We start from the raw sequence: 1,136,416 nt of genomic DNA, 5'->3' as shown, positions 1-1,136,416 counted from the left end.
GACTGTATCCCTGCATGGTCCGAATAATTATTAAACTTGATTTAATTGTACTCACTGGAACTTTGAAGAATGAGGGTGATCTCATTGAAACCTATCGAATGGTGAAAGGCCTTGATAGAGTGGATGTGGAGAGGATGTTTCCTATGGTGGGGGAGTCTAGTTCCAGAGGACACAACCTCAGAATGGAGGGGCATCCTTTTAGAACGGAGGTAAGGAGGAATTTTTTTAGTCAGAGAGTAATGAATCCGAGGAATTTGTTGCATAGGTGGCTATTGAGGTCAATTCTTTATGTATATTTAAGGCAGAGATTGATAGATTCTTGATTAATCAGGGTATGAAGGGATACAGGGAGCAGCAGGAGATTGGGGCTGAGAGGGAAAATGGATCAACAACGATGAAACAGCAGAGCAGACTCGATGGGCCAAATGGCCTAATTCTTTTCCTATATCTGACGGTCTTATGTTCTTAATTGATCAAGGTATCCAGATAAGAACCACATAACTTGATGTGATTGTTGCACCCAACACCATTGTTGACTAACCCCAGAAATGCAATTATTACTAATGACAGCAGACCTCGAACTGAGGCAAGGAATGCTCTCATAGCGGAATCAACGATAACATTTTCACTCCCATTCCACTACAACCTCACACAGAAATGTTCTGTCTTAAGTAGGTTAAAGGTTGACACCACGTCATGGGCCGAAGGGACTTCCTAATTATGAAAGTTCCTAATTTTTGCTTGAATGAAGCAGTAATATATCTGAGAGATCCCTGTTCTATACACCGAGCACAAGCTAACCGAGATAATGGCCCCAATATCTATGACGGTTGTGTGAGGTCGTGTCCGGTGCACGGTGTTCCAATATACAAGGGATGTGAAGAACCTACACAAGTGGTAGAAATGTAGGAAATAAATTTAAAACAAGCTCTGACATTTCACCTTACGTTGAGTCACCATGGTAACCTCAGAAGATCCTTAATCCCACATCTACGGATGTAGAATAAAAGAATGCATTTATATATTCTGGATATGCCTGTCAGTTCAAACTTACTTCTTCTATAATGGGGACTTTAAAACACAGAACGTTATCTATAGTACTGTTGATCCCTCTGTCAAGTTTAAAGCCTGAAAGTAAAGTTCAAAGTTCAAAATAGATTTATTAACAAAGTACATATATGTCACCATATACAACCCTGATTAATTTTTGAAAATTTATTTATTTAGTAGAGGGACAGCACAGAACAGGCCCTTCCAGCCTAACATGCCACACCACCCAGCAACCAACCTATTGAGCTCTAGCCTAATCACAGGGCAATTTACAAAGACCAGTTAACCTACTAAATGGTGTAGCTTTGGACAGTGGGAGGAAAACTCAGCAGCCAGAAGAATCTCAAACACTCAAGGGATAAACGTGCAAACTTTCTTATGGAGGGGGCTGGAATTGAACTCTGAACTCTGGCGTCCTGAGCTGTAACCGTGCCACCATAACCACTACACCGCCGTGGTGCCCTTGCCATTTTTCTTGCAGGCATTCACAGTGAATACAGTAGAATCAATGAAAAACTACACATAACAAAAATGGACAAACAACCAATGTGCAAACCATGCAAATACAAAAAAAAAGAAATAATAATAATAAATAATCAACAGACATTGGGAACTTGAGCTGTAGAGACCTTGAAGGTGAGTTCATACGTTGAGGAATCAGTTCAGTGTTGGGGCAAGTGGAGTTAGAAACAAAGAAACATAGAAAACCTACAACACTGTTCAGGCACTTCCGCCCACAAAGCTATGCCGAACATCTCCTTACCTTAGAACTACCTAGGCTTACCCATAGCCCTCTATTTTACTAAGCTCCACATACCTATCCAGGAGTTTCTTAAAAGACCCTATCGTATCTGCCTCCACCATCGCCGCCGGCAGCCCATTCCACGCACTCACCACGCTCTGCATAAAGGCAGAGTCTTCCCTGACTTCCCTGACTTCTCCTCTATACCTACTTCTAAGCCCTTAAAACTGTGCCTCTCATTCTAGTCACTTCAGCCCTGGGGAAAAAGCTTCCGCCAATCCACACGATCAATGCCTCTCATCATCTTGTACACCTCTATCAGGTCACCTCTCATCCTCCGTCGCTCCAAGGAGAAAAAGCCAAGTTCACTCAACCTATTCTCATAAGACATGCTCCCCAATCCAGGCAACATCCTTGTAAATCTCCTCTGCACCCTTTCTATGGTACGTCCTTCCTGTAGTGAGGTGACCAGAACTGAGCACAGTACTCCAAGTGGGGTCTGACAAGGGTCCTATATAGCTGCAACATTACCTCTTGGCTCCTAAACTCAATCCCACGATTGATGAAGGCCAATGCACCGTATGCCTTCTTAACCACACAGTCAACCTGCGTAGCAACTTTAGGTGTCCGATGGACTCAGACCCCAAGATCCCTCTGATCCTCCACACTGCCAAGAGTCTTACCATTAATACTATATTCTGCCATTGCATTTAACCTACCAAAATGAACCACCTCACACTTATCTGGGTTGAGCTCCATCTGCCACCTCAGCCCAGTTTTGCATCCTATCAAAGCCCGCTGTAACCTCTGACAGACCTCCACACTATCCACAACACCTCCAACCTTTGTGTCATTAGGAAACTTACTAATCCATCCCTCCACTTCCTCATCCAGGTCATTTATAAAACTCACGAAGAGTAAGGGTCCCAGAACAGATCTCTGAGGCACACCACTGGTCACCAACCTCCATGCAGAATATGTCCCATCTACAACCACTCTTTGCCTTCTGTGGGCAAGCCAGTTCTGGATCCACAAAGCAATGTCCCCTTGGATCCCATGCCTCCTTACTTTCTCAATAAGCCTTGCATGGGGTACCTTGTCAAATGCCTGCTGAAATCCATATACACTACACCTACTGCTCTTCCTTCATCAATGTGTTTGGTCACATCCTCAAAAAATTCAGTCAGGCTGGTAAGGCACGACCTGCCCTTGACAAAGCCATGCTGACTATTCCTAATCATATTATGCCTCTCCAAATGTTCATAAATCCTGCCTCTCATGATCTTCTCCATGGTCAATTTACCAACCACTGAAGTAAGACTCACTGGCCTATAATTTCCTGAGCTATTTCTGCTCCCTTTCTTGAATAAAGGAACAACATCCACAACCCTCCGATCCTCCGGAACCTCTCCTGTGCTCATTGATGATGCAAAGATCATCACCAGAGGTTCAGCAATCTCCTCCATCACTTCCCACAGTAGCCTGGGATACATCTCATCCAGTCCCTGTAACTTATCCAACTTGACGCTTTCTAAAAGCTCCAGCACATCCTCTTCCTTAACATCTACATGCTCAAGCTTTTCAGTCCACTGCAATTCATCCCTACAATCGCCAAGATCCTTTTCCGTAGTGAATACTGAAGCAAAGTATCCACTTTCGTTCAAGAGCTTTGCTTTTATTCAGAATAATGAGATCATAAGACATAGGAACAGAATTAGGCCATTCGGCCCTTCAAGTCTGCTCTGTCATTTCATCATGGCTGATCTATTTCCCTCTCAGCCCCAGTCTCTTGCCTTTCCATAACATTTCACGCCCTGACTAATCAAGAATCTATCAACCTCTGCTTTAAATACTATCAATGACTTGGCTTCCACAGCTTCCTGTAGAAACAAATGCCACAGATTCACCACCATCTGGCTAAAGAAATTCCTCCTCATCTCTGTTCTAAATGGATGTCCCTCTATTTTGAGGCTGTGTTTTCTGGCCCTGGACTCTTCTACCATAGGAAAATATCCTCACCACATCCATTGTCCTTTCAAGATTCTTCTAAATTTCAGTGAGTAAAGGCCTAGATCTATCAATCACTCCTCATACATTAACTGGAATCATCCTCATGAACCTCCTCTGGTTCCCTCTCCTATGTCAGCACATTGTGTGCAGCTTTGGTCTCCCCAATTTGAGGAAGGACACTCTTGCTATTGAGGGAGTGCAGCGTAGGTTCACGAGGTTGATTCCCGGGACGGCAGGACTGTCATATGTTGAAAGTTTGGAGTGACTGGGCTTGTATACACTGGAATTTAGAAGAATGAGAGGGGACCTGATTGAAACACATAAGATTTATAAGGGATTGGACATGCTAGAGGCAGGAAACATGTTCCCGATGTTGGGGGAGTCCAGAACCAAAGGCCACAGTTTAAGAATAAGGGGTAGGCCATTTAGAACGGAGTTGAGGAAAATCTTTTCCACCCAGAGAGTTGTGGATCTATGGAATGCTCTGCCTCAGAAGGCAGTGGAGGCCAACTCTCCGGATGTTTTCAAAAAAGAGTTAGATAGAGCTCTTAAAGATAGTGGAGTCAAGGGATATGGGGAAAAGGCAGGAGCGGGGTATGATTGTGGATGATCAGCCATGATCACATTGAATGGCAGTGTTGGCTCGAATGGCCGAATGGCCTACTCCTGCACCTATTGTCTATTATTCTTTCTAAGATAAGGGGCCCAAAGTTGCTCAAGATACTCCAAGTGAGGATTCACCAGTGCCTTAGAAAGCCTCAGCATTACATCCTTGCTTTTATATTCTAGTCCTCTTGAAATGTATTTGTCTTCTAGCAATTATCTAACAATTTTACCAGTCTTTGGCATTAAGCCACCTATTAAATCAGCCAGGGCCACTCCACTGCTAGTGTGTGGCAAGCAGGTTTGAAGTGATGATAAGCAGATTAAGGCACACAGATTGGGAAAGTCGTACTGTGTAATTATTGTTCCAGCTTCGCTTTGTCACACTAATTTGGGTGCTATCAAATTGTCAGAATCCTCGTCTGCTCTTAGCTGATTTGAATGAAATTCTTCCAATTTCTTTATATATCAAACATATGGTTCTTTGTTTTTCATGACAGTAGCTCAGAATAAACTGGCTGGTTAATAAAATAGATGTCAGTGTTCTTTGAATAAAACCAAGGAACTGAAATTCTTAGACATAAAATCACAAAAAAGATTTCCTTAATAAAGTAAACTACTTTTCTGGGAAGCAGGGAAAGGAGATTCAAAGTTCAAATTCAAAGTAAATTTAGTTTTGAAGTATGTATATGTCACCATGCTGTATGACCTAGAGATTCTTCTCTGAGGTTCGTCACCTTGTCGAGGTGGAGAGGTTCGTGAGCTCCTGGTACAGTCACCCATGGTGGTAAGGTCAAGGGGGAGGATCCAGACAGAAAGTGATCCAAACAGGATCTCAATGGTGGAGCTGGTGGAAGATGGTGACGCATCACAACAGTGATGAAGGCAGAGGGAGGCGGCCACTGTGAAGGGTCCCCAGTCAGCTTGATATCCATACAACTGGCCCTGCTGCTCATCTGTCAAGGACCGTAAGGTGGAAGCCTCCCCTTGCTAAACAAAGTCACTCACTGGCATTCCCCATTAAGGAAACCACACACACACACACACACACACACACACACACACACACACACACACACACACACACACACATGCACACACGCACGCATGCACGCACACGCACACACACACAATCACACACACGCACACACACACGCATGCACACACAAAGTCACACACACACGCACGCGCACACACACACGCACGCACACACGCACACACACGCACACACACACGCACACCAACACGCACACACACATGCGCACGCACACACGCACACACACATGCGCACGCACACACACACAGTGTCACACACACACGCATGCACGCACACACACACGCACACACACGCACGCACACCAACACACACACACACACATTTAACTCTCGCTTTAGCGGCTCAATATAGGGGATGATAGCCCCCCGCCCGGCCAAACTAAAGAAATCTCATTTGGGTGGGTGCTGCATGATGTGTCCCATTACAAATCATACCACGAAATAACAAACAGTACTCAATATGTGATTAAATGATTGAGCTTTATAATTCTTAATTTGACCATATGATTAGCAAAGAAAGCAAAAAAAAAGAAAAGAGGGCGCATTCACATGAAACGGTCTATTGCGTAATGTTGGAGCTCACTGATAAGGCTGTTCATCCACCATCAACCTCCTCCGATTGTCACTGACCTTCAGACCCTCGCTCCAAGTCCACCCCATCCAGCAGTCTACCAACTCTCTCCATTCACGTCTTCTCTCCTCATCTCTCTCCGGCAAAAGACAGTGAATTCACGGCTCCCAGACACACGAGAGAAGCAACATCCCGCTCATTGGCTAACATGCCCCGTTATCTCTAGTCATAACCCAAACACTGCTGCCACAGAGAAACCATTACATTAGCAGTGAAACCTTACAGCATGTTAGACACACATAAACAAACACATACACAGACACAAACACACACAAGCACACACACACATAGAAGCACACATACATACACACGCACACACACACACAAACAAGCACACACACAAATGCGCACACATAAACACAGACACACATACACAAACACACACAGATACACACATACACAGAGACACCCTAACACACATGCACACACACATACAAACACACACACACACAAACACACATAAACAGACACACACAATACACACACATACACATACACAAGCACTTGCATATACACACACAAACACACAGATGCACACACACAAGCATGCAAACACACACATAAACACCGACACACCTACACAAACACAAAGACGCACATAAATGCACACATACGTGCACACACAAGCACACAAACACATGCATGCACACACAATGCACACATACAAACACTAGCACACACACACAAACATAAATAAAGACACACATGCACAAACACACACACAAACACACACGGGTACACACACGTACACAGACACACACACAAACCCACACATATACAAATGCACAAATGCATACACACACTTACACACAAACACACTAAAGCACACACATACACACACTCCCAAACAAAATCACAATCACACCCATAAACACACTCATGAACACACAAAGCAAAACACACATACACACACATAAGCACACTCACAAACATGAACATACATACATAAACACACACACATGCACACACAAACACACACATATACACATACACATAAACACTCTTCTTTTTCTTCAGTTGTCTATCGGAATCCGATGATGACGTCCACTCCTTTAACGGTGAGATCTTTGATGACTATACAGTCCTATCCTGGACCCACAAGCTCTATTGCAGGTGGGACATGTATATGTGGTAGTGATGGCAACCATGGCTGCATTTCTCCTGGTTCTCTTCTGCTGTCTTCTGGTTGTTCTTTCCATCTCCAGAATACAAACCCCATCCCTGTCGCCAAGTGTTACGGTTGGCAGCAACATCCTCCAGATCCTCAGGTCTGATCTTGCACTTCCTTAAAGCTTTCTTCATCTGATCCTTATAGCGCTTCTTCCTCCCTCCAGCTGAGCGTCAACCATGATGTAGCTGGCCGTATAACACTCTGCGGGGTAGCCAACATGGGGGCATCCTTATCACGTGCCCCTCCCACTGCATCTGATGCTGGGTGATCATGGCCTCAATACTTCTGCAGTTGGTCTTTACAAGTATTTCAGTGTGAGGCACCCGCTCACGCCAGGTAATTCCCAGGATGCATTGAAGGCAGCTTATGTGGAAGCACTCCAAGGACTTGATGTGATGGCTGTAGGCTACCCAAGCTTCACAGCTATAAAGGAGGGTGGTGACACAGACTGCTTGGTATACAACAACCTTTGTGGAGGGACGAAGGCTCCTGTTCTGAAAGACTCTACGCCGAAGTCTCCCAAAGGCATCTGATGCCTGTTTAATGCGGCTCTGGATGTCGTTGTCAATGCCGCCATCCTCAGAGAGAATGCTCCCCTGATATTTGAAAGATGGCACTACTGACAGCTTTTCATCATCAACAGTGAAGGCAGGTATGTGTGCAGACACATACACACACACACACACACACACACACACACACACACACACACACACACACACTCACACACACACACACACACACACACACACACACACACACACACACACACACACACACACACACACACACACCTTTCCCCTGTGTCAGCGTGGATTTCCTCTAGCTGTTCCAGTTTCTCCCATATTCTAAGGACGTACTGTATGGGTTAAGGTTAGCACGTTGTGGGCATGCTAAGTTAGTGCTGGAAGCATTGTGACATTTACAGGCTGCTCCATCACATCCTCGGAATGTGTTGGTTATTCTAGCAAACAATGCATTTCACTGTGTGTTTCAATGTTTTGATGTACATATGAAAAATAATGGTAATTTTATATTTAAATCTTTGACTTTGTTACATTGAAGTTAGTAAAAGTGAATAGCAGGTGGTGTGGCTCAAACAGTTGGTGGGCAGCAGTGGAGATTTAGAACCTCTGATTTACACTCACAAATTGCTGGAGGAACTCAGCAGGTCAGGCAGCATCTACGGAGAGGAATCAAGAGTCAGCGTTTCAGGCTGTAATCCTTCATCAGGACCTGATAAAGGGTCTCAGCCCAAATGGAGATTGTTTATTCCACTCCATTGATGCTGCCTGCCCTGTTGAGTTCCTCCAGCATTTTTGTGTGTGTTGCATTGGATTTCCAGCAGCTGCAGATCTCTTGTGCCTCTGGTTTATAGTCGCTCTAATGAAAGGCTGGGCTGAGGGAAGAGCCATCTGTGGTGTATATCACAAATCATCTGCAGGTACATGATAATCCCCCACGTACTCCTGGCCATGCATCGCAGGGATCAATGTTTGGGATTTCATTAAAAAGGAGCAGGTGAAGGGAGAGTTTCCAAGCTCCAGTCTGCCTTCCACGGGCACTTTATTATCTCTTTCCCACTTGCTGTTTTTCTTTTAAGCTTAATTTAAGTCATGGAGAGAAAATGCTTTTCTTGATTTTCTCATTGTTTTCCCAACCTCGCACGGGAGTGGCGAGGTGGTTAAACCACACAGAGCCCACATTTCTGTGAGGCATCCAGAACCTCTGGATGTCCAGATGGAACACTTTTTGATTGGAGATCTAGATCAACACAGTACAGAAATAGGCCCTTTGGCCCATCTAGTCCATGCTAAACCATTTAAACTGGCTACAGCCCTGGTAACCAACAGCTAGTCCTAATTTCCTGTGTTCGGCCCATATCCCTCCAAGTTCCACGCCTCCATGTACCCATGCAAGTGCTTCTTAAATTATTTTGTTGTACCTGCCTCAACCACTTCCTCTGGCAGCTCGTTCCATACACTCACCACTCTCTGTGTGAAAAGTTTGCCCCTCAGGTTCCTGTTCAATCTTTCCTCTCTCTTCCTAAACCTTCCTAAACTGTACATCCTTCCCGTGGAATGCCTGGGATTTTTCCAGGTGCTCTGGTTTCCTCCCACAGACAAACCAGTTAGTTGGTTAATTTGTCATTGTAATAATAATACTTTACGGATCTCAAGTGGGAAATAGGTTAGGGTTTTATTTCCTGGAGTGTAGGAGAATGAGAGAAGATTTAATAGAGGTATACTATACAGAATTATGATGGGTATAGATAGGGTTAATGCAAGCAGGCCTTTTCTCCTCGTGTTTGGTGAGACTAGAACTAGACGCCATTGGTTAAAGGTAAAAGATGAAATATTTGAGGTGAACCTGAGGAGGATCTTCTTTACTCAGAGGGTGTGGAACGAGCTGCCAGCAGAAGTGGCGGATGTGAATTCAAATGGAACATTTCAGAGAAATTTACATAAGTACATGGGTGGGAGTGATTCCTTAAGGTTGTTATAGCTGGGGTGGTAATGGACTCAAGCTCCTACCACCTATTGCTCCCAATGGCATGTGCCTCAAATATCTCTGACGACCAAGTCCAGCTCCTGGTCTTCACATGTGGCTTAACTACTAAGCCCAGTGAAACCGTTTCTACTGACAGGAGAAGGGGCAAGGGTGGGTTACTGGTGCCTTAAACCAGTCACTTTGGGCAGATGGGACTCGCCAGCCGAGGTTGGCAGCTCATCTAGGAGAATGAAAACTCTGATCTCAATCCTCCGCTGCCTTGTGGTTGTACCCACTCATGGCGAAGCTTTCAGGAGTAAATCCCAGGGGACAATCTGGAGCTGTAGTCCTTAAGGCAATCCTACATTGAGCTCAGTACTGACTGCGACGCTGCTGGTACCAAACTTTATCGGTCTCTGCAGTTCCTTTGGGTTCATCAGACGCATGGAGAGGGGGAGCTTGCAACGTGGACAACAGCTTGGCCTCCATTCCATACTGCCCTGTCTTACATACCTAGACAGCTAGGGTGCAATATCCATGGCCAACTCTGAGAGAAGGAGGCCTCAGACAGACCCAGTGAGTGGTTTGGAGGGCTGTCATCCAGGTGCTGCTTGATGAGGCTAGAATAACAGTTCAGCATGGTCTGCACGGGCGATTGGACTCGCTTCTGACCTGTAGTGTTCTCTGAGTTGTAACATTGGAATAAGAGCTATCCTTGATCCTAGTAGTACATGTATCTCTGCCCAGTAGAAGCCAGGAGTAGAGAGTACGCCCAGGGTGAAAAGGGTCCTCAGTTCTGTTGGCTGCTTTCCTGAGGCAGTGGGAAGTGTGCTCATTCAGCGGACAGGAGGCTGGTTCTCATGATAGTCCAGGTGTTTGCCACATTTCTCTGCAGTTTCCCGTGGTCTGGAACACAGCTGTTGCCACACTAGATAGAACGCTTTCAATGAATGGTACGTCTATAATGACACAAACAACCAAAAAAAATAAGGGATCATCAGGAATAATCTTCAAAGTTGAAAGTAAATTTATTATCACAGGACATCTACTTCACCGGATACTACCCTGAGATTCATTTTCTCATGGCAAATCCAAGAAACATAATGGAATTAATAAAAGTCCACTCCCAACAGGATGAACAAGCAAACAAATGTGCAAAAGACAATAAACTGCAAATAGAAAAAATAAAAATACAACATAATGATAGTAAATAAATAAATAATAAATATTGGAAACATAAGATGATGAATCCTTGAAAGTGAGTCCGTAGGTTGTGGGAACAGTTTGGTGTTGGTAGAAGTGAAACTGAATGAAATTATTCCCTCTGGTACAAGAGCCTGATGTTCGATGTTTGAACTGTTCCTCAAGCTGGTGCCGTGGGTCCTGAGGCTCCTGAACCTTCAGCAGTGAGAGGGAAGTATGACCTGGGTGGTGGGAGCCCCTGATGATGATGCTGCTTGCCTGTGAGAGCGCTCCATCTCGATGGGCCCAATGGTGGGAAGGGCTTTAACTGTGATGGACTCCATATATCAAACAACAGTCACCTTATATTAAAATTATTTCAGAAATTGTGGGATTTATATGAGAAGGGCTGTGCATAAATGTCTCTCGCTGCTATCTACTTTACAATAGTGAGGAAAAGCACAACGTCAAGACTGGTTAATACCTTTCCACTGCTTCCGTCATTAAGTCTGTGATCACCACCGTGTCGATAATTACAACTAACCCCCTTCAGTTCTGCCACTATAAAATCCTTACTGGGCACAGAACTTCTCATTGTTATCATACAGATATCAGGTCAGTACTAATGGCAAGAGTACAGGAAGCAGACCAGAACAATCTGCAGGTAGTGGGTGATCACTGTGTGAGAGCTCCTATGCTTTAAAGGGTAGGTAACACCCAGCTAAGAGATCTAGCACGTTACATCTCCTTCACTGACTCCCCTGTCTGTTAGCGTTCAACACTGTTACTGTTACAACACTCAGTTCAAGCTTAAAGTTCAAAGTAAATTTAATATCAAAGTATGTATACTGAAGAAGCCACTGAGGGTACCCTGTGGTCTTCTGTTGTTGTAGACTAGTGGTCGCCAACCAGTCGATGACGATCGACCCGACGACCTTTGAGGCTTTCCCAGTAGATCCCAAAAGAAAAGAAAAAATAAATACACAGATGCTGTTGTAATGTGAGCATCATAAAAATAAGGATCATGGTAATATAGCAATACTCCCGCTACGGAAAACTGTTTGTAAAGAGAGGTTGTTTCAGGGGTTGTGGGGTTTTCCTTCCATTCTTTCTGCCCAGTGTGCCTGAGATAAAGACTTTTCCATCGACAAGAAACGAGGAGCACGAGGAACTGTCAGATGATGCATGGCTACTGGATTTAGGGTTTCTGACGGAGCTAATGGCTAAATCAAACGCACTTAAAACCAAGCTCATGGGAAAAGACCAACACCTGCCCCACACAATAAGAGCAGTGTTTGGATTTCAGATTTAAAGCCAAGCTCGGAGTTTGGATTTCAAATTTAAAGAACAGGAGGCTGACACACTTTCCCAATTTGGAGAAAATGTTACAGGCCATCAAGGAAAAAAAAATGCTTTTCACCCTGAGCAGTACTGTGCTTACCTAGACAAACTGGCAATAGAGTTCGATCAGCGTTTTGGGGAGTTAAACGTCATGAAAGATATTGCTGCATTTATTTCATTTCTGCCGATCGATATAGAACAGAGAGCAGCCAAATTCCAGCAAGTATTTGGTGTGCCAAGTGATACTGAAATGGAAGTAATTGCTTTGCAAAGTGACATCGAGCTTAAAGCAAGATCACGGGACGGTGACTGTAACGTTCTCCTTCGCGTGTAACGAACGCCGAATTTAACGTCGAGATAAACCACAGTTAATAAGAACCAGATCGCAGTAAGATTAACCATTTACTGTTCACTCTTCACATTAACATGTGGTGAAAACTGTTGATAAAACAATAAAAGATTGATACAGTATTTGTTCCTTCCTTAATATCACATTTCAAGTGTAAATACTTGCAAAGGTGACTATAACTACATTACACTAAGGTGCAGTATACAGGGAGAGTTTACCTGCTCCATTGACTACTTTAAATACACTTCCATGCAAACTATCCGCGACTCTTTAACTAACGAAAGCATAAACATTATCTACCGTCGTTACTTCTAACAGGATCGGCATTAACATCTTAGTTCAATATATCGATTATCTATTAACTTACAGCGTTGCTCTCACTGTGATTTCTCATGCCTGCAAAACAACTTCTGCTCGGGTCTGCCTCGTGGTGAGCCCCCACCCTCGCGTTAATTTCAAACCGGTATTTTCCCACAAGATGCGGCGAAACCAGATGTGACGTCATCGCATGCCGATATATTTTACATGCAATGAATATACTTTAAACACTTCTAATTCTAACTAGAAAATACTATCGAATGAATTACTAAGCAAAAATACTATAAACTAAATAACTGTCGTAAAGACAGCACAGTGACTTCTGGGGGCTTGTCAGCAGGGAGAAGTTTCCTCGCCTCACTATATGTGCACTGGAAGTCAGTACCTACTTCGGGTTAATTTATCTGTGTGAAAGTACATTTTCACAGATGAAAATTATTAAATCTAAGTACAGGAGCTGTCTTACTGACAGACACCTCACAGACTGTCTCAGACTGGCTGTCTGTAGTTATGAGCCAAATTTCAGGGAACTAGCAGAAAGTATTCAGCCCCAGTCATCACACTGAGTGCAACAGTCAATTTTTACTTGTTTATTTTTTGTGTTGAAATAAAATTAAATAATGAAACCTAGAATTAAAGGTATGAAGTATTGTAATATTCATAAAGAAAGACAGCTATGGCCTGTTTGATATGCTAGTTACAGTGTTTTCTTGGTCAAATTAATTTGAAAGTTTGACAAAAGCATTTTATGTAATTCAAATACAATTAGCCCGAATAAAAGGCCTCAAGTTGGAAGTACAATCTGAGCTGCTTTTTCTCTGAACGATTTAGTAGGTCGATCTTGCCTTTCACTAAGGCCGAGGTAGGGGATCTTGGGCTTAAAAAGGTTGGTGGCCTCTACAGTAGACCATCCGCTTCAAGGTAGATGTATGGTACATTCAGAGACGTTCTGCACACCACTGTGGTAACACATGGCTGTTTGAGTTACTCTTGTGTTCCTGACAGCTTGAACCAGTCTGGCCATTCTCTTCTGACTTCCCTCATTAACAAAGTGTTTTCACCCACAGAACTGCCACTCACTGGACGTTTTTTTGTTTCTCTCAACGTTCTCTGTAAACTCTAGAGACTGTTGGCATTGAAAATCCTCGGAGATCAGCAGTCTCTGAGATACTCAAACCATCCTAACTGGCACAAACAATTATTCAATGGCCAGAGGCATTTATATCACATTCTGATGATTAGTCTGAACAACTGAACCAATTGACTATGTCTGCATACTTTTATGCATTGGGTTTTTGCCACGTGATTGGCTGATGTGATATTTGCGTTAACGAGCAGGTGTACAGGTGTACCTAATAAAGTGGCCATTGAGTATATATGCATTTAATTGTTCAGTGAATTTTCCTGTAATTGTGCGACTGATCTTTCTGTATTTTTCCAGGAACCTCTTAGTTTTTTCTGCAGCTGGTGTCATACAACTTGAATATGTCCATTTTATAGATTAATTGTTATAATTGGAATGTTGTTACCTTTGTGTGAGCTCGTTTTTTTTAAAGAGGACAACCGTGCTTCTTTCTCTCTGTTCTTTGTTCCTTGTTTTTGCAACACTTAATAAAACGTACATAAGCAATAAGGTTTATGCCTTGTTCTTAATTTCCAAGGAGCCTCCAGATCACAAAAACACCAGGATCCAAAAATAATAACACACACAGAATGCTGGGGGAGCTCAGCAGGTCAGATAGCATCTATGGAGAGGAAAAAAGAGTCGACGTTTCTGGCCGAAACGCTTCATCAAACCTCTGGATTTCCAGCATCTGCAAAATCTTTTGTATTTAGTTTCCAACAATACCCATTTTGAGTGAACTCAACTAATACCAGACACTGATGCAACCAGACAGAATTTTGCCCACTGTACAGGGACAGGACCATTTGTAAGAGTCTTTGGTGACACTTTGACTCTCCTCAAGCTTGTAATAAATTTGACAGCCTTCATCAGGACTGTCAAAAACATCAACAGTTTATTGCTGTCCATAATTGCTATCTGACCTGCTTATGTGTGTTGCCCTGGAATTTCAGCATCTGCAGAATCTCTTGTGTTCATGACATTGATTGACATCAAGTTGGGCACCAGGAGTCATAGAATAGTCCAGCACAGAGACAGGCCCTTTGGCCCTTCTAGCCCAGGCCAGAGAGAGAGAGAGGAAAAAGTGGAACAAAAGAAAGTTGGAACTGTGGTGAACATTCTGACTCAATGCATCACAATCTGGTATGGAGACTCCAATAAACAGGATTGCAAGAGGCTGCAGAGAACTGTGGACTCAGCCTGCCCCATCTCAGGCTCTAGCCTCCTCACCCTCAAGAAGATGGCATTCTGCCATTAAGGATCCACACCATCTCTGGGACATACCCTTTTCTCACCTGGGAGGAGATGTAAGAGCCTGATGATCCACACTCAATAATTCAAGAACAGCTTCACACTCCATCATCAGATTTCTGAACAGCCCATAAACTCATGAACAATAACTCATAATTTTTTGTACTAGTTATTTATTTTGCAATTTATTCCTAATCAGAATCAGAGTGAAAAATCAGATTTATTATCGTTAATATTTGACAAGGGAGGCTGGTCAAAAATGCTTGACATTCGGGATGAGGTATTAAATTGAATTAGGCATTGGTTTTGTGGGAAAATCCAGAGGGGTAGTAGAGGGTTGCCTCTCTGACTGGAGGCCTGTGACTAGTGGAGCGCTGCAGAGATCACTGCTGAGTCCTTTGTTGTTTGTCATCTATATCAATGATCTGGATGATAAAGTGGTCAACTGGATCAGGTGAGAGAGGGAAATGAGGGGGGATTTGATCGAGGTATTTAAAATTTTGAGAGGGATAGATAGAGTTGACGTGAATAGGCTGTTTCCATTGAGAGTAGGGGAGATTCAAATGAGAGGACATGATTTGAGAGTTAGGGGGCAGAAGTTTAAGGGAAACACGAGGGCGTATTTCTTTACTCAGAGAGTGATAGCTGCGTGGAATGAGCTTCCTGTAGAAGTAGTAGAGGCCAGTTCAGTTGTGTCATTTAAGGTAAAATTGAATAGGTATATGGACAGGAGGGTTATGGGCTGAGTGCGGGTAAGTGGGACTAGGTGAGGTTAAGAGTTCGGCATGGACTAGGAAGGCCGAGATGGCCTGTTTCTGTGCTGTGATTGTTATATGTTATATGGTTATAAATGGGAATGGGGAATGGTGAAGGAGATGGGAGGGGAGGATAATTACTGGAAGTTCAAGAAATTGATGTTCATGCCATCAGATTGGAGGCTACCCAGATGGAATATAAGATGTTGTTACTCCAACCTGAGTGTGGCTTCATCGCGGTAGTAGAGGAAGCCATGAACTGACATGTTGGAATGGGAATGGGAAGTAGAATTAAAATGGGCAGCCATTAGAAGATCCCACTTTTCCTGGCGGACGAAGCTCAGTAATGCGCTCTCATGATCGATGTCGGGTTTCAAGGATATACAGGAGGTCACACCAAGAGCACCAGACACACTAGGTGCCCCCAACAGACTCACAGGTGAAGTGTTGCCTCACCTGGAAGGATTGTTTAGGGCAGTCAGAGAGGAGGGGCAGGGGCAGGTGTGGCACTTGCTCCATTTGCAAGGATAAGTACCAAGAGGGAGCTCAGTGGGGAGAGGCAAATGGGCAAGGGAATCGTGTAGAGAGCAATCCCTGCAGAAAGGGAAAGTGGGGGAGAGAGAAAGAAGTGCTTGGTGGTGGAATCCCATTGGGGATAGCAGAAGTTACAGAGAATTACATGCTGGCCACAAAGGCTGGTGGGGTGGCAGCTGAAGACAAGAGAAACCTTATCCCTGCCGTATTGATGGTGGAGGAAGGAAAGCTCCTTTCTTTGAAAAAGGAAGATATCGCATTAGTTCTGGAATGAAAAGCCTCATCCTTAACTATGCCCTTTATAATTGTATATACTTCTATCAATTCTCCCCTCAGCCTCCTACATTCCAAGGAATAAAGTACTAACCTATTCAATCTTTCCTTGTAACTCAGTTCCTCCAGTCCCAGCAAGATCCTTGTAAATTTTCTCTGTACTCTTTCAACCTTATTTACACCTCTCCTGTAAGTTGGTGACCAAAACTGTATGCAATACTACAAATTAGGCCTCACCAACATCTTATACAAATTCAACATAATATCCTATCTCCTGTACTTAGTCCTTTGATTTATGATGGCTAGTGTGCCAAAAGCTGTCTTTATGACCCTATCTACCTGTGATACAACTTTCAATGAATTATGGACTTGCAATCCCAGATCCTTTTGTCCTACAGCACTCCTCAGTACCATACCATTCATTCACTGTGAAAACTTTGACAAACTTCTTTAGGTGTGTGGTGAAGAGTATACAGAATGGTTGCATTACAGGCCGGTATGGAAGCACCAGTGCCCTTGAATGGAAAATCCTACAAAAAAGTAGTGATATGGCCTAGTCCATCACAGGTAAAGCTCTCTCCCTGCCAGTGAGCACATCTACACAGAGCATTATCGCAGGAAAGCAGCATCCAGTGTCATGGACCCCACCATCCCGGCCATGCTCTCTTCTTGCTGCTGCCATCTGGGAGGAGGTATTGGAGCCTCAGTACCCACACCACCAGGCTCAGGAACAGTTATTACCCCTCAATCATCAGGCCCTTAAACCAGAGGGGATAACTTCACTTGCCCCGTCACTGAAATGTTCCTACTGCCTATATACTCACTTTCAAGGACTCTTCATCTCATGTTCTTAATATTTATTGCTTATTTATTTGTTATTATTATTTCCTTTTTTTCTTTCCTTTTATATTTGTAGTTTCTTGCCTTTTGCACGTTGGTTGTTGTCTATCCTGTCAAGTGTGATCTTTCATTGATACTATTGTGTTTCTTATATTTACTGTGAATGTTCACATGGAAATGAATCCCAGGATTTCATATGGTGACATATATGTGTGGTCTTTGATAATAAATTTACTTTGAACTTTTATTATTATTTTTATTCTGGTTTCATCTCCCCTTCCTTTCCAGTCCTGATGAAGAAATTTGGCCCAAAACTTTGGATGCCTGTTCTAATGTCTATTCTTCTCCATAGATACTGTCTGACCTGCTGAGTTACTTCAGGATTTTGTGTGCATCGCTTTGGATTTCCAGCGTTTGCAGATTCTCTTGTGTTTAGGTAACGCTGCTGTTTCCCAATCACGCACTCACCCACCTTCCCACACCTGACCTCACCTGTCACCTGCCAGCTTGTACTCCTTCTCCTCCACTCCCCTTCTTATTCTGGCTTCTGCCCCCTTCCTTTTCAGTCCTGAAGAAGGGTCTTGGCCCAAAATGTTGACTATTTATTCCTCTTCATAAATACTGCCTGATCTGCCATATTCCGCCAGCATTTTTACACATTGCTCAATTGTTCCAACATCTGCAAAAGATCTTGTGTTTATAGTAAAAACTAGACATGTTTATGTTGGAAATTATAGAGGCCTATGTGACAATAATAAACTAATTACCAATTACCAAGACAAAACAAACTTTATCCAACAGCATTTCATTAACAAGGTGGCCTGGCCAACATTTAGCAAAAACTGGGAGCATGGTATCACGTTCAATAGTTTCTGGAATCTCGTGGCAAGAATTCAGGGCAGGAATCTAGTCAATGGAAGCCAAATATAGCTCCCTGCACCTTGTGACCAAATTGTACACCACAGTCTCCTTCTCAATAAATGGCAATGCCTTCAAATGAGTAAGTAATGCAAAAAAAAACAATGACTGCAGGAACATCTAATGAATCCCCTCCAGAATAATTCCCTTCATTCACAGTCAAGATGCACAAATTAGAACAGTAGACGCAAATTGTTGGCTGTAGGGAGAGGAAATTTTCCAACTGTATCTTGGTTCGGGGAATTGGGATTTTAATCATGATATGAATAATTGGATGTTGCTAAGCCAATAGACCTATTCCCCCATGAACAACAGCTGCGGGCATCACTAACTCAGTCTCTGAAGCTTTCCTAATAAACCATTTGTTTCTTTAGTGAAAGGAAAGGATTTTTAATGTAACGTTCACATCTTTCCTGCTATAGGTGTTTGCTAACCCAATGTGCTTCCTCTTTCTGCAGAGAGGGTGACCTAATGCTTTCTGCATGAGGCTACATTTGGCCTCCTAATAGATCCCATGATAACCATCCTGAAGAGGGGCAGAGGTCTGTCCATCCTGGGGGGCTTCAAACTAATGCTTATCCTTCAGCCAGCTTGCTGTAAGTGCAGTGATTAACAGCCAGACAACCCAAGTTCTAGGGAAAGGTTGAATAGATTAAGACTTTATTCCCTGAAGCGTAGAAGATTGAAGGGAGATTTGATAGAGTTAAACAAATTACCAGGGGTATACATAGGGTATATGGAAGTAGACATTTCTGAGGTTACCAGAACTAGAGGGTGAAAGGTGATTTATTTAAGGTGAACCGGAGGGGGAACTTCTTCACTCAGAGAGTGTTGAGAGTGTAGAATGAGCTGCCAGAGGAAGTGGTGGATGTGGGTTCAATTGCAACATTTAAAAGAAGGTTGAGTAAGTAAATGGATGGGAGGGGTATTGAGGGGTATGGTCCAGGTGGAATTAGGCAGAATATCAGTTCAGCAGAGGCTCAATGGACCAAAGGGCCTCTCTATAACTCTATGATTTTATTCCCCTCTATAAAGTCTCTTTCAGCCTCCCTATACCCCAAGGAATAAAAAAAATAATAGCTTATCCAGGATCTTCCATAGGCTAAAATGCCTTGGACCAACACGTCAGAATGGAAGTGAGAACTCAAACTAAAATAAATAGCCACTAGGAAATCTTGCCTTTTGCGGCAGATGGAGCAAAAGTGCTCCACAGTGGTCCCCCAATCTAAGTTAGGGTCTCACCAATGTAGAAGAGGTTGCACTGGGAGTGCTGGACACAATTGCTCAACAAAGTGGTCCTTTAATCTTGTTCGAGTCTCACCGATGTAGAGGGGGCCGCACCTTGACTAACCTCTATAGATGTGTGGTGGAAAGTGTGCTGACAGGCTGCATTATGGCCTGGTATGGGAACACCAATGCTGTTGAACAGGAAATCCTATAAAAGGTAGTGGATTTGACACAGTACGTCATGGGTAGAGCCCTCCCAACCATTGAGCATATCTACTTGAAACACTGTCAGAGAAAAGCAGCATCCATCATCAAAGGTCCTCACCACCCAGGCCATGCTCTTTTCTCACTGCTGCCAGCAGGCGAAAGGTACAAATGTCTCAGGACTCAGACCATCAGGTTTAAGAACAGTTACTGCCAGTCAACCATCAGGCTCTTGAACAAGAGAGGTTAACCACACTCATCTGCTAAGATGTTGCCACACCAATGATCTCATTTTAAAGACTTTTTATCTTGTCATTTCATGCTCTCATTATTTATTGCTATTTATTTATAGTTGCATTTTAACAGTTTGTTGTCTCCTATGCTCTTACTCTTCCAATGATCCTGTTTCAGTTACTATTCTATAGATTTGCTGCGTATGCCCACAAGAAGAAGAATCTCAGAGATGTATGTGGTAAAATGCATGTAATTTGATAATAAATTTTACTTTGAACTAGGAGCAACAGATACAATTGCTCGACAGAGTTGTCCTTCAATCTAAGTCAGGGACTCGCAGATGCAGAGGCGGCTGCCCTCAGCCCATCTGGATACAATTGCTTGATAAAGCAGTCCTATAATCTACACCAAGCTAGAGGAGGTCTCGCCAGGAGCTCAGTGAAGCGGTACTGCATTACACTTTGAGTCATCATGAATGGCGTGATAGAAATATAAACCCGTGTTTTTATTAATAACCTCAAGCAGTATTTTGGAAATTTTTATTAGAATGGTTGCCAGGGCAAATGATGTAGCTCCTTAGTGTGGCAGCAAATGTGTGAGGTACTGCATTAATCCTTGTGTTACCTGTGGCAAGGAGCCACGGGAAGGAAACATTAACGCTAATTGAATGGGCACAGTAGGAAACTGGGAAGAATACTCCCCACAATGCCACTGGCTGTAACTCCTGATTGCCAAAATAAACACCACACAATTACCCAGCAATTTATTGTTTGCCACCATCAGTGAACGATTTTCCCAGTCACTGACCTTCACCGGCATGTGCAGTTACTGTGGTGAGGCATTCATTAGAGTACCTGCGCACTGTTCATGCTATCTTGCCACACAAGCACACACACATACTCTCACACACACTCACAATCAGATTTATTGTCACTGACTCTCCGTACGTTGTGAAGTGGCAGCATTATGGTGCAAAGTCATAAAAATGACTTTTGCAAAGTTATAAGTTATACATGTTCTCTGACACTCTGAGATACACACACACACTAAGGCAGACAAATACATCCTTGCACACACTTACACACAAATGCAGGCTCTCTGAGACATATATATCTAAATAGACAGGAACACACACACACACACACACAATCACGCGTGCGTACACGCACACACTCACACGCATACACACAGACACTCACGCGTGCGTACACACACACACTCACGCACACTTTCGGACACATGCACACATATATGAACACATATGCAAAAACATGTACGTCCTTTCCAAGGAACTATGACAGCAAGTCTACTCAGAGTGCTGAGATTGTTTCATTTTCTTACACCGTTAGGCAGTAGGGTGTACAATGTTCTCTCCAATTATTTTTACTGCTGCACGGACCAACTATTGCTTTGAGCAGGAAATTTTTACACAGCCCGAAAACAGTGAGCACTTTAAGTGATTTTTTTTTTGTAATAGGCACATCAAGCAAACACAAACCACAACTCACAATGCAGGTAAACAATGTCAGCAGGCAAAATGACTGACAGGCACAATGGAAAAAATAAAATGTTTTGATTAGATGGCTTTGGTATTCAGTAGGCTAGCAGTTTATTAACAATGAGCTTCCATTCTGTTTTCAATGTTACAATTTGTAACAGTGCTGTAACTTGAAACACTGACAATGTAAATACATTGAAGGTCTAAAATATTTCAAAGTAAAGATTGCAGTATGTTTATTATTTAGAAAATTTATGGATTATATTCATTAACACAATTAATTACAGGGTATTTCACAATTATATTAACATATATTTCAAAGTTATATGAGCATAATTTCAAAATTATATTAACAGCATATAAAAGGAAGTTCCAGCTATGCAGCAAGAAAGGCTATGTGCACGTTACTTCAGTTATTGTGCAGCCATGCACCTATGGGTGTGAGGCACCCATATCTGTGGGACCTGGACTGGTTTACTTCCAAATTGCAAGCAAACGTTTGCACCACTGCTATCTATCCCCACAGCTCTGCATGCATACCCAGATGCATTCTGACACGCGTGGCTCAATCCGTTTCCACTTCATTGCAAATGGAAAGAAGTCACTGGGGCATTTGAGGCTGCTTAGCAATTTTGCATTGATTGCAAACAGAAGTTTTCTCAATAATAATCACCCCACGGGTACTTATCATTAACTTGCAGTGTACATTTTGGGAAATAGTTGAGTATGAGATAGAAGGATCAGGTTCTGAACAAAGGTAAATTGGTTTATTACATTTTATGTACCGAAATACAGGGAAAATCTTTGTTTTACATGTCATCCCTACAGATCACTTCAGCACATTATTGCACTGAGGTAGTACAAGGGAAAACATTTACAGAATGCAGAATAAAGTGTTACAGTTACAGAGAAAATGCAGTGCAGCAGGCAATTAGGTGCAAATCTATAATAAGGTATATTGTTTGTTTATTTGTTTAGAGGTACAACAGGCCCATCCAGGCCCAACAAGCCATGCTGCCCAATCACACCCATGTGTATAATGAACCTACTAAACTGTGCATCTTTGGGATGTGGGAGAAAACCAGAGCACCCGGGGAAATCCCATAGGGAGAGTGAACAGACAGCGGGAGAATCAAAAGTGAGTACCGGTAGCTGGCGCAGTAATACTGATATGCTAACCACTATTGAACTATTGGATTCTTTCAGATTTCTTGCTTTGTGGCTGCCTGGAAGCAAAAAAACTCAAGGCTGTATAACATACATTCTTTAATAATAAATGTACTTGATATCTTATTGTCTACCTGCACTGAATCTTCTCTGCTTTTGTAGTACTTCATTCTGCATTTTGTTATTGTTTTCCCTTGTACTACTTCAATACTTTACTGACTTACTTAAGCCCAAGACCCCTACATGGGATAGGCCACCCATAACAGCTCACCAGAGTCCTCTCTCCTGGGCCAGTCTTTCAAGCTCTCGCCAGGTATAGCCTATCTTTGAGGATTATTTCTCGCCCAGGTTTGAGGTCTTGGGAGCATCTGTTGGTGCTTCCATAGCTCTGGGATTTTACAGAATGAGGTTGCTAGCCCCATGTACAATTCCCCCACCTCCCTCATTTTACGGCTGTCAATGGAGGAGTTACTTTAGTGCACTGCAGTGATGAAATTATTTATCTGAATGGTGTAGAAGACAACCTTGCCACTGTACTTTGGTAATAGGCAATAACAAACCATCTTTCTGCAGCCATCAGAAAGAAGGTGTAGGAGCCTCAGGACTCACACCACCAGGTTCAGGAATAGTTATTACCCCTCAACCATCAGGCTCTTGAACCTGAGGGGATAGCTTCACTCAACTTTACTCATCTCAACACTGAATTGTTCCCACAACCTATGGACTCACTTTCAAGGACTTCATCTCATGTTCTCGATAATTATTGCTAATATATTTATTATTATTATTATTTCTTTTTTCATTTATATTTGCACAGTTTGCTGTCTTATGCATATTAGTTGTTTACCCTGTTGGATGTGGTCCCTCACGGATCCTGAAGTTCAAAATTCAAAGTAAGTTTATTATCAAAGAACATATACAGTATGTCACCATATACAGCCCTGAAATTCCCAATAAATCCAATAACCAGAATAGAATCAATGAAAAATCGCACCAACTGGGCATACATCTATTGGACAAAAGGTAACAAACTGTGAAGATAACAAAAGAAAGAAATAATGATAATAAATTAATAAGCAATAAATATCGAGAACATAAGGAGATCTCTTGAGATTGAGTCCATGGATTCTGGGACAAGTGAATTTGAGTGAAGTTATCCCCTTTGATTCAAGGGCCTAATGGATGAAGGGTAATAACTGTTCCTGAATCTGGTAGTGTGAGTCCTGAGGGCAGCATTGAGAAGAAAGCATGACCTGGAGTGGTGGTGTCACTGATGATGGATGCTGCTTTTAGACCATAAAATATGGGAGCAGAATTAGACCATAAGACCCATTGAGTCTGTTCCACCATTTAGACAATAGACAATAGACAGTAGGTGCAGGTGTAGGCCATTCAGCCCTTCTAGCCAGCACCACCATTCACTGTGATCATAGCTGGTCATACACAGTCAGTACCCCGTTCCTGCCCTCTCCCCATATCCCTTGATCCCGCTATCTATAAGAGCTCTATCTAACTCTCTCTTGAATGCATCCAGAGACTTGGCCTCCACTGCCTTCTGGGGCAGAGCATTCCACATATCCACCACTCTCTGGGTGAAAAAGTTTTTCCGCATCTCTGTTCTAAATGTACTCTGTACCCCTTATTCTTAGACTGTGGCCTCTGGTTCTGGACTCACCCATCAGTGGGAACATGCTTCCTGCCTCCAGTGTGTCCAATCCCTTAATAATCTTATATGTTTCAATCAGATCCCCTCTCATCCTTCTAAATTCCAGTGTATACAGGCCCAGTCGCTCCAATCTTTCAATATATGACAGTCCCGCTATTCCGGGAATTAACCTTGTGAACCTACGCTGCACTCCCTCAATAGCAAGAATGTCCTTCCTCAAATTTGGAGACTAAAACTGCACACAATACTCCAGGGTGGGGTCTCACCAGGGCCCTGTGCAGCTGCAGAAGGACCTCTTTACCCCTATACTCAATTCCTCTTGTTATAAAGGCCAGCATGCCATTAGCTTTCTTCACTGCCTGCTGTACCTGCATGCTTGCTTTCATTGACTGATGTACAAGAACACCTAGATCTCGTTGTACTTCCCCTTTTCCTAACTTGACTCCATTTAGATAGTAATCTGCCTTCCTGTTCTTGCCACCAAAGTGGATAACCTCACATTTATCCACATTAACCTGCATCTGCCATACATTTTCCCACACACCCAACCTGTCCAAGTCACCCTGCATTCTCATAACATCCTCCTGACATTTCACACTGCCACCCAGCTTTGTGTCATCAGCAAATTTGCTAATGTTACTTTTAATCCCTTCATCTAAATCATTCATGTATATTGTAAACAGCTGCGTTCCCAGCACCGAACCTTGCGGTACCCCACTGGTCACAGCCTACCATTCCAAAAGGGACCCGTTAATCACTACTCTTTGTTTCCTGTCAGCCAGCCAATTTTCAATCTATATGTCAATACTCTGCCCCTAATACCATGTGCCCTAATGTTGCCCACTAATCTCCTATGTGGGACTCTATCAAAAGCTTTCTGGAAGTCCAGGTACACTACATACACTACATTTCATCATGGCTGATCCAATTTTCCTCTCAGCCCAAATCTCATGCATTCTCCCTTCATGCCCTAAACTTCTGATCTTAGACTCCCCCATCACAGGAAACATATGCTCCACATTCACACTATCAAGGCTTTTTACCTTTCAATAGGTTTCAATGAGGTCACCCCTCATTCTTCTGAATTCTAGTGAATCAAACACTCTTTATATGACAAGCCATTCAATCCTGGAATCATTTTTGTGAACCTCCTTTGAATCCTCTTTAGTTTCAGCACATCCTTTCTAAGAAAAGGAATGCAAAGCTGCTCACAATACTCCAAGTGAGGCCTCACCAGTGCTTTATAAAGCCTCAACATTACATCCTTGCTTTTGTATTCTAGACCTCTTGAAATGAATGTTAATATCGCATTTGCTTTCCTCACCGCAGTCTCAACCTGCAAATTATCCTTTAGTGAATCTTGCACAAGGACTCCCAAGTCCCTTTGCACCTCTATTTTGTATTTTCTCTCCATTTAGAAAATAGTCAACCCTTTCATTTCTTCTACCAAAATAAATGACCATACACTTCCTGACACTGTATTCCATCTGCCATCTCTTTGCCCATTCTCCTAATCCATCTAGATCCTTCTGCAGCCCCTCTACTTCCTCAAAACTACCTGCCCCTCCACATATCTCCATATTGCCTACAAACTTTGCAATAAAGCCATCAATTCCATCATCCAAATCATTGACATATAAAGTAAAAAGAATCGGTCCCAGCACAAACCCCTGTGGAACACCACTAGTCACTGGCAGCCAACCACAAAAAGATCCTTTTATTCCCACTCTTTACCTCCTACCGATCAGCCGCTGCTTCATCTTTGCTAGAATCACTCCTGTAATACCATGGACTCATAACTTGTTAAGCAGCCTCATGTGTGGCACCTTGTCAAATGCCTTCTGAAAATGCAAGTACACATCAACCGATTCTCCATTGTCTCTCCTGCTTGTCATTTCTTCAAATTCCAACAGATTTGTCAGGCAAGAATTTTCCTTGAGGAAACTATGTGACTATGGCCTATTTTATCATGTGCCTCCAAATACCCTGAGACCTCATCCTTAGTAGTCGACTTCGACATCTTCCCATCCACTGAGGTCAGACTCAACTGGCCTATAGTTTCCTTTCTTCTGCCTCTCTTCCTTCCAGAAGAGTGGAGTGATATTTGGAATTTTATAGTCTTTGGGAACCATTCTATAACCTAGTGAGTCTTGGAAAATCACTACTAATGCCTCCAGAATCTTTTCAGCCACCTCTTTCAGAACCCTGAGGTGCACACCATCTGGTCCAGGTGACTTGTCTACCTTCAGACCTTCAGTTTTCCATGAACCATCTCTCTAGTAACGGTAACTTCACAAACTTCATGACCCCTGACACCTGGAACTTCCACCATAATCCCTGTACTCCCAACGCAGAACCTCATCATTCGTCCTACCCACGTCATTGGTACCTGCAAGGACCATGACTTCTAGCTGTTCACCCTCCTATTTAAGAATGCTGAAGACTTGATCCAAGATACCCTGTACCCTGGCACCCAGGTGGCAATACTCCGTGTAGATGTGCTCCATGGTGGGGTGGGCTTTACCCATAATGGACTTGGCTGTATGCACTGCTTTTTGTAAGATTTTCCCTTCAAGGGTATTTGTGTTTACACTCCAGTCAATGTCCACTAGTCAATGTCCTCTTCTCCACACACCTCTACGAGTTTCTCAAAGATTCATGCCAAATCTTCGAAAAAGCCTAAGGAAGTGGAGGCACTGCTGTGCTTTCTTGGTAATTGCACTTACATGCAGAGCCCAGGACAGGTCGCCTGACACGATAACACCATGGAATTTAAAACTGCTGACCCTCTCCACCTCGGATGTGGACTTCCAGTTTCCTTCTCCTGCAATCAACAATCAGCTCCTAGTTCTTGCTGACATTGAGTAAAAGATTTTTGTAGAGGCGTGACTCAGCCAGATTTTCAAATCTTCCTCATTTAGGTTAATTTGTCACTGCTTTTGATTCAGCCAACAACAGTGGTGTCATTAGTCAACTTGAATCCAGCATTGGAGTTGTATTCAGCTACAGGGCGCTAAGCACAAAGCCTTCTGGTGCATCCGTCCTGATGGAGATTGTGGGGGAGATGTTGTTGCCAATCCAAACTCTATCCAAACTGGAGGAAATCGAGGATCCAATTGCACAAGAAGGTATTGAGGCCAAGGTCTTGAAGCTTATTAATTAGTTTTGAGGGGATGCCGAGCTGTAGTTGATAAAGAGCATCAGGATGTATACATCTTTGCTGTCCAGGTGTTCCCAGGGTTATGGTTCTTGGATTTACTGACTATGCTTGTAAGAAAATGAATCTCAGGTTTGTGTAGAGTGACATATATGTACTTTGATAATAAATTTGCTTTGAACTAATATTTACTGATAATCTAATAGTTGTTAATTTTGGTGAATGTCAAATGCATTAATTTCTCTGTATCAGTAGTTGGGGCTTTTCTCATCATTTTCCTGTCCTTATGAAGTTAAGCCTATCACCCATACTGGGGCATAGACTGCCAATAGGAGTTCACCAAAGTCTTTTGCTTGGGACAGTCTTTCAAGCTGTATGTTCCAGGGATGAGGCCTTTGGAATTTCTGTTGGTGTTTCTGTACCTCTGGGTGTTTTTTGCAGGATGGAATTGCCAACCTTATGGTCAGCCCTCCTCCTTTCACAGCCAGGCTGGGGACTGTCCATGGTGGAGTTTGTGCTTATGAAGCTAAATTAATTTATTGAGATGTAATTGATGCAATCAGAGACCACTTTAGAAAGTCTGCAATCAGAACTGGCAAAAGGAGAAAGCTGAAGTGCAGAATATATTAACCAGGCTTAGCACAGAAGATAAAAGCTTCAAGTGAGTGGAAATTGCTGTTTGCTTCAAAGAAACACTTCTTCTCAGACCTCCAGTAATGGAAGTAATTGCTGTTTTATGAATGCGAAATCTTTATTACTTTTGTGTGCTGCCTCTGATGTTTCAAGCATTATCTCACAACTTAAATGCAAGATCGCAGAGCACTTAAACATGATTCATGTTTTAAAGAGATGTGAGTTTTTTAACAATAGTTACTGAAACCTGGACCCAGCATGTAAGTGCGATTGCAAAGAAAACACAGCAGCGCCTCTACTTCCCGTGTCTGCAGAGATTCAGCATGACATCTAAAAATTTGTCGAAGTTCTATATATATAGTGGAGAGGATATTGACTGGCTGCATCACAGCCTGGTAAGGAAACACTAATGCCTTTGAATGGAAAATACTACAAAAGGTAGTGGATTCGGCCCAATACATCACCGGTAAAGCCCTCCCAACCACTGAGCACATCTACATGAATTTTTGTTTCATTTATTCCCATTTATGGGATGTGGGCATTGCCAGCTAAGCCAGCATTTATTGCCCATCCCTAGTCACCCTTGAGAAGGGGGTGATGAGCTGCCTTCTTGAACCACTGCATTCCTCGAGGTGTAGGTACATCCACAGTGCTGTTAGGGAGGGAGTTCCATGATTTTGACCCAGTGACAATGAAGGAACAGTGATATGTTTCCAAGTCAGGATGGTGAGTTAATTGGAGGAGGACTTCCAAGTGGTGGTATTCAAAAGGTACCTGCTGTTCTCGTCTTCTAGGTGGTAGTGGTCGTGGGTCTGGAAGGTGCTGCCTTAGGAACTTTGGTGAGCTGTTGGAGTGCATCTTGTAGACAGTACACACTGCTGCAACTAGTCATTGATGGTGGAGGGATTGGATGCTTGTGGAAGGGGTACCAAACAAGTGGGCTGCCTTGTACTGGATGGTGTTAAGCTTCTTGAGTGTCGATGGAGCTGCACTCATCCAAGCAAGTGGTGAGTATTCCATTACACTCCTGACCTGAACCTTGTAGAGGGTGAACAGGCTTTGGGGAGTTAGGAGGTGAGTCACATGCCACAGGGTTCCTAGCCTGGTAGCCACGGTGTTTATATGGCTAGACCAGTTCAGTTTCCTGTCAATGGTAACCCCTCAGAGTGCTGATAGTAGGAGATTCAGTGATGGTGACGCCACTGAATGTCAGGGGATGATGGTCCGAGCCTATCTTGCTGGAGCTGGTCATTGCCTGGCACTTGCAAGGCTCAAATATTACTTGCCACTCGTCAGCCCAAGCCTGGATATTGTCCAGGTCCTGCTGCATTTGGATATGAACTGCTTCACTACCTGAGGAGTCACGAATGGTGCAGAACATTGTTCAATCATCTGCAAACATCCCCACTTCAAACCATTGATGAAGCAGCTGAAGGTGGTTGGCCCTAGGACACTTCCCTGAAAAACTCCTGCAATGATGTCCTGCGGATGAAATGATTGATCTCCAACCATCTTCCTTTGTGTCAGATAGGATTTTAATCAGTGGAGGGTTTTCCCCCTAATTCCCATTGTCTCTATTTTAGATAGGGTACCTTGATGCCATACTTGGTCAAACGCTGCCTGGATGTTGAGGGCTGTCGCTCTCAACTCACCTCTGTGTATTTAGCTTTTTGGTCCATGTTTGAACCAAGGACATGATAAGGTCAGGAGCTGAGTGGCCTCGATGGAACCCAAACTGGGCATCTGTAAGCAGGTTATTGCCGAGTAGGTGCTGCATGATAGCACTGTTGATGGTGCCTTCCATTACTGTGCTGATGATTGAGAGTAGGCTGATAGGGCAGTAATTGGCTGGGTTGGACTCGTCCTGTTTCTGTGTACAGTCCATACCTGGGCAATTTTCCACATTATCAGGTAGATGCCGGTGTTGTGCTGTACCAGAACAGCTTGGCTAATGGCATGGCAAGTTTTGGAGCACAAGTCTTCAGGACTTTTGCCAGGATTTTGTCTGGGCCCATACCCTTTGCAGTATCCAGTACATTCAGCTATTTCTTGATATCACATGGAGTGAAGCGGATTGGCTGCATACTGATATCTGGGATGCTGGGGACTTCTGGAGGAGGCTGAGCTGGATCATCTACTCTGCACTTCTGACTAAAAATTGTTGCAAATGCCTCAGCCTTATCTTTTGCACAGGTGTGCTGGGCTTCTCGATCATTGAGGATGGGAATATTTATCGAGCCTCCTCCCTCAGTGAATTGTTTGATTGTCCACCACCATTCACAGCTGGATGTGGCAGGACTACAGAGCTTAGATCTGACCGGTAGGTTGTGGGACCACTTGTCTCTGTCTATCACTGGCTGCTTATGTTGTTTGGAATGCAAGTAGTCCTGTATTGTGGCTTCACCAAGGTGCTGCCTCATATTGAGGTGCGCCTGGTGTTTTTTTCGGCATGTCCTCCTGTACTCTTCATTGAACCAGGGTTGGCCCCTTGGCCTGGTGGTAATGTTAGAGTAGGAGGGGATATGCCTGGCTATGAGGTTACAGGTTGCAGTTGAGTATAATTCTGCTACTGCTGGTGGCCCACAGCGTCTCACAGATGCCCTGTCATGGGCTGCTAGATCTGTTCGGTCTATCCCATTTAGCACGATGGTAGTGCCACACAATGCGGTGGAGGGTTTCTTCAATGGGATTTAGTCTCCACAAATACTGTGCAGTGGTCACTTCTACCAATGCCATCATGGACAGATGCTTCTGTGGCAGGCAGGCTGGTGAGAATGAGGTCAAGTATGTTTTTCCCTCTTGTTGGATCCCTGACTGCCTGCTGTAGTCCCAGTCTAGTAGCTCTGTCCAGTAGGACCTGACCAGCTCGGTCTGTGGTGGTACTACTGAGCCAGTCTTGGTGATGGACATTGAAGACCCCACCCAGAGTACATTCTGTGCCCTTGTCACCCTCAGTGCCTCCTCCAGGCGCTGCTCAACATGGAGAAGTACTGATTCACCAGCTGAGGGAGGATGGGACGTGGTAATCAGCAGGAGGTTTCCTTGCCCATGTTTAACCTGGTGCCATGAGACTCCATGGGGTCCAGAGTCGATGTTGAGAGTTGCCAGGGCAACTCCCTCTCTACTGTACACCACTGTGCCACCACCTCTGCTAGGCCTGTCCTGCCAGTGAGACAGTACGTACCCAGGAATGGTGATGGTGGAGTCCAGGATGTTCACTGTAAGGTGTGATTCTGTCAGTACAACTATGTCAGGCTGTTGTTTGACGAGTCTGTGAGACAACTCTCCCAACTTTGGCTCAAGTCCCCAGGCGTTGGTAAGGAGAACTTTGCAGGGTCGACAGCGCTGGCTTTGCTGTTGTTGTTTCCAGTGCCTATGTTGATACTGGGTTGTCTATCCAGACTCATTCTTTATTATTTTCTTTTTAGCGGTTGGGCACAACTGAGTGGCTTGCTAGGCCATGTCAGAGGGCAGTTAAGAGTCAACCACATCGCTGTGGGTCTGGAGTCACGTATAGGCCAGACCAGGTAAGGACAGCAGGGTTCCTCCCCTAAATGACATTAGCGAACAAAATGCTGTTGTAGGAAAGCAGCATCCATCATCAGAGATCCTCACCACCCAGGCCGTGCTCTCTTCTTGCTGCTGCCATCAAGTAGAAGGTACAGGAACCTCAGGACTCACCACCACCAGGTTCAAAAACAGTTACTACACACCAACCATCAGGCTCTTGAATAGAAGGGGATAATTGCATTCACTTGCCACATCATTGAAATGTTCCTACAACCAACGATCTGACATATTCCAATTAATTGGGACACATCGGGACCAATACATCAATACACTTAGGTCTAATTGGACAGCTGGCCTAATTAGCTGAAGTTTCATGGAAATAGTTAAAGTATTAAAAAGTCAAACTACCACTTAACTAAGTAAAAATTATGTATTTAAATGAAATACAGAACCCATTAGAACACTATCAATACTACTACAGTACTATAAAACTGTGTATATATAATTAATTAATTTAATTAATTATAAAAAATAACTAAATGAGGCCCTCCATTGGTTGGGTTCAGCCGTTAATGTTACATCCCAGATGCCTATCTGATATGCAAGCCAGATCAGTATGATATGGTGAGGAAGTTGTTGCCCAAGCAGCAGACTCCCCTTCTCCACACATCTGACTAAAACAGAGGAACACAGAGACCATATGGTTTGGAACCAGTGGTGTCACAGGAGTTGCCATTCAGCATTAAATTCAACAAATGACTGCCCTAGGGACTCCAGCTCAAGATTTTTCCTCAGTGTTTACTCCAGAAACCTTCCCCATGAGTGGGTAAGGTAGCGGAGGTTTGAAATCAGAGTATTCCTTCTCCTAGATGAGCTGCCAACCACGGTTGACAGTCCCATCTGCCCAAAGCGACTGGTTTTAAGGCACCAGTAACCCACCTTTGTCCCTTCACCTGTCAGTAGAAACGGTTCGTTGGGCGAAGTTGCCAAGCCACACGTGAAGGCCAGGAGCTGGACTTGGTTGTCAGAGGCTATTCGAGATGCACACCACTGGGAGCATTTACTAGATAGTGAGACTTTAACCCCACTATCTACCCCTCCCACTGGCTATGAGAACCTTAAGGAACCAAATTTAATAAAATACAAATGTGTAAATACTGCAAAACGAGAGCAAAAATAGTGAGGCACTGTCCCATGATTTCACTGTCCATTTAGAAATCTGATGGCAGAAGGGAAGAAGCTGTTCCTAAAACATTGAGTGTGTGTCTTCAGGCTCCTGTACCTCCTCCTTGATGGTAGCAATGAGAAGAGGGCATGTCCTGGGTGATGGTGGTCCTTAACAATGGATGTTACCTTTTTGAGGCATTGCCTTTCCAGAATTTTCCTCGATGCTGGGGTGGCTAGTGCCCATTCTCCATAACATTATTTATAACATGTTTGTTGAAACATAGAGTAAAACGTGTCATTTGTGTTAACAACCTGTACGACCTAATCATGTGCTGGGGCCTACTAGTGCCACCGCATAGCATACCCACAGAGCACTACAGAACACAAAGCAAGCCCCTTTCTTCCCCTCCACCCACTCACACAGGAGTAAAGGAGACCAATAGAACTGTTACTTCAACAGATTTAACATCACCAGCACACATTATGAAATCCGATGCAAGACAAATAAAAACTCAATATCCTCAAGAACACAATTGTAATAAGACACAATAAATATAAATACATCAGATAACTTACATAGATAGATTGATTGTATGTCCATAAAATGATGCTAGACACAGGAGTATCTGTATGTAAGGTGACTCTGACAGGAAATTATAAGGTAGTGGTGGTTGGGTGTGATGAGGGGTGGGTTAGTGGGTGGAGGTGTTGGTCAGCCTTACTGCTTGAAGAAAGTAACTGTTATTGAGTCTGGTGCTCCTGGTGTGGATACTACAAGGGGTGATTCATAAGCTTGTGGCCTAAGGTAGAAGGAGCCAATATTAGAAAACCTAGCACATTTATTTTTCAACATAGTCCCCTCCTACATTTACACACTTAGTCCAGTGGTCATGGAGCATATAGATCTTGGACCTCCTGAAAGTGTCCACAGAAGGGTGATTGATAAGTTTGTGGCTTAAGGTAGAAGGAGATGAGTTCTCATTACTTGCACATGCATTTCAACTCTGAGTGATTATGCAAAAAGTTTGGTTAATAACTCATCTCCTTCTACCTTAGGCCACGAACTTATCAATCACCCTTCGTATGTAGCCTCCTCTCTGATGGGAGTGGGACAAACAGTCTATGAGCAGGGAGGGTGGCATCCTTCACGATGTTACTGGCCCTTTTCCAGCACCTTTCTGTATTTATGTCCGTCAGAGAGAGAAGGCTGCTGGCAGTGGTACTGGTAGTATACTCAACTAGACTGTATCTGAGCCATTGAATATGGGCCAGTCTACAGCTCAAAGCAGTCAGGTAGAAGCTCATCTGTTTGCTGAGACCAGCACTGCATGACTTTCTGTACTCGTGGTTCAGCTGCTGTGTGTAGGCAGGGAGAAGGAGCACAGACTGGTGCTCAGAGCACAGAGAGATATTGTCAATAGGCAGTCAATAAGGTTGACCAATTGGTTCAATTGGTGGCAACACCAATACCCAGAAGCAGGAAGTGGTGGACACAGCCCAGCCCATCACAACCAACGCCCTCCACACCATTGTGCTCATTTAAAAGGAGCTCTGCTGTCAGAAAGCAGTATCCCTTATCTAGGACCACCCACGCCATGCTCTCTTTTCATTACTACCATTGGGCAGGATGTACAGAAGCCTTAGGTCCAACACCACCAATTCAGGAACAGATATTCAACCATTTGTCTCCTGATCCAGGGTGGATAGTTTCACTTATCACGACTCGAAGTTTTCAAAGTTACATTTAATGTCAGAGAAATGTATACAATATACATCCTGAAATGCTTTTTCTTCACAACCATCCATGAAAACAGAGGAGTGCCCCAAAGAATGAATGACAGTTAAACATTAGAACCCCAAATTCCCTTCCCAGCTCCCCTTCTGCTCTTAAGCAGCTGACCAATTCTGGAGGTGATGGGAACAAGAATATCTGCAGACACTGCAAGTTCATCACAAATAGCAAGTCATGCTCTAACAATGAAGACGATAATGTCGTGTTTCTGAAAGGCAGCAGAGTAGCCCAAAATGACTGGTCAATGGCATTAATAACACACACCTTTTCAACCGAAGATGGTGGAGTTTGCAAAGTAGAGTTCAAAGTGATAAAGCAAGGGACAAGCAAGAAATCTGGCCTGTGTCTGAGATTGTTCTTTCTGAAAAAGCAGGACTGAAGGCTATGGAGAACCCTAGATAATTTCTAAGGTAAGGACATGTTCGGCACAGCTTTGTGGGCCGAAGGGCCTGGATTGTGCTGTAGGTTTTCTATGTTTCTATGTTTCAAGCAACAATCCCCCTCTCCCCACCGGACAAAAAAGGCATCGAAGTGATTCCACAACCTACAGACTCACTTTCAAAGATTCTATTTCTCACATTCTCAGTAGTTATTTATTTATTTGTTTATTTAAATTTGCACAATTTGTCTTCTTCTGCACATTTGTTTATTTATTGTTTCTCATAAATTCTATTACATTTCTTTAATCTCATGTAAATATCTCCAAGAAAATGAATCTCAAAGTTGTATATGGTGACATATAGATACTTCGATAATAAATTTACTTTGACTTTAAGGAGTTCAATACAAACATGTGAACCGAAGGTTCATTCCTGTGCTGTATTGTTTTATTTTCTATGTCCTGATAAAGGGTCTCAGCCTGAAACACTGATTGTTAGTTCTCCTTTATAGATGCTGCCAGACCTGCTCAGTTCCTCCAGCAAGAGAGTGGCAAATGAAATACAACATTGGAAAATGCATGGTCATGCACTTTGGTAATAGAAATAAATGTGCAGACTAATTTCAAAATGGGGAGAAAATCCAAAGATCTGCAAAGGGACTTGGGTTGAGTCTGTGGTGAGGAAGGCAAATGCAATGTTAGCATTCACTTCAAGAAGTCTCGAATACAAGAGCAGGGATGTGATGCTGAGGCTTTATAAGGCACTGGTGAGACCTCACCTTGAGGACTGTGAACAGTTCTTGGCTCCTTATTGAAAGATGTACTGGCACTGGAGAGAGTCCAGAAAAGATTCACAAGGGTGTTTCTGGGAATGAAAGGGTTATTGTATGAGGAGCGTTTGATGGCTCTAGGCCAGTACTCGCTGGAATTTAGAAGGATGAAGGGGGATTTCGTCGAAAGGCCTGGACAAGTGGATATGGAAAGGATGTTGTCCTCCATGATGGGGAGTCTAGGACAAGAGGGCGCAGCCTCAGGATAGAAGGATGTCCATTTAAAACAGAGATGCGGAGAAATTTCTTTAGCCAGAGGGTGGTGAATTTGTGAAGTTTATTACCACAGGCAGCTGTGGAGGCCAGGTCGTTGAGTGTATTTAAAACAGAGCTTGATGGGCTCTTGATCAAAGATTACAGAGAGAGGGCTGAGGAGAAAAAAAAGGATCAACCATGATCGAATGGCATAATTCTGCTCCTATGTCTTCTGGTCTTTTGAAGCCAGGGATCTGAGACAGGCAGACTTTGAGCAAGCAGTCGTCTCACAGCGGGTGGGAACCAAGAGCCCATTCATTATTGCTGACTAAACTTACAAAGCTCAGGCACAATAGGAGACACTTTTCCATTCAAATGTACAATTAGTATGCTAATTGAGTTGAATGACGATATTCTGTTCAACATGCAGGCTTGGTTTGGGATTTCTCTTGGTGGGAAGGAATAGTAACTGTCTTCAGAGTAAACAGCGGACTGGTCAGATCTGTTGGTATGAAGACAAAACGGCAATAACACGTGGTCAATTCCCAATCTCCTTTGATCCCAACGCTACTGTAGGCTGTCCTCGCATAACAAATGATTCCATGTTTACACATGCCTCTAAATTGATGCTGTCCATAAGTCTGTGACGAGACCTCTAGGCGAGGACCCAAGTGCTAGAGTATCTGAGACTAGAACTGAGGCACAATACAAGACTGAAACAAAGACGGGGTTGTAAACTAGACACTAGACAAGAATCCAAAACTGAGCTGATGTTTGAGCTCTGAACCTCATTTGCGGTGCTCTTTAATATTAAATCCTGGCACCAGAACAGTCTGGCCTGAATCTTTAAGTGGGCTGTACTAGCAAAACATATTCCAGAGAGTCAGAAGGTTTAAACCTCAGAAGGTGGTGCAGTTGGGTGTGTGCCATAACAGGACCCCCGCACGTATAGCTGACTCCTGACAGCATTGTTGCTCGAAGAGATGATGATGGTAGGCATGGATGAGAGCTGGATCCAAGATGTCCTTTTCAGGAACCCAGCACAGTTCCTCGGTTCCAAATCCTTCCAAGTACAGAATGAACTACTGAACACCCTGAACAGTCCTTGAATCCAAAATTCTCCTCATGGTGAAGTCCTCCTGTTCCCCGTCGACAGACCTGGGCAGTGGCAGGACTGATTGGTGGTGGGGCTAAAGGGCTGGTGATCACAGATTTTAATTTGGAAATGTGGAAAGTGGGATTGATCTTGAGGGTCTTAGGGAGCTACAAGGTGTAAGCTATTGGGTACACTTCCCTGAGAATCTTGAATGGTTCAATGAATTTGGGTACCAATTTCCTAGATTCCACCGGGAGAGGCAATTCCTGAGTCAACTGCCAGACCTGTTGCCCAGACTGCAAAACTTGTCCCAGTCTTCTCTTGCAATTAGCCTTTATTTCAGCCTTCTGCATAGAAGCCAACAAGATCTCCCTTGCCCAAATCCATTTTTGTTTAACAGCAGTGGATGATATCTTCCTCTGCAGGAACCCCAGCCTCGCCCTCCTGCTCAGGGAGGAGTGGCAGAGAATATTCAAATTGTCATGCAAAAGGGTACATTCCATGCGCTGAATGTCATAAAGTATTGTAGATTACATTCTCCCACATCAAATGGTCACACAACTTGTCCGGCCTTTCAGCCAAGCATCTTAGAGCTTGTTCCAAATCTGCTGTTGGACTGAGAGTGAAACATGGGATTGTTGCCCCAATCAGCTTACAGAACATCCTCCAAAAACATGACACAAGTTGTGGACCATGATCCAGCACGACATCCAATTGAAAACCTTAGATCCTAAAGATCTGGTGCAGGACAATTTCAGCCATCCCAGCCACAGATGGTAGTTTGTCCAGGATGATGAATTTGCAGCTTTCGAAAAACGATTCACAACTACCATGATAATGGTCTTCCCCTTGGAAGGAGGATGACCCGTAACAAAATCCATGGAGATGTGCATCCAGCACAGGAGGCCTCGAGTCTGGGTGTGAGGTTCTGGGCACACACCTCGCAAGTCTGCACATATCAACAGACCTCCCTTGCCATTCCAGGCCACCAAAATCTTCTCTTAATGAACTCGTTGGTCCTGGGCGAACAGTGATTCTTGATGCATGTCCCCAATGAAGAACCTGAGAACAGACATAACTTGGGACAAAGAGACAACCCAGAGGGCCGTTCTGAGGAATTTTGCCTTGTGCCGGGGCCTTGCGAACAAGTGTGTCAATTCTCAACAAATTGGCCCCAACACCTTGGCTTGGGGAAAAATGGTGGCAGGCTGCTCCCCTTGTTTGGGTTCGTCAAACTGATGAGACAAGGCATCTGGCTTCTGGTTTTTTGACCCCGGTTGATAGGTCAGTATGAAATTAAAGCAGTCAAAGGAATGAGACCACATAGCCTGCCTGGAATTCAGTCTCTTGGTCTCCTGAGTATAAGCCAGGTTCATGTGGCCTGTCCACGTGATAAAAGGGTTCTTGGCCCCCTCAAGCCGGTGACGCAATTCCTCAGAGCTGACTTTACCGCGAGCAGCTCTCTATTTCCAGTGTCATATTTCACCTCTGCCAAGGAAAGCCACCTGAAGAAGAGTGCACGTGAGTGCAGTGTATTGTCAAAAAGTGTCAGCTGAGACAACACTGCACCCACTCCGATGTCTGAGGCATCCACCTCCACAATGAAGGGAAGGTGGGGGTTAGGTGCAGCCATAATGGGAGCTGTCATGACCCACTGTTTGAGCTCTGTGAAAGCAGCCTCCACCTTAGCAGACCAAACAAAAGGGCTCGTGAATCTCTTAGTTAGCACTGTCAGTGAAGCCACCATTGAGCTGAAGTTTCTGATGAACTTTCTGTAAAAGTTGGCAAATTTCTGCAATCATTGGACTTGTTTCACGCTGGATAGTTGTAGTCAATCTCCAACGTCCTTTGTCTTACTAAGGTCCATCTGTGTTTTGGAGTCTTCCTCTTAGTTGGGATCTGACAACTGGAGACTTTGGCTAAGCTGCTACAGTTCCAGACTGCTCGGGCATCTCCTGAACTGGAGATCATCTCTATCCAGATCCAGCACACCCCTGATTGGCTGCAGTCGACTTGTCTGCCCTTGAAGACAGGACTGGGTACCCTGAATAGAAGCCTGCCCCCTTGTTGGCCGCAGCCTTCAGAAAGGTCTGGGTATCGGAACACCAAGCCGAAACCATACATTCTTACAGCACTGAACCATGCCATGATGCTCTCTTCCTTCCAGTTCATGGAAGAGTAATGCTGGGACAAGGGTATGTGAGCAGACTCAGTGATATAGAAACTGTTGTCTTCCACATGATCCTCTATCCTCATCCACAAGACCAATGCCTGCTGCCAGATCTGCCCAGCTGTCCACTTGGACAGCCAGTTGGGCTGGCTCAACTCCTGCAGCAGTATGTTGAGCAGAAGGCTGTTCCCCAAGTCCAGGAAATTTCCGCTGCCCCAGACCCAAAAAAGCATTAACTTCTTATCGCTTTTTACCCCGGGAGGTTTCTGTCCCAGCGTGACACCAAAATCCATGAAGTTGCGAGTAATGGCTGCTGCTGTTACAGTCCTCCTGACACCAGACGGTCTTAGCAGTTCTCCTAGTGGCTGAAGCTTTGGACGTCCAGCCTGCAGGTTTCCTGATTCCCCGTGGTTATAGCAGCAACCTCGATTCCAATGCTGGAACCTCTCATCGGCAGAGATTCTTCAGCCATTTTGCATAGGCTCAATAGGATCGTGAGCAGGAGACGGGCTCCTCACTGTCTGAGTTGGAGACGTGGAACTGCGATGCATTGAGGCTAGGCTCAGGCTAGCCCTCTTCAATCCCTTGAGCTAATCCAACTCTCACTCCACCAGGCGATTATCGAGGCAGATGGATTGATAAGTCTGAGCCGCTGCAGGCTCCCCAAGGCAAGGGCATCCTTTCGTTCACCTTGGAGTCTGTGGCAGTACAGAGTGACCACGGCCTCCCTGTTCTCTTGGGCTGAAGTCCGAAACTCAATGGCATGGTCAGCTGCTGACTGACTGCCCTGACGCACCTCCATCGGACGGTCCAAGGTTTGGTTAGCTCTGGCGGGATTATGGAACACCTTCCTCACAGAGGCCATGAATTTCTCCAAATCCTAGCAAACTTCCGACCTTCACTCCCAATATGTGGGGGCCCAGGCCAAGGTTTCAGGAGAAAGATCATGAAGGCCAGCTTTCCGCACTCCCTAGGGGACCAGGTCAGCTGGAAATTGAACCCCGATGAACATTGTGTAAGGAAGCCACCGCTAGAGCCCGGATCACTGCCTGGGGTCAGAAGGTAGATTGGCTCCGCAGGGACCCGACAGCCTCACCCGAGTGACTTTGGCTTCCTCCCTGCGCTAGCTGGCACACAGCAACCTGGAGGGCACTGATCCCCAGGCTCTGTCTTGAAGTTTTCACGCTGTTACTGGGAACAACTGACTAAAAGTTCCAGTACCACTCTGGGACCATGTTGGCTCAGTCGTACTGTGACGTGAGAATGAGGCAAGGATGATCTGGACCCAAGAGCTGGCGTATCGGAGACTAGAATCAAGGCACGAAACAAGACTGAAACAAAGACAAGGTTCTAAACTGGACACCGGATGAGAAACCAAAACAGAGCTGATGAATGAGCCTGAGTTCAGGTGCTCTTTAAATATTATAAATCCTGGAGCCAATCAGAGGGGTGGCCGAAATCTTTAGAGGGACCGTACCAGTTACCCATACTTCAAAGTTTAAACCCCAGAAACTGGTGTGGTTGGATGAATATCATAGCAAAGTCAGGAAGTACACAATATGATAACTATACCTGAATCAGAGTTTGAAATCAGAGTCTGATTTCACACCTCCGCTGCCTTACGGCCATATACGCTCACGGGAAAGGCTTCGGGAGTAAACCCTGAGGACAAATCCGGAGCTGGAGTCCCTAAGGCAGTCCGACGTTGTCTTCAACCTCGTTCTGGCAACTCCCACAACGACACTGGTGCCAAGCTGTATCGGCCCTTGCCCTTCCCTTGGACAACATCAGTGGCGTAGAAAGGGGAGACCTGCTGGGCAACTGCCGGTCTCCCATACAACCTTGCCCAGGCCTGCGCCCTGGAGAGGATGCAGATCCATGATCTTGCGAGACTAACGGATGCCACACTTGATTCAGAATAAACATCACCAATAGCCTATCCTGGTATAATCACAGAGATGCCATAGCCAATGAAACTCACCAGCTCTACTTCCGCAGGAGGCTAAAGAAATACAGCATGTCCCCTTTGACCCTCACCAATTTTTATTAATGCACCTTTGAAATCATCCTATCTGCATGCAACACAGCTTGGTATGGCAACTGCTCAGCCCATGACCACAGGAAAACTGAAGAGTTGTGGGCACAGCTCAGCACGTCTCAGACACCAGCCTCCCCTCTACGGACTGTATGTACTTCTCACTATTTTGGTAATGAAACCTGCATAATCAAAGATCCCTCCCACCCTAGAGATTCTCTCTTCTGACCCCTCTCAGTGGGCAGGAGATACAAAATTCTCATACCACCAGGTTCAAAGACAGCTTCTATCCCACTGTAATGTTTCTCAGTACCAAAGAATCGACTCTTAACTTCACTTGTTATGATTTAATGTCTACCTACACTGCTTTGTAACCGTGACACTTTATTCTGCACTGTTATTCCCTCAATGTACTCACGTAATGAATTGATCTGTATGAACAGTTTACCGTGGATGGCACAATGGCATGGTGTTTAGCACAACACTACTACAGCTTGGGACAGAAGAATTCGGAATTCAATTCCAAAGTCCTCTGTAAGGAGTTTCTACATCCTCCATGTGGAATGCATGGGTTTCCTTCGGGTGCTCCAGTTTCCTCCCACAGTCTGAAGACATACTGGTTTGTAGGTTAATTGGTCATTGTAAATTGTCTGGCGATCAGGCGAGGGTTAAATCAGGAGTTACTGGATGGTGTGGCTCAGAGGGCCAGTAGGATTAAATCAGGAGTTGCTGGACAGATTGAGTCGAAGCACTGAAAGGTTCTGTTCTGGGCTGTATCTCCAAATAAAAATAATTAATTAATTAAGTCGGGTTTTTCACTCTACTTCAATACATGTGACAAAAATAAATCAATTTACTAGTTTAACCATATATCCGCAGTATTATAATTAATGGTATCAAAGGCACATAAGACTTGTATTCAATTCTGGTTGCCCCATTATAGGAAGGATACTCAAGATTCAAGATTGTTTATTGTCATTCATCAATACACAAATGCAAAAGGCAATGAAATAATTCTTACTCCAGGTCCAATGAATTATAAAATAAACACAATAAGCATAAAGAACACAATTTAAAAAACATAAATATAAATGCATAAGATTAGCTGATGCATTATACGAATGGATTGTGCTACCAACCAGTGCACATTATTTATGAACGTGCCAGAAGCATTAATACTGTTGTATATTTAACCATGATGTTGTATAGGCACTTTATATCAACTTGTTCATCCATAAAATACTTATTTTATCTGTTAATATTATTGTGTTAACATTATTTTGTGTGCTGTATGTGGTATATGCACTGTGGTCCCAGCTAAGCATTGTTTCATTTAGCTGTACACACCTGTATATTTAAATGACGATGAAGTTGAACCAGCATTGTATGTGCATACATTGATTATATGGAACATTTGGAGGTCTTGTAGAAGAGGTCTATCAGGATTCTGCCTGAATTAGGAAGTATGAGCAAGAAGAAAATATTGGATAAATTTGTTTGTCTTCTCTCTGGAGAGGCAGAGGCTGAGGAAAAACCTAATAAAAGTCTATGAGATTATATGAGATATAGATACAGCAGACGACTGGTATCTATTTACTTGTGTAGAAGTCAGAATCAGATTTATTAACACTGAAGGTGGTTGCTTTATAGCAGCAGTACAGCATAAAGACATAACATTGCAATAGATTAACAAGTAAACAAATAGAGAAGAAAAGGAATAATAAGACATAGTTCATTCCTCATGGTCCACTCAGAGATCTGACGGCAAATGGGAAGAAGCTGTTCCTAAAACGTTGAATGGTCCTCAGGGTCCTGTACCTCCTATCTGATGGTAGCAATGAAAAGAGGGCATGTCCTGCCAGCTGGGGTTCCATAACGATGGATGCTGCCTTTTTGAGCATCACCTTTTGAAGATGTCCTCGATGCTGGGGAGGGCGGTGCGCATGATGGAGCTGGCTGAGTTTACAACCTCTGCAGCTTTTTCTGATCCTGGGCACTGGGCCTTCCATAAGAGACAGCAATGCACCCAGTTAGTATACTGTTTACTGTAGAAAGCTGTGAGTGTCTTTGGTGACATACCAAATATCCACAAGCTCCTAATGAAGTATATCTGCTGATGTGGATGGTGGCTGCTAATGACCGGTGGTGTTCTGCGGGGTCTGTGTAGGGACCGCTTCTGTTTACGTTGTGTATCAATGATTTGGATAATGGGATGGATGGCTTTATGGCCAGGTTTGTGGACAATATGAAGATAGGTGAAGGCAGAAGGACTTAGACAGATTAGGAGAATGGGCAAAGCGATATCAGATGGAATTCAGTGTTGAGAAGTGTATGGTCGTGCACTTTGGTAGAAGGAATAAAAGCATAGAGTATTTCTCTATGGGGAGAAGATCCAAAAATCTGAGGTGCAATCAGACTTTTAAGTCCTAGAGTACGATTCTCTGAAGGTCAACTTACGGATTGAGTCGGTGTTGAGGAAGGCAGTTACAAGGTTAGCATTCATTTTGAGAGGACTAGAATATAAAACCAAGAATGTAATCTTGAGGCTTCATAAGGCACTGGCGAGGCCTCACTTGGAGTATTGTCAGCAGTTTTATGCCCACTATCTGAGGAAGGATGCGCTGACATTAGTGAGAATCCAGAGAAGGTTCGCGAGAATGATTCCCGGAATGAATGAAAGGTTATCATACGAGGAACATTTGACAGCTCTGTGATTGTACTACTGAAATTTAGAAGAATGAGGGGGAAATCTCTCAAAACATACCAAGTATTGAAAGGCCTAAATAGAATGGATGTTTCTTATAGTGAGGGAGTCCAGGACCAGAGGGCACAGCATCAGAATAGAGGGACTCATTTATGATGAGATGAGGGGGAATTTCTTGAGCCAGAGGAAGGTGAATCTATGGAATTTGTTGCCACAGATGGCTGTGGAGGCAGGTCATTGAGTGCATTTAAGGTGGAGGATGATAGATTATTGATAAGTCAGGGCATGAAAGGTTATGGGGAGAAGGAAGGAGAATGGGGTTGAGCGGGAAATGGATCAGCCATAAACAAACAGCAGAGCAGACTTGATGGCCGAATTCTACTCTCATCTTTTAGGTGCCTTCATCGTATTTGCATCATCATGTTGAATGCAGGATAGAACTTCATAGATGCTGACCCCCAGGAATTTGAAACTGTTTACCCTTTCCACTGTGAACCCTCAAAGAGCTCTGCTGAATATTCCACCAATTTCTCCTTCCTGAAGTTCTACAATCAGTTCCTCGGACTTTCTGATTTTGAGTGCAAGATTGTTGTTGCGACACCATGCAACCAGCCGAACAGTCCTGCTCCTGTCAACTTCTCTTTCCCCCACCACGCTCCCCCCACCCCCCTGATGTTGCTGAGTTTCTCCAGCAGATTGTTGCTATTCCACTGACTTGCAACATACTCTTTGCTTTGGTATTTAATATGGTTAGCAAATGTCTTTTTAAACATTACATGAGTCGTTGCCTGCAACCCTTCAGTCAAAATTTTATTTTCATCCAACTTCCTACTGGCGCAGAGAAAGTTAATTCTCTAGTGAGGGGCTTGGATTCACAACTGTCCAAATGAAGACTGAAGCTGCTCCCCAAGAGACAAAGTGGACAGGTAAAACAGCCTAGGATCGCAGTTCAGCAGACTGGTACAGTTCTACACTGCCATCATAAGGAGCATCCTCACCATCAGCCATTATTGTCTGGTTTGGTGCAACGTCCTCTCACAATGCACAAAAATTACATTGGACTGTCAGGTCAGCAGGAAAGGTCATTGGCTGAAGTCTACCATCACTGAAGGATTGTATGAGTCCAGGGCAAAGTATCAGAATCAGGTTTAATATCATAAGCCTATGTCCTGGAATGGAAACACCCGTGCCTTTGAATGGAAAATCCTACAAAAAGTAGTGATTCGGCCCAGTCCATCATGAGTAAAGCCCTCCCAATCATTGATCACGTCTACATGAAACACTGTCACAGGAAAACAGCATTCAGGACAGCATGGAGCGATACTCTCCGCTGTACATTGACGGCTCCTCCATTGAGATCGTTAAGAGCTTGGATTCACCAAATTCACCAAATTTCTTGGTGTTCACCTGGCAGAGAATCTCACCCGGTCCCTCAACACCAGCTCCTTAGCCAAGAAAGCCCAGCACGTCTCTACTTTCTCTGAAGACTGAGAAAAGTCCATCTCTCACTCCACCCCCCATCCTCAACACATTCTACAGAGGATGTATTGAGTGCATCCTGAGCAGCTGCATCACTGCCTGTTTCAGAAATTGCACCATCTCGGATCACAAGACCCTGCAGCGGATAGTGAGGTCAGCTGAGAAGATCATTGGGGTCTCTCTTCCCACTATTACAGACATTTACACCACACACTGCAACAGCACAGCTAACAGTATTTTGAAGGACCCCATGCACCCCCTCACACAAACCCTTCTCCCTCCTGCCATCTGGCAGAAGGTACCGAAGCGTTCTGGTTTTCACAACCAGACTGAGCAACAGTTTCTTCCCCCAAGCCATCAGACTCCTCAATACTCAGAGTCTAGACCAGGGGTCAGCAACCTTTACCACTGAAAGAGCCACTTGGACCCGTTTCCCACAGAAAAGAAAACACTGGGAGCCGCAAAACCCGTTTGACATTTAAAATGAAATAACACTGCATACAACGTTTTTTTTTGCCTTTATGCTATGTATAAACAAACTATAATGTGTTGCATTTATGAAATTGATGAACTCCTGCTGTCACGTTCTCCTTCGGGTGTAACGAAACGCCGAATTTAACGTCCGGATAAACCACAGTTAATAAGAACCAGATCGCAGTAAGATTAACCATTTACTGTTCACTCTTCACATTAACATATGGTGAAAACTGTTGATAAAACAATACAAGATTGATACAGTATTTGTTCCTTCCTTAATATCACATTTCAAGTGTAAATACTTGCAAAGGTGACTATAACTACATTACACTAAGGTGCAGTATACAGGGAGAGTTTACCTGCTCCATTGACTACTTTAAATACACTTCCATGCAAACTATCCGCGACTCTTTAACTAACGAAAGCATAAACATTATCTACCGTCGTTACCTCTAACAGGATCAGCATTAACATCTTAGTTCAATATATCGATTATCTATTAACTTACAGCGTTGCTCTCACTGTGATTTCTCATGCCTGCAAAACTGCTTGTGCTCAGGTGAGCCTCGTGGAAAGCCCCCACCCTCGCGCTAATTTCAAACCGGTGTTTTCCCACAAGACGCGGCGAAACCGGATGTGACGTCATCGCATGCCGATATATTTTACATGCAATGAATATACTTTAAACACTCCTAATTCTAACTAGAAAATACTATTGAATGAATTACTAAGCGAAAATATTATAAATTAAATAACTGTCGTAAAGACAGCACACTCCCCGCTTGACCTTCGTAAGGTCACAATGAGCAGAGTACAAAACTTAGTCTCTTAATCAGTCATTGGGTAGAAGTAGAATAACTTCTGTAACTGGCCTTTGGTAAATTTTCACATCGCCTTGGTCGGTAGTCTTCAATTCGATCTTCCTGACATGTCCATCCTCGCTAGGGAATGTAGCAGTGATTCTGGCCGTTGGCCAGCTGTTGCGGGTGGCTTGCTTGTCCCTGAGCAGGACTAAGTCTTCAACTTGAAGATTCCTTCGGGGTTCTGTCCACTTTTGTCTCTGTTGCAACGAGGGTAGATATTTTTGTCTCCAGCGAGGCCAGAACTGATTTGCCAGAGCCTGGACTTGTCTCCATTGCTTTGTGTACAAATCCTTGTCTGAAAAGTCTCCTGGTGGAGGAGGTGCCCCTGCCTTCTGCGTAAGGAGCGTTGATGGCGAAAGTATAAAGGGGTTTTCTGGGTCAGAAGACACAGGTAGGAATGATTGTGCGTTTATAATGGCTGTGACCTCTGCCATTAGGGTGCACAGTACCTCGTGGGCCAATCGAGTGCGTTGCTGCATCTCAGGTTTCCTTTTCTGGGTTTTCCGTAAGGACGTGAACCGTTTGACTGCCTGCTCTTTGTTATCTGGTGAGCGCTGGCGTGGTTCTCTGATTGGCAATGGGGCAACCCCATTATTTGCTTCATCTCTGAAGACCTTGGTGTCTTTGGGTTTTAAAGAAATGGTATCTTGAGCTGATTGTGCAAGTTTGTTTCCGTGCTCGGTTTGAACGAAAACTGACTGACCTAGCGTCTCGTCGCTTGCCTCGTGCTTGTTAACGCCTTGTTGTGCTTCCTTGATGCACGGGACACTCGGGCAGGGTCGAAAGATTGAATGGCGGCCACTCTCTAGCACATTGGTCTTGAGTGTGTTAACCATCGGTTTGTGTACGTCACCGAGACACACCTCTCCTATCACCACCCAGCCCAGATCCAGACGTTGCGCGAAGGGGGCGTTGAGTGGTCCATTGATCTGCTGCCTAACCTTGTGTACCTGGATAACATCTCTTCCTAATAGCAGGAGTATTTCCGCTTTCGGATCCAGTTCTGGGATGTGTTTGGCGATGTGGTGGAGATGCGGCTGGTGTAGCACCGCACTTGGTGTCGGGATCCCAGCGCGGTTATTCATGATTTCATTGCACTCTAAGAGCGGAGGGAGACAGATGACGACTTTACCATCCAGGGACTCGATCTGGATGCCTTCTGCCTTCCTTCCTTGGGTTTCCATGTTGCCTGAGCAAGTTTTGAGGTAGTATGGGAACCGCTCACTCTCAATGTTGAACAATTTAAAGAACTCTGGACTGACTAGTGAACGATTGCTCTGATCGTCCAGAATCACATAGGCTTTGATGGCCTTGTCTTTGGCTCCTTTAGGGTACACCTTAGTGAGGCAGATCTTGGAACAAGAACGACTCGACTGAGCTTGACCGCAAACTTCTGTACAGTTCGTGCTGACAGCTATTGACCTAGAGTGAGCCTCTCCCTCCCCGCCGTCCCGTCGCGGGGGTGAAGGAGTACTCTCGGTTTGCGGTGACAGGTCGGGATGCATGGCCTCGACGTGATCTGGGCTGCCACATTCCGGACACTTCACGGCGATCGTACACTCTCTGGCGAGGTGAGAGGTTGAGGAACAGCATCTAAAACATATTCTTTTCTCCTTGAGAAGAGCCGTCCTCTCTTCAAGGGGTTTTTCCCTAAACATTCTGCATGCTTTCAGGGGGTGAGGTTTGTTATGCAATGGACAATACTTGCCAGGGTCATTGTTAGTCGTAAGGGCTTCGGTCTTGAGCACTGACACGGGTTTATCAATGTTGAAAACATTCGAAACGGATCTGCCTGGCTTGGTGTAAATCGAACTGCTTCCTGGACCTACAAGGCTAGGGTCGTTTCGCCTCTTCGCCTCCTTGCACACAAACCTAGTGAGGAGCTCAAAGGGAGGAAATCGACCATCGTGGTCTTCCTTGTACTCTGAGGCAACAGTCAGCCACTTGTCCTGCAGCCCAAATGGAAGTTTGTCCACAATTGGTCTAATCCCGGATGGAGTATCTAGGAATACTAAACCAGCTGAATAGCCATCTTCTTTGGCGCCTCGGATCTCCATGAGTAAATCTCCGAATTCTCTTAACTTAAAGTGATCTTTGGCTGACACCTTAGGAAAGTTTTCCAGACGTCGATATAGCGCCGCTTCAATAATGTCGGAGGCCCCATATCTCTCCCAAAGTCTCTCCCACGCTTCGCTTAAGGCTAGCTCAGGTTTGTTGATGTACACTGAACGCATGCGTCTCACCTGGTCGCGTGATTCTTTCCCCAGCCATTTCGCCATAAGGTCCAACCTTTGGGTTGCACTGAGCTGGACCCCGTCAATCACGTTGGTGAATGTGGAGAGCCAAGCACGGTAATTTTCGGGTTTATCGTCAAACTGGTACAGTCCCGAAGTGACGAGATCCCGTCGTGCTAAATACTGCAGCGTGGGATCGGCTGCAAGCGGCATGCGGGCTGGAGAAGTACGTTGGCGCCCATATGACTGAGAACGCACGTTTCTCATGGAATTTGCCATCCTGGATTCAACCTCCGCGTCTCTTCGCATCGAACTTTGTAACTTTGGTGTCAAAGTATATCGGTTGTCAGCTCTTTCATTCTTGACTTCATCGCGGGGCCGCGAGGGTAAATTCTCTTCCTCGTAGCTGGGGAAGTTATCGAATAGGTATGGAGAGGGGAGACGAGCCTGCCTGTCTGCTTGATATTGTACATAGTCGCTCGTGCGTTCCAGTCTGGTCCTTTCCAAAGCAGAGCTTGTTTCGGTCAGATCACGCGACCCTTCAGCTTCTTCTATGTACTCTGCTTCCACCCTGGCAGCTTCTCCTTCTCCTTCTAGCTGCAGCACATGCAACTCTGTCGATATTTTTGTCATTTCCAACTGGGTTTCGGCTTCTCTGGCGGCCCTTTCTTTCTGGATTTCGGCTTCTCTGGCAGCCCTTTCTTTCTGGATTTCGGCTTCTCTGGCAGCCTCTTCTCTTTGGATTTCGGCTTCTCTGGTGGCCCTTTCTTTCTGGATTTCGGCTTCTCTGGCAGCCTCTTCTCTTTGTCTGGCGGCCCTTTCTTTCTGGATTTCGGCTTCTCTGGCAGCCTCTTCTTTCTGGATTTCGGCTTCTCTGGTGGCCAGTTTCATTTTCAAAACTGCTTCTTGTCTGGCGTAATGCAGTCGCACCTTGGCGGCTTCTGCCTTGGCTCTTGCCTGTGCGGACTTACTTGATGTCGTTCTACTGCCCTTGTCGCTGGGCGCCATCGACTTGATCCCGGATCGAGCTGACATTGCAGCACTTGGAACACCTGATAACGCCCGGGTGGGCTTACTTGATGTCGGTTTACTGCCCTTGTCGCTGGGCGGCGTCGACTTGATGCTGGATTGAGCTGACATTGCAGCACTTGAAACACCTGATAATGCCGCTTTTTCACTGTCACGTTCTCCTTCGGGTGTAACGAAACGCCGAATTTAACGTCCGGATAAACCACAGTTAATAAGAACCAGATCGCAGTAAGATTAACCATTTACTGTTCACTCTTCACATTAACATATGGTGAAAACTGTTGATAAAACAATACAAGATTGATACAGTATTTGTTCCTTCCTTAATATCACATTTCAAGTGTAAATACTTGCAAAGGTGACTATAACTACATTACACTAAGCTGCAGTATACAGGGAGAGTTTACCTGCTCCATTGACTACTTTAAATACACTTCCATGCAAACTATCCGCGACTCTTTAACTAACGAAAGCATAAACATTATCTACCGTCGTTACCTCTAACAGGATCAGCATTAACATCTTAGTTCAATATATCGATTATCTATTAACTTACAGCGTTGCTCTCACTGTGATTTCTCATGCCTGCAAACTGCTTGTGCTCAGGTGAGCCTCGTGGAAAGCCCCCACCCTCGCGCTAATTTCAAACCGGTGTTTTCCCACAAGACGCGGCGAAAACCGGATGTGACGTCATCGCATGCCGATATATTTTACATGCAATGAATATACTTTAAACACTCCTAATTCTAACTAGAAAATACTATTGAATGAATTACTAAGCGAAAATATTATAAACTAAATAACTGTCGTAAAGACAGCACACCTGCAGAGAAAACGAAATTACATTTCTGCATGCAACAAAAACATTTTGAACTCCGAAAAAAAGACGTTGGGTTGAAAGTTACTTTTAAGTAAAATATTCAATGTCTATTTGAGTCCTTCTTGTATTTATGAAAAACGCCGAACTTAAATTTTCCGCCAGCAGCAAACCAAAAATAACGTCAGCCAGCTGTCATCCTGAAAAATGAAAGGACTATTTCACTGAACTATGAAAAAATATGAATATAAGTAAAATAATAGGCAATTAAAATATTTATCATACTTGGTTAATGGGATTTCTGCTCCTGGACCTCAGCGCACAGCGTCTGCACATCAGGGCTGTATGATGTCACCTTCATCTTTACACAGGATCGCAAGCTGTCATCTGTGAGGTTTTCAATATCACTCCATTTGTGTTTCTGAGCAAGAACGGCCTTCTGACGGGCAACATCTTCAAGGTCTGCTGTCAAGCGTCTAAACTTGGACACCCATATGTCTTTGTCGGCTATGTCGGCCAGTTCCATCTCAAGATCAGGTTGACTCACACCTGCCAATGCAGTCGTATTCAGTAGGGAAGGATCGATGCTTAAGGGAGTGACCGGGAAGGATAATGTGTTTTTTTCCTCTCTGAACTCACAGAAGCGTTTCCCAAACGATGTTTGCATTGCGATGATTGCAGAATGTAAATACTCCGAAATTATCATGTCGTGACCTTGTTTGAACTCTCTCAAATTGGGGAAGTGAGACAAAGTGCCTTTCTGTAAATCTCTGGCAAGCACTGTCAACTTGCGCTCGAATGCCAAAACATCCTCCAACATGTGCAGGGCTGTACGTCCTTTCCCCTGAAGAGCTGTGTTCAGCGTGTTCAGGTGCGCTGTCATGTCTACCATGAAATGTAGCTTTTCCAGCCACTCTGGCTGTTCCAGCTCAGGAAAGGTGAGCCCTTTGCTGCCCAGGAAAGTTTTCACTTCTTCCAGACACGCGACAAAGCGTTTCAGCACCTTCCGTCTGGACAGCCAGCGATAAAAACACGTTGTAGCGGTGTCAGTAAACTGCAGTCAAAGATAGCTTTATTCGAACTAAACAGCCTTGCTTTTAAGCCTCCCTCAACCCAGCCCCCATGGACGCAGATGCTGCAAAAGACGCGTACTCACAAACCCCCGTAGGCTATCTCCCTTAGCCGGAATGCCGGCTAATTGTGAGCCGTTTCGGATGTGGCAGGAAATGTACAAGATCACCATAATTACATTTCAAAAGCTAACAAACTAACATAAAATACATTTTAATTAAATACTGACCAATTATTTCCCAAAGCCACAGGGAGCCGCAGCACAGAGGTGAAAGAGCCACAAATGGCTCGGGAGCCGCAGGTTGCCGACCCCCGGTCTAGACTGACATCTACATCATTTATTATTTTACTGTAATTTGTCCTCTACTGTGCCTAATGTCACGTTTATTAATTATTGTACTGCCCTGCACTGTTTTGTGCACTTTATGTAGTCCTGTGCAGGTCTGTAGCCTAGTGCAGTTTTTATGTTGTTTTACATAGTCTAGTGTAGTTTTGTGCTTCATGTAGCACCAGGGTCCTGGAGGAACGCTGTTTCATTTTTACTGTGCACTGTTCCAGCAGCTTATGGTCGAAATGACGATAAACTTGACTTGACTTGACTTGATCCATCATCAGAGGCCTCCCATCTCCCAGCTCATGCTCCCTTCTCACTGTTGTCATCAGGAAGAAGGTACAGGAGCCTCAGGTTCAGGAACAGCTATGCCCCTCAACCATCAGGTTCTTGAACCAATGGTTTCAATGTCCATTCAGAAATCAGATAATGGAGGTGAAGAAGTTGTTTCTAAAACATTGAATGTGTGTCTTCAGGCTCCTGTACCTCTTCCCTGATGGTAGCAATGAGGACGTGTTCTGGGTGATGGGGGTCCTTAATGATTGATGTCACCTTTTTGAGGTGTCCTGGATGCTGGGGAGGCGAGTGCCCGTGATGGAGCTGGCTGAGTTTCTGCAGCTTTTCCAGTCCTGTGCAGTGGCCCCTCCACACCAGATGGTGATGTAACCAGACAGAACGCTCTCCATGATACATTTATAGAAATTTGCAAGTGTCTTTGGTGACGTACAAATTCCACTCAAACTCTTATTGAAATATAGCCACTGTTGTGCCTTCTTTGTAATTGCTTCAATGTGTTGGTCCCAGGATAGATCCTCAGAGATGTTGACACCAAGGAACCTGAAACTGCTCACTCTTTCTACTTCGGATCCTTCAATGAGGACTGGCATGTGGTTCCTTGACTTGCCTTTCCTGAAGTTCACAATCAGTTCTTTGATCTTACTGACATTGAGTGCAAGGTTGTTGCTGTGACACCAAGCAAACAGCTGATCTACCTCAATCCTTTACTCCTCATCATCATCTGCCAACAATAGTTGTGCCAATGGCAAAGTTATAGATGGTGCTTGAACTGCGTCTGGCCACAGAGTCATGGACATACAGAGAGTAGAGCTGTGGGCTAAGCACTCATCCTGGAGGTTTGCCTGTGCTGATTGACAGCAAGGAGAAGCAGGCAGGAAAAAGCATTGTGGACACTACCCACTCTGAAAGCTGCCTTTTACATTGCAATTCATCCTGTTGACTGCAATTTTGCCCTATCAACAGCCTCTCCTCACTTCACATTGCCTCTGTTTGTAAACCAGTTTCCTCATCTTCAGCACTGTCATCTGCCTTTCCTACGATACTTATTGAATTGCTCAGGACACTAGTTGCACCATGCTCAACTTTTTTGATTCCTGAAGTCTTACCAACATCTGTCTACATAACTTCTTCACTAACTGGTCTGGCACTCTGGTTCCCATCCCCCTGCAACTCTAGTTTAAACCCAACCATACAGCATTAACTAACTTTCCCACTAGGATATTAGTCCCCCTCCAGTTCAGGTGCGAATTGTGCCTCTGTACAGATTCCACCTTCCCTGGAAGAGAGCACAATGATCAAAAAATCTTATGCCCTCCCTTATACACCAACTCCCTAGCCACATTTTAAACAGTATAATTTTCCTAGTTCTGGCCTCACTAGCACGTGGTACACATAGCAATCCTGTGATCATAAGCCTGGAGGATCTGCCCTTTAAGTTGGCACCTAACTCACAGAACTCCCTATGCAGAACCTTGTCACTGATCCTACCCATGTGATTGGTTCCTACATGGACCACGACTTCTGGCTGTTCACCCTCCCACTTAAGAATGCTGAGGACTCAATCCAAGATATCCCAGACCCTGGTATCCAGGAGGCAACTACTATCCAGGAATCTTGTTCTCGCCCACAGAACCTCCAGTTCTCAAGATCACCACTCTGACACTGTCCACTCAGATGATGGCTACTGCACTGCCTCTGCCTTGCTTTAATTTGCTCATGCTAATTTGCTAATCAATCCCAAACACTGATTTGTCATTGGTCAAAGCTCTTTTTTGCTATAGCAACCCGCTTCTGCCTTTCTACTCAGGCTGTGGACCTGATTGAAATCTCCTCCACTCAAAGCTTCCTATGTCTGGATTGGGCACTGCTGAAAGCACTTTTATTATTATTTATTTATTTTTGTATTTGCACAGTTTGTTGTCTTTTGCACACTGGTTAAATGCCCAAGTTGGAGCAATCTTTCATTGATTCTGTTATGGTTATTATTCTATTGTGGATTTCCTGAGTATGCTCACAAGAAAATGAATCTCAGGGTTGTATATGATGACATATATGTACTTTGATAATAAATTTACTTCAAACTTTGAACTTTTATACTAATACTTTTCCACCTTGGTGGTACCAGCTGCATCCTCCCTATGTCTTACAGCCTTCAGCCCAGACAAATGTGTTTTTCACCACTTTCCACTATTATGGCTGCAAACTTGTAATTCCTTGATGCTTTTTAAACATTGCTGTGGACTGATTCGTTGTATTGTCTCAAAATCAGCTCACTCCAAGCTAACACCATTTGATCTTACACACTTTCTCTTTCTTTTAGCATATGCCAACATTTAACTCTTTGCTTACAAATTCTAGCTCCATTTTTATATAATTTTTTATTCTGTATAGTTGCTGAATGTTGCTGTTTTTGCTGCATGTCATGCCAACACACCACTGAAAATTCCTGTACGTATATGTCAAAAAAGTTTGATCCTTGTTAAAATTGATCCATTTCAGAATATATGAAAGTGTCACTCCTATGTAAATAATGGTGATTACAATCGTCCTGTTAGCCTGTAATCATCTACAATGGTGATCTATTACATATCCTCCCTGTCATATCGAAACCAAGTTTGTGTTCACATTGATGGGCGCTTAACAAATAACACTGAAAAGTATCAGCATTTACAAGTCAGAATTGACAGATGACTTTGAATATGCCAGGAAGTAGCACACGTTCTCATACAGGTACAGAACATTTAATTTAGGAATGTGATATGTCACATAGTCTAACTAGTTAATATGTATTTATGGTCTTTGTCAGAGCAAATTGAAAGGCCACATGGAGTTGGTGTTTGAAATAACAGATGATTTAGTAAAAAAAACTAGTACATAGCAGGAGGTGGGTCAGAGCTGATCTGCCTGAGCATGAACTTGGTAAAACTTTTACATTCTCAGTGGATGAGATTACCAGTAAAACTACGGTTTGGGAACAGAATGGTGGCTACCGGGGAACTTATTTAAGTAAAGGACAAAAATAACTAGCCACAGGTTGAACAGTAAACCTCATTTTCAATTACAATGGGTACACACTCTAACATAATTAATGAAGTCCGATGCTTCAGTTTAATATCAGAGCATGTACAGAGCATACAATCTGAAATTCTCGCCCTTCACAGTCATCCACAAAAGAGAGAGAAGAGAAAAATCTGGAAGAATGAATCACAGAAAAACATTAGTATCCCAAAGCCACCCCGCCCCCCATTCCCCCCGACACTCACAAGCAGCAGCAGAAGTTCTTGTGTTTTCATTGCTGCATTCCATATCTCTGACTCCAGGCTTTGTCTGCAGTTCCCTGTTACCACATCAGCACAATCCACATCACCATTTACTCATCATTAGCCATCACTTCTTTCCCCCACACCAATCTTCATCAGCATCCATCCCACCTTCATCACAATATTCCTCCAGTACCGATCCCACTTCTCATTAATGCCTCTCCTGTTATTCTAAAGATTAAACATTAGCTTTATTTGTCACATGTATATTGAGACATACAGTAAAATGCATCATTTGTGTCAACGACCAACACAGTCATTAAGGGTCTTCACCATCCAGTCAAGCCCTCTTCTCATTATATCATCAGAGAGGAAGTCCTGTAGGCCTCTGCGGCTTGGTGTAGAGCATTAGGCTTCCGAGTTTCTCGAGCACCTTGAACTTCCCTCCCCTTATCTTAAAGCCATGTCCTCTTGTACTGAGCAGTGGTGCCCTGGGGAAGAGGTTCTGGCTGTCCACTCTATCTATTCCTCTTAATATCTTGTACACCTCTATCATGTCTCCTCTCATCTTCCTTCTCTCCAAAGAGTAAAGCCCTAGCTCCCTTAATCTCTGATCATAATCCATACTCTCTAAACCAGGCAGCATCCTGGTAAATCTCCTCTGTACCCTTTCCAATGCTTCCACATCCTTCCTATAGTGAGGCAATCAGAATTGGACACAGTACTCCAAGTGTGGCCTAACCAGAGTTTTATAGAGCTGCATCTTTGTAAGTTATAGTGATTTTTATGAATTTCACAACATATGGCAATGATACTAAACATAATAATAATAATAATAATAATAATAATAATAAATACTTTATTGATCCCAAGTGGGAAATTATTTAAAACATGATTCTAATTCTGATTCTGGGCGGCCATTTTCAGGGAGCTATGGACTTGGACCCCAAGATCCCTGTATACATCAATGATTTTAAAGGACCTGCAGTTTTGTTTCTTATTCAGAGTCAAGGAGTGTGCAGAAATGGTACAGAAGAGGAGCTGATGTCAGCCATGACCTTAGTGAATGACGAGGCAGGCTTGTGAGACCTGGTAACCTACTCCCCCCATTTTACTGAGTTCCTGTGACCTGCTCAGCACTGGAATGGCTCTTTGTTACAAGGGAGGACTGAGTCAGGCAGTTCCTCCTCACCTGTGTCCTGGACCCAGTATAAATGCCCCAAGGCGATTGGTGTGTTGATCTTCGTCAGTCACAGCAGTCAGCTCAAGTATCTTACACAGAGAGTGATAGCGAACTGAGCAGTGTGGTGGAACAAGGGGATCTGGGATCTGGGAATGCACATCCATAATTTGTTGAAAGTGAGATCACAGGTAGATTGAGTTGTAAACAAAGTTTTTCTCACGTTTGCCTTCATACATCAGTGTTGAGTACAGGAGATGGGATGTTACATTGAGGTTGAGTAAAACGTTGGTGAGGCCTAATTTGTAGTATTGTATGAAGTTTTGGTCACCTACCTACAGGAAAGGCTGAAAGAGTACAGAGAAAATTTAGAAAGATTTTGCCAGAATTGGAGGAACTGAGTTACCATAGAACCATAGAACATTACTGCATAGAAACAGGCCTTTTGGCTCTTCTTGGCTGTGCCAAACCATTTGTTTGTCTAGTCCCACTGACCTGCACACAGCCCATATCCCTCCATACACCTCTCATCCATGTACCTGTCCAAGTTTTTCTTAAATGTTGTAAGTGAGCCCACATTTACCACTTCATCTGGCAGCTTATTCCACACTCCCACCACTGTCTGTGTGAAGAAGCCCCCACTAATGTTCCCTTTAAACTTTTCCCCCTTCACCCTTAACCCATGTCCTCTGGTTTTTTTCTCCCCTAGCCTCAGTGGAAAAAGCCTGCTTGCATTCACTCTATCTATACCCATCATAATTTTATATACCTCTATCAAATCTCCCCTCATTCTTCTATGCTCCAGGAAATACAAGGAAAGATTGGATAGATTAAAACTTTATTCCCTAGAACGTACAATTGAGGGGAGATTTGTTAGAAGTATATGAAATTATGAGGGGTATAAATAGGGTAAATGCAAGCAGGCTTTTTCCACTGAGGTTGGGTGAAACTACCATTGGAGGTCATGGGTTAAGGTGGAAAGGTAAATTGTTTAAGGGAAACGTGAAGGGAAGCTTTTTCACTCAGAGGATGGTGAGAGTGTGGAATGAGCTGCCAGCACAAGTGGTGAACGTAATTTTGATTTCAACATTTGAGAAAAGTTTGGATAGGTACATGAATGGGAGGGATATGGAGGGCTATGGTCCCTGTGCAGGTCGATAGGACTAAGCATTTCAAATTGTTCAGCACAGACTTGATGGGCTGAAGGGCCTGTTTCTGTGCTGTAGTTTTCTATGACTCTAAGAGCCATGAGGTAATGTGGCAGATGTATAAAACCCTATAAAACTTGCAGTATTGTATTCAGTTCTGGCCACCTCATTATAGGAAGGATGTAGAAGCTTTAGAGGAGATTTACCAGGATGCTGCCTGGACTAGAGATAGATAGATAGATAGATAGATAGATAGATAGATAGATAGATAGATAGATATGTAGATACTTTATTCATCCCCAAGGGGAAATTCAATATTTTTCCAGTGTCCCATACACTTACTGTAGCAAAACTAATTACATACAGTCAAACTACCTGCGTCTCAATATCACCAAGACCAAGGAGATGGTGGCGGACTTTAGGAGATCTAGGCCTCATATGGAGCCAGTGATCATTAATGGAGAATGTGTGGAGCAGGTTCAGACCTACAAGTATCTGGGAGTGCAGTTAGACGAGAAGCTAGACTGGACTGCCAACACAGATGCCCTGTGCAGGAAAGCACAGAGTCGACTGTACTTCCTCAGAAGGCTGGCGTCATTCAATGTTTGTAGTGAGATGCTGAAGATGTTCTATCGGTCAGTTGTGGAGAGCGCCCTCTTCTTTGTGGTGGTGTGTTGGGGAAGCAGCATTAAGAAGAGGGACGCCTCACATCTTAATAAGCTGGTAAGGAAGGCGGGCTCTGTCGTGGGCACAGAACTGGAGAGTATGACATTGGTGGCAGAGAGGAGGGTGCTGAGTAGACTACGGTCAATCATGGAAAACCCTGAACATCCTCTGCACAGCACCATCCAGAGACAGAGAAGCAGCTTCAGCGGCAGGTTGCTGTCAATGCAATGCTCCTCAGACAGGATGAAGAGATCATTACTCCCCAATGCCATTCGGCTCTACAATTCAACCACCAGGGGCAAGACATGTTAAAGTGCCGGGGTTAGGACTGAGCTTAAGTTACCACTCAATGCACTTTAGTAAACTATTTAAGAACTTTTTAAAAGCTATTTATTAATGCTTTTTGGGAGGGTGATTTTAGATGCATTTCATATTTATACTGAGTTAAATACTGTATGTAATTAGTTTTGCTACAATAAGTGTATGGGACACTGGAAAAATGTTGAATTTCCCCTTGGGGATGAATAAAGTATCTATCTATCTATCTATCTAGAGAGTATGTTTGATGAGGATAAGTTGAGCGAGCTAGGGCTTTTCTCTTTGGAGCCAAGGAAGTTGATATTTAACAGAGGTGTACAACATGATAAGAGGTATTGATTGAGTAGGCAGCTACTGACATTTTCACAAGCTGGAAATGGCTAATACAAGTAGGAATAATTTTAAGGTGATTGGAGGAAATTATAGGATGTTAAGATTCAGATATCATGTACATTCAGTGAAATGCATAATTTGCAGTAACAACCAACACACCAGAGGATATGCTATGCTAAGGGAAGCCCTAGAGAGTCGCCACGCATTCTGACGTCAATGTAGCACGCCCACAATGCTCTGTAGAACAACACAACAAGAAAACAACCCCCATTCCTCCTTCCCGCCCACATAACCACTCGAACACCCACACACATCCACAGTCCTCCAACCCCAAATCAGAAGTAGGCTTATTACACAGAGAGTGGTGGGTGTGTGTAGTACCTTTCCTAGAGTGGGCGTAGAGGCATTAACAATATCTAAGAGTCTCTTAGATAGGCACGTGGATGGCTACGTGCGAGGGAAGGGTTAGATCAGGAGTTCCTAACCTGGGGTCCACAAACTCCTGTCAGTGGTAAGGCTCCATGGCATAAAACAGGTTAGGAACCCCTGGGTTAGGTAGATCTTGCAGAAGATTAAAACGTTAGCACATCATGTGCTGAAGGGCCTATTCTGTGCTGTAATGTTCTATGCTCTATGTTCCATGTTCTTATCAACATTATTAACATGGACATTAGCCTTTGTGAGAACTTTAGATCAACACAAACAACTCTGGTTGTTGCTTTGTTTGCATTGTACAGTGACCACAAATCAAGAAGCAAATTGAGCATTGATTTCTCTAACTTCCACTATTTTTCTTCCTCCTCCATCCCACTTCTTCCATTCCCCTTCCTGGCCCCCTCTTACCTCATTTCTTCTCTTCATCAGCCCCTACCTCCCCCTGAATCCCCTCCTCCTTCCCTTTCTCCCATGATCTACTCTCTTCTCCTATCAGATTCCACCTTCCTTTCTGGTCCTCATGAAGGGTCTCAGCCTAAACTGTCGACTGTTTTTTCCTCCCCACAGATGCTGCCTGGCCTGCTGAGTTCCTGCAGCATTTTGTTTGTGTTACTCAATGTAGGAACCATGTATCTTTTTATTGTCTTATGGTTTTGTATTTGTATTGCACACCCTCACTCTGTTGTGTGGGTTTGGGTGGTGGTTAGCAGTCAGCTTTGGAACCTGGATGCTGATTAAAATAAACAAATATTTTGTTTATTTGTTTACCCGTTTGGCAGCATAGAGGGGGGTGAATAGGGAGCATATATTTTTCATGGACTGCTTGTCTTTGTTTCAATTTGATCCAGTTATTTTTATATGAGTTACAGGAGAGTTGAATGATTTTATTGCTGGTTTGTAATAAAGGGTCAAACGATCCTTTTTGACTTTGAATTCAGTTTGTTGGAAGTGCATCATACAGTGTGATATTCCCTCACAACCTCTCAGTGATTTTTAGACCCTAAGACCATAAGATGTAGGGGCAGAATTAGACCAACTGGCCCATCGAGTCTGCTCCACCATTTCATCATGGCTGATTCATTTACCCTCTCAGCCCCATTCTCCTGCTTTCTCCCCGTGACCTTTCATGCCCTGACTAATCGAGAACCTATCAATCCCCACCTTAAATGCACCCAGTGACCTGGCCTGCACAGCTGTTTGTGGCAATGAGTTCCACAGATACACCGCTCTCTTTCTAAAGAAATTCCTTCTCATCTCCATCTAAATGGCTGTCCCTCTATTTTGAGGCCGTGTCCTCTGGTTTTAGACTCTCCCAACTGAGGAGATATTCTCTCCACATCCATTGTATTGAGGACTTTCAATATTCAATAGGTTTCAATGAGATCCCCCTTCAGTCTTTTGAATTCCCATGAGTACAGGCCCAGAGCCATAAAACGGTCCTCATATGTTAACCCTTTTAATCCCAGGATCATCTTCCTGAACCTCCTCTGAGCCCTCTCCTGTTTCAGCACACCCTTTCCTGGTTAAGGGTCCCATAATTGCTCAAGTGAGGACACACTCGTGCTTTACAAAGCCTCAGCATTACATTCTTCAGTTTGTTTTCAAGTAGTCACTGAAGCCAAAAAGTAATTTGTTGGCTATGAAGCACTTTGAGATGAACTGATGTGAAAGGTGTCATAGAATTGCAGGAGTCTGAGAGTAGTTTACCATATACAGCATTACTCCCTGTGTCGGAGCAAGGGCCTCTGCCACAAGGTGGATCAACACACACAAATTGCTGGAGGAACTCAGTAGGTCAGGCAGCATCTATGGAAATGAATAAACAGTCAACATTTTGAGCCGAGTCCCTTCCTCAGGACCAACAAGGGGGAATATGCCAGAATAAAAGGATGGGGAGGGAGGAAAGGAGGACTAGCTGGAAAGTGATAGGTGAAGCCAGGTGGGTAAGAAAGGAGAGGGGCTGGAGAAGAAGGAATATGATAGGAGAGGAGAGTGGATCACAGGAGAAAGGGAGGAAGGAAGGGACCAAAGGGGGTGGTGATAGGCAGGTGAGGAGAAGAGGTAAGGGACTCTAGTGGGGAATAGAAGGTAAGGGAAGTGTGAGGGAAAAGTTACAGGAAGCAGAAATTGATGTTCATGCCTTAAGTTTGGAGGCTATCTAGACAGAATATTAATTGTTGCTCTTCTATCCTGAGAATATCTTCTATCCTCTTTATGGCACAAGAGGAGACTATGAACCGACATGTTGGAGCAGGAATGGGGAAATGAATTGAAATAATTGACCACCAGGAAATTCTGCTTTCAGCGGATGGAGTGGAGGTACTCGACAAAGTGGCACCGGGAAATTCTGCTTTTGAAGAACCAGCCATTTCACTTTTGGTTTTTGGCTTTGAACTGGAGGATGAGGAGGAATTGGTCATTCCCCACTGATGGGCACTCCCACTGAATGTTTCTGCCCCAGGGGTTGTGTGTTACCCTGTCCTTTATCAGACAGTGACCAGCCACGACTTCCTCATCAGCCAGTTCTGTGGGGTTACTGGCCAGGTCAGAACAGAGTAGAATGGAAGTTTTACCAGCTTCCACACATTCTGGCATGTTAATTATCAGCTTGTTTTATATTCACATACGCAACCTGATCAGGAGGCTCCCTAACAATCTCCTATGATCGCTCTGCAGTCTAACTCACTGAAAGAACTCCCAGGGACAACCTGTAAGTCTGGGCCAATTATCCTCCCTCTGCAATTCAAGTTTAAATTTAATTCAATAACTGCTTCAGGTCTTCATGTAATGAACTGAAGACACTGCCTCTGTTTTGCAATGACTTTCACACAGAGCTCAATGAACCAATCCTTGAATCCTTATTTTATTTATTGTGTTTTTGTGTGTGTATGAGAGAGAGTCTGTTGCATGAGTGTCTGTGTGTGTGTGTGTGTGTGTGTTTTGTGCCTCTCACACACTGATTGGTTTAGTCAATTACACTGTTTAAGTCACAGCCCATGGGAATTTGTGCTGTGGGAATCAACCAATTAACCCTGTCCCTTCTCCATCAGAAATAACCTCAAATTCACATCACAGGGAGAAAGTGAGCACTCGGAAGGAGAGAGAAAAGATATTGGCATTACTTAATTATTGTCACAATGAAAATCTTTTCTTGCACACTGTTCATACAGATCAGATCATTACACAGTGCATTGAGGTGGAACAAGGTAAAATAATAACAGTGCAGAATAAAGTATAACAGCTACAGAGAAAGTGCAGTGCAGGTAAACAATAAGGTGCAAGATCCTAATGAGGTACATTGTGAGGCCATCTCGATTGAACACGAGATCCATTCAAGAGTCTAATCTGATAGAAGTGGGATAAAAGCTGTCCTTGAGGCTGGTGGTACATACGTTCAGGTGAGTCTTCTGCCCGGTGAGGGAGGAGAGCTTCTCTGGGGTGGGTGAGGTCTTTGATGATGTTGCGTGCTTTAACGTGGAACCGAGGAGTATAGACAGAGTCAGTGGAGGGGAAGCTGTGCTATGCCAAAGCTTCATTTATTTATTTGTTTGTTTGCTTGTTTGTTTACTTATTTATTATTGAGATACAGCGTGGAGTAGGCCCTTCTGGCCCTTTGAGCTGTGTGGGTCTTCAACCTTAGATAACTCGGATTTAATGCTGACCTAATCACAGGACAATCTACAATAGCCAATTAACCTACCCAGTATGTCTTTGGACTGTGGGGGGAAACCAGAGAACCTGGAGAAAACCCACACATTCCATGGGGAGGACGTACTGAGACTACTTGTAGAGGATTGAACTCTGAACCTGGACACTATGAGCAGTAATAGTGTCACACTAAACAATATGCTACCATGACACCCAACTCTCTGTAGTTTCCAGCAGATGCTTTCTATAATAGGTCTATAAACTTTGTTGAGAGTCATTTATATTAACAACCAGTACAATCTAAGGATATCTCACCACACGTTCTGGCATCAGCATAGTATACCCATAATGCTTGGCAGCACAACACAGAACACGACAAAACAAAACCCAACAAACAACAAAACAACAACAGCAAAACTCTCCCCTCCCTCCCTCCCACCCACACAAGTGGACAGTCGTCCAGGCCAAGTCCTCTGGGCCTATGGAATGAGCTATTAGAGGAAGTGGTTGAATCAGATACAACAACTCTGATATAAGTTTAGAGGGATAGGGACCAAATGCTTGGATATGGGCACCTTGGTTGGCATGGACCAGTTTGGCCATAGTGTCTGCTACCATACTGTATGGTAGGTAGAGTCTACTATGACTGAACTCGATACAAGAGGTCAGCTCAAGCAGGGATTGGACACTGGTCAGATTAGCCAGCCCATATCTGGATGGAGTGACAAGACATCAATGCACATCCATGCATGATAAGACGTCTGTGACAGGGAACTGGAATCTGATTCTGGTCCCACAAACGTGAGACCCAGGTAAAATGAAGAGAAACTGGATCAGCTTAGCATCTATTACCAGCACTGGAGCATTAATTACATTCCATTGGACAGAATATAGTTCAAAGTTCAAAGTAAGTTTATTATCCAAATACATATATATCACCATATACAACCCTGATATTTATTTTCATGTGGGCATACTCAATAAATACACAATAGAATAATAACTATAACAGAATCATTGAAAGACCTCACCAACTTGGGCGTTCAAGCAGTGTGGAAAAGACAACAAACTGCAAATACAGAAAGAAAGAAAAAGATAATAATAATAAATAATTAAGCAATAAATATCGAGAACATGAGGTGAAGAGTCCTTGAAAGTGAGTCCATAGGTTGTGGAAACAGTTCAATAATGAGACATCTCAACGACAGGTAACTAAGGAAATACAATAGAATTTATGAAAAGCTATAAATTATAAAAACAGGCCAACAACTCATGTGCAAAAGAAGAAAAGTTGTGCAAATAGTAACAATGTAAATAGATTGTAAAGTCACTGAAAGTGGAATCAGTTTTCGAACCCCACGGGCACTCGCCTCCCCAGCATCCAGGATATATTCAAGGAGCGATGCCTCAAAAAGGCGGTATCCATCACTAAGACTAATAAAATCGGATGGTGTTACAGGAAAGATACTGGCATGGATAGAGGAATGGCTGACAGGCAGGAGGCAGTGAGTGGAAACAAAAGGGGCCCTGGTTGGCTGCCAGTGACTAGTGGTGTTCCTCAGTGGTTAGTACTGGGACCGCTACTTTTCATATTGTTTGTCAGTGATTTGGATAACGGAATTGATGACTTTGTGGCAAAGTTTGTGGATGATGCGAAGACAGGTGCAGGGGTAGGTAGTGCTGAGGAAGCAATGCAATTGCAGAAGAACTTAGGCAAATTGGAAGAATGGGCAAAAAGGTGGCAGATGGAATGCAGTGCTGGGAAATGTATGATGATGCGTTTAGGTAAAAGGAACAATAGTGTGGACTATTATCTAAATGGGGAGAAGGTTCAAGCATCAGAGGTGACGATGGTCTTAAGAGTCCTCATACAAGACTCACAGAAGGTTAATTTACAGGTTGAGTCAGTGGTAAAGAAGGCAAATGCAATGTTGGCATTTATCTAAAGGGGAACAGAATATAAAAGCAAGGAGCTAAAGCTGAGCCTTCATAAGACACTAGTCAGGCCACACTTCGAGTATTGTCAACAGTTTTGGATCCCATATCTCAGAAACGATGTGTTGTCATTGGAGAGAGTCCAGAGGAGATTCATAATGATGATTCTGGGAATGAAGGGGTTAACAGATAAGGCGCATTTGGCTGCTTTGGGCCATTACTCACTGGAATTTAGAAAAATGTGGAGGGATCGCAGTGAAACCTACCGAATGTTGAAAGGGCTAGACAGGGTGGATATAGAGAAGATGTTTTCTATGGTGTGGATATCCAGAACTAGAGGGCACAGCCTCAAAATCGAAGGGCGACCATTAAGGAGGAAATTTTTTAGCCAGAGAGTAGTAAATCAGTGGAATACTTTGCCACAGTCTGCGGTGGAGGCCATGTCTATGGATATATTTTAGGGGAAAGTTGACAGTTTCCTGATCGGTCAAGGCATCAAAGGGTATGGTGAGAAGGCAAGTGTATGGGGTTGAGTGGGATGTGGGATCAGCCATGATGGAACAACAGAGCAGACTCATTGGGCTGAATGGCCTAACCTTGCTCCTCTGTCTTATGGACTTTTGGTCTAAGACTAGCACCCAGGACATACCCCTTTCTCACCGCTACCATCAGGGAAGAGGCACAAGAGTCTGAAGACACACACTCAGTGATTCAGGAACAGCTTCTTCCCCTCTGCCATCCGATTTCTGAACGGACATTGAATCAGTGAACACTACCTCACTACTTTATTTTTCTCTTTTTGTTCCCTTATTTAATTTAACTATATATATATAATTTTTAACCATAATTTAGTTTTTAGTGTTATATATTTCAATTGCAATGTACTGCTGCTGTAGAACAACAAATTTCATGACAAGTGCCAGTGATACTACACCTGATTCTGATTCTGAGTTGAGGTGAACCGAGATGTCCACATTGGTTCTGGAGTCTGACGATAACTGTTCCTGAACCTGACAGCGTGGGACATTAATTTCACCATTTTCCCCACTGCAAATGGACTCCTAAGTCTGTGCTCAGGCTGGAAAACAAATCGGGGGTCGAGAAGTGGTAAATCGGATGCGTGCTGGTGTCACCTGAAGTGGGAAATATTTTGCTGGCACACTTACCGTCAGTACCGAGATAGTAGATGTTACTAATCTCCCAATTCTATATACACTTATTATGCAAATTGCTAATCTTCGTGGTTAAATGTTGACAGTGGAGTTCCTAGGATTTTTACTCGGTGCCTGTCAATGAAGAATCCTGAGCCATGTCCTTTGTGACAGTACTGTACTACTTTGTACGTTTTTAGTTAAGCCAGTCGCTTCTAAAATCAGTCGCAGCTAAAAAGGCAGCTGCAATTAGAGATATCGTTCTTCATTCAAATTCCTGCTTCTTTTTCTTGACTTTTTCCTCTTTTACTGGGGATAGATTATTTTTTTATTTTTGTGCAGTCTGGCATCTTTTGGTTGCTTGTCCATCTTGTTGCGTGCATTTTTTCATTGCAGATTCAAATTATATTGTCTTTCTTCATACTGTGAATGCCCACAAAAAATGCAACTCAAGTCTGTATATGGTGATAGATACACCATGTACTTTGATAATAAATTGATTTTGAACTTAGAAACTTTGAAGTTAGTTCTTGCAAAGCAAATTTCGTCCTGCCTTTCCAGAGATTTATAGCCCTGAGCAGCGCAGTAGTGTAGTGTGTGGCACGCTGGTTTGCAGTTAATTCATCGCTTTGGGCTTTGTTTGCTGCCACTGCCTGTAGGGAGTTTGTATATTTTCTCCACATCTGTGTGGGTTTCCTCCCACATTCCAAGAAGATGCATGAGTTAAGGTTAGCGAGTTGCAGGCATACTATGTTGGCACAAAAATGTCACAGCACCTGTGGGCTGCCCTGCACAATCCTTGCTGATTTCATTTTAATGCAAATGACAGATTTAACTGCATGTTTTGATGCACATAAGGAAAAGTGAAGTTAATCTTTTCTTTGGCAGCACAAGTGAATCCGCAGATGCCGGAAATAAATATGGAGTAATACCTTATCTCCCGCCTAGGTAGCCTCCTTCCTGCCGGCATGAACCCTTACTCCCTGTGGTGAACTACATATACCTGTCTGGACACCCCCCTCCCCCGCTGACTGCTCCTGTGATTCCCCCACAGACCCCGGTATAAAGGCGACTGGGGACACCACCCCGGCCTCAGTCTCCAGGATGCAGTGTGGTGGTCAATTGCTGCTTGTTCTTTCTTCCAGCCAATAAATGCGTATATCTCACCTGACATCTCAGAGAGTTGTTGATGGTGCATCACCCCCATCCCCATCTATTATTTTAGTCTGGCTCTCTTTCCCCCCCCCCCCCCCACTATAATCTCTCCCCCCAGCCCTACCTTTCTTTCTCTTATTCTCCACCTTCCCCCTACCCCATTTCCCTCCAGCCTATCACTTCCCAGCTCTCTACTTTATCCCTCCCCCCCCCACTTCTTATCCTCCCTTGACCATCCCTTGTTACTTCACTCCTGATGAAGGGTTTCAGCCCGAAACATCATTATTACCTCCTCCCATAGATACTGTCTGGCCTGCCGAGTTCTGCCACGAGAAAACATTCCGTGTTTTTTTTAGTCACTGAAGGTAGGCCACTCAGCCCATTGAGACATAGCAGGGAAGCAGGCCAATTGGCCCATCGAGCAGAAGGCTCAGTGGGATTGGTTGGTTTATTTCTGTCACATATACAGAATTACAATGAAAATCTTTGTTTTGCGTGCCACTCAGAAAGATCACCATCAAATGATTCCATTTTCTCTTGCATCACCTTTTGATCTTTGATAGGCAACTCCTTCCTCTGTCCTGAGTTCAAAGTAAATTTATTACTAAAATACATATGTCGCCATGTACAACCAAGATTCCTTATCTTGTGGGCATTCATAGTAAATAGAAAGAAACAGTATCAATGAAAAACTGCACACAACTGAGATGGGCAAACAACCATTTCTGCAAAAGATTACAAACTGCACAAGTACAAAAATTATATTAAGAATAAATAAGCAGCAAATACTGAGAACACAAATATTAGAATTCTTTAAAGTGAACCCATAGTTTGCAGAATCAGTTCAGCATTGGGGTGAGTGGGCAAAGGAAGGGCAGATGTAATTTAACTCAATTCAGTGCGAAATATTGAATTATGTTCATTTAAACCAGGGCAGGGTTTACACAGTAAATGTAAGGGCCCTGGAGAGTGAGTTTGCTCCACCATTCCATCATGGCTGATCATTATCCCTCTCAACCCCATTTCCTGCCTCCTTCTGGTAATATTTGATGCCCTGGCCAATCAAGAAGCTATCAATCTCCAATTTAAATATATCCAATGACTTTGCCTGCACAGCTGTCTGGCAATGAATTCCAGATTCACCATCCTCTTCCTAAAGAGATTCACCCTCATCTCCATCTATCTGAACAACCCTCTATTCTGAGGCTATGCCCTCTGATTGTAGATTCCCCAACTACTGGGAACATCCTCTCTACATCCATTCCACCTAGGCCTTTCAGTATTTGGTAGGTTTCAATGAGATTCCACCCCCCCCACCCCAATTCTTCTCTGGGCCCTCCCCATCAGAACACTCTGGCTGGTCACATCTCTGCCTGTTATGGAGTCTCCAATGCTGTCAAGAGCAGACATGGAATGGATCCAAATAAGCACAGAGGCCTGGGCAAGACACAGAACACCTGGGCAGGTGTGGGCACAACCTGTAGGGAGCACAGGGTGAGAAGGGTCAGAGTCCTTAGGGCAGGCCACATGGATCCCAGGCAGGGCCACCTCCCAGGCCAAAACACAGAGGCCTGGGCAAGGCACAGACACCTGGGCAGGTGCAGGGCACAACCCATCAGAGGTGAGGGGTAGGAAGGGACAGAACCACCTATACAGTAACAACAACAGCCTGGCTTACCCAACAGAGGCAAGGGAACAGAAGGGAGCTGGGTCCAGGGTGAGCAGGACTACCTTGGTACACCAGTAAATTAGGAAAGGCAACCAACAGCATGACAGCACAGGCAAGGTGAATAAGGCAGAACAGCAGGACCAGCACACACAAGAGAAGCAGGAGAACAAGACCAACTGGACAGGACAGGACAGGACAGGACAGGACAGGACAGGACAGGGCAGGGCAGGGCAGGGCAGGGCAGGGCAGGGCAGGGCAGGGCAGGGCAGGGCAGGGCAGGGCAGGGCAGGGCAGGGCAGGGCAGGGCAGGGCAGGGCAGGGCAGGGCAGGGCAGGGCAGGGCAGGTGCAGCACAAGTTAAATCAGCTTCAAAACAGGACAACCCCCAACTAGGCTCACTCACCGAGCCCCTTATAAACACCTGCACCCTAATAGGCAACAGGTGTACCTCCTTAAGCCAAGATGATCCAATGGCTCCGGGTGGCAAGAGGGCTGGCAGCAAGGCCCGGAGTCCGGAGTCCGCAGACCAGAGCAAGACCTGGAAGGTGAGCTCCGGACCGGAACCCAACAAATGCACAGGATTGCCAGAGACTGCAGAGGGCCGTAGCTTCATTCTGCTCCATCACAGGCATAACTCTTGCTTGTAGGGTTGTTTGCCGAACCTGGAGGTAAGGTCACAAACATTGTGTCACCTGTCGAGGTGACATTATCAGTGAGCAATGAAGTTTTGTTTCTGCCAAGTGCTCGTATTTGTATTCATTGAACTTGTTGTTCTGATTGGCTGGCTGTCACGCTGGCCGCTCGAAACCTTTGGGTCCCGGCCAACCGATTAGCTGAGTGATCTCCACTGGCACGTATCCCTGGTTTATCGGTTGTTATGAACATTGATTCCTCCAGTGTCCACAGCTCTCCCCTCGGCCCAATCCCATAGTTTCATAAATTGCATCCAATTCAATCTGCTTGTTAATTGTGTCTTCCATTGAGAACAGGACTTGTAAGAGTTTTCTTCATTTCTCATTTTGTGCTTCTGCCAGCATGTTCTTCTAGGCATCACCCTCCTCACTATCGAGGACACTTTCAAGAGGTGGTGCCACTACCATGGCCCTCACGATTCAGGACATGCCATCTTCTAGTTACGACCATCAGGGAGGAGCCGGATGACCCCCACTCAGTGCTTTACAAACAGCTTCTTCCCCTCTGCCATCAGATTTCTAGATGGATAATGAACCCATGACCCTGACCTCGTCCTTCCTCGCCTGCACAATTTTTTATATTTTTCTAACTTATGGTAATTCCTTTATAGAAATGTGCTGCTGCCACAGAAGAACAAAATTTGCAACAGATTTACATCGATGAAGATGCGCATGATGCTGAGGCCACAGTGAAAGTCCTCCATCTCTGGATTCGTTGGCCATCCTCTGTAATGTGCTCCAGGTGTGGTTCAGAGGGCCCTCAGCCGCACCGGCACACAGAAGAACTCTTCCTTGCTCTTTCCGTAGCAACTTTTTTTGACCAGTCATGGTTGTTAGCCCTGAGCTGAATGCCCAAACCTGGAGGACCAGTGAACCACTCTTAGGCTGGTCTCTACCCTTTGACTATTTCGCACAGGTGACCCTACCAAGAGCTAAAGCACAACTAACCCTCTTGACCATGTCCGCATGCTTTTATGCATTGGGTTGCTGCCACGTGTGGCTGATTAGTTATTTGCATTAATGAACAGATGTACAATAATGTGCCCACAGAGTATAGCCACACACAGTCCATATAATCCAGCACATACAGTCACAAAATTATATTAGCATTAGTCCTTGAGTGACATGGCCTGAGGATGGACAGGTTTACATAAAGTGTGAGGTGGATAACACTCACACTCTTGGTGTAAAACACACTTGGTGTAAAACAGTATAATGTTACTGACACCATTATAATAAAACAAGCCGTGTGACACAGTAGCAATAAAAGATGAGAAGTGAGCAGTGCAGAAAGAAAGGTTTTGGTGTGTTCTGTTTCTGTCTGAACTCCTTTCCATTGACTCCCTCCTCCCCACTCAAGATTTATGCAGACTGAGTCAGATGTGCTCTGCATTTTCTGCAACTCAGCGGGGAAATACAGATGGCAGAGGTGTCCTGTAGAATAGCAACGTTTGATAATCAGTGTTTCACTGTTAAACCTCTGCTTCCTTGGCAACTCTTCCAGGTCTCTCGGGAAGTGAACTGAGGGGCGACTTTCTCACACGGGGGGTGGTGAGTATATGGAGCGAGCTGCCAGAGGAAGTGGTTGAGGCAGGTACAATTTAAGAAGCAACTGGACAGGGTACATGGAGGAAGAGGGCTTGGAGGAATATGGGCATTACACAGGAAATTGGGACTAGCTGGGTAGACAGCATGGTTGACATAGACTGGATTGCCCAAAGGGCCTGTCATCCACGCTGTATGACCCTAAGACCCTCCTCCATAACTTATGATGAGAGGGTGTTAGGACTTGTTTGGGGTTCAGATGGAAATCAGTTCTTCTGGTAAGTGTTGACATTAAGAAATGAATATCAGTCCTTTGAACTATCAGGTTCCTGGGAACCACCATCTCTTAGGATCTGAAGTGGGAGCAAAACATCAGCTCCATCCTGAAGAAGGCCCAGCAGCGGATGTACTTCCTGCGGCTCTTGAGGAAATATGGTCTGCCTCAGGAATTGCTGCTGCAGTTCTACACTGCAGTCATTGAGTCTGTCCTGTGCACCTCCATCACTGTGTGGTTTGGAGCCGCCATCAAGCAGGATAGAACCAGACTACAGCGCACAGTGAGGACTGCCGAGCGCATCATTGGAGCCTCCCTGCCCTCTATTGTGGACCTGTACTCTTCCAGGTTGAAGAAGAGGGCGGGGAACATCATAAAGGACTCCTCCCATCCTACGCACGGACTGTTTGAACTGCTTCTGTCTGGTAGGCGCTTCAGATCCCTCCAGACTAAGACTAATAGGCACTGGAGAAGTTTTTTCTCTACTGTGGTCACTTTGCTGAACAGTTAACTGCCAGTTAACTGTCGGCTAACTATTATTTGGATTGACCTACCTGTATGTATAATCTATATTTTCATTTATATTTATCATTATTATTGTTATGAGCAGAGTGACAACATCTGCCGGAAGTAAATTCCTTGTATGTGCACAGGTACTTGGCGATTAAAGTCTGATTTTGATTCTGATTCTGATGGGACACTCTGATCTGGCAAATTACTCAGTTTGTTTTGCCTCAATCCATTTTCAGAAACTGACCATAATCACTAACATGTTATCAATAACATATCTGTCTCACAAAATGTCTGACTGGCCTCCCCTTCATAGACTCTGTCTACACTTCTTGCTAACTCAGTAAAGCAGCCCGCATAATTAAAGACCCCAATCACCCTCCTCTCCCTCCAGTTGGGCAGAAGATGCAAAATCCTGAAAGCACATACCACCAGGCTTAAGGACAGCATTTTCCCTGCTGTTATAAGCCTAATAAATGGTCCCCCAGGGCAATAAGATGGATTTCTGATCTCACAATCTACTTCATTATGATCTGGCACATTATTGTCTATCTACACTGAAGTTCCTTTGTAACTGTGACGCTATTCTGTAGGGTTAGAAAAGCAAACACATGCAGATGAATTTATAAGTTGTACCTATTTGAACTCTACCGTTATCATGGGCAGCAGCCCATTATGTATGCCAGTGATATTAAACCTGATTCTGATTCTAAAAGTGGTTCAAAGGAAAAGAACAGCAAGACAGTGTACATGGGATCATTGTCCAATCAGATCTGATGACAGAGGGGACGAAGCTGTTTGTTCCTAACACTGTGTGCACACCTCAAGCTCCTGCACCTTCTCTTTGATAGTAGGAGTGAGAAGATGGCATGTCCTGGATGGTGAGGTTCCTTCACAATGATTGATTACCACCCATTTTTGGTGATTTGCGTCTCATCCTTGCCTTTCTAAAGAAACATGCCATGCGGATAAACAACATTGATTATGTGCCGTGTCGTATGATGTAGGTGATCATGATCTTTCCATGAGCATGATTGGTCTTGGCAAATTATTTGACAGAAGTGGCTTGACTTTGCCCTCACAAACATGAGAAAATCTGTAGATGTTGGAAATTTCAGAGCAACACACACAAAAAGCTGGAGGAACTCAGCAGGTTGGGCAGCATCTATGGAAATGAATAAATAGTTAACACTTCGGGCTAAATCCCTTCATGAGGACTAGAAGAGGAAGGGAAGAAGCCAGAATAAAAAGTATGGGGGAGAGGAAGGAATACAAGCTAGAAGTTGACAGGTGAAGCCAGGTGGGTGGGTGGGGGCGGAGTAGTGGGGGGGGGGGGTCTAGCATGAGAAAGTACAGCCTCAGAGTAGTGGGAAGGAGTGGGGGAAGGGGAGGAAGAAGTAAAAGGTAGCAGGTGATAGGTGAAACCAGAAGAGAGGGAGGGGTGAAGTGAAGAGTTGGGAAGTTGATTAAAGAGACACGGGGTTGGGGGGGGGAACAGAAGATCATGGAAGGAAAGGAAGGAGGAGGTCCCTCTAGACCGGGGTGGCCAACCTTTTACATTCCATGTGTCAATTTTTTCACGCAAGGGTTCAGATGCGCCATATAACCCTTGTACCCCCATTCAATTCTTGTAGAAATAAAATGTTAATATAGACATACAGCATTTTTACATGATATATCGATTTAATATAAAAACAAGGTAACTACTTACCTTAATGAGACTTTTAACAAATATATTTTGTCCTCTTTTGATTTCTTCCTTTCCCTTAATCACATATTCTTTCCATAACTCAGACCCAAGCACTAGCTTTAGTTTTCCTTCTATTTCAGTCTGATGTTGTGTTTTATAGTGTCTATTAAGATCATGTCTTCTATTTTGTGAGAAAGTGTTTTCACAAACAATGCACAATGGTTTTCCTGATGGACCTGCTATAAATAAGAACTCATTTTCCCACTGTTCATTGAATTCACGCTTACTATCACTTTCTGCTTTTCTTTTGCTCATTTTCTTTTGCACTGTGATGGGCAACTGAATGTAGAAACAAGGCTTAATTTTCGAAGAAGTACAAAACTGCAAATGTTCGCAAAGGACGAACAAAGAGCAACTCCATAGCGCACGGGAGTCAATTTTAAACTGACTGGCAAAAACCTGCGATGCACCGCTGGTGCAGACGCCTGGTGCCTCAGGATCAAACAAGTGTAGGGCTCTCAGTACCATTAACTGTGGTGTTAACTGTTCAGGCTAACAAAATGGCTTCTCTGTATTGTTATAATGAAATGGCTTCTCTGTAATGTTACTTAATGCTGTAATGGGTTTCTGTATCTGGAATGTTTGGGTTATGACTGCAGATAAGGGGGGAAATAACCAACGGAGAATTGTTATGTTATCTTGTAGGTGTGAGCTGAGCGGGAGTTTGCGGTCTTTTTCGGGAGGCGAGCGAGGAGGACGGACGTGTGAGGAGCGGACAGCGGTTCCAGGGCGGCGGATACTGGAAGTTGACGGTTTGGACGGTGGCCGAAAGCTCGGAAGGTCATTGTGGATGGAACTGGAGGCGTGAGCTCCAACATATTAAAATAATATGTGCACTAACTGATAAACCTACTGATTTGGTGCCTTTAGGTTATCTGTTTCTACCAACCCATCATTAAGAAATAACTATAAAGTTGTAATTATTTACTCTCCTTTGGTGTATTGTCTGATATTTGTGTTGCAAGCGTATACGGTGGGTGGGGGGTCATTACACCGTATTTACATCCAAGTATTGCACTGTTGGCAGGGTGACGGCGGTTCACCGTAGGTGAACAGGGGTAAATTAGGGGCATGGATGCTACACAAGTATCAAATGTTTATTGAACAGTTATGGAACGACTGCAGAACAAGAGTCCTTCTTTCCTAATTTGACTCATTGAACATATTTTTTTATTGAAAACAGATTAACGTGAAAGAAGATAACATTCGCCAAAAGATTCGCCAAAATAATAAAGTCGCTAAAAATAATTGCTAAATTTAGATTTATTCTCAGTAAAACCCATTTCTGGATCTAAGCTACTTGAATTCCTGTTATAGATATTTTTCCTACAAATCGGTTTTTGGTTAATACTTTTTGCATGAGTAGGCTTACTTTTTTATTATTATCATTGGGGTGCAATGCACCACTTTTGGCGCATGCTCCAAAGGTTGGCCATCCCTGTTCTAGACAATGCCTTTACAAGATGGGTGACCCCAGCCATTATCAATACTCTTCAGAGATTGTCTGCCTGGCATCAGTGGTTGCATAACCTGGAGTTGTGATATACACCAGCTGTTCATACAATCGTCCACCATCTGCTCCCATAGCTTCACATGACCCTGACTGGGGTCAAAGCATGTGCTACACCTTGCCCAAGGGTGGCCTTCAAGCCAGCAGAGAGAAGGAACACCTTACACTCCCTTTGGTAGAGACATATCTCTGTTCTGACACCCAGCAGGGCAATTAAAAAGAATGAATCACTCACCTCCACGGAGAAGTTCAAGTTCAAGTTAAGTTAATTGTCATTCAACTGTTTACATGTATATCACCAAACAAAACAGTGTTTCTCTGAACCAAAGTGCACTTTGCACACAACACATAGAATAATATTACCACAAATAAATTAACAAATAATAAAATATATTCCAGAAGACTAATATTTAGCATAAGGGACATTTAAGACACGTCAAAAGTAAACAATATAACACTACTGGCAGTTCATACGCGATGAGACCTGGGGTGGTGGCTGGGAGTTTGGTGGTCTCATAACCTGGGGGAAGAAGTCCTTGTCCTAATGCTATGGTACCTCCTGCCTGATGGGAAGCCACGGTAATGGAGCAGTTAGCCTGTTGCTATTCCAGCTCAGGGTGTCAGAGTTCAGAGTTCAATTCCAGTGTCTTCTGTAAACAAATTTGCATATTCTTCCCGTGTGCACGTGGGTTTCCTCCAGGTGCTTCAGTTTTCTCCCACAGTCAGAAGACATACTGCTTGGCAGGATAACAGGTCATTGTAAATTGTCCTGTGATTAGGCCAGAGTTAAATCAGTGGATCGCTGGGGTGGGGTGCGGCTCACTGGTCCTTCAGGGCCTGGTCTGTGCTCTTTCCCTAAGTACATGAAAGAAAGCAATTGTGGGAAGGACACAAGGGATCTTTGATAATGCTCAGGGCCCTGGGAAAGCAGCAATCCTGATCAAATAAACAACATCAAACCGGTTTTCCTAACGGTATAATCAGTGGGCTGGATTACTGAAGAAGACAGTTAACAGTCCTTTGCCAGGTAGGGTTCATTACATTACATGACATTTCAATGATAAATTAGCTCCAGGTGTTTGCAAACGGCCGCTGTTTGAGCAGCAGAATTAATCTGTAGCATATAGATCATAGCATCATGCAGTACACCACTTCATTAATATTTAATAATTTATGTTGTGTTAAACTTCAAAACCCAGTAACATCAAAACACTCATTTCAAGTCCCAGCTGACAAGGGTTCGAATCATGCCTTCTTTAATGAGACTGACATGGACGACAAACATTTAAAGTGGAGCATTATAATGTTCATTTATAATGATGAAAACGCAGCAGCTTTTGAGGCTCGGAAATAAAAGGGAAGTGAAAGATACCACTAATAGCTCGAGTAGATATGGTCTGTTTGGGTGTTTCTGATTAGAGCACTGCAGTAGTGTACGGTGCCTATGGATGCCATGGTAGCATACAGTGTTAATGGGGCACCATGGTAGCCTAGCAGTTCATGTGACACTATTACATCTGGGGACATTCGCGAGTTCGGAGTTCAGATCCAGCACTCAGTGCGTTAGGAACAAACTCAGTGCTTCGTTCCCTCTGTCATCAGATCTGATTGGACAATGATCCCATGTACACTGTCTTGCTGTTCCTTTCCTTTGAACCTCTTTTAAAATCAGAATCAGGTTTAATATCACTGGCATATATCACGGGCTGGTGCACCTTTTCCCCGTACTGCGAGGGTTTCCTCCCACAATGCAAAGACATATCAGTTACGAGGTTAATTGGTCATTGTAAATTGGCCTGTGATTAGGCTAGGGTTGAATCAGTGGTTTATTGGGAGGTATAGCTCATTAGGCCAGCAGTGCCTGTTCTTGAAATTAATAAATTGATGGATAGATAAATAAATACAGACTGTAAACACAATGATGTTTGCAGATGCTAGAAATCCAAAGTAACACACACAAAATGCTGGAGGAATTCAATAGGTCAGGCAGCATCTATGGAAATGAATAAACAGTCAACGCTTTGGGCTAAGAGGCTTCATCAGGACTGGAAAGGAAGGGAAAGAAGACAGAATAAAAAGGTGGGGGAAGGAAAGGGGTACAAGCTAGAAGATGATAAGTGAAGCCAGATGAGTGTGGGTAAGTCTGGCACCAGAGAGAACAGCCTCAGAGTGCCAGGATATCCCTTTAGAACAGAGATGAGACCAGGTACCTGTGCAGAAGAGATGGTTGGCACCTGAACTGGAGGGGGTCAAATATCCTAGTGGGAAGATTTGTTAATGCAGCATGGGGTGGGGTTTAAACTAAAGTTGCATGAGGATGGGAACCCGAGTACCAGAATAGTTAGTGGAGAGGTTGTGGAGGCAGATGCTGTTGAGGCTTCAGATAAAGTCAGGAATCAAAAGGTTGAGCACGGTGCGACTAGTGTCCTGAGTAGATCCAGTTTCTCATGATCTCTCATTCCAATTTTTATGTACTGATGAAGGAAACTTTCCTGAACACATTTGACAAGCTCTGTCTCATCTAGTACTTTTACAACAAGGGATTCTCAGTCAAAAGGTGAAAAGTTAAAATCACCTATTATAACAAGCTGTTCAATGCAAGAAGTAGCGTCGGAATAATGGATGAAGTCAAGGTACGGATCAACAGCTGCATCCATGAGTGACACTTGGTTCAGGAAGGGCAGGACTGACAGCTCGATATTTCAGGGTTCCGTAGTTTTTGACATGACAGAGGGAAGGAATTAGAGGAAGAGGGGTGGCATTACTGTCAGGGTAAATGTCATAGCAGTGCTCCATCAGGACAGACTGGAGAACTCGAATAGTCAGGTGTTATGGGTGGAACTGAGAAATAAGAAAAGCATGACCACCCAACGGTCTCACGGGTTTAGAGGAACAAATTTGTAAAGAGATCTCAGACTGATGCAAGAAACATAAAGTTGTTATGATAGGTGATTTTAACTTTCCTCTTTTTTGAGTGGAAATCCCTCACTGTAAAAGGTCTAGGTGGGACAGAATTTATCAAATGTGTTCAAGAAGGTTTCTTTCATCAGTATATTGAAGTCCCAATGATACTGGATCTACTATTAGGAAATGAGGCAGAGCAGAAGATGTTTCTGTAGGGGAACACTTTGCATCCAGTGACTGCAGTCACATTAGTTTCAAAATAAATATGCAAAGATCTGTGGGTTCAGATTCTAAATTGGAAAAAGGCCAATTTTGATGGTAAATTATCTGGCAAGTGTGGATTGGCCCAGGCTGTACAAAAGTGTACTTGAAAAATGGGGGACCTTCAAAAACAGCATTTTGAGAGTACAACGCTTGTATGTGCATTTCAGAATAAAAGGTAAAGGTAACAAGTGTGAGGAACATTAGATTTCAAGCGATATTGGTTAAGAGAAAAAAGGATGCGCATAGCTGGTTTAGGAAAGTAGGAATAAATGAGATGCTTATGGAGTACAAGAAATGCAAGAGATGAATTAAGAAATAAATCAGGACGGCTAAAAGAAAGCATGAAGTTACTCTTGCAGACAGGTGAAGGAGAATCTAAGGGATTCTATAAGTATGTCGCGCTAAAGGATTGCAAGGGACAAAATTGGTCCTCTAGAAGACCAGAATGGTAATCCATGAGAGGAGCCAAAACAGATGGGGGAAATCCTAAACGCATTGCTACAGCTGTATTTATTCTGGAGACGGACACAGAGTCTATATAAGTGAAGCAAAGCGGCATCAACTTCATAAACCCTGTGCAAATTACAGAGGAGGAGGTGTGTGCTACGCTGAGGCAAATCAAAGTGGATAAGTTCCCAGGGTCAGTTATGGTGTCCCCTCGGACTGTATGGGAGACAAGTGCAGCAACTTCCTGAGCCCTAGCAGAGATATTTAAAACATCTTTAGTGACAGGAGAGGTGCCAGAGGATTGAAGGATAGCCAATGTCATTCCGCTGTTTAAAAAAGATTCTAAACAGAAACCAGGAAATTATAGACCAGTGAGTCTGACATCAGTTGTGGAAAAGTTATTGGAAGGTACTCTAAGGGACTGGATATATAAGAATATGGATGGACATGGACTGATTAAGGATAGTCAGCATGGCTTCATGCATGGTAGGTAATGTTTAACCAATCTTATAAAGCTTTTTGAGGAAATTACCCAGGAAAGTGGATGAAAGCAAGGCAGTGGATGTTGCCTACCTGGACTTTAGGAAGCCATTTGCCAAGGTCCGCAATGGGAGGCTGGTCAAGAAGTCACTTGGCATTCAGAATAAGGTAGTAAATTGGATTAGGCTTCAGCATTGTGGGAGAAACCAGAGAGTGATAGTAGAAGGTTGCCTCTCTAACTGGAGGCCCATAACTAGTGGTGTGCCGCACAGATTGATGCTGGATCCTTTTTGTTTGTCATTGGTATCAATGACCTGGATGATAATCTGGTTAACTAGATCAGCAAATTTGCGGATGACACCAAGATCGTGGGGGGGGGGGGATGGTGGATATTGGACAATGAGGAAGACTATCATTGCTTGCAGAGGGATCTGCATCAGCTGAAAAAATGGGCTGAAAAATGGCAGATGGAATTTAATAGACAAGTGCAAAGTTTTGCATTTCAGTGGGACAAACCAGGGTAGGTCTTAAACAGTGAATGGTGGGGCACTGAGGAGTGTGGTAGAACAAAGGGATCTGGGTAAACACGTTCATAATTTGTTGGAAGTATAGTCACAGGTAGATAGAGTTGCAATGATGGTACATTGGTCTTCATAAATCAATGTACTGAGTACAAAAGATGGGATGGTATGTTGATGTTGTATAGGATGTTGGTGAGGCCTAATTTGGAGTATCGTGTGCAGTTTTGGTCACCTACCTACAGGAAAGATGTAAATAAGGTTGAAAGAGTACAGAGAAAATTTACAAGGAATTTGCTGGGTCTAGAGGACCTGAATTATAAGGCAAGTTTGAATAAGTTAGGACTGTATTCTTTAGAATGTAGAAGACTGAGAGGAGATTTGGCAGAGGAATACAAAATTATGAAGGGTATAGATAGGATAAATGCAAACAGGCTTTTCCCACTGAGTTTGTGTCATGGTCCGGATAGGGTTCCCTTTAAATTTACCTTGTTTGTGTTACAATCTGAACCGTTGACTCCTTGTTCCCCTTTAATTCCTTGTTTTCCCATGTCCCTCGGGCTTGGTGATTAAAGTCAATTTACTCTTGACCAAACCAGCAGTTTATAAGTCTCTGGCTTCTACCATTCGGGGCAAGAGCTTTATGGAGTGTTAACGAAGTCACTGAAGCTAGTGCGAGCCAAATTCACCTAGCCGGAGCCAACTAAGTTTCTTGCCAGAGCAAGCCAAGTCTCCTCCCGAAGCAAGTGCCAGCAAGCTGCCTTCCCTTGCCAGAGTGGGTCCAGGCAAGCTTAACCCACCAAGGTGAGTCAAGAGCTCCCGCTGCTTGGAGCAAACTTCTGCCCAGTTATAGTACCGTCTATCGTTGTGTGGGCTCCAAGGTTTCAGTACCAAGTGAAACCTTGTGGGCTCTGGTTTCAAGTATCAAGTCCTGGCCCTGGTGTTCAAGTATCAAGTCCTGGCCCTGGTGTTCAAGTATCAAGTCCAGGCCCTGGTCTTCAAGTATCAAGTCCTGGCTCTGGTCTTCAAGTATCAAGTCCTGGCTCTGGTGTTCAAGTATCAAGTCCTGGCTCTGGTCTTCAAGTATCAAGTCCTGGCTCTGGTGTTCAAGTATCAAGTCCAGGCCCTGGTCTTCAAGTATCAAGTCCTGGCTCTGGTGTTCAAGTATCAAGTCCTGGCCCTGGTGTTCAAGTATCAAGTCCTGGCTCTGGTGTTCAAGTATCAAGTCCTGGCCCTGGTGTTCAAGTATCAAGTCCTGGCTCTGGTGTTCAAGTATCAAGTCCTGGCTCTGGTGTTCAAGTATCAAGTCCTGGCCCTGGTGTTCAAGTATCAAGTCCTGGCTCTGGTGTTCAAGTATCAAGTCCTGGCTCTGGTGTTCAAGTATCAAGTCCAGGCTCCCGGGTTCAAGTATCAAGTCCTGGCTCTGGTGTTCAAGTATCAAGTCCAGGCTCCCGGATTCAAGTATCAAGTCCTGGCCCTGGTGTTCAAGTATCAAGTCCTGGCCCTGGTGTTCAAGTATCAAGTCCTGGCTCTGGTGTTCAAGTATCAAGTCCTGGCTATGAGGTTCCAGTATCAAGTCCTGGCTCTGGTGTTCAAGTATCGAGTCCTGACTCTGAGGTCCGTGTTCCGAATCCTGGTTCCAATCCTCGAGCTCTGAATCCTGGCACCGATCCCTGAGCTCGAAGTCCTAACCCAGACCCTGGGTCGCGGCCTAGTCCAGGGCCTGAGTCCTTGTCCATTACGACTATTCCTGTTTCCACTTCGCTCGCCTGGATTTCTCACTGTTCTATCCTTGCGTCAAGGCTTTTCTTGTAACTTGTAATAAACTCTCTTTAGTTAACCCCTCAAAACAGTGTTTTGTGTCCTACATTTGAGTCCTCGCCAGCACCCTTGCCCCCACGTTGTGACAGTTTGTGTGAGACTATGACCCATAATTATGGCTTAAGGGTGAAAGGTGAGAAGTTTAAGGGGAACATGGGAAGCAACTTCTTCACTCAGAGGGTTGTGAGAGTACGGAATGAGTTGCCAGGACAAGAAGTCCATGTGAGCTCTATTTCAACGTTTAAGAGAAGCTTGAATAGGTACATGGAGGATATGGATATGGAGTGCTATGGTCCTCATGCAAGTTGCAGGTCACTGCGAGTAGGCAGTTTAAATGGTTTTTGGCATGGACTAGATGGGCCGAAGAGCCTGTTCCTGTGCTGTACTTCTCTGCGAAGAGGGGTTTCTTCAGAGAGTGGCAAATCCGTAGAATTCATTGCCACAAACAGCTCTGGAGGCCAAGTCACTGGGTATATTTAAAATGGAGGTTGATAGGTTCTTGACTTGTAAATCAGGAGGCAGGAGAATGGGGTTGAGAGGGATAATAACACCAATAGTGGAGCAGACTTGGTAAGTCAAATGGTCTGATTCTGATTCTGTCTAAAGGTCTTATAGTCTTTATCTTTGCAGAATTTTTCTTAGTGATCATGTTGCCTAAGAAAGCAGCCAACTTAATCAAGGCCTTCCCCCACCCTGGTCATTCTCTCTTCTTGCTTCTCCTGTTGAACAAGCTATATAACAAAGGCCTGATTGCACATACCACCAGGTTCAAGGAAAGCTTCCATCCCACTGTTATCATAGAACTGAATGGACCTCTCACATGATAAAGATGAATTCTACTTCTCCCAATTTACCTCATCATGACCGTTTATTTGTCTACCTGCACTGGACTTCCACTGTACCTGTAACAATACTCTGCAAAGGTCTTAGGCACATATACAGCTAGGGTGCCTCTGGCTTTTGTTTTGACTCTTGGGGTTCATTGGCCACTTTACTTGGTACCTCCTATGCATAATAAAGTGGCCTCTGAGTGTAGGTTCATAGTCTTCTGCTGCAGTAGCCCATCCGCTTCAAGGTTCAACGTGTTGTGCATTCAGAGATGCTCTTCAGCGCATGACTGTTACAACACATGGGTATTTGATTTACTGTCACCTTCCCGTAAGCTTGAACCGATCTGGGCATTCTCCCCTCACCTCTCATATTAACAAGGTGTTTTCACCCACAGAACTCCCATTGACTTTTTGCTTTTTGCACCATTCCCTGTCAACTCTAGAGACTGTTGTGCATGAAAACCCCAGGAAATCAGCAGTTTCTGAAATACCCAAACCACCCAATCTGGTACCAACAATCATTTCACGGTCAAAGTCACTTTTCTTCCCATTCTGATATTTGGTCTGAACAACAACTGAACCTTGTGACCATATCTGCATGCTTTTATGCATTCAATTGCTGCCACATGATTGGCTGATTAAATATTTGCATTAACGAGCAGGCGTATGTGTTGCCTAATAAAGTGGCCACTGTGTGTAGGTAAGCGATGATTGAGTAGGATCGGTTTATAAGGGTACATACAATTATAAGTTTGTTACATTTAAATGAGTCAATGTCCAACAGGCTCATCATTTCCAACAATAAATTACACCAACATGTTTACGACAAGCACTTCAATATCCCATTAATCTCCTGTCATTAATAAATTACATTTGCTGTGATTACATTCTGCCTACAAGGGAAGGTCCATTCGTTCTCTTGCACCTTCATTTATCTCATGGCCGAGATTTTACCTCAGCCTTAACTTTCCACACTAACCCCGTTTCACACGATGGTCCTGAGGTCTAAAACCTATTAATTCATCTCATTTGGGCTGGGTTGGTGATTTTTTTGGAATTAGAACCAGGTTTATTCTCACTAACATATCTCAAAGTTGAAATTCATTCACTACTAGGCAGATGAGAAGGGCTCTGGGGAAACTCAGACACGGCGGAGCATTGGGACCGGACAGTGTGAACCCCAGGGTCCTAAAGGAGCATGCTGAGCAGCTGTGTGGAATTCTCCAGCACAATTTCATTCTGAGTCTCAGCCTGGAAAGGGTCCCAACTGTGTGGAAAACATCATGTGTGGTCCCAGTCCCCAAGAAGGGCCAACCAAAAGTCTTGTATGACTACTGTCAAGTGACCCTGACCTCATACATCATGAAGACTCTAGAGAGGCTGGTCCTGGCTCACCTCCGACCTCTGGTCAGGTCAGCCCTCGATCCCCGCAGTTTGCCGACATTGAAGTCAACGATGCTGAGCAGAGCCTCCTCCCATTTGGATAAGCACGGCAGCACTGTGAGGATCATGTTTTTTTTGATTTCTCAAATGCCTTCAATACCGTACGGTATTGGGGGGAAGCTCCGTTCAATGCAGGTTGTCACTTCCATTTTTTGTACGGCTTCAGAGCTGTGTGTCAGATATGGCTATAAGCAGCACTGGGGCCCCACAGGGGACTGTACTGACTCCTTTCCTGCATACCCTGCATATTGTGGCCTTTAGATACAACACTGAGTCATGTCAACTGCAGAAATTTTCTGATCACTCAGCAATAGTTGGGTGTATAAAGAGAGGGCGGGGTGGGGGGAGGTGAATACCGGGCCCTGGTGGAGGACTTTGTCAAATGGTGCAAGCTGAATCATCTGCAGCTCAACATCAGTAAGACAAAGGAGATGGTGTTGGGCTTTAGGAAGACTACCTTGCACTGCTCCCTGTTACTATTGATGGTGAGGAGTGGATGTGTTGAGGACCCTCAAGTACCTTGGAGTGCACCTGGATGACAGACTTGAGTGAAGCACCAACACAGAGGCTGTGTACAAGAAGGGCCAGAATCCTCTCTACTTCCTGAGGAGACTGAGGTCCTTTGGAGTGTGCAGGCCTCTCCTTCACATGTTCTACCAGCCTGTTGTTGCCAGCACAGTCTTCTATGAGGTGGTGTGCTGGGGCAATGGCATCAGCATGGGTGATGCCAACAGGTTCAATAAACTGATTAGAAAGGCTGGCTCTCTTATCGGAGTCAAACTGGACACACTGGAAGCAGTGGTAGAAAAAATGACAATGGAAAACCCTGGCACTTCTGGACAATGTTTCTCATCCTCTGCATGCCACCTTGGCTAAACAGAAGAGCACTTTTAGTAATAGACTAAGACAACTGCGCTGCTCCAAAGAGTGCTATATGAGGTCATTCTTACCCTCGGCCATTAGGCTCTATAATGAGTCAACCTATAGCTGGGGAAGTGATGATCCCCTTCTGTTAGACTGTTTTTTTATTCTTTCAAGTCAAGTCAAGTCACTTTTATTGTCATCTTGACTATAACTGCTGGTACAGTGCATAGTAAAAATGAGACAATGTTTTTCAGGACCATGGTGTTACATGACACAGTACAAAAACTAGACTGAACTATGTAAAAAAAAACAACACAGAGAAAGCTACGCTAGACTACAGACCTACACAGAACTAAATAAAGTGCACAAAAACAGTGCAGTCATTACAATAAATAATAAACAGGACAATAGGGCAAGGTGTCGGTCTAGGCTTCAGGTATTGAGGAGTCTGATAGCTTGGGGGAAGAAACTGTTATATAGTCTGGTCATAAGAGCCAAAATGCTTCGAAGCCTTTTCCCAGACGGCAGGAGGGAGAAGAGATTATATGAAGGGTGCATGGGGTCCTTATAATGCTGTTTCCTTTGCGAATGCAGCGTGTAGTGTAAATGTCCGTGAAGGCGGGAAGAGAGACCCCAATGATCTTCTCAGCTGACCTCACTATCCATTGCAGGGTCTTGCAACCCAAGATGGTGCAATTTCCGAACCAGGCAGTGATGCAGTTGCTCAGGATGCTCTCAATACAACCCCTGTAGAATGTGATGAGGATGGGGGTTGGGAGATGGACTTTCCTCAGCCTTCACAGAAAGTAGAGACACTGCTGGGCTTCCTTTGCTATGGAGCTGGTGTTGAGGGACCAGGTGAGATTCTCCATCAGGTGAACACCAAGAAATCTCTACCAAGGAGCCATCGATGTCCAGCGGGGAGTGGTCACTCCGTGCCTTCCTGAAGTCAACAGCCATCTCTTTTGTTTTGTTCACATTAAGAGACAGGTTGTTGGCTCTGCACCAGTCCATTAGCCGCTGCACCTCCTCTCTGTAAGCTGACTTGTTGTTCTTGCTGATGAGACCGACCACGGTGGTGTCATTGGTGAACTTGATGATGTGGTTCGAGCTGTGTGTTGCAGCACAGTCATGGGTCAGCAAAGTGAACAGCAGTGGACTGAGCACACAGCCCTGGGGAGCCCCCATGCTCGGTGTGATGATGTTGGAGATGCTGCTCCCAATCCAGACTGACTGAGGTCTCCCAGTCAGGAAGTCTAGTCTTTCTTATTTCTCTCCTAGAATTTGAATATTTGTATATCTGTGTACTTGTAATGCTACTGTGATACCGTATTTTCCTGTGGGATCAATAAAATATCTATCAACGTATGTAACCTTATACAACCCTGAGATTCATTTTTTAAACAGGCAGCCACAAAACTAAGAAACACAATAGAATTCACTAAAGATGCACACACAAGAAGATCACCAGATAACCAATTTACAAAAGAAGACTAATCATGAAAATAGTCTAAAAGACATGGAACATGAACTGCGGAGTCCCTGGAGGTGAGTCCACAGGTACAGAGCCCATTCAGCACTGAGGCCTGTCCAGGAGCTCAATGGCTGTAGAGCAACAACTGCTGCCAAAGTTGGCAGTGGGACCCAAGGCTCCCGCACCTGTCAGCAGTGAACAGAGGGAGACCAGTCAAATGCAGGCAGACAGCACTGAACAATTGATTTTCCACTCTCATCCTCGACAATGTTAATCATGCTCGACAATTTTAATCTTGCTGTCTGACACAGTGGTGTCAAGAAACCAACATCTCCCTCTATGAGGCAAAAACAAAGGAGATGCTTGTGGATTACAGGATGAATGGAGATGGGCTAACCCCCACTGACATCAATGGATCTGGGGTTGAGAGGTGAACGATTTTAAGTTCCTCGACATCTACATCACTGAGGATCTCACGTGGTGTGTACCCACCAGCTGTGTGGTGAAAAAGGCACAACAGCGCCTCTTTCACTTCAGACGGTTGAGGAAGTTTGGTATGGGCACCCAAGAGCTAAGAACTTTCTACAGGGACACAATTGAGAGCATCTTGAATGGCTGCATCACTGCCTGGTATGGGAACTGTACTTCCCTTAATTGCAGGACTCTGCAGAGAGTAGTACAGACATCCCAGCACATCTGTAGTTGTGAACTTCCCATGATTCAGGACGTTTAAAAAAGACGGGTGTGTAAAAAGGGCCCGAAGGATCATTAGAGACCCAAGACATCCCAACCACACTCTATTCCAGCTGCTACCATCCGGGAAACAGTACCACAGCATAAAAGCCAGGACCAACAGGCTCCAGGACAGCTTCTTCCACCAGGCCATCAGACTGATTAACTCACACTGATTTGAGCGTATTTCCATGTTATATTAACTGTTCTATTTATTATAAAGTACTATGATTGCACATCACACATTTAGATGGATATGTAATGTAAAAATTTTTACTCTGCATGTACGTAAAGGAATTAAGAAATAAAGTCAATTCAATTCAATAATCGATGCGGAGTAATGGAGCTAAGTTTGCCTTCCACTATCAGGCCTTGATGCAGTGCCATAACTGCATCCTTGAGAATCTAGTTTGCAAAATCCCCCAGGGGATCACAAAAGATTGTTTAGTCAGTTCAAAGTACATCCTTAAAAGGGAAATTACAGGTTGCAGACGGCAGCAGTCGCAGTTCAGAAGTATATCTACTGGAGTATCCAGTAGTTTTGTGAACTCCTCGTATAATGTCACCATTGATTGCCCGCACCATCTTGCTGATCTGATATGTTGTGAAATTTGTTTTACAATGCCTACGAAAAACTACTATAAGATACAATAAGAAATATAAAAATTAAATAATTAGTGTAGAAAGAGAGCAAAATGGTGCTTGGTTCCATCATGGTTAGTGTGACACCATCACAGTGCCAGCCATGCAGGTTCAATCCCTGCTGCCGTCTGTAAGAATCATACATTCTCTCCGTTACTGAATTGGTTTCCTCCAGGTACTCCATTTTCCTCCTTCATTCCAACAATGTACAGGTTAGTAGGTTAATTGGTCACATGGGTGTAATTGTGAACAGCACGGGCTCAGGGCTGTATTGAGCAGTTGTGGTAAACTATGTATACCTGTCTGGACACGCCCCTCTGCTGACTGCTCCTGTGGCTCCTCCCACAGACCCCTGTATAAAGGCGATTGGGGCACTGCTCCCGTCAGTTTCCGAGATGCTGTGCTCCGTTTTGCTGCTAATAAAAGCCTATCGTTCACCTCCCGTCTCCGAGAGTTGTTGATGGTGCATCAGCAGTATCTCTAAATTAAATAGTGATTATTAAGACAGCTGATGGCAGAGGGGAAGGAAGTGTTCTTGAATCACTGTGTGTGTGTGTGTGTGTGTGTGTGTGTGTGTGTGTGTGTGTGTGTGTGTGTGTGTGTGTGTGTGTGTGTGTGTTTGTGTGTGTGTATGTGTGTGTGTGTGTGTCTGTCTGTCTGTCTGTCTGTCTGTCTGTCTTCAGGCTCCTCTACCTCCTCCCTGATGGTAGCAACGAGCAGGGGGCATGTCCTGGATGGTGAGGGCCCTTAGTGATGAATGCTACCTCCTTGAAGAATCACCTTTTGAAATAGCCTCAATATAGGGAGGATTCTGCACATGATGGAGCTGGCTGAATTTACAAGTTGCTGCAGCTTTTTCTGATCCTGTGCAGTGTCCCCTCCATACCAGACAGTGATGCATTCCATGGTTCCTCTGTAGAAATTTGAGTCTTGGGTGACATACCAAACCTCCTCACTAGTCTATGGACAAAAGCAGTTTGTTTATCTGACCTTTCAGACCAGCACTATGTGAGTTCCTGTACTGGATGCTCCAGGTTCAGCTTCTGTCTGTACGCAGGGAAGGTGAGCACAGACTGGTATTCTGATTTACCAAAGTGTGGGTGGGGGCTCGCTCCATAGGCAGATAGTTGTCCATCAGTGGTCAAGGTGTCTGGGCTGCTAGTTGGACGGGAGAAACACTGGTGGTATTTTGGTATGTGATCAATACTCACTCTCTAGAGAGTCTCTTTTTTCTTGTTTTTATTCCAAGCTCAGTTTGCTAACACCCAGCAGCTGACACTTCTAAAGTTCAAAGTGTTGTTTTTTCATAATTTAAACTTCCAACTGATATTCTTTGTTCAGCTGCTTGTTGTAGCTTAGAGCCAGTCTTCAGTTCAGTTCTTTCTCTCTCAACCCCACTCTCCTGCCTTCTCCCCATAACCTTTGATGACCTTACTAATCAAGAACCTGTCAATCTCCACTTTAAATATATCTAATTATTTGGACTCCACAGCCATCTGTGGCAATAAATTCCACAGATTCACCACCCTCTGGAAAAAAAAAATTCCTTATCTCTGTTCTAAAGAGACATCTTTCTATTCTGAGGCTGTGCCCTCTGGTCCTGGACTCCGTGTGGTGGTGGTGTCTCCGCGTCCACCCTATACAGGTTTTTCAATAATCAATAGTTTTCAGTGAGATCTCTCTCATTCTTCTAAACTTCAGCGAGAGCACACCCAGAGTCATGAAACGCTCCTCATACATTATACACTTCTCACACGCTCCTCCCTGGATCATTCCTGCTAATCTGAGGCCATGTCATCTGGTGATACTAATATAGGTGAGAGCTCGCCGTTAAGTATTCAGTTCAAGTGAGTAGGAACTTCCAAGGATAAGCACACCCAAGCACCGTGCATTCATCAAGCATGGGATAGAGCTCAAGAGCCATGAAGTAATATTTCAGTTATAATAAGCCTTGGCTAGACCCCACTTCAGTGTGTTCAGTTCTGCTCACCTCACTACAAGAAAGGGCAGAGGAGATTTACAAGGATTTTGTCTGGATTGAAGAGCATGCTTTATGAAAATAGGTTGAGTAAACTTGGCCTTTTCTCCTCGGAGTGATGGAGGATGAGAGGTGACTTGATAGAGGTGTATAAGATGATAAGATGATCATGTGGATAGCCTGAGGCTTTTACCCAGGGCTGACATGGCTAACAGAAGGGGGCATAGTTTTAAGGTGCTTGGAGATGTCAGGAGACAGTTTTGCGCACAGAGAATGGTGGGTGCATGGAATGCACTGCCAGCAACAGGAGTGGAGGCAGATACAATAGCATCTTTTAAGAGACTCTTAAATAGATATATGGAGCTTGGAAAAATAGAGAGCTATGCGGTAAGGAATTTCTAGGCAGTTTCTGGAGTAGGTTATGTGGTCGGCACAACATTGTGGGCCGAAGGGCCTGTAATGTGCTGTAGATGTCTACATTCTATGAAAGTTGACTGGGACGAAAACCCCTCTACCTCTAACCTTGCCTGGTGACGCTGTATTAGTCATCCATTGAAGTGAGAAGCCCTTGAGTTGTAAGACACTGTGAATGAGTTTCCAAAGCCCTCCTGGTTAAGACTCACCCTCCTCCAGATGAAAAAATTTCTTCTCGTTGAATAATTGACCCCTTATTTCAAGGCTACAATCCTCTGTTCTGAGATACGCTAACCAGCAGACATATCATTTATACATATACCCTGCCAACCTCATAAAAACTCTTTCTTCTTCATTTAAGGAAGGAGGGTGCAGAGGAGATTTACCAGGATGCTGCCTGGATTGAACAGAATATCTTATGAAGATAGGTTGAGCAAAATAGGCTTTTCTCTTTGGGATGAAGGAGGGACATGATAGATTCCGATTCAGATTCATTTATCACATGTACATCAAAACATAAGGTGAAATGCATCATTTGTGTTAACACCCAACACACCCAAGGATTTGCTGGGGCAGATCACAAGTGTTGCCACACATTCTGGTGCCAAACTTAGTAGGCGCACCATAGTCAGCAAACAACACGGATCACAAGTACAGAACACAGCTGTAAAGATGAGGTATAAGGTAATAAGAGGTATAGATAGAGTGGGCAGGCGGAGGCTTTTTCCCAGGACAGAAATGGCTAATACGAGCGGGTATAATTTTAAGATGATTGGAGGACAGGATAGGGAGGATGTCAGTGGTAGATTTCTTTTGCCGAGAGTGGTGGCGCAATTAAGAGACTCTTGGACAGGCACATGGGTGAAAGAAAAATGGAGGGCCATGTGGGACGGAAGGATCAGATTGACTGTGTAGTAGATCAAAAATCAGCACAAAATTGTGGGCCGAAGGGCCTGTAATGCACCTTACTGTTCTATGCTCCATGTTTGTTAAATTCTGGAGACCATTAGTCATCTGCTTAATCTCGCTTTATAGCACAAGCCTACGTAAAATCTGATGAACATTTGGTGATCTCTTTCCTTCAAAGATACAGTATGAAACCATAAAGAAAGTTAATGGCATATTGGCCTTCATAAATCAAAGTATTGAGTACAGGATTTGGGATGTTATGTTGAAGTTGTATAAGACGCTTGTGAGGCCTAATTTGGGGTGTTGTGTGTAGCTTTGGTGACCTATCTACAGGAAAGATGTAAAGCTGAAAGAGTACAGATTCGAAGGTTCAAAAATTCAAAGTGCATTTATTATCAAAAGAAGAAGATGTATGGAGGGACATGGGCCAGGTGCAGGTCAGTGGGACTAGGCAGAAAAATGGTTCGGCACAGCCAAGAAGAGCCAAAAGGCCGGTTTCTATGCTGTAATGTTCAACGGTTCTATGGTTCTATGGAAGCATAAGTTATACACCTTGAAATTTGTCCTGCCTACAGACAGCCTCCAAGCAATAAATCCAAATAACCCAATAAAAAAAAGACCAAAAATCACTGCGCACAGAAAGAGAGAGGAAAAGTACACATCATGCAAACAATAGCAGCAAACGAACAACATTCCGAATCAGACTGAGTCCCAGATCAACTCCTGGAGCAGACGGAGTGGGCCCAAGTTTTGGTCCCTAGTTCATCACACCAAGTGGGGCAGAAACACATAGCAGCTGGATCAGTTCACAGCCTCGGCACTGCAGAGAAAGGAATGAACGTTTACAAGACAGCGAGTGAAATCAACCTGAACCTTGCCTCCGTACCCGCCACTCGGGCTTTCCAATCTACCTGCGCCAGCGTTTAGATTGTCCAAGCATCAGGCAGTGCCATGTACTAGGAACCAGATCCTGGCACCCCGATATGCCTGGGTCACACTGCCCATAGCTGATCTCCATCCCACCAAATTGCCTTGGCACTTGGAGCAATCCAAACTCACCCCTTGGATAGGTAAACGGGCATCAAAACCCCTCAGCGTCGACTCCTCTCCAAATTGCTCACTCCATCTCTGACAGCGATATGAACCCCATCTGCAACTCCAGGTCAAAACCGTGGCACCTCACAATGCCGCAGCACAGCTCATCCCCTCAACCACCCTCGCCTCTGCCCACCTCCTCACTATCTGTGGCGTTAGCTCACCACAGTTTGCTTGAAAAAATTTGCAGCAACATCACAACCACACAGCAGCAGATGCAGAGCATTCGTAAGAAAATCAAATTAAGTATAAATTATACATGTTTCTCAAGAAAGAACACAAACAGAAAAAACTGTCTATTTTTAATTAAAGTTATCGAAGTGGATACGGTGTGAAATAATGATTGTTTGTGCCGGTCGGTGCAAGAATCGAATGATTGAAGGGAAGTAACTGTTCTTGAGCCTGGTGGTAGTGTGGGACTTCAGGTTTCTGTACCTCCTGCTCGATGGTAGCTGAGAGGAGATGGCATGGCCTGGATGGTAGGGATCTCTGATAATGGGTGTTTCTTGCCTTTTTGAAGCAGCACCTTCTGTAAATACTACCAAAGCTAGGAAGGGATGTGCCCGTGATGTACTGGGCAGAGTCCCTCTTCTCTGCAGCTTCCTACACTTCTGTGCATTTGATGTGGCTAATACGAAGGGGAATCATTTTAAGGTGATTGCATAATAGTTTGGGGGGAATATCAGAAGTAATGTTTTTACCAGAGAGTGGTGACTGTGTGGAATGCACGGCCAGTGGGGCAAATACATTGGGGGAAGTTTTGGAGATTCTTAGATAGCAGCATGGATGATAGAAAAATGGAAGGTTATGTAGGAGGTAGATTGATCTTAAAGTAGGTTAAAAGATGGGCACAACATCATGGCTGAAGAGCCTGAACTACGTTGTAATGTTCTATGTTCAATGTTGGTCGGGTTGAGTTGTCCTCTGATCTGGGCAATCCTTTTGCATACATTTCATCACCATACAAGGAGACATCATCAGTGCACAGTTCATTTGTCGAAACATTTGCAAATGGATTGCCAAGATAGAGAAAATTTCGAGCCAGTCATCAACCACCCGAGCTACACATTTGCTAAGTTATGATCTATGAACTGATGCACTTTTGGATAAAGGACAACTCTTAAAACTCCTATTGACCTGGGAGTGTCCTTGCTTAAAAATAACAGTTCTTCGGTTCAGAGGAACATGATTAGGGACAATTACTGTGGTCCAGCAAAGGTCAGGCTCCAAGGGGGACTGGACAGGAGAGTTTCAGCCTGTATATCATTAGGTCACTGATGCACCATCAATAACTCTCAGTGACGTGAGGCAAGATATAGGCTTTTATTCGCTGGAAGAGAGCAGTCAGCAGCAAAAGACCACCATACAACATCCTGGAGACTGAGGGAGGAGCAGTGCCTCCAATCGCCTTCATACAGGGATCTGTGGGAGGAGCCACAGGAGCAGTCAGCAGGGGGAGGGACGTGTCAGTTCACCACAGTCACAGCTTGTCTTTAATCAAGTCAACCACTGCCACATTCTCAGCATCTGGAAATTAATAACATCTTGATGCAGTTTGATTTTCATTCTAAATAGTTTGTGTCAGAAAGGAAAGGGTGAGCAGCCTCAAGCCCCTGGGCATCTCTGAAGATCTATCACGGGCCCAGCATATTGATGCAATCACAGAGAAGGCACACCAGCAGCTATACTTCATTTGGAGTTTGAGGAAAATTATTATGTCACCACAGGCTCTTCCAAATTTCTTCAGTTGTGCCGTGGAGAGCACTCTGACTGGTTGTACTAACATTCGGTATGGAGGCTCCAATGCATCGGATCAGAAAATCTTGTTGAGGGTTGTAAACTCAGTCAGCTCCATCATGGGCATTAGACTACCTACCATCACAAACATCCTCAATAGGCGATGCGTCAGAAAGGCGACATCTCTCATTAAAGACCTTCACCACTCAGGATATGCCCTCCTCTCATTACTGCCAACAGGCAGGAGGTGCAGGATCCTGAAGACACATGCTGAACTTTTCAGGAACAGCTTTTTCACCTCCATTAGATTTCGGGATGGACAATGAACCCATGAACAATACTTCACTTTTTGTTCTCTTCTTGCACTACTTATTATTTTATATTTCTTATTTTAACTGAAAGTAATTTTTATGTTTTGCAAGGTACTGCTGCTGCAAAACAACAATTTTCACGCTACAGATCAGTGGGAATGGATCTGATTGTGGTTTAGAGAGTGGTACAGATTCTGAGGCACAGAGCTGAGCCTGATTCGCCAGTACAGAGAGTGCTCTAGTGGCAGAGACGCAGTCTCAGTCATTGGTAATTTTGCTTGTTATTGTCACATGTACTGAGGTATAGTGAATAAGCTTTTGCGCTGTACGCCATGCAGATAGCTGATTCCAACTGGAATCCAGAAAAAAGTGTTACGTTTGCAGGGAGAGTGCAGCATAGCCAGACAATGAGGTACAAGGCCACAGTGGCGTAGATTGTGAGGATAAGGTTCATTGTATCATACCACAAATCTCCTTGAGCACAGAACCTCGCAATATGTAAAAATTACCTTCCGTATCAGTACTTGAACCTCTAACTTTATTTTTTATTTATTTCTTTTTTCTTTATTATTGTTGAATGCTGTTTTTGTTGCACACCACAGAAAATCCCTGATACTATATGGTGAATAAAGTTGATCCTTTGATCCTTTTGGACAGCTGTGTGGGAGCTGTCCTGAGCCCGACAGTTTGCGTTTCCAATCCTTGTATCTTCTGCTCGACTGGAGGTGGGGAGGAGAAAGAGAGAATGTTTGGGGAAGGAGGAGTCTTAGAGCACATTGACACACACACAAAATGCTGGAGGATCTCAGTAGGGTTGGCAGCATCTACGGAAAAGAGTAAACAGTCGACGTTTCAAGGCAAGACCCTTCACCAGTACTGGAAACAAAGATGAGAATTCAGGGTAAGAAGGTGGGGGGAGGAGAGGAAGAAATACTAGCTAGTAGGTGATAGAGGAAACTGAGGAAGGGGAAGGGGTGCAGTGAAGTTTTGGGTCTTCCTTACTGTTTATTCTTTCCCATAGATGCTGCCTGATTTGCTGAGTTTCTCCAGCATTTTGTGTGTGTTATTTTGGGTTTCCAGCATTGCAAATGTTCTCATCTTAGAGCATATCGGACTGTTTTGAGCATTTGACTCTTATGTTAAAGTAAACCAAAGCTCCATCTAATTTTGTTGTGCATAAATTAGCTGCCAGGTGTCTTGTATTAGTAATAATCCTTCCAATGGCTGTAGCTCTCACTGTGGGCTGCAGAAAAGGTGACGAGAAATGTAAAATAAATGCTAGATAAAATACATAAATCCAAAATAAATTGTATCATAGATGGGAAAGAAGTTTGTCTAAGGATACAGCAGGACAAGGATCAGCTGGGATGTTGGATAGAAGCAGGTGGAATTTAATCCAGACAAGTGTGAGGCAATGCATTGTGGGAGGTCAGCTTCTGTTAGACCAGGCATGGGCAAACTACGGCCCGCGGGCCATATGCGGCCCGTTAAGCTTTTTAATCCGGCCCGCAGAACTTGATGAAATTATATAAATAAACCTTGTTAACGTTTTTCCCCGCAATTCTGGCGTTTTCCCAATAGATGACGCACTCTTATATACATTGACCTTTGTTGAGTTGCAGCGTATTACTCCACATTTGCGCTTTACTCTTTGTTCGGCTCGACCTATTTGTGTGAACAGGCGTTCAGCATCATGAACATCAACAAAGCCAGCCACAGATCCAAGTTAACTGACCAACACCTCAGATCCATCCTGAGAATCGCCACAACAAAACTAAATCCAGACTTTGATGCTCTGGCTAAAAAGAGAGACCAACAGCACTGTTCCCACTGAAATTAAAAATAAGTTTCTTCATTGTGTTATGTAAAAAATGCATTTGAAAATATTTTTTCAATAAGCCTTACATGTTACATGTCATTTCTGTTAAGTGATGGACATGAGTAGTGCGCAGGTGCACGTATGTTCTCAAAATAAAAAATGCGCTCCAGATCAAATAACGCACTCCGCATACTGGTGCGCTGTCACTGCTCTGTCCTTGTGCTGGTCGTTGTTGAGTTTTGGCACAGGGGACAATTGAATAAGAAGGAGCAGGACAAGTAGACCTGCATCTCCTACCGTTTTTGAAATAAAGACAGTCAGGAGGAGAGTGATGATGATAATATCTTGAAGGATAACAGAATTTTCAGTGCTTTAAAATAATAACTGTTACTATTAAAAAAATCTCTTGCTATCTTTTCTTTCAGTTAGTTCTGACGAAGGGTCTCGGCCCAAAACGCCGACTGTGCTTCTTCCTATAGAAACATAGAAACATAGAAAATAGGTGCAGGAGTAGGCCATTTGGCCCTTTGAGCCTACACCGCCATTCAGTATGATCATGGCTGATCATCCAACTCAGAAGCCTGTACCTGCTTTCTCTCCATACCCCCGATCCCTTTAGCCACAAGGGCCATATCTAACTTCCTCTTAAATATAGTCAATGAACCAGCCTCAACTGTTTCCTGTGGCAGAGAATTCCACAGATTCACCACTCTCTGTGTGAAGAAGTTTTTCCTCACCTCGGTCCTAAAAGGCTTCCCCTTTATCCTTAAACTGTGACTCCTCATTCTGGACTTCCCCAACATCGGAAACAATCTTCCTGCATCTAGCCTGTCCAACCCGTTTAGAATTTTATATGTTTCAATAAGATCCCCCCTCAATCTTCTAAATTCCAGTGAGTATAAGCCTAGTCAATCCAGTCTTTCTTCATATGAAAGTCCTGCCATCCCAGGAATCAATCTGGTGAACCTCCTCTGTACTCCCTCTATGGCAAGAATCTCCTCAGATTAGGGGACCAAAACTGCACACAATGTTCTAGGTGCGGTCTCACCAAGGCCTTGTACAACTGCAGTAGAACCTCCCTGCTCCTGTACTCAAATCCTTTTGCTATGAATGCCAACATACCATTTACCTTTTTCACCGCCTACTGTACCCGCATGCCCACCTTCAATGACTGGTGTACAATGACACCCAGGTCTCGTTGCACCTCCCCTTTTCCTAATCGGCCACCGTTCAGATAATAATCTGATGTAGATATAGATGCTGCCTGGCCTGCTGCATTCCACCAATCCGCCTGCATGTGTTTTTCTCTCTCCATATCCAGCATGTTCCTATGTCAAAACCTGCTATAAGTCTAATAGAATCCTCACTGATTTAGAAGAGAAACTATTAATGCTGCTAGGAGAGTCTCACCCTCAGAATAGAGGGATATCACTTTAGAACAGAGATGAGGAGGAATTTCTTCAGCCAGAGGATGGGGAATCTCTGGAATTCATTGCCACAGGTGGCTGTAGAGGCCATATCATTGGGTGTATTTAGAGCAGAGGTTGATAGGTTCTTGATTAGTGTGAGTGACAAAGGTTACTGAGAGAAGGCAGGATAATAAGGTTGGGATGGATAATAAATCAGCTATCATGGAATGGTGGAACCGACTCAGTGGGCTGAATGGCTTAATTCTGCTCCTATTTCTTAAGGTCTTATCTAAAATTCTCTTAAATGCCACTAACGTACCAGCATCCTCCACCAGATGAGGTGCATGAGAATGATCCCAGGAATAAAAGGGAGCACTTGATGGCAGTGGGCCTGTACTCACTGGAGCTTAGAAGAATGAGGAGGGATCTTATTGACACCTATCGAATATTGAAAGGCTAAGACAGAGTGGATGTGAAGGGGATGTTTCTAGGACCAAAGGGCACAGTCTCAGAAGAGAGTGATGTTCCTTTAGAACAGAGATGAGAAGGAATTTCTTTAGCTAGAGAGTTGTGAATCTACGGAATTCATTGTCATTGTCAGTAGTGGAAGCCAAGCCATTTGGTATATTTAAAGCAGAGGTTGACAGGTTATTGATTAGTCAGGGCATCAAAGATTATCAGAGCAAGCAGGAGAATAAGATTGAAAGGGGTAATTAATCAGCCATGAATGGTGGAGCAACCTGAATGGAACAAATTCTGTTCCTCTATTATGGTCTAAAATTAAAATATGGAACAGCTAACATCTTTTTCTTTGATTATTGTAGATCACAGCATATCTCTGGAGGCGATCTGCTTGCATATTTGATATATTTCATCTGCCTAACAGATAATTACAATCAAGCTATGTCTTGCATCTACACAACCATTAATGCAGAGTACAGCTAACTAATTGAAAATCTGTGATAAAGGAAAATGAATCAAGGGCAGAAACATGCAGACGGTGCTAAATCTGAAAATAATTGAAAATGTGCAGATGAAGCTAAATCTGACAGAATTAGAAACTATGCAGATGGTGCTAAATATGAAATGAAAGTAGTAAATGTGCAGATAATGCTAGATTTGAAATGAAAGTAGAAAATATACAGACAGTGCTAAATTTGAGATAAAAGTAGAAAATATGCAGATGAAGCTAAGTCAGACAAAAGTAGAAACAATGCAGATGGTGCTAAATCTGAGATAAAAATAGAAAATATGCAGATGGTAAATCTGAAATTAAAAATAGAAAATGTGCAGATGATGCTAAATTTGAGATAACAGTAGAAAATACTGGAAACGTTCAGTTGCCAACAAATGTGGCTTAGTCCCTCATTTCAAGTTATTGAGGCTCTGGCATTGATCCCACTGACACTCACTTCAGTCACCAATCTGAAAGTGACATATTTAAACAAATTCCCTATTTTCTGTTTGCAATCACTGTCCAATCCACTCCAAAGTATTAACAACAGTCATGTTCTCCAGTAAAGGGAACCACAAACAACAGGGCTCACATACCAAGGAGAGCATTCTAACTGGTTGCATCACCACCTGGTATACAGGATTGGAAAAAAAGCTGCAGGAAGTTATAAACTCAGCCAGCTCCATCATGGCACAAGCCTCCCCAGCATCCAGGATACCTTCAAAAGGTGATTCCTCTAAAAGGCATCACCATCATTAAGGACTCTCTTTACCCAGGTCATGTCCTCTTCTCATCGATACATCGGGAATGAGGTACAGGAGCATGAAGATACTCACTCATTGTTTCAGGAACAGTTTCATACACTCTGCCATCAGATTTCTGAATGGACAATGAACCCATGTACACTACCTTACTACTTTTTATTCTTTTTGTTTTGCTCTCTTTTTGCAAAATGTATTTAGGTTCTTTCAGTACTGTGACATATAGCCTCAGCATTACAGTACTGTGCAAAAGTTTTATGCACCCTAGCTATATATATGTACCTAAGCATTTTGTTCAGTACTGTAGTTTTTATTAATTCTTATTTATTTATAGTTTATTATTATTATTTATTGCAATGTTCTACTGCAGCAAAACTACCAATTTCACAACATATGCCAGTGGTGTTAAACCTGGTTTTGATCCTGATTCTAAGATGAGAGAGGAAAAATGCAAAAGAGACCTGAGGGGCAATGTTGTCAGACAGAGGGTGGTGGGTATATGGACTGAGCTGCCAAAGGAAGTGGTTGAGGCAGGCACTTGGACAGGGAAAGAAGAGGTTTAGAGGGTTATGCGCTAAACACAATCAAATTACAGTAGCTTAGATGGGAATCTTGATCAGCATGAACCAGTTGGGCCAAAGGGCCTGTTTTTGTGCTTTAGAAACTCTTAGATAGGCAGGTGGATGATGGAAAAATGGAGGGCTATGAAGGCAAGAAGGGTTATATTGATCATAAACTAGGCCGCCACAAGGTCAGCACGACATCATGGGCCAAAGGGCCTGTATTGTGCTGCACTGTTCTATGTTCTATGTCCCTTTGACTCTAAGTCACTCTTTCTCACTGACTAAGGCACTACTTGATACACTAGGTATTTGTTCGTATTTTGTAGTTCACCACTTATCTTTGCTTTCTCTTTGGATTCAGAAGTTTTAGAATGATGTGGGCGAAATGTGGCCAAAGGGAGCTGTTTTAGTTTTTTATTAGCACATACGTTGGGTGTTCGGTGTCCTGGTGAAGCCAAACTCAGAAGATGATCAAGAGGACACAAAATGGAGGATCAAAAAGATACTGAAGAAGATTTAGGAGATGTGGTGAGATAGTGACCAGGCAAGGTATCTGAAGACAAGAATTATGTTTTTATAATAATGGCAATTCCTAACTGCGACCAGGTCAGTGAGCACTGATTCATTGATTGATAGCATTGGCCCCATTTGTCCATGCTGAACAAGGAACCTTCCCTTTAAATAATTCCCTGTAAAATCTGCCCTCCAGTTTTAGACTCCTCTACCCTGGGAAAAAGACTATGGTTATTCACCTTACCTAAGTTCCTCGTGATTTTATAACATTCCGCTGCCTCCTTGCTTGACAGAAATAAAGATCTAATCTATCCAGCCTCTCAAGCCCTCCCGTCCTAGTCACATTCTTGTGAATTTTCTCAACACCATCTACAGCTGAATTTCTAGCTGGCCATCCAGAAACACACACAATGCTCCAAGTGTAGTTTAAACAGTATCTTACAAATTGAAATCTTGTAAATGGATGAAATGGTAAATTGGTTTATTATTGTCACAAATACCAAGTTACAGTGAAAAGCTTGTCTAGCACTCAGTTGTCACTTTATTCAGTCCAACTCAGATTGGAGAAGCAACACCCCATATTCTGTCTGTGTAGGCTCCAACCTCATGACATGAACATTGATTTAGAACATAAGACCATCAGACAGAGGAGCAGAATTAGTCCATTTGCCCCATCAAGTCTGCTCCACCATTCAATTATGGCTGATCCTTTTCTCCCCTCCTCAAAACCGCTCTACCTTCTGGTAATGGACCTTCCCCTTCCTTCACCATTCCTCATTCCTGTTTCCCTCTCTCACCTTATCTCCTTACCAATCCATCACCTCCACCTGGTGCTCCTCCCCCTTCCCTTTCTTCCATGTTCTGTCCTCTGCTATCAGATTCCCCCTTATATCTCTTTCACCAATGAACATCCCAGCTCTTTACTTCAATCCCTCCCCCCCCAGTTTCACCTATCACCTGCCACCTTGTACTTCTTCCTCCCTTCCACTCACCTTCTTACTCTGACTTGCCCCATTCCTTTCCAGTCCTGAAGAAGGGTCTCAGCCTGCAGCATCAACTGTCTACACCCTTCCATAGATGCCGCCTGACCTGCTGAATTTCTCCAGCATTTTGTGCGTGTAACATCTGTACGCTTGCTTGTTAATGCATGTATCTAATCAGCCAATCATGTGGTAGCAACTCAGTGTATAAAAACATGCAGACATGGTCAAGAGGTTCAGTTGTTGTTCAGACCAAACATCAGAAATGTGATTTAAGTGATTTTGACCATAAAACGATTGTTGGTGCCAGTCGAGTTCATTTGAGTATCACAGAAACTGCTGATCTCCTGGGATTTTCATTTACAACAGTCTCTATAGTTTACAGGGAACGATGCAAAAAAACAGAAAACAGCTATTGGGTGGCAGTTCTGTGGGTGAAAATGCCTTGTTAATGAGAGAGTTCAGAGGAGAATGACCAGACTGGTTCAAGGTGACAGGAAGGTGACAGTAACTCAAATAACCACACGTTGCAATAGTGGTGTGACAGGAGCATCTCAGAATGCTCAACACATCCAAACTTGAGGTGGATGGGCTACAGCAGCAGAAGACTGTGAATATACACTCCACAGACATATGCACCTAATAAAGTGGCCACTTGTGGTGAACTATGTGCCTGTCGGGACACGCCCCTGCTGACTGCTCCTGTGGCTCCTCCCACAGGCCCCTGTATAAAGGAGACCTGCGGCCTGAAGCTCGGCCTCAGTCTCCAAGACCTTGTATGATAGACACTCACTCCTGGTTCCTTCTTCCAGTCAATAAAAGCCGATATCTTGCCTACGTCTCAGTGTGAGTTATTGATGGTGCATCACCACTGAATGGTGATCAATTCATCATGATTGTGTGTTGATGTAATACAAGGTAAAACAGAAACAGAGTGCAGAATAATCAATAGGTGAAATAGGGGCATTTCATGTTAGAGAAACGTATACAATATACATCCTGAAATTCTTTTTCTTTGCAAACGTCCATGGAAACAGAGAAGTGCCCCAAAGAATGAATGACATTTAAAATGTTAGAACCCCAAGACACCCCCCAACTCCCCCTCCCACTTCCATCAGCAAAAATACATCAGCACCCTCCACTAAGCACTCAAGCGTGCAGCAAAGCATCCTTAAAGATATAGACTTGTAATACCCGAAAAACTACTCATTCACCTGATAATTTGACATACCACAGGCTCTCTTTCTCTCTCTCTCTCTCTCTAATAATGGAAAAAGAGGTGTCCCTGTTTCACAGCGAGAGGGGAGACATAACAAACAACTTACTGATTTACAATGTTAAAAAGCTGCTGTATCACTTTTACCGAGCTCTGCAGCCAGGGAGTCAGCACCAAAAGGGTGCAGCTCTCCAGACACACAACCCCCGGCAGCTAACCCACTGCTCCTGATGTTCCGTGTCCTCCCGCAACACTTTAGTGAGGGGCACCAGAGCCATGAAATCCCGGAACACTAAAGGCGCACTCGTCTTCCAAGCCGCATCCTTGGGATATCAAAAAGCAACTGGTCATAAGGCCCTGAGAGCGGGTTCCGTTCCCACAGAGAACTCAAGTCAGAGTGTAACTCCAGGTCAGTGTCTTCAAAAGAACCCTGAAAAGGGAAAAAAAGATATCAAAGATAGAAATAAAGCTGCTTCCGAGGATGCAAGCAAAGGAGTTGCTGTTTAGCGCTGCCTTAACTTCGCCCCACCTTATAATTACAGGGAGAGTGCAGTGCAAACAGACAATAATGTACAAAGCCATAAGGAGGTGGATTGTGAGGACAAGAGTTCATTCTAACATACTAGATAATAATTCAATAGTCTTATAACAGCAGGACAGAAGCTATCTTTGAACCGAGTGGTACGTGCTTTCAGGCTTCTGGAACTTTCTCCCGACCCAGGTATGGTGAAAAACTTGTCTTATTCAGATCAATTCATACAACTGCACTTTAAAGTAAAATAATAACAGAATGCAGAATAAAACATTACAGTTACAGAGAAAATACAGTGCAGACAGGCACAAGAACATAATGAGAAAAGTACTGAGGTCAAGTGTCCATCTTATTATACAAGAGGACTATTTAAAGTCCTATAACACTGGGACCAGCCTTGAGCCTGGTGGTACAAGCTTTTAGGCTTTTGTATCTTCTGCCCAATGGGAAAGGGGGAAAGAGGGAAAATCTGGGGTAGGTGATGCAGTTATCTTTTCTGAGACTGCGAGATGGGTAGATAGAGCCTCGTTTCCATGACATGCTGAGCTGAGTCCACAACTCTCTTGTGGTAACAGGCCGAGCAGTTACGTATCTCAGTGGGCCTCCAGGAATAGTTAATGGGTTCAAGAATTACATAACTGCATGGAGGAGAAAGCGATGGTGATCAGATAACGGAGTTTCTAATGGGGCAAGACCATTTATTTCCATTTTTATTCAAAAAAATTCAAGTCCAACAGAAAATAAAACTTCACCACTTATGCTTGAAGAGGAGCCAAGTGGGTTCTCTTGGGCCGTACTGTCCTTATGGCAGTCATCAAGTTGCATTGCTCATCAGGACAAATGACCGTCAAATCCCACGACAGTTTAAAAAAGAAGCCTTGTCAAATATTTTCTACCTTAGAGTCAAAACATGCTAATATTTAAGCAAAGTTTCTCAGCTACATCTTTTGCAAACTACAACAATGGAAACATGACTCATTATTGTTTGAAAAGTTAATGAATATTATCGGTGTCATTCAGTTGTCTGACTGACACACAAAGCAGAATTGTGGTCCTTCGTTGATAGACTGATTTGACCGGATGCCCAAGGCCCCGGGTTATTGGAGCTAATTTCAGTACTGGATTTAAGTCACGGAGCTCGTGCTCCTGAGGAAGGTCACAGTCGGTACTGAAGAAAATGGACACTCTTCTGCTTCTGGGGGTGGAGAGGGAAAGCCAGTTAAAACTGGAGACACAAGAGACGGCAGATGCCGGATTCAGGAATGACAAACAATCTACTGGAACAACTCAGCAGGTCAGGCAGCGCCTGTGGAGGGAAATGGACAGTTGATGTCTCAGGTTGAGCCCCTTTACCTGAGTTAAAAGATAAGGGGGAGACAGCCAGTATAAGAAGGTAGAGGGAAGGGGCAGATAGGAGAATCCAGTTACTAATTTTTTTTATCATTTAGAGATACAGCAGTGTATTATGCCCTTCTGGCGCAGGAAGGGTAGTTACCATGTGCCCAAATAACTGAAAGGTGGGAGGAAATTGGAACACTCTGAAACCCACACAGTAACAGGGAGACTGTACAAACTCCATACAGCCACTATGGAAATGAACCTCTATCTTCCAGTCACTGGTGCTTTAGTAGCCTTACTCTATGCCTCAGGGCAGCCCTTTTGAGGTCATGCTTGGGTGGTTTTGATTGACAGATAGAGTCAGGGAGGTGATGGGTGGGGCCAAGTGAGGGGAGTGATGGACAGATAGAAGGGAAAGTGGTGAGAATGACAGAGGCTGGGAGCTGATGGGTGGAAATAACAAAGAGCTGCAGATGATGGGATCTGATTGTAGAGGAAGGTGGAGCATGAAGCCAAATGAAGGTGGGAAGGTCAGATGGGAACAGGGGGTGTTGGAGGGTACTGAGTGGGAGAGGTGTGTGGCTGTTAGGCAGACTGAATGGGTGGAGGAAGTGAAAGGAAGGGTGAGGATAGGTTGAGCAAGCTAGGTCTTTTCTCATTGGAGTGAAGGAAGATGAGAGAGACAACCAAGATGATAAGAGGAGTGGATAGAGAGGGCAGCTAGAGATTTTACTGTTTTCAGGGAGAAAAGGACTAATATGAAAGGGCATAATTTTAAAGTGATTGGAGGGAGGGGGAGGAGACAGATGCAGGATTTTACACAAAGTGGTCAGTGTGTGAAATGCACTGCCAGGTTCATGACCGAGCTGGATATATTAGGGAAATTTCAAGGAAGACAAATGTACATATAGATAGAGTGAATAACTAACTTTCAGCAGTGTCAGGAGCACATAGCATTATATAAGTAGCATTCACAAGGAAAACGTAAATTAAACATCAATTACACACAATTTTCACAATTTTTTCAAGACAGAAGCTCCAACATGGACAGTCCCAAGACCAGCTGCAAACAGAGGAGGGTTGGGCTTGAGACTTGCACCCTCATCCCATAAAAACCCTGAGCTACAGAAACGCCAACAGAAGCTCCAAAGACCGCATCGCTGGGAGAGGAAGGGTACACTGAGAAGATGGGCTACAGCTGGAGACAAAGGTCAAAGGACTCTGCTGAATTACTCTTAATTGCCTATGCCCCAGTAGAGGTGATGGGCTTAATTAAATAAGTTACCAGCAGAACACAATTAGAATGAAAATGACAGTCCATTATGGTGCAAAGTGATCAAAGTGGTTAACTTATGTAATATCTGGTTTCAAAGTCAAATTTGAGTTTTCTGTCAATGTGCAAGTCCATGTGCTCACAGGTGCAATGAAAAACGTACTTGCCTCAGCATCATAGACACGTAGCAGAGTGCAGAATAAAATCACAAATGAAATTCAGAGGAGGTTCACAAGGATGATTCCACGAATGAAAGGATTATCATATGAGGGACGTTTGATAGTTCTGGGTCTCTACGTATTCGCTGGAATTTAGAAGGATGAGGGGGAATCTCATTGAAAATTTTTGAATGTTGAAAGGCCTAGACTGAGTAGATGTGGAAAGCATGTTTCCCATGGTGGAGGAGTCTAGGATAAGAGGACATAGCCTCAGGATAGAGGGGCAGCCATTTAAAACAGAGATGCAGAGAAATTTCCTAAGCTAGAGGGTGGTAAATTTGTGGAATTTGTTACCATGGTCATCTGTGGAAGCCAGGAAATTGGGTGTATTTAAGGCAGAAATTGGTAGGTTCTTGATAGGACCTACCAATCAAAGGTTACGGGGAAAAGGCCAGGGGGTGGGGCTGAGGAGAGGAAAAAAGGATCAGCCATGATTGAATGACAGAGCAGACTTGATGGGCTAAATGGCCTAATTCTGCTCCAATGTCTTATGGTCTTATGAAAATGCAACTTTTACAAGAACACCGTTCTCAAAGAAGGCAGCAATCACACATGAGAGTGCCCACATTCCAACCAATTCATGTTTCTTTGTAACTGTATTTAATTCTCTTCCTTTTGTTTTAGTCTTGTCAAGCCAGAGTAGTATGGTATGGAGAGTAAGCTGTTGCCCATGCAGCAAGTTTCCTCTCTCCACGCAGCTGATGAATCCAAAGGAACAGCAGAGGCCCATACGGTTTGGCACCAGCAGCGTTGCAAGAAGTTGCCAATCAATATTGAATGGTGTTGGATTGCCTTAGGGACTCCAGATCCACAATTTTCCTCGGGGTTTATGCCCGAAGCTTTCCGCATGAGTGGGTATAGCCTGAAGGCAGTGAAGTCTTGAGATCAGGGTTTTCCTTCCAGACAAGCTGCTGACCACGGCTGATGAGCCCCATCTGCCCGAAGCGTCTGATTTTGAAGCACCAGTTACCTGCCTTTTCCCCTTCTTCTGGCAGTAGAATCAGTTCTGTCAGGTTTCCTGGCTAACCCACACGTGAAAGCTTGGAGCAGAATTTAGTTGTCAGACGCTGTTACGGGACACTCCCAACCGGGATTTAGACACTCTAACTCCTGGAGTAAGGATAGTTGGCACAGCCCCTTTAAGAGTTCAGGATGATCATGCTAACTGGCAATTATGTTTTGGGCACCAAGAGTTATTGAAAGAGCACCTGAATGGAGGTTTGTTTTTCAATCATAAGCCTACCAATGATATTGTCTAGCGCTTGTTTTACGATCTGTTTTTGATCCAGTTTGATACCATGTCTCAATCCTTGCTTCGGATACTCCAGTATTTGAGTACAAACCATTCTCGTCACATTCTGTCATCACAGTACTCTTGAGCCAACATGGATCCAGCAGGCTATCGAAGTTTCTCGGCCACTGTGACCAACCACAGCAAAAGGATTTCTGGACAGAACCTGGAGATAGACGATCTCCAGGCCATCGTGTACTAGCTATTATGAGGAGGACACCAGAGTTGCTTGGGTGGAGCTGTCAGTCACTCTATGGAGTCAGTACATCTTCCAACCCTAGAGAGGTTCGATGGAGACGGAGACCCAGGGTTCTTGTCACGGCTTCAATTTTTATTGGTGTTTGAACTCCAGCTGTCCCAGTTCTCTTTGGAGCACGGAAAAATGACCTTCATGATCTCTCTCCAGACCAGGAGAGCCATCGCCTGGGAATCTGCACATTGGGAAAGAAGGTGGGACATCTGTGTGGATTTGGAGGAATTTACAGCTGCCATCAGAAAGGTATTTTATCATCCCATCGGCGCAAACAAATACAATTCCACTCATGAATCATGAATACTGAATTTGAGATTCTCCAATGGCAAGAGTATTCACTGAGCTAGACAGATGAAGTGCTTACAATCTGGTCCAGATAAGGGAAGGCAATGAGTGGAAGACTACATTCAATATACCGACAGGACCTGCTATATACGAATACCTGGTAATGCCCTTCGGACTTGTGAATGCTCCGGCAGTTTTTCAATCCTATATAAACAACATGCTCTGGGATACTCTCCATAAGTATGCCTTCGTCTTCATTAATGATATCCTAATCTTCTCATAGTCCATGGAGGACCACGTCAATCACATCTGGAACATTTTAAAGAGGCTTCTAGATGATGGACTTTATGTCAAGATGGAGAAGTCTGAATTTCATGTAACGACTGTTTAATTTTTCAGTGTCATTATCTCCAGCAGCAGCCTCAAGATTTATCGAATGAATACCCAGGAGATTGACCATAACAAGTCCGAAGCTTTCTGTGGCTTGCAAACTTCTACCAGAAGTTCGTCAGGAACTTCAGCTCTGTGGCAGCTCTGCTGACTGCGTTAACTAAGAAATCCACAGGCCCTTTTGTCAGGACTACTGAAGCAGAAGCTGCTTATACAGAGATTAAACGACAGGGTCACATGAGCTCCCATCTTGGTTTCTCCTAAGTCGGACCTTCCCTTCATTGTGGACATCAGTGTGGGTGCAGTGTTGTCTCAGTGGTTAGCCATGCGCCATTCTTTTCCAGGTGGCAATCCCCAGCAGAAAGAAACTATGGCATTGGGAATCGGGAGCTTCTTGCAGTTGTTAGCTTTGGAGGAATGGCATCATTGGCTAGAGGGGACCAAGAACCCTTTTAACGTTTGAACAGACCACAAGAACCTGACTTGATTTCAGGAGGCCAAGAGACTGAATTCCAAGCAGGCCTGGTGGTCTTTGTCCCTTAACTGCTTTAACTTCATCCCGACCCATTGATCAGAGTCAGAGCACCAGAAGCCAGATGCCTTGTCTCTTCAGTTTGACAAATCAGAATGAGAAGAACAGCCTACCACCATTTTTTGACCATATATGTCACCATATTCAACCATGAGATACATTTTCTTGTGTGGGCATTCTCAATCTATAGAAAATTAATCATAACAGAATCAATGAAAGACCACCCAACTTGGATGGTCAACCAGAATGCAGAGGACAATTAAATATGTATATAAAAAAGAAAGAAAAAATAGATAGATAGATAATATGAGATGAAAAGTCCTTGGAAGTGAGTCCATTGGCTATGGGAACACTCCAATGATGGGGCAAGTGAAGCTGAGAGAAGTCATTCCTTTGGTTCAAGAGCCTGATGACTAAGGGGCAGAAACTTTTCCTGAACCTGATGGCGTAAGTCCTGAGGCTCTTGAACTTTCTGCCTGATTACAGCAGTGAGAAGAGAGCATGTCCTGGGTGGTGGGGGTCCCTGATGATGGATGCTGCTTTCCTGCAATGGAGTTTCATGTAGATGGGCTCAATGGCTGGGAGGGCTTTACCCGTAAATGGACTGTGCCGTATCCACTACTTTCTGTAGGATTGTTCATTCAAGGGCATTGGCGTTTCCACAGAAGGTTATATAGGAAAAGAAGGATCAATTTTTTTATTCGACTGGAAGCAGGTAGCAAGAAGTTTGAGCTTCAAGAAAAATTGCAAAATAACAAAACACAATGAGTAGGCATCAGCCAGTTGCTGTGCTGCAGAACAGCAAAAGGCCAGTAGTAGCACATCCAATACAAACTTACAACTGGTAATTAGAAGGAAAGGGGAAAAAATCCGCAGGACCCATAGAGAGAAGGTAGGGAAAGTGAAACTAATTGGATCACTCATTCGGAGAGATTCAGATACAGGAGTCATTAAATATTGAAATAGTCATTACAGAAGCACAATTCACTAAAAGCAGCACCCAGCTAACAAGCGTCTACTAATATAAATAATGCGGGAAGTCTCACTTCCAGAGAAAGGGAACTGGAACGTGGAGAGGTTCTGTAAAACTTGTAGGAAGCCTCAATTAGATCTGACAGCTGGGAGAATGGAGCCAGGTGCACAACTTGTTTTTTACCAGGATAACAAGAATTATTTCTTCAGCATGATGAATGAGAAGGCTCCTAATCTCAGCATTAGTTTAATACAGTCTCGGATGACCAGTGCTTATTTAAAGGTGTAGTTAAAGCAGAGGCTGATCGGTTCTTGAACAGTCAGGGCATCAATGGTTACGGGGGAAAGGCAGGAAAATGGGGCTGAGGGATAATAAATCAGTCATGTAGAAATTACAGAGCAGACTTGACAGGCTGAATGGCCTAATTCTGCTCCTACGTCTTATGGTCTTATGGAATTGGTGTATTAAATTAGTTAATGGTAGCATTGCCATTAATTTTACAGTGTTCCAAATATTTTAGAGTGTCCCTCAGAGACAGCAAAGTAAGAAAAATGACGATTCAAGAGGGGAGGAAGATAAAGAGTGAACAAGTTAGTTTGACATCAATAGCAGAGAGAATATTATTCCTAATTTGTTAAAAATGCACTAGAAAACATTGTGTGATTGGGTAACATTTAAAGCACCCTTCCCCCACTTTCATTCTCTGACTTCTCATCTTTTCTCTCCAGTCCGGAAGGAGAGTCTCAGCCTAAAACGTCGACTGTTTGCTCTTCTCCATAGATGCAACTTGGCCTGCTGAGTTCCTCAAGCATTTTGTGTGTGTTGGTTACCTTTCATTTTCTTTCTTTCTTCCTGTTACATTCTCCTTCTTCCACTCTCTTTATCATTCTCTCTTCGTTTCACTCATTTTTTTCTCTATGTCTATTATTATTTCTCCTTGTTTCTCTCTCTCTCTGTCACTCTCTGTCTGTCTGTCTCTCTCTCTCTCTTTCCTATTCCTGCTTGTTCATTCTCTCTATCCCTACCCCTTGCCTGATTTGTTAAGAAGTGGTATGTGTTCATTCCTTGGAAAGACATGATACACCAGACGTGTAGGGAGGCACTGACTATGTAATTACCTCCCAGTATCTCTCATAAAGCACTGCAAATTCAAGCAACACGAATTAAAAGTGACAGGCACCAAATGAAATACCAGCTTGAAAGGTTGGCTGCTTCTGATGAATAGATTCTTAAGAGTAATGACTTGGTTCTTCAAACAGGTCAGCAGTGTCAGCCAGTGAAAGCTTTGTGTGATCCAGCAGCACCAGACTCCAGGTTAAAAATGAAACTTGTTCCTCATTAAGCCGACTGCTCAGCTCATACAATGAGATATAGTTGGTCTTTAGAACTTCAACATCGAACCCTCGTTTAAACTGAGGAATAAAAATGGAATATTAATTGTAAAACGTGGCATATCAAAGTGACATTAACCCAGAGAAAATAGTAGAACAAAGGGAGACAAATATTCCTGTCACTTTCTGAAGAACTGCAGTTTTAACTTCACTCACCTCAGCACTGAACTGATTCCACAACATATGGACTCGCTTTTAAGGTTTCTACAACTTATGCTCTCAGTATTATTTATTTATTATGATTTGGATTTTTTTTTGTATTTGCACAGTTTGCCTTTTGCACATTGGTTGCTTGTCAGTCCTTGTGTGTAGTTTTTCTTTGATTCTATTGTATTTCTTCTGCTTCTGTGGAAAAATTTGCAATGAACAATCATGGTCGTGGATAGAGAAAAGAATAAGAACAACAGTGTGAAGACAAATGGAAAGCCATGATCACTCACATCATACAGCTTGGCACATAATGACTATGATGATTGTATTTCTGTGCTCAGCTGTGAATGCCAGCAAGAAAATGAATCTCAGGATAGTATATGGTTTGATATACTTTGATATACTATACACATACTTTGATAGCAGGTTCAATTTGCTAAATTGAAGCAAGCCGAACTAAACTTTATGAACATTCTTAAACTGTTTCAATGGTTTCGTGTATTATATTCTGTATTTTTTGTTCAGTTTTTGCATTTTGTACAATATGTTCTTTTTTTTGCATTTTGCGTGTTTGATGTTTTCTTTGAACGGGTTCCATGGGCTTCTTTGATTTGTGGCTGTCTGTGGGAAGACAAATATCAAGGTTGTATATTGCATAGTTTGATGGTACATGCACTTTGAATCTTTTAAATTTACCTTGAACTTTGAACTTTGGTTAGAACGGCCCGATTTCATGCTGTGTCAGTCTCTAACTCTATGACATCAGGTCAGTTGATCTATGCTGTTTTTTTTCTGTGGCACTCTTTCCTCCTCCTTTCACACTATTTACATTCAAACCTCCTCCAACATTTGTCTAACTTTGACTTTGATGAGGGCATGAGATTGCTCTGTGAGCTGGCACAGTCTCGATGGGCTGAATGGCCATTCCTTAAGAAAAATATAAAGTATGAAATAATAAACCTTTGTTTTATTGACCTCAACCATTCACTGAGATAATAAGCTCTTCATTCCTTGTACTGACTGAACAATTCATCAAGTTCATCTTTTGCTAATTAGATGCAGGATACTCAGATAGTGGTATTGGTGTATTATTGTCTCATGTATCAAGATGCAGTGAAAATCTCATTCAAGGTTCAAAGTAAATTTTATTATCAGAGTACATATATGTCACCACATACAACCCTAAGATTCATTTTCCTGTGGGCATACTCAGCAAATCGATAGAATAGTAACTATAACAGGATCAATGAAAGATCAACCAGAGTGCAGAAGACAACAAGCTGTACAAATGCAAATATAAATAAATAGCAATAAATAATGAGAGCATGAAATAACAAGATAAAAAATCCATGAAGTGAGATCATTGGTTGTGGGAACATCTCAGTAGGTGAATGTAGTCATCCCTTTTTTTCAGGGGCCTAATGTTGAGGGGTAGTATCTGTTCTTAAACCTGGTAGTACAAGACCTGAGGCTCTTGTATCTTCTGCCTGATGGCAGCAGTGAAAAAAGAGCATGACCTGGTGGGTGAGGATCTTTGATTTTGGATGCTTCTTTCCTATGACAGCGTTCAATGCATATGTGCTCAATGGTTGAGAGGGCTTTAACTGCTGGACAGAATCCACTACTTTTTCTAGGATTTTCCGTTCAACAGCATTGGTGTTCCCATACCAGGTCATGATGCAGCCAGTCAATACACATCTACAGAAGTCCATCAAAGTTTTAAATGTCATGCTGAAACTCAGCAGACTTCTAAGGAAGTAGAGGTGCTGTCATGCCTACTTTGCAATTATGTTTTTGAGATGGGTCCAGGGCAGGTTCTCTGAGATAGTGACCCCCAGAAATTTGAAGTTACTGACCCTCTCCTCCTCTGATAAGGAATGACTGGTTCATGGACCTCTGGTCTCTCTCTCCTAGAGTCTAAAATCAGTTCCTTGGTCTTGCTGACATTGAGTGAGAGTTTATTGTTATAACACCAATCAGCCAAATTTTTTCTCTCCCTCCTGTGTAGTGTTCATGTAGATCAGATCATTACAAAGTGCATTGAGCTAATACAAGGTAAAACAGTAACAATGCGGAATAGTGCAAGTCTGGTTTGATGTTTCATATTGTGTTTTTCCTTTGCTTTTTTAGACATTCGCGTAATTTGGGTTTTTTTGTGCGTTGGGTGCTTGATGTTTTCTTTGAACGTGTTTAATGGTGTTTGTTTTGCGACAGTCTGTGGGAAGCCAAATCTCAGGGTTGTATACAGCATACGTACTTTGAAAATAAATGTACTTTGAATGAAGTGTAAAAAACTATTGAAAAAGTGCAGCGAGGGTAAACAACGAAATGCAAGATCATGATGAGGAAGATTGTGAGGACAAGAGTCCATCTGATCATACAAGAGGTCCATTCAAGAGTCTGACGACAGTGGTACGGCCTTTCAATCTTTTGTATTTTTTGCCCGATGGAAGAGGGGAGAAGAGAGAATGTCCAGGGTGGGTGGGCTCTTTATTTATGATGGCTGCTTTACTGAGACAGTGAGAAGTGTAGAGTCCATAGTGGGAGATTGGTTTCCCTGATGTATTGAGCTGTTTTCCACAACTCTTTGCAGTTTATTCAGACGTGTGCAGAGCAGATGCAGTCGATCATTAGCCATCCAGACAGAATGTTTTTTCAAGGTGATCTGTAAAAATTGGTAAGAGTTGACAGGGATATTGTGAATTTTTTTAACCTCCTGAGGAAGTAGAGGTGTAGAAGAGTTTTCTTGGCCATGATTTCTATGTGGTTGGACCGGGACAGGTTATTGGTAATGCTCTGGGATTTGATGACCTGAGTTATATAGGAAAGATAGAAGAGGTTAGGACTCCATTTCTTGGTGTGTGGGAGAAGCAGGTCTGATATAAAGGTATACATAATTATAAGAGGTATAAATGCAAGCAGGCCTGTTCCACTGAGGTTGGGTGAAACTAGAACTAGAGGTCATAGGTTAGGCAAAATATGGGGAATCTGAGAGGAGCATCTTGTCTGGTTCTGTATGATTCTGCAATTAATTGATCTCTGTTTTGTGTCTTAAAAGGATATATTGACTGAAGGAGGGGTTTTTCACTTTGGAAGGAAAGAGAATGAGAGGTGACTTGATAGAGGTGTACAAAATGATAAGAGGCATAGCTTGAGTGGATAGACAGAGTCTTTAACCGCGGACGGAAATGGTTGATATGAGAGGACGTAATTTCAAGGTGATGGGAGGAAGCGTTGCAGAACCACCTTCTTGGCTGCTGGATCTCACTGTTGATCTCTTCCGCCCCAGTTCACCGGAGCTGACTTCACATGCTAGGACATCCTGTTTCACTGTGGTATGAGGCACAGGCCTGTCGAAGTCAGGTACTGGGGTGTGGCCACTGCTGCATGCCAACTGCTACTTGAAACTGAGTGTCTGTGGGGACCTAAGCTGCCCCACAATAGACATTAAGTGCCCTTTCACCGGAAGTGCCACCCCTCCCTGGACATCCTATATACTCCAGCACACTAGTTGCAACTTGCTGAAATGAACACAACCCAGTGTTCCCCAGGACTCTGACTTCTGCATGCACAAAGAACTCAGATAGGCTAGGCTACCCTGGGATGTATACCTCTGCTTCTGCACCTTTGTAATTAGTTTCCCATCAATGGGAAAGAATATGATAAATTGGTTTAAAGTAGATGTTCCCAAAGCTGCAGAGTTTTTAAATTTTTCAGTTCATGTGGTAACTACAGGTATAAATACACACAACAATAACACATCTGGAAACTCCAATTACATGAATCCCTAGAGGACACAGAAAGCATCTACTGAATCAAAACATTCCAGGCCTGATAAAACAGAGGGCAAGTTAGTCTGATACCTCACGGCTGCCCCACATTCAAGCTGAACTTCAAGTTAACTCCTCATCACCAGCAACCTTATCCTTCCTACCACACACAAACACCCACACACACATCCACACATGCACTCATACACGTTGTCAATGCTCACACACATTCTCTCTCTCTCTCTCTCTCTCACACACACACACACACACGAAGGTCAAAGTAAATTTATTATCAAAAAAAATGTCACCATATACAACCCTGAGATTCATTTTCTTACAGGCATTCACAGTAAGTACAAGGAACACAATAGAACACAAGGAGCTTTGGCGGACAATGTGCCCAGTGGCGACTCCTTTGCTTGCACCTTTGGAAACAGGTCTATTTCTATCTTTAATATCTGTTTTTTTTTCCTTTTCAGGGTTTTTTTGAAGACCCTGACTTGGAGTTACATGCTGACTTTGGTTCTTTGCGGTAAGGGTCCCACTATTGGGGTCTCATGACTGGCCACTTTTCGGTATGTCAAGGACGTGGCCTGGAGGAATAGCACGTCTCAGGGTGCTGGATTTTCGTGTCTCTGGAGATGGGCGGAGTCAAGATCGGTTCTGCTGCCTGGTGCATTGTGGGAGAAAGAAGATCGAAAGCAGCAAGATGGCTGCTGGCTGTGTGCCCGGAGACCCGAGTTCTTTGAGCATAGATCTCAGAGGAAGTGACACAACAGGACTTCTAACACCATAAGTTAATGAGTTGTTTGTTATGCCTCCCCTCTCACTGTGAAACAGGGACACCTCTTTTTCCCTTCTTAGGAAGAGTCCTTGAAGTGAACCCATAGATTATGGGAACATTTCAATGATGGGGTGAGTGAAGTTGAGTGAAGTTATCCTCCCTGGTTCAAGAGCCTAATGGTTGAGGGGTAATAACTGTCCATAATGACAGATGAGGAAGCTCATTAACTGAACAACCATTTTATTGTGATAGACTCAAAACAGACTGGGCACCGTAACCCGGAGAGTGAACCCAACCAATCTCCTACAGACAGGGGAGGTAACCATCACACACCCTGGTTACAGTCAGGGTGACCCACAAATGCACAAGCAAATAACTGTATAACCCAAGCTAAAATGAAACAAGAAATGAAATGGGGCTTCCTACCATAATCCCACAAAAGCATTTTAACACAAGAACAATAGACAGTATTGGGCATTAGAAATGGAGGGACAGGCTGTCAACCACACCCACCCCCCCCCCCCCCAGAGCATCACATAACTGATCCTGAACCTGGTGGTGTAAGTCCTGAGGCTCCTGTACCTCCTTCCTGACAGCAGCAGCAAAAAGGAAGCATGTTCTAGGTGGTGGGGGTCCCTGATGATGGATGCTGCTTTCCTGCACCAACACTTCATGTAGATGTGCTCAGTGTTTAGGAGGGCTTTATCCATGATAGACTGGACCATATCTACTACTTTTTGAAGGATTTTTCATTCAAAGGCATTGATGTTTCCATACCAGGCCATGATGCATCTAGTCAATAATCTGTCCACCACACTTCTGTAGAAATTTTTCAAATTTTTAAATGTCATGCCAAATCTTCACAAACTTCTAAGGAAGTCGAGGTACTGTTGTGCTTTCTTCATAATTGCACTTACATGCTGGGCCCCAGACAGATTCTCTGAAATGATAACACCGAGGAATTTAGAGTTGCTGACCCTCTCCTCCTTTGAACTCTTAATAAGACTGAGGAGTGGTCTGATAGGGATTTATAAGATTCTGAGAGGCACAGACAGAGCAGGCAAACATTTTGAATAAACTCTTCTTGGGCTTCTAGTCGAGCACAGGTATTGATTATAACCGACATTTCGATGACCCACTTTGCCATCTGCATCTGGCATTTACAGGATTACCTGTGAATGCAGAGTAGTATATATCGGCCAGACGGGAAACCCACATGAAGGAGCACATCAAGTGTATCCATTTGGGTTACCCGGAGAAATCGGCGGTAGCAGAACATTGCACTCGCAATGGCCATAGGACTGACTTCGACAACACAAAATTACGGTGCCACGCCAATGGCTTTTTGGGATCACCTGATAAAAATAAGCCATTGAAATAAAGTAAAGGAAGAGAATTTTAACAAAGACAAAGGTTTTGCTCTAAGTAAGAACTGAACTTCAATTGTAAGCAAGGTGGGATAGTGGAAAGCTGATTGGATGAGGACTAAACAATCAGGAGTGACTGTCTACAGGGGTATAAATACCACCAGATTAGACGTGCCCAGGCATCATCCCTGATGAAGATGGCAGAGTTTGTCATCAAATGATTGGTTATAATCAATATCTGTACCTGGCTAGAAGACTGAGAAGAGTTTATTGGCCATAAACACCGGGAAAGCAGTAAATCCTTTTTCAGACAGTAACATTTTCCCAGGGTTGAAATGTCTGATACTAGAGGGCATGTATTGAAGGTGAGAGGGGGTAGTTTTAAAGGAGATGTGAGGGGCAATTTTTTTACACAGAGTGGTGGGTTCCTGCAATGCACTGCCTGGGGTCGAGGAGAGACACATACTTTAATGACTTCCAAGAGATGTTTGGGTAAGCACATGAAAATGAGGGAAATGGAAGGATATGTACATTGTGCAGGCAAAAGAGCTAAGTTTAGTTGGCCATTTGATTACTAATTTAATTGATCTGTCACGACATTGTGGGCTGAAGGGCCTGTTCCTGAGCTGTACTCTTCTATGTCCTTTCCTTTTGAAGTCTTTAACTGTCTGTAACCACTACCTCAACAGGCAGTGAGTTCTACGTCATTACCAATATGTGTGTGGGAAATATTTCGTTTGTAGAAGACATCCTATCCTGATGTATCTTGGCTTCGTAAGGCAACTGTTCTGACTAACACTACAAGAAATATTCAGGACACCTTCAAGGAGCAATGCCTCAAAAAGGTGGCTTCCATCATTAAGGACCCCCATCATCCAGGACATATCTTCTTCTCATTGCTGCCATCAGGGAGGGGGTACTCAACATTTGTAGAACAGCTTCTTCCCCTCCATCATCAGATTTCTGAATGGACAGTGAATCCATGAACACTTTTACCCTCTGTGTTCATTCGTTATGTGCCATGTTGTATGACATGGGCGGTCATGGTCTTTCCATGACTATGATTGTTCTTGACAATTTTTTCTGCAGAAGTAGTTTACCATCCCCTTCTCCTAGCCAGTGTCTTTACAGGTTGGGTGACACCAGCCATTATCAATACTCTTCAGAGATTGTCTGCCTGGCATCGGTGGTCACATAACCAAGACTTGTGACGTACTACTTATTTAATTTGATTGTTATACATACTCCTACTACTGCAAAACAACAGATTTCACGACATACAGAATTGTGCAAAGTCTTTCGTATATATAGAGATATATATATATATAGCCAGGGTGCTAAGTCTTTTGCACAGTCCGAAAGTAATTTTATGTATTGCACTGTACTGCTGCCACCAATAAAAAAAGACAAATTTCTGTCATATGTGAGTGATGATAAACCTGATTCTGGGTCTCTTTTATGGACTGAGAATGGGAAGGGGGCAAGGAGAAGAGAGTCATGGTTGGGACAAGAGAGGAGAGAGTGAGAAGTACCAGAAAGACATTAGGTAATGATCAATAAATCAATTGTTTGGAGTCAAATGATCTTGCCTGGTGTCTCTGCACCCACACCAACCCCACCCTAGCACTCCTTCTCTCCCACACCCCTCCCGCTGTGCTCCAACCTTGCCATTCCCAGCATCTTTGCTCCCACCACATTTACAAACTCGCTCTCTGTCCCACATTTTACAAATACAGTACTGTGCAAAAGTCTTATGCTCCTTATTGTGCCTAGACTTTATGTGCCTAAGAATTTTACACAGTACTGTATGCCAGAGTGCAGTACTGTGTCCTCATTCTGATTCTGAAGTGTTACAGGGGTGTATGGAGATCCGAACAAGAACCGACTCAATGGAACGAGTGAGCAGTTTCCCAGCTGTTCTTATTGTATTAGTTATCGAGTATATTCTCCAGCTGTCAATCACCAAAAGATTAAAATGGAATTAAACCTCTCTACTAACTGAATAAATGAGCACCATTCAAAGACCATTATTCTTTTGGGAGCACATATTTCAACATTATTAAATACAAGTGGGCCGACTAATCTCATTAACATACCTCTGGTATTTTTCATTTTCATGATAATATCTAATACTGCTGCCCTGAAATATTTATTACACCTGTATGTTAAAATGTACAACAGTTAACTGCATTACTTCAATAAAAAGGGAGAAAAGAAATCAAATTTTAAAAAAAGCCCAGTGGATCTCAGACGTTCTGTAAAAGCGAGACAGAAGTACAGAATTTGTATCTTTTTGTTCAGAAATTAAATACAATCATGGCAGTTTAAGGGTCTGTTCCTAAATAGTATGCATTTCATATGGCACATATTAGCATCCGAGATGTTGAAGTAACTGCAAAGGTTTCTAATCACGCATCCTGGATTGAATTGGACGAACAAAACAGATCATTCCCAATAGGATTCTTTACATTTTAAGCAAGGTGCTTAACATGAACATTACCGTGAGGATATGAATGAGCTGGCTTGAATGAAAAATGAAGCACTGTCACCTTTATTTAAAAAATAGCTATCCTTGCAAATTTATTAGGAGTTCTACTTCAGTGGGAGTTTGAGGAGATTTGGTTTGTTACCAAAAGCTGGTGCAAATTTCTACAGATGGTAGGGGGCAGCACTCTGACAGGCTGCATCGCAGCCTGGTATGAAGATTCCAATGTGCAAGACTGAAAAGAGAGATGTAGACTTTGACAGCTCCATCAGTCCTCATTGAGGGGTCAGCGGTGGAAAAGGTCAGCAGTTTCAGGTTCCTGGGTATCAACGTCTCAGATTATCTTTCCTGGACCCAAAATATTGATGCAATTATGAAAAGGCATGCCAGCACCTATTCTTCATCTGCAAGCTTCCACAGATGTACAGTGAAGAGCATTGTAAATCTGGAAGCCACCAACACCTCTAGCAAATTTCTACAGGTGTGGTGTGGAGAGCCTTCTGATAGGTTGCGTTACCATCTGGTCTGAAGTTGCCAAAGTGCAGGATTCATAGAGGTTTCAGAGGGTTGTAAGCTGATCCAGCTCCACCACAGACACAACCCTCCCCTCCATCGAAGACATCTTCAGGAGGTGATGCCTCAAGAAGATGGCATCCATCATTAAAGATCTTCACCATCCAGAACATGCCCGCTTCTCATTGCCACCATCAGGGAAGAGATACGGGAATCTGAAAATCTACACTCAACATTTTAGGAATAACGTCTTCCGCTTAGCCATAACATTTCTGAATGATCTAATAACCTATGAGCACTATCTTGTTACTCCTCTTTTGCATTATTTATTTATTTTTGTAACCTGTAGTCATTTTATACCCATCAGTGTACTGCTAAAAGCAAAGCAACAAATTTAACAGCTTATGTCAACCTGACTCTGATCCCAATCCTGACTCTGATTCTGTTGCTAATTCTGATTTCTGATTCAAACAGTGGTACTATGTTTTAGTTTCAGAAAAGCATTTGTATCTAAATTGTGAGCAACGCACACAAAATGCTAGATGAACTCAATAGGTCAGACAGTGTCTGTGGAGGGGAGAAAGCAGTCGACATTTTCATCATTTTACCTTTCACAGTTTTGTGTTGGCTATCCGTCCTCTATCTTTCAGTCAAGATGAAGAGTCTTCTAACCTGGATCCACCCATCACCTCCCAACCTCTGTCAATATTCCCATTCTTCCCCCCCCCCCCCACCTGACACTATCTGTCAATCAAATCCACCCCAACACCACCTCAAAAAGGCAGCAGGGCAGCATAGTGGGTTAGAGTAATGCTACTAAAATGCTAGCAATCAGGAGAGAGGGATTCATTCCACCATGGGCTCCAAGGAGTTAGTACGTGCTCCCTGTGATCGCATGGGTTTGCTTTGCATGCGCTGGTTTCCCCCCACATTTCAAAGATGGGTCGGTAGGTTAAGTGATCCTGTGGGTGTAATTGTCATCAGTGGGCTCACTGAGCCAGGGGAGCCTGTTATCAGGCTGTATCCGTAAATAACAAAAACCGTAAATCCTCCTATCTACCCTTTTACTCAACCTTCTTATACTGGTGTCTCCACTCTATCTTTTAGCCCAGATCTTAACCTGAAACATCAACTGCCCAATTCCTCCTATAGATGTCTGGCCTGCTGAGTTATTCCAGCACCTTGGCTGTTGTTCCACATTCTGGCATCTGCGGTCTCTTGTGTTAGCAGCAACAATAATGATCAGCAGCAAAGTGACATAATTTTAAAACACTGGGAGGAAAATACAGTGGGGATGTCAGGTAGGTTTATTATCAAGAGGCTGGTGTGTGTGTGGAGCGCACTGCCGACGGTGGTGTTAGATGTAAATACATTAGAGACATTCAAGAGACTCTTAGACACATAGATGAGAGAAAAAGGGAGGATTATATAGGAGAAAAGTTTAGATTGATCTTTGAGTAGGTTAAAGGGTTGGCACACATTGTGGGCTGAAGGGCCTGTACTGTGATGCACTGTTCTGTGTTCTATGATGATATTGAAGATGCCAGATTATTATAACACCTGTCTTTTTTCATTAATAATATCAGGAAAAGAGATCTAATTGTCCTTACCCAAACCTCCATCAAGATTCAAGTTTGGATATCTTATGCACATTGAAAAATACAGTGAGATGTATTACTTGCAGCAACAACCAACACACCTGAGGGTGTGCTGGGGGCAGCCCGCAAGTGTTGCCACGTGTTCTGGCGCTAACACAGCATGCTGAGAATGCTCGGCTGAAAAACACAGAACTCAACAAACAGTAAAATAACAACAGCCAAACAAGCCCCCTTTTCCCCTTCCCACCTACAATTCTTATATTCTAGAAGAGACTACAATCTCCAACAGACTTGGACTTTATAAACTACTCCAGACCCATCAAGGTGGTTAAACTTTAAGCTACCCAGCTCCCAGCTGCCAATAATAGTTAATAGCCTGAAGATGCACACACAACGTTCCCGGAACAGCTTCTTCCCGTTCACCATCAACTTTCTGAACGGACATTAAGCTGTGTACACCACCTCATTGCCACCTGAGGGGTGTGGTGGAGATACATCGCTACCAAAGGAGATGCAACGCGCTCCTTCCCTCTGCTAGCCTGGAGGCCGCCCTTGGGCAAGGTGTCACCCCTGGTTAGCACCCCGATCAGGGTCACATGAACCCATGGGAGCAGGTGGTGGATGAGCAGCTGATGCATGTCACAAGTCCTGGTTATGCGACCACTGATGCCAGGCAGACAATCTCTGAAGAGTATTGACAATGGCTGGTGCCACCCAACCTGTAAAGACACTGCCCAGGAGAAGGGAATGGTAAACTACTTCTGCAGAAAAATTTGCCAAGAATGATCATGGTGATGGAAAGACCATGATTGCCCACGTCATACGACATGGCACATAATAATGGTGATGATGACACAACCTATTTTGTCTCTCTCTTTTTGCATTACTTATTTATTTAATTTTATATATTGCTATAGATGCCTTATATATAGATATATGTGTATGTGTATATACATATTTCTTATTGTAATTTATTGTTTTATTATTATGTATTGCAATGTATTGCTGCCAAAAAATACCAGACTTCATGACAAATGCCAGTGAATTTGATTCTAATTCTATAAATGCCAATGACTTTCACAGTCTGTGAATGAATTACAATAAAATCCAGCTAATAATTCTGGTTTATGTTTAATTGAATTAAAATGCCTCAGATGGCGTACTGGGATTTGAACTCACATCACTGATTCATTGTCCAAATCATAAGGTTACTATCCCAATACTGTAAGCAGCATTCTACCATTCTCCCTCTAGGAAATGAATTCCCTCTCCTTTGTGTGTGGAGATTAAGAGGTGTGCTAATTGAATTGTTATGAAGATCCTCTGATCTAATAGTGAGAGGGGAAAACTTAAAGGAAATGTATGGAGCAAGCTTTTTACAGTGTGGGTCTGGCTGCCAGGGGTGGTGGTAGGAGCAGGTAAGATTTTAAATAGACACATAAGGACATGAATGCACAAGGAGTGAGGGAGATGGATCATGTGCAGAGAAATTTAGTTTAATTTAACACTGTGTTCAGCATAGACATCAGAGACAGAATGGCCTGTTTCTATGCAGTACTGTTGTAAGTGGTGGAGCTGGCGGAAATGTCATAACAGCAGAGGAAGGCTGCAGCAGTGAGGGGTTCTCAGCCAACTTGTATTCCATGCCACTGGACCCTGGCCCCGATCAGTCAGGTACCATATGTGAGGTGGCTGCCCGTGCATCAGCCGGCCTGTATTAAACAAAGTCATGCACAGGCTTTCTGTACTGAGCAAATCCCCCTAAAGTCCCATGGCGATCAGCAAGTGATGAAGTGGATCAGTTTGTGAGATCTGGAGACTCCTAGACATGAGCTGACACCATAATATGTGGATCCTGGATTGGCCTGCACACTTACCTGAGGACCCACCAACAGACAACCCCAATCATACGCCACTTGAGTGTTCATACTCCTATTGTTCTTCGTCTGGGCTCTCACAGATAGTGAGATCTGAGAGCCAAGAACATGAAGTTAGAAGCTTTCTTTATCAATGGCAACAAGAAGGGTGTCGGGGTGGAGATATGTCTCTATCAAAGGAGCTGTGAGGGATTCTTTCCCTCCACTTGCCTGCAGGTCACCCTTAGGCAAGGTGTAGCACCTGCTTAGTCCCCCCCCCCCACCCTGATCAAGGTCACATGAAGCCATGGGAGCAGGTGGTGGATGGTCACATGAGCATTTGGTGCAGATCACAAGACCTGGTTATGTGACAACTGATGATAGGCAGACAACCTCTGAAGAGTACTAATAATGGCTGGGGATCACCTGTCTTGTAAATACACCGCCTTGTGCCTTGTGTCTTGTAAAGACAGGGGCAAACTACTTCAGTAGAAAAGTTTGCCAAGAATAATCATGGTCAAAGACCACGATCACCCTCTGGCTAAAGAAATGTTTTCTCAGTTCTGTTCTAAATGGTCGTCCCTCAATTCCGAGGGTGCCCTCAGGTCCTAGACTACCCACAATAGGAAAAATCCTCTCCACATCCACTCTATCTAAGCCCTTCAATATCCGATAAGTTTCAATGAGATCCCCCTCATTCTTCTAAGTTCTAGTGAGTTCAGACCCAGAACCATCAAATGTTTCTGATATGCTAACCTTCTCATTTGTGGTATCTTTCTCGTGAACCTCCTCTGGACCCTCTCCAGTGGCAGTACACCTTTTCTTAGATAAGAGGCCCAAAACTGTTCTCGGAACTCCAATGACAGTCTGACCAATGCCTTTTTAAGCTTTAGCATGACATCAGCTTTTGTATTCTAGTCCTCATGAAATAAATGCTAACACTGCATTTGCTTTTCTTACCACCAACTCAACCTGCAAGTTAACCTTTAGGAAATCCTGCACAAGGGCTCCCAAATCCTGGACACCCCTGAAGTCTGAATCTTCTATCCATTTAGGAAATAGCCTATGCCTTTACTCCTTCTAACCAAGTGTATGACCTTACATTATACTTCAACTGCCACTTTTTGTCCATTCTCTCAACTTGACTATGTCCTTCTGTAGACTCCCAATAAATCACTACCTGTATTCATATCATCTATAAACTTGTTCACAAAGCCATTGATTCTGTCATCCAAATCATGGAACAATTTACAAGTATGTTGCTGGGACTTGAGGATCTGAGTTGTAGGGAAAGGTTGAATAGATTATTAAGTTATTTCCTAGTGTGTAAGTGAATGAGATGAGGAATGATAGATGTATACAAAATTATGAGGGGTATAGATAGGGTAAATGTAAGCTCTAATATTTCATTTGCTTTTCTTACCACCATCTCAACCTGCAAGTTAACCTTTAGGAAATCCTGCACAAGGGCTCCCAAGGGCTTTATTTTTAGATTGGTTGAAAGTAGAACGAGTTCATAGGTTTAAGGTGAAAGGTGAAATATTTAAGGGGAATCTTAGAGGAACTTTTTCTACTCAGACACTCATGGCCAGCCATCTTTGGACTGTGTTGGTTGTTTACACAAATGGAGCATTTCCCTGTATGTTTCAATGTGCATGTAACAAATAACACTAATCTTTATAAATCTTTAAAATCTCATTTTCTCTGATAAACAAGTCCAGAGGCCAGGGCCAAAGCTTTGTCCTTTTCAGGAGATTCCTCAGAAGTGAGGAGGGAAGCGTTAAACAGGGAGTCAATAAGTAGGAAGAAGGGTCTGAAATGAATGTGGATGGAGAGAATAGCTGCTGTGACAATGCACCCTGTCCACCATCAATGTGGGACAGACTTCATCGACATAGACTGTCCTTTCCTCAACTTTTCAGTGTTGGTACAAAAATGTGTGTGATTAATTAGTTGGTGGTGCATCAGATCCAGCGTGAAGACACCTGTGTGGGAGAGTTTTCAAGGTGCAAAAGCTGTTACACTAGAACAGTTCCACTCTCTCAACCTCAGAAGTTTGGGTCCAGTGATCCAGTGATCGTCACAACTGGGTTTTTCCTTGGTTGCAGTTTATGACCATGACTTCACCTGTGCCGTGTCATTCCATCCACTCTCCACGGAGCGTTGCAGAACCATATTCCTGGCTGTTGAATCTCACTGGGGATCTCATCCGCCCAGTGTGTAGGAGCTGACGTCACATGTTAGGACAGGCATGTCCCTGTCTCACCGCGGTATGAGGCCCACACCTGGTTTAGCCCACCTGTCAAAGCGGTGTACCGAGGGGTGGCTGCTTTCATAGGCAAATAGCTACTAGAAGCCACAGATCTGAGCTGATTTTCAAGTGGGGATAAAAGGTGACTGAGCTGCCTCAGAATGAAGATGACAAGTCCCTTAAGCAGTGGTGCTGCCCCTTCACTGGGCACACCATACACTCCAGCTATATGAGGCAGCATTGTAGTGTAGTGGTTAGTGTAATGCTACTACAGCACCAGTGACGGGGGTTCAATTCCCACTGCTGTCTGTAAAGAGTTTACATTTTCTCTCCGTGGTTCTGTGGGTTTCCTCCTGGTGCCCTGGTTTCCTCCCACATTCCAAAGACATCCAGGTTAGTAGGTTAATTGGCCGCATGGATGTAATCAGGTGGCAGAGGGTCATTGGGCCTGAAGGACCTTTTACCATTCTGTAAAACTAAATTTGAAAAAAATAAATTATATGTAGACTACCTATAAAAGTTGAGAGTACTGCCCATTAGGAACACAATACATTGTTGTGCCCGGCATTGCAATCTAGCTGAGTGACACCCACTTCAATAAAGATTGTTTGGTTCTAGTTCTTCTTCTGACATGCTTCTACCAGCTTTACAGAAATCTATAGGTGCTGCAGAAATAAGAAAATAAATCTGGTCTTGAAAGAGTTAAGACCCGGACAAAATAGATGGAATATCCTCTGGGAGACTTACTATTCTGCTAATGATCAATTATGCAATAATCACACATTTCCAATAGCACTGAGGCATGTAACTAATCCGCAAAAACATTGCATTAGAAATTTCTCAGACTCACTGTACCAATGCAGTTATTAGCTACAATTAGTAATTGTATGGTGATAGAACTCACTGAGGAATTAAGTAGACTTGCAACTTTGAAAATGCACTTTTCTCTTTTTTTGTGTGCATTACTCCACCACGGACAGCCCCAAGCCTGGCTGTGAAAGCAGGAGGCTTGGGCATTGGAGGAAGGTGAATTTTGTTCCATTATAAAATATCAATTTGTTTTTGGAAACTCTGACACATCCATTCAACGTGATGTGTTCCCTCCCAAAGGCAATCGTCTCTTGGCAAGATGGTCAATGCAAAAGGCTCTTCAGATTCTCAAACGATTGATCAAAAGTGGCTGGAAGCAATTCCAAGTAATCAGGGAAGGGGGAAGAGTGATTACTCTTTCTTATGGAAAGCTGTCAGGATTACATACCACAGTCTCTGACATTTATTGGTGGCACAGCAGTGGAAACTGCGAGCAGCTTCACACTCCTGGGAGGGCATATCACTCACAACCCCTCTTGATCCCAGAACACATACTACACTATCAAGAAAACTCACCAGCACCTCTGCCTTCTGAGGAGGCTGATGAAAGCTGGATTAGGCACATCCTTCTGCAATTGCACAGCACAGAGCCTCCTAACAAGCTGCATCACTGTGTGGTACAGAAACCGCATTGTGGTGGACAGGAAGGCTCTACAATGGTTATTCAAAACTGCCCAACGCATCCAGGGCAACAGACTACCCACCATCAAGGACGGATATACAGAAGGATGCCAGAGAAAGGCCAGCAATATCATGAAGGATCCCACCCACCCTGCTCAAGGACTATTTGTCCCACTCCTATCAGGGAGGAGGCTTCGTAGCATCCATGCCAGGACCATTAGACTCAAAAAGAGTTACTTCCCCCAGCTGTAAGGCTGATCATCACCTTCACCCACTAATCCACTCCACATCACCAACAACCGCTACTTTATCATTTCCTGTCAGTCATCTTATGACAGATACTCCTGTGCCTACAATCTATGTATATAGACTATCTTATGTATTTACATTTATTGTGTTTCTTACTACTGCATTCTTTATCTTAGTGTGCTTTTTATATGCTGCATCAGATGCATAGTAACTATTAGTTTGTTCTCCTTTATATTTGTATACTGGAAATTACATTAAACAATCTTACATCTTTAATCTTTGTATTTGCAGGTCAATGAAACAGGAAAGCTCTCCAGCACCTCTACTTCCTCAGGAGGCTAACGAAACTTGGCACGTCCCCGTCGGCTGTTATCAATTCTTATCGACGAAGCACAGGAAGCATTGTCTGAATGCATAACAGTCTGGTACGGCAACTGCTCTGCCTGTGACTGTCAGAAGCGGCAGGGAGTTGTGGCCACAGATCAGCACATTACGGAAACTGGTTGCCCCTCCATGGACTCTGTGTATGCTTCTCGCTGACTCAGCATAGTCAAAGACCCATCCACCTCAGACACTCCCTCATCTCCCAAAGGGCAGCAGATAGAAAGGCTCTAAAGCATGTACCAACAGGCACAATAACAACTTCACTCTCAATGTTAAAAGATCCAAATGTTTTCCTTGTACGATAAATTTGACAGTTGACCTGACAATCCACTTTGCTATGAGTTAGTTAGTTACTGCCTGTTACTGTCATTTAGGGCAGCAATGAAAGTCCTCCATCTCCGTCTGTCCTTGGCCATATATCGCTGCAGACTGATACTTCATTCTTCATTGCTATTTCTGTAACAGCTTTTTTTTGATCAGTCGGGGCTGTTAGCCCTGAGCTGAACCCCCAAATCTAGAGGACTAGTGGGCATTCAGTCTGGCCTCTACCATTTGGCATGGGTGACCGTACTTTGCTATGATCTTACACTTTAATGTTTCCCTGCACTGCACTTTCTCTATAGCTGTTACACTTGATTCTGCACTCTGTTATACAGTATTACCTTTATTTATAAAACCTCTATTATTGTATAAGCTCAATACGCTGTGATTTGTATGAACAGTATGTAAGACAAACTTTTCACTGTATCTTCAAAGTTCAAAGTAAGTTTTATTATCACAGTACATATACATCACCATATGCTGAGATTCCTTTTCTTGTGGGCATCCTCAAGAACTCTATAGAACAATAGCCATAACACCATGCAAACAATAACAAAGCTCTCCAAAGACCGTGATCTAGAGTCCATCAAAAAGCTACTGTTCATCCCAACACTTTGACATCTCAACAGGCTCTCTCTCTCACAAAGGAGAGAGAAATATCGCTCCTGCCACAGCAAGAGGAAGACCAGCTGTTTCTATGTTGCAATCTGCAGCAACACTTATCTCAACAGCAGCGTTGCTTATTTCAACGGCAGCGTACATGGCTGTCTCGATGTTTCAATCTCCCGCAGTGCTTCAGTTGGCAACACCGAGGAGGAATCGGGTCGTCCACAGGGTCACATCCCTAAGATGCTCATCTTACAGGCCCCGCCTCTTCTGGTTTTCTGCTGCTGTAGCCCATTCACTTCAAAGTTTGATGTGCTGTGCATTCAGAGACACTCCTCTGCATGCCACTGTTGTAACACATGGTTATTTGTGTTACTGTCACCTTCCTATCAACTTGAAACAGCCTGGCCATTCTCTCATTAACCAGATATTGCTTGCCCAATGAACTGTAGCATGTTGGATATTTTTTTGCTTTTCAAAATCTAAGGACCGGTGTGCAAGAGAGTCCCAGGAGATGAGGAATTTCTGAGATATTCAAAACACCTCATCTGGCACCAACAATCCTTTCATGATCAAAGTCACTTTGATCACATTTTTCCCCATTCTGATGTTTGAAGCAATAACCAAAAAAACACCCAGTAAGCGGCAGTTCAGTGAATGGAAACTTCTTGCTAATGAGAGAGGTCAGAGGAGAATGGCCAGACTGGTTCAAGCTGAGAGAAAGGCGACAGTAACTCAAATAACCACATGTTACAACAGCGGTGTGCAGAAGAGCATCCCTGAATGGACATCACATCGAACCTTGGAGTGGTTGACCTACAACAGAAGACGAAAGACATACGCTTAGTGGCCACTTTATTAGCTTCAGGAGTGACCACTGAGTGTATAACACCTCCAAGAGGTCCACAACCTTGTCATGTTTTGGAGGCTTGTGTTGCCTCATTGACCTGGAGGGGTACTGTATGTTAAGTGGAGTCAGGGCTTTTTGCTTTGACTCTTGGTAGGGTCACCCATGCCAAACAGGTCAAAGGGTCGAGGCCAGATGAAGAGTGGTCCACTGTTCCTCCATGTTCAGGGGTTTAGCTCAGGACTGACAACTCTGACTGCTCAAACCAGACTGTTAACTAAGCAGAAGTGAAAAACCCTTCTGCATACGAGTGTGATGGTATTCCTGAGCCCCCACACAAGACTTGCATGACTGACAGTCATGAAAACCAAGAAGAACTTATTGACACAATGAACACCAGCAGAGGTAGATGAACTTCATTGCTTCCCAAACACAATGACGTAATGGGGAGTGAGTATATAACAACGGGGTAAAGCTGTCTTGAACCTGCTGGTACATCTTCTCAGGCTTTTGCATCTTTTACCAACGGAAGAAAGGGAGAACGGAGAATATCCTGGCTGGTTGGGACCTTTGATTATGCTGGCTGCCTTACTGAGGCAGCAAGAGCTGATATTTTGGTAAATTGTTAAATTGGCTTATTATTGTCACATGTACAGTTGTACAGTGGAAACTGTTTTGCATTAAGATAATACAAGGTAAAACAATAATAGAGTTCAGAATCAAGCGTTACTATTGCAGAAAAAATGCAGTGCAGGCAGATAACAAGTCACAAGTCATAATGACATAGATTGTGAGGTCCAGAGTCCTTCGTATACTATTTGGACATCATTCAATAATCTTATAATGCTGGCTAGAAATGATCTTTCAGGCTTTCAAGTACATGATTTCAAGCTTTTTTATCTTCCATCCATTTGGAGAGGGGAGAGGGTAGAATAGAGAATGTCCAGGGTGGATGGGGTCTTTGATTACATTGGCTGCTTTCCTAAGGCAGCAAGAATTATAGACAGAGTCCATGGAGGGCAGTTTGGTTTCTTTGATGAACTGAGTTGTATCCTCAATTCTCCGTGGTTTCTCTGGTCACAATAAGCATATGACATTCAAGTAAGCACATACATTGTATGCTCTAAATGTAACTAAAATTGCAAGTCGTAATTGTATTAACATTGGCTACTCAGTAAATAGATTGGTTGTGAGTCAGTGGATTATTCTCCTGAATACAGCGACCTCATGGGACATTGAATTCATTCCTTTCAAATGACCAACCACAGGTACAGCTTAGTAGGGGTTGCAGACATCATCATTCTGAGAGAATCCTTTCATGACACTATAACAGGATACAGCTTAAAATCCATGCCATTCAATTAAATTTTCTATGCTCTTATTGCCTGAATAAAGAAGACCAAATTATTCAGCTTTATCTAAAGTGGAAGTAGAAATTGTTGACATAATCTTTCTCAAAGCTCTTCTCAGTGAGTCCATCTGTACAGAGCCCCAGGGACAGTTTTTCTAATTTATTTCAGGACTTCTCTTCAGGGTATCTCAGAGCTGAAGGACTCACAATTACAAACCACTGCAGGAATGTTCAAAGTTCAAAGTAAATTCATTATCAAAGTACATATATGTCACCATATACAACCCTGAGAATCAAATACAAATAAATCAATGAAAGGCCAGACAAACAACCAGTGTGCAAAAGACAAAAAACTGCAAATATAGAAAGAAAAGAATAACAATTATTATTATTATTATTATAAATAAGAAATACATATTGTTGCAAGGGGGGCGACTAACGAGAACCCAAGTGCAGGACACAGGCACGTCGACTGAGTTGGAGAGGCTGACGTAGACCTGAACGTAGAACAGGAAACCGGAGGAATCTTGGCAAGGAGACGGTGTCTACAGGGACTATCTAGAAACTAGTGCGGAACTTAGAACTAATGGTTCTAATCAGACTAGGGAACAAAGTATCACACGAGAATTGACCAACAAACTGGCAACCTGTGATCGTGACGCCATCGTATTTATTCCACAGTCTCTGATGAGAACCAGGTGTACGGTAATTGGGTAAACTAGCAGCAAATGACTGAAATTGGGACAAAATCAGAGAGAAAGAAGTGTTAAAGGGGAACAGCCAACCGGAACCATGACACGTATAGAGAATGTGAGATGAAGAGTCTTTGAAAGTGAGTCCATAGTTTGTGGGAACATTTCAGTGATGGGGCGAGTGAAGTTACCCCTCTGTTTCAAGAGCCTTCTGGCTGAGGGTTAATAACTGTTCCTGAAGTTGGTGGTGTGGAACTTAAGACTGTTGTACTTCTTCCTGATGGCAGGAGCAAGAAGAAAGCATGTCCTGAGTGGTGAGAATCCTTGATGATGGATGCTGCTTTCTTGCAACAGCACTCCCTGTAGATGTGCTCAACGGTGGGACCGACACCGGGGACCACCAATTCGGTTCTCTCACTGCTCACTCAGACGAGAGTTATCACCTTGTCGGCAGGGAGCACCTAATCTGCAGGTACAGGCATGGAAGAAAGGTGCAATGGAGAGAGAGATGTAAGAGAGAGGCAGGAGAGGAAGAAAGAGCAGGAAAGCAAGGCAAGGGAGAAAGGAAGAAGGTAAGGAATGAAGGGTGTGAAAGGGAGGGAAGAGAGGGAGGGAGAGAGGCGAAACAGAAGGAAGGCAGGAAGGAAGAGGACAGAAATAGGAGGGAGAGACAGAAGGAAGGAGAAAAGGCAGGGAGAAGGATGGAAGGAAGGACAATGACAAGGGAGATGAGGGCAAGAAAGGAGAGAAGAGAAAAGGATGGGAGCAAAAAAAAATGCAAAATGAAAGAAAGAAAATAAACTTTCCTTTAGGCAACAATGGGAGCATTGCTTGCCTTTGTTCATTTTGTTGTGTCTTTACATCCCAGGCTGATAAATGAAAATCAGAATCAGGTTTAATATCACCGGCATATGTCATAAAATCTGTTGTCTTTGAGGCAGCAGTACAGTGCAATACATATTAATAGAGAATTAAACAATCTTGAATCTTTAGTCTTTGTATTTGCAGGCACTTGGTCAATGAAACAGGAAAGCTCTCCAAAGCCTCTACTTCCTCAGGAGGCTGAAGAAGTTTGGCACGTCCCTGTCGCCCCTTATCAATTTTTATCGATGAAACACAGGAAGCATTCTATCTGATTGCATACCATTCTGGTACAGCAACTGCTCTGCCTGTGTCTGTAAGAAATGGTGGAGTTGCGGACGCAGATCAGCATATTATGTTTGTTTGTTTGCTTATTATTTTTTCATAGGTTCAACATCCATTTAGAAGTCGGATGGCAGAGGGGAAGAAGCTGTTCATGAACAATGGCTGTATCATCAGCAAATTTATAGATGACATTTGAGCTATGCCGAGCTACACTGTCATGGGTACAGAGAGAGTAGAGCAGTAGCTAAACCCACATTCCCGTGGAGCACCGGAGTTAATTGTCAGTGAGATGGAGATGTTATTTCCAATTCGCACAGGTTGTGGTCTTCTGGTTATGAAGTCAAGGATCCAATTGCGGAGGAGAGTACAAAGGCCCAGGTTCTGTAGCTTATCAATCAGGACCGTGGGAATGATGGTGTTAAATGCTGAGCGAGAGTCAAAAAATAGCATTCTGATATAGGTACTTGAATTGTCTAGGTGATCCAAGGCTGTGTGGAGAGCCACTGAGATCTCATCTGCTGTAGATCTATTGTGGCAATAGGCAAATTGCTGTGGGTCCAGGTTCTTGCTGAGACAGGTGCTGAATCTAGCCATGACCAACCTCTCAAAGCATTTCAGCACCGTAGATGTGAGTGCGGCAGAACAGTAGTCATCAAGGCAGCTCACTTTGCTTTTCCTGGACACTGATATAATCGTTACCCTTTTGAAGCAGGTGGGAACTACCGACTGTAGCAGTGAGAGATTGAAAATGTCTTTGAATACTCCCGCCAGCTGGTTGGCACAGGTTTTCAGAGCCTTACCAGGAGCTTCATTGGGCCCTGCTACCTTGTGAGAATTCACCTGCTTGAAAGACAATTTAACATTGGCCACCAAGACAGAGATCACAGTGTCATTAGATGCTGCAGGGATCCTCATAGGTGTGGTTTTCTCCCCCCTTTCAAAGTGAGCATAAAAGGATTTGAACTCTTCATGTTGGGCTTTGTTTTGTTGGAGGTAATGGCCTGCAAAGCCTGCCAGAGTTGATGTGCATTGGATGTTGCCTCTGACCTCTCCAGGAAATGTTTCTTGGCTCTTGGAATAGCCATACCTGGCTTTCTTATACAGACCTGGGTCACTACACTTAAATACCACAGATCTAGCCCTCAACAGACTATGAACATCTTGGTTCATCCACAGCTTTTGGTCTGGGAATGTACAGCAGGTTTTCAGAGGCACACATTCATCCACATAGGTTTTAATGAAGTCAGTGACCACCGTGGCATACTCATGCAGAGTCGAAGATGACCCCCTGAAAACAGACCTGTCCACCAACTCAAAGAAGATCTGTAAGCACTCCTGTGCCTCCCTGGTCCACACCTTCTTAGTCTTCACTACTGGTGCTGTAATCTTCAGTCTCTGTCTATTCTCAAGGAGTAGAAGTACAGCCAGGTGATCAGACTTACCAAAGTGTAGGCATGGAATAGCATAGTAGGCACTCTTGAACTTAGTTTAAGAGTGGTCCAGTGTGTTGTTCCCCCTGGTACTACAGGTAATTTGTTGATTATAATTATTTAGTAACTTTATCAAGTTGGTCTGGTCAAAATCCCTCAAAGTGATGATGAAAGTATCAGGATATGTTTCATGCCTGTTGATTACATCGCTCAGTTTGCCTCGAGCCTGGTAGAGAGCCTGAGCTGAATGTACACCCCCACCAAAAGTTCGCTGAAATCTCCCATGGCAGGTAAAATGGCTGGCAATCAATTGCGGGGTATTCCAGATACTTCACTACTTTTTTATTTCTGCATTTTGCACTACTTATTTTAACTTACCGGTAACTATTTAGTAGATATATATATAGTGTAATTCAGTCTTTTTCTATATTCATTTATCATGTATTTTATTGTATCACTCCTTGTAAAGTTAACAAATTTCACAACGTATGCCGGTAGTATTAAACCTGATTCTGATTTTGAATCTATCTCTCCCTCACTATCTACTTCTTTTCCTCCTCTCTTTCTTATCCTCTCTCTTGTTTTTTTAATTTCTATCTCTTTCTATTTCTCCTGCTCCTTCCTCTCTGTCCCCTCTCTCTCTCTCTCATTCTCTCTGCTTCACTCTGCTCTCTCTTTATCTCTCATTCTCTTTCTCTGTCTCTCTCTCTCATGTTCTCTTCTCTTTTCTTTCCCCTGTCTCTGTCTCTTTTTACTCCTCTCTCGCTCTTACCCCTCTCTCTCACCCTCTTTCCTATCTCCCTTCATCTCCCTCTCTCCTGCTCTTTTCTCTCTCTCTCTTGCCACTCTCTCACTCTCTCTTGTCTCTCACTCTTTCTCTGCTTCCCTCATTCTCACTCTATCTCTCTTTCTCTCTCTCTTTCTTTTTCTCTCACATGCTGTCTCGCTCTCCCATCCTCCCAAATGTAGACCAACAGTGAATACTGACTCACTCCACTTTCACTCATCGTTGCGTCGACAGTGTATAGAGATAAAAATATACAGGTCTCAGGAGCAAAGATTCAATTTTCATTCTCATAGCGTATGGATATGCAGAAAGATTATCCTTTCAGACCAATGCTTAAGGCAAGGATCATTAAGAATAAATGACAGGAATTACACCATGCACAGCTAACCAAAAGCATAGATATTACCCATTGAAATCTGACTTGTGAAGATCGAGCTTAGAGAAAGATTAATATTATCTCTAACTGCTGTTTAAAACTAGGTGTCATAAATAAGATTTACATTTATATAGCACCTTCCTCAAGACAAAATTCACAAAACACCTTCAACTTACTTCAAGGAGAGAGGGAGGGAGATCCTAATGGAACCTCCCAGATACTGAAAGACCTGGACAAGAGGGAGTTTCCATGAGACCGTTAGATATAGGAACAAAATTAGGTCATTCAGCCCATCAAATCTACTCTATCAGTCAATCGTGCAAAATATTTTCAAATCCATTAGTAAGTGAGTCTTGGATCAGAAGGCACAGCTACAGAATACAAGGAACAGAGATGGTGAGGAATTTTTTCAGCCAGAGGGTATTGAATCTGTGGAATTCATTGTCACAGACTGCTGTGAAGGCCAAGTCACTGGGTGTATTTAAAGTGCAGGCTGATGTGTTCTTGTTTAGTCAGGTTGTCAAGGTTACTTGGAGAAGGCAGTAGAATGGGGTTGAGAGGGAAAATAAATCAGCCATGATGGAGTAGCACAATACACTCGATGGGTCTAATGGCCTAATTCTGCTTCTATATCTTATGAATTCCATTACCTTAGGCTCTGATTAAATCTGGTTCATTACACACTTAATCCAGAATTGCCTTTTCCCTAGTTGGCTCAACCACAAGCTGCTCTGTAAAGCTATCTCGTAGGCATTCTACAAGTTCTCTCACTTGAGATCCCGGACTAACCTAATTTTCCCAATCTATCTGCATATTGAAATTCCCTGTGATTATCATAATACTGCCTTTTGGCATGCATTTTCTATCTCCCTTTGTCATTTGTAGCCCACATCCTGGTGATTCTGTGGAACTCATTGCCACAGGCAGCTGTGGAGGCCAGGTTATTGGACAGGAATTGATAGGTTCTTGATTGGTAAGGGAGTTATGGGTTACAAAGAGAAAGCAGGGGAACAGGTTTGACTCAGACTAGATGGGCTGAAGGGCCTGTTTCTGTGCCTTAGTGCTCTATGACTCTATTACTCTAATTGGGTTGAGAAAACATACAAAGAAATCAGCTATGATTGAATGGCATAGCAGACTTTATGGGCCAAGTGACTAATTCTACTCCCAAATCTCAAGATCATAGTGTTGTTGAACTGTTGTGATTAGGGCTTTGCTGGTTGGTTCAAGAGCTTGCAGGGCACACCCACAATCCTTTTCACTGATTTGTCTGCATTATCACATTCTAATTGACATCATGAAGTGTAGTCACTGCACCACTTTGGAAAATACAATGATTTAATTTGTGTAGGGCCGGCTCACTCCTAACAAGAAAAATAAGACTATCTCAGTAGAGTACTATTGGTTAACGGATAAATATCTACTCTGGGATACCAAGGAGAGCTCAAAGAAAACTGCAAATGCTGGAAACTTAAAATGGTGGAAACACTCGCCAGGTTGCCATGGTAATGTGGCAGTTAGCAGATCCTTATTACTGCTTGGGGTCTTGGAGTTCAGAGTTCCATTTCAGCACATTGGCCCCATGACCACGTGGGTTTCCCTCTGGGTGCTACGGTTTCCTCCCACAGTTCAAAGCTGTGCCAGTTAGTAGATTAATTGGCTATTCTAAATTGCCCTGTGATTTGGCTAGGGTTAAGTAGATAGGTTGCTGGTCGGTACGGCTTGGTGGGTTGAAAGGGCCGGTTCTGCACAGAGTCTCCAAATAAATAAAGAAATGAATAGGTCAGTCAGCATCCGTGGAGGGAGAAGAACTTTAAATTGAAGACTTTTCATTGGGATTGAGTAAGAGAAAAAATCATGTTAGGTTGAAGTTGCAGAGGGAGTGTGTGGAGCGATGGCAGGGACAAAGGAAATATCTGTGATAGGGTGAGGCACGGTGGGTCAAGCTTACCCTGGAGAAAAATGTTTGTTGATGGGTTTATGATGTCAATTAGAACGTGTTAATGCAGAAAAATCAGTGTTAAGATTGTGGGTGTGGCCTGCAAGCTCTTGAACCAACCAGCAAAGCCTTAATCACAACAGTTCAACAGCACTATGACAATTTTTATCACTGCATTGAAATGGACTTGGTGTTTTTTTGTTGTGTGTTCTTCCTTGTAAAAATTGTGTGTAATTTATGTTTAATTTGTGTTTTTCTTGTGAATGTTGCTTATCTGATGCTCTGTGCCTGTGATGCTGATGCAGATAAGTTTTACATTGCACCTGTTTATTCTGTAATACAGTTCCAAGCAGTCCCTTCTGGCTCTTTGAGCCAATCCTCCCAGCAACCCCCGACAAACCCAATTAACCCTAACCAAATCACAGGACAATTTACAGTGACCAATTAACTTACACTGTACGTCTTTGGATTGTGGGAGAAAACCGGAGCACCAGAGAAGACCCATGCATTCCACAAGGAGAACATATAGAACGGTGCCAGAATTGAACTCTGAACTCTGGAACCCCCTGAGCTGTATTAGCATCGCCTTAACCATTAGGCTACCATGGCAGCCAAAAAATGACAATGATTTTTTTACTGCCTGTTATGCCTGCCAGCGTTTAGACCAGCAATGAAGGTCCTCCATCTCTGATGGTGTTCAGGCCTTCCTTCATCATGTCAGTAGTTTCCTCTCAGTTTTCACTACTGTCAGTCATGCAAATCCCAAGGTGGAGATTCAGGAACACCGTCACACTCAGATGTAGAAGAATTCTGAGCTGAATCCCCAAGCCTGGAGGACTGGTGAACCGCTCTAAGTCTGGCTTCTACCCATTAACCTGTTTGTTATGGGTGACCTGATAGAGGTGTATAAGATGATGAGAGGCTTTGATCATGCGGAGAACCAGAGGCTTTTCCCCAGGGCTGAAATGCCTAACACAAGGGGGCATAGTTTTAAGGTGCTTGGAAGTAGGTACAGAGGGGATGTCAGGGGTACATTTTTCACACAGGAAGAGGTGAGCATGTGGAATGCCCTGCTGGAGATGGTTGTGGAGGCAGATACAATAGGGGTTTTTAAGAGACTCTTAGATAGGTACATGGAGCTTAGAAAAATAGAGGGCTATGTGGTAGGGTAATTCTAAGCAGTTTCTAGAGTAGGCTGTATAGTCAGTATAACATTGTAGGCTGAAGAGCCTGCAATGTGCTGTAGATTTCTATGTCCTAAGAGCCAAAGTGTGAAGCCCTGAATCCAACCAATGTAGCTCTCCAGTCACTGAGGCACGCAGACTTCCGAATCGCGACAAGGTTGTGGTCCTTTTGAAGGAAAGGACAATAAACTCATCATTAACTTTGACTTTGGATTCAGATTGCACCCATGGATAGAGAAAATCTGAGTCGATAGATAGAGGCAAGTTCAATAACAAGGTCAAAGAAATTTGAACAGGTAAATAGATAGGGAAAGTATAGAGGGATGTGTGCCAAATGCAAACAAATTGGTACGGTATTAGAATTGGTTTATTAGTGTCACATGTACTGCGATACAGTGAAAAGTTTGTCTTGTATACTGTTTGTGCAGATTACGTAGAGCATTGAGGTAGAATAAGGTAAAACAATAACAATGCAGAATGAAGTGTGAAAGCTACTGAAAAAGTGCAGCGCAGGTGAACAATAAAGTGCAAGGTCATAACAAAGTAGATAGTGAGGTTAAGAGTCCATCGTGTCGTACAAGAGGTCTATTCAAGAGTCTGATAACGCAGGATAGAAGCCATCCTTGAGCCTGGCGTTTGAATCTTCTGCCTGGTGGGAGGAGGCAGCAGAGAGCATGCCCGGGGTGGCTCGGATCTTTCAAAAACCCGGTTGCTTTACTGAAGCAGTGAGAGGTGCAGACAGAGTCCGCGGAGAGGAGGCTGGTTTCGGTCACATGCAGAGCAGTTGCCACACCAAACTGTGGTGCATTCAGACAGACTGTAAGCACCATGGTCTGGATGAACCAGTTGAGCCAAAAGATTGTTTCCATCTGTAAGACTCTACTGAAGATATGCCATGACTATGTCACAGATGGATGACTTGCAGCAGGAATGGCCTGTAGTGATGAGAGAAAGATTGCAAGTTATCAGACACTGTGGATTTACTAAGTCCAGAAGGTTGCAATACTCAGGCACAATTACTTTGCTCCTCTTGTCAAGTCAAGTTTATTGTGCTGTGCACATCTATGTGCATCACCCAGCAGCATCACAGGCACATAAGTTCAGCAACACGCAGAAGATAAATTTTACATGAAGGTAGTAAAGAAGAGTAGAGGCAGCCCAGTAGCGTAGCAGGTAGTGTAACGGTAATACAGCACAATCAACCTGGGTTCAGTTCTGCCACTCTGTAAAGAGTCTACGTGTTCCCCCGTGACTGCATGGGTTTCCTCCTGATGGTTTGGTTTCCACCCACGTTCTAAAGATATATGCGTAGTACGTTAATTCGTCACATGGGTGTAATTGGGCAGGAAGTGGTTGTTACAGCGCTACGTAAATAAGTAAATAAATAAAATAATGAAAACAAGACATCAGTGCAAATAATAAATCAGAGCTAAGTGCACAGTTTTACAAAGTTCAAAGAATATTTATTATCAAAGTATAAATGCAGTATACAACCCTGAGATTTGACTTCCCTCAGACAGCCATGAAACAAAGCAATACCATGCTCCCCATTCAAAGAAAACGTTAGACACCCAGCACAAAAAAATAAGAATAAATCACGCAATTGGGGAAAAAAAAGAGGAACAAAAACACAGAATATTAAACATCAAGTCGCTAAATCACTGAAGCAGTCTAGTAATGTCCAGTTTAGTTCAGTTCGTTTCAAGTTAGCGCTGTGTCATTCACTGACTGCAGGCCACCGAGCCAGCCTGCCCCGATCAAGCTCGCAGAACATAACAATAAAAATGGGGTAAGCAGAAACCAGAAGCATATCATAACGTGAACTGCAAAGAGCACTCCACAAGCTGCTTTGATTACAATATGTCATCCATTGTATTCTATAGGCTATGCACAGGATCCATAGTAAGGCAAAGTCAAAGAGGAGTGCATTGTTCTCTGCATATGTGCACAGGTACAATAAAAAACTTGCATGCAGCAACATCACAGGCACAGAGCATCAGTTAAACAACACTGACAAGAAAAACACATAGAATACACAAGTTTTTGCAAGGAAGCATAATTTTAGTAAAAAAAATCTAGATTAGTACAAAATGGTCAAAGTGGACATAGTACTGCTAGAGGTAGTGTTTAGTCATTATTGTTGTTCTGGTCAGTTCAAGTACCAAAAGGTAGCTGTTCTTGAACCTGGCGATATGGGAGTTCAGGGTTCTGTACCTCCTGCCCAGTAGCAGCTGCGAGAAGATGGCATGGCCCGGATAGCAGGGATCTTTTGAACCATAGAGCACTACAGCACAGAAACAGGCCCATCAACCTATCTAGTGCATGCCAAACTATTATTCTGCCTAGTCCTATTGCACCTGGACCATATCCTTCCATACCCATCCCATCTACGTACTTAGCCAAACTTCTCTCAAGTATTGAATTTGACCCTGTATCCGTTACTTTCAAGAGCAGCTCATTCCACATTCTCTGTTATGTCACCAACGACACTTGCAAATTTCTACACATGTACTACTATGAAGAGCATTCTAACTGGCTGCACCATCGTCTGGTATGTGGGGCGGGGGGGGGGGCTTCAGCAGGGGATCAAGATAAGCTACAGAGAGTTGTAAAATTAGCCAACTCCATCATGAGCAGTAGCCTCCGTAGCATCCAGGACATCTTCACGGAGAGATGCCTCAAAAGGCGGCATCCATCACTAAGGACCCCCATCACCCAGGTCATGCCTTGTTCTCATTGCTACTGTCAGGAAGCCTGAAGACACACACTCAGTGATTCAGGAACAGCTTCTTCCCCTCTGCCATCAGATTTCTGAATGGATATTGAACCCATGAACACTATCTCACTACTTTTTTTTAATTTAACTACAGTAGTCTATATATATACATATATATACACACACACACACACTTACCATAAGTCATGTGTTTTTCTCTACTATTATGTATTGCATTGTAGTGCTGCTGCAAAGACAACAAATGTCACAATATCGAACCTGATTCTGATGTACAAAGGTAAGACACAGATTGGTGAAGTGAGTAGTGTCTCAGACTTTGTTGCAGATCCTGAGGTCTCACCCCATCCTCTCCCAGTATATACTTTTCAATACTCACTGTTACCAAAACCTCTGGAACTGATTTGAAATGTTTCTTTCAATTGGAGATGCTTACAAACGAATCTGAAGCATTGACTATGTCTCTCTCCACAGATACTGCCTGACTTGCTGAGTGAACACAGAACACAGATCACTACAGCGCAGTACAGGCTCTTTGGCTGACAATGTTGTGCCTGTCTTTTAACCCATTCTAAGATCAATCAAAAACTTCCCTCCTACATAGCCCTCCATTTTCCTGTCATCCATGTGTCTATCTAAGAGTTTCATAAATGCCCCTAATGGAACTGGGTATACCACCACCCCTAGCAGACCATTCCATACACTCATCACTCTCTGTGTAAAAAACTTACCTCTGATATCTTACCCCCAATCACATTAAAATTATGTCCCCTTGTATTAGCCATTTCCACCCTGGGAATAAGTCTCTTTCTGTCCACACCATCAATGCCTCTTATCATCTTGTACACCTTTATCAAGTCACATCTCATCCTCCTTCACTCCAAATGGAATAGCCCTTGCTCACTCAATCGATCTTCACAATATATGCTCTCTAATCCAGGCAGCATCCAGGTAAACACCTCTGCACCCACTCTAAAACATCTCCATCCTTCCTATAATGAGGCGTACAGAACTGGGCGCAATATTCCAAGCATGGTCTAACCAGGGTTTTATAAAGCTGCAACATTATCCCACATCTTGTGAACCCAGTTCCCCAACTAATGAAGACCAACAGACCGTACACCTTCTTATGGTCTTGAGATTCTCACTGCTGGGATTATATTGAAATGTCTCCCTCAATCCACTGTGATAGCATTGGGTTCCCTGTCTGCAAAGCCCTAAACTCAAAAAGACTTTAAGCCCAACCCAAAATATGCAGATTTCTGCAGATACAGTTTCCACAACAGTGGCTCCCGTCTCTCTACCAAGGAAGATATACTTCCCGCTGAGTAAGTAGTTTGAACGAAGTTTGTTCAATGTTTAATTTTAGGTAACTAGTTCTTAACACACAATTAACACTCACAGAGGATTACTGAGATATAAAAAATTTCAGAATTACAAATTATTTACAAACTACACATTATTTCCAAACACAGGTACAGTCCTTATGAATTAAAATAACATACCAACAAGTTGCAGACGAATGAGTAGTCCATCGCAGAAACTTCAAGTTGACAAATGGATTCTGGTTCTTTCTGTCACCTCGTCTTTTTGTCATTCTGTTTATCATTCCTAACAACCCCCAATGCTTCTGATATTTATACAGTTTCCTATTGGATGGCATCACCTGCATGTGATATTTTCCAGATACCTTGTCTGGGGCAAAGTAACCCAATCAGGTAGTCTTAAAAGCTTCAGGTGACAGAGATCCCAAACATCCGTAATTAATGTTGTGAGAGCTGACTCTGTAATCATCCTGGGACAAAGGTAATGGCTGTTCACTCTATCAATGCCTCTTCATTTTATACACCTCTATCAAGTCACCACTACCACTCATCCTCCTTCGTTCCCTAGCTCCCATAGAGAAATGCCCGAGCTTCCTCAACATATCCTCATAGGACATGCTTTCTAATCCAGGCAGCATCTGATAAATGTCCCTGCACTCTCTCCTATGCTTTCTTAGCGACCCTATCAACTTACATGGCAACTTCGAAGAATCTGACTTGGAGCCCTCAACAATGCTAAGAATCCTGCCTGAGGTTCAACTCTGAGTTCAATTCTCACTGCTGAGATTGTTTTGTAATGTCTCACTCAGTCAGAGACACTTACAAACAAATCTGAAGCATTAACCATGTCTCTCTCCATTATGATGGGATTGGGTTCCCCGTCCAGAAAACAAAATAGCTCTTAGTGCTCACAAAGAATTTCTGATTTATAAAAGGTTTCCAAATTACAAAAGATTTACAAACTATAAAGGATTTCCAAACACAGATACAGTTCTTATGAACTATCCAGTCTGCTCCACCATTCGATGATGGCTGATCCTTTCTTCTCCTCTTCAGCCCTATTTCCTGGCCTTGTCCCCGTAACCTTTGCTGCCATGGCCAATCAAGAACCTATCAAGCTCTGTCTTAAAAACACCCAACGACCCGGCCTCCACAGCAGCCTAGAGTAATAAATTCCACAAATTCACCACTCATTGGCTAAAGAACTTTCTCCACATCTCTGTTTTAAATGGATGCCCCTCTATCCTGAGGCTGGGCCCTTTTGTTTTAGACTCACCACCATGGGGACCATCCTTTCCGCATTTACTCTGTCTAAGCCATTCAACATTTGAAAGGTTTCAATGAGATCCCCCCCCCCCCCATCCTTCTGAATTCTAATAAGTACATACCCAGAACCATCAAACATTCCTCGAATGATAACCCTTTCATTCCTGGAATCATCTGTGTGAACCCAGCACATCTTTTCTCAAATAAGGAGCCCAAAATTCTCAGGGTGAGAGCTTACCATTGCCTTATAAAACCTCAGCATCATATCCCTGGTCTTGTATTCCAGACCTCTTGAAATAAATGCTAACATTGCATTTGCCTTCCTCACCACTGACTCAACCTGCAAGTTAACCTTTAGGGTGTTCTGCACAAGGACTCCTAAGACCCTTTGCATCTTAGATTTTCAGATTTTCTCCCTGTTTAGAAAATAGTCTGCACTTCTATTTCTACTACCAATGTGCATGGCCATGTATTTTCCAACATTTTATTTCATTTGCCAATTTCTTGCCCAGTCTCCTTCCTGTTTCCTGAACACTACCTGGCCCTCCACCAATCTTTGTATCATTTGCAAACCTGACAACATAACCATCTATTCCATCTAAGTCATTGATATACAGCATACAAAGAAACGGTCCCAACACCAACCACTGTGGAACACCACTACTCACTGGCAGCCAACCAGAAAAGGAACCTTTTATTCCAATTCACTGCTTCTTACCAACCAATCAATGCTCTAACCATGTTAGTAACTTTCCTGTAATTCCATGGACTCTTAACTTGAAAAGCAGCATCATGTGTGGCACCTTGTCAAAGACCTTCTTAAAATCCAAATGTACAACATCCACTGCATCCCCTTTATCTATCCTACTTGTAATCTCCTCAAAAGCTTCCAACAGGTTTGTCAGGCAGGTTTTTCCCTTAGGGAAACCATGCAGACTTTTTCTTAACTCGTCCAGTGTCCCCAAGAACTCCATAACTTCATATTTAACAATTGACTCCTACACCTTCCCAACCACTGAGGTCCGGCTAACTGGTCTATAATTTCCCTTTTGCTGCTTTCCTCCTTTCTTAAAGAGTGGAGGGACATTTGCAATTTTCCAATCTTCCAGAGTCCAATGATTCTTGAAAGATCATTACTGATACCTCCACAATCTCTACCACTACCTCTTTCAGAACCCTAAGGTTCAGTTGATCTGGTCCAGATGATTTATGCACCTTCAGGTCTTTCAGCTTTCTGAGCACCCTTTCACTTGTAATAGTAACTGCACTCAGGTCTCTTCCCTCACACCCTTCAACACCTGGCACTCTGCTAGTATCTTCCACAGTAGATTTTTAACAGCTTCCCAATCCCATATCTTCCCACTAATTCTTTGCTTTTACATTAGCTTTGACTTCCCTTGTCAGCCACAGTTGTACTATTTTGCCACTTGAGTATTTCTTTGTTTTTGGATCCAAGATCCAAGATGGCGGCGCGACGCAGCTTGCAGCAGCCACTCCGGAACTGATTATCTGTTATTTGTGAAGTGGGCTGCTGTGCGCAATCATAATCGATTGAAAACAGATGTGGGAGCACGGAGGAACATCGGGAAATCTCCAGGAAGACCTTCTTCGTTGCTGCTGCTGCTGTGAGGTCCGGAACTCTGCTGGGAAGAACAGGCCCCCAGTCCTCGGGGTCGCGTTGCCGATAACCGTTGGCGGGGCTGTCTTAATACGCTCGGCAGAGGATTATGCCCGCAGAAGCTGTGCCGGAGGGGATGGTCGTCAGCTTGGAGGTTTGACGGATTCAGATTGCTTTCGGTGTGTGCTGCATCTGCGAGGCTGAGTCGGGCGGCGCCGTGGAAGTCCATAGCGGGGGTATTCCCTTCTGCCGCCGGCGTGGGATGGCGAGTCTGTCGGGACCCTGGGGACTTGTGGAAACTGTGTGGTGGTTTCTTTTGAACTTACAGTCCTTTAACATCTTGGACTATTGTTACTGTGCCCATAGTCTGTTTTTTATCAATTATGCTATTGTTTGCACTGTTGTAACTATATGTTGTAATTATGCGGTTTTGTGCAGGTCTTGTAGCTTTAGTTTTTGGTCTTGTTTTGTCTGGTGGATTTGGAGCTCCTTTCCAGGGAACGCGCTAAGACGTTAGCGCGATATTAATACACAGCAGCCTCTCCGGACTCTGGATTGGGGATTGCCAAACGTTACGTGGATTTTCTGGTGTAGTCCATTTTGTCATATGCTTTTGTGATATCATTCTGGGGGAACATTGTCTCATTTCTTAACTGCATTGCATTTGTGGTTTCTAAATGACAATAAACTGAATCTGAATCTGAATCTGTGCTGCACCTTCCTCATTTTTCCAGACACTCAGTCCATTGCTGCTCTGCTGTCATCACTGCCAGCATCTCCTTCCAATTTACTTTGACCAACTCCTCTCTCATATCTCTACAACTTCCTTTACTCCACTGAAATACTGTTACATCAGACTTTGCTTTCTCCCTAACAAATTTTAAGTTAACTTCAATCATATTGGGATCACTGACTCCTAAGTGTTCCTTTACTGTAAGCTCCCTAATCATCTCCAGTTCATTACATAATGTCCAATCTAGTTCAGCTGATCCCCTAGTAGGCTCAATGACAAACTGCTCTAAAAAGCCATCTCATAGGCATTCAACAAACTAACTCTCTTCAGATCCATTACCAACCTCTGATAACACTGCCCTTTTGACATGCCTTTTCTATTTCCCATTTTAATCCGTAGTCTACATCCCAGCCACTGTTGGGAGGCCTGTATATAACTGCCATCAGATTCCTCTTACCTTTGCAGTTTCTTAACTCAACCCACAAGGATTCAAAATTTTCCAATCTTATGTCATATCTTTCTAAAGATTTGATGCCATTCTTTACCAGCAAAGCCACTGTGTTCCCTCTGTCTATCTTCCTTTCCCTCCGGTACAATGTGTAACCTTGGACATTCCCAACTATAACCATCCTTCAGCCATGATTCAGTGATGGCCACAACATCATACTTGACAATCTGTAAAAGTGCAACAAGATCATCCACCTTTTGAGTACTGTATTTACTACCCTTTTTGATTCTGCATTCCTAATGCACTAATATTCATCCTGATGAGTGCAATTTTGTTCTATCATCTGCCTGCCCTTCCTCACAGTCTGACTGCACACTATCTTTGTCTTTTTTTACCATCCACCCCCCTGCCAAATTATTTGAAACCCTCCCCAACATCTCCAACAAACCAGCCCACAAGATTATTGGTCCTCCTCGGGTTCAGGTGCAACCCATCCCTTTTATATAGGTCATGCCTGCCCCAGAAGAGCTCCCAGTGATTCAAGAACACAAAGCCCTGCCCCCTGCACTAGTTTCTCAACCACACAATATTCTGCCAAATCATCCTGTTTCTACCCTCACTGGCATGAGGCACATGCAGCAATCCTAGAGGTTCTGCTACACTAGCTCTCCAAGTTCTCTCTTCAGAAGCTCTTTGCTTTTCCTTCCTATGTCATTGGTACCAAGACATCTGACTGCTCTCCCTCCCCCTCCAGAATGCTATGGACACAATCTAAGACATCCCTGATCCTGGCACCCAAGAGGCAACATACCATCCGATCTATTTCTATCTATTCCTCTGACTATTGAGCCCCCTATCACTACCACTCCCTTCTTCTCCCTCTTTCCTTTCTGCACCAAAGACCCATGTTCAATGTCAGTAACCTGGTCACTGTGGCATTCCCTGGCAGTCATCCCCCACAACAGTAGCCAAAATTATTGACGGAAGGTTGAGGAATGAATTCTAGTTCCTCTTTCTGCCACCCCCTCTTTCTATCATTCTCCTTGTCATTCATAACAATCCACAATGCTTCCTATCATTTATACTGGTTGCTATTAGATGACAGTATCTGCATGTGATGTTCCCCAGATACTTTTTCTGGGACAAAGTAATTCATGCAGATGGTCTAAAAGCTTCTGAAGACAAAGATGCAAACAATTTAACAGTAGTTGCCTGTTTTAATGGAGACCAATTAACACGTCCCTTTTGTCTTGTGTTTGGCTAATGTAGACAAGAAGTTTCATGGTCCCTGCATTTTGCAAACTACCTCTCTTAGCAGTCAGCCCAGGTGTCCTTTTAATTTCAAACAAATTACTGCTTGTAATTTACATTAAGAACTAAATACTGATTTTGGTTTGCAACGAGAAGCAGACTGAGGAATATTTGTTATCTGTTTGACTTTGTCACAAGTAATTCTGACCCATTGAAAAGGTCATGCTGCCATATTCGAAAGCTGAGGTTGGCAATAAGCCTCCCACACCCAGGAAAGTGAATATCCATCACACCACAGATGGTGTCTGACCTGTTGAGTCTTTCAAGCATTTTCTGATCTTTATTTATCCATTAGCTTTTGTTGAATGCTCTCAGAGTTCTCCAGCAGAATGCTTTTTATGTATTTATCCCAAATTAACTACAATCATTTTCATAAATGCTCCCTTCTCCAGGACTTCACCGAAGCCCTTGGCACTGACAACACAATCCATTGCAAGCCCTCAGGGGACTGAATCGCTCTTTGCTGTGAGCACTGCATTTAGGATGTTATTATGTATTTAAGGTTATTTTCGACAGAAGCTGGAGGCACATTCTGTATAATTGGCATCTACAGTTCGGAGGCTCAGAGACAAGAACTGCAGAAGAAGAGATTACACAAGGGAAATCTACAGAGTAAATAAACCTTCCATTGATATCATACCCAGAAATCTGAATCTCCAACTGTGCAGCACACCCTCTACACTCCAATGGAGGTGTCAGCACTAACGTCTCAGGAAGAAATTGTCATAGTCCTGATCATTAAATCCCTATCTTGGTCCTAATTTTCTTTGATTATGCCATGGTCCCGATCATTAATTTCCAAAATTGCTTCCAATTCTCTTTAATGATGGCACACCTGGTTTCCATCAAAGACTCACTATAAGAACCTCTATGTCACAACCACTAGTCGCCAGTTTGTTGGTCTTTTTTCCTGTGAGTAAATTACGCTTCCTGACCACTTAGAACCATTTGTTCTAAGTTTAGCTCCAGTTTCAAGGGCTACCTATGAGACTCTGTTTCTCTGAGTCAAAAGTTCCGTGTCAGGGTTCCATATCAAGATCCCTCCTGCTTGCTGTTCAGCGTTTACGCCCGTGTAAAACATCCAAACTCAATCTCCGTGCCCGTGTCCGGCACTTAGGTTCGCTTCAGTCGCTCATTGCAACAGAAATGCGCCAAGTAGCCAATTTATTAGCTACCTCCTGCACCTCACAGAGTGGTCACGATGTGTATGTTCATGATCTTCTGCTGTTGTAGCCCGTCCACTTCAAGGTTCATTGTGCTGTGTGTTCAGAGGTGCTCTTATACACACTACTATTGTGAAGTGTGTTTATCTGAATTAAGGTCAGCTTGAACCAGTCTGGCCATTGCCCTCTGTCCTCTCTCATTAAAAGGACTGCCACTCACTGGATGTTTTTTTTTGTTTTTGCACCATTCTCTGTAAACTCTAGAGCCTGTTGTGCATGAAAGCCCCAGGAGATCAGCAGTTTCTGAGATACTCAGACCACCCCATCTGGCACCAACAATCAATCCATGGTCAGCGTCAGCTAGATCACATTTCTTCCCCATTCTGATGTTTGGCATGAACAACAACTGAACCTCCTGAGCATGTCTGTATGAGTTTCTACGGATTAGATATTTCGATCAACAAGCAGGTGTATAGGTGTACCTAATAATATGGCCACTGAGCGTATAGCGCCTCAAACTTTCATCTGTGAGGCAAAGGTGTGGCTTGCTGAGACATAGAGCATAGCCCATAGAACAAAGACAGACCCTTCAGCCCATGGTATCTACACTGAGACATAGAGCATAGCCCATAGAACAAAGACAGACCCTTCAGCCCATGGTATCTATACTGAGACATAGAGCATAGCCCATAGAACAAAGACAGACCCTTCAGCCCATGGTATCTACACTGAGACATAGAGCATAGCCCATAGAACAAAGACAGACCTTTCAGCCCATGGTATCTATACTGAGACATAGAGCATAGCCCATAGAACAAAGACAGGCCCTTCAGCCCATGGTATCTACACTGAGGGTGACGGCAAAGTAAACAAAACCCTTCTGCCGCCATACAATCCTTATCACTCCATACTCATAAATCAGAATCAGAAAGAGATTTATTATCACTGGAATATGTCAGCAAATCTGTTTTTTGATGCAGCATTACAGCACAATACATAAAATATACTAATAATTTGTGATGGAGAGCACTCAGTAAACACACACACACACACACACACACACACACACACACACACACACACACACACACCACCCCAGAGGGAACTTAAATAGAAAAACAAAACAAAGTATAGGTACACTGATAACTAAAATGTGATACAGATGAAAATAATCTACTTATGATTGGGGCGGATGAACATCAGTGCCTAATTCGCTCGGTTTGGCTCTGTACTGTCTTTCCTGTCTTACACCGTGGAATATTCCATTTTTTTAGCAATGGGGATGTTTAAAGATGTATATGCTTGTTGTATACAGTACTTAAGGTAGATACTTCTGTTCATTTTGGTAGGTCAAATATGATGGCAGAATATGGTATTAATGGGAAGACACTTGGCAGTGTGGAGGATCAGAGGGATCTTGGAGTCCGAGGCCATAGGACGTTCAAAGAGGCAGCGCAGGTTGACTCTGTGGTTAAGAAGGCGTATGGTGTATTCGCCTTCATCAATTGTGGAATTGAATTTAGGAGCTGAGAGGTAATGTTGCAGCTCCTGGTCAGACCCCACTTGGAGTACTGTGCTCAGTTCTGGTCGCCTCACTACAGGAAGGATTTGGAAGCCATAGAAAGGGTGCAGAGGAGATTTACCAGGATGTTGCCTGGATTGGGGAGCATACCTTATGAGAACAGGTTGAGTAAACTCAGCCTTTTCCCCTTGGAGCGAAGGAGATTGAGTGAACCTGGCCTTTTCTCCTTGGAGTGACAGAAATTGAGAGGTGACCTGATAGAGGTGTATAAGTTGATGAGAGGCATTGATCATGCAGTTGATCATGCAGGCATTGATTCCCCACCTCACCTCCCCTCTGTTATCTACCCAATGGAAGCTGGTGCTTTTGCAATCCAGAGGTTCAGAAGTCAAGAATGAGACATAAAACATGTTGCTTACTGCATTTATATTAAGCTTTTCAAGAACAGTTCACTGGTTCATTGGCAAGACAGATGGTGGGAGAACTGTGTTGGCTCAGTTGAGGCAAGGACTAGGCCTAAGCCGGGGCCATAGGGTCTGTGGCAGTCACCCAGGTGAGGATACGCTGAGGCAGTGCTGACTCAAATGTTCACTCAGTGCTGCCCTCCAGTGTTCATTCAGTACTACTCTCTGTTGTTCACTCAGTGCTGCCCTCCAGTGTTCATTCAGTACTACTCTCTGTTGTTCACTCAGTGCTGCCCTCCAGTGTTCATTCAGTACTACTCTCTGTTGTTCACTCAGTGCTGCCCTCCAGTGTTCATTCAGTACTACTCTCTGTTGTTCACTCAGTGCTGCTCTCTAGTATATTCTCAGTGGCAGAACAAGCTGGAGCAGGACAATTTGCCATGTATTCATGCCACACAGAGACCTGGACTATGTAATTTTTATTTCTCTTTGTGACTGTGTTTTTTTCTGAAATCATAACCATATGTGCTATGTGCAGTGTGCTGTCCTATTGGTAATGTGTTTTGCACCTCGGCCCCCGAGGAATGCTGCTTTGCTTGGCTTTATCCATGTGTGGTTGAAAGATAATTAAACAAAATTAAAAAAAGAACAAAGAAATCGAGACTGTCCTCAACAAAAAGTAGCTCTGATTACAAAGATAACAACATTCCAGTGATAACAATTAACCTATAAAATAGTTAGATTCAGGTGTTGTCACACCTACTGCAGGAAAACTAAGAAGATTCTAGAAAAATACTGAAGCAGATATATAATAATTAATGGAAAATTCACTGAACAATTACATGAATTCACCCAGTGGTCATTTTATTAGGTGCTACCTGTAGCTAATGAAGTGGCCCCTTAGTGTATGTGTGTGGTCTTCTGCTGTTGTAGCCCGTCCACTTCAAGTTTGACATGTTGTGCGTTCAGAGATGCTCTTCTCCACATCACTGTTGTAACGTGTGGTTATTTGAGTTACTGTCACCTTCCTGTCAGCTTGAACCAGGATAGCTATTCTCCTCTGACCTCTCTCATTAACGAGGCATTTTTCTCCACTCACTGGATGGTTTTTCACACTATATACTCTGTAAACTCTTGAGTCTGTTGTGCATGGAAATCCCAGGAGATCAGCAGTTTCTGAGAAACCCAAACCACCCCACCTGGCCCATAATCGTTCCATGGTCAAAGTCACTTAGATCACATTCCTTCCGCATTCTGATATTTGGTCTGAACAACAAGTGAACCTCTTGACCATATCTGCATGCTTTTTTGCAATGAGTTGCTGCCACATGATTGGTTAATTAGATATTTGCTTTAATGAGGAAGTGTACAGGTGTACCTAATGAAGTGACCATTGAGTGACTAAGTAATTATGTAAAAATACACACAAGCCTGGTCCATTGTGTCCTGTTCAGGAGATTTGTTAAAGTGGAAAAGCTGTTGCATTGGGGCAGTTCCACTCTCTCAACCTCAAAAGTCCAGGTCCAGTTGTACAAACTGGGGTCTTCCTTGGTTGCCCTGGATGACCATGGCATCCTCTGTGCCTCATCGTGCCCTTCACCCTCCACGAGTGTTGCAGTGCCACCTTCCTGGCTATTGGATTTCACTGTAGCTCTTATCCGCCCAGACTGCTGGAGCTGACTTCACATGCTAGGACAGGCAAGTCCCCATCCCAGCAGGGTATGAGTCTCGTCAGCTATCTTCGTGTGGTTTAACTTGCCTGTTGAAGCGGTGGACCGGGTATGGCTGCTGCTGCATACAGACAGGTGCTTGGAGCCACAGGTGATAGCTGGTGGGTCCAAAGGTGAGTGAGCTGCCCCAGAGTGGGCGAGATAAGCTCCTTCATCAGGAGTTCTATCCCTCCCTGGTCGGCCGATACACCCCATACAAGCAAGTATGGGGAAGATATCCAAGAAAGCTACAAGGAATTTAACAATTCCACACCACAATTCAACACACCCTTGCCCCACACTCCAGCCACTACCCTCAGACCCTTGCCTACCACCCCTTCATTCTCCTCACCCTTTCCTGGTCTTTTCCAACCCGTGTCCATGGATTGTGCATTCTCCGCTAGGGGAAATATTCCTTTTGCTGTGCCATATTATGTCTGCTCTTCACTTCCTGCAGGTTTAATATGAAGCCAATCATTTCAATGAGGAATAAATCTGAAGCTGCAGTCTGTGAGATTGAAGCAATCTATGTCAAGTTTAAGTGCTCTTTCAAAGGTAACATCATCATCAAATGCCAATAGCAGAGTGAAATCCTACAGAAAGCTGATAAACCCTGAGGAACTGACTTTTAACTTCAGTGATTACAGCCCTTAAAACTATTCGTTTGGTAATCCGAGAATCTGCAAGCTTCTGGGAGTTATTTTCACTAATTTAAGTTAAACTGTCACTTCAAATGTCTGTAAATCCCATCCATTCCTGCTCTTTCTTTATTGAGATACAGTGCAGAATGGGCCCTTCTGGCCGCACTGCCCAGCAGCCCGCTTATTTAACCCTTGCCTGATCATGGGCCAATTTACAATGACCAATTAACCTACTAACAGGTGTGCCTTTGCAATGTGGGAGGAAACCAGAGCACCAGGAGGTCATGGGGAGAACATGCAAACTCCTTATAAACATCAGTGAGAATTCTACCCTGGTCACCGGTACTGTAAAGCATTGTGCTAACTACTACACTAATGTGGAACTCCAGAGAATTGGTTATATTCATTTATTATTTGTTTATATAGCGTAGAATAGACCCTTCTAGCCCTTCAAGATGCACCGTCCCTGCAAACCACGACATCCCCGATTTAACCCTAACCTAGTTATGGGACAATTTACAATGACCAATCAATCTACCTGATGCATCTTTGGCCGGGGGAAGGAAATGGAGCACTCGGAGAAAACGCAGGAATTCCACGGGCGGGGGAGGGGGGAATGTGTGGGAACATCACAGAGGATGCCGGAATTGAACTTTGAACTACGACCGCTAGCTGCAATAGACTTAGGCGAGCCGCTACGCTACCAAGGCGCCATCATCGGATATCCTTGGATTCCAATACTGGCTCCTTGCGGCAGCAGCAACTCATCTGCTGGAGGAACTCAGCCGGTCAATCAGCATCTGTTGAGGAAGGAATTATCGATGATCTCATCAGGACTGAGAGTGGAGCAGGGAGATAACCAACATAAAGTCAGAACAAAGTCAAAATCAAAATACATTTATTCTCAAAATACATATACGTCAACGTATTGAAATGCATTTTCTTGTGGGCATTTATGGGAAAATAAAGTCAATACAATAGAACTCATGAAAAAAGTACACAAAAGCAAAGACTGACAAACGAACAATATGCAAGAGAAGACAAAGAGTAATACAAATAAATAAATAATGCCAAGAGCATGAGTTCCAGATTCCCTGAACGTGGGTCTGTAGGTTGTGACTTCAGCTCAGTATTGTGGTGAGTGAAGTTATCCATGCTGGTTCAGGAGTCTGATGGTGAAAGGCAATAACCAACCAGCCCAACCCAAGCAACTCACACAAAATGCTGGAGGAACTCAGCAGGCCAGGCAGCATCTATGAAAAAGAGTGCAGTCGACATTTCGGGCTGAAACTCTTCAGCAGGTTCCTACTCAATCCTAATCACCACAACAGTTTAGTTACACAATGACCATTCTAAACACTTTGCAACGAAATAAGCTTTTGTTTATTTATCTAGTAATAGTGATTTTATGTAAAAATTGTACTTAACAAATGTTAGGTTGATGCTTTTTATGCGAATGCAACTTACATGATGCAGTGTTTGTGTGATTCTACTGTGTGGTGAACTATGTGCCTGTCTGGACACGCCCCCTGCTGACTGCTCCTGTGGCTCCTCCCACAGGCCCCTGTATAAAGGAGATCTGAGGCCTGACGCTCGGCCTCAGTCTCCAGGACATTGTATGATAGACACTCACTCCTGGTTCCTTCTTCCAGTCAATAAAAGCCGATATCTCGCCTTACGTCTCAGTGTGAGTTATTGATGGTGCATCATACTGCAAGTAAGGTTTTCATTGGCCCCGTGCACACACGGGCTGGTGCAATTGGCAATCAACATAACTTTGACTCTGAACATTCTGGAGAGGCAGTGAGGAAGATTCACTAGATGTTCACACCGGAGATGGTAAATGCTGGTATCTGGGTCAACACTTTACCTGCTGGAGGAACGCCGTGGTTCAGGCAGCATCATTTAAAATGGTGGAGGGTGTGCAAGGTGCCCAGGATGTAAGAGGACATAGGATTGAGTCAACAGCAGATTGTATGTCACCAGGATATTATCAGGGATGGAATATTTCAGCTATGAGCGGAGGCTGGATCAGCTGGGTTTATTTATTTCTGAGGGTGGGGGGAGAGGGAGAGAACTTTTAGACGTGTACAAATATTTCACGGGCACAGCTAAGGTAGACGGTGTTCAATCCTGGTGATTTTGTGATCCGGAGGTTCAGACGTCAAGAATGAGGCATAATTCTTACTACTCACAGCTGTCTATCAAGTGTTTCAAGAGCAGCGAATGGACAGAAGAAGGAAGAGAGAGAGAGAGAACAACTCAGGGTCATCCTGTACAAAACTGTGTTGGCACTGGTTAGTGCAACACTATTACAGCACCAGCAACCTGGGTTCAATTCCTGTCGCCGTCTGTAAGGAGTTTGTACGTTTTCCCCATGATTGTGTGGGTTTCCTCCGGGTGCTCTATTTTCCACACATAATCCAAAAGCACATGGGTTGGTAGGCTTATTGGTCATATGGATGTGATCAATCAGTGAATAAACTAGCTGAAACCAACAAGATAACATTCTAGCAATAATAATTAACTAATTAAAATTAATAGATTTAAGTGACATGACATCTGCAGGAGAAAGAAGTAAGGAGTGTCTCTGAAGGGTGGTGTGAGTCCTGAAGCTCCTGTACCTCCTTTGTGATAGCAGCAGTGAGAAGCGAGCATGATCTCCATGGTAAGGGTCCTTGATGATGGATGCTGCTTTCCTGCGACAATGTTTCACATACATATGCTCAATGGTGAGAAGGACTTTATAAGGCATTGGTGAGGCTTTGCTTGGAGTACTGTGAATAGCTTTGGGCCCTATATCTAAGAAAGTATGCGCTGACATTGGACAAAGTTCAAAGGAGGTTCATGAAAATGATTCTGGGATTGAAAGGCTTGTCATGTCAAATGTTGAATGGCCTTGATGGAGTGGGTGTAGAGGGGATGTTTCCAATGGTGGGGGAGTCTTAAGACCAGAAGACGTGTCCTCAGAATAGAGGGACATCCATTTAGAATGGAGATGAGGAAGAATTTCTTTAGTCGGAGAGTGGAGAACCTGGGGAATTTGTTGCCATTGGTGAATATGAAGGCCAAGCCATTGGGTATATTTAAGGCAAAGGTTAATAAATTCTTGACTGATCAGGGCATGAAGGTATATCGGGAGCAGGCAGAAGATTAGGGCTAAGAAGAAAATGGATCAGCCTTGAAGAGGCTCAATGGGCAAAAAGGCTTATTTCTGCTCCTATATCTTATGGTCTTAGGGCTTTACCCGTGAGAGTCTGGGCCTTATCCATTATTTATGTCAGATTTTCTTTTCAAGGTTATTGGTGTTTCCATACAAGGATATGATGCAGCCAGACATTATACTTCCCACTCCACATCTATAGAAGATTGTCAAAGTTTCAGATGCATTGCTAAATCTCCGCAAACTCCAAAGGAAGTAGAGGTGCTGATGTGATTTCTTCATAATGGTACTTGAGTGCTGGGCCCAGAACTGGTCCCCCAATATAATAACACTGAGGAATTTAAAGTTGCTGAATCCTTCCACCTCCAATCCTCTGATCATAACTGGCTCAAGGACCTCTGGTTTGTTGCTCCTGAAGTCAGTAATCATCTCCTCAGTCTTGCTGGCATTGAGTGAAAGGATGCTGTGGCACTACTCAGCCAGATTTTCATTCATTCTCCCTCCTATATGCTGATGTGTCACCACCTTTGATTCAGCCTACAACAGTGGTGTCGTCAGCAAACTTGAATATGGCATTGGAGTGTACTGAGCCATAAGAATGAAGTGATTAGGGCAGGGGGCTAAGCACACAGCCTTGTGATGCACCTGTGCTGATGGAGATCACGAAGGAGATGTTGTTGCCAATCCAAACTGACTGGGGTCTAAAAGTGAGGAAATCAAGGATCCAATTGCACAAGGATATATTGAGGCCAAGGTCTGGGAGCTTATTGATTAGTTTTGAGGGGATGATGGTATAGAATGCCATGTTGAGGTCGGTAAAGAGCATCCTGACATCATCATTGCATCATTGCTGACCAAATGTTCAGGGTTGAGTGAAGAGCCAATGACATAGCATCTGCTATAAAATTGTTCCTCTGGTAGTCAAATTGGAATGGATCTAAGTCACTTCTCAGACAGAAGTTGATATGGTTCATCTCCACCTTCTCAAAACATTTAATCGCTGTAGATATAAGTGCTACTGGACGATAGTCACTGAGGCAGTTTCATTCCACAGTCAGAAGATGTGCCAGGTGGGTTAATTGGTCATTGTAAATTGTCCTGTGAGTAGGTGAGGGTTATTCAGGGTTGTCAATGGTTGCTGGGGTGGCGGGCCTGGAAGGGTCACTGCGCTGTATCACTATATAAAATAAAATATAAAAATACAAGCAAGCACTGGAAAGTTAAGCCACAAGAACATACTGGAAAAATTATAATTCTACATTCTAATCCAACAATAGCAGGAAATCTTTCCCCAAACGAAGGGGCTTAGGTTCAGGGTAAGGGGCAAATGGTTTAGGAGGGACCTGGGAAGAATTTTTTTCACCCAGAGTATGGCTGGAATAGGGAAGATGAAAGAGAGAGCACTGGAAAAGATTCATGATTTTTAATAAGGATCTTGATAAGGAATTGAATTACAAAAGCACAGACTAAGACCAAATGAGATTAGTATAGAAAGTTACGATGGTCGGCTTAAATACAGTGGGCCAATAGCCTCTTCCTATGTTCAAGTTCAAGTTTAATTGCCATCCTACCATGCATATGTATACAGCTAAATAAAACATTGCGTCTCTGGGGTCAGGGTAAAAACGCAGTCCATACAGTCGCACACAGCAAGCAGACTTACGATAGCACATACAGTCATAAAATAATATTCCCACAAGTCCCTATGTGGTATGGCCTAAAGATTGATGGTGCATGGGAAGTTGTCCCGGAGCCACGTTTCTGCAAGAACAAGTATGCAGCAGTTCCTCATCTTACACTGAGTCAGTTTGGAGATGAAGGCAATCCAGCTTGTCCTCCGTAGGGCGAACACTGGAGAGCAGCACTGATAGGACGTCCAGTCTGCAGGGACCAGCCCACAATCCCACACTGGTTTCAGCATGCCTGCCATGCCTCTGTTCTCTGTACCCCTTGGGGATGAATAAAGTATCTATCTATCTATCTATCTATCTATCTATCTTCCACACTGCCTCCAGTCCTGGGTGGCTGTAACAGGCGATGCCATGGTATAAGAGCCTGGTCTGCACAACAACTGAGGTCATGCACCTCCCCTACCATCAGTCTCACTGAGGAACCTGACTTGCAGTATTTAATATTACCAAGATACAACAGGGTCTTGCGATCACAAGAAAAACATTTAAGACACACAGAGTGCTGTATCACTCTGTAACCCCATGAAAAGTATATCTCTACATCAACGTCAACACAAGGAAAGGAGTCCTGAAGTAGTTTTCCCTGTTAGGCTTCCAGTGCTTTTATAGAACAAAGGTGCTTCACAGCTGATGAATCATATTCAGACAGGTATCACTGCAGTGTAGTGTCTGTGCTTCTGCTCCTGCTTCTGAGCCAGTGGGTAGTGAGTTCAAGTCCCAATCCAGAAGCTTGCATACAAATATCTTTGCTGGTGCTTCACTACAGTAAGGAGAGAAGTGATTTCTTCTGAATGAAGTGAAAATGTGGCTCTGCTTTGAAAGAATATCATTGCTCTTGAGAGAGCAGGTTTGGTACTGGAAGGATATTATTGTCATAGAACATTACAACACAGTAGCTGGCCCTTTGGCCCATTTAATCCACACTGATCCACACAGTTCTATGTCACTCAACCATACAGGAATACAGCTAAGTACAGTGTTCTTCCAGGACCAAGGTGCAAAATGCAGTATCAACAACACACAGAACACAGCAAATAGCACATATAGTTACAATAGCAGAAAAACATACTGTCACAAAAATATATATATAGCCCAAGTCCCTTCAGATTGATGGTGCAACAGGATGTTGTCCTGGCTCAGCTTGTCTTCCACTGAGCAAACACTGGAGAGCAGCAGCAATGGGAGGGGGCCAGTCCCCCAATCCAGCATGGATTCCAGCATGCTACAGAGGCCTCTGCTCGCTCCCATGCCGCCTCGGCACCTCCTGCCCTGGGTGGCGGCAACAGACACCGCTGCAGCATGAGGGCCTGCACCTCAGCAACAGTCCTCCATAGTGCCGTCTCCAAAACTATCCCCAGGAGCCTCAGATAACATGCAGCCACAGAGCAGCACTGAGCCTTGGGCCCATGACCTGCTCCAGCTGGAGAAGGTACATAGGGTTCATATTGAGGAGCTTCAGGCCATGCAGCAGGAGGTCACAGAAGTCCTGTGTAAGGAGTGGAAGGAGCACAGCCCTTCATAAAATAGCCCGCTACAAAGAAACAGGAGACAACAGATGCTGGAGTCTGGAGCAACAACCTTCAGGAGGAACTTATTTGGTCAAGCAGCATCTAATGGGAGAGGGGATGGTAGGAAGAGGAATTGTCCTGATTCAGCCATAGAATCATAGAACACCACAGCACAAAAGTAGACCATTCAGCCCATCTAGTTCATACTGAACTGTTATTCTGCCTAGTCCCTTTGACCTGCACTTGGACCATAGTCTTCCCATCTACATACTTCTCCTCAATGTTGCAATTGAACATGCAACCACCACTTCCACTAGCTGCTTGCACCACCCTCTGAATAAAGAAATTCCACTGAAACGCTTCACCTTTCACCCTTAACCCATGAACTCCAGTTTCACTCTCATCCAACCTCATTCTTCTGCCTTCTCCCCATAATTCCACAATGGTCCAGCTAAGGACTAGCCCATGATTTGAAAAACTCCAGGAAATATTTCTTGGAGCTTCTTTCCTTTATTTTTAATCTTTTTTTAGTTTGCTTATTCGTTTTATCTTTTTATCAATCCCCCAGTCTAAAGCAGACTTTATTAGAGACTTCAAATTGGTACAGGCAGGCAGAATTTAAGCCGTCTCCTCAGACATTTCTGATTGCCTTGAAGGAGTGAGGCAAAGGTCCACTACATCAGAATGCTGAGAAACAATCTTTCTCTGGTTTGAGCTGTTCAGTGGACGTACCTTCGCCAGGGACAGATATCGTAGCAGGAACCTGGGTTAACCATTCGCTTCTCAACCAGCAGTCTAACCACATCTAGGGAACAGATTTATTTTTAAAGTAGGTTAAGCAATAACATCGCTTTTCTCCTTCAAGTACCACTCCGTTCAAGATGGATAGGGAAACATTAACATTGACTCATTTTACACTCAGTGTGGGGGGGGGGGGGTTATGAAATAAGAATCTGGGTGTGTTAGATGGAAGAGCTGAAGACTAAAATAGAAGGAATCTGATAGGAGTGGACGGTGGAACATTAAAGAAAGGGAAGAAGAAGGGAACCAGAGGGAGGTGATAGGCCAGTGAGGAGGAAAAGAGAAGGGGTGAGAGGGGATTGAAAATGAGGAATAGAAGGACAGAGAGAGGGGAGCAGTAAGATAATTGTCATAAAATGGGGAAATCGATGTTCATGACTTCGGTTTCTGCCCTTCTTGCATCCTGTAGTTAAGTGATATTCCATTCAAATTTGTAGATAAGAGTTAATCAATCAGACAGCCTCTGTTAAAATATTCCAATTACAGAATCACACAGAATTGTAATTACTAAGGGATAAACTAAGCTAAGGCATGTAACCACTGTGACTGCTAGGAAAGACACTAAACAGTTACATGTATATATGTAGTCATTTAAAATACAAGCAGGCATAAAATTAAAGAACATAACAAACATACGGTCTAATCCAACAGAGTTAAGAGTTCAATTTCAATGCCATCTGTAAGGAGTTTGTATGCTCTCCCCATATACTGTACGGGTTTTCTCCGGGTGCTCTGGTTTCCTCTCACAATTCAAAGATGTATCAGTTAGTTGATTAATTGGTCATTATAAATTGTCCAGTGATCAAGCTAGTGTTAAATAGATGGGTTGCTGGGCAGCGTGGCTCATTTTGTCAGAAGGGTCTGTTCCATTCTGTATCTCTAAATAAATAGATAAACAAACAAACAAATATGTATTTTCAATAATCTTATCACACCTGCCTCAACCACCTTTCCTGGCAGCCTATTCCTTTCACTCCAATATCTTCTGGCTGAATAAGTTGCTTCATAAGCTGCCCCTCAAATACCCCCCACTCTCACCCAAAACCTGTGCTCTCCAGTTTTCCTGGGCTCCTTTTTGCTCTCTTGAGAGTTCCTGACATATGGAGATTGTAATGGAAATAAAATTTCTTTATACTCTTTCTCTAATTGCATTAGTCATCTCATAATACTTTTATGTGACACATAACACAGCAAATCATTGGCATATGAAGATAAATCCTGTTGACAATTTTACACCAAGTTGTTCAGCTGATATATAGATGCATGTTTTCTAACACTCCGTCACTCTTTATCTGAATTCAATAATTCCTGCTGCTCATCTTCAATCGGTAGCAAATCTTAACTCTTGCATTATCTAGTGCTGTTGCAGGCAAACAGCATCCATCTTCAGAGGCCCCCATCACCTAGCCAGGGTTTCTTCTCACTGCTGCCATCAGGAAGGACATATAGGAGCCTCAGGATCCACACCACCAGGATGAGGAACAGTTAGTAACCTTCAACCATCAGGCTCCTGAACCATTGTGGATAACTTCACTTCCCCATCACTGAACTGTTCCCACAACCTATGGATTCACCTTCAAGGACTCTACATCTCATGTTCTCAATACTTACTGCTTATTTATAATAATAATAATTATTATTATTATTATTGTTATTCTTTCCTTTATTTGCTTATTTATTTTTATTATTATCATTTCTTTCTTTTGTTTATACACAACTTGTTCTGTTGGGTGTGGTCTTCCATCGATTCTATTAAGTTTCTTGGATTTACTGAGTATGCCCACAAGAAAATGAATCTCAGGGTTGTACGTGGTGACATATATATATACTTTGATAATAAATTTACTTTGAGTTTTGAACTTTATTAAGCACACCATTGTAATTAAACTTTGTATTATAACACTTGCTTACATAATGTATTACCTGCTGATTGTTTTTAACATGGTAACGTGGTTGTGCACCATACCAAAAGACAAAAAGCTGAATAGTTGGGTCTTTATTCCCTGGAGCCCAGGAGAATGAGGGGAGATCTTATAGAGATGTACAAAATGAAGGGTATTGATAGAGTGAGGTGGCAGGGTGGAGATACGACTCTACCAAAGGAGGTGTAAGGTGCTCCTTCACTCCGCTAGCCTGCAGGTCACCCTTGGGTAAGGTGTAGTATGAGGAGGAATTCTGTTAGCCAGTGGGTGGTGAATCTGTGAAATTCTCTGCCACAAACAGCTGTGGATCCCAAGTCTGTATGTATATTTAAGGCAGAGGTTGATAGATTCTGGATTGGTCAGGGCATGAAGGGATACGGGGGGGGGAAGGTGGGAAATTGGGGCTGAGGGAAAATGGACCAGCCATGATGAAACAGCAGAGCAGACTTGATGGGCCAAATGGCCTAATTCTCCTCCTATGTCTTATGGCCTTATACATGTACTTTTCTAATAAATTTACTTTGAACTTAGAACTTCTCGAACTTTGATAGGTTTAATTTTTTTCCCCAAGATGGGGTGCCGTTTAGTGTAGCGGTTAGTGCAATTCTTTACAGCGTCAGTCGTAAGATCAGGGTCCAATTCACGCTGCTATCTGTAAGGAGTTTGCACCTTCTCCCCATGACTGCGTGGGTCTCCTCGAGGTGCTCCGGTTTCCTCCCACATTCCAAAGATGTATAATTAGGGCTAATGAGTAGCAGACATACAAAGTTGGTGCTGAAAGCACAGCAACACATACAGGCTGCTCAGCAGAATCCTCGCTGATTTGATTTGATGTGAATTTCACTGCATGTTCCATTGTACATGGATAAGGTGACCAGACTGCCATAACAGTGAGGGTAAGCAAAGTCTTCAAAGTCAGCTTCCTCAGTTTTACACTCAGCATGTGGATAGATTGCATTCTTCTCTGGTCGTCCCGTTATAGAAGAAATGTAGAGGCTCTGTTGAGGGTGCAGAGGGGGTTCAGCAGCATGCTGTTTAGTTTAGAGAGTTTGTGCAATGAAGAGAGGTAGGGGAACATTGGGTTGTTTTACTCTGGAGCAGTGGTGCCTGAGGGGAAACCTGATAGATCATCATGAGAGGCAATGATAGGCAACTCACCCCGGATATCTATTACTAGAGGGCATGTATTTGAAGTGAGAGGGAGTAATTTCAAAAGAGATATGAGGGGCAAGTTTTTTACACAGAGAGTGGAAGGTGCCTGGAAGGGGCAGTGTGGGGGTGGAGGTAGCACAAGCCCACCTGTCAGCTTCCCCTCTCCCCTCCTTCCTCATCTGCCTCCTTTCCAGTTCTGGTGTAAGGCCTCAGCCCGAAACGTCAGCTCTTTATCCCCCTCCATTGATGCTGCCTGACCTGCTGAGTTCCTCCAAATGTTTGTGCGCAGCTCTCTGGATTTCCAGCGCCCGCAGAATCTCCTGTGTTTACGATTAGCTAACCTCTTGAGCTGCTGGTGATGTCCTGAGTGTGTGGGAGCGCACAGCAGTCTGTAAATCACCTCTCCCACTGCTCCTAGCCATACGCCTTCATGGGCTTTGCTGATTATTATCATTGCTTTTTTCTCTCTCAGAACAAAATTCCTTGAGTGACATCTCATGAATGCTATCTGAAGAAGCCTGTAGCCATTATTAAGTCTTTTGAAAGGCAGGAAAGAGGTATCAGCGCTCCCAGCTAAGGTGGCATCTCTTGAGAAATGGCTGAGGTGACCTCTGGGAGGAGAAAGGGCAGGGCTGATGTTGTGCGATTGTGTCTTCTCTTGTCACAGGAAGCTGGCCTGATCTCTCAGCAACCTCTCCTCCGCCTGCTGTCTGCACATTAAGTGAACACACAAAAGAGGCAACATCTAATCGAGACCAAAGATCGATGCAATTGTACACCATGGTAACAGACACAACCTGGTTATAGAAACTGCTTTAATACCAAAACCTGTTTCTACACATAGACCAAGCACAGAATTTCTGAACCATAACACCATCGGAATTTTGGTAATTTGCTACCAAAGACTGTGCTTTCAAACTAATTGTCAGGGGAATATATTCATAAGGTATATATACAATGAAAATTAAAATTAAAGTTCAAAGTAAATTTATTTTCATAGTATGTATACGTCGCCATATGCTGCCCTGCGATTCATTTTCTTGCAGGCATTCACAGTAGAACAAAGAAACACAATAGAATCAATGAAAAATTGTACATAACCAAAGATCATATAAATATAATTGCAAAGAAAGCACGGCAGCATCTCTATTTCCTCAGCAGTTTGTGGAGATTCGGCATGTCGTCAAGAACCTTGGCAAACTTCTATAGACGTGTGGTGGAAAGTGTGCTGACCAGTTTTATTACAGCCTGATATGGGAACACCAACGCCTATCAGTGGAAAATCCTGCCCAAAGTAGTGGATTCAGCCCAGTATATCACTGGTAAAACCCTCCCACCCATTGAGCACTTCTATATAAAACATTACTGTAGGAAAGCAGCATCCATCATCAAAATTCTTCGCCACCCAGGCCATGCTCTTTTCTCACTGCTGCCATCAGGTAGAAGGTACAGGAGCCTCAGGACTTGCACCACAGGTTCAAGAACAGTTACTACCCCACAACAATCAAGCTCTTGAACGAAAGGGAATAATTACACTCATTTAAGGACTCTTTTACTTTGTTACTTCAAGTGCATTATTTATTGCTGTTTATTTATATCAGTATTTGCACAGTTTGTTGTCCATTGATCCTGCTTACAGTTACTAAGTATGCCAGCAAAAAAATTCTCAGGGTTGTATGTGGTGACAGGTATGCACTGTGAGAATAAATTTCACTTTGACTTTGACTGATTAACAACTAATGTGCAGAAGAAGACAAACTGCAAATAAAAATAAATAAATGAATTAATGAAATAGGTAAGTAGTGAGAACATGACAACACACACAAAATGCTGGAGGGACTCAGCAAGTCGGGCAGCTTCTGTGGAAATGAATAAACAACTGTTGTTTCAGGCCAAGACCCTTGTTCAGGATTGGAAAGAAAGGGGGAAGATGTCAGAATAAAAAGGTGGGGAGAGGAGAAGGAGGATAGATAGAAAGTGATAAGTGAAGCCAGGTGGGTTGGAAAGGTAGAGGGTTGGAGCAGAAGGAATCTGATAGGAAAGAACAGTGACCCATAGGAGTTCTAGAGTCTTTTAAAGTGAGCCTGTAAGTTGTGAAATCATTTCAGAGTTGATGTGAGTGAAGTTATCCCTTTGGTTCCCGAACCTGGTGCTGTGGGACTTAAGACTCCTGTACCTTATGCCTGATGGTGGTAATGAGAAGAGAGCATTGTCTAGACAGTGAGGGTCCTTGATGAGGGATGCTGCTTATCCATTGCAATTGCAATTTGCCTCTGGCCACAATAAGTCAACGGCAGATGCATTCTCACTGGCTCCTCACATGGCCTTAGACCACCTGGACAACACAAACACCTATGTCAGAATGCTGTTCATCAGCTATAGCTCAGCATTTAGTACCATCATTCCCACAATATTGATGGTAAAATTACAGAGCATGGACCTCTGTACCTCCCTCTGCAATTGGATCCTCGACTTCCTCACCGGAAGACCACAATCTATGCGGATTGGTGATAATATCTCCTTCTTGCTGATGATCAACACTGGTGCATCGCATGGATGTGAGCTTAGCCCACTGCTCTACTCTCTATACCCATGACCGTGTGGCTAGGCATAGCTCAAATACCGTCTGTAATTTGCTGATGATACAACCGTTGTTGTTAGAATCTCAGATTGAGACAAGAGGGTGTACAGGAGCAAGATATGCCAACTAGTTAGTGGTGTTAGAACATAGAACATAGAATAATACAACACAGTACAGGCCCTTCAGCCCACAATGTTGTGCCGACCCTCAAACCCTGCCTCCCATATAACCCCCCACCTTAAATTCCTCCATATACCTGGCTAGTAGTCTCTTAAACTTCACTAGTTGCAGCAACAACCTTGCACTCAACATCAGTAAGATGAAAGAGCTGATTGTGGACTTCAGGAAGGGTAAGACAAAGGAACACATACCACTCCCTATAGAGGGATCAGAAGTGGAGAGAGGGAGCAGTTTCAAGTTCCTGGGTACCAAGATCTCTGAGGATCTAACCTGGTCCCAACATATCAATGCAGTTATAAAGAAGGCAAGACAGTGTCTATACAGTATTTTATTAGCAGTTTGAAGAAATTTGGTATGTCAACAAAAGCACTCAAAAACTTCTATAGATGTACCATGGAGAACATTCTGACAGGCTGCATCACTGTCTGGTGTGGGGACTACTGCACAGGACTGAAAGAAGCTGCAGAGGGCTGTAAATTTAGTCGGATCTGTCTACCTTGGACACTAGCCTACAAAGTACTCAGGGCATCTTCAAGGAACAGGGTCTCAGAAAGGTAACGTCCATTATTTGCAATATTTGATTGAGATGAATTGTATACCATGATAGTGAATTCTGCCTGGTTTTGGAAACTGTTTACTTTAATATCAAACCCTGCTTCTGTACAATGATCAAGCATTTTCAACCATAACACTATTAGAATTTTGGTACTTGGCTACCAAAGACTGCACTTTCAAACTAATTGTCATGGGAATATATTCCTACAGTGTAAATGCCATGAAAATTAAAGTCAAAGTTCAAAATAAATTTATTATCAGAATGTGTATTAACCCGAGAGTCATTTTCTTGCAAGCATTCACAGTAGAACAAAGAAACACAACAGAATCAATTAAAAACTACACACAAAGACTGACAAACAATCTATGCCAAAAAGAAGACAAACTGTGCAGATTTTAAAAAATGATTAAGTAAATAATACTGAGGACATAAGTTGTAGAGTCCTCGAAAGTGAGTCTGCTGTATCCGGTGTTCCCAATGCAGCCTCATCTGTATTAGTAAGACCTGTTGCAATTTGAGGAACCATAGGTTGTGTTGGGTTTATGCTTGTAGGTATTATTTTAGCAACATTTGATTGTTCAGATTAATTATTATGGGAATACATGTTGGTGTTGTCAGGTCCAACAATGACAGGAAGCTGGTGCGGGAGAGATTTTAAAGTGGAAATCCATTGCATTGGGACAGTTCCACACTTCTGTCCTCAGAAGTTGGGGTGCAATGATACAAATGAGCATCACAAACTGGGATCATCCTTGCTTGCAGTGGACGACCATGAACTCTTCTGTGCCTTGTCATGCCCTTCACTGTCCATGGAGCTTTGCATTGCCACTTTGACAGGCAGACTACATAGCCAGGGTATAAATGCCATGAAAATTAGACTTTCACAGCAGCAGCTCAGTACATTACAAATATGAAAGCATAAATTACATAAACTTAAATTAACATAAATTATTCAATTCGCATAATAGAATAAACAAAAATAAACATAACAAAATTAGTACAAGTTGAAGGAGGTATAGTCCAAGATAAAATCATATGCACAAGAGATTCTGCAGATACTGGAAATCCAGAGCAACACACACAAGATGCTGGAGGAACTCTGCAGGTCAGACAGCATCTTTGGAGAGGAATAAACAGTCAATGTTTTGGGCCAAGACCTGCTAAGATCACCAGTAATCTGTGTGTGTTTCTAAGAGAGAATTAGGACTTATTAACCATATAACCATATAACAATCACAGCACGGAAACAGGCCATCTCGGCCCTCCTAGTCCGTGCCGAACTCTTAATCTCACCTAGTCCCACCTACCCGCACTCAGCCCATAACCCTCCACTCCTTTCCTGTCCATATACCTATCCAATTTTACCTTAAATGACACAACTGAACTGGCCTCTACTACTTCTACAGGAAGCTCATTCCACACAGCTATCACTCTTTGAGTAAAGAAATACCCCCTCGTGTTTCCCTTAAACTTCTGCCCCCTAACTCTCAAATCATGTCCTCTCATTTGAATCTCCCCTACTCTCAATGGAAACAGCCTATTCGCGTCAACTCTATCTATCCCTCTCAAAATTTTAAATACCTCGATCAAATCCCCCCTCAGCCTTCTACGCTCCAAGGAATAGAGACCTAACTTGTTCAACCTTTCTCTGTAACTTAAGTGCTGAAACCCAGGTAACATCCTAGTAAATCGTCTCTGCACTCTCTCTAATTTATTGATATCTTTCCTATAATCCGGTGACCAGAACTGCACACAATATTCTAAGTTTGGCCTTACCAATGCCTTGTACAATTTTAACATTACATCCCAACTTCTGTACTCAATGCTTTGATTTATACAAACAAGAGAAAATCTGCAGGTGCTGGAAATCCGAGCAAATCAGTCCTGCCGAAGGGTTTCAGCCCGAAATGTCGACTGTATTCTTTTCCTAAATGCTGCCTAGCCTGCTGAGTTCTTCCAGCATTTTGTGTGTGTTGATTAGGATTTCTTTTAGGTCAGTTCAAGAGCCTGATGCTGTTGGACAAAAATGCAGGTGTCTTGAGTTCCACATTACCAGGATTGATCGGAAAGCTGTGGTCTCTTTTTGGCGGACTTTGAGGTTCGTGTAGCACGTGTCCCTGAATTCTGGCTACTCTCTTTCATTGCTGTTTTTGAGCAGTTTGATCGATGGGGACTGTGCACATTTGTGGCTGCCTCCCACCCACCCCACTGGTGCTGCCCGCCAATCTTTGCTCGGTGCTGCCTTCCAGTGTTCAGTTGGTGAAAGAACAAGGTGGACCATGACAGCATCTTATGCATTATCAATCTATAGCCTATGCCTTTCGGCAACTTGGGCTATATTATATTTTTGTAACTGTATTTTTTTCTGCTATTGTAACTGTATGTGCTATATTTGCTGTGTGCTGTTGTTAATATGTCTTGCACCTTGGCTCCATAGGAGTGCTGTTTCATTTGCCTATATTCAGGTATGGCTAAATGACAGTTAAAGTTGAACTTGAACTCGAATGTGAACCTACATCCTCTGACAGAGTGAATCAATAAACCCATTTTCTCAAACAAGCAACTCTCTAGCCTCCCGTATAAAATCACACTAAATATAAAATATTATGATAAGACAAGTTAATGCTCATTTGGAAAGTGGTCTAGTGATTCTGCGTTGAATAATGTGGAAGGAGAAATTTTAGATGCAAACAGGGATTTGGAACTTGTGGTTTTAAATGATGCTTTATATAGCGAGAGCCTTGCAACCACTATTCTCAGCATGTCATGATTCATACACCATTTATGTTCTGGTTAGTAATTTTATGCTTCTCACATGCTTTTAGAAGATTGTAAATTTGCCTGACTAAATAAATATGCAGATCAAACAGGCTACGTTACCAGAATGAAGATCGGTGATTGATAATAAGGCTTTGGATTTGCAAGTACAAAAGAGAAACAATTAAATAAATAAACAAGCAATAAATATCTAGAACGTGAGGTGAAGAGCCCTTGGAAGTGAGTCCATAGGTCGTGGGGTACATGGTTGAGTGACGTTATCCCCTGTGGTTCAGGAGCCTGATTGTTGAGGGGTAATGACTGTTCCTGATCCTGGCAATGTGCATGCCTAGGCTCCTGAACCTCTTTCATAAAGATCGCTGCTGCCTTCCTGCGACAGCATTTCATGTAGATGTGCTCAGTGATGGAGTAGGCTTTATTTATCACATGCACAGCAAAACAGACGGTGAAATGTACCATTTACATCAATGACTGACAAAGACCTAATAGGATGCTCCTGTGCTGTAAGTCAAACAGTCATCAAGCACTATAGCAGAGAAGCAGGCCCTTCAGCCCATCTAGTTGGCAACAAGCTATTATTCTGCCGAATCCCTTTAACCTGTACCTGAGACCTTAGTCCCCCAAACCCTTCCCATCCCTGTATTTACCCAAATGTAGCGAAGCTGCAGAGCCCAGGTCCAAGAGCGAGGAACAAACGGAGGTTTGAACGATTTAAGTGCCAGGTGAGAGTGAAAAGGTCAGGGTGTCAGACCGCTGCTTCATGAGCTTTACTCGTCTCTGCGCTGAACTGAGCCAGTGGCCTGCAACTAATGGGCTACTGGATCGGCTGCCGTGATGACCGGCTTTTGTGAACTTCTGTCGTTTGCTTGCTTTGGCTGCTTGCCCAGTCTTTTTTCTGCACGCTGGGTGTTTGACAGTCTTTTTATTTTTAATGGGTTCTGTTGTGTCTTTTCTCTGTCTTGTGGCTGCCTGTAACGAGATGAATCTAATGAGAAGAGAATGAATTTCAAGTTGCATATTATACACTTTCTCTAATATTAAATGGAACTATTAAACAATTGAACTATTAGAGCATAAAAGGCCATTTGGCCCATCATGTCTGCTCCACCATTTCACCTTGGCTGATCCAGTTTTGCTCTCAGCCCCAATCTCTCTGTATCCCTTCATACCCTATCAACCTCAGCCTTAAGTTTATATATAGTCTTGGCCTCCACAGCTGTTTGTAACTATGAATTCTACAGATTTACCACTCTCTAGCTCCTCACCTCCATTTTAAAAGGACACCCATCTATTCTGAGGCTATGTCCTCTTGACTAAGACACTCCCCACATAGGAGACATCCCCTCCACATCCACTCTATCATAGACTTTCACCATTTGGTAGGTTTCAATGAGGTCACCCATCATTCTTCTGAATTCCAGTGAATACATGCCCAGACCATCAAATGCTCGTCATATGACAAGGCATTTAATCCTGGAATTATTTTTGTGAAACTTTCTTTAAACCCTTTCCAGTTTCAGAAGATCCTTTCTAAGATAACAGGCCCAAAACTGCTCACAATACACCAAGTGAGGGCTCACCAGTGCTTTATAAATCTCAACATTACTTCCTCACTTTGATACCTTAGTCCTCTTGAAATGAATGCTAACATTGCATTTGCCCTCTTCACCACAGAATCAGCTTGCAAATTAACCAGCCCTGACACCCTGACCTTTTCAATCTAAACTGCATAAGGATTCCAAAATCCCTTCACACCTCAGAATTTTGTATTTTCTCTCGATTTGGAAAATGGTCAACCTTTTCATTTCTTCTACCAAAGTGCATGACCGTACACTTCCCCAACATTGCATTCCATTTGCCATTTCTTTGTCCATTCTCCTAATCCATCAAGGTCCTTCTGTAGCCTCCCTATTTCCTCAAAATTACCTGCCCCTCCATCTATCATGCAAACTTTGCAATAAAGCAATTAATTCCATCAACCAAATCATTGACATATAATGTAAAAATAACCACTCACTACACAGATCCCTGTGGAACACCACTAGTCACTGGAAGCCAACCAGACAAGGCTCCCTTTATTCCCACTCTTTGCCTCCTTCCAATAAGCCACTGCTTTATCCATGTTAGAATCTTTCTTGTAACACCATGGGCTTGTAGCTTATTAAGCAGCCTCATGTGTGGCACCTTGTCTGAAAATTCAAGTACACAACATCAACCAATTCACCTTTGCCTATCTTGCTTTTTATATCGTTAAAGAATTCCAACTGATTTATCAAGCAAGATTTTTCCTTGAGGAAACCATGCAGACTACAGCATATTTTATCAAGTGCCTCCAAGTACCCCGAAACTACATCCAACATCTTCCAACCACTGAGATCAGACTAACTGGCCTATAATTTCCTTTCTTCTGCCTCTTGTGGAGTGGAGTGACATTTGCAATTTTTCAGTCTTCCGGAACCATACCAGAATCTTGATTCTTGAAAGATCATTACTAATGCCTCCACAATCACTTCAGCTGCATCTTTCAGAACCCCGGGGTGCACACCATCTGGTCCAGGTGACTTACCTACCTTTGGGCCTTTCAGTTTCCCACGAACCTTTTCTCTAGTAATGGCAACTTCACACTCTTCTTGGCCCCTGACACCTGGAACTTCCACCATACTGCTATTGTTTTCCACAGTGAGGACTGATGTAAAATACTTATTCAGTTTGTCTACCATTTCTTGTCCCCCGTTATACTTCTCCAGTATTGTTTTCCAGCTGTCCAATATCCACACTTACCTCTCTTTTAAACTTTATGTATCTGAAGAAACTCTTGGTATCCTCTTAAATATTATTGGCTAGCTTACCTTCCTATTTAATCTTACCTTCTTAATGAATTTTTATTGTTATTTAAAAGCTTCCCAATTCCCTAACTTCATACAAATTTTTACTCTATTATGCGCCCTTTCTTTGGCTTTTATGTTGACTTTGACCTCTTGTTAGCCGTGGTTGTGTCATCTTGCCTTTAGAATACTTCTTCCTCTTTGGGATGTATATATCCTGTGCCTTCTGAATTGCTTCCAGAAATTCCATTCTTAGCTGCTCTGCCATCATCCCTGCCAGTGTTCTTTTCCAATCAATTCTGGTCAACTCCTCTCTCATGCCTCTGTAATTTCCTTTCTTCCACTGTAATACTAATATATTAGACTATAGCTTCTGTTTCTCAAACTTCAGGGTGAATTTGATCATCCCTTTCCCCTAGGGGCTCTTTTACCTGAAGCTCTCTAATCAATCCTGCTTCATTGGACAACTCCAATCCAGAATAGCTGATCCCCCCAGTGAGCTCAGCCATGAGCTGCTCTAAAAAGCCATCTCATAGGCATTCTAGAAATTCCCCCTTTTGGAAATCCTGCACCATCCTGATTTTTCCAGTCTACCTGCATATTGAAATGGCCCATGACTCTTGTAATATTACCCTTTTGGCATGCATTTTTTCCCATTGAAATTTGTAGACACGTCCTTACTACTGTCTGGGAGGTCTGTATACAACTCCCAGCAGGGTATTTTTACCCTTGCAGTTCCTTAGCTGTATCCAACACTATCTGACCCGATATCACCTCTTTCTAATGATTTACATTACTTCAATTTTTTTACCAACAGAGCTACGTCACGCCTCTGCCTTCCTGCCTATTTTTTGATACAATGTGTACCCTTGAACATTAAGCTCCCAGCTATAATCTTCTTCCAGCCGTGATTCAGTGATACCTACATCATACCTGCCAATCCGTAACTGTGCCACGAGTTAATCAACCTTATTTAGTGTACTGTACACATTCAAATATAACACCTTTAGACTTGTATTCACCTTTTTCGATTTTGTCTGCCTTTTACATTGCAACATCCTGCTGCCTGCAATTTTGCCCTATCTATAGCTTTCCCTTGCTAGGGGTCGCACTCACGTTGCCCCTGTTTGTAAACCAACTATCTCACTTTCAGCACTATCACTCCAGTTCCCATTCCCCTGCCATATTACCTTAAACCCTCCTAAACAACTCTAGCCAATCTTCCCCCAAGGAGTCTTGCAACCTGTGCCTTTTTGTACAGGTAATACCAGGTAATACCGTCCCAGGCCAGCTGGTGGCCTAGTGGCATCAGCGCTGGTCCCCAGTTCAAATCCAGCCGGCTCCCATTAAGAGCTAGTGATCTCTTTAAAAAAACACTCACCCTGCAGAAGGTGAAGGCAAACCACTGCTGTAACTTGCCTCGTACACGAGACATACTTACTAATACCTTACCCCGAAGAGATCTCAATGATTCATAATTCTGAATCCCTGCCCCCTGCACCAGTTATTCCACATATTCCACAGTTCCACATATTCACCTGTCAAATCATCTTTTCCTTACCCGCACTGGCACGTGGCACAGGCAGCAATCCAGAGATTACTACCCTGGAGGCCCTGTTTCTCAGCTTTCTGCCTGGCTCCCTAAAATCTCTCTTCAGGGCCTCCTCATCTTGTCTACCTCTGTCGCTGGTGCCAGCATGCACCAAGATTTGTGGCTGCTCACCCTCACCCTTGAGAGTGCCATGGACCCAATCTGAGACATCCCTGATCCTGGCCCCAGGGGGACAGCATACCCGACTGAGTGTCTATCATGCACACGGAACCGCATCTCTGTTCCTCAGACCAGAGAATCTCCTAACAATACTGCAGTCCTCTTCACCTCTCTGCTCTTCCGAGTCACAGCACCAGATTCGGTGCCAAAGACCCTGTCACTGTGGCTCCCCTGGTAGGTTGTCCCCTACAATAGTATCTAAGGTTGTATGCTTATTATTGAGGGAAATAGCCACTGCCTATGCATCTTCCCTCCTTCTTGCGACAGTTACCTACTCACCTGTCTCCTGAAAGCTAGGAGTAACTAATGGCTCAAAGCTCTGCTTTTTAAAGCTTGAACAGGGACCTGACAGGAAAGTAGTTCCTTTTACACACTGCCGCTTGCTGATCGGTCGCTCCTCAAATCAGTAAAGCAGCCACAAAATTCTGCCTTAAAAATCTCGATCGCTGCCCTGATTAAAATGTGGCTCTCTATAGACACCCCTGGTGTGGATTGTCCAACTCCAACTACTGGACCTCAAGTGTGATAATAAACGTACTTTGAATATCTCTGAAATGTTCACATTGAACCCACTTCTACAAGAACAAAGAATGCACAGTGAAAAGAAGCAGAGAAAAAGAAATCGAGGTTGTTTTTTACTCAAACGAGAGATACATCCCAGGGATAACAACTAACCTATGAAAAAGTCAGATTCAAGTGACGTGATACCTGGTGTAGAAAACCTGCAAGTGCAAAAGGAGCTGAACTACAATTACTGAAACATTTACTGAACAATGGCACATATAAAGATGACTATATAAAACAAAAGTGGGAATAGCTGGGAGGGAAGCCTGTTTCCATGCTGTATTTCTCTACAACTTCATTTCAGCTATGAACGTACACAGAGTGGTCTAGGCTTGAGGGGCCAATGAGCTTTCTCCTCGTCCAAATTCTCACCTATGCCATAGGATGACCATGGCATGCAGCTCTGGTCAACAGCACCAGAGGAAAGATGTGACTGCGCTGGAGAGTGTGCAGAAGAGATTCACCAGGATATTGGCTGGAATGGAATGGTCCACTTATGAGGAGAGACTGGATAGGCTGTGCTTATTTTCCCTGGAATAAAGGAGGCAGAGGGGAGACCTGATAGAGGAGTACCAAATTAACCATTAAAGGTTAGCTTGGTTTGTCACATATTCCCTGAAATGTTGAAACACACAGTGAAATGTACCATTTGCATAAATGATCAACATCATCTGAAATGTGGTGGGAGCAGCCCAAGGTGCCGCACACTTCTGGCAGAAGATTCTCAAGAGGGAGGGTGAGCAGCCAGAGGTTGTGGTGTACATTGGCATGACTGCCGTAGATAGAAAGGGGGAAGAGGTCCTGTGCAGTGAGTAGAGAGAATTAAGGAAGTGGCTAAAGCACAGAACATCCAAGGTAGTAATCTCTGGATTACTCCAGTACCAAATGCTAATCAGGGTAGGAATTGTTACAATGCAAGGGCATAGTCCTTCATACCACAAATAAAATAAAAAGAATCCAAAATAAACATTAATTCAATTTCTCTTTCCAGTTACTGCCTGGCCTGCTGACTATCTCCAGCATTTCATAAATATACAAAAGCCCTCTTCCGATTAATGTTGCTAACATGCCAGATCTCACTGCCCCTTGGTGAGAGCCTGTTGAGATGTAAACCATTATTCCTGTCAAGCTTGGCGATGAAACCTTGATTATTTTTCAACTTATATAAGTCCATTTTCTGCCTGTGTGCACACAGGGGAGCTAAAAACCAAGATCTGTGGAGTGTGTGTGGTAATTGACTTTCCCCGCTTCACTAAGCACACAGAACTTACAAAATGGGTCCGCAAATGTATTAATTACGTTCAACTTCAGGTTTCTCATTTGCGTGGCCAAGATTCAAAAGCCTCCATTAGGGAAGTGAATACTTGATGTGAATCTGGCCCAATTAAAATAAATGGAAGCTTTATTGTGGAAGACAGGTATCAAATCTGGGCCAGCTCTCAATGAATGTGAAAAAAATTCTGCCATTTGTATACCATTGCTCAAAACATTGTAATATAATGCAATAAGAAATTGAAAGAGAGTTCATTTGGCCCCATGATCTGCTATCCCAGAGGACCAGAGGGCAAAAAGACATAGTACCAGATTTCAACCATTCAGCCTATTGAGAACACTCTGCCATCCATTCATGGTCGCCTTAGTATCTCCCTCAATCCCATTCTCCTGCCTTTTCCTTGTAACCTTCTGCATGCTTATTAGTTAAGAAACTATCAACCTCCGTTTAAACTGTACACAATGACTTTGCCACTGCAGCCATCTGTGACAATGAATACCACAGAACCACAACCCTATGGCAAAAGAAACTCCTTCTCGCCTCTGTTCTATAGGAATGAACTTCTATTGTGAGTCAGTGCCCTCTGGTCCTAGACTATAGGAAACATCCTCTCCTCATTCACTCTGTCTAGACTCTAGGCCTTTCAATATTCAATAGGCTCCAATGAAATCCCCCTCTTTCTTCTAAACTCCAGAGAGTTCAGGGTCAGAGCTTTCAAGTTCTCCATACACATTAACCCTTTCATTTCCAGAAATATTTCAGATCGTCACCATCCAAGCCATGCATTTTTCTTGCTGCTGCCATCAGATAGAAGGTACAGGTGCCTCGAGACTCACACCAGCAGGTTCAAGAACAGCTACTATAGCTACACCTGCTTAAGGACTCTGTCATATTGTTAATTCATGCTTGTTATTTATTGCTATTTATTTATATCTGCATTTGCACAGTTTGTTTACAGTTATGTTTACAGTTTACACTTACTGTGCTATAGATTTACTAAGTATGCCCACAGAAAAGAATTTCAGAGTTGTATGTGGTGACACGTACATGTACCCTGATAATAAATTTTATTTTGAACTTTGAACTTTGAAATATTCTTGTGAACGTCCTCTGGCCCCTCTCCGATGCCAGCACATCCTTTCTTAGATACAGGACCCAAAGTTGATCACAATATTCCAACTGCAGTCTGACCAGTGCCTTTCTCATTCAATAAAATCCTGGAATGGATGAATTGCCTTTTGGGTTGGGGGGGAGGGAATCATTGAATAGGCTAGGCTTGCCTAGTTTGATTTAGTTGGATTGGCTTGTTGGTTCAGGATGCATGGTAACGTACTGGTTAGTGTAATCATTTTACAGCGCCAGTGATCTATCTTTGGAGTTTGATTCCTGCCACTGTCTGTAGGGACTTTGTACATTCTGCTTGTGGCTGTGAGGGTTTCCTCCGGGTGCTCCGGTTTACTCCCACATCCCAAAAAGTGCACGGTTAGGATCGCTGAACTGTGGAGGTGCATTGTTGGTGCCAGAAGCATGGTGACACTTGCTGGCCCTTTCCTTTTGAGTCCTGATGGAGAGCCTCAGCCCAAAACATCAAGTGTTCATTCCCTTCCGCAGGTGCTGCCTGACCTGCCGAGCTCCTCCACTGTTCCTCCTTAGATCAACCTGCTCTGTACAGTTTCGTCATGAGCAGCTTATCTAATCGCCTCCATGATGTAAGATACAATAGCACTGATCAGAGCTTGTGCTACATTAGCATCTCTCATCTGTTAACAGCAACGAAACAGCCTTGAGAAAGAGTAGGGCCGAAGACGGCAAGAAAACCAATCCATTAGAGGTTCCACACAAACTAACACAATGCGTCACGGGATGGAGCGTTTAACATTCATAATATTCCATTTCATAATGGAAGTTTGCATTCATTATTTATAATGCAATAACATCCACTACATGAATTATACTCTCAATGGCCACTTTATTAGGTACACCTGTACATATACTCATTAATGCAAATATCTAATCTAATGTGGCAGCAGCTCAATGCATAAAAGCATGCAGACATGGTCAAGAGGTTCACTTGTTGTTCAGATCAAACATCAGAATGGGGAAGGACTGTGATCTGAGTGACTTCGACTATGGGGTGTTCTGAATACCGCAGAAACTACTGAACTCCAGCAAAGTTCACGCACAACAGTCTCTAGAATCTACAGAGGAAAGAGAACATCCAGTGAGCAGCAGTTCTGGGGGTGAAAATGCCCTATTAATGAGAGAGGTCAGAGGAGAATGGGTGAACTGTTCAAACTTTATTAGGAGGCAGCTAATAAAGAGGCCACTTAGTATAATCTATTACACTGATATGCAGCAACATTGTTCCATGTTAAACAGGTCATAGATCACTACAGCACAGAGATAGGTTATGCTGACTTGACCTTCTGCCTCATCCCATCAACTGCACCTAGATCATACTCCTCCAGCTATGATGTCACAGCCAAGAAAACTCACCGACACTTCTAACTCCTCAGGAGGCTGAAGAAATGTGGCAAGTCCCCACTGACTCTCACCAATTGTTGTCGATGCACCATAGAAAGCATTCTGTCTGGATGTATCATGGTTTGGTATGGCACCTGCTTTGTATGTGTGTGGTAAACTATGTATACCTGTCTGGACACGCCCCTCTGCTGACTGCTCCTGTGGCTCCTCCCACAGACCCTGTATAAAGGCGATTGAGGCACTGCTCCTCCCTCAGTCTAGGAACAGAACTAGGCTCTTTCAAACCTAGGGGTAAATGGGTACAGTGTTACGATATGATGAAGAGAGTTCAGTTCAGTTCGAGGTAGTTAGTTGAGTAACATTGGAGAAAGAGAGAGAGGTGAGAGATGAGAGGTGAGAGATGAGGCGAGAGGTGAGAGGTGATGCCGTCAATCTTCCCGTTGTCTTCTGAAGTCCTGTTGTGGTCACTGACTATGACCATAACACGTATGACAATTCTTCAGTGGTGGAATTATCACCCAGGCAAGGGTGGACACACAAATAATTCCTCACCGGTCTCACCTTTTCACATTGTGAGCCACTGATCGATTCCCCGAATCGATCCTCCGAAAGTCCACCTCTGCTTGGGTGCAACAAAGCTCATTCAGTGTCCGCACTGTGTGTCTCGTGGTGTGTCTGTCTATCAGCGGACCTGGCTTTTATCTCTCCATGTTGGACACCAGCTGTCCATCAACCTGCTCCGCCCTCCTCTTTCTGCAGGAACTCTACAAGCAGGCAAGTGACCTCGGGGAAAAGGTAAACAAGCTGGCAGAGAAACCATAACATCAATCTTCCGAGCAGTTTCTGTCTCTCTCTCTCTCATTGCGCTGGACACCTCCCTCTCTCTCTCTTAATAGCAGCACAGTTCATAGGGTCTATTCTGGACCCTGTTTCAAACTAGGTTTTCCCCTGACAATGAACAGTGTGCAAGACAAGCTTCTCACTGTATCTTGGTATATGTGACAATAATAATGAGGTCCCCCATTGGTCAACATCTTCCATGGAAGTCATGTCCCAGCTGGCTACATGATATGCAAGCCAGGGCAGTATACTATGTAGAGCATGCTGTTGCCCATATAATAGGCTTCCCCTCTCCACACACCTGTTGAATCCAATAGGACTAGCATCAGCAGCTTCACAGGAGTTGCCAGTCAGTGTTGAACTCAACACGTGTCTGCCTTAGGGACTCCAGTTCCTGATTTTCCCTTGGGGTTTATTTCTGAAGCCTTCCCCATGAGAGGGTGCGGTCGGAAGGCAGAGGAGGTTTGAGATCAGAGTTTTCCTTCTCCTAGATGAGCTGCCAGCCATGGCTGATGAGCCCCATCTGCCTGGAGCGACTGGTTTTTAAGATGTAGGTAACCCGCCTTTGCCCCTTCTCCTGTCATAGAAACAGTTCCAGGCCAGGACCTGGGTTCAGTATACTGTCAGAGGTTTCTGAGGCTCACACGTTGGGACTATTGAATAGATATTGGGAGCTTATCTCCACCACCTCCCGAGACTGTGACAACCTTAGGGAGCCAATAATAAAAACCCAATAACAATAGTAATATAAAAGTTGGGAGGTCATATTGCAGCTGATAAAACTTTGGTCAGGGCCCACTCAATGTAACTCAAATTAAACTCTAAGTAAATTTATTATCAAAGTACATTTATGTCACTATATTAATTTTCTCATGGGCATACACAGTGAATGTAGGAAGCACAATAGAATCAATGAAACAGTGCACCCAACAGGACGGATAAACTGTGAGGTGTAAAAGAAACAGATTAATGCTAATAAATATATAGAGAAGTACAGCACAGGGACAGGATCTTTGGCCCATCTCAACAATAAATATCTCAAGCATGACATGAAGAATCCTTGAAAGTGACTCCATAGGTTGCAGGAACATTTCAGTGTTGGGGGCAAGTAAAGTTGAGTGAAATTACCCCTCTGGTTCAAGAACCTGATGGTTGAGGAGTAATAATTGTTCCTGAACCAGAGACTCCTATACCTTCTTCCAGATAGCAGCAGTGAGAAGAGAACATGGTCTGGATGGTGGAGGTCCTTGATGATGGATGCTGTTTTCCTGTGACAGCGCTCCTTGTGGATGTGCTCAATGGTTGGGAGGGCTTTACTCATGTTGGACTAGACCATATACATTGGTACATTACTTTTTGAAGGATTTTCTATTCAATTTTCTATTGAGGCATGCAATTCTGGTCTGTATCTTGGTACCTGTGACAATAATAAACCACTACCAGTATCAATACATGCAAACTTCTCTTAATTATTACATTTGAATCCATGCCTATGAAATCCCCCAGCAGCTTCAAACATGCTGCTTATAATCGTTGAAAGAGAATGTCAGCAAAAGGGGAAATTGCTGAAAAATTCTCAGCGAGGCAGGCAGCATCTGTGGAGACAGAAACAGTTCACTAATTTGATGACAGTGTGCCCTGCACTAATGATGACATGTGCCAGCATTTCTAACAAATGTTCCCATTACCCAGTGTTATCAGGTGGCCATTTTAAACTCGGCCTCGCAACGGGCTCCATTTTAAAGATTACACTTCACTAGATTCCAATTCTTGTCACGATGTTTTGTCTGCCAGCTGCAAGACCTCAAATGTAAAATTAATTTAACTCTCTGGATCGGCTCCCAATGGATGCAAATAAAACACTACTCCTACTGCCATAATTTAACACTAATTGGCACACACTCAGAAACTGCAAGGAAGGCCAAAATATCAAGGAACAGAAAAACAACCTAAGCTGATGCAATACCGGCTACCTTTTAAGGTTGAAGTTATCACAGAACTATTAAATCAGACTACTGAGAGCATTTCTCAGCATCACGGTCACTATCTGACAAACATCACCTGGGCAGCAATAAATATTCATCCAGCTCTCTCTGTTAAATCAATAAAATCTGCAAGTACTGTCCTGATTTCTGAGATTAAACTTTTATTTTAAGAAACTGGTATGTTTCATACCAGGCTCAATGAATGGGATGACCTCTTCCATGTGTAACACTAATCTAAAATTGACCACCCAACACACATCCATTAAGTTGCTTTGGGTAGAAATTCATGCTGGTGAAATGTTCAGTTAGCTCCTGTGCTTTGTGCTCTGTTCTCTAACTTCCTACTTAGGCTGAGATAGAATTTGCAGCTCCGGTATCAGTGTCACCACTCAAGAAACGGAACGAGAATTAAAAAGGCAAATGGAATACTTGCCATTGTATCTAAGGTGACAAATTCAACTTCATTGTTACAGGCAAACATGTCCTGGGTATAAATGCCATGAAAATTAATTTTTTTTTGCAGCAGTGGCAGCTCAGTACATTACAAATATGAAAACATAAATTGCATAAACTCAAACTAATACAAATTATACGCAACTGTGTGGCCAGAACAGAATTTGCTCTAATTCCAGTTTGCAGATGATACCATTGTTAATGCAAGCAACGCATTTTACTGTATGTTTCGATGTACACATCATAAATAAACTTGAATCTGTAGTGGGCCGGATCTCAAATAGCGATGAGTCAGAATATGGGATGGAGATGGTGAGCGTGGTGACCTGGTGTCATGACAACGGTCTTTCCTTTAACGTCAACAAAACAAAATACCTCCCCCCATTCCCCTCTGACCTTTCACTTCTTCTCTCCTACTGTTACTTCTTCCTGGGTCCCCTGCACCCTCCCTTTCTCCTGTGGTTCACTCTTCTCTCCTATCAGATTCTTCCTTCCCTAGCTCTTCACCTTTTCCACCCACCTGTCTTCAACTTCCACCTTCTAGCTAGCCACTCCCCTCTTCCCCACCTTTATGTTCTGGCATCTTCCCCCTGCCTTCTCAGTCCTAAAGAAGGATCCTGAAATGTCTGCTGTTTACTCTTTTCCATAGATGCTGCTTGACCAGCTGAGTTCCTCCAGCATTTTGTGTGTGTTGCATTGGATTTACAGCATCTGCAGAGTCTCTTGTGTTTAAAAAGAGCTGGTCACTGATTTCAGAGCTGAGAGTGGTGGATATGCTCCTGTCTACATCAAAGGTGTTGAGGTTGAGAGGGTTGAGAGTTTGAAGTTTCTAGCTGTGATCATCACCATTAGACTGCCCTGGCCCAACCACGTTGATGTCACCACCAAGGAAGCTCATTAATGCCTTTAATTCCTCAGGAGGCTAAAGAAATTTGACATGTCCCCATCAACTCTTACCATTTTTTATTGATGCACCACAGGAAGCATTCTGTCTGATGCATAACAACTCAGTATGACAACTGCTCTGCATGTGAGCACAAGAACCTGCAGTAAAATGTGGACAAGGCTCAACGTACCACCAGTCTCCTCTCTATGCACTCTGTCTATAGTTCATGTTGCTTCAGAAAAGCAGACAGAATAATGAAGGATCCCACCTACCCTGGACATTCTCTCTTCTCCCCTCTCTCATTGGCAAGAAGATACAAAAGCTTGTGTAATGCCCTGGTTGAGATTTTTACTGCTGTAAAAATCAGCATTCAGCCTGTTTGGGTTTGAGATAAAGGGGTTTTGTTGTTCAGCTTAGGAATGTGGCGACAGCCGATCAGGATGGTGCAATTGGGAGAAAGTTCTAGAGAATGCCGAGCGGGAAGGTTTTCTTGTGGGGGACACTGGTGTGGGTCGAGGTCTTTTTGGTGGGAACTGGGAGAAGGCAGGAGAGAAGATGGCCGAGGAGGCCACCCAGGTTGCACAAGGTGCGTTGTGCAGCTGAATGGCTTCAAGGAGGAGGAACCAATACTCCTGTGAGGCAGCCCGTTTGTTTGAGATGGATTCTTAGTGACATTTGGAAGATGTTGTCTGCTTTCATGTAGAATGAAATGAGCTCCGACTTATGTGCACATTTGGGCCCTTCTTGTTTTTTCTTTCTTTTCTTTAATAACTCTTTGGTTAAGCAAACGTTCATAATTATACTTTCTTTGTAATTGTATGCACTGTATGATCTGTTATTTCTTGCCAGTGGGCGATAGCGGGGAGGCAGTAATTCGCACAGCGTTCACACAAACCGGGCTTTGTCAGGACCCTAGATGTCCGGAGCCTGAGAAAGGTGGGCTCCTCGCCGCGGAGTTCAGAGGCTGTTAGTAAGGGGCTAACGAGCTGCATTTCCAGAGATGCCCAGTAAAAGGGCGGTTCACTTGAAAGCACAGACCACCGGGCTCAAGGACAGCTTCTACCACTATAACTTTTGAATGGACCTTTCGTACAATAAGATGGACTCTGGCTTCACAATGTAGGTCACCTTCCTGAGACGGTTAGGAGAGCTGTACCTGTGATGGAAATGGTTAAGCCCAGCACTCGATGGAAGCTAGTCCAATGAAAGCACAACGGATGTTGCCAGCATAGTGATCAACAGGTCTTCAGAAGAAAATATCAGGCTTAGGAGGGGATTGGTGAAGGATTAATGGATCACTTCAGTGTTAGATCACACATTACAGAAAATAGGGCAAGCTCCTTAGAAATGAAGAAAAGTTAAGAGGATATTTGAATGAGGCTTTGAAGGTATTACCAAAAGATGAAATGATGGATGGAGAGAAATTACTTTTGCTGATTTGGGAGCTTTTAACAGGGGAATAAAGTCTACAATTAGAGGAAGGTATTTCTGGAGACATAATGCAAATGCTGGAATCTGGAGCAACAAATAATACGTAGGAAGAACCCTGCTCCGTGATGTGGACATTTGAGAGGGACATCCATGGTCAGATATCGGGCTGGCAGAGCCATGAGAATGAAGTCTGGTGCCTGAATGTGAACTCATCAGGTCAGAAAGCACTTGCAGAAGGAAAGGACTTATTGACATTTTCGGTCAAAACGCAGAATCAGAATCAGATTTATTATCGTTGTTCAAAGTTCAAAGTAACTTTCTTATCAAAGTACATATACATCACCATATACAGCCATAGGATTCATTTTCTTGCGGGCATGCTAAATAAATCTATAATAGAATAATAACCATAACAGAGTCAGTCAATGGAAGACTGCACCAACCTGAGTGTTCAACAAGTGTGCAAAAGACAACAAACTGTGCAAACACAAAAAAAATTGAATAATAATGATAAATAATAAACAACAAATATTGAGAACATGAGATGAAGAGTCCTTGAAAATGAGTCCTTTGGTTGTGGGAACATTTCAATGATGGGGAAAGTGAGGTTGAGTTAAGTTGTCCTCTCTGGTTCAAGAACCTAATGGTTGATGAGTAATAACTGTTCCTGAACCTGGTGATGTGGGTCCTGAGGCTCCTGTACCTTCTTCCTGATGGCAGCAGTGAGAAAAGAGCATGCCCTGTGTGGTGGGGGTTCCTGATGATGATTGCTGCTTTGCCGCAACAGTGTTTCATGTAGATACGCTCAATGTACGGAGGGCTTTACTCACGATGGACTGGGCTGTATCAACCACTTTTTGTAGGATTTTCAGTTCAAGTGCATTGTTGTTTCCATACGAAGCTGTGATACAACCATTCAATATAATCTTCACTACACTTCTATAGAAGTTGGTCAGTTTTGACGAAGTCAGAGTCTTCACTGAAGTGAAGTCTGCCATCTTGCAGCAGCAGTACAGAGCAAAGACACAGGGAATTATCATGCGGGATTCTCTAAAGGTTAAATTGCAGGTTAAGTTTGTGATGTTGTGGTATGCAAAGGGTCCATAGCATTACTGCTGATCCCTACCACCCATCCCACAGTCGTTTTGAGCTACTACCATCAGGAAGGAGGTACAGGAGCATCAAGACTCAGACTGACAGAATCAGTAACAGCTTCTTCCCTCAGGCTGTGAGACAAATGAATAATCTGCCACCACGGAGGAGAGGGAGCTGCTTACTGCTTACCTGTGCTCTGCACTACACGCAGATGAATGATACTTTATGAACTTATTTAAGGTAAAATTTCATTTTACTTGAGGTTTGTGATAGATGTTTTGTGGGTGTACCACTGTCCAGAGAAGCATTGTGTCATTTGGTTGTACGTATGTAAAGATGACAATAAACTTGAATTTAAACTTGAAATTAGCATTCATTTCAACAGGACTGGAACAGAAAAGCAAGGATATAATGCTAAGGCTGTGTTGGTCACAATCAACACATTTCACTGCATGTTTCGATACAGTTTTAATGTGGAGATACAATGTGGAACAGGCCCTTCTGGCCCATTGAGCAACGCCACCCAGCACCCCACCTATTTAACCCGAGCCTAATCATGGACAATTTACAATGACCAATTAACCTACTAACCTGTATGTCTTTGGACTGTGGGAGGAAACATGAGCACACAGAGGAAACCCAGGTGGATACAGGAAGGACGTACAAATTTTCCAATGGAGGACGCCAGAAATGAACTCCAAACTCCAATGCCCTGAGCTGTAATAGTGTTACGTTAGCGGTAACCACTGCGTTGCTGTGGCACCACCAATAAAGCATGTGACAAATAAATGAAATCTTTAACTTTAATGATTGATGCCAACTTCTTGATGCACAATCTCTTGACGGTGGGGAGGCTTCATGCAAATGGCAGTGGGTACTGACTGCATCCTGTGTTTTGAATATGAGCTTGATAGTTGTTTAAACCGAATACAGCTAGGTTCGGGTGGCAGGATGGAGATACATCTCTACCAAACAAAGTGTAAAGCGCTCCTTCCCTCTGCTAGCCTGCAGGTCACTCTTGGGCAAGGTGTAGCACCTGCTTAGGCCATGGGAAGCCATGGGTGGGTGGTCATATGAGCAGATGGTGCATATCTCAGGTCCTGGTTATGCGACACTGACACCGGGCAGACAATCTCTAAAGAGTACCGATAATGGCAGAAGTCACCCATCTTGTAAAGACACTGCCCAGAAGAAGCCAATGGCAAACCACTTCTGTGGAAAAACTTGCCAGAAACAGTCATGGCCATGGACAGAGAGAAGAATAAAAACAACATTGTGAAGGGGGTCTTCCTCACAGGCATTAAAGACCGATGGAAGACCATGATCACCTGCATCATATAACGATGATGAAAGTTAGGAAATTGAAACAAGAGGTTCTGATGGTTGTCATAGCCAGGGGAGGAACTGGTGATAAGATCCCACTACCTATTTAATGCCCCTAATGGCTTGCATCTCAAATAACCTCTGACAACCAAGTCCAGTTCTAGTCCTTCATGTGACACATAACTTGTAAGCCTGTTGGAACCGCTTCTACTGACAGGAAAAGGGGCAAAGGTGGGTTACTGGTATCTTAAAACCAGTCGCTTCAGACGGATGGGGTTCATTAGCCATGGTTGGCAGCTCATCTAGGAGAACTCTGATCTCAAATCTTAGCTACATCCCCACTCATGGGGAAGGCTTCGGGAGTAAACCCTGAGGAATAATCACGAGCTGGAGTCCCTAAGGCAGTCCTATGTTTACTTCAATGCTGACTGGCTGTTCTCGCAACACTGTTGGTGTTTCCGTCAAGATGGCACCTGCATACGATGCTCTGAATACGTCATGAAACCATCTTTTTCACTTCTTTTATGTCTTTAATGTTTGTTTCTTGACTTGAATGTGATTCTGGAACTGTTGGAGTCAGTGTGCTGCTGTTTGGAGATCGTTCGGGTGCTTTGGCACTCTGCAGTCTCCAAGAGGATTCCGGAGGCAAAGACAGCAAGGGCAAACCTCATGGCAGGCAGGCTGCAGGACAGGGTGCAAGCTGATGCTTGACCCCATTTTGCCAATGATAGCATCCGTTGTTCACCGATTAAAGTGACGAGGGCGATTGAAACATTAAGGCCTGTGCGGTAGTTTGGAGGTCGTCTGGGTGTTCCAGTGCTCTGCGGTCTCCAAGAGGATTCCAGGAGGTAGAGGCAGTGTGCAGGAACCTTGCGGGTGGCTGCAGGATGGGGTGCAAGCCGATGTCTGGCTCCATTTCACTGACTACAGCTTCCGTTGTTTATTGATTAAAGCAACGAGGAAGATTGAAGCATCGAAGCGAGTGCAGATTGCCTGACTTTTGATCGATTGCTCTGCACCGGAAAGGAGTGAGCCTGCCGCTGCCCCCAGAGGATGTTTCCCAGGGCTGTAGACACTTCTTTTCAGTCCTATCACTTTTATAGTCTAAGTTTTTTTTTTCCCGATCCCAGGTTTTTTTTTTGGTGCGGGAGGGGCGATTTGGGGTTGTTGTGCCTGATCCATTTTGCTCATATTTTTTTGTGCAGGAGGAGGGATTGGGGGGAGGGGGGGAAACGGTCCGATGTAACTGATCTGGGTTTTTTGTGTGTCGGGGGTTTGTTGGTATTTGATGGACAATGTGCCTGATCCATTTCGTACAGTTTTTGTGCGGGAGGAGGGATTTGGGGGTTGATGCGCCTGTTCCATTTCTGTTTGTTATTTTTGTGGGGAGGGGGGATTTGGGGGCTGATCATCGTGCTGCCTTTTCGTTTCTTTCTTGGTTTCATGGCTACCCGGAGAATTGAAGAATTTCAGAGTTGTATACTTTGATAATAAGTGAGCCTTTGAAATAGTATCAGTCTCTGCCATTCCTTTGGATTCATCAGCTGTGTGGAGGTAGGAGGCCTTTCTGGGCAGCAGCCTGCTCTCCATATCGTACTGCCCTGGCTTGCATGTGACAGCAAGGATGAATTATCCATGGTCGACCCGGACCAATAGAGGGCCTCACACTGAAACAAGAATCAGTCCAACAAAACAACAGCAGGAGCAGAGAGAGAAATAAATCACTTTCAGCTTCACGGGTCTCATTTTATTTCTATCTCCTACCTCAGCTCCTGTCTCCTGTGTTAACTCCAGACCCCTAATATCTAAAAATTTATCACTTGCTGCCTTTCACATAATCAGCAACTGAGCACCCTGGAGATGTACAAAACTGCGACTGAGCCACATTTGGAAAGTTGCGTACAGCCCTGCCCCACATCATTACGGTTAGGATGCAGAGGCATTGGAAAGTGTGAAGACGCTGAGCAAGGTACCGTCTGGATTAGAGAGAATTGAAGATTATTTCCAGTACACTAGTGTAAAGGAGAATGAAATAATTATTATTCCAGATAAGGTGCAGCACAAAAAGACACAATAAGATAAGGAACACAATCATAATAAAACATAATCAATATAAATACCATACATAAGATAGTTTCTATCTCGCAGAGAAGGATTGGGAAATAATCATTGGAGCTGCTATTAGTTCCTTCATACTTGCTGTTGTTTCTGCTTGTTTGCCAGCCTCATCATGTGTCCCTTCATACTTACCTGTCTCTATCTGTTCCCCACCACCACACCTCCCCCATTCTCCAACCTTGTCTTTGTATGGATTAGTTCCAGAATCAGTGTTATAACTTCATTGACTTTCTTTATGGTGCCTGCCAGCACAGAGCTTACTATAAACTTACTATAAAATTACCAAATAATAGTGCAAAATAAAAAGGAATAACAAGATAGGCTATGGGTTCAGTGTAGATTCAGAAATCTAATGGTGGCAGGGAAGAAGCGGTTCCTGAATCATTGAGTGTGTGTCTTCAGGCTCCTGTGCCTCCTCCCCGATGTTAGTAGCATGAAGAGGGCACAGTCCCAGACCGTGAGGGTCCTTAAAGATGGTGTTGTCTTTCTGAGGATTCACCCCTTGAAGATCTCGTCAATGATGGGGAGGGTTGTAGCTGTGATGGAGCTGACGCTACAGCCCTCTGCAGCTTTCTGCAGTCCCGCGACCCTACCAAGCTATAATTCAACCTGTCGGAATCTCTCTCCCCCTCCCTCTGTAGATCCCCATCCCTTTTTCCTCTTCTCTCTGTCTCCTTTCCTCCACCCTTATCCCTTCTTTAACTTTCTTCTCTCCTCCAATCCCTATCCCTCGTCTCCCTCTGTCTCTTAAGCCTGAATACTTCCATCTCCTCCGTCCCTCATCTGTCTGTCTCTCTCTCTCTCTCTCTCTCTCTCTCTCTCTCTCTCTCTCTCTCTCTCAATCTCTGTTTTTGATTATTTTCATCTCTGGCATTCTTCCTACTGATAATCCATTTGAACATAGTGTTCTCATATCCCTGACACAGTCAGGATTTATATACACCACAAATGAATGTGCCCTCAGCATTGACCCTTTAGCTATGCTTCTTCAAGCCTTTTCCAATTTAAACAACAACTATTTACCCAGACTTTTCTCCTTGCCTGGTCTGAACCGCAGATGGTGGTCCTCCAGAGGCAGAGACATGAGGACCCTTTAGCAAATCTCCGGTGTAACACACATGATTGATTACCTTCCACACATCGCATCAGAATCAGGGCCCTCATACACCCGAAGGCTTTTATTTAAACCCATTATATTTTTAAACATAACATACTTATGGTAAATCTGTGCAGGCAACATTTGTTAACCTTTGTTTTTTGTTTCTGATAGATCAAGTGTTGGAATCATGGATATCAAGAATCATTAGTATAGAAACACCAAAGCCCTTGAATGGAAATCCTACAAAAAGTAGTGGATCACAGTCCGTCACAGGTAAAGCCCTCCCCAGCATTGAGCATATCGACACGAAACACTGTTGCAGGAAAGCAGCGTCCATCATCAATGCCCCACCACCCAGGACATACTCTCTTTTCACTTTTGCCATCAGAAGGAAGGTACAGGAGCCTCAGGACTCACACCACCAGCTCCAGGAGCAGTTGCTAACCCTCAACCATCAGGCTGTTGAACCAGAGGGAGTAACTTCACACAACTTCATCGATGATGCCCCATCATTGAAATGCTCCCACAACCTACAGAACACACACAAAATGCTGGAAGAACGCTGCAGGTCAGGCAGCATCTATGGAAAAGATTGAACAGTTGACGTTTGGGCTGAGACCCTTCATCAGGACTGGAAGAAAAGATAAGAAGTTAGAGCAGGAAGGTGGGGCGAGGAGAGGGAGAAGTACAAAGTGGTAGTGGACAGGTGAAACCGGGGGGGGGGGGGTGAAGTAAAGAGCTGGGTAGCTGATTGGTCAAAGAGAAAAAGAGCTGGAGAAAGGTGGGGGCAATTACCAAAAGTTCAAGAAATCGATCTTCGTGCCATCTGGTAGGAGGCTAACCAGACGGGATATAAGCTGTTACTCCTCAAACCTGAAAGTGGCCTAACGCTGCAGTAGAGGAGGCCATGGATGTTGCAATGAAACATGGCAAATGAGGTGAACCCAAGTGCAGGACACAGGCATGGAGATTGAGTTAGGATGCTTACACAGGCGTAAATGCCGAACAGAAAACAGGAGGGATCTTGACACAGAGCCCTGATATGGAGCCTTGACATGGAGCCTTGACACGGAGCCTTGACTCAGAAACTTGACTCAGAGACTTGACATGGAGCCTTGACATGGAGACTTGACACGGAGCCTTGACACGGAGCCTTGACTCAGAGACTTGACACGGAGCGTTGACACGGAGACTTGACACGGAGCCTTGACTCAGAGACTTGACTCAGAGCCTTGACTCAGAGACTTGACACGGAGACTTGACTCAGAGACTTGACACGGAGACTTGACACGGAGCCTTGACTCAGAGACTTGACTCAGAGACTTGACTCAGAGCCTTGACTCAGAGACTTGACACGGAGACTTGACACGGAGCCTTGACTCAGAGCCTTGACACGGAGCCTTGACATGGAGCCTTGACACAGAGCCTTGACTCAGAGACTTGACATGTAACCTTGACATGGAGCCTTGACACGGAGCGTTGACATGGAGCCTTGACATGTAGCCTTGACATGGAGCCTTGACATGTAGCCTTGACATGGAGCCTTGACACGGAGCGTTGACATGGAGCCTTGACTCAGAGACTTGACTCAGAGACTTGACACGGAGCGTTGACTCAGAGACTTGACTCAGAGACTTGACATGGAACCTTGACACAGAGCCTTGACTCAGAGACTTGACTCAGAGACTTGACACGGAGCCTTGACACGGAGCCTTGACATGGAGCCTTGACTCGGGGACTTGACACGGAACCTTGACTCAGAGACTTGACTCAGGGACTTGACATGGAACCTTGACACAGAGCCTTGACTCAGAGACTTGACACGGAGTGTTGACTCAGAGACTTGACTCAGAGACTTGACACGGAGCCTTGACACGGAGCCTTGACATGGAGCCTTGACTCGGGGACTTGACACGGAACCTTGACTCAGAGACTTGACTCAGGGACTTGACATGAAGACTTGACTCAGAGACTTGACTCAGAGACTTGACTCAGGGACTTGACATGAAGACTTGACTCAGAGATTTGACTCAGGGACTTGACTCAGGGACTTGACATGAAGACTTGACTCAGAGACTTGACTCAGGGACTTGACACGAAGACTTGACTCAGAGATTTGACTCAGGGACTTGACTCAGGGACTTGACATGAAGACTTGACTCAGAGACTTGACTCAGGGACTTGACACGAAGACTTGACTCAGAGACTTGACATGGAGCCTTGACACAGAGACTTGACATGGAGCCTTGACTCAGAGAGACGGTCTCATAGCTAAATCTTGAAACTGGAGCTAAACTTAAAACAATCAGTCGGGAAATGTTAGTTATCACACGGGAAAAAGACCAACGATCTGGCAACTAGGGTTTGTAATGCCAGGGTTCTTATACTGCATGTCCTGATGGAAACCAGGTGTGCTGTCATGAAAGAAAATTAGAAGCAATTGGGAAATTCATGGTCAGAACCATGGCACAATCAAAGGAAATCAGAGGAAACTAGAGAATAAACTATCAGGACTGCGACAATGGACTGACATGTCGGATTGAGAATGGGAAGAACAATTGAAATGGGTGAACATAGAGTATAGAATGTTGAACATAAAACATACTATAGAACACAGAGCATAAGACATCGATCATAGAAGATGAAACATAGAACAAAGAGCATAACATATAGGACATAGAATATACAACATATAACACACATCAAAAGACATAAAATATAGAAGATAGAGTATAGAACAAAGAACACAGAGCACGGGTCATCGATCATGGAATAGCACAGGACAGGAACAGGGCCCTCAGACAATGATGTTTGTGCCAAACACAATGCCACATTAAGTTAATCCTATTTGACTGCAGATGGTCTGTATCACTCAACTCCCTGCTCGCAATTTTTCCGGTCCAAATGCTTCTGAAGTATTGCCGTTGCCTCTGCTGTCACCACCACCCCAGCAATATGTTCCAGATACCTACCACGGCGTAAGAAAAATTTCACCTCTTAAATCTCCTTTAAGCTTTCTCCCTCTCACCTTAAACCTATGCCTTCTGGCATTTGATAGTTTCACCCTGAAAACAAATATTGTCTATTTTATCTATGCCTTTCATAATTTTATATATACTTCTATCAGGTCAACCCTCAGCACAAAAACCGTTACTTTCCCCAGGCAGTTAGGCTGATCAACACCTCCACCCACTAACCCACCCCTCCATACCTCCAAACACCACTACTTTATTATTTCCTGTCAGTCACCTTATGTACAGATACACCTGTGCGCAGTGTCACTTTATGGACATACAATCAATCTATGTATTTAAGTTATCTTACATATTCCTGATTATCGTGCTTTATTATTATTATTATTATTATTATTATTATTATTGTGTTCTTTACCATATTGTGGTTTTTGTGCTGCATTGGATATAAAGTAACCATTATTTCATTCTACTTTACACCTATGTACTGTAAATGTCATTAAACTATCTTGAATCTTTAAAAAATCTTGACTCTTGAAGTCCCACAACATAGGCTGTGACAGATTAACCTGACTGAGATTTTTGAAGAGTTAAAATGGAGAATCAACAAGGGCTGTACATTCAATACCACCAATATGGATTTTATGTATTGCATAAAATGTGGTCTTATAAAACCATAAGACATAGGAGCAGAATTAGACCATTCAGCCCATCAACTCTGTTCTGTATTTAATCATGCCTGATTTGTTATCCCTCTCAATGCCATTCTCCTGCCTTCTCTCTATAAAAAATCTGAGGATGGAGGGGAAGAAGCTGTTTCTAAATCATATTATTTATGTTCCTACTTAACCTTATTCTCCCTGTACCCTTTGATGGCCTTACTAATGAAGAAACTATCAAGCTCTGCTTTAAGTATATCCAAGGACTTCGCCTCCAAAGCTAACTGTGGTAATTCCACAGATTCATCACCCTCTGGCTAACGGAATTCATCCTCACCTACATTTTAAAAGGATGTCCTTCTATTCTGAGGCTGTGCACTCTGGCCCTGGACTCCCCCACTATTGGAGACATCCTCTCCACATCCACTACCTAGGCCTTTCAATATTTGGTGGGTTTCAATGAGATTCCCGCCCCACCCCTTTCTTCTAAACTGCAGCCAATACTGGCTCAGAGCCATCAGACACTTCCCATACATTAAACCTTCCATTTCTCTTGGACCTCCTCAGGATCCTCACCCACGTCAGCACATCACTTCTCAGTTAAGGGGTCGAAAACAACTCACAATACTCCAAGTGAGGTCTCACCAATGACTTATAAAACCTTGGGATTACATCCTTGCTTTAATATTCTAGTTCACTCAAAATGAATGCTCACATTAGATTTTCGTTCCATACCACTGGCTCAACCTTCAAGTTAGCCTTTAGGAAATGCTGCAATAGGACTCCTTAGTCCCCTTCCACCTCAGATTTCTTAATTTGCTCCCCATTTATAAAAGCCAACACCCATATTCTTCCTACCAAAGTACATGACCATATATTTTCTTACAATGTATTCCATCTGCCTCTTCTTTGCCAATTCCCTACCAGGTATAGTACAGCACAGGATTAGGCTTTTTGGCCCATCAAGTTTGTGCCAAACTTGTTCAAAGATTCAAACTTTCTAAGTACATTTATTGTCAAAGTATGTATACAGAACACAACCCTTGAGATTCGTCCTCCCGCAGGCAGCCACTAAACAAAGAAACACCATGGAACCCGTTCAAGAAAACATCAAACACCCAACGTACAAAAAAGAAAAAATTGCGCAGACGACAAAAAGTAAACAAACAACACAAAGAATATCTTGTTAAATTAGTAATCAAATGCCCAACTAAATTCATCCCTTCTGCCCATGCGATGTCCTTCGCCTGCCCTGCACATACATGTGCCCTTGTAAGAGCCTCTTGAACACTTCTATTACATTTACATTCACCGCCACCCTTGGCAGCACATTCTGTGCTCCCCCCATTCTATATGTAAAAACCTTGCTCCCACACATTTCCTCAAACAACCCACGGTCACTTCCAATGCATGTCCTCTGGTAGATATATGTGGATGCGCAGAGGCTTCTTGGGCTCCAAGTCCAGAGCCTCCACACACACATCCAGTGAAGGAAGTGACAGAGTACGTTCGTGCTTGCCTTCATTATGCCCGCGATTAGAAGAATCTCAGCATCCACCCCTTAGCCCTCTACAAACTCTGCATATTTGAGAAAAACCACTCTCTGAATGAGAATACTAATTCGAGAATTATAGCATTTAACCGTTTTTGGTGAATTTTGATAAATGAGTGCTTTTATTATGCATAGTGTCAGAAATTTACCAAAGGAGGTGTAAGGCGCTCCTTCCCTCTGCTAGCCTGCATGTCACCCTTGGGCAAGATGTAGTACGTGTTTAGGCCCCTGATCTGGGTCACATGCAGCCATGGGAGCAGGTGGTGGATGGTCGTATGAGCAGCTGGGACATTTCACAAGTCTTGGCTATGTGACCACTGATTACAGGCAGACAATCTCTGAAGAATATTGATAGTGGCTAGGGTCTTGTAAAGACATTGCTTAGAAGAAGGCAATGGTGAGCCACTTCTGTAGAAAAATTCACCAAGAACAATCATCGTCATGAACAGATTATGATCACCTACGTCATGCAACATGGCACATAATGAACGAATGGTAGAAATTTGGTAACAATAAAATGACCTCTGGAGCTTAGAAAAATAGAGGGCTATGCGGTAGGGAAATTCTAGAAGTTTCTAGAGCAGGTTAGAGTAAGCTCCATGTACCTATGTAAGAAACTCTTAAAAGACCTTTTTGTATCTCTCTCTACCACCGTCATTGGCAGTGCATTCCACACACCCACCACTCTCTGTGTGAAATATTTACTTCTGACATCCCCTTGTGCCTACTTCCAAGCACCTTAAAACTATGCCGCTTTGTTCTAGCCATTTCAGCCCTGCGAAAAAGCATCTGGCTACTCACACGATCAATGCCTCTCATCATCGTATACGCCTCTGTCAGATCACCTCTCATCCTCCATCGCTCCAAAGAGAAAAGGCTGGGTTAACTCAGAAGACGTGCTCTCCAATCCAGGCAACATCCTTATAAATTTCCTCTGCACTCTCTCTATAGTATCCACATCCTTCCTGTAGTGACGTGACCAGAGCTGAGCACAGTGCTCCAAGTGGGGTCCAACTAAGGTCTTAAAAAGTTTTAACATTACCTCACGGCTCTTGAACTCAATCCCATGGTTGATGAAGGCCATCACACCATACGCCTTCTTAAGAACACTGTCAACCTATGCAGCAGCTTTGAGTGTCCTACCCACATGGACCCCAAGATCTCGCTGATCCTCCACACTGCCAAATGTCTTACCATTAATATTATATTCTGTCTTCCAATTTGACCTACCTAAATGAAGCACTTCACACTTCGTAAGATTTGAAATTATTTTAATGTCATTTCCAGTACACAAGTGTAAAGGAGAATTAAATAATTGTTACTCCAGATCCAACGCAACAGAAAAAAAAGATAAAGAGCACTATAATTTAAATAAGCTCAATAAATACAATATAAGTACATTAGGTAGCTTACTTACATAGATTGATTGTACACATGTCCATAAGGCGATGCTAGATACAGGAGTGTCTACATAAGGTGATAAACAGGAAATGATAAAGTAGTGGTGGTAGACGGTGTGGAGGGGGTTATTGGAAGAAAGTCTAGCAGGGGGCTATCAGAGGTAAGTTTTTTTACACAGAGAGTGGAGTACATGGATCACTCTGCCAAAAGACAGATACATTAGCAACATTTAAGAAACCCTTAGATAAGCATATTGATGATAGACAAATAGGAGGTCATATAAGACAGAAGGGTTAAAAGGATGACACAGCAACATGGGCCAGAGGGCTTGTATTGTGCTGTACACTTCTATGTTCTATGTTCATCTGAGGTCCTAAGGACTTAGATCTAATTTCTTTAACCACTTTTGAGATAGGACAACCCTTTCTCTGTAGGTCATAAAGGCATAGAATAATACAACAAGGATACAGTCCATTCAGCCCATTTAATCCAAGCTGACCGCCTGCTTAGCCCCCAATTTCCTGCCTCACCCCTCCATATCTATCCAGGTTCTTCTTAAACGATGTGCCTAACTCAATCACTTGCTCTGACAGCTCAGCAGAGGTCACCCAGGCAGCTCTTAATCCATTGAGCGGCTTTGTGTCTCATCGATTTTACTTCCTTGCCAAGGTCTTTGCAAATTGACAGAGCACATAGAGCAGTGCAGCACTGGAACAGATCCTTCATTGTGTGTGTGTGAAACACAATGCGAAACTAAACTAAATCTTTCTGCCTGCACATGATCCCCTTCGCTGCTTTCCTGCATATTCATGTGTCCATCTAACGACTTCTTAAATATTACCATCGTATCTGTTTCCACCACTTTCCCTGGCAGTGCATTCCAGATACCCACCAATCTCCTTTAAACATTTCCCTCTCACCTTAATCCCAAGCCCTTTTGCATCTGACATTTCCATCCTTGGAAAAAGGCTGTCTACTCTGTCAATGCCTCTCATAATTTGATAAATGTCTGTTAGGGTTTTCCCTCAGTTTCAAGAGTAAACAATCCAAGTTTGCCTATCCACACCTTAGAGTTTGTGCTCTCTAATCCAGGTAACAGTTTCCTGAACCTCTTCTACACTCTTTCCTCTAATGGGACAGCTAATACTGTGAACATTACTCCAAATTCAGCCTAACCAAAGTTTTGTAGAGCAACAACATGAATTCCCAACTTTTCTACTTGATGATCCAACCTATAAGGCAAGCACCTGCTTTGCCATCCTACCTTCTTGTGCTGCCACTTTCCCAGAACAATGGACTTGGTCTCTAAGATCCCTCTGTATGTCAATGCTCCTGACGGTTTTGCCATTTACCATACACTTAGTGCACGCTTGTGATCTTCTGCTGCTGTAACTCATACACTTCAAGGTTTAACATGTTGTGTAGTCAGAGATGCTCTTCAAAACAACACTGTTATAATGTGTTGTTATTTGATTTACTGTCTGGCCATTCTCCTCTGACCTTTCTCATTAAGAAGGTGATTTTGCCCACAGAACTGACACTCACTGTTTTTGTTTTTACTTTTGCACTATTCACTATAAACTCTACTGTTGTGTGTGAAAATACCAGGAGATCAGCAAGTTTCTCAGATACTCATACCTCCCTGTCTGGCACCATCTATCATTTCACAGTCAAAGTCACTTTGATCACATTTCTTTCCCATTCTGATGTTTGGTCAGAACAAAACTGAATATCTTGACCATGTCTACATGCTTTTTATGCATTATGCTATGTGGTTGGCTGATTAGAGATTTGTATTAATGAGTAAATGTACAGGTGTGTCAAATAAACTGACCACTGGGTGTATACCTCACAAACGAATGACATTAAGATGGAAAGAGTGCAAAGAAAAGTTGCACACACTAATTGCTGGAGGAATTCAGTAGGTCGAGCAACATCTATTGAAAGGAATAAACAGTTATTTTTCAGAGCAACACACACAAAATGCAGGAGGAATTCAGCAGGCAAGCAGAATCTAAGGACAGGAATTAACAGCTGATATTTAAACATAGAAACATATAAAACCTACAGCACAATACAGGCCCTTCGGCCCACAAAGTTGTGCCAAAAATGTCCCTACCTTAGAAATTACTAGACTTACCTATAGCTGTCTATTTTATTATGCTCCATGTACCTATCTAAAAGCCTCTTAAAAGACCCTATCATATCCACCTCCACCACCATTGCTGGCAGCCCATTCCACGCACTCACCACTCTCTGATTAAAAAACTTACCCCTGATATCTCCTCTGTACCTCCTCCCCAGCACCTTAATCTTGTGTCCTCTTGTGGCATCCATTTCAGCCCTGGGACAAAGCCTCTGACTATTCACACGATCGATGCCTCTCATCATCTTGTACACCTCTATCAGGTCATCTCTCATCCTCCTTTTGCTCCAAGGAGAAAAGGCCGAGTTCACTCAACCTATTCTCATAAGGCATGCTCCCCAATCCAGGCAACATTCTTTGTAAATCTCCTCTGCACCCTTTCTATGGCTTCCACATCCTTCCTGTAGTGAGGTGACCAGAACTGAGCACAGTACTCCAAGTTTGAGTTTGGTCCTGAAGAAGGGTATTGGTCTAAAACATCAACTACTTTTTTCCATAGATGCTGCCTGGCCTACTGAGTTTCTCCAGCATTTTGTGTGTGTTGCTCAGGATTTCCAGCATCTGCAGAATCTGTTGGTTTATATCATTGTTGTTTCAGGCCTTTATCAGGACTCAAAAGGAAGTGGAAAGAAGCTAGAAACAAAAGTGATGAGTGAAGTGAATAAGTCCTCAGAAAAGAAGATTCATGAAAATGTGGCCAGAACTTGAAGGCCTGAGTTACAGGGAGAGGTTCAGCAGTCTAACACTTTATTTTTAGAGCATCGGATGGCAGAAGAGGAGAAGCTGTACCTGAATCACTGATTGTGTGCCTGGTCACACAGGACCCTGGTCAGACCCCACTTGGGAGTACTGTACTCAGTTCTGGTCACCTCATCACAAGAAGAATGTGGAAGCCATAGAAAGGGTGCAGAGGAGATTTACAAGGATGTTGCCTGGATTGGGGAGCATGCCTTATGAGAATAGGTTGAGTGAACTCAGCCTTTTCTCCTTGGAGCGACGGAGAATGAGAAGTGACCTGATAGAGGTGTATAAGGTGACAAGAGGCATTGATCATGTGGATAGTCAGAGCATTTTCCCAGGGCTGAAATGGCTAACACAAGAGGACACAGGTTTAAGGTGTTTGGGAGTAGGTACAGAGGAGAGGTCAGGGGTAAGTTTTTTACTCAGAGAGTGGTGAGTGTGTGGAATGGGCTGCCGGCAATGGTGGTGGAGGCAGATACAATAGGGTCTTTTAAGAGGCTTTTGGACAGGTACATGGAGCTTAGTAAAATAGAGGGCTACGGGTAAGCCTAGTAATTTCTAACGTAGGGATATGTTCGGCGCAACATTGTGGGCCGAAGGGCCTGTATTGTGCTGTAGGTTTTCTGTGTTTCCTTTACGATTCTTTTATGGTTTTTGGATTTATTGAGTACGCCTGCGATAAAACAAATTTCAGGATTGTCAACTCACAAACAAGAGAAAATCTGCAGATGCTGGAAATCAGAGCAACACACTCAAGATGCTGGAGGAGCTCAGCAGACCAGGCAGCATCTATAGGTAAAAGTACAGTTGACATTTTGGGCTGAAACCCTTCGGCAGGACTCAGGGTTCTATATGGTGATGTATATGTACTTTGATTATAAATTTACTTTGAACTTTGCACTTTGGCACCTCATTGTTTACCTGTACTACACTTTCTCTGTAGTTGTTACACTTCATTCTGCATTCTGTTCGTGTTTTACCGTGTTCAAACTCAGTACTCTGTATAATGACTTAATTTGTATGAACAGTACACAAGACAAGCTTTACACGGTACATGTGACAATAATAACAATTATAATTATATTAATAATAACAAGGGACCATGGTAGTATAGTGGTTAGCGCAGCGCTACTGCAGCTCGGGACAATAGAGTTCAGAGTTCAATTCCAGCATCCTCTGTAAGCAAGTTTGTACATCCTTTCGTATGAATGTATGGATTTCCGTCGGGTGTTCTGGTTTCCTCCCACAGTCCAAAGACATACCGGTTAGTAGGTTAATTGGTCATTGTAAATTGTCCTGTGATTGGGTTAGGGTTAAGTCGATGGGTTGCCGGGCAGTGTGGCTCAGTGGGCTAGAAGGGACCGTTCTGCACTGGATCTCGAAATAAATAAATAAATAATCAGTTCCAATTTCTCCACATTTGCTGTCTCACCTCTGAGTATTTCCAACATTTTCTATATTTAATTTATAGAAGCCTTGGGTTTTCTTTTTTTTCTCATTAACATTTTCTATCTCTTCTCTCAAGGTCTTTTCCCAATTAATGTTAAATCTATGATTATTGATCTACCTGTCACTTTCAATCGATTGCCCGAGTGTTATGTTTTAGAAGCCAGAGCTGATGGAATTATATATAAAAAAAACAATCTTACAACAATTTCTGTGGGACCTATCATGCTTATATAATATTTCAACCCATTATTAACTGCAATTTTAGTGATTAAGTACCACAGAAAACAATAATTTAAACTTGTTTGCTTCTATAGTTAGGCACCATATCTAGAATTATGGTGGATTTGAGATGATTTGATTGAAGCCTTCAAGATGTCAGGGAAAACTGGCAGGGCTGGGAGAGATTGTGAGACATTGAGAGAGAGAGAAATAGAGGAGAAAGAAGGGAAAGGGAGAGATGGAGAGAAGGAGAAAGAGAGAGAGACATACAGAAAGATAAAGAGAGAAAACACTATCACTTTGCCACTGTCTTTTTCTCTCACTCTCATTCCTCCTTTTTTGTTTTCTCTCCATCTTTTTTCAAACTGTTATCATTATCATTGCCTGTCATTGTTTTTCAGTCCCTCTCTTTGGCTTGATCAGTGATCTCTGGAACCGTTATGCGACTCTGTTGATCATTACACTACCGTGGCACCCTTCTGTAGTTGAACAGACTTTGGAATCCTTTCTAGTTCATTCATGGATGGAAGTTCTCCCAATCGAACTGACTCTTAGCGGACATGGGCACTTATCAATTAGATAGTTTCAGCTCAGTGGTCTAGGTTGCTTAAGTGCTTCCAGTGGAAGGGAAAGCAAAGTGAGCCTTCCTTTCAGGTGTGACCAAGTGGCTCACACCTCCAGCGCACACAAAATGCTGGAGGAACTCAACAGGTCAGGCAGCACCTATAGAAATGAACGAACATCGACATTTCAGGCCTTTTTCAGCACATCTGCAGCAGACCAAGCTTCAAAATGCAGCAATCAATAGTCTTCTTCATGTGGGCGTGGACTTCCCATGACCATAATTGTTCTTGGCAAATTTTTCTCCAGAAGTGGTTTGTCATTGCCTTCTTTCGGGCAGTGTCTTTACTAGACTGGTGACCTCAGCCATTATCAATACTCTTCAGAGATTGTCTGCCTGGTGTCAGTGGTCACATAACCAGGACTGATGTGCACCAGATGCTGATATGACCATCCACCACCTGATCCCGTGGATCAGTAGAAGGGTGGGGAGCAGGTGATGGGGGGGGGGGGGGTGGATTGCTAAGCAGGGGCTACACTTTGTCTTTTGGTAGAGACATATCTTGACCCTGCCACCCAAAATAAGAAATACGTTTATTTTAAAAAGCAAGTAGCGCAAAGAGAGACATAATGTTTATTGTTTATGTGTTCATGGTCTAATGCTCGGCAACAGCAGAACAACACTGAACACATTCCAAATGTGTACGTTAACTAGTCATTGTAAATTGCCCTGCGATTTAGTACTTGTCCACCGATGATAGGAAACCTGTGCAGGAGAGTTTTTAGTGGAAAAGCTGTTGCATTGGGACAGTTTCACTCTCTCGATCTCTGAAGTCCAGATCTAGTGGCACAAAAAAAAGTCACAAGCTGTGATCTCAGTTGCTGTGGATGCCCATGACATCTACAATGCCTTGTTATGCCCTCTGATCTCCATGGGGTAATGCAGTAGTACCCTCCTGGACCGTTGGATCTCACAGTAGGTCTCATCTGCCCAGGCTACTGGAGCTGACTTTGCATGCTAGGAGAGGATAGATCGAATAGTTCCTAACTCACAGACTCATGGGGCTGCCGGCTACCCTCAAACTGGTTGAGCCCGCCTGTCAAAGCAGTGTACTGGGATGTGTCTGCTATCACATGCAAACAGCAACTTGGAGCCACAGGTGAGAGCTGAGTGCTCGGTGGGGACCAAAGCTGAGTGAGTTGCCCCAGAATGGACACAACAAGCCCCTTTACTAGAGCGTCTACCCCTCCCTGGGCACCCATACACCCTGTCCTATGATTAGGCTAGGGTTAAATAGACAGGTTGCTGGGTGATGTGGCTCATTGGGCTAGAAGGGCCAGTTGCACATTGTATCTCTAAATAAAAACTAAATAAACAACAAAACAACAGCGTAAAAACAAGCCCTTTTCCTCCCTCCCTCCCTCCCACCCAGCCACCCACACACACAGACTGTCCAACTCCAGAACAGGATATGATGGGTCGATGGGGCTAGGCTGAAGGGCCTATTTCTGTACTGTGTTTCTCTATGACTCCATAACACTGTAGCAGATGAAGAGAAAAAAATCTCTGCCTCCCTCCCAAGAGGAATCATAGATGGGAAATAAAGGCCAACATTGGTCCAGGGCATGAATTCAAATTCCCCACAGGCAAACATCTGCACTCACCTGCTGAATGTATAATGACTGCTTCCAGGTGCTGTGAAACTGAATCTAATTCATTCCATCTCCCAGATGGAAATGCAAATGATGCCTGAAAGTATATTCGAATTGGCAGTCAGATCAGTCACAGTGATTTCGTGGAAATGTGTAAGTGTATTTAATTTCCCGCTATTCACAGCTGATGATATTTTCATCTGACCCCATGTCTCATCCCTCAGCACGGATAGTGAAGAACCAAAGATTTCCTACTGCGCTCCCATTCAATGGGAAGACAGCTTGACTTTGTAAGGATCACGCTGTCAAAGTATCACGGATATTTGTGACTCCTGCCAGAGGAACAAACTGGTATGTCAATAACATTAGAATGAACAGTTCATGTAGCCCCTTGTGTGTGTGTTGATCATCAGTCATCAATGTACATTGTGAAATGTGTGGTTCTGCGGCAGCAATACAGTGCAAGATGTAAGTATTACTATAAATTACAAAAGCTAAAAGACATGTAGCGAGGCAGTGTTCATGGACTGATCACAAATCTAATGGCAATGGGGAAAAAGCTGTTTCTAAATTGTTGAGTGTGAGTCTTCAGTCTTTTGTACCTCTTCCCAATGACAGTTATGAGAAGAAGGCATGTGCTAGGTGGTGAGGATCCTTAATGACAGATGCTGCCTTCTTGGGGCATTGCATTTTGAAGATGCCCTCAGTGGTGGGGAGGGTTGTACCCATGATGTTGCTGGCTGAGTCTACAACTCTCTACGGCCTCCTGTGAGCCTGTACATTGGGATCTCCATACCAGACGGTGATGCAGCTCATCAGAATAGTTTCCACCATACATCCGTAGAAATTCGCTAGAGTCTTTACTGCATACCAAATCCCCTCAAACTCCTAACGAATACAGCCACTCATGTGCCTTCTTCATGATTGCATTAATGTGCTGGACCCAGAGCTCTGAGATGTTGATACCTAAGAACTTGAATCTTCTCACCCTTTCCACAGCTGACCCCTCAATGAGGACTGATGTGTGGTCTGACTCATGTTAAGTGCAAGATAGTTCTTATGACTGATCTGTATTTTATCTTAATATAGTCATTCTTGTTTCTTTTTCTAATGATGAACACACCACAGGAAGGACGTGATTAAGCTAGAGAGCGTCATGAAATTTGTTGCTTTGCAGCAGCAGTACACCGTATTACATAAAAATTTGCATAAATAGAAATAAATAAGTCAGATATAAAGAAATAAATAGAAAGGTTGATATATAGATACATTAATAGATAAATAGATAGATAGATAAATAAATATCCAAAAGGAGAGCAACATAATGAGGAAGTATTCACAAATTTCATGGCTGAGGGGAAGAAGCTGTTTCTGAATCTTTGACTGTAGATCCTCGGGCTCCTGTACCTCTTTAAGTCGTGCTTTAAACTTTAATTAACTCCTTGTTAAAAGCAAAACAATATGAAATAAGGATTACATTCTCCAGCAAAAGCACATTCCAGAAGTGTTATAGTAATTATTCACACTTAATCTTAATGTAGACGTGGAGGCATCACATGGTAAATGAGATGTCAACTGATACCACTGAATTAATCATCAATTTTGATGCTGCTGAGACGTGCAATTAAAAGCTGTGTGATTTGCTCTGGGAAAATGCTAATTAAGGCTTAGAACCAGGACCAGAGTAATACTAATCTCTGTCATTTAGATAAAACCAAACTCACACACCTAATTGAATGCTTTGCACATGTGATGGATCGTGAAGCTGATCTTGGAGCTCATTATCTCATTGCAACTGCCTTCTGGAAGGTCTTGTCATTCAAGGTTGTTGCATGGTCCCCTAGTAAATTAAGATGGACTCTTGACCTCATGGCCTAACTCATTATTACCGAGCAGCACAGTCGCAGAGCAGTTAGCGTAACGTTATTACAATGCCAGAAACCGCTGTCTGTAATGAGTTTGCATTTTCTCCCTTTGGCTACATGGATTTCCTCCAGGTGCTCCTGTTTCCTTCGAGTTCAGAAGTCAAGAGGTTCTGCTGCAACTTTATAAAACTCTGGTTAAGCCATATCTGGAGTTTTGGTCTTCATGTAGTTCACATACAGTTCTGGTCGCCCCACTATAGGAAAGACATTGAGGCTTTGGAGAGGGTGTAGAGGAGGTTTACCAGGATGCTGCCTGGTTTAGAGGGCATGTGCTATCATGAGAGGCTGGGTAAACTTGGGTTGTTTTCTCTGGTGCGGTGGAAGCCGAGGGGAGATTTGATAGAGGTTTATAAGGTTAAGAGAGACATCAATAGCGTAGACAGGGAATATCTGTTTCCCAGGGTTGAACTGTCTAATACCAGAGGGTGTGCATAGAAGGTGAAAAGGTAGGTTCAAGGGGGATCTGAGGGATAAATTTTTACCCAGAGTGCCTGGATGCACTGTCTGGTATGGTGGTAGAAGTAAATACATTAGAGGGTTTTAAGAGATGTTTAAATAGACAACCGAATGTGAGGAAGATGAAGGGATATGGACATTAACATAGAAACATAGAAAACCTACAGAACAATACAGGCCCTTCGGCCCACAAAGTTATGCCAAACATGTCCCTCCCTTAGAAATTACTAGGCTTACCTATAGCCCTCTATTTTACTAAGCTCCATGTACCCATCTAAAAGCATCTTAAAAGACCCTATCGTATCCGCTTTCACCACCATTGCTGGCAGCCCATTCCACACACTCACCACTCTCTGAGTAAAAAACTTACCCCTGACATCTCCTCTGTACCTACTCCTCAGCACCTTAAACCTGTGTCCTCCTGTGGCAACCATTTCAGCCCTGGGAAAAAGCCTCTGACTATCCACACGATCAATGCCTCTCATCATCTTATACACCTCTATCAGGTCACCTCTCATCTCCGTCACTCCAAGGAGAAAAGGCCGAGTTCACTCAACCTATTCTCATAAGGCATGCTCCCCAATCAGGGCAACATCCTTGTTAATCTCCTCTGCACACCTTCTATGGCTTCCGCATCCTTCCTGTAATGACGCGACCAGAACTGAGCACAGTACTCCAAGTGGGCTCTAACCAGGGTCCTATCTAGCTGCAACATTACCTCTCAGCTCCTAAGTTCAATTCCACGATTAATGAAGGCCAATAGACCATAAGCCTTTGTAACCACAGAGTCATCCTGCACAGCTGCTTTGAGTGTCCTGTGGACTTGGACCCCAAGATCTCTGGCACTGAGTCTGGTTCTGCAGTGCAGAAGGGAGGGAGGAAGAAGAGGAGAGCGATAGTGATAGGGGACTCGATAGAGGTACAGACAGGAGATTCTGTGGTCATGACAGAGACTCCTGGATAGTTTGTTGCCTCCCGGGTGCCAGGGTCAGGGATGTCTCTGATCGCATGCACAGCATTCTGAGGTGGGAGGGTGATCAGCCAGATGTCGTGGTACACATTGGTACCAATGACATAGGTAGAAAGAGTCAAGAGGTCCTGAAGAGTGAGTATAGAGAGCTTGGTAGGAAGTTGAAAAACAGGACCTCGAGGGTAGTAATCTCCGGATTGCTGCCTGTGCCACGTGCCAGTGAGGGTAAGTGTAGGATGCTCTGGCAGATGAACATGTGGCTGAGAAACTGGTGTAGGGGGCAGGGTTTCAGATTTCTAGATCATTGGGACCTCTTCTGGGGCAGGTGGGACCTGTACAAGAGAGACGGGTTACACCTGAACTACAAGGGGACCAATATACTTGCAGGGAGGTTTGCTAGTGTTATTGAGGAGGGTTTAAACAAGATTTGCAGGGGGATGGTAACCAGAGTGCCAGAGTAGATAGTGGAACAGGAGTAAAAATAAATGATGTTAGTAGTTCATGCAAAGTCACAAATAGTAAGTTTGTTTGTGGTGGTAATAATCTTCTGAGGAGTGTATATTTCATTGCAAGGAGTATTGTGGGAAAGGCAGACGAGCTGAGGGCCTGGATTGACACATGGAATTATGATATCATAGCCATTACTGAAACTTGGCTACAGGAGGGGCAGGATTGGCAGCTCAATGTTCCAGGGTTTTGATGTTTCAGACGTGATAGAGGCAGAGGGATGAAGGGTGGGGGGGGGGGGGCTTTGCTAGTCAGGGAAAATACTATAGCAGTGCTTCGGCAAGACAGATTAGAGGGCTTGTCTACTGAGGCCATATGGGTGGAGCTGAGAAACAGGAAAGGTATGACCACATTAATAGGGTTGTATTATAGACCACCCAATAGTCAGCGAGAATTGGAGGAGCAAATCTGCAGAGAGATAACAGACAACTGCAGGAGACAGAAAGTTGTGATTGTAGGGGATTTTAATTTTCCTCATATTGATTGGAACTCCCATACTGTTAAAGGTCTAGATAGGTTAGAGTTGGTAAAATGTGTTCAGGAAAGTTTTCAAAATAAATATATAGATGTACCAACTAGGGAGGATGCAATATTAGATCTCCTATTAGGAAACGAGTTAGGACAGGTGACGGAAGTGTGTGTAGGGCAGGGGTCAGCAACCTTTACCGCTGAAAGAGCCACTTGGACCCGTTTCCCACAGAAAAGTAAACACTGGGAGCCACAAAACCCGTTTGACATTTAAAATGAAATAACACTGCATACAACGTTTTGTTTTGCCTTTATGCTATGTATAAACAAACTATAAGGTGTTGCATTTATGAAATTGATGAACTCCTGCAGAGAAAACGAAATTACATTTCTGCATGCAACAAAAACATTTTGAACTCCGAAAAAGAGACGTTGGGTTGAAGGTTACTTTTAAGTAAAATACTCAACGTCTATTTGAGTCCTTCTTGTATTTATGAAAAACGCCAAACTTAAATTTGCCGCCAGCAGCAAACCAAAAATAACGTCAGCCAGCTGTCAACCTGAAAAATAAAAGGACTATTTCACTGAACAATGAAAACATATGAATATACGTAAAATAATAGGCAATTAAAATATTTATCATACTTGTTCAGGTTGACTCACACCTGACAATGCAGTCGTATTCAGTAGGGATGGATCGATGCTTAGGGGAGTGACCGGGAAGGATAATGTGTTTTTTTCCTCTCTGAACTCACAGAAGCGTTTCCCAAACGATGTTTGCATTGCGATGATTGCAGAATGTAAATACTCCGAATTTATCATGTCGTGACCTTGTTTGAACTCTCTCAAATTGGGGAAGTGAGACAAAGTGCCTTTCTGTAAATCTCTGGCAAGCAACGTCAACTTGCGCTCGAATGCCAAAACATCCTCCAACATGTGCAGGGCTGTACGTCCTTACCCCGTTGAAGAGCTGTGTTCAGCGTGTTCAGGTGTGCTGTCATGTCTACCATGAAGTGTAGCTTTTCCAGCCACTCTGGCTGTTCCAGCTCAGGAAAGGTGAGCCCTTTGCTGCCCAGGAAAGTTTTCACTTCTTCCAGACACGCGACAAAGCGTTTCAGCACCTCCCCTCTGGACAGCCAGCGATAAAAACAAGTTGCAGCGGCATGCTACACGCAGTCAGTAAACTGCAGTCAAAGATAGCTTTATTTGAACTAAACAGCCTTGCTTTTAAGCCTCCCTCAACCCGCCCTCCCATGGGCGCGGATGCTCCAAAAGACACGTACTCACAAACCCCCGTAGGCTATCTCCCTTAGCCTGAACGCTGGCTAATTGTGAGCCGGTTCGGATGTGTCAGAAAATGGGTCGCCACAACGTCTTATTTAGATTGTACAAGATCACCATAATCTTCAAATTTAGATTTACATTTCAAAAACTAACAAACTAACATAAAATACATTTTAATTAAATACTGACCATGTAGCGGTGTGCTACACGCAGCGCTAAAATTACGACACGGAGTCGGTAATTGCAGTCGAAGGAAAAAACTTTATTCGAAATCTTCAGCCTCACTTTTAAGCCTCCCTCAACCTGCCCCCCCCACCCCATGGCGCAGAGGCTCCAAAGCTCTGTGCTCGCAAACCCCCGTAGGCTATCTAATTGTGAGTCGGTTCGGATGTGCCAGGAAAAGGGTCACCACAACCAATTATTTCCCAAAGCAACAGGGAGCCGCAGCACAGACGTAAAAGAGCCACATGTGGCTCCGGAGCCGTGGGTTGCCGACCCCCGGTGTAGGGGAACACTTTGGTTCCAGTGATCATAATGCCATTAGTTTCAACTTGATCATGGATAAAGATAGATCTGGCCCTCGGGTTGAGGTTCTGAATGGGAAAAAGACCAAATTTGAAGAAATGAGAAAGGATCTAAAAAATGTAGATTGGGACAGATTGTTCTCTGGCAAGGATGTGATTGGTAAGTGGGAGGCCTTCAAAGGAGAAATTTTGAGAGTGCAGAGTTTGTATGTTCCTGTCAGGATTAAAGGCAAAATGAATAAGAATAAGGAACCTTGGTTCTCGAGGGATATTGGAACTCTGATAAAGAAGAAGAGAGAGATGTATAACATGTATAGGCAACAGGGAGGAAATAAGATGCTTGAGGCGTATAAAAAGAGTAAGAAAATGAAAGAAATCAGGAGGGCTAAAAGAAGACAGGAGGTTGCTTTGGCAGTCAGGGTGAAGGATAATCCTAAGAGCTTCTACAGGTATGTTAAGAGCAAAAGGATAGTAGAAGATAAAATTGGTCCTCTTGAAGATCAGAGTGGCTGGCTATATATGGAACCAAAAGAAATGGGAGAGATATTAAATGGGTTTTTTGCATCTGTATTTACTAAGGAAACTGGAATGGAATCTATGGAAACAAGGCAAACAAGTATGGAACTTATACAGATTAAAGAGGAGGAGGTGCTTGCTGTCTTGAGGCAAGTCAGAGTAGATAAATCCCCAGGACCTGACAGGGTATTCCCTCGGACCTTGAAGGAGACTAGTGTTGAAATTGCAGGGGCCCTGGCAGAAATGTTTAATATGTCGATATCCACGGGTCAGGTACTGGAGGATTGGAGGATAGCTCATGTAGTTCCATTGTTTAAAAAAGACTCAAAAAGTAAGCCGGGAAATTATAGGCCAGCAAGTTTGACATCGGTAGTAGGTAAATTATTGGAAGGAATACTAAGAGATAGGATCTACAAGTATTTAGATAGATAGGTTAAACATGACCTACCACGCACAAAGCCATGCTGACTTTTTCTAATAAGAGTTATTTGAGTTTTATTTATTTAGAGTTTTAATCTATTAGAGTTTTTCAAGGAAGTTACCAGGAAAGTGGATGAAGGGAAGGCAATGGATGTTGTCTACATGGACTTCAGTAAGGCCTTTGACAAGGTCCCACATGGGAGGTTAGTTAGGAAGATTCAGTCACTAGATATACATGGAGAGGTAGTAAATTGGATTAGACATTGGCTCAATGGAAGAAGCCAGAGAGTGGTAGTGGAGGATTTCTACTCTGAGTGGAGGCCTGTGACTAGTGGTGTGCCACAGTTATCAGTGCTGGGTCCAATGTTCTTTGTCATCTGTATCAGTGATCTGGATGATAATGTGGTAAATTGGATCAGCAAATTTGCTGATGATACAAAGGTTGGAGGTGTAATGGACAGTGAGGAAGGTTTTCAAAGCTTGCAGAGGGATTTGGACCAGTTGGAGGAATGGGCTGAAAAATGGCAGATGGAGTTTAAAGCGGACAAGTGTGAGGCATTGTACTTCGGAAGGTCAAACCAAGGTAGAACATACAATGTAAATGGTAGGACACTGAGGAGTGCAGTAGAACAGAAGGATCTGGGAGTACAGATACATAATTCCCTAAAAGTGGCGTCACAAGTAGATAGGGTTGTAGAGAGAGCTTTTGGTACATTCGCCTTTATAAACCAAAGTATTGAGTGTAAGAGTTGGAATGTAATGGTGAGGTTGTACAAGACATTGGTGAGAGCGAATTTGGAGCATTGTGTGCAGTTTTGGTCACCGAATTACAGGAAGGATATTAATAAGGCTGAAAGAGTGCAGAGAAGGTTTAGAAGGATGTTGCCAGGACTTGAGAAACTGAGTTACAGAGAAAGGTTGAATAGGTTAGGACTTTATTCCCTGGAGCGTAGGAGAATGAGGGGTGATTTGATAGAGGTGTATAAAATTATGATGGGTATAGATTGAGTGAATGCAAGCAGGCTTTTCCCACTGAGGTTAGGGGAGAAAAAAAACAGAGGTCATGGGTTAAGGGTGAAGGGGGAAACGTTTAAAGGGAACATTGGGGGGTTGTTCTTCATGCAGAGAGTGATGGGAGTGTGGAATGAGCTGCCAGATGAAGTGGTAAATGCGGGCTCACTTTTGACATTTAAGATAAACTTGGACAGGTACATGGATGAGAGGGGTTTGGAGGGATCTGGCCCAGGTGCAGGTCAGTGGGACTAGGCAGAAAAATGGTTCGGCACAGCCAAGAAGAGCCAAAAGGCCTGTTTCTGTGCTGTAATGTTCTATGGTTCTATGGATCTGTATGGATAACATGCAAAACATAACTTTTCACTGTATCTCAGTCCAATCTACCAGTTTAAGGGAGGCAAGGTGGAGATATGTCTCTACCAAAGAAGGTGTAAGATGTTCTTTCCCTCTGCTACCTGCAGGTGACCCTTGGGCAAGTTGTGGCATCTGCTTACCCCCCACCCCCAGTCAGGGTCACGTGAAGCCATGGGAGCAGGTGATGAATGGTCGCATGAGCAGCTGGTGCATATCGCAAGTCCTGGTTATGTGACCACTGACGCCAGGCAGACAATCTCTGAAGAGTATTGATAGTGGCTGGAATCAGCTGTCTTGTAAAGACACTGCCCAAAAAAAGGCAATGGCAAACCACTTTCTGTAGAAAACTTACAGGGAGCAATTATGATCAAAAACGATGGTCACCTTCGTCATACATCATGGCTCATAATGATAATGATGATAATGAACTTACCAGTTTACAAACTATGCTTCTTGGTGTCTATATAAGTTGATGGAAGAAATTGCAGGAAAAGTTTTAATAGGAATTTAACTTCTATGTTCATTTTTTTTCTCTGCATTTATTTTAATTTAGCTAGTAACCAATTGAACAGAGTTAACACAAGAGGACTTTATTACGTAGTAACTTTAATTATATTCAGTTGTTTCAATATTGGATTAGACTGCATTTGGAGTCAAGCTGGGCTTAAGCTGAATTTGGAATAGTGTGTGCAGTTCTGGTTGCCCCATTACAGAATGGATATCAAAGCTCTGGAAAGGGTGCTGAAGAAGTTCACCAGGATGTTGCCTGGATTAGAGCGCACAAGTTCTGAGAAGATGTGCTGGAGGCCGAGGGGAGACCGGATAGAAGCTTATAAAGTTAAGAGAGGCATGGCCAGTGTTGTGTATTTAACATTTCAATAACATTTGAGTAATCCTGTGCATATATTTTTTGATTAATTATTCTTGTTTGTGTAAATAATTATCATACTCGAGGTTGTGGTAGAGCAGGGGACCCTTAGAAAATCTTGGCAATTCTGGACAATGTTTCTCACCCTCCACATACCACCTTGGCTGAACAGTGGAGCACTTTTAGTAATAGACTAAGACAACTGCGCTGCTCCAAAGAGTGCTACATGAGGTCATTCTTACCCTCAGCCATCAGGCGCTATAATGAGTCAACCTATAGCTGGAGAAGTGATGACCCCTCCTGTCAGACTGCTTGAGGTAACTTATTCTTTTGACTTTTCTTCTGATATTTGTATATCTGTGCACTTATAATGCTACTATGACACTGTAACAACACACACTAACTGCTGGTGGAACACAACGGGCCAAGCAGCATCTATAGAGAGAATCAGTGTCCTGACGAAGGGTCTCGGCCCGAAACGTCGACGGTGCTTCTCCCTATAGATGCTGCCTGGCCTGCTGTGTTCCACCAGCCTTTTGTGTGTGTTTGAATTTCCAGCATCTGCAGATTTCCTCGTGTTTGCTCTTTAAGATGACACTGTAATTTCCTTTGGGATCAATGAAGTATTTATCTATCTAATTACAGGTTATATGTAAAAATATATTAATTGTGTACGTCATCACAGTACCGCATGATACATGTGTGCTTCGCTTAAAGTGAAGACAAAGTTAAACCTGCATTACTAGATTCCTGTGCTTTCCTTTGAATTAGTTTAAAATTTTAAAATTACAAAACTTAACAGATAGGGAAAATAGAGTGCTTTCTCCCCCTGGGGTAGAAGCGTCAGATACTGCAGGGCATAGGTGACAGTGTTTAAAAGAGATGTGCCAGGCACAGTTTTTCACTATTTTCACAAATGCAAAAAAAGTTTTCAGATGCTTGAAATCCAGAGCAACATGCACAAGATGCTGGAGGAACTCCGCAGGTCAGGCAGCATCTATGGAAATGAATAAACAGTCAATTTTTCACTACTTTTACATGGAGAGATATGGTTGTCTCTAATACACTGCCAGGACTGGTGGTGAAAGCAGACATAAATTACTATGTACAGTTGGTAGTTTTTCTTCTCCAAGTCAGTTGGGCTGAATTTTACTTTTAGGAGATATCTTGTGCCATTTTAGTTGCTCTTCGTAAGGACTACAGTTGTAGACATGCGCAGAGAGCAAGTCTGAAGTTAATAAATAAACTTCTTAAAACAGAAAACATCCTTTTTCTCAAATGTTAAAGATATTACATACTGGCATAAAGCCCTGATGAAGGATCTCAGCCTGAGATGTTGATTGTTTGTTCCCCTGCATCGATGTTGTTCGACCTGCTGAGTTCCTGCAGCATTTTGTGTGTGTTCCTTGTGTTGGCAAGCAGGGCTTTTGTCTTGAAACTTCTGCTTGGGGAAAAAAAAGATTATGGAAAAAAGGAAAATCTAACAATTTCTGTTTAAACAAAATAAGGAAAGGAAAATGGCCACAATGGCAGGGTTGACTGCACAGTTAATCGGATAATTTTAATCCTAATTAGTATAGTGAGAGTCCCTACCAATAGCTTAATGAGAAAACTGCAGAGATCAGAAAGACATGCTGATAAAGAATTCAAAGAACTTATGAGTTTGTTGAATCATTTTACCCTAAATGCATATAACAATGTGCAAAGGTTTATGATTTAATTCAGCTGGGAGAAGTTCTGAGAAGTTTCACAGAGTGTGGTGGGCATATGGAATGAGCTGCCTCAGGAAATACTTCAGTGTGACACTATAGCATAGGGGTTAGCACAATGCTTTACAGTACCAATAACCCAGGTTCAATTCCTGCTGCTGCCTGTAAGTGGTTTGTACATTCATCCTGTGACTACGTGGGTTTCCTCCAGGTGCTCTAATTTTCTCTCACAGGCAAATGATGTACCAGTTCGTAGGTTAATTGGTCATTGTAAATTGTCCCATGATTCGGCTAGGGTTAGCTCTGGGTGGTACAGCTCGAAGGATTATTTTATCTCAATAAACATTAAACAATGAATAAATCTTTTTTGCTTATATTTCAAAAATATGCTTTATTCATAATAAAGATGCATACAAAATTACATTCATGGCCTTTACATTCCGCAGAGGTAGCTTATTTTTTTAAGTACAACATCAATAGTGAGATCTCACTGAGACCTATTGAATATTGACAGGCCTAGACAGAGTGGACATGGAGAGAATATTTCCTATAGTGGAGGAGTTGATGCACCATCAATAACTCTCTCTGAGACATAAAGGTGAGATATCAGCTTTTATTGACTGGAAGAAGGAACAAGCAGTGGTTGACCACCATACTGGAAGAAGGAACAAGCAGTGGTTGACCACCATACTACATCCTGGAGACTGAGAGGCCGGGCTCAGGCCTCAATCGCCTTTATACAGGGGTCTGTGGGAGGAGCCACAGGAGCAGTCAGGAGGGGGCATGTCCAGACAGGTATATGTAGTTCACCACAGGAGTATAGTATACATACTCCTATATTATAAAGTTAGAGATTCATTGAAACATACAGCAATGAAACATGCCCTCCAACCCAACTTGTCCATGCTCACCAGTGGCCCATGCAGCACACTCAATAACTCTTAGGAAGCCCTGGCCCACAATCGCTCAAGTACAGAAGGGGGATTCAGAATGGTGCTGAGGATTTCGACTCCATGCCTCAAAAGCATGCACAGAACATGGAACCTACTTCAAGCCAAAGGAATCATTCCAGAACCTAGTGATTTTTGAAAGATCATTACTAATGCCTCCACAATCTCTTCAGCTACCCCTTTCAGAAACATGGGGTATAGTCCATCTGGTCCAGGTGACTTATCTACTTTCAGTTTCCCAAGCACCTTCTCCCTAGTAGTAGCAACTACATTCACATCTGCCCCCTGATACTCTTGAACTTCCACCGTACTGTAAGTTTCTTCTCAGTTAGTGTCTGATGCAACATGCAGATTCAGTTCATCAGCCATTCCTTCTCCCCATTACTAACCCTCCAGCATCATATTCCAGCGGTCCAATATTTACTCTCGCCTCGCTTATAACTGAAAAAAACTTTTGTTAGTCTTTTTGATATTGTTGGCTCGCTTACTTTCATAAGTTCATTTCCCCCCCCCCCCATACATTTTTTTTAAGTTGCCTTCTGTTAGTATTTAAATGTTTCCTAATCCCCTAACTGTGTATTCCTCCCATCAGGGTTTTGTTCACCCTTGCAATTTATTAACTCCACCCACAAGGATTCTACATCTGATCCCATTTCACCCCTTTCTAAGGATTTGATTTCAATTTACCAACAGAGCCATGCCAATCCCTCTGCCTACCTTCCTGCCCTTTCAATACAATATGTATCCATTGTTCGTTATGCTCCCAACTTTCAGCCTCAGATCAATGATGCCCACAACATCATACCTGACAGCGCCCCAAGATTATCTACCTTATTCTGTATACTGTGTATATTCAAATATTATACCTTCAGGCTTGTATCCCTCACCCTTTCCAAAATTTTGTCCCCCTGTTACGCTGCAACTCACCTCACTGACTGCAATTTTGTCCCATCATATGCCTCTTTCCTGACAGTCTCGCTACACACTGCCGTTTCTTGTATACCAGCAGCCCTATCTCAGCCTTATCACTCTGGTTCCAATCCCCCTGCCAAATTATTTCAACACCCCACTCCCTTCCAACAGCTCTAGCAAACCTGCCTGCCAGGATATTGGATCTCCTCAGGTTCAGGTGTAACCCATCCTTTTTTCCAGCTCATACCTTCCCGAGAAGAGATCCCAGTGATCCAGAAATGTGAAACCCTGCCTCTTTCACCAGTTCCTCAGCAACACATGCATCCTATTCTTACCTTCACTGGCACATGGCACAGGCAGCAATCCAAAGACTGCAACCCTGAAAATCCTGCTTTTTCACCTTTCTACCTAGCTCTAAATTCTCTTTTCAGCACCTGCTTACTTTTCCTACCCATGTCATTGGTGCCAATATTTACCAAGACTTACAGATGCTCACTCTCCCCCTTTAGAATGTTGTGGACCCAGTCCAAGATGTCCCTGACCCTAGCACCTGGGAGGCAACTTATCATCTAAGTGTCTCTATTGTGTCCACAGAATCTCCAGTCTGCTCATCTAACTATGGAATCCCCTATCACTACTGCAGTCCTCTTCTCCCCCCTTCCCTTCTGAAACACAGAGCCAGACTCAAAGTCAGAGACCCGGTCGCTGCAGCTTCCCCTATAGGTTGTCCCAAACAATAGCCCAAACAGTATGTATATAACTGATGAGAATGGCCACAGGGGTACTTTGCTCCAGTTCCTGAACATGCTCTCTGAGGAGCCGCAGCTCGGTGCACCTGGTGAAAATGTGGTTTTCCAAGAGGCTTGAGGCCCAGAATTCCCACATCTCACACACAGAACAAAACACTGAAGCCATTCCCACTGCACTAAGTGTGCTCCTAAAGATGAGGAATGAAGAATGAAGAAGGAGAAGAAGCAACTCACCAATTACTTACCTCACCCAAGCCTGTTACGCTTGTTCCCGCCAAAACCTTCCACTCTAATGCTGGTCCCCTCACACAGTGACCGCACAGCATCACTTTGCCTCATTTTTAGTTCCTCTTGCTAATAAATCGTGCTGAGAAAAGCCAAAATCCCATAGAAGCTTCCTTCATAAAATCTCTCACTCCCCAACATGCATAAGGAGTCCTGTGCCAATTTAACTGTAATGCACCACTGGTAAAAGATGACTTTCATCTCGTGTTTTTCATGTTTATTTATTATTATTTGTTTGTTTTTATGTTTTGCATTTGCATGGTTCGTTTGTCCATCTTGTTCTGTACAGCTTTTCATTGGTTCTATAGTGTTTCTTTATACTTACTGTAAATGCCCACAGGAAAATTAATCTCAGAATTGAAAATGCTGGCACATATATACTTTGAAAATAAATTTACTTTGATCTTCCAACTTTGAAAAATAACAAACTTCCACTGACAACAAATAACCAATTAAATAACCAGATTCTGACATCTGCTGCCAAGAAACCACAAAGCCCCTCAGATAAATACCCATAAGGTGCAAAAGAGAGGCGAGAGGGGCTATTGGACCACTGGAAAATGGTGCTAGAGAGCTAGCAATGGGGACAAGGAAATGATGGATGACCTGAATGAGTATTTTGCATCAGTCTTCACTGTGGAAGACATTAGTGTTACGTATCCCGTAACTGGATAACTTACCAGCAAAGATAGAGAGGTCTGTTGAAGTCTGATGTCACTATTTTCAAACATTTTTATTTATAAAGGGGCACAAAAGTAAGGTTAATACAATCATTCAGATAATGCATGTCGTCAATACTCAATCTAAAGCACGGGTATAGTAATAATCATCATTAAGAAATTAGCTCTGCTGTTGTCTAGGGGATAATATATTGTCTGTTGGAAATATAAAAGTCACCCAGAAGTCTGCAGGCTTCAGCCGTTTGGGAATCGCTGGGTTTCACGTGTTGCGACAGAGAGAGAGAGATTGGTGAGAAAAAGGAAAGACTTGCCGGGTCTTTATGAAGCTTCCGTTGAATCAGGGGATTGTTGGTTCCTCGTTGTTAGTTCAAAGTCCCTTTCGGTGTTATCAGCCACCCGCTCCCCAGGCAAAGGAGAGGCAGAACGCACGTGGCTTTGTATGGCTCCCCGCTAGCACGGGAGCACTGAGCGATGGTGTCCTCCTGGTGCGTCGCTGGGGTACCGCCTCCTGCAGTTCCCTTTTATCTTGACTTGCAGAGTTGTAGATGTCCATCAACGTAGGGTGATGCAATCCCCACCCCCACATTGCCCGAGGGTGTCCATATCCGTGGTAGCTGTCACGTAGCAGGGACATGCACGTCACACAGGTGCCTCTAAGAACAATGGCCAAAACCGTTGCATTGTCTCTCATTTCCTGGGTCCGAGACCCGAATTAATAGTGATCTTGTGATTCTCCGGAAGGAGGGGGCTGCTCCTGCCCCTTCGGCCCCTCAGAGTTGTGGTACATTCATAACATTAGCAGTATGCTGGATGTTCGAGAGTGTCAGGGGGCATAAGTGAGTGAAGTTGTCAATGCCTAAAGAAGCTGAAAAGTTTGAAGATAGATAAGTCACATGACCAGATGCACTACTGCCCAGGATTCTGAAGGAGGTGGCTGAAGAGATTGTGGAAACATTATTAATGATCTTTCAAGAATCACCACATTCTGAAATGGTTCTGGAAGACTGGAAAATTGCAAATGTCACTCCACTCTTCAAGATGAAGAGAGGCAGAAGGAAAGAAATTATAGGTCAGTTAGTCTGACCTCAGTGGTTGGGGAGATGTTGGAGTCAATTGTTAAGAATGTGGTTTTGGGGTACTTGGAGACACACGATAAAATAGGCAGTAGTTAGCATGGTTTCCTGAAGGGAAAATCTTGACATTTTAAATCTGTTGGAATTCTTTGAAGATATAACAAGCAGAATAGACAAAGGAGAACCAGTTGATGTGCACTTGGATTTTCGGAAGGCCTTTGACAAGGTGCTACACATGAGGCTGCCTAACAAGCTATGAGCCCAGAGCATTACAAGAAAGATTCTAACATGGATAAAGCAGTGGCTGATTAGCAGGAGGCAAAGAGTCGGAATAAGGGGAGACTTTTCTGGATGACTGTCGGTAACTAGTGGTGTTCTACAGGGGTCTGTGTTGGGACCGCTTTTTACGTTATATGTCAATGATGGAATTGATGGATTTCTTGCAAAATATGCAGACAATATGAAGATAGGTGGAGGAGTAGGTAGTTTTGAGGAAATAGGAGGGCTACAGAAGGATTTAGATTAATAGAATGGGCAAAGAATTGACAGATGGAATACAGTGTCGGGAAGTATATGGTAATGCACTTTGGTAGAAGAAATAAAAAGATAAATTATCTTCTAATTGGAAAGAAAATTCAAAGACATGAGGCACAAAAGGACTTGGGAGTCCTTGTGCAGGACTCTCCAAAGATTAATTTGCAGGTTGAGTCATTGGTGAGGAAGGCAAATACAGACAGACAGACATACTTTATTGATCCCGAGGGAAATTGTGTTTCGTTACAGTCGCACCAACCAAGAATAGTGTAGAAATATAGCAATATAAAACCATAAATAATTAAATAATAATAAGTAAATTATGCCAAGTGGAAATAAGTCCAGGACTTATTCATTCATTTCAAGAGAACTGGAAGTTAAAAACAAGGATGTAATGTTGAGGCTTTATGAAGCACTGGTGAGGCCTCACTTGGAGTATTGTGAGAAGTTTTGGGCCCCTTATCTTAAAAAGCATGTGCTGAAACTGGAGCGGATACAAAGCAGGTTCACAAAAGTGATCCTAGGATTGAATGGCTTGTCATATGAAGAGCATTTGATGGTTCTGGTACTATTTTCACTGGAATTCAGAAGATCCAGGGGTGACCTAATTGAAACCTATTGAATGTTGAAAGGTCTTGATAGAGTAGATGTGGAGAGGATGTTTCCTATGGTGGCAGAGTCTAGGACCAGAGGACACAGCCTCAGAATAGGGGGCGCCCTTTTAGAATGTAAATAAGGTGGAATTTCTTTTGCCAGAGGATGATGAATCATTGCCACAAGCGACTGTGGAGGTTAAGTCTTCACATGTATTGACAGATTCTTGATTGGTCAAGGCATGAAGGGATAAAGGGAAAAGGCAAGAAGTTGGGGCTGAGAGGAAAAGTAGATAGTCTGTGGGCTAAATGGTCTAATTCTGCTCCTATATATTTTGGTCTTATGGTCTTATAACTCAAGAGATTCTGCAGGTGCTGGAAATCCAGAGCAACACACACAAAATGCTGGAGGAGTCCAGCAAGCCAGGCAGCATCTATGGAGAAGAATAAACAGACTACGTTTCAGGCCAAGACACTTCATCAGAACTGGGAAGAAAGGGGGCAAATATGAAGTTGGGCATTAGGAAAATACAATCTGACAGGTGAAACTAAGAATCTTCTAGAAAGATGCAGAATCCCCTATAGTACAATTACTGAAAATCCACTGACAATTATCTGCATATAGGTGATTTTATTTAAAAAAAAACAATCATGCATAGGAAAGGTTAAGCTATGAGAAAAATAATGATTTTACACCGTAACCCAACAGTGGAGATGTAAGTGGTTTCTTCAGCCGTCCTAGCTGCAAGCACTTTATGTAACGGCTGCATCTTAGTTGTTAAAAAGAATTGATTTTAAAAGTGTGAAGAATCACAGGCTTGTTAATAGGTATAAGAGCCTCCTGTAAAGGGACTGCCAAGACCTTTTATGTACATGGCCTATTCATCATCTATGTTTTTTTTTACTGGTCTTGCTGTCTTCCTCTCTGAACTAGTTCCTGTTGCAAGATCTCTGGAGAGTTATTAGTTGTGCCTGATCCAGTGGATTGGTTAACTTGCTTTATAAAGCACTGATGCATGTCTGCTGACATTGTCTTTGAGTTATCTTTCTTAACGACTTCCCTTCCATCTTCACTCAGAACCCCAGCCCTGTACATAATTCAGGGTTCAAGAGTTGTTTATTTATCGAAAATTACAGTGAAATGTGTCATTTGCATTAACTACCAACACATCCAAGGGCCGGAAGTTTTGCCACACATTCCAGTGCCAATATAATATACCCACAATGCTCAGCAGAGCAATACAGAGCACAACATGCAACAAAGCTACAGCAAAAACAAGCACCACTCCTCCCTCTCACCCACACACGTACACAGTTCTTTAACCCCAGGACCGGGGTTTAACCCCAGGACCGGTCTCCAGCCCCAGCCTCCAATAGTCATAGATTCACCGGCAATGGGCCTTTGACTTCCCCAAGCAGACCCGCAAAGATTCACAGACTCGTATTCCGGCCAGTGGGTTTTGAGTTCCAGTCTTCTGACTTGGCGTCGGTCCCAAGACCCGCCAATACTGCCTCTGCCTATGAGGAGCCTCTATGTTCTTCCTGTGACCACATGGCTTTCCTCTGGGAGTTCCGGGTTTACTTGCACAGTTCAGCGTTGTACCGGTTGATAGGTTAATTGGTCGTTTTAAATTGTCTCGTGATTAGGCCAGGATAGAAATCAGAGGATCACTGGGCGGCAGGGCCTATTCCGTGCTGTATCCCAATAAATAAAAATCACTGCACACTAAACTCAGGTCTCTGAACCCGGGGATTTATCAGATCTTGCTCCTCCTGCCCATATGGAACTCTGACTCCAGAAGCCACTGACAATATGCTGACCCTGGGTGGGGGCTAACAGTCCTTATCTGCACTGGTCAGCCGCCCCGCTATCCAGCCAGATACCCCAGCTGGCCTGCAAGTGTCCCACATTAATCACTAGTTGAGGTGTCTCATCCCGCCCACCTTTAAGGGAATAAAACCCACTCGTCGGAGTTAGTGGGTATCGCTATCATCATCCAACACTATCAGCAGTCAAGTCGGGACAGCTGCCCCCATGCGATGGAATCCTTGGATGTATTGATAGCACCTGAACGGAGATACAGTGAAAAGCTTGTCTTGCACACTGATCATACAGCTCAGATCACTGCACACTGCATTGAGCTGGACAGCCTGGGGCCCACAGACCCCTCAGTTAATGGTAATGCTCTGTGACATTAAAAAGGCTGCTAGAATGAGGTATAGCAATAACTATGCAGAATAAAGTGTAAAAACTACCAAAAAAGTGCAGTGCAAGTAATGATAAAGTGCAAGATCAGAATGAGGTAGAATATGAGGTCAAATGTCTGTCTGATATACAGAAAGTCTGTTCAGGAGACTGATAACAGCAGGGTAGAAGCTGCCCTTAAGCCTAGTGGTACGCACTTTCAGACTTTTCTATGTTCTGCTTGATGGGAGGGGAGAGAAGAGAGGATGTATGAGGTGGGTGATTATAGAATCGTAAACCAGCAGGTTGTTGTTATGTCTCCCACTTGCTGTGAAATTGGGGGACTCCTCCTTCTCGCTTGCCAGGGAGAGAGAGAACCTGTGGTTTATCGAATGTCGGATGAAACGCGAAGCCTTTGGGGTAACTTTGGTCTGTGTCTTTGCTATTACTTAGCACACACTTGGGCTCTGTGCTTGGACCGATGCACCCTTTTTTTGCTGGTGGTGGGGGGAGGGGGGGATTGTTGCTTGCTGCCACTTATGTGCGGGAGTAGGGAGCTGGGGGGGGGGGATCTTTGGAGTTTTCACGTTAGGTCTTGAAGCTTATTGATAAGTTTTGAGGAGATAATAGGATTGAATGTGGAGCTGTAGTCAATAAAGAGCATAAATGCCTAGATGTTCCAGAGTAGGGTGGAGAGTCAATGAAATGACATCTGCTGTTGACCTGGTGTGGTGGTAGGCAGATTGGAGTTGATCCAAGTCACTTCTCAGGCAGAAGTTGATATGCTTCATCACCAGCCTCTCAAAACACTTCTTCACAGTGGATGTAAATGCTACTGGACAACAGTCATTGAGGCAAGTTATCACATTCTTCTTGGGCACTGGTTTAATTGAACATGTGGATGCCTCAGACTGCTGAAGTGAGAGGTTAAAGGTATCTGTGAGCACACTATCCAGTTGAAAAGGGCAGGTCTTCGGTACTCAGCAGGGGGCTCTATCTGGGCGGGGGCTTTCCATGGGTTCACCCTCCTGAAGAATGCTTTCAGAAACTGAAGTCACAGGGTCTCTAGGGGTGATGGGAGTTTGTGAAGGCACCTCCATATTGTGAAGGTCAAAGTGAGCATTGAAAGCTTTGAGCTCATCTGGGAGTGAAACCTTGTTGTCACCTATGTTGCTTGGTATCACTGTATAGGAGGTGATAGCATTCAAGCCCTGCCACAGCTACCAAGCATCTTTCAGTGTTTCAAGTTTGCCACTTCACATGTGAGATGGATTTCTAGGGATCATACCTGGACCTTTTATATTTTACTTGGTTGCCAGACCCGAATGCCTCTGATTTGGCCCTCAGAAGATTGTGGACCTCTTGATTCATCCAGAGTTTTGGATTGGAGTGAATGATTTTGTGGGGACACACTCATCTCTGACTGTCTTTATAAAGTCTGTGTCAGCCGTAGCATATTCATTCCAATCCCCTGATGAGCCTTTGATCGTGGCCCAGTCCACCAACTTGAAGAAATCCCATTGCTGCTACTCTGCCTTCCACAATCATCCCTTCATTGTCCTTAGCTCTGGATCCTTGCTCTACATACAGGTAGGAGGAGGACAGCCAGATAATCAAATTTCCTGAAATGTGGTCTGGGAATCGAATGGTAGGCATTCCTAATCACAGCATAACAGTGATCGAGAATGTTGCGACCCCTGGTACTGCAGATGATATATTGATGATAACTGAGCAGCAATTTCTTCAAACAAGCCTGATTGAAGTCCCCAGCAATGTTCTGAAAAGTATTGGGCAAGCTGTTTCTTGTTCGCTAATTATGGCACTCAATACATCGAGTGCTTGCATAACATTGGCCCTTGGCATAGTATGTAAACTGCGGTCAGGGTCATGGAGGAAAACTCTCTCAGTAAGGAGTACGGATGGCAATTCATTATTAAATGTTCAAGGTCGGAGGAATAAGAGTGTGGCAAGACAGCTGCATCCAAGCACAACCAAGAGTTTATCATGAAACATAAACCCCATATCTTGTGCCTTCCCCAAACATTATGTAGATTGATCCATCCAATAGATAAGAACCTCTCAGACTGGACCACCATATCCATCGTGTCTTCTGTGAGCCACATCTCCATGAAACACAGATTGCAGCAATCCCTCATGTCCCTCCGATACAGCAATTTTGCCCTTAGTTTCTCAGTCTTGTTCTCCAGTGATTGTACATTTGCTAACCAGACACAATTTCACTCGTCCCATCACTTAACTGTCCCCACAACTTATGGACTTAATTTCAAGGACTCTTTATCTCATGTTCTTGATATATATTGCTTACTTATTTATGTAACTCTTAGGTTCAGCTAGCATGTGTCTGTCGAGGGTAGGACAGCCTCTGGCCCAGCCGAACTGAGAAATCTCATTTGTGTGGATGCTGCGTGATGTGTTGCCCGGTTACAAATCTGAACCACAAAATATCAGACAGCACACCATATGCAATTAAACAACTGAACTTTATAAATCTTAATCTGACTACAGGGTTTGTAAAGAAAATAAAAAGAAAAAGGGCCCATTTCAATAAAATAGTCTAATGTGCATGTTGGAGCTCACGCATTCATCCATTCGTTCCCCATCGCTGACCTTCAGCCTCTTGCTCCGTGTCCACCCCATCGAGACATCTACCAACTCTCTCCACTCACGTCTTCTCTCATCTCTCGATGAGAAAAGGCCGTGAAACCCCTGCTCCCAGACCCACAAAAAAGAACAACATGCCTCTCATTGGCTAGCATACATTCCAAAGCCCCTGTTATCTCTCTTCATAACCCAAACCCTGCTGCTACTGAGAAACCATTACCTTAGCAGTGAAACCCTACAGCACGTTACATTTATCATTATTATTTTCCTTTCCTTTTTGTATTTGCACAGTTTGTTATCTTTTACACATGGGTTTTTGTCCATCCTGTTTTGTGCATTCTTACACTGATTCTATTGTGTTTCTTTATACTTACTGTAAATGCACACAAGAAAATGAATCTCGGGGTTCTATATGGTGACATATATTGATAATAAATTTACTTGGAACTTTGAATTTGCTGGGCAGAGGAACTTTTACACCCCAATATTTCAGTATGACTTGAGTGCTCTCCTCCTTCTCTTCCAGCAATACCTTCATCTGCTTCAAGGTGCTGCACCTGCATACAAGGAGGAGGGCTGGTGGATGAGGGAATTGGTAGACAGCACTTTGGGACAAACTCCCTCTCTGAGTATGGGAAAGATTTGATACCCTGTGTTCACCGGGATCTCGGTTCCCCACCATGATTCAGATATGTGGATTCTGAATTCACTGTAATCTCAATCTGCTCTGAAGACTGTTGGGGTAAGATTTTATTTCATTATATCTTTTTCCTTACGGATAGAGGGGTGGAGATACATCTGTATCAAAGGAGGTGTAAGGCAGTCCTTCCCTCTGCTAGCCTGTAGGTCATCCTTGGGCAAGGTGTAGCACCTGCTTAGCTCCTCCTCCCCCTACAATTCCCTGATATTGGGCACGTGAGGCCATGGAAGCAGCTGGTAGGTGGTCGCAATGAGCAACAGGTGCACATCACAAGTTCTGGTTATCCGACCATTGGCAGTCTCTAAAGAGTATTGATAATGGTTGGGGTCGTCTGTCTTGTAACGACGCTGCCCAGAAAGAGGCAGTGACATATCACTTCTGTAGAATAAATTGCCAAGAACAATGATGATCATAAAGACCTTGATTGCCCACGTTATACAACACGGCACATACATAATGATGATGATGAAATACATGCAACCCTGAGACACCAGGGTCTCGGCCCGAAACGTCGACAGTGCTTCTCCCTATAGATGCTGCCTGGTCTATTGTATTCCCCCAGCATTTTGCGTGTGTTGCTTGAATTTCCAGCATCTGCAGATTTCCTCGTGTTTGATGATGAAATACATCTTCAGTTCATCATCATTCCCTGATGGAGAAGTCTTGACAAGGAGATAAAGAACAAGGGACAGGCCATTTCAGGCTGAAATAAGGAAAAATACAATTGCAGAAAGCTCAATTTAAAGTTCAGTTTACTGTCATTCAACTGCACATATATACATATACTGCCAAACAAAACAACGTTCCTTCAGATCAAGGTGCATAACATAGTGCATGTAACTCCCACACAACACAAATATTACCACAAGTAAGTTAACAAAAATAAAATATATTCCAGAAGATTGACATTTAGCATTAGGGACATTAACAACACAAGTTAAAAACACAGTATGATGCTCCCGGCACTTCCTACATGATGCGACCTGGGGGTGGTGGCAGGAGGTTTAGTAGTCGCACAGCCTGGGGGAAGAGGTGGCTTCCCATCTTAATAGTCCTTGTCCTCATGGTATAGTACCTCTTGCCTGATGGGAGGGGGTGAAATGGGAGGTCCCCTTTCCACAGCACTGCGAATAAATACCTCTGACGGGTGAGTGAGAGACCCTGATGATCCTCTCAGCAAGGACTTACGGTCAGATGCCTTGCAGTTCCTGTATCAATTTACTTTATTATTTTATTGACGCCAAACAATTGATACCAGAGCGTACAATCATCACAGCGATATTTGATTCTGCACTTCGCACTCCCTGGAGTACAAATCAATAGTAAATATAATAAAAATTTAAAATATAAATCATAAATAAAAAATAGAAAAGGGAAAATAAGGTAGTGCAAAAAAAAAACTGAGAGAGAGGTCTGGATATTTGGAAGGTATGGCCCAGATCCGGGTCAGGATCCGTTCAGCAGTCTTATCACAGTTGGAAAGAAGCTGTTCCCAAATCTGGCCATACGACCCTTCAAGCTCCTGAACCATCTCCTGGAGGGAAGAGGGACAAAAAGTGTGTTGGCTGGGTGGGCCGTGTCCTTGATTGTCCTGGCAGCACTGCTCCGACAGCGTGTGGTGTAAAGTGAGTCCAAGGACAGAAGATTGGTTTGTGGAAGTCATTCCTGCCTGTGGCCATCAAACTTTACAACTCCTCCCTCGGAGTGTCAGTCACCCCAAGCTAATGGGCTGGGCATGAACTTATCTCCACTTGGCAGGATTAACTTATTATTATTTAATTACTTATGGTTTTATATTGCTATATTTCTCACTTTTCTTGGTTGGTGCGGCTGCAATGAAACCCAATTTCCCTCGGGATCAATAAAGTCTGTCTGTCTGTCTGTCTGTTATGTGCTGGGCCGTGTTCACGATCTTCTGCAGCTCCTTCCGGTCTTGGACAGGACAACTTCCATACCAGGTTGTGATGAACCCTAGAAGAATGCTTTCTACGGTGCTCCTATAAAAATTAGTGAGGGTTTTAGGGGACAGGCCAAATTTCTTCGGCTTTCTCAGGAAGTAAAGGTGCTGGTGGGCCTTCTTGGTAGTGGACTCTGCTTGGTTGAACCAAGTCAGGTCATTTGTGATATTGACCCCGAGGAACTTAAAGCTTATGACCTGTTCCACCTGCGTACCACCGATGGGGTTGTGGGGTCCGCTACTCCTTCTGAAGTCAACAACCAATTCCTTCATCTTGCTGATGTTGAGGGATAGGTTTTTGTCTTCGTACCATGACACCACGTTTGTAATTTCCTCTCTGTACTCAAACTCCTCATTACCCGAGATACGGCCTACAGTTGTGGTGTCATCAGCAAACTTACATATTGAGCTTGATGGACACTTGCTACACAATCATGGGTGTACAGTGAGTACAGCAGGGGGCAGAGTACACAGCCTTGTGGGGCACCGGTGCTCAGAGTGATTGTAGAGGAGACCTTGTCCCCTATTTTTACAGCCTGGGTCCTGTCTGTGAGGAAGTTGAAGATCCAGCTGCAGATATGAGTGCTAAGACCCAGGGTTCCAGAGATTAGGAATCAGTTTATTTGGAATGCTGGTATTAAAGGCAGAGTTGTAGTCAATGAAAAGCAGCCTTACATATGCGTCTTTATTCTCCAGGTGTAATGGAATGTAGTGCCAGAGAGATGGCATCTGCCGTTGACCTGTTGCTCCGGTAGGCAAATTGAAAGCGTCGATGTTGACCGGTATGTTATGGTTGATGTGTGCCATAACCAATCGCTCGAAGCACTTCATAGCAATTGATGTGAGAGCCAGTGGTTGATAGTCATTCAGGCATGCCACCTTACTCTTTTTTGGCACCAGGATTATCATTGCCTTCTTAAAACACGAGGGGATCTTAGACTGAAGCAGGGAGCAGTTGAAGATGTCAGCAAACACTCCAGCTAGCTCGCTTGCACAGGCCCAGAGAACCCATCCCAGGACGCCATCTGGGCCTGTTGCCTTCCTTGGATTTATCTTCAGGAAGGCACTTCTAACGTCCTCCTCGGTGACGATGAATCTTCATGCCACCAGGTCGGGTTCATCCGGAGGGGGTGGTACGCTCCTGTTCTGTTTGAATCTGGCGTAGAATACGTTAAGTTCGTCAGGAAGAGAAGCGCTACAGTTATTGATATTCCCAGCCTTTTCTTTGCACCCAGTGATCTCATTTAGACCCTGCCATAGTCTACTGGCATCCCTCTGGTTAGCCTGGGCTTCCAACTTGGCTCGATTGCCTCTTGGCGCTCTTAATGGCTTTCCGGAGTTCACGCCTGGATTCCATGTAGCGACTGGTATCTCCGGACCTAAAAGCACAGCTCTAGCCTTCAAAAGGGACTGGACCTCATAAGTCATCCAAGGTTTCCGGTTAGGAAATACCCGGATCGTCTTGTGAGACACACAGTCCTCTGTGCATTTCCAGATAAAGTCTGTGCCAGCTGAGGCATACTTATCGAGATTAGCTGCCGAGTCCTTGAATACTAACCAGTCCATCGATTCAAAACAGTCACGGGGGACCTCATCCGTTTCCTCTGTGCAACGCGACACCACTTTTGACACCGTGACCTCCCGCTTCAGTTTCTGTTTGTAAGCCGGGAGGAGGAGTACGGCCTGATGGTCCGATTTTCCGAAGTGAGATCATTGGACGGAATGGTAGGCATCCTTGACTGCTGTGTAGCAGTGGTCAAGTATATTCGGGCCTCTAGTGGAGCAGGACACATGTTGGTATAACTTTGGCAGAGCTTTTCTGAGGTTGGCCTGGTTAAAGACCCCGGCTGTAATGAGCAAATCCTCCGGATACCTGGTCTCAAGTTCACTGATGCTGGCATACAGTGTATTCACAGCACACTCCACGTCCGCCTGGGGGGGAATGTAGACCACTGTCAGTATGACTGAGGTGAATTCCCGTGGCAGATAACAGGGACGACATTTCACCGACATATGTTCCAGGTCCGGACTGCAGGAGCTTGTCAGTGCCACTGTGTCCGAGCACCACGCAGTGTTGATCAGTAGGTAGACTCCACCTCCCTTCGTCTTGCCCGAAGATGCCGTGCGGTCCATCCGATGGATCGAAAATCCCTCTGGTCGGATGGCACAGTTGGGGGTGGCAGGGGACAGCCAGGTCTCTGTGAAACAGAACACACAGCAGTTCTGCATCTCCCTGCAGTAGGTGAGTCTCCCTTTAAGATCATCCACCTTGTTCTCTATGGCTTGCACATTAGCTAGTAGGATGGTGGGCAGAGGGATCCTAAAGCCCCTCAGCTTCAATCTGACCAACAGCCCAGCTCTTTTCCCACGCTTCCTCGGTAAATAGCGCATCTTTCTACGTTTCCATCGACGCAGTGTGTTGTTGGCAGCTCTTTGAGGTTGGTGGACACGTGGGTCGTGTCATCGGGCACTCTGGGTCAGGCCGAGTGACGGCGAAGGGCTCGGGCTGTCGATTGGTTCGGGCCCCGAAGCCAACACTTAATCCTGGAGGGCCGGGCTGCCGGCTGAAACAAGTCTGTGAGCTGAGTCACGATTGCAGAGGCCTCCGCTCCAGCCAGGCCTCGGGCTCAATTTCTGAGGTCGGTGGTGGAGGCCTCACTTCTGGCAGCTGTGGAGCGGGGCTCTACGGTGGTCACTCCGGGGAAGTGTCTGGGGTACCTTGAGGCTTCCGATGTCACTTCTGTGTTGTCATCTACTTCAGAGAGGTGCTGGTAGGAATGGGCCGCGTCTCCAAGCACCCCGGCACGGTAGCAGGCCACGGGTCTCCGGGATGGTAGTGGGCCTCGGACCAGGCCTCGCTGATCGGGTCCAGGTACAGTCTAGAGTTGAAGAAGCAATTCTGGCACGTCAGTGATCTCCAGCTGGGTCAGTAGCTTCGCCAGGGTGTTGTTGATCTTGCTAGATATAGCAGATTGGAGGTCTAGAAGGGTTTCTCTGGTATAGGATATTGTGGAGGGCAGTTGATTCGGGACAGCATGCGCAGAGTCGCCAGATACCGGCGCCATCTTGAAAATCTTGTACCAGGCGGTGATGCAGTTGGTCAGGACACTCTCGATGGTGTTCCTGTAATAACTGGTTAGAATGGTGATGGGTGAGGCTCACTCGCCTCGATCTCCCCAGCAAGTGGAGACACTGCTGTGTTTTCTTCTCGTAACAGATGGTGTTGAGGGACCAGGTGGGATCGCCAGTTATGTGTGCACACTCCGAAATTTGATATCAGCACAGTATAACATGACAAACATAACTTAAATTGACATTCATTGTACACAATTTACACAAAAGAACGAGCAAAACAGCACTAGTGCAAGTTGAGAGGAAGAAAAATAAAAAAAAGTCAAGGAGCTAACATAAGATGTTCCAAGCTTGGAAGCTTCACCATTCTTCAAAAGACATAGATCTGAAGACACTTGAAGGCAGACACACGGCAGAAAAGTCATGGAAAGTGGAAAGAACAGGGAGTCCAATGAGAAGGGAGTTCATTGAGCCTGTTGGTTTATGTTCTGCCTGATGGGACAGGGGAGAAGAGAGAGTGTCTGGATTATGGTCTTTGATTATGTTAGCTGCTTTACCAGGGAAGTGCAGATCGAATCTATAGAGGGGAGGCTGGTTTCCAAGATGTGCAGAACTGCATCCACAACTCTCTGTAGTTTCTTGCATTCACAGGCAGAGGAGATACCACACCAAGGTAATTTCAAGTTTATTGACATCTGACTGTACACATATACAAGCAAATGAAACAATGTTCCTCCAGACCATGGTACACCCACAATACGTTTATCACACACAAAGCATAAAACAAAATATTACCACAAATAAATTAATAAAGCATAATTCAAAATTGGGCATCACAGTATTGTAGCGGTTAGCAGGGCGTTAATACAGCTCGGGCGTACTGAAGTTCAGAAGTTCAGAATTCCGACACCATTCTGTACCGACACTCTGTATGTTCTCCCTGTGGAGTGTCTGGGGTTTCTTCAGCTACTCCAGCTTCCTCTCACACTCCAAAGATGTACCGTGTAGGCTAATTGCTCGTTGTAAGCACAAAGTACACTGCAGATGCTGAGGTCGAAGCAACACACACAACACACTGGAGGAACACAGCAGGTCGGGCAACTTCCGTGGAAACGGGCAGTCAACGTTTCGGACCGAGACCCTTCGTCAGGACTGAAGAGGGAGGGGGCGGGGGCCCTATAGAGAAGGTGGGGGGAGAGTGGGAAGGAGAAGGCTGATAGGTGCCAGGTGAAAAACCAGTAAGGGGAAAGATCAAGGGGTGGGGAAGGGGAAGCAGGGAGGGGATAGGCAGGAAAGGTGAAGAAGGAATGTAAGGAGAAAGCACTGTGTGTAGTAGAAGAAGGCAGAATTGTGACAGAGGTGATAGGCACCTGGACGAGGAGGCAGAGTGAAACTGGGATGGGGGGGAAGGGGATGGAATTACCGGAAGTTGGAGAATTCAATGTTCATGCCAAGGGGCTGGAGACTACCCAGACAGTATACGAGGTGTTGTTCCTCCAACATGAGTTTGGCCTCATCATGGCAGTAGAGGAGACCATGTATGGACATATCTGAATGGGAATGTGAAGCAGAGTTGAAGTTGGTGGCAACTAGGAGATCCTATCTGTTGTGGCGGATGGAGTGGAGGTGCCCGAAGAAGCGGTGCCCCAATCTGCATTGGGTCTCACCGATGTAGACAAGGCCGCACTGGGACCTGCTGAGTTCCTCCAGCATGTTGTACGTGTTGCTCATTGTAAATTGTCCCGTGATTAGGTTAGGGTTAATCGGGGCTATGGGGTTGCTAGGGTGCTGTGACTCGTTGGGCTGGAAGGGCCTACTCTGCGTTGTATCGCTAAATAAATAAAATACATCTGGACAGAACGCTGTCTGTGGTGCATTGACTAAAACTAGAATCCTAAAGCAGCAACGTACCAATCTCATTTTTCATTTTATGTCTCAAAATTGGATGTAAACTCTATATGAAGTGACTTTTTGTAGGTCAGAAATGAGGGGAGATCCAAGTTCTAGAAACTAGACTTCACTTAATCCTATGGGCAAGAGGGAGAACAATAGGAAAATGCATTAACAGCAATTTGAGATTTGACGGACTGAAAGCTCTGTCAGAGGAGACAATTCCAAAGCAAAACAGCTTCAGAGAACTAAGCAGAAATGTGAGAGCTCTGCTCAGTGTTTCGAAGCCAGATTCTGTTATTAAACAAATCAAACCAGCAATTCACAGACCTATTAAAATAATGTGCAAAGTCTTCTATTTTCAGCCAATTCATCTCTTAGGTGTTATATTCAATTACTCTCAGGTGTTGATAAAAAATGCTGAACCACAGACAATTCCCAGGCAATGGCACCAATATCAGAGAATATCAGTTTCCGAGATCAGTCATGGTTTAAGGCGATGCTTTTTTATACTGTGCTGATCTGCCAGAAACAACAAATTCTTTCACACACAAGGAAAATCACATTTCTCTCTGGCACATCACTGATATAAACCCCTCCAAGATAACACAAGCAAGGAGCTGGCCTGTCAGCACAATTAATGGCAAAATGTTATTACTTTTTGTCAGGGGCAGCTAAAGTTAAAGATGAGCTTTATTTGTCATATGCACATTGAAATATACAGCGAAAGGCATCGTATGCATCAACGACCAACACAGTCTGAGGATGAGCTGGGGACAGCCCGCAAATATTGCCGCGGTTCCAGTGCCAACACAGCATGCCCACAGTTTACCAACTCTTACTAATGCGCATGTCTTTGGAATGTGGGAGGAAACCAGAGCACCCAGAGGAAGGCCACACGCTCAGAGGGAGAGAGTACAAACTCTTTATCGATAGCACAGGGAATTGAACACCAATCGCTGACACTGTAAAGCATTACACTGCCATACAAATGATGAGAGACATAAACACATGCACGGTACATCAAAACATTGGAACACACGGTGAAATGCGTTGTTTGCGTCAACGGCCAGCACAGTCCGAGGGTGCACTGGGGGCAGCCTGCAAGTGTTGCTTCCGTTGCCACTGCAGCATACCCACAAGTTACTAACTCTTACCAGCGTGTACACCTTCGGAGTATGGAAGGAAACCGAAGCACCCAGAGCAAATTGAAGCAGTCACGTGTAGAACCTGCGTCTCTGCTATTCTAAGCATTATGTTAGTTGCTTCACTACACTGCACTCATTTACTCCTGGTAAGAGTGCCATTAACAAAGTTGAATAAATGCACATTCTCAAATGAGACATTAACCCTAGATCAGAAGTGTTATATTTCATTGCAGAATCCCAGGAGAAACGGCCTGCCAGGTTGGATATGACCTATTTATTCCTGCACTCTGCCATAGTGATAGAGTCATAGAGCACTACAGCACTAAAACAGACCCTTCAGCCCATCTCATCCATGCTGACCTGCTATTCTGCTTCTCCTATTGATCTCCTTGTGGACCATAGACGTCCATACCCCTCCCATCCATGTACCTATCCAAATTTCTCTTTAATATTGAAACCGAAATCCACCGGCCTCCTCTGGTAGTTCATTCCGCACTCTCACCACGCACAGAGTGACTCAGTTCCCCCCAGGGTCACCTTAAATGTTTCACCTTTCACCCTGAGCTTACGATCTGTAGTTTTATTCTCACCCGGCATCAACGGGGAAAGCCTGCTTGTATTTTGAAAGTTTCAAAGGTGCAGTTAATGTCAGAGAAATGTATTCAATATACATCCTGAAATTCTTTTTCTTCGCAAACATCCATGAAAACAGAAGAGAGTCATGAAGAATGAATGGCAGTCAAATGTTAGAACCTCAAAGCCTCCCAGCTCCCACCTCCCGCATGTAAGCACCTACAAGGCAATGACCTCCCCACCAGCAAAAAAAAAGCATCAGCACCCCCACCGAGCACTCAAGCGTGCCGCAAAATATCAATAAAGACACAGACTTGCAGTTACCCCAAACACTACTCGTTCACCCGGTAATTCAACATACCACAGGTTCTCTTGCTCCCTAATAAAGGAAAAAGAGATGTCCCTGTTTACCCTGTCTATACCCCTCATTTTTTTTATATTTCTTAACCAATCAGCAATACACTACATCAATTTTGTGAAAAACCCTCATATTTATCATTTTATAAGTTCCTTTCAAAACTCCGGTTCACTGGTTTCCTGGTTTCCTTTCTGTTTGAAGTAATGTGGACAGTTTTCTTGCAGGCATACCCAATAATAACCATATAATAGAATAATAACCATAATAGAATCAATAAAAAATTGCACCAAACTTAGGTATTCAACCAGTGTGCAAAAGACAACAAACTGTGTAACTACAACAAGAAAGAAATAGTAATAGTAAATGAATAAGCAATAAATATCGAGAACATGAGATGAGGGTTCCTGAAAGTAAGTCCATGGGTTGTGGGAAGATTGGGGCAAGAGAAGCTGAGTGAAATTATCCCATTTGGTTCAAGAACCTGATAGCTGAGAGGAAATAGCTATTTCTGAACCCAGTGATGTGAATCCTGAGGCTCCTGTATCTTCTCCCTGATGACAACAGTGAGGAGAGAGCATGTCCTGGGTAGTAGAGTCCTTGATAATGGATGCTGCTTTCCTGCAACAATGCTTCATGTAGATGTGTTCAATGTTGGCAAAGGCCTTATCCTCGATGGACTGGTCCATATCACTACTTTTTGTAGAATTTCCCATGCAAGGGCAGTGGTGCTTCCGTACCAGGCCTGTGATGTAGCCAGTCAATATACTCCCCACTATGCATGTGCTGTCTTTACGACAGTTATTTAGTTTATAATATTTTTGCTTAGTAATTCATTCGATAGTATTTTCTAGTTAGAATTAGAAGTGTTTAAAGTATATTCATTGCATGTAAAATATATCGGCATGCGATGACGTCACATCCGGTTTCACCGCGTCTTGTGGGAAAATACCGGTTTGAAATTAGCGCGAGGGTGGGGGCTTACCACGAGGCACACCTGAGCAGAAGTTGTTTTGCAGGCATGAGAAATCACAGTGAGAGCAACGCTGTAAGTTAATAGGTAATCGATATATTGAACTAAGATGTTAATGCCGATCCTGTTAGAAGTAACGACGGTAGATAATGTTTATGCTTTCGTTAGTTAAAGAGTCGCGGATAGTTTGCATGGAAGTGTATTTAAAGTAGTCAATGGAGCAGGTAAACTCTCCCTGTATACTGCACCTTAGTGTAATGTAGTTATAGTCACCTTTGCAAGTATTTACACTTGAAATGTGATATTAAGGAAGGAACAAATACTGTATCAATCTTGTATTGTTTTATCAACAGTTTTCACCATATGTTAATGTGAAGAGTGAACAGTAAATGGTTAATCTTACTGCGATCTGGTTCTTATTAACTGGTTTATCTCGACGTTAAATTCGACGTTATCAGTTACACGTGAAGCAGAACGTTACAATGCATCTATTGAAGTTTGTCAGGTTTTGGATGTCATGCCAGATCTGTGCAAACTCCTAAGGTAATAGAGGCATTGTCATGGCTTATTTGCAATTGCACTTACTTGCTTGGCCCAGGATAGGTCCTCCCAAATAATAGCACTGAGGAATTTAAAGTTGCTGACCTTCTCCACTTCTGATCCTCCAATGAGGACTGCCTCATGGAGCTCTGCTTTCCTCCTCCTGACCAAACTCCTTTTTCTTGCCTACATTTTTTTTTACCAGAAGGAGAAATTGATACTCAAGCCGTCAGGCTGCAGTCTACCCAGACAGAATATAAGATGTTACTCCTTCACCTTGAAGGTGGCCTCATTGTAGCAAAGAGGAGGCCATAAGCTAACATGTGGAGTGGGAATGGAAATCGGAACTAAAATGTTTGGCCACTAGGAAGTTGCGCCTTTGGTGGACGGACTGAAGGTGCTTCTGTCCGGCTGAGTTCCTCCAGCATTTTGTGTGTGTTGCTCTGGACTTCCAGCACCTGCAGAATCGCTTGTGTCTGTAAAACACAATGTGCATTTAACTGTTATATAGGTAGCCTGATTATATTTGCATAACGTGATGCTAGGTGACGTGTATACAGTGGTGGTTGGAGCTTGTGGATGGGTTAAAGTTGGAGGTGTTGATCAGCCTGATGATTTGTGAGAAGTGGCCTAACCAAAGTTCCGAAAGGCTTTGGCAGTCTCATGTGACTCCTGGCTTTGATAAGGATCGCAAAGCGCTGTCGGTGATGGTCCCTCTCCCACCCCAGCTAAAAGAAGAGGAGTCTTGAACTCACACTGCCAAGGGGCAGGGAAGGGCAGGGCTAAATGCCTCCATCCACAGTAACACACACACACACACAATGCTGAAGGAACTCATCAGGTCAGGCAGCATCTCTGGAAGGGAATAAACCGAGACCTTTCATCGAACTGGAAAGGAAGGGGGAGAAGCCAGAATGAGTACAGGACTGTAGGTGACAGGTGAAACCAGGTGAGGGTGAAAAAGGGTGGGTGGGAAGAGGGAATTCAGGTGAGAAGCTGGGAGATGATGGGTGAAAAAGGTAAAGGTCTGAAGAAGAAGGAATCTGATGGGAGAGGAGTGGACCATGGGAGAAATGGAAGGTGGACGGGCACCAGGGAGAGCTGAAGGTGGGTGAGTAAAGGTAAGAGGGGGGCCAGAATGGGGAAGGCAAGTAGAGAGGAGGGGAAGAAACTACATAAATTAGAGAAATTAATGTTGAAGCCATCAGGTTGGAGGCTACCCAGATGGAATAGGAGATGGTCTTCTCCATCCGTGCTGTACACAGATGATCAGGATAAATGCAATGCTTTCTTTGCTGAACAAATGCCGACGCAAAACCATGGCGTGAATCCATCAGGCCGGACCTTGTGCACGAAGCAATGAGTCACAACACGGGCACTGAGTGGATTTGTTTACCATTACCGGTAACCTTTTCACTGGATCCATGAGAGACGAACAAGTCCAGATGAAAAATCGCCGCATCATTTCAACAGCCCCATTCCGCAGCTCAAAGAGCATCTGCTCCCTGGAACACATTCACACTCATCAGGTTCTGCCACCTCATTAGTTTGGGGTGGACAAGACACACCTGCAACCAGACAATAGACAACAGCCTGTAGTTGTGGCCATAGACGTTGTTGGAGGAACAAGGTAAGCAAGACTGCTCCTGCTGTGCTGGAGGAGATTTGATTTAGGGGCCGGTAATCCAAATTGCTTGCTTAAGTTTATGACATATCTCTTCCACAGCAAATACAACTCATTCTTTCAGAGTGTTTAATGTCACTTCCAGTACACAAATGTAAAGGAGAATGAAATAATTATTGTTCCGGATCTGATGCAGCTCAAAAAAACACAATAAGATAAAGAACATAATAATAAAAAAACAATAAATATAAACACATAAGATAGCTTCTATACATAACGTAGATTGATTGTGAGTCCATAAAGTGATGCTAGGCACAGCAGTGTCTGTACACAAAGTGACTCTGAGAGGAAGTTATTAAGTATTCAATATTTTAGTAATATTTGAGTAGTCTTGGGTGTGCGTACACACAAAACAATCTTCAGATTCGAACATGGATTGTAGATTGAATTTAAAATGCAACTCTGAACAAAAAGCCTCCCTGGCTTCAGACTGCATACTGGGGTTGAGTGTGTGTGTGTGTGTGTGTGTGTGTGTGTGTGGGTGTGTGTGTGTGTGTGTGTGTGTGTGTGTGTGTGTGGGTGTGTGTGTGAGTGTGTGTGTGTGTGAGTGTGTGTGTGTGTGTGTGTGTGTGTGTGTGTGTGTGTGGGTGTGTGTGTGAGTGTGTGTGTGTGTGTGTGTGTGTGTGTGTGTGTGTGTGTGTGTGTGTGTGTGTGTGTGTGGAGTTGTCGGGGTGCCGTCATGACAAGCTTTTTTCACCGATCTTTTTGGTGATTGCTCATCGTACGGCGTGCCTTGGGCATCTGAAACCTGGCAGAGCCCATCCCTCTGATTACAAACCAGAAAACTTGATGCCATGACTCCAGTGGGGATTAATATTCACTTTGGTGTCTAGAGTGTGGGTGTGAAGACGGATGTGTTTGCAAACTGTACGCAATTCAAAGGAAACATTGCAGATACATTGTAACTACAGAACTGTCCTGCTGTTGCCTTTGATCTTTAGCATATAAAAATATCACGTAATATTGGGTCAAGTGGCCTCTTCTTCCAAGAATGTCTCAATATGACGACTGTTGCATGTTTTTGCTGAAAATCACTTCTATATCTATTAGTTTCAGGGTGTCTCAGGTGACTTTGTTCACGTCACAATGGTTGGTTAATTAAAGCATTCTTGTTTCTTTGAATAATTCATTAAGGGTTAAATGTCTAAATATGTGTATAACATACATTACCATGCTGCCAAGTTTTACGTGCACATCCAACTTATAGTAACTCAAAATTAGTCCTGCATTTCAGAAGACTGTAAGACCATATGACATAGGAGTAGAATTAGGCCATTCAGCCCATCGAGTCTGCACTATTATTCCATCATGGCTGATCCCGGATCCCACTCCAATGCCTTCCTTTGAATTTGTCTAATGTTTTGAAGTAACAAAACACAACAAAAATGATAAGGTATTGGTGGCCAGGGGAGAGGAGGGGTGGGTTAGTGGGTGGAGGTGGTGATCAGCCCTACTGCTTGGGGAAAGTAACTGTTTTTGAGACAGGTGAATCTGGTGTGGATGCTACATAGTCTCCAGGAGCAGGGTGGGTGGGATCCTTCATCATGTTACTAGCTCTTTTCTGGCACCTTTCTATGTCCTTAATAGCAGGTAGGCTGGAGCTGGTGATGCATCGGACGGTTTTGACTACCCATTGTAAAGCCTTCTTCTGTCACTGATAAAAACATTAGCACAAAGACTTGGTTGAGGTAGAATTGGGTTTTGTGGAGTTTATGACCGTTCATTCCAGCGATATAGGCTTCACAGGTTAAACCAGAATTTTGTTAAACCAGAATTACCCTTATTTTCCTGCAGTTGCGTGCTGGGGCAGCAGGCTGAGGGTAGCAGACACCAACAGAATCAACAAACTCATTTGTAAGGCCAGTGATGTTGTGGGGGTGGAACTGGACTCTCTGAAAAGAGGATGCTGTCCAAGTCGCATGCCATCTTGGACAATGTCTCCCATCCACTCCATAATGTACTGGTTAGGCACAGGAGTAGATTCAGCCAGAGACTCATTCCACCGAGATGTAACACTGAGCGTCATAGGAAGTCATTCCTACCTGTGGCCATCAAACTTTACAACTCCTCCCTCGGAGTGTCAGACACCCTGAGCCAATAGGCTGGCCCTGGATTTATTTCCACTGGGCATGATTAACTTAATATTATTTAATTATTTATGGTTTTATATTGTTATATTTCTTCACTATTCTTGGTTTGTGTGGCTGTAACGAAACCCAATTTCCCTTGGGATCAATAAAGCATGTCTGTCTGTCTGTCTGTCTGTCTGTCTTCATTGCAGAGTCATGGTGGTGTAGCCTTCACCACAGACAAGTCCCATGGAGAAAAAACATAGAACAGTACAAACTGGAATGCTGAGAAGCGTAGGAGAAGGTCCAGAGAAGGTTCATGAAGATAGCGCCAACAATTAAATGATTAGCGTATGGTATAAGAGGCATAGCGTATAAGTGGTTAGCGTAGAAAAGGTTAGCATATAATGGTTAGTGTAGAAATGGTTAACATATAAATGGTTAGTGTATAAGGAACACCTAATGGCTCTAGGATTGTATTCACTGGAGTTTAGGAAAATGAGGGGAGACTCACTGAAACATAACAAATAAGGAAATGCCAAGAGAGGGTGTACATAGAGAGGATATTTCAAACAGTGAGAGAGTCTAAGACCAGAGGGCTCAGCTTCGGAGTAGAAGGGCACCTCTTTAGAACAGAACTGAGGGGGAATTTCTTTAGCCAGAGGATGGTGAATCTGTGGAATTCATTGCCACAGGCAGCTGCGGAGGCCAAATCATTGAGTATATTTAAAGTGGAGGTTAATAGATTCTTGATTCGTAAGGGCATCAGGGGTTACAAGGAGAAGGCAGAAAAATGAGGTTGAGAGGGATAATAAATCAGCCATGATAGAATGGTGGAACAGACTCAATGGGCCAAATGGCCCAATTCTGTCCTTCAGTCTTTTGGTGTCATGCACAAACAATTAGGTTTAGGTAGAACTTTATTTCATCGTCTGAGTACTGAAGCATTTTCACCCAACAAGAAACTACTCGTTTAATACTGTTGAAGGGCTGCCAGTTAACAACTCCTCGTAAGGACCTATAGACAGTGATAGCTCCGTAAGCTATAGGAGCAAAATTAGGTCATTTGATCCGTAAGTCTGCTCAACCATTCAATCACAGCTGATTTATTTTCTTCTCAACCCCATTCTCCCTGCCTTCTCTTTGACACCCTGACTGATCAAGAATCTAACAAACACTGTTTTAAATATACTCAATGTCTTGGTGTCTACATCTGCCTGTGGCAATGAATTCCACAGATTCATCACTCTCTGGCTAAAGAAATTCTTCCTCATTTCTGTTCTAAAGGAATGTCCCTCTTTTCTGAGGCTGCGTCCTGTGGTCCTATAAGAAACACCATCTCCACATACACTCTGTCCATGCTTTTCAATGTACGAAATATGAAAGAGGAGTCCAACAGCTTGTTGTTTGGGAGCTGTTTTGTTTAACAGGAGGAATCTCAGCCAAGGCAGTAGGAGAAGCAGGAGCAGTTGGGAATCTTGAAATGCCTCCAGGCCAATACACCTCTCTCCACATACATCACACTTCCCTCAATATGCGTGATAACTATTTACTGTTTGTGAGAGCACGGCTCTGACTGGTAGCCTGTGAATTGTTTTGACACTTACTGAACGGTAACAGAAGCAAGAACAGTTATGCTTTTCACAAGCACATTCCATTCCAGAATATAGTGCAGCCAATTTAAAAATCTGCTATGGAACAGAGGGCCTTAGAGTGCAAATGTGTAGTTTGCTGAGAGCGGTGTTACAGAGAGATAAACTGCTGAAGAAGGCATTTGGCATGCTTGCGTTCATTAGGGCAGTGTGTATAGGATTTGGGAAGTAACAGTGTAATTGTATACAATGCTGGTGAAGGACACTTGAAGTATTGTTTACAGTTTTAGAATGTAGGACAGTACAGTACAGTACAGTACAGGTCCTTCAGCCCATAATGATGTGTTGACCTTTTAACCTACATACTCTAAAATAAACCTAACCACAAGAGATTTTGCAGATGCTGGAAGTCAGGTGCAACATTCACAATATGCTGGAGGAAACCAGCAGGTCAGCCAGCATATGGAGAGGAATAACAGTCAACATTTTGGGCTGAAGCCCTTCATTAGAACAATCTAACCCTTCCCTCCTACATACTGTATTCCTCCATTTCTTTTCATCCAGTGTCCATCAATGAGATGTCCCTAATGTCTCTGCCTCTACAATAACTCTGACCTTTCATTCCACATACCCACCACCCTCCAGGTAAAACCCTGCTCCTCACATCCCCCTATACTTTCCTCTAATCACCTTCAAATTATGCTCCCTGTATTAGACAGTTCTGCCCTGGGAAAATGTATCTGGCTGTCCATTCTATCATTGCCTCTTATCATCTTATACACCTCTATCAACTCACCTCTCATCCTCCTTTGCTCCAAAGAGGAATCCTCAAATCCTCAACTTGCTCAACCTTTCTACATGGCTCATGTTTTCTAATGCAAGCAGCATTGGACCCCTTGTTATAAGGAAGGTGCTATTAAACTAGTAACATTGCAGAAAATATTTAGCAGATGTTGCCTAGAATTGGGGGGAGGGTGGGGGGGGTGAACTAGGTTACAAAAAAGAAGTTGGGTAGGCTACAACTTTATTCCCCGGAACATAAGAGATTGAGGGGTGACCTGATAGAAGTACTGTATAAAATTAGTCAGTTCCATCATAGGCACTAGCCTCCGCAGTATCCAAGACCTCTTCAAGGAGCAGTGCCTCAAAAAGACAGTGTCTATTATTAAGGCTCCCCATCACCCAGGGCATGCCCTCTTCTCATTGTTACCATCAGGAAGGAGCTACAGGAACACTCGGCGATTCAGGAACAGCTTCTTCCCCTCTGCCATCCAATTTCTGAATGGACATAGAACCCACGAATACTACCTCACTACTTTTTTTGATTTCACTTTTTTTGCAGTACTTATTTAACTCAGCAATTTAACATACATATATACTTAAATTAATTCACAGTTTTTACTATATTATCATGTATTGCATTGTAATGCCGCCGCAGTTAACAAATTTCACGACAAGTGCCGGTGATATTAAACCTGATTCTGACTGAGTACGCACAGTGATGTGCTCCACTGTAGTAGGCCCTTTCCCAGCAAGAATTTAGAGTAATGTGTAAAAGTCTCAGGCACATATTTATATATACGGTACCTAAGACTCCTACAGTGTTGTAGTAATTTTATGCACTGTACTTCTGCTGAAAAAAAACAGATTTCATGACATATGCAAGTGATAATGAACCTGATTCTGATAAGAGTCTCTTTTGTGGACTGAGAGCGGGAAGGGGACAGGGAGAGGGGAAATTATGGTTGGAAAAAGGGCAAGAGAGAGGGGAGGGAGTGGGAGGGCACCAGAGAGACAGTCTGTAATGATCAATAAACCAATTTTTGGAATCAAATGACTTCACGATGTCTTGGGGCTGGGTGTGTCTTCATCCACACCACACCCCTGCCCCACCCCTGGCCATCCTTCTCTGCCATCTGCCCCACGGCACTCCACCATTTGCTATTCGCAACATCCTTTGCTCCCACAGACGAACAAACTCGCTTTCCGCTCCACGTTGACAAATACAGTCCTATGCAAAAGTCTTGGGCACCCTAGCTAGATATATCCTACTAAGACATTTCCACAGTACTGTGCACACTCAAACTCCTACCTCTGATGAGGTTTACGAGCATCTAGCCGTGGCGCATTCTCTCATCCTCAGCTGTAACAATCCAATCACACAGTAGGCTGTCACCTCTGGATATTATCAATAACTAGAACCTCATCAACAGCACATGACGGGCCATTAAGCACTCCATAAACAGTGCACACCAACAATTATAACAAAGAGTGTTGAAAGAGCCACAGTACAAGTGGGAATTCTTAGTATCTCGAAATAATTACGAATGTGTGCTGCTCATTATAATACCATTTCCAGGAATGCATATTCAGCAAGATGTACTTGGGTTTTTTGATGCTTAAACAGGGAAGACACTCTGGTAATTGATATTTTTAACAGAAGTTATTCGTGTAATCAGTTCAGTTGCCTGAGTTACAATCTTAGTCCCAGTTCATTTACCATTCAATTAGATCACCGTCCCTTTCAAATTCCAGCTGAATCTGCTCACCTCCTGAAGTCTCTGACCCGTTTACTGAAGTGCGGTAACTCTTCTGCAGAACATTTCACAGCTAGAACTCGTTCGCTTCTCCTTTGGATTAATCATCAAATGAAACAATTGTAAATCTGCCCCCTTCTCAACTCCTAAGTGGCTCAATCTGATTAGATGAGTCTATTGTCATATACATCAGCATGTAATGAAATTCTTTGCTCGCACGAAGCTCTCAGAGTGAACAGTGTACATAAATACAACAATAAACACCATTCCAACTAAATGGTGCTTAAGACATAGAATATAGAACTTAGATTTCTTCAGCACAGTATAGGCCATTTGGCCCACTATGTTGTGCTGATACTTTAACTTATTTCAAGATCAAACTAACCCTTTCTTCCCAGCTGATTGTCACCTCCCCCGGTGCCTCACCTCCTTCCCTTTCTCCAATGGTCCACTCTTCTCTCCTATCAGATTCTTTCTTCTTCAGCCCTTTACCTTTTCCACCAATCAGCTCCCAGCTTCTCACTTCATTCTCTATCTCCCACTCACCAACCTTCATCCTCACCTGGTCTCACCTATCACCTGCCAGCTTGTTCTCCTTCCCCTTTTCCCACCTTCTTATTCTGACATCTTCCCCCCTCCCTTTCTTTCCAGTCCTGATGAAGAATCTTCTAAGCCCTAATATTGACTCTTTATTCCTCTCCATATACGCTGCCTGATCTGCTTAGTATTTTGTGTGTGTTGCTCCTTCCCTCCCACATAATGGTCCATTTTTTTTCCATCCTCACACCTATCTTGGAATTTCTTAAATGTCCCTAATGTATCTGCCTGTAACACTGCCCTTGGCAGGGCATTCCATTCACCCACCTATCACTGTGTATAGAACTTCCCTTTAACCTTCCCCCAGATAATTCCCTCCAAACACCTTAAAGTTTTGTCCCCCTGCATTTGCCATTTCTGCCCTTGCAATGGGTAGTGGTGGAGATATGTTTCTACCAAAGGAGGCACTTCCTCCCTCCGCTAGCCTGCAGGTCACCCTCGGGCAAGGTGTAGCATCTGCTTAACCTGCTTAGCCCCCCAGTCAGGGTCATGTGAAGCCATGGGAGCAGGTGGCAGATGGCCGTATGAGCAGCTGGTGCATATCACAAGTCCTGATTATGCGACGACTGACACCAGGTAGACAACGTCTGAAGAGTATTGATAATGACTGGGGTCACCCGTCTTGTAAAGATACTGGCCAGAAGAAGGCAATGGTAAACCACTTCTGTAGAATAAATTGCCAGGAATAATCATGGAAAGACCGTGATCACTCATGTCATACAACGTGGCACATAACGAACAAACACCCTGAGAAAAAGTCTCTGACTGTCCACTCTGTCTAGGCCACTTATCATCTCTGTTTCAGTGGACGACACTACACGTGGGACTTTGTCTTGGTTAAAGTTGCTAGACCTCTGCTCAGCACAGATTTCCTGGGCACCAAAGAATTGTTAGTAAATCTTAAAACTTGTGCTTGTGGATGCAAAGGACCCCCTGTACCCCCAGTAAGTGGCAAGTAATATTCGAGCCTCGCAAGTGCCAGGCAATGACCATCTCCAACAAGAGAGGCTCTACCCATTGTCCCCTTGACATTCAGTGGCATCACCATCACTGAATCCCCTACTATCAACATCCTGGGGGTTACCATTGACAGGAAACTGAACTGGTCTAGTCATATAAACACCGTGGCTACCAGAGCAGGTCAAAGGCCTGCGATGTGTGACTCACCTCCTGACTCCCCAAAGCCTGTTCACCATCTATAAGGCTCAGGTCAGGAGTGTAATGGAATCTCTCCACTCACCTGGATGAGTGCAGCTCCATCAACACTGAAGAAGCTTAACACCATCCAGTACAAGGCAAACACGAGGAAATCTGCAGATGCTGGAAATTTAAGCAACACACACAAAACACTGGTGGAACGCAGCAGGCCAGGCAGCATCTATAGGGAGAAGCGCTGTCAATCCCCTTTCTTTCCCCTTTTCTTTCTCCCTCGGCCTCCCATCCCATGATCCTTTCCCTTCTCTAGCTCTGTATCACTTTCACCAATCACCTTTCTGGCTCTCAGCTTCACCCCACCCCCTCCGGTCTTCTCCTATCATTTTGCATTTTCCCCTCCCCCTCCTACTTTCAAATCTCTTACTATCTTTCCTTTCGGTTTGTCCTGACAAAGGGTCTCGGCCCGAAACGTCGACAGTGCTTCTCCCTAAGGATGCTGGCTGGCCTGCTGCATTCCATCAGCATTTTGTGTGTCCAGTACAAAGCAGCCCATTTGATTGGTACCTCTTCCACAAGCGTCCAATCCCTCCACCATCGATGAACAGTTGCAGAAGTGTGTGCTGTCTACAAGATGCACTCCAACAGCTCACCAAAGTTCCTAAGGCAGCACCTTCCAGACCCACGACCACTACCATCTGGAAGGACGAGAACAGCAGATTCCTGGGAACACCATCACTTGGAAATCTCCCTCCAAGTCACTCACCATCATGACTTGGAAACATATCGCCATTCCTTTATTGTCACTGAGTCAAAATCATGGAATTCCCTCCCTAACAGCACTGTGGATGTTTCTACACCGCAGGAACTGCAGTGGTTCAAGAAGGCAGCTCATCACCACCATCTCAAGGGCGACTAGGGGTGGGCAATAAATGCTGGCTTAGCTGGTGATGCCCACATCACGTAAATGAATAAACAAAACATAAATAAAGAGTTTGCCTCAACTCCTCCAACTGGTGCATACACCACCACATTCGAATTTACTTGCTGGCTGGAATTCCAAAACTTCGCCAAGCCCACATTTCCACTACAGTCATGAAGCACTGGGATTGACCACAGCACTTCCACAACTCATTCACCAGTGTATGCCCATGTGCATATAGACTGAACTCTGAACTGTGTGAGAGCTGAGCTTGTTAACATGGAAATACTTGCCATTGTATACAGTTCGAATAGCCCCTGGGCTTCACCCCCCCCCCCCCACCGCATTGGTCCCTAAGCTTAATAGCCGTTGCCATTCATCCAGCAATTACTGTAAGACCATAAGATATAGGAGCAGAATTAAGCCATTTGACCCAACAAGTCTGCTCTGCAATTCTATCATGGTTGATCCAATTTTCCTCTTAGCCTCAAGCTCCTCCCTTGTGTCGGTGCGGTCAGCGGAGCGGGAGCAAGGAGTGCTCGTGATCGACAGACGACTGGATGTCGGAGGATCGGAAGATCAGCCGTTGTAGGTAGGCTGAGACCCTCGGACCTACCTGGAGAATACCTGAGGAGGAAGGTAAAGCTGCGCGAGCGCGGGTGATGTCAGCGGCGAGCGCGGGCTTTAAAAAGCGGCCCACTTTCAGGAGCGGGCAGCGTCGGTGCAGGCAGCGGAGTGCGTGGGAGCAGAGTGCTGGGCTTTGGCTCAGCGGGCTTCGACGCAAGAGGACTTCGACAAGAAGCCTGCTTTTCATTTATTCTGACTAATCTGGGATCAGGTAATGGGGGAGACAGTTAGAGCAGTGGTGTGCTCCGTATGCAGTATGTGGGAGGTCAGGGTCAACACAGTTGTCCCTGATGACCACACCTGCAAAAGGTGTGTCCAGCTGCAGCTCCTATCAGACCGAGTTAGGGAGTTGGAGCAGGAGCTGGATGAACTATGGATCATTCGGGAGGAAGAGGCAGAGATAGATAAGAGTTATCGGGAGGTAGTCACACCGAAAAGACAGGAGGTAGGCAAATGGGTGACAGTCAAGAGAGGCGGGGGAGCAGACAGAGAGAGAAGAGCACCCCTGTGGCCGTTCCCATCAAAAATAAGTATACCGTTTTGGATACTGTTGGTGGGTTGACCTACCAGGAACAAGCTGCAGTGGTCCTGTCTCTGGCACTGAGGTTGGACCCTCAACTAGGAAGGGGAGGAGGGAAGAGAAGAGAGCGGTAGTGATAGGGGATTCTATAGTCGGGGGGGGCGGATAGGAGATTTTGTGGGGAAGATCAGGAGTCTCGGATGGTATGTTGTTTCCCTGGTGCCAGGTCCGAGACATCTCAGATCAGGTGCAGGTTATTCTCGAGAGGGAGGGCAAGAATCCAGATGTTGTGGTCCATGTAGGGACCAATGACATGGGTAGGATGAGTGAGGGGGTCCTGCGTAGGGAGTTCAGGGAGTTAGGTGCAAAGCTGAAGAGCAGGACCCCCAGGGTAACAATCTCAGGATTGCTACCTGTGCCACGTGCGAGTGAGGCAAGGAACAGAAAGATTATAAAGATTAATACATGGCTAAGAGGATGGTGCAGGAGGGAGGGCTTCAGGTTTGTAGATAATTGGGCTCTGTTCCAGGGAAGGTGGGATCTGTTCCGAAGGAACGGTTTACACCTGAACTGGAGCAGTACTAACATTCTTGCAGGGAAGTTTGCTAGTGCTTCCTGGGGGGGGTTTAAACTAAATTTGCAGGGGGCGGGGATCCAGAATGTGAGAGAGGATAGCGAGAGGAAGAATAAAGGACAGGTGGGGACTACACAGTTCTGGAATAGTAAGTGTGTAGTAGAGAAAGGTGAGGCGGAACAAGTGATAAGGAGGACGCATGTACAGAGGGATGGTCTGACGGAACATGGAGTTAGATGTGTTGAAAGAATTAGTAAATTTAGGAGGGACAACAAAATTTTAGGGGCATATAGCCCGATGGGAATTTGGGGAGCTGGGTTAAGCACAATAGGCAGCAATTCAAACAGAGAGAGGAGAAATGGTCTAAAAATTCTATATCTGAATGCACGAAGTGTCAGAAATAAGGTGGATGAGCTTGAAGCCCAGGTGCGAATGGGTAACTATGATGTTGTTGGGATAACGGAGACATGGCTGCAGGGAGATCAGACCTGGGAAATGAACGTACAAGGGTATACGTGCTATCGTAGAGACAGAAATGTGGGCAGAGGGGGTGGGGTGGCCCTGTTGGTGAGGAATGAGATTCAGTCCTTTGCAAGGGGGGACATAGGGTCAGGAGAAGTAGAGTCTGTGTGGATAGAATTGAGGAACAGTAAGGGCAAAAGGACCCAAATGGGTGTTGTCTACAGGCCACCAAACAGTAGCATGGATATTGGGTGCAAGTTGAATAGGGAGTTAACATTGGCATTTGGCAAAGGTAATGTTGCAGTAGTTATGGGGGATTTCAACATGCAGGTGAACTGGGAGAATCAGGTTGGTGCTGGACCACAGGATAGGGAGTTTGTAGAGTGCCTATGGGATGCATTCTTGGAACAGCTTGTACGAGAGCCGACCAGGGACAAGACTATTCTGGATTTAGTCTTGTGTAATGGACAGGATTTGATAAGCGATCTTGAAGTAAAGGAGCCATTAGGAGATAGTGACCATAACATGATAAGTTTTTATCTGCAATTTGAGAAGGATAAGGGCAGCTCGGAGGTGTCAGTGTTGCAGTTGAACAAAGGCTATGGAGCCATGAGGGAGGAGCTGGCCAAATTTAACTGGACGGATATCCTAGCAGAAAAGACTGTGGAACAGCAATGGCAGGTATTCTTGGGAATAATGCACAAAGTGCAAAATCAGTTCATCCCCCGGAGAAGGAAGGATTCAAAGGGGGGAAAGGGGCCACAGTGGTTGACAAAGGAAGTCAGAGATTGCATAGCGTTAAAAAAAAGGAAGCATGACAGAGCTAAGATGAGTGGGAGGACAGATGATTGGGAAGTTTTTAAGGAACAACAGAACTTAACTAAAAAGACAATACGGGGAGAAAAAATGAGGTACGAACGCAAGCTAGCCAGGGATATAAAGGAAGATAGCAAAAGCTTTGTTAGGTATGTGAAGAGAAAGAAGATAGTTAAGAACAATGTTGGGCCCTTGAGGAATGAATTGGGTGAAATTGTTATGGGAAACAGAGAATTGGCAGAAGAATTTAATGAGTACTTTAGATCTGTTTTCACTAAGGAAGACACAAGCAATCTCCCAGATGTATGGATGGGCCAAGGACATAGGGTAACAGAGGAAATGAAACAGATTGACATTAGGAAGGAAACAGTGATGAGTAGACTGATGGGACTGAAGGCTGACAAATCCCCAGGTCCAGATGGTCTGCACCCTAGGGTACTAAAGGAGGTGGCCCTGGAAATTGCGGATGCATTGGTAATCATTTTCCAATGTTCCTTAGATTCAGGATCAGTTCCTGAGGATTGGAGAATGGCTAATGTTATCCCACTTTTTAAGAAAGGAGGGAGGGAGAAAACAGAGAACTATCGACCTGTCAGCCTGACATCGGTGTTGGGGAAGATGCTAGAGTCCATTATTAAGGATGAAATACTGGCATATCTAGATAGCAGTGATAGGACTGGGCCGAGCCAGCTTGGATTTACCAAGGGTAAATCATGCTTGACTAATCTGTTGGAGTTTTTCGAGGATGTAACCAGGAAGTTAGATGGGGAAGATCCAGTGGATGTAGTGTACCTCGATTTTCAGAAGACATTTGATAAGGTCCCACATAGGAGATTGGTGGGTAAAATCAAAGCTCAGGGCATCGGGGGGAAGACATTGACATGGATAGAAAACTGGTTGGCAGATAGAAAGCAAAGGGTAGCGGTGAATGGGTGTTTCTCGGAATGGCAGGTGGTGACTAGTGGGGTGCCACAGGGCTCGGTATTGGGACTACAGCTGTTTACAATTTACATTAACGATTTGGATGAAGGCATTGAAAATAACATCAGCAAATTTGCTGATGATACTAAGCTGGGTGGCAGTGTGACATGTGATGAGGATGTTAGAAGAATTCAGGGTGACTTGGATAGGCTGGGTGAGTGGGCAGATACTTGGCAGATGACATTTAATGTGAATAAGTGTGAGGTTATCCACTTTGGGAGTAAGAACAGGAAGGCAGATTATTATCTGAACAGTGTAGAGTTAGGTAAGGGAGAAATACAAAGAGATCTAGGAGTCCTTGTTCATCAGTCACTGTAGGTGAATGAGCAAGTGCAACAGGCAGTGAAGAAGGCTAATGGAATGTTGGCCTTTATTACAAAGGGAATTGAGTACAAGAGCAAGGAAATCCTCTTGCATTTGTACAGAGCCCTGGTGAGACCACACCTGGAGTATTGTGTACAGTTTTGGTCTCCAGGGTTAAGGAAGGACATCCTGGCTGTAGAGGAAGTGCAGCGTAGATTCATAAGGTTAATTCCTGGGATGTCTGGACTGTCTTATGCAGAGAGGTTAGAGAGACTGGGCTTGTACACGCTGAAATTAAGGAGATTGAGAGGGGATCTGATTGAAACATTTAAGATTATTAAGGGATTGGACAAGATAGAGGCAGGAAATATGTTCCAGATGCTGGGAGAGTCCAGTACCAGAGGGCATGGTTTGAGAATAAGGGGTAGGTCATTTAGGACAGAGTTAAGGAAAAACTTCTTCTCCCAGAGAGTTGTGGGGGTCTGGAATGCACTGTCTCGGAAGGTAGTGGAGACCAATTCTCTGGATGCTTTCAAGAAGGAGCTAGATAGGTATCTTATGGATAGGGGAGTCAAGGGATATGGGGACAAGGCAGGAACTGGGTATTGATAGTAGTTGATCAGCCATGATCTCAAAATGGCGGTACAGGCTCGAAGGGTCGAATGGTCTTCTTCTGCACCTATTGTCTATTGTCTATTGTCCCCATATTCCTTCACCCCTGACTAATCAAGAATCCGTCAGCCTCTGCCTTAAATATGTGTAAAGATTTGGCCTCCACAGCTGCCTGTGACAATGAATTCCACGTTTTTGTCAAGTTTTTTTTCTTTTTCTTTGTCAGTCTCATGTTTATCATTTTGTATACACCTTTCTCTCCTCTCACTGCTTTATACATCATTCTCCCCCTCACTTTTGTATTTTATCTCTTTCCCTTTTGTTCTTTCTTTCTTTTCTCTCTATTTTTCTTCTTCAATTGTTCTCATCCCTCCTTTTCCTTATTTTCTATTTATGTCTTCCCATCTTCCCAGCTTTCCCTCTCTGTCCCTCTCTCTTTCTCACTCTCTCTTTCTATATATATATATATCTTGGTCATTCTCTCTGTCTGTTTGTTTCATTATGTCTCTCTTTCTTTGCCTCCCTGTGCCCTTCACACTCTCTCTGTTTTTTCCTGTCCATTTCTGCATCTGTCTCTCTCTTGCTGTCTCTTACTCTCTTGGTCACTCACTCTGTTTATTATCTTTCACTGTCATTACTTCTCTGTCCCTCAGCCTTTGCCCCTGTCTCTCGCTAGCTTTTTGTCTCTGTCCCTCTCTCTATGTCTCTGTCAGTCTGTCTCTCTTTCCGGGGTGTGAGACAGAACGAAGTGTGAAAGAAGTTGTCTGACTGGAACAGAGATTCCCCGATAAGATAACATCAATCTTTAGTCCAGCTGGCATGAAGTAGAAGGGAAAATTTATTATTTAGTTTAATAAAGATTACCGTCCTGGAGTCACATTCAGAGTTTCAGATAACAGAAAGAACAAAATGCTCTTTTCAGTTAAAAGGCTGCTACAGTTCACATAATTATAGTCTGAAGCAAATGCTGGAAGCAGAACCTTCTCCATTATCTAAACACTTCACAGCTTTAGAACAGAGTTAGGAAGATGAGTAAATTCTTCAACCTCCTTATGACCACTCCACCATTCACCAAATTAGGCCATTCAGCCCATCCAGTATGCCCCTGTATGATTTTGTGAATAAGACATGAGAGAGTCAGTTTGTGTGCTTAATAAAAGCAGCAGCCTTTTACTTCCATTACCAACAAACTAAAAGCAATCGTCTTATTCTGACACAGTTACATCAGATACTGTCTCTTAAAATGAACAGAACAGCTCAATGATGGTGTTTGTGACTTGAGTAGAACAGTTTTTATAATGAACAATATGTGTCATGTCACCCATTACATTGCTCTACATAGGAGCCCGCAGAATTCACCAAAATTGGCATTCTGTCTCTAACTGGAGCACAGGTCCTCGGTGCCTTAGTTGGAGTAACAGCAAGTTCCTCTGGCTCGTCCAGGGGTGTGCTGACACACACGTGGTCATGTCATGATGCAGGGGTATTGGATAGGAGCTGTCCAGGTCTTGGTGGGTCGCTTTAAGGTGGCCTGCAGAGATACATTCAGGTTCACCCTTCCTATCTACAATAAAAGTCTTTTCCCCTGTACAAAACATGGAACGGGTCATTGTAAGGAGGTTTAAGGGGTTTTGATGTGCAATATGGCAGACAAAAATGAACAAGGTAGAACATAGGTCAACTGGAACCCAAGAGTTCTGTACGCCATGAAGGAGGGTAGGATAGGTATAAAAGAATTGTTTACTGGGGAGGGCAGACCGTTGCTGAGACACTGACCAGGTGGCCACCCGGCACCCGTGGTGGCTGCCCGTACAGCGGCTCTACTCTGGAGGAATGCATGTCCTCATCTGGAGTCATTCTGACCCTCAGCAGCACTCACAGGAGATGACCATGCCAACACTCTTCCCTCCGAGCAGCCTTTAATGATCGGTGAAACCAATCCTACAGGCCGCTGGGCTGCGGGCGACACACGATAGTGTAATGCTGGGGTTCTGGGCCATTTGCGCTGCTGAACTGAGTGATTGAGGTGTTGATATACACTCGAGCCACATGGACACTGGAGGGACAGACAACCCCTGCCCACCTGCTGGTACGGTCGGCTGAGTAAGGATGCGCAAAACCACAGGGGCTGGGGGAGGGAGCAGCCAGATCCACATTGACATGGTCAAACCATCACTCAGGAGCCTCAAAAGCTGCCCGAATGTGATAGTTAAGTTTCACACAGCACAGGCTGGACTGGTCTGACACATCATGCCGCACAAACAATAAAGCAACCAGTTTCTGTGAAGCCTTCCTGCCCAGATACGAGAGGCCATGAATGGAGTTAAACAGAGTGTACCTCCAATTTCGGGCACTGTGGGGAAAGGGGGACCAGCTGAGACATCACACAGGAGAGAAAGTCCTGCGTCCCCAGACAAGCCTGTGCCTGTGATCCAGTAAGCCTGGGTCACTGAGTCAGTAGCTTGATTGGCTGCCATGCTGGCACAGTCAATCCCGGTGTGTATGGCATCGACAGCGGGCCCTGAGAGGCAATCAGCCACGGCAACATTTTTCCCTTCGATGTGCTGTACGTCAGTCATGAATTCCGAAAGATAGCCCAGATGAATTTGCTGCCATGCAGACCAAGGGTCTGACACTTTGACCATCACGTGCGTGAGGGGCTTGTGGTCAACGAACCCTTTGAAGAGCCGATGCTTCAGTAGAAAAGGAAAATGGTGAATGATCAGATAGCGACTGAGAAGCTCGTGGTCAGACGCACTGTGTTTCCTCTCGGTGGTGGTGGGTACGCAGATCTGCCGGTTGAATAAGGCAAGCGGCTGCCACGCCTCCAACCGTTCGTGCACACCCACACCTAGTCTGAGGTGTCAGTAGTGATGGCTATAGGTACTTTGGAGAGCGGAACCTCCAACAAGTTCATGTTCAAAAGAGCTCGTTTGGTGTAATGAAATCATCTGGAGATGATTGGCACTGGCACACTCTCGGCTGCAGGAGTACGTGCTGAGGGACGCACTCAAACTCGGTGCAGCCACAGCAAGGGCCCGGTGGGGAAGGACCACAGTCTAGGGTCCTTCTCCCGCAGGAGTTGAGGGGTAGGGGGGTTGGGGGTCTACCCCCTGAATGTAAATATGAAAGAACAGAGTGCCACGTGGGTGGCAAAAATTTTGAATTTTGAAAATGTAAAGACAGTAATGGAAACAACTGTAAAGAATTGAAAGTCATTGAATGGTTATTGTATATAATTTTATTTTTGAATAAAGTATATTTTGTTTAATTAAAAAAAAGAAAAATCCTCTGGTCAAGTCTGCTGACCACTCAATCATGTGATTAGGGGCACTGCCTTTAAGGGCATTATACAAAGGGTGTATAAATTCAGCAGGTGGTCAAATGAAATGGCGATAGAAATTCACCAAACCTAAAAACCCTTGCTGTGCTTTGGTAGTGCGGGGCAGTAGGAAGTCCATAATAGCTGTGACTTTTGACAGCAGGAGTGTCACATCTTCTGCAGAGATGCAGCGGCCAAGGAAGTCAATAGTAGACACCTGGAGTTTAGTGTGAGTTGGCTCATAACATATAACAATCACAGCATGGAAACAGGCCATCTCGGCCCTCCTAGTCATGTTGGCTAAGAGCTTGAAAAGTTTGCCCAGATGTGATAAGTGTTCAGTTTTGGATGCGCTGCTGACAAGTATGTTATCCAGGTAAATAAAATGAGAATCTATGTCTTTTAATAGAGTCCACTAGTTGCTAGAAAATCTGTGCTGCATTTTTCAGCCCAAGCATGTGCAGAAACTCAGATAGGCCAATGGGGTTATAACAGTAGTTTGGGAATATCCTCAGCGCTCACAGGCACTTGATGGTAGCCCCCTGACTAGGTCCATTTTAGAGAAAAAATATCTCTCCGGCTAAACGTGCCAAAAAAAGTTTTGAATATGTGGGAGCGGGTAACAATGGGGGTGTTGGCCCTGTAAGGGTGGCGGTAAAGGTTACAGAGATGAGGAGGAATTTCCTTAACCAGAGAAAGGTGAATCTGTAAGAAAACACAGAAGAAAAAAAGCAAAACAGAAAGAGAGAGAGAGAAGGTATAAGAAAAAAGGGAAAAGTGACAATGAATTGAAAGGGATGGAAAGTTCAAAGTAAATTATTATCGGTGCATATATGTCACCATTTTCAATGCCGAGGTTCTTTTTCTTGTGGGTAATCACAGTAAAACAAAGAAATACAACAGAACCGATGGAGGGGAACTACACACAACAACTGACCAACAACCAATGTACAAAACAAGTCAAACTAAGCAAATATAAATAATAATAGTAATGATATTAATAATAAATATATACATAAATAAATAATGAGAATGGGGAAGGGAAAAGAAGAAAGGAAAATCAGTGATTTAGAGGGGTTTAGAGAGTGCAAGTGAGAAGAGAGAGAGAGCACCAGAGTAGCTCTAAGAGATTGAATAAGTGGACTCCATGCTCTGGAGACAATAGATAGAATTGACTTCCATATCTGATTAGATTGATCCTTTAATTTATGGCAAAACATTAAGAGATTAATTTTAATATCAGTTATCCTTTCTCACAAATGTCCCTCAGAGATAGGAACATTCTGTTTGCCCTTATCAAGAGAATCCAGGCCCCATGTTGGATTCAGTTGTACAAGGCCTTGGTGAGACCACACCTAGAGTATTGTGTGCAGCTTTGGTCCCCTAATCTGAGGAAAGACATTCTTGCCATAGAGGGAGTACAGAGAAGGTTCACCAGATTGACTCCTGGGATGGCAGGACTTTCATATGAAGAAAGACTGGATCGACTAGGCTTATACTCACTGGAATTTAAAAGATTGAGGGGGGGGATCTTATTGAAACGTATAAAATTCTAAAGGGATTGGACAGGCTAGATGCAGGAAGATTGTTTCCGATGTTGGGGAAGTCCAGAACGAGGGGTCACAGTTTAAGGATAAAGGGGAAGCCTTTTAGGACCGAGATGAGGAAAAACTACTTCACACAGAGTGGTGAATCTGTGGAATTCTCTGCCACAGGAAACAGTTGAGGCCGGTTCATTGGCTATATTTAAGAGGAAGTTAGATATGGCCCTTGTGGCTAAAGGGATCAGGGGGTATGGAGAGAAAGCAGGTACAGGGTTCAGAGTTGGATGATCAGCCATGATCATACTGAATGGCGGTGCAGGCTCGAAGGGCCAAATGGCCTACACCTGCACCTATTTTCTATGTTTCTAACTGTTTAATTGCTAATTTCTTTGCAGTTTAACAATTAATTATCTGCTTGCATTTTACATTATGACTTATATTCAAGTAACTACTTAATATGCCTTCTTGTGGTCACAGTGTGTATATGTAAATATCCAGTATCTCCCCTGGAGGTCACATTACATACATGCAGTTGTTCAGTGTGTCCCCTAGTGGTCAGAGTGTATATATGCAGTTTCAAGTTCCTGGGTGTCAAGGTCTCTGAGGATCTAACCTGGTCCCAACATATCGATGCAGTTATAAAGAAGGCAAGACAGCAACTGTACTTCATTAGGAGTTTGAAGAGATTTGGTATGTCAACAAACACACTCAAAATGTCAATAGATGTGCCGTGCAGAGCATTCTGACAGGCTGCATCACTGTCTGGTATGGGCGGCTACTGCACAGGACCAAAAGAAGCTGCAGACGGTTGTAAATTTAGCCAGCTCATTCTTGGGTACTAGCCTACAAAGTACTCAGGACATCTTCAAGGAGCGGTGTCTCAGAAAGGCAGCATCCATTATTAAGGACCTCCAGCACCCAGGGCATGCCCTTTTCTCACTGTTACCATCAGGTAGGAGGTACAGAAGCCTGAAGGCACACACTCAGCGATTCAGGAACAGCTTCTCCCCCTCTGAAATCCCATTACTAAATGGACGTTGAAACCTTGGACACTAACTTACTTTTTTAATACCTATTATTATTTCTGTTTTTGCACTATTTTAACATATTCAATATATGTATACTGTAATTAATTTACTTACTTGTTTATTATTATTACTATTTTATTACTTTCTTCTTCTACATTATGTATCGCATTGAACTGCTGCTCTAAGTTAACAAATTTCACGACACATTCTGATTCTGACACAAACCTGATTCTGATTCTGACATGCAATTGCTCAGTGTGTCCCCTACTGGTGATTGTGTGTATATGCAATTGCTCAGTGTGTCCCCTAGTGATGATTGTGTGTATATGCAATTGTTCAGTGTGTCCCCTAGTGGTGATTGTGTGTATATGCAATTGCTCAGTGTGTCCTCTAGTGGTGATTGTGTGTATATGCAATTGCTCAGTGTGTCCCCTACTGGTAATTGTGTGTATATGCAATTGCTCAGTGTGTCCCCTAGTGGTCACAGTGTGTATATGCCATTGTTCAGCATGTCCCCGAGAGATCAGAGTACATACAGTATATGCACTTGTTCAGTTCCCCCCCCCCCCCAGCAGTCAGAGTCTTTACATGCCATTGTTCAGTGTGTCCCCAAGCAGTCTTAGTATGTACATGGAATTTAAAAATGCAAACACAAGGAAATCTGCAAATGCTGGAAATTCAAGCAACACACTCAAAATGCTGGTGGAACACAGCAGGCCAGGCAGCATCTGTAGGGAGAAGCGCTGTCGACCCCCTTTCTTTCCCCCTTTCTTTCTCCCTCAGGCTCCTGTCCCATGATCCTTTCCCTTCTCTAGCTCTGTATCTCTTTTGCCAATCATTGAACTATATACTGTATTTGTCACTATATGCTGGATATCCTGTCTCTGTCAACCTTGGATTTGTTTTCTTGCAGGCATTCACAGTAAATACAAGAAAAAACAATCGAGTCAATGAAAGCAAACACGAGGAAATCTGCAGATGCTGGAAATTCAAACAACAACACACACAAAATGCTGGTGGAACGCAGCAGGCCAGGTAGCATCTACAGGGAGAAGCGCTGTCGACGTTTCGGGCTGAGTCCCTTCGTCAGGACTAACCAAAAGAAAAGATAGTAAGAGATATGAAGGTGGGAGGGGGAGGGGAGACCGGAAATGATAGGAGAAGACAGGAGGGGGACGAGTGAAGCCAAGAGCTGGAAAGGTGATTGGCAAAAGGGATACACGGCTGGAGAAGGGGGAGGATCATGAGTCGGGAGGCCTAGGGAGAAAGAAAGGGGGAGGGGAGCACCAGAGGACGATGGAGAACAGGCGAGGAGTTATTGTAAGAGGCAAAGAGAGAAAAAATATATATTTATTAAAAAAATAAAAAATTAGGGATGGAGTAAGAAGGGGAGGGGGGCATTAACGGAAGCTAAAGAAATCAATGTTCATATCATCAGGTTGGAGGCTACCCAGACAGAATAAAAGATGTTGTTCCTCCAACCTGAGTGTGGCTTCATTTTGACAGTAGAGGAGGCCATGGATAGACATATCAGAATGGGAATGGGACATGGAATTAAAATGTGTGGCCATTGGGAGATCCTGCTTTCTCTGGTGGACCGAGCGTAGGTGTTCAGCCAAACGGTCTCCCAGTCTGCATCGGGTTTCACCAATATATAAAAGGCCACACCGGGAGCACCGGACACAGTATACCACACCAGCCAACTCACAGGTGAAGTGTCGCCTCACCTGGAAGGACTGTCTGGGTCCCTGAATGGTGGTGAGGGAGGAAGTGTAAGGGCAGGTGTAGCACTTGTTCCGTTTACAAGGATAAGTGCCAGGAGGGAGATCGGTGGGAAGGGATGGGGGTTACAAGTGGACACGGGAGTTGCGTAGGAAGCGATCCCTGCAGAAAGCAGAAAGTGGGGGGGGGGGGGAGGAAAAGATGTGCTTGGTGGTGGGATCCCTTTGGAGATGGGATCCCACCACCTCTACTGTCAAGATGAAGCCATACTCAGGTTGGAGAAACAACACCTTATGTTCCGTCTGGGTAGCTTCCAACCTGATGGCATGAACATTGATTTCTCTAACTTCTGTTGATGCCCCTCCTCCCTTTCTTACCCCATCCCTAATTTTTTAATATTTTAATAAATATTTTTTTCTCTCTTTCCCTCTCGCAATGACTCCTTGCCTGTTCTCCATCTTCCACTGGTGCTCCTCTTCCCCTTTCTTTCTGCCAAGGCCTTCCGTCCCATGATACTCCCCCTTCTCCAGCCGTGTATCCCTTTTGCCAATCAACTTCCCAGCTCTTAGCTTCATCCCTCCCTCTCCGGTCTTCTCCTATCATTTCGGATCTCCCTCTCACCCTCCCACTTTCAAATCTCTTACTATCTCTTTTTTCCGTTAGTCCCGATGAAGGTTCTCGGCCCGAAACATCGACAGCGCTTCTCCCTATAGATGCTGCCTGGCCTGCTGTGTTCCAACAGCATTTTGTGTGTGTTGCTTGTATATGCAATTGTTCAGTGTGTCCCTTGTGGCCAGAGTGTGTAAATGCAATTGTTCAGTGTGTCCCTTGTGGCCAGAGTGTGTAAATGCAATTGTTCAGTGTGTCCCTTGTGGCCAGAGTGTGTAAATGCAATTGTTCAGTGTGTCCCTTGTGGCCAGAGTGTGTAAATGCAATTGTTCAGTGTGTCCCTTGTGGCCAGAGTGTGTGATTCTGGAAAGATCTGGAACTTCACTTGGCATTGCATTATTTGAATAGGAGCTTTCTAATTGACTGACTCTTAACTGTGAATTTGAATGGAACTTTTCTTATCTACATAGTATAAGAAGATGTTCCATGTTAGGCATCATCTTTCTTTTATCTTTTTCTTTTAGTCTTTGTTCTGGCTTCTGGTACTAGTCTCTGGTCCTGTTACTGACATTTTCAGACTTTCTTTGTTCTGGTAATGCTAAATGAAGAGATTATGAAGCAACACGTTTTGCGACTTTTCTGACTTCTGAAAGAAAGCTGCATTAAAGCCATCAGAATCCAGCATCTACATTAAGTGGTTGTAACTAAGTGGCCTCTAAGGGAGCAAATAAGACACTCAGCTGCCACAAACCTCCACAACAACACCAGCTTCCCACTGCCTCAGGACCACTAGGGATGGGTTACAATATGAAAACTACAACGGACGGTCAGGACAGCAGAAAAGTTTACTGGCTGCAGTCTATCGTCAGTTCAGGACTTCCAGACATCCGGGGCGACAGAGAGACATGAAAAATATCGTACCCACCTTGCAGACTGCCTTTTCCAAAAGCTCCCTTCTTAAAGGTGCCATAGGACTTTTGAAACAAAACCTTCACACCATCTTAAAGTTTCTTCTCCCAGGCAGTGAATCTGATCAAAATTCTAGTTTAGCTCCACCTCCACCCCTATCTATTACCTTGTCTCTTCACTGCACTGGAAACACTTGAAACCATTGTTTATAATGTCGTTCACACTGTAAATACATGCTGCTATTTGTGTACTTATGCACATTTTATTCCATATCCATACTTTAACTTATTTTTATGTAATTCTTTATCATCCTTGAAGGTTGATTTTGTCGACTGTCGCACCAATGCACCACGGCAAATTCCTAATACATGTAACTGTATATGGCGAATAAAGCCAATCCTTGATCTTTGATACTTGATCCTAACGTTGGTCTTACCAGCGAGGCCCGCAGAAACAATATCAAGAATATCCAGTCATTGAAGATGTGGCAGCAACTCTATTTCATTTGGGTTTTGTAGAGATTCTGTATCTCAGCAAAGACCCTGCAGGTTCCTACTGACGTGTGGCGGAGAGCGTTCCGAGTGGTTACGTCACACTCTGGTATGGAGTCTCCATTGCACAGGATTGCAAGAGGCTGCAAAGGGTTGTAGGCCCAGCCAGCTCCAACACAGGCACAACCCTCCCCATCATCAAGGACATCTTCAAAAGGTGATGCTCAAGAAGGTAGCATCTATTGTGAAGGACTCTCACTACTCAGAACAGGCCCTCTTCTCATTACTACCACTAGGGAGGAGGTACAGGAGCCAAAAGACCCACACACGGTGTTTTAGGAACAACTTCTTCCCCTCCACCATCAGATTTCTGAATGGTCCATGAACCATTTGATTTTGCCATTGTGGGAGAGCAGAGGAAACAGACTCTGAATACGGAGATGAGGAGGAATTTCATTAAATAAATAGATACTTTGTTGATCCCAAAGGAAATTACAGTGTCTCAGTAGCATTATAAGTGCACAGATATACAAATATTGGAAGGGAGATAAGAAAGAATGAAAAATAAGTTACCTCAAGCAGCCTGACAGGAGGGGGCCATCACCTCCCCAGCTATAGGTTGACTCATTATAGCGCCTAATGGCCGAGGGTAAGAATGACCTCACGTAGTGCTCTTTGGAGCAGCGCAGTTGTTCTTTTCAGCTTAGTCTATCACTAAAAGCGCTCCTCTGTTCAGCCAAGGTGGCATGTGGAGGGTGAGAAACATTGTCCAGAATTGCCAAGATTTTCCGAGAGTCCTTTGTTCTACTGCAGTCCCCAGTGTCCTTTGTTCTACCGCAGTCCCCAGTGTCCTTTGTTCTACCGCAATCCCCAGTGTCCTTTGTTCTACCACAGTCCCCAGTGTCCTTTGTTCTACCACAGTCCCCAGTGTCCTTTGTTCTACCACAGTCCCCAGTGTTCTACCACAGTCCCCAGTGTCCTTTGTTCTACCACAGTCCCCAGTGTCCTTTGTTCTACCGCAATCCCCAGTGTCCTTTGTTCTACCACAGTCCCCAGTGTCCTTTGTTCTACCGCAGTCCCCAGTGTCCTTTGTTCTACCACAGTCCCCAGTGTCCTTTGTTCTACCACAGTCCCCAGTGTCCTTTGTTCTACCACAGCCCCCAGTGTCCTTTGTTCTACCACAGTCCCCAGTGTCCTTTGTTCTACCACAGTCCCCAGTGTCCTTTGTTCTACCGCAGTCCCCAGTGTCCTTTGTTCTACCACAGTCCCGTGTCCTTTGTTCTACCACAGTCCCCAGTGTCCTTTGTTCTACCACAGTCCCCAGTGTCCTTTGTTCTACCACAATCCCCAGTGTCCTTTGTTCTACCACAGTCCCCAGTGTCCTTTGTTCTACCACAGTCCCCAGTGTCCTTTGTTCTACCGCAGTCCCCAGTGTCCTTTGTTCTACCACAGTCCCCAGTGTCCTTTGTTCTACCACAGTCCCCAGTGTCCTTTGTTCTACCGCAGTCCCCAGTGTCCTTTGTTCTACCACAATCCCCAGTGTCCTTTGTTCTACCACAGTCCCCAGTGTCCTTTGTTCTACCACAATCCCCAGTGTCCTTTGTTCTACCACAGTCCCCAGTGTCCTTTGTTCTACCACAATCCCCAGTGTCCTTTGTTCTACCACAATCCCCAGTGTCCTTTGTTCTACCACAGTCCCCAGTGTCCTTTGTTCTACCACAGTCCCCAGTGTTCTACCACAGTCCCCAGTGTCCTTTGTTCTACCGCAGTCCCCAGTGTCCTTTGTTCTACCACAGTCCCCAGTGTCCTTTGTTCTACCACAGTCCCCAGTGTCCTTTGTTCTACCACAATCCCAAGTGTCCTTTGTTCTACCACAGCCCCCAGTGTCCTTTGTTCTACCACAGTCCCCAGTATCCTTTGTTCTACCGCAGTCCCCAGTGTTCTACCACAGTCCCCAGTGTTCTACCACAGTCCCCAGTGTCCTTTGTTCTACCACAGTCCCCAGTATCCTTTGTTCTACCGCAGTCCCCAGTATCCTTTGTTCTACCACAGTCCCCAGTGTCCTTTGTTCTACCACAGTCCCCAGTATCCTTTGTTCTACCGCAGTCCCCAGTGTCCTTTGTTCTACCACAGTCCCCAGTGTCCTTTGTTCTACCACAGTCCCCAGTATCCTTTGTTCTACCACAATCCCCAGTGTCCTTTGTTCTACCACAGTCCCCAGTGTCCTTTGTTCTACCACAGTCCCCAGTGTCCTTTGTTCTACCACAGTCCGCAGTATCCTTTGTTCTACCGCAGTCCCCAGTGTTCTACCACAGTCCCCAGTGTTCTACCACAGTCCCCAGTGTCCTTTGTTCTACCACAATCCCCAGTGTCCTTTGTTCTACCGCAGTCCCCAGTGTCCTTTGTTCTACCGCAGTCCCCAGTGTCCTTTGTTCTACCGCAGTCCCCAGTGTTCTACCGCAGTCCCCAGTGTCCTTTGTTCTACCGCAGTCCCCAGTGTTCTACCACAGTCCCCAGTGTCCTTTGTTCTACCGCAGTCCCCAGTGTCCTTTGTTCTACCACAGCCTCCAGTGTCCTTTGTTCTACCACAGTCCCCAGTGTCCTTTGTTCTACCACAATCCCAAGTGTCCTTTGTTCTACCACAGCCCCCAGTGTCCTTTGTTCTACCACAGTCCCCAGTGTCCTTTGTTCTACCACAATCCCCAGTGTCCTTTGATCTACCACAGTCCCCAGTGTCCTTTGTTCTACCGCAGTCCCCAGTGTCCTTTGATCTACCACAGTCCCCAGTGTCCTTTGTTCTACCACAGCCTCCAGTGTCCTTTGTTCTACCACAGCCTCCAGTGTCCTTTGTTCTACCACAGTCCCCAGTGTCCTTTGTTCTACCACAGCCCCCAGTGTCCTTTGTTCTACCACAGTCCCCAGTGTCCTTTGTTCTACCACAGCCCCCAGTGTCCTTTGTTCTACCACAGTCCCCAGTGTCCTTTGTTCTACCACAGCCTCCAGTGTCCTTTGTTCTACCACAGTCCCCAGTGTCCTTTGTTCTACCACAGTCCCCAGTGTCCTTTGTTCTACCACAGTCCCCAGTGTCCTTTGTTCTACCACAGCCTCCAGTGTCCTTTGTTCTACCGCAGTCCCCAGTGTCCTTTGTTCTACCGCAATCCCCAGTGTCCTTTGTTCTACCACAGTCCCCAGTGTCCTTTGTTCTACCACAATCCCCAGTGTCCTTTGTTCTACCACAATCCCCAGTGTCCTTTGTTCTACCACAGTCCCCAGTGTCCTTTGTTCTACCACAGCCTCCAGTGTCCTTTGTTCTACCACAGTCCCCAGTGTCCTTTGTTCTACCACAGCCCCCAGTGTCCTTTGTTCTACCGCAGTCCCCAGTGTCCTTTGTTCTACCACAATCCCAAGTGTCCTTTGTTCTACCGCAGTCCCCAGTGTCCTTTGTTCTACCGCAATCCCAAGTGTCCTTTGTTCTACCACAGCCCCCAGTGTCCTTTGTTCTACCACAGTCCCCAGTGTCCTTTGTTCTACCACAGCCTCCAGTGTCCTTTGTTCTACCACAGTCCCCAGTGTCCTTTGTTCTACCACAGTCCCCAGTGTCCTTTGTTCTACCACAGTCCCCAGTGTCCTTTGTTCTACCACAGCCTCCAGTGTCCTTTGTTCTACCGCAGTCCCCAGTGTCCTTTGTTCTACCGCAATCCCCAGTGTCCTTTGTTCTACCACAGTCCCCAGTGTCCTTTGTTCTACCACAATCCCCAGTGTCCTTTGTTCTACCACAATCCCCAGTGTCCTTTGTTCTACCACAGTCCCCAGTGTCCTTTGTTCTACCACAGCCTCCAGTGTCCTTTGTTCTACCACAGTCCCCAGTGTCCTTTGTTCTACCACAGCCCCCAGTGTCCTTTGTTCTACCGCAGTCCCCAGTGTCCTTTGTTCTACCACAATCCCAAGTGTCCTTTGTTCTACCGCAGTCCCCAGTGTCCTTTGTTCTACCGCAATCCCAAGTGTCCTTTGTTCTACCGCAGTCCCCAGTGTCCTTTGTTCTACCACAGTCCCCAGTGTCCTTTGTTCTACCACAGTCCCCAGTGTCCTTTGTTCTACCACAGTCCCCAGTGTCCTTTGTTCTACCGCAGTCCCCAGTGTCCTTTGTTCTACCACAGCCTCCAGTGTCCTTTGTTCTACCACAGTCCCCAGTGTCCTTTGTTCTACCACAGTCCCCAGTGTCCTTTGTTCTACCACAATCCCCAGTGTCCTTTGTTCTACCACAGTCCCCAGTGTCCTTTGTTCTACCACAGTCCCCAGTGTCCTTTGTTCTACCACAATCCCCAGTGTTCTACCACAGCCTCCAGTGTCCTTTGTTCTACCACAGTCCCCAGTGTCCTTTGTTCTACCACAGCCTCCAGTGTCCTTTGTTCTACCACAGTCCCCAGTGTCCTTTGTTCTACCACAGCCTCCAGTGTCCTTTGTTCTACCACAGTCCCCAGTGTCCTTTGTTCTACCACAGCCTCCAGTGTCCTTTGTTCTACCACAGTCCCCAGTGTCCTTTGTTCTACCAGTCCCCAGTGTCCTTTGTTCTACCACAGCCTCCAGTGTCCTTTGTTCTACCACAATCCCAAGTGTTCTACCACAGTCCCCAGTGTCCTTTGTTCTAACTCAGTCCCCAGTGTCCTTTGTTCTACCACAGCCTCCAGTGTCCTTTGTTCTACCACAATCCCCAGTGTTCTACCACAGTCCCCAGTGTCCTTTGTTCTACCGCAGTCCCAAGTGTCCTTTGTTCTACCACAGTCCCCAGTGTCCTTTGTTCTACCACAGTCCCCAGTGTCCTTTGTTCTACCGCAGACCCCAGTGTCCTTTGTTCTACCACAGTCCCCAGTGTCCTTTGTTCTACGACAGCCTCCAGTGTCCTTTGTTCTACCACAATCCCCAGTGTCCTTTGTTCTACCACAATCCCCAGTGTCCTTTGTTCTACCGCAGTCCCCAGTGTCCTTTGTTCTACCACAGTCCCCAGTGTCCTTTGTTCTACCACAATCCCCAGTGTCCTTTGTTCTACCACAGTCCCCAGTGTCCTTTGTTCTACCACAGTCCCCAGTGTCCTTTGTTCTACCGCAGTCCCCAGTGTCCTTTGTTCTACCACAGTCCCCAGTGTCCTTTGTTCTACCACAGCCCCCAGTGTCCTTTGTTCTACCACAGTCCCCAGTGTCCTTTGTTCTACCACAATCCCCAGTGTCCTTTGATCTACCACAGTCCCCAGTGTCCTTTGTTCTACCGCAGTCCCCAGTGTCCTTTGATCTACCACAGTCCCCAGTGTCCTTTGTTCTACCACAGCCTCCATTGTCCTTTGTTCTACCACAGTCCCCAGTGTCCTTTGTTCTACCACAGCCCCCAGTGTCCTTTGTTCTACCACAGTCCCCAGTGTCCTTTGTTCTACCACAGCCTCCAGTGTCCTTTGTTCTACCACAGTCCCCAGTGTCCTTTGTTCTACCACAGTCCCCAGTGTCCTTTGTTCTACCACAGTCCCCAGTGTCCTTTGTTCTACCACAGCCTCCAGTGTCCTTTGTTCTACCGCAGTCCCCAGTGTCCTTTGTTCTACCGCAATCCCCAGTGTCCTTTGTTCTACCGCAGTCCCCAGTGTCCTTTGTTCTACCACAGTCCCCAGTGTCCTTTGTTCTACCACAATCCCCAGTGTCCTTTGTTCTACCACAATCCCCAGTGTCCTTTGTTCTACCACAGTCCCCAGTGTCCTTTGTTCTACCACAGCCTCCAGTGTCCTTTGTTCTACCACAGTCCCCAGTGTCCTTTGTTCTACCACAGCCCCCAGTGTCCTTTGTTCTACCGCAGTCCCCAGTGTCCTTTGTTCTACCACAATCCCAAGTGTCCTTTGTTCTACCGCAGTCCCCAGTGTCCTTTGTTCTACCACAATCCCAAGTGTCCTTTGTTCTACCGCAGTCCCCAGTGTCCTTTGTTCTACCACAGTCCCCAGTGTCCTTTGTTCTACCACAGTCCCCAGTGTCCTTTGTTCTACCACAGTCCCCAGTGTCCTTTGTTCTACCACAGCCTCCAGTGTCCTTTGTTCTACCACAGTCCCCAGTGTCCTTTGTTCTACCACAGTCCCCGGTGTCCTTTGTTCTACCACAATCCCCAGTGTCCTTTGTTCTACCACAGTCCCCAGTGTCCTTTGTTCTACCACAGTCCCCAGTGTCCTTTGTTCTACCACAATCCCCAGTGTTCTACCACAGCCTCCAGTGTCCTTTGTTCTACCACAGTCCCCAGTGTCCTTTGTTCTACCACAGTCCCCAGTGTCCTTTGTTCTACCACAATCCCCAGTGTTCTACCACAGCCTCCAGTGTCCTTTGTTCTACCACAGCCTCCAGTGTCCTTTGTTCTACCACAGTCCCCAGTGTCCTTTGTTCTACCACAGCCTCCAGTGTCCTTTGTTCTACCACAGTCCCCAGTGTCCTTTGTTCTACCGCAGCCTCCAGTGTCCTTTGTTCTACCACAGTCCCCAGTGTCCTTTGTTCTACCACAGTCCCCAGTGTCCTTTGTTCTACCACAGCCTCCAGTGTCCTTTGTTCTACCACAATCCCAAGTGTTCTACCACAGTCCCCAGTGTCCTTTGTTCTACCACAGTCCCCAGTGTCCTTTGTTCTACCACAGCCTCCAGTGTCCTTTGTTCTACCACAATCCCCAGTGTTCTACCACAGTCCCCAGTGTCCTTTGTTCTACCGCAGTCCCCAGTGTCCTTTGTTCTACCACAGTCCCCAGTGTCCTTTGTTCTACCACAGTCCCCAGTGTCCTTTGTTCTACCGCAGTCCCCAGTGTCCTTTGTTCTACCACAGTCCCCAGTGTCCTTTGTTCTACGACAGCCTCCAGTGTCCTTTGTTCTACCACAATCCCCAGTGTCCTTTGTTCTACCACAATCCCCAGTGTCCTTTGTTCTACCGCAGTCCCCAGTGTCCTTTGTTCTACCACAGTCCCCAGTGTCCTTTGTTCTACCACAATCCCAAGTGTCCTTTGTTCTACCGCAGTCCCCAGTGTCCTTTGTTCTACCACAATCCCAAGTGTCCTTTGTTCTACCGCAGTCCCCAGTGTCCTTTGTTCTACCACAGTCCCCAGTGTCCTTTGTTCTACCACAGTCCCCAGTGTCCTTTGTTCTACCACAGTCCCCAGTGTCCTTTGTTCTACCACAGCCTCCAGTGTCCTTTGTTCTACCACAGTCCCCAGTGTCCTTTGTTCTACCACAGTCCCCAGTGTCCTTTGTTCTACCACAATCCCCAGTGTCCTTTGTTCTACCACAGTCCCCAGTGTCCTTTGTTCTACCACAGTCCCCAGTGTCCTTTGTTCTACCACAATCCCCAGTGTTCTACCACAGCCTCCAGTGTCCTTTGTTCTACCACAGTCCCCAGTGTCCTTTGTTCTACCACAGTCCCCAGTGTCCTTTGTTCTACCACAATCCCCAGTGTTCTACCACAGTCCCCAGTGTCCTTTGTTCTACCACAGTCCCCAGTGTCCTTTGTTCTACCACAGCCTCCAGTGTCCTTTGTTCTACCACAATCCCCAGTGTTCTACCACAGTCCCCAGTGTCCTTTGTTCTACCGCAGTCCCCAGTGTCCTTTGTTCTACCACAGTCCCCAGTGTCCTTTGTTCTACCACAGTCCCCAGTGTCCTTTGTTCTACCGCAGTCCCCAGTGTCCTTTGTTCTACCACAGTCCCCAGTGTCCTTTGTTCTACGACAGCCTCCAGTGTCCTTTGTTCTACCACAATCCCCAGTGTCCTTTGTTCTACCACAATCCCCAGTGTCCTTTGTTCTACCGCAGTCCCCAGTGTCCTTTGTTCTACCACAGTCCCCAGTGTCCTTTGTTCTACCACAATCCCCAGTGTCCTTTGTTCTACCGCAGTCCCCAGTGTCCTTTGTTCTACCACAGTCCCCAGTGTCCTTTGTTCTACCACAATCCCCAGTGTCCTTTGTTCTACCGCAGTCCCAAGTGTCCTTTGTTCTACCGCAGTCCCCAGTGTCCTTTGTTCTACCACAGTCCCCAGTGTCCTTTGTTCTACCACAGTCTCCAGTGTCCTTTGTTCTACCACAATCCCCAGTGTCCTTTGTTCTACCACAGTCCCCAGTGTCCTTTGTTCTACCGCAGTCCCCAGTGTCCTTTGTTCTACCGCAGTCCCCAGTGTCCTTTGTTCTACCGCAGTCCCCAGTGTCCTTTGTTCTACGACAGCCTCCAGTGTCCTTTGTTCTACCACAGTCCCCAGTGTCCTTTGTTCTACCACAGTCCCCAGTGTCCTTTGTTCTACCGCAGTCCCCAGTGTCCTTTGTTCTACCACAGTCCCCAGTGTCCTTTGTTCTACCGCAGTCCCCAGTGTCCTTTGTTCTACCACAGTCCCCAGTGTCCTTTGTTCTACCACAGTCCCCAGTGTCCTTTGTTCTACCGCAGTCCCCAGTGTCCTTTGTTCTACCGCAGTCCCCAGTGTCCTTTGTTCTACCACAGTCCCCAGTGTCCTTTGTTCTACCGCAGTCCCCAGTGTCCTTTGTTCTACCACAGTCCACAGTGTCCTTTGTTCTACCACAGTCCCCAGTGTCCTTTGTTCTACCGCAATCCCCAGTGTCCTTTGTTCTACCGCAGTCCCCAGTGTCCTTTGTTCTACCACAGTCCCCAGTGTCCTTTGTTCTACCGCAGTCCCCAGTGTCCTTTGTTCTACCGCAGTCCCCAGTGTCCTTTGTTCTACCGCAGTCCCCAGTGTCCTTTGTTCTACCACAGTCCCCAGTGTCCTTTGTTCTACCACAGTCCCCAGTGTCCTTTGTTCTACCACAATCCCCAGTGTTCTACCACAGTCCCCAGTGTCCTTTGTTCTACCGCAGTCCCCAGTGTCCTTTGTTCTACCGCAGTCCCCAGTGTCCTTTGTTCTACCACAATCCCCAGTGTCCTTTGTTCTACCACAGTCCCCAGTGTCCTTTGTTCTACCACAGTCCCCAGTGTTCTACCACAGTCCCCAGTGTCCTTTGTTCTACCACAATCCCCAGTGCCCTTTGTTCTACCACAATCCCCAGTGTCCTTTGTTCTACCACAGTCCCCAGTGTCCTTTGTTCTACCACAGTCCCCAGTGTTCTACCACAGTCCCCAGTGTCCTTTGTTCTACCACAATCCCCAGTGCCCTTTGTTCTACCACAATCCCCAGTGTCCTTTGTTCTACCGCAGTCCCCAGTGTCCTTTGTTCTACCACAATCCCCAGTGTCCTTTGTTCTACCACAGTCCCCAGTGTTCTACCACAGTCCCCAGTGTCCTTTGTTCTACCGCAGTCCCCAGTGTCCTTTGTTCTACCACAGTCCCCAGTGTCCTTTGTTCTACCGCAGTCCCCAGTGTCCTTTGTTCTACCACAGTCCACAGTGTCCTTTGTTCTACCACAGTCCCCAGTGTCCTTTGTTCTACCGCAATCCCCAGTGTCCTTTGTTCTACCGCAGTCCCCAGTGTCCTTTGTTCTACCACAGTCCCCAGTGTCCTTTGTTCTACCGCAGTCCCCAGTGTCCTTTGTTCTACCACAGTCCCCAGTGTCCTTTGTTCTACCACAGTCCCCAGTGTCCTTTGTTCTACCACAGTCCCCAGTGTCCTTTGTTCTACCACAATCCCCAGTGTTCTACCACAGTCCCCAGTGTCCTTTGTTCTACCGCAGTCCCCAGTGTCCTTTGTTCTACCGCAGTCCCCAGTGTCCTTTGTTCTACCACAATCCCCAGTGTCCTTTGTTCTACCACAGTCCCCAGTGTCCTTTGTTCTACCACAGTCCCCAGTGTTCTACCACAGTCCCCAGTGTCCTTTGTTCTACCACAATCCCCAGTGCCCTTTGTTCTACCACAATCCCCAGTGTCCTTTGTTCTACCGCAGTCCCCAGTGTCCTTTGTTCTACCACAATCCCCAGTGTCCTTTGTTCTACCACAGTCCCCAGTGTTCTACCACAGTCCCCAGTGTCCTTTGTTCTACCGCAATCCCCAGTGTCCTTTGTTCTACCGCAGTTTCCAGTGTTCTACCACAGTCCCCAGTGTCCTTTGTTCTACCACAGTCCCCAGTGTCCTTTGTTCTACCGCAGTCCCCCGTGTCCTTTGTTCTACCACAGTCCCCAGTGTCCTTTGTTCTACCACAATCCCCAGTGTCCTTTGTTCTACCACAATCCCCAGTGTCCTTTGTTCTACCACAATCCCCAGTGTCCTTTGTTCTACCACAGTCCCCAGTGTTCTACCACAGTCCCCAGTGTCCTTTGTTCTACCACAGTCCCCAGTGTCCTTTGTTCTACCGCAGTCCCCAGTGTCCTTTGTTCTACCACAGTCCCCAGTGTTCTACCACAGTCCCCAGTGTCCTTTGTTCTACCACAATCCCCAGTGTCCTTTGTTCTACCACAGTCCCCAGTGTCCTTTGTTCTACCACAATCCCCAGTGTCCTTTGTTCTACCACAATCCCCAGTGTCCTTTGTTCTACCGCAGCCCCCAGTGTCCTTTGTTCTACCACAGTCCCCAGTGTCCTTTGTTCTACCACAATCCCCAGTGTCCTTTGTTCTACCGCAGTCCCCAGTGTCCTTTGTTCTACCGCAGTCCCCAGTGTCCTTTGTTCTACCACTGTCCCCAGTGTTCTACCACAGTCCCCAGTGTCCTTTGTTCTACCGCAGTCCCCAGTGTCCTTTGTTCTACCACAATCCCCAGTGTCCTTTGTTCTACCACAGTCCCCAGTGTCCTTTGTTCTACCACAGTCCCCAGTGTTCTACCACAGTCCCCAGTGTCCTTTGTTCTACCACAATCCCCAGTGTCCTTTGTTCTACCACAGTCCCCAGTGTCCTTTGTTCTACCACAGTCCCCAGTGTCCTTTGTTCTACCACAATCCCCAGTGTCCTTTGTTCTACCACAGTCCCCAGTGTCCTTTGTTCTACCACAGTCCCCAGTGTCCTTTGTTCTACCACAGTCCCCAGTGTTCTACCACAGTCCCCAGTGTCCTTTGTTCTACCACAATCCCCAGTGTCCTTTGTTCTACCACAGTCCCCAGTGTCCTTTGTTCTACCACAGTCCCCAGTGTCCTTTGTTCTACCACAATCCCCAATGTCCTTTGTTCTACCACAATCCCAAGTGTCCTTTGTTCTACCACAGTCCCCAGTGTCCTTTGTTCTACCACAGTCCCCAGTGTCCTTTGTTCTACCACAGTCCCCAGTGTCCTTTGTTCTACCACAATCCCCAGTGTCCTTTGTTCTACCACAATCCCCAGTGTCCTTTGTTCTACCACAGTCCCCAGTGTCCTTTGTTCTACCACAGTCCCCAGTGTCCTTTGTTCTACCACAGTCCCCAGTGTCCTTTGTTCTACCACAGTCCCCAGTGTCCTTTGTTCTACCACAGCCTCCAGTGTCCTTTGTTCTACCACAGTCCCCAGTGTCCTTTGTTCTACCGCAATCCCCAGTGTCCTTTGTTCTACCACAGTCCCCAGTGTCCTTTGTTCTACCACAGTCCCCATTGTCCTTTGTTCTACCACAATCCCCAGTGTCCTTTGTTCTACCACAGTCCCCAGTGTCCTTTGTTCTACCACAGTCCCCAGTGTCCTTTGTTCTACCACAGTCCCCAGTGTCCTTTGTTCTACCACAGCCTCCAGTGTCCTTTGTTCTACCACAGTCCCCAGTGTCCTTTGTTCTACCGCAATCCCCAGTGTCCTTTGTTCTACCACAATCCCAAGTGTCCTTTGTTCTACCACAGCCCCCAGTGTCCTTTGTTCTACCGCAGTCCCCAGTGTCCTTTGTTCTACCACAGTCCCCAGTGTCCTTTGTTCTACCACAGTCCCCAGTGTCCTTTGTTCTACCGCAATCCCCAGTGTCCTTTGTTCTACCACAATCCCAAGTTTCCTTTGTTCTACCACAGCCCCCAGTGTCCTTTGTTCTACCGCAGTCCCCAGTGTCCTTTGTTCTACCACAGTCCCCAGTGTCCTTTGTTCTACCACAGCCCCCAGTGTCCTTTGTTCTACCACAGCCCCCAGTGTCCTTTGTTCTACCACAGTCCCCAGTGTCCTTTGTTCTACCACAGCCCCCAGTGTCCTTTGTTCTACCACAGCCCCCAGTGTCCTTTGTTCTACCACAGCCCCCAGTGTCCTTTGTTCTACCACAGCCCCCAGTGTCCTTTGTTCTACCACAGTCCCCAGTGTCCTTTGTTCTACCACAGTCCCCAGTGTCCTTTGTTCTACCGCAGTCCCCAGTGTCCTTTGTTCTACCACAGTCCCCAGTGTCCTTTGTTCTACCACAGTCCCAAGTGTCCTTTGTTCTACCACAGTCCCCAGTGTCCTTTGTTCTACCACAGCCTCCAGTGTCCTTTGTTCTACCACAGTCCCCAGTGTTTGACTCTTATAACAGAGCCATCCTTTCTAATCACCTTGTTGAGCCTGCTGGCTTCACCCGTGTTGATGCCATTGCTCCAGCACTCCACCACACAGCAGATTATAATGATGACAACTGACTGATAAAACAGGTGAAGGAGAGGCCTGCACACTCCAAAGGACCTCAGTCTACTCAGGAAGTAGAGAGGATTCTGGCCCTTCCTGTACACAGTCTCTGTGTTGGTTCTCCACTTAAGTCTGTCATCCAGGTGCACCCTCGGGTACTTGTAGGTCCTCAACACATCCACTCCTCACCATCAATAGTAACAGGGAGCAGTGCAGGCTTAGTCTTCCTGAAGTCCATCACCATCTCCTTTGTCTTACTGATGTTGAGCTGCAGATGATTCAGCTTGCACCGTTTGACAGGGTCCTCCACCAGGGCCCTGTATTCATCCTCTTGTCCTCCCGTTATACTCCCAACTATTGCTGAGTCATCAGAGAATTTTTGCAGATGACATGACCCATTGTTGTATCTGAGGTCCGACGTATACAGGGTAAACAGGAAGGGAGCCAACACAGTCCCAAGCGGCTCCAGTGCTGCTTATAGCCGTGTCTGACATGAAGCCACACAGACTGTGGTCTGCCCATCAGGTAGTCCATTATCCAGGACACAATGGAACTGACAACCTTGCTTTGAACGGAGCTTTTCCCCCAGCAATGAGGGCTGTATGGTATTGAAGGCACTTGAGAAATCATAAAGCATGATCCTCACCGTGCTGCCCTGCTCATACAGATGGGAATCGGCTCTGCTCAGCAGGTAGATGACAGCATCATCGACTCCAGTGTGCTCCTGGTCGGCAAACTGCGGGGATCGAGGGCTGACCTGACCAGAGGTCAGAGGTGAGCCAGGACCAGCCTCTCTAGAGTCTTCGTGATGCATGAGGTCAGGGCCTCTGGACGGTAGTCATTCAAGACTTTTGGTTGGCCCTTTTTGGGTACTGGGACCACACATGACGTTTTCCACACAGGCTGAGACTCAGACGGAAAATGTGCCGGAGAATTCCACGCAGCTGCTTAGCTAGAAGATGATGAATCTGTGGAACTCATTCCCATAGACAGCTGTGGAGGTCAAGTCATTGGATATATTTAAAGTGGAGGCTGATAGGTTCTTGATTAGTAAGTGTATCAGAGGTTATGGAGAGAAGGCAGGAGAATGGGGTTGAGAGGGAAAATAAATGGGCAATGGTGGACTGGCAGGACTGAGTGTCCTGATTCTGCTCTTACATCGAATGGTCTTACGAAAAAAGATCAGTTTTCTTTGGCACATGTACATCAAAATGCCTCTCAAAGTCCAACCCTACATCCCCATTGTGAGAGGTGGAAATGAGATTAGATTCAACTTTATTGTCATTGTCTGAGTACAGATACAAAGCCAAATGAAATGCTGTCAGCATCTAACCAGAAATGCAAAGAATAGTGTTATTTACAAAATAACTGTGAGTAAAAAGTAAGTGCTACAGCACACACATATGAAAGTACTGAGACAGTACAATATGGATACAATACTGCTTAGCGTTGTGATGTGAGGGTCAGCAGGGTCACAGCCTCAGTGAAGAAGCTCTTCCTGTGCCTGCTGGTGTGGGAGCGGAGGCTCCTGTAGCGCCTACCGGATGGGAGGAGAGTAAAAAGTCCATGGTTCGGGTGAGATGCATCCTTGAAAATGCTTTTCGCCCTGCTCAGGCAGCATTTATGGGAAAGGTCAGCCAACAATGGTGGAACTGTATGAGCCAAATCTCTGTACAGCGGATACAGTGGATGACAGAAACTCCAACCATACCATCGACCTTGGACAATGGAGATAGAAGGTCATCAGTGGCCTATGCTCCACTGGGAGCTGAGTAAGTACATTAAAACATACCACGAAATGTGTTGTTTACATTGGATCAGTCTGGCAAAGGTTGTGCTGAGAAGCTGCCATGCTTTGGGAGCCAGCTTAGCATGCCTACAACTCACCAACACTGACCATACGCCATTGTGGGACAAAACCAAAGATCCTGAAGGAAACCCATGTGGTGTGTTATGTTCTGTAACTTCAAAACATACAATTAATTCTAAGGAACTTACAGGAGTCCAAGTATATGGGTGTAGTTCAAATTTACCTTAAGTGAGATAGTGACATAGGCAATTAATGTATTTTTGCATATAAGTCATAATTAATTATTTAGACAAACAAAAACTCTGAATAAAACAATATATATTTCAATAATATTTAAACAATATATATTTCAATATATTGAAATACCAAATTCACAACAGCATGGGGAGAGCATATAAACTCCTTATAGACAGCGGTTGAAATTGAACTCTGATCTTAATGCTGTTTCTATAAATACACAACCTTGCCACCTTACTCCATGAAAGCAATCAGGTATGGAAGCCACAACCGCTTCCTCATTTTTCCTTTTTCTACTATGTATTTGTTTTTGCAATTTGTAGTAATTTTTATGTCTCCACTGCTCTAAAACAACAAATTTTATGACATCTAAGTCAGTGACAATAAATCTGATCCTGGGAGTTATTGCAGAGGAACTTCATCATACAGGTTCCCCTCCAAGAAACACATCATTCTGTCTTGGAAATATATCAACAATTTGTCACGCCACTGGGTCTAAACACGAAACTCCCCACCAGGAAGGCAGGAGGACCTTCATCAGCACCACTGCTGTGATTCGAAAATGTGATATTCATTTTCTCCACCACTGGCACATTGTGAATACAAACCCTTTGTAAGAGTTCTCTCATTCCTTATATAGCAACTCAATATCGATAGATGATTGTTGTTTTGATTGTTCAATGTCATTTCCTGGACACAAGTGTAAAGGAGAAAGAAATAATTATTACTCCGGACCAAATCCAGCACAAAAAAAAACCCGTAAGATAAAGAACACAATAATAAAAACTCAATAAATATAAATACATAAGATCGGTTATGTACTGTAAACATAGTGTTGGTGCATGGCCAAGTGGTTAAGGCATTCGTCTAATGATCCGAAGGTCGCTAGTTCGAGCCTTGGCTGAGGATGCATTTGTATCTTTGAGCAAGGCACTGAACCACACATTGCTCTGCGATGACACCGGTGCCAAGCTGTATGGGTCCTAATGCCCTTCCCTTAGACAACATCGGTGGTGTGGAGAGGGGAGACTTGCAGCTTGGGCAACTGCCGGTCTCCCATAAAAAAAACCCCTTGCCCAGGCTTGTGCCCTGGAAACTTTCCAAGGTGCAAATCCACGGTCTATCGAGACTAACGGAGGCCTGCACTGTAAACAGATTGATTGTATGTTGATAAAGTGACTCAAGGTACACCGATGTCTGTACAGAAGGTGACTGACAGGAAATGATAAATAGTGGTGGTTGGGAGTGGGGAGGGGTGGGTTAGTGGGTAGAGGTGATGATCAGAGTTACTGCTTGGGGAAAGTAACTGTTTCTGAGTCTGGTGGACCTGGTGTGGATGCTACGTAGCCCCCTCCCTGAAGGGAGTGGGACAAACAGTCCATGTGCAGAGTGGGGTGGGGGGGAAATCCTTCAATGTTGTTACTGGCCCTTTTCCAGCATCTTTCTGTATATATCTCCTCAATGGTTGCCAGGCTGGTACCCAGGATGTGTTGGGCAGTTTTAAATACCCATTGTACAGCCTTCTTGTCCACCACAGTGCGGTTTCTGTACCACTCAGTGAAACTGCATGCTTGGATGCTCTCTACTGTGCATCTATAGAAAGACGCAAGCACAGATCTCGGTGGGGGAGGGACAGGAGCGTAGCTAGAAGCAAATAAAAGCACCCAAGTGGGTGGGAAAGGTAAAGAATCTGATAGGAGAGGAGAGTAGACTACAGGAGAAAGGGAAGGAGGGGGGCACCTGGGGAGGTGATAGGCAGGTGTGAACGGGTAAGAAGGGAGGGGGAGAACCGGAAGGAGAAACTGATGTTCATGCCAAAAGGTTAGAGGCTACCCAGACAGAATATAAAATGTTGCTCCCCCACTCCCCCCTCTGCTTTTCATGTTCTGTGTGTATTATTTGTTTACTTTTTTAATGATTTCACAGTCTGCCCGCCTTTTGCACCTTGGAAGTTTGTTGGTCTTCATTGGTTTTACTTATTTTAATTTTGTTTAGAGATACCGCATGGTAACAGGTTCCCTCCGACCCTTGAGCTCGGCCACCCAAATACACCCATGTGAGCAGCTAATCTACTAACCCATACACCTTCGGAATGTGGGAAGAATCTGGAGCACCCTGAGGAATTCCACACGGTCACAGGGAGACGTTACAAATTCCTTACAGACTGCAGCAGGATTTGAACCTGTTCACTGGCGCAGTAATACATTACACCAACTTCTATGCTATTCTGCTGAAAGAGTGGATGTGGAGGGAGAGCCTCAGACCAGAGGACACAGCCTCTGAACTCAGGGGTGTCCTTTCAGAACGGAAATGAGGAGGAATTTCTTTAGCCTGTCAGCAGTGAATCTGTGGAATTCGTTGCCACTCCTCCTCCGGAGGCCAAGTCATTGGAGATATTTAAGGCAGAAGCTGACAGATTCTTGGTTAGTCAGAGCATGAAGGGATATGGGGAGAAGGCAGGACATTGGGGTTGAAAGGGAAAATGGATCGGCCTTGATGAAATGGCAGAGCAGACTAGATGGTTGAAGTCACCTAATTCTACTCCTATATCTTATAGTCCTATGGTCAGTCGTGTGTGGTTTTTCATTGATTCTATTGTACTACTTTAGTGTTGGCGTGTGGCCTAGTGGATAAGGCATCGGTCTAGTGATCTGAAGGTCGCTGGTTTGAGCCTCAGCTGAGGCAGCGTGTTGTGTCCTTGAGCAAGGCACTTAACAACACTTTGCTCTGTGACGTCACCGGTGCCAAGCTGCTTGGGTCCTAGTGCCCTTCCCTTGGACAACATCGGTGGCGTGGAGAGGAGAAGGCTTGCAGCTTGGGCAACTGCCGGTCTCCCATACAACCCTGCCCAGGCCTGTGCCCTGGAAACCTTCCAAGGCGCAAATCCATGGTCTCATGAGACTAACGGATGCCTACTATTTCTATTTATTGTACTTCTTTGATTTCCTGTGGGTGCCTGCAAGAAAAGGAATCTTAAGGTTATACATGGTATACATACTTTGATAATTAATTTACTTTGAATTTTGGAAAGCATGTGGTCACAGGAAGAACACAAAAACTTCTTACTGACAGCACCCAAGGCAGGGATTGAACCAGCTGCTGTACCCAGTGTTACCGACTGCGACCTCTACATAACTTCATTGGCTGGCTGGTGGCGTAATGGCATCAGCACGGACTCCGGAGCGAAGGCTCGCGAGTTCGAATCCAAGTCGGGCCCCCCCACCAAGCACGCATTCTATCCGTGCGGGGTTGAGCATCGAGCTAGCCGCTCGGCCTCGTAAAAAACAAGGGTCGAGTCAGGAATGTTCATACCATGACCCAGTTAATCCGAAAGGAGACCAATCCTGACCCCACGCACCAGACAAGAATGTCAGGTGTGACACGCTAAAAAATATAACTCCAGTGATATGAGGGGTTAATTACTGACTGCCTTCTGAAATGATCGAAAAAGTGACTCAATTAATATTCAATTCAAAATGGACAATTAATTCCAGCTTTGGAAGGGATATCACTACCATGGCCACATAATACAATAATGTAATAATGAAGGAATATTAACTGGAACATTAACTTTATTAATTCTTCATACTGGTTAATGCCAATATTTTCTGCTTTTATTTCAGATAACGTCAACTCTTTTGCTTTTTCTTTTCAAGGTGCCCTAAGGATCAAATGACCCCAGAGCTAACAGAACAGCATAGCACAGGTCAGGGCTTTCAGCCCACAATATCGTGCCGACCCTTTAACTTACTCCAAGACTATTCTAACCCTTCCCTCCCATTTATCTTTCATCCGCGTGCCCAAAAGTCTCTTAAATGTCCCTAATGTATCTGCTTCTGCCACCACCCTGGCAGGGTGTTCCACTTGCCCAGCACTCTCCATGTAAGAAACCTATCACTAACATCCCCCCTATCCTTTCCTCCAATCACCTTAAAATTATGCACTCTTGTTTGACATATCTACCCTGAACAAAAGATTCTGACTGCCTTCTCTATCCCAGCCCTCTCCACGGTCTCCACATTACAAACTCTGTAATCCAGACACATCCCTGTAAACCTCACCTACACCCTCTCCACGGTCTCCACATTACAAACTCTGTAATCCAGGAACATCCCGATAAACCTCACCACACCCTCTCCACGGTCTCCACATTACAAACTCTGTAATCCAGACACACCCCTGTAAACCTCACCTACACCCTCTCCACGGACTCCACATTACAAACTCTGTAATCCAGACACATCCCTGTAAACCTCACCTACACCCTCTCCACGGTCTCCACATTACAAACTCTGTAATCCAGCAACATCCCGATAAACCTCACCTACACCCTCTCCACGGTCTCCACATTACAAACTCTGTAATCCAGCAACATCCCGATAAACCTCACCTACACCCTCTCCACGGTCTCCACATTACAAACTCTGTAATCCAGCAACATCCCGATAAACCTCACCTACACCCTCTCCACGGTCTCCACATTACAAACTCTGTAATCCAGCAACATCCCGATAAACCTCACCTACACCCTCTCCACGGTCTCCACATTACAAACTCTGTAATCCAGCAACATCCCGATAAACCTCACCTACACCCTCTCCACGGTCTCCACATTACAAACTCTGTAATCCAGCAACATCCCGATAAACCTCACCTACACCCTCTCCACGGTCTCCACATTACAAACTCTGTAATCCAGCAACATCCCGATAAACCTCACCTACACCCTCTCCACGGTCTCCACATTACAAACTCTGTAATCCAGGAACATCCCTGTAAACCTCACCTACACCCTCTCCACGGTCTCCACATGTATTTTAGTCATCGAGATAGAGCACAGAACAGACCATCCCGGCCCTTCGAGCCACACCACCAGCAGCTTCCAATTTGAACCCGAGCCTAATCACAGGACAATTTACAATGACCAATTACCCACTAAACGGTACGTCTTCGGATTGTGGGAGAAACTGGAGCTCCCGGAGGAAACCCCAAAAGCTCTACGGGGAGGCCATACAAAACTCCCGTTAGAGGATGGCAGGATTGAGGTCTGGACTCCACCACCCTCAGCTGAAATAGCGTCACGCTAACCACTACACTACCCTGGCAATCACTCCTTTAGGGCAATCAGGAATGCACTCAATTCCCGGTGAGTCTGTCTAAAGCTGTGACATGGTTTCCTCACTCTTCAACTCAGCCCCCCACCTATGAAAACAGGCAATCATATGCCTCCTTTACCAACTGTTGGTGAACTGTAGACCTGATTAAGCTCTGAACTCCCTCTGTGAAAGACCCAAAATGCCAGATGGGGAACCCCCAGTGGGGTCCGCAGAGGAAACCATCTCCAAATTCACCTGAAGAACTCCACTGAACAGTCGCTCACTGAAATAATAAACACAAAGTACAATGCAGATGCTGTGGTCAAATCATCATGTACAAAAATGCTGGATGAACTCAGCAGGTCGGGCAGCATCCGTCGAAGCAAGCAGTCAACGTTTCGGGCCAAGACCCTTCATCAGGAAGAAGGAGGGGGCAGGAGCCCTTTAAAGAAGGTGGGGGGAGGGGGAAGGTGCAGGTGAAAAACCAATCAGAGGAAAGATCAAGGTGTGGGGGAGGGGAAGCAGGGGAGATAGGCAGGAAAGGTGAAGAAGGAATGTATGGGGAAAGCACTATGGGTAGTAGAAGGCGGCAGAATCATGACAGAGGTGATAGGCAGCTGGAAGAGGAGGCAGGGTGAAAGTAGAATGGGGGAAAGGGAGAGGGAGGGAATTACTGGAAGTTGGAGAATTCAATGTTCATACCAAGGGGCTGGAGGCTACCCAGATGGTATATGAGGTGTTGCTCCTCCAGTCTGAGTTTGGCTTCATCATGGCAGTAGAGGAGGCCATGTATGGACATATCCGAATGGGAATGTGAAGCAGAGTTGAAGTGAATTCTCTAATTTCCGGTTTTCTACAGATGTACCATGGAGAACATCCTAACTGGCTGCACCACCGTCTGGTATGGGGGGTGTGGGGGGGGGGGGGTCACTGCACAGGATCAAAATAAGCCACAGAGAGATGTAAACTTAGTCAGGTCCATCATGAGCACTAAACTCCGTAGTATCCAGAACATCTTCAAGGAGTGATGTCTCAAAAAAGCACCCACCATTGATCACCCCCCTCACCCAGGTCATGCCTCGTTTTTATTGCTACCATCAGGGAGGAGATACAGAAGCCTGAAGGCACTCACTCAGCAATTCCAAAATGGCTTCTTCCCCCTCCATCAAATTTCTGAATTGACCCATGACCCCTGAATGCTACTTTTTATATTTCTATTTTTGCACTATTTATTTAATTTAACTATTTAATATATACACATTGACTGTAATTCACAGTTTTTTTTCTCTGTTATTATATATTGCATTGTACTGCTGCCACAAAAACTACAAATTTCAGGACTTATGCCAATGATATTAAACCTGATTTTGATTCTGATTCTGATTCCTCAACCCTGGAACAAAGACTGCGTGTGTTCTTAGAAAAATATTCTCTCTCCAGCGCAGAACAGGCCCTTCCAGCCCAAAAAGCAACACTGCCCAGCAGCCCACCTATTTAACACTAGCCTAACCGCAGGACAATTTACAGTGGCCAATTAGCCTACTAACTGGGATGACTTTGGACTGTGGAGTGTGAGAGGAAACTGGCGCACCACGAGGGAATCTACACGCTCAGCGGAATGACGTACAAACATCTACAGACGCCACCGGTGTTGAAATCTGAACAGTGAAAATATTCCATTGGCTTATGAGCTGCAGCATTGGGTACAACCGAGGTTTTGAGAAGACAGAGAGATAATCACCACTTTAGAACGCTGGTCCAACTTAATTTCTTTCCCAGAACTTTAACAGCAGAAAATAAACTAATCAGGTAGTCTCAGATTTGGAGCGGAGAAGAGGGAGAGAGTGCCCTCTAGTGGCAACTCTAGCTCAGGGATAACATTTATACCGTATTCTGATTCAGACGTCTAAATTGTTATTTACACCAGGCTGCAATAGAATTCATTGTTTGTATGAAACTCACAGAGTAAACACTTGGCTTAGCAATAATCAATACAACAATGAATACACAGAGAAGTGCCAAACAGCGGAGTGGGGCAAATCATAAACGCAAGAGATTCTGCAGATACTGTAAATCCAGAGCAACACACACAACGTGCTGGAGGAACTCAGCAGGTCGGGCAGTAACTATGGAGGGGAATAAATAGTCAACGCTTTGGGCTGAGACACTTCATCAGACCTGGAAAGGAAAGGGGGCAGTTCAGAATATTATAATCATGCAAACTGAGTTAGTGCGAAATGAAATGCTGCAGTGACAGTATGGAAGAGGTAGATTTTTGGGGGCTGGAGAACGAGGCAACACCGCTGGGGAGGGGAATGTGAGAGACATGACGGGTTCAAAAGTCTGGCAGCAGCGAGGAAGAAGCTGTTCTTGAGTCTGGTCGTCTGGGTTTTCAAGCTCCTGTCTCTTCTCCCTGAAGATAGAAGAGAGAAAAGGGAATGGTCCTGGTGGGTAGAGGCAAGAGTGTCTGCTTCATGATAAATTCTTCGTAGTACTTGGACGTCACAGTCTTGTCTCACTCTAGTTTTCCCAATCTTGAAGATCTAATGATTAAGTGTTGACCATTCAACTTACCAAGAGAGATTTCCTCCGTAATCACGACTGCTGTTTACCAACCCCCAAAGGCAGATGTCAAGCAAGCACTCAATGAATTAACAACAAGAAACAACCAACCTCCACACCTTTCACATTTTGCCAGGGACTTCAATCAAGCTAGCTTGAAGAAATAGCTGCCCAATTATCAACAACATATCACCTGCATCGCCAGAGGCCCGAACACACTTGTCCACTGCGATACTACCATCAAGAATGCCTACCGTTTCATCGCTAGACCGCATTTCGGGAAATCTGATCATCTGGCTGTCCTTCTACTTACATACAGACAGAGACTAATGAGCAAGTCTGGAGAAAAGGACAAGGAAGTGGGAACGGGAGGCAGAGGAGTGGCTACAAGATTTCTTCATGTTGGTGGACTGGGTCATGTTCAAGGACTGTTATCAGAGGATCTGAACAAATACACTATGGTTCTACCACAGATATTATAGAGGAAGTCATGGACGAGTGTGCCCCAAAAAATCATTCAGCATCTTCCCCAGGTAGAAGCACTGGCTGAAACAAGAGATCTGCAATCGCTGAGGGCTAGGTCAGTGGCATTCAGGACTAACGACACAAAAAAGTCCAGAAGGTCCAAGTATGATCGCCAAACAGCCAACTCACATGCGAAGTGGCAATCCCAGACCATCCTGAATCACTGAAGGATGCTCAGCAGCTATGGGAGGGCTTGAATGCCATCACCTCCTACAAAGAAAAACCAAGCAACATAAACGACAATAACGTTTTGCTTCCAGCACCTTCATGAACTCCCACTGCCCCAGATGACCTTGTGATTTCAGTCTCTGAGGCCGATGTGTTAGCATCCTTCACGAGGCTGAACCCCTGGAAAGCATCCGGGCTAGACAGAGCACCTGGCCGATCACTAAAGACCTGTGATAATCAGTTGGCTGGAATGTTAACTGATATATTTAACCTCTTGCTTTGGCGGTCTGAGGTCCCCACCTGCTTCAAAGCTCTTTAAAGTTCAAAGTAAATTTATTATCGAAGTACATATATGTCACCATATGCAACCATAAGATTCATTTTTTGTGGGCGTACTGGATGGTGGGTGTCCCTGATGGTGGACGCTGCTTTCCTGAGACAGTGTTTCATGTAGATGTGCTCAATGCTGGGAAGGGCTTTACCTGTGATGGACTGGGCCGTATTCACTACTTTTTGTAATTGTTCATCCTTTCCTTCATTTTATGATTGGAAGAGCAAATACTGCAGATCTACAACGCCAGCAAGTTGCTCGATGTCAGTGGAGCTGGCTTCGATGAGCACTGTATTCCTGCCTGTGAAGGAGACTGAGGAGAAAGTGTCGGTGGCGGTGCACAGTCCAACAAGGGATACAAATGGTTGTCTTGGATATTTTTCTTACGATCACAAGACCCTGTTGGACACTGATAATGTAAAATACTGCAAGTCTGGTTCACTGGTTTATTGGTGAAAGCGACAGTGAGGAAGCTGTGTGGACCAGGTGCTCATTTCACAGGGTCGCCCGCCGTGGGTGCCCAGAGGAGGAGGTGTGGTGCTGCCAGCATTTGGCGAGGTTGGCGCTGTTCTCCAGTGTTTGCTCAGCTGAAGACAAACTGGATTGTATTCGTATAGCACATGATGATTGGACAGTTATGTGCTTGTTCTTGCAGAAACATGGCTCCAGGACAACATCCATGTACCATCAATCTAAAGGACATGACACTCAGGCTCTTGGGCTCTGTTATATAATTCTTTCAGTGATTGTGTCTTTTACTGCTGTCGTAATTTTATGTGCTAATCAGTGCCCTGTGCAATGTTTGACTATTAGTTCACAAATATGAGAAAATCTGCTGAAACATCAACTGGTTATTCTTTTCCATAGATGCTGCTTGGCCTGCTGAGTTTCTCCAGCATTTTCTGTACATTGTGTGTGTGACAGTGACAGTGGGAGTGACAGTGGCCGAGCCTCGGGCACAGAGGACGGCCCTGTAGCTCAGAAGGGTAGGGTTAGAAGAAAGAGGTCCATAGTAATAGGGGACTCAATAGTCAGGGGCTCAGACAGGCGTTTCTGTGGAGGTGACCGGGAGTCCCGGATGGTAATTTGTCTTCCTGGTGCCAGGGTTCGGGACGTTTCTGATCGCGTCCAAGATATCCTGAAGTGGGAGGGTGAAGAGCCAGAGGTCGTAGTACATGTAGGTACCAATGACATAGGAAGGAAAGGGGAAGAGGTCCTGAAACGAGAGTATAGGGAGTTAGGAAGGCAGTTAAGAAGAAGGACCGCAAAGGTAGTAATCTCGGGATTACTGCCTGTACCACGCGACAGTGAGAGTAGGAATAGAATTAGGTGGAGGATGAATGCGTGGCAGTGGGATTGGAGCAGGGGGCAGGGATTCAAGTTTCTGGATCATTGGGACCTCTTCTGGGGCAGGAGTGACCTGTTCAAGAAGGACGGGTTACACTTGAATCGTGGGGGGGAGGTTTGCTAGGGCCACAGGGCGGACTTTAAACTAGTAAGACGGGGGGGCGGGAGACTATTTGAGGAGACTATGGGAGAGGAGGTTAGTTCACCAGTGGAGCAAGTAAATAGACAGTGTGTGAGGGAGGAAAGGCAGGTGATGGAGAAGGGATGCGCTCAGCCCGAAGATGTAGGGGAGAAGAAAGAAAAGGATAATAAATTTGAATGCATTGTTAGGGATGGAAAGAGAGGAGGAGATGGAGAGTATCTTAAATGTATCTATTTTAATGCTAGGAGCATTGTAAGAAAGGTGGATGAGCTTAAAGCGTGGATTGATACCTGGAATTATGATGTTGTAGCTATTATTGAAACATGGTTGCAGGAAGGGTGTGATTGGCAACTAAATATTCCTGGATTTAGTTGCTTCAGGTGTGATAGAGTAGGAGGGGCCAGAGGAGGAGGTGTTGCATTGCTTGTCCGAGAAAATCTTATGGCGGTGCTTTGGAAGGATAGATTAGAGAGCTCCTCTAGGGAGGCCATTTGGGTGGAATTGAAGAATGGGAAAGGTGCAGTAACACTGATAGGAGTGTATTATAGGCCACCTAATGGGGCGCGTGAGTTGGAAGAGCAAATGTGTAAGGAGATAGCAGATATTTGTAGTAAACACAAGGTGGTGATTGTGGGAGATTTTAATTTTCCACACGTAGACTGGGAAGCTCATTCTGTAAAAGGGCTGGATGGTTTAGAGTTTTTGAAATGTGTGCAGGATAGTTTTTTGCAACAATACATAGAAGTACCGACTAGAGATGGGGCAGTGTTGGATCTCCTGTTAGGGAATGCAATAGGTCAGCTGACAGATGTATGTGTTGGGGAGCACTTCGGGTCCAGTGATCACAATAGCATTAGCTTCAATATAATTATGGAGAAGGACAGGACTGGACCTAGAGTTGAGATTTTTGATTGGAGAAAGGCTAACTTTGAGGGGATGCGAAGGGATTTAGAGAGAGTGGATTGGGTCAAGTTGTTTTATGGGAAGGATGTAATAGAGAAATGGAGGTCATTTAAGGGTGAAATTATGAGGGTACAGAATCTTTATGTTCCTGTTAGGGTGAAAGGAAAGGTTAAAGGTTTGAGAGCACCATGGTTTTCAAGGGATATTAGAAATTTGGTTCAGAAAAAGAGGGATGTCTACAATAGATATAGGCAGCATGGAGTAAAGGAATTGCTCAAGGAATATAAAGAATGTAAAAGGAATCTTAAGAAAGAGATTAGAAAAGCTAAAAGAAGATACGAGGTTGGTTTGGCAAATAAGGTGAAAGTAAATCCAAAAGGTTTCTACAGTTATATTAAAAGCAAGAGGATAGTGAGGGATAAAATTGGCCCCTTAGAGAATCAGAGTGGTCAGCTATGTGTGGAACCGAAGGAGATGGGAGAGATTTTGAATGATTTCTTCTCTTCAATATTCACTAAGGAGAAGGATATTGAATTGTCTAAGGTGTGGGAAACAAGTAAGGAAGTTATGGAACCTATGACAATTAAAGAGGTGGAGGTACTGGCGCTTTTAAGAAATTTAAAAGTGGATAAATCTCCAGGTCCTGACAGGATATTCCCCAGGACCTTGAGGGAAGTTTGTGTAGAAATAGCAGAAGCTCTGACGGAGATCTTTAATATGTCATTAGAAACGGGGATTGTGCCGGAGGATTGGCGTATTGCTCGTGGTTCCATTGTTTAAAAAGGGTTCTAGAAGGAAGCCTAGCAATTATAGACCTGTCAGTTTGACATCAGTGGTGGGTAAATTAATGGAAAGTATTCTTAGAGATAGTATTTATAATTATCTGGATAGACGGGATCTGATTAGAAGTAGCCAGCATGGATTTGTGCGTGGAAGGTCATGTTTGACAAACCTTATTGAATTTTTTGAAGAAGTTACGAGGAATGTTGATGAGGGTAAGGCAGTGGATGTAGTCTATATGGACTTCAGCAAAGCCTTTGACAAAGTTCCACATGGAAGGTTAGTTAAGAAGGTTCAGTCGTTAGGTATTAATGCTGGAGTAATAAAATGGATTCAACAGTGGCTAGATGGGAGATGCCAGAGAGTAGTGGTGGATAATTGTTTATCGGGATGGAGGCCGGTGACTAGCGGGGTGCCTCAGGGATCTGTTTTGGGCCCAATGTTGTTTGTAATATACATAAATGATCTGGATGATGGGGTGGTAAATTGGATTAGTAAGTATGCCGATGATACTAAGGTAGGAGGTGTTGTGGATAATGAGGTGGATTTTCAAAGCTTGCAGGGAGATTTATGCCGGTTAGAAGAATGGGCTGAATGTTGGCAGATGGAGTTTAATGCTGAGAAGTGTGAGGTTCTACATTTTGGCAGGAATAATCCAAACAGAACATACAGAGTAAATGGTAGGGCATTGAGGAATGCAGAGGAACAGAGAGATCTAGGAATAACTGTGCATAGTTCCCTGAAAGTGGAGTCTCATGTAGATAGGGTGGTGAAGAGGGCTTTTGGAACGCTGGCCTTTATAAATCAAAGCATTGAGTACAGAAGTTGGGATGTAATGCTAAAGTTGTACAAGGCATTGGTAAGGCCAAATTTGGAATATTGTGTGCAGTTCTGGTCACCGAATTATAGGAAAGATATCAATAAATTAGAGAGAGTGCAGAGACGATTTACTAGGATGTTACCTGGGTTTCAGCACTTAAGTTACAGAGAAAGGTTGAACAAGTTAGGTCTCTATTCATTGGAGCGTAGAAGGTTGAGGGGGGATTTGATCGAGGTATTTAAAATTTTGAGAGGGATAGATAGAGTTGACGTGAACAGGCTGTTTCCATTGAGAGTAGGGGAGATTCAAACTAGAGGACATGATTTGAGAGTTAGGGGGCAGAAGTTTAAGGGAAACACGAGGGGGTATTTCTTTACTCAAAGAGTGATAGCTGTGTGGAATGAGCTTCCTGTAGAAGTAGTAGAGGCCAGTTCAGTTGTGTCATTTAAGGTAAAATTGGATAGGTATATGGACAGGAAAGGAGTGGAGGGTTATGGGCTGAGTGCGGGTAGGTGGGACTAGGTGAGATTAAGGGTTCGGCACGGACTAGGAGGGCCAAGATGGCCTGTTTCCGTGCTGTGATTGTTATATGGTTATATGGTTATATGGACTGTTGGTGCTGTTTTGCACCTTAGCCCTGGAGGAACACTGATTCATGTGGCTGTGTTCTTATGTATGGTACAGGAAGGAGGTTTACGAGTCTTAGGACCCACACCATCAGGTTCAGGGACAGTTATTACCCCTCAACCATCAGGCTCCTGAACCTGTGTGGATAACTTCACTCACCACAATGAGCCTCAGGTCCCACACCACCAGGTTCAGGAACAGTTATTACTCCTCAACCATCAGGCTCCTGAACCAGTGTGGTTAACTTCACTCACCACAATGAGCCTCAGGTCCCACACCACCAGGTTCAGGAACAGTTATTACCCCTCAACCATCAGGCTCCTGAACCAGTGTGGATAACTTCACTCACCACAATGAGCCTCAGGTCCCACACCACCAGGTTCAGGGACAGTTATTATCCCTCAACCATCAGGCTCCTGAACAAGAGAGGATAACTTCACCCACCCCAACACTGAATTCTTCCTACAATCTATGGACTCACTTTCAAGGAATTTTCATCTTCATGTTCTGGATATTTTATAGAGTCATAGAAAAGTGCAACATAGAAGCAGGCCTTTCAGCTCATCTAGTCCATGCCGAAGCATTTAAACTGCCTCGTTCGATCAGCCTGCACTGGGACCATAGCCCTCTACACCTCTGCTATCCATGTACCTATCCAAACTTCTCTTAAACATTGAAATCAAGCTTGCATGCACCACTTGTGCTGGCAGCTCATTCCATACTCTCATGACTCTCTGAGTGAAGAAGTTTCCCTCAGGATCCCCTTTTATTGCTTATTTATTTATTATTAATTATTTTTTTCATATTGGCAGTTTTGTATATTGGTTGTTTGTCTGTCCTGTTGAAAATGATCTTTCCTTGATTCTATTATGGTTCCTGTGTTTACCAAGTATTCCCAGGAGAAAATGAATCTCAGGGTTGTATATGGTGATATATATGTACTTTGATAACAGATTTATTTTCAACCTGAATGACAATTAAGCTTGAACTTGGACTAGTCACAGGGAGAATATGTAAACACGTTTGCGACAGTGGTGGAAATTGAAGGCTGTTCGCTGGCAAATCGAACCTGGTAACCCAGGTTTACCTCACTGTCAGAGGGTTGAAGAGGAGATTCAGCAGGATGTTGTCAGGAAGAGAGCAACTCTGTAATGAGGACAGAAATCAAGAAGATAACAGAATTCTTGATCAGATAGGGAAGTGGGCCAAGGAGTGACAAATGGATTTCAATGCAGCTAAGTGTGAAGTGATGCATTTTATAAAGTCAAACTAGTGTAGGACTAACACTATGGCAATAATAAAAAATTACCAATCAATCAAAATATATATTGCAACAATAAGGGAATAATGAGTCATTGGTTATCTGATCATTCATGATGGTAGAGTGGAAGAAGCTTTTCCTAAAATGTTGAGTGTGGGTCTTTAGATTCCTGTGCCTCCTCCGATGTTAGTAAGGAGAAGAAGACATCTTGCGTGTAGGGGCCCATCTTGAGACATCGCCTTTTAAAGATGTCCTCGATGGTGGGAGACTAGTGCTTGCGATGGAGCTGGCTGAGTTTACAACTACGTGCAATTTTTTATGATCCTGCGCATTGGTGTCTCCATACCAGGTGGTGATTCAACCATTCAGAATGCTCTCCATAGTACTTGTGTCAAAAATTGGAAGAGTCTTTGGTAACATACTCCTCCAACTCCTAATTAAGTAGAGCTTCTGTCACGCCTTCATCACCTTGCATCATTTGCCTTCCTCAAGAGCAGGGCCATCCTCCCCAGTGAGCTGTGCAAACAATTTATACGTCAGTGCCACTAAAGAGGGTGGATGCTGTAGTGTGTAAGATTAGTCTCAGTGGATCCAACATTGTCAAAGTGCCCATGCTACATAAAGAGTTTTGATGGGATATTCTAAAGCTAAGCATAGAACACAGAATAGTACAGGACAGGAGCAGACCAAGATGCCCATGCTGACCACAATGCCAATTTAAACTGAAGCTCCCCCTCAGGTTTCCCTTAAATATTTCACCTTTCATCGGCTAAGGCTGAGAGGTGAAATAATTAAGGGGAACTTGAGGGGGAAACTTGTTCACTCAGAGAGTGGTGTGAGTGGAGAGCAACCTGACAGCAGGAGTGGTGGATGAGGGTTTGATTTCACCATCTGAGAGAAGTTTGGATAAGTACATGGATGGGAGGGGTATGGAGGGCATTGTTCTGGGCAGGGGTTGAGGGGGTTGGACAGAATAACAGTTTGGCACAGACTAGATGGACTGAAGGGTCTGTTCCTGTGTTGTAATGATCTATGGACAGGCCCTTCAGCCCACAATCACCGTGCTGACTATGATGCCAATTTAATTTAGACATCTGCCTGCAGATGGCATGTATCACACCATTCCTTGCCTGTTAGTGTGTCTGCCTAAATACTTCTTAAATATCTTTGCCATATCTGAGTCCACCAATAACTCTGGCAGCACTTTTCACATATCTACCATTCTGTGTAAAGAACATTCCTTACACATCTCCTTTAAACCTGCCCCATTTCACTTTAAATGCATGATCTCTAGTATCTGACATTTCTACCCTGGGTGAAAGGCTATGTCTGTCTGTCCTATCTTGTAAAGTTATCAACTTCTAACAGGTCTTCTCTCAGTCGCTGACACTGGAGAGAAAACAAGTTTCTCCAGCCTCTTCTGACAACTAATGCTCTCTATTCCAGCTCCCATCCGGGTAAGTCTTCTGAACCTTCTCCAATCATCCTGACTGTAATGTGCCCACCAAAAAAGTCATGGAAAGTGTTCAAAACAGTATTTCTACATTCTAAAGCCCACACTTTTATTCCCTTCTACCCCTCCCATCCATGTACTTATCCACCACTCCTGCTGGCAGGTTGCTGTACACATGCATTGTCATACATCCCTCTATACTGTAGAAAGAGAAAGTGAGATGGGGGAGACAAGGAGAGGGAGAAAGACGGAAAGAGAGAGGCAGACAGACAGACAGACTGAAAGTAAATGAGGGAGATAGAAATAGAGATAAAGGGATGGAGACATATAAAAAAACATGGTCCAAGGATACTCCCTAGAGGCAAAGGTGGAGAGTGACAATCCGGGTGGAGAGCCGATCAGTCACTGGCCCAATCAAGTTTAAGCTCAAGTTTAATTGTCATTCATCCATACACATGAATATAGTGTATGGGATATCTTTCACTCAACTTCACTTGCCCCATCACCACAACCTATGGACTCACTTTCAAGGACTTTTCATGTAAAGCTATCGAAAGGTATTGCTTATTTATTTATTTGTTATTTATATTATTATTTCTTTGTTTTTTCTTTGCATAATTTGCTGTCTTTTGCACACTCGTTGTCCTGGTGCATGCATCCTTTCATTGATTCTACTGTGTTTCCCAGAGCCTCTGAAGCAGTCCTACGTTGAGTTCAACACTGACTGGCAACGCCTGTGACACTGCGGGTGCCCAGCTGTCTCAATCTCTGGTATTCCTTTGGATTCATCAGCTGCATGGAGAGGGGGAGCCTACTGCATGGGCAACAGCTTGCTCTCCATAACCTACTGGCCTGGCTTGCATATCACGCAGACAGCTAAGGCACAATTTCCATGGTCAACCCCAACCAATGGAGAGCCTCATGTTGTGTTTCTTGCATTTACTGTGAATGCCCATAAGAAAATGAATCTCGGAGTTGTATATGGTGACATCTATGTGCTTTGATAATAAATTTGCTTTGAACTTTGAAACTATTCCTCACCTGTACAGATGCTTGACCTACTGACAGCGCAGCAACATTGTGACTCAACCAATGGGAGGCTAGCAAAAGCCTCCAGCCAATCAGAGCCCAGAAGCTGTAGGAGGAGGGTGTGATTGTTTCTTGGAATGCTGAGTCCGCGATCCATCACTGAGTTCCAGAGTTTCCATGTGCATCTTTTCAATTTAAAGATAACCTCACATGGAATGCAATGATGGAAAGAGATAATGACACCCTTGGAGAGAGCAGCAAAAGGGACATCAGAGATCTAAGCAGATCAGCTCCACACCATCCAGAAAGGATGAGCAAGAAAGCTCCCAAGTACTTCCCCTCACTTTATGACACCAACAGCGTCTTCTCCCCGCTCAGCAATTTCAACATCTGGGAGAACTTGTTCCCAGCCGAGGAGGTCGCGGAGAACAAGGCTGCCAGAACTCCACTATGGCCTCAGGGGCTGGCCGAGAACCCCTATGAGCCCCTCAAGTTCTTCTCACCCCCAGCGGGAGGGGATTCCACCTGGAGTGAGCTAGATGAGATATGTGAGCTAGACATCAGGCTAAAGGAGATGGAGCTCCTTACACTGACAGGAGATGGCTTTGATTTGCGGCGATGTGAGTTCTAGCGTTAACCTTCACTTACTGGTCTTTATCAAACTCAAGAGCTGCAAGCTAATATTGCAGATTTATTTGAGTTCAAGAGCCACAAGGCAATTAATGTCGCAGCTCTAAAAGCCCTGGTTGGGCCACACTTGGAATATCATGTTCAGTTCTGTTTAGCTCATTACAGGAAGGATGTGAAAGCTTTAGAGAGGGTGCAGCGGAGATTTACCAAGATACTTCCCGGATTAGAGAGCATGTCTTATAAGGGCAGGCTTTGCTCTTTGGAGCAAAGGATGGTGAGAGACTTGATAGAGTGTACAAGATTAGAAGAGGCATAGATTGAGCAGATGGCTAGAAACTTTTTTTACCGGAATGAAAATGGCGAATATGAGGAGTTTAATTTTAGGGTGTTTGAAAGAAAGTATTGCAGGATGTCAGATATACGTTTTTCACGGAGTGGTAGGTGCATAGAATGAGCTGCTGAGGTGCTGGTAGAGGCGGATACATTAGGGGCATTTAAGAAACTCCTAGTTAGGCACATGGATGATAGAAAAAATTATGGCCAAGTGAAAAGGGAGGGTTAGGTTGACCTTAGAGTAGGTCAGCACAACATGGTAGTTTAAGATGGCACTACCAAAGAGGTGCAACAGCGTACTAGTAAATAATAAGGCAAGAGGTTCAATTAAAAACAGCTTCTTTTCTGAAGAAAATTGCAGTGAACTATCACCGCAGGCAGAGGCAAGGGTGGTTTGGGGCATGAGTAGGCTGGGGCATTGCAAGGCGCAACGTTTTCGAGCCAGAGTCACAGATGGGCTTCGTATCGCTTTCAAAGGTTTCAAAGGTACATTTAATGTCAGAGAAATGTATAATGTACATCCTGAGATGCTTTTTCTTCGCAACCATCCACAAAAACCCAAAGAATGAACAAGAGTTAAATATTGCGTGTAAGTGACAGCAAGCAACAATCCCCCCCTCCCCCCACCGGCAAAACAATATCGGCACCCGCCACCAAGCACTCAAGCGTGAGCAAAGCAACAGTAGAAACACATACTTGTAGTACTCCATAGAATACTTGTTCACCTGGTATTCAACATAACACACGCTCTCTCTCTCTCTCTCTCCCTAATAAGGGAGAAAGAGGTGTTTCCATTTCACAATGAGAGGGTAGACATAACAAGCTGGTTTATGATTGCGTCACTTTTTCCAAGCTAGAGTCTGGATACACAGCCCTCCTTGGATCTTCCATCTCTCACGGCATACCGGTCTTCTGTTTGAACGCCGACCTGCGATCTCCCCCGCTCCCCCCCCCCCCCCATCTCCAGAGCCGTGAAAACTCAGTCCTCCGAAAGCGAGCGGAGCTCTTAGGCCGAGCCCTTGGCGTGCCGAACAACGGCCGGTTGTGAAGCCCCGAGAGCGGGTCCCATTCCCGCAAAGAACCGTAGTCAGCGTGTAACTCCTGATAAGGGTCTTCACAGGAACCCTGAAAGGGACAAATAGAGAAATGAAAGATGGAGAAGTAGACCTGTTTCTGAAGATGCAAGCAAAGGAGTCGCTGTTAGGCGCTGTTGTTCTCCTAAGCTCCACCTTCTTCATGCATTTTGGAGATGGAGTGGGCGATATGGAGAGGAGTCAATGCGGAAGAGTTTTGGTGCCCGTCCACCTCTCCCGGGTGTGAGGTTGGATCACTCCAAGTGCCAAGCTAATTTGGTGAGATCAACGACTTCAAGCGGTATGGCCCGGGCGTATCGGGGTGCAGGAATCCAGTTCCTAATACAGGGCACTACTTGGGGATTTGACAATTTAAATGTCGGCTCAGATAGCTTGGAAGCCTGAGGCAGGTACAAAGGCTGATTTTGCTCTTTCTTCCACAAATATGTATTCTTTTCTCAGCCGCACCAAGGCTGTGAACTGATCCAGCTTCTGTGAGTTTCTGCCCCACTAGTGTGATGAACTAGGGTCCAAAGATTGGGCTACTCCAGCTGCTTCGGGAGCCGATCAGGGACTCGGTCTGATTTGGAATGCTGTTGGCCTTCTTCTATTGTTTGCTCGATGTGCGCTTTCCACTCCTCCCTCTCTCTGTGCAGTTGTACTTGATCCATTTTTTATTGGCTTCGTCGGGTTCCATGCTTTGAAGCTGCTTGTAAGCAGACAAATTTCAAGGTGTATAATTTCAAAGGTTCAAAAGGTCCATTTTAATGTCAGAGAAATGTATACAATATACATCCTGAAATGCTTTAATTTATACATTCTTTGACAATAAATGTGCTTTGACTCTTGAAGAGCTTGTACTGTGCTGTAATGTTCTATGTTCTGTTACAGTCTTCTATATTTCAAAGCCCAAAGTTCCAATATCAAAGTAAATTTATTATCCAAGTGCATGGATGTCACCATATACTACCCTGAGATTCATTTTCTTCTAGGCATACTCAGCAAATCCAAGAACCATAATAGAATCCATGAAAGACCACACCAACAAGCAGGACAAACAATCAGAGTGCCAGAGACAACAAGCTGTGCAAATATACAACAGAAAACCTGGGTTTCAGCACCTAAGTTACAGAGAAAGGTTGAACAAATTAGGTCTTTATTCTTTGGAGTATCGAAGGTTGAGGGGTGACTTGATAGAGGTATTTAAAATTATGAGGGGGATAGATGGAGTTGAAGTGGATAGGCTTTTCCCATTGAGAGTAGGGGAGATTCAAACAAGAGGACATGAGTTGAGAGTTAAGAGGAAAAAGGTTAGGGGTAACACGAGGGGGAACTTCTTTACTCAGAGAGTGGTAGCTATGTGAAATGAGCTTCCAGTAGAAGTGGTAGAGGCAGGTTCGATTTTGTCATCTAAAAAAAAAATTGGATAGGTATATGGATAGGAAAGGAATGGAGGGTTATGGGCTGGGTGCAGGTAGGTGGGACTAGGTGAGAGTGAGTGTTTGGCATGGACTAGAAGGGCCAAGATGGCTTGTTTCTGTGCTGTAATTGTTATATGGTTAACGTATGAGGAGAGTTTGGTGGCTCTGGGCCTGTACTCGCTGGAGTTTAGAAGTATGAGGGAGATCTTAGTGAAACCTATCAAACGTTGATACGTATAGGTAGAGTAGACATGGAGTGGATGTCTCCTATATTGGGCGAGTCAAGGACCAAAGGGCAACGCTTCAGAATAGACGGATATCCCTCTAGAACAGAGGTGAAGAGGAATTTCTTTAGCCAGAGGATGGTGAATCTGTGGAATTCACTGTTACAGACAGCCGAAGAGGCCAAGTCATTGGGTATACTTAAAGCAGAGGTTGATACATTCTTGATGAATCAGAGTGTCAAAGGTTACAGTGAAAAGGCAGGAGAATGTGGATGAGAGGGATAATAAATCAGCCATGATGGAATGGCAGAGTAGACTTGATGGGCTGAATGGCCTAATTCTGTTTCAATGTCTTACGTTGCTCATCATTGTTCTGACTTCAACTCTTATGACCTGTGACAGATAAGTTCCTAAAGATGCTGAAAGATGAGAAGATGCAAGATATCAAGACAGCCAAGGAAAAGAACCTTCAGATCTTAAAGGACAAGGCAAAAAAATGGTAGCCTTCCCATCGAAGAGATCTCTAGGGGCTAATATATAAAACATTAAATCAGACTTCATTACTGCTAGGATTATTTTTTCCATATTTGTAACTATAAATCATCAATTCACTAAATAAGATATTTCAGTATAATTACTCAACTTGAGCTGAATTGAGTTAGATGTTATTTTACTGTATTCTTTGAATCTCGTATGGGGCCCGTCTCGAACACACAGTGCATATTCCCCAGCGGCTCTCAGACAGAATGTTACAGCAAAGGGTTTTACCACAGATCACGTGTGTTCAGACCAAATTATCGGCTAGCTTGATCCACCAGTATCTGATTTCTTTCACAGACCAAGAATGATCAACTTTTGTGAAGGTTTAGTTCATGACATCTTGCCCCACCTTCATTAATTCCATTTTATTAAATATTTAAAGAAATTGAGTCAAAGAAGAGCGTTAAAGAAAAATCTTCTTTCTTTTCCTCTTAACCATGTTGTTTTCTTAAGGATTACTATTTAATTTCTGAAAATTTGGGAAATTCTATGATAACAGTGTAAGTTAGCAGCCTGAAACCAGGGTGTCTAGATGCAAGATGGTCTGAACACACATGATCTGTGGTAAAACCCTTTGCTGTAACGAGACACTTCAGTGGGATCTATATGGCAGGTGGTAGGAAGGAAGGAGGCCATGGGGATAGTTATCCTGCACAATTAATTAATCTATTACTCAATTCCATTCTGTGGAAGCTCTTCTCTCTTCCATTTTCCATTTCCTGATCTCTGCATGAGACTCTTGCTGGACATCAAGGGAATGGGGAAATACTTGGAGAAATTATAGGTTTAAGTTTCCATTATTTCAATGAGACAAACTTTGTTCTGTGTAATAAAAGTTTAAATCATTTCCTCATATTTTCACCTTATGCAATTGAAAGCCAGTCCTATTTCCTTTGAAAGGATTCTCCCCCAGAGATCATTGCCTTTGGATGCCTGTGAATACTTAACACTGACTGAACCAAGTACATTGGTTTCAACTAATGGCTTTCTGTGATGCTCAGCTGGAGTCTGTGTTGAAAGGTCTACTTATTCATTATGATATCCCCACATCCCTGGCATTCAGGTATGATTTTTGGGCATTTCAGCCATCTTTTCCACTGCCAGAAGTGATACAGATGGGGATGAAAGGTCTTAATCGCATCTGGTCACGGAATGCACTGGGCCATTTTAATTGGAGTGTTCGGAGTGCAATGCAATAAATTTTTGTTCATGGGAGGAGAGGGGTTTTCTGGTGTTAAACATGTGTGAATACTGGAGGCTAGTTGGACTTGGCTCCTTTCATCCTTCCTCAGATTATAGCAAAACAGTTACTTGTGATTACATTAATGGGCTAACATCTGGAAATGTGAATTCCAGTCCCTTTACAGGAGCTAGGCATTTTAACTTCAATTAATTAAATTAATCTATGAATTGAAAAGCCTAAAATCAGAAAACACTGGTGCAGATGTGTTAACCAACCAACCTGGCTTCTTTATGTTGTTTAAGGAAGAACATCTACAGTTCTTTCCTGATTGATCTAACTAACTAACCGACTGATAAGATAGACTATTAACCAGCTCAGGAGCCATTAATGCTGGCATGACTGAAGACAACTGAGTCCTGTGAATTACAAATAAATAAAAAATCATTCTGATAGCCAATTTTCCCACACATATGTGATATCATTCAAGCTGTTTTCCAGTAATAATCAACTTATTTTTAAAGATTGGCTGCCACACAAAGTAATAAAAGTTAATATATCAGATCCTTGTGAATAATTGCTGTGGCCCAAGATTGATACAGGTAAAAATTCTGAGGCTTCAATTAGAATTATGTCTGCATATTTCTCTTGATAACAAGGCAAAAAGCATTTCATCATAGAGTATGTGAGAAAGAAAGACAATTTGATCTGTGTTGCATTTAATGGGTGAGAATTGTTAACATAGAGAAAACACTGAAAAAGAGATCTGTGTAAGCAAATTCATGGAGCTATTGAAACTGTATATCATTGGAATATTCAACATACAAATAGTGTAAAATGTCAATGCTTGGAAATATGAGTGGTTTATTTCTCAATGCCCATGGATAAGTTCATGACAGAATATTAAATAAAAATTCAAGATTCAAGATTGTTTATTGTCATTCTTCAGATCACAAGTGTAAAGGAGATCAAACTGGTTGTTACTCTGGATCCAATGCAGCACAAAAAAAAACGATAAACATGAAGAACACAATAAAAATCACAATAAGTATAAATACATAAGATTAGCTCATATACACAGACTGATCATATGTATATAAAGTGACACTAGGCACAGGAGTGTCTGTACATAAGGTGACTCTGACAGGATATATACACTCAGTGGCCACTTTATTAGGTACACCTGTGCACCTGCTCATTAATGCAAATATCTAACCATCCAATTATGTGACAGTAAAGCAACTGAGTGCATAAAACCATGCAGACACAGACAAGAGGTTCAGTTGTTGTTCAGGCCAAACATCAGAATGGGGAGCAAAAGTGATCTAAGTCACTTTGACCATGGAATGATTGTTGGTGCCAGATGGGGTGATTTGAGTATCTCAGAAATTGCTGATCTCCTGAGGTCAGGAGTTCCCAACCTTTTTTATGCCAAGACCCATACCATTAACCAAGGGGTCCCTGAAACCCATGTTAGGAACCCCTGCCTGGGATGTTCACGTACAACAGTCTCTAGAGTTTACAGAGAATGGTATGAAAAACAAATAACATCCAGTAGGCGGCAATTCTGTGAGTGAAAACGCCTTGTTCATGAGGTTAGGTCAGAGGAGAATGCCAGACTGGTTTAAGCCGACAGGAAAGCAACAGTAACTCAAATAACCACACGTTACAACATGGTATGTAGAAAAATATATCTGAATGCAAAACATAATAACGTGCCAAATGAAGTAGATGATTGCTTCAGAATAGGATATTTCTAGTGTTAATATTTTTTGGAAATGAACTAGTCAGGTCTCTCAGTGGGAGAGCATTTTGGAGATAGTAAACACTATTCTATCTCATTTACTACAGCATTCGAGGGGGATAAGAGCAGACAAGTCAGGAAAACATGTAATTGGAATAAGTGGAAATCTGAAGCTATCAGGCAGGAACTTGGAAGCATAAATTGGGAGTAGATGTTCTCAGGGAAATGTACGGCAGAAATGTGGCAAATGTTCAGGGGTTATTTGCGTGGCGTTCTGCATAGGTATGTTCCAATGGGAGAGGGGCAGAAACCGTGATGTACAACTGTTACAGTACAGCAACAATGAATATGGAATTGAGACAGGTTTTTAAATAAACAAATAAAACCTTTATTAAACACTGCTCAAAAAAACCCAAAAGTAAACAAACAACTAACTTAACTGGAAGTTGGCTGCTATATGGCAGCTTGAACAGTTCTTAAAACAAGAAATGCGAACACAGTTCTTAAAAGAAGTAAATGCAAAAGTCCAAATGATTTACACAGTCAATTAGGAGAGACTTTTCTTGAAGTAATAAATTCTCTTATGACGTGATGTTACTGCTTATCCCAGTCAAAATATGTCTTGCCCAAAGGACTTACGATGAAGGAAATAAAAACGGCTTAAATGGACTGACCTTTTCCGTTTGGTGAATAGCTCACTGCCCCAGTCATTTCTGCTCTTACAGCAGGGACTATCGTGGGTGCAGATTGGTACCTTCTGAATGAAGATTCCATAACGTCTCGATCTTGTATTACCGCTAACACCAAATTGAATCGATCCTTCAGCTTCCCGAACTTTAATAATTCTTTACTCTCTGACTGGACTTTAACTGGCAGTGATTTCCAGAATTGCTGGCACAACAATTCTTGCAGTAGAAATTAAAATTCCACTTTAAAAAAAAATGCAGCAGAATGGAGTCACTGATGAATTAAGCCACAAACTGACCTGCGTCACAGCAATGTGTTCTCCTTTTATACCTGTTGAAACAGGCCATCACATGACCTTTCACTGGCGGGAAAATTACATCACTCCATCATCACAAAGCCATTACATCATGCCCAACCGAGACTCAATTACATCACGGTCATGTGACAGTCACAAGATACCACAGGGTTTGTAACACAACAGTTGTAGAAAATCTAGTTAAGAAGAAAAGAAAAGCTCACAAAAGGTTCAAAAACTAGGTAATGTTAAAAATCTAGAAAATTGTAACACTAGCAGGAAGGAGTTTAAGAATGAAATTAGAAGAGACAGAAGGGGCCATGAGAAGGATTATGGAAAACCCCAAGGCATACTATAAGTATGTAAAGAGCCAGAAGATAAGATGTGAGAGAATAGGACCAATCAAGTGTGACACTGGAAAAATGTGTATGGAACTGGAGGAAATAGCAGAGGTACTTACTAAGTACTTTGCTTCAGTATTCAATACAGAAAAGGACCTTGCAATTTTAGGGATGACTTACAGCAGACTGAAAAGCTTGAGCATAGAGACATTAAGAAAGAGAATCTGCTGATGTTGTTGGAAAGCATCAAGTTAGATAAGTCACCAGGACCGGATGAGATGTACCCCAGGCTACTGTGGGAAGCAAGGAAGGAGATTGCTGAGCCTCTGATGATGATCTTTGAATCATCAATGGGGACGGGAGAGGTTCTGGAGGATTGGAGGATTGCGGATGTTATTCTCTTATTCAAGAAAGGGAATAGAGATATCCCTGGAAATTATAGACCAGAGGGTCGTACTTCAGTGGCTGGTAAGTTGATGGAGAAGATCCTGAGGGGTAGGATTTATGAGCATTTGGGGAGGCATAATATGATTATGATTAGGAATAGTAAGCATGGCTTTGTGAAAGGCAGGTCGTGCCTTACAAGTCTGATTGAATTTTTTGAGGATGTGACTAAACACATTGATGAAGGTAGGGTAGTAGATGTAGTGTATATGGATTTCAGCAAGGCATTTGATAAGTACCCCATGCAAGGCTTAATGAGAAAGTAAGGAGGCATGGGATCCAAGGTGCTTTGTGGATCCAGAACTGGATTGCCCACAGAAGGCAAAGTGTAGTTGTAGACAAGACATATTCTGCATGGAGGCCGGTGACCTGTGGTGTGCCTCAGGGATCTGTTCTGGGACCCTTACTCTTCGTGATTTTTACAGATGACCTGGATGAGGATGGGTTAGTAAATTTGCTTATGACACTAAGGTTGGTGATGTTGTGGATAGTGTGAAGGGTTGTCAGAAGTTACAGAGGGACATTGATGGGATGCAAAACTGGGCTAAGAAGTGGCAGATGGAGGTCAAACCAGATAAGTGTGAAGTCCTTCATTTTGATAAGTCAAATATGAAGGTATAATATAGCATTAATGTAAGACTCTTGGCAGTGTGAAGCATCAGAGAGAGCTTGGGGTCCGAGTTCATAGGACACTCAAAGCTGCTACGCAGTTTGATTCCCTGGTTAAGAAGGCATACAGTGTATTGGCCTTCATCAACCACGGAATTGAGTTTAGAAGCCGAGAGGTAATGTTACAGCTATATAAGACCCTGGTCAGAGCACATTTGGAGTACTGTGCTCAGTTCTGGTCACCTCACTACAAGAAGGATGTGGAAGCCATAGAAAGGGTGCAGAGGAGATTTGCAAGGATGGTACCTGGATTGGGGAGCATGCCTTATGAGAATAGGTTGAGTGAACTCGGCCTTTTCTCCTTTGAGCAACTGTGGATGAGAGGTGACCTGACAAAGGTGTATAAAATGATAAGAGGCTTTGAGGCTTTTCCCCGGGGCTGAAATGGCTAGATCGAGAGGGCATAGTTTTAAGGTGCTTGGAAGTGGGTACAGAGGAGATGTCGGGGTAAGATTTTTACGCAGAGAGTGGTGAGTGCATGGAATGGGCTGCTGGCAATGGTGGTGGAGGCAGGTACGACAGGGTTTTTTAAGAGACTCCGAGATAGGTACATGGACCTCAGAAAAATAGATGGCTATGGGTAACCCTAGGAAATTTCTAAAGTAGGTACATGATTGGCACAGCATTATGGGCTGAAGGGCCTGTATTGTGTTGTAGGTTTTCTATGTTTCTGTGTTATTACTGAAGTCTCATATAGTGTACACAGAGAGCATAGAACACAGGCTCCCCCAGAGGTTTTCAAAGGATTTTACAGCAGAGAGATTTTTTTTGTTTCATTTTATACATTTTTAGAGCCCATGCTCTATTCTACCCTGCAGAAACATTATTTCTTTTTATTGCACTTTTCCTCCATTTTTCCCTCCCAAGTTTCAGTGTTGCCACTGAAGATGGAAGGTGCCTATATAAACATGTCGCACTGCAGTTGCAGCCTCCTACTGTGGCGGCCCCATAACTTTATGTTGCCTCTGCTGTCCCTATTCTCTCTTCTCCTGACCTACCCAGTTCCTCCAAAACCCACCTCAGATACCCCATTGCCCTGTTCCTTTACTCTCCTCCACCCTCACTCTCTGTTGATAGTCCACAAACCCCATCCTACTCTTTCCCCTCCACTGTTCTCATCTATTACACCACTGTCCTTATTGGTTCCACATTCCACCTTCCTCTACCACCGGGTTCCACCATCTGCAGCCCTTTGTCACGTCCACCTATCACCTCCCAGCCTCAGTCCCTATCTCCACTCTCTCTCTATCATTAAGGACCACACCATTCACATCTGAGACCTGACCACTTCCCTTTACTACCCTCAGGGTGGAGGTACAGGAGCCTGAAGACCCACGTTCAATGATATAGGAACAACTTCTTCCCCTCCGACATCAGATTTCTGACTGGTTCATGAACGCATGAACACTACTTTGCTATTCCTCTCTCAGACAATTTCTTTGTTATAATTGTCACTTTTAGTAATTATTTATGTTTTGCACTCAATTGCTGCCAGCTGGCCAGTGGTATAGTGGCATCTGTACCAGACTTGTAGGCGAGTGGGGTTTGAATCCAGCTGGCTCCAAGCATGCTTTCCACTCGGGCTGGGTTGAGTGTCAAGCTAGCAACTCGGCCTCGTAAAAAACAGACAAACGCTAAAGAAACAGCAAGAATGATGCCGAACCAGGTGTGATAAGGAACTCAACTCGACTTCTGCCACAAAACAACTGATTTCACAATATTTATCAGTGATAATAAATCCATTTCTAATTCTGATTCACCTGACGCTTTCAGGATTCAATTCATACCGCTCTCTGCTGGGAGTTTGCATGTTCTCCCCCTGTCCGGTTTCCTCACACATTCCAAAGATGTACGGATTAGGATAAGTAAGTTGTAGTCCTGCTTTGTTGGCTCCAGAAGCGTGGCACCACCTGTGAGCTACCCCCATCATATCTTCAGACAGCGTCAGCTGCTTTTGCAAACAATATATTTCACTGTATGTTTCGACGTACGTCAGAAGTAAAGCTAATCTTTAATCTTTAGTTTCCTCCATCTGCCTATCACAGACCCTACCCTGATTCTACCTATCACTTCACATCTGTTGTCCAACCCTTTCCCTTTACATCTGTGTCCTAGCTTTCCGCTTGTGGGAGCCATGTATCTACTTGTTGCCTGGCTGTATTGAATCCATCCAATTTCCTAATGAACATTGAACACTACCTCACCACTTTTTTAAAATTTCTATTTTCCCCTACTTATTTAACTGCTTAATGTATGTACACACACATATTTACTGCAATTCACTGTTTTTTCCTTGTCATTATGTACTGCAGTGAGCTGCGACTGCAAAGTTACCAAATTTCACAACTCTTCTTCGGGATTGAAAGGAAGGGGGAAGACACCAAAATAAAAAAGGTGTGAATCGTTGGAATTCTCTACCCATAACTCTTCTTGAAGCCAAGTGGATGGAAATGGGAATGGAACAGGTCAGGGACACCGTACCGGGAGTGTCAGCTGCAATCTGTGACTAACCCAGTTACGGGCTCACACAAAGTACATGCACATATATGCACACACATACACCCACACAAGTGTGCATACACATGCGTACTGCACACATACATGGAGACTTACCTATATTTACACAGATGCATGTGTGTACACACACACATGCACATCACATGTACAAGCACATGTACTGTATGGCATGTAAATGCAAACACACATGTACACTATTGGAATCCACTGTTCTTAATAATATGTTTCATAAGATTTTAACAAACTCATGTATTTCTCATAGTACGTGGTGGTTCATCCCCACTCACTGGCAGAAAGCGGTATAGCAGCTAAACTAATAGTTTATCAACTTTCTCATTTTTCATTGGCTACATAATAGCACATTACCCACATGATGTATTTCAGAATCAGAATCAGAATCAGGTTTATTGTCACTGGTATGTGACGTGAAGTTTATTAACCTAGCAGCAGCAGGTCAATGCAATACATAATATAGAAATTAATTCATTAATTAATCAATTACAGAATATGCATATTGATTTAAAAATATGTAAAAAACAGAAATAGTGTATATTTTTAAAAGTGAAGTAGAGTCCAAGGATTCAATGCCCACTTAGGAATCGGACGGCAGAGGGGAAGAAGCTGTTCCTGAATCGCTGAGTGTGTGCCTTCAGGCTTCTGTACCTCCTACCTGATGGTAACAGTGAGAAAAGGGCATGCGCTGGGTGCTGGAGGTCCTTAATAATGGACGCTGCCTTTCAGAGACACCGCTCCTTGAAGGTGTCCTGGGTACTTCGTGGGCTAGTACCCAAGATGGAGCTAACTAGATTTACAATCCTCTGCAGCTTCTTTCGGTCCTGTGCAGTAGCCCCCTCCATGCCAGATAGTGATTGCAGCCTGTCAGAATGCTCTCCACAGTACATCTATAGAGAAGTTTTTGAGTGTATTTGTTGACATACCAAATCTCTTCAAACTCCTATTGAAGTATAGCCACTGTATTTGTTTAATTATGTAGCTTACTGACTAGTTTATTCCTGTCTAAGGAATGTCTTATCTATAAAAGTGAGGGAATTTTCAGAAGTGCCATCTAGGCTTTGTCTTCACATCTACAGTATACGCCTCTTACCATTGTTACTCAGCTCTTTATTTAGTTTGCTTAGTATTTGTATGTTTGTTTGTACTCTAAAATAAACTGAAATCTTGGAATTAAAACTGCTCGTCATCCCTGACTTCCGGAAAACCCTAGAGATCAGAAAGTAAATGGAGAACTAAAAACAGCTACATGCAAGCACATGCGCGCGCACACACAGACACAGATACACACAGACACAGATACACACACACACACACACACACACTTGCAAAGTTCAATCTTTAGACAATATTATTTATTTGGTTCTTGTTTTGAAACAACAGAATTATATTTTCATTATTAACGGTTCACTTGGAGAATGCGAAAAACTGACAAACTACAGCACAGAATGATTGTGGAGTTTAAAACAGGTCCATAGTTGAGTAAAAAGCATCGGTGTTATACAGCTTCTCTCTGGGTGCTAAGTCCTGATTCCCAGAAAGCCTTTAACTTGCAGAGTCATAAACAGATTACAAAATCCCAGGCATTTGTTGATTATGAGCATCTTCCCACTTTGAGACTGACGCCAGTATCCAGGAATCAAATTTAATAATAACAATAATAATAACTTATTTACAGAGCAAGGTTTATAGACACAATGTAGTTCAAAGTGCATTACAATGGGATAAAGTGCAAACATGAAAATAAAAGACAAAATTATGTTAGTTAAAAGCAAGGTTAAATAAATAGGTTTTGAACTGGCATTTAAAAGAGTCAACTGGGGTTTTAAATATACACAGGAGAAATTTTAAAATAAGTTGAGTGATTTCAGCCACAACAAGAAATGGCTCTGGAAAGTGTTCTTAAAGATGCAACTTAGGCTGGGCTGTCCACCTTCAGAAACAGCACATTAATAAATCACAGATATCTGTCTCCACAAGGAGCTGGAAAGTACTGTTTTCAATATGACAGACTCCCGATTGGTTTTGTGAGATAGTCCCTCATTTACAAATCTTAGTGACAGAGCAGACCATTAAAAAAAATAGAATTATTCTTTTTTGCTGGAAATCTCAAATTAAAATATTGGGGATACACAACGGGTCAGGCGGCATCTGCAGAGAGGGAAACAGGGTTAACCTTTCATCTTTCCTCAGACGCAAGAGTACAGCAATGACCTGAATTGTTGGCTCTCCACAGATGCTGGTGGGCCTACTGAACACTTCTGGCATTCTTTAGTCTTTAGAGTCCTAAAGCAATACAGCACAGATTATAGGCGCTTCAGTCGAACCAGTCCATACACACAGTGCCCTCCCAGCTAGTCCCAATTTCCTGCCGTTGGCCCATATCCCTCCATGTACCTATCCAATGATACTACTGTACCTTCCTCAACTACTTCCTCTGGCAGCTCATTGCATATACTCAGCTCACTCTGTGTGAAAAAGTTGCCCCTCCAGTTTCTTCTAAATCTTCCCCTTCTCACCTTAAACCAATGCCCCCATATTTTGGTTGTCCCTACCCTGGGGAAAAGACTGTTACCAACACCTTATCTAAGACTCTCATAACTTTAAACATTTCTCTCAGGTTACCCTTCATTCTCCTACAGTCCAAGAAATAAATTTGATGCTTATAATTCTGTGTTTTTTGCAGTTTGCGCAATTTACTCTTTTTTTCACACATTGGGTGTCTGACGTTTTGCTATTTCGTGGCTGTCTACGGAATGGCAAATCTCGGGGTTGAATACTGCATACACTTTGATAATAAGTGTGTTTCAAATCTGTGAATGAAGACCGAGCCTCACCAAGCTCCACCTACAACTTAGGCCCTCTAGTCCTGGAGACACCCTTGTAAACTTGTTCCAGTTCAACCACCTTTCCTATAACAGGGTGACCTAAACTGTACACAGTACTCCAAGTACCTTTAAAACATAAAGTAAAGCATCTGAATGAATTCATTCAAAGCTAAGTGATTTTCTGATGGAAGTTTTGTTCGGTCCTACCAAACTATAATTTTGTAAGACCATTTGTCCTTCACTTGCTGCTTCCTTCTGAGGTACTTTTCCGTGGTCACAGTCTTTTCCCCAGGGTGGGGAATCTTAAACCAAGGGATGTAGGTTTAACGTGAGAGGGGAAAGATTTACAAGCAATCTACAGGGCAACTTTTTACCCAGAGCAGAATGGTGGAGATGTGGAATGAGATGCCAGAGGAAGTTGTTGAGGTGGGTCCAATTACAATGTTTTAGGAGATATTTGGGCATGTGCGTGGCCAAGAAAGATTTATGGACCAAATGGGACAAGCTCAGATTGACAACTGAGTTGAGGTGGACCTGTTTCCATTCCATATGACTCTCTGTGAAGTTGGAGCTTGAGGTAAAATTCCAGAGGCCAAGAAACTCCATAACTCTTGAATCAGGAGACTGGTCACACGCCCTTGATGGAGTCAGACAGAATAGCAATTCTGCCACCATGAGTGCTGGTAAATCAATACTTTTCCACAATCATTCCCCTCCATCTGAAATACTGAATTACTGAACAGGAAAAGCTCTGTGCTGGACACAAACCATGGGGGTCTTCACTCCCACAACAAATACCTAAGGGAGCCTAATCACCTAGGATCCTCAGCCAGCTGCAGAATGACCTATTTGGAATGTGAGGGGGTAATTGGACCACTGATCAGGCCAGTTCCCTGAACAAATTATCTGAATTAATCATCCTTTGGAATTGATTCTTTTAGAAGTTTTTCAGCAGGAAGTTATGTCAACATGATATACTTCAAGGACATTTTACTGGAACAATGTTCAGCTCACAATGTCCATACTGATTATAAAGCCATTTTCAATTTATCCCATCTGTCTGTACATGGTCCATATTCTCCATTCCCTGTCTGCTCATGTGTCTGACTAAAAACTTCTTAAACATCACAATTGAAATTGCAGCATGTTCCTACTGCTCTCTGCGTAAGAAACTTGCTCTGCAAATCTCCTTTAAACCTTCTCCTCTTACCTTACACCCTGTCTGAGACGTGAATAATCCATTATAAACACAAGGGATTTTGCAGATGCGGGAAATCTTGAGCAATGCACACAAAATGCCGGAGAAACTCAACAAGTCAGGCAGCCTCTACGGAAATGAATAAACAGTCAATGTTTTGGGCTGAGACCCTTCAACCTGGTGGTACGTATTCACAAGCTTTTATATCTTCTGCCTGACTGGCGGGGGGAATGAGGAAACGTCTTAGGCAGAGAAAACCTCTGCCTAAGTCATCAGGAAGGTGAAGAAGGCAGAATGAGGAGGAGAGAGGAGGGGAACGAGTATAAGCTGGGGGAAGGGTGGGAAGGTGGATGGGAGGAGATGAAGTAAGAAGCTATGAGGTGACAAGAAGAAAAGGGAAAGAGCTGAAGAAGCTAGCATCTGATAGGAGAGTTAGAGTGTACCATGGGAGAGAGGGAAGGAGGGGTAGAAACCAGGAGGAGGTGATAGGCAGGCGAAGAGAAGGAGTGAGAGTAACCAGAATGAGGAATGGAAAAAGAGATAAGGGGAGAGGGAAGAGCAGGGAGCAGGGAGTAATACACTGTTCTGTGTAATACCAAAACTTGAAGGACGACTTTCCATTAGGTTTTGTTTCTTGAAATCTTTCTCCAGAATAAAAACAGAAAATGTCAGAAACAGCAGCAATAGATGGTGTTGCTGGTATTTTCAGCCATTTGCAACTTATAGAGCTTCAAGCTCCCTCGGGTGAAGAACCTGGTGGTGGGAGGAGTCTGAGGGATATTCTATCTACCAGAGTGGATCTGCTTCCTGACGCACCTTCAAATGAATCCCCACCCAACCCATTTCGGATGGAGAAAGCAGACAACTTCAAGGGTTGCAGACGGATGGACCAGGAGGTTGATGTGGAGAAAACAGTGGGAAGTTATATGTCCTGTTAGAGTCAAAAGTGGTTGCCCTTGCTCACACTTACAGTCACGTCAAAACCAAACACCCATGGGACAGACCACCGAGTCATAATGAACCAGGACATATGATTTGTCTTGGTTGGTTACACTCTGTTTGTATAGGTTGATACTGTGGTGAAGAAGGCACTTTTATTGGCTGAAAAATTGTGTTCAGCAGTCAGGGAGTTATGTTGCAGTTTTATAAAACTCTAGTCTGCATCTGGATTTTTGCATATGATTCTGGTCACCCCATTATAACAGAATGTTGAGGTTCGGAGGGGGTGCAGAGGGTTATCTGGATTAGAGGGTGCGTGTTATAAGGAGAGGCTGGACAAATTTGGGTTCTTTTCTCTGGGGCAACAAAAACTGAGGGGAGATCTGACAGAAGTTTCTAAGAGGCACAGATGGAGTAGGCAGCCAGTACCTTCATCCCAAGTTCAAAATGTCTACTATCAGAGAGCATGTATTAAAGGTAAGAGGGGTGAAGTTCAAAGGAGATGTGCTGGGCACGTTTTTTATAGAGACAGTGGTGGATTCCTGGAATGTGTTGCCAGGGGTGGTGATGGGGGAAGAGGGGGAATGAAGTAAAAAGGTGGGAGATAATAGATGGAAGAGGTAAAGGTGCATTTTAGAGGCTCTTAGACAGGCACATGAACATGTAGGAATTGGAAGAATATGAACAATGTGTAGACAGAAAAGATTCCACCAATCACCCCCAGAAAAGATTCCACCAATCACCCCCAGAAAAGATTCCACCAATCACCACCAGAAGAGATTCCACCAATCACCACCAGAAGAGATTCCACCAATCACCACCAGAAAAGATTCCACCAATCACCACCAGAAGAGATTCCACCAATCACCACCAGAAGAGATTCCACGAATCACCACCAGAAAAGATTCCACCAATCACCACCCAGCTTTTAGTTCAACTACTCCCCCACCCACCTGGCTTTACCTATTACCTGCTAGCTTGCCCTCCTCTTCCCTCCTCCACCTTCCTGTTCTGGCATCTCCCCCCTTCCTTTCCAGTCTTGATGAAGGGTGTCAGTCTGAAACACCATCTCATTATTCCTCTCCATAGATACTGCTCTCTTTAGGTTCCACTCCTGACCTGCTGAGTTCCTCCAGTACTTTTTGTGTGCATTACTTTAGTTAGATGGACATGTGATTACTAATTAGTCCAGCACAACTCTGCTCTGTGGTCTGCCCAGGACTTGTTGGGTGTTTACTGGGTTCCTGCCATTTATTGCTAGACATGGGATGGGTTGAGCTGAACTACAGCTGTCTCTACACCTGGCTGGTTCACCACCATTCCCAGCCCTGACAGGCAGTGGAAGCAGGTGCTGGCTTTAAACGCAAGACTGGTGAATACACAACCTACCAAGGGAACCTGGAGGGGGAAGAGACAGCTGAACGCCAAACTTCCTGGCTGCAAATTAGTAAACTCTGCCCCATCCACAATTATTAGTTATTGACTTGATGGAGGTGTACAAGATGATAAGAGATGTACAGTACTGTGCAAAAGTCTTGGGCACCCTAGCTACGGTATATATATGTGCCTAAGATTTTTGCACAGTACTGCATATTGGTTAAAATAGGATGGTGGTTGGAAAACAGAAATATGAGCCTTCAGCTTTGAATTATCTCAGTAGTAGTAAGTGCTATGTGATAATAGGAAAGACATACTATACAAAAATTCTTCGGCACCCGAGAGATATACATGTGCCTAAGACTTTTGCTGTAAATGGAGTGGACAAGCCAGAGATATTTTCCCAGGGTGGAAATGGTAATACAAGAAGGCACAATTTTAAGGTGATTGGAGGAAAGTACAGTATAGGGAGGATGTCAGAGGTAAATCTTTTACAAAGGGAGCAGTGGGTGTGTGGAATGCTATGTCAGGGGTGATGGTAGACAGATAGAGAGCAGGGAGATTTCAGAAACTTTTAAATAGACACATAGCTGATAGAAAAATGGAAGGCTATTTAGGACGGAGTTTAGGCTGATCTTAGAAGGTCAGCTCAATATTGTGGGCCAAAGGTGCTGTAATGTACGATGTTCTATGGACTTCACTCTCTCTGTAGCTGTTACACTTTATTCTGCGTTCTGTTATTGTTTTATCTTGTTCTACCTCAGTGTACCGTGTAATGACCTGATCTGTATGGACATAAGCAAGACAAGCTTTTCACTGTATCTCGGTACACATGACAATAATAAACCAACACCAATCCTTCTGGGTAACAGGGGCACAACAGACCAAATGCTCCACATGTACCATAGGTTTCCACGATTCGGTAAATCCTGTGTGGTCCCGTGACCAAACTCCAGTTCCTACTTCTCCATGTCTATCCCCAACATGCATCTCTGAATATTCGTCCAAGCTAAAGATTTCAGACCATGTCTCCATCTACTGGGAAGCACAGACTACCATACATGCCATCTTCTTCATAAATTAACACCATCCTTCACATTGACGCCACTGTGGGTAATTACACTCAGTAGCCATTTTACACCTGTACACCTGCTCGTTAATGCAAATCTCTAATCAGCCAAACATGTGGCAGCAACTCAATGCATAAAAGCATGCAGACATGGCCAAGGGGTTCAGTTGTTGTTCGGACTGAACATCGGAATGGAAAGAAACGTGATCTAAGTGACTTTGACAGTGGAATGATTGTTGGTGCCAGATGGGGAGGTTTGAGTATCTCAGAAACTGCCGATCCCCTGGGATTTTCATGCACAAGAGTTTACAGAGAATAGTGCAAGAAAGAAAAAAAACATGCAGTGAGAGGCAGTTCTGTGGGTGAAAACACCTTGTTAATGAGAGAGGTCAGAGGAGAATGGCCTGACTGGTTCAAGCTGACAGGAAGGTGACAGTAACTCAAATAACCACACGTTACAACAGTGGTGTGCAGGAAGGCATCTCTGACTACACGTCAAACCTTAATGTGGGTCTGCTACAGCAGAAGACCATGGACGTACAGTTGGTGGCCACTTTATTAGATATAGGAGCGATTTAATATTAAGTGGCCACTGAGTGTATCTGCACTCTCTGCTACACCACTTTGTCAGCAGAATATGAAACGGTGGAGATTAACACTGCGATGGGGCCACTCTTCTTTCACCCAAGTGAAATCTCAGTGAAATGATTAATTAAAAGCCGAATTCGCTGCATGATACAATCAGGCTGTACTGGTGAAAACAACTGAACTGCAACCAATCGTACTGACTGCAGGAATACAACTGTAAAACCCAGAACAATTACACTCTTCAGACCATCAGAGAGAACAACCATTGGTCCACACCGGCATCGAAGAACGGTGGCTTAACAAGTCTTACATGACAAGACACCTTCTGTACAAAGTATCTCTGTGATACAGTAGTGTAGAGGTTATCGCAATACTTTACAGTGCCAGTGACCCCGGTTCATTGTATGTTCTGCCACTGACCATGTGGATTTCCTCCAGGTGCTCTGGTTTCCTCCCACATTCCAAAGATGTGCAAGTTAGGGTCAGTAAAATGTGGGCATGTTATGCTGGCACCAGAAGCATGGCGACACTCTCAAGCTGCCCCCAGACCATCCTCAGACTGTGATGGCCGTTGATACAAATGGTGTATCTCACTATATGTTTCACTGTACATGTGACAAACAATCTGATCTTTCAGTGTTAATGTTGCAGCTCTTTCAGCCCAATATATGTCAAGTAACTAATGTTTACCATGTGAGGTAAATCCACCTCGAGTGTCGGGGAACAGCTGAAAGCCATTCACCTCCTCCAGCCTGTCCTTGTCAGTCAAATGCTGATTCATTACATCATCCCCCATTTCCAATATTAATAGTCACTCATTGGTACAAACTTCTCCCCCTCGCCTTTGAGATCCTTCATTACCCTTAATCACTGGCACAGGACACCATCAATGCATCACTTTATGTCTAAGCCAACGTTTGATGAGGAGGGTTTAATCTTCGTATGATGATGAGAGGAGACAGGATTTACAGTGACGAGCGTTGAATCGATCGTTGGAAACAGTTGTCCATTAGCTGCAGGGCCCCCTCCTGCCACATTACAAAGGAACGAGATCCATCATCACACAAGCCACCGTCTCAGGTAGACCCTTAGCGTAGCCCCGTAGTGTAACATTACCGCAGCAAGCGCCAATGACCCAGGTTCAACTCTTGCTGCTGTCTGTAAGTAATTTGTTTGTCCTCCCCACAATCTTGTGGGTTTCCTCTGGGCACTTCAGTTTCCTCTCACATTCCCAAGAAGTACAAGTTAGGGTTAATGAGTTGTGGGACCAGAACTGCCCCCAGCACATCCTCGTTTCACTGTATGCTTCGATTCTTTGATGTATAAAGTTAATCTCTCATCTCCATCTCAAACTTGACTGAGGCCTCAGACAGACGCGTGACTTCCGTTACCAGAGAGGATCGTCTCGCTAGGCCGTAGCCTCAGATGGACGCGTGACTTCCGTTACCAGAGAGGATCGTCTCGCTAGGCCGTGGCCTCAGACAGACGCGTGACTTCCGTTACCAGAGAGGATCGTCTCGCTAGGCCATGGCCTCAGACAGACTCGTGACTTCCATTACCAGAAAGGATCGTCTCGCTAGGCCGTGGCCTCAGACAGACGCGTGACTTCCGTTACCAGAGAGGATCGTCTCGCTAGGCCGTGGCCTCAGACAGACGCGTGACTTCCGTTACCAGAGAGGATCGTCTCGCTAGGCCGTGGCCTCAGACAGACGCGTGACTTCCGTTACCAGAGAGGATCGTCTCGCTAGGCCATGGCATCGGGGCACAGCTTGCTGTCACCCGCAATCAGAGTTTCTGGAAAGTTGGTTTAGCTGGAGAGCAGACTGGCTGGGAACATCAGATAACCAAGACTTGGAGTCTGCAGAAACCTGATCTCCCCGCCCCCTGACGGGCGTGTTCAGAGGTCAGGCGGAGTGATGGCCTTCACCTGGTCAGGCGTCTTGACATTTCAAAGTTTTGCACCTCTTTACAGCAAAGACCACCTCCTGGGCATTCACTGTTAATACGGGTTCTAGTAACACAGTGGGCTCAGGGTAAACTTCATACCAAATGACAGCATCATGGGAGAGTCCAGGAGCAGAGGGCACAGCCTCAGAACGCACGGACGTCCCCTTAAAATAAAACAGATATCAGGAGGAACTTCTTTAGCCTGTGGGTGTTAAATCTGTGGAATTCATTGCCAGGTCATTGGGTATATTTAGAGCGGAGGTTGATTGGTCCTTGATTAGTAAGGTTATCAAAGGTTACTGGGGAGAAGGCAGGAGAATGGGGTTGAGAGGGATAATAAATCAGCCATGATAAAATGGCAGAGCAGACTCGATGGGCCAAATGGCCTGTTTCTGCTCCAGTGTCTTATGGTTTTCCAGATGAAACACAACGTCAGTTGGAGGAGGTTCTCCCGATGAACCAGAGCAACCAATACCCGATCAATTGTCTACTCTCTCCGTTAAAACAATGGCCCAAATCCAGAGCAGAGTTATTTTAGCCAAGGCGAGCCAGTCGGAGGTCTGTGGGCTGCTCCCAGTGGCTGCAGGAGGAAGAGAGTCTAGCGGTTCTCTTGGTGGGACATTACCCCGGAGAGCATCATTACACCTGGAATTCAAACATGCACGTCTGCTTTTTGGCCAGTTTGGCCACCTCCTCTCTAATGGCCTTCACCAAGGCGGTAGTGGAGATGTTGTTGTAGGGAGCCTCGGGTGGGTCCGTGTCAGCCAGGCTCTGCTGCGAGACGGCGGTGGAGGGGCCGTGCCGAGGCAGGTGGGCGGGCTGCGTCTGGCTGTACTGTCGAGGCGGGGAGCAATGTGGATACCGAGCGTGAGGGAAGGCTTCCACGTAACCCGGCAGGGTCACCTGAAGAGTGAATTCAGAATCAGAATCAGGTTTATCAGCGCACAACACACCCGTGGCAGCAGCAGTATAGTGCAAAAATATAAAAATTACCATAACATGCAAAATAAATAAACAGCGTTTCGTGGGTCAACGGACTAATCTAATGGCAGTGTCGTGACCCCTGCAGCTTCTGCAGCAAGCCGTTGAGCGTTGGGCTGCAAAGTTTGTCAAGCACCCGTATTTACTAATTGCTGTCTTAACTCGGGTTGTTAAGCTCTTGTGTTTCCTGTATAATCTTGTCAAGTTAATTGTGACTGGCACGGGTTTTCACCCAATGTGGTTATTTAAAGAGGACTCCCAATTAGCACTTATTGCAGTATGTGTGCCGACACATTTACTTTCAGAATGATTCATCTTACAAGCCACCGAAGTTTAATTGGAGTTCTGATGAATAAACTTGTTGCTGTCTCAACATAGGAGTCTGTTGTTCCTCTACATCTGGGTTCAGTTATCTGTCCGTGCACACCGTGACAGATCAACTCAGAATCAGATTTGTTATCACTGACGTACCTCGTGAAAGTTGTTTTGTGGCTGCAGTACAGAGCAAGATATAAAAACTACCACAGTTTACATATAGCTGGATACGTTCATAGATAGACAGATAGAGAGAAAGATAGACCGATAGATAGGTAGACAGATAATAAATAGGTAGATAGTTAGACAGACAGACAGACAGACAAACAGACGGGCAGACAGACAGAGAGACAGACAGACAGAAAGATAGACAGACAGCCAGCCAGACAGACAGATAGATAGATAGAAAGACAGACAGGCAGATAGACAGACAGAAAGATAAACAGACAGACAGATAGATAATGTGAAAGAGGAATAATGAGTTACTGTTTATGAGTTCATGGACCATTCAGAAATCTGATGGCAGAATCCGAATTAGAAACAGATTTATTATCGATGTATGTCATGAAGTTTATTGTTTTGTGTGCAATTGTATATAAAAATTACTATTAGTTACAAAAATAAATGAGATGTAATGATCTCTTTGGGCCTGTGCAGAGTGCTGGAGAGCATTTCGCACTGAGGTCTTTAGAGTACCTGAAGTGATTAATTGTTGTTCAACGGGAATTGGTAATTGTCTTAGATTTCCTTGTGTTTTTCTCGAGCAACTTACTTTTTCTAATATGGTCTCCTGTTGCTTTCTATTTAAGCTTATTAAGTTTACTTTGATAGGCTTGGGGATTCTGTGTTATTTGTATTGTTTAAGTGGATGCCTGATTAGTGATAATCATGGGGTCCTAGCTTTGAGAATGTTACTTCTCATGGTGCTGCTCGGCCAAGCTATCGATGTTCTGTTGGAATTTTTATGAATAAAGTCTCGTCACCCTCTTCGTTAGAGCCTGTCTTGACTCCTCACTTGGGCTCTAATAGTGCCAGTGCCCCTCGTGACTTAAATAGTGCCAAAGTCAAATTATTCTGCATTCTGCTATTGTCTTATCGTGTTCAATGGTACTTCAATGCACTGTGTAGTGATCTGATCTTTATGAATAGTATGCAAACAAGATTTTCACTGTATCTCAGTACACGTGACACTAATACACCAATTTCAATACCATATTTCAGGCTATCCCAATGAATTGGAACTGACAGAATCAAAGTGTAACTGTCCAGAACTAACAAGGGGAAAAAATAACGACAGGTTTTGAATGCAGAGCTGTGAGAACTCTGGAGACTAAATTATTGGGACAAGGAGAGAAAGGAACGGTGTTGTAAGTGGGAGATGTTGTTTAGATCAGTACCTGGTATGAAAGGAACAACAGCATTCAGGAAATCTTGACCTTTATTTATTTACTGGGACACAGTGCGGATAGACCCTTCCAGCCACTGGAGCTGCGTCACCCAGAAATCCCCTGATTTAATCGTAGCCTAATCATGAGACAATTAATACATCTTTGGACTGTGGAAGGAAACTAAAGCACCCACAAGAAACCAACCATGGGAAGACTGTCCAAACTTCTTATAGGCAGTGGCAGGAATTGAACCCGGGTTGTCTGTGCTATAAAACTTTGAGCTAACCACTATGCTACCATGTCACCCCCCCCCCCCCCGTGATTAATTTGTAGGTATAACTTAGTTGGATGTTTGCATTGATAAAGTTGATAAGATAAGGTTGCAAGTAGTTTGAATTAATGATGCACTTGGACTATTGTGAACAGCTTCGGGCACCTTATCTAAGAAAGGATGTGCTGACATTGAAGGTGGTCCAGAGGTGGTTCACAAGAATGAGCTCGAGAATTAAAGAGTTAATGTAGGAAGATTGTTTGATGGCTCTGGGCCTGCTCTCACTGGAGTTTAGAAGAATGAGGAGGAATTTCATTAAAACCTATCAAATATTGAAAGGCCTCAATAGGGTGGATGTGAAGAGAATGGGAGAGTCCAGGAACAGAATACAAGGAAAAGTCCTTTAGAAGACAAATGAGGAGGAATTTCCTTAGCCAAAGGGTGATGAATCTGTGTGATTCAGTCCCACAAAGGGCTGTCAAGGCTGTCATTAAGCATATTTAAAGCTGAGGTTCTTGATTAGTAAGGGCACAAACATTGTGCGGGGAAACAGGAGAAGGGGGTTGAGAGGGAAAGTAAATCAGCCATGATGGCATGGTGGCGCAGGTTCAATGGGCCAAATGGCCAATATCTTGTAGCCTAGTGTGTAGTCACTTTCTGAACATCAGTCAGTTGACCAAGGTAAGGGTCAAAAACGCCCATTTTCCTGCGATGGCCTACGTCCCTTGAAATCTTTCTGATCCCTATACCCATCAAAATTTCTCTTAAACATTATCATTATTATTATTGCAATCAGTTTATCACTGTCACATGCACTGAGATGCATTTAGAAGCTTTCTTTTGCATGCCATCCACACAGATCATTCCATCACATGTGCCGAGAGGCCCCTCTCCGGATCACAAGAAATAAAAAGTGGGTATTAATCAAAGAGATTCTGCAGTTGCTGGATATTCAGAGCAACACAAACACACACAGAGAATGCTGGAAGAACTCAGAATGTCAGGCAGCATCTATAGAAAAGAATAAACAGTCAACGCTTTGGCCCAAATCCTATCGAACGGTCTGAGCCTGAATCATTGACTGTTTATTCATTTCCACAGATGCTGCCTGACCTGCTGAGTTCCTCCAGTGTTCTGTGTGTGTTGCTCTGGGAATTAACTATCATTTGGTAAAGATCTACTTATACATACATTCTCTGCCCAGGGGCTTGGCCCTTCTCCATCACCGATGTATGGGGCCCAGCCGTGGTTGCGATAAGATGCAGGGGCTGGGATGTAGTAATTCGGGTACCCAGACCTGTTCGCTGGGATGGCGTAAACTGCCGGAACTGAGCTACCTGCAGGGAAAAAAAAACAGAATAGAACCTTCAACACCTCAGGCATTCTGACTGAAAGACTGCAGAGAGAATATACACGCATTATTCATTAGGTCCAAAAATTATGTTCATGGTCTTCTGCTGTTGTAGCCCATCCACTTCAAGGTTTGATGTGTTGTGCATTCAGAGATGCTCCTCTGCACACCACTGTTGTAACGTGTGGTTATTTGAGTTACTGTCACCTTCCTGTCAGCTTGAACAAGTCTGGCCATGCTCCTCTGACCTTTCTCATTGACAAGGAATTTTCACCCACAGAACTGCCTCTCACTGGATTTTGCTTTTGTTTTTCACACCATTTTCTGTAAACTCTAGTGACTGTTGAAAAAGGACCCAGCGTTTTCCTGGTGTATATGAAATGCTTCTCTGGGTTCCAGCAGGACATAGTTATCAACTTTAACCGCCGTGTCAGTGACAAACTCTGCCATCTTCATCAGATCCCTGGGCATGTCCAGTCTAGTGGTAATCAGACCCCCATCATTCATCCCTCCTGATTGGCTAGTCCTCGTCCAATCGGGGTTTGCACTGTCCCACTTTGTTTACAATCAAATTCCAATTCTTATTTGGAGCAAGACCTTCGTCTTTCTTAAAATTCTTTTTTGCTGGTTTTATTTCAATAGCTTCCTTCTCCAGCCCACTGGCACGGCACAGTCATTTTGTAGAAATACAACTAGAGGAAAAGCACTTTAACAAAGATGAAGGTCTCGCTCTAAGTAAGAAATTCGATTGTAAACAAGGTGGGACAGCAGAAACTTGATTGGATGAGGACTAACCAATCAGGAGGAACAGATGACGGGGGTATATATACCACCATACTATAGATGCCTAGGCATCATCCCTGGTGAAGGTGGCAGAGTTTGTCATCGAAACATTGCTTAAAACCGAAACTTGTACCCAACTGGATATCCAAGAGGAGTTCATTCAACTAGAGACTGGCGTGCGTAGAAATCCCAGATCAGCGCTCTGTCTGGTACCTACATTCATTCCATCGTCAAAGTCACTTTGAGTCATTCCGATGTTTGGACTGAACAACAGCTGAACCTCTTGACCACATTTGAATGCTTTTATGCATTGAGTTGCTGCCATATTATAGACCATTAGACACAAGAACAGAATTAGGCCATTCAGCCCATCGAGTCTGTTCTACCATTCCATTATGACTGATTCACTATCCCCCTCAGCCCCATTCTCCTGCTTTCTCCGCGTAACATTAGATACCCCGACTAATCAAGAAGCTATCAACCTGTTTTAAATACACTCAATGACTTGGCCTCCACACCCGTCTGTGGCAATGTTTGTGCCCTCTGATCCCAGACTCCCAAATTATAGGAAACAGTCTCTCCACACCCACTCTATCTAGGCATTTCAATATCCGATAGCTTTCAATGAGATCCTAAACCCCATACTAAACCGCAGTGAGTACAGTCCCATAGCCATTAAATGCTACTCATACCCTTGTGAACCTTCTCTGCACCCTCTCCAACGTCAGTACATCTTTATTTAGATAAGGGGGCCCATACTCCAGGTGTGGACTGACCAGTACCTTATCAAGCCTCAGGAATATATCCTTGTATTCTGGTCCTCTCGAAATTGATGTTAACATTGCATTTGCCTTCCTCACCACCGACTCAACCTGCAAATTAACCTTTAGGGAATACTACACACAGTCTCCCAAGTCCCTTTGCAGCTCTGATTTTGGAATTTTCTCCCCCTCTATGCCTTCATTCCTACTACCAAAGTGCATGACCTTGCACTTGCCTTCAATGCATTCCGTCTGCTACCTCTTCGACCATTTTCTCAGCCCTTCTGCACACCCCCTGCTTCCTCAACACCAGGCACAGGGGTGTCTGTACACAAGGTGACTGACAGGAGATGATAAAGTATGGTGTTTGGGGGAGTGGAGGGTGGGTTAGTGGGTGGAGGTGTTGTTTAGCCTTACTGCTTGGGGAAGTAACCGTTTTTTAAAAAAAATTTAAATTAATTTTTACGCGTTTCTACAAAACAACTACAAACAAAAAACCCAATTACAAAATGAAGATTAGTTCAGTGCAAAATAAGCGTATCAAATATATAATTCTTAACAATAAGGAAACATCACCCAAAATAAAATCATATAAAGTTAGTGTCCTCCCCACCCTCCCACTACAAAACTCCAGGCCAACCATTACAATATGTAAAAAAATATTATTCAGAGCATTCGACCCCACAGAGCTGTAAATATGTATTTAAAAATTATAATGCCTACTAGTAATGTCTAATTGTAACCATTTTTGAGTCTGGTGGTCCTGGTGTAGCCTCCTCCCTGATGGGAGTGAGACAAACAGTCTATGAACAGGGTGGGTGGGATCCTTCATGATGTTACTGGCCCTTTTCCTGCCCCTTTTTTTTTATAGATGACAAGCAACAACGGACCCAGCACCAATCCCTGCTGCACGCCATTCGCCTGAGCTAGGGGAGGACGGGCAGAATCTGGTACACACAGACTGAAGGGGCTGGTGGAGGTGGGGACTCTCACAGGAACTGGACAAGTAACTGCGTCGACAAGGCATAGGAGGCCAAACCCACAGATCTGATGTGGGTAAATGGGACGACTGTAGATGGGAGAAAGGGGTGGCAGGGGCACGATGGGCAGAAGGGCCTGCTGCTACACTGTACGACACTCCGAATCAGGGTTAGTTTGTACCTTCTCGGTTCTGCCGGGGTTGGCAACGAAGTCCTGACAAGCTCAGCAATTAAGTTTTCTCCAACCAGCCCCTGACGTTTATTCCCGGGACGACAAAGGCTAACACCAGAGCACAGCTGTCTAAGGTGTGCAGAGGGGGGTATCAGAGGTAGGGTTTATTTTAACACACTGCGGTGGGTGGTGGGAGAGGCTGACATGTTATGCACCTGTAAAAAAACTCTTAGATAGACACATAAATGCAAGAAAAATGGAGGGCTTTGGGCTGGGTGGAGAGGAACAGTTACATTAATGGTTTGTTCGTTATGTGCTATGTCATATGACGCAGATGATTGTGGTCTCTCCGTAACCCTGACTGGTCTTAGCAAATTCCTCAACAGAAATGTTTTGCCATTGTCTTCTTCTGGGCAGTGTCTTTACCAAATAGGTGAGCCCAGATATCCTCAGAACTCTTCAAAGATTATCTGCCTGGCGTCAGTGGTCACATAACCAGGACTTGCGATTTGCACCAGTTGCTCATATGACCACCCCCCACCTGCCCCCATAGATCAGGGGCTAAGCAGGTGCTACACCTTGCCCAAGGGTGACCCGCAGGCTAGCAGAGGGAAGAAGTGCCTTACACCTCCTTTTGTAGAGACATATCTCCACCTGCCACCCGAAATTATAGTCTATATAGGTTAGCACTACATTGTGGGCCGAAGGGCCTGTACTGCGCTGTACTGTTCTATGTTCTAGGAGCATCAAGTGACATGGTGACAGAACGGGGTAATGGAATCAGTGCAGATCAGTTCTGAATTTGACGGATGTGAGTTTCCAGAACTGGTGGGCGGAGAGCCAGAGATTACTTATTTATTTTATTTAGAGATACAGCCCTTCCAGCCCAAGGAGCCACACCACTCAGCAACCCACCGATTTAACACTGGCCTCATCATAGGACAATTTACAATGAGCAACTGGCCTAATTGGTACATCTTTGAACGGTGGACACACAAGTTCACGGGAAGGATGTACAAACTTCTTACAGGGGACGTTGGAACTGAACTCCAAACTCCAACGCCCCGAGCTGCAGCAGCATCACCTGAACCACTATGCTACTGTGATGCCTTCTCCCCTTTGTCTAGTTCAAAGTAAATTTATTATCAAAGTACGTATTGGTCACCATATATACTGTATGTTTGCTGATGACACCACTGTCATAAGCTGATTCAAAGTCAGTGACAAATCAGCATTAAAGAGGGGGATTGAAAATCTGACTGAATGGTGACACGATAACAATCTCTCACCCAATGTCAGCAAGCTCAAGGAGCTGATTATGGACTACAGGGGGAAGAAACTGGAGGTCCATGGGCCAGTCTTCATTAGACGATCAAAGGTGGAGAGGGTCAGCAATTTTAAACTCCTCGGTGTTATCATATCAGAGAATCATCCTGGGACCAGCTGTCATCACAAAGAACAGCCCACCAGTTAGACAAAACAGCTCTCAAATCACTCACTCAAAATTCCACAACCTTCTGAAACACTTATGTTCTCTAGACCTGAGCTATAACAACCCAGTTAATGTAACGATTAGTGTCTGAATGCCCTACGGGTAAGCGGAGTAGAGAAAACTGTTGCTTTAAGCAGGCTGAAACATCACTGAAGAACAGCCAGCACCTCATACTAAGCACCTGCTACCTCGCAGCTGAATCACAAACACAGGCTGACATCAACCTGGCAGTGCCCAGTGTGTATACCAGATGGCAGCAGTGCGCCGTGTGCATACCGGGGGCAGCAGTGCCCACTGTACACACCAGAGGGCAGCAGTGCCCAGTGTACACACCAGGGGGCAGCAGTGCCCACTGTACACACCAGAAGGCAGCAGTGCCCAGTGTACACACCAGGGGGCAGCAGTGTGCAGTGTACACACCAGAGGGCAGCAGTGTGCAGTGTACAAGAGGGCAGCAGTGCCCACTGTACACACCAGGGGGCAGCAGTGCGCAGTGTACATATCGGGGGCAGCAGTGCCCACTGTACACACCAGAGGGCAGCAGTGCACAGTGTACAAGAGGGCAACAGTGCCCAGTGTGCATACCAGGGGGCAGCAGTGCCCACTGTACACACCAGAGGACAGCAGTGCACAGTGTACAAGAGGGCAGCAGTGCCATCGAACACAGCAAAAGGCAGCAGTGCTCAGTGTGAACATAGTAATAATATATAGGCATCCATTAGTCTTGAGGGACCATGGATTTCCACCTTGGAAAGTTTCCAGGGCGCAGATCCTGGGCAGGGATTGTATGGGAGACCAGCAGTTGACCATGCTGCAAGTCTCCCCTCTCCACACCTCCAATGTTGTCGAAGGGAAGGGCAGCTTGGCACCTGTGTCATCACAGAGCAATGTGTGGTTAAGTGCTTTGCTCAAGGATACAATACGCTGCCTTAGCTGAAGCTCAAACCAGCTTCAGATCACTAGACCGAGGACAGCAGTCTCCAGTGCATATACACCAGAGAGCAGCAGTGCTCACTGTACAAAGCAAAAGGCTTTGCAGTGTGCAGAGTGACCAGCAGAGGGTAGCATTGCCCAGTGTGACCATCAGAGGGGAGCACTACCCCGTTTACACACAAGAGGGCAGCAGTTACCACATTCTGAGCAGAAACCAAGGCTCTCAGATACACACAGCCTCATCCTCCACCTACACACACTCCCAACTGCAAACTCTCTCTCACACACACACACACACTCATACACACTCCCAACTGCAAACTCTCTCTCACACACACACACACACACTCATACACACTCCCAAATGCAAACTCTCTCTCTCACACACACACACACACTCATACACACTCCCAACTGCAAACTCTCTCTCTCACACACACACACTCATACAGACACACACTCATACACACTCCCAAATGCAAACTCTTTCTCACACACACACACACACTCATACACACTCCCAAATGCAAACTCTCTCTCACACACACACACACACACACACACACACACTCATACACACTCCCAACTGCAAACTCTCTCTCTCACACACACACACACTCCTACAGACACACACTCATACACACTCCCAAATGCAAACTCTCTCTCACACACACACACACACTCATACAGACACACACTCATACACACTCCCAAATGCAAACTCTCTCTCTCACACACACACACACACACACACACACACACATACAGACACACACTCATACACACTCCCAACTGCAAACTCTCTCTCACACACACACACTCATACAGACACACACTCATACACACTCCCAAATGCAAACTCTCTCTCTCACACACACACACACACACACTCATACACACTCCCAACTGCAAACTCTCTCTCACACACACACATTCATACAGACACACACTCCCAACTGCAAACTCTCTCACACACACACTCATACAGACACACACACACTCCCAACAACAAACTCTCTCTCACACACACACACTCCCAACTGCAAACTCTCTCTCTCTCTCTCACACACACACACACACTCCCAACTGCAAACTCTCTCTCTCTTTCACACACACACACACACACACACACACACTCATACACACTCCCAACTGCAAACTCTCTCTCTCACACACACACACACACACACACACACTCATACACACTCCCAACTGCAAACTCTCTCTCTCTCACACACACACACTCATACAGACAGACACACACACACACACACACACACATACACACACAGATTAGAGAGGTCACAGCAGACGTTGACATAAACAAAGCAACAGGGCTACTCTAGAAGGGCTGTAGTGTATTTAATATTTCAGTAATATTTGAATATTATCATAAATATACTGTTTGATTAAGCATTTTTTGTTTGTTAGCATAATTCATACAGTAGAAGTACGTGAATGGTGTACGTCGCTATGCGCTACGTCATATGTGAGTGCCTCACTGAAATTAAATGAAGACAAGTTATTCCGGCTCCCATTTTTTTATTCGATTAATTGCTGGAGTTACAAAACATAACACTGGCAACAAGGAAGTCTTAAAACGATCCTGAGATAACTACCTACCTGTTGAAGTGCAGCACATCTTGTTTTTTAAGAAAGAGGAAAAATATTTAAGAAAAACTTGGACGGGTACATGGATGAGAGGTGTATGAAGGGATATGGCCCAGGTGCAGGGCAGTGCGACTAGGCAGAAAAATGGTTCAGCACAGCCAAGAAGGGCCAAACAGCCTGTTCCTGTGCTGTAATGTTCTATGGTTCTATGGAAGGAGAGATGATTGAGTTAAACTGCCATGTTTCTTCGCAAAGTAAGAGAGACAGTAGAGTGAGTAGAAAAAAAACTAGAAACAGAGGAAATTCATGGGTTCATAAACAGTGAATATTATAATACGTTTTTAAAAAAAAAGCAGAAATGGTTGGCTACTTTGGAACAATAGGTGCATAAACAGGTCCTAACTAAAGCACAGCCCAGCTCAGACCTTAAAAAGCAGCTGAAATCTCTTTGTCAACGTAAACCAGAGACAGCACATGGGCAGTGTCAATGGTCTCACAAGTCAAGAAAGATGGTTCTGTCAGGATTTGTGGTGACTTAAAGTCACCATCAACCCGGTACTGAAAGTAGATCAATACCCTCTGCCCAGGATAGAGGATATCTTTGCAAACCTTTTTGGAGGGAGGCACTACAGCAAAGTGGGCTTGGTGAGGCCTACCTGCAGATGGAGGTGGAACAAGAGTCCAAAGTGTTTCTCACTATAAAGACTCACAAAGGGCTTTATTGCTATAATAGGGTTATTGTCGGAGTAGCATCTGCACCTGCACTCAGGCAGAAAGCTACGGACCAGGAGCTGCAAGGCTGGCCTGACCCTCAGGGTTACCTGGGCAACATCATTGTTACTGGTGAGGAGGATAAGGAACGTCTCCCAAATCTCAAGAGAGTGTCAAAGGCATTAGAAGGCCATGGGCTCAGAGCACAACGCAACAAGTGTGAATTCTTTAAACCAAGCAACACTTACTGTGGTCACACCATTGATACACAAGAATTACACAAGTGCAGTGGGAAAATTCGAGAAGTGGTGGATGCCCCAAAGCCAGAGGACACATCACAGTTCCAATCCTCTTCAGGATTTGTCAATTACGATAATAGGTTCATACTAAATCAGGCTACTGTGCTGACCCCTTGAACTGATTTCTACAGATCGGGAAGAAATGGCAACAGACAGCGTGAGGCAGCTTTCCGAAAGGTAAAGGAAATGGTGATGTCAGACACCGTACTCACAGACTGTGATTCACAACATCCCGTGAAGCCTGCCTGTGACACTTTGCCTTCTGGTATAAATGCAGTCACATCACATGTTAGACTTAAGACATAGGAGCAGAATTAGGCCATCTGGCCCATCAAGTCTGTTCTGCCATTCAATCATGGCTGATCCCTTTTTCCCCTCCTCAGCCCCACTCCCCGTAACCTTTGATGCCATGTACGATCAAGAACCCATCAATCCCTGCCTTAAGTACGTCCAATGACCTGGCCTCCTTAGCTGCCTATGGTAATAACTTCCACAAATTCAAAACCCTCTGGTCAAAGAAATTTCTCCACACCTCTGTTTTAAATGGATGTCCCTCTATCCTGAGGCCATGCCCTCTAGACTCCCTTACCATGAGAAACATCTTTTTCGCATCTACTCTATCTAGGTCATTCAACATTTGATGAGATCCCCCCTCATCCTTCTGAATTCCAGCAAGTACAGACCAGAGCCATCAAACGTTCCTCGTATGATAACCCTTTCATTCCCAGAATCATCCTTGTGAACCGCCTCTGAACCCTCTCCAATGCCAGCACATCTTTTCTAAGATGAGGAGCCCAAAACTGTTCACAATACTCAAGGTGAGGCCTCACCAGTGCCTCATACAGCCTCAGCATCACATCCCTGCTCTTGTATTCTAGACCACTGGAAATGAATGCTAACATGGCATTTGTCTTTTTCACCATCGACTCAACCTGCAAGTTAACCTTTAGGATGTTCTGCACGAGGACTCCCAAGTCCCTTTGTATCTCAGAATTTTTGGATTTTCTCCCCATTTAGAAAGTGTTCTGCACATTTATTTCTACTACCAACGTGCATGTTATGAGTGATGGAGACACCTGCATCACATTCCCTTACTGCTACAGAGAAAAATTGCACATAGATCGACAGAGAGACCTTGAGACTGGTTTGGGGGGTAAAGCGTTCCAGCCAGTGCCTGTATGGGAGAGAGTTTACCCTCGTTACTGATCACCAACCACTAGTGTCCATTTTCAATCCACGGAACGATGTTCCACTGACAGCAGGAGCACCAATGCAGAGATGGACTCTGTTTCACGGAGGATGCAGTTACAAGATTGAATTCAAGGGGAGGACTAATCATGGAAATGCTGACGGATTGCCCCATTTACCCTTGGAAAGGGAAATACCCAAAAATCTTACAAAAGGGGATGCTCCTCTTGATGTTTTCTCTCGGATGCAAATTGAAAGTCTTCCTATTACGGCAGAGGTGATGCAAAGGGAAACCAGTAAAGACCCCGCAACGCCTCCAATCTATGTGGCAACCCAAAACGGCTGGAATGTGCAGCAGGAATTCCAGTTCCCCCACTTTTGCCAGCGCCAGGATGCACTTGCCCTTGATGGGGGGGGGGGGGGGGTGTCGTATGTGGGAATTGAGAGTTGTATCCAAGCCAAGACCTAAAGTGTTGGAGGAGCTGCATGACAGTCATCCAGATGTGATCAAAATGAAGGTGTTGAGCGGGAGCTTTGTCACACACACACACGGTGTAAGATGACTAGAGAACAATATGTTACATATTGGAAGTTGCACTGCATTCTATATTGAGTCGGAGTTTGTAGCTAAGCAGGGAGGAGTGATGTGTATTTAATATTTCACTAATATTTGAGCAATATTGTAAATATATTGTTTGATGAAGCACTCTGTTTAATATAACCATATAACAATTACAGCATGGAAACAGGCCATCTCAGCCCTTCTAGTCCGTGCCGAATGCTTACTCTCACCTAGTCCCACCGACCTGCACTCAGCTCATAACCCTCCATTCCTTTCCTGTCCATATGCCTATCCAATTTTTTTTTTAAATGACAATATCGAACCTGCCTCTACCACTTCTACTGGAAGCTTGTTCCACTCTCTGAGTAAAGAAGTTCCCCCTCGTGTTACCCCTAAACTTTTTCCCCCTAACTCCCAACTCGTGTCCTCTTACAGAATCCATTCCGGGTTAAGAAGGAGGGGAACGTCATTCTGCCACCGCATCACGTGTGAACACTTCACTCAAGCTAAAGGAAGTAGAGATGTTATCTGGGCTTCCCGCATTTTTCCTTCAATTAATTTCTGAAGTTACAAAACAGGGGGCCACTTCGGAACATTGGAAAATCACTCCCTCCATCTCCCTCTGTCAATTGACCTACTCACCACATGCAATCCCTCTGCATAATAATCAATCAATCTCCTTCCTTCTATGTTTATCATCCGACTCCTCCAGCAGTTTAATCAATTCAATACCCATCTGTCGATATCTCTGAATATATCAGTCTACTTAAGCACCTCCCTATCTATCAATCTATCGATTGGTGAGTGGTAATTAGTTTGTCCTTGTCCAATGAACCCAGATGCAGTGAAGAACTTTTGTCTGTGTACGTCCAATCGGACCATTCTATACACACACACCCTGGTAGTAAATTGATGGTGTGTGGGTGCTGTTGGCAAGGTAAAGCAGTTCTCAGCAATACACAGATAAAAATACTCACGCATGCATGTAATCCAGCTTGTCTTCCACCGAGCAAGCACTAGATGGCAGCACCGACAGGGGTGGCGTGGGAAGGGGACAAGCCCCAAGACGGCACAGACACCACACCACATGGCCTCCGGCCTCTACCCTCTCGGGCTGCTGCACTGGGAAAACCTGAGGCACGAGGCCACACAGCTCCAACTCGCCAATAATTCAGCGACAGGACTTGCAGTATTTTACATCACCGGTGTTTAACAGGGAATTGTGATCACAAGAAAAACCCCCAAAACAATCACCCAGTGTTAGACTGCACACTGGCTCCAACGCCCCTCTGTAGCAGGCAACAACATTGTCTGGCCCAAGTCCAGACCCCAAAGTTCCTCCACCAGCGAGCTACTCACTCGTTGACCCACTGAACTTGAAGTTCTTGATGTCCAGCATTGCCTTGCAAATGTAAAGGAGGCATTCAAAAAAGACGAAAATACTTTTGCTTGGCCCCAGAGAAACTGCTGCATCCAAACATGAAACCATCTTACTGGAATATCTATCCATCTATCTACCTATCGTTTGTCTGTCAGCCTTTTCACCTTCTTCTATATTTCCATGCATCTATCTACTCCAGTGTTGGTTCATAAGACCGTGAGACATTGGAGCAGAATTAGGCCATTCAGCCCATCGAGTCTGCTCGCTGTTTCATCATAGCTGATCTGTTTCCCACAACCCCATTCTCCTGCCTTCTCCCTGTAACCTTCTGTGCCCTGACTAATCGAGAACCTTTAAACCTCATGCTTAAATGTACCAAATGACGTGGTCTCCACAGCTGCCTGTGGCAACAAATTCCACAGACTCACCTCTCTCTGGCCTGAGAAATTCCTCCTCATCTCCATTCTAAATGAACATCCCTCTATTCTGAGGCTGTGTAATCTGGTCCTGGACTCCCCCACCATAGGAAACATTCTCTCCATATCCACTCTACCAAGGCCTTTCACTATTCGATAGGTTTCAATGAGGTCACCACTCATTCTTCTGAATTCCAGTGAATACAGGCCCAGAGCCGTCAAACGCTCTTCATACATCCCGGAATCAATCTCGTGAGCCCCTGAACCCTCTCCAATATCGGCATGTGTTTCTCAGATAAGGGGCCCAAAACTGCTGACAATAGTCAAAGTGATGCCTCACCAATTCCTTATAAAACCTTAACATCACACCCTTGCTTTTATATTCTAGACCTCTCAAAATTAATGCCAACATTGCATTTGCCTTCCTCACCATCAACTCAACCTGCGAATTAACCTTTAGGGAATCCAGGAAGAGGAATCTCGAGTCCCCTTGCAACTTAGATTTTTGAATTTTCTCCGCATGGAGAAAATAGTCTAAGCTTTTATTCCTTCTGCCTCAAAACTACCTGCCCTTCCCACTATCGTCTGCAAACTCGGCCACAAAGCCATCAATTCCATCATCCAAATCATTGACATATAATTTGAGAAGAAGCAGTCCCAACAGCAACCCCTGCGGAACATCACCAGTCACTGCACCCAACTGGAAGAGGGTCCCTTTATCCCACTCTTTGCCTCCCAGTGCTCTACCCATGCTAGTATCTTTCCTGTCATAGCACGGGCTCTAATCTTATTAAGCAGTCTCATGTGAGGCACCTTGTCAAAGGCCTTCTGAAAATCCAAGTAAACAACATCCACTGATTCTCCTCTGTCTATCCTACTTGTTATTTCCTCAAAGAATTCCAAAAGATTTGTCAGGCAAGATTTTCCTTTGAGGAAACCCTGCTGACTACGGCCTATTTTATCAGTTGCCTCCAAGTCCCCTGAAAATTCATCCGTAACAATCAACTCCAACATGTTCCCAACCATTGACATCAGACTAACTGGCCTTTCGTTTTCTTTCTTCTGCCTCCTAACCCTCCATAAAACATGGAGTAGTATTTGCAATTTTCCAGTCCTTTGAAGCCATTCTAGAATCTACTGTTTCTTGAAAGATCTTTACTAATGCCTCCACAATCTCTTCAGCCACCTCTTTCTGTACCTGAGATGTAGTCTGTCTGGTCCAGGTGAGTTATCTTCCTTCAGTTTCCCAAGCACCTTCTCCCTAGTAATAGCGACTGCACTTACCTCTGTCCCCGACTCAGGAGTCCTTGTGCAGGATTCCCTAAAGGTTAGTTAGCCGGTTGAATCTTTGGCGAAGAAGGCAAAGGTGAAGCTAGCATTCATTTCAAGAGGCCTACAACACCAAAGCGAGGATGGAATGTTAGCACTGGTGAGGCCTCACTTGGAGTATTGTGTGTGGGTTTGAGCCTCTTATATAAGAAAGGATGCGCTGACACTGGAGAGGGTTCAAAGGAGGTTCATGAAGGTGACTCCAGGATTGAACTGCTTCTCATATGAAGACCAGCTGATGGTCCTGGGCCTGTGTACACTAGAATTCAGAAAAATGAGCGGTGGTCTAATTGAAATCTAAGTGAAAGGCTCTGATAGAGTGGATGTGAAGAGGATGTTTCCTATGGTGGGAGAGTGTAAGATCAAAGGACACAGCCTCAGAATATAGAGCCATCCTTTTAGAACTGAGATGAGGAGGAATCTCTTTAGCCACAGAACGGTGAATCTATAGAATTCATTGCCACAGGTGGATATGGAGGCTAAGTCCTTAAGTATATTTAAGGCAGAGGTGATAGATTTTTGATAGATCAGGGCATGAAAGGATATGGAGAGAAGGCAGGAGATTGGGGCTGAGAGGAAAATTGGATCAGCCCTGATGAAATGGTCAAGCAGACTTGATGGGCCAAATGGCCTAATTCTGCTCCTATATCTTATGGTCTTATGGTCTTTTGTACTACAACTCATCCCACTTACAGCAACTTTGCCCTATCATCTGCCTGTCCTTTCTGACAGTCTGACTACACTCTGCCTCTGCTTGTAAACCAACAGCCCTATCCTCAAACCTGTCACTCTGGTTCCCATCCTCCTGACAAATTATTTTAAACCCTCCCTTGCAGCTGTGGCAAACCTGCCCACAAGCACATTGGTCTCCCTGGGATGCAGCTGTGACCCATTCCTTTTGTAAGGTCATACCCTACCCAGAGGAGATGCCAGTGATCTAGAAATACGGAAGTCTTCCTGCTACGCCAGTTCCTCAGCCACACATTCATCTGCCAAAACATCCTGTTCTTAACCTCACTGGTGTGTGGCACAGGCAGCAATCCAGAGATTACTACCCTGGCGGCCCTGCTTTAAAGCTTTCTACCTCGCTCCCTAAATTCATTCTTCGGGACCTCCTCACTTCTCCTCCCTATGTCATTGGTGCCAATATGTACCGAGACTTCTGGCTGCTCACTCTCCCCCTTTGGAATGTCGTGGACCCGATCCAAGATATCCCTGACCCTGGCACCTGGGAGGCAACTTACCATCTGGGTGTCTCTATTGTGTCCACAGAATCTCATGTCTACTCCTCTAACTCCTATCACTACTGCCGTCCTCTTCTCCCCCCTTCCCTTCTGAGCCACAGTGCCAGAGACCCAGTCACTGCGGCTCTACCCCAATAGGTCGTATCCCTGAACAGTATCTAAAATGTTATACTTATTATTGAGGGGAATGTCCACAGGGGTACGCTGTACTGACTGAATGTTGCCTTTCCTTCTCCTGACAGTCACCTATATACCTGCCTCCTGTAGCTTAGGGGTGACTACCTCCCTGTAGCTCCTATCCATCAACTCCTCAGTTCCCCATAATAGCCAAATTCAGCCCAATTCACGTCCATCCTCCGGGAAAGCCACATCTGCTCCAGGTGCACCGAGATGCAACTCCAATCGCTTACCACGGTCTCTGAGGAGCTGCAGCTCGGTGTACCTGGTGCAGATTTGGTTTTCCGGGAGGCTGGAGGTCCCCCAGAATTCCCACATCTCACATGAAGAACACAACACAACCCCTGGAGCCATCCTCACTACTCTAATGATGTACTAACAGATGAAGAATGAAGAACAAAGAAGAATTAAGAAGAAGAAACCTACCAGATATGTAACTCGCCCAAGCCTGATGAGCTAAAGCCCCCCACTCTAACACTGGTCCACTCACACTAAGGCCACTCCATTTTCCCCTGTCTTATTTCTATTTGCTCTTGTTAATAAATGGTGACTGCACCACTGAAAAAAGCTGGAATCCTGCGAAAGCTCCTGTTTTTAAATCTCTCACTCCCCGACCTGTGTGAGGCCAGTTTGACTGTAACAGTGCCCCAGAGAAAAGCTAAGGGACTGACGATGTTATTCCCCCTAAAGAGTGTCTCTCCACCAACATAGGGCTACTGGTGTGACACCCCCACCTAATGCACAGTGACTCACCCTGCTCCTGAATCACGGCTGCTCCAAATGCAACACGGCAGTCACGGGTCAGGCACTGAGGCCTCAGGAGATATGAAATATTCTATGATAGGATGGTCAAAGTCAAAGTAAATTTATTACCAAAGTACATACGTCAACATATACTACTACCCTGATTCACTTTCTTTGAGACATTTACAGGAAAGTAAAGACATTTAATAGAATTAATGAAAAACTATACATAAACAAAGACTGACAAACAATCAATGTGCAAAAAAAGACAGATTGTGCAAACAAAATTTCAAAGATTAAAGTTCAAAGTAAATTTATTATCGATGTACATATATATCACCATATACAACAAGATTCATTTGCTTGTGAGCATGCACAGTCAATCCAAAAACCACAATAGAATCAATGAAACACTCAACAGGACAGACAAAGAACCAACATGCAAGAGACAACAGACTGTGCAAGTACAAAAGAAAAAATAATAATAGGGAAAAAACAAGCAATAAATATCGAGAACATGAGATGCAGAGTCCTTGAATGTGAGTCCATTGGTTGTGGGAACAGTTCAGTGATGGGGCAAAGTGAAGTTGAGTGTAGTTATCCCTTCTGGTTCAAGAGCCTGATGGATGAGGGGTAATGACTGGTCTTGAACCTGGTGGTGAGGGCTCTGAAGCTCCTGTACCTTCTTCCCGACTCCTTACAGAATTGAACTCCAAACTCCGGAACACCCTGAGCATACATACAACCAACCGAAGAAACATTCTTCCGGGCCATGGAGCACACGCAATACAGATATCACACACAGCAGTATTACCACAAACAAGTTAATAAAATATAATTTAAAATGCAGGCTATGTGCAGCGCAGATAAAGAGCGAACATCTCACTGTCCTAGTGAAGGGACCTCGGTATTCATTAGCTTCACAGCCTGAGGGAAGAAGCTGTTACTCAGTCTGGCCATCCTAGTCCTGATGGTAGTGGGTCTAAAACTTTGTGGGGTGGGTGGTAGGGATCCTCGATAACGCTCTGGACCCTTCGTCTGCAACGCTCCCAGTAAATATCACCAAAAGGGCGGAGGGGGATACTGGTGATCCCCTCATATGACCTTCTATCAGCTCTCCCCTCACTCCAGAAAAAAAACACCGAAACCACATTTTATCTGTCGTAATGCAGTTTTCAGAGCCCCAGGGCTGAAGCGGGCACTACATAAATGCAAATCTCTCCATGAGAAAGGCTCCGGGATTAAGGAGGCATGACCTGTGGCTGGTCTGCAAGTCCTCACCTGAGTAATGACTCGTTGCCTGATCTGCGGGGGCAGCAGACTTGGAAATTGGCGCGTAGGGAGCTTCATGTTGTGACCTCTCAGAGCCGTGGCCCTCGGCGACTCGGGTGTTGTTGCTGCTTTCCGAAGTGGAACTGCGCAGGAGACGGGGAGGGGAGAGCAGAGATTGAAAGAAAAACGGTCAGTATCAGAGTATACATCATAACCACGTAGCAGGAAACAGACTTAACAAGTCTTGGTCTGAAATGTCCGATTCTTTATTACTTTCTATAGATGCTGCCTGATCTATTGAGTCCCTCCAGCATTTTGTGTGTGTTAACTATGGATTTCCAGCACCTCTTGTGTTTATGTGGGGAATAGTGAATTGTTGCTTCTGTGGCACAGCAAAGAGGGATGGGGAGATGAGCAGGTAGCAGAGAGATAAGAAGGTCAGCTACAGGATCGATACCAGTCTGTAAAAGTCTATAATGGGATCATAGAACATTGAACAGTACAGCACAGTACAGGCCCTTCAGCCCACAATGTAGGGCCTAACCTTTGACCTACTGTAAGATCAATCTAACCCTTTTCGCTGCCCTTCATTTTTCAATCATCCATGTGCCTACCAAAGAGTCTCTTAAATGTCCCTAATGGACATGTCTCTGACAAGGTATACCACGCATTCACCTTTCTCTGCGAAAAAGACTTACCTCTGACAACCTCCCTATACCTTCCACCAATTACCTTAAAGTTTTGCCTCCTTGTGATCGCCATTTCTCCCTGGGAAAAAGTCTCTGACTGTCAACTCGAGCAATCAATGCCTCTTATCATTTTGTACACCTCTCCCAAGTCACCTCTCATCCTCCTTCCCTCCAGAGAAAAGCCCCAGCTCACTCAACCTATCTCATAAGACATGGTCTCAGGGAAAATCTCCTCTGCACCTTCTCTAAAGTTCCCACATCCTTCCTATAATGAGGCAACGAGACCTGAAGTGTGATCTAACCAGAGTTTTACAGAGTGGCAACCCTACCTCAGCTCTTGAACTCAATCCCCCAACTAATGAAGGCCATGAATCACCCTATCAACTTGTGATGCAACTTTGAGGGATCTGTGGTTGTGGACCCCAAGGTCCCTCTGTTCCTTCGCACTGTAAAAATCCTGCCATTAACCCTGTGAACCTCATAACTCTTCAAGTTTGAACTTTCAAAGTGAGTCACTTCATAACTGACTAGCCCACTCCACAAGCTGTAGGCTAAAGTAAGCGATAGTGAACTCATGCTCTGCTACGAACCTAGCAACAGCTTCATAAAACTCCAAGAGGAAAGCTTGCTGTTGTACACACGAGGTGAAAGCAGAAATGCACACATTAGGGTGTTCTCCCCGTGAATGCCTGTGTTTCCTCCCGCAGTCCAAAATCATACTGCTTAGTAGGTTAATCACCCTGTGAGTAGGGTAGGGTTAAATCAGCGGGGTGCTGGGTGGTGTGGCTCATTGGGCTGGAAGGGCCTGTTCCACGCTGTATCTCTAAATAAATGAATGAATATCTCACTCTACAGTGCCTCGTAAAAGTATTCAGCTCCCAAACCTTTGTTCACGTAAGTGATTTTGATCAATTCAACTGAGGGTTTTTATTTGTGAATCACATGCTCCTTTTTTTACACAGCAGCGCCCCAAGAAAGAGTGAAAATTGTTAAGCATGAAAAAGTAAGAATTCAAAAACTGAAATGTTAGCAGGTTTTTGCCCAGTAATTAGTTGAACCATTTCTCACAGCTCTCTCAAGCAGTAGTCAGGCCAGGCATTCTGGTGGCCCAGCCAGTGGCTCGAGAGAGGCAATGGTTCTGGGTAAGTTTCCTATTTTTCTACTGCGTCAGGGGTACTTAGTGCAGTTTAACTGGCCCTCTCACTGCAACATTTGAAGCCCTGACTAATCAAGAAGCAAGTGACCATTAACTGGGGTGGTAAAGAAGGTGTATGGCACACTTGCCCACATCAGTTGGGGTACTGAGCTCCTGTAGCTGTGACAGTTCATTCTCCATTCCGTTATTGTTTTATCTTGTTCTACATTAGCATACTGTGCAATGATTTGATCTGTATGAACAGTATGCAGTTCAAGCTTATCACTATGTCCTGGCGTATGTGACAACAATAAACCAACACCAATACCAATATAAAAGTTGGCAGGTCATATTGCAGGTGTATAAAACTTTGGCCAGTGCCCACTTGGGAGTATTCTATGCAGTTCTGGTCACCTGATTACAAGGTGGATGTGGAGAGAGTGCTGCCAGGATTAGGGAGTATTAGTTATAAGAAGAAGTTTAACAAACTTGGGTAATCTTTGGAGTGTCAAAGGCTGAGGGAAGACTTAATAGTCAATCATTTTAATTCCTAATCCCGTTCCTGTTCCGACATGTCAGTCCATGGCCTCCTCTTGGGCCATGATGAGCCCACCCTCAGGGTGGAGGAGCAACACATTATATTCCATCTGGGTAGCCTCCAACCTGTTGGCATCAAATTCAATCCCACCTTCTGGTAAAAAAAAATTCCCTCTCCCTTCTATCTTCTATTTCCCACTCTGGGCTCTTACCTTCTCTCATCACCTCCCCTGGTGATTTCCTCCTTCACTTTCTCCCACAGTCCACTCTCCTTTCCTATCAGATTCCTTCTTCTCCAGCCCTTGACCTTTTCCACCCACCTTGTTTAGTTAGGGCTAACTAAGAGCTAACCTCTAGTTAGCCTCCACTCCCTCCCCCCATTTTTTATTTTGGCGTCTTCCCCCTTCCTTTCCAGTCCTGATGAAGGGTCTCGGCCCAGAACATCAACTGTTTATTAATTTCCATTGATGTTGCCTGACCTGCTGAGTTCCTCTAGCATTTTGTCTGTGTTGCTCTGGATTTCCAGCACCTGCAGATTCGCCTGTGTTTAGGACTCAGTAGAAGTTTATAACATTGTGCAAGACATAGATAGAGTAGAGAGTCAGAGATTTTCCCATGGTAGAAGTAGTTGAGGACAAGCATTGAAGATGAGAGAGGAAAGTTTAAAGAAGATATATGGGACGTATCCCCAAGCCTCAAGATTCGGGGGAGTAAATTTAGGACAGGAATGAGGAGGAACTGTTTTTCCTAAAGAGTGGCAAATCTGTGGAATTCTCTGCCCAATGAAAAAGTGGAGGCTGCTTCAGTAAGTATATTTAAGGTTGGATAGATTTTTGCATAGTAGGGGAATTAAGGGTTATGGGGAAAAGTCAGGTAGGTGGAGATGAGTCCACGGCCAAATCAGCCATGATCTTATTGAATGGCAGAGCAGGCTCAATGGGCCAGATGGCCTATTCCTGCTCCTATTTCTTATGTTCTTAGGTAGGTTTTTTACACTATTGGCAGTTGCTTATAATATACAGCCAGAGATAATAGTGTTAGAAGCAGACACAATAACAATTTTTAAGAGGCATTTGGATAGGCATGTGTACAGTCCAGGAATGGAGGGATATAGACCGTGGGAAAGCTGATAGGCCCAGACTGGGCACAGATATTGCGGGCTGATGATCTTGCTCCAGTGATGTACTGCTCTCTATTCTAACTACGGTGCCCCTAATGTAATATTAGTGTTACAGAGTCAGATGCAAAGGAAATAGGCCATTCGGCCCAACTTATCCATGCCAATCTATCTGAGCTAGTCCAATTTGCCCACATTTGGCCCACATCCTCTAAACCAGTGGTTCCCAACCTTTCTTTATGCCATGGACCGATACCACTGAGGACAGGGTCCATGGACCTCAAGAATGGAAACCCTGCTCTAAACCTTTCCTGTCCATATACCTGTCCAGATGTTGTAATTCTACCCGCCTCCACCATTCATTCCATTTCTCCAGCATCCTCTCCATGAAAACCTTGCCCCTCAGATCCCCTTTAAATCTTTCCCTTCTCACCTCAAATGTATGCCCTCTAATTTTAGACTCCCCTATCCTGAGAAGAAGACCATGATCTTCTATCTTATCTCTGCCCCCTGCCTCATGATTTCATAAATCTCTATTAGGTCAGCCCTCGTGTGGAGGCACAAGAGATTCTGCAGATGCTGGAAATTTAGAGCAATACATACAAAATGCTGCAGGAACTCAGCAAGACAGGCAGCATCAATGGAGAGGAATAAATAGACGACATTTCAGACTGAGACAATTCATCCTGTGATATGCCTTCATTACCAACTGATCAATAGACAGGAATCAAATCTATTCACTGTATACATTTCCACGTATTAGGAATTTGCTGTGCTGTATTGGTTGGGGTATGACATGCAACAAAAAAAAACATTGAACATGAATATATCTAAATATGAATAAAGAATTATATTAAAATACAACTAGACTTAAAGTTCAGGTATGGATTAAAAAGTGCATAAATGCATAATTAAATAAAAAAATACCAGCACATATTTACAATGTAAACAGCATAATAAACAGGGACACACACAAAATACTGGAGGAATTAGGCAGATCAGGCAGCATCTGTGGAAAAGAGTAAACGGTTACCATTTCAGGCCAAGGTCCTTCTTCCAGACTGGAAAGGAAGGGAGAAGACAACTTAACAAAAGTTGGGATGACAAGTAGGAGGATAACTAGAAGGTGATAGGTGAAGCCAGGTGGACAGGAAAGGTAAAGAGCTGGAGAGGAAGGAATCTGACGGGAGAGGATTGTAGCCCACAGGAGAAAGAGAAGGAGGAGGGATCTGGTGGAGGTGATAGGCAGGTGAGAAGAAGAGGTAAGAGGCCAGAGTAGTGACTAGAAGAAGAGGGGAGATGGAGAGGGAGGGTGGTTTTTTTTAACCAGAAAAAGAAATTGATGTTCATGCAATCAGGTTGGAATATAAGGTGTTGCTCCTCCATCCTGAGGGTGGCCTCAACTTGGCATCATGGACCATCGTGTCAGGGAATCGGAATTAAAATATTTGGCCACTGGGATGTTCAGCTTTTGGTGGATGGAATGGAGGTACTCAATGAAGCAATTGACAATAGATCTCACCATGTTTTTACTAAATAAAGTGGTTAAAAGTATTGACAGTGCAGTACATTGATGGGGGCAATAGATTGAGGAGAATGGGGAGCCTAACTACAAACTGCATGGGGGAAGAAACTTCACAGGCAGTATGAAATTTTTGTCTTATTAGCCCTACAGCTTTTGGCAAAGACGATTTGCAGGTTGAGTGGTATCTGCAATGATCTTTCCAGCCTGCTCCTTTGTCCTGGACACATTCAATGGCCTCTCTGCAGAGACACGAGTTTAACGTGGAAGCTGCTCCTGTGAGGAGAGGAGAAATGTGACCTCCTGCCACTTCGACAGTACCGCACGTCGTTGCAGTGACGCCTTACCGTCTGAGGGTTGGCGCTGGTATCGGGGCATTCCGAGGAGGGACAGGAGGCGGAGAGCCAACAGACATTTCAGGAAGCTGGGAATATCTGTATGCCTGGATGAATTTGAGAAAAAATCAAAATTAAACCATTCTTATTCCATCTGCAACAACCCCCCCCCCCCTCCCCACCATCCTTCCTACCTCAGCAAATATTTATTCTCATGCAACAAGACCTTAAACACAAGAGACGCTGGAAACCCAGAGATACACACACAAAATGCTGGGGGAACTCAGCAGGTCAGGCAGCATCTATGGAGAGAATTCCAGAGTCAACATTCTAGCCTGAGACCCTTCATCAGTGTTGGTGAAAATGTGGGGGAATGGCATTGCTCTGAGGGCTGGCATAGACCTAATGGGCGGAATGGCACAAGGAAAACTGAAAATAAAATTGGAATTGGTTTATTATTGTCACATGTACTGTGATACAGTGAAAAGTTTGTCTTGTACACAGTTCAGAATAATCAGATCATTACAACATTGTATTGAGGTACAGTACCGTGCAAGATTCTTGGGTACCCGAGCTATATATATGTGCTTAGGGCATTTTCACTATTCTGCACTTGTCAACGTTGCAGGAGCAAAGGATGTTGGCAATAGAAAGTGGGGAGCGCCACGAGAGGGGTGTGAGACAGGTAGCAGAGGAGTCCCGGAGAGGGAGGTGGTGCGATTGCAGGAACACCCAACCCTGAGGCACCAGGCAAGCCCAAATGAGGTTCCAAACAATTGGCTTATTGATCATTAGAGAATGTCACTCTGGTGCTTCCTGGTCCCTCCCCTCTCCCTCCCCCTTTTCCCAACCATGATTCCCCTCTCCCTGCCCCCTTCTCACTCTCAGACCACAATACAGACCCAGATCAGAATCAGGTTTATCATCACTCACACATGGCAGGAAGTGTATTCTTTTTTTGCGACAGGAATACAGTGCAATATATAAAATTACTACAGTACTGTGCAAAAGTCTTCAGCACCCTAGCTATATATGTGTGTCTAAGGCTTTTGCACAGTATCGTAGAACAAGGTCAAACAATAACAATGCAGAATAAGTTTGCATAGGAAGTATAGTGCAGATAAACCATGTGAGTCGCAATGAGATCAGGAGTCCATCTTATCGCATGGGGGGGACAATCAGATATCAGCAGAGTAGGAGATGTCTTTGAGCCTGTGATATGTGCTTTCATCTGCCTGATGGGAGAAGGGGAAAGTGAGAACGTCCAGGGTGGGTGGGGTCTTTAATTTTGTGGGGTCTTTATTCATGGTAACTGCCCCAAAGGTTCATGATGTATAAATTAACCAATAAACTTGGATCTTGAATCTTCTCAATATCCTTGAATAATAGACCTATTCAGGTCACCTTCAACCTTAACAGCTCAATTGTTTTGGGAAGGTTTCAGATTTTTCCACTTTTGTGCAAGGGGGCAGCTGTCCCAAAGCTCCAGAGATCACTGTTCAATCCTGAGAGCTGGCACTGTCTGTGTGGAGTTTGCATGTTTTCCCTGTGATCGTGCAAGCGCCCCGGTTCCCCACCCACCCCACATACCAAAGGCATTCAGATCAGTGGGATGCTGGCCACTGTAAATTGCCTCTAGTGTATGGAAGAGGGAGTGGATAGGAATGTGGGGAAAATTAAATGGGATTGCTGTAAATGGGAGCTCAGAGGTGGGTGTTGTGACATCGGGCTAAAGGCCTGCTTCCTTATGTGTCTCTGTGCTTAGTCGCCCTCTTCTCATTGCTACCAGCAAGGAGGAACAAAGTTCCCTCTAGATTTTTTACAGCCCCATGAACCACCCATTGCTCTTTACAGGAAATTTTTACATAGCCTGAAAAAAGTGTGCAGCATTTTAAATGTGTTTTTTTTGTAATATGCATACCATGAACATTTAGAATGAAATACTGATTTTACTTATTAATTTCAGGGTATGATGAAATACAGTACAAAAGAACATTTTTCGTGGTTCGTAATCGTTTAAACTTCAACGGCACTGGGGTTCATTGGGCCCGCAGTTTATTAGCAATGAGCTGCCCACTTCCGTTCTGTGTTTATTGTTACAATTTGGAACTCAGACCACTATGTTCAAGAATAGTTACTACCCCACAACCATCAGGCTGTTGAACAAAAGGGGATAACTACACCTAATTGCTCATCTATTGAAATGCTCCCACAACTAATGATCTCACTTTAAGGACTCTTTATCTTGTTATTTCAGGCTCTCATTATTTATTATTATTTATTTATATTTGTGTTTGTACAGTTCATTGTCTTCTGCACTCTGAAGGATCTTTTATTGATCCTGCTTATAGTTACTATTCTATAGATTTGCTGAGAATGCCGACAGGAAAATGAATCTCAGAGTTGTATATGGTGACATATATGGACTCTGATAATAAAAATTGACTTTGACTTTGACTTTGACTTTAACAGTGCTGTAACTTGAAACACTGACAATGTAACTACATTGAAGCTTTAAAATGTTTCGAAATAAAATTTGTGGTGCATTTTTATTTAGAAAATTTATGGATCATATTTATTAACATAATTAAGTACAGGGTATTTTACAATAATATTAACATACATTATTATGTTATATATTAACATATATTATTATGCCTCACTATAGGAAGGATGTAGAAACCATAGAAAGGGTACAGAGGACATTTACAAGGATGTTGCCTGGATTGGGGAGCATGTCTTATGAGAATAGGTTGAGTGAACTCGGCCTTTTTTCCTTGGAGTGATGGAGGATGAGAGGTGACCTGATAGAGGCGTAAAAGATGATGAGAGGCATTGATTATGTGGATAGTCAGAGGCTTTTTCCCAGAGCTGAAATGGCTAACACAAGAGGGCACAGTTTTAAGGTGCTTGGAAGTAGGTACAGAGGAGATGTCCGGATAAGTTTTTTACGCAGAGAGTGGTGTGTGCGTGGAATGGGCTGCCGGCGGTGGTGGTAGAGGTGGATACGATAGAGTCTTTTAAGAGACTCCTGGACAGGTACATGGAGCTCAGAAAAGTAGAAGCCTATGGGTAACCCTAGGTAATTTCTAAGCTAAGGACATGTTTGGCACAGCTTTGTGGGCCAAAGGTCCTGAATTGTGCTGTAGATTTTCTATGTTTCTATAAATTTCACAATTATGTCAGCATAATTTCCAAATTAAAGAAAATGAAAGAAAAGACCAGCTGTGCGGGAGCATTTCAATTAATGCATGGCCGTGCACCCACCCAGCTTAGAGGGAACAGTGGGGGAGGAGGCACAGGAGCCTGAAGACACACAATCAGTGCTTTAGCAACAGCCTCTTCCCTCTGCCGTCAGATTTCTGAATGGACAATGAACCCATGTACACTACCTCACTATTTTACTTTTATTTTGCTCTTTCTTTGCATTACTTGTTAATGTAAATATACTGTATATATATATATACACATAATGTGATGTTGTAATCTATAGTTTTTTATTACGTATTGCAATGCACTGCTGCTTCAGAACACCATATTACACAACATATGCCAGTGCTATTAAACCTGAATCTGTTGAACGGCAGGTGGCATGAATTCTAAGATTCTACCTTAATGTGCTTTGCTCCATCACCGAGAAAGGATATTTCTCACTGTACATTTGAAACAGCTCATTAAGAATCCAAGTTCCTGTTAACCCTTACCAATGTTTATCGATGAGCCACTGAGGGCGTCCTGTCCAGACACTTCACGGCCTGGTACGGCGACCGCTCTGTCCACGACCACCAGAAACTGCAGAGAGTTGTGTACACAGCTCAGCACCTCACAGGGACCAGCTTCTCCCCTATGGACTCTGTGTACCCTTCCCACTTCTCAACCACTCACCCCAGACATTCTCCCCTCTTCCATCGTGCAGAAGGTACAAAAATCTGAAAGCACATACCACCAGACTCAAGGACAGGTTCAGTTCCACTGTTAAAAGATGATTGAATAGTTCTTTACTACAATGAGATGGACTCTTGACCTCAAAACCTATTTTGTTATGAGCTTGCACCTTGTGGTTTATCTGCACTGCACCTTCTCTGTAACTTTATTCCACATTGTTATTATTTTACCTTGGAAATATGATAGATTGTGTAACACCCCCAGGCCGGGACCTAGGTGCTGACTACCTCATTAATGAAAATGTGACCAAAGAAACTAACTCGCTTGGACACAGCTTGGCCTATGTGTTCAGTGTGAGTTACCAGCCAGTTGAAAATGAGGACGATACTGTATGAATAATTAGGCAGGAGTGTGCAAACTGTTTCAAGCTCATTCTATTATAATTGTTCTCCTTCTCCGTAGCTGTTGCACTTTATTCTGCATTATTACTGTTTCACCTCGCTTTACCTCCACGCACTGTGGAATGATCTGATCTGTATGGACAGAGTGCAAGACAAACTTTTCACTGTATCTCCATACATATGACAATAATAAACCAATAACAATACCATATTTCCTTCTGCCCATCAGCTCTATGCTAGATTTCAGAGCATTGCTATTCCACCCCACCCCCTTTCATCAGTCCTGATGAAAGGTCTCAGTCTAAAGCAACTGCTGAGTTCCTCCAGTATTGTATGTGTGTTGCTGTTTATCCCTCGGGTTGGGTGAGTCTAGAAATAGGCTTAGAGTGAAAGGTGAAATATTTAGGGGGAATCTCAGGGGCATCTTCTTTCTTTCTTTCTTTCTTTCTTTCTTTATTATTTTTTTATTTAGCATGGTCCCAGGTCCTTCCAGCCCAAAGAGGCTGTAAAGCTCAATTACACCGATGTGACCTACTAACCAGCAAGACTTTGGAACATCGGAGGAAACCAGAGCACCCCGAGGGAACCCACGCAGTCACGGGGAGAAAGTACAAACTTCTCTCAGACAAGGGCAGGAACTAAGCCAGAGTCTCTGGGGCTGTAACAGTGTTACCCTGCTACACTAACTGTCTTCGCCACCCATGTGGCTGGAACAAGCTGCCAGCATAAGTGGTGGCGAAGGGTCTCGGTCCGAAACATTGACAGCGCTTCTCCTTATAGATGCTGCCTGGCCTGCTGCGTTCCGCCAGCATTTTGTGTGTGTTGTTTGAATTTCCAGCATCTGCAGATTTCCTCGTGTTTGCAGCATAAGTGGTGGATGTGGTTTCAATTATAATAGTTAAGAGAAGTTTAGATAGGTGCATGGATTAGAGTATGGCCCTGATGCAGGCTGATGTGATTTGGAAGAAAAATGGATTGACATGGACTAGATGGGCTGAAGGGCCTGTTTCTGCACTACAGTGCTTTCTAATGGTGAGAGTGTGGATGGGATACTCACAGGTCGTGGGAGACTGTACTGACACACCTCCTGGCCTTGCGTGGGCACCCAATGAAGCCCAGCTCTGGATCTGCTCATAGTGCCCGGGGCACTGGTGACCAGCTCGGTATAGGGCAACGGTTGCCCCATGGCACAGTGGACCTGGTGCCGGCCATGAGAGACCCTTCCCGTCGATGCCAGGCTGAACGCTTCCTCTAGCAACTGATGCATGTGCTGCCGGACCTCGTCAATCGATGGCTGGGAGCTGAGGGTCGAGGATTCCGAGTGACCCTTGGCCTGCCTCAGCCTGGCTGCATTCCGAGGCTCTGTCACCCGGTCCACGTTGGTCTCTTCTATCAGCTCAGGCTCCGTCTTTTAACAGAAAAAATGTCAACACTCTCACTGATATTTGTATTTTTTACCTCCAAAACACTCAATAAAATAAAAACAATTCTGCAGAAAGTGTAGACTCAGATAACCCAATGATGGGCACCAGCCTCCCCACCATCGAGAACATCTTCAAAAGGCAATGCCTCAAAAAAAGCATCAATCATCATGAAAGAGTCCCAGTACCTGGGACATGCCCACCACTCATTTATTGCCATCAGGGAGGAGGTACAGGAACCGCTTCATCCCCTCCATTATCATATTACTTAATGGTCCATGAACCCAACAACAATACCTTTCTAGGAATTTCTAGGAAATTCCAAAGCCCTCTTCTTAGACAGGAAGTACAGGAGCTTGAAGATCCACATTTTTAAGGACAGCTTCTTCCCCTCTGCTATCAGATTTCTGAACAATCCATAACCCCTTGAACATTACTGCAGTCTACCATCACTTCAGGAATTGTATGTGGACAGGAGAAAGAAGTGGGCAGGAAAACAATCAATGCAGACAGTACCCACCCTGCAAACTGCCCTTTCCAAATACTCCCTGCTGGATAGCACAATAGGGCTATTAAAACAAATACTTCCCACCATCTTAAATGTATTCTCCCTCAGGCAGTCAATCTGATCAACCATTCTAATAATACCACTGCCCCCTCAATCTTTAACCAAGTCACTGCACTGTAAACACTTCAAACCACTTTTTACAATGTTGATACATTCAGCCAGAATGGAACTGTGAAGCAGACTTGATGGACTGGAGGGTTTATTTCTGCTCCTACACCTTATGGTCTCATGGTCTAAATGCATGCTGGTATTTGAGTAACTATGTTCACTTTATTCCATATCCATACTGTAATATCTAACTTTATTTTATATAACTCTTTATTCTTTATAAATGTTGAATGTTGTTGCTTCTTGCTGCATGTTGCCCTGACTAACACACCACAGCAATTTCCTAATACATGTACATTGAGGGGCCACTTTATTAGGTACACCTGCAAATATCTAATCAGCCAATCATGTGGCAGCAACTCAATGCATAAAGGCATGTTGACATGGTCAAGAAGTTCAGTTGTTGTTCAGACCAAACATCAGAATGAGGAAGAAATGTGATCTAAGTGACTTTTACTGTGGACTGAATATTGATGTCAGACGGTGGTTGGAATGTCCGAGATTTTCATGCACACCAGTCTCCAGAGTTTACAGAGGATGGTGCAGAAAACAAAAAAAAAACATCCAGTGACCATAACAACGTGTTAGAACAGCGGTGTGCAGAAAAGCATCTCTGAATGCACAACATGTTGAAGTGGATGAAGTTCAGCAGCAAAAGGCCATGACCATACACTCAGTGGCCATTTTATGAGAAGCAGTACCTAATAAAGTGACCACCGAGTGCATATACTGAATAAAGTTAATCCTTCATCCCCGTTGATGAGGAGTCGAAGATGGTAATGTGTAGGGCTATAGATCAAGAGTCAGGAAAAACAATGCCACCCTGGTTAGCATGGTCACGATGGGCAGAAAAGCCTCCAACCTGTGCATATTTGGAGCTGATTTGCACCGTTGTAAGTGTGTTGAGCCCACATATTGCACTGAGTAAGTCATCCTTGATAGTTAGATTGAGTTTCTGGGATGCAACTTAAATCATAGAGTTCTACAGCAGGGAAACAGGCCCTTTGGCCCAACTCATCCATGCTGGCCAAAGGGCCCATCTGAGCCTGTGCTTGGCCCATGTTCCTCCAGTGCATAGTGTATTTATTATCAAAGTACGTATGTGTCACTAGATACAAACCTGAGACTCAATCTATTGCAGACGTTCACAGAAAATGCAAAAAAAAAACAAGCAAAATCATAATAATAAATAAATAAGCAGTAAGTATCAAGAACATGAGATGAAGAGAGCTTGAAGGTGTTGTGTGAACAGTTCAGTAATAGGGCAAGTAAAATTGAGTGAAGTTACCCCCCCCCCCCCCCGGTTCAGGATCCTGATGGTTGAGCGGGAATAACTGTTCCTGAATCTGATGACGTGATTCCTGAGGCTCCTAAAACTTCTCTCTGATGGCAGCAGCAAGAAGAGAGTGTGTCCTGGGTGGTGGGGGTCTCTGATGATGGATGCTGCTTTCCTGCAACAATGCTCCATATAGATGTGCTCTGTGGTGGGGGGACTTCACCCATGATGGACCGGGCTGTATCCATTACATTTTGCAGGTTTTTCCATTCAAGGGCATTGGTGTTTCCATGCCAGCCTGTAATGTAACCAGTCAATATACTCTCCACCACACATTTATAAAAGTTCGCCAAAGTTTTAGATGTCACTCCAAATCCTTGCAAGCTTCTAAAGAAGTAGAGTTGCTGCCATGCTTTCTTCATAATTGCACTTTTTTGAACTACTTTTTAACTTAACTACTTAATAACAGTTTTCTATTATTATGTATTGCAAAAAATTGAAAATACACTTGGACTAAGATGTTAACTGTCCTGTGCTATCACCAGTGGATCATCAGTTGATCTGCCACCTGTCCTCAGGAGTTTTGGCCCGCTTATGATCACGACTCCCTCGAGGTGGTGGGCCTGCAGTGCTAAAGCACCACCTCCCACTGATGAGCTTAACAACTTGGTATCTGCCTCTATCAGAGTTGTTGGTCGCCTCCATCCAATAGATAGTCTACTCTTCAGGTGTCTATGCAACTACTGAAGGGTTTACAAAAGGTGGATACACTGTCTGACTATCTGCCCCTCTGGACGTGCTTGGTCCACACCCATGATGATCCTGCCTCAGCTGCCTCAGCGACAGCCCTGCTGGTTGACTTGATCTCTCTTCTAGTGAACCCAAGGTCATGCTGCCACTTCTGGAAAATGAACGCAATAAAGCCACGACAGCCTACTTTGAATGGATAGCATGTGACCTTCCACCCTCTGTCTCTGCACTCTGATCTTAATTCTGCATATTTGGTTAACTTGCGCTAATGGACTTCATCGATGTTGTCTTCCCAGGGGACTGTGAGTTCACCGATAACCACTTCTCTACTGGCATCAGTCCATATTATGTACTGTGGCCACAAAAATAACAAATTTCAAGACATATGCCTGTGATATTAAACCTGATTCTGATTTTGACTTACATGCTAGGCTCAGGAAAAATCCTCTGGAATGATAAACACCAAGGAACTTCGTTGCTGACCCTCTCCACATCTGAACCCCTGATAAGGATTGGCTCATGGACATCTGGTTTCCTCATTCCAAAGTCAACAATAAACTCCTTGGTGTTCTTGACATTGGGTGAGAGGTTGTTGTGGCACCACTCAGCCAGATTTTCAAACTCCCTCACATATGCTGATTCATTACTGCCGTTGATTCAGCCAACAACAGTGGTGTCATCAGTAAACTTAAATATGGCATTGGAATTGTGCTTAGCCTCACAGTCATAAGTACAAAGCAAGTAGAGCAGGGGGTCTACTGTGTTGATTGAGCTTGTGGGGAGGATGTTGTTGTCAATCCAAACTGATTATTGTCTGCAAGTGAGGAAATCAAGGATCCAATTGCACAAGGTGGTATTGAGACCAAGGTTTTGAATTTTATTTATTAGTTTTAAGGGGGAGTCTAGGACCAGATGGTACAGCTTCAGAAAAGAGGGACATTAATTTAGGACAGAGAAGGGATTTCTTTAGCCAGAAAGAGGTGAATCTATGGAATTCATTGCCACAGGCGAGTGTAGAAGCCAAGTCATTAAGTATATTTAATATTAACAGGTTCTTGATTATATCAGGCAACAAAGGTTACAAAAAGGCAGGAGAATGGGGTCAAAAGGGAAAATAAATCAGCCATGATGGAATGGTGGAGTAGACTCAATGGGCCAAATGGCCCAATTCTGCTCGTATGTCCTATGGTCTTAATTCTAGCCCACTAACTAAATGGGGCCAGCTTTATCCCTCTAAACCTTTCCTACCACAAGCACTTGTCTAAGTGTCTTCTCAGTGCTGAGTATGAAGTGATCAGATTGAGAAAAGTTTTTGAGAGAAGGTGTCCAGCAAAACTTTCAGAATTAGAAACAGGTTTATTATCATTGACGAATGTGGTGAAATGTGTTGTTTTGCGGCAGCAGTGCAGTGCAAGAGAGAAAAATAACCATAATTTACAAAAATAAATCAACAGTGCACAAGAGGGATGAGAGGTAGTGGGGTTAGGAGTGTTCTTCCCTATCCAGGAACCTACCATAATATCTTGTAAAGATATAATTGTAGCTGCCTCTACCACTTCCTCTAACAACTCATTCCACACATCCACCAACCTCTTTGTTTAAAACCTCTTCCTTGGGTCACCTTTAAATTTCACCCCTCTCACCTTGAACCTTTGCCCTCAAGTTTTAGACTCTATCACCATGGGTAAAAAAAAAACTTTGACCCTTCATGGCATTATACACCTCATAGATTTCTGCTTGCCTATCTGAGCTGGTCCCACTTGCCTGTGTTTGGCTCATATACTTCTAAACCACTCCTGTTCATGTAAGGTTTATAAGAGTGCCATTCAGCCTCTGTTTTCTTCAGGGAAAACAGTTCTCTGACTCTGAACCAACAGAAACAGACAATTCAACCATACAGATGCCACCAACTACCCTGGTCCAATCCAATATTCAATGTTCAAAGTAAGTTTATTATCGAAGTACATTTATATCATCATATACAACCTTGAGATTCACTTTATTATGGGCAATCACAGAAGAACAAAGAAATACAATGTTTACACTGTGGTTCCGTGGCTCAGAGGGAAGGAAGAGAAAAGGAGTGCACTCGTGTATAAGGGATTCCATATTTAGAGGAACAGACAGGAGATTCTGTGGATGTGAAAAAGACACACAGATGGTATTTTGCCTCCCAGATGCCAGGGTCAAGGATGTCTTGGATTGGGTCCACAGAATTCTAACAGGTGAGGGCAAGCAGCCAGAAGCCATGATACATATCGGTACCAAAAACCTGCAGAGAGAAAGTGGAACTGACAAGAGAATTTAGGCACCGAGGTAGAAAGCTGAATAGCAGGACCTCCAGGGCAGCAATCTCCAGACTATTGGCAGCACCATGAGCCAGTGAGAGTGAAAATAAGGTGATTAGGCAGAATGTATGGCTGAGGAATTGGTGCAAAGAGGCAGGGGTTCAGATTTCTGGACCACTGGGAGGTTGCAGATGGGGCTGTCGGTATACTACTGAATGCAGCGTGTAGTGATATTAGTTGGAAGGGCAGGCAGATGAAAGGGCAATATTGCAGAGAGAGAGAGAGAGAGAGGGGGATAAGTTGAAGTGTAGCATGGGGGCAAAATCAAAAAGCGTGACGAATACAGGATGGAGAGTGTTATATTTAAATGTGCACAGTATACAGGATACAGTAGATGATCATGTAGTGCAGTTAGAGATTGGCAAGTATGACATTGTGGGCATCACAGAGTAATGGCTGAATGAAGATCACAGTTGGGAGCCTACAACCCAAGGCTACACATTGTATTGACAGCACAGGTCAGCAGAGGGGGTGGGCTGGCAATGTTGGTAAAAAATTAAATCAAACCCTTAGAAAGACATACCATAGGATCGGAAGATGTAGAATCCTTGTGGGTAGACTTAAGAAATAGCAAGCATAAAAAGACCCTGATGGAAGTTATATACGGGCCTCTGAACAGTAGTTAGGATGTAGGACATACATTACAACAGGAGATAGAAAAGGCATATCAAAAGGGCAACGTTACAACAGTGGTAGGGGATTTCAATATGCAGGCAGACTGGAAAAACCAGGTTAACGCTGGATCCTAAGAGAGCAAATTTCTAGAATGAGATGGTTTTTTAGAGCAGCTCATGGTTAAGCCCACTAGAGGATCAGCTATTTTGGTCAGGGATTTGTTCAATGAACCAGAATTGATCAGAAAGCTTAGGGTCAAGGAACCCTTAGGAGCTAGAGATCATATTATGTTAGAATTCACCCTGCAGTTTAAGAGGGGGAAGCTGATGTATCAGTATTACTGTGGAGTAAAGGGTATTACAGAGGCATGAGAGAGGAGCTGGCCAGAGTTGATTTGAAGGAAACACTAGCAGGGAAGACAGCAGAACATCAGTGGCTGAAGTTTCTGCAGGCAATTCAGAAGGGGCAGGATAGATACATCCCAAAGATGAAGAAGTATTCCAAAAGGAGGATGAGGCACCATGGCTGATAAGGGAAGCCAAACCAACTTAAAAGCAAACCAAAGAGCACATAAAAGAGCAAAAATTAGTGAAAAATTAAGAGGATTGGGAAACTTTTAAAAAACAACAGAAGGCAACTAAAAAGCCATAAGGAGGGAAAAGATGAAATATGAAGGAAAGCTAGCCAATAATGTCAAAAAGGATGCCAAAAGTTTTCTTCAGATATGTCAACAGTAAATGAGAAGCAAAAGTAGATATTAGACTGCTGGAAAATGACACTGGAGTGGTAGTAACAGGGGACAAAGAAATGGTGGAGGAACTGAAATGTGTTTTGCATCAGTCATCACTGTGGAAGACTAACAGTATGCCAGATATTTGAAAGATGTCAGGGAGAGGAATTGAGTGCCATTGCTAATACCTTGGGAAGGCTGACATGTCTGAAGATAGATAAGTCACCAGGACCAGATGGACTACACCCTAGGGTTATGAAAGAGGTGGCTGAAGAAATTATGGAGGCATTGGTAATGATCTCTCACGAATCACTGGATTCTGGAATAGTTCCAGAGGACTGGAAAATTGCAAATGTCACTCCAGTCTTTAAGAAGGGAGGGACGCAGAAGAAAGGGAAGTATAGGCCAGTATATGCTTGGGAAGATATTGGAATCCATTATTTAGGATGAAGTTTCGGGGTACTTGGAGGCACATGATAAAGCAGACAAAAATCAGCACGGTTTCCTTAAGGGAAAATCTTGTCTGACAAATCTCCCGGAATTCTTTGAGGAAATAACAAGCAGGATACAAAAAGGAGAGTCAGTGGATGTTGTTTACTTGGATTTTCAGAAGGGTGCCACACGAAAGGCTGATAGAATATTGGCTGACTGACAGGAGGCGAAGAGAAGCAAAGAATGCTGCCATAACTTTATAATAATTTTATGCAGAGACGTAGAATGAATATGAATTATGAAAACAGTGGAATAAAATTGGGACAATGAAGTAGTGTAACACACACAAAATGCTGGAATTCAGCAGGTCAAGCAGCATATATGAAAGTGAATAAACAGCCTGATTGGCTGCTGGTGACTATAGTGATCCACATGGGTTGGTGTTGGGACCACTTCTCTTCATGTTATATATCAATGATTTGAAAGACAGAATTGATGGCTTTGTGGCCAAGTTTGAGCACAACACTAAGATAGGTGGAGGGGCAAGTAGCGTTGAGGAAGTAGGGTGTCTGCAGAAGGACTTAGACAGATTGGGAGTATGGGCAAAGAAGTGGCAGGTGGAATATATTATAGGGAGGTGCATGGTCATGCACTTTGGTAGAAGGAATAAAGGTGAAGACTATTTTCTAAATGGGGAGAAAATTCCAAAATCAGAGGTGAGGATTGCCACAGACAGCAGAGCAAGACAATTCCTTGAGTATATTCAAAGCAGAGGTTGATGGGTTCTTGGTTAGTACGGGTGTCAAAGATTACAGGGACAGTGCAGGAGAATGAATTTGGAAGGGATAATAAATCAGCCATGAATGAATGACATGATGGACCAAATGGCTTAATTCTGCTCCTATGTCTCATGTCTTACAATAGAATCAATAAAAAAGTAAACACAAAAACTGACAGGCAACTGATGCGCAAATTTAAAAAAACAAATAAAAGTAGCAATAAATAAATAAAATCTACTGAGAACTTGAGTTGTTGAGTCATTGAAAGTGAAACTAAATTCCCCTCAGGATCAATAAATTATGTCTGTCTGAGTCCACAGGCTGTGGAATCAGTTCAGAGTTGAGGTGAGTGAAGATATCTATGCTGGCTCAGGGCCTTTTGGTTTTAGGGTAATAACTGCTCCTGAACATGGAGGTGAGGGTCCTGAAGCTTCTGTACCTCCTGCCCAATGGAAACCATGAGAAGAGAGCACCGTCTGGATGGTGGAGGTCCTTGATGATGGATGCTGCTCCCTTGTGGCAGCGCTCCTTGTAAATGTGCTCAACGGTGGGGTGGGCTTTTCTTGTGATGGCTGGGCCACTTGGCCCCTTAAATTTGTTCTGCCTTTAAACAAGATCGTTGTGATTTCAATTCTGCAGTCAGAATCAGAAACAGAATCAAAATCAAACTAACTTACATGATATGATTTTGTTTTGTTCTGTAGCAGCAGTAATTTACTGTATTGTAAATGTCTGTCTTTGCAAATAAAATTACTATAAATTACCACTGCCATAAATTTCTAGTAATTTTCTGCAGACATAGAATTAATATGAATTATGAAAATAAATAAATAGTGGAATAAAACTAGAATAATGAAGTAAGATAACACACCCAAAATGCTGGAGAAACTCAGCAGGTCAGGCAGTATCTATGAAAAGAATAAACAGTCAATGATTTGGCTGAGATCCTTCATCAGAACTGTGTATTCACTTCCATAGATGCAGCCTGACCTGCTAAGTTCCTCCAGTGTTTTGTTTGTGTTGCTCTAGATTTCCAGCTTCTACAGAATTTCTTGTCTTAGTGAAGTACTGTTCATTGGTTCATGCACCATTCGGGAATCTAATGGCACAGCCTCAGAATATATTCCTTTTGAATAGAGATGGGGAGGAATTTCTTTTGCTGAAGGGTGGTGAATATGTGGAATTCATTGCCACAGCGTACATGGCCATAGAGGCCAAGTCATATTTCAGTGGAAGTTGATAGGCTCAAGATTATTCAGGGTGTTAAAGGTTATCAGAATCAGGTTTAATATCATTGGCTTATGTTGTAAAATTTGTTGTTTTGCAGCAGCAGTACATTGCAATACATAATAATAAATCAATAAATTACAGTAAACATATATATATTTAAGTTAAATTAAATAGGTAGTGCAAAATGAAAGAACAAAATTTAGTGTGGTCGTGTTCACGGGTTCAATGCCCATTCAGAAATCTGTGGAAGAAGCTATTCCTGGATCATTGAGTGTGTGTCTCCTTCCTGATGGTAGCAATGAGAGGAGGAAATGTCCTGGCTGACAGGTGTTCTTAATGATGGATGCCACCATTTTGAGGCACTGCTCCTTGAAGGTGTCCCGTATGCAGTGTAGACTAGTGCCCCTGATGGAGATGACTGAGTTCACAACTTTTTGCAGCAGCCCTGGGAGAAGGCAAGAGAATGGGTTTGAGGAGGAAAATAAATCAGCTATGATTGAATGGTGGAGCAGACTAGACTCGATAATCCAGATGGCCTAGTTCTGCTTCTATGTTTTATGGAAATGTCAACTGTCCATCTTCCTCCATGAATGCTGCCTGACTTCCTGCAGTCTTTTCCGGTTTACGATTTGTCCCTCCATAGATGCTGCCTCGCCTACAGAGTTCCTCCAGTTTTTTGTGTATTGCTCTATACTGTAAATGTAAATGCACCCTGCAATGAATGCCACATTGGAACTCAAATCATTACTGCTTGCCTCAACAATACAGATTTCCATTACAAAGTGCCACCATCAATATTCGATTAACAAAAGCCTGGAACACTTTGCATTTTGAAAGCCTATTGATATCTGTAATTACCTCTTAACTGATTCCATTCTGTCAATGGCATGATTACAATGAATTCAAAGGGATAATGTCTTATACACAGGTCTGTTGCCTTCAGGGCTCCAGAACATGTTGAAACTGGGGTTTCTAACAGGGTGATTAGCCAGAACACTTTACTTATTTAGAGATACAGCTCAGAATAGGCCCTTCTGGCCCTATGAGCCACACCGCACAGCAATCCATCGATTTAACCTCAGCCAAATTCCAGGACAATTTACCATGATGAATTAACCTTGCAGTCGGTATTTCTTTCACTTGTCAAAGGAAACTAGAGCACCCAGAGAAACCAAGCACACATGGGAAGGAATGTAAAAACTTGCTTACAAAAAGGACACTGGAATTGTACTCCGAATTACGATGCCCCAAACTGCAATAGTGTTGTGCTAACCGCTATGCTACTATGGCACCCCAACAAGACCACGTACTTAACAATCTAAACATCAAACCCTTTTGTGTCTGCTCTGCCATTCCACCATGGCTGATTAATTATCCGTCTCAATCCCATTCTCCTGCCTTCTCCCCATATCCTTTGACGCTGACTAATCCAGAATCTATTAATCCCCACTTTAAATGTACTCAGTGATTTATCATCCACAGCCATATGTGGCAATGAATTCCACAGATTCACCACCCTCTGGCTAAAGAAATTGTGCCTCATCTCTGTTCTACAGGAAATTTCTTGTATTCCTGCCCTCTGGTCTGAGACACCCCACCAGAGTATACATCCTTTCCACATACACTTCATCTAATCCTTTCAATATTCAATCAGTTTTGCTGGAAAAATTCAATAGGTGGGCGGAAAGGAATTAATTTTCCAGAATCTGAATCCAAATTTAGTATCACAGGCGTACTACTGTCAATGGTGAAATTCATTCTTCATGGCAGCAGTACAGAGCAAGACAGAAAAAATACTATGTTACAAAACTAAGTAAACGGTGCAATAGACAAATAGTGAGGTAGTGTCCATGGATTCAAAGACCATTCAGAAATCTGGTGGCGAAGAGGGGACGAAGCTGTTCCTGAAATGTTGAGTGTGTTTCTTCACACTCCTGTACCTCCTTCTTGATGGTAGCAATGAGAAAAGGGCATGTCATGGGTGGTGAGGGTCTATAATGATGGATGGCACCTCCTTTTAAAGGTGTTATCAATGCTGGGGAGGTACGTGCTCATGATGAAGCTGGCTGAATTTGCAACTTTCTGCAGCTTTTTACTTTCCTGGGCGGCAGCCCGTCCTTACCAGGCAGTAATGCAACCAGTTGGAATACTCTACACGGTACATCAGAAGAAATTTGTTAGAGTCTTTGGTGACACCAGATTGTTGCTTGAGTTTCCAGCATCTGCAGCCTTGTGTCTCACCCATTTTGAGGGCTGGCACAGATAGAAGAGCGGCTACGTCACGATTCCAGAGGTATAGGTTCAATACCAACCTTTGTTGCTTTCTGTGTGGAGTTTGTACGTTCTATCTGTGAACGTGTGGGTTTTCTCCAGGTGCTCTGGTTCCTCCCACATCCCAAAAGCATGCAAGTTTATAGATTTATTGGCTGCTGTAAATTACCCCTAGAATTCAGGTGAGCAATAGAATCTAGTGATTGGAAATTAGAGTCACATAGCAGAGAAACAGGCTATTTGGCCCATCATGTACATGCTGACCTTTTGGTCTGTCTACACTCATCTCATTAGCCTGCATTAGGTTCATATCTTTCTATGCCTTGCCTATTTAAGTGTGTGTCTAAAGCCACCTTCTCTGGCAGCACTCCCTGTGCAAAACCATCTCCCCTCTAAAACTCCTTTCTCACACCTCAAACCTATGCCCTCTGGCTTTGCTATCCCTACCATGGGAGGAAGTGTTTGACTTTTTCCCAGAGGAAAGGAGTTCAAAACGAGGACGCACAGGTTTAAAGTGAGGGGAAGAGAGTTAAGGTGTCACAACCACAAATCCAGCAGCGCAGCAGATACAGCAATTGTGCTCGTGAATAAGCACATGTCAGCTAATTATTATTTCATTGTGATAGCTCCATTCTTTTAGTCATAGTGATTGTCTAGACTTGAACCCAGCATAGCAATGCTTCGCTGCCTGTTTGCATTCGGCCTTGCATGAGAAAGAGAAATTGGACTGTCAAGTCAACTGACACTGAAGACTAGCGGTATTCGTTTAATATTTAGTTGTTCCTTTCAGCCACAGTGTAGGCTTCATTTTCCATTTGAGTGTTTTAGCTAACAGCCCTGTTTGGCCTAGCGTTTATTGTTATCTTCTCCCTCAACTCTGTTCAGATTAAAGTCTGTGAACTATCGACCCGCTTCAGTGCCTCTCACTCTGCACTTCGACCATATCCGAACCTGGTAACATTAGGGGGACCTGAGGGGCAACTTCTTCACACAGGGGGTGGTAAGTGTATGACGCAAACTGGAATGAGATATGTCTTTTGATTTTGTGTTTTATATTCGGTGCTTTCACTCATTTTTTTTATGCTGCATTTGCGTGATATTTTTTGGGGAAGGTGGGTTTGATGTTTGATATTTTTCTTTGAACGGGTTGGTTCCATGGTTCTTCTTTGTTTCACGACTGTGCGGAAGATGAATTTCAGGGCTGGATATAGGATACATATTTTGATAATAAATGCACTTTGAATCTTTGAGAGAGTGGTTGAGACAGGTACAATGACAACACATGCAAACTGCTGGAGAAACTCAGCAAAATCTCTGTCGTCCAGTGTTACTGGGACTGTGTTACTCTGGATTTCTAGCATCTATGTTTACAATAACAACAGTTAAAAGAAATTTGGATGAGGACGTGGATAGGAGAGGTTTAGAGGGACATGTGCCAAATCCGGGGAAATAGAGCACACGTTGAATCAGCTGAGCATAAGGACCATTTTCCATGCTGTAAAAGTTTACAACTCTCTAACAGTGTTCCATCATCGGACAGGCCCTATAACAGTTTAACTGAACTATCCATCTTGCCTGCTTATATGCCATTATGTCTGCTGAGTGCAAACGAGCTGTGCTGTCTGGCTGCACACCAAAAACTGACATAATTTGGAATCATCAATCTCTAGCGAATCAGTTTGGAATATCATAAGGTGCTTCATCACTGGAAATTATTTCCCTCTGTCGAACAGGACAGGAATGTTCATTGGATAGTGTTTAGCCTTCCCTTGGCTACCGGTTAGACATTGAATGTCTATCAGCAACTGGCATGATCGATAGTGATGATTCATTCAACAGCAGACTTATAGAGCTAATACTATAAGCCTACAAGACCATAAGACATAGGACAAGAATTAGGCCATTCAGCCCATTAAGTCTTCTCTGCCATTCCATCATGCCTGATTTATTACCCCTCTCAACCCCATTCTTCAGTCTTCTCCCCAAAACATTTGACACTCTGACTAATGAAGAACCGATTAAGGTCCACTTTAAATCTATCCAATGACTTGACCTCCACAGCTGTCTGAAGCAACAAATTCCAGAGATTCACCAGAAATTCCTCCTCATTGTTGTTCAAAATGGATGTCCTTCTATTCCGAGGCTGCATCCTCTGGTCTTGGACTCCCCCACAATAGGAAACGTTCTCTCCATGAACACTCTATCTAGGTCTTTCAATATTTGATAGATTTCAATCAGATACCACCCCCCCCCCAAATTCCTCTATACTCTAGCAAGTACAGGCCCAACAAATGCTTTGAATATCTTCACCCCTTCATTCCTGTGAACCTCCTCTGGACCCTCTCCAGTGCCAGCATATCTTTTCTTATATAAAGGGCTCAAATCTGCTTACAATACTCCAAGTGCAGTCTGACTATTGCCTAATAAACCCCTAGCATCACATCCTTGCTCTTATATTTGAGTCCTCTCAAAGTGAATGCTAACACTGTATTTAGTTTTTCAGGCACAAACCCAGACACAAACTGTACATCTCAAATAAGATGATGGACTTTATGTGCATTGTATTAGCCCGGCACATACATTGTCCCTCAGGGAACATGACAGAAACTTCAATCACCTTCCTGAAGTTCAAGACCCGCTGCTACGGACTTTGATTACACCCAGTACAAGACATTCCTACAACCATCCATCAAAATGTCACCTTGCTACATTGGTTTTATAAGTACATAGAGTCATTGAACACTACAGCACAGAAACAGGCCCATAAGCCCATCTAGTCCATGCCCACCTGGTATTCTGCCTAGTTCTATCGATCTGCACTTGGACCTTAGCTCTACATACTGCATCCTTCCATGTACTTATTCAAATTTCTCATAAATGTTGAAAATGAACCCTCATCCTCTGCTTCCGTTGGCTGCTCATTCGACATTTGCATCACCCTCTGAATGAAGAAGATCCCCCTCTCCCTTAAAAACCTTTCACCTTTAACCTATGACCTCGAGTTCGAGTTTTGCCCAACCTCAGTGGGAAAAGCCTGCTTGCGTTTACCCTATCTATACCCCTCATCATTTTGTATACCTCCATCAAAGCGCTTAAAATTCTCCTATACTCCTGGAAATAAAGTCATCAAGACCATAAGATATATGAGCAGAATTAGGTCATTTTGTCCATCAAATCTGCTCTGCCATTTTATCATAGCTGATCCCTCTCAGCCCCAATCTCCTGCCTTCTCCCTATATCCCCTCATACTCTGACCAATCAAGAATCTCTATCTTAAGTGTACATAAAGGCTTGGCCTCCACAGCTACTTGTGACAAATAATTCCATAGAGTCAGCACTCTCTGGCTAAAGAAATCCCTTTCACCTCCATTTGAAAAGGACGCCCTGTATTCTGAAGTTGTGTCCTCTGGGGTCCTAGACTCTCCCACCAGAGGAAACATCCTATTCACATCCACTCTGTCAATAGGCTTCAATGAGGTCACCCCTCATTCTTCTGAATTCTCGTGAATACAGGCCCAGAGCCGTCAGACATTCTTATATGACAACATATTCAATTCTGGAATCATTTATAAAGTCACAACATGACATCCTTTCTTTTATATTTTAGTCCTCTTGAAATGAATGCTAACATCACATTTGCCTTCGGCACCACAGAATCAACATGAAAATTAACCTTAAGGGAATCCCGCACAAGGACTCAGATTTTCTGTCTCAGGTTTTGTATTTTCTCTCCATTTAGAAAATAGTCAACTCTTTCATTTCTTCTACCAACATCATACCAATGTTACGAATGTGAAGCAACTCTGAGGGGCCGAAGGGTACAAAGTCCTTTTTGAGAATCACAAGATCGCTATTATTTCGGGTCTGAGACCCAGGAAATGAGAGAGAGACATCCAGAATACACAAGGTTTGGAATGTGTCCTGACATCAGCGGAACGGAATCACTGATAACGGCCATTGTCTCTTGGAGACGGAATTGTGTATTCAGTACTGTACTATTCATTGAAACCCCTCAGGGGACAACCAAAGTGGTCTGGTTGAAGGATTGCATCATCCCAACCTGATTGACATCTGAGACCCCGTGAGTGAGGATAAAAGAGGGGTCTGGGGAACAACCCCTTTAGACGCACCAGGAGAAACGCTAGAAATCCTGTGACAGCGTTTTATAGCAAAAGCCGGTGAGGGTTCATGTGCGTCCTCCCTTGCCAGGGTGGCGAGCTCATCACGGAAGAATGGTTTAGCTAGAGGAGAGATCACACTTGAATGGCCACAACAACCTGACGGATCGAAATCATAAAGGAAAGCCGGCAAGTTTTTCTCAATATCTCTCTCTGGCTCCAACAATTGAAACACAGCGGTCCCCAACGGCTGCAGCCTGCATGAACTGAGTGAACTTTATATTTCCGTCGGACAACTCATTATCCCCTAGACAACAATAGAGCTTATTTCTTATTGATTATTATTATACCCGCACTTTTAGGTTTAGTATTGACGCCGTATATTATCTGTGTATTTGCATTGATATTATTTTTGTGTATTTTTACTAATAAATACTGTTAAAAATAGTATCATCAGACTTCAACGGACGTCTCTATCTTTGCTGGTAAGTAACCCAGTTACGGGGTTCGTAACACCAATATCATACCAATTTCTTCTATCACTATCATACACTTCCTGACACTGTATTTCATCTACCATTTCTTTGCCCATTCTCCTAATCTGTCTAAGTCCTTCCGTAGCCTCTCTACTTCCTCAAAAATACCTGCCCTTCAACCTATCTTCATATCGTCTACAAACTTTGGCAAAAAAGCCACCAATCCAAATCATTGACATATAACTGTAAAAAGAATAGGACTAAACACAGACTCTTATGGAATACCACTAGTCACTGGCAGCCATCCAGAAAAGGCTCCAATTTATTGCCCCTCTTTGCCCCCTGCCAATCCATGCTAGAATCTTTCTTATTATATCGGAGCTCATAGCTTGTTACAGTCTCCCGTGTGGCACCTTGTAAAAGGCCTTCTGAATATCCAAGTGCACAACATCAACTGATTCTCCTTTATCTAAACTGCTTGTTGTTACAAGAATCATTACTAATGCCTCCACAAACTCTTCAGCCATCTCTTTCAGAACTTGGGGTGTACACCATCTAGTCCAAGTAACTTATCTACCTTCGGACTTTTCAGTTTCCCAAGAACCTTCTCCCTAGTAATAGTAAGACAACACTCCTCTTGATCACTGACACCTGGAACTCCACCATACTGCTGGTGCCTTCCACAGTGAAGACTGATGCAAAATACTTATTCAGTTTGTCCGCCATTTCCTTGTCTGTCATTACTCCCTCTCCAGCATCATTTTCTTACATACGCACTTGCCTCTCTTTATCATCTGAATAATGTATTTGAATAAACTTTTGGCACTCTCTTTTACATTACTGGCTAGCTTACTTTTATATTTGATCTTTACCTTCTTAAGGACTTTTTTCATTGCCTTCTATTGGTTTTCAAAAGCTTCCCAATCTTTGAACTTCCCATTAATTTTAGCTGTGTTATATGTCCTCTCGTTGGCTTTTATGTTGGCTTTGACTTATCTTGTTAGCCACAGTTGAGTCATCTTTCCTTAATAACATATTTTTTTCTCCTTGGGATATATATATATCCTCTGCCTTCTGAATTGGTTCCAGAAATTCCAGCCATTGCTGTTCTGCTGTCATCCTTGCCAGTGTTCTTTTCCAATCAATCTTGGCCAACTCCTCTCTCATGCCTCTGAAATTCCCTTTACTCCATTTTAATACTGATACATCTGACTTTAGCTTCTCCTTCTCAAATTTCACAGTGAATTTGATTATATTATGATCACTTGCCCCTAAGAGTTCTTTTACCTTAAGGTCGCTAATCAACTCTGGTTCATTACACAACACACAATCCAGAATAGCTGATCCCTAGTGGGTTCAACCATGAGCTGCTCTAAAAAGCCATCTCGTTGGCATTCTAGAAATTCCCCCTCTTGGGATTCAGCACCAACCTTAGTTTTCCAATCTACCTACATATTGAAATCCCCCATGACTATTGTAACATTATCCTTTTGGCATGCATCACATCTGTATCACATCGTAATTTGTAGGCCACATCCTTACTACTGTTTGGGGGTCTGTATACAACTCCCATCAGGGTCTTTTTACCCTTCAAGGTCCTTAGCTCTATCCACAATGATTCACCAACTTCTGATCATATGCCACTTCTTTCTAATGATTTGATTTCATTTTTTACCAACAGAGCAATGCCAACCCCTCTGCTTTTCTGCCTGTCCTTTCAATACAATGTGTATCCTTGGACATTATGCTCTCCACTACAATCTTCTTTCAGCCATGATTGAGTAACACCTACAACAGTGAACCTGCCAATCTGCAACTGTGCTGTACAGTCCTTTTTCGACCTTTTTTCCGTATACTGAGCACATTCACATATAACACCTTCAGTTCTGTATTCACCCTTTTCGATTTTGTCTGCCTTTTAAATTGCAACTCATCCTGTTGACTGCAATTTTGCCCTATCAACAGCCTATCTTCAGTAAACATTATCTCTGCTCGTAAACCAGCTACCTCATCTTCAGCACAATCATCCACCTTTTCTATGATACTTCTCGCATTGAAAGATAGGCAGCTCAGGATACCAGGCGCACCATGCTCAACCTTTTGATTCCTCTCCACTAAATGTTCTGGCACTCTGCTTCTCATCCCCCTGCAACTCCAGTTTAAACACCGCCATGCAGCATTAACAAATCGTCCCTGTAGGATATTATTCCCCCTCCTGTTCAAGTGCAAAACATCCCTTCTGTACAGGTCCCACTTTCCCTGGAAGAGAGCCCAGTGATTCAAAAACTTAAACCCTCCTTCCAATATCAACTCCTTAGGTAGGTATTAACCTGTATAAGCCTCCTAGTTCTGGCCTCACTAGCCCGTGGTTGCTTCCTGCAATGGGGCAGCCAGAACTGCACACAATAATGCTAGTGCATGCTAACTCAAGTTCTGTAAAGGCCTAACATGACTTCCTGAGTCTTATATTCAATACCCCAACTAGGGAGAGCAAGCATGCTAAATGCCTTTTTAAAAACTCAATCTAACCAGTGAGATGCTTCCATTGGGAGGCTGGAGTATGTAGCACATAAGTTGGTGCAAAAAGAATTCATCTAGATTGACTTACATCATATCCGTTGTTGCGAATCCCTCGGCGTGACTTCTCCCTGGTGACTAGCAAGTCCATCTCAGTCCCTCCCGGACTCGGGCTGTTCAGAGACTGCCTACTCCTGTACACTGTGTTCTTCACCTGGGATTGCCTGCACAGGTTCCCCAATCATTCCAAAAAAAAATAAAGAAGAATCAGAGTCACAGTGTCATACAGCAAGGAAACAGGCTCTTCAACCCAACTGGTCTATGCCAAACAAGCCACCCATCCAAGTTGGTCCATTTGGTACATATCCCTCTTCACCTTTCCCATCCACGTACCTGTCCAAATGCCTTTTAACAAAGTTAAAATCAGAGCAGAATAAACACCGGGGGAATGTTGTTATCTGGAATGAAGAATCACCTTGCAACTGGTTTCTGCATGCCTGCAAATATACTTCATAAGGAGTTTGAGGGGATATGGTGTGTCACCAAAGACTCTACCAAGTTTCTATAGAGGTACGGTGAAGAGCCTTCTGACTGGTTGCGTCAGAGCCTGGTGTGGAGGCTCTTGTGCACAGGATGGAAAGAGGCTGCAGAGGGTTGTAGGCTCAGCCAGCTCCATCTGGTCACACCTTGCCCAATATCCAGGACATCTTCAAAAGCTAGTGCCTCAAGACGCCAGCATCCATCATTAAGGTACCTCACCATCTAGGATATGCCTTCTTCTCATCAGAGGGGAGAAACAGAAACTTCACACTTCGTGATTCTTACCCTACACCATCTTATTTCTGAATGGTCTTTGAACCCATGAATACTACTTTACTATCTGTCTACTGCACCATTTACTTAGTTTTGTAACATAATTTATGAACTGTAATGCTGCCATGAAGCAACAAATTTCACAATGTACAGTAGTATGTCAGTGATACTAAACCTGACTCTGATTCCGGGAACTTCAACAAAACATGTTGTGAGTCACGTGCTCTTTGGGGATCTGGACGAGGGCAATGTCTAAACACTGAGATGCTCTTTGCCTTCTCTTTGGCTTGACAAGTGGGAAGTGTAGTACTTCAGGAGGACCAACCAGGTCTTACACAGTGAATGGTAGGGCAGTGAGGAGTGCGGTAGAACAAAGGGATCTGGGAATACAGGTTCATAATTCATCGAAAACAGTATCGCAGGTTGATACAGTCGTACAGAAAGCTTTTGGCTGACTGCCTTTCATAAATCAAAGTACTGAGTACAGGAGGTGGGTTGCTATGTTGAAGTTGTACAAAGCATTGGTGAAGCCTAATTTGGAGTATTGTGTCAGTTTTGGTCACCTACCTACAGGAACGATGTAAATAAGGTTGAAAGGGTACAGAGAAAATTTACAAGGATGTTGTCGGGTCTGGAGGACCTGAGTTACATGGAAAGATTGAGTAGGTTAGGATTTTATCTTTTAGAATGTAGGAGATTGGAAGATTTGATAAAGATATACAAAATGAGGAATACAGATAAGGTAAATACAAGCAGCAGTCTTTTCCACTGAGGATGGGTGGGACTACAACGAGAGGTCAAAGGTGAAAAGTTTAAGGGGAACATGACAAGAAACTTCTTCACTCAGAGGTTGGTGTGAGTGTGGAACAAGCTGCCAGCACATGTTGTGCACACGAGCTCAATTTAAATGTTTAAATGAAATTTGGATAGGTACATAGATGGTAGGGGTATGGAGGGGTATGGTCCTAGTGTAGGTAGATGGAAGAAGGAAGCTTAAATGGCTCAGCATGGACTAGACGGGCAGAAAGGCCTGTTTCAGTGCTGTACTTTTCAATGACTCTATGACCCAAGCACATGGGTCAAAGAGCAATCCAGAGTTCATGAGTTTGGTGGCTCTATTTCTTAATTTAGACCATATTTCTTAAGTTAGGCAGCAGTGTAAAGTAGAAGTTTCCCGTTGCTGTCTGCAAGGAGTTTGTACATTCTCCCCGTGACTGCATGGGCTTCCTCCCACATTCCAAACACATGCAGGTCAGTGGGTTAACAGGTTACATGGGTGTAGCTGATCATTGTGATTTCTTTGGGCCAGAAATGCTTGTTACTGTTCAGTATCTCTTAATACTAGATAAATAAATACATAAATAAATATTCACTCAGCAGGAACTCTTTCACAGTCCTAGCCATCTTTAGTGCCAACACAGTGGATCTCCAGGTCCCTCTCTGTACAATAGCCATGTATCAACAATGAAGATCTTAGTTGAATAATTGGCAAAGCAAGGGGAAACAGAGAGGTTTGGAAGGTTGTTGCTTGGGCTGGAAGAAAGTGCCAAGTACAGCTCCAGAGCTTCAGTACAAGAAACACTACCTAACACACATGGTGCCTAAGACCGTAGCATAGTACTGTATTTGTCAATGTGGAGCGGCGAGCAAGTTTGTAAATTTGGCATGGACAAAGGATGTTGGGATTGGTGATGATGGAGCGCTGCAGGACGGGTGTGGGACAGGTGGCAGAGGAGGAGTGCCAGGTGTGGGATGTGGGTGGCACAGGTGCAGACACATCCAGTCCTGAGACACCAGGCAAGGTCACTTGATTCCAAACAATTGGTTTATTGATCATTATAGAACGTCTCTGGTGCTTCCCACTCCCTCTCCTCTCCCTCTCCTTTTCCCAACCATGATTCCCCTCTCCCTGCCCCCTTCCCATTCTCAGTCCACAATAGAGACCTATATCAGAATCGTGTTTATCATCACTCATATATGTCATGATTTTTTTTGTGGCAGCAGTAAATTACTACAGTACTGTGCAAAAGTCTTAGGCATCCTGGCTATATATATGTGCCCCAGGCTTTTGTACAGTAGTGTCCTTTCCTTCAAACATTCGGTTCTTAATTGAACCTGCACAACTCTAATTGCTAATACAACGCCACGACTGCTTTGCACTACCATGGACTTTGTATTTTTCTGTTCTAATTGTGCTCTTTCTTGTATAATTTATGTTTATATTGCTCTTGTGAATCTTGCCTCTCCAATCCTATGTGCCAGTTAGTTGGCTGCAAGTAACACTAAACTAATAGAACTGGATTCCACCAATCTGCTGAGGTCCTCCAGCATTTGTCTGCTGCTCCAGATTCCACCACCTGCACTCTTTTGTCTCTTTTCTGAACAGCAGTTAAGTTCAAAATAACTCAAGGTGTGTCTTGGCACAGCTCAAACACCTTCTATAAATTTGCCAACGACACAAATACTGTTGGTAGAATTTCAGATGGTGACAAGGAGGTGTATAGGAGTGAGACAGATCAGCTGGTAGAGTGATGTTACAGCAACAGTATTGCACTCAATGTCAGTAAGGTCAAGGAATTCATTTTGAACTTCAGGAAGGGGAAGTCGAGGGAACCCACACCAGTCCTCATTGAGGGATCAGCAGTGGAAACGGTGAGCATTTGCAAGTTCCTGGGGTGTCAACACCTCTGAGGATCTATCCTGGGCCCAACATTTTGATGCAATTACACAACAGCAGCTATATTTCATTAGGAGCTTGAGGAGAATCAGTGTGTCACCATAGACTCTCAATTTCTATGTGCAGAGCACTTTAACTGATTGCATCACCATCTGGTATGGAGGGGCCACTGCAACGGGAACAGAAAATGCTGCAGAAAGTTATAAACTCTGCCAGCTCCATTATGGGCACCAGGATATTTTCAAAAGTCGATTCCTCAAAAAGGCAACATCACTAAGGACCCCATCAATCAGTACATGCCCTCTTCTCATTGCTATCATCAGGAAGCCTCAACATTTCAGGAACAGCCTCTGTCTTTCTGCCATCTGATTTCTGAATGGACGATAAACCCATGAGTATGATATTAGATTTCCCCCCTCTCTTTTTGCACTATTTAGTTTAATTTTAAAATTAATTTATTCGTATATATGAATATATGAAAATTTACATATACTTTTTATAGTAATTTATAGTTTTTATTATTATGTATTACAATATATAACAACAAATTTCACACCATTCAGTATACCAGAGATATTAAACCTGATTCTGATTCTGAGGTCATTAAATTTCCCCACCCGGGTCCCGGATTCCTCATCTTCCACCATCCTCACCTGTTTCTGGCTTCCGAGTACGTGGAGGATGCCCGTATCTCGGTCTCCAAGGCGCGACTAACTTCCATCTGTCCCTTCTCGTAGACTTTCCTCTGCTGCTCCAGGCTGGGCTGACCATTCTCCACCTCGGGGAAGTCGTAATAGCCTTTCCTCTTCGCCTTCAGGCGGAGCTTGTTCCGATAGTGCTCAATGTCCGATTTCTGCTTTAGCGCTTTGTTCACCTAGCGAGGACAGAAAGGAAGAGAGAACTTCAGAACCAGTCAGGTTTATTATTGCTGTGTAAGTCATGAAGTTTGTTGTTTTTTGGCAGCAGACCAGCGCAAGACATAAAAATTAAAGTAAATTTTAATTATTTATAAAAATGAGGGGCTGCACGGTATCATTGTGGTTAGGGGTAGCAAGTTGTGGGCATGCTATGTTGGTGCCAGTTGCGAACTGCCCAAGCATGCTCGGTGATTTGATCTGACAATGGACACAGAATGTTGAATAATAGATAGAAGGTAATAGAGCAAAAAGGGGGAACTAGAAGAAGAGAGCCCCAGGTGGACACACACCGTATCTCATAAAGGGAATAACAGAAATAAAGACTATGAGACAGGATGAAAAAAAAATCAGTGAAAGGAGACGCACTATAAAAAGGAAACACATGCACTGAGGAGGGGCCTACACAGCAGAGATGGGGAAAGTAAAGAAAGCTGCTTAATGAGCTTCTTGTTCATAAGACTTCTTGTCCAATTGAAGTGTTTATGATTTTACCTGTTGCTATTCCACGGTTTTATTTATTTAGTTATTTAGGGATACAGAGTGGAACAAAACTGTGCAGCCCAATGAACAGCACCACCCACAGATTCAACCCCAGCATAATCACAGGACAACTTACAATAACCAATTAACCTACCGATCGGTACGTCTTTGGACTATGGGGGGAAACTGGAGCACCTGAAGGAAACCCACGTACTCATGGAATGACATACAAACTTCCTTACAGGGGATGTCGGGATTGAACTCCGGAACTCCAAACTCCAATGCCCTGAGCTGCAATAGCGTCCTCCTAACCATTACTTTACCATGGTGCTCTTTGAACCAACGTGCTTTTTGAGAAGTCTCTTCAGTAAGTTCCAAATAATCTTTTACAATCAAAATCAATCACCTTCTAGGAGTTGGGTTGGAGGAACTCAGCAGTTGTTGGCCATTTGTGGGATTGTTACTGACAATTATTAAGGTCTAATGACTTTCTATCTAACATCAGTGACTGCATTTCAGGCAGTGGATAAGATGAGCAGTTTCAAATTTTTGGGTGTTAAGATCTCTGAAGATCTATCCTGGGCCCAACTTACTGATGCAATTACAAGAAGGCATAACAGTAACTATATTTCATTAGGAGTTTAAGGAGACTTGGTATGTCACCAAAGACACTTGCAAATTTCTGTAGATGCATCATGGAGAGCGTTCTGACTGGTTACATCACCATCTGGTAAGGAAGGGTGACTGCTCAAAATTGGAAAAAGCTACAGAAAGTTGTAAACTCAGTCAGCTCCATTATGAGCACTAGCGTCCTTAGGATCGAGGGCACCTTCAAATCACGATGCCTCATAAAGACAGCATCCATCATTAAGGACCGCCATCACTCAGTACCCGCTTCTCATTGCTATCATCAGGGAGGAGGTGCAGGAGTCTGAAGACAGTCATTCAATGATTCAAAACAGTTTCTTCCACCCTGCCATCAGATTTCTGAATGGACAATGTACACTACTTCACAATCTAATTAATTAATTTGCTTCTCTTTTCACACTACATAATTTAATATAATTTTAAACTATATTTCTCACTATTCTTTTTAGTTTTTTATTATTATGTATTGCAATGTACTGCTGCCACAGAACAACAAATTTCACGATGTATGCCAAAGATATTAAACCTGATTCTGATTCTGAGCATATAGGTAGGCAGTACAGAAGTAAAATAGATCCTTGCAACATCCCTCAGCAACTGCTTTTTTATTGGCTTGTCCATCTGTTGGCTCATTCATAGCTTTTTAAAATTGGGTTTGATAAATTTGTTAGAGCGTGAATAAAGTGGACCTAGTAGATATGTAGTGTAATTGGATTTCCAGAAGGCACCTGTTAAGGTGCCGCATAAAAGGCTAGTACTTTGAATTCAAGGGTCAGGATTTGTGTTGTAGCTTTATAAAGCACTGATTATGTCACAACTGGATTATTACATTCAGTTCTAGTCACTCCATTACAGAAACCTTGATGAACTCCAACCATACCATAGACTTCAGAGGACAATGGAGACAGAGGTCATCGATGGCCTATGCTTCACTGGAAGCTAAGGGCCCAAGTAATTAGGTAAGAGGGTTAAGATCATGTCCAGGCAAGTATAGCATACATATAATGTGTTGTTGACCCAGCCTTTGAAGAAAAGTCTCTGAAGAGCACAGCTTTCCTTGGCAGAGCAGGGGACCATTCAGAGTACGGAGTCAAGATGAGGATGTAACAGAAAGATGCAAGACACACACACCAACTTTACTATCTTCAAAGTAACATTGATTGTTAGCTTGCAGTTTCTAATGACTTTTAACACTATTGTGAATGACAACTCATCATGCAAGTAAGGAATTTGAACATAGACAGTTTACCAAATGGTCAGTATTTGTAACTGCTGGTCAATTCTGTATAAAAATGGCATTTCTCTGTTCAGTCTTCAGGACAGTGTGGTGACAGGTATGCACAACTGTAAATGATGTGGGATTGAGAAATGAGTATGAGTTTTCAGAATCCAGTTAATTGGCCATGACAGAGGCTTTGGAGAGTGTATGCCCTCCTTACAAGCCAGAAGTTTTGATGACAGACATCTCCCTTGGTGAGACAGTGACTCTTTACCTGAAGTGAAGAGAGATTACTGGACTTACCTCCCCATTGACAGCTGCCATCTCTGGGCTCTTCTCCGAGCCAGACTGGGGGTAACCAGGGTGTGCGGTCAGCGGCTTGATGGACAGAAGCTGTACGGACCCCGAGGGTGTGTCGAATGGGTCGTCCGACGTCTTGGAGACGTGTTCAAATAGCGTGGCATTCTCCTCCTCATCACTGACGGGGACTGAGGGCCAGCAGATGACATATGACAGGTCACAATAAAGGAAAAGACAAATACACAGTCAAAAAGGGTTGAGGCTCTCCAAGGACGATAGAGATCCTCCCTATCCAGTGAAAACAAGCTATTACTCAATGTCCACATTACCTTACAAAGGCACATTCGTTGACTAAAGTCAATAAGGTGTATTGGCAAGTTAACATAAAAGATAGGACAGGACCTTTCACCCACAATATTTATACCAAACACAATCCCAATTTAAACTATACATCTTCCAGTATATAGTCTGTATCCCTCCATTTCCTACCTATTCAAGTGCCTGGCTAAATGCTTTAAACATTAATATTGCATCAGCTTCCACCACTTCCCTTGGCACCCAACACACTTGTAAAACTTGTATCCTGTATCTCCTTTAAATGTTCTCTCATCAGCTAATATCTATGCCCTCTGATATAAAAACAACCCTCCCTCCCCTAGGAAGAAAGACTCTCATAATATTATAACTTCAGGTTGTTTTGAAAATAGATCATGGAACATTACAGCACAGTACAGTGTCATGGTTCCGGACGTCTGTTCCCCTTTAACACTCTTTTCTCCCTGATCATGCCCCAGTTTCAGTTAATTGCTGCTAGTTACCCAATTACTGTACATCTGGCTTTCAATCAGAGAATGGGAAATAAAAACGAGGACGACCCTATCACAGGTTGCCAGTTCGTTAGTCAATCCTTGTGTGATACGTCGTTCCCTATTCTGATTGGAATCGGCAATTCTAAGTGTCGCCCTAGTTCTAGAGAATCCCTGTGAATCCCGTCTCCTTGTCAAGATCCCCCTGGTTTTCTGCTCTACATTCAAGTCTACGACAGCCTCTCCAACTGAGTCGACGTGCCAGTGTCCTGCACATGGGTTCTCCACCGTCGCCCCTTGTAACTTACAGGCCCTTTGACCCATGACATTGTGCCGACCTTTTAACCTACTCTAAGATCAATCTAACCCTTCCCTCCCACACAGCCCTCCAATTTTCTATTATCTATGTGCCTATCTAAGAGTTTCTTAAATGCCCCTAATGGATGTGCCCCTATCACTACCCCTAGCAGCACATTCCATGCACCCACCACCCTCTTGTGTAAAAACGTACCTCTGACATCCCCCACCCCATACTTCCCTCCAATCACCTTAAAATTATGTCCCCTCATATTAGTTATTTTCACTCTGGGAAAGGTTCTCTGGCTCTTCACCCAATCTAAGCAATGTGCAAAAGTCTGAGGCACATAAATATAGCCAGGGTGCCTACCGTTTTGCACAGAACTGTAGAAATTTTATGTATTGCTCTGTACTGCTGCCGCAAAAAAAAACAGATTTAATGACATATGTGAGTGATAATAAAGCTGATTCTGATATGGGTTTCTATTGTGGACTGAGAGTGGGAAGAGGGCAGGGAGAGGGAGAAGGAAGGGAGCATGGTTGGGACAAGGTGAAGGGAGTTGGAAGCACCAGAGGGACATTCTGTAATGATCAATAAACCAATTTTTTGTAATCAAATGACCTTTCCTGGTGTCTCAGGACTGGATGTGTCTACATCTGCACCAATCCTGCTCGTAGCCCTGCTTCTCTGCCACCTGTCCTACACTGCTCCCATGGTGCTCCAGCCTGACAATTTCCAACATCCTTTGTTCCTGCCAGATCTACAAACTCACTCTCCGCTCCAGGTTGACAAGTACAGTACTGTGAAAAGGTCTTACACACCCTGGTTTTATATATATGCCTAAGACATTTGCACACTACCGTATGCTCTTTGTTATCACGTGCACTTCCATCAAGTCAACTCTCATCCTCCTTCTCCCCAAAGAGAAAAGCCCCAGCTCACTCAACCTTTCCTCATAAGACATCCTCTCAAATCCAGAGAGTATCTTGATAAATCTCCTCTGCACACTCTCGACGTTACAGATCCTTCCCATAATGGGCTGGCCAGAAATGAATGGATGGCACACAAATGAAAGCCTTTTTACAGTATAGTGGTACATGTGACAATTATAAACCAATTTTAAAAAACATCCATCCTGTCAATCCTCTTTACAACAAGGGTTCCCATGGTCCCCTCCCATTAACCAAGTGATCCGGGGACCCCAGGTTGGGAATCCCTACATTAGAATCTTCAAGGTTTCAGTGAGATTGTTAGTCTTGCAAACTCCAATCAGTATAGGCCCACCTGCATATTTTCTTTTCATACATCAACTCCCTCATCCCAAGACTCAGCCTAGTGTATCTTCTCCGGACTGCCTCTAAGCCACGGTATAAAGAAAAAGCCACACTGACTGCAAATCCAGCTCTCCATTGTGCTAGGGGTACACCACAGATCACAAATGCCACTGCCAGTCAGGAGGTACAGAGGCCTGAAGTCCAACACTACCAGATTCAAGAACAGCTACTATCCAGCAACCATTCAGTTCTTGAACCAACCTGTACAACCTAACCATACCGCAGCAACAGAACACCAGAAACCACAGCTTGGACTCCCATGGATTTGTCCCTGACTGTGTCCTTTTGCTCAGAAGTCTTATTTTGTACAGCAAAGACACAAAACACTGGAGGGAGTCAGCAAGTCAGGCAGAATCTATGGAGGGTGACAGAGCAACACCTCATATTCCATCTGGGTAGCCTCAAACCCGATGCCATGAACATCGATTAATCTATCTTTTAGTAATTTCTCTCCATCCCCCTTCTATCTTTATCCAGTCCTTATTCTGGTACCCCTCTTACCTCCTTCTCTTCTCCCCACTGGACCAACATTTCCCACTGCTTCCCCTCCTCCCTCCCTTTCTCCTCCCATGCTCCATGTTCCTTTCCACTTAGATTCCTTCATCTTCAGAACCTTTTCCATGTATCACCTCTCAGCTTCTTATTTCATCCCATCTGCTCCACCCACCCACCATCCCCCTCACCTGGCTTCACCGATCTCCTCCCAGCTTCTACTCCTTCCCCTCCCACCATATTCTTATTCTGGCTTCTTCCCCCTCCCCTTCCAGTGCTAATGAAGAGACTCGGCCCAAAACGTTGAGGGAGGGTAGGCTTTAGGGCTCCGATGTTTCTGTCACTCATTTTTTTTTTCTGTTGTTGTGAATGTCTGGGAAGAGTAAGAATATCAAGTTGTATACTGTATACATTCTCTGATATTAAATTGAACCATTAATTTTCCATTGTACCTATACCTCACCAACCTGTTCCTATGACGATGCTAGGAGAGAAGGATTAGATTGATCTTAGAGTAGATTGTATGGTCGGTACAACACTGTGCACCAAAGGGTCTGTAGTGAGCTGGAGTGTTTTATGTTCTACGTTCTAATGAGTCACAGTAGCCCTGTGCCTAGCATGACCCTATTACAGCTGAGGGCATCAGAGTTTGGAGTTCATTTCAGACGTCCGTCAATGCGTTGGGTTCCTCTGGGTGCTCGGGTTTCCTCCCACAGTCCAAAGACGTAGCGGTTAATAGGTGAATTGGTCATTGTCAATGGTCCTGTGACTAGGCTAGGAATAAACAGCAGGCTGGTGGTGTAGTGGCATCTGCAGCAGACTTTGAGGGGAATGGTCCCAGGTTTGAATCCAGGGGCTTCCTGCATGCTTTGCATCCATGCTGGTTTAAGCGTTGAGCTCACAACTCGATCTCATAGAAACCAGACAAATGCTAAAGAAACGGCAAGGTTGCCGCCCGATGTGCCACGAGGTGTGGAAGGGAGCAGCAACAACAACAAGCGGGGTTGCTGTGCGGCATGACTCGTTTGGCCGGAAAGGCCCGTTCCACGTAGTATCCCCAAGGAAGAAATAAAACTCAAATTGCATTTCAGTGAGATTTTTCTTGGATTTTAAAAAAATATACAGCTTTAATAGCAGAAGAATGAACTTAGTGTCACAAACGCTTGAAATTGGCAAAGCGTTAAAATCTAAGGACCAAGTGCCAGTAGAAGGGATAGTACATTTGTAGATACAGCCCAGACCATCACAGGTAAAGCCCCCTCCAACGCTGAGCACATCGACATGAATTGTTATCGGAGGAAAGCAGCATCCATCATCCAGGGCCCTCACCACCTAGGACATGTTCTCTTCTTTCTGCTGCTATTAGGAAGGTATAAGAGCCTCAGGACCCACACCACCAGGTTTAGAAACAGTTATAACCCCTCAACCAATAGGCTCCTGAACCAAATGGAATAACTTCACTCAATTTCACTTGCTCCATCACTGAAATGTTCCCACAACCAATGGACTCACTTTCAAGGTTTCTTCATCTGAGGTTCTTGATATTTATGCTTATTTATTTATTATTATTATTTCTTTGAACACTTCGTATAGATTGTTTGATGGCTGGCATGGACACGCTTGATTATCTGTGAGGTCATTATAAGTTCATGAGTCTCAAGTGGCCTTAGCAATGTTTACATCTATCCTCATTCCTTCTGTGAATCCGAATTAGCTGTAAATACCAATGAAAATCACGGTTTAAGACCATAAGACATAGGAGCAGAATTAGGCCATCTGGCCCACTGAGTCTGCTCTGCTGTTTCATCATATCTGATTTGTTTTCCCTCTCAACCCCATTCTTCTGCCTTTCCCCCACGACCTTTGATGCCCTGACTAATCAAGAACCTATCGACCTCCACTTTAAATATATCCAATGACTTGACCTCCACAGCCACCTGATTCAGCAGCCACTGGCTAAAGAACGTTCTAACTCTGTAGAATTTAGAGAGATTCACTGCATTTAGTGCAAAACTGACACTATAATTTCCCATTTTATCTCAGTAGCGAGCATTTTGACACATTCCTGCTGTCAACTTGTCTCATCAATGGCACTCCAATCCAAAAGGTAATCAATAATGCCAAATCTATATTGATCGCCTGTCACACTGACATTCAAAGTCTTTTCATCAACCTCCTTAACTACAAAATGCTCTCTCTCTTTGAACATCATGCTACCGTTCAAGTTTGAACGAGGATTGAACAAATATTATGGTGCATGTGCAGAAAATGTGGAATCATTGATCAATAGAGTCATAGAGCACTTCAGCACAGAAGCAGGCCGTTTGGCCCATCTAGTCCATGGTGAAATGTAAATTGCCTAGTCACTTCGACCCTCACCAAGACCATCTCCCTCCATACTCCTCTCATCCACGTTCTTATTTATATTTCTCTCAAATGTTGCAATCGAACCCGAATCCACCACTTCTGCTAGCTGCTTGCTGCACACTTTGAGTGAAGGAGGTCCCCCTCAGGTTTCCATTGAACATTTCACCTTGCAACCTTAACCTGTGACCTTTAGTTCTAGTTTCACCCCTAATTTTACATACCTCTATCAAATCTCCCTTCATTCTTCTATGCTGTAAGGAATAAATTTCTAACCTACTCAACCTTCCCCGATAACTCAGGTCAAGTCCTGGCACAATCCTTGTAAATTTTCTCTGCAATCTTTCCAGGTTTATAATATCTTTCCTGTAGGTACCATACTGTGCAAAAGTCTTAGGCACATATATATAGTGGGTATATAGTGACTTTTGCACAGTACTGTGGTAATTTTATGTATTGCACTGTACTGCAGCTGAAAAGAAGAGATTTCGTGACATACAGTATGTGAGTGATGATAAACCTGATTCTGATATGGGTGACTATTGTGGACTGAGAGTGAGAAGGGGGCAGGGAGGGGAATCACGGTTGGGAAAAGAGGGAAGGGAGAGGGGAAGGAGCGGGAAGCACCAGAGAGACATTTTGTAATGATCAATAAACCAATTGTTTGGAATCAGATGACCTTGCCTGGTGTCTCAGGGTTGGGTGTGTTTGCACCCGTGCCACCCCTGCCCCTGGCACTCCTTCTCTGCCCCCTGCCCCACACCCCTCCCGCAGCACCCTACCCTCATCACTCCGAACATCCTTTGCTCCCACTAGACATCCACTCCACATTGATAAATATTATCAAGGTACCTAGCTATATATATATATGCCCAAGAATTTTGCACAGTACTGTAGGTGGCTAGAACTGCTCACAAAACTCCAAATTAGGCATCAGCAACATAACATTTTGTCTTGTGTTGTCTGGGAGCTGATCATCACTGATAAAGGCAGCCTATGTTACCCAATCCCCCATCTGCCTTGAGAAGGTGGGGGTGAGCCACTGCAGTCCATCTAGAGGTGTTGGATTAGCAGTTCCAAGCATGCTGACAAGGAAGGAACAATGATGTATTTCCAAAGCAAGGTGGAGAGAAACTTGCAGGCAGCAGGAAGTCTCCTGCTGCCCTTGTTTTTAGCAGAGGAGGTGCTGGATAGTAACAGGCCCATCATGCCAATTATACCCACGTGACCAATCGACCCGTACGTCTTTGGACTGAGAGAGGAAACTGAGGCTTCCGAGATTCACAGGGTGAGTGTACGAACTCCTTACAGACAGAAATGGAGTAACCTTTTCGCGCTTTCATAATTGAGTGCATTTTTATCCCCGCACTGAACTGCTGCCACAAAAAAACAAATTTCACATCCGATAAGCCAGTGATAATAAACGGGTGCCATGGCAGCGTCGAGGTTTGCACTACGTTATTACAGCTGGGGGTGGTCCAGAATTCAGAATTCTGTTCCTGGGCCATCTGTAAGGAGTTTGCACGTCCTTCCCGTGAAGACTATGACATACAGTAGGAGCACAATTAGGTTAAAGTAATTGCTCCTCATCTCTGCTCTAAATGGTCATCCCTCTATTCAAAGTTGTGCTTCTTGTTTGAGATTCCCCCACTACAGGAAACATCCTCTCCACATCCATGTTTGGTAGGTTTAAATGAGATCCCTCCTCATTCTTCTAAATTTCAGTGAGTACAGGCCCAGAGCCATTAAATACACCTCATACATTAACATTTTCATTCCTGAAATCATTCTCGTGAACCTCCTCAAGACCCTCTCCAATGCCAGCACAACTTTTCTGAGAGACGGGGCCCAAACTGCTTGATGCACCACAATAACTCACACTGAGACGTAAGGCGAGATATCGGCTTTTATTGACTGGAAGAAGGAACCAGGAGTGAGTGTCTATCATACAATGTCGTGGAGACTGAGGCCGAGCGTCAGGCCGCAGATCTCCTTTATACAGGGGCCTGTGGGAGGAGCCACAGGAACAGTCAGCAGGGGCGTGTCCCGACAGGCACATAGTTCACCACACTGCTCACAATACTTCAAGTGTACTCTGACCAATACCTCATAAAGCCTCAGCCTTATTCCTTGGTCTGAGGGAGACCGAGGGGTGATCTTATAAAAGTGTACAATGTCAGAGGGGATATAGATAGGATTAACGCACAGAGTATTTTTTTTCCGAAGGAAGAGGAACTAAAAACTAGGGAGCATAGACCCAGTGTGCAAGAGGAAAATATTTTAAAGAGATCTGACAGGCAGCTTCACACAGAAGGTGTTGTGTCAATAGATTGAGCTGCCAGACGAAGTGGTAGAGGTGGATACAATTATAACATTTATGAGGGATAAGGTGGTAGGGTGGAGATGAGGTCTCTACCAAAAGGAGGTGTAAGGAGTTCCTTCCCTCTGCTAGCCTGTAGGTCACCAATGGGCAAGGTGTAGCACCTGCTTAGTGCCCCTCCCAAATCAGGTCACCTGAAGCTATGGGAGCAGGTAGTGGATGGTCTTATGAGCAGCCGGTGCAGATCACAAGCCCTGGTTATGCGACCACTGACAGAAATCTCTGAAGAGTATTGATAATGGCTGGGGTCACCCGTCTTGTAAAGACACGGCCCAGAAGAAGGTATTGGCAAACCACTTCTGAAGAAAATATCTGCCAGGAACAATTATGGTGAAAGATGGTGATCACCCACGTCTTATTGTGGAGCACAATGGTAATGACAACGCATATAGACCTACACTTATAGGGGAAGGTTTATGGAACAAACGTGGGACTAACTTGCTGAGCACCGTGGTCAACACGGGTGAGTTGGGCCGAAGGGCCTCTCTCTGTGCCCTATTTATTTGCTGCCCTGCAGTCATTGGGCTCCCAGACTGGTTTCACTTTCCTCAGCATTGAACTGTCTCCATAGCCTGTAGACTCACTTTCAGGGACTCTGCAGCTCATGTCCAATGTGTTACTTGTTTATTGGTTTGATTATTCGCACGATTCGTTCTCTTTTGCACACTGGAAGTTTGGTATTCTTTGTTACGTGTGGTTTTTCGTGGATTCTGTTGTATTTCTTTCTTTTCCTGTGTGTGTGTGCAAGGAAGTGAATCTCTAGGTTGTGTATGGTATCTGAGGCTTTAAATGGTTGGGGTGAGCCATGTATGTTGCGTCCTAGCTGTCTATGTAGATGCAAGCCAGGGCAGTATGATATGGAGAGCAAGCTGGTGCCCATGTAGCAGGCTCCCCCTCTCCACGCAGCTGATGAATCCAATGGAACTGCAGTGACTGATACAGTTTGGCATCAGCAGCATTGCAGGAGTTGCCAGTAAGAACTGAACTCAATGTGGCACTGCCTTAGAGAATCCAGCTCTGCATTTTTCCTTGAGGTTTACCCTGAAGCCTTCCCCAGGAGTAGGTATAGCCACAAGGCAGTAAAGGCTTGATTATCAGAGTTCTCCTTCTCCTAGATAAGCTGCCCCCCACAGGTGAAAATCCCTATCTACTCGAAACAACTGGTGCCAGTAACTTACTTTTGCCCCTTCACCTGTCAGTAGAAACAGTTCAGCTGGGCTTAGTAGCTAAACCATATGTAAAGACCAGGCTGGACTTGATTGTTTGAGACTCACGGTATTTATAATGCAGTGCTTCGTAGGACTTTTTGAGCTAATCTACAAAACATTGTGCATCACATCACATCAAAAGAAAAATTCCAAAACCTGTCAATGATTTTCTAAAAATTAAAAACCAGTATTGTAAGACTGAAAAGGTATTCATTCCCTTTGTAATTATTATGCTAACTTTCCTGCAGTGCAATACAGTATATTACCTTACCAAATCACCCAGTTTGTTGATGTAAAGTTGGTTCATACCTTGTTGGTCAATGCATGGAATCTCACAGGAGCATTAACCATAAGACCATAAATCACTGGAGCAGAATTAGGCCATTCGGCCTATTGAGTTCTGTCACCTCATCATGGCTGATTTACTATCCCACTCAACTCCATTTTGTTACCTTCCCCAGTAACATTTGATGCCCTTACTAATCATGAGCTACCAACCTTCACTTTAAACGCACCTAATGACTTGGCCTCTACAGCCATCTGTGGCAATGAATTCCACAGATTCACCATTCTCTGGCTAAAGAAATTCCTCCTAATTTCTGCTCTAAAGGGATGTCCTTGTATCTGAGGCTGTGTCCTTTGGTCCTAGACTCACCCACTGTAAGATCTACTGCTTCCACATCCACACTTTCTAAACCTTTTAATTTAAGACCATATAAACATAAGATATAGGAGCAAAATAAGGTCACTTATTAAGGTCATCAGATCTGCTCCATCATTCTATCATGGCAGATCCATTTCCCTCTCAGCCCCAATCTCCTGCCTTCACTCCATATCCCTTCAATTTGTTTCAGAGACATAGAACATAGAACATAGAATAGGGCAGCACATTACAGGCCCTTCGGCCCACAATGATAACTTTTGCATAGGGCAATATTTATACAGAATTCACAATATCTTTCGATCCCCTAACAGAACATTCTAACTTTTCTATTAGATTGAACCTGAATCATACCAACAATCATCTCCTCTCATTCTTCTAAACTACAGCGTGTACAGGCTCAAGGACATCAAAAGTTCCACATACATTAACCTTTTCATTCCCGGAATCATTCTCATGAACCTGCTCTGGACCCCCTCCAATGCCAGCACATCCTTTCTTATGAGGCCCAGAGGAGCTCGCAATACTCCAAATGCAGACTAACCAATACTCAACATTACACCTTTGCTCTTATACTCTAGTCTTCTCAAAATGAGTAATAACATGCATTTGCCTTCTTTATCACCGACTCAACCTGCAGGTTAACCATTAGGGAATCAGCATACAAGTTTGGTTGAGTGCTTATCCACGTGAGAAAGCATCAAGAAATCATACAAAGGAGAAGTTCTGTAACCCCAGGAGGTACAGTATGAGGTTCTAATTTAGGCAAACAGAACTCCAAGAAAAGAAAGATTACAGTGAAATAGGTCACTGTTGGCATCAAATTGACTTTCAATAGATTATAGCTTCATGCATTCTGTTAACCCTCTATTTACTTTGGTCAGCGTAACGTAGCATTTCAGGCATCTTTAGTGTGTTACAGCAGTGTAGAGGCTAGCATAGCCATACTAGCGTGACAGCGATCACCAAACAGGTTTTGATTCTTGCCATTGTCAATAAGGTGTTTGAATGTTTTCCCCATGACCCGCATAGATCTCCTCCAGATGCTCTGGTTTTCTCCACCACTCCCTGACCTTCATTATAACCCTGGAGCGGGATAGACACAGGCGATATTTCATTGGGGGAGGACAAATTATGATGCCATCAGGCAGGAGCTTGGGATCGTTAATTGGGAACAGATGTACTTGGGGAAATGCACAGCAGAACAGTGGAGGTTGTTTAGGGAGCATTTACATGGTGTCCTGGATAGGTTTGTCCTATTGAGGCAGGGAAAGGAAGGTAGGGTAAAGGAACAAAAATAGACAAGACCCGTGGAACATCAAGTGGAAGAAAGAAGCTTATTTAAGTTTTCGGAAGCAAAGATCAGACAGGGCTCCAGAGAGTTACAAGGTAGCCAAGAAAGAGCTTAAGAACGGACTTAGGAGAGTTAGAAGGGGTCATGAGAAGGCTTTGGTGAGTAGGATTAAGAAAAAAGCAAGGTGTTCCATACACATGAAGAACAAGAGGATGACTAGGGAGAGGGTAGGACCGATGAGGGGTAGAAGGGGAAACATATGCCGGGATTTGGAGGAGGTAGGGAAGATCCTGAATGAATATTTTGCCTCGGTATTCACCAGTAAGAGGGACCATGACGTTTGTGAGGACAGTGAAAAACAAGCTGATATGCTGGAACATTGAGAAAGAGGATGTGCTGGAACTTTGGACAAACATTAGGACAGATGACAGAGAAAACTCGATGGGCTGAATGGCCTAATTCTGCTCCTATGTCTTATGGTTTTAAGTGTAATACCCTGGTTAAGAACATGTTTTATTGAATTACTACAGTTATGCTGTGGGTATTCATTTTCTGCAGTTTTTCTGTAAAATGCAGTGTGTTCTGTTAATCAAATTTTACAGTCGAGCAGTTTAGTTTTTGTTAAGATAAGGAATCATTTGATCGGCTTAGGAATGTTGCATCAGCCATTCGGGTTTCTCTTGATAACATTCTATCTGGTGCGATGTCATGGACATTTGAGAGAGATTGGCAGCATTAAGTTTCCAGGAGAATGTGGGTTGGTTTTGGGTTTCTTTGCAGGAGTTGGGCGAGAAGTGAGGAGTGGATAAGAGCACAATGGAAGGCACTTGCGGAATCCCGTCCAAAAGACAGACACCGTTGTAAGAGGCTCTTTGTGCAGACGAATGGTTCCACGGAGGCACTGCCAATACTTCTGAGCTAGTCAGTTAGTTTGTAAAGGACTTTGCAAAACGTTCAAATTGCGGCTGGCATCTTTCACGCAGAAAATGGGTCCAGCACCTTGAATTAAAGTGAACCACCCGACTGTCCAGTAATGAGTTCCAACGTTTATGTGCACATTATAGACCGGTTTTATGCTGGCGTAATTTCCATTATTTCCTGGAGAATTATAACTTTTGCATAGGGCAATATTTATACAGCATTCGCCATATCTTTCGATCCCCTAACAGAACATTCTAACTTTTCTGTTAGATTGAACCTGAATCATACCAACCCCAGACATGTGTTGCTTATTGGAGATGGCCATCTCACTGTTACCTATGCATTGCTGAGTCAAGTGACTGTTATCTGAGATAGCTAATGAGCCTCATTTGTTATGAGCCACAGTGAGAGGGTTACATAAGCAAATACAGAGATTCTGCAGATGCTGGAAGTCCAGAGTAACAGACGAATTGCCGGAGGAACTCAGCAGGACAGGCATCATCTAAGGAGAGGGATAAACAGTCAATGTTTTGGGCCAAGACCCTTCATCAGGACTCATGAATTATTAGTCCTGATGGAGGATAAAAAAGTCAAGGACTGGACGGAGTGCTCACCTGGTCACTAAGGGAAGTGACAGAAGAGATTGCTGTGCCGTTAATGATGATCTTTGCATCATTGTTTGGTCACAGATGTGGTATTGGATAAATGCATTAGGAGGGAGGAATACTTGTGACAATACTGCAAGATTTAATTACAGAAAGACATGCAATTCTCCTGTAAGACGCAATGAAATAATACTCCAAAATGCAATGCCTTTGTCGCCAAATACAACAGCAACAGAATCCACAGAATTGGACCTGGAACAGGCACATCCTCAGGGCACAAAAAATATGCTACCCCATCTGGAATGGAGGTAGATTCTTGAATCTTTTGCTATACTGCGCTATTGTTCCCGTCACTATTGAGTGCATCTATGTTATATTTCTGTACCTTTTGTTTAAAGAAAACAGCTAAAAAAAAATCACTTCCCATCTGAAGAGAAACAGCTTGCATTTATGTGACATCTCTGATTGTTTGTGTGGGGGAGGGTGTACTCCAAGGGAGTAAGGTGCCAGTAATAAAACACTTGACTCTCTGTGGTTATATTTTCTTTAACCCTTGGATATTTCTAAGCACCTCATGGTCAACAAATTTAAATTCCAGCATGTTTTTATGGAGAGTGAGAGGCTCCAGTCCTTGCTTGAAGGGGCTGCCCCTGAGGTTCTGGTTGTACTTCAGCCCTGTGCTCCTGATATGTGGACACCCTGCACAGAAGGAGGTGGGGAGGGGGGTGAGGGTCAATGGGGGATCTACAGCTGGCTTGCTCCTGGGCCCGGTCATGATGGCCATTCAGGGGTTCAGGTGGCAGGCAGTTGAGGGCACTGCCTCAGCCGACTACCTGCCCCTATTCTGGGGTTATGTCCGTGCCCAGGTGTCCTTGGAGAGGGGGCATGTTGTCTCTATGGGAACAGCAGTGTTTTGCATGAATGGTGCCCACCCCAGACAACTGAATGATTTGTAGATTATAGCAACTGTATTTTAATTTGAAATTGTAAATAGCTGTGTAAATCCCTGATCATTGTGCATATCTTGAGAGTAAATAAACTTTCGTAGCTTTTGTAAAACAAAATCTACTGCCCAATAAGATTATACTGGATTCTTGAGTTCCAATTTAACAGCTCTCCCTCAGTCCTCTTTCTCTCTCCTTTTGATCCCAGTTCTTCCAACACCCACCCCAGCCCCCCCTAACATGCCCATCCAAATCCATTTGCCCATCTCCCTCACACTCCTTCCACTGGAGCCCAGTCTCCTCACTGTTCCATCTTCCCTCCCCACTTCCCTTATTTGGTCCCATAAGCCACCTTCTTCTCAAATCAGATTTCACTGTCTGTAGCCTTTTGCCACCCTGGCTTATCGCCTCCCCGTCTCTGTCACTATTCCCACTCTTCCCTCCTTCATCTGCCTATATGCTCCCAGTCTCAGTCACTGTTCCCACTCTCCACTCCTTAATCTGCCTATCACCATTCCTCACCTAGATCCACCCATCAGCTGCCAGCCTCTATTGCTATTCCCACTCTCCCCTTTTCCATCCACCCATCAGCTGCCAGCCTCTATTGCTATTCCCACTCTCCCCTTTTCCATCCACCCATCAGCTGCCAGCCTCTATTGCTATTCCCACTCTCCCCTTTTCCATCCACCCATCAGCTGCCAGCCTCTATTGCTATTCCCACTCTCCCCTTTTCCATCCACCCATCAGCTGCCAGCTCTTGCTCCATCTCTTCCCCCAACATCTTTCGACGGGCTATCTAACATCTATCTTTCAGCCCAGACAAAGAATCTCGACCCAGAATGTAGACTATTGCATTTCCCTCCACAGATGAATGGAATGTTATACATAGGTACAATGAAACTCTGTTCGGCTTCACCCACTGAGCTCCTCCAGCAGCTCAGGTTTTGTTCAGGTATAGTCGTTGTCATCTTACGGACGTAGCTGTAATTTCTGCACAGCAAGTCCCACAAACAGTAATGAGAAGATAATCTATTTATTTAACTAATGTTGAGTGAAGAGTTGGTCCTGCTCAGTGTACAGCAGATTCCACCCCCCCCAACCCAAGAATAACAAAATATATAATTAAATAAGTAGTGCAAAATGAGAACAAATAAAGAAACAAAAATACTGAGGTAATCTTCATGGGTTCGTTGTCCATTCAGAAATCTGCTAGCAGAGAGAAAGAGCTGTCCCTGAATTGTTGAGTGTGTGCCTCCAGGCTCCTGTACCTCCTCCTTTATGATTGCAATGAGAAGAGGGCATGACCTAGGTGACAGGGATCCTAAATGACAGATGCAACCTCTTTCAAGCATCAACTCTTGAGGATGTAAGGAGGAAGTGGAATAGATTCACTATATTTAAGAGACATTTAGACCAGGGGTTCCAAGCTATTTTTATACCATGGACCAATACCACTAAGCAAGGGGTCTGTGGATCCCAGGCGATAACCCTTGATTTAGATAGACACCATAGACAGAGATGGAAATGGTCCAAATGCAGGAATATGAGAATGATCCTGGGAATGAAAGGGTTAACTTATGAGGAGAGGTTGATGGCTCTGGACTTGTACATACTGATGCTGGAAGAATAAGAGGGACCTCACTGAAATGTACAGAATATGGATAAGCGGAAATAGTGGAAAGGGGTTTTCTTATCGTGCGGAGTCTAGCACAGTTCTCTGAGAGCGTCCCTTTAGAATGGAGACAAGGAGGAATTTCTTTAGCAACAGTAAATGAATCTGTGAAATTAATTTCCACAAACACCTGTGGAGGCCAAGTATTTGGATATATTTAAAGCAGAGGTTGATAGGTTCTTGATTGGTAAGGGTGTCAAAGGTTACGGTGAGAAGGCAGGAGAATGGGGTTGAGAGGGATAACAAATCAGCTATGATGGAATGGCAGAACAGACTCATTGGCCAAATGGCCTAATTCTGTTCCTATATCTTTGTTCTTATTACAGGAAGGATATGGAAGCCTTAGAGAGGGTGTAGAGGAGATTTAACAGGATGCATTCTGTGTTAGAGAACATTTCTTAAGAGGATAAGATGATGGAGCTAAGGCTTTTCTCTATGGAACAATGGAGGATGAGAGGTGACACTGTAGAGGTGTACAGGATGATAAAAGGCATAGATCAAGTGGATAGCCAGAGAAATATTCCCAGAGCAGCAATGGTTAATACGAGGAGACATAATGATAAGGTGATTGGAGGAAAGTATGCGGGGAATGCAAAGTTAGGTTTTTCTGCAGACCGTGGTAGGTGCATGGAATGTGCTGCCAGGGGCGGTGGTAGAGGCAGATACATTACAGACTTTTAAGAGACATTTAGACAGGCCTTAACATCTAAGGATGATAAATAAATGGAGGGTTATGTAGGAGAGAAGAGTTAGATTGATCTTGGAATAGGCTAAAAGGTCAGTACAACATCGTCAGCTGAAAGGCCTGTACTGTGCTATACTGTTCTGTATTCAATACCAAGTGTTTTTGCACAGAGTGATGGGTCCATAGAGTACAATGCCAGGGGAAAAGGTTCCAGAAGATAATAGAGTCACAGTTAAGAGGCTTCAGACGAGCAGATGAACTGGGAGGGATGGAGTGGTACGGACCATATGCAGGACAAGGTGATTTTTAAATTGGGATTCCTATCAGCACCGACACTGTGGGTCAAGGGGCCTGTTCCTGTTCTGTACTGTCAGACTTAACATATGTATATAAACTATCTGAAGCATTTATATTTATTGTGTTTTTTGTGCTGCATTGGATCCAGAGTAACAGTTATTTCATTCTCCTTTATACTCACATACAGGAAATGACATTAAACAATCTTGAATCTATGGTCTGTGTTGTAATGGGCTAAGTTTAACTGGACAGATTGGTCAGTAGGAAATGATGGGCCAGTTTCAAGGCCGTTTGACTCCCTGAAATTGTATTAAAAATTGATACTTCAACGAAGAATCTTGTGAATGGCTTACAAGACCTTGTCCACCCATACATTAATCTGAGCTGGGTGGAACTTGATTTGAGAATTAAATCTCCTCCCGTGAACTCCCGCATGTTTGAGACTTATTGTAAATTGCCTGCCTGCAGAGCAGACAGGCAAAAGGAAAACACACAGGCAAACTCAACTCACCATTCTGCCTCTTCACACCCTCTTTTGTAGCTTTTTGCTGCGCGCCTGGTTTCTCTGCAGTGTTGGTGGTCGAGTCCAGATTTGCCGATTGCTCACTGATGATTGAATCCTGGTCGCTCTGCAACCTGCTGTAAGTCACCATAGCAACAAGACAGGGTCACAATTCCGTCTCCCTCTGCAACCTCAGATCAACTCCTTCGGAAGCAAGTTGTACTCTTTCTCTCAATTTTTACTTTGACAGAGAATGTATTTATCTAAAAACAATCAATACGCACTGTCTAGAATTTACTTTATCAATAGAATGATTAGGGGCAAAGCATTCATTTTATGAATGTACACTTAGTGGGCACTTCATTAGATACACCTGTGCACCTGCTCATTGACGAAAATGTCTAATCAGACAATCATGTGACAGTAACTCAATGCATAAAAAGCATGTGGACATGATCAAGAGGTTCAGGTGTTGTTCAGACTAAACACCAGAGTGGGGAAGAAACGTGATCTAAGTGACTTTGACCGTGGAATGATTGTTGGTGCCAGACAGGGTGGTTTGAGTGTCTCAGAAACTGTTGATCTCCTGGGATTTTCACGCACAACACTCTCTACAGCTTACAGAGGTTGGTGCAAACCCCCGCCCCCCCCCCCCACCGCCAAAAAAAAACTAGTGAGCAGCAGTTTTGTGGGTGAAAAGACCTTGTTAATGAGAGAGGTCAGAGAAGAACGGCCAGACTGGTTCAAGCTGACAGGAAGGCAACAGTAACTCAAATAACCACACGTTACAACAGCGGTGTGCAGAAGATCAACTCTGAATGCTCAGCACATCGAAACTTGAAGTGGATGGGCTACAAGAAGGCCACAGACATACAGAAATATACTCAGTGACCACATTACTAGGTATAGGAGGTACTGAGTGTGGACCTAATTCTTCAAAATGCTATTAAATCCTTTCACTGACTTTCACTCATCCACCATTGCGCTGTCCAGCACAGAGTTTTGTTTAGTAACACCTCTGTAAGGCACGTTAGCCATTTTGCTACTTCAAAGGTGCTACTGAAATACAAATTGCTGTTAGGTTGTGAATTTTTATCCTGGCATATCAGTAAGCATATTTAATTATTTATTTGTTTGTTTATTGAAGTACAGCACGGAGCATGCCTCTCCAGCCCTTTGAGCTGCACCCCGCATCAATCCACCAAATTAACCCTAGCCTAATCACGGGGCAATTTACAATGACCAGTTAATCTGCTAAGTGAGATGCCTTTGCAATTTTGGAGGAAACCAAAATTTTCTGCAGAAAATCCAGACTTTGCATGGGGAGGATGTACAGTCTCTTTAGACAGGGCACCAGATTGAACTCCCAACTCCAGCACCCCGATCTGTAATGGTGTCGTGCTAAACCATACTCTACTATGCCCCTACTTCTTTTCCTTTGGTAAACAACTTCATCTTAATCGACATCAAGACTATAAGACATGGCAACAGAAATAGGCCATTTGGCTTTTGAGCCTGCCCTGTCATTCCACCACATCATCCCTCTCAACCACGTTCTCCTGCCTTCTCCCCATAACCTTTGACACCCTGACTAATCTAGAACCTGTCAATCCCCACTTAAATATACCCAGTGATTTGGCCTCTACAGCCGTCTGTGGCAATGAATTCCACAGATTCACTGCCCTCTAGTTAAAGAAATACCTCTCATCTCTGCATTACAGGGACATCTTTCTTGTCTGAGGCTGAGTCCTCTTGTCCTAGGCTCCCCCACTATAGGAAACATGTTCTGCACGTTTACCCTGTCTAGGCCTTTCATGGTTCAATTTGTTTCAATAAGATTTTCCCTCATTTTTTGAACTCCAGCGGCTACAGGTCCAGATAATCTTTCAAAAAGCAATATTGGTGCCTGTATTCATGGAAAGACGTGCTGGCCTTGGAAAGGGTCCAGAGAAGGTTCACAAAAGTGATCATGGGAGTGAGAGGCTTAATGAATGAGGAGCGTTTAATGGTGCACTAAAAAATGAGGGGAGAATTTCATTGAAACCCACTGGATACTGAAAGGCTGGTTACAGTGGATGTGGAGAGGATGTGTCCATTAATAGGGGCGTCCAGGATTCATAGGCACAGCCTCAGAATAAAGGGGCATCTGTTTAGAACTGAGATGATGAGGAATTTCTTCTGCCAACGGTGGTGAATCTTTGCAATTTGTGGCCATGGAAGGTGATGTGTACATGTGCTTGTACATAGGGTCCATGAGGAGATTTACCAGGATGCTAAACACAAAGTACACTGCAGATGCTGTGGTCAAATCATCACGTACAAACAAGCTGGATGAACTCAGCAGGTCGGGCAGACCCGTTGAAACGAGCAGTCAATGTTTCGGGCCGAGACCCTTCATCAGGACTGAAGAAGGAGGGGGCAGGGGCCATATAAAGAAGGTGGGGGAAGGGAGGAAGGTGCCAGGTGAAAAACCAATCAGAGGAAAGATCAAGGGGTGGAGGGGGGAAGCAGGGAGGGGATAGGCAGGAGAGGTGAAGAACGAATGTAAGGGGAAAGCACTATGGGTAGTAGAAGAAGGCAGAGTCATGAGAGAGGTGATAGGCAGCTGGAGGAGGAGGCAGAGTGAAAGTCGGATGGGGGAAGGGGGAGGGAGGGAATTACCGGAAGTTGGAGAATTCGATGTACCAGGGGGCTGGAGACTACCCAGGTGGTATATAAGGTGTTGCTCCTCCAACCTGAGTTTGGCCTCATCATGGCAGTAGAGGAGACCATGTATGGACATATCTGAATGGGAATGTGAAGCAGAGTTGAAGTGAGTGGCAACCGGGAGATCCCGTCTGTTGTGGCAGATGGAGTAGAGGTGTTCAACGAAGCGGTCCCCCAATCTGTGTCGGGTCTCACTGATGTAGAGGAGGCCACACCGGGAGCACCGGATGCAATAGATGACCCCAACAGACTTACTAGTGAAGTCCTGACGAAGGGTCTCGGCCCGAAACGTCGACAGCGCTTCTCCCTATAGATGCTGCCTGGCCTGCTGTGTTCCACCAGCATTTTGTGCGTGTTGCTTGAATTTCCAGCATCTGCAGATTTCCTCGTGTTTGCCTCACAAGTGAAGTGTTGCCTCACCTGGAAGGACTGTTTGGGGCCCTGAATGGTGGTGAGGGAGGAAGTGTAGGGACACTTACACTTGCAGGATGCTGCCTGGATTAGAGAACATGTCTTATGAGGAAAGGTTGAGCAAACTAGGGCTTCTCTTTTTGGAGTGAAGGAGGATAAACAAGGACTTGATAAGAGATGTAGGAGATTATGAGGCAAAGATCAAGTGGATAGCAGCAACTTTTTCCCAGGGTGGAAACAAGGGGACATAATTTTTAGAGTGATTGGAGGAAAGTATGGGGGAGGGGGTGTCAGAGGCAGGGTTTTTTTTATACAGAGAACAGTGAGTGCGTGTAATACACTGCCAGGGGTAGAGATAGAGGCAGATACATTAGGGACATTTAAGGGACTCTTAAGATAGGCACACGGATGAAATAAAAAAATGGAGGACGATGCAGGAGGGAAGGATTACACTGATCTTACAATAGGTTAAATGCTCAGCACAACATTGTGGCTGAAGGGCCACAACTGTGCTGTAATTTTCTGTGTTCTATGTGAGCGCCCTGTTTGACCAACTCCAGTTTAACAACTATGCAATTCTGCTACTTCAGCAGGGTGTCCATACTTTACACACCAGCTGCTGAAATTTTAATCTGTGGATTGTGAAACACAAATTATACAGTTACTCTATGTAACTGCATGTAAAACTGCCACTGGATCATTAACATGAAATACCGGGACGAAGACGAGGCAGAACTGAATCGATGATTCAGGGGTATGGAATATGACTGATGAGCGGGGGAAGGAGATTTAATCCACGAAGCCGTCTATTCACTGACATGTGAGCTCTACTGGCAGCTTTACTGTAAAAGACAAATCCAAAAAAGGCTTTTAAATGTTACATAGACAATTAAGAACAGCTCAACATTCCCCTCTAAAAAGGTTTGGAATTAACACTGAAAATCTCCATGGTAACTAACCTGGTTTCAGATCCATTTAAGAAAAACTGTGCTGATGTCATCGTTACAGAAATACAGGCAATGTAATCAAAATCTATCTATCTATCTATTGATTTATTTTATCAAGAAATACAGCACAATAACAGGTTCTTCTGGCTCCTTCTGGGGGCGGTGGGGGAGTGGGTGCAGGTGGCACTAAACAGGTACTACACTTTGCCAAGGGTGACCTGCAGACCAGCAGAGGACAGAAAATGCTAGAAGAACATGTTTTTCACCAAAATGCTAGAGGAACTCAGCAGATTATGTCAGGTGAGACCTTCCTTTGGTCATCCAGGCTTCCTGAGGTTCAGTGTACATGGAAACCACTCTTAAATTAGGGTGATTTCATGCTTCATTATAATATTTGAATCCCCACCCAACTCCTGCAAGATGGTTGGTGGTCTATCTCCATGTCTTATCTCTGGTTGATTGTGGTCACATGCAGTAAGGTCAAAATCTTAAAAACAAAGCACACTGCAGATGCTGTGATCAAAGCAACACGTACAACAAGCTGGAGGAACTCAGCAGGTCAGGCAGCATCTGACCTGGTCAAAATCTTGTCCTGCATATTGTTCATACAGGTCTGATCATTTCACAGTGTATTGAGCTAGAACAATAACAATGCAGAATAAAGTGTAACAGTTGTAGAGAAAGCACAGTACAGGTAAACAATAACAGTCCAGAACAGAGCACATCTACAAGGATCACTGTCACAGGAAAGCGGCACCCATCATCAAGGACCCCCACCATCCAGCCCAAGCTCTCTTCTCGCTGCTTCCATCAAGAAGGAGGTACAGGAGCCTCAAGTCCCACATCATCAAGTTCGGGAACATTTATCAGCCCTCAACCACTCGGCTCCAGAACCAGCATGGATAATTTCACTCACCCCAACTCTGAACTGATTCTACAAACTACAGACTCACTTTTAAAGACTCTGCAACTCATGTTCTCAGTATTATTTGTTATTTTCTCAATTACTATTAATATTAGTTTGTTTATCTTTTTGTATTTGCACAATTTGTTGTCTTTTGCACATTGGTTGTTTGTCCTCCTTGTGTGTAGTTTTGCATTGTTTCAGTGAGTATAGGAATAGAATGAGGTGGAGGATAAATGTGTGGCTGAGGGATTGGAGCAGGGGGCAGGGATTCAGATTTCTGGATTATTGGAACCTCTTCTGGGGCAGGTGTGACCTGTACAAAAAGGACGGGTTGCACTTGAATCCGAGGGGAAGTGATATCCTGGCGGGAAGGTTTGCTAAGGCTACTGGTGAGAGTTTAAACTACAGTGGCTGGGGTGTAGGAACTGAACTGAAGTGATGGAGGAAAGGGAGGTTGGCTCACACATAGAGAAAATTTGGACCAGTGCGAAAGGGAGGATAGGCAGGTGATAGAGAAGGGACACGCTCAGTCTGATGGTTTGAGATATGTCAATTTTAATGCAAGGAGTATCATGAATAAAGTGGATGAGCTTAGAGCGTGAATCAGCACTTGGAGCTATAATGTTGTGGCCATTACAGAGACTTGGATGGTGCAAGGTCAGGGATGGCTACTTCATGTCCCAGGCTTTAGATGTTTCAGAAAGGACAGGGAGGGAGACAAAAGAGGTGGGGGTGTGGCACTGTTGATCAAGGCTGCAGAAAAGGAGGAAGTCATGGAGGGGTTGTCTACAGAGTCTCTGTAGGTGAAAGTTAGGAATAGAAAGGGGTCGATATCTCTATTGGGTGTTCATTTATACACCACCCAATAGTAACAGGGACATCAAGGAGCAGATAGGGAGACGGATTCTGGAAAGGAGTAATAATAACAGGGTTGTTGTGGTGGGAGATTTTAATTTCCCAAATATCGATTGGCATCTCCCTAGAGTGAGGGGTTTAGTTGGGGTGGAGTTTGTTAGGTGGGTTCAGGAAGGCTCCTTAACACAATATGTAGATAAGCCTACAAGAGGAGAGGCTGTACTTGATCTGGTATTGGGAAATGAACCTGGTCAGGTGTCAGGGCTCTCAGTAGGAGAGCATTTTGGAGATAGTGATCACAATTCTATCTCTTTTACTATAGCATTGGAGAGGGATTGGAACAGACAAGTTAGGGAAACGATTTATTGGAGTAAGGGAAACTATGAGGCTATCAGGCAGGAACTTGGAAGCATAAATTGGAAACAGATGGTCTCAGAAACGTACCAAAGAAATGTGGCAAATGTTCGGGGGATATTTGTGTGGGGTTCTGAGTTGGTATGTTCCAATGAGACATGGAAAGGATGGTAGGTTACAAGATCCGTGGTGCACAAAGGCTGTTGTAAATCCAGTCAAGAAGAAATGAAGAGCTTACCAAAGGTTCAATAAACTAGGTAGTCATATGAATCTAGAAGATTATAAGGCTGGCAGGAAAGAGCTTAAAAGTTCAATTAGGAGAGCCAGAAGGGGCCATGAGAAGGCCTTGGCGGACAGGATTAAGGAAAACCCCAAGGCATTCTACAAGTTTGTGAAGAGCAAGAGGATAAAACATCAGAGAATAGGACCAATCAAGTGTGACAGTGGGGAAGTGTATATGGAACTGGAGGAAATAGCGGAGGTACTTAATGAATACTTTGCTTCAGTATTCACTAAGGAAAAGGATCTTGGTGATTGTAGGGATGACTTGCAGTGGACTGAAAAGTTTGAGAATGTAGATATTAAGGAGATGGATGTGCTGGAGCTTCTGGAAAGCAACAAGCTGGATAAGTCACTGGGACCAGACGAGATGTACCCCAGGCTACTGTGGGAAGTGAGGGAGGAGATTGCTGAGCCTCTGGCAATTATCTTTGCATCATCAATGAGGATGGGAGAGGTTCTGGAGGATTGGAGGGTTGCGGATGTTGTTCTATTATTCAAGCAAGGGAGTAGAGCTAGCCCAGGAAATTATATATTGGAGAGGCATAATATGATTAGGAATAGTCAGCATGGCTTTGTCAAAGGCAGGTCGTGCCTTACGAGCCTGATTGAATTTTTTGAGGATGTGACTAAGCACATTGATGAAGGAAGAGCAGTAGATGTAGTGTATATGGACTTGAGCAAGGCATTTGATAAGGCACCCCCTGCAAGGCTTATTGAGAAAGTAAGGAGGCATGGGATCCAAGGGAACATTGCTTTGTGGATCCAGAACTGGCTTGCCCACAGAAGGCAAAGAGTGGTTGTAGATGGGTCATATTCTGCATGAAGGCCAGTGACCAGTGGTGTGCCTCAGGGATCTGTTCTGGGACCCCTATTCTTTGTGATTTTTATAAATGACCTGGATGAGGAAGTGGAGGGATGAGTTAGTAAATTTGCTGATGACACAAAGATTGGGGGTGTTGTGGATAGTGTGGAGGGCTGTCAGAGTTTACAGCAGGACATTGATGGGATGTAAAACTAGGCTGAGAAGTGGCAGATGGAGTTCAACCCAGATAATTGTGATGTTGTTCATTTTGGTAGGTCAAATATGATGGCAGAATATAGCATTAATGGTAAGACTGTTGGCAGTGTAGAGGATTAGAGGGATCTTGGGGTCCAAGTCCATAGGACACTCAAAGCTGCTACGCAGGTTGACTCTCTGGTTAAGAAGGCATATGGTGCATTGGCCTTCATCAATCATGGGATTGAGTTTAAGAGCAAAGAGGTAATGTTGCAGCTATACAGGACCCTGGTCAGACCACACTTGGAGTACTGTGCTCAGTTCTGGTTGTCTTACTGCAGGAAGGATGTGGGAACCATAGAAAGGGTGCAGAGGAGATTTACAAGGATGCTGCCTGGATTGGGGAACATGCCTTATGAGAATAGGTTGAGTGAACTCGGCCTTTTCTCCTTGGAGCGACGGAGGATGAGAGGTGACTTGATAGAGGTGTACAAGATAATGAGAGGCATTGATTGTGTGGATAGTCAGAGGTTTTTCCCCAGGGCTGAAATGGCTGGCACAAGAGGGCATAGTTCTAAGGTGCTTGAAAGTGGGTATAGAGGAGACATCAGGGTAAGTTTTTTTTACACAGAGAGTGGTGAGTGCGTGGAATTGTCTGCCGGCAGCGGTGGTGGAGGCGGAAACAATAGGACTTTTAAGAGACTCCTGGATGGCTACATGGAGCTTAGAAAAATAGAGGGCTATGGGTAAGCCGAGGTAGTTGTAAGGTAGGGACATGTTCGGCACAGCTTTGTGGGCCAAAGGGCCTGTATTGTGCTGTAGGTTTTCAGTGTTTCTATGGTGTTTCTTTGTATCTACTGTGAATGCCCACAAGAAAATGGACTGTAGGGTGGTATATGGTGACAAATATTTAATTTCATAATAAGTTTACTTTGAACTTTAAAGATCACAAAGAGGTAGATTGTGAGGTCAAGAGTCAATTTGATCATACTGGGGAACCAGTTTCTTACCCACTTCCTCACACATCATTCCCAACTACAATGCATCCTATCCAGATACATCATGGCTTGGGATGGCAACTGCCCCACCCAGGACTGCATGAAACTGCAAAGTTGTAGACACAGCCCAGCCCATTGCACACACCAGACCTCCCTTCATTGAGTCTTTCTGCACTTCTCACAGCCTCAGTAAAGACAACATTTTCTGCCCTCCTCTAATTGAATAAAATCATCTGTCTGGATGGCATGCAAAACAAAAGCTTTTCACTGAATGTATGACAATAATAAACCAGTATGCTTTACTGAAATAGATGGAGGGGGTGTCACTTTAGAGTAGCGATTAGCACAACCCTATTACAGCTCAAAGCGGAGTTGTGAGTTCAATTCCAGCGCCCTCTTTAAGAAAGTTTGTACATACTTTGTACCATGTGTGCTTGGGTTCCTCCAGGTGCTCGGTTTGCTCCCCCATTCAGAAGACATATGGGTTAGTAGGCTAATTGGTCATTATAAAATGATCTGTGATTAGGCTAAGTTAAATCAGTGGGCTGCTAGGTGTTATGGTCAGTGTGTCTCTGGGTGGCGTGGTCAGTGTGTCGCTGGGTGTTGTGGTCAGTGTGTCGCTGGGTGTTATGGTCAGTGTGTCGCTGGGTGGCGTGGTTAGTGTGTTGCTGGGTGTTGTGGTCAGTGTGTCGCTGGGTGTTGTGGTCAGTGTGTCGCTGGGTGGCGTGGTCAGTGTGTCGCTGGGTGTTGTGGTCAGTGTGTCGCTGGGTGGCGTGGTCAGTGTGTCGCTGGGTGTTGTGGTCAGTGTGTCGCTGGGTGTTGTGGTCAGTGTGTCGCTGGGTGTTGTGGTCAGTGTGTCTCTGGGTGGCGTGGTCAGTGTGTTGCTGGGTGTTGTGGTCAGTGTGTCGCTGGGTGTTGTGGTCAGTGTGTCGCTGGGTGTTGTGGTCAGTGTGTCGCTGGGTGTTGTGGTCAGTGTGTCGCTGGGTGTTGTGGTCAGTGTGTCGCTGGGTGGCGTGGTCAGTGTGTCGCTGGGTGTTGTGGTCAGTGTGTCGCTGGGTGTTGTGGTCAGTGTGTCGCTGGGTGTTGTGGTCAGTGTGTCTCTGGGTGGCGTGGTCAGTGTGTTGCTGGGTGTTGTGGTCAGTGTGTCGCTGGGTGTTGTGGTCAGTGTGTCGCTGGGTGTTGTGGTCAGTGTGTCGCTGGGTGTTGTGGTCAGTGTGTCGCTGGGTGGCGTGGTCATTGTGTCGCTGGGTGTTGTGGTCAGTGTGTCGCTGGGTGGCGTGGTCAGTGTGTTGCTGGGTGTTGTGGTCAGTGTGTCGCTGGGTGTTGTGGTCAGTGTGTCGCTGGGTGTTGTGGTCAGTGTGTCGCTGGGTGGCGTGGTCAGTGTGTCGCTGGGTGTTGTGGTCAGTGTGTCGCTGGGTGTTCTGGTCAGTGTGTCGCTGGGTGACGTGGTCAGTGTGTCGCTGGATGTTGTGGTCAGTGTGTCGCTGGGTGGCGTGGTCAGTGTGTCGCTGGGTGTTGTGGTCAGTGTGTCGCTGGGTGTTGTGGTCAGTGTGTCGCTGGGTGTTGTGGTCAGTGTGTCGCTGGGTGTTGTGGTCAGTGTGTCGCTGGGTGACGTGGTCAGTGTGTCGCTGGGTGTTGTGGTCAGTGTGTCGCTGGGTGTTGTGGTCAGTGTGTCGCTGGGTGTGGTGGTCAGTGTGTTACGGGGTGTTGTGGTCAGTGTGTTGCTGGGTGGCGTGGTCAGTGTGTCGCTGGATGTTGTGGTCAGTGTGTCGCTGGGTGGCGTGGTCAGTGTGTCGCTGGGTGGCGTGGTCAGTGTGTCGCTGGGTGTTGTGGTCAGTGTGTCGCTGGGTGTTGTGGTCAGTGTGTCGCTGGGTGTTGTGGTCAGTGTGTCGCTGGGTGGCGTGGTCAGTGTGTCGCTGGGTGTTGTGGTCAGTGTGTCGCTGGGTGGTGTGGTCAGTGTGTCGCTGGGTGTTGTGGTCAGTGTGTCGCTGGGTGTTGTGGTCAGTGTGTCGCTGGGTGTTGTGGTCAGTGTGTCGCTGGGTGTTGTGGTCAGTGTGTCGCTGGGTGGCGTGGTCAGTGTGTCGCTGGGTGGCGTGGTCAGTGTGTCGCTGGGTGGCGTGGTCAGTGTGTCGCTGGGTGTTGTGGTCAGTGTGTCGCTGGGTGTTGTGGTCAGTGTGTCGCTGGGTGACGTGGTCAGTGTGTCGCTGGGTGTTGTGGTCAGTGTGTCGCTGGGTGTTGTGGTCAGTGTGTCGCTGGGTGGCGTGGTCAGTGTGTCGCTGGGTGTTGTGGTCAGTGTGTCGCTGGGTGTTGTGGTCAGTGTGTCGCTGGGTGTTGTGGTCAGTGTGTCGCTGGGTGGCGTGGTCAGTGTGTCGCTGGGTGGCGTGGTCAGTGTGTCGCTGGGTGGCGTGGTCAGTGTGTCGCTGGGTGTTGTGGTCAGTGTGTCGCTGGGTGTTGTGGTCAGTGTGTCGCTGGGTGGCGTGGTCAGTGTGTCGCTGGGTGTTGTGGTCAGTGTGTCGCTGGGTGTTGTGGTCAGTGTGTCGCTGGGTGTTGTGGTCAGTGTGTCGCTTGGTGTTGTGGTCAGTGTGTCGCTGGGTGTTGTGGTCAGTGTGTCGCTGGGTGTTGTGGTCAGTGTGTCTCTGGGTGGCGTGGTCAGTGTGTTGCTGGGTGGCGTGGTCAGTGTGTCGCTGGGTGGCGTGGTCAGTGTGTCGCTGGGTGACGTGGTCAGTGTGTCGCTGGGTGTTGTGGTCAGTGTGTCGCTGGGTGTTGTGGTCAGTGTGTCGCTGGGTGTTGTGGTCAGTGTGTCGCTGGGTGTTGTGGTCAGTGTGTCGCTGGGTGGTGTGGTCAGTGTGTCGCTGGGTGGCGTGGTCAGTGTGTCGCTGGGTGGCGTGGTCAGTGTGTCGCTGGGTGTTGTGGTCAGTGTGTCGCTGGGTGTTGTGGTCAGTGTGTCGCTGGGTGTTGTGGTCAGTGTGTCGCTGGGTGTTGTGGTCAGTGTGTCGCTGGGTGGCGTGGTCAGTGTGTCGCTGGGTGTTGTGGTCAGTGTGTCGCTGGGTGTTGTGGTCAGTGTGTCGCTGGGTGTTGTGGTCAGTGTGTCGCTGGGTGTTGTGGTCAGTGTGTCTCTGGGTGTTGTGGTCAGTGTGTCGCTGGGTGGCGTGGTCAGTGTGTCGCTGGGTGGCGTGGTCAGTGTGTCGCTGGGTGTTGTGGTCAGTGTGTCGCTGGGTGTTGTGGTCAGTGTGTCGCTGGGTGTTGTGGTCAGTGTGTTGCTGGGTGTTGTGGTCAGTGTGTCGCTGGGTGTTGTGGTCAGTGTGTCGCTGGGTGTTGTGGTCAGTGTGTCGCTGGGTGGCGTGGTCAGTGTGTCGCTGGGTGGCGTGGTCAGTGTGTCGCTGGGTGTTGTGGTCAGTGTGTCGCTGGGTGTTGTGGTCAGTGTGTCGCTGGGTGTTGTGGTCAGTGTGTCGCTGGGTGTTGTGGTCAGTGTGTCGCTGGGTGGCGTGGTCAGTGTGTCGCTGGGTGTTGTGGTCAGTGTGTCGCTGGGTGTTGTGGTCAGTGTGTCGCTGGGTGTTGTGGTCAGTGTGTCGCTGGGTGGCGTGGTCAGTGTGTCGCTGGGTGGCGTGGTCAGTGTGTCGCTGGGTGGCGTGGTCAGTGTGTCGCTGGGTGTTGTGGTCAGTGTGTCGCTGGGTGTTGTGGTCAGTGTGTCGCTGGGTGGCGTGGTCAGTGTGTCGCTGGGTGGCGTGGTCAGTGTGTCGCTGGGTGTTGTGGTCAGTGTGTCGCTGGGTGTTGTGGTCAGTGTGTCGCTGGGTGTTGTGGTCAGTGTGCCGCTGGGTGTTGTGGTCAGTGTGTCGCTGGGTGGCGTGGTCAGTGTGTCGCTGGGTGTTGTGGTCAGTGTGTCGCTGGGTGTTGTGGTCAGTGTGTCGCTGGGTGTTGTGGTCAGTGTGTCGCTGGGTGGCGTGGTCAGTGTGTCGCTGGGTGTTGTGGTCCGTGTGTCGCTGGGTGGCGTGGTCAGTGTGTCGCTGGGTGTTGTGGTCAGTGTGTCGCTGGGTGTTGTGGTCAGTGTGTCGCTGGGTGTTGTGGTCAGTGTGTCGCTGGGTGTTGTGGTCAGTGTGCCGCTGGGTGTTGTGGTCAGTGTGTCGCTGGGTGGCGTGGTCAGTGTGTCGCTGGGTGTTGTGGTCAGTGTGTCGCTGGGTGTTGTGGTCAGTGTGTCGCTGGGTGTTGTGGTCAGTGTGTCGCTGGGTGTTGTGGTCAGTGTGTCGCTGGGTGACGTGGTCAGTGTGTCGCTGGGTGTTGTGGTCAGTGTGTCGCTGGGTGTTGTGGTCAGTGTGTCGCTGGGTGTGGTGGTCAGTGTGTTACGGGGTGTTGTGGTCAGTGTGTTGCTGGGTGGCGTGGTCAGTGTGTCGCTGGATGTTGTGGTCAGTGTGTCGCTGGGTGGCGTGGTCAGTGTGTCGCTGGGTGGCGTGGTCAGTGTGTCGCTGGGTGTTGTGGTCAGTGTGTCGCTGGGTGTTGTGGTCAGTGTGTCGCTGGGTGTTGTGGTCAGTGTGTCGCTGGGTGGCGTGGTCAGTGTGTCGCTGGGTGTTGTGGTCAGTGTGTCGCTGGTTGTTGTGGTCAGTGTGTCGCTGGGTGTTGTGGTCAGTGTGTCGCTGGGTGGCGTGGTCAGTGTGTCGCTGGGTGGCGTGGTCAGTGTGTCGCTGGGTGGCGTGGTCAGTGTGTCGCTGGGTGTTGTGGTCAGTGTGTCGCTGGGTGTTGTGGTCAGTGTGTCGCTGGGTGGCGTGGTCAGTGTGTCGCTGGGTGGCGTGGTCAGTGTGTCGCTGGGTGGCGTGGTCAGTGTGTCGCTGGGTGTTGTGGTCAGTGTGTCGCTGGGTGTTGTGGTCAGTGTGTCGCTGGGTGTTGTGGTCAGTGTGCCGCTGGGTGTTGTGGTCAGTGTGTCGCTGGGTGGCGTGGTCAGTGTGTCGCTGGGTGTTGTGGTCAGTGTGTCGCTGGGTGTTGTGGTCAGTGTGTCGCTGGGTGTTGTGGTCAGTGTGTCGCTGGGTGTTGTGGTCAGTGTGTCGCTGGGTGGCGTGGTCAGTGTGTCGCTGGGTGTTGTGGTCCGTGTGTCGCTGGGTGGCGTGGTCAGTGTGTCGCTGGGTGTTGTGGTCAGTGTGTCGCTGGGTGTTGTGGTCAGTGTGTCGCTGGGTGTTGTGGTCAGTGTGTCGCTGGGTGTTGTGGTCAGTGTGTCTCTGGGTGTTGTGGTCAGTGTGTCGCTGGGTGGCGTGGTCAGTGTGTCGCTGGGTGGCGTGGTCAGTGTGTCGCTGGGTGGCGTGGTCAGTGTGTCGCTGGGTGTTGTGGTCAGTGTGTCGCTGGGTGTTGTGGTCAGTGTGTCGCTGGGTGACGTGGTCAGTGTGTCGCTGGGTGTTGTGGTCAGTGTGTCGCTGGGTGTTGTGGTCAGTGTGTCGCTGGGTGACGTGGTCAGTGTGTCGCTGGGTGACGTGGTCAGTGTGTCGCTGGGTGACGTGGTCAGTGTGTCGCTGGGTGTTGTGGTCAGTGTGTCGCTGGGTGGTGTGGTCAGTGTGTCGCTGGGTGGCGTGGTCAGTGTGTCGCTGGGTGGCGTGGTCAGTGTGTCGCTGGGTGTTGTGGTCAGTGTGTCGCTGGGTGTTGTGGTCAGTGTGTCGCTGGGTGTTGTGGTCAGTGTGTCGCTGGGTGACGTGGTCAGTGTGTCGCTGGGTGTTGTGGTCAGTGTGTCGCTGGGTGGCGTGGTCAGTGTGTCGCTGGGTGGCGTGGTCAGTGTGTCGCTGGGTGTTGTGGTCAGTGTGTCGCTGGGTGACGTGGTCAGTGTGTCGCTGGGTGACGTGGTCAGTGTGTCGCTGGGTGACGTGGTCAGTGTGTCGCTGGGTGTTGTGGTCAGTGTGTCGCTGGGTGGCGTGGTCACTGTGTCGCTGGGTGGCGTGGTCAGTGTGTCGCTGGGTGTTGTGGTCAGTGTGTCGCTGGGTGACGTGGTCAGTGTGTCGCTGGGTGGTGTGGTCAGTGTGTCGCTGGGTGGCGTGGTCAGTGTGTCGCTGGGTGGCGTGGTCAGTGTGTCGCTGGGTGTTGTGGTCAGTGTGTCGCTGGGTGTTGTGGTCAGTGTGTCGCTGGGTGTTGTGGTCAGTGTGTCGCTGGGTGACGTGGTCAGTGTGTCGCTGGGTGTTGTGGTCAGTGTGTCGCTGGGTGGCGTGGTCAGTGTGTCGCTGGGTGGCGTGGTCAGTGTGTCGTTGGGTGTTGTGGTCAGTGTGTCGCTGGGTGTTGTGGTCGGTGTGTCGCTGGGTGTTGTGGTCGGTGTGTCACTGGGTGTTGTGGTCGGTGTGTCGCTGGGTGTTGTGGTCGGTGTGTCGCTGGGTGTTGTGGTCGGTGTGTCTCTGGGTGTTGTGGTCGGTGTGTCGCTGGGTGTTGTGGTCAGTGTGTCGCTGGGTGGCGTGGTCAGTGTGTCGCTGGGTGGCGTGGTCAGTGTGTCGCTGGGTGTTGTGGTCAGTGTGTCGCTGGGTGGCGTGGTCAGTGTGTCGCTGGGTGTTGTGGTCGGTGTGTCGCTGGGTGTTGTGGTCGGTGTGTCGCTGGGTGTTGTGGTCGGTGTGTCGCTGGGTGTTGTGGTCAGTGTGTCGCTGGGTGTTGTGGTCAGTGTGTCGCTGGGTGGCGTGGTCAGTGTGCCGCTGGGTGTTGTGGTCAGTGTGTCGCTGGGTGTTGTGGTCAGTGTGTCGCTGGGTGTTGTGGTCAGTGTGTCGCTGGGTGTTGTGGTCAGTGTGTCGCTGGGTGTTGTGGTCAGTGTGTCGCTGGGTGGCGTGGTCAGTGTGTCGCTGGGTGTTGTGGTCAGTGTGTCGCTGGGTGTTGTGGTCAGTGTGTCGCTGGGTGTTGTGGTCAGTGTGTTGCTGGGTGTTGTGGTCAGTGTGTCGCTGGGTGGCGTGGTCAGTGTGTCGCTGGGTGTTGTGGTCAGTGTGTCGCTGGGTGTTGTGGTCAGTGTGTCGCTGGGTGTTGTGGTCAGTGTGTCGCTGGGTGTCGTGGTCAGTGTGTCCCTGGGTGTCGTGGTCAGTGTGTCGCTGGGTGTTGTGGTCAGTGTGTCGCTGGGTGTTGTGGTCAGTGTGTCGCTGGGTGTTGTGGTCAGTGTGTCGCTGGGTGTTGTGGTCAGTGTGTTGCTGGGTGTGGTGGTCAGTGTGTCGCTGGGTGGCGTGGTCAGTGTGTCGCTGGGTGTTGTGGTCAGTGTGTCGTTGGGTGTTGTGGTCAGTGTGTCGCTGGGTGTTGTGGTCAGTGTGTCGCTGGGTGGCGTGGTCAGTGTGTCGCTGGGTGTTGTGGTCAGTGTGTCTCTGGGTGTTGTGGTCAGTGTGTCGCTGGGTGTTGTGGTCAGTGTGTCGCTGGGTGTTGTGGTCAGTGTGTCGCTGGGTGGCGTGGTCAGTGTGTCGCTGGGTGTTGTGGTCAGTGTGTCGCTGGGTGGCGTGGTCAGTGTGTCGCTGGGTGTTGTGGTCAGTGTGTCGCTGGGTGTTGTGGTCAGTGTGTCGCTGGGTGTTGTGGTCAGTGTGTCGCTGGGTGTTGTGGTCAGTGTGTCGCTGGGTGTTGTGGTCAGTGTGTCGCTGGGTGGCGTGGTCAGTGTGTCGCTGGGTGTTGTGGTCAGTGTGCCGCTGGGTGTTGTGGTCAGTGTGTCGCTGGGTGTTGTGGTCAGTGTGTCGCTGGGTGTTGTGGTCAGTGTGTCGCTGGGTGTTGTGGTCAGTGTGTCGCTGGGTGACGTGGTCAGTGTGTCGCTGGGTGACGTGGTCAGTGTGTCGCTGGGTGACGTGGTCAGTGTGTCGCTGGGTGTTGTGGTCAGTGTGTCGCTGGGTGTTGTGGTCAGTGTGTCGCAGGGTGTTGTGGTCAGTGTGTCGCTGGGTGTTGTGGTCAGTGTGTCGCTGGGTGTTGTGGTCAGTGTGTCGCTGGGTGACGTGGTCAGTGTGTCGCTGGGTGACGTGGTCAGTGTGTCGCTGGGTGGCGTGGTCAGTGTGTCGCTGGGTGTTGTGGTCAGTGTGTCGCTGGGTGTTGTGGTCAGTGTGTCGCTGGGTGTTGTGGTCAGTGTGTCGCTGGGTGTTGTGGTCAGTGTGTCGCTGGGTGTTGTGGTCAGTGTGTCGCTGGGTGGCGTGGTCAGTGTGTCGCTGGGTGGTGTGGTCTGTGTGTCGCTGGGTGTGGTGGTCAGTGTGTTGCTGGGTGGCGTGGTCAGTGTGTCGCTGGGTGGCGTGGTCAGTGTGTCGCTGGGTGTTGTGGTCAGTGTGTCGCTGGGTGTCGTGGTCAGTGTGTCGCTGGGTGTTGTGGTCAGTGTGTCGCTGGGTGTTGTGGTCAGTGTGTCGCTGGGTGTTGTGGTCAGTGTGTCGCTGGGTGTGGTGGTCAGTGTGTCGCTGGGTGTGGTGGTCAGTGTGTCGCTGGGTGTTGTGGTCAGTGTGTCGCTGGGTGTTGTGGTCAGTGTGTCGCTGGGTGTTGTGGTCGGTGTGTCGTTGGGTGTTGTGGTCAGTGTGTCTCTGGGTGGCGTGGTCAGTGTGTCGCTGGGTGGCGTGGTCAGTGTGTCGCTGGGTGTTGTGGTCAGTGTGTCGCTGGGTGTTGTGGTCAGTGTGTCGCTGGGTGTTGTGGTCAGTGTGTCGCTGGGTGTTGTGGTCAGTGTGTCGCTGGGTGGCGTGGTCAGTGTGTCGCTGGGTGTTGTGGTCAGTGTGTCGCTGGGTGTTGTGGTCAGTGTGTTACGGGGTGTTGTGGTCAGTGTCTTGCTGGGTGGCGTGGTCAGTGTGTCGCTGGATGTTGTGGTCAGTGTGTCGCTGGGTGGCGTGGTCAGTGTGTCGCTGGGTGGCGTGGTCAGTGTGTCGCTGGGTGTTGTGGTCAGTGTGTCGCTGGGTGTTGTGGTCAGTGTGTCGCTGGGTGTTGTGGTCAGTGTGTCGCTGGGTGACGTGGTCAGTGTGTCGCTGGGTGACGTGGTCAGTGTGTCGCTGGGTGTTGTGGTCAGTGTGTCGCTGGGTGTTGTGGTCAGTGTGTCGCTGGGTGTTGTGGTCAGTGTGTCGCTGGGTGGCGTGGTCAGTGTGTCGCTGGGTGGCGTGGTCAGTGTGTCGCTGGGTGGCGTGGTCAGTGTGTCGCTGGGTGTTGTGGTCAGTGTGTCGCTGGGTGTTGTGGTCAGTGTGTCGCTGGGTGTTGTGGTCAGTGTGTCGCTGGGTGTTGTGGTCAGTGTGTCGCTGGGTGTTGTGGTCAGTGTGTCGCTGGGTGTTGTGGTCAGTGTGTCGCTGGGTGGCGTGGTCAGTGTGTCGCTGGGTGTTGTGGTCAGTGTGTCGCTGGGTGTTGTGGTCAGTGTGTCGCTGGGTGTTGTGGTCAGTGTGTCGCTGGGTGTTGTGGTCAGTGTGTCGCTGGGTGTTGTGGTCAGTGTGTCGCTGGGTGTTGTGGTCAGTGTGTCGCTGGGTGGTGTGGTCAGTGTGTCGCTGGGTGGCGTGGTCAGTGTGTCGCTGGGTGTTGTGGTCAGTGTGTCGCTGGGTGTTGTGGTCAGTGTGTCGCTGGGTGGCGTGGTCAGTGTGTCGCTGGGTGGCGTGGTCAGTGTGTCGCTGGGTGTTGTGGTCAGTGTGTCGCTGGGTGACATGGTCAGTGTGTCGCTGGGTGGCGTGGTCAGTGTGTTGCTGGGTGTTGTGGTCAGTGTGTCGCTGGGTGACATGGTCAGTGTGTCGCTGGGTGGCGTGGTCAGTGGGCTGGAATGGCCCGGTCTGCTCTGTATCTCTAAATAAATAAACTCCTTGACTTAAAGAATTTGCAACACATTAATGATGAAAGCATCTAAAAAATTTTCCTACAACAACACACACAAAATGCTGGTGGAACACAGCAGGCCAGGCAACATCTAAAAATTTTCCTAACAGATAGCAACAAAGAGAGAAACAATGAGATGTGTCTGAAAACCTAACAGGTGGTGCGAGTTTTAGTATGCAAGAACAAACCCAGCAGAATTACATCTACATTACCCAACGTTGATTAATTGTGCATGCTCTGAAAGCCCAGACATTACCATCTTCTGTCACCAGCATGTTAAATAGTCCCTATAATAAAAGACAAGGCAATCTGCGCAGGAAATAACATGTACTGAGATAAAGTGAAAAGCTTTTGCTTTGCATAGTGGTCTTCTGCTGCTGTGGCTCATCTACTTCAGGGTTTGACATGTTCTGCACAACACTGCTGTAATGCATGGCTATCTGACTTCCTGTCAGCTTGAATCAGTCTGGCATTCTCCTCTGACCTCTCTCATCAGCAAGGTGTTTTCACCCACAGAGCTGCCGCTCACTGGATTTTTTTTTGTTCTTTTTGTACCATTCCCTATAAGCTCTAGGGACTGTTGCGTGTGAAAATCCCAGGAGATCAGCAGTTTCTGTGATGCTCAAACCATCCTGTCTGGCACCAACATGGTCAAAGTCACTAGGTCACATTTTTTCCCCATTCTGATGTTTGGTAAACAAGTGAACTTCTTGACCATGTCTGCATGCTTTTATGCATTGAGTTGTTGCCACGATTGGCTGATCCGATATTTGCATTAACGAGCGGATGTACGAGTGTGTCTAATAAAGTGGCCACTGAGTGTATATTGTTTGAAGTTAATGCCCACAGTAAGGCAACATCACAGAACTAACTTAATGTGTATAAGCTGTGACATGCCATCACATCCAAGTCGGTGTGCTTACCTTCTCCGAATATCAATGCTTTTTGTTGCTTTGCTGTTATCTGCCTCTGGAACTGCTTCCCTTTCTTGAGGAATGAGGGCATCTCGGCCAGGGATCGGTAAGATCACCGTCTCCTGAGTGATTGTCACTTCATCCTCCCCGCCATATTGGCCGATGTGTTGTTTGGCGTAGTCAAAGCCTTGGACTGGCTGGACGGCAAAATCCATTCAAGAAAAAAACAGAAAGATGCTGTTAATGTGAAAACAATCCTTCAGTTAGCATTCATGAGTAGCTTAAGAGGGAACTGGGACATTTTTATTTGCTAATTGAGAGGTTCACAGTTCCCTACAAAGGGTGTCTCAGGACCAGCCATCAGTTTTGCTGCATTGATAAAAAGGGAAAGGGATCAGGGAACAGCCACTGCAGTGTACAATTGCAAGGTCACCTTGTATTTCTCTCTGTCAGCTCTGTAGTCAATGTAAGGCAGGTCCCTAGAGTGGGGCGTAAGACCGTACCTGTGGATCACTCCAGTGCTAACTGATCTGCAGAGCATTACCAGCATGTCCGTTTATTTCAGATTTTTAACAACTGCCTCATTCTGTATCTCACAACTGCAGCACTGTTTTTATTTCTCTCCGTCTCTCTATCTCCGTCTCTCATCTGCTCCCATTCATCTGTCTCTGTCTGCTTTGTTGTGTCTCCCTGTTCTCTTTCTCTCTCTTTCTATGTTTCTCACCCTCACTAATTCTCCCTGTGTCTGTCTCTGTCTCCCCGTCTGTCACTCTGAGACTCCCTGTCTGCCGTTCTCTCTCTCTGTCTATCTCTGTCTCTCAGTCTGTCAGCCTGTGTGTGTCTCTCTCTCATCCTCTCTATCTTTATCCTTCTCTCTGTCTCTCCACATTGCTCTCTTTCTCCCTTTTAGTCTAACTGTTCGTCTCATCTCTTTTGCTACATCTGCTCTATTGAACGATCAAGACACAAGAGGGTTTTTCTTTTTGGAGCAAAGGAGGATGAAAGGTGACCTGTAGAGGTGTACAAGATGACAATGGCAGAGTTCAAGTGAACAGCTGGAGGCTTTTCCCCAGAGTGTAAGTAGCTAATGCAAGGGGGCATAACTTTAGTGATTGGAAGAAGGTATAGAGAGGATATCAGAGTAGGATTTTATACAGCTTATTGGATGTGTGAATAGTAGGTACATTAGGGACATTTAAAACACTCTTAGATAGGCACATAGGTGAAAGGAAAAATGGAGGGTTACGTGGGAGGGAAGCATTAGATTGATCTTAGAGCAGGTTAAAAGGTCAGGACAAGATTGGAGCCAAATGTCCTGTAATGTTCTATGTTCTGTGTTCTAAGAGACTGCAGCAAACAGAAAACAAACTGCCTGAGAAAATCAGCAGTGAGCAACATCTGCAGAGGCAAACAAATTATTAAACTCATTCATTCATCACATTTATCTGGTGAACTTCTCATCTTAAGTGTGTGCCCTTTGGTATTTGAAACATTTCAACCCAGAGGAAAAGATATTGACTGTTCACTTTTTATAATCTTCCAAACTTCTATCAGATTTCCCTTCAGTGTCAGCTGCTCCAGAGGGGGGTAAAAAACAAGCTTGTCCAGCTTCTCCTTAAAGCCCGTGTTCTCTAATCCTGGCAGCATCCAGTACATCTCTTCGGCACCCTCTCCATAACTTCCACATTCATCCTATAATGGGGCGACCAGAAATGAATGCAATACTCCAGTTTTATAAAGCTGCAACATAAATTCCTGTCTCTCGAACTCAGTTCCTCAAATAATAAAGGCAAGACCGTAAGAAATGGGAGTAGAATTCAGCCCAGTGGGTCTGCTCCGCCATTCAATCATGGCTAATTTATCTATCTAGGCCTTTAAATATTCAGTGAGTAATAGTACACCATATGCACTGTTTGGTTAAGCACTTGGACCCCAAGATCCCACCGAATGGCCTCTACCATCAAAATCATTGTTCATCTTGGAATGTTTCCTTCCCAATGTGAAAAAAGGAACTGAAAGCTAAATATTAAAGATTAGCTTTATTTGTCACATGTACATTGAAACATACAACAAATGCATTGTCTACACCAAATCCAATCAGTGAGGACTCTGCTGGGCAGCCCACAACTGCTGCCACATTCTGGCATCAACACAGAACACCCCTGACTCCCTAACCCTAATCGTACATCTTTGGAATGTCGAAGGAAACTGGAGCACCCTGAGGAAACCCATAAGACTCCAAGACCACAAGATATGAGACCAAATCCTGGCAAAAACACAAAACAAGAAATTATGAGAATTCTTACAAACTTGAAAAGGAACTAGTGCTTTGCCGGTGTAGATGACAAAAAACTCTTCTTGGGCTCCCAGCCAGGTACAGATATCAATACCAACCAACGTTTTGATGACAAACTCTACCAACTTCATGGCAATATGGCATAGTTTGTCATCAAAACATTGGTTAAAATCGATATCTGTAGCCGACTGGAAGCCCGAGAAAAGTTCTTCTGTCTTACAAGCTTGGTTCTCAATGGAAGACTCCATTAAGAAGCATTGTGAACTGGATGCAATTTGTGAACCTATGCATCTGGGAGATCAGATAGACATAGATAGAATCTGCGCAATTTGTCATCTTTTGCACATTGCACATTGTTTGTTTGTCAGTCTTTATGTATAGTTTCGTCATAAATTGTATTTCTTTATTTTCCTGTAAATGTCTGCAAGAAGATGAGTCTCAGAGTTGTATATGGTGACATATACATACTTTGCTGATAAATTTACTTTGAATGATTGCTCACTGCTGAGTACAGTACTCATACTTCAAGGCATTCAGCATTTCCCATTAAACTTATCTTGATAAGTCAACCGAACTAGCAATTAATAAACAATGCTAAAGATGGTTTTCTGCCATGTAAGGCTTACTTAATCTCAGTTGTGATTCAAATTAAAGACATTAAATTTCCTAATTTATTTACCCCAAAGGATGAAAGCAGGGATAAGTAGGACACAAACCGGTACTTGACTTATTCTTGAATATTCCTATTCTGTTTCTGGAGTTCAATCCCAGAATCCTCTGTATTTCTGTACATGCTTCCCATGGAATGTGTGGGTTTCCCACGGGTGCTCTAGTTTCCTCCCACAATCCAAAGATATACTGGGTAGGTTAATCGGTCATTGTAAATTACCCCATGATTAGATTAGGGTTAAATCCGATTTGCTGGGCATTGCTGGTAGTGCAGTGCCTATTCCAAGCTGTATCTCTAAATAAACAAACTATTTAGGATCTTTACAGTGCCAGTGACTGATGCTATGTTGCCCTGATCTACACTACCATGCTCACCCCCTCCAGGTTACGCAACCACCTCCCCCCACCTTGCCTGGCTCCACTACTGTGCCCCCCGGGGTCACACTATGGTGCCTCCCCAGGTCACGCTACTGGGCATCTGTAGTTTCTGTTTTCCTTACACTGATTTGTCTGCATTAAAAGCATGTCCTTCTATTTTAGATCTTGACCATGGGTTTTCACAAATAAACTAAATGCACTTTGAAGAATTTTGGAATGGAGAAATGGCTGACTGGATTTCCAGTGAGTTCCATGAACACTGGTTCACCTGATCCTCTTTGCCATAAGAGCAAAATTAGGCTATTCAGTCCATCAAGTCTGCTCCACCATTCCACCACGGCTGATTTATTATCCCTCCCAACCCCGTTCTCTGCCTTCTTCCTGTAACCTTTGAAGCCCAGACTAATCAAGAACCTATCAAATCCACTTTAAATATACCCAATGACTTGTCCTCCACAGCTGTTTGTGGCAATGAATTCTACAGATTCACCACTCTTTGAGCAAAGAACTTTCCCCTCATCTCTGTTCTGAAGGGATGTCCCTCTATTCTGAGGTCGTGCCCTCTGGTCCTAGACTTTCCCACTATAGGAAACCGACCAACGACAATGGTGGCAACAGAGAGTACCTAATTAACCTTGCACATCTTTGGGAGGTGGGGGAAACTGGAATACCCTGGGAAAACTCGCATGGACTTGAGTGTGCGCACTCCATTACCAACAGCACCCAAGGTCAGGATTGAACCTGGGTTTCTGGAGGGGTGAGGCAGCAGCACTACCCACTGCATCGGTGTCCTATTAGAACATAGAACCTAGAACAGTACAGCACAGGAAAGGGCTTTTGGCTTGCAATATGGTCCCATACTAATTAAATTAGTAATCAAATAGCTAGCTAATCTCTTTTACCTACACAATGTCCATATCCCTCCATTTTTCTCACAGTCCTGTGCCTATCAAAATGTCTCTTAAAAGTCTCTGATGTTTCTGTCTCTACCACCACCCCAGGCAGCACATTCCAGAAACCCCACACTCTCTGTGTAAAAAAACTTGCCCCTCACATCTCCTTTGAAATTACCCTTCTCACCATAAATGCATGCCCTCTTGTTTTAGACATTTCAACCCTGAGAAAGAGATACTCCCTGTCTACTCCATCTATACCTCTTACAACCTTCTAACCCTCTATCAGATCTCCCCTCAGCCCCCAACACTCTAGAGAAGACAACCCAAGTTGGTCCAACCTCTGATTATAGCACATCCAGGCAACATCCTGGTAAACCATAAACATGAGAAAGTCTGCAGATGCTGGAAATCCAGAGCAACATACACAAAATGCTGCAGGTACTCAGCAGGCTGCACAGCATCTATGGAGATAAATAAACAGATGTTTCAGGCTGACAGCCTTCTTCAGGATTGAGAAGGAAGGGGGAAGATGCCAGAATAGGAAGGTGAGGGGAGGGGCTGGAGAATAGCTGGAAGGTGATAGGTGAAACCAAGTCGATTGGGAAGATAAGGGCTAGAGAGGAAGGTATCTGATAGGAGAGGAGAGTGGACAGTAGGAGAAAAGGAAGGCAGAAGGGACCCAGGGGGAGGTGATCAAATGAGAAGAGGCCAGTGTGGAGAATAAAAGAAGAGAGGAGGGGAGAATTTTTTTTTCCTCGGTATCCTGGTAAACCACTTCTGCACTCTCTCCAAAGACTCTACAATCTTCCTATAATGAAGTGACCAAAACTGTATGCAATACTCCAGATAAATTAGCATCAAGGAAATCCTCCATTGGGCTACATCCTGACTAAGTAGGAAAATAGTTTATTAAGTAAAGGATTATGTCCTTCATTCGCATAAAAGAATGCATTTAATTTGTCAATTGATTTTCCTCTCTCAAATCACAGTTCCACTGCCAGGAAGGATCAACGATAACAGACCTCAAGAGGTCAGCTTTTATTTGGAAGAATTACAACAAAGAGCTACTTCATGTAAGATTAGAAACTTGATCTACGTATAATTTGCCAGTGACTCAATATTCTGAGCTATGCCATCTCTGATTTGTCTACATGGAGTTCCGAAAAGATAACATCACGTAGAAGTTATATTAGAGAATTGTACTTCCTAGAGATCAGATCACACAACATGTGGATCAATCAAGCGACTGTACCATGCCAACTCTGCAGGCAGGTCCTTCTGCCCTATTCCTCCATCTACAGCAAGGACGACGGCAACCTCTTACACTGTCCACAATGCCACCAATCTTTGTGTCATTTACAAAGATACTAACCCACCCTTCCACTTCCTAATCCAAGTCATTTATAAAAATCTCACAGAGCTGGGGTCTCAGAATCAATCCCCAAGGAACCCCACTGGTCACCAACTTCCAGGCAGAATACACTCCACCTACAACCACCCTCCATCTTCTGTGGGCAAGCCTGGTCTGAATCCATGCAGTCAAGTTACCCAAGATCCTGACTTTCTAGATGAGCCTTCCATGGGAACCTTGTCAAATGCCTTATTATAATCCATATGCAACACATCCACTGCTCTACCTTCATCATAAACACAAAAGATTCTAAAGAAGCTGAAGATCTTGAGAAACATGCTCAAAATGCCATAGGAGCTCAGCAAGTCAGGCAGCATCTATGGAGGGGAAAAATGTCTACATTCATCAATATGTTTTGTCACTTCCTCAAAGAATTCAGTCAGATTTGTGACCTGCCCCTCACAAAGCCATGCTGACTGTCCCTAAGCTCATACATTTTCAGATTCCTTATAATGCAATCACTGAAACCTTCAGCCAATGTACAATAGGAGTTTCTACAAGCAGTGCAAGATGCTGTATTGAACACCTACACTGCTACCAACACTTCTGCTTCCCAAGGCTTTAAAAAATAGAACAAAGAACAGTACAGCACAGGAAAAGGCTACTCACCCCACAACGTTATGCTGAACCAATTAAATTAGTAATCAAATAGCTAACTAAATTAATCTCTTCTGCCTACTCAATTACCATATCCTTCCATTTCCTCATATTCATGTGCCTATCTAAATGTCTCTTAAAAGCCTCTAATGTATCTGCCTCATCCAACATCCCAGACAGCACATTCCAGGCGTCCCCTACTCTGTGTAAAGAACTTGTCCCTCATGTGTCCTTTGAAATTATCCCCTTAAACAAATGCCCTTGGAAAAACATATTATCTTTCTTCTCTATCTATGTCTCTCGTAATCTTATAAACCTCTGTCAGATCTCCCCACAGCCTCCAACGCTCCAGAGAAAACTTGAGTGACAGAGGCTATTTAAGGTGCACAGCAAAGGGAGCATTTAATAGGTAGTGGGAGCTTATCCACACTATCTCACCCAGCTATGACATCCTTAAGGAATCAAAGTTTCTCAGATCTCCTTTTAAATGACCCCATCATATCTTAAACCTAGGCCCTCTGGTATTAGACATTTCAACCCTGGGAGAAAGATATTGCTTGTCTACTCTATCTGTGCCTCTCATAATCTTAAAAATCTCTCCCCTCAGCCTTTGTCATTCCAGAGACAAGAACCCAAGTTTGTCCAGTCTCTCGTGCTAGCACATGCCCTCTAATCCAGGCAGCACCTTCTGTACCCTCTACAAAGCCTCAACATCCTTTCTATAATGAGGGCAACCAGAATTGAATGCAATATTCCAGATGCGGCCCAACTTGAACTTTATCAAGCTGCGACATAAACTTTGTTCGAAAATTTCCAACATCCCGCATACTCCTGGGTATCCTTGGCTCATGTCTGCTTCATATGGAAGGACAGCATCAAAAGAGAACACCAATGCAATGCACACGGGCGGATGTATGCCATGGTGAAGAAAAACACCACTCTCAAGTTATGTTAGTCACTATAAGACTACAAGATATAGGAGCAGAAGTAGACCATTCAGCCTATCAGGTCTGCTCTGCCATTCAATCATGGGCTGATCCAATTCTTCCAGTCATCCCCACTCCCCTGCCTTCTCCCCATACCCTTTGATGCCCTGGCTAATCAAGACCCTAACTATCTCTGCTTTAAATACACACAATGACTTGGTCTCCACAGCCACTCGTGGCAACAAATTCCACAGATTTACCACCCTCAGACTAAAGTAATTTCTCCGCATCCCTTTACTAAATGGACTTCCTTCAATCCTGAAGTTGTGCCCTCTTTTCCTAGACTCCTCTACCATGGAAATAACTTTGCTATATCTAATCTGTTCAGGTCTTTTAACATTCGGAATGTTTCTATGCAATGCCATGTGGGAAGAGCTGGCCAAAGTTAAATGGGCGGATGCCCTGGCAGGAAAGACAGTGGATCAGCAGTGGCAGATATTCTTGGGCATAATAAAAAAGATGCAAAAGCAGTTCATTCCAATGAGAAGGAAGGATTCAAAGAGGGGGAAGGGGCCACAGTGGTTGACAAAGGAAGTCAGAGATTGTATAGCATTAAAGAAAAGAAGTATGACAGGGCTAAGATGAGTGGGAATACAGATGATTGGGAAAGTTTTAAGGAACAGCAGATCTTAACTAAAAAAGCAATACGGAGAGAAAAAATCAGGTATGAGCTCAGTCTAGCCAGGAATATAAAAGGGGATAGCAAAAGCTTTTTTAGCTATGTGAAGAGAAAGAAGATAGTTAAGAACAATGTTGGCCCCTTAAAGAATGAATTGGGAGAAATTGTTATGGGAAACAGGGAAATGGCAGCAGAATTTAATGCGTACTTTAGATCTGTCTTCACCAGGGAGGACACAAGCAATCTCCCAGATGTATGGATGGGCCAGGGTCATAAGATATCAGAGGAATTGAGACAGATTGACATTAGGAAAGAAACTGTGATGAGTAGACTGGTAGGACTGAAGGCTAATAAATCCCCGGGTCCAGATGGTCTGCATCCCAGGGTTCTAAAAGAGGTGGCTCAGGAAATTGCGGATGCATTGGTAATCATTTTCCAATGTTCCTTAGATTCAGGATCAGTTCCTGAAGATTGGAGAGTGGCTAATGTTATCCCACTTTTCAAGAAGGGAGGGAAGGAGAAAATGGAGAACTATCGCCCTGTTAGCCTAACGTCAGTCGTGGGGAAGATGCTTGAGTCCATTATTAAGGACGAAATAGTGGCACATCTTGATGGCAGAAATAGGATTAGGCCGAGCCAGCATGGATTTACCAAGGGCAAATCATGCTTGACTAATCTGTTGGAGTTTTTTTGAGGGTGTAACAAGGATGTTAGACGAGGGTAAGCCAGTGGATGTTGTGTACCTAGATTTTCAGAAGGCATTTGATAAGGTGCCACATAGGAGATTGGTGCGTAAAATCAGAGCTCATGGCATTGGGGGCAGGGTTTCAACATGGATAGGAAACTGGTTGGCAGATAGAAAGCAAAGAGTAGCAGTGAATGGGTGTTTCTCGGACTGGCTGGAGGTGACTAGTGGGGTACCACAGGGCTCTGTATTGGGACCACAGCTCTTTACGATTTATGTCAACGATTTAGATGAGGGCATTGAAAACTATATCAGCAAGTTTGCTGACGATACTAAACTGGGTGCCAGTGTGACATGCGAAGAGCACGTTAGGAGAATACAGGGAGACTTGGATAGGCTGGGTGAGTGGGCAGATACTTGGCAGATGTCATTCAATGTGAATAAATGTGAAGTTATCCACTTTGGAAGCAGGAACAAGAGGGCAGAGTATTGTCTGAACGGTGTAAAGTTAGGTAAGGGAGAAATGCAAAGAGACCTAGGAGTCCTAGTTCATTAGTCAATGAAGGTGAATGAGCAAGTGCAACAGGCAGTGAAGAGGGCAAATGGAATGTTGGCCTTTGTTACAAGGGGAATTGAGTACAAGAGCAAGGATGTCCTTTTGCATTTGTACAGGGCCCTGGTGAGACCACACCTGGAATATTGTGTACAGTTTTGGTCTCCAGGTTTAAGGAAGGACATTCTGGCAATTGAGGAAGTGCAGCGTAGATTCACTAGGTTGATTCTTGGGATGGCAGGGCTGTCTTACGCAGAGAGATTGGAGAAATTGGGCTTGTACATGCTGGAATTGAGGAGATTGAGAGGGGATCTGATTGAAACGTTTAAGATAATTAAAGGATTTGATAGGATTGAGGCAGGAAATATGTTCCAGATGTTGGGAGAGTCCAGTACCAGAGGGCATGGATTGAGAATAAGAGGTCAGTTATTTAAAACAGAGTTGAGGAAGAGCTTCTTCTCCCAGAGAGTTGTGGAGGTGTGGAATGACTCGGAAGACGGTGGAGGCCAATTCTCTGGATGCTTTCAAGAAGGAGCTAGATAGATATCTGATGGATAGGGGAATCAAGGGATATGGGGACAAGGCAGGGACTGGGTATTGATAGTGAATGATCAGCCATGATCTCAGAATGGCGGTGCAGACTCGAGGGGCCGAATGGTCTACTTCTGCACCTATTGTCTATTGTCTATTGCCCCCTCATTCTCCTGAACTCCAGGCAATACTGACCAAGAGCTGCCACACGTTCCTCATATGGTAACCCTTTCATTCCTGGAATCATTCTCGGGAATCTTCTCTCCAATGTCAATATATCCTTTCTAAAATAAGGAGCCCAAAACTGCACACAATACACCAAGTGTGGTCTCACGAGTGCCTAATAGAGCCTCTACATTACATCCCTGCTCTTATATACTATACCTCTAAAACTGAATGCCAACATTGCATTCGCCTTCTTCACCACTGACTCAACGTGGAGGTTAACATTTAGGGTATCCTGCACAAGGACTCCCAAGTCTCTTTGCATCCCTGCATTTTGAATGCTCTCCCCAACTAAATAATAATCTGCCCTTTTATCTCTTAAACGGGCAACAGTCCCAACACCGACCTTTGTGGAACTCCACTGGTAACTGGCAGCCAGCCAGAATAGATCCCTTTATTCCCACTCTCTGTTTTCTGCTGATCAGCCAATGCTCCACCCTTGCTAGTAACTTCCATGTAATTCCATCTTGCTAAGCAGCCTCATATGTGGCACCTTGTTAAAGGCCTTCTGAAAATCTAAGTACACCACATCTACTACATCTCCTTTGTCTACCCTTCTTATAATTTTGTCAAAAAGTTGCAGTAGGTTTGTCAGGCAGGATTTTCCTTTCAGGAAAACATGCTGGCTTTGGCCTATCGTGTCATAAGCCTCCAGGTACTCCGTAATCTCATCCCTAACTATCAATTCCAACAACTTCCCAACACTAATGTCAGGCTAACAGGTCTATAGTTTCCTTTCTGCTGCCTCTTACCCTTCTTAAATAGCAAAGTAACATTTGCAATTTTCCAGTCATCCGGTACAATGCCAGAATCTATCGATTCTTGAAAGATCATTGTTAATGCCTCCGCAATCTCTCCAGCTACTTCCTTCAGAACCCGAGGGTGCATCCCATCAGGTCCAGGAGATTTATCTACCCTCAGACCATTAAGCTTCCTGAGCACCTTCTCAGTCGTAATTTTCACTCCACATACTTCACTTCCCTGACACTCTTAAATGCCCGGTATACTGCAGATGTCTTCCACTGTGAAATATGCATTCAGTTCCTCTGCCATCTCTGCTTCCCTCATTACAATATTTGCAGCATTCATGTTCTACTGGTCCTATATCTAACCTCGACTCTCTTTTAACCTTTATATACTTAAAAAAGCTTTTAGCATCGTCTTTGATATTAGTCACCAGCTTCCTTTCATAATTCATCTTTTCCTTCCTAATGACCTTCTTAGTTTCCTTCTGCGAGCTTTTAAAAGCTTCCCAATCCTCTATCTTCCCACTGGCTTTGGTTTCCTTGTATGCCCTCTCGTTTGCTTCTACTTTCGCTCTGACTTCACTTGTCAGTCATGGTAGTGTCCTTCTTCTATTCGAAAATGTCTTCTTATTTCGAAAATATCTGTCTTGCACTTTCCTCATTTTTCGCAGAAACTCCAGCCTTTGCTGCTCTGCTGTCCTTCCTGCCAGTGTCCATTTCCAGTCAACTTTGGCCAGTTCCCCTTTATTCCATTGGTATTTCCTTTATTCCACTGAAATACTGACACATTGGATTTTAGTTTCTCCTTTTCAAATTTCAAAGTGAACTTGATCGTATTGTGATCACTGCTCCCCCCAGGGTTCCTTAACAAGCTCTCTTATCACCCCCGGCTCATTGCACAACACCCAATGCAGCACAGCCAATCCCCGAGTGGGCTCAACAACATGCTGTTCTAAAAAGCCATCTCTTAGATGTTCTACAAATTCTCTCTTGAGGTCCAGTACGGACCTGGTTTTCCTAATCCACTTTCATGTTACAATCTGCAATGATTATCATGACATTGCCCTTCTGACATGCCTTTTCTATCTCCTGCTGTAATTTGTAATCTACATCCCGGATGCTGTTTGGAGGCCTGTATACGACTGCCATTAGGGTCCTTTTACCCTTGTCATTTCTTAATTCAACCCAGAGAAACTCTACACCTTCCGATCCTATGTCATCCCTCTCTAATTATTTCATATTATTTCTTATACACAGGGCCACACCACCTCCTCTGCCTACTAACCTATCTTTCCAATAATTATTGGCCTCAACTCAGGACCTCAGCAGTCATCTCAGAACCCAACAAACCAAAAGGAAGTCAAGATATCACTGATCATATGAAGACATTACCCCATACAACCACTCCAGCATAGTGGATAGCATCACACTTTACAACACCAGTGAAAGGTTTTAATTCCCACCGCTGCCCCTATGGGGTTTGTAAATTTGTCCCGTGACTACGTGGGTTTCCTCCGGATACTTTTGTTCCCTCCCACATTCCAAAGACGTACTGGTTAGTAAAGGTTAATAAGTTTTTGGCATACTACGTTGGGTCGGAAGCGGGGCAACACTTGTAGGCTGCGTCTAGCACATCCTTGGACCGCAAATGATGAGTTTCACTGTTTGTTTTGATGTACATTTGACAAATAAAAGCTGATCTCTATCTTTATGAGAATGAGGACCAATCATAGAGAATTGTTTAAAATTATAAAATGCTAAGGTGGACGAGTACAGTCTTTTCCCAAGGGTAGGGGAGTCCAAAACTCGGGAGCACAGTTTTAGTGGAAGAAGGGACAGACTTAAAAGGGACTTTAGGGGCAATTTTTTCAGCGGGTATTGGGTAGTTGGAATGAGCTGTCAGAGGAAGTTGTTAAGGCAGGTAAACCAGAGCTATTTAAGAAGATTAAACATTAAAGATTATCACACGTCCATCAAAACATACAGAGAAATGCATCATTTGTGTCAATGACTAATACAGTCTGAGGATGTGTCGGTGGCAGCCTGCAAGTGTCACTAAGCTTCTGGCACCAACATACCATACCTGCAACTTACTACCCTAACCTGCACGTCTTTGGAATGTGGCAGGAAACTGGAGCACTCAGAGGAAACCCACACGGTCATGGGGAGAACATACAAACTCCTCACAGACAGCAATGGAAATTGAACCCAGGTCACTAGCACAGTAAAGCTTTGCGAAAACTGCTATGCTACTGCGCCGCCCATATATAGATTAATAGGCATATGGAGGTGCAAGGCTTGGAGCCTTGCCCCTCCAAACACTGTAAAATTGGGACGAGCTGAGTGTGCACCAGGTCAGCATAGACACGTTGGGCTGAAGGGCATTTGTGCATGCTGTAATGCTCATGACAGTCTTACAAGGTTCTGTCAAAGAAGAGGGAGATCATTCTCAGCCGCCAATAATCAATGACGTATTCAATTGATTCTGTGATGTTAGTGAGGATTAAACCCAGGCTGAGGCTCCAAATCATCAACACAAGAGATTCTGCAGATGCTGGAAACCCAAAGCAACACACACAAAATGTTGAAGGAACTTAGCAGGTCAGGCAGTTTCTATGGAAAGGAATAAACAGTCAGTGTTTCGGGCCGAATCCCTTCATCATTCCATTCCTGATGAAGGTCCTCAGCCCAAAACGTTGACTATATACAGTATTACTCTCCATAGGCGCTGCCTCACCTGTTGAGTTCCTCCAGCATTGTGTGTGTGTGTGTGTGTGTGTGTGTGTGTGTGTGTGTGTGTGTGTGTGTGTGTGTGTGTGTGTGTGTGTGTGTGTGTGTGTGTGTGTGCGTGTGCTCGCGCACGCGCATTACTAAGGCAACAAAGGGATGCTTGCTCTCTGAGCATCATTGTGAGACCTCAACCTCAACACATTCACCTCTGTTCTCTCTCAGCCAAGAGATGACACTACAATATCATTACCCAAGTGGCGTTAGTGATGGTTCGGCTCACACAGATCTGAACCCAATACCTCCTGATTCTCAGGCAGAGGTGTCACTCAATGAGTCACAGTTTACACTGTGATACATAAATGGAAGATGTTGTTGCTGCCACTTCTCTAGGCTACAGGGAAAATGATCTCTTATAAACTCATTTATGAGAGCTTCTTCGCACTTTCTCTCATTAGTATCTCACCTCCTCTCCACCTCTTCCCTTTTGATGATGGAATGGCATCTCCAGCACCTTTTATATCTGCAACCAGGTTCTTTTGGAGATACAGTATCACTGCAACCCAGACAGATACCATTCGGGCCTTCAGACAGATCTCTGTGCAGAGATCCAGTCAATCCCTTTCATAATAGGCGCCATGGTAACATGGTGGTTAGTACACTATTACATATCAGGGAGTCAGATTTCAATTCAGGTGCCATCTGTAAGGAGTTTGTATGTTCTCCCCATGAACATGTGGGTTTCCTCCGGGTGCTCTGGCTTCCTCCCACATACAAGGATGTATCAGTTAGTAGATTAATTGGTCATTGTGAACTGTCCTGTGATTAAGCTAGGGTTAAATCAATGGGTTGCTGGGCAGTGCCGCTCATTGGGCCAGTAGGGCCTGTTCCACACCGTATCTCTAAATAAAATAAATTATACTTTAACAAGTCTCTATCCAACTTTCTTTCAAAGCTCAGATTGATTCTGTTTCCAGCATCCTGATAGGTATACTCCACCTTCTACAAAATCCTCTCCTCCAACCCTCCACAAGTCTATTGCCCCTCACTTTAAGTTTATAGCCTCCAAGAGAGCCACAACCCTGTTGGCTCAATGACACAGGGAGGCATGTTGGCTGGAGTCAGGGATTTATGCTTTGGATCTTGGTAGGGTCAACCATGCCAAACAGGTTATAGGCTGGAGGCCAGACTAGTAGTTCACGAGTCCTCCAGGTTTGAGGGGGTTCAGCTCAGGGCTAACAACCCTGATTGGTAAAACAAAACTGTTACGGAAACAGCAAAGAAGAATCCTTCTGTATCTGAATGCGATGGTATTCCTGAGTCTCCACATGGACCTTGCATGACTGACAGTAGTGAAAACCGAGAGGAAGCTACTGACATGATGAAGGAATCCTGAACACCAGAGATGGAGGACCTTCATAGCTGCCCTATACTCCAGCAGTATAACAGACTGTAAGTAAATAACTTTATAAAACAAGAAACATAGACTATTACATCGCAATACAGGCCCTTCAGCCCACGATGTTATGCTCACCTTATAACATACTCTAAGATCAACCTAACACTTCCCTTTCACATAATCCTGCATTTTCCTGTCACCATGTGCCGATTTAAGAGTTTCTTAAATGTCCCGAATGTATCTGCCTCCACCACCACCCCTGGCAAGACGTTCTAGGCAACCAACACTCCCTGTGTAAAGAACCTATTCTGATGTCCCTCCTCTACTTTCCTGCAATCACTGTAAAATTATGTCCCCTAGTACTAACCATCTCTGCCCTGGGAAAACGTCTCTGGCTGTGACCAGTGATCTATGTTGAGGGCTTCTTCCGGGTGCCTGGGTTTCCTCCTACCTAAAGGCTAATTTGCAGGCTGAATCACAGGCGAGCAGTCATTTCAAGAGGACTAGAATATAAAAGCAAGGATGTAATGGTGAGGCCTTCTAAAGCACTGGTGAAGCCTCACTGAGTATTGTGAACAAGAGAAAATCTACAGATGCTGGAACCTGAGTGTGGCCTCATCACGATAGTAGAGGAGGCCATGGATGGATGTACCAGAATGGGAATGGGAAGTGGAATTAAAATGGGTGTCCACTGGGAGATCCCAGTTCTTCTGGAGAAGCTGTTTCCCAATCTATGTTGAGTTTTACCAATACACAGGAGGCCACACCAGGAGCACCGGATACAGTAGATGACCCCAACAGACTCACAGGTGAAGTGTTGCCTTACCTGGAAGGACTGTTTGGGCTCCTGAATGATAGTCAGGGAGGAGGTGTAGGGGCAGGTGTAGCACTTGTCCCGCTAGCAAGGATAGGTGCCGGGAGGGAGATTGGTAGATCAGTACAGAGGGATGAGTGGACAAGGGAGTCACGTAGGGTGTGATCCTTGTGGAAAGCAGAAAGTGGGGAAGTTGGTGGAGGGAAAGTTGTGCTTGGTGATGGGATCCCATTGGCAGAAGTTCCAGAGAATTATGTGTTGGACATGGAGGCTGATGGGGTGGTTCGTGAGGACAGGAGGAACCCTATCCCTGGTAAGGTGGCAGAGGATGGGATTAGAGCAGGCGTGCGTGAAATGAAAGAGATGTGGTTGAGGGCAGCATTGATGGTGGAGGAAGGGAAGCCCCTTTCTTTAAAATGAAAAGCCTCATCCTGAGAGCAGATGCGGTGGAGGCAGAGGAGTTCAGAGAAGGAAATGGCGTTTTTACAAGTAACAGAGTGGCAAGAGATATACTCATGGTAGCTGTGAGAGTCCGTGGGTTTAAAGTGGACATCAGTAGATAAGCTGTCTCCAGAGACAGAGACAGTAAGATCAACAAAAAGGGGAGGGAGGTGTCAGAAATAGATCAGGTAAATTTGAGGGCAGGGTGGAAGTTGGAGGCAAAGTTGATGAAATCGACAAGCTCAGCATGGGTGCAGGAAGCAGCACCAATGCAGTCATCGAAGTAGCGAAGGAAAAGTGGGGACAGACACTCGTGTAGGCTTGGAACATAGGCTGTTCCACATAGCCAACAAAGAAGCAGGCAGAGCTGGGGCCCGTGTGAGTGCCCATGGCTACACTTTCTCTTGAAGGAAGTGGGAGGAGCCAAAGGAGAAATTACTGAAAGTGAAGACAAGTTCCGCTAGGCGGAGGAGAGTGGTGGTGGAGGGGAGCTGGTTAGGTTTGGTGTCAGAAGGAAATGGAAAACTTTGAGGCCTTCCTGGTGGGGGATGGAGGTGTAAAGGGACTGGATATCCATAGTGAAACTAAGATGATGGGGGCCAAGGAACTTGAAATCTTTGAAACGATCCAGAGCATGTGAAATGTCATGGAGGTAGGTAGGAAGGGACTGAACTGGGGGGATAAAACAGAGTTGAGATATGCAGATAAGAGTTCAGTGGGGCAGGAACAAGCTGAAACAATGGTTCTATCTGGACAAGCGGGTTTGTTGATCTTGGGTAGGCAATAGAAACAGGAGGTGCGGGGTGCAGGAACTATGAGCTTGGTGGCAGTGGATGGGAGATCCCCAGAGCTAACAAGGTTAACGATGGTGTGGGAGACAATCGCCTGGTGTTCGAACGGTAAGTAAGAGGAGGTGTCTGAGAGTTGTTGCTGGTCCTCAGCAAGGTAGAGGTCAGTCTACCAGACTACTATAGCTCCCCCTGTGAGCAGCTTTGGGCCCCTTATTTAAGAAATGATGGCTGACATTGGAGAGGGTTCAGAGGAGTTTCTTGAGAATGACTCTGGGAACGAAAGAGTTATCATATGAGTAGCAATTGAAGGCTTTGGATCTGTACTCACTGGAACTTAGAAGAATGAGAGGAATCTCACTGAAACCTATCGAATGTTGAAAGGCCCAGATAAAGTGGAAGTGGAGAGGGTGTTTCCTTTGGTGGGGGAGTCTAGGACCAGAAGATAAAGCCTCAAAATAGTGGGACATCCATTTAGCACATAGCTTTAGCCAGAGGGTGGTGAATCTGTGGGAATCATTCTGCTCCTGTGTCTTATAGTATTACTCCAAAGGCCTATGGGTTCAGAGAATTGGTGACATGGGTGTAATTGTAGGGATACGGGTGTATTGGGACTGAACGGCTGGTTATTTAAAAAAAAAGACAAAAATACAACACCAGAAGCAGGCCCTTCAGCCCAACTTGTCTGCACTGACCACGGTACCTATCTCAGACTCAAAGATCAGCTTCACTTACCATATATTAGGAATTTGCCGTGGTGTTGGTTGGAGTGCGTTAACCTAGTCCCATTTGTCTGTGCATGGCCCATATCCGTCTCAACTATTCCTATCCAAGTACCCGTACAAATATCGTTTGCATCTGAGTGTGTGTGGCCTCCGTTGGCCGTGATCGACCATGAGGACTGCGCCTCTGGTAGTCACTGGTTTGTTGAGCAGCGTCGACTGTGGCTATTGAGGCCGATCCTGGAACGGCAGGCTCTGCCACAGTTGCTGCATGTGTAGGGAGTCGTGGAGTTGTTGTCCACTGTCTGCTGTGCTCTCCGTTTAGCTCTCCACTTTAAAATGTCGTTGAAAGGTTGTTAATATACCTGCCTCAACCACTTTCTCTGCAGCTTGTTCCATGTACTGAACACCCTCTGCACAAAATCTCTCTCCTCTCTGCTTAAACCCACACCTTTTCATTGGGAAAAAGACTGTGTATTTATGCTGTCTATCCCCCTCCTGATTTAGTACACGGCTACATGGTAACCTCTCACTCTACTGCACAAGGAATTATGTTCATTAGACCCTAAGGCATGGAAGCAGAATCAGGCAATTAGTTCCATTGAGTCTGCTCCGCCATTCCATCACGGCTAATTTATTTTCCCTCTCATCCCCATTCTTCTGCCTTCTCGCAATAACCATCGATGTTCTTAGTAATCAAGAACCTATCAACCTCCACTTTAAGTATACCGATTGACTTGGCCTGTACAGCCATCTGTAGCAATGAATTCCACAGATTTGTCTCGCCAAGCTAGTCCCAGTGGGGCTTAGTCACTGCCGTACACTCACCTTTGCTCTCTGGTGCAGGTTTGACATGGTCTCAGATTTTAACTCGCTCTTGTTCTTCCGACACAGCACGGTGGAGATGATGATGATGATAACAGTTACCACGCCGACGGGAGCCAGAACCGCAGCAATGATCCACAAGTTGTTTGGAGGGTTCTTCACTACAGCTGCAGAAAGAGGAAAGACGTTAAGTCCGTAATTGCTGCTGACAGCGCAAATCTCGACCAAAATTACAAATAATCTAGGAAAGAATATGCTGGCCCTGGAGAGAGACCAGAGGAGGTTCATGAGAATCATCCAAGGAATGAAAGGATAACGTACAAGGCATGCTTGATGGTGCTGGATCTGTACTTGCTAGAGTTTAGAAGAATGAGGGGGAATCTCAGCAAAATATACTGAATATTGAAAGGCCTTGATAGAGTGGATGTGGAGAGAATGTTTCCTGTAGTGGGGGAGTCTAGGACCAGAGGACACAGATAGAGTGGATGTGGAGAGGGTGTTTCCTGTGGTGGGGGGAGTCTAGGACCAGAGGGCACAGATGGAGTGGATGTGGAGAGGATGTTTCCTATGGTGGGAGGAGTCTAGGACCAGAGGACACAGACAGAGTGGATGTGGAGAGGATGTTTCCTATAGTGGGGGAGTCTGGGACCAGAGGGCACAGATAGAGTGGATGTGGAGAGGGTGTTTCCTGTGGTGGGGGGAGTCTAGGACCAGAGGGCACAGATAGAGTGGATGTGGAGAGGATGTTTCCTATACTGGGGGAGTCTAGGACCAGAGGACACAGATAGAGTGGATGTGGAGAGGATGTTTCCTGTGGTGGGAGAGTCTAGGACCAGAGGACACAGATAGAGTGGGTGTGGAGAGGATGTTTCCTATAGTGGGGGAGTCTGGGACCAGAGGACACAGATAGAGTGGATGTGGAGAGGATGTTTCCTATAGTGGGGGAGTCTGGGACCAGAGGACACAGATAGAGTGGATGTGGAGAGGATGTTTCCTGTAGTGGGGGAGTCTAGGACCAGAGGGCACAGATAGAGTGGATGTGGAGAGGATGTTTCCTGTGGTGGGAGAGTCTAGGACCAGAGGGCAAGAATAGAGTGGATGTGGAGAGGATGTTTCCTATACTGGGGGAGTCTAGGACCAGAGGACACAGATAGAGTGGATGTGGAGAGGATGTTTCCTGTGGTGGGAGAGTCTAGGACCAGAGGACACAGATAGAGTGGATGTGGAGAGGATGTTTCCTGTGGTGGGAGAGTCTAGGACCAGAGGACACAGATAGAGTGGGTGTGGAGAGGATGTTTCCTGTGGTGGGAGAGTCTAGGACCAAAGGACACAGATAGAGTGGGTGTGGAGAGGATGTTTGCTGTAGTGGGGGAGTCTGGGACCAGAGGACACAGATAGAGTGGATGTGGAGAGGATGTTTCCTGTAGCGGGGGAGTCTAGGACCAGAGGGCACAGATAGAGTGGATGTGGAGAGGATGTTTCCTGTGGTGGGAGAGTCTAGGACCAGAGGGCAAGAATAGAGTGGATGTGGAGAGGATGTTTCCTGTGGTGGGAGAGTCTAGGACCAGAGGGCAAGAATAGAGTGGATGTGGAGAGGATGTTTCCTGTAGTGGGGGAGTCTAGGACCAGAGGGCACAGAGAGAGTGGATGTGGAGAGGATGTTTCCTGTGGTGGGAGAGTCTAGGACCAGAGGGCACAGAGAGAGTGGATGTGGAGAGGATGTTTCCTATAGTGGGGGAGTCTAGGACCAGAGGACACAGATAGAGTGGATGTGGAGAGGATGTTTCCTATAGTGGGGGAGTCTAGGACCAGAGGGCAAAGCCTCAGAATAGGGGATGTCCATTTAGAACAGAGATGAGGAAGAGTTTCTTTAGTCAAATGATGGTGAACCTGTGGAACTCATTGCCACAGATGGCTGTGAAAGCCAAGTCATTGAGTATATTTAAAGTGGATGTTAATAGGCTCTTGATTAGTAAGGGGATCAAGGTTATGAGTGAAGCCAGGAAAATGGAATTGAGAGGGAAATAAATCAATGTGATCGAACTGCAAAGCAGATTTGATGGACCAAACAGCCTAATTCTGTTCCTATTTCTTATGGTCTAATGACCTGGGGCTCTCTCTCCATGGCTGCTGTTACCAGAGAATACTTACAGCTGGAGACACAAGAGACTCTGCAGGTGGCAGCTCAATCCACACCCTCAGCAACCTCATTTTCCACTTACACAGTTCACTTTTCAACCTTTACCCAGGATCTCTGGTTCTTCTCTCTGTTGCATTTACCCTACCCATATCCTTATAATTTTGTAAACCTCTATCAAATCTCCCCTCATTCTTCTTGTCTCTAGGGAATAAAGTCCTAACCTAGAAACAAAGAAACATAAAAAACCTACAGCACAATACAGGCTCTTTGGCCCACAAAGCTGCGCCAAACATGTCCTTCCCTGATAAATTACCTAGGGTTACCCATAGCCCTCTGTTTTTCTGAGCTCCATATACCTGTCCAGGAGTCTCTTAAAAGACCCTATCGTATCCGCCTCTACCACAATCGCCAGCAGCCCATTCCACGCACTCACCACTCTTTGTGTAAAAAACTTGCCCCTGAAATCTCCTCTGTTCCTACTTCCAAGCACCTTAAAACTGTGCCCTCTTGTGCTAGTCAATTCAGCTCTGGGAAGGAGCCTCTGACTATCTGCACGATCAATGCCTCTCATCATCTTGTACACCTCTATCAGCTCACCTCTCATCCTCCATTGTTCCAAGGAGAAAACGCCGAGTTCATTCCACCTATTCTCATAAGGCATGCTCCCCAATCCAGTTGTGGAGGTGTGGAATGCACTGCCTCGGAAGACGGTGGAGGCCAATTCTCTGGATGCTTTCAAGAAGGAGCTAGATAGATATCTGATGGATAGGGGAATCAAGGGATATGGGGACAAGGTAGGGACTGGGTATTGATAGTGAATGATCAGCCATGATCTCAGAATGGCGGTGCAGACTCGAGGGGCCGAATGGTCTACTTCTGCACCTATTGTCTATTGCCTATTGTCTATTAACATCCTTCTAAATCTCCTCTGCACCTTTTCAATGTTTCCACATCCTTCCTGCAGTGAGGTGACCAGAACTGAGCACAGTACTCCAAGTGGGGACTGACCAGGGTCCTATATAGCTGCAACATTACCTCTTGGCTCTTAAACTCAATCTCATGATTGATGAAGGTCAATGCACCACATTCCTTCTTAACCAAAGAGTCAACCTGCACAGCAGCCTTTGAGTGTCCTATGGACTCGGACCCAAGATCCCTCTGATCCTCCACACTGCCAAGAGTCTTACCATTAATACTACATTCTGTCATCATATTTGACCTACCAACATGAACCACCTCACACTTACTTCTCAGCCCTGTTTTGCTTCCTATCAAAGTCCCGCTGTAACCTTTAACAGCCCTCACACTATCCACACCACCTCCAACCCTTGTGTCGTCAGCAAATTTACTAACCCATCCCTCCACTTCTCATCCAGGTCATTTATAAAAATCATGAAGCTAGGGGTCCCAGAACAGATCCCTGAGGCACACCGCTGGTGACCGACCTCCATGCAGAATATGACCCGTCTACAACCACTCTTTGCCTTCTGTGGGCAAGCCAGTTCAGGATCCACAATTTCCCCTTGGAAATCATGTCTCCTTACTTTCTCAATAAGCCTTACATGGGGTACCTTGTCAAATGCCTTGCTGAAATCCATATACACTACATCAATGTGTTTAGTCACATCCTCAAAAAATTCAATCAGACTCATAAGGCCTTTCACAAAGCCATGCTGACTATTCCTTATCATATTATGCCTTTCCAAATGTTCATAAATCCTGCCTCTCAGGTTCTTCTCATCAACTTAACAAACACTGAAGTAAGACTTACTGGTCTATAATTTCCTGGGTTATCTCTACTCCCTTTCTTGAATAATGGAGCAACATCCACAACCCTTCAATCCTCCGGAACCGCTCCCGTCCCCATTGACGATGCAAAGATCATCACCAGTGGCTCAGCAATCTCCTCCCTCATCTCCCACAGTAGCCTGGGGTACATCTCGTCCGGTCACAGTGACTTATCCAACTTGATGTATTCCAAAAGCTCCAGCACATCCTCTTTCTTAATATCTACATGCTTAAGCTTTTCAGTCCGCTGTAAATCATCCCCATAATCCCCAAGATCCTTTTCCGTAGTGAATGCTGATGTAAAGTACTCAATATGTACCTCTGCTATCTCCTGGGATTCCATACACATGTAAGGGGTTTCTTCTTTTATGTTACTGCTAAGGCTAACAAAATGGCTCCTTTGTTATGTTAAAATAAAAATGGCTTACTTGTTATGTTAACTATGGAGTAGAGCGTTTGTTCAATCACCAAGGGTGGTCCCATTCAGAGGTTGGTAAAGTTCGGAGGACATGGACTGGAGGAAGGGGGACCCGGTTCTGTAAGAGCTCCAACGATGTGTGCACAAACTGATTAATAATAATGGCGCCTTTTTCTTTTTTGTAAACAGTTAAACAGTTCTTATTTTGTTCATTTACTATCTACATAGTCAAAGTAAAAATTATAAAGTTTAATCATTTAATCGCATATGGGGTACTGTCTGTTATTTGGGGTGGTGGGGTACATCATACAGCATCCACACAAACTTGATTACCCAGTTTGGCGGGGCCGAAGGCTGCTCCCCCAGACAAAAGCGAGCTGAGTGGGGCTACACACTTTTCCACTGTCACACTTGATTGGTCCTATTCTCTCACATCTTATCCTCTTGCTCCTAACATACTTGTAGAATGCCTTGAGGTTTTCCTTAATCCTGTCCGCCAAGGCCTTCTCATGACCCCTTCTGGCTCTCCTAATTTCTTTCTTTCTTTTTATTTATTTATTAAACTTTAGAAAATTACAAGAATAAAAGATGATGAAATAGTGAGAAAAATAATATTAACCCTCCCCCCTCCCCTTAACCCTCCCCTCCCTCCTTAACCCTTATCTAAAGAAAGAGAAAAAAGAAGAGAAAGATTGCCTGGATATCGGAGGATCCCCACATGCTCCATGGAGTTCAAAATAATTTTAATATTTATTTTTACTTTCCCCAATTACTTTATAATTTTATCTTCAAAGGACCTAACTAATTTCTTTCTTAAGCTCCTTGCTGCTCGCCTTATAATATTTTAGCTCTTTATCATACCCAGCTTTTTGAACCTTTCATAAGCTCTTCTTTTCTTCTTGACGAGATTTACAACACCCTTTGTACACCACGGTTCCTGTACCCTACCATCCTTTCCGTCTCATTGGAACGTACCTATGCAGAACTCCAAGCAAATATCCCCTGAACATTTGCCACAGTTATTCCGTACATTTCCCTGAGAACATCTGTTTCCAATTTATGCTTCTAAGTTCCTGCCTGATAGCCTCATATTTCCCCTTACTCCAATTAAACGCTTTTCTAACTTGTCCGTTCCTATCCCTCTCCAATGCTATGGTAAAGGAGACAGAGTTGTGATCACTATCTCCAAAATGCTCTCCCACTGAGAGATCTGACACCTGACCAGGTTCATTTCCCAATAACAGGTCAAGTACAGTACAGCCTCTCCTCTTGTAGGCTTACCTACATATTGTGTCAAGAAACCTTCTTGAACACACCTAAAAAACTCCACCCCATCTAAACCCCTCAGTCTAGGGCCATGCCAATCGATACTTGGGAAATTAAAATCTCCAACCACGACAAACCTGTTATTATTATTACACCTTTCCAAAATCTGTCTCACTATCTGCTCCTCGATGTCCCTTTTACTATTGGGGGGGGGGGTCTATAAAAAACACCCAGTAGATTTATTGCACTCTTCCTGTTTCTAACTTCCACCCACAGAAACTCAGTAGACAATCCCTCCATGATTTCCTCCTTTTCTGCAGCCGACACTATCTCTGATCAGCAGTGCCACACCCCCACCTTTTTTGCCTCCCTCCCTGTCCTTTCTGAAACATCTAAAGCACTCAAAGTAACCACTCCTGCCCCTGAGTCATCCAAGTCTCTGTAATAGCCACAGCATCATAGCTCCAAGTACTGATCCAAGCTCTAAGCTCATCTGCTTTGTTCATAACACTTCTTGCATTAAAATAGACACACCTCAAACCACCTTCTCTACCACCTGCCTATCCTCCCCCTCACACTGTCTCCAAGCTTTCTCTATTTGTGAGCCAACCACTTCATCCTGCATCTCTTCGGTTCGGTTGCCACCCCCTCCCCTCGGCAATCCTAGTTTTAACTCTCCCCAGCAGCCTTAACAAACCTCCCAGCCAGGATATCGGTCACCCTGGGATTCAAGTGCAACCTGTCTTTTTTGTAGAGGTCACACCTGCCCCAAAAGAGGTCCCAATGATCCAGAAATCTGAATCCCTGCCCCCTGCTCCAATCCCTCAGCCACACATTTATCCTCCACCTATTCAACCTTTCCCTTTAACTTTGGTCCTCAAGTTCAGGTGACATCCTTGTACATTTTCTCTACACTCTTTCAATCTTATTGACATTTTCCCTGGTGGTGACCTCACCTATGTCTTATACAGCTTCAACATAACATCCCAGCTCCGGTACGCATTACTTTGGTTTATGGAAGGCCAAGTGCCAAAAGCTCTCTTTACAACTGTATCGATCTGTGATGCCACTTTCAAGGAATTAAGGATCTGTACTCCTAGATTCTTTTGACCTACCTCACTCCTTGGTTCCCAACAGCTCACCCTGTAAGTCCTACTCTGATTTATCCTCCCAAAGTGCAACACTTCACACAGGTTGAACAGAAACAACAGCTTTGTGTCGTCCGCAAATTTGCTGACCCAGCTTACCACATTATCATCCAGATCATTGATATAGATGACGAACAACAGAGGACTCAGCACAAAGCCCTACACCACTAGCACAGGCCTCCAGTCAGAGTGGCAACCATCTACAACCACTCCCTGGCTTCTCCCGTGTATCCAATCTACTACATCAACTTGAATGCCAAGCTCCCAAACAGGACCTTGTCGAAGGCCTTGCTAATGTCCATGTAGACAACGTACACTACCTTGTTTTCATCAATTTTCCTGGTAACTTCATTGAAAAAATTTATAAGATTGGTTAGGCATGACCTACCATACACAAAGCATTGATGATAATCCCTAATTAACCAACCATAGAACACTACAGCACAGTACAGGCCCTTCAGCCCTCCATGTTGTACTGACCCATATAATCCTTAAAAAAAAGTACTAAACCCACACTACCCCACAACCTTCCATATTTCTTTCATCCATGTGCCTGTCCAAGAGGCTCTTAAATACCCCTAATGCTTTAGCCTCCACCACCATCCCTGGCAAGTCATTCCAGGCACTCACAACCCTCTGCATAAAAAAACTTATCCCTGATGTCTCCCCTAAACTTCCCTCCCTTAATTTTGTACATATACCCTCTGGTGTTTGCTATTGGTGCCCTGGGAAACAGGTACTGACTATCCATCCTATCTATGCCTCTCATAATCTTGTAGACCTCTATCAAGTCCCCTCTCATTCTTCTACACTCCAAAGAGAAAAGTCCCAGCTCTGCTAACCTTGCTTCATATGACTTGTTCTCCAAACCAGGCAACATCCTGGTAAATCTCCTCTTCACCCTCTCCATAGCTTCCACATCCTTCCTATAATGAGATGACCAGAATTGAACACAATCAGTCCCTATCTATCAAAATACTTATACATCCAACATCCAATATGAATACATACAGCACAGTACAAAAGTCCTAGGCATGTAGCGAGGGTGCCTGAGGCTTTTGCACATTCCTGCATTTGTCAACGTGGAGCAGAGAGCGAGTTTGTAAATCTAACGGGAGCAAAGCATGTTGGAAATGGTGAGGGTGGAACCCTGTGGGAAGGATATGAGACAGGTGGGAGAGAAGGATGGTCAGTGGCAAGGGTGGTGTGGATGCAGACACACCCTGAGTCACCAGACCAGGTCATTTGATTCCAAGCAATTGGTTCATTGATCATTAAAGAATGTCTCTCCGGTGCTTCCCTCTCCCTCCTTTTCCCAACCATGCTTCCCCTCTCCCTGCCTCTCCCCACTCTCAATCCACAATAGAGACCCATAACAGAAACAGGTTTATCAGCATTCACATATGTCATGAAATGTGTTTTTTTTTATATGGCTGCAGTACAGTGTGATACATAAAATTATTACAGTACTGTGCAAAAGTCTTAGGCATCCTAATTATATATATGTACCAAAGACTTTTGTAGAGTGCTGTATATATTCATGTTTAATGTTTATTTGAAGGAATTTATGCTTAATTTCACACATTCCACATTTCTCACAGCCTAAAGCTGCAGAGACTGGCAGTTGTGTCCGAATAATTAATTGTGCAGCACAATGTTCTCGTTAATATGGTTTGTTTAATGGATAGTGGGATTCATTTAAAATACATTCTGGTCTACTTATTAAACAATAGAGACAATCTGAATTTTATTATGGTCCCTTGAAATGACTAAATTACATTATGTTCTGCCTAAATCAATGAAGGGGAAAATGCCAAATGTTTACTCCATTAAAGCACTTGGGTTTCACTTCATTGGCTCCTAATCTGAACAAAAAGGCCAAACTTCCAAAGATAAAGATTAGTTTTATTTGGTATATGTACATCGAAACATTGAAACGTAAGGTGAAATATGTTGAGGGTGTGCTGGGGACAGGCTGCAAACTGTTGCCATACATCTTATGTGAATATAGAAGGCCCACAGCTTACGAACCCTCAGCAGTCCATCCTTGGAATGTGATGGGAAACTGAGTCACCTGAAGGAAACCCACGTAGACACGGGGAGAATGTACAAACTCCTTACAGACAATGGCGAACATTGAACCCCGATCTTACAGCTAACGTTGTAAAGTGGTGAGCTAGTGTGCCGCCCTACCCACCTATTCAATCACTGCCTTTACACTTACGGAGACATTGCATACAGAGAGATACTGTTTGTGAGGAAACTGTTAGTGAAAAACCAGTGACACCAGAACCTGTCACCCAACTGTTATTCAGACCAATTGACACAGGAGCAGATTTGGGCCATTTGGTCCTCCTCGTTTGCTCCGTCATTCCATCATGGCTAATTTATTTTCCCTCTCAACCCTGTTCTCCTGCCTTCGCTTTGTAATCTTTGTCACCCTTACTAATCAAGAACCTATCAACCTCCGCTTTAATGATTTGCCCTCTGCAGCCATCTGTGGCAATGAATTCCACAGATTTGCCAACCTCTAGCTAAAGTAATCTCTCCTCGTCTCTATTCTAAAGTGACATCCTTCTATTTTGAGGCTGTGCCCTCTGGTCCCTAGACTTCTAGTCCACTATTGGAAACATCCTCTCCTCATCCATTCCACCTAGGCCTTTCAATATTCAATATAGATTTCAATGAGATTCCCTTCCCCCCAATTCTAAGCTCCAGCGGGTACAGGCCCAAAGCCACCAAATGCTCCTCATACATTAACCTTTTCATTCCCAGAGATCATTCTTGTGAACCTCTTATGCACCCTGTACATCCCTAACCCCTCAACCCTTTCTACCAGCTATCTTCCCTCTTTTTTTTCAGTGCAGATGAAGGTCTCCAACCAAAACGTCAACTGTCCATTTGCCTCCAGAGGTGATGCCTGACCCGCTGAGTTACTCCAGCATTATGTGTGCTACTCCAATTTAAAAGAGGTGATGCAATTTCATCTCTTCAACACCCTCTCTGATATTTTACAACATTTAGCCCTAATTCAAACCAGCATCGCTCCCTGTCCTTTCTTCAATCCCTGATGCAATGCAGGATGAGAGAAGTCAGTTCACTCAGTGAACTAATTCAAGTTTACTGTCATCTGCACTAGTACCTGAAGATAGAGATGCAATGAAAAATTTGCAGCAAACATCACAAGCACATAACATCGGATACACAACATCACTGTTCCCACTAATCTGCCCAGGTACCTGGCCACACAGTTACTGAAATGCTCCTGTGAACATAGCATTTGTTACCACACAGGTGGAACTTTATTTTATATAATGTTAACATAATTATTAAATTATGCTAATATAATTTTGAAATTTATTATATATAATTGTGAAATACACTGTTATTAATACTCCGTAAATATGAATATAATCCATAAATGTTCTAAATAAATGTACCACAACCTTTATTTTGAAACATTTTAGAGCTTCAACATAGTTGCGTTATCAGTTTCCAGTTACAAATTGTAACAATAAACACAGAATGGAAGTCAGTAGCTCATTCTTAATAAACTGCTGGCCTGCTGATTGCTGATACCATCTAGTCAAACCATTTTACTTTTTCCATTGGACTTGTCAGTTGCTTTGACTGCCTGACATTGTTTACTTGTGTTGTGAACTGTAGTTTGTGTTTGTTTTGATGTGCATATTATGAAAAAAAATATTTAAAGTGCCACACAGTTTTCAGCCAATGTAAAAATTTTGTGCTTAGAGCAATGGTTGGTCCAAGCAGATGTATAAAAAAAAGGGAATGTTGCATTCACTACTAAACCATAAAGTATACTTGATTTTCACAAGAAATACAGAAATACAACAAAAGTAAGTCCACTATAATGCAAAATATTTAGAGTGTTATTGTACTGAGGTAGTGATTAGGGTTGTGTCAGTTCGTTGAAAGACCAAATGGTATGTGATCTTGAACCTGGTAATGTAATATTCTGTACCTCCTGACTGATGGTAGCTGCAAAAGGATGGCATGGCCTATATGGTGGTGTAAATACAACCAATTGTGGGGAGACATGTTCCAGTGATGTATTGGGTTGAGTCCATTGCTCTCTTTATGCATTAGACAATAAGACACAAAGGCAGAATTAGGCCATTCGGCCTATCAAGTCTACTCTGCCATTCCATCCTGGCTGATTTATTATCCCTCTCAACCCTATTCTCCTGCCGTCTCTCCACGGCCTTTCATGCCCTTACTAATCAAGAACCTATCAAGCTCCACTTTAAAATGATCAATGACCTGGCCTCCACAGACATCTGTGGCAATGAATTCCATAGATTCACCACCCTTCGGCTAAAGAAATTCTTCCTTACCCCTGTTCTAAATGGATGATCCTCTATTCTGAGGCTGTACCCTCTGCGCCTAGACTCCCTCACTATAGGAAACATCCTCTCCACACCCACTCTATCTAGGCCTTTCAACATTCAATAGGTTTCAATGAGCTCCCCTGTTTTTCTTCTAAACTCCAGAGAGTAAAGACCCAAGCCATCAGAAGTGTCTCATAGGTTAACACTTTCATTCCTGGAATCATCTCATGAACCTCCTCTGGATCTTCTTCAATGCAAGCACATCTCTTCTTAGATATGGAGCCCAAAACTGTTCACAATACTCTGTGTGCTCTGCTCAATGCCTTATAAAGGGTCAGCATTACATCCTTGCTCTTATATACTAGTCCATACTCCCAACTGTATATTCCATCTGCCACTTCTTTGTCCATTCTTTCAATCTAAGAACTTCAGCAAACTTCTTCCTTCCTTAACACCACCCGCCCCTTGACCTATCTTTGTTTCAGCCGCAGACGTGTCCACAAGGCTTCAATTCCGTCATCCAAATAAATCATTGCCATATTATATGAAAAGAAACCAACCTCTGCGGAACACTACTAGCCACCAGCTGCCAACCAGAAAAGGCCCCCTTTATTCCTATTCATTTTCTCCCACCAGTAAGCCAATCTTCTATCCAGAAATTATTTATTTCCAGTAATACCATGGGCTTTTATCTTGTTAAGCAATTGGCACCTTGTCAAAGAGTTCTGAAAATCTAAGTAAACATGTCCTCATGCCACGGGGTTGCCTGTTGCAGCCGCTCAGGGAAAGAGACTCGGGAAGCAGTATGGAAGACAGCTGAAGTCCGTGATAGACTGGAGCTGTTCTCTAAAGTTTGCTCAGTGGAAGATGAGTTGGATCAGGGTCATCTTCTGCTGCACTATCCTATGATGACAACCATCTTTGACTTCCCTTGTCAGTCAGAGCTGCCTCATCCTCTCTTTAGAATACTTCATCTCTGGGATGAATTTATCCAGCCCCTTCCGAAATACCCCCAGAAACTTCAGCCATTACTGTTCTGCCATCATCCCTGCTAGTGTCCTCTTCCAATTCACTTTGGCCAGCTCCTTTCTCAAGCCTCTGTAATTCTCTGATACCCACAAACTCATACCTGCCAATCTCTAACTATACCTCAAGATCATCTACCTTATTCTGTATACTGCATGCATTAAAATATAACACCTTTAGTCTTCCACTTGTCTCCCTTTTTGATTTTTCCCTCATTATACTTCAACTGACGGCAATTTTGTCCAGGCATCTGCCTCCAGTTGTATACCAACTGTCCCATCCTCAGTCCTATCACTCTGGTTCCTGTTCCCCAGACAAATTAGTTTAAATCCTCCCCAAAAGCTCTAGCAAATCTAGGATATTTGTTCCCCTCAATTTCAGGTGTAACCCATCTCTTCTGTACAAGTAACACACTCAAGATGCTGGAGGAACTCAGCAGGCCAGGCCACATGTATGGAATTGAATATAGTCAAAGTTTCAGACCAGGACTCTTCAATTCGGCCTGAACTGTCAACTGTATACTCTTTTCCATAGTTGTTGCCTAGCCCACTGAGTTCCTCCAACATTTTGTGCGTGTTGCTTTGGAGTTCCAGCATCCGCAGATTTTCTTGTGTTTTCGCTTCTTGTACAGGTCATACCTTCCCCAGAAGAGATCCCAATAATCCAGAAATCTGAAAACACTGCCCCTGCCCCCTGAACCACTTCTTCAGCCACTCATTCATTGTATTCCAGCCCTGACTAGCACACGGTACTGGGAATAATACAGAGATTACTACAATGGAGGTTCTGCTCCTCAGCCTTTTCCCTAACTCCCTACACTCACTGCACAGGACCTCTTCCCCCTTTCTACACCTGTCATCGGTGCCAATGTGCACCACAACTTCTGTCCGCTCAGCCTCCCTCTTGAGAATCTTCTGCAGCTGATCTCAGACATCCTTGACCCTAGCAGCTGGGAGACAACACACCACTCTGGCATCTTTTTTATGGCCACAGAATCTCTTGAGAATTCAGCTAACTACTGAGTTTCCTATGGATGCAATCAGTCAGGACACTTTCAACAGTGCATCTGTAGAAGTTTGTTAGAGTATTTGGAGACAAGTCAAACCTCCTAAACCTTCTAGGAAAGTGAAGACACTGGTGCACTTTTCCTCGTGATTGCCTTTCTGTGCTTTATGTTGCATCTATCATCTCAAAACTTTCAAAGGAACCAGTCAGAGACCGTTGGCAAGGTGATCACCAGAGAACTTCATCCAACACCCAGGAGGTCTCCGTGAAAACTGGCAAAGGGAAGAATTTCCTTCCCTTCAACCATTCAGTTCTTGAACCAACCTTCACAACCCTAATTTCCCCAGTTCAGCAACTCTATGACCACTCTGCACTAAAATGGACTTTGCTTTTGTTTGTTATAGTTGTGGTTTCTTGTAAAATGGTTTACAATTTGTGATAAATTTTGGTTTCCTTGTGAATGCTGCTTACCTGATGGGATGCATCTGCAAATTTGCAGTACTGAGTTTTTCATTGTACCTGTGCATTGAAAATAAACGCTTATGTTTTGTGATTTTCCGCTTTGCCCCATTAACCTTCATACCTGTCCATGGTCACCTCAAACCTATCTATGGTCTTCACAGTTCTGTCACAAAGTTCTGCCTAGAGCGTCATCCGCATGAAGTAAACCCTAATTTTACCCCTGAAGTCTAACTCCTCTCAGATCCAAGGATCACCTCCCTTCTCCCAAGGAGGCAAGGATTCACTTACGCTCCGCCTGCACGTGGACACGGTAGCCAAGCTCCAAAGCCATAGACTGCGGGTCAATGGTGTTCAAGATCTTTGCCGCTGTGGTGCCCAGCAAGGCTCTGCCATCCTCCAGGGCATAGTAGGTCAACTCAGCTGGGTTCCTGGGGCCAGCGAGGCGATTCATCCTGACCAGCTGCAGAGGAATGAAAAGGCACAAACATCAATCGTCACCAATGCCTCTATCATAGCATTACCATAGTACCATCGACCCTGGTTTAACTCCCTCTTCTCTCTGTAAACAGTGATACATTCTCCTTGTGAATGTGTGGGATTCCTCCAGTTTCCTCCCACATTCCAAAAAGGTAATGGGTATAATTGGGTGATGCAGGCTCTCTGGGTCGGAAGGGATTTTTATTGTGCACTATCTCTAAATGGGTGGCAGGATGGAGACACGTCTCTACCAAAGGAGGTGTAAGGCACTCCTTCCTCTGTCAACCTGCAGGTCACCCTTGGGCAAGGTGTGGCACCTGCTTAGCCCCTTAATCAGGGTCATGTGAAGCCATGGGAGCAGATGGTGGGTGGTCGTATGAGCAGCCGGTACAGATCACAAGTCCTGGTTATGCGACCACTGACACCAGGCAGGCAATCTCTGAAGAGTATTGATAATGGCTGGGGTCACCCATCTTGTAAAGACACTGGCCGGAAGAAGGCAATGACAAACCACTTCTGAAGAAAAATTTGCCAGGAACAATCACAGTCATGAGAAGAGCAGGAGCATCTATGTCGTACAACATAAACAAATGATCTCTAAATAAATTGAATAAATACAGTGCTGGGAGTGTTGTGCAGCCCTTAAGGGGGAGGGGCAGGTAAAAGGGCATTTTGGGTAAAATCACACAGGAGAAAGGAACATCTTTACCCCTCATAATTTACTATACCTCATGGATAGGTATATGGATGGTAGGATTATGGAGAGCTAAGGTCCCAGTGCAGGTTGATGGGAGTAGACAGTTGAAATGGTTAGACATGGACGAAATGGGCCAAAGGGCCTGTTTCTGTGCTGTACTTTTCTATGACTCTATAATGTCTCTCTTTATTTTCCTGAGCTCCAGGGAATAAAATCCAAGCCTGTTCACCCTTTCCCTGTAACTCAAGACCCAAATCCCAGCAATGTCCTTGAAAATTTTCTCAGCATTCTTTCAATCTTAGTAATAGCTTTGCTGCAGGTATGTTTTTAAGAAATGCACACAATACCCTAAATTTAGAACATAGAAATCCACAGCACATTACAGGCCCTTCAGCCCACAATGGTGTGCCGACCATGTAACCTACCCTAGAAACTGCCTAGAACTTCCTACCTCGTAGCCCTCTATTTTTCGAAGCTCCAAGTACCTATCTAAGAGTCTATTAAAAGACCCTATTGTATCGGCCTCTACCATGGTCACTGGCAGTGCATTCCACGCTCCCACCACAAATTTAGCCTCACCGATGTCTTATACAACTTCAGCATAACTGCCCAACTTCCCTTCTCAACACTCTGATCTATTTCGGCCATACCATTCACGAGGATCTGTGTGGGATAAGACCATAAGACACAGGAGCAGAATTAGGCCATTCAGCCCATTGAGTTTGCTCCACCATTTTATCATGGTTTACCCATTTCCCTCTCAACTCTATTCTCCTGCCTCCTCCCCATAACCTTTTGCACCCTGACGTAACACAAACTTATCAATGTCTGCTTTAAATACACCCGAAGACCTTGCCTCCACAGCTACCTGTGACAACAGATTCCCCATCCTCTGGCTAAAATTCCTCCTCATCAATGTTCCTTCTGAGGTGTGCACACACACATCTTTTGCAACTAGCACACAAAGAAATATAAACTGTGCACAAAAGCTTGTCACCCTCCACCTCATTGGCATGTTAAGTACTGTATATTTCACCATCGCCCACAATCACATTTCCTTTTCCGGTTTCTGATGCAGAGGGTGTTGACAACATGGAGTTTGCGATGATTTGTCTGCAGATTTTAGAACTGGCTTACTTATACTGCTTTTACTGAAGAAATTATTCAGTGTGCTGGTGTTGTTGTCACTGGGCAAAAAATCGCACAGCACAAGATTTTTGTGTACACTGGTCATTACAAATTAGAGGGAACATTGCTGCTAATCTCCATTCTAAATGCATGTCCCTCTATTCTGGTCCTAGATTCCCCCCGCTATTGGAAACATCTTCTCCACAACCACCCTGCTCAGACCTTTCAACATTCAATAAGTTTCAATGAGATCCCCCTCTCCCCCATTCTTCTAAATTCCAGCAAGTACAGACCCAGAGCGATCAAACGCTGCATATATGAGAAGCCATTCATCCTGAAATCATTTTCGTGAACCTGCTTTGAACCCCCTCCAATGTCAACACATCAATTTGTAGATGAAGATGCAGACAGGGGTAAACCTTCATTACTTATTTATTTAGAGATATAGCACAGAATAGGCCACTTTGGCCCTTCGAGCCACGCTGCCCAGCAACCCCCTCTTTAACCCTAGCCTAACAATGGGACTATTTACAATAGCAAATCAAACGACCATCTAGCACGTTTGGTCTGTAGGAGGAAACCAGTGCACCTGGAGGAAACCCACACACACCCACGGGGAGAACACACAAACTCCTTATGGACAGTGGCGGGAATTGAGTAAGTTTGGTATGGGCCCCCAAATCCTAAGAACTTTCTGCAGGGGCACAATTGAGAGCATCCTGACTGGCTGCATCACTGCCTGGTATGGGGACTGTACCTCCCTTATTTGCAGGGCTCTGCTGAGAGTGGTGCAGACAGCCCAGTGATTCTGAAGTTGTGAACTTCCCACTATACAGGACATTTACAAAGACAGGTGTGTAAAAATGGCCCAAAGGATCACTGGGGACCCAAGACACCCCAACCACGAACTGTTCCAGCTGCTACTGTCTGGGAAACGATACCGCAGCATGAAAGCCAGAACCAACAGGCTCCGGGACAGCTTCTTCCACCAGGCCATCAGACTGATTAATTCATGCTGACACAACTGTATTTCTATGTCATATTGATTGTTATTCATATTTAACCATCTTATTACTGTTCTGTTGTACACACAATTTATTATGAATTGCTATAATTTGCACATCGCCAATTTAGATGGAGGCGTCACGTAAAGATTTTTACTCCGCATGCATGTGAAGAATGTAAGTAATAAAGTCAATTCAATTCAAAACATATGACGGTGATATTGAATCTGGTCCTGGTTCTGATTCCGACGTAACTGAGGCATCTAAAATCATCTCGAATTTTTACACAGGAAGCAAGGGGAAACTGTTTCTCCTTACTGACTTGACATAAACCCCAGCAGAGGTCACAGATACGATGTAATTGACAAAAGAACCAGAAGGGAAATGATGAGAACTTGTCTTGTTCAGTCATTTATGATCTTTGTGGGAGCCATGTGTCTGTTACCTGTCTGTATTGCATTTTGAGGTGCGTTTATGACGGTAATCTGTCACATGGGTTAGGACGTGGTAGTACCGTATTCATGCTTGGGGGTAGTTAGTTGTTAGCCAGAAGGACTGAGTCATGGAGAATGTTATTTTTTGTTGATCACTTAAATACAGTAACTTGGAACATTATTAGACCATGTAAATACACTAGTAACCCTCACTGGAATGTTATTAGACTGCTTTGCTAAATGAAACACTAATTTAGTTCAACTGCTAATTATACTGAGTATCACTTAGTTATATTGCTAATTAGAATGCTTAGTTACACTGATGAATGCTCAGATCACTGTATCACTAATTTAGTTTCATTAGTTTTATGTTGTTACAAGATCATTCGTCTTTCCTGGCTTCGTAATAAAGGATCGAATGTACTTTTATTGACTTGAAAATTTGTTATTTGGAAGCATGTCATACAGTGTCAATTACCCTGGTTTAGTCTCTCAGTGGATCTGGTTTGTTTTTAAGTGACAGCTACATCCCTGAAGGTGCAGGAGGGATTTTTGGTTACATTTCACTATTTCTGGGTATCACTGGGAAATGTTGGCATTTCAATTCTGATTCAGGTTCATTTATTTATCACATGTGCATCAAAACATTTCGTGAAATGCGCCGTTTGTGTTACCAACCTAATGGAGTGCTGGGGTCAGCTTTCAAGTGTCGCCACACATTCCAGCACCAATACAGCCTGTGCACAACTAGGTATCATTGCTCATAAGTTTTGTCGTATTTTCTTCATTTTCCTGCAATTGCCCGCAAGAAAACAAAACTCAGGGTACAGACGTACATCGTGATCTAAGTACTTTTATAATAAATGTACTTTCGTTTAGGGACGACGGTGGTGTAGCAATCAGTTCGGAGTTCAATTTCAGCATCATCTGTAAGGAGCCTGTACGTCATCTCTGTGGAATGCGTGTGTTTCCTCTGGGTGCTCCAGTTTCCTTCCACAGTCCAAAGACGTGCAGATTATTGGCCACTGGCTGGTGCGGCTCGAAAGGCCTATTCCATGTTGTATCTCAATGAAGAAATAAATATATATATACACCGCAAACAGCAACAACAACAAACCAAGATAATAACAGCAAAACAAGCCCCTTCCCCATCCGCTCACTCATGCACACAGGCCTCCAAATCCAGGACAGGCCTTCTCCAGCCTTCTGACCTCTAGTCCATGGCCTCGGATTCTCAGACGCGCAGGCATTGGGCCTCCAACCTTCCCATCCCCTAAGAGTCCCTTAAAATGGGTAACTTGCTGGCCTCTTTCAGAGGGCAGCTGAAAGCCAGCTCAAAACATTGACTGCTTATTCCTTCCATAGATGCTGTCTAGGGTGGTGGGGTGGGGTGGGGCGCTCCTTCCCTCCACCAGCCTGCAGGTCACCCTTGGGCAAAGGTGTCGCACTGGCTTAGCCGCCGATCAGGGTCACGCGAAGCAATGGGAGCAGGCAGTGGATGGTCTTATGAGCAGCTGGTGCAAATTACAAGCCCTGGTTTATGTGACCACTGACAGCAGGCAGACAATCTCTGAAGAGTATTCATAATGGCTGTGGTCATCCATCTTGTAAAGGTACTGCCCAGAAAAAGGCAATGGCAAACCAAAAATGTGCCAACTATCATGGTCAAAGACCATGACTGTCTACGTCATATGACACGGCTCATAATAATGATGAAGGTGAGATGCTGCCCAACGTGCTGAGATCCTCCAGCATTTTGTGTGAGCTGTTCATGAATTTGGCGTCACATTCAGCCAGTCCATGTAAGGATGCCAGACTTTCTCCTCTGCATCCGCAAACTGGGGGATATTTTAAGCACAATCCAGTCATTTCAAGGTTACTGTTACTGAAACCATCAGTCAGAGCTGCTGAAAGCAGATCCCATTGTATTTCTCCAAAAGTGAACAAGTGTACGAGAGCCCTGCAGCACAGAATTAGGCCCTTTGGCCCATCTTATCCATGCTGAAAAATACCCATCTAGCACTTACAGCACTACAGCACAAGGACAGGCCTTTCGCCCACTATGTTGGCCCAAACCAATTAGATTAATAATCAAATGGCCAACGAAACTAACCTCTGGCAATACACACAAAATTCTGGAGGAACTCAGCAGGTCAGACCACATCTATGGAAAAGAGTAAATAGTCAACGTTTCCAGCCGGGATCCTTCTTCAGGACTATAATCCCTTCAGCCTACACAACGTTCATATCCTTCCATTTCCCTCACATTCATGTGTCTATCTAAATGTCTCTTACAAGTCCCTAATGTTTCTGTCTCTATCATCACCCAGGCATTCACTACCCCCCCTGTAAAAAAATTGTCCCTCACAACTCTATTTGACCCCTCACATTAAATGCATTCCCTCTAGTATTAGACATTTCGACTCTGGGAAGAAGATACTGTCTCCTTTATCTGTGTTTCAAAGAATCTTATAAACCTCTGTCCGATCTCCCCTCAGTCTCCACCACCCCAGAGAAAACAACCCAGGTTGTCCGCTCTCTCCTTAAAGTGTATACCCTCTAATCTAGGCAGCAAGCTAGCAAATCTCCTCTGCACCCTCTCCAAAGCCTCGACGTCCTGCCAATAATGGGGGTGACCAGAACTTTATGCAGCACTCCAGATGTGGCCAGACTAGAGTTGTATAAAGCCACAACATCTAAGGTAGCAACACACAGAAAATGCTGGTGGAACGCTGGCGATTTCAGTTAGTCCTGACGAAGGGTCTCGGCCCAATACGTTGAATGTACTTCTCCCTACAGATGCTGCCTGGCCTGCTGTGTTCCACCAGCATTTTGTGTGTGTTGCTTGAATTTCCAGCATCTGCAGATTCCCTCATGTTAACATCTAAGGTAGTCTGATTTTCCTTGGTTGGCCCACCTCCCACTCATGTACCTGATAGAGTCACAGAGTCCTAAAGCATGGAAACAGGCTCTTCAGCCCATCTATTCTGTACCAACTGTGTTGCCCAGCAAGCTAGTCACATCTGCCCACATTTAGCCCACAGCCCTCACAACCCTTCCTCTCCATGTACTTATCAGGGTGCCTTTTAAATGTGGCTAATGTGCTCACCTCAGCCTCTATCTCTGGCAGCTCATTCCTCCCTCTAAACCCTTCCCATTCATGCATCATAGAATAGGGTATGGCTGACTACCCTTATAGATCTCCCTACTCTGATCTGAAGCCTATGACCTCTTACTTTTAGCACCACTTCCACAAAAGACTATGTGCTTTCACCTTGCCTTTGCCCCTTATAATCTTAACTACCTCTATCAGCTTTGTTCCATAACATCGTTATAGCTGGGTGAGATAGTGGGGATAAGCTCCCACTACCTATTAAATACTCCCAATGGCGTGCATCTCCAATAGCCCCTGACAGACAAGTCTAGCTCTTCACGTGCGACTTAGCTACTAAGCCCAGCTGAAACATTTCTGCTGACAGGAGAAGGGGCAAAGGCAGCGTTAAGACCAACCGCCTCAGGCAGGGAGGGTTCAACAGCCATGGTTGGCAGCCCATCTAGAAGGAAAACTGCGATCTCAAAGCTCCACTGCCTTGCAGCTATACACACCCATAAGGTAGGCTTCAGGAGTAAACACTGAGGAAAAATCCGGAGCTGCAATCCCTAAGGCAGCCCTACGTTGAGTTCAATGCCAACTGGCAATACCTGCGATGATGCTGGTGCCAAACTCTGCTGTTCCTTTGAGTTCATCAGATGCGTGGAGGGGGGAGGGAGCTTGCTTCATGGGCAACAGATTGCTCTCCATATTGTACTGCCCAGGTTTGCATATCAAGACAGCTCCATATCCATGGTCAACCCTGACAAATGACAAACCCTACTATCAGCTCACCCCTCCATCTCCTACATTCCTGGGAGTAAAGTCCTAATCAATGCAACCTCCCCCTGTAATTCAAGGTCCCAGTTAAATCATTAAAGGAGGAAATACTTGCAGAACTGTGGAGAAAGAGTAGTTTAACTGGATGATCCTTGCCAAAGGCTAGCATAAAAATTATGGTTCCATTTTTGCATTGCAGTCTGTGATTTTTATTCCACACTAAATAGGCCAAAGGTCAGCATCTTTGACAGAAACAAGAGTATCATACATCTGTCTTTATATGACAATATATATCAGACTACCACATCAGTTAAGTATTCGGTCTATACAGAGCAAGAACGACAATAAAGTAGTACGATTAAATATTTTTACTGAGTCATGGCAGTAACGGTACATGCTGGGCAATTTACACTGAAGGACCGATGAACCGGGCCCACTGAGACAAAAGACATGTACACTGGAAAGCCCATGCCAAGAAAAGAGAGAGACCTCCACAATTGGGTCTAACCCAGGGGTGGGCAAACTTTTTGACTTGTGGGCCACAAAGGGTACTAAAATTTGACAGGGGGGCCGGACTAGGAGCAGATGGACGGAGTGTTTTGGTAATACACCTCATAAGAGAAAATAAAATATCATGGGATATGTAGAAAACATGTGCTTTAATTTCAATTGAAAATGAACAAATGCATTACAACAAAATATCTGTCTTTGAAGTCCCATGGTATTCAGCTATTTATTGAAATGACTTTTAAAACACTGAAAATTAAATGAATAAAACACAGCTCTTTTAATAGTAACAGTTATTATTTTAAAGCACTGAAAATTCTGATATCCTTCAAGATATTATCATCATCACTCTCCTCCTGACTGTCTTTATTTCAAAAACGGTAGGAGATGCAGGTCTAATTGTCCTGCTCCTTCTTATTCAATTGTCCCCTGTGCCAAAACTCAACAACGACCAGCACAAGGACAGAACAGTGACAGCGCGCCAGTATGCAGAGCGCGTTATTTGATCTGGAGCACATTTTTTATTTTGAGAACGTACGTGCATGTGCACACTACTCATGTCCATCACTTAACAGAAATGACATGTAACATGTAAGGCTTATTGAGAAAAATATTTTCAAATGCATTTTTTTCATAACACAACGAAGAAACTTATTTTTAATTTCAGTGGGAATAGTGTTGTTGGTCTCCCTTTTTAGCCAGCGCATCAAAATCTGGATTTAGTTTTGTTGTGGCGATTCTCAGGATGGATCTGAGGTGTTGGTCAGTTAACTTGGATCTGTGGCTGGCTTTGTTGATATTCATGACGCTGAATGCCTGTTCACACAATTAGGTCGAGCCGAACAAAGAGTAAAGCGCAAATGTGGAGTAATACGCTGCACCCCAACAAAGGTCAATGTATATAGAGTGCGTCATCTATTGGGAAAACGCCAGAATTGCGGGGAAAAACGTTAACAAGGTTTATTAATATAATTTCATCAAGTTCTGCGGGCCGGATTAAAAAGCTTAACGGGCCACATATGGCCCCCGGGCCGTAGTTTGCCCATGCCTGGTCTAACCGATCGCTATCAAATGGCCACATGCGCACCAGCCACATTCTCACAGTGAATCCGAAATTCATTGGAGAGTCCAGAACCAGAGACCACAGTTTAAGAATAAGGGGTAGGCCATTTAGAACGGAGTTGAGGAAAAACTTTTTCACCCAGAGAGTTGTGGATCTATGGAATGCTCTGCCTCAGAAGGCAGTGGAGGCCAATTCTCTGGATGTTTTCAAGAAAGAGTTAGATAGAACTCTTAAAGATAGCGGAGTCAAGGGATATGGGGAGAGGGCAGGAACGGGGTACTGATTGTGGATGGTCAGCCATGATCACATTGAATGGCGGTGCTGGCTCGGAGGGCCGAATGGCCGACTCCTGCACCTATTGTCTATTGAAATGGTTCAGCAGAAAAAAAAGGAATTGTTGATGTTCCCAGTAAATATCTTGTATCAGACTGAGGGTGGAGTGGGGAGATGGCCAAGACTGCAAGGTGATTGGTAGACTGAGAAGGGGTTTAAGGGAGAGGAGTAGGAGTGGAGCTGGCAGTCTGTGGCAGGTGAATGTGGTATGAAAGCAATGGAAGAACTCAGCAAGTCAGGCAGCATCTGTGAAGGGAAATGGACAGTCAATGCTTCAGATCAAGACACTTCATCCAGACTGAAAAACAGAGGGGAAATAGATCGATAGCAGTCGAAAAAGGGAGAGAAAAAAACTGAGTGGCACAGTAGTGGAACAAGTGATCGCTGATCCTTGTTGCTATCTGTAAGGAGTTTGCACGTTCTCCCTGTGATTGCGTGGGTTTCCTCCCACATTCCGAAACAAGCATGAGCATGCTGTGTTGGTGCTGGAAGTGTGGCAACATTTGGGGGCTCCCCAGCACAATCCTTGGACTGCATTGCTCTTTGTCACAAACAACACAATTCTCTGTGTGTTTTGATATACATCTGACAAATAAAGCTAATTATTTTTCTTTTTAAAAAAATCAGAGGCAGATGGGGTGAGGTAGGAGGAGGGGAGGGTGAAAGTTAGAAACATAGAAACATAGAAAATAGGTGCAGGAGTAGGCCATTCAGCCCTTCGAGCCTGCACCGCCATTCGGTATGATCATGGCTGATCATCCAACTCAGAACCCTGTACCTGCTTTCTCTCCATACCCCCGATCCCTTTAGCCACAAGGGCCATATTTAACTTCCTCTTAAATATAGCCAATGAACCGGCCTCAACTGTTTCCTGTGGCAGAGGATTCCACAGGTTCACCACTCTCTGTGTGAAGAAGTTTTTCCTCATCTCTGTCCTAAAAGGCTTCCCCTTTATCCTTAAAATGTTACGCGTCGTTCTGGACTTCCCCAACATCGGAAACCATCTTCCTGCATCTAGACTGTCCAATCCCTTTAGAATTTTATACGTTTCAATAAGATCCCCCCTCAATCTTCTAAATTCCAGTGAGTATAAGCCTGAGACAGCTGTTAAAAGAAGATCAGCAGGAACTCAAGGGACTTTCAGTGCAGATCTGTTGTAAGGTGAGAATGGGAACCATTCGAGGAGATGTGTATGGCAAATTGAACCAAAACAGATGGAGGGAGTTGTGGGAAGTCTGTGGGTTGACTTGATGGGCTGAATGAGTTCAGAGGCATGAAAACCATCCAAAAAGATTATCATAAAATATAAGAGCAGACAGGCAATTTGGCCCATCAGTTCTGTTCTGCCATTTCATCAAGGCTGATCAATTTCCCTCTCAGCCCCAATTTCCTGCTTTCTGTCCATAACTCTTCATGCCCTGACCCAGCAAGAATCTATCAACAAACAAGAGAAAATCTGCAAATGCTGGAAATCCAGAGCAACACACACAAAATGCTGGAGGAACTCAGCAGGCCTGGCAGTATCTGTGGAAAAGAGTACACAATTGACGTTGAGGGATGAAACTCTTCATCAGGACCCTTCCTCCAGTATTCTGCATGTGAGCTGCTAAGAATCTATCAAACTCTGCCTTAAATACTCTCAATGACTTAGCTTCCACAGCCACCTGTGGGAGCAAAGTCCACAGATTCATCAGTCTCTGGCTAAGGAAATTCCTCCTCATCTCTGCTCTTAATGGAGTCCCTCTATTCTGAGGATGAAGGATGAGGAGCTGTTCCTCAAGAGGCTTACCAGACACTGCCTGGATTATACAGTACAAGTTATAAAAACAAGCTGGACAAACTTGGGTTGTTTTCTCTGTGGCGGAAGGGAGGTCTGATGTTAGTTTATTTCATTATGAGAGGCATTGATAACATAGATAGCTGGTATCTTTCTCTCAGGGTCAAATTATTAATACTAGAGCACATCATTTAAGATGAGAGGGGATGTTCAAAGGAGATATGTGGGGTAAGTTCACTTTCACAGAGTGGTGGGTACCTGGAATGCACTGCCAAGGATAGTGGTGGAAGAAGATAAGGCAGAGGGATTTAAGAGGTTCATTGATCATCATATAAAGGTAGTGATGATAACTTATTTGTACTTTCATAATAAATTTACTTTGAACTTTGAACATGAATGTACAGAGAATGGAGGGGTATGAACATTGTGTAGGCAGAAAGGATTAGTACAGTTCAGTGTTTATTGGCTAGTTTAATCAGTTTGGCACAACGTTGTGGTCCAAGAGGCCTGTTCCTGTCCTGTAGATGTTCTATGTTCTATGTCCTATGTTTTCGTTGAGGAGTATTGTAAGAAGGCAGGGGGCCACAGGCCGATAGGTCAGGGAGGGTGTGTGATGGAGAGTTAAAGTGACAGGCAAGAGGGAGCCCGGTGCCACTCCCTGCGGACTGAACACTGGGATCCCTTCCAAGTGTAACAACCCAACAAGCGGCGCCTGGAAGTCAGCAGCGAGGACAGGGGTGGGGCAGGTTTCGGGGACCAGGTCTGACCTGCACGGTGTAGGCGCCGGTGGTCGAGGCACGCCTGAACCTTCGTCCCTGCTGCTGGGCGGACACAAACAAGTTGGCCAAACGCTGCTCCATCAGGCTGGCAAAGCGCTGGGACCTCCCGCCCAGTGAAGAGTTGTCCACCCCCAGGATAACTGTAGGCAAAAAGAGGCAGCACACATTAGGACCCGAAGACTTTACCATCAGAATCAGATTTATAATACTGACATGAAATTTATTGCTTTGTGGCAGCAGAACAGGGAATTACCATAGTGGAGTAGCGGTTAGCGTGATGCTAATACAGCTCAGGGAGTTTCAAGGCTCAGTGTTCAATTCCAGCATCGTCTGTAAGGAGCTTATACATTCTCCCCACCTCCACCTGGGTTTCCTCCAGGTGCTCTGTTTTCCTCCCACAATCCAAAGACATGCGGGTTAGTTGGTTAATTAGTCATTGTAAATTGCCCTGTGATTAGGCTAGGGTTAAATAAGTGGGTTGTTGGGCGGTGTGGCTTGGTGAGTTTGAGGGCCTGTTTCATGCTGTATCTCTAAATAAAATTAATATAACATAAAATGTAGGTCAATTGGTCACGTGGGTGTAATTGGGCAGCGCAGGCTCACAGAGCCGAAATATAAATAAGTAACATAGAACAGTTCAGGCTCTCAGCCCATGATGCTATGCTGATCCTTTAACCTATTCTAAAACCAATCTAACACTTCTGCCACCCCCCCCCCACATCGTCCTCCATTCTTCTTTCATTCATGTTCCTATCTAAATTTCTTAAAGACTCCAGATGCCCACACAACCCTGGCAGTGTGTCTTACTTTATGCATGTACGTATGCCATGGTCTGTCTGGATGCACACAAATAAAGTCTGTCACTGTATCTTGGTACATGTGGCAAGAATAAATGAATACTACAACAAAGTCTATCGATCTTAGTCTTCTATGAACTCAATCAATGAGCTTTCCTCAGCCCTTGGGATAGAGAATTCTAAATCTTCACCACTCTTCTAATGAAGAGATTTCTCTTCATCTCGATCCTCAGTCCCTTACTCTGAGCATGTGAGCACTGGTTCCAGGCTCCACAGTCAAACATTCAAAATGAATTGACCAGTCAGGGAAACGCTCTCCCTGCAACCAGCTTGTTAAGCTCTCTAAATTTTTTAAATATAAATTTCAATGAGATCTCTCATCTGAGAGTACAGTTTTAGTCCACTCTTTCCTTCTACCTACAGAAATGCCATCACCCTTGAAGCTGTCTTCTCAATGGAAAATAAGCAATTTTTTTCTTAAAGAGTGGCAACTTCACACAATTCTCACACCACGAACAGTTGTTTGCACAACACATACTCCCATGCGATGGAACTTACAAACCTGTAACAACCCAATACTTCTCAGTCGCCGGAGAGGTGTCCAGGTTATTGTACTCCACAGCTGAAAGGGAAATAGGTCAAACAGGAAGTTTAATCCATTTCAGAGAAAACTGTGCAAAAACATTTTCTTTCAAGAATATTTTAAAACATGAATAGTTTGGGGCAGTAGATGGAATTCTCTTTAACACCCAAAATAGAATTTGGCATTAAAAGAGGTTCACTTGAGTGTGATGCACAGTTACAGGGAACTGTATCTCTTGGGGAACAGGGAGAAGGCAGATAAATTACCGGGATCCAACTGCACAACCCCAGGGGTTTTAAAGGAAGTTACTGCAGAGATGGTGGACACCATTGTTTGAAATTTTACAAATCTCACTAAATTCCGGGACAGTTTCAGAAGATTGGCAAACAGCCAGTGTGTTCAATAAGAGAGAAAGTGGGGGTTAGAAAAGCCCATTTAGGTTAATACAAGAGTTTCTGCAAATGCTGGAAATCCAGAGCAACACACACAGAGAGCTGGAAGAGCTTAGTAGGTCAGGTAGCATCTATGGAAATGAAAGTCGAAGTTTCAGGCTGAAACCCTACTTCAGGACTGGAAGAGAAGGGGGAAGACGCCAGAACAAAGAGGTAGAGGAAGGGGAAGGAGGACTTGCTAGAGGGTGACAGCTGAAACCAGGGGGGTGGGAAAGGTAATGGGCTGGTGGAGAAGGAATCTGATAGGAAAGGAGAGAGGACCGTGAGAGAAAGAGACAAAGGAGGGGCAACAGGTGGATGATAGTCAGGTGAGAAGTAGTAAGAGGCCAGAATGGGGAACAGATGAAGCATGAATGGGAGGGGGAAAATATTACCAGAAGGAGGAATCAATGTCAACGCCATCAGGTTGGAAGCTACCGAGACAGAATATGAGATTTTGCTCTTTCATCCTGAGGTTGTGGCAGAAGAGGGGGCCATGGACCAACGTTGGAATACAGATACGGGTAGGAATTTAACTGGTGGGCTACCAAAAATTCTGCTTTTGGCAGATGAAGCGGAGGTGTTCAGCAAAGTGGTAGCAAGTTGCAAGAGTCAGTGGTCATAAAGAAAGTAACTAATTAGTAAGAAAAGGTGAATATTGACAAACCTAAGCAACCTGATTTTCTGAGGGGTCAATCATGTATGACAGATTTGCCCGAAGTCATCAAAGATGTGACAGATGTTGGCCATGAAGGAATTAAAATATGGAAGAAAACATTGAACTCGAATGGGTCAGGACAGAGGGAGTAGACAAACGGGATGTTTTTGTTCTTGCGATGTGCTTGAAGCAATGTAGGCTGCCATTTTGTGAAGCTGCTCTGTAACCTCCATTTTGTCAGCTGTCTTGGGAACTGGTTTTGCTCAGGAATAGTTCTATCGAAGTGCTTTAAAGTTGACACGTTGATGCTCCTGATAATTTGCTGAACTGGAGATAATTTCCAATAAGAAGTTACTTGTGAGGAGTTGTTTGGTATGATAGAGCAAGCAGGTTTGTGAAAAGGTGAACCAGTGACCTGAGTAACTCAAATCCAGTAGCAGACAAAGAGGCATTAATTACAAGTTGTCACTTTCAGAAGGACAATAAATTGATACTGGCATGACTACATTTATTTATTTATCTATCTATTGAGATACGGTGTGGAATAGACCCTTCCAGCCCTTTGAGCCATGCTTCCCAGCAATCCTCGATTTAAATCCTAGCCAAATCAGGCGGCAATTTACAATGACCAATTAACCTACAAACTGATACGTCTTTGGACTGTGGGAGGAAACCAGAACACCAAGAGGAGATCCATGCCATCACAGGGAGAAGGTGCAAACTCCTAATTGAACCCAGGTCACCCGTGCTGCCCCATATGCTACCATGCTGCCCATAATTTAATGGGAATATGATGCAGATCAGTCAGATGTCCTCGAGCCAAAGATATTGAAATGCAACATTTGGACTGATCAAGAAATTCTATAAATAGGAAGGGATTCAAATACAAAGCAGTGAGACTATCACAAGGAAGAACCCCATACCAGGGGCTAGGAGAGAATAAAAAGGATCAATAGTCTGGCCAAAGGGAGATGCTCTATTTCGGTGTTTTAAATTGAAGAAGTGCTCTGAGTGAGTACTGCTACAGAGGGAACAGCAGAATTCATGTTTTAAGTTGTTGGCCTGGGGTCGTTGCTTGTGCAGAGGTAATAAAGTGCGAGCTTTGATTAATTACGTTGCGTAATGAGTTGCCTAACCTAGATTAGTCAACACAGGCAGAGTAATTAGAGGGAAAACCAGTGTGGCCTCCTGTATATCGGTGAGATCGACGTAGATTGGGAGACTGCTTCGCTGAGCACCTACACTCCGTCTGTCAGAACAAGCGGGATCTCCCAGTGGACACAGATTTTCTTTCCACTTCCCATTCCCATTCTGATATGTCCATCCATGACCTCCTTTACTGTCATGATGAGGCCACACTCAGGTTGGAGGAACACTTTATATTACGTCTGGGTAGCCTCCAACCTGATGATATGAACATCGATTTCACAAACTTCTGTTAATGGCAACCCACCGCCCCACCTTCCCCATTCCCATCCCCTTTTCCCTCTCTCACCTTATTTCCTTGCCTGCCCAACACAGCCCTCTGGTGCCCCACACCCCTTTTCTTTCTTCCATGGCCTCCCATCCTCTCCCATTAGATTCCCCCTTCTCCAGCCCCTTATCTCTTCCACAAATCAACTTCCCAGCTCTATATTCACCCCTCTTCCTCCCAGTTTCACCTATCACCTTGTGTTTTCCCTCCTCTCACCCCACTTTTTAACTCTACTCCTCATCTATTTTTTCTCCAGTCCTGCTGAAGGGTCTCGGCCCAAAACATCGACTGTACTCTCTTCCATAGATGCTGTCTGGCCTGTTGAGTTCCTCCAGCATTTTGCGTGTTTTGAAAGAGATTAAAGAGTCGCTTTATTTGTCACATACATGAAATCCGTTGTTTGCATCAAATCAAATCAGCAAGGATTGTGCTGGAAGTCCTGATGAAAGGTCTCGGCCTGAAACATAACTGTTTAATCTCATCCTTAGGCAGTGCCTGACCAGCATCTTGTGTGAGAACAAGGGATGATTTTATAGAGGTGTTTACAATCATGAGCTGCATAGATACAGCACACAGTCTTCCTCCCCAGTGCTGGGGATTAAAGAAGTCGAGGGCAGAGGTTTGAGGTGAGAGGAGAGCAGTATAATCGGAACCTGAGGACTACCTTTCACCCAGAGGGTGGAATGGGCTGCCAGAGAAAGTGGTTCAGGCAGGTACTTTAACAACATTTAGACAGTATGTGGACAGGTGCATGGAGAGGAAAGGTTCAGAGCGAAATCTGCCTAACACTGGCAAACATGAATAGCTCACATGGGCCATCTTGGTCAGCAGTGCTAATTGGGCTAAATGGCCTGTTTCCCTGCTGCAAGACTTGATGAAGGCTGAGACTAGCAGTTCCTTGTTGTGTTTACTTGTATATATAATATACAATGTAATTTTTTTTGTGAAAAGGAACCTCTGCAAACCTTCCTAAATGTGTTGCAGCCCTTTAAAACACCTCAGACCATAAGATGTAGGACCAGAATTAGGCCATTCTGCCCATCAAGTCTGTTCTACATTCTATCTTGGCCTTTCAATATTCGATAGGTTTCTAGTCCATTCCATAAGACCATTAGACTATAAAACATAGGAACAGAAAAAGACCATTCAGGCCATTGAATCTGCTCCTGCATTCCATCATGGCTGATTTATTATCCCTCTGAAACCCATTCTCCTGCCTCCTCTTCGTAACCTTTGGTGCCCTGAACAATCAAGAACCTATCACCTGCTGCTCTAAATATATCCAGTGACTTGGCCTCCACAGTTGCCTGTGGCAATGAATTCCACAGATTCACTACCCTCTAACTAAATAAATTCCTCCTCATCTCTGTTCTAAATGATGTCCCTCTATTCAGAGGCTGTGCCCTCTGCTTCTAGACTCTCCCTCTATTGGAAACATCCTCTCCATGTTCAAAGTATTCAAATTACATTTATTATCAAAGAAGGTATAAATTATACAACCTTGAAATTTGCCTGCTTACAAGCAGCCACAAAGCAAGAAACCCAAAAGAACCCGATCAAAAAAAATAAAGACCAACACCCGATGCACAGAGAATGAGAAAAAAACACAAATCATGCCAACAATGGAAGTGAGCAACAGCATTGCCAACCAAATTGAGTCTTTGGATCCAAATCCCTGGAGCAGCCCGGCGAGGTAGGCCCAAAGCCTCGGTCTTTGTTCATCATATTAGCACGGCAAATTTCTGCGAAGCTTGCAGATGTGCAGCACAACGGCCTGAACAGTCTCACAGCCTCAGAACTGCAGAGTGCAGATTGAACATCCTTTGAGAACGAGCGAAATTGGCCCAACTCTCACCTCCAGGCCCAACAGCCTGCCTTTCCAGCCTATCTGGGCCTGTCCAAAGAGTGGATTGTGCCTTGCATTAGGACTCGGGCCCCAATACATCAAAAAGCACTGAGCCTGGAACTTGCCGCCCAGCCCATAGCCACTCTCTGATGGAACTGGACTCTCTGACGGTGGTGTCTGAAAAGAGGATGCTGTCCAAATTGCATGCCATCTTGGACAATGTCTCCAATCCACTCCATAATGTACTGGTTAGGCACAGGAGTTCATTCAGCCAGAGACTCATTCCACCGAGATGCAACACTGAGCATCATAGGAAGTCATTCCTGCCTGTGGCCATCAAACTTTACAACTCCTCCCTCGGAGTGTCAGACACCCTGAGCCAATAGGCTGGTCCTGGACTTGTTTCCACTTGGCATAATTTACTCATTATTATTATTTAATTATTTATGGTTTTATATTGCTATATTTCTTCACTATTCTTGGTTGGTGCGACTGTAACGAAACCCAATTTCCCTCGGGATCAATAAAGTATGTCTGTCCGTCTTCATTGTTTGTGGTGATAGTTTACCACAATTTACTTCAGAAAAGATGATGTTAATAATGTTTTTAGTCAAATTCTTTACCTTTCAAAGTACCAGCAAGCTGTTGCTCGCCTTCAGTAGTGCCACCTTAAACCGGAAGACCCACCACAGTGTGACAGCTTTCAGTGAGATCTCCCCTCATTCTTTTCTTTATAACCCGCCCATCCACCAGATCTCTGCGCTTGGAATCCAACCACCCCTTGTAGTAACTGTCAGAATCAATGTCACCTTTCCACGGGCAATTAGCTGCCACAGAATAAACTCTCAAGAAACTCTGTACCTCAAGCATGAATTTTTTAAAAAATTGATCGTATTGTACAATCCATGAGGAAGTAAAATGGAGGGCAATTCATTAGCATTTTAACAACCTGTATTCCAGATCCCTCATTCTCCCTCTGCATACATAAACAGGGATTTAATATTCAGTTAACGTAATTCAATTGCTTATTTTTAAAACCATTTGATAAAGTATAGTCAATGGAACCTGGTAAGTGACGACACTGACGCCTTCTTCTTCCCAAAATATAAAATAATACTTTAATGGGTAATGATATTTATATTGTATAACTCCCTTCACCAGCAGAGTCCAATTACCATTATACATCTCATTACGGTAATGTTTTCACACCTCGTTAGGTGTTCCCAGCCAGGGAAGCAGTAACACACATAAAATGTAGATTTTATTTATTTTAAGGCAACACGAGTGAATCTGCAGATGCTGGAAATAAATAAAAATACAAAATGCTGGCAGAACTCAGCAGGCCAGACAGCATCTATGGGAGGAGGTAGTGATGACGTTTCAGGCTGATGCTGTCTGGCCTGCTGAGTTCTGCCAGCATTTTGTATTTTTATTTTATTTATTTTGTTTTATTTAGAGATACAGAAAAGGACCTTCCAACCCACCCAGCCCCCCCCCCCCATCAACCCTGCCATGCAACCCACTGATTTAACACTAACCTAATCACAGGACAATTTGCAATGACCAATTAACCTACCAATCGGTACATCTTTGGACCGTGGGCGGAAACCAGAGCACCTGGAGGAAATCCACACAGATATGAGAAAGAACGTACAAACTGAATTATAGGGGATGGGAAATTGAATTTCAAACTTCGATGTCACCAGCTGTAAAAACACCGCGCTAACCGCTATGCTACCACGGCATCTTATTTTTCATTGACTCTAATGTGTTCCTTGAATGCCCTCAAGAAAATGAATTTCAGGGTAGTAAACACGAGGAAATCTGCAGATGCTGGAAATTCAAACAACACACACAAAATGCTGGTGAAACACAGCAGGCAAGGCAGCATCTATAGGGAGAAGCGTTGTCGACATTTCGGGCCGAGACCCTTCGTCAGGACTAACTGAACGGAAAGATGGTTAAGAGATTTGAAATTAGTGGGGGGAGGGGAAATGCGAAATGATAGGAGAAGACCGGAGAGGGTGGGATGAAGCTAAGAGTTGGAAAGGTGATTGGCATAAGTGATACAGAGCTGGAGAAGGGAATGGATGATGGGACAGGAGGCCTCAGGAGAAAGAAAGGGAGGGGGAAGCACCAGAGGGAGATGGAGAACAGGCAAACAACTAAATATGTCAGGGATGGGGTAAGAAGAGGAGGAGGGTCATTAACGGAAGTTAGAGGAGTCAATGTTCATGCCATCAGGTTGGAGGCTACCCAGCTGGTATATAAGGTGTTGTTCCTTCAACCTGAGTTTGGATTCATTTTGACAGTAGAGGAGGCCATGGATAGACATAGCAGAATGGGAATGGGACGTGGAATTAAAATGTGTGGCCACTGGGAGATCCTGCTTTCTCTGGCAGACTGAGCGTAGGAGTTTAGCGAAACGGTACTATACATATGCATATGTTGATAATAAATTTACTTTGAACTTTAAAATGCTGGAGGAACTCAGCAAGTCAGGCAGCACCTATGGAGGGAATGAACAGTTAACATTCATTGGGACTGGAAAGGAAGGGAACAGAAGCCAGAATAAGATGGTGAGGGGTGGGTGAGGTGTGCAAGCTGGCAGGTGATAGATGAGACCAACTGAAGGGGACGGTAGCTGAGTGGCCTCATCCTGAAACATCGATTGTTCATTCCTCTCCGTAGATGCTGCCTGACCTGCTGAGTTTCTCCAGCATTTGTGTGTGCTGCTCTGGGCATCTGCAGAATCTCTTGTGCCTCTGGTTGGAATCACTTTCCTGTTTATAGGAGCTTACTTTGCACATGTTCCCTTGCTCACAATGGGGAGCAGCCTGCAGTTTTCAGAATCAAGTTCAGCCTCTTTACTGAATGGAGAAGAATGTCTTTTAATGGCTGTAACTCGCAACGGAAAGTCTATCCTTTTCCAGCTTCACATTTCTTTCCCCCTTCCCTGGCCTCACCTGACAGCTTGTATTTTCCCCACCTTCTTATTCTTGCTTCTTCCTGCTTCCTTTCCAGCCCTGATGAAGGGCTTGGGCCAAAACGTCAACTGTTTTTTCCTCTCTGTAGATGCTGCCTGACCTGCTGAGTTTCTTCAGCATTTTGTGGACGTTACTCAGTGATTGGTTCCCTTGCTCCTGTGTCTGAGGATTAAGGAATAAATTCTGCGAATGCTGGAAACAGTGAATCAGGCAGCATTTGTGAGAAGAATGACTGTTAACATTTCAGGTCTAAAACACTATGTGATGTAGTTGACTCTGCCTAATGCATCTACAGGCTTGAAAGTGTCCTGAATGGTTGTATCATTATCTGGTAATGCAATTCGAATGTACGGGTAACATAAGAAGCTACAGACTCAGCTCAATACATCACAGTACTGTAATATCAACAGAAGGCTCACACAACCCTCTGAGTGAGGAAGATCCCCCTCAGTTTCCTCTTAAGTACTTCACCTTTCACCCTTACCCAATGACCCTGAGTTCTAGTCTCACGGGTTTCAGAGGAAAAAGCCTGCTTGCATTTACCCTATTTATTATCATCTTCAATATGTGCCACGTTGCATGATGCGGGTCATCATGGTCTTGTGCCCATGGTTCTTCTTGGCAAATCTACAGCTGTGGCTTGCCATTACCTTCTTCTTTACAAGATGGGTGACCGCCACCATGATCAATACTCTTCAGGTGTCACTGATTGCATAACCAGGGCTTGTGACCCGAGACCCCTCGTAATGTTGTCTACCTCCATGAAATCTCCCCTCATTCTCCCATGCGCAATACTGCAGATCTGGCCTCACTGATGTCATATACAACTTCAATATAATATCGCAACTCCTTTACTCAATACTTTGATTTATGAAGGGAAATGTGCCAAAAGCTCTCTTTATGATTTACCTGTGATGCCATTTACCTGTGATGCCACTTTCACAGAATCAATGACATGTATTCCTGGATCCCTCTCTTCTACTGCATTTCTCAGTACCCGAACATTCACCGTGTAAGTCTCTACCCTGGTTTACCCTCCCAAAGTGCAACAACTAGAGCGCCACAGTAGCACAGCGGTTAGTGTGACATGATGACATCAAGGGGCGCCGGAGTTCAGAGTTCAATTCCGATGACGTCTGTAAGAAGTTTGTACATCCTCTCCATGAATGCATAGGTTTCCTCCAGGTGCTCTGGTTTCCTTCCACGCTCCAAAGACATATCGTTCAGTAGGTTAATTGGTCATTGTGAATTGCCCTGTGATTGGGCGACGGTAACCAGGTGGCTTGTTGGGCGATGTGGCTCGTCAGGCCAGAAAGGCCTGTCCACGCTGCCTCTCTAACTACTGTAAATAAACAAATAAACCTCACACTCGTCTGTGCTAAATTCTGTCTGACATTTTCCCCAGCTGGTCCAGATCATGGTGCAGCATCTACAGAATCTCATGTGTTCATGGACCTGCCTTTAAAGTAGTGCATTAACTGCAACCTAACTGGGGACATTGTAGAGAGACACTATGGGACTGCAAATTATATCTTTTTCTGTATAAACAAATGTGAAAATCAGGTGTTCTTTTAATGCCTGCACTTCCAAAAGTTTAAGGAATCTTGTGCACATTATTTAATCAGGAACGTGTGTTAAGAAAACTCCTTCAACATTGACAACCCCCCTACTGAGAATCACTGTCTTAATTATCCAGCACCCGCCTCTGCGGCTTCACCCTGGCTGCAAAGGGAAGAGGGTTGGGCACGGTACTAGCAACCCCATCCCATAAAAACCCAGAGCTACGCCAACAAAAGATCCAATGGCCCCATCCCTGGGAGAGGAAGAATCTTAGAAGATGGGCTACACCGGGGAACAACTTGAAAGTCTGGTCAAGGACAGAGGACTCAGGTGAACTGTTGTTGGCAGTCTATGCCCCTGTAGAGGTGAATTGAATTGAATTGACTTTATTTTTTACATTCTTCACATACAGGAGGAGCAAAAATCCTTATGTTACATCTGTCTAAATGTGCAATCATAGTAATTTATAATAAACAGAACAATCAATGTAACAGAATACACTCAAATTAGCATGAGTTAATCAGTCTGATGGCCTGGTACAAGAAGCTGTCTCGGACAGCTGCCTGTGTCCTGGCTTTTATGCTGCGGTCCCGCTTCCCAGATTGTAGCAGCTGGAATTGATTGTGATTGGGGTTACTCGGGTCCCCAATGATCCTTTGGGCCCTTTTTACACACCTGTCTTTTTAAATGTCCTGAATCATGGGAAGTTTACAACTACAGATGTGCTGGGCTGTCTGCACCACTCTCTGCAGAACCCTGTGATTAAGAGAGATACAGTTCCCATACCAGGCTGTGATACAGCCAGTTAGTATGCTCTCAATTGTGCTCCTCTAGAAAGTTCTTAGGATTTGGGGGCCCATACCAAACTTCCTCAACCATCTGAGGTGAAAGAACAGTGCATTGAGGTAACTCCACCATGGACGGTCACAAGCTCGGCTGTGAAAGGAGCAGGGTTGGGCATGGGACTAGTAATGTCATCCCAGAGCTACAGAAACACCAACAGAAGCTCCAAAAACCTCATCCCTGGGAGAAGAAGGACCACACCTAAGGACAACTTGAAAGACTAGCCCACGACAGAGGACTCCATCGAGCTGCGTTTGGTGGCCTATACCTCGGTAGGGGTGATGAGCTTAAGGAAGCAAGTGAATGTATCTGCAAATCCAACATTCTTCATGATTCCAATACCATCCAATTTTCTTACTTTTAATTAGTGCCTAAATTATAGTTAATTGCATTTAAGGAAACATAATAATGCAAATAAAGCTTGGAAAATTTGAATTTACTCCTAGTGTATACGTTGCTGCTGACACAAGTATTTTCTTCACTGCTACGGTGCTAGGAAACAAGGTTAGGCACGTTTATAAGTCAAACAGACCCTGCAGTCACTTCCACCTCAGCAGATCTAAACTTCAGCTCCATTACTTATGTCAGTCCCAGATCCTGTAATATCCTGGCATGGTAATCATCCAAAAGGCTGAAGAAATTTGTCATGTCTCCTGCAGCCCTCACTATTTTCATAGGTGCCCCACAGAAAGCATCCAATTGGATGCATCACAACTTGGTAGCACAGCTTCTCCCTCTGTCATCAGATCTCTGAATGGACAATGAAGCCACGTACACGACTTCACTATTTTTCCTCTTTTTTTGCACTGCTTATTTAATTTTTAATATATTTTTCTTATTGAAATTAATCATTTTTTGATGTATTGCAAAAACAAGAAATTCCACAATATATATCAGTGGTATTAAACCTGATTCTGATTCTATTTCTCAGACTGTAAAGAGTTGCAGACTCAGTGAAACCAGCCTCCCCTCCAGAGGTCCTGTCAACGCCTCTCTCTGGCTCTTCTCCACCCTCCCACCAGAATCAGAATCAGGTTTATCACTACTGACGTACAGCAGGTGGTAAAGAGGACAAGCTCCAACTACCTATTAAATGTTGCCAATGGCGTGTGCCTCAAATAGCATCTGACAACCAAGTCCGATTCCTGGCCTTCACATGTGGCTTGGCTACTAAGCCCGGTAGAACTGATTCTACCAGCAGCAGAAAGGGGCAAAGAAAGGTGGGTTACTTCCACCTTAAAACCAGTCTCTTTCAGTAGATGGGATTTGTCAGCCATGGTTGGCAACTCCTCTAGGAGAAGGAAAACTCTAATCTCAAACCGCTGCTGCCTTGCAGCTATACCCACTCATGGTGAAGGCTTCGAGAGTAATCTCTGAGGAAAAATCAGGAGCTGGAGTCCCTAAGGCAATCCTACATTGAGTTCAATGCTGGCTGACAACTCCTGCAACATCGCTGGTGCCAAATTGTACCAAACTCTGCCATTCCTTTGGATTCATCAGCTGTGTAGAGAGGGGGAGCCCGGTGCATGGGCAACAGCTTGTCTCCATATCATACTGCTTTGGCTTGGGTATCACGTAAACAGCTGGGACGTAAAGACAATAATTGACCCCGACCATCAGAAGGCCTCACAGTATGTCATGAAATCTGTCACTTAGCAGCAGCAGTACAGTGCAATACATAAAAAAATTACTAAAAGTTACAAAAAGAAGTATATAAAAATAACAAAATAATGCAAAAAAAGGGAAAATAGTGAGGTAGTGTTCACGGGTCGGGCTGAAGACACAGAAACCTTAAATCACATACCACCAGAAGTGCTTTGACCCCAAACTGCACGACATTAACACACAATTTTCAGCATTAAGATTCAAACGCCGGACTAAGTAAGGGTGATGGAGGCTACTTACGCTCAGCCAGGGTCAGAGGGGGGTAGGCGAGGTAGTATCCCAGCTCTGCAGGTGTCAGGTGATGCAGAAGGCCGCTGGCAGCGGTGCCATTGAGCAGCGTGCTCTGATTCCTCACCATGTAGACCATGGAGACCGCCGTGGAGCTCTCCAACACCGACGTGTTCAAAATCTGCGGGGAAACAAGTTCAAGCTTATCATCATCCGTCTGACTGTACATATATACAATCAAATGAAACAATGTTCCCCCGAGCCACAGTGCACCTACAAAACATATATCACACAAAACAAAATACTAACAAAAATAAGTTAGTAGAATATAATTCAAAACACACATAATACACAGCATTGGTAAACAGTGTACAGCTTGCGATCCAAGTGATGGGACCTCGGATGTGGCAGGGTATCCATTAGGCCCACAGTCCGAGGGAAGAAGCTATTACCCAGTCTGGTAGTCCTAATCCTAATGTTCCTGTACCTCCTTCCTGACAGTAATGGGTCACAAAGATTGTGGAGGTCTTCAACAATGCTTTGGGCCCTTCGTCTGCAACGCTCCCAGTAAATGTCACAAATAAGAGTGAGGGAGACCCCAACGATCCACAGTAGGGGCTTACAGTCCCCACGTCCTGCAAGTCGAACAGGATCTCACTCTGTCCAGGTTGCCAAGGTCACCTTAACACAATTCACTTTGAGACAATGTCATGCGCACATCTGAAGTGATGCAAGTTCAGCCCAAGAGCAGGCCTTCAGCCCACCATATCTCTGCCGACCCTGATGCTAATCTAACTAATCCCATCTGATCTATACAGAAACTTGAAGGGACTTTTTGTACAATGTGATGGACTCTAGACCTCACAATCCACCTCATTATGATCCTGCACTTTATCATTTACCTACACTACACTTGGTTCTGCATTGTTATTGTTCTACCTTGTTCCTCAATTCACTGCATCATGGGCACCACGGTGGCGTAGTGCTTAGCACAACGTTACTACAGCCTGGAGCGTTTGGAGGTTAAGTCTGTACATCCTTCCCAAGGAATGTATGGGTTTTCTCTAGATCCTTCTGTTTTCTCTCACAGTCCAAAGACATACTGATAGATCTATTGGGCATTGCAAATTGTCCCACGGCTGGGTTAGGTGTAATCGGGGTAACTCAAAGGGCCATGAGGACCTACTCTGCATTGTGTTGATAGATAGACAGCAAGATAGATAGATCGGCATGAAGAGAGTGCAAGAGAAACTTTTCACTGTCCTCAGTACATTATATAAAAGTGAACCAGTTCCACTCCTTGCCAGTTCGTGTATCTGTCTAAATGCCTCTTAAAAACTGCTGCTGTACCTACATCCCCTGGGCAGCATGTTCCAGGACCTAGCAGACCTTTTGTAAAAAGCCTTCTTTGTAAATTTCTTCTAAACTTATGCCCTCTGCTGTTTAACACCCAGGGAATAGGGCTGTCAACCCTGCTTCATTATTCATCTTTTGCACATTTTATTTACGCACATGTACGCTCATGATCTTCTGCCCAACCACTTCAAGGCTCAACGTGTTGTGCATTCAGAGATGCTGTTCTGCACACCACTGTTGTAATGCGTGATTATTTGAGTTACTGTCACCTTCCTGTCAGCTTGAACCAGTTTGGTTATTCTCCTCTGACCTCTCTCATTAACAAGACATTCCTACCCACAGAACTGCCACTCACAGGATTTTTTTGCTTTTCACAGCTTTCTCTGTAAACTCTAGAAACTGTTGTGCATGAAAATCTGAAGAGATCAGATGTTTCTGAAATACTCAAACCACCCTGTCTGGCACCAACAATCATTCTATGGTTAAAGTCACTGGGATCACGTTTCTTCCCCATTCTGATGTTTGATCTAAACAACAACTGAACCTCTTGACCATGTCTGAATGCTTCTGCGCACAAATTCACCTGGTAATGATAGACAATGAGATTTACTGAGAATTAGATCAATTTTAAAGATTCAGCATTCACAATTCAAGATTGTTTAATGTCATTTCCAGTACACAGTGTAAAGGAGAATGAAATAATTGTTACTCTAGATTTGATGCGGCACAAAAAATACAATAAGATAAAGAACACAAATAATAATTTTTAAAAAACAAAATAAATATAGATACATAACGTAGCTTATTTACACAGCTTGACTGGATGCCCATAAAGTCACGTTAGGCACAGGAGTGTCTGCACACAAGGTGACTGACAGGAAATGGTAAAGTAATGGTGGTTGGGAGTATGGCGAGGTGGGTTAGTGGATTAGTGAGTCTGTTCATGATGTGGATGCTACGTAGACTCCTCCCTGATGGGAGTGGGACAAACAGTCCTTGAGAAGGGTGGGTGGGATCCTTCGTGATGTTACTGGCCCATTTCTAACACATTTCTGTATATAAAACCATAAGACCATTAGATACAGGAGCAGATTTGGGCCACTCGGCCTATCAAGTCTGCTCTACCATTCCAACATGGCTGATTTATAATCCCTCTCAACCCCATTCTCCTGCCTTCTCCCAAAACCTTTGAGGCCCTGACCAACCAAGAATCTATCAACATTCACTTTAAATATATTAAATGACTTGGCCTCCACATCCAAACATGGAAATGACTGCCTCAGATTAACCATCCTGTCTAAAGAATTTCCTCCTCACTGATGTACTAAATGGATGCCCCTCTATTCTGAGGCTTTCCCACTATAGGAAACATCCTCTCCACATCTAACCATTCAACATTTGTGAGGTTTCAATGAGATCCTACCCTCATTCTTTGAAGCTCCAGAAAGTACAGGCCCAGCGCCATCAAATGCCTCCCATGCATCAAGCCTTTCATTCCGAGTGTGCTCTGACCAGTGCCTTATAAAGTCTCAGCTTCACATCCTTGCTCTTACATTCCAGTCCTCTCAAAATGAAAGCTAACATTGTATCTCCTTCCTTACCATTGACTCAACCTGCAAATTAACCTTTAAAGAATCCTGTACAAGGACTCCCAAATCTCTTTGCACCTCTGATACATGAATCTTCTCCCCATTTAGAAAATAGTCTATGCTTATCCTTCTACCAAAGTGTATGACCGTACACTTCCTGACACTATATTCCACCTGCCACTTCTTTGCCCATTCTCCTAATCTGCCCAAGTCCTTCTGCAGACTCCCTGCTACCTCAACACTACATGCCCCTCCACCTATCTCTGTATCTGTGTATCATCACTAAGCCACTAAGCCATCGATTCTGTCATCCAAATCTTTGTCAAACAACGTAAACAGAAGCGGTCCCAACACCGACCCCTGTAGAACACCACTTGCCACTGGCAATCAGCCAGAAATGGCCACCTGTATTCCCACTGTTTGCCTCCTGCCAGTCAGCCACTCTTCTATTCATGTTAGTATCTTTCTTCTAATACCATGGGTTCTTATCTTATTCAGCGTCTTGTCAAAGGTTTCTGAAAATCCAAGTAAACAACATCCATTGACTCTGCTTTGTCCATCTGCCTGTTATTTCCTTATATGCCCTTGATGGTGGATATGCTGGTGCTGGTGATGCATTGGGCTGTTTTAACTACTCGTAGTATAGGTTTTAAGCAGCAGTTTTAACATAAAGCATGCTCATTGTGCAAGGTATAATGCGGTTTCTCATTTTTCATGAGATGTGCAGGTCTCTGCTGATTCAGTATTCCTTGCCCAGGCAGTGAGTGTGGATATTAATTGCCCACTTCCCATGAGAGAGCACGGCATAAGCATGTGCCCTCTTTGGCAAAGCAGCACACTTGCTGTTAGCACATTCAGTGGTTAAATCCAGATGTGAGCAGAATATGTGCGAGAGTTTCGGAGAAAATCTTACATTGTTGAGAAGTAGGCATACTAATACACACTCTCACTCACCCACTCACACAATCACACATATTCACACTCCCAATTGCACACACATGTAGACACGCACACATATAGACTCTCCGGCCTGTGGACGCACACACACTCACTCTCCCACATACACACCACTCACACACTTGAACAAATACACACACACTCACATTCTCCCACTTGTGCACACACACATACACTCATGTTCACCCACTTGCACATACACACTAAAAGTGTGTGAAGCTACGAGGGGGGATGAAGTAAGAAGCTGGGAGGTGATAGGTGGAAAAGGTACAGGGCTGAAGAAAAAGAAGAAATGTGGTGAATACGGAGGCTCATGGGGTGGTAGGTAAGGAGAAGGGGAATCCTTTCCCTGTTACAACAGCAGGAGGATTGGGTGTGGACTTTGGTATCATCAGTCCTGTTGAAGGGTCTCAGCCCAAAACTTCGACTGTTTATTCCCTTCCATAAATGCTACTTGACCTGCTGAGTTCCTCCAGCATTTTGAGTCTGTTACTCTGGACTTCCAGCATCGGCAAAATCTTGTGTCTCACGAAAATAGCTAATGACATTTCCAAAAGAAATGTTGACTTTAGAAAACCTATGGATACATTCCTAATTTTCTTAAGGGTAGCAAATCAAGTGTGATTCACATATTTAAATTGGAAAGTATTTAATCAAGTTTGTACAGCCCACGTATGTCACTGTGACGGTGTGTTATCTGTGACAGCATTACACTGCAGGGAAGGGAACTATTCTCGGCACTTTTATTGGGCTGGTTGTTTGAAAGCACGTTTCCACCAGTTCCCTGTCACCTCCACACAGTGCAGCAATTTAACAACCAATTTGAGACTGATTAAAGTCACGTGCACAAGTCCATGTCTGCACAGGTGCGGTGAAAAACTTACTTACAGCAGCGTCACAGGGACATAGAATCAGATACACACACAAGGTGCTGGAGGAACTCAGCAGGTAAGGAAGCATCTATAGAGAGGGATAAAGAGTCCATGTTTCAGGCCAAGGTGCTTCATAGCTGCCTGACCTGCCTGACCTGCCGAGTTCCTCCAGCATTTGTGTGTTCTTCTGGATTTCCAGCATCCTCAGAGTCTCTTGTGCTCAGATACACAAAATTCACAAGAAAAAAACCCACAAACAATACAAAATTATAAAAAAAATCACAGTTAGGCAAATAAAAAGTTCAACGTAAATTTTATTATTGAAGTACATATATGTCACCATGTACAACCCTGAAATTCAGTGTAATTCATTGTAAGTGCATTGAAGTTCAAAGTGGTCATCGTGTTGGCATACTGAGGTAGTGATTATCGTTGCGTAGCTGTGGGGTGGCAAGGTAGTATAGTGGTTCAATTCCCGCTGCTGTCCGTAAAGAGTTTCCATGTTCATCCCATGACAGCATGGGCTTCCTCTGGGTGCTCTGGTTTCCTCCCACAGTCCAAAGAGGTAGTGAGGGTGTGTGAGTGTGGACATGATATGTTGATGCCAGAAGCACGTGACACTTATGGGCTGCCTAATACAATCCTGGCTGAAACGATTTGATACCAACAATGCATTTCACGATATGGTAAGAACATAGACCAGTACAGCACAGGAACAGTCTTTTGGTCCACAACGTTGTGCTACTCTTTTATCCAACATTAAGATCGATCTAACCCTCCCCTCCCACATAGCTCTCCATTTTTCCTACAATCCCTATGTCTATCTAAGGGTTTCTTAAATGTCCCTAATGTACCTGTCTCTAAGGCAGAGTGTTCCATGCACCCACCACTTTCTGTGTAAAAGCTTTACCCCTGACATCCCCCCTTTACTTTCCTCCAATTACCTTAAAATTATACTTCCACATATTAGCCACTTCCACCCTGGGAAAAATCTTAAGCTATCCAGTCAATCTATGCCTCTTATCATCTTGTACACCTCTATCAAGTCACCTCTCATCCTTCTTTGCTCCAAAGAGAAAAGCCCCAACTCTCTCAGCCTATCCTCATAAGACACACTCTCTAATCCAGGAAGCATCAGGGAAATCTCCTCTGTACCGTCTCTGAAGCTTTTACATCTTTCCTGTATAGAGGCGAACAGAACTGAACACAATATTCCAAGTCCAAATGAAAGTTTTACCTGAACTTTTAAGTGACTTTTGAAGGCGGCAGCCCGAGATGCTGCCTCCTCGAAGGCTCTCTGAAGTCTGGCCTCCATGGTCTGGGTAAAGCTGCAGAATCTGATGATGTCGGTGGTACTCACAAACTGGAGCACTGGTGTCAGAGAGGGAGAGAGCAAGTTCAGAGTAGATTTATTATCAAAGTACATACTGTATATCATCATTACCACCCTGAGATTAATTTTCTTGCAGTTATTTACATTAGAACAAAGAAATTCAATAGAAACAATGAAGAACTACAACCAACGTGCAAGACAAACTGTACAAATACAAAATAATTAATAGATAGATAAATAATTAACAAGAATCAACATTTAATATTTGAGAAAAAGGTTCAAGTGGGTATGAAAGTACCATCAAGAAACAAGAAGACATATTCCTTACTTAGTTTTGTGCTTATAGGATTGTTCTTATATTTATAGTTATTGTAACATACACACAAAATACTGGAGGAACTCAACAGGTCAGGCAGCATCTATGAAGGGGAATAAACAATTGACATTTTGGGTCGAGACAATTCATCAGTACTGGAAAGAAAGAGGGAAGATACCAGAATCTGAAGGCGGGGAGAGGGGAAGGGGGACAAGCTAGAAGGCAGTAGGTGAAGCCAGGTGGATGGGGAAAGGAGGGTGAAGTAAGAAGCTGGGAGGTGATAGGTGGAAAAGGCTGGTGAAGTGAGAATGTCATAGGAGAGAAGAGCGTGGGCCATGACCGCAGAACCATGAGAGCCATGAGCGGTGAGCCGTGGGCCATGAGAGCAACACACAGAAAATGCTGGAGGTACTCAGCAGGTCAGGCAGCATCTATGAAGATAAATAAACAGTCAATGTTTTAGGCTGAGATCCCCTAAAAGGCTTTGAGAAATCCCAGAATATCTCAGGGATGATAAGTTATGCCAGAATGTACTGCTCAGTAAGGTTTGAGGGATAACACTCATATTTACCCTCTGCAAGGCATAATTGAAGACACAGCATGATGTGAGGCCATCCAGCTGAAGGAACCTGCACCAGCCAATTATCCCAGCTTACTCACAGGATAATTTACAATGAGTAACTAACCTACGAAACTATGCATCTCTGCAACACGGGGGAAACTGGAGCACCTGCAGAACCCATAGAAATTTGAAACTTCGGGTCAAGACCTTCATCGGGACTCAGCCCAAAACTCTGACTATTTATTCCTTTCCAGAGAGGCTGCCTGACCTGCTGAGTTCCTCCGGCACCATGGTAGCATAGCGGTTAATTGAGCGCTATTACAACACGGGCATCAGACTTCAGGGTTCAATTCCAGCGCTGTATGTAAGGAGTTTGTACGTTATCGCCATGATCGCGTGAAGTATCGGTTAGTAGGTTAATTGGTCATTGTAAATTGTCCTGTGATAAGGCTAAAGATAAATCAGTGGGTTGCTAGATGGTACGTTCATTGGGCTGGAAGGGCCTGTTCTGTGCTGTATCGATAGTTAGATAGATAAATAAATAAATAAACCGCATTTTGTATATGTTACTATAGAGTTTCAGCACCTGCAGAACCTCTTGTGTTTAGATTTATTGTGGGGTTTTATAGTTTTTATTGTGTTCTTCATGCTAATTATATCTTATCATGCTGTATCAGGTCCAGCGTAATAATCATTTTGGTCTCCTTTATTTTCATGTACTGAAGGACAACCATAAACAATCCCGAAACATGAAGCAGAAATTTGAGAAAAGAAACTTGATTGAGTTAACCTAATTTTGATATGGACAGCAGCAACTTTTTTTGGAGCAGCCTTAACATATTTCTAGGTTAACTGTGCTTCTCCCTGCCTGGCCTGGTAAGTATTCCCAGTGCTTCCTGCTTCTATTTCGGTCTGCCAGCATCTGCGGGATTTTGCATTTGTTTTACAATGAAGGTCATCTTGCCTCAGGGGAGATATCCCTGTGTCTGAGGCTGTTCAAGTCACCGATCATCAATCCAGGCTGATATTCAGGGAGGTGTCAAGGGACGTGCACTGCCCTTCCGCTCAAATTGTGGCCCCATTTGCTTTATGCAGTTAGACAGAGAAACAGTTTCAACTATTCCATCTAGCTGAAGATATAAAAGTTTGAGAATCTGTACCACAAGGCTCCAGGACAGCTTCTAACCTGCTGTTATTACACTCCTGTAAGTGATTCAGTACATCCTTTCTAACACAACGGACCAAAACTGCTCAAAATACTCCAAGTGAGGCCTCACCAGTGCTTTACAAAGTCTCAATCTTACATCCTTGGCTTTATATTCTAGTCCACTTGAAATGAATGCTCACATTCCATTTGCATCCTCACCACAGACTCAACCTTTCGGACAAGGCCTCCCACATCCCTTTGAGCCTCAGTTTTTTTCTATTTTCTCTCCATTTAGATAACAGTCCACCCTTTCATTTCATCTACCATAATGCACAAAACACATGTTCCGACACTGTATTCCATCTGCCATTTCTTTGTCCATTCCCCTAATCTAAATCCTTCTATAGCCTCTCTACTTCCTCAAAACTACCTGCTTCTCCACCTACTTCATATTGTCTGCAAATTTTGCAACAAAGCCAACAATTTCATCATCCAAATCATTGACATATAACGTAAAAATAATCAGTCCCAAAACAGACCCCTGCGGAACACCACTAGTCACTGGCAGTCAACCAGAAAAGGCTCCTTTTATTCCAACGCTCTGCCTCCTGCCAATTAGTCACTGCTTTATCCGTGCTAGAATCTTTCCTGTAATACCATGGGTGCATAGCTTATTAAACAGCCTCATGCAGCATTATGCAGCGTTCACAAACTTTCCCACTAGGATACTACTGGATGGCTGCAAAGAACAAGAATTTCAGGTTGTAGATCGTATACATTCTTTGATACTATTGAATTATTCTAGGTGAGGAGGGATAGGTTCAAAGAGGATGTGAGGGGTAATTTTTTTACTCAGAGAGTGGTGGATGTCTGGAATGCGCTGTGAGATATGGTGGTAGAGGGAAATTCATTCGAGGCTTTTGAGAGATAATTAGATTGGCACATGAATGTGAGGAAGCTGGAGGAATGAGGACATTGTGTAGGTAGGAGGGATAACTGTTTGGTAGGCTTTTAGCTGGTTTGGCACGGCATTGTTGGCCGAAGTACCTGTTCCTTCACTGTACTGTTGCATGTTGAGAATGAGTTCATCAGTCTGATGGCCTGGTGGAAGAAGCTGTCCTGCAGCCTGTTGGTCCTGGCTTTTATGCTGTGGTACCACTTCCCTGATGGTAGCAGCTGGAATAAAATGTGGCTGGGATGATTTGGGTCCCCAATGATCCTACAGGCCTTTTTTACACATCTGTCCTTGTAAGTGTCCTGAATAGTGGGAAGTTCACAACTACATTTGCGCCGGGCTGTCCACACCACTCTCTGCAGAGTCCTGCGATTGAGGGAGGTGCAGTTCCCATGCCAGGCAGTGATGCAGCCAGTCGGGATGCTCTCAAGTGTGCCCCTGTAGAATGTTCTTAGGATTTGAGGGCCCATACCAAACTTCCTCAACCTCCTGAGATGCCTTTTTTGCCATACAGCTGGTGTGTACAGACCACGTGTGGTCCTCAGTGATATGGATGCCGAGGAACTTGAAGGTGTTTACCCTCTCAACCCCGGATCCATTGACGTCTCCACTCCTCCTGTAATTTTTGTGACATTGAGGGAGAGGTTGTTTTCATGACACCACTGTGTCAGAGAGATTACCTCTTCACTGTAGGCCACCTCGTTTTTGAGTGTATATTACGTTGACTGTTCTATTTATTATAAATTACTATGATTGCACATTGCATATTTAGATGGAGACGTAACGTAAAGATTTTTACTCCTCGTTTATGTGAAGGGTATAAAAAATAAAGTCAATTCAATCTATTCATTCCTTCAATTCATAGTATACACACTTCAAAGAAAGAACACAATGAGAGTAAAACAAAGCAACTCTCTTTCAATGTAAAGTGTCAAAGTATAAAGTTGCTCTACTGTTGGTTCAAGCCCCGAATACTTGAAGGGAGGTACCTGTTCTTGATTATTCTGGTGGTTTGGATCTGTTTCCATGCTGACTAACTCTATGATTTAATGACTATTGGCTGTAGGTGCTTTCCGGGGGCAGAAAGATGTTGGATTAGACTGTAAAACTGTTATTTGTCTTATAATTTAACTTTTCTATGCTTGCTTGTATTTCTATATAATCACCTATATAAGTGTAATTATTTAGTGAATTTTCCAGTAATGGTAGTAAAGCTTGGGTGGCAGTGTGGAGATACACCTATGCCTCTCTCAAAGGAGGTGCAAGAACATAAGAAACAGGAGCAGGAGTAAGCCATTTGGCCCATCGAACCTGCTCTGCCATTCAGTAAGATCATGGCTGATCTGGCCATGGACTCCTCTCCACCTCCCTGCCTTTTCCCCATAACCCTTAATTCTCCTACTATGCAAAAACCTATCCAACCTTGTCTTCGATATATTAATTGAGGCAGCCTCCACTGCTTCATTGGGCAGGGAATTCCACAGATTCACCACTCTCTGGGAAAAGCAGTTCCTCCTCATCTCTGTTCTAAATCTACTGCCCCGAATTTTGAGGCTACGTCCTCTAGTTCTAGTTTCACCTACCAGTAGAAACAAGTTTCCTGCCTCTATCTTATCTATCCCTTTCATAATTTTATATGTTTCACCTTCTCTCCACTAGCCTGCAGGTCACCCTTGGGCAAGGTGTAGCACCTGCTTCGCCCCCCGATCAGGGTCACGTGAAGCCTTGGGACGGTCATATGAGCAGCTGGTGGATATCACAATTTCTGGTTATGCAGTCACTGAGGTCAGGCAGACAATCTGTGCAGAGTATTGATAATGGCTGGGGTCACCCATCTTGTAAAGACACTGGCCAGAAGAAGGCAATGGCAAACCACTTCTGTAGAAAAATTTACCAAGAACCATCATGGTCATGGAAAAGCCACGGTCACCCACATCACACAACACAGCACGTCACAAGCAAACAATAGTACAGCTGCTTGTGTATTTTTCTAGAAGCTTCTTAGTTTTCCTGCAGCAGATGTCACGTCACTTGAGTCCAGCTATTTAATTGGCTCTTTGTTAACATGGATCTCTTCAAGTGTGAGCTAGTTTTTGCACAAGGTGACCACATAGTGTTAACCCTAAGGAAATAACATTGGCATCATTTTATACACTCAGTGGCCACTGTACACCTGCTCATTCATGCAAATATCAAAGCAGCCAATCATGTGGCATAAAAGCATTGAGACATGGTCAAGAGGTTCAGTTGTTGTTCAGACCAAACATCGGAATAGGGAAGAAATGGGATCTAAGTCACTCTGACTGTGGAATGTGGTTTGATTATCTCAGCAACTGCTGATCTCCTGGGGTTTTCATGTAAATCAGTCTCCAGAGTTTACAGAGAATGGTGCGAAAAGCAAAAAAAAAACATTCAGTGAGCGGCAGCTCTGTAGGTGAAAAGAAGTTATTAATGAGAGGTTAGAGGAGAATGCCCAGACAGGTTCAAGCAGGTAGGAAGGCAAAGTTAACTCCAATAACCATGCATACAACAGCGGTGTGGAGAAGAGCAGCTCTGAATGCACAACACAGCGAAACTTGAAGCGGATGGGCTACAGCAGCAAGAGACCACACCAAGTTCCACTCCTGCAAAGTGGTCACTGAGTGTAGACACCACTATGGATGTTAAGTACTGTCATACTCAGAACGTGGGCCTCTGTACCTTCGTCTGCAATTGGATCCTCGACTTCCTAACCAGAAGACCACAATCTGTGTAGATTGGTGATAATATCTCCTACTCATTGACAATCAACACAGGTGAACTTCAGGGGTGTGTGTTTAGCTCACTGCACTTCTCTCTCTATACCCATGATTGTGGGGCTAGGCAAAGCTCAAATACCATCTATAGATTCACTGATGATACAACCATTGTTGGCAGAATCTCAGATGGTAATGAGAGGGCATACAGGAGTGAGATATACCAGTTAGTTGAGTGGTGTCACAGCAACAATCTTGCACTTAGCATTAGCAGGACCAAAGAGCTAATTGTGGATTTCATAAAGGGTAAGACAAGGGAGCACGAACAAGTCCTCATAGAGGGATCAGAAGTGAAGAGAGTGTGCAATTTCAAGTTCCTACATGTCGATATCTCTGAGGACCTAACATGGACACCACACATTCATGCAGCTACAAAGAAGGCAAGACAATGGCTATATTTCATTAGGAGTTTGAGGAGATTTAGTTTTCTAACTAAAACATTCAAAAACTTCTACAAATGTACTCTGGAGAGCATTCCAACTGACATCACCATCTCACATGGGGGGGCGGGTGGAGTGGTGAGCTACTGCACAAGATTGAAATCAGTCGCAGAAACTTGTAAAATTAGTCAGCTCTGTCATGGGTACTACCCTCGTGGTATCAAAACATGAAGAACAGTGTCTTCGGAAGGCGGCATCCATCAGTAGGGATCCCCACCCCACCCAGGATGTGCCCTCTTCACACCGTTACCATCGGGAAGGAGGTGTAGAAGCCTGACGGCACAAACTCAACAATTCAAGAACAGCTTCTTCCCTTCCTCCTGCCATCTGATTTCTGAATGGACATTGAACCCATGAACACTACCTCACTATTTTTATATTTCTCTTATTTTGCACTACTTATTTTAACCTATCTATTTAATAGACACATATATACTCATGTAATAGCTTTTTCTCCATATCTATTTATCAAGTAACTGCCTTAAGTTAACAAATTTCATTGTATATGCCGAGGACATTAAAACTGATTCTGACTGTGATTCTTCACTTATTATTTATTCTTCGCCACACTCAGTGAAATAGCCATAAGCAATAAGTTTTATGTCTCATTCTTGAATTCGGGAGGACGTCTGGATTGCAAAATCATCAAATCCAAAAAAAATCCAAGTGAACTCTTCTTTGCCCAACACTCACCAGTCCTCAGCTGGAACCAGGGAGCCGGGAGTGGGGCCCATGGAGAGGCAGCGATCAGGACTGACTGGATATCGGGGATGTAGTTCTGTAGGTCGCGGCTGAGGTTCTCCACACCATAGGCTGTAATCACCTCTGTCACCGTGGTTGGAATGTAAACCTCATTCCCATTTACTGCGTAAAACCCAATAAAGACCTTGTTCCTTCTGTCGAGACTCTCGATCTGGAAAACATACAAAATAAAGTTTACTTTGATGACAGATTTGGAGCAGAAGGGAAGGAATTCTCAATTTTTGGATCCTGAAGCAGGGTTTCAACCTAAAGCCAACAATGCAGTTTTGGTCACCTACCTAGAGGAAAGTTGTCAATAAGATTGAAGGGTTGAAGAGGAAATTTACTAGGGAGCTGCAGAGACTTGATGACCTGAGTTATAGGGAAAGGTTGAAAAGGTTAGGACTTTATTCCCTACAGCATAGAGGAATGAGGGGAGATTTGATAGATAAAAATTACTTAACTAATGAGTTAATTAGAGATATAGGGCAGAATAGGTTCTTCAAGCCTTGACAAGCTTGATTTATCCCTAACCGAATCACAGGACAAATTACAATGACCAATTAACCTATCTGGTACATCTTTGGACTGTGGGAGGAAACACACAAACTCTACATGGCAGACATACAGGGACTCATTATGGAGGATGCAAGAATTGAACTCTGAACTCCATCGCCCCAAGATGTAATACCATTGCACAAACTGCTATGCTATGATGGCGCCGATAGGGTAAATGCAAGCAGGCTTTTTCCACTGAGGTTGGGTGAGACTAGAACTGGAAATCTTGGCTTAAGGGTGAAAGGTGAAATGTTTAAGGAGGTATTTCTCCCCTCAGAGGATGGTGAATGTGGAACGAGGTGCCAGCTGAAGTGCTGGACGCAGATTCTATTTCAACATTCAAGAGAAATTTGGATAGGTACATGGGTGGGAGGCAAATGGAGGGCTATGGTCTGGGTGTAAGTCAATGGATCCAGGCAGGTTAATAGTTTGCAATGAGGTTGACGGGCCAAAGTTCCAGTTTCTGTGCTGTTGTTTTCTATGACTCTACAACTTTAAATCTGAATGACGTCTATACAATTATGAGGCATAGGGCATAGATAGCCAGCTGCTATCTTTTTCTCCCAGGGCTGAAATGTTTAATACGAGAGGGCATGTATTGAAGGTGAGGACAGTAGATTTAAAGGAGATGACCAAAGCAAGAATTTTTACAAAGAGTGTGGTGGGTGGCAGGAAAGAACCACAAGGGGTGGTGGTGGAGGTAAGTATGAAAGAGACATTCAAGAGGTTCTCAGGCAGGCACATTAACGTACAGAGAATGGAGGGATATGGACATTGAGTAGGCAGAAGTGATTAGTTTAGTTGGGCATATGACTACTAATTTAATTGTTTTGCCACAATATCATGGACTGAAGGCTGTACTGTTCCATACTCTAGGTTCTACATTCTAAGTTCTACATTCTAGGTTCTACATTCTAAGTTCTACATTCTAGGTTCTACATTCTATGTTCTATGTTCTACGTTCTAGTTCCACGTTCCAGGTTCTACTTTCGCGGTTCTAGGTTCTACGATCTAGGTTCTATGTTCAATACCGCTCGACCCACTGAGTTCTTCTAGTGGACTGAGTGTTGCTGAGGGATGGGATGAATCAATGAACTGACATAGGTGATTGGAGGTTGCTAGAGGTAAGTTATTTACACAGAGAGTGGTGAGTGTGTGGAACACACTGCCCAGGGTGGTGGTAGTGACAATTACATTAGGGACATTTAAGAGACACTCAGACAGGCACATGGATGATGGAAAAATCGAGGGCTATATGGGAGGGATGGGTTAGATTGATCTTGGTTAAAAGGTTGACATAACATTATGGGCCAAAAGGCCTGCACTGTGCTGTACTTTTCTGTGTTCTATGACTCAATGGGGCAATATGACCCTCTCCTATTTCTCAAGGAAGTATCGTATGTGAAAGTGGATAGAGCTTAGAAGGATGAGGGGATGAACAGTCTAGGAGACATAATTTCAGTATTTTCATTCTCTAACTCTGAAAGTTTTAAACACAGAATATAGAAAAAATAAATCTGACATAAACAGATGCAAGAAGGAACTGAGATGTTTAAGATTCAGGTAAGATGGCAGACAGCAGACAGAAAGAAGATTGCAGCAGCCTCTCCAGGTCCAACAAATGGTGCAAGTGCTTTGCTTACACATTTTTCGTATGTTCACAAGACCCTGTTGGACATTAATAATGTATAATACTGTAAGTCTGATTCATTACCGAGACTGACAGCTAAGAGCTGCATCGCCTTGGGTTATTGCACAGACCTGTCCCTCAAACGTGACATCGCCTATTACAGCCACTTGGGGGTAGGCACTGGAAGCGGTGTGACAGAGCACTCTGGAGCCCTGCAAGATTGGAAGGCTAACCCCCTGCAGGGCAACTTTCCCATCGGTACTGCTCTCTCCCCATGGAAAACAAACGGGATTACCTTCATCTGCAGCTGACCCAGCGAAAGATGAGTCAAGTCAAGTCACTTTTATTGTCATTTCGACCATAATTGCTGGTACAGTATACAGTAAAAATGAGACAACGTTTTTCAGGACCATGTTGTTACATGACACAGTACAAAAACCAGACTGAACTACGTAAAAAACAACACAGGAAAAAAAAACTACACTAGACTACAGACCTACCCAGAACTGCGTAAAGTGCACAAAACAGTGCAGGCATTACAATAAATAATAAACAAGACAATAGGGCAGTAAGGTGTCAATCCAGACTCTGGGTATTGAGGAGTCTGATAGCTTGGGGGAAGAAACTGTTACATAGTCTGGTGATGAGAGCCCGAATGTTTCAGTGCCTTTTCCCAAACAGCAGGAGGGAGAAGAGTTTGTATGAGGGGTGCGTGGGGTCCTTCATAATGCTGTTTGGTTTGCGGATGTAGTGTGTAGTGTAAGTGTCCATAATGACGGGAAGAGAGACCCCAACGATCTTCTCCGCTGACCTCACTATCCGCTGTAGGGTCTAGAGATCCCAGATGATGCAATTTCTGATCCCATCACCCAGCAACATTCAATCCACTAGAAGAACTCAGTGGGTCGAGGAACTGCTGCGTGCTTGTTGTTGCTGAAATGTGGCTCCAGAATAACAGCCCAGGCACCAGCATTCTTTGGGACCATGCCACCCCGGGACTCGTGCTACTTGTTACTGTGTTGGGTTTTATCGTAACTACATGTGCTATGTGTGACTATATGTACTGCGTTTTGCACTTGTCCCCAGAGCAACAATGATTTGTTTAGCTGCATACATGTGTATGGTTGAATGACAATAAACTCGAACTTGAAGATGCTTAACCACCAGCTTCTCAAAGGCCATTAAAGAAAGACGATAGTTGCTAGTCTTGCCACTGACAACCACCTCACATCAATAAATAAATGACAAAGTGTCCAATTCCCAAGTATTCGTGTTAATTAAAGAGCAGAGTGTGACAAAGTGACAAGATTTCAGTACAGGGTGGGTGATGATGCTGCAAGATTCAACAATAGTTCCTTCTGAAGAATAGAATATGTATTAATGTCAGATCAGGGAATAATATATCTATATCAGGGAAGTTGTTAATCACGCTGACCAACCCTGCAGAACCTTACAGTTTATACTGAGGCCCCAGTGAAACAAACTTACCTGTCTTTCCATTTCTTCACCCATGACCTCCCAACTTTTTCCCAAATGCAGGAATGACATGCAAATTTCTACCATGTACAGCATTCGAACTGGCTGCAGCACCATCTGTTATGGGAGGGAGCTCTGGACAAGATTGGAATAAACTGCAGAAAGTTGTAAACTTAGCTCCATCACGGGCTCTAGCCTCCCCAGTATCCAGGACATCTTCAAGGAGCGATGTCTCAGAAATTCAGCATCCATCATGACCCAGGATATGGCCCCTTCTCATTGCCACCCTCAGGGAGGAAGTACAGGAACGTTCCACTTGCAAGGTTAAGTGGCAGGAGGGAGATCAGTGGGGAAGGACAAATGGAAAAGGAAGTCACTTAGGGAGAGATCCCTGCAGAAAGCAGAAAGTGGGCTGGGGGAAGTGGGGTAAGGTGTGCTTGTGGTGGGATTCCACTGGAAATGGAAGAATCTCCTTACCTGCCCATCACCTCCTTCTGGTGCTCTTCCCCCTTCCCTTTCTTCTATGTCCTCTCCTTCTCCAGCCCTTTATCTCTTTCACCAATTGACTTCCCAGTTCTTTACTTCACCGCTCTCCCCTCTCCGATTTCGCCTATCGCCTACTACCTTGTGTTTCCTCCTCCCCAACCCCCACCTTCATACTCTGACCTCTCATCTTTTTTCTCCAATTGTGATGAAGTGTCTCGGTCTGAACGTCGAGGGGGTCTCAATGCTAATTGTTTGCGTGGTGAACGCTGTGTGTTGTGGTCAGGAATTTTGCCCACATTGGCTTCTATGTGGAGAAAACTATTCACAAGGATCCATGAACATCGCTCGGCTGTAAGGGGGCATGACCATCTCACCCTACTCTACACCCACGAAGTTCGAGAGGGGCACAAGTTCAACTGGGCATCAGTGAGAGTCATGGTGCAAACAAACACGCGGCATGCGAGAGAATTCATAGAAGCATGGTCTTCCACAAACAATTCCGTCAGCTGACATGTACACCTCGATCCTATTTATCAGGCAATGAGGGCAAAATTCCAGACAGCCTCGCACGAAGTTTGCCACGCAACCAATCAACGACGAGAACCCCTCCCTACGTCACAGTTCCACTTCCAGTTGATTGTTAAGTATATACAGGCCAAGCATTCAGAGGACACCCCACAGGCGAAAAGTGCACTGATGCTGTCCCCTAGTGACAAAGCATTTGCAAATGGATTGCCAAGATCAGAGAACAACTCAACCCAACCAACAGCCACCCGAGCTACATATTTCTGAAGTTGTTTCCACATATCTGTTACCATATACCACCTTGAGATTCATTTTCTTACAGGCATTTACAGGGAAAGTGAGAGTATTTCAATATAATTTATGAGAAACAATCCATAAACGAAGAGTGACAAACAACCAATGTGCAAAATAAGACAAATTGCAGATAAAAATAATACTGAGAACAAGAGTTAAAAATCCTTGAAAGTGAGTCTGTAGGCCACAGAATCAGTTCAGGGTGGTGGTGGAGAGTGAGGTTATCCACACTGGTTCAGGAGCCTGACATTTGCAGAGTAATAGCCTGGTGACATGGGATCTAAGGCTCCTGTACCTCCCTCCTGATGATAGCAGTGAAAGAGGGCTTGGCCTGAATGGTGGGGGCCCTGGATGATGGATGTTTTTTTCATGTGGTAGTGCTCCTTGTGAATGTATTCAATAGTGTGGAGGGTTTTGTCTGTGATGGACTGGGCGCTATCCACCATGTTGTGTGGACATTTCCATTTCTGGGCAATGGTATTTCCATACTAGGCCATGATGCAATCAATAAGGACACTCTCCACTGTGCACCTACAGTAGACTGTCAAAGTCCTAGGTGACATGATGAATCCTGCCTTCTGCTATTGTTTTCTCGACCCGAAACGTTGACTGCTTCTTCCCCTCCCCAGATGCTGCTCCAGCACTTTGTGTCTTTTTCAAGATTTCCAGCATCTGCAGAATCTCTTGTGTCTGTGTAAAGGGATTTCTAAACCTGGGATCAGAACACAGAAGGGAAACACTGACCTCTGCACGGATACCATTGCTGAAGAAAGCTCGGTTCAATGCCTCGTTGAGACCCCGGGTCAAGTTCTGTTTAAACGTTGCATCCACTTGGATTCTTCTCGAAGTCAAAGTCACCACTGAGAAAGGAAGGGAAAAAAAACAGACAAACTCAAACACTAGCGGAAGATGGCACAAGAAAACTGGCGGGGTTGTGGATGGTGAGAATGGTTGCCAGAGGGTAAATAGGAGAGCAGAGACATGAGGTTCTGCAGGAGCTGGAAATCTTGAGCTGCACACACAGAAAATGCTGAGGGAACTCAGCAAATCAGGCAGCATCTACGGTGAGAAATAAACAGCCGATGTTTCGGGCCCAGACCCTTCAAAGAACACCTCCTGCATTTTGTGCATGTTACCCATTAACCCCAGAGTTAGCACTCCCCTCCCCTTCCCTCGAGAGTTCTCATGACCTGACTCCATTCCCTTCAGTCCCTGGAGCTGCCTCATTAATATCTGCTGTGACAGCTTATTACATCGCAGTCACCATATCCATGTTCCTGATTAATGAATCATGCCACGCATTTCATTAATTGAGTCTTCAACATTATTAATTTTCCAATTCATTCTACACAATGAATTGCATTAGTAATGTGAGGATCAGAATCGAATATTACCATTATATCAATTAAGAAAAGAAGTAGGCCATTCTAAGCTACTATAGCGTTCTCCTCCATTCCCTAAGATCATGACCTAACCAGTATCACTTACTAACTTATTTATTATTATATTTATTTGGAGATATGGTGCAGAACAGTCTCTTCCAGCGCAACGACCCACACCGCCCAGCAACCAATCTATTTAACACTAACCTAATCACAGGACAATTTACAATGACCAGTTAACCTACTACATCTTTGGACTGTGGGAGGAAACCCACGCAGTCATAGGAAGAGAGTACAAATTCTTTAATTTGGAATTGAAGTCCAAACTCCTAAATGTCCTGTGCTAACTACACTACGTGATCATGGCATTCTTCATATTATTTACTTATTTATTCTTTTTTTGGGTGTCTGCACAGTTTATCTTTTACACATTGGTTGTTTGTTAATTTTTACTTGTATGTAGTATTTCATTGATTCTGTTGTATTTCATTGTTCTCATATAAATGCCTGCAAGAAAATGAATCTCAGGGTTGTATATGGTGACACATATGTACTTTGAAAATACAAACGTTTGTAAGTTTACTTTGAACTTTGATTGCAATGGAATTTGCATTATTAATATCATGGTGGTGTGTGGAGATACATCTCAACCAAAGAAGATGCAAGGTGCTCCTTCCCTCCGCTAGCCTGCAGGTCACCCTTGAGCAGGCGTAGCACCTGCTTCACCCCTGATCAGGGTCACGTGAAGCCGTGGGAGCAGGTGGTGGACGGTCGTATGAGCAGCCGGTGCAGATCACAAGTCCTGGTTATGTGACCACTGACACCAGGCAGACAATCTCCGAAGAGTATTGATAATGGCTGGGGTCACCCATTTTGAAAAGACACTGCCCAGAAGAAAACATGATCAAACCCCTTCTGAAGAAAAATTTGCCCAGAACACTCATGGTCATGGAAAGACCATGTCATATGAAATGGAGCCTAATGATTAAACGGTGAAAAGCTACAACCTGCATGCCCTCCAGATGGACCATCAGTACATCGAAGTGGGTAAAAAGAAAATAGAATGCAAAATATAGTATTATAGTTCCAGAGAAAGTGCAGTGCAGGTGGCCAGATAATCTGGAGCATTTAACACCATCATTCCCACACTCCTTATTGAGAAGTTATAGAACCTGGGCCTCCATACCTCCCTCTGCAATTGGATCCTCCACTTCCTAACCAGATCTGTGTGGATAGGTAATAATTCCTCCTCCTTGTTGACAATCAACATTGATGCACCTCAGGGGTGTGTGCTTAGCCCACTGCTCTGCTCTCTCTATACCCATGACTATGGGGCCAGGCAAAGCTCAAATACCATCTATAAATTTACTGATGATACAACCATTGTTGGTAGAGTCTCAGTTGGAGACGAGAGGGTGACAGGAGTGAGATATGCCAACTAGTGGAGTGGTGTTGCAGCAACAACCTTATACTCAACGTCAGTAAGACAAAAGAGCTGATTGTGAACTTCAGGATGGGTAAGATGAAGGAACACATACCAATCCTCAAAGAGGGATCAGAAGTGGAGAGAGTGAGCAGTTTCAAGGTCCTAGGTGTCAAAATCTCTGAGGACCTAATCTGGTCCCAATATATCAATGCAGTTATAAAGAAGGTACGACAGCAACTATACTTCATTTGGAGTTTGAAGAGATTTGGTATGTCCACAAATACACTCAAAAACTTCTATAGATGCACCATGGAGAGCATTCTGACAGGCTGCATCACTGTCTGGTTTGGGATGGGGGGGACTACTGCACAGGACCAAAAGAAGCTGCAGAGGGTTGTAAATCTAGTTGGCTCCATCTTGGGTACTGGCCTACAAAGTACCCTGGACATCTTCAAGGAGCGGTGTCTCAGCAAGGCAGCGTCCATTATTAAGGACCTCCAGCACCCAGCGCATGCCCTTTTCTCACTGTTACTGTCAAGTAAGAGGTACAGAAGCCTGAAGGCACACACTCAGTGATTCAGGAACAGCTTCTTCCCCTCTGCCATCTGATTCCTAAATTTACATTGAATCCATAAACGTGACCCCACTTTTTTAACATACATTATTTCTGATCTTTGCACTATTTTTAATCTATTCAATATACATATACTGTAATTGATTTACTTATTTTGCTTATCATTATTATTATTATTTTTCTTCTTCTATATCATGTTTTGCATTGAACTATTGCTGTTAAGTTAGCAAATTTCATGACAAATGCTGGTGATAATTCTGATTCTGATTCTGACCATGGTGAGGTACACTGGGAGATCAAAAGGTTTAGCGTATGAGGGGCTGGTTCAAGATTCTAACAGTAACAATAGTGTGATTGCTTGAGTGGAGTATGGTGTTCTCCTAATGGGTTGTCTATTGGTGGGCCATAGATTCACAGCATCATTAAAAAGTAGAAATAGGGTCTTCAGCCCTTCTAGTCTCTGCTGAAACTGCCTAGTCCCATTCACCTACACCTGGACCACAGCTCTCCATACCCCTACTATCCATGTATTTTTCAACTCGGGTTGGTTAGACTGCATTCCCTTAATAGAGAAAGCCTCTGTGTGATGTTTGTTTAATATGGGGAGGCTGATACACAGAGAGCCACCACAGTGCCACGGAATGCAAGATGACTGGGACCTTTCTCTGCTGCAGCCTTCCTCCGTCTTCACTGTCACTATGATGTGTCAACATCACTCACTAGCCCAATCGTCGAGGCCTTGGTTGGATTACTCTTTGTCTTGAACCTCTCACTTGACCTTACCGCCATGGTGACCCTACCATGAGCTAAGCTGCAGATGACATCACTCTTGGGATCTCAGAAACTCACAGACCTCCCCAACACAACAAAGTGATGATCCTTGGAGAAGAAAGGTTCTGATAACAGTGTCCTTGAGCCTGGTGTGCTCTGAAGCTTTTGTATCTCTGGCCTGATGGTGGGAGAAGACTGTCCAGGGTTGGACAGGCCCTTGCTTGTGTTGGCTGCTTTACTGAGGCAGCAGAAAGTGTAGATGGAGCCAGCAGAGTGGACATTGTTGTGTTATAGACTGGGCTGCATTCACAACTCTGCCATTTCCTGCAACCTTGGTCAGAGCAATTCAACTCCCTGTTCTTGTCCATCTGTGGTAACATTTCACCTCCTTGCTTGACAGCAATGTGTAATGACACCTCAGTAATATGTTATATAACCACTTAGAAACCCAAATGGTCCCTCAAGAAGGTGGCATCCAGCATGAATTGCCCTCACCACCCAGGACATGCCCTCTTCTGATTACTACCATTGGGGAGGAGGTACAATACTGTGCAAAAGCCTTAGGCACTTATATATAGCTGGTGCCTAAGACTTTCGCACAGTACTGTATTTGCGGAGAGCGAGTTTGTAAATTTGGCAGGATGTTGGGAATGGCAAGGGTGATGTACTGCATGAGGTGTACGGGACAGGTGGCAGAGAAAGAGTGCCAGGGATGGGGTGGGGTGGGGATGTGGCATGGGTGCAGGCACACCCAGCCCTGAGACACCGGGGAACGTCATCTGACTCCAAACAAATGGTTTATTGATCATTACAAAACTTCTTTCCGGTGCTTCCTGCTCCCTTCCCCTTTTCTCAACCATGATTCCCCTCTTCCTGCCCCCTTTCCTACCCTCAGTCCACAATAGAGACCCATATCAGAATCAGGTTTATCACCTCTCACATATGTCATGAAATTTTTTTGCAGCAGCAGCAGTACAATGCAATGCATAAAATTACTACAGTACTGTGCAAATGTCTTAGGCACCCTAGCTATGTGTATATATAGATGTGTGTGTGTGTGTGTGTGTGTGTGTGTGTGTGTGTGTGTGTATGTGTGTGTTTGTGTGTGTGTGAGTGTGTGTGTGTGTGTGTGTGTGTGTGTGTGTGTGTGTGAGTGTGTGTGAGTGTGTGTGAGTGTGTGTGTGTGTGTGTGTGAGTGTGTGTGTGTGTGTGAGTGTGTGTGTGTGTGTGTGTGTGAGTGTGTGTGTGTGTGTGTGTGTGTGTGTGTGTGTGTGTGTGTGTGTGTGTGAGTGTGTGTGTGTGTGTGTGTGTGTGTGTGTGTGTGTGTGTGAGTGTGTGTGTGAGTGTGTGTGTGTGTGGGTGTGTGTGGGTGTGTGTGTGAGTGTGTGTGTGTGTGTGTGTGTGTGTGTGTGTGTGTGTGTGTGTGTGTGTGTGTGTGTGTGTGTGTGTGTGTGTGTGGGCACACGCGCGCCTAAGACTTTTTGCCAACATTTTAGCAACAGGTTCTTCCCTTCCAGTACCAGATTTCTGAACAAGCCATAAACTCACATACAGCACTTCACAATTCCTCTTTTGTACTACTTACAGTATCTATTTATTCCTTATTTTAGGAGTAGTAATTTTTTATATCTTAGTCATAGAAAAGTACAGCACAGAAAGAGGCCTTTCAGCCCTTACAGTCCATGCCCAGCCATTTAAACTGCCTGGTCCCATCAAACTGCTCACTGAGCATAATCCTCCATCCATGTACCTATCCAAACTTCTCTTAAATGTTGAAATTGAGCTTGCATGCACCAGTTGTGCCGGTACACTTTTAACCTTTGAGTAAAGAAGCTTCCCCTCAAGCTCCTCTTAAATATTTCACCTTTCACCCTTAACCCATGACCTCTGGTAGCATTCCCACCCAACCTCCATTTGAACTATCTATACCCCTCATAATTTTGCATACCTCTGTCAAATCTCCTCTCAATTATCTACATTCTAAGGAATAAAGTCCTAAACTAATCAATCATTCCTTATAACTCAGGTCCTCCTGACACATCAACATCCTTGTAAATTTTCTATCTACTCTTTCAACCTTATTTGCCTCTTTCCTGTAGGTAGGTGTCCAAAACTACATACAATACTCCAAATTATGCCTCATCAACGTCTTATGCAACTTCAACATAACATCCCATCTCCTGTACTCAATACTTTGATTTATGAAGTCTAAAGTGCCAAAAGCTTGCTTAACAACCCTATCTATCAGTGACACTACTTTCAAAGAATCATGGACCTGTATTCCCAGACCCCTTTGTTCTACCACACTTCTCTGTGCCCTACTATTTACTATGTAAGATCTACCCTGGTTAGTCCTACCAAAGTGCAAAACCTCGTACTTGTCTGCATTAAATTCCATCTGCCATTTTTCAGCCTGTTTTTCCAGCTGATCCAGATCCCACTGCAAGCGTTGAAAGTCTTCCTCACTGTCCGCTACATCCTCAGTCTTGGTGTCATCCACAAATTTGCTGATCCAGTTTACCACATTATCATCCAGATCATTGATATAGATGACAAACAACAAAATACTCAGCACCAGATCCTGCAGTACTCCTCTAGTCACAGGCTACCAGTCAGAGAGGCAACCATCTACTACCAATCTCTGGCTTCTCCTGTGAACCCAATGTCTGATCCAAGTGACTACATCATCTTAAATGCCAAGCAACTGAACCTTCTTAACCAAACTCCCATGTGGAACCTTGTTAAGTACCTTGCCAAAGTCCACGTAGACAATATCCACAGCCTTGCCTTCATCAACTTTTCTGGAAAATTCCTCGAAAAACTCTTTAAGAATGAGTTCTGTGCCCGTCATTCTCTTCTACAATTTAAAGTGGTTCATAGAGCTTACATTTCTAAACAGAAGCTGTCCAGTTTTTATCCGAACGTTTCTCCACTTTGTAATAAATGCAACTCTGCTGATGCCTCTTTAATTCATATGTTTTGGTTTTGCCCTAAAATTGAAAAGTTTTGGCAGGAAGTATTCCATACCTTCTCACAACATTTTAGGGTCCAATTTGACACAAATCCCCTTACTGCCTTGTTTGTTATTGCAAATGAAGATATAACATTAAATACTCCTAACCTACAGGTTTTAGTTTTTACCTCTCTTTTAGCAAGGAGAGCAATCTTGCTTAAATGGAAGGAGTCTACTCCTCCTACACATCTTCAATGGCTACGTGATATTATGTCGTATTTAAATTTAGAACAGATCCGCTGCTCAGTCTTAAATTCAAAATCTTTTTATGATATCTGGGGACCTTTCCTAAATTACTTTACCAATTTATGAAGTTTAACAGTGCACAGATTTTTAATGTATATTTCTATCTTCCTTTCTTAAGCGAATATGTTTTTTTTCTAATTATCCATTATCATCCATCGGCTTTTCTCTTTGGTAGTTGGTAGGGGGTTGACTTTTTTTATATAAAAAATTTCTTTTATGATGTATGACCTATATTTAAATTTTTGATTACAGAGTGGTATACCTTCATGTGATGTGCTATAACATTTTGATCAATTTTATTACAATATATGAATGTACACAATTTATGTTGAGATGTATCTATGTGTTGCACTCTGAAAATCTTGTTTTTTCTTCTGAATAAAAATATTATAAAAAGAAAGAAAGAATGATTAGACATGATCTACCACGCACAAAACCATGCTGACTGTCCTTACTCTGCCCATGTTTATTCAAATACTCATTTATTTGCTCCCTTAGAATATCTTCCAATAACTTTCCACAGTCGATGTCAGGCTCACCGGCCTGTAATTTCCTGGTTTATTTTTAGAACTTTTCTTAAGAAGCAGACCAACAGTGGCTATCCTCTGGCACTTCATCTGCCTCTCGGGATGATTAAGCATCTCTGTTAGGGCCCTGGCAATCTCTGCACTTGCCTCCCGCAGAGTCCAAGAGAACACCTTGGGGATTTATCCATTCTTATTTGCCTCCACACAGCAAACACCTCCTCCTCTGTAACCTGTAGAGTTCATGAACTTTTACCTTACTTCTATAGACTGGCCATCTCCATCTCCTGATTAAATACAGATGCCAAAAATGCATTTTAGATCTCCATCTCGTTTGGCTCTATGCATGGATTACCATTCTGATTTTCTAGAGAACCAATTTTGTCCCTTGCAATCTTTTTGCTCTTAACATATGCAAAATCCCTTTAGATTCTCCTTCACCTTGTCTGCTTAGGCAACTTCATGCCTACTCTTAGCCTCATGGCAGTCCTGCCCCTCCTGCAATCAAGTTTCAGTAATGGCTACAATGTCATAATTCCAGGTGTTGATCCATGCTCTGAGCTCAACTACCTTTCCTATTATACTTCTTGCATTAAAATTTATGCAGGTCAGGTCACTAGTCGCACCACGCTCAGCATATTGATTCCTGACTTTGAGGTGTCAACAACATCTGTCTCCACAACTTCTCCACTGACTGTTTTGACACTCTGGTCCCCATTTGTTGTCTTCAAGACAACAAATTTCATGACATATGTCCGTGATGATAAACATCATTCAGACTCAGATTTATCTGGAGCACCAGCTGACACAGATTCAACTTCTCACACTTCCTATACACTCACTGAAACCCTGGTCCCTTTGCTCCCTTCCGCCACCTGTTACCGACATGAAGTAACAAACTACAAAATAAAATTAACTAAGCAGCACATCCTGAGAGGAAACTGGATTTCCAAAGAGGCAAACAGAAGGAGAATATACAAATTCAAAAGCTCGAAGGTGGATTGGAGGTCCGAATGTCAAGGCACAAAGAACAAACCCTGAGTCTGCTTGGAAGTGAAAGGCCCAATGTCTGCAAATCCATGAGTCCAACAGAGGCTGGAGGCCGAAGATGGCTTGTCCTGGGGTTAGAGAACTGTGTATGTGCTGCGGTGAGAGTGTGGATAGGAGGAACGGGGGCTTGTTTGCCATCATAGGTTTGTTGCTTGATGTGTTCTGGGTTGCTATGCTGAGCATGTGAGCATTCTGGGCAGGTGTTGAGTGCCGTCTGCCTCTCTTCTCACTACCACCGTCAGGCAGGAGGTGCAGGAGTCTTGGGTCTTATGCTGTCAGCAGGTTTTGGAGCCGTTGTTGCCCTACAGCTGTCAGGCTCCTGGACTGGCTTCACTCGCCTCAGTGCTAAACGAACTCCATAGCTGTGGAGTCTTTCGAGGACTCTGCAATTCATGCTTCATGTGCTTTACTTGTTCTGACCACTTGTGTGATTTGTCCTCTTTTGCAAATTGGATAAAGTGGCAGTCTTGTATGTGCATCTTAATGAATTCTATTGCATTGTTTTGTGGCTGCCTGCATAAGGTGAATCTCAAGGTTGTACATGGTATACATTCTTAGATAATAAATTTGAATTTTAAGCTCTGTACTCCAGCTCCTAACCTGGTGTGGAGGTCAACTTCGTTCATCACTACTCAGGCAGGGAGCCTGCCGGTTCATTTAAGGTGAGACCAACAGAGGAACAGGAACAAGTCATTCCAGTTCCTCAAACTTGTCCTGACACTTAGTGAAGTCATATCCAATCTGTATCCAAACATCGCCCTCCATGCTACGTACACAAATCCACGTACTCCAGCCTAACAAAGCTTTGTATTAATGTTACACTAATCTCCAAGTACTAAGTGTTTCTGGAAGGGAATGTTCCAGATATCAATTGACCTTGACATGCAGAATTATATAGTTTCTACCTTGCTGTTAACAGACTCTTGTATAACCTCTCACTCGAGCATTGTGTTCAGTTCTGTTCGCCTCATTATAGGAAGGATGCGGAGGTGTAAGAGAGGGTGCAGGGGAGACTTACCAGGATGCTACTTGGATTAGAAAGCATGTCTCATGAGGATAGATCAAGCAAGCAAAGGTTTTTCTCCTTGGAGTGAAGGAGGATGAGACGTGATTTGATAAAGGTGATAGGAGGCATAGATGGAGGACTTTTTTCCCAGGGTGGAAACAGCTAAATCAAGAGGGTTACATTTTAAGGTGATTGGAGGAAACTATAGGGGGAGATGTCAGAGGTAGATGAGTGGAATGTGCTGCCAGGGGTGATGGTAGAGGCAGATACATTAGAGATGTCTAAGACTGGTAGACACAGGCTTGGAAGAAACTGGAGGGCTATGTGGAAGGGAAGGGTTAGATTGACCTTGGAGTAGGATAATAGTTGGCACGGCATAGTGGGCTTAAGTGATTGTATTTTGCTGTACTGTTTTGTGTTCTGAACGTAATTTGTAATGCTGCCACAAACAACACAGCTTATGCCAGTGATAATAAACCTGATTGTGATTGTGATTCTGAAAATTTCTTTAGATCCATCTCACCTCATTCTTAATATTTTATTAACACACTTTCAGTTTACCCATCCTTTCTACAATGTCCATGTTCATAGGACAATACAGCAGGGAAACAGGCCATTCGGCCCAAGTTAACCATGCTGAGCAAGATGTCTACATGAGTGTATCCCTTTTGTCTGCATTTGGCCCATATCCATCTAAACTATGGGTTCTGAACCTGGAATCCATGGACTACTTGCTTAAAGGCATTGGTCCATGGCATTAAAAAAGTTTGGGAATTCCTAAACCTTTTCAGTTCTTCTACTTAACTAAGTCTCTTTTAAATGTTGTTATTCTATGTGTCAGTACACATAGTTGTTATTTTCTTCAAGTACACAAGAGACCAGTCTCTTACTCTGCATTTGTTTTTAAAGATTTAACATCTCAACAACTCTGAAACCTTCTGCCAAATTTTGATTTTCTCTGGGACACTATGATGGACATTCCCAAGTCTGACTATGAAACGAGGAGGTTGGGCTTAGTGTTAACAACTCCACCCTGTTAAAACCCAGAGCTACAGAAACACCAACAGAAGCTCCAAAGACTTCATCCCTGGGAGAGGAAGGATCTTCAATGGGCTACACCTTGAAAGGCTGAAAGAATGGCCCAGGGCAGAAGACTCTGATGAGCTGCTGTCAGCAGCCTATGCCCCAATAAGGGTAGTGGGCTTAAGAAGAAGACACCGTTACTATAGTGTCCAATGAGTTCCCAACTGAGCAATACAATGAAAGAAACAAAACAGTAAAAACGTTGGCTCATCGAGTAGAAGAGATGTTTTAGAAATTCAATCGAGCTGGTATTCTGCTGAGGAAAACGGGATAAAGCAGCTGAGACCATGACGTTACACTCGCTGCACAAGAAGAGGGCAATTGGTCATCCCTTTGCTTAACAGGACATCAAAACAAGCCATGTTCTTCTACTGACCAGCAGGCTTTGTCCAGAACTAAAGGCTTGTTATGGACTTAATCCAACTCAGCTCTAAAATACAGTGGATTCTGGTTACTTTTATTTTCTTTATGCACTATTTATTTAATTTAACTTATCTACTGCATATATATATTTTTACTGTAATTTACAGTTTTTTATTTTTATGTATTACTCTGTACTGCTGCCACAAAACAACAAATATCATGACATAACTTGGTAATATTAAACCTGATTCCGACTCCGACTGGGACAACTTGAAACCAGTACATTTTGGCCAAATTAAGTGGCTACCCCAATTAGCTGAAGTTTTATGGAAATAGTTAAAAAGGTATAAAAAAGACAAACTACTGTTCAGATACACATTATGTATTTAAATAAAATACAGAACAAATTAGAACACTACCAACGCTACTACAGCACTATAAAATTGTGTATTAGCTCTTAATAGTTATCGATGGAGAAATACATCTAGTGTATGCTGCCATGTTCTTTTGATTGATGGTAAATTAACAAAATCAGTACAGGCACCTAGTGCAGATAATGGACTGCCTTCATTGCCTTCCTGCATGAAGTAGTATCAAAAATCACTGCTTTTTAATTTGGCATCTGTCAGATCAAATGAATAAAATAACAGAAGAACACGCAGCTGATGCTATTTAAAAATGGTTCGCTCTAAGCACACCGAGGTGAGGCTGTACCAGAGCCTTGTTCTGTCTGCGCTCTTGTACAGGTCAGAATGCTGGTGCATGACAGAGAACGGCCTTGCCAAGCTGTTGTCATTCCTCACCACGAGCCTCTGGAAGTTCCTCTGTATGTTCTGGCCACACCCTCCTCATTCAGTGTCATCAGGAGGACATGACCACAATCGTCACCTGGAAACATTGAAGATGGATTTGGCATGTGATGAGAAGAGAGAACAACTCCATCGTCAAGTCAGCACTTCATTGGAGTGCTAGAGGAAGGCTGAAGGAAACATGGGAGACTAAAGACAACTTGACACCATACCACAGAGACAGAAATGAGGACCCTGAACCACATCTGGAGCAAAATACAGATGATAACCAGGGACTGACAGAGTGGGATCTTCATTGCTGCCCTAAATGCCAGCGGCATAATGGGCAATCATCATCATCTAAGCACAGTGTTGTGTCGAATGGCCACACAAGTGCATGCAACTGATGCTAATTAGGAACAATTTGGCCACAGTCTCCTGTCCCAATTAAGGGGCATAATGTCCCAAATAAACCAAGGAAATCTCGGCTATTTTCTTGATTTCATTTTGTCCTTTTAGAGTTGTCCCAAATAATCCGCTGCCCCGATTAAACAATGGCCCAATTAATCCACTGATCCTTTGGAATTCAAATGAAGGAGCAGGCTTTTCACAAAATTTACTCACAAATGGAGGAAAATTGAAGAGTCTACTGGAAAGAGTAGAAATGGATGGCTTTTCCCAAATCCCTGAATGCATAGAAAGGACGCCTTTAAACTGGAAAGTGTGCAGAAAGAATTCATGGAAGTGCACCAGGAGTGTAGCAGCATGGTAGAGTAACAGTTTGCAGTGCCAGCAACAGGGGTTCAATTCCCACCTCTGTCTGTAAGGAGCTTGTATATTGCCCACTCCACACCCACCCCCACCTATGACCACATGTCCTTCCTGCAGGTGCTCCAGTCTCCTCCCATATTAGGATTAGTAAATTGTGGGCAGGCTGTGTTGGTGCCAGAATCCCGGTGGCACTTGTCGTCTGCCCAACACAATGTTCACTGGCTTGATGTGACAGAAACAATAGAATTCACTAAATGTTTCCATGTACATGTACAAATAATGCTAATCTTTAATCTCTAAAGAAGTGCAACATCTATTTCAAGCTCAAACATTGACAAATTCCTTTCCTCCCACAGATCCATTGAGTTCCTCTGGCAGATTGCTCCAGATTCCAGCATCTGCAGCCTCTTGTGTCTCTTTGGTTTTCTAACAAAAATCCGAAGTTACTTTATAGAATCATAGAATCATACTGCATGGGAAAAGGCCATTCGGCCCAGCTTATTCATGCTGACCAAAATGTCTGTTTGAGCCAGTCCTATTTGCCTGTTTGGCCCCTATCCTTCTAAATCAAACCATGATCTTACACCTGTAACTGTAGAGCATTACACTACGCTACCGTGCTGCTGATATAATCATGTTTCATATCATTAATCAGTGTTTCTGGTTCTATTATATTAATGTTTTCAGGCAGTTGAGGCTCATCTGCTGTGGTTGGCAGCTCATCTAGAAGGAAAGCTCTGATCTCAAGTCTCCACTGACTTGCGGCTATAACCACTCGTGGAAAAGGATCCAGGAGTAAACCCTGAGGAAAAGTACAGAGCTGAGTCCCTAAGGCGGTCCTACATTGAGTTCAGTGCTGACTGGCAACTCCTGTGATCCGCTGGTGCCAGGTTTCTGCCGTTCTTTTGGACTCATCAGCTGTGTGGAGAGGGGAGTCTGCTGCATGGGCAGTACCCTGCTCTCCATATTGTCCCGCTCTGACTTGCATATCAACTGTTGCTGCTGTTCCACCAATGTAGACGGCTAGGACACAACATCCATGATCAGCCCGACAAATGGAGGTCCGCATATTAATGTTATACTATATTATGTGAAGTACTTTATACTACATTAACTGCAGAGTTTACAAGAATGCAATAAATTCTTTAAAAAAAGTTGGGACTCATGCGTTCTCTGGATCACGATTACTTTTAGCCCACTTAGACAGGTTCAGGCTAAACTCGTGGTGCCACCGTAGCATAGTGGTTAGCATTACACAATTATAGTTTGGGATGCCAGAGACTGGGGTTCAGCTCTGGTGTCATTTGTAAGGATGACTTACAAATGACCTCCCTGTGTAATGCATGGGTTTCCCTCAGTGCTCCGGTTTCCTCCCACAGTCCGAAGACATACCAGATAGGTTAATTAGTCATTGCAAATTGTCCTGTAATTAGGCTAGGGTTTAATCAGTGTTGCTGGGGGGTTGCAGGACAGTATGGCTCAAGAGGCCATAAGGGCCTATTCTGTGCTGTCTCTTTAAATAAACTCAGGAAACAGGTATGAGGAAGAACCACCCACAGGGCAATGGAAGTACTTAGTGAGGCACAAGAACATGCAGGCGCCTGGAGATTCAAAGCCCTCTGTTGGTTGGGTATTGTGTCCTAGCTGCCTACATGATACACAAGCCAGGACAGTACAAAATGGAGTGCAAGGTATGCCCATGCACCAGGCTCCCACTCTCCACGCAACTGGTGAATCCAAAGAAACGGCAGAGACCTGTTTGGCACCAATGGCACCACAGGAGTTGCCAGTCAGCGTTGAGCTCAATGTAAGACTGGCTTAGAGGCTCCAACTCCAGATTTTTCCTCGTGGTTTACTCTTGAAACCTTTCCCATAAGTAGTCACCCTTGGGCAAGGTGTAGCAGCTACTTAGCCCCCTGATCAGGGTCACTAAGGTCAGGGGAGCAGGTGGTAGATGGTTGTATGAGCAGCTGGTGCAGATCACAAGTCCCGGTTATGCAACAGGCAGACGATCTCTGAAGAGTATTGATAATGACTGGGGTCACCCGTCTTGTAAAGACACTGCCCAGAAGAAGGCAATGTAGAAAAATTTGCCAAGAACAATTATGGTCATGGAACAATCATGATCGCCCATGTCATACGACATGGCACATAGCAATGGTAACAAACAGATGAGATAAGCTTTATTAGGCATCATGCTCAGCACAGACATAATGGGCACGAGATTGGAAAACGTGTCTTATGAAGAAAGGTTGAGTCAGTGCTCTTTGTCATTGGAGTGAAGGAGGAAGAGAGGTGCCTTTATAGAGGTGTATAATAGAATGAGTGTCACAGGCAGAGTGAACAGCCAGTGCCTCTTTTTCAGAATGCTAATAACCTATAGCAGAGGACATCCATTTCAAGATGTGTTGGGGGAAGTTTTGGAGACATGTCATAGATAGTTTTTCTTTTACGAGGAGAATGGTGGGTGCCTAAAACACATTACCCAGGGTGGTAGAGGCAGATGTATTTAGGACATTTAAGAGACTCTTAGATAGGCACATTGACGTAAGAAAAATAGAAGGCTATGGGCTGTATAGGAAGGAAAGGTTGCATTGAGAAGGAAGTAAGTTTATATCATTAAACTCAAACTTTGGACACTGGGCATTAACATTCACCCCTACAACTGGATCCTTGACTTCCTAACCAACCAACCAACCACAATCAGTAAGGATGGGCAATAACCCCTCGACCATGATTATTCTAAACACCAATGTCCACAAGGTTATGTCCTCGGCCCCGTACTCTTCTCCCTGGACACTCACAACTGCATGGCTGGAACTCCACCTGAAGTGGGTCACATCTTAAATGATGATGAATTGGAGTATCGGAAGCAGATAGAGAGCTTAGTGACAATGGTGTTTTCACAACAACCTATCCCACAATGTCAATAAAAGAGCTGGTCATTGACTTCAGAAATGGAGTTGGTGCACATGCCTCCATCAATGGTTGAGAATTTCAAGTTCCTAGATGTGAACATCACCATTTGACTGTCCTGACCCAGTCATGTTGCTGTGACATCAAAGAAAGCTCACCAGTTCATCAATGCATCTTAAAAAGCATTCTATCTGGATGCACCACAGTTGGGTATGGCAACTGCTCTGGTTGTGACTGCTCAGTGAATCACAGGAACCAGGCTCCCCTCCTTGGACTCTCTCTATACTTGTTGCTTCAGTAATGCAGCCAGCATAAGCTAACAACCAGCCCACCCCGATCACCCTCTATTCCCCTCTCTCCCATCGGGCAGAAGTTTCAAAAGCCTGAAAGCGCATACCACCAGGTTCAAGAACAGTTTTGATCCGACTGTTGTCTGACTCTTGATTAGACCTCCTGTTCGATAGGATGGACTCTTGACCTCACAATCTACCTTGTTATGATCTTGTACTTGGTGTACCTGCATTGCACTTTTTCAGTATCTTTTACACTTTATTCTGCATTGTTATTACTTTACCTTATTCTACAGTACCTCGATTCACTGTGTAATGAATTGATCTGTATGAACAGTATGTCAGACAGGTTATTCACTGTATTTTGGTACAGGAATCAATCAGGAATCAAACAGGACTGATGCTAATATCAATACCAATATAGGTCAGCAGAACATTGTGGGCTGAATGGCCTGTACTACGTTCAATGTTCCATGTTTCAAATGATGACTTAAAGGGTTACTTCCATGCAATAAATATCAATGACTCAATGATAACCACACACAAATCGCTTTCTGAAAGGTTTCCATACCTGTCCTGACCCAGAGTTGATCCGACAACCTGCAGTTCAGACTCGGTGAGGACGAGGAGCTGACAGATGTTGCAGCGGTGGCCCTGCTGGCAACTGAGGCTGGTGTGGTTGTCTGCAGGTCCCTGGCGGCCAGCGCTGCCGTGGTGAGTGAGGTCAAGGCTGCCGTCAGTGCCAGTGAAGGCGCCGCTGATGTTCTCCCTTTCTCCAGATGAGATTGCCTGTGGCCTCCAGCTCCCACAGAGGATGCGGTGCCCACCCGGACAGGGCGCGGACTGGCGGTGGATGTCCGCGCTGCAGACGGTGAGGTGGCGCCAGTCTCTTTGCCCGCATTCACCTTCACTAGTGGTGAAATGGAGGTGACTTTGGCGACCACTGTCCCAGCAACAGCCGTGGTCCCGTTCAAAGCAGTGGTCGATGGAGACTGTGGCAGGGGGTGCAAAAGAGGCGGGGCCGCATCATTCTCAATCATAGTCCAAAGAGTAGAACTGAGAGGCGACAGGGCTACTGGAGCATTCTCGGAGGCATCTGAGCTCTTTAGCAGAGGAGCTGAAATCAAAGAATTGGTCAAGCCTTACTTCAGTAACAGATAGAATCAGGTTTATTGTGAATTTTGTTGTTATGTGGCCACAGTACAGGGAAAAGATTTTTTAAAAAGTTACTATAAGCGACAATAAGTTACAGAACAGCAAAGCAAGCCTCTTGCCCATCTCCCATGCACCCACCCACTCACACATACGGTCAGTGCTCACAGGAAGGACTGTTCGACTGGGCAACAGCCTCATTCTCCAGGCTGTGAGCTTTCTGAACACTCTACTGCAAGCCAGTTGACATTATTTATGCCAGAGCCAGCAGCATTATACTGTTGTATATTTAACTATATATCATACGGTACTGTGCAAAAGTCTGCCAGCTTTTGGAGCCACGCTGCCCAGCAAACCCCCAACAACATCGATTTAACCATAACCCATAACCCAATCTCGGGACAATTTACAATTTACATATTTGGACTGTGGGAGGAAACCGTGATGCCCAGAGGAAACCCACACAGTCACAGGGAGAACATACAAATTCCTTACAAGCAGCGTGGGAACTGAATCCAGGTCACTGGTACTGTAAAGTGTTGCACTAACAAAAACACCCTATAAACCTACACAGTATTTCTTTGGAATGCAGGAGGAGACCAGAGGACCCAGGGAAAACCCATGGAAGGTCATGCAAACTCCTTATAGGGGATGGAGGGATTAACCTCTGAACTCCAGCACACCCCGAGCTGTAAGAGCGCTGTTCTACGCTACCGTGATGTCATGAGTTGCAAAGTCTTTGAAGGTGAGTCTGTAAGTTGTGGAGTCAGTTCAGAGTTGAGGTGAGTGAAGTTGTCCACACTGGTTCAGGAGCCTGATGATTGTCAGGTTACACAGAAATGTGCAAAAATCTGAGGCACGTGTAAACCAAGCTGTGTAAAGTGAAGATGCTTTCAAAAATGATGAAATGAAAAGTTTCTAAATATCAAAAAATTTACTAGAATGAACAGCAAACAGAAAAGAAATTAAATGAAATCAATATTTGGTGTGACCACTCTTTGCCTTTAGGCACACAGTTGTGCAATTTTATAAGAAAAACAACTAGTAGGTTGTTCCAAGCATCTTGGAGAACTTCCCACAGGTCTTCTGCAGACTTTGGCTGTTTCACTTGCTTCCCTTTCTCCAGGTAATTCCCAGACAGCCTCAATGATGTAGATCAGGGCTCTGTGGATTTCCATACAATCTGAAACCATATAAAAAACTAAGGCACCTAAGGCTTTTGCACAGTACTGTACTGAAAATGTACTTTATATCAACTTGCAGCTCCACAAAATACTTTTTTATTATCTGTTAATATTATTCTGTTATTATTATTGAAGTGCTGTATGTGATATATGTACTCAGTTTTGCTCCTTGGTCCCTGAAATGTTGTTACATCTAGCTGCTCTGTTCCCTCTAAGCTGCATGGGTGCGCAGCCCCGCAGTTACTGAAATGCTCCTGCACACATAGCTTTTGTTGCTGCACAGCCAGAACTTTTTAAACATTTGAACGTTTAACGTGCTTGTAGTTTTCAGGCCATGTGTCATCTTCCCCTCTGCCATTTTACTTCTGAGTGGACAATGAACCAATGAACACCTCACCACTAATTTTGCCCTTCTTTGGCGCCAATTATTGAAATTTAAATTTTTATATACACAGTAAATTTCTTATGTAATTTATAATATATTTTATGTATTGCCCTTTCCTTCTGCTGCAAAATAAGACCATAAGGCACAGAAGCAGAACTAGGCCTTTGACCCATTGAGTCTGCTCATAAGAACATAAGGAATAGGAGCAGGAGTAGGCCATCTGGCCCGTCGAGCCTACTCAGCCATTCAATAGGATCATGGCTGATCTGGCTACTGACTCATCTCCACTTACCTGCCCAATCATGGGAAAATTTACAATGATCAATTAACCTACCAATCGGAAAATGGGAGGAAAGCAGAGCACATGAAGGAAACCCACTTGGTCACAGGCAGAATATACTAGCTCCTCACAGACAACAGCAAGACTATTATCCCTCTACACTCTATTCTCCTGCCTTCTTCCCATAACCTTTGACACCCTGACTAATCAAGTACCTATCAAACCTCCATTTTAAATATACCCAATGACATAGCCTCCACAGCCATCCGTGGCAATGAATTATGTAGATTCACCACCCTCTAGCTGAAGGAATTCCTCCTCATCTCTGTTCCTAGACTACCCCACTATACAAAGCATCCTCTCCAGGTCCACACTATCTAGGCCTTTCAATATTTGATATGTTTCAATTAGATCCCTCTTCATTTTTCTAAATTCCAATCAGTACAGGCTCAGAAACAACAAATGCTCTCCATACAGTCAGTTTCCCTTTTCATTCCCAGACTCATTCTCATGAACCTCCTCTGGACCCTCTCCAATGCCAGCACATCTTTACTTAAATAAGGGGTCCAAACTGCTCACTGTACTCCAAGTGTGGTCTGACCAATGCCTTATGAAGTGTCACCATCACACCCTTTCTCTATTATTCTAGTCCTCATGAAATGAATGCATCTACCTTCCTTTCCATTGACTCAACCTGCACGGTAACCTTTAGGGAATCTTGCAAAAGGTCTCCCAAGTTCCTTAGCACCTCTGATTTTTGAATTTTCTCCCAGTTCGGAGAATAGTCTATACCTTTATTACTTCTACCAAAGTGCATAACCATATACTTCCCTACACAATATTCAATCTGCAAATTCTTTGCCTATTCTCCCAAAATAAGTCCTTTTTGCAGACACCCTGCTTCCTCAACACAGTCTTTATCACGACATATGTCAGTGAGACTAAATCTGATTCTGACTCTAATTTTCTGGAACTGTGTTTGGCCAATTTCCATAAGAGCAAAAGACTATAAGATATCGGAGGAGAATTAGGCCATTTGGCCAGTCAAGCCTGATTTGCCATTTCATCATGGCTGATCCAATTTTGCTCTCAGCCTCAATCTCCTATTTTCCCAACTTATCCTTTCATGCCATGAATCTATCAACATCTGCCATAAACATACATAAAGCCTTGGCATCCACAGGTGCCTATGGCAATGAATTCCACAGATTCAACACTCCCTGGCTGAAGAAATTCCTCTTCATCTCCATTCTAAAATGACCCCTCTCTATTCTGAGGCTGTGTCCTTTGGTCTTAGACTCTCCCACCATAGAAAACATCCTCTCCACATCCACTCTATCAAGGTCTTTCACCATTTGTTAGATTTCAATGAGGTCATCCCTCAGTCTTCTGAATTCCAGTGAATACAGGCCCAGAACCATCAATTGCTTTTCATATGACAAGCCATTCAATCCTGGAATCATTTTCATGAACTTCCTTTGAACCCTCTCCAGTTTGAGCACATCCTGTCTAAGATAAGGGGCCCAAACCTATCACAATACTCCAAGTGAGGCCCCATCAGTGCTTTATAAAGTTTCAACATTACATCCTTGCTTTTAAATTCTAGTCCTCTTGAAGTGAATGCTAACATCACATTTACCTTCCTCACGACAGACTCAATCTGCAAATTAACCTTTGGGAAATCCTGCACAAGGACTCCCAAGTCCAGTTGCACTTCAGTTTTTGTATTTTCTCTCCACTTATAAAATAAACAACCCTTTCATTTCTTCTACCGAAGTGCATGTCTACACATTTCCCAACACTATCTGCCATTTCTTTACCCATTCTTCTAATCTAAGTTCTTCTGTAGCCTCTCTACTTACTCAAAACCACCTGCACTCTCCACCTATCTTCCTATCATCTACTAACTTTGCAACAAAGCCAGCAATTCCATCATCCAAATCATTGACATGCAGCGTAAAAAGAATCGGTCCCAACACAGACCTCTGTGGAACACCACTAGTTATTGGCAGCCAGCCAGAAAAGGTTCCCTTTATTCCCACTCTTTACCTCCTGCCAATCAGCCACTGCTTCATCCATGCTAGAATCTTTCCTGTAATTACCATATGCTCATCGTTTGTTAGGCAGCCTCATGTGTAGCAATTTGTGAAAGGCCTTCTGAATACCCAGGTACACAACTTCAACCGATTCTCCTTTGCCTATCCTGCTTTTTACCTTTTCAAAGAATTCCAACAGATTTGTCAGGCAAGATTTTCCCTTGAGGAGAACATACTGACCAGGGCCTATTTTATCATGTACCTCCAAGATACCCCGACACGTCATACTTAATAATCGACTCCAACATCTTCCCAACCACTGAGGTCAGACTAACTGGCCTATAATTTCCTTTCTTCTGCCTCTCTCCTTTCTTGAAGAATGAAGTGACACTCACTTTTCTAGTCTTCCAGAACCATTCCAGAATCTAGTGATTCTTGAAGGATCATAACTAATGCCTCAGCAATCTCTTCAGCCACCTCTTTCAGAACTCTGGGGTGTACACCACCTCGTCCAGGTGATTTAGATACCATCACACCTTTCAGTTTCCCAAGAGCCTTCTCCCTTGATATGGTAGCTTCACACACTTCATGACCCCTGACACCTGGAATTTCCATCATACTACTAGTGTCTTCCACAGTGAAGATTCATGCAAAATACTTATTCAGTTTTTCCACTATTTCACTCTCCCCCTTTACTACCTCTCCAGCATCCTTTTCCAGTGGTCTGATATCCACTCTCACTTCTCTTTTACTCTTTATGTATCTCTTTATGTATCTTTTGGTATTCCCTTTCATATTATTGGCGAGCTTACTTTTATATTCCATCTTAACCTTCTTAATTACTTTTTTGGTGCATTCTGTTGGTTTTTAAAAACTTCCCAATCCTCTGACTTCCCACTAATTATTGCTCTCTCTGTGGCTTTTAAGTTAGCGTTGTTAGCCACAGTTTTGTCATCTTTTCTTTAGAATACTTCTTCCTCTTTGGGATGTAAATATCCTGTGCCTTCTTAATTTTTTTTTCCAGAAATTCCAGCCACTGCTGCTCTGCCATCATCCCTGCCAGTGTTCTTTTCCAATCAATTCTGGCCAGCTCCTCTCTCATGCCTCTGTAATTTCCTTTATTCCACTGTAATACTGATACATCTGACTTTAGCTTCTCAGATTTCAGGGTGAATTTGATCATATTATGATCACTTTCCCCCAAGGGTTCCTTTACCTTAAGCTCTTTAATCAATTCTAGTTCATTGCACAATGCCCAATCCGGAATAGCTGATCCTCTGGAGGGTTCAGACTCAAGCTGCTCTAAAAAGCCATCTCATAGCCACTCTGGAACAGTTACACCCTCCTGGAATTCAGCACCAACCTGATTTTCCCAATCTACCTGCCTATCGAAATCCCCCATGACTATTGTAACATCGTCCTTTTGGCATGCAGTTTGTATCTCCTGTTGTAATTTGTAGGTCACATCCTTACTACTGGTTGGAGGTCTGTATACAACTCCCATTAGGGTCTTTTTACCCTTGCAGTACCTTAGCTTTATCGACGATTCAACACCTTCCAACCATATGTCACATCTTTCTAATTATTTGATTCCATTTTTTACCAACAGAGCCACCTCACCACTCTGCCTTCCTGCCTATCCTTTTGATACAATGTATCTCCTTGGACACTCAGCTCCCAGCTTAAATCTTTCAGCCATGATTCAGTGATGCCTACAACATCATACCTGCCAATTTACAACTGTGCTGCAAACTTGCCTTGTACTTTGCAACTCATCCCATTGACTGCAATTTTGCCCCATCAGCGGCCTCTTCTCATTGCATATTAAACTATGACACTTCTTGCTTTGGAATATACGCAGCTTAGGACACTAGTCACACCATGCCTTTGACTGAAGTCTTAACAGTATCCGCACCTACAACCTCTGAACTAACTGTTCTGGCACTTTGGTTCTGATCCCCCTGCAACTTCAGTTTAAACCCCTTTGTGCAGCATTAACAAACCTTCCCTCGAGGATGTTAGTGGCCTCCAGTTCAGATGCAAGCTGTCCCTTCTGTACAGGTCCCACCTTCCCTAGAAGAGAGCCCACTGATCCAAAAATCTTACACCCACCCTCCTACACCAACTCCTTAGCCACATATTAAACTGTATAATCTTCCTGCTTCTGGCCTCACTGGCACGTGGAACGGGTATCAGTCATGAGATCACAACCCTGAAAGGTCCTGTCCTTTAACTCAGCACCTAACTCCCTGAACTCTCCATGCAGAACCTTGTCACTCATCTTACCCATGTCATTGGTACCTACATGGACCACGACTTCTGGCTGTTCGCCCTCCCATTTAAGGATGCTGAGGACTCAGTCCGAGATACCCCAAATCCTGGTACCTGGGAGGCAGCATACCATCCGGGAACCTCATTCTTGCCCACAGAACCTCCTGTCCATCCCCTTAACTAATGAATCCCCTATTACCACAACATGCCTCATCTCCACCCTGTCCTTCTGAGTCACAGACGCAGACTCAGTACCAGAGATCTGTGACTTTCCTCTGTCAGTTTACACCCTCCCCTCCGACAGTATCTAAAGTGATATATTTGTTGTTGAGGGGGATGCCACAGGGGTACTCTGCACTGGCTCCTTAACCCCTTTCCCCTTCCTGACTGTCACCCAGTTTCCTGTGTCCTGCACCTTGGGTGTAACAATATCTCTATATGTCCTGTCTACCATCCTTCAGCCTCCCAAATGATCCGGAGTTCATCCGGTTCCAGCTCCAACTCCTTAACGTGGTTTGTTAGAAGCTGCAGTTAGATGCACTCCTTGCAGTTGTAGTCATCAGGGATACTGGAGGTCACCTGCCTTCCCACATCCCACAAGAGGAGCATTCCGCTCTCCTGTCACCCCTACTGCGCTATCTGAACAGATCTAAAGATGAGAATGAAAAATCTTGAGCTTTTCTTCCTTTGCTCTGTCTGAGTGAACCCTCTCTTCACTGAAGCCTTGAAGAGCAAAAGCCTTAAGATCATCATTCTGACTATGTCCACTCCGACGACGGCCGTTGCAACAATGGCCACTGTACTTGTCCCTGCCTTCCTTTTCTCTTACCAATCAATCCCAAATGCCAACTGGTGACTGGTCAAAGTTCCATTATGCTACCATGACCTGCTCCTGCCTTTTATCCTTGGGCAGTGGGCCTGGATGAAGTCCCCTCCTCTCCAAACTTAAAATGTCTGAATTAGCCACTGGTCAAAGCTCTACTTTCCTCTACACACTTTCTTTTCAAGAACCTTTTAAATATTGTAGTGTACCTACCTCAACCACTTCCTCTGGCAGGTCATTCCATATACAGACTACCCACTGGATACCAAAGCTTCCCCTTATCCTACTATCTCTCTCCCTTCTCACTTTAAACCTATGCCCCTGGTTCTTGATTCCCCAGCTCTGAGAAAAAGACTGTGTGCATTCACCCTGTCTATGCCCCTCATGATTTTACACATCTCCATAATGTCACCCCTCAGACCTCAATCTCCCACATTCCAAGGAATGAAGTCCCAACCTGCTCAATCTCCCTCCAAAACTCAGTCCCTTGACTATTTAGTCCATATCATTCTAAACTTCCCTATCCACAAAACCTATAAACGTTGTTACAAGGCCTGCCTCAACCATTTCCTCTGGCAGTTCATTCCATATACTAACCACGACAAAGTCTGCAGATGCTGTAAATCCAAAGCAACACACACACAAAAAGCATCTGTGGAAATGAATAAACAGTTGGCTTTTCAGGCCAAGACCCTTCTTCAGGGCTGAGAAGGAAGGGGGAAGATGGCTGAAGAAAAAGGTGGGGGGAGGGGAAGGAGGCTCGCTGGAAGGTGCTAGGTGAAGCCAGGTGGGTGGAAAAGGTGGCTGGAGAGGAAGGAATCTGATAGGAGAGGACAGTGGGCCATAGGAGAAAAGGAAGGACGAGGGGACCCAAGGTGGGGTGATAAGCAGGTGAGAAGAGGTAAGAGGCCAGAGTGGGGAATAGAAGAAGAGGGAATGGGGAGGGATTTTTTTTACTGGAGGGAGAAATCGATGGTCATGCCATCAAGTTGGAGGCTTTCAAGTTGTTGTTTCTCCATCCTGAGTATGGCCCCATCTAACCACATAAAGACCACCCTGGCTTCCCATTAATTCTCTCCCCTCTCCCTTCTCCTTAGTTCCCTGTACACGTAGAATCTGGAGTCGAACCTGGGGAAATTTCCTTTGGGTCGCTGAGTACTACCTCCTCTTCCTCAGGAGTGGGCACCGGCCCCTCAGGGACTTCCCGGGCTCCGTACATCTCAGTTTCAGAAGAAAGGTCGGGAGAGCCCATCACACTTGATGAGGTGTCGAGGTCCGTCTCCCCGTCTGGAGTGGGGTCAGCGTGGGGGCTGAGGAGCGAGATCCTGGCCACAGCTTCTTCAAAGGAATCAGTTGATTGCTCCTCGGCCTCTGAGGAGGAGGACAGGGGATAGGACGGCAACGTTGGATGCCGGGCAGGGCGTGTGGCCCAAGACCAAACCTCAGAGAAGTGGGGCGATCTGAATGGCTGCTGTGCCAGCTGGGGGAGAGGAGAGGGCAGGTCCAGGAGCTGGTAAATCATATCCTGTCCTGTAAAAGATGAAGCACAGAGTTAAACTGCAACTGTGAATAGTTCGAAGTTCAAGTTTGTAGTCCTGGGCATACATACCAGGGCATAGATGCCACAGAAATTAGGTGGGATGTGCTTTCAGACTTCCGTCTGATGGGACGGGGGGTGGGGGGGGGGAAGAGGGATTGTCTGGGATGAGATGGATGTGGACATTTGGGATATCACTATCTCCTTCACTCAGTACTGCGTGATCACCAGCGTAGCCTTGCCACAAGATGGTGGCATTGAATTTCACTGGATCCTTTTCATGTGTCGCTGACCTTGTGGGTGGCATCTAAGGCACTTGAGGGTAATAACTACACTCTGTCCAGAAATGCGGTAGTGTCCTGCTCCAGGACTACTGACCTTGTAATCCCACAATGAGCTATCTTCAACTCCTTCAGGAATTGGCAACATAACCTTTGTAATCTAACTGCTGCAACACAGTACATTAAAACCATGTCAATTACAACTTCCATAAAGTGATACACAGGGTGGTATAGGTGTTTGATTGGCTGCAGTTATTTCAAATTAGCTTCTTACAGTAAAAAGTTTAAAGTAAATTTATTATCAGAGCACATATACAGTATATTGTCACCATATACAGTACTGTCAGACTCTGACATTCATTGTTCTGTGGGCATCACAGAGGATTCACAGGAGGTTCTTGAGAACGGTTCCAGGAATGAAAGGGTTAATGAATGAGAAGCATTTGATGACTCTGGACCTGCACTCACTGGAGAATGAGGTGGGCATCTCAGTGAAAACTAGTAAATGTTGAAAGGCCTAGAGAGTGGATGTGGAGAGGATGTTTCCTACGGTGGGCATGTATAGGACCAGAGGGCACAGCCTCCCAATAGAGGGACATGCCTTTAGAACAGAGGTGAGGAGGAATTTCTTTAGCCAGAAGGCAGGAGAATGGATTTGGAAGGAATAATAAATCCTGATAGAATGACAGAGCAGATTCGATGGACCAATTGACCTAATTCTGCTCCTATGGTCTAAATCAGGGCACTGAATAGAGCAGTTAGAAATATTACTAAGATGTTAGTGAGGCCAAATTTAGCTTATCATGTACATTTTTGGTGACTTACCTGCAGAACATTTATCAATAAGATTGAAAGAGAAGAGAGGAAATTTACAAGGACTTGAGGATCTGATTCGAAGGAAAGGTTCAATAGGTGAGGACTTTTTTCCCGAGGGCCTAGGAGAATGAGGGGAGATTTGATAGAGGTGTACTGAATGAGCAGTGCAGAGAGGGTAAATGCAAGCAGGCTTTGTTCCCTCAGTTTGAGGTCATTGGTTTAGGATGAAAGGCAAAATACTTGAAGGGAAGCTGAGGAGGAACTTCTTCACTCAGAGGGTGATTCGAGTATGGGATGAGCAGCCAGCGGAAGTGCTAGATATGGATTCAGTTGTAGCATTTAGGAGAAGTTTGCATTGGTACATGGATGGAAGGGACATGGAGGGATATGGTCAAAGTTCAAAGTGTATTTATTATTAAAATGTGCATATGTTACCATATTATATCCTGAGATTTATTTTCCAGCAGGCATTTACAGGAAAATAAAGAAATAAAGCAGACTTTATGAAAAACTACACATAACAAAGACTGACAAACAACCAATGTGCAAAAGAGGACAATGCAAATAATAAATTTTAAAAATTAAATAAATAATACAGAGAACATGAGAGTCCTTGAGAGTGAATCTGTAGGGTGTGGAATCAGTTCAGTATTGCAGTGAATAAAGTTCACTCAACCTCTCCCTGATAAGGTATTGACATGAAACATTAATTGTTACTCTCTCCACAGTTGCTGACTGACCTGTTGATTATTCCCAATGGTGTCTGTTTTTATGTCAGACCTCCAACAACTCTTCATCAATATTACTGTAAATGCTGTGCAATATGAAGTCGGCAATCATGGTCTATATGATTGTTCTTGGCAAATTTTTCTACAGAAGTGGTTTGCCATTGCCTTCTTCTGGGCAGTGTCTTTACAAGGCAGGTGACCCCAGTCATTATCAGTACACTTCAGAAATTGTCTGCCTGGTGTCAGTGGATGCATAACCAGGACTTGTGATTTACACCGTCTGCTCATACGACCATCCACCACCTGCTCCCATGGATTCACATGACCCTGATCAGGGACTAAGCAGGTGCTACACCTGGCCCACAGGTGACCTGCAGGCTAGCGGAGGGAGGAGTGCCTTACATCTTCTTTTGTAGAGACACATCTCCACCCCACCACCCCATTCCAACATTTACTGATAGTTATTTAGCCTTCAGCTTCTAATTATTGGGTAAAAAGCAAGGGAAGCCTTTGTTTCCGAGCAACAGAAGCAGTTGCAGATGGTGTTGGCAAGCACAGAAGGAGTGGGCACGCTGATTTCGAACCCCCCCCCCACCTGTGCCTCTCTCAGACCTCTGTGTGCTCCTCTGTGTTGGCAGACAGGAAGAGCAGCTGCTCCCCAGCTGTTACTGAACCTCACAGGAAGAGCAAGAAAATCATACATTTTATTTTATTTACAGATACAACATGGTAACAAGCCCTCCCGGCCCAAGGAGCCCGCCCTGCCCAATTACAACCACGTGACCCGTATGACCAATTACATCTTTTGACTATGGGAAGAAACCGAGCACCCGGAGGAGACCCACACGCTAACGGGGAAAACATACAAACTTCTTACAGACACAGCAGCAGGGCTGAACCTCAGTCACTGGCGCTGTAAGAACATTGCACTAACTACTCTGCTACTGTATTGCCCTATTTGCCTACATGCACTGTATTTTCTCTGTAACTGTAATACATTATTCTGCACTCTGCTACTGTCAGAATCAGATTTAATATCACCAGCATACGTCATGAAATTTGTTGTTATGTGGCAGCAGTACATTGCAATACCGAATAATAAAAGCTGTAAATACAAGCATATATACATACATGTACATACATTTATATATAAAATGGTTAAATTAAGTAGTGCAAAAAAAAGGTTGGCATGAACTGCCAGTATTAGTGGTGAGGTGGTGTTCATGTGTTCAATGTCCATTCAGAAATCAGATGGCAGAGGGGAAGAAGCTGTTCCTGAATTGTTGAATATGTGTCTTCAAGCTTCTGTACTTCCTCCCTGATGGTAGCAATGACAAAAGTGATGGAGGTGCTTAATGATGGATGCCACCTATTCAAGGCATTGCTCCTTGAAGATGTCCTGGAAGCTGCAGAGGGTCCTGCCCATAATGGTGCCGACTGAGTTTGCACAAATGATCTGTCTGGATGGCATGCTAACCAAAGTTTCTCACTCTATCTCAGCACATGTGACAATAATAAACCAATTACCAATCTAACTGAAAGCATAATCTGGACCATTCCTACGAACAGGCAGAAGGTCTGACTGCTGACACTGAGAGTTGGAATTTGAATTAGTATTGGAATCAGAATCAGAATTAAGTTTATTTACACAGGCATATATTGTGAAAATTGCTGTTTTCTCCATCAATTTCTCCATCTTCCAGTAATTCCTTCTTCTCCCACTTCCCTTTTCTTCGATTCCCCACTCTGGTCTCTTACTACGTATTTTCCTCCTGCCTATCACTTCCCTGTGGTGCCCCTCCTCCTTCCTTTTCTCCAATGGTCTACTCTGCTCTCCTATCAGATTCCTTCTTCTCCTGCCATTCACCTCTTCCACCTATCACCTTCCTCCCCCACCCACCTGCTTTCACCTATCTCCTTCTGGCTTGTCTTCTTGCCCCTCTCCCACATCTTCTTATCTTCCCCCTTCCTTTGAGACCTGATGAAGGGTTTCATCCAAAAACATTAATTATTTATTCATTTCCTTAGATGCTGCTTGACCTTCTGCTTTCCCCCAGCATTTGTGTGTGTTGTTCTGAATTTTCAGCAAGAGATCCTGCCGATGCTGGAAATCCAGAGCAACACATACAAAATGCTAGAGGAACTCAGCCGGTCAGGCGGCATCCATGAAGGGGAATAAGTAGTTGACATTTCGGGGCGTGACCCTTCATCAGGCTGCTTATTCCTTTCTATTAAACCTTCCTGGCCTGTTAAGTTCCTCCAACATCTTGTGCTCATTGCCTTGATCTATTATTTCTGGCTTGTTATCGTTATATGTGCTGACAGAGAAAAGCTCGTTTTGCATACTGTTCACACAGATCAAGCCATTACACAGTGTATTGAAGTGGAACAAGGTGAAACAAAAACAGAATGCAGAATAAAGTGTAACAGCTACAGGGAAAATGCAGTGCAGGTAAATGATACCGCCAAGAGGACTACAACCTTGTCGTGGTTTGGAGGCTTCAGTGCCTCAATGACCCAGAGAGCTCTGCTGGCTGGAGTCAGGGCTTTATGCTTTGGCTCTTGGTAGGGTCACCCATGCCAAACAGGGCAAAGGTAGAGGCTAAACTAAGGGTCCTCCAGGTTCAGGGGTTCAGCTCAGGGCTAACAACCCTGACTGGTCAAACAAAACTGTTATGGAAACAGCAATGAAGAGTCTTACTACGTCTGAGTGTGACAGTATTCCTGAGTCTCCACCCAGGACTTGTATGACTGACAGTGGTGAAAACAAAGAGGAAGCTACTGGCATCATGAAGGAAGCCCTGAACACCGCCATAGATGGAGGACCTTCATTGTCACTCTAAATGTCAGCAGCATAACAGGCAGTAAGTAAGTACGTAAACTTACTATTGGGTAAGTAATAATACTAGTAGGTAAGTAGCTAGATCATTGTATATCAATGATGCAAAGTTTGCAGATGACACAAAGATTGGTGGAGGGGCAGGTAGTGTGGAGGAAACAGGTAGACTGTGGAAGGACTTAGACAGATTAGGAGAATGGGCAAGAGAGTGGCAAATTTTGGAAAATGCACGGTCATGCGCTTTGGTAGAAGAAATAAATGTGCAGACTATTTTCTAAATGGGGAGAAAAACCAAAAATCTGAGATGCTGAGGGACTTGGGAGTCCTTGCGCAGAACTCCCTAAAGGTTAACTTGCAGGTAGAGTTGGTAGTGAGGAAGGCAAATGCAATATTCGCACTCATTTCGAGAGGTCTAGAATACAAGAGCAGGATGTGATGCTGAGGCTTTATAAGGCACTGGTGAGGCCTCACTTCATATATTGTGAACAGTTCTGTTCTGGGCTCCTCATCTAAAAAAGAGGTGCTGGCATTGTAGAGGGTTCGGAGGAGGTTCACAAGAATGATTCCAGGAATGAAAGGATTATCTTACAAGAAACATTTAATAGCTCCGGGTCTGTACTCACTGGGATTTAGAAGAATGAGGGGGAATCTCATTGAAACCTTTTGAATGTTGAAAGGCCGAGACAGAGTTGATCTGGAAAGGATGTTTCCCATGGTGGGGGATTCTACGACAAGAGGGCACAACCTCAGGATAGAGGGGCATCCATTTAAGACAGAGATGCAGAGAAATTTCTTTCATCAGAAGGTGGTGAAATAGTGGAGTTTTTTACCACAGGTAGCTGTGCAGGCCAGGACGTTGGGTGTATTTAAGGTAGAACTTGGTAGGTTCTTGATTGGACACACCATCAAAGGTTATGGGGAGAAGGCCAAGCAGAGAAGCTAAGGAGAATGGCGGAGCAGACACAATGGGCCAAATGGTGTAATTCTACTCCTATGTTTTATCATCTAAACAATAAAGTGTATTATCATAATTAAGTGAATTGTGTAACATAACAACAGCTTCTCCACTAAGAGCACTGTGAACATGGTATCTTTATCTTGGTAGGCAAGATGCATGTGGCATCATACAAATTAAATGAATACATCTATAATCCCAAAAGACCAGATCTTTCAAGTCTATACAGCATATTCTATGGAGGCACAGAGAAGCAATGCCACAGGCAGCGGGCAGACTCGAACAAAGGACGATGACCTGGAATGAGCCTTCACTGCAGACTGTCCCATTAGCAGCACAGCTCTAACGAAGCAGGAGCAGCTGTCCGAGCCTGTGCCAGCCTTGGGGTGAAAGACGGAGCATGGGACAAAGGCAGCGAGCTGTGCTGCATGTGGCTCTATTCAACAAATCAGCTTTGCTTACTGGGGTGGACGCATACAGAGGCCCAAACTGGCACAGACACTCCTTTGGAGAGTCTGAGAGAGAAATGCACACCCAAACAGTTCAACAAGACTGATCAAATATTAGCTTTGTCTTTAACCTGCATTCATATAGCACCTAGTAAACGCAAGGGAGGGTTATCAGACAAATCTGGCACAGGGGATCATGTGTAGGTGGAATAAGCTGCCAGAGGAAGTGGTACAGACAGGTATAATTACATTTAAAATACACTTGAAAGGCTTAGAGGAGAATCAGAATCAGATTTAATATCAGTGGCATATGTTGTGAAATCTGTTGTTTTGTGGTAGCAGTACATTGCAATACATAAGAAGAAAATATACTACAAATTACAATATTTATTTTATGTTTTTAATTGAGATATCGCACAGAATAGGACTTTCCTGCACCTTGAGCCACACCGCCCAGCAACCCCCGATTTAACCCAAGCCTAATCACAGGACAATTTACAATGGCTAACTAACCTACCAAACAGTAAGTCTTTGGACCGTCGGAGGAAACCCACGCGGTCACAGGGAGAACATACAAATTCCTTACAGACAGCGACGGGAATTGAACCCGGGTCTCACTGGTACCGTAAAGCATTGTGCTAACCACTATGCTACTATGTCACCTAAGTGTATCTATAAGTATAGTAGTGCAAAAAAGAGAGCAAAAAAAAGGAAAAAAATATTGAAGCAACCCACACAAAATACTGGTGGAACGCAGCAGGCCAAGCAACATCTATAAGGAGAAGTACAGTCGACGTTTCGGGCCGAGACCCTTCGTCAGGACATCGACTGTACTTCTGCCTATAGATGCCGCCTGGCCTGCTGCATTCCACCAGCATTTTGTGTGTGTTGTTTGAATTTCCAGCATCTGCAGATTTCCTCATGCCTGCGTAAAAAAATATTAAGGTGTTGCTCATGGGTTCATTGTCCATTCAGAAATCTGATGGTGGAGTGGTGCTAGTGATAATAAATCTGAATCCAATTCTGATTCTGAAAAAGCTGTTGCTAAAATGCTGAATGTGTCTTTAGGCTCCTGTACCTCCTTTTTGATGATATCAGAGAGAAGAGGGCATATCCTGGGTGATGGGGGTTCTGATGCCAGCCTTTTCAAGGTGTTCTGGGTGCTGGGGAGTCGAGTGCCCACGATGCAGCTGGCTGAGTCTACAACCTCCTGCAGCTTTTTTTTCTGATCCTGTGCAGTGACACCACACTCCCCCCTCACCCCTGCCATTCCAGACGGTGATGCAATCAGTTAGAATGCCTGTCACAGTATATCTGGAGAAATTTTCTAGCCTTTGGTGACATAACATATAGGGGGCAAATGCAGACAAATGGGGTCCAGCTAATGGGACTAGCTACAAGGGGTAAATGCATGCAGGCTGTTTCCCCTCAGCTCGGGTGAGATTAGAACTAGAGGTTGTAGGTTTAGGGTGAAAGGTGAAATATTTCAGGAGATTTTGAAGGGGAACTTCATTCATACTGTGGTGCAAGTATGGAATGAGCTGCCAGTGGAAGTGGTAGAGTGGACTCAATTGTAACATTTAAGAAAAGCTCCAGTAGATACCCAGATGAGAGAGGTATGGAGAGCTATGGCTTGGGTGCAGATAGATGGGACTAGGCAGAAGACTAGGTTAGCATGGACTAGATGGGCCAAATGACCTGTTTCTATGCAGGTGTTCTATAACTCAGGTAGGTAACTTGGTCAGCATAGATGAGTTGGGCTGAAGGGATAGTATCCCTGCTGTGCTGTGCAGTGATTCGAAGTTTCAAGCTGGGAGCCTGCTGCTACTGTTAATGTGATATCCACACTGCTACATGAGATGGCCATTCTGTCCCTGAAACCTGTTCTATCAGTCAATGAGGTGACTGCCAATCAGTGACTGGTTGACTCATCAAGGAGCTTCAAGTAGACAAAGGGGAGAGGCATCCCAGGAGGAAGTTCTTGGAAGCATGAACTGCAATGTGGCAGTGACTAAAATCACAAGAAAACAATAGCCCGGGGCTATAGAACCATGGGGAATTTTTTGCCAAGTGCCTGTCCTCCGTATTCCATGGCCATCTGGAACTCTGATTCCTCCCCTCCTTCCCTTTCTTCCATGGTCCTCTACGTTCTCCCATCAGCTCCCGTCTTCTTCAGCCCTTTACCTTTTTCCATTGATCACATCCGGGCTTCTTTCTTCATTCCCCCTTCCCCCTCTCCTGGTCTCACCTATCACCTGCCATTTTGTCATAGAATTACAGAAATCTACAGCACATTACAGGCCCTTCGGCCCACAAGGTTGATCCAACCATGTAACCTACTCTAGAAACTGCCCAGAATTTCCCTACCGTGTAGCCCTCTATTCTTCTAAGCCGCATTTCCCTACTAAGAGTCTCTTAAAAGACCCTATTGTATCCATCTCCACCACCTTTGCTGGCAGTGCATTCCACACACCCACCACTCTCTGTGTAAAAAACTTACCTCTGACCTCCCCCTTGTACCTATTTCCAAGCATCTTAAAACTATGCTCCCTCATCCTAGCCATTTCAGCCCTGGAAAAAAGCCTCTGGCTATCCACATGATCAATACCTCTCAACATCTTATACACCTCTACCAGGTCGCCTCACATCCTCCGTCGCTCCGAGGTTCTCTCAACCTATTCACATAATGAAGGGACTTGGCTTTAAACATTGGCTGCTAATTCCCCTCCTGACAAACTGCAATAGGAGATAGAAAATGCATGCCAAAAGGGCAATGTTACAACAGACATGGGAGGCTGCAACATGCACATAGATTGGGAAAATCAGGTTGATGCTGGCTTCCAGGAGGGGGAATTTCAAGTGTCCCTATGTGATGCTTTTTAGAGCAGCTCATGGCTGACCCCATTGGAGATCGGCTATTCTGGATTGGGTGTTGTGCAATTAGCCAATTGATTAGGGAACTTAAGATAAAAGAACCCTTAGGGGAAAGCGGCCATAATATGATTGAATTCACCCTGAAATTTGAGAAGGAGAAGCCAAAGTCAGATGTTTCAGTATTTCAGCGGAGTAAAGGGAATTACAGAGGCATGAGAGAGGAGCTGATTGGAAAAGAACACAGGCAGGAATGACGACAGAGCAACAATGGCTGGAATTTCTGGAAGTAATTTGGAAAGCACAAAATATATACATCCCAAAGGAGAAGAAGTATTCAAAGGGAAAGATGACACAACCATTGCTAACAAGAGAAGTCAAAGCCAACATAAAAGCCAAAGAGAGGGCATATAATAGGGTAAAGATCAGTTGGAATTTACAGGATTAGGAAGCCTTTAAAAACCAACAGAAAGCAACTGAAAACGTCATTAGGAAAGTAAAGATGGAATACGAAAGTAAGCTAGCCAATAATATTAAAGAGAATACCAAAAGTTTCCTCAGATACACAAAGTGCAAAAGAGAGGCTAAACTGGATAGTGGACTGCTGGAAAACGATGCTGGAGAGGTAGTATGGGGGACAATGAAATAGTGGACAAACTGAATTAGTACTTTGCATCAGTCTTCACTGTGAAGACACTATCAGTATGGTGGAAGTTTCAGGTGTCAGGGGCATGAAGTATGTGGTTACCATAACTAGAGAGAAGGTTCTTGGGGAAATTGAAAGGTCTGAATGTAAATGAATGACCTGGATAAGATGGTGCACACTGAAGTGAGTTCTGAAGGAAATGACTGAAGAGATTGTGGCGACATTATTAATTGATCTTTCAAGAGCCACTAGATTCTGGAACGGTTCCAGAAGACTGGAAAATTGTAAATGTCACTCCACTCTTCAAGAAGGGAGAGAGGCAGAAGAAGGGAAACTATAGGCCAGTTAATCTGACCTCAGTGGTTGGGAAGATGTAGGAGTCGATTATTAAAGATAAGGTCTCATGGTACTTGGAGGCACATGATAAAATAAGCCATAGTCAGACTGGTCTCCTCAAGGGAAAATCTTGCCTGACAAATCTGTTGGAATTCTTTGAAAAGGTAAAAAGCAGGATAGACAAAGGAGAATCGGTTGAAGTTGTACTTGGATATTCAGAAGGCCTTTCACAAAGTGCCACACATGAGGCTGCTTAGCAAGCTATGAGCATATGGTATTACAGGAAAGATTCTAGTATGGATGAAGCAGGGGCTGATTGGCAGGAGACAGAGCAGGAATAAAGAGAGCCTTTTCTAGCAGTGACTAGGGGTCTGTGTTGGGACCCATTCTTTTTACATTATATGTCAATGATTTGAATGATGGAATTGATGGCTTTGCAAACAAAGTTTGCAGGTGATCTAAAGATAAATGGAGAGGTGGATAGTTTTGAGGAAGTAGGGAGGCTACAGAAGGACACAGACAAATTAATAGAATGGGCAAAGAAATGAAAGATGGAATACAGTGTTGGGAAGCATATGGTAATGAACTTTAGTAGAAAAAATGACTATTTTCTAAATACAAAAGAGAAAATACAAAAAACTGAGGCACAAAGGGACTTGGGAGTCCTTCTGCAGGATTCCCTAAAGGTTAATTTGCAGCTTGAGTCTGTGGTGAGGAAAGCAAATATGATGTTAGTATTCATTTCCAGAGGACGAGAATATAAAAGCAAGGATGCAATTTTGAAACTTTATAAAGCACTGGTGAGGCCTCACTTGGAGTATTGTGAGCAGGTTTGGGCCCCTTATCTTCAAAACGATGTGTTGAAACTGGAGCTGGTTCAAAGGAGGCTTATGAAAATGATTTCAGGATTGAATGACTTGTCATATGAAGAGTGTTTGAATGCTCTGGACCTGTAATCACTAGAATTCAGAAGAAGGAGGGGTGACCTCATTGAATTCTATTGAATGGAGAAAAGCCTTGTTAGAGTGGATGTGGAGGGGATGTTTTCTATGACAGGAGATTCTAAAACCAGAGGACACAACCTCAGGTATCCTTTTAGAATGGAGATGAGGAGAAATACCTTTAACCAAAGAATGGCGAATCTGTGAAATTCTTTGCCACAGACAGCTGTGGAGGCCAAATCTTTATGTATATTTAAAGCAGAGGTTGATAAATTCTTTATTGGTCAGGGCATGAAGGGATATGGGGGAAGGCAGGAGATAGAGCTGAAAGAAAAATTAGATAAGCCATGATGAAATGGTGAAGCAGACTCAATGGGCCGAATGGCCTAATTCTGCTCCTATATCTGATAGATTTATGGACCTGCTGAGTTCCTCCAGCATTCTTTGTGTGTTACTACCTCATTACATTTTTCACAATATTTATTCAATTATGTAATTTATAGCCATTTTACATATTTGCACTGTACTTTAGACACTTCACATTGGGTAAAAGATTAAATCAAATCCTCAGAAAGAGGTGACATAGGATCAGAAGATGCAGAATCATTGTGGATAGAGCTATGGATAAAAAAAGACCCCGATGGGAGTTTGACGCCGGCTTCTGAACAGTAGCCAGGATGTGGGCTACAAATTTCAGCAGGCGATAGAAAATGCATGTCAAAAGGGCAATGCTACAACAGACATGGGGGATTTCAATATGCAGGTAGATTGGGAAAATCAGGTTACTGCTGATTCTGGATCCCAAGAGAGAGAATTTGTGGAATGCCTATGAGATGGCTTTTTAGAGCAGCTTGGGGAACAGCTTTTTCTGGACTGAATGTTGCGTAATGAACTGGATTTGATTAGGGAGATTACATTAGAGAAACCCTTAGAAGATATAATATGATAGAAGTCACCCTGTGAGGGAGCAGCATGGTAGCGTAGTGGTTAGTACAATGCTTTACAGTACCAGCAACCCAGTTCAATTCCTGCCCCTGCCTGTAAGGAGTTTGTAAGTTCTCTGTGTGACCACACGGATTTCCTCCAGGTGCTCTGGTTTCCTCCCACAGTCCAAAGACGTACCAGTCAATAGGTTATTTTAGATAGTCCCGTGATTAAGCTGGAATTAAATCCAGGAATGCTGGGCAGTGCAGCTTAAAGGACTGGAAGGACCTACTCCACACTGTATCTCAATAAAGAAAAACAACCAATTTCATTGAAGTCAGTGATGATAAATCTGATTCCTATCTAGTCATATTTGCTTCATTGTGGCCTGTAACCCTCTAAACTTTTCCTAACCACATAGCTGCCCAATTGTTTCATTAAGCAAAGCAATTGCTCCTGTTTCTACCACTTCTTTTGGCAACTTGTTCCACATACCCAACACCCTCAGTGTGGAAAAACCTGCCCCTCCCATTCCCTTCAAATCTTCTCCTCTCACTTTAAACTTATGCCCTCTAGCTTTACTTTCCCACCCTGTGACTTCCTGCCCTTTTTATGCCCCCACACAATTTTATGCCTCTGTAATTGTCACCCCTCAGCCTCCTTTGCCCCAGGAAAACAGTCCCAGCCTGTCCAAACTCTGAGAGACTGGAGAGAAAAACAACTAGAGGTCTGTACACCGCCTGTCCTAGAGTTTGAAGCCTATCTGTGTATGGGTGGGTGGGAGGAAGAGTGGGAAAGGGGCTTGTTTTACCATTGTTACCTTGTTTGGTTTTGATGTTGTTGCTACGACTTGTGTTGTTCTGCTGAACATTGCGGACATGCTATGTTAGCACAGGAATGTGTGGCAGTACTTGCGATGGCTAACGCAAACAATGCATTTCACTGCATGTTTCGATGTACATGCAATAAATAAATCTGAATCATAACTCAAACCCTCCAATCCCAGCAACATCCTTGAGAATCCATTCTGTACCCTCCCTAGCTTAGCAGTTAGCAAAACGTCATTAAGCTCAAGCGACATGGGTTCAATTCCCGCCACTGTCTGTAAGTAACTTGTCCGTTCTCTCCGTAGCTGGGAGGGTTTCCTCCAGGTGAGCCAGTTTCCTCCCACAATGCAAAGATGTACAGGTCAAGAGATTAATTGCTCATGTGGATGTGATGAGGTAGCCTGGGTTCATGGGACAGAAAGGCCCATTACTGTGCTGTTTCTGTAAATAAAACAACTTTCCTCTCATGTAGAGGTGAGGTGCGCACAGCTCTCGTCCAATTTCCCTTTAATTTCAAGAAAGTCGACCCCAATCTATGGGAAGTTAACACCAACATTCTGAAATTGCTGAAATGTGCTGAGTCTTACGATAATGTTAAACACCCTAAACAGCAAGTCAAAATCCACTGAGAGAAAGAAGCCACACATTCAGTGTGCAGAATCAGCTGATGCATTAACAGGTTCACTCAATCACGTAATTAAACTACACTTAACGATGTGAAGCAGACAAGCACTTGTCTATTCCCATCTGCACTCTCTGCCATTGAGCAGTTGCAATCAGTGGCCACTTTGTTAGGTACACGTTTATAACTGAGGTTAATGCAAATATCTAATCAGTCAATCAAGTGGCAGCAACTCAGTGCATAAAAGCATGCAGACATGATCGAGAGGTTCAGCTGTTGTTCAGATCAAACATCAGACTGGGGAAGAAATGTGATCTAAGTGACTTTGATCGTGGAATGATTGTTGATGCCAGACGGGGCGGTTTGAGTATCTCAGATACTGCTGATCTCCTGGGATTTTCACACATAAGAATCTCTAGAGTTTACAGAGAACGCTGCAAAGTCCAAAGAACACACACCAGCCCTCATTGAGGGCTTTCAAATTCAACATCTCTAAAACTCTATCCTGGGCCCAACATATTGATGCAATGACAAAGAAGGCATGCCAACAGCTATATTTCATTAAGAGTTTGATGAGATTTGGTATGTCTCCACAGACTCTTGCAAACTTCTTCAGATGTGCCGATCCAACTGGTTGCATCACATTGCAAAGGTTCCTGAGAATGATATGGCGAATGAAAGGGTTAACACCTGAACAGCATTTGATATCTCTGGGCCTGTACTCACAGAGCTTAAGAGAATAAGGAGTGATCTCATTGATGCTTACTGAATATTGAAAAGCCGAGGTAGAACGGACGTTCAGAATATGCTTCCAATTGTGAGAAAGTCTTGGACTAGAGGACACAGTCTCATAGTTATTTAGAATGGATTAGTAGAGGACACAGCTGAGGAGTGAATTGTTAAGTAAACATCAGGATGGGTGCATGTTTCAGAGTGCCCAGCGCCAGGGATACGTGAAAAAATGACGCAGAAGCATTTGGCTTTCTGCGCACTAAGGCTTAGCTGAGAACCTAAACAGTTGCCATGGCAATGGTTACCCTAGGTAAAATTTGCAGTCTAGCTCAGAAGAGGATTTTTACCTCTGGAACATAATCATAAGTATCAGGAGTGGCATTTTACCTAACATGGGAGGCACCAAGCTGCACAAAGACAGTCAGCGTGGTAACACAAATACTTACCCTCTGTCTGAATGAGAGTCAGAAGCAGCAGTAATGTCACTGGCATTTGTTATGAAAGGGTCCTTAAGGTTGGCTTAGTCTGGGGGTTTGATAATGGGGATAAGCTCCCACTACCTTTTTAAATGCTCCCAACGGTGTGTGTCTCATATAGCCTCTGGCAACCAAGACCAGCTCCTGGCCTTCACGTGTGGCTTAGTTACCAAGCTCAGCTGAACCATTCCTACTGACAGGAGAAGAGGAAAAGTTGGTTTACTGGTGCCTTAAAACCTGTTGCTTCAGGCAGACGGGGCTTGTCAGCTGTGGTTGGCAGCTCATCTAGGAGAAGGAAAACTTTGATCTCAAATCTTCGCTGCCTTGCATGGGGAAGGCTTTGGGAGTAAACCTCGAGGAAAAATCTGGAGCTGGAGTTCCTAAGGCAATCCCACATTGAGTTCAATGCTGACTAACAATTTCTGCAGAGCTGCTGGTGCCAAACTGTACCGATCTCTGTCATTCCTTTGGGCTCATCAGATGTATGGAGAGGGTGAGCTTGCTACATGGGCAACAACACCCTCCATATTGTACTGCCCACATTTGTGTATCCAGATAGCTTGAACACAACACCCATGGTCAACCCTAACTGAAGGAGGCCTCATTTCACATCAGGTCAAGAAATATGCTGCTTTGCAGCAGCAGTACATTACAACGGGATGTATGGGGTGTCCGGGAAGTGGGTAGCACCTCTAGTGAAGGAGTTTGTTGTGTCCATTCTGGGGCAGCTCACTCACCTTTGGTCCCCACTGGACACTCAGCTCTCACCTGTGGCTCTAGGTTGCTGTTTGCATGTGACAGTGACCACACCCCAGTACACATCTTCAACAGGCAGGCTAAACCAAGTGAGGGCAGCTGGTGGCCTCGTACGCCGGTAAGATAGGGACTTGCCTATCCGAGCATGAAAGGTCAGCTCCAGTGGACTGGGTGGATGAGATCTACAGTGAGATCCAATGCCCAGGAAGGCAGTACTGCAGCACTCCCTCCCTGGAGAGAGAAGGGCAGGACAAGGCACAGAAGATGTCATGATCATCCACTGAAACCAAGGAAGATCTCAGTTTGTGATGTTTGTTTGTACCACTGAACCCAAACTTCTGAGGTTGCGAGAGTGGAATTATCCTGGTGCATTGACTTTTCCACTTTAAAACTCTCCCTCACAGGTTTCCTGACATCACCGGGCATGATGGACAACCACCACGTTACAAAACCAAATACTGAAAAAAGCTATAAATCACACAAACAAACAAACAAACAAACAAACAAATAAATAAATAAATAGAACTATATAATTTAATAAGTAGCGCAAAAGGAAAGTTAAAAAAAAGAACAAAATTCTGAGGTTGTGTACATGCATGTGGGGAAGAAGCTGTGCCTAAAACACTTAACATGCATCTTCAGCCTCCTGTATCTCGTCCTTAGTGGTAGCCATGAGAAGAGAAAATGTCCTGGGTGATGAAGGTCCTCAGTGTTGTATGCTTACTTTTTGAGGCATCGTCGCTTGAAGGTGACATTGATGCTGGGGAAACTAGTGCCCGTGATGGACAAGGTTGAGTTTATAACCCTCTGCAGCTTTTTCTGATCCTGTGCAGTGGTCCCTCCACACCACAGTGATGCAACCAGTTACAGTACTCTCCACAATGTGAATGGCCACTACACTCACAGAATAGTGAAGCAAACAGTCAATGTTCACTGATGTTTCCAACTGCAGTAGCTTGGATGGCATCACTGGTTCACTGACATCCAGCTGAGAGGGCAGGGACATGTTACAAGCAGACTGGGCCCTCACTTCAATGAAAAAGACACATTGATCTCAGCAAAGACTGTCCTTCCGTTGGGGGGAATTGAATGCAAATAAGGTTATTTTTTAATGTATTGCACTGTACTGCTGTCACACACCAACAAATTTTACAACATATGCCAGTGATAATAAACCTGATTTCTATTTGGACTGTGTTAAGCTGAGCAAGTTATGAGATTCAGGACCATGGAGAGCGAAGGAGCCTCAAAGCTCATTCAAAATCAGAATTCACAGAAACAGAATCAGGTTTATTATCACTGATATATGTCACAAATTTGTTGGTTTGAGGCAGTAGCTCAGTGCAATACATAAAAACTACACATCACAATCAGAAATATATGAAAAATTAAATGAGTAGTGCAAAAAGAGAGCCAGAAAAAGTGAAGTACTGTTCCTGGAGAAATCAGATGGCAGAGGGGAATGTTCCTAAAATATTGAGTGTGCCAATAGACTCCTGCACCTCCTCCTAGACGATAGCAATGAGAAGAGTCCTGTTTGATGGAGGTTCTCTTTCACACAGAAATAAGTGCCCAGTAAAGTGTGTAACTAGATATTTGGGAATGCTCTGTATTATGTGGGATTTATTTGAACCTGGATTTATGAGGTATGAATTAACTGGGAAATAACAACAAATGTTGTTTTAATACTATGTTACCCCAGAGTGCCTTAGGATAGATACAAGGCCAATGTGGGTTGCCATGGTTACAGCACATTCCAGTTAATAGCGAGAGCAAGCAAGCAACTGTGTAATAAACAGAATATCAAAATTCAGAGTATATTTATTATCAATACATGCAGAAGTCTTGGGTACCATATCTATCTATATCTATCTCTATCATTTTCACAGTACCACATACTATGTACAACCTTGAGATCTGTCTCATTACAGGCAGCCACAAAACAAAGAAGCATAATAGAACCAATTAAAAATATATCAAACGCCAGATGCACACAAAAAAGATCAAATTGTGAACAACAATAAGTATACTGTAAGCAAATAACATTCAGAACTAAAGTTAACAAAAGTGAGTTCGCAGCCACGAAGCCAGTCAACACTGCAACTAGCCTAGGAGCCTGTTAGTTGTAGGCCACAGCCTCAGTTCAGCACAGAGATGAGTAAATCTCACCAAGCAGTGAGTGAGCTGAAGCCTGGCCCATCACTCATCTTTGGCCATGACACCCTGACCTTTTCAATCTGCCCTGGTAGTTTTGGACTCAGTCTGGGCCCCACTGCTGCGATTTGGCAAGTACCCAAATTTTCCAGTCTGACCAACGCTTGAATCGGTCAAACATCAGCTTCTTACTCACTCTCGTGCCTGGCCCCACTGCCTCATCTCTCCTTGGTTCTGCCATTTCAACTCGGCTCCAAGTCCAGCGATGGTCAAACATTCCTCGCTCCCGGGTCTGGGCCCCACTGCCTCAATCCAGCCCGTACATGTCACGCCGCAATCATCCTGCACCTTCAAAAGATTTCAGTTCACACCACAGAAATGCCAGGTCATACTGGCTGTCTAAAAGCTCAATGCCAAAAGTGAAGTTCCAGGCTATAGATTGAAAAGAGCTTTCTCCACAAAAAGTGTAATTAATAGAGTAGTTAGTAATTTTGTCTGCTGCCAGTAAGTCATTGCTGTATTTCACCAGTGCCATCTTTAACCAGAATATGCTGAGCCAGCATGTAAAGGCAGAGTCAGTGGAGAGGCAAAGTGAATTCATGCTTCCAAAAAGGCCAGAAGACATAGGAACAAAATTATAGGAACAAAAGCCCATCAAAGCTGCTCCGTTATTGATCATAGCTGATTTATTACCCCTGTCAACCCCAGTCTCCCGCCTTCTCTCTGCAACATTTGATGCCCTTCCAATCAAGAACTTATCAACCTCTGTTTTGCATGTATCCAACGTCTTGGCCTCACAGTCATCTGTGACAATGAATTCCACAGATTCACCACCTTCTGGCTAAAGTAATTCTTATTCATTTCTGTTCTAAAGGATGACCTGTTCTAAGGCTATGCACTCTGGTCCAAGATAAACACAATTTTGGAAGCATCCTCGCCACATCCACTCTATCTAGGTCCTTCAATATTCTGCAGGTTTTAATGAGATCCTGCATTATTCTTATAAATTGCATTGAGTACAGGCCCACCGCTAGAATCAACCACTGTCCATTAGAAATTAATTGTAGTTGGGATGTAATGTGTTTTATGAAAGGGAACAGGAATCTTTGCATATTTTCTGGAAACTCTAATCTGCTTCACAACCACTAAACCACTTTTAAAGCACTCTAACCTATGCTACTATAGAAAATATGGGAGTTAACTAACGAGACAATAGTGGCCAGATAATCTGGTTTTGATGATGTTCAAAGGATAAACAGTGGGTACAAAAATGGATGGAACTGCGGACAGTGTAAAAGGTTGCAGTTACATTACAACGGAACAATGACATAAGGCAGATTTGGGCTGAGAAATGGCGGATGGAGTTCAATCCCAAAAAATGTGAAGTCATACAATTTGAAAGGTTGAACTTGAAGACAGAGTACAGTACAAGGTTAGTGACAGGATTCTTAGCAGTGTGGAGGGACAAAGCGATCATGAGGTCCGTGTAAAGGAGATTTACCAGGATGCAACCTGGATTAGAGAATATGTTTTAAGAGGAAACATTGAGCAAACAGCAAGCTAAGGCTTTTCTCTTTGGAGCAAAGGAGAATGAGAAGATGACATGATAGAGGTGTATAAGATGATAAGGGACATTGACATGACAGCCAGCACCATTTTCCAAGGGCAGCAATGGCTAAAAATTTCTAAGTGGACATTGAATCTTTGGACACTACCTCACTTTTTTAATATAAACTATTCCTGTTTTTGCACATTTTTAAATCTATTCAATATACGTAATTGATTTACTTGTTTATTTATTATTATTATTTCATTTTATTTATTATTATTATTCTTTTCTCTGCTAGATTACGTATTGCATTGTACTGCCGCTGTTAAGTTAACAAATTTCACGTCACATGCCAGTGATAATAAACCAGATTGTGGTTCTGAAAAAGGGCTAATCTTCCTGAGGCATCGAGACTAATGAATACCATGCCGCCACTGAAGTCTTGTTACTAGGACGGCAAGCTGTTTACTGTTTACCTGTACATATTGAATTGTATCTTATTAACTTACTTACAGTAATATTTGGTTTCATGTGCTGCATGTGATATATATTCTGTGGGTTCCCTGGAGAAGCATTGTTTCCTTTGTTGGTATACATGCGTATGGTCAGATGACAATAAACTTGAAATTGAAAGAATGTACTTATAATGTGATTGGAGGAAAGTACAGGAATAGTATTGGAGATAGTTTTTTTTACACACAATAGAACAATCTGCTGGGGGAGTTGGTAGAGGCTGATACCTTAGGAACATGATCATACTGAATGGCGGTGCAGGCTTGAAGGGCCGAATGGCCTACTCCTGCACCAATTTTCTATGTTTCTATTTAAGAGACTCTTAGACAGGCAAATGGATGTAGGGCTGTGTAGGTGGAAAAGGTTGGATTAATCATTGAGGAAGGTTATATAGGTTGGCTTAATATCAATGGCCAAAGTGCCTTTGGAAATGAAGGTGGATAAGAGGAAACTTGATGGATGTTTACAAGATGATAAGAGACTTAGAGAGAGTAGACAGCCAGGGTCTTTCTTGCAGGGCAGCTAAGGATAATTTGAGGGGCTATTATTTTAGGGTGTTGGTTGATCTCCCTGGGTTGTTCCCGGGTCAATCAGGAAATTAGTTTTAAGTGTTGGAAATTCGCCTGGATTAGAAATTGAACATTAATCACAAAGAAAACTTGACACCTGTGTACATAGAAGCAGAGTTTCACATTTTATTTCAGATAAAAAGGACATAATGCTGAGACTTTAGGAGGCACTGGTCAGACCTTGGAGTATTGTGAGTAGTCTTTCATCCCTTATTTAAGAAAAGATGTACTGGCATTGGAGGGGGTCCAGAGGAGGTACAGAAGAATGATTCCACAAATGAAAGGGTTAATGTATGAGGAATGCTTGATAGTTCTGGGCCCGTACTCTCAGGTGTTTAGAAGAATTGGGGGGGCACGAAATCTCACTGAAACCTATCAAATATTGAAAGGCCTAGATAGAATGGATGTGAATAGGATGTTTCCTATAGTGCCGGAGTCTAGGACCAGAGGGCACAGACTCAGAACAGAGGGACGTCCATTTAGAACAGAGATGAGTAAGTGTTTCTTTAGCCAGAGGGTGGTGAATCTGGGGAATTCATTGCCACAGATGCCGGTAGATGCTAAGTCATTGAGTATATTTGAAGTGGAGGTTAATAAGTTCTTGATTAGTCAGGGCATCAAAGGAAGGAGAGTAGGGTTGAGAGAGATAAATCAGCTATGATTATGGTCTTTATGAGGGGTATAGATAGTGCAAATACAAGCAGATCTCTTCCACTGAAGTTGGATGAGATTAGAACTAGAGTTCATGGCTCTTCATTCAGAGGGTGGTGCGAGTGTGGAGCGAGCTGCCAGCGGGAGCAGGTTTGATTTCAACATTTAAGTGAAATTTGGATAGGTACATGAAAGCGATGGCCATAGGGGGCTATGGTGTTGATGGGATTAGACAAAGATTACTGTTTCGGCACAGACTGGAGCCTGTTTCTGCATTGTAAAGTCATAGTCACACAGAGTACATTGTTTCATAGGCTCACAAAGCAATTCAGGTTCAATTCCTGCCGCTGCCTGTAAGGAGTTTCTATATTTTCCCTGTGACCACATGGGTTTCCTCCGGGTGCTCCAGTTTCCTCCCACAGTCCAAAGATGTACCGGTTGGTAGATTAATTGGTCATTGTAAATTGTCCTGTGATTAAGCTAGGATTAAATTGGGTGATTGCTGGGTAGTGTGGTTTGAAGAGCCTAAGCGGGCTGTGTCTCAAAATAAAAATAAATAATTTGTTTTTAAAATCATGCTGAATCTTGCAACAATATGGGCATTTACATTATCCCAATGTTTGAACGGTGACTGGAGTTTCTAAGGTATCGTAAAAGGAGTATGAGATCTGAAAACCCGAAATATTCATAGTGAAACACAGCTTGGAGTGAAAATTCAGTCAGATGGACAAGAAATGCAACAGTAATTTCCAAACTACTTGTGGAACTTTGCGTCAGAAGGTGCCATCTGGAATTGTTCTATAGAGTTGGCAACAAGTCCAATTATAGCTGCTGGCAATTGCCGAGGGCCGCAGTTCCTGGGCATGCATTACTGCTGCGTCTGTTCTCAGTGCAACAACAATTTACCCAGACCATCTGTGGGATGGTAATCGCCAAAATCTGGTGCTGATTGTCCACATGATCAATGCCTCTTATCATCTTATACTCCTCTATCAAGTCACCTTTCATCCTCCTTTCCTCCCACACGTGGGCCTTGATTTTTCTTTCATCCATGTTCCTATTTCATCCTCTTTCTTAAATGTCCTGAATGACAGTAGCTGCCTCTGCCACTACTCTAGCAGGGTGTTTACCCTCTGTGTAAAAAAAAATTACCTCTGACATCTGCCCCATACTGTTCTCCAATCACCTTAAAATTATGCTCCTTCATATTAGCTATTTCTGCCCTCGGAAAAAATCTCTGCCTGTCCATTCTATCTATTTCACTTGTCATCTTGTTCACCTCTATCAAGTCACCTCTTGTCCTCCTTTGCCCCAAAGAGGAATAACTTTGCTCACTCAACCTATTTTCATTAGACATGCTCTCTAATCCAGACAGCATCCTGATAGATTATCTCTGCACCCTCTCTAAAGCTTCCACATCCTTCCTATAATGAGGGGACCAGACTGAACACAATACTCCAAGTGTAGTCTAACCAGGGTTTTATAGAGCTGCAACATTACCTCACAGCTCTTGTACTGAATCACTTGACTAATGAAGCACATTAGACTTCTTAACCACCCTGTCAACTTGTGCGGCAACTTTGAGGGATGGGGTAGTGCTCGATAGTTTGCATTATGTGACGTGCTATTTCTGAATGTCTGCTTGCTATTTTGAATGTTTTCCACCTTGGACCAAGAGGAATCCTCTCTCATTCAGCTGTAACTATGTATGGTTTGAATGATAATTATTCTTGATTTGGTTTGATTTTTGATTAACACGGAGAGTGGTCAATGCATGGCACATGGATGAAAGAAAATAAGAGGGCTATGTACTAGGGAAGGTTTACATTGAGCTTGGAGTAGGTGAAAATGTTAATATAACATTGTGGGCCGAAGGTCCTGAACGGTGCTGCACTGGTCTCTGTTTTATGCTCTATCTATGTACAAATGCAATGAAAAATTTATCTGCAGCAGCATCGATAATCAAGATCCAAGATTCAAAATTGTTCAATGTCACAAGTGTAACGTAATTGTTACTCTGGATCTGATGTAGCACAAAAAGAAACACACACAATAAGTTAAATAACCCAATAATAAAAAACACAAATATAAATACATAAGAGAACTTCTATTGATAGATTGATTATATGTCCATAAATGGATGCTTGGCACAGGAGTGTCTGTACATAAGGCATATGGGAGGGGGGAGCTTTGGGGTTCTAACATTTAACTGTCTTTCATTCTTTGGGGCACTCCTTTGTTTTCATGGATGATTGCAAAGAAAAAGAATTTCAGGATGTATATTGTATACATTTCTCTGACATTAAATGTACCTATTGAAATCAACTGAAACCTGACAGGAAACGATATATTAGTGGTGGTTGGGCTTGCGTAGCATTATATAAGCAGCATTCAAAAGAAAAATATAAATTAAGTATAAATTATGCACATTTTTACAAGAAAAAACACAATTCGATGAAAATAAATGAATGCCTGTGATACTGCTGCAAGTAAGTTTTTCATTGCACCTGTGCAGATATGGACAGTATAAACCTGACCGGCTCTGAGCCTATTTGAGAAACTCCAAATGTCCAAAATGTGGTCTCCCATCCTTCCAGTCAGAATGTTGAGGTTTAAGTCCCAATGGAGACCCAACCATAACCTCCAGGCTACTGAATTATCTGAAATGTTGTCTTTCAAGTAAGATGTTAAAAAAATTCCCAGTTTATTGATTTAGCTGGTGTTAACATCGCCAGTGTTTGTGAGGCTTTGCTCTCTGCTAATTGCTGCTGTGTTTGCATTACAGACCTGCCTGCATTTGGCTCGTTAGCGTGTGAGAGAGATGAGTCACTCGCACAATATATTTTTAATTACAAACAAATGCACCCAGCATGAAAGATGCTTCATGGTTTTGTTTCTCTTCCATGCTCGGCCCAATCACATTATCCCTCCTTTCCTTTTCCTGCCTACCAATGCTTGCAGTGGAATCTGGACCAGCTGGAAAAATGGACTGAAAATGGCAGATGGAATTTCATGCAGACACGTGTGAGGTGTTACACTTTGGGAGGACAAATTAGGTAGGCCTCACATGGTGAGCAGTAGGGCACCGAGGAGAGAGGCAGAGCAGAGGGATCTGGGAATACAGATCCATAATCCCTTGACAGAGAAAATTTACAAGGATGGTGCTGTGACTTGAGGACCAAGTTATAGGGAAAGGTTGAATAAGTTAGGACTTTATTCCCTAGAGCGTAGAAAATGAGGGGAGATTTGACAAAAGAATAGGAAATTATGAGGGATATAGATAGGGTAAATGCAAGCAGCATTTTTCCCCCCTCCGTCTGGATGAGACCAGAAATAGAGGTCAAATATTAAGAGTGAAAGATGGAGTAATTAAGGGGAGCTTCTTCACTCAGTGGGTGGTGGGAGTGTGGAATGAGCTATCAGCAGAAGTGGTGCATGTGGGCTTTGTTTCAACACTTAAGAGAAATATGGATAGGCACATGGATGGGAGGGGTATGAAGGACAATGATCTATATGTAAGTCGATGGGATAATGCTGAATAATAGTTCAGCATGGACTAGACGGGCCAAAGGGCCTGTTTCTGTGCTGTAGCGCTCTGACTCTACGTTTGTCCATTTTCCACATAAACCCATCTCTCTCAATCACCTCGAACCTTCTCTGAGGGGGTGAAATTCCACATTCTCCCCATTCTCCATGCAAAGAGGCTCCTCCTGAGTTCCTTATTCAAATTCCCATTCCAAATGAGGATTCTCAGAGATCATCACAGGCAAGCACATATCTAAAGTTCGGGGAAGCCCCTGCCAATATTCAGACTGTCCTCTCCTATCAGATTCCTTCTTCTTCAGCTCCTAGCCTCTTCCACCTATCCCTTCCCAGCTTCTTACTTCATCCTCCCTCCTCCACAAACCCACCCACCTTCCCACCTGCCAGTTTGTGCTCTTCCCTGCACCCCACCTTTATTTTCTGACTTCTGCCCTCTTCCTTTCCTGCCCAGATGAAGGGCCTCAGCCCAAAACATTGACTGATTTATCCCCTTCCACAGATGCTGCCTGACCTGCTGAGTTCTACAGCATTTTGTGTGTGTATTGCTCTAGATTTCCAGCATCTGCACAATCAAGCAGCACGAATGATGTGACACTGTAGTGTAGCCGATAGCTCAACGCCATTACAACACCAGTAATTCCGCCTGTAAGGAGTTTGCATATTCACCCAGTGACAACATGGGTAGCTCTTCCAAGTGCTCTGCTTTCTTCCCACAGCTAACAATTTATCAGTTAGCAGGTTAATTAGTCACATGAATGTAATTGGGCAGTGTGGGCTCATTTGGTCAGAATGGCCTGATATCATACTGCACTTTAAATTTTTTAAAATTCCCGGCAAGAACTCTTCCAGTCACAATAATTCATCCTTTTCTTACTTTCTTATAACACAGGAGGTTACTTGGCCCATCAGCTCTATGCCAGCTCTCTGAGCAATCCTTTCAGTCCCATTCCCCAACTTATTCCCTCATACCCTCTCGCATCGCCATCAACCACTCCCCCTGCTCCCACCACTTGGGGGAAAATACAGGAGTGAAGCCACCAATGCAACGTGTTTCATTGGGACGTTGGGGGAGGAGGGACAGGAGCTCCCAGGCAGTCACAGGGTGGATTGCAAACTGCACACACAGACAGCACCAGAGGGCGGGATCAAACTGGGGTCACTGGAGCTATGAAATAGCTACCACTGCACCACTGCGCTCCACCTAGGGTCAGTCCTGAGCACTGGCAGCTCGTCTGTCCCATAGACACAAGCACACTCTGACTTGCATTGCACATCTTGATACTAGGAGGTTGGGCAAACAGGGGTTATTTTCTCTGTAGCTGCAGAATCTGAGGGAAGAGCTGACTGAAGTGAATAAACGCCCCCCCACCATTGAGCACATCTACAAGGATCACTGCTGGGGGGAAGCAGCACCCACCATCGCGGACCCCCCCCCCCCAACATCTAGGCCATGCTCTCTCCTCGCCACTACCACCTGGAAAGAGGTACAGAAGCCCTAGATCCCACATCGACAAGTTATTACCCTTCAAACATCAGGCTGGTGAGGGTAACTCCACTCACCTCAGCACCAAACTGACTCCACAATTCATGGACTCACTTTCAAGAACTGTACACCTCATGATCTCAGTATTATTGAGGAGCATGGGTCAGATGGAAGGGAGAGTTCCAGCGGCATGGGGATGGTGTGGACACAGACACACCCAGCCCAGAGACACCTGGCATGGTCATTTGATTCCAAATGAATTGGTTTATTGATCATTACGGAATGTCTCTCGGCTGCTTCCCTGTCCCCCTCCCACTCTCAGCCTACAATAGAAGACCCATGTCAGAATCAGGTTTAACATCATTCACATGTCATGAAGTTTGATTTTTTTTGTGACTGCAGTACAGGGCAATACATAAAATTATTACAGTACCGTGCAAATGTCTTGGGAATCCTAGCTATACATATATGTGCCCAAGACTTTTCCACAGTACTATATATTTTTTAAATTTCTATATATATATATACTGCAAATTGTCTTCTTTTGCCCATTAGCTGTTTGTCAGTCTTATTTATATATAGTTTTTCGTAAGTTTTTTTTCAGACAGTACTTCATTATTTTCATGTAAATGTCTGCCAGAAAATAAGGTGACATTTATGTACTTTTGATAGTAAATTTACTTTGACTTTGAAAGAAGGTAGACAGACTCATTTTCCCAGAATGAAAGATTAAGGAAGTTTAGTTTTATTTGTCATATGAAAGTATATAGTGAAATGTGTCATTTGTGTCAAGTCACATCAGCAAGGACTGTGCTGAGCAGCACAAGTGTTGCCATGTTTCCCCCGCCATGTTCACATCTCACCAGCCCGAACCCATACGTCTTTGAAATGTAGGGCTGCTTACCTGTCTTGCACTTCACTATGTGTATTTTCAATTATATTTTATTAAATTATTTATCGTATAACATTTTGGTTTATGAGCATTGTGTGATGTATGTTCTTCTGGCGTCCAGAGGAAATATTGTTTAATTTGGTTATATATATCTGTACGGGATTTATGGGGGGTCCAAGGAGGGGCAGCACCTCAGGTGAAGGGGCTTGTTGTGCCCATTGCAGGGCAGCTCCTAACGTGCAAAGTCAGCTCTGGTGGACTGGGCAGATGAGATCTACAGTGAGATCCAATGGCGAGGAAGGCAGTTAGACAACAATCCATGGAGAGTGAAGGGCATGACAAGGCACTGAAGATGTCACCACAACCAAGAAAGACCTCAATTTGTGATACTGGTTCATACCACGGGACCTGGCTTTCTGAGATCAAGAGAGTGGAACTGCCCCAGTGCAACAGCTTTCCCACTTTTAAAAACTCTCCCACAGAAGTTTCTTATCATCATCAGACATGGTGGACAACCACTGTGTATGTACAGTCAGATGAGATTGAACTTGAACTAGGAGGAGTCCAGGGCATCTGGAGGAAACCCACATGGCCAATACAAACTCCTTACAGGCAGAGTTGAAACATCAGACACTAGTGGGTGTAGCTTTACAGTAAGAGGGGAAAATTTTAAAGCAGATGTGCAAACCAGATTTTTTTTTCAGTTCTTTTTCCCCACAGAGAGTGGTGGCTGCCTCTCACGCACCCCTCACAGAGGTGGTGGAGGCAGATATAACAGAGATGTGTAAATGGCTCTCAGAGTAATATGTAGGAAATGGAGAGATATGGACCATGTACTGAGAGAATGAGATATCATTGGCTTTACCAGACCAGCACAACATCATGGGCTGAAGGACCTCTCCCAGAGCTGTACTGTTTCATGTTCTAAGCTTGCTTTAAGGTGAGAGGGGAAAGTTTAAAGAAGATGTGAGGTCATCATCATCATTATGTGCTGTGCTGTATGACGTAGGCGATCATGGCCATTCCATGACAAGGATTGTTCCTGGCAAATTTTTCTACAGAAGGGGTTTGCCTTTGCCTTCTTCTGGGCAGTGTCTTTACAAGATGGGTGACCCCAGCCATTATCAATACTCTTCAAAGATTGTCTGCCTGGTGTCAGTGGTCGCATAACCAGGACTTGTGATGCGCACCAGTTGCATACCTGTGAGGCAAGGTTTTTCTTTTTACAGAGGGTGGTGGGTGTTTGAAGCACACTGGGGGAAATGGAGGAAGCAGAAACAATAACGATGTTTAACACAGAGAGATATGGACCATTTTTTTGAACAGAGATGAGGAGGAATTTCTTTAGCTAGAGGGTGGTGAATGTTTGGAATCTGTTGCTACAAATGGCTGTGGAGGCCAGGGCATTGGGTATATTTAAAATGGAAGTTAATAGGTTCTTGATTAGTCAGTGTCAAAGGTTATGGGGAGAAGGCAGGAGAATAGGGTAGAGAGGCATAATTCTGCTCCTATGATCTCATAACTTCAATGTTTTACAAAATCTATAAGACCTGGATGATGGAATACAAATGTAGTTATTTACTTTGCTGGTTTATGGTCTTTTGTGCAGGAAGATATGATTAGTTTGAACTGACATCATGCTTAGCACAGACATTGTGGGTCAAGGGCCCTCGTCCTGTTCTGTACTGTTTGATGTTCCATATGCTACGAGCATCACTATGAAATTCCCAGAATCTTTGCTGTTCTTCCAAACCTGAATGATGATTTCACGGCTCAACAAATCAACACCTCAGACAAGCATCAATTAGCATTCAGGAAGTCAGACTTAATTCTTATTTCTTCAACTAGAAATAGCTCAGTTGTGTTCGGCAGTGATACAGGAGACAGGAGACTGCACCTGGCAAAGCTGGAAATCTGGGTCACCGCTGTCTGTAAAGCACACCGATGAACACAAAAGCTCTAGGGAACGAGGGTTTGCAGTCAATTAATCATGGTGCGGGGGCTGAAGGGGGAAGGTAGAAGATGGGCAGGAGGTGAGGGATGAGAGAGTTGAGGGGGTTTTCGAGAGAAAGCTCAAGTTTACTTATCGTTCAACCATACACATTAATATAGCCAAACCGAACAGCGTTCCTCGGGGGCCAAGGTGCAGAAGGGGCAAAGGGTGGGGGGAGATTGGAGAAGGGTTCAGGGAAGGGCTGGAAGATCAGGCTGCAGGAGGTGATGGAGGAAGGTGCAAGAGGTAAAGGATGCAGTGAGCGCAGGGTGGCAAGGGGCAGGGGGAAGTCCATGTGCTGAAGGGAGAGGATGGAAGCTTAGTCACAGAGCCCTACAGCCCAGAAAGAGGCCCTTCGGCCTGTCTAGTCCTTCTAGTCTCTGCCTGGTCACATTGGCCCTCACCTGGACCATAGCCCTCCACACCCCTTCCATCCATGTAGTTATCCAAATTTCACTTAAATGCTGAAATTGAACCTGCATCCACCACTTGTTCCACACACACCCTGTCTGAGTGAAGCAGCTCCCCTTAAACATTTAACTTTTCACCCTTAACCCATGTCCTGCAGTCCGTCCCTTGGGGAGAGAGGTCAGGGAAGGATGGGAGGAAAAGTGACAACAGAGGGAGTGGATAAAGAGAACGGGGTTCATAGCTCAAAATAAATTTATTATCGAAGTACACATGTCACCACATAAAACCCTGAGATTCATTTTCTTTTGCATGCTCAAAGTAAATACAAGAAAAACAATGAAAGACCACACCCAAAAAGACACAAACAAGAGAAAATCTGCAGATGCTGGAAATCCGAGCAACACACACAAAATGCTGGAGGGACTCAGCAGGCCAGGCAGCATCTGTGGAGAAAAGTACAGTCAATGTTTCAGGTGGAAACCTTCAGCAGAATTGGAGAAAAAAAGCTGAGTAGTTTTGAAAGGTGGGAGGAGGGGAGAGAGAAACGCCAGGCGATAGGGGAAACTTGTAGAGGGGGAGGATGAAGCAAAGAGCTAGGAAGTTGATTGGTGAAAGAGACAGAAGGCCATGGAAGAAAGAAGAATGGGGGGGAAGGATCAACAGAGGGAGGCGATGGGCGGGCTTCTTCCGTTCTGCCACTAGATTTGTAAATGAATATTGAACACATTAACAGTACCAACAATACCTCACTACATTATTTTATCTTTCCCACATTTTCTCTTTCAAACTTGTTGAATTTCTCATAAGACCATAAGCTATAGGAGCAGAATTAGGCCATTTAGTCCATCGAGTCCACTCTGCTGTGTCAACATGGCTAATCCAACTTTCTTCTCAGCCCCAATCTTCTGCTTTACCCCTGTAACCCTTCATGCCCTGACTAAGCAAGTGTCTATAAATATATCCAATGATTTGGCCTCCACAGCTGCCCGTGGCAATGAATTCCACAGATTCACTACTCTCTGGCTAAAGAAATTCCTCCTCATCTCCAATCTGAAAGCACACCCCTCTATTCTGAGGCTGTGTCCTCTGATCTTAGACTCTCCCACCATAGAAAACATCCTCTCCATTTGCACTTTATCAAGGTCTTTCACCATTTGATAGGTTTCAATGAGGTCATACCTCATTCTTCTGAATTCTTGTGAATACATGCCCAGAGCATCAAACACTCTTCATATGACAAGCTGTTCAATCCCGGAATCATTTTTGTGAACCTCCTTTGAACCGTCTCCAGTTTCAGCACATCCTTTCTCAGATAAGGGGCACAAATTTCTTCACAGTACTCCAGGTGAGGCCTCACCATTGCTTTATGAAGTCTCAACATTACACCATTGCCTTTATATTCCAGTCCTCTTGAAATGAATGCTGACATTGCATTTGCCTTCCTCCCCACAGACTCAACCTGCAAATTAACCTTCCCGGAATCCTGCACAGGGACTCCCAAGTCCCTTTGTGCCTCTGTTTTTTTGTATTTTCTCTCCATTTAGATGATTGTCAACCCTTTCATTTCTTCTGCTAAAATGCATAATCATACACTTCCCGCCATTGTATTCCACCTGCCATTTCTTTGCCATTCTCTTAATCTTTCTAAATCCTTCTGTAGCCACTCTATTTCCTCAAAACTACCTGCCCCTCCACCTGTCTTCAAAGTCAGAAAACTATACAGCATGGAAGCAGGGCATTCAGCCCAACTCACCTGTGCCTACCAAGATGCCGAAATAAGCTAGTTCAATTTCACTGCATTTGAGCCATATACCTCTAAACCTGGGGTTCCCAACCTGAGATCCATGGATTTCTCGGTTCATGGTAGGCATCCATGGCATAAAAGTGATTGGGAACTCCTGCTCTAAATTGTCTGGTGCGGAGGCTCCAATGTACAGGATGGCAGGAGGCTGCAGAGGGTTGTAGAATCAGCCAGCTCCATCATGGGCACAATCCTCCCCACCATCGAGGGCATCTTCAAAAGGTGATGCCTCAATTAGGAGATATCATCGAGGACACTCACCATCCAGGACATGCCCTCTTCTCATTACTACCCTGAGGGAGGAGGCACAAGAGCCAGAGTCAGGAACAGCTTCTCATCTACCATCAGAACTCTGAATAGTCTCTGAACCCAAGAACACTACTCACTATTTTTGCACTATTTATTCATTTTAAAGCTCTTATTGTAACTTGTAATTTTTTTTGCACAAAACAATTTTCACACATATGCCAGTGACAATAAACCTGATTTTGATTCTAATTTTCTTCAGTTTCATGACATTAGTTTCAGATCTGTTAAATTTAATCACCTATGATCACTGATCCCCAGACGATCAGTTACTAAGAGATAATTAATCCAACCTGTCTCTTCACATATGAGAATATCTAACATCATCCACCCCATGGTTGGTTCCTGCAATATTATTCCACAATCCTGAATACAATGACTGATCTGTTCCTTACAGCTACCTTTGTCCATTTGACTCGTCCAACCTATTTGAAGATTAAAGCCATCCACAATTTTGCAGTCCCTTTCCCTCCTGCATCCATTAAGCCTCATTTGGAATCAAGTGACCTTGCCTGGTGTCTCAGGACTGGATGTGTCCTCGGACACTGGCACTGTTTCTCTGCCACCTGTCCCACACCCCTCCCATGACACTCCACCCTTGCCATTCCCATCATCTCCTCCTGTCAGCTGTACAAACTCGCTCTCTGCTCCACATTGACAATTAAGTACTGTGCAAAAGTCTTAGGCACCCTTCGGCCCACAATGCTGTGTTGAACATGTATTTCTTTAGAAATTACCTAGGTTTACCCATACCCCTCTATTTTTTCTAAGCTCCACGTATCTATCCAGGAGTCTCTTAAAAGACCCTATCGTATCCACCTCCGCCACAGTCGCCAGCAGCCCATTCCAGACACTCACCACTCTCTGCATAAAAAACTTACCCCTGACATCCCCTCCTACCTACTTCCAAGCACCTTAAAACTGTGTCCTCTCGTGTTAGCCATTTCAGTCCTGGGAAAAAGCCTCTGACTATCCACACGATCAATGCCTCTCATCATCTTATACACATCTATCACCTCTCATCTTATATCTCCTCTCATCCTCTGTCACTCCAAGGAGAAAAGGCCAAGTTAACTCAACCTATTCTCGGAAGGCCTGCTCCCCAATCGAGGCAACATCCTTGTAAATCTCCCCTGCACTCTTTCTATAGTTTCCACATCCGTCCTGTAGTGAGGTGACCAGAAACGAGCACAGTACTCCAAGTGAGGTCTGACCAGAGTCCTATGACTTTTGCATAGTACTGTAGATTGTGAGGGCAAGAGTCCATTTTATCATACTAGGCAATTGTTCAACAGTCCAATAACAGAAGGAAAGAAGCTGTCCTTGAGCCTGGTGATTTCAGGCTTTTGTATCTTCTGCCTGATTGGAGGGGGAGAAGAAAGAAAGCTCACCAACTGCAAGGCAAAGCAGCAGCTCAAAGATTTCAGGGTTTGGAAGCTGGGGCTCCCCCGGTGCTGCCCTGTGAACCTCAACCTGCATTCTTGTAGCAACCCCGAAGATAAACACCAACAATGCACTAAAAGAAGAATGGAGGGCTATGTGGGAGGGAGGGGTTGGATAGATCTTAGAGATGATTAACACTCAGCTCAACATTGCAAGCTGAAGAGCCTCCACTGTCCTTCCCACGTTCTGCGTTCTTTTCACTTTGTAGCAAAATGAACACGTTCAGCATAACTCTACACTAAATCTCAAGGTGACTATCCTCAGAAAGAGAGATCCTCGATTCTTCAAGGATCATCACCTTGTGGTAGAGGGGCTTGTGAGTTCCTGAAATCCCAAGAGTGATGCTGTCTGGAGGTTAGATCCAGGCGGGGTCACCCACGACAGTGAGGTCAAGGGGAGGTTCTAGACAAAGAACGATTCAACCAAAGATCTCAACAGTGGAGCTGGCAGAGATGGTAACTCATCACAACAGTAGTGCAGATGGAGGAAGGCTACAGCAGTAAAGGGTCCCCAGTTGTTTTCCATTCCATGTCACAGGACTTAGTCCCTGACTGGTGAAGGATGATGTGGTGTCTGCCTTTACATCAGCCTCCCTATGTTAAACAATGTCGCACAAAGGTGTTCACCATTAAGGGCAGAATATGTGAATCCTGGATCAGCCATCGACCTCTACATCCACCTAAGAACCCACAAATTGACGACCCCTTAGGGGAACATCACACTTGACTCAAGTGGTCAAGTTAAAGATCAGGTTCATTGTCTTTGAACTGATATATGTGTACTGCCAAACGAAATAACATTCCTCCGGATCAAGGTGCACAACACAGTACCTATAACTCGCACACAAATAAATTAACAAATAATGTGTTAGAAGGAGGAAGAAGCTGTTTCCCATCCTAACAATTCTCATTCTGTTGGTAAATTACCACCTGCCTGATGGTAGGGAAGTTAGAGAGATTGTTGGGTTGATGGGAGAGATCATTAACAATGCTAAGGGCTCTGCATAAGCAGTGCACCTGATAAATATCTCTGATAGGTGGAAGAGAGACCCCAATTATCCTCTCAGCAGTCCTCGCAATCTTTTGTAGGGTCTCGAGGTTAAATCCCATACCAGGTGATGATGTGGCTGTTCAGGACACTCTCAATGGTGCTCCTGTAAAATTTGATTAAAAATGAGGGGGTAGGGAGCCTCACTCACCTCAATCACCTCAGGAAGTGGAGATGCTGCTGTGCTTTCTTAACTAAAGAGGGACGAGGTGAAATTGTCCATTATATGGACTCCCAGAAACTTGGTGCTCCTTACTCTCTCCATGGAGGAGCCGCGTATATGCAGCGAGTGGTCAGCCTGCATCTTCCTAAAGTCTACAATCACCTCTTTGGTCTAGTCCATCTTGAGACTCAAGTTCTGCTCACACCATCCTACTAGACCAATGCAACGCAAACATCTCAGGCCAGAGCAGCTTTCTGACAGAAGGAGAGCACGCCCACTGCCATTGGGGTGAATGCACCGTGCCCGATCAATTTAGATCCACAGCGGAAGCTTAAAAAAGGCAGCGCTTTGCGGCAGTTTCGGAGTTGGGCTGTGCACAATTAGTGAGCGGGGGCAGAAATTTAATTTAGATCCACGGCTGCAGCTTTTGAAAAAGCAGCACTTCACTACAGTTTTGGTGTTGAATGTGCCCAATCAGTGAACGGATTCAAATAAAAATAAGGCAGTGGGAAGTGGAGCCATCATGTGAGAAAGCCAGAGCTCTTGAGCTTCAGAGAGATCAGAGACAAGAAAATCTGCAGATGCTGGAAATCCAGAGCAACACACACAAAATGCTGGAGGAACTCAGCAGGCCAGGCAGCATCTATGGAGAAGAGTAAACAGTCATTGTTTCAGGCTGAGACCCTTTACTCTTTTCCATTGATGCTGCCTGGCCTGCTGAGTTCCTCCAGCATTGTGTGTGTGTTGTTCGGACAGATCAGGCTTGGGCAAGGTAAGTAACTGGTAAGTTTCTTCTTCCGCTTTATTTTTCATTCCTTCTCTGTTAGGCCACAGATGGTGCAGGAGAGTGGCTCCAGGGACTGTGTTATGTTCTATGTGTAAGATGTGGGTAAACCACATCTGCATCAGCTTCTCAAGAGAACATGTAGAGGAACTGGAGCTGCAGCTCAAAGATCTTTGGCTCATACTGGAGACACTGGAAGTGACAGATAGGAGCTACAGGGAGGTAGTCACGCCTAGGTTGCAGGAGACGGGCAAGTGAGTGACTGTCAGAAAGAAGGGATATGGGCAGTCAGTGCAGAGTACCCCTCAATAATAAGTAGAGGTCCACAATCCCTTATCCAAAATTCTGAAATCCAAAAAGCTCCAAAAACCGAAGTTTTTTTCGCCAACAGCTGACTTCACTCAGGCGTGACGGGGCAGCACTAGCAGAGGCCGCCAGACGCCGGTTATGGCTCAGCGCTCGTACTGGTTATAGGTACATTTGCTGTTCGCTGATATTTTGTGTTCACTGTTGACTTTGTGTTTAATTTCACTGTGAAAATGTCAAGAAGAGCTGCAGATACCCCTATGGGTAACAATGAAAAAAAGAGAAGGAATCATCTATCATTATCAATAATGCAGAAAGTGGAGTTATTGCAGAAGCTTGATCATGCTGTGTCTGTGCGGCATCTTACTGAAGAATATGGTGTCAGAACTACCACTGTATATGATTTAAAGAAACAGAAAGACGAGTCACTGAAATTTTATAATGACAGTGACATTCTACATTTATTCCAATAAGTCATTTACCATGTGTTTGATTCAGTTTGTTTGAAGCTGTATATTTTTATGTTTTATTGAATGTTTTTGTTGGAAATAAAATATTTTTCTTGTCATTACTCCTAAACAATACAGTATAACAACTATTTACATAGCACTTACATTGTATTAGGTATTATAAGTAATCTAGAGATGATTTAAAGTATACGGGAGGATGTGTGTAGGTCTGGAGTTCCACCGGGTCCACCCGCACTGAGACAGGTTAAATAAGGGACTTGAGCATACATGCTTTTGGCATCCACGGAGGGGTCCCGGAACCAATAAGGAGGGATTCTGAAATCCAAAAAATTCTGAATTTTGAAATGTAACTGGCCCCAAGGATTTCGGATAAGGGAGTGTGAACCTGTATACCACCTTGGAGAATGTTGAGGAGGATGATCTTCTGGGGGGAGCCGCAGTGGTTCTGGCACCGGGGCTTGGAGGGGAGGAGGACTGCAGTAGTGCTTGGAGATTCCACAGTTAGAGGAACAGAGATGAGATTCTGTGGACTCCATAGAGACATCTGGCTGGCACGTTGCCTCCCAGGTGCCAGGGTCAGGGATCTCGCAGATCAGGTCCATGGCTTTCTAAAGGGAGCAGCCAGAAGTCTTGGTATATATTTGCACCAATGACATAAGTAGAAAAGGTGAGGAGGTCCGGAAGAGAGATTTTAAGGAGCTAGGTAGAAAGCTGAAAAGCAGGACTTCCTGGGTAGTAATCTCTGGATTGCTGTCCATGCCACGCACTAGTGAGGGTAAGAGTAGAATGATTTGGCTTCACAGTGCGATCTCAGAGGACTGGACCCAAGTGTGGAGGAACGGCAGGCTTTCTCTGTCACGGAGGTTGCTGGCACCAACTTAATATAGGAGCAGCGGACAGCAGGCTCACGACTTGACCCAGGAGCAGAGGAACAGCAGAATCCCCAGGAAGAGACAAGTACACAAGGTTAGACACACGAATACGAACAGAGCCTTGCAGGAGTGACTGAGCAATACCGCAAGACAACCCAATCTCTCCAACACAATGACTCCGCTCAGCTGCACCTTTGAGGCTCTGTTGGTAGTCCTATGAGCATTTCATGGCTCTGGGCCTGTACTCACTGGAATTAAGAACATTGAGGGAGGTCACTGCTCCTTGAAGATAGTGCCCGTGATGGTGCTGACTCATTTTACAACTCTTTGAAGCTTACTTCAATCCTGTGCAGTAGCACCCCACCCCCCATACCAGATGGGGGAGCAGCCAGTTAGAATGCTCTCTGGGGTACATCTGTAGAAATCTGCAAGTGTTTTAGGTGACATACCAAATCTCCACAAACTCCTAATGAAATATAGGCATTGTCCTGCCTTCTTTATAATTGCATCGATATGTTGGGACCAAGTTAGGTCCTCGGAGATATTATTAGATTCTTGATTAATCAGGGCATGCAGGAAATGGGGAGAAGGCAGGAGATTAGGGCTGAGAGGGAAAATGGATCAGTCATGATGAAATGGTGGAGCAGACTTGATGGATCAAATAGCCTAATTCTACAGCTATATCTTGTGGTCTTATACCCAGACCCCTTCCTGTGCAGTCATTAATAAACCTTCAGTCATATCCCTTTTATCTTTGATTTTTAGGTCTATGTTTTGAATTGCAGTCTGCAAGGGGACCACAACCTTGTCATCGGGCTTGGAAGCTTGCGGGCCTCAATGACCTGGAGAGCTATGTTGGCTGGAGTCAGGTCTTTAAACTTTGACTCTTAGTAGGGTAACCCATGCCAAGGAGGTCAAAGGGTAGAGGCCAGACTAAGAGCTGTGTATTGGTCCTCCAGATTTTGGGGTTCAGCTCAGGGCTAATAGTCCTGATTGGTAAAAAAAACTGTTGCAAAAACAGCAATGAAGAAGCCTTCTATATCTGAGTGTGATGCTATTCCTGAGTTTCCACCCAGGATTTGCATGACTGATAGTAGGGGAAACCAAGAAGAATCTACTGTCATGACGAAGGAAGCCCTGAATACTGCCAAGGCCAAGACCAAAATAGTTTTTTGGAATGTACAAACCATGTACAACGCTGGCAAGCTAGCACAAGTAACTGCAGAAATACATTGTTACAACCTACATAGACTGGGCGTCAGAATGCTGGCGCATGACAGAGAACAACCTTGCCAAGCTGTCGTCATTCCTCACCATGAACCTCCGGAGGATCCTACATATTTTCTGGCCCAGAAAAATCTCCAATCATGTCCTACTCCTTCAGAGTCATCAAGAGCACATGACAACAATCATCATGTGAAGTGTTGGAGATGGAATAGACATGTGATGAGAAGAGAGGCCAACTTCATCATCAAGACAGCGCTTCATTGGACTCCTAAAGGGTGGACGAAGCACAGAAGACTAAAGGCAACTTGGCCCCGTACCATTGAGGGAGAAACGAACACCCTGAACCATACCTGGGCGCAAAAGAGAAAATGGCCAAGGACAGACAGAGATGGAGGACCATCATTCCTGCCCTGAACACCAGTATAACAGGCAGTAAATTTAAATTGCGGAATATCTGTCAGGAAGAGGAGTGACCAGTAGCTGGATAAATGGCTGTAGCCCAACAACCATAATTCATCAGGAACATATCGGTTTATTTGAATTCACAACTCTCCGACATCCTTCTCACACCCTCTATTTTGTCCAAATACATTTTTTTTTATCACAAGAGCATTAGCCAGACATCTCCCACGACATAAACAAACTGACGGTAAGTCAATGTCTGCTTTTATTAAGTCATAGAGCACAATAGCACAGAATCATGCCCTTCAGTCCATCTAGTCTGTACTGCCTAGTCCTATTAACCTGCACTTGGAACATAGACTTCAATAGCCCTCCCATCATAGAGTCATAGAATACTACAGCACAGAAATGGGCCCTTCAGTCTCTGGCAAACTATTAATCTGCCTGGTCCCATTAACCTGCACATGGACCATAGCCTTCCATACCCCTCCTATCCATGTACCTATCCAAATTTCTCTTAAATGTTGCAATCAAAGCCACATTTACCACTTCTGTTAACAGCTTATTCCACACTCTCACCACCCTCTGTGAAGAAGTTCTGCCTCACGTTCCCCTTAACCCATGACCTCTAGTTCTAGTCTCACCAATCTCAGTGGAAAAAGCCTCTTTGGACTTGCCCTATCTCTCCCCCTCATAATTTTGCATACCTCTATCAAATCTCTCTCCATTCTCCTTTGCTCCAGGGGATAAAGTCCTAACCTGTTCAAAATTCCCCAATAACTCAGGTCAAGTCCTGGCAACATCCTTGTAAATTTTCTCTGCACTTTTCCAGTCTTATTGATAACTTTCCTGTAGACAGATGATTGAAACCGCACACCAACACTTCAAATTTGGCCTCACGAACGTAACAGTATAGTTTGGGAGATGCTCATCCCGTACCTGCCTTCGTGAAGGTAGTGCTGAGCCACTGCAGTCCATCGGGTGAAGGATCCAGTGGTGAGATTGTGTCGGGAGCCACCACTAGAAGTGGTGGATGCAGACTGAATTGCAATATTTAAGAGAAATTTGGATAAGTACGTATAGTCAGCATAGCTCTGTGTGTGATAGGTCATATCAAACAAATCATATAACGCTTTTTAAATAAGTTACCAGGAAAGCTGATGAAGGCAAGGCAGTGCATGATGTCCACATGGACCTCAGGAAGACCTTTGACAAGTTCCTGCATTGGTCAAGAAGGCTCAGTCGCTTGGCATTCAGGATGAGCTAGTAAATTGGATTAGACATACACTTCGTACCAGAGTGGAGGCCTGTGACTCAAGGTGTGCCGCAAGAATTGGTGCTGGGTCCACTGTTGTTTATCATCTATCAGCAATCTGGATGGTAATGTGGTGAATTGGATCAGCAAATTTGCATTTGGCAGCAGGATTGGGGGTGTAGTGGACAGCAAGGAAGACTATCAGAGCTTGCAGCAGAATCTGGACCAGGTAAAAAAAAAATAGGCTAAAAAACGGCTGATGGAATTTAATGTAGACAAATGTGAGGTGTCGCACTTTGGGAGGATAAACCAGTGTAGGACTTTCATAGTAAGTGGTTGGGCATAGAGAAGAGTGGTAGAACAGAGGATTCTGGGAATACAGATCCATAATTACTTGAAAGTGTAATCACAGGTAGGGGTCATAAAGGGCTTTTGGGAAAGGTTGAATAGATTGGGACTTTATTCCCTGGAACACAGACTTTTTCCACTGAACTTGGGTGAGACTAGGTGATAGGTTAAGGGTAAAAGGTGAAATGTTTAAGGGGAACAGGAGGAACAACTTCTTCACTCAGAGGGCGGTGAGAGTGTGGAACGGGCTAGCAGCAGAAATGGTGGATGCAGGTTCAATTGCAACACTTAAAAGAGTTTGAATAAATACACGGAGGGCAGGGGAATAGTGGGCTTGGGCCAGGTGCGGGACGATAGGACTAGGCAAAATAACAATTTGGCATTGACTAGGTGGGCTAAAGGGCCTGATTCTATGCTGAAGTGCCCTATAACTCTGTAATCTGTAGGGAGAGTTTGGCATGGTGATAATTACCACTGGATCAGTAATCCAGAGACCCAGTTATATGCCAGGGACATGAGTTTGAATCCCACTATGGCAGATGGTGAATCTGAATTCAATATAAAAACATCTGATGACCATGAAATCATGTCCGTTGTCATAAAAACCCGTCTGGTTCACCAATGTCCTTTGGAGAGGAATCCAGCCGTCCTTACCTGGTCTGGCCTATACGTGAACCCAGACCAAAAGAAATGTGGCTAACTCTTAACAGCCCTCTGAAGTGGCCTAGCAAGCCATTCAGTTGTATCCAACTGCTAAAAAGAAAATAATAAAGAATGAATCTGGACAGACAACCCAGTATCAACATAGGCACTGGAAACAACAACAGCAAAATGAGCCCTGCCGACTGTGCAAAATCCTCCTTAACAACACCTGGGGACGTGCCAAAGCTGGGAGAGCTGTCTCACAGACTTGTCAAACAACAGCCTGACATAGTTATACTGACAGATTCACACCTTACAGAGAACATCCTGGACTCCACCATCACCATTCCTGGGTACGTACTGTCTCACTGGCAGGACAGGCCTAGCAGAGGTGGTGACACAGTGGTGTACAGTAGAGAGGGAGTTGCCCTGGCAACTCTCAACATCGACTCTGGACCCCATGGAGTCTCATGGCACCAGGTTAAACATGGGCAAGGAAACCTCCTGCTGATTACCACGTCCCATCCTCCCTCAGCTGGTGAATCAGTACCTCTCCATGTTGAGCAGCACCTGCAGGAGGCACTGAGGGTGACAAGGACACAGAATGTACTCTGGGTGGGGTCTTCAATGTCCATCACCAAGACTGGCTCAGTAGTACCACCACAGACCGAGCTGGTCAGGTCCTACTGGACAGAGCTACTAGACTGAGACTACAGTAGGCAGTCAGGGATCCAACAAGAGGGAAAAACATACTTGACCTCATTCTCACCAGCCTGCCTGCCACAGAAGCATCTGTCCACGACAGTATTGGTAGAAGTGACCACTGCACAGTATTTGTGGAGACTAATTCCCAACTCCACATCGAAGAGACCCTCCACCGCATTGTGTGGCACTACTACCATGCTAAATGGGATAGACTGAACAGATCTAGCAGCCCATGACAGGGCATCTGTGAGGCCCTGTGGGCCACCACCAGCAGCAGAATTGTACTCAACTACAACCTGTAACCTGATGGCCAGGCATGTCCCCACTCTAACATTACCACCAGGCCAAGGGGTCAACCCTGGTTCAATGAAGAGTACAGGAGGACATGCCGAAAAAAACACCAGGTGTACCTCAATATGAGGCAGCACCCTGGTGAAGCCACAATATAGGACTACTTGCATTCCAAACAACATAAGCAGCCAATAATAGACAGAGATAAGTGGTCCCACAACCAACGGATCAGATCTAAGCTCTGTAGTCCTGCCACATCCAGCTGTGAATGGTGGTGGACAATCAAACAATTCACTGGAGGAGGAGGATCCACAAATATTGCCAGTGTGACAGCCATCGGCATCAGGGCACCATTTGACTGAGTATGGCATCAAGGTGCCCTAGCTAAACTGGAGTCATTGGGAATTAGGGGAAAGCCTCCGCTGGTTGGAATCAGATCTGACACAAAGGAAGATGGTTGTGGTGGTTGGAGGTCAATCATCTCATCCTCAGGACATCACTGCAGGAGTTCCTCAGGGAAGTGTCCTAGGACCAACCACTCTCAGCTGCTTCATCAATGACTTTCCTCCCATCATAAGATCAGAAAGGGGATGTTCGCAGATGACTGCACAATGTTCTGCACCATTCGTGACTCCTCAGATCGTGAAACAGTTCATATCCAAATGCAGCAGGACCTGGACAACATTCAAGCCATTTAAGTGCCAGGCAATGACCATCTCCAATAAGAGAGGCTCTAACCGTCGTCCCCTTGACATTCAGTGGCATCACCATCACTGAATCCCCTACTATCAACATCCTGGGGGTTATCATTGACAGGAAACTGAACTGGGCTAGCTAGATAAACATGGTGGCTACCACAGTAGGTCAAAGGCTAGGAATCCTGTGGCGTGTAACTCACCTCCTGACTCCCCAAAGCCTGTCCACCATCTATAAGGCTCAGGTCAGGAGTGTAATGGAATACTCACCACTCGCCTGGATGAGTGCAGCTCCATCAACACACACATAACACCATCCAGTACAAGGCAGCCCACTTGATTGGTACCCCTTCCCCAAGCATTCAATTCCCCCCCCCCCTCCACCATCAACGAACATTTGCAGCAGTGTGTGCTGTCTACAAGATGCACTCCAACAGCTCACCAAAGTTCCTAAGGCAGCACCTTCCAAACCCGCTACAACTACCAACTAGAAGGACGAGAACAGCAGATTCCTGGGAACACCACCACTTGGAAATCCCCCTCCAAGTCACTCACCATCCTGACTCGGAGACATACTGCCATTCCTTCTTTGTCACTGGGTCAAAATCATGGAATTCCCTCCCTAACAGCACCGTGGGAATATCTACACCTCAGGAACTACATCATTTCAAGAAGGCTGCTCATCGCCACCTACTCAAAGGCAACTAGGGATGGGCAATAAATTCTGGCTTAGCTGGTGATGACCATGTCCTGTAAATACATAAATAAACAAAAAGGAAACCTGTGGAGAGACAGACAAAGAGATGTGAAATGGGGTTTAGTCTGAGGTCCATATTTTGACCAGCCTGGACACGATGGATTCAATAGCCTACTTATCTTTAGCAAATTCCTGTCATTAACATTGCTGTTAGTGGCATCTTGCTATGCAGAAATAAGCTGCCAGATTTCTTGTACTACTCTCTGAAAATACTTGAATAACTGCACAGTACTCTGCAATGTGTGTGGGAGGTAAGTACTCTTTGGATATGCCAACCTTTCTTTCTCTGTGTCAAGAGGTTGTCAACACATGGGAACAAAACTGCTTCTGAAAGTATAATCTCCACACTTGATAACGAATGGAAAACTAAATCAACATTGCATGAACCCAGCCTTTATGGAGAGAAACAAACAGCCAACATTTTGGGCTGAGACCTTTCTTCGGGACTGGAAAGGAGGGGAAAGATGCCAGGATAAAAAAGGTGGGGGGGGGGGAGGGAAAGGAGGACAAGCTAGAAAGAGATAGGTGAAGCCAGATGGGTGGGGGTAGGTAAAGGGCTGGATGAAGGAATCTGACAAGAGAGGAGTGTGGACCATAGGAGAAAGGGAAAGAGGAGAGGACCCAGAGGGAAGTGGTAGGCAGGTGGGAAGAGGTAAAAAGGCCAGAACACAAAATGCTAAAGGAACTCAACAGTCCAGGCAGCACCTATGGAAAGGATTAATTAGCCTGACAAGGGATCTCAGCCCAAAACATCAACCATTTATTCCCCTTCACTGATGCTGCCCGACCACCTGTGTTCTCGATTTCCAGCAAGAGATTCCGCAAATGCTGGAAATCCAAAGCAACACACACAAAGTGCTGGAGGAACTCAGCAGGTCAGGCAGCATCTATGGAGGGGAATAAACAGTCGAAGTTTCAGGCTGAGACCCTTCATCAGGTCAAATTCCATCCTATCAACCTCCAATTTAAATATACCCCAATGTGATAAATATTTACATAGAACAGAGAACAGTACAGAGCTGTCCTTCAGCTCACAATCTTGTGTTCTCCCCATACACTTTGATGCCCTGATCACCCAGGAGCCTATCAGCCTCCTAAACACAAGAGATGCCAGAAATTCAGAGCAGCAACAACACACAAAATGCTGGAGGAACTCAGCAGGTCAGGTAGCATCTGTGGAGAGGAATAAACCATTCCAGGCTGGGACTGTTCATCAGGATCAACCTCCAACTTAAATATACCCAATGTGACAAATATTTACATAGAACAGAGAACAGTACAGCACAGGAACAGGCCCTTCAGCCCACAAGGTGTGTTGAATCAATTAAATTAGTAATTAAATGGCCAACTAAACTAATCTCTTCTGCCTACACAATGTCCATATCCTTCCATTTCCCTCCATTTTCTTCATATTCATGTGCTTATCTAAAGGTCTCTTAAAATCCCTAATGTATCTACCTCTACCATCACCCAGCCAGACCATTCCACGCACCCACCACCTTCTGTGTAAAAAAAAACCTTGCCCCTCTCAGCTTAAATGCAATTTTACTAAACCTTTTGATTCCAAATACGTAACTAAATAAGGAATAATATACTCCAAAGCTCAGCTTCAACCAATGGGCTAAATCAGTTGAGAGAAGCCCGTGGCCCTCATACCCTGGTGAGATAGGGACATGCCTGTCCTGGCATGCAACGTCCGCTCCGACAGTCTGGGGAGATGAGATCCAACGGCCAGAAATGTGGTCTGGCAATGCTTCATGGAGAGCAAAGGGCATGACAAGGTACAGGAGAAGACAACAGCACCAAGGAAGACCCCAGTTTGTGATGACTAGTCAAACCACTGGATCCAAACCTTTGAGGCTGAGGAAGTGGAACTGCCCCAGTGCAACAACCTTTCCACTTTAAATACTCTCACACAGCTTTCTTTGTGCAATTCACATCAGCCAAAGAAGAACTGCATACATCCAGAGTAACACACAAAATGCTGGTGGAACTCAACTGGTCAGGCAGCAGCTATGAAAAGGAATAAAGAATCAAAGTTTCAAGCCAAGACTCTTTATCAGGACTGGAAAGGAAGGGGTATTTCAGCTTTCATCCCCTCTCCCCAAGCCACCAGGCTTCACCTATCACCTTCCAGCTTGTCCCCATCCCCTCCATTCACCTCCTTCCACTTTTCTTTCTCGTTCTGAAGAAGGATCTTGACCTCCAAAACATTGACTGTTTCCTCATTTCCATCGATACAGCGTGATCTGCTGAGTCCCTCCAACATCTTGTGTGTGAGACTCCAGCTGTGACGATTACTCCTACCTCTGGATCCGGGTTTCCCAGGTCGAGAGAGTGGAACTGTCCCGGTGCAATGGATCTTGCACTTTAAGACTCTCCCGCGCAGGTTTCTTTATGCACTGCACTTCATCTAGATTCTGGAAGCTGCACAAATCTAACTGTCATCATCAGGTACAACAGACATCCAATCAACACAGCATTTAATGAAGTGGTGACATTTATTGCACAGTAAGTTCTGTTATAGAACAGAACAGTGTGGCACAGGAACAGGCCAGTTGGCCCATGATACTGTGCCAGTCCAAATAACTGAATAATCAAATGGCCAGCCTAACTAATCTCCCCGGCGACACAATGTCCATCTCCTTTCACCTTCCTCACATTCATGTGCCTATATAAATGTCTCTTAAATCTATCACCACTCCAGGCAGCACATTCCAGGCACCCCACTGTCACCCCCTCTCACATTAAATGCATGCTCCCTGTATTAGCTATTTAAACCCTGGGAGAAAGATACTATCTCTCTTTTCTATCTACGTCTCTCATCATCTTATAAACCTCTATCAGATCTCCCCTCAGCCTCCGCCGCTCCAGAGAAAACATCCCATGTTTGTCCAACATTTTGTTATAGAACATGCCCTCTAATCCAAGCAACATTCTGGTAAAGCTCTCTCCAAAGCAACGACATCCTTATGTACAATGAATGATTAGTTGCTAAAACTGCACCGAAAATCTCAAGTAGCGATTATCTCCAAATCATCATTCACCTTTAGCTATTTACCATTATCGCTTCTACTGGAGCCAAGACCACCTAACAGCAGATGAAACTACAAAAAGAAAAACATGCTTTCAGTTTAACTGTGCAAAAGTCACACAACCACTCGTACCACAGATGCACTACGGAGAGCATTCTAACTGGCTGCATCACCGTCTGTTATGGGGGAGAGGGGCTACTGCACGGGATCACAGTAAACAGAGTCAGCTTCATCGTGGACACTAGCCTCCACAGTATCCAGGACATCTTCAAGGAGCGACACCTCAAAAAGGCAGCATCCATCATTAAAGACTCCCATCACCCAGGTCATGCCTAGTTCTCACTGCTACCATCAGGAAGGAGGTATAGAACCCTGAAGTCGCATATTCAGCGATTCAGGAATTGCTTCTTCCCCCCATCATCAGATTTCTGAATAGACATTGAACCCAAGAACACTAGCTCACTACATTTTTATTTTTGCACTACTTACTTAATTTAACTAACATTTATATATACTTACTGTAAATCACTTTTTCTCTATGAGTATATATTGCAAAGACTGCTGCCACAAATACAACAATTTTCACAACATGTGCCAGTGATATCAAACCTGAATCCGATTCTGACCCTGGACCCGGACTTCCGAGGTCGAGAGAGTGGAACTGCCCCACAACAACGTTAAAAACTCTCTGCAGAGGTCTCCTGTTGCCGTACCGACAGACCACCAAGAATCACACAAAATCAAATTACTGAAGATGTGGACTTCAGACGGAGGGATGGTGCACGTGCTCCTGCTTACATCAATAGTTCTGAGGCGGAGAGGACTGAGAGTTCAAGTTTATTGTTATTCAATCATACACTTGTATACAGCTAAACGAAACATCATTCCTGTGGGGCCAAGTTGCAAAACACAGAACATATGGTCAAGTAATACTAGCACAAGTCCCCGAGTGACATGGCCTGAAGATTGACAGGCTACATAAAGTCTGATGAGATGTTCATGTAAGACAGTATAATTTTACTGACACTATTATAATAAAACAAGCAGTCGTGAACGTCACCAATGGCCAATCATGGTCCAACATGAACAACATGGCCAAGAAAGCTCACCAGACAGTTCTTCAGAAGACCTAAAAGAAACTCAACACGTCCACATCTGCCCTCACCAAATTTTACCAATGCATCATAGAAAGTACGTATCACATCTTCAAAGGCCCGAGGCCATAGGAAACCACAGGATGAGGCCTCAGATCAGCACATCACAGAAACCAGCTTCTCCTCTAGCGACTGACTGTGTCTACACTTCTCTCCGCCTCAGCAAGGCAGCCAGCACAATCAAAGACCCCACCCACCCCGACATTCCCTCTCTGATTGAGTAAAAGATACAAAAGCCCAAATGCACGTACCACCGGGCTCAAGGAACAGCTTCTACCCCATTGTTCTAACACTACTGAAAGGGCCTCTTGGACAGTGAGATAACCTCACAATCTGCCGGCACGGCTGTAGTTGTAACACCTTGTTCTGCATTTTGTTATTGTTTTCCTTTGTACTTCCTCAACATGCTGAACAGAAATGAGGAGGAACTTCTTTAGTCAGAGAGTGGTGAATCTGTGCAATTTCATGGCCACATATAGCTGTGGAGGCCGAGTCATTGGATATATTTAAAGCAGAGGTTGATAGATTCTTAATTAGTAAGGGTGTTGGTTCCTTAGGGTTGTTAGAGTGGGGCTGTAATAGGGATAAGCTCCCCGTCTATTAAATGCTTCCAATGGTGTGCATCTCAAGTAGCCTCTGAGAACCAAGTCCAGCTCTCGGCCTTCACGTGTGGCTTAGCTACTATCAAGTGCAAAGGCAAGTTACTGACTCCTTAAAACCAGTTGCTTTGGCAGGTGGGGATCTTCAGCTGTGGTTGGCAGCTCATCTAGAAGGAAAACTCTGATCTCAAACCTCCGCTGACTTGCAGCTATACCCACTTGTGGGGAAGGCTTTAGGAGTAGACCCCCAAGAAAAACATCCGGAGCTGGAGTCTCTAAGGTAGTCTTACGTTGAGTTCAATGCTGACTGGCAACTCCTGTGATGCTTCTGGTGCTAAACTGTATCTGTCTCTGCTGTTCCTTTCGGTTCGTCAGTTGTGTGGAGTGGAGAAGCTTGCTACATGGGCGACAGCTTGCTCTCCGTATTGTACTGCCCTGGATTGTGTATCTGGACAGCTAGGATGCAATATCCATGGTCAACCCTGACCAATGAAGGTCTCAAAGAGTAAGAGGGTCAAAGGTTACATGGAGAAGGCAAGAGAATGGGGTTGGGAAGGATAATGAATCAGCCATGATGGAATGGCATAGCAGATTTGATGGGCCGAATGCCATCCTTCTGCTCCTTAGTCTTGGAGGCTTACGATGAAATGATCTGCATGGATGACATGCAAAACACATTTTTCACTGTACCTCAGTACATATGACAAGAATAGACCAATTTAATAACTTCAGAACAAGAACCAGGTTTATTATCACTGAATTCAAAAGCATTCAATACAATTTTTCTTCAGGTTACCATGGTGACCATGAGTTGGTGCTAAAAATTGAACTGAAAGGCAACCTTGCCGAGCCAAAGTATTGGTTTGTGCTTGAGGAAATATCCAACGATGCAGGTGACACCATTATGGGAAAGATGTTGCTAAAGCAGAAGGAGTGCAGGGAAAAAGATTCACTTTATTTATTTTTTATTTAGAGATGTAACACCGTAGCAGGCCCTTCCTGCCCTATTTATTTATTTATTTATTGGTATACAGCGAGGAATGGGCCCTTCAAGCCGTGCCACCCAGTAGTCCCCTGATTTAATCCTAACCTAATCACAAGACAATTTACATCACCAATTAACCTGTTGCACCCATGTGACCAATTAACGTACTAACCCGTACGTCTTTGGACTACGGGTGGAAACTGTAGCACCCAGAGGAAACCCACAGGGACACAGGGAAAAATTACCAAGTCCTTACAGACAGCAGCGGGAAATGAACCCATGTCACTGATGCTGCTAATATCATTCACCCTTACATACTGTTCATATTCTATACCTTCACAGTATAGTCCGGGTCAATTTTGACCCAGCATAAGAATCCCCTCATAACAAGAGTCTATACCAAATTTTGAACCACAGATCTATTTAGAATGTATAAATAGCCTACCTGACATTAATAAATGGATGATTAATCCTTAATTAATGTTGCAGAGATCTAAAATCCATTTCAATAGATATGGCTCAAATTTGATACAGAACAGCCTCAATGTACAAAAATTTGTAGCACCTGTACAAAATTAAAATTTTTAAAAATATTTTCATTTTTGCCCATTTTGGGTCACTTTAGGTAAAGTCATCAAATTTCGGCTAAAAAAGTGGCACTTAGACAGTAGGTGCAGGAGTAGGCCATTCGGCCCTTCTAACCAGCACCGCCATTTACTGTGATCATGTGATCACGGGGTACAATCAGTACCCCGTTCCTGCCCTCTCCCCATATCCCTTGACCCCGCTATCTATAACAGCTCTATCTAACTCTCTTTTGAATGCATCCAGAGACTTGGCCTCCACTGCCTTCTGGGGCAGAGCATTCCACATATCCACCACTCTCTGGGTGAAAAAGTTTTTCTGTATCTCTGTTCTAAATGGCCTACCCCTTATTCTTAAACTGTGGCCTCTAGTTCTGGACTCACCCATCAGCGGGAACATGCTTCCTGCCTCCAGTGTAACCAATCCCTTAATAACCTTATATGTTTCAATCAGATCCCCTCTCATCCTTCTAAATTCCCGTGTATACAAGACCAGTCGCTCCAATCTTTCAATATATGATAGTCCCGCCATTCTGGGAATTAACCTTGTGAACCTACACTGCACTCCCTCAATAGCAAGAATGTCCTTACTCAAATATGGAGACCAAAACTGCACACAACACTCCAGGTGGGGTCTCACCAGGGCACTGTACAGCTGCAGAAGGACCTCTTTACTCCTATACTCAATTCCTCTTGTTATAAAGGCCAGCATGCCATTAGCTTTCTTCACTGCCTGCTGTACCTGCATGCTTGCTTTCATTGACTGATGTACAAGAACACCTAGATCTCGTTGTACTTCCCCTTTTCCTAACTTGACTCCATTTAGATAGTAATCTGCCTTCCTGTTCTTGCCACCAAAGTGGATAACCTCACATTTATCCACATTAAACTGCATCTGCCATACATTTGCCCACTCACCCAACCTGTCCAAGTCACCCTGCATTCTCATAACATCCTCCTGACATTTCACACTGCCACCTAGCTTAGTGTGGTCTTACTGCTGTCAAATGTCAAAATGGGTCAAATTTGACCCAAACTGTATGGAAGGGTTAAGCCAATTGCTATGCTACAAATCCAGAAAACTGTCTGGACTCAAGAGCTTGGGTTATAAGGAGAGTGAGTCACTGGTGTTGTGAGGTAGTGACTCTTTCAATCATACTGCGATGCAGGTTATAGAACATAGCATAGGAAGAGACAGTTCAGCCCTCACTGAAAGTGGCTAACAGGTTGATAATGTGGTTAAAAAGGCACATGGCATGCTTGCCTTTATTAGGTGAGATACTGAGTTCAAAAGTCAAGAAGTTACGTTGCAACTTTTTGAAACTCCAGTTAGGCCACATCTGGAGTGCTGCACACAGATCTGGTTGCCCCCATTATTGGAAGGATGTCAAGGCTTGGAAAAGGTACAGAAGAGGTTTACCAGGATGTTGCCTAGATTAGAGAGCGTGCGTTATAATGAGAGGCTGCACAAACTTGGATTGCTTTCTCTGGAGCGGTGGGGGCTGAGAGAGGCTTATAAGATTATGAGAGGCACAGAGAGAGTTGACAGACAGCATCTTTTTTCCCCAGAGTTGAAATGTCTAATACCAGTGGGTGTGCATTTAAGGTGAGAGAGGATAACTTAAAGAAAATGTAAAAAAGAATTTTTTTTTACTGAGTGATGGGTGCCCGGATGGCACTGCCTGGGGTGGTGGTAGAGGCAGAAACATTAAAGCCTGTTAATAGACAGACACATGAATGTGAGGAGAATGGAACGCTGTGGACATTGTGTGGGCAGAAGAGATTAGTTTAGTTGGCCATTTGATTAATTTATTTCGTTCAGCATAACACTGTGGGTCGAAGGGACTCTTCCTGGGCTGTACCTTTCAGTGATGTCTGAACATGATGGTAAAGTTAACTAAGTCTTCTCTGCCTGCACATGGTCCACATCCCTCCATTCCCTGCAAATTCATGTGTCGCCCTAACAGGCTCTTAACTAAAATCAAATCGTCTCTGCCTCCACCACCACCCCTGGCAGCCCATTTCAGGCACCCAGGAATCTCTGTGTAAAAGGGAATGAGCCCCTGCACGTTTCCTTTAAACCCTCCCCTTGCATGCAAGCCTTCTCGTAAGGTTATGAATGGTAACCAGGTTGGAGAAACAGCCTCGAGACACACTTCTTGTCAATCAATAAATGAAATTAGCTTCATTTATCACATGTACATCACAACACACCAGTGAAAGGTGTCATTTATGCCAACTCGGTCTGAGGATGTGCTGGGGGCAGCCCATGTTCAGATAGGCACATGAATGTGAGGAAATGGAAGGATATGGACATGGCGTAGGTAATGTTACCCCATTGTCTGGAATAAAAATAGCATGCCCAGAACTCACTGACCCTAAACCGTACATCTTTGCAACGTAGGAGAAAACCCACGGGAAAAATGTACAAACTCTTACATACAGCTGCAGGAGTTGAATCTGGGTCGCTGGTATTGTTATAGTGTTAGACTAACTGCTACACTACTGTGCAAATCTATACAGAATAAGCCTAAGTTCGTTCGTTCTCTCTCTCTCTCTCTCTCTCTCTCTCTCCCTCTCTCTCCCTCCCTCTCCCTCTCCCTCTCCCTCCCACAAGGAAATTAACTCTAAAAATGGATTGTACATTTATGATGTGTGCTTTAGTAACTCCAGGCCCATAGCAATGTTTGTGATACAGTACAACAGACAACCCTTTATCAGATAACAAATTGAAGTCCATTTCTCCCATAGATTTCACTGATTTTGAAAACCTTTTTATTTGCATATTGCAGCCTTTCTCTGCAGAGTAGTTTGATACCATTCATCCCTAAGTGCAGGCTCAGAACTGAAGTATCTTAAACCAATCCCACTTTCCTGTCTTCTCCTCATGCTCCCAATGCTCTGTATCCAGTCTTAACCTGTTCTTCCCACTATGAAGTGATGGACAACACTGTCACTAATAGGTCATCAACCCTATAGAGACCACTTTCCTCATCTACCCAACTCCACAAAGATAGCGACTAAACACAAGAGACTCTGCGGATGCAGCAAATACAAGTAACATACACAAAATGCTGGAGAAACTCAGCCGATCACTCAGACAGCATCTATGAAGAGGAATAAAACACTCGTTGTTTTGGCCCAGGACCCTTCATCAAGATTGGAAAGGAAGGGGGCAGAATTGAGAATAAGAAGGTGGGTGGAAGGGAAGAACTACAAACTGGAAGATGACGGGTGAGACCAGAACACCTCCAATCATCTGCCCGTTTTTATGCCTTCTCCTGACCTGCAGAGTTCCTCCAGCATTTTGTGTCTGTTGCTTTGGATTTCCAGCATTGGCAGAGTCCCTTGTGTATGTGGTTTGCTTTTCCCACAAATGTCGGGCATTCCAAAACCAGGAAGGATTGTTAAACTAAACGTCATGTTGCTGGATGAACTCAGCATCTGCAGAGGGAAATGGACATTGTAAAGGCAAAACTCCACTAAATAACAGATTCAAGAGTCACACAGCACAGAAATAGGCCCTTCAGCTCATATGACCCATACTAACCACCATGTAACCATCACTGTAAATCCCATGTTTAGTTCTTTGTCCATTGCCTTCCACCTCTGAACATTTCAAGTGTTTGTTGCAATACTTCTGAAACATTGTGAGAACCTCGGCCCCCACCACCCCTTCACCCTGTTCAAAATGCAGCAATTACACTTTAAGCTTCAAAGTCTTTGTTTGGTGGATGTCTGCAGGGAAGATGAATCTCAGAGTTGTCTAGTGCATTCATACTTTGATAAAAAATGTACTTTGTTCTCCCATGATTAGGCTAGGATTAAATTGCTGGGCTCCATGCTGTATCTCAATAAATAAATAAACAGTATGCTGGAGAAACTTTTCACTGTATCCTGCTACCTATGACAATAATAAACTAATTTCAATTAAACCCTGAGAAATCCTACAACAGTCTGGGAGCATCTTCACCAAGAGGATTCAGAACGATATTGAGAGGACTATTGAATGTATCCCTTGTACAAGAAAATGGATTCCTGACCCTACAATCCACCTCATTGTGATCCTGCACCTTAATGTCTGTTTCTCTTTCTCTGTATCCGTTATACTTCATTCTGCACTGTTATTGTTTTACCTTGTTCTATCTCAATGTAGTGTGTAATGATCTAATCTGTATGAACAAGCTTTTCACTGTATCTCAGTACGTGTAACAAAAAGAACCCAATTCCAATTTAACATCCCATAAAGGTTTGGCAACATTACTGTGTTCAGGGCTGAACCCATGACCTGATTCAGGCTGAAATATAATTAGCTAGATGCACATTAAAAAAAATTCCACACTACAATTGTAACAAAGATTCTTTGCCTTTGCCCAGTAACAGTGCTCACATCCAACCACACACCAGTTTCATTTCAGCGTGTAATTTCCAATCTCCTTGAGCTGTTCGATGGATCACAATTGTTCATCAGTGATACAAATATGCTCGATAACAAACCCTACACTGCTTGCCTGTGCTCATGCCAGAATGGTTGAGAGAATCTCTGCATTCAAATTGGATCTCCGACCAGCAAGCGGCAATTAAACAGATCCTGGCTGCATCTGGAAGGTTACGCCAGTGTAACGTTTGGCGAGATCAAGAAGGCAGCCACAGCCTGTGATAATTATCTGTCTTCTCACACTTAAAAACAAGCACAGACTGTTTCACAGTGAACACAGTCCCTTGAGCTCTCATTGTCCAAAATTCCCCACCTCCTACCTTCATATTGTCCTGCACAAGTCCAGGTTTGCACAGGTGCAATAAAAATCTTACTTGTAGCAGAATCACAGGCTCAGAGCCTCAGATACAAAGCATTCACAAAAAGAATACTGAACATAAATTATAGGGATTTTTACAATAATGAACACAAAAAAATCTATTTTAGTGTACAGTGGTCATAGTTTCACCAAACTGTAGTGATTAGGGTTGTGCCAGTTGGTTCATGAACTGAATGTTTGAAGGGAAATAGCTGTTCTTAAACTTGCTGGTGTGGGACTTCAGGCTTCTGTTATTAACCTATCTGTAACTGGGGCAGCTGAGCCTTCCCCAGCAGCCAACAGCCACACTGGCTGGCAACCTGGGCTAAAGGGTCAGTATCTAGTAATGAGAATCAGAATCAGATTCGGAATCAGGGTTAATATCACCGGCATGCTGTGGAATGTGGTGTTTTACAACAGAAGTACATTGCACTACATAATAATAAAAACTGTAAACTACAATAAGTATATACAAACATATATATATATATATATATATATATATATATGTGTGTGTGTGTGTGTGTGTGTGTGTGTGTGTATATATATATATATATAAATTAAATAAGTAATACAAAAATCTGTTCATTGTCTATTTCAAAATCTGGCAGCAGAGGAGAAGAGGTTGTTCCTAAAACATTGAGCATGTACCTTTATGCTCCTGTACCTCCAACCTGATGGTAGCAGTGAGAAGACACCATGTCCCGGGGTCCATAATGATGGATGCCACCTTTCTGAGGTATTGCCTTTTGAAGGTGTCCTCAGTGCTGGGGAGATTAGTGCCCATGATGAAGCTGGCTGAGTTTGAGATGTTCTGTAGTTCTTTCCAGTCATGTGCACTGACTCCTCCATTCTATGTAGTGAGGCAACCGGTTCGAATGCTCTCCACAGTATGTAAACTTTTGGATTATTGGTTCATGGGATATGGATATCACTGGCAATGCCAGTATTTATTGCCCATCCCTATTCATTCGTTCATCATGTGCTATGTCGTATGACATTGGTGGTCATGATCTTTCTATGACCGTGATTGTTCTTGGCAAGTTTTTCTCCATAGGTGGTTTGCCATTGCCTCCTTCTGGCCAGTGTCTTTACAAGATGGGTGACCCCAGTCATTATCAATACTCTTCAGAGATTGTTGGCCTGGTGTCAGTGGCCACATAACCAGGACTTGTGATATGCAACAGCTGCTCGTACGACCATATCATCATCTCCCATGACTTCACATGTCCCTGATACGTCCACTCTTTATTCTTCTCCATTGATGCTGCCTGACCTGCCAAGTTCCTCTGGCATTTTGTGTGTGTTGCTTTGGATTTCCAGCATCTGCAGAGTCTCTTGTGTATGTGATTTGCTTTTCCCACAAATGTCGGGACAAACTCAGCACTTCATCTGGACTACAGATCTGATAAGTGTGGAGGTACGGGGAGCTAAGCTCAGAGGGAGGGAGGGACAGGAGCAGGCAGAAAGCGTGGGCCTTCCAGTCTTGTTTGTGAATCATGGGGAGGAGATCTCCACTCCCCCCCACTTATACTGCCTGACCAGCTGAGTTCACAGGTTAAAGGGATGAGTTTTATTTGTCATATGTACATCAAAACTGGATGGTGGGATGGAGGTATGTCTCTACCAATGTTCCCTCTAATTTGTAATGACCAGTTTGTGCAAACATTTTGTGCTGTGCGGTTTTTTGCCCAGTGACAACAACATGTGTGCTTTGAATAATTTCTTCAATTAAAACTGTATAAATAAACCAAATCAGACAAATCATCGCAAACTTCACGTCGACAACACCGTCCACAACAGAAACCAGAAAAGGAAATGTGATAGTGTACAAATCGTGAAATATACTTAATACAGTAGAGTGTGACAAACTTTTGTGTGTAGTTTAAATTCCTTTGTACTCTAGTAGCAAAAGACATGTGCACGCGCACACGCACAGACCTTAGAGAGAACATTGGTCTCTACCAAAGGAGGAGTAGGACACTCCTTCCCTCCGCTAGTCTGCAAGTCACCCTCGTGCGAGGTGTAGTACTTGCTTACCCCTCCTGATCAGGGTCACGTGAAACCATGGGAGCAGGTGGTGGATGGTCGTATGAGCAGCTGGTGCAAATCACAAGTCCTGGTTACGCGACCACTGACACCAGGCAGACAATCTCTGAAGAGTATTGATAATGGCTGGGGCCACCCATCTTGTAAAGACACTGCCCAGAAGAAGGTAATGGCAAAACACTTCTGCAGAAAAATTTGTCAGGAACATTCATGGAAAGGCCATGATCGTCCATGTCATACAACACGGCGGGTAAAGAACAAACATCAAAACATTGAAATGCATTGTTTTGTGTCGATAACCAACACAGTCCAAGGATTGTGCTGGGGGCAGCTTGCAAATTCACTACATATCAGGTGCCAACATAGCATGCCCACAATTCACTCACCCTTACTGACTCGTACGTCTTTGGAACGTGGGTGGAAATCAGAGCACCCAGAGGTCCTGGGGAGAATGCACGAACTCCTTACAGATAGCAGTGGGAATTGACTCCTTCCCGATCAATGGCACTGTAAAGCATTACGCTAACTACTATGCTACTGCGTCACCCAGCTTCTAGTCTTTTTTGCTGGAGGAACTCAGGAGGTGAAGCAGCGTCTGTGGAGGGAAGGGAAATGTGGAGATTTTGGGTTGAAATCCATCAGAGTGGAGACTGGAGATAGCCCAGGGGGGAGGGGGAAGAGGGGTTCGGCAGGTGACTGGTAGACTGAGGAAAGGCAAGGGATGAGGGAGGGTGGGTTGGACTTTTACTTGGTAAGAAGTTATGAAACCAAGTTGAAAATGGGTGGGGGTTAAGTATTATGGTCAAGCCATGACATAACCAGCTGGCAGAATGGATTTGAGGCTCTAATTCTCATCATGTTTACCAAGCGTCTTGCGTTGTGAATGGAAATTGGCTTAGAATCGTCACATGTAGGCAAAAAGCTTGTCTTGTGTACCATTCATCCATATCAATTCATTACAACAGTGCATTAAGGTAGTCATTGTGATTCACAGTGATTTGAGGACGTGGAAAGGACCTTCTGTGACACTGACACACACACACACACACACACACACACACACACACACTACTCCGTCACAAGCCATTGCAACAAATAGGTAAATCTTTAAGCAAAGCGAATAATCGGATTGAGGATTTGCAACGTTTTCTGGGAGAAGGAGCTGTCCCTGTCTGCACCCCGCCACGTTTCCTCTCTCTCTCTCACACACACACACACACACACACACAGAGACACCGGCGATGTTCCAGGAATCAATGAAGAAGTGAAGCAAGGTTGACAAGGGAGGGACGTATCCTTGAGAATGTGTCCAGTGATCGCGCAGAGGCTGAGGTCAAACTGAGACCAAATACCACGCGGATTGCACTATCTGATGCATTTACCGTTAGCCTGGTTTAGTCAGCCGCTCCCCACACTCTAGCACGACCCCCGAGTTTGTCCTCTCCCCTTACCGTTCCAAGAAGAGACGGGCTGGAGCAGCAGAAGCGCGCAGAGCCAGAGGCACCTGGCCGCGGTCACCTGCAGCCCGCTCCCGGCGCTGGGAACACAGTCTCCGGCGCAGCTCGGCGACATCGCGGGCGGCAGCGAGCCCAGAGCGAGGGGAGCCCATGCAAGTGGCGGCATCCAGAGCGCTGTCCGAGCCGCCAGCCTGTCTCATCCCTCCCGGCTACTCCAGGAGAGGGGTGCGTGCGGCTGGGGCTTTGTACTCCGGGAGAGAAAAACCGGGCGTCTTCGGAGATGCTGGAGGCGCCGCTCCGTGGCTGGACATTGTCAAGGAGACGAGAGGAAGGCAGCCCACGTACGTCGCTGCCTCTCTGTCTCTCCCCTCATTCCCCCCTCTGAGAGGGAGTCGGAGGAGAGGGGTGGTGGGAGAAGAGAAAAGCGATCACGTCTCTTGCCAGTCCAGCCTTTGCAGTTGGAGGGGGTGGTTCGCAAATCCGCCGTAGCAAACACGACCTCTGGTGGAGCCAGTCCCAACACCCAGCCCTTGCTAAACCGGTCTTGGGAGATTTACAACCACGAGTAATTCATTCACATTGGCGACAGTTGCATCAATGACCTGCCCATCTTTCCAAACACTATTAGCCACTTTGGCATCATCTTGTTCTGGAATGCTTGATACACTCAGTGGCCCTTCTATTAGGTACACCTGTACACATGCTCGTTAGCGCAAATATCACATCAGCCAATCACGTGGCGGAAACTCTTGTGCATAAAAGCATGCAGACATGGTCAAGAGGTTCGGTAATACCTTGTGCTCGGTACTCAAATCAATAGCTAAGGAATCAATTCCCAGATTGTGATAAAAGGAAAGTTGTTTCCAGTTAAAGAGCCATAAAGGAGTGGTGTTAAAGCCCCTAAAGTTCAAGCTCAAGCATTGAGATTATGCTGAGGTGCTGTTAAATCATCTCCAATTTCAGCACTACTGGTAGGATTGGGTGAGGTACCTTTACAGATATGCAGATTCCAGTTAGCGACGGTTTATTGGGTTAACATAAGAGAACATAAAGTTAGTCATCCAATTTTGGGAACATAGAGTGCTGGGAATTGTATTCATAAGATCTTCAGATCTTATAGTGGATGGGTACTGAATGGGCACAAAACCTGGGGTTGTCTAATGTGAAATATTGGTATTATTTCTATCACGTCTCCCTGATTTTCCCCTTTGCCTGGAGTTGACTTAAGCCTTCAAGAAAAGATCAAGATGAAGGCTGACTGTATTTCAGAGACACAAGAAGTTCAGCAGTATATGCAGGGCAGATATAATGGATTCTTATATACCTACAAAAATAGTTCAATAGATCCAGGGGCAGGTCGTTCAGGAGTTTCTGTTTATGTTCCAAAGTTTCAGCTGACTATGAAGAAAAGATTATCAGACAAAGTATCAGTATTCACATCTGAGATGGTCGCTATCACTTTAGCCTTGGAACGGGTCAGAGAAGTGTAAGTCCATAAGATATAGGAGCAGAATTAGGCCATTTGGCCCATCGAGTCTGTTCTGCCGTTTCATCATTGCTGATTCGATTTTCCTCTCAGCCCGATCTCCTGCATTCTCCTCATATCCCTTCATGCCCTGACCAATCAAGAATCTATCAGCCTCTGCATTAAACATACAGAAAGACTTAGCCTGTGCCAGAGAATTCCACAGATTCATCACTCTCTGGCTGAAGAAATTCCTCCTCATCTCCATTCTGAAAGGACACCCCTCTATTATGGGGCTGCGTCCTTTGGTCTTAGACTCTCCCACCACAGAAAACATCCTCTCCACACCCGCTCTGTCAAGGCCTTCACTCTTTGATAGCTTTCAGTGAGGTCACGCTCATTCATCTGAATTATAGTGAATACACACTAGAGCCATCAAGCACTATTTTATGTCAAGCCATTCAATTTTGGAATCATTTTTGTCCACCTCTTTTGAAACCGCTTTAGTTTCAGCACATCTGTTCTAAGATAAGAGGCCCAAATCTGCTCACAATACTCTAAGTGAGGCTTCAGCAGTGTTTTTTTTTATAAAGTTTCAGCATTACATCCTTGTTTTTATATTCTAGTCCTCTTGTAATGAATGCCAACATTGTATTTGCCTTCCTCACCACAGACTCAACCCGCAAATTAACCTTTATGAAACCCTGCACAAGCACTCTCAAGTCCCTTTGCAATTCAATTTTTTTGATTTTTTTCTCATTTTAGAAAATAGTCCACATGGTAAGCTAATTCAGAAAGTCAGAAGGCATGGGATCCAGAGAAGTTTGGCCAGGTGGATTCAGAATTGGCTTGCCTGCAGGAAGCAGAGGGTTGTGGTGGAGGGAGTACATTTGGATTGGAGGGTTGTGACTAGTGGTGTCCCACAAGGATCGGTTCTGGGACCTCTACTTTTTGTGATTTTTATTAACAACCTGGTTGTGGGGGTAGAAGGGTGGGTTGGCAATTTTGCCAATGGTACAAAGGTTGGTGGTGTTGTGGATAGTGTAGAGGATTGTCGAAGATTGCAGAGAGACATTGATAGGATGCAGAAGTGGGCTGAGCAGTGGCAGATGGAGTTCAACCCGGAGAAATGTGAGGTGGTACACTTTGGAAAGACAAACTCCAAGGCAGAGTATAAAGTAAATGGCAGGATATTTGGGAGTGTGAAGGAGCAGAGGGATCTGGGGGTACATGTCCACAGATCCCTGAAAGTTGCCTCACAGGTAGATAGGGTAGTTAAGAAAGCTTATGGGGTGTTAGCTTTCATAAGTCGAGGGATAGAGTTTAAGAGACGCGATATAATGATGCAGCTCTATAAAACTCTGGTTAGGCCACACTTGGAGTACTGTGTCCAGTTCTGGTGGCCTCACTATAGGAAGGATGTGGAAGCATTGGAAAGGGTACAGAAGAGATTTACCAGGATGCTGCCTGGTTTAGAGAGTATGCGTTATGATCAGAGATTAAGGGAGCTAGGGCTTTACTCTCTGGAGAGAAGGAGGATGAGAGGAGACATGATAGAGGTGTACAAGATATTAAGAGCAATAGATAGAGTGGACAGCCAGCGCCTCTTCCCCAGAGCACCACTGCTCAGTACAAGAGGACATGGCTTTAAGGTAAGGGGTGGGAAGTTCAATGGGGATATTAGAGGAAGGTTTTTTACTCAGAGAGTGGTTGGTGAGTGGAATGCACTGCCTGAGTCAGATACACGTGTGAAATTTAAGAGACTACTAGACAGGTATGTGGAGGAATTTAAGGTGGGGGGTTAAATGGGTGGCAGGGTTTAAGGGTCTGCACAACATTGTGGGCCGAAGGACCTGTAATGTGATGTACTATTCTATGTTCTATGTTCTTTCTTTTCTTCTACCAAAGTGCATGAACATACGTTTCCGACTGTATTCCATCTGCAATTTCTTTCCCCATTCTCCTAGTCTGTCTAAGTCCTTCTGTAGCTTCTCTATTTCCTGAAAATTACCTGCTGTCCACCTATCTTCATATCATCTGAAAATTTTGCAACAAGGCCATCAATTCCATCATCAAAATCATTGACATATAATGTAAAACAAATCAGTCCTAACACAGGCCCCTGTGGAACACCACTAGTCACCAGTAGCCAGCCAGACAGTAAAGGCTTCCTTTATTCCCACTCTTTGCCTCCTGGCAATCAGCCAGTGCATTATCTGTGCTAGAATCTTTCCTGTAATACCATGGGCTCATAGCTTGTTAAGCAGCCTTATGTCTAGTACCTCATCAAAGGCCTTCTGAAAATCAAAGTACACATCAACCGATTCTCCTTTGTCTATCCTGCTTATTATTTCTTTAAAAAATTTCCAACAGATTTGTCAAGCAGGATTTTCACTTGAGGAAACTAAACTGAAGTTGGCCTAATTTATCATGTGCCTCCAAGTATCTTGAGACCTCATCCTTAATAATAGATTCAAATATCTTTCTAACTACTGAGGTCAGAAAAACTGGCCTATAGTATCCTTTCTTCTGCCTCTTTCCTTCTTGAGAGTGAAATGGCATTTGTAATTTTCCAGTCTTCTGAAGCCATTCTAGAATTTAGTGATTCTTGAAAGATCCTTGCTAATGACTCCATGATCTCTTCAGCAACCACTTACAGAACTCTGGGGTGTACACCATCTAATCCAGGTGACTTATCTACCTTGGCGCATTGGCGTGTGGCCTAGGGGGCAAGGCATCAGACTAGTAACCTGGTCACTGGTTCGAGCCTCAGCGTGTTTGTGTCCTTGAGCAAGGCACTTAACAACACATTGCTCTGCGACGTCACCGGTGCCAAGCTGCATGGGTCCTAGTGCCCTTCCCTTGGACAACATCGGTGGCAAGGAGAGGGGAAGGCCTGCAGCTTGGGCATCTGCCGGTCTCCCATACAACCCTGCCCAGGCCTGCGCCCTGGAAACTCCAAGTGCAGATCCATGGTCTCTCAAGACTGACGGATGCCACCACAATATCTACCTTCAGACCATTCAGTTTCCAAAGAACCTTCTCTCTAGTTAAGGTAATTTCACACACTTCATGCCCCCCAACTTCCACCATACTGCTAGTGTTTTCCTCAGTGAAGACTGATGCAAAATACATATTCAGTTCATCTGCCATTTCATTGGCCTCGTTACTACCTCTCTAGCATCGTTTTCCAGTGGTCTAATATCCGCTCTCGCCTATTTTTTTTACACTTTATGTATGCAAAGAAACTTTTGGTATCTTCTTTATTATTGGCTTGTTTACTTTTGTATTCCATCTTTACCTTCTTAATGACTTTTTATTTGCCTTCTGTTGGTTTTTAAAAGCATCCCAATCCTCTAACTTCCCTCTAATTTTTGCTGTATTGTGTGCTGTCTTTTTGACTTTTATGTTGGCTTCGACTTCTCTTGTTAGCCACGGTTGTGTCATCATAGAGCACCACAGGACAGAAACAGGCCCTTCAGCCCATCTAGTCCATGTTGAAGTGTTACTCTGCCAAGCACCTTTGACCAGCACCTGAACTATAACCCTCCATACCCCTCCCATTCAGGTGCTTATCGAAACATCTCTTAAATGTTGAAATCAAATCTGCATCCAACACTTCCGCTGGCTGCTCGCTCCACACTCTCCTCATAATTTCTCTATATCCCTCATAATTTTGTACACTCTCCACTCCACTCATTCTCCTACTCCCCAGGGAATCGAGTTCAAGTTTATTATCATCTGACTGTACACACAGTATATAGAACCAAACAAAAGAATTTTCCTCTGGACCACAGTTCACCCACAAAACCTATATCACACACAGCACATAAACCAATATATTACCATAATAAGTTAATGAAATATAATTCAAAATGAATGTAGTGTGCAGCACGGGTAAAGAGTAACCAGCTTCTTGTCCTAGTGATGAGACCTCAGTGGTGGCAGGGTATTCATTAGTCTCACAGCCTGGGGGAAGAGGCTGTTACCCAGTCTGGCAGTCCAAGTCCTGACAGTAGTGGGTCAAAGAGATTGTGGGATGGGTGGTGGGGTCCTCAACAATGCTTTGAGCTCTTCATCTGCAATGCTCCTGGTAAATGACACAACTAGTGGGGAGGGGAGACCCTGGTGATCCTCTCGGCATCTTTTTACTGTTTTCCCTAGGGTCTTGCTGTCCGATGCCTTGCAGATTCCACACCACACAATGATGCAGCCAGACAGGACACTCTTGATGGTGCTCCTGTAGAAAGCTGTTAAAATGGGGACAGGGAGCCTTGCATGTTTCAGTCTCTTCAGAGAGTGTAGATGATACTCTGCCTTCTTGACTAGTGAGGAGGTGTTGTGGGATCAGGGTAGATCATGCATTATGTGCACATCAAAGAACTTTGTACTCTTCACTCTCTCCATGAGTCATTGATGTGCAATGGAGAGAGGTTGACTGTGACTTCCTGAGTCCACAATCATCTCTTATCCACATTTAGACTCAGGTTATTGTTCTCACACCATCTGCCTCCTCTATTATGACAACTCACTATTGTTGCTGATGAGGCCAACCACTGTTGTATCATCAGTGAAGTTAACGATACAGATTGAGCTGAATCTGGCTGTGCAGTCCAGAGTCAGCAGCGTGAACAGCAGCTGATTGAGCACACAGTCCTAGAGGGGGCAGCAGTGCTCTGCGCGATGGAGCTTGAGATGTTGCTGCTAACTCAGATTGACTGGGGTGTTTCCGTCAGGAAGTCCAAGATACAGTCAGGGAGGGGTGGTGAGTCCCAACGGGGACAATTTACTCACCAGCATCTGAAGGGTGATCATGGTAACCAACTTCCTGGCATATGAGGCATCGTTTGAACGTGCATCTTGAGGCAAGTCCTAACCTATTCCACTTTTTCCTTTAACTCAGATCCTCAACATCCTTGTAAATTTTCTCTGACCTCTTTCAATCTTATTGATATCTTTCTGACAGATATGCTGTAGGTAGGTGACCAGAACTGCACACAATTCTCCAAATTTGGCCTCACCAATGTGTCACACAACTTCAACACAACCTCCCATCTCCTGTACTCTGCCTTATGAAAAACACTGCGCCAAACACTCCCTTCACAACCCTATCTACCTGTGACATCACTTCCGAGGAATTGTGGGGCTGTAATCCCAGATTCCTCTGTTCTACTGGGTTATCCTTGATCATAAATCACTGAATGTTTGCATACTATGAATGAGAATTCAATTGGAATATTGGTCATTATTGCAACTGATCTGGAATGTTGTGTAAGGGCTGGTCTCAATCCAATGAAGAAAGCGTGGCAAAAATTCTCGAGATTGATTTCTGAGACATTGATAAATGGCTTGTTATTGTCATGTATGGCGCACAGTAGTGTAGCAATTAATACAATGCTTTACAGCTCTAGTGACTACTGACTGGAGCTCAATTGCTGCCAGTGTCTCTAAGGAATTTGTTCTTTGAGGCCGCTGGGATTCCTCCCATATTCCAAATGCATATGGGTTAGGGTTAAGGCATACTACATTAGCTCTAGAAGTGTGGCAACATTTGCAGTCTGCCCCAGCACATCCTTGACACAAGTGATATATTTCACTGAATGGTCCGACGTATATGAGTCCACTAGACATAGGAGCAGAATTAGGCCATTCAGCCCATCAAGTCTGCTCTGCCATTGAATTATGGCTTACGCTGCTTGATTTGCTGCTTTCCGCCAGCATTTTGTGTGTGTTGCTCCAGATTTCCCGCATCTGTTTAGGAGCTTGATGGGTTCTTGATTAATGAGGGCATCAAAGTACAATAGTACTTACGTAGTATAATAGTCTTTGTATATTACTATTGCATATTATTGCACATTGGTACACTATTTTTGCATATATTATTATTCTGTATTTATTGTTAGTTAAGCACACTGCTAAATGTGTTTTTAAATGTTGCTCCTGTAACGAAAGAATTTTCCACTCAGGATCAATAAAGTATTATTATATTCCCTCTCAATCCCATTCTTCCATTCTCCCCATAAACTTTGGCACCCTGATCAATCAAGAGCCTATCAGCCCCCTAAAAATGACAGATTCTGCGGATGTTGGAAATCCAGAGCAACCACACGAAATGTTGGCGGCAATCGACAGGTCAGGTAGCATCTATGGAGAGGAATAAACAATTTCAGGCTGGGACTGTTCATCAGGATCAACCTCCAACTTAAATATACCCAATGTGACAGATATTTACATAGAACAGAGAACAGTACAGCACAGGAACAGGCCCTTCAGCCCACAATGTTGTGTTGAATCAATTAAATTAGTAATTAAATGGCCAACTAAACTAATCGCTTCTGCCTACACCATGTCCATATCTTTCCATTTTCCTCACATTCATGTGCCTATATAAACCTTTTTTTAAAGTCTCTAATATTTCTGTCTCTACCACCACCTCAGGCAGTGCATTCCAGTCACCCAGCACGCTGAGAAAATAAACTTGCTCCTCACATCTTCTTTAAAATTCCCCCCCCCCTCACCTTAAATACACACCCTCTGGTATTAGACATTTCAACCCCTAGGTAAAGATATAGTCTGTCGACTCTATCTGTGCCTCTCATAATCTTATTAACTTCTATCAGGATTCTCCTCAGCCTCCGCTGCTCCAGAAAAAACAACCCAAGTTTGTGCATCTTCTCATTTTAACACATCTCCACTTCTGTGACAAATAGTGATAACTTAATCCAAAAGACAAGACTGATTGGAGGAGTGGGTTATCGACTCAATACCTCCTGGACTGCAGAGGATGATTTATACAGTATGTTGCCAAACAGATGCAGAGGACATTGGTCATTGACACAACCCTGAAATACCTAAATGTTGCAGAATATCCCCTCCAGTGTCTGGCTCAGTACTGGAATGAGAATCACAGTCAGAATCAGAAGCAGGTTTAATATCACTGGCATATGTTGTTTTTCATCAGCAGTTCATTGCAATACATAATAATAAAAACTATAAATTACCATAGGGAATATACATATATATAAATAAATAAAATAAATAAGTAGTGCAAAGAGAGAGCAAATAAAAGTGAGGTAAGTGTATATGGGTTTATTGTCCATTCAGAAATACAGCGGTGGGGAAGAAACTGTTCCTAAAATGTTGAGTGTGTATCTTCATGCTCTTGTACCTCATTCCTGATGATAGAAGTGAGAAGAGAGCATGCCCTGAGTGATGGGGTCTTTAATGACGGATGTCACCTTTTTGAGGCATCGCATTTTAAAGATGTCTTTGACGCTGGGGAGGCCAGTGCCCATGGTGGAGCTGACTGAATTTACACCTTTCTTCAGCTTTTTCCAATCCCGTGCAGGGGTTCCTCCATACCAGAACAGAGATGATTAGTAAGGCTGAAGACTTTGGGCCTGTATTTGCTGGAATTTAGCCAAATGGCAATGCATCTGTGTCATGAACAGTGGTGGGCACTTTCTCTCACCATGCTAGTAATGGGCACCCCTTCCTACCAACAGGCTGTCCAGTGAGCAACAAAATAAGTGGTGTGCGTTGTCGCAGGGCAACACTGTGAGCAGTTTTGTGCTATGGAAGGATGTGCTAGCAGTGGAGACGGTCCAGAGGTGGCTCATGAATATGACCCTGGGAATGTAAGGGTTAACGTATGAGAAACATTTAAGACCATAAAGGCCATTCGGCCCATTGAGTCTGCTCCGCCATTCCATCATGCTGATCTCAGATCCCACTCAACCCCGTACACCTGTCTTCTCGCCATATCCTTTGATGCCCTTTGACACGCACGGACTTGGCCTCCACCACAGTCTGTGGCAAAGCATTCCACAGACTCACTACTGCCTGACTATAAAATTCTTCCCACTGTTCTAAAAGGCTGCCATTCAATTTTGAAGCTGTGCCCTCTAGTTCTGGAAGCTCTGGGCCTTCATTCATTGGAATTTAGAAAGATGGAATGGGGGGAGTGTCTCATTGCATCTTATAAATATTTAAAGCCTAGATAGAGTGGATGTGGAGAGGATGTTTCCAATAGCGCAGGAGTCCAGTATGTCCTCACTACTCAGGAACCAATCAGCCTCTGCTTTAAATATACCCAATGACTTGGCCTCCATTGCCATCTGTGGTAATAAATTCCTCAGATTCACCACACTCGGGTGAAAGAAAGTCCCCCTTATCTCCGTTCTAAAGGGACATCCCTCTCTTCTGAGGCTGTGCCTTCTGGTCCTAGACTCCCCTGCTACAGGAAACATCCTCTTCACGTCCACTCTATTTAGGTCTTTAATATTTGGTCAGTGTTCAGTAAGTTGAAAGGGAAAATACAGCAGCTATGTTCAAATAAAGCAGACTTGATGTATGGGGATATTTGTTCCTGTCGTTTGGAATATTTATTTGAGCCTCATATTGAGATTCAGATCCATGGTCTTGAATCATCACTGTTGGGTCATATAAAACAACCTACTGGAGGAATTCAGGAGGTCAAGCAGAACCTGTGGAGTTAATCTATGATTGCCCTTCCAGTTTGAGACCCTGCATCGGGATTGCGAGTATGGAGGGGGAATAACTGTCCAAAGAGAAGGGGTGAGGCAGGTGATAGGTGGAATCAGGCAATGTGGGTTGATGGGAAGACAGTGCCAGGTGGGGAGGGGACTGCAGATTACCTGAAATAGTAAAATTCAATGTTCATGCCATTGTGTTGTAGATGATCCAGGATGAAGGATTTGTTCTATTGGTCACATGTACATTGAAATATAAAGTGAACTATATCATGTTGCATTGACAACCTATACAGCCCAAGGATGTGCTGGGGACAGCCAACACAGCATGTCCACAATTTACTAACTCTAACCCGTAGAACTTTGGAATGTGTGAGGAAACTGGATTATCCAGAGGAAACCCACTCAATCACGGGAAGAAAGAACAAACTCCTTACAGACAGCGGCAGGAATTGAAACTTGATCTTACAGTTGGCGTTGCAATAGTGCAACACCAACAGCTTTGTTACCCCACTTGCCCAGATACAAGATGTTATTGCTCGCGTCTGCATTTGGCAATAGAAAACGGGAGAGGAGATTCACCAGGATGGAGTGTTTCAAACATGAGGAGAGACTGGGTCTGTTCTACTAGGAGCTGAAGAGACTGGGGGGCATCGGATGCAGGAGTTTGGGATAACTTATCTGACCTGCAGAGGAATTTGCAGTGAGAGGGGAAAGATCCAGAAGATCTCCCTTCCCTTCTCACTTGGGTCCCTTCAAATTCAGGTTCAGCTTCAAGTTTATTGTCACCTGACTGCGCATATATACAACCAAACAAAACAATGTTCCTCCAGACCACGGTCAACCCACAAAACATATCACACACAACACATAAAACAAAATATTACCACTAACAAGTTAATAAAATCACTGCTATGGATGGTCCCAAGCTGGGCTACAAAAGGAGGAGGATTGGGCATGGATCTAGTAATCCCAATGTATAAAAGTCTATGCTGCAGAAACACCAACAAAAGCTTGAAAGACCTCATCCCTGGGCGAGGAAGAATACATCGAGAAGATGGGCTACATCTAATAAAAGTTGAATAAATGGCCCAGGACAAGGGACTCTGGCAAGCTGCTGTCGGTGGCCTCTGCCCCAGTAGGGGTGATGGGCTTAAGAAGTTAACAAATTATAATATTATGCAGTACAAAATTCAAAATGCATGTAGTGCACAGCACAGGTAAACAGCTCACCGTCCTAGTGACAAAACCTCAATGTTGGCAGGGTACTTTTATTAGTCTCTCAGCCTGAGGGATTACATCTCTCAGATACCTGACTGATGCATGGACTTTTGACTTTCTTCCAGCAGAATGTCTTCAAGAAGAGGACCTGACCAACTAACCTCTTTGTGTAAAGAAGGAAGAGAATGAAGAGAGAAATGACAGAGATATATAAAAATTATGGGGGGGGGGGGGGTTTAGACAAGATAAATGAAAGGAGGCTTTTTCCACTAGCTGGATGAAACTATTGGTTAAGGGTGAAAGATGAAATATTTGGAGGGAACTTCTTCACTCGGTGATGAGAGTATGGAGTGAGCTGCCAGCAGAAGTGGTGGATGTGGGGTCGACTGCAACATTTAAGAGGTTTGGATAAGTACTTGGATGGGATGCAGTGGAGGACAATGGTCCAGGTACAGGTCAATGGGACTATTAATTCAGGGTTAATGATGGAATTCTTAGCAGTCAAGAGGAACAAAGGGATCTTGGGGTCCTCATCTGTAGATTCCACAAAGTTGCCATGCAAGTTAAGAGGGTGGTTAAGAATGCCCATGGTGTGTTGGCTTTCATTAGTTGGGAGATTGAGTTCAAGAGCTGTGAAGTAGTGTTGCAATTCTATAAAATCCTGATTAGACCACACTTGGAATATTGTGGTCACCTCATTATGGGAAGGATATGGAAGCTTTAGAAGAGGGTGATTTACCAGGATGCTGCCTGGATTAGAGATTTATGTTTTATGAGGATATGCTGAGTGAGCAGTTTTTCTCTTTGGAGTGAAGGAAGATGAGAGGTGACTTGATAGAGGAGTACAAGATGATCAGAGGATAGACAAAAGACTTTTTCTCAGGGTAGGAATGGCTAATAAGAAGGTGATTGAAGGAAGAAATAGGGGAGATATCAGAGGTAAGTTCTTTAGTGGTATGTGTGTGGAAAGCTCTGCCAGAGATGGTGGTAGAGGCAGATATATTAGGGACACGTAAGAGACTCTTAGGCATATGGGTGATAGAAAAATAGAGGGCTATGTGGGAGGGAACAATTAGGTTGATCTTAGAGTAGGTTAAAGGGTTGGCACAACATTGTGGGCTGAAGGGCCCGTAGTGTGCCATATTGTTCTAAGATCTATGTTCAACAGAGCCATTATTGTAGATAAGGCTTGAATTGTGCAGTCTGTCAAGTACAAATCACGGGATAGTGAACTCACCTGGACCAGATGGTCACGAACAGAGATTAAAGTATAATGCAGCACTGAGGTAATAACTGCACTGCAGGAGACGATTCCTTTCGGATGAAACATTTAACCACACTGTTTGACGGATGAATGCATGAGATTCTGTGCTACAAGTTCCAAGTGGAACTAAAGGGTGTGCCTAGGGGACCCTCGATCAACAACACTGAAACAAGTTACTTAATTACTTTTATATTGCCATCTTCTCATTGAGGAGGTGGTACAGGAGCCTGATGACCCATACTGAATGTTTCAGGAACAGCTTCTTCACCTCCACTATCAGACTTCTGAATGGACAATGAACCCATAGAAATGCCCTCAACTTTTTCTTTTAGCTTTCTTTTTGGACTAATTTTGAATTAATTTTTAAAATATATTTCTTATTGTAATGTATAGGTTTTAATTAATATGTATTGCAAAGTACTGCTACTGCAAAACCACAAATTTCATGATATAAGCCAAGGATACTAAACCTGATTCTGATTCAGACTGATTTTTTTTAGTAGTTACAGGCCCTTCTGGCCCAATAAGCCAGCACCCATGTGACCAATTAACCTAGCCATACAGCTTTGGATTGTGGGAGGAAGCCAGAGCACCTGGAGGAAACACACAGTCACAGGGAGAACAATGAAACTTCTTACAGGCAGCAGTGAGAGTTGGTTGCTGGCTCTGTGAGAGTTATGCTAACAGTTACCTGAACTGTTTCTTCCCCGTTTCCCATATTAAAACTATGACTAACTGCAGCAGTAATAAATTTATGTTTGTCATCTAATAGAAAATTATATTTTCACTAATGCAATAGAACAGTACAGAAAGCATTGACTATGAATGTAAAGAACGAAAAGGCATTGGTTTATTCTAGTGAATAGATTTTAATGAATAAAGTTTATTTTGTTTGAAAAATTATTATTTTCACCATATTTTCATCACCTGCTGCCAAGATTCCAACACTCACCTATTTAATGGCAGATTTACTTAGGAGTGGCAGGGCAAAACCAACATGGTCACAAGTGAGAGCATGCACTAGAAAATACCGATGCTGGAGCAACACAAGAGTTGTTGGAGGAACTCTGAGGGTCAGAAAGCCCTGAACCCACTCAGTTTAGGAAAGGCGTGCACATGCTCCTCTCCACCTCAGTGGTGATGAGATTGAAAAGGCTGAGAGCATTGCCGGTCCAATCACAAACAAGAGGAAATCTGTAGATGCTGAAAATCTGCGTTGCCCGTTTTGGTTCAACCACTTTGACGTCACAACCAAGAAAGTCCACCCACACTTCTACTTCCTAAGGAGGACACTGAAATTTGGCATGCTCCTGTCAACTCTTACCTATTTTTATCAATGCACCACAAAAAGCATTAAGTTCATATACATTACGGCTTGGCATGCCCATGATCAGAAGAAACTGTAAAAGGCTGTGGACACAGCTCAGCACCTCTCAGGGATCAGCCTCCCTCCCATGGACCCTCAGTAAAGCAGCCAGCCAATCAAAGACCCCACCCACCCTGGATATTCTCTGTTCATCCCTCTCCCATCAGCAGCTGATACAAAACCTGAAAACATGTATCAGCAGGCTCAAGGACAACTTCTCACTGTTATCAGGCTTTTGAATGTTTTTCTAATATAATTATCCTAATAGCTAAGCAGAGACTGTAGAACACAGAACAGTAGAGCAGAGGAACAGACCCTTTGGCCTATGATGAGGGAGGTGATGAGCGGATTCAGCTTTGGGGGGGGGGGTGATAGGTGGAACCAGGTGTGAGTGGGTGTCAGGTAGATCAAGGTGGGAGGGTGATTAGTGGGTCCGGGTGAGGTGGCGATGGGTGGATTCAGTGAGGAGGTGATAGTTGGATCCAGGTGAGGGGAAGTGATATGTGGATCCAGGTTGGATGATGATGGATGGATGGATGGATCCAGGTAGGATGATGATGGATGGATCCAGGTTGGATGATAATGGGTGGATCTAGGTTGTATGATAATGGGTGGATCCAGGATGGATGGTGATGGGATTGATCCAGGTTGGATGATGATGGGTGGATCCAGGTTGGATGATGATAGGTGGATCCAGGATGGATGATAATGGGTGGGTCCAGGATGGATGGTGATGGGATTGATCCAGGTTGGATGATAATGGGTGGGTCCAGGTTGGATGATGATGGGTGGATCCAGGTTGGATGATAATGGGTGGATCCAGGATGGATGATGATGGGATTGATCCAGGTTGGATGATAATGGGTGGATCCAGGATGGATGATGATGGGTGGATCCAGGTTGGATGATAATGGGTGGATCCAGGATGGATGATGATGGGATTGATCCAGGTTGGATGATAATGGGTGGATCCAGGATGGATGATGATGGGTGGATCCAGGTTGAATGATGATGGGTGGATCCAGGTTGGATGGTGATGGGTGGATCCAGGTTGGATGATAATGGGTGGATCCAGGATGGATGATAATGGGTAGGTCCAGGTTGGATGATGATGGGTGGGTCCAGGTTATATGATAATGGGTGGATCCAGGATGGATGATAATGGGTAGGTCCAGGTTGGATGATGATGGGTGGATCCAGGATGGATGATAATGTGTGGGTCCAAGTTGGATGATGATAGGTGGATCCAGGATGGATGATAATGGGTGGGTCCAGGTTGGATGATGATGGGTGGATCCAGGTTGGATGATGGGTGGATCCAGGATGGATGATAATGGTCCAGGTTGGATGATGATGGGTGGATCCAGGATGGATGATAATGGGTGGGTCCAGGTTGGATGATGATGGGTGGATCCAGGTTGGATGATGATGGGTGGATCCAGGATGGATGATAATGGGTGGGTCCAGGTTGGATGATGATGGGTGGATCCAGGATGGATGATAATGGGTGGGTCCAGGTTGGATGATGATGGTGGATCCAGGTTGGATGATGATGGGTGGATCCAGGTTGGATGATGATGGGTGGATCCAGGATGGATGATAATGGGTGGATCCAGGTTGGATGATGATGGGTGGATCCAGGTTGGATGATGATGGGTGGATCCAGGTTGGATGATAATGGGTGGGTCCAGGTTGGATGATGATGGATGGATTCAGGTTGGATGATGATGGGATAATCCAGGATGGATGATAATGGGTGGGTCCAGTTGGATGATGATGGGTGGATCCATATGAGGGTGTGAAAGTGGATCTGGGTAAGGGAGGGGGGGGAAGAGTGATTGGCAAATCCAGGTGTGGAGATGACAGGCATCCGGGCAAGGGGGAGTGCTGGTAGATCCAGGTGAGGGGGAATTGAGATGTGTCAGTGGTGAACTACAATGGCAGGTCTAAGGTTAATCCAGAGACAGTAATGCCAATGGTACATGATGTGTCTGCGGAAGGTTTTGTATAAACACCTGCCCCTCTTCCTTGGTGGTGTTTGTGGAGAGTTTTCCAGATTTGTGGCTGCCTGCTCCTCTGCTCTGAAACTTACAGCGGTAGCTGAAGCAGATGTAGTTCTGCGAAATGTCCGACCAGTGACCAAAGTTTGGCAGATCGGCAGGCTGTTTCCTGTCATGACACATTCATTAATTACCCACCACTCATTTGCTGCAGCAATATATATTTTAATTCAAAGTGAATTTCGACAATAATACACCATAAACTCGTATTTTTTTGACACTCACCAAAAGAGTCACCTGGAAAACCCGCTTTATGTGACGAAGTTATTGAGGCTCGGTCACATTGAAATCACTGAGAACTAGCAAGAAATACTATCGCAAATTGTAAGAGACATACATCCATAAAAAATTCCCAGTCCTCATATTGTAAATATTGCACAGTGCAATTGCTACGTGGCAAATCAGTGTAGCGTTAAAATCAAAAGCAAACAGCCACAAAAAAATCTACAAATTTCTTTTAACAGTAACACTTCCAACTTATTAATCAAGTGTAAGTTATTTTTGGGGGCGTAAGCTGAACAAGTTTCTATAACTTGCAGTGTTGATTTAACTCTCTTAATCAAATGATGATTGGGTGCTTGTTGGACAGAAAGCAGGTACAGCAGAAAGTGAGGGACAAGTAAAAGATAAAGGAAAAACTAAAGTCTTGGTTACCTCCTCCCTATTGCAACCCCACTCCCCATCCTTCCACTGATAACCCTATCAGCTCAAAGCAATTACAACTAAAACAGCAGAGGCATTCTTTGTCAGAACAAAAAATTCAGAAATACTATAGAGGACATAGCTTTAAGCTGAGAGAGGAACAGTTTAAAGGAGAGGGTGGTGAATCTGTGGAATTCATTGCCACAGAGGGCGGTGGAGGCTAAGTTATAGGGTAAATTTAAAGCAAAGGCTGATGGGTTCTTGATTAGTAATAGCATCAAAGGTTCCAGGGAGAAGGCAGGAGAATGGGGTTGAGAGGGGTAATAAATCAGCCAGGATGGGATGGCAGGATAGACCTAAATCTGCTCCTATGTCTTATGATCTAATGTTCAATCTCATCAAGGCCCTGAACTTGATTAGTAAGCTAGACTAAAAATGATTTAAAATCCAATCAGCCTGTAAAATACATTCTGGATTTAAAATGTGGTTTGCCTGTCCGTCCCACTTCGCTTGATCCCTGCATCTCAGTGTCTTATTTAAGAATCACTTAAGGCATCCACCAGTGAAACTATTTCAATGCAATGCTTTGTTGAAGTCTTTAGGCTTTATGGTTGTATCGTTTGACAGAGCTAAGGCCTTTCCAACCTGTGCTAGCTCATTCCTTTTCATCCTGACAGTATTTAGAGTTCTTTTCTAAGTTTTTTTACAAACGTATGGTGTCTGTTGATAAAAATAGAACTATGCTAGAAAGCACCAAATTTCACAAGAGGTACTATATAAATGTGACTTAACTGTACAACTGCTCTGCGGTTTAAAAGCCTTTTTGCATTTAGGCACATTGTTGTCCATGGCTATGACTAAAGGCTGATATTAAATAAAACACTGCCCTGCTTATTCAAAGGTAAAACCAACTTCAGCCCCACCTGTCCAAGAATAGTCGTTCCCAAAACTAGCTTATTAAACTCAAACTGGTGCTGTTTTTTAATTATACTTAAGGATCTGCATTTTGAAACACATATTAATGTCAATATAGCTTTGCAGAAATCAGGTATGCGATCTCCACTAGATTGCTAAAGGATTCTGTGGATTGCAATAGTGAACTGTTAGTAAAAAAACAATTCATTAAAAAAAAAGTTAAGTCAATTCTGCAAGCTACAGTAATTCCGATTCACTAACACAATGCCGATATGAAAACGTAAAATCAAGTTACATCAATACATCCATTTATATGCAGTAATGAACTCAGATTTACAGAGGTTAAAATACTGATGCCAAAACACACACCCAAAATGAAAAGAGCAATTAAAGTTTCATCATTTACAATACAGTAGTTACAAAGACACTCCAAACATTAACGCCAAATTAATTAAAACCCATTTCTACTTAATGTAATTAGACTTACAGAAATGAGAAGGCTAAGGAAATTAATGTTCATCTAGTTCACAGCTATTTGAAGTGGCAATCATTATAATAGCAGCTTATTTATGATACATTCAAGATAAAAGATACAATTTATAATTTGCCTCAGGAGCTAAAACATAGCCTCAAACTTTTTTTTGAAATCATCTTTTTTAGTAAAAAAAGTTTTTTTTTAAATTTTGTAAATTCTCTCTCCTTCTGCCACGCACTTTTAGTTTTGAGTTTTTTTTCATTTTGAGGTCTATGCAGAGTAGCAAACTTCGCTAAGGAAATGGGGATGAGAGGAGAAAGGTCTTTGGTGCTTGTGCAAAGCAACTTCATCGCTCGGGAGAGGCTCGCGCTCCTCCCGGCGCCACACCTCAACCGCAGAGCGCGCCGTTTTCTTTATCTTCCCTGACGGAATGTATAAAAAATAAGCGAGTGGACACACAAGAACGAGCTTCGGAGATCAAACTCACCACGTCTCCCCAACCCCCAGAGCGAGGAAGGGTGAAGGAAGAGGGTAAATTTGTCACATGCATAAATGATAACATTGCATACTATAAACCTGCACCTCATCAAGCTTCAGTACGAATTATTATATTACTACTTATATCAAATACTGCACGTACAGCCCAAGCTAAAGAGAAACCACCTCATGAGATAGATTTAAATGAATTGCATTCTTCTCAGTTATCTAATTAAAGCCGTGCCATCAGAAATTTAATAATTTCACTATGTTCCATTAACTGCAAACTTCTTTAAAAAAAAAGTCACTCACTCTCTCACACGCACAAAAGCACACTATTTGGATTGTACAGTATTGCAGATTATTTTTTTCTCTGACAGTATAAACACTGCTTATTATACGAGTTTAATCTTAAGTCAAAACCAGTGATCAAATCGCCTCAGCCAATTTCTTATGCTCTTTCTTGCTCTATGCTTGTGAAGTTATTTTTAAACCATCCAGAGAGGAGAAAAAAAGAGGATTGGCCCACGGCAAGTGAGGTACAATATAAAACAATTTCCACTTCTCAAAGAGATTAAGCATACGACACACCAAACCCCAAATTCTAATACGTTAATAACTCTTCCCCAACACTTCCCTCTTTAATTCATTCCAATCACTGGATTAGATAAGATTTTTTAAGTGCTACAGTCCATTACATAGTAGTAACATTAACAACCTCAGAATATTTAAGGCACTACGTGTGTGGAAACCATCATCAATGAATGACGTTGAAGAGCAAAAAAAGTCCCCAACGTTAGGCAATGCTTGCCCATGCGAAATGCATGCAAGGTGCACAGGGTCACCCCACCCCGTTTCAGATTAATGATTCAACACTGAATAAACATCAAAGACACAGTGGGGGGGGGGGGGTTCGAGACAACCACCATGATATTAGCGTGTACACCACACGGCAGACATAATGTGTGCCAGCTGTGTTAGAAGCATGGCTTCACATGTGTGTGTGCGTTTATGTGGGTTTCTCGTGTCTTGCACCAAAGGCAACGCATACGGAAGAGAGCACTTTCTTTTTCTCTCTCCCTCTCCTGCCCCACACTCTGTGGCTGCTTTGCAGATCCTCGGAGCCCGGGTGACGGCGAACAGTTACGTCATCGACTGTGCAAACAGACACATCAGAAGTGGATTTGATTCAGAGCCTGGCCTTTCATGTTTATGAACCACTGTTTCCGCCATGATTAAAAACAACACAAAGAAGTTGACTTTCTTGTGCCATGACTTGGAATTTTTTTTCTCTCTTTTAATTGGTAATGTGTTCCTTCCGTTCCAGAAGCTTTACATGACTGGACCAGAGATCGTTTTTTTTCTTTCTGCTTTGTTCTGTAATCTTCAGATATAAGGGTACTGGCTGAGTTTCGTCGGGCTGAGCGGAAACCCGGCGTAGACAGGGGAGGCGGCAACGTAGGAGTGAGGGTGGAACAGGGGCTTATAGTGGTTCTGGTGGACGGCCGGTGAGGGCAGTCGGCGTGATACCAGGCCCAGGGGTACCTGGTGCAGCAGACCGCCAGGGTGAGAGAGGCTGTATGCCGCTGGCTGCATCACGGCCCTTGAGGCACCGGGCGAGGCCAGGATGTGTGCCATGGGAGCGGCAGTGCCCAGCGGCCCCGATGGAGGATAGGACAGGAGGGCAGGTTGCCCTCCTCCGAGGTGGGCAGCCGCTGACAGGTGCCCGTGGGCAGCGGAGTGGTTGGGGCTCCCGTGGGCCAGGGAGAAGGGGTGTGTGCCAGCGAAGGCCTGCTGCCTGCGGGGTCCATAGCTGCCACTCCATTCCTGAGGCATCGATCTGTGGTGATGAACCTGGGGAGACAGGGATGGCTGTGATCAGTAATTCTGCAGAGGCTGGAAATCCACAATAACACACACAGAATGCTGGGGGAGCTCAGCAGGTCAGGCAGCATCAGTGGAGAGCAATAAAGAGGCGGCGTTTTCACCCTTCCTGATGAAGGGTCTCAGCTCAAGACATCAACTCTTTATTCCTTTTCATAGATGTTGCCTGACCTGCTGAGCTGCTCCAGTGAGCTCAGTGCGTTACAGTGACTGAAAGAGCCACCCACCCAGACACCAGCTCCCATTGGCATCTCCCTGTCCGGTCATAGCACCCATAACTTTGGAAACCCATGCAACAATGCAGCCAGGGCCAGGGCTTGTGCTGCAGTCATTTGAGTGTGTACAGCAATGCAGTGCACTGAGGCTAGGGCTTATGCAGTAATGTACTAGGTCTGTGAAATGCAGTGGTGCACCAAAACTCCAGTGCAGAGTGAGGACAGATGAATGCAAGTATTGATGTACTGCAGCTAGGGTAAAATCTTGTGTGAAATGCATTATTGCACTAGAGCAAGGTAAGGATTTACACAACAATGCATTACTGCACTGCATTGTGGAATGATGGACTACAACGAGGCAGGGGTCTCATTTAGCTATGCATTAGTGGACTGCACCAATAGTAAGGGATTGTGCATTGATGCATTTATGTGTGAGCATTGTGAATGAGCGGATGTGTGTGTGTGTGTGTGCATGCATGAGGCTTTGTTTCTGTGTGAGACAATCTGTGTGTACATCTGAGACTGCGCATTTGTATGTGAGAGAAACTACGTGCATGTGTAAAACATGTGAATGCGTGTGCATGCATGTACGTTTATTAAGTCGGTAAAGCAGAGTCTTGGACCTCCTTATCCTTGCCTGAGTCATGACCTAGCTGGTGTAATTGAAAGAAATCATGCCCTGCCACTTGCCAATTCTCACCGCAGAGAAAGCAACTCACCCTCCACCCCAAGGAACTGATGGGAAAAAGGTAACTGAGGGTCATAAGGGGAAGGGGGTTGAGTTACAGCTGACCAAACGTACCTGACCAAAATTCATGGGTTGCTGTTGGAATGCTGATAAGGACTTCTGCTGGCGAATCCCTGTGGATGAGAGTTGGTTTATTCTTGCAGGAGCTGATGAGCGCTTTGTCCCTGACCGCCTCGTCGTATCTAGGAGGGAAAAGCATTGCAAAGAGGTGAGACCATGCAACCTGTGGAGTGCTCCTATAAAACTACTGGTAGACTTGAGATTAAAGAGGTTCACAGTGAACGATCTGCACCAACGACAGTGTCATAGGGTCAGAGAGCATTACAATACGGAACCAGGCATTTCAGCCCATCTGGGCGATGCTAAAATATTACGCTAGTAAGGAGCTTGTACGTCATCCCATGAACACGTGGGTTTCCCCTGCCACTCAGGTTTTCTCCCACACTCTAAAGCTGTACCGGTTAGTAGGTTAACTGATCATTGTAAATTGTCCTGTGATTAGGCTGGATGGGTTGCTGGGTGGTGCAGCTTGTAGGGCCAGAAATAAATTAGGTATCCTGCAGTACTCCAGCATCTCACCTGTGGCTACCGACATTTTAAATACCTCCACCAGGGCCTCTGCAAATTCTACATTAGCCTCCCACAAAGTCTGAAGGGGCATCCTGTCAGGACCTCAGGAAGTATCCACCCAAATTTCCCCCAAGACAGAAAAAACACCCCCCCTCTGTAATCCGTATACATTCTATGACCTCACTGCTGCTTTGCCTCAGTTCAATAGACTCTGTCCAGCTCCTGAGTAAATACAAATGCAAAAGATCTCCCATCTCTTTTAGCTCCATCCATAGATTACCATTGTGATCATCCAGAGGACCAATTCCCTTGCTATCCTTTCACTTTTAACCTGTCTAAAGCAGCCTTTTGGATTCTCCTTCCCCACATTTACCAGAGCAACCTCATACTTCTTTTAGCGCTCCAGATTTTCTTCTTAAGTGTTTTCCTGCACTTCTCAAACTCCTCTAGTACCTCATTTGTTCCTTCCTGGCTAAACCTGCCATGCACCTCCTTCTTAACTAGGGCCTCAATATCGCTCGAAAGCCAAGGATTGGTAAACCCGTTATCCCTGACAGGGCCTTAAGGTGGTGGGTCTTCGTTTCACTCCACTGTAACACTCTGCTAGAAACCAGGTGGGGTGACAATAATTAACCAATTCTGTGCCCTTCTCAACCTGACACCACTCCTCATGCTGTGTATTTTTATTTATTTAGAGATACAGCACGGTACAGGCCCTTCTGGGTGAATGATCCTGCAATGCCTAACCACACCCTGGTGATCAATTAACCTCCTATCGGTATGTCTTCGGAATATGAAGGGAAACCTCTGGTTACCAGAGGCTCACGGAAAACTTACGATCTCCTTACAGAGAGCGGAAGAATCGAATCTGGATCACTGGTGCTCTAAACACTAACTACTAGGCTACCATGTTGCACCGCTTTGCAACTGCTGCAGCCCCGATTCTCGTGGGCCAAGTGTAAAAGGGAGGCACCTACCTGAGTTTGAAACCCGCTCACTGAGGTCCGTCACAGAGATGGAGTTGTTGTTCTGCGCCACCACACTGCGCCCAGCGGGCTTGGTGCTGTCCGCTGCCTTGGAGCCCAGGCCAGCTGTGTTCCGGTTGGCAGCGTCCTGGAGCAATCGCTCCTCCAGGAAGGGACTCTCGCTCTGGCCAGGTGGGTCAGTGGTCGGCGATCCATCCACAGTGTCGCAGCTGATCTCCCGCTCATCCTCCGACATGCTGGAATGGGAATGGTTACAATGCACTGCTTACTGATTCCGATTCAAACTCAGATTTATCACATCTGCATCAAAACATACAGTGAAATGCATCATTTGCGTTAACAACCTACATACCTAGAGGTGAGCTGGGAGTAACAGCTCACAAGTATTGCCTCACATTCCAGTGCCCACATAGCAAGCCCACAACGATCAGCAGAAGAACACAAGGCACAGCAATATTTTTCATTTCTGTACGTTTTTATATGTACTACATGTGCTACTGTGTTTTGCACTTTGGCCCCAGAGGAGCAATGTTTCCTTTAGCTCTATTCATGTGTATGGTTGAGTGACAATTAAACTTGACCTTGAGCAAAACAGAACACGACCCGAAAGAACAAGAGCAAAACAAGCCCCATTCCTCCCTCCTGCCCCACACACACGGTTCAGTGAAGTAAAGGGAACTGCCACTACACTGTTGCTGTACAGGGAGAAATTGGGCTTACACACAACCTCAAGACTCCCCCACCCCCACCAAAGATTTTCACAGGCAAATAGAGCTCCATCCTTTTGAAGGCTGTCTTGCTGTAAAACACACTCAACAAACTCCCACAAATAGCAAAGTAGGAATAAACAAGATGCAGGAAGGACTTGGTGGATCAGGCTGTATCTGTGGTATGAAGGACCCCAGTCACCCTGCTCATGGACTGTTTGTCCCACTCATATCAGGGAGGAGGCTACATAGCATCCACACCGGGACCACCAGACTCAAAAACAGTTACTTTGCCCAAGCAGTAAGGCTGATCAACACCTCCACCCACTAACCCACCATCCTTGCCCCAACCACCACTACTTCATCATTTCCTGTCAGTCATGTTATGTATAGACACTCCTGTGCCTAGCATGACTTCATGGACATACAATTTATCTATCTATATGCTATCTTACGTGTATATATTTATTATGTCTTTATTGTATTTATTATGCTTATTCATTTTTTATACTGTATCAAATCTGGAGTAGCAGTTATTTCATTCTCCTTTACACTTATAATAAATGTATTAAACAATCTTGAAATGGGCGGATGCCAAGAGCCTCCATCTGAACTGAGTGTCGACCATCCATTTTCTTCCACAGACGCTACCCGACCCACTGCATTCCTCCGGCACTTTGCGTGCTGTTCTAGTTCCCAGCAACTGCACTCTCTGGTGTCTCCAGCAGTGATGAGATAACTTTATTATAAACACAGGAGATTCTACAGGTGTTAGAAATCCGCACAAAATGCTGGAAGAACTCAGCAGGTCGGGCAGCATCTATGGAGAGAAATAAAAAGTCGATCTTTCAGGCTGAGACCCTTCTTCAGGACTGGAGAGGAAGAGTGAAGAAGCCAGAATAAGAAGAGGGGGAGGGGTGGGGAAGGAAGTAGAGGCTGGAAAGCTGGAAGGTGATAGGTAAGATCAGGTGGGGGGGGAGCTGTGTGGATGCAGGAGGGGGGGATTAAGTTTCCTTCTTCTTCACCCCTTTATCTTTTCCATCTATCCCCCCACCCACCTTCCTCCTCACCTGGTCTCACCGATCATTTGCCAGCTTGTACCCCTACCCCACGCCTCAGCTTCTTATTGAGATAACGTTATCAGTCATGTTGGTGTGGAACAAACATTGGTCCAACTGCAGGGTGTGAACTCTAACGCCTGTCTACCTAGCTGTCTGTGTGTCTAGGCAGCTACCTATCTCCATGTCTGTCTGTCTGTCAGGCCCTTCAAGTCACACTGCCCAACAATGCCCCAATTTAACCCTAGCCTAAGCTCGGGACAACTTGCAATGATGAACTCACCTATCAACCAGTACGTCTTTGGACTGTGGGAGGAAACCGGAGCTCTCGGAGGAAACCCACAAGGTCACAGGGAGAACGAAGAAACTCCTAATAGACAGCGGCAGGAACTGAACCTGGGTTGCTGGGACCATAAAGCGTTGTGCTAACCACTATGCTACCGTGCCACCTTTTATTCTACATTGTGATGTTAGATTCTTTTTGTTGAAGAGGGGACTGGTTTAAATGTCTTAGCTGGCAGAACCAAGCCCTGGCAACTCGGTACTGTACTGGATTACATACTCAGATCTCTGGGACAGGGCATGGACCCTTTAACAAAAAGAAACTCCTGGAGGAACTCAGCAGGTTGCACAGTGTCTGTGGAGGGAAATGAATAGCTGATGTTTTGGATCGAGCCCCTTCAACTGGACTGAAAGAGCAGTATAAAGAGGTGAAGGGAATAAGTGCCGGCAGGTGATAGGTGGATCCAGGTGTGCGGCTGAAAGGTGGATAGGGCTAATATGCGGATGCAGATGGGGAGAGTGGGAATAGCATCAGGAGAGGGCTGTGGAGATGATAGGTGGAAGTGATAATAAGCTGCAGATGGTCGAATCAGATGGAAAAAGAAAGTGAAGCATCCCTGCACCATCTATTCCTACTGTCAATGTCCTGTCTATTCCTTTAGTTCGAATGAAGGGTCTCGATTTGAAACTCCGACTGTCCATTTCCCTCCACAGATGTGGCCTGACACCCTGAGATCCCCCAGCAGCTTGCTTTTTTGCAATCCAGATCTCAGCTTCTGCAGTTAATTGCTGTTAGTCTATGCATTTAATTGTACATTGTATTTCATAGGATTACTTTTATATTTATTGTGCTCTTTATGCTGATTGTATTTTTATGGATTATTTTGTTCTCCTTTGTACACTTGTGCACTGTACAATGACAGTAAAACTTCCAAATTGTGTCTCCATGAACCCTTAAAGTTCCATGTCAGAAGGTGGTGTTTCCACAGGCTGAATGGTTGGTTCTTTGTACAGAAACCTCTCAGGCCAGGGGGTGCTTTGGTGCAGAGGAAAACTCCCTAGTGGCAATGCCAATGAATACTCTAGTTAAATAATTTCTCATAGACCACGCACTGCTTCGGGCTAAATGCTTTACTTTTGTAAGAGCTGCCAATGCACAAATCTCTGTTCTAAAGGGATGTCTCTCTATTCTGTGCCCTTTAGTCCGAGACTCTACCACTATAGGAAACATCCTCTCCATATCCACTCTTTTATCACTGACATTTGCCAAGAAATTTGCTGTTTTGTGGCAGCAGTACTGTGCATTACATGAAAAAAATATAAATTACGATAGATAGATCAATAACATAACATGCAAAATGGTGGATGAACTCAGCAGGTCAGGCAGCATCTAGGAACAGGAATAAGCAGTCGACATTTTAAGCTGAAACCCTTCATCAGGATAAAATGTATAAAAGAGCAAGGCAGAGTTCATGGGTTCTTGGACCATTCAGAAATCTGATGCCAGAGGGGAAAAAGCTGTTCCTAAATTGTAGAGTGTGGGTCATCAGGCTCCTGTACCTCCACCCTGATGAAGCAGTGAGGAGAGGCTGGCTTGTAACCCCTTTCTAATGGTCCTCAACTTGTCTTCCTGCATCATAGGCATTCAGGAGACTCCAGCCAAGACCTTGCTTGCGTACCAAGACAACAGTTCGACTCAGTGTTACTGCCCCATGTTGCACTGTACACTTCCCATCAGTGTAGCTGCGAAGGGCTGCAACACACGGCAAGGTATTATTCTGAAAAGCACATGCTGAGACTGAGGGTGGACCTCACTGTGGCTACGGAGAGCTCTGAAAGTTTCAGGTTGAATTAGTTGTTTGCTGGGAAAGACCGTGCGTTGAATTATTCGGTTTCACTACCAGTATTCGAATGCCATGCTTGGTTAGTAACATCAGTGCTTCCCCTTATCAAACCTTTCCACACACACACACACACAAAGCACTGTTCTGTTTCTGAGCACTGAGCAATTCAGAATCAGGTTAAATATCACGAGCATATGTTGTGGAAGTTGTTGCTTTGTGGCCGGAGTATTTTGCAACACATATTGAAAAATATAAGTTACAATAATATAATATACTACATATATACAACAGTATGAGAGCAAACATCAGAATAAAATAGTGAGGCAGTGTAGATGGATTCACTGATCATTCAGAAATTGTATAATTGTACTGTATATATAACCATATGGGCACAGTAGCGTAGTGGCTTGTGAAACGCTTCACAGCGATCACCGATCGGGGTTCAATTCCCGCTGCTGTCTTGTGAGCAGTTTGTACATTCTCCCCATCAATGTGTGGATTTTCTCCGGTTTCCTTCCATATTCCAAAGACGTATGGTTAGGGTTAGTGAACTGTGGGCATGCCATGCTGGTACCGGAAGCATAGCAACACACTTCACTGCAGGTCTCACTGTTTCAAAGTACACGTGAGAACCAAAGCTGATCTTTAATTTTTATGTTGTGCAAAACAACAAATTCCACAGCAGAGGTACATCAGTGACAATAAACCTGACACTGATTCTGAACCCTCTCTCCCGCCCCAACTAGCACCTGTTTGGCCTCTTGCAGGGAGACGGGCTGGAATGCGCGGAATCAGATGAGCTCGTGCTCAAGGTGCTGTCCGGACTACTCAATGAACACACGCGGTCGATGTTCAGCGTGCTCTGGCAGGCTTCGCAGTCTGGGCTGCCTTTACAACTGTGTCGGGGGACGGGGGGACGGGGGGGGGGAAGGAGAGAAAAATCAACAGCATCACATGTCAGATAAAACAAACCTTTTGGGACAAAACACCTTAGAACATAGAACATTACAGCACAGTACAGATCCTTAATAATCAAAAACAACATCTTCCCAATCACTAAGGTCAGACGAATTGGTCTATAGTTTCCTTTCTTCTGCTTTTCTCTCTTCTTGAAGAATGGAGTGACATCTGCAATTTTCCAGACTTCTGAAACCTTTCCAGAATCTAGAGATTCTTGAAAAATCATTACTAGTGTTTCTACCATCTCTTTCGGAACACTGGGATGTACACCATCCGGTCCAGGTGACTTATCTACCTTCAGACCTTCAGTTTTCCAAAAACCTTCTCTCTAGTAATGGTAATTTCACCCTCTTCATGACCCCCTGAAACTTGGAATGTCCACCATACTGCTACTGTCTTCCACAATGAAGACTGATGTAAAATACTTATTCAGTTCATCCACCATTTCCTTGTCCCTCATTACTACCTCTCCAGCATCGTTTTTCAGCAATCTGATATCCACTCTCGCCTCTATTTTACATCATCTTATTGTAGATCTCTAAAAGTTATCTCTGATCCTCCTTCTCTCCATAGAGAAAAGCTTTTTCCAGTCATCTCCCACCAATTCCAACAACCAGAACCCTTATTCTCCCCATTGTCAAGCCTTGTATCCCTTTCTGTTCTTCCAACAAAAGTTTTGGAGACTACATGTAGACTCCTGCAAAATTTGCTCTTGCACCAACACCTCTTTTGTTACAGTCTCTACAGCCCTCTGCACTTCGACCATTACTCTCCTCCCTAACTACCATCCACGCTGAAAAACACTGAACAACTCTGAAGAACGTCGATGCGAGACCCTTTGAACCTGATTTTTCCAAAACCCTCTCCTGAGTCCCATTTATGTGTCTGGCTGCTAAATATTGAAAAGACTCCTGAGAGTCTTTACTGACGTTAATACTCAATAACAAAATTGCCTGCAGCTCCGCATATCACCTAAAGTTTAATATTTAATTTAGTTCATTAATCTTATTTATTCATTCATTCAATTTTTCAATTTCTTTCTTTCCTTCTTTCTATCCACCTATCTATCTAGTTGCCTGGAAGTTTGGCTGATCACCAAGCTTCACAAAATATTTGCAGACGTTTCAGCTCCAATAGAGAAGCCGTCAACAATGCACAGTTGAGGATGTTCAAAACCTGATGCTTGTGTAGCTCAGCTAATAGTTTGGTTAACCAATTTAGTAGTTGACCTATGCTACCGTGGCACCCTATTATAAGTCATAATAATGTAATAGCCTTTCTGAAGAAAAGACTGAAAGACGATCAATGTTCTTTAATATTTTTGTGATAAATTATCAATGGAATTAAATAGCAAAGGGTGCTTTATTACTTGTCAGATCAGAATGCTAGTGAGTTGTTAGATATTAATATGTACAATGACTTACAAAATTTAAAGATTAGAATTTAATTCTAATTTAAAACTGGATGACCCTTTAGTTTCTTTATACATAAGGATTTGACACAAGATGCACTTGGATTGGAGTCATTTTTATGTTTTAAAGACAATTTAATTTACAAGGATTTAAAATCTTGCAAGTTTGAAGTTGAATTTGGTAAAATAAGTGCTTAATTGAAAAACGATGGTCTTTGTTTAAAAAAAAGTACTTGATATTTACAATCAGCAATGAAAAACTAATTGTATATTTTTAAACGTAATTTGGGATAGTGAGATAGGGTAGTTGAACACCCTTGCTCCATCTGCAGAAAGCAGAGTTTCCCATTGGTCAACCATTTTAATTCCTATCCCCATTCCCGTTTTGATGTGTGGGCCCAAGGCTTCCTTCACTGCCATCTCTGCCACAATGAGGCCACTCTCAGGTTGGAGGAGCAATATCTCTTATTTCATCAGGGTAGTCTTCAACCTGATGACATGAACATCAATTATTCTAATTTCTAATAATTCTCCCTCTTCCCCTCCCCTCTTCTTCTATTCCCCACTCTGGCCTCTTCTCACTGCTTGTCATCTTCTCCAGGTCCCCCCCTTCCCTTTCTCCCATGGTCCACACTCCTCTCCTATCAAATTCCTTCTTCTCCAGCCCTTCATCTTTTCCACCTTTAACCCCCTCCCTCACCCACTCCCTGACTTTATCTACCTGTATCTCCCTCCAGCTTGTACTCCTTCCCCTCCCCCCCCCACTTTCTTCTGGCTTCATCCCCCTTTCTTTCCAGTCCTGATGAAAGGTCAACTGTTTATTTTTTTCCATAGATGCTGCTTGACCTGTTGCGTTCCTCCAGCATTTTGTGTGTGTTGCTCTAAATTTCCAGCATCTGCAGAATCTCTCGTTTCTGGGATTAGCCAGTTCTTTGTTTATTTCATATTCAAATAAAAGTTAATTTGTAGCTTTTTAATAAAAAGGCAGCACAGTGTCATTGCAGCTGGTGTGTTGCTGTAAGGTAGGGGTCCAATTCCTGCCACTTGTCTGTATGTTCTCCCTGTGACCAAGTCAGTTTCCTCCAGGTGTTCCAGTTTCCTCCCACATTCTAAAGACGTGCAGGTTAGTGAGGGTTAGTAAGTTGTGGGAATGTTATGCTGACACTTGTAGGCTGCCGCCAGTAAATCCTGTATTTCACTATATGTTCTGATTTTCGATGTACATGTGATAGATCTTTAAATCCTTGCTTCCTCCGCTCTGAAACAATACCATTTACAGCCACAGGGTGGCGCCTAATCTTAACATTATACCAGCCCTATAGCTAGTTGAATGGTGAACAGCTCCAACACAGCTCAGCGCTGGCAGCGTGATGTCATGTGTTTCATCAAACAAAAACTACCTGTCAAAATATGCCACTGAGAAAATTATTGCCTGAACTCCAATAATTTTGCTTGAACAGTCTATAGATGTGAAGCAATGCAGCAGCAAGGTCACAGACCCTAGAGAGATTACAGAGGGAAAGGTGTTTGCAGATTGGGTCTCGGAGCCTGTGGGAGGCTAGTGCAGAAATTGCAGGGGCCCTAGCAGAGACATGGATGGATTGGAGTGTAGCTAATGTTGTCCATTGTTTAAGAAAGGCTCTTAAGGATAAGCCAGGAAATCACAGGCTGGTGAGCCTGACATCAGTAGTGGGAAAATTATTGGAAGATATGGGAGTTCTTCAGGGAAGTTACCAGAAAAGCTGATGAAGGCAAGACAATAGATGTTGTCTACATGGACTTTAAGAAGGCCTTTGATAAAGTCCCGCATGGGATGTTGGTTGAGAAGGTATCAGTCACTTAGTATTCAAGATGAGGTTGTAAATTGGATTAGACATTCACTTTGTGGGAGAAGCCAGAGAGTGGTTGTAGACTTTCATGGGAGTAGTAGGCACTGAGGAGTGTGGTTGAACAGGGGGATCTGAGAATACAAATCCATAGTTCCACAAAAGACACATCACAGGTAGATAGGGTCGCAATACAGCTTTTGGCACACTGGCATTCATAAATGAATGTACTGAGTACAGGAGTTGGGATGTTGTGTTGAAATTGTGTAAGACACTGGTGATGCCTAATTTGGAGTATTCTGTGTAGTTTTGGTCACCTACCTACAGGAACGATGTAAATAAGATCGGAAGAATGCAGAGAAAATTTACGAAGATTACACTAAAAGGTTGAATGGGTTAGAACTTTATTCTCCAGAACGTCAAAGATTGATGTATACAAAAATGAGGGGTATGGACAGCAGGCTTTTTCCACTGAGGTTGGGTCAGACTACAACTAAGGGTCATGGGTTAAAGGTGGAAGGTGAAATGTTTTAAGGGGAGTATGAGGGGGATCTTCTTCGCTCAGGGAGTGTGGAACAACCTGCCGGCACAAGTGGTGGATACAGGGTCAATTTCAACATACAAGAGAGATTTGGATAGGTACATGGATGGGAGGGGTATGGAAAGCTATAGTCCAGGTGCAGGTCAATGGGAGTAGGTAGTTCAATGGTTGGGCATGGACTGGATGGGCCAAAAAGCCTGTTTCTGTGCTATGGTGTTCTATGACTCTCTCTCTCACTCTAGAGACATGTAACAATCTTGGGGTTAAGTACATGTGTGGTGGGGGGGGGGGAGGAAGGAACGGGGTTTGGTTTGCTGCTCTGGTTTTGTTGCTTGATGAGGTCAGTGTTGTTGTGCCAAGCCTTGTGGAGCATGCGACTGGGCTGCCAGAATGTGTGGCAACACTTATGGACATCCCTCGGTTGTGATGGTTGTTAACACAAACGCCGCGTTTGACTGCATCTTCTGATGTAAATGTGGTGAATAGATCCTAATTTCAATCAGGATAAAGGTAACACTGGGATTAGAGGACTGTTCGTGTATGAGGGTGGGTGGGAGGATGAAAGGGTCTGGTTGCTTGTTATGGCACCAGACTGGGTGGCAATACTTGCAGGCTGCCTCCAGCGCATCCTCGCGAGTGTTGGTTGTTAAAGCAAACAACGAATTTCATTTTATGCCTTGAGGTACTGGTGATGAATAAACTTGAATTTTGAACCTCGAATCATACCCGCTTTCCCTTCGCTTACAGAAGGATAGGGTAGGGGGCCCTCTGATGGTCAGGGACGATCTTGAATTCTGCATCTTAAGAACAGCAGAGACCGATGCAGTTTGGCACCAGCAATGTGGCACAGGAGTTGCCAGTCAGTGTTGAGCTCAACACAGGGTGGAATTGAATTTGGGCTGCTGGCGCCGCACTAACCATTGTGCCACTGTGCTGCCCCATGCAGCGTGTTGTGCTGTCACTACAAACAGCTAATTTCCATGACATTTATACGTTGGGTATGACAACGATAAACATGAACCTCTTCCACATGCAAGGCTTAGGTGTTGGGTGCTTGAAAGGGGCTGCTAGTTTGCTTTAATACCATATGATAAGGAGCAGAATTAGGCCACTCAGCCCATCAAGTCTGATCTGCCATTCTATCATGGCTGATTTTATTAACCCCTTTAATCCCATTCCCCGTAGCCTTTGATGCCCTGACTAAACGAGGACCCATCAACTTTCACTTTAAATATACTCAATGACTTGGCCTCCACAGCAGTCTGTGGTAATGAATTTTACAGATTCACCACCCTCTGGCTAAAGAAAATCCCTCTCATCTCTGGCCTTAAGGATGTCCTGGTATTCTGAGACTGTCCTCAGGTCCTGGACTCCTCGATTTTTGGAAACCTCCTCTCCACATCACTCTAGTCAGGCTTTTCAATATTTGATTGTTTCAATGAGATTCCACTACCCCATTCTTCTAAACTCCAGTGAGTATAGGCCCAAAGCCATTGAGTGCTCCTCCTACATTAACCCTTTCATTCCCAGGATCTTTCTTGAAAACCTCCTCAGGACCCTCCAATGCCAGCACATCCTTTCTCAGATATGGGGCCAAAAGTGCTCACAATACACCAAATATAGTCTGACCAATGCTTTATAATGCTTCAACATTACATCCTTGCTATTATGTTCAGGTCCTTTCAAAATTAATACTACAATGAAGTTGGCTTTCTGACCACTGACTCAACCTGAATGTTACCCTTCAGGGAATCCTGCAGGAGGACTCCCAAGTCTCATTGCACCTCATTTCAGATAAGAAGCTTTTAGATAGCTGGCCTTGGGGAAGACCATTAGACCATAAGAAATAGGAGCAGCATCAAGCTACTTACAGGTCTGTTACACCATTTCATTACGGCTGATTATCATCCCTCTCAAACCCATTCTCCTGCCTTCTCCCATAACCTTTGACACACTTAATAATCAAGAACCTATCAATCACTGTTTTAAATATGCCCAATGATTCCAAATATTGAATTCCAGATTCACTACCCTCACACGTCATGAAGACCCTTGGGAGGCTGGTCCTGGCTCACCTCTGACCCCTGGTCAGATCAGCCTTTGATCCTTTGCAGTTTGCCTACCAGGAGCACATTGGAATGGACAATGCTGTCATCTACCTGCCGAGCAGACTCTACTCCCAACTGGATAAGCAGGGGAGCACAGTGAGGATTTCTCAAGTGCCTTCAATACCACTGAGCCCTCATTGCTGGGGGAAAAGCTCCGTTCAATACAGATTTGTACTTCCATTGATTCCTAGACAACGGACTACCTGACTGTCAGACTGCAGTTTGTGCGTCAGCTGTGTGTCAGACATGGGCTATAAGCAGCACCGGGGCCCCACAGGGAACTGTACTGGCTCCCTTCCTGTTTATCCTGCATACTTCAGACTTTAGATGCAGCACTGAGTAATGTCATTTACAGAAATTCTCTGATCACTCAGCAATAGTTGGGAGTATAACGGGAGGACAGGAGGATGAATACAGGGCCCTGGTGGAGGACTTTGTCAAATGGTGCAAGCTGAATCATCTGCAGCTCAACAATAGTAAGACAAAGAAGATGGTGATGGGCTTGCTCCCTGTTGCTATTGATGGTGAGGACGTAGATGTGAAGTCCTACAAGTACATGGGGGTGCATCTGGATGACAGACTTGAGTGCAGAACCAACACAGAGGTTGTGTAAAAAATGGGCCAGAGTCTCCTCTACTTCCTGAGGAAACTGAGGCCCTTTGGAGTATGCAGGCCTCTCATTCGCATGTTCTACCAGCCTGTTGTTGCCAGCATAATCTTTTTTGTGGTGGTGTGCCGGGGCAGTGGCATCAACACCGGTGATGCCAACAGGCTCAATAAACCGATTAGAAAGGCTGACTCTGGTATAAAAGTCAAACTGGACACACAGGAGGCTGTGGTAGGACAAAGGACCCTATTGAAAATCCTGGCAATTCTGGACAATGTTTCTCACACCCTGCTTGACACCTTGACTGAACAGAGGAGCAGTAAAAGACTAAGACAACTGTGCTGCTCCAAAGAGCGCTACATGAGGTCATTCTTACCCTCTGCCATCAGGCGCTATAATGAGTCAACCTATAGCTGAGGAAGTGATCAAACTTCTGACTTACAAATCTTGTACATTTTATTTTTAAGGTAACTTATTTTTCTTTCTCACTTCTCTTCTAATATTTGTATATCCGTGCACATGTAATGCTATGGTGACACTGTAATTTCCTTTGGGATCAAAAAAGTATCTATCTGTCTGTCTCAGGCTTAAGAGATTTCTCCTCATCTCTGTTCTAAAGGGACTGCCTTGCATTCTGAGGCTGTGCCTTCTGGTCCTAGACTAACCCACTATGGGAAACATCTTATCCACGTCCACTTTCCTTCTCTCTGCTGCAAGCCCCTCAATTACTCCTTCAGAAAGAAGGCAATCGAAGTTCAACGTTCAAAGTAAATTTTTAATCTAAGTACATATATGTCACCATATGCTACCTTAAGATTCATTTTCCTGCAGGCATTCACTACAGAACAAAGAAATACAATGAAAAACAACATACACACAAAGAATGACAATGTGCAAAAGAAGGCAAACTAAATACAAATAAAAATTAAATACTGAGAACGCAAGTTGAAATTGAGGGATCTAGAGCAAACAGCAGCGAACGGAGTCAAGAAGCAAAATGACTGACTTAAACTGGCTCTCCTCGTCTCCCTCTCTTCTCAAGCAGAAGGTCATGGGTCCCAAGCCAACAGATTCAGGAGCAGTTGTTACTCTGCAGCTATCAGGCTCCTGGACTCTGCTCTGAACTGCTCTGCTCTGAACTGTCCCCACAGCCTGTAGACTCACCCTGGGGACTCCGCAGCCATCGGTCTCCTGGACCAACTTCACTCGCCTTGGTGCTGAACCGTCTCCACAGCCTGACCCTTGGGGACTCTGCAGCTCATGTTCTATGTTTTATTTGTTCAGTATTTTGCATGACTTGTCCTTTTTTGCACACTGGATGTTTGTCAGTGTGGTTTTTTATGGATTCTATTGAGTTTCATTGTTTTGGGGCTGCCTGCAAGGAGATTACTCTCAAGGTTGTACTTGATATACATACTTGGATAAGAAATGTACTTAAACTTCGAACAGGCAGTCCCAGGGACAGAACAATTCTCACCACATACCAGTACTTCAGCCGCACAGCCCATGCCAGATAGAGAAAAGTGAAGGGACTCACTCTCCAGGGGAATGGGTTTGGGAAGCCTCCTCGTCATCCGTGTCGCTGCTGATGGTGATGACGCTGACAGTGGGGCTCGGCGAGTCGGCGATGACAATGGCCTGGCGTTGCTGGTTGCCGTTCAGATGTGGGCCCACCGTTTCTGGGCAGCAGAAGCCCCTGTCGCCCTTGCTGTTCTGATTGTCCTGTGCCGCGGGGCAGCCCCCAGCACTGGCAGCCTTCGGTCTGCTGGCGGTCTTTGGGGAAGCCGTTGTCGTGCCCTGCAGGCCGTTCTGTGACATTGTATTGCTCCTGTTGGGAAACAAAGAGGGAGAGTGAATGGACACGGATTCCCCATAAGTGATCTCGCACCTCTCTCGGAGCAAGGGGACTTGGCAATCTTCCTCAGTGGGACACACCTCCATCGACATAAGAGGCCATTCGTCCCATCAAGTCCATGGCGACTCAATTCCCACCACTGATATTTCACTGGGAAATATTCCTCTCTTCACCTCCCACCGGGTTCTAAGGGAGGGGGACATTGCAGTGAAAGGTCTCATTCTCCTTCTGGGCATCTGACTCTCTTTCCAAATTGGGCTGCAGTGTATCTGAGTCTATTTCCAGTGCACATGGACAGAACTTAAAACAGTACAGCTCAGAAACAGGCTCTTTGGCCCACAAAGATGTACCAGACCAATTAAATTAGTAATCAACTGGCCAACAAAACTAATCTCTTCTGCCTACACAATGTTTGAATCTTTCAATTTTTCTCACATTCATGTGCTTACGTAAACATCTCTTAAAAATCCCTTAAAAAATCCCTGAGGGATCTACCCCTACCACCATCCCAGGCACCCACCACTCTGTGTAAAAACAATTGTCCTTCACAACTCCATTTTACTCCTCTCACCTTAAATGCATGACCTCTGGTATTAGACATTTCAACCCTGGGAAAAAGATGCTGTATCTATGCCTCTCACAATCGTACAAACCTTTATCTGATTGCCTCTCAGTTCCTCCTGCTCCTGAGAAAACAACCCCAATTTACCCAGCCTCTCACGATAGCACGTGCCCTCTAATCCAGGCAGCATCCTGGTGAACCCCTCCTGTTCCCTCTCCTAAGACTCGATTTTCCTCCTGGAATGGGGGTGACTAAAACTGTATGCATTACTCCAGCACCTGCAGACTTTTTCTCGTTTGTGATTGCATTACTCTGGATGCAGCCAAACTAAAGTTTTATAAAGCTGCAACATAACCTCCTGACTTTTGATCTCAATGTCTCGATTTTCATGCCAGAAAAATGGAAGGCTATGTAGGAGGGAAGGACAAGATTGATTTTAGAGTAGTTAAAATGTCATGGACGAAGTCCATACTGTGCAGTACTGTTCTACATTATATGCTAAGGTCCATCACTAGGGGAGCCAATCCCTCACAGCATCAGAGACCCTGGTTCAATTCCGATCTCCCATGCTGTCTATATGGAGTTTGCATGTTCTCCCCGTGACTGTTGAAGGGTCCAGGCCCAAAGATTTGACTGTTTGTTCCCCTCCATAGATGCTGCCTGACCTGCTGTGTTCCTGCAGCTTATTTTGTGTGTATTGCTCTGTGAGCCTATGTGTTTCAGCTGAGTGCTTCAGTTTCCTCCACCTCCCAACACGCACAGGTTTGTAGGTTAACTGACTGCTGTAAATGGTCAGGGACATGTGAAGCCATGGGAGCAGGTGGTGGATGGTCGTATGAGCTGCTGATGCATATCACAAGTCCTGGTTATGTGACCACTGACATCAGGCAGACAATCTCTGAAGAGTATTGATATTGGCTGGGGTCACCCGTCTTGTAAAGACACTGCCCAGAAGAAGGCAATAGCAAGCCACTTCTGTAGAAAAATTTGCCAAGAACAATCATGATCAAGACCATGATTACCCATGTAGTATGACACGGGACATAATAAATCAATGAAAAAAGATGAAAGAGATTCATGTGGAATTAGTGCTTTCTTGTCAACAAGGATTTTATTTTATCTATTTAGAGATACAGTATGGAACAGGTCCTTCCTGCCCATCAAGGTGAATCACCAAGCAACCCACTGATTGAACCTGAGCCTAATCACAGGACAATTTACAATGACCAATCAACCCACTAACCAGCACATCGTTGGATTGTGGGAGGAAACCAGAGCACCCAAGGAAACACATGCTCATGTGAAGAACGTACAAATTCTTTACAGACGGTGCCAGAATTGAACTCTGAACTTCAAAGCTCCGAGGTGTAATAGCATCGTGTTAACCGCTATGTTGATGGGCTGAATGGCCTGCCTGTGAGATGATGACTCTAAAATGGGGGAGGAGTTCATCTGGGTAATGCTGAGGTTGAAGAAATCCCCACCACATGGGAGTGACAGAGATGAACAGGACAGAATAATCGGACAAGAGGTTGCATAGATATGTGAGGGAGGGAGGGAGGAACAGGATGTTGTGCTGCTACATCTTGATGTGGGAGGGCAAGCATGGACCAGATGAGCCAAATGGTCTGCTTCAGTGTTGTAGGATGGATTTAAAAGAAAACTCTGCTGCATTTTAAAGTGACACTCATTTCTTTGGAATGTGAAAATAGCACGGTACATGCCCTTCAGCCCACAATATTGTGCCAACCCTTTAATCTACTCTAAGGTCAATCTAACTCTGCCCCCCTTGCTCACTTAAACTGTCCTCAAATCGTCTAGGACTTTCACAGATTGGGGAACTGAATGTCTGCAGTTGGCATTAAACCCTCTTCCAACCCACTCCCCCCCCCACCCACCTCCCCTAACACTTTCACTAACACAAGAGATTCTGTAGATGCTGGAAATCCATAGCATTGCACCCAAAATTCTGGAGGAACTCAGCAGGTCAGGCAGCATCTATGGAAATGGAATAAACATTTGATGTTTGAGGCCGTGACCCTTCACCAGGCCTGGATACGAAGAGGTAAGATGCCAGAGTGGTGGAACTGAAGAAGAGGGAAGGGGTTGGGAGGAAGTTGGAGAAATTGACATTCATGCCATCAGGTTGGAGGCTACCTGGACAGAATGTGAGGTGTCGCTCTTCGAACCCGTGAGGGTCCTCATTGTGGCCGAAGGCCAAGGACTGACATGTTAGAAGGGGAATGAGGATAGGAATTAAACAGATGGCCACTGGGGAATTCTACTTTTCGTGGGTGGAGCGGAAGTGCTCAACCTTCACTGACTTCTTTTATCAGTTCCTCATTTCTCACTGCTCCAGCAACCCCCTTCCCACCCACCCACCTCTCCACTGACCTCTTTTGACAGTGCCTGATCCTCTTCTTGTTGCTGGCACAGGGCTGGGTCCAGACCACCTGTGCGATCCCCACGTTAATGGGCTGTGCGCCCGACAGTGCCATCTGATTGGTTATGAGATGCTGTGGCAATGTGGAACTGTAACAGCTGCCCGGCGCACGCACCTTCCTGAGGTGGGGGAGAGAGAAAAAGGCAAGGGGCTGGTCACGAGCATGAAACAAAACACATCAGCCCATAAACTCTGCGAGACGGATGCTCTGTACTGTACTCAAACCTGTCCTAACCAACGTTCGGTCTGGATCAGCACCTGTTTTAAAACATGGTAACATCATCACGGTTTATTAACTGCTGATTTTACCAAAGATTAACAAACAACTTCTATCTCAACAACAGAACAAGGGAGCATATCATTGCACAGCGCTTCACAGGAATATAAAATTATGAGGTGCACGGATAAGGTAATCCAGGAGCTTTTTCCGCTGAGGTTGGCTGAGACAGTACTAGAAGTCATGGGCCAAAGGTGAAAGGTCAAATATTTATGGGAAACTTCTCCACTCAAAGGTTGTGTGAGTGTAGAACAAGCTGGCAGCGAAAGTGGTGGATGTGGCTTTGATTGCAGCATTTATGAGAAGTTTGGATATGTACACGGATGGGAGGGGTATGGAGTGTGGGTCGATGGGACTGGACAGGGCAACAGCTTGCATGGACTAGATGGGCCAAAGGTCTGTTCTGTGCTGTAGTGCTCTATGACTCTGGGAATAACGCCAAACAGAAGATTAACAAAAATCAAATAAGGAACAAAAGGATCGGTGGCTAAAGGGATGGGCTGCAGAGGCAGAGAAATGATGGGCAGGTGAGATGGGAAACAGTAAGAAGGGAGCCAGAACGGGGAAGAGAATAAGAAAGAAGAGGGAGGGGGGAAGAAATTACCGGAAGTTAGAGAAATCAATATTCATGCCGTCAGGTTGCAAGCTAGCCAGATGGAATATGAGGTGTTGCTCCTCCAACCTGAGAGTGACCTCACTGTGGCAGAAGATGGCTGTAGAGAAGGCCATGGTCCAACAGGTTGGAATGGAAGTGAGAAGGCAGATTGAAACGGCTGGTCACTGGGAAATCCTGCCTTTTGTGGCAGACAGAGTGGAGGTGCTTGACAAAGCGGTACCTCTATCTATATCAGGTCTCACCGCAGTAGAGGAGGCCACAGCGGTACCACTGGCTACAGCAGATGACCCCGAAAGATCCTGACAGCACGAGTGCTGGACTCCACGCACACACGCCCCTCATTGGTACGTACCCCCAGTCGCCAAGTCTCTGTGGACCAGCCACAGAATCAGATGGAAGCGATGTCGTGGTGGGCGCCACTGCCGTAACTTGGTGCCAGGTGGGGACGAGTATCTGTTGGCTTCGACTGGACCATGCCTGCATCAACAGAGAGGACAGTTGGACACACTTGAGATGTTTTCTCTGGAGCACCAGAAGCTGTGAGGGGAGATCTGATAGAGGTTCATAAGATTATGAGGCACAGATAGAGCAGACAGTATCTTTTTCCCAGGGTGTCTAGTACCAGAGGACATGCAGTTAAGGTGAGAGGGGGTAATTTCAAAGCAGATGTGGGGGCAAGTTTTTTTTGTAACATAGAGTGATGGGTTCCTGCAATGAACTGCCTGGAGCGATGGTAGAGGCAGATACATTAGGGACTTTTAAGAACATTTAGATAGGCACATGAATATAAGGAAAATGGAATGATATGGACATTGCGTAGGCAGAAGAGATTAGTTATCCACTTGATTACTGATTTAATTGGTTAGCACAACAATGTGAGCCGAAGGGCCAGTTCCAGTGTGGTACTGGTCTATGTTCTATGATAGCTCGAACAAAGCCTACACTCATACCGAGAGGAAGCGTGGATGTGGGGGGAAGCAAGACCACCAGATATCAGACCAGGCCAAAACCCCTGCTAAGGGTGGGGATGAGATCAAGGCGAGTGGGGGAATTCCAGAGGTTAGAAAGTCCTGTGATTGCTTGGTGAGTTCTGAACACATTTTAGTCTCCGGAATTTCTTTAGCCAGAGGGTGGCCAATCTGTGGAATTACTTGCCACTGATGGCTATGGAGGCCAAGTCACAGGTTTTTGATTAGTCAGGGTGTCAAAGGTTATGGGGAGAAGGCAGGAAAATGGTGTTAACAGGGATAATAGATCAGCCATGATGGAATGGTGGAGTAGACTTGATGGGTTGAGTGGCCAAACTCTGCTCGAATTTCTTAGGTCTTATGAGTAGGAGAGAAGGGAAATGCAGGAGGGTGTAGGGCTAGAGAAGGCTACAGAGGCAGAGAAGGGTGCTGTCGTGGAAAATCTTAAAATAAAAATTGAGGCTTAGAAAAAAATCAAGGCTCTTCCACAAGTGTATGTTTTCCGTGTGTGAGAGCTCCAAACCAGGTTTCATAGCTACATAGTATGGAACTAGTCACTTAAAACTGATAAAGAGACACTGCAGATGCTGAAAATCCAGAACAACACACACAAAATGCTTGAGGAACTCAACAGGCCAGGCAGCATCTATGGAGGGGAATAAAGTTGATGTTTCGAGCTGAGACCTGATCTGTCCTGATGAAAGGTCTTGGCTTGAAAAGTCGTTTGTTTGTTCATTTAAAACTGATGTCTGTAGAAAATTTCTTCTCTCATTGTCTGAGATTCCTCCCCAGTCCCCAAGGGGTGGTGGAGACTGGACTGTTAGATGTATTCAAAGGAGACCATAAGGCAGGAGCAGAATTAGGCCATTCAGACCATTGAGTCTGTTCCTCCATTCAATCATGGCTGATTTATTCTACATCCTGATCCCCATTATGTCTTCTCCCTGTAATCTTTGACTAAATTTAAAAAAACTTTTATTCAAATACAATATACATACGAAGTTTGAGGTTACAATGCTGTTAATGAATTCAGATTAAAATAGAGGTACAGCTCAGTTCCGTGGGGCGGCCACCGTTTCATAGGGATCACATGCTCCCACTCCAAGAACACAAGGGTACTTTAAATACATCCAGTTAAATGGGCTTCACAGCCATCTGCAGCAATAAGTTCCAGAGGTACATAAACCTCTAGCTGAAGATGGAGATAAATATGTGAAAAATTCAGGGACTGAGGGTTATGGGGAATGGGCACAGGAGTTGGGGTCTGCAGAGATCAGCCATAATCAGTTTGAGAGGTAGGATGGGCTTGACAGGTCAAGTGGCACACTCCTGCTTCTCTATGTTCTTAAGCCTTCAGTAACATTCATCTATAGATGCAGTTCTAATGTGGCCTTTGCTGGTCATGAAATGGTGATGGTGAACTTCTTCTGATTTTATACAACGGACTGCAATTTTAAGGCAGATACAATGGAGCCTGTCTGGGGCAGAAATGAGATAGTGACAGCGTTAACACAAAGTACACTGCAGATGCTGGGGTCAAAGCAACAACACGCTGGAGGAACTCAGCAGGTCGGGCAGCATCCGTGGAAAAGAGCAGTCAATGTTTCGGGCAGACCTTACATCAGGACTATTATTAATTATTTATTTAGAGAAAAAGCGCAGATCAGGCCTCTCTGGCCCATTGAGTTGCGCCCACCCAGTAACCCACCAATTTAACCCAAGCCTTATCACAGGACAATTTACAATGACCAATTAATCGATTAAACAGTACGTCTTTGGATCATGGGAAGAAACCAGAGCACCCAGAGGAAACACACATGTCCACGGGAAGGAAAACTTTCTTACAGAGGACGCCAGAACTGAACTCCAAACTCTGATGCCCTGAGCTGTAGGAGCATCGCGCTGACTGCCACACTACCATGGACGACTGATATTATAACTGTTGAGTACTTTACTCAATCACAGAATGACAAGGCCGGTGTTTACTGCCTAACCCTAACAGTCCTTACGAAGGTAATGGTGAACTGCCTTGTGGAACCGTTGCCGTAAGTCTTCGTAGAATTCTGACCCAATGACGTAGGCATCACCTCTGCCACGTGGATGTGCCTCAGTGACAGTATCTACTGCCCGGCGCTACAAACGGAATGGAAGCACAAACCTGGGCCAGTACTCCGGGCCGCAGGTGGAGCGGCTGCATGGTTGGAGCCTGTGTTGCGAGAGGCACGGCGTTGTCCATCCGGACCGAAAATCCTGTGCGTTTACCGGGGTTACCTGGGATGCCTGCCGACACAGAGATTCCAGAGTCAAGATTGTTTAACGTTCATTTCCAGCACACAAGTATGAAGGAGAAAAAAATAACAGTTACTCCAGATCCGATGCAGCACCAAAAATAAGATAAAGAACACAATAATAAAAAACGGTGTGGCGGCCCGCACATGCAGGACTCGAACCGCCACTGGGAGCCGCGGACAGACATGTGGTAGCACGTTTGGAACTACCCGCCTGGGGCGGACCTTCCGGGGACAGTCTGACGTCACGTCCACCCCGCGGGTCGCAGGGGCCCATGGGAGGGGAGATTTAAGCGCCCGATTTTGAATCAGTAACAGCATTCTGAGTTCAGCTCTCTCTGCCTCCGTGTGTTTCTTTAGTAGCGCATTGCGTGCGACAACACAATAAATTTAAATACACAAGATAGCTTATATATGTTGATAAAGTGATGCTAGGCAGAGGAGTGTCTGTACATAAGGTGACTGACAGGAAATGATGTGGTGGTTGGGTGGTGTAGAGGGTGTGTCAGTGGGTGGAGATGTTGATCACTCTTACTGCTTGGGGAAGTAGTGGTTTTTGAGTCTGGTGGTCCTGGTGTGGATGCTATGTAGCCTCCTCCCTGATGGGAGTGGGACAAACAGTCCATGAGCAGGGTGGGTAGGATCTTTCATGAGACTGTCCACATAAAGAGACAAAATACTTTAAATTCCCCTTAAAGATGAATCTGTTGCCTCTTGGGCGTCAGATTCTCGGTGGATCTATCTACGTAACAGACACCTCGTGCCTGGGAGAGGAAGGACAACGTGGAAGAGTGGTCCTGCATCGAGGACTCCGGTGGCCAGCCACCAGCACATTCTTGGACTACATGGTCGTAGATGCAAAGCAACACATTTCACTAAATGTTTTGATGTAGCTGTGACAAGTAAAACTGATCTTTAAAACCGTTCACAATACTCCAAATTCTATCACCTGCAGGCTCTGGATCTCCATAACAGAAAAGACGCGGTCTAGTAGTGCTGTTGGGAAACAGTGTGGAGTCAATAGGAACAGTATGGGAGAGAGGGTGGTGGTATATGGTGGGGGAGGGGTGCTGAGTGATAGAGGAGGGAGGATAATTATGCAGGAGGGGAGGAAATGGCGGGGATGGGGGAGGGGACTGGGGAAGCTAGGTATAGTGAGGGGAAGGAGGATGATGGTATGAGGGTTAGGACCATAAGACATAGGAGCAGAATTAGACCATTCAGCCCATTCATTTTGCCCCACCATTCCATCCTGGCTGGTTTATTATCCCTCTGAACCCCATTCTCCTGTGTTCCTCCCATAACCCTTGACTCCCTTACTAATCAGAATCAGTAACAGGTTTAATATCACTGGCATATGTCATGAAATATGTTGTTTTGCAACAGCAGTACATTGCAATATGTAATAATTTTTTTAAAATGCTAGTGCTTTCCTGGTATGTAGACGAATAAACTATGGTGTGGCACAGTGGTTTTGTGCTGTCAAATTCAGTCCTGTGACCATTGCGAATGCAGTGTTCTGCTACCGCTGATTTCTCTGTGTAACCCAAACGGATGCACCTCCTGTGCTCCTTGATGCGGGTTTCCATTGTGTGACCCATCTAGGTGATATACGCTGCTCTGCATTCACAGGGAATCCTATAAACGCCAGCCAACCTGTGTCCCAGGTCATCTGACCAGCATAAACTGTGATTAGAGTTTCCTTAAGGGTCTGTCAATGGTACTAAACCAGTATTTCTTCAGGATTCTGGCGATCCTTCCAGAAACATAGAAAACCTACAGCACAATACAGGGCCTTCGGCCCACAAAGCTGTGCCAAACATGTCCTTACTTTAGAAATTACCTAGGGTTACCCATATCTCTCTATTTTTCTAAGCTCCATGTACCTGTCCAGGAGTTTCTTAAAAGATCCTATTGTATCTGCCTCCACCACCGTCACTGGCAGTTCATTCCACGCACTCACTACTCTCTGCGTAAAAAATTCACGCCTGACATCCCCTCTGTACCTACTTCCAAGCACCTTAAAACTGCCCCCGCGTGTCAGCTATTTCAGCCCTGGGACAAAGCCTCTGACTATCCACATAATCAATGCCTTTCATCATCTTATACACCTCTATCAGGTCACCTCTCATCCTCCGTTACTCTAAGAAGAAAAGGCCAAGTTCAGTCAACCTATTCTCATAGGGCATGGTCCCAAATCCAGGCAACATCCTTGTAAATCTCCTCTGCATCCTTTCTATAGTTTCCTGTAGTGAAGTGACCTGAACTGAGCAAAGTACTCCAAGCGGAGTCTGACTAGGGTCCGATAAAGCAGTAACGTTACCTCTCCATTCTTAAACTCAATCCCACAGTTGATGAAGGCCAATGCACCATATGCCTTCTTAACCACAGAGTCAACCTGTGCAGCAGTTTTGAGTGTCCTATGGACTCGAAGCCCAAGATCCCTCTGATCCTCCACCTTGCCATTAATACTATACTCCGCCATCATACTTGACCTACCAAAACAAACCACCTCACACTTATTTGGGTTGAACTCCATCTGCCACTTCTCAGCCCGGTTTTGCATCCTATCAATGTCCTGCTGTAATCTCTGCCCTCCACACTATCTATAACACCCCCAACCTTTGTGTCATCAGCAAATTTATTAACCCATCCCTCCACTTCCTCATCCACGTCATTAATTTCCTGGGCTATCTCTGCTCCCTTTCTTGAATAACGGAACAACATCCGCAAACCTCCAATCCTCCGGAACCTCTCCCGTCCCCATTGATGATGCAAAGATCACCGCCAGAGGCTCAGCAATCTCCTCCCTCGCCTCCCACAGTAGCCCGGGGTACATCTCATCCGGTCCTGGCGGCTTATCCAACAGTGGAACTATAGGGAAGACAACAGTAGCAACAGCTTCCTCCTCGTTATAATGTTTCCTGGTTTTTCCATTGGCTCTTTTAAAGGCCCAACTGGTTTCCTTTACATTGTAGCCATTTTGTAGAAACGTCAAGCATAAACATCTTACTTCCTCAGGCAGACTATCCAGGTCCAAAATAGAACTGCTCTATGTTGGGAAGCATGCTGGTGGCTGTTATTGTTCAGGTACAAATCCATGTGAGTAGATGCCATGTCTGAGGCTACTGTTCAGTTTCTGTTGTATTAGAGTGTCCAGGAATGTGAGGCAACAATTCTCCAACTCCGTCGTAAATTTCTTCGGATACGTCAATGATACTTTCATAGTGTGGCCTCATGGACTCCAGGCACTCCAACAGTTCCACGACCATTTGAACAGTATACACCCAAACATTCAATTTACAATGGAGATGGAGAAGAATTGTTGTCTCCCATTCCTGGGCATTCTAATACAACAGAGGCCGAATGGTAGGCTCAGACATGGCGTCTATTGGAAGCCTACTCACACTGACTTGTAACTCAACAAAAACAGCCACCAAAGATGACCTGGGACTCGGGTTGGTTGGCCTTAACAGGATTCCCTGTGAATGTGGCGCAGTGAATATAAACCAGACGGGATGCACGGTGGAAACCCACATCAAGGAGCACGTGAGGTGTATCTGTTTGAATTACCCAGAGAAATTGGTGGTAGCAGAACACTGCATTCGCAATGGCCAGAGGATTAGCTTCGATGGCAAAAAACTGCTGTGCCATGCCAACAGTTTTTGGGTCCACCTGGTAAAAGAAGCCACAGAAATAAAACTAGAAGAAAAAACTTCTAACAAAGACCAAGGTCTCGCTCTAAGAAAGAACTGGAATTCAATTATAAGCAAGGTGGGAGAGCGGAAACCGTAATGGATGAGGACTAACCAATCAGGAAGGATAGACTACGGGGGTGTAAATACCACTGAACTAGACATGCCCAGGCATCGTATCTGATGAAGACGGCAGAGTTTGTTATCAAAACAGCGGTTATAACTGATACCTGTACCCGGATGGAAGCCCAAGAAGAGTTAAATCATCAAAAAACTATCAAATACAACAAAAAATAGAAAATAAGCATATCAACCTACACATTTACCCAATGACCTCTGGTCCTAGACCCCCCCACCACCCGCAAGTTAAAGGAAACATAGTGCAAGAGGTAGACTCTCCTCTGGGGGGGGGGGGGGGTAACAGAATGGAAAGGGGAGCAGCACGATGGGTGGGGAGGAACGAATCCAATTATCCCAACATCCCCTCTCCCAAATATCCTGAATATTCCTCCCCTTCATATTGTACTCCCAATCACCTTTCCAGAGTTACCTCTGACACTTTGGAGAGACCCTGTCAGGCACAAGCTGAACAGCTGACAGTTCAAACTACATTTATTATCAAGGTGACTTTGAGATTTGTCTCCTTACAAGCAGCCACAAAATAAAGAAACCAAATAGAATCCATTAAAAAAACCACACATAACAAAACCTGTCACTCAATTTGCAAAGAAAAGAACAAATCGTGCAAACAATTGAAAGTAAACAAATAACACTCAGAACATGAACACAGAGTCTACAAAACTGAATTCATAGCCGTGGTTCAGATTAGATTGAGCACTCCGAGCCAGCACACAGATATACCCATCCTCCGTTTTGCCCCTCTTACCTTGAAGTGTTTGTGGACACAGGATAAGCGTCTGCTGGAAGGATTCATTGCAGCCAAACTGAGCAGCTCCAGACTGCATCGGAATCCCCTGGTGTACTAGGGATGCTCCAGATGGTGGTAGATGCTGAATGAAGAGAGCACAGTTAATCTCCTGCTCCTGCCCCATAGATGCTGCCTGACCTGCGAAGCTCTTCCAGCATTTTGTGTGGATTACTCTGGATTTTCAGTATCTACAGCATCTCTTGTGTTTATGTGATCATTATCAAATTATGGCAGTTTCATTTCGTGTACTGGTGAGATGATGACATTATCAAAATATGTCACAGAACACATTACAGAAATGAAAAACTATCTGGGAGGGAAGGGTTAGATTGGTGTTTAAGGATCGGCACAACACCATGGGCTGAAAGGCTTATACTGTGCTGTACTGTTCTATGTTCTGTGCACACATCACTGACTACACAGTGCTTTGGGGCATTGTGGTCACGAGACATTTTAGAGAACTGGAAATAAGTCTCTTTTTAGTGTGGCTGTTAGTGTGACCTTATTACAGATTGAGGCATTGGAGTTCACAATTTAACCCCAGCATTTTCTGCAAGGACTCTCTGCACGCCCTTCCCTGTGAAACACATGGGTTTTCCTGGATGTTCCAGTTTCCTCCCGGTTTCTAGATGTACCTGGTAGGTTAACTGGTCAGTTAGTGCTAAGTCGGGCTTGTTGAAGGCTGCTGGTGGTGTGGCTCGTAAGGCCGGAAGGATCTATTCCGCACTGTACTGCTAAATAAAATAAGTAATATAAATAAAACAGAAATAAATAGAAACAGAAGCGCTAGAAATACACAGTCATGCCGTCTCCGTCTCCTCACAGCTACCATCAGGCAGGAGGTGCAGAAGCCCGAAGTCCCAGTTCACCAAGTTCAAGAAGAGCTACAACTATTCCCTTCAACCATTCGGTTCCTTGAGTTGACTGGAAAAACCCTAATCACCACAATTTAGCAACGCTATGACCACTTTGTACGAAAGTAGACTTCATTTTTTTGTTCTAGTTATGTTAAAAATGTGTATAATTATGTTTAACACAATTTTTCTTGTGATTGATGCTTATATGATGCCATGTGCCCTAACCCTAATGAAGAATCAACTTTATTTGCCAAATACATTTACAAGTATTTGGAATTTGTTGTGGTGTGTTGATTAGGGTGTGACATGCAACAAAAAACAGCATTGAACAATTATAAAGATTATATAAAAAATAAAATTGGAGCTTTGAACACTTATAAACACAAGTCTTGGCCCAAAACATCGGCCCTTTATTCCTCTCCACAAATGCTGCCTGATCTACTGAGTTCCTCCAGCATGTGTGTGTGTTTGTATATACACGCGCTGCTGCAAGTACGTTTCTCATTGCATCTGTGCATACACATACTTGTGCACATGACAATAAACTGGATTTTGACTTGACTTAGACAAGGCATTTGCACAGGTAGGGCTAAGGAAGAATTCCACCTGTGTGTTCCCTCAGTTAAGACACAGGGTCTGAATGATCCACTACTCAACACAAGGTGGCGCAATCGAGCAATGTATGGAAAGCCTATGTGAGCATTGCCACGTTCGGCGCTCATATCAAAACAGTCACCACATCCTCCACGCTCAACACTAAAACTGCTTCTACAATCAGCTGTAGGGCTCAGCACTCCTGAGATGTGAAGTTTGTGAGGCTAGTGACAAGGCCAAACAACCTAAGGGGCTCCAAACAAAATTTTGAGACTAAATTTGACTCTGAGCCATATAAAGAAATGACTGCATGTCCAAACATCTCTTAAATCATCTCAGCAGCACAAAGCAATTTATAGCCAATTTAAGGCAACTGGTAGCAGCCAATTTGTTACAGAGAGCTGCTATTAACGTGATTATCTGTTTTAGTACACTGACCAAGAGGAAGTCTGATGCTGGGAGAACTTTGTTACTCTTTATTCAGAATCCAGTTTACTATCATTGGCATATGTCATAAAATTTGTAGTTTAGTAGCAGCAGTACAGTGGGAAGTATTATAATTGTGTATACACATATAGGGACAATGTCAGAGCTAAGTTTTTTCCACATAGTGGTACATGTGTGCAACACCCTGCCAGGGGTGGTGGTAGACGCATTTAAGACATTAGGAAAATTTAAGAAACTCCTAGATAAGCACATGGATGATTAAAAAATCTTTAATTCCTCATTTTCCATGATCAACAATTCCTGGGGTCAATCCCCAGAGGTCAGCAAAGATGGTAGGGTATAGCTGAAGGTCGAAGTCCAGGGCTTGGTGAGTCCAGGGGTACAGGCTTGAAGGGCAAAGACTCTGTATCGGGCTTGTCTGGAGGTCAGAGGCCTGATGTCTGCAAGTCTGGGTGTGGCTCAGGAGCTTGAGGCCTGGACGCTGCGTGGGGGTGTGAGAGAGAGGGGGGGGGGGAGGGGGAGAGGGAGAGAGGGGGAGAGAGAGAGGGAGAGGGAGATGGAGGGAGAGAGGGGGGTGGGGGGTGCTTTGCTGCTGTGGCTTGTGATGCTCTGATAAACATTGTGGGAATGCTATGCTGTTGCCGGAATGTGTGCTGACCCCAACAAGTCTTTAGGTTTTGTTGTTGTTAACACAAACAATGAATTTCACTGTATGGTTTGATGTACATGTGATAAACAAATAGATCTGAATTTACTACAATGAATTGCCCAGGCTGCTGGAAGAACCCACAGACAACATGAATAGCATGATAAGGTCCTGAGAATTTCAGTCAAAAGAGGCCACACATCGCCAATTCTTTTGGAGTGCCAGAGTTTCTCAGTACGGCAGGGAGATGGTTTTATCATGCGATTCTTGTTTCCTCAGTCTTTGAATATTTATATACATTCTCCTCCAGAAGCTGTCTCAGCCTGTCCAGTGCAACTCATCCCGTGTTCAATGTTCAAAATAAATTTATTATCAAAGTATGTATACATCACCATATACAACCTTGAGATTCTTTTTCTTGTGGGCATTCACAGGAAAATTTAGAAATACAATAGAATCCTTGAGAACGACCATAAGACTAAAAGACATAAGAACTGAGTTAAACCATTCGGCCCATCAAGACTGGTCTGCCATTCCACATTGGCTGATTTATTATCTCTCTCAACCCCATTCTCGTCTTCTCCCCTTTATCTTTTGGCGCCCTTACTAATCTAGAACTTACCAACCTCTGCTTTAAATATACCTGATGACTTGACCATCATAGCTGCCTGTGTCAATGATTTCCACAGATTCACCACCCTCTGGCTAAAGAAATTCCTCCTCACACCTGTTTTAAAGTGACATCCTTCTATTCTGAGGCTCTGCCCTCTGGTCCTGGATTCATCCACTCCACACCCAAAACTATTCGTAACAAAATCTATCAAACACCTAATGTGCAAAAGAGCACAAATCATGCAAATAATCAAAAAGTAAATCAATAATACTGAGAACATACTGAGTCCTGGAAAGTGACTCCATGGGTTGTGGAATCAGTTTAGTGTTGGGGTGACTGAAGTTGTTGGTGCAGGTTCAGGAGCCGGCTGCTTGGTGGGTAATAACTGTTCCTGAACCTGGTGTGTAGGACCTAAGATTTCTGTACCCACTTCCCGATGGTAGCAATGAGGAGACAGGAGGAAACGTATACAGGTAGTTCTACAAATTCCATCCTCCTCACACTCACTCTGATTTGGAAGGATGCAATCTCTTCCTTTACCTGGCTGGGTACTGAGCCCATTTTATTGAAAGCCACTGTCAGGTTTGCTGTGTTGTTCGAGGCAACAGCTCTCACGAATGGCATCTTATTGCGGTTTATCATGTCGTACAAGCTTGGCCTCCATCTGCAGACATCCATTATGTGGAAACAGGATTTGACGCTGAGGGAGAGAAACACGCAGGTGGTTACTTGCCCGAGTCGTGTACTCATGTCACAGCGCACCCACCTCCCACTCAAACGTATCACTCTTGAATAAGAAGGAAATGGAGTTTTTGCCACAGAAAAATGCCATTCAGCCCACGGAGTCAATCCCTAGCTGACCATTTCCTATTCCACCTCTGTCCTAAGGGTTTATAGTACCACTGCCCAGGGTTCAATTCCCACCACTGTCAGTCAGGAGTTTGCATGTTCTCCCATGACCATGTGGGATCCTACACATGCCCTGGTTGCCACTTACCATCCAAATATGTATGAGTTAGTAGCTTAACTAGTCAATTAGTCACATGGGTGTAATTGGTTTCATTAGGCAAGAACAGCCTGTTGCCATGCTGTATCTCCATAAACAGAAATAAATAAATTCTGCTATTTAATCACACAGCAGAGACACAGGCCCTTCGGCCCAGTGAGTCTGCACTGACCCACTTACAATTATTCCATTTCATTTTCCCACATCCTAAGCACAGTAACTCCCTTGAATTTGTATCAAAAACACCCACAGCGCAGGGGAAAATTCATAGATTTACAGTCATAGAGCAATACAGCACAGAACAAACCATGCTGGTTTGATTTTCTGCCCAGTCCCAGCTACCTGCACCCGAACCACATCCCTTCAAACCTTGAAACTCTTCCCATCCATGTAACCAGTAAAACTTCTCTTAAGTCTTACAAACGGACTGCATGGTAGTATAGCAATTAGCACAATCGCTTCATAGCACCAGCATTGATGAATCAAGGTTTGATCCCCGCCACTGTGTGTAAGAGGCCTCTTCTCTCACTGGCCACTTTATTGTGCACTTCCTGTACCTAACAAAGTGGCCACTGGGTGTACGTTCACTGGCTTCTGCAGCTGTAGCCCATTCACTTCAAGGTTTGACGAGTTGTGTGTTCAAAGATACTCCCCTGCACACCACACTTGTACCATGTGGTTATCTGAGCTACTGTCACTTTCCTGTCAGCTTGAACCAGTCTATCCATTCACCTCTGAGCTGTCTCATTACTGAGGCATTTTCACACACAGAAATGCTGCTCAGTGGATGTTTTTGTTTATCGCACCATTCTCTATAAACTCTAGAGACTGTTGTGCATGAAAATACCAGGAGATCAGCATTTTCTGAGATACTCAAACACACCCTGTCTGGCACCAACAATCACTCCACAGTCAAAGTCACTTTGATCACATTTCTTCCTCATTCTGATGTTTGGTTTGAACAACAACTGAACCTCTTGATCATGTCAGCATGCTTTTATGCATTGAGCTGCTGCCACACGATTGACTGATATTTGCAATAATGAGCAAGTGTACAGGTGTACCTAATAAAGTGTGTGCCTGTTTGTGCTTGTGCGTGTGTGCGTTTTCTCCAAATGCTCCGGTTTCCTCCCACATTCCAAAGACATATGTGGGGTTAGTAAGTTGTAGGTATGGTATGTTGGGGTCGGAAGTGCAGTGATCTTCGCGGGCAAGCCCTCAGCTCTCCTCTGACTTAGTTGATCATTCATGCAAAAAGACACGTTTCAGTGTTCCAATGTACACGAGACAAATAAAAGTAACCTTTAATCTCTAATCATTAAACCGAACCTAGATTTACTGCTTTCAGCAGCAGCTTGTTCTACACTTTCACCACCTACTGAGTGAAGAAGTTCCCTATTATTTATTGTTTATTGCAATACAGTGTCGAACAGGTCCTTCTGGCCCTCCGAGTCACGCTGTCCAGTTTTAACGCTGGCCGACTTACAGGACAATTTACAATGACCAATTGACCTATGAACTGGTATGTATTTGGACTGTGGGAAGAAACTGGAGCACCTGGAGGAAACCCACACAGTCACCAGAAGAACGTACAAACACCTCACAGGCAATGGCGGGAATTGAACCCATGTCACTGGGGCTGTAAAGTGTTCTGCTAACCACTAAAATACTTTGTTGCCCGTTTCCCATTCAATATCTGACCATTCGTGCTTAACCCATGGCACCTAGTTCTAGTCTCACTCAAACTCAGTGGAAAAAAAAATCCTGTTTTCATTTACCAATCTGTCATAATTTTGTACTCCTCTATCAAATATCTCCCCTCATTCTCCTATGATCCTGGAGAAAACTATCCAACCATTCCCTGATCTGCGTAACGGTAGGTTTGTGAAAAGCATTTGAGCTTGATAACATGCTGTAGCAGGTAAGTTGCTCTCCGAGGTAAATAATTAACTCAACTCCAGCATGCAGACTGCAGCAGGTTACATTTGAACGATTCAAAGACTGGCCAACAGCCATGATGTTTCGGCAGGGCACAAGCCCACGTATAGGATGAATGCACTCTGTCTTTTTCCCACGGAAGGGAATCAAAACCAGAAAGCATGGGATTGAGGTGCGTGTTAGTGGGTTAACTGGTCACATGGGAGTTATTGGGCCCATTGGGTCAGAAGGGCTTTTTATTGCGCTGTATCTCAAACTAAAATAAATAAAAAATAAATTAAGGTTGGTGTGGGGGGGTGGAATTTAAGAAAGATCTGATGGGCAACTTTTTCATACAGAGAACACTGATTTCTCCTTCTGGTAATAGTTTTCCCCTTCCTGTTCCCTCTTCTCCAATTTCCCACTCTGCTCTTTACCTCTTCTCCTCATCTGCCTGACAGTAACAACACCCCAGTATACTGCTTCAACAAGCAGGCTAAATCAGGTGAGGGTAGCTGGTGAGCCTCATGCCCTGGTGAAAGAGGGGCATGCAAAGTCAGCTCTGGCGGACTGGGTGGATGAGATCTACAGTAAGGTCCAATGGCTAGGAAGGCAGTTCTACAATGCTCCTGGAGAGAAAAGGACATGACAAGACACAGAAGACATCATGGCCATCCACTGCAACCAAGGAAGACCCCAGTTTGTAACGCTTGTTCCTACCATTGTACCCAGCCTTCTGATGTCGAGAGAGTGGAACTTCCCCAATGCAACGGCTTTTCCACTTTAAAAACTGTCCTGCACAGGTTTCCTGTCTCACTGGCCTTGACGGACAACCACCAACCTGCCTGTCACTTCACCAGTGCCCTTCCTCCTTCCCTTTCTCCCACTCTCCTCTCCTATCAGATTCCTTGTTCTCCAATCCTTTACCCTTCCCACCTATCACCTCCCAGCTTCTTCATCCCGCTCCCCCACCCACTTGGCTTCACTATCACCTTCCAGCTTGTCCTCTTTCCACTCCTCCCATCTTCTTATCCCGACTTTCCAATCCTGCTTTCCCCCACTTTCCAATCCTGAAGAAGGGTGTCGGCCTGAAATGTCGACAGCATATTCATTTCCATAGATGTTGCCCGATCTGCTGAGTTCCTCTAGCATTTAGTAGTATGCGTTGCACATACAGAGGGTGTTGGGTATATGGGATGAGCTGCCAGAGGAAGTGGTTGAGGCAGGGACAATAACCATGCTTAAAAGACACTTTGGATAGGTTCATGGAAAGATTAGCTTTAGTTGTCACATATACATCAAAAGATACAGTGATATGTGTCATCTGCGTTGACCAACACAGTCTGAGGCTGTGCTGGGGACAGCCTGGAAGCATCACCATGTTTCCAGTGCCAACATAGCATGCCCACAACTTACTAACCCTAATCATGTATCTTTGGAATGTGAGAGGAAACCAGAGCATCCTGAGGGAACACACAAAGTCACGGGCAGAAGGTACAGACTCCTTACTGACTGCAGTGGAAATTGAACCCCAATCACGATCATTGGCATTTTAAAGCATTGTGATCATTGCTGTGCTACCATGTAAGTTTAGAGGGATATAGGCCAAACATAGGCAAATGGGATTATGTTAGATGTGGTTGCTTGGATGAATTGGCCGAGGGGCCTGTTAACCATTCCCTTGGGATCGACGAGAGAGGGACCTACTGGTTGCTGTGTGGAAAGTCCAGTAGATGCTGCATGGCCACAAAGGGATGGCTCATCGCCTCCACCGGAGTGATCCTCTTCTCAGCGTCAATCAGCAACATCTTCTTCAACAGACTGACAAACTCCATGCGGTCTGCCTTCTCCGCCTGCAGGTCACTTCCCTCCAAATCCAACACCATGTTCACCTAAGGCCAGAAGGCACATTAAACTAAGAACTAGAATCAGGCTTATTATCACTGACATATGTAACATTTGTGGTTTTGCAACAGTACAGTGCAATACATAGAATATTACTAGTCACAATACAGTAAAAATCAGAATTAGATAAGTAGTGCAAAAAGAAAACTAAATAGCAAGGTGATGTTATGATGGCAAAAGGGAAGAAGCTGTTCCTAAAACGTTGATTGAGCATGTCTTCAAGCTCCTGTAGCTCTTCCCTCATGGCCATAATGAGAAGATGCCATTGACGGTGAGGAGGCTAGTCCCCATTCTGGAGCAGGCTGAGTCTACAGCCCTCTGCAGGGAACTCTGTCCACAAGGATTCTGCATCTTCCAATCCTATGTACCTCTCTCTATAGATCTGATTTCCTTTTTTACCAGCAGAGCCATGTCATCCCTCTGCTTACCTGACTGTCCTTTCGATAGATTGTGTATCTTTGGATGTTAAGCTCTTAACTATGATCTTTAATCAGCCACGACTCAGAGATGCCTACAGTTTTATGCCTGCCAGTCTCTAACTGCACTACAAGATCACCTACCTTATTCCGTATACTGCATGCATTCAAATAAGTTCAAAGTTCACAAAGTACAAGTATGTCACCATAAACAACCCTGAGATTCATTTTTTGGGTGCACATTCAATAAATCTATAGAATAATAACCATAATAAAATCAATGAAAGATTGCCCAACTGTGTCCAACCAGAGTGCAGAAGACTGTATATATATACAAAAAGAAAGAAATAATAATAATAAATAAATAGACAATAAATATCAAGAGCATGAGATGAAGAGTCCTTGAAGAGTCCATAGATTGTGGGAAAAGATCAGTGAGAATAGATGGGATAAACAGTTACTTTTTTCTAAGGTGGCGATTTTAGGACCTCGTGATTAAGGTGAGAGGAAAGGAGTTTAAATATCTGAGGGGTAAATTTTTCCATACAGACGATGGTGAGAATTTGGAACGAACTGCAAGAGGAGGTAGATTACATTCCATTAGGCACCAGTAACCATAGAGTAGAGATGAAGTGGTGGTACAATGAGAAAAGCGATTACAGAATGTAGAATAAAGTGTTAGTTATAGAGAAAATGTAATGCAGGCAGACAAACAAGGTGCAAGGGTCACCATGAAGTAGATTATGAAATCGAGAGCTCATCTTTATTGATCCTTGTGTCTGGTGGTGTGTGTTTTTAAGCTTATCTGTCTTCTGCGTGATGAAAGAGGGGAGAAGAGAGAATAACTTTGACTATGTTTAAATGACATTTGGTCAGGTACCTGGAGAGGAGGGAACCTGTGCCTAACACGGGCAAATGGGATTCAAGTAACAGACATCACCATTTTTGTGGAGGACAGTCAAAAGGACCTATCTCAATGATTCTGTGACTTACGTGCGCTATATCATCCAAACTACTAAAGATATACTTTCTGGCTTCCTTCGACTTCATTCCTGTTTCCGTTTCGTGCTCTTCTGGAGTCTGAGAAAAGAAAAAGAGGAATGTATGACTTGTTTGATAGAGGGAAAATCCACCCACATCAGTTTTCTTTCTCAGTTAATTGACTTTATATAAGATTGCAGATGCTGGAAACTTGAATCAAAATGCAAGATGCTAGAGGAGCTCAGTGGGCTGGCAGCATCTATAACGGGAAAAGGACAGTCGATGTTACAGGTCGATACCCTTCATCAGGACTTAGTCCAAGTGAACCCATAACTCAGGTCCTCAAGTCCCAGCAACATCCTTTTAAATTTTCTCAGCAATCTTCCGATCTTATTGATATCTTTCCTGTAAGTAGGTGATCAGAACTGTACGCAATACTCCAGATTTAGCCTAACCATCATCTTATACACTTCAACATAACATCCCAACTCCTGCACTAAATACTCTGATTTAAGAAGGGCAATGTACCAAAAGCTTTTTTTTCCAAACCACTCTGTCCACACAGTGGCTTTGCTGTCAGAAGATTTTCTGACAGCAAATGGTAAATTGGAAATAGATGAGCTGATGTAGGGACCAGACATCAGGCTTTGATGCCAATTAATTACAATTAAATGGCATGGTCGTATAGCAGTCAGCGTAAAGATTTCCAATGCCATCTGTAATGTTGGGATTCGATGCCAGTAAGGAACTTGTACGTTTTCCCTGTGACCACGTGGGTTTCCTCCAGATGCTCCGCATCCCTCCCACTTTCTAAATCGTTCAGGTCAGTAAATTGTGGGCATGCTACGTTGGCACTGGAAGCGTGACAACACTTGCGGTCTACCCACAGTACAATCCTCAGACTGTGTTGTTCATTGACACAAAACAACATGATGTATGTGACAGAAAAGCTTATGTCTTTTTCTCCCTTTAATCAATTCAAACTCTGGGTCTGAGCTATAATACAAAAAATTACCCATTGATATCTTGTGACACAGAGAAACATATTGGGTGAGAAACAACACATGGCATGAGTTTTAGTCAAAGGAACGCACCAAATAAAACAGGAACTAAAGAAAACAAAATGCACCTCACTGGAAATAAACCTTTAGATGTGATAACAAGTTTAACAAATTCAAAAAGTACCTTCATTTTCCACCCTGTATATGCTCCGTCGGTTTCTCTGGAGAAAAACCGCGTCGTTTTTGTCCCAACATTTAGTAAATGATCTCCTGGTAATCCTTGTGTTTGAGAAATATAACGTATCTGTGGGTTGAAAGAAAATCACTAATCGTTTAATTGGCTACTTACAGAAAATAGAACATTAAAGGCCCTTTGGCCCACGATGATGTGCTAACCTGTTAACCTGCTTCAAGATCAATCTAGAGCTTCCCTCCTACATAGTTCTCAAAGCCCAATGGCCGAAGCCTGGAGGGCTGTCTGTATGAGTGGGAGAGGAAAGGGGCTTGTTTTGTTGATTGTTATGTTCCATTCTGATGTGTTCTGTGTTGTTCTGTTGAATGTTGTGGGCATGCTAAATGGGCACTGGAATGTATGGCAGTTGACACAAACAACACATTTCACTCTCTGTTTCAATGTACATGTGATAAATAAATCTGAACCTAAACTTGAACGTAAGAGTCTCTTAAATGTCGCTAACGTATCTGCCTGGTGCAATGTGTACAAAGTGTCAACAGTGGATAAAGGACTTCATCGGAAAAGGCTTATTTCCTTCACTGGTTCAGTGCTGCTCCCCACATCACTGCGTCCAAATCCCTGAACTTGTTTCCAAACAGCACCATCTGAGAACCTTAGACACGTACAACCAGTAATCCAAAGCATTAAACACACACAGACACAAAAACATTCAGTGCCACTTTATTGGGTACACCTATAGACCTGCAAGTTAATGCAGATATGGTCAAGAGGTTTAATTGTTGTTCATACCAAACATCAGAATGGGAAGAAATGTGATCCAAGTGACTTTGACCATCTACTTTCTATAGACTTCACTTTTCTTGGACATTGGAGTTTCTATACCAGGCCATGATGCAACCAGTCAGGATACTCTTCACTGTGCATCTATATGAGTTTGTCAAGTTAGATGACATGTTGAATCTACACAAACTTCTAGGAAAATAAGAGTTCTAATAAAGTTGTGCCTTCTTTGTGATGGCACGTACCTGCTGGTCCCAATACAGATCCTCTGATATTTGCAAAGGACTGAGAATGTAATTCTGAGAAAGCTTCTTCCACCCAGAAGCCCCACTCTCAGATGTTAAACAAGGCCATGCTTGGTTGGGTTGAGTTGTTCTCCAATCTTGGCAATTTTCTTGCAACCGTTTCATCACCATGTGAGGAAACGTTGTCAGTGCGTGTCTCCAACTCAACCCAACCATCAACCACATGAGCTACACGTCGTCTGAATTATTTTCAAGGCTGTGTTTGCAAGTTTCTGTAACTAAGGACACAAAACAAGATTGCACATTACCTTTCGGAGCAGGGCAGAAATATGGTTTCTTAGCCTGACAAGTTTTGCCCTGAGCCAACCCAAATGCTGCTCGTGGATTCTTGCTGTTCACAAAGTAGCTTCTGTCATTGTGTCGAAGAGCATAGAAACAAAGCCCTTCAGCCTGCACTGACTATCGTACATTGTTACAATAAAATTAATTTTTATTTAATTCTCCTCACCTTTCCATCAACTCCCATTGCTGTCTGTAAGGAGCTTGTACATTCTCTCCATGACAGCGTGGGTTGCCTCATTCCAAAGATGTACAGTTTAGGGTTAGTAAGTTATAGGTGTGCTAAATTTGAGCTAGGAGCGTAGCGATGCTTACCAGCTGCTCCCAGCATACCACAAGTGATACATTTCAACATATGCTTTGATGTACATGTGATAAATAAAGCTAATCTTAATCACTCTGTACATAGTTGGGTAAAGTTATAGTGGCCAATTAAATCACCATGTTCCACTTCTGTGGGAGACAACCGGAACATTTGTAGGGAAATTTCTTTTGCCAAAGGGTGGCATATCTGTGGAATTCACTGTTACAGACAGGTGTGGAGAGAGTCAATGGATATATCTAAAGCAGAGATTGATAGGTTCTTGATTAGTCAGGGCGTCAAAGGTTCCGGGTAGAAGGCAGGAGAATATGGATGTGAGAGATATCAAATCAGCCATGATGGAATGACAGAGCACACCTGGTTGGCCAAATGGCCTTATTCTGGTCCTATGTCTTATGGAGCAAACTTGAGGGGCTGAACAGCCTAATTCTTCTCTTATGTTGCATGGATCCCATAAGGTAACAGAAAGAAGGTGCAAATTCCACACAGGCAGATTCCAAGGTCAGGACTGAACCTGGGAGCTTGGAGCTTCACAGAGCAGCACTACTTGCCATATCTCGTGCTGCCTCCACAGAACAGCAACCTCAGTTCAAAGTGCTTTTGTTAAATGAGCAGTGCACAAGATTAACATTTTAAGGCATAAAATAGTGGTGCCAGAAACAAGGTTGTGCCAAGGATGATCTCATCATTGATTTACGTCACCTAAACTCAATAAATCATGAAATCAAGTCTGCATCTCTCTGTTTCAAGCCCGCATTATCAATTTTCAAATAGCTTTCCTTCCAAGTTCCTTCCTTAATGGCTCAGCCCTCTCCCTGGCCACCATGAAATAAAAAAAATTACAAAGAAAAGCTTCCATTAAAAGGATAAAAAAAGGTTTTCAGGTTATGGAAAACCTGATTCAAGCTGAATTATTCCATTTTTACTTGAAAGCACTTTCAACTAATAAGGCAGTAACTCTGCCTTGCTGAGGTAATTTGGAACAAAATTACTTTGAGAAGGAATGAAGCTATTTTGTTCTGATATAAAAGATGAAGATGGATAACAGATTCAGCACTCGTGTAGCTCACATGGTTTGATTTTTTTTTGATGTTTTTAAATTGGTAAATTGGTTACATAAGGACATAAGAAATAAGAGCAGGAGTTGGCCAAACAGCCCGTGGCACCTACTCCACCATTCAATGGCTGATATGGCTGTGGACTCAGCTCCACCTACCTGCCTTTCCCCTACTAAAAAAATATTATCATGTATGCCAAAGTACAGAGCAAAACCTGTTTTACACACTGTCCATACAGGTTAATTCATTACATCGAAACCAGTGTTCTCCACCGGGTGCAAAAGGTCCAGGCTGGAATTGATGCTGCCCCCCAGTATTTGCTCAGCAGAAGGCGAGATGTATTGTAGTTGACAGCAGATTTCTGCAGCATTCATGGACTCAGGGTCTGGACTGTTCTTTTTTGCATGGCTGTATTTCACTGTTATCTTGCATGTGTTTGCTATCTTGTGTGTGCTACGTATGCTTTGTACTGTGTGTAACTGTTGGTACTGTGTTTTGCACCTTGGACCAAGAGAAGTGCTGTCTTGTCTGGCTGTATTCATGGGTATTCATGTATGATTCAATGATAACTGAACTTGAACTGAATTGACTTGAGGTAGATCAAGGTAAAACAATGAGGAATACAGTATTACAGAGAAACTGCAGAGCAGGGCAGAGAGTAAGGTGCAAGGTCACAACAAGGTAGATTGTGAGGTCAAAAGTCCGTCTTATCATACTAGGGAACTGTTCAATATTCTTACAAGAGCAGGGTAGAAGCTGTTCTTGAGCATGATGGCATGTGCTTTCAAACTTTTTTTATCTTCTGCCCAGTGGGAGGGGGAGAATAGAGAATGGCCGGACTGGGTGGGACTTTAATTACGCAGTTTGCTTTACCAAAGCAGTAAGAAGTGCAGAGTCTGTGGAGGGGAGGCTGGTTTCTGTGATGTTCTGAGCTGGTTTTGTAGTTTCTTGTGGTCAGGGTGTACCAATCCATGATGTATCCAAATAGGATGCTTTCCTTGCTGCCTTGATAATAATTGGTGAGGGTCAAATTCCTCTTGGTTTTTTAAGGTTTTGCCAAAATATCAGTGAACTTCTTGGTCTCCAAATTCTTCCTCAAGCTGTCCAGTGGGTTTTTTTTTACTCTCTCTACCGATGCTGCCTGACCACTGCGTATTTCTATTTTGGTTTTGTTTGAAGATCACAGAAAATTTGATGGAAGATGCTCAAAATTAAGAGATGAAGAAGAAAGATCTAAAACACATTGCTGAGCAGAAGCAGTTTCAATTAAATATAAAGATTAGCTCTATTTATCACAAATACATCAAAACACTCAGTGAAACATGCCAATTGCATCAACGACCAACACAGTCCGAGGATGCGCTGGAGGCAGTCTGCAAGTGTCGCCATGCTTCTGGCACCAACACAGTATGCTTTCAACCCTTACTAACCTGTATATCTTTGGAATGTGGGCTCACACTGGAACACCCAGAAGAAACCCTCATAGTCATGGGGAGAATGTACAAACTCCTTATAGACAGTGGCAGGAATTGAACCCCTGATCGCTGGCACAGTAAAGCACTACATGAGCCGTTACACTACCATGCCGCCCATATAGTACATGGAAAGTGGAAAAGGGGAAAATCTGCTGAGCTATGTAGGGATTCAGGAAAATGAGACTAATTGGATATACTTTCTCCTCTTATTCGTGTGACCCTTGCTGCTGTGTTTCTTCTTCAGTATGCCACTCTATATCTCTATTATTCATCTCAGTTGCTTTGGAAGAGATCTACATTCTTGTATCTAGTGAAAAGTCACCAGGTGGCAAGGATCAAATTCTATACCACTCAAAAAATATTCCATGAAAAAATAAAACACACTGTCATAACACTATCATGCTGTGGCTTTGTAAAACTTCCGTTATGGCGAACAGCTTCAAGTTCTTGCATCTTTAAAAATCTATCCTGGGCCCACACATTGATGCAATCATGAAGAGGGCACCCCGGTGGCTCTACTTCATTAGGAACTTGAGGAGATTCAATCACCATAACATCGTACAAACTTCTCCAGACGGTCGGTGGAGAGTATTCTGAGACTGCATCACAGGCTGTTATGGAGGCTCAAAAGCACATAATTGCACAGGGTTGTAGACTCAGCGCACTCCATCACAGGCACAACCTTGCCTGCAATTAAGATATCTTCAAGAGGTGGCATCCGTCACTAAGGGTCCTCACCATTTGGGACATGCCCTCTTTATGTTATTACCATCAGGAAGAAAGTACAGGAGCCTGAAGATGCACACTCAGTGACTTGTGGGTTTTCAAGCTCCTGTACAAAACAATAGTTTCTTCCCCTCCACCATCAGATTTATGAACTATACATAATTTTATGTCTTTGCACAATACATTACTGTAACCCCTTGGGTCGCCTCAGGCTCGCTCAGCTCGTTCTTGTCTAGGGGGAGCAGCCTTCGGCCCCGCCAAACTGGGTAATCAGCTGGTGTGGATGCTGTGTGATGTCCCCGCCTCGCCCAAAAACAGACAGTACACCATATGCGATTAAATGAGTACAATTTATAAAGGTTACTATAACTAAGTGATTAATAACGATACAGTATATATGAAGAGAAAATTAAAGAAAAGGCGCCAATATCAAAGTCCAAACCACTTCGTGCACAGCCGTTGGAGCTCAATTTCTGAAGTCTTCTGGCCACCATTCGCTCCCCTCCGAACTCCTCGACTCTCCAAACAGCTCAGGACCCTCCGAGTGGTCAACCAAGCACATCTAGCTTCATCCCCCCCCCCCTCCTCGGAGAATCTCCCGGCCTCGGACCCCCCTTTGGGGTCCGATCCTCGCCCAGCTTAGAGCATTGTGTCCTCTCTCTCGACCCCCTCGCGCCGATCTGCCCAAAAGCCCGTCAACAAAAGCTTATAGACTCAGAAGAAAGAACATTAATCCCCATTTGGTTTACAAAGGAATACCATTCTCGTTATCAGTAAATTAGCATTCCTGCTAGTTAACAAAAAAGAAACCCTCTTTACACTCTCCCTCCACCAAATAAAAGTCATGTCCTCATGACTACTAAATAACTCGCCACCTTTCCTGCCAACACACCGTAACCCAAGCACAAACAGTGACATCTCCTCCCCACACAGTAACCCTCACGCCCTGTTCCTCAGGCGCTACTTAGGCCAACTATCTGGGAGTTCCCTAACCCTTCTGAGGCCTCCATACCCCCTCACCTAAACCCTTCAGGCTCGGACACAACTGGGGATACCTTGGGCCCACTACCAACTCCTCTCTCAACCTCTCACTCATGCCCCACACTGCACACAGCTAACCCTCCCCGCTACACCTGACTCAATGGGAGAAGGGCCAAAGGACTCTTCCTCAATCGAGGGAAAGTCAGCAAAAGGCAGCATGTACCACACATCCAGCACATCATCCATCGAATCTGTATTCTTCCTCATTCCTGTGATCGGTAGCTGCTGTTTGATCTTCTCCAAATGGAAACACGTGGCCTGCACTGCTCCCGCAGTCTCTTCAGCCTCCTGTTCAGTATTCACTGCACTTCTCTCCAGCTTTTTCTTCCTCATGACTTCTTCCAGATCAACTTTCAGGTTTTGCACTTCATTTGAACTGTCGATGGTCATCTTCAGGTTCCCTTCAAGCTTCCGCTTCTCTCTTCTGAGATTCGTCTGTAATTTCTTCACCTCCGCAAACTCCCCTCTCCGGGTTCTCAGTTTGCTATTACCCTCAGTCACACAACTTTCTTCATTCTCTCCAACTTGTAAGTCTTCCGACTGGTTCCAGATCGCTTTCTCCAGTCTCTCCGTCTTCATTTCAAACTTGATTCCGTAGAGACAGTCACTCACGAGCTGCGACCTTCGCCAGCCCTGGCACGTGTCCCGAAAACACTTTAACTCGGTAGTTCTCAGCTGCTCCTGCAACGACTTCACTTCATATTCTCCTGAGGCAAATCCAAACACCAAGAGATCATCCACATACACCAAAACTCCAAACGCCTCCACATCCCCTATGGTCTTCCACCTGCCCAGCAGGAAGGTTGCAAGGGCTCCAGATATGCCCTGTGGCATCTTTTCGGACCCGAAGACTCCTAGGGAATTTATAACGGCCGTCTTCTCCTTGTTGGCCCCACTCATCGGGATCTGGCAACATCCACTCCTCAGATCCAGCACCTTAAACCACTTCACACCACTCAGACAGGCCATCGCCTCTCTGGCCCTCAGGGCCATATTCTGGTCACTGACAGTGCGCCTCTTCAACGCAATATAATCCATACACACACTGCCTACGTCTTCCACGGCTTCAGGGGCCAGTCGCCGCAACCTCTCTCTCTCCGAGGTGTCTTCAGCAGTCAACTCCGCTCCCTCGTGGTATTTCGCAGCGTCCACTAAGAGGGTCTCACCCTCAGATACTTCCCCAGGCCGTACCGCCACTGGCTCTTGTTTGAATTCGGTATCAGCCCAATGCTGCTACACACGTCCGCACAAGCAGCTCGAAACCCTGGGTGCATCGACAATGCCTCCAAACAGCGCTCACCCGCCTCCTCCGGGTAGGCTCCCAAGCGCACCAGCAGGATTTTGGTTCTCTCTAGAACAGAAACGCTGCCCGTCTCAACAGGGTCCGGACACATCAGCATTAACGATTCATGAACCTCAGACTCCTCCACATTTGCCTCTAAGAACTCCATTTTCACTGACCAACAACTGTTGGCTGGATAATCACCGGCACTGGTACCCCGAATCTCCAGTGTCCTCAATGTCGTCAAGGGTAAATGCTTCCAATAACGGTTATGAAACAAACTGTACAGCAACTTCACCGGCGCCCCGGTGCCGAGGATGGCTTTAACTTTTCCATCCATCCGTAACAACACCTGTGCGCGTGGCCCCTCTAAGCTTTCAGGAATAGGGTCTGTTCCTTTCGGGAGTTCCTTGGTACATTGCTGGGAACGTGCTCCCCCAGAGACTCCAAGCCGTTCCCCCACTGGGCCTCCTCTAAGTTTCCCGACACCTCTCGAATCAACGGAACAACTGATCCCCTTGACAGATCCCCTTGGCACCACAAGCAATTTATCTGCCCCCCTAGGCAAAAAGGGATACCCTAAAAACTTCCCACCAATCTCCTGCCACGGATATGATAAGCCCCCCAGCTGCGGCATTTGACTTCCAGTCAAACCACACGCATTTTCCCACACTTTCCCAGAACTGGCAGCGGTCACTCCGAGGTAATTGCGCCCGACAGTTCTAACAAAGTCACCAGCCCGTCTACTCAAACTTTCAACCCGTCCCTGTCGCTTTCCCTCAGCCAAGTACTGCCACTCACCCAACAACTGAGGGGTCCGCTCTGCCCCTTTAGGACTGGACATTATTCCAACAACCGGACGGAGCTCACCACTGCTGAAACATCCCAACCTGTCACTCCTCACCCTCCAAACAGTACGGACAACCCATGGTCCCACCACCATTTCATCAGCCAACAGGAACCACCCCACCCAACACACACACAGCGATAACCAGCAATCACACACCCACAAAGGCACACCAGCTCTTCGCCGCAGACACAATTTAAAGAGGGTGATCACACAGCTTCCACAGAAATCAACCCCGGACGAGTACCCCACAATGTAACCCCTTGGGTCGCCTCAGGCTCGCTCAGCTCGTTCTTGTCTAGGGGGAGCAGCCTTCGGCCCCGCCAAACTGGGTAATCAGCTGGTGTGGATGCTGTGTGATGTCCCCGCCTCGCCCAAAAACAGACAGTACACCATATGCGATTAAATGAGTACAATTTATAAAGGTTACTATAACTAAGTGATTAATAACGATACAGTATATATGAAGAGAAAATTAAAGAAAAGGCGCCAATATCAAAGTCCAAACCACTTCGTGCACAGCCGTTGGAGCTCAATTTCTGAAGTCTTCTGGCCACCATTCGCTCCCCTCCGAACTCCTCGACTCTCCAAACAGCTCAGGACCCTCCGAGTGGTCAACCAAGCACATCTAGCTTCATCCCCCCCCCCTCCTCGGAGAATCTCCCGGCCTCGGACCCCCCTTTGGGGTCCGATCCTCGCCCAGCTTAGAGCATTGTGTCCTCTCTCTCGACCCCCTCGCGCCGATCTGCCCAAAAGCCCGTCAACAAAAGCTTACAGACTCAGAAGAAAGAACATTAATCCCCATTTGGTTTACAAAGGAATACCATTCTCGTTATCAGTAAATTAGCATTCCTGCTAGTTAACAAAAAAGAAACCCTCTTTACATTACGACTGCTGCAAAACATCAAATTTCATGTTACGATTGTCAGTGATAATACATCTAATTGTGATTTGCGAGCCTTAGTCACCCCATTATAGGAAGGACATGGAGGCCTTGGAAAGTTGACCAAGATGCTGCCTCAATTAGATGATATGAACTACAAGGAGACATTGGACAGACTAGGGTTGTTTTCTCTGGAGCAGCAGAGGTTGTGGGGAGACCTGATAGAGGTATATAAAATTATCAAAGGTACAGGTAGACAGCCAGTGCATTTCCCCTCGGGTCAAAATGTCTAATACTGGAAGGCAGACATTTAAGGTGAGAGGAGGGAAGTTCAAAGGAGATGTGTGGAATAAGTTCTTTTTACACAGAGAGTTCTGGGTGCCTGGAATGCCTTGCCTGGGTGGTGGTGAAGACAAATATGATGGAGGCATTGAACAGGATCCTAGATAGGCACATGAATATTCAGAGAATGGAGGGACATGGACCACACACAGTGGAAGGGATTAGGTAGAGGTCCGAAGGAGCCATGAGGGCCAGTGACTCCCCAAAACACCAATGTCAAACATCTGTAACTTGAAAGTCAAACCCGTGATCAGCGGGTCATGTGGTCGATACCCAGAGGTCAGCAAATTCCAAAGGCAAAGGTGATGGTTGAAGTCAGCGGGTATGGAGGAGCGAGCCTGAATTTGACAAGTCTGGAAGCTCGAAGCCCGAGTCCATGCCAGGTACCAGAGGATGGAGGCTCAATGTCTGAGAGTCCAGGGCCAAGGTCTAGAGGCCTGAAGGCAGTCTGTCTTGAGGTTGGAGGCCCATCACCTACCACCTTTTTGAAGTGTTGTCTTTTGAAAGTGTCCCCGATGCTGGAGAGACTAGTGCCTATCACAAATGGGTGGGTGAGTTGGCAAGGGGCTTATATTGATGTTGTTTTGTTTTGTTGTGTTGTTATTGCTGCTTATTTTGCTCTGCTGAACACTGTGGAAAAGCTATGTTGGGGTCAGAATGTGAGGCAACACTTGCAGTGTGTGGTTGTTAACACAAAAAACACATTTCACTGTATGCTTCAATGTACGTGATAAAAAAGTGAATCTGAATTTGAAATTGAATCGGGTGTCATTAGCTCAAGTACATTCTGGGCCAAAGAGCCTGCTTCTGTGCTCTTCTACGTTCCATGATAGATTTAGATCCAATCTGAAATGATCTCACTTTTCTGTGCAATTATAATCACAACATCAAAACACAATCAACAAACTGAAAGACATCTCATCAACATCACTGAAGATCCATCATGGGCCCAACATTTTGATGCAATTACAAAGATGGCTAAAAAGTGGCTAACCTTCAGCAGGAGTTTGAGGCAACTTGATACAACGCCAAAGACTCGTGCAAATTATTACAGATGTACCATGAAGAGCATTCAATGTGCCCTCCATGAGAATTTGAATGTCACAGACCTCATTGAGGAATCAGACGTGGAAAGGGTAAGCAGTTTGAAGTTCACTGAAGGCCCTCGGAAATTTCTACAAATATACCATGAAGAGCGGTTGCTTCACCACCTGGTATGGAAGGGTCACTACAGGATCAGAAAAAGCTGCAGTGACCTGCAATCTCAGCCAGTTCCATGATAGGCACCAGTCTCTCCAACATTGGGAACATTTTCAAAAGACAACACTTCAAAAAGGTGACAACAGTCATCACCCAGGACATGCCATCAAGGAGGTGGTACAGGAGCCTAAAGGCACACACTCAATTCTTTACCAGCAGCTTCTTCCTCTTTGTCATTAGATTTCTGAATGGACAGTGAATGTATTTATTTTACACTTGTCTTGTTTATTTAATTTAATATTTTCAATATATATTTCTTATTGTAATTTAAAGTATTTTCATTTATGTATCATACTGTAATGGGCTGCAAAACAACAAATATCATGACAACATACACGAAATGCTGGAGGATCTCAGCTGGTCAGACAGTATTTATGGAAATGAATGAACAGTTGACCAGTCCTGAAGAAGGGTCTCAGCCCAAAATGTTGACTGTTTACTCATTTTTACAGATGCTGCTTGACCTGCTGAGTTCCTCCAGCAAACTGTGTATGTTGCTTTGGATTTACAGCAACTGCAGACTTTCTCGTATTTAAAATTTCATGACATATGCCAGTGATAGTAAACCTGATTCTGATACTGAAACTCTGTGGAAATTTCCTACACAGGCACAGCTTTAACAAACGTAGCTTCTCTTCGCCTGGAGCTGTTTTTTCTCTGTCCAAGTGAAAGTGGAGAGTGTCAGATGAGAACGAGGGCTTGTTTAAAAATACCTTCTGCTGGTGTGAGGTAATGAGAGCCTATTTTGGCACAGGAGGCCTTAAGACTGCTGGATGACAGGAGGGTGCAATTCCAGTCCAGATATCTTGGGTTTTGTGATTTACTGCTTGGCACTTAAGAATGACCAAGGGGATTGGAGAGCTAGTGGAGAGGGTCACCAACCAGACTCCTTCACAGGGCCAATCTTTAGACAGAGCCAGAATCTGGCTTAATATTACTTGTGTATGTCATGAAAGCTGTTATTTTATGGCAGGACAGTGCAATACATAAAAATCTATAAATTACAGTAAGAAATTTATGAGATAAATTAAATAAGTAGAACATAAAGAGAACAAAGAAACTTAGTTGCACCGTGGTAGCACAGCAGTTAGTGTGATGCTATCACAGCTCAAGGCTTTCGGATTTGTGAGTTCCATTTCAGTGCCGCTGTAAGGAATTTGGATGTTCTCTCCTTGACTGCATGAGTTTTGTGTACCAAGATACAGGAACATCACAGTAGTGTGGCAGTTAGTGTAACACTATTGCATCCTGGGAATCGGAGTTTGGAGTGCTCTGCCCGTGAGCGTGTGGGTTTCTTCAGGTGCTCATTTCCTTTCACAGTCCAAGGATGTTCTGGTTTGTTGGTCAATTGGTCATTGTAAACTATCCCCTGATTAGGGTGGCGTTAAATAAGCCAGTTGCTGGATTGTGAGGCTCGTTGGGCCAGAAGGGCCTATTCCACACTAGATTGCTAAATAAATCAATAAATAGTCAGGTGGTGTTCATGGGTTGGTTCATAATCTGTTCAAGAATTTGATGGTGGTGGTGAAGAAGCTGTCCCTAAAAGGTATCTTCAGGTTTCTCCTCTCTGATGGTAGGATTGAGAGGAGAGCAGGTTCCTGGGTGACGGAGGTCCTTACTGATGGATGGCACCGTTTTAAGATGCCCTCCTGATGAAGGGCCTCGATCTGAATTTTCAAATGATCATTTCCCTCCATAGGAGCTGTTGGAGCTGCTGAGTTCCTCCCCTCATTTTGTGTGTGTGTGTGCGTGTATTGCCCAAGCAAAGCACTTGTAGGACGAAAAGGACGTGCATTCCGCTCTGAAACAGAGGGCACTTGCTCGGCTCTTCGGGGAAGGCTTTGAATTCTGGCACTTAGTGTGGTGCGGAACATTTACACAGAGCAGAGAGGATCCTGCAGTAACTGGCCAAGCAGCTTGGCTCAGGTTCATGTATTAGAGGCCTCAGAAGGTCACAGTGAGGAATCACAACAGTGCCCTCATCCATTTATGGCATTTTCTGAGCAGAGTGTAAACAAGAGTACTGGGGGGGGGGGGGGGGGGTGTGTGTGTGTGTGTGTGTGTGTGTGTGTGTGTGTGTGTGTGTGTGTGTGTGTGTGTGTGTGTGTCTGTGTGTGTGTGTGTGTGTGTGTGTGTGTGTGTGTGTGTGTGTGTGAGAGAGAGAGTATTTACATGTGTATATGTATATGGTTGTGTCTATGTGCATCTCTCTCACTCTCTCTCATGCACACTCTTTTTAAAACAACCTATAGCAGGGCTCAAACTTACTTTAAGTTACTTTAATAGCTACCAGGGACCAAACTTTCCATTTTTGATCAGAGGAGGGATTTAACACTTGGATAAGTTGGCCCTTTCCTGCCAGAAATAACATTTTCACTAATTTTCCAGACAAGCAGGACACTGGCCTGGCTGCAAATGAAAAGAATTCCTAGCAGAAGACAGAAATATTTACAGCACCGATACTAACAGCTTAGTCAAACAGGTACTTAGCTTTTGGGTTGTAAGTATTTCCTGAAGTTGCCGTCATTACTGCAGCTGCTAACAGTCTCCTGACTGCATAGCCCATTCGGAAAAGCAGTTAACCAGATTAGGAAAACAAACTTGCATTTTTATCACAGCCTAAAAATTCTCCTGTACAGCATAACAATTTTATCTCAAACCCAGTTTGTGCATGCATAACACACCCCTACAAATCCTATCCCTACCTGTGATGATTCTTCTTGCAGGGAAGACATTATTTATTTATTTGCTTAAAGATCCTGCCTAATTATGCCCATGTGCCCAATTAACCCACTAACCAGTACGTTTTGGGGTTAAGGAGGAAACCGGAGCTCCTGCAGGAAACCCATGCAGTCACAGGGAGAAAGTACAAACTCCTTCCAGACAGCAGTGCAAATTCAACCTGGGTCATGGCGCTGCAAATATCATTACGCTAACCATCATGCCACTATACTGCCACAATTATGATGAGCAAGGTGTGATTTGACATCACCCTTGCAATGAGCTGGAGACCCATGAGCGACATAGACCACTCACACTGAAGTGGGGTTTCAATGAAGAGTTGATGTGTGTCATGAATTATTCAAAGATATAACAAAGGACGCCATGCATGGGACAAAGAATATTACAGCACAGATGTTGTGTCAAGTTTATAACCAACTCTAAGATGATCTATCCCTTCCCTCCTGTAAAGCCCCCCATTTTTCTATCATCCATGTACCTATCTAAGTCTCTTATAAGTCCCCAATGTATTGGCCCTACCACCATTCCAGCACGGTTTTTCACACACTCACCACTCTCTATTTAAAAAACTTAACCTTTGGCAATTACCCCCCTATATTTTCCAACAATCACCTTAATACCCCTTGTATTAGCCATTTCCATCCTGGGGAAAGTCTCTGGCAGTCCACACAACCACTGCCTCTTACCATCTAACCGGCCACATCTCACCTTCCTTCACTCCAAAGAGAAAAGCCCAAGTTCGGTCCAATCATACCTCATAAGACATGCTCTCTAGTCTAGTCAGCATCCAGGTAAATCTCCTCTGCACCATCTCTAAAGCTTCCCCAACCTTCCTATAATGTGACCAGAACTGAACACAATATTCCAAATAATTAGTGTTTTATAGAAGTGCAACCTTACCCTGGGGCTGTGCAGCAGTGGTTCACGCAGTGCTATTACAGCGTGGGGGTTCCAGACTTCGGAGTTCAATTCCCGTGCTGCCTGTAAGGAGTTCTCCCCATGAATGCATGGGTTTCCTGTGGGTGCTCTGGTTTCCTCCCACAGTCCAAAACTGAACTGGTTAGTCGGTCGACTGGTCACTGTACAGCACAGAGTAGGTCTTTGCAGCCCGTCGAGCCACACCACCCCAGCAATCCCAACAAACCCAATTAACCCTAACCTAATCACAGGACAATTTAAAACCAGCACTACTTTTTGTAGGCCTTTCTGTTCAGGGGTGAGATTCAATCCCCTACCACCTTCTGGATGGAACCTTGTTAGCTCACCTCCCCTCTAAAGCTATAAGCTTCTGCCCCTGGTGTTTGACTCCTCTGCCAAGGGAAATAATTCCCTCCCATTTACTCTGACTGGATTCTCCCAATTTTATGCACCTTAATTAACTCTCCTCCAGCCTCCTCTGAAGCAAAGAAAACAACTGTAGCTTTTGCAGTTACTTCAAGTAGCTATAATTTTCCAGTCTCTGTACCCTTTCCTGTAAGGCCATAAGCAAAATTATGGCTTATCTATACCTTTTGTGACACAGTCTCATAGTCCGTAGCTCTTTCTATCAGGCTTCCATAGTGTTCTATATTTTTAAAAACAAATGTTTATATATAAAGTTAATTAACTGTAAAAACCTTTCCTTCAATATCTGCAAAGCAAAAGAGTGGTCACTGACTCAGGAAGGAGGTGGGTGTACATACTTGTTAGATGTGTGGGTTATGACCAAAGAAAAAATGGCTGGAGTTGTTAGCACTTTAGTGCAAGGGTGTTTATTAGACATGTAAAAAAAAATCGCACTTACAAACATTGGTGAAAAGAAAATGCCAATATTTACAAAATGATATCTACAGGTAAACACAATAATAGCTCCATACTTATTCTTGTCCAGTGTGAACCTTCAGCATCCCCTACCACTCACTTTCTCTCTCTCTCCCCCCACTAAATGAAGGCAAAGAAGTCCTTTTTAATTTGCACAAGGACATACCATCTTTAATTACCAACAAAGTTAACTTAGGACAACATATGAACTAGTGATGCACTCCACAATGTAGTTACAATAATATTACAAAATAATCAAGTAGAGTATCTACCTTAAATACAGTATGCAAACAACATATATAGATTTATACATATCCATTAATAAATAAATGGAATATTCTGCTCTGTATGGCGGGAAAGACATCACAAAGCCAACTCAAGGACATCAGCTTGGTTTAGAACCCAGCAGGAAAGCAGCACATTGTCCTGTTATTAGGCTCATTTAAATTGGGGGGTTGCTTGATGGTGGAGCTCGTTGAGCCAGAAACATCTGTTGCGCACTGTATTTCGAAATGAATGAATGAACAAATAGACAATACATACATGCACACAATCCAGGGTGTAGTTTCAACTGGTTTATCTAAATGAGCCGTGAACAACTTCCTTATCTTCAGTCAAGAACAACAGCACCTTCTCACTGGTCATGAACTTAGAGGGAATGGACATTCTTTCTCTGTATTTCTTATCGTGCTCTCCCTTCATCAATGTGTTTAGTCACATCCTCAAAAAATTCAATCAGGCTCGTAAGGCACGACCTGCCTTTGACAAAGCCATGCTGACTATCTCTAATCATATTATGCCTCTCCAAATGTTCATAAATCCTGCCTCTCAGGATCTTTCCCATCAACTTACCAATCACTGAAGTAAGACTCACTGGTCTATAATTTCCTGGGCTATCTCTACTCCCTTTCTTGAATAAGGGAAAAACATCTGCAACCCTCCAATCCTCTGGAACCTCCCCCATCCGCATTGATGATGCAAAGATCATTGCCAGAGGCTCAGCGATCTCCTCCCTTGCCTCCCACAGTAGCCTGGGGTACATCTCGTCCGGTTCTGCAGACTTATCCAACTTGATGCTTTCTAACACATACAGCAAGCTGGACAAACTCAGCAGGTCAGGCAGCATCCGTGGAAACAAGCAGTCAACGTATTGGGCCAAGACCTTTTGTCAGGACTGAAGAGGGAGGGAGCAGGGGCCCTATGCCCCCCTCCCTCTTCAGTCCTGATGAAGGGTCTCGGCCTGAAACGTTCACTGCTCGTTTCCACAGATGCTGCCCAACCTGCTGAGTTCCTCCAGCTCGTTGTACATGTTGCTTTGACCCCAGCATCTGCAGTGTACTTTGTGTTTTTGATGCTTTCCAAAAGCTCCAGCACATCCTCTTTCTTAATGTCTATATGCTCAAGCCACAATCCACTGTAAATCATCCCTCCAATCGCCAAGATCCTTTTCTGTAGTGAATACTGAAGCAAAGTATTCATTAAGTACCTCTGCTATCTGCTCTGGTTCCATACACACTTTTCCACTGTCACATGATTAGTCCTATTCACTCACGCCTTATCCTCTTGCTCTTCACATACTTGTAGAATGCTTTGGGGTTTTCCTTAATCTTGTTTGCCAAGGCCTTCTCATGGCCCCTTCCGGCTCTCCTAATTTCATTCTTAAACTCCTTCCTGCTAGACTTGTAATCTTCTAGATCTCCATCATTACCTAGCATTTTGAACTTTTCATAAGCTTTTCTTTTCTTCCTGACTAGATTTTCAACAGCCTTTGTATGCCACGGTTCCTGTACCCGACCATCCTTCCCGTCTCATTGGAACGTCCTTATGCAGAACGCCACACAAATATCCCCTGAACATTTGCCACATTTCTTCCGTACATTTACCAAAGAAAACTGTTCCCAATTTATACTTCTAAGTTCCTGCCTGATAATTCTTACTTCCCCTTTCTTCAATTAAACATTTTCCTAACTTGTCTGTTCCTATCCCTCTCCAATGCTATGAAAGTAGAATTGTGATCACTATCTCCAAAATGGTCTCCCACTGAGAGACCTGACAGCTGACCCGGTTCATTTCCCAATACTAGATCAAGTACCGCCTCTCCTCTTGCAGGCGTATCTACAAATTGTGTCAGGAAACCTTCCTGGACACACCTAACAAACTCCATCTAAACCCCTTGCTCTAGGAAAATGCCAATCAATATTTGGGAAATTAAAATCTCCCACCACAACAACCCTGTTATTATTACACCTTTCCAGAATCTGTCTCCTTATCTACTCCTCGATGTCCCTGTTACTATGGGGTAGTCTATAAAAAAAAACACCCAGTAAAGTTATTGACCCCTTCCTGTTTCTAACTTCAACCCACAGAGACTCAGTAGACAATCCCTCTGACTTGCTCCTTTTCTGCAGCCAACACTGTCTCTGATCAGCAGTGTCATTCCCCCATTTCTTTTGCCTCCCTCCCTGTCCTTTCTGAAACATCTAAAGCCCAGCACTCTAAGTAACCATTCCTGCCCCTGAACCATCCAAGTCTCTGTAATGGCTACAACATCATAGCTCCAAGTACTGATCCAAGCTCTAAGCTCGTCCGCTTTGTTCATGATGCTTCTTGCATTAAAATAGACACATCTCAAACCATCAGTCTGAGCATATCCCTTCTCTATCACCTACCTCATCCTCCCTCTCGTACTGCCTGCATGCTTTCCTATTTGTGAGCCAACCACCCCTTCCTCCATTTCTTCAGTTTAGTTCCCAAACCCCAGCAATTCTAGTTTAAACTCTCCCCAATAGCCTTAGCAAACTTCCCTGCCAAGATATTGGTCCCCTTCAGATTCAAGTGCAACCCATCCTTTTAGTACAGGTCATGCCCATCCCAAAAGAAGTCCCAATGATCCAGAAATCTGAATCCCTGCCCCTTGGTTCCAATCCCTCAGCCACGCAGTTATCCTCCACCTCACTCTATTCCTATACTCACTGTCGCATGGCACAGGCAGTAATTGCCTGTCTGACGCCCTAACTATAGAGTCCCCTATTACTGCTGCCTTCTTCCTTTCCCTACCCTTCTGAGCCACAGGGCCAAACACTGAGGCAGACACGTGGCCATTGTTGCTTCCCCCAGGTAGGCAGGCCCCCCAAAAAGTACTCAAACAGAAATACTTATTGTTAAGGGGGACATCCATATGGGTACCCTCTAATATCTGACTCTTGCCTTTCCCTCTCCTGACTGTTACCGACTTATCTGCCTTCCAAGGCCCCAGTGTGACTACTTGCCTGTAGCTTCTCTCTATTACTTACTCACTCCCCTGACCAGACAAAGGTCATCAAGCTGCATCTCTAGTTCCCTAAGGAGCTGTAGCTCGATGCACCAGGTACAGATGTGGCCGTCCAGGAGGCTAAGAGTCTCCTGGACATCCCACATCTGACACCCAGTATAGAACATGGTCCTCACTGACATATTTCCTGTAACCTACCTCGCCTCAACCTGTTAACACCTAACGACATAGGTGTTTGCATTTTCTGAGTGATCTAAGGCCGTGTGAGGAGCCAGTGAGATTGCGTCTGCTGTAGACCTAGTGTGGCAATAGGCAAATTACAGTGGGTCCAGGCCCTTGCTGAGACAGTTCATTCTAACCATGCTCAAACTCACAAAGCACTTCATCAACATAGATGTGAGTGTTACTGGGTTATAGTCATGAAGGCTGCCCACACTACTCTTCTAGGTCTCTGGTATAATTGTTGCCTTTTTGAAGCAGATGGGAACTTCTGCCCGTAGAAGTGAGAGGTTGAAAATGTCCTTGGATACTCCCGCCAATCAGTTGGCACAAATTTTCAGAAACTTATCAGTTACTCTGTTGGGGGCTGCCACCTTGCAAGGGTTCAAGACAGCCTAACATTGGCCTCAGAGACAGAGATCACAGGGTCACCGGGTGCAGCAAAGATCTTCCCAGTTGTAGTTCCATTCTCTCTTTCAAAGCAGGCATAGAAAGTGTTGAGCTCATGTGGAAGTCAAGCATCGCTGTTCTGTCTGTGCACAATTACATATCAATTAAATGATAGCACGCATGCGCATCGTGATGGCTTTAGCTGGTGTATTCACATTGCACCAAAAAAGAGAACAATGTGCATGCGTAGACTATAGATCAATATGTAGTGCTGGGGGGGGGGGGCGCATTGCTCTAAAAGAAATAGATCCTACATAGCACTGCCTCCCCTTTAGATTAATGCAACACAAAACGGTATATGTACAAAACATTCAATTTCCCTTTCATAAACCCATATTCCAAAAAAACATGCTTTCACAGTAACAGTCCATAACTAACTTCACTGTTCTAAAGGTTCAGTCCTTTGGGTGGTGCTCTGTTTCTTTCAGGATAACGCCTCTAGACCTGTGAAGCAGCATCAGGTTTGCCAGGTGTCTTGTCTAAGATAACATTCTCAGTTTACCATGTCACGTTGTTGTCCGATGACTGTAATGTGTCTGTCATGTTGGATGCAATTGACTAAGATGTGTTCTTTGGGATGAGCATCCAGTATCTGGTCCGCATTAACGTCTCCATGTATGATCTCCAACACCCACTGTGTACATCAGTGGTCCAGTTCTTGTAGATATCGTACCGGGTGTCCTCTTGTGTTCTCGGTAATCACGCACTAGGACTTCCTGTCCAATCTCCCTGCTGCTTCACTTGGCAACAGGCTGAATTGTTTATACTGTGCTTCCCTGGTTTCAGGAGGTCTATGTGAGATCTCAGATTCCTGTTCATGAACAGCATTGCAGGAGTTTGATTTGTCGTTGCATGAACAGAGTTCGGATACACAAAAGGGAGATTGCCCACCTTGTGCTGTAGAGAAATGTCCTCCTTGTCCATCACTTTAATGGACTTCTTGAAGGTTTGGATAAACCTTTCAGCTAACCCATCCATTGCTGGGTGGTGAGGAACTAACTTGAAATGTCTGATGTCACTTTTCTTCATGAAGTCGGAATTCTTCTGACGTGTATTGTGGTCTGTTGTCACTCACAATTTGTTCTGACAAGCCAGTTCTAGAGAAGATAGTCCTCAGAGTGGAGACTGTCTTTGCTGACTTGGTTGACTACATTACTATAAACTCCAGCCTCTTCAAATGAGCATCCACAGCAATCAGAATCATGGAGTCCACATGAATGGCCAAGCAAAGTCAATATGTACTCTTTGCCATAGTGACGACAGCCATTCCCACAGGAGTAATGGTTCCCATGGGGGTGCGTTTTGAACTTCTTGGCATCCCAAACAGCTTTTGGCCAAGTTTTCAATCTGCTTATCTATTTCCAGCCACCACACATAACTCTAGGCAAGACTCTTCTTCTTGACTATACCCAGGTGTCCTTCATGCAAATGGTTTAACATTCCAATGCGCAGTTTAGAGGGAACTACAACACAAGGTTCTCATATCAGCATTCTTTCATATACCAACAGTTGGTGTTGTCTCACTGAGAACTCTGGAAACATAGGGTTACCATGAGCTGGCTGCCTTTGCATGATTTTCTTTGGCTTTTTGCACCATTCAGGGGCATTTTGCACATTTCACATTCTAACCTCTTTTTCAGTAGTTCTGCTGCATGTTTTGTTGCAGTCTCTAACAATATTGCAATGGTCAATGCCCATTCTAACGTTACCAGTAAGTCTCTTTCAGACAGTAGCCTCTTTTGAGTGCTTTGATTATGAATGCCACATCCAAACCTGTTCCTCAATGCATCCATCCCTAAGGTCACAGTACTGGAAAAATTTGCACTGTTCTGCAATGTATTCAAAAGTGCTTTCATCTTTTGACTGTTTCCCTTTGAAAATTCTAAATCTCTCAGCTGTTACCAGCGGTTTAGAGCTCAAGTGATTTTTGTACAATTATAACAATTTCATCGCACGTCTTGCCCGCTCGCTTTGCAGGGGTTACCAAGTCGTGTACAAGACTGTATGTTCTTGAGCCCATTAAGCTAAGAAGTGTAAGAGCTTTCTTTTGCTCTTTCACGTTGTTTGCAATTCAATACAATCCCACCCTCTCGATATACGCCTCCCAGCATTCATTAGTGCTATCAAATTTGTTAACTTTCCCGACTGAAGCTACTGCCATGTTATTTTCACTTTAAATTCAGCGCGTCTTTCACTGTTACTCATGGATCCTCATGATAGATTGCACCATCTCTCTGCTGGCCTTTATTGTGGCAATGCAAGTAATCATTGGAGCTTCTAAGTGGGTAGTAGAAGGAGAACGACAGAAGTCAGAATTACAACTATCACCAATTCAGGCATTTATGGACTATTTAACCATCCTGACAAATACCATACCATGTACTAAACGGTTGCTTGAGAAGCTCCATTCAAACATCAAATGGCCTGAATGACGATTAAAACGAAGAAGTCCAGGAGTATTCCTATAGTCAAAGGAAAGCTGCTTGACTAAGTTCCACATGCTTGGGAAAGTAATTCCTACTGTGTCAGAAACGCCACTTAAAACCTTGGAAAGTTGGTACGATGTAAACCTCAGTGATACAAATAAAGTGAAACTGCTGAGAGAAGAAATCATTAAAGGACTTAATGCTATCGATAAGACCTTGCTGCCAGGAAACCCCAGGCTCTGGTACCTTCAGTTTGGATTGTTCCCTTGGCTGTTGTGGCCATTGACTCTGTATGAAGTCCCCATCGCTCATGTTGAAAGGACAGTTAGCTCCTTCATTAAGAAGTGGATGGGCCTACCAAGATTGCTAAGTAACATCTACCTGTATGGCAAAGGAGCTCTGGAGTTGCCTGTCGTGGGGCTGACTGAAGAGTTCAAGTGTGCCAAGGTGGGGCTTGAGATGACTCTTCTGGAATCCCATGACAGGTTGTCCAGGTATACTGCACCCAGAAGCTTAACGGGGAGAAAGTGGCGTCCAGCAGGGTCGGTAAAACAGGCAAAAGCAGCACCCAGCTTTGCAGACATGGTGGGCCAGGTGCAATCTGGAAGAGGGGGCCTTTGGAAAGACTCAAATAGGCTTGTTTGGCAAAAGATAACAACACAAAAGCAAAGGCAAGCTATGGTGGTGGAGGAAGTATAGCAACAGGAGAAGCTGATGAGGTATGCAAGGGCAGTGTTTCAGGCAAAACAAGGACAGCAGCCAAGGTGGGAAAACTGAAAAAATAAAATTCAGCTGGTAAGACTTACGGGAAAAGGGAGAAAGAAAGATTACCTTCCTTTTAAGAGCAGTGTATGATGTCCTCTCAACTTCAAAAACCTGAACCATTGGCTTGGTGAAGACCCAGCTTGTTCACTCTGTGGAAGAACAGCAAACCTCAAGCACATCCTCTCATCTTGCAAAGTAAGCCTCACTCAAGGATGATACACATGGAGGCACAACCAGGTCCTCCAATGTTTGGCATCCACTGTGGAGAAGCAAAGACTGAACAACTCTAAGCCCTATAAGACTGGAAGAACCATCATCGCCTTTGTTCAGCAAGGGCAGACAGTGCCACCCTCATTGACACGGTTGGTGTCAGGCATACTGGAGCCTGCTCGTGACTGGAACTTGGCTGTTGACCTTGACAAAATGCTACCATTTCCCCCGAAGATAGCCACTATCACCCTCAGACCAGCAGTCTATAGTAATCTCAGAGCTCACAGTGCCCTGGAAAGATGTAGTCTGCAAGGCATAAGAGCAAAAACATGTAAGATACTCTGAGCTGGCCACAGATGCTAAGCAGCATGGATGGAAGGTGCAGATTTTCCCGGTAGAGGCTGGCTACAGAGGCTTTGTGGCTACTTCCATGGTCAGGTTGCTGAAGGGGTTGGGAGACCGAGGCCAGCACCAGCAGCAAGCCATAAAATAACTCTCGAAGGTAGCCGAGCAAAGCACCCACTGGTTACGGATGAAGAGGAGTGACAGAAGCTGGGCCCTAAAGTGACCCATGGATAGCCAGATGTGGACGGGGGTGCTCCTGGGGTGCACAGTTGCACTGCAGAGGCCTCTGGTGATATAGTGGGCTTAAAATGATGAAACATCTAAGGGGAGGGGTGCCTACCTGATGACCCCGGGAAGCATCTGCCACCCACCAAGCCCCACCTCAAGATCTCTAATCTATGACCCCAGTTACGACCTGCTTATCAAAGGGATTGAAGCATCTAGCCCTATGAGCTCCAACTGTTTAACTCTTGCTGTCTTGTCCTGTAACTGTCAGCGTAGTTCGTGATATTTTCTGAGAGTCAGGTTTGTACTCTTCACCAATTTGTTGTGTCTGTGCACTAAACAACTAAATAAAAGCACATGTGCAGGTGATGGCTTTAATAGGTTGCAGCGAGAGAGAGCAATGCACAAGCACAGACAACAGATCAATATGTAGTGCTGGGGGGGGGGGGGGGGGGGGGAAATCATAGCTCTGAAAGAAATAGGTCCATATATTACAGCTGCCATTCATGCTATTGGGTTTCGCTTTGTAGGAAGTAATGCTGTGCAAATCCTGCCAGAGTTGACATCCATCTGATCTCGCCTCTAACCTCGCTCGGAATTGTCTCTTCCCTCTTGAAATAGCCCTCCACAGGTCATACCTGGCTTTCTGATACAGACCCAGGTCACCATACATAAATGCCACAGACCTAGCCCTCAGAAGACGACATACTTCCTGGTTCATCCATGGCTTTTGGTTTGGGAATGTACAGCAAGTTTTCACCAGCACACATCCACACAGGTTTTAATGAAGTCAGTAGCAACTGCAGCATACTCATCCACATTCAAAGATGAATCCCTGAATACAGTCCAGTCCACCGATTCAAAGCAATGCTGTAGGCACTCCTGTGCTTTCCTTGAACTTACCTTCTTGATCCTCACTACTGGTGCCACAGTCTTCAGTCTCTGCCTATACTCAAGGAGTAGAAGTAGAGCCAGGTGATCAGACTTCCCGAAGTGAGGGTGTGGAATAGCACAGTAGGCATTCTTGATGGTGGTGCAACAATGGTCCAGTATTTTGTTTCATCTGGTACTACAATTGATTTGTTGATGGTATTTAGTGACTTTTTCAGGCTGGCCTGGTTAAAATCCCCCAGAATGATGGTGAAGGCATCAGGGAGAGCTGTTTCGTGCAGGTTGATCCCATTGCTCAGATTATCTGGAGCCTGGTTGACATTGGCCTGAGTTGGAATGTATACTGCTACCAAAATTATCTCAGGAATCCCCCGCAGCAGGTAAAATGGACAGCATTTAATTGCAAGATGTTCCAGGTCTGGTGAGCAGAATTGGGATACCACTGATACATTTGTGCAACAAGAGGAGTTGATCATGAGGCATACACCTCCACATATACTTTTGAGAGACTCGATAGTCCTACCCTGATGGAAAGTCCTAATGAAGGATCTCAGCACAAAACGTCAACTGTACTCTTTTCCATAGATGCTGTCTGACCTGCTGAGTTTCTCCAACATTTTGTGTGTGTTGCTTGGATTTCCAGCATCTGCAGATTTCCTCATGTTTGTGTATAGTAAACCAGTCAATCTGAATTGCTGCATCTGGTGTGGAAGGGGTTAACTAGGATTTTATGAAACAGAGGACACAAGCAGTCCTAATGTCCCTCTGATACAGCACCTTAGCTCTGAGATCTTCAATTTTATTTACTAGAGACTGTGTGCTTGCCAGCAAGATAGTCGGCACTGGTAGTCTAAAGCCCATTTTCTTAGATGCACCTGTATCCCTGACCTGCAGCCACGTTTCCTATGAGGAATCCTGCAAGAAGTCTGGCCACAATCAGCATTATTTCCTTCCGTTTTAAGCAGCAATATTTTTATTCATTACATTAAAACATCTGTATTAACAGTACAGACCTTGGAAACAGTTGTGATTCTCAGCTGTATCAGGCTGAAACAGGAATTTTTAATCATATCCATCGAGCTGTTGTTTATGAGATGGCCATTCCCAAGGAACTCTGGAAGTTAAGTGGGTAGCACAGTGGATTAGCAGTTAGTGTAACATTATCACAGCGCCAGCACCTCAGGTTCAATTCCTGTCACCGTCTGTAAGAAGTTTGTCAGTTCTCTCCGTGACCACCTGGGTTTCCTCTAGGTCAGGGATACCTAACCTTTCTTTATGTCATGGACTCCTACCATTAACCAAGGGACCCATGGACCCCAGGTTGGGAATCCCTGTTCTAGGTGCTCCGGTTTCTTCCCACATTCCAAAGATGTACGGGTTACAAGGTTAATTGGTCACATGGGAGTAAATGGGCAGCGTGGGCTCGTTGGGCCTGAAGGGCCTGTTACTGTTGCTGCATTGTTAATTAAAAAAGAAAATAAAAAGAAAATTTTACAGCTGCAAATTTAAAAAGCACCCATACCCAGTCATCTGATCTGGCTGGCAATGCCGATGATCAGGCAGGTTAGTACTGAGGCATACCTGTAAACTTAGATCCTTGAAAAGTAGGAGAATGAAGGGAGACGTTATGGATATATTTTAAATTCTAGCAGCAGAGTTAAGATGAATGGTAACAGTCTCTTCCACAGGTTGGACAAGTCCAAAACTGGGGGGTGGGGGGAATAGATATAGGGTGAAAGGGGAAAGATTTAAAAAGACAACCTTTTCCATGAGTAAATGGAACGAGCTTCCAGAGGAAGTGGTTGAAGCTGGTGAAAGAACTGGAAGGGTGAGGCTTGCTGGGATATAGGTCGAATGGGGGAAGTTGCGATTAGTTGGGTAGACACCGTGATTGACTGTTTGGGCTGAAGGGTTTGTATCAATGCTGTATTGCTCTGTAACTTTTCCTATTCCAGTCTAAGGACAGATTCCACCTCTTCCATAACTTTATAATTTCAATCTGAATGCTTGAAAAAGGAACACCTTATTATATTAAACTAACTTGACACTGACTTTAAGCTGAAACATGTCATTAGAATAATGTTGACAGACAAGTTGAAGTTGAAGTTTAATTGTCATTCAGCTATACACATGTATACAGCTTGGTAAATGAAACAGCATTCCTCTGAGACCACACAATACATACAGTCACACACAGCTCACAGCACATATATTTACCATAGCACAAAAGTCACAAAAATAATACTAGCCCAAGTTCCTGCGTGGCATGGCCTGATGACTGATGATGCATGGGATGTTGTCTGGAGCCATGTTTCCACAAGAACAAGCATGCAATAGTTCCTCATCTTACGCTCGGTCATCCATAGATGAAGACATTCCAGTTTGTCTTCCACTCAAGCGCTAATGCTGTAACACTTTCATAACCAGTACACTGACAGCGGTTGTAATTATTTTGTTCAATAATAATTTGTCTACATTTGATTTTATATGCTGAATTTTAGCTTCCTGGCACAAAGAGTTGTGGTTTTGGAGAATGAATACAATGGCATGATAGGTGATATAGTGTGGTAGCACGCACAGGTTGGGCCAAAGGGTCTGCTATTTTGCTGTATAACTCCATGACTAGTGTATACAGCTTTAGCATAACATCTCTGCCTATACTCCACATCTTGGCTAAAAATAGGAAATAATTCCATATGCCCTTTTTACTGACGTTTACTTTTTACATGTTTACTGATCTGTCATTACTGACCATCAAGGACCCCCATGCTCTCTTTGTCCTACTACCATTGGGCAGGAGGTACAGGAGCCTCAGGTCCCACACCACTACGTTCAGGATCAGTTATTACCCCTCAACCATCAGGCTCCTAAACCAGTGTGGATAACTTAACCCACCACAACAGTGTGCAGATTCCACAACCTATAGACTCACTTTCAACTCGACAACTCATTTTCTCAGTATTATTTATTTATTATTATTGTTTCTTTTTGTATTTTTACCATTTATCAGTCTGTGTGTAGTTGTTAATTGAATCTATTATACTTCTTTGTTCTACTCAGAATCCCTGCAAGAAAATGGTGACATTTGATTACTCTGATTAATAAATCAGAGTAATTGAGTACTCTGATTAATAAATTTACTTTAAACTTTGAACCACCCTTGAGGACTATGACAGTACATCAAAAGTAGATTTTTCCTCAGAACCATTCAATGTTCCCCTATTTATCATGTGTTGCCTTGCTTTCTGGCATCCTTCCAACGCATCTATTAAACAATCCATTGAATTCCATTCACAACTTTATAGCCCAACTATCTACATATTTTTCTATCCTGAAGCGCTCCTCCTCATTGTTAGCTACAAAGACGGTTCTTACTTCTTAAACATGTTCATTATATACTTGCATTTACACTCAATGGCCACTTTTTCTGATACCTCCTGCACCTAATAAAGTGGCCACTACATGTACAGTATGTTGATGCTCTTCTGCTGCTGTAGCCCATCTGCTTCGAGGTTTAACGTGTTCACAAATTTACAAATGCCCTCTGCACACCACTGTTGCAGAAAAATCTCCCTCCCCTCCCCCCACCTTGTAACTCTGGTCCTCATCTATTTTTCTTCAGTCCTGCTGAAGGGTCTCGGCCCGAAACATCCACTGTACTCTTCTTCAAAGATACTGCCTGGCCTGCAGAGTTCCTCCAGCGTTTTGTATGTCAGACAGACATACTTTATTGATCCTGAGGGAAATTGGGTTTCATTACAGCCGCACCACCAAGAATAGTGAAGAAATATAGCAATATAAAACCACAGATAATTAAATAATAATAAGTTAATTATGCCAAGTGGAAAAAATAAGTCCTGAGCCTATTGGCTCAGGGTGTCTGACACTCTGAGGGAGGAGTTGTAAAGTTTGATGGCCACAGGTAGGAATGACTTCCTATGACGCCCAATGTTTCATCTCGGTGGAATGAGTCTCTGGCTGAATGTACTCCTGTGCCTAACCAGTACATTATGGAGTGGATGGGAGTCATTGTCCAAGATGGCATGCAACTTGGACAGCATCCTCTTTTCAGATACCACCGTCAGAGAGTCCAGTTCCATCCCTACAACATCACTGGCCTTACGAATGAGTTTGTTGATTCTGTTGGTGTCTGCTACCCTCAGCCTGCTGCCCCAGCACACAACAGCAAACATGATAGCACTGGCCACCACAGACTCATAGAACATCCTCAGCATCGTCCGGCAGATGTTAAAAGACCTCAAGAAATAGAGATGGCTCTGACCCTTCTTGTAGACAGCCTCAGTGTTCTTTGACCAGTCCAGTTTATTGTCCATTCGTATCCCCAGGTATCTGTAATCCTCCACCATGTCCACACTGACCCCTTGGGTGGAAACAGGTGTCCACTGGTGCCTTAGCCCTCTCAGGTCCACCACCAGCTCCTTAGTCTTTTTCACATTAAGCTGCAGATGATTCTGCTTGCACCATGTGACAGAGTTTCCCACCATAGCCCTGTACTCAGCCTCATCTCCTTTGCTGATACATCCAACTATGGCAGAGTCATCAGAAAACTTCTGAAGATGGCAAGTGTTGCAACAACTAAACCTGACCACGTCTGCCTGTTTTTATGCATTGATTTGCTGCCATATGATTGGCTGCTTAGGTGTCTGCATTAATGTGCAAGTGTACAGGTATACCTAATAATGTGGCAACTCAGTGTAAATCTAAATTATCAGTATGTCACTGAAACTCACGGTACTCTGAAATACAAGTGACCTTTTTCCTTACAGTCTGGTTTTACCCATCGTTGTACTGCTTATTACAGTCTCTATCCTCTGAGTTTAATTCATGAAAGGGTCCTGATTCTCAGGGACTGCAGATCTCCACCTCTAGATCATTTGACCGTTGGTAAACCCTAAATCAAGATACAACTCTCTTTAACAAAGGAAGTGACATGAGGAAGAACAGAAATAGAACAACATTCTCTTCATTCAAGGGTAAGCTTTTGACACAAAATACTGCTTCCTGCTCTTTTAATTATGAAGACCATCACGACTCAGATTTGTTTATTTATCACATGTACATCAAAACATACAGTGAAAAGTGCCGTTTGCGTAAACAACCAACACAACACAAGGATGCGGTGGGGGCAGCCTCCAGGTGTCACCATACATTCCGGCGCCAAGACAGCAGGCCCACAATGCTAGGCAGAACATAAAAATCAACAAATAACAAAACAACAGCAATACAAGCCCATTTCCTCCTCCTCCAATTCCAAGTCAGGCCTCTGGACCTCTGGGCTTCGCTATTGGCCTTCAACTTCTGAAATACCTATCGACCTTCGAGTTCTGATCTTCAGTTTCCATTTCCAAACTTGCTGATGACGAGACCATAAGCTCAATCTTTGGAAGCATCAACTGACCTGACCTCATATTTCCTCATGTTTCTTGTTCACGTGGACACCTGATCCCAGATCACACTGACTGGGACAACCTGGCATCCATAGATGTCACACATACACAAAATGCTGACTCAGCAGGTCAGGCAGCATCTACGAAACTGGTTAAACAGCTGATGCTTCAGGCTGAGGCCCTTCTTCAGGACTGGAAAGGAAGGGGATGTTGCCAGGATAAAAGTGGGTGGAGAGGAAGGAGATAACTAGAAGCTGAAAGGTGAAGCCAGGTGGGTGGAGACGGAAAAGGACTGGCAAAGAAGAAACCTGATAAAAGAGGAGAGTGGACCATAGGAGAAAAGGAAGGACAAGGGGCAGCAGGAGGATGTGATAGACATCTGAGGAGAAGACATAAGAGGCTAGAGTGGAGAATATCGAATGACACCCACAGTTGTCGTTCATTACTTGTCCACATTGCTAGCCTTTGAGTGTAGAGTGGAGGCCTGGACTGTGGATGTTTTTTGTCACCTATCAACATCACTGGCCTCTGAATGCAGAATGGAGCCCTAACCTCTAACCTTTCCACATTCCCATCCCTAAACCCTAATATGACCTCTAATTTCCCCGCAGCACTGACCCTAACCTCTAACCTGACCTTTAACTCCTTTCTTTGTCCCGAAAACCATCCCCACAAACTTAAATAACAACTAGGTCTGAGCCATGGAGAAAGCAGTTTGATGCCATCTTGAAAAATAATGCAACATTCTGCCAGATTTGGCAAGCTGGCAGTTACCTAGAACAATGGAGTCCCTAGCAATTGATTAGAATAATTGCTTACCTGGTCATATTCCAGTGCTCCTGGATACAAAGGCCATCCAAGAAAGAGCTCAGCAATCACACATCCCAGTGACCACATATCTATGGCTTCACAAAATGGCAAACCCAATATAATTTCTGGCGCTCTGTGGGAAACAAAAAAGTACATAGCCTCATTAGAAGGGACAAGCCAAGACTACAAATAAATATAAGACCAGAGATAAAAGAGCTAAATTACGCCATTTGGCCTATCAAGTCTGCTCTGCCATTCCATCATGGCTGATTTATTATCCCTCTCAACTCCATTTTCCTGCCTTCTTCCCATAACCGTTGACACCCTCACTAATCAAGGAACTATCAACCCCTGCTTTAAATAAACTCAAAAACATCTGCAGTAAGCATACTCAGCTATCTGTGGCAATGAATTCCACAGATTCACCATCCTGTGGCTAAAGAAATTCCTCCTCATCTCTGTTTTAAAGGGAAGCCCTTGTTTTCTGAGTCTGTGTGCTCTGGTCCCAAACTCCCTAACTAATGGAAACATGCTCTCTGTATGTCTTATGATCAATGCCTTATAAAGCCTCCACATTAACTCCTAGCTTTTATATTCTAGTCCTCTTGAAATGAATGCTAACACTGCATTTACCTTGCTTACTAACAACATGAAAACCCTCAAGAAAATGAATCTCATGATTGTGTACAGTATGGTGACAAATATGTACTTTGATAATAAATACTTTGAACTTTGAATATTATCACATAAAGTCACACTTTAGAATTTATGTGTTTAAATAAGTCGTACAGGTATTTATTGAATGGTCCCCACAGGCAGCGATAGATCAGCAAGCAGTTAGCAAGGCTGAACTGCCTTTGACTGGTTGATGTCACGGAGTGCCATTGTTTGACAAAGGGCAGGATGCAGGCTTTGTTCTGCAGATCTCGTTTCCCACCAGACTGAGTCCCATGCCAGTTAGTCAGAAGAGGACAATTTGACTCTAACAGTCCCTTGGTCAGCAGTAATGAGGGGCAAAGCAACAGGCAGGGATATGGTTGAAGGCCTGGGACAGTCAAAGTAGCAAAAGGAGAAAAGAAAATCTACCATCTCACCTCTTTCCATCCCCAACCACATTCTTAGAGACATCCATGTCAATCATTGCACTTTACTTCACCATGAGCCACCATGGCTTCAGACACCTAAACCGGAAATTCCCAACCACTTCCTGTGGACCATATGGTGGTGTAGCAGTTAGCGTAACAACTTACAGTCCAATTTCCACTGCTGTCTGAAAGAAGTTTGTACATTCTCCCCCGACTGCTGCCAATGCAAGTGGCAGGTGCGGGTTTAATTTCAGTATTGAGATAAGTGTGTGGATGGGCAAGGTGAGGGAGCACTATGGTTCAGGTGTAGGTCAATGCAACTTGGCAGAATAATAGTTTGGCACCAACTAGATGGGCTGAAGGGCCTGTAGTGCTATATGACTCAATGCAGAGACAAACACACACACAAGCACACTGATACATGGACACACACACACACTCATGCACGGTATCATTATACCAACCAGTCATTAGAAATTTAAAGTAAGTGTACATGTTTTATCATGGCTCAGTTGGTATGAAGAGTAATAACCATTACAAAAGCAATGTAAGACCACCCTACTCAGATGTTCAACCAGTGTGCAAAAAATAACATACTGTGCAAATACAAAAAGAAAAAAATAATAAATAAGCAAAAATATTGAGAATACAAGACGAAGAGTCCTTGAAAGTGAATCTATTGACGATTCCTTCTCCGTCCCCACAGATGTTGCCGGACCTGTTGAGTTCCTACTTTTCAAACTATCAGACTAACTTTACTGTCACCATCCGATCTTGGCAACAGTGTGCTTTGGCTGACTCGGAAAAATTGCACCACATCATCACCTTAAACAGCAAACACGAGGAAATCTGCAGATGCTGGAAATTCAAACAACATTGTGTGTGTTGTTATCACCTTAAACAGTCTGCTTTCCTCCCACAGTCCAAACACATACTGGTTAGGTTAATTGGTCATTGTAAATTGCACCATAATTAGGCTAGGATTAAATAGGTGACTTGCTGCACAGAGTATCTCCTTAGTCCACAAGGGTCTGTTCCGCACTGTAACCCTAAATAAATAAATAATAAAAACGACGTTCTGGGAGCCAATAAGTGCCAGCTCCATTACAAGCATAGTCTGTTTGGTGAGAGTCTCTGATGATGGATGCTGCTTTCCTGCAACAATGTAGATGTGCTCAGGTGTGGGTGGGCTTTCCTCATGATGGATTGGGCTGTGGACTTTTCTGTTCACGGGCATTGGTGTTTCCATACCAGGCCATGATGCAACCAGTCAGTATACTCTCCACCACCACGCATCCATAGAAGCTTGTCAAAGTTTTAGGTGACAAGCCGAATCTTCACAAACTTCTACGACCGTGAAGATGCTGCCGTGTTTTCTTTGTAATGGTGTGGGACCAGCCTTAGAGCTTGAGGGTTTGGCCTAGATGGTGGGGGTCCTTGATGATGGATTCAGCTTTCTTGTAGCAGCACTCAGATAGTTAGAATCCACCACACAAACTCCATTCACACAACATCCTATTTATGACAAACAGATGAGACGCTCCAAGTGTGATATCACCAAGGTCGGATACATTAGCTTCACTTTACGAGGATTATATTCTGCAATATAAACATTAACCACAACATTGCAAAAACTTTGGCCTTGTTTATCCAGCCACTCCTACTGGCACTGCTCGGATGATCAACCTGCAGGAATGTGCACTCCTGCCTGTTCGTTCTCAGCAACTGAGGGTCAGCCTGACATAGAAAGTATTGTGTGGCAGACTTCCATGGTGTAGATTGTGGATGCAAGGGTTGTGTTCTTACACTGTGCATGGTTTCTTTCTAGTCCAGGATATAATGCAGTAAGGGTTAAGAACACAGAACATTACAGCCAAATACTGGCCCTTTGACCCGCAGTGTTCTGGTCTCTCTTAGAGGATGTGCCTATCTGAGGGTCTCTTAAATGTTCTTCACGCATCTCCTTCCACCACTACTCATGGCAGGGTGTTCCAGGCACCCACCACTCTGTGTTAAAAAAGTCTAGACATCTAACCCCCCCCCCCCCCCATTACCCTCCAATCACCTTATAGTGATAAGCAACACACACAAAATACTGGAGGAACTCAGCAGGTCAGGCAGCATATAGGGACAAGAATTAACAGTTGACATTTTGGGCAGAGACCCTTCTTCAAAACTGGAAAGGAGGACTAGCTAGAAGATGACAGGTGAAGCCAGGTGGGTGGAAGCGGTAAAGGGTAGGAGGAGAAGGAATCTGATTGGGGATGAGAGGGGACAATGGAAGAAAAGGAAGGAGGCCCTAGGGGCACCTGGGGAGATGATACACAGGTGAAGAGAAGAGGTAAGAGAGAGCTGAGAGGCCAGAGTGGGGACTGAAGAACAGGGAAGGTGGAGAATTTTTTTTACCAGAAGGAGAAATCAATGTTCATGCTATCAGGTTGGAGGCTAACCAGACTGAATATGAGGTGTTGCTACCCCACCATGAGAGTGACCTCATCATGGCAAAAGAGGAAGCCATGGACCGACATGTCAGAACAGGAATGGGGACAGGAATTCAAATAGTTGACCACTGTGAAATCCTACTTTTGACAGATGGAGCATAAGTGCTCAACAAAGTGGTCCCTCAGTTACTGGGGTAATTGGTCCTTAAGGTTGTACACATGAAAGCTTCAAGCAACATGCAGTGGGGAACAGATGCATTTCACAGCGTGGGTGTAGGTTATCTTGTCATTGTCGGAATTGGAATTGGTTTTATTATTAATGACAAACGTACCCAAGATCCAGCGAGAAACCTGTCTTGCATACTGTTCATACCGATAAAATCATTCTACCGTGCATTGAGACAAAACAAGATAATAACAGAATGCAGAATAAAGTGTAACAGCTACAAAGAAAGTAAGTGTAGGTAAACGATAGGTGCAAGATTATAGTGACATAGATTGCAAGATCAAAGGCCCAACCTAACGTACTAGGGAACCATTCAATAATCTCATCACAGTGGAGCAGAAGCCGTCATTGGTGATATGTGCTTTCAGGCTTTTCTATCTTTTACCTGATGGGAGAGGGGAGAAGAGAGAAAGTCTGGGGTGAGTAGGTTTGGTCAATTATTATCAAGAACAGTGAAAAGCTGGTCTTGCAAACTGTTCATACAGATCAAATGATTACACAACGCACTAACATAGAGCATAAAACAAAACATAAAACATAAAACAATAACAATGCAGGATAAAATGTAACAGCTACAAAAAAAAACAATTATAATAGAATGAGCTTGCAACAGTTTGCTGCACTCCTGCCTAATTATTCATAGTTTCTTCTTCTTAGTAGCTGTTTTTAACAAACTATAAACGTTTATTTACATAACTAATATACAAGGTAGAGTGAAAACATTTACAAGATGGTGCTTAAAATACGGTTACTACAGTCAATTCCCTGGGGGAGCCCACCGCTCCTGGAAATCCCCTAAAGTACCCATTGTGATCGCATGCTCCCTCTCTGAGGACAGCTAGGCACAAACGTATCCTTGCAGAGGGGCAGGCAGTCGGCCCCGGTACAGTCCTCCACTTTCTGCCGCCTCCACCCATGAAAGGCCATCTTGGCCAGGCCCAGAAGTAAGCCCACCAGAAGATCCTCCTCATGACCCACCTCTTCTGAACTGGGTGCCCATAAATGGGGAGCTAGTAACGCATGCTGACGTAGGGGGTAAAGCAGTGCCCAAGTGAGTTAGCATGAGGTCCTGACAAAGGGTCTCGGCCCAAAACGTCAACAGTGCTTCTTCCTATAGATGCTGCCTGGCCTGCGGTGTTCCACCAGCATGTTGTGTGTGTTGTCCCAAGTGAGTTAACTTCTTTTGTCACACTTTCAGTAATTTCGGTCTGGGTCTTAGGGTGTCCAAGATTCAAAGCACATATATTATCAAAGAATGTATAAATTATGCACCTTGAAATTTCTCTGCTTACACTCAGCCACAAAGCATGAAACTCGAACAACCCAGTTAAAAAGACAAAAAACTATTGTGCAGAGAGAGAGAGAAAAAAACATGAGCCCCAGAACAGTCCATTCCCCGAACCAGCCTCACCTCCACCTGCCTCCTCACTGTCTGCGGCGACAGTTCACCACAATTTGCATCAGAACAGATGTTATAAGTAACGTTTTTAGTCGCATCTCTTGTTTTATGACTTACCAGTAAGCTGTCATACATCTTAGGGGGCGCCATCTTAAACCAAGAAAGTGTTACACAATCTATTGTCTTTCATGCTCTGGGTACTCTTTAAAGGGAGAGAGATAACAATGAACTATTGACCAGTTAGTATGGCTCTGTTAAGAAAAGTTCTGGAATAATTAATAAGGAAGGAGATGGAGAGCTCAGTGACATGGCATCAATGGCAGCAACCAATCCCACAATATCAATAAGAGAGCTGGTCACTGACTTCAGAAATGGGAGGAGTGCACATACTCCTATCTACATCAATGGTCTTGAGTTTGAGAGGGTTGACAGCTCCAAATTCCTATGTGTACACATCACCAATTGACTGTCCTGGTCCAAACACGTTGCTATCATGGCCAAGAAAGCTAACCAATGCCTCTACTTCCTCAGGAGGCTAAAGAAATTTGGCAAGTCCCCATCAACCCTCACTAATTTTTACCAATGCACCATTCTGATGGATGCATAATGGCAACTCCTCCGTAAGTGACTGCAAGAAACCATAGAGTTGGGGACTCAGCTCAGCACCTCACAGAAACCAGCCTCCCCTCTCTGGACTCTGTCTGTATTTCAAGTTGTCTCAGTAAAGCAGCCAACATAATCAAAGACCCCAGCTACTGTGGACACTCTCTCTTCTCCCCTTTCCCTTCAGGCAGATGGTACAAAATGGCTGAAAGCACATACCACCAGACTCAAAGACAGCTTCTATCCCACTGTTTTAAGACTCTTGGAAAGGCCTCGTACAATTTAATGAATTCTTGGTCTCACAATCTACTTCATTATGATGTTTCCCTGCATTGAACTTTCTCTGTAGTTGTTACACTTCATTCTGCATTGTTATTGTTTTATTTTGCTCTACCTCAATGCACTGTTCATCAATAGATGTGTATGTACAGTATGCATGACAAGCTTTTCACTGTATCTTAAAAAACACCAATAAGGAATGACAGGAGATCTCTCAGAAAATATTAATAAAGCTGGGTAGAGTCAACATCAGCTAATGAATTGAAATCAGGTTGGAGTAATTTGTTGTGAGTTTCAGTAGGTTGCATCTGACAGAATAGATATAGGCAAACCAGCTGATATGTTGAACTTAATCTCTTCTGGGCTCTTTAATAAAGATCTTTGACTACCTATGACAAGCTCTTCAAAGCACCAGAGATACCACCAATGTCATTGCAACAGAATCCTCCAAATCAGTAAGTTTTGGAGGATTCAAAAATCTAAATCACCAATTTCCCAGTTCACCATCACCAGCACTGAGATTCCACATATATTCACCTGGGTATACTCATCTTGCAAAGGTGTGAGACTACCAGAAAAGCAGAGAAGATACAAAAGATGTTCTCAAAGCCACCTTGAGAAAATGTATTCTCTGTTTAATTTATAGAGATCACTGACATCTGGAAATAGAGGTGTGCCCAGGAAGGAAGAGGGAGCAAAGAGATTTTCTTCAATAGGAACATGCAGAGGCCAAGAGAAAATCTCAGGAGTGCACCACAACTCAAACAGATGGCAGGATTCTTAGCAGTGTGGAGGAACTGCAGGGCCTTCTGGGGGCATAGCTTCTTCTGTTTGAAATCATTCGATCCTCGAACCTGCTCTCTCACATTCCAGGTCCACATCCATAAATCCCTCGAAGTTGCTGGGCAAGCTGATAGCATAGTTTGAATTCAACATGTGGTAATGTTGCAGCTCCATAAAAATCTGGTTAGCCCACACTTGGAATACGATGCTTTGTTCTGGTCACCTTATTATAGGAAGGATGTTTAAGTTTTAGAGAGGGCACAGAAAAAAAAATTACCAGGATGCTACCTGGATTAGAGGTGATATGAGGGAAGCATTTCTCTTTGGAAAGGAGGAGGATGAGAGACAACTTGATAGAGCTACTGTATATAAGATGATAAGAGGCATAGAGTGGACAGCCAGAAAACTTTTCATTGGTACAGGCTAATATGATGGGGCATAATTTTGAGGTGATTGGAAGAAAACACAGAGGGATGTCAGAGGCAAGTTTTTTTTACACAAGAATGATAGGTGCATGTGATAGATGGTGGTAGAGGTAGATACATTAGGACAATTTAAGAGACCTGCACATGGATGAAAGAAAAATGGAGGGCTACGTGGGAGGGAAGTGTTAGGTTGATTTTGGAGCAACACACACAAAATGCTGGAGGAACTCAGCAGGCCAGGCAGCATCTATGGAAAAGAGTACAGTTGATGTTTCAGGCTGAGATCCTTCAACAGGACTAGAGAGAAAAAAATGAGGAGTTAAAAGTTGGGGGGAGGGAGAGAGAAACACAAGGTGATAGGTAAAACTGGGAAGGGGAGGGGTGAAGTAAAGAGCTGGGAAGTTGATTGGTGAAAGAGATATAGGGCTGGAAAAGGGGGGAGGTTCCAATAGGAGACGATGGGCAGGTAAGGAGATAAGGTGAGGGAGGGAAAAGGGGATGGGGAATGGTGAGAAGGGCCATTACCAGAAGTTCAAGAAATCAATGTTCATGCCATCAGATTGGAGACTACCCAGGCGAAATATTAGGTATCGTTCCTCCAACTTGTGTGAGGCCTCATCACAACAGCGGAGGAGGCCATGGATAGACATATCAGAATGGGAATGGGAAGTGGAATTAAAATGGGTGGGCACTGGGAGAACGCACTTCTTCTGGTAGACGGAGCAGAGGTGCTTGTGAAGCAATCTCCCAATTTATGTCCCAGACACTGTACAAGTCTCCAACAGGCTCACAGGTGATGTATCATATCACCTGGTAGGACTGTTTGAGACCCTGTATGGTATCAAGGGAAGAGATATAGGGACAGGAGTAGCACACGTTCTGCTTGCAAAGATAAGTGCCAGGAACCTCCCACCTGATGGCATGAACATCAATATCTTGAACTTCTGGTAAAGTTCTGCACCATTCCTCTCTCATTTTCCCTCCCCCTCACTTTATCACTTTGCCTGCCCATCACCTGCCTCTGGTGCTCCGCTCCCCTTTTTCTTTCTTTCATGGTTTTCTATCCCCACTTATCAGACTGCACACCCTCCCCCCCATCTCCAGCCTTGTATATCTTTCACCAATCAACTTCCCAGCTCTTTACTTCACCCCTTCACTCCAGGTTTCACCTATCACCTTGTGTTTCTCCCTCCCCTCCCCCCACCTTTTAACTCTACTCTTCATCTTTTTCTCTCCAGTCCTGCTGCAGGGTCTCAGCCCAAAACAAAGATGTTGTCTGGCCTGTTCAGTTCCTCCAGCACTTCGTGTGTGTGGCTTGGATTTCCAGCATCTGGAAATTTTCTCTCGTTTGAGATTGATTTGGGAGTAGGTTAAAAGGTTGGTAAAACATCGTGGGCTGAAGGGTCTGTACTATGCTGCACTGTTCTTTGTTCTATCACTGAACTCCCAGTTCACGATCCCCAGCATCAAAACTTTTTGACTCAGTTACACTCAACTAGCACTGATGGACAAAACATTGTGCTCTGATGTCTATACCAGACTATAGAAACAGGTGCCTTCTCCAGAGCAAAACATTACCAAGGCAATAGAAGAAAGATGCAAAGATGCTTTCACACCCGCCTTGATAGAATGCAGTCTCTGTCCAACTTGTAGGGATCACTAAACTCTTGAAATGGACGTGTGCCCAGGAAGGCACCGAGAACAGCTTCTTCAATGGGATGCGTGCAGAGGCCAAATAAAAATCTCAGGAGTTTATCAACAAACACATAGACTACTATGTCAAATACCAGCCAAGGCAGCGTCTGGTGACCCCACACAACAGGAGTGGAAGAAAGTCATTCTTAACGTCCAAAGACTATTACGATACGAATGTATGTCAGATAATTTATGCAAATTTGCAGCCAAGGATTTGCAGACTTTCGGGAGCAGATGGTATGGTTTATATAATTAATTTAATGCGCGACTGTGAGCCAGCTGTCAATAACTGATGTAGTGCACATGATACCCCTCACTGCCAGCTGCCTGCAGCTCAGGATTGTTCATGCAGTGAGGTTACAGCTGCAGCGTTGTGTAAGTAGATCAACAGCAGGCTGATCCTGTCAAATCGAGGCACTGTCCATCCACGTGCCCCTACTCGATGTGACGCTTATCAAACGGGGCCGGATCGTCACAACTGTCAAAGGAGGGCAATCATGTGTATGTAGATCACCATCAGCAGCTAACAGTAACGGAACAGAAGAAAAAGAGCACTGAGGTACCAAGCTTGGGTCAGAGTGGGAATGTCAAAGTTCAAAATACATTTATTAGTAAAGTATAGATTTATATATATATATATATATATATATATATATGTATGTGTGTGTGTGTGTGTGTGTGTGTGTGTGTGTGTGTGTGTGTGTGTGTGTCACCATATACGAGGAAATCCGCAGATGCTGGAAATTCAGACAACACACACAAAATGCTGGTGGAACACAGCAGGCCAGGCAGCATCTATAAGAAGAAGCGCTGGGTCTCAGCCCGAAACGTCAACAGTGCTTCTCCTTATAGATGCTGCTTGGCCTGCTGTGTTCCGCCAGCATTTTGTATATGTCACCATATACTAGCCTGAGATTAATTTTCTTACAGGCATTCACAGCAGAACAAAGAAATACAATAGAATCAATAAAAACTACACAAGCGACTGACAAACAACCAATGTACAAAAGAAGACAAACTGTGCAAATACAAAAAATATTAAATAAATAAACACAAATAAATAGATAGATATTGCTGAAAATATGAGTTGTAGTACTCTTGAAAGTGAATTCATAGCTTACAGAATCAGTTCAGTGTTGAGGAACTGAAGAGTGAAAGGTGAAAAGTTTAAGTGGAGCATGAGGGAAAACTTTTTCACTCACAAGGTCAAGAGAGCATGGAACAAGTTGCCAGCAGAAGTGGTGCATGCGAGCTCAATTTCAATGTTTAAGCAAAATTTGGATAGGTACATGGATAATAGGGGTATGGAAGGCCATGGTCTGGATGGAGGTCAAGGTGAGTAGAAAGTTTGAACAATTTGACAAAGATTTGATGGGTCAAAGGGTCTGTTTCCACGCTGTACTTTTCTATAACTCTAAGTTATACACACTGGCTCAGGAGCCTGATGGTTGAAAGGTAATAATTATTCCTAACTCGTAGCTTTGATTCAGGAGGCTCAGTGGATAAACATCTCATACTTTGACAGCAGAGTGACTTTTCCTATGCCCAATGTGGACAAATTAATCAAAATGCCTCACTATCCAAGAAAACTATACTTTAAATCCATGTACAATTTATAGAAAGATTAAAGGAACATGTTTGGGTTGGGTATTGGAAACTGAAGAACACTAATCTATTTTGGATACGAAGCCAGAAAGATTGAGTCAGTGAGTCTGGGTCAGGGACTGAAGGTTGGAGTCACAATGTCTGCGAGACCACGGCCAAGGATTAGGGGCCTGGAGGTGATCTGCCCTGGGGCTGGAGGCCTGAACATAGTGGAAATGCTATGTTAGTACCAGAACGTGTGGTGTCTTGAGAGCTGGCCCCAGCACATTCTTGGGTGTGTTGGTTGTTAATACAAATAACATATTTCACTTTATGTTTTGATGCACACGTGATAAATAATTCTGAATCAACATCTACACTCACAGGCCACCTTATTAGATTCTTTCTGTACCTAATAAAGTGGTCACTGGGTATACGTTAGTGGTCTTCTGCTGCTCAGCCCATCCACTTCAAGGTTCGATGTGTTGAGCATTCAGAGATGCTCTTCTGCACACCGCTGTTGTAACATGTGGTTCTTTGAGTTACTGTCGTCTTCCCGTTAGCATAAACCAGTCTGGCCATTCTCCTCTGACTTCTTTCATTAACAAAGTATTTTCGCCCAATGAATATTTTTTGTTTATTTTGGACAATTCTCTATAAACTCTAGAGACTGTTGTGCATGAAAATCCCAGGAAATCAGCAGTTTCTGAGATGTGCAAGACTCCACTTCTGGCACCACTTAATCCACAGTCAAGGTCACTTAGATAACTTCTTCCCTATTCCGATGTCTGGTCTAAACAACTCAACCTCTTGCCCATGTAGAGCAATTAGCACAACCCTATTACAGCTCAGGGTATCAGAGATCACAGTTCACCCCTGACATCCTCTGGAAGGAGTCAGTGTACGTCCTCCCTGTGAATGAATGGGTTTCCTCCGTGTGCTCCTGTTTCCTCCCATATTCCAAAGGTGGACCAGTTAGTAGGTTAAATTGTCCGTGATTAGGTTAGGGTTAAATTGGTGTTATTGGGGATAGATAAAATAAAAATAAAAGGTAGATAAATAGACTGACAGAGATAGATAGATAGACTGACACAGATAGAAAGAAAGATAGACTTACTGACAGATAAATAGACTGACTGACAAGACAGATAGATAGACTGACTGATTGACAGACAGATATATAGATCACGCTATGGTTACATTAGCTCATCCAGCCCCCTCAAACCCGTGACTCACTTAACCAGGAGGATGAGAAGGCCTTGCTAGAGGAGCACACGATGATAAGCTTAGACAGAGTGGAGAACAAGAGGCTTTTTCCCCAGGGCAGAAATGGCTAATATGAGGGGGCATAATTTTAAGGAAATTGGAGGAAATTATGGGAGGAAATCCAAGGTAGATTCTTTACACAGAGAACATTGACCACATGAAACACCCTGCCAGGGGTGGTGATAGAGGCAGATAGATTAGGGACATCCAAGACACTCTGAGATTGGCACATGGATGTTAGAAAAATGATGGCTATAAAAGAAGGAAGAGCTCAATGGATCTTAGATTGGGTTAAAAGGTCGGCACAACATTGTGAGCAGAAAGGCCTGTACTGTCATAAACGCAAAATTCTGCAGATGCTGGAAATCCAGAGCAATGCACACAAAATGCTGGAGGATCTCAGCAGCTCAGGCAGCATCTATGGAGAGGAATAAACAAGTCAACGTTTCAGACCGAAACCCTTCATCAAGGCCTGTACTGTGCTCTATGGTTTTATGCTTGATGCTCCTACTCTCCCTTCTCCTCCCTTGCAGGTCGACCAGTAGGCTGTGAGCTCGCAAAAAATCCACCCCCAGGAGCGGTTAGGTTACAGCGGCCAGTGTGAACCGGATGGAGCCGAACTGTAGCTGCACCGTATAGGTGCCATAGGTCCTTACTGTGCTGCCATTCGCAGCCCTCAGGGTGGGACCCAGTTCTCTGTTGTGGGTGTCGTAACTCGTCAGAGGTAAGACGCTGATCTCGGCTCTGGTATCGACCAAAATGCGGCATCCCAACTGCTTGTCCCAGACGTACAGGAGGCTATCTCGATGGCCAGCCGCCGTAGCCATCAGTGGCGGCTGGCCCTGGCGTTTCCTGGGAACTTGCAGGGCGGGCTACAGCGGCAGGCTTCTGCACCCCACCGCTGGTGGTAGAAGCACCATTGTTCATTGGTCTCCTCACCCCTGCCTCTGGTGTTAGTGGGCTCTGCTGCTGGGCCTGGTCCGGTCTGCTGCTGGGAGCGTGACTTGGTGATCTGTGCGATGAATGCCCCAATCTCCTTCTTGGCATTCCACAGCACGTCCGCCTGGGCCGCCACCTTCCGGGGGTCGCTGAAATCCGCATCGAACAGCAGCAGGCGTAAGTCCTCGGGCAGCTGCTCTAGGAACGCCTGCTCAAACATGAGGCAGGGCTTGTGTCCGTTAGCTAGGGCCAGCATCTCATTCATCAACGCCGACGGCGGCCTGTCTCCCAAACCATCCAGGTGCAGTATGCGGGCAGCTCGCTCGTGCCGTGGGAGTCCAAAAGTCCTTATGAGCAGGGCTTTGAATTCTGTGTATTTGCCATCTTCCAGGGGCGACTGTATGAACTCCTCAACCTGGGCGGCTGTCTCCTGATCGAGGGAGGTCACCACGTAGTAGTAACGTGTGTCCTCTGAGGTTATCTACCGAACGTGGAATTGAGCTTCTGCTTGCTGGACCCATAGGTGAGGTTGCAGCGTTCAGAAGCTTGGCAGTTTTAACGAAACTGCATAAACAGATGCGGCGTCGTTTATCTCTGGTCCAAACATCATTTGGGCCGTCGTGGTCACCAATTATAGCGGTGTGCTACACACAGCGCTGAAATAATGACACGCAGTTTGTGAGTTGCAGTTGCAAAAGGGATTTATTCAGACTTCGTGGCCTTGCTTTAAAGCCTTCCTGTTCCCACCCACCCCGGGCAGGAATGCTGTAGGGGGCGCGTATTCACAGTCCCGTCCCGTGCGTGGGCTTTTCCCCTTGCTGGTGAAGAAAGCCTGGCACCCTTTTTGGGGCTGGCCTCAATGCCACTTTGTGAGCTGGTTCAAGTGTGCTGGGAAGTGGGTCGCCACATTAGCCGACAACCATCAGGCTCCTGAACCAACGTGGATAATTTCACTTGTCGTCGTCATCGTGGCTATCCCTCAAGGTCAAGGCTGATGGTCTTCATTCTGTTGACCTATTTATGGGTTCTCAAGTGGCTTATATCTTGGCTTTGTAAGTTCTTCCGCATTCAGCACAGGTGGTTCCAGATGGCAGATCGGGCTTTGGTTGTTGCTGCCTCTCTTTCCATTTTCTTCTCTTTCCTTCTAATTCTGCACATCTGTTGGCTTCGAAAGTTGCTGTTCCTTCTCGGATGATGGCTTGCCAGAGTCTCCTGTCTTTAGCATTGGTTTCCCAATTGTTGATGTCGATGTTACATTTCTTCATGTTAGCTTTTAAGAATAACTTCACTCACCTCAACTCTGAACTGATTCCACACCCCATGGACTCACTTTCAAAGACTCTACAACTTATGGTGCCACAGTAGCACAGCAGTCAGTGTGACACTGTCCAGCAACTGAGGGAAGTACAGTTCCCATACTAGGCAGGATGCTCTCAATTGTGCCCCTCAATTATGGGATGGGTAGTAAAGCTTCGGCCCTTCATATACAATGCTCCTGGTAAATGTCACAAATAGGAGGGGGAGAGACCCCGGTGATTCTCTCGGCAGTTCTTACTATCCTCTTGTAGGGTGTTATGGTCCAAAGCCTTGCAGCTTCTATACTACACAATGAAGAAACCAGACAGAACACCCTCAACAGTGCTCCTGTAGAAAGCTGTTAGAATGGGGGCAAGGAGCCTTCCAGACCTCAACCATCTCAGAAACTGTAGATGCTGCTGTGCCTTCTTGACTAATGAGGATATGTTGAGAGTCCAGGTTAGATTGTATGTTATGTGCACACAAAGGAACTTTGTGCTCTTCACTCTCTCTGTGGCAGTCATTGATGTGCAATGGAGAGTAGTCACCCGGCACCTTCCTGAATCCACAATCATCTCTTTTGTCTCATGCACATTGAGAGTCAGGTTGTTGTTCAAACAGAATTTGACAAGCCTTTTTACTTCCTCTATGTACGCCGACTTATTGCTACTGATGAGAGCAACCACTGAAGTATCATCAGTGAATTTGATGATGTGGTTTGAGCTGAATCTGGCAGCACAGTCATAGTGTGAAGTGTGAAGAGCAGTGGACTGAGCAAGCAATTCTGAGGGGCACCAGTGCTCATCAGGATGGAGCTTGAGATGTTGCTGCCAATTCAGACTGACTGCATTCTTCCCGTAAAGTTTTCCGTAAATGTTTTTAAATGATTCATTTATAAGCTGCAAAACAACTAATTCATGTAATCTAAGATGGTGATAATACACCTGATTCTAAATGATTTAAATGATCAAGATCAAGTTGCAAGGTGTTACAACAAACCAAAAGACTTTGTAACACCCAGAACACAAAGGTGACATCTTGTAATGCCCATGACACAGTCAAGTTTATTATCATCTGTGCAAGTATGTCTATATATAGGTACAATGAAAAACTTCCTTCAAAGTTCAAAACTTCAAGTTCAAAGTAATTTTTTTCCCCAAAGTGTGTGCGTGTATGTATATATATATATATATATATATGTATGTACAGTCAGACCTCCTTATCCACGGATTCCGTATGCGCGGATTCAACCAACCTGGGAAAACCTGGAAGTTCGCCCTCTAGCACTCGTTGTTTGAGCATGTACAGACTACTTTTTCTTGTCATTATTCCTTAAACAATACAGTATAACAACCATTTACATAGTAATCTAGAAATGACTTAACAGTACAGGCAGTCTCCGGGTTATGAATGAGTTCCGTTCCTGAGTCTGTCTTTAAGTCGGATTTGAAGTCAGAACAGGTACATCCGGTATTATTTAGCGTCAGTTAGTCAAACGTTTTTCTTAGTATATAGTACATATTTTACCTTTCTATGCTTATAAAACACTTAAGAAACATATGTATTTCAATAATTTAAACACTGTATTGCTTAGTAATAATTGTAGCTTTCATCAGAGCAGGGCCTTTCACGTGTTCCATTAAAATTGTTCCGATTGTTGACCAATTGTAGCCTAATGTTTTTCCAATGACCGATGACGTTTCACCTCTTTCCGATCGCTTTATTACTTCCACCTTATTTTCAATCGCGATCGTGATTATTTTCGTGAACAGAAACACTGCGGATTCAGTGCCAATCCTAATGCCCACTGCACGGGGACACGTTAAATAAAGTCCAGGGTTCCGCTGGGTCCGAAAGACCACCGCACTGGTACATGTTAAATAAGGGACTTGAGCACCCGCAAATTTTGGTATCCGCGGGGGGGGGGGGGGGTCCCGGAACCAAAACCCTGTGGATAAGGAGGGCCGACTGTATATGCGTGCGTATATACAGGCAAATAACCAAAGTGCAAAAAAACAACAATGAGCAAATACAAAAGACAAAAATAATAATGATAATAATAAAAATTTACACAAGTCAGATAAAACTTCTAAGGATATACTTTCATCAATGAAAACAGGATTCAGCACTCCATGTGAACATATGCAATTCTGATTGCAATACACACCACTAAACTTAAGTGAAAGCACAACTCAGAAAAATGAAGAAATTATTACTATGGAAGTAAAGATTAACCAATGGAAGAGCATGACCCTCTATGGAAGACATCCCCACGATCTGAGCAGACTCGATGTCGACAAGGAAACATTGAACACCTGACTCAGAGTTGGAGACCTCTTCCCAGAGACACAGAGGTACTTGTGGCAATAGAGAACCAGGTGGTTAGCACAAAAAAATTACCAAGAATACATAATAAACGACCAATACATTCAAGACGATAAATGTAGAATACGCCAAGAGAAACCAGAAACAATCCAACACAATACAGATTCCTGCAGCAGTTTAACTCAATCTGATTACTTACACAGGTAAAATCAAGTGGCAAGTATCATTCACCAAAATGTTGCTTTAAAATACAAACTCATAAAAAAACCATAAAACACAATAATGATAATACAAAATATCAAGAACATGAGATGAAGAGTCCATGAAAGTAAGTGTAGTGATGGGACAAATGAAGTTATCCCCACCGTTGCAAAAGCCCGATTGCTGAGGGGTAATAACTCTTCCTAAGCCTGGTGGTGTGGGTCCTTGTAGGATTCACAAGAAAATCATAAATTAAATATAAATTACAAACTGCAAAGTTAGCCAAGTGATGATTGTGTTTCTATACTGAGGCATTGATTAGGATTGTGCCAGTTAGTTTAAGAACTGAATGGTGGAAGGGAAGTAGCCATTTTTGAACCTGGTGGTGTGGGACTAAGGGTTTCTGTACCTCCTGTCCAATGGCATCAAATGTGCACACTGCTCCTCCTGCAAAGTCATACCACCTTGAAGGTTTTTCAAATAAATGCGTGCTCCTTAGTGTCAATACCCAAACAAAAGAGACGCTTGATCTTGAGAAGTGAACTGCGTCCCAATAATAGGTCACACAAAATATACAAAACACCAGGACGTTGTGGAGGGGGTTAGTGGTGTATGTGGCACAGAAAGTGCAGGAGAAACCAAGACTGAGCGTATGAGAGAAATGAGAACAGTGACCTTCAGGGAGATTTGGAAGAGGTGTTCTTGAACCTGGTGCTGTGGGACTTCAGACTTCTGTACCTCGTGCCTGTTGGTAGCTGCAAGAGATAACAAGGCCCTAATGGTGGGAATCTTTGATGATGGATGTTGCCTTCCTGAGTCAGCACCTCCTATAGATAATACTGATGGTGGGGAGGGATATGCTCATGCTGCAGAGTAAATCCATGTAAAGAATGGGATGCTGGTGAGGGTGCATCATACGTAAGCATTACAGGAAGATGTATTAATCTCACTTTTGCCTTTATTTAAATAAATCTCAGAGAGAGGAGTTGTGGAAGGGAGGGTTTGGGGAGAGGAGTAAAGGGTGAGGGAAAAGGGAAAAGTGCTGTTATGTAACTGCGATGTTACTGTAGGTAAGACTTTCATATCACCTGTGCACATGTATTCATGCATACAACAATAAACTTGACTTTGAAAGTAGCTACACAGGATAGAAGCAAAGCATCTGATCTATCCAGGAAATTCACTCATTCCTACTCACTATCAGCCAGAAAATATAGCTGGCAGAAGATCGTGGGTGCCAAGGTAGCATAGTAACATGACACTATTACAGTTTGGGGTGCTTTGGAGTTTAATGTCAGTGCCATTCTGTAAGGAGTCTTGTACTTCGTCCACGGGGAATACATATCTTTTCTCTGGGTTCTCCACTTTCGTCCCACAATCCAAAGATGTGAGTTAAACCGGTCATTGTAAAACTGTCCTGTAATTAGGTTAGGGTTAGTTGGGTTTGTTAGGGGTTACTGGGGGCAGCACAGCTCAAAGGGCCGGAAGGGCTTACTCCATGCTGTATTGCTAAATATATAACGCAAGACTCAGCCATGACACAATGAATGCACACATCCAGTGTAGCTGTGTCAATGAGTTGGTAAGTTTCAAGATGCCTTTCTATGGAGTTGGCGGCAGAGCCAGTTATCAGTAAAGTTTGGCATGTAGAATCTGAACAGTGTATCTATTCATAGAGTAAGTGCTTGGAAATAGGCCATTCAGTCCATCTAGTTCATGCTGATCAAGATGCCCTTCCAGGCTAATCCATATTTCACCTGTTTGGCCAGTAATCTTCTAAACCTAAACACTGGGCAGAGCTTAGGAGGACAATGGCGCTTAATGGCAACTCCTTTGCTTGCATCTTCAGAAACAGCTCTACTTCTATCTTTCATATCTTTTTTCCCCTTTTCAGGGCTCCCTTGAAGACTCTGACCTGGAGTTACACGCTGATTTTTGTTCTTTGCGGTAAGGGTCCCACTATCAGGGTCTCACAACTGGCCACTTTTCGACATGTCAAGGACGTGGCCGGGAGGACTAGCATGCCTCAGGGTGCTGGATTTTCATGTCTCTGGAGATGGGCGGACCCAAGGTCGGCGCCGCCACCTGGTGCATCGTAGGAGACAAAAGATCAAAAGCAGCAAGATGGCTGCTGGCTGTGTGCCCAGAGACCCAAGTTCTTTGAGGTCAAAAAAAGTGACGCAATAGACTTTTAACATCATAAAATCAATGAGTTTTTTGTTACGTCTCCCCTCTCACTATGAAACAGGGACACCTCTCTTTCCCTTATTAGGGAGAAAGAGAGAGCCTGTGGTCGAATTACCGGGTGAACGAGTAGTCTTTGGGGTACTGCAAGTTGTGTCTTTAATGATGCTTTGCTGCACGCTTGAGTGCTGGGGGACAGGGGTACTGATGCTCTTTTTACTGGTAGGAGATGACCACACCTGCAAAAGGTGCGTCCAGCTGCAGCTCCTATCAGACCGAGTTAGGGAATTGGAGCAGGAGCTGGATGCACTACGGATCATTCGGGAGGTGGAGGCAGAGATAGATAGGAGTTATCAGGAGGTAGTCACACCAAAAAACCAAGAAGTAGGCAGATGGGTGACGGTCCAGAGAGGCAGGGGAAGCAGGCAGAGAGAGCAGAGCACCCCTGCGGCCATTCCCATTAACAATAAGTATACCGTACTGGATACTGTTGATGGGGATGACCTACCAGGAATGAGTTGTAGTGGTCCTGCCTCTGGCACAGAGGTTGAACCCTCAACTAGAAAGGGGAGGAGGGAAGAGAAGAGAGCGATAGTTTTAGGGGACTCTATAGTTAGGGGGGCAGATAGGAGATTTTGTGGGGCAGATCGGGAGTCTCGGATGGTATGTTGCCTCCCTGGTGCCAGGGTCCGGGACATCTCAGATCGGGTGCAGGCTATTCTTGAGAGTGAGGGCATGAACCCAGATGTAGTGGTCCATGTAGGGACCAATGATGTAGGTAAGGTGAGTGAGGGGCTCCTGCTTAGAGAGTTCAGGGAGTTAGAAGCTGAAAGGCAGGACCTCCAGGGTGACAATCTCGGGATTGCTACCTGTGCCACGTGTGAGTGAGGCGAAGAATAGAATGATTATGCACATTAATACGAGGCTGAGAGCATGGTGCAGGAAGGAAGGGTTCAGGTTTTTGGATAATTGGTCTTTGTTCCAGGGACATTGGGATCTGTTTCGAAGGGATGGTCTACATCTGAACCGGAGGGGTACTAACATTCTTGCAGGAGTATTTGCCAGTGCTGCTCGGGGGGGTTTAAACTAGATGTGCAGGGGGCAGGGATCCAGATCCAGAGGGTTGGTCAGAAGGTGCATGGGGTTAAATGTGTACAAGGTTTGGGTGATCTTGAGAAGGTCATCAAAATTCAGGGTGCAATTTGCCCGATGGAAGTTCAAGGAGCTGGGTTAGGTACAGTAGACAGTGTTTTAAGCAAAGAGAGGAGGAATGGGCTAAGAATTCTATACTTGAATGCGCGTAGTGTCAGAAATAAGACAGATGAGCTTGAAGCTCAGATGAAAATGGGGAACTACGATATTGTTGGGATAACGGAGACATGGCTGCAAGGGGATCAGGCCTGGGAATTGAGTGTACCAGGGTATACGTGCTATCGTAGAGACAGAAATATGGGAAGAGGGGGTGGGGTGGCCCTGTTGGTGAGGAATGAGATTCAGTCCTTAGCAAGAGGTGACTTGGGAACAGGGGAAGTAGAGTCTGTGTGGATTGAGTTGAGGAACAGTAAGGGTAAAAAGACCTAATGGGTGTCGTGTACAGGCCCCCAAACAGTAGCGTGGATATTGGGTACAAGCTGATTAGGGAGTTAACATTGGCATGTGCTAAAGGTAATGCAGTCGTTATGGGAGATTTCAACATGCAGGTGGACTGGGAGAATCAGGTAGGTGCTGGACCCCAGGATAGGGAGTTTGTGGAGTGTCTAAGGGATGTATTTTTGGAACAGCTTGTGCTTGAGCCAACCAGGAACGAGGCTATTTTGGACTTGGTGATGTGTAATGAACAGGAATTGATAAGTGATCTTGAAGTAAAGGAGCCATTAGGAAGTAGTGATCATAACATGATAAGTTTTTATCTACAATTTGAGAGGGATAGGGGCAGATCAGAGGTGTCAGTGTTGCAATTAAATAAAGGAGACTACGGAGCCATGAGGGATGAGCTGGCCAAAGTTAAATGGGCGGATGCCCTGGCAGGAAAGACAGTGGATCAGCAGTGGCAGATATTCTTGGGCATAATACAAAAGATGCAAATGCAGTTCATTCCAATGAGAAGGAAGGATTCAAAGAGGGGGAAGGGGCCACAGTGGTTGACAAAGGAAGTCAGAGATTGTATAGCATTAAAGAAAAAGAAGTATGACAGGGCTAAGATGAGTGGGAATACAGATGATTGGGAAAGTTTTAAGGAACAGCAGATCTTAACTAAAAAAGCAATACGGAGAGAAAAAATCAGGTATGAGCTCAGTCTAGCCAGGAATATAAAAGGGGATAGCAAAAGCTTTTTTACTATGTGAAGAGAAAGAAGATAGTTAAGAACAATGTTGGCCCCTTGAAGAATGAATTGGGAGAAATTGTTGTGGGAAACAGGGAAATGGCAACAGAATTTAATGCATACTTTAGATCTGTCTTCACCAGGGAGGACACAAGCAATCTCCCAGATGTATGGATGGGCCAGGGTCATAAGATATCAGAGGAATTGAGACAGATTGACATTAGGAAAGAAACTGTGATGAGTAGACTGGTAGGACTGAAGGCTAATAAATCCCCGGGTCCAGATGGTCTGCATCCAAGGGTTCTAAAAGAGGTGGCTCAGGAAATTGCGGATGCATTGGTAATCATTTTCCAATGTTCCTTAGATTCAGGATCAGTTCCTGAAGATTGGAGAGTGGCTAATGTTGTCCCACTTTTCAAGAAGGGAGGGATGGAGAAAACGGAGAACTATCGCCCTGTTAGCCTAACGTCAGTCGTGGGGAAGATGCTTGAGTCCATTATTAAGGACGAAATAGTGGCACATCTTGATGGCAGAAATAGGATTAGGCCGAGCCAGCATGGATTTACCAAGGGCAAATCATGCTTGACTAATCTGTTGGAGTTTTTTGAGGGTGTAACAAGGATGTTAGACGAGGGTAAGCCTGTGGATATTGTGTACCTAGATTTTCAGAAGGCATTCGATAAGGTGCCACATAGGAGATTGGTGAGTAAAATCAGAGCTCATGGCATTGGGGGCAGGGTTTCAACATGGATAGAAAACTGGTTGGCAGATAGAAAGCAAAGGGTAGCAGTGAATGGATGTTTCTCGGACTGGCTGGAGGTGACTAGTGGGGTACCACAGGGCTCTGTATTGGGACCACAGCTCTTTACGATTTATGTCAACGATTTAGATGAGGGCATTGAAAACTATATCAGCAAGTTTGCTGATGATACTAAACTGGGTGGCAGTGTGACATGCGAAGAGGACGTTAGGAGAATACAGGGAGACTTGGATAGGCTGAGTGAGTGGGCAGATACTTGGCAGATGTCATTCAATGTGAATAAATGTGAAGTTATCCACTTTGGAAGCAGGAACAAGAGGGCAGAGTATTGTCTGAACGGTGTAGAGTTAGGTAAGGGAGAAATGCAAAGAGACCTAGGAGTCCTAGTTCATCAGTCAATGAAGGTGAATGAGCAAGTGCAACAGGCAGTGAAGAGGGCAAATGGAATGTTGGCCTTTGTTACAAGGGGAATTGAGTACAAGAGCAAGGATGTCCTTTTGCATTTGTACAGGGCCCTGGTGAGACCACACCTGGAATATTGTGTACAGTTTTGGTCTCCAGGTTTAAGGAAGGACATTCTGGCAATTGAGGAAGTGCAGCGTAGATTCACTAGGTGGATTCCTGGGATGGCAGGGCTGTCTTACGCAGAGAGATTGGAGAGATTGGGCTTGTACACGCTGGAATTGAGGAGATTGAGAGGGGATCTGATTGAAACGTTTAAGATAATTAAAGGATTTGATAGGATTGAGGCAGGAAATATGTTCCAGATGTTGGGAGAGTCCAGTACCAGAGGCATGGATTGAGAATAAGAGGTCAGTTATTTAAAACAGAGTTGAGGAAGAGCTTCTTCTCCCAGAGAGTTGTGGAGGTGTGGAATGCACTGCCTCGGAAGACGGTGGAGGCCAATTCTCTGGATGCTTTCAAGAAGGAGTTGGATAGATATCTGATGGATAGGGGAATCAAGGGATATGGGGACAAGGCAGGGACTGGGTATTGATAGTGAATGATCAGCCATGATCTCAGAATGGTGGTGCAGACTCGAGGGGCCGAATGGTCTACTTCTGCACCTATTGTCTATTGAGAGGGAAGGGTCATTGCTTTCCTGTTGCTAATGTGTAGGGGGGAGAGCTGGGGAGCTTTGAGGCGGTCTAACATTTAACTGTCATTCATTCTTTGGAGCACTCTGTTACCATGGATGTTTGCAAAGAAAAAGTATTTCAGGATGTATATTGAGTACATTTCTCTGACATTAAATGTACCTATTGAAACCTATTTAAACCTTTCCTATCCGTGTACCTGTCCAACTGTCTTCTAAAAGTTGTTAGTGTACCTGCCTCAAGCTTACTCAAAGTTCAAAGTAAATTGTTCCTCAATCTGGTGGTGTAGGACCTCCTTGCTGATGGCAGCAGTGAGAAAGGAGTAAGGCCTGGAAGGTGGGGTCCCCAATGATGGATGCTGCTTTCTTGTGGCAGTGCTCTCTGTAGATGTGCTCGACAGGGGGAAGGGTTTTTCCTGTTATGGACCGGGCTGTATCCACTACTGTTTGTAGGCTTTTCCTTTCATAAGCATTGGTGTTTCTATAGCAGGATGTGATGCATCCAGTCTACTGTGCATCTATATAAGATTATCAAACTTCTTTGGGTGGCACAGTGGCATATCAGTTAGCATAACACTGTTACAGCACCAGAGATCTGGATTCAATTCCTACCCACCTTTGAGGGGTTTGTACATTCTCCCCTTGGCCACAAGGGCTTCCTCCCACAGTCCAAAGTATTATGGGTTAATGAGTTACTTGGTTTTATGGGTGTAATTGGGCAGCGTGGGCTCATTGGGCTGGAAGGGCCTGTACCTTGTTGCTTCCCTAAATAACATAAATAAAATTTTAGGCAATGTGCCAAAACTGCGCAAACTTCTAAGAATGCAGAGGGCTTCAGTGCCTGCTTTGTAATGGCCATTACATGCTGTTCCCAGGACAGATCCCCTTAAATAATAATGCCAAGGAACTTAAAAGTTACTACTGACCCTCTACACCGCTGACTCCCTGATGAGAATTGGCTTGTGAATCTCTGGTTTCCTCCTCTTGCAGTCAATAATCAGCTCTTTGGTTTTGCTGACATTGACTGAGAGGTTTCCTAATGCTAGTGATTATGATCATTGGGGCAACAATAGCGCAGCGGTTAGAGCAATGCTATTACACTAGGGGCATTGCAGTTTGGAGTTCAATCCCTGCGTCCTCAGTAAAGAGTCTTTTACATTCTCTCCAGGGAATACATGGGTTTCCTCTGTGTGCTCCAGTTTTTTTCCCACACTCCTAAAATATACTGGTCAGTAGGTTACTTGGTCATTGTAAATTGTTCCGTGATTAGGTTAGTGTTAAATCAAAGGTTGCTGGGCAGCACAGCCCAAAGAGCCGGAAAGGTCTAAAATAAATAAATATAGCACAGAAACAGACCCTTTAGCCCAATTCATCCATTCTGACCAAGTTGCCTAGATGTTTCTTACATTGTTGTGAGAATATGCATCCTCTACCTTTAGTTAGTGCACTTCCAACCATAACTAGCCCCTTTATGAATACAATAACCTCCATATCCTCTGTAAACTAATAAGCCACAAATCCCATTGGCGAATAATTTGAATTCAGCTTCAGAAGGTTGTTGCTGTGGTACCACTCAGCCAAATTTTCAATCTCCCTCCTATATGCTGATTCATATCCACCTTTGATTTGGCATACAACAGTGGTGTTATCACCAAACTTAAATATGGCATTGAAGCTGTGCTTAGCTACACAGTCGTAAGTACAAAGCAAGCAGAACAGGGGGCTAAGTACACAGCCTTGTGGTGCAGCTACGTTCATGAAGGTTGTGGAGGAGCTGTTGTTGCCAATCTGAAATGACTGGGGTCTGCAAGTGAGCTAGTCTAATTGCACAAGGAGGTATTGAGGGTAAGATCATGAAGCTTATCGATTTGAGGGGACGATAGTTTTGAATGCCGAACTGTAGATGATGAAGAGCAATCTGATGTATCCATCCTCACTGTCCAGGCATTCCAGGATTGAGTGAAGAGCCAACGAAACAGCATCAGTTGAAGCTGACAGGAAAGTGACAGTAACTCAAATAAACAGTATGCCAATATGCCAATTCATCAGCACAACAGTGGAGGCGAATTAAAATTCTAGATTCTGTGAAGGCCTGCAAATTCCAGTCAGGATCAGAATGAATATAAACATGAGGCATATTCCAACATAAATGAGATGTGGAGATGGTCTCTTTTCCCCAGAAGGTTCAAACTGGAAGTCAGTCAGGTTGGGGGTAAGACCTCCATGGGCTGGCTGCTTCAGGGATGCAGGAGGTAGGAATGGCACTGCAACACTGTCTGTCTGGAACAAGAACTCTGCTTGATTTTCAGGGAATGAAGAAGAGCAGACCACACTATTGTAGGTCTGAAATCACTTATCTAAAAGAGAACTAGAAAGTAATGGAAAGATGTAGCTGACCAGAGTGTATTTGCAGAGAGTGGAAGATAGGATTGACTATTTTAGTAAATTATTTATTGGACTCAATAACCCCTTTCTATAGAGTTGAGGATATGAATCATAGCGCACAGATTTACAGCAGGGTGACAAATTTTAAAAATTTATACATTTAACAGCTGTAATTCTAAAAACTTGGTGTTAAGACTCTGCAAACTGGCCTGTGAACCTGGATTGCACACAGTTTAGCTTAGAACCTTCTCTCAAAAATGTTTCTCAATCAGTCTGATTGTTTCATACTCAGTATTGAAAAAAATACTTGAATGAGTGCTTGTAGAAGAAAAATTTAGAGGGATAAACCTGGCCCCATTTAGTCATTAGGCTAGAATTAAGACAATAAAACATAGGAACAGAATTAGACCATTCAGCCCATTGAACCTACTCTGCTATTTCATCATTGTTATTATCACTCACAACCCCATTCTCCTCCCTTCTCCCTGTCACTTTTGAATCCCTGACTAATCAAGAACCTATCAACTTCTGCTTTAAATATACCCAATAACTTGGCATCCACAGCAGCCTGCGGCAATGAATTCCACAGATTCACTACCCTTTGGCTAAAGAAATTTTTCCTCAGCTTTGTCCTAAATGGATATCCCACAATGGATGCCTGCAAGAAAATAATCTCAGGGTTGTACTTTGATAACGAACTTTTGAACTTTATAGAAGACATCCTCTCCATATCTACCATTCAACACTTGATAGGCTTCAACGTGATCCCACTTGTTCTTCTGAACTCCACCGAGAACAGGCGCAAAGCCCTCATATTAGGTTACCTCTGTGCTGTATTGCTCTGTAACTGTTTTGAGACCAACTTTTTATTCTACATTACACAGTTCACCAAATTTAAATGCCTCAGCTCCCACAGTGTGAAGTGAACTTATATTTCCACTAGTTCAACACAAAAGAATCAGAATCAGAACTAGGTATATTATTGCTGACACGTGTCATGAAATTTGTTGTTTTGCAGCAGCAATACAGTACAACACTTGAAAAATTACTATAAGTTACAAAATATAATAATTTATTCCCTTTCCTACTAAGAAATAAATAAAATAGATAGTGCAAAAAGGGTAATGCTCATGGTTTCAAGGACCACTCAGGAGTTTGATATCAGAGGTGAAGAAGCTGTTCCTAAAATGTTGAATGTGTGCCTTCAACTCGTGTACCTCCTCACTGAAGGTAGTAATGAGAAGAAGGCATGTCCTGGATGGTGGCAGTTGATGCTGCCTACTTTAGGCATCACCTTTTAAAGATGTTCTTGATGGTTGGGAGGCTGGTGATCAGAGATTTTAAAACCCTCTGCAGCATTTTCTGATCCTGTTCCGTTGCCCCCTCCATACTAGGCATGTTGCAACCAGTCAGAAAGCTCTCCATGGTATGTATGCCTGTAGAAATTTGCTAGTCTTTCATGACATATCAAATCTCCTCAGACTCCTAATGAAATGTAGCTACTGTCAAGCCTTCTTTGTGATGGCATCAATACATTGCAACCACAATAAACCCTCTGAGATGTTGACACCAAGGAACTTGAAGCTGCTCACCCTTTCCACTGCTGATCCCTTGATGAGGACTGGTGTCTGTTCTCCTGACCGTTCCTTGCTTCAGTGCATAATCTGTTCCTTGGTCTTACTGATGTTCAGCGCAAGGCTGATGATGTGACACTGCTCAACCAGCTGATGTATCTCTACATTCCAAAACACGCCTGTCATTGGTCCCAACTTCAACAAACTTTATTGAAATTTCATCTGCAGACTGGTTGGTTCCAAGTTCAGTCTTACTAAATTTAGCAAGCACAAAACATCGCTGGGACACAAGTACCAGACATGGAAACCATCTACAATTCACAATGTCTATGGCAGGTTCACAAAATCGTGATGGACTCATCCCACCCGGGTAATCACTGTTCAATCTCCAACCATCCTGTAGGTGATACAGAAACATCTCAGCATGGACATCCAGACTGGAAAACAGCTTCTTCCTCAGGGCTGTCATGCAAATGAACAATGCTCCTTTTTAGGGTTGTTTGTTTTAAACTTAGTTGTAATTTAATTGTGATTTAGATGTCATTCTAAATAACTCGGATGTAGTCACTATGATTTTAGTAACAGAATTGCCAGTATGCTGTTTTGCAATGAATAGAGTAGAACTGTAAGCTGTTGTCCTCACCAATGACAATAAACCTGTAACTAACTAACTTGGCCATTTCTGTGCTGTTACTTGCAGCAGTGAAAAGTACTACCATTGTTCTAACAGCAATAACTGTTCACTCCTGTTCCTTTTCACTCTTGTCCAAGGTTTTCTATTACAGTCAGGCATTTTAGGCTAAAATCAATGCAAGCTCTACAGTGAGATCTACAGTGAGATCCAATGGTCAAGAAGGCTGTGGAGAGTGAAAGGCATGACAAGGCACAGAAGACGTCATGCGCATCCACTGCAACCAAGGAAGACCCCAGTTTCTGACATTTGTTAGTACCACTGGACTTGGACTTCTGAGGTCAAGAGAGCGGAACTGCCCCAGTGCAACAGCTTTTCCACTTTAATAACTCTCCTGCACAGGTTTCCTGCCATCGTCAGACACGATGGATGACCACCAATGCATGTTCAATCATGTGTGATGTTACCGTACTGAATACATTCAGGACAAGCTTATGAGTAAACGACAATTTGTACCAAAGAAAATACAAAAGATTTTAAAGATTAGCTTTAATTGTCACAACATTTCTTTACTTTCCTGCAAATGCCCGCAAGAAAATGAAGCTCAGGGTAGTTATATGATAGTTAAATACCATGTGCTTGTATGTTTGTATATACACATACACACAAACACATAGGTGGCAGAGCAGGAGTGCCAGGATTGGGGGGTGGTGTGGAGGCAAACACACCCAGCCCTTAGTCACCAAGCAAGGTAACAACTGGTTTATTGATCATTAGAGAATGTCTCTCTGGTGCTTCCTGCTCCCTCCTCTCTCCCTTCCCCTTTTCCTAACCATGATTTACCTCTCCTTGCCCCATTCCCACTGTCAGTCTACAATGGAGACCCATATCAGAATCAAGTTTATCATCACTCACATATGTCATGAAATTTGTTCTTTTTGTGGCAGCAGTACAATACAATGCATAAAATTACTACAGTACTGTGCAAGAGTCGTAGGCACCCTAGCTATATATTGTATATGTGACTTTTGCACTGTACTGTATATGCTCTTTAATAATAAATTTACTTTGAACTTTGATGCAGATACATTGAAACATTGACGAAGTGTAACAAATAAAGCTAATCATTAATCTTTTAAAAGATCTGATTCTGAAAAGGTTGGGGGGATGGGGGTGAATAGCAATTCTTTCAATTATCTTTTGAACTCACCCAACCCTTTTCCATTGAGATGCTCAAGAGTTAAGTTTATTGTCAGATGCACAAATAGCATCACAGGCACTTAACATTGGTAAACAAAATTCACAAGATAAACAAAAATGAGGTATAAAATTACATTAATTTTTTTTTATTTTAAAGATGCACCACACTAACAGGCCCTTCCAGCCAAACAAACACACGTCACCCTTTTACATCCATGTGACCAATTAACCTGTATGTCTTCAGAATGTGGGAAGAAACCCATGCATACACATACTCCTTGCTGACAGCAGCAGTAGTTGAACCCAGATCTGTTATATAATTACAGAAACCACTATGCCACCATGCCACCCAAATAGTCTTTTGGCTGGCCCCTTGCCTTACTTGAGGAAAGTAACAACCATGTGTGAATGGCACAACTTGGGCTGTTGCGCAATAGCACAGAACAATCTCAGTTCCACAAGTTGCAAAGGGTATAACTGATTCAGTGAAGAAACACAATTCACAAAGGTCAAACATCTGCTGCTAGGTGATTGTGAGTTTGAGAATAAACACCAACTTGGCATGTGCCATTCAAGTGACATACAAAACAAAGCAATGCACAATCTAAAAAAAAGCAGTCTTTCCATTAAAAAACTTTCCATATATAAGAGTTGTTGCAATCTGGAATGTGACTTAAAGGATGGTGGAAGCAGATTCAATGGAAACTTTCCAAGGGTACCACGATAAGCATTTGGCAGGGAACCATCTGCAAGGGCAGAGGGAGATATTTAAAGAGTAAAGATTAGCTTTATTTGTCACATGTACATTGAAATATACAGTGAAATGTGTTAAATCAAATGAGGTAGGATTGTGTTGGGCCAGCTGGCAAGTGTCGCCACGTTTCTGGCACCATTCGAGCATGCCCACAACTCAGTAACCCTAATTCATATGCCTTTGGAACATGGGAGGAAACTGGAACCCTTGGAAGAAACCTATGCGCTCATGGGGAGAACGTACAAACTCCCTACGGACAGCAACGGGATTCGAATCCTGACTGGTGATTATTAGCGCTGTAAAGCGATTGCACCAACTGCTATGCTAGCAGGCAGCCCTTTGATTACTCTTTTTTGAACAGCCGGTACAGGCACGAGGGGTCTATTTAACTTCCTTCTCTAGAATTGGAATCAGGTTTACTATCACTGACATTTATGATGTGAAATCTTCAGCATCCCTGATGAAGATGGCAGGGTCTGTCATCGAAACATTGGTTATAATCAATACCTGTACGCAGCTGGAAGCCTGACAAGAGTTTATTTGTGAAATTTGTTGTTTTGCAGCAACGGTACAGTGCAAAGACATAATTACAATAAATTACCAAAATAAATAGTGCATAAAAAGGAAGAATGAGGAAGTATTCATGGGTCCATTGACCATTCAGAAAATTGATGGCAGAGGGGAAGAAGCTGCTCCTGAATTGTTGAGTGTGGGTCTTCAGGATGCCAGATCTCCTCCCTGCTAGTAGTCTTGAGAAGAGGGCATGTCCTGGGTGGTGAGAGGTATTGATGGATGCTGCCTTCTTGAGGCATCATGAAGACATCCTTGATGGTAGAGAGGTCTGTGCTCACGGTGGAGTTGTATGAGTCTACAACATTCTGTAACCACTAACAATCTACAATGATAACCATCAACATGCCGGGTACACAGTCTGAATCCACAACCTTCACATCCTATATCATTCACCACACTTGTGCAAGCCATAATCAAGGTGCTTGACTGGTCGGGTGGAGATAACTCTCTACCAAAGGAAGTATAAGGAACTCCTTCCCACCACTAGCCTACAGGTAACTCTTGGGCAAGGTATATCACTTTCTTAGCCCCACTATCAGGGTCATATGAAGCCACAGTACAGCACAGTACAAGCCCTTCTGCACACAATGTTGTGTCAACCTTTTAACCTACTCTAAGATCAATGTATCCCTTCACTCCTACATAGCCCTCCATTTTTCTATCATCCATGTGCCAATCCAAAAGTTTCTTAAATGTTCCTCATGTATGTGCCTCTACCACCACCCCCAGCAGAGCATTTCACACACACATCACTCCCTGTGTAAAAAACTCTACCTTTGACATCCCCCTACACTTTCCTTCAATCGCCTGAAAATTATGCCTTCCCGTATTCAGACATTTTTGCCCTGAGCAAAAGTCTCTGGCTATCCACTTGATATACTGTATGTGTCCTATCATCTTGTACACCTATACTATTTTACCTTGTCCTACCTCAGTGCACTGTTTAATGATCTAATCTGTATAAACAGTACACAAGACAAGCTTTTCAGATTCATTTATCACATGTACATTGAAATTGGAATTCAGAAGAATGAAGGGTGACCTCATTAAAACCTATTGAACGTTGAAAAGCCTTGATAGAGAGGATGCGGAGAGGATATTTTCTATTGTGGGAGAGTCTAAGACCAGAGGACACAGCCTCAGAATAGAGGGGTGTCCTAGAACAGAGATGAAGAGGAATTTCTTTAGCTAGAGAGTGGTGAATCTGTGGAATTCATTGCCACAGGTGGCTGTGGAGGCCAAGCAATTGAAAATATTTAAGGCAAAGGTTGATAGGTTCTTGATTAGAAGGTTTACAGTTTTTTGGGGGGAGGGGGAGGCAGGAGATTGGGGCTGACAGGGAAAATGGATCAGCCAAGATGAAATAGTGGAGCAGACATGATGGGCCAAATGGCCTAATTCTGTTCCTATATCTTAGGCTCTTATGGAAATATGCAGTGAAATGTGTTGTCTGTGTTAGTAACCGACACAGTATGAGGATGTGTTGGGGGAGGCCTGGAAGTGTCACCCCACATTCTGCGGCCAACATAACATTCCCACCATGCTTGGCAGAACAATACAGAACACAACAAAGCACAACATGCCATACAGTGACAATAATAAACCAATTCCAATGGGAGATCTGGGAGAAAAATGCAATGCATAAACTCTGTCCCACGCCCTTTTCCTTGGCGCAGTGTTGTTCAGTTTGCTTGTCCTGCCCTTGAACTCCTGTGCAATTCTAAACTCTGTCCACAACTGTCGCTACCATGGTTGAACAGTGCCAGCACTGTGGACTAGTAAGTTATCAGAAAGCTTGAGGCTGAAATGCTTGATGATGTGAACTAATTGTCATTCTCTAGGCACAGTCTGGGTCATTTAAATTGGAATTGTATGCAACCAAAACTTTGGGCTCATCTGACCCCTGCCAAAATCAAAAGTTAGAGTTCAACGTCAATTTATTTTAAAAATACTACATACATAGGTTACCATGTACAAGATATGGTATACAAAATTATGAGGGGAATGGATAGGCTAAATGGAAACAGGTTTCTATCACCGAGCAAACATGAGGAAATCTGCAGATGCTGGAAATTCAAACAACACACACAAAATGCTTTTAGAACACAGCAGGCCAGGCAGCACCCATAGGGAGAAGCACTGTTGACGTTTCGGGCCGAGACTCTGCGTCCTGAAACCCTTCGGCCCGAAACGTCAACAGCGCTTCTCCCTGTGGATGCTGCCTGGCCTGCTGTGTTCTACCAGCATTTTGTGTGTGTTGTTGTTTCTATCACTGAGGTTGGGTGAGACTAGAACTAGAGGTCATGGGTTAAGGGTGAAAATTGAAATGTTTAAGGGGGACATGAGGGGGAACATCTTCACTCAGAGTGGTGAGAGTATGGAACTAGCTGCCAGCAGAAGAGGCAGTTCGTTACAGGGAGGATATTGAGCCTTTGGGGAGCATATCAAGTCTTTGGGGAGGATATTGAGTCTTTGGAGAGGATGCAAAAGGTTTACAAGGATGCTGCCTGGATTAGAAGGCATTAGAAGACAGACAGCATATTTTTCCAAGGGTTGAAATGTTTAATACCAGAGAGCATGAGTTTATTACATATTTATTTATTTGTTTGTTTGCCTTTTGCACACTGGCTGAACAAAATACAAATGACCTTTCATTGATTTGGTTATGATTATTATTCTATTATGGATTTACTGAGTATACCCACAAGAAACCGAAGGTTTTATTTGGTAACATATATGTATTTTGAAAATGAATTTAGTTTGAACTTTTAAAGTGAGAGGGGATAAGTTCAAAGCAGATGTGAGGGGCAAGCTTTCAGCGGTGGCTGCCTGGGGTGGTGGTAGAGGCAGAAACATAATGGTCTTTCAAGAGACGTTTAGAAAGGCACATGAATGTGAGGAAAATGGAAAGATATAAACATTATTTAAGTAATAAAGATTAGATTAGTTGGCCATTTGATTACTAATTTATTTGGTTCCGCACAATATTGTGGGCTGAAGAGCCTGTTCCTGTGTTGTACTGTTCTATTATCTATGTTTACATTCTAATGCTGATGAGATGCTAAATATTAAATGAAATCTTGTTTGGCAGTTCAATTAAGTCCAAAACTAAAACACTGTGTGCCTACCATTATGCTTCAGTGACACCCTAATTTAGAAAATTATACCTACACAATGAATATTACTACATAGTTTAGACTGAAAACATGGGGCAGCAGTCACCAATTAGAGTGTAATTTAATAACACAGCAGATGAACAAACCTTGAGTGCCTTATGGATAACGGCTAAGCAGGCTTAAATAACAAGTCCTTTACTCACTGTTTTTCAAATGGTTAACACCAAGGGCATGATTACGAGGCTTTTTTTTAAAGATTAAAGATCTTTTTAAGATTAGTTTTATTTGTCACAGGTACATCTAAATACAGTGAAACGAGCCTTTCACATCAAATCAGCGAAGATTGCACTGGGGACAGCCCACAAGTGTTTGCGTGCTGTCAGCAACAAAATAACGTGCCCACAGCTCAGAAATCCTAAATGTACGTCTTTGGAATGTGGAAGGAAACACATTTGGACATGGGGAGAACATACAAACTTCTTAGAAGCAGCAGCAGGAATTAAAACCTGATGGTTGATCATCGATCTCTCGAACTTCCATTAATTCCACCCCCCCACCCCCCACCATTCTGGTTTCCCTCTCTCATCTTATCTCCATAACTGACCATTACCTACCTCCCTTTGGTGCTCCTTCCACTCCCTTTTCTTCAATGGCCTTCCACCCTCCCCATCAGCTTTTCCTTCTCCAGCCTGTTTTCTCTTGCACCAATCAACTTGAGGAGGAACCTCCACTCAGAATGTGGGGGAAGTGTGGATCAACTTCAACATTTAAGAGAAGTTTGAATAAGAAAATGAACAGAGAAGTAAGGACAGCTATGGTCCAGATGTAGGCCAAAGGCATGAGGCAGAATAACAGTTCAGCACAAATTAGATGGGCCAAAAGACTTGTTTCTGTACTGTAGTACCTTATGACTCTATATCCTGGTCCCTATTTCCTCTACAGTTAATATTGGACCACAAACAATGTACCTTCTTAAACACAGATCACCATTCAGGGTCCAGCTCCACATTCCTAATCCCACACTAAAAGTCCTTGACTTTGTTCCTCTTCTCACTGTGGCTCAAAGAGAATGCTCCAGGGATCATGTCCGTTCTCTTTACTTGCATGTAGCAGGTTGGCTCAGCCCCCTTTCTACATTTTCTACATAACTGCAGCTCCCCCTGTACTAACTCACAAAACACTGTAGGAACATGGCGGCATCTGAGGAGGCAATGGACGGTTAACATTTTGGGTTGAGACTTGTCATGAAGACTGGAAAGAAAGAGCAGAGAAGGTCTGGAACTTGACTATTTCTTTCCAGTCCCGATGAAAGGTCTCGACACAAAATGCTGAATGCCATTGCCCCTCACAGATGCTGCCTTATCTGCTGAGCTCCTCCAGCATTTTGTGTGCATTGCTCCAGCATCGGCACTATCTCTAGCAGCTCGCTCTGTATTCACTCTCTCTGCCTCCAATAGGAAGAGAAACCTCAGAATGCCAACTTTTCTTCATCCTTCACAAGACTTCAACAGCTGCCTTGATTCTCCTCTAAGGCCAACTCTGTTTCTCTCTGTCACTTAGTCAATATGAGCAGGTTTCATAAGCACAAGAGATTCTGAAGATATAGGAAATCCAGAGCAACATACACAAAATGCTAGAGGAACTCAGCAGTATCTATGGAAGGGAATAAACTGTCAACATTTTGTACTGAGAACAAGATCAGAACTGGAAAGGAAGGAGGAAGCAACCACATTAAAATGATGGGGGTAGAGGAAGGAGTACAAGCTGGCAAGCGACAGATAGGTGAAACCAGGTAAGGGTAAAGTTGGGTGAACGGGGAGGGAAGGTGAATGGAGAAGCTGGGAGGTGATTGGTAGAAGAGGCAATGGTCTCAAGAAGGAATCTGACTGAAGAGGAGAATGGGCAATGGGAGAAAGGGAAGGAGGGGCACCAGAAGGCGGCGGGCAAGGTGAGAAGAAGGGGTAAGAAAAGAGCTAGAATGGGGGAATAGAAAAAGAGAGAAGGGAGAAGTGAAAGAAATTACTGGAAGTTAGTGGCTTTCCATTCCAAAACAACTGAATGCCCTCTTTCTTCAAAGAACATGATTTGCCTTCCACTACCATTCATGCTGAGTTCCTCCAAGATTTTGTATGCAACAAGACCAGTATCAGCAAACTATTCTAGTAATATAATCACTCTGCAATTGCTGTACCCTTCTCATGTTCTGGAAATGTGAAAAAAACAAATGAACAGAACCTTGATGACAGGAGATTGAATGAGGAAACTGAGCAGACTTTAAAGTTTATTAAATCTTCTTGGTATTATTGTTTTAATTTGCAGTTTGTCTTCTCTGGTTGGTTGGTTGTCATTAATTGTGTGTAGTTTTTCCAATTATATTGTACTTCTTTGTTCTACTGTGGATGCCTGCAAAACAATGATTCTCAAGGTAGTTCAGCAGATTTCAGTTAATTGGGATACACCAGGAACGTAATATTTTGGTCCAATTAAGCAGCTATCTCAATTAGCCAAAGTTTCATGGAATTAGTTTAAAAAGTATTAAAAAAAAGATGAACTATCATTTAACTGAGGCACTTAAACAATATATAGAACAAATTAGAACACTAACAATACCACAACAGTACTACAAAACTGTATTGATTCCCAACAGTTTTTCCAAGAGGAATTCATCCAGTGTATGCTGCCGTGTTCTTTTGATTGACTGTAAATGTACAAAATCAGCGTACCTAGTGCAGATAATGGACTTCCTTCATTGCCTTCCTGCATAAAGTACTGTCGTAATCCAAGATCTAAATGACCAAAAATCACGGCTTTTTGAATCAGCATCCGTCGTCCCAAATGGATAGCATAGCACAAGCACATGCAACTGATGCTATTCAAACACAGCTCACTCTAAGCATGGTGTAGTATCTAACGTCCACACAAACACAGTTCACTCTAAGCATGATGTAGTATCTAATGTCCACACAATTACACACAACTGATGCTATTCAAACATAGCTCACTCTAAGCATGATGTAGTATCTAACACAAGAACACACAAATCATGCTAAATAAGAAAATTTTTGGCAGTCTTCTATCCCAAACAAAGGGAATCCAGCTTTTTTCTCGAATAAGCAGCTGCCCCATTTAACCGATGGCCCAATTAGCCAGAATGCACTATGTATGCTGACAATCACACTATGTACTACAATAATAAATTTTCTTTGAAGCCATGAGAAATGGCATTAAAGAAAGACGTCAGATAACTATAGGAACATACTGGTTTAAATGAAACTGCTTTGATTGTACAGGATAAGAATAATTTCTGACTGAGAAGATAATGAATGAGCTTACTGATTGAGATGTGGAAGTTTTTATGAAGAAACAGTCTCTTCCAGTCCTTGAACTATCCCTTAATGGGAACAGCTCCTCTCCACCAGATTTAAACCTATCATGATTTAAGGTCCGTGCACTAACTTCTTTACTGAAAGGATGGAAACCTCAGCTTCTTTGGGCTCATCTTACATCTAATCTTAATCTTATATTGTGGCGACCCACTTTCTGCGCAGGCGAACCGGCTCACAAATAGCCAACGCGTGGGGAGAGAATTTGGTAATGCACCTCTGATGTCATTTCTGCCCGGAGAGGGCGGGCGCTAGGGATTAAATGCCAGTGCCGCGAAGTTACAATAAACTAGTCTCGAAACGACTTACCGACTGCATGTTGTTGTCTCTAGCTCTATATGTAGTACATCACTACATTGGTGACCCCGACGGTCCAAACGGGATTTGGACCAAAGGTGACCAACTCTTCATCTGTTCACACAGTTTCGCTAAAACTGCCGACTTTCTAGACGCTGCAACCACGCGTGTGGTTTAGCTACGCAGTAGCCCAGTTCCAGATTCGGCAGATATCCTCTGATTCCACACGTTACTACCACATGGTGAGCGCCCTTGACCAGGAGATGGCCGCCCAGGTTGCGGATTTCATACAGTCGCCCCCGGAAGAAGGCAAATATGAAACATCCAAAGTGCTGCTCATTGGGACCTTTGGCCTCACACGGCGTGAGTGGGGTGCCCACCTGCTTCACCTGGACGGTTTGGGAGACAGGCTGCCATCAGCATTGATGAACGAGATGCTGGCTGTGGCTGACGGACACAAGCCCTGACTCATGTTCGAGCAAGCGTTCCTAGAGCAACTGCCCGAGGACATACATCTGCTGCTGGCCGACGCAGATTTCAACGACCCCTGGAAGGTGGTGGCCCGGGCAGACGTGCTGTGGAAAGCCAAGAGGGAGAGCGTGGCATCCGTCGATCAGATTACCAGGCCACGCACCCAAAAGCAGACCAAACCAGGCCCAGCAGGGGGCTGCACACAACACAGAGGCAGGAGAGAGGAGGACAGCGAACAGTGGTGTTTCTACCACTAGCGGTGGGGCACAGAAGCCTGCCGTTGTCGCCCGCCCTGCAAGGGCCAGGGCCAGCAGCTGCTAATGACTATGGCAGTTGGCCACCAGGACAGCCTCTTGTATGTCTGGGATGAACAGTCACTTCTTGGTCGGAAATCAGCGTCTTGCCCCCGACAGGGTACGACACCCTCAACAGGATGCCAGGACCCACCCTGAGGGCCGCAAAAGGCAGCACGATATGGACCTACGGCACCCGCACAGTGCAGCTGCAGTTCAGCGCCAGCTGGTTCACAAGGGACTTCACACTGGCCGCCGTGGCCCAACCACTCCTGGGGGCAGACTTCTTGCGAGCTCACAGCCTGCTGGTCGACTTGCAAGAGAAAAGACTGGTACATGCCAAGACTTTCCAGACGTTCTCCCTGGGTGAAGCCAAGTTGCCGGCCCCACACCTGGACTCTGTCACGCTGTCAGACAACGAATTCACCAGAATCCTGGCAGACTTTCCATCGATTCTGGCAGCGCAGTTCATGGCAGCCATGCCCCGACACGGGGTACAGCACCACATCACGACCAAAGGACCACCCCTCCACGCCGGCGCACGAAGGCTCCCCCCAGAAAAGCTCCACCTGGCGAAGGAGGAGTTCAAGAGGATGGAGGAATTGAGGATCGTATGGGGTTCCGACAGCCCATGGGCCTCCCCCCTGCACATGGTGCCCAAAGCAGCCGGGGGTTGGAGACCATGCGGCGACTATCGCAGACTGAACAAGGCCACCACTCCAGACTGCTACCCCGTGCCGCACATACAGGACTTTGCAGCAAACCTGCACGGGGCAAAAATCGTTTCCAAAGTAGACCTCGTCCGGGGATACCATCAAATCCTGGTGCACCATGAAGACATCCCCAAAACAGCACTCATCACCCCATTCTGCCTGTTCGAGTTCCTCCGAATGCCGTTCGGCCTGAAGAATGCCGCACAGATGTCCCAGCGACTAATGGATGTGGTGGGACGCGACCTGGACTTTGTGTTCATCTATTTGGACGACATCCTTATAGCCAGCAGTAGTCATCAGGAGCATCTGTCCCACCTCCGCCAGCTCTACTCCCGCCTGAGTGATTTCGGCCTCACCATCAACCCGGCCAAATGCCAGTTTGGTCTCAATACCATCGACTTCCTGGGCCACAGGATTACCAAAGATGGGGCAACACCTCTGCCCGCCAAGGTAGACACGATCCGCCACTTTGCCCGGCCCAACACAGTCAAAGGCCTGCAGGAGTTCATTGGTATGATGAACTTCTACCACTATTTCCTCCCCTCAGCAGCCCAAATCATGTGCCCTTTGTACACCCTGATGTCGGGTAAAGGCAAGGATATTACTTGGGACGAGGAGGCAGCGTCCGCTTTCGTTAAAGCCAAGGAAGCCTTGGCAGATGCCGCGACGCTGGTGCACCCCAGAACAGACGTTCCGACCGCACTCACGGTGGATGCATCTGACACAGCAGTCGGTGGGTGCTGGAGCAACTCATCGAGGGGCACTGGCAATCCCTGGTGTTCTTCAGCAAGCACCTACGACCACCCGAACTCAAGTACAGTGCCTTCGACCGGGAGCTGTTGGCACTGTATCTGGCAATCTGGTATTTCAGGTACTTCTTAGAAGGCAGGCCGTTCACTGCATTCACGGACCACAAACCATTGACCTTCACGTTAATGAAGGTGTCCGATCCCTGGTCGGCTTGCCAGTAGCGACATCAGTCCTACATCTCTGAATACACGACGGACATCCAGCATGTCTTGAGAAAGGACAACGTCATGGCATACTCACTCTGCAGGCCCCGTCCCTGGGGGTGGACTATGCAGCACTGGCGGAGGCGCAGCAGGCAGACGACGAGATGCCCAGCTACAGGACCGCAGTCACGAGTTCGCAGCTGCAAGACTTTCTCGTAGGCCCAGGTGAGAGGACCCTCTGTATGACATGGCTACCGGCCAACATCGCCCCATCGTCCCGGCAGCCTGGAGGTGGCGAGTTTTCGACTCCATACACGGTTTGGTGCACCCATCTATCAGGACAACAGTCCGGCTGGTCTCCAGCAAGTTCGCGTGGCATGGACTTTGCAAGCAGGTCAGTGAATGGGTCAGAACGTGTGCGCAGCGCCAAACAGCCAAGGTGCAGCGGCACACTAAAGCCCCGCCGCAGCAGTTCGAACCCACCCACCGGAGGTTCGACCACATTCATGTGGATATCGTGGGCCCCCTACCAGTGTCCCGAGGAGCGCGGCACCTCCTAACTATAGTAGACCGGTTCACGAGGTGGCCAGAGGCGGTCCCGCTCACTGACACATCTGCCGATGCCTGCACCCAAGCATTGATTGCAACCTGGGCAGCACGGCCCACATTACCTCCGACAGAGGCGCCCAGTTCACCTCCAGCTTGAGGTCGGCTGTGGACAGCCTGTTGGGAATGCAGCTACACCACACAACTGCCTACCACCCACAGTCGAACAGACCAGTGGAATGCTTCCACTGTCACTTGAAGTCGGCTCTCATGGCCCGCCTGAGAGGACCTAAGAACCCGCAGCAGTCCTGGACAGACTACGCGAAAGGCTCGGCAACCTGGCCCCCGTACTGACTTCATAGCATGGACCAACCCTGACCCATATACCCAAAGACCTGCAGAACTGTAAGTTTGTGTTTGTACGGAGGGGCAGACACCGGGCACCGCTACAGTGGCCGTATGAGGGGCCGTTCCAGGTGATCAACAACGGGTCCACGTACGTTCTGGACATTGAGGGGAAAGGGGAGGTTTTCACGGTGGACTGACTCAAACCAGCCCATGTGGACTTGGCACAGCCGGTCAAGGTCAGGCACCGCGGCGCAGAGGCAGACCTCCCAAACAGAGGCTGATCCAGACCGTGGACATTGGGGGGTGTATCGTCGGTTCTGGGGGGGGAGGGGTGTTATGTGGTGACCCATTTTCTGCGCAGGCGAACCGGCTCACAAATAGCCTGTGCGCGGGGAGAGACTTTGGTAATGCACCTCTGATGTCATTTCCGCTTGGAGAGGGCGGGCGCTAGGGATTAAATGCCAGCGCCGCGAAGTTTGAATAAACTAGTCTCGAAACGACTTACCAACTGTGTGTTGTTGTCTCTAGCTCTGTATGTAGTACATCGCTACAATATCTGATTATTAAAGGAATTTGGTGTGTCCCCGTTGACCCTTACCAATTTTTATCGATGCACCATAGAAAGCATCCTATCTGAATGCATAACAGCTTGGTATGGCAATCCTCTACACGTGGCTGCTAAAAGTTGCACAGAGTTGTGGGCACAGTTCAGCAGATCACAGAAACCATCTCCCCGCCAACGTAAGGACATAAGAAATAGAAGCAGGAATAGGCCATCTGGCCCAATAAGCCTGCTCTGCCATTCATTTATATCATGGCTGATCTAGCCATGGACTCATCTCCACCTACCTGCCTTTTCCCCATAACCCTTAATTTCGCTACTATGCAAAAATCTATCCAAACTTGTAATAAATTTATTTACTGAGGTAGCCAGCCTTCACTGCTTCATTGGGCAGAGAATTCCACAGATTCACTTCTCTCTGGTAAAATCCAAAAACTGAAACACTTCCTACCCCAAACATTTCAGATAAGGGATGCTCAGCCTGTAGCAATGAAAAGCAAAACCAGTCAGGCTCAAACAATGAAGAGAATGAAGATGCACAAAATTCCAGTTGCCCTGTTACAAGGAGGATGTGGTAGCTTTGGAATGGATGCAGAAGAGGTTTAAGAAGATGCTATCTAGATTACAGGGTATGAGCTTTAAGCTGAGATTGGATATTGCTTTCTCTGAATCAACAGAGGCAGAGGGAAGGCCTGGTAGAAGTTTACAAAGTTACAAGAGGCATAGATAGGGCAGGCATTTAGAATCTTGGGTAGAAATGTCAAATACTGGAGGATATACATTTTAAGAGACAAGGGACAACTTTAAAGGAAATGCACAGGAGAGGTTTTCTCACACACTGAGTGGAGGGAGCCTAGAACAGATTGTCAGAGTTAGTGGAAGAAGTAGATACGATCAATGTGTTTAAAAGGCTGTTAAACAGACACATGAATATGCAGGAAATGATGGATATACATCAAGTACAGGCAGAACAGATTTTAGTTGACATCCTGTTCAGCACAGATATCGTGGGAAAAGGACCTGTTTCTGTGCTTTACTGTTCTCTGTCCTGTAACAGAATTTGAGGAGTGCGAAGTTTCCATTACTTAGTATTGTTGTCACTATATTAAATAGACAGGGAAAGACTGACTAGAGAGGAGGGAATAGAGTGAGAGGGAGGAAATAGAGAAGAGGGTGGGAGCGAGAGGGGAGAGGGGCAGAGAGAGCGAGAAAGAGAGAAAGAATAGAGAGAGCGGGTGGGAATAGAGGGGAGAGAGGAGAGAAAAGAATAGAGTGAGAAGAGACTAAAGAGGCAGAATGAGAAAGATAGAGAGGGGGAAGAGGAGAGGGAGAGGAAGAAAAAAGAGAGAAAGAAGAGGGGGGAGAGGAGAAAGATAAATACATCAAAACATTGAAACATCCAGTGAAATGCATCATTTGCATCAACAGCCGACACAGTCTAAGGATGCGCCGGGTGCAGCCCGTAAGAGTCACCATGCTTCCAGTGCCAACGTAGCATGCCCACGACTAATTATCCTTACCGTATATGTCTTTGGAATGTGGGAGGAGACTCACAAAGACATGGGGAGAGCGTACAAACTCCTTGTCGACACAGAGCGAATTGAACCTGCACTGTAACAAGTGTTATGCTAACTGTTATGCTATCGTACCAATACGCCAGCAGGCATACCTGGGACTCAAGGGTACATTGCAGAGGTGAGCACTGGCTTGATGGTATGCAGACAGGGCTAGGCAGTCAGCAGGGTCACATCTTGTGAAACCATCTGTGGTTATTTGTGGGAATTCCAGTCGTACAATAAAAAGTTCAAAGCACGGACACAAAACTCCCTAACCCTAAATCAGTCATGTTTGTGATGATTTCGAGGAATCAGAATCAGGTTAAATATCACTGGCACATTTTGTGGAATTTGTTGGTACGTAACAGCAAAGCATTACAAAACACAATTTTAAAAAGAAAAAGAAATTACAATAACTATATAAAAATAAAAAATAAGTAGTGCAAAAAGTGAGGGAAAAATGGTGAGGTAATGTTCATGAGTTCAATGTCCATTCTGAAATCTAATGGCTGAGGGGAAGAAGCTGTTCCTGAAACGTTGAGTGTGTGCCTTTAGGCTCCTGTACCTTATCCTTAATGGTAGCAATGAGAAGAGGGCACGAAGAGCGTACTTTACGATGGGTGCCGCCTTCCTGAAGCACTGCTTCTTGAAGGTGTCCTGGATGCTGAGGAGGCAAGAGCCCATGATGGAGCTGGCCGAGTTTGCAACTTTTTGCAGCTTTTTCCAAACCTGTGCAGTGACCCCTCAATACCAGACAGTGAAGCAAGCATTTTTTAAATTAAAAAAAAGCTAAGGCTCATGTCCTTCTCCATCACAGGGATACATTTACCGGTCTGCAGCTGTTGTGAGCTAATGTGTCTCATTGAAGCAAACTGAAAAGCATCTATTTCGAACAGCTGACAAGCCTGACTACAAGGGCTGAGCGCTGGATGCCGGTGGGATTACAGCTCCGAGTTGTGATGGGATGGATTCTGTTATTTGTGAAATTTGGAGATCCATCAGTGTCAGATCTATAGCCACCAGTGGACCCTGTAAAACACAGCCCAACTCTCCACAACTGTCTTGATGCTTGGTCAGGAAGAGGAAACTAGTTACTTCACTAGGATGCTGTATTCCCTGGAACTGGGCAAATGAGGACAGCACCAAACTGCCACACATACCAGTAAATGGACTATGAGCAATCTATGTGCTCCCGTCACTGTTCTGTTCAAAGTTCAGAGTTCAAAGTAAACTGATTATCAAAGTGCATATATGTCACCATGAAAAACCACATACCACAAAGATGGACAAACAACCAATGTGCAAAAGATAACAACAGTGCAAGTATTTAAAAAAAATAAAATAGTAAGAACAATAAAAAATAATAAATACTGAGAACATGAGCTGAAGTGTCCTTGAATGCGAGTATATGAGTTCTGGAGTGAGTGTTGGGCACACATAATGCTCTTCTTATTCCCCAACTGACCAACACACACATACACAGTATATAAAATGCACATATACACTCAGTGGCCATATTATTAGATATAACTTTCCATCTACTCATTAATGCAAATATCTAATCAGCCAATCACATAGCAACAGCTCAGTGCATAAAAGCATGCAAAGATGGTCAAGAGGTTCAGTTGCTGATCGGACCAAACATCAGAATGGGGATGAATTTTGATCTAAGTGACTTTGACCGTGAAATGGCTGTTGGTGCCAGACAGAAACTGCTGATCTCCTGGAATTTCCATGCACAACAATTTAGAGAATAGTGTGAAAAACAGAAAACATCCAGTGAGTGACAATTCTGTAGGTGAAAATGTGTTGTTAATGAGAGGTCAGAGGAGGATGGCCAAACTGGTTTAAATAGGCCTGTGAGTATATATTACCATATACTACCTTGAGATTAATTTTCCTACAAGCATTTACAGCAGGGGTTCCCAATATTTTTGCGTCATTAACAGAGGGGTCATTGGACCCCAAGTTAGGAACCTTGATTTAGAGGAACAACAAAGAAATACAATATAATTTTAAAATAAACTATACATAACCAGAGCAAAAGTAAAGGCTGATTTATAGCTATGCCTACGCCGTAGCCCTGACTTTCACTTCTGCGTCACTCTACGCCGTAGCAAGTTAGTGTGCGCCAAAACGCTAGTTGGTAATGGGGTTTCTATGCCACTGTGTTGAGTTTCTTCGTGAAAGACATGGACGAGGAAACGTATTTCATTTTCGCATGTCGCCAGGTAGATTTGACAATTTGGTTCACCTATTTCGCATCGGTGTACAGTCATGATGGAGAAGAAGCAACCAAAAGTGCGTAGGAGGAAATGAGATGCTACCAAGCGGACCAATCACAGTTGTTGCAGTCTGCGTCACTGTGACGCAGGCTACTTTTTTGAGGAGGTGCGCGTCACCCTAAGGCATAGGGTACGGAGTAGGGTACGCGGTACCTACGGCATAGATGCAACGCACAAGTATAAATCAGTCTTAAAAACCAACCAACGTGCAAAAGATAAAATGTGAAAATAAATACTAAGAACATGAAGTGTTGAGTCCTTGAAAGTGAAAGTGTGCCTTCATTGATGAAATGCCTGGGGGAAGTTACTAAAATATACATTGAACATAAAACAGTTCAGGACAAACAGGCCCTTCAGCCCACAATGCTGTACTGAACACATTAAATTAGTAATCAAATGTCAAGTCAAGTCAAAGTCAACTTTTATTGTCATTTCGACCATAACTGCTGGTACAGTGCATAGTAAAAATGAGACAACGTTTTTCTGGACCGTGGTTTACCTGACACAGTACAAAAAACGAGACTGAACTACGTAAAAAAAACAACACAGAGAAAGCTATACTAGACTACAGACCTACACTAGACTGCATAAAGTGCTCAAAAGCAGTACCGGCATTACAATAAATAATAAACAGGACAGTAGGCCAAGGGGTCAGTCCAGGCTTCGGGTATTGAGGAGTCTGATAGCTTGGGGGAAGAAACTGTTATATAGTCTGCTCGTAAGAGCCCGAATGCTTCGGAGCAGTTTCCCAGACGGCAGGAGGGAGAAGAGATTGTATCAGGGGTGCATGGGGTCCTTCATAATGCTGTTTCCTTTGCGAATGCAGTGTGTAGTATAAATGTCCGTGATGGCGGGAAGAGAGACCCTGATGTTCTCAGCTGACCTCACTATCCGCTGCAGGGTCTTGCGATCCAAGATGGTGCAATTTCCGAACCAGGCAGTGATGCAGCTGCTCAGGATGCTCTCAATACAACCCCTGTAGAATGTGATGAGAATGGGGGGTGGGAGATGGACTTTCCTCAGCCTTCGCAATAAGTAGAGACGCTGCTGGGCTTTCTTTGCTATGGAGCTGGTGTCGAGGGACCAGGTGAGTTCTCTGTCAGGTGAACACCAAGAAATTTGGTGCTCTTTATGATCTCTACCGAGGAGCCGTCGATGTTCAGCAGGGAGTGGTTGCTCCGTGCCCTCCTGAAGTCAACAACCATCTCTTTTGTTTTGTTCACATTAAGAGACAGGTTGTTGGCTCTGCACCAGTCCATTAGCCGCTGCACCTCCTCTCTGTAAGCTGGCTCATCGTTCTTGCTGATGAGACCCACCACGGTGGTGTCATTGGTGAACTTGATGATATGGTTCAAGCTGTGTGTTGCAGCACAGTCGTGGGTCAGCAGAGTGAACAGCAGTGGACTGAGCACACAGCCCTGGGGAGCCCCCATGCTCAGTGTGATGATGTTGGAGATGCTGCTCCCGATCCGGACTGACTGAGGTCTCCCAGTCAGGAAGTCTAGGATCCAGTTGCAGAGGGAGGTGTTCAGGCCCAATAGGCTCAGCTTTCCAATCAGTTTCTGAGGGATGATTGTGTTGAATGCTGAACTAAAGTCTATGAACAGCATCCGAACGTATGTGTCTTTTTCATCCAGGTGGGTTTGGGCCAGGTGGAGGGTGATGGCAATGGCGTCATCTGTTGAGCGGTTGGGACAGTACACAGACTGCAGGGGATCCAGTGGGGTGGGGGGGGGGGCAGCAGGATCTTGATATGCCTCATGATGAGCCTCTCGAAACACTTCATGATGATGGATGTAAGTGCAACGGGACGGTAGTCATTTAGGCAGGACACTAAAGACTTCTTCGGCACGGGGACGATGGTGGCGGCCCTGAAGCACGTTGGAATGGTGGCGCTGCTCAGAGAGATGTTGAAGATGTCAGTGAGAACATCTGCTAGCTGGTCTGCACATCCTCTGAGCACTCTACCAGGGATGTTGTCTGGTCCAGCAGCCTTCCGTGGGTTGACCCTGCACAGGGTTCTTCTCACGTCAGCCACGGAGAGACACAGCACCTGACCATTCGCAGGAGGGGTGGACTTCCTCGCCGCCACTTCATTTTCCGCCTTAAACCAGGCATAGAAGTTATTCAGGGCATTTGGGAGGGAGGCATCACCTGCACAGTCAGGTGATGTTGTCTTGTAATTGGTGATGTCCTAGATGTCCTTCCACATGCGCCGCATGTCACCGCTGTCCTGGAAGTAACTGTGCATTAGCTGGGCATGTGCACGCTTTGCCTCTCTGATGGCTCGGGACAGTTTGGCCCTTGCTGTTGTTAAAGCTGCCTTGTTGCCTGCTCTGAAGGTGGAATCTCGGGGCCTCAGCAGAGCACGCACCTCTGCGGTCATCCATGGCTTCTGGTTGGCACGTATAGTGATGGTCTTGGACAGAGTAACATCATCAATGCACTTGATGATGTAGCTAGCCACTGATAACCAACTAAACTAACATCTTCTTAGCAACACAATGAGCATGTCCTTCCATTTTCCTCACAATCATACACCTATCTAAATTTCTCCTAAATTCCCTAATGTTTCTGTCTCTACCACCACCCCAGGCAGCACATTCCAGGCATCCACCACTCTGTGCAAAAAACTTGCCCTTTACATCTCCTCTCACCTAAAATGCATGGCCTCTGGTATTAGACATTTCAACCCTGGGGGGAAAAAAAAGCTACTGTCTGGCTACTCGATCTACGTCTCTCATAACCTCACAAACCTCTATCAGATCTCCCCTCAGCTTCCAACACTTCAGAGAAAACAACCCAAGTTTGTCCAACCTCTTACTGTAGCACACGCCCTCTAATCCAGACAGCATCCTGGTAAACCTTCTCTGCACCCTCCCCAAAGGCTCATCATCCTTCCCACAATGGGGCAACCAGAACTGTATGTCATACACCACATGCAGGCTAACTAGAGTTTTACGAAGCTAACATAACTTCCCAACATTTGAACTCAATGCCTCAACTAATAAAGCAAATATGCCAGGGACATGGAATGCTATGTAGGAGGGAAGGAGGGCGGTGACTGGTGAGTGTAGAAGTCGAAGCTCCAAGGCTGGCGAGTCCAGATGTCATAACCCGATAGTCAAAGTCCCAACCTTGGCGAGTCCAGAGGTCACAGTCCTGACATCGACAAATCAGAGGTCACAGTCTGGTGATCAGTGGGCCAGAGACAGTCTGCCCTCGTGTTGGTGGCCTGTCTGCATGTGTGCATGGGTGAGGATTGGGAAAGGGGTTTGTTTTGCTGTGGAGCATCACTCCCCACTAACATCTTAACTACATTGTACACAGACATTGTTGAGAGAGTGCTGACCTTTTGCATCACAACCTGGTACTCCAGCTGCAGTGCTGCCGACAAAAAAGCCTTGCAGAGGGTGGTATGGGGAGCAGAGAAGGTTATTGGGGTCTCCCTACCTTCTGTCCAAGACCTCTTTCAGAGTCGATGCCTCCAGAAGACACGGTACATCATTAAAGACCCCTCACACCCTCTCCATAAACTGTTTGTTCTTCTGCCATCAGGTAAATGTTACATGAACATCAAAACTAAAACCACAAGGCTACTAAACAGCTTCCTCCCAAAGGCAGTCAGACTGCTAAATAGCTGCTCTACCTGACTCTGCTTTGGACACTTTTAACTTGCACTGGACACTTATAACTTGTTTTTAACTGACATGTGGCTGTTGTGTTTTACTATTTATTGTTATGTTTATTATTTAGTGTTGCGTTTGTTATGTTATGGTTGCACTGCTCCTGGGAAAAGCTTTCATTCTGCCCTGCGGAGCTGATGTATGGTTAGAATGACAATAAAGTTTTTGAATCTTGGATCTTGTTACTTGTATGATGGCTGTGTGTTACTCTGCTGAACACTGCAAATACTGGAATGTGTGGCAACACTTGCGGCCTCCCCCCAGCAATGAAAACAATGCATTTCACTGTATGTCTTGATGTACATGTGATTAATAAATTAATCTAACTAAATCAATTGAAAAATCTGATTTAAAACAAACAGCAAAACAGACGAATGATATTTCAGAACACTGAAAGTCAGAATCTCCTTCAAAGTGAGTTTGTTTTCTAGTGTTTGTCGCAACTCAAGAACTGAGTCACTAAATCTGGCCACTCATCTGCGCCAGTAATTATGCAGTGTGCTTGGATTGCAGGCTAAAAATACAGAGGTTATAAATACACCCTCAATGCGAAGCGGGAAGCCCACCCACCAATGGGTCTGAGCCTGTCGGGGACAATTACAGCTTGGGTCATCGGAGTTCAAAGTTCAATTCTCGCGTCCTCTATTAAAAAAGCCTGTAAGTTCCTTTCCGTGTGCATGTGGGTTTTCTCCAGGTGCTCCAGTTTCCTCCCACAGTCCAAAGATGTACCTGTTAGTAAGGTAATTGGTCATTATCAATTATTCTGTGATCAGACTAAAGTTAAATCTGTGGGTTATATTGGAGTATAAAAATATTATGGAGTATAAAACTTGTATCATTTGCTGTATAACCAAAACTATGTAGTCAGTTTGCTATGCATGTACTCAATTTAGTAGAATGAAATCTTAGGAATGTAGAAGACACTGGTGTGTTAATGAGAGATAGCTAAAGAGCTAAAGAAATGTAGATTAGAACATTGCTCAGTTCTGAGTTTATTATTTGCTATGCATGTACCCAATTTGGTAGGAGACTGAAGTCTTAAAAATGTAGAAGACAATGGTATGTTAATGACAGGTAGCTAAGAGATGTAGATTAGAACATCATTAAGCCAATTGATAGGAACAATAGGGACATGATGTACGTTAGTATGTGTAATACGCAACTATAGATCGATTACATATGCTAATGCAACTGGACCAGGAGATTGCTATAAAAAATGCCTTGTCCGAGGATCGGTGGGCAATCAGCGACTAGCTCAATGACTGTCTCAGCTTTGATTTGCAAATTAAAGTTTAACCCTTCTTGAAGAATTTTCTGCGTCTCCTGGTCATTTGTGAGGCATGAAAAACCACGACAGTTACTGGTGGTGTGGCCCGAAGGGCCGGAAGGACCTGATGCACTGTATCTCTAAATAAAGTAAAACAGGACAGCAAAGCAAGGGCGGTCATGGGGAAAATGAGCCCTGATAATAACTACTCTGTACATTTTCTACTTGGAGAGAAAGAGAATGAGAAAGGACTTGTGAGGAACACCCCGGCTGGAGTGGTGGTTGAGGCAGATACATTAGGGACATTTAAGAAACTCTTAAATAGGCACATGAATGATAGAAAGATGGAGGGCAATGTAGGAGAGAAAGGCAGATTGATCTTGGAGAAAGATCGGCACATACCGGGCCAAAGGGCCTGCATCTTTTGATATAAAAACTAGAGTATTGCACTGCACAGCACAAATGGGGACTTTTCAACCTGTGCGGACTTTGAAAGGACCCATCCCACAACTCTAAGAATTAATGCACAATTCATTTTTTAAATTTACCGTTAAATTTGCTTTCTCCAAACTTCCAAATAATGAATGCTTCATATCATATTGACTTGCTGCTCTTAAACAAAACCTCTCCATCACTGAATAATCCTCCATTGATTACTTAAAATCTGTGTCCTTGACTCACCAGCCCTCGCACCAGTAGAAACTTGTATTAAGATGCAAGTTGCTAGTCACAGGATTGGCTTAAAATACTTGTTTCATTATGTGTCTCTTAAATGTCTTTACAGGATCCAAGATGCAAGTGAAAGTTTGGATTGATGATAATGAGGCCTCTGTTGGTCGGGGTCAACCATGGGTGTTGCATCATAGCTAAACAAGAGTATGATATGAGAGCAAGCTGATACCCATGTAGCAGACTCTCCCTTTCCATGCAGCCAGTGTATCCAAAGGAGACCGATAGAGTTTGGCATCAGTGGCTTTGCAGGAGTTACTAGTCACCATTGAACTCAATGTACGACTCCCTTACAGACTCGCTTCGGGAGTAAACTCCGAGGAAAAATTTCAGAGCTGGAAATTTGCTCTGAAGTTTTTCCTTTGAGTTTACTCCCAAAGCCTTCTCCGTGAGTGGGAGGTTTGAGATCAGAATTTTCCTTCTCCTAGATGAGCCCTAAATGTGAACACTTTGTTACCCTCCATAGATTGTGCCTGACTTGCTGAGTTCACCCAGCACTTTATATTTGTTGCTCTTAAATGGGTCTCCTGATACAACCACAAAGAGGCCCAACAGCAAATCTTGAACTACAGTATACAAAATGCTGGAGCAACAATCCCGCCACCCTCTTCTTCTGGCTTTTGCCTCCTTCTTTTCCAGTCCTGATGAAGGGCTCTCAGCCTAAAACACTTACTTGTTTATTCCACTCAATAGATGCTGCCTGACCTGCTGAGTTCCTCCAGCAGTTTGTGTGTGTTGCTTTGGATTTCCAGTATCTACAGAATCTCCTGAGTTTGAGTAAGATAGATAGATAGATAGATAGATAGATAGATATAGATAGATAGTACAAAAGAGGAATAATGAGGCAGGACAACGCACACAAAATGCTGGACGAATTCAAGAGCTCAGGTAGCATCTATGGAGAGGAATAAGCAGTTGACTGAGTCACTTCATGCTGTCTGAACTGCTGAGTTCCTCCAGCATTCTGTGTGTCTTGCTCTAGACGTCCATCATCTGTGCACTATGTATTTATTTAGAATTGAAGTATCATGGAAATGAAATTCACCCTGACGACGAGGTTAAACTACCCAAAGGCAATGCACTTAGTAAATAATAGGACCTGAGGAAGAGCAAGAGAGCTAAACATCTGAGTCCAGGACCAAGGACTCTCAGATGTTTAGACAGTGCGGTTTTGCAGTGCAGTGTGCAGTTTTGTGCTCCTTACTTTAGAAAGGATATACTGACATTGGAGACAGTTCAGAGAAGATTCATGAGAATGATTCCAGGATTGAGAGGATTACCGTATGAAGAACGTCTAGCAGCTCTTGGGCTGTACTCCCTGGAGTTCAAGAGAATGAGGGGGGATCTGATAGAAACATTCCAAATGTTAAAACGCCTGAACAGAGTAGATATGGCAAAGTTACTTCCCATGGTAGGGGATACTAGGACAAGAGGGCATGACTTCAGGATTGAAGGATGTCCATTTAGAACAAAGATGTGGAGGAATTACTTTAGTCAGTGGGTAGTAAATCTGTGGAATTGTTTTGCCACGAGAGGCTGTAGAGACAAAGTCATTGGGTGTATTTAAGGCAGAGATAGCTCGGTTCTTGATTAGCCAGAGCATCAAAGGGTATGGGGAGAAGACTAAAAGAACTGGGCGCCCATAATTGAATGGCAGAGCAGACTCAATGGAATGAATGCCCTGCTTCTGCTCCTATATCTTATGGTCATATGGACTGGATGTTAGAGGCCTGATACCTGTGAGTCTGGGGCCAAGAAGTAGAGGTCAGAGGCCCAATGTCTGTCAGTCTGGGTCAGGGATAGGAGGTTGGAGGGCTGATTGCTGTGAATCTGTGAGACCAGGGCCAAGGACTGGAAGGCTGTCTGTATGTACAAGTGAGTGGGTGGGTGGGTGGGAAAGGGGCTCATTTGCTTGTGTCTTTTGTTGTTGCTTGTGTTCTTCTGCAGAACATGGTGGGCATGCTACATTGGCACCAAATGTGTGATGACATTTGCAGGCTGCCCCCCCCCCCAAACACTGAGGTTGCTTTGGTTGTATATGTAAAAGCCGCATTTCACTGCACGTTTCAATGTACATGTGATAATAAATCTGAATCTTCATCTAAATTGTAAACTGTGATAGTACATTGTAAAATAGTTTGTGCTGATCTATACGATGATTCTAATCACCATGCATTTCAATCAACAATAATATTTTCTACTGCCTGACCCACAAAAAAAATACAAAATAATCAGAAGCCATTTTTTTCTCTGTAGTTAATTTGGTTGACTTAAGCTTTATAAACTCTAGAAACATTTAGGATAGTTCACAACAATTGCAACAATGCCAAATATGTTCAATGACTTTGTAAAATGCAACTTGGAGACAGATCCTTGTGTCTAGAATTTTATTTCAGTGTTTCTCCTAGCCTGTATGGATGTAATTATAAGCATGTTCTAACACAAGCAGACCACTAACAGTCAGTTTTGATTTTGAAATTCAGAAGAACAGGGAACTTGTAAGCAACCAAGTATTTCAGAGACAGGGAGCAAAAGCAAATTCAAGTGAAGCAGCATTTCAACATAAATAACTGTGACAGACATTCTAGACAAGCCTTGCGGATAAGTGAGCTGTTTTAAAAAGGGACCAGGCTTTAGCAGAAGTCACTAGTTTAATTGCCTATTATAACCGTGCAAACCCTGATGAAGGGTCTCGGCCCTAAATTTTGACTCATTATTCCCCTCCATAGATGTTGACCGACCTGCTGAGTTCCTCCAGCATTTTGTGTGTGTTACTTTGGATTTCCAGCGTCTGCAGAATCTGTTGTGTCTCTGTAATAGTCTCCTGAAGTTCCCACCCGACACACATTAGCCAATCACTCCTTGAAAACTGCTTTACTCATCCAGTTTTTTTATGCTTATTTGCTTTAACCAGTGTCATACAGTAGAAAACAAGCCATTCAGCCCATCAGTCTGTGCCAACCTTCAAGAACCTGTTCATCTTAGCTTACACTAACCACATTTTATTCTTCCTAGACTTTCATCAATTCTCCTTAGATTGTACCACTTACTTACACACACCAGGGACAATTTACAACAGCCAATTAACCTAAAACCTGTGCGCATTTAATTATCCCCAGTTGAATTTGTTTTGTTTGGTAACACAACTGTGAAGCAGATCACCAGATGGAGAGGATATTTTCTATAGTGAACCAAAGGGCGCAGTCTCAGAATAGAAGGACATCCCCTTAGAACAGAGATGAGGAGGAATTTCGTTAGGCAGAGGGTGGTGAATCTGTGGAATTCATTGCCACAGATGGCTGTGCAGGCCAGGTCATTGGGTATATATAAAGCAGAGATTGATAGGTTCTTAATTAGTAAGTGTGTCAAAGGTTACGGGGAGAATATGGTTAAAAAGGTAAAATATATCAGACATGATGGACAGACTGGCCTAATTTTGATCCTATGTCTTAGTGTCTTTTAATTACAGAAAAAGCACTACACAACTTTTAAGTTGTTAAATAAGAGTCAAGAGCTGTGAACTAGATCCTGACAATAACAATGTAACTTCTTTAACGAAGTGGAGGTAAAGCAATCTGCTTAGCTGGTTTGAGCTGCTCCTTTGAGAGATCAACAATTATAGAGTACATTTAGAAACCAACCAGGGAACGGGTTATTTTAAATCAGGTATTGTGTAATGAGACCAGATTAATTAATTATCTCATTGTAATTCATGCCTTTATATCGAATAGATGAAGTTAATCTGTGAACCTGTGGAATTTGTTGCCACAGGCGGCTGTGGAGGCCAAGTCATTGGGTACGTTTAAGGCAGAGTCTGATGGATACTTGATGAGTCAGGACACAAAGGGATACGAGGAGAAGGCAGAAGATTAGGGCTGAAAGGAAAATAGAATAGCCATGATGAAATGGCAGAGCAGATTCAATGGGTCAATTAGCCTAATTCTGCTCCTATGTCTTATGGTCTTATTACTGCAAAGCACTTTTTGCTGGCCTTTCAAAGCAATAGAATGACAAACTTCAACTCATTCAGAACACTGCTGCTGTACTTTTAACGAAAACCAGGATGAAGGAGCACATCACTCCCATATTAGCTACTTTGCATTGGTTTGCTGTATCGATTAGAATTGATTTTACAGTTCCATTACTTGTTTTTAAAGCTGTCAGTTGTCTGGGATCTGAAGATACCACAGAATCGCTTTTGCTTCATAATCCTGCTTGGCTCTCAGGATTTCTTCCACCAATCTCTTGAACAATCTCCCTCAAAAGACAATTTACAGATCAGCTTTTCCTAAACTATGGAATTCAATACCTAAAACAATAAGGGATGCAGACTCAGGTGATACTTTTAAATGCCTGCACTGTGAACTACATCATCAGTATGAAAAATGACTTATAGTTGAGTTATTATTATTATTAATAATAATGAATGATCATAACTTGGTAGAATTTCAAATTCGGACTGTAGTTGAGAAATTTTGGTGTGATGCTTGTGTCCCAAATTTAAAGTAAGGACAATTGAAGTTCAAGTTTATCATCAGTCTATACATATATACAACCGAATGAAACAATAATCCTTCAGACTATGATGCACCCACAACATATTTCACATACAGCACATAAAACAAAACATTACCATAAATAAGTTACTAAAAATTTAAAATGCATGAAGTGTGCAACACAAGTAAACAAAAAACAGCTCAAGGTCCTAATGAGAGCACCTCGGTGTTGGCAGGATATTTATTAGTCTCTCAAGTTGGAGGAAGACGACGTTATGCAGTCTGGCAGTCCTAGTCCTGATGCTCCTATACCTCCTTCCTGATGGTAGTGGATCAAAGAGATTGTGGGATGAGTAGTGGGAATCCCCAATAACGCTTTGGGTCCTTCATATGCAATGTTCCCAGTAAACATAACAAATAGGGAGGAGAAAGACCCGAGTGATCCTCTTGGCAGATTTTACTATCCTTTTGTGGTCTGATACCTTACAGCTTCTGTACCACATAATGAAGCAGCCAGACAGGACACTCTCGATGGTGCTCCTGTGGAAAGTTGTTAGAATGGGGGGCAGGGAACCGTGCACATCTCAGTTCATCTCAGAAAGTGTGGACACTGCTGTACCATCTTGATTAATGAGCAGGTGTTGTGGGTCCAGGTTAGATCGTCTGTTATGTGCACACCAGGGAATGGAGGTTGATAGCTTCTTGATTAGTAAGGATGTCAAAGGTTACAGGATAAGGCAGGAGAATGAGATTGAGAGGGATAATAAATCAGTCATTATGGAAAGGCACAGCAAACTCTATGGGTCTAATAGTCCAATTCTTCTCCTTTGTCTTATAATGTAAACAAAACCAGAAGAGCGACAACCGATTTTTTTTTTCCTGAACAGTGAGTTGTGCTCTGGAAGAGGAAGGTTCAACAATAATAATAAACTGGAGAGCTATTTAAGATTAAACTACTGCAGCCATAAGGGAAAAGATAACGAGACAGTTTTTCCAAAGACCCAACAAATAAACAAAGGGTCAAATGGCCTCCTTGTGTACAGGACCAGTTTATGATTATACTGGACACTTTTCATCTTAGATCACATAATTATTAAGTGACACAGCAACTCTAATCAACAGAGCTATTGAACAAGTATGAATTCATCAGATAAACCTCTGGAACTTCTAACAATCCCCTCAATTTTCTTTGTAGTGCAAACACCTTGCTCACTCAACTAGACCTGATCCAACATCACAAAACAGGCTCCCAATATAGCCTCTGTTAGAAGCAATCCAACTGAACAACCTTCAAGTTCTCCTTGGACCTTTAACAGGACTGACTGTTGATAGAACTCTAGCAATGTGCTATTGCTGTTTGTGTTAAATATAGAGTACTGGGATTACATCACCAATAAGTCCTTCTTACCAAACTCTGGCAAGCATCCCAACAGTAATTGCTGATAAAACTGATGAAGATAAAGCGTACACAAGGCTCATTGCACCAGTCACTGCCCTACAGCATGCAAGTACTTTTCCATCCTCATTTGCACCAGTGAATAAGCAGCCATGAACGGCAGCATCCCATTATTGAGACACACAGAGTGCAGATGCTGGAGTTTTGAGCAACAGAAAATTGGCGGGTCAGCCAGCATCAGTGGTACTTCAGGAAGGTGGCATCCATGATTAAGGACCCCCACCAGCTATGACATATGCTGGCGATGTTAAACCTGATTCTGATCTGTGAAAGAAATGGACAGTTGACAGTCAACAGGACTTACAAAGAAGGCATGCCTTGAAGAGACTTTGCAGTAAAGCAGCAAAAGAGTCAGATGAGCAGATTATCTCTCCACTGGCTGAGAAAAACCAAAATGCTAAAAGATAAACAAAAAAGATTAGCTTTATTTGCCATGTGTACATTGAAAAACACAGTGAATTGTGTTGTTTGTGTCAACAACCAGCAGAATCTGAGGATGTACTGAGGGCTACCTGCGAGTATCTCCACATATTCCAGTGGCAAAATAGCATGCTCACAATGTTCAGCAGAACACAAGCAACAACCGACCAACAGCAGAACAAGCCCCATTTTCCCTACTAACCCACCTAATCACACACACACCGTCCTCCAACCCCAGAACTGGCCACCTCCGGCGGCGGCGTGTGTGTGTGTGTGTGTGTGTGTGTCTGCGCACGCACGTGCTTTTTCTCACTACTTGCCCTCTGGATAAGAAACATTGTAGAGTTTTTGTTGACTCTGCACTGCAATGCTGTCAGTCAGCTTCTCAAGGGTTAACAAAGGCCCCATTAGATCTATTGAGTGCACGCATTAAACCCCTTTCCCCTTTCTTGGCCATTTTTTAAAATCACCAATAAAGGTTTGTTCGTATATTAACACTCCGCTGTCACTAGTTACATTATAAACAACTGTAAAATGAGTTCTCATATTATTATATAATATAGATATTATATATTATATTATAGATGTAGATATAATATGTATTTGTTTTTACAAATAGTATAAGCAGTTTCACCTGTCGCTCTCTTTCTATGCTTAGTAATCATTCTTTATTAGTCTTATGTGTGTTTTGATGTCAATTCATTTTACTGCTAGAGGGAATATTATGATCATAAGACATTCAGGCAGAATTAGGCCATTTGGCCCATCGAGTCTGCTCCACCATGTCATCATGGCCGATATATTTGGCCTTTCAGCCCCAATCTCCTGCCTTCTCCCCGTATCCCTTCATGCCCTGACCAATCAAGAATCTATCAATCTCTGCCTTAAATACACATAAAGACTTGGCCTCCACAGCCACCAGTGGTTTCAAATTCCACAGATTCACCACTCTCTGGCTAAAGAAGTTCCTCCTCATCTCCATTCTAAAAGGACGTCCCTCTATTCTGAGGCCGTCTCCTCTGGTCCTAGACCCTCCCGCCATAGGAAACATCCTCTCCACATCCACTCTATCACAGCCTTTCATCATTCGAAAGGTTTCAATGAGGTCACCCCTCATTCTTCTGAATACTAGTGAATATACAAGCCCAGAGCCATTAAATGCTTTTCATATGACAAGCTGTTCAATCTTTGAATCATTTTTGTGAATCTCCTTTGAACCTCATCCAATGTCAGCACATTCTTTCTAAGGGGCCCAAAACTGCTCACAACACTCCAAGTGAGGCCCCACCAGTGTTCTATAAAGTCTCAACATGACACCCTTGTTTTAATATTCTAGTCCTCTTGAAATGAATGCCTACATCGCATTTGTCTTCCTCACAACAGACTCAACCTGCAAATTAACCTTTAGGGAATCTTGCAAAAGGACTCCCAAGTCCCTTTGCACCTTAGATTTTTTAATTTTCTCTCCATTTAGAAAATAGTCTACACTTCTATTTCTTCTACCAAAGTGCACGACTGTTGAGTTCTGAGGCACCACAGCAGCATAGTGGCTAGTGCAAAACTATTACAGCTCAGGATATCAATGCTCGGAGTTCAATCCTGGCATCCTCTGTAAGAAAATTTGTAACGTTCTGCCCGTGTGTGTGTGGATTTCCTCCAGGTGCTCTGGTTTCCTCCCACAGTTCAAAGACGTACTGGTTAGTAGATTAATTGATTATTATAAATTGTCCTGTGATTAGGCTCAAGTTAAAGTAGTGGGTTGCTGGGCAACATAGCTGATTGGGCCAGAAGGGCCTATTCTGTGTTGTAACTCTAAATACATAAAAAGTTATGTATTTAACTTGTAAGTGATTTTTGTGTATTTTCTGATATGGACAAAATTGACTTAAGAATGACTGTAAAAGCCTTACTCATTAAGTGACAAGACATCAAAAGTACAAAGCACATCTCCCCAAAGAGAATGGCAAAACAAATGGGATTTGTATTTCTGTCTCAACTCTCCAGAATCAGAACTAGATTTATCATCACTGACATATATGGCATGAAATGTGTTATTTTTGGCAGGTATACAGTGCAAATTCATAAGCTTTACTATAAATTATAAAGTAAATAAATAGTGCAAAAATAAGGATTAATGAAGTAGTATTCATGGGTCCATTCAGAAAGCTGATTGCAGAAGGGAAGAAGCTGTTCCTGAATCACTTAGTGTGGGTCTTCAGGATCTTGTACCTTCTCCGTGATGGTAGTAAAACCACATCAGACTTCTTAACTCAACAGAATGAGAGTTTGATGATTACCAAGAGCTGTGCCTATGTGTGTGCGTGTGTGTACGTACGTACGTACATGTGGGCAGATGAATTGTACTTCATCAAATTAATAATTAGCAAAATCTGGCAATATACACCAGTAAGTCACTGCACTCCCAGGTTCATTACGTGAGCATTTCAAGATGTTCCTAAGCAACTCAAATCACTATTCAAATGCAGCCATCATTATCTTCCGACAGCTGTTTTACAATGAATTAAAGCTGTGTGCGTCATCGACCTTCCAACTTCCCCCATCTCTGTACCCACTGCAAAGGAGTACAGACTGACTGCTTTAACCCAGCTTTAATATTAGACCTGAGTTAAAACAGTTAGTCAGCATACTCCTTTGGAGTGAATAGTGTCAGAAACCAACAAGATCAATCTTAAAATGGATTTTATTCTTTGTGAGAACATTATCTGTTACAAACATTAAAATAGCAAATCACAGACACAAGAGATTCTGCAGATGCAGGAAATCCACAGTAACACACAGAAAATGCTGGAGGAACTCAGCAGGTCTCTCTTTCTATTCCACTTTCTGGGTGGCTAGCAATGTTATGAAGACTGTATTATTCCATTCCCATTCTGACATGTTAGTCCTCGATCTCCTCAACTGCCATGTTGAGGCCATGCTCATGCTGGACACTAATATTCTAAACACAAGAGATTCTGCAGATGCTTGAAATTCAGAGCAACAAACATAAACTGCAGGTTCCACATCCATGGAATGTAAGTTTGTTTCTGTGACTCCGCTCTACCAGCCGATTTATCTCAGATCTATCCTGTACGCCTCTTTATCATCATGTGAGATGCTGCAGGCGACAGTTGTGTCACCAGCAAATTGTGTGCCTAGCCACACGGTCGTGGGTGTAGGAAGAGCAGAGCAGTGGGCTAAGCATGCATCCGTAACGTGCGCCTGTGTGGATTGTCAGGAGGGAGGAGATTCACACTGATTGTGTCTCCTGATAAGGGAATCAAGGATCCAGTTTTGAGGATTGTTGATTCCTAAGTACTGAGGGGATGATGGTGTTGTATGCCAAACTGTAATTGATAAACAGCAGTCCAATGTATGTATTGCTGTTGTCCAGGTGCTCCGAAACCAAGTGGAGAGTTAGTGAGATTGTGGCCAGGCAGAGAACGCAGACTATAATTAAAACCATTGCAACCAAGTGTTCAAAATGGCCAGGCACAGGTTCTGTAAAAATACAGCTCAGCAAAAATGGGCGCAAAAAATCAATCCATTTGTTTGATTTTGGAGCAAGAGATTTTATTCATTTTTAGAACAGGACACAGAATTTTTAAAAGAACCACAACTTTGGAAGGAATTACACAAAGTTCCTCTGTGGAATTACCAGAACAATTTATGATGCACAAGATTGCCATGTCATGGAAACTCGGCTCCTGTCTGTAAACTAATCCAAAGCAGAAAGAAAGATTATTATGCTTCAATCCAATATTTACTGCCTTAGCACTCCATCTAACCTTGGAGACACAGGTATAAAGCACTGAATCACTTGAGCAAAGGATTCAAAAAGGATTTTCACAGCAGAAATGAGAGCCAGAATCAGATTTATTATCAGTGAGTTACATGAACTGGTTTTTGTCTTCTTGTAGCAGCACAGTGCAAACACAAAATAGAACTATAAATTACAAGAATAAATAATTAGTACAAAAAAACAACAGTTCATAAACTGTTCAGAAGAGAAAGAGATGTGTCCGAGTCATTGAATGTGGGTCTTCAGACTCCTCAACCTCCTCCTGGTGGCATTAATGAGAAGAGGGCATATTCAGGACGGAGAGGGCCCCTATCGATGGATGCTGCCTCCTTGAGGCACCACCTTTTGAAGATGTCCTCAGTGGTGGAGAGGGTTGTTCCTGTGATGGAGCTGGCTAAGCTCACAATCCTCTGCAGCCTCTCGCTGGGAGCAACCCACAATTGCCCGTGATACTTCCAGCACCAACATAGCATGCTCACAACTTACTAACCTTAACCTGTACTTCTTTGGTATGTAGAAGGAAACTGGTGCACCCACAGGAAACCCATGCAGCCATACAGAAAACACACAAGCTACATACAGCAGTGGAAATGAAACCCTATCGCTTCAATTCAGCAAAAAAATACACACTCCAGTTATTCACTATCTATTCTGCATCAATTTGAGCTGGTTCATACTGCAGAAAATTCAACCTTTAAAGCTCAAAGTATATTTATTAGCTAAGAACATATATACAATCCCGAGATACATTTTCTTGCAGGCAATCACAGTAAATAAAAAGAACCAACCAAAAAACAAGCAAAATAATAATAAAAGATACATAGGAAGCTAAATAAGAAAGTAAGCAATAAATATCAAGTACATGAGATGAAGAGTCATTCAAAGTGAGTCCATAGGCTGTAGGAGCAGTTCAACAATGGGGCAAGTGAAGTTAAGTTATCCCCACTGGTTGATGGTTGGGGGTGGGGTAGTAACTATTCCTGAACTTGGTGGTGTGAATCCTGAGGCTCCTGTACCTACTTCCTCATGAGCAGTAAGAAGAGAGCGTGGATGGTGGGAGTCTTTGATGATGGATGCTACTTTCCTGCAACAGTGCTCCATATAGATGTACTCAATGGTGTGGAGGGCTTCACCAGTGATGGACTGAGTCATGTCCACTATTTGTGGTAGGCTTTTCCTTTCAAGGGCATTGGTGTTTCCAGACCAGGCCATGATGTAATCAGTCAGCATACTCTACATTGCACATCTACAGAAGTCTATCGAAGTTTTAGATGAAATGCCGACTCTTTAAAAACATCTAAAATGGAGAGGTGCTGCAAAAAAGAGATAGAAAATGCTGAAATCTGGAGCAACAAATAATCTGGAGGAACTCAGCAGCTCGGGCAGCATCTGGGTGGGAGGAAAGAATTCTTATTGTTTTGGGTCAAAACCCTGCATCGCATGTTGTCCACATCTCTCAACACCTTGTACCAGTGAGCTCAGGGGCAGGGGAATCTTTTGCTTTTAAAATTCTCTGTACGCCAATGAATTTGGTCTCTCTTCCTAACCTTCAATAATTCTGTCATTTTATAGCTTGGTCCATGTAACACAAGTACATAATGTTTTGGTGGCAGGAGGCTGATTAGTGATCAGGCCATGCTTTGATTTCCAACAAACAATGGGATATTAATGTACTAATACCAACTGCGTTAATCTCCACTGTTCGTCAGATCAATCATTGCAGCAACCCAACTGCCAACATACTGTGTTTAGAAGCGTGTCGGGCAACACGGTACCATAGCGGTCAGCAAACAGGATTTGAATCCCACCTCTGTCTGTAAGGAGTTTGTACCCTGTGACCCCATGGGTTTCCTCTGTGTGCTCAGGTTTCCTCCCACATTGCAAAGGCGACTGGTTTGGGTTACTGAGTGTGGACATGCTATGTTGGCAACACAGGCAGGCTGTCCAGAACAATCCTCACTGATTTGGTCTGATGCAAATGACACATTTCACTCTATGTTTGGTTGGATAGTTGACAAATAAAGCTGATCTTTATCTTTAATCAGTGCCGGGTCTGAATGAATGATCCAATTTATCTCACTCCTCTTTCTCTATGACACTAACAAACCTTCCCCAACATGCACAATCAAACTGCATCTCCTTCCAATCCCTTTCAGGCAGTACGCATGATACACTTTGTTAAAATAATTCTCATTTCTTTCTGACTTTGAGGAGATTTGGTATATCACCAAAGACCCTCACAAATATCTACAGATATTCTGTGGAGAGCATTGTAACTGGTTGCAACACCAGCCAGTATGGAGGGGCCACGGCATAGGATCAGAAAAAACACTTGCAGGAAGTTGTAAACTCAGCTCAAATGTCCCAGCATCCAGGACATTTTTTAAAGGCGATGCCTCAAAAAGGTGGCACCTGTCATTAAGAACCCCCATCAGCCAGGCCATGCCCTCTTCTCATTGGTACAGGAGCCTGAAGACACACACACAAAGTTTCCAAAAAAGCTTCTTCTCCACCATTCAGATTTTTAAATGAACAATGAACACTACCTCACTATTTTGTTTCTTCTTTCTGCACTATTATATACATACAAAATTATTGTAGTTTATTATATATTGCTGCCACTAAACAACAAATTTTATAACATATGCTAGTGATATTAAACCTGATTCCAATTCTTTTGTTTTGATGACCCTAACTCCATCTTCACAGGCTACTGAACCACGAATTGTTGGAAGTCATCTCGCCTTCCTACTCCAATAAAAATGCTATGCACAGGCTCAAGTCCACTGAGAGAGACCAAAGAAGTGCAGCCATCCAGCAGTTATTATCGAGAGTATCTGTCTCTTGAGTCAGTGAGGTCAAGGCAATGCCCTTTCATTGACACCTTCAGCTTAAACATGGAAAATACAAGTGTGGAAGCTTGATGTTCCAAACTGACAATGATTGGGAGTTAACTTGGGAGCAGTCAACTTCATTATTTTGAAAAATTGCACAATTATAAATACAAGAGATTCTGCAAATATTGAGCAACACACACAGAATGATGGAGGAACTCAGCACTCAGCAAGACAAAGGCATTTCTGGAGGGCTATAACTGGCTGACGATTCAGGCCAAGACCCCTTCATCAGAACTGGAAAAGCAGGGGGCAGAAGCCAGAATAAGGTGGTAGGGGATAGGGGAAGGAGTACAAACTGGCAGGTGTTAGGTGAGACAAGGTGTTGGGGGGGGGGGGGGGCGGGAATGAAGTAAGATGCTGGGAGGTGATAAATGAAAAGAGGTAAAGGGCTGAAGAAGGAATGTGACAGGCGAGGACAGTGGAGCATGGGAAAAAGAGGACAGGAAAGTGACAGGAGGTCAAGAGTAGGGGTGCGTAACAATCAGAATGGGGAAATTTTTTTACTCCTTCCCCTCCCTTATTCCTTCCCAATCTGAAACACTATTTATTCCCCTCCACTGATTTCCACCAGCATTTTGTGCTTATTGCAAAATACTATGGTAAGCATTGTGCAATTTGTACCCAGCCCCTATTAGTTTAATGGTTGTAATATTTTACACAATTGTTGGTTTACAATATAACTCACAACTTCATTGGAGAACAGATTCAAATCATGTACAAGAAGCAGCATTTTTTTTAAACATCTGGATGCATTGACGGGGACAGCAATGGAGACAGGTTCAAAGATAACATTTCAAAATCTGTTTAAGTATGTGGAATAAAAGAATGAGTGATATTAGAAAGACTTGACAGGCTAAAGCGTCTCCATCTATGAGCTAGAGAACTATACATTCCCAAAGGTCCCAGCCACCTTAGCATTTCCGTTCCTGACACCGGAGAGGATCCAGGTTCACGAGAATGATTCGAATGATTCACCGCCAGGTTCACTGGCATAGAAAGGTTTAATATATGGATGCATTTGATGGCTCCAGGCCTGTACTCACTGCAGTTTAGAAGAACTGGGGGGGGGGGGGGGTAGTTTAATTGAAACTGATTGAATATTCAAAGGCCTAGTTAGAGTGTACATGGAGTGGGTGTTTCCTATAGTGGGGGAGAACACAACCAGAGGGCACAGATTCAGAATACAAGAACATCTCTTTAGAACAGAGATGAGAAGGAATTTCTTTAGCCAGAGGGTAGCAAATCTGTGGAATTTAATGACACAGGCAGCTCATTGACTGTTTTAAAGCACAAGTTTTTAGGTTCTCATTTAGTCAGGGTGTTGAAGGTTATGGAGGAAAAGGCAAGAGAATGGGGTTGAGAGGGAAAATAAATAGCCAAGATGAAATGGTAGAAAACACTCAATGGGTCAAATGGCCTAATTCTGCTCCTCTATCTTATGGTCTTATGTAGACTGAGCAGATGAAATGAAATGTTATGTCTTTTTCAAATGTTATTTCTGTTGGGTGGGACTATAACTAGAGATAGTGTGTGAAAGGTGAAACATTTCAGGGGAACACAAGGGGAAACTTCTTCACTCAAAGGGTGGTGAGGGTGTGGAACGAGCTGCCAGTGGAAATGATGGATGTGATATTGATTTCAACTTTTATGAGAAGTTTGGATAGGTACATGGATGGTAGGGGTATGGAGGGCTATGGTCAGGATGCAGTTCAATGGGACTAAGCAGTTTAAATGGCTTGGCACGGGCTAGATGGCCTGAAGGGCCTGTTTCTGTGGTGTAGCTTCTATGACTCTTTCCCTGCAGATGCTGCACCGACTGAGCATTTCCAGCTTTTTTTTAACATAGAGACAAAAGGTATAACGAGTTTATTTGTACATCACTTCAATATGTTTGTGAGATCAGAAGCAGAAGGTCAGAGCACCCCAAGACATTTATGACCATCTCCCGGAAACTCCAACACAGAGGGACAGAGTCCAAATCAAACATAAGGCAGTTACACTCAGTGGCCACTTGATTCATCCACAGCTCCCCGTCAGTAGCCACACATTGGAGTTTCCAGAGATGGTGTGAAAAACAAAGAACATCCAGTGAACAGCAGTTCTGTGGGTGAAAATGCCCCGTAAATGAAAGAGGTCAGAGGAGAATGACCAGATTGGTTCAGGAAGGTAACAGTAACTCACATAACCACGCATTACAGAGTGATGTGGAGGACGGCGTCTCTGAATGCACATGTTGAACTTTGAAGTGGATAAGATGCAGCAGCAGAAGGTTACAAACATGCACCTGGTGACCACGTTTTAGGTATAGGAGGTTCCTTACAGAGTTGTCACTGAATGTATGAACTACTGGATGCAAGACTTGTATCTTGCTCTCTCTCACACACACACACACAGGCTCTTTATAGAACATCCTGGCACTGGGCATGCCAATGAGCCAATGTGGCATTTGCTTCTGGCTTCTTTCAACTTTCCAACCAGCCTCTCACACCATCTATAGAAGTAAATGAGCAAAGGCCACACACTGCTGTCCGTGCCACTCCATCCACACAGCCCTGCCCTATCCCAAGACTATTTTAAGCTGCCTTATTGTCTTCCAGCAATCCAAACTTCAGTTCAAAAACTACTCCTGCATGTAAAAAGATCCAATGACTGAAGCACTCAGCCAGCCAGAAGATGGGAACAGAGCTCTTCTTCCTGTTTACATCCCACATAATCCCGTGTGCTCTGACAGTTGAAAAAAGACACTCCATTTTTCAGCAAGAAAATAATGGAAAGTCACAGCATTGCACATGGGGCCAGAGACAAGTTCTGCTAAAGAATTTGTTCCATAAATTCTTCAAATAGTTTGAAAAGATCTGTACTTATTTGGTAAAATAAGAGAAATAAATGAAGGGAGGTTGTTTATATCCCTGTGGCTGTCTCTGTGGGAAGAGGAGACTACGATGCACTTCAATAAAGTGTACTTTTCCATGTCATTGTGCGCAACCCAAGGCACAGAGAATACAGACTGAACTAACCACAGAACGTAGGTATACATTGATGGCCCAATAGCAAGCCAGAAAAAAATCTATAATTGACTAGGACGTTTTAATAAATGCTGGCAGTAGATTCGGTATATCATCTAAAACTTTGACAAATGTCTACAGACACACGGTGGTGAGTATATTGACTGGATGCACCATGGCCTCATATGGAAACACTTTGCCCTTGAAAAGCCTACAAAAAGTAATGGATTCTGCCTGGTCCATTAAGAGTAAAGCCCTCCCCACCAGTGAACACCTCTACATGGAGTGCTGCTGCAGGAAAGGGCTGCATCATCATCAAGGGCTGCCATCATCCAGGCCATACTTCCTTCTCGCTTGGCCATCAGAAAAAGATGTATAGGATCTTCAGGACCCACACCACCATGTTCAGGAACAGCTATTACTGTTACTGGAAGATCAGAGGTGGAAATCGCCTATAACTTTAAATTTTTGGGTGTCACTATCTCGGAGGACCTGTCCTGGAACCATCATATAAATGTATTTGCAAAGAAAGCGCGACAGCACCTCTACTTCTTTAGGAGTCCAAGGAGATTTGGCATATTATCAAAAACCTTTTGACAAACTTCTATAGATGTGTGTTGGAAAGTGTGCTGACCAGCTGCACTGGTATGGGAACACCAATAACTTTGAGCAGAAAATCCTACAAAAGGTACTGGATTTGGCCCAGTACATCACAGGTAAAGCCATAGAACCGTAGAACACTACAGCACAGAAACAGGCCTTTTGGCCTTTCTTGGCTGTGCCGAACCATTTTTCTGCCTAGTCGCACTGACCTGCACCTGGGCCATATCCTTCCAAACCCCTCTCATCCATGTACCTGTCCAAGTTTTTCTTAAATGTCAAAAGTGAGCCTGCATTCACCACTTCATCTGACAGCTCATTCCACACTCCCACTACTCTCTGCGTGAAGAAGCCCCCCCAATATTCCCTTTAAACGTTTCCCCCTTCACCCTTAACCCATGACCTCTGTTTTTTTTTCTCCCCTGGCCTCAGTGGAAAAAGCCTGCTTGCATTCACTCAATCTATACCCATCATAATTTTATACACCTCTATCAAATCACCCCTCATTCTCCTACGCTTCAGGGAATAAAGTACTAACCTATTCAATCTTTCTCTGTAACTCAGTTTCTCAAGTCTCAGCAACATCCTTGTAAACCTTCTCTGCACTCTTTCAACCTTATTAATATCCTTCCTGTAATTAGGTGACCAAAACTGCACACCATACTCCAAATTCGCTCTTACCAATGTCTTATTCAACCTCACCATTACATTCCAACTCTTATACTCAATACTTTGATTTATAAAGGCCAATGCACCAAAAGCTCTCTCTACAACCCTACTTGTGACGCCACTTTTAGGGAATTATGTATCTGTACTCCCAGATCTCTCTGTTCTACTGCACTCCTCAGTGTCCTACCATTTACTTTGTATGTTCTACCTTGGTTTGATCTTCTGAAGTGCAATACCTCACACTTGTCCGTATTAAACTCCATCTGCCATTTTTCAGCCCATTCCTCCAACTGGTCCAAATCCCTCTGCAAGCTTTGAAAACCTTCCTCACTGTCCATTACACCTCCAATCTTTGTATCATCAGCAAATTTGCTGATCCAGTTTGTCACAATATCATCCAGATCATTGATATAGATGACAAATAACAATGGACCCAGCACTGATCCCTGTGACACACCACTAGTCACAGGCCTCCACTCAGAGTAGCAATCCTCCACTACCACTCTCTGACTTCTTCCATTGAGCCAATGTCTAATCCAATTTACTACCTCTCCATGTATACCTAGCAACTGAATCTTCCTAACCTACCTCCCATGCAGGACCTTGTCAAAGGCCTTACTGAAGTCTATGTATACAACATCCACGGCCTTCCCTTCATCCACTTTCCTGATAACTTCCTCGAAAAACTCTTAATAGATTGATTTAAACATGACCTACCACGCACAAAGCCATGCTGACTTTTTCTAATAAGTCCCTGTCTATCCAAATACTTGTAGATCCTATCTCTTAGTATTTCTTCCAATAATTTACCTCCTACTGATGTCAAACTTACCAGCCTATAACTTCCCGGCTTACTTTTTGAGCCTTTTAAGCCCTCCCAACCATTGAGCACATCTACGTGAAACATTGTTGTAGAAAAGCAGCACCAATCAACAAAGATCCCCACCACTCAGGCCATACTCTTTCTCACTGCTGCTGTGAGTTAGAAGGTACAAGAGCCTAAGGTCTTGCACCACCAGGTTCAGGAACAGTTACTACCCCTCAATCATGAGGCACTTGAACAAAAGGTGATAACTGCACTTATTCTTTTTCTGGTGTTCCTACAACCACTGATTTCACTTTAAGGACTCTTACCTTTTATTTCACATGGTCTCATTATTTATTGCTATTTATTTTTATTTGCATTTGCAGTTTGCTGTCTTCTGTGCTCTTGCTCATTCATTGATCCTCTTTACAGTTACTATTCCATAGATTTGCAGAGTATGCCTGCAGAATAAACAGTATCTCAGGTGTGGTGATATGTATGTATTCTGATAATAAATTTATTTTGAACTTTGATTGTTTATTCCTCCAGAGATGCTACCTGACCTGCTGAGTTCCTCCATCATTTTGTGTGAGCCCTGACTGGTGATTGCTGGTGCTGTTAATAGTGGCATGCTAACAGCCATGCTACCGTGCTTCCCAAAAACCAATGTGTGGTGGTCAGTGAAGGTCGTCTATGGTTACAACAGGAATACAGATCAATTGGGAAAGTAGGCAAAGGACTGGCAAATGGAAGTTAACTCAGATATGTGTCAAGTGATGCATTTTGGAATTTAAACCAAGTCAGGACTTACATAATAAAGCAAACTTTGAAGTACATTTATTACCAAAATATATATACCATAGATAACATTAAGATTCATCAGAATCTGAACCTTGTTTAATATCACCTGCATATTCTGTGAAATTTGTTATTTTGCAGCAACAGTACATTGCAATATATACTAATGAAAGCTAGAAGTTACAAAACGTATATTAAAATATAAATAAGTAGTGTAAAAAGAGGAAAAATTTCTGAGAAAGTGTTCATGGGTTCATTGCCCATTCAGAAATCTGATGGCGGGGGGAAGAAGCTGTTTCTGAAACATTCGAGTGCATGTCTTCAGGCTGCTGTTCCTTGACTTTGATGGTAGTAATGAGAAGACGGTATGTCCTGGGTGACAGGAGTCCTTCATAACGGATGCCGCTTTTTTTGGGGCATCACCTTTTGAAGGTGTCCTCAGTGCTGGGCAGGCTAGTGCCTATGATGGAGTGATTGAGTTTACAACTTTTAACAGCTTTTTCCAAACAGCAAAAAACCACAATAAAATCCACAAAAAGCCCACATAACAAAGACCGTCAAACACACAATGTGCAAAAAAAACAAATCATGAAAAACAATAAACAAAGTAAACAGACACGGAGCCAATTCAGTGCTACAACCAGTTCAGGTGATTGACTGATGGCCACAGGCCACAGCTACACGGTCAGTTCAGTGTAGAGGTGAGAAAAACCTCACAGAGTAGTGGCTGAACACCAGAAGGGCCTTTACCCTTGGTCTCAACATCTTAACCTTAATGAATGATGGGGACTTGAGCAGTGTTGCAGAACAGGGAGACTTAGGGGTCCAAATACATAGTTCCCTGAAAGTGGTGGCACAGATAGATAAAGCGGTGAAGAAAGCTTATGGCATGCTGGTCTTCACAGGGTGGGACAATAAGTCCAAGAGGCAGGACATCACGTTAAAGCTATACAAGACACTGTTGAAATCACACCTAGAACACTGTTGGTCACCATACCATAGGAAAGCTGCCATGAAGCTGGAGAGCAGCAAAGATGATTCACAAGGATGTTACCAGGACAGGAGGGCTTGAGTTATAAGGAGAGACTGGATACTGTTTTCCCTGGAGCAAGGGGAGAGTGAGTGGAGATCTTATGGAGGTTTATAAAATCATGAGAAGCAGAAATAAGATGAGTGGTCACAGTAATTTTCCCCCAAGAAAATTAGAGTCCCACTATTGGAGTCTATCTAGGCCTTTCAATATCTGATAGGTTTGATTGAGATCCCTCTCTTTCTTCTAAACTCCACCAAGTACAGGCCCAGAGTCAAACACTCAATCTATTTACCCTTTCATTCCCGGAATCATTTTGTGAAGTTCCTCTGGAGCCTCTCTATTGCTATCATATCTTAGATAAGGGGCTGATAACTGCTCACAATACTCCAAGGGCAGTCTGACCTATGACTTATAAAGCCTCGGTATTACATACTTGCTCTTATATTCTCGATCTCTTGAAATAAATGCAAACATTGCAACATGCACAAAATGCTGGAGGAACTCAGCAGGCCGGCCAGCATCTACAGAAAAGAGTAAAGAGTCGACATTTTGGGCCAAAATGTTCATCAGGACTACTCACACTGCATTTGCCTGTTACCACCAACTCAACCTGAAAGTTAACCTTCAGGGAATCTGCACAAGGACTCCAAAGTACACTCTGATTTCTGAATTTTCTCCATTTAGAAAATAGTCGATACTTTTTTCCTTCTACCATACACTTCCCTACACTGTACTCCAGCTGACACTTCTTTGCCCATTCGCCCAATCTGTCTAAGACTCAAATTCCATACCCTTCCAGTAGCTCCAGGTTCAAATGAGAGATCCCTCCTTCATCACTGCCTCCCAGCATGGACTGAATGCAAAGGTCTGGCGTGAGATCGCTGTCCGGGACGAGCAGGATAGTCTGGATGACCTGATTAATCTGGCTTTTCGAGTTGATGACCGGGTAAGTCAGACCTTCTTAGACAGATTCAATATTGTGCTTCATTCAATTTGGATCAACAATAATTTCATTCTTACTTACATTCATGTACAGAAGAATGATAATAAACAATCTTGAATGTTGAATCCTGACATAGGAAAGATTTAGAGCAGGGATTCCCAACCTGGGGTCCACAAACCCCTTGGTTAATGATAGGGGTCCATGGCATTAAAAAGTTGGGAACTCTTAAGTTAGATACAGATACAGGAAAATGAAACTAACTGAGGGAGACACCTTGGTTGGCCGCCAAAGGGTCTGTTTCTGTTCTGATGACACTTACTAACCGAATGCCTGGCAGTATATGGCAGCTGCTGCTGTTTATTTCTCCACATAGGGCAGACAAACTAGCTTTAGTGACGATTATCCACATTACACAGAATGGCTAATTGATGGGTGAAGTAAGAGCACTCGATGAGTCACTTCATACTTTTTACTCTGATCTTTAAAAGGAAGGTGAACAAAACATTACGTGTATGCTTCAAAGCATGCCCTGTGCACGACTTACAGCCTATGTATGTATCTTATGGAGATTCAAACGCACATGGCCCTCAGCCTGAGGAGACGGTCTGCCTTTCTCAACGTGACGTTGCACATGTGTGGAGACACAATGATGGAAAGTGTGTAGTAAACCTCAACAAGTTGCCCTACCTTCCTGCCACCCTTTTATACATTCTCTCTTCTCTCCTATCATATAGAAAATACAAAACTTTGAAAATGCATACCACTGTACTCAAAGACAACTTTTTAAACACAACAGTTTCAGCAGTTGCAAGAAATCCAGAGCAATACACATAAAATGCTGGAGGAACTCAGCTGGACAGGCAGCTTCTGTGGAGGGGAATAAACAGTCGATGTTTCAGGCTGACACCTTCTTCGGTACTTAACAGTAAGAGGGAAGAATCTGATGTTGTCAGACTCTTGAAGAGACATCTCATACATTAAAATATGAGCTCTTAGATGTCTCAATCTACCTCATTGGGGTCCAAGCACTTTATTTGTCTACCTGCACTGCACTTCCTCTATAACACCATTATTTGGAGGGTGGGAAAATCTGTGGAATTTATTGTCACTGATGGCTGTGGGGACCAAGTCCTTGGATATATTTAAAGTGGAGGTTGAAAGGTTCTTGATTAATCATGGCGTCAAAGATTACAGGGAGAAGGCTAGAGAATGGAGTTGAGAAGAATAATAAATCAGCCATTATTGAATGGGAAGCAAACTTGATGGGCCAAATAGCCTAACTCTGCTCCTTTATTGTTTTCTTTTATTACATCAATGTTCATATACGGCATGATCTGTCCACATGACATGCAAAATGAAAACTTTTCAGTATAACACGGCACATAAAGTATTTAAAATATATATATTTTTGAGATACAGCACGGAACAAGCCCTCCCAGCTCTTCGAGCCATGCTGCCCAGCAATCCTCTGATTTTAACCCTAGCCTAATCATACGACAATTTATAATGACCAAGCAACCTACCAAATGGTGTGTCTTTGGACTGTGAGAGAAAACTGGAGCAAGCAGAGGAAACCCACAAGGTCACAAGGAAAAGGTAATGGCAGGAACTCTTTGCAGGCAGTGGTTGGAAATGAACCCAGTCGTTGGTTCCACAAAGCTATGTGTTAACCACTACTCTACTGTGCCACCCCAGTATGAAAGCTTGGCAATAATAAACCAACATGTGGGGTAAAATGACAAAATATGATGAACTATTAGATAAATCCATGGTCTTTCCTGATAAACATCAGAAGAAGTACACACAGTTGGATCTGCATATTTGACAGAAGGTATTAAACTAAGGCCGTATCTGTCACATTAGGTGAAAGTGGAAGGTCACTCCGCATCATTTCAAAAGATGAACAGTTTTTCACCCAATACTTAACCCTCAACCAAGACAGAATATCTGGTTAATTTTTCATTGTGAGAGCCTGCAGTCCAATGATTGCTTCCATTCATTATAATGTCACAAAAATACACTCTGGCAATTGTGACAGGCATCAAGGCATGTTCAGATTAGACGGGCACCTCTTCATTATGAAATACTGGGAATGCACAACATCGAAAATACCTGAAATACTGGTGAGGAGGGCAAAGTTCTTATCACTACTACCATTGGGCAGGAATTGCAGAAACCTTAGGAACCACACCATCAGGTTCAGGAACAGTTATTACCCTCCAAACATCAAGTTCCTGAATCGGCAAGGATAACTTTACTCACCTCAACTCTGAACTGATTCCACCACCTACAGATTCATTTTCAAGAACAATTCATGTCCTCAATAATATTATTTTCTTTATTTGTACAATTTGTCTTCTTTTACACTTTGGTTGTCAGTCTTTATGCATAGTTTTTCACAAATTATTTTGTGTTTATTTTTCTGTTACTGCTGCTAGAAAATGAATCTCAAGGTAGTATATGTACTTTGATAATAAATTTTACTTTGACTTTGGGGAAAAGATCACCGGCTTCAAATTTTAGCAACCTCTCTTATTTTTGTTTCCTTTATATTGGAATATCTCTGGATGGAAGTAAAATTGTTGCCATAATGACTCACTGCACAACTCTGAATTGCATGGGCAGGAGTAGAGGGCAGCAGATGCACTGAATACTCAATCTCAACCTTTCTTATTACAATACATCATTTATATCACTTACTTCTCGTTCTAACTCTATTTCTTTAAATCTTTACAATTTATAAACACAACAGGTACTAAATCACTTTGTATTTGTAGACTAACAAGGTAAAGCAAAATTAAACAAGGATTACTGAGCAGCAAATTTCTCCCTGTGCTCTAAGATTACTCATCAGTGAGTACCAACCAAGGCCACACACATTATATCACTCACCAACAAGAACAAGCATTAAAATAGCACAATTAATGTTACAAGACATCAAAGTACTTCACAGGAAGTTTTAAAACAGAGTTCGACATCAAGAAAATAACTAAGGCAAGGGGAGATCTGATAAAGGTTTTTAAGATTATGAGAGGTATAGAAAGAGTAGACAGACAATATCCTTTTCCCAGGGTTGAAATGTCTAATACCAGAGGGCATGCATTTAAGGTGAGTGTAATTTCAAGAGAGATGTGAAGGCTAAGTGTTTTTTTTATTACACAGAGAGTGGTGGCAGTGCCAGAAACATTAGGGATTTTTAAGAGATGTTCAGATACGCACATGAATGTGAGGGAAAAGGAAGGATATGGACATTGTGCAGGCAGGAGGGATTCAATTAGTCAGCCATTTGATTATTAGTTTAATTGGTTCAGCACAACATTATGGGTTACAGGGCCTGGTTCTGTACTGTACTGTTCGTGTTCTATATTGTAAGTGAGAAGAAGCTTTATGGAAGGAAAACCTTTTCAGTGGATCTTAAATGTGGCGATAGAGACACAGGGAAGACAATAATAAAACTTTAGATCAAGGCAACTAGAGGCAGGTCACTTTGCAAAACCAGGATAATCCAGGGATGGAATGGTAGCATAGTGCTAACCGCAATTGCTTTACAGGACCAACGATGACCAAATGGGGCTCAATTCCTCAATCCCTTCCACTGTCTATAAGGAGTTTGTACATTCTCCATGTGACCATCTGGGTTTCGCTCGGGTGCTCCGGTTTCCTCCAACATTTCAAACACATTGTGTTCGGGTTAGGAAGTTGCGTACATGCTATGTTGTTGCTGGAAGCACGGCAACATTTGTGGGCAGCCCCAGCATAATCCTCACTGATTAAATTTGAAACAAATGACGTATATTTTAATAAACATGCTACAAATAAATCCAATCTGATGAAGGGAACAGAACTGGGCAAAATTGAAGACTCAGACGCCTATAGATTTGGTGGAAAAGATAAAACCATGAAGGAATCTGAGAACATGGATGGATACTCTGAATCCTGTAACATTCATCAGTTTGTATTAGTGTTTTGCTAATGTATAGTTTGAGGACATCCAAGATGGTGCTGGCGATACATAGCGATGTTTTGTGGGCTGCTTACAAAACTTCAAAATACACTTCTGAACTACTTTCCCTGGTATCTGCAGCCTGGAATTTCCCTTGAAGTAATGTACTTTTAAACCCATCATAATGAACTATTGATTTTATGATATCCTGAAGGACTCAGTGAACTCTAGATATTTATTTTTAGTATTTTATTTGATCTTTTCATTTTGTATTTGCAGTTTGCTGTCTTTTGCATATTGGTTATTTGGCTGTTTTGTGTGCAGATTTTCATTGATTCTATTGTGTTTCTTTGTATTTGCCGTGAATGCCCACAAGAAATTGAATCTCAGAGTTGTATGTGGTGACATTATCACCATGTCATCTGAAAACCCACTTTGCTGCTGAATTACACAGACAAAATGCTGGAGGAACGCAGTAGGTCTCACATCATTCACGGAGAGGAATAAAGAGTTGACATATCAGGCCCTTCACCAGGACTACTGATGCAAGGTCCTGATGAAGGGTCTTGGCTCAAAATGTTGACTCCTTATTCCTCTCTACAGATGTTACCTGAATTGCTGAGTTCCTCCAGCACTTTGTGTATGCATAACTCAGCAGTAAAGTGGTGTTCAGACCACACAAAGATAATACTGATAGATAAAATATCTGATTCTCTAAATATAGCCCTTCGGCATGAAGAAAGTAGCTGGCAAAAATGATGGTGTTGTGCAACTGTCTTCCAGGAATAGTTTTGAGCTTCTCCATCAGTGCCAAAAACATCAGAGTAATGGAAGCAATCAACAACTCCTGGGAAAATCGCTCTGTGAGGGCCAGCCCCTTCATCCTTCTCAAAACACATTGTGTAATGCTGCCATTCAAAACTATACATCTGCCACTTTACGGGGGTAAAAGACATGGTTGCTGTCTTGTTTTAACCTCAGTGAAGTACATCGTCTGAGCCAAGTCAAATCAGTGAAGATTGTGCTGGGCATCCTGCAAGTGCTGCCATGCTTCCAGCGCCAACATGCTGTTTTAAGATGAGCTAATGCTACACAGACAAAAAATTTCGTAATGGACTTGTTCTGGGACCCCAATACCCACGATCAGTTACTATTCCAGTGGTCTGACCAATGCTTTATAAAGCCTCTGCATTACATCCTTACTTTTATACTCTACTGATTTCAAAATGAATTCTTAAAAACAAACTGCTGATCTTCCAGACTGCACAACACCAACATACAATCACCTTAGATAGAAATACATCCTTGTTTTCTGTATAGGAGAGTCTATGAGCAGAGGGCGCAGCCTCAGAACAGTGATGTCCATTTAGAACAGAGATGAGGTGGGGAATCTGTGGAATTCATTGCCACAGACAGCTGTGGAGCCAAGTCATGGGGTATATTTAAAGCGAAGGTTGATGGGTTCTTGATTAGTGAGAATGTCAAAGGTTATGGGGAAAAGGTAGATGAATTGGGTTGAGAAGGATAATAAATCAATTGTGTTGAAATGACGGTGCAAGCTCGACGGCTGAATCACCTAATTCTGCTCCTATGTCTTATGATCTCATGGTCTTACCACCTCGCAAAAGTCTGCTGTGGATAACAGTAAAAAGAGAACAAAAATTCTCCAGCCAACGTCCTGGAATTCATATTCAACATGTTTAAAAGATACAAGTTTTAAAAAAACAATTGGAAAAACATTTACTGTAGAAGCTTGCAAAAATAAAAAGAGCACAGCTATAATTAAATGAATTATCATCAACAAGTGCTGCACAAAATTCCCCACTAAATTCAGCTTTCTATTGTTTACCATCTTGGAAACGTAACCTGCATCATATCGTAGAACAAAATCGACAAGCTTATGACCTCTTGTTAATGTGTACAGCACATGATGTAAAAATAAACCTCTGCCAAAACCTCATCACCTCGCTCTGTCGGCTGTGGTTCTACAGAACTGGCACTCACCTGTAATACCGTGACTGCAAATACGTCGAACATACGGCTTTGGACACATGGCTGGCTGATCCAAAATCGATTACTTTAACCCGGTAAGGCTGCCGAATGGGATCGACCAGCATGATATTCTCTGGTTTGAGGTCCGCGTGGATTAAACCAAGGCTCTTCAGTTTATTCAGTGCAGTGGCCACTTGCTGCAAGATTGGCCTGATCACTTTTAGGGGCAAAGGACTAAACTTGTTCTGCTTTAAAAAGTCATATAAATTCTGTTCCAACATCTCAAATACCAAACACGTATGATTCCGGTGCTGAAAGCACTCGTAGGCACGCACAAAGTTAAACTCATCCGCATTTTCGTTACTCAACTGTGCCAAGATGCCGACTTCGATTTGCCCTTGCCGTGCATACGAGGGGTGGTTTTTCAAGATCTTTATCGCCACAATCTCATTTGTACCCCTCTTCCAACACTTTACCACCTGGCCGAAGGTCCCGCGCCCCAGAAAGTCGAGGACCTCGTAGGTATTCTTCATCGAACACAGCACTTCGTGCTGCATTAGGTGGTAATCACCATCTCCGCTTGCACTGTTCTGCTTAGGGGCAGTGGTCACAACAGTAACCGGGTTCCCAACACCCGCCTGCAACATCGCCGGCATTATCGGCAGTTCGTCTACAATCTGCATGGCGCTACCTCGGTTGTCGAGCTCCTCACTTTTTCTCTTCAGCCCACATCGCTGGTAGCTCTCTAGCGAGGTCAGACGGCCTCCTGGCCTCTCGCCCTGCGGTACCACTGCCAGAGGCTGCTGCGTTGCTGTGACCCCAGCGGCGCACAGTGGGTCCAATGCAATCGCACCCGCCGCCACCAAGACGCTCTGTCCACGAGCTCTGCCAGCGGAGTCCTTCAACTGGAAGGAAGAGACGGCCAGGTGAGGAGGGTGGACAACCCCAAGGTTCCGTCCGTTTAGGTAAGTCCGTGGATAAGTTCTTTCATGGTACACACAACTGCTTGGCTCAACCTTCAGCTTCTTCACACTACAAAAGGCACTTGTCTGAGTTTGATAGATGTGTGGTGGGCAAACCAAAACTTGTGAGGCCATACCTGCATGGACAGAGAAAATAAAGGATTAATAAATAAATCAGCACAACCTCAGCCTTGCAAATGCTAACTCAGAGAAGGAAGAGAGACTGACGATGCTGGAAATCTGGAGAACGCATGCAAAATTCTGGAAGAGTGCCACAGATTAAGCAGCATCTAGACCATGAGACAATGGAGCAAAATTAGGCCATTCAGCCCATTGAATCTGGCCTGCCATTCCATCATGAGTGATTCATTATCCCTCTATACCCCATACTCCAGCTTTCACCCCATAACCATAACATAAGACATAGGAGTAGAAATGCCTGTGGAAGGAAATGGGTAGTCAGTGAGTAAAGACCCTGATGAAGGGTTTTGGCCCAAAATGTTGAGTGCTCATCTCCCTAATGAAAAACTACACACAAAGACTGAAAAACATCTAATGTGCAAAAAAAAAAGACAAACTGTGGAAGAATAGACAGAGAGAACATAAGTTGCAGAGTCCTTGAAAGTAAGTCTGTCAGTTGTGCAATCAGCTCAGTGTTGAGGTAACCAAAATTATCCATGCTACAGCCTTATGGTTGAAGGGTGGTAAGTGCTCCTGAACCTGTTGGTATGGGAACTAAGGATCCTGTACCTCCGTCCCGCTGACAGTAGTGAGGAGAGAGCATGACCTGGATGGATGGTGGGGGGGTTCTCGATGATGAATGATGCTTTATTGTGGTAGTGCTCCTTGCAGATATGCTCAATAGTTAGAAGGGCTTTGCCTGTGATAGACCGGTCTAAATCCATCACTTTTTTGTAGTGGGCAAACATAGAACAGTTAGTTGGATCACTGGTTAATTGTACATGAATGAGGCACTCAAAATTTTAAAGCACCATAACCTATATAGAAATATATAGATGCTATTCTCTATATACAATGCATTCTATTTTATGTCTTTACACTGAACTGCTGCTGCAAAAACAGTAAATTTCACATCAGCTAAGTTAATGACAATAAAGTTGATTCTGATTCAGTCTTCTGAAGTAATTCTTTCACCCGCTCTTCATCGATGCATCCTGATATCTAAGTCAGCTGCATTTGTTTGAAACCTTACACATCCATTCCAAGAGCATCAGTCAACTTATTTAACAGAAAACATTCAGGCAGTGCATGCTTTCACAAATGTTTTTGCAGTTAATTACAAAATTCATATATTTTTCAAATAGTTATCTTGATTGACAAATAACCTTTGGCAAGACATTCAAAAATATCTGTGCCACTGGATGTTTTGTTTCTGTCTTATTAGGAAATCGGACCTCAGTTGAAAACTGCATTAGAAAACCAACATTCCCGCCATATTGAGCCAATTTATTGTCCTCGGGCTATAGTCTAGGGTTACAATTTGTGGTTTTAGAATGCGATGCAAGAACGTTTTTTCAAGCACTCCCAACCTGTGGTGCTTGGCTCCCAAAAGAACTGGGAACCGGGTGAAATGGGCAATGATTTCCAGGAGCTTGAGGCTTTGATGAACTAATTTAGTTAAAAAGTTCATAAATAAAATTCTTCCCATGCCTGCTGCCCTGGCTAAAGTGATGATCAAAGCCAAGGAATCCCAGCAACAGCTCTGTCACTTGAGAAGAAGCGGCCCATGATGTCACCAGCCCTTTTAACGGGAGAAATGGGCACATTTTACCAGGTCTGAACAATTGAGGTGTTTATTGGGAACCACTACCACAGATTAGTTCTCTAGCCATTTGGCATTGCAGATGGAAAAATGGCCAAGGTCAGAAGAGAATAAAACAAGAGACACTGAATAACAAGCTTTCTTTTCTGGGAAATATTACATAAATATTCAACGTTCTTTAACCAGAAACAAAACAGTTTTGCACTCCAAAAACTTCAAGAGCACATCATTACTAAGAGGTTAAAACTGTCAAACCTCTTAATTTTTACTAATATTCACATGCAATAATGCACTGCAGAAGGACGCATTCGTGCCTTTTAGGTTACTCAACATAGATAGAAAATTCTTGAAACCAAGGCATGTCAGTTAGTAAGTTATACTCAGGAAATAAGTGCAGTATAACTTACCACCTGACCGTAAGACCATAAGATTTTGGAGCAGAATTAGGCCATTTGGCCCATTGAGTCTGCTCCACGGATCATGGCTGATTTACTATCCTTCTTAACCCCCATGACTAATCAATAACCTATCAACCTCTACTTTAAATATACTAATGACATGGCCACCATAGCTGTCTGAGGTAATGAATTCCACAGATTCACTATCTCCTGACTAAAAATGAAAGATGAAATTTAATGTCTGGCTAAAGACCAGTACATACAGTGTGTGCTGCCTTTTACAAATGAAGTTCAGCAAGTGATATCAGAGAAACAGGGCTGGGTGCCGAACGGGAAGTTGTCCATTGCCATTCAATATACCCTGCATCCTACGACATAAAAGGTGACCACAGAGTTAGCAGATACCAAGAGCTCACTGCATCATGGTATGGTGTCACAATGGAAAGCTCTGATCATCACAGGAAGATAAGTTGCTTCTGCTTTCTTTCAATAAATCAGACTCAAGAAGCCATAATTACTAAGGCAAAAATTTAAACAATTTGCAAGTAGTAAGACACTTCTACCAGGATGTGGAGAGGGTGTTTCTTATAGTGGGAGTCTGGGACCAGAGGGCACAACCTCAGAATACAAGGATCCCTTTGGAACAGAGATGAGGAGGAATTACTTTAGTCCGAAGAGGGTGAATTTGTGGAATTCATTGACCCGGATGGCCATTTGGCCATTTAACTGAATCCATGTAGATTTAGCCAAGGGGCAATGTCTGTTCCTGCTGTAAGTGGTTCACTGGATGGGAAAATCAGGTGTGATAAATTACTTCAATACACTGCATCCTAATGACTGCCATGGAGCACAAACTAAAAAACCGACATGGTTCTAGAATAGAACAGAGTACTAGATCACAATGGTTTAAAACAAAACTGTTTGATTTCAATTCCCCAAATTAGAATACTGATTTTGTTTGCCCAGCTCTTATTTTGCAGACAAGTCAAAATATATTATGGATACGTAATAAACATAGGGCCATGAGTGCTCAAACCCAAGACATCACCAAAAGACTGTTCCATGAGACAAACAACTCTACCAGAATATAAAGAACTGGAAAATGCAACCACTTGACCGTGTTCTGCCATTCCATCTCCAGTTTCCAGCCTAATCTCAATGTCTCCGCAGACCCTGTGATCCCTTATATTTATCAATCCCAACTTCAATATACTCAACAACAAAGCATCCACAGCCTTCCTGAGTCAAGAATTCCAAACATAATAACCTTCTCTGTAAGACAATTTCTCCACATCTCACTTTTAAATACATTGCGGATAGAGTAACATTATTACGGCATCAATTGTAAGAAATTTGTACTCTTTCCCCTTGATAGTATGGGTTTTCTCTAGGTGCTCCAGTTTCCCTCCACATAGGTTAGAATGTTAATTGGTCATACAGGTGTAACTGGGCAATGTGGGCTCGCTGGCTCAGAAGAGCCTGTTACTGTACTGTATCCTTAATTAAAAATAAAAATAAATAATAAAAAAGACCAAGCCTGGGTCCTCTATCTAGAACTTCGAACTCCAGGTAATTCAACCAGTACTATTCTGTCAGCACTCTTGAGTAGTTTACATGTTTCAAGAGATGGCCTCTCAAGCCATCAGAACTCCAGCCCATTGAGTTCATTCTCAACTGATCCAAGGTGGATTTTGAACAATTTTACTTGGTAAACAAAGGACTGAGGAATTTTCTGGAAGTTTAAAAATGAGAATAGGTCATTAAATCAAGTGTTTCACAGAACATCAAGTAAGTGTTGTCAGCTTCAATAACAAGCCTTATTAACAGCACTCCTAGCTTAGCAAAAAGATATTCAAAATTGTTGCAATTTCCTGAAAAATACTAACAGGGAACAACTAATGTTATTAAATCACCATAAAGTCATAACCATTCCTTCAAGACCAATAATAGTTCAAAATAATTCTGATTTGTTTTAATGTCACAGGGAAATCCTGACAAACTCTTTAACTAGAAATAAGATGCTTCTTTCTATGAAAATCTAATATTCCCCCATCAGTCTGTTTTAAAGACAGAGGTCTACTGAAAGTTTTCTTTTCTTATGTCAAAGATTTTTATATGAAGAGTCATCAAGAAAGTACATGACTGAAAAGCTCAACAATCACCAGTGACATTCTGGTTTAAACATGATACAGGACTGCGTAGAACAACCATACCCCAATTTTTGTTGGTGTGCCTGCCATTTCCTTTTCAGAGCCATCTTGAACCAAAACATATCCTGCTCTGCTCACACTGGGGGAAGAGAATGAGAAGTCATCCCCTAGGCATTGTTACAACACTTCCTGTCCAACTGGCTTCACTGTGATGCACCTATCAGTAGGACAGCAGAGACCTCCAGAAGGATAATGCTTGTAACTCCAGCAGACTGAAGGTGTAAGTATGCTTGACGAACTTATGCCAGCCCACCTTCCTTTATATAGCTAAACTGTCTCCACCTGGTTACAGAAAAACTGTGCAGAATGTTTGAGATGACAGCTGTCAAAGTTCAAAGTAAATTTATTATCAAAGTACCTATATACTCAGTGGCCACTTAGAGGTATAGGAATGGAACCTGGTATGGTCTTCTGTTGCTGCTGTCCATCCACTTCAAGGCTTGATGTGTTGTGCATTCAGAGATGCTCTTCTGCACACCACTGTCTGTAAAGCAGTTACTGTTACCTTCCTGTCAGCTTGAACCAGTCTGTCCATTCTCCTTTCACCTCTCTCATTAACAAGACATTTTCGCCCACAAAACTGCCACTCAACGGATTGTTTTGTTTGTCACACCATTCTCTGTAAATCTCTAGAGGCTGTTGTGAACGAAAATCCCAGGAGATCAGCAGTTTCTCAGGTACTCAAACCAGCCTGTCTAGCACCAACAATCATTCCACAGTCAAAGTCACTTAGATCACATGTCTTCTGCATTCTGATGTTCGGTCTGAACAATAACTGAACCCTTTGACCATGTCTGCATGCTTTTATACACTGATTTCCTGCTACATGACTGGCTGACCAAGGTATTTGCATAATGAGTAGGTGTATTTGTATAAATAATAAAATGGCCAATAAGTATACTAAGACTATCTTCCACCAGTTGTAGAATTAACTGTGCAGAATGTTTGGGATGTCAAAGTTCAAAGCAAATTTATTATTACTGAGTATATGTTACCATATACTACTGAGATTCATTTTTGTGCAGGCATTCACAGTAGAACAGAAATACAATAAAATCAATTAAAAACTACAAAGGTTGACAAGCAACCATCTGAAAAAGACAACAAAATGTTCAAATACAAAAATAAAGCAAATAATTAACACCAGGAAAATGAGATGAAAGTCATAGAACACTACAGCACAGAAACAAACTCTTTGGCCCATCTAGTCCATGCCAAACCATTAATCTCTCACCACGCTCTAAGTGGAGAAGCTCCTGCTCATGTCTCATATTCCCCTTAAACATTTCACCCTTAACCTACGAACTCTAGAACCCTGCCTGTATCTATACCCCTCATAATTTGTACATCTCTATCAAATCTCCCCTTGAAAGTCCCTGAAAGTGAGTCCACAAGTGGTGTTCAGTGATCAGTTCAGTGTTGAAGTGAGTGAAATTACCCACACTAGTTCAAGGCAGCATTTTAAAATACAGACCATCTTCTTGGCCATCCACTGTTGTAACTAACAGAACACATTGTAAACCTGCCAGCTAGATCCAAAAGCAAATGAAAGTGCCATCTGCTTTTTCCAAAAATGATGGTGCACTAGTGGACCACTGTCTAATGAATGTGACAATTCTTTCTCCAAGCACCATTCGTCGTTTGCAACATGGGAGGAGACTGGCACATCCCAAGGAAGTCTGCACAGTCACAGGAAGAACATACAAACTCCTTACAGACATGGCAGGAATTTGACTTTGAGCTTACAGCCAATGCTGTAAAGAGTTGTGCTCTTAAAGAGATGCTGCTGCGTCACCCATTAAATTTAGCTGAGGGCAGAAAAGTAACGACAACCATAAATACAAGAGATTCTACAGATGCTGGAAACCCAAAGCAATACAGACAAAATGCTGGAGGAACTCAGCAGGTCAGGCAGCATCTGTGGAGAGGAATAAATCCGACAACATTTCGGGCCAACGTTCTTTCATCAGGACAGAGAAAGAAATGAGTAAAAACAGAATGTGGGGGGGGGGGGGGAAGAGTACAATTATGGCTGTGATAACTTCAAAAGTTCAAAGTTAATTTATTTTCAAAATACATACAGTCGGCCCTCTGTTTCCACGGGGGTTTGGTTCTGGGACCCCCCCCCCCCCCCCCCCCGTGGATACCAAATTCCATGGATGCTCAAATCCCATATATAAAAAATGGCATTTTTGCATATAATCTACGCACATCCTCCTGTATACTTCAAATCATCTCTAGATTACTTATAATACCTAATATAATGTAAGTAGTTGTTATACTGCATTGTTTAGGGAATAATGACAAGAAAAAGAATTCTGTACATGCTCAAACAACGAGTGCTAGAGAAAGCACTTCCGTGTTTTTTTCTCGATCCCAATCCGTGGTTGGTTGAATCTGCAGATGCAGAGGGCCAACTGACTGTATAAAACCCTGAGATTTGTTTCCTTGCAGGCATACTCAGTGAATCCAAGAAACAGAACAGAATCAATTAGAGACTGTGCCCAATAGGACAGAAAGACAACCAATGTGCGGAAAGCAACAAACTGTGCAAATACAAAAGAAAAAATAATAATCGATAAATATTGAGAACATGAGATGAAGAGTCCTTGAAAGCCATAGCCATAGGCTGTAGGAACAGTTCAGTGATGGGGCTAATAAAGTTATTCCCCCTGGTTTCAGAGCCTGATGGGTAAGGGGTAATAACTGTTTCTGAACCTGGTGGTGTAGGTCCTGAGGCTCTTGTACCTTCTTCCTGATAGCAGTAAGAAGAGAGCAAGGCCTTGGTGGTGGGGGTCCTTGACGATGAAGAAACCAAGTGAGGGGGGTTGGGGAGAGTAATAACAACTATGCTTTCACATACTTAATTACCTCAAAGTGATGCACGAGTGCAATTTGACAAAAATAATGAACCAAAAGGAAAAAATGTTTGGGCAGACATCCAAAAGCTTACCCAGTCTTTTTTTAACTCAACTTATATCATGCATGGGAGGTCTGCATTGTCCCTGGACAACCGGCCAACTGCGCACAGACAGGGGCGCACCAGCAGGAAGTTCAAAGTATGATTTATTATCAGAGTACATACATATCACCACATACAACACTGAGATTCTTTATTGTGGGCATACTTAGCAAATCTATAGAATATTAACTGTAACCAAGATCTGTAAACTGTAAACAAACTGTGAAAATGCAGATAATAGCAATAAATAACGAGCATGAAATAACAAGACAAATGTGTCCTTAAAAGAGCAACGTCATCACCTTCTGTTCAAGAGCCTGATGGTTGAGGGGTAGTAATTATTCTTGAACCTGGTGGTGCGAGTCCTGAGGCTCTTGTACCTTCTACCTGATGGCAGCAGTGAGAAAAGCACATGGCCTGGGTGATGAGGATCTTTGATGATGGATGCTGCCTTTATATGGCAACGTTTCATGTAGATGTGCTCAATGATTGAGAGGGCTTTACTCAGGTGCTGGGCCAAATCCACAACCTTTTGTAGGATTTTCTACTCAGGCATTGGTATTCCCATGCCAGGCCATAATGCAGCCAGTCAGCACACTTACCACCACACATCCTTACAAGTTTGCCATGGTTTTCGATGAGGTGCCACATCTCCACAGACACCTGAGCAAGTAGACGTGCTGTTGTGCTTTCTTCACAATTATATTTATATGATGGTCCAGGTCAAGTCTTTTGTAATAGTAACATCCAAGAATTTAAAGTTACTGACTGTCTCCACCTCTGATCCTCATGGACCCCTGGTTTGCCTCTAATTAAGTCTACTATCAGCCAAATTTTCAGTCTCCCTCCTGTATGATGATTCACCACCACCTTTAATACAGCCCACAACAGTTGGAAGGTTTCTCTTCTAATTCTAGCCCTCAACTGAGAGTATGTCACTTACAAACTTTAGATCAAGCAAGCCTTGGAAGAATTTAATAACACAATTTCACATAAATCGACACCTTCCTCTGGCTAGAATATCCAGTTATATTCATGTTTTGGTCTGTAATTTGGACTTTTTTCCCGTCTGCTTTAAGAAAATAACCAACAGAGAAATACTAGTTTCTCAGAAGTCTGGACAGCCCACTGATGTTTAAAGAACTAGCGATGGAAAATTGGTCTTCACACATGCAATGTGGCTGGAGTTCACTTAGTTGAGGGATTTTTTTCTGAAATTATGTCATCCAAGGCAAATAATCAACATTGAGGAAAGATGTGGAGAATGATGTGGGCGGGAGACAGGAATGGAAAAGGCAGGAGATATTAAGTTCATTTCTAACCTTGGTAAATAACAAGTTTTAACAAAAATAAAATGCAAGCAGTGGAATGAGTTGGAGTTTCTGGCACCCAGCAACAGTGCAAATAGAAATGAAGTCGCTGGGCACTGTAAGTCAAATGCTGGACAGAACACACCAAAGATTTAGTGTGTTGTGTGTAGCTCTGGTCACCTGTCTACAGGAGAAATAGCAATATGATTGAAACAGCAGAGAGAAAATTTACAAAGGTGTTGCTGGGACTTGAGTTATAGGAAAAGGATGAATAGGATATGACTTTATAGAGTGTAGGAGAATGAGGGGAAATTTGATTGAGATATACAAAATTAGGGTAAGTGCAAGCAGGCTTTTTCCACCAAGGTTGGGTGAAACTAAACTAAAGATCACAGGTTAAGGGTGAAAGGTGAAATATTTAAGGGAAACTGAGGAGGTTCTTCTTCACTTACAGAGTAGTGTAAGTGTGAATAAGCTACCAGCGAAGTGGTGAATATGGGTTTAATTCCAACAGTTAAGAGAAGTTTGGATAAGTACGATATTGGAGGGATATGAAGGGCTAATGTCTGGGTGCAAATCAGTGGGACTAGTCTAAATAACAGTTCAGCATGGACTAGATGGGCCAAGAGGCTATTATTGTGCTGTGATTCCATAACTTCAGTCAAGCACCATTTTGTATGCAGCTCAATGGCTGAAGCTGGGCTGACTATGGCGCTGGAGTGGAGGCAACACAACTGAACCATTTCCCATGACTTCCAGATAGATCCACTTCATCAGGTAATCAGCTGCAGAGGATCGAAAAATCCTTTGGACCCAGCCTTATTGACCAGATTGCACTGAGCTTAGATCTGTGAGCTTTGTCTGCATCAATAGCTTTCGTGATCAGGGCTAATATGCTAGTGACTGTAGAGTTCTTGCTCCAGGTCAGGGAGCCTAAGGTCATGTGCAACATACATCTCTTATGGGGTTGCCAAAATGTCCGATTAGTTCAGCCATGATGCAAAACCCAACCAACGAAGACTATTCATGTTTGCTCTTCTAGAACAGAGTGTACCCAAAGCAGTCTTCTTAGAATTATCATCTCTTGGTCATGAGTCACTTCGGATGGCAATGTCATTGCTACAGAATCTGAGAAACTGCAAAGGTATTATGGCAGGAATCAAGTTTATTAGCACTGTTGGATTAGGGTGCAAAATTGTTAACTTTTCTAGTATTTTTCCTGTAGTTTAACATTTGTATGCTTGCTTGTATTTTTAACACCTCTGCATATATGTGTAATTGTTTAGGGAATTTTCCAGTAGTTGCAGTATAGCTACTTCTGTATTCTCCAGAAGTGTATTACTTTTCTCCTCCTCCCCCCCCCCCCCCCCCCCCCCCGCAGCAGGAGTCACGCCACCTGAATCTAGCTATTTGATAGGTTAATTGTTATCATTGGAATGTTGTTATCTTTTTAATCAGAGCTTGTTTTGGATTAAAACAATCACGACAACTTTGTTTATCCTGTGTTCTTGACTTTGTTCATTTTCTCTGCTCAATAAGGAAGTAGGTACCGGAGCTTCAAGGCCCACCCCAGGAAAAGTTATTACCCCTCAATCATCAGGCTCTTGAGCCAGAGTGGATAACATCACTCAACTCAACACTGAACTGATCCCACAAACTATTAAATCACTTTTAAGGGCTCATCTTATGCTCATTGCTTACTTATTAATATTTTGTTTCGTTATATTCACTGTGAATGCCTGCAAGAAAATTAATCTCTGGGTAGTATAAGGTGACATATATGGACTTTGATAATAAATTTACTTTGAACATCCTTGACTTCTGAACTTCTGGATCCACAGTCACCAGGATCCAACATCACTATTGCCTATGACGTGAAATTTGCTGTTTAACTGCAGCAATTCAGAGCAAAGACAAAAAAATTGCTATAAATTACAAAATAAATAAATAGTGCAAAAAAAGAGAGGACAGTAAGGTAGTGGATCCACTCTATCACCTCCAATCAGGTTCCCAACCCAAGACAACAATGAGAATAATATCAGAGAAAATCAATGTTGAAGGTCTCAAGGATGACATCAGGAATCAACTTTATTCACCACACACATTTATATGTCCTGTATTAGGAATTTGCTGCTGTGTATTCTGCAGGTAGTGATATACAATACAAAAAAAAGAATAAAAAATAAAGATTTATATAAAAGAAACTAATCAATTTAGAGGTTAAAAACAGATATGGAATAAACTATATATAAATAAATACTAGCATGTATCTACAATATAAACAGCATTATAAAAACTAGCTTCAAGTATCTACAGTACAATCCAATGGCTGGGGGAGGGAGGGCAAACGAAAATGGTTGATCAGATGGCGAAAGAAACTTTTAAGACGGCGTGAAGGGTTTTTATTAAATAACCCAATGGTGTTTTCTAGAAGGAAGCATTTGAAAAATGGCAGTTTGCTTGGTGGGTAGTAACACAATTATTTTTCCTGCCTACTTCTTTGTCCTGGGCACATACAAGTCGTGCAGTCATGGTAGACTGCAGCTACTTTCCTTTTCTACTGAACTGACAGTTTTCTGGAGTTTTCATATAGTGTGAGAGGATGCTGCACCAAACTAGACAGTGGCCAGAAGATGGTATTTGGTTCCTCTCAAGCAACCTGACAACTACCTGGGATAGGAGTTGCAGCATCACCAGTGCCTGAGACCCACAATTACTTTCTGTGAAAAGTTTCATGGGAATTTCTATGAGAAAGCCCCAGTAACTAGAACAGAGTATAGAACAGTACAGCACAGGAACAGGCCTTTCAGTCCACAATGTATTGCCAAACCAATTAAATTAGCAATCAAATGGCTAACTAAACTGATCTTTCCGCCAAGTCCATATTCTTCAATTTGCATCACATTCATGTGCCTATCTAGACACCACAAGTCCTTAATGTTTCTGCCTCTACCACCACACCAGGCAGCACATTTCAGGCATGCACCACTCAGTAAAAAAACTTGCCCCTCATACCTCCTTTGAAATTACCTTTTCTCACCTTAAATACAAGCCCTCAGGTATTAGACATTTCAATCCTAGGAAAAAGATGCTGTCTGTCAATGTCTCTCAATCTTATAAACCTCTTATCAGATCTCCGCTCAGACTCTGCCACTCCAGAGAAAGCTCAAGTTTGTCCAATCTTTTAATGTTGCACACGCCCTCCAATCCGGGTAATATCTTGGTAAACCTTGTTTGCGCCCTTTCCTAAGCCCTGACATCCTTCTAATAATGAGGCAATCAGAACTATATGCTTTCGGATATGTCCATACATGGCCTCCTCTACTGCCATGATGAGGCCAAACTCAAGTTGGAAGAGCAACACCTCATATACCATCTGGGTAGTCTCCAGCCCCTTGGCATGAACATTGAATTCTCCAACTTCTGGTAATTCCCGCCCCCCCCCCCCGCCCATCCCAGGTTCACTCTGCCTCCTCCTCCAGCTGCCTATCACCTCCCTCCTGATTCTGCCTTCTTCTGTTACCCATAATGCTTTCCCCTTACATTCCTTCTTCACCTTTCCTGCCTATCCCCTCCCTGCTTCCCCTCCCCCACCCCTTGATATTTCCCCTTACTGGTTTTTCACCTGGCACCTACCAGCCTTCTCCTTCCCACTCTCCCCCCACCTTCTCTATAGGGCCCCTTCCCCCTCCTTCTTCAGTCCTGATGAAGGGTCTCAGCCCGAAACGTTGACCATTCATTTCCATGGCCGTTGCTCGACCTGCTCAGTTCCTCCAGCGTGTTGCGCGTGATGTAATACTCCAAAGTGGCCTAACTAGAGATTAATAAAGCTGTAACCTAACTTCCTGACATTTGAACTCATTGCCTCAACTAATTAGGGCAAGCATGCCATCTGCCTTTGTAGCCACCCTATCAGCCAGTGCAGCCACTTTCAGTAAGCTGTCTGAGAATGACCAACAGCTAAATAAGTCACCAACACAAGCAATTCTTTGACTAAAGGTTTAAGGGAAAGGGAGAGATCACTTTCCCTATTGCCATTAGATTAGTTTCTCTTACAAATAATTGCCAACTACCTGATAGTTGCCAAGACAGTTGGTCACATGTTGGATCTCAGAACCATGAGTCATTCCATTAATTATACCTGCGTTACATGGGAAACTAACCAAACTGCACCACTTCCTTCAACCTCCTCGGCCTGCACTTAATTGAACAAATATTTGTGAAACAATACTCATTCAGTGATTTAATCTGTACCGACCACCCTTTCAAACAGTGCATTCGAAATCAAAGCAATCTGTTGCATTAATGACATAATAGAACATAGGGTAGTACAGCACAGCACAGACCTTCATCCATGATAATGTCTGGCCTTTTAACCTTCTCTAAGAGTGGGTATATTTAAAGTAGAAGTTGATGGGTTGTTGATTAGTAAGGGTGTCAAAGGTTTTGGGGAGAATGGATGTGAGAGGGATAACAAATCAGCCATGATGAAATGGCAGAGTGGACTTGATGGGCCAAATGGCCTAATTCTGCTCATATGTCTTATCACCTTATGGACTTATTTCAGAACCATTAAACAACGAAAACCTGACAGATGATATTTGAAATAAAGCAATGATGCAAATACTCAGTATTTTCATGGGATTTCCCTCGTTCTGTTGAGAAGTCCTTTTTCTAAATGTGTGATCTGCATTTTCTCATTTCCCAGGAGTGAAAGGAATCAATGGAAAGTCCAGAGGTAACATCAATACTATATCAGCAGTTTCTTTAGGAACAAAACTGCAGCAAACTCCAAAGCCCCTTCGAGTTGAATCCAACAGAGAGAAATTCTTTCCACTGGCTAGGGGATACAGATTTAAGGTTGCTGGCAAAAAAATCAAGAGCGATTTCACACAGATCAGAAATGTTAAGTGTTTCTCTTTCTACAACGCAGCCTGAGCTGCTTATTTTTTTAGTATTTCTCATTTGCTGTTTTTACATTAAGTGGTCACTTTATTAGGGAAAGGAATGGCTTATAAAGAAGCCTCCTGCTTTATGTGGTCTTCTGTTGCTGTGACCCATCCACTTCAAGGTCTGATGTGTTGTGTGTTCTGAGATACTCTCCTGCGCACCACTGTTGTACCTCAAGGTTACCTGAGTTATTGTCACCATCCTGTCAAATTGAAGCAGTCTGTCCATTCTCCTCTGGCCTCTCATTAACAAGGTGTTTTCACCCACAGGACGACACTCACTGGATGTTTTCTTGTTTCTCACGCCATTCTCTGTAAACTCTAGACTATTGTGCAATAAAATCCCAGGAGATTAACAGTTTCTAAGATACTAAAACCAACCCATCCGCAACCAGCAATCATTCCACAGTCAAGTCACTTAGATCACATTTCTTCTGCATTCTGATGTTTGGTCTGAACAGCTGAACTTCTTGACCATGTCTGCATGCTTTTTTATGCATTCAGTTGCTGGCACATGATTAGCTGATTAGATAATTGCATTAATAAGTAGGTGTATACAGGTGTACTTAATAAAGTGGACACTGAGTGCATATCACAATGACTGCTTTTCTTCTCCTACTTATAGACATAGGTCCCACCACCTTACCAACGAGACATTACAAAGACCAAATTACTTAATGTTTTAGTGAATCATAAAGACAAGATCTGCAGATGCTGGAAATCCAAAGTAACACACACAAAATCCTGGAAGAACCAGCACATCAGACAGAATCTATGGAGAGAAATAAACAGTCTATGTTTCAGGCCAAGGCCCTTCATCACGACTGGAAAGGAAGTCAGAATAAGATGGTGGGGAAGGGGAAGGAGTACAAGCTGACAGGTGAGGGGAAAGGTGGGGTAAAGTGACAAAATGGGAGATGATGGGTGGAAAGGATAAAGAGCTGAAGAAGGAATCCGATAGGAGAGGAGCATGGACTGTGGGACAAAGGAAAGAAGGGGAAGCAGAGGGAGGTGAGAAGAAAAGGGGTGAGAGGGAAGCTAAAATGGAGAACGGGAAGAACTGAGGCAACTACTACTCACATTTCACTTGCTCCCTTAACCATCCACATTTTTCTCTCACACTGCCCCACCTATCATCTGCTATCTTGTACTCCTCACCCTCTTATTATTCTTCTCCCTTCCTCTGCAGTTCTGATGAAAGGCGTCGGTCCAAAACGTCAACTGTTTACTCTTTTTCATAGAGACTGCCTGGACTGCTGAGTAGCTCCAGGATTTAGTGTGCATCACGTTGATTTCCAGCATCTGCAGATTTTCTTTTGTTTGAGACCGTTTATTTATTTCCATAGATGTTGCCTGACCTGCTGAGTTCCATCAGCATTTTGTGTGCGCTAATGTTTTTGTGCCTCTTGTCATTATGGTCGATTGATGGATCCTTTCACAACCATTCCCTTTGTTCTTCACATCCCCCATCATTTTCTTTCCTACTGAAAATTAACTGGTACTTCTCTCATTCCCAGTTCTGATGAAGGGTCATAGACTTGAAATGTTGGCAGTTTTTCTCTCTACGGATGCTGCCTGACCTGCTGAGTTCTTGTAGCATTCTGTTTAACTCAGATCTCCAGCATCAACTGTCTGGAAGAGCCATGGAAGCAGATTCTTCAGAAGAGTTTAAAAAGATATTCAGATAAATCCCTAAATGTTTACAGAGGATATTCACCAGGATGCTGCCTGGACTAGAGAGCATGTTTTATGAGAGAAGGTTGAGTGAGCTAAGGCCTTTCACTTTGACGTGAAGAAGGATGAGAGGAGACTATACAGAGCTGCACAAGGTGATAAGAAGCATAGATCAGGTAGGTAGCCAGAGACCTTTCTTTTTTAGCCAGGTCAGAAATGGCTAATACGAAGGGGCATTATTTCAAGGTGTTTGGAGGAAAGTATAGTGGAGATGTCTGAGGCAAGTTTTTTTTTGAAAAAACACAGTAGCAGATGTGTGGAATACTCTGCTCGGGGTGGTTATAGAAGCAGATACACGGATAGTTAAGAGGCACATGGATGAAAGAAAAATGGAGTAGGGAAGGGTTAGATCAATGGGTTACAAAGTTAGCACAACACTGTGGACCACAGGGCCTGTACTGTGCTACACTGTTCTGTAGAAAGAATAGACTAGGAGAACTAATCATTCATCCAGGAATACTGCATAGGTACAATATTGCATCAGTGATCATGACTGCACAAAAAAATTGTTTTATCCACTTGGAACCTGCCAGTAACAAATGACTGCAAACTGTCTGTTGTACATCAACATAACTCTACTCAACTGAATCACACATTGTCAGATTTACCCAGTTTAATGCCAAATCTTTGATCATTGACCAGATCTGAATCAGAAAAGAAAAACAAATATCTATAGCCAGGATTCACCATTGAAAGAGAGGACTAACTCTCTTAAAAATAATTGTTTTAAAGCCCCTAGGGTACATTATATTGTATCTTACACTGAGATACAACATCCCATACAAGGGTCAACACACTCACCTGGGCCCTCCATTGCTACTTTCTGCAGAAGAGTGTCGTTCGTCTATCTGAAGTTGATGCGGGAAATGGACTTTAGCAAAGAATACAGAAAGCCACTTTACCAAATGCAGACAACACTGAGGAATTTGATGACGTTGCAACGTCCCTTGATTTTGACTGGAAACTTCCAAAAACCCAACCAGGGACTGATTTCAGAAGTTTCAGGACAATTTTGAACCTGCCAATTTTTAGAGTGGAATTTTTTCTTCTGGAAAATCACATTTTAAACAAGTTAAATTCTAGCATTTAGGGGGTACAGATGCAATGCATCATTTATATAATATTAAGCTTCAATGGACGATTGGCAGGTAACACAGAGAAAAATATTCACTTCATTCCTGTTGGACTGCAAATGTAAAATGGCTGATTTTTCAAGAGTACAAGGTTTGCATTTATAATCAAATAAAAACTCATATGCATTAAATTTTGTGCAGTTGCACAAATATTTCAATAACATATGATAATATATTTAACATTATAATGGTACGAATAGTGTAGAAGACTGGCAAAAAATACAGCGGGATATGGATCAGTTGCCGATATGGGCAGAGAAATGGCAGACGGAATTTAACCCAGCCATATCAGAAGAGTTGCACCATAGTAGGTCAAATGTTAACAGACAGTACATTCTTAAAAAGTGAAAGACCCCCTTAACAGAATTGAGGAGCAGAGGGATCTTGGGTTCCAACTTCATAACTTTCTGAAAGTGGCTACACAGTTTGATAGAGTGGTTAAGAAGGCATATGGCATGCTTATCTTTAGTAGTTGAGACACTGAGTTTAAAGTCAGAAAGTTATGTTGCAGCTTTATAAAACTCTAGTTCAGCTGCATCTGGAGTATTACATACTTAGTTCTTACATAGTTCTGGTTACCTCAGTACAGGAAGGATGTTGGGGCTTTGGAGAGGGTGCAAAAGTGGTTTACCAGGATGCTGCCTGGATTAGAGGGCATGAGTCATAATGAGAAGTTGGACAAATTTGAGGTTGTTTTCTTTGAAGCAACAGAGATTGAGGGGAGATCTGTTAGAGGGTTATGAGCTTATGAGAGGTGTAGATAGAATAGACGTACATCTTTTTTCCTGTGTTGAAATACCCAATACCAAAAGGGGCAGTTAGGGTGAAAGGGGGTAATTTCAAAAGGAGATGCGAGGGGCAATATTTTTTTTAATATATGAACACGAAGAGTGGTAGGTGCCTAGAATGCATTGCCTGGAATGGTGGTAGAGGCAGATACATCAGAGACTTTTAACAGACATTTAGATAGGCACATTAATGTGAGGAAAATAGAAGGATGTGGACATTGTGTAGTGAGAAAAAATTAGTTTAGTTGGTCATTTAATTACTAACTTAATTCGTCTGGCACATCATGGGCTACTGCTGACATGTACTATTCTATGTTATAAAATCCCTACCTAGTGGTACGTGGACACTAAGATTATGTGGGAAATAGATAGAACAGATGGCTGATCCAGTTTTCTTTTCCCCAGAGTTAAATGTCTAATTCTACTGGGTGTGCATTTCAGGTGAGAGGGAGTAAACTCAAACAAAAGGCAAGTTTCATCTTGCAGAGAGTAATGGGTAGCTGGAATGCACTGTCAGTGGGGGGAGTGGAGGCTGTCAACCGAGGTGTTTAAGAGGCTCTTGTATAGGCAGGGAATGGTGGTACAGAGACACGAAAGCAGCTTTGGTGTGATTTTAATTAGTATTTAATGAGTTGAGCACAACACTGTAGGCCAAAGGGCCAGGAGCTGTGCTTTACTGTTTTATGTTCTAGATATTTAAATTAGCATTATTCAAATAACAGAACATACCTGGTTGAAATGTAACATACATTAAGTTATAAGACAAGAAACTCACAGAGACCTGGACAACTGATCCGGACGCATGAATATAAAAATACCATACAAGACAGAATACAAATTCAATTACTTAAATAGTCCAAGATCAGTACCATCAATGTTGTAAATGTTCCATTTTGTTCACTGATCCTCTCTGGGGAGAGAAAAATTTGCTCTCCTTACATGAGATTCCAGACCAAATGCAATGTGTTTGTATCAGCTTTCCTCTGAGATGTCCTGGTCTATCACTCACTTGTATCAACTCATGAACATTACATAGAGGGCAGCACTTAAAGAATACAAGCTTCTGAATGGCTGTTAGGAAATGGCAATAAATGCTTACTAGAATAATACTGCACATATTGCAAAGCTGAACACTTAAAATGTTCATGACATTTATCTTATCCTCCATTGTAATGTAGATGTAGCACCCTAGTGCAAATGAAAAATTCTTCCTGAAAGGCTTTGAAAAATCCCAGAGTCTCAAGGATAATAACCTACACCAGGCAACACACACAAAATGCTGGAAGAACTCAGCAGGCCAGGCAGCATTTATGGGAAAGAGTACAGTCAATGTTCCAGGCCCAGACCCATCAGCAGGACCAGATTGTGTTCTGTGTATTTTGAGGGAGGACAGTTATATTTAACCTCCCCAAATCATCATTGTAAATAAGGGAACCTTCCAGCCCGATGAGCCCACGTTGCCCAATTACATCAATGAGACTAACCCATGTGTTTGGAACATAGCAGAATGCTACAGTACCCAGAGGACGCCAACATGGCCGCAGGAAGAATATACAAATTCCTTACAGACAGCAGTGAAAATTAAATGCAGGTCACTGGTGCTGTAACAGCATTACTAATGCTAATACCACTCTAAATAATAAAAATAAATAAATAAATAAATAAATAAATAAATAGCTTGAAATTGCCCTGTGATTAGGCTAGAGTGAAACTGGGGTTTGCTGGTCTGCAAGGCTTAGTGGACCTGTTCTAAATCTCTGAATAATAAATAAAACTAACTCATCTGAACTGATTATAAAACAGTAAGATTCATGATGTTCACAACTATTAACATTTTGCCGGATCTTGTAGCTTTTCTTTACAATCATTAGAGATAAAACACTTAAGGGAGATGTGAGGCACTGAATAAACAGAGGCACGAGGAGGAAATCAAAGCACATTTTAGCTCGGGATAGGCAGTCACATGTCAGAAGGTCAATAAGACTCCAGCCTCAAGATACCAAACCCATCATTACCAATGATGACAGTTCAAAACAAAATCTAAACCTGCTACAAATGTGTCACAATACAGAAATAAATAGCTCAAACCTAAAAACTCCACCACAAACAGAGCAGTTGTCTACAATTCCATGCCGTACTATTTTAGTGGATTAGCTAATCCTACTATTATGTTTAAAATAGCAAGTGTCAGTCGTTCCATTGGTATGCTACCCACAGGTGGCATTCAGAGGGCAGCATTATGTGTCACTAAGAACAGTAGATTTAACTAACATTACAGAACAGAATCCTAGTCTGTCCATCAGCCTCAAGTAATTAAAGCTTAAAGTTTTGGCTCAAAATATGAAATATGGCTTAAAATAACTGAACCATAATCCTCTGACGCAAATCTAAAGGAAAGCAATAAGTTAAAACATTAAACAGCTGCCTGGTGGCCAGCTGTTTGACAAAACAGGATCGACTGCAAATGTCTCCATCCCAACCACAATGGGAAAATTATGAGAGGGCTCTTTGGGTACAAAACAAAAACAGAGTCAATCTGAACCCGACACAAGATGACAGGCATAACTTCTTCCGTATCTTACCCACAGAATCTTGCAGACCAATCATTCAGGTCACTGATTCCTGAGCTTGAGCTGTCAAACAGGTCTAGAAATATTTTTCCATGATGGTCAAGCCCAAAGCTCAGTTCAAAGTTAATTTATTATCGAAGTATGCATAGGTCTCCCTTTTCTAACTTGGGATTCATGAAAAAAAACATACAATAATATTTTACAAAAAAACTATAAATACGCAAAGGTTCAAAGGATGGTAAGCAGGTATCCAGATTTAATGGCAACATTTAAGAGAAGTTTGGATAACAACATGGATGGGAGGAGTATGGAGGGCTGTGGTCAGGGTGTTGTCGATGGGACTGGGCAGAATAAATTTGCTATGAACTAGATGGGCTAAATGGTCTTCTTCTGTACTTAAAACAGGGCTTCTAGCCTTTTTTATGCCATGGACCAATGCCATTAAGGGGTCCATGGACCCCAGGTTGGGAAACCCCTGCTCTAAAAGAAGAAAAACCATGCAAACAGAAATAATGCTGAGAACATGAGTTGTAAAGAGGCCTTGAAAGCGAGTCTGTAATGTTGTAGAATCAGCTCAGAGTAGTAGTGGTTGAAATTATTCAAGTGGGTTCAGGAGCATGATGGTTGAGGAGCAATGAGTTCCTGAACCTGGCAGTGGTAGTTCTGAGAAGAGAGCATGGCCCACAGACAATGCTCACTGTCCGCTCCTTATTCACCCTCACAAATTGACTAAGGACAGTGAAGGAGCCACCAACACCTAGGCTAACTTGGTATCAGTTTATTGTCACACGTACCAAGATTCAGTGAAAAGCTTGCCTTGAATACTATTTAAACAAATCAAATCATTACACAGTGCAGCGAGGAATAACAAGGTAAAACAATAATAATCCAAAGTGTAAGCACTACTGAAGGAGTGTAATAAAGGCAAACAATAAAGTGCATGATTGTAACGAGGCAAATTGTGAAGACTCTATATTATCCTACAAGATGTCCATTAAGAGTCTGATAATAGCGGGATAGAAGCTGTTCTTGATCTTGATGGTATGTGCTTTCAGGCTTTTGTATGTCCTGTCTGATGGGAGAAGAGAGAATTGTCTGGGTGGGGTCTTTGATTGTGCTGGCTGTTTTACAAAGGCAGTGAAAAGTATATACAGGGTACACAGAGGGGAGGCTGGTTCCTCTGATGTGCTGTGCTGTACCTACAACAAGAAACAGATGCCAAAGATTGCCTATGTATGGCCACCATCCCCTCCTTTGAAGAGAATCAAACTCTGTGACTGACCTCAAATCAAACTTGAAAGTGACACCAGGTTGTTCATCTACAAAAACAAGATGTTGGAGGAACTTAGTGGGTCGGGCAGCATCTGTGGAGAGAATGTTTTGGGTTGAGATCTTTGCACTTGATCTGCCGAGTTCCTTCAGCATCTTGTTTCTTTGCTCCAGATTTCAGCACGTGAGGTCTCTGGTATCTCCAAGTCAGTAATCTCCTCCTTAACCAAGCTTCTACCTCAGCTATGTCTGAGGAGGCCCTCCATTGGTTGGGGTTGACCATACATGTTACATGCTAGCTGTTTACATGATAAATAAGCCAGGGCAGTGCAATATGGAGAGCAAGCTATTGCCCATGCAGCAGGATCCCCTTCTCCACGCAGCTGATGAATCAAAATGAACGGCAGAGACCAATACAGTTTGGCACTAGCAGCAGCGCAGGAGTTGCCAGTTAGCATTGAACTCAAAGATATGCCAGCTCCATATTTTTTCAAGCAACACACACACAAAAAGTTGGTGGAACACAGAAGGCCAAACAGCATCTATAGGAAGAAGCACAGTAAATGGTTCAGGCCAAGACCTGTAGACTGTGGGGTCCTGATAGGGTAAATACAAGCAGAATTTTTCCACAGAGATTGGATGAGACTACAACCAGAGTTCATGGGTTAAGGGTGATGGTGAAATGGTTACGGAGAACATGAGACATGAGGGGGTGCTTCTTCACTCAAATGGTGGTGTGAGTGTGGAAAGAGCTGCCAGTGGGAAACGGATGTGATTTTGATTTCAACACTCAGGAGAAGTTTGCATTGGTACATGGATAGGAGGTGGTATGGAGGGCCCTGGTCCAGGTCCGGATCAATGGGACTAGGCAGTTTAAATGGTTCAGCACATACTGGATGGGCCTAAGGGCCTGTTTCTATGCTGAAGTTTTCTATGACTATAATATGGGAACAAGACTGAAGGCTGTTAGTTACTGTTGGTACATTAATGAAACAATGTTGTGCATAGGTAAGACATGGGAAGAAAGCCACCATCTCAGGAGGCTATAAAGCTGGAAGACATTACAGTGACAGGGAGAAGTGACATAAAATCAGATTTGGAAGCAACAATGATATATTTACATCGTCCATTTTAAAATACATTCCCTATTATTTAGAAGCAAACTAGAAATACCAGACTAAGATCCGTGAAAGTGCGTGATCAAATCAGACATAGCTTTAATTTCTAAGACCTAACTCAACTACAAAGACCTAACGACAAACATGGAACATTTTCAGAGATGCAATGATACTTCAACAGCCACAATCCCTCTGGTAATCTTATCCAAAAATGTGATAGCTGTGGCTCTCAAATAGCACCCTACTAAAATTAGTAAATACTGGTATTTCAGCTCCCCCTTTCATTCAGCAGACCATGGCACATAGAACACATTCTCCCCACAATGTGCCGTACCAATTAAATTAGTAATCACATGGCTAAATAATTTCTTTTGAACACTGAACAGTACAGCACAGGAATATATTTAGTTTCATGTGCTTATTGATAGATATTGCAAGGTCTCAAAGTTCAAAGTAAATTTATTATTATTTAAAGTACATACAGTGCCTATAAAAAGTATCCACCCCCCCACCCCGGTTTTATTGTTTGTGGCGTTGTGAGCCATGATCAACTCCACTGCTTCTCTCCAAGTGAGGCATCGAGCAAGGCTGAAGTTAACAAACACAACAGCAGAGTGCAGGCAGGTGTTCCACACCATCTGCCTGCGTTTGACCTGCCTTCCACTCCTTGCTAGCTGCTATCAGAGGACAGTGCAGGAGCCTTGGGTTCCACATTGCAAGGACTGATCAGCAAGGTTCATGGCTGTGGACTTGTTTTGGGGGACTAGGAAGTTCATATTGCATCCGTCCCTGGCTTCTGGTAATTTTTTTTTGCTGATTTTGAGCTGTTTGATTGGGGTGATCGATGTGGACCAGGGCGCCATGTCGAAAATGGCCTGCCTGCAGTGGGCTAGGGACGTGGCACTGGTCTCCTAGTTCAATATTCTATATGGTGTTAGCTCACTTTTTGTTGTCTGTGCAACTTGTTCTTTTCCACGCGTTGGGTGTTTGATATTTTCTTGAACGGGTTCCATGGTGTTTCTTTGTTTTGTGGCTGCCTGCGGGAGATGTATTCTGTGTACATACTTTAATAATAAATGTACTTTGGATCTTGTTTGTGTTGTCACAGCATAGCATGCCCACAATGCTCAGCAGATCAACACAATCAACAACAACACAAAGCATGACAACAACATCAAAACAAGCCACTTTTCATCCAGCCTCGCACAGACAGACAGACCTTCTATCCCAGGACAGACTACCACCAGGCTTCTGTTCCTTGTTCCTGAACTCTCAAACTCACAGACCAAATAATTTGGAACAAGAGAAAATCTTCAAATACTGCAAATCCAAGCAACCACACATACAAAATGCTGGAGGAAATCAGCAGGCCAGGCAGCATCTATGGAAAAAAGTGCAGTCAATATTTTGGGGCAAGACCCTTCAACATGACTGGAGAGAAAAAAAAAGATGAGAAGTAGATGGGGAGAGGGGAGAGAGAAACACAAAGGTGATAGGTGAAACCTGGAGGGGGAGGGATGAAGTAAAGAGCTGAATGGTGAAAGAGATACAGGACTGGAGAAGGGGGGGGGGGGGGGGAGTCTGATAGGAGAGGACAGAATCCATGGAAGAAAGAAAAGAAGGGAGGAGCACCAGCAGGAAGGCAATGGGCAGGCAAGAAGATAAGGAGAGAGAGGGAAAAAGGGATGGGGAATGGTGAAGAGGGTGGAGGCAAGTACCAAAAGTTCAAGAAATTGATGTCCATGCCATCAGGTACAGGCATCCCAGAAAGAATATAAGGTGTTGTTCCTCCACCCTGAGTGCTACCTCATCACGACAGTAAAGGAGGTCATGGATAGACATATCAGAATGGGAATGGGAAACGGAATTAAAATGGGTAGCCACTGGGAGATCCCGCTTCTTCTGGCGGATGAAGCATAGGTACTTCCAATGTACATCAGGTCTCACCGATATACAGGACACCACACCAGGAGCACTGGTCACAGTATATGACTCTAACAGACTCACAGGTGAAGTGTCACCTCACCTAGAAGGACTGTTTGGGGTCCATTACAGTAATGAGGGAGGAAGTGTAGGGGCAGGTAGCAGAGGTAAGTGCCAGAAGGGAGAGAGTTGTTATGGCTGGTTTCAATTCCTGAGTACAGTATGGATGCAATGCCTTTCATTTGTCAGAACCTGTCTATACATAGCCAACTTTTATTTATTAACTGAGTTACAGCACAGAACAGGCCCTTCCAGCCCTTCAACCCACGCCATTCATCAACCCCCCCAATTAACTCTAGCCAAATCACAGGACAATTTACAATGACCAATTAGCCTACTAATCAGTACATCTTTGGAATGTGGGAGGAATTCGAAGCACCCAAAGGAAACCCACCCATTCCATGGGGAGGACATACAGACTGACACCCTCTCTTTCAAAGTTCAAAGTAAGTTTATTATCAACATAGAGTCGGCCCTCCTTATCTGTGAGGGATTGGTTCCGGGACCCCTCGCAGATACCAAAATTTGCGGATGCTCTCAACCTGTCTCAATGCCTTAGGACCCAGCGGAACCCAAAATCTTATTTAACCTGCCTCAGTGTGGTGGACATTAGGACCCAGCAGCAGAGATCTGAATCCGCAGTGTTTCTGTTCACGAAAATAATCATGATAACAATTGAAAATAAAGTGGAAATAATAAAGCGATCGGAAAGAGGTGAAATGCCATTGATCATTGGAAAAGTGTTAGGCTACATCGGTCAACGATCGGAACAATTTTAAAGGATAAAGTGAGAAAGGCTGTGCCCCGATGAAAGCTACAATTATTACTAAGTAAGGCAGTGGTTTAGTTATTGGGTTTGGGGGTTTTGGGTTTTTGATCCTCCACATCAACCCGGCACGGTGGAAAGCGCCCTTGATAGCGATCTGTCACTAGATCGAACTCGGGAACTTCCCAAGCCCAGCGCTGAAACATACGTTCTTAAGTGTTTTATATGCATAGAAAGGTAAAATATATACTATATACGAATGCAAACATTTGACTAAGTGACACTAAATAATACCAGATGTACCTGTTCCGACTTACCTAGTAAGAGAACTTACGATTTTTTTCGATCCCAATCCACGATAACCCACGCACATCCTTCTGTATACTTTAAATCATCTCTAGATTACTTATAGTACCTAATACAATGTAAATGCTATGTAAAATAGTTGTTATACTGCATTATTTAGGGAATAATGACAAGAAAAAAGTCTGTACATGCTCGAACAACAAGTGCTGGAAGAGCACTTCCGGGTTTTTGCGATTCGCGGTTGGTTGAATTCACGGATGCGGAATTCGCGGATAAGGAGGGCCGACTGTATACAACCCTGAGAATCGGGAGCCTCATAGTTGTAGGGGAATAACTGCTCAATTTCTACTCAAAGAACAGTTGAGAAAAGCACTTTTGAAAGCTAAAATTAGCTGAATGCCATTCACTACAGGGAACAGGAAAGACACTTCATTTCTTTGTCCTCATGAAGGGTTTCAGCTCAATACGTCAATTCTTTTATCCTTTCCATAGATAATGCCAGGCCTGCTGAGTTCCTCCAGCATTTTGTGTGTGTTACTCCAGATTTCCAGCATCTGCAGAATCTCTTGAATGAAAGACTGACAACCAATGTGCAAAAGAAAACAAATTGTACAAATTGAGGAATGCATGGCTAATGTTTCCTACATTATTTCAAATCACAACAATTATCATCTCTGGCTTCAATTGAACGCTAATTTCTGTTTCTGTTTTTCCACTTCATGTTTTTCCAGGCCCATTGCTAAACCTTCAATTTGTTCAATAATTACATTTTAAACCAGTGGAAATTGATGTTACCCCTTCCCTCAGTTAGCCTTAGGTCTGACTCTTAGTGACTACAATGCAATCAGCCAGAGGCATATGCCAAACTGCATCAGTCTGACACGTGAACCAGAAATCCTTCGTGCTAAGATGTTAGACTTGGTGTCAGTCAAGGTTTTCCAAGTAACACCAATGTGTTAGAAGTTTGCAGGTTCAAATCTAATTCCAGACAGTTAAGCACAAATAATTTGGTCACATTACAGCTTTCTGGGTCCCATATTTAATTCCACATTTACTGGTAACTCGGTTTCTCAGTCTCACTGGAGACACAAGAAACTGCAGATGATGAATTCTGGACAACAAACAAAATGTTGGAGGAATTCAGGGAGACAGGCAGTATCCATGCATAGGCCTTCCAGCATTTTCTTTGTGTTTACTATTTAAATAGACTTTTGTCCTCCTTGTTGTAACATGGATGTCGATTTAGAATAGAACTTGTGAACACCTCAACCTTAGGCATATAGCTCAGCGCTACTCCTTTCACAGGCTGACCATAATAGACTGGAGCAGAGTTAGGCCATTAGCCCATCAAGGTTTCTCCACTAGTTATGGTTGATTACCTCTCTGAACGTCATTCTCCTGTCTTTTCCACATAACATTGACATCCTGACTAATCAAGAACCAATCAATCTCTGTTTTAAATATACCCAATGATTTGGCCTCTACCGCCATCTATAGCAATGGATTCCACAGATCACCCCTTGCTAAAGAAAATCCTCCTCATCTCTGTTCTGGAAAGGACAAGCTTGTATTCTAAGGCTGTGTTCTCTGGTCCTAGGCTCACCCGCTATGAGGAAACATTCTCTCCACATCCACTCTATCTAGGCCTTTCAATATTTGATAGGTTTCATTGAGATACCCACACATTCTTCTCAATCCCAGCGAGTACAGGTCCAGAGCTATAAAACTCTCAGGTTAACCCTTTCATTCCCAGAATCATACTCATGAACCTCCTCTGGACCCTCTGCGATGCTAACACATCTTTTCTTAGATAAGGGGCCCAAAACTGCTTATAATACTCTGTGTGGTCTGAGCAATGCCTTATAAAGCCTCAGCATTACATCTTGCTCTTATATTTCAGTCCTCCTGAAATGAATGCTAACACTGCATTTGCCTTTCCTACCACTGCTTTCTCCCCATAACCTTGACACCCAAGCTAATCAAGAACCTTATCAACCTCTGCTTTAAATACACTGAATATGACACAGACCATGATATATTGCTGGAAAGCATGGCCAACTAGACCAAGTCAAGCTTACCTCCAACTGTGTCAACAATCAAAGCAAGTCACAGCAGCTGTCTCTTACTTATCTATCACCACCCCTTCATGTCTCAACTACCTTACTGCATCTAAATATCCACCTAATCTGTTGCAGCTCTTTCTGATTCTAACTTCACCAAACTGTCCTTGTGTCTCAAGAGATGCTGTTTTTAGACCTCATTTTAGAAAGCATTAGATGCTGATTCAGCAAGCCAAACATCAGAAGCAGATTCAGTCAGTTATCACAAGTACATCTGAAACATACAGTGAAATGTGTCATTTGTGCTAACAAAGAATGTGCCAGGGCAGACTGCAAATGTCGCCACACATTCCAGCACCAATATAGTGTGCCCACAATTATCAAATATATTTATTTGGTTACAAGAATATATACTCAGTGGGTACTTTATTACATACCTCCTGTATCTAATTAAGTAGCCACTAAGTGTACGTTTATGGTCTTCTGCTGCTACAGCCCATCCACTTCAAGGTTCGCCATGTTGTGCTTTCGGAAATGCTCTTCTGCAATCAACTGTTGTAACGCATGGTTATTTGAGTTACTGTCATCTCCCTGTCAGCCTGACCCAGTCCAGCTATTTTCCCTCTCTCATTAATAAGGTGTTTTCATCCACAGAACTGCCATTCACAAGATTTTTTGTTTCTTACACCATTCTCTGTAAACTCTAGAGACAGAGGAAAATCCAAGGAGATCAGCAATTTGAGTTACTCAAGCCACTCCTTCTAGCACCAAGAATCATTCCACAGACAAAGTCACTTAGATTACATTCTTTCCCCATTTTTTTTTTGGTTTGAACAAATGAACCTCTTGACTATGTCTGCATGCTTTTATGCATTGAGTTGCTGCCATATGAATGACTGATTAGATATTTGCAATAACGAGGTATACAATGGCCACTGAGTGTAATCATGTGGCCAGTGAGTGTAAATTCTGATATAGTTAATATAATAGCAAATATCAAAGGGCACTAGCTTGATGACTGAAGAGAGCTTGACAACTTACTAGTGGGGGGATCTCACGGGAACCTACCAAATGTTGAAAGGACCAGATAGGGGGGATGTGAAGAGGATGGTGGCAGTATCCAGAACTAGAGGGCACTATTTTTTTAGCCAGAGTACAGGTTTCCCTCGCAATCCGAAGGTACAGCATTCCTATGAAACCGTTTGTAAACTGAAATGTCATAAAGCGAAGAAGCAATTGCCATTAATTTATATGGGAAAAATTTTTGAGCGTTCCCAGACCCAAAAATTAACCTACCAAATCATACCAAATAACACAAAACCTAAAATAACACTAACATATAGTAAAAGTCAGAATGATATGATAAATATACACCCTATATGAAGTAGAAATATTGTATGTACGGTGTAGTTTCACTTATCAAAATCAGCAAGACAGCGAGCCAAAGTTGATTTGGAGAGAAAAAAAAAATTGGCATGTATATACGTACACGCATGAGCAAACAAGGTTTCACGGTCATTGTAGTCTTTCTCGGGGTAAACACGCGTATAAAGCGGGCGTCTTTTTTACATAAAAGCGAAAATCCTCTTTGGTTAGCGAAAACAGGTACTAATCTAGGTCTTTCGTAACAGCAAGTTGTCGTAAAGCGAACGTTCAAAAAATGCGGTACACCTGTATAAGAAATCTGTGGAATGCTCTGCCACAGACTGCAGTGGAGGCCAAGTCCGTGCCTATATTTAAGGCAGAAGTTGATCGTTCCCTGATCAGTCAGGGCATCAAAGGATATGGTGGGAAGGCAAGCGTGTGGAGTTGAGTTTGATCCAGAATCAGCCAGGATGGAATAGCAGAGAAGACTCGATGGGCTGAATGGTTTAAGTCTGCTCCTATGTCTTATGGTCTAAGATTCAAGATTATTAGATGTTATTTCCAGTACACAAGTGTTAAGGAGAACTAAGTAATTGTTACTCTCAATCTGACGCAACACCAAAAAAAAATACAATACACAATCATTAAAAAAAGAAACACTATACATATAAATATTTAAGACAGCTTACATATATTGATTGATTGCATATCTATAAAGTGATGCTTGGCACAGGAGAGTCTGTACCTAAGATGACCAACTGACAGGAAATGATAAAGTAGCGGTGATTGGGGGTGTGGAGGGGTGGGTTAGTGGGTGGAGGTGATCATCAACCTAACTGCTAAGGAAAATAAGTTTTGGATCTGGTGGAACTGGTGAGGATGCTATGCCGTTATACCTACAGGAGAGCACTGCTGTACCCTTTTACTGACTAACTTCCATTCTTTGATTTTCTTTAACTTCCCAACACAGTTCAATGAGATGGAACACACATCTTATACTTAGATGCACATGGTTGAGGGTGAATGGAATGAGGACCAGTGGAATCTTGGTTAAGACAAAAAAGCTCTGGTTCAAGAGACTCAGGAGATGAAAGCCCTCTTAAGAAAACTTTGTTTGTTATGTACGCCAACTTGACTTTGAACAAAACAAACTTCCAACCACAAGAAGGGGGAGGTCTGGCTAATGGGGGAAGTCAGTATTCATGCAACCACTTTATTCCACTTCATTCACGGGACAGCTGGCAATGAAGTAATTATTAATCACAATGACATACAATGGCATGCAAAAGTTTGGGAACCCCTGGTCAAAATTTCTGTTACTGTGAATAGTTAAGTGAGTAGAAGACGAACTGATCTCCAAAAGTCATAAAGTTAGAGATGAATCATTCTTTTCAACATCTTAAGCAAGATTAGTGCATTATTTTTGTTTTGTACAATTTTAGAGTGGAAAAAAAGGAAAGAAGTACCATGCAAAAGCTTGGGCACCCCAAGTGATTTGAGTTCTCAAGATAACTTTTACCAAGCTCTCAGACCTTCACTAGCTTGTTAGGGCTATGGCTTGTTCACAGTCATCATTAGGAAAGGCCAGGTGGTGCAAATTTAAAAGCTTTATAAATACCCTGACTCCTCAAACCTTGTCCCAACAATCAGCAGCCATGGGTTCCTCTAAGCAGCTGCCTAGCACTCTGAAAATTAAAATAAATGATGCCGACAAAGCAGGAGAAGGCTATAAGAAGATAGTAAAGTGTTTTCAGTAAGCCGTTTCCTCAGTTCATAATGTAATTAAGAAATGGCAGTTAACAGGAACGGTGGTAGTCAAGTCTGGAAGACCAAGAAAACTTTCCAAGAGAATGCAGGTAGGATTGCTAGAAAGGCAAATCAAAACCCCCATTTGGCTGCAAAAGATCTTCAGGAAGATTTAGCAGACTCTGGAGCGGTGGTGCACTGTTCTACTGTGCAGTGACACCTGCACAAATATGACCTTCATAGAAGAATCATCAGAAGAAAACCTTTCCTGCATCCTCACCACAAAATTCAGCATCAGAAGTTTGCAAAGGAACATCTGAACAAGCCTGATACATTTTGGAAACAAGTCCTGTGGACTGATGAAATTAAAATAGAACTTTGTGGCCACCAAAGGTATGTTTGGAGAAAAAAGGGTGCAGAATTTCATGAAAAGAACACCTCTCCAACTGTTAAGCACGGGGGTGGATTGATCATGCTATGGGCTTGTGTTGCAGCCAGTGGCACAGGGAACGTTTCACTGGTAAAGGGAAGAATGAATTCAATTAAATACCAGCAAATTCTGGAAGCAAACATCACAATGTCTGTAAAAAGGTTGAAGATGAAAAGAGGATGGCTTCTACAACAGGATAATGATCCTAAACACACTTCAAAATCCACAATGAACTACCTCAAGAGACGCAAGCTGAAGGTTTTGCCATGACCTTCACAGTCCCCCGACCTAAACATCATTGAAAATCTGTGGATAGACCTCAAAAGAGCAGTGCATGCAAGACGGCCCAAGAATCTCACACATCTAGAAGCCTTTTGCAAGAAAGAATGGACGAAAATCCCCCAAACAAGAATTGAAAGACTCTTAGCTGGCTACAGAAAGCATTTCCAAACTGTGATATTTACCAAAGGGGGTGTTACTAAGTACTGACCATGCAGGGTGCCCAAACATTTGCTTTGGGCCCTTTTCCTTTTATGTTATTTTGAAACTGTAAAAGATGGAAATAAAACAAAAAGTAACCTTGCTTAAAATATTAAAGAAATGTATCATCTTTAACTTAATGCCTTTTGGAAATCAGGTCATCTTTTACTCACTTAGCTATTCACAATAACAGAAATTTTTACCGGGGTGCCCAAACTTTTGCATGCCACTTGATGCTTAGCATAAGGTCAGATCTTCAATTCATCCTATTATGTTATAAATGTACAGAAGGATGTCTAGAACAAGAGGGCACAGGCTAATAGTGAGAGGGACACAGATGAACACAGAGGAACAGACAATTAGTGCATAGCAGAAATCAGTACAGTTATGGTTGTGGTATCACTTCACTTTTATACGTACATGAGAATGGGGTTTCATTAGCAACAATTGTATTTTAGTGGTGTCCACACACAAGAGTTTGGTGAAGAAGGAAGTTTAAACAAAGTTGCAAGAATAGTTTCAGCTATTACCACCATCTTGACATAATCAAAGTTCTAAGTAAAATTTATTATCAGCGTACATATACATCACCATATACAACCCTGAGATTCTTTGACACCCAGCCAGCCTGTGAAGAATGGACAGATCTCTCATCATAGATCCATTGTAAGATTATCACCAAAGGGACCAATCTTCCCGCTCTTAATTTATATTTGGTTGATATTTCATCACAATTCCACCAGCGTAAGCAGTAGACAGAGGGCAAGGAAATGCATGCGATCCTTTTCATTATTCACTAATATGGTTCCCTGCAACAGAGACTTTACCAGACGATGTGGAGATTGTTAATTAGTAATGAAGATAAAGCCTTCGATGTCTGGGGGAAGTGATTAATATCACTATCTAACTTAAGCCAGGATAGTGTTGCATTACTAACACTTCACTTGTCCAATGAACTGCCTGTTTTCTCATTTTAAACTAAGTCACAAATAAAGCTGCAGCCATATTGAAAAATGATTTACTCTCCAAACCTTTGAGTGCCTGGCTTTTAACTGGTCGCTAAGCCATGCATACTCATTCTGTGATAAACTCGTACACAGTAATGGATACCTGTGCATAATGGCATGGCAGTAATCCAACCCAAGAGTTCACGTGACAAAGTCCAAATGCTTCCTAACAGTCACTCTAATATTGGCTGCTTCAGCCCAACTGTGCTCAAAAATAAATGCATGCTCAAACTGACACGATAAACAAGCCAAACAACTGTACAACGGGCAGTCTTTTAATGTTGAGAGTCACCCATTTCATCAGTTTATATTAATAAAAATTCTGCTGGAAAATACAGGCTAACCATTCTTAACATATATACCCAGAAATTTTAGGCACAAACAGCAGATTTTTATGTCAAATATTTAAAATTACCCAGGCTAATAATCCATCAGTACTGGTTCCAAAGTATTCTTCCTGACTGCTCCCGCAATTATAGCTCTAATCGATTGCTATCACTCGAGGCGATATGATATTCTCCTAAGGGTTTGTCTATTGGTAGATCCTCAGGTGGCTGTAAATTCCTATCCAGAATCTACATATCCACTATGTTAGGGCGATGGTAATGAAGAATGCCTGTACACCACTTTGTTTACCATGCAGAGGCTGGTGCACTTTATACCTAAACATATTGATGCATTAACAAAGAATGCACAACTGTGGCTATATTTCACTAGGAGTTTGAAGAGACTTGTCATAAAAAATACTCGCAAATTTCTGAAGATGTATCCTGGACAGCATTTTAACTGGCTGCATCACGGTCTGGTATGCAGGAGGCACTGCACAGGATTGGAAAAAGCTGCAGAAAGTTGCAAACTCTAAGTTCAATCATGGACACTAGCTTCTCCAGCATCGAGGATACCATTAAAAGGCAATGCGTCAAAAAGGTGACACCCATCATTAGGGACCCTCATCACCCAGGACATACCCTTTTCTCATTGCTATCATTAAGGAAGAGGTACAGGATCCTGAAGACACACACTCAACATTTCCAGAACAGCTTCTTCCCTCCACCATCAGATTTCTGAATGGACAATGAATCCATGAACACTACCTCATTATTTTCCCAGTCTCTTTTTGCACTACTTATCTAATCTTTAAACAGTCAATGGTTTGGAACAAGACTCTTCATCAAGACTGGAAAAGAAGAACCCAGAAAAAGAACAGGAAATGTCGATTGTTCATTCCCTTCCATAGATGCTGCCTGACTTGCTGAGTTCCTACAGTTTTTTTGTGTGTATGTGACTCCTGGTTTCCAGCATCTGCAGGATCTGTGTAAATGCATTTAGAAAAAAACCCACAGGGTGGCAGAGAGACCATGCAAACGCCAATGCAAATAATACTCAGGATCAACACCGTGGTACTCAAAGATGAGATGCAGCAGCACCAAGTCCGTATCAAAAAAACCCTGCCCCACACATCTCCATTAGATCGCAAGACACAGAAACAGAATTAGACAATTCGGCCCATCAAATCTACTCCACCATTCCATCATGGCTAACTTCTTATCCCTCTCAACCCCATTCTCTAGCCTTTTCCCCATAACCTTTGATACCTTACTTAATCAAAATCCTATCAACCTCCACTTTAAATACACCCAGTGACGGGCCCCTCAGCTATTGTGGCAATTAATTCCACAGAATCATCACCATCCACTTTAAACTTGTCCCCTTTCAGCTTAAAGCTATGTCCTCCAGTATTTGAGATTTCTTCCCAAACCCTCTCATAATTTTACCTTTAGATGGACATACAGTATCTTCAGGTCCTACCCTACTCTACCTTCTCAGTCCCTTTCCCTCTTAAAGGCTTTGTTTCCATCACTTCCCTGAGACAGGCTGCCCTCCATTCATCAGCCACGATTTAACCTTCCCCCTGATGACTTCTTCATCTGGATGACCACAATTCATTTATCTGAAAATCTTCATCTTTGATAGTGCTGCAACACAGTGAATGGAATTTGGTGCAAGTTAGAACAGGGAGCAGTTTTGGAAAGATATAAGGTAACATAAGCAAGCGATTTTGCAGATTCTGAAAATCCAGAGCAACACACATACAAAAAACTGGAGAAACTCAGCAGGTCAGCCAGCATCTATGGAAATGAATAAACAATTGACATTATGGTCCAAGACCCTTCTTCAGAACCAAGAAGAAAGGGGGAAGATGCCAGAATAAGAAAGTGGGGGTAGGGAGGAGGTGGTTAGCTGGAAGATGATAAGTGAAAGCAGGTAGGTGGGAAAGGTCAAAGGTTGGAGAAAGAGAGAGAAGTGTGGGCCATAACAGAAAGGGAAGGGGGGGGGGGGGGAACCAAGGAAAAGTGATAGACAGGTGATACATTTATTCCAAGATAGAGTAGTCATGGAGAGGACATTTCCTATAATGGGGGAGTCTAGGACCAAAGGATACAGCCTCAGAATAGATGGACATCCCTTTCGAACACAGATGAGAGGAATTTCTTTAGCCAGACTGTCATGAATCTGCTTTTTATGTCCCTCAAGAATTGCACTGAAAACAATCAAATCCAACAGTTTTTAAGTTCATTCTCCGCATAAGACACTATGAAAACAACAGACATTCTGTGCATACCTGAGTATCTCCATTTAGAAGCCTGCACAGAGTCAAGACCTTCAAACAACACAAGAAAGCAGTAACATACAAAGAAGTGTAGAGAACAGGGTAAAAGAACAGAAAGAAAACAAAACATGTTTAACACAGGATATTCTGCTGATGTTGGAAATCCACAACACACATAAAATGCTGGAGGAACTCAGCAGGTCAGGAGCACCTATGGAGGGGAATAAGCAGTTGACACTTCGGGTTGAGACCTTTTGTCAGGAGTGGAAAGAAAGGAGTGGAAAGAAGCCAGAATAAGAAGATGGGTGCAGATGGGAAGGAGTACAAGCTGGCAGGAGATAGGTAAAGTCAGCTGGGTGGGTGGAGGTGCTGGATGAGGTAATAAGTAGGGAGGTGATAGGTGGAAGAATATAAAGGGCTTTAGAAGGAATATAATAGGTGAGGACAGTGGAACATCTGTAGGCTGAAGAAGAAAGAATTTGACAGGAGTGGACGGTGGACCATGGGAGAAAGGGTTAGGAGGAGGGAAACTGAAATGGGGAATAGAAAAAAGAGAGGGGCGAGTGTGGAGTAATTATTGGAAAGTGGAGAAATGAATCTTTGGAGGCTACCCTGACGGTGGACCATGGGAGAAAGGGTTAGGAGGAGGGAAACTGAAATGGGGAATAGAAAAAAGAGAGGGGCGAGTGTGGAGTAATTATTGGAAAGTGGAGAAATGAATCTTTGGAGGCTACCCTGACAGAATATGAAATGAATGCATTGTTGGAAACACCACTGCATGCAACTTCTCATGATTTGTAGGCTTGGAACCTGGTTGCCACAGGCTATAATTTTTTGTCAATGATTCCAACAATGGAAACCGGGTGGTGCTTAGTGCGAAAACTCATTTGTTTCTTCACCAGAGGAGGCAACTTGCAGAGCTATGGATGCTCCTGGTGCTAGCAGTGTAAATTAAGAGGTACAAGTCCCACAGACCAAAAGTAGTAGCTGTCTTGATAAGGACTTCCAGAGAGACCCAGATGAAAGATTACTTAATCACATGTAAATCGAAAAATGCAGTGAAATGCAACATTTGTGTTAACAACCAACTCATCCTGAATGTGCTGGGGCAGCCTGCAAGAGTTGCCGCATGTTCCAGCACCAACATATCAGACCCGCAATGCTCGGCCGAACAATACAGAGCATAACAAGTGAATTCCAGAAAAGTAGAAGCAACAAAACAGCAGCAAAACAAGCCCTGTTCCTCCTACCCATCCATGTACATACAGAGTCCTCTAACCCCAAGGCAGTCTATCTTCTTCGGTCTCCAGCCTCCAGCATACTCAGATTCAGACTCGGACACACAGACATTGGGCCTCTGACTACCCAGAGGAGTTGCAGAGATTCACAGACCATGGACTCTGCCCAAAGGGCCTCGATGTCCAGATTTCTGATTCAATCCCCAGCATTAACCATAAAACCCGCAAATCACCAAACACTAGGTCTCAAACTCCAGTCTCACCAATTCACAAATGGGGGGGGGGGGGTGGGGGGTAGTGAAGAATGACATTATACCCTTTCCTCCTACCCACGTGGATCTCCAACTCCAGAACCTGGTTTGTATTCGCTTACCCTCAGGAAACCACCTGCCTCTGTCCTTGTTGGTATGCTGGCCCGACATCCCAGCCCAGTCCGTACATTCAACATTTCAGGACAGCTTCTTCTCCTCTACCATCAGATTTCTGAACAGACAATGAACATGTGTACACTACCTCACTATTTATTTATTTAATTAATTTGCTCCTTTTTGCACTACTTATTTAATTTTTTAAAATATACCATTTAATTTGTAAGTATTTTTATTATTACATATTGCAATGTATCGCGGCTGCAACACAACAAATTTCACAACCAATGCTAGTGATATTAAATCTGATTCTGATTCCAGAGTCATCTTCCGTGTCGAAGTTGGCAATGAAGCCACTTTGCATCGGAAGCATGCTTGCACAAAAAGAGCAGACACATTTCAGCCACAGCAGAACCATAGCTTAGGAGGCAAAATAAGAATAAATAATTTTTTAATCTCAGAAAGCTAAACATATAGAATTCTATATATTCTAGAGAATGCTCCCAAAGGCACAAAATCCTATACTTGGGACAAATTGTCCTCAAATAGACCATGCTTATTACATTGTATGTTTTCTCCCCAGACACTAAATTCCATATGCTTTCAGACCATTAGCAAAGACACACGATTTTATGTTGCACAAAATTAGTTTCAAAGCTCAGAATTCTGTATACTGTAGAAATTGTTCCCTCCAAGAATGTAAAATTATATACAGTACGTTGTTAGAGGCCAGTTACACCAGCTTACTGTCTGGTAGAGGAATGTAATCGAAGGAATCAAAATTGCTTCCAATCAGACAAAAGAGAAACAGCTTTGATTGCAGATCACCACTGAGAAAATATACTTTAACAACTTTTTACTGGAATTTTAAGTTTAATGAACTGGTTTACATAAAAAGCTCTGTTCCTCGGCATCCTACCTGGGCGTTCACAGCATTTCAGCGGACCGAACTGTGGGGTTTGTCTGAAGAGGGCTGCAAAGACGAAATTGGATACACTTGCAGACTCCTCCAGACGCAAGCAATTTTCCAGGAGTGGCTCTGAAGGAACATACAACTTTCAGACCGTCTCAAGAGCAAAGGACAAAAGCACGCTGCAGAGATTTGGAGTCAGAAAGGCTGAACCTTGGCTTATTGCAAAACAATGGACAGCATGGAAGCAGCATTTGTTTCTCCCTCTCTCTCCCACACAACAGCAGAGAGGCTATATCCTCACTTAAACAGGTAGTTACAAGAAAATTACCTCACAATTTTTGTTTTTAAGGATAATGCAGCTCACTGAAATTCATCTTTCTCCTAAGTCAGGAATGCTCAAAGCATCTTGTAAAAATCTTCAAGACTTTTTCTCGCGATTCAGTCTTCTGTGACTGAACACCAAAAACATTCCACAGCAGATTTATTTAACATACTGAACATATATCAAAACATATAGTGAAATGTGTCATATGTGTCAACAACAAACAAATCCAAGAATGGACTGGGGGCAACCAGCAAGTATTGCCACATATTCCTGCATCAACACAATGTTCGGCAGAACGCAGAACATGACAAAAGAGAACATACAAAGCGATAAAATAACAACAGCAAAATAAGCCCCATTCTTCCCTCTTCTATCCTCCCCATACCCACCCACTCTTCTAACCACAGCAGACAGGCTGTTCGGCCTTCAACAGATTTCATGGACTTGCAGACATCTCAAAGCAAATTCAATGACGCACTGAGGAAAATTCAAACAACAAATCGTGCACTGACCTCTGTGCACAATTTTCCAGTCTGCACATGCCTGTCATGTAAAGTTTAGTTCCTGAAGCAAAGCCTTACAAATGAGCCATCTATTACCGTGGGATCAGAAAACCATGATATCATGGTTACAAAATACACTAAAGAGACTTCTGCATCTAATCCAGATGAGCGGTCCCAAAATAATCCTGAGGGAAAGTCAGTGTTAACACAAAGCCTAAACTGATCTAAAAGATCCTAGGGCAAATACTTTAAGAGTTCTTTCCAGACTTAGTCTTAATCAGCTTCACTAGAGCAAGATTATATGGTCATTATCACACTGCCATAGACAAACTGACTGCTATTTTTTCTATATTACTTCATTTCAAAATTACTTTGTTGGCTCCAGATATTCTAATAAGTCTTGAGGTCCTGAAAGATATTTTAGAATAACATGGTGTCATTCAACTATTAAATTTAGCCATCAACATTTGGAAACTAAAGGGGGTTTTCACTGTTGCCATGGGTAATTCACAAGACATGGAGCAGAAATAGGCCATTTATATCTGTTCAGCCATTCCATCATGGCTGATTTATTATCCTTCTCAACCCCATTCTCCTGCCTTCTCTCTGTGAACTTTGACACCCTTCTCTGACTAACCAAGAATCTAATCAACCTCCACTTTAAATATTAACAATGAGTTGATCTCCATAGCCATCTATGGCAATGAATTCCACAGATTCACTACCCTTTAGCTAAAGAAATTCCTTCTCATCCCTATTCTAAAGGGCAGCCTTCTATTCTGAGGCCATGCCCTCTGGTCCTTGACTCACACACTATCAGAAATGTCCTCTCCACAGTCCCTCCATCTAGGCATTTCAATATTCAATAGATTTCAGTGAGAACCCCTTATTTTTTGATACAGTGGATATGGAGAGGATGTTTCCTATGGTGGGAAAGTCTAAGACCAGACCACACAGCCTCGGAATAGAGGGGCGTCCTTTTAGAATGGAGATGAGGAGGAATTTCTTTAGCCAGAATGATGAATCTGTGGAATTCATTGCCACAGGGTGCTGTGGAGACCGTCTTTATGTATATTTATGGGGGGAGGGGAAGAGTGGGGAGAGAGGCAAGAGACAGGAGGATGGGACTGAGAGAGAAAATGGATCAGCCATGATGTACTGGCAGAGCGAACTCGATGGGCCAAATGACCTAATTCTACTCTTATATCTTATGGACTTAACCTTCTGAAGTCCAATGAGTACAGGTCCAGAGCCAAACACATTCTCAATATATATTATACTAAAAAGGTCACAATGGAAATGAAATGAGAATCGCTCAAATGTTCCTCAGTGACACACCCTTGCTCACTCTGAGTTTAAGAGAATGGCCACCATAGTATGGCAAAATAAGGTCATCTCTGCTCATCACAGCAACAGCAGGACAATTTCTACAACTACCCGTGCTTAAAAATTAAAGAGGATTGCACTATTGTTGCCTCTATATCAACCCAGAGATCAGTATAGCATATGCTAAGTGCAAGCTACTGTTGTAATGTTGAAAACTTTGCACTTTTGAACAATTAGTTCAGCCATTACTTAATTATTTTGACTGCCATATCGCCAGAAGAAGGAAAAAAGTGAAGTAAGCCACAGTAGCGTAGCGATTAGCTTGTCGTTTTTAAGCTCAAGGTGTCAGTGTTTGGAGTTCAATTCCAAAACTGTCTGTAAGGAGACTGTTCTTCTGATGTGTGGGTACCTTCTAGGTCAGGGGTCAGCAACCTTTACCACTGAAAGAGCCACTTGGACCCGTTTCCCACAGAAAAGAAAACACTGGGAGCCGCAAAACCCGTTTGACATTTAAAATGAAATAACACTGCATACAACGTTTTTTTTTGCCTTTATGCTATGTATAAACAAACTATAATGTGTTGCATTTATGAAATTGATGAACTCCTGCAGAGAAAACGAAATTACATTTCTGCATGCAACAAAAACATTTTGAACTCCGAAAAAAAGACGTTGGGTTGAAAGTTACTTTTAAGTAAAATATTCAATGTCTATTTGAGTCCTTCTTGTATTTATGAAAAACGCCGAACTTAAATTTTCCGCCAGCAGCAAACCAAAAATAATGTCAGCCAGCTGTCATCCTGAAAAATGAAAGGACTATTTCACTGAACTATGAAAAAATATGAATACAAGTAAAATAATAGGCAATTAAAATATTTATCATACTTGGTTAATGGGATTTCTGCTCCTGGACCTCAGCGCACAGCGTCTGCACATCAGGGCTGTATGATGTCACCTTCATCTTTACACAGGATCGCAAGCTGTCATCTGTGAGGTTTTCAATATCACTCCATTTGTGTTTCTGAGCAAGAACGGCCTTCTGACGGGCAACATCTTCAAGGTCTGCTGTCAAGCGTCTAAACTTGGACACCCATATGTCTTTGTCGGCTATGTCGGCCAGTTCCATCTCAAGATCAGGTTGACTCACACCTGCCAATGCAGTCGTATTCAGTAGGGAAGGATCGATGCTTAAGGGAGTGACCGGGAAGGATAATGTGTTTTTTTCCTCTCTGAACTCACAGAAGCGTTTCCCAAATGATGTTTGCATTGCGATGATTGCAGAATGTAAATACTCCGAAATTATCATGTCGTGACCTTGTTTGAACTCTCTCAAATTGGGGAAGTGAGACAAAGTGCCTTTCTGTAAATCTCTGGCAAGCACTGTCAACTTGCGCTCGAATGCCAAAACATCCTCCAACATGTGCAGGGCTGTACGTCCTTTCCCCTGAAGAGCTGTGTTCAGCGTGTTCAGGTGCGCTGTCATGTCTACCATGAAGTGTAGCTTTTCCAGCCACTCTGGCTGTTCCAGCTCAGGAAAGGTGAGCCCTTTGCTGCCCAGGAAAGTTTTCACTTCTTCCAGACACGCGACAAAGCGTTTCAGCACCTTCCGTCTGGACAGCCAGCGATAAAAACACGTTGTAGCGGTGTCAGTAAACTGCAGTCAAAGATAGCTTTATTCGAACTAAACAGCCTTGCTTTTAAGCCTCCCTCAACCCAGCCCCCATGGACGCAGATGCTGCAAAAGACGCGTACTCACAAACCCCCGTAGGCTATCTCCCTTAGCCGGAATGCCGGCTAATTGTGAGCCGTTTCGGATGTGGCAGGAAATGTACAAGATCACCATAATTACATTTCAAAAGCTAACAAACTAACATAAAATACATTTTAATTAAATACTGACCAATTATTTCCCAAAGCCACAGGGAGCCGCAGCACAGAGGTGAAAGAGCCACAAATGGCTCGGGAGCCGCAGGTTGCCGACCCCCGTTCTAGGTGTTCAGAGATGTACTGGTTAGCAAGTTAATTGGATATTGTAAAGTGCACTGTGATTAGGCCAGAGTTAGATAGGTGGGTTGATGGGCGGTGCAGCTCATTGGGCCGAGAAGGTCTGTTCTGTATTGATCTCTAAATAAAAGACTTTCAAGATAGTCAGCGTTTCACAGACTGTAAAATACATTCTGAAGTGTAGTCACTGTTGTAATGTAAAAGAACATTGCAGTCAACTTGAGCAGAACAACAGGAAAGGTAATGCAACTTAATACTTCATCACTCCCTGAGGGGTCTAGACCTGAAATCATTCTCTGTCCACTTCCCTCCATTAATGCTGTTCCTCCACCAGTTTGTTTTATTGATCCAGATTTCACTCTCTGCAGTCTTTTATGTCCCACTCTCACCTTTTTTGTGTGTTGAGTATTAACTGAGATTTTGTTCTTGAATCTATGGAATTGGAATTGAACCCTGAACCACCTGATTCCGAGGCATAAGTGCAAAACACTGAACCAGCACTAAGGATGTGGATTTAAATAACGTACAACTGTATCGAGCAACACCTTAACTGTTGTGCCTCTTTCTCCGAGAAATACCATCCACTGACATTCAAACTGATTGGCAGTAACACAAAATACTGGAGTAACTCATCAAGTCAGGCAGCCTCTATGGAGGGGAGTAAACAGTCCGTGTTTCAGTCCTGACGAAGCATTCCAGCATTCAAGATGGCTTCCATTATTATGGACTGCAGCATCCAGGACACGTCCTCTTCTCATTACTACCATAAAGGAGGTGGTGCAAGGCACACATTCAAGTGTTTCAGTAACAGCTTCTTCCCTTCTGCTATCAGATTTCTGAACGGACAATGAACACTACCTCATACCTTTGCTCTCTTTTTGCACTATTTATTTAAGCGCCTCTCCTTGCTTAGGAGTTTGCGACTGTTCCACATGACATCTAAAACTCTAACAAACTTCTATAGATGTGTAGTGGAGAGCATATTGACTGGCTGCATCACAATGCCCTTGAATCAGAAAATCCTACAAAAAGTAATGGATATGGCCCAGTTTATCACAGGTAAAGCTCTCCCCAGCAGTGAGTGCATCTGCATGAAACACCATCACGAAAAACAGCATCCATCATCAGGGGCCCCATCACCCAGGAATATCTCTCTTCTCATTGCTGCTGTCAAGAAGATAGTACAAAAGCCTCAGGGTTCTCACCACCAGGTTCAGAAACAATTAATACCCCCCCCCCCCAACCATCAGTCTTGAACCAAAGGGGATAACTTCACTCAACTTCAGATTCAGATTCAGTTTATTGTCATTTAAAACCACAAATGTAATGCAGTTAAAAAATGAGACAATGTTCCCCCAGAATGATATCACAAAAAGCATATGACAAAACAGACTACACCAGAAAATCCACGTAACGTTTGGCAATCCCCAATCCAGAGTCCAGAGAGGCTGCTGCGTATTAATATCGTGCTACCGTCTAGCGCATTCCCCGGAAAGGAGCTCCAAATCCTCTGGACAAAAACAAGACTAAAGCTACAAGACCTGCACAAAACCACATAATTACAACATATAGTTACAACAGTGCGAACAATAGCATAATTGATTAAAAAAAACAGACTGTGGGCACAGTAAAAATAGTCCAAGATGTTAAAGGACTGTAAGTTCAAAAGAAATCACCACAGTTTCCACAAGTCCCCAGGGTCCCGACAGACTCTCCATCCCACACCGGCGGCAGAAGGGAGTACCCCCGTTATAGACTTCCAAGGCGCCGCCCGACTCAGCCTCGCAGACGCAGCACACAATGGAAGCTCCGTCGAAACCAGCCTCGCAGACGCAGCACACACCGAAAGCGACCTGACCGCAGCGGACTCTGAGTCCGTCGAACCTCCATCCCCTCTGGCACAGCTTCTCCGAGCACCATCCTCTGCTGAGCGTATTAAGACGGCCCTGCCAATGGCCATCGGCAACGCAACCCTGAGGACTGGGGGCCTGTTCTTCCCAGCAGAGTCCTGGACCTCACAGCAGCAGCAGCAATGAAGGAAGTCTTCCTGGAATTTCCCAATGTTTCTCCGTGTTTCCACGTCCAATTTCAATCGATTATGATTGCGCATGGCACCCCACTTCACAAATAACAGATAATCAATTTTGGAGTAGCCGCTGCAAGCTGCGTCACGCCGCCATCTTGGATCTAAAATGTCAATTGCCCCATCATCGAAATGTTTCCATGCCCTCTGGACTCACTCTCAAGGACTCTTCATCTCATGTTTTCAATACTTATTGCTCATTTATTTATTATTATTGTTATCTCTTTCCTTTTTTGTATTCAAACAGTTTGTTGTCTTTTGCACACTGGTTGAGCACCCAAGTTTCATTGATTCTATTATGGTTATTATTCCATTATGGATCTATTGAATATGCCCACAAGAAAATGAATCTCAGGGCTGTACATGGTGACATATATGTACTTTCATACTTAGAACTTATTTTTGAAATTTACTTTGAACTAAAACCTCGCAACTTATCGTAATTTTTAAATTTCCTCTCTGGCATCAGATTTCTGAACATTCCATGATTTGCACTGTTTCTGTGCTACTTTATTTTCACATTTCTTAATACAATGACAGCAAATTTTTTGCACAGTGCACTATACTACTGCCACACAAAAATAATTCACAGCATATACCAATTTTGATTCCGACTTCCCTACCTGATTTCCCACTTCCTCCGATCTTGGAGCCCGAAAGTCTGTCACTTGCAGACTTGAAGCGAATCCATTGCTGAGCATTCACTGCCCTCTGAGAAGTGATTCCCAGAGCCACAATACCGAGTGAGAACATTTCTCACCCTAATCCCAAATATTATCCTGATATATACCCTGAAAATACAAATAAAGCAGGTGCCTACAGCAATCCACACCCTCAGAAGCTCCAGAGGGAACAGTGACCCAAATAACAACCGCTATCAGGTTCATTATGCACTGGCTTCAATTCATGGGCACGGACGAATGTGCACAACTGTTTAAATGTTTCAACTTCATCTAAAAATGTTAATGTCGGTTTCACTTACACCATGAATGCAGAGTCAGTGGGTGAATGGACACTTGGTTGCAGAAATCACAGTCAGGAGTTCTTCCATGTGTAGTCTAGCTCACAGGAGACAGCTAAAGCTTTATCTGTACAATACGTGCAAAGTTTTAGCCCTTCACCCACTACAGCAGCACTAAGAGCTCAGCTTTATTTGCATCTTACTTGATGCTGACTGTCCGTCATATCCAAAAATGTCAGGAAACCTGTGTGGAAGAGTTTCATAAGTGGGAAAAGCCATTGCACTGGGGCTGTTTCACTCTCTTGACTTCAAAAGTCCAAGTCCAGTGGCATGAGTAGTCATCAGTACTGGAGTCTTCTGTGGTTACAGTGGGTGACCACGGCTTCTTCTGTGTCTCTTCATGCTCTCACTCTCCATGAAGTGTTGCAGAACCACCTTCCTGGCCGTTAGATCTCACTAGATCTCTTCCGCCCAGTCCGCCTAAGCTGATTTCATATGCTAGGAGAGGCACGTCCCTATCTCACTGGGCAAGTCCAGAGTTCAAGGCCTGGATTGGGACCGATGCTGAGTCTGTGAGAATACGCATCCACTGGAGAAATCAGAGTAACAACATCGGCAAGTCCCTGAGTTCAATGTAGGCTGGAGGCCCAGAGGCGACCTGTCCTGGGGTTGATGGAGAGAGAGAGTAGGTGTGTGTGCATGTGTGAGCACATGCACCCGGATAGGAGAGAAGAGCAAGGCTTGTTTTGCTGTTTTTTTTTTGTTGCTGTTGATCTGCTGGGCATTGTGGGTACACTATATAGGCACCAGCATGTGTGGGCTGCCCCCAGCACATTTGTGGGCTGCCCCCAGCACATCCTTAGGCTGCGTTGGTTGTTAAATGCACTCAACAGATTTCACTCTATTTTTCAATTTATATGTGATTAAAAAATGAATCTTAATCCCAAAAATCATTCTCTTGACATTGAACAAAGAACAGAGAACAGCACAAAACATAAATAGGCCCTTCCACCTGAAATGTCTGCATCAAACACAATGCCAAATTAAATCTCTTCTGCCTGCATGGGGCCCATATTGTTCCATTCCCTGTAAATTCAAGCATCTAACAATCTATTAATTACTACTACCGCTCCCACTACCACCCCTGGCAGCCAGTTCCAAAAACCCACCACTCTGTGCAGAAAAAAACTTGGCCTGCACACCTTTGAATTTCCCCCCTCAACTTAAATGGGTATCCTCAAGCATTTGACATTTCAAAAAATTCTAACTGTTCTATCCACATATTTCATCATTTTATAAATTTCTATCATTTCACCTCAGTCTCAAATATTCAAAGAAAGGCAACCTTAATTTGTCCAACCTCTCCTTATAGGTAATACTCTTGGCATCCAGATGGCATTCTGGTGATCTTTTGCACCCATTCCTGTGAAGTGGTGACCAGAAATGCACATAACTAAAAGCAATACTGTTACTGAAACTCAATGAACAATATCCTGGGAATCTCCACTGACCACAACCAGGTACAAGAGCCTCAGGACTTATACCACCAGGTTCAAGACAGTTACTATGGATAAAAGAAAAATGGAGGGTTATGGGGTAGTGTTGGTTTAGTACTTTTTTTTAAGGATTATAATGGGTCAGCACAACATGGAGGGCTGAAGGGCCTGTATTGTGCTGTAGTGTTCTATGGTACCCCTCAACCATTAGGTTCTTGAACAAAAAGGGAAAACTACACTTGTCCATCCATTGAGGTGTTCCCACAACCAATGATCTCACTTTAAGAGCTCCTTGGCTTCTTAGCCCATATTCTTGTTATTTATTGCTATTTGTTTATATTTGCATTTACACAGTTTGCCTTCTGCACCTGGTTGATCTTTCATTATCTGTTACAGTCACTATTCTACTCCATAATGTACTGGCTAGGCACAGGAGTCCATTCAGCCAGAGACTCATTCCACCGAGATGCAACACTAAGCGTCATAGGAAGTCATTCCTGCCTGTGGCCATCAAACTTTACAACTCCTCCCTCGGAGTGTCAGACACCCTGAGGCAATAGGCTGGTCCTGGACTAATTTCCACTTGGCATTATTTACTTCTTATTATTTAATTATTTATGATTTTATATTGCTATATTTCTACACTATTCTTGGTTAGAGCGACTGTAACGAATCCCAATTTCCCTCGGGATCAATAAAATATGTCTGTCTGTCTGTATTCTATAGATTTGCTGAATATGCCCACAGGAAAATGAATCTGAGTTGTATACAGTTCATGTACATGCTCTGATAATAAAACTTATAAATTTTGAAACTTAACTGAAAGAGGTAAAATAAAGATTGGCTTTATTTGTCACATGTACATCAAAATATACAGTGAAATGTGTCATGTGCATCAACATCCAACAGTCTGAAGATGTGTTGGGGACAGCCCATAAATGCCGAAATGCTTTGGCATCAACATAACATGCCCACAGTTTACTAACTAACCCATATATTTTTGGAATGTGGCAGGATACCAGAGGAAATCTATGTTTCCTCTAAGGAGAACGTACAAATTCCTTACAGGTAGTAGTGGGAATTGAAACCCAATCATAAACGCTGCAAAGCATTATTCAAACTGCTGCACCACCATGCCATTAATGGGACAGCTGTTGCGCAAGTAGCTCTGAAGCCCAGACTAATGATCTAGAGTTTCGAGTTCAAACACAACTTGGCAACCAGAAAATCCAAGTCCAATTAATTAAACAAAGGTGGAATTAAAAGGTTACCGACAAAATTTTATTATATTAAATTGTTTAAATGTTACCAAATAAATTGAGTTCTTCCCTTCATGACCAATCCCTTGGGCGGAAGATATGTCAATCCATAGTTTCCTCGACTGCCGCAATGAAGCCACTCTCAGGTTGGAAGAACAACATCTCATATTCCATCTGGGTAGCACCCAGCTGACAGCATAAACATTGATTCTCTAATTTCTGGTAATTTCTCCCCTCCCTATCTCCTTTACCATTCCCCATTCTGGCTCCTCTCTCACCTGTTCTCCTCTTCACATGCCCATTACCTCCCTCTGGTACCCTTCTTCTTTCCCTTTCTTCCATGGTCCAATCTCCTGTCATATCTGATTCCTTTTCCTTTAGCACTTCACCTTTTTCACCTATCACCTCCCACCTTCTCATTTATCCCCCCCTACCCCCTCACCTGATTTCTTGCCAACTTGTACTCCTTCCCTCATCCCACCTTCATATTCTGGCTTCTGCCCCCTTCCTTTCCAGTCAGAGAACACTACAGGACAGAAACAGGTCCTTTGGCCCATCTAGTCTATGCTGAACTGTTACTCCGTCCAGTGCCACTGACCAGCACACGGACCATAGCCCTCCATACTTTTACAATTTTCTCTTAAAAGTTGAAATCAAACCCATATCCATCACTTACACTGGCAACTTGTACCACATTCTCACCAACCTGACTGACGTTTCCTCCTCATGTTCCCCTTAAACTTCTCTCCTTTGACCCTTACCCATGACCTCTAGTTGTAATCTCGCCCAAACCTCAGTGGAAAAAGCCTCACAATTACCCTACCTGTACCCCTCATAATTCTGTATACCTCGATCAAATCTTCCCTAGGTGCTAAGGAGGGAAGGTGACTAACCTAGTCAACTTTCCCAATAGCTCAGGCCCTCAAGACCCAGCAACATTCTTGTAGATTTTCCCTGTACTCCTTCAATCTTATTGATATCTTTCCTCTAGGTAAATAACCAGAACTGCATTCAATACTCCAAGGCCTCACCAATGTCTTATACAACTTCGACATAGCATCCCAATTCCTTACTTGGTTTTATGAAAGGCAATTTGTCCAAAGCTTTCTTTACAACCCTACCTCCCTTAACATCACTTTCAAGGAATTCTGGATCCCTGTTTTACTGCACTCCTCAGTGCCGGACCAGCCACTGTGCAAGTCCTGCTCTGATTTGTCCTCCCAAAGTGCAATACCTCACACTGATGCATTAAATTCCATCTGCAATTTTCAGTCCATTTTTCCAACTGGTCCAGATCCTGATGCAAGCTTTGACAGCCTTCCTCACTGCCCAAAACATCCATAAATGCAGCCTGACCTGCATTTTGTCTTTGTTACTCTGGATTTCCAACAACTACAGAATCTCTTGGACTCCTAAAAAAATGAACAACAATTAGGTAGTTTTTCCAAGCTTTGCCTGTGCAATACTGCGCAGCACCTTCTTTCAACGATGGCCCAAAGAATCAAAGCCTTCCTTTCAAAATACTGGCATAAATCTGAGAGAGTTAAATATTATAATGGTGAGGAGGAATCAGGCTCCTAATCCACTGATGATAGTCAATTCTTTTTATTGATGCTATTGATCTTATACACCACTATCAGAAAGAAAAGCTTTAGAAAGAGAGAATAACCAACGAACATGCTGAACTGAAGCAGTATGCCTTCCAAATAAATACTTCAGTGGCAGAGTTGGAGACAATAGTTGTGATTTTCCTGCCAGTATTTCCATTCTTTAAGCTCAAGAACATCTGTGCATTCTCGGCTGTCTGCAGTCTATTCTTCTTTACCAAGAAACACAAACTACATCAAACAGATATGAAGGCTGCCCAATCACCACTGTTCCAAGTAACCCCACCTTACGTAGAGCAATCACATGGTGAAAGAAGAATGTAAACAGATATTTCTGAAACTGTCACAGGTCCCACACGAAAAACTTAATTCTCTTCCTCAGTACAATGCTCTAAAACTGTAATTAACCCCTTCTGGCACTGCATCGGGAAGTTATACAGTGGAATTCTCAGCAAACAGGCACCATGTACAAATATACTAGCACAAGTGTGAATATGCAAGCTTCCCTCCAATTTCCAGCCAATCAAATGAAAAGACCGCTTGCAAAAAAATCACTATTTTATGTCCTTCAGTGAATATTCATTGCATTATCTATTCAATCTATATTACTATTTTGTATATATATCTTACTGTAATTCATTTTTTCTATTATTATGTATCGGAATATACTGCTGCTGCAAAGACAACAAATTTCAGAACAGGTGCTGGTGATATTAAACCTGATTCTGATTCTTTATGAATTCAGGACCTTAAGTCATAGGAACAGAATTAGACCATTCGGCCCATTAAGTCTGTCTGCCATTCTATCATGATTGATTATCTCTATCAGCCCCATTTTCATGACTTCTCCCCATAAACTTCATTACCCTGACGAATCAAGAATCTACTAATCTCCTGAAGTCTTGGCTTGAAACATCAACTGTTTACTCTTTTCTATTGATGCTGCCTTGAGTGCAGATTTCCTCCAGCATTCTAAGTGTGTTGCTATTAATCTGCACTTTAAATATACCTTATACCTGGCCTCCACAACCATGTGTGGCAATGAATTCCACAGATTCACCACTCTCTTGCTAGGCTTCAAAGCAGAAAGGAGAGCAAGTGATATCTGCACTGTCGTTTTACTCCAGCATTTATCCAATTTACATCTGAAAACTATAAAGCTGCAGTCAGATCTCCATCAGCTTGTGCACCATGAATAGTGATTAATCATTAAGTAAAAGTATTCTCCTTGTGTCATCTCTGACCCTTTTGGCAAACCAGCAAATTAAATGTGTGCAATCTGATTACTGAGTCCTTCTATCATAGGAAAGACTTTCCCTTTGTCTGTCCACACTTCCCACTGCCTCAGTAAAGCAGCTGGCATAATCAAAGAGTACACTCACCCGGACAGTCTCTCTTCGCCCCTCCCATCGGGCAGAAGAAACAAAAGCTTGAAAGCACAAACCATCAGGCTAAAGAACAGGTTCTACCCTACTGCTATCAGACTCTTGAATGGACCTTTTGCACAACACGAGCAACTCTTGACCCTACAATCTACCTTGTTATGACTTTATTGTTTATTTGCCTGCACTTTCTCTATAGCTGTTATAGTTTATTCTGCATTTTGTTTTCCCGTGTTCTACGTCAATGAACTGATCTGTATGAATAGTATGCAAGACAAGCTTTTCACTGTATCTTGGTACATGTGACAATTTTAAACCAAAACCCTTTATCTAAGGTATCCTTTCATGGCTTTAAACACCATGGCCAATTCACTTCTTCATTTACTCTGCTCTGAGAGGAACAAAACACCATGTGAGTTTTCCTATTAAATAATAATAAAACTCAACCATCAAATAATAAAATAATTTTAAAACCAACAACAAAATGTAAGATTTAAATCAAATTCCCAGTCTCATGCTCCAACAACCATGGTCTAAAGGTGTTTCAAATCTGAAAAAAAATCAGTAAATACTACAAATAATCTATCAGGACATGTCTACAGAGGGATGAAGAGTTAGCATTTCAAACAGATTTTACCAGAATTGAGAAGGTAAGAGGAAAATTGTAAAAGATCTACAACATGGCGTAAAGAAGGAGAGATTAAATGATGAAGGGCTGTTGACACAAAACATTTATTCCTTCTCTGTATAGTTAAGGCATAGGACTATGAGAAATTATGGCCCTCGGTGTTAGCTGTGAGCAGAAGTAGGCTATTCGGCCCATTGAATCTGCTTGATAGATCAGTGTGACTTGTCAAAAATTTGCATTACCAACCTTAACACTTCAGCAAGCGTTTGTTATGCATCTGGAGAAACAGCCTTTTAGTGAGAATATACATTTAAAGCTTCTTGCTCCTTTTGGCCAATAAGAATGCTTTTTGCTGGTTGCTATGCCACTGGAGAATGTGTACGTGGCTGAGTAAATGTAGGCAACCCCCATTTTACGGGTCAGGGAATTGAGATCCTATTAATCAGACTGTAAAGCAACTTTCCAAAATGAGCAACAGCATCAAGAGTTGAAAAAACATACATTGTTTTTACATTCATGTAAATTCTACAACATCAAATTTCCATTACCCGAACTTTGCCATAACTTTGGGATCAAGTTATTTGGGAACTGCAATCCCAAATGTACTGCAGAAAACAACTACCAAAAGGCAAATCAATATTAAGCAGATCTAGAAGGATAATGTTAAACGTTAATAGATTCTATATTATATGGGTCTAATATTGCAGACACTGCCATACCTATCTCAAATGAAATGGACTAAATAAACACATTCATAATCTGAGCAACCCAGACTGCGAGCCTGAAAAAAGCTGATGTTTTCACAGTCAGTCCAACCATTCTGAAGCACTTTGTCCTTTTAAACCAATCAAGCAGAAGCAACAGAATCCACAATCATAATCAGGATCAGGTTTAATGTCACTGGCATATGTCATCAAATTTGATATTTTGAGACAGCGGTACATTGCAATACATAATAAAAACACAATAAGAAATATACAGAAACAAAAAACGTCCAGTGACAGCTCTGTAGGCAAAAATGCCTTGTTAGTGACAGAGGTCAGTGCAAAATGGCCAGATTGGTTGAAGCTGACAAGAAGGCAACAGTAACTCAAGTAATCACACATTTCAACAGTGGTGTGCAGAACAGCTTCTCTGAATGCACAACACATCAAACCTTGAAGCAGATGGGACTACAGCTGCAGAAGACCCTGAATATAGAATACCCTAATAAAGTGGCCACTGAGTATTTAATATATAATTGCAATCACAATAAATATATTTGATACTTGTTGGCATTCTACATTGGTGTCAGAATATGTGGTGATACTTGCAGGCAAGCCCCAGGACACTCTCAAGTGTGTTGGTTGTTGGCACACACGACACATTTCACTGTTTGTTTCTATGTACACATCATATACTGCACTTTCCAAAATCATGAAATTACACAATAACAGTCTAATCAATGTCTGATACAAGAGTTAGCACATACTTGCTTCTTTGAGCCATCTCATCCATCATGGCACTCTTAACCTCAGGATCAGAATCAGGTTTATTATCCGCAGCACGTGACGTAAAATTTATTAACTTAGCAGCAGTTCAATGCAATACATAATATAGAAAAAAAACACAAAATAAAATAATAATAATAATAAATAACTAAATCAATCACAGTGTATGTAAATTGAATAGATTAAAAATTGTGCTAAAACAGAAATTATATATATATATAAAGGATTGAGGTAGTGTCCAAGGGTTCATTGACTATTTAGGAATTGGATGGCAGAGGGAAGCTGTTCCTGAATCGCTGAGTGTGTGCCTTCTGTACCTCGTACCTGATGGTAACAGTGAGAAAAGGGCATGCCCGGGTGCTGGAGGTCCTTAATAATGGACGATGCCTTTCTGAGACGCTGCTCCTTGAAGATGTCCTGGGTACTTTGTAGGCTAGTGTCCAAGATGGAGCTGGCTAAATTTACAACCATCTGCAGCTTCTTTTGGTCCTGTGCAGTAGCCCCTCCATACCAGACAGTGATACAGCCTGTCAGAATGCTCTCCACAGTACATCTACAGAAGCTTGTGAGTGCATTTGTTGATACACCAAATCTCTTCAAACTCCTAATGAAGTATATCTGCTGTCCTGCCTTCTTTATAACCGCATCGATATGCTGGGACCAGGTTAAATCCTCAGAGATCTTGACACCCAGGAACTTGAAGCTGCTCACTCTCTCCACTTCTGATCCCTCTATGAGGATTGGTATGTGTTTCTTCATCTTACCCTTCTCCTGAAATCCACAATCAGCTCTTTTGTCTTACTGACATTGAGTGCCAGGTTGGCACTCCACTAGCTGGCATATCTCATTCCTGTACGCCCTCTCGTCACTACCTGAGATTCTACCAACAATGGCTGTATCGTCAGCAAACTGAGAGATGGTATTTGAGCTATGCCTAGCCACACAGTCATGGGTATAGAGAGAGAGTGAGAGCAGTAGGGTAAGTACACACCCCTGAGGTGAACCAGTGTTGACTGTCAGCAGGGAAGAGATGTTATCACCAATCCACACAGACTCTGGTCTTCTGGTTAGGAAGTCAAGGATCCAATTGCAGACGGAGGTACTGAGACCCAAGCTCTGCAACTTCTCAATCAGGATTGTAGGAATGATGGTATTAAATGCTGAGCTATAGTCAAAGAACAGCATCCTGACATAGGTGATTGTGTTGTCCGGGTGGTCTAAAGCCGTGTGAAGAGCCATTAAGATTGTATCTGCCGTTGACCTATTGTGACGATAGGCAAATTGCAATGGGTCCAGGTCCTTGATGAGGCAGTTCATCCTAGTCATGACCAACCACTCAAAGCATTTCATCACCATAGATGTGAGTGCTACTGGGCAATAGTTATTAAGGCAGCTCACATTATTCTTCTTAGGCACTGGTATAATTGTTACCTTTTTGAAGCAAGTGGGAATTTCTGCCCATAGCAGTGAGAGGTAGAAAATGTCCTTGAATACTCCTGCCAGTTGGTTGGCACAGGTTTTCAGAGCCTTACCAAATACTTCATTGGGACCTTCCGCCTTTTAAGGGTTCACTCTCTTTAAAACATCAGCCTCTGAGCAGAGATCACAGGGTCATCAGGTGCAGCAGGGATCTTCACAGCTGTAGTTGTATTCTCCCTTTTAAAGTAGTGTTGAGTTCATCAGTTGAAGTATCGCTACCATTCAAGCTACTGGGTTTTGCTTTGTAGGAAGAAATGTCTTCTCCAACCTCGTTTGAAATTGTCTCTTTGCCCTTGAAATAACCCTCCGCAAATTATACCTGGCTTTCTGGTACAGGCCTGGATTGCCAGACTTGAACGCCACAGATCTAGTCTTCAGCAGATGACATACCTCCTGGTTCATCCATAGCTTTTGGTTTGGGAATGTACAGTAAGTCTTTGTAGGCACACACTCATCTACACAGGTTTTAACAAAGTCAGTAACAACTGCAGCATACTCATCCAGGTTCAAAGATGAATCCCTGAATACAGTCCAGTCTACTGATTCAAAGCAGTCCTGTAGGTACTCCTGTGCTTCCCTTGTCCATACCTTCTTGGTCCTCACTATTGGTGCTGCAGTCTTCAGTCTCTGCCTATACTCAGGGAGCAGAAGTACAGTCAGGTGATCAGACTTCCCGAAGTGAGGGCATGGAATAGCACAGTAGGCATTCTTGATGGTGGTGTAGCAATGGTCTGGTGTGTTATTTCCTCTGGTATTGCAAGTGATCTGTTGATGGTAATTGCTCAGTGAGTTTTTCAGACTGGCCTGGTTAAAATGTCCCAAAACTATGGTGAAAGCATTAGGATGTGCTGTTTCGTGCATGTTGATCCCATTGCTCAGATCATCTAACGCCTGATTGACATTGGCCTGAGGTGGAATGTATACTGCTACTAAAAATTACCCTGGAGAACTCTCGTGGTAGGTAAAAAGGACAGCTCTTAACTGCTAGATATTCCAGTTCTGGTGAGCAAAGTTGAGACAGCACTGATATATTTGTGCACCAAGTAGAGTTGATCATGAAGCACACTCCTCCACCTCTGCTTTTGAGAGACTCTACAGATCTATCCTGATGGTGTAAACCCATCAACCTGAATCGCTGCATCCAGTACAGAAGGGGTTAACCAGGATATTGTGAAATAAAGGAAACACGTGGCCCTAATGTCCCTCTGATTCAGCACCCTAGCTTTGAGATCATCGATTTTGTTCACCAGCGACTGCATGTTTGCCATCAAGATAGTCGGTATTGGAAGTTTAAAACCCCATTTCCTTAAATGCACTTGTATCCCCGATTCCATGTTTTCTCTGTGGAATCCTATATGGACCCTTCCATCCACAATCAGTGTTGTTTCTGACTGTTTTAAGCAGCGATAGTTTGTTTAAACACATTAAAACATCTTTGCTGACTGTACTGACCTTGGAAGCTGTTGTTCTTTTTAGCTGTACCACACTGTAACAAGAATATTTAATCATATCCATTGCTGCTACTTGAGTCACCCTTAGGCGCCCCAGAAGAGATAACCTACAAGTTTATTTACTTATTTAGAGATTTAGCATGGAAAAGGCCCTTCCAGTCCAATGGGTGCACTACCCAGCAATTTAACCCTAGCCTAATCACAGGCCAATTTACTTTGATCAATTAAGCTATGAACTGGCTCATCTTTTGACTCTAGAAAGAAAACGGATCACCCGGAAGAAGCACAAGGAGAACGTACAAGCTTCTTGCAGATAGCGCCAGAAATTAACTCTAAACTCTGGAACGCCCTGAGTTGCACTAACCACAACACTACCATGACTCCAATTGTACTTAAATTTTAGTCACTATTAAGATGGCCAAATCAGAACCATTTCTGTGTACACTAAGATCAGATCGGAAAAATAAGTACATGAATAGGAGAGGTTTAGAGGGCGATGGACCAAATATGGGCAGATGAGATGAGCTCAATGGGCAACACAAAATGCCAAAGGGCTTGTTTCCATCCTGTGTGACGTAAAGGACTCATCTCACAGAACCCTGTGATAATCTGAATCTGACTCTTATACATGTGATAAATACACTCAGTGGCCACTTTATTAGATACAGGACTTTATTAGTACCTAGTGTGGCCTTCTGCTGCTGTAGCCCATCCACTTCAAGGTTTGATATGTTGTGCATTCAGAGATGCTCTTCTGCACACCACTGTTGTAACCCATGGTTATTTGATTTACTGCTCCCTTTCCTTTCACCTTGAACCAGACTGATCACTCTCCTCTGACTTCTCTCATTAATAAGGTCTTTCCTCCCAAAGAACTGACACACGTTGGATTTTTGGGGATATTTTTCACAAAATTCTCTGTAAACTCCAGATTCTATTTTGCATGAAAATCCCAGGAGATCAGCAGTTTCTGAGAAACTCAAACCAATCCATCTGACATCATCAATCAATCCAGGATCAAAATCATTTAAATCACATTTCTTCCCACTTTGCTGTTTGGTGTGAACAACAACTGAACCTCTTAACCATCTCTGCATGTTTTTATGCATTGAGTTGTTGCCACATGATTAGCTGATTACATATTTGCATTAATGAGCAGGTGCACATGTGTACCTAATAAAGTGGCCACTGAGTGTATATGAATTTGAACCTGACTCTGTGACTCTAAGCCAGATGATCTGTTTTCCAGGGTTGGAGTTTGGGGTAGAGTAGGAAGGGTTCAAAGGCTTGAGAGCCCAGTGGCCAAGGAAGAGATGTTAAACTTGAACAAGAATCCCAGAAGCATGGGGACTCCCTATCTGTGCAAAATTTGACAACAAAAAGTTATGGCAATAGGCCAGGGGTTTCTAACTGTTTTTATGCATAGACCCATAGCATTAACCAAGGGATCCATGGACCCCAGTTGGGAACCCCTGCAATAGGCAAAAATCTGGTGATTGCAACAACAAATGAACCAAAGATCAACAAAAGATGGAAACTGTTGTTCTGCTCCTATATAATGTTGCTTGAACAGTTCACTACATTCCAACCCAGAGGCACACTGCGAAGGTGTCACTGCTCTGCGTAGACAGGAACTGTTGGGTTAGGCTGTCTAATTGTCATTATCTTTGCAACCCAACAATTAACTTCCTGCTTGTATTTCATCAAACTACTTAGAAAAATGTAAACATCTATAATGTTTCATAGTGGCCACAATATGTATCTGCAATTGTTCATTGTGTCATGCAGTGGTTACAGTTCTTCGTGTTATTATGAAAAGCTCTGGAAACTTCTCTAGTACTGCATTAAGGGCCATCTAATTAGGTAACTCTTACCTACAAATTTAAAAGCAATGGTTCTTATCTATGGGGTATAAGTAGTATCGACCACACTGGTCCAGCTTCATTAGTCTTTCTGTTCTCAGCTTCTAAACATTTGCAGCAATACATTTCCCACTCTCACTGTTCTATCAGCACTTACAACGATCATGAAGCAACAAGTTTTGTGCCTCTTTCCTGACTTCTGAAAGAACCTTGGATCAAAAACATCAGAATTCAACAGAACCAAGCAAAGGCACAGCCTGAGAGGGCAGGGAGGTTCTTGAAAAAAATCACAAAACCACAGTTCAGCCAAAGGGTTTATATATCATAAAAGCTCTAAGAATAAAAAGAGAAGTAACAACAACTGAAAGCATTGCACAAAACATGCCACAACTTGACTGGTCAACCGCACTTCAGACAACGTGACAACAAGCATGCAAACAGCAAAATAACTTTCACTCTTTTGACACTTATTGCTCATTCACAATTTGTGGCTTCCCCTACCAAAGTGGTCCATTCGGATAAACATGGTTTATCTAGCGCTCCCAGTGTCTCACTAGAACTCTTTTGGTTACGATTTACAAGTGCTTCCTCAGAGCTCTGAAGAGAAAACAAAAACATATTGAAAAGATTATCTAAAACAGCCTGCAATTATCTGGAACTGTCTGTCATGCACTACTGAACTGGGGTAGCAAGAGTCCATTACAGTTTCACAGTGTTAATTTGTGCCAAATAATTACATTGCTAATCAAACACAGCATCAACCAAAATCAAAAATTATAGGGTAGCATTGGAGATTTTTCAGCTTACAGGCTGTTTGGTAAATTGAAAAGCTTTCTTTTTGATAAATCTTAGTGTATGACTAATTTTGACAGATTAGTCACAATTTGGATTGACTGTGTTACTAAATAGACCCTTCCCAATACTAAGAATACAATAACTAGGCTGACAATAACACAGAGAACACACACATAAAATACTGAAGGAACCCAGCAGGTTGGGCAGCATTTATGGAGGGGAATAAACAGACAACATTTCAAGACTGAGACCCTTCATCACAACTGCAAAAGAGGGCAGAAGGTACTTCAAACCCTCCTTCATATGCAAAATATTCATAGTCCACTATCCTCTTTTATCAGATTCCATCTTCTTCAGCCCTTTACCTTTTTTTTACCTATCACCTCCCAGATTCTTACTTCATCCCCTCCCTCACCTGGTCTCCTTTATCATCTGCCAGTGTGTGCACTTTCCCCTCTCCCACCTTCTTATTCTAGCTTCTTCCCCTTTCCTCTCCAGTCCTGAAGAAAGGTCTTGGCCCAAAACATTGACTACTTGTTTCCCTCCATAGATGCTGCAGACTTGCTGAGTTCCTCTGGCATTTTGTGTGTGTTACTCTGAATTTCTAGTGAACCTCTTCTATTTAACACATAAAGAGAAACAGCTTTTAAAAAATCAGCATCGCTTGGCCAAAACCTGAAAGTAAATCACAGCACAGCCCCAAGATATATCTTATTCATTAAATCAATGGGTTAACCTTTAATGGATTTTTGAAGTTCATACAGAGGGAGACATGGGAGAGTGCACAGTTGTAAAACTTTGAGCCACTGTTACCTGTATGTCACTGGGTTCACTGATACCTACCATGCAGTTCATCTGTGGATGTTCAAATAGAAAGAGAGGAAAATACAAGGTCTGGTAAAGGTACAGAAGGCATACAATTGATAAGAAAGTTCAATCACTTAGCATTCAAAATGAGGTAATGAAATAGATTAGATACTGGCTTCGTGGGAGACACCAGAGAGCGGTAGTAGATGGTTACCTCTCTGACAGGAGGCTTGTGACTAGCAGTGTACCACAGAGATCAGTGCTGAGTCCATTATTCCTTGTCAACTGTATCAAAGATCTGGGTAATAACGTGGTTAACTGGATCAGCAAATTTGCGGATGACACCAAGACTGGGAGACTAGTGCACAGCGAGGAAGACCATCAGACGTTGCACAGGAATCTGCACCAGCTGGAAAAATGGGCTGAAAAATGGCAGGAAGAATTTAACACAGACAAGTGTGAGGTGCTGTACTTTGGAAAGAGCAACCATGGTAGGTCTTACACAATAAGCAATAGAGCACCGAGGAGTGTTGTAGAACAAAAGGATCTGAGATTTCAGGTCCATTGTTCATTGAAAGTGGTGTCTCAGGTAGATAGGGTCATAAAGAAAACTTTTGGCACACTGGCCTTCATAGATCAAATTATTGCATATAGGAGTTGACATGTTATGCTGAAGTTATATAAGACGCTGGCAAGGCCTAATTTGGAGAACTGTGTGCATTTTTTGTCACCTACCTACAAGAAAGATGCAGAGAAAATTTACAACGATGTTGCCAGAACTGAAGGACTTGAGTTACAAGGATAGATTGAATAGGTTAGAACTTTATTTCCTAGAATGTAAAAGATTAAGGCGAGATTTAATGGAGTATACAAAATTATGAGGAGTATAGATAAGGTAAATACAAGCAGGCTTTTTCCACTGAGCAAACACGAGGAAATCTGCAGATGCTGGAAATTCAAACAACACACACAAAATGCTGGTGGAACACAGCAGGCCAGGAGAAGCACTGCCGACGTTTCGGGCTGACCCTTTGTCCACTGAGGTTGGGTGAGACAACAACTAAAGGTCACGTGTCAGGGGAGGACGGTGAAATATTTAAGGGGAACATGAGAAGAAACTTCATCACTCAAAAAGTAGTGAGAGTGTGGAATGAGCTGCCACCATAAGTGGTGAATACGTTTTTGATTTCAACGTTCAAGAAAAGTTTGGAATAGGTACATGGTTGGTAGGGGTATGGAAGGCTATGGTCTGGGTGCAGGTTGATGGGAGTAGGCAGTTTAAATGGTTTGATGTGGACTGGATGGGTCTAAGGGCCTGTTTTTGTGCTGTAGCTTTCTATGACTAATTGGTGTAGAAAAAACCACTTGCACTTTGACAGAGTGAAGTACAGGATAAATGATTGATAAAGACAAAATTAGTTTAACATGAGAATTTTTTTTTACAGATACTGCTAGTTAGGATCTGTAAGACATTGCAAAATTCAGACTCAGATTTATTTATCAAATATACATTGAAACCTACAATGAAATGCATTGTTTGTGTCAACAACAAACACAACCTCAGGAAACACCCACAACGCTGGAGGAACTCAGCAGGCCAAGCAGCATCTATGGAAAAGAGTAGCTGTTTTGGGCTGAGACACACCATCAGGATGAGCTGGGGGCAGCCTGCAAGTATCGCCGCACATTCTGGCACCAACAGAGTATGCCCACAACAATCAGCAAAACACTTGAGAGTAGCAGGAAGCACTGTGAATTGTTCTAATGAAAGATCTCCCCAAAATGACGACTATTTATTCCCCTCCGTAGATGGTGCATGACCTGCTGAGTTCCTCCAACATTTTGTCCATGTTGCTCAAGATTTCTAGCAACTGTGGAATTTTGTGCTTAACACTGTCAATTGCCTTCAGAAGGAAATGATTAGCTGAAAGAAAGAACCTGCAGGGCTACAGGGAAAGGATGAGTTGGACTGCACTTCCATAGAACTGTTACTGATTCAATGGTCCAATTTATCTTCTTATCTTCTTCCACACTGTAACCAGCAATGCTCCACATTAGGAACACGTAATCATCTTGCCCTTTCAGCCAGCCATACCATTCATCAAGATCACTGATGTTCCACCTCAACAGTATTTCTAAAATCTATCATTGATTCCTTTAATATCTACCTCTAATGTCAACGGTTGAGGATAGGTTGAGGAAACTATGGCTTTTTTCTTTGGAGCAAAGAAGAATCAGAGGTGACTAGAGGGTGTATATGATGATTGAAGCACAAGTCGAGTGGACAATAACAGTCTCATATAACATGTTTTTTTCTATCTGCTGTAAGTTATGGGGCAAACACTATAGCATAGTGGTTAGCACAATGCTTTATCAGCGACCTTGGTTAAATTCCTGCTACTACCTGTAAGGAGTTTTCACATTCTCCCTGTGACCACTTAGGTTTCCTCCGGGTGCTCAGATTTCCTCCCACAATCCAAAGATGTACCAGTTGGGAGGTTAATTGGTCATTGTAAATTTTCCCTGGACTAGGTGAGGATTAAAATCAGGGGGTTGCTGGGTGACATGACTTGATGGGCCATAAGGTCCTCTTCCTCACTATATGTCAACAAAAATAAAATACCACAGTAATATTAAATCATTTTCCCTCTCTACTGACCTGCTGGGTAATGCTCCTTTACATTTCAGATCTCAACAACAATTCGGACCTGTAATTCTGCTTCTGCATTACTTTGTAAATGCTGAGCTCCTCCAGCATTTTTTGTGTGTGTCGCTCAAGATTTCTAACATCCGAGAATTGCTTGTGTTTACATAATTTTTTGCTTGTTTTCTCAATCTTGAATGCTGCCTTCATTAATATATCAACCAAATTGCTTCATCAACAGTTTATAACCAGAGCAATGCTGGCCTCTCTCCAATCAGAGACAGTCCCTTTCGGATATCCATGCCTCCATTCCCTTTTGACGACTAATCACTAACTTGTTTTCTCTTTCCCAATTCTCAGAGGGTCCTCGACCTGAAACAACAACTGCTTCTGCTTCCATGGGAATGCTTAACATTGCTCTTCAGAGTCACATTCACGTTTTTTAATTTTTTTTAAATTTTAGAACATAGAATAGTTCAGCAAAGAACGTGTCCTGCGACCCATGACGTTGTACCGACCTTTTAACCCATTCTAAGATCAATCTAATCCTTCCCTCCTACATAGCCCTCCATTTTCTAGCATCCATGTGCCCATCTAAGAGTTTCTGAAATGTCCCTAATATATCTGCCTCTACCATCACTCCTGGAAGGGAGTTAATAAAAAACTTCTGCCACTCCCCCTATACATTCCACCAACCACCTTAATGTTATGCCCCCTTGTATTTTCCATTTCTGCCCTGGGAAAAAACTTCTGGTTATCCATTCTACTTGTGCCTCGTATCATCTTGAACAGGTCTATTAAGTCACTTCTTATTCACCATCTCTCCAAAACGAAAATCCTAGTCACTCAGCCTACCCTCATAAAATATGCTCCCTAATCCAGCAGCATCCTGGTAAACCTCCTCTTCACCCTCTCTAAAGCTTCCACACCCATCCTGTAATGAGATGACCAGAACTTCAGTACAGTACACGAAGTGTGGTCTAGCCCAGGTTTTATAGAGCTGCAACATTACCTCACTGCTCTTGAACTCAATCCTCTGAGTAATGAAAGCCTGCACACCATGGGCACTCTTAACCACCCTCTGGCTTGCACTGCAACAATATTTCGAGATATAGCACAGTAACAGGCCTTATGAGCCTAAGCTGCCCATTAGCAGCCCCATGTGACTGATTAACATAATAATCTGTAAGGTTTTAGAATGTGGAAGGAAACTGGAGCACCCAATGGAAAAGCTCACAGTCACAGTGAGCATGGTCAAACACCTTACAGACTGCAGCAGAATGGAACCCAGATGCTGGTGCTGAAATAGCATTACGCTAACCCACTATACTACCATACCACTGGCACTTTTGGGATTAATAACTACCAGACTTTTGTGTACTGATGAATCTGGAGCCCAAGAAACATTTTTACTATGACAGTACTTCTGTTATTTGACATTGCACTGCAGAAATGATTGCAATGACTACAAAAAAAAAATCAAAGGCAAAATGTTTCAATGCAAGCGCAATACTTAGGCCAACTAGATAGAAGAGCAATCATAAAAAAAACTGTGGTAGAATGTCAACTGTCCATTTCCCTTCCAAGAAGCTGCCTGACTCACTGAGCTCCTCCATCATCTCATTCATTGCTTCGGATTCCAGTAATCTGCAGTGCTTTGCATCTCTGGTGATAATTTCAGTTTGATCGCTCCATCATCACAGCAGTTCTTTCTGCTTTCTGCATTCTAAGCTCCAAAATACCTCCACCATAACCACTGCTATTTCCAATCAATACCATCAGACCTCCCTCTTTGATTCTTATAATCACCTATACCAATATCTCTTTCTTGGGAGTATCAAATTTGTCTTAAGATCATAAGACATAGGATCAGAATTATGCCATTTGACCCATCACATCTGCTCTGCAATTCCATCATGGCTGATCTATTATCATTCTCAACCCCATTCTCCTGGCTTCCAAAAACATCTGATGCTCTTACTAATCAAGAACCTATCAACCTCCACTTTAAATATACCCAATGACTTGGCTTCCACAGTCATCTGTGAATTCCACAGATGCACCATCCTCAGGCTACAAAAATTCCTCATCTCTGTTCTAATGGGACATTCTTTTATTCTGAGGCTGTGACCTCTGGTCCAAGACTCCCCTGCTACAGGAAACGTCCTCTCCAAATCCACTCTATCCAAGTCTTTCAATATTCAATAGGTTTCAATTAAATCCCCACTCATTCTTCTAAACTCCAGAAAATACTTGCCCAGAGCCATCAAGCACCCCTCATACGTTTCTGGGATCATTCTCGTGAATGACTTCTGGACCCTGTCCATTGCCAACAGATCTTTTCTTAAATAAGGGACCCAAAAGTGCTCACAGCACTCCAAATGCAGTCTTAACAATGCCTTATTATAAGTCTCAGCATTACATCATAAATACAAGAGTCTGCAAATGCTGGAGGAACTCAGCAGGTTAGACAGAATCTATGGAGAAGGGTAAAGAGTCAACATTTCAGGCCAAGACTCTTCATCCTCTTGAAATGAATGCTAACATTGCTTTTGCCTTCCTAGATAATTTCTGTAATGTTTTTGAGACATTTCATCAGCTGAAACTGTTGTATGCATGTATTGATGCTGAGAGGAACCTAACAGGAAGTGTAGGAGGAAAACACACAATTCTAAGCACCTTTTCTATTATACACCATAGAACATGACACCACAAGAACAGGTCCTTCGGCCCACAATGTTGCGCCAAACCAATTAAATTAGTAATCAAATGGCCAACTAAATTAATCTCTGCTGCCTACACAATGCCCATATCCTTCCATTTTCCTCACATTCATGTGCCTAACTAAACATCTCTTGAGAGTGCCTAATATATCAGCCTCTACCACCACCCTAGGCAAAACATTTCAGGCACCCACCACTCTCTAGGTAAAAAAAAAACTAAGCCGCTCACACATCTTTTGAAATTGCCCCTTCTCACCCAAAATGGTATTGGTCATTTTAAACCTGGGAAAGACACTATCTGTCTGCTCTAACTATGCCTCTCATAATCTTAATAAACCATCTTCAGGTCTCCCCTCAGCCCCTGCTGCTCCCAAGAAAATAATCCAAGTTTATCCAACCTCTCAGCTGCTAATTTGTGTCTTTTTCCACCAGAGTAATGAACAACTTAGTCTGGTTAAATTGGAGCCCAATCCCATACTAATTAACTGTGCTTATGCAAGAATAGGCTCACAATATTGCCCAGGTAGGTTTGCAGGGGCAGCAATCTGTAAGATTACTGCTTGAATGGAAAAACATCTAACAGGATGTCGTTCTAGTATTTCTCAGTTCAATTGGAACAGACTCAAAAGATTTGCACATCCAACATGGTACCATCACAACAGCGTGGTAATTATCATTTACAACTTTAATTGCTTAATAAGCACAGCTATTAGTGAATGATATATGATTTCCTTGAACAAATGTTTAGCAGTATAAATCTAATAAGTCTGTTCAAAAGTCACAATGGATCCCTGTATTTATTAACTTGCAACTTTATTGTTGCTTCTGTAACAATTTGAACACTCTTGCACAGGTTAGAATGCTGGCACAACTTCACTTAACCTCATCATTGAAATGTTCCCAAACCAAAGGACTCACTTTCAAGGACTCTTGATTACACACTCTCAATATTTATTGCTTATTTGTTTTTAGTATTTCTTTCTTTTTTTATTTGTGCAGTTTGTAGTGAAACCCCTTTTTACTGGGGGTCTTTAGAGATGTGACTCATTAGCCCTTCGCTAACAGCCACAGGAATCAGCGGTGAGAAAACTACCTTTCTCAGGCCCCATACATCCAGGGTAGATATGACTTGGGTCCTGTGAGATTGGGATGTCTCACCCACCCGAACCTAGATTTGTGTGAATACTGTGTAACTTACTGCTCCCATGCAATCGCCCAGCAGTAAGAAGTAACAGACCGTACACTGCATACAATTATAAAGAAAGTATTTATGACTGTTAGCTTAACCAAAGTTATTAAAGGAAAGAAAGAAAAAAAAACAAAATGGCCCATCACAATTAAACAGTCAAATGTGCACAGGATGGAGCTCAAATCTTCTAAAAGCCATTGAGTCCGATGTTCTCAGGGAGCCAACTCCTATTCACCGAACCCTGGTAGAAGTCCCCTCTTGGGCTCCATCGAATCACACATTCCCACCAGATCAAATCCTACGACTGGTTCTCTCCAGCTTCTTCTCTCTCCCTGCAATTCCCGCTGAATAAAGACCTTGACCCACCTCAGTGTCCGTCACAGAACCTCTCTCCCAGCGTTCTCTGAAACCTTCTCCTAGTTCCACCATCCTGTTTGGATGACACAACATTCCTAAGCATCCCTTATCCTTAATAGTAACCCAGCCTACCAGCAGAATACACTGTTTCTACAGAAAACCACTACATGAAATACTCTACGACATTAACAGTAAAATCTTTACCAGGGCTTTACAGTGGTCTTCTATACCAAGGCTGAACGCTGAGGTTGGACAGTCTTGCATTGATTCTGTTATGTTTATTATTCTATAGATTTATTGAGAATGCCCACAAGAAAATGAATCTCAGCGTTGTATATGGTAACATATATGCACTTTGATAATAACTTCGCTTTGAGAGCTACCTCGTCAAGCGCTCATCATCCCATACCATGTGCCTCCGGAAGATTCTCCATATTTTCTGGCCAAGAAAGATCTCCAACCACACCCTACTCCTTCAGTATGATCAACTGAACATGGCCACAATCATAATGAGAAAATGTTGAAGATGGATTGGGCACACTATGAGAAGAGAGGCCAATTCTAGTATCAAGACACTTCATTGGACCCCTGAAGGGCAGAAAAACGTGGGAAACCAAAGATAACCTAATGCCGTACTGTACAGGCAGAAATGATGATACTGAAAGATACCTGAGTCACAGTAGAGAAGATTGCCAAGGACAGACAGAGATGGAAGACCTTCATCGCTGCCCCAATCGCCAGCTGCATAATAGACAGTAAATAAGTTCTATTTGCAACTATAAGGCATTTTTAAATTGATGCTTGGATCTCAGTTTCATATTGTGAGCTGACCACTTTTTGCCAAATTCTGCCTGAAATGAACTCAAAAGTAAAACACATCACAACATTTCTCATGCTTCCCATCACACTTCAAAGTTAAAGTGCTTTAACTTAATAATTTGTTGACTGAAGTGCCAGCGTTTCACATCACACTGAAAATGCTTGCATTTCAGTCAACAAATTATTAAGTTAAGCACATCAGCTTTGAAGCTCACTCCTTCTGTGACCCAACACTCATGGACCACATTCCGAAAAAAAACATACCGCAGGGAAATCTTTCTCCTATAACTCAGGAATAACCATCTGCCCTCAAAGTTAGACCTTATCCACAGAAGTACCACAGAAAACCCCTACATCCCGAACACACTACTGAGGGTTAGCCCAGTTCCAAATATGCAGCCAAACTTGAATGCACAAGCTTCTGCAGATGCTGGAAATTTAGAGTAACACTTAACTTCCAGTCATTTCTCCTCCTCCCTTTCTTTCTTTTCCATTTCCCATTCTGGTTCCTCTCTTACCCATTCTTTTCTCATCTGCCCATCACCTCCCTCTGATGCCCCTCCTCATTCTCTTTCTCCCATGATCCACTCTCCTCTCCTATCAGATTAATCCTTCTACAGCCTTTTCCCCCAGCACCTCCTAGCTACTCACTACATTTCCTCTTCCTCTAAGCACGAAGCACCTTCCCTTCACCGACTTCACCTATCACCTGCCAGCTTGTACTCCTTCCTCTCTCCCACCTTCTTATTCTGGCTTCTGCCCTCTTTCTTCCCCATCTTAATGAAGGGTCTCAGCCAGAAATGTTAATTGTTTATTTCTCCCTATTGATGCCATCTGAACTGAATGTCTCCAGTATTTTGTTATCGAATGTTAATACAAGTCCCCTATATTGAAAGATGGATCAAGTTCAAAGTATATTTATTATCAAAGTACATGTCACCATATGGAACCCTGAGATTAGTTTTCTTGTGGGCATTCACAACAAATACAAAACAGCACAATAGTTTCAATGAAAGATCACACATAACAAGACAAACAACTAATGTGCAGAAGACAACTCTGCAATTTCAAAAATAAAAATAAATAAATATTGAGAACCTGAGGTGAAATGTGCGCAGTTGCACACATCACTCATTCACACAAACATACATCTGCTCACTTCTACACACCACTATACAGATGTTCTAATACAAGTACTTCCACATATGCGTGCACCACTCCCCAACACAAACACAACGTAACATTAACAAAGCAACAGCTAGGACAGAATGAAACAACAGGGATCTGAAATCAACTTACAAATACCGGAGTGGGTTGACAGGACCTTGACAAGTAAGTCCATTCAACACCTGTAGTGCGCATCTGGTATATTGTGAACAGTTCCAGTCGCTCATTATTTGAAGCGTGTCGAAGCTTTGGAGAGGAAGCAGTAGTGGTTTACCAGGAGGTTGCCTGGATTAGAGGACGTGCTACAACGAGAGCTCAGGATACACTTCGGTGCTTTCTCTGGATTGGCAGAAGCTGAAGGGAAATCTCATAGATGTAAGCTGAAGGGAAATTTCATATGATAGGTGTAAGATTATGAGAGGCATAGACAGAGTAGACCAGGCATGGGCAAACTACAGCCCGCGGGCCATATGCGGCCCGTTAAGCTTTTTAATCCGGCCCGCAGAACTTGATGAAATTATATTAATAAACCTTGTTAACGTTTTTTCCCCGCAATTCTGGCGTTTTCCCAATAGATGACGCACTGTATATACATTTGTGGCGACCCATTTCCTGGCACATCCGAACCGGCTCACAATTAGCCAGCGTTCCGGCTAAGGGAGATAGCCTGCGGGGATTTGCGAGCACAGAGCTTTGGAGCCTCTGCGCAGGGGGGGCAGGTTGAGGGAGGCTTAAAAGTGAGGCTGGGGATTTCGAATAGAGTTTTTTTCTTCGACTGCAGTTACCGAGTCCATGTCGTAATTTTAGCGCTGCATGTAGCACACCGCTACACATTGACCTTTGTTGAGGTGCAGCGTATTACTCCACATTTGCGCTTTACTCTTTGTTCGGCTCGACCTATTTGTGTGAACAGGCGTTCAGCGTCATGAACATTGACAAAGCCAGCCACAGATCCAAGTTAACTGACCAACACCTCAGATCCATCCTGAGAATCGCCACAACAAAACTAAATCCAGACTTTGATGCGCTGGCTAAAAAGGGAGACCAACAACACTGTTCCCACTGAAATTAAAAATAAGTTTCTTCGTTGTGTTATGTAAAAAATGCATTTGAAAATATTTTTTTCAATAAGCCTTACATGTTACATGTCATTTCTGTTAAGTGATGGACATGAGTAGTGCGCAGGTGCACGTACGTTTTCAAAATAAAAAAATGCGCTCCAGATCAAATAACGCACTCCGCATACTGGCTGGTCGTTGTTGAGTTTTGGCACAGGGGACAATTGAATAAGAAGGAGCCGGACAAGTAGACCTGCATCTCCTACCGTCTTTGAAATAAAGACAGTCAGGAGGAGAGGGATGATGACAATATCTTGAAGGATAACAGAATTTTCAGTGCTTTAAAATAATAACTGTTACTATTAAAAAAAGCTGTATTTTATTCATTTAATTTTCAGTGTTTTAAAAGTCATTTCAATAAATAGCTAAATACCATGGGACTTCAAAGACAGATATTTTGTTCATTTTCAATTGAAATTAAAGCACATGTTTTCTACCTATCCCATGATATTTTATTTTCTCTTATGAGGTGTATTACCAAAACACTCCGTCCATCTGCTCCTGGTCCGGCCCCCCTGTCAAATTTTAGAACCCTTTGTGGCCCACAAGTCAAAAAGTTTGCCCACCCCTGGAGTAGACAGACAATATCTTTGTCCAGGGGTTGAAATATCTAATACCAGATGACATGCATTTAAGGCGAGAAGAGAGTCATTTCAAAGGAGATGGGAGGGGCAAGTGCTTTTTTTACACACAGAGAGTGCTGGGTGCCTGCAATGCACTGACTGGGGAGGCAGTAGAGGCAGAAACATTAGGGACTTTTAAGAGATGTTTAGATAGGCACATGAATGTGAGGAAAATGGAAAGATATGAACATTGTGTAGGCAGGAGAGACTAGTTCAGTTAGCCACTTGATTACTAATTGAATTGGTTTGATACAACACTGTGGTCCTGAGGGTATGTTCCTATGTCTTATGCTCGGGCTCACACTGAAGCGCATGCAGGATCATCATGCTTTCCACCTTTTGGAGATGGAGCTATGTAAACATAACCTGATTTGATTTTTGCTTGCTGATGCTGTTTAACTACTTATTTTCCCCCTTTCAGAAGTATCTGTTAACACCCTCTTCCACGTTGGGGACTGAAGAGCCGCCTTCTGACGCACCACAGAGTTCAGCAGCAACCGATCAGCAAACCCGTCCAAAGCAAAAGCGTTGCTGTGCAACTGCATTGGGTAAACAAGGGCACTGGTCATAGCTACTGCACTTAGAACTGATAACAAAAGAAAAACAGCAGTAGGATTATCTTTGCACCGGTGCACAATGTGCAGTCTGACACGTTAGTCAATTACAGAGCACACAGGAACACAGAACGTCACAGCACAGTACAGGCACTTCAGCCCACAACGCTGTGCTAACCCTTTAATCAACTTTAAGATCAATCTAACCCTTCCTTCCCATATAGCCCTCCATTTTTCTTTCATCCATGTGCTTCTTAAATAGCCCTAATGTATCTGCCTCATCTACCAACCCTGGCAGGGTGTTCCACTCATCCTCTACTCTCTGAGTAAAACCAAAGACATCCTTCCCCCATCACCTTAGCATTATGCCTCTTCATATTAGCCACTTCCACTCTGGCAAGAAGTCCCTCTTATCATCTGGTACACCTCTATCAAATCACCTCTCATTCTCCTTTGCTCCAAAGAGAAAAGCCCTAGCTTGCTCAACCTTTCCTCATAAGACACACTCACTAATCCAGGCATCATCCTGGTAAAACTCCTCTGCACCTCCCTAAAGCTTCCACGTCCTTCCAATAATGAGACAACCAAAACTGAACACACTATTCCAAGTGTGATCTAACCAGGGCTTTTAAGAGCTCCAATATTACCTCACTGCTCTGGAACACAATCCCTCAGCTAATAAAGGCCAATAGACCATAAGCATTCTGAACTACCGTATTAACTTCGCAGCCATTTTGAGGGATCTATGGATGAGGACCCCAAGATCTCTCTGTACCTCCACTCTGCTAAAAATCCTGCCATTAACTCTATATTCTGCTTTCAGTTTTGATCTTCCAAATTGAACCACTTCATTCTTTTCCTGAACTCGATCTCCTAGTTACCAGCCTGGCTCTACATCTATCAATATCCCATTGTAACTTACAGCCATCATCTATACAATTCTACCAACCACATCATCTGTAAATTCACTAATTTCCTCCCTTCCAGTTCCCCATCCAAGTCATTTATATAAATCACCAAGAGCCAGAGTTCCAGAACAGATCCCTGTGGAACACCACCGGTCACCCAAGTTATCCACAACTCACACACACGCAGTACTGTGCAAAGGTCTTAGGCACATATATACAGATAGTACTGGAGCACTGTGAGACAGGTGGCAGAGCAGTGCCAAGGTGGGGGGTGGCATGGGTGCAGACATACCCAGTCCTGAGACACCAGGCAAGGTTACTTGATTCCAAACAATTGGCTTATTGATTACAGTATGTCACTCTGGAGCTTCACACTCCCTCCCATCTCCTTTCCCCTTTTCCCAACCATGACTCCCCATTCCCTACCCCCTTCCCACTCTCAGTCCACAATAGAGACTCATATCAGAATCAGCTTTATCATCACTCAAATATAACATGAATTTTTTTTTGTGGCAGTACAGTACAATACACTAAATTACTACAGTACTGTGCACAATTAAACAATAACACACCCTCAATCTGTGAAAGCTCTGGGTTAATCAGTCACATTAATTTAACAGTAAAGAAATGACTGATAAATGGACAGAATCAGATGTCTGAGAAGGGAAGCCACACATTTATTCTACTTTGAACTGGTTAGCAATTAAAAAGGAATAGATATTAGATGTCTTATGAGAAATTCAGTGCAGAACAGACCCTTCCAGCCCAGAAAGACACACTGCCCAGCAAACCAACTCTGTAACCCTAGCCTAATCTCAGGACAATTTACAATGAACAATGAATTGACTAACCAGTACATCTTTGGACTGTTGGAGGAAACCTGAGCACACAGAGGAAACTCACATGGTTCACGAGGAGAATGTACAAACTATTTACAAATGGCAACAGAATTGAATTCAGAGTTCAAAACTTCAGAACACACTGAGCTGTAATATTGTTGCATTAATCACTATGCTACTGTGGTATCCCACTGAACTAAGGTGGATAACTCAGCACACCGATGAAATATACTGTACCCCAGGATTTTATAGGAAACAAAAGAGCACTGACAGAGATTTTTAAGTCTTTACTACCCACAGGTGGCTGGAGGGCAGCAAATACTGCACCTTTATTTAAGGAGGGAAGTGGAAGAAGCTAAATAAATACTGTGCAAACCTCTGAGTCTATCATCATTAGTAGGGAGAGCACTGGATAATATTATGAAGGACAGGATTAACACTTGGGAAGGCAGAGTATTGGAGACACCACACTCAAGGTTCAGGAACATTTATTACCTCTCAACCATCAGGCTCCTGAACCAGAGGGAATAACTTCACTCATCCCAACACTGAACTGACTCCACGACCTATGCACTCACTTTTAAGGACTTTACTACTCATGTTCTTGATATTTAATGCTTATTTATTTATTATTACTTTTTTGCACTTACCCAGTCTGTTGTCCTTTGCACATTATCTACTTTGAACTTTGATTACACTTGAGAGAGTGCAAAAGGACATTACAGACAGACAGACATACTCTATTGATCCCGAGGGAAATTGGGTTTCCTTACAGTTGGGATCGACTGTGTCAGCTTCAAGAAGAAACTGGATAGACTACAGATTCAGATTTATTTGTCACATGTAAATCAAAACATGCAGGGAAATAGACCATGGGATGTGCTGGGGGTAGCCCACAAGTGGCACCAACATACCATACCCACAGTGCTCAACAGAACAACACAGAACACAACAAAACAGAAAATAGCACAGGTCTTGTTGCTTTTCTTTGGTGGAATCAAACTGAGATGTACAAAATTAATTATGGGCACAGTAAGGGTTGAGAGTCCCATCCATATGCCAAAGGTCTCTTAAACCAGAGGGCACTGGCTTACAATAAGGGGGCAAGAGGTTAAAGAAAACTTGATAAAGTATTTTCACAAAGAGGATGGCTGGAATCTGGAATATACTGCCCAAAGGGAGGTGGGGAGGCAGAGTCCCTATCAAAATGAAAGAATACGCAGGAAGAGAATTAGGCCTTTTGGTCCATCAAGTTTGCTGCACCAATCACGGCTGATTGACTAATGTATACCCTTACTAATCAAAACAAATCAATCTCCATTTTAAATATACCCAGTGACTTGGCCTCCACAGCCATCCGTGGAAATGAATTCCAGACTCCCCACCTCTAGCTAAAGAAATTCCTCCCCAGCTGATCTAAAGGGACATGCTTTTATTCTGAGGTTGTGCACTCTGGTCCTGGACTCCCCCACTATAAGGTAACATCCTCTCCACGACCACTCCATCTCAACCTTTCAATATTCAGTACGTCTCATTGAGATACTGTGCTCATTCCTCTGAATGCCAGTGGGTGCAGGCTCAAGAGCATTCAAATACTCCTCATACATTAACCCTTTCGTTCCTAGGATCATTCTCGTGAATCTCCTCTCCAATCCCAGCACTTTCTTAGATAAAGGGCCCAAAATTGCTCAAAATTCTCAAAGAATGGTCTGCCATTAGAAAGCCTGAGCATTATATCCTTTAGTATTTAGATATTTTCATGGTTAGGTGCAGAATGCAATGGACCAAGAGCTGCAAAAATAGAATTACCAAAGGTGGGTACTTAATAGTTGTTACATGCATTATGGATCAAAAGGTCGGCTTGTTCACTGTATGATTTATCAGCCCAGTTCCGGGAAGCAGATATAATCACATTCACTCACTGTATTTGCATATCTAATCAAGCTTGTCATTCAACCATACATGAAACAGCATTACTCTGGGGCCAAGAAGCAAAACACAGTACCAACAGTCATACACAGAAGACACACACAACACATATAATTATGAAAGCAGTAAACATAGTCACACAAATAAACAGTAATATAGCCCAAGTCCCTGAATATCACACCTTATAGATTGATGGCACATGGGCCGTTGTCAGCAAGAACAAGTCCAATTATTACACTCTGGTGCAGCTGCAGACGAACGCAATCCAGGTTGTCTTCCACTGAGCGAACACTTGAGAGCAGCACCAACGGAAGGGGAGATCCCCCGACCCAGCATGGAGGCCACGCCACACTGCTTCAGGTGTCTCCCCTCCTGGGCAGCTGCAACAGGTGACCCACGGCATGAGGGCCTGGTCCATGCTACAACCATATAGAATATTTTAGAGTTCCTGTGTGAAGCAGGACAGCTTCACCATACTGTCGGAGCTCTGTAGCCTCACCTGTCTAACCTTACACCAATTGTCCACTCATTATTATAAAAAGAAAATAAATTTCAGCTTATGATGAACTCAAAACTATTTCATTCAAAGAAAAGTATGATGTGGTACCTTCCATTACCACCACCGAACATCTTTTGGAACAAGGCATCTCAGGCCATGCAAAGGCAATGCATATCGTACATGAAGACATTCCTATCAGGATCTGTGCAACCTATCCACTTGCATGAGAAACAACAGTGATCTGAAGTAAATTGAGAGACCACTTTGTTGAGCACCATTGCTCCATCCAGAAAAAGCCAGATTTCCCCAGTGGCCAACCATTTTAATTCCAACCCTATTCCCATTCCAACATGTTGCCTTTTCTGTCAATATAAGACCACTCTTAGAGTGGAGGTGCAGCATCTTACATTCCATCTGCGTAGCCTCCAATCTGATGGCATGAACATCAATTTCTCCTTCCAGTAATTCTTTTCCCTCCCGTTCTTCTATTCCCCACTCTGGCCTCTTACCTCTTCTCCTCATCAGTCTCATCTCTTCTCTAATAATCCACTCTTCTCTCCTATCAGATTCTTTCTTCTCCAGCCCTTTATCTTTCCCACCAATCTATCACCTTCTAGCTTGTCCTCCTTCCCCTCCCCCAACTTTTTATTCTAGCATCTTTCCCCCTTCCTTTCCAGTAATGATGAAGGATCTTGGCCAAAAATGTCCACTTCTTTTCCTTTCCATAGATGCTGTCTGACCTGCTGAGTGCCTCCAGCGTTTTGTGTATGTTGACCACATCCCAAGTTTCTGAAACAGGCTGGGTGAAACTTCCTCATGCTCAGCCACCTCTTCAAAGGCAAAATAAGTGGCATCACGTACAAAGGGTCATAAAGAGAGCTTTTGGCACATTGGCCTTCATAAATCAGAGTTCTGGAGTTGGGATGCTATTGAAGTTGTGCAAGATGTAGGTGAGGCCAAACTTGGGAGTACTGTGTGCAGTACTGATCACCTACCTGCAGGAAAGATATCAATAAGACGGAAGAAGTGCAGAGAAAATTCTTGAGTATATTTCCAGGACTTGAAGTCCTGCGTTACAGGGAAAGGTTGAATAGGTTAGGACTTTATTTCCTGGAGCATAGGGAAATGAAGGGAAATTTGATCAAGGTATTCAAAATAATGAGGGGTAGAGAAAGGATAAATGCAAACAGGCAAGACTACAACTGTAAGTCATAGATTAAGGGTGAAAAGTGAAATATTTAAGGGGAAACCTGTGGTGGAACATCTTCACTCAGAGGGTGGTAAGAGCGTGGAATGAGCTCATGATTAGCAGATTAACAGATTAGCTCATGAATACTATATCCCTAATTCCACTTTTGCACAATGTATTTCTTTTGTAACTGATAGTATTTTTGTCTTGGACTGTACTGCTGCTATAAAACAACAAATTTCATGACATGTGTCAATGAAATGCCATGATCACTCTTCCTGATACAGCAATGGAATAAGCCTTGTCCTTCCAGCCCTTCAAGGCACTCCATCCAGCAATCCCAATTTAACACTAACCGAATCACAGGACAATCTACAATGACCAATTAACCTACCCAGGATGTCTTTGGACTGTGGGAGGAAACCAGAGGACCGAGGGAAAATTCACACATCCCACAGGAAGGACGTACATTTAAGACTCTGAACTGTAATAATGTCACGTCTACCATGGCGCCCAAATGTACCTATGTACAGACACTCCTGTACCTAGCATCACTTTATGGACATGTATAAAAGCTATCTTATATATTATATTTGTTGTGTTTTCTTTATTATTGTGTTATATCATTTTTTTTGCGCTACATCAGATCTAGAGCAATAATTATTTCGTTCTCCTTTACACTTGTGTATTGGAATTGACATTAAACAATCTTGAATCAACTCATCTGTCATCTAATTCCACAGGATACATAACAGAAGATCAGCCATATAGTGCAAGGTTATCTTCGTTAGCACAACAAACAATCATTTTTACCCTTTGGTACAAAAGGGCACCATGAACATTCCTAGTGATATAAAACAGTGACATTCAATCCCTTGCAACTCTCAGCTTTGCTCAACACCACCAAAAGGCTCTCAAGAAACTGCATCTATACAATCACCCCAAACCAAAGGGACTTTAGAGAACAGGAAGTAAAGATTAGCTTTATTTATCACATGTACTTTGAAACATCAAAACATTCAATGAAATGTGTTTTTTGCATCAATGACCAACGCAGTCTAAGAATGTGCTGGGGGCAGCCCACATGTTTCACTTGCTTCTGGCACCAGCATAGCATGCCCACGACTCACTAACCCTAACCCAAACACCTTTGGAATGTGGCAGTATATCTGAGCATTCAGAAAACCCACACAGTCACAGGAGAGAACATATAAACTCTTTACAGAACATGTCAGAAATCGAACCACAATCAGTGACTGCTGGTGCTGTAAATCGACTATGCCAATTATTACACTGCCGTGTTATCCTATTCCAACTCAATAATCTGTGACACAGTTAATGTTACACATAATAGCATCACAGCAGTGACTGTTTATTGCTCTCCATAGATGCTGACTGACTTACTGAGTTCCCCAGCAACTTAGATTCCAAATTCTGTTTTTCATCTCTATCTTTTGAAACTTGTCCTTCCATTCCAATCCTCCTTTTAACATCTTGAAGATTAAAGATTAGCTTTATTTGTCACCTGTACATCAAAACATATAATGTCACCCTTGGTGCCAAATCAAATAAGGATGATGCCGGGACAGCCCTGAAATGTCGCCACACTTCCAGTGCCAGTGACACATAACTACAAGTTATCAACCCTAACTCATACGCCTTGCAACCCACAGCTTCACTCAACTCCGTCAAAAAGCTTTCAAGAAATTGCATCTATACAATCACCTCAAACCAAAGGAACTTTAGAGAAGAGCAAGTAGAGATTAGCTTTATTTATCACATATACATCAAACATACAGTGAAATGTGTCGTTTGCATCGACGACCAACAGTCCGAGGATGTGATGGGGGCAGCCCTAAGCGCCAATATTGCACGTATGCAATTTACAAACCCCAATCCATAGATCTTTAGAATGTGGAAGGAAACCCACACAAGCATGGGGAGAATGTACAAACTCCTTACAGAGAGCAGCGGGCATCAAACCCAACCTTACAGCTGGTGCACTAAAACAATTCGCAACCATGCCACCTACTTAAATTTGTACACCTTTCCTGACCTCAATATTTTGCGCAGACATATTACAACCCAATTCAGTAATTCTATCACAGTTACAGTATAGGAAACATGGGAAACAAGCTCACACCAAAACTGCAACAATTATTAAGTAACCGGCTTCCTGTGATGACTTAGATCATGTTTATCAAGCTGGAATGGGATCACTGCCCTGTCTAAGCTGAAAAGAGTTAAGATTTCAGCGTGTCATACAGTAGTCCTGTGAAACATGTGACATTGATTGCCGAGCAGCCAGTAAGCTGAAATACCATGATGGTGTAATAGGCCAGGCATTCTGACTAAGGTTGGTTGTAGCCCGGTGTCCTGTGGCGAGAGCTTCAAACACCAGTGACTGGAAAATGCTCCTTTGTGTTCTCCTTTTCACTGAGCAGCAGTGAATTGCGTGGCGATTTCGACAAAGCAACATTCTGCGCAGTTTGAAATAGAGCCACACGCCGTGGCCAAAACTTTCTTTATTTTCTACTACCTAGAAGATAGGAACAGGTAGAGGAAGCTTCAGCTGACACAGAAGTAAGCCAACTTCCTATATTTCTGCAACAGCATATACATGTGGTAAGATACACAAACTATGGTTTAAGGAAACTTTTAGTGTTTACACCTGACAGGGCACACAAAACAGTGGCTGCTTCCTGCCAATACTCTAAGAGTTTTCCAACCTCCACAAGGTCTCCCAATGTTTAAAACAATTTATCAACAGAACCTCTCTTGTACTATCCGCTGCTCACACACCACTGTAACAAAGAATGCTCACCTACTTACAATTTCATGTATGGCTCCTTTTACAACTAGATAAAGGGGTGGGGGAGAAATACGTTGGGGAGAGATCCTTGTCGCTCCCTTCCCCACCCTGGAGTCCACGACTGGAATGAAAAGGGCCAAATACGCTCTGGAAATGGTTGTCCGAACAGACCTGTAACAGTGCCACTTTTCAGTACGAGCAGCTGTCAGGTCAACATGATCACCCCACCCCCTTCAGCAACACCCTCCCCTCCCCCAGCAGGCCAGCTGGCTAAAAACTCACAGAAATAACACACGGACTTCCTTCCTCCTGATGTCTGTACATCATGGATCGAAAAAGAAATCAAAACTTCAGGCACAACAGAAAGCAGGAGCCCTCTGCTCTTTCTCAGTTGCTCTCCATTCCTGCTTGATCCAGACTGTCAAAGAAAGCTTTCCTGGAATGAGTTCTTGTCTGTGTGTGACCCAGTTCTCAACGGCAAAGGAAGCCCAAGAGCTGAGATGCAGAAGAAAAACAATAAAATTCAGCCCTTTAAAACACTCAGCAACATTCACCTCTATGCAGCAGCACGGGAAAGCCTTCTCCTCACTTGCTGATATCCAGGCATTGGAAAAATCCACAAATTACCAACGACTGGCACAAAACCAGATTGTAAATCTACCTGTTGGCTGATCTAATTCTGACTTGTGTTTCTTTCTGGAATGTTCTAAGTGGGTTTTAAATTTAAAATAAGACCCATTTTCAGTAAACGAAGCTGAACAGCTGGGGTGCTGGAGTTTGTCTCCTGTCTCCATAATCTCCAAACTCCCACTGAGCCCCCCTCCCCTCTGAAGCTGCAGACATTATCGTTCGCACTCGAGAACCCTGCCCTGACAAGCAGCCAGTTTTACCACGCGACTCGAAACCTCATCCATTGCACTAGAGGCTTGTGGGAATCAGTGTTTTGTAGCTAACATGAGATCATTTTTAAAGTAAGCTTCCAGAAACACACAAATATGGCTTCTAATCCTGTTTAAAACATCACATATTTAGCATGCTTCAGAGTTCAGATAACATGCTCAGTAGTAACATAATTAACAAACAGGGTGCAAGATATTGGTGGAGGTCATCGCTTTTCTGTGTATCTTTCTACCACTGTTGGTTTACTAACATGCCAGCTCTGATGCTGCACATGAGCCAATGTTTTCCGCAGCAAGATCATTGTGTCCCACTAGGATGGCACCTTATTAGGGCAGGAAGCTGGGGGGGGGGGGGGGAGAGGAGGAAGGTCGAAATGGGATCTGAGAAATGTAGTGGCCCTTAGGAGTCCTTGAAGAAGACTGGCTTTAGTCCTCTGTGGCTAACATTCATGGAAGGTTTAGGGGAAAATGTTTTGCTTTTTATTAGACTGTGCTTTCTAAGAAGTGTGTGAATTAATTTACACAGCGGACAGAGCGACTGGTGTTTTGGATCTCGGGGGCGTACAGCTTGGGAGGATAAAAATAAAGTGTGAGGGGAGTTGAAGCCCAAAGCAGGTAAGCCTGGTGCTGGAGGAACTTTAGGTATTGCAGAGAGAAGTAGAGATCAGGAGGCAGGGAATGGTAGAAATGAAACTTGACAGTAGGGACACTTTAGGAAGTTTTAAGAGGGCAATTACAATTCAAAGGCTGAGGGCAGAGGAAATTGGACAGCTCAAGGCTACAGAGCAGGACAGCTTGGAAAGCAGTGGGATTTGAGGGTGAAGGAGAATGGGACAGAAGCTGGGTGGCACAAGTTGGGGTGGGGGGGGTGGGAGGGCAGCCTGGTCACGGGAGCAGGACAATTCAGCAAAGGTAAGGATAACGGAGGGGCAGGGGCAGCGATGTGAGTTCGTTGTCGGATTTGCAGGAGATGATATCGGTAATGGTATGAGGTTGGGTTGCAGTCAGTTCAGGTGGGTCAGAAAGTCATGGGTAGCTTGGGGGCGGCAGAGGGGGATGGGAGAATTGAGGAGGCAGATCAGAGACAAGGAAAGAGAGGGAAGCAGAGAGAGGGGTTAGAGATCTCAAAGCAACGAGTGGATAGAAATCGGGGAGGCAAGGAAGGACGGAGGAGTTAAGAGATCAAAAGGAGGAAAGGAGGAAACGAGGTCAGAGGACCGGAGTGGTCAGATCGTTGTGAAGCCTCACGTTGCCGAATGATCGAGCCAGGTTTACCCGTCAAGGACAAGCAGGTGGACGGAAGGGGGCGGGCGAGTGTACAGTAGTGGCAGGTAGACCCGGGATAGGGACCCCCCCCCCGCCCCGCTAGCCCCGACCTTACCTTGGCGGGAGGCAGGAGCGCCGAGCGGTGCCGCGGGCCCGGTCCCGGCGCCGATCTGGATCCGGCCGCCGCCGCACCGTGGAGCCGCAGCCGCAGCCGGAGCCGGAGCCGAGCCCGCGCCATGCTCCCTCAGCCCGCTGCCGCCATCGCACGGCCACGGCCGGGTTCCGGCTGACGGAAGGGAGAGCGGGAGCAGCAGTGGCGCCACCCAGCCTGGACCGGCCCCCGGGCCTCAGCCGCACCGCCCGCTCGGCCGCCCCATAGCCGAGGGCGGCGGCAGTGGCTGCGTGGAGATCCGCGGGCGCTCAGGGGTTGTCGGCGCAGCTCCAGCACCACAACAACATCAACATGTCCGGCCGCAGCCCGAGCCCGTCTGAGAATGCGCACTGCGCCTGCGCTCCAGGCCAGGGGCGGGGCCCGCATGGGTAGTGGGCGGGGCCACAGGGAGGTCGAAGGCGGGGCCTACAGGTGAGAAGGGTGTGGCCATCTTGAGAAAGAGGCGTGGTCAACTGGAAAGCATGAGGGAGACGGAGCCGGATCTGGAGGTATAACGGGGTCAGCGCAGGGTTGGTCGGGAGGGTCTGTGGGCACGGCCGGCGGATCGAGGACGTGAACAATGAGAAATAGGGGCCACGGCCAGCGGGGAATTGGCTGAGGGTAGGGGCGTGGCCAGAGTGATACCGGGCCGTGGGAGGGGCTAAATTGGGGGCGTGGTATGAGCAGTATCCGGGGCGTGGTCAGCGTGAGATTGGGGATCTGGCCAGCGGGAGACAGGCTGTCTGTGTCCGGGAGTGTCCAGCGGGAGACAGGCTGTCTGTGTCCGGGAGTGTCCAGCGGGAGGCAGGCTGTCTGTGTCCGGGAGTGTCCAGCGGGAGACAGGCTGTCTGTGTCGGGGAATGTCCAGCGCGAGACAGGCTGTCTGTGTCCGGGAGTGTCCAGCGGGAGGCAGGCTGTCTGTGTCCGAGAGTGGCCAGCGGGAGGCAGGCTGTCTGTGTCCGAGAGTGGCCAGCGGGAGGCAGGCTCTCTGTGTCCGAGAGTGGCCAGCGGGAGACAGGCTGTCTGTGTCCGGGAGTGTCCAGCGGGAGACAGGCTGTCTGTGTCCGGGAGTGTCCAGCGGGAGGCAGGCTGTCTGTGTCCGGGAGTGTCCAGCGGGAGGCAGGCTGTCTGTGTCCGAGAGTGGCCAGCGGGAGACAGGCTGTCTGTGTCCGGGAGTGGCCAGCGGGAGACAGGCTGTCTGTGTCCGGGAGTGTCCAGCGGGAGACAGGCTGTCTGTGTCCGGGAGTGTCCAGCGGGAGGCAGGCTGTCTGTGTCCGGGAGTGTCCAGCGGGAGACAGGCTGTCTGTGTCGGGGAATGTCCAGCGCGAGACAGGCTGTCTGTGTCCGGGAGTGTCCAGCGGGAGGCAGGCTGTCTGTGTCCGAGAGTGGCCAGCGGGAGGCAGGCTGTCTGTGTCCGGGAGTGTCCAGCGGGAGGCAGGCTGTCTGTGTCCAGCGGGAGGCAGGCTGTCTGTGTCCAGCGGGAGGCAGGCTGTCTGTGTCCGGGAGTGTCCAGCGGGAGGCAGGCTGTCTGTGTCCGGGAGTGTCCAGCGGGAGGCAGGCTGTCTGTGTCCGGGAGTGTCCAGCGGGAGGCAGGCTGTCTGTGTCGGGAAATGTCCAGCGGGAGGCAGGCTGTCTGTGTCCGGGAGTGTCCAGCGGGAGGCAGGCTGTCTGTGTCCAGAAGTGTCCAGCGGGAGGCAGGCTGTCTGTGTCCGGGAGTGTCCAGCGGGAGGCAGGCTGTCTGTGTCCGGGAGTGTCCAGCGGGAGGCAGGCTGTCTGTGTCGGGAAATGTCCAGCGGGAGGCAGGCTGTCTGTGTCCGGGAGTGTCCAGCGGGAGGCAGGCTGTCTGTGTCCAGAAGTGTCCAGCGGGAGGCAGGCTGTCTGTGTCCGAGAGTGGCCAGCGGGAGACAGGCTGTCTGTGTCCGGGAGTGTCCAGCGGGAGACAGGCTGTCTGTGTCCGGGAGTGTCCAGCGGGAGGCAGGCTGGCAGTGTCCGGGAGTGTCCAGCGGGAGATCGCGGTGGGGCCAGCGGGAGGCAGGCTGGCAGTGTCCGGGAGTGTCCAGCGGGAGATCGCGGTGGGGCCAGCGGGAGGCAGGCTGGCAGTGTCCGGGAGTGTCCAGCGGGAGATCGCGGTGGGGCCAGCGGGAGGCAGGCTGGCAGTGTCCGGGAGTGTCCAGCGGGAGATCGCGGTGGGGCCAGCGGGATATTGGCAGACAGGATTTGTGGGCATGGACATAAGGGAGGTTGAGGCCGCGGCCAGTCGGGTAACTGAGTAACTCATACAAAATGCTGGAGGAACTCAGCATCGGGACATACTGAAGGGTCTTAGCCCGAAACGTCGACTACCATCGACGTTGCCTGGCCTGCGGAGTTCCTCCAGCACTTTGTGTGTGTTGCTCGGATTGCCAGATTTCTCTGCTTTGTGATTGGATGACTCGGCGGGCGGTGCATGCAGAAGGGGCGTGGCCATCAAGGGGCTGGCCCCATGATGGGGGCGTGGCCGGAGGGGGGGACTGCAGCGTGGAACGGAAAGCAGCAGATCGGTGGGCGCGGCCAGCGGGGAGAGCCAATGACCAGACGGGAATATATTCAGTGGGCGGGGACTGCTATCTCATTCGACGATAGTCGCCTGGAGGCGGGGTTATGAGGGATCGATGTCGATGAGCGGGCGGACTGGGGACGGTAGACAGTTACAGAGATGCATTGTGAATGGGGAGACTGTCTCTTCTTCAGCTCTTTGTCTCTTTCACCAAACAACTTTCCAGCTCTGTACTTCACCTCTCCCAGTTTCACCTATCGCCTTGTGTTTCTCCCTCCCCCACCTTCTAACTCTGACTCCTCAGCTTTTATTTCAACAGTCCTGCTGAAGGCTCTCGGCCTGAATCGTCGACTGCACTCTTTTCCATAGATGCCGAGTTCCTCCAGCATGTTGTGTGTGTTGCTCCTGAGAGAGGTCATTGTAAAGGAGGCGAGACTTCCGATGAAGGGCGGAGCAATAGGGAATAATTGGAGGTGCGGCCAAGTAGGAGCTGTACAGAAAAGAAGCGTGTGAAAGACTGGGGTTGGGGTAAGTGGGAGAGTGCAAAGAGAAGAGGACAATTTAGGACGCAAGAACACGAGAATTTAGAGAAAAGTGACTGCAGTTGTTGGAATCTGGAGCCACAAATAATCCGCCGGAGGAACTCAGCCGATCGAGCAGCATTTGCGGAGGGGGGAAAAAGACGAAACCCTACATCAGGAGGGGAAAATGTTCACTGGGAATTTTGAAAAGATGGATAGAATTGAGGAAGACTGTGACCCTTTTTTCCCCAAATTGTTTTTGCTTGGGCAACTATCTTGCCCCTCCTCTCTGTTCCCATCCGTGTGTTTGCTTAAACCCCACTTTATGACAGTACTCAAGTTGAAATGTTAGTGCTGTGCATCTTTCCACCACCAACCCTGACATGCTCTGTATTCTGTGTTCACAAGGTTTAAAGTTCAGGCACATGCCCTGTCCTGAACTCTCCATCCCTCACTGTTACTCTACTCAGGTTGCTACCCAATTTCAATAAATTAAAATCATAGGCAAAGGCTGAGTGGGTTTGAAACTTACAAATCAAACTCTTCAGCTGTCAGTCATAAATATCTCTGAAATTACCCTGCTATCAGGAAGAAGGTACAGGTACCTCGGTACCCATGCCACCAGGTTCAGGAGCCATTATTACCCCTCAGCAATCAGGTCCTTGAATCCAAGGGGATAACTTCACTCATCTTCAATCGTTTCACTACTGAAATGTTCCCACAACCTCTGGACTCACTTCAAATGACTCTTCATCTCATGTTCTCAATATTTATTGCCTTTTTTTCTTTCAATTTGATTTTGCACACTGGTCAGTCCTGCTGGATGCAGTCTTTCATTGATTCTATTGTTTCATGTAAATAAAAGATAAATTGTGCAAATTAAAAATAAATAATCCTAAGAACTTGAGTTGTCAAGTCCTTGAAAGTGAGTCTATAGGTTGTGGAGTCAGTTCAGAGTTGAGGTCCATGCTAGTTCAGGAGCCTATTGGTTCAAAGTTAAAAGTAAATTTATTATCAAAGTACATATTTGCCATCATGTACAACCCTGAGATTCATTTTCTTGCTGCCATTCAAAATATGAATGGGAGCAGGTGGTGGATGGTCATATGAGCAGCTGGTGCACATCTCAAGTCCTGGTTATGGGACCACTGACACCAGGCAGACAATCTCTGAAGAGTATTGATAATGGCTGGGGTTACCCATCTTGTAAAGACACTGCCCAGAAGAAGGCAATGGAAAACCACTTCTGAAGAAAAATTTGCCAGGAACAATCTCGGTCATGAGACCATTATCGCCCATGTCACACGACACATCACATAGCAAATGAACAACTCATAGTAAAACAATAAAATAGAATAGAATCAATGAAAAACTACGCACAAAGACTAACAATCAACCAATGTGGAAAAGAAGACATTGTGCAAATTTAAAAATAAATAATAAATGGATAGATAAAAAATACTGAGAATATGTGTGGTAGGGTAATAACTGTTGCTGACATGTTCCGTGAAGTTTCGAGCAAAGCGTGTGGCCTTAAGGCCAAAAAGCTTGGAGACGGGGCACGAACCCATGAGTGACTCCATTTCTCTCTGATCTCGGTGATAAAAGCACCGTGGAAGGTTGAGATCATCAAGGCGAGTACAGAGGTTGAGCACTGTCCACCAGCATCTCACTCGCTACCACTGGAGGAGGGTGTCGGCGTGTAACGATTTCTCTCTCCCTCCCAAAGGAAAGCCCCTGCATTTGAATGGTCACTGTCTCTCCCTTGGTGCTGTCGGAGGATGGTGCCGGAGTTCTGGGCAAGGTTGAATTGACACGGGTTGTGGATAGGACTCTGTACTTCACATCATGATATTTTTCTGGCTGCTCCTTTTTCTGTTGCTATTTTGGGCAATTTTGAATAGGGGCAGCCTGCAGATAATGAACACTGAGCTAAATATGCCGGCACCCTTTCAGTTTAGGGTTTTATACTCTGTGTTTTTCACTCATTTAATTTTGTTTCTATTTGTGCGATGCATTTTTATTTTGTGCATGGTGGAGGGTTGATGTTTTTTCTTTGAATAGGTTCCACGGTTTTCATTGTTCCATTGCTGTCTGTGGGGAAGAAGAATCTCAAGGTTGAATACTGCATACATACTTCGATAATAAATGTACTTCAAATCTTTGAACTTGGTTGTGTGGGACCAATGTCTCCTGTACCTCCTGCCTGATAGCAGCAGAGAGAAGAGAGCATGTCCTGGATTAAGTCTGGGTTCTTGGCTCTGTGATACAAAAGTCTGCACCTGCGTTATGTCAGGGGTTGTTGAGACTACATCTGCAGGGCTGTTTGCAGCACTGGTCTCCTTGGGTCAGCATGCATGTAAATGGAACGAAAGCATTCAGGCACTAATGCCAAGAACATGGGGGTTGTTTTACTTGTGTACTTAGGGATACAGTGGGGAATAGGCCCTTCTGGCCCAATGAGCCACACTGCCCAGCAACCCACCTATTTAACACTAGCTGTATTACAGCACCGGGTACATGACTGTCCCAGCATACAAAGTCAGCCCTGGGGGACTGGATGAGGTCTACAGTGAAATCCAACAGCCAGGGAGATGGTACTGCAACACTCTGTGGAGAGCAAAGGGCATGACAAGGCACAAAAGATGTCATGGTCATCCACTGCAACCGAGGAAGACCCCAGCTTGTAATGATTATTTGTACCATGGGGTTCAGACTTCTGAAGTCAAGAGAGTGGAACTGCCCCAGTGCAACAGATTTCCACTTTAAAAACTCTCCTGCTCAGCTTTCCCGTTGCCGTTGGACATAATGGGAAACCACCACCTATCACAGTGCACTTAACAATGACCTACTAAACAGTACATCTTTTTACTGTGGGAAGAAACTGGAGCACCCGGAGGAAACCCATTCGGTCACGAGGAGAATGTGCAAACTCCTTACACATGGTGCTGGAATTGAACTCCTAATTCTGGAATGCCCTAAGCTGTAATAGTGTCACAGTAACTCCTACACTACCATGACACCTTGGTTTGATGAAGAACGATTGTTCAATCCAGGGTTGTTTCATGCAGATACTAGAAATGGTGAGTAACACACACAAAATGCAGAAGAAACATTTCAATCTTTCAGAAGATTTGACAGCTGGAAAAATGGGAGAAGCACACTCAAAATTCAGGAGCTACCCAACAGGTCAGGCAGCATCAATGGAGAGGAATAAACAGTCAATTCTTCATTAGAACTGGAAAGGGAGAAGGCAAAAACCAGAATAAGAAGGTGGGTAGAGGGGAAAGAAATCATGCCGATAGGTGACAAGTTGCTCTCAGTCAAAGAGTCAGAGGGCAGCGGAGATCACAGTCTGGGAGCAGGAGAGAGGGTCTTACTGAACTCCTGTTGAAGAGAGAAGTTAAACTACCTCAAGGAGACTTTGCAGTGGACCAGCAAAGCACAGACACAAGAGATTCTGTACATGCAGGTCTGGTGGAGCTTAGACAATGAGAGAAAAGTTGGTTGTAACACATCAGATAATGAAGGGTCATGAAAGGGTGAAAGCAAAGTGGATGTCCCCTCTTTTTGGGGAATATTGAACTAGGAGTTACAGTTAAAGTAACATGTCACCCATTAAAGATAAAGCTTGTTTTTCTCTATAAATTTTGTATCTTGTCAGGACTTGGTTTATGAAAAAGCTTCGATCTTTGCCACACTTTTGTAAAAAAAAATCCTCTATCTGTCCAACCCCTTGCTGTTCCTCTGCTGGGAATTTGTCTCTGATTATTTTGATTAGTACACTAACGTATACAGTATCCATGGCAGTTAATGTGATACCAAAGGCCAATGCCAATTGGCTGTGGTGACAATTGAGTGTAACCTGAAACCATCGGCTCTGAAGCCTTGTTTTACATCTCAGTTTACTCCCTTTCACTATTCAACACAATGCACCAGCTTCCACTTTAACACAGCATGTCAGAACCGGGTGATTCTGTAGCAACACACACACAACGCCGGAGCAACTCAGCAGGCCAGGCAGCATCTATGGAGAGGAGCAAACAATTGACGCTTCGGGCCAAGACCCTCCATCAGGACTGGAAAGGGAGGGGAAAGATGACTGAATGAGAAGATGTGGGGGGGAAGGAGTACAAGCTACAAGGTGATAGGAGGGTGGGGAAAGAGGAATGAAGTAATGAGCTGGGAGGTAATTGGTGAAAAAGGCAAAGGACCATAGGAGAAAGGGAAGGGGAAGGAGCACCACAGGCAATAGGCAGGTGCTGAAAAGGCATAAGAGGCCAGAGAGGGGAATTAAAGAAGAGGGAAGGGAGAAGGAAAAGAACTGTGTAAAAAAATACTGTGCAAATCTGGCTGTTTTAGAGCCTCTGTATAGTGGTTTCCATGATTGTTGACAAGACAGCAACACCTGACAAGGACATGGTTCCCTCCTCTTAATTTGCAAAGCAGCTGTGCTAATCCACTGGGATTCGTGCTGGTATGGTGTACATAGAACACAGCACAGGCCCTTCGGCCCCACTCGTCCATGCCAATCACAGGCTGCTTTGCCCCAGACTCCAAGAAACAAAAGAGGGTCGTAAACAGAGCACAGCACATAACAGAAACCAGCTTCCATTGACCCAATGTCGAAAGGCCTACACAGACTGAAAGTGGGGAAGCCTAGGACCAGACTGAGGACCCAGAGCTTGAGTGACAGAGAAGTTCAAGATGAGTTCCAGCTTGTGCACATTTGTATGTTTTATTAGGATGGGCCCCCTTTCTTTTTGGTATTCTTTATTAACCTTTCAGTTAAGATTCAGAAATATAATTCCTTTGTGTTCAGTGTACTGTCTGTTATTTCGTGGCATTAATTTGTAAAAGGGTAGCGAATGACACAGCATCCACGCAAACCGAGGTTTGGGGTGGGATCCAGTCAGCCTCAGTCTCTAAAGTTTGGTGGGGTCGGAGGTCGTCTTCCCTAGACTTACGCAGCCAACGAAACCGGGGTGTTCATTTAGATGATATGACAAACGTTTGCAAACTCCAAAGTACATTTATCATCCAAGTATATGTAAAATATACAATCTTGAGATTCATCTCCTTACAGGTAGCCACAAACCAAATAAACTCAATAGAACCTATTATAAAAAGAGAACCGTAAAACTTCTAATGTGCAAAAAAAAGTAAACAAATAAAATTTAAAGTTAAAGTTCACAAAAGCAAATCCTTCGCCACGAAGTCGGTTCATCACTGTATCCAGTCCAGGAGCCTGTTAGTTGCAGGCTACAAGCTCAGTTCCACCCAGAAATGAGTATAACTCACCAAGCAGTGAACTGAACACCAGCCCAACCCTCGCCTCTGGTCCCAACATTCTGATCTTGTCAATCTAGCCTGGTGTTTAAATTGATCAAGCCTCACTCTCAGGCCTGGGCCCCACCTCCTCGATTGCCTCGCTTCAGATCTGCCGCTTCAAATCAGCTCCAAGCCCTCGCCATTGTCTTTTTCCGCGCTCTCAGGCATGGGCGCCACCCCCTCGATTCACCCCATACACACCACATGTGGCCCTGATCAGGGGCTAAGCAAGTGCTACACCTTGCCCATGGGTGACCTGCAGGCTAGCAAAGGAAGAGAGCATCTTGCATCTCCTTTGGTAGCGACCTCTCTCCACATCCTAAAGAGAATTCAGAATCTTTGCGGCAGCAGTACAATGCAATACAATATAATAGAGAAAAAGAATGAATTACAGTAAGTATATATTTATATATTAAATAGTTAAATAAGTAGTGAAAAAATGGAAATAAGAAACTAGTGAGGTAGTGTTTATGGGTTCAACATCCATTTAGAAATCAGATAGTAGAGGGGAAGAAGCTGTTCTTGAAATGTTGAGTGTGTACCTCCTTCCTGGTGGTAGCAATGAGAACAAGGCATGACCTGAGTGATGGGGTCCTTAATAATGGATGCCACCTTTTTGAAGCGTTGCTCCTTGAAGATGCCCTGCATGCTATGGAGGCTACTACTCATGATGGAGCTGATTAAGTTTACAACTCACTGAATTTTCATAAAGTTAAATAAAGTTGGAAGAGCATGTGAGATGAAACTTCAAAACCACAAAATTGTAAAAGCTGAAGAGAATAATAAGGATCGAAACCCAAAAGGTAAAATGAGTTTGAAATGCGAGTGTAGTTCATCAGTCGGAAATGCTGAACCAATTGAAGGGAACGGGTTGTGGGAGAATTTAACATTGAACACGGAACATAGAACATTGGGAATAGAGAACATCATGTTAAAGGCCCTTCAGCCCATCATATTGTTTTGATCTATATAAACTTACACCACCAATCCAACCCCTCCCTCCTACACAGCACATAACTTTCCAATTTTCTTTCATCCATTTTTCTATCGAAGTGTCTGTCAGATGTTCCTATTGTATCAGCCACTGCCACCACCCCCAGCAGTGCTTTCCAGACACTGCCCACTCTTTATGTAAAACAAAAACTGCCTCCAACATCTCTCTGAACTTTCCTACACTCACCTTCAAAGAATGTCCTCTGGTATTGCCATTGCCGTCTCAGGCTGTCCACTCTCTCTATGCCTCCCATCATCTTATGCACCTCTAACTCATCACTGCTTAGTCTCCAGACACCAGTTCCATAGAACCCACAGGTAACGAAATGTGTTCCAAGGTGCTTCCAGTTGCTGGCATCCACTGCAGCGATGAAATGAACATAAAAAGGTTCAAAGAACAAATTTCAAAATTGAAAGTAAATGTTATTATCAGAGTGAATATATGTCACCATATACAACCCTGAGATTCATTTTCTAGAACAGTAGTCCCCAACCACGATATGATATGGCGGTATGAAGCGATATGAGTCAGCTGCAGTTCTCATATCGCTTCATACCGCCAAATCATATAGTTTCCTCACGGCCCGGTAGCACATGCTTTGCGGCCTGGTACTGGTTCGTGGCCCGGTGGTTGGGGACCACTGTTCTAGAGAATAGTAAACATAACAGGATCTTTGTACGGCTGCCAGACTAGGGCTTATAAACCAGAGTGTGGAAGATAACAAACCGTGCAAATGTGAAAAGAAGAAACAATAATATAAATAAGTAAGCAATAAATATCTAGAACATAAGATGAAGGGACCTTGAAAATGAGTCCATAGGTTGTGGAAACAATTCTATGATGAGACAAGTGAAGTTACATGAAGTTATCCCATTCTATTCAAGAGCTTGATGGGTGAGGATAATAACTGTTCCTGAACCTGGCGGTGTGAGTCCTGAGGCTCCTTCACCTAGAATACAGATATATAGAACATAGATTGTACCTAGAACATGGATGTATGGAACATAGATTGTACCTAGAACATGGATGTATAGAACACAGAACATTGCACACAGTACAGGCCCTTCAGCCCACAACGTTGTGCCAACCATTTAACCTTCCCTCCTATATAACCCTCCATTTTTTCAATCATCTATGTGCCCATCTAAGAGTTACTAAAATGTCCCAACTGTATCTGCCCCTCCCACCACCCCTGGCAAGGCATTCCACACACCCCACCACTCTCTGTGTAAAGAAATTACCACTGACATTCCCCCTATACTTTTCTTCAATCACCCTTAAAATTACACCCCCTCATTTTTGCCCTGGGAAAAAGTCTCTGGCTGTCCACTCAATTCTTGCCTCTTCTCATCTTGAAGTTATTAATAATGTGGCTGGAATTAACCAGCACTCTCTGAGGTAATGGAGATGGTTTTCCATTATTGCTTGGTTATTTCTGAATAAAATGAGAGCATTTGGTGTTTGAAAACTAACAGGAGCTTGAAATTGAGAGGATTCAGTGCTTGTTTGAGCCTAATCCCTTGATTTTAGATTAGAGAAGGATCAATTCTGGCTGAAACTTAACCTCTCTTCACTCCCATGGGAGAGACAAGCCCTGGCTGAACTGAGCCAAGCCACATTCAAAAAACCATCCCGTAGGCTAGCTACTTGGTGCTGAGCCCAGGTAGTATCACCTAAAATCTGTTTCAGTGTCGATGAGTATCACTCTAATCCAAGTGGTTATTAACTTTTACAGGCAGATTGAAATACATTGCTTGAACCTTACTGGTGCCAGATTGAATCCTGATCCTCTCTTCCACTCCTCCATTTTAAGGATAAGGCTTACAGATGTTATTGAAGCTCACGGGATTAAAGGCACAATGTTAGTATAGCTACAAAATGGCCAAGATGCAGAAAGCAGAACATGGTTTAACAATGGTTTCACAGGCTAATTTAAAAAAACTCCATTTAAACAGCACCCTTCATGGCCTCAGGTTATTAAGGCAAAGGTTAGCACAACGCTTTACAGTACAGCCGACCCAGGTTCAATTGCTGCTGCCTGTATGGAGTTGGAGTTTATACATTCTCCCAGTGGAATGCGTGGGGTTCCTCTGGGTGCTCTGGTTTCCCCCCACAGACCAAAGGTGTACCTTAAACACCAAGTGCACTTCGGATGCTGTGGTCAAAGCAACACATACGACAAGCTGGAGGAACTCAACAGGTCGGACAACATCTGTGGAGACGAGCAGTCAACATTCAGTCCTGGCAAAGCGTCTCAGTCCGAAACGTTGACTGCACGTTTCCACGGATGCTGTCCGACCTGCTGAAAGATGTACCTGTTGGTCATTGTAAATTGTCCCGTGATTAGGCTACGATTTAATTGGGGGGGGGGGGGGTTGCTGGGCAGTGCAGTACAAAGGGCCAGAAGGGCCTATCCTCACTGTATCTCAATCAATAAAAAAGTAAATAAACTCAGTGGGTCAGGCAGCATCCAAGGAGGAAAATGTAAGTTGATATTTCAGGTTAAGACCCTTCATCTGGACTATTTTTAAAAACAAACTCCCATAGCCTCAAGCTGTTAAAGGCAAAGGAGTACTTTGAGATAAAGGTCAAAGTAGATTTATTTTCAAAGCAACACACACAAAATGCCAGAGGAACTCAGCAAGTCAGGCAGAGAATAAACAGTCTATGTTTTGAGGCAAGACCATTCATTTGGAAAGGAAAGGAAGGGGGAAGATGCCGGAATATGAAGGTAGGGGCATGGGAAGGACGATAGCTAGAAGGTTGGGGTGAAGCCAGGTGGGTGGGAAACGTAAAGGGCTGAAGAGGAAGGAATCTTGACAGAAGAGGAGAGAGGACCATCGGAGAAAGGGAAGGAGGAGCGGATCCAAGGGGAGGTGAGAAGAAGTGGAAGGTCAGAGTGGGGGATAGAAGAAGGGGGGATGTGAGGGAATATTTTATTACTGGAAGGGAAGATCTATTTTCATGCCACCAAGTTGGAGACTACTCAGACAAAGTATAATATGTTGCTCCTCCGCCCTGTGTGTTGCCTGTCTTGGCACAAGGGGAAGCCATGGACCAATGTGCTGGAACAGGAATGGGAATTGGAGTTAAAATGTTTGGCCGCTAGGAAGTTTTGCTTTTTGCAGATGGAGCGGAGGTGCTCGACGAAGCAGCCCCCCACCTGACGACAGGTCTCACCAATGTAAAGGATGCAGCATCGAGAGCTCTGGACACAATTGATGATCCCAGGAGATTCGCAGGTGAAATGTTGGCTCACCTGGAAGGACTGTTTGGAGGTGGGGGAGGAGGTGAATGGGCAGAACAAGGTACATATATGTCACACTATTTTCTTACAGACATTTACAGGAAAATAAAAAAAAATGCAATAGAATCAATGAAAAACTGACAATGAATGTGCAAAAAAAACTAACTGTGCAAATACAAACAAAACACGTAAGTAAATAATACTGAAAACACGCGTCATAGAGGACATGAAAGCGAATAGAATCCGTTCAGATTTGCGTTGAATGAAATTATCCATGGTGGTTCCAGAGCCCGATGGTAACTGTTACTGATCCTGTATGGATCCTGTACCTCCTACCCGAAGGCAGCAGTGAGAATTGCCTAGAATTGCCTAGAAAGCTGGGGAGAAGATTGGTCTTACTTGAGATTACTTCTTTGGAATTTTCATCTTTCATTGTTATCGTTGGAGAGTTAATTTAAGAAGACAGTTAAAATTAGCCCAGAGATAAGAATTGTACCTTCATGTTTCAAAGTACAAAGTTCAAAGTATAGTTATTATGAATGTACATATACAACCCTGAGATCTGTTTTCCTGCAGACATACGCAGTAAGTCCAAAAACCATAACAGAATCAATGAAAGACTGTACTCAACAGGGCAGGTGAACAACTAATGTGCAAAATACATCAAAACATGCAAATAAAAAGAAATAATAATAAATAAGCAATAAATATTGAGAATATGAGATAAAGAGTCCTTGAAAGTGAGTCCATAGGTTATAGGAACCGTTCAGTGAAGGGAAGAGTGAAGTTGAGTCAAGTATCCCTTTGGATCAAGAATGTGAGGAGACCAAAAGTTTCCTCGTATACATAAAGTGTAAGAGAGAGGCAAGAGTAGATATTACACTGCTGGAAGATGATGCTGGAGAGGTAGTAATGGGGGACAATAAAATAGCTGACAAACTGAACAAATATTTTGCATCAGTCTCACTATGGAAGACACTAGCAATATGGTGGAAGTTCCAGGGGTCGGGGGCATGAAGTAAGTGAAGTTACCATTACAAAGGAGAAGCTCTTGGGAAACTGAAAGGTCTGAAGTTAGATATGTCACCTGGACCAGATAGTACATACCCCAGGGTTCTGAAAGAGGTGGCTGAAAAGATCGTGGGAGCATTAGTAATGATCTTTCAAGAATCACTAGATTCTGGAATAGTTCCAGAAGACGGGAAAATTGAAAATGTCACTCCACTCTTCAAGTAGGGAGAGGGGTAGAAGAAAGGAAACTATAGTCTAGTAGTTAGTCTGACCTCAGTGGTCAGGAAGACGTTGGAGTCGATTATTAAGGATGAGGTCTCGGGGTACTTGAAGGTATATGATAAAAGAGGCCAGAGTTAGCATATTTTCCTCAAGGGAAAATCTTGTTTGACAAATTTGTTGGAGATCTTTGAAGAAATAACAAACAGAATAGACAAAGGAGAATCAGTTAATGCTGTGTACTTGTGAAGGCGTTTGACAAGTTGCCACACTTGAGGCTGTGAGCCCATGGTATTACAAGCTACTTAACAAACTACAAGCCCATGATTCCTGCCTTGTATATTCTATCATAGCAGAAATTCAGGAAAGATACTAGCATGGATAAAGCAGTGGCTGATTGGCAGGAGGCAAAGTGTGGGAATAAAGGGAGCCTTTTCTGGTTGGCTGCAGTGGTGTTCCACGGGGGTCTGTGTTGGGAGCAATTCTTTTTAAGTCATATGTCAATGATTTGGATGATGGAATAGATGGCTTTGTTGTTAATTTTGCAGACAATATGAAGATAGGTGGAGGGACAGGTAGTTTTGAGGAAGTAGAGAGTCTACAGAAGAATTAGGGAAATGGGCAAAGAAATGACAGATGGAATACAGTGTTGTGAAGTGTGTAGTCATACGCTTTGGTAGGAGAAATGAAAAGGGTTGACCATTTTCTAAATGGAGAGAAAATACAAAAAAAAAACAGAGGTGCAAAGGGACTTGAGAGTCTTTGTGCAGGATTCCCTGAGGTTAATTTGCTGGTTGAGTCTGTGGTGAGGAAGGCAAATGCAATGTTCGCATTCATTTCAAGAGGACTGGAATATAAAAGCAAGGATGTAATGTTGAGACTTCATAAAGCACTGGTGAGGCCTCACCTGGAGTACTGTGAACAAATTTGTGCCCCTTATCTTCGAAAGGATGTGCTGAAACTGAAGAGGGTTCAAAGGAAGTTCACGAAAATGATTCCGGGATTGAACAGCTTGTCATATGAAAAATGTTTGATGCCTCTGGGCCTGTGTTCACTAGAATTCAGAAGAATTATGGGTGAAGCCATTGAAACCTATCGAATGGTGAAAGGCCTTGATAGAGTGGATGTGGAGAAGATGTCTCCTATGGTGGGAACATTAGAATAGAGGGGTGTCCTTCTAGAATGGAGATGATGAGGAATTTCCTTAGCCATAGAGAGTTGAATTTATGGAATTCTTTGCCACAGGCAGCTGTGGAGGACAAGTCTATGTACATTTAAGGCAGAGGTTGATAGATTCTTGATTGGTCAGGGCATGAAGGAATACGGGGACAAGGCAGGAGATTGAGCCTGAGAGGAAAAATGGATCAGCCATGATGAAATGGCAGAGCAGACTTGATAGGCCAAATGGCCTAATTCTCTCCTATATTTTATGTCGTCTGATGGTTGAGGGGTCATAACTGTTCCTGAACCTGGTGGTGTAAGTCCATTCCTGATGGCAGTGGTCTCCCAGTAATGTGCTCTATGAGGTTGGGTCATTGGAACCCACAGAAAATGGTAAACACTGCCCAGTCTAATCATCTAACACTCTCAGGGAATAATGAATACCTAGAGCACACTGTCTGAGTGAGAGGAGGAAGGAGAGGCACTTACAGTATTTAGGAAATGTCTAGACAAGCCTCGACTTAGACGTTCCTGGTTACCTGCACTGATGAAGGATCTTTAATCATGTAGACTTAATCTCTCCAGTGCTAAGGTGGTTCCAATAACTTCAGCTTGCAGTGCAGAGATTAGTTTAAAGCTTTACAGTGGCAGTAAAGTCATAGAGCAATGGAGAATGGATATAGACCCTTTGGCGCCAACTATGGTGCCCACCCATCTTGTCCCAATTTTCCATGTTCACCTCATATCACTCCAGACTCCTACCTCTCCAAGTTCTTCTCAAATGATACTATTGTGCTTGTCTCAAACACCTCTTCTGGCAGCCTGTTCCTTACACCCTCAGTGTGGAAAAAAAATTACCCTTCACATCTCATTTAAATCCTTCCCCTTTCACCTTGAATCTATGCCCCCTAGGTTTAGACTCCCCTACCCTAAGCAAGATATGATGATATGCACCTTATCTATGCTGCTGATCATTTTGAACACTTCTATATGTAAGGTTGCTCCTCACTCTCCTACATTCCAAAGAATAAAGACTTAGCCTGGCCAACCTTTCCCTTTAATTCAGACACTCTAGTTCTGCCAACATCCTTGTAAATCTTGTCTGCACTTTTTGCGGTTTAACCACACCTTTCCTATGGCAGGGTGACCAACACCAAACTCTCCACAGCCCGCTGTGCAGCCGGTGATTAGGGCAGCAATGAAAGTCCCCCATCTCTGGCAGTGTTCAGGGCTTCCTTCATCGCGTCAATAGCTTGGATCTCAGTGCTGTCAGCCTTGAAAATTCCAGGTGGAGACTCAGGAATACCGTTGCAATCAGATTCTTCAGAGTTGTTCTGTAAAAATTTTATCTTGCCAGTCAGGGTTGTTAGCACTGAACTGAACCCAGAGGACCAGTGGACCAGTCTTATTCTGGCCTCTACGCTTTGACCTATTTGGCAGGGTGATCCTACCAAGATCCAAAGCACAAAGCCTTGACTTCAGCCAGGTCACTAAGGCGTGAAAGCCTCCAAACCACAAGGTTGTTGTCCACTTGGAGCACCAACACCATACACAGTCCACCAATCGTGGTCTCACCAATGATTTATATGACTCAAACATAATGTCCCAACTCTTATACTTAATGCCTTGACTGGTGGAAGCCAGCTTGCCAAACATCCTCTACATCTCACCATCTACCTATGGCGCTGCTTTCAATGAAACATTCTGGTGCAGCAAGTATGGACAAACAGCAGTGTGGAAATAACCAAATCATTTTAATGTTGTTAGTTAAGTGCAAAGTCAAAGCAAAAGTAAATTTATTATCATAGTACGTATCTATCACTGGCCGGAGGTGTAGTGGCATCCACACTGGGCTTGGAGGCGAGTGGTCCTGCATTCGAATCTGGCCAGCTCCTTGCACGTTTTCCATCCGTGCCAGGTTGAGCATTGAGCAAGCTAATCGGTCTTGTAAAAAACAGACAAAAATGCTAAAGAAGCAGCAAGGCTGCCACCCAGTGCATCTCTAGACACAGAAAGGAACATCAACAGCATATACGTTACCATCTGAGACTCATTTTCTTGTTGGCATTTACAGGAAAAAAATACAATACAATTTATGAAAAAAACCACGCATAAACAAAGACTGACAACCAAACAATGTGCAAAAGAAGACAAACTTTGTAAGTAAATAAATAAATTGAGAGATAGATATGTATAGTAAATAAATAATACTGAGAACGTGAGTTGTAGAGTCGCTGAAAGTGAGTCTGTCGGTTGTCGAATCAGTTCAGAGTTGAGGTAAGTGAAGTTAGCTGCACTGGTTTAGGAGTCTGATGGTTAAAAGGCAATAACTGATTCTGGACCTGGTGGTGTGGAACCTAAGGCTCCTGTACCTCGTCCCTGATGGCGGTAATGAGAGGGTAGCTGCCTTTGATTCACAGCAACCTAAGGCCCTGTTGAAATTCAGGTGTCTGGTTTCAGTACGGTTATCCCTCTGCCAGTATTCCTCCTCTGGGTCAGCTTACATTAACAAAACCTTTTGTACCCTGCGATATTCGAGAAAGACTCTTGTGGTTTGACACCTGCTTCTCTTCTCTCTTGGGCCGGGAGATCAGATTTCAATCAATCGGGTGAAGAGGTGTCGGAAAAGCTTTGATCTTAAAGGGACATTGGCTAAAAAATTTTACTCCTTCTTCTCCCCCCACCATCTTGTTCTGGTTTCTTCCCCCTTCCTTTCCAGTCTGAGAAGGGTCACATTTGAAACGTCGACTCTTTGCTACAATAAGTGTATGGGACACTGGAAAAATGTTGAATTTCCACTTGGGGATGAATAAAGTATCTATCTATCTATCTATCTATCTATCTATCTATCTATCTCTCTATAGATGCTGCCTGACCTGCTGAGTTCCTCCACCATTTTGTGTGTGGGTGTGTGTTGTAAGTAATATCCTTGTCTAGATTTAGGTTAGATACATCACTGTTACCGAGAGACAAGACTGGCATACTAGCCCTAACACTACTTATTCCTCCCCTTAGATGCTGCCTGACCTGTTCCTCCACCATTTTGTGTGTGCTGCTCTGGATTTCCAGCATCTGCAGAATCTCGTGCTTCTGATTTGAATCATCTTGCTGTGTGTGAGAGCTTTCTGTGCGCAAGTTCCTTCACTTACACTGGAGTCCAGCCGAAAGTTCTCAGACGGAAGTTCAGCTTCTTTATCGGGCAGTGAAGAACATCTCTCATTTGCTGTAACTTTCAGCATGCTCACAAGGGTAAGTGTGCAGTTATGTTGCAACGGGGCAGGCATTAGAAGGATGTTTGTGGGAGGATGGACAGAAGATAGTTACTCCAGAGCGGAGCAATTGCTCTTACCACAGGAACAGACATTGGGTTTTCCAACTGCAAAATGCAGGAAGTCAGATGGTCAATGTCCCACGTCTCCATAAATGTACTCACTTGACAACAGCCTGGAAGTGGGAAACGCACAGCACAGCTTATCTTTACCTGCCCCTTTTTATTTGCCAATTTTATGTGAGAAAATTTACAGTCATGTATCTCTGCTATGGACACTAACATATTGACAAGCTGGTTAAGAAGACATGTTGTGTGTTGGGCTTCATTCATCAGAGGGTTAAGTTCAAGAACCACAAAGTAATGTTCAAAGTTCAAAGTTGAAAGTAAATTTATTATCAAAGTACATATATGTCACCATAGTCGACCCTGAGGTTCATTTTCTTGCAAGCATTCACAACAGAACAAAGAAATACAACAGAATCAATGAAAAACGATACACAAAGACTGACAAACAGGCGCAGATGCTTCTGCAAAGATAAGTCTATTATACTGATAAAGCCCTTTGTGAACGTTTATGGTGAGAAACATTTTGGACTCTTCCATCTCCCTCAGCTGTCCACTTATTTTGAAGTGTTTCCCTCCGGAAAGGTTTGCAAAAATATCCTCTACTCTGGACAGAGGGTATTGATCTACTTTTAGCGCTGGGTTGATGATAATCTTAAAATCGCAACAGATCCTGACAGACTCATTCTTCTTAGCTACTGGGACTGCCGGCTCCTGAGCTGTCTGAGTTTTCCAATGCTGTGCTTGAAGACTGAACACTGCTGTGGCATTATTCAGTAGTTTCCTTAATTCTGTTGCCTCTTCTGCAGAGGATGTGGCATGCAAATGTTGGATGGATCTCCAATCTGGTTGTAATTGTCGGAGCCACTCATAACTACACGATGCTGACCCTTCTGATTTTACTACAAATGAGCCCAGTGTGGCTTGTTAGTTTTTGCATCTCACTGTTAAAAATGTCATTCTAAGTTCTTAGTTGGAGATCTGCAGGCTTCAGTTCAAAGGCCATTCAAACTCATTTTGTGGAATGACTGAAACTGTTGAGCCAGTGTCCAATTCCATTTTAATTAATTTGCCATTTGCTTCCGGTGTAAGCCATATTGATTGTCTCTTGTTAGTTTACACGTTATAAATCTGAAGTCTACCAAACCCGGTGTCACTCTCATCATTATCAACACTTTCATCAACAGCATGCAGATTGGTGCTCTTTTTGAAACAGCAACTTGGCTTTTTATCCTTTTCTCTTCCCTGTGCAGTTCATTTATTTTGTCTGCCTGACTTGCTCTTTGTATGCGCCCTACTTTGTTGCACTTCCTGCAAGTTTCACCTTTAAATCTGCATTGGTCTGGTGTATGTGAGCCCCTGCCGCAATGGAAGCACAACTTGTTCGACCAGGCCAGTTTCTGTTTAGATGTTGCAATTTTGTTCATGCTCATTTTCATTCCTGATTAAAACTCAATTGCATCTCTGTCTGCTGTTTCCATTGATGTAACGATTTCAACTACTTTAAAAATATGAGTTGTGCTTCAGTTAGGAGCTGTTTTTGAATGCTTTCTGTTAAGATTCCACAAACTAGATGATCTCTCAGTGCATCATTAAGCTCATCACAGAACTGACAATGCTCAGACAATCTCTTCAAATCAGCCATGTATGCTGAAATGGACTCACCATCCTTTTGACTTTGCTTATGAAACCTGATGCATTCTGCAATCCACAATGGTTTAGGTTCTAAATGTTTCTGCATTACGTTCTTGATATCAGCAAATCTCATTTCAGCTGGTTTGCTAGAAGCAATTAAACTTCTAAGCAAACTGTTTGCTTTCCCATCTAATTCAGTCAGCAACATTGACACTCACTTTTCATTTGCTTTAAAACACTGCTCAAGTTGCTCAGTATACAATATCCAGTTATCTCTTGTGAAACCAAACTCATCTATCTTTCTGACGTCGCCAGCCACTTCTGGTTTATTTCATGCATAATTATTTTCAGCTGGTACTCACTGTTTATGAACCCGTGAATTTGTCCATTTTCTGCCTTTTTCTAACTCTACTGCGCTTTGTTTATAACCTGAATGTCTTGCTGCACTTCAACAAGTAGGTAGTCATCTAGGGTTCATTTAAAAGTTACTCATCACCACTATTATGTTTTGTAACTCCAAAATCTAGAACTAATTGAAAGAAAAGGATGGGAACCTGGTCTGTTTCCTTTTTATTTTTAGTGAGACGTACACTTATGACATGGTATAATCATGTATGCCATTCACATACTTTTACACGTAATACAAAATGAATTTTTAAACAAAGAATGCTTATTCAAACAATATAGTTACAATATTACTCTGGTATTATTGAATTATTAAATAGGCAACTGAAAGATTGAGCAAGCTAGGGCTTTTCTCTTTGGATAAGAGATGGCTTGAAAGAGATGTAGAAGATGATAGGAGGCATAGACAGAGTGGACAGCCAGAGTTTTTTTTTCCCAGGGTGGCAATGTCTAATACAAGAGGGCATAATTTTAAGGTAATTGGAGGTAAGTATAGGAGAGATGTCAGAGGTAATTTTTTTACACGTGAGTGCTGAATGTGAGGAAATCCCTGCCCAAGGTAATGGTAGTGATAGATACATTAGGGGCATTGAATAAACTCTTAGATAGGCACATGGATGATAGAAGACTGGAGGGCTGTGTGGGAGGGAAAGGTTAGATTGATGTTAGAGTAGGTTAAAAGGTCAACACAATAAAGGGCCTGTACTGTATTATGCTCTTTGATATATCTGAGCTCAGAGTGACACCTTGCAAGGCTTGTTAGACTGGTGAGCCTGATGTTAGCTACAAAGCAGCATAATACAGAAATAGTTTCTCATTATGGTGTAGTCATGCTATTTACCTTTCCTATTCAGCTGCCCAGCCGAATCCTTCAGGAATCACTAACTAACATTGAAGGAACCTTTACAAACTCATTTCAGAGCGATTAGCTGGAGGAGCAGCGGAAGAAAACATCCAGAGTTCAAATGAAATCCATCAGGGATGGAAATTAGTTTCCAGATTCACCAATGCTTGATTTTAGAATTCAAATTACTCTTCCCAGTTCCCAACACATCAATGCCCCTCTCTTTGTCTGAAGAGTTATATCAAGTTCAAGCCTAACTGTCATTCAGCATCTATACAGCAAAATGAAGCATTGTTCCTCTGGGGCCAAAGTGCAAAACACAGTACCGCCAGTCACACCGCACTTATCGGGATAAAGCAACACACACAAAATGCTGGAGGAACTTAGCAGGTCAGGCAGTATCTATGGAAATGAATAAACTGTCAAAGTTTTGAGCTGAAGCCCTTTGATAGCCCTGAAGACGAGCCCGGAAGGGTCAAACTGATCCATATAGAGTGAGATTCCTATCTAAGCAAGATATTCTGTGCATAATAGAACATTCAGAAAATGCTACAATAACTCATCGAGTCAGGCAGCATCAGTGGTGGGGAATAAACAGTTAATGTTTTGAGCCAAGACTCTTCATCAGTGATGGAAAGGAAGGTGGGTTAGAGGGGCAAAGGGGAAGGTGTACAAGCTGGCAGGTGTTAAGTGAGTCCTGTTGAAGGATCTTGCCCTAAAACATCAAGTGTTTTTTTTTTATAGCTTCAGCTTGACCTGCTGAGTTCCTCCAGCATTTTGTGTCTGTTGCTTTGGATTTCTTGCATCTGCAGAACCTCTGTGTGTAGGTGATAAGTGAGACCAGGTGAGGGGGAAGGTGAGTGGGTGACAGAGTGAGATACGAAGTAAGAAGCTGGGAGGGAAGAGGTAAAAGGCTGAAGAAAAAGGAATCTGAAAGGAGAGTGGACTGTGGGAAAGAGGGAAGGAGAAAGGGAGGCAGGTGGAGATGTTGGGCAATGAGGAGAAGAGAATTTCAGTCACACCACTGTGCCAATCTCATCTAGAACCATTTGCCTGCGTTTTGCCCACATTAGTCATAACCTTTCCCATCCAAGTACCTTTTAAATGTTGCTGGTGTACCTGTCTCACCCACTTCCTCTGACAGCTCATTGTATATATGCACTATCCACTAGGGCAGGGGTCGGCAACCTTTACCACTGAAAGAGCCACTTGGACCCGTTTCCTACAGAAAAGAAAACATTGGGAGCCACAAAACCCGTTTGACATTTAAAATGAAATAACACTGCATACAACATTTTTTTTGCCTTTATGCTATGTATAAACAAACTATAATGTGTTGCATTTATGAAAACGATGAACTCCTGCAGAGAAAACGAAATTACATTTCTGCATGCAACAAAAACATTTTGAACTCCGAAAAAAAGACGTTGGGTTGAAGGTTACTTTTAAGTAAAATACTCAATGTCTATTTGAGTCCTTCTTGTATTTATGAAAAATGCCGAACTTAAATTTTCCGCCAGCAGCAAACCAAAAATAACGTCAGCCAGCTGTCAACCTGAAAAATAAAAGGACTATTTCACTGAACAATGAAAAAATATGAATATACTTAAAATAATAGGCAATTAAGATATTTATCATACTTGGTTAATGGGATTTCTGCTCCTGGATCTCAGTGCACAGTGTCTGCACATCAGGGCTGTATGACGTCACCTTCATCTTTACACAGAATCGCAAGCTGTCATCTGTGAGGCGTGCGCGATGTTTATTTTTAATAAAATTCATGTTGGAGAACACCTGCTCACATACATATGTGGATCCAAAGATCGACAGGACTCCAAGCGCATACTTTTTAATGTTTACATAAATGTCGGGGATAGCATTCCATGTTTCGAACACAAGTTTGTCCGGTTTTAGGAGGTTTTCAATATCACTCCATTTGTGATTCTGAGCAAGAACGGCCTTCTGACGGGCAACATCTTCAAGGTCTGCTGTCAAGCGTCTAAACTTGGACACCCATATGTCTTTGTCGGCTATGTCGGCCAGTTCCATCTCAAGATCAGGTTTACTCACACCTGCCAATGCAGTTGTATTCAGTAGGGATGGATCGATGCTTAGGGGAGTGACCGGGAAGGATAATGTGTTTTTTACCTCTCTGAACTCACAGAAGCGTTTCCCAAACGATGTTTGCATTGCGATGATTGCAGAATGTAAATACTCCGAATTTATCATGTCGTGACCTTGTTTGAACTCTCTCAAATTGGGGAAGTGAGACAAAGTGCCTTTCTGTAAATCTCTGGCAAGCACAGTCAACTTGCGCTCGAATGCCAAAACATCCTCCAACGTGTGTAGGGCTGTACGTCCTTTCCCCTGAAGAGCTGTGTTCAGCGTGTTCAGGTGCGCTGTCATGTCTACCATGAAGTGTAGCTTTTCCAGCCACTCTGGCTGTTCCAGCTCAGGAAAGGTGAGCCCTTTGCTGCCCAGGGAAGTTTTCACTTCTTCCAGACATGCGACAAAGCGTTTCAGCACCTCCCCTCTGGACAGCCATCGGACTTTGTTGTGCAGCAGGAGATCAGAATATGCGCTTTCCAGCTCGTCCAGTAACAAACGAAATTGACGGTGATTTAAACTTTTTGCCATTATTTTATTGACAATCTGAATGACAACATTCATTACTTCTGTGCATTCCAGAGGAAATGTTTGAGCACACAATGCCTCTTGGTGCAAGATGCAGTGAAAAGTCAGCAGCTTTCTGTCCAGCGACTTCTGCAGTAAAGCCACAAATCCCTCGTGCGCTCCTGTCATACTTGGTGCCCCATCAGTAGCTACCGACACCAGATGGGTGGTCTTTATTCCTTTGGCTCTTAAACAATTCAAGACAGACTCACAGATGTCCTCCCCCCGTGTTTGGTCTTTTAGAGGTATCAACTCAATCAGTTCTTCCTGTGGCCCGGCAGAGTTTACATACCAGCAGAACAGCGCTATTTGTTCAATATCACCTTTGTCTTTAGACTCGTCACAGGCAATCCAGTAGGCCACAGCTGAACTGATGTCTTTAATTTGCTGTCTTGTGATGTCTTCTGCCACTTTTATGGTTCTGTCTTTGACAGTCTTTGCAGAGAGGGGCATATCCCTGATTCTCTGCACAATTTCACTCTTGTTTTTAAAGTCTGTGAATAGATGTTCTGAAATCTTAATGAAAGATTCTTTTATATATTCTCCATCTGTAAACTGCTTCCCATGCCTGACTATTTCCTGAGCGGCAACAAAACTAGCATATGTAGTTGATTTTCCAGACTTCATCCACTTCTTGAAATGATTTTTGCTCAGATCAACCTTCCGCATCAGTTCCGAAACGGCTTTTTTTCTCTCATCTCCATCCGGATATTTTTGAGCAAAGGCTGTGTGTTTATTCTGGAAATGCCTTACAACATTCGACTTTTTGTTGTTTGCTAGTTTCTCATTGCATATTAAGCATACCGGTAAACCAGTCTCATCAGCAGTGAAAGCAAATGAATCTGTCCACGTATCATTAAACGTTCTGCTTTCTTCAGTCACTTTTCTTTTTTTTATAATTCTCCATAGTTGGCCTACCTTGGATCGAAAAATTAAAGAAATCGTGCACTGACGGGTGTCAGGTATTGGCAGTGGTGACGTATATTAATAGCGATAAAAACACGTTGTAGCGGTCTGCTCACGCAGTCAGTAAACTGCAGTCGAATAACTTTATTCGAACTAAACAGCCTTGCTTTTAAGCCTCCCTCAACCCGGCCCCCATGGGCACGGATGCTGCAAAAGACACGTACTCACAAACCCCCGTAGGCTACCTCCCTTAGCCTGAACGCTGGCTAATTGTGAGCCGGTTCCAATGTGCCAGGAAATGGGTCGCCACAACGTCTTCTTTAGATTGTACAAGATCACCATAATCTTCAAATTTAGAATTACATTTCAAAAACTAACAAACTAACATAAAATACATTTTAATTAAATACTGACCAATTATTTCCCAAAGCAACAGGGAGCCGCAGCACAGAGATGAAAGAGTCGCATGCGGCTCCGGAGCCGCGGGTTGCTGACCCCTGCACTAGGTAGAAAAGTTGCCTCTCAAGATCCTATTAAACCTCCCTCCTCTCACCTTAATCCCATGTCCTATTGGTTTGGACTTCCCCAACCCTTGGAGAAAGGCTACATGCTTTCAATCTATCTGTGTCCCTCATTGTTTTATAAGATCATCCTCATTCTTTGAAATTCCAATGAATAAAATCCTAATCTGTTCAACTTCTCTCAATGACTCAGTCCCTCGAGTCACATCAAAATCCTCATCTGCACCCTTTCAATGTACATGTGACAAAGCTAATCTTTAGTTTGCAGTCTTTTTTTCCCCCAAGTATAGGATAGCTGAGGTACCTCAACTCTTTCTTTATCCCCACATTCACCATTTGGCATTCCCTTTACATCTGGCCCCTCAGCAGTGAGTGAGTCATCATGTCTGGTCTCTTCATGTGAATGAACTCACTAACACTCGGGGAATTTAAAGTTTAAAGCTCAAGGTGAATTTATTATCAAAATACTTATATGTCAACATATCCAACTTTGAGATTCATTGTCTTGTGGCCATACTCAATAAATCCATATAATCATAATAGAATCAATGAAAGACCACCCAACTTGTACATTCAACCAGTGTGCAAAAGACCACAAACTGTGTGAATGGAAAAACAAGAAACAATATTAATAAATAGCTAAGCAATAAGTATCAAGAACATGAACCTTGAAAATGAATCTACAGGTTGTGGGAACAGTTCCGTGATCTTTTCCCACTTTATTTAATATAAACTGCTTTAAATTAATTTTCAGAACTTATATGTTTTAAGTAAATCTGTTGCTTGTTTTAAGCCCTTGAATTAAAAATACCTCTGATTATTTGAGTACATTTTTAATTTTATTAGATGCATCTGAATGAATTTTCGTAATTATGTTGTAGATATTTGCTATTGCACCTTTCTGATAAGGATTTAAATCTAAAATTTTTTCCAAACTATCCATAGAATATAGATTCGGGTAAGTAGGAAGGATGGTATCTAAAAACGTTTCTAACCTGTAAATATCTAAAGAAATGGGATCTAGGTAAATTATATTTGTTAGATAATTGTTCAAAGGACTTGAAACAATTATCCAAAAATAAATCAAAAATCGTAATTTACCTTTAGTTTTTGAAAAAAAATTCTTCAATTAGTTAACATCCTCTATATGTGCTAAACATTCGTTGATACAGTTTAAAGTAGTGCACAGGGCCTATATGTCTAAGTTTCAATTAGCTCATTATTATTTTCATATAAGTCCAGTGTGTGATAGATGCCATTCTGACACAGCCCCTTCAAACCGTATGTATTGGTCATGCTTTTCTTTGAAAAAATATTGGGAAGATACCTTTGATATTATTTCAACTGTATTGAATATTGATTTACAACCTCATCCTATTACTGCAATTTTTGGTTTACCAACGATAGAACCACATCACTTAACCTCTTCAGCGCATTGGATGATTGCACGTCTCACATTAATGGCTAAAAGATCTATTTTGCTGAATTGGAAAGATATTAATTCTCCCACCTCATTTCACTGGTTCTCTCAAACTATGGTAAGTTTGAACCTAGAAAAAGTCAGAAGTGTTACAGATTAAATTTGAAAAAACTTGGAGGTCTTTTACTCAACACTTTCATATGATGTGATTTGACCTTTATCCAAACCTATTCTCTTGTTTTAATATATGCAGAGAGGTTCAGAGTTAATGACACTAGTGGTTCTTTCTTTTTTGATGTTACAAACAGCCCATGTTCTTTCCTTTTTCTTAGTTTTTGTTTAGTATTGTTTAGGTTAATTTTTTTGGGGAGGTATATATTTTTTCTTTTTGGATATGTTAATCCTTTCTTCGATGTATACCACATTTGTACTTGAACAATTTTGGGAGGTTTTATTACCTTTGTATTAATTGGATATGTATTTATATATGTTAACCATTAACAATGTAATCCCAATAATTGTATAGCGATATTATGTTATATCTATTATTTTGATATTAGTAAAAAGATTGAAAAAGATTATTTGAGTACAGGTTGAAACTAGTCTGACATTTTATGATTCAGCGGCGCCTGTGGTCCAGCATGTTTTGAAACTACAGTATCGATCTGTACTAATTAACTTGTTCTAACTAAGATCTATGTAAGATCTGTAGTAATCTATGGCTAATTGACCTACCAGTCGTCCAATAATGGTCTCAGCAGACAGCGTTTCCAAACGGGACTCTGGGTAACGAATGGCTCTCACAATCTTTACGTGGCCCAGGAGTGCCGATCCTTATAAGTCCACCAAATTTATAAGAAAAATCTTTTCCTTGCTCAACCAATTGATTTAAATAACAAAAAAATAAGATATTAAGCAATTAAACAGAATGCTATCTCTCTCTCTTTCTCTCTCCCTCCCCTTTCTTTCTCTCTCTCCCCCCTCCTCTCTCTCTTAAACACAAGAGATTCTGAAAATGCTGGAAATCCAGAGCAACACACACAAAATGCTGGAGGAACTCAGCAGGTCAGGTAGCATCTGTGGGATAAGAATAAAGAATCGATGTTTCAGGCTGAGACCCTTCACAAGCATTCACAATTCATCACGGTGAAGTCCTGATGAAGCTCTTGGCCTGAAATGTTGACTGTTTTCTGTCTGCATCTCTCCCTCCCTCTGTCTTCTCTCTCTCTTTCTCTCCCCTCCCCTCCTCAAACTCTCTGCATTTTTCCTTCCATCTGCTCTCTCCCACTCTCTAAACCTCCTTCCCTCTCTCCTTCCTTCTGCTCTCCTCTCTCTATCTTCCTCTCATTCTCTCCTTTTTTTCTGTGCTCTCTCCTCTCTTCCCTGCCTCCCCTTTCTCTCTCCCTCCCTCCTCTTTCCTTTTCTCTCTCTCCCCCTCTCTAAACCTCCCTGATCATCCTGAGTTCCTGCCTGGACCACTGCAGGTTATTGTGCCAAAATCGCTGAAATTCACTCCCAAAACCTCTCTGCCTCTCCACTTCTCTCACCTCTATAATCCTTATCTCACTGACCAAGCTCTCAGTCATCTGCCATTGTATCTTGGCATCCCATTATGTTGACTGTGGTCGCATTTTGGACAGCTGACTGTGGGTTGGGTCATGTTGGAACTGGACCATTGCCTCACACTGACCTATTGACCACACTGCTCTGAGTTTCCCAAAGGTCACACAATTGATGGGAAGATGTTTTCAATATTCTGAGATTTATGTGATTATTGGACTGTATTTTATGTTGGTATCCTTCAGTTTTCAGTGTTTTCTTTCTTGTTGCCAATTGGCAGGTGGGTTATATGTTAATTCTTGTGAGAGGGAGAAGTTAGAGATTTGTGGACTGATGTTCTTTTTATCATTTTTCCATGTGGGCGATCTGTTCTTTGTGTGTGAGTTAGGGGGTTGAGGTTTGATGTTATTGTCGCTGTTTTCTGAGAGTGAGGGGTTTGGAGTTTGATGTTATTGTCAGCTGCTGTTTTCTGAGAGTGAGGGGTTTGGAGTTTGATGTTATTGTCGCTGTTTTCTGAGAGTGAGGGGTTTGGAGTTTGATGTTATTGTCGCTGTTTTCTGAGAGTGAGGGGTTTGGAGTTTGATGTTATTGTCAGCTGCTGTTTTCTGAGAGTGAGGGGTTTGGAGTTTGATGTTATCGTCAGCTGCTGTTTTCTGAGAGTGAGGGGTTTGGAGTTTGATGTTATTGTCAGCTGCTGTTTTCTGAGAGTGAGGGGTTTGGAGTTTGATGTTATTGTCAGCTGCTGTTTTCTGAGAGTGAGGGGTTTGGAGTTTGATGTTATTGTCGCTGTTTTCTGAGAGTGAGGGGTTTGGAGTTTGATGTTATTGTCAGCTGCTGTTTTCTGAGAGTGAGGGGTTTGGAGTTTGATGTTATTGTCAGCTGCTGTTTTCTGAGAGTGAGGGGTTTGGAGTTTGATGTTATTGTCAGCTGCTGTTTTCTGAGAGTGAGGGGTTTGGAGTTTGATGTTATTGTCAGCTGCTGTTTTCTGAGAGTGAGGGGTTTGGAGTTTGATGTTATTGTCAGCTGCTGTTTTCTGAGAGTGAGGGGTTTGGAGTTTGATGTTATTGTCGCTGTTTTCTGAGAGTGAGGGGTTTGGAGTTTGATGTTATTGTCAGCTGCTGTTTTCTGAGAGTGAGGGGTTTGGAGTTTGATGTTATTGTCAGCTGCTGTTTTCTGAGAGTGAGGGGTTTGGAGTTTGATGTTATTGTCAGCTGCTGTTTTCTGAGAGTGAGGGGTTTGGAGTTTGATGTTATTGTCAGCTGCTGTTTTCTGAGAGTGAGGGGTTTGGAGTTTGATGTTATTGTCAGCTGCTGTTTTCTGAGAGTGAGGGGTTTGGAGTTTGATGTTATTGTCGCTGTTTTCTGAGAGTGAGGGGTTTGGAGTTTGATGTTATTGTCAGCTGCTGTTTTCTGAGAGTGAGGGGTTTGGAGTTTGATGTTATTGTCGCTGTTTTCTGAGAGTGAGGGGTTTGGAGTTTGATGTTATTGTCAGCTGCTGTTTTCTGAGAGTGAGGGGTTTGGAGTTTGATGTTATTGTCGCTGTTTTCTGAGAGTGAGGGGTTTGGAGTTTGATGTTATTGTCAGCTGCTGTTTTCTGAGAGTGAGGGGTTTGGAGTTTGATGTTATTGTCAGCTGCTGTTTTCTGAGAGTGAGGGGTTTGGAGTTTGATGTTATTGTCGCTGTTTTCTGAGAGTGAGGGGTTTGGAGTTTGATGTTATTGTCGTTGTTGTTTTCTGAGAGTGAGGGGTTTGGAGTTTGATGTTATTGTCAGCTGCTGTTTTCTGAGAGTGAGGGGTTTGGAGTTTGATGTTATTGTCGTTGTTGTTTTCTGAGAGTGAGGGGTTTGGAGTTTGATGTTAATGTCGCTACTGTTTTCTGAGAGTGAGGGGTTTGGGGGTGTCTGGAGCCATCTGAGGACCCACCAATAGCAACACATTAGGAGAACATTGTACTCAGCTCAAGTGATCGCACTACCATGTGACACGAGATAATAATAAACCAATTTATTAGTTTACCGGCTTGATATTCAGGGTTGTGCCTGTAGACCCCTTCCCTGAGGAAGGAGAGGATAACACAGAAAGCAAAGAAGTTTATGTGGAGAAAAACACCCGTGCACGAAAAGAGAATGGATATTTAAACAGCACGAGGCTGCCATCTGCTGGCAGAACAGTGTTACTACCAAACACTCTCAACAAAAGCAAATCTCTGCTGAGGGTCAGTGGGTCAAGCAGCATCTGTGGGGAGGAGGGAAGAACAGTTAACATTTTAGGTCAAAACCTTACATCACATCCTGCAGAGTTCTGATGCAGGGTTTCAACCCAAAACATTGACATTTCCTTGACCGATCACCTTAGGGTTAGAAAATAAAAACAAGAATGTGGAGTCATAGAAAAGTACAGCACAGAAACAGGCTCTTTGGCCCATTTAGTCCATGCCAAAACCATTTAAACTGCCTACTCCCAGCAACCTGTACCATGACCATAGCCCTCTGTACCCCTACCATCCATGCAACTATCCAAACTTCGCTTAAACATTGAAACCAAGCTCGCATGCACCACTGGTGCTGGCAGCTCGTTACAAATTCTCACCACACTCTGAGTGAATGCAATGCTACGGATTTATAAGGCATTGATCAAAGTTCAAAGTAAATTTATGACCAACGTACAAATATGTCACCATATACAACCCTGAAATTCATTTCCTTGCAGGCATTCTCAATATATCTGTACAACAATAACCACAACAGAATCAATGAAAGGCCACACCAACTTGGGCATTCAACCAGAGTGCAAAAGACAACAAACAGTGCAAATACAAAAAGAAAGTAGAAATAAATAAATAAACAAACAAACAAGCAAACAAATAAATAAATACATCAGCAAGCAAGCAAGCAGTATGAGGTGAAGAGTCCCTGAAAGTGAGTCCATAGGTTGTGGGAACATTTCAATGATGGGGCAGGTGAAGTTGAATGAAGTTATCCCCTTTGGTTCAAGAGCCTAATGATTGAGGGGTAATAATTGTGTAATGTGACCACATTGTTTTGTATTGTGAGCAGTTTTGGGGGTTCCTTCTCTAGGAAGGGGCTCAGGGGAGCTTTACAAGAATGATCCCAGGAATGAAAATGTACAAGGAGCTCCTGATGACTCTGGGACTGTACTCTCTGGAATTTCAAAGAATGAGGGGAAATCTCATTGAAACCTATCGAATATTGAAAGGCCTAGACATGGTTGACCTGGAGAGGATGTTTCCTACAGTGGGGGAGTTTAGGACCAGAAGGCACAGCCTCAGAATAGAAGGATGTCGATTTAAAACAGAGATGAGGTGGAATTTCTTTAATCAGACAGTAGTCAACTGGGAATTCATTGCAACAGATGACCATGGAGGCCAAGACATTGGGTATATTTAAAATGGAGTTTGATAGGTACTTGTTTAGCAAGGGTATCAAAGGTAACGGGGAGAAGGCAGGAGAATGGGGTTGAGAGGGATAATAAGTCAGCCATGATGAAATGGCAGAGTAGACTCAATGGGCTGAATGGCCTAATTCTGCTCCTATGTCTTATGGTCTTATTGTTTGTTGCTCCAGACTACAGCATTGATGGTTAGCAGGTTTTAGGAAGATCTGGATGAAGTAAGCCAGCAGTAATTGAAATGAATGAAAATGTAAATGACTGGAATTTCTTTCTTAGATTAGCTTTCTTTGTCACATGTACCCAACCTGGGTTGCTGGTGCTGTAAGCATTACACTAACCACTACACTAATGCTCTGTCTACAGTGGATGACACCATAATTGGTGGAGCTGTGGACAGTTGATAAACCATGAAGGAATACAGTGGGATACAGATCAGTTACAGATATAGGTGGAGAAGTGGCAGATGGAGTTTAGTGTGGGGATATATGAAGTGATGCACATTGGTAGGTCATATGAAAGGAGAAACTGTACAGTTAACGGTTGACTCTTTAATAGCATTGAGATACATAGGGATGCAGAGGGATCTTCAGGATCAGAATCCATAGTTCACTGAGAGCGGCTACACAAGTGGATAAGATGATAAAGAAGGAATACGGTGTGTTTGCCATCATTGGTAAGGAGGTTGAGTATAAGAGTAAAGAAGTCATTCTGCAGTTGTATAAAACTTCAGTCAGCCCACACTTGGAATATTGTTTGCATTTCTGGTCGCCCCATTATAGGAAAGACACGGTAAAGATTAAAAATTAACTTTATCGCTCACACACACATCGAAACATACAGTAAACCTCTTTGTTTTTCATCAAACCAAATCAGTGAAGATGTGCTCGGGCAGCCTGCAAGTGTCACTGTGCTTCTAGCGCCAACATAACATGCCCACAAGTTACGAACCCTAACCTGTATGTTTCTGGAACGTGAGTGGAACCTGGAGCACCTGGAGGAAACCCATGTGGTCATGGGGAGAGTGTACAAACTCCTTACGGGCAGCAGGGGGGATTGAACCGCAATCATGCAGCTCGCAGCTGGGAAGCAATTGCACTAACTGCTATGCTTGCATGACAGTCTGCACAATGTGTGTTGTCTCCCCCTCTTCCTTGTGTCTCCCATCTTCTCATTATGTCTCTCAGCAATCTGCAAATCAGTTTCTCATGAAGCCCAGTTCCTCTTTCACTGAGCTTGGAACGTCTGGAAATTAGAATGAATTACCATATTTCGTACAGTAACTCTGTGCTGTATTTTGCTGTGGCAAAATCTATATTTGAAAACTCCAGGAAAACTTGTTAATTTTACATCTAGAGAGAACGTGCTTGTCTTTAGCCTTCTGTAGCTCTGAGAAGCTGGCGCTGGATTCCTAAATGAAAAGGGATGAATATTAAACAATGCTTAATTATTCAATTTAATTTGAGCCTTTCCAGGCTGGCCTCTATCTGAATCAGTTCCTGAATCAAAACTGCCAAACTTCATGTTTCCAAAGTAAGAATTAATTAGGCCATAGAGTGCAGGGTGAAACTGTGGGGACTTAGATATTTTAGAACACCTTTATCACTTAGAAGGCATTGTAAGTTAGTTATTTAGAGATACAGTGTGGAACAGGCCCTTTTTCCAGCCACACCACCAATTTAACCAGAGCCTAATCCCAGGACAATTTACAATGACCAATTAACCTACCAACTGGTACATCTTTGGACTGTGGGAGGAAACCGGAGCACCCGGAGGAAACCCATGTGTCAACAGGAAGGAACGTACAAGCTTGCTTACAGAGAACGTCAGAATTGGACTTTGAACTCCAACATCCTGAGCTGTCATAGCGTCATGGTAACCATTACACTACTGTAGCGGCCCTCAGTTATTCCTCAAGGCCATCGTTCTAAAACAACCTTTCAGATCAATAAACATTTTAATAAATTCTCGTGTAAGTCTTTATATCTTTCAGTCATGTCTTTTTCATGGTACTGATTCTGAGTGGGAGTATTGTGCTGTTGATAACTCCAGCCAGATGCAGATTCAGGTGAATTTATTGTCATATATACCAGGGTGCAACAAAATTTCTTGCCTATGTGAAGCTACAGAGTGAACATTGTACATGGTAAGAATAAATAAAGATAAAGATGAGCCTTATTTGTCACCTGTAGGCTGAAACAATGTTTACGCCAACAACCAACACAGTCCGGGGATTGTGCTGGGGGCAGCCTGTGAATTTTGCCATGCTTCTACTGCCGTCAGAATCAGAATCACTTTATTGCCAGTATGTGAAACATACCGGAATCAATTGTGGTTCAGAGTCAAGCATAACACACAGGGCAATACCATAACAGACGACATAATAGCAACCAACAATTTACCAGACAGTCATGCAAATAGCCACGAGCAGTCAGCTATTAGCAGAATGGTCACATGTACAAACGTCAAAAATCAAGCTGAAATAAATGTGAACATATGAACAGACTCGATAATTATGAACATGACAAGGAGATCAGGGAGGACCGTAGAATGCTCACAAAGGCTTTGGACCGCGGGTGGAAGGCGAGGCCTCTAGAGGAAACCCACGTGATCACGGGGAGAAGGTACAAATTCGTGACCAACAGTGTGGCAAATGAACTCGTGCTGCGTTACACTAACCGCTATGCTGCAACAACAAATACAGGGAGGCGAGCAGAGCAGCACTCTTATGAGGGTAGGCTGAGTGAGCTAAGGGTTTTCACTTTGGACGGAAGGAAGATGGGAGGCGACTTGATAGAGGGGCACGAGATGATAAGTGCCAAAGTGAACAGCCAGAGAAACGGAAATGGCTAATATGAGGTGGCATAATTTTAAGGTGATTGGAGGAAAGTATAGGCAGGATGTCAAAGTTAAGTTTTTTTACACAGAGAACACATGGAATGCCCTGCCAGGGGTGGTGGTAGTGACAGAGACTTGAGGGACATTTCAGAAACTCTTAAGCAGCCACAGGACTGAGAGAAAAATGGAGGGCTATTGAGGGGGAAATAATTCTATCTTTGGTTAAAGTATCAGCACAACACCATGGGCCAAGGGGCCTATATTTTGCTTTAATGTTCAATGTTCTATGACAAATGAGGAAGTCCTCATGAAATCAATATACCTGGAGCTGTTATTGGGGGTAGGAACTTGAATGTGCAGCCACTTCACTTGTATAAAACAACCAAACTCCAGTTACTGCACTTTCTTAGAGGAAGGATCTTGCTTTCAGAACATAGAACAAAAACAGGACAGCTTAGCACAGGCCCTTTGGCCCATTATGTGCTGACCTATATAAACCTACCCTCCTTCCCTCCTACACAGCCCAAAACCTCCAGTTCTCTATTATCCATGTTCATTCAAGGCTCTTAAATCCCCCTAATATATCTGCCTCTACCACCACCCCCGGCAGTGTGTTCCACACACCTACCACATTCTGTGTACTAAACTTACCTCTGACATCCTCCCCTTTACTTTTCTCATTGCTGAATGACTGGATTCAGACATTATACACTCGTTCTTCAATCACACTTCATTTACTTGTGCACGAGGAGGACGGTCCCGTCACCAAACTGTCCTGAAGTTTGTTTTTATTCAGAAAATGACTTGTTGGATACAGATATTTATCCTATAAAAACTTTGAGTACTTCTGAATCCCATCATTTGAATATTTAAATACTAATCATAATACACGTTTCAGGAGTTAAATCTACATGTTAAAGGGCAATATTGCTTTAGAATTGGTAAGATAACTGTCCAATAGCAAGTGTTGCCTTAGAATCTTTTGTTTGCATCTTTATCTTATGTTTGCTAACCTTGGATTGCAGGCTTGAACAGAAAAGCTGTGTAAGAAGTAGTTTTTCAAGGACTATGTTTAGCCTGGATGTCTGCACACTGTCTGTGGCGGTTTTTCATCTTGACTCCTGCCTTACTGATCTTCCACATTGAGGAAGGCAGAAGGAAAACCGGGAGCGATGTGGGAGGGCAGGGTAAGATTGATCTGGAGTAGGTTAACAGGTGGGTACAACATCGTGGGCTATAGGGCCTGTGCTGTTCTATGTCTTTGGATTCTGATGTTTATAATCCAAGGTTATTTTGGAAGTCAGGAAAGAGACACAAAACTTGTCGCTTCATGACTGTTTTATTGAATGCTAATAGAACAAAGAAATGTGAAAATAGTTACCGTAACAAAAGCTGTTTCTGAAGGGAGAGAGAAACAAAAAGATGATGGCGGAGTCTTGTGGCTCCAGCTCTTTTTAGATTCCATAGGTAAGGAATTACCTATTCAAGCTCACAGATGAGAGTCAACCAGATTCAAATAATGTAGCACCAGAGAAGCTCCCAGAGCTTTCTAGAATGTTACAAAGAACTGTAACCACTAGGGGACACATTGAACAAATACATACAGTAAACACTAGGAAACATACTAAACAGTTACATGCAATAGTAGCCGGTAATTAATAGTTAAACCTCAAACAATTAAAAGTCTAATGTTGTATAAAGGGGAGTCCAGGTTTTATTCAGCCTGAGACTGTATAGTGGCCGTACTCTGTTCTGTTGGCACACACACAGTCCTTTACTCACCTGAACAGGATGTCCTCTGCTATTGGCCATTGCTGTCCTGGGAGAAAGGTGTTGGCTGTCTACACTACCCTTTTTTGTTGTGGGATCTGGATTTAAAGTTGGCTTGGAAAGAGGAGGGTTGCTTTCGTGATGGGAACGTTGTGACCAGTGGTGCACCACAGGGAACTCGAACTCTCAGCACCACAACGGGTCCACAGCAGATGCGTTCCCATTGGCTCTCCACTTGGCCTTGGATCCCCTGGACAACAGCAATACTGTACCTACATGAGGCTGCTGTTTATTGATTACAGCTTAGTGTTCAATACCACCATCCCCTCAGTACTAATCAACAAGCATCTGTTATGGACCATTGTGACTGCTCATGATTAGAAAAAGCTGCAAACTCAAACAGCTCCATCATGGGCACTGGCCTCCCCCCCCCCCACTGAGGACATCTTCAAAAGGTGATGCCTCAAAAAGGAGCATCCATTATTAAGAACCCCCATCGCCCAGCGCTTGCCTTTTCTCATTTCTGCTATCAAGCAGGAGGTATAGGAACCTGAAGACACACACTCAATGTTTTAGGAACAGCTTCTTCCCCTCTGCCATCAGCTTTCTGAACAATGAAATCATGTACACAACCTCAGTGCTTTCTGCTCTCATTTCAATGCACTACTTAATTAATTTTGTAAACAAATATTTCTTGTTATAATTTAAACTCTATTACATGTGTTGCCTGTACTGCTGCTGCAAAACAGGAAATATCGAGGCGTCTGTCAGGGATTCTGATTCTGATTCAAAACCTGGGCCTCCCTCTGCGACTGGTTCCTTGGCATCCTCATTGGGAGACCACAGGCAGTGTGGGTCAGAGGGGACAGCTCCTCCTCGCTGACAATCAACTCCGGCACACCTCTAAGACAAGTGCTTAGCCAGCTGCACCCATGACTGTGTGGCTGGACACAGCTGGCAGTAGAGGAGCGACATGAGCTTATCTCCCAAGGATCAAGGATGGAAGATCAAATATAGTCACCAATTACATTTAAATGATGGGGTGGAGGTACATCTCTACCAGAGGAGGTGTAAGGCACTCCTTCCCTCCACTAGCCTGCAGGTCACCCTTGGGTAATGTGTAGTACCCCACTCAGGGTCACATGAACCATGGAAGCAGGTGGTGGATGGTCACATGAGCAGCCAGTGCATATCACAAGCCCTGGTTCTGTGACTGCTGACGTCAGCAGATGTTCCCTGAAGAGAACTGATAACGGCTGAGGTTGCCCATCTTGTGAAGACACTGCCCAGAAGAAGGCAATGGCAAACCACTTTTTGTAGAAAAAATTGCCAACAACAATCATGGTCAAAAGACCATAATTGCGCACATCATACGACATGGCACATAAATGATGATAACACTTATGAGGGGTGATTGATCAGTTCATGGTCTAAGGTAAAAGGAGTCAATTTTAGAAAACCTAGCGCATTTATTTTTCAACATAGTTCCCTCCTACATTTACACACTTAGTCCATCATCAGGGTGATTGGTAAGTTCGTAGCCTAAGGTAGAAGGAGATGAGTTATTAACTTGAAACTTTCTGCATTTGTGGAATGCTCTGCCCCAGAAGGCAGTGGAGGCCAAGTCTCTGGATGCATTCAAGAGAGAGTTAGATAGAGCTCTTATAGATAGCAGGGTCAAGGGATATGGGGAGAGGGCAGGAACGGGGTACTGATTGTGTATGATCAGCCATGATCACGGTGAATGGTGGTGCTGGCTAGAAGGGCCAAATAGCCTACTCCTGCACCTACTGTCTATTGGATAATCACTCAAAGAGTTGAACTGCATGTGCATGTAACGAGAGCTGTATAACTCATCTCCTTCTACCCTAGGCCACAAACTTATCAATCAACCATCTGCGGACACTTTCTGGAGGTCCAAGATCTGTATGCTTCACGACCGCTGGACTAAGTGTGTAAATGTAGGAGGGGACTATGTTGCTAGGTGACAGTGCTAGGTTTTCTAAAATTGACTCCTTCTACCATAGGCCACGAACTTATCAATCACCTCTCGTACATGTATTAACAATTTGTTCAACACTTATAAAGAATAAAGAATGATATAATATCTCTTTTCATGGGACAAACATTCATCACCAGCCTGATTTGGTGAGGAGGTTTTTGAACAAACCTTTAGTTCAAACCCTCAAACCTTTTCACTGGGAGATGAGGATTAAAGTACAATCAGCTATAAGGACAGAGTGGACAACTGGGTTGTTCTCTCTGGAGCAACGGAGGTTGAGTGGAGATCTGATGGAGGTTTATAGGATTATGAGAGGCGTAGATAGACTGTATCTTTACCTAGGGGTTGAAATGTCTAATACATAGCCTGTGCATGTGTTTCAGGTGAGAGGGGGTAATTTCAAAGGAGATGTGAGGGGCAAGTTGTTCACACAGAGGGTGGTGGGTGTCTGGAATACACTGCCTGGGGTGGTGGTAGAGGCAGGTACATTAGGGACTTTTAAGAGATGTTTAGATAGGCACATGAATGTGAGGAAAATGGAAGGATATGGATATTGTGTGGGCAGAAGATATTAGTTTAGTTGGGTGATTTGATTACTAAGTTAATTGGCATGGCACAACATAGTGGTCAAAAGGGCTTGTTCCTGTGCTGTATTGTTCTCATTTCTAAATCTTACTCCCCTTCCAGTTCACACCATCCCTGTTACAGGGGTTCCAGCCTGGGGTCCACAGACTCTTTGCTTCATGGTATTGGTCCTTGGCATAAAAAAATGTTGGGAAACCCTGGCTTAGATGTCACCATCTTAGGTGAGAGTAGTGGTTGATGTTGCAATACAAAGGAGACACTGGAGACTGAAGATGCTGGAATCTGTCGGCAAATTCAGTATACAAACTGCAGGAACTCAGGAAGTCAGGCAGCATCAGTGGTGGGAAATGAACAGGTCGAGATTTCACATTAAGATCATTCTGCACAAAACATTCAACATGAAACTTCAGTTGTGTTCTGTGTTATCCTGCTGAGCATTGTGGACAGGCTATGTTGGAGCCTGAAGGTGTGCCGATACTTGTGGGCTGTCCCCGGCACATCCTTAGGTGCGTTGGTTGTTAACACAAATGACACATTTTTGCTGTAAATTTCGATGTACATGTGATAAATAAATCTGAAGACAGTTCGTTGGTGTAATCAGTTGGACTCTTGACCTCACCATCTAAATCATTATGATCTTGCACTTTATCGTTCACCTGCACTGCACTTCTTCTATAACTGTTACACTTTATTCTGCAATTGTTATTGCTTGACCTTCTTTCACCTCAATGCTCTGTGTAGTGATCTGATCTGTATGAACAGCGTGCAAGACAAGCTTTATTCTGTATCTCAGTACAAGTGACAATAATCAACCAATTCCATTTCCAATCTGAGATACTCTTGCTATTCATTCCACCCCCCCTCCCCCATCTCCTTATACTGGTCATCTCCCCTTTCATCTTGCAGTCCAGGTGAAGGGTCTCAACCTGACACGTTGACTGTCCCTTTCACTCCACGTACGCTGCCTGACCCAGTGAGCTCCACCACCACTGTGTTGCTCGTCTGTGCTAAGTCACATCCTGAGCATAGTGCTAAATTGTTCAAATTCAAGTTTAATTTCCATTCAACCGTAGATAAATACAGCCAAATGAAACAGCGATCCTCTGGGGCTGAGGTGCAAAACATACACAGCTCAGTTCAAAGTACCAAACAAAAAAAAATCACAGTCACTCAAAAAAACATAAGCCATAAGAAGTGATGTCCTGAGAGTAGTTGAGGCATTGGGTCAAATTGCATCCGTTTGCCAGCGTGCCAGTGGGAGTTGTGTTTGGTCATCTCCACTTGACCTCTTGACATCAATAGGTCAACCTATGCTCCTTCACCATTGGTCCATCTCCAAGGTCTTCCATAGGCATTTGTCAACCTTTCTCTATCATCTTATTTATTCCAATATTCTGTAAATACAGATGTGAACATGTTCATAGATTTTTTTTAAAAATCCGGCCCCATTCCCCTTGACACCCCATGATTCCGCTCAGAAACATCCCCGGGGAGTTGGTAGCATCACAGACGGATGCCTGGCTCTGCAAGGATCCCAGGAGTTGGTGGAGTAGGGCGGCGGGGGAGGTCTTCCAACGCTGCCCGTCTGGGTGTGACCCTACCACGTCGTATTACGGTGGAACACATCACACACTTTGGAAAAGCCCCGCACCGGCAGGGGAGGTGGGCGAGGAAGGGGTCTGGGGGGTGGGAGGGGGACGAAGGAGGACCCGCTGATGGACAGAACCGGGAGACGATGATGTTGTGGATTCGGGGGCTCCGTTCCGGGCTGACGCAGTGAAGGAGCTCGGTATCTCTTCGGCGGCAGGAATGAAGGGATGGCGGATATGGACTCCATAAATTCCCCGCCCGCCTCCCCCTTCCTGGGTCTGCGCATCAGCTCGCCGGGAAACTGCAGGTAAACCCGGCGAACGGCTGTTACTCGAGCCCGAGCTAAACCAGAACGGCAGCTTAGCCCAGAAAGAAGATGCGTTTAACCGAGAAAGATGCCAGGGGCGTGGGGGGGTGTTCGCACCTGACTCTCCCCTCTCGCATCCTCCCTCACTCACTCTACCTTGGAAATAATTGGGCGTTTATTTTTTTAATATAATTTATTTTTGCGATTGTTTTCTGTGGAACTTATGTTTTGCAATCACGTTATCTGCCGGGAGAGAGAATTCAGGGCGTGGACTGGTATCTGGGAAGAGAAACCAGGCGAGGGTGAGATTTAATTACCCAGTTAAGAGGCGGTCAGACCTCTCCCTGAAGCCACAGCAGTGTGTGTGTTTTAACGCTAACTCTTTAATGTTGCAGGAGTATTTATATTAATGATTGTTATTTTGACGTGTTAACTAACCTGCAGCCGTGATATTTGCGCTGATTGAGCTCCCGATGTCGGGGTGTGTATTACATACTCAGCACCGAGCCGGCATGTTTAACCCTGTGAGGGAAAGGTTGCTTTGGGTTGAGAAATTAGCTGTATTTGTCACATGTACATGCGGTGGCCACTTTACTCGGTACGGGAGTGGAGCCCGGTGTGGTCTGCTGCTTCGGCCCGACGACGCGTTGTGCGTTCAGAGATGCTGTGCACACCACTGTTGTAACTGGTGGTGAACCAGTCTGGCCATTCTCCTCTGACCTCTCTCATTAACAAGGCGTTTTCACCCACAGAACTGCCACTCACTGGGTATTTTTTGTTGCTTTTTACACCATTCTCCCAGGAGACCAGCAGTGTCTGAGATACACAAACCTCCCCAATCTGGCATCAACACCCTCGATCAAAGTCGCTTAGATCACATTTCTTCCCCATTCTGATGTTTGATCTGTACAACAACGGAACCTCTTGACCATGTTGGCCCACTTTTATGCACTGAGTTGCTGCCATGTGATTGGCTGATTAGATATTTGTATTTAGGAGCAGTACCTAAGAGAAGAATGTGAACCTAATGAAGTGGATTGCATGTACATCGCAACTTGCAGTGAAATGCATCACTTGTGTCAATGACCAATGCAGTCCGAGGGCATGCTAGAGGCAGCCCGCTAGTATAGAATGCCCACAACTTACCAACTCTAACCTGTCTTTGGAATGTGGGAGGAAACCAGAGCACTTGAGGAAACCCACATGGTCATGGGGAAAACGTACAACGGGATTGGACCTGGGCCATCAACGCTGTAAAGCCATGCCTTGCTGTGCACAACTGATTGATGCTATCACACAGACACTCTGCTTGTCCGCTCAGGTGGATGGGAGGGGTTAGAGTCATGGGGTTATAGAGCCATATAGCAGGGAAGCAGGCCCTTTGGCCCACAGTGTCTCTACTAACCACCATCCAACCATTTACGTTTGCCCCGCATTAATATTCAATGTAAAATCTGCAGATACTGGAAATCCAAAACAACTCACACAAAATGCTGGAGGAGCTCAACAGGCCAGGCAGCAACAATGGAAGAGTAAAGCAGTCAACGTTTTGGGCTAAGACCCTTCATCAGGACAAGAAAACAAGATGAGGAGGAAGAAGGTGGGGGGAAGGGAGGAAGAAGTACAAGGTGGTAGATGATGGGTGAAACCAGGAGAGGGGGAGGGCTGAAGTAAAGAACTGGGAAGTTGATAGGTGAAAGAAAGAAAGGGGACTCTGGTAGAGGACAGAAGACCATGGAAGAAAGGAGAGGAGAGGAGCACCAGAGGGAGGCACCTTTTATCTCTTTCTCCAATCAACTTCCCAGCTCTTTGCTTCACCCCTTTCCCTCTCCTGGTTTCACCTATTGCCTCGTGCTTCTTACTCACCTCCCCCACTTTTGTACTCTTAATTTCACCGCTCCCTTTCCAGTCCTTAAGAAGGGTCTCAGCCTGAAACTTTGGCTGCTTACTCTTTCCCAAAGGTGCGATCTGACCTGCTGAGTTCCTCCAGCATTTTGTGTGCATTGCTCTGCATGAGTTCTGTTCTGTTTAATCTGCTCCCCTCAAAGAAAGAAAGACACACACACACGCACCCCCATCCATCAACACTCTCCCTAGATTCTAGCACCCACCTATACACAACAAGGACAGTTCACAGTCAGTAATTCATCTACCAACCCACACTTTATTGAGGTAGGGGAGGAATCTGGAGTAATGGGGAAGGGGTGGGTGGTGGGGGGAGGTGAAGACCACACCTGTAACATCACCATCACAGGGAAAACGTGCGAACTCCACACAGGCAGCACCTGAGGGTCCTGAGACGGTTCACAAGAATGATCCTGGGAATGAGACAGTTACTGCATGAGGAACATTTGGTGGCCCTGGATCTGTCCTCTATGGAGTAGGCTTTCCCAACCTGGGGCCCACGGACCTCTTGCTCAATGGTATTGGTCCATGGCATAAAATAGGTTGGGAACCTCTGATGTAGAGTTTAGGAATATGGGAAAATCTCATTAAAACCTGTTGAATATTGGAAGTTCTAGATAGAGTGGATATAGAGAGAATATTTCCTACAGTGGGAGAAATCTGATCCTAGACAGAGTCTCAGAATAGAAAAGTGTCCCTTTAGACAGATATTAGGGGGAATTTCTTTAGGCAGAGGGTGATGAATCTATGGGATTCATTGCCACAGACTGGGTATATTTGAAGCAGAGCAGCACACACAATACTGGAGGAAGTCAGCTGTCCAGCCAGCATCTATGGAGAAGAGTAAACAGTCAATGTTTCGGGCTCTGACTCTTCATCTGGATTATAGTTGATAGATTCTTGATTAGTTGGGCATTAAAGGTTACAGGGAGGAGGTAGGAGAACGGGATTGAAAGGGATAATAAATCAGCTATGATGGAATGTTGGAGCATGCTCAATGGGCCGAATGGCCTAATTCTGCTCCTCTGTCTAACTTGGATCACTGGAGATGGTAGATTGCAGCATTGTCCCCTGCTCAGGAGCCACTCCGGTGACCTGGACAAAACAATCTCTCAACCCCAATGACTGAAAACGTTTTTAGTGATGGGGGCGTGCCGTACACAATAGGCTGACAACATTTTCTATAAAAAAATGTATAATTCCAAAGCACTTCTCAGTGCTTTGGGAGTTTATAAGGATGTTAGTGACTCTGTAGCAGGCAAGGATTGCTGTGCTATCGTTTGAATGACCTCTAGATTAGACAGGCTCTGTTACGTTTTCCGGGACTACTTCTGTTTCATTTGGATGGTGTCGTGTGTCGAAGGGTCTGTGTTATACTGTTCTTCATTCTCTGGAGCCACAGGAGAATGCAGATGCAGGAAATCTGGAGAAACACACACAAAGGTCTTTTTTTTTCCAGTCCTGATGAAGGGTCTCAGCCTGAACCCTCGACAGTTTATTCATTATTGTAGATGCTGAGTTCCTCCAGCATCTTACATGTGTTAGCTGGAGGATCTCAGCAGATCAGGCAGCATCTGTGGAGGGAAATGGACAGTCAGTGTTTAGGATTGACACCCTTCATTTGGACTGACGTGAATCCAGATGAAGGGTCTTAAACCTGAAGTGTTCACCTCCCTCCACAGCTGCTCCCTGACCCGCTGAGTTCCTCCATTGTTTGTATATTTTATTTCGAGATACAGTGGGGAACAGGCCCTTGTAGCCCAATGAGCCATGCTGCTAGGCAACCCAATTATTCAATCCTAGCCTAATCATGGGACAATTAACCTACCAACCGGTATGTCTTCGGGATGTGGGAGGAAACCGGAGCACCCAGAGGAAATCCGCGTAATCACTGGGAGAACACACAAACTCCTTACAAAGGAAGTGGGAATTGAACTCTGAACTCTGACACCCGAGCTGTAATAATATTGCAATAACTGCTACTCTACCGTGGCGGCTGGTTTTGAATGTGATGATGTGTTTTATGAGTCACTTTCTGTTATTCCATCCCTTAACATTTCTGCTCCAAGATATTGTGCCCTGTGAGTTTTTTAGTTGCGGTGGAGTGTGCTGTTCCATCTGGTTGTCGGTATGAGCTCTGGCTGGCTTGTGAAGGGCAGTTGGAATTTTCCTTACACACATTAGGCAGTTTTTCAATCAAGGTTTCTCCTGCCCTGCAATCCAGGAATCTGAATCTTGTACAGGACAAGAACAGGCCCTTTGATTCTTGAGGCCAATCAAAACTAATCTCACAAGTCCCTATCCCACATTTCCTGCCCATTCATGGGCCTGTCTAAATGCCTTTTAAGCACTTTCCTGTATTAGCCTCACTGCCATTTGTGGATGTACATTCTACTGATGAAGTCTCTATAATCGCTTCCGGAAACCACCCCACCTCTCCCATTCCCCCCCTTTACTTTGTCAGGTTTCTGAAATCAGAGGTGGGTGGGGGGGAGGAGAGAGAGACACACACACACACACGCACACACACACACACACACACACACACACACGGGGGGGGGGGGGGGAGAGAGAGAGAGAGAGAGAGAACACAAACCAGTAGATGAGCTGCCTTTATTGAGAACCCCCTACGGTTTGGCAAGCAGCTGCTAGGACAAGAGTGTAGTGGGCACCTCGCGTGCTCCAAATAATAGATGTATCTTCACTTTCAGAACTCCCTCAGTGACTCAGAGAGGGAGCTGGAGCTAGGAAACCCATAGCACCCTAGTAAATCCTCCTCATGCGGTGGTTGAGTTCAGCGGCAAGGAGATCCAGAAAGTAGTGAGAACAGCCGGAGCTGGTTCTTTCCCTGGTGCCAGCGGAGTATCCTACAAGGTGTACAAGCACTGCCCTAAGCTCCTCCAGCTGCTCTGGAAATTTCTTTGGGTTATCTAGTGTAGGGGTAAGGTCATGGACAGTGGAGGTGTGCAGAGGGAGTATGGATCCCCAGAGAGGAGAACTCCAAGGACATTGAATATTTATATTCATCTTGCTGATCAGTGTTTAAGGGAAGATCTTTTTCAGTGTTGTTTCCCATCGTCTGACTGAGTTTCTCCTCAAAAATAGCTACATTGATACGTCCGTACAGAAAGGAGAAATCCCCAGAGTGCCAGGGTACCTGGAACACACCAGTGTGGTTTTCTAGCTGATCAGAGAGACCTGGGTGGCTAGACCTTGCCAAGGCATATAGATCATTATGACATAAGTTGGTGGAGCTTGTGCTGAACTGACTTCATGTTCCACGGAAGATAAAGGACATCATTCTGGACTACCAGGAGAACTTCAGATTGAGAGTCTCCTCAGGAATGACCACATCGGGCTGGCACCGGCCCAAGAAGGGTATTATAATCAAGGTACAAGCTCAGCGATCATCTTCTGACAATGAATATGGTGGTTAAGGCCGCTGAAGTGGAATGTAGAGGCCCTCTAAGAGAGACGTGCAGCAGCACCCAATCAGAGCCTTCATGGATGATCTCTTGGTGACAACTACATCAGTCTAAGGCAGAAGATGGATCCTGCAGGGGCTAAGGAGGCTCATCACATGGGCAAGGATGAGCTTTAAGTCAGAGAAATCCAGGGCTCAGGAGTTGAAGAAAGGCAGATTCACAGACGTTCCATTTCTCCTTGGGTGGTATTGCTATCCTATCCATCTATTAGAAACCAGTCAAGAGCCTAGTGAAGGTGTTTGAATGCATCCTAAGATTCAGCTGCCATCCAGAAGCCCACCAAGGAGTTGGAAATCTGGCTTTCTAGTGTGGACAAGTCAGGCCTACCTGGCAAGTTCAAGGTCTAGGTCTCCCTGGAATTCTCTGGCCCATGCTGGTATATGATGTACACACATCAACAGTTGAGGTTCTTGAAAGAAAGATCATTGGCTACCTTCAAAGATGGCTGGGCCTCCCACGTAGCCTGAGCAGCATTGCTCTGTGTGGGAAGAGGAATAACCCTGTAGCTTCCTCTCAGCAACTCGTGTGAGGAGTTCACAGTTTTCCAGACAGGAGAATTGCTGTTGTACAGACATTCCAGCAACCCCTAAGTCTCATCAGCAGGCACTGAGATCCATACAGGCAGGAAATGGGAGGCCTGGGTTGCAGTGGATGGTTGAGTCACACCTGAGGCACAGGGAGAGCTGTCAGGTTAGGCTGGGCTGAGCAGCTAGCCTTCAACCTTCTTCGACCGGGCCCTGGGCAGGGACAGACTGGTGTGAGCAGCTGCAGGGGAAGTGTGTATCACCAGGATGGTAGGACTGGGGCAGCAGGGAGCTCGGACAGGGTGGGAGGGCGCACTGAGGTGGATGATCTCCTGGTCCGACGTCTGGCAGGTAGAATCCCAGCGCATCAAGTTCTTAATCCAGGCTGCGTATGATGTTGTACCTAGTCCAGCAAAGCGAGGCACCATCATTTCGTCTCTGGCCCCGACAACCTTCCTCAGCAGCAGCTGAAAAGCCGTGGGGGAAGGCTGCCAGAGCTGGTGCTTGACCGGGTGCTGAAGGCAGTGTCAGAAAGTATTTCCTCAGCCATTAACAACAGTACCTCTGCCTACCCAGAAAGAAGTCTCAGCCCAGATCTCCAGCAGGCTTGCTTGTCAATTGAAGGTCAACCTTGGCAAGCAATTAAAGTTCCCTGACTTCACTGAGGCCTGACTTGGACATTTTGTCAGAAATCCCGAAGCAGGTAGACCTGAGAGAGCCTTGGGAGGACGGGATGGAGGAGGCGTTTGAGTGTAAGAGAGCCAAGTACCTGGTGCTGGTGGATCCGTGCCAGAGTGAGAGGTGGTGGGTATGTGGCGAGCCTGTGGAGGATGGGTGCTGAGGCTTTGCTGGCTGCTCGCTCTGCTAAACCAACCCTCTCCTTGGCATTACGGGGCTGCAAAGAAAAGAGCCATCAGGACCGTCACAGAGGTCCCTGAGCGAGCGTCCAGATGGCAATGGATCACGAGGCGGAGGCGGACTAATGCTGCTGTGACACAAGCCAAGGCCTGATCAATTCTGTTCAGGTCACCTTGGCGAGGATGCCTGACGTTTAAAAAGCCTGAAACACCCGATGACCCCAGGTTACATCGCTACGTTTTGGTAGGACTAATCAAAATAGTACATACATGGTAAATGGTAGGGCATTGAGGAATGCAGTAGAACAGAGTGATCTAGGAATAATGGTGCATAGTTCCCTGAAGGTGGAATCTCATGTGGATAGGGTGGTGAAAAAAGCTTTTGGTATGCTGGCCTTTATAAATCAGAGCATTGGGTAGAGGAGTTGGGATGTAATGTTAAAATTGTACAAGGCATTGGTGAGGCCAAATTTGGAGTATTGTGTACAGTTCTGGTCACCAAATTATAGGAAAGGTGTCAACAAAGTAGAGAGAGTGCAGAGATTTACCAGAATGTTACCTGGGTTTCAGCACCTAAGTTACAGAGAAAGGTTGAACAAGTTAGGTCTTTATTCGTTGGAGCGTAAAAGGTGGAGGGGAGACAATAGAGGTACTTAAAATTATGAGGGGGATAGATAGTGTTGACATGGATAGGCTTTTTCCATTGAGAGTAGGGGAGATTCAAACAAGAGGACATGAGTTGAGAGTTAGGGGGCAAAAGTTTAGGGGTAACACAAGGGGGAACTTCTTTACTCAGAGAGTGGTAGCTGTGTGGAACGAGCTTGCAGTAGAAGTGGTAGAGGCAGGTTTGGTATTGTCATTTAAAGTAAAATTGGATAGGTATATGGACAGGGAAGGACTGGAGGGTTATAGGCTGAGTGCAGGTCAGTGGGACTAGGTGAGAGTAAGCGTTCGGCATGGACTAGAAGGGCCGAGATGGCCTGTTTCTGTGCTGTAATTGTTACATGGTTACATCATGAAGATGTGTCCCAGTGCACCCTAGGATGTATCTCAGCATCTTTGTAAATGAAAGTATTAAAAATGGGAGTTGGGATGTAACGTTGAAATTGTACAAGATGTTGGTGAGGCCAAATTTGGAGTACTGTGTCCAGTTTTGGTCATGTGGTGAACTACATATACCTGTCTGGACATCCCCCCCCCCCACCCCCGCAGACTGCTCCTGTGGCTCCTCCCACTGACCGTGGCTCCTCCCACGGACCCCGGTATAAAGGCGATTGGGGACTCCGCCCCGGCCTCAGTCTCCAGGATGCAGTGTGGTGGTCAATTGCTGCTTGTTCTTTCTTCCAGCCAATAAAAGCCTATATCTCGCGTCACGTCTCGGAGAGTTATTGATGGTGCATCAGGTCACCTACCTACAGAAAAGATGTCAATAGGGTTGTAAGCGTGCAGAGAAAAATTAGAAGGATTTTGCCCAGTCTCAGATTCCTGTGTTAGGGAAAGGTTGAAGAGATTAAGACTTTATTCCCTAGAGCACAGAAGAACGAGGGAGAATTTATAGAGGTATACAAAATTATGAGGAGTATAGATAGGTTAAATGCAAGCTGGCTTTTTCCACTGAGGTTGGGTGTGAGTCGAGCTAGAGGCCATGGGTTAAGGGTGAAAGGTGAAAAGTTTAAGGGGGATAGGAGGGAAAACTTGTTCACTCAGAGGGTCACGTGAGTGTGGAACAAGCTGCCAGAGAATGTTGTGAATGATGGTTCAATTTCAACCTTTAAGAGAAATTTGGACAGGTACATGGATGGGAGGGTATGGAGGGCTATGATTCAGGTGCAGGTCGACGGGACCAGGCAGAATAATAGTTTGGCATGGACTAGATGGGCCGAGGGGCCTGTTTCTGTACTGTAGTGCTCTAAGACTCTATGTATGAGCTATAAGGAGAGGTGGGATAAACTTGGGCTGTTTTCTCTGGAACATAGGAGGCTGAGGGGAGACCCAGAAGAGGGTTATAAAATTACAAGAGGCGTAGATAGTCTGAATCTTTTTTCCCATGCAAGAGATATGAAACATCAGAGGGCAGACTAAGGTACATGACTGGGGGCACTGTGGCCGTGAGACTGTACCAGCTGCTGAGCTTCAGGTCTGCGAGTTTTGCAGCAAATGGCTCCGCTAATCTGGGGAACTGAGACAGGCGTTGCGCTGCTCCAGGGGTTCAGATCTAAGGACTCAATTTGGTTCAGAAAGCTGCTGCTCGCTTCTGTTGTTTGCATGATTTGTGTTCTCGTTCTCTGTGCATCGGATGTTGGTCTATTTTTAATTGGGTTCTTTCAAGTTTCTTGTTTTGTGGCTGCCTATAAGCAGGCGAATCTCAAGGGTGTATAATTTATACACACTTTGATAATAAATGTACTTTGAATCTTAGAAAAAAAGTGTAATTTATTTTATGGAGTGGATAGCTGCTGGGGTGATGGGAGAAGCAGATATTATAGCTATTTAAGAGGCTTTTAGGTAGGAATTTCGATATGAAGAGGATATGAGACCACAAAACATAGGGGCAGAATTAGGCCATTCAGCCAAACGAGTCTGCTCTGCCATTCAATCCTGGCTGATTTATTTTCCCTCTCAACCCCATTCGCCAATCTTTTCCCCATAACCTTCGACACCCTTAACCTATCACCCTCCTCTTTAAATGTATCCAGTGATTTGGCCTCATGGAGAGGCAGAAATTTAATTTGGCACAGTGTTCAACACGGGTATTGGGAGCTGAAGGGCCTGCTCAATAGTGAGAAATTTAATTAATCAAATATCTTTTTGTTTCTGCCTCGTACACTGTGACTATAGCAAAGGCAGGAAAATAATATCGTAGAACAGAGATACCTTGGGGTACAGGTATGTAGTTCCCGTGAGATTAGTAACATTGAGTTGTAAAGAAAGTGTGTAGCATGCTTGCCTGCATTTGTCAGGGCACTGAGTACGATTCTTTTCTTCTTCTTTCTCTCTTGAGCCCATCACCTCCTCTGGGGTGTAGACTACCTACAGCAACTTGCCAGAGTCCTCTGTCCTGGACCAGTCTTCCAAATGTGGCCCATCTTCGAGGACCCTTCCTCTCCCAGGGATGAGGTCTTTGGAGCTTCTGTAGCTCTAGGTGTTTACGGGACAGGGTTGCTAGTCCCATGTCCAGCCCTTCTCCTCTCAGAGTCGTGATTGGCACCGTCTGCGGCGGAGCTCAGTACAGGTTCAGGTTCATTTATTTATCACGACTGTGTTGAAGCACACCGTAAAGTGCGTCATTTGCATTAACAGCCAATGCAGCGGAGGGTGTGCTGGGGGCAGCTCGCAAGTGTCACGACACATTCCAGTGCCAACATAGCATACCCGCAATGTTCAGTAGAACAGCACGAGCAGTAATGACAACAGAATAAAACAACAGCAAAACAAGTCCGTTTCCAACCCTCCTAACCGCTCACAAACATAGACCTCCAACGCCAGGACAGGCTACCTAGGCCCCAAGTCTAGTCCTTGGCACCAGACTCTGGCCTGCACTGTTTGACTTGCAGTCACAGGCCTCCATCCTCCAGGGGTTGGAACATCATTTTCCAGCGGTATGAGCAACACACACAAAATGCTGGAGGAACTCAGCAGGCCAGGCAGCATCTATAGAAAAAGTACAGTCGACATTTTTGGCCGAGACCCTTCAAAGAGTATGTCCTGGGAGCTGAGGGGCCTTAGTGGTAGATGCTGCTGCCTTGAGTTACTGCCTTTTAAAGATGTCCTCAATGGTGAAGACGTTTATGCCCCTGAAGGAGCTGGCTGAGTTTATAACCCTCTGCAGTTCTTGTGATTAGAAAAGAAAGTTGGAACAAATAGTTCAGTTTCAGATGGGAGGGAACTGTTGCTACTTGTAACAACCAAGGGGGGCCATTTGGCCCTTTTGATCCTTGCCAGCTCTTTGGCAGGCAATCTCATGAGTCCTATTCTCCTCCTCCCTATTTCCCAGTAACCTCTGCAGATTATTCACTCCCGTTCATTCCCCTTGACTCTCCTGCCATTAGCCTACACAGAGGTTTGTTTACAGCGGGCAATTAACTCACCATCACATCCTTGTGAGGAAGGAGGAAACCAGCACCATGGTCACGGAGATCCTGCAAACTCCATGTAGACAGCACTGGAGGTGAGGATCAAACTTGAATGACTGGAGTTGCAAAATAGCTGCACTATGTGGTGCATTATCCTGCTGCCCAGTGCGGCCCCTCTCTGCTTGCATCTTACATGTTCTTACAGGCCTTCCAGAGCTATCCACTGACAAACTTCACCTCATTCAGCACACTGTTGCCAGGCCGGTAACGAAAACCAGAATGAGGGAGCATATCACTCCCATCCTAACTGCTCTGCATTGGCCTCCTGTATCTCTTTAAAGTTCTGTTACTTGTTTTTAAAGCTCTCAGTGCATCACAGAAGCATTTTTGTTTTGTAATCCTCCTTGAACTCTCAGGTCATTGTATGCTGGTCTCTTAAATTTGAATAATCTCCCTCAAAAATAATTGGATTATGTTCCTAAACTGTGGGATTCACTACCTAAAACTATAAGTGACACAGACCAGTTGACACTTCTGAACACCAGCTCAAAACCTACTTATTTAACTTTGCATTTAACTGATGTCATTTTGTCTTTTACTTTCATGTTTGTATTTTATCCCATTGTAAAGCACTTTGAATTATATAACCTGTATGAAAAGTGCTCTCCAAATTAGTTGTTGTTATTATAGTTCCTACATTTAAAAAACTGAGCTAACCTCTGTAATGCAGCGGTTAGTGTGATGTTATTACAGCTCACCGTTCGGAGTTCACTTCCAGCACTGTTCTGTAAGGAGTCTCTGTACGTCCTCCCTGTGGAATGCTTGGGCTTTCTCCGGGTGATCTGGTTTCCTCCCACAGTCCAAAGACGTACCGCGTAGGTTAATGGGTCATTGTAAATTGTCTCGTGATTAGGTTGGGGTTAATTGGGTTGGTCAGGGGTTGCTGCAGAGGCATGGCTCGAAGGGCAGAAGACCTACTTCACGCTGTATTGCTAAGTAAATAATCTAGCTAATCTTGCTGCCACTAACCTGGGTTTAAAACCGAGTTGTGTGGAAGATGTTTAAGAGATGTAAGTGTGCACGAGAGCTGTGGATGGAGTATATCGGGATGAATGGGGCATTATTTTCCCTGAAGTTCAGATTAGACTCATTTATTTGTCTCCTCTGTATCGAAACATACAGTGAAATGTTTGGGTACTTTATAGGCTAATGCTCAATGCAAATGTAAAAATGTGTAAGAACAGACATACTGTATATTAAAAAAAGTGAGGTAGTGTCTGAAGCTTCAATGTCCATTTAGGAATCGGATGGCAGAGGGGAAGAAGCTGTTCCTGAATCACTGAGTGTGTGCATTGGGAACTAGCCTACAAAGTACCCAGGACATCTTCAAGGAGCGGTGTCTCAGCAAGGCAGCGTCCATTATTAAAGACCTCCAGCACCCAGGGCATGCCCTTTTCTCACTGTTACCATCAGGTAGGAGGTACAGAAGCCTGAAGGCACACACTCAGCGATTCAGGAACAGCTTCTTCCCCTCTGCCATCCGATTCCTAAATGGACATTGAAGCTTTGGACACTACCTCACTTTTTTTAATATACAGTATGTCTGCTCTTACGTATTTTTAAAAAATCTATTCAATATACGTAATTGATTTACTTGTTTATTATTATGTGTTACTTAATTTATTATTTTTTTCTGTCTGCTGGATTATGTATTGCATTGAGCTGCTGCTGCTAAGTTTACAAATCTCACGTCACATGCTGGCGATAATAAACCCGATTCTGATTCTGAACAAATGGTGCAATCGGCAGATGAGCTGGGGGCAGCCCATAAGTATCATCAGGCATTCATGTGCTGGCAAAGCGTACCCACAATGTTTGGCAGAACAACAACAGAATAAACCAACAACAAAACAAGCCCATCTTCCTCAGCGTCTGTCGCCCCTCCCGGGGAACGCTGGCTTTCTTACCAGCAGCTCCTGCCCCAGGCCCTTCATTTCATTGGGTATATTTAAAGTGGAGGTTGATGGGTTCTTGATTAGTAAGGGCATCAAAGGTTGCAGGGAGAAGCCAGGAAAATAGGGTTGAGGGGGATAATAAACCATTCCTGGTGGAATGGCAGAGCATACTCAATGGGCTGAGTGGCCTAATTCTGCTCCAAAATCTAATGGTCTATTCATCTACTGTCCCTGACCTCTCTTGCCTGTCCTAAAACCCTAACTTGACCCCCTCACTCCCCGTGATGTTCCCAAACCAGCTCTGCAACCCTACAAAAGTGATGCAATTCTGAGCCATGATTTCGACAGGCAGCATAGCTCAGAAACATCTTGACCAGGTAATGGATGAGTGGAATGTTATTTAGAGGGACAATGATTGATTTTGGTGGCAGGGTGGAGATACTTCTTTACCAAAGGATGTGTAATGTGTTCCTTCCATCCGCTAGTCTGCAGGTCACCCTCGGGCAAGGTGTAGCACCTGCTTCGCCCCCTGATCAGGGTCACGTGAAGCCATGGGAGCAGGTGGTGGACAGTCGTATGAGCAGCTGTTGCAAATCACAAGTCCTGGTTATGTGACCACTGACGCCAGACAGACAATCTCTGAAGAGTATTGATAATGACTGGGGTCACCCATCTTGTAAAGACACTGCCCAGAAGAAGGCAATGGCAAACCACTTTTCGTAGAAATATTTGCCGAGAACAGGCATGGCCAAAGTCTAAGTTGACCCACATCATACAACACGGCACATAATGATGATGAATAATTGATTGGTTAACGTTGAGGTAGACCCTGTGGTTTCCTGCACAAGGTATGAGAATGGAATTTACAGCTACCGAAAACAGAGAAGCAAATGGGATGTTGGTCTTCACCGACAAATAAGGAGAGCCCATGATCTTTGAACACTCATGACAAAAGCAAAGGGGTACACCACGGTGATATTACCAATGAACATTCAGCAGCAGAAAGGCTGACCAGTTTCAATTCCTGGGAATCAACATCACTGAAGATTTACCCTGGCCCAACATATTGACACCATTATAAAGAAGGCACAACAGTGGCCATATTTCATCAGGAGTTTGAGGAGACTTAATGTGACACTAAAGACTCTCACAGATTTATACAGATATACCACAGAGGGCATTCCAACTGGTTGCACTACTTGTTTTGTTTAATTTAAAAAATGTATTTCTTATTGTAATTTATAGTTTTTTAAAATTATGTATTGAAATGTACTGCTGCCAAAAAACAGTATATGTCACAACATATGCCAGTGACATTAAACCTGATTCTGATTCTGGTAAGAGCCTCTCCGTTTCAACATTGGTGCCTCTCCCATACTGTCTCAGCTGGCAGTGCTCGGGGTAATGGTGAGGACACACTGTGTTCCATTGTTCCCTCTAACTACAGAAGGAATCCGCCTCGGGGGAATTCAAATGTTTGCTGGGATGAGGAAATAGAGCTATGAGCAAAGACTGTGCTTTGTGGCATTTACATGGGATGCATTGTGATGTACTTAGGAACTATTGCGCTTTCTTGTTTACCTGAGCTGCACTTTCTCCGCACAGTTTCACTTTATTCTGTACTCTCAGAATCAGGTTTATCGTCACTGACGTGTTGTGAAATTTGTTGTTTTGCAGCAGCAGCACAGTCCGATACATTTAAAAAAAAGTACAAAGTAGAACTTAAAGAAAGTAGGTCAAAAAGTGAGGTAGTATTCATGGGTTTATGATACATTTATAAAACTGATGGTAGAGGGGAAGAATCTGTTCCTATGTCACTGAGTGTGTGTCTTCAGTCTCCTGTACCTCCTCCCTAATGGTAGTAATGAGAAGAGAGGATGGGGAAGGTCCTTAATGTTGGGTGCCGCCCTCTTGAGGCATCACCGTTCAAAGACGTTCTCAATGGTGGTGAGTCTAAAGTTCAAAGTAAATTTATTATCAAAGTACATATAAAAAAATTAAAGCTAGAGCCCATAATGGAGCTTTCCTATTAGATTCCTTCTTCTCCAGCTCTTTACTTTTCCTATCCATCTGGCTTCACCTATCACCTTCTAGTTATCCTCCTTCACTCCTCCCCACCACACCCTTATATTCTGGCATCTACCCCCTTCCTTCTCAGTCCTGGTGAAGGGTCTCGGCCTGAAATGTCATCTGTTTATTTATTTCCATAGATGCTGCCTGGCCTGCCGAGTTCTTCCAGCATTTTGTGTGTGTTGATTTGGATTTCCGGCATCTGCAGAATCTCTTGTGTTTATGAGTTTCTAACTAGCATCAATCGCGTGCTCTTGTGTGGCCATTAGACATTACACAGTGCTCAGAGTGAACCATTTTTAAAAAGTGTCATTTGCATATATTTGTGTTCAAAAGGCAGTGATTTTTGTCACTGATGGTTGGCGAGATGTAAGACAATTCAGAACTGATTTGCTGTCTGCAGTGGCATACACTGAGTGGATTCAGAATCAGAATCACGTTTAATATCGCTGGCATATTTCATGAAATTTGTTAACTTAGCAGCAGCAGTACAATGCAATATATGATGATATAGAAAAAAAATGAATTATAGTATATATATATTTTATATATATATATTAAATAGTTAAATTTAATAATAGTGCAAAAACAGAAATAATTTAAAAAGTGACGTAGCGTTCATGGGTTCAATGTCCATTTGGAAATTGGATGGCAGAGGGGAAGAAGTTGTTCCTGAAACGCTGGGTGAGTGCCTTCAGGCATTTGTACCTTCTTCCTGATGGTAACAATGAGAAGAGTGCATGTTCGGGGTGATGGGGGGGGGGTCCTTAATAATGGACCCTGCCTTTCTGAGACACCTGTCCTTGAAGATTTTCTTGGATACTACAGAGGTTAGTACCCAAAATGCAGCTAACTGATTTTACAACTTTCTTTAGCTTATTTTGATCCTGTGCAGTAGCCCCTCCCTCCCCCTACTGCCCCACATACCAGACTGTGATGTAACCTGTCAGAATGCTCTCCACAGTACATTTGTAGAAAATTTTGAGTGTTTTAGATAACAAACCAAATCTACTCAAACTCCTGATGAAATATAGTCACAATCTTGCCTTCCTTATAGCTGCATTGAAGTGTTAGAACCAGGTTAGGTCCTCAGAAATATTGACTTGAAATTGCTCACTTTGTCTGTGAGGATTGGTTCATGTTCCCTCGTCTTGCCCTTCCTGAAGTTCACAATCAGCTCTTTGGTCTTACTGCCATTGAGTGCAAGGTTGTTGCTATGACACCATTAAAACTAGGTGGTATATTTTGCTTCTGTACACTCTGTTGTCTCCATCTGAGATTCAGCCAATAATGGCTGTATCATCGGTAAATTTCTCGAGGGCATTTGTGTAATGCCTAGCCACACAGTCATGGGTATAGAGAGAGGAGAACAGTAGGCTGAACTCATATCCTTGAGGTGCACCAGTGTTGATTATCAGTGAGGAGGTGATGTTATTACCAATCCACACAGATTGTGGTCTTCTGGTTAAGAAGTTGAGAATCTAGTTGTAGTGGGAAGTACGGAGGCCCAGGTTCTGTAACGTTTTGATCAGGACTGTGGGAATGACAGTGTTAAATGGTGGGTTATAGTCAATGAACAGCATCCTGACAGAGCTATTTGTATTGTCCAGGTGATCTAAGGCCACGTGAAGAGCCATTGAGATTGTGTCTGCTGTAGATCTATTCCTCTGTTGATAACCATTAGGAACCAACACAGAGTTTTATAGAATTGTAGTATTTGTAATGTTCTAATTATGTATTTCAATTAAATACAGAATTTCTTACTCAATTAAACTTCAGTTTTTTTTTGTACCTTTTTAATTATTTCTATGAAACTTCAGGCAGCCAGTTAATTGGGCCGAAATGTGCTGGTTCTGATGTGTCTTGTACAACTTCAACATGACGACCCAACTTCTCTACCAGTGTAGAAGGCCAGTGTGCCAAAAGCTTTCTTTACGACCTTATCTACCTGTGATGCTACTTTCAAGGGATTATAGATCTGAATGCCTGATCTTGATTAGTATGGACCCCAAAGGTTACAGGGAGAAGGTAAGACAGTGGGGTTGAGAGGCAAGATAAATCAGCTATGTTAAAATAGTTGAGCAGACTCAATGGGCCAAATGGCTTAATTACGCTCCTGTATCTCATGGTCTTGTGTTATGAAACAGCCAGCACAAGGTGGAGAACTGTGGAGAGGGTGCAGAGATGGTTCACTAGGATGCTGCCTGGATTAAAGTGTGTGAGGTATAAGGTTAAGGTTGAACAAACTTGGGTTGTCCTCTCTAATGTGTTGGAGGCTGAAAGGAGAACTGATAGAGGTTCCTAAAATCGTAAGAGGCACAAATAGGGTAGAAAGTGAGAATTTTTCCCTTGGTGCAGAAATATTAGTCACCCGAGGCTATAATTTTAAAGGTTGTTGGGGTGTGGGAATTGAAAGTGATCTGAGAGGCTAGCTTTTTTTTAACACAAGGAGTGGTAGGTGCCTAGGGTGGGTGACCAGGAGGAGTAGTGGAGGCAGGTGGAATTACGAGGCTTTTAGATAGTTACAACAATTTAAAGAGAATAGAAGGATGTGGAAGGGTACAATAGGGTCTTTTAAGAGACTGAGATAAGTACATGGAGTTTAGAAAAACAGAGGGCTTTGTGATAGGGAAATTCTAGGCAGTTTCTAGAGTAGGTTACATGGTCGGCACAACATTGTGGGCTGAAGGGCCTGTAATGTGTTGTAGATGTCTAAGTTTCTATGGATCATATGCAGGAGGAGGATATTTGGTGAAAGCTGATGATGAAAGGAAACCTAACAGAGATGTACAAGAGGATAAGTTGCGTAGATAGAGTGGATAGCCAGAGATGTTTTCCCAGGGTGGAAATGCAAATACAAGGAGTATGATTTTAACGTGATTGGAGGAAATTATAGGAGGGATGTCAGAGGTAAGTTTTTTTTTTACTGAGAGAGTGGTGGGTGTGTGGAACACCCCGCTGGGTATGGTGGTAAAGACAGACACATTCAGGATATCTGAGAAACTCTTAGATGGGCATGTGGATGATCGAAAAATGGAGAGCGATGTAGGAGAGAAAGGTTAGATTGATCTTAAGAGTGGGTTAAAAGGTCAGCACAACTTTGTGGACTGTAGCGTACGAGTTGTGCTGTCACTGACTGACGTTCTGTGGCCTTTACACTTCCATGTTCTGTGTTCATCAGCTCAATGTCAGAGAGGCCTCTTTTAATTTTACATGGTTTTATGCAATCAAGGATCAACTTTATTCACCATATACATTTACATGTATTGGGAATTTGTGTTGGTGCAGCATGCAACAAGAAAACCAACATTCAACAATGATAAAGAATTATATAAGAATAAAATTAGAATTATGGATATGAAATGAAATGCACATAAATGCATGATGAAGGGCCTTGGTCCAAAACATCGAGGCTTTGTATTCCTCTCCATAGATGTTGCCAGACCTGCTGAATTCTTATTGTGTGTGTGGCTCTGGATTTCCAGCATCTGCAAAATCTCTTGTGCTTGTGGTATACAAATTATGAGTAGTATAGAGAGAGGAAATGCAAGCAGGCTTCTTCCACTGAGATTGGGTGAGACTAGAACTAGAAGTCATGGGCTGAGAGTCAAAGGGGAAATGTTTAAGGGCAACATGAGGTGTTACTTCACTCAGAGAGTGGTGGGTAGGTTTGTGGAACGAGCTGCCAGCACAAGTAGAGGATTTGGTTCAATTTTAAAATGTAAGTGAAATTTAGCTAAGTATTTAGATGGGATGGGTATGGAAGGCTATGGTCCAGGTGCAGGTTGATGGTTCTAGGTAGAATAATAGTTTGGCATGGACTAGATGGGCCAAAGGGCCTGTTTCTGTGCGGTTGTGTACTATAACTCTATGACCTATCAATCTCCACTTTAAATATACCCAGTGACCTTGGCCTGATGAAAGGTCTCATCCCAAAATGCCGACTGTTTATTCATTTCCATGGATGCTGCCTGACCTGCTGAGTTCCTCCAGCATTTTGTGTGTGTTGCTCTGGATTTCCAGCATCTGCAGAATCTCTTGTGTTCCTGTCAATTAGTGTTGTCTTGGCAACTGCGACATCACTCAGAACAAACAATAATAGCAAGTGAAATATTGCCAGGCTAATTTTAGTATCGCTTTATTTATTTTGTCTCGTCTCTGAGGGGTCAGGGATGCTGTGTCTTCGGAAGTACGGAAGGAAATAATACTTCATAAATACAAGATCCTGCTGATGATGGAGGTGTATGGAATCATGAGTGGCAGAGGATTGGAGAATCAAAAACTAGAGGCACAGGTTTCGAGAGGATTAGAATATAAAAGTAAGGATGTAATATTTAGGCTTTATGAGGCACTGGTAAGGCCTCATTTGGAGCATTATGAGTAGTTTGGGCACCGTTTCCAAGAAAGGATGTGCTTACTTCAGAGAGGGTTCAAAGGAGATTCATGAAAGTGATTTCAGGATTGAATCGTTTGTCATTTGAAAAAGCATTTGATGCCTCTGGGCCTCTACTCACTGGAATTTAGAAGAATGGGGTGGGGGGATCTCATTGAAACTTTTTGAATGTTGAAAGGCCTCAATAGAGTAGATTTGGAGAGAATGGGAGAGTCTGAGACCAGAGGGCACAGCCTCAGAATAGAAGGATATCCATTTAGAATGGAGATGAGGAGGAATTTCTTTAGCCAGAGAGTGGTGAATTTGAGGAATTTGTTACCACAGGCAGCTGTGAAGGCCAAGTCATTGGGTATATTTTAAGGTACAGGTTGATAGATTCTTGATTGGTCAGGGCATGAAAGGATATGGAGAGAAGGCAAGAAATTGGTGCTGAAAAGAAGAAATGGATCAGCAGTAATGAAAAATCAGAACAGACTTGATGGGCCAAATGGCCTAATTCTGCCCCTATGCCTTATGGTCTTGTGGTTTAAGGTGAGAAGGGATAAATTTAGCCTGTAATTTTTTCACCCAGATGGTAGTCTGTATATGGAATGAACTGCCAGAGGAAGTGGTTGAGGCAGGTACATTAATGACATATAAAAGTTACTTGGACAGGTATATGGATAGAAAAGGATTAGAGCAGGGGTTCACAATCTTTTTTATGCCGTGGACCAAAACCTTTTTCTGAGGGGTCCATGGACCCCAGGTTGGGAATCTCCGGTTTAGAGGGTTATGGGTCAAATGCAGGCACATGGGATTAGAATAGATGGGAATCTTTGTCGCCATGGACCAGATGGGCTGAAGGGTTTGTTTCTGTACTGAGAGATTCTGAGAGCAGTAGGGAAAGGGTTAACTTAAAGGAGGACACACAACAGTGTGATGAACACAAAATGCCGGAGACAGAGGGGATGAGAAAAATCTGGGAACTTTGATGGAATAATTAAAACTGAGGACAGAGGAGTGAGCAGAGTCACGAAGGAGGAGGAATATGTAGAAATGGTGGTTTGAGACTCGGGCAGGAACTGTAGACTGAGAAATCTGAAAGTTCAGGTAGACAATGGGCTTTGTCTTCCTCCTGTGTGAAGAGAGGTTGTGCCTGGTCATCTAGCAGTTGGCATGACACAAATGTCCTGACGAATCAGGGGCGGAGATGAGGCAGAGGCGAGTGCTGTCGGCACTGGCTTTAACAAGAATGATTTCTGTGTTGCTGAGGTTGAGAATGAGCTGTTTGTGTGAAAGCCGGTTCGTGACTGAACCACTCGTGGCAAAAGAGTTTGGTTACAAAGCAACACCGCCCCTCACCACCACACCCAACTCCCACTGAGAGAGACTACGATACAGAGGGGGAAGAAAGGAAAGGAGCTGTCCTGAAAACAAAGTGTTTTAGTAGGCTGCAGTTTGGAGAAGAGTGTACAAATCCTGTAATGGAGGGAGTTATCAGTCCTCACTATCTGGCCTGAGCACGGAGCTCCCAGGACAGGTGTACCAGGACACAGAGTCTCGGAGCCATCGTACCTCAAACCCCGGGGATCAGCCATGCCCGCAATGCCAGGCGTGGCTCTCAGGTAGGGATGGCAAAAACATGGCACTGGGCAGAGAAATTCTGCTGCGGGAAGACAGGGTGAGATAGGATGGGAGGATTGACTTGGAATTGGTTTATTGTTGCCACAGGTAGCGAGGCAGTGATTATCTTGTCTTGTGTACTGTTCATGTAGATCAAATCATGACACAGTACATTGAGGAAAAGCGATGACCAGTGCAGAATAAAGTGTAACAGCTCCAGAGAAAGTGCAGGTAAGACGGTAAGGTGCAGGATCCTAATGAAGTAGATTATGAGGCCGTGGCTTCATCTTATCGTACAGGATCTGAGAGCAGAGGAATAGAAGCTGTTCTTGAGCCTGGTGGTAGGTGCTTTCAGCCTTTTGTATCTTCTGATCAATGGGAGAAGGGAGACTGTCCGGGTGACATTCTTTGGAGTCTCTCGCGTGCCCCTATTTTAATTGCCTACACCAACACCCAAGACAGCAAACTTGAGGGGGATCACTTTTATGTACACAAAGGGCAGTGGTATAGGTTGGTATTGGAGTCATAGAAATCTACAGCACAGAAATAGGCCATTTGGTCCTTCTAGTCCGTGCCAAACCATTTAAACTGCCTAGTCCCATTGACCTGCACCCAGACCATAGCCCTCCATACCCCTACGATCCATGTACCTATCCAAACTTCTCTTAGGTGTCAAAGTCAAAGTTGCATCCACCATTTGGCACCGGCAGCTCGTTCCGCACTCTCACCACCCTCTGAGTGAAGAGGTTTCCCCTTCTGTTGCCCCTTAAACATTTCACCTTTCACCCTTAACCCATGATCTCTAGTTGTAGTCTCACCTAATATTGTTTTATTATTGTCGCTTGTACTGAGTTACAGCAAAAAGCTGGTTTTGTATACATCAGATCATTACACAGTACACTGAGGTAGAACAAGATAAAACAATAACAGTTACAGAGAGAGTGCAGGTTAAAAAAAAGTTCAAAATCCTATTGAGTTAGATTGTGAGGTCATGAGTCCAGTATTAGGGAACCATTTAATAGTATTATTCCAGTGGGGTAGAAGCTGTCCTTGAGTCTGGTGGTATGTGCTATTGGGCTTTTGTATCTGCTGCCCGATGGGAGAGGGGAGAAGGAAGAACGTCCGGAGTGAGTGAGTTTAGACAGTTGGTTTATCACACAAGTGCATTGAGGTAGAACAAGTCAAAACAATAGCAATGCAGAATAAACAATCAATGTATCAGGCTGAGACCCTCCACCAGGACCCTTATGAAGTATCTTGACCTGAAAATGTCTACTGTTTATCTTTCTCCATAGGCGCTGCCTGACTTGCTGAGTTCCTCCAGCAGTTGGTGTGTGTTGTTTTTATAACGAGTATTGTAATGAACCTTTGCTAAAGGTGAAGCATTCACTGTAAAGGCTGTGGGAAATAGTGACTCTCACCCCATCGGAAGACAGCTGATAATTTCTATACACAATACTGTGCAAAAATCTTAGGAGCACATATATGTAGCAAGGGTGCCTAAGAATTTTGCTCAGTACTGTATTTGTGAACGTGGAGTGGGGAGTGAGTTTGTAGATTTGGCGGGAGCAAAGGATGTTGGGAATGGTGGGGGTGTAGCACCGTGGGAGGGGTGTGGGCCAGGTGGCAGAGAGGGAGTGTCGGGTGGGGGGTTGGTACAGGTGCAGACACTCCCAGCCTGAGACACCAGGCAAGGTCATTTGATTATCATCATAGAATTTGATCATCATTATTGATTTATTGGTTTTTATGGTTTATTGATCATCATAGAATGTGTCTCTGGTGCTTCCTGCTCCCTTCTCTTTCCAAACCATGATTCCCCTCTCCCTGCCCCCTTCCCACTCTCAGTCCACAATAGAGACCCATATCAGAATCAGCTTTATCATCACTCACACACGTCAGGAAATTTTTTTTTGTGGCACCAATATAGTGCAATACATAAAGTACTTACTGTGCAAAAGTCTTAGGCATTCTAGCTATATATATGTGCCTAAGACTTTTGCACAATATTGTAGATAGATAATTGTTAAACTCTAATATCAAAGGATATGGAAACGAGAAAATCTGCAGATGCTGGGAATCCGAGCAATGCACACAAAATGCTGGAGGAGCTCAGCAGGCCAAGCAACATCGATGGAAAAGAGTAGTCGATGCTTCGGGCTGAGACCCTACTATCCTGATGAAGGGCCTCAGCATTTTGTGTGTGTCTAAGAATATGGAGTTGGGTGGAGATATAAAGGGTAGTTAGGTGATCTTAGAGAATCTTACAGATGACTCGGGCTGAATAATTGACTTCTGTGAACACACTCGTGATTTACATGAACATTGATTTCTCTAACATCCAGTAATTTCTCTCCCCTCCACCATCTGTTTCCATTCCTAATTCTGATTCCTTTCTTACCCTATCTCTCCTCACTAGCCCATCACCTCCTTCTAATGCCCCTTTTCCTTCCCTTCCTCATGTAGACCACTGTCCTTTTAATTTACTGTATTTAGAGATACAGCCCTTCCATCTCTTCGAGCTGCGACTCCTCAGTAACCCCAATTTAACACAAACCGAATTGCGGGACAATTTACAATGACCAGTTAACCTACCCGGTATGTCTTTGGACTGTGGGAGGAAACTGGAGGAGCCGGGGAAAACTCACGCATTCCACAGGAAAGATGTACAGAGGCTCCTCACCAAGGATGCCGGAACTGAACTCTGAACTCCACCCCGAGCAGTAATAATGTTGCGCTAACCACTACACTGACGTGGCGCCCTATGTCCTCTCCATTCTGTCTGTGTCCGGTCCTATCTCATTCTTCCTCCTTCAGTCCTTTACCTTTTCCACCTGTCACTCCCCCACCCATCGTTTCCCTCACCTGGTCTCACCTATCATCTGCCAGTTTGTACACATTCTCCTCCCCCACCAACTTATTCTTGATTCTGCCCCCTTCCTTTCCAGTCCTGAAGAAGGGTCTCAGCCCAAAACATCGACTGTTAATTCCTCTCCATAGGTGCTGCCTGACCTGCTGAGTTCCTCCAGCATTTTGTTGCATAGCTCTGGATTTCCAGTTTCTTTATAATCTCTTGTGTTTATGATTTGCTGTGTTCCTAGATGTCCTTATCTGGCCATAGATACCTCTCACATTCAGAATGGATACTGTTCTGGAACTGTCCCAGTGAAGATTAAGTTTGTGAGGTTTATGGAACTGGTCCTGTAGGCGTTTGGTTAAAGAAATGCCCTTTTGAAATTCACAAGACGTCTCTCTGCAATTATAAGGGAGGCTAAATATGCCCGGATTGCCAGCAATTTCACAGACACCTCCTACATGATTCCCAGAGACAGAACTAACATGTCATGTCTGTTGTCATCCACGTGTGTTCCCTCTCTACTAAACAGGCAAGCTCTCCCAAGGACCACTTGTATGTGACTCCATTAATACATGCACACTCTCCCAAAAATGTTCCTGCTCTTTTTTGCTGCTCTTGTACCTTTAATTGGCTGCAGAAACAGTTAATGAGTTTGAGCTAACTGGGAATAATGATTAATGCCTGATTCTACAGCTGGTGGCCACTTCTATCATTCCCAGTGGCCTCTACACCATCTCATTAATACAAATATCTAATCAGCTAATCATGTGGCATTAACTCAGTGCATAAATCATGCAGACATGGACAAGAGGTTCAGTTGTTGTTCAGACCAAATATCAGAAATGGGAAGAAATGTGATCTACATGTCTTTGACCGTGGAATGATTGTTGGTGCCAGATGGGGTGGTTTGCATATCTCAGAAACTACTGATCTCCTAGGATTTTCACGTACAACAGTCTCGAGAACTTGCAGAGATTGATGAGAAACACAAAAGGCATCTAGTGAGCGCCAGTTCTGTGTCTTGTTAATGAGAGAGGTCAGAGGAGAATGGACAGACTGGCTCAGGCTGACAGGAAGGTAACAGTAACTCAAATAACCACACGTTACACCAGTGGTGCACACAAGAGCAACTTTGAACGCAAAACACGGTGAACCTTGAAGTGCATGGGCAACAGCAGCAGAAGACCACGATCATACACTCAGTGGCCACTTTGTTAGGTACAGGAGGGTTTGGCAGCAGAAATGACGGATGGAGTTTAATCCTGATGCAAGAGGAAAGTGTACGGTAAATGGCATGACCATTAAAGGTACTGAAGTACAGAGGGACTTTGAGGTGCAAGCTGATAGTTCTCGGAGGTGACAATGCAAGTGGATTGTATGGCCTGCATTCAGTCAGTTTCTCTCTGCCTCTTGTCAGAGAATGGTGTTGGGTCTTGGCTCTTGGGCAGTATTTTAAGTCGATTTGATTTGTGGACTGGACGCTGTAGTTCACAGTATGATATGTTTCTGGCCACTGTTTTTGTTGCTATTATGTCTGAATTTGATCAGAGCGGACAGGCTCTGTGGCCTGCAGTCAATGAATGGCACACTGCTAGTGTGAACTGAGCTGAAACTGAACATTCCTGGACTGTTTTGTTGCCTTTGTGGTTTGATATTTTATATTCATTGGATTTTTTTTTGCTGTTTATGTAAATTGGCCTCTTTTTTTTGCATGTTTGGGGTTTGATGTTTTGTTTTGAATGGGTTCCATGATTTTTTTTTCATGGCTGCCTGTGAGAAGACAAATGCCAGGGTTGTATACTGCATACATACTTTGTAATTTGAATGTAGAAAAGAAGGTATGTGGCACACTTATCTTCATTGGGAAAAGGTGTGAAGTTCTTTTGATGTTATGTCAAACATTGGCTAGGCCACATTTGGAATGATGTGTGCAGTTTTCATCACCGCATTACAGGGATAAGACAATAGGACCATACGACGTAGGAGCAGAATTGGGCCATTCAGCACATCAAGTCTGCTCTACCATTCAATAATGGCTGATTTAATATCCCTCTCAAACCTATTTTCCTGTCTTCTTCCCGTAACCTTTGACGTCTTTACAAATCAAGACTCTATAAAAAATGTACCAATGACTTGGTCTCCACAGCTGTTGGTGGTAATGAATTAAGGAATGGGGTAGACTCTTTGGAGAGGGGGAGAAGAGGTTCACCGGGGTGTTGCCTGGGATCAAAGAGTTTTAACTACAAGGGGAGTTGGGACCAACTTGGGTATTTTTCTCTAGAGTGTCAGAGGCTATGGGCGACCTGAGGAAAAAAAATAAAAATTTGTGAGAAGCATAAGCAGGCTTTTCTCCAGGGGTGGAAATGCCAATTACTTAGCTTTGTGTTAATGATGGGTCAGTACCACATGTGGGAAATGACAGAGAAATCAATGCCAGGAATTCCGAGGCCATCCAGAGCCGTGGTCAGCTGCGGTTGTATGTGCAGAACCAGCACAGCATCGGCCGATCCACAGAACTAAAGGTGTGTGAAGCTGTTGTCCTCAGCAGTCTCCTGTATGGCTGTGAAACCTGGACTGTATACAGAGGACACTTCAAAATGCTAGAAGGTGTTCCACCTGCTAGTCTGAGGTCGATCCTTGGCAGGACCGAGTCACACATTAGAGGTCCTCGACAGGAGGGACCATCAATGTTGAGGCAATGCTTGTAAAAACACAGCTTCTGTACACATGAAGGATTACCGAATCTCCAAGAAGCTACTATATGGTGAGCTGTCATTGGGGCAAAGGCTCAATGACTAGATGAAAGGTAACACAGCACAGGCTGGGCTTGTACCAAAATGGCAGGAACAGTGTGTAAGAGTGGAGTGGCTGCCGAGCCTTGGTTTGGACAATCTGAAGGTGAGTTGCCGAGCAGTACTAATCGCTGCCCAACAAAGAAAGAAAGCAATAACAGCGGCTGCACCTCCAGATCCACCACTGTTTTCATGTCCTTATTGTGGATGTCCATGCTGTGCACGATGTCAGCCAGTTGTGTAGTGGCATCAACACCGGACTTTGAAGCCGATGGTCCCGAGTTCGAATCTGGCCAGCTCCTTGCACGCTCTCCATCCGTGCTGGGTTGAACAAAAGAAAGTCAAAATGCTTTGGAAATGGCCAAAATGGGGTGCAACAAGGTGCGAAAAGGAACAACAATGTCGCTCACAACTTGGACTCAGCAGCCAAGTACGAACACACTACAGAACTGCGCAAATCTGCTCGTCATTATCGGATACAACAGACAACCGATCAGTGGGTGGGGGGGATTGTTTAAAGGAGGTATATGAGGCAAGTCACAGAACACCATCCCGATCATCCCCTTCCCCTACACCCCCCCCCCACACACACAAAACAGAACAGGAGCATCACCCCCTCCAAAAAACAACCAAAAAAACCTAACAGAGCATCAACCCTCAAACACCCTCCCCTTGGACATGAAAATGTCGGGGAATTTAAAAAAACAGAATATAAAATCCACAAGTCTGAAAGAGTCTGCAGTCCATAAACACAATACAGTAGTTCAATCCATAACCACAGAACCACAATATCATCCTGTGGTATGACCGACATTCATCAAAAGAGTGGGACACCACAAGAAGCAGAGGGGCCTCCCCGCCTGCTACAGAGAACCACACAGAGACAGGCCGCTCACTGATTCCTTCTCAGCAGCAATCAAAAGGAAGCCGGACAGTGCTGAACCTCTGCTTGCCTTCCCACGTTCGCCTCGATGTCTGAATCTGCTTCGACGCTTTAATCAGCCATTAATGGATACCTTAATCGGCAAAATGGAGCCAAACATTGGCCTGCGCCTGTCTTGAAGTTTCTTTCCATGGAGACTGAGTATGTGCTTACTTCCTGGAATCTCCTCGGAGACAGCAAAGCGCTGGATCACTCAACCGATATGCAAACTGTAAATTGTAGGCTCTTAACAGTTCCAGAAACACATTTAAGGTGAAAAGCAAATGTAAAAGATGTAAAAGACGTACAAAAGACATTTTCATAATCTATCTGGGAGATGCCAACCGAGGGAATGCTGTACACTGGCACCATCTTGTCCACATCCAGACATATGGGATTAAGATAGCACAGACATTGTGGGCTGAAGGGCCTCTTCCTGTGCTGTTCTGTAACGTCTTGCTGAGTTCCTCCGGCATTTCAGTAACAAGAAATTCCAAGATGCTGGAAATCTTGAACAACTCACACAAAATGCTGGAGGAGCTCAGCAGGCCAGACAGCACCTATGGAGAGGAATAAACAGTCCACGTTACGGGCTGAGGAAGGAGGCAGAAGTCAGAAAAAGAAGATGGGGAGGGGTGGAGCACAAGGTAGCAGGTGATTGGTGAGACCAGGTGAGGGGGTGAAGATGGATGAGTGAGGGGGAAGGTGGATGGGTGAGGGACGATGAAGTAGGAAGCTGGGGGGTGTTGGGTGGAAAGGGTAAGGACTGAAGCAGAAGGAATCTGTTAGAGGAATGGAGTAGGCCGTGGGAGGAAGGAGAGCGGCACCAGGGAGGTGATAGGAGAGGAGAAGATGATGGGTGAGAGGGGAACAGGAAAAGGAAGTGGGCTCCTGAAGGAGACATTTTGCGGGCCTCGCTGAACAAAGTGGAGATTGTTTGTTGGCTTGGTGGGATGTCATTGTCAGGTCCAGGACTGTGTGCTAGTCGCTTGGTTACCTCAGGGTGGCGGGGGGGCGGGGGGGGAAGAAAATATCAACAAATGCATTGTTTGACTCTGAAAAGAGCTCTGTTCACACAGATAGATCGGGACACAGTGACAGCAATCTCTTGTCACTGCGGCTGTCGGTAACATGAATCTGTAGTGAGGTCACTGGCACAAATAACTAACAAAAAAAAACTAAGTCTGTTTCTCTCTGACTCCATCTCCCCAGCCTTCCACCCAGCAATGCTCTGTTTGTATTTTCCTTTATATCTCCATGTATAGGGAAGGCTTAAGGGGTATAGGCCAAATACTGTACTTAAACAGATGATGGATATGGCCCGGTCCACCGTAATCAAAGCCTACCCACCATGAAGTACATTTCAAAGTTCAAAGTAAATTTATCATCAAAGTATGTATTGTATAGTACTGTGTAAAAGTCTGAAGCGCAATACATAGTTAGGGTAACTAAGAATTTTGCACAGTATTGTATTCATTTTAATGCACACTGTACTACTGCTGCAAAGAAAAACTAATTTCATGACATATAATGCTTATACGAAGTATTCACTCCCCCCAAGAAGTTTTCATGTTTTATTGTTTTATTGTTTTACAAGAAGACACCAAGAGACCTATAACAACTCTGGAGAAGTTACAAGCTTCAGTGGCTGAGATAGGAGAGACTGCGCATAATTTAATTTGGCCTTTTTGACACTGATGAACAGAAAGGACTCTTCTGTGTCAAAGCGAAAACACATTTCTACAAATTGGTCTAAATTTATTAGAGTTATTAAACACAAAATAATTGATTGCATAATCACTCACCCCCTTCAAGTCAATATTTAGTAGATGCAACTTTGGTAGCAATTTACAGCCTCGAGTTTGTGTGGATAGATCTCTATCAATTTTGCACATCTGGACACTGCAATTTTTCCCCATTCCTCTTAACAAACCTGCTCAAACTCTGTCAGATTGCATGGGGATTGTGAGTGAACAGCCCTTTTCAAGTCCAGCCACAAATTCTCAATTAGATCGACGTCTGGACTTCGACTTGGCTACTCCAGGACATTAACTTTGTTATTTTTAAGTCAGTCCAATGTAGCCTTGGCTTTATGCTTGGGGTAATTGTCTTGCTGGAAAACAAATCTTCTCCCAAGTCGCAGTTCTCTTGCAGATTGCATCAGGTTTTCCTCCAGGATTTCCCTGTATTTTGCTGCATTCATTTTGCCCTCTACTTTCACAAGCCTTCCAGGGCCTGCTGCAGTGAAGCATCCCCACAGCATGATTCAGCCACCACCATGCTTCATGGTAGGATGGTGTGTTTTTGATGATGTGCAGTGTTTGGCTTACAGCAAACGTAGCATTTAGTCTGATGGCCAAAGCTGTGACTGGCGAAGAAACCTCGACAACAGTTGTATGCGCAGTCTCTCCTATCTCAGCCACTGAAGCTTGTAACTTCTCCAGAGTTGTTATAGGTCTCTTGGTGTCTTCTTGCACGGTCACTCAGTTTTTGAGGACAGCCTGCTCTAGGCAGATATACAGCTGTGCCATATTCTTTCCATTTCCCACGCTACCAAGTTCTGCAACTGTTACTACCCTACAACCATCAGACTCCAGGCCTGGTATGGACTAGCTGGGCTGAAGGCCATGTTTCTGTGTTGTAGTATTGGGGCCTCAGGCTTCTGTACCTCCTTCCCAATGTTAGTAGTGAGAAATGGGCACTCCTAACTAGGTCTTTGGTGGATGGATGCTGCTTTCTTGTGGCAGCACATCAAGTAAGTGGTCTCTTCTTGCTGTTGTGTTGGCCCTGTAAGTGTGGCGATGCATGTGGATTGCCCCCATCACATCCTCGGACTGTGTTAGATTAGTAAATCGTGCGCACTCTATGCTGGCGCCGCAAATGTTGTGAGGCTTGCAAGCTGCCCAGCACAATTCCCGCTGATTTGATTTGGCACAAACGATGCATTTCACTGTATGATGTACAAGCAACAAAAAAGCTGATCTTTAAATTTGAGCAAATTCATCAAATGTGATTTACCAGTTGTTTAGATTTAATTACACTCAGTAGCCACATTATGGTGTACATCCTGTGTACACCATAATGGTGTACATGGTGTACATCATGGTCTTCTGCTGCTGTCTTCCATCCGCTTCAAGGATCGACATGTTGTGCATTCAGAGCTGCTGTCCTGCACACCACTGTTGTAATGTGTGGCCATTTGAGTTACTGTCGCCTTCCTGTCAGTTTGAACCAGTCTGGCCATTCCCCTCTGACCTCTCATTAACAAGGCATTTTTGCCCACAGAACCACTGGATGTTTCACCTACCATTCTCTTTAAACTCCAGAGACGGGTGTGCATGAAAATCCCAGGAGATCATAGTCTCTGAGATACTCAAAACAACAATCATTCCATAGTCACTCACTTAGATCACACTTTTAAAATAATCTGATTCCCCCTTCTCCAGCCCTTTAACTCTTTCACCTATCAGCTTCCCAGCACCCCTCCCCCTCCCCCAGTTTCACCTATCACCAACCACATGGCACTTCTTCCTCACTCCCCCCCTCCCCCTTCTTACTCTGACTTCTCATCTTTTTTTCCCAGTCCTGATGGAGGGTCTCAGCCTGAATCGTTAAGTTTACTCTTTTCCAACGATGCTGCCTGGCCTGCTGAGTTCCTCCAACATTTTGTGTGTGTTACTTGGATTTCCAGCATCTGCAGAATTTTGTCATAAATAGTCTAATGTTTGGTCTGAACAATAACTGAACTTCTTGACCAAGTCCGCATGCTTTTAGGCATTGAACTGCTATCACATGATTTGTTGACTAGACATTTGCATTAACGAGAGGGTGTACAGATTTACTTAATAAAGTGGCCACTGAATATCTATAAATTCCTTACGGTTGTCATAGCTGGCTGGTGATGGGGTGGGGTGGGGAGATTAAGCTCTCTCTATCTATTAAATGTTCCCAATGTCATGCATCTCAACTAGCACTCAACTCTGCACAGCACCATCCAGAGACAGAGAAGCAGCTTCAGCGGCAGGTTGCTGTCAATGCAATGCTCCTCAGACAGGATGAAGAGATCATTACTCCCCAATGCCATTCGGCTCTACAATTCAACCACCAGAGGCAAGACATGTTAAAGTGCCGGGGTTAGGACTGAGCTTAAGTTACCACTCAATGCACTTTAGTAAACTATTTAAGAACTTTTTAAAAGCTATTTATTAATGCTTTTTGGGAGGGTGATTTTAGATATTTATACTGAGTTAAATACTGTATGTAATTAGTTTTGCTACAATAAGTGTATGGGACACTGGAAAAATGTTGAATTTCCCCTTGGGGATGAATAAAGTTATCTATCTAGCCTCTGTCAACCAAGTCCAGCCTTTACATGTGGCTGATAGGAGAAGGTGGATAACTGGCACTTTAAAACCAGTCACTGTGGGCAGATGGGCTTGTCAAGTGGTTGGCAGCTCATCAAGGAGAAGGAAACACTGATCTCAAACTTCTGCTGCCTTGTGGCTGTACCCACTCATGGGGAAGGCTTCGGGAGTAAATCCTGAGGGAAAAATCTGGAACTAGAATCCCTAAGGCAGTCCTATGTTGAGATCAATGCTGACTGGCAACTCCTATGACGCTGCAGGTGCCAAACTGTATCGGTCTCTGCTCTCCCTTTGGATTCATCAGCTGTGTGCAGAGGGGGAGCCTGGTGCATGAGGAACAGCTTGCTGTTCATATTGTACTATCCTGTATAGAGCTAGGATGCAATTCCATGGCTGATTCTGACCAACTGAGGGCCTCACTGAGGATATATTGAGGTTTCCTAACTAATTTGTTATTTACTCTTTGACCATTGGCTCTACCATCTTGCCAACAATTTTATAACCTCCAGCTGATTTTCCCTGAAACATCTTCTTTCACACCCACACATCAATGTACTGTTTGATTCTCTGGCACTTTACAGTAACTCATTGATGTATCGGAATTTGAATGCATTTGTACAATAAAATGGAGTCTTGACGTCACAATTTAAACATGAGAGGTTCTGCGGATGCTGGAAATGTAGAGCAACACACCCAGTCTGCTGGAGGAACTCAGCAGGTCAGACAGTGTCTATGGAGAGGAATAAAGAGTCGACATTCCAGGCCAAGACCCATAAAATGTGAAACTGGTTGTTTTGCGGCAGCAGTACCCTGCAAAGATATTAAGTTATGAGTTCTAAAAAATAGATGGTGCCAAAATAATGGAATATCGAGGTGGTGTTTGTTAGTTCACAGACAATTCAGAAATCGGTTGGCAGAGGGGAAGAAGCTGTTGCTGAATTGTTGGGTGTCAGTCTTCAGGCTCCTCTGTAGAACCTGTACAATGAATATTAGAGGACGAGGGAGTGCAATGGCACAGAGGGACGGGGGAGTGCATTGGCACGGAGGGACGAGGGAGTGCAATGGCACGGAGGGTCGGGGGAGTGCAATGACACGGAGGGACGGGGGGTGTGTAACGGAACAGAGGGACAAGGGAGTGCAAGTGTCTAGTTTGTTGAACGTAGCATCAAACATGGACAGCATAGTGAAAAGGTGTTTGGCATGCTGGCCATCATTAGTCATGGAGTTGAATGTAGGATTTGGAACGGTTGTATAAATCATTGACGAGGCCACAGTTGGAGTATTGTGTGCAGTTTTGGACATACATGAATCTAATAACAAGGGAAACCTGCTGATGAGAAATCAGGGGATCTCATTTGCCCTGGAAATAGTAAGTAATGTACAAACCTATCACCATTTCTGTATGGGTTTGATCACCATTATAGGAATCATTATCATCATTATGTGCATGCCATACGACATGGGCGATCATGGTCTCATGACCATAATTGTTCTTGGCAAACTTTTCTACAGAAGTGGTTTGCCTTTTCCTTCTTCCAGGTAGAGTCTTTATAAGATGGATGACCACAGTCATTATCAATACCCTTCAGAGATTGTCTGCCTGGCGTCAGTGGTCACATAACCAGGACTTGTGATTTACACCAGCTGCTCTCACGACCTCCTGCTCCCATGGCTTCACGTGACCCTGATTGGTGGGGTCTAAGGAGGTGCTACAACTTGCTCAAGGGTGACTTGCAGGCTAATGAAGGGAAGGAAAGCCCAACACTTAACTTGGTAGAGATCTATTGCCGCCCTGCCACCAAATAGAAGGGTGTGGTTAAACTGCAGAGAGGATTTAGAAGGATGTTACCAAGTCAGGAATGCCTGTGGTATTCTTTGGCCTTTATTCCTTGGAACATGGGGAATGAGGGGGACTTCATCGATGAGTTTAAAAATTATGAAGGCACAGATCAAGTGGATGCTATCAGTGCTTTCCCCCGGGAAAGAGAGTCCAAACCTTGGGGGGCATGAGATTAGGGTGAGAAAGGAAAGATTTAAAGGGGATATCAGGCCAACTTTATCTCGTAGAATATAGGGAAGGGTTGCTAGAGGAAGTGGTGGAGACAGGTACATCAGTATCATTTAGCTGGAGGCGTGGGGCTGAGATGGATGCAGGTGATTGGGACTAGCTGGACTGGGAACAGAAGAAGGCAATGGCAAACCACTTCTGTAGAAAAAATTACCAAGAACCATGATTGCCCACATCAGACAGCATGGCACATAATGATTCAAGTTTAATTGTCAGTCAACCATACATGAATACTCATGAATGCAGCCAAAGGAAATAGTGTTACACCGGAGCCAAGGTGCAAAACACAGGACCAACAGTTGCATACAACACAAAGCACACGTCGCACATGAAAGATAGCAACATTGTGATTCCACAGCTTGAGGCCTAATCCTCACACGTACAAGATAGCAAGCGCATATAACGTATCAGTTAAATACAATCACACAAACAAACCTTCCAGATCCTGAGTCCTTGATTGCCACAGAAACCTGGAGTCAACCACAGTACAGCTTGCCTTCTGCCGAGTGAATACCGGGTGGGAGGCAGCATCGACTCCAGACCGGAGACTGCGCCACACCACCCCCAGTGGAGCGCGTTGGCGCCAAAGCCTCTCTCCTGGTGGCTGTAAACGGGCAACACCACAACATGAGGCCTTGTCCTCTCTCTCTGTCCGAGGCCAAGCAGTCCCCACTCTGTCCGCCCCTTCTCTCCACCAATAAATCAGTGAATCAAACTTGTGGCATTCCACATTAACTAAGCATAATGATGATAATGAATGGTGGACATTGTGGTCAGCATGGATTAGCTGGGCTGAAGGGCCTGTACCTGTACAATTCCAGTACCTCAGAAGCAGCACTTGTGACAGCGCGTCTCTTGCGCATTGTTCTTGAGAGAGGGGGCAGATTCTCAGGCCTTATCCCAGCTGTAGGATCTAAACCAATTAGAATCCTCTCCACGACATCCTGGCTGATACCTGCACAGAGGGTAATGGACCGTTAAATCAACGTGTTGGCCAAGAGCAGCCTTTGAAAGTTGCTATCTCACTAACCAGGGTCCACTGTACTTCCCTTTTTTAACGTTAATGAGTTGTAAAATGAGTTACTGTGGGCATTAAGAGTGGTTAGTGTCAATTAGTGAAATGATATGCCACATTATTTAGTTTTGCTTCACTAACTTCAATCACCTAACTCAAACAAAGATTTTCCAAGTAGATGGAATTGAGTTTCAGCCGAAAGGGGTTTGGCTCAAGCCTCTTCTCCAAACTGCAAGGGTCGGAACAATTTTCTTGAGCAGAATTGTATACACATGGTGGCCACTTTATTAAGTACACCTGTACACTTCATTAATGCAAGTTTCTAATTAGCCAATCACGTGGCAGCCACTAAGTGCACAAACACACGTTAGAGGTTTGGTTCAAAGATTCAAGGTACGTTTCCTATCGAAGTTTGTATGCAGTATACAACCCTGAGATTTGTCTTCCCACAGAGAGCCACAACACAAAGAACCACCATGGAACCAATTCAAAGAAAACATCAAGCACCCAACGTGTAAAAGGCAAAAACCAAGCAAAAAACATAGAATATAAACATCAAACTACAGACCCCAGTAGTTCAGACCAAACATCAGAATAGGGAAGAAATGTAATCTAAGAGACTTTGACTGTGGAATGATTGTTGGTGCCGGACGTGGGTGGTGGGGGTGGGTATTTCAATAACTGCTGATCTTCTGGGATTTAATGTATAACTATCTCGAGTTTACAGAGAATAGTGTGAAAGGCAAAACAAAAAATCCAGTGAGCTGCAGTTCTGTGGGTGAAAACACCTTGTTAATGAGAGGTCAGATGAGAATAGCCAGAATCTTTCAGGCTGACAGGAAGGTGACAGTAATTCAAATAACCACGCTTTACAACAGTGGTGTGCAGAAATGCTTCTCTGAACTCTCAGCACATCAAACCTTGAAGTGGACGGACCACAGCAGCAGGAGACCACAAATATGCAGACATACACTCTGTGGCCACTGCATAACATATCTCCTGTACTTAATAAACTGCCAAATGAGTCTATTTCTGTGCATTGGTGATAATTAAGGGATGGAAGATTGGTGTTAAGAAATAGCCATTTTGGTTTTGAGTTGAAAAGAAACTCATTCATTGTAGGGTTGTAACTCTTTGGAATTTCCAGTCTCAACCCAAGTTGTTGAATAGATCCAGGTCAGAGACTGATGGACTTTTGTCACTACGGGATTGAATGGGATGTGCTTTGAAAGGGAAGGGGATTGGATTTGAAAGTATTTCTGAAGTGTAAGATTAGTGATGATGAGAATAGATGGTGGTCAGCAGATTACTCAGAACGTATGGTGTCCACTATGGTGTCATATAGCAGTAGTTATGGGGCAAAGTTTTGTGTATTCACTTCTGCACTGGGACTTGGACTTTCTAAAGCAAAAAATACAAACTACTGTAAGAACTCTTTCTTTTTCAATCTTTTTATTATTATTAATATCAACAAAATAAAATTGATACATAGATAATGGGATTACAAACATACACATTTCAACTGAACATGAAAGAATACATAAGCAATGGTTACAGTATAAATGAGTATTCCCAAATCATGGACGATACAATTTACAAGTAAACAAGGCAAACCTAGGTATATCATAATATATTAAAAAAAAACAAAAAAAAGAAAAAAATTATGCAAAAAAACTAATCTAATAACTAATAAGGAAAAAAAAGAGAAAAAGAAAAAATGGGGAAAAAACGGGCTGTTTATAATATCTCACAAAAATACAAAATCATCAGTGTCGTCATCTCCGATCCTCTCAACATATATAAAAACAAAACTGGAAAGAACTGAAGTGGTCAGGCAGAACATGTGGGAGAAGGAGTGGGAATGGACAATTGATGTTTTGGTGGAGGTCTTCCATTCTCAATCTGAAACATTGATTGTCCGTTTCCCTCTACAGATGCTGCCTGTCCTGCTGTGTTCCTTAACTTGTTGGGTTTTTTTTTTGGCTCCAGATTCCAGAATCTGCTGTTTGTTCATGTCTCCACGACTTTCTGAACCTCTTTTGATAACACTAACCACTGACCACAAATGGTAGCTCGTGAAGGGGGGGGGGGGTGAAAGAAATGAGCACCTTCACCATACCCACCTGACCAGGGACGGTACTCGATCCGAAAGGAGGAGGGGATGGGAATACTGATGTTCTGAATACAGCTGCCTTATCCATTTTGCGGTATCTGTAAGAAACGGAACCAGCTCATGATGGCTTGAAACTATTTTTTGTGAGTTTTATCTGGGATGTGTCCCAGTGGAGATCATTAGTTGGGATTTTGCTGTTTCTGAAGTGGCACATTGCCAACAGCCTGGCTGTTCTCTCTGCTCATTATTTGACGCTTTCCATACAGCGTCTGTCTGTCTGGTTGTTCCGAATGTTATTCACCTGACTCTGAGTCAATAGATGTGCATTGTCACCTGGATTTGGGACCTCAGAAGTGAGATTGAGGAAAGCATGGCCTCCATATCTAGCAGGGTGCATGCCTGGAGATTTGTTGTGTGATATGGGAGAATCAGAAACTCAGAGTCATCATTTAAAAATAAGGACCTTTTAAGATGGACATGAGGCAGTTTGCTCTCTCTTCCCATTGGGTAGAAGATACAAAAGCCTGAAAGCACATAGTACCAACCCAGGGTCAGCTTCTGTCTTACTGTTATAAGACTATTGAACTGCCCCCTAGTATGATGAGATGGACTCTTGACCGCACATCTACCTTGTTATGACCTTGCATGTCATAGTCTAGCACTGCTCTTTCTCTGTAACTGCAAGACTGTATTCTGCATTGTGCTGTTGTTCTCCCTTGTCCTACCTCAATGACCTATTACAATGAAATGATTTGCATGGATGGCATGCAATATAAAGTCTTTCCTACACTTTTCCTCCAAAGGCCATATTCCCTAGGCAGGAGAAGGAGGGGAGAACACAAAACTATGGGGGGTATAGATAGGGTGAATGCAAGCAGACTTTTTCCCCTCGGGTTGAGTGAAATGAGAATGAGAGGTCATAGGTTTAGATTGAAAGGTGAAGTTTTTAGGGGAATTTGAGAGGGGATTTATTCAGTCAAAGGGTGCAAAGAACAGCCAGTGGCCGTGGTGGATGTGGGTTCGATTTCAACACTAGAGACATTTGGAGAAGCATATGAATGGACGGGGATGGAGGACCTTGGTCTGGCTGCAGTCCATGTTAGAGCACTCCGTGGGTCAAATGTCAGTGACCCGCATGAACGGATGGCAATCCCTCGGGATCTGTAGACAAAGACCAATAAGGATGAGGACTGGTAACAATCCAACAACCCCCTCACCCCTACCCCCAGGATGGTAAGAGCTCCAGGACTGAAGTGCCATGAAGTCAGGAGACATTGGGGCTGGTGACTCTTTAGTTCAACAAATTCAGAGTTCGAGGCCAGAAGCTTGGGTCCCAGTATCAGCTAAGTCTGGTGTTAATACCAAAAATCGAAGCCTGAAGGTCAAAGACATAGTTAGAGAGCCTAGATATCAAGGCCTGATGACCATAGACTGGGCCTGCAAATCCACTGGAGGCCGAGGCAGCCTGCCCTGGGGATGGAGGGCTGTCTCGCTGAGTTCATGTAAGTGGGTGGGCAGGAGGGAAAGAGGCTTGTTTTTCTGCTGCTGCTGTGTTCTGCTGCCATTTTGGGCATGTTATGTTGGCACCAGAATTTGTGGTAACACTTGTAGGCTGCCCCCAGCGCATCTTTAGGTTGAGTTGGCTATTAACGCAATGACGCACTTCACTGTCTCTCAATGTATACATGATAACTAAATAAATTTGAAATCTGAGTTTCAGAGGCCATCGAGCAACCACAGGGGATGCATCGGTTTACAAGAAGGTCAGATAATGCGTGTTAGTGGTTAGTCATCAGAAAGAGCAGATGGTGTATGCAGCTGGTGAGGAAATTAGACTAAACTCTCCACCATTACACCCCATTAACCTCCACAGAGCTCATGTTACAATGCTTACTAGTCACCCAGCATTAGAAGCCATGGCTTCAGAGGCTTGTATACAGAGAGGCTTCCCATCAAACCATCAGAAGCATGAGTGGGCGAGTTTGACACATTGACAGTGTCATATCACACTCCCGATGCAATGTGCAGAACGAAACGTGGAGAATCTCTGAATAACAAAACAAAACAAAACAAAAGAGATGGTTGTTGACTTCAGGAGGGCACAGAGCAATCACTCCCCGCTGAACATCGACGGCTCCTCAGTAGAGATCGTTAAGAGCACCAAATTTCTTGGTGTTCACCTGATGGAGAATCTCACCTGGTCTCTCAACACCAACTCCATAGCAAAGAAAGCCCAGCAGCGTCTCTACTTTCTGCGAAGGCTGAGGAAAGTCCATCTCCCACCCCCCCATCCTCATCACATTCTACAGGGGTTGTATTGAGAGCATCCTGAGCAGCTGCATCACTGCCTGGTTTGGAAATTGCACCATCTCGGATCACAAGACCCTGCAGCGGATAGTGAGGTCAGCTGAGAAGATCATCGGGGTCTCTCTTCCCGCCATCACGGACATTTACACTACATGCTGCACCCGTAAAGGAAACAGCATTATGAAGGACCCCATGCACCCCTCATACAATCTCTTCTCCTTCCTGCTGTCTGGGGAAAGGCTCCGAAGCATTCGGGCTCTCACAACCAGACTATCTTCCCCCAAGCTATCAGACTCCTCAATACCTGAAGCCTGGACTGACACCTTGCCCTACTATCCTGTTTATTATTTATTGTAATGCCTGCACTGTTTTTATGCACTTTATGCAGTCCTGTGTAGGTCTGTAGTCTAGTATAGCTTTCTCTGTGTTTTTTTTTATTACGTTGTTCAGTTTAGTTTTTTGTACTGTGTCATGTAACACCATGGTCCTGAAAAACGTTGTCTCATTTTTACTATGCACTGTACCAGCAGTTATGGTCGAAATGACAATAAAAGTTGACTTGACTTGACTTGACTTGAATATTTATGGCTCTGGTTTTTCATGATTGCATATTCATGTCAGTGATACTTTCCATCGTACCTGTTCTTCCCCGTACCCGTGCACAGGACAATAAACTCACCTTGACATCAGAATCAGGCTCATTGTTGACTTAAGTTGGGAAATTTGTTGTTTTCAGTGGAAGACATTAAAAATTAATACAAATCACCACATTGGGGCACCGTGGCAGCGTAATCGTTAGGGTGACACTGTTAGAGACTGAGGCGTTGGGAGTTCGAAGTTCAATTCCAGTGCCCTCTGTAATCGAGTTTGTATGTTCCTTCCCGTGTACATGTAGGTGGCCTCTGGCTCCTCCCACATTCCAAAGACGTACCGATTACTGGGTTAATTGGTCCTGTGATTAAATTAGGGTTAGGTAGTTGGGATGCCCTGCTGGAAGGGCCTGTTGCACACTGTATCAAAAAGAAAAATATAGCAATAAAATAAATAATGCAAAAGAGGAAAGACAAGGTAGTGTTCATTGTCTGTTCAGAAATCTGATGGTGGAGGGGAAGAAGCAGCTCCTGAATCATTGACTGTGTGACTTCAGGCTCCTGTACCTCCTCCTTGATGATAGTAAGGAGAAGAAGGCATGTTGTGGGTGATGAAAGCCACCTTCTTCAGGCACTGCCATTTGAAGTCCTCAATGGTGAGGAGGGTTGTACCTGTGGTGGAGTTGGTTGAGTTAACAACGCTCTAAAACCTCTTTCGATGCTGGGCGTTGGAGCCTCCATACCAGGCGGTGATGCAACCAGTCAGAATGCTCTCCACCACACATCTGCAGAAGTTTGCTAGTCTTTGGTGATGTACCAAAACTCCAGACTCCTAACGAATTATACTGCAGCTGCTGGTGTGCCTTCTTCGTGATTGCATCAGAGAACCGGATCTCATCTTGTGATAAGATCTTCGGAGATGTTGATGCCGAGGAACCTGAGCTGCTTACTGCTCAATGTGTGGCTTCCCTTCCTTAAGCCCACAATCAGTTCCTTGGTCTTGCTGACATCGGGTGCAACGTTACTGTTTTGACACCGCTCGACAAGCTGATCCATCTCACTTTTGTACACCTCTTTGTCAGCATCTGCGAGTCTGCCAACAACAGAACTTGAACTTCATCTGGATGCTTCTCAACAGCTTGCTGCTGCTGAGTATGTTACACTAGACACCCTAGGAATCGGGGTCCTCAACCTTTTTTATGCCGTGGACCCTCAACCATTAATTGAGGGGTCCATGGCCTGTAGGTTGGGAACCTCTTTTGGAACTAGTGATCTAACTGAACCAAACTGCTTCCAGACTTTGACCAAGGTAAACTTTGACCCATGTATCTGTATCATTCCCAGCTCCGCTTTCATCCGGGTTACCTGACACCACCACCACCGCCTCATCTGCCAGTGACACCCTTAGTTGTGCCATTGTTACTGCCTGGTACTCTATCCAATTGCTATAAACATAGAGAATTCCTATCAGAAGAGGGCAGCTTCTCCAGATCCGACTGGGTGCCTGCCTGGAGCTTTGTTGTGTGATGTGGGAAAGTCAAGAACTTGGAGCTTCTGTTTAAACATAAGGCCTTCTTAAGATGGAAAGGGAACAATTTTCTCTCTCCTCCTTTTGGGCAGAAGATACAAAAGCCTGAAAGTGCACACCACCAGGCTCAAGGATAGCTTCTGTCTCGCTGCTGCCAGACCCTCAAACAGACCTCGTGTTCAATATGATTGGCTTCTGACTTCACCATCTACCTTGTTATGACCTTGTACTTTATTGTCTAACTGCACTGCACACTCTGTGTAATTGTCACACTTTATTCTGCATTCTGTCATTGTTCCCTCTTGTTCTACCTCAATGACCATGTAATGATCTGGTCTGTATGAACAGTATGCAAGACAAGCTTTTCATTGAATTTTGGTACAGTTTTGGTCTCCTTTAATAAGAGATAGACAAATCTTGGAGGAAGATTGGAGAAAATTCATTCTTGGAATAATTAAGAAAAATAGTAGACTATCCGGCTCTTTACTACCACTTCACTATGTAATGAGATCTCAACTTGATCTGATTATAAATTCCTCACTGCCCTCCAACATTACACTCACCCCCAGCTCAAAAAAGCCCAATTCACAACCCAAACTTGGCCTTCAAAGTCTCTGCTTCCACTTTATATGAGTCATAGAGCACTACAAGATACAAACAGGTGTTTCAGCCCACATAATTCATGCTAACCCATTTTCCTGCCTTGGTACAAGTCTTGGTACGATCTTGACTGGAAATTTATCTCACCAAAATGTGATATTCTGGTGATGTGATCTCAGTGTAAGGTGCTGTCAGCTAGTTTCCATTGTTTTGATGTTAAGCCAGCTCTAACTCTGCTCTCCCTGGGCTGGAAGCATTGGCTGAGCGGGAGGAGGATGGACTCATGGCTAGAGAGGAGGTGCAGAAGGAACTGGGCCTGTTCCTGGGGATGTTGAACCTCATCAAACCAGGTGGGCTGGCAAGGTAGCACAACGCTTTACAGTACCAGGGACTTGGGTTCAATTCCCGTCACTGCCTGTAAAGATTTGTACGTTCTCCCCGTGTCTGCCTTGGTTTCCTCCCACAGTCTAAAGACTTAATGGTTGGTAGGTTATTGGTCAATGTGAACTGTCCTGTGATTAGGCTAGGATTAAATCAGGGCATTGCTAAACTGTTCGGCTCTGAGGGCCGGAAGGATCTATTTCAATAAATAAATATGTGAACAGGAAGAAGTTAAAGTTGAGTTTATTGTCATATGTGTCCAAATTCACTTTATTCCATAGAGTTTAGGAGAATGAGGGGAGATTGGATAGATGACAACTCTATGACTAAAACTAATCTTTAAAAAAGTTACGGATGAAATCCTGATTTCCGTGGGCTTGTGAATTCATGCAATTCTTTTTCTAAGAGAGCTGTGGAGGTGGATTTAGTCAATATTGGCAGAAATTTAAAGATCAAAGGAGTCGAGAATGGTAAAGACAGTGGTGTGGACGTTAAGATTGGATGAACCACGACCTTAGTGGTGGAGGAGATCGAGGGGCTGTCTTGCCAGACCCCACTCTTTAAGTTTTTGCATTCTAATGACCTTCAGAATCAGTATTGGATTTATTATCACTGACATGCAGTACGTCATGAAATTTGTTTTGTGTATGACAATGACAGGCAACTGTGTGGGAGAGGTTTTAAAGTGGAAAAGCGCTGGGGCAGTTCCATGCCCTTGGCCTCAGAAGTCTGAGTATGAACAAGTGTCACAAACTGGGGTCTTCCTTGGTTTCCGAGGTTGACCGTGACCTCTCTGTGCCTCGTCATGCCCTTCGCTTTCCCCAGAGCGTTGCAGTACCGGCTTTCTAGCCATTGGATCTCACTGTAGATCTTATCCGTCTAGTCTGCTGGAGCTGACTAATCATGCTGGGCCAGGCATGTCCCCGTGTCACTGGGCTATGAGGCTGCCAGCTACCCTCACCCAGTTTGACCCGCCTTGCAAAGCAGTGTACCAAGATATGGCTGCTGTTGCATGCAAACAGGTACTTGGTACCACAGGTGAGAGCTGAGTGTCCCGGGGGACCAAGTCAATTGCCCCGGAATGGATGCAACTGCAGTAGCCGTAGAGTGCGATACATGGGAAATTAACATAACAAATATATCAAAAATAAATACTGTATATAGTGCGAAAGGAGAGCAAAAAACTGCGATAGTGTTTATGGGTTCCTGGTCTGTTCAGAAATCTGATGACAGAGGGGAAGTAGGTGTTCCTAAAACATTGAGTATGTATTTTGCGCTCCTGTACCTCCTCCCTGATGGTAACAACGATAAGAGAGCATGTCCCAACTGCACTTTTTTCCAATCTTGTACATTGAAGCCTCCGTTGCAAATGGTGATGCAACCATTCAGAATGAACTGCATGGTACATCTGTAGAAATTTGCCAGACTTCGGTGACAGACCACATCTACTGAAACTGCTAATGAAATATAGCTGCTGTCATGCCTTCATTGTAGTTGCATTGATATGTTGGGCCCAGGATAAATCTACAGAGCTGTTGATACTTAGGAACTAAAACTGCTCACCCACCAATAGACAACATCATAGGAGAACATCAAACATGACTTGAATGATCGCATTACAGTCTTGTTTTTAATAATACTTTTTATGTGATTTGTACTTTTTAAACAAACTCACGTATTTTTCACACTCACTGGCAGAAAACTGTATAGCAGCTAAACTAATGGTTTATTACCTTTCTTGTTTTTCATTGGCTACGTTTTAGCACATTACCCACATGATTGTAATTGTTTTAATTATGAAGCCTATGTATCTCTAGCTAAGGAATTTCTCTTATCTGTAAACACGATAGATTTTTCAGAAGCATTATCTTTATTCTTTTGTCTTGCACCCCTTGGCATTAATTCCCCTCTTGGCATAATTTCTCAGCTCTTTATTTAACTTGCTTCATATTTGTAGGTTTGTTTGTATTCTAACATAAACTGAAATCTTGGAGTTATGACTGCTTGCCATTTTTGACTCCCAGAACAACCCTAAGGATCAGAAAAAAACACGCAGTTCCAACACTTATCTTTTAAGGTTTATGATGAACTATTTCACAAAGCCAAGATTATGCCTCTCTTCTTAGTGAGTTGGTGTCTGCAATTATTTTTTTCACCTTGAGGTTCTCTTGGATCTGTGGCAAGACGGAATCCAGGGCATGTAAAATACTGTGAGGCCCCTCGCTCTGTGTTTAAAGGGTCAATATTGCCTATGATGAGCTCTTCCCCTTTTTGAATCTGTAAGACTGGTAGACATTTATTTATAAGCACAAGAGATCCTGCAGATGCTGGAAATCCAGAGCAACGCACACAGAGTGCAGGGAGACACACAGGCGACAGCTATGGAGAAGAATGAACGGTCAATGTTTCAGACCAAGACCCTTCATCAGGACTGGAAAGGAAGGATGAAAGATGCTAGAATAAGGAGGTGGGGAAGGAGTACAAGTTAGAAGGTGATTGGTGAAATCAGGAGGGTGGAGAAGGGGAGCTGAAGTGAGAAGCTGGCTGGTGAGAGGTGGAAAATGCCAAGGGTTGAAGAAGATGGAATCTGGATAGGAGAGGAGAGTGAACCAGGGGAGCATGAGAGGAGGGACCACCAGAGGGAGGAGAAAGGCTGGTTGGGAGAAGCGAGGAGGTAAGAGGTGAGCCAAAATGGGGAATGGAAGATGGGGCGGGGGGGGGGGTGTAGGAAGTTATCAGAAGTTAGAGAAATCGATGTTTGTGCCATCAGATTGGAAGCTACCCAGATGGAATATGAAGTATTACTTCTGCAACCTGAGAGTGGTGTCAAAGTTACAGTAGAGTTGGTGATGCGCTAACATATCAAAGGTTAGGAGGAGAAGGCAGGAAAATGGGGTTGAGAGGGAAAATAAATAAGCCAGGATCAAATAGTAGAGCCAACTTGATGGGCGGAATGGCCCAATTCTGCTCCTGTGTCTGATGGTCCTAATGTGGGCTCATGTTGGTGCGTGACTGGGTATGGATCTCTCCCACCCCCTTTGCTTTGTCGTTGTATGCTGCTCTCGACTGTGTCCTGGGGAGGGAATGCAGATCGAAGGAGCTCTGGATTATTGATTTGTGTAACAGGATCTTGTAGGCTGCAGAGGAAGAGAGACAGTGGAAAGATAGAAAATCAGGGCTTGGAAAATGAAACGTATTGATTTAACTTTTAAATAATAAATGAGGGTGCACTAAGAGAGCAGGTTCAGTCTGCCTTTCCTCTTTCATACTGGTTATATATAGCGCTTAGGGCATAAATCGCTTTCTTTCATGGTTTCCTGTGCAGTGAAGATCGCGTTCTCTGGAACTAAACAATGGATTAGAGTCTCCCAATGACACGGGGAGAAAGTGGAATCTAATTGACCGTCTGCCGAAGATTTTTCAGTGGGGATGTAAGAGAAATCGTGCATAAAACAGTTGGATCAATGCCTCCTCCCTCCAGAATGGATCCAGAGGAGGAAGACAGGTGGATTGAAGATCACTGGGAAGAATGGTAGGCAAATTCTCCTATCCAACATGGGCCGCTGTGTATGGAATGCAAGTTCATGGCTAACTTTTTCCCCGAGAACAAATTTATTTTGTAAATAGAGTTATTTTCCTGAAAGAGTGAGAGTATATGTCTCAGTGTATGGTAGTCTCAAGTGCTTTCTTGTTCAAAGACCTCGGTTCTCAACAATAGATGAAATATTAAAATAGTTGGGTTTATCAAGAATGCCAAATTAGCAACGTGTATCAAAGAGACATTTTTTCCCTTGGTATGATTTCATTGAAAAACTACTGGATGCGTAATTTCTAAAGTGATGCAGTTCCAGTATGTGTTTCTGCATTGCTGACCAGAATCTGCTCACTAGTGGCTAAAGTGAATGATATATTCATTGTTTAAGAATATCTATTTGTGGGTAGAGAAGGATCACGGATCAAGTTTATCCACTATACATATGTGTAAAGACGCACACGCAACATTTTAGGAACAGCTTCTACCCCTACACCATCCGATTCCAAAGAAACAATGAACCGGCCCTTGAACACTACCTCACTAATTTTGCTCTACTAATTTAATTTGTTTATATTTCTTATTGTATAGTAATTTTTATGTGTTGCACTGTACTGCTGCTGCGAAACAACTAATTTCATGACATATGTCAGTGATATTAAACCTGGTTCAGATTTAGGAATTTGCTATGGTGTGTTGGTCAGTGTAAGAGCTTGCAGTATGAGGTAAAGAAGATAAAATAGTCATATTTTCCCCGTTTCCTCCTGAAGTGGATGATTTAATATTTAAATACATTATGCTTTCATGCAATATATTGTTTCTCTTGTAGTAGAAGCATTTCCTCGCAAGTCTGTTACCTGCTGTTGGGTCGCATGATATTTTGATGCTGCAATGTGCCATGCGAGTTTGAAGATCCGCTATTGCAGATCAGTGTCCTGTTGACCAAACGATTTGGCCCTTGCTGGAATAAGTCAGCATTTCATTGGCTGAAGTGGCATCAAGTTATCGATCAGTTATGTTATCTCTGCTGTTTCAAGGTTAATGTTGGTCCATGTGTTGAGTAGAACAGAGGGTAGAGTGGTGCTGGGGGAAGGGGAAGTGATTTCTGAATGAACTGAAACCCAATTCATCCTTCCCTCTCTCTAACCTGCGCTTTTCTCTCTGCTTAATCCTCGATACGTCCTGCCTGGTTCCCCTCACTGTCAGCAAAATCTTTCTCAAGCTCTTTGCCTGTCGTAAAAGACAGATCTCCTGGTTGCTGCTCATTTCAATTTGACTGTGGAATTTGTTACCACAGGCAACTGTGGAGGCAGGTGACTGGGTGCATTTCAGGTGGAGAACATAGAACATAGAAATCTACACATTACAGGCCCTTCAGCACACAATGTTGTGGCAACCGTGTAATCTACCTTAAAGACTGCCTAGAACGGGGGTCGGCAACCGGCGGCTCCGGAGTCACATGTGGCTCTTTTACGTCTGTGCTGCGGCTCCCTGTTGCTTTGGGAAATAATTGGTCAGTATTTAATTAAAATGTATTTTATGTTAGTTTGTTAGTTTTTGAAATGTAATTCTAAATTTGAAGATTATGGTGATCTTGTACAATCTAAATAAGACGTTGTGGCGACCCATTTCCTGACACATCCGAACCGGCTCACAATTAGCCAGCGTTTAGGCTAAGGGAGATAGCCTACGGGGGTTTGTGAGTACGTGTCTTTTGCAGCATCCGCGCCCATGGGGGGGGCGGGTTGAGGGAGGCTTAAAAGCAAGGCTGCTTAGTTCGAATAAAGCTATCTTTGACTGCAGTTTACTGACTGCGTGTAGCACACTGCTACAACGTGTTTTTATCGCTGGCTGTCCAGAGGGGAGGTGCTGAAACGCTTTGTCGCGTGTCTGGAAGAAGTGAAAACTTTCCTGGGCAGCAAAGGGCTCACCTTTCCTGAGCTGGAACAGCCAGAGTGGCTGGAAAAGCTACACTTCATGGTAGACATGACAGCGCACCTGAACACGCTGAACACAGCTCTTCAGGGGTAAGGACGTACAGCCCTACACATGTTGGAGGATGTTTTGGCATTCGAGCGCAAGTTGACAGTGCTTGCCAGAGATTTACAGCAAGGCACATTGTCTCACTTCCCCAATTTGAGAGAGTTCAAACAAGGTCACGACATGATAAATTCGGAGTATTTACATTCTGCAATCATCGCAATGCAAACATCGTTTGGGAAACGCTTCTGTGAGTTCAGAGAGGAAAAAAACACATTATCCTTCCCGGTCACTCCCCTAAGCATCGATCCATCCCTACTGAATACGACTGCATTGTCAGGTGTGAGTCAACCTGACCAAGTATGATAAATATTTTAATTGCCTATTATTTTACGTATATTCATATGTTTTCATTGTTCAGTGAAATAGTCCTTTTATTTTTCAGGTTGACAGCTGGCTGACGTTATTTTTAGTTTGCTGCTGGCGGCAAATTTAAGTTTGGCGTTTTTCATAAATACAAGAAGGACTCAAATAGACGTTGAGTATTTTACTTAAAAGTAACCTTCAACCCAACGTCTTTTTTTCGGAGTTCAAAATGTTTTTGTTGCATGCAGAAATGTAATTTCGTTTTCTCTGCAGGAGTTCATCAATTTCATAAATGCAACACATTATAGTTTGTTTATACATAGCATAAAGGCAAAACAAAACGTTGTATGCAGTGTTATTTCATTTTAAATGTCAAATGGGTTTTGCGGCTCCCAGTGTTTTCTTTTCTGTGGGAAACGGGTCCAAGTGGCTCTTTCAGTGTTAAAGGTTGCTGACCCCTGGCCTAGAATTTCCCTAGCACATAGTCCTGTATTTTTCTAAGCTCCATGTACCTATCTAAGAGGACGCTGTTGTATCTGCTTCAACCACTGCATTCCACGCACCCACCGCCCTCTGTGTGAAAAACTTACCCCTGACATCCCATCAGTACCTGTTTCCAAGCTCCTTAAAACGGTGCCCCCTCGTGTTAGCCATTTCAGCTCTGGGACAAAGTCTCTGGCTATCCACATGATCAATGCTCCTATACATCTCTACCAGATTACCTCTCATCCTCTTTTGCTCCAAGGAGAAAAGGCCAAGTTTACTCGACCTATTCTCATAACGTACACCTACCAATCCAGGCAACATCCTTGTAATTCCCCTCTGCACTCTCTCAATAGCATCCACACCCTTCCAGTAATGAGGTGACCAGAACTGAACACTGTACTCCAAGAGGGGTCTGACCAGGGTCTTATACAGCTGTAACATTACCTTACGGCTCTTGAGCTCAATCCCACAGTTGATGGATACCAACACACCATATGCCTTCTTAACAATACTGTCAACCCGTGCAGCAGCTTTGAATGTCCAATGGACCAGAAGATCTCTCTGATCCTCCACACTCCCAAGAGTCTTATCATTAATATTATATTCTGTCTTCAAAATTGACCTACCGAAATGAACCACTTCACACTTATCTGGGTTGAAGTCCATCTGCCACTTCTCAGCTCAGTTCTGCATCCTATCGATATCACACAGTAACCTCTGACAACCCTCCAGACTATCTACAACACCCCCAACATTTGTGTCATCAGCAAACTTACTACCCCACCCTTCTACTTCTTCATCCAGGCCAGTTATAAAAATCACAAAGAGGAGGGGTCCCAGAACAGATCTCTGGAACACCGCTGGTCATAGACCTCCATGCAGAATATGAACCATCTACAACCACCCTTTGCTTTCTATGGGCAATCCAATTCTGGATCCACAAAGCAAGGTCTCCTTGGATCCCATGCCTCCTTACTTTCTGAGGGAGCTTTGCATGGGGAGTCTTATCAAATGCCTTACTGAAATCCATATACACTACATCCACTGCTCTACCTTCATCAATGTGTTTTGTCACTTCCTCAAAGAATTCAATCAGGCTCATAAGGCATGACCTGCTCTTGATAAAGTTATGCTAACTATCCTAATCAGATGATGTCTCTCCAAATGCTCATGAATCCTGCCTCTCAGGATCTTCTCCAACAACTTACCCACCACTGAAGTCAGACTCACTGGTCTATAATTTCCTGGGTTATCTCTACTCTCTTGAACAAGGGCAACATTTGCAACCCTTCAATCCTCTGATACTTCTCCCATCCCTATTGATGAAGCAAAGATCATTGCAAGAAGCTCAGCAATCTCCTCCCTCACTTTCCACAGTAGCTTGGGGTATATCTCATCCAATCCCGGTGACTTCTCTAAATTAATACTTTTCAAAAGCTCCAGCACATCCTCCTTTTTTTTAAAAGTCTATATGCTCAAGCATTTCAGTCTGCTGTAAGTCATCCCCACAATTGCCTAGGTCTCTTTCCCTGATGAATACTGAAGCAAGATATTCATTAAGTACCTCTGCTACCTCCTCCAACTCCATGCACGTGTTTCCCCTATCACATCTGATTGGTCCTATTCTCACTCGGCTCATCCTCTTGCTCTTCATGTACTTGTAGAATGCCTTGGGGCTTTCCTTAATCCTGCTCACCAAGGCCTTCTCATGGTTCCTTCTGGCTCTCCTACGTACATTCTTAAGTTCCTTCTCCTAATTCCATTCTTAAACTCTAATAGGTTGATAGGTTCTTGATTAGTCAGTACGTAAAAGGTCATGGGGGAGAAGGCGTGAGAATGGGGTTGAGAGAATGGTGGAGCAGCCCCAGTGGGAAGAATGGCTTAATTCTGCTCCGATGTCTTATGGTCTTTCCATTCCCATTCCAACATGGCAGTCCATGTCCTCTCTACTGCCAAGATGAGGCCATACTCAGTTTGGAGGAGCAACATGTTGTATTCCATCTGGGTAGCCTCCAACCTGATGACATGAACATTGGATAATCCAACTTCGAGTAATTCCTCTCCCGGACTCCTATTTTTGTTTCTATTCCTCACTCTCTTTCCTCACCTGTCATCACCTCCCCCTGTTTCAGAGGAGGTGCCTAAGAATGATCCCAGGAATTAAATGTTTCATTTATGAAGAACATTTGGTGACTCTGGGCCTGTACTTGCTGGAGTTTATGAGAATCGCATTGAAATCTACTGAATATTGGAAGGCCTGTATGGAGTGGATGTGGAGAGTCTAGAACCAGAGGGCACAGCCTCTGAATAGTAGCCAGAATTTCTTTAGCCAGAAGGTGGTGGATCTGTGTAATCCATTGCCTTATTCAGCTGTGGAGGCCAAGTCCTTGGGTATATTTAATGCAGAGGTTGACAGGTTATAGAGACATAGAGAAGTACAGCACGGAAACAGGCCCTTCAGCTGATTTAGTCCATGCTGAAACCATTTGAACTCCCATTGACCTGCACCCAGACCATAGCCCTCCATATCCCAACTATCCATGTACCTATCCAAACTTCTTTTGAATGTTAAAATTGAGCTCACAAGGACCACTTGCACTGACAGCTTGTTCCACACTCTCACCATCCTCTGAGTGGTTTCTCCTCATATTCCCCTCAAACCTCTCACCTTTCACCCCTAAGCCATGACCTCTGATTGTAGTCCAACTGAACCTCAGTGAAAAAAGCCTGTTTGCATTTACCCTATTTATACTTCCCATAATTTTGTATACCTCAGTTTTCTATGCTCCAGAAAATACAGTCTTAGCTTATTCAATCTTTTCTTATAACTCAGGTCCTCCAGACCTCACAGCATCCTTTTAAAATTTCTCTGATCACTTTCTATCTTTCTTACACCTTTTCTGTAGGTAGGTGACCAAAACTGCACTCAGTGCTCCAAATTAGGCCTCACCAACATCTTAGACAACTTCAACATAACATCCCATCTTCTGTACTCAATCCATTGATTTATGAAGGTCAATGTGCCAAAACTTTTTTTTACAACCCTTTCTACCTGTAACAACACAATCAATGAATTATGTACCTGTGTTCTGAGATCCCTTTGTTCTACCACACTCCTCAGAGTGTAAGATGGAATGGTCTTGTCATTCATCATGTAAGACCTACCCTCGTTGGTTCCACTGGTGCAAAACCTTGCACTTGTCTGCATTAAATTCCATCTGCCATTTTGCAGCCCATTTTTCCACCTAGTGCAGATCCCTTTGCAAGCCTTTCTCGCTGTCCACTACATCCCCAATCTTGGTGTCACCTGCAAATTTGCTGATCCAGTTAACCGCATTATCATTGAGATCATTGATATAGAAGGTCTCAGCACCAATCCCTGTGGCACACTACTAGTCACAGGCCTCCATTCAGAGAGGTAACCCTCTACTACCACTCTCAGGCTTCTCGTACAAAGCCAATGTCTAATCATATTTGCTACCTCATTCTGAATGCTGGACAACTGAACCTTCATGACCAGCCTCTTTGTAGGACCTTGATTAGTGAGGTTCTTGATTAGTCAGGGCACCAAAAGTTGGGGAGAAGACAGCAGAATGAGGTTGAGATGGATAATAAATCAGCCATGATGGAATGGTGGAGCAGATTTGATGGGCTGGAATGGCCTAATTTTGCTCCTACTGTATGTCTTATGGTCTGTAATCAACCCGACTGAGGTGAATTCCAGTTCATCCTTCTCTCTGTTTCTAATCTGCATTTTCTTCTCTGCTTAATCATATTACCTGCCTGATGCCTCTTGCTGACGAAGGATGCTTCACACTCATCGACAGTATTTCTGCAGTGGCGTCCCACGGCCTGAGCTTTGCACTGCTTGCAGGACTCTACAGAATGGCCTAATTCTGCTCCTATCTCTATTTAGCTCCTATGGAGTTATTTAGGCTTCTCCAGATTTTAAGATTTCTACTATTGGCAGATGGACCCACAGCAGGCACAAACCTAAACTCCAGAATTCCCTTCCCAACTGTTAATGCCTCTCTCTCTGTAAGACAGCTTTAATCCCAACCTCTTGGGTGTAACAATCCCTAACCTGTCCCTGAAGTCCCTTAGAAAACCTGGTGACAAATCCTTCTTCAATGATGTGCTTGTGGAATAGTGCAAGGGGACTAATACAAGGGGGTATAATTTAAAGTGATTGGAGGAAAATATAAGGGGGATGTCAGGTGGGTTTTTTATACAGAGTGGTGGGTGTGTGGAATGTGCTGCCAGAGGTGGTGGTACATGGATAAAAGAAAAAAGGAGGGCTATGAAGGAGCAAAGGTGTTTTACACAGTGAGTGCTAAGTGCATGGAACACCCTGCCGGGGTGACGGTTGAGGCAGATACATCAGGGACATTTAAGAGACTCTTAAATTTCACATGGATGAAAGAACAACAGAGCTCTTTGTGAGTAGGAAGCATTAGATGGATCTTAGAGTAAGTTAAAAGGTTAGCACAATATTGTGGGCCTGCACTCTGATGCATTATTCTGTGTTCCATACTGCTATGTTAAAGGTGATATTTAAGTATCTACCCAAGGTCTCTTTCCCTTTTGTTCACTTTTTCTCATCCCTCCTCTTCTCAATACATCAACTCCTCATCATCCCCCACCTGATTCCATCTGCCTATTCTCCCCCCCCCCCAATCTACTTGAGTTTGTTTCTGTTATTTATTTAGAGATACAGCGTGAAATAGGTCCATCTGGCCCAATAAGCCATGTTACCAGCAACCCACTGACCTAATCACAGGACAATTTACCAAATGACCAGTTAACCTACTAACCAATGTGTGTTTGGACTGTGGGAGGAAACCAGAGCATGCAGAGGTAACCTATGTGCTCACGGGAAGAACATACAAACTTTTGTCAGAGGACATCTGGAATAATGCTCTGAACTCCAAATGGCCTGAGCTGTATTGGCGTTGTGCTAAACAGTACACCACTGGGGCAGTTCTCTCTTGGTTCCCAAACAAGTGTGTTGCTGACGGTCTGTTTTTTCAAATGGCAAAGCAGGACGCAATTCAGAACTATAGAAAGGCTATATTTATTTAAAAAATATATATTTTATTGCAATATCCGAGAAGAAATAATAAAGCAATCTTTAAGTCATATTGTTGTTGTTGTTCTTTAAGCCCATCATACCTACTGGGTCTTAGGCCACTAACAGCGTTCACCACAGTCCGTAGATGAAGGGTCTGGGCCCGAAACGTTGACTGCTCGTTTCCACGGATGCTGCCCGACGTGCTGAGTTCCTCCAGCGTGTTGTATGTGCACTCACCAGAGTCCTCTGTCCTGGGCTAATAGAAGGCTGTTTGGCCCTGTGGCTTCAACTTTCACCACATGACTTCATGCACCTTCTAGGCAAAGATCCAGGGATGAGGTCTTTGGAGCCTCTGTTGATGTTTCTGTAGCTCTGGGTTTTTATGGGATGGGGTTGCTAGCCTCATGCCCAACCCTCCTCCTCTCAAGTCAAGTCAAGTCAAGTCAAGTCAAATTTATTGTCATTTCAACCATAAACTGCTTATACAGTACACAGTAAAAATGAAACAACGTTCCTCCAGGACCCTGGTGCTACATGAAACACAAAACTACTGCACTAGACTACAGACCTGCACAGGACTACATAAAATGCACAAAACAGTGCAGGGCAGTACAATAATTATACAAACAAGACAATTGGCACAGTAAAGGACAAATTACAATATAATAATAAATGATGTAGATGTCAGTCTGGACTCTGAGTATTGAAGAACCTGTTGGCTTGGAGGAACAGCTGGGTTTGGGACCGCCCATGGGTGGAGTTAAGTCACAGTGTTGTACGCACAGAATTAGGCCCATCGTGATCCTACTGACCACTGGAACTATCCAAAATAATCCCATTTGCAATGTTGGGTCTGTACCCTTCTCTACCTTGCTAATGCAATGGGTCTAGTTGTCTCTCAAACACTGTGAGAGTCTCTGTCACCACCATCTCTTTGGTTAGTATGTTCTAGATACAGTGCTTAAAATGAAATATTCCCCCTCAGATGCTCTCTAAACCTCCTATTTATCATCTCAAACCTGTGCCCTCTTGTCTTAGACATGTCTCTATAGTTACCCTGCTATTTGTCTTTGAAATATTATTGCTTATTCATTTATTTTTTTCTGTTTGTGCTTGCATGATTTGTTGTCTTTTGCACATTAGTTGTTTGTTGTGTGCAGTTTTTCATTGATTCTGTTGAGTTTCTTTGTGAATGCCCACAAGAAGATGAATCTCATGGTTGTATATTTGATGCACCATCAATAACTCACACTGAGACGTAAGGCGAGATATCGGCTTTTATTGACTGGAAGAAGGAACCAGGAGTGAGTGTCCATCATACTATGTCCTGGAGACTGAGGCTGAGCGTCAGGCCTCAGATCGCCTTTATACAGGGGCCTGTGGGAGGAGCCACAGGAGCAGTCAGCAGGGGGCGTGTCCAGACAGGCACATAGTTCACCACAATATTGTGACCTATATGTACTTTGATAACAGATTTACTTCGAACTTTGAATAGGAAAGATGCTGCTAAACTGGAAAGAGTGCAGAAAAGAGTTATCAGGATGTTGCTGAGACTTATGGGCCTGAGCTACAGGGAGAGGGTGGACAGGCTAGGACTTCATTCCTTGGGTATGGTTTCCCAACCTGGGGTCCACAGACCTCTAGCTTAACGGTGCTGGCCCAGAGCATAAAAAAAGGTTGGGAACCCTTTTTAGAGTGTGAGAGACCGAGAGGTGGTCCTGTGGAGATGTGTAAAATCACGAGGGACGTAGACAGGGTGAATGTACTTGGGCTCCGCCCCCCCCCCCCCCCCCCACTGTTGGGGAATCAAAAACTAGACGGCATGAGGTGAAAGAGATTTAATAGGAACTTTATGGGCAAACCTTTTGTGGTGAACTACATATACCTGTCTGGACACGCCCCCTGCAGACTGCTCCTGTGGCTCCTCCCACAGACCCCGGTATAAAGGCGATCGAGGCCCGAGCCCGGCCTCTCTGTCTCCAGGATGTAGTATGGTGGTCACTCACTGCTTGTTCCTTCTTCCAGTCAATAAAAGCCGATATCTCGCCTTTACGTCTCAGAGTGAGTTACTGATGGTGCATCACCTTTACACTATGGGTGGTATCTATGTACCAGAGGAAGTGGTTGAGACAATTTTTAATTGATAATTGGACAGGTACATGGATTGGAAAGGTTTCAAAGGTTGGCAAATGGGACCAGTTAGAATGGGGCTTCTTGGTTAGAATGGCTCTGCTGGGCCAAATAGCCTGTTTCTGTGATATATGACTCCATGAGAGAAAAATATTCTTAGCATTTACTTGTTTGTGCCATTGATATTTTATATACTGAATCTGGAAAAAATTTGTAAAACATGTAGCTCAGGTGATTGATAGTTGGGTTGAGTTGTTCTTCAATCTTGACAATTTACTTGGAAATGTTTCAACACATATGAGGAGATGTCATCAGTGCACTCTTGATGTCTCTTTGGTGACAGAACATTTGCAAATAGATTGTCAAGATTGGAGAACAGCACAACACAACCATACTGTGCCTCTCTTCCCCCTACCCCCTCCGACCCAGTCTGCTCTACTCTGGGTTAAACAAACCCAGGCCATCCAACCCCACCTTTTTAAATAAGCTCCCTGCAATTCCGGGCAAAATCTTGGTGTTGTAGAGTTACACAGCACAGAAAAAGGCCATTCAGCCCAGTTGCTCTATGTTGACCAAGCTATCCTAGTGAATCTCCTTTGCCCTCTCTCGAGCACAGGGATACTCTGTCTGAGTGAATGAAGTTATTTATTATTTCTAAATTATCTCAAGAAGATTAGATTAGCTAGAATTTTGCATCACAGGGGAATTGAGGGTTATGGAGGTAAGGCAGGTAGGTAGAGCTGAGTCAACAGCAAGATCAGCCACTGAACGGTGGAGCAGGCTTGATGAGCCAAATGGCCTTCTCCCACTCCTAATTATTACAATCAGTGGGATTGTTCTGAGAGCTGACATAGACTGGATGGGTCACATGGTGAACTACCTGTTAAGGAAACAGGAGGAGGCCATATGGGATTGGTCTGTGTGTTGGGAGGGACTTGATCTAGAGATGTGCCTGTGTGTTCCACGACAGAGCACTAGCGTGAAGGTGTCTGTAGCTGCGGACATCCAGTAAAGTTCTAGCAACCTTCCCATTTACCTCCTGTATGTTAGACTGCAACAGAGCACTGCCAGTGTGAAGGAATTATCATTGCCTGTGTAGGGCATAGTCTATATAAGTCACTCACCCAGAAGCTCCAATATAAAAAGGTCTTCACAGGTCCCTTTGCCTGCAGTCAGACAATGTGTAATCTTCATCTTTGTGCAGATGTAGCCTCATTTCAATTTGAGTGGAGATAAAAGCAAAGTGACTCTGATTTTTAGAATGAAATCTGGAAACAAATCCTGTCTCCCTGTTTTTCTCCTTCCCCCTCTCGCCCTCTCTGTCTTTTCCTGTGAGACTCTGTCTGTTGGTTTGTCTCCGTCTGTCTGTCTCTCTGTCTATCACATCTACATCGCCACTCCTCCCATGGTAAGTGATGCTGAAGGTGTCTCCAATTTGATCTTGTAAGTAACTTTGTAACACTTGAAAAGAATGAAAAGAAATGTTCCAGTGTCTGTTTTCCCGTGTTATTTATGGATTGATTTTAACCCCCTCCCCCAGTGAGTTTGGCTTTTTGTCCTGGGAGGAAGGTTAGGAAGTGAGGAGACACCTGGCATTGTGATCCTTGCCATGGCTTGGTTGACTCTTGGGCCTTTAGCAGCCCTCACCCTCCCCTTCTCCCCCTCCTTTTGTCGAACGAGCTGCTAATGGGTTCAATTATAGAGGAATTTGAGAAGGTGCATGGATGGGAGAGGTATGGAAGGCTATGGTCCAGGTACAGGTTGATGGGAGTAGGCAGATTAATAGTTTGCACGGACTGGATGGGCTGAAGGGCCTGCCTCTGTGGCGAAGTGTTCTGTGACTTTGATATTTTGTCTGTCCCACAGGAAGAACAACTGGCATGCCTGTAACAGTTTCACTTAAGGTTTCCGCATCACCTTTAGAGAGTGTGAGATGATAGCTTCTCCAGTACCAGCGCTGTAGACAGGCCACTGGGGACCTGAGTGAGCAGGGAAAGTAACTCTTTAATCAATCAGATTGATGGATCATGAAATTCTAGTGCAGGGACTGAGCACCAGCTGGAAAGGGGACACATTAAATACCAAAGGAGGCATATAAATAGAACAAGGAGAAGGAATGTGTTGATTGACTAAGAGACTGAGAAAAAAAGAGTTTCTTTATAAATGTATAAAATTGAACGTTTCTCATCATGACTATTTGCATGTATAATCAGAAAGTGTGAATTGGAATACTTTAGCTGTTTTGTCAATGAGATAGGTACCAAAGGAAGTGAAGTGATAGAAACATAAAAAATAGGTGCAGGAGTAGGCCATTCGGCCCTTCGAGCCTGCACTGCCATTCAGTATGATCATGGCTGATCATCCAACTCAGAACCCTGTACCTGCTTTCTCTCCATATCCGCTGATCCCTTTAGCCACAAGGGCCATATCTAACTTCCTCTTAAATATAGCTGATGAACCGGCCTCAACTGTTTCCTGTGGCAGAGAATTCCACAGATTCACCACTCTCTGTGTGAAGAAGTTTTTCTTCATCTCGGTCCTAAAAGGCTTCCCCTTTATCCTTAAACTGTGACCCCTTGTTCTGGACTTCCCCAACATCGGAAACAATCTTCCTGCATCTAGCCTGTCCAATCCCTTTAGAATTTTATACGTTTCAGTAAGATCCCCCCTCAATCTTTTAAATTCCAGTGGGTATAAGTCTAGTCGATCCAGTCTTTCTTCATATGAAAGTCCTGTCATCCCAGGAATCAATCTGGTGAACCTTCTCTGTACTCCCTCTATGGCAAGAATGTCTTTCCTCAGATTAGGGGACCAAAACTGCACACAATATTCTCGGTGCGGTCTCACCAAGGCCTTATACAACTGCAGTAGACCCTCCCTGCTCCTGTACTCAAATCCTTTTGCTATGAATGCCAACATACCCTTCACCTTTTTCACCGCCTGCTGCACCTGTATGCCCACCTTCAATGACTGGTGTACAATGACACCCAGGTCTCGTTGCATCTCCCCATTTCCTAATCGGCCACCGTTCAGATAATAATCTGTTTTCCTGTTCTTGCAACCAAAGTGAATAACCTCACATTTATCCACATTAAATTGCATCTGCCATGAATTTGCCCACTCACCTAACCAATCCAAGTCACCCTGCATCCCCTTAGCATCCTCCTCACAGCTAACACCGCCGCCCAGCTTCGTGTCATCCGCAAACTTGGAGATGCTGCATTTAATTCCCTTGTCTACATCATTAATATATATTGTAAACAACTGGGGTCCCAGCTCTGAGCCTTGCGGTACCCTGCTAGTCACTGCCTGCCATTCTGAAAAGGTCCCATTTACTCCCACTCTTTTCTTCCTGTCTGCCAACCAATTCTCTATCCACATCAATACCATACCGCCAATACTGTGTGCTTTAAGCTTGCACACTAATCTCCTGTGTGGGACCTTGTCAAAAGCCTTTTGAAAATCTAAATATACCACAACCACTGGCTCTCCCCTATCCACTCTACTAGTTACATCTTCAAAAAATTCTATAAGGTTCGTCAGACATGATGGAGACAGGTACAATAACAACATATAAAAGACACTTGGACAGCTACTTAGATTAGGTGCTGCAGTAGTGCAGCGGTTAGCACATTGCTATTGCAGCTCAGCCCAGTGTGTTGGAGTTCAGAGTTCAGTTTCGGTGTCGTCTTTAGGGGTCTGCGGTCCTCCCTGTGGAATGCGTGTGTTTCCTTGGGCACTCCAATTTCCTCCCACGATCCGAAGATGTACCTGGAAGCTTACTTGGTCATTGTAAATCGTCCCGTGATTAGGTTAGGGTTAAATCAGGGTTGTCAGTCGTCGCTAGGGTGGCGCGGCTTGAAGGGTTGGGAGGATCTATTCCGTGCTGTAACGCCAAATAAAATAAATATAAGTTTGGAAGGGTATGGGCTAAAGCAGAGTAAATGGGAGCTTAGTTGAGCATTTTGACCAGCATGGATCAGATGGGCTGAAGGGCTGGTTTGCATGATATATGACACTGTGACTCCAACATACAGATTTAAAACTATTGACAAGAGTCCAAAAGGATGTTCAGATGAAATCAGAATCAGAAGCAAATCTACCAACTACTCTTTCTTTTTCCTGCAGCCTATAGCCTGTAGCTTGCCTTTTGAAGATGTGTTTCTGAGCCACCTGTATGACCTGGCAGTTGTGCGGTATTCTGGCGAATTCACTGAATTAGAGTCTTGAAGGTGCAATGCAGTTGTGGCAGGACCTGAGAGCGAGGAACGAGCCTATGTTTGGCCATTGTTAGAGGAGACTTGGAGCAGAATGAAAAGGTTGGGTACGGGCCGAATCGAGGTGGAGGGTTCTGGGCCCCAGAGGGAGGAACGAGCCTATGTTTGGCCATTGTTGGAGGAGACTTGGAGCAGAATGAAAAGGTTGGGTACGGGCCGAATCGAGGTGGAGGGGTCTGGGCCCCAGAGGGAGGAACGAGCCTATGTTTGGCCATTGTTGGAGGAGACTTGGAGCAGAATGAAAAGGTTGGGTACAGGCCGAATCGAGGTGGAGGGGTCTGGGCCCCAGAGGGAGAAACGAGCCTATGTTTGGCCATTGCCAGAGTGGACTCGAGGCAGAATTGAAATGACAAGGCCCAAGCCTGAAAGTGTGGAATGAGGCGATGTTTGGCTAATTTAAGCGCAGGGCCAGATTAGAAATGTCTGTGCTAGAGCCAAGGGATGGACTGAATTCAGCTTGCTGTTTTGTGAGATTAACTCGTCTCTGCACTGAACTAAGGCTGTGACCTGCAACTAACAGGCTCCTGGATCAGCTGCAGTGATGAACGGGCTTCGTGGCTGTGGACTCCCCTTTGTGAACTTTCGTTCAGAGTGTTATTTGTTTACTTTTTACTTTTTATTGTTACCACAATTGGTTCTTTTATCGCACCTTGGGTGCATGATGGTTTTTTAAATGGGTTCTATTGGGTTTCTTTGTTTTGTGGCTGCCTATAAGAAGACGAATGTCGAGGTTGTGTATCGTATGCATACTTTGATAATACATAGACTTTGAGCTTTCAGGTTTATTCAACGTAGGTCATGAAATTTGTTGTTTTGCAGCAGCAGTACAATGCAAGACATAAAAATTGCTGGGAAGTTAAACATAAGTAATAAGAGCAAATAAGATCATATTGATCAGAAGCAGAATTGGGCCATTCAGCCCATCACATCTGCTCTGCCATTTCATCATGGCTGATCCATTTCTCTTTTAACCCCATTTTCCTGCCTTCTCTCTGTAACCTTCCACACCCTGATGAATCAAGAACCTATCAACCTATATTTTAAATGGATCCAGTGACCTGGCCTCCACAGCCATCTGTGACAATGAATTCTACAGATTTACCAACCTCTGGTTAAAGAAATTCCTCATCATCTCTGTTCTAAATCATCACTGTATATTTTGAGGTTGTGCCCTCTGGTCCTAGACTCCCCCATTACTACTTCTCCAGCATCATTTTCCAGCAGACCAATATCCTCTCTTGCCTCTCTTTTACACTTTATATATTGAGATAAAACAGGGTATCATTTTTAATATTATTAACAAGCTTACCTTCATATTTTATCTTTCCCCTCTTATGGTTTTTTTAGTTGCCTTCTGTTGGTTGCTAAAAATTTCCTAATCCTCTAACTTCCCATTATATGCTTTCTCTTTGGCTTTTATTCAGCTTTGACTTCCCTTGTCAGCCATAGTTGTGTCTTCCTGCCTTTAGAATGCTTTCTCTTTTTTGGGATGTACAGATATCTGTTCTGCACCTTCTGAATTGTTCCCAGAAACTCAAGCCATAGCTGTTCTGCTACCATCACTGCCAATGTCCCCTTCCAATCAACTTTGGCCAGCTCCTCCCTCGTGCCTCTGTAATTCCCTTTGCCCCACTGTAATACTGATGCATCTGACCTGAGCTTCTCCCTCTCAAATTTCAGGGTGAATCCTATCATAATAGATCACTTTTTCCTAAGGGTACCTTTACCTTAAGCTCCCTAATCATATCCAATTCATTACACAACACCCAATCCAGAATTGCTGATCCCCCTAGTGGGCTCAACCACAAGCTGCTCCCAAAATCCATCTCAAAGTTATTCCACAAATTCTCTCTCTCGGGATCCAGCATCAGCTTGATTTTCCCAACCTATCTGCGTATTGGAATCTCCAATGACCAGTGTAACATTGCTTTTTTGACATGCTTTTTCTTTCTCCCACTGTAATTTGTAGACCGCATCCCAGCTACAGTTCGGAGGTCTGTAAATAACTTCCATCAGGGTCTTCTCATCCTTGCAGTTTCTTAATTCTACCCACAAGGATTCTCTGTCTTCCAATTATACTGACATTGGAGAGGGTTCAGAGAAGTTTCACGAGAATGATTCCAGGAATGAAAGGGTTACCATATGAGGAACATCTGGCAGCTCTTGAACTGTATTCCCTGGAGTTCAGGAGAATGAGGGAGGATCTCATAGGGACATTTTGAATGTTTAAAGTCCTGAACAGATTAGATATGGCAAAGTTATTTCCCATGGTAGGGGACTCTAGGACAAGAGGGCACAACTTCAGGATTGAAGGACATCCATTTGGAACAGAGATGTGGAGAAATTACTTTAGTTAGAGGGTGGTAAATCTGTAGAATTTGTTGCCACGAATGGCTGTGGAGGCCAAGTCATTGGGTGCATTTAAAGTAGAGATAGATAGGTTCTTGATTAGCCAGGGCATCAGAGGGTATGGGGAGAAGGCAGGGGAGTGGGGATGACTGGAAGAATTGGATCAGCCCATGATTGAATGGCAGAGCAGACTAGATGGGCCAAATGGCCTACTTCTGCTCCTATATTTTATGGCTTTACTGTCTAATTCTATGTCACCACTTTCATTTTTTTACCAGCAGAACCACTCCTCCTCCTCTGCTTGCCTGCTTGTCCTTTCATTTGATTGTGTAACCTTGGATATTAACCTCCAAATTACAATCATCTTTCAGCCGTGACTCTGTGATACCACAACGTCCTATCTGCCAATCTCTAACTGCACTACAAGGTTGCCTACCTTATTAACTGCATACATTCAAATACAGTATAACATTTTCAGTCCTATATTTGACTCCCTTTTCAGTTTTGTCCCCCATTTACACTGAAACACATTCCACTGATTGCAATTTTGCCTCATCCTTCCTGATAGTCTCTCTATACACAACGTCTGCTTGTAAACCAACATCCCTATCCTCAGGCCTATCACTCCAGTTTCCATTCCCCTGAATATTAGTTTGAACCCCTCCCTACGGCTCTAACAAACAAAGATATTTGTCCCCTTCGGTTCAGGTACAACCCGTCCTTTTGTACAGATTGTACCTTCCCCAAAAGAGATCCCATTGGACCATAAGTCTGAAACCCCGTCCCCTGCAGAGGAATAATGTGTAATTGTATGGACCGCAGCAGGTTGACTGTTCTCTGTATGTCTAACACCAACATCTGGAAATGCAGACAAAGTCATATTTATTTATTTAGATTTACTAATGTGGAGATACAACACAGGACAGGTTCTTCCAGCCCAATGAGCCATATGGCCCAGCAACCCACCGATATAACTCGAGCCTAATCACAGGACAATTTACAATGACCAATTAAGCAACAAGCCAGTATGTCTTTTAACTGTGGGAGGAAACCCACACGGTCATGGGGAAAATGTACGAACTCCGTACAGACGACACTGGAATCGAACTTAAACACTGACACCCCAAATTATGGTAGTGTCACGCTAACCACTACATTACCTTGGTGCCCCCATGTTTGGTGACCCAGTTATTTGTCTCTTTCCATGTTGCCTTACAATACCGAAGGCTGTTCAGCCCACTGAGAATGTGCCCCAGTTCATAAAGCAATTCTCTGTAATCTCTTCTCCCCACCCACTCTGCTAACGAACTGTTCACCAGTACACCAAGGGAGTTTACTGTGTTCAGTTAATCTATAAACTGGAACACTCAGTGAAAACCTTCACTGTCCCAGAGAAAATCAGAATCAGGTTTATTATCACTGGCACCAGCCTGCCTGTCATCAAGGCTATATATACAGAAAGGTGCCAGAAAAGGGCCAGTAAGATCATGAAAGATCCCACCCACCCTGCTCATGGACTGTTTGTCCCACTCCCATCAGGGAGGAGGCTACATAGCATCCACACCAGGACCACCAGACTGAAAAGCAGTTGCTTTCCCTAAGCAGAAAGGCTGACCAACACCTCCACCCACTAACGCACCCCTCCATACTCACAACCACCACTACTTTATCATTTCCTGTCAGAGTCACATTACGTACAGACACTCCCGTGCCCAGTGTCACTTTATGAACATAAAATCAATCTATGTACGCATGTAAGTTACCTTATGGATTTACTACATATTGTGTTTTTAACTATTTCATTCTTTATTTTATTGTGTTTTGTTTTTGTGCTGCATCAGATCCGGAGTAACAGTTATTTTGTATTCCTTTACACTTGTACACTGGAAATGACATTACACAATCTTAAAGTCTTGATATTTGGGAAATTTGTTGTCTTGTGGCCACAATAAAATACATAAAATTTACGGTAAGTTACAATAAGGAATACTGTATATAAAAAAAAGTAATGCAAAAAGTAATTCTTTCTGGGCCGAAGGGCATGTATTGTGCTGTAGGGTTTCTATGTTTTTAAAAAGAGAGCAAAATAGTGAGGTAGAGTTCATGGGTTCATGGGCCATTCAGGTACCTGACTGTGGAGGGGAAGGAGCTGTTCCTAAAATGTAGAGTGTCTGTCTTCAGGCTCCGGTATCCCCTCCCTGGCGATAGTAATAAGACAATGGTACGGGTCCTTCATGATAGATGCTGCCTTCTTGAGGCATCAGCTCTTGAGGATGTCCTCGATGGGAGGCTGGTGCCCATGATGGAGCTGGCTGAGTTTACAACTCGCTGCAGCCTTTTTCAGTGTTGTGCAGTGGAGTCTCAACACCAGACGGTGATGGAACCAATCAGTGTACCCTCCGTGGTACGTTGTAGAAATGTGCTGGAGTCTTTGTTGAGACATGAAATCCCCTCAAACTCCGAATGAAATGGAACTGTTGTGGTGCCTTTTTCATAATTGCTTCAATGTTTCGTGCCCAGGATAGATCTTCAGAGATTGTGTCACTCATGAACTTGAAACCCTCACAGAGAACGGTGCAAAAAACAACACGTCTAGAAATAAAATGGCCATCGAGTGCATTTATTCGAGAAATGTTCTGATTGCTTCCATTTTAAAAGAGAACTGGGCTGTGTGGGAAGGAAGCATTAGATTGATCTTAGAGTAGGTTAAAAAGTTGGCACAGTATCGTGGGCCAAAGGGTCTGTACTGTGCTGTACGTTCCTATGTTCTGTCCCATAAGTGTGCAGGTCTGTAGGTGAATTGGCCCCTGCAAATAACTGATTGGTCACTTTATTAGATACCTCCTAAAGTGGTCACTGAGTGTATGTTTGTGGTCTTCTGCCCATCCACTCAAAGGTTCGATGTGTTGTGTGTTCAGAGATGCTCTTCTGCACGTCACTGTTGCAATACATTATTATTTGAGTTATTGCCACCTTCCTGTCAGCTTGAACCAGTCTGCCCATTATCGCTGACCGCTCTCATTAACAAGGCATTTTTGCCCACAGGGCTATTGCTAATTAGATTTTTTTAAAAAGATTTTCACACCATTCCCTGGGTAACTCTAGAGATGATTGTGTGTGAAATTTCCAGGAGATCACCAGTTTCTGAGATCCTCTTACCACCCTGTCTGGCGCCAATAAACATTCCACAGTCAAAGTCACTTAGATCACATGCCTTCCCCATTCTTCCCTCTTGCCCATGTCTGCATGCTTTTACACATTGAGTTGCTGCCACATGATTGGTTGATCAGGTATTTGCATTAACAAGCAGGTGCACAGCTGTACTTAATAAAGTGGCCACTGAGAGTAAGTTGAATTTGGAGAGAGTTGATAGAAATGTGGGGTGAATAAAAATAGAATTAGTGTAAATGGGTGGTTAATGGGCAACACAGATTTAATGTGCGGAAGCGTCTCTCTGTGCCATGTGTGATGTACCCTGAGAGTTCATAGTTTCAGTGGGCTGTGGAGATTGATCGATTTATTTATTTATTTGATGGACAATCGAATGTTATGGTTTCTCTGCAGCTTGTCTTGAACTTACAAGGACAGTCACAGACACACACAGTTAGAGTCAAGATGGATTCGGTCAATGGAAGACACCAGTGAGTTGGTAGCTAGTTTAAACTTTCAGTAGCCCAAAAAGGGTGAGTTGAGATTGATCCAGAGTATCGATAAATGACTCTCACAAGTTTCTGCAACTAGAACAAGTTTGCAGAGAGGAGAGGAAGGTTTGAAACAGAAGAAACCTAGTGAGAAAGAGATCACTGTTTGGACTCTCTCTCTAAATAGCTCATGAGGGTGAGTTTGTTTCCATTCGAATATGAAAGCGTGATTGTCACTTAGTTAAACCACAGGAGTGGGTTCTTTGGTGAGGGGAAAACCTTTGTGAATACCACATGTGTGTTTACCCTTTGTCTGGGTGTGGTAGTTCACTGAAGACAGGCACCCCTGTGACAAATCACTGTTGGGAGTTATTTCGTATGCCGTGTAACTGGATAAGTGGCTATCACGTTGTGTGTTTGAGGTAACCTTCTGGAATCTACCGGTGTGTCGACCCTTGCCTGGGTGGTGACTCCCTTGAAGATGGTCCCCTTTGTGATGAGCTACTGTTGGTGATAATCCACAGGTGGATTCTGTTTGAGTATCCTGTGGCCACCACTTTGGAGATGACCCATAGCTGAATTCGGGTGTGGTACCACCTGTGTTGAAAGGATATTCGTTGAAGATCACTTTTGATGATACTTTGTGTGTGGAGTGGAACAACTTTGGAGATAAAACCTACTGCTATTGTTATTTTGTGATGCTGTTATGGAATCTGTGGAATAGCGACGTAATTACCTTCTGACAACATTTGCCTTAGGATTACAAATATCTCACATTAATTAACCCGTGGATTTGAACTGAACTTTTTTTTACATACTATCGTAAGGCTGTTACTCTAGCCACCTGAGCTTGGGAACTTTATTTTTACACCTGTAGAACCATAGAACTATAGAACATTACAGCACAGAAACAGGCCTTTTGGCCCTTCGTGGCTGTGCTGAACTTTTTTTCTGCCTAGTCCCACTGACCTGCACCTGGCCCATATCCCTCCATACACCTCTCATCCATGTACATGTCCAAGTTTTTCTTAAATGTTAAAAGTGAGCCCACATTTACCGCTTCATCTGGCAGCTCATTCCACACTCCCACCACTGTCTGTGTGAAGAAGCCCCCCCAATGTTCCCTTTAAACTTTTCCCCCTTCACCCTTAACCCATGACCTCTTTTTTTTCTCCCTTAGCCTCAGTGGAAAAAGCCTGCTTGCATTCACTCTATCTATACCCATCATAATTTTATACACCTCTATCAAGTCTCCCCTCATTCTTCTACGCTCCAGGGAATAAAGTCCTAACCTATTCAACCTTTCTCTGTAACTCAGTTTCTCAAGTCCCAGCAACATCCTTGAAACCTTCTCTGCACTCTTTCAACCTTATTAATATCCTTCCTGTTCGGTGTAATTCGGTGACCAAAACTGCAGACAATACTCCAAATTCGGTCTCACCAATGTCTTGTACAATCTGACCATAACATTCCAACTCTTATACTCAATACTTTGATTTATAAAGGCCAATGTACCAAAAGCTCTCTTTATGACCCTCTCTACTTGTGACCTACATATGCATAACACCAGTAACTCTTGATTTACTTGGTTTAAGTTACTATATGACGTAGTTACTAATAAAATAGTGTTTTGTTAACAGCAAAGCCAGGCTCCAGGGATGTCCTATTGCTGCAAATACTTTTGCAGGATTGCGTGTATGTGACACATGTCTTACAAAGACCCTATTCTTCCTTTTTGCTGTATCTCGTGTACAAAAAGAAGGAAATAATAAGTGATGCAGCATATTGTGCTAAAGTCTGAGGAACATTTATATGTGGTTGGGGTGATGAAGACTCCTGCACGGTACTGTAGTGATTTTATGTATTGTTCCACACAGCTGCTGCAAAAAAATTTCTTTACGTGTGTGTGATGGTAAACCTGATTCTGATCTGGGATTCAATTGTGGTCTGAGAGTGGGAAGGGAGCAGGGAGAGATGCATCTTGGTTGGAAAAAGGAGAGGGGGGGGGAGTGTGAAGCACCAGAGAGGCATTCTGTATTGATCAATAAACTAATTGTTTGATATCAAATGACCTTGCCTCCTTGCCTGGTGCTTTGAGGCTGGGTGTGTCTGCATCCCCCCCCCCCCCCCCCCCCACCGCCCCAGCACTTCTCCTCTGCCACCTATCTCACCTGCCTCCTGTGGCGCTCTACCCTGGCCATTCCCAACATCCTTTTCTCCTGCCAGATTTATAAACTCACTCTCCGCTCCACGTTGACAAATACAGTCCTGTGCAAAAGTCTTGTTGGGTGCCCTAGCTATGTACAATACACGTGCCCAAGACTTTTGCACAGTACTATACATGACATTTGAAGTTGGTTCTGCATTTCCGATTGAATTCTTCCCCACAGTGCAGAGAGTGGGTAATACTTAATACCATCAGAATCAGAATCACTTTATTGCCAGTATGTGAACCATGCCAGAATTGTGGTTCAGTGCCAAGCATAAAACACAGGACAATACCATAACAGTCAGCACAATAGTGACCAACAATTTGCAAGACAATGGTGCAATCAGCCATCAGCAATCAACAATTAGAAGAATGGACACGTGCAGAATCATCAATAATCAAACTGATAGAAATGTGAACGTATGAACGAGACTCAGTAATTATGAACAGAACAAGGAGAGCAGGAAAGACCATTTAATGGATGTTGTACAGGGACAGTGAGGGTATTACACCAGCGTGAGCTTTGTTGAGAAGCTGGAGAGCCACAGGGAAGTTTACAGTTAACAGAATGTTGAGATGCTATTGAGGGAACTGATCCAGTTGACGTGTCTCTCAGATGTTAGAATGCATGAACCATTAGTTATTGGCGTCCTGGTGATATCTGAGCCATCTGCTCTGAAATACTGAATTTGTAATCTACCAAGGTTTATCTATCTCTTGCTCCCTCTCTTTCTCTCCCTCTCTTTCTCTCCCACACCCTCTCCCCCTCCTCTCTACCTCGCCTTCTCCCCTCTCCCCACTCTTTCTCCCTCTCCCCCTGTATCTCTAGCCCCCTCACTCTCCCCAGCCCCTCTCTCCCCTCCCCTCCCCAGAGTTTGCTGTGTATGTGGAGCAAGCTGCCACAGGAAGTGGTTGAGGCAGACATAATAATGTTCCCATCCTGGGATCTTGGACCCTAGGTTGGGAACCCCAGTCTAGAGTGATATGAGTCAAACACGGGAAAGACGGGATTGGCTGAAATGGGAATCTTGGTCAGTATGGATGATTTGGGGAGAAGGTCAGTTTCATTCCAGTGTGACTCTAATACAGTGGCTTCAGGCCACGACAGCTCGATTCCTAGAGGCGATACACTACTGCGCAAAAGTCTTCGGTACATTTATATAACTGATTTTATTGTACTGTACCACTGCCATTGAAGTGATGATAAACCTGATTCTGATATGGATCTCTATTGTGGTCTGAGAGTGGGAAGAGGGCAGGGAGAGGGGAATCATGGTTGGGAAAATCATTACATAATCATTACAATTGATTATAATTATCTTCTTGTTTCTGCGTTTTCCTGAGATACCTCCGTTTCTACAGGAGAAAGCTATTCTGTGTTCTATTCCCAGATTTTTCCTACTGAGTAAATTTCCTGATTCCTGTACTTTGTGAAGTGTGAGCCATATGTCCCGGTACACCTCCATCTCACTGATGTAGTTGTAAATAAATATTCCAAATTAGTCAACGACAAGACAGTACTACTGAAACCGCACACATTTGCAGACATCAGAATTAAATTTATTATCACTGACGTATCCTGTGAACTTTGTTGCTTTCTAGCAGCAACAGATAAAAATTACTATAAGTTATAAAGCTAATTAAAATAGTGCAAGGAGGAATAACAAGGTATCCATGAACAAGGTTTTATGGACCATTAAAACATCTGATGACAGAGGGGAAGAAGCTGTTATTAAAACATTGGGTGTGGTCTTCAGGTTCCTGTCCAGTGGTAGGTCATGAGAAGAGGACAGGTCCTGGGTGGAATATTGTTTGCATTTCATGGTTGCACAGGGCCTCTTGACAACTAAAGTCTGGTTTGGCAGTCCGCTTGGTGACCTTTTTAAAGATGAGCTTTATTTGTCACAGGTACATTGAAACGTACAGTGAAATGATCAATACAGTCCAAGGATGTGCTGGGGACAGCCAGCAAATCTTGCCATGCTTCCAGCACCAACATAGCATGCCCACAACTCACTAACCCAAACCAGTATGACTTTGGAATACGGGAGGAAACCAGCCGAAACACGAATGGTCATGGGGAGAATGTACAGACAGGAGTGAAATTGAACCTGGGTTACTGGTGCTGTAAGGTGTTTCACTAGTTGCTACCTACTGTGCCAGCCCATGATTTTCTCCCATGACTGGGCTCGGTATAGAAAGTGCACTTTGGGAGTCTGTTGTCAGATATTGGAATTGGTTTATTATTATTATAGTACTGAGGTACCATGAAAAGCTTCATGAAGTCTATACCAGTCACTTCTTCACATCAGTGCATTGAGGGAGTACAAGGGGAAACAATAACAATTCAGAATAAAGCAGTACAGCTACAGAGAAAGTGTAGTGCAGATGGGCAGTAAGGTGCATGATCACAAGGGGGTAGATAGTGAGGTGAACACTGCAAGAGGAGATGTCAGTCTTGTGACCCACTCTGTGTTACTGGGCTTCAGTGCTTGGGTTCGCAGCCTGGAAGAGCCGATTGGTTTGCCTCTCCTTAAGCAACACAAACAAAACGCTGGAGGAAACACACCAAGGTCAGGCAGCATTGATACATTTCAGCCCAAGACCCTTCATCAGGACGGTGCTTAAAGTGCTTTTGTCCTTGGAATAACTCCTGATGCAGCTCTGTGTCTGGTTTTGTCTGGTCCCATGGGCCAGTTTGTAAAGATTTATTGCCCTGAGGCAGCAGCGTGAATGCACATTGCAGTTGCAGGAATATGAACCTGTTCATGTCACATTTACAACGAACATTAATTCTGCACAATGCATTTCAATGGCACATGGTCTGAAGCTGCTTTACATTATAGCTGAAACAGCCGCTGAGGTGCAAGTCCCTCCTGCTGCAGGGACTCCCTACAAAGTTTCTACATCCATCCCAACACCTAGCTAATGGTTGTGGTTTGTAGACAGTCATCCTGAAGGTGAAAAGGTCACTCAGTCTTCTATGCCGATGCTGGCCCATCTGTTCTAATTCCATTTACCAGCTCTTGGTTCGTAAACGTCTACGCCTTGGCATTCAGAAGAGCTTGTGGACTTCTTGGATTGCTTCTCCTTTGACAGTCATGGCCTCTACTGTCTAGAACAGGGGTTCCCAACCTTTTTTGTGCCAGAGAGCCTTGCTATTAACTGAGGTTGGGAAGCCCTGGTCTCGAAGGACATGGGTAACATGCAGGCACCCTTTCAGATCACTTGGGAATGGGATGTCCAAGTCGCAGAGCACTCTGACTGAGAGGTACATTACCACTCCTTCAGGATGCTGGAACTAATCTTCCAGAAATGCTGGTGAGCTGTGGAGTAGCTAATGATGGAGAAGGTCCTAAGAGGCTTCCCATCTTCAATGATGGCAGGCTTCAGCATATGTGTGATTAAGGGCAAGGTTAGCAGTTAAATATCAGGAATGTTTGATGGTCAGCTGGAGTTAAGAATAATGTGGGGGTGGGGGCTCATTAAAATGTAGGGAAAACTGAAAGGCCTGGATAGAATGGACATGGAGTGGATGTTTCCAATAGACGGTGAGTCTTGGACCAGAGCGCAAAGCCTCGGAATAGAAGGATGTTGATAAGAACAGAGATGAGGAGCAATTTCTTTAGACAGAGTCTGATAAATCTGTGGAATTCCTTGTCACAGACGGATATGGAGGCCAATTTATTGGGTGTATTTGATAGGTTCTCGATTGATAATGACATCAAAGGTTATGGAGAGAAGTTTAAGTTCAAGCTTAATTGTCATTTAACTATACAAATGTATACAGCTAGGTAAATTAAACATCTTTCCTCTGGGGCCAAGGTGCAAAACACAATACACACAGTCACACACAGCACAGATGGTTATGATCCAGCACATACAGTCACAAAAATATTAGCGCTGAGTGGCATGGCCTGAAGATTGATGGTGTATGGGGTGTTGTACTAGAGCCACGTTTCTGCAAGAATGAGCACACAGCAGTTCCTCAGCTCACACTGGGTCAGCCGTAGATGGAAGCAATGCAGCTTGTTTTGCGCTGTGTCAGCAGCAAACCATCTACAGAGAGAGCACCGACGAGAGTGGCCAGCCCGCTCCTCAGCACGGTTACCATCACGTCCATCTTGCCTCTGTTCTCTCCCGCACCTTTTCCTGGTGTCCCAGAGCCTGGCCTCTGCCACACAGCTCCCCTGTTAACAGTTTTGCCCATGAACCAGACTTGCAGTATTTTGTACTACCAATGTCCATCAGGGTCTTGGGGCCATTTACTCCGTTTGTTGAACCGCGCATCACTTCCAATGCCTTCTTGCCTGGGTGGCGGTAGCAGGCATCGACATGGTACGCAGTAAGCCCGTGTTGTGCAGCTCCACTGCCATCCAGCAACCTGCTTGAGAGGAAGACTTGCAGTACTTGGTATTCTTAATATCCGACAGTGGCTTGTGGTTGTAAGAAACACATAAAGGATGAACATTTGCTCCATTTGTTGGACCTGGAGGGGCTACTACAAGCAAGATCACCAGTATCTTACCAGAATACGATAGGGATATGATAGCGTCTTTTAAGAGGCTTTTGGATAGGTACATGGAGCATAGTAAAACAGAGGGCTATGGGTAAGCCTAGTAATTTCTAAGGTAAGGACATGTTCGGCACAGCTTTGTGGGCCAAAGGGCCTGTATTGTGCTGTAGGTTTTCTACGTTCTAATAGGCAGGAGAATTGGCTAGTTTGCAATGTGGCTAGTACGATGCCGTTATGTCTCAGGGTGTTTTGGAGTTTGGTGATCAATTCCGGCACTGTCTGTAAAGAGTCTCTGTCTGTCCTCTCCGTGTCCATGTGGGTTTTCCCTGGGGGCTCTGGTTTCCTCCCACAGTCCAAAGACTTACCAATTAGGTTAATTGGTCATTGTAAATTGATTAGATTAGGGGTAATTGGATTTGTCAGGGGAAGCTGGGGCCAAGCAGCTTGAAGGGATGGAAGGGCCTGTTCCGTACTGTATCCCTAAATAAACAAAAAATGAAAAGAATGCGGTTCAAATTTGTTGAGGTATATAAAATCATGATAGGGTTGATATAGGGTGTATAACTAATTATGCACAGATACTCCTGCGTCTAACATCACTTTATGTACATATAATAAGTCTAAATATATCAGCTAATCTTATCTATATATGGACTCACTCAGCAGTTTCTTATCGTCATCATTATGTGCTGTGTCAATTGACGTAGGTGATCATGGTCCAATGACTATAATCGTTCTTGGCAAAAAGTTCGACACCAGTGGTTTCCCAATGCCTTCTTCTGGCCAGTGTCTTTGGAAGACGGGTGATCCCAGACATTATCAATACTCTTCAGAGATTGTCTGCCTGGCGTCAGTGGTCACATAACCAGAACTTGTGATATGCAACAGCTGCTCAAATGACCAATGACCCCATGGCTCCCATGCTCCCATGGCTTTACGTGACCCTGATCGGGGGAGGGAGGGGCTAAGTGGGTTCTACACCTTGCCCAAGTGTGACCTGCAAGCTAGCAGAATCAATTGTATCCAATCAGCTGTAATTGAATCGGGTGCATTGGGAGGTGGGTTGGTTTACGGGCATCTGTTGTGTGGCTGGTCTTTCACTTTGGACGGCGGTGCTGATGTTACATGGAATAGAAGCCAGTGTGGTCATTCTCCACCCAGTTCCATCCACTACCAGCTCTCACGGCTTCATCTGTCCCTGATCCAGGGGGCTAAGCAGGTGCTACAGCGTGCTCAAAGGTGACCTGCAGGCTCGTGGGGAGAAGGAGCGCCTTACTCCTCTTCTGCCACCCCGAGTATCAGTACATTGTGTTTCATAGAATTGCTGTTATATTTGTATTTATTGTGTTTGTTGTGCTTATTGTGTTTGATTTATTTATTTGTTTTATTTATTGAGATACAGCGTGGAACAGGCCCTTTGAGCCGCATCGCCCAGCAACCCCTAGACTAATCAGGGGACAATTAGCCTATCAACTGGTGCGTCTTTGAACTGTGGCAGGAAACTGGATCACCTGGTGGAAATCCCTGTGGTCACGGGGAGAACGTGCAAACTCCTTACAGACAGTGGTGGGAATGTTCCGGGGAATTGTAACTCTTTTGCATTAACACTTGTTTTCACTTCATTGTGTTCCCCTTTACACTCATGCACTGAAGAATGACCATAAACAATCTTGAATGTTTTAAAAAGGAAGTAGATTGTGAGGCCAAGAATTAATTTTATCATACAAGAGGTCATTTTGAGCTTATGATACAGTGGGGTAGGTGCTGTCCTTGAGCCTGGTGGTACGTGCTTTCACGCTCTTCTGCCCGATGGGTGGAGGGGAAGGAAGAATGTTCAGAGTGGTTGGAGTCTTTGATGATGCTGGCTGCTTTACTGAGACGGGGAGACGCGTGGACAGAGTATAAGCTGTCGAATGTTGCCATTGTGTGTGAATGGGTGGTTTTCCACATGTTGACCTGGTCTTTTGTTCATTTCCCACTGCAGGTTAACCCACGACATAAGTTTGGAAGAGTTTGAAGATGAAGACTTGTCGGAAATAACGGATGAATGCGGGATCAGTCTGCACTGTAAGGATGGTCTGGCAACTCGGGTAAGAGCTCATGATGGCGGGCCGCATCGGACGTGAGCGAACAAGCGAGGGCTTTGGGCAAGGGTGCAGTGGTGAGAGGAGATTTGACAGAGGTGGGCCGGGTCAGGTCGGGTTTAGACTGGATGACTAGAAGAGAAGTTCTTCCCATGAGTTCAAGGTAGATGGGTTTAAAATTCTAGCCAAAGGGCATGAGGCAAAACTATAAATAGATTCAATAGGCAAAGTATAAGTAGATTCACTAGGACTACCTCAGGGGAAGCAGAACATATTTAAAATTCTAAAAGGGAGTTGGGCAGGCTCTTGAATGAGTCATAGAGCACTACAGCCCCGAAACAGATCCTTCAGCCCATCTAGTCTGCTCTGAAGTGTTATTCTGCTGTCCCATCGACCCACACCTGGACCATAGACCTCTATGCCTCTCCCATCCACGTACAGTGCTGTGCAAAAGTCTTAGCAACCCTAGTTATCTATTTGTGCCTCAGAGGTTTGCACTGCACTGTTCAAATAGATGTTAAAATGTTAATGGTTCTGTGATAAACAAACAGGTCTGTAGACCAGAATTTCTCTTTCCTAATGTAAACTTCTCTCTGCGTGGGAAGCTACAGTGGCTCATTACAGTGATAGTGTCAAGTAAGTTAGGAAGTCAGTCAGATTGATGAATTCTGAAAGTGGGATCAGGAAATAAAATGCCTCTAATTCTGATTAAGCATGGTACAAAAAAAAAACCCAAGAAGGCTGCATCTTTTTTTCCCCAATATTTAAGATAAAAACAGGCTTATCATAAACAAAGTGCACAAAATCTTATTCTAACTGTGGGTAAATAGGAGTCTACAAGGATGAAGATTTTCAGAAAGTCATTCAGCAGTAATGAATATGATTTTATACCTAATAAGCCTCTTGTAACAACATGAAACATTTTTAGCGATTTCTGTAGAGGGGACAGTGCAGTAAAATCTGTTTCTTGTCAGTTCTGATGTGTGCTGTCACAACGAGTTTGCAAACTGGTTCTGCACCATGGGAACAGGGTCATACGTCATAGAAACAGGCCCTTTGTGGCCCAACTTGTCTGTGCCAACCAAAGTGTCTGTCTGAGCTAGTCATATTGGCCTGTCTTTGACTTGTATTCCTGTAGGCCTTTTCTATCCATGTACCTGTCAAATTGTCTTTTAGACCATGTAATTGTACACTGAGTGGCTATATAATTAAGTACTTCCACTACCTAATAAACTAGCCACTGAGAATATGTTTGTAGTCTGCTGTAGCCCATCCACTTCAAGGATCAATGCTGTAAAGTGTGGTTATTTGAATCAGTGTTGTCCTCCTATCTGCTTGAACCAGTCTGGCCATTCTCCTCTGACCTCTCACATTAACAGGGCATTTTTGCCCACAGAATTGCCACTCACTGGATTTTTTTTTAAAATTTTTGAACTATTCTCCGTAAAGTCTTTTCAGGCATAGACTGCTGTGCATGAAACTCCCAGGAGATCAGCAGTTTCTGAGATACTCGAACCACCCCATTTGGCACTAACAATCATTCCATTGTCAAAGTCACTTAGATCATACTTCTTCCCCATTCTGATGTCTGGGCTGAACTCCAAATGAATCTCTTGACCATGTCTGTATGTTTTTATTCATTGAGTTGCTGCCACATGATTGGCTGATTAAATATTTGTATTCTTGAGCAAGTGCGCAGGTTTACCAAATAAAGTGACCACAAAGTGTATAACTTTCACTAGGACTATTCTGTCTATGTTCCTCTCTAAATGGCTTTTAAACATTGTGCTTGTATATACAGTACTGTGTAAAAGTCTTAGGCACGTATATATAGCTAAAGTGTACAAGACTCTTGAATAGTACTGTATTTGTCAATGTGAAGCAGAGACTGATTTTGTAAAATCTGGTGGGAGCAAAGGATGTTGGGAATGGTGAGGGTGGAGAGCTGTGAGAGGGGTTTGGGACAAAGAAGGAGTGCTGGGGTGAGGAATGGTATGGGTGCAGATACACCTAGCCCAGAGATAGCAGGCAAGGTTATTTGATTCCAAATAATTGGTTTATTGATCATTACAGAATGTTTCTCTGGTACTTCCCACTTCCTCTGCTCTCCCTTTCCCCTATTCCAATCACGATTCCCTTCTTCTTGCCCCTTTTCCACTGTCCACAATAGAGATCCATATCAGAATCAGGATTATCCTCACTCAAAAATGCCATGAAAGTTGTTTTGCAGCAGCAGTACAATGCAATACATAAAATTGCTGCAGTACAGTGCAAATTTTTTTGCACCCTTAGCAAGAGAACACTTTGGAAAGAAATCACGAGGTTGCCTTAGCAGGTAAGATAAAGGAGATTCTACGGAAATGTTAAGAGCAAAAGGATTGCCAGGAACAAAATTAATCCTCTGTAAGTTTAGAATGGTAATCCATGTGTGGAGCCAAAAGAGATGGGGGAGATCATAAATAATTTTTTTTTTTGCATTTGTATTTACTCAGGGGAAGTCTATAGCAGTGAGGCAAAGTGGCATCAACTGCATGGACACAGTAGAGAATACAGAGGAGGAGTTCTTTGCTGTCTTGAGGCAAATTGATAAATCTCCACGGCTTGAGATTATCATCCTGAGGTTATAAATCTCTTTCCTTTGGACCCTGTGGGAGATGTGTGGAAATTACCAAGGTCCTAGCAAAGATACTTAAATCATCCTTAGCAACGGGTGAGGTACCGGAGGAATGGATGATAGCCAACATTGTTCTGCTGTTCAATAGACAATAGACAATAGGTGCAGAAGTAGACCATTCGGCCCCTCGAGTCTGCACCGCCATTCTGAGATCATGGCTGATCATTCACTATCAATACCCAGTCCCTGCCTTGTCCCCATATCCCTTGATTCCCCTATCCATGAGATATCTATCTAGCTCCTTCTTGAAAACATCCAGAGAATTGGCCTCCACCGTCTTCCGAGGCAGTGCATTCCACACCTCCACAACTCTCTGGGAGAAGAAGCTCTTCCTCAACTCTGTTTTAAATAACTGACCTCTTATTCTCAATCCATGCCCTCTGGTACTGGACTCTCCCAACATCTGGAACATATTTCCTGCCTCAATCCTATCAAATCTTTTAATTATCTTAAACGTTTCAATCAGATCCCCTCTCAATCTCCTCAATTCCAGTGTGTACAAGCCCAATCTCTCCAGTCTCTCTGCGTAAGACAGCCCTGCCATCCCAGGAATCAACCTAGTGAATCTATGCTGCACTTCCTCAATTGCCAGAATGTCCTTCCTTAAACCTGGAAACCAAAACTGTGCACAATATTCCAGGTGTGGTCTCACCCAGGGCCCTGTACAAATGCAAAAGGACATCCTTGCTCTTGTACTCAATTCCCCTTGTAATAAAGGCCAACCCAACATTCCATTTGCCCTCTTCACTGCCTGTTGCACTTGCTCATTCACCTTCATTGACTGATGAACTAGGACTCCTAGGTCTCTTTGCATTTCTCCCTTACCTAACTCTACACCGTTCAGACAATACTCTGCCCTCTTGTTCCTGCTTCCAAAGTGGATAACTTCACATTTATTCACATTGAATGACATCTGCCAAGTATCTGCCCACTCACTCAGCCTATCCAAGTCTCCCTGTATTCTCCTAACGTCCTCTTCGCATGTCACACTGCCACCCAGTTTAGTATCATCAGCAAACTTGCTGATATAGTTTTCAATGCCCTCATCTAAATCGTTGACATAAATCGTAAAGAGCTGTGGTCCCAATACAGAGCCCTGTGGTACCCCACTAGTCACCTCCAGCCAGTCCGAGAAACATCCATTCACTGCTACCCTTTGCTTTCTATCTGCCAACCAGTTTTCTATCCATGTTGAAACCCTGCCCCCAATGCCATGAGCTCTGATTTTACTCACCAATCTCCTATGTGGCACCTTATCGAATGCCTTCTGAAAATCTAGGTACACAATATCCACAGGCTTACCCTCGTCTAACATCCTTGTTACACCCTCAAAAAACTCCAACAGATTAGTCAAGCATGATTTGCCCTTGGTAAATCCATGCTGGCTCGGCCTAATCCTATTTCTGCCATCAAGATGTGCCACTATTTCGTCCTTAATAATGGACTCAAGCATCTTCCCCATGACTGATGTTAGGCTAACAGGGCGATAGTTCTCCGTTTTCTCCTTCCCTCCCTTCTTGAAAAGTGGGATAACATTAGCCACTCTCCAATCTTCAGGAACTGATCCTGAATCTAAGGAACATTGGAAAATGATTACCAATGCATCCGCAATTTCCTGAGCCACCTCTTTTAGAACCCTCGGATGCAGACCATCTGGACCCGGGGATTTATTAGCCTTCAGTCCTACCAGTCTACTCATCACAGTTTCTTTCCTAATGTCAATCTGTCTCAATTCCTCTGATATCTTATGACCCTGGCCCATCCATACATCTGGGAGATTGCTTGTGTCCTCCCTGGTGAAGACAGATCTAAAGTACGCATTAAATTCTGTTGCCATTTCCCTGTTTCCCATAACAATTTCTCCCAATTCATTCTTCAAGGGGCCAACATTGTTCTTAACTATCTTCTTTCTCTTCACATAGCTAAAAAAGCTTTTGCTATCCCCTTTTATATTCCTAGCTAGACTGAGCTCATACCTGATTTTTTCTCTCCGTATTGCTTTTTTAGTTAAGATCTGCTGTTCCTTAAAACTTTCCCAATCATCTGTATTCCCACTCATCTTAGCCCTGTCATACTTCTTTTTCTTTAATGCTATACAATCTCTGACTTCCTTTGTCAACCACTGTGGCCCCTTCCCCCTCTTTGAATCCTTCCTTCTCATTGGAATGAACTGCTTTTGCATCTTTTGTATTATCCCCAAGAATATCTGCCACTGCTGATCCACTGTCTTTCCTGCCAGGGCATCCGCTCAAGAAAAGCTCAAAAAAAAAAGGCTAGGAAATTGTAGGGCAGTGAGCCTGACATTAGTAGTGGGGAAGTTTTGGAAGATATTCTAAAGGATTGTGAGTATTTAGATAGACATGGATTGATTTGGGATACTCAACATGGCTTCGTGTGTGGTAGGTCCAAAAAATCTATTAGAGTTTGTCGAGGAAGTTACCGGGAAAGTTGATGAAGCTAAGGCAGTGAATGTTGTCCGTGTGGACTTTAGCAAGGCATTTGACAAGGTCCCGCATGGGAGACTGGTCAGGAAGATTCAGTTGCTCTCATTCAGGATGAGGTAGTAAACTGGATTAGACATTGGCTTTCTGGAAGAAGTCAGAGGGTGGTAGTAGATGGTTTCCTCTCTGACTTGAGGCTTGTGACTAGTGAAGTGCCACAGGGATTGGTGCTGGGTCCATGGTTGTTTGTCATTGATGAGGGTGAAAATGTGGTTAACTGGATCAGCAAATTTGCGGATGACACTATGACTGGGGGTGTAGTGAGGAAGGCTATCATGGCTTGCAGCAGGATCTGGACCAGCTGGAAAAAGGGCTAAAAGGTGTTAGATGGAATTTAATGCAGGCAAGTGTAAGGTGTTACACTTTGGTAGGACCAATCGGGATAGGTCTTGGACAGTGAACGGTAGGGCTTTGAGGGGTTCTGTAAGACAAAGGGACTTTGAAATACTGGTATGTAATTCATTGAAAGTGGCAGCATAGTTAGATTCAGATTCAGTTTATTGTCATTTAGAAACCACAAATGCAATGCAGTTAAAAAATGAGACAACGTTCCTCCAGAATGATATCACAAAAGCATATGACAAAACAGACTACACTAGAAAATCCGTGTAATGTTTGGCAATCCCCAATCCTGAGTCCGGAGAGACTGCTGCATATTGATATCGTGCTACTGTCTTAGCGCATTTCCCGGAAAGGAGCTCCAAATCCACCAGACAAACAAGACCAAAAACTAAAGCTACAAGACCTGCACAAAACATATAGTTACAATAGTGCAAACAATAGCATAATTGATTAAAAAAAACAGACTATGGGCACAGTAAAAATAATCCAAAGATGTTAAAAGACTATAAGTTCAAAAGAAATCACCACAGTTTCCACAAGTCCTCAGGGTCCCGACAGACTCACCATCCCACGCCGGCGGCAGAAGGGAATACCCCCGCTATGGACTTCCATGGTGCCGTCCAACTCAACCTTGCAGATGCAGAACACAACGAAAGCTCCGTTGAACCCAGCCCCGCAGACGCAGCACACACCGAAAGCGACCTGGCCGCAGCGGACTCTGAGTCTGTTGAAAGGACTCTGAGTCCGTCAAACCTCTGAGCTGACGACCATCCCCTCCGGCACAGCTTCTCCGAGCACCATCCTCTGCCGAGTGTATTAAGCCGGCCCCGCCAATGGCCATCGGCAACGCGACCCTGAGGACTGGGGGCCTGTTCTTTCCAGCAGAGTCTCAGACCTGACAGCAGCAGCAGCAACGAAGAAGGCCTTCCTGGAGATTTCCCGATGTTCCTCCATGCTCCTACGTCCGTTTTCAATCGATCATGATTGCGCACGGCACCCCACTTCACAAATAACAGATAATCAGCTCCGGAGTGGCCGCTGCAAGCTGTGTCGTGCCGACTTCTTGGAATCTTCGGGTTAGGGTCGTAAAGAAAGCTTTTGGCACATTGAGTAAAGATATGGGATATTATGTAAGATGTTGGTGAAGCCTAATTTGGAGTATCGTGTGCAGTTTTGGTCACCTACCTACAGGAAAGATGTAAATAAGGTTGAAAGAGTACAGAGAAAAAAATTCACACAGAGGGTGGTGAGTACTACTGAGCTAACACAAAGCTAAGTACTCTTATTTCTGTCTCCCAACCACCTTCCTGTTCTGCGTAAAAGTCTTATGCACCCTAGCTACATATCTATACCTAAGCTTTTGCAAAGTGTTGTAGATTTATTATATCACATAAAGGGTCTTGTCTACACAGCAGGAGATTGTGGAGTGAGTTGGAAATGGTTCCTTGTGGATTTTACCCACTAGGTTTAAAAAGCAACTGGGGCCTGTCGGGACTTGTCATGGAGTGAGTTAGAGTCAGTTCCTTGTGGAATTTGCACACCAGGTTTTAAAAAAACCTATATTGTATGCCCTCTTTTGACCTTTATATTGGCTTTGACTTCTCTTGTCAGCCATTGTTAGGATAGGATGAATTCTATCATATTATGATTTCTGGCTTCTAAGTGTTCCTTTACCTTCAGCTCACTAATCAATTCCTTTTATTGTACAATACCCAATCCAGAATAGGTGATATCCTAGTGGGTTAAACCACGATTCACTCTAAAATCCATCTCATAGGCATTCTACAAATTCCCCCTTTTGTGATCCATCACCAACTGGATTTTCCCAATCTACCTGAATATTTAAACCCCCCCCCCATGACGATCGTAACATTGCCCTTTTGATATGCATTTTCTATCTCTTGTTGTAATTTGTAGACCTCATATTTCCTTCTGTTTGAGTTCTGTATATAACTACCATCAGGGTCTTTTCACCTTTGCAGTTCCTTAGCTCTGCCCACAATGATCCTACAACTACCGATCCTATGTAACCTTTCTAATGAGTTAGTTTCACTTTTTGCCAACAGAGCCATGCCATCCCCTCTGCCTACCTTCCTGTCCTTGGATCCTTGGACATGACATTCCCAGCTATAATATTCCTTCAGCTACAGTTCAGTGATTGCCACAATGTCATACATGCCAATCTGTAACTGGGCTACAAGTTTGTCTACTTTATTCTGTATACTGTATGCATTCAAATATAACACCTTCAGTCCTGTATTCACCCTTTTCGATTTTGCCCACCTTTTACATCGCTACTTATCCTGTTGACTGCTATTTTGCCCTATTCTCCTTGCTAGCAGTCTCACTACACGCCGCCTGTCTGTTAACCGACGAACCCAACCTCAGCCCTATTGCTCTGAATCCCATCGTCCTGCCAAGTTAGTTTTAAACCCTGACGAACAACTCCGGCAAACCTGCCCATAAGGTTATAGGATCCCCCCCCAGCCCCCAGGTTAAGCTGTAAGGTCATTGAACAGAAGAGATCCCAGTGATCTAGAAATCTGAACCCCAGTCCTCAGCACCAGTTCCTCAGCCATGCATTGATCTACCAAATCATCCTATTCTTACCCTCACTGGTATAAGCTAAGTAAACTAGCCACCAGTATAAAAAAGGATGCCAATAGATTTTTCATATATATAAAGAGTAAAAGAAAGGCGAGTGTGGGTATCAGACTGCTGGAAAATGACACTGGAGAGGTAGTAATGGGGGGGAAAAGAAATGGTAGACAAACTTAAATAATTTGTGTCAACCTTCACTGTGGAAAACATAAGCAGAATGTGAGAAATGTGAGTGTGTCGGGGGCAGTGTCATTGCTATTATTTATTTATTTTTTAAATTTTATTTTTAATTGAATCTTCAAATAGGTTACAGAAAGAAAAAAAATTATCAACCCTTAACCCCTCCCCCTAACATATCCCTATAGAAAAAGAAAGAAGAAAAAAGAAAAAAAGAAAGAAAGAAAGAATGCCTGGATATCGGAAGATCCCCACATGCTCCATGGAGTTCATAATAGCTTTAATATGTATATTTATTTCTTTCCCCAGATAACCAATAATTTTATCTTTGGAGCTCCTATATATTTAGTTCTATTTTCTGTAAATAGGGTGCCAAATTTTCAGAAATATTTCATATTTATCTCTTAAATTATGTAATTTTTTCAAGTGGAATGCAGCTAAAAATTTAATTCTTCCAAAGATCTATACTTAAGTATGAATCCGATTTCCAAGTAACTGTAATAGCCTTTTTGGCTACTGCCAATGCAATTTTTATGAATTCTTTCTGATATTTATTCAATCTGGATTTCGATTGTATCCCTTCAATATCGCCTAGTAAAAATAATGTTGGATTATGTGGAAGTTGTATTCCAATAAAACTCTTAAATTTGTCCAAAAAGGTTGAATTTTAAAACAAGACCAAGTAGAGTGTAAAAAAAGTACCAATTTCTTGATTACATTGAAAACATTGATCAGATAATTTGAGTTTAATCTATTTATTTTTTGTGGTGTAATATGTATTTGATGTAAAAAGTTATATTGTACTAATCTTAGTTGAGCATTTATTGTATTTGTCATACTGTCAAGACATAATCTTGACCAACTTGTTTCATCAATTTTAATATTCAAATCAGTTTCCCATTTTTGTCTTGACTTATGAATTCCTTGTTTAATTGCCTGTTTTTGAATCAAATTATACATACCAGAAATAAAGTTTTTAGTTTTTCCTTTATGAATTAAAGTTTTTATTTCATTAGGTTTCAGCAATAACATTGTTTGACCCAGTTTATCTCTTAAATAAGCCCTTAATTGGAAATAACAGAAAAGATTGTTATTTGATATTTTATATTTATTGTTTAATTGATCAAATGACATAAACATACCTCCTTCAAAACAGTCTCCTATATAACTAATCCCTTTGTGAAACCAGTTATATAAAATTTGATTATCCATTGTAAAAGGGATAAGTTTATTTTGAATTAAAGGTCTCTTTGCTAATAAAGATTTCTTTATCTCATCATCAACATTTATCTTATTCCATAAATCAATCAAATGTTTTAGTATAGGAGGTTCTTTCTTTTCCCGTATCCATTTAGATTCTCATTTATATATAAAATCTTCTGGTATATTTTCTTCTACTTTATCTAATTCTATTCTAATCCATGCCGGTTTATCTTCATCAAAAAAAGATGCAATAAATCTAAGTTGATTTGCTTTGTAATAATTCTTAAAATTTGGTAATTGTAACCCTCTTAAGTCAAATTTCCATGTCAATTTTTCCAATGATATTCTTGACATCTTACCTTTCCAAAGGAATTTCCTCACACATTTATTTAACTTTTGAAAAAACTTCTGCAGTAATTGTATTGGTAGTGTTTGAAATAAGTATTGTAATCTAGTGAATATATTCATTTTTACAGCATTGACTCTACCTATTAATGTTATTGGTAATATCATCCATTTATCAAGATCCTCTTGAATTTTTTCAATAATGGCAAATAATTTAATTTATATAAATTCTTTATATCATTATCAACTCTTATACCTAAATACTTTATACCATTTATCGGCCATCTAAATTGAGTTATTAATCGACATTGACTATAATCTCCTTTAGTAAGGGGTAGAATTTCACTTTTATCCCAATTTATTTTGTACCCTGATATTTTCCCATATTCTTCCAATCTAGAAGGTAATTTATGCAACAAATGCAATGGGTTAGTTAGATAAATCAGAACATCATCAGCAAATAAGTTAATCTTATATTCCTCCTGATTAACTCTGAAACCCATAATATCTGAGTCAGTTCTATTTAATTCAGCTAATGGTTCTATCGCCAACACAAATAAAGCAGGTGATAATGGACAACCTTGTCTAGTTGACCTTGTTAACTGAAATGATGTTGAAATTTGGCCATTTGTCATCACTTTAGCTTTGGGGTTAGTATTTAAGGTTTTAATCCATTTTATAAAAGATACTCCAAATCCATATTTTTTCCAATACCTTAAATAAAAAATCCCATTCCAATCTATCAAATGCTTTTTCTGCATCCAAAGCAACTGCCACACTCATTTCATCCCTCTTTTGTGCCAAATGAATTATGCTAAGTAACCGAGTTACATTATCTGCCAATTGTCTATTTTTAATAAATCCTGTTTGGTCCATGTGTATTAATTTTGGTAAGTATTTAGATAATCTATTAGATAAAATTTTTGCTATTATTTTATAGTCCGTTTTCAACAAAGAAATAGGTCTATATGCGATGCACCATCAATAACTCTCGGAGACGTGAGTTAAGGCAGACTTTTATTGGTTGGAAGAAAGCGCAAACAGCAAATGACCATCACACAACATCCTGGAGACTGAGAAAGGGGCTGTGCCTCCAGTTGCCTTTATACAGGGGTCTGTGGGAGGAGCCACAGGAGCAGTCAGCTGGGGGGGGGGGGGGTGTCCAGACAGGTATATGTAGTTCACCACATTCACCCCCCCCCCTTTTGTTTTAAAAGAGAGTCCCCATGTGGCGAAGTTTCTTACAGGTTAAGTCTATCAGGTGGTGGGATCTGTCGCTGCGATCTACGTAGCACTGACTGTGATTGCACAGGTGCCAGTGGTGATTGCACCAGAGACAGTGGTTGTGCTGGTTCTGGCCTGACTGGAGGTGTCAGCCCACTAGGCGTCAGCGATCCCTCATGCGTGTGCGAGGCGCCTGGTATATGCGTGTGCGAGGTGCCCGTTATGGGAGTGTCATGAGGAGTCTGTGTAGGGCTTGGTGTGCGCGGTGTCTCGTGGGTATATACATCAGTGGGTACAGGGTTCATAGTCACCGTGGAGTGTTCGGGGCAGTGGTCTGCTGCTCCTGCGGGTGCTAGGTCGCGGATGGAGACCGTGTCCTCCCGCCCATCAGGTAAGACCACATAGGCATACTGGGGGCTTGCATGTAGTAGGTGAACCTTCTCGACCAGTGGGGAGTATTTATTGCTCCTCGCATGTTTCTGGAGCAGCACTGACCCTGGGGACGTCAGCCAAGCCGGTAGGGTGGTCCCAGTGGCAGACTTCCTGGGAAAAGAAAAGAGGCGCTCATGAGGGGTGGCATTGGTGGACGTACATAACGGAGCGGATGGAGTGGAGTGCCTCAGGGAGGACCTCCTGCCATCGAGAGACCAGCAACCCCTTTGACTTAAGGGCTACGAGTGTGGCCTTCTCCCTCTCCACCTGTCCATTTCCCCAGGGATTATAGCTCGTGGTCCTACTAGTAGCAATACCCCTAGCCAGCAGGTACCGGCGCAGCTCGTCACTCATAAACGAGGACCCTCTATCACTGTGGATATAGCAGGGATATCCGAACAGAGTGAAGAGCTGGCGCAGGGCTTTTATGACAGATGTGGCAGTGGTATCGGGGCAGGGGATGGCAAAGGGGAACCGTGAGTACTTGTCGATAATGTTGAGAAAGTAGGCATTGTGGTCAGTGGAGGGAAAGGGGCCCTTAAAGTCAACACTCAGTTGCTCAAAGGGGCGGGTGGCCTTGATAGGTTGCGCTTTTTCAGGACGGTAGAAGTGCAGTTTGCACTCAGCGCAGACTTGGCAGTCCCTGGTCATCGTCCTGATGGCCTCAAGGGAGTAAGGTAGGTTCCGGGCTTTCACGAAATGGTAAAGCCGGGTGACCCCCGGATGGCAAAGATGTGCATGGAGGGCATATAGCCAGTCGAGCTGCGCGCTGGCACACCCCCGGGATAGGGCATCAGGGGGCTCATTGAGCCTTCCAGGCCAGTACAGGATGTCATAGTTGTAGGTGGAGAGTTCTATTCTCCACCTCAAAATTTTATCATTTTTGATTTTGTCCCGCTGTTGGTTGCTGAACATGAACGCAACTGAGCACTGGTCGGTCAGCAAGGTGAACCTTTTGCCGGCAAGATAGTGCCTCCAGTGCCTAATAACTTCCACTATGGCCTGGGCTTCTTTCTCCACCACGGAGTGCCGAATTTCAGGGCCCTGAAGGGGACGAGAGAAGAATGCTACCGGCCTTCCTGCCTGATTAAGGGTAGCAGCAAGCGTGAAGTTGGAGGTATCACTCTCTACTTGGAAGGGAATGGTCTCATCCACCACATGCATCGTTGCTTTGGCAATGTCCCCTTTAATGCAGCTGAAGGCCGCGCGGGCCTCGGCAGAGAGGGGAAAAGTGGTGGACTTGACCAGGGGGTGGGTCTTGTCTGCGTAATGAGGGACCCATTGGGCGTAATAGGAAAAGAAGCCCAGGCACCGTCTGAGGGCTCTGAGGGTGGTGGGAAGAGGGAGTTCTAACAGGGGGCGCATATGGTCGGGATTAGGGCCAATGACCCCGTTCCCCATGACGTACCGAAGGATAGCGAATTGGGTGGTTCCGAACACACACTTGTCCCTGTTATAGGTAAGGTTCAGGGCTTTGGCCACTTGGAAAAATCGTTGATATCCAGCCAGTCGTGACCACAGATGGTGATGTTATCCAGATAGGGAAATGTGGCCTTCAGTTGGCACTGGTCCACCATCCGGTCCATTTCCCTCTGGAAGACAGAGACACCATTCGTGACACCGAAAGGGACGCGCAGGAAGTGATAGAGCCTGCCGCCCGCCTCGAAGGCAGTATAGGGGCGGTCCTCCGGGTGGATGAGGACCTGGTGGTAAGCGGATTTCAGATCTATGGTCGAGTACACCTTGTACTGAGCTATCTGATTGACCATATCCGCGAAGCGGGGTGGGGGGTACGCGTCAAGCTGCGTGAACCTATTTTTCTGCCCAGTCCGAACAACAACCACCTGGGCCCTCCAAGGACTTGTGCTTGGTTCAATTATCCCCTCCCTGAGCAGCCACTGCACCTCTGACTGAATGAAGGCCCTGTCCCCCGCGCTGTACCTCCTGCTTTTAGTTGCCACAGGTTTACAGTCGGGGTCAGGTTGGTGAACAGCAGTGGGGGAGGGATCTTGAGGGTGGAGATGCTGCAAGTGGTGTCAGTAGCGCAGCTGTCGGCATGGTGCTGGGTGGGATGTGGGGGTCGGTGTGTGTGTGTAGTCAGTAGTGGGGTATATGACGAAGTCCCACAAAACTGAGGATTCCTGACAGTGAGTGGTGGGAGGGGCCCGTTATATGCCGTAGTCACACTTTCGAGGTGGCTCTGGAAGTCCAGCCCCAATAGCACAAGTGCGCACAGTTGAGGCATGACCAGTAGCGCAAAGTCCCGATATTCTGTGCCTTGCGACCCAGAAGCCATGGTGACCCTCTGGCTTACCGGCCGTGTCACGAGTCCACAGCGTTGCACTGTGACCGGGTCAATAAAACTCTCAGTGCTGTCCGTGTCAAACAGGCAACTAGTCCTGTGCCCCTCCACGCAGGATGTCCATCATTGGCCTTGCAAGCTGGTGTGGGGCGCTTTGGTCGAGGGTTACGGAGGCCAGAGTTGAAACGCCGTCTTGGTGCCTGGTAAGCACCCATGGGTCGGAGGCGGGGCGAGGTGACACCGACAAAGATGGCTGCCCGCATGCCTCGCACGAGGTGGGCAGGCAAGGTGGCAGCGACCAAGATGGCAACCCCCATGCCTCACACGCGGCACTGCTTGACCTCGCTCGTGGTTTAGACTTACAGACCTTGGCAAAATGGCCCTTCTTTCCACAGCTGGAGCAGGTAGCTGCTCGGGCCAGGCAGCGTTTTCGGGGGTGCTTTTCAAGTCCACAGAAGTAACACTGCACGGACTTGCGACTGGCAGCAACCGTGGTCGGTTTCGGGGAGTTTGTGGACTCGCGAATGGCAGCAGCGGTGGTGGATTCGCTCGCGGGTGGCAGGGTCTGCAGCGTCCACGGAACCGGCAGGGGATTGCGCGGCTGGACAGCGTCAGCGTTGTGCAGAGCAGCCTCAAGTGTGTCGGCCATCTCGATCGCTGAGCATAAGGTAAGATCGGCGTTTTCCAGCAGCCACTGGCGCACGTGCACTGACCTGATCCCCGTAACGAAGGCGTCTCGTACCAGGAGCTCCACATGCTGTTCCGCCGTCAGTCCCTTGCAGTCACAGGCCCGCACGAGTGTCTGTAGGGCCCGGACAAACTACCCGCTCGACTCACCGGTCTGCTGCCGCTGCGTTGCTAAGTGATGTCTTGCATAGACGGTGTTCACCGACCACAGGTACTGTTTTTTGAGGGCGTCCAGTGCCCCTTGGTAGGTCGGCAGGTCCCTGATAAGGGAGTACACTTTCAGGCTGACCCTGGAAAGGAGGATTTTGTGCATGATGGCGGGCTCAGTCACGCGAATCTCCTCCAAGTATGATTGGAAGCATGCAAGCCAGAGTTCAAAGGCAAGAGCTGCTTCTGAATCTTGAGGATCAATGTCCAATTTTTCCAGACGTAAAATACTTTCCATGTTTTAAGACTTCCAGCCAATAAACTTGATGCACCATCAATAACTCTTGGAGACGTGAGTTAAGGTAGGCTTTCATTGGCTGGAAGAAAGCACAAGCAGCAAGTGACCATCACACAACATCCTGGAGACTGAGGAAGGGTCTGTGCCTCCAATTGCCTTTATACAGGGGTCTGTGGGAGGAGCCACAGGAGCAGTCAACGGGGGAGGGGGGGGGCATGTCCAGACAGGTATATGTAGTTCCCCACAATATGATGTTGGCTTTAAAAGATCTCTGTCTTTTTTTGGCAATACTATTAAAATAGCTGTCGAAAAAGATTCTGAAAGTTTATACGTTCTTTCTGTTTGGTGTATTAGCTCCATAAAAGGAGGAACTAATAAATCTTTAAACTTTTTGTAAAATTCCGGCGGAAAACCATCTTCTCCTGGGTATTTATTACTCTGAAGTGATCCTAGAGCTTCTTCGACCTCTTTTAATGTAAAAGGCATATCTAATCCCTTCTGTTCTTCCGAATTCAATTTTTGGAGAGTTATTTATGATAAAAACCTTTCTATCTCAACAATATAATTTTGTGATTCTGTTTGATGCAGTTCAGAATAAAAAAATTTTAAAGTGTAATTGATTTCTAAAGGTCTATAAGTAATTTTATTTCCATTTGTTCTAATTGCATTTATCATTTTGAAAGCCTGGTCTGTTTTTAACTGCCAAGCAAGAATCTTGTGTGATCTTTCACCTAATTCATAATATCTCTGTTTAGTTCTCATAATTGCTTTTTCTGTTCGGTATGTCTAAGTGTATTATATTGTAACTTCGTATTAACAAGTTGTCTTTGTTTTTCTTCTGTCATATATCTTTGAGATTCTTTTTCTAATTTTGTAATCTCTTTTTCCAATTGATCTATTTCTACCATATATTCCTTCTTAATTTTAGAAGTATAACTTATTATCTGGCCTCTCAAATATGCCTTCATCGCTTCCCATAATATAAATTTATCATCAACTGAATGTGGGTTTGTATCTAAAAAAAACTGAATCTGTTTTTTCATAAAATCACAAAAATCTTGACATTTTAATAATATTGAATTAAATCTCCATCTGTAAATCGATTCCTCCTTATCCATCATTATCATTGTTATTATCAAGGGGGAATGATCTGACAATATTCTTGCTTTATATTCCATATTTTTCACTCTGTCTTGAATATTTGCTGATAGTAGGAAAAAATCTATCTTGAATAAGTTTTATGTCTATTTGAATAAAATGAATAATCTCTTTCTCTTGGGTTAATTCTTCTCCATATATCAATCAAATTTAAATCTTTCATCAATGATAAAGTTAATTTTGCTACTTTTGGTTTTGTAATGACCTTTGTTGACCTATCTAAAACTGGGTCTAGACAAAAGTTAAAGTCTCCACCTATAAATATTTTATCTTGTGCGTCAGCCAAATTCAAAAAAGCCTCTTGTATAAATTTTACATCGTTTTCATTTGGTGCATAAATATTCATAAGAGTCCATAGTTCTGAAAAGATTTGACAATGTATAGTTACGTATCTTCCCGCAGAATCAATTAATACATTTTGTATTTTAATTGGTAAAGTTTTGTTGACCAAAATTGCAACTCCCCTTGCTTTTGAATTAAATGAAGCTGCTATAACATTTCCGACCCAATCTCTCTTTAATTTCTGATGTTCTATCTCTGTTAAATGTGTTTCTCGTATAAAAGCTATATCTATTTTCATTTTCTTAATGTATGTTAAAATTCTTTTTATTGTCACCGGTCCATTAAGCCCATTAACATTAAAACTTAAAAAATTCAGTAAATTAGATATTATTTTTAACGGGGTTACTCCAGTCTATAATAATATATAATATTTCAACTCTCATAGTACCTTGGGGAATTATTTTAAAATTCTCCATGTTGCTATGTGCCTCCCCTCCGATCATCCAGACAAAGAAAGAAAGATAAAAGAAAAATAGACTATAGAGAAAAAAAACAAAAAACCCCCTGCTAATGTTGTGAATGAAAAAAAACACATTACCCCCCTCCGTTGTGCGGGTCATGGCAAACACCATGATTACACACGTGAATCCCGTAGCGATCGATCCGGTTCTCCCAGCTCCTCGTAACATGAAAAAAGTATATATAAGAGAAGAAAAAATAATATCACTACTCTCGATTAATATTTCTCAAATTTTTACCTTTCTCCCCGTATCATATAATTAAAAGTATACTTAACTATTCTTCTGTCCTTAATGTCCATCAACCCACTTCAGTGTCCCCGTCTTCATTTTAAATCTGTTTCACTTTTAAATCTTTACTGTGTCTAGTGAATATTTGGGAGTTCTTGTGCAAACTCCTCTGCATCACGATGATCAGTAAAAAATCTTCTTTTTTCGTCATCCAAAAATTATCAGTGTTGCTGGGTGGCACAATATAAATTTATAACCCTTTTCCCATAAAACTTTTTTCGCTGGGTTAAATTCCTTCTTTCTCTTCAAAAGGTCATAACTTATATCAGGATAGACAAGAACTGCTTTCCCTTCTATCATCAATGGAACTTCTTTCTGGCACATTGGGCAGCTGCCTTCAAGATCTTTTCTTTATCTTGATATCTTAAGCATTTTATCAAGATTGGTTTTGGGTTTTGATCAGGTTGAGGTTTTGGTCTTAAGGCTCTGTGGACCCTTTAGATTTCAATCAACTGGGTCCCATCTTCCATCTCCAAATTTTCCGGGATCCATTTTTGAAAAAAAATGATTGGATCCTCTCCCTCTATCCCTTCTTTAAGACCAACAATTTTAATATTATTTTGTCTACTAAAATTTTCAAGCATGTCTATTTTTTCCAACAGTCATTTTCTTTCTGATGTCCAATCAAGAATAATATCTTCCATTTTATTCACTCTATCAATAGTGTCTCCCATTATTTCTTCCAGTTTTTTAATTTTCTTGTCCATTTCTCCTGTTTTTTCACCATTTTATCAGTCTTCATATCTTTAATATCTTTTATTATTTTTAACGTTTTTAATTCTTTTAATTCATGCTTTATTTGCGCCAAAGCTTCTCTTATGTCTCCAGAATATCTTCCACCTCCAACCTCTTCCTGTTGTTCTTCTTTTATCTCCTCCTCTTCATCTGTATGTTCCAGAGAATCCGAATCCACTTCGGGTTCATTTTCACTTCACTTCCAATCGTAGCTGGGATTTGTAGTTCAAATTGCTCATGTTTGCATATGCCCTTTCCTGCGCGCACGCACAGTTCCTGTTGTTCCTTCTTGGAGACTGTTGATGTTGCCGCTGATTCCTTTTCTGTATCACTGGAGGTAAGATGCACTTGAGTCCAAGACTTCTTCATGGTGGCTGGCCCAGCTTGTACTGTCTTCAAAGTAGTAGTTTTCTTCTGTGTGTGTTTAGGAGGCATATCTAAGGAAAATCCTAAGTAGTTTAGACGTAGATTTTAGAAAATATTTACTAACCTTTCTTCACTTAAATATTAATTTATTAGTTTTTTATGGGAGAACTGGATTTCCACATCTCGATCCTACGTCATCACGTGACGTCCCCATTGCTATTATTAAGGAACAGGTGCTTGGGAAGCTGAAAAGTCTGAAGGTAGCTACATCACCTGGACTAGATGGAATATACTGAACAGGTGGCCGTAAATATCGTAGAGGCATTAGTAATGATCTTTGAAGAATCACTAGATTCTGGTATGGTTCCTGAGGACTGAAAAATTGCAAATATCACTCCACTCTTTAAGAAGAGAGGAAGGCAGAAGAAAGGAAATTACAGGCCTGTTATCCTGACTTCAGTGGTTGGAAAGATGTTGGGGTCTATATTAAGGATGAGGTTTTGGGGCACTTGGAAGCACACGATAACATAGGCCAAAGTCAGCATAGTTTCCTCAAAGGAAAACCTTGCCTGACTATTTGGAATTATTTGAGGAAATAGCAGGTAGAGAGAGTCAGTGGATGTGGTGTACTTAGACTTTCAGAAGACCTTTGATAAGGTGCCACACGTGAGGCTACTTAGCAAGTTAAGAGCTCATGGTATTACAGGAAGGATACCAGCATGGATAGAACATTGGTTGATTAGCAGGAGGCGAAGAGTGGGAAAAAAAGGGACCCTTTTCTGGTTGGCTGCCAGTGATCAGTGGTGTTTCACAGGGGTCTGTGTTGGGACAAATTATTTTTTACATTATAGATCAATAATTTGGAGGACAGAATTGATGGCTTTGTGGCCATGTTTGCAGACATTACGAAGATAGATGGAGGGGCAGGTAGTGATGAGGAAGCAGAGGGTTGGGAGAATGGGCAAAGGAGTGGCAGGTATACACTACCCCTCTGTTTTGGGGCAAATCCACATCCAACATGTAGAGGGTGTTCAGAGACCAATTGCACAGAGCATAGGAAAGGTATGTTCCAGTCCAAAGGAAGGACAAGGACGACTAATTAAGGGAACCTTGGGTGTCAAGAGAGATGATGAATCCAGTCAAGAAGAAAAAGAAAAAGTATGTAAAGTAAGGAAGCTGGAATCAAACAGAGCCCTCGAGGATAATAAAGAAGCCAGAAAAGAATTAGGAAAACCAGGAGGGGCCATGAAAGTTGTCAAGCAGGATTAAAGAGAATCCCAAGCCATTGATAACATACATCAAGACCTACAGGATAACTAGAGAGAGGGTGGGACCACTCAGGGGTAAAGAAGGGACCATTTGCTTGAGTGCTGAGGATATGTATGATGTCCTTAATGATTACATACACCAAGGAGGATAGGGAGATCAATGCTGAGCGTATTGATATGCTAGAACTTTTTGAGGTAAATGAGGAGGTAGTCCTCGGGGCCTTGTGGGATTTACCCCAGGTTATTGAGAGAGGCATGTGAAGAGATTGCTGTGCCTTGACCAATATCTCTGAGTTTTCTAGCCACAGGTGAGGTCCGGGAGGCCTGGTCATTAGCTAAAGTTGTTTTATTGTTTCTGAAGGGAAACAGAACCAAGGGTAATCCTGCCAACTATAGACCTGTGTGTCTCACATCAATGGTAGGGAAGTTACTGGAGAGAAACCTTCGGAGAAGGATTTATGAGCATTTGGAAAACCATGGCCGAATGAGGGAGATGGCGTGTGCAGGGCAAGCTGCATCTAATAACATGATCGTCATTTTGACAATGTGATGAGAGTGGTTGATGAAGGTAGAGCTGTGGATGTTGTCTACATGGTGTCTGACCCTTATTAAAATGACATTTTAAAGACTTCTAGTCAAGATTACACCAGCAACCTACAATTCCTTCGGCGACATCTTTCAGGTACCAAATCTTTCCAGGTATTTCACCTTTTCCATGCCTTCTGCCTGTTCTTTTTGTTTTGTTTGTGTTATGGAAGCTGTTGGAATCTGTGAAGTACAGTTTGAGTCTCGATTAAAGGAACCAGCATGGTGCAGTATCTAGAGAGCTGTCTCATGAAGATCAGAGATGGGGTGGGGCAAAAGGTCTGAGAACACAAGCTGACTCGCAGAAATACCAGCGACAATCCGCGGAGCTATGAGTCACTCCATCTCGAAGTGGCAAGGCAGATTGAAGCATCGAGATGATGGCGGAAGAGGTCAGCGATGGCTCCCAGCAAAGATGGTCAGCAGCCAGATCGGCACATTTGGACCCGGGTCGACCGTCTGTCTTTGCGTATGGATTGAGTTTGTGCGACTGCTGTCCTTGTATGCAGACAAAAATACATTTCCCATATTCTGAGCTTGATGTGATTATTGGACTGCACTTCATATTGGTTACCTTCCGTTTTTCAATGTTTTCTTTCTTGTGGACAATTGGCAGGTGAATGACCTGTTTATTTTTTTGTGTGTAAGAGGGGGCTTGTGGGTTTGGTGCTACTGTCTTTGTTCTCTTCTACGAGAGAGAGGTTCGGGAATTGTTTTGTGTGGGGGTTCATTGAATTTTATTGTGGCTGATTTTTGCTGCGGGTGAGGGGGGATTTTGGGGTCTTCGAGTTTTGTTTTGCTTCTTTCTCATGCTGGTCGGGTATGGAGATGATGTCTTTTCTTTCATTAGCACCCATGGTCTTTCTGTATTTACTAGCTATCAGGAGTAGACAAATAGCAGAGTTGTACATACATATCTTGTTAATAAATAAGTGAACCTTTGACAAAGTCCCTCATGGAAGACTCATCCAAAAGATTAAAATGCATGGTTCCATGGTGAACTAGCCAATCTGGATGGCCCGCAGAAGACAGAGGATAGTGGCTGAAGGGACTTACTCCAGCTGGGTCTATAATTAGTGGTGTTCGACAGGGATCTGCTGTTTGTGAAGTTTATAAGTAACCTGGATGATAATGTAGATGGGTGGCTTAGAAAGTTTGCAGGTGATACAAAGATTGGTGGTGCTGTGGATAGCGTAGAAGACTGGCAACGAATGCAATGGGATATAGATAAGTTGCAGATATGGGCGGAGAAATGGCAAATGGAGTTTAACCAGGCCAAATCTGAAGTGTTGGACATTGGTAGATCAAAAGTAAAGTACATTGTCTGAGCAAGACCATTAATAGTGTTGATGAGCAACGGGGTTTTGGGATCAAAGTTCATAATTCCCTGGAAGCGGCTACACAGTTTGATAGGGTGGTTAAGAAGGCATATGGCAGGCTTGTCTTTATTAGTCGAGGTTTTGAGTTGAAAAGTCAGAAATTTATGTTACAGCTTTATAAAACTCGAGTTCTGGTCACCCCACTATAGGAAGGATGTTGGGGCTTTGGAGAGGGCGTAGAAGAGGTTAACCAGGATGCTGCCTGGATTAGAGGGCATGTGCTATAACAAGAAGTTGGACAAAGTTGGGTTGTTTTCTCTGATGTGGTGAAGGCTGAGGGAAGATCTGATAGGGGTTTGTAAGATGATGAGAGGCATAGATAGAGTAGACAATATCTTTTTCTCAGGGTTGAATTCCCTAATACCAGAGGGCAGGTATTTAAGGTGAAAGGAGGTAATTTCAAAGGAGATGTGAGGGGCAAGTTTTTTTGCACAGAGAGGGGTGGATACATGGAATACACTGCCTGGATGGTGGTAGAGGCAAATCCATTAGGGGCTTTTAAGAGATGTTTAGATAAGCATGTGAATGTGAGGAAAATGGAAGGATATAGACATTATGTAGGTAGAAGAGATTAATTGAGTTGGCCATTTGATCACTAATTTACTTGGTTTGATGCAACATTGTGAGCTGAAGGGCCTGTTCCTCTGCTGTACACTTCTATATGCTTTGAATGTTCTAGAACTAGAGGTCATGGGTTAAGGGTGAAAGGTGAAATATTTAAGGGGAACCTGAGGAGGAACTCGAAGGGTGGTGTGAGTGTGGAATGAGCTGCCAGCAGGAGTGGTGAGAGGTTTAAGTAGGTACATGTTTGGGAGGGGTGTGGAGATCTGTGATCCAGGTGCTGGTAGGTGGGATTAGACAGAAGATTGAGTTGGTATAGATGTGATGGGCCAAATGGCCTGTTTGTGCTTCTAATTGCTGCGTATAGTTTGTGAAAGACCATTGGGCAGGTAGACTGCGATTTTCCGATTAGTCGGCAAGTGCATTGGTAATGGCCCTCCTCCTCTCTGTGAAGTACATACAGAATATAGACTGGGTTATTATACTCCATGAGATTGTAATATTTTTTATGCTGTTCCACAAATCAGAAAGAGTGATAGACTCATACCGCATGGAAACGGGCCCAATAAGGTGCAAGGACCCAGTGAGGTGGAGTGTGTCTTAGTCATTGTGCCCTTGTCATTGTTTCCTCTGGTCACTGCGTCAGAGAAAACAGAAACTGCATTGGGTGTGAGTGTAAAGCTTAATTAAACCAGCTAGCTTGGGAGTTTGGGGTGGCAGATTAGTGGATAATTGGATATTATCTCTTCTAATGCTCCAACACACTCTGCGTCAAGAAACAAACTGCTAGAGGAATTCAAATTTCAAAGAACGTTTAGTATTCGTGTATGTATACTGTATGTTACCATATCCAGGTTGAGTACCCTTTATCGGAAATTCCAAAAAGCAAAAACCTCTGAAATCCAAAATTTTTTTGAGCATTGACTTAACATCACAAATGAAAATTCCACAAGGCACTGAGCAGGCCCTTGTATACCACAGACAGTTCTGAGAACTGACCTCTCATATGTAATGAACTGACCTCTCATATGTAATGAACTGACCTCTCATATGTAATGAACTGCTAATGAAAAATAGAAAAACACTGCATAAAGTGAAAAATGAAGATCTCGATTGTGTATTGAAAGAGTGGATTTGTCAGTATATGCTGCTTAACGGTATGCTGATCATGAAGCGAGCAAAGGTCTATCACAATGAACAGAAAATTGAAGGTAATTGAATATTCAGCAGGCTGGTTGAAGAAATTTAAGTAAAAACACAGCATTAAACGTTTAAAGATTTGTGCTGATAAAGTGTCGATCATGAAGCAGCAGAGAAATTCCTTGACAAGTTTGCCAAGATCGTCCCTGATGAAAATCTAACCTGCTGAATTAGATTTCTAACATGCATCAGTACATCTGTGTGATGAACAAAGACTATGTATGTATAAGGCAAAGACTGCTTACAGGTAGCACATAAATTCAGTGTTGGAAACGTTAGCAATCCCAAGCTATTTCATTATATATTCCAAAATCCAAAAAATTCTGAAGTCTGAAACACTTTTGGCCCCAAGCATTCTGGCTAAGGGGTACACAACCTGTGCTTCCTTGAAATTCATTTTCTTGCAGGCATTTACATAAAGAAATACATTGGAGTTTACAAAAATATATACATAAAACACCAATGACCAATGTGCAAAAGAAGACAAATGGTGCAAATAAAAACAGAAATAAATAATCCTGTGAACACGAGCTGTGGAGTCTGAGTCCATGGATCGTGGAGTCATTTCAGAGCTAAGGTGCAGTGAAATAATACTCACTGGTTCAGGAGCCTGTTGGTTGAAGGTTGACTGTTCCTGAACATGATAATGTGGAACCGAAGTCTTCTGTACCTCCTGTCTGATGGTTAGTGAGATGGGAGCATGGCCTGGATGGTGAGGGTTGAGGGATGGTGTCCCACTTGAGAAGATCGAGTACTCAGCCCGGGTGCAGTCCTGGGTGAGTGCTGCATTTGTCAGAGGCCCTGCCTTTCTGGGAATGGTGAATCGGTGCAGGATGAACTAGTTTTGCCCAACATTACCAAAAGGCTGATTATATGGTTATTTTCACGCTGTTCAAATTGTCAGATGCATTTCCTGCAACATTGACGCACAGAGCAGAAATACTTTGTTGATGTAATGTGCTTTAGGGTGTGTGTGTCACATTACACAGCTGCCTCCTCATCTCGAAAAATGCCTCAGCTTTCTTTCTGGCTTTTAGCTGTCTTCAGTCTGGTGACACAGACAAAAATATCATTGCGTTATACAGAATGGAAACAGGCCATTCATCCCAGCTCATCAATGCTGATCAAGGTGCATGCATTTACCTGTGTGTGGGGCTCACATTTTCCTAAATCAGGGCTTTGCAACCTTTTTTATGTCATGGACCAATACCATTAAGCAAGGGATCTGTTGACCCTAGGTTGGGAACCCCTGCAACGTTTCCTCTCCATGTTCTTGCCAAAATGTCCCCTAACTGTAATTCGACCTGCCTCTACCACTTTCTCTGGCATCTCTTTGCATATATGCATCACCTTCTATGTGGAAAAAGTTGCCTCTTTTCATCTTGACGTACGAGGAAAACATTCAGTTTTCAGTGGGATAGAATCTGTCCTTGAGCTTGCTGTTATGTGCGTTAAGGCTTTTGTATCTTCTGCCTGATGGGGGAGGGAGAAGAGAGTGGACGGTGGGGTCTCTGATTATGTTTGTTGCTTTACTGAGGCTGTGAGAAGTGTAGACAGAGTTCATAGAGAGGAGATTGGCTTCATGATGGTCTGAGCTCTGTTCACAACCCTCTGCCTTTTCTTGCAGAACTGGACAGAGCAGTTGACATACAAAGCCGTGATCGTTTGGATAGGTTGCTTTCTATGGTACATCAATAATAACTGGTGAAGGCCATCAAGGATGTTTAGTTCAGAGGATAATTCTATGTGATAGTTGAAGGTGGTTTGAATCGTAGTGACATAGACTAGATTAGTGTAAATTAGTAGAGAAGGTTAGGGAGATTTGGCTCATCACTCAACACTCTAACAAACTTCTACAGCTGTACTGTTGAAAGTGTCGTGACTGGTTGCGTCTAGGCCTGCTTTGGTAGTTCAAGTGTGCAGCAATGTTAGAACTTAGAAACGTACAGACCCTTCATCCTGTGAGTTATGCTGACGTTTCAGCCTACGCTCAGTGGCCACTTTATTAGGTACACCTGTACACCTGGTTGTTAATGCAAATATCTAATCAGCCAATCATGTGGCACAAACTCAGTGTATAAAAGCATGCAGATATGGTCAAGAGGTTCTATTGTTATTCAGACCAAATAAACAGAATGAGGAAGAAATGTGATCCAAGTGCCTTTGACCATGGAATGATTGTCAGTGCCCAATGCCATTTGGCCCATTGAGTCTGCTCCACCATTTTATCATGGCTAATCCAATTTTCCTCTCAGCCCCAATCTCCTGCCTTCTTTCTCCCTGAATCCCTTCATGCCCTGACCATTAAAGAAACTATCAACCCCTGCCTTAAATACACGTAAAGACTTTGCTTCCGTAGCTGCCTGTGGCAAGGAATTCCGCGGATTCACCACACTCTGGCTCATGTATTGCATTGTACTTCTGCTAAGTTAGCAAATTTGTGATGGTGCTGCAAGTCAGGTTTTCAGTGCACCTGTGCCCACGTGGACTTGTTGATATGGCACTCGACTTGACTTTGACTCTGAAGTTGCTGAGATGGACACAGTGAACTAATGGTCAGCCTGTAGCTCACTATGCCACTGCACACAACAGCCAGTTGCTGAGGCAGCCATTGTCTTGTTCTGAGACAAAAGGCTTAGATAACTGACTGAGGCTGCATTTGATTCAATTCATTGCAAGTCCCCTCCCTTTGTACTCCGTCTCACAGTATTCCTGTCAATAATCCCACAATTCGCCAGGAAGTTGATGTCCACTTTCCAGAATATGAGGGTTTCTGCAGATGTTGGAAACCTTGAGCCTTAAAAATCCTCAAAAGTGAGTCTGGAGGTTGTGGAATCAGTTGAGTGTTGAGGTGAGTCAGGAGTCTGATCATTGAGGGGTAATAACTGTTCCTGAATTTGGTGGTGTTGGACCTAAGGCTCCTGTATCTCCTTTTTGATGGCAGCAATGAAAAGAGGGCATGGCTTGGGTAGTGAAAGCCCTTAATGATGGATACTGCCTCGATGTACGTTTGACAAATAAACCTAATCTGCATCTCTTCAATGTGATGCTGTGGCGAATTTCTGTCAATGGTTCTGTCACCAGCTGATTCAGTACTCCGTGCCAACCCCCATCTGGCTGTCTGGTGGGCATTGTTTGATGGTCTGCTGCAAGGAATCTTGCTTCCTTTTCAAGCTGTTCCCTAGCCCTCTAGAGGAAGCTAATTGGCATTGTCAGAGCCTCTAACATTTGCATTTGCTTTGATAGATCCCAGTAATGGTGACTGGCAGCTGCTGCACTTAAAGATGTTTTATCAGATTGTGCAGGTTTTGTCGTCTCCCTTCCCAGAGGCGATGACCAGTGTTTCCCAGAGACCATCTGCTTCCTGCTTTTCAACCCAGATTCCTCACTCTGCACATCCTCAGACCAGTGGCTGGAGGAGGCAGGGAAGTGGGTGCACCCCACCCCACCACTCCAGGCCCTCACTCCGCCGACACTTGATCACTGTCTCTCACCGGTATCCAGCAAGGCCCAGTGTATGGAACTCGAGAGCTGAGACCTGGCTATTGTCTCCACTCATTAACTTGGGGAAGTTCAAGGTGGGAGTTAATCCACTGACTGCTCCATTTGGATCAGCTGAATCCTGCATTGAGTATTAGGCACCAGAGGTGACTAGATTTACCAAATTAAACTGATGCAATGTTTCAACATTCACAAACAGTCTCCCTGCCTCTCTGCCCTTACCTCTCACCCTCTTCTGCTCTCCCTCCCTTCCACTCTCCTTCTCTTTTTCCTTTTTCCCTCTTTTCCACTCTAAAACTCCCTCTCTTGCTCTCTGCTACTCTTCCTTCCTTCCTTCCTCTCCCTATCTCTCTCTCCCCTTTCCCACTCCCTCCCCTCCCCCACTCCACTCTCCCTCTCTCTCCCTATTTCCCACTCCCTCCTCTCCCCACTCCTGCACTCTCCCACTCTCTCTCCCTATTTCCCCATCTTCTCCTCTCTCCCTCTCACATATTCTTCCACTCTCCCTCCCTCCCACACTGCCTCTCTCCTCTCTTCTACCTCTTTTCATTCTTTCTCTTTCCCTCTCCCTCCCTCTTTTCTCTACCTCTACCTCCTCCGGTCTTTTCTCTCTCTCTCTATCTCTTTCTTTCTCTTCTCTCTCTCTCCCCCCCATCCTCCCTCTCTCTTGCTCTTCTCTCACATCCTCCCTCTCTCTTGCGTGCTCTCCCTGCTCATCTTTCTCACTCTCTCTCACAGAGCTTTCTCCGATTCTGTGCAGTGGCCCCTCTGTACCACAAGATAATGAAGAGGGAGAAAATAAAAATATCTTAATTTAGAACTTAGAACTGATTATTGATTTCAGGAAGTGGAAGGAGGGGGAGCATGCACCAGTCTACAATGAAGAACGATGATGGAGAGAGTCATCAACCTTAAATTCCTGGATATTAACATATCGGATGACCTGTCCTGAACTCTAAATACTGTGGGGTACCTCTTGTGTTACCATAGAGGCGAGTCCATTGCAGTGCAGGAGGTTGTCCATGGTGTCCTGTTGCTGACGTAGGGTTAAGGTTAGGCAGGTCAATTCAAGAATCTCACTGTTCCTGATCTTGGTGGTATGGATCTTCAGGCTTCTTTACCTCCTGCAGTATGACCAAAATCGTGGATATCCTTGATCATAGATAGAAGCCAGATTTCATTCTTCTTCTAAATAATTCTGGGATCGGTGTTAAGATATTCAGCTTTCCTGGACTTTCTTCCAGATCATCTATCAGAGTTTATTATCAACAGCCAACGAGCGGTTAATGAGAATGTGGCCATGCCTAAACTTAGTAGGATAAATCTGTGGAGTGTGGGCTAGAGGGGATAATCTGCACAAATGTGGGTGTGGGGGGGGGGGTGGAGACAAATTCAAGTTTATTGTCATCTGCTCCAACTGCTCTGGGCTTTGTGTCTGAGGGCTTCAGGACGTTCACTCAGCTCTGCACTGAACTGAGGCCGAGGCTGTGGCCTGCTCTGGCTGCTCTGGGCTCGGTGTCTGAAGGCTTCAGGACGTTCACTCGGCTCTGCATTGAACTGAGGCCGAGGCTGTGGCCTGCTCTGGCTGCTCTGGGCTCGGTGTCTGAAGGCTTCAGGACGTTCACTCGGCTCTGCATTGAACTGAGGCCGAGGCTGTGGCCTGCTCTGGCTGCTCTAGGCTCGGTGTCTGAGGGCTTCAGGACGTTCACTCGGCTCTGCATTGAACTGAGGCCGAGGCTGTGGCCTGCTCTGGCTGCTCTGGGCTCGGTGTCTGAGGGCTTCAAGACGTTTACTCGGCTCTGCACTGAACTGAGGCCGAGGCTGTGGCCTGCTCTGGCTGCTCTGGGCTCGGTGTCTGAGGGCTTCAAGACGTTTACTCGGCTCTGCACTGAACTGAGGCCGAGGCTGTGGCCTGCTCTGGCTGCTCTGGGCTTTGTGTCTGAGGGCTTCAGGACGTTCACTCGGCTCTGCATTGAACTGAGGCCGAGGCTGTGGCCTGCTCTGGCTGCTCTGGGCTCGGTGTCTGAGGGCTTCAAGACGTTTACTCGGCTCTGCATTGAACTGAGGCCGAGGCTGTGGCCTGCTCCGGCTGCTCTGGGCTCGGTGTCTATGGACTCACTTTTGTTCTGAATACTGTTTGCTTGCTTTTATTGTTTAAACAAGTTGTTTTTTTTCTCTCTCTGCACGTTGGGTATTTGACATTTCTTTTCTTACGGGTTTCTTTGTTTTGTGGCTGCCTGTAAGGAGATGAATTTCAAGGTTGTTTATCTTATACATAATTTGAAATTTGATTGTGTATGCACAGGTACAATTAAAACCTGACTTGCAGCAGCATCACAGGTAAATAGTGTCAGAGATACAGCATTACAAGAAGAGCATAAATTAAACATTAATTGTACTGAATTTTTATGATAAAGAACACAATTCAATCAACAGAACACCTGTTGCTGTTCAACGTGGTCATAGTTTTTCAGAATCAGGTTTAATATCATTTGCATATATTGTGAAATTCGTTGTTTTACAGCAGAAGCGCATTGCAATAAATAATATTGCCTGAAACATCGACTGTTTATTCCCCTCCATAGACGCTGTCTGACCTGCTGAGGTAGTGATGAGAAACATAAGAGTCAAAGTCAAGTTTATTGTCATCTGCACAAGTCCGTGTGGGCACAGGTTCAGTGAAAATCTGACTTGCAGCTGTATCACAGGCGTAGAGCATCAGATACACAATGTTCACAAGAAAAAAAGAGGATAAACAGATTTTACACAATTTTTACAAGAATGAACATAATCAGAACAAAAAAAAGTCCAATTTTGGTGCGAAGTGATCAAAGTAGTCACAGTGTTACCGAAGCGCAGCAATTAGTGTTATTGCCGGTTGGTTGAGGAACGGAGTGGTTGAAGGGAAGTGGGTCTAATCTAATGGTTTCTTTGAAGGTCCAGTACAGATACAATGGGCAGAGTGGACACCTGTTGGTATCAGCCATTGCTGCTGCTGTTGTGTGTTTGTTTCAGATTAAAAGTGCTTAACTGCTTTTGACGTTTCTCTCTGACCAGCAAGGAGATTTCCTTCCAGATTAACAGGAGCAGTTGCATCATTGTCCTCGTTCACGGCCAGAAGATTTTAACCCTTCCTTGGCACTGGTTTACAATCTTAAAACGTACTTCCCTGGCACTGAATCGATTCTTACTGACCTTTCTCTGTCTGACCTTGTCCTCCCATCAGTCCCGTGTAACCCTGGAGACCAACAATGTTGCCACCACGAGCGGAAACGACACGCGCACGATTCAGGCGGAGATGCTGCAGCTGGATTTGATTGACGCTGTGGACGAGGTGGAGGAAGAGGAAGAAAACAACGGCCCACGGCAGGAGGCCAACCCTGTCAGCGTGGCGTCCTACAGACCCAAGAGACCAACAACCCTAAACCTATTCCCACAGGTTCCACGCACGCAGGTAAGGAGAAAGGGCTCAGAGTCCCTTTGCTGTTCTTCTTATCAGGGATTAAGATGACCCTGCCTTTATCTGATTATTGAAGTTTTCTGAGTATTCATTTATTCCATCTGGCGTTTCAGCTCCTAATGTTTTCCTGAGATATGTTGTTAACTGACTGATCTGGAGCTTTGTGCGTGCTGATTTTGCTGCAGACTGGGGCATCTGAATTTATGTGTTTACACGTGACAAAGGTTGTTGATGAGTTTAGTGTACGTTGTTCATATGGACCTCGGATAGGGCATTTGTTAATCCTGCTTCTTTAATCCTGTTTCCTTAGCCGGGAACTGCTTTGTAATAAAGGCAGGTCTTAAACTGTCCCAGGCACATGGCTGTTACCCCAAGAAAAACAAGACCAGCATTGTCCTAGGCAACACACACAAAATGCTGGAGGAACTCCGCAAGTCAGGCAGCATCTATGGAGAGGAATAAATAGTCCATGTTTTGAGCTCAGATCCTTCAAGAGGATTGGGAGGGAAGGGGGCAGAAGACAGAATAAGAAGGTAGAGGAAGGGAAAGCCCCACTGTGGAGCACTAGGCCATTGCTTCCTCTTTCCTATTCTGAATTCCGTCCCCTTCCTTTCCAGTCCACACGTTCCATGCTAATGGAGCTTGCCCACAAGTAACATACACAGCGTGCTGGAGGAACTCACCAGAGCAGGCAGCATTTATAGAAAAGTGCAAATAGTCGATATTTCAGGCAGAGACCCTTCATTCATGAGACCTGATGAAGGGTCTTGGCCTGAAACGTTGACTGTTCATTCTTTTGCATAGATGCTGCCAGCTGAGTTCCTCTAGCATCTTGCGTGTGTTGCTCTGGATTTCCAACATCTGCAGATTTTCTTGTGTTTGCACAACTTATAGTAACATTTTGTAAGTTATTTTAGTTGTAAATTTGACACAGGAAATGCGAACATTTATAACATAAATTGTGCAAGAAAGAATTGAAATCAGGTTTATTATCTCTGATGTATATAGTATTGTGAAATTTGTTGGTTAGTGACAGCAGTAAATAAACGTAACTTTAAGTTCAATAATAAAGAAATGAATAGTGCAAAAGAGGAATAGTGAGATTGTGTTCATGGGTTCTTGGATTGTTCTAAATTTGATGACAGATAGGAAGAAACTGTCCCTGAAATAAAATGTTATTACCAACTATACTGACTGTGGTCTCTGAGGAGGAGGTCAGGATTCCACTGATACAATATGTGGTGGAATGTGTGAAGGCACTTGTGGGCTGTCCCCACACATCCTTAGGTTGTGTTGGTTGTTAACACAAACAACATGTTTTGCTATATGTTTCGATGTGCATGTGATAAATAAATGGATCAGAATCGGAATCATTTAGAACTGGAAAGGTACTGGCATCATTAGAAGATTGGCTGACTGGCGGAGTACAAAGGGAGGGAATAAAGGAGGCTTTTTCTGTTTGGCTGCGGCTGACAAGTGGTGTTTCAGCATAAGCCTGTGTTGGGATTGTTTCTTTTCACATTATATGTCAATGATTTTGATTACAGAATTGATGGCTTTGTGGCCAGGTTTGCGGACAATGTGAAGATCAGTGGAGGAGCAGGTAGTGTTGAGGAAACAGGGAGTCTACAGAAGGACTTAGACAGATTAGGAGAATGGGCAAAGGAGTGGCAGATGGAAAGTGTAGGAAAGTGTACATTCATGCACTTAGGTAGAAGGAATAAGTGTAGACTATTATCTAATTGGGGATAAAATTCAGAAATCTGAATTGCAAAGGGACTTGAGAGTCCTCATGCAAGATTTCCTAAAGGTTCCTGATTAGTCAGGGCATCTAAAGTTACAGGGAGAAGGCGGGAGAATGGGGGTGACTGGGATAATAAATCTGCCATGATGGAATGGCAGAACAGACGTAATGGACTCAACGGCCTAATTCTGCTCCTATGCCTTGTGGAAAAATCCGTCAGTGTTTCCCTGAGTCAAAGTGACAGTATAAAGCAGCTTAATGGTCTGGTTGGTCACAGAAACGCCTCTAGTGAGGAATACCATTCGACCTGGTTTCATTTATTTACAGCGAGAAGTAGGCCCTTCTGGCCCTTTGAGCCATGCTGTCCCCACAACCCCTGACAAACCGTATTAACACTAACCTAATCACAGGACAATTTGCAATGACTATTTAACCTACCCAGTACGTCTTGGACTCTGGGGCAAAATCGCAGCACCCTGGAAAAATGCACACATTTAACGGGAAGGACGTACAGAGACTCGTAACAGAATTCTGTTGGATTTGAACTCCATACTCTGGAATGGCCCGAGCTGTAACAGTGTCGCACTACCTTGGCACCCAACCTGGGGTGAGGGCTGTCCGAGCTCGATTAAGAACCGCAGCAGCCCTCAACCCAGGTTTCTGCCTCACGTCAACAAGGTTGCTCCGCTGGAAAGATCTGCATAGTTTAGCGTTGCCTGGCAACCTATTGAAGGGATATCGTGTGGCCTAGTGTGTCAGCTGCCTCTCCCATTCCAGCCCAACATGTGACCTCTTTTGTTTATCTTACTGCAGGACACACTGAACAATAACTCATTCGGCAAAAAATACAGCTGGCAGGAAAGAGTCTCGCGGCCAACCTCCCCGCTCAAAACAGGTATGTGTTCCCCCGGTGCAGGCTCCCTGGACTTGTCCGTTCTGGATCTGAAGTAGTTGCAAGTCAAAGAACTGCAGCCAGTTCACTAATCCAGTAGAATTCCAGTGTGTGGGTTTATTTAAAGGGCTGGTTTGAAAGAGAACATATCTATCATTGGGAGCTAGTACCGAAGCCTTCAGTGGGGTAAATTCTACCCCAGAGCATGGAGAGCCTGGCAGCTGGTGGTGGCCAAGGGGAAAGGTTGGTAAGGGTGGAGTGTAAAATTCAAACATGGGGTGAAGGCATGGCCTGCACTAACAGGGTGGTGGCCAGGACTGGGGTAGGAGGAGGAGAGTGGGTATGGTAGGAGCAGAGAAGGGGGGGGTGGGATAGGAGGAGGAGAAAGGGTGTGGGGTCACAGGAGTAGAGTGGGATTGGAGTTCCAATTGGGAGAGGGGTCAGGAGGTGAGGGGGCTGGGATTGGGGGAGGGGAGAGGTGATTTACCACGGGGGGAATTGTTGGTGATGTTACCAGTGGGGAGAATTACTAGGGAGTTACCGGTAGGGAGGACTGTTGGGGAGTTACCAGTGGGGGGGGGATTGTTGGAATGTTGCCGGTGGGGGGGATTTTCAAGGAATTCCTGGTGGGGGGGATTGTTGGGGAGTTACCGGTGGGGGGGATTGTTGGGGGTGTTACTGGCGGGGGGGGATTGTTTGGGAGTTACCGGTTGGGGGGGATTGTTGGGGAGTTACCGGTCGGGGGGGATTGTTGGGGGTGTTACTGGTTGGGGGGAATTGTTGGAGATGTTACTGGTCAGGGGGGATTGTTGGGGTTGTTACTGGTGGGGGGGGGGAATTGTTGGGGAGTTACCATTTGGGGGGGATTGTTGGGGATATTACCGGTCAGGGGGGATTGTTGGGGGTGTTACCGGTGGGGGGGAATTGTTGGGGAGTTACTGGTCGGGGGGTATTGTTGGGGATGTTACCGGTTGGGAGGGATTGTTGGGGATGTTACAGGTTGGGGTGATTGTTGGGGAGTTACCTGTGGGGGGGGGATTGTTGGGGATGTTACTGGTGGGGGGGGATTGTTGGGGATATTACCGGTGGGGGGGAATTGTTTGGGATATTACCGGTCAGGGAGGGATTGTTGGGGGTGTTACCGGTCAGGGGGGAATTGTTGGGGATATTACCGGTCGGGGGGATTGTTGGGGGTGTTAATGTTTGGGGGCGATTGTTGGGGATGTTACCGGTCAGGGGGGATTGTTGGGGGTGTTACCGGTCAGGGGGGATTGTTGGGGGTGTTAATGTTTGGGGGCGATTGTTGGGGATGTTACCTGTCAGGGGGAATTGTTGGGGGTGTTAATGTTTGGGGGCGATTGTTGGGGATGTTACTGGTTGGGGGGATTGTTGGGGATGTTACTGGTGGGGGGAGGGTTGTCGAGGATGTTACTGGTGGGGGGGGATTGTTGGGGATATTACCGGTTGGGAGGGATTGTTGGGGATGTTACAGGTTGGGGGGATTGTTGGGGAGTTACCGGTGGGGGGGGATTGTTGGGGATGTTACTGGTGGGGGGGAATTGTTTGGGATGTTACCGGTCAGGGAGGGATTGTTGGGGGTGTTACCGGTCAGGGGGGATTGTTGGGGATATTACCGGTCAGGGGGGATTGTTGGGGGTGTTACCGGTCAGGGGGGATTGTTGGGGATATTACCGGTGGGGGGGAATTGTTTGGGATGTTACCGGTCAGGGAGGGATTGTTGGGGGTGTTACCGGTCAGGGGGGATTGTTGGGGATATTACCGGTCAGGGGGGATTGTTGGGGGTGTTACCGGTCAGGGGGGATTGTTGGGGATATTACCGGTGGGGGGGATCGTTGGGGGTGTTACTGGTCAGGGGGGATTGTTGGGGATATTACCGGGCAGGGGGGATTGTTGGGAGTGTTAATGTTTGGGGGCGATTGTTGGGGATGTTACCGGTCAGGGGGGATTGTTGGGGATGTTACTGGTTGGGGGGATTGTTGGGGATGTTACTGGTGGGGGGGGTTGTTGAGGATGTTACTGGTGGGGGGGGATTGTTGGGGATATTACCGGTCAGGGGGGATTGTTGGGGATGTTACTGGTTGGGGGGATTGTTGGGGATGTTACTGGTGGGGGGGGATTGTTGAGGATGTTACTGGTGGGGGGGATTGTTGGGGATGTTACTGGTGGGGGGGGTTGTTGGGGAGTTACCAGTGGGGGGGAATTGTTGGGGAGTTACTGGTCGGGGGGTATTGTTGGGGATGTTACCGGTTGGGAGGGATTGTTGGGGATGTTACAGGTTGGGGGGATTGTTGGGGAGTTACTGGTCGGGGGGTATTGTTGGGGATGTTACCGGTTGGGAGGGATTGTTGGGGATGTTACAGGTTGGGGGGATTGTTGGGGAGTTACCGGTGGGGGGGGATTGTTGGGGATGTTACTGGTGGGGGGGGGATTGTTGGGGATATTACCGGTCAGGGGGGATTGTTGGGGGTGTTACCTGTGGGGGGGGATTGTTGGGGAGTTACTGGTCGGGGGGTATTGTTGGGGATGTTACCGGTTGGGAGGTATTGTTGGGGATGTTACCGGTTGGGAGGGATTGTTGGGGATGTTACAGGTTGGGGGGATTGTTGGGGAGTTACTGGTCGGGGGGTATTGTTGGGGATGTTACCGGTTGGGAGGGATTGTTGGGGATGTTACAGGTTGGGGGGATTGTTGGGGAGTTACCGGTGGGGGGGGATTGTTGGGGATGTTACTGGTGGGGGGGGATTGTTGGGGATATTACCGGTGGGGGGGGGATTGTTGGGGATGTTACTGGTGGGGGGGGATTTTTGGGGATATTACCGGTGGGGGGGATTGTTGGGGATGTTACTGGTGGGGGGGATTGTTGGGGATATTACCGGTGGGGGGGAATTGTTGGGGGTGTTACTGGTCGGGGGGGGGATTGTTTGGGAGTTACTGATGGGGGTGGATTGTTGGGGGTGTTACTGGTGGGGGGGGGATTGTTGAGGATGTTACCAGTGGGGGGGAATTGTTGGGGAGTTACTGGTCGGGGGGTATTGTTGGGGATGTTACCGGTTGGGAGGGATTGTTGGGGATGTTACAGGTTGGGGGGATTGTTGGGGAGTTACTGGTCGGGGGGTATTGTTGGGGATGTTACCGGTTGGGAGGGATTGTTGGGGATATTACCGGTGGGGGGGAATTGTTGGGGGTGTTACTGGTCGGGGGGGGGGGATTGTTTGGGAGTTACTGATGGGGGTGGATTGTTGGGGAGTTCATAATGGGGAGATGGTTGTGGGTACTGCCTGTGGGGAGTTTTCCGAGAGAGGTAATGGGATAGGCAGCCAATGAAAGCATAAAAGCCATGTGTTTCAGGGGAGGCCGGATCAGCTCATGACCACGTCTGCCTTGGCAATGAGACCAAGACGGCGGGAGGCTCCGTTGACAAGGGGACCAGCAGCAGCCAGGCCAGTGCTAGCAGGCGGGCTCCGACGGGGAAGAGCGACACGCTAGCTCCAGCCGCCTTGGGATGTTCGCCAGCGCCCTGCGCTGAGCAGCGGTCTCGAAGCAGCGCCCACAGTGAGGATCGCCTCCACTACCAGGCACAGGTGGAGCTGGAAGCCACCGAGGAGATCTACCTCACCCCGGTGCAGAGAAACTCAGACTCTTCGGAGGGCGAGCGGCCCCCCCTCTGCCGCTCCAATGGCAACAGAATGTCCACTGGCTCGGACGCCGACTTCGTCCAGTGCACGGCTGCACCCGGGAAGCCCGGGCCTTCGATCGGTGAGGAGGAGGCCGTGGTCCATGCCGGCACACGCCCCTCGCTGGTCCGCGCCTCCCTGACCTCGAGTGAGCACTGCCCGCGGGTCTCGGTCAGCTCGGACAGCGTGTTGTCCTACGACTCGGTGAAGTACACGCTGGTGGTGGACGAGGATGCCCAGCTTGAGCTGGTCAGCTTGAAGCACTGCTACTCGGCCTACAGCGACGACAGTGACTCTGCCACTGTCTACGATAATTGCGTCTCCTCGGCCTACGAGTCAGCTGCTGACGAGGAGGGCGCAGGGAAAGGTGATTCCATCTGCCCATCGGAGGACTCTACACCAGAGGCAGACATCCCCTTCTCCAAGAAGTTCCTCAACGTCTTCATGAGCGGACGGTCAAGAGCCTCCAGTGAGTAACTTTGGCCTCAGGGCTGTGTTGGGTTTATTAGGCAGAATTGGAATCTGGTTTAATACCACAGTCGTTTATGAGATGAAGTTTGTTGTTTTGAGGCAGCAGTACAGTACAAAGGCATAAAAATACTATAAATCACTAAATAAGTAAGGGGAATATCAAAGAATACACCGAAAGTGCTGGAGGAACTTAGCAAGCTAGGCAGCATCAATGGAGAGGAATGAACAGCTGACCCTTCATTAGTCTGAAATGCCGACTGTTTATTCCTCACCATAGACGCTGCCTGACCTGCTGATTTCCTCCTGCATTTTGTGTGTGTGTGTGTGAGCGAAAGAGATTCTGCAGATGCTGGAGGTTCAGAGTGCCACATGTAAAATGCAGGAGGAACTTCTGTGGGTCAGGCAGCGTCTATCGACATTTCCAGCTGCGACCCTTCTCAAGATTTCTAACATCTGCAGAACCTCTTATCTTTATGAGAGGAATAATGAGGTAGTGCTCAGGGGTTCCTGGATTATTCAGAAATCTGATGGTAGATTTCAGGGACAGATGCCAGGGAGTGACAGTCAGTGAACATCTCATAGGGCTTTGGTATTGGTTTATTATTGCACATTGAGTCATAGAGCACTACAGCTCGGAAACAGGTCCTTCAACACATCCATTCCACATCAACCTGAACTTCTGCCAGGTCCCTTCAACCAGCACCTGGGCCACCATAGCCCTCCAAACACCTCCCTTCCATGTATCTATCTGAAATGTTACAAATGAACTCAGAATCAGAATCATGTGACATGAAACTTGTTAACTTAGCAGCAGCAGTTCAATGCAATACATAATCTAACAGAGAGAAAAAAAATGAATAAACAAGTCAATTACTTATATTGAATAGATTTAAAATAACATGCAAAAACACCGCATATTCCCGTCTACCATTTTCGCTGACAGCTCACAGCACCCTCCCAGTGAAGAAATTCCCCCTCAAGTTCCCCTTGAATATTTCACTTTTCACAATTAATCCACAACCTCTAGTTCTAGTCTACCCAGCCTCAGTGGGTAAAGACTGCTTGCATTCGCCCTATGTATACCCACATAATCCTGTATCCTGTATTAAATCTCCATTCATCCTACAGTCTGTGAAATGAAATCCTAACCTATTCACCATTTCCCTGGAGCTCATGTCCTCAAGTCCTGGGCGTATCCTTGTAAACTTCCTCTGCACTCTTTCAAACTTATTAATATTGACATAAAGATACAAAACTGTCTTTTACACACCACCAAATACAGTTCATTTCACAACATCGGTTCATCAAGGTAGTACAAGATTCAAGATTGTTTAATTCATTTCCGGTACACAAGTGTAAGGGAGAACAAAATAATTTTTACTCTGGATATAATACACACAAAAAAACACAATAAGATAAAGAAAACAATGACAATTAAAAAACACAATAAATATAAATACATAAGATTAGCTTATATACACAGATTGATTATATGTCCATAAAAGTGACTCTAGGCACAGGAGTGTCTGTACATAAGGTGACTGACAGGAAATGATAAGGTAATGGTGGTTGGGGGTGTGGAGGAGCGGGTTAGTGGGTGGGCATATTGATTGTATGTCCATTAAGTGATGCTAGGCACAGGAGTGTTTGTACATAAGATGACTGACAGGAAATGATGAAGTAGGGATGGTTGGGGATGTGTTGGGGTGGGTTAGTGGGTGTAGATGTTGATCAGCCTCACTGCTTGGACAAAGTAGCCGTTTTTGAGTCTGTTGGTTTGGGTAAAGCAGTAACACGATGCAGAATCTAGTGTTACAGAGGAAGTGCTGTATAGATTGACAATATAGTGCAAAGGCTAAGAGGTGGTGCACTGTGAGATCCATTGTTCATCTTAACTGTACAAGAGGTCCTTTCAAGAGTTTACTATTACTGAAACTGTCCTTGAGCTTGATGGTACATGATTTCATGCTTTTGAAAGTTTCCTTAATCAGTACATTGATGTCCCAATGAGAGAGTATACAATACGTGATCTCCTATCAGGGAATGAGACAAGGCAGGTGACAGAAGTTTGTGTATGGGAACACTTTGCCTCTGGTGATCACAATGCTATTAGTTTCAAGGTAATTATGGAAAAAGATATGTCTGGTGCTCGGGATATGATTCTAAATTAGAGAAAGGACAATTTTGATGGTATTAGGATCTTGCAAGTGTGGATTGGGACAGGTTGTTGTCTGGAAAAGCTGTTCTTGGTAAGTGGGAGGCCTTCAAAAGTGAAATCTTGAGAGTACAAAAACTTGCATATGTCTATCAGAATAAAAGCCAAGGATATTAGTTTTGGAGAACATTGGTTTTTGAGAGATATTCAGACCTTGGTTAAGAAAACAAAGAGGTTCACAGCGGTGAAAGACAGATAAGAACAAATGAGGTACGAGGAATATAAGAAATGCAAGAGAACACTTAGGAAAGAAATCAGGAGGGCAAAAAGAGGGCATGAGATTGCTCTTCCAGACAAGTTAAAGGAGAATTTTAAGGGGTTCTACAGATATGTTAAGATCAAAAGGACTGCAAGGGACAAAATTGGTTCTCTGGAAGATGAGAATGGTAATCTATGTGTGGAGCCCAAAGAGATGGGGAGATCTTAAATGGTTTTTTTGCATCTGTATTTACTGAGGAGACATTCACAGTCTAGAAGTGAGGCAAAGCAGCAATGAGGTCATGGACCCTATACAGATTACGGAGGAGGAGATGTTTGCTGTCTTGAGGCGAATTAGGGTGGGTAAATCCCCATGGCCTGACAAGGTGTTTCTTCGGACTCTGCAGGAGGGCAAATACAAAAATTGCCAGGGCCCTAACAGAGATATTTAACTCATCCTCCGGCAAGAGCTGGAGGCTTGGAGGATAGCGAGTGTTGTTCCGCTGTTTAAGAAAGGCTCTAAACATAAAACAGGAAATTATAGGCCCGCGAGCCTGATAGCAGTTTTGGGAAATTTATTTGAAAATATTCCAAGGGACCGGATATATGAGTATTTGGATATATATGAACTGATTAAGAATAGTCAGCATGGCTTGGTGCATGGTAGGTTGTGTCTAACCAATCTTGAAGAGTTTTTCAAGGAAGTTGCCAGGAAATTTGATGATGGCAAGGCAGTGGATGTTGCCAGCATGGACTTCAGCAAGGCATTTGACAGCGTCTCACTTGGGACTTTGGTCAAGAAGCTTCAGTTGCTTGGCATTCAAAATGAGGCAATAAATTGGATTAGACGTTGGCTTTGTGGGAGAAGCCAAAGAGTGGTAGTAGATGCTTGCCTCTCTGACTGGAGTCCTTTGACTAGTGGAGTGCCAAAGCGATCAGTCTTGGGTCCATTGTTTGTCATCTATATCAACAATCTGGATGATAATGTGGTTAACTGGATCAGCAACTTTGCAGGTGACACCTAGACTGAGGGTGTAGTGGACAGTGAGGAAGACTATTGTGGCTTGCAGTGGGATCTGCACTAGCTGGAAGAGTGGGCTGAAAAATGTCATATGGAATTTAATGCAGATGAGTGCGAGGTGTTACACTTCAATAGGAGCAACTAGGGTAGGTCTTACACAGTGAACGGTAGTGCACAGGGAAGTGTGGTAGCACAAAGGATTTTGGGAATACAGTCCAAAATTCATTGAAAATGGCAGCACAGGTTGATAGGGTCATAAAGAAAGCTTTTTGTACATTGGCCATAAATCAAAGTATTGAGTGCAGGAGATGGGATGTTATGTTGAAGTTGTATAAGACATTGGTGAGGCCTAATTTGGAGTGTTGTGTGTGGTTTTGGACACCTGTCTACAGGAAAGATGTAAACAAGGTTGAAAGAGTACAGAGAAGATTTACAAGGGTGTTACTGGGTCCGGAGGACCTGAGTTATAAGGAAAGATAAAATAGGTTAGAATTTTATTCCTTAGACTGTAGAAGATTGAGAGGGGATTCGATAGAGGTATACAAAACTCCAAGGTATAGATAGTTTAAATGTAAGCTTACTTTTTCCACTGAGACTGTCTGGGACTACTAGTAGAGGTCATGGGTTAAGGGTGAAAGGTGAAAAGTGAAAAGGTGAGAGGAACATCAGGGGAATCATCTTCACTCAGAGGGTTGCCATTGCAAGTAATACCTGTGAGCTTGATTTCAATGTTTAAGACAACTTTGGATAGGTACGTGGATGGCAGAGGTATCAGATGGGGGAGACCTTAAATGCATTCTTTGCGTCTGTATTTATTCAGGAGATCAGTAGCAGAGATATTTAAATCATCCTTAGCAACAGGGGCAGGATTGGAGGAATGCTGTTCCGCTGTTTAAGAAAGGCTCTAAGAATAAACCAGGAAATTATAGGCTGGTGAGCCTACATTGTTTGTGGGAAAATTATTGGAAGGTATTCTAAAAGTTCAGGTATATGAGTATTTGGACAGATAGAGGTTGCTTAGGGATAGTCAGCATGGCTCCATGCATGGTAGGTTTTATATAAACAGTCTAAAAGAGATGGTTGAGGATGTTACCAGGAAAGTGATGAAGACAAGGCAGTGGATGTTGTTTACATGAACTTCAGCAAGGTATTTGATAAGGTTCCACATGGGAGTTTGTCAAGAAGATTCAGTGAAGCAATGCTTGGCGTTCAAAATAAGGTAGTAAATTGGATTAGACGTTGGCTTTGTGGGAGAAGCTGGAGAGTGGTATAGATAGTTACCTCTCTGACTGGAGGCCTGTGTCAAATACAGTGCCGCAGGGATTGGTACCGGGTCCATTTTGGTTTGTCATCTATATTAACAATTTGTTGTTAACATGGTTAACTGGATCAGCAAATTTGTGGACGACATCGCGGTTGGGGTGTAGTGGACAGCAAGGAAGACTATCAAAGCTTCGAACAGGATGTGGACCAGCTGGAAAAATGGGCTGATAAATGGCAGATGGAATTTAATGCAGACAAGTACGAGGTGTTGCACCTTGGGAGGACCAACTGACACAGTGAGCGGTAGAGTACTGAGGAGTGAAGTAGAAAAAGGGACGTGGAATACAGGTCCATAATTCATAGAAAGTGGCATCACAGGTAGATAGGATTGTTAAGGAAGCTTTTGGCACATTGGCTTTGTTAAATCAAAGTATTGAGTACAGAAGATGAGGTATGCTGAAGTTCTATAAGATGTTGGTGAAGCCTAATTTAGCATGTAGTGTACAGTTTTGGTCACCTACCTACAGGAAAGTTGTAAATAAGATTGAAAGAGTACATAGAAAATTTACAAGTATGCTGCCGGGACTGGAGGACCTGAGTTATAAGGAAAGATTGGATAGGTTAGAAATTTATTCCCTAGAATGTAGAAGAGTGAGGGGAGATTTGACAGAGGTATACAAAATTAAGAGGGGTAAAAATAGGATAAATGCAAGCAAGCTTTGTCCACTGAGGTTGGGTGAGACTTGGCATAGTGGTAATTAGCACTGGATCAGAGACGTGAGTTTGAATCCCACCATGGCAAATAGTGAATTTGAATTCAATAAAAATACCATGTGACCTTGAAACCATGTCGATTGTCGTAAAAACCCAATCTGGTTCCCTAATGTCGTCCTTACTTGATCTGGCTTATATGTGACTCCAAACCCACAGCAATGTGGTTGACTCTTAACAGCCCTCTGAAGTGGTCTAGCAAGCCATTCAGTTGTATCCAACTGCTAAAAAGAAAATAATAAGGAATGAATCTGGACAGACAACCCAGTATCAACATAGGCACATAAGCAAAACGAGCCCTGTCAACCCTGCAAAGTCCTGCTTACCAACACCTGGGGACTTGAGCCAAAGTTGGGAGAGCTGTCTCACAGACTCGTCAAACAACAGCCTGACAGAATCACACCTTACAGTGAACATCCTGGACTCCACCATCACCATTCCTGGGTACGTACTGTCTCACTGGCAGGACAGGCCTAGCAGAGGTGGTGGCACAGTGGTGTACAGTAGAGAGGGAGTTGCCCTGGCAACTCTCAACATCGACTCTGGACTCCATGGAGTCTCATGGCACCAGGTTAAACATGGGCAAGGAAACCTCCTGCTGATTACCACGTCCCATCCTCCCTCAGTTGATGAATCAGTACTTCTCCATGTTGAGCAGCACCTGGAGGAGGCACTGAGGGTGACAAGGGCACAGAATGTACTCTGGGTGGGGTCTTCAATGTCCATCACCAAGACTGGCTCAGTAGTACCACCACAGACCGAGCTGGTCAGGTCCTACTGGACAGAGCTACTAGACTGGGACTACAGCAGGCGGTCAGGGATCCAACAAGAGGGAAAAACATACTTGACCTCATTCTCACCAGCCTGCCTGCCACAGAAGCATCTGTCCATGATGGCATTGGTAGAAGTGACCGCCGCACAGTATTTGTGGAGACTGAATCCCATTGAAGAAACCCTCCACCGCATTGTGTGGCACTACCATCGTGCTAAATGGGATAGACCGAACAGATCTAGCAGCCCATGACAGGGCATCTGTGAGACGCTGTGGGCCACCAGCAGTAGCAGAATTATACTCAACTACAACCTGTAACCTCATAGCCAGGCATATCCCCTCCTACTCTAACATTACCACCAGGCCAAGGGATCAACCCTGGTTCAATGAAGAGTGCAGGAGGAGAGCAACACCAGGCATATCTCAATATGGGGCGTCTCCCTGGTGAAGCCACAATACAGGACAACTTGCATGCCAACCACCATAAGCAGCCAGTAATAGACAGAGATAAGTTGTCCCACAACCAACGGGTCAGACCTAAGCTCTGTAGTCCTGCCACATCCAGCTGTGAATGGTGGTGGACAATCAAACATCTCACTTGAGGAGGAGGCTCGATAAATATTCCCATCCTCAATGATCGAGAAGCCCAGCACACCTGTGCAAAAGACAAGGCTGAGGCATTTGCAACAGTCTTCAGTCAGAAGTGCAGAGTAGATGATCTGGCTCAGCCTCCTCCAGAAGTCCCCGGCATCCCTGACGTCAGTATGTAGCCAATCCGATTCACTCCATGTGATATCAAGAAATGGCTGAAAGCACTGGATAATGCGAAGGCTATGGGTTCAGACAAAGTGCCATCAATAGTCTGAAGACTTGTGCTCCAGAACTTGCCGTGCCACTAACCAAGCTGTTCCAGTACAGCTACAACACCGGTATCTACCTGGTAATGTGGAAAATTGCCCAGGTATGGACTGTACACAAGAAACAGGACAAGTCCAACCCAGCCAATTATCGCCCTATCAGCCTACTCTCAATCATCAGCACAGTAATGGAAGGCACCATCAACAGTGCTATCATGCAGCACCTACTCGGCAATAACCTGCTTACAGATGTCCAGTTTGGGTTCCATCGAGGCCACTCAGCTCCTGACCTCATCACCTCCTTGGTCCAAACATGGACCAAAGAGCTAAATACCCTCAACATCAGGGCACCATTTGACTGAGTATGGCATCAAGGTGCCCTAGCTAAACTGGAGTCATTGGGAATTAGGGGAAAGTCTCCGCTGGTTGGAATCAGACCTGACACAAAGGAAGATGGTTGTGGTGGTTGGAGGTCAATCATCTCATCCTCAGGACATCACTGCAGGACTTCCTCAGGGAAGTGTCCTAGGACCAACCACTCTCAGCTGCTTTATCAATGAGCTTCCTTCCATCATAAAGTCAGAAGTGGAGATGTTCGCAGATGACTGCACAGTGTTCTGCACCATTCGTGACTCCTCAGATCGTGAAGCAGTTCATACCCAAATGCAGCAGGACCTGGACAATATCCAGGCTCGGGCTGACAAGTGACAACATTCAAGCCATTTAAGTGCCAGGCAATGGCCATCTCCAACAAGAGAGGCTCTAACCATCGTCCCCTTGACATTCAGTGGCATCACCACCACTGAATCCCCTACTATCAACATCCTGGGGGGTTACCATTGACAGGAAACTGAACTGGACTAGCTAGATAAACACCATGGCTATCAGAGCAGGTCAAAGGCCTGCAATGTGTGACTCACCTCCTGACTCCCCAAAGCCTGTTCACCATCTATAAGGTTCAGGTCAGGAGTGTAATGGAATACTCGCCACTCGCCTGGATGTGTGCAGCTCCATCAACACTCAAGAAGCTTAACACCATCCAGTACAAGGCAGCCCACTTGATTGGTACCCCTTCCACAAGCATCCAATCCCTTCACCATCAACGAACAGTTGCAGAAGTGTGTACTATCTATAAGATGCTCTACAAGACACGCCTAAGTTCCTAAGGCAGCACCTTCCAGACCCACGACCACTACCATCTAGAAGGACAAGAACAGCAGATACCTGGGAGCACCACCACTTGGAAATCCCCTTCCAAGTCACTCACCATCCTGACTTGGAAACATATCACTGTTCCTTCATTGTTGTTGGGTCAAAAATCATGGCATTCCCTCTCTAACAGTACTGTGGACGTACCTACATCTCAGGGGCTGCAGCGGTTCAAGAAGGCCACCTTCTGAAGGGCAGCTAGGGATGGGCTGTAAATGCTGGCTTAGCTGGCAAAGCCCAAGTCCCATAAAGGAATTAAAAATCTACAACTAAAGCTCATGGGTCAAGGGTGAAAGGTGAAATGTTTAAGAGGAACATGAGGGGGAGCTTCTTCACTCAGAGGGTGGTGAGTGTGTGGAACGAGCTGTCAGTGCAAGTGGTGGATGCAATTTTGATATCTACGTCCAAGAGAAGTTTGGATAGGTACTATAAATGGATGGGAGGGCTGTGGAAGGCTGTGATCTGGGTGCAGATCTATGGGACTAGGCAGCTTAAGTGGTTCAGCTTAGACTGAATGGGCCAAAGGCCGAAATTTTAGAGGGATACGAGCCAAATGGGCCTAGCTTAGATAGGCTGCTAGTTTGGGATGGATGTGTTGGGCCAAAGGGCCTGTCTGAGATAGGCTGCTAGTTTGGGATGGACGTGTTGGGGTCAAAGGGCCTAGCTTAGATAGGCTGCTAGTTTGGGATGGACGTGTTGGGCCAAAGGGTCTAGCTTAGATAGGCTGCTAGTTGGGATGGAAGTGTTGGGCCAGGGGGCCTGGCTTAGGTAGGCTGCTAGACTGGGATGGATGTGTTGGGCCGGAGGGCCGCTTCCATGCTGTGTGACTCTACTCTGTGCCTCCTACCCAGTAAATTTCCATGTGTTTGCAGGTACGGAATCCTTTGGATTGTTTTCTTGTAGAATAAATGGAGAGGAACGAGATCAGACACACAGAGCCGTGTTCAGGTAAGGGCGTCCTCATCTACCCAGTGTGCACGGTCAGTGTTGTCTTTACCTACTGCTCTTCACCTCATTTTCTTTGCCTTTCACCAAAATTGCCATCTCCATCATCGACCTTTATGTTTGGTATCCGCATTTATTCTTAGCACAGCAATAATTTTGTGCGTAGCCGGGGATAAACTCCCAGGGCAACATTCAGAATGCTGGAAGAGCTGTTGCCGTCTGTAAAGAGTTTGTACGTTCTCCCCGTGTCCATGTGGGTTTTCCATCAGGTGCTTTGGTTTCCTCCCACAGTCCAAAGACGCATAGATTAGTAGGTTAGTTGGTCACATGGGAGTAATTGGACGGTGCGAGCTTATTGGCTCAGAAGGGCTTGTTACCGTGTTGTATCTCTGAGAAAAAGAACACAGGAGGTCAAGCAGCATCTATAGAGGGGCAATAAATTTCAGGCTGAGATGCCTTCATCCAGACTGGAAAGGAAGGGGGCAGAAGCCAGAATAAGAAGATGGGCAGAGGGGGAGGAGAGCAAGCTGGTTGGAGATAGATGAAGCCAGGTGAGCGGGATGGTGGTGGATGGGAGGGGGGGTAGGAGGTGTGAATGGTGGTGAGGGTAAGAGGTGACTGGCAGGTGTAGCATTCGTCCCACTCGCAGGGATAGGTGCTAGGAGGGAGATCAATGAGGAGGGACAAGTGGACAAGAGAGTCGTGTAGCAAACAATTCCCTGTGGAAAGCAGAGAGGTGGGTGTGGGAAAGATGTGCTTAGTGGAAGATTCAAGATTCAAAGTTGTTTAATGTCTTTTCCAGGACACAAATGTGAAGGAGAGCAAAATAATTGTTACTCTGGATCCAATGCAGCACAAAAAAAACCAAAATAAGATAAAGAACGCAATAATAATAAAAACAAAATAAATATAAATACCTAAGATAGCTTATGAACATAGATTATATGTCCATAAAGAGTTGGTAAGCACAGGAATGTCTGTACACAAGGTGACTGAAAGGAAATAATAAAGCAGTAGCAGTCGGGGTTGTGGAGGGATGGGTCCCATTGTAGATGATGGAAATATGAAGAATAACGTGCTGGATACAGAGGCTAATGGGACTAACCCCCTAGCTAAGAGACATTAAGTTTGGTCAGTGGATACTCAACGTGGATTGCCCTGAGTCAGATTGTAGATCCTGGATACATAACAACTGCGACCATTCCAGGAGCGCCTTACACCTCCTTGGATAGAGATGTACCTTCATCCCACCACAGTACAGAAACACAGCTCTGTCTAACATTTCAGCGATAAGAATTAGCCAGATTCAAATGGTATAATGTCTGTCCAGAAATAACTAAGAAAAATACAGAAGCAGCCATACCACAATTCCTGGAAGATGCACTGAACAATTACACAGAACTGTGCAAAAGTCTTAGGTACATGTTAAAAAAAAATCCGTAAAGAAGAGGTATTTTCAAAAAGAGCAGTAAGCAGTAAAAACAAAACTAAATCAAATCAGTATTTGGTGTGACCACCCTTTGCCATTAAAACTGCATCAATTCTCTTAGGTACACTGTTCTGCAGTTCTATGGGAAAATTGACTGTAGGTTGTTCCAAGCGACTTGCCATGGTTCTTCTGCAGACTTTGGCTGTCTCGCTTCCTTCTGTCTCTCCAGGTAATTGCAGACAGCCTCAGTGATGTTGATCAGGTCTGTGTGGAGGCCACACCATCAGAAACCATATCAAAAATCTAGGGTGCCTAAGACATTTCCACAGTTACACAGGTGATTGTATAGAAATACAAGCAAGCATAATTTAAACTAAGAAAAATAACAATTCTACACCTATATAGCGAGGTTGCTTAAGACATGCACAGAACTATATTTGTTAACGCAGAGCGCAGAGAGTTTGTAAATCTGTGTGTTGGGAATGGCGAAGGAGGAGTGCCACGGGAGGTGTGTGGGACAGGTGGCAGAGAAACCGTGCCGGAGCAGGTGGGGTGGGTGCAGAGACACCAGGCAAGGTCAATTGATTACAAGCAATTGGTTTATTTGATCATTACAGAATTTCTCTCTGGTGCTTCCCTCTCCCTTCCCCCTCCCTTCCCCTTCCCTTCCCCTTTCCCCAACCATGATTTTCCCTCTCCCCACCCCCTTCCCACTCTCAGTCCACAATAGAGACCCATATCAGAATCAGCTTTCTCATCACTCACATATGACATGGGTTTTTTTTGTGTGGTGGCAGTACAGTATAAAGTGGCTACAGGTCTGTGCAAATGACTTGGGCACCCTGGCTCTATAGATATGCCTTTTGCACAGTACTGTATATATATATATATATATATATTTTTTTTAAATAAGTAGTGCAAAAAGAGAGCAAAGAAAGGAAGTGTTCAGGTGTTCATTCTCCGTTCAGAAATCTGATGGCGGTGAGGAAGAAGCTGTTCCTAAAACATTGCACGTACAAATGTTAGGCTGGCTTTTTAGTAATTCTATGTAAAGTTGTGAGAGGTTTGACATTGTAGAGTGTAGTTTATCAGAGTCAGAGCTAATAAGTGGCAGCACTTTATAAAAAAGATGATGCTCTTAAAATGAAGCAATCTTATACCAGAGAGTAAACGCAAAGCACACTGCAGATGCTGAGTTCCTCCAGTGTGTTGTACGTGTTGCTTATACCAGGGAGAACAGTTAATATTAGACCAGTCACACACAGTCCTGCTGAAGGGTCTTGGCCCAGAACATTAACTGTACTCTTTTCCTACATGCTGCCTGGCCTGCTGAGTTCTTCCAGCATTTTGTGTGTGTTGCTCAGATTTCCAGTATCTGGAGATTTTCTCTTGTTAATTAATGCTTTTAGCTCATTCCTTCAAATCCTCCTCATAAAAGCTCAAATAAGCTGCAGAAGTCAGCTCCATCATGGGCATTAGACTCCCTAGCATCTAGGACATCTTCAAGGAGCAATGTCTCAAAAAGGTGGCATCCATCATTAAGGACCCCAGTCACCCAGGGCAAGCCCTCTTCTCATTGCTACCATCAGGGAGGAGGTACAGGAGTCTGAAGGCACACACTCAATGATTCAAAAACAGCTTCTTCCCCTCTGTTGTCAGATTTCTGAATGGACATTGAACCCTTGAACACTGCCTCACTACCTTTTTCTGTCTTTTACACTTTATTTAATTGTCTTTAAACTGTAATTTACAGTTCTATTATTATGTATCGCAATGTACTGCTAATGCATAACAAAAGATTTCATGACACATGCTGGTGATATTAAATCTGATTCTGATCTTTTTTGTGGAAGAGTTAAGTACTTGGTTTTAATTCTGGTGTTATCATAGCAGAGGATCAAACACGTTAGTACTTGTATACAAGTGTGTGTGATCGACATCATTCAATACGTGTCACCAATAAACGGAAAAGCCAGCCAATTTCATTAAGTTAATGGAAAAGGTAGTTAGATATACCACCCATGGGCCGCTGAATTATTACCTCTTTTAACATCTTAATTAGCTCATATTTCTTATTTCTCTATCACAAATGTGTGACAGCTATGGCTTTTTAAAAATCAATGCCCTATACAAAGCAGCAGATCCTGATAGGTCATGGCTTGGTATGGCAGCTGCTCTGCCCAAGGCTTCAAGAATCTGCTTGGAGCCCTGGGCACAGTTCAGTACATCATGTTAACCAGCCTCCCTTCCATAGACTTGTCTATAATTCTCACTGCCTCAGTAAAGCAATCAACATCGTCAATGACCCCGTCCAGCCCAGACTTTCTCTCTTTAGCCCATCCCACTGAGGGCACATACCGCCATGCTCAAGGACAGCTTCTATCCCACGGTTATAAGATGATTGAATAGTTCCCTAGTATGATGAGATCTGCTCCACCAATCGATCAAAGCTAATTAATTTTCCCTAACCCCATTTTCTTACCATCTTCCCAAAACCTTTGACATCCTCACTCATCAAAAACCTATCAACAGCTTTTTAATTATGCCCAATAAATTGGACTCCACAGCTGTCTATGGCAATCCAACAAATTCTCCACCCTTTGGCAAAAGAAATTCCTCCTTGTTTCTGTTCTAACAGATGTCCTTGTATTCTGAGGCTGTGCCCTCTGATCCTAATCTCCCCCACAATTGGAAACATCCTCTCCACATCCACTCTATCTTGGCCTTTTTAATATTCAATAGGTAATGGGAGACTCCTAGGTTTAAATCAGCAGTGTTCAATATTAATTTATTATAAAGTACAGTACATATATTTTATCATATACCTTGAGAGTCTTTTTTGCAGGTATTTACAGGGAAAAAAGAAATACAATAGAATTTATGAAAAACTACTGTAACACCCTGGGTCGCCTCAGGCTCGCTCAGCTCGTTTCCGTCTAGGGGGGGCAGCCTTCGGCCCCGCCAAACTGGGTAATCAGCTGGTGTGGATGCTGTGTGATGTCCCCGCCTCGCCCAAAACCAGACAGTACACCATATGCGATTAAATGAGTACAATTTATAAAAGTTACTATAACTAACTGATTAATAACGATACAGTATATATGAAGTGAAAATTAAAGAAAAGGCGCCAAACTTATCAAAGTCCAAACCACTTCGTGCACAACCGTTGGAGCTCAATTACTGAAGTCTTCTGGCCACCATTCGATCCCCTCCGAACTCCTCAACTCTCCAAACAGCTCAGGACCCTCCGAGTGGTCAACCAAGCACATCTAGCTTCATCCCCCCCCTCCTCGGAGAATCTCCCGGCCTCGGACCCCCCTTTGGGGTCCGATCCTCGCCCAGCTTAGAGCATTGCGTCCTCTCTCTCGACCCCCTCGCGCCGATCTGCCCAAAAGCCCGTCAACAAAAGCTTACAGACTCAGAAGAAAGAACATTAATCCCCATTTGGTTTACAAAGGAATACCATTCTCGTTATCAGTAAATTAGCATTCCTGCTAGTTAACAAAAGGAAACCCTTTCCCAACAGTAACAAAGAAAAAAAAAGAAACCCCCTTTACACTACAAATAACAAAGACTGGCAAACATCCAATGTCCAAAAGAAGGCAAATCAAATAAATAGATAGATAGATAGATAGATAGATAGATAGATAGATAGATAGATAGATAGATAGAAAGATAGTGCTAAGAACATGAGTTGTAGAGTGCTTGAAAGTGACTCTGTAGGTTATTGAATCAGTTCATTGTTGAGGTGAGTGAAGTTATTCATGCCAGTTCAGGAGCCTGATGTTTGAAGGGTGATACTCTGAACCTGGAGGTGGCACCTACAGTAAGGTTCCTGTGCTTCCTTCCTGATGAAAGTAGTGGGAGGAGAGCATGGCCTGGATGGTGTGGGGATGGGTCCTTCACGATCGATGCTGCTTTCTTGTGGCAGCACTCCTTGAAGATGTGCCAGTTGTGGGGAGAGCTTTGCCTGTGATGGACTGACTTGTGTCCAGTACTTTTTGTTGGCTTTTTTGTTCATGGGGATGGTATTTCCATACTAATAAAAGAGATGTCCTGTTACTTTGAGGCTTTGCTCTCTAATCCTAGACTCTGCCACTATTGGATACATCTTCTACTCTGTGTAGTCCTTTCAATATATGGCAGGTAATGGAAGACTCCAGCAATCTATAGTTCAAGTAGGCACCCTTGAACCCAGGTGAGATCTTCTGTTCCTTACATTGACCTGTATGTCCTGTCCTAGGTTCATACCACGTCACGATGATGAGCTGGAACTGGAGGTGGACGACCCTTTGCTGGTGGAGGTACAGGCTGATGACTACTGGTATGAAGCTTACAACATGAGAACAGGGGACAGAGGAATTTTCCCAGCATACTATGCACTCGAAGTGGTCACAGAACCAGAGCATTTTGCAGGTACCTAACCCCTCACCCCGGTGTCCACTTGTGTACTTAGACCCATGAGGAAACAGAGAGGAATTTACAATTATTAAAATATTGTATGTATAGATGTATGTATTTATTTAGTTAGTTAGAGATACAGCACAGCCCTTTGAGCCATGCCACCAGCAACCCACTGATTTAACACTAGCCTAATCACAGGACAATTTACAATGACCAATTAAGCTACCAACTGGTACATCTTTGGACTGGATCTCCGAGGGAAAACCCATATATCCCACAGGGAGGACATACAAACTTCTTACAAAGAATGCAGGATCTCTAATCTTTGATGTCCCCAGCATTGCACTAACCACCACACTACCACGGTGCCCAATATTTCCCTTCGCTTTATTTCTTGTAATCCTGGTCTCCCCTTTACGGGAAGAATGTGGAAGCTTTGGAAAGGGTGAAGGAGAGGTTTACCAGGGTGCTGCCTGGTTTAGAGGGCAGGAACTATAAGGAGATGCTGGACAAGCATTTATAAGATTATGATAGGAATAGATAGGAGTAGACAGTGAGGGAGTGAAGCCTCCATTGGTCAGGGCTGACCATGGATGTTGTTATCCTAGCTGTCTAGACACGCACGTCTGGGCAGAACAATATGGAGAGTAAGCTGTTGCTTATGCAGCAGACTCCCCCTCTCCATGCATTTGATGAACCCAAAGGAACAACAGAGACCAATACAATTTGGTACTAGCAGCATCGCAGGGGTTGCCAGTCAGTGTAGAACTCAATGTAGGACTGCCTTAGGGACTCCAGCTCCAGATATTTTCCTCCTGAAGCCTTTCTCATGAGTGGGTACACCTGCAAGGCAGCGGAGGTTTGAGATAAGAGCTTTCCTTCTCCTAATTGACTTGTCAACCACGGCTGATGAACTTCGTCTGCCCGAAGCAGCTGGTTTTAAGGCACCAGTAACCCATCTTTGCCCCTTCACCTGTCAATAAAAATGGTTCCACCAGGCTTAGTGGCTAAACTGGACTTGGTTGTCAGAGGCTATTTGAGATGCACACCTTTGGGAGCATTTAATAGTGGGAGCTTATCCAGATTACCACCTCTGGCTATAACAACCTTAAGGAACCAACTTTAGGGAGCAGACAGACAGTAATTTTATCCCAGGATCGATAACAATCTACTGTCTGACATTAACATGCGCCTTGCACTTTGTCAACTTGTCAGTCTTCAGGCCATGTCACTCAGGGAAATGTGCTAACATTACTTTGTGACTGCATATGCTGTGTGTGGCCATATGTATTATGTTTTGCACCTTGGTCCCAGACGAACATTGTTTTATTTTTCTTTATACATGTGTACAGCTGAATGGCAATAAACTTCAACTTGAAACTTGAAATGCATTTCATGTGAGAGGGGTTGAGTTCAAAGGAGATATGAGGGACGAGCGTTTTTTTTACACAGAGTGCTGGGTACCTGCAATGTGCTGCCAAGGGTAGTGGTGGAGACAGATGTGATGGAGACGCTTAAGAAGTTCTTAGACACATGGATATTTATAGAAAGGGGAGATATGGACCATGTGTAGGCAGAAGAGATTGGATTAATTCGGTATCATTAACTGAATTAGTTCAGTACAGCATCGTGCTGAGGGGACTGTTCCTGTTCCTGTGCTGAACTGTTCCATATGAAAGTACAATGACACATTTGCAGTCTAAGCCTTGAGCTCTAGGCTATTTTTAAACAGGCAACATTATGTCAATAACATATTTATTAATTTGAATTGTATTTTCTGTCTCTTAGCAGCTATAGCTGAAAAGAATGACTGGGTAGATAACTTCCATCTAAAGTTCCTGGGCTCGGTGCAAGTGCCCTACCATAAAGGGAATGATGTGTTGTGTGCAGCCATGCAGAAGGTAAGGTGAAGTCTAATCAGTAGAAGGCCTGTCTTCCATTTTAATAGTTTTTTAACAATTTCATTTTATTTGGAGATAAAGCTTGGAACAGCTAGCCTAATGAGCCACACTGCCCAACAATTCACCTATTTAACCCCAGCCTAATCACAGGACAATTCATGTTGACCAAGTAACCTGCTAACCAATATGGATTTGGACTGTGGGAGAAAACCAGAGCACCTGGAGGAAACCCACGTGTTCATGGAGAGAAACATCCAAACACCTTACAGATGATAATCAGAACTGAACTCTGACCTCCAATGTCCCAAGCTGTAAGAACTTGGTTCTAACTGCTGTTCCATCATGGCGCCCGCTAATGGATCCAGGCCACTGCTTGGGCGGTGGTCACTGTGTTAGCCTGTGTGTCAGTAGGATGTAGGTTTCATGGATTCTGGGGCATGCCATTCTGTAGCACACTCTTGGGAATGTGTTTAAGAGCATTGACACTATTCCACAAAAGGGCACGAGGCTACTGTTTGATCTTCAGTCACCATCATTGAAAACAGAGTTATCATTGTACCCATTTCAGTTTGATTTCCCATTCCACTTCCAACATGTCGGTCCATCACCTCCTCTACTCCTACGATGAGGCTGAACAAAATGAGGGTGGCAGAGCAACACTTTACATTCCATCTGGGTAGCCTCCAACTTACCCATCAAATTCTCTAACTTCTGGTAATCACTTCCCCCCCTTCTCTTTTGCCATTCCTCACTCTGTTTGCTCTCTCACTACTCTTCTTACCTATCACCTCCCTCTAGTTCTCCTCCTTCCCTTTCTCCCATCGTCCACTCTCCTCTCAGATTCCTCCTTCTTTAGCCCTTTACCTTTTCCACGCATCACCACCCAGCTTCTCACTTCAATGCCCTCCCCCCCCCCCCCCACTCACCTTCCCCCTCACCTGGTCTCACCTAGCACCTGCCAGTTTGTACTCCTCTGCCTCCTCTCAACATATTCTGGCTTCAGCCCCCTTCCTTTCTAGTTGGGATTCTTTTTGAGATAGAGTGAAGATGAATTTCTGGCAATATTGTATTCTTGCAAGCAGATGAGTGGAAGTTCATCCCAAACTTGCATGGGATGTAGAAGATACCAGACAATCAAATCTTCTTGACACAGTTCACTAACTCAGCACGTTCCACTAAATTACATCCTGCAGGGATTATTTTCCAACCAGACAGATGACTTTAAAATGGCTGCACCAATCTCATCTAAGATGTACGCCAACCAGTTGCGCACACACTCCAGCGTAAACAGCTAAAGCTTTTGCTCAGTTATTTTGATATATTTTGCTCAGTCTCTTAACATAATGCCAACCTTCGCAGAATCTTCTGTGTCGCTTATTTTCAGTGTTAAACTGATTTCCCAGGATATTTTGTGCTAGTTTATGAAGATGCTGCAGGCCCCACCCATAATCCATGTCCCCAGGGTGAAATTTAATTACCAAAGCAGGTTCTGCAAAACTTATGCGACCTTGAAGCTATTAAAAGTGTGCAAGGACACTGACAGACATGTTTAATGGATTTAGAATATAAATATTTCTAATTCACTTAGAATCTGACCCCGTATCCTGCTCTATTAATCAAACATTTCCATGTAGTTTTGACAAATGATTTTATAGTCATAGAGTACTATAGCATAGAGAAAGGTCTTTTAGCTTACCCAGTCCATGCTGACCCAATCTTCTGCCTAGTCCCATCGACCTACATCTGGACAATATCCTTCTAAATCCCTCACGTCAATGTGCCAATCCAAGCTATTTATGTAGTGAGATACAGTGCAGAATAGGCCCTTCCAGCCCTTTGAGCCACACCACCCAACAATCCCAGCCTAGTCATGGGACAATTTACAATGACCAATTGGACTGCAGGAGGAACCCGGAGGAAACTCATGCAGCCAAGGGGAGAGTGTACAACTCCTTACAGGCAGGGGCAGGAATTGAACCCGGGTCGCCTGTGTTGTAACCAATATGCTACCGTGCCATCCAAGCTTGACCATCTTCACTGGGAGCTCACTCCATATTCTCACCACCCTCCAAGTGAAGGCAGATTCCCTAAAATGTGATGGAGTAGAGAAGAAGCTGTGCATAGAGGTGAATGGGGGAAGGGGTAGACAAAGAGCTGGCAGGTGATAGGTGGATCCATTGAGGCAGTGGTTGATGGGCAGATGAGAGCAGGAATAATGTTAGAAGCTGGGAGTTGATAGGTGGAATTGACAAAGATGATGAATAACGGACTATGATAGGTGTAATGTATGGAACAATTTCTTTTAGAGCAATGATGAACCCCCACCCAGCACTATGTATTGATCTGTTGCCTGCGCATGGGCTGTTGTCTACACATGCACATTGTTCTCCCTCTTGTTGCAACGTGAATTGACCTGTTAAAGCCATCTCCCGCGTGCATGCTTTTATTTAGTTGCTACGTAGTTGTGCATAGACACAATGAATTGGTGATGAGTACGAAACTGAATTTCAGGAAATATCACCAACTGCACTGACAGTTACGGGACAAAATAGTGAGACTTAAGCAGCACAAGAGAGTTGTTGCAGATGCTAATATACGCACGTGTACCGTGCATAGTAACAGCGAAAGACGCACTGAATTTAAAGTGAAAACAACATGGCGATGGCTTGAGTCGTGCAAGTTGACAGATTTGATAGTGTTAATGAAGACTGTAAGTGGTATATCGACGGGGTTGAACTGTATTGTAACGCGAATGATGTGGGGCAGCAAAAGAAAGCCCCTGCACTTCTTAGCTTAATGGGTGCGAGGACGTACAGTCTCTTATACAACCTAGTAACCCCTGTAAAGTCAGCAAGCAAGACCAATGAAAATGTTACAATCTTACAAAGTCACTTGAGCTCTAAACTGTTGACAGTAGCTGAGAGATTTAGACTTTACAAAAGGAACCAGTCAAAAGATGAAAGCATTTCTGAAAACATTGCAGAACTGCACAAATGTTCCCAGTACTGTGACTTTAGAAATGGACTTCCTAATGCATTAAGGTCCAGGCTTATACGTGGCATGTATAGTCAAAGCACTCAAAGTAAAAGGCTGCAGAGGGTGTCACATTCAAGGTCATATAGAGAGCATGTGCAAGACAGACAAAATGTGCAGCTGAGTGAAAAGTCTTAAATGCAGAACTAAGCACCTGCATAAAGTTACCAAATATAAAACAGAATCAGACAACGTGGAGTCTGACAAAGGTGAACTGCCATGCCTAGAAATGCATAGTATAACTCAGCACCTCACAAAATCATCTCGATCACAATAATGTGTCTGGTGTAAAACCGAAAACGGAGCTGGTTGCAGGGTCAGCTTTGTCTATAATTTCAGAGGCTGACTACAACAGACTGTTTTCTGAAATATCATTAGAGGAGACTTCAATGATGCCAAAGACTTACACAGGCAATAAAGTGCTTCTCTAAGGCAAACTGAAAGAAAATGTGACATATGGGGGCCAAACACAACAGTTAGAGCTTTATAAATTGGAAGGTGGAGGGACAGTACTTTTTGGGTGTGAATGGTTGAGAAAAATCCAACTAGACTGACACTCAATCAGAATTCTCAGTGTGCCATCAACTGACAACGACAGCCCAAATGGTAGCACTAACCAGAGACTGGCTCAGCTGAGTGCTGATGAGAAGATGTTTGAGAAGGTAAAAGGTAAACTCAAAGGCATGGCCAGAATTGAACTGGATGGAACAGCAACATCAAGATTCCATAAAGCGCGTCTAGTGCTTTACACACTATGCCCTAAATTGGGTGCTGAACTGCAGAGCTTGGAGGTGCCTGGAATTCTCTCCAAGGCTGATTGGAGCAATTGGGCCATGTCTATTGTCCTGGTGATTAAGAATGGAAAGGCCGTAGCTGTTCGCATGTGGGGGGATTTCAAGGTGAGCATCAACCCAGTGCTGTGTACAGTGCCGTATCCCCTGCCAACAATAGAAGACATTTTTGCATCTTTGGCAGGCAGGGAGAGGTTTTCAAAGATTGAGTTGCCACAAGCCTATCTGCAAATGGAGATCGAGCAGTTAACACTCAGAAGAGATCGTTCCAGTACAATCAGCTCCAGCAATTTGGCAAAGTGCAGTGGACCAAGAGCTCCAAGTTATCCCAGGAACAGAATGCCACCATCATCGTGACTGGCAAAAATGATGAAAAGCACCTCGAGAACCTTGGTGGAGTACTTACCAGGCTGAGTGAGTTTGGTATGTGAGCAAAGAGAAATGTGAGTTTTTCAAACATGAGATCTCATAATGTGGACGTGTCATTGACAAGCATGGTTTATATAAGTCACAGGAGAAGACTGAAGCAGATTTACAGGCACCCAAACCGGAAAATATGTCACAACTCAGGTCATATTTGGGCCTTGTAGACTACTACACTGGTTTCTCCCAAACATTACTACAGTGCTGCACCCATTGAACGGACCGTTACAGACAGGAGCAAAGTGGGAATGGTCAGAAGGGTGTGAAAAAGCATTCAGGGAAACAAAGAGACTAATAACATCTGATGACTTGCTCCTCCATCATGAACCATCCTTGCCTGTCAGACTGGTGTGTGATGCGTCCCCTTATGGCATTGGAGCCGTTTTGTCACACAGTATGAAAGTGGATCTGAACGCCCGATTGCGTTTGCTTCAAGATCACTGAAAAGCACAGAACATAACTGTGCACAGATCGGCTGAGAGGCCTTTAGTCTAGTATGGGGAATAACGAACTTCCACCACTACCTCTGCAAACAAAAGTTTACACTAGTGACAGATCACCAGCCCCTTGTATCCATTATAATCCCAGGAAGGGCATTTCAGTGATGACTGCTACCAGTTACAACATTGGGCACTGTTCCTGGGAGCCCGCCCTTATGACGTAGAGTTCAAAGTTACTAAACAACACAGCAATAGTATGAAAAGTCTTCATACCATGACCCATCAGAAGTGTTCCACACTGCATTGGTGGACCAGTTACCGGTAACAAATTCTGAAATGCACAGGGAAACAAGGAGTAACTCGACATTGTCAAAAGTTTGTGAAATCACCATGCAAGGATGGCCAGCTCATGGTAACCCTGTTTCCAGAGTTCTCAGTGAGATGAGACCAACTGTCATATGACAAAGAATGCTGATGTGTGGATTTTATGTTGTGGCTCCCTCTAAACTGTGCACCTGAGTGTTCAAAAATCTGCATGAAAGACTCCTATGAAAGGGAAATTGAATGTTTTGTACATAAACAGTTTTATTTCCATTAAACTAAAGGGGGAGGAAGTGTAAAGAATGGATCTATTTCTTTTAGAGCAATGACACCCACACCAGCACTACGTTTTGACCTGTTTTTCTCTCTCTTCCTCTCCCCCTCCTCCTCTTCCTCTCTCCCCCTCCCCCTCTCTCCCCTCTCTCACCCTCTCTCCCCGTCTCACCATCTCCCACATGCGTGCTTTTATTTAATCGACGTGACACAACAGATGAACAGATAGGTGGTTCACAGAATAAAGGGGAGGGGTGAGAAGGAGAACTAGTGGGAGGAGTGTGTGTGTGATGGGTGGGGAAGCGGAGAGGTACAGGTCGATGGGGGGCGAATCAATTAGGAAGATGAAGAAGAAAGAATGGTGGAAAAGAGGACAGCGGTTGCTAAAAGTCTGAGAATTGGAATTGGTTTATTATTGTCAAATGTACTCAGATACAGTGAAAAAGTTATATACTTCGTACAGATCAGATCATTATACAGTGCATTGAGGTAGAACAAGGCAAAACTATACAGAATGTAGTGGAACGACTACAGAGAAAGTGCAGGAAAACCATAAAGTGCAAGATCATAATGAGGTAGATTATGAGGGCACAGGTCCAACTTAAAGTACTAGGATACTATTTAATGGTAGAAGCTGTCCTTGAGCATGCCTTGGTGCATGCATTCAAGTTTTTCTCTCTTCTGCCCAATGGATGAAGTGAGCATACCCAATTTGCATATTAAAACAATGCTAACCAGTTTGAGTGGATTTTATTCCTGGTTTTGAGAAAATGATTTGTGCATAAGTTCAGAGAAATACCTCAAAGTGGGGGAGTTTCCTTTGGTTCCTCAATTAAGACCATAAGACATAGGAGCAGAATTGGGGTATCTGGCCCATTGTGTCTGCTCCACCATTACATCATGGCTGATATATTATCCCTCTCAACCTCATTCTCCTACCTTCTCCCTGCTACCTTTGATGCCCTTACTAATCAAGAACCAATCAACCTCCAATTTCAGTATACCCTATGACTTGGCCTCCACAGCTATCTGTAGCAATGAATTCCACAGAATCACCACCCTCTGGATAAAGAAATTCCTCCTCACCTCCGTCCTAAAGGGACGTCTTTCTGTTCTGAGGCTGTGCCCTCTGGTCCTAGACTCCACCCCCCCCCCCACCCCCATAGAAAATACCCGTTCCAAATCCGCTCTACCCAGGTCTTTTCAGTATTTGGTAGGTTTCAATGAGATTCCCCCACCCCCACCCCACCATTCTTCGAAACTCCAGCATTTACAGGCCCAGAGCCATCAAACAGTCCTCACACATTAACCCTTTTATCCTCAGGATCAGGATTTCATTCTTGGGGTTGTATTCAAACTGGAAAGTCCACCTATGTTTAGATAGTGGAGCCCAGGATGATAGTTGTTGGCTTTGGCAATGTCTACCCTTCAATCAGTACTGCCTGGAAAGCAGATTATTTGCTGGTTATCATTTTTCTCTTTGTGTAAGCTTCCTTTGCATATATGGAGTGCCTCCAAAGTGATTATTGCAGGTAAAACAAATTGTGTCATCCTAAAAGAGACATGAAAGATGCTATATCAATGCAGATCATTTTCAATTCTGTGTGAATCTCAGACTAAATGTGGTGATGTTGAGCGAAATTTCTCTTTTAACCACAATGTCTCAACTTCTTTGTGTTTCTCATGATAGATCGCAACAACAAGAAGGTTGACGGTACAGTTCAACCCTCCTTCAAGCTGTGTGTTGGAGATTAGCATGCGGGGTATTAAAATAGCCGTGGAGCTCGAGGGACTTGGTGCCTATGAGAAGGTAAGTCCTGCCTGTCACATTTCTACAAATATAATACATTGCTTTATGATTATCAAATGCACTGAATAACAGCAAAAACTATAACTCTGGCTTTGGCTAGTGGCTTAATATAGGGGATGATAGCCTCACCCCCCCCCACCCCGGCCCAGCCAAACTTAAGAAATCTTGTTTGGGTGGATGCTACGCAATGTGTCCCCAGTTATAAATTAGTACCACAAAATAACAAACAGTACACAATATGCGATTAAATGCGTTAATTGTGGAATTGAATTTAGGAGCCGAGAGGTAATGTTGCAGCTATATAGGACCCTGGTCAGGTCCTACTTGGAGTACTGTGCTCAGTTCTGGTCGCCTCACTACAGGAAGGATGTGGAACCCATTGAAAGGGTGCAGAGGAGATTTACAAGGATGTTACGAGGTGAACTCAGCCTTTTCTCCTTGGAGCAAAGGAGGATGAGAGGTGACCTGATAGAGGTGAACAAGATGATGAGAGGCATTGATCATGAGGATAGTTAGAAGCTTTTTCCCAGGGCTGAAACGGTTGCCACAAGAGGACACAGGTTTAAGGTGCTGGGGAGCAGGTACAGAGGAGATGTCAAGGAACCCCCGAAGGCTTACTGGGACCATGGTCCAGTGTGTCGCTATGGATAGGGGGTATTTATGCTAAAGCCATACTTGACACTGGGTGGCAGGTCACATTATTGTGCTGTTCACTTTACAACTGGTATCTGAAGCATTTACCCTTGACCCCATTCGGGGCACTGGAGATCTGGGGTATCAGTGCTGGTGATTATCCACACGACAGTTATTTGTCAGTGAAGTTGGAGTGCTCGGAGGCTGATGTGGGAGTGTCTGAGGTCCTTGATACATTAGTTGCAGGTCTATCTGGACCCTGTTGAGATGGGCGGTGTTTCAGTTCTGGTGGGGACTAACACCCCTCTTGTGAGGAGGCTCATGGGGGCCTGCAAGGAGAAGGCTGGAGAGAGGTTTCTGGGGATGATGTCCGTGCACCCGGTGTTTTGAGCTGCTTTTGAGGATGTGCATGGCTACGTTAGGCCAGATACTGAATTTAGATGAGAGAGTGTGTGATCCACCCAGTCAAAGCCAATGGTAGTACAGCCCAGGGAAGTAGCGAGAGTGATGGGGACACCCAAGTTTCCCGGTGTGCCTGAGGGTGAGGCCCTCTTATCGGACGCTCTGGAAGACCATGGGGGGGGGGGGCAAAATTTTCTGCTGTGGTACTGGTGATATATACTGTGCAAGAATCTCAGGCACATATATGCATATACCTAGGTGCCAAAAACTTTTGCACATGAGGGACGTGGGTCCGGTGGCAGAGAGGGACAGGGATTGGCATGGGTGCAGACACAGCCAGCCATGAGACACCAGCCAAGGTCATTTGATTCCAAACAATTGGTTTACTGATCATTACAGAATGCCTCTCTGGTGCTTCCTGCTCCCTCTCCTCTCCCTTTTTCACCAACCATGACTCCCCGCTCCCTGCTCCCTTCCCACTCTCAGCCCACAATAGAGACTCGTATCAGAATTATCATCACTCACATGCCACGAAATTTTTTTTTTTTGCAGCATTAGTGCAGTGCAATGCATAAAATGACTCCTGTACTGTGCAAAAGCCTTAGGCACCCTGGCTATATATATATATGTGCCTAAGACTTCAGCCCAGTACCGTGTGTGTATATATATTTATTTATATCCTCCAACTTGTATATACCCAAAGACTTGGCCTCCCAGCTGTCAGTGGCAATGGATTTCATAGATTCACTCATGCTCTGTGTAAGGAACTTTTTCCTCAACTCCATTCTAAATGGATGTCCCTCAATTCTGATACTGTGCTCTCTGGTCCTCGACCCCATTATAGGAAACATCCTCTCCACCTGTACCTAGGACTTTTAGTATTCAACAGGTTTCAATGAGATTTCCCCCCCCACCCCCACCCTGCATTCTTCTAAACTCCAGTGAGTGGAGGTGCAGAGCCATCAAACGCTCCTCATACACTAACCTGGCTCTTCACTTCTGGGATCTTTCTCGTGAACCTCCTCTGGACCCTCTCTATAATCAGCACATCTTTTTTTTTCAGAAAAGCAGCCCAAAACTGCAGACCATACTCTAAATACGGTCTGATCAGTGCCTTATAAAGCCTTAGTATTACATCTTTGCTTTTATATTTAGTCCTCTTGAAATAAATATTAACTCTGTATTTGCCTTCCTTACCACTGACTCAACCTGCAAGTTAACCTTTTAGGAATCCATCACACAAACTCCCAAGTCCCTTTGCACCTCTGATTTTTGAATTTTCTCCCCATTTAGAAAATATGGTACGCCAAAATGCATGATCATGTACTTCCCTACACTATATTCCACCTGCCATTTCTTTGCCTATTCCCCCAATCAGAATCAGAATCAGATTTAATATCACTGGCATATGTCATGAAATTTGTTAACTTTGCAGCAGCAGTACAATGTGATACATGATAAAACTGAATTACATTAAGTATATATATATGTATATTAAATAGTTAAGATGAGTAATGCAGTTACATTTGCAGTTTTCCTGTCCTCAGAAACCTTTCCAAAATCTAGTGATTCTTGAAAGATCATTACTAATGCCTCCACAATCTTTCAGCTACCTCGTTCAGAACCCTGGGGTGTAGTCCAGCTGTCTACCTTCAGGCTTTTCAACTTCCTAACCACTTTCTTCTGAGTAATAATAACAGCAACACTCACTCCTGCCCCATGACACTCATGCATTTCTGGAATTCTGCTAGTGTCTTCCACAGTGAAGATTGATGCAGAGTACTTATTAAATTCATCTGCCATTTCTTTGTTTCCCAGTACTACCTCTCCAGTGTCATTTTCCAGCAGTCTGGTGTCCACTTTCATCTCTTGTTTACTCTTTATATATTGAAAAAAAAACATTTTGTATCCTCCTTAGCTAGCTTACCTTCGTATTTCATCTGTTCTCCCTTTATGGCTTTTTTGTTGGCTTTTAAAAGCTTCCCAATCCTCTACCTTCCCACTAATATTTACTCTATTACATGCCCTCTCTTTAGCTTTTATGCTGTCTTTGACTTCCCTTGTCAGCCATGGTCACCTCATCCTCCCTCTATCTTTAGGATATATCTTTCTTGTGCCTTCCAAATTTCCTCCAGAAACACCAGCTGTTGCTGTTTTGCCATCTTCCCTGCTAGTGTCCTCTTCTGATCAATATTGGCCAGTTCCTCTCTCATGCCTCTGTCACTGCCTTTACTCCACTGTAGTGCTGATGCATCTGATTTTAGCTTCTCCTTCCGAAACAATAGGGTTGAATTCTATCATTTTACAATAACCGTCTCCTCAGGGTTCCTTTACCTTAAGCTCCTAATCAATGTGGGTTGTGACATGACCCCCAATCTAGAATTGAGATTCCTCTCAACCACATTTAGCCTGTTTAGACTATGCTATCTCAAGTAGCAATCCTATGCTGGATTTTCAACAACTCCCTCACTTAGATCTTTAGATTAGAGTTATATCGCATCGGAACAGCCGTTTAAACCATCAAATCCATGCTGACCCTTTTTCCCTTCTGCACTAAATTGTCCTGCTCACATTAGGACCATAACCACCTCTGCCTTGCCTGTTGAAATGCCTTCTAGGCATAGTGACTGCATCCGGTTCTCTGACACTCACTCGCACTCTAGCGATAATGTACGCTGACTGTTCAACCAGCCTTAGGGATGTGAGAAAGGCCCCAGATTAAATCCACAGAGAGTGATTATACAGAACGCACCGGTACAGTGCCTGGGGTCAGGATTGAGCCTGGGTCTCTGGCTGCTCTCCCCACTCTGCCACCGGGCTGCCTTTACTGAGCATTAATTCTTCTTCTCTGTTATCTTGCGGCAGGGCAGTAAATGCAGTCACTTCTTCCAGTTGAAGAACGTTTCATTCTGTGGATATCATCCAAAGAACACCAAGTAAGTGAGATTTAAGGAGATAAATGTATTTGTCACATGTTCATCAAAACTTCCAGTTAAATTTTTGTTTGCATCAACATCCAAGGCAGTCTGAGGACTGTGCTGGGGTCAGCCATGCTTCTGGCACTAACATAGCACACTCACAACTCAGTACCTGTAGCCTGTACACGAGGACATCTTTGGAATGTGGAAGGAAACCAGAACAGCCAGAGAAAACCCATGTTGTCACGGGGGAACATACAAGCTCATTACAGACAGTGAAGGTAATTGAACCCTGATTGCTAGTGCTGTAAAGCGTTGTGTTAATCACTACACTACTGTGCCTTACCAAGGTTCTTTAATCCATCCGTCATTCTAGAGCGACCTATCAGAGTGCAGTCTGACCACAGGCAATCCACTCCCATCCCTACCCCAACCACAGCCAATCCGAAGCCAAAGCACTATGGTCATCAAGATCCAGGGTGCGTGTCCAACAAGTTTTCAGATGACCATCTCAAATCATCTGAAGAAGGATAAACCATCAAACATAGATCTAAGGTGAAGTAATACTAACCCCAGCCATCCTGAGGGGACCCACCCAACCTGATCAGAATTGAGATATTTGAGAATTCACACCCACATGACCCTAACTAATACATACATAATGGCTCAGGCCTCTTGCCTCCCTCCTTTGGCTACCCTCCTTTTCCTTTCTGCCTTGCCCTTTTTCTTTTGCCCTTTCCTTCCTCAATCCCTGCCTCCCCAGCTTGGCTCCTGCCTGCCTCCTCCCTCCTTTCCTGCTTTTCTTTTCCCCTTTTCCTCCTCCACCTTGTCATTCTTCTCCTCCACCTCCTCCACCTCATTGTCCATCTTTGTTCCTCGCGAAGGACGGCTTATCTAGTTCCGTGGGCCAAGGAGTGGTTGGTGAAATCAGAAGAGGTGAGCAGGGGGCGTGGGAAGTAGTGTGCACCGTCTGTTCTTTCTGCTGGGTTTCCTTATGCTTCAGGTGAAGAAACCAAGGCGTTTCATCCACCCTCCACCTGGATAGAGCCCATGTTTCTCCTCCTTCCTGAAAACCCATGGGCCATGGGTTCTCAAAGGCCAGTGAGCATGTTATGTCACTTGGAGAGCATCCTTTCTCATAGAGTCATAGAACACTTCAGCACAGAAGCAGACTCTTCGATCCATCTTCCATGCCAACCAGCAAGTTTTAGTGATCTAAATTTTGTGGGCACCACGGAAGCTTAACAGTTACCTTGATGCTTTTACAGCTCATGGTGTTCTGGAGTTCAGAGTTCAATTCCGGTGCTGTTCTCTGTAGGTCCTTCCCATAGAATGCATGGGTTTTCCTCGGGTGTTCCTGTTTCCTCCCACAGTCCAAAGACGTATCAGGGAGATTAACTAGTCATTGTAAGTTGTCCCATGATCGGCTCTGTTGGGGGTTGCTGGGGCAAATGATTAAATCCATAAATAAATAAATGCTCTTTCTGAAAGGGTAGTGGGAGCTCCTCAGAAGTTATTGGATAAACACATGGTCAGGAGACGCTTACTGCTGCTGAGACAAAGCAGTCGGAATGGGTTGTAGTCAGGAGTGGGTGGGAAGGGGAAAGAAGCCAGAATAAGAAGGTGCGAGGAGGGAGAGGAATACAAGCCGGCAGGTGATAGGTGAGTCCAGTGAGGGGGAAGGTAGGTGGATGGTCCTTGGGAGAGCCTGCCTGTTTAACAGAGAGGAACACACATGGTCACTGGATGATACCAGACATGATGTGTTAGTTCCAGACACTCATTCTGTCTATCGGAGTCATGTAGGAGGCATCAGTAAAATTGCTGGCAATCCAGACATACTTGCAGAGAGACATATTGTGAATTTCAAAAGAGCATTTCTTTACCCAAATGCCTACAGGACCCAAATCCACAAGCCATACTAACTTAATCTTCACTGGGACAGTTCCAGAACAATATCTGTTCTGTATGTGAGAGATATCTATAGCCAAATAAGGACATCCAGGAAACCACTTTCATGGCAAATCATAAAGACGAGACTCTGAAGATGCTGGAATCCAGAGCAACACACACAAAATGCTGGAGGAACTCAACAGGTCAGGCAGTATCTATGGACATGAACAAAGAGTTGACATTTTAGGCCAAGGCCCTTCATCGGGATTGGAATGGAAGGGGGAGGAAGCTAGAATAGGAAGGTGGGTGGGGGGGAAGTGGAGGGAGAGGAACTCAAGCCAGCAGGTGATAGGTGAGGCCAGGTGAGGAGGAAGGTGAGTGGGTGGGGTAGGGGGCATGCAGTAAGAAGGTGGGAGGGTAAAGGACTGCAGATGAATGAATCTGACAGGAGAGGAGAGTGGACTGTAGGAGGAAAAGAATGAGGAGGGACACCAGAGGGAGGTGATGGGTAAGAGAGGAACAGAATGGGGAATGGAAATTAAGGAGGAGAGGCAAAGAGGAGAAATTACCATTGGGGCAGGAATTATCAGGGCCTGAAACATTGACTGTTTATCCCCCTCCATAGATGCTGCCTTGGTTACTGAGTTGCTCCAGCATTTTGTGTGTCTAACTCCAGAAATGTGCCGCATTGTCTACCAGCCAGCATGTCAAATAGCCACTGTCCCTGAAAATTCTCCTCATCTTCCCTTGTTTTTCTCTCTCTCTCTCCTTTCAGATATTTTGGGTTTATCACCAAACATCCTTCAGATCACCGATTTGCTTGCCACGTTTTTGTCTCCGAGGATTCAACAAAGCCGATTGCAGAGTCAGTGGGGTAAGGCATTGTTTTCTCTGGTGCCTGAAGTCAGAGGTGTCAGTTCAGCAGTGTAGTCAGAAATGCCAAAAGGTAATGGCTATGTAGCATTCACCCCAGGACCACCAGACTCAAAACAGTTACTTTCCCCAATCAGTAAGGCTGATCAACACCTCCACCCACTAACCCGCCCCTCCACACCCCCAAACACCACTACTTCATCATTTCCTGTCAGTCACCTTGTGTTGACACTCCTGTGCCTAGTGTCACATTATGGACATACAATCAATCTATGTATATAAGCTATCATATATTTATAGTTATTGTATTTTTTATTATTATTGTGTTCTCTATCTTAGTTTTTTTGTGCTACATTGGATCTGGAGTAACAATTATTTCATTCTCCTTTACACTTATTTACTGGAAATGATACTAAATGAGCTTGAATCTCAAGTAAAAACATAAGCAAAGTAAAAAAATGTAAAAGGAAAGTGAAATTTACACAGATGTTGCCAGGACTTGATTACCTGAGTTACCTGAAAGGTTGAATAGTTTAGCACTTTATTTTGGACAATGAAGGGAGATTTAATAGAGGAGTACAAAATAATGATCTTGATGATAGGTTAGTTTATACAAAATAAACTTCTCACCATGTGATTAAAAACAAAATGAAGAGACAGTGATACTGTGCAGAAATTGTCAGCTTCTCTGAGAAAAGTAATGTGACCTGAAACATCCAAAACTGGGGGATTTTAATTCCTGATATTCAATTCCATTTGCAGTTCTTCAGACAATGTAAAATGTCCTTGTTTAGATCCAGCATGACTGAGGCTTGGACTGATAAGTTCCACAGGATTATAAACAATTATGAGGGACATAAATGCAAGCAGGCTTTTTCCACTGAGCTTGGGTGAGAATAGAACTAGAGGTCATAGGTTAAAGGTGAAATATTTAAGGGGAATGTGAGGGGGAAATTCTTCACTCAGAGGTTGGTGTGAGTGTGACACGAGCTGCTGGCAGAGGTGGTGGATGTGGGTTTGATTGCGATATTTAAGGGAAGTTTGGTAAGTACATGGATGGGAGGAGTGTGGAGGGATGTGGTCCAGGTGCAAGTCGATGGGAACAGGCAGAATAAGAGTTTGGCATCGATGAGATGCTGTAATGCTCCACGACTCTACAAACAACATATATTCAATCAAGTTGGACTCTCTTGAAATCTGCATTCAGTGGCCAGTTTATTCGGAACAGGAGTGAAATCTTCTGCTGCTGAAGCCCATCTACTTCAAGGTTCGATGTGCTGAGCATTCACAGATGCTCTTCTGCACACCGCTGTTGTAACATGTGGTTATTTGAGATACAGTTGCCTTCCTGTCAGCTTGAACTAGCCTGGCCATTCTCCGCTGACCTCCCTCATCAACAAAGTGTTTTCATCCACTCACTGGATTTGTTTTTCTTTTTTGCACCATTCTCTGTAAACTCTAGAGATAGTTTTGTATGAAGATCCCAGGAGATCAGGGTGCCTCTATAGTGTTTCCTTTGGCTTCCACAGGAACATTTTTTTCTGTAGTTTGCCGTAAAGCCGTCTCTTAGGCAGCCAGTGGTTTGACATATGAACCATGAACCATACCAATCTGTGGAACATCCAGATAAAATGTTTTCTATGATGCATCTGAATTGGTTCTGTCTGAGTTACTACTCCAGTTATAATCATCCCTTCCTTACCTCTCTCCTTTTCTCACTCCATGGCAATTTGCATCTGAAACCTTTCAGGGCAACATAATACGGAACTATGTTCCTGCCTGTCAAGTTTCTATGATACAATGACACAGACTTTGCTGGTTTTGAATAAGTGTTTCATCCCAATAAGGATCAAAGGTCCTGGTTCAATATGCTGGGAATCCAAAGTATTGCACACAAGATGCTGGAGGAACTCAGCAGGTCAAGCAGCATCTATGGAAAAGAGTAAACAGTCGATGTTTCAGTCCAAGAGCCTTCATCAGGACTGGAAAGGAAGGGGAGAAGGTCTTCAGTCCTCTCCTATCAGATTCCCCTTATCCACCCTGTTATCTCTTTCAACAATCAACTGCCCAGCTCTTCACATCAATCCCTCCCACTCTCCCGGTTCCACCCATCACCTGCCACCTTGTACTTCTTCCTCCCCTCCACCCTCCTTCTTATTCTGACTTCTCCCCCATCCCTTTCCATTCCTGCGGAAGGGTCTCGACCCAAAACAGTGACAGTTCACTCATTTCCATAGATGTTGCCTGACCTGCTGAGTTCCTCCAGCATTTTGGGTGTGTTGCTTGGGATTTGCTGTGGTGTGTTGGTGGGACATGCAAGAAAAAAAGCAAAATTAACAATTATGAAGGAAACAAATTATTTAAAAATAAAGTTAGAGGTTGAAGTATGGATATGGAATAAACTGTGTTTAAATACATAAATACCCCAACATGTTGTTCATTGATCCATCATACAACGATGAGAACCACTCTAGTCACCTCTAGTCAAATGTGAAGAAAAAGCATTTCAGGATGTATATCGTATACATTTATTTGAGATTAAATGTACCTTTGAAACCTTTGAATTTGTAGAGGCTGGACTGGTCTGTGGGTACATAGTTGGCTGGAAAGGCCAATCCACACTTGAAAAGTTTTTTGACAGTGTGGGCAAAAGATGGCAGCCACGTTGGGTTGGGGGCCATTGGTTTGGGCTTTCCTGGCCAGCCTACATCTCTCTGTTGTATTTGGCCATTCTGCCTCGGTGTGTCACTGCACCCTTATGGGGGGGGGGGGGGGGGGGGGCACCACTCAACGCAATCCTGTGTGATATGTTCCCAGGTGTCTGGGTTGATGCCAAAAGCTTTCAGTGAAGTTTTCAGGTGTTTTTATAGTGGTTCCTTTGGCTCAAACAGGAAGATTTTTTTTTTCTGTAGTTTGCTGTAAAGCAGTCTGTTAGGCTGATTTGACATATGAACTATGTGGCCTGCATAACTGAGACTACATCAAGATGGTGTAGATACGTGTCAGGCCCAACTTGGTAAGCATCAGGGATTCTGTCTTGCCACTTAATGTTGAGGAGCTTTCTGAGGCCAGCTGTCTGAAAATGGTTCAGTTACTTGGCATGCCGATGGTACAGTGCCATGTTCGCAGGCGTAAAGCAGAGGAGGAAATACTGTGGCCCTATACACGTTCAGCATCTGCAGACTCATGCCTCTTCATTCCAGATGTTGGTATAAAGTCTGCCAAAGGCTACACTTTCTTGGGCAATCCTAGGGCTTACTTCATCATTAGTGTCGATGTTCTGGGACAGTGTGCTGTCAAGATACCTGAACCTGTTGACTGGGTTGAGTCTTTGACAGTTGACTGTGATGTTTGGCGCAATGTCTGATTTCCCTGGAACTTGCTGATTCATTACTTCAGTCTTCTTGGTGTTGATGGTAAGCCCAAAGTTGGTACCTGCATCAGAAAACTTGTTGACACAGTGCTGCTTATCACCTTTTGAACCTGCATTGAGGACACAGTCATCAACAAAAAGGAAGTCTCTAATGATGTCTGTCATAGACTTAGTTTTTGCTTGGAGCCTCCTGAGGCTGAGCAGTTCCCCATCAGTGCAGAATCTGATGCTGACGCCTATGTTGCCGTCTCTGAAGGCATTGGTCAATGTTGCAGAAATCTCCAGACTGTATAGCATTGGTGCGAAAACGCAGCCCTGCTCGACCCTGACTGAGACAGTGAAGGGATGTCTCACTATTGTCCTGATCTCTAGCTTGCATGCCATCATGGAATTGTTGCATTAAGGTGATGATCTTCCTCAGGCATCCATACTTTGCCATGATCTTCCACAGAGCCTCTCTGCTAACAGTATCAAAGGCCTTAGTCAGATCAACAGAGCAGGAGAACAGATCAGCATTTTGCTTCTGACTTTTCTCTTGCAGCAAACACCATGTTGATAATCCCACACATTTTCTGGAATCCACACTGGCTCTCTGGTCAAGGTGTTAAGTGAGACGGTTGAGAAGAAGCCTGGCGCAGATCTGACCTGCAATAGACATCAAGGATATTCCCTGATAATTGTTGCAGGGCTGTGGCTCCCTTTTATCCAAGTGGATGATGGCTACATCTTTAAATTTCTGTGGAATTGTCTCTTGCTGCCACATGGAGCTTTTCTGTTAGCACTGTACCACCTTCCTTGTAGGTCTCAACTGGTATTGCATCCGACCCGGGCATTTTGCCATGAGAGAGTTGGTGTATCACTTTCTGAGTCTTGGGTAGGTCGGTGGAACATCCAGTGCTTCATTGACAGGTACTTGGAGCAGGTGATCGATGGCTTTGTCATTTACGATTGAAGGACAATTCAGAACACTGTTAAAGTGCTCAGACCACTTATGAAGAATTTTCTCCTTGTCCATGATTAATGTGTTCCCATGAGTGCTAAGGAGAGGGGATGATCCTGATGATGTGGAGTTATAGGCTTCTTTTAGTGCAGAGTAAAAGTATTATTTATCTGTATATTGCTGAATCTCATCAGCTTTATTGTTCAGACAGAAATCCTGTGTCTGCCGCAGTTTGTGTTGTACAGTCCTTTATATGTCATTGAAGGCATCCTTCTTTGAGATGGACTTAGGGTTGCTGCTGAAAGCTTTGTGGAGATGATGTTTCTCATTAGCAGTTATTTGGTGTTGACACGGCTTTCATCAAGCCAGTCTATGTGTTTTCTGGTTGCAGGCCGCTGAACCTCCACAGTAGTGTTGTCGATCACCTCCTGAAGGGTTGACCAAGCAGTTTCCACGTTCTGATTGTCCAGAGGGGTCAAGTTCAAGCGGCTTTCCAGAGTGTCAACAAAGGACTGCATTATGTTGCTGCTTTTCAGCTTGGAGCCCTTGGGGCTTTCTTTCCTTGCCGGCATCTCTTGGGCTGGATGTGGACGTTCAGTTTTGAAACAGTGAGATAGTGGTAACTCTGGCACTGAACATAGACTTTGTCACCCTTACACTCTGACTGTCTGGCTTCCTGATGATGACTTAGCCAGGTCTTAGAGTGGGGGTTCATCCACAAGGTTCTGTTATGGCTGGGAAGGGAAGATGGTGCTGGTGATCAACAAGTTTCGTTCAGTGCAGGGCTGGAGTAGTTAGAAGACCATTTCTATTGCAGCGGTCAATGCTGTATTTCCCAATGACCCCCGGCTCTTGAGGTGTTGTCAGAGCTTACTCTTGTGTTGAAATCGCAAAGGATGATAAATTTGTCCATTTTGGAAACAGTGTCAATAACTGAGCGCAGTTCTTCATAGAACTTGTCCTCGACGTCATCTGGGTTAGAAATGGTTGAGGCATAAGTGCTGATGATGGAGACGCGCTTCCTACTAAGTGACAGGGAGAGTTTCATGGTCATGAGCTTGGTCATTCACACCCTTTGGAGTCCATCAAGCTTGACAGTGATATCAGTCTTCACTCCAAATCCAACCCCAGCCTTATGTCAGTCTTCCACTCCAAAAGAAAGTGTTTCATGAAGTTCCCCTCTCCTACAAGCTAGGTCTCACTCAGGGCTGCAATATCAATGTTATATCTCTCCCTGTTGAAGTAGTTCTCCTCAGAGGTCTGTGAGCATTGACCCTATCCAACAGTATGTGCATAATCCATGCACCAAGTGTGGGAGGAATAGTCTTTAGTTTTTTCTTTGATGTATTTCAAATGCTGTGATAGGGTCCCTGTCAACTGTGGTAAACTGGCCAGGGAAGGACACTTTCCTCATACCATGGAGGTAAGCAGTACATTTGTGTAAAGGGCTGCTTAGTCACTCAGCCACTGCTGCTCCATGTCAGTGGAAAATGACCCCATAGCCTGAGCCACCGTTGTGCAAGTTTGCAGCTCCAACTGTCAGCATACCCACATCTGCAGCTTCATTGCCAGCCTGTTGCCACAGGACTTGAGTTAGTTTGGGATGGGAAGGTTGGATGACAAGAGTGACGTGCAGAAAGAGTGAGGAAAAGTTGCACAGCATTGATCTCTTTCACTCATCTGAGACCATCTGTATCCAATGGCAAGACAGGGTCAAGACAGCTGAAGATGAAGTCAGATGTAGTGGATGGCTATGATGTCCTTGGTGCCTCATCATGCTCTAAATGCTCCACAACACTTTGCTGGGTCCACCTCTCTGCCCATTCATCCAAGCTAGTGGTTAACTCCGCACAGTCTGCCAGGTCCAGTCTTCGCCAACTTGGGTTAGCAAGCCCCAAATCACTGAGGGTGTAGTTCCCATCGGTAGCACTCACCTGGTTTAGCCCACTCGCCAAAGCTGTTTACCAGGGTTGGGCCGCTATCGCTAGCAAACAGCTGCTTTGAGCCACAGGTGAGAGCTGAGTGCCAGTGGGGTGAATGGTGGGTGAGCTACTTCCAAGGAAGCTCGATGTGCCCACCCCATCAGAGGTATTACCCCTCGCTGACACCCCATGCACCCCAGCAGCAAGGACTCTTCATCTCACGTTCTCAATATTTATTGTAAATTTTTTTACTATTATTTCTTTCTTTTTTTATTTGCACATTATGTTGTCTTTTGCACACTAGTTGAACGCCCAAGTTGGTATGGTCTTTCATTGATTCTGTTGTGGTTGTTAAGAATCATAATAGCATGAACCAGTGTGGATAACTTCACTCTTTCCAAATCTGAACTGATTCCGTAACCTATGGACTCACTTCCAAGGATTCTACAACTCATGTTTGTTTGTTTATTATTTTACTTTTTTGTATCTGTACAATTTGTTTACTTTTGCATTGGTTGTTCATTTTTGCTGTGTGTTATTGATTCAATTGTGTTTCTTTTTACTTACTGTAAATGCCTGCAAGAAAATGATTCTCAGCATTGTATATGGTGACACATATGTACTTTGATAATAAATTTACTTTGAAGTTTGAGCCTTATAACTCCAGTCTACAAATCTTTCCATCTTATCCTACAAGGTTCTTGATTTAAGTTGGTGAACAAGGTTGGATCTTGACAATGCAACACATAAAATGCTGGCAGAACTCAGCAGGTCAGTCAGCATCTGTGGAAATGAATAAACAGTTGATGTTTCCAGCTGAGACCCTTCATCAGGACTGGAAAGGAAGGCACCAGAACAAGAAGGTGGGTGGAGGAGAAGGAGTACAAGCTGGCAGGAAATAGGTGACTCCAGGTGAGAGGGAGGGTTGGTGGGGGAGAGGGGATGAAGTAAGAAGCTGGGAGCTGATAGTTTGGATAGGTAAAGGGCTGAAGAAGATGGAATCTGATAGGTTAGGACATTGGACCATGAGAGAAAGGGATGTGGAGGAGGGGCACTAGAGGGAGGTGATAGGCATGTAAGTAAAGAGAAGCAGTGAGAAGTTAGCCGGAATAGGGAATTGACAAAAAGAGGAGGAGGAGAAGAAATTATGAGGTCAGAGAAATCAATGTTCATGCCATCAGGTTGGAACATGAGGCGTTTCTCCTCCACCCTGAGAGTGACCTCATCATGGCAGTAGAGGAGGCCATGAACCAACATGTCAGAATGGGAAGTCAAATTAACCTCCTGTTCTGTCTGCATAGCCTCCCAGAAGAAATTTCTCAGCCTGAAACATCAACTGTTTATACTCCTCCATAGACACTGCCTGGCCTGCTGAGTTCCTCCAGTGTTTTGTGTGTTGCTCTGGATTACCATCATCTGCAGAATGTCTGGTTCTTTTGATCCTGAGAGTAAAAGCTTTGTGTTTCTGTTTGATTTGTAGGAGGGCCTTCCAGATGTTCTACAAGGAATACATTGAGTACACTTGTCCAACAGAAGACATCTATCTGGAGTAGATGCCTCTGGAGGTCTCCAAACGCTCTGGTCTCATCACATCTCATTCTCAAGCCAAGTGTGATGCATGGACAGACTGAGCCAATGGCTCAATATCAGGATCCAGAAGTGTGCACCATCTCAACTGAAACCATTTTACCTATTGTTACTTTTAGCCATGCCTCAAGAATCAACAGAATACACCGTCATGAGTTTGTGACTCTTATCCCGCTCCTCTGCAAATCCCAATCCATCCATCTAGTGCCCCATTGGTTCATGGCCAAACTGTTCCTGCTTGCTTCATAACCCTTGTGATGCGTATGATATGCAGTGGGCCGGTGTTTAGGTCTGGCTGGGAGAAGATGACGCCAAAGCGACGAGGAGTTACAAGATCCATTGTAACGATAACGTTATGCTTTGTTCATTGATAGTATTCTGTGTAAAGTTCTTAAAATTTGTTCATGAAGTGTGTAACATGGTTTATTTAAAGGTTTGATGACAGCATATTCCTCTCCATTCTAGTTCTTTGAAGTCATCACACATATGAGGCTTTATAAGGTGTTGGTCAGACCATATTTGGGACCCATGTCTAAGAATGTTGATGGCATGGTAGCGAGCAGGTTAGCATAACGCTTTACAATGCCAGTCATCGGGGTTCAATTCCCACCACTCTCTGTAAAAGGTTAGTCCCCATGACTGTGTGGGTTTCCTCCAGGTGCTCCGGTTTCCTTCCACATCCCAAAGACATACAGGTTGTGGGCAAGCTATGTTAGTGCCGGACACTTGTGAGCTGCCTCCAGCACATTCTCTGACTGTGTTGGTTGTTGACACCAGCGCCACATTTCACTGTAAGTTTAGAAGTACGTGTGGCAATAAAGTTGATCTTTCTTCGGAGCAAATTTGCTGGTATTAGAAAAGGTCCAGAGAACGTTCGTGAGAATGATCTCAGGAATGAAAGGGTTAATATGTCAGGAGTGTTTGACAGCTCTGTGCTTTTACTCACTGGAGATTTGAAGATAGCTTCTTGATTAGTCAGGCTTCAAAGATCATGGAGAAAAGGCAGGGGAATGGGGCTCAGAGGGATAATAAATCAGTCTTGATGGAACGGTGGAACAGACTCAATGGGTCCCATGTCTGATGGTCTTATTTCTTAAACAAGGAGGAATGGATGCAGCTGAAGATCACAGCATACCAGGGGTGGCAACTATGGTGGAACAGACTCGATGGGCCAAATGGCCTAATTCTGCTCTGATATCTTATGGTCCAACGATCTTGTATCAGCTGCCCAATGTTGTATGTCATTGGAATATGGTAAGTCTTACAGCATATACTCGGGTGCTGATTATGCAATGGGTCAGCAGACTATGTTCATCGGTTAGGCTTCCAAAACATTGTGTTCAGTTCTGCGCCTCATTACAAGAAGGATGTAGAAGCTTTAGAGAGGGTGCAGAGGAGATTTACCGGGATGTTGCCTGGATTAGAGAACATGTCTTATGAGGTAGGGCTTCTCTCTTTGGAACACAGGAGGATGAGAAGTGCTTTAATAGAGGTTATAAGACGACAAGAGGCACAGACAGAGTGTGCAGCCAGAGACTCTTTTCCAGGGTGAAAATGAGAGCATAACTTTTAAGGAAAGTATAAGGGGGTAGTTAGTTTTTTTTAGACAAAGTGGTGGGTGCATGTAATGTGCTGCCAGGGGTAGTGGTAGATACAGATATATTCCTGTGCTCTACTGTTCTATGTTCCATGTACTACTACAGGCACTTATGAGGCGCTCAGATAGACACCTGGATGCTGTGGAGGGAAGGGGTTCCCAATCTTTTTTATTCCATGGGCCAATACCACTAAGCAAATGGTCCATGGACCACAGATTGGGAACCCTGGGTTTGATTGATTTTAAAATAGGTTAAAGAATCAGTGCAGCATTGTGGGCTGAAGGGCCTGTACTATACCATAGGGATCTATGTTTCTTGATATTCCCATTTCCTGATTGGTTTCCTCTACAATTATTAGAGCGGATGGTATGTAACTCAGATATTTATAACATGGGATTCTCTGATCTATTTTGTTCACTTGCAGGATGCAGTCATCACTGGCGAAATGAGGCTAATGGCTGTTGTAATGTAAAACATTGTGCAAACTGACCCTTCCACCCAACTCATTTTTTTTCCAGACCTGCCGAAGGGTCTCGGCCTGAAACATCGACGGTCCTTATTTCCATAGATGCTGCCTGGCCTGCTGAGTTCCTCCAGCATTTTGTGTGTGCGTTGCTCTGGATTTCCAGCATCTGCAGATTCTCTTGTTTGTCATTTGTACCAAGCAGGTTCCCCACCTTAGCTGGTCACATTTGCCCAAATTTGGTCTCTAACCCCCAGCCCTTTCCTATGTATGTCCAGTACAGTACCTGCTCAAGTGTTAATGCACCTACCTCAAATACTTTCTCTGTTCCATATATGCACCACCCTCTGATGACATTGTCCCTCTGAAACCTTTCCCCCTTTGAACTTAAACCTATCCCCTTTAGTATTTGGTTCCCATTCCTGGGTAATTTGTCTGCATTCACCATATCAATGGTTCCCATAGCTTGGTAAACTGTCTGGAAGTACAGGGAAGACGTGCGGTAGTGAAGAACTCCTCTCTGTTAGGTTTCACGGTTTTACTGTCGGCCCTTTTAAGGGCCTGATTGATTTCCTTCACCTTGTAGCCATTCTGTAGGATGTTGTGCGTGATCATCTTATTTCCTCGTGACTCTCCAGGTCCGAAATCAAAGTTGAAAGAACTGCTCCGAGTTGGGAGGCATGATGGTGGCTGTTATTCTTGAGGTATAAGTCCACGTGAGTGAATTTTGCCGTGTCCAAGGCTACCGTCTGGTTTCCATCATGTTAGAATGCCCAGGAATAGGAGACAATAATTCTTCTCCATCTCCATTGTAAATTGAATGTTTGGATGTATACTGTTCAGATGGTCGTGGAACTGTTGGAGTGCCTGAAGTCCATGAGGTCACATTACAAAGGTGTCAATCTAGAAGAAGCATTTGGGTCATAAGGGTGATGAACTCAGACCCATCTCGTCAAAGATCTCCATGTAGAAATTAGCAATAGCTGGCAACAAGTGTGATCCCATGGCCACTCCGTCCATTTGTTCGTAGTAGTTCCCCTTACAGAGAAAGTACATTGATGTAAGGGTGTGTTCAAAAAGGTCAATGGTACCCTTATCAAACCTCAACCGCAACCGAGGACCAAGTTGTTCTTAATGGGAACTCTCATGGACAGGGACACAAATTCCAAACTGACCATTATGTCCTCTGGGGACAACTGGATGTTGATTATCATTTTTATGAAATCAGTTGCATTTGTGATATGCTTAGTGAGGTAGTAAGTCAGAGAATCTATCCTACTAATGTTAGGCCTGGAGGGGGGGGATCTCCCCTTGTGAATCTTAGGGATCCTTAAAGTCTTGGTGGTACTAATGCCTGAGGCAGAAGTGTCTTTTATATTTCTGCTGGCAGTCTGGAAAATCCAGGAAACTTTACAACAAGGAGGAACTACTGCATGTCTTCCCTATATTTCCATGGTTTCTGGAAGGATCGCCAGAATCCTGAAGAAATACTGGATTAATACCATCCACAAACCCATAAGAAAGCTCAGATCACAGCTTATGTGGGTCAAAGATGACCTGGGATTCAGGACGGCTGGCATTTATAGGATTCCCTGTGAATATGAAGCAGTGTATATCGGCCAGACGCAACACACAGTAGAAACCTGCTTCAAGGAGCACAGGAGGTATATCTTTTGGGTTACCTGGAGAAATCGGCAGTGACAGAACACTGCATTCACAATGGCCATAGGATTGTCTTTGACAGTACAAAACTATCTAAGTGAAGGAAGCCACTGAAAAAATATTAAAGCAAAAGAATTTTACCAAAGACGAAGGTCTCGCTCTAAGAACTGGAATTTGATCGTAAACAATGTAGGATAGCAGAAATGTGATTGGATGAGGACTAACCAATCAGGAAGGATGGATGACAGGGGCATAAATACCACCCAACCAGGCGTCATCCCTGATGAAGATGGTAGAGTTTGTCATCAAAATGTCGGTTAAAATCTATACCTGTACCCAGCTGGAAGCTCAAGAAGAGTTTATTCATCATGTATGCTGGGAAACCACTAGATCCTTTTTTTTTACGAATTAGTCAGAATTTAAATTTAAATCAATAAGGTGACTGACTTCATGGTGAACCCAATTAAAGAAGAAGATTAGCTTCTTTTTGTCACATGTACATCGAAAGATGCAATGAAATGCATTGTTTGTGTCAAATCAAATGAGCAAGGATTGTGCCGGGCAGCCTGCAGGCGTTCAAAGTAAATTTTATTATCAAAGTACATATACTTCACTGAGATTCATTTTTCTGTGGGCATAGTCAGCAAACCTATTGAATAGTAACTAAAACAGGAACAATGAAGGATCAACCAGAGTGCAGAAGATAACAAACTGTGTAAATGCAAATACAAATAACAAGAACATAAAATGAGATAAAGAGACCTTAAAGTGAGATCATTGGTTGTAGGAACATCTCAATGATGGGGCAAATGAGTGTAGTTATCCCCTTTTGGTCAAGGGGCTGATGGTTGTGGGGTAGTAACTGTTCTTGACCCTGATAGTATGAGTCTTGAAGCTCTTGTACCTTCTACCAGATGTCAGCATCGAGAAGAGAGCATGTCCTGCGTGGTGGGGATTTCTGATGACGAATGTTGCTTTCCTACAACAGTGTTTCATGTACATGTGCTCAATGGTTGGGGTGGGTTTTACCCATGATGTATTGGGCCAAATCCACTACCTTTTGTAGGGTTAGACATTGGTGTTCCCATACTAGGCTGTGAGGCAGCCAGTCAATACACTCTCCATTATACATCTATAGAAGTTTGTCAGATGCTCAGATGTCATGGCAAATCTCCATGTTTCTGACATCAACACTGAACACCCACAACTCTCTTCCCTAAACCTTACATCTTTGGAATGTGGGAGGAAACCAGAGCACCCAGAGGAAACCCACGTGGTCAAGGGGAGTAAGTATAAACTCCTTAAAGACAGAGGCAGGAATTGAGCCCCGATTGGTGTTCACTGGTGTTCTAATAGTGTTATGCTAATTGTGCCACCCCAGATATTAGAGGTTGTGTAGTTAGCTGAGGTGAGAAAGTGATTTTGTAGATGACTGACTCTGTGGAGAAGGCAGCAAATACTGAAGGGAACAAATAGATCTAATGGGCTGCTTTAGTTCTGACCATTTTTGCCATTGTTGGGACATCCCTCAGCCAGGCAAGGGTAGAGTGTTCAGTCAAGCACTGGCTTGTGTTCGGTTGGGGGTGGGGGGGAGGATTTGAGGTGTGAGGAGGTGAGTTGCTCCCTGTAGTATACGTGCTCTCTGATCAGGTCCCAGAGCTGTTACATAGTTGTGGCTGCTCTAATATTTCTGGTCATTTGTGGCCCCCTTGCTCCAGGCTATTAATGACAGCGAACCTAGTCAATGGTGATGCCATTGAAAGGTAGCTGGCTGGATACTAGTGGGAGAAGGCTATTAGAGTCATAGAGCACTACAGCACAGAAACAGGTCTTTCAGTCCATCTTGTCCGTGCCAAGCTGTGACACTGCCTAATCCCATCAACTGCACCTAGACCATAGCTCTCCATACCCCTCCCAACCACATACCTATCCAAGCTTCTCTTAAATGCAGCCATCAAACCTGCATCCAGCATTTCCTCGGGCTGCTCGTTCCACACTCTCACCGCCCTCTTAAACATTTCACCTTTCACTCTCAACCCAGAACCTCTAGTTTCAGTCTCATCCAATCCCAGCAGAAAAAGCCTGCTTGCATTTACCTGATCTATACACCTCATAATTTTATATAATTCGGTGGTGCTTATCAGCCCGTTCTGGGCATTGCTTTGGTCTTGCTGGATCCAGACAACAAATAGAATCGAATATCGAGATTTAAAATTCCCTGGGTTCAAGTCTTTTTTTTCTCTTGCAGAAGCTGAAGATTTCTGCCACAGTATCATAATCTTATCCCTGCAAATGTTTTGGTTTTAATCACATGGTGATTGCTTTTTAAAAAAAAAAATTACTTAGAGATACAGCCCAGAAACAGCCCACCAGCCCGATGACACCACGCCACCCAATTACACCTATATGACTAAATAATGACTGATGACTAACGCAAAGTCTTTGGACTGTGAGAGTAAACCCACGCAAGAGGAGAACATACAAACTCCTTACTGCAGTGAGAATTGAAGCTGGATCACCAGTGCAACAATAACGTTATGTTAACCATTACACCACCATACCACACTAATTTTATTTTTCACTGTGAGCAATAAACTCCTGAGCAGTAATTGACCTATCCATGTGCTTATCTCTTACCTACTCACGGCCTGTCACTCCATCTCTGCCAGTTCTTGACCCACTCAGATGTAGAAGGATTCTTCATTGCAGTTTCTGCTAACAGTTTTGTTTGACCTGGCAGGGCTGTTAGCCCTGAGCTGAATCTCTAAACCTGGAGGACCAGCGGACTACTTATAGTCTGGCTTCTACCCTTTGTCCTGTTTGGCATGGGTGACCCTACCAAGAGCTGATGCACAAGGTCCTGACTCCAGCCAACATAGCCCTCTGAGGCACACAAGCCTCCAAACCATTTCAAAGTTGTAATCGTCTTGGAGGAATACTTATCTCTGCATGTTTGGAAGTGGTTAAACCACGTGTACTGAGATAGAGCAAAAAGCTTGTCTTGTACACAGTATATACACATCTATTCATTACACAGTGCAAGACAAATCAGTTACAGAAAGAGGAATCATAAACACAGGAGATTCTACAGATGCTGGAACTCCGGAACAATACTCACACAATGCTGGACGGACTCAGTAGATCAGGCATCATCTAAAGAGGGGAGTAATCATTTCTGATGAAGGGTCTTGACCTGAAATGTTAACTGTTTATCCATTTCCATAGATGCCACCTGACCTGCTGAGCTCCTCCACGTTTTGTGTGTGATGCACGGAATGCAGAATGAAGCTTAGCAGCTAAAGGGAGAGTGCGGTGCAGGTAAACAATAAGGTGCAAGATCAATTCGAGGTATTGTGAGGTCAGGAGTCCATCTTGTCATACTAGGGAACCATGTAGTTATCTATTAAAGTATATTCGATTTTATAGCATTTTAGTTTGCACTCAGACCATGGAATTGATTGTGTCAGCAGGTGGTTACATCCAGCAGCTGCTAATATTTTATCAGTACTCATTAATATTCTTCCATACACTCTGACCCTCTCTTGACTTCTCAGCTGCACTTCTGAGCCATCAACCACGTGGACCCAGTTGGTTTAATGTCCCCGACTGGCTGTTTTCTGCTGTCACAGGACATCAGTATCCACCCATCCTACTGTCATTGGCCCAAGTTCCATGAACCACAGCCGATCAGAGAGCAGGTGAATTCATTATTTTCTCTGTTTTGGATTAACTTGCTGATATGTCACCTTCTCCTGTTCTACCTCCACCCATACTCTTTTATTGAGAAAAACACAATTTTTGATGGTCTAGTTTATTTATTGCTTGTTCATGGGCTTCACTTCAGTGTTTGCAAAGGTGTTGGAATTCTTTATTGAGAATGAGGTTTCAGGGAATTTGGAGACACGTGATAAAATAGGCCGATTAAGCATGGTTTCCTTAAGAGGAAACCTTTCCTGAGAAATCTGTTGGAATTTTTTAAGGAATAGACAAAGGGCAGTCAGTGGATGTTATTTACTTGGATTTTCAGAAGGCCTGTGACAAGGTGCTGCACATGAGGTTGCTTAACAAGAGAGCTCTTGATATTACAGGAAAGATACTAGTAAAGGTGTCAAGGGAGGAGAATGAGGTTGAGAGGGATAATAAATCAGCCATGGTGGAATGTCAGAACAGACTCAATGGGCCGAGTGGCCTAATTCTGCTCCTATGCCGTATGGTCTTCACTGCAAGTGGACGTTTATTGTCCAGCCTATGAATATACTTCAACTGAGCAGCTTACTGGTCATTTCAGAGGGCATTTTAAAATATATCATGTGGTGGTACCTCCAAGAGGGTCACGACTTTGTTGTGGTTTGGAGGCGTGCATGCTTCCGGAGTGCTATGTTGGCGGGAGTCAGGGCTTTATACTTTGGTTCTAGATAAGGTCACCCATGCCAATCAGGTCAAAGGGTCAAAGCCAGACTAAGGGTGTTCCAGCAATCCTTCAGGTTTGGGGGGTCATCTCAGGGATAACAACCCTGACCAGTAGAACACCACTGTTACGGATACAGCAGCAAAGAATCCTCCTACATCTGAGTGTGACGTTATTCCTGAGTCTCCACCCGGGATTTGCATGACTGTAGTGAAAACTGAGTGGAAGCTACTGACATGATGAAGGAAGCCCTGAACATCACCAGGGATGGAGGAAATTCGTTGCTGCCTTAAATGCCAGCAGCTTAACAGGCAGTTTACATAGTGGTAGTGTAATCAATTGAGTTGAGTATGATGTTCTCCTAAAGCATTGTTGATTGCTATGTCTTAAGGTGACCATTGAGACTGACCTCACAATCTTGCCCCCTTTGCCACTTGCTGATCACAATGGAATGTAATCCAGGATATTAAGGTGGATACCCCTAATGGTATGACTTTGTTTAGCGTGGGGAGGCTGATGCATAGTCTGTGACAGATCAGGGTCAGGGTCCTGTGGCATGGAATGCAAGACGACCAGGGACTTCTCTGCTGCAGCCTTCCTCCACTTTCACTGCTGCTGCGACTTGTCATCATCCTCCGCCAGCCCCACCGGAGAGGTCTTGGTTGGATCGCTTTTGGTCTGGAGCCTCCCTCTTGACCTTACTGCCATGGGTGACCCTAGCAGGAGGTAAGGTCCAGACAACATTGCTCCCGGCATCTCAGGACTCACAAACCTCTCCACTATGATGAGGTGTTGAATCTCAGAAAAGGTACATCACATAGAACATGGAACAGAGTACTATACAGGCCGTTTGGACCACAATGTTGTGCTGACATTTTAACCTTCAATCTAAACCTTCCCACACAGCTCTCCATTTTTCTATCATCCATGAGCCTATCTCAGAGACTCTTAAATGTCCTGAATGTATCTGCAGCCACTGTGCACCCACCACTCTCTGTGTGGGGAGAAAAACTTACATCTGACATCCCCGCCCCATACTTTCCTCCAATCACCTTAAAGTTTAACCCTCTTGTGTTAGCCATTTCTGCCCTGGATAAAGGTGTTTGCAGTCCACTCTATGCCTCTTACCCACCTCTGTCAAGTCACCTCTCACATGGAGATGGTGTCTCATATCGGTCAAAAACATTAAAGAAGGTAGGTTGGAGACACGAGATCGTGGACGCCGGAATCTGCAGAAATAGATTCCAGATTCCTGGAGGAACTCAGCAGGATGAGCAGCATCTGTGGAGGGTAAATGGGTCAAGAGCCTTTATCAGGACTGTAAAAGATACTAGCGAACTGGTTAGCTTTTGAAACATACCAACTCAATCATCACCATTACTAATGTCAGCAATGAATTCATTTGAATGAAATTTAGATTCTCCAGCTGCCACTGGGGGAGGAATCAAATTCGTGTTTGTGGATTGTCACTCCCAGTTTCTGGTTTCAACTCCACTAGCAAAGCTCATCTGCTGCTGTGTTGTCATTCAAAAAGCTGCCGAAAGTTGTAAGCTCAGCCAGCTCCTTCATGGGCACGAGCCTCCCCAGCGATGAGGACGTCTTCAAAAGGTGATGCATCTATCATTAGGGACACCCATCACCCGGAATGTGCCCCCTTCTCCATCGAGGAGGTGGTACAAGAGCCTCAAGACACACACTCACCATTTCAGGAACAGCTGGCTCAAGTTCAAGTTTAATTGTCATTCAACCATACATGCTTACAGCCAAGCGAAACAGCATTACTCTGGGACCAAGGTGCAAAACACAATACCAACAGTCACACTCAGCACAAGGCACGTATAGCACATATAAGATAGCAGGAAAATACAGTCATGCAAAAATATTATCCAAGTCACTGATGCCATCCATTAATGCTGCAGCAGTTTACAGTCAAACACAAGACTTTGGTCTTCTGCCAAGAGACCACTGGAGGGCAGCACCGACTCCAATGCCTCTCCCCTAAACTGGTGACACAAGGCCTATTCCTCGCAGTGACTGAGCCCACACAGCTCCCCTGCCGTCTTCACAGCACAACACACACACAGTATCTATAAGACAGTAGTAAAACATAGTCAAACAAAAAAGAACACACTCAAAGTCCCTGAGCCAATGAATGCCAAGGCAGTCTGCAGCTGAATGCCACACAGCTCTGATGCACCCCCCCCCCCCCCCCACGTAGTCCCAAATAGGCAACACTGCAGCTTGAGGCCTAGTCCTCACTACGACTGAGACCCTGCAACTCCTCAGCTGTCGGAACTTGACATTCTCCAATAAACCAAGTAACCAGACTTGCAGCATCCCACATTATTGACGTCCAGCAGTGTCCCCTCTACCATTCGATTTCTGAATAGACAATGAACACATAAACACTACCTTAAGTTTGCCCTGCAGCCCACCTGATCCAACTCAAACTATGATTCTGCCTAATCCCATCGACCTGTACCTGAACCAGAGCCCTCCATACCTCTCCCATCCATGTATCTATCCATCTTCTATCTTCTCTTAAACGTTCAAATCAAATTATCATCTATCAGTTCTGCTGGCAGCTTGTTCCACACTCTTACCATCCTCTGAGAGAAGTTGTTCTCCCTTATGTTTCCCTTAAACATTTTCCCCTTCACCCTTAACCTATGACCGCTAGTTCTAGTCTCACCTAAACAATGGAAAAAGCCTTCTTGCATTTAGCCTATCTGTACCCCTCATAATTTTGTATATCTCTCATCATCCTCTTATGTTCCAGGGAACAAAGTCCTAAACTATTTCACCTTTCCCTGTAACTTAGGATCTCAAGTCCTGGCATGCAGTGTAGTGGTTAGCATGATGCTCTATGGTACCAGCAACCCAGGTTCAATTCCTGCCACTGCCTTTAAGGAGTTTGTGCATTCTCCACATGACCATGTGGGTTTCCTCTGGGAAACACAAAAATACTATAAATTGCAATAAGAAATATAAAATTAAATGTTGTACAAGAAGAAAGCAAAAATGATGAGGTAGTGTTCATAGGTTCATTGTCCATCCAAAAATGCGTTGGCACAGTGGAATTCACTGTTCCTAAAACATTGAGTGTTAGTCTTTTGTACCTCCTCCCTGATGGTGGTAGTGAGGAGAGGGCATGTCCTGGGTGATAGAGATCCTTAAAGATGGATGCTGCCTTCCTGAGGCACTGCCTTTCGCAGATGGTTTTGACGGTGGGGAGGTTAGTGCTCATGATGGAGCTGGTTGTGTTTGAAACCCTCTGCAGCATTTTCTGACCCTTTGCAGTGGCTCCTCCATACCATTCCCTCTCCTCCCCCTCCCTCTCTCCCCTCACATCAAGAAATTCAGCAATGATCAACTCTTCTGCCTTATTTCCAAAGACTCATTTAACTCAAAGAATGTACAAAACACACAGTTAAGAGCCAAACTGATAATAACTTTATTGTAATGTTTCAACACAAGTTAAGGTTAAGTCAATCCTCAAGTTATTCTAACATACAATTTGTGGTTTTTGATCTTAAACAACACAATTTAAGACAGAACATTTTGAGTTACAGCTGCAATTCAGCGTAATTCCTTGGAGTTGCTCCTTTCAATATACAAAGGAGGACTGTGATTGCACTCTTCCTCTCTGATCTCTAGTTTGATAAACAAACAGGAATACACGCATTGAAATTAAATTAAGAGCTTGACACAATACCATCAATGAATGGTTAATACTGTCCTTCCAACCTGGGTCCATGGACCTCTCACTTAATGGTAGGGGTCCATGGCATAAAAAAGGCCGAGAACCCCTGGATTAATAGGTAATTCAGTAATCAGTTATCGGTGAAATAAAAGACACACATATTGACCTGCTAGCATTAACCAAAGCATTTAACAGCTTCTCTTACTCAGGAGAAACCATGGGGTCTCACTCCATTCATTCACTGAGTTTCCAAACCATAATAGAACTACTGAAAGTGTCACAGACTCTTGAGCAACTAGATAGGATTGCTAAGCAAGGTCCTTTTAGGCAAGGTATTGTTCACAGAGCGACTTAATTCTGCACGAGTAAAAATGTTGGGGAAATGGGAACTGTCCTGAGTATCTCAAAGTTCACATTTATTATCAAATACAACCTTGAGATTCACCTCCTTGCACACACTCACAAAGAAACACAATAGAATTCACTAAAATACACTCACAGCAGAACTCCCACATATCCAATTTGCAAAAGAAGACAAATCTTGCAAATAGTAAAAAAAAAAGATGTCACCATCTTGTTGATATCCTCCCTAGAACTGTGGATATTGTCAAACCTAGACTTCCCTCCCCACACTGACCTGGGAGTGGATAGGGGACTCGGTTCAAGTTTGCAGCTTGCTGAGGACCTACACATAGTCTTGACAGGGAAAAGCTGGATTCCTGATCTTGGTGAATATGGAGGAATCGATGCAGAAATGGATGAATGTGAGGATTAGTGTAGCTCTTAGCCACAGTCACATCCTCCCAATAGTCTTTTTAATAACATTCTCATATGTGTTGCATGGCTTGCTAAGAGAGACATCAGAGTATACTCTGCACGTTGTAAATCTCACTGGAAATCAATACACTCAGAAAGCGATAATAAAAATAATTTAAAATGGTCTTTGTTTTGAGTTAAACAAATAAAACACTTTATATAACATGGTTTCACATCTACACAGTTCCCAAATTTCATGTTTCCTTCACAGCTAGAAACTAAAGTATAAACATTTTGATGCAAGTAGTTATCCAAACTAATTATAATAGTCCTCGATGTCTGGGTCGTCCCTCTTGCTTCGTCCGGCTTTCTGCAAGAACGACGACTGTGCCTTCTTAATTTGCTTGCTCAGCCGGGGAATGATTGGTTTGATTCCATACTCTGAAAGGTTAAGCAAAAAAATTGTTAGCAAATTGTTTAATAATGTTGAGCTTGCTTTCTTAGCTGACAAATCTTTATTCAGGACTCATCTGAATAAAGAAAGATTCCTGCTAGAATAGCAGAAATTCAGGACAGATTTTAGCATGGATAAAGCAGCAGCTGATTGGCTGGAGCCAAAGAGTGGGAATAAAGGAAGCCTTTTCTGGTTGGCTGCCAATGCCTAGTGGTGTTCCACAGTGGCTGTGTTGGGACCAATTCTTTTTACATTATATGTCAATGATTTAGATGATGGAATTGATGACTTTGTTGCAAAGTTTGCAGATGATATGAAAATAGGTGGAGGGGCAGGTAGTTTTGAAGAAGTAGGGAAGTTACAGAAGAACAGAGGTTTGGAGAATAGGCAAAGGAGGGGCAGATGAAATACAGTGTCGGGAAATGTATGGTCATGCAATTTAGTAGAAGAAATGAAAGGGTTGACTATTTTCTAAATGGAGAGAAGGTACAAAAAACTGAAGTGCAAAGGGACTTGAAAGTCCTTGTGCAGGATTCTCTAAAGTTAATTTGCAGGTTGAATCTGTGGTGAAGAAGGTAAATGTGATGTTAACATTTATTTCAAGAGGACTGGAATACAAAAGCAAGGACGTAATGTTGAGACGATAAAGCACTGGTGAGGCCTCACTTGAAGTACTGTGAGCAGTTTTGGGCCCCTTATTTTAGAAAGGATGTACTGAAACAGGAGGAAGTTCAAAGGATGTTCACAAAAATGATTGAGGGTTAAATGGCTTGTCATATCAAGAAAGTTTGATGCTTCTTGGCCTGTAGTCATTAGATTTAGAAGAATGAGGGGGTGACCTAATTGAAACCAACTAAATGGTGAAAGGCCTTGATAAAGCAGATGTTTCCTATGGTAGGAGTGTCAAAGACCAGAGAGAGCGGCGTTCTTTTAGAAGAAAGTTGAGGAGGAATTTCTATAGTCAGAGAGTGGTGAATAAGTGGAATCTGTGCCACAGACAGCTGCAGAGGCCAAGTCTTTGAAACTTTGCTGGTTTCCTTGGCTGCATAAGTCTAGGGAAGACACAAACCCATGAGATTGAGGCGCCTCTCCCACCCTAAACCCCGCTTTGTGTGGATGCTGTGTAATTTGCTGCCCTGTTACAAGTCAGTGCCAAGAAACAACAGACAGTACATTGCGTACAACTATAGGAATTATATTCATGAATCTTACTTAACTAAAGGGACAGTAAAGAAAAGAAAGAAAAACAAAAAGGGCCCATTCTAATTAAACAGCCAAATGTGCACAAGTTGGAGCTCATCTTGAACTTCTCTGTCACTTACACGCTGGGCCCTCGGTCAGTGTGAAAGCACACACTACCTTCCAAAAGTCGCTCACAATCCATCTCGAACAAACGGGTCTCTCACCAGGTCGTACACTACGACTGGTTCTCCCCAGCATCTTCTCTCTTCATCTCCTCTTGAACAAATCCGCAAGACCAACCTTAGTGTCCCTCACCCGAAAAACCTCCCCTTAATTCAACCACCCTAATTGGATGGCACACATTCTGCATCATCCTTCATCTTCAACAATAACCCAAATGGGCTGAAAGCTGAACAGACTGCTCTTAACAGAGCTGTTATATTATATACCTATAGCATAACAGTAAAGATGTGAACCAGGGCATTACATTTCTGTGTATATTTAAGGCAGTGGTTGATAGATTCTTGATTGGTCAGGGCATGATAGGATATGCAGTGGGGAAGACAGGAGATTGGGGCTGAGAGGAAAAATGGATCAGCCATGATAAAATTGCAGAGCAGACTCGATGGGCCAAATGGACTAAATATGCTCTTATAACTTATGGACTTACAGACACGTGGATGACAGAAAAATGGAGGGTTTTGGGGGACGGAAGGGTTAAATTGATCTTAGAGTAGGTTAAAAGATTGGCACAACATTGTGGAATGAAGGGCCTGAACTATGTTGCCTGTTCTATGTTCTAAGTATTTATATAAATGGCAAACATGAGCCCAGCACTAATCCCTGAGGCACAATACTGATCACAGGTCTCCATTGTGAAAAATATCAACCCCTGCCTCCTACAGTCAAGACAATTACGTATTCAGTTAGTTAGGTCTTCCTGGATCCCATGATTAGTTGTGTCAAAGTTCAAAGAAAATTTTGTTATCATAGTACATATACGTCACCATATACTATCTTCAGATTAATTTTCTTGCAGGCATTCACAGAAAAAATAAAGAAATACAATAGGACTTATGTAAAAATATACATAAACAAAAACTGACAAACTGTGCAAAAATAAGACAAATTGTTCAAATAATAAAATCAATAATATTGAAAGCATGAATTGCTGAGTCCTTGAAAACGAGCCTGTGGAATCAGTTCAGGGTTGAGGTGAGTGAAGTTATCCATGCTGGCTCAGGAGTCTGATGGTTGTAGGGTAATAATTGGTCCTGAACCTGCTGCTGTGAGACCTCAGGCTCCTGTACCTCCTTCCCGATGGTAGTAATGAAAATGTTAGTAACATCTGTGTGCACAATTGTCCACCATATTTTCTACGTTGCCACATTGACACTATTTCACTGGGTGCATTATCACAGCCCGAGGTTGTGAGAGGTGTCACATAAATACAATTTTCAACATAAAGAGATTAACTTCACCATCTAAGTATCCAAAGGGGTCTTTTGCCAAGTCAATACTTGCTTCATCTTTACTGTCATCCTGCTTCATTCTGAAAGGGAAACAGGGAGAGAAAGGAACATGTGACATTGATTAACAATCAAAGTACAATCGTTGGTCACTTTATTAGGTACAGGAGGTACCCAACTTGTATATGTTAGGACTGTGGGAGGAAACCCACATGTTCACAGGAAGGACATACAAACTTCTCACAGAGAATGCAAATATTGAACTCTGACACCCCAAGCTGTAACAGTGTTGTGCTAACCACTACATTGCGCCTTCTCTCATAAGCAAGATAGTTTTTGACAACAGAGTTGCTACTCACGGGATGTTTCCCGCACCTTTCCCTGTAAACTCTAGCAACTGTTGTTAGTGAAAATCCCAGGAGATCAGTAGTTTCTGAGATACTCAAACCACTTGGTCTGGAACCAGCAACCATTCCGCAGTCAAAGTCACTTAGATCACATTTCTTCCCCATTCAGATATTTGGTCTGAACAACAATTGATCCTCTTGACCATGCCTGTATGTTTTTATGCATTAAGCTGCTGCCACATGATTTGCTGATTAGATAGTTGCATTCACATCCGGTGTTCAGGTGTAACTAATAAAGTGGCCACTGAGTGAATAACAAAGAAGTCAGCCATTTTGCTGAGTAATCACACTTCGCTTCTCTGGGCCCATGACCTTGTAGGTTACAGCTCTTCAGTCCTTGTAGTATAGAACACTTCAGGGGCGGAACAGGAACAGATAGTGGTAGCATAATACTGTTACAACTAGGACAATAATAAGTTCAAATTTCAAAGTTGAAAGTAAATTTGTTGTCAAAGAACCATATACAACCCTAAGATTCATTTTCTTGTGGGCATACTTAATAAATCCATATTAGAATAATAATCATCATATTACCAATGACAGACTGCACCAACTTGGTATATTTATAAGTATTGTATGTATACTGCAGAATATTGCCGTGGTTCACAATCTTGCCACTTTTAATAATAAAATCTGGGTTCAATTCCCATCTCTAAGGAGTTTGTACATTCTCATTGTGATTACATGGGTTTCCTCCAAATGTTCTGGTTTCCCCAAACATTCCAAAGACATATGGGTTACAGTTAGTGAGTTGTGGGGATTCTGTGTTGGTGCCAGAAGCACGGCGACACTTGTGGGCTGCCCAGCACAATCCTCGATTTGGTTTGACGCAGACGAAGTATTTCAATGTACATGAGACAAAGCTAATCTAATCTAAGAAAAGTACATATCAGTACAGGCCCTATGGCCTAGGATATTGTGCCAACCTATATAAACCTCTATAAAGCACCATCTATATAACCCTTCCCTCTACACAACCCATAACCATACATTCTTCTTTCATCCATTTGCCTATCTTAGAGTCTCTTAAATGTCCCTATCAAAACCTCTATCACCACCCCTGGCAATGCATTACAGGCACCTACCACTCTGTATAAAGCAGGGGCTCCCAACCTGGGGTACAAGAGGTTCATGGCATAAAAAAGGCTAGGAACCCCTGGTATAAGGAAACCTACCACTGACATCTCCTCTTATCTTTCCTTCATGCCTCTTAACTGGATGCTTTCTGGTAAGTTAACAATAGAATTGATTGATATTGACCATTGCCAATAACCTACCGGTCAAGAGACAGCATGAGAGCCACATCAAAAAGAACAGTAAAAAATAAAAGACTGTTGAAATAATGCCTCCTCAAACAGTTGTACTTTTTGCCAATTTGAGTGTTCATTGTTCCACTAAACCAAGGAACTAAGTAGCAGGGTATTTAAATACAATATTTCACATGGATTCTTAATCATCAGCACTGGATCAACTTTCAAACGTTCAAGAGAATCATTTGAATGACTATTGTCAAAACATAATTACCAGTTTATGATGTCACCCTTTGTGATGTGAGAACATTCTTTACTTTCCTAAAAAACTGATCACTAAGGATGTTCTCTTTAACATTTAACAGTAGGTACCTCCTGTGCCTAATAAAATGGCGACTCAGTGTATGTGTGTGGTCATCTGCTGCTGTAGCCCGTCCACTTCAAGTTTTGATGTGATGTCCACTCAGAGTAGCTCTTCTGTACACCGCTGTTGTAATGTGTGGTTATTTAAGTTACTGTTGCTTCCCTGTCAGCTTGAACCAGTCTGGTCATTCTTGTCTGACCTCTCTCATTAACAAGGCGATTTCACCTACAGATCTGCTGCTCATTGGATTTTTTTTTGTTGTTTTTCGCATCATTCTCTGTAAACTTCAGAGACAGATGTGCATGAAAATCCCAGAATGGCAGTTTCTGAGATACTCAAATCACCCTGTCTGGTCCCAATAATCGTTCCATAGTCACATTTCTTCCCCATTCTGTTTACTCTGAACAACAACGGAATCTCTGCCTGCTTTTATACACTGAGTCATTGCCACATAATTAGCTGATTAGATATTTGTATTAACGAGCAGGAGTACAGGTGTACTTAATAAATTAGCCACTGTGTGTAGATAAGCTAATCTGATGCATTTATATTTATTATGTTTTAAAAAAATTATGGTCTTTATGCGTACTGTGTTCTTTATATTGCATCAGATCTGGAGTAACAATCATTTTGTTCTCCTTTATACTTGTGAACTGATGAATGCCAATAAACAATCTTGAATCTTGAAAAGGCTGATGTGACTTTAGTTTGGACCTCAAAGTAAAATTTACAGAGTAAGAAAGTGGCGTCCCTGTAGCAATCCACAGTTTTCATATCAAAGAGCAGAGGTGGGGTGGGGCTAAATTTTTTGATGGAGTAGACATTTGAGGTGATTTATGAAGACTGATCAACTGTAAAAATGACAATTTGAGTTTATTCTTATGTGAACAAGTAATTTGCTGGCTGCAGCAACAAAGGTACAAAGATTCAAGTTTGTTTACTGTCATTTCCAGTGCACAAGTGTAAAGAAGAACAAAATAATTATCACTCTGGATCATAAGGTAACTGACAGGAACTGATTAAGTAGTGGTGGTTGGGGTTGCGGAGGGGTTGGTTAGTGGGCAAAGGTGTTGATCAGCCTTACTACTTGGGGAAGTAACTGGTTTTGAAGCTGTTGCCCAGGTAGCAAGTACCCCTTCTCCACACATAAGAACATAAGAAATAGGAGCAGGAGTAGGCTATCTGGCCCATTGAGCCTGCTCCACCATTCAATGAGATCATGGCATCTGATGAACCCGAAGGAAAGGCAGAGACCAATACGGTTTGGTCCCAGCAGCGTCCCAGGAGTTGCCAGTCAGCATTGAACTCTATGTAGGACTGCCTGAGGGACTCCAGCTCCATATTTTCCCTCAGGATTTACTCCCGAAGCCTTCCCCAAGAGTGGGTTTTGCTGCTAGGCAGTGGAGGTTTGAAATCTCCTAGGTGAGCTGCCAACCACAGCTAACGAGCTACATCTGCATGAAGTTACTAGTTTTAAGGTGCCAGTGACCCACCTTTGACTCTTCTCCTGTCAGTAGAAATGGTTCTTCGGGCTTAGTAGCTAAACCACATGTGAAGGCCAGGAACTGGACTTGGTTGTCAGAGGTATTTGAAGCTTATCCCCATGACCACCTCCAGCTGTAACAACCTTAAGGAACCTTTGCACTGTTCAGCTGCTTCATGACAAATTTCACAGTACGTGAGACAGTGATAATAAAACCTGATTCTGACAATTAGAAAATTGGCAATAAATTCTGGTCTTGCCAATGATTTCCAGATCCTGCATAAACAAATAAATAAAAAATATGCAAATATACAAAAGCAGATTAGATGGGCTGAATAGCCTTGTCCTAGACCATGCCCCTCCTCTCAGGGTGTCATTTGGACCACTTCCCTTTTATAGGGCTGTTAAGACAATACAGTATTGTGTGTGTGTGTGTGGGGGGGGGGGGGGGGGGTTTGGTGTTGGACTTAAGTTAATGTAATCCAAATACCATTCAGTTTAGTTGCTGGATGATAGCAAATAATTTCTGATTCCAAATAATCAACATGGAAAAACACTCAATTAGCAAAACTTCTTCCTTCCATGGAAATCAAATAATGTCAGTACAGCAGCTATTCCAACTTCCGCACCCACAGTAAATTTATTAAGATGAAGCATACAACTATATCTCCTTGATTGGCTTTATTTTTCTCACTAAAATATTTAATGAAATTCCTCCCTAAAACAATGCAATCAAAAACAAAATATTTCATCCAACATTTGTCCATTAAATTAGTTTGAAAACCATTGCATTTTCGGGGAATATTTCACACAATATGGCTGCAGGAGTATTTAAGTTACTGGATTTCTTTTAGTTAAAACATTCAATATAAACATCTTACAAGTTTCAGTACTTGTTCAGACAAGATTAAAACAGCTTAATTTGGGATATTTACAGTCAAGAGCAATGGAATTGGTGACAAAGTATTATAAAGTACATTTCTCCATTTGTATCTGATGTTTATTGTCCAGCTAGGATCGCCGCGAAACTCTGATTTCAAAATCCTGAACGCGAACCTGACAGAAATATAGCTCTTTTCACATTCAGCCCTGATGTTCATTGTTCACCTGAGGAAACTGTCGTGAAACTCTGCTTTTGAAGTCTTGAAACTGACTTGACTTTTTTTACGTTCTTCTTTACGCACTGCCTATTGCTGATTGGTCGCTCCTGAACTCAGAGGAAAGTCCGTGAAACTCCTGCCTTTTAAATCTCGATAGCCCTCCTGATTTAAAGGTAGCTCTTTTTACACTCATCCTTGGTGTTTAAGACCAGCTAAGAGAAGATCGCCGCGAAGCTCTGCATTAAAATCTTGAACCCGAACCTGAGAGGTAGCTAGCTCTTTTTTACGCACTGCCTCTTGATGAAGGGTCGCACCTTAACTCAGAGAATTCAAGAGTTTAAATCAGAGCTTCGTGGCGATCTCTTAGCTGGTAATAAACATCAGGGCTGAGTGTAAAAACAGCTACCTTTTAATCAGGAGGGATATCGAGGCAATAATTTTGTGGCATATTCTCTGAGTTCAGGAGCGACCAATCAGCAAGAGGCAGTGCGTAAAAAAGAGCTACCTTTCAGTCAGGTCCGCTTCAAGACTTCAAAAACAGCTTCACGGCAGTTTCCTCAGTTGGGCAATCGACTTCAAGCTGTGTAAAAAGAGCTGCCCCTTTAATTTGGAGAGCGATCGAGATTCAGAAAACAGCTTCGCTCCCGGCTGTTTTCTGTCAGGTGTACAATGAACGACAGGGTTGCATTAAAATAGCTGCTTTTTACTTTGGAGGGCGATCGAGATTTAGAAAGCAACTTCGCGGCAGTTTTCCCTCAGATGGACAATAAACATCAGGGATGAGTGTAAAAAGAGCTAACTTTTAATCAGGAGGGCGATCGAGATTTAGAAAGCAAAGTTTCGCGGCAGTTTTCCCTCAGATGGACAATAAACATCAGGGCTGAATGTAAAAAGAGCTATCTTTCTGTCAGGTTCGCGTTCAAGATTTTGAAAACAGCTCGCGACAAGCTTAGCGAGACAATAAACATCAGGGATGAGGAGGATGATCGAGATTTAGAAAACAGAGTTTCGCGGCAGTTTTCGATAAATAAATAAATTGAACAATAAACATCAGGGCTGAGTATAAAAACAGCTATCTTTCAGTCAGGTTCGCATTCAAGATTTTAAAATTAGAGCTTCGGGGCGATCTCCTCTTAGCTGGTAAGAAGTAGCATAAAAAGAGCTACATTTGAATCAGGAGGGCTATCGAGACAATAATTTCGGGGCAGATTCTCTGAGTTGAGGAACGACCATTCAGCTAGATGGAGTACGTAAAATAATCTACCTGTCAGATCTGTGTTCAACATTTTATAAGCAGCGCATCAAGGCAATTTTCTCAGTTCGACAGTAAACATCGGGGCTGAGTGGAAAAAGAGCTGCCCCTTTAATTTAATTTAATTTCGAGATTCAGGAAACAGCTTCGCTCGCGGCATTTTTCTGTCAGGTGTACAATGTACAGGGTTGTATTAAAATAGCTGCTTTTTTAAAATTTGGAGGTCGACCGAGATCTGGAGAGAACAGCGTCGCAGCAGTTTTACCTCAGATGGACAATGCACATCGGGGATGAGTGTAAAAAGAGCTAACTTTTAATCAGGGGGGCAATCGAGATTTAGAAGGCGGGGGTTTCACGGACTTCTCTCTGAGTTCAGGAGCGACCAATCAGCAAGAGGCAGTGCGTAAAAAAGAGCTACCTTTCAGTCAGGTCCGCTTCAAGACTTCAAAAACAGCTTCACGGCAGTTTCCTCAGTTGGGCAATCGACTTCAAGCTGCATAAAAAGAGCTACCTTTTAATCAGGAGGACAACCGAGATTTATAAAGCAAAGTTTCGCGGCAGTTTTCTCTCGGTTGAACAATAAACTTCAGGGCTGAGTGTAAAAAGAGCTATCTTTCTGTCAGGTTCGCGTTCAAGATTTTAAAACTGGAGCTTCACGGCGTTCTTCTCTTAGATGGCAATACACATTCGGGTTAAATGTAAAAAGAGCTACCTCTTTGGAGAGCGATCGAGATTTAGAAAACAGCTTCGTTCGCGGCAATTTTCTCTCAGATTGACAATAAACATCAGGGCTGCGTGTAAAAGAGGTACCTTTTAATCAGGAGCACTATCGAGGCAATAATTCCGTGGCAGATTCTTTAAGTTGAGGAACGACCAATCAGCACGATGGAGTGCATAAAATAGGCTACCTGTCAGATCTGCGTTTTAGATTTTATAAGCAGCTTACGAAGGCAATTTTCTCTCAGTTCGACAATAAACACCCCTGCTTAGTGTAAACGTTCAAGATTTCAAGATCAGAGCTTCTCGGCGATCTTCTCTTAGCCGGTCAATAAACAATTGCCTGAAATAAATTAATAAATAGATAAATCAATTGGAAAATGTCTACTCCATCAAAAAATTTATTTCCCCCCCACCCCCACCTCGCCACTGCTCTTGACATGAAAACCGTGGATTGCCTGCAGGGACTCCACTTTCTTACTCTGTAAATTTTTCTTTGAGTACCGAACTAAAGTCACTTCAGCCTTTTCAAGATTGTTTATTGGCATTCATCAGTTCACAAGTATAAAGGAGAAGAAAGTGTACGCGTAAAGACGGTTTTAAAAAAAAACACAATATAAATACATCAGATTAGCTCATATACACGCAGTGGCCAGTTTATTAAGTACACCTGCTCGTTAGTACAAATATCTAATCAGCTAATCAGGTGGCAACGACTCAGTATATAAAAGCAGGCAGAGGTTCAGTTGTTGTTCAGACTAAATAGAATGGGGGAAGAAATGTGACTATGGAACGATTATTGGTACCAGACAGGGTGATTTGAGTGTCTGAGAATCTGCGCATCTGGGATTTTCATGCACATCAGTCTCTAAAGTTTACAGAGAATGGTGTGTAAAACACCTAGGTGTTTTTCTTAGGTGAAATCGCCTTGTTAATACGGTAAAATATTGAAGAAAAAAGTGATGCCTTCCCCTTACAACCATTGGATGACTGGGTAAATTTAATTCTGTCAGTCAAAGAACCACGCCCACAGTTCATTTGGTTCATGTTAAACAATTAATCTCACCTGGAGTAGAGCAGTAATTATAATTCGCAAGCCCACAGTTCTTAGTAGCTTCTGGTATTTGAATCGTGTTTAAGTACAATTGGTCAACCCTGAAAATAATCAGACAAGCAAAGAGAGGGTATTGGAGATAATATTGTAGCAACATTGGAAGAGAAAATCAACTGTCTGAAATACGGGGCATGATAAGGAAAATGAATGGTACAAGAAGTAGCAAAGAGATTTCTGTGCTAAAGAGCAAGGACAAAAAGGCAATTAACAATGTAGAAACAGCAGAAATATTGGCAAAAACTTTTGTTAACATACATAGCTCAGAAAATTTGACAGTAGAGGCTAGACAGCATAGGGAGGAGAGGCCTAAGCAAATTTCAGGAATTACAGACAAAAGAGCAACATCAGAAGTTGTTCTTGATACACCTATTAGCATAATAGAAAGAGCCATTATGAATGCAAGGCCAACTTCTCCTGGGAAGGACCAAGTATGGAGCATAATGCTGAAGCAATTATCAAGAAGTGCACTTCTAGTTCTGCAGAGACAGAAATTAATAATTTATGGGAAATAGGTAAAATACCATCTGCATGGAAACAGTCTGTTATTGTTCCAATATTAAAACCTGGTAAAGATTCATCAGACCCAACAAACTACAGACTAATTGCATTAACTTCACAGCTAGGTAAACTTATGGAACGAATAATAAGTGATAGGCTTACATACTTTCAGGAAAAAAAAGTCTTATTTCTCCCTACCAAAGTGGTCTTCGCAAAGGAAGAACTACAGTAGATTCAATACTTAGCTTGAAATCTGAAATTCAGAAGGCTCAAACAAATAAAGAAAGAGTCCTGGCGGTATTCTTCAACATAGAAAAGGCATATGATATGCTCTGGAAAGAGGGAGTGCTAATTAAATTAAATTAGGGGTGGAAGGAAAATTATATAACTGGGTTCTAGACTTTCTTTTTGATAAAATGATTCAAGTCAAGGTGGAAGAAGAGTACTCCAGGACATACTTGGTTGAAAACGGAACACCACGAGGTCGTGTCTGCAGTCCATTACTATTTATCATGATGATAAATGACATATTTGCACAAGTTGAACATAGTGTGGGGAAATCCCTATATGCAGTTGATGAGGCTTTATGGGTGAGGGGAAGACATTTAATTTATATACAAAGGAAAATGCAAGATGCAATTAATAAAGTAGAGGAGTGGGCAAATAAATGGGGTTTCAAATTGTCTATCAAATTGTCTGTAAGTCACAAGTGATATGTTTCTCAAGAAATCACAAACCCGTTTCCATGAAATTAAATGAACAAAAATTAGAGCAGGTAAAGGTAATTTGGTTCCTCGGTTTGTTATTTGATTAGAAGCTTACATGGAAAAAAGCAAATTGAGAAAATTACAAACAAATGTAAAAAAATAAACAACTTATTGAGGAGTCTTGCTGGACAAGATTGGGATGCGAGCAGGTTATCGCTATTAAGTAATCATCAAGCTCTAATGAGGGCTACATTGGATTATGGATGTAGAGCATTCATGTCAGCTGCAGAAAGTAGTTTAAAAATGCTGGATGCTGAGCAAGCTCAGGCCCTCAGTGGTGCATTCAGAACATCACCTGTATCAGCTTTTCAAGTCGAAATGGGGTAAATGCCATTAAGACTTAGAAGAATAAAGCTAATGCTTCATTACTGGGTTAACATCATGGGGCATAACCACTCATATCCAGCTAAAGCTATATTAAAAGACTGCTGGGAACATAATAATTCAAATTATAATAGCTTTGGATGGATCGGGGATGCAGCAGCACAAAACTATGGTCTACACGAGCTGGAATACAGCCCTACAGTTCCATTATCTGATGTTCCTCCATGGCTCTTTACAATACATACAGTGGATATAAACCTGCAACAACTTTTAAAAAAGAAGTCTAACTGTGGAATCAAATTGAAAGTACAAGAATATATAGACCTGCATTTTAGAAATGAATTAGTAATATCTACGGATGGATCAAAAGACCCTAGCTCTGGCTACACAGGCATTGCAGTCTAAGAACCTCAGTGCAAAACTAGCATTAGGAAAAGAACATCAAACCATTCATCAGTGTAAACAACAAAATTAATGGCAATATTGAGTGCATTATCTTGGATAGAAGAAAACAATGTCAAAAAGGCTGTAATTTGTTCAGAGTTTGTCTGCATTAATCTGTATCAAATCAAGAAAATCAGAAAGTAGACAGGATATTTTATTGGCGATTCTATGCAAGTTACATACACTGACCGAAAATGGGGTAAAGTAAGCTTCCTTTGGATTCCTGCTCATTGTGGTGTGGAGGGTAATGAAAAAGTGGACATTATAACTATACAATCACTCAAATCATCTATAATAGAGGTCCAGGTCCCTCTAGGCAAAGTGGAAGTCAAAAGTATTATAAAAACACGTATTGAGGAGACATGGCAGAAGCAATGGGATGAGAGTGAAACAGGGAGACAACTGTACAAAATACAAAGGCAAGTCAGATACCAAAGTGATCATCAGTCGTTTAAGAATTGGACACACAAGTCTTAATTGTAGGTGTAAGCCTCCATTAGTCTCGATAGACCATGGATTTGCACCTTGGAAAGTTTCCAGGGTGCAAGCCTGGGCAAGGGGTTTTTTTTATGGAAGACCGGCAGTCTGCCCAAACTGCAAGTCTCCCCTCTCCACGCCACCAGTGTTGTCTAAGGGAAGGGCATTAGGACCCATACAGCTTGGCACCAGTGTCATCGCAGAGCAATGTGTGGTTAAGTGCCTTGCTCAAGGACACATATGCAGCCTCAGCCAAGGCTCGAATTAGTGACCTTCAGATAACTAGGTGAATGCCTTAACCACTTAGCCATGCGCCAACACGTCTTAATTACACATTATGTAAAATAGGGAAACATCTAACTGGATTGTGCAAATACTGTAATCAACCAGAAACAGTTGAATGTGTATTGGTAAAATGTAAGAAGTATCAAAGAGAAAGAGTGAAGATGATAGGAGTGCTTAAGATAAACAAAAAAACTGCTGTGGGTATAGAAGACATTTTAAGTGGGAGTTCAAGAGAAATATGGACCTATATCATGAAATATCTGAAAGACTCTGGTTTATTATATAGAAATTAGGGAATGCAGTTCTTTTCATTCCTATTTATCAAATGATCCACACTCCAGTCCAGTAGGTGGCGGTAATGCTCCTTAAAACTGGCTTGCCAACTGCCGTAAAGCAACAAGGGAGAGTCAGTAGATGTAGTGTACCTGGACTTTCAGAAAGCCTTTGATAAGGTTCCACACAGGAGATTAGTGGGCAAAATTAGAGCACATGGTATTGGGGGTAGGATACTAACATAGATAGAAAATTGGTTGGCAGGCAGAGTAGGGATTAAAGGGTCCCTTTCAGAATGGCAGGCAGTGACTAGTGGGGTACCGCAAGGCTCGGTGCTGGGACCACAGCTATTTACAATATACTTTAATGATTTAGATGAAGGGATTAAAAGTAACATTAGCAAATTTGCAGATGACACAAAGCTGGGTGGCAGTGTGAAATATGAGGAGGACGTTAGGAGATTGCAGGGTGACTTGGACAGGTTGGGTGAGTGGGCAAATGCAGTTTAATGTGGATAAATGTGAGGTTATCCACTTTGGTGGCAAAAACAGGAAGGCAGATTACTATCTGAATGGTGTCAAGTTAGGAAAAGGGGAAGTACAATGAGATCGAGGTGTCCTTGTTCATCACTCACTGAAAGTAAGCATGCAGGTACAGCAGGCAGTGAAGGAAGCTAATGACATGTTGGCCTTCATAACAAGGGGAGTTGAGTATAGGAGCAAAGAGTTCCTTCTGCAGTTGTACAGGGCCCTGGTGAGACCACACCTGGAGTATTGTGTTCAGTTTTGGACTCCAAATTTGAGGAAGGACATTCTTGCTTTTGAGGGAGTTCAGTGTAGGTTCACGAGGTTGATTCCCAGGATATATTGAAAGATATATTGAAAGTCATATATTGAAAGATGGGAGCAACTGGGCTTGTATACACTGGAATTTAGAAGGATGAGAGAGGATCTGATTGAAGCATATAAGATTATTAAGGGACTGGACACGCTAGAGGCAGGAAACATGCCGATGCTGGGGGAGTCCAGATCCAGAGGCCACAGTTTAAGAATAAGGGGTAGGCCATTTAGAATGGAGTTCAGGAAAAACTTTTTCACCCAGAGAGTTGTGAATCTATGGAATGCTCTGCCTCGGAAGGCAGTGGAGGCCAATTCTCTGGATGCTTTCAAGAACGAGTTAGATAGAGCTCTTAAAGATAGCGGAGTCAAGGGATACGGGGAGAAGACAGGAACGGGGTACTGATTGTGGGTGATCAGCCTTGATCGTATTGAAAGGCGGTGCTGGCTCGAAGGGCCGAATGGAGGAGGAGGGAGGAGGGAGGAGGAGGAGGAGGAGGAGGAGGAGGAGAAGGAGAAGGAGGAGAAGAAGGAGAAGGAGAAGGAGAAGAATTATTATTATTATTATTATTATTATTATTGGTCAACCCTGCTCTGATGTCGTCCTCGCAATCTATCCCGCATTATACTGGGTGCAGTCTGCAGTCAACCACCACGATGTTAAGGAAGGAAACGTTTGCAGCTACTTCGTACGTAAGGTTGCATCTTTAGTAACAGAAACGGAGCTAACAAGTCAGGTCGAAGACCTTTCGTCAGAAATGGACACTTCCATTTTATTTTGGACTTCAAGCATCTACAGTGGGTGTTGAAATCATCATTTAAAACTGTAGCTGTTTCTGCCGTTCCATCAGCTACCTGGAGAGGGGAGCCTACTGCTTGAGCAGGAGCTTGCTCTCTGTATCGTATTGCCCTGAGGTTCGTGTATATGCAGACAGCTAGGACAAAACATGCATGGTCGACCCCAACCAACGGAGTCCTCACATTATTCATGCAGTCCAGAAATACGAACATGGGTGCAGTCAGGGAATGTATGTGGCAGGTTTCGATGCTCACCACCTCAATTTGATTAAATGCAAAGCAACTTCCTGAAATTGACTTTGTTGATAGCTATTCACTTAAGCGAAGTCGTTTCGTTCCAGTTCCTAACGTCATTGGTTTACTGTACTGTCAATCATATGTAATCTCACCTCCTTCCAGGGGGCGTACACTTCGCCGTAACCCCAGATCGGGCTGAAAACATAATGGACATCATAATCAGCCTATCAGCGTTCAATTACCATTGGGGCAGAATACTGGCAATCCTTTACAACTCCGCCTTCCAGTCGTTATTTCCACCACGAACTCGGTGAGTTGATTAGCAGCTCGACAGACGAATAGGGAATGAGAACTGTCAACTAGTCTGGCTGTCGATTGGTGGGTCCTGCCGTCGTTGATGGTGCTTACCCCGCCTTCTGCCACCTCCCCGTGGGTTGGAGCGCTGGAGCTAGGCGTCGTTTAACGGTCGCCTGGGGCGGCAAAATGCGGAAACTGAAAGGGGAACTGAGGCCGCGGAAGCAGGTGAGCGGGGCGAGCAGGCGCGGATGGAGCGCGACAGGCCTCCGTCCGCGGGCGGTGGCAACGGCTCCCGTCACAACGCCGGCAAGCGCGCCCAGCGAGCTCAGCCGGCGTCCGGCAGTAAGGTGAAGTATATTCGCCGAGCTTTGACTGCTGGGGCAGTGATCGCAGGAAGGAGGGTGGCGGCGTGGGGCCGAGGACGGAAGGAAGGCCGTCGCCGACCTTTGGGTGCGGCCCCTCCCCCCACAGTCCGATCGTCGAGCTGCGGACCACGCCCCTCTGACGAAAGCCCCGCCCCTCCATTTGGCCACGCCCCATTCTTCAGGCGACTGTCTGCTTGGCCCCTCCCCACGTTTCTCATGTCAATGCCTTGTCCGTCAAGTGATAAGCTCCGCCCCTTCCCTGAAACAGTCTTGTCTCCACCCTACTTCCCAACTCCTTTAAGACTTGGGAGCCATACAGGAAGCAATAGAGAGGGTGTGTGTGTGTCAGTTGACAATACCATAAGATACAAGAGCAGAACTGGACCATTCAGCCCATCAAGTCTGCTATTCATCTCTGATCCATTTTCTCTCTCAGCTCCAGTCTCCTAGTATCCCTTAGTGCCCTGAGTAATCAAAACTCTTATGAACTTCTGCATTAATATACCCAATGATGTGTCCTCCACAGCCGACTATGGCAACAAATTCCACAGATTTGCTGCTCTCTGGCTAAAAGGATGCCCCTCTATTCTGAGGCTGTGTCCTCTGGTTTTAGATTTTGTATCAAGACCTTCAAAGCATCGACTGTCTATTTCTCTCCATGGATACTGCCTGACCTACTGTGTTTTTTCAGAATTTTGTGTGTTGTATCAGATTTCAGTACCTGCTGCCTCTTATCTCTTAACAGGAATAGAGTTAGGTCTTTCAGACCATTCAGTCTGCTCTGCCATTCAATCATTACTGATTTATTTTTCCTTCCACCTTCCCCAAGTTGCCTTTTCTAATCAAGAACCCATCAATTTACCTTGAATACACTGAATAACTTGGCCACCACAGGCCTCTATTGCAATCCCAGAGATTCACCACCCTCTGGCTGAATACATTCCTCTACATCTCAATTGTAAAAGGATGTCCCTTTTGTTCTGAGGCTGTGGTCTTGTATCCTAGATCATCCTATTAACAGACGCTTCTTCTCCATATCCGGTCCGTCTAGGCCTTTCGGTATTTGGTAAGCTTCAACAAGATCTTCTCCCAGTCCTTTTAAACTTCACTTTCAGGTCCACACGTGAAATGTTTGTCGTATGTTAAGCTATTCATTCCCAGAATCATTCTTGTGAATTTTTTTCTGGACCCTGTCAGCATATCTTCTACTCCCTAGGACTAGGCCACCGTTATAAGGAGAGAATCAGCTGGAATGTCTTTCCTAGGAGCAGAGGGGGCCGAGGTTAAATCATTATCATTATGTGCCATGTCTTATGAAGTGGTTTTCCATTGCCTTCCTCTGATCAGTGTCTTTACAAGACAAGTGGTCCCACTCTTTAGAGATTGTCTGCCTGGCATCAGTGGTTGTATAACCAGGACTTGTGATATGCACCATAGCTCATGTAACTCTGATCGGTTGGGGGGGGGGGGGTGCTAAACAGGACTACACCTTACCCAAGGGTGACCTGCAAACTAGTGGAGGGCTGATGCGCATTATACCTCCTTTGGTAGTGACCTATCTCCACCCCAGCACCCTAGAGGTTAAATGAAGATTTATAAAATCATTGGAGATGTAAATAAGGTCCCCCTAAAGCTAGAGGGGATAGATTTAAGGTGAGAGAGAACTCCGCCAGATGTTTCAGAGGGTGGTGGGAATACAGAAAGAACTGCCAGTGGAAGTGGTTGAAGCAGGAACAATTACAAAGTTTAAGAGAAACTTGGCCATGGAGCATTACAGCGCAGTACAGGCCCTTCAGCCCACGATGCGCAGACCTTTTTAACCCACTCTGAGATTGAACTAAACCCTTCTATACTGCCCTCCATTTTTCTATCATCCATGAGCCTATTGAAAGGTTTCTTAAATGTCCCTACTGTATCTGGCTCTACCACCACCGCTGTCACGGTGTACCACACACCCACCATGCTCTCAGTAAATAACCTACCTCTGACGGCCCCTTGTATGTTCCTCCAATCACCTTGAGGTGATTTGGACAGGTTCATGTACAACAAATGTTTAGGCTAGAGGTTCCATGGCATTAACTTTAGGAATGTTTGTGTCAAAAGCCAAGCATGGAAAGAAGGGACTACTTCAGGCAGGCACCTTGATTTGTATGGTTGAGTTTGGGACAAAGGGCGTGTTTCTGTGCTACATATACCTGACTCTGTTACTTGTGATTCTTCAGCACTCAGGTTGGTTGCTATTTTGTTTAGAAGCATTGCTTTATTTTGGATTTCTTTTCACTCCTGGATTTGAGTAGTAGTTGATAGACTCTGGTACTTTTTGATTAAAATACAGGGTAATTAACCCTGAGCATGTATTTTAAATCCCTGCATTCTTTCCTTATTAACCACACACACAAAATACTGGAGGAGCTCAACAGGTCAGGCAGCATCAACAGAGAAGAATAAGGTAGCATTATTCCTCTCCAAAGATGCTGCCTGACCTGCTGAGTTCCTCCAGTATTTTGTGTGGGTTGCTCTGGCTTTTCAGCATACAGAATCTGTTTACAGGATGTATTCAGTGTATTTAGCATTCAAAGTTCAAAGGAAATTCCTTACCAAAGTGCATATATGTCACCAGATTTCTTTTCTTGTGGGCATACTTAGTAAATCCAAGAAACATAATACAGTAGTCTCAATGGAAGACCCAGCCCCCTCCCATCAGGACAGACAACAACCAGTGTGCAAAAGTCAACAAGCTATGCAAATACAAAAAATAAAAATGAAATAATGTTAATAAATAAATAACCAATAAATAACAAGAGCATGAGATGAAGAGTCCTTAGAAGTGATTTTGTTATTGCTGTGACTTGTAACTATGTCTACATTAGTAGCCGAAATCAGATTCTGTTGACCTTCCCCTCTTCACTGATGGTATGATGTACCTCAGTTAGTTCCCAATTTCTGAACGGAAAGATCTGCCAGCACGACAAATGTCATTGGAATCTGGCATCTGTGGACACCACTATGTGGTCTTTGCTATGATCTTCACGCAGTGACTTAAACAGATTGAAATGCTTGGCACTTTACTACAGGTTAAGACAGATACTGATATAAAGAGAGTGTGCCCATGTTAGGATGGGCAACCAATTGATTTTAAAAAGCTGAATCTTAAAGAGGTTGCTAAACAAGAGCCCACAGTATACAGAGGAGATGTCAGGGTTAAGTTTTTTTATGCAGAGAGTGGTGAGTGCATGGAATGGACTGCCGGCAACAGTGATGGAGGTGGATACGATAGGGTTTTTTAAGAGACTCCTGGGCAGGTACATCGAGCACAGAAAAATAGAGGGCTGTGGGTAACCCTAGGGAATTTCTAAGGTAAGCACATGTTTGGCACAACTTTGTGGGCTGAAAGGCCTGTATTGTGTTGTAGGTTTTCTATGTTTCTATTACTAGTATGGGCAGGAGATTGGATAACTGGCAGAAGGCAAAGGGTAGCAATCAAGGAGGCCTTCTCATGTTGTCTGCTGGTGACCAGTTGTGTTCCGAGGGGTTGATGTTGGATCTGTTGCTTTTTATATTTTATGTTAATGATCTAGATGACAGAGTCAATGGTTTTGAGGCCAAGTTTGCAGATGATACAAAGTTAGGTGAAGATGCAGGTGATGTTCAGGAAGTAGAAAGGCTGCAGAAGGACTTAGATAGATTAGGATAAATGGCAAAGAAGTGGCAGATGAAATATAGTGTAGGGAAGTGTATAGCTATGCACTTTGGTAGAAGTAATAAAGACATAGACTACTTCCTGAACGGAGTGAATTCAGAAATCAGATGTGTAAAGTTTTCGGGAGTCCTTGTGCAGGATTCCCTAAATGTTAACTTGCAGGTGAGTCAGTAGTAAGGAAGGTAAATGCAATGTTAATATTCATTTTGTTAGGACTAGAAAATAAAAGCAAGTATGTAATACTGAGGCTTTATAAAGTATTGGTCAGACTACATTATGAGTAGTTTTGTGCCTTATATTTAAGAAAGAATGTGTTGGCAGTGAAGAGGATGCAGAGGAGGTTTACAAGTGTGATCACAGGAAAGAAAGGGTTAACGGAAAGAAAGGATTAACGTACAAGGAGTGTTTGATGGCTCTTGGGTCTGTACTTGCTGAAGTTTAGAAGAATGTGTGGGTATCTCACTGAAACCTATTGAATATTGAAAGGCCTAGATAGAGTGGATGTGGAGAGGATGTTTCCTATAGTGGGGGAGTCTAGGACCACAGGACACAGATAGAGTGGATGTGGAGAGGATGTTTCCTATAGTGGGTGAGCCTAGGACCAGAGGACACAGAGAGAGTGGATGTGGAGAGGATGTTTCCTGTAGTGGGTGAGCCTAGGACCAGAGGACACAGATAGAGTGGATGTGGAGAGGATGTTTCCTATAGTGGGAGAGCCTAGGACCAGAGGGCACAGAGAGAGTGGATGTGGAGAGTATGTTTCCTGTGGTGGGTGAGTCTAGGACCAGAGGGCACAGAGAGAGTGGATGTGGAGAGGATGTTTCCTGTGGTGGGAGAGTCTAGGACCAGAGGGCACAGAGAGAGTGGATGTGGAGAGGATGTTTCCTAGAGTGGGGGAGTCTAGGTCCAGAGGGCACAAAGAGAGTGGATGTGGAGAGGATGTTTCCTATAGTGGGGGAGTCTAGGACCAGAGGACACAGATAGAGTGGATGTGGAGAGGATGTTTCCTGTGGTGGGGGGAGTCTAGGACCAGAGGACACAGAGAGAGTGGATGTGGAGAGGGTGTTTCCTATAGTGGGAGAGACTAGGACCAGAGGACACAGATAGAGTGGATGTGGAGAGGATGTTTCCTGTAGTGCGGGAGCCTAGGTCCAGAGGACACAGATAGAGTGGATGTGGAGAGGATGTTTCCTGTAGTGGGGGAGCCTAGGACCAGAGGACACAGAGAGAGTGGATGTGGAGAGGATGTTTCCTGTGGTGGGGGTGTCTGGGACCAGAGGACACAGAGAGAGTGGGTGTGGAGAGGATGTTTCCTATAGTGGGTGAGCCTAGGACCAGAGGACACAGAGAGAGTGGATGTGGAGAGAATGTTTCCTGTGGTGGGGGAGTCTGGGACCAGAGGACACAGAGAGAGTGGATGTGGAGAGGATGTTTCCTATAGTGGGGGAGTCTAGGATCAGAGGACACAGATAGAGTGGGTGTGGAGAGGATGTTTCCTATAGTGGGTGAGTCTGGGATCAGAGGACACAGAGAGAGTGGATGTGGAGAGGATGTTTCCTATAGTGGGGGAGTCTAGGACCAGAGGGCACAGAGAGAGTGGATGTGGAGAGGATGTTTCCTATAGTGGGGGAGTCTAGGACCAGAGGACACAGATAGAGTGGATGTGGAGAGGATGTTTCCTATAGTGGGTGAGTCTGGGACCAGAGGACACAGAGAGAGTGGATGTGGAGAGGATGTTTGCTGTAGTGGGGGAGTCTAGGACCACAGAGAGAGTGGATGTGGAGAGGATGTTTCTGATAGTGGGTGAGTCTAGGACCAGAGGATACAGATAGAGTGGATGTGGAGAGGATGTTTCCTATAGTGGGTGAGCCTAGGACCAGAGGACACAGAGAGAGTGGATGTGGAGAGGATGTTTCCTGTGGTGGGGGTGTCTAGGACCAGAGGACACAGAGAGAGTGGATGTGGAGAGGATGTTTCCTATAGAGGGTGAGTCTAGGACTAGACAGCACTGTGCCAGAATGGAAGGATTGTGCTTTGGAACAGAGATGAGGAAGAATTTCTTTAACCAGAGTGTGGTGAATCTGTGGAAATAATTACCACAGATGACTATTGAGGCCAAGTCATTACACATATTTAAAGTGGAGTTTGATAGGTTTTTGATTAGTCAGGGTGTCAAAGGTTACGGGGAGAAGGCAGGAGAATGGGGTTGAGAGGGATCATAGATCAGCCATGATGGAATGGCAGCGCAGATTTGATGAGCCATATGGCATAATTTTGCTCCAAAGCAATGGGCACAAAATGCTGGAGGAACTTAGCAGGTTGGGCGTTGTTTATGGAAATGAATAAACAGGTCGAGATGCTTCATCAGGACTGGAAAGGAAGGGGGTCACAAAGGAGAATATAGGCTCTAAGGTTCTGACGCAGATGAAGCCTGTGTGAACATATAGGAAGAGCACGTGCAATTAAGAACCAGAGTAAGAACCTGGCCCCCTGAGCCGACCCACTGTTCAATATGATCAGCTTCATGTCTCCCCTGTAGCCCTTCTTCCCCAGAAAAATTGCAGAGATTCCCTACCCCTGAAAGAAACAATTTCTCAATTGTAAGTGGCTGCTTTCTTATTTGTAAGACAGTGATATAGCTGTGTGGTGGGGTGGAGATCCGTCTGTACCAGAGATGTAAGGTGCTCCTTCCCTCCGTTAGTCTGCAGGTCACCCTTGAGCAAGGTGTAGCACCTGCTTATCCCCCCCCCCACCCCACCCCGATCAGGGTTATGTGAAGCCATGGGAGCAGGTGGTATTACAAGTGCTGGTTATGCGACCAAAGAGGCCAGGCGGACAATCTCTGAAGAGTATTGATATTGGCTGGGGTCACTTGTCTTGAAAAGACACTGCCCTGAAAAAGGTAATGGCAAGCCACTTCTGTAGAAAAAATTGCCAAGAACTATCGTGGCCATGGAAAGACCATGATCGCCCATGTCATGTGGTACAGCATAAAACAAACATGAGTGATGTAGTGAAGGAAGTGGTGTTGTACAGTAGGGTAACACTCCATCTTAAAGTACAAGAGAACCATTCAAGAGTCTTATAGCTGCAGGATTGAACCTGTCTTTGAGCCTGGTGGTATGTGCCTTCAGTCTTTTGTATATTTTGCTTCGTGGGAGAAGAGTGAATGTCTGGGCTGTGTGGAGTCTTTGATTATGTCAGCTGCTTTTTAGAGTCAGTGAGTAGTGTTGACAGTGTTGATGGAGAGAAAACTGGTTTCCGTGATGCCCTGTGCTGTACCCACATCTCTTCTTGGCTTCTTGATGTCTCAGGCAGAGGATTTGCTATACCAAGCTGTGATGCATCCTGATGGTATGCTTTTTGGGGTGCACCTGTAAAAGTTGGTCAGGTTCAGTGGCAGCATGCTGAATTTCTGGGTTCTCCTGAGGAAATACAGTTTTTTTTTTGTAAGGCTGTTCGCTGAGCCTGGAGATTAGGTCACAAACATTTTATCACCAGTCAAGGTGACGTCAGTGTGCAATTGAGTGTTTCTGCTGAATGCTGGTGTTTATATTGGTCCGACTCGTTCTGATTGGTTACTGATGCACTCCCTTGGCCAGGGCATCTGCATGGTTGGACCAGGGCAGGGATTTGGTGATGGAGCTCTCAACTCCCTCAATCTTAGTACTGCGCATTGCCTCCCCCCCCCCCCCCCCCCAACTTTCTGAACTCAGTGACCAGCTTCGACTTTTGCTGACATTGAGGTAAAGATTTTTGTCGTGACACCATGTCACTAAGCTCTCTATCTCCTTAATTTATTCTGACTCGCCGTTATTTCAAATTGAACTCCAATTTCCATTAGTTTTCTTGTTTGTGCGCAATAAGGCACTTCTCTTTGCATTTTCATCTGCTATGTTTTTCAACAGCTGGCACTTGTATTTGGCTTGTGCTTTTTATTGCATTTTGTTCACTTTTAGCCCTCATCAGGGATGGCATGTTGAGGTTTTAGAGCGCATCCAGTTCCCAAAGGAGCTGTTAGAGCAGTCAGAATGATGATGAGTTTCCCAAGAGTATTTTTGCATGAACGTGCATAAGAAATGATTATTGTCAACATTGACAATGCCTTTGTCCCGTATTCTAATTGTAGCTGAGAGATTTATTGAGGGAAAAGGTTGGCGAGCAAGTGCACATTTGTAAAGGTTTTTAAATGGTGTAACTTTTAATACAAGCAGGAGAAATTCATTCTCCAGCCACATCTCTGGTTATGGCCGACCCATTGAAGCTTGTATGACTGCCAAATTTACATTAGCAGAAAAAAATCAGTTTATTGTTATCGGAGTGAAAGCATGAATGTAATGAAGTGCAGCATCTTTCAAGTTGATGCAGTGATTGGTTACTTACTTGCTTAAGCCCATCACTTTTACCGGGATATAGGCCGCCGACAGAGTCCTCTGTCCTGCGCCTGCGTTTCACGCTGTTTCCAGGTGTAGCCCATCTTGGTGTATCCTTCCTTTCCCAGGGATGAGGTCTTTGCAGCTTCTGCTGGCATATCTGTGGCACTGGGTTTTTACAGGATGGGGTTGCTAGCCCCATACTCAACCCTCCTCCTTTCGCAGCTGGGCTTGGGACTGTCTATTGTGGAGTTTGAGTGATGGGTAACACATATACAAAATACTGGATGAACTCAGCAGGTCAAGCAGTGACTATGGAGTGGGAATGAGAGCGAATGTTTCAGGTGGAGACCCTTAATCAGGCATCAGGCCCTTCTGCAGTGATGCTTCTTCATGTTTGATTTGTTTCTTTAAAAAAAGACAAAATTGAAGGAGCATCTTCAGAATCAGAAAAACATATAAAATATTTAAAAAATTAAATATATTAGTGCAGAAATAGAAATAAATAAGTGTTCGTGTGTTGAATGTCCATTTTGGAATTGGATGGCAGAGGGAAAGAAGCTGTTCCTGAATTGTTGAGTGTGTACTTTCAGGATTCTGTATCTCCTACCAGATGGTAGCAGTGAGAACAAGGCCTGAACTGGATGATGGGGGTCCTTAATGATGGATGCAAAATTTTTGAGGCATTACACCTTGAAGATGTCCTGGATACTACAGAAGCGAGTGCCCATGATAGAGCTGGCTAGGTTAACAACTCTGCAGCTTACTTTGAGCCTGTGCAGTAAACACCCCTCCCCCCCCATTCTAGACAGTGATGCAGTCATTAGAATGCTCACCCTGGTACATCTGTAGACATTTGGGAGTGTTTTTGATGAAATACTAAATGTCCTCAAACTTGTGATGAAATATAACCACTGTTGTTCCTTCCTTGTAGCTGCATCAATATGTTGAGTCCAGGTTAGATCCTCAGAGATATCGATACCCAGGAAACTGAAATTGCTCATTCTTTCCACTTCTGATCCTTCTATGGGAACTGGTGTGTGTTCCACATCTTTCTCTTTTTGAAGTCCACAATTATTATTTCTTTGGTTTTACTGAAGTTGAGTGCAAGATTGTAGTTACGACACCACTCAACTAGCTGGTATATCTTGTTCCTGAATGCCCACTCGTCACCACCTGAAATTCTGGAATTGTCTTTAACAATTTTAAAGCTACTAAATTATTGTAATAATCCATTGCTTCTAAAGCAGCCCGAGTTTACAGCAGATGCTGGCAAGCAGATCGTGAATTTGAAATAACATGAAAATTGATAAACGGCACGAATTGGGAATAGCATTCTTCGTCATTTTGTGGGTTAATGGGCAATTTTACAAAATGTTCTGTGCTAGTTTTAGCTTTGAGTTGAGTAACATGCGTAGTTGAGAATAGCTGGGTACTCATTTAAAAGTAATGAATACAGCTCAGTTCAATGATGGAGAAAGTCCTCCCCATCATTGAGCATCAGCTACAAAACGCACTCCTACAAGAAAGCAGGGTCCGTCATCGTGGACCCCTACCAGCTCTTCTTGCTGCTGCCATCGGGAACGAGGTGCAGGAGCCATTGGCTGCTTACCACTAAGTTGAGGAATAGTCGTTACCCTTCAGCCATCAGGCTCCTGAACCAGAGGGATAACTTCACTCACGTCAACATTGAACTGAATCACTTAACACAACCTATGGATTCACTTTCAAAGACTCTGCAACTTATGTTTTCAGTATGTATGTATTTATTTATGTATGCATTCATTTATTTATTATTTTCATAGTTTGCCACCTTTTGCCCATTGGTTACTTGTTGGTCTTTGTGTGTAGTTTTTCGTTGATTCTATTGTATTTCTTCTACTGAATGTCTTCAAGACAATGAATCTCAGGGTTGTATATGGAGACATATATGTACGTTGATAATAGATTTACTTTGAACTTTGAAAATTTCAAATGTTGCATAGTAATCCATTATCCCATCAGTTAATTCCAACAGCTTTTTTAGTGTTTGACCTGTTGGTCATTGGGTGATTGATTCATGCAGGTTGGGCCCTTAGCCCAACTCCCAGGTGAGCCAGTACCCAGCGAGCCAGTCCTACACTAATGTGTTTAATTGTCCTCACTTTCTCATCAATCCCACCCAGGTTCTACCACTCACTCATGTACTAGGGGCATCGCTCCGTCTCTAAGTAACCTAGCAGCCTGTGTATCTCTGGACTGTGGGTGGAGCTAGAGCACTGAAGGGAAACCCACATAGAGAGCATGCAAACTCCATTCAGCATTGAGCACTATGTTTCTAGAGTTGTAAGGTAGCAGCTCATGTGGGGACATGCCTGTATTTGAGTCTTGGGACTTCTTGAAAGCTTCTGGGAAAGAATAGCGGACATGAAGACCACATGGAGAAGAATAGTGAAAATTTGCCCCCAGCATAGGAAAGGATCATAGAGATCTTATAGAGGTATACAAAATGATGAGGACTACAGATGGAGTGAATGTATGCAGGCTTTTCCCTCTCAGATTGTGTGAAATCTAGAACTGGAGATGATAGGTTTAGGGTGAAAGGTGAAAGATGAGGGGAATCTGAAGGGGAAACCTCTTCACTCAGAGGGTGAAACAAGCTGCCAGTGGAAGTGGTTGGATGCAGTTTGAATTGCAACATTTAAAGTGAAGTTTGGATAGGTGCATAGATGGGAGAGATATGGTCCAGGTATAGGCAACTGGGACTAGGCAGGTGATTAGGTTGGTATGGACTATCTGGACCTGTTTATGTGCTGTGGTGTTCTATTACTTAAAGATTAGGTGGTATCTGTTAAAGTTATATTGAGCAAATAATTCACTTTGATGGGTATCCTTAAAACAACCTCTTCTCCTCTGACTTTGTTTCCACTTTCTGCTACCTCGGGAAAGCAGCCAACATAATCATTCTCTCTTCCTCCCCCTCCCCCCCACATCAGTGGAAGATAATATGTACTACCAGATCTAGATGACTTCTATCCCACTGCTAAATGAACAGACTTGAAGTGTCCTTAAAGATGTATTCTTGCTCTGTCAATCTACCCGTTTGTTGTCTTTGCACTTCATCTGTCTAACTACACAGCACTTTCTCTGTAATGGCTGCACAACATTCTACATTCTGTTTCTCTCCTTACTACCTCACTGTACTTTTGTATGGTATGATCTGCCTGGAGTGCACAAAAAACAAAATCTTGTCACTGTATTTCAGTACATGTGATGATAATAAGCCAAAGCAGTTTGTGGGACTTCTGAAGTTTACACTTCAGATTTGGACTTTGGTGTGATGCCACTTCTGCCCCAGTGGTGTTTCCCCACTGGAATACAAATTCAAAGTTCAAAGTAAATGTATTATCAAAGTACATATACAACTCATATACAACTCTGAGATTAATTTTCCTGTGGGCATACTCAATGAATCTATTGGGCATTCAACCAGGGTGCAGAAGACAATGAAATGAGCAAATACAAAGAGAAAGAAATAATGATAATAAATAAATAAACAAACAAACAAACAAGCAAGCAAGCAATAAATATCAATAATATGAGTCCTTGAAAGTGAGTCCATAGGTTGTGGGAACATTTCAATGATGGGGCAAGTGAAGTTATCACCTTTTGTTCAAGAGCCTGATAGTTGAGGGGTAATAACTGTTCCTGAACATGTGATGCAAGTCCTGAGGCTCCTGTACCTTCTTTCTGATGGAGAGTGAGAAGAGAGCATGTCAATAGACAATAGGTGCAGAAGTAGACCATTCGGCCCTTCGAGCCTGCACTGCCATTCTGAGATCATGGCTGATCATCTACTATCAATACCCGGCTCCTGTCTTGTCCCCATATCCCTTGATTCCCCTATCCATAAGTTACCTATCTAGCTCCTTCTTGAAAGCATCCAGAGAATTGGCCTCCACTGCCTTCCGAGGCAGTGCATTCCAGACCCCCACAACTCTCTGGGAGAAGAAGTTTTTCCTTAACTTTGTCCTAAATGACCTACCCCTTATTCTCAAACCATGCCCTCTGGTACTGGACTCTCCCAGCATCTGGAACATATTTCCTGCCTCTATCTTGTCCAATTCCTTAATAATCTTGTATGTTGCAATCAGATCCCCTCTCAATCTCCTTAATTCCAGCGTGTACAAGCCCAGTCTCTGTAACATCTCTGCGTAAGACAGTCTGGACATCCCAGGAATTAACCTTGTGTATCTACGCTGCACTTCCTCGACAGCCAGGGTGTCCTTCCTTAACCCTGGAGACCAAAACTGTACACGGTACTCCAGGTGTGGGCTCACCAGGGCCCTGTACAAATGCAAAAGGATTTTTTTCTCTTGTACTCAATTCCCTTTGTAATAAAGGCCAACATTCCATTAGCCTTCTTCACTGCCTGCTGCACTTGCTCATTCACCTTCAGTGACTGATGTCCTGGGTGGTTGGGGTCCCTGATGATGGATTCTGCTTTCCTGTGACAGCAGTACATGTAGATGTGCTCAGTGGTAGGGAGGGCTCTACCTGTGATGGACTAGGCCGTATCCACTACTTTTTCAGGATGTTTCTGTTCAAGAGTATTGGTGTTTCTATACCAGGCTGTGATGTAGCAAGTCAATATATTCACTACACATTTATCTTCTGACCTTGTGTTGATTAGGTTTGAGAACAATTCCTGGTATTGCTCAAAAAAATAAACTAACTAAAATTCTGAATACCACCCAGCTGATAAAGTAGTTACTGCTTTGATTTAAGATGACAAAATTAAAAAAAGTTTTAAGGCAGAACACATGGAACACTGAACAGTACAGGCCCTTCAGCCATGACATTGTGCAGACCTTTTAACCTATTCTAAAATAAATCTTAACTTTTCCCTCCAACATAACCCTCCAGTTTTTTCTTTCATCCATGCACACATGTAAGAGTTTCTAAAATGTCCCTCCTGTGTCTGTCTACCATCACCTCTGAAAGGACGTTCCATGGACTCTCCATTCTCTATGCAAAGAGCCTATCTCTGTCATCACCATAAGCTTTCATCCAGTCGCCTTAAAATTATGCTCCCTTGTATTAGCCATTTCAACCCTGGGAAAAAGTCTCTGGCTAACCTCTTATCGTATTCTACACCTCTGTTAAGTCACCTCTGATCCTCCTTCGCTCCTACAACAAAGGCTGAATGTTTTTATCTGTGATTTTCTTGTGAAGTTAGTTGTGCAGTTGTGATAAATGCTGATATTTAAGGAAATAATTGATGACTAGAATGTTCCAAACTGTTGCAGGATGATATACAACAGTCTGTGGAATTAAACTTGAACACCATTACAATGGGCCACAATTCAGTGCATTACTATAGCTTGAGAGAAAGGTGTTATAGCACATGACCATGTAAAATTAAGAATATAGCCAGGATAATGTCAGGGATAGGAGTATAAATTATATAAAAAAACACTTCTCAAACTGTTCCACATTGAAATGCACTTCTTTGGAAAGGCCTAGTGGTCACAATGATTTGATGTCACAGATGACTTTCGTCCTACTGTAACAAAGAGAATGACAGAAAAAAAAGGCCTGGAGACATTATTAATTGCTGTTGAACAAATTTCCTCACTGGTTGGCAGCAGTTCAGAAAGCTACAGTGTGCTACCGTTCAGGAAAGTTTTGGGTACTGTTACGACTCAATTCGGGAGACCATAAGACATAGGAGCAGAATTAGGCCATTCAGCCCATTGAGTCTGTTCCATCATTCCATCATGGCTGATTTGTTATCCTTCTCATCCCCATTCTCCTGCCTTCTTCCCATAACCTTTGACACCCTTACTAATCAAGAACCTATCATCCTTCACTTTAAGTATACTCAATGTCTTGGCCTCCACAGGCCCCTGTAGCAATGAATTCCACAGACTTGCCACAGTCTGGCTAAAGAAATTTAATTTAATCTCTGTTCTAAAAGGTTGTACTTGTATTCTTAGTCTATGCCCTCTGGTCCTAGACTCCCCCACTGTAGGAATCGTCTTCTCCATATCAACTCTATCTAGGCCTTTCAATATTCCTCAAGTTTCAATAAGATCTCCCCCAACCCCATTCTTCTAAACGCCAACAAATATAGGCCCATAGCCCTTCATGCTTTAACCCTTTCATTCCCGGGATTATTCTCGTGATCCTCCCCTGCTCCCTCTCCAATGCAGGCACATCGTTTCTTAGATAAGAGCCCAAAACTGCTCATATCACTCCCAGGTGTGATCTGACCAATGCCTAATAAAGCCTCAGCATCACATCCTTGCTTTTCTATTCTGTCCTTTTGAAATGAATGCTGGTACTGAAGAGGGATCTGACAAGGTTCTCCAGCTGAGAAAAGGGAGGGGAAAAGGACTGGAATTGACACAACCCACTCTTTTTATTCTGGAACAAGCTTGGGTCAGAAGGAAGCTGTCTTTGTATGAATATTCTTTATCTTTTTGATCGCATTTAATTCCCATAGGCACGGACCACAAAAGCACTTAGGTCATTACAGTTTGCAAATCCAGGCCGTCAGATAAAAGAATTTACTCCAGAAACCAGTCGGAGAGTGAAACGGAAGCAACAGACGAAACAGCCAAGTCAGTCTAATGCAGACAGGTAACCTGGTGATGTGTTTTGATTTTCTTTATTTATTTAGGGAGCCATCCGGCCCAACAAGCCGCACTGTCCAGCAACGCATCTGTTTAACCCTATCCTAATCACAGGATAATTTACAGTCTTTGGACCGTAGGAGGAAACCCACACACTCACAGGAAGGACGTACAAACTCCTTACAGACTGCATCAGAATTGAACTCCAAACTCCGACAACCCAAGCTTTAATTGCTACACTACCATAGCGTCTACCATAGTTTTGCAAATTATTTTGGAGAATACATACTAGATACTAGGTCGCTGCAGTCTCTCCTTAAAACAGCAAACCTGCTATCCCTGGCACCGGCCTAGAGTCACAGGACAATCTACAATTAACCTCAAGGAGGATGTACAAACTCCTTACAGTAGCGGCAGAATTGAACTCCCAACTCAGACCTGAGCTGTAGTAGTGTCATGGTAACATGGCACCTTCATTATGGGAAATGATTAAGCCTGGTCCAGGCCTGCTTCTGATGAAAGAAAATAATTTATTTTGATAAAGTTCTATTGGTGGTAGTTTAAGATGGTTTTTAATGATTTCGCTTTGGGAAAGTATGGATGGAGAAGCTACAAAATTGGTACAAAACTTGTCCTTAAGCTTGGTTCCACTTATGGATAATAAAATAATCCTGTGCTTTATAACAGAAGTTTCCACATGTTTGTAAAGGCAAGATGCATAGATAGAATTTTGAGAGTCTAGATACAGTGCTTTGAAGAAGTATTCAGTCCCCACTACTATTTTCATGTTTTACTGTCTCATTTTCTGTGTTTAAAATACATTGAAGTAGGATTTTTGAGCTAATCTACAAATCGTCGTGCATGATGCCAAATCAAAAGAAAAATACCAAAGTCTGTCAACAAATAACTAAAAGTTTAAAACCAAAGTTGTGAGGCTGAAAAAGTATTCACCCCCCCCCCCTTTTTTAATTACTATGCTAACTTTCTAAGGGTGCAATGTACTACCTTACCAACTCACCCAATTTGTTGCTGTAGAAAACTGGAGGATCACTTCTTCCCTTTGTCCGTAAAGTCCAACAGTGTGGTAGATTTTCAGCAGACCAAACCAAACTGAAGATATGGCACCACAGTCTCTCAGAACTTGTACAAAAAGGGATTTATGGAAGAGTGACAAGGAAGAAGACTAAAATAGAAACATCTCCTTGCCTTTAAAGACTTTGCAAAGCATCACTAGAAAATACTGTAAAGATATGGAAGAAGATTTTGTGGTCAGATGAGATTAAAGTGGTGTCAACATTAAACGGTACATGTGGCGCAAATCTAATACTGCACATCAGCCAAGTAACACCATCCCTACTGTAAAGTATGGTGGAGGCAGCATCACACTATGGGGATGCTTTTCAGCAGCAAAGACTGGAAATCTGGTTAAGCTTGATGGGAAGATGAATACTGCTAAATGCAGAAATCTCTTGGATAAAAACCTGCTAGCCTCTGCCAGTAAAGCTTAAACTGGGGAGGAAGTTTGTGTCAAACAGGAGAAAATCTGCAGATGCTGGAAGTTCAAGCAACACACACAAAATGCTGGAGGAACACAGCAGATCTATGGAGAAGGGTACAGTTGACGTTTTGGGCCGAGACCCTTTGCCTTTCAGCGGGGCAGCAACCCAAAACACATTTCTAGAGCAACCATGGAGTGGCTTCAAATGGAGAAATTTGATGTCCTTGAGTTGCCCAGTCACAGTCCTGACCTTAGCCTTACTGAGCATCTCTGGCAAGTCCTCAAGATTGCTGTCCCAACTGCTCCCCAACTAATCTGGCACAGTTTGAGCAATTTTGTAAGGAGGAATGGGTAAATCTTGTTCCATCACGTTGTGCAAAACTAGTAGAGACTTATCCAATAGACTACTGGCTGCGAGAGGTAGTTCAACTAAGTACTGAGCAAAGAGGATGGATACTTTTGAACTACTGTAATTTCAGTTTTTGAATTTTTAATTTTGCATGCTTTATAATTTTCCCTGTTTTTGGGCTCTATTGTGAAAAAAGGAGCACATGATTCACAACTAAATATTCTCATTTAAATTGATCAGAATCTCTGGTTGTAGTACTCATTTGTGTGAACAAAGGGTTGGGGGCTGAATACTTTCACAAGGTACCGTAGAGTACGTTTCCAATAGTGGGAAAGTATAGGACCAGAGAGCACAGCCTCAGAATAGGAGATCCCTTTAGAACAGAGATGAGGAGGGATTTCTTTCACCAGGTGGTGGTGAATCTGTGGAATTCATTGCCACAGAGGGTTATGGAGGCTAGGTAATTGGGTATACTTAAAGCAGAGGTTGATAGCTTCTTGATTAGTAAGGATGTCAAGGATTATAGGAGAATGCAGGAAAATAGGGCTGAGAGGAAAACTGGGGAATATATAACTGGGGAAATAAATCAGCCACGATCAAATGGTAGAGCACAGTAATGAACTGAGTAACCTAATTCTGAAACTCCTGTGTCTGAAAAATACCAGAAAATGACTTTTCCATGGAGATGTCCTTTGTGAATTCTTAAGGACAAGTGGGGTACTGCATATACAGTCTGGTCACCCACAATAGGAAGGATGGTGATGCTTTGGAGAGGGTGCAGATGAGGTTTACCAGGATGCTGCCTGGTTTAGAGGGCATGCGTTATCATGAGAGGCTGGGTAAGCTTGGGTTGTTTTCTCTGGTGTGGCGGAGGCCAAGGAGAGACCTGTTAGAGGTTTATAAGATTATGAGAGGCATAGATAGAATAGAGGGGGAGTATCTTTTTTCCAAGGGTGGAAATGTCATAAGGCATGCTTTAAAGGTGAGGGGGTAGGATCAAAGGGGATATGACAGGTAAGTTTTTTACTCAGTGGTGGATGCCTGGAATGCACTGGAATAGTGATAGAGGCAAATACATTAGAGACTTTTAAGAGACATTTAGATTGGCACATGAATATGAGGAAGATGGAGGGATCTGGACATTGTGTAGGTAGGAGAGATAAGTTTTTGGGTGTTCTTGATTTACTTTTTAGCTGGTCTGACAAAAGGTTGTCGACATTGAACATAGAACTGTACAGCATAGGTACAGGCCCTTCAGCTCTCAAAGGATTTTGGTTTAGATTTTGAGAGCCAGTATAGCACATGACCATTCCAGCTGCTTGCCTTTGCATTGTTTAGCCCTCTGCAAATGTATCCAGAAAACTAGCAACCTCATCATTAAAAAGGTGTCATCAAATCTGTCTGTGGGTCAGTGATTTGCTTTCACCTACAGTGCATGTGACATTAATCACAGATTGATTGAGATAGTGAGAAACACATGCATGCCACTATCCTTACTGTGTATTTTTTTTCACATAATTCTCAAGTAGATTGTGTAATATCAGATAACTTACAAACTGCATTTGTAACTGCTCTGGAATCCATTTTCAGGTCTACTGGGTTAATGAAATACCAGGCTAGTTCACTTGTTAAAGATCTTAGTAGTTACACTTTGAGCCACATGGTTTTAATTCTGCACATTCAATGGTAAGATGGGAATAACTCATCATTAATTATGTTCCTAATCGAAGAGCTACTCGTAATAATTCCTGTAGTACTTTGTTTTATCTGCAGCCATCTAAACTACAAGCCTGAATCAAAACAAAACTGCTGATGTTTTTAATAATTTCTTTGCTTTAAATTGAAAGCCTCCATAGCAAGAAAGTTGGATTGTATCTCTAAATTACACCTTGCCCATCTCCTCCTTCCCTCTCTCCCCAGGCCCGCTCTCTTCTACTATCAGGTCTTTACCTCTTCTACCTATCACTGCCAGCCTGTACTACTCCTCCCCCACCTTCTTATTATGGCATCTCCAGTCTTCCTTTCCAGTCCTGATGAAGGATCTCGGCCTGAAACATTGACTGTTTCTTCCTCTCCATAGCTGCTGCCTGACCTACTGAGTTCCTCCGGTATTTTGTGTGCGTTGCTCTGGATTTTCCACATTTGCAAATCTCTTCTGTTTCTAACCAAAATAAATCTTGCTGCTCTTTCTAAATCCTGTTCAGTTTAAATTTATTTTCGGATTATCTAGTTTTTTCTTGACATTCCTTTAGTTCTTCAATGGGTAGACTCAACGCATCACTGGCACCAGCCTATGTCCCTTCAAGGGCGTGCCTACAGTATATACAGAAAGGTGCTGGAAGAGGGTCAGAAACATTAAGGATCCCACCCATCCTGCTCGTAACAACCACACCAGGACTACCAAACTCAAACAGTTACTTTCCCCAAGCAGTAAGATTGATCAACACCTCCACAAACTAATCCACTCCTCCACACCCCCAAATGCCCCCACTTGTCACTCAACTTAGTACAGACACTCCTGTGCCTAGCATCACTTTATGGACCTACAATCAACCAATGTATATAAGCTATCTCGTGTGTCTTTATCTATTGTATTTTTTTAAAATTGTGCTCTTTATTTAATTGAATTTTTACTTGTGCTGCATCCGATCTGAGGTAACAATTATTTCATTCTCTATGCTGTATACTGGAAATTACATTAAACAATTTTAAATCTTGATGTTGAATTTTATATGGAAATGGGGCAGAGACAGAGCATTGCAGACATCCATGTAAATTATTCTTGGTCAAAACCAAAAGAAAAGTATAAGGATTAAGACTATCTTTGCTTTTCCATTATTAAAGGAATGTTTCTTTAGGCTGAGAATATCTATGGAAGTCTGTAACTGAAGAAGGTCAAGGTTAGTCATAAATAATAACTGCAAGGGTGTGGAGTATCTCTGTGTATGGCAAAGGAAAAATAGCTTAATGCTATTGTATTACATTACAATTCATCTTTCTTGCATAGAGAAGGAGGCAATATGCTTAAAGAAATAAAACTAGACTAAATTGCCTTATTTAAATAATTCTTCAAAGAGAATTGTTCTATACAAAATGTTGTTAAAATATAAAACATCTTTTGAGGACTTGCAGTCAATATGGAGGGCTGCTTTTTCAAGTCGGGCGTATAGATTGAGAGGTCAGAATTAAAGGTGAAGGGCTTGGCTGCTGGAGATTGAGAATTTGAAATTACTTCTTTGGAATGCTTTCCTCAGTGGGCTCTGAGGGCTTAGTTGATAAATATATTCAAGATTTAGATCGATTAGATCTTTGGAATCTCATGGGATCAAGGGATACAGCGAGAAGCCCAGACTGTTGAGTTGCGCCATGAACTTATTGAACAGTGAGTCAAGTTCAAGGTGTCGCATGTTAATAACTGCAGTGTGTAGCCAATAATGAGACATGATCAATAAGTTTAAAATTCACCTCATGGAACAGCAGCACAGTACCGTTTGACATACAGCTGTAGGTGTAAAAGAAGAGATCAGTTTGAACTTTATTCAGGATATGATCTAGACATACAAAATAATGAAATATAGTTTCTGTAAATAGAAGTATCATGTGCTTTTAAGGTTGACAAATGTGCAAAACACTACATGTTTGTAAAATAGTTGTACCATGCAAGGCATGATTTTCTTTTACCACTTGTTGAATTCTGCCCTTTGATTCTATAAAGATAATCTCTTTACACTGTCCTATGCTGCACAAATCTATGGCTGGCAGAGTGAAGGTGTAGGGGAGCGTTAGGTGCAGAAGAGATTGAACAGATTGAGGGAGCCCAGGAACAGAGGGCCCAGCTACAGAATGAACTAGGTGTTCCCAACTATTTTTATGCCATGGGCAAAAACCATTAAGCATGGGGTTTGTGGACCCCAGGTTGGGGACCCCTGGAGTAGAAGGGTATCCTTGGAATTCATTACCGCAGACTTGATTAGTGAGGGTGTCAAAGGTTACATGGAGAAGGCAGGAGAATGGGGTTGAGTGGGATAAAAAAAAATCAGTCATGATGGAATGACAGAGCAGATTTGATGGGTTGAATGGCCTACTTCTGCTCTTATAGTATTGTATGATCTAATGGCTTTATGGTTTGATGTTGGTGCGTACTTGTTCAGACTCAGTGTTTTTTCTTGCAGGCAGACGATGCCCATAAAGAGCAAAGTTTATGACAGTCAAGGACTCCTCATCTTTAGTGGACTGGATCGGTGTGATTGTTTGGACGACCATTGTTTGGGCTGTTTCTACCCCTGCCCCAACTGTGGATCCCAGAAATGTGGCATTGAATGTCGTTGTGACCGAAAATGGTTATACGAGCAAATTGAAGTAGAGGGTGGTGAAATAATTCGAAATAAAAATGTTAACTAGGTTGCTGGGGGGTGGGGTGGTTATAAAATATTTTATTTATAAATTTAACCCAAAATGTGCCATTTTTATCTGCAACCCATTGGAACTGCATCCTTGTAAAAGTGTTGGTATTTAGCTGGCATTTGATCCAAGGTATATTCTGCAGAAAGGAAACCTGTCACAAATCTCTAAAGATATACTAGCATATTTAATAGTTTTTAATGTTAGAGCAATTTAAATATATAATCGGCAGTGTTAATGTGACGTGCTGTAAGTAAGTGCTAATGTTTGCTAGGAGAGTTTAACTTTCTCTTCTACTTGTCAACCAATTTGAATTGTTGAATTCAAATTTTTTTAAGCAATAACTTCTAATTTTCATTCACTTTGAATTACTGGGTAATTCAAAAAAAATCAATGGCAGATTGTATTTTGATTGTCAGGACTAAGTTGATTCCACCTTGGCTATTAAATAAAGCTGTTTCCTTCTGTGATGCTGTGCTGCTGCATATTAAAGCTGCTGGACGCTATTTGTTTATCTGACTTCTCATTTTTTTTCCAAATGCACCATTTCCTTATCAATGGGGCACTGTGAGTGAGTTACATGTACTGTCTTAAAGTTATCAAAGATGCATTAGATAGAAAGAGAGAGACCTCCAACTGAATATTACAGTACAATTTTTAATGTTAACAAAGATAACAGGACAATTTCTAGAGTTACAATGCCCTCATAATGCTTCTTTTGAGTTACATGTAGTTTTCAAATGCCTAGATCTTACCACCAACTCACCCAAAGTAATTGTTAATTACTGTCTTATTTGTGCAACGGGATGTCGATTGGATTCATGCATATGCAGACAAATTAGTTAAGTGCTGGTTACCTGGTCTCCCTGGTCTGTATTTTACTGTCTCGTGCTGTATTTTAAATTTAACCTACAATCCATATTCAGATCTGAAGCACAAACACAGGGAAATCTGTAGATGCTGGCTGTCAAGGCAACACACGCAAAGTGCTGGAGGATTTCAGCCGGTCAGACAGCATCTTGGGAAAGGAATAAACAGTTGAGGTTTAGGGCCGAGACCATTCGCTTCCATAGATATTGCCTGATCTGCTGAGTTCCTCCAACGTTTTGTGTGTATTGCTTCAGATCTAAAGGTTGGTTGCTGAAGTCAATGTTCACTATATATCCTAACCCACAAATTACACCCTAAAAATAAGATAAGATATCTACTGAGTTGAGGTTATCAAAACTACATTGGATATGGTCAGTTGACTGAGTCCAACTTCATCAGACCTCTATTGGGTATGGTCAGATATGATGCAGCCACCCTCCTATGCCTTGGAACTTTATCATGTCTAACTGCTGTTACATCAAATAAGAGGCTAGTGCAGTTTTAGTATATGTTCATTTCGAGTATGTGTTAAGTATCCTTATTTTATTGCATTTATTTAGAGATGCAGCATGGTAACGGGCTCTTCTGGCACAATAAGCCTGTGCTGCCCATTAGAGCCCACAGCAGCATAGCAGTTCACATGATGCTGTTGCAGCTCGATGTGCTCCAGAGTTTGGAGTTCCATTTGGACATGGTTTTGTTAGGAGTCTTTGAATATCCTGTGAAATGCATGGGTTTACTCCGGATCCTCTGGTTTCCTTCCACAGTGCAAAGATGTATCAGGTAGATTAATTGGTCATTGTAAATTGTCCTGAGATTAGGTTGGGGTTAATCTGGTTTTTCGGGGATTGCTGGGGTGGCGTGGTTTGAAGGACCTACTCTGTGCTGTATCGCTAAATAAATAAATTGCACCCAGGTGACCAATTAACCTACTACCTTGCCAGTGTCGTTTTCCAACGGTTTAATATCTACTTTCACCTCTCTTCTACACTTTATGTATCTGTAGAAAGTTTTGGTATCCTCTTTAATATTATTGGGTAGCTTACTTTCATATTCCATCTTTACCGTAGTGACTTTTAGTTGCATTCTGTTGATTTTTAAAAGCTTCCCAATCCTCTAACCTTCCAATTAGCTCTATTATATGCCCTCTCTTTAGCTTTTATGATGACTTTGATATATCTTGTTAGTCATGGTTTTGTCATCTTCTGAATTGCTTCCAGAAATTCCAGCCATTGCTACTCTGCCATCATCCTGGCCAGTGTTATTTTTCAATCAATTCTGGCCGATTTCTCATGCCCCTGCTCTCCATCATAATACTGATATATCTGACTTTAGCTTCTCCCTCTCAAATTTCAGGGTGAATTCAGTCATAATATGAGCACTTTCCCCTAAGAGTTCTTTAACTTTAAGCTCTTTAATCAATTCTGTATCATTGCACAACACCCAATCCAGAATGGCTGATCCCCTAGCAGGCTCAACCATAAGCTGCTCTAAAAAGACATCTCGTGGGCCGTCTGGAAAGTCCCCCTCCTGTAATCCAGCACCAACTTGATTTTCCCAATCTATCTGCATATTGAAGTCCCCCCATGACTTGTAACATCGTCCTTTTGGCATGCATTTTTTGTATCACATTGTAATTAGCAGACCACATTGGGGGTCGGTTTACCCTTGCAGTTCCTTAGCTCTATCCACAATGATTAATCACTTCCCAACCCTATGTCACCTTCTTCTAATGACTTAATTTCATTTTTCACCAACAGAGCAATGCTGCCTCTTCTGCCTTTGTTCCTGTCCTGTTGATTCAATATGTATTCTTGGACATTAAGCTCCCAGCTATAATCTTCTTTCACCCATGATTCAGTGATACCTACAACGTCATACCTGCCCACCTGCAACTCTGCTGCAAGTTCATCTACCTTATTTCATATATTGCACACATGCAAATATAATACCTTCTGTCCTGTATTTACCCTTTTTGATTTTGTCCACCTTTTAAGTTGCCACTCATCCTGTTCACTGCAGTTTTGCCCTACCAATGCCTCTACTCACTGCACATAGCTTCTGTTTGTAAACCAACTACCTTATCTTCAGCACTATTATCTGTCTTTCCTACAATACTTCTCGCATTGAAATATAGGCAGCTCAGGACACTAGGCACACCATGCTCAACCTTTTGATTCCGCTCCACTAACTGTTCTGGTACTCTGGTTTCTAATCCCCTGCAGCTCCAGTTTAAAGCCTACCATGCAACATTAACAAACCTTCCTGCTAGGAAGTTCCCCTCCAGATCAGGTACAAAGTGTCACTTCTTGTAGGTTCCACCTTCCCTGGAAGAGAGCTCAATGATCCAAAAACCTTATGCCCTTCCTCCTACACCAACTCCTTAGCCACGTATTAAACTGTATAATCTTCCTAGTTCTAGACTCATTAGCACGTGGCATGGATAGCACTCCTGAGATCACAATCCTGGAGGTCCTGCCCTTTAACTTAGTGCCTAATACCCTGAATTGCCTTTACAGACATGGTCCTACCCATGTCATTCTTCATGGTTACAACTATGTACTGGACCTAGGATAGGTACTCCGAGATGCTGACACACAGGAACTTGAAGCTGCTTACCCTTTCCACAGCAAACCCTTCAATGTTGACTGGTGTGTGATAGTCTTACTTCTTGTCTTTACTGATATGGTGAGTGCAGGGTCCCCTAAGTACTAATAAACAAGCTTCAAAACAGGATCTCTACCTCCCTCTGCAAAGGGATCCTTAACTTCCTCATCAGGAGACCACAGTCAGGAAGGAACAGTAATAACAATATGTGCTTTGTCTGATCTTATCTACACTCATGACTGAATGGCTAAGCACAGCTCAAACACCATATTTAATTTTGCCAATGACACCACTGTTGCTGGCAGAATCTCTGATGATGATAAGAAGATGTACAAGAGTGAGATAGGTTGGCAAGTAGAGTGGTGTCGCAACAACAAATTTGCACTCAATGTCAGCAAGACCAAGGAATTGTGAAATTCAGGAAGGAGAGGTTTGGAGAACACTCACCAGTCCTCATTGAGTGGTGGAAAAAGTGAGCAGTTTCAGGTTTCTGTGTATCAACATCTTAGAGGTTCAATCCTTGGGCCAATATACTGATGCAATCGCACACCAGCGGCTATACTTCATTAGGAGTGTGAGGAGATTTGTTAAGCTACTGAAGAATCTCATCAGATTTCTGCACGTGTATGGTGGAGAACATTCTGACTGGTTGAATCACCTTCCAGTATCGAAGCTCCAATGTACAGGATCAGAAGAGGCTGCAGGGGCTTGTAGACTCAGCCAGCTCCCTCATGAACTATCCCTCCCCACTATCAAGAACATCTTCAAGAGCTGGTGCCTGAAGAAGGCGGCGTCCATTGCTAAGGACTCTCACCATCTGGGACATGCCAAAGTTGCTACATCCATTGCTACTATTGGGGAGGAGGTATAGGAAACTGAAGACCCTCACATTGTTTTAGGAACAGTTTTTTCCCCTCTGCTATCAGATTTCTGAATGGTCCATGAATCCACAAACACTACCTCACTATTTACTCATTACTCTTTTGCACCATTTCATTACTACTGTTTCGCACCATAGAAACAGAAAACCTACGGCACTTATTTATCTGTAACATAGCAATCTTTATATCTTGCAGTGCAGTGCTGCTACAAAACATCAAATTTCATGACATACACTCAGTGGCCACTTTATTAGGAACACCTGAACACCTGCACATTAATGTGAATATCCATTCACATTCATCTGTGGCAACAACTCAGTGCATAAATACACGCGGACGTTGTCAAGAGGTTCAGTCGTTGTTCAGACCAAACATGAGAATGAGGAAGAAGTGTAAGCTAATAAGAGAAAATCTACGGATGATGGAAATCCGAGCAACCTCACAAAATGCTGGAGGAACTCAGGAGGCCAGGCAGCATCCATGGAAAAGAGTACAGTCGACGTTTCTGGCCGAAACCCATCAGCATGACAGCATGTGATCTCAGTGAATTTGATGGTGGAATGATTTTTGATGCCAGACGGGGTTTGAGAATCCCAGTCTCCTGAGATTTTTACGCATAACAGTTTCTAGAGTTTACAAAACTCATCCGGCGAGTTGGCAGTTCTCTGAGCAAAATCACCTTGTGAATGAGAGAAGCCAGAGAAGAATGACCAGACTGGTTCCAGCTGACAGGAAGGTGATAGCACAACTCAAAGTCAAAGTTACATTTATTATCAAAGTACATATGTATAAATTACTGAAATGTCAACTGTACTATTTTCCATTGATATATTGCCTGGCCTGCTGAGCTCCTGCAGCACTTTGGGTGTGTTGCTATGTATAAATTATACAACCTTGAGATTCGTCTGCTTACAGGCAGCCACAAAGCAAGAAACCTGAAAGAACCCAATTTAAAAAATGACAGACCAACACCCAATGTGCAGAGAAAGAGAAAAAAACACTAATCATGCAAACAATAGAAGCGAGCGACAGCATGCCCAACCTAATTGAGTCCTTCAATCCAAATCCACAGAGCAGCCTGGAGAAGGCCCAAAGCCTTGGTTCCAGTTCATCAGACTAGCGGGGCAAAACACCTCGAAGCTCGAAGGCGTGAAGCACAGCAGCCAGAACAGTCTCACAGCCTCAGTGCTGTGGAGAGAGCAAGTGCTAGTTTACCACAATTTACTTCAGAGAAGGTGTTATTAATAATGCTTTTAGTCAAATTTCTTGCCTTTTCAACTAACAGTATCTGTCACTCCTCTTCAGTGCCACCGTAAATCGGAAGGTGCCACGGTTGTATGGTTAAATAACCATGTGTTACAACAGTGGTGTGCAGAAGAGCATCTCTGAATGCACAACACGTCGAACCTTGAAGAGGATGGGCTCCAGCAGCAGAAGATTATGAACATACACTCAGTGGCCACTTTACTAAGTACTTAATAAAATGGCCACTGAGTATATGTTACAGCATTGCGGTTATATTAGTGCTCACTAGGTGTCAGTAAAGCATTTAATTTCAGGAGCTGGATCTACTCAACAGTACTGGTATTGAAAGTCTCATTGCAGAGTCAATGGATTAATAATTATCAGAAAATTATTTCCTTTCCTGGTTTATTGCGCTTCGGAGAGCATGAACAGCTGAATAAATGCAGATGGTTCTGTTGTCTGCACATTTCAGTGTAATATTGGCCCATTTGTTTGAATAAAATTCTGATTAATATAAACCGGTTCCTTAAGGTTGGCATAACTGGAGGTGGGGGCGGGAGGATGGTTTAGTGGGGATAAGCTCCCACTATCAATTAAATACTCCCAAAGGTGTACATTTCAAATAGCCTCTGACAACCAAGTCCAGCTCCTGGCCTTCACATATGGCTCAGCTACTAAGCCTGGTGGAACCGTTTCTACTGTCTGGAGAATGGTGCCAGAGAGCTAGTAGAATATAAAACAGACCAGTGGGATAGAATACAACCGATGGATGAATGTGAAACGTGTAAGTATCTGGGAGATCAACAAGCAAGTGAAATAGATCATACTGCCGTAAAGGAAAAACTTTCGACAGAATTTACTTCAAGCTGAAGAGAATCTGTTAAACAGAACTCAACTGTAAAAATATAACAATAAGCTGTCCACTGTGCCTATATTAACATATTCTTTTGGCGTAATATCTTGGTCTAAAACCAATCTGGAAAATTTACAAAGGAAAATAAGAACTGAAATGACAGATTTTAGAACGTACTGTGTATACTCAAACACACTTAGGTTAATGGTATCTAGGACAGAAGGTGGAAGAGGAGTAATAGACATAAAAAATTTGCACAACGGTCAGATAAAATCTCTAAGGATATATTTTCATCAACGAAAACAGGATTCGGCACTCCTTGCGAACCACTGAACCCAGAAAAATGAAGAAATGATCACTATTGAAGAAAAAGTTAACCAATATGACCCTCCATGGAAAAGACATCCCCATGGTCTGAGCAGACTCGATGTCGATAAGGAAGGTGAATGCCTGGCTCAGAGTTTGAAACAGAAACAGAGGGGCTCTTTGTGGTAATGCAGGACCAGGAGGTTAACTCAAAAAAAAATCAAAAATGCATAATAAGAGCCCAACAAATTCAAGTTGATAAATGCAGAAGATACCAAGAGAAACCAGAAACTATTCAACACATTACAGGATCCTGCAGCAGCTTTACACAGGCACAACCAAGTGGCAAACATTCTTCATCATAATCTCGCTTTAAAATACAAACTCATTAAAGACAACATATCTTACCAGTGTGATCCAGTTTTAGTGACAGAGTCCTACAAACTATATTATGACTGATCCATTATTGCAGATAGGCCAATCCATTATAACTGTCCTGATATAATATTACAGGATAAACACGATGGTTAATAGATAGTTAATAGATCTAACTATTCTAAACACAGATAACATACAGAAATAAACAAGTGAAAAACACTAGAAATATGCTGCATTAAAAGATGAACTTGGAAGACTATGGAACATGAACAGGGTATGGATTGTCCTGATAGTAATATCTACAACTGGTGTCGTCCCAAAGTCACTACACAATAGAATTAAACAATAAGGACTACACAATAATATTTATGCAAATCTCTAGAAAGCCACAATGCTAAACACTACTAGCATAGTCTGAAAGTTCCTAGCATGGAACACGAGTGGCCAGAACCATGGAGACAACAGGATCACAGTGTGTGTGTGTGAGACAGAGAGAGGGAGACAGAAAAGAGAGGGAGCGAGAGAGAGAGAGAAAGATAGGGGGGGAGAGAGAGATGGGGAGGGAGGAAGAGAGAGAGAGTGTGCTTGTGTGTATATGTGTCTGTATCTGTGTGAGAATATGTGTGTGCATGAGCAAGTGCATACCTATGTCTGTGTGTGTCACAGGGAGTGAACGAATGTGTGTGTAGAAGCTGAGGCAAGCCAAGGGTTAATTAAAATATCCAGGCAAGCGTAGATACAGATAAAACGCAAATAGCCCAGGCAAGGAAGGTCTGAAGAGCAGAGCTTCCCTTTGCATAGCCTTGCATGGATTACTGGAGACAAAATAACAATATAATGAACGGATAGGAAACAATCAGCAGCTAAGGGACAATTGCTTTACTAACTTCAAAGTATCATCAGTTGTCAGTTTGTATGTTGTGTTGACTCTTAACACCTGTATTGTGAATCTTGATTGATCTTGCAAGCAAGGAATTCAAACATACACTATTTACCAAATGGCCAATATCCATAACTGGTTGCCAACTCTATATAAAAGTGGCATTCAGAATTCAGAACAGTGTGGTGACAGGGACCACGCTGTCCTCAATGCACACAAGTAAAGTGTGGTTGAGGAATAAGTGTGCATGTGTTCTGAGTCCTGTTAATTAGCAACAGGTGGTGTGTGTGTGTGTGAGAGAGAGAGAGAGACACGGAGAGTGAATATGTTTGAGAGCGAGTGTGAGTGCATGAGAGGAAGTGTGTACAACAAGGTGATTGTGAGTGTATGAATGTGTGCACGAGAGAGCACATTTGAATAAGAGTAAATGTTTGTGTGTTTGCAGGTGTGTACCTCAGATTTTATGTGTTAGTGTGTGTGTGTATGTATAAATTTAGAGTATTGGCATCTGTGTCCACTTGCATGTGGACACAGAAGAGGCACATCTCTAGTTGTCTTGGACCTCCTTTCTATTGGACCAAGTCCTTGCAGTGAGGTGCAAGACCACTTCCATTTAAAGAGATTCAATGCACAGGCAACATTCAGGAAAGAATGGAGGGGAAATTTAAACCTGAAATTCCTTGGTGTTACCATGCCAGTGGATTTGTCCTGAGAGCATAACAAAGAAGTCATGACAGCACCTCTATTTTTGTAGAAGCTTGCATAGATTTGGCATGCCATCTAAAACTTTGACAAACTTCTAAAGTTGCACAAACTTCTAAGTATCCTGACTGGTTGAATCATGGCCTGGTGTGGAAACACCAACGCCCAGGAATGGGAAAGTCTACAAAAAGAGGTTGATACAGTCCAGTCCACCAGACACAAAGCCCCTCCACGTCAATGAACACATCTGCAATGAGCTCTGCCACAAGGAAGAGACATCCATCATCAATGACCCCACCATCCTAGTCATTACTACCATTGGGCAGGAGGACTCACACATACGAGGTTCAGGAACAGTTATTACCTTTGAACCATCAGGCTCCTGAACCAGTGTGGATAACTTCACTCACCCCAGCTCTGAACTGACTTCACTACCTGGAGACTCACTTCCATGCAGTCTTTGTTATGCATAGTTTTTCATAACCTCTGTTGTATTTCTTTATTTTCCTGTAAATGCCTGCAAGGAAATGAATCTCAAGGTACTATATGGTGACATAAACTGTAGGTACTTTGATAATAAATTTACTTTGAAAATTATCATTCACTCAAAGCTCCAAGGCCAAGGCCTCAATACCTCCTTGAGCAATTGGATCCTGGATTTCCTCACCTGCAGACCTCAGTCAGTTTGGGCTGGCAGCAACATTTCCTCTACGCACACCAACGGCACAGGAGCACCACAAGGCTGTGTGCTTAGCCGGCAGCTCTGCTCACTTTATACTTATGACTGTGAGGCTAAGCACAGCTCTAATGCCATATTTAAGTTTGCTGATGACACGGCTGTTGTTGGCTGAATCAAAGGTGGTGACGAATCAGTATGATCTGCAGGAGGGAGATTGAAAATCTGGTCAAATGATGCCAAGGCAACAATCTCTCTCCTAGCATCAGCAAAACCAAAAAGCTGGTTATTAACTTCAGGAGGAGGAAACCAGAGGTCCATGAGCCAGTCCTCATCAGGGGGTCAGAGGGAGAGAGGGTCAGCAAATTTAAATTTCTTGGTGTTATCATCTCAAAGGATCCGTGCTTCATCCAGTACATAAGTGGCATTACAAAGAAAGCATGGCAGTGCCTCTACTTTCTTAGAAGTTTGCAAAGATTCAGTATGTCATCTAAAACAACAACAAAGTTTTATATATGGGTGCTGGATAGAATACTGACTGGTTGCATCATGACCTGGTATTGAAACACCAATGCCCTTGAACAGAAAAGCCTACAAAAGTTGGTGGATACAGCCCAGTCCATCACGGGTAAAGCCCACCCCATCATTGAGCTCATCCACAAGGAGCACTGATACAGGAAAGAATCATCTATCAAGTACCCCCACCATCTAGGTTAGACTCTTCTCTCACTGCTGTCATTAGGAAAGATGTACAGGATCCTCAGGTCCCACACTACAGGTCCAGGAACAAATTATTACCCCTCTGAACTAGCGTGGATAACTTCACTCACCCCAACACTGAGCTGATTCCACAACCTATTGATTTACTTTCAAGGATTCCACAACTTGTGTTCTTAATATTATTTATTTATTTACTTTTTTGGGGGGGGGGGGGGTATCTGTACAATTTGTTTTCTTTTGTACTTTGGTTGTTTGTGCAGTTGTGTAGAGGTTTTCATTGATTCTATTGTGTTTTTTCACATCTACTGTGAATGTGCACAAAAACTGAATCTTAGGGTTGTGAATGGTGACATGTAGGATGTACTTTGATGATAAATATACATTGAGCTTTGAATTTTGGACATTTCAGATCTTGTTCCTCATGAGAAAGATTAAAGATTAGCTTTATTTGTCACATGTACATTGAAACATACAGTGAATTGCATTGTTTGCAACAACAATCAAAACAGTTTGAGGATGTGCTTTGGACAGTCTGCAAATGTCACCAACTATACCGTGCCTACAATTCATTAACCTGAAAACTTTATGTCTTTTGAGATGTGAGGAGAAACTGGAGCACCTGGAAGAAATCCATAAATTTGTGGGGAGAACATAGAAGCTTTTTACAGGAAACAGTGGGAATTGAACCCTGATCATAATCACTCTAAAGTGTTATGCCAACCGTTACACTACTGTGCTATTCTTCAGAAATTCAGACCTTCTCATTATGATCTTATATAATATATATAACAATTACAGCATGGAAACAGGCCATTTCGGTGCAGATGTTGTCTTGTCTGCCATGTTTCCAGCAGTGAACTCCAAGAAGGTCATTACTGAGCTTTGGAACATGGAATTTATCAATATGCCAACACTCCATAGATAATGGAACAAAATTAGGTCATTCAGCCCATTGAGGGCATGCTTGTCATTCCATCATAGCTTATCATCCCTCTCAAACCCATTCTCCAACCTTCTCCCCGTAATTTTTTGACACCTTGACTAATCAAGAACCCATCAATCTCCACTTTAAATATACGCAGTGACTTGGCCTCCACAGCAGTCTGTGGCGATGAATTCCACAGATTCACCAATCTGGCTAAAGAAATTCCTCCTCAACTTTGTTCTAAATGGATTTCCCTCTATTCTGAGGCTGAACCCTTTGGTCAGAGTTTCCCCACTATAGGAAACATCCTTGCCACATCCACTCTCTCCAGGCCTTTCAATATTTGAAAAGTTTCAATGAGATCACCCCTCATTCTTCTAAACTCCAGCACGTACAGGCTCAGAGCCATGAAATGGTCCCCATATGTTAACCCTTTCATTCCCAGAAACATCCTTATGAGCAAGAGCATTCTCGTAAACATGCCTCGCGCAGCTCTTGGGGAGGGCCACAATGTTAAACGTGTCTGGCTTCTAAGTGGAAGTGAAACACCCCTGTACACTTTGCTGAAGAGAGCTGCAGGTCTTCCCCATTGCCCTGACTAACATGGCTTAAGTAAAAGCAGATCTGATCTGCATCACATTACCTAACATGTATACAGTATAATATTACAGAAATAACAATGCCTGAAAAGTATTTCATCAGACGTAAAGTGCTTTGGGACAGAATTAGAATCAGATTCAGGTTTAATATCACCAGCACATGTCATGAAATCTGTTGTTATGCAGCAGCAGTACATTGCAATACATAATAATTTAAAACGTTCAAAGAAATTTTATTATCAAAGTACATATATGTCACCATATATAACGCTGAGGTTCATTTTCTGGTGTGCATACTCAATAAATCTATAGAATACTAACCATAATAGGATCAATGAAAGACTGCTCAGGTAGGGCATTCAATCAGAGTGCAGGAGACAGCAAGCTGTGCAAATACAAAAAGATGAAATGAAATAATAATAATACATAATAAGCAATAAATATTGAGAATATGAGATGAAGAGTCCTTGAAAGTGAGTCCACTGGTTGCAAGAACATTTCAAGGATGGGGCAAGTGAAGTTGGGGGTTGATGGAAGTTCTCGATGATGGATGCCGACTTTTTGAGGCATTGCCTTTTGAAGGTGTCCTCGATGGTGGGGAGGCTAGTGCCCATGATGGACCTCGCTGAGTTTACAAATCTCTGTAGCTTTTTGTGATCCTGTGCAGTGGCCCCTCCACACCAGATTGTGATGCAACCGGTTAGAACGCTTTCTATGGTACATCTATAGAAATTTGCAAGAGTCTTTAGTGACGTAACGAGTCTCCTCAGGCTCCTAATGAAATATAGCCATCCCATGGTTTTGAAAATACCGTCCCAAGTCAGGATCTCTCTTCCTTGCATCCATGCTTGGCAGAATTTGACTTTTTTTTTACTCATTTCAGCGGATAAAATTGATGTTATGCTTAGGCACTTATTTTCATTTTTATCGATTTAAATTTTCAAAATTGCACAAAATTAGAGGTGAGAGGGCAAACAATTTATCAACATCAGTATACTATAGCAAGGCTTATATAATCACTTGTCAAATATAAGAAAGAAAATGTGCATAAATCAATAAATCCTACCAGCTTTAATTCTTTGTGTTTATTTGCCCACTAACATTACATTTGTAAAATAGAATTGAAGGCAGAAAAATAAATCTCAGATCTATTATTGCAGAGCGCACATTAATGATTTTTTAAAAAAAAGGTTTGCTTTGTCCATCTGTAAGAGTGAACTGAAACGATTGAAGTTTAGTAATAAGATCTAATCCTGACGAGGTGCTTTATGGACAAACGTCGGTCAATGGCCAAGAAATCCCGACAGAGGGAGTTGTGATTGTTGTATTCCACAGGGGTGTAAAACAACCCTGGGATTAATTAAGTCACCTCTGATCAGCACTGATGGCTCTGCTTCTATATTTTAAATATATATATGATCACAAGACCATAAAACACAGGAGCAGAATTGAGCCATTCAGCACATCGAGTCTACTCCGTCATTCAATCAACCTTTGTCTCCCACCTTCTCCCCACAACCTTTGACACCCTTACTGATCAAGAAACCATCAACCTCTGCTTTAAATATACCCAATGACTTGGCCTTCACAGCCGTCGGTGGGAGAATTCCACAGATTCACCACTCTTTAGCTAAAAAATTCCTGCTCATCTCTGTTCTAAAGGCATGTCTTTCTATTCCGAAGCTGTGCCCTCTGGTCCCAGACCCCCCCACGATAGGAAACGTCCTTTCCACATCCACTCTATCTCAGCCAGTCCATATTCGGTTAGTTCCAATGAGAACCCCTCCCTTCATACGTGGTAGTTCTGATGGATATGTGATCAAACAGAACGCAGGATCTACAAAATACTGGAGGCTGTAATATTTCAGGGTACCATAAGAGCACAAGAAACAGGCGAAGGCTATTCAGCCATTGTAAACAGAGGAATGGTGCCAATTTAACTAATTACATATGTCTGCACATAGAGTCATAAAGCCTCTGCACAGAAACAGGCCTTTCAGGCCATCTAATCTGTGCCAGTCAGGTCTTCTGCCTATTCCCATCTATCTGCACTCGGACCACAGCCCTCTTTACCCCTCTCATTCAACCACTAATCCAAACTTCTCTTAAATATTGCAATTGAACCTGAATGAAGAAATTCCCCCTTAAGTATTTCAACTTTTACCCCAAACCTATGACTACTAGTTCTAGACTCAGGCAACCCGAGAGGAAACAGGCTACACAGATTTACCCTCTCATTGCCCCTCATCATCTTGTACACCTCTATAAGATCTCCCCTCATTCCCCTGCACGCCAGGGAATAAACTCCTAACGTATTCAACCTTTCCCTATAACTCATGTTCTCAAGTTCCAGTACCATCCTTGTAAATTTTCTTGGCACTATTTCAAGCTTATATCCTTTCTGTAGGTAAGTAACCAGAACTGCATATAATACTCCAAACTTGGCCCCATCAATGCCATGACATCTTAACTCCTGAACTCAATACTTTGATTTATGAAGGCAAATATGTCAAAAGCTGTCTTTACAACCCCGTCAATCTGTGATGTGACTTTCAGGGAAATATGAATCTGTAGTTCCAGGTGCCTTTTTCTACTGCACACCTTAGTGACCCCCTGCTCACTGTGGAACTCTTTACCAGGTTTGTCCTCCCGAAATGCAAAACCTCACACTTGTCTGGATTACATTTTACAGCGCACTTTCACAACGAGCCCAGATCATGTCAGAAGTTTTGATAGCTTTCCTTGCTGTCCACTGAACCCCCAATCTAGGCGTCATCTGCAAGATTCCAGGAATTAAAGGATTATTTGATGGTTCTGGGCCTGTAACAACTGGAGTTTAGAACAATGATGGGGAATTTCATTGAAACCTATCGAATATTAAAAGGCCTAGACAGAGTGGAGGTAGAGATTATGTTTCCTATAGTGAGGTAGTCTAGGAACAGAGGGCACAAAGTTCAAAGTAAAATTTATTATCAGATTACATACATGTCACCACATTCAGCCCTGAGATTCTTTTTTCTGTGGGCATACTTAGCAAATCTATAGAAGTGTAACTATAAACAGGATCAATGGACAAGAAACTGTGCAAATTCAGATAGCCTCAGAACAGAAGGATGCCTCTTTAGAACAGAGCAAAGGAGGAATTTATTTGCCCAGAGGGTGATGAATCTGTGGAATTAATTGTCACAAACAGCTGTAGAGGCCCAGTCATTGGGTATACTTAAAGGTGAAGTTGATAGCTTCTTGATTGGTCAGAGTGTCAATGGTTATGCAGAGAAGGCAGGAGAATGTGATGGAGAGGAATGGTAAATCATTCATGATGCAATGGTGGAGAATAATTGATGGGAAGAATGGCCTAACTCTACTCATATGTCTTATGGTCAGGATCCCTCCATTCTTTGCCAGTTCAGGAATTGTATCTGCTCCTACCACCTCCCTTGGCAGTGTGTATCAGGTACCTACCACACTCTGTGTAAAACACTCGTCTCACTCATACCCATTAAACTTTCCCCTTCTTTCCTTAAAATTATGTCCTCTTATATTTGACATTTCTGCAATGGTAAAATAACTTTGACCATTTCCCCTATCATCTTATCAAGAGCCATGACTTTTGATGTGGGTGATCACAGTCTTATCCATGACCATGACTGTTCTTGGCAGTTTTTGTTTACAGAAGTAGTTTGCCATGACCTTCTTCTGGGCAGTGTCTTTACGAGATTGTCTGCCTGGTGTCAGTGATCGCAATAACCAGGACTTGTCATATGCACCAGCTGCTCGTACGATCATTCACGGCTTCACATGACCCTGACTGGGGAGCTAAGCAAAAATGAGAGGGTAAAATTTTAAAATGAGTGAAATTGGAATTTGAGTTGGTTATTATTCTCACCTGTACAGAGACAGAGTGAAAAGCTAATCTTGCACACTCTTAATACAGATCAGATCATTGCACAGTGCCTTGAGCTGGGACAATAACAGAGTTCAGAACGAAGTGCTCCAGTTACAGAGAAAGTGCAGTGCAGGCAGACGGTAATTTACTTATTTAGGGATGCAACGCAGAGTAGGACCTTCCATCCCAATGAGCCACACCGCCCAGAAACCCATCTGTTTAACACTAGTCTAATCTCAGGACAACTTACAACGACCAGTTAACCTACCAACCACTGCATCCAGAGGAAACTGGAGCAAACTCACACACACGGGAATGGCGTATAAACTTCTACAGGATGTTTGAATTGAACTCTGAACTCTGACATCCTGAGCTGTAATAGCCTACCACTACACTACTGTGGCATCCTAAGGTGCAAGGCCATTGATTGTCTGATCAAAAGTCCATCCAGGGGACCATTCAAGAGTCTTATAAAAGCAAGGTAGAAGCAGTCCCTGAGCCTGGTGGCTCAAGCTCTCAGGTTTTTGTATCTTCTGCATGATGGGAGGGGGAGAAGAGAGAATGTCCAGGGTGGGTGGGGTCTTTGATTACGCTGGCTGCTTTTCCGAGGCAATGAGAAGTTTAGACAGAGTCCATGGAGGGGAGTCTGGTTTCGTGATGGCTGAGCTGTGTCCACAACTCTCTGCAGTTACTTCCATCGCTAGGCAGAGCAGTCGCCGTATCAACCCATGATGCATCCACATAGAGTGAGCAGAAGAGGTAAGAGCCAGAGTGGGTAATAGAAGATAAAATTACCAGGTTAGAGAAATTGATGCTCATGTCATCAGGTTGGAGGCTACCAGATGGAAGATGAGGTGTCACTCATCTTCAGCCTGAGAGTGGCCTCATCCTGGCCGAGGAGGAGGGTGTCTCTGTCATGTAGACACCTCTTGAACCATACACCCTTTCTCCAATCCAGTAAAAAAAGGGTATTAAAGGAAGTACCACTACAGAGAAAGAGAGAGAGAAAGGGATCATAACCTTGCTGGCGATCTTGTAACCAATTACCCTTTAATTGCATCATACCATCTGAAATAGATCTGTAATTGGAAAAAAAAACGCTCTGACATTCTGTGAAACTCGCAGATACGTGTACTATTTGCACTTTATTCAAATGTAAATTTTCCCTATTATGCAATCAAAGAAGAAAAATCATGGAAAATTGAAATGTCAATAGTAATTTCTGGCCAGCTGCCTGCCTCTGCAGCGGGCTCCTCATCACTCAGACATCACTCGAGCATCGTCTCAAGGCAGGCTGTGGAATTAGCATGGAGAGGGCACACTGTGCTGAAGGCTCACTCCCGGAGTGAGTCCTCGAGGGTCCCTGTGGCCGGGTGGCAGGGCCAGAGAGCGCAGCCATCGGCTGTAATTGTTTGATGAATGGACTTTTCACTTTGCATTTGGGAAACGGGTTGAGGGGTAGAAGTAAGCCTGACACATTTGTGAAGCACTGTGACACAGATTCTACACTCTGCGCTGTGCTCTACATCATCCCGTCGCTTTAAATAACTGGCTGTGATTTTTAATCCTTTAAGTAGGAAACCGAATCAGCAGACAGCTAAGTCTGCAGAGGTGGTGGTGACCTCTGTTTCTGAGGAGCCTCAGGACTCATACCACCAGGTTCAGGAACCGTTATTAACCATCAGGCTCTTGAAACAAAGGGGTTAACTTCACTCAACGTCACTCACCCCATCATTGAACTGTTCCCACAACCTATGGACTCACTTTCAAGGACTTTTCATCTCATGTTCTCCGTACTTAAAGATTATTCATTTATTGCTAGTGTTTTTTTTTTGTATTTGCGCAGGTTGTTGTCTTTTGCACACTGGTTGTCTGCCTGTCCTGTTGGGTGTAGTCTTGAATTGATCCGATTGTGTTTCTTTGTATTAACTGTGAATGCCTGCAAGAAAATGAATCTCAGGGTAGAATATGGTGATGTATATGTACTTTGATAATAAACTTACTTTGAATTTTGAACTTTTATTTAGGTGATCACAGGGTGTGGCTACCCCTGACAAACTGGCATCTATTGCCCTTTCTCAGTTAACCTCTGAACTGCATGACCAGCCTGGCCACTTGGGCGGGTGGAAGTTGACAACTTTGGGTATGGAGTCACAAGCAGGCCATGGAGTCACAGAGTCCTTGAGGGCCTCCGCTGGTCGGGGCCAAGCATGGATATTGTGTCCTAGCTGTCTATGTGATACACAAGCCAGGACAGTGCGATATAGAGAGCAAGCTGTTGTCCATGTATCAGGCTCCCCTCTCCACACAGCAGATGAATCCAAAGGAACGGCAGAGACTGATACAGTTTGGCACTAATGGTATGGCAGGAGTTGCCAGTCAGTGTTGAACTCAACGTAAGACTGTCTTAGGGGCTCCAGCTCTGGATGTTTTCCTGGTGTTCACTCCTGAAACATAACCTACTTATCTGTCATTAAGGAGTCAATCACCCAGAATATGATCTCTTCTCGTCACTACCACCAGGGAGGAGGTACAGGGTCCTGAAGACACATAATCAACATTTTAGGAACAGCTTCTTTCCCTCCACCGTCAGATTTCTGAAAGGACATTGAACCAGCTCATTAACACTATCTCCACAGTAATGTTTTTCTCTCTTTTTGCCACTCGTTCAATGTAATTTATATAAACAATGGAATTTATAGTTCCTTAAGGTTGTTATACCCGGGGGTGGTAGTGAGGATAAGCTCCCACTACCTAGTAAATGCTCCCAATGTCTTGTGTCTCAAACAGCCTCTGACAAACAAGTTCAGCTCCTGGCTTTCATGTGTGGTTTAGATACTAAGCCCAACAGAACCATTTCTACTGATGGGAGAAGGAGCAAAGACAAGTTACTGGAGCCTTAAAATCAGTTGCTTTGGGCAGATGGGCATTTCTCTGGGCAGATAGAAGTTGACAATTTTGGCATGGAGTCATGGTGTCACTGAGGTCCTTTGTTGGTCAGGGTAGATCTTGAATATTGCATTGTCGCTGTCTACATGATAAGCAAGCCAGGGCAGTATGACATGGAGAGCAAGCTGTTGCACATGTAGCACACTCTCCTCTCCCCGCAGCTGATAAACCCAAAGGAAGCAGAGACCGATACAGTTTGGCACCAACAGAGTTGCAGGAGTTGCCAGTCACTGTTGAACCCACCATAGGATTTTGGTACGGAGTCATAAAGGAAGCAACAGATAAACTGGCCATTCAGCCCATCCTGACCACAGCATCTTCCCTGCTAGTCACAGTTGCCCATGTTTAGTCCATTACTCTCCAAGCCTTTCCCCTCCATTTACCTATCCAACTGCCTCTTAAGTGTTGCAATGTTGCAGTTCAGGAACAGTTATTACCCCTCAATGATTAGGCTCCTGAAATGGAGTGGATAACTTCACTCACCTCAACACTGAACTGATTCCACAGCCTATGTTCTCACATTCAAGGACTTGTGTTCTCAATATTATTTATTTATTTTTTATTATTTTGTTTTTTTTCTTTTTTGTGTTTCCACAACTTATCTTTTGCACATTGGTTGTATGCCTGTCTTTGTTTATCTGCATTCTTTCATTGATATGATTGTGTTTCTTTGTATTTACTGTGAATGCCTGCAAGAAAATGTATCTTGGGGTCATATTGTGTTGCTTTGTGTTGGCCGTCTGTGGTTCGTAGTATAATCAGATGCATTGTTGATCTGACAATGTTGCACTTTGGACACCAGTAGTGTGGTTGCTAGCTCTATTACAGTGGAGAACGTCAGAGTTCACAGTTCAATTCCAATGTCCTCTATAAGAAATTTGTATGTCCTTCCCATGAGTGTGTGGGTTTCCTCTGGGTGCTCTGGTTTCCTCAAACATTCTTAAGATATACCGATTAGTAGGATAATTGGACATGGTAAGTTGTCCTGTGATTAGACTAGTGTTAAAAAAGAATTTCTGGGTAGCGTAGGTCTGTTCCGTCTTGTATCTCTAAATAAATACTGTAAATTATTGCCTTCCTGTTCTGCACTTTCTCTGTAGCTTTTGCATTTTATTTTGTATTCTTTTATTGTTCTACCCCAATGCACTGTGTAATGATTTGATCCGCATGAACAGTATACAAGACAAACCTTTCACTGTATCTCAGTATATGTGACAGTAATAAACCAATTCCAATCTCACTCATTTTAAAATTATACTCTTTTGTTTTTGATACCCTTACCATGGGAAAAAGATTTTGACTGCCTACCCTACCAATGCCTCTCGTAATCTTTATATTAGCAAATCAAATCTTAGCCTCTTCACTCCAAACAATCCCACCCTCTCCTGCCTCTCCTTTTCAGTCTCTTTAGTAATTTGCTTCACCTAAATCTCAATGGCCCCTCACAGTTCCTCAGTCACTCGCTACTGAAAAGAAATTCCAGATTGTGTTCCTTCTCAACACAAAAAACATCTGGAGGAACTCAGCACGTCAGGCAGCCTCTATAGAAAAGTATTAAGAGTTGATGTTTCTGGCCGAGGAACTTCATCAGGGCATGTCTCGGTCTGAAACGTCAGGCTCTTTATTCCTCTCCATAGATGCTGCCTGACCTGCTGAGTTCCTCCAGCACTTTGTCTGCATTATTCTGGATTTCCAGCATCTGCAGAACCTTTTGTGCTTGTGATTGTTCGATCATATCTCTGCACTTTGACCTCACTTAGTTTTGCCCACTCTTTTAGTCCATAAGACTCTATGAGATAGGAGCAGAGTTAGTCCTTTTGGCCCATCAATTCTGCTTCGCCATTTCATCAAGGCTGATCCATTTTTCCTCTCAGCCCAAATCTCCCGGTATCCCTTCATGCCCTGACTAATCAAGAACCTATCAATCTCTGCCTTAAATATACCCAATGACTTGGCCTCCACAGCCACCTGTGGCAACAAATTCCACAGATTCACTATTCTCTGGCTAAAGAAATTCCTCCTCATCTCTGTTCTAAATGGACATTCCCTTTATTCTGAGGCTGTGCCCTCAGGTCTTAGACTCTCCCATGTTAGGAAACATTCTCTCCACATCCACTCAGTTGAGGCCTTTGAACGTTTGATAGGTTTCAATGAGATCTCCACTCATTATTCTGAATTCCAGTAAGTACAGGCCCAGAGTTATCAAATGCTTCTGATATGATAAACCATTCTGTCCTGGAATCATTTTTGTGAACGTCCTTTGAACTCTCTCCAATGTCAGCACACACGTTCTTAGATAAGGGGCCCAAAACTGCTCACAATACTTAAGTCAGACACAACTTCCACTGACACTCCTTTGTTTATCCTGCTTGTTATTTCCCAAAGAATTCCAATTCATCCATCTGAAATAACTTTTGGTATCCTCTTTAATATTATTGACTAGCTTACCCTCGTATTCAGTCTTTTTCTTCTTTATGAGCTTTTCCGTTGCCTTCTGTTCATTTTCAAAAGCTCCACAATCCTCTAACTTCCTACTAATTTTTGTTCTATTATATGCCCTCTCTTTGACGTTTATGTTGGCTTTGATTTTCCTTGTCAGTCACGGTTGCTTCATCCTGCCTTTAGAATACCTGTTTTTCTTTGGGACGTATTTACCCTGTGTCTTCCTAATTGCTTTCAGAAACTCCAGCCGTTGCTGCTCTGCTGTCATCCCCGTTAGTGTCCCCTTCCAATCAACTTTGATCAGCTCCTCTCTTGTGGCGCTGTACTCCCCTGTAAATCTGATACATCTCACTTTAGTTTTTCCCTCCACATAGCCATCCATTTTTCTTTCACTCATGTGCCTAAGAGTCTCTTAAATTTCTCTACTGTATCTGACTCTACCCTCAGGCAGATGGGACTTGTCAGCTGCAGTTGGCAGCTCATCTAGTAGAAGAAAACCTCTGATCTCAAACCTCCGCTGCCTTACGGCTGTCCCATTCATGGGGAAGGCTTCAGGATTATACCCCAGGGAAAAATTTGGAGCTGAAGTCCCTAAGACAGTCCTACATTGACTTCAATACTGACTGGCAACTCCGGAGATGTGGCTGGTGTCTAACTCTATTAGTCTCTGCTATTCCTTTGGATTCATCAGCTGCGTGGAGAGGGGAAGCCTACTACATGGGCAACAGCTTGCTCTCATATCCTGATCTGCATATCAACTTTGATGCAACCAGCTGGGACGGAATATCTGTGGCTGATTCCGACCAATGGAAGGACTTTTCTGCCTCTATCCACTACTCTGTGTGTATAAATCCTGTGCTTTCCTCCAATCACCTAAAATTATGCCCTCGTGTTTTAGCCTTTTCTGCCTGGGAGAAAGGCATAGTCCATCCACTGTATCAATGTCTCGGGCACATTTCCAGAGGACTGGAAGGTCGTAAATGTAGTTCTGTTGTTTAAGAAAGGGAGGAGGCAGCAAAAAGAAAATTACAGACCTATTAGTCTGACATCGGTAGATGGAAAGTTATTGGAGTTGATCCTCAGGGATGAGATTATGAATTACCTTGAGGTGCATGACAAAATAGGCCCAAGCCAACATGGTTTCATGAAGGGAAGATCTTGCCTCACCAACCTATTGGAATTTTTTGAGGTAATCTCAAAGAAGATTGACAAGGGAGAAGCTGTGGATGTTGTGTATTTGGATTTTCAAAAGGCCTTTGATAAGGTGCTGCATAAGAGGCTGCTTAATAAGATGAGGGCCCATGGAATTACAGGAAGGATATTGCAATGGGTGGAGCATTGGCTGATAGGCAGAAAGCAAAGAGTGAGAATACAGAGATCCTATTCTGGTTGGTTACCGGTTACTAGTGGTGTTCCGCAGGGGTCGGTGTTGGGGCCTCTTCTTTTTACACTGTATATCGATGATTTAGATTATGGATTAAATGGTTTTGTGGCTAAATTTGCAGATGACACCAAGATAGGTGAAGGAGCAGGAAGTGTTGAGGAAACGGAAAGATTGCAGAGAGACTTGGTCAGTTTAGGAGAGTGGGCAAAGAAATGGCAGATGAGATACAATGTTGAGAAATGTACAGTTGTACATTTTGGAAGAAGAAACAATTGGGCAGATTATTATTTAGATGGGGAGAAAATTCAAAAATCAGAAGTGCAAAGGGACTTGGGGGTCCTAATGCAGGATACCCTAAAGGCTAACCACCAGGTTGGATCAGGTTGGCATTCTTTTCAAGAGGAATAGTGTATAAGAGTAAGGAGGTGTTGATGAGGCTCTATGAGGCACTGGTGAGACCCCATTTGGAGTACTGTGTGCAGTTTTGGGCTCCCTGTCTTAGAAAGGATGTGCTGATGTTGGAGAGAGCTCAGAGAAGATTCACTAGGATGATTCCTGGAATGCAGGGACTAACATGAGGAGCTCTTCGATTTATCAGCTCTTGGATTGTATTCATTAGAGTATAGAAGAATGAGAGGGGATCTCATAGAAACATTTCGAATGTTGAAAGGGTTGGACAGAGTAGATGTGGAAAGGCTGTTTCCCTTGGTGGGTGAGTCCAGGACAAGAGGTCACAGTCTTAGAATTAGAGGGTACTCATTTAAAACAGAGATGAGGAGAAATTTTTTTAGCCAGAGGGTCGTGGATTTATGGAATTCATTGCCACTTACAGCTGTGGAGGCCCAATCATTGAAGGTTTTTAAGGAGCTGATTGACAGGTATCTGATTAGTCAGGGTATCAAGGGATATGGGAAAAAAGCTGGAAATTGGAGCTAGATGGGAGAAGAGTTCAGCTCATGGTGGAGTGGCGGAGCAGACTCAATGGGTCGAATGGCCTACTTCTGCTCCTTTGTCTTGTGATCTTGTGACTCTTATCACCCTATACACCTCTATCTTCCCCCTTTGTTTCAAAGAGAAAATCCCTAGCTCATTCAACCTTTCCTCATAAGATACACCTTCGAGTCAAAGTTCAAAAGTTCAAAGTAAAGTTTATTATCAGAGTACATATACGTCACCACATACCACCCTGAGATTCATTTTCCTGCAGACATACTCAGCAAATCTATAGAATAGTAACTATAACAATATCAATGAAAGATCAAGTAGACAACAAACTGTGCAAACACAAATATAAATAATAATATAATGAGAACACGAAGTAACAAGATAAAGAGTCCTTAAAGTGAGATCATTAGATGTGGGAACATCTCAATGTGAGTGTAGTTCAATAGTTCCACTTAATATCAGAGGATGTATACAAAATATAACCTGAAATTCTTGGTCTTCGCATGAAAACGCAAGGTATCCCAAAGGACAAGCGTCAGTAAAAACATGAGAACTCCAACCCCCCACCCCCCCCACTCCAGCCAAGTTGTCAAGAGCCTGATATTTGAGGAGGAGTAGCTGTTCTTGAATCTGGTGGTACGAATCCAAGTAGCATTCTGATAAGTTTCCTCTGCACTTTCTCTAAAACTTCCACATTTTCCTGTAATGAGACAGGCTGAACTGAGCACAATATTCCGAGTGAGATCAAAGAGTCTTTTAATTCCAATGATCAGTTTTTGACCATTCATCCCAGCTTAGCATCAACACGGTTGAGTATCTGCTCAGTGTCTTACCTGTAGCACAGATAGTTAGAACTTACACTTGGAGCATTGATAAATATGGATCACTTTGTCACCACAGCCTGGCATAGAGGCTCCAGTGAACACGATCACAAGAGGCTGCAGAAGGTTGTAGACTCAGCCAGCTCCAATTCGGGCACTACCCTTTCCTGCCTCAAGGATGTCTGCAAGAGGTGATGCCTCAAGAAGGGGAATCCATCATTAAAGGCCTTCAGCACCCAGGAAATGCCTTCTTGTTACTACCTTTAGAATATAGAACATAGACATCTACAGCACATTACAGGCCCTTCAGCCCACAATGTTGTGCCGACCATGTAACCTGCTCTAGAAACTGCCTAGAATTTCCCTACTGCATAACCTTCTGTTTTTCTAAGCTTAGGGAGGAGATACAGGAGCCCTGAAGACTCACACCTAATGTTTTAGGAACAGCGTCTTCCTCTCTGCCATCGGGTTTCTGAATGGTCCATGAACCCATGAACCACATCTCATCATTCCTCACTTTCACCATTTGTAACCTATAGTATTCTTTTTCTCCTGTACTGCACTGCAGTCACAAAACAACAATCTTCTTGACATACAGTTTGTCAGTGATAATAAACCTGATTCTGGTTCTGAATTTTGCCATAGTGAACCTGTCAGTACCTCTAGTTGAACTTTGTCTTTTTGTATGTTTTTCCCTGAGCTGTCAGTCTGTGGTTTTGTATTGCCATGTGCTCCTGTCACTGCTCCTGCTCTATTTCAACCCCTGTATTACTGAGTCCTCCGCCTTTCACTTGTTTCTCATTATTACCTGTTTTGCTGCCACTTCTGTCTCGTTGTGTTCCACCTATCATCTGCCTCTCTGTTTATTGCTTTGTGTAATTTAGTCCTGCGTTTTCACCTGCTTGTTGCCAGATTGTGCCAGTGAATTTCCCTGAGCCTTTCAAGCATTCGTATCTGTACTCTGTCCGTATGAATATCGACTCTGCCTGATTCCCGATCTGGTTTTTGGATTCCTCTGGATATTTTGATCTCTGCTTGAACTTTGATGCCGACTTTGTTTGCACCTCTGGATTCGTTACTCAATTAATATCACTGTGTGCACAGTACTGGGTCTGCAATTGGATCCCTGCTCACACAGATGCTTCCAGTATTTGACAACTAGAAGACAGGTGTGCAAAGAAATCCATACCTGAAGAGACAGGCATGCATGGAGCTTTGCAACTGGATTGGCCTTCTGAATGGAATTGTGCCCTTGGACTGTCTTAGCTGCCTTACCAGCCCATCAATCAAACCAGCTATATATGGTTTGGACAGTTCTTTTACGTGTATCTTTCGTGGTACCTTCTTGATGGACACCACAATTAATTGAATCTAAATTTACTCCCTGAGTAACTGGACATTTACAGAACTTGAAAAGCAGGCGCAGTGGGATGTGAACTGGTAGGGAATGGGAAGACGGTGATTGTGGAACCTTGTGAGATATTCATATTCACTTATTTATCACATAAGACCATCAAACATAGAAGCAAAATTGGGCCATTCGGCTCATCGAGTCTGCTCTACCATTCCATCATGCCTGAGTTATCCCTCTCAATCCCATTTGCCTGCCTTCCCCCCACAATCTTTGACACCCTGACTAACCAAGAAACTATCAACCACTGCTTTAAATATACCTGATTTGGCCTCCATAGCCATTTGTGGCAATGAATTTGACAGAGTCATCATCCTCTAGATAAAGAAATTCTTTCTCATAACTGCTGTCGATGGACGTCCCTCTATTCTGATCTTGTGCTCTCTGGTCCTGGACTCTCCAAATATTGGAAGCATCCTCCCCACATCCACTCTATCTAGACCTTTTGATATTTAGTAGGCTTCAATGAGACCCTGCTCTTTCTTCTAAACTCCAGTGGGTACAGGTTTAGAGCCATCAAATGTTCCTCATATGTTAACCCTTTCATTCCTGTAATCATTCTCGTGAACTTTTTCCAGGCCCTCTCCAATACCAGCACTTCTTTTCTTAGATACAGGGCCCAAAACCGCTCAAAGTATCCAAGAGTGGTCTGACCAATGGCTTATAGGGCCTTAGTATTATCTTCTACTCCACTCAACTGAATGCTAAAATTACATTGGCATTCATTACCACAGATTCAACCTGCAGGTTAACTTTTAGGGAATTCTGCACAAGGACTCCCAAGTCCATTTGCACCTCCAATTTTTGAATTTTCTCCCCATTTGAAAAATAGTCAATGCCTTTATCCCTTCTACCAAAGTGCATACCCCACTTCCTGACACCATATTCCATCTGCTACTTCTTTGCCCATTCTCCCAATCTGACTAAGTTCTTCTACAAATTCCCTGCTTCCTCAACACTACTTTCCCCTCCTCCTATCATTGTATCATCTGGAAACTTGGTCACAAAGCCATTAATTCTGTCATCTAAATGTAAAAAGAATTAGTCCCAATACTGACCCCTGTGGAACACCACTAATCACCACCAGCCAACCAGAAAAGGCTCCCTTTATTCCCACTCTTTGCCTCCTGCCAATCAGCCAATGCTCTATCCATGTTAGTATCATTTCTGTAATACCAAGGACTCTTAACTTGCTAAGCAACCTTATGTGTGACACCTTGTCAAATGCCTTTTGAAAATCCAAGTACACAACATTCAGCTTTGTCTATCCTGCTTGTTAGTTCCTCACAGAACTCTAACAGATTTGTCAGGCAAGATTTTCACTTTAGGAAGCCATGCCTATTTTATCATGTGCTTCCAAATACCCTGAGACCTCACTCTTAGCAATCAACTCCGACATCTTCCTAACCAGTGAGTTCAAGCTAACTGGCCTATGATTTATTTTCTTCTGCCTCCCTTCTTGAACTTTTCCAGTCCTCAAGAACCATTGCAGATTCTTTGGTTTGCAGTCTTTTCCTTGGGCTCTCTTCCCCTGCCTGTCCTTTCTTCATTCTTCCTTCTCATGCTTCTTTTCCCTTCCTCTTCTTCATTCTCATAACACTTCAAGTTCAAGTTTATGGTCTTTCGACTGTTCACATGTATACAGCTAAACAAAATAACATTCCTTTGAGATCAAGTTTAAAAACGCAATACATATACCACATAAAATAATATTAACACAATAACGTTAACAGAAAAAAAGGTATTCTGTAGATGTGCAAGTTGACGTAAGATGTAGATATTGTATGACAGTTAAATATACAACAGTATAAAACTGGCACTCTAGTAAATTTATTTCTTTAATTAGTTATACAGCACAGAGTAGATTATTTCAGTCCCTCAAGCATCACCCAAAAAACCTGATTACCACTAACTTAATCACAAGGCAATTTCCAATGAACAATTAACCTACCTGGTACGTCTTAGGATGATGAAAGGAATCAGATTCAGAATCAGGTTTATTATCACCAGCATGCGACGTGAAATTTGTTAATTTAGCAGCAGCAGTTCAATATAGAAGAAAAAAACCAAAATAAAACCAAAATAAAACAATAATAATAAATAAATAACTAAATCAATTACAGTATACATATATTGAATAATTTAAAAATTGTGCAAAAAAAACAAAAATAATACATATTAAAAAAGTGAAGTAGTGTCCAAGGGCTCAATGTCCAATTAGGAATCGGATGGCAGAGGGGAAGAAGCTGATCCTGAATCGCTGAGTGTGTGCCTTCAGGCTTCTGTATCTCCTACCTGATGATAACAGTGAGAAAAGGGCATGCCCTGGGTGCTGGCGGTCCTTAATAATGAACACTGCCTTTCTGAGACAACGCTCCCTAAAGATGTCCTGGGAACTTTGTAGGCTAGTACCCAAGATGGAGATGAGTAAATTTACAACCCTCTGTGGCTTCTTTCAGTCCTGTACAGTAGCCACTCCTCCCTATACCAGACAGTGATGCAGCCTGTCAGAATTCTCTCCACGGTACATCTATAGAAGTTTCTGAGTATATTTGTTGACACACCAAATTTCTTCACTCTCCTAATGAAGTATAGTCTCTGTCTTGCCTCCTCTATAACTGCATCGATACGTTGGAACCAGGTTAGATCCTCAGAGATCTTGACACCCAGGAACTTGAAACTGCTCACTCTCTCCCCTTCTGATCCCTCTCCGAGGATTGATATGTGTTCCTTTGTTTTACACTTCCTGAAGTTCACAATCAGCTCTTCTGTCTTACTGACATTGAGTGCCAGGTTGTTGCTGCGACACCACTCCACCAGCTGGCAAATCTCACTCCTGTACGCCCTCTCGTCACTATCTGAGATTCTACCAACAATGGTTGTATCATTAGCAAATTTATAGATGTTATTTGAGCTATGCATCTGGAGATAACCCACACATTCTATGGGGAGGATGAACAGAGATTACATACAGAATGGCAGTGGAATTGAACTCCAGACTCTGGAATTCACCAAGCTGTAATAGTGTTGTGCTAACCACTACGCTAGCAGTGTGTACTGGGTGGAAGCAGGGTGTTCAGAATTCTCAGCCTGGGGGAAGAAACTGTTATTCAGCCTAACAATCCTTGTTCAAAAACAACCAGAAGAAACAGGTTTTATTCCTCATTCTTAACTTCCAACCGGCAGGTTGAGTCAGTGGTGAGAAAGGCAAATGCAATGCTAGCATTCATTTCAAGTGGACTAGAATATAAAAGCAGAGATGTAATGTTGAAGATTTATAAGGCAGCAGTGGAGCCTCACTTGGATTATTGTGAGCAATTTTGGGGACCATCAAAGGAAGGAGGGACCACTGGACCCAGACTTCTTACTCAGAGGGGGTTCACAAGGATGATTCCAGGAATGAAAGAGTTATCACATGAGGAGCTTTCGATGGTTCTGGGCCTTTACTGGCTAGAATTTAGAAGAATGGTGGGGGGGTGTGGATCTTGATGAAACCTATAGAATGTTGAAAGGCTGAGACAGAGTGGATGTGGAGAGGAGGTTTCCTATAGCGGGGGAACCTAGATTCAGAGGGCACATTCTCAGAAGAGAAGGGTGTCCATTTAGAATGGAGATGAAGAGAAATTTCGTTAGCCAGAGGGTGGTGAATCTGTGGAATTTATTGCGACAAGCAGCTGTGGAGGCCAGGTCATTGGGTATATTTAAAGTGGAGTTTGATAAGTTCTTGATTAGTAAGGTTATAGGGAGAAGGTAGGAGAATGAATTTGAGAGGGGGTAATGAATCAGCCGTGATGAAATGGCAGAGCAGTCTTGATTGGCCAAGTGGCCCCTATATTTTACAGTCTTTATGCTGTGTGGATTGTAAAAGCGTCAGACTATTGAGTAGTGGAACTGTAGCGAAGGGCTTGGTGACCTACTTGTGCTCATGTTCTTAACGGTGGAGAAGGTGAAATTCCTCAGGAGCAGGGAACAGCACCTTTACAGATGGTGATTTATCACACTGACATCTGTGAAGACTCACTCTAAGCTCCCAGAGGAACAGAGTCACCAGTTTATCCAGACTGTCAACTAACGATCGGGCCATTTCAGATCTGGAAATAATACAAATTACATCCATACGGGTTGTAATCTATTTAGCAGGCTCGCTGTCCACTGCTGTTACTATGCCAGCTTTACAAGAACCCTTTTTAACAAATTAATTTCTCCAACTTATGTTGACCTCAGTGGTAAATTTATATACAGCTTGAACTTGGTGCTTAGTGGGTCAATGGTTTTCGTGCTTTCTCATAATTAACCCTTTATATTAAATGTTTTTCTGCTTGGATTTTAAATAATGCTAACTATGATCCAATTGATTGTTTGTCAGTTGTATCGTTGATGACAGTTGAAACCTGTGCCTGTGATTTTTCTTAAATTGGAAAAGATATTGCACAAGGGCAGTTCCACTGTCTTGACCTTGGAAGTCCAGGTCCAGTGGTACAAATAGGCCTTCCTTGGCTTCACTGGAAAACCATAACCTCTTCTGGGCCACGTCATGCTCTTTGCTCTTCATGAAGCGTTGCAGAATGACCTTCCTGGCTGTTGGATCTCACTGTTGATCTTGTGTGGTGAGTCTGCCAGAGCTGACTAGGGCAGGATTTTTAGAATGCTAGGATAGGACAGTCCCTATTTTACTAGGGTATGGGGCCCATCAGCTACCCAGATCTGGTTTAACCCACTTGTCGAAGCAGTGTACCCTAGATTGCACACGACGTCTTTTCACCAGATAGGTTTCATCTCCCTAGAGACCCCATATACCCAAATTATAACTGAACGAGTAATTAATTCACCTGAAGTTTTTTTCTCAGTGGATGCTGTCTAATTTGGTGATAAATAGAACATAAAACAGTACAGCACAGGCCCTTCATCCCACAGTGTAATGTTGACATTTTAACTTACTTTAATATCAACCAAATCCTTCTCTCCCACATAACCCTCTATTTTTCTATGATCCATGTATTTATGTAAAAGCCTCTTAAATATCCCGAATGTATCAGCCTTTACCACCACTCCTGGCAGGACGTTCCATGCACCCTCCACTCTCTGTGTAAAAAAAAAACCTACCTCTGACATCCCAAGAGGAAATCTGCAGATGCTGGAAATTCAAACAACACACACAAAATGCTGGTGGAACGTGGCAGGCCAGGCAGCATCTATAGGGAGAAGCACTATTGACGTTTCGGGCCGAGACCCTTTGTCAGGAGTTAGTCCTGACAAAGGGTCTCGGCCCGAAACGTCAACAGTGCTTCTCCTTATAGATGCTGCCTGGCCTGCTGTGTTCCACCAGTATTTTGTGTCTGACATCCCATCTATACTTTCCCCTCCAGTCACCTTTAAAAGAAATTCCAGCGTTTTCTGCTTTTAACTAACTATTGATAATAATTTGTTAGTTAACAAATTATTTGCAAGGAGGGCAGCATTTATTCACTTTGTAATTTGAATATGGTCTACATATTAGTTGGTAATGAAAATTCAAGAGTAATTCATTTATGAGATTTTGTAAAATATTTACAAAGAGTTACTGGCATATGTTGTGAAATATGTTGTTTTTCCGCAGCAGTAGACAATAGACAGTAGTTGCAGGAGTAGGCCATTTGGCCCTTCTAGCCAGCACCACCATTCACCGTGATCATGGCTGATCATACACAATCAGTACCCCGTTCCTGCCCTCTCCCCATATCCCTTGACCCTGCTATCTATAAGACCTCTATCTAACTCTCTCTTGAATGCATCCAGAGACTTGGCCTCCACTGCCTTCTGGGGCAGAGCATTCCACATATCCACCACTCTCTGGGTGAAAAAGTTCTTTTGCATCTCTGTTCTAAATGGCCTACCCCTTATTCTTAAACTGTGGCCTCTAGTTCTGGACTCACCCATCAGCGGGAACATGCTTCCTGCCTCCAGTGTGTCCAATCCCTTAATAATCTTATATGTTTCAATCAGGTCCCCTCTCATCCTTCTAAATTCCAATGCAATACATGATTAAAAACAACAAATTTGTTGTTTTTTTAGTTATATATATATATATATAACTAAATTAAATAAGTTGTGCACAAAAAGAGCAAGAAAAAGAAAAATATTAGTGAGGTAGTGTACATGGGTCCATTGTCCAATCAAAAATCTGATGGTGATGGGGAGGAAGCTGTTCTAGAATTGTTGAGTGGTTGTCTTCAGACTCCTGTACCTCCTCCTTGTCCTGGGTGATGCAGGTTCTTAATGCCTTTACGGGCATCTCACTTTGAAGGTGTCCTCGAGGGTGGAGAGGTTAGTGCTCATGATGGAGCTGGCTGAGTTTGCCACTTTCTGCAGCTTTTTCTGATCCTGTGCAGTGGCCCCTCCATACCAGATGGTGCAGCCAGTTTGTATGCTCTCCACAGTACATCTGCAGAAATTTGCGGAGTCTCTTGTGACATACAATTCTCCTCAAATTCCAAATGAAATATAGCCACTGTTGTGCCTTCTTTGTGGTTTCATCAATATGATGTGCCCAGGATAGATTTTCAGGGATGTTTCAAGTCCAGGAACTTGACGAGTTCCATAGCTGATCTCCTCGATGAGAAGTAAAAGTGCAGCAACAGAACAAATTTCACATTATACATCAGTGATAATAAATCTGATTCTGAAGACTCACACCATCTTAGCTTAGACTTAACTATAACTTGCAGGTTGAGTCAGTTGTGAGGAAGGCAAATGCAATGTTAGTATTCATTTTAAGATGACTAGAATATAAATGCAAGGATGTAATGCTGAGGCACTTTGAAGATTGTAAACAGTTTTGGGCCTGTTATTTAAGAAAAGATGTGCTGGCTTTGGAGAGAGTCCAGTGGAAGTTCACGAGAATGAATCTTGAAGTGAAAGTGCTAATGTATGATTGCTCTAGGCTTGTACTTGCTGGAGTCTAGAAGAATATGTTGAGATCTCAATAGACAATAGACAGTAGGTGCAGGAGTAGGCCATTCGGCCCTTCTAGCCAGCACCGCCATTCACCGTGAGCATGGCTGATCATACACAATCAGTACCCTGTTCCTGCCCTCTCCCCATATCCCTTGACCCCACTATCTATGAGCTCTATCTAACTCTCTCTTGAATGCATCCAGAGAATTGGCCTCCACTGCCTTCTGGGGCAGAGCATTCCACATATCCACCACTCTCTGGGTAAAAAAGTTCTTTCGCATCTCTGTTCTAAATGGCCTACCCCTTATTCTTAAACTGTGGCCTCTAGTTCTGGACTCACCCATCAGCGGGAACGTGCTTCCTGCCCCCAGTGTGTCCAATCCCTTAATAATCTTATATGTTTCAATCAGATCCCCTCTCATCCTTCAAAATTCCAGTGTATACAAGCCCAGTCGCTCCAATCTTTCAACATATGACTGTCCCGCCATTCCGGGAATTAACCTTGTGAACCTATGCTGCACTCCCTCAATAGCAAGAATGTCCTTCCTCAAATTTGGAGACCAAAACTGCACACAATACTCCAGGGTGGGGTCTCACCAGGGCCCTGTACAGCTGCAGAAGGACCTCTTTACTCCTATACTCAATTCCTCTTGTTATAAAGGCCAGCGTGCCATTAGCTTTCTTCACTGCCTGCTGTACCTGCATGCTTGCTTTCATTGACTGATGTACAAGAACACCTAGATCTTGTTGTACTTCCCCTTTTCCTAACTTGACTCCATTTAGATAGTAATCTGTCTTCCTGTTCTTGCCACCAAAGTGGATAACCTCACATTTATCCACATTAAACTGCATCTGCCATACATTTGCCCACTCACCCAACCTGTCCAAGTCACCCTGCATTCTCTTAACATCCTCCTGACATTTCACACTGCCACCCAGCTTTGTGTCATCAGCAAATTTGCTAATGTTACTTTTAATCCCTTCATCTAAGTCATTAATGTATATTGTAAACAGCCGCAGTCCCAGCACCGAACCTTGTGGTACCCCACTGGTCATAGCCTGCCATTCCGAAAGGGACCCGTTAATCACTACTCTTTGTTTCCTATCAGCCAGCCAATTTTCAATCCATGTCAGTACTCTGCCCCCAATACCATGTACCCTAATTTTGCCCACTAATCTCCTATGTGGGACTTTATCAAAAGGTTTCTGGACTAAACTGGTTTTATTAAAAACCGTCTCCCTTTTTTTAACATTCGGCATTTATTTAATATTTTATATTCACCTCCAACTGGGATTCCTGAATGTGTTATTTCCCTCGATGCAGAGAAAGCATTTGATCGTATAGAGTGGAACTACCTTTTTGTAGTTTTAGAAAAATTTGACTTCGGTCAAAGTTTTATCTCTTGGATCAAATTGCTGTATTTGTGTCCTACTGCCTCTGTTTTGACTAATTTTCAGAAATCCCAGTTATTTAACCTCTAACGTGGCACCCATCAGGGATGCCCTTTAAGTCCCTTTCTCTTTGATTTGGCTATGGAACCTTTGGCGATAGCATTTCGAAATTGTCCTGAATTGACCGGGATTTGGAGAGGGGGGTGTTGAGCATAAAGTTTCTCTTTATGCTGATGACTTATTACTCTTTCTCTCAAATCTGTCTACATCCTTACCTCCAATGTTCTCACTTCTTGATCAGTTTAGCCAGAGAACTGGCTATAAACTTAATTTACACAAGAGCGAACTTTTCACAATTAATAAAGAAGCACAAGAATTAACATTTCGTTATCTCCCTTTTAAAGTAGTCCATAATTAATTTACCTATCTTGGGATTACAGTCACAAGGAAGTTTAAAGATCTCTTTTGTGAAAATTTTGCCAATCTTTCATATACTATAAAACAGAGTCTGGTACAATGGTCACCTCTATCTATGTCTTTGGTAGGTCGTATTAATGTTAAAATGTATGTTCCCCCTAAACTTTTATACTTATTTCAATCAATCCCAATTTTTATTCCTAAATCTTTTTTTGATCCCTTAGACTCTATTATTTTGTCATATCTGTGGAAGAATAAGCGCTCTAGAATTAATAAAGTCTATCTCCAAAAACCTAAAAGAGGGTGGCATGGCTTTACCTAACTTTCGTTTATATTATTGGGCAGCTAATATACATTGTGCTACCTTTTGGTCTTTTTTCCATGGCCAACCCGAGTGCCCTAATTGGGTGGCAATGGAGTTGAGTTCCACTAAAGATTTATCTATCTCTGCACTTCTTGGCTCTGTACTCCCTAGTAGTTTGTCCAGATTAATAGTTAATCCTCTTGTTAGACACACTTTGCTTATTTGGGCTCAGTTTAGGAAATTTTATGGTTTCCATGGTTTTTCCGTCTCCAGCCCTGTCGTACATAATCACCTTTTTTTACCTACCACGTGTATGACTCAGCATTCCATGATTGGTATAGGAAGGGCATTAGACATTTTGAAGATCTTTTTATTGATAATCGCTTCGCTTCTTTTCAACAGCTCTCCGCTAAGTTCGATCTGCCCAATGCTCATTTTTTTAGATATCTCCAAATTAGACACTTTATTGTTCCTTTAATTCCTAACTTCCCTGAAATGCCTGAGAAAAATGTTATGGACTTATTTCTTTCCATTAATCCACTAGGTAAGGGTTTAATATCAATTATTCAAGATAAATTAGCAGCCTTACGACGTGCCCCTGTGGGTAAAATTAAAATGGCATGGGAGCAGGATTTAAATACCTCCTTATCTGATGAGACTTGGGACTCGATTCTCAAATCGGTTAATTCAACCTCTCTTTGTGCTCGCCATTGCCTTTTACAGCTTAAGATTGTTCATAGAGCCCATATGTCTAAATCTAAATTATCTTGATTTTACCCTAACATTAGTCCGCTTTGTGATAAATACAAAAGGGGCGAGGCCTCTCTCATTCATTTGTACTGGTTTTGTCCTAGCTTGGAGAAATTTTGGAAAGATGTCTTCATAACGTTATTATATATACTGAATCACCATCTAGAACCAAACCCTTTAATTCTTTGTTCGGTTTCTGGGGTGAGACAGATTTACGTCTGAGTTTGACTAAGTGTCGAATATTATCTTTTGCCTCTCTCCTGGCTAGACATTTAATCCTCCTTAGATGGAGAGATGTTGCCCCGCCCACGCATGCTCAATGGCTTAACGATATTATGGCCTGCTTGGACCTTGAAAAAATTCATTATTCAGTTCTTAATTCGGATTTAAAGTTCCATAAGGTCTGGGGACCTTTTATTGAGTACTTTCATAACCTTCCTCTTAACTAAGGTTTTTTTTCGGTCCCTTGCTTTTAGCTCCTTTTTCTTTTGGTAGTAGGCATTATTATCTTCTGTTGCTAAGTGTATTCACAGTTTGGGGGTTTGATTGTCCTGATTTATATTCTCTATATTGTGTTGTGGTTGGTCTGGAATTTTTTTTTGTGATGTGGGGTTTGGGGAGGATACTAATTTTACTTGTCTTCAATTTGGGTGCTTTTTCAATGATCTTTCTTTGTATCATATTGTTAATGTATGCTTATTTTTGCACTGTATCAATGTTCTTCATTTTGATCTGGGGTTTTTTATATCTGTAGTTATGTAGAAAATGTATAAAAAAACTAATAAAAAAAAGAGCTTTTTGGAAGTCCAGGTACACTACATCCATTGGCTCTCCCTTGTCCATTTTCATAGTTACATCCTCAAAAAACTCCAGAAGATTAGTCAAGCATGATTTTCCCTTCATAAATCCATGCTGACTCGGATTGATCCTTCTACTGCTATCCAAATGTGTCGTAATTTCCTCTTTTATAATTGACTCCAGCATCTTTCCCACCACTGACGTCAGGCTAACCGGTCTATAATTCCCTGTTTTCTCTCTCCCTCCTTTCTTGAAAAGTGGGACAACATTAGCCACCCTCCAATCAGCAGGAACGGTTCCTGAATCTATAGAACATTGGAAAATGATTACCAATGCATCCACAATTTCGAGAGCCACCTCTTTAAGTACCCTGGGATGCAGACCATCAGGTCCTGGGGACTTATTAGCCTTCAGACTCAACAGTCTATCCAACACCATTTCTTGCCTAATATAAATTTCCTTCAGTTCATCCTTTACCCTAGTTCCTTTGGCCACTATTACATCCGGGAGATTGTTTGTGTCTTCCCTAGTGAAGACAGATCCAAAGTACCTGTTCAACTCATCTGCTTTTTCCTTGTTCCCCATAATAAATTCACCTGTTTCTGTCTTCAATGGCCCAATTTTGGTCTTAACTACTTTTTTGCTATTCACATACCTAAAGAAGCTTTTACTATCCTCCTTTATATTCTTGGCTAGTTTACCTTCGTACCTCATTTTTTCTTGGCGTATTGCCTTTTTTGTTATCTTCTGTTGCTCTTTAAAATCTTCCCAGTCCTCCGGTTTCCCGCTCATCTTTGCTATGTTATACTTCTTCTCTTTTATTTTTATACTGCCCTTTACTTCCCTTGTCAGCCACGGCTGCCCCTTACTCCCCTTAGGATCTTTCTTCCTCTTTGGAATGAACCGATCCTGCACCTTCTGCATTATTCCCAGAAATACTTGCCATTGTTGTTCCATTGTCTTCCCTGCTAGGGTATTGTTCCATTGAACTTTGGCCAGCTCCTCCCTCATAGCTCCATAGTTCCCTTTGTTCAACTGTAATACTGACACATCCGATTTTCCCTTCTCCTTCTCGAATTGTAGGTTAAAACATATCATATTACGGTCACTGCCTCCTAATGGTTCCTTTACCTCGAGGTCCCTGATCAAATCCGGTTCATTGCACAACACTAAATCTAGAATTGCCTTCTCCCTGGTAGGCTCCAGTACAAGCTGTTCTAAGAATCCATCTCAGAGGCACTCCACAAACTCCCTTTCTTGGGGTCCAGTACAATTGTGATTCTCCCAGTCTACCTGCATGTTGAAATCTCCCATGACAAAGGTATCATTACCTTTGCGACATGCCGATTTTAACTCTTCATTCAACTTACACCCTACATCCAGACTGCTGTTTGGGAGCCTGTAGATAACTCCCATTAGGGTCTTTCTACCCTTAGAATTTCTCAGTTCTAACCATACTGACTCTACATCCCCTGATTCTATGTCCCCCCCTCGCAAGGGACTGAATATCATTCCTCACCAACAGAGCCACCCCACCCCCTCTGCCAGTCATTCTGTCCTTTCGATAAGATGTATATCCTTGAATATTCATTTCCCAGGCCCTGTCCGCTTGAAGCCATGTCTCTGTTATTCCCACAACAACATACTTGCCAATTTCCAACTGAGCCTCAAGCTCATCTACTTTATTCCTTATACTTCGTGCATTCATATATAATACTTTTAATTCCTTATTCCCCTCTCCTTTCATATCAATTCCTATTTCACTTGGCCATTCTGTATGATCTCTTCTTGAGCTTTCTACTCCATTGATTCTGTTGTCCTTTTTAACTTTTCTTATTTTCACTTTCTCTTCAACTCCATCTTTATATTTCCAGTTCATCCCCTCCCCCCCACTACTTAGTTTAAACACATCCGCGTTGCAGTGGCAAACCTGTCTGCCAGAATGCTGGTCCCCCACCTATTAAGGTGCAACCCATCCCTTTTGTACAATTCATCTCTACCCCAAAACAGATCCCAGTGGTCCAAGAATGTAAATCCTTGCTTCCTGCACCAGTTCCTCAGCCACACATTCAGATCCATTATCTCCCTGTTCCTGCCCCCTCCAGCACGAGGAACTGGAAGCAAACCAGAGATAACCACCCTGGAAGTCCTGCTTTTCAGTCTTCTTCCGAGTTCTCTGAAGTCCTGCTGCAGAATGTCCTTCCTCTTCTTCCCGATGTCATTTGTGCCGACATGCACTACCACTTCCGGCTGTTCACCTTCACCCTTGAGGATTTCCTGCAATCGATCCGTGATGTCCTGGATCCCAGCACCAGGGAGGCAACACACCATCCTTAAATCTCGCCTGTTGCCGCAGAAACCCCTTTCCATACCTCTTACTATGGGGTCCCCTACTACTACGGCTCTTCCTGATGTCTGACTCCTTGGCTCTGCTTCTGCACCAATTCTCGGCTCGCAGACCTGTCCGCCTCTCAGACTGGCTGTATCTTCTGTCCTGACAGCTTCCAAGAGGGTGAACCTGTTTACGAGAGGTACATCCCCTGGGGTCTCCTGTACTTCAAGCATCCTTTCCTTCCTCATCGTCGCCCTCTTTCTCTCTTCCGGTATCCTCGGTGTAACGACCTCACTGTAGGTTATATCCAGAAAACTCTCGTTTTCGCGGATAAACCTGAGGTCATCCAGTTCTTTCTTCAGTGCTGCAACATGCTCCTTCAGAAGCTGAATCTGGACACACTTTCCACAAAGTGCCTGGGGCATCATCAGTGTCCCTGATCTTCCACATTATGCACATAGCACACTGAATCAGCTTAGTGGTCATGTCTTCACCCTCTCCAATTGTGCCTGGCGTAGTCTTCTCGCTGAAGACTCTCGAGCCAAAGGCTAGCACTTTTCACACCAGGCACTTCCCTCGACCAGGCCACTTCCCAATCTCATTGAAACCTATCAAAATATTGAAAGGCCTTGACAGAGTAGACATGGAAAGAATGTTTCCTAAATGGTGGAATCTAGGACTAGAGAGCACAGTCTCAGAATAGAGGGACATCCCTTTAGAACAGAGAGGAGGAAATTCTTTAGTTAGAAAGTAGTGAATCTGTGGAATTCATTGGCACAGATGGCTGTGGAGGCCAAGTCATTGAGTATACTTAAAGCAGAGGTTGATAGGTTCTTTATTAGTAAGGCCATCAACGTTACAGGAAGAAGGGAGGAGAATGGTCTTGAGAGGGAAAATAAATCAGCCATGATAAAATGGCACAACTGACTTGATGGGCCGAATAGCCTACGTCTTAAGGTTGTATAGAAAGGATCACTGGATCTCAATCTGGCTCCACTGTAATTCATGCCAAAATACTGGAATTTTTTTTGGAGCTCACTGGTCTGACACAGGAAGAGCATCACACAGGAAATGTTGGAGGAACTCAACAGGATGGACAACATTTACAGAGAGAAATGACGAGTCAACATTTTGGGTTGATACTTGTCATCAGGACTGGAAAGAAGCCAGAAGGAGAAGTGGTGGTGGAGAAGAAGTAAGATAGAAAATGATAGATGAAGCCAGGTGTGGAGGAAGGTAGGTTCAAAATTCACTGTTTGAAGTAATAAGTTTAAAGTAAATTTTATTATCAGAGTACATAAATGTCACCACATACATTTTCATTTTCCTGTGGGCATACTCAGCAAATCTATAGAGTTGTAACTATAACAGGATCAATGAAAGATCAACCAGAGTGCAGAAGACAACAAACTGTGCAAATAAATAACAAAAAATAACGAGAGCACGAAATAACAAGACAAAGTGAGATCATTGTCTGTGGGAACATAGTGTAGTTATCCCCTTTTGTTCAAGAGCCTGATGCATGAGGGGTAGTAACTGTTCTTTAGTTTCTCTCTGTTTCCCTCTCCTAAAGTCTACAATGAGTTCCTTGGTCTTGCTGACATCGAGGGAAAGGTTATTGTTATGACACCACTCAGTCAAGTTTTCAGTCTCCCTCCTGCATGCTGATTCATCACCACCTTTGATGCAGTCCATATCAGTGGTGTTATTAGCAAACTTAAGTATGGTGTTGGAGCTGTGCTTAGCCGCACAGTCATAGGTGTAAACATAGGCAGGCGGACAGCTGAATAATGAAGTTACTAACTGGAATTGAGTAAGCCCATCCACATGCATTCCTGGAGTCAACAGTCTTGCCAGGAAAACTCAAGTATGTTTATAATGGCAAAGGTTTAATCATTATAGCTTTCCTTTAATGAGGTTAAGTACATATATAATTATTCAATGCAGGCAGGAATTGTAATAAATTTTCCATTGTTCTTAAAAATACACCCTGGTTATGTTGATCAGGTATAAGTTGCGATGTGAGCTTACAGAAAGTCAGATTATTGTTCCCTGGAATTTAAAGTTAAGGTTTCAGGATATTAAGGGGAATTGAGAGTCTATGGAGAAAAATTATTTCCGGCGGTTAAGAGTCTGGGACCAGGGGCAGAGTCTGAAAATTAGAGCCAGACTTTTAGATTAGGAAAGTCTTCTGCACGCAGAGGGCTGGAGCAGTTTGGAATGCTTCCAAAGGCTGCAGTTGATGCCAGATCAATTGTTAATATTAGATCTGATAATACTGTAGAACAGAAGGTTTACATAGAAGGGGTTGTGCAGACCCTAGACAGACTGAAATAAGGTAACAAGTTTAATTTATCTGACAATTTAAAAAAGGCAGAGATCTCGAACTTGCTTCATGGCAACACAAGAAAATACTTTGGAAGTCAGAAAGAGGCATGAAACTTGCTGATTACAATCGCTTGGTTATTAGAAGTTACAAGAACAAAGAAAATGAACAGGAGAGAGCTAAGAGAGTAAAAGAAAGACAAGGAAAAAGTAGTCGTGGTAATTCTCATATTCAGACTAGAGCATGCATTCTAGTGACAACAATTAATCTAGAAAAGAAAGTCATAGAAAAGTACAGCACAGAAACAGGCCCTTCAGCCCATCTGGTCCATGCCAAACCATTTAAACTGCCTCAAGTTTTGTGATAGCTGCTACTGAAATCTAACAGGTTTCACCGTAGCGTAGCAGTTAGTGTAATATAATTACAACAAGGACAACCCAGGTTCAGTTCTGACACTGTCCTCCCAGTGATCACATGGATTTCCTCTGGGTGCTCCAGTTTCCTACCACATTGTAAAGGAGTAAGAGTTGGTAGGTTAATTGGTCACATGGGTGTAATTTGGCAGCAGGGGCTCAATGGGCCTGAAGCACCTGTTTCTATGCTGTGTCTCTAAATCAGGGTTTAACAACTTTGGGTTCACGGACTCCTTTGCCGAGTGGTATTGGTCCATGGCTTAAAAAGGTTGGGAATCTCTGCTCTAAGTAGATAGCAAAAGTAATCAGAAATACAGAAGCCAATGTCCTGTAACTACTGGAAAACTCATTGAATAATTATATGTATTTAGGTGATTATATAAAAATATAAGTAGACATAGAAAAGTTAAACTACAAGAGAGCTAACAACTCTACTTCACAATCAAAGAATGGTGAAGAAGGCTTCTGACATTGCTGGTCTTCATCAGTCAGAGCATTAAGTCTAAAAGATGGGGGCAATTGTGTTGATGTACGGGGTGCTGGTGAGACCGCACTTGGAGTGTGGGGTTTAGTTTTGGGTGCCCTACTGTCGGAAAATGAGTGGTGGTTTGTAGATACGTCTATACCAATGGAGGCACTAAGAGCTCCTTCCCTCCGCTAGTCTGCAGGTCACCTTGGGCAGGATGTAGCACCTGCTTAACCCCAATCAGGGTAATTGAAGTCATGGGAGCAGGTGGCGGATGGTCGTATGAGCAGCTGGTGCAGATCACAAGTCCTGGTTATGCGACCACTGGTGCCAGGCAGACAATCTCTGAACAGCGTTGATAATGGCTAGGGTCCATAAGACCACAAGTCTAAAAGACATAGGAGCAGATTTAGTCCATTCAGCCCATCAAGTCTGCTCTTCTATTCCATCATGGCTGATCCTGGATCCCACTCAACCCCATACACTTGCTTTCTTGCCATATCCTTTGATACCTGACCATTAAGGAAATGATCAACTTCCACCTTAAATACACACACGGACTTGGCCTCCACTGCCGTCTGTGGTAGAGCATTTCACAGATTCACTACTCTTTGGCTAAAAGAATTCCTCCTTTCCTTTGTTCTAAAGAGTTGCCCCTCAATTTTGAGGCTGTGCTCTCTAGTTCTGGATACCCCCACCATAGGAAGCACTCTCTCCACATCCACCCTATCTAGTCCTTTCAACATTTGGTAGGCTTCAATGAGAAGCCCCCCGCCTCAAGTCCTGCTGCAATTGCATTGGTCCCTCAGCACTACCTACCCCTCCACCTATCTTCGTATCATCCACAAACTTTGCCACAAAGCCATCAATTCCATTATCTAAATCATTGACACTGCCCAGAAGAATGCAATGGCAAAGCAGTTCTGTAGGAAAATTTGCCGAGAAAGACCACGATCACCCATGGCACATACTGATGATCGGAACATAGGGAAAATTCTGGAAAGGCCTCCAGGAAGTCTTTCAAGGATGTTGCCAGAACCTTAGGAACTGAGTTATAGGGAGCGGTGGGACTTTTTTACTTGGACAGTATGAGACTGAGAGATGCATAGGTAGTGTCAATATGTAGTTTTTGCCCACTAAACTTGGCAACTGTGATCTTGACTTCCATGACACAGCATTCCAGGGATGCATGGAGTTACACAGAGTGTTATAGGAAGACATACATTTAAAGTGATAGTGGATATGTTTAAGGAGGCAGGTCTTTTAGACCGGATGTGGTGGATACCCAGAACGTGCTACTTTGGGTGATGGCATCTCAGCCAGTTATTCGGCTCCATAGATGCTGCCTGACCTGCTGAGTTCCTCCAGCATTGTCTGTGTGTTGCTCTGGATTTCCAGCATCTGCAGTATCGCTTGCGTTTAAAATTTATAGCTCATCAACCATTCAAAGAGATTGGTGTTCTTTGCACGTTCACTAGTGCAGCCATCTCCAAACAATTTTTAAAAATTGTATGATTAACCATGGTTGAAACTCGTCAGTCAAAGGTATGAAGGGGATGTGGGGGAAAGGTGTATAGATGGAGCAGGGTCACAGAGCTTTCCGTGATCTTATTGAAATCGAAACCAGCTCGAGAGTCGAGAGACTAAACGGTGTCCTGCTGTCCAAATACTTCTACTGTGTCAGTTTAATGCTGTTTCCATTTTGTGCCCCTCTCCCTGAGGAAACCACATTTCATTGTGTTGGTTTGCGAGAGTTTCAATCCTGAAGTTCACTGTTGTAGTCTCGTGACGCTGTCAAGCGGACGGGATATCACTTCATCAGGAGTTCTTGTTAGAATCATGACCCAGCAACGACCTTGAGTCGGCCCTTTGTCATTACTGATAGGAGATGAAGAAACAGCTGCTGTCTATGTGGTTACTGCGCCGACGTGGACGTCAACATACCGGGCAAACAGAGCTAGCAAGAGGGATAAATTTCCCTTGTTCTTTTTTATTCGTGAGAGTAATTGGCTGTGAGGATCATATACTCCGCAGAATTTAATGCTTCTCAAATCATTATATAAATATAGACCCCTCGAGATCACTGGCAAAGTGAAATATTGCAGGTTGCTATTTTTAATTTTAAGAATTTTTTTCAACGCAGATTAATTCCACGTTCACTGAAATACTTGCAGAGCAGAGAATGTGCGAGGCAGAAGAAATATTGTTGCTTATTAATGGCTAGTTTAAGAAAAGGAGTTGGATTTCTAGTCGGGAGCTGTCAGCAAATAGCTCTACCTTGATTAGGGATCACATTCTACTCAAATTTATTTGTCCAATTAATTATATAAAATATTCCATGAAACAGCACAAACAGGCACTGTGGAAGGGCATAATTGCTTTATCTTTCTGTTAAAAAGGAATGCGTTTAACTTGGTTTTTCTTCTTAAGCCTGTCACCCCAAGTAGGTCGCGTACAGCAGCTCACCAGGGTCCTCATTCCTGGGTCAAAGGTTGATCTGCCCAGTGGCTTCCGCTTTCACCACACACACATACGTCTTCTGAGTGAAGATCCTTCCTCTCCCGGGGATGAGGTCCTTAGAGCTTCTGTTGACGTTTCTGTAGCACCGTTTCTTTTACAGGATGGGGTTGCTAGCCCCATGTTCTTTCCTTCTTTCACAGCTGGTCTTGGGACCAACAATGGCGGAGTTGTTTAACTCGTTACAGATATATTAATAGAGCTGAAAGTAGGCTTACAGCAAAGTTTTTTTTAAATCTGTGGAAAGATCTGTGTGTGAGAAAACGGGAGCAACACACAAAATGCTGGAGGAACTCAGCTGCATCTATGGAGGGAATAAACAGTCTATGTTTTAGGGTGAGACCCTTTAGCAGGACTAGAAAGGAAGGTGGCAGAAGCCATTCATTGCAAAGCCCCCTGTTGTGCAAAGCAAGACATCAGTACAAAAATAACCATATCAGAGACAGGTCCTTGGTCAGTACGAGAATCTAAACTCAAGATTCTGCAGATGTTGAAAATCCAAAGCAACACACACAAAATGCTGGAAGAACTCAGCAGGTCAGGCAGCATCTATGGAGGGAGAGGAATAAAGTCCTGCTGAAGGATTTCAGCTCAAAATGTCAGCTGTTTATTCCATTCCATAGCTGTGCTGTTCGAGTTTACAACTTTCTGAAGCTTTTTCTGATCCTGCCATTAGCCCCACCATACCAGACAGTGATGTAACTAGTTAGAATGCTCACCACAGTACATCTGTAGAAATTTGTGAATGTCTTTGGTGAAGTACTAAATATCCTCAAATTCCTAATGAGAGGAACAGTAATGTAGTGGTTAACAAAATGCTTCAGAGTACTAGCAATCCGGGTTCAATCCCCACTGCTACCTGTAAGGAGTTTGTTCATTCTCACTGTTACCTGTTGGTAGATTAATTAGTCATTGTAAATCGTCCTGTGATTAGTCTAGGAGTAAATCAGGTGATTGCTGGGTGGTGTGGCTCAAGTGCTGGTTGGACTAATTCCACTCTGTATCTCAATAAATAAACAAACAAACAAATAAATATATCCACTATCGAGCCTTCTTTGTAATTGCATCAATATGCTGAGGCCAGGATAGACCTTCAGAGACATTGACACCCAGAAACAAGAAGCTGCTCACCCTTTCCACTGATGACACCTTGATGAGGACTGCTGTGTGTTCCCCCAACTTTCCAGTGCTCAACAAAGTAGTCTGCAAATCTAAATCAGTAGATTTGTGGACAACTTTAATGAGCACTTTCACTCTGTCTGCAACAGGCAGGATCTCCAACCATTTGAATCCTACCACATTCCCATTCTCATTCCGACATGTTGGTCCATGGCCACCCACAGGCTCCAGGAGTACGCTCGTACTCTGTTAGGCTCCGATAATTTCTCTACCTCCTCCCTCTCTCATTTTCCATTCCTCATTCTGGCTCCCCTCTACCTCTTCTCTTCTCTCCTTCCCAACAGCTTCCTCCTCCTTCCCTTTCTCACATGGTCCAACCTCCTCTCCTATCAGATTCCTTCATCTTCACTCCTTTATCTTTTCCACCTATCAGCTTCTTACTGCAAACATCCTCCCCCACCCACTCACCTTCCCCATCACCCTGCTAGCTTGTACTCCTTTCCCTCAGCTATCTTCTTATTCCAGTTTCTGTCTCTTCCTTTCCAGTCCTAAAGAAGGGGCTTTGCCCAAAATGTCGCCTGTTTATTCATTTCCATAGATGGTGCCTGACCTGCTGAGTTCCTGCAGCACTTTGTGTGTGTTACGTCTGTGTTGCTGGATTTAGATCAGGCAATCAGGGAGGCACAGTTTGGCTTCTTAGCTCTTCTCTTCACCTGCCTGTCACCTCCCCCAATGGCCCTTCTCCTTCCCTTCCTCCCATTGTCTGCTCTCCTCTCCTATCAGATTCCATCTTTACCAGCCTTTTTCCTTTACCACTTATCACCCCTCAGCTTCTCACTTCATCTCCCCTGCCCCACCCACCTGACTTCACCTGTCACCCTCTAGCTTGCCCTCCTTCCCCTTCTTCCGCCTTCTTATTCTGTCTGTCTTTGTTTCCTCTTTTTTCCAGTCCTGAAGAAGTGCTTGGCCTGAAACATTGATAGTTAGTGCTCTCCATTAATGCTGCTTGACCTGCTGAGTTGTGTCAGCAGTTTGTGTGGAATGTGAGAGATGATGATATTTTTTCTGTATTTGACTTGGAGCGAGGCCTGTAGGGGGTAGTGTTGGCATGTCTCTGATGCCCTGGATGGTGAAAGTCATATTCCGTGAGATGGTATTAGAGTAGTTTTGGCAACGTTGTGTAGGAGTGAGTTGTCCATCACACTCCAGAATTACGCCTTCTACATGGTTCAAAGGCTTTGGTGTGCACTCATTGCAGGATATTCATTGAAAAGTCACTATATTTATGTGGCTGGAACTGTTGTATGTATGGTCAATGTTGACTTGCAGGGATTAAAGTTCAAACTAAATTTATTATCAAAATATAGGTACATCACAACTCTGAGATTCATTTTCTTGTGGGCTTTCACAGTAAATACAAAGAAACAAAATAATAATAATGATAAATAAGTAATAAATATTGAGAACATGAGATGAAGAATCTTTGAAAGTGAATCCATAGGTGGTGGGAACAGTTCAGTGATGGAGAAAGTGAAGTTGAGTGAACTTATCCCCTCTGGTTCAAGAGCCTGAAGGTTGAGGGATAATAACTGTTCCTGAACCTGGTGGTGTCAATCCTGGGATTCCTGTACCTTCCTCCTGATGGTAACAATGAGAAGAGAGCATGTCCTGGGTGACGGGGGTCCCTGATGATGGATATGCATTTTGCTAATAAATTTACTTTGAATTTCGAAGTACAAGGAAAGGTACTGATGTTCAATGGATCGATCAGATTTGAAGAGGCTGGTAGATCTTCCCTTCATGAGTATAAGAGAAACATTGGCCACTAAATATAAATTTTTCAAAAAGGAAATCTAATAACTGAAAGTTCAGAGCAGCTTTTATTCCCTTTTGGTTCAAGAACCTGATGGTTGAGGGGTAAAAGTTGTTCCTGATGATTCTGAAGCCTGATGACTGAGGGGTAATAACTGCTCCTGATGGTAGAAGAGCCTGATGACTGAGGGGTAATAACTGCTCCTGATGGTAGAAGAGCCTGATGACTGAGGGGTAATAACTGCTCCTGATGGTACAAGAGCCTGATGACTGAGGGGTAATAACTGCTCCTGATGGTACAAGAGCCTGATGACTGAGGGGTAATAACTGCGTCTGATGGTACAAGAGCCTGATGACTGAGGGGTAATAACTGCGCCTGATGGTACAAGAGCCTGATGACTGAGGGGTAATAACTGCGCCTGATGGTACAAGAGCCTGATGACTGAGGGGTAATAACTGCTCCTGATGGTAGAAGAGCCTGATGACTGAGGGGTAATAACTGCGCCTGATGGTAGAAGAGCCTGATGACTGAGGGGTAATAATTGTTCCTCTTGAGTCAATGAGAAAGTTCTCCCTCACTGTAACACTGTCCCACATCAACAATGGCTGCACCGCTTGCCCCTGCCTTATTTTTTATCTAACCTTGCTAATGGCCTGATGGTTGAGGGGTAGTAACTCTTTGTGAACGTAGTGATGCTAAAGACACTGAATATGAAATACAACTAGTTATAGATTCACTGGATTACAAAGTAATACTGCGTGGAAGGAACTCATCTCGTCCTTGTCAACTAAGGTGCTCACCCGAATGAGTACTGTTTGTCCGTATATGCCCCATAACCCTCCAAAACATTTCTATCCATGTACTTGTCTGAATGTAATTTAAATGTTAATGTACCTTCCTCAACCACTTCCACTGGCAGCTCATTCAAAGGTCAAAGTTCAAGGTAAATTTATTATCAAAGTATGTACATATTACCATATACTACCTTGAGATTCAACTTCTTGCAGGCACTTACAGGAAAAAAATGAAATAGAGTCTATGAAAGATTCAAGATGGTTTAATGTAATTTCCAGTACACAAGTCTAAAGAAGAACAAACTAGTTGTTACTCCTGATCTAATGCAGCACAAAAATACATAATACGATATTGAACATAATAAAATAAACAATAAATATAAATACATAACTTATATGTACAGGTTGACTGTATGTCCATAAGGGACGCTGGGCACAGGAGTGTCTGTACATAAGATGACGGACAGGAAATGATAAAGTGTCTGTACTTTTTTTTTGGTTGGGGGTGTGGTGGGGTGGATTAGTGGGTGGAGGTTTTGATCAACCTTACTGTTAGGGAGTAATTATTATGTACATTATACATAAACAAAGAGTCACAAACAACCATTGTGCAAAAGAAGACAAACTGCGCAAAATAGAAAGAGATACTGAGGGCATGACATGTAAAGAGTCCTTGAAGATGAGTCTGTAGATTGTGGAATCAGTTCAGAGTTGAGGAGAGTGAAGTTAACCACACTGGTTCTGGAACTGATGGCTGAGGGGTAATAACTGTTTCTGAACCTGGTGGTGCGGGGACCTAAGACTCCTGTACCTTCTTTCTGATGGCAAAAGTGAGAAGACAGCATGGCCTGGATGGTTGGGGTCCTTAACCCCAGATGCTGTTCTCTTGTGGCAGCACTCCATGTAGAGTTCTTATTCAATGATGGGGAGGTTTTCACCTCTGATAAATTGGGTTGTATCCACCACTTTCTGAAATCCTCCCTGTTCCTGGGCATTGGCGTTTCCATACCAGACCGTGATGCTGGATTGAGCATCTATGGACATACAGTACTGCGCAAAAGTCTTAGGAGCATATATATAGCTTTTGCATAGTACTGTATTTGTCAACAGGGAGTGGAGAGAGTATTTGTGAATCTGGCAGGAGCAAAGATGTTGGGAATGGTGAGGGTGGAGTGCCGTGGGAGGGGTGTGGGACAGGTGGCAGTGAAGGAGTGCCAGGGGTGAGGTGGAGGTGGCGCGAGTGCAGACACACCCATTCCTGACACACTAGACAAGGTCATCTGATTCTAGACAATTGGTTTATTGATCATTATAGAATGTCTCTCCAGTTCTTCCTGCTCCCTTCCCCTTTTCCCAACGATGATTCCCCTCTCCCTGCCCCTTCCCACTCTCAATCAACAATAGAGACCCATAGTGGAAACAGCTTTATCATCACCCACATATGCCTGAAATTTGTTTTTTTGTTGCGGCAGCAGTACGGTGTAATACATCAAATTACTACATAAAATCACAATATAAGTGCCTAAGACTTTTGCACAGTAGTGTACTACCTCCATATTCATGAACTCTATATACTTTGCATGAAGAAGTTTTCCCTTGGGTGCTTTTTAAACCTTGTAGTCTCTTCTTAACCTCTCTGGTTTTTTTTTGCTGGGAAGAACACTGTAAGTTCACTGTCATTATTTTATATACCTCACTCCTCTGTCCCCTACGCTACAAAAAATAAAGTCCTACGTTACCCAACCTCCCCCAATAACTTAGTCCCTCAAATTCTGGCAACATTCTTTTCTACTGTCTTTCTAACTTAATCACATCTTTCCTGTAAAAGAGTGACCAAATCTGTACACAACACTCCAAGCGTGAGCTCACCAACATTTTGTGCAAGGCAAGTGTACCAAAGCAACACATACAAAATGCTGGAGGAACTCAGCAGGTCAACATTCAATGTATCGGGCTAAGATCTTTCTTCAGGACTGGAAAGGAAGAGGGAAGATGCCAGAATAAAAAAGTGGGGGACGGTAAGGGGGATAACTGGAAGGTGATAGGTGAAGCCAAGTGGGTGGAAAAGGTAAAAGGCTGGAGAGGAAGGAATCTGATAGGCGAGGAGACTGGACATTAGGAGAAGGGAAAGGCGGAGGCGACCCAGGGGAAAACGATAAACGGGGTAGAAGAGGTAGGAGGCCAGAGTGGGGAATAGAAGAAGAGGGAAGGGGGACGGGAATTTTTTTACTGGAAGGAGATATCTATATTCATGCCATCAGGTTGGAGCCTACTGAGATAGAATATAAAGTGTTGCTCTGTCACCCCGAAGATGGCCTGCCTCATTGTGGCATTAGTGGAGGCCATGGGCCAACATATTGGAATGGGAATGGGAATCAGAATTAAATGTTTGGACAAGGAGAGGTTCTGATTTTGGTGGATGATGTGTAGGTACTCATGGAAGTTGTCCCAAAAGCCTTCTTCACCACCCTGTCTACCTGTGGCACCACTTTCAGTAAACTATATACTCTCTCAGGTCCCACTGTTCCATAACAATTCTCAGGGTTCCACTATTCACTGCATTGGTATTGGAATTGGTTTATTATTGTAATATGTAAGATGATACCATGAAAATCTTGCCTTGCAGTTCTTACGGCAACACACACAAAGTGCTGGAGGAGCTAAAATGTGCTGAAGTCCAGCATTTGTAGAATCTCTTGTGTTTAGGATACTGCAACCCAAGGACTGTAACTCAGTATGTGATGCTTGTATGCACCACTGGACCCAGACTTCTGAGGTCAAGAGAATTGAAATGCCACAGTGCAATGGCTTTTCTGCTTTACAAACCTTCCTGCACAGGTTTCCAGCCATCATTGGATAATTGCCAAAACATCATACATCAGGCAAAATAAGTTAAAACAATAGCAGTGCAGAATAAAGTGTAACGGTTACAGAGAGAGTGCAGTGCAGGTGAACAATAAAGTGCAAGGTCATAATGAGGTGGATTGTGAGGACAAGAATCTATCTTACTGAACTAGGGAACTTTTCAATGGTCTTCTAATAGACTATTAGACCATAAACTATATGAACAGAATTAGGTCATTTGGCCCATCGAGTCTCCTCTATCATTTCAGCATGGCTGATCCAATATTCCTTTCAGATACCCAATCTCCTGCTTTCTCCCCATATCCCTTCATGCCCTGAGTAATAGCAGAGTAAAAGCTGTCCTTGAGCCTGGTGGTATGGTCTTTCAAGCTTTTGTACCTTCTGCTCGATGGGAGAATGAAGAAGATAATCCTACCCTGGACTGATCTCCGATAAAGGGTCTTGACACAAAATGTTATTTGTGTATTTTCCACTATAGATGCCGCCTGACCTACTGAGTACCTCCAGCATTTTATTTCTTTACCACAGGAAAGATCCCTGGGCATCTACAGACAGAAGAATGAGGGGAGATTTGATAGAGGTATATAAAATTATGATGGGTATAGATAGAGTGAATGCAAGCAGGCTTTTTTCACTAGGAGAGAAAAAAACCGGAGGACATGGGTTAAGGGTAAAGGGGGAAAGGTTTAAAGGGAACATTGGGGGGGGGGCTTCTACACACAGAGAGTGGTGGGAGTCTGGAATGAGCTGCCAGATGAAGTGGTGGCTCACTTTTAACATTTAAGAGAAACTTGGATAGGTACAAGGATGAGAGGGGTATGGAGGGACATGGCCCAGGTGCAGGTCAGTGGGACTAGGCAGAAAAATGGTTTGGCACAGTCAAGAAGGACTGAAGGGCTTGTTTCTGTGCTGTAATGTTCTATGGTTCTAAATAGAATATTTTTGGGATATAAAAAATTCTGTGCACTTCCACAGGAGGAGGAAAGTCTCTTCCTGAAAGAGTTTTGTTGGCAGAATTTCATAACGTTGTTCTGTAGGCTTTGTTCCATGTCACAGACTCCAGGCACACAACTGTAAGACTGCAGAAAAGTCAAGTCAAGTTTGCTCATTCTTAGAATTCCTTCACCTTTGTTACAGTTCCACCACCTTGATCTAACCAGCAGAAGCAAGCAGGAGTTCAGCCTTGTCTGTATCCAACAAAACTCATTTGATTTCATGACATCAAGGGTGTTATGATAGCATATCGGTTAGTGCCAAGCTATTACAGCTGAGAGCATTGGGGTTCAGAGTTCAATTCCAACTCATCTGTAAGGAGTCTGTATGTCCTCCCTGTGGAATGCCTCCCCGTTGGGTGCTCCGGCTTCCTCCCACAGTCCAAAGACGTAAAATTGGTTGTTTTGCAACAGGAGTACAGTGCAAGGCATTAAAATTGCGATGAACTACAATGAATAATTAAATAGTGCAAAAGATGATAATAAGTTTGTGTTCAAGTGTTCGTGGACTGTTCAGATATCCCATGGCAGAGGGGAGGAAACTGTTCCTAAAATGTTGAGTATGGGTCCTCCCTGATGGTAGTAATGAAAAGAAGGCATGTTCCAGATGGTGAGGGTTCTTAATGATGGATGCTGCATTCTTGAGGGGCCGTCTCTTGATGAAGTCATTGATGGTGGAGAGGGTTGTTACTTCGTGATAGCTAAATGAGTTTGGAATTCTCTATGACAGTGTCTCCCAAACTTTTCTTGCCCAACATCCCCTAAAACACTTTCATACTTGCCAATGTGCCTTCTAGGCACAATATACTTCCCGTGCCCCCATAGTGTTAAAAATATGTCTATCATTTTTAGAAGATTGAGGGGGGATCTTACTGAAATGTATAAAATTCTAAAGGGTTTGGACAGGCCAGATGCAGGAAGATTGTTTCCGATGTTGGGGAAGTCCAGAATGAGGGGTCACAGTTTAAGAATAAAGGGGAAGCCTTTTAGGACCAAGATGAGGAAGAACTTCTTCACACTGAGAGTGGTGAATCTGTGGAATTCTCTGCCGCAGGAAGCAGTTGAGGCCGGTTCATTGGCTATATTTAAGAGGAAGTTAGATATGGCCCTTGTGGCTAAAGGGATCAGGGGGTAATGGAGAGAAAGCAGGTACAGGGTTCTGAGTTGGATGATCAGCCATGATCATACTGAAAGGAGGTGCAGTCTCGAAGGGCCGAATGGCCTACTCCTGCACCTATTTTCTATGTTTCTATGTTTCTATCATATGTTAACATGAGAAAAATGATTCTGCTTTAATTTTTTGTTTGTTTTTAAACTTAGTTTACACAGTACCTGTGTGCTCTACAGCAGCTTTAATATCAATGTGATCCTTGAGCCTGATGGTTTTCAGCAAGAGTTGAAATATCTGGTTCAATTTGTGACAACAAAAGCCTTAAGTTCCTAAGCATAACAATGTCCAAGCGGTATCTGTTTATCACGAGTATGTGGTTCACTGCACTGAAGCCTCTTTCAACAAGGCAGGAGGATGAAAATGCAATGTAGAACAGTTTACTCTTCTACAAAGACCAGCAAACTTCGTATGAGAGTGTAGGCAAATACCACAAAAGCTGACTTTTATGAAAAGCATTTTTGGTTGTTCATCATCCCAAATTTTGATCATTTCTTTTTGCAAGCTTTCTTCCTGTTTTTCCACCTTGCAAAGAAGTGGGTTAATTACCTAGTCCGGAATTTACAGATCATTCAAATCGTTGAATCGATTCTGAAAACCCTTCTTCAGTGTAAGCAGTACTCTTGGAGATCACTGTCTATGAAAGAGTACCATACTTTCTGTGCAGAGAAACTGTAAGAACGTTCTTCTCCCAATGTTTTCCTTCTATATTTCCAATAAAAGTGGACACTACACTTTCTGCCTGGATTAAATTGAAATTCTCATCATACAGTTTATTCAGAATGTTCGTTTTGTCATACAGATTGGCTAGGTATGCCATGTCTCTGCATCTCGTTTCCCCACCTCTTGTCAACTTTGAGCAACAATTCAACTACAGTGCCAGAAAGTTCAAAGAGATGTTGTAAACAGCAGCCTTTTGACAGCCAAAGCACTGTGAAGAAGCAAGCATTCAAACTCTTCATTGTTACCTTGGCATAACTGACGAAATATTCTGCTGTTTAATGGATGAGCTTTAATTTTGTTGATAGCGGATATTATTAATGCTTGAAAAAAGTTGCTGGCTGAGGTTTTTGGCTGTGAGATGTTGATGATGAATTACACAATGTATTGCAAACAGACTGATTTTTTTCATAAATGCAACTAAATCAGCATGGCGACCTGTCATATACAGTGCTCCGTCTGTTACACTAGAAATCATGTTCTTAAACAGAATATTTTTATCCTCAATATACATTTTGAGTTCATTGTAGATTGATTCCCCATTAAAAGAGAATCTCTTCATGAAGTTTTCCATTTTTTATAAACTGTACATATGTCGTTAGCAATGCCTGGTTGTCTTGCACAGTTGACTCATCCAGTTTTATCCCAAATTCTGTTTTTTGTAGCTTTGTGCATAGTTGGTACTCAATGTCTTCACTCATTTCATCAATATGATGAGCTTCAAAGTTATTACTCAGAGGAATTGATTTTAAAATGCTATCCTGATGAAGGGTCTTGGCCCGAAATGTCGACTATACTCCTTTCCATAGTTGCTGCCTGGCCTACTGAGTTCCTCTAGCATTTTGTGTGTTTTTCTTGGATTTCCAGCATCTAAAGATTTTCTCTCGTTTGCGATTAAAATATTGCTATTCATTTTGAGAACAGTGGTGAGCACTTCTGATACAGCTGATATTATTATTCTTACATCAATTGTATGAGATTTTCCATACTTTGCTCTCATTTTGGAAATATTGTAAGAAGCAATGAGACCACTATCAAGGTCTCTTTTAGTTTTCTTGGCAAATGTCTCAAGTGTGCAATGCTTTTCAAATGCTTCATTGACCTTCTGGAACCGAGTAATACTGTAAGTAGCTTTTTCAAGGTGTCTTTTACGGAAATGTTCCTGCAACCTTGATGGTTTCATGGCTTCATTAGACAGTACAGTATTACAAGTAAGACACATGAGGTGTCACTGATCTGATGGAACTATTTTCCTGGTATGTAACATTGTATTGATGCACTTTCTGTAGTTTCTGTTTCTCAGCAGGATTAAAATTCAAGGCATCACTGCCTTCAGACTGCTAAAAGATTACATGGTATGTGCAATCCACCCATTAACGGGGCTAAATTAAAATAGAAAGTTAACACAAACTGGGATGCCTATCAGATGCTGATGATGGCAGTGCATTGACGTGGATGGAACAATGGTAGCGGAACACAAAGAAATGGAGAGGCGAAGATGAAGATGATCACAACAGCAAAAATTATGTTGACAAGAATTCAGATGGGGATCTGAATGTTAGTCAGGACAGAGTTGGTGTTTGGCAAGCTGCCTTTACACCATTCCAGTTAGCACAACTGACCAATCACATAAGGGCTCATATTCCCCAAAGATGGTTCTTGACCACACATATGAAGCTGAGGTCACTTTGAACACCTCAAGAAGAATCCTTGGTGCTGATAGGTTCACTGACTGGCTGCAATTCACCGCTGGCAGAGCTATGATTCTTACTGTGTTTCAGTGCCTCACCCTTTTTTTGGAAGTATCTGCTTTCTTAATGGTCAGTCAGGTCTCATGCTTCAAGTTAGGGCACTGCATACCGCGCCCCCCCCAAGAATCTTGAACGCCCCCCGCTGACTTCTATTTCCCCTAACTAAAAGACCATAAGATATCGGAACAGAATAAGGCCATTTGGCCCATTGAGTCTGCTCCACTATTTCATCATGGCTGATCCAAATTTCCTCTCTGCCCCAATCTCTGTGTCCCTTCATGCCCTGAGCAATCAAGAATCTGTCAACCTCTGCCTTAAATATACAAAAAGACTTGGCCTCCACAGCTGCCCGTGGCAAAGAAATACCTTCTCATTTCCATTCTAAAAGGATACCTGCCTATTCTGAGGTGGTGTCCTCTGTTCTTAGACTATCACTATAGGAAACATCCTCTTCAGATCCACTTTATCAAGGCCTTTCACCATTCAATAGGTTTCACTGAGGTCACCCTTCATTCTTCTAAATCCAATGAATACAGGCCCAGAGCCATCAAACACTCTTCATATGACAAGCCATTCGATCGTGGAATTACTTTCGTGGACCTCCTTTGAACCCTCTCTAGTTTCAGCAAATCCTTTCTAAGATAAGGGGTGCAAACCTTCTTACAATACTCCAAGTGAGGCCTCACGAATGCTTTATAAATTTTCTTGATTACATCCTTGCTTTTATATTCTAGTCCTCTTGGAATGAATGCTAATATTGCATTTGCCTTCATCTCCACAGACTGAACCTGCAAATTAACCTGAATGGAATCCTGCACAAGGACTCCCAAGTCCCTTTACACCTCAGTTTTTTGTACCTTCTCTTCAATTAGAAAATAGAGAATCCTTTCATTTATTTTACCAATGTACATGAACATACACTTCCTGACACTATTTCATCTGCCATTTCTTTGCTTATTCTCCTAGTCTGTCTAAGTCCTCCTGTAGCTGCTCTGCTTTCCAAAATTACCTGCCCCTCCACCTATCTTTATATCATCTGCAAACTTTGCAATAAACCCATCAATTCCATCATCCAGATCATTGATATGTAATCTGAAAAGAATAGGTCTGAACACAGACCTTGTGGAACACCCCTAGTCACCAGCAGTCAGTCAGGAAAAGCTCCCTTTATTCCCACTCTTTGTCTCCTGCCAATCAGCCACTGCTTTTTCCATGCTAGAATATTTCCTGTAATACTGTGGGCTCATAGCTTGTTAAGCAGCTTCATGTATCGTATCTTCAAGTCAAGACAAGTCGTCACTTTTATTGTCATTTCAACCATAAATGCTGGTACAGTACTTAGTAAAAATGAGACAACTTTTTTTCAGGACCATGGTGTTACATGACACAGTACAAAACCTAGATTGAACTATGTAAAAAACAACTCACAAAAAAACTACAGACCTACCCAGGACTGTATAAAGTGAACAAAACAGTGCAGGCATTACAATAAATAACAAACAAGGCAATAGGGCAGTAAGGTGTCAGTCCAAGCTCTGAGTTTTGAGGAGTCTGATAACTTGGGGGAAGAAACTGTTACATAGTCTGGTTGTGAGAACCCAAATGCTTTGGTGTCTTTTCTCAGACGGCAGGAGGGAGAAGAGTTTGCATGAGGAGTGCATGGGGTCCTTCATAATGCTGTTTGCTTTGCGGATGCAGCATGTCGTGTAAATGTCTGTAATGGTGGGAAGAGCCATCTTGTCAAAAGCCTTCTAAAAATGCAAATACACAACATCAAACAATTCTCCTTTGTCTATCCTTCTTGTTATTTCTTCAAAGAATTCCAACAGTTTGTCAGGCAAGATTTTCAATTGAGAAAACCATGCTGACTACAGCCTGTTTTATCATGTGCTGCTCTAAAAAGCCAACACGTACAACACGCGGGAGGAACGCAGCAGGTCGGGCAGCATCCGTGGAAACGAGCGGTCAACGTTTCAGGCCGAGACCCTTCATCAGGACTGAAGAGGGAGGGGACAAGGGCCCTATAGAAAAGGTGGGGGGAGGGTGGGAAGGAGAAGGCTGGTAGGTGTAGTAGAAGAAGGCAGAATCATGAGAAAGGCTCTAGAAAGCCATCTCGTAGGCACTTTTGAAAGTCCCCCTCCTGTAATCCAGCACCAACCTGATTTTTCTAATCTACCAGCATATTGAAGTCCCCCATGACTTCTGTAACATTGCCCTTTTGCCATGCATTTTCTATCTCCCTTTGTATCTTGTAGACCACATCCTTACTACTGTTTGGAGGTCTGTATACAACACCCATCAGGGTCTTTCTACACTTGCAGTTCCTCAGCTCTATCCACAATGATTCTACATCTTCCGATCCTATGTCAGCTCTTTCTAATGATTTGATTTCATTTTCTACCAACCGAGCAAGACCAAACCCTTTGCCTTCCTGCCTATCCTTTCAGTCTTGTACTCACCCTTTCTGATTTTGTCTGTCTTTCACATTGCAACTCATCCTGTTGACTGCAGTTTTGCCCTGTCAACAGCTTCTCCACTCTACACATTGCCTCTGTTTGTAAACCAGCTACCTCATCTTCAGCACTATTATCCGCCTTTCCTACATTACTTCTTGCATTGAAAGGTAGGCAGGTCAGGACACTAATCGTACCACGTTCAACCTTTTGATTCCTAACTTTGCCCGAGATCTGACCAACACCTGCCTCCACAACCACTCCGCTAACTGTCTCGGTCTCCCCCCTCCCCCCACAACTCTAGTCTAAATCCCTCCATGCAGCATTAACAAACCTTTTCTCTAGGATATTAGTCGCCCTCCAATTCAAGGGTTTCAAAGGTACATTTAATGTCAGATGTTATGGATTCAAGCAACAATAAATAAATGAGTGAGGCAGGGGTTTTTATAACAAATAACACGTTTATTAAACACTGAAAACAAACCCCCAAAAGTAAACAAATCACTAACGCAACTGGAAATCAGCTGCTGTGCGGCAGCTTAAACAGTTCTTAAAGTGATGTTGCTTAAACAGTTCTTAAAGCAATGAAGCTTAAACGGTTCTTAAAGCAATGTTGCAAAAACAGTTCTTCAAAGTAGTATTGCAAAAGTTCGAAATGCTTACAGTCCATTTAAGGGAGAGACTTTTTAAGATGATTTAAATTCTCTTTCACGTCGTCTTGCTGCGATTCCCAGTCAAACTATACTTTTCCCACGGAGAATTTAGGAAGATGAAATGTAACAGCTTAAAGGCACTGACCTTTCCTTTACAAAACTGTTCCCAATCCTTTCTGCTATTCACAGGGATTAACACGGGCACAGTCAATGAATTCCTTCCGAATGAGTATCTAACAAGGTCGAACCTGTTTCACCGTCAAAATCGATTTCCCTCGATCCTTTAACTCCCGAACTCCGATCTTCACTCTCCACTAATTCTCAACTAGCAGTATTATAAAGAAACTGCTGGCAATGACCTTTTAAACTTTAGGCATTAAATAAAACTTCATCTTTCAACTAAACTGCATCATAACATTAAATCACACAGTGGCATGAAGTCAACATGGCAAATCCAGCCACAAACTGCCCCTCATCACAGGGAGGGGTCCTCCTTTTATACCCTGTAAAAAAAAACCTGTCACATGACCTCTACTGGCGGGAAAATGACGTCACTCCACCATCATAAGGCCATTACCTCAAGTCAAGTATAGCTTCAACACCAGTCACGTGACAAGGGTACCACTGTCACGTGTCACGGGTACGTAACACAGAGAAATGTATACAATATACATCCTGAAATGCTTTTTCTTTGCAAACATCCATGAAAACAGAGGAGTGCCCCAAAGAATGAATGACAGTTAAATGTTAGAACCCCAAAGAACCCCCCAGCTCCCCTCCCTCCCGGGCGTAAGCGGCAGCAAGCAACTGTCCCCCTCCCCCCACTGGCAAAAAGAAACATCAGCACCCGCCACCGAGCACTTAAGTGTGAGCAAAGCAACAGCAAAGACACTGAATTCCAGTACCCAAAAGACTACTCGTTCACCCGTTATTCGACACACCACAGTCTCTCCCTCTCTCTCTCTCCCTAACAAGGGAGAACGAGGTGTTTCCATTTCACAGCAAGCGGGGAGACATAACAAACAACTTGCTGATTTACGATGTTAAAAGTCCGTTGTGTCACTTCTTCCAAGATCTGTGCCCAAAGATCTCGGGTCTCTGGGCACATAGCCAGAGATCTTGGGTCTCCAACAACAACACTGATCTCCTGCAGAGGCATCAACCTCCAATCCCCACGTCTCCACAGCCATGAAATCTCTGTCCCCTGAAGGCGTGCAAAGTTCTTAGGCCGAGCCCTTGGCGTGCCAAACAACAGCCAGTTGTGAAGCCCCGAGAGCGGGTCCCATTCCCGCAAAGAACTGTAGTCAGCGTGTAACTCCCAGTCAGGGTCTTCAAAAGAACCCTGAAAGTGAAAAATAGAGATATTAAAGATGGAAATAGAGCTGTTTCCGAAGATTCTGGTGCAAACTATCCCTTCTGTACAGGCCCCACCTTCCCTGGAAGAGAGCTCAATGATCCAAAAATGTTATGCCCCCCCTCCTCCTCCAACTCCTTAGCTACATATTAAATGGTATAATCTTCCTAGTTCCAGCTTCACTTCAGTGTGTTGCCACGTGGCCAAGTGGTTAAGGCGTACATCTAGTTATCTGAAGGTTGCTAGTTCGAGCCTTGGCTGAGGCTTGCGTATGTGTCCTTAAGCAAGGCCTCTGCGATGACACCGGTGCCAAGCTGTATGGGTCCTAATGCCCTTCCCTTGGACAACATTGGTGGCGTGGAGAGGGGAGACTTGCAGCTTGGGCAACTGCCGGTCTTCCATAAAAAAAACCCCTTGCCCAGGCTTGCACCCTGGAAACTTTCCAAGGTGCAAATACATGGTCTATTGAGACTAACAGAGGCCTACACACAGCCTCACTAGCAGTCCTGAGATCACAACCCTGGAGGTCCTGCCCCTTAACTTAGCACTTAATTCCCTGAACTCCCTATGCAGAACCTCATCGCTCACCCTACCCATGCCATTGGTACCCACATGCACCACGAATTCTGTTCAATCTCCCACTTAAGAATGGCGAGTTCTTGATCCAAGATATCCCGGACCTGGCACTCGGGAGGCAACATAACATCTAAGAATCTCACTCACCTGACTAACAAACCCCCTACCACCACAGTGTGCCTCTTCTCCCTCTTTCTTTTCTGAGTTTCAGAGATAGACTCAGCGCCAGAGACCTGGCCACTGTGACTTTCCTCTGTTAGGCTACCTCCCTCCGACAGTATCCAGAGTGATAAATCTATTGCTGATGGGGATGACCACAGAGCTATTCTGCTCTGCTTCTTAACCCCTTTCCCCTTCCTGACTGTCACCTAGCTTCCTGTGCCCTGCACCACGGGTGTATTACCTCTCTACATGTCCTATCTATCACCCCTTCAGCCACCCGAATAATCCGGAGTTCATCCAGTTCCAGCTCCAACTCCTTAACGCAGCTTGTAGAAGATGCAGCCTAATGCACTTCTTGCAGTTGTAGCGGTCATGGACACTTCCCACATCTTGCAAGAAGAGCCTTTCACTATCCTGCCCGGCATCTTTACTGTTCTAGCTGAGCAGATATAAAGAAGTGAAGGAAAAAACTTGAGCTTTTCTTTCCTTTGATTTCGCTGAGTGAAACCTCTCTGTGCTGAAGCCTCGAAGAGCTAAAGGCTGAAGATCAGCACTCTGACTACATCTACTCTGACGACAGCCACTGTGACAATGGACACTGTGCTTGCCCCTGCCTTCCTTTAATTTGGTCTTCCTGGTCAATCCCAAATACTGACTGGTCACTGATCAAAACTCTACTATGCTGCGTGTCTGGATTAGTTCCTGAGGATTGGAGGGTGGCTAATGTAACCCCACTTTTTAAAAAAGGTGGGAGAGAGAAACCGGGGAATTATAGACCGGTTAGTCTGACATCGGTGGTGGGAAAAATGCTAGAGTCGGTTATCGAAGATGTGATAACAGCACATTTGGAAAGAGGTGAAATCATCGGACAAAGTCAGCATGGATTTGTGAAAGGAAAACCATGTCTGACGAACCTTATAGAATTTTTTGAAGATGTAACTAGTAGAGTGGATAGGTGAGAGCCAGTGGATGTGGTACATTTAGATTTTCAAAAGGCTTTTGACAAGATCCCACACAGAAGATTAGTGTGCAAACTTAAAGCACACGGTATTGGGGGTATGGTATTGATGTGGATAGAGAATTGGTTGGCAGGAAGCAAAGAGTGGGAGTAAATGGGACCTTTTCAGAATGGCAGGTGGGGTACTGCAAGGCTCAGTGCTGGGACCCCAGTTGTTTACAATATATATTAATGATTTAGACGAGGGAATTAAATGCAGCATCTCCACGTTTGCGGATGACACGAAGCTGGGCGGCAGTGTTAGCTGTGAGGAGGATGCTAAGAGGATGCAGGGTGACTTGGATAGGTTAGGTGAGTGGGAAAATTCATGGCAGATGCAATTTAATGTGGATAAATGTGAGGTTATCCACTTTGGTTGCAAGAACAGGAAAACAGATTTTTATCTGAACGGTGGCCGATTAGGAAAAGGGGAGGTGCAACGAGACCTGGGTGTCATTGTACACCAGTCATTGAAGGTGGGCATGCAGGTACAGCAGGCGGTGAAAAAGGCAAATGGTATGTTGGCATTCATAGCAAAAGGATTTGAGTACAGGAGTAGGGAGATTCTACTGCAGTTGTACAAGGCCTTGGTGAGACCGCACCCAGAGCATTGTGTGCAGTTTTGGTCCCCTAATCTGAGGAAAGACATTCTTGCCATAGAGGGAGTACAGAGAAGGTTCACCAGATTGATTCCTGGGATGGCAGGACTTTCATATGAAGAAAGACTGGATCGACTAGGCTTATACTCACTGGAATTTAGAAGATTGAGGGGGGATCTTATTGAAATGTATAAAATTCTAAAGGGATTGGACTGGCTAGATGCAGGAAGATTGTTTCTGATGTTGGGGAAGTCCAAAATGAGGGGTCACAGTTTAAGGATAAAGGGGAAGCCCTTTAGGACCGAGATGAGGAAAAACTACTTCACACAGAGTGGTGAATCTGTGTAATTCTCTGCCACAGGAAACAGTTGAGGCCGGCTCATTGGCTATATTTAAGAGGAAGTTAGATATGGCCCTTGTGGCTAAAGGGATCAGGGGGTATGGAGAGAAAGCAGGTACAGGGTTCTGAGTTGGGTGATCAGCCATGATCATACTGAATGGCGGTGCAGGCTCGAAGGGCCGATTGGCCTACTCCAGCACCTATTTTCTACATTTCTTTGTGTCCTGCTGCTGCCTTTTATCCTTGGGCCTTGGACCTGATTGAAGTCCCCTCTTCTCCAATCTTCGAAAGTTTGGATTGGCTGCTGGTCAGAGCTCTATTACGCTGCCGTGTCCCCTTAGGACGGGTAACTGTTTCCATTGGGAATCATTGCTCTACAGGCTCTTTTGATTTTTTGCATTGGAGGCTACCTACCAGGCAGTGAGGCAACCACACAGAATGCTTTGATGGAGGGAGCCCAGGGAAGGTTCATGAGAATGATCCTGGGAATGAAAGAGTTAATGTCTGATGGCTCTCGGTCTGTGTTCACTGAAGTTTAGAAGAATGAGGAGGGAACTATTTGAAACCTATCGAATATTGAATGGCCTGGAGTGAGGTGACCTGGAGAAGACATTTTCTATAGTGGGGGAATCTCAGACCAGAGGGCACGGCCTCAGATTAGAGAGATGCCCATTTAGAACAGAGAAGAAGAGAAATTTCTTTAGCCAGAGGCTGGTGAATCTGTGGAATTCATTGTCACAGACGTCTGTGGAGGCCAAGTCACTGGGTATATTTAAAGTGGAGGTTGATAGTTTCTTGATTTGTAGGGGTGTCAAAGGTTATGAAGATAAGGCAGGCGAGAGGGTTTGAAAGGGATGATAAATCAGCCATGATCAAATGGCGGAGAAGACTTGATATGCCAAATGGCCTAATTGTGCTCATATGTCTTAAGTTTATATGGTTTGTACCAAAAACGCTTGCAAATTTCTACCGATGGGCCTCACTTGCAGGCTATCTGGACAGTGGTCTATTGATTTATGGGATCTTGCTGCGCAGCTTTTTTTTGGTTGCAACAGTGACTAAATTTTATTTCACTTGGGAACGTGAAAGATTGCTGCGCCCACCCAGGTGATTTCCTTCACCTTTAAAAGAGGAAGGTCCAACACAAGAGAAACAAATTACCCAGGGCCAGGGGACAGAATATCCGCACAGAGCTCTGTTCTCTTGGGAGGAATGCAGGGGAACCAATCTATCTGCAGAAATTCAGATGGAGAAGATGGCACACGTTGTGAAAATGTTTCAGATCCTGAGTGCTCAGCACTGAATCCATTAGTGGACAGGCTGTTATCCTGTCAGCAATCCCAGCCTAATCAAAAATTAATCGTACCAATTTCTATCAATGTCAGACACGGAGCTCAGATGTAAATTTATAATCAGTGAGCAGTTAACACAGAATTACTGTGGGGCCTCTGTAACCTCTATTAATCTTATCTACTAATTATCTCCACGTTGAATGCTTCAGTTTAAGTCTTGCTAACAACGGCTGGGTGAAGTGTTACTGGGCTGTTATTTGATTAACACCAAGACTTGGCTTTTCTAGTGATGCAAGTTCAAATCTACCTGCACCCTCTGTGGAACTCCTAGCCTATTCCTGAGTGACAGATTTGCCATGTATACACTCAGTGGCCACTTTATTAGGTACACCTGTACACCTGTTTGTTAATGCAAATACTTAATCATCCAGTCTTGTGGCAGCAACTCTATGCATAAAAGCATGCAGACATGGTCAAGAGGTTCATTTGTTGTTCAGACCAAACATCAAAATGGGGAAGAGAAGTCATCTAAGTGAATTTGTCGGTGCCAGACATGGTAGTTTGAGTATCTCAGAAACTGCTGGTCTCCTGGGACTTACACATACCACAGTCTCTAGACAGTCAGTGACAGGCAGTTCTGTGTGTGAAAACACATTGTTAATGAGAGAGGCCAGAGGAGAATGACTCATCTCCATCTATCTACCTTTTCACCATAACCCTTAATTTCCCTATTATACAATCATCTATCCAACTTACTTAAATATATATTTACTGAAGTAGCCTCCACTGCTTCATTGGGCAGAGAATTCCACAGATTCACCACCCTCTAGAAAGAGCAGTTCCTCCTCATCTCTGTCCTAAATCCAGTCTTCTGAATCTTGAGGCTCTGTCCCCTAGTTCTGGTCTCATCAACCAGTGGAAACACCTTTTCTGCCTCTGTCTTATCTATCTCTTTCATAACTTTATATGTTTCTATAAAATCTCCTCTCATTCTTCTGAATCTCAGTGAGTAGAGTCGCAGGAGACTCAATCTCTCCTCATTGTCTACACCCCTCATCTCTGGAATCAACCTGGTGAACCTCCTCTGCACTGCTTCCAAAGCCAGTAGAACCTTCCTCAAGTAAGGAAACCAGAACAGCACACTGTACTCCAGGTGCGGCCTCACCAGTAAGTACCCTGTACAGTCACAGCATAACCTCCCTGCTCTTAAATTTAATCCCTCTAGCAATGAAGGCCAACATTCCATTTGCCTTCTTGACAGCCTGTTGCACCTGCAAACCAACCTTTTGTGATTCATGCACAAGCACTCCCAAGACCCTCTGCACAGCAGCATGCTGCAATCTTTTAACATTTAAATAATAATTTGCTCTTTTATATCTCTTTGCAAAATGGATGACCTTGCATTTACCAACATTATACACCATCTGCCAGACCCTTACCCACTCACTTAACCTATCTATATCTCCCTGCAGACTCTCCGCATCTTCTGCACAATTTGCTTTCCCACTCAATTTAGTGTCATCAGCAAACTTAGATACACTACACTTGGTTTCCTCTTCCAGATCGTTAATGTATGTCGTGAACAGTTAACGCTCACCACTGATTGCCAACCAGAGTAACACCCATGTATACCAACTCTCTGCTTTCTATTAGTTAACCAATCCTCTATTCATGCTAATACATCAGCCCCAACTCTATGCACTCTTATCTGATTGATAAATCTTTAATGTGGCACCTTATTGAACGCTTTCAGGATATCCAGATATCCAAGTAAACAACGTCCATCTGTTCCCCTCTACCCACTGTGCTTATTATATCCTCAAAGTTGAATCTTCAAGTGGATGAGCGACAGCAGCAGGTCATGGACATATATTCCATGAGGACTATATTAGGTACAGGAGGTACCTAATATAGTGGCCACTCAGTGTAGGTTTTTGGAGAAGCATTTGAAGATCTAAAACTAACAAGGACCAAAAACTGGGAAGTGGTATTAACCTAATTATAAACACAAGAGATTCTGCAGATGCTGGAAATCCAGAATCATCATCATTATGTGCACTGCCTTATGATGTGGGAAATCATGGTCTTCCCTCTGCCTTTAATCTAAAAAGTTCTAATAAGCTCTTCAAAACTTTTTGCCTGTTCATCCTTTGACGTAACTCATGAATGGTATACGCTGTCAACTGCAACTTTTTCTTCCATCAATTTTTCCTGTCACTGCACTGACACTCATGTTCAAGTAATTCTGTTACTGCAAGATGTTTGAGTAACACACACACAAAGTGCTGGAGGAACAGCAGGTTGGGTAGCATCTAGGGGAAAGGAATTTTAAAAATCGACATTTCAGGCCGAGATCCTTCATCAGGATTGTGGGTTAACCTGATTGATCTGGTTCTATCTGGTATGGAATCTGGTATGCTGTTCGCAGTCCCCAACCCTTCCCTCTCTGCAACTAGGTTTTCTTTAGTTTTGGTGGTTTAACTGCCAGGTATTCTAGAACCACACTTCCAGACCCATACTATGGGGGAATGTCAGAGGGAAGTGCTCTACACAGAGCGTAGTGAGTGTGTGGAATGCCTTGTCAGGGGTGGGGATAGAGGAAGATACATTAAGGACATTTGAGAAACTTTTAGATAGGATGAAAGAAAAATGGAGGGCTTGGTGTAGGTTAAAATGGCAACACATCATTGTGGGCCGAAGGGCATGTATTGTGCTGTAATGTTCCAATGGTCGATGTTCTATCCTTCTATTGCAACCACATGCTTGAATTTTAGTCCCCCAGCTGCTGAGATTGATTGGTTCGTCATATGATGGACAACCAGACTGACAATGACAGTCTTGAAACCTGAGTGGGACAGTTTCTAAAGTCAAAAACCCATTGCACTGTGGCAGTTCCACCATCTTGACCTCAAAAGGCCAGGGCCAGGTCCAGAGGTACACGTAGTTATCGCAATTGGGGGTCTTCCTTGGTTACAGTGGATAACCATGACTTCTTCTGCGCCTCGTCAGGCCCTTCACTCTTCACAGGGCATTGCGGTACAGCCTTCTTGGCCATTGGATCTCACTGTAGATCTCATCTACCCAGTCCGCATGGCCCTATCTCACCGGGGTATGAGGCCCGCTGGCTACCCTCACCTGGTTAAGCCTGCCTGTTGAAGTGCTGTACCAGGATGTAGCTGGTATTGCATGGAAACAGCTGCTTGGAGTCGCAGATGAGAGCGAAGGGTCCGGTGGGAACCAATGGTGAATGATCTGCTCCAGAATGGACATGAAAAGCCCCATCAGCATAGGCGCTAACCCACCCTGGACACCTCATACACCCCATCCAGCTGCTGTAGTGGGATTCAACATCCCATCACCAGAACAATAGTCCAGCCATCTAGATTACCAGCTACCCCAATGCTACTGTCTATTAACTGTTCTTCAGTGTATTAGGTTGCAAGGTAATCTAGTAGCTAGTCCTTCTCATTCTCTAAAGTAGTTTGATTGACTTTGGAGCCTTGGTAATTAGTGAATAACGTCCAGTGTGGTATCCATACTCAGTGACCACCTTACAGGAGTGGAACTCGGTGTGGTCTTCTGCTGCTGTAGCCCATCCACCTCAAGGTTTGATGTGTTGTGCATTTAGAGATGCTCTCCTGGGCACCACTGTAGTAGGCATGGTGATTTGAGTTACTGTTGCTTTCCTATCTGCTTGAAATAGTCTGGCCATTCTCCTCTTACCTCTCTCATTATCAAGGCATTTTCAACCACAGAAATGCCATTCACTGGATGTTTTGTTGTTTCTCACACCATCCTCTGTAAACTCTGGAGAATGCTGCGCATGAAAATCCCAGGAGATCAACAGTTTCCGAGATGCACAATCCAACAACCATTCCACAGTCAAAAGTCGGTTAGATCACATTTCTTCCCCATTCTGATGCTTGTTCTGAACAACAACTGAACTTCTTGACCATGTCTGCATGCCACATGATTGGCTAATTTGATATTTGCACTAATGAGCAGGGGTACTGGTGTACCTAATAGTGGCCACTATGTGTATAAAGAGAAGCCAATGTTATTAATTTGGGGTTAACACCTGTCAGGAATTTACATTAAAAACTCTTGATTGCCCCGTCGATCTCCACTTTATTACCTCATCAATGATCTGACTATGGCTTATTGCTCTGAGGATTAACTCTACTATTATCATTCAACCATACACGTATACAGCTAAATAAAACTGTTCCTTTGGGGCCAAGGTGTTAAACACAATCCATATATCTCAAACAGCATCTAAAATAATATTAACAGATAATAAAAATATTCTGTAGATGTACAATTTGATATAAAGTGCATATACAACATACTGCTAAATATACAACAGTATAATGCTATTGACATTGTTATAAACAGTTACTTTCCCCAAACAGTAAGCATGTAAACACTTCCACCCACTAAGCCACCCCTCCACACCCCCAACTACCACTACTTTATCATTTCCCATCATATAGCTGACTTCTATATTTATATTTATTGTATTTTTATAGTGTTCTTTATCTTTCTGCATTTTTTGGGGGCTGCATCAGATCCAGTTGTTTAAATGAATTGAATTGACTTTATTATTTACATCCTTCACATGCATGAGGAGTAAAAATCTTTATGTTACATCTCCATCTAAATGTGCAATGTGCAATTTATTGTAATTTGTAGTAAATAGTATGTACAGCTGGATGGTCAATATAGCATAGAAATACAATTGTATCAGTGCGAATTAATCAGTGTTCAGTTGTCTATCACCTATTAACCAGTTTTAGAAACATGGAAACACAGAAGACCTGCAGCACAATACAGGACCTTCAGCCCATGATGCCGTGCCAAACATATACTTATTTTAGAAATTATCTAGGCTTACACATAACCCTCTATTTTTCTAAGCTCCACATATCTATCTAGGAGTCTTTTAAAAGACTCTATCGTATCCGTCTCCACCACCGTCACCGGCAGCCCATTCCACGCACTCACCACTCTCTGCGTAAAAAACTTACCCCTGACATCTCCTCTGTACCTACTTCCAAGCACCTTAAAACTGTGTTCCCTTGTGATGGCCATTTCAGCCCTGGGAAAAAGCCTCTAACTATCCACATGATCAATGCCTCTCATCATTTTATACACCTCTATCAGGTCACCTCTCATCATCCGTCGCTCCAAGGAGAAAAGGCGGAGTTCACTCAACCTGTTCTCATAAAGCATGCTCCCCAATCCAGGCAATGTCCTTGTAAATCTCCTCTGCACCCTTTCTATGGTTTCCACATCCTTCCTGTAGTGAGGCGACCAGAACTGAGCACAGTACTCCAAGTGACCAGGGTCCAATATAGCTGCAACATTACCTCTTGGCTCCTAAACTCAATCCCATGGTTGATGATGGCCAATACACTGTATGCCTTCATAATCACAGAGTCAACCTGCGCAGCTGCTTTTAGTGTCCTATGCACGCGGACCCCAGGATCCCTCTGATCCTCCACACTTTTACCATTAATACTATATTCTGCCATCATATTTGACCTACCAATATTATCTCAACCAGGCTGCATCACAGAACAGTACATTACCCTGCAGGCCATTTGACCCATGAGGTTGTTCTGATAAGGTTTGTCTAACCCAGGGGTCAGCAACCTTTACCACTGAAAGAGCCACTTGGACCCGTTTCCCACAGAAAAGAAAACACTGGGAGCCGCAAAACCCGTTTGACATTTAAAATGAAATAACACTGCATACAACGTTTTTTTTTGCCTTTATGCTATGTATAAACAAACTATAATGTGTTGCATTTATGAAATTGATGAACTCCTGCAGAGAAAACGAAATTACATTTCTGCATGCAACAAAAACATTTTGAACTCCGAAAAAAAGACGTTGGGTTGAAGGTTACTTTTAAGTAAAATATTCAATGTCTATTTGAGTCCTTCTTGTATTTATGAAAAACGCCGAACTTAAATTGTCCGCCAGCAGCAAACCAAAAATAACATCAGCCAGCTGTCAGCCTGAAAAATTAAAGGACTATATCACTGAACAATGAAAAAATATGAATATACGTAAAATAATAGGCAATTAAAATATTTATCATACTTGGTTAATGGGATTTCTGCTCCTGGACCTCAGCGCACAGCGTCTGCACATCAGGGCTGTATGACGTCACCTTCATCTTTACACAGGATCGCAAGCTGTCATCTGTGAGGCGTGCGCGATGTTTGTTTTTAATAAAGTTCATGTTGGAGAACACCTGCTCACATACATATGTGGATCCAAAGATCGACAGGACTCCAAGCGCATACTTTTTCATGTTTACATAAATGTCGGGCATAGCATTCCATGTTTCGAACACAAGTTTGTCCGGTTTTGGAAGGTTTTCAATATCACTCCATTTGTGATTCTGAGCAAGAACGGCCTTCTGACGGGCAACATCTTCAAGGTCTGCTGTCAAGCATCTAAACTTGGACACCCATATGTCTTTGTCGGCTATGTCGGCCAGTTCCATCTCAAAATCAGGTTTACTCACACCTGCCAATGCAGTCGTATTCAGTAGGGAAGGATCGATGCTTAAGGGAGTGACCGGGAAGGATAATGTGTTTTTTTCCTCTCTGAACTCACAGAAGCATTTCCCAAATGATGTTTGCATTGCGATGATTGCAGAATGTAAATACTCCGAAATTATCATGTCGTGACCTTGTTTGAACTCTCTCAAATTGGGGAAGTGAGACAAAGTGCCTTTCTGTAAATCTCTGGCAAGCACTGTCAACTTGCGCTCGAATGCCAAAACATCCTCCAACATGTGCAGGGCTGTGCGTCCTTTCCCCTGAAGAGCTGTGTTCAGCGTGTTCAGGTGCGCTGTCATGTCTACCATGAAGTGTAGCTTTTCCAGCCACTCTGGCTGTTCCAGCTCAGGAAAGGTGAGCCCTTTGCTGCCCAGGAAAGTTTTCACTTCTTCCAGACACGCGACAAAGCGTTCCAGCACCTCCCCTTTGGACAGCCACCGGACTTTGTTGTGCAGCAGGAGATCAGAATATGCGCTTTCCAGCTCGTCCAGTAACAAACGGAATTGACGGTGATTTAAACTTTTTGCCATTATTTTATTGACAATCTGAATGACAACATCCATTACTTCTGTGCATTCTGGAGGAAATGTTTGAGCGCACAGTGCCTCTTGGTGCAAGATGCAGTGAAAAGTCAGCAGCTTTCTGTCCAGCGACTTCTGCAGTAAAGCCACAAATCCCTTGTGCGTTCCCGTCATATTCAGTGCCCCATCAGTAGCTACTGACACCAGATGGGTGGTCTTTATTCCTTTGGCTCTTAAACAATTCAAGACAGCCTCACAGATGTCCTCCCCCCGTGTTTGGTCTTTTAGAGGTATCAACTCAATCAGTTCTTCCTGTGGCCCGGCAGAGTTTACATACCGGCAGAACAGCGCTATTTGTTCAATATCACCTTTGTCTTTAGACTCGTCACAGGCAATCGAGTAGGCCACAGCTGAATTGATGTCTTTAATTTGCTGTCTTGTGATGTCTTCTGCCATTTTTATGGTTCTGTCTTTGACAGTCTTTGCAGAGAGGGGCATATCCCTGATTTTCTGCACAATTTCACTCTTGTTTTTAAAGTCCGTGAATAGATGTTCTGAAATTTTAATGAAAGATTCTCTTATATATTCACCATCTGTAAACTGCTTCCCGTGCCTGACTATTTCCTGAGTGGCAATATAACTGGCGTATGTCGTTGATTTTCCAGACTTCATCCATTTCTGGAAATGATTTTTGCTCAGATCAACCTTCCGCATCAGTTCCGAAACGGCTTTTTTTCTCTCATCTCCATCCGGATATTTTTGAGCAAAGGCTGCGTGTTTATTCTGGAAATGCCTTGCGACATTTGACTTTTTGTTGTTTGCTAGTTTCTCATTGCATATTAAGCATACTGGTAAACCAGTCTCGTCAACAGTGAAAGCAAATGAATCTGTCCACGTATCATTAAACGTTCTGTTTTCTTCAGTCACTTTTCTTTTTTTAGAATTCTCCATAGTTGGCTTACCTTGGATCGAAAAATTAAAGAAATCGCGCACTGACGGGTGTCAGGTATTGGCAGTGGTGACATATATTAATAGCGATAAAAACACGTTGTAGCGGTGTGCTCACGCAGTCAGTAAACTGCAGTCGAATAACTTTATTCGAACTAAACAGCCTTGCTTTTAAGCCTCCCTCAACCCAGCCCCCATGGGCGCGGATGCTGCAAAAGACGCGTACTCACAAACCCCCGTAGGCTATCTCCCTTAGCCTGAACACTGGCTAATTGTGAGCCGGTTCGGATGTGTCAGGAAATGGGTCGCCACAAAGTCTTATTTAGATTGTACAAGATCACCATAATCTTCAAATTTAGAATTACATTTCAAAAGCTAACAAACTAACATAAAATACATTTTAATTAAATACTGACCAATTATTTCCCAAAGCCACAGGGAGCCGCAGCACAGAGGTGAAAGAGCCACAAGTGGCTCCGGAGCCGCGGGTAGCCGACCCCCGGTCTAACCCTTCCTTCCCACATAGCTTTCCAACTTTTTTCTTACATCAATATGCCTATCTAATAGTCTCTTAAATGTCCCTAATGTATCTGCCTCTATCACCACCCTGGCAGGGCGTTCCACATAACCACTACTCTCTGTGTAAAAAAAAACTTACTCCCCCATACTTTCCTCCAGCTCCTTTAAATTATGCTGCCTGATCTGCTGAGTTCCTCCAGCATTTTGTATGTAATGCTTTGGATTTCCAGCATCTGCATATTTCTTGTGTTTGTGACCTTAAAATTATGCCCTCTTGTATTAACCATTTCCACCCAGGGAAAGATTCTCTGGCTGTCCACTTGATTTACCTCTCTTATCATCTTGTACACTTTTATAAAAGTTCAAAGTTCAAAAGATCGAAGTAAATTTATTATCAAAGTACATATATGTCCTGAGATTCATATACCCTCCTGAGATTCATTTTCTTGTGGGTATTCACATTAGATCAATGAATCAATGAAGAACTACACATAAAGGCTGACAAACAACCAATGTGCAAAAGAAGACAATTTGAGTAGTTCAAAAAATACATCAATAATACTGAGAACGCGAGTTGTAGAGTCCTTCAAAGTGAGTCCATAGGTGGTGGAGTCAGTCCCAGGTTGAGGTGAGTGAAGTTATCCATGCTGGTCCAGGAGCCCGGTGGTTGAAGGGTAATAACTATTCCTGAACCTGATGGTGTGGGACCTAAGGTTCCTGTACTTCCTTCCTGATGGCAGCAGTGAGAAGAGAGCATGGGCTGGATGGTGAGGTCCTCGATGATGGGTGCTGCTTTTCTTGTGGCAGCCCTCCTTTAAATGTGCTCAGCAGCGGGGAGGACTTTTCCAGTGATGGACTGTGGTCAAGTCGCCTCTCATCCTCCTTCTCTCCAAAGAGAAAAGCCTCAAAAGAGGTTCTGCTCTCAATGTCTCTGCAGCATGGGGCTTGAAACAGAATCAGAATCAGGTTTATTATCACCGGCATGTGACATTAAAGTTGCTAACTTAGCAGCTGCAGTCTGATGCAATACATAATATAGAAAAAAAACACAAAATAAAATAATAATAAATAACTAACTGAATTAATTACAGTATACATATATTGAATAGATTTAAAAATTGTGCAAAAAACAGAAATACTATATATTAAAAAAGTAAGGTAGCGCGCAAGGGTTCAATGCCCATTTAGGAATCGGATGGCAGAGGGGAAGAAGCTGTTCCAGAATTGCTGAGTGTGTGCCTTCAGGCTTCTGTATCTCCTACCTGATGGTAACAGTGAGAAAAGGGCATGCCCTGGATGCTGGAGGTCCTTAATAATGGATGCTGCCTTTCTGAGACACCGCTCCTTGAAGATGTCCTGGGTACTTTGTAGGCTAGTACCCAAGATGGGGGCAACTAAATTTACAATCTTCTGCCGTTTCTTTCAATCCTGTGCAGTAGCCTCCCCACCCCCATATCAGACAGCGATGCAACCTGTCAGAATGCTCTCCACGGTACATCTATATAATTTTTTGAGTGTATTTGTTGACATACCAAATCTCTTCAAACTTCTAATGAAGTATAGCTGCTATCTTGCATTCTTTATAACTGCATCAATGTGTTGGAACCAGGTTAGATCCTCAGAGATCTTGACACCCAGGAACTTGAAACTGCTCCGTCTCTCCACTGTGAGGAACCCATAACCTTTGAAGTGCAGAGTTAAGGGTTTCACCCATTGAGTCACAGCTGTTCCCAGTGACAGCTCTGCTCACTGAGACTACAGATGTCACACATAAGGCCTGAAACTTATCTGGAAGGAACGCAAGAAGTCCATGTGAACTCTTGGCATGTAGGGGACTCCAGAGGAGTCTCAGCAAGATTTAGTCTCAGATTTCAGGAAACGTACAATTTTAGGAACCTTCCTGTGGTTGATTTATGATGTGACCCAGACCTCTTAAATTCCCTCCCACTTTGAAACATAATTAATCGGCTGTCTTAACTGTGCTTGCAGAAGAAAGTACGTGTTTGAATGCATGTCTGACAACTACCGTTAAATCTCCAAACTGCCTCTGCATTACATATTGAGGGGAGAGTTAATATTTTATTTATTTATTTAGAGATATAGCGAGGAACAGGCCCTTCCGGCCCAATGAGTCACACCACCCAGCACCCCATCTATTTAACCCTAGCCTAATCACAGGACAACTTACAGGGACCAATTACCCTACTAACCTGTACACCTTTAGACTGTGGGAGGAAACCAGAGCATCCGGAAGAAACTCACATGGTTCTCAGAGAGAACGTAAAAACTCCTTACAGATGATGCTGGAATTGAACTCCCTGAGCCATAATAATGTTGTGCTAATGGCCACGCTATCGAAAATTGTATCAGGATACCGGCTCTTCATTAGACAGATCAAGAGAATGAGTGAAAAATGGCAGACTGAATATAGTGTCGGGAAGTGTATGGTCATGCTCTTTGGTAGAAGGAATAAAGGTGTAGACTATATTCTAAACAGAGAGAAAATTGAGAAATCGGAGTTGCAAGTGGACTTGGGGGGCCTTCGTTAACTAACAAGCCTCCAATAAACTACGAAGCCACAGAGAGCATCCTAATAAATTGCATCAATGCAGAGTATGGAAGCTGCTTTGCAATCGGAAATCAAACTGTCCATCGCATCCTTGCATTACTGGCACCAGCCTACCTGCCTTCATATGTACAGAAGAGTGTTGGAAAAAGGCCAATAACATCATCAGGGTGATCCCAGTCACCCTGCTCGACCTACTCCCATCTTTGAGGAGGCCATCAGGATTATCAGATCAAAAACGGTTATTTCCCCAAGCGCTTCCACTCATTAACCCACCCTTCCACACCCACAACCACCACGACTTTATTATTTCCTGTCAGTCACCTTGCGTACAGACAACCCTGAGCCTAGTGTCACTTGAAGGACATACAATCAATCTTCGTATATATACTATCTTAAGTATTTATATTTATTACCTTTTTTATTATGGTGTTCTTTATTTGTGTTTTTTATTTGTGCTGCATCAGATCCAGAGTAACAATTATTTTGTTCTCCTTTACACTTGTGTACAGGAATTAGGCCACTCAGCCCATCGAATCTGCTCCACCATTCCATCATGGCTGATTTATGATCCCTTTCAGTCCCATTCTTCTGCCTTCCCCCTGTTACATTTGATGTCCTTACTAGTCAAGAACCAATCAACCTCTATATTTAAATATACCGAATGATTCTCATGCAGTGTGGGAATGAAAAGGGCCTTTTCTGACTGGCTGCCATTGACTAGTGGTGTGCTGCAGAAGTCGATGTTGGGATGACTCTTTTCACATGGTATGTGAGTGATTTGGATGATGGAACGGATTGTTTTGTGATCAAGTTTGCAGGTGATACGACGACAGGTGGAGGGACAGGTAGTGTTGAGGAAGCAGAATGACTGCAGAGGGACTAAGAAAGATTGAGGGAACAGGCAAAGAAGTGGCAGATGGAATAAAATGTTGGGAAGTGCATGGTCATATACTTCAGCAGAAGGAATAAAGGCATGGACTATTTTATTAAAGGGAAGAAAATTCAAAAATCAGAGGTGGAAAGGGACTTGGGAATGCTTGTGCAGGATTTCCTAAAGGTTAACTTGCAGGTTGAGTTGGTGCTAAGGAAAACAAGTGCAATGTCAGCATTCATTTCATGAGGTTGAGAATACAAAAGAAAGGATGTGATGCTGAGGCTTTGTAAGGCTTTGGTCAGAATGCACTTGGAGTATTGTGAACAGTTTTGGTTCTCTCATATAAGAAAAGATGTGCTGGCATTGCAGAGAGTCCAGAGGAGGTTCACGAGAATGATCCTAGGAATGAAAGGGTTAACATATGAGGAGCATTTGATGGCTCTGGGCCTGTACTCACTGGAGATTAGAAGAAAGGAGTGGGGATCTGATTGAAACTTAGTGAATATTAAAAGGTCTGGAAAGAGTGGAGAAGATGTTTCCTATAGTGGGTGAGTCTATGACCAGAGGACACAGAGGGATGTCCATTTAGAACAGTTGAGCAGGAATTTCTTTAGCCAGAGAGTGGTGAATCTGTGGAATTCTGTGCCATAGATGATTGATTGTGCAGGCCCAGTCATTGGGTATGTTTAAGGCAGAGGTTGGTAAGTTCTTGATTAGTCAGGGTGTCAAAGGTTACAAGGAGAAGGCAGGAGAATGGGGTTGAGAGGGAAAATAAACCAGACCTGCTGGAATGGTGGAGCAGACTCAATGGGGCAAATGACCTAATTCTGCTCCTAGGTCTTATGGTTCTATGGTCTTATGGCCTCCACAACTCTCTGTGTCAATGCATTTAACACCCTTTGGTTAAAAAATCCTCATTTCTGTTCTAAATGGACATCTAAAGGGTGTGGCCTGTTTTCACTGGAGCTTAGAAGAATAAGGGGGACATCTCATTGCATCATATTGAATATGGAAGGGCCTTAATATAGTGGATGTGGAGAGGATATTTCCCGTAGTGGGGGAGTCTAGGACTAGAGGACATTGCCTCAAAACTGAGGGGTGACCTTTTAGAACAGAGGTGAGGAGGAGTTATGTTTAGCCAGACAGTAGTGAATCTGTGCCACAGACTGTGGTGGAGGCAGGTGTATGGCATTAAGTGGGATGTGGGATGTGGGATCAGCTATGATGGAGTGGGTGAATAGTGAATGGGGTTGATGGGGTGAATGGTCTAATTCTGATCCTACGTTTTATGGTTTTATGGGCCCCAAATTGAGAATCCCTGGAATACAGGAACACCCCCTTAGAACAGAGATGAGGAGTAATTTCTTTAGTGAATCTATGGAATTCATTGCCATGGACAGCTGTGGAGGCCAGGTTATTGGGTATGTTTAAATTGAAGGTTGATAGGTTCTTGATTAGTGAGGGTGTCAAAGGTTGCAGGATGAAGGCAGGAGAATGGGGTTGAGAGGGAAAATGAATCAGCTTGATTGAATAGCAGGACAGATACGATGGGCTGAATGGTCTAATTCTGCTCCTATGTTTTAAACCTTAAAGCCTTTAGCATTCTATCAACCTACTGTACTTTTATATATTTTCCCTAATTTGAGAATCAGAATCAGAATCAAGATTATTATCACTGACATATATCATGAAATTTGTTGTTTTGTAGCAGCAGTACAGTGCAATACACAAAATATACCATAAATTACCTCTGTATTTCCCCTTTAAGAATACTGTGAAATTAATAAACTGCCAAGCCATAAAGAAGGAATGTGTGTTTAATCACTAATGCAAGGGCTAAACCTTCAGAGTTTACAAGTCCCAAATAAGGGATTTGAAACCATCATCTTTATGATTCACTGAGAGAAGATTGTTTCCCACTGAACCAATGTGGATGCTGGATATCATTGTTCATGGCTGATATTGTCCTGGGACCATTCTGTAAACAAAGTTTCTCTGAGAAGTTTGTAATCTAGGCCTCGAATTAGCAAAGGCTCAGGATGTCTAAATCAATCAACAGCATACACTACACAGACTCCGCGTAAGAGGAGATGCTTGCTTAGTGAACTCACTTCAGGAGAAAAATATTCCACTTCACTTTACAGCCGGCAAATTCAGCAATCTCCTTTCCCTTAGTCATAAATGGAGCCACCTCCACCTGCACGGTGGCATAGTGATAAGAATAACGCCAATGACCCTCCCCCCCCCTTTCTGCTTTCCGCTGGGATCGCTCCCTACGTGACTTCCTTGTCCATTCGTTCCCTCCCATCCCTTCCCACCAATCTCCCTCCTGGCACTTATCCTTGTAAGTGGAGCAAGTTCTACACCTGCCCTTACACTTCCTCCCTCACCACCATTCAGGGCCCCAGACTCTGAGGCGACAGCTGAGGCGACACTTCACCTGTGAGTTGGCTGGTGTGATATATTGCATCCGGTGCGGGCTTCTATATATTGGTGGGGCCTGACGCAGACTGGGAGGCCGTTTCGCTGAACACCTATGCTCGGTCCGCCAGAGCAGGATCTCGCAGTGGCCACACATTTTAATTCCACGTCCCATTCCCATTCTGATATGTCTATCCATGGTCTCCTCTTGGAGGAACAACACCTTATATTCCGTCTGGGTAGCCTTCAACCCGATGGCATGAACATTGATTTCTCAAACTTCTGTTAATGCCCCCTCCATTTCTTACCCCATCCCCTATTTATCTATTTATTTATTTATCTATCTATCTATCTATCTGTCTGTCTAGCTATTTATTTATTTTCTTAGTTTCTCTTTTCTCTCTCTTTTCTCTCTCTCTCTCTCTCTCTCTCTCTCTCTCTCTCTCTCTCTCTCTCTCTCTCTCTCTGTACCTCTCACTATCACTCCTTGCCTGCTCTCCACCTTCCTCTGGTGCTCCCCTCCCCCTTTCAATCTCCCTAAGCCTCCTGTCCCATGACCTCTCCAGCCATGTATCCCTTTTGCCAATCAACTTCCCAGCTCTTAGCTTCATCCCTTCCCCCCCCCCCCCCCGTCTTCTCCTATCATTTCAGATCTCCCCCTCCTCCTCCCACTTTCAAATCTCTTACTATCTCTTCTTTCAGTTAGTCCTGATGAAGGGTCTCGGCCCGAAACGTTGACTGTACTTCTTCCTATAGATGCTGCCTGGCCTGCTGTGTTCCACCAGCACTTTGTGTGTGTTGCTTGAATTTCCAGCATCTGCTGATTTCCTCGTGTTTGCTGGAAGAAGTTTGTATGTTCTCCAAATCGCATGATCACGTGGCATTTCTCCAGGTGCTCCAGTTTCCTCCCATAGATGTACTGGTTAGTACGTTGTTGGCCTGATATTTTGGCTGCTACCAGCACATTCGCAGACTGTGTTGGCTGTTGATGCAAACAATGTATTTCACTGTATGTTTTGATGTAATTATGACAATTGAAGTTAATCTTTATCCTTATCTATTTGGGAAACAGGGTTCAAAATGAACATATAATGCACATTTTTATGTTATAGTTATGTTGTATAAAGAGATGAGGACACTAAAATCTGTGGAATGCTCTGCCTCAGAAGGCAGTGGAGGCCAGTTCTCTGGATGCTTTCAAGAACGAGTTAGGTAGAGCTCTTAAAGATAGCGGAGTCAAGGGATATGGGGAGAAGGCAGGAACGGGATACAGATTGTGGATGGTCAGCCATGGTCACATTGAATGGCAGTGCTGGCTCGAAGGGCCAAATGGCCTACTCCTGCACCTACTGTCTATTGTCTAAAATTTCTGCTCAAGTGTTCACTTTACAATATATTGAAGAGTATGTTAATGCATATATGAATGCAATGATAAATACAGAATAAAAGACGATAGCTCAGTAGCTACATTACTGATTAGATTATTTTAATTAGTCAACATGTAGTGTACATTGAAACTGTCATGGTGTGCAGAGGCAATGATTGATCTCAGGTGTAGAGGAATGATGGGCTCCCATGTGGAGCTGGAAACAAGTTTATAAATAGGAATTACAACAGAACATCTGTGGCTGCACCGAGCGACACCGCGAGACAATCATTCTCCGAACAAGGGCCCCATGATAAGTGCTATTCAGGAGTCTACTATAAATTATCACAGGATGCGGAAAACCCATGCCAGTCAAAGTAAACCTGCCAAGGTTAAACAAAAAGCACAAGGGCTTAGTTATGACAATAATTAACAAATACAAGTACTCCAGAAACCTCGGACCCAATACTCTATGGCTCACTGCAGAGGTTTGCAGGGCTCAGGACAGAAGCATATAATGAAATGCATCATTTTCATCAAATCAAATCAGCGAGGGCAACCTGCCAGTGTCGCCACACTTCTTCCACCAACACAGCACGCTCTCGACTCACCAACTCTAATCAGACATCTTTGGAATGTGGGAGGAAACCCAAGTGGTCACAAGAAGAATGTACAAACTCCTTACAGGCAGCAGCAGGAATCGAACCCCAGTTCTTGATCATTGGCTGGCACTTTTAAGCGAATACGCTAACCACTAGTTAAGTGAGGCATCAATGGGAATTGAACCCGGACTGGTGATTGCTGTAAAATGATATTACTAATCACTAACCAAATGCAGACAAAGTTCTGGACCATTGATCTGGAGATATGAAATTCGAATCTTGCCACAGCAACTGAGAATTTAAATTCAACTAATTAAATAAATCTGGGATTATATTAAAATTGTCTGATTTGTAGTAACTATGGAAATGCCAGATTGTTGTGAATAGACTCATCGGGTTCATTGATGCCCTTCATTGCCCCTTGGTGGTTCCAGCCTTTATTGAGTGTAAGAGTCAGAAAGGCATGTAATGGCAATAGAAAGCTCTGCTTTAGCTGCATCTGGAGTATTGCATTCATAGTTTCCCATTATAGGGTGGGTGTGGAGGCTTTGGAAAGGGTGCAGAACAGGTTGTCCAGGGCATAAGCTAAAAGGAGATGTTGGATAAACGTGGGCTGTTTTCTCTCTAGGCTGATAGAAATTCATTAGTTGATGAGAGGCATAGATAGAGAGTCAGAATCTTTATCCAGCAGTAGTAATGTCCTGAGCTAAGAAGCAATGCACTTGAGACAAGAGTGGGAAAATTTAAAGGTGATGTACAGGGCAGGCTTTAAACACAGGAAGAGGTGGGTGCGTGGAACAGTCTGCTGGAAGCAGATGCAACAGGGAGTCTAAGCTGATAGACACGTGAATTTGTGGCATGTGGTGTGTCCAGGCAGGGGTGAAGGGGCTTGTCGTGTCCATCTCGGGGCAGCTCACTCCCCTTACCTATGGTTCCAAGTAGCTGCTGCATGCGCCAGAGCCATTGCTACATCGCTTCAACAGGCAGGCTAAACCAGATATAAGTAGCTGCACATTGGAAGGGGGTTTATTGATCATTCATGTTGATGGTGGAAGAGCATTGTGTCCTCTAGACATCTACACCCAGTGGCCACTTTAGTAGATACACCTGTATACCTGCTCGTTAATGCAAATATCTAATCAGATGATCATGTGGCAGCAACTCAATGCATAAAAGCATGCAGACATGGTCAAGAGGTTCAGTTATTGTTTCAGAGCAAACATTAGAATGGGGAAGAAATTTTGATCTAAGTGACTTTGACTGTGGAATGACTGTTGGTGCCAGATGGGGTGGTTTGAGTATCTCAGAATCTGCTGATCTGAGATTTTCATGCACAGCAATTTCTTACAGAGAATGATGCAAAAAACAAAAGAATATTCTATGAGCGACAGTTCAGTTGGTAAAAATGCCTTGTTAATGAGAGAGGTCAAAGGAGAATGGGCCAGACTGCTTCCAGCTGACAGGAGGGTGACAGTAACTCAAATAACCACACATTACAGCTGTGGTGTGTGGAAGAGCATCTCTGCATGCACAAAACACCAAATCTTGAAGTGAATGGGCTACAGCAGCAGAGGACCATGAACATACACAGTGGCCACTTTATTATGAACAGGAAGTACCTATTAAAGTGGCCACTGAGTGTAGTCCAGCTACACACAATCTCAGTGTAATCCCTACTGGAGTTTTGGATCGGCTCCAGGCAGCCAATGATGCAGGCCGATCTTTGATCAATCAGGCGCTATGTAAGACATGCGCGGACTGGAAATTCCACCCTTTCATCTGCCCTAGGAAGAAGCCATGGAACAAAAGCGAAATGTTAAGGGATTTGGACAGCAACATGGAAATTTAGAGTCTGGGGAGGGAGAGGAGAACTAGGCGGTGTGGGAAATTCAGGAGGATCACTTGC

At 43.9% G+C, this 1,136,416-nt stretch overlaps 6 protein-coding genes and 1 long non-coding RNA gene across 18 annotated transcripts; 3 read left to right on the top strand and 4 right to left on the bottom strand.

The window, feature by feature from the left end:
• Nucleotides 1-293,647: 293,647 nt before the first annotated feature.
• LOC132397570 (uncharacterized protein C11orf91 homolog) lies at nucleotides 293,648-297,521 on the top strand. The gene is made up of 2 exons (XM_059976388.1): nucleotides 293,648-293,957; nucleotides 297,421-297,521. The coding sequence occupies exons 1-2, from the start codon at nucleotides 293,648-293,650 to the stop codon at nucleotides 297,519-297,521; spliced, it is 411 nt and encodes a 136-aa protein (XP_059832371.1).
• Nucleotides 297,522-315,647: 18,126 nt separating this feature from the next.
• On the bottom strand, nucleotides 315,648-565,913 carry kiaa1549la (KIAA1549-like a). Its single transcript, XM_059976387.1, has 22 exons — nucleotides 565,708-565,913; nucleotides 541,039-541,163; nucleotides 508,175-508,576; nucleotides 499,487-500,032; nucleotides 483,457-483,572; nucleotides 477,696-477,915; nucleotides 470,692-470,825; nucleotides 464,693-464,861; nucleotides 452,968-453,027; nucleotides 451,597-451,748; nucleotides 439,827-439,998; nucleotides 425,937-426,100; nucleotides 407,635-407,822; nucleotides 388,541-388,668; nucleotides 372,072-372,256; nucleotides 369,158-369,378; nucleotides 365,106-365,238; nucleotides 346,433-346,783; nucleotides 341,102-341,196; nucleotides 335,764-335,897; nucleotides 319,540-319,685; nucleotides 315,648-316,296 (listed from the first exon to the last, which is right to left on the bottom strand). Exons 1-22 carry the CDS (start codon nucleotides 565,911-565,913, stop codon nucleotides 316,033-316,035), a joined length of 4,311 nt encoding a protein of 1,436 aa, XP_059832370.1. The 3' UTR covers nucleotides 315,648-316,032.
• Nucleotides 565,914-581,730: 15,817 nt separating this feature from the next.
• hipk3a (homeodomain interacting protein kinase 3a) lies at nucleotides 581,731-813,254 on the bottom strand. 5 transcript variants are annotated; one of them, XM_059976150.1, is made up of 18 exons: nucleotides 812,869-813,254; nucleotides 810,871-811,083; nucleotides 790,118-790,213; nucleotides 731,314-732,400; nucleotides 654,220-654,343; nucleotides 624,037-624,156; nucleotides 622,864-622,950; nucleotides 621,257-621,441; nucleotides 617,167-617,326; nucleotides 613,428-613,551; nucleotides 608,717-608,838; nucleotides 605,943-606,067; nucleotides 604,649-604,816; nucleotides 601,375-601,665; nucleotides 593,134-593,280; nucleotides 588,485-588,729; nucleotides 586,992-587,119; nucleotides 581,731-585,944 (listed from the first exon to the last, which is right to left on the bottom strand). In XM_059976150.1, the coding sequence occupies exons 3-18, from the start codon at nucleotides 790,140-790,142 to the stop codon at nucleotides 585,477-585,479; spliced, it is 3,606 nt and encodes a 1,201-aa protein (XP_059832133.1). In that variant the 5' UTR covers nucleotides 790,143-790,213; nucleotides 810,871-811,083; nucleotides 812,869-813,254; the 3' UTR covers nucleotides 581,731-585,476. The 5 variants fall into 5 exon arrangements, with proteins under 5 accessions (XP_059832133.1, XP_059832137.1, XP_059832134.1 ...); XM_059976154.1 differs by lacking the exon at nucleotides 790,118-790,213; XM_059976151.1 differs by lacking the exon at nucleotides 810,871-811,083.
• LOC132397412 (general transcription factor II-I repeat domain-containing protein 2-like) lies at nucleotides 772,700-773,573 on the bottom strand. Its single transcript, XM_059976149.1, has 2 exons — nucleotides 772,800-773,573; nucleotides 772,700-772,714 (listed from the first exon to the last, which is right to left on the bottom strand). Exon 1 carries the CDS (start codon nucleotides 773,404-773,406, stop codon nucleotides 772,804-772,806), a length of 603 nt encoding a protein of 200 aa, XP_059832132.1. The 5' UTR covers nucleotides 773,407-773,573; the 3' UTR covers nucleotides 772,700-772,714; nucleotides 772,800-772,803.
• A 40,285-nt stretch (nucleotides 813,255-853,539) lies between the features above and the next one.
• mapk8ip1b (mitogen-activated protein kinase 8 interacting protein 1b) lies at nucleotides 853,540-1,004,865 on the top strand. Of its 2 annotated transcripts, XM_059976147.1 has the most exons (12): nucleotides 853,540-853,720; nucleotides 928,663-928,768; nucleotides 958,766-958,993; nucleotides 961,557-961,638; nucleotides 965,005-965,799; nucleotides 974,980-975,055; nucleotides 980,725-980,897; nucleotides 982,674-982,786; nucleotides 989,758-989,877; nucleotides 993,778-993,848; nucleotides 996,499-996,597; nucleotides 1,004,312-1,004,865. In XM_059976147.1, the coding sequence occupies exons 1-12, from the start codon at nucleotides 853,641-853,643 to the stop codon at nucleotides 1,004,382-1,004,384; spliced, it is 2,016 nt and encodes a 671-aa protein (XP_059832130.1). In that variant the 5' UTR covers nucleotides 853,540-853,640; the 3' UTR covers nucleotides 1,004,385-1,004,865. The 2 variants fall into 2 exon arrangements, with proteins under 2 accessions (XP_059832130.1, XP_059832131.1); XM_059976148.1 differs by lacking the exon at nucleotides 996,499-996,597.
• Nucleotides 1,004,866-1,016,002: 11,137 nt separating this feature from the next.
• On the bottom strand, nucleotides 1,016,003-1,033,120 carry LOC132397410 (uncharacterized). 5 transcript variants are annotated; one of them, XR_009513375.1, is made up of 5 exons: nucleotides 1,032,982-1,033,120; nucleotides 1,027,753-1,027,841; nucleotides 1,025,223-1,027,029; nucleotides 1,018,785-1,020,196; nucleotides 1,016,003-1,017,449 (listed from the first exon to the last, which is right to left on the bottom strand). It is a non-coding gene; the product is annotated as an uncharacterized LOC132397410 (long non-coding RNA). The 5 variants fall into 5 exon arrangements; XR_009513374.1 differs by having other exon boundaries at nucleotides 1,020,126-1,020,196; XR_009513373.1 differs by having other exon boundaries at nucleotides 1,016,003-1,020,196.
• Nucleotides 1,033,078-1,054,845, top strand: LOC132397409 (ARL14 effector protein-like). Of its 3 annotated transcripts, none has more exons than XM_059976144.1 (3): nucleotides 1,033,078-1,033,261; nucleotides 1,047,962-1,048,098; nucleotides 1,054,111-1,054,845. In XM_059976144.1, exons 1-3 carry the CDS (start codon nucleotides 1,033,223-1,033,225, stop codon nucleotides 1,054,337-1,054,339), a joined length of 405 nt encoding a protein of 134 aa, XP_059832127.1. In that variant the 5' UTR covers nucleotides 1,033,078-1,033,222; the 3' UTR covers nucleotides 1,054,340-1,054,845. The 3 variants fall into 3 exon arrangements, with proteins under 3 accessions (XP_059832127.1, XP_059832128.1, XP_059832126.1); XM_059976143.1 differs by having other exon boundaries at nucleotides 1,033,250-1,033,383; XM_059976145.1 differs by lacking the exon at nucleotides 1,047,962-1,048,098 and having other exon boundaries at nucleotides 1,033,078-1,033,383.
• The last annotated feature ends 81,571 nt before the right edge of the window (nucleotides 1,054,846-1,136,416 follow it).

The sequence above is a fragment of the Hypanus sabinus genome, chromosome 7 (genome assembly GCF_030144855.1).
Source record: "Hypanus sabinus isolate sHypSab1 chromosome 7, sHypSab1.hap1, whole genome shotgun sequence".
Lineage (NCBI taxonomy): Eukaryota > Metazoa > Chordata > Chondrichthyes > Myliobatiformes > Dasyatidae > Hypanus > Hypanus sabinus.
This window is presented reverse-complemented; position numbering and strand designations above follow the sequence as displayed.

Bases quoted from the DNA above. Each gene is read 5' to 3' on its own strand.
- hipk3a (XM_059976150.1), bottom strand. From the start codon at position 790,142: ATGTTTATCCGAATGGACCACTTTG. The intron at 621,442-622,863 runs GTAAGTCACAGA...TTCTGGCCTTAG, and splicing joins GTTTGGATGATATAGCGCAC to GTGAACATGGTGTTGGATTT. The intron at 601,666-604,648 runs GTCAGTGGAGAG...GTTTCCCAACAG, and splicing joins ATCAGGCACTGTCAAAAGAG to GAGCAATACAATGTCACAGA.
- LOC132397409 (XM_059976143.1), top strand. From the start codon at position 1,033,285: ATGGAGCGCGACAGGCCTCCGTCCGCGGGCGGTGGCAACGGCTCCCGT. The intron at 1,033,384-1,047,961 runs GTGAAGTATATT...TAATTCCCATAG, and splicing joins AGCCGGCGTCCGGCAGTAAG to GCACGGACCACAAAAGCACT. The intron at 1,048,099-1,054,110 runs GTAACCTGGTGA...TTTTTCTTGCAG, and splicing joins AGTCAGTCTAATGCAGACAG to GCAGACGATGCCCATAAAGA.
- kiaa1549la (XM_059976387.1), bottom strand. From the start codon at position 565,913: ATGAGACAGGCTGGCGGCTCGGACAGCGCTCTGGATGCCGCCACTTGC. The intron at 451,749-452,967 runs GTTTGTAAGTTC...TTTTGCCTACAG, and splicing joins GAAGTATTGGGTTGTTACAG to TTATCCTGGGGGTGGACAAC. The intron at 341,197-346,432 runs GTGAGTATCCCA...AAATTCATCCAG, and splicing joins AGTACAGTCTCCCACGACCT to GCATACAGATATTCCCAGCT.
- LOC132397570 (XM_059976388.1), top strand. From the start codon at position 293,648: ATGAGCAAGAAAGCTCCCAAGTACTTCCCCTCACTTTATGACACCAAC. The intron at 293,958-297,420 runs GTGAGTTCTAGC...GACCTGTGACAG, and splicing joins TGGCTTTGATTTGCGGCGAT to ATAAGTTCCTAAAGATGCTG.
- LOC132397412 (XM_059976149.1), bottom strand. From the start codon at position 773,406: ATGGTAGACATGACAGCGCACCTGAACACGCTGAACACAGCTCTTCAG.
- mapk8ip1b (XM_059976147.1), top strand. From the start codon at position 853,641: ATGGCGGATATGGACTCCATAAATTCCCCGCCCGCCTCCCCCTTCCTG. The intron at 961,639-965,004 runs GTATGTGTTCCC...CATGTGTTTCAG, and splicing joins AACCTCCCCGCTCAAAACAG to GGGAGGCCGGATCAGCTCAT. The intron at 982,787-989,757 runs GTAAGGTGAAGT...TTCTCATGATAG, and splicing joins TGTGTGCAGCCATGCAGAAG to ATCGCAACAACAAGAAGGTT.